The 882313-nt window shown below is 36.4% G+C and overlaps 28 protein-coding genes and 2 long non-coding RNA genes across 56 annotated transcripts; 15 read left to right on the forward strand and 15 right to left on the reverse strand.

Moving 5' to 3' along the window:
- Positions 1–20689: 20689 nt before the first annotated feature.
- On the forward strand, positions 20690–34858 carry LOC105829254 (maternal protein exuperantia). Of its 3 annotated transcripts, none has more exons than XM_012667967.3 (6): positions 20690–20912; positions 31087–31405; positions 31735–32016; positions 32325–32517; positions 32900–33042; positions 33303–34858. In XM_012667967.3, exons 2-6 carry the CDS (start codon positions 31106–31108, stop codon positions 33648–33650), a joined length of 1266 nt encoding a protein of 421 aa, XP_012523421.1. In that variant the 5' UTR covers positions 20690–20912; positions 31087–31105; the 3' UTR covers positions 33651–34858. The 3 variants fall into 3 exon arrangements, with proteins under 3 accessions (XP_012523421.1, XP_012523420.1, XP_012523419.1); XM_012667966.3 differs by lacking the exon at positions 20690–20912 and adding an exon at positions 27415–27556; XM_012667965.3 differs by lacking the exon at positions 20690–20912 and adding an exon at positions 29094–29399.
- A 9751-nt stretch (positions 34859–44609) lies between these two features.
- Positions 44610–61729, forward strand: LOC105829244. Its single transcript, XM_036292281.1, has 6 exons — positions 44610–45111; positions 55827–56084; positions 56651–56787; positions 57272–57716; positions 59006–59192; positions 59826–61729. The coding sequence occupies exons 1-6, from the start codon at positions 45079–45081 to the stop codon at positions 60065–60067; spliced, it is 1302 nt and encodes a 433-aa protein (XP_036148174.1). The 5' UTR covers positions 44610–45078; the 3' UTR covers positions 60068–61729.
- LOC105829253 (ethanolamine-phosphate cytidylyltransferase) lies at positions 61673–69173 on the reverse strand. Of its 4 annotated transcripts, none has more exons than XM_028193189.2 (6): positions 68947–69172; positions 66903–67040; positions 66000–66179; positions 65491–65917; positions 65012–65232; positions 61673–64045 (listed from the first exon to the last, which is right to left on the reverse strand). In XM_028193189.2, the coding sequence occupies exons 1-6, from the start codon at positions 68991–68993 to the stop codon at positions 64039–64041; spliced, it is 1020 nt and encodes a 339-aa protein (XP_028048990.1). In that variant the 5' UTR covers positions 68994–69172; the 3' UTR covers positions 61673–64038. The 4 variants fall into 4 exon arrangements, with proteins under 4 accessions (XP_028048990.1, XP_012523416.1, XP_036148176.1 ...); XM_012667962.3 differs by having other exon boundaries at positions 61673–64032; positions 68947–69171; XM_036292283.1 differs by lacking the exon at positions 68947–69172 and adding an exon at positions 68500–68931 and having other exon boundaries at positions 61673–64032.
- LOC114255188 lies at positions 69080–82594 on the forward strand. Its single transcript, XR_003626480.1, has 3 exons — positions 69080–69210; positions 73650–73652; positions 82581–82594. It is a non-coding gene; the product is annotated as an uncharacterized LOC114255188 (long non-coding RNA).
- LOC105829255 (ATP-dependent RNA helicase dbp2) lies at positions 71321–78369 on the reverse strand. Its single transcript, XM_012667968.3, has 7 exons — positions 78219–78369; positions 75465–76693; positions 75099–75158; positions 72908–73138; positions 72413–72592; positions 71989–72153; positions 71321–71851 (listed from the first exon to the last, which is right to left on the reverse strand). Coding segments are annotated over exons 1-6 (1851 nt in total). The 5' UTR covers positions 78221–78369; the 3' UTR covers positions 71321–71851; positions 71989–72004.
- LOC105829246 (ATP-dependent RNA helicase dbp2) lies at positions 79044–86158 on the reverse strand. Its single transcript, XM_012667953.3, has 7 exons — positions 86022–86158; positions 84653–84913; positions 84325–84562; positions 83803–84083; positions 83194–83687; positions 81257–81499; positions 79044–81031 (listed from the first exon to the last, which is right to left on the reverse strand). Exons 1-7 carry the CDS (start codon positions 86093–86095, stop codon positions 80703–80705), a joined length of 1920 nt encoding a protein of 639 aa, XP_012523407.1. The 5' UTR covers positions 86096–86158; the 3' UTR covers positions 79044–80702.
- Positions 86159–87454: 1296 nt separating this feature from the next.
- Positions 87455–90202, forward strand: LOC105829252 (ubiquinone biosynthesis protein COQ4 homolog, mitochondrial). The gene is made up of 4 exons (XM_012667959.3): positions 87455–87585; positions 89249–89580; positions 89665–89888; positions 89966–90202. The coding sequence occupies exons 1-4, from the start codon at positions 87552–87554 to the stop codon at positions 90114–90116; spliced, it is 741 nt and encodes a 246-aa protein (XP_012523413.1). The 5' UTR covers positions 87455–87551; the 3' UTR covers positions 90117–90202.
- On the forward strand, positions 87584–89201 carry LOC105829250 (UDP-sugar transporter UST74c). Its single transcript, XM_012667957.3, has one exon. The coding sequence runs from the start codon at positions 87707–87709 to the stop codon at positions 88691–88693; it is 987 nt and encodes a 328-aa protein (XP_012523411.1). The 5' UTR covers positions 87584–87706; the 3' UTR covers positions 88694–89201.
- A 132-nt stretch (positions 90203–90334) lies between the features above and the next one.
- On the reverse strand, positions 90335–99360 carry LOC105829245. The gene is made up of 15 exons (XM_012667952.3): positions 98589–99360; positions 98016–98349; positions 96918–97023; positions 96586–96811; positions 96133–96280; positions 95633–95928; positions 95305–95554; positions 94548–95246; positions 93933–94078; positions 93674–93832; positions 93423–93532; positions 93196–93363; positions 93027–93119; positions 92809–92950; positions 90335–92574 (listed from the first exon to the last, which is right to left on the reverse strand). The coding sequence occupies exons 2-15, from the start codon at positions 98128–98130 to the stop codon at positions 92275–92277; spliced, it is 2958 nt and encodes a 985-aa protein (XP_012523406.1). The 5' UTR covers positions 98131–98349; positions 98589–99360; the 3' UTR covers positions 90335–92274.
- A 339-nt stretch (positions 99361–99699) lies between these two features.
- On the reverse strand, positions 99700–101405 carry LOC105829247 (exopolyphosphatase PRUNE1). Of its 2 annotated transcripts, none has more exons than XM_012667954.3 (6): positions 101211–101405; positions 100883–101124; positions 100546–100817; positions 100226–100467; positions 99984–100142; positions 99700–99916 (listed from the first exon to the last, which is right to left on the reverse strand). In XM_012667954.3, exons 1-6 carry the CDS (start codon positions 101262–101264, stop codon positions 99737–99739), a joined length of 1149 nt encoding a protein of 382 aa, XP_012523408.1. In that variant the 5' UTR covers positions 101265–101405; the 3' UTR covers positions 99700–99736. The 2 variants fall into 2 exon arrangements, with proteins under 2 accessions (XP_012523408.1, XP_036148175.1); XM_036292282.1 differs by having other exon boundaries at positions 100883–101084; positions 101211–101384.
- A 30-nt stretch (positions 101406–101435) lies between these two features.
- On the forward strand, positions 101436–103635 carry LOC105829248 (methionine aminopeptidase 1D, mitochondrial). The gene is made up of 6 exons (XM_012667956.3): positions 101436–101656; positions 101806–102066; positions 102472–102663; positions 102797–102947; positions 103017–103127; positions 103303–103635. Exons 1-6 carry the CDS (start codon positions 101576–101578, stop codon positions 103491–103493), a joined length of 987 nt encoding a protein of 328 aa, XP_012523410.1. The 5' UTR covers positions 101436–101575; the 3' UTR covers positions 103494–103635.
- Positions 103575–105629, reverse strand: LOC105829251 (proteasome subunit beta type-4). Its single transcript, XM_012667958.3, has 5 exons — positions 105465–105629; positions 104887–105093; positions 104541–104687; positions 103968–104166; positions 103575–103892 (listed from the first exon to the last, which is right to left on the reverse strand). Exons 1-5 carry the CDS (start codon positions 105581–105583, stop codon positions 103803–103805), a joined length of 762 nt encoding a protein of 253 aa, XP_012523412.1. The 5' UTR covers positions 105584–105629; the 3' UTR covers positions 103575–103802.
- An 862-nt stretch (positions 105630–106491) lies between these two features.
- LOC105829258 (probable chitinase 2) lies at positions 106492–110751 on the reverse strand. Of its 5 annotated transcripts, none has more exons than XM_012667972.3 (9): positions 110617–110751; positions 110113–110226; positions 109133–109333; positions 108669–108828; positions 108265–108361; positions 107969–108175; positions 107694–107891; positions 107358–107486; positions 106492–106899 (listed from the first exon to the last, which is right to left on the reverse strand). In XM_012667972.3, exons 2-9 carry the CDS (start codon positions 110177–110179, stop codon positions 106630–106632), a joined length of 1329 nt encoding a protein of 442 aa, XP_012523426.1. In that variant the 5' UTR covers positions 110180–110226; positions 110617–110751; the 3' UTR covers positions 106492–106629. The 5 variants fall into 5 exon arrangements, with proteins under 5 accessions (XP_012523426.1, XP_012523427.1, XP_012523425.1 ...); XM_012667973.3 differs by having other exon boundaries at positions 110525–110634; XM_012667971.2 differs by having other exon boundaries at positions 110486–110619.
- A 373-nt stretch (positions 110752–111124) lies between these two features.
- On the reverse strand, positions 111125–112356 carry LOC118647230 (anionic trypsin-like). Its single transcript, XM_036291694.1, has 2 exons — positions 112288–112356; positions 111125–112027 (listed from the first exon to the last, which is right to left on the reverse strand). Exons 1-2 carry the CDS (start codon positions 112354–112356, stop codon positions 111803–111805), a joined length of 294 nt encoding a protein of 97 aa, XP_036147587.1. The 3' UTR covers positions 111125–111802.
- A 5207-nt stretch (positions 112357–117563) lies between these two features.
- On the reverse strand, positions 117564–133483 carry LOC105829256. Of its 2 annotated transcripts, XM_036291693.1 has the most exons (7): positions 132327–133483; positions 127489–131312; positions 126721–126932; positions 123000–123132; positions 122579–122712; positions 122132–122333; positions 117564–121739 (listed from the first exon to the last, which is right to left on the reverse strand). In XM_036291693.1, the coding sequence occupies exons 3-7, from the start codon at positions 126910–126912 to the stop codon at positions 121627–121629; spliced, it is 774 nt and encodes a 257-aa protein (XP_036147586.1). In that variant the 5' UTR covers positions 126913–126932; positions 127489–131312; positions 132327–133483; the 3' UTR covers positions 117564–121626. The 2 variants fall into 2 exon arrangements, with proteins under 2 accessions (XP_036147586.1, XP_036147585.1); XM_036291692.1 differs by lacking the exon at positions 127489–131312 and having other exon boundaries at positions 132327–133467.
- A 1426-nt stretch (positions 133484–134909) lies between these two features.
- Positions 134910–139131, forward strand: LOC105828548 (vacuolar protein sorting-associated protein 53 homolog). Its single transcript, XM_012666917.3, has 13 exons — positions 134910–135142; positions 135436–135836; positions 135920–136040; positions 136353–136489; positions 136570–136996; positions 137074–137420; positions 137508–137663; positions 137733–137858; positions 137943–138021; positions 138131–138279; positions 138353–138518; positions 138596–138742; positions 138823–139131. The coding sequence occupies exons 1-13, from the start codon at positions 134942–134944 to the stop codon at positions 138982–138984; spliced, it is 2619 nt and encodes an 872-aa protein (XP_012522371.1). The 5' UTR covers positions 134910–134941; the 3' UTR covers positions 138985–139131.
- Positions 139123–141453, reverse strand: LOC105828549 (60S ribosomal protein L7a). Its single transcript, XM_012666918.2, has 6 exons — positions 141304–141453; positions 140493–140607; positions 140248–140397; positions 139922–140142; positions 139580–139702; positions 139123–139363 (listed from the first exon to the last, which is right to left on the reverse strand). Exons 1-6 carry the CDS (start codon positions 141316–141318, stop codon positions 139181–139183), a joined length of 807 nt encoding a protein of 268 aa, XP_012522372.1. The 5' UTR covers positions 141319–141453; the 3' UTR covers positions 139123–139180.
- Positions 141454–141791: 338 nt separating this feature from the next.
- LOC105828550 (arginine-hydroxylase NDUFAF5, mitochondrial) lies at positions 141792–144084 on the forward strand. The gene is made up of 3 exons (XM_012666919.3): positions 141792–142862; positions 142955–143139; positions 143209–144084. The coding sequence occupies exons 1-3, from the start codon at positions 142264–142266 to the stop codon at positions 143496–143498; spliced, it is 1074 nt and encodes a 357-aa protein (XP_012522373.1). The 5' UTR covers positions 141792–142263; the 3' UTR covers positions 143499–144084.
- LOC105828552 (ubiquitin-fold modifier-conjugating enzyme 1) lies at positions 143499–145382 on the reverse strand. Its single transcript, XM_012666924.3, has 4 exons — positions 145124–145382; positions 144778–144909; positions 144388–144555; positions 143499–144249 (listed from the first exon to the last, which is right to left on the reverse strand). The coding sequence occupies exons 1-4, from the start codon at positions 145244–145246 to the stop codon at positions 144166–144168; spliced, it is 507 nt and encodes a 168-aa protein (XP_012522378.1). The 5' UTR covers positions 145247–145382; the 3' UTR covers positions 143499–144165.
- Positions 145383–145659: 277 nt separating this feature from the next.
- LOC105828551 (SAP domain-containing ribonucleoprotein) lies at positions 145660–147995 on the forward strand. Of its 3 annotated transcripts, none has more exons than XM_012666922.3 (7): positions 145660–145798; positions 146403–146499; positions 146584–146657; positions 146738–146998; positions 147135–147254; positions 147343–147414; positions 147494–147995. In XM_012666922.3, exons 1-7 carry the CDS (start codon positions 145748–145750, stop codon positions 147593–147595), a joined length of 777 nt encoding a protein of 258 aa, XP_012522376.1. In that variant the 5' UTR covers positions 145660–145747; the 3' UTR covers positions 147596–147995. The 3 variants fall into 3 exon arrangements, with proteins under 3 accessions (XP_012522376.1, XP_028049004.1, XP_012522377.1); XM_028193203.2 differs by having other exon boundaries at positions 146762–146998; XM_012666923.3 differs by having other exon boundaries at positions 146584–146645; positions 146762–146998.
- Positions 147996–149586: 1591 nt separating this feature from the next.
- Positions 149587–153110, forward strand: LOC105828553. Its single transcript, XM_012666925.3, has 10 exons — positions 149587–149890; positions 150118–150186; positions 150259–150397; positions 150503–150748; positions 150919–151065; positions 151483–151591; positions 151664–151822; positions 151898–152088; positions 152336–152405; positions 152486–153110. The coding sequence occupies exons 1-10, from the start codon at positions 149787–149789 to the stop codon at positions 152617–152619; spliced, it is 1368 nt and encodes a 455-aa protein (XP_012522379.1). The 5' UTR covers positions 149587–149786; the 3' UTR covers positions 152620–153110.
- Positions 153111–359061: 205951 nt separating this feature from the next.
- Positions 359062–567642, forward strand: LOC105833922 (MOXD1 homolog 2). Its single transcript, XM_012676033.3, has 9 exons — positions 359062–359879; positions 470359–470637; positions 512054–512203; positions 547620–547814; positions 552619–552705; positions 555903–556085; positions 557620–558072; positions 558916–559109; positions 560004–567642. Exons 2-9 carry the CDS (start codon positions 470389–470391, stop codon positions 560476–560478), a joined length of 1986 nt encoding a protein of 661 aa, XP_012531487.1. The 5' UTR covers positions 359062–359879; positions 470359–470388; the 3' UTR covers positions 560479–567642.
- LOC118647253 lies at positions 496816–661465 on the reverse strand. 4 transcript variants are annotated; one of them, XM_036291758.1, is made up of 4 exons: positions 660720–661465; positions 631596–631667; positions 604152–604195; positions 496816–507850 (listed from the first exon to the last, which is right to left on the reverse strand). In XM_036291758.1, the coding sequence occupies exon 4, from the start codon at positions 499241–499243 to the stop codon at positions 498281–498283; it is 963 nt and encodes a 320-aa protein (XP_036147651.1). In that variant the 5' UTR covers positions 499244–507850; positions 604152–604195; positions 631596–631667; positions 660720–661465; the 3' UTR covers positions 496816–498280. The 4 variants fall into 4 exon arrangements, 3 of the variants coding, with proteins under 3 accessions (XP_036147651.1, XP_036147652.1, XP_036147654.1); XM_036291759.1 differs by lacking the exons at positions 604152–604195; positions 631596–631667; positions 660720–661465 and adding exons at positions 514757–514969; positions 559969–560047; XM_036291761.1 differs by lacking the exons at positions 604152–604195; positions 631596–631667; positions 660720–661465 and adding an exon at positions 559969–560041.
- A 985-nt stretch (positions 661466–662450) lies between these two features.
- On the forward strand, positions 662451–777578 carry LOC105834118 (tissue inhibitor of metalloproteinase). The gene is made up of 7 exons (XM_036291762.1): positions 662451–662743; positions 663369–663441; positions 690586–690617; positions 774331–774457; positions 774811–774893; positions 774988–775218; positions 775868–777578. The coding sequence occupies exons 1-7, from the start codon at positions 662633–662635 to the stop codon at positions 776087–776089; spliced, it is 879 nt and encodes a 292-aa protein (XP_036147655.1). The 5' UTR covers positions 662451–662632; the 3' UTR covers positions 776090–777578.
- Positions 701640–725448, reverse strand: LOC105834114. 5 transcript variants are annotated; one of them, XM_012676346.3, is made up of 12 exons: positions 724822–725448; positions 724069–724264; positions 722550–722714; positions 712839–712966; positions 712580–712705; positions 711159–711513; positions 710506–710677; positions 710271–710370; positions 709923–710097; positions 709331–709474; positions 707884–708123; positions 701640–706949 (listed from the first exon to the last, which is right to left on the reverse strand). In XM_012676346.3, exons 1-12 carry the CDS (start codon positions 725431–725433, stop codon positions 702607–702609), a joined length of 6756 nt encoding a protein of 2251 aa, XP_012531800.2. In that variant the 5' UTR covers positions 725434–725448; the 3' UTR covers positions 701640–702606. The 5 variants fall into 5 exon arrangements, with proteins under 5 accessions (XP_012531800.2, XP_012531801.2, XP_036147649.1 ...); XM_012676347.3 differs by lacking the exons at positions 722550–722714; positions 724069–724264; positions 724822–725448 and adding exons at positions 714690–714968; positions 717176–717740; XM_036291756.1 differs by lacking the exons at positions 722550–722714; positions 724069–724264; positions 724822–725448 and adding exons at positions 714673–714968; positions 717176–717740.
- Positions 729218–731470, forward strand: LOC105834116 (leucine-rich repeat-containing protein 15). Of its 3 annotated transcripts, none has more exons than XR_004964550.1 (3): positions 729218–730944; positions 731283–731352; positions 731413–731470. XR_004964550.1 is itself a non-coding variant. In XM_012676350.3 (2 exons), the coding sequence occupies exon 1, from the start codon at positions 729908–729910 to the stop codon at positions 730919–730921; it is 1014 nt and encodes a 337-aa protein (XP_012531804.1). In that variant the 5' UTR covers positions 729376–729907; the 3' UTR covers positions 730922–730944; positions 731280–731421. The 3 variants fall into 3 exon arrangements, 1 of the variants encoding a protein (XP_012531804.1); XR_004964549.1 differs by having other exon boundaries at positions 729374–730944; positions 731280–731352; XM_012676350.3 differs by having other exon boundaries at positions 729376–730944; positions 731280–731421.
- LOC105834117 (synapsin) lies at positions 739454–786773 on the reverse strand. Of its 3 annotated transcripts, none has more exons than XM_012676352.3 (10): positions 786638–786773; positions 781307–781746; positions 779055–779382; positions 778511–778764; positions 778040–778175; positions 777682–777786; positions 745088–745293; positions 744561–744825; positions 744240–744489; positions 739454–743841 (listed from the first exon to the last, which is right to left on the reverse strand). In XM_012676352.3, the coding sequence occupies exons 3-10, from the start codon at positions 779322–779324 to the stop codon at positions 743663–743665; spliced, it is 1665 nt and encodes a 554-aa protein (XP_012531806.1). In that variant the 5' UTR covers positions 779325–779382; positions 781307–781746; positions 786638–786773; the 3' UTR covers positions 739454–743662. The 3 variants fall into 3 exon arrangements, with proteins under 3 accessions (XP_012531806.1, XP_036147650.1, XP_028048997.1); XM_036291757.1 differs by lacking the exon at positions 786638–786773 and adding an exon at positions 786163–786627 and having other exon boundaries at positions 779055–779394; XM_028193196.2 differs by lacking the exon at positions 786638–786773 and adding an exon at positions 786163–786626.
- Positions 786774–790092: 3319 nt separating this feature from the next.
- Positions 790093–819750, forward strand: LOC105834120. Of its 3 annotated transcripts, none has more exons than XM_012676364.3 (9): positions 790093–790489; positions 813682–813918; positions 814546–814658; positions 815959–816068; positions 816203–816281; positions 816867–817003; positions 817469–817615; positions 818855–819074; positions 819530–819750. In XM_012676364.3, exons 1-9 carry the CDS (start codon positions 790412–790414, stop codon positions 819726–819728), a joined length of 1320 nt encoding a protein of 439 aa, XP_012531818.1. In that variant the 5' UTR covers positions 790093–790411; the 3' UTR covers positions 819729–819750. The 3 variants fall into 3 exon arrangements, with proteins under 3 accessions (XP_012531818.1, XP_012531817.1, XP_012531816.1); XM_012676363.2 differs by having other exon boundaries at positions 790094–790489; positions 818858–819080; XM_012676362.3 differs by having other exon boundaries at positions 790095–790489; positions 818855–819080.
- Positions 819751–821563: 1813 nt separating this feature from the next.
- Positions 821564–877432, reverse strand: LOC105834119 (laccase-5). The gene is made up of 10 exons (XM_012676361.3): positions 873243–877432; positions 831263–831626; positions 830535–830819; positions 828514–828787; positions 828039–828243; positions 827460–827644; positions 826541–826736; positions 825792–826004; positions 825308–825538; positions 821564–824853 (listed from the first exon to the last, which is right to left on the reverse strand). The coding sequence occupies exons 1-10, from the start codon at positions 873352–873354 to the stop codon at positions 824684–824686; spliced, it is 2235 nt and encodes a 744-aa protein (XP_012531815.1). The 5' UTR covers positions 873355–877432; the 3' UTR covers positions 821564–824683.
- Positions 877433–878461: 1029 nt separating this feature from the next.
- Positions 878462–881849, forward strand: LOC105834113. Its single transcript, XR_003626540.2, has 2 exons — positions 878462–880435; positions 880815–881849. It is a non-coding gene; the product is annotated as an uncharacterized LOC105834113 (long non-coding RNA).
- The last annotated feature ends 464 nt before the right edge of the window (positions 881850–882313 follow it).

Genomic DNA, 882313 nt, shown 5'->3' on the forward strand with positions numbered 1-882313 from the left:
CATCCTCGCAAAATAACGACGGCGCCCGATTAATTTCCTTTAGCTGCTCAATATCTCCGAAACGACGCCGAGCGACGGGCACCATTTGACCCCATTAGTCGAGTCGTTTATTCCGAAAATAAGGTAAGTGAATTTTATTTTATAATTCCACGAATGAAAATAATCCGGAATTAGCCGATAGCTTTACCAACGATTTAATATCGGTAAAAAGAAAAGTGGGAACACATACGGTTAATAAAACGGAAGCTTGCATCTCAATTTTAACGGAAGATCGGTCTTCACAAACTTATTTCCATGATATCTGTGTACCGATTATTCGTATCTGGATATCGGAAATGAAATACTTGAAAAGTTGTAAAAAATCAAACTTTTGCAGCAATTTACCCCGAAGTGCCTCCGTTGAACTGTACCGTGGGAGCACAGGTGCAGGGCGTAGAATCGGCATGCAGGCATCGGCAGACCGTTGCGCTGCAATCAGACCGGTAGAATCCGATGAATATTTATGCGCATCCACCTACGCCTTGCGCAAAGCCGCGACAATCCGCCGATGATATATGCGGTGAATTTTTTAAGAGACGTTGCGTCGCGCTCGCGCTACGCACCGCCCGAATCCCAGGCGACATGCGACCGCCACCGTTGCATTCACGAAAGCGCAAATGGAACGCGGATGACACACAGGTGTAACAAGGGAAGCAAAATTAGAGGAGCTACACGCGTATTTGGATGAAAAGCGTATTTGTTGAAAGAAAGGGGGTATTATCTGGTACGATTCAAACCGCTAACTCCAATACGAGCCGATGCGCCTTTCATTCTTCGGTGAAAAAAAATAACCGAGAGAGATTCTATTGCTCGTTTCCACTATTGAATTAGCTTACTAACTTTAGTTTCTATAATAGCTTTCAATCGTTTTCACAAGGTGAAAAGCATTCTACCGATATTGAAGCACCCTCTCCTGGTGTTCCACATAGTCTGCTTTTTTATATCCGTTACACGAGCTAGTGTATGCACATATTTTTAAAACCCGTACAATTTTCCGACGTTATTAGAGTAAATTTAGGGTATGATTCTAAATTGCAATGAGTGTATTTTTATCAATTTGCAATGAAATACTTATAACTGTGATAATTGATGAGTATTCGCCGACTTTTAATAATTTTTATTTCAGAATTAGTGTATAATCACTAAAAGATCAGTGTATTTTCACTGATTCAGTGATAAACGCTATTAAAAAATAATGAAAATAAAAGTATGTTTTTTTTGCATGTTAAAAACTATGGCCATTATACTCAAGTTTACTCTATTGTTTCAATGATGCGTACAAATTTTGCAATCACAAATAATAGGCCACTTCACGCGCGTGACTTTTTAAAATTCTTCCTTACTTTTTTTTAGTTCAAAGCGCGTGTTTTGTTGCTTCGTTCTCTAATTAAATTAAGTTTTCCGCTATGTCGTCGGACTTAATTAGAATCGCTCGACCACATATGTTTGAATTTCTCCTACAAAATAACCGCATAAATATATGTATACATATATACGGCGAGGGAATATAATTAACCACGGTACTTCCGGTCTCTTGCATGCTAAAGAACCAACTACTAATTATGTGCGAAACTTTGATTAGGAGCGAGTATGAATTTCTTGAAACAACGCAATCAAATTTATCATTGTGAAAATATGAAATGATCAAGAAGATATCCGACATTTTTGTCAAAGCAAACGTTACATAAATTTAATTTGCATTATAGACTTTAAAATTTTCGAAAAATATACATAAAATTTTTGAACAAATACAAATACCTTTAAATAATCTGATAATAAAACCCATACATGCTTACATATTTTTAAAAATTAATTTTTTTGATGGTTTAAATATATTATTGTATTATATTTAATGCAATTATAAAATGTACCGTTATAAATTGGATAAAATTGTGTGCCGTTACTCTGAGAAAAATTTCCAATGGATTTATTAATTAAATACCATATTCGATTGTTAATTTCGTTACTAGTTAAACGCTAGAATCTCCGATCATAATTATCTAATAAAAGATAGACATGTCTAATTCAATTTCTCATTGGATATATAACTTTTATTGAATATATCTATTTATTACGGCAACATTAGATTATTCGATTAAATATGAACGGATATTTTTCTCAGTGTACTTGTTTAATTCATTTTCTAGTATATTTTTATAACTAAAAATATTTATTTGAATCATTTTTAGAATTATTTACAGATTTCTGTCTGTAATTCTGTCTGAAATATAACTCATAAGTAGTAATAAATTTAAAAATTTACTAGAATACATTTAAAGATTTGCTCGACTTTGTACAGTGCAAAAAAAGAAGAATTACAATTAATTTTAAGATTATACAAAGAATTCATCATCAAAATTGGATTCATCAATAATGAGACACGTTTTACCCAATTTGCATGTACATTTACATAGAAAATAACGCAGTAATGTTTTTTTTTTTTTAGTAAAAAAAATAGTATGAAAAAATCTTTAGTCGTGCAGATTATGGCGCACAAAAAGCTGTTACACACTTTGCGGTAAAGTACGTGAAACGAGAGTATTAACGCGTATTCGCTAGGATGCGAAATTGCTCTTACATGTCGCAGCCGTGTGTACGCATCATAATTAATGCGCGCAGATTAGGGGATTAAACTAACTGCTGTAACGGCAACTAGTAACGTTCTCAACCTAGATATGCAGCGCGGTCTGACGATGACACTCAGTCGGGCGCGCTTCGCACAGATAATTTCTATATTTATCACATAATACCGCCGGAAGTTTGTCCTTAGAATAATTCATTCTCCCCCTGCAGCGTACCGCGGCTACGCTGCTACCCCGCGGTGCATGCGTGCTGTGTACGTCAACATGAATTTACCACACTTCCTCTAATCGATCGAATCTGATGCATTAATCTTAATCGACCGATAACGAGTTTCTAATTCTCGGAAATGTACGTGGAAATCTCGATTTTAAGACACAATTACAGATTCTTAATTCGGTTATCGCTCTTATTTTCCGACATTTCTCGCACGTCGCGTTAATGGTAAGAGTAAATTTTATATGAATCCCTCGTTTAAAGCTGTCAAGTCTAAACGTAACAGAAAAATAAAAATTAAATGTAATATATAACTGTTTAGAATTTAAATTACTAAATTATGTCTACTGCATCACTATTTTTAGTTCACGTTTTATGTATAAAGTTTGGAAACTCCTCGTAAAGCAACTCGATATATGTTTGCAGATATGAATAATCTGATTGCAAATAAATTTGAATTACAAACTGAAATGGAATACAACTTGGTAGAATCGTGTAGCATATTAGCAAGGCCATTACATCGCAAAACTCAACTTTTATATTTAATTTACCTTTTTATTAACAAAATTACATTTTTAACATTACAGTAGTAAAGGGCACGTTCCAAAAATTAACGAAAATACACGATATCGAACTCTATGTCACTCGCTTCGTTTACCTCGAAAGAGAGAATTTAACCCAAAGGAGATTCGATAATCCCGTTCTCATCGATTATCAAGAGCGGCAAACTCGACTCTATTAGCAAGGGATTAATCGTAAGAGCCATGACTGAAAATAAAATAACGTTTTTTGGTGTTTTTTTTGACGGGACATCCTTTGTTGTTTGCCTTGCAGAAACTATTCGGAAAAGCGCACGCGCACGACACCGCATACCGACGCGGGTACCTTTGATCGACGCGTTTTGAAGGACCTGGGTCGCGCTTCAAACACCCCTACTGAGCTTCCCTCGTCATTTACACGTACGCTCCACTTTCGACTCGAGCGGGCGCCAGCCGACGAAATCAAACGAATCAAATGAACTGAGTAAAATCCTTCGATAAAAGACAGAAATTCGCTTCGTTAGAGCCAGACCTGTCTGACCCGACTCCTTCCGTTACCACTGACACCTTCAAGATTCCCGCGGAGAGATTGGCTGTTGACACCACGAAGAATTTTCCTTTTTTTTTTTCGTTCTTTCTGTAAGGACGGCAGAATATCCACTATGACGTGGATTATAGATAATTTCAGTAGATAGCTGACTCTGCGTTCTCTAAGGAGATATTTTTATTTGTCACTTTTTCTCGAACAAGCGTAGACCTGCAAGAATGTAGACATCGAAGAAGGAAAAGAAAAAAGTAGCTTTAAGAAAAACAGATAGGATGGATAAATTTATTTTATAGAAGGAAACATTTGTATTCTATGCATTATAATACCAAAATAATGCAAAGTTTTCTATATAATTTAGGTAATTTCAATTTATGATTTGTTTGGACAACTTGAAATCGTTATCAGTTAATTGTTTTTTAAAGTACACATCACGAATTTATACAGAAATTTTTAGAATTATTAATTATAAATGGAGAAATTAATTTGCAAATGCCCAGTATTGTCGCAAGAATAGAAAAGAAAATACAAAAATAAAATGTATAATTTTTTACGATTTTGATTCAGCATCTTTAAAAATGTTTGTAAATTTTGATTTTGAATTCAAAATCAATTTTAAAACTCAAATTTCAAAACGTCATATTCAGGAGAAATTGTTTAACACATTTTAAACAAAATTTGAATATCTTTCGCTATTGTTTTCAGTCACCTTTGAAAATGATAAGCAAGCAGTATTTTATTTGATTACCCAAAGTATTTTGTTAAAACTCAGCGAAGGGTGAAAAAAATCTTATTTATGAAGGAAGATTAAACAAAACACATTAGCTTGACTCAAAAGAACTCTATTAATGAAGGGATTAAATCACGCCTAGTTATAAAGCGCTCCAGATTAAATCAGTAGTATATATACAGCGTAATGCAAACTATGTGCATCTGCATAGGAGACGAGGTGAGAAGCACGTAAGCTCGCTGCTTCTTTTCTAAATGGACCGCGGCAGGACGCTGAACTTCCTGTAAGAAGGTAGCGCGCCGGCGGCTGCGTGACATCGGGTCGGGCGAGCTTAAAATTCAGCGGCAAAGCAGCACGGCGACGTTCGTGAACAACGACGGTGATTTGCATATCAAAAGTAGGAACAAACTATTCAGAACCGGGTCAGAAATTTCCAGCGTGACGCGACGCGACACGGCGCGCAGCATGATCGCCGTGGAAAATATTTCCCGCACACACGTTTTTACGCGCGACACTTCGCGCGCGCGTGTCTGTTGCACGCCGCATCAAGCATTCCCAAACTTTTCATCCTCCGACACGTTCTTTTATCCTCTAACACCGGCTAAGAAATTGTGAACTCGGCGAAAATTCGCGCATGGCTTCTTATCCCGGTGAAATTTCATCCTGGAAAAGGAAAAAGTTGTGGAAAACGATGGTCAAACAATCCTCGCGTGACTTCTCTTTACGGGCGAAAGTTGTAAAGTTACAACGTATAATTATATTCAGCGCACATATTAACAAACTAACAAGGCGTGGCAGAAAGAATAGCGCGGAACCGTCGAAATGGATTTTCATCTTTATGAGAAAAACATTAATTCGACGTAATCTCGTAAAATTAATTCAATTCCTCTTCCTTCCACGGACAATCCTTCTAAGCCAAGATTTCTTTTGTCCTTTTGGTGAAAAGGAAATGCCGAGAACGCGCGAGGGATTTGGAGGGGAAAAAAAAGTCGGAGGAAAAAATCTGACGGCGCGTAACACACGTGTGTCCGCGAAATATGGTTGCACGTCGGGAAATCCGGTATTTCGTACATGGAAAAAGGATTTGTTTAGGATCTCTGGGAACGCGGTCTGGAAACGACGCGCGGTGCATGTTCAACGGTCACGAGAGGGAGAACAAGATCCGGATTTCTAGAATTTCGGGACTCCGGGAGGTCGAATCACGCGCGAGGAGAGACCTTATTTCCCGACCGATTATTTCCGCTTGCCCGGCATCAACGAGCGATCGCCATCAGTATTCGGCGAGAAACGACCGCGGGCGAACACCGCGGCTCGTTACGCGCTCCGATGCGTGTCCGAAGATGTTTAGTTAACCGTACGAAATGCGGAGAGAGAGAGAGAGAGAGGGAAAGGGATTCGTTCGCGGGTGGCTTTGATCGCTGAGCGGAAACTCGCGTTGGGCTTTCCGCGAGGCCTAGATCGTCGTCGTCATGGCCAAATCGGCGGCGGGCGAATCCGATTATAGCACCGACAACAACGTCTAATTGAAGTTCCGCTGTTTAAGCTCTCACCCCCTCCCGTTTCTCCCCCCGTCTCACTTGTCTGCGCTTCCTCCTTTGCGAGTATCAATGGCTCGCGATCGCCCTTTGATGCGGGCGCAGAGCTTCAATGAGACCGAATACGATAATTGTAGAGAGAACGATAATTATCACAGATAATTATTATATAATTATTATAATTATATATGATGAAATGTGAAAAATAATTTTAGCGAGAGAGCAAGAAAACGTTTAGGCTTTTTTAAAATTAAGTTTTATGTGACCGGTTCTTTGTGTATACTTTTTCTACATTAACTTTATGAAAGAGAGAGAGAGAGAGAGAGAGAATTATAATTAAAACATCTAAAGGTATACATTTGATCATTGATATATTTCATTATAATAATTTTCCAGTGTAATTATTTTTTACTTTATTTGTCATTATTTCTCTTACAGTTACATTTAAGTCACACTTTACGTTTGTAGTGTTTTAATTACAACGATATTAGCTGGAAAGAACGATATTATACTTGTACGCACCAAAGGTTTTTGTGCCTTCCTAACGGTTTTCTCCATTCTCATCGAAAGAGAGAATCAGAGAGAATGAAAGTTGAAAGTTCTTCTCATGAAAAAAAAGACGAGAAAGCTGACGAACAGAAAAGCCCGCAATCAGAATTCCGGGTAATCTCACTGCGAGGGTTAAGGGTGTGATAAGAGCACGATCGCGATCGATCAGCCCTATCAACCTACCTACCTCGTCAAGAATCAAACGGCGCGGTGAGGAAAGAAAAAAATAACGCAGAGAAAGAGAGAGAGAGAGATAGACAGAGATGGGAAATTATCTAACAAAGAGATTGCGACGAGATGCCGAGTGTTCGTACCGATCGCGATGCATATTCGATTTCCTGCACGCGACTGAACAGGAAATAGATTCGTGCACGTCGAGGAGGGGAGGGAAAAAATTGAAGGAGGATAGCGGGAAAGAAATTAAACCTCGCCAGGAGAGCACTCGACGATCCTTACACGCGAAAATTCGGCGATCCTTTATTACGGGTGGAAGTTCACGTGAGATCGTTCCGTGTGCCGCGCGTATCACGCGATAGGATCTGCGCGCGCCACGGGAAATGTGATGTGAGCCTTTTAGAACCTTTAGGATCCAGGTACCGAATACCACCTATATAATAACCGCGATTCACACAGTGAAAAAAATCATTCAATCGCAAATGGATCGGTTTCGAACGTTGCGGTTAACATAGATCTTTTACCGATAATTGGTTTGTTCGTACACCAAGCCGAAGTAACGTATATGGTTGCGTAATAGGTATATAAAAATTTATGTACTCTTATTGCGCATTCTTTGAAACTCAAAAGTATCCGCAATGATAATACTTAATACTGGAATTTTCGAGCGAGATAAGAAAAGTGAGGAAAGAACTTTGTTTTATAAGAATGTTAATTAATGTTGTTACAAGCAACAGAGAAAAAGCAATACCTTGAGACTAAAATATTATTTCTATTAAAGCCGCAACAGCAAAGAGGATAGTACATTAAAAAACGTAATTATAAAAATGTATGGCAAAATTAGTCGCAAAGAGTCAATACTTTTTTAAAGTTATAATAAAATATTTATCTCTCTCTCTCTCTCTCCCTCTCTCTCTCAGTATTTGCATATTTATTTACATCATTCCTCTCAAGCATCCATTAAAGATTTTCACGAATAAATTCTTTTTTAATACATAAAGCATACGCAATAATATCAATAAAACATGATATTATCATTTACATTCATTCGTTATTGCGTGCAATAAGTATATTTGTTTTTATTTTTACGTTAAATGTTATCAGAACAGAGAAAATTGTACGATATTAAACGAAAACACATTATTTTTTTATATGTTATGTATGATACATGAAATACAACTGTCCATGGTTAATTTGCGTCAATGCTTTAGTACTCTTTTATTTTTTAATAAAAATCGTCGAAATGTTTTGCGCAAAAATTGTACAATGATTGTTTTTATTGTATTTGCATAACGATATCAATTGAACATTAAAATCGCACAGTAAAAATAATATATGCCGTTACTCAGTGCACTGCGAAGCAGCACGAAACTTCTGTTGTCTAGTAATATATATTATTTTTCTAAGCATAAATAATTATTAGAAAACATACTTTTACACATAAAATGGATAGTAATGTCATCAGTCTTTCAATTTCTAAATATTTCTCTAAGTAAATTTAAAAAAAAATAATTAAAAAATTAAATTTTGAAAAAGCTATTTTTAATTAAATTTAATATTACATTTTTTTACGGGAATACATATTATATAAATAATGAACAAAAGTATTCTTATGTTGTCAAAAATCAAGCTTTAGATCAAAGTAAAAATTATAAAATTTCTGATGAAAACTAAATATTTTCTAGTTAAACTCGAAAATAATATTTTTAGTCTGAAAAAAAGATAGTTTATAATTTAATTACTAAAATTTATTATTCAGTTTTGTGTGTGTGCGTGTGTAGGTTTATAGGGAGAGAGGAATGTAAACACACTATGTATGTGCTTGTATGCGCACATGTACAAACATGTGTATATGTTTCATTGAATGTAATATCACGTATTTTTTCATATATACAATTTATATGAAAAAAAAAGTAATTTAAAAAATAGAGATTTAAAGAGCTATAATGTTGGTATAAATAATGTTATACAATTAAATGCAAATACGTAAATATAACTTTCAAAATATGCATATATTTATGAAATACTAAAAAGCAAAAATAATTACAACTTTTTTGTAATATAAAAAAAGAAAAATATCGTAATTAATATGTACTGTAAATATCACAATTTATGTCACAAGCTGTAAAAACTTTTCTGTATGCGATATTTGACATATATTTAACAAATTGAAAAGTAAAAAAATTAAACATAATAATTCATTTTGTTTTACATGTATTTAACAAGCAATTCGATCAAGGCGTTCGAAGTTTTATGCAGTACAGTATATTATAAGTAATGATTGGGAGAATCTTAATCTTCTGTGTGCAAGTTTAATTTATATCGAATGGCAACGCGGCTTTCTTCAGCGGTGTACACCTTTCGAGCGGCACTTACGGGCGGCAACGACAAATCTCGCGTTATAACTTATACGAGCCAGATGGCACGAATTCCACTCGACGTTTACACAGCGGTTCGACGGTGTCCCTTATTTCGGCATTTCTCTTTCCGATGTGTGCGCACCCCCGTTCTCGCCGATATCGAACGCTAAACCTCGATACACAACGGCGTTTCGTTCAATGGACCCGAGGTCCGTAGATTTATACGGGGGAAAACGAACTTCCCTCCCCTCCCCTCTCCTCCACATCCGCGTCTCCGCGCGTCGAGAAACGATAAATAAATTTCAATCGCACCGCAACGTAGAAGAAATAAGGAACAACCGATAATCGGCGTTTGTCATCTCGATAGGATTTATGAAATATAAAATGTATAGATAGAGTATATAGATAGGCACTAGACTCTTAAATCCATCACTCGCACCTTCTGTCATTTATTTAAAATAATATTTATGGCGAGATAAAGCTACGGTTATAGAAAATATAAATACGAAGAAATATGGGCCGACGCAATTTTATAGGCCAGTTAAGTGCAACATTGAAATGCGATAGGCACATTTTGTAAAATTAATAGATCGGATTAAATCGATTTCAGGTAAAATGTCATTATGTAATTGTATAATTGAATTATAGGCAAACGCGAGGAGATTTGTATAATTGGCCGGTTTATGTAACGATAACTTATCATTAAACAAGCATCAGGATACCGCATATCATATCGATTACGCGATAGGACTATTGCATTCCGTTTACATGACAGCCAATACGATCAGTTATACCGCCGTCTAACTGTGATTATCATGACGGGCAATTAAATACAAACTGTCTCAAGTACACATATGCATGTGACACGATAGTTCATACGAGATACATTTAGATATATCGGATATATATTAAATATATCTGAAATGTGCAAGAAAATTGTTTAAGTGTATGTATACAAGAGATATTTACATCATAATTTCGATTTTACGGCTGAATGAAATTATTAAGTTTTTTTCCTTTCGCTCCCCCAGTCTCCCTGTACAAATGTATTAATTTCCCTGGAAAGTGGAGAGAAATACAATTGAGAATAATTCTCGATAAAAGAAGAGAAGTTAATCTGTCACCGGCAGATTTTCACTTAATTGCGATTGCCACCGTCAAACTCCGGCAAAGCGATTCTAATTAGCAACATTGTTTCCAATAATGTGCGAATGCTTCCAAAAGTACGTGCGGGCGGCAGAAACGGTCAAGTGCCTTCGCTAAATATAACGAATGAACGGGCTTATCGGGATTCGCCTTTAATGAGTATCGATCGACCGATATTCGCAGCGGCGCGGCGCTTCTTCCCGAGAAAGCGTTCCCGGCCCAGGGAAATTATAGCCTTCGATGAGAATACCACAAAGATAATAAAGAGCCGTTGCCGCTCTCCCCCTCCATCCTCTTCCGCCTTCCGCGTTCATTGGCATTTATAAAGAAAATGAATGAATTTGTCTTGACGTTAATTAGCATTCCCGCGTCAAAGGATCCACGCGCGTAGCCTCATTTAAATGTCCATTATAATTGCATTATTTTCACAATCGATGTAACCCGGCGTACCGTAAAACGATATTCGCGGATTAACCGAGATCGATTTCCCTCCTTCGAAAGGCTGCCGTCAATTTTATATTTTAATATTAATGTTACTCAGAGAAAGAGAGAGAGAGAGAGAGAGAGAGAAAATGAGTCTGCAAACTAACTTTTACTTTTCATCTACGATTTATCTTTAACTTGTATTTCAAATTATAAAATAAAAATGTACAATACTTTTAATCGGACGGCTATACAGCAGACTGCAAACTGAATTATGCACCGCGTAGGCTCGTATCATTTTTGCTGCATTTTCGTGGATTTTTTCATACCCCCTGAAATATTTCATACTTTTATACGATAAAAAGTATGACAACGGGATGAAAAAAGTTTGATAAATTTTTTTCTAGAAGGGATAAAAAATTCCGTACGTTAGTCCATTCGCTTTTACGCGAATACACACATCCCAAACTATGTTCGTAAAATCTTGACTGTGGGGGAAACAATGCGTTTAAATGGAATGAGGATGTGGCAGCAATTCTATTTCACGAATTGCTTCATAACCTATTCCTTTCTAGCATCAACTATGTTACTAATTATTCCCAATATACAAAATGTTTCCGTTGCTTACGTATGGATAATCGATCGCGGGCGAATTACGCGATTGAAGCGAGCTCCTAAATCATTTTGAAATCGACGGACTCAACGGCAGGTGGTATTCCGTACCGGGCATCCGTGATTAAGTAGTTTCGGCGGCGCGATCAGTCAATCAGCGTTGCTAAATATTATCTATACGTACGAGAACTCCGTGCGCGTAGCTCCTTGCGCTCCTAATGAATATTGATTCCGCGCTAACCGGCGAGACCCATTTCGGAGCCGGAAGGAGGCGGTGCGCCGGTATAGCGCTGGAGAGGAGAAATTTCGGTCCCCGGTGACCGCGTAATGGGTCAGGCTCATCGCCTATCGGGTAAGTAAGATAAATGATCCCCTAATGCCTCCGCCGCGGTCCTGGCGCGCGTAACGTGCAGATGAGCCGATATAAAGCCCGCGACTTCGGCACGAATTCCACCGCTGGGACGCGATCCGTTTTCGGCGTTAGATCGAAAGGGCACGGTAGAGAGCCCTGGAAACAGACACATTGCGAGAGACAGACACGGGGACGTATGGAGGCTGAGCTGGATTTGCATTCGGCATTACCATATTTTCCGTGCAACTTTGAAGAAAAAGCTGCTTGATCAGGGATTGTACGATTTTGAGAAGCTTATATCCCGCCTCCTCCTCTCGTCCTCTTTTTCTTTGTCTTTCTCTCTCTCTCTCTCTCTCTCTCTCTCTCTCTCTCTCTCTCTCTCTCTCTCTCTCTCTCTCTCTCTCTCTCTCTCTCTCTCTCAAAAACAAAAAATAAAACAAACTAAATGAATAAATATAAAATAAGAAGGATTAAAAAAAGAAGTACAATATTAGAAATAAAAAATATAGAATATTTATTAAATCACGTTATTATATGTTGTTTTTGTAATCGTGTCTTTGGTATTTTCAACTTGGAGGTATAATCGTTTGTTGATGTTAAAAAGATTTCCAAAGCACGTAGCAAACGCCGCAGTTCGGCTGATGAGTAACAGCTGCGAATAACGCGCTACAAACGCAACGATTTGGCCGAATTCCGTGAATGAAATGAGCCTCGACGCGCCCGTAAATCGCCCGTAACGTCGATTTCTCGATCGGATCGCACAAAGAGTCGCATTAATTAAATCACCTTCCATCCGGTGGCTCAGATAAAGCTCCCCCGATCAGGAATCCGTAATTAACATGCCCGTCTTCGGCGCGAACCGATTGCGAGATCGGGTTACGCCGCGCGCTCTTTATCTCGCGAATTCAATTCGCGAATCCTTGAGGCAACGCATTTGCGTTATATAACGGATATCGATATCATCCTGTAATATCGAAGTGACAGCGACTCGATGGAAAGAAGCCATCGGAGACAATGATGTCACTTTTTAGATATTTATATATTTATTATTTAGATTCTCACACTCTACACTGAAAAACAATGCAATATATCCAATAATATATGCTATTGCAGTATCAACAGTGTACTTGCAACAGTAAATATTATTGCATTGAGTATTTTATGTAGTTGGCACGTAGTAGGCCGCAATTACATATGTTATTGGCTATATTACTTTTTTTTTCTGTGTAGAATCATTTTATTCTGTAATTAACAATATTGCTTCGTAAATACTGCATGAAATAATATAATCGAATTTCGTGATATATCGATGTAATCAGGAAAATTAAGTAATGCATTTGTCTGGCGAATTGTACAGCAATTTGCACTTAAAAGGACAATGTTGAGCAAATATAACGATGACATAAGAACGAAAACTTACATCACCGGCACGTGAATTGGCAGTGATATCATCGCTGATGCCATAGCCGATACATCGCGCACGCCTGACGTCGTCTTTTCAGAACAGCGAAATGCACTGAAACTCAATCATGCATTTTTTCCCCAAGAACTTCCTTTTATAAAATATCCCTTACATCGCTTCGCTATATATATTCTATTACACAATCGAATCGCGTTTAGTACTGTTGACGGCTCTAACGACTAAGTCCGCTTGTGTACATTCCGCGAATGCGCAGGCAATTCATAAGTTCCAAAGAAAATATTAAGAGCTTCCTTGATCCGAGATGAAAATTCTTTGGAGAAACATCAAAGCGGCCAGTTGTTTTTATTTATTATGGGTACAATTTATTTCAGTTTCCAGTTCTCGACGGTAAATATTTTGACAATTAAAGCTGAAATTGAAATTCCGTTAAAGTAAAGTCTACATGAAGCTGAACGAAGAATGAGGTTTGATTTGTTATCCATTTCTCTATCCCCGCAACGTTTGATTTGCGGAAAGACCGCCGTTCTTTCTTCAATCGTCTGTAATCTAGGAACTCCTCATGCGCTGGCATTTTTCTGGAAAACGAAAACAGATAAGAGATAGCGGGCAAAGTAAAATAGAACAAATATTTATTGTATTCTCACGGAAAGCAATCCTCTGAAAATATTCTGTAGTGATACGTGATAAGAAAACGAAGAAAAGTTGTTGTTAATACTTAACGATTCGTAAATACAGATATTGATTATATGTATCAATATAACATTACAATTAGTCAAATATCATTAATCTGTTTATATAAAATTAATTCTCTGTCTCTTTTTCTCTTTTAATATTTATCTTTATCTCGGTTTAATAAAGTCATCAAAGAAAGCTTCGCAAGAAACTTGACAAAAATATTAAAATCTTACTATCTTGTGAAATGCCATGCCATCTGTTAATTAAAACCAAGGATTTCATTTTATCCGACGTCGCGATCAAAGGCTTCTATCCAAAATCAGCCGACTGTCGAAGCAGACGAAGCATCACTGCGCGTACACGTAAAGATGTGCTTGCGTATCGACTCGTAAAGAGGCATCCGAGAGAACCCGTAAAATAGGAACGTCCAACTTCCACAGTTATAAATCTGATCTGAAACGTACATTTGCGCGAGACGAGGAGCGGCACGACGGTGGTTTTGGAGGGATATGGGAAAATCCGGAATCCGACGTCGCGTTCTCATGGGCGATTGGTGCCGTTCGTAAGGCGTCTTATTAGAAAGTTTAAATGGTAAATAAAACTTTAAATTAAGGCAGCTCCCGAGCGTCGCCGCGTCGCACGTCGGCGAGTTCGTCGATGAATGAAATCGCATAATGCGAGAGATCGATTTCTCGCAGGAGAGCCCGGTGGCGAGGATAGCCGCGGCCGAAGTGGCCGAATTAGAAAATTGACCTGCGAATACTGACGTTCTTGGAAATATTCTTTTCTTTCTACGGCGATTATTGAGAGACTTTTGCAAGCAAATTTTATATTCAGAATTTAATAAGTAGAAAAATAGTTATAAAAGGGATATTGATTCCTATAGCAAAACAATAACGATGGAGCACATTTCTTATGATACTTTTCGAAAGAAGGATACAATCAAGTTGAAAATCCTGTAAGGAAAAGAGGGAGCGAGAAACACGGTGTTCCATTGAGTGCAAATCCAATTAAATTGAAATTTGCGAGATAATGCGGAACCAGAAGAGGGTCAATAAGCTGCTTAACATCGCCGTCGTTTCCGAGTGCGAGGGTCAAGGATACAGAGCGGTCCCTTATTATCGCGGCCAAGGTCGGGCAAGTAAGCCGGGGAACGACGCGCGAATTATCTCGCGCATCAGCCGCAGCAACCGCAAGCTCGCGTCCACGCGCCACACGGAGAGAGGGTCCGTGGTCCACGCGTTCCTCGTCTCGAAATTATCGCCAATTATTCGTCTCGCCTCGCGCGGACAGGAAGTCGCCGGCGATTCCGGCACGAGCATTGAATTTTCCATCTCGTTAGCGCGCCTTGTCGTCTTGCCGCCGTCCTCGTCATCGTCCTTCGTCGCCGTCGTCGACGACGACAAAGTAAGTAACGACCGATACGCGCCGGGAAGCGCAAGTCGCGTCGCGCATCGCGGAAAAAGCGCCTAACGCGAGCTAGCTCGCCAGCGGGCGAATTAATGGGCCAAAGAAACGACCGCTAATCCGCGCGATCAAGCAGGCAGACCGCAAATTTTTGCGGCCGGATAATCGCGCCGACGGCAAAAAGATTGCGCGCGCGAGCGCGTTTGTTCTTGAGAAACGGGCTCCTCTGCAAAGGAGGAAAAAGAACGCGGTAAATTTTGAGAAAAAGTATTGGAATTTAAGACCGGCTTTACGTAAAACGTCTCCATTATATTTTTTTACATATCATTATCTACACAAATAAAATTATATCTATTATAATATTATAATATTATAGTAGGTAAATAGAAACAGATTTCAAGTTAGTTTCAATCAAGGAGTAAACTTTGATGCCGTTTCCTTAAGGGAATCCTGAAGTAAATTACTGATATTTTTTTTATTAGAAAATATCTTTGAATTGGCTTTACAGTATTCCAAAATCTTTTACATAATTAAAGTATGTTTAAAAATGAAGAGGGCGACGGTTGATTTCATTAAAATTTTTAACATGTTAAAATGACTTGCTTTTGGCACAGCGAACTGTCAACTGACGACAATATTTGCTTAAAACTAAAATTCTATAGTTTATAAAATACAATGTATAAAATAAAATAATTGCCCTCTATACAACATGAAAGATTAATGTTGTTATGCCATTGAAACTATATAAAAGTCTAGATGAAAAGATACTTTCTTTTAAAAAACAATTTTTTTATAATAAAAGTAAAAATAAATTTGCACAAAAATTAAAAGACCAAAGAGTGATTTTGTATCAATAATAAAAAAACGTTTAATACATAAAAATTAAAAAAAAGTTTATTGATTTCAAATTGCCCTTGTTGCTCTCTTCATTTTTGTGCGTACTTTGACTGTGTAAAAAGATTTGGAATTCTTATAAACTAATTCAAAGATATTTTCTAACAAAAAATGTTAGTGACTATCGATCCCGATCAAATTCGCACTCCAGCATTCCCTTAAGAATCACGTTCCATTCTCTGCTTCTCTCATTAAGTTTTTATCGAAGATTCTTTAAAATAATTACTTTCTGCCTACAAAAAATCGTAATCTCATCCCTGCCCTTGGTGAGAGACATACACGAAGAGTTAATTACGAGGCTAAATACTACGCTCGGGACCACAGATTTCTGTGGTAATTGCGCGCATAAAGTCGCGTAAAATCCATGTGCTGTTCGTAAGGGAGTTAACAACATGTTGACTATGCGTCCCTTGTGTAGTCTACAGGGATAACCGAGTAATGTTGGGCAGCTCGACCAGGGCTTTTGGAACCAGTTATGCGAGCAAACGGGGCTGAATACCTTGCTCGCTCGAAGTAGCATTACCTGTTGATTTATTACGGCCCCGCATTAAGAAAATTAAACTTTCGACAGAAATGCACGCGCGCTCTAACAGCAAAAAGACCCCTATCCCGATTAAAAGTTCAATTAATTAGGCTTTTACATTAATACTTAACATTTATTTTAATTCATTAATATAATCGCTAAGTTTGAAACATTCTTTATACAAACATATGAGATATTATGTTATTTAAAGAATATTTGCATAAATATTATTAATTATACTTTCTTACAACAGTGAAGATTAAAAGCATAATTTTACTCTGTACTCTATTTATATACACTCTTTTCAATTAAAAGCACATATTCATAAAAAAAGGAAAGACAACTTACAATTAGCGAGCAAAATTGGTGGTTGTCCCCATTAAAACAAATATCAAGTTGATTGAACAAATTACGTGTTTACGTGCAACAGTAAATTTTACCGACACAGTTGCATTAATAATCGCAATCATTGAATCGACTAAATATTTACCATGTTAATTGTATAATTTGTTTGATCAGCTAGATATTTACTTTGGAACGAGGTTTATTGGAACGTCAATTTCATCTCTCCACGGAAATTGTTTCTTTTTAGAAAAGCACTAGAAAACTAATACTTGGCTAATTTCTATATCAAAATTTCGAAGTTAAATAAGCATTTTGACAGTTTATAAAAATCCACAAAAGTCTCATTTAACTTTATTATATTTAAGGATTCTTAAAAATTGAAGAATGTTTTTTGTTTTTCCATAGTTCTATATTTACAGCCAATTGAGATTATATTTAAGACTGTTTTAAGTACTATTAAGATATCATCAATCATAGAACCGTATTGTCATATTATACAAAGAAAAGTGTTTGGTATTTGTAATTATAATTGCATGATAATCACAATTACAGTTATTACTGTGTAAAGTTAATAAGAATAACTTTGTTTATAATTTCACCATATTAAAAATTTTATTATAGATAATAATAATTTTAAATATTAATTGTAGTTCAAATTATAATATTAAATCTTTATTTCGTCATAGTTTTCTTGAGATCCTCTCTTGTTGGAATGTCAAGATGCCCGCTTGTCGAGATCGAACCTACAAATATACATCTTTGCCTTCGAACGAAGGTGAACAAACATGATCACGCATGATAACAAATAGGTACGCGTGACAACATGTATTTCGAATTGTCGTCAAAGATCGTCGTCAAAGATCGTCGTCAAAGATTATCGTCAAAGAATTTCTAATATTGTCTACATAATGTGGTAAATCAAAATAGGATTCCAAAAATAACATCAGCATTTCTACGTAAATGTAATTACAATTATAAAACATAACTATTTTTTAACATTTGCTTATTACGATTTTTAACGTGTAATTCGTTAAGTACCATTCTTCTAATTGTCTTTTATATCTTTAGTAGGCACTGGTGCGCCTGAGATGCGATTTGAATTACAAATCTGAATTGAACTAATACGTAAACATTTATATTATTATTCGCGTTATCAATTGCCACGAAATTCTCATGTCGCACACAACGCGAATTTATTATTATTTGCGCGTCATTATCATGCATGGCGGAACGTATGCAATTGAAATGTATCAAGTATGCGTTAATGGAGGTATTTTAATGTTGCTAAAAACGGCTCAATCTGTCTGCGAAATCGAGATACGCTTTCGTCGAGAAAACGCATTGCTATTCATAGCGCTATCACGTTTGATATTACGGTCGCTTTCCCTATAGTAATAAAAGATAATAATAAATCATGTCGTAATAAAACTATAGTATTCTTACGTTACGGCATTGTACAATTATGCTTTTACATTTTAAGCTTGCTTTCATTTTCACTGAGTATCATAAAAGAGTATTAATATCAGACTGAAGAGTTATCACTTGTCATTATTCTAGGTCATTGAAATCTAAATCCACTCGAGTTACGTATACTAGATTTAAATTTGTGTTATCAACAAGCGCGATACGCAAAAATGCTAAATCTGTCTTTCTCGTCGGTGATGACGACGCCGGTGATGGCAGCGCGCAATGGAAATCAACTCGAGTTTGAGATAAAGCGACTGAAGACTGAGGCAAGCTACTATCGCTTATAAACTCAGACTTAAATTTTCATCGTAGATTCCAGCCACCCTTATCTTGAGATTTATTATAGAAACACGATAAAAAAGTAATCTTCGATTAGTAGAGATATCAGAATAATGTTGAGAAATTTTATGTTTTAATATTATTCATTTAATATTTATTTAATTACTAACTAAATAATACTTTTATTTAATACTAGCTGTGCCCTGCCACGCGTTGCTGTGGCTCTCTATTCTTATGCTACGTTTTTTTCAAATTTTCTTTGCTTTTGTTGTTTTAAGAGCCTTGCTTTATTGTTGTTCTTTTTATTTTATTTTTGAATAAGCATTTATCTATCTTTAATAAATCTAATATTCATTTATTCACGTACTTCTAACTTACTTTATTTATTTATTGCCTTTGGCACTGTATTCAATTAATTTGTTTCTATTTATTGTTTTGTATATTTATTATAATGTAATATAAATCTTATTTTATTAAAACTTTGAAATAATTTTCGATTAAAAAAAACCGAATTTTTTTTAAAATACCCATTTTTTTAAATTAAGCATTTTAAATTAGAGTGTATGTATTTAATTTATTATTGATTAATTTTATGAATCAATATTTTGTTATTTTTTTCTAAAAGCTGCCATGGATTTAGAAATCCATTCAAAAGACTGTTTAAATAAGTTCCTTTTTTTCAATAAAATAACAGCCATCTTCATTTTTCTTACACTCGTCTCTACCCGTCTTTCCCGGTCTCTCCCGGTCTCTCCCCGTCTCTCCCGGTCTCTCCCCGTCTCTCCCGGTCTCTCCCCGTTTCTCCCCGTCTCTCCCCGTCTCTCCCGGTCTCTCCCGGTCTCTTTCGGTCTCTCCCCGTCTCTCCCCGTCTCTCCCGGTCTCTCCCGGTCTCTCCCCGTTTCTCCCCGTCTCTACTCGTCTCTACCCGTCTCTCCCCATCTCACCTCGTCTCTCCCCATCTCACTCCGTCTCTCCCGGTCTCTCCCGGTCTCTTTCCGTCTCTCCCGGTCTCTCCCGGTCTCTCCCCGTCTCTCCCCGTTTCTCCCGGTCTCTCCCCGTCTCTCCCCGTCTCTCCCGGTCTGTCCCCGTCACTTCCCGTCTCTCCCCGTCTCTCCCGATTTCTCCCCGTTTCTCCCGGTCGCTCCCCGTCTCTCCCGGTCTCTCCCGGTTAATATAATTATTTCGAAATTATTTAATTTAAAATGATTTAATTTAAAATAATTAATATTATATCTATAATTATTTTGAAATTAGTGTTCGATTTTACCTTTTTTAATATCCTGTATTTGTCCTTTAATATAAACATTTTTCTCAAATTCTTTATTATTTAAATTTACCATTCAAGAATTTATCTATCTTTAATAAATCTAATATTCATTTATTTGCGTACTTCTAACTAAATTCAATACAACGTTGTGTCAAAATTACAAAAAAATATCATTTAAAAAATATTGTTTAAAATTAAATTATGGCCATCATTTTTGAAACACACGTATTTCTAAAATCAGACCCCATAAGAATACTGCCGGTTACGAATGCAACATTGTGTCAAAATTTCAAAGCAATCGGTGAAAAACTTACGGAGATCTTAAATGAGGAACAAACATTTACATTTTTATTTATATAGATTACATGTATATTTTATTCAATCTTGTAGGGGATTTGAATTTTATCTTAACTATTGTTTAACTTAAATTAGTTTAACTTTAGCACAAATTCTGTTTTTTTTTTCTAACGGTTTCATAAATTTCAAAAAACACCTAACGTGGCTGATATAGAAATGCGATCCTGCGTAAAGAAACTCTTGAAACGTGACAGATAGCAGACTATCGAATCTCGACGACGTTCCTTTGTCAAACGATAAATCGAGACACACGGCGCAGTGAAAAGCTGATCACGAGTGAGAAGAATCACACACGGTGGATTTAAGACAACTCGGCCCGGAGCAAGGAAGCAGCCGGGAGTTATTAAAGGTTACAGGACGACCAGTGATATTGGCGAAAGAAAAGGAACTGTAAATCGGACTTCGCGCGCACGGAGTACACGTGCCTTCCGAAGCTGGTCGGCGGATATAAATCGAAGCAACACGTCGTGCATACGGTATGTTCATTCTCCGTTGTTTTTCCTCGTCTTCTCCTGGTTATTATGCAATTTTCGTCCGTTCGCGTTATTTAGAAAGGCGAATTGATCGTGCAATTGGTTGCGCGATAATAGGAGCTCAAATTAATCCTTAAGATCCAATCGTGGATTCCGTGTCAGACCGTTTTTGTCCAGGAAAGTTCTTCGAAATTTAGAAGATGATTAATTAGTCATGGATGTTTTTATGTCCAACCGATTTCTACCCATAGAAAGTTTTTGAGATTTTGAAAAGTTTCTAATTCTTTATTTAAAAAATCTTTGCAATAAAGGAAAAGTAAATAACGCAACGTCAATATCAATTTCTTGTAAACAACACAGAGCTTATTTTTTGTGTAAAAAGTTACAACTTTTTAAAATCAAATTACTCTTTTTATTTATAATTTGTGATTAATTTTGTAATCAATTTTTGGTAGTTTAATTGTATCTTTTCTAAAATAATTTTTTAAACTATTTTATATACGTGAAAAAGTGATCAGATTCGAGGTAGTTCTATTTGTAGATGCCGTTTTCTATGTTGTATTGTAAAGATTGCAATTATAAAAGTAATACTTATTATTTTTCCAAGTAATTCTAATTTTTAAGATGCGATCACAATTAACTGATAAAATGTTATCTATTTACGTTTCTTCGATGTAATTGCACTTAAACTCTTATTATCAATAATTTTTTTTACATCGAACAACTGCGATTATTGATCGACACTGAAATATTTGTTACATTTTTTGTATTTGTAACTGAAAGAATCATCTTTGGTAATTCTCAATCAGAATTAAATTGGCCCTTTTTCTTATAAGAATGGAATGTATTAGCTACTTATAATATCATATAAGGATTTGAATTTGTCCGCATTAAAAGACTAGATGAAATTAAAAAGAAAAATTTATATACACAGAAAAAAAAGTAATATAGCCAACAACATATGTAATTGCGGGCTGCCAACTACATAAAATATTCAATACAATAATATTTGCTATAATGCAAGTACAATGTTGATATTGCAATAATATATATCATTGTATTGAGTATATCTGATGTAGTTGGCAGCCCGTAACTACATATCTTATTGAATATATTACTTTTTTTTCGGTGTATATATATATATATGCACATCAAAGATTTATTTACAATAATAATTATAAAATAATAATAAAAACACAATATTGGGTGTAAAACTTTTCAAGATTGACATTATCGAGAATTTCTTTTATTCATGTAAAAGATTTCCGAGGAGAAATCACCGTGTGGACATATCACGGAAGCAACACGTCGCTCCAATCGGTTTCTTCATTGTGTTTGCGGAAACTCGGTTGAATATTAACCAATCGGGCGAAGGATCCGAGGATAATCCTGTGTTTCCATTTCCTGCGTTGAATTCTGATCGGCCGGTTACCAACTACCTAACCACCTAGGAACGAATTAATCCTTTCGCGATTAACGAAATGCATGCGCTCTTCTGTAATTGTGTGATAAATGTCTTTTTTCATATCGAACAACTTTATTGTTAAATTGACAGCATATAAAAAAAAAATATTTTTGTACTAATATAACCTTCTATTTTTAACTGAAACTTTCTCACGATCGAGGCCAAAGAGTTGATTTCTTTAAAACATAAAGACGTGTGAACATCTTTAAAATTTATGGATTTTAATTGACTATCATTGAGGCAGATTTCGTTAGTGAGATATTTTGCTTCTTGTATGCTTTTCGTCAAGAAAAAAGTTTCCTTATCTCATCGGTCTTTTGGCTTGCACTATATATCTGACTACTGGGTGTTTTCTTTCTTATCTTATCGGATTATAAGTGGGAGCATTGTTAACTTACAGGGAAACATTACACGCTTTCCTGAGAGTGTATTCATCAGGTATTTCACTCTTGGTTAATAATGTTGTATTAGCATTCTCTCCAAAACATAATTTTAATATCGTGTAATACATATACATTTCCATATGTTTAAATATAATTAGTTTTGCTCCTCGTAAGTTCATAATTTTGCCGTATATCTTGATCATGAATGCAAAAATTATGCATAATGTTAATAATAACTACATTTTATTGTTTTTCGCAGATTCTTGATTTTTTGCTTAAATAAAAATCTTTAGAGATAAAAAAAAAACATATTAATCTAAAACTTTTTGAAAGAAATTAACGAAAATTGAGTAAAATAAGTTTCTGAGCAAAAGATTTTTGAAACTTTCTCCAAGATTTTCCGAGATAAAATAAATGCGCGTGTGGTAATCTCATGGAAAACCTTTGTAATGAAAAAGAGAAAAATATGTAAGAGAAAAACATTTCAAAAATCATCTGTTGAATCTGCTCAAAAGAGAGAGAAAACCAAATATGTGAAGGTCACACACGGGTATAAGCTTCCCAGAGATAAAAGTACATCACTACCGTAAAGTAACTCGCCGTGAAACTCGCCGACAGGTAATCCTGGAAACAAAGATTATTTGGCGTTCGCGCCGAAGATCCTGCCACACTCGGGCACGAATGTGTGCCCGAAGATCTTGCCAAATAACTAAGTTCTTTATTATCCTCTGGAAGAGAGGATAACAAAAATGTGAAAGACAGGGTAACCCAATTCTCAGGCGCGTGCCGCACTTTTTCCTTCTTCTTTTTCCCCCTTTTTTCCTTCACATTTGACGTTTCTCTCGTTCGTCTGGCTAATACATACAATCCCCGGGTTATAACGTCGCTTCCTAGCAGGGAGTATTAATGTGTGGGGTCTGTGTGTAGCTTAGCGGTAAGAGTAGTCATCCGGAAAGCGAAAGGTCCCGGGTCCAATTCCCGGTCCAGTCACGGTAATAGGGATAAAGCTTCCCTCTTACCGAAATATAAAGGGCTTACGGAGAACGTTCATCAAACGATGTAAAATTGATCTTTGTAATCGGGTCTGGCTTGTTCATTCGATTCGAGTTTTGTGAATATATCCGCAAAAGATCTCCCGCAACGGGAAGAGAGAATTCTAGTGAAACCTAATGCTTTTTAATGATTTTAACACAACACACGCGTTTTCTTGTAGAAAAAAATTAATATAAACTTTTTTTTTGAATAAAAATATATAGGGAAGCATAAATAATTTTTGAATTGTAATTGATCTAAACAGATTTATGGAAAATAAATAATATAATCTCATTCTTCGGCTGATTTTAGACTTTATTTTAATTTAAGATGTAGTTACCACTGTTTAACGATAATTACCACTGTTAAAAAGAAACTTTTGTTGATCTACTCTGAAAAATCTCGCTATTTAAAGAAGTTAGTTTTCAACAGAAAATTTTGCGCTATGTTCGTGCTTACTGTCGAACACCTCGTACACGTAATTGAAATTCGCAAAAAAATGCAGTTCCGCAACTATTGCTATAACGATATGCACGTTTCTCCGATAAGAGCAACACGCCGTTCGCGTCTCCTTCGCGAAACACTGCTGCGACCAGACACGTTTCGCTGGTTGATTTTTATCGGCTTCCCGTACTTCACAAACTGGATCGACCGTGTTAATCATGCCGTCTTAGGCATGATGTAACCGTCGTAGTACACTTTCTCCGCGGCCCGATGCGGTAGTTTTGGGTGACGCCCATAATATAGTTTACACGTCTAATAATCATGCTGCAATAATCTGCAACCGACTGTTTTAATGATGTAAAATCGAAAATTACCCATGGAGAGAAAAATATAGATATAATAATTTAAACGTGTTAAAAAGTAAGGCTTCCGATATAATGAAGAACACGATTACGCAGAGTATATGAAAATAAATACGTATTCGAAATGTATATGAAAATAAATATATATTTATTACAATGATAATGTTGCTTTATGCATATCATATTATCGCATTTATAATATTTCACGTTAGTATAGTATTACATTTTAATATCTATAGGATTTATTTTATAACAAGAATATAATAATAATAATACATTTCACTTACTAAACATTAAAATTATTTTTTAATAATTAATTTCACATGGTTCATATTTTTTAATAAAAGTACACAAAGTGTACAAGACAGTGTTTAATTTTTAACATTTAACTTTTAATATAATATTCTAACATTTCTTTTTTCGAGAGATATATATTTCGTTATACCAACTAGTTAAAATCCTATTTTTTGATCACGAAGTTAATTAACAAGAATAATTATCTCGCGTTAAACCTGTGTTAAAAAAAAAGAAGGTTTTATACACAATAACCATATTTAATTTAACTTTTACCTCTAGTTAAAATTTTCTATAAAAAGATTAATATGCATAATTAATTTTTATAAAGATTTGTATGTAAAATTTATTAATAAATTGATTTATTATTTTTTCTGTGAATTTTGGAATTAATATTCCTTAGCAAGAAATTATCGAGAAGAACCATTTAAAATTTTTAACATATATTTCTTTATAATTTTTATAAATTATAAATCTGTGTTAAGGAGATTAAAAATTGGGCTTGATATTAAGTTATTATCAATTAAATTATAATTTATTTGTATTTCTGAAGTTAAATTTCAAAACAACCTTTCATCTTCAATTGCAAATAACTTAAAAACGTGGGTACGTCGTCAAGAAAAAGTTCGTTCGAAATTAGCTCAAAGGATTCGTAGACCAAGACACTCTATACTTTGCAATCGCAGCGAAATAGTTCCTGCGTACATACACTTGAGTACATACACAAACGGAAAAAAGGAAGCAGAATTGCGAATCAAAAGAAATGCTTCGCAGCGAAATTGAACGTTACGTGCGCATGCATTCTTATTGCACGTGATATTTATAGGGCGAGATAAATATCCCGCATTGCAGGAAAGGAAACTAGCCGTTCGATGAGCGATGGTACTTTTCTTATACCACACTACATAATTATCGAGGTGAATAATAAGATAAGATTTAATACACGCCCGCGACTCTGCGATCTGACCTAGCGTCATCGTCGCACAAACAAAAACAGATTCTCGGCTGTGTGTTACTTGTAACGATTGTGTTTGCAAACCCGTAAGGCAGCGCAAACACCTCTCTGAAAAAGTTCAACTGTAATTTTAGAATGTGATAGAAGTTTGCATACCAGTATTACCGTTTTCCGGACGTCACGAAGAGAAATGATAAAACTCAAACCTCTTTCGAATCCGGCGTGTCATACGAGACTCGACGATGCAATACATTTTTGTAGAAATAACTGTTGGCGCCGCAATTTTTATTGCCGTTCGGACGGAGTATATTGAAGGTTTCATGATAATCCCGTGCAAAATAATCTTGTAGCCACATGTAATCTGTTAATCCTTATTCTAAACAAAATCAGTTAATATATTATTAAATTGATATAACGTTAATATACATATAATTTCGTTAATAGTAGTATATTATTCAAATGCGTGTCGTAATTAATGATATTGATTTCACGAGTAAATATTTTAACGGAATTGCATATTAAATTGGCGTCATCGTGTGTATGGGTGAGTTAATCGTATTATCGTAGCGTAGATTAACATCAAACAATGATGAAGTGATTAATATACTTTTTGATTAATATTAATACCGATATTAGCTTTAATTTGCATATTTCCTTCATCTTCGTGTTAATGTGTTACTTACAGAATCACTCTAAATTTTTTCTGGAGTTGTTCCTAATTACTTTGAAATCGATCTTTCTTTAATGAAAATTTCTTTAGAGATAGGTGAAATCCATTGTTTCTCACAACTTTTCAAGTCGCTGTTTTACCTTCGTAAATGTAACTAGTTTTACAAAAAAAGTCATCAAAATGAGTTTAGTTGAAATTGAATGCAGAATAAAATTCTCTTATTTATTTTTATTTTTAACTTTAAAATAATTGTTTCTCAAATTATGGCTATTTTAACATTTTCTTAAAAGATTATTCTCTTATATTGTTTTTTCTTTTCTTCAATATCAATTTATTTCCTGTTTATTTTCTATACTAATATCCATACGAATATCTATATCGTCACGTTCTATTTTGCAATAACTTTCATCTTTATACATTAAAAAAATGACTTCCACATGTAAGACTGCTCATATCTTTGTATTACTTAATCTGTTCTATTCTGAAAAGAACTTTGGTATAGTTTGGTTCATGTGACTATTTTCCTTCTCTTGCTTTTATCATATTACTTCTCTTCGAAACTTTATCGATAAAACATCCGCATTTCTGAAAACATTTTCCGATTGGTAGCACTTTCCTTCTCGCATCCCCCGTTTCGAGGAACCGATCGCGTCTCTCGGGGCGCTAATCGGCACCAATGATCGGCGGCCGTTCAACAGAAATCTCCATTCGCAAGAGGGTAATTCGATCCGCGATGTCGCGCGTTGTATCGCCCCGGCCGCCGCCGAATCGGCGAGGAGCGTGCCGGGACATGTGACCCAGCGCGGATCCAACGAGCACGCGCATTGGCGACGCACGACCACGCTCCCGTCTGCTCCCGCCGGGCCGCTCCGGCACGTGGCCCGTGCCGCCCGCGACCGCTCAGTATCATTCGCGCGACCGATAAGTGACTCGGACGACTCGCTCACGCGTGATTCCGTAGATTCGCGAAGGGAGAGACAAGGCGCGAAGCCCGGAAGAAGAGGACCGGGGACTTCCCCCGTTTCAGGTTGGACGCAGATCGGTGAGTGTTGGCCCTCGGGCGAAAACGATTTTTAACGTTTCCGCGAGCGTTCGTTTGATTTGCCGCTGTACGTGTACGGGAAGGCCGCGCGATGACCACGTGCGCCCGGAATGCGCGCGCCCGCGACCGCGCGGCACGGTGTAACGGTATATTTCTCCTCGACGGCGAGAAACGCAGCGAACGCCGGCGAACGGAGCGACGTGAGGCCTATTAGGCCGAGAGACAGGAGCGGCGCGCGCGGGCGCGCGCTTATCAGAGAGATAAATCGAACCGCGCGGCTGATTCTCCTCCTCCACCCCCCCGCTCACCTACCCCGCTGCTACGTGCGCCGAGGCGAAGTCGATCGCTAATCGCGGTAATCAAGGTAATCTGGCAAAGTAGGCTCGCGTCGTTGACTTTCGAGAGCGAGAAGGTAAATATAGATTCGTTGTGTTCCCCCGGAAAATTCGATACCGTCGTCGGTTCGACGGGCAGCGCGTTTAATCGCGCGTCGATATTCGCCGAGTTTCCCCCCCGAGTTTTAAAAGAGGGAAAAGATCTCGAGGGGAACAGCTCTCCCCGCGCGAGAGACCGTCGAGACGGACGGAGGAAATTCGCAGTCGTTAATCGGCAACATATGGTCCGCGATATCCGAAGGCGAATCTTTGCAGGGGACGCGCTTGTACACAACACTTTTTCGCGACACTTTTTCTTCTTATCGTCCGCGCGAGATGCATCCCGAGCGATTAGATATCCCACGCCACGGGCTTATAGATCGTAGAGATTCCCCTCCGTCCCGTTCCTCTGCGGGGGGAGGAGGCGAGCGAAGAGAAATGCGCGAGATTGCCGATCGTCGAAAGGAAGTGTACCGAATTTCAATAGTCATTTGTTGCGTGCGCGATTTTTCGTTTCGTTAAGCTACGAGCGAATTTTCACGGCGCGGACGCGCTATCTTCGACGCCTTATTTACATTCGATTTAACCTCCAGCTTTTAGCTCGCCGAATGATCGGCAATGGTGGAATTCGTACGGCGTAGGATAAACATATAACATAACGGCCTACTTGGTTCGGCTTGTTTTCACGACCTTCGCGTTCGATCGATGACTTTGTAAACCCGCTGTATGTGCGTGCTCGGCCGAAACTCTCTTACGAGTATGCGGGACGGATTTTGTTGAAATTAAAATTTTACTCCTCGCGAGCGAGAGTTCGTGATTTGTTTGCGCTTCTGAATTTCTCATTTATAAAAATTTTAAGATCATCCGGATAGTCTCTTAAAAAATATATATAATTTTCTTTATGGATCAAGAGAGTGGACCGACTAAGAAATTCAGCTATGGAGCTGTCGAACTTAATTAATTTGTTTATAAATGTAACTGAAATTTTTCGGGGGAAAAAGTGCGTCCCAAAATGCATTAAAACGTCAAACGCGACACGACGCGTTTCCATTGCACTCTTGTTATCAGTTCGTTAAAGGAGAACGGCGAAATCTGCGTGCGCGCGCGCGCTATCTTTTGTCAACATCGTGAGAGACGGGCGACCACGTGGCCGCGAGAGGCAATCGTCGATTGTCACTCGCCTCGCGACTACGGAGAAGACAGGCGCCTTCTCGCCGGGCTTTTTGCTCTCGCGGCTCACCTCTCGTCTTTCATCCTTCCGCGCGTTGCACGAGCCACGTCCACCGCGTTGCGAATCGGCATCCGCAGTCTTTAATCCTACGCCTTTCGCGTGTCGTGTTCCGCACCGTTGGTGCGTACGTGACGCGAGTGTGCATGTGCACGCGTTACCCACGTATCGCAGTGCCGAGATCATCTGAACCTGAACCTGAACACGAGGGAAAAGAGCGGCGAGCGTTGCGCAAATCTAGGTAGGAAAATATCTTCCCTCGCTTCTTTCCTTTTTTTTTCCTTCCTTTTTCACATCGCACCTCCGTAATCACAAACGTACTCAATCGCGTGTGCAAAAAAGAGTAAGGGGAGAAGGAGAATATTCCAGAACTATCGCCATTAGATATACTCTCGTTAACTACACGAGACACGCGTTCCTCTTTCCTCTCCCCCTTTCCCCTCCCTCCCTTCTCGTAATCCGCCGTGCTTGTTTCGCTGTTACCGTCGAAGCGCATTTCGAAAAAAAATTTGCCAAATCTCCCTGCAAATGACGATTTTTTTTATACGATTGGAAAATAATCCTTGACGAGAGCTTCATTGGATTTAAAATCGAATCGGAATTAGCTGTAGAACAAGGTTTTAACGATATATCCGTCCGCGATGCTTAATCCGCTTACAACTTAGAAAGCTGACGATTCTTCTGTAGGAGGAAGGATCGATCGAACTGATTGGGAAATTTGTAAACGAAAATATCGACGATGGTTTTAACATCTACACTGCACGCTTTCATTATTGTTTATTACATTACCCATTCAGGATGAAAATGTATTTATTAATCTTTAGAGATAATTAAAGCGATTAATTTCCATGATAAAATTCAACGTACGTTTCAATGACGTCGTCTCTCGAAGCTTCTACGTAAATATTATGAGAGATGAAAATAAGAAAATAAGAACACGCTTTCGATTACATTGTATTCAATGTCCAACGTAGACTTTTATAAATAATTATATAATATCGTGTTCCTTGTTATATCAACGAGCAAAATAAAAATCGACAAAAATTAAAAAATCATCTTACATAATTTCCTAAAATTATTTTTAAATCGAGAATTTAAAATTATCTTGAAATTTTTTTATTCTGCATATAAACGGACATTGATTGTAAAAGAAAAAATATTTTGTGCACTTTCCTTTCTCGGGCTGTCAAGTAATTCCAATTTCGAAATTTGACGAGTGATTTCATAAATCGTGTAAAGGAATATGCGTGGGAACTTGCGGAAACGATGCCTTGGATACGAGCCAAGATAGATGAAGGCGAAACATTTGTATAGTTCGAACCTCGAATAGTCCCGATATTATTTCTTGTCAATTAGGCGGTGTTTATATTTTCGTGGAATGTATTGCGAGCCCCTCAAGGCCGACGGCGGCAAAGATTGTTATCTATCATGTGCTCAAGTGAAAGTGACCTTCTATAAAGTTTTTTCTTCAAAATTCACAGAGTAACGTCTGGTCAAGTAATGTACCGAAAGTAAACTACTGAAAATTTCTACCTCGAAATTGTAAAATTAATATCACATAAAATAATTGTTGAAATATAACGAGGTAGCAGAACTTAAAACAATAGTTTCGCGTTAAATTTCCAATCCGCAGCTCTTCTAATCTTTTTCCCTCAATAAGAAATACTTTTTTTCTCGTGGGAACTTTTTATCAGGCATCGATAATCTGAACGTGAAAACGAACGTTAAATGAAACATTATCTTTTCATATCTGTGCAAAAGATTATTTTTGCTCCCGTGCGTTTATCTGATTTTCTCCGTATTAATCGACATCGTCGACGAAAGTCTCGTCTTTCTTCTTGCCGCGGGGCTCCCCGGAGGCACAAAGACGACGCTGGTGAAAGAGGTAATCAAACCGAGAGGAATACGCAGACGTTTGCACTTTTCAGGAAAGTGACTCCGTAAACGATGGTAGCCTCGACAGTGACGGAAACGACGACGACGACGACGCCGGTGAAACAATCATGCGGCACGATGGGTATCACGCCAGGAAACTATCGCCTCGTCGGCTGGGACATGGACACCACCGGCAAGAAAGTCATCGACGAGATCTGTCAAATAGCCGCGTTTACTAATAATCCCGTGTCCACTTACTCACAATATGTGATGCCGTACAAGGATCTCAATCCGACCGCCATAAAACGTCACAGTATGAAGGTCGTGACCAACGGCAAATTCCGCGTGCTAAGGAACAGCAAAACCAATGAGGTACGAGGCAAGGTTGCGAAACCAAATATTGCGTTTTGTCCTGCGATTTGCTTTCCATATACGAGAGAGTTATTTCAAAGATTGTGATAATTTATACACAAGGAAAAGAATTCGTTTCGAGAGCACTGATTGCTGAATAACATTTGAAAAATTAAGAGACGATAGTTTTCTTATTGCATTTCAACTTGTGTGTAAATTATCACAATCTTTAAACATATATATTTAATTATTTAATACATATTTTTTCTTTGAGATAGTGGAGTTCTATAAAATTTACGCGAAAGAAGAATACCTTCTCTGTGTTAAATATATATTTTTTTCTTTTGTAGGTAATTAAATCCAAAAGCGAAGTGTCGGCACTCACAGACTTCCTGGGCTGGTTGGAAACCGTGAAAGAAAATGCCGCGGATGGTGTAATTCTGGTTTATCACGAGCCACGCAAGGTCATTCCCGCGATGCTTCTCGAATCGTTGAAGAAGTACGATCTAGTTGATCGATTCAAGCAAACGGTCAAAGGATTCGCGAACGGTTTTAACATCGCTGAGGCAAAGTGCTCGAATTCAGTCCACATCTTTTCCCTTCGCACTCTATCGCGTACATTATTAAAGCAGGTGAGAAAAATACATCCCACCTGCATACAAATTGCAAACTTTAACAGATGTTAACAGAACAGAATAAATAATTCTCGATTTTTCAAAATTTTAAAATAGAAAACATACTCTGAATAAATTAATTTATTTTTGTGAAATTGAACAAATTATTTCTATATAAAAATTTTTGATTTAATAAATATTTGCGAAAATTCATGTAGTATAAGCTTGATATTTATGTAGTATTATAAATGTATCTTGTATGAAAAGATGCAGATAGCGATATATAAAACTTCCACGATGATAAATATTTTTGAATATGTATGAAGGAAGTGAATCTGGGCAATGCGCAACATAGAGCATCGCTGGCGTTAAAAATAGCACAATTCTTGTCCACGGCCGATAGCGGGATCGAAGATGGGGACAAGTCTGGAGATGGCGATGAAAAACGTTTGAAAAGATCAATCGAGGTTATTCAAGAATTCGCACAGCCTGTTGACGTCGAGGAACAGGAGCACAACGGTATGTACATTATTGAATATATGCAATGACTCGCATAATTTTTTTTTTATTATATACTTTTTTCAAATTAATCAGTTATGATAATTAATAAAGGTTAACAATAAAGAAATTGTCCAACAATATATTAAAGTGTATTTGTACTATATTTTGAGCATTAATTACATGATTTTGCTTTAATGAAATTTATTACATAAATTTAAAACAATTGTATATTTTTATATTATTTTTAATATTGAATCGCGATTATACTTCCTATATTTAGATCTTATAAATATCGAGCTTAATAAATACTTAAAATTTGACCAAATTTATTGTAACATGAGAGTGTTAGTTGACGAGCACCGAAATGAGAAGCCAGTTTGATGCATAACTTTCGTTGCAGAACTAAAGATGATATTTGAGCGGCAGAACAACTTGCGGCCCATATTCAGCGCCCTGTTCCGTATGAACCGTCGCGAACGTCAACACGCCAGTCCCCTGAGGCGATTACTGGCTGAAGCTGGAATCGTATACTCGGAGCTACAGGTGAGTGTGTCTACATGATTAATTACGTTTTGATAATCAGGTCTATTTATGCCACACATGGCATCAACGAATTGTTTTCGTTATTTCTTTTTCGATTTAAAGCGTTTGATTTGCTCTACAAGATAACATTCGGCAATGAAAACACTCAATTTGAAGAGGTTCGGGTTGATAGATCGCGTAATATTCGAATTTACGTCACACTTAACGCGATTTATGATCGAACGAACGACTTTCTTTGTTCGCGAAAACGCGCGTTTCAGGACGCATGGAACAACGCGAAGAAGGAAGGACTGGAGCAGTTGATAAAGGAAAAACTGCCAACAATTGAGGAGAAAAAAATGGAGGATCTGATGGTCATCCTCGAGCGTCACTTCGATCCAGAGAAGAAGCCAAAGGGCAAGATGGCGGAGAAGAAGAGTCTCAAGACGAAGAATGATAAAAAGATAAGTGACGATAAGGAGAATAACAACAAGAGCGACTCGGGCCACGACAGCCCCGACAGCCCGGACACCACGACATCCGGGTCTCCGGTTAAAATGAACGGCGCCGACGTTGAAATTAAGCCAGAGGCATCCTCTTTGACGCAGGAGGTTGCCGAAAGCGTTTAATAACGATCCTGACTCTTCTCGACCTCTCTTTTACGTGCCGCAAAGCGGGTACTTCGCGGCCGTGCTCCGCGTCTCTGTTGCGCTCGTCGCCGGACGCCTCCTCGGTCGTACTCCCGGGCGAACGTGGATTCTTTTTGTTGCCATTTTTTTGCCACCAATAATCGCGGAGAGATGACGAAAAATAAATAAAATTTATAAGTAACACGAACATATCATAGATATAGCGCGTCGAATGCAGTTCGCGTTTACCTAGAATCGACCAATGGTAAAAGTGTGTTGTGTACTTGGAATTACCGCTAAATCTATGTTCCTTAGCCGGGAAAGAGCCGCGAAGGGATCCCCATTTCTTTTTCTTTTTTTTTTGTTGCGGTAATTCTACGGTAAACGTATTAGAGTAAGATTCGTCTAACGGGCGATATTATGCGTGATGTGACAAGTGTTATTTGTTACAGTATTTGTATTTTTCTTTTGGTTTTATTTTTTTTTAATTTTTGTTTGCATTGGAACGTCGGCATGATTAAGAAAAAAAAGAGGACAGGTTTCCCGCAAATGACACGCCGTCGACTACCTTACTGAAAAAGGAATTAACATATTCAAAAAATTCATCAAAATCTGAATTGTTTAAATCTTTGTCTTTTTCCTCCTCTTTTCTTTTTTCTCTCTATTTCAAAATTCTTATATTTTGTACTAATAGTAAGATCGTAATAGAAAATACGTGAACAATTACAAAATTGACAACAATTATACGTAATATCTTTTTCGGACATATAGTTCTACATATTATAGTCGGACATAATATTATACTTGCACAAAAATTTTTTATAATGTGTTTCAAAACTAATAATATTTTTAATAGTTACTTAACAATATATGGTTCCAGCTTTTTCAACTTTTATAGCTTTTTGCAACTAATCTTCTCTATTAATTTCCATTTACGTTGAATGAGAATATGCAACGTCGGATGATATCCTCTATTATGTCTTTCTTACCAATCTGCTTCTTCTAATTTTGCAAGCTCTATGCATATTTCTTTATTTTTTGCGGCTTTATACAATATTTGATATTTATCTTGTAATTTTGTTTCTAAATTTGCTGCCTTTATCCATATTACACATTGACTATCTTATCGCCATGAAAATAAAGAAATTGAATAAAGTATTACTTTATAAAACTTTAACGAGATTCTTTAACTTAAAAAGTGGAAAAAATTCACGTAACTTATTACTCATGTGTATGTACGTATATATACAGATTCTGACGAGCGCTGACAAAGAAAATACTGATACAGAATCTTCTGACCTAGAGTTTGATGAATACAATAGACAAAATTTTGACGAATTATTAGATACTGACATAGAAACTTCTGACTCAACATTTTCTGATATGGATAGTTGTGTTGTGTGTAGAAAGTCAGAAAGTACTGAATCATAAAATATTGTTGATTTGACAAAATTTACCAACAAAATTAAAGATAATTTTATCGTAATAACAGGAAAAATCATAATGTATAAATCATCGATGGAATCGTGTCTAAATGAGTTCTTGACTAAATTTTCCAACTAAATTAAATTTTTCTTATATATATATAATTCATATATGTATATGAATTATGTATATAAAATTTATATATACATATATATGAATTATTATACGGGTAAACGGTTCATTTATATATATATATATAAATTTTTATTTACAGCTTTTCTTAGAAAAAAATTACGTGATTTATGTGACTTTATTACACATGTGTATATATACTTATATATTCAGATTCTGATTCAGCATGGATAGCTGTGTCAGAAAGTCAGAAAGTACTGAGTCAGAAGTTTCTACGTTAGTATCTAATAATTCGTTATAATTTTCTCTATTGTCTTCATCAAACTCTATGTCAGAAGATTCTAGATCAGTATCTTCTTTGTCAGCGCTGTCTACATCAGAATCTTTTGTGACAAACTCTACTATGTCTTCAAGAAAATTCTTGGTAAAAATAAAATATAAAAGAAACGTTAATCAGGATTTCAAGATTTTCCAGGTACATTAATTCTAATAAAATGTAAAAGAAATTAATGTTACTATTATTATAAAATATAAGAAATTTGAAATAGAGAACAAAAAGAAAAGAGGAGGAAAAAGACGAAGACTTAAACAATTCAGATTTTAATGAATTTTTTGGATATGGTGGTTTCGATTTCTACATAGAATACATTATATTTATCATAAATCCCAGAACACAGCTAACTTTAATATTGTTTACGTTTCATAATTTTATACTTGTTTGTTTTCTCTCCTTGATTCTTTCTCCCTTTTTATTTATCCCCCTTCGAGGATTCGTACACTCGCTATTGTGGCGAGAGTGTCCGTTTAATAGACTGCTCCAACTGTGAAAAGTCATAGGAAAATATCGCGAACCCGCGTAGTTATCATACAGTTTACGACGTGTACAGTACGATGTGCACGATATTTTCTACTTTTTACCGTAAATAAACTGCGCGCGAATCGCACGTGTAGTAGTATTAGAAAGATATATTTTTGTATCAATAATATAGTTTCTGCTGTGAGATCTCATTGTAAGAACATTTGATTGATTAAATAAAGATTTGAGTTTAATTGTGACACTTTAAATTTGCAGGTGTATGAGTCTATCTTGTTCATCACCCGATCGCGACACAAATACAGAATTTTTGTCAGATTAAACGTACTTCGTGCCTTGGCTTTAGCGGTGAGCCTGGCCGTTGTTGGTTTTGAATTTTTATTTTTTTATTTATTTCACGTGAGAAAAAATCACGTCAATTCGTAACGTATCGCGTATTTTCACTTCTGGTTGAGAATCACGCAGCTGCGTTTAGTATTAAATACAAGACACGCAGTTGGAAGATGCGTCATAAATGAAGTTTTCTTTTACCTTTTTTTATTGGATTGTAACGTAGCGACGCATTGAAAAACAATCAATGATAATTAGCATCACAAAATCGAGAGCCTCGCGCGATAAATCTTGACTGCGAAGAAAGATGGATCTCGGGTTCGTCGAGAGGGGCATGCTCGGCGGAGGATTACACCTGGTGCTACTTGCATAATGTCGGGCGTGATTTATTTCCACGTGGAGTACGCGGCGCTTATTAATTATGAGCCGAGAGCGCCGCGGCGCGTGAATCGGCGCGCAGGGGCGTTCGGCAAATACGCGCCTTGGCGGACTTAAACGCGGTTCGGTAAAGTTCTTAATAAGCAAAAAAGTCGTCGGTTCAACGGGACTCGGCCGCGAGGAGGAGGGAGAGAAAAAAAAAACCGGGAAGGGAACGAGGAGAACGAGTGGAAAAGCGGCGATCGCACGCGTGGGATCAGCCGTGTTTCTCTTCGCTCCCTCGTGGATCGGAAACTCGCGGGAGAGAAAGCGGAAATGAATTAAATGCGCGTGCGGACCGTTGCGCGCATCCGCCGCGCCGATCTCTATGCTGTAGGTGTGCCAAAAGGCCTCGAGGCGTGAAGCGACCGAAGCTCCCGCGAGGAGAGAATCGAAGAAACACTTTTTTTTTTTTCTATAAGTAAACGCGCGCCCGTACGATTCTTCCGCGCCGTCCTTCCTCTCCACGGACGGCGGGATCAGCTCTGATCCGCGCGAGCGCGACGCGCTCGGCTAGAAAATTGGGTTTTTCCTCGCGCAGCGATTAGACGGGGTATCGTCCTGTGACTTTGCGCGGCTTTTTTTTTTCTCCCCTCCGATATTGTGGAGTACGTGGAGTAACTGCTCGCTCGGGGGGGGAAAAAAAGGACATCCCTCGTGTATAGGAAGCCGGATTTTAATTCCAGTACTCTCGAGCATCAATCGTGGACGATCGTGTCGAAGGCATCTCTGACTGCGTACAAATAGATTTTACGTGACTATGTAAAGACCTGGGTAATGATTCCTGTGGCGCGGAAGAAGCGAATTCTCTTTAAATTCACAACTGTATAAAAATTTGACTTTTCAAGGGAAAGATCAACTGATTTTTTGTTTTGTTTTAAATTCGAGAGACGCGAGACTGTGCCGCACACATACGTATCTATAATTTAAACTGAAATTAAAATCTGGAATAAAAATGTGTATCTCCGTAAATCAAAACGCAACTTCTAAATTTTGTAGGAGAGAACAGATACATCTGGATACGTATAATGCTTCTAGATAACGTGAGTTTTCCAGTCAGAAATAATGTATGTTTTTGCGCGCGCGTGCTCGGAGGACAGGTTGCCTAGATAAGGAACGAAAGGGAAAAAAAAGCACTTACATATTTCAAATTGTGCATATGGCTTCTGAAAATTTAATATATTAATCCTGAGCGTTCAGTAGTGGCGCTAGATTACTTTTTTGATACGAAAGATTTTTTTACAATTTGTGTCATGTCCTGATGAAGGCAAAACGACGATTGTGCGAGTTGAGTTTCAGAGCAGCGATATATTTTCAAGGGAGTAGCACATTCTCGGAAACGTGATCCTGCTGCCAGCAGGATACCATCCCGCGGACGGAAGTTCTCTTGATAAGGAGCTCTGTCGCATCTACCGGAAATCAGCGGTGACTCGGCGAAGCGTGAAATGTCGACTTTTATCATCGCCCTTTGATGGCTGAGCGAACCCGTTCAGTAATGATATAATAGCGGTAGCCGGAACATTTCCAGGAACTAGGGACGAAACGCGCCGCAACGCATGGAATTCACGGAGGGTCCCGTATTATAGCAGTTCCGTATAAATCATACGTTTGCATTTAAGCCATAGCGGCTTACTACAAGCTATAAATAAATTCGCGCAGTTTGTAATTTATTTCTATTGTATACATCATTCTACCGTAGGTAGTAATAACGGTAACATTATTACGTTCTATATAATGTAACAATATAATAATAACTGGAAATAACATAATTTAACCGATCATTATCAGTTCTATAAATTATATTTACATTTTAATTATATTTTGACACCATTAGTGTTATCATTATTATTACATCATTATTAATATTAATCGAAAATAAAATAAAATGAAAGAAAGCGCATGATATGAGAGAGAAAGAAGAGAGGAGATTGTGAGTTAAAAAAACATTGCAGTAGATAATGAGAACGCTTTAAAATTTTGCTGTGCGATGAAGAGGAAAAGAAAACTGAAATCGCGGAACGAGTTGCAGGTCTTCGTTGAAATGAAGTAAATTACAAAGATATGAAGATATGTGCAGCATTTCTTACACTTCTCGATCGTTAATTTTTTTTCTCAGTCACCGCCAATTCTCCATCTGACGTATTTTTTTTTTAATCGTGCATTTAAAAAATTTTTTATTTAGATTAGCTTTAAAAAACTTTCTTGATAAAAATCACAATTTTCGTTCACAAAGACACCTTCATGTCTTTTATATCTCCCGGTCCACCGGAATTTCGAATGAAAATAAAAGACATCTTTGACAATCGAAGTTGCGAATCGAACATGATTTTCAGACGAGCTTAATCTCGAACGTGATTACGATCGCATAATTTCGCTATTGTTCCGTCGTCGAGTTACGATTACACGGACGTTATAGTTAATTGGAGGGTTTGAGGATTAACGCATTGATATTAATAATTGAATCTACGAGGATTTCCGCGGAATTACCGAAAACCTGCACGTTTAACATATGTATTACACGCAAGAGCGGATCATTATTACGCACGCCGCGCGTTATCACAATTAACGGTGACGCTAATAAATGGGAATTGTTATCGTATTGTGCAATGATGCGCGGCGCGGAAAGAAGTTTCGGAATAAAACGAGCGATATTGCCACGCGGACCGTGTATAATATAACCGATAGGTAATTAGCATACTGGCATGCGTTTTTCTTACGCTCATTTGCTCGGCGTCATTATTGCGTAATGCTTAACCGCCCGCCCACCCGCCTTCCTTCCGTAATTTTGCACGCACTCGTGTGCAATTGTGCAGCCTAGGATGCAAATTTCCTTTAGAGAAAATTATATCGCGCGCCCGCAATTACACACGTGTGTGTATACGAGGGTGTCTTCGACGAACGGGCTAAATCGACGGTTTGCAACCGGCCGCCTCGCTCTCTTATTTAACGTTAGAAATAAACGAACCGCCGAAGGTATAGTATTTCCCCGTTATTACATTAATTTAACAATCGAGAAAATGCTGGTGCCCGAGAAGAAGTAGCGCACGGCCAGAAAACGTTATATACTTTAAGAAGAGTGCCTCCGTGTTCCCATACAAAGTAGCTATAACTGCATCAACAACTTTAAGATTGTATATAAGCACGTATTGTCCAAGATCAAACAACTCGAAAACCATTTATTTCTATAACTTTTTGATTTCCATTCAAAATTATATAACAATTTAGTTTTATTCTTATTATATTTATTATTTTTATATTACATTATTATCGTAATTAATTACGTTATCATTAATAAACTTACTCCATACGAAGTTGTACTCAACAGAGTTGCTTCCACGAGAATAATTGGGACAATATGCAATAAACGTCCAAGTCGCGTTGTAAACAAAATGTCCGGATACACCGACGCATTTGTCGATACCCCGATAACGTCCCTGCGGAGAAGCTTAATCCGCTCGCGTGCGAACGCGATTATCGGGCCGATCGCCCTTCATCCTGTCTAATTTCTTTTCGCGAACGGCCGAGCGTGGCGAGCAAAATAGCCGCGCGGCTCGTATCGCATCGCGATCGCCGCTGTAACAGGCGGCACGAAGGAAATTGCCGCGTCCGAGGGCTGCCTTAATTGATAATAACGCGCGCGCAGCGCCGAAGCTATCGGGATAATTAATGACACGCTGGCTAACCGCCGTACCCCGCTTTCGTTACCTCGCTACCTCCAACAGCCTAATGAAGGGGAAGAGAGAGAGAGAGATAATACGAAACAATGCACATCGCGATTCGCGGTCGCGACGTCTCGCGCAGATAGACTGTATCTTTCCGTTTGTTGTCTGCAATTAAGCTGGAAGAAAATTCAGCTGCAGACCTTATATTTTTCATCATTTAAATCCTTTTTGCGTATCAAATTATCACGTCGAATTATTTCGTTTGCGAACGATATCCAATACTACGTTTCATATACTTTTTTGTATAAATACGACTAAAATAAATTTAATGAGAAAATAAACATGGATTGCACATTAATTAAGTGATAGATATGACGTTTATTGGAGTAATTTAAATGTTTAATGAAAGTAATTATATAAATACGAATTTTAATAATATAAATATATGCCTAATTTTTTAGTCGTTTGAAAAACCAAAATAAATCATTATAAATTTTTAAAATTTATACGATTGCTCGTGGATATTTCAGAATATGAAACACCTGCGTGTGTATAGACGATGTTATACGAGAACGAATTTGCTCGAGTGGTTGATTTTAAATCCAACCATTCATCGTAAACTTTTTTAATTCTGCGAGCTAATTAATTTTTAAATAATCGAATATTAATATCGAATATTAATTTATAGTATGATATGAATGTCATAAATATTTATTAAATTGAATATTCCGGATTTCAAACGTATCCATACCGTCGTTATTAATCAAAGAGGAATTTTTTTCTAATAAATTTGGAATTACAATAAATGAACTCTGCAATCTCAACACGAGTTTATAATTTATATAGAGGCGTGGCCTTCAAGATATTCTCTTAAATTGCCCACGGTTTTATCTAAGAATAAGATAGCTCGCTTACCTTAACGGTCAGAAAAGAGTTTCCATAATGATATTTATGAACGTGAAAATTGAATTCAACTCGCCACGGGATTATCGCAATCTCGTGAAAAATAGGCGAATCAAAGGAGGTTTTCTTGAGATGTACAAACTTGTAATGGTGAAAATTCATTTTGGGAGAGTTTATCATTAATAACCGTTATCCGTCCGTTATTTTTCGGTGGCTACGGCGGAAGGAAATGAATTGTTTACGTACGCGAATAAACGCGCGGCGCACAAAATGCAGAAAGTGGAGTGATCAATAAACGTATTTATTTACGCTGCAAATTGTGGTATCGAAAACGGGCCATTGTTCGTACACAACCGTTCGCAACCGCTCTACGCTTTTACACTGATTAATCTAATAGTTGATAGGCACGTACCGCGGCTCCACCTCGGACTGTGATAGAGATGACGCACGGCGATATGAGTAAATTAAGCGGTTTGTTGGGCAAAAGAATTATTTGCTTAAAAATACACAATATGAAATATATATTAATATTATCAGTGAGTTAAAGATTTCGTCGCTCCGCTACACTACAATGCAATTAAAGGGCCATTTCGAATCGATGGCAAACACGACGAAATATAATTTTAGCTTTGCAAACAATATTTGCAAAGCCTTTTCCGGGTTGCAGATAGCTTTTTTAATCTTATTAACGAGCGCTATGGCATGATACGATACAATAGAATTACCTAATTGTTACTAACAATATTTTCAGGCTTATGTATATGTTAAAAAAAAATTGAAAAAAACCTTATTAAGGACTCTCTTCATTTAAGTTAACGGACCACGGTGTTGTTTCGCGTTCCGCGGTTTCGGTCGCGGTTTCGGTCGTTAGGAAGCATCGCCGTCGCAGCGGGATCCATCACGGTCAACGCGCGGCTCGCTCTTGTCGAATTCGCGGTGGCAACGAATGAATCTCACCGTGACTCCGAGGGGGGGAGGGGGGAAAAAAACGCGAGCGCGCGGAGAGACGCGCTGATGCAGCGGGGCAAGTGAGCGCGAGCGAGCGAGTTTTTGCGACGGTCCCTCGGCTCCTCGTTCCTCTTTCCGCGAGCACTCTCGCAGACGTGATTCGCCGCCCGCCACTTTGTCGGGACTTCCCCGATCGACAGAGGAGGATGCCTTTCGCTCCCGCTCACGTGCAAGTTCGCGATTAACGACGTAATTGTTAGCGCCTCGCCGGCTATTACGTCGGCGCTGATGTAAGCGCGTGCAGCGTGCCTTCCTAACGTCACGGACCATAACGAACGTCGGCGGATCGCGGATGACAATGAACGAGGAGGACGAAGACATTGAGGATAACGACGGCTCCCGAAGTGGGGTCAGGTTCAATATTTACTTAAAAGTCCAATATTTAAATCCAATAATTAAGTTTCTGGGATTCGATCATAATATTCATAAGAATTAATATTCCGTACATTGTATGATATTTTTTGTTATTGATATTAATTGCTCGACTTAATTACTATACTATTGAATTTTAAAATGAGTACTTGCGAAGATTTGTACTCATTAAGTAATTTCTGCCCTAAAGAATTAAACCTTTTTACAAATAGTATTTGAACCTATGAAATTGAAGATTAAACAATATATATATATATATTTTTTTTTACATTATTAAAAGTATATAATTTAATAATGTATATGTTGAAAATATTGTCGCCAAGAACACAAATTAAATAAGTAAAAGATACGGTTCCTTGAAAAAAAAAAAAAGGATTAGTACTCGCGATTGTTATACGAGAAAATTCTTTTATTGTGTAAGTGCTACGCAATGTGTATTAGTATGCAATGAGGATAAATGATTTATTTCGGTGATAGTAAAATAAAACAGCCGTGTGCTCTCAAGTTAAACGACAGGGGGGCAGGCATGCGAAAAATAACGGAAGGGCAATTTCTTCCGTTCCCGAGTGGACTGTGTTGCGACTACTATAACGCGCGTTTCGCGAATGCGTGACACCGCATCGTGCTCTATCAGTCACTCAGTCAATGACAAGTACAGTAAAGTCCATGCGAATGTTCGGGGTCCGTCATTCTCACTTTTTACGGGGGCACATGACGCCGATAAGCACTTAATCCACCATTCTGTGTAGCGATATATCACATCTCGAGAAGAGCGTCCTGTCACTGTGTAAAGAGTCAATTTTCGCGCAAAATGAGATCCCCCCCCCCCAAAAAACAGACAAACTAAATTAATAATAAATTTCAATTAGGAAAAAGAAATAAAAGGAAAAAAAGTCGCAAAAAAAGTCTCTTGATTTTCGCTTGCTCCTTTCGAATAGTTTTCGATTTTTTTTCTTTCATTTATATTTATATAAAATAATACGTGCAAATATATTTGGGCATCTGTCTCAAATCTGTTATATATTATGTGGTTGTAGTAAAATTTAAATTTTATTTTTTTCGACGAATAAAAAACATACTTCAACAGTTGAAGGATATTTTGTTAAAATTTCCTCTTGTTTCTCTCTTTGCAATGAAATATTTTACAATCACAAGGGGATAAATATTGACCCAGAATTCATCCGTAGAGGAAGTCAATAACCGGTTAAGCAATTCGCCTATTATGCGTGTCAGAATCGCATAATATTTCGCGACTCGCTGATTCTGCTGGTCTTCTTAAACCAGAAATGCATTCGCAAACAGAGGGAACAGAATGGTTGAAATTCTTTTACGACTATAGATCAGTCCCATAACTTGATTTAAAGTTGACAAGACACCATAACCATAAACCCCATAACGTGTTTTATAAAATAAGCTAAAAAGATGAAGCGGTAGTATATCTTAAAAATATATACACGTTTTTCTTACTCGCGCAATGGTAAATCCGCTTCTATCGTGCGTATGTATGTGTACTTCTAAGCGAAATAAAATTAATATCTCGGTTTTTTTTGTCTCTTTGCTGGAGCGTTATGAATATTCGCGCATCTTTTAAAACGGAAGTAAAAATTAATAAACCGTAATATTTCGGAATAAAATTAAGTCCGCATAACGATAATCGCCTTTTTATTCTCAACGATTAAAATCATTCACGCTGTCACTCGGTAAATTGACAGAACAATAAAATTCCCAGACACGTGAACGAGGAAGGAAGTTGGAGGTCGAGTTTAATAAAGAGAAATAGAACGTAGAAATCGGAGATCGAGCGTCGGAGACACCCCAGCCGAGATCGAAGGAGATTAGGACGGTCGCGTGCGCGACTTGAAAAGGCCCGACACGTGTCCTCTGGAAAACTAGGACGTCTGGTCACTCTCGGGGTCAAATCCTCGGGCGCCCCCCCCCCCCCCCCCGAAGGCAGATGAAGAAGTTCGCGGTGTTCGTTCGAGGCCGTTCGCTGGACGAGCGCGCGCGAGCGGCACGAAGCCGAGGATGGTTGTTAGTGGAGGCAGCGAGCATGCATTAACAGTACTCCGGACGGGGCCGGTGGTTCTCTCGGCTTCCCCGGCTTCCAACCAGCGCCGCGGCCCCTTCTCGCTCGGGTCCCGACGGTGTACCCCGGTGTGCCTGGACGGTGCACCGGGGGAAAGGAGTCCCCGGCTCGGTGCACGCGCCTTCAGTCCGTCGAGGGTCTTCGTCAAAATTGCATCCCTCTTCGCCGGCGGCGTGTCCTCCGATTCGAAAGAGTGCCCTCGAGTGTCTGGTAAACAGTTTCTCTCGAGTTAACGAGGGGAAGTGAACGACGCGTGAGAAAGAGACAAATAGCAACGTCATGTGGAGAGTCCTGATCGCTGGATTTTGCACGGTGAGTCTATTCGGAGACCGGTGCCGGAGATAATCGCGTTGAAAACGTCACGAATACCTTCATCGGAGATGGAAGTAAAAGATTTTCGACGCCGGTTATACGATTTCCGCACCGACTTCCGTTCTCTCTTTTTTTTCTCTCTTTCTCTCTTTACTTCTCCGTTGTTGGTAAGAGAAAGAAGTTTTGAAAACCTGTCAGATAAATTGCAAGGCATTTCATTGAAAGGTGAAACGGAGTTTCTGATTTCTTGTTTAGAAACTTGAGTCCAAATTGATTGGTCTTGACATATTTGCTTTAATTAGCTCTGTAAACTATAGAACAAAGTAGAACTAAATAAAATTCTCACTAAAGTTGTGTAACGCTTCTCATTATTGTTTAAAAACGATCTGGCAATAATTTAAAATTAGTATAACTTCAAAGAAGTAAAAATAAAAAATCACTATATTTATTATATATAATATGTATAAAATTTATACGTTGTGTGTGTAATATATTAAACCTATACTTATTTATTTATTTAATGTACTTTGAAAGTGCGCATCAGTGATACTGAAGCTTCGCAGGTTTTCTTTGAAGTAGCAAGTCACTCGTTATTTGATTTGCACCGTTCCGCTACTGCCTTTACATAAATTCATCATGAGGCGCACGAAGGGCTCGGTGCAAATTCCGTTTTTTTTAAGAATTTACGAAAGTAAATCCAAGTTTTATTCCTTCCCCCTCTCTTAGGTTTTAAAGTAAATCATCCAATTTTAGTTTTATCTATTTAAAACCAGCTTTTCCCCACGCTCTCTTAAATTTAGCTCAAAATCGTATCGAAGCAGATTAAACTAACTTTTCAATTTTTCAAAGTGAGTGGAAAAAAATGTGAAATTTAGAACCTCTCGGTTAAAAATCTAGATCCCCAGTCGAGGATTTTTGCTTTGTCTCGCTTTCTCTCTTGCCATCCGATTTGAATATCGAGGCAACCCCTGTAACCTTCGATGATGAAGGACGGTTTTTGGACGACTCCCGCGGATAAATCGGGTCGATCGTGGATGATGGACGACCGCTAGATTTCCATATCATCCGTTCTTGGTTGACTTATGTTTGTCGCGCGGCGCCAGAGATTCGTTTGACATCGCGTGATGACAGTTTGTCACGCGATGAATCTACGCGATGTTTGGAAAATGTTGCTTTTATCGAGGGACTTGCCACTGATCTCTTCTATTGACTCCTGTCGACCGCGACACGCAATCTTTTTAATATAAAAAGAAAAGCACTGAAAATACCGCGTGAAATTCACGGATGATTGCGAATGTATTACAAGATTCGCGATTCAGTTGACAAAACTTGACTTTACTGAAATGGGACACTGTATACAATGTTAACAACAAATATTAAAGAAATATTTAAACCAATTTCTTGAGTTAAATAACAATTTGTTATTTTTCTTCTCAACTTCTACGTATGTTGAAATTTGTTTACTTAGTAAATAATAAATTTGAGTCAAATTTAATATTTTTTTAATTAAATTGTTTAATTCCATTAATTGTTTTAGTTAAATTAACGACACATTTTATAGAAGTAATGACAACCTACAAGAATAATATTAAAAATAACTCGAATAACTGGGGGTATAATTCGGCACTATATACATAGTTAACACTGTAAGAAAGATTTTACATTAGTTATCAGCTTCATCTTCAGTAACATTTAATTACATTCCTTGCAACCCTCAACTCAGTTTCCCTATTTATTTGTTCCCGTCAAACTTGTTATCTTCTCTTTTTTTTTTACGCGATATCCCATTGCAATTTTGAAATGTCTGCCGATAATGACAATCTCAATTAATTTCCGTTGGCGAAAGAGGCCACTGCTCGCGGCCTCGAAGATATTTTGTGCTAAAGAAATGATCGGTTTTCATTTTAACTGGGACGAATCCCACGCTCGCCGTGCTCCATTTTGCAAAAAACTCTGCGATGTATTTCTATATTACGCCATTAAATCATGCCGCGTCGAAAATAACGCGCTGTCGGACGCGCCCATCGATTCACTTTAATTCTCTAAACGTCACGTCGCGCGCGGATAGGGAGGGGAGGAAGAAAGGGTTGTACACGCGCGATTTGCACGCGAATGGTACGTGTCGCAGTTTCCCCGAGGATAATTAAAAATGCACCCCATTAATACGTGACATTCGAGGCGACGAAATACGATAACGGGTAATTTAAAGCGAATCGCACGGCCGGACCGATACGTACATTTGATACATTTGAAATATTAATGGCTTCCCCAAATGACGAAATAATTGAATTGTGTCGGACATCCCCCTCCCCGCGATGTGCCGCGTGCGGCGACTAATTTCGCCCGTGAAGCGCGATATGTCGGAATACTTTAACGCACACGTGCACGCGAAAGTATCGAGAGGATTATGTATATCGTAATAATTCCTTCGTGTAAACGGCTCGTGTACGTGATCGCGCGGTCACTCTTTCCAATATACCTGCATTACATGCAACATCGCGTAACAACGTGCGCCGGCGAACGAAAAAAAAAAAAGGTCTTTATAATGGATTCGTCGAAATATTATGCACGAATGTTTATTTATTCCCACGTCGTCGAGTCCGCGCGTTTACCGAAAACACAATTTCCCCGTCGCAAAGTTTAACGCGAAATTTAATTAGAATACGTTCGATTTAAAGTTTAAATTAGAGCCGAAATTAATCCGTTTATAGGTGATTAAAATTCTAATTATGCGTATAATCCGATCGGGTTTGGCAACGCGAAGATGTCGATGATATAACGTTTATACCGACGATTGAATACCCGATGAATTAATTATTACGGTGTTAAAAGTGTGCAAATCTCAACACATATTGCTTCCGAAAAATATCTGTTCTTCTGGAGAAAGTATGCAGAGAATTTTGCCTTATTTCTACAATATTTATTTTTGCAATAAGAATTAGTAGCGACCTAAAGAATTGAGTGTGATGCTCTCTGTATCGAAGGCTCGAGTGAAAACCGATCAGAAACATCGAATTTCATTCCATCACTCTACCTCTCATGGCCACACCAAACCACCGAGAGTATCTTGTTCCTCTAAATAAGCTATTCGAAACCGGTGTTAAAACTACATATACGTGTAATCTATAAAATAACGTGTACCACATACATAGCTAAGAAATCACCACGCTTTTTGCATGCTAATTTGTTGATGAGTATTTTAATAAGTTCTTGAATATAAATTTATTCATGTTGAGACTAGTAGACGAATAAAAAGAAACATCTATTAAAACTTAATCTTGATTTTCCATGAATAAGTTTAATTTTAGATGTTTTTTTTTTATTGGTTTTTTGCAATATAAAGAAAAATATTGTTATCTTTATTCGCCTTTGCACTATAATGTAAACCTTATCAATGAAATTAACGTACTATTTGCCATATGATAACTTTTTCATGAAGATGAGATCTCTAAAAAAATGATATTTGACAATTTTCTTACACTAATTTTGGAATTAATTTCATACTAATTTGCATGATAAAAAACACTACAAATATTAAACGTATATATTCCAAATATTATCTTATTATATTCTATCATATCTCAAGTACTTGTTTTTCTAGTAAAATCAAACTTTTATGGTTGGGCTCCGTTCCGAGAAATGATTTATCTCTCAATGAACCATTCAATACGCAACAATTTTATTATCGTTAAGTACAGTTACTTCTCAGTTACTTCGCAGGTTTATCTTAATTTTCTATAGTTTATTTTTTCATCCATCTTTCTCTCTCTCTCTCTCTCTCTCCTCCTTGGCCGCTATAAAATTCTTCAATATGGTAACACATTGGTACTGTGTTTTACGTTTTACAGCCTTTAATTAACGTGCCTTTATCTCACCAAATTCCAGGCCGTCTTGGCGGTTTATTTGGCGGATAAGTTCGCATCTCGCGCATCGAAAGATTTAACTGTACCAAATTATACCGGCAAGAGCGACACCAATGTCGTGGATGAACGAGCCGCGGTGTTGAACTGGCATTAAGGAAAAAAAAAAAGGATTTATGAAGTCATAAAGAGAAGATTTGCGGTTCTCCTCGAATGAGACCGAAATAAAAGGCCGGGGACTGTCCGACTCTGCCTGGCCAATCGTAGCCGTTTCGTTTCGCGTGGCAGATTTCGAGCTATATTCTATCCTTTCCCGTTACATTTGCTCACCTCTCGATGCAAAACAAAATTCTAGTCGCGTATGTATATTTACTCTTTATCAATCGCTTGGGTTTAAAACCGTTAATGTATATGATATTTGAACGTATGTAACGTAATTTGTCCCAGAAGCCCACAGCTTTAAGAGACCGCCATAAAAGAAATTCCGACGATGGAATTTTTATGGCAATCTCTTAATTTGAATTCAAAGAAACATCCGAAAGTATTAAGTGTTTCACAATTAAAAATACAAATGTGTTTAAAATTTGTGTAATATGTAACACATATATAATATATTATATATTTTTACATTATGATTACATATGATCGTATAATCTTATATTATTCCTTCTTAATTTTCTTAATTCGGTAACTCTTACGCAATAAGGAAGAGATGCTAAAATATTTATGCATCTGACCCATTTGCATTAAGTAACTGTAAAATTTTGTAGCGTCCCGGGAGAATTACGATGGTATCAAAGAAACAGTCCGCGATAGCCATTAATGCGCAAAAATCCGGGGAGTTCGCATTTTAATTTATCACTATTAATCACTCGGCTCTTGGTTTAATTTAAAGCCAGTCTCCCCTGCCTTCGTCTTGCAAATTTCTCAAACTACGTCGCAACGACGTAATAGCGACACGCGTAATTACTCGAACGAGGTTCGCACAATTTCTACCAATTTCGGAGCCAAGTTTATCGGGAAAACAGCGTTTCGATAAAAGTTTCTCGTTGAAAGACATACGCGCGACCGGACGCTCGACACCTAAATATTTTGCTCGAAACGAGTTGCTTGTTGCCCAAGCCATTAGGAATATTGACTGTGCCTGGCATCACGAGGAGTTTCCGAATATTGACGGCCAACAATCGTCGATCGCTTTACTTAGATATTCTGCATTTGCATTCTCGACATTCAATTAATAGAATAAGCTAAATCGTCTTTATAAATCGTCGTTTATTTCCGCTTTACTAAGGTAATTTCCATACTAACGAAAGAGATTGAAAAAAAAATAGCAAAATACAAAGAATTTTAATTAATTAAATTGTTTTGTTTTGCCCAAATCAAACTAAGTTTATGGTTCAATTAAAATAAGTTTACAGATTTTGACTTCAAACTCAACTTTTGAAAATAAGAAAGTCATTCTTTAAGATTCTTAATGTACATATAAAATTATGTTATAGACTAAAACCAAAGTTTAATTTATAAAAAGTTTGCGAATCTTCAACATTATCATTAAATAAACATTTTTCATTAAAACATATTCTTTACGAGGCTTTAAAGTCTGTAATTGATTTTCCAAAGTTAGGATTAAGTTGAAAAGTAAGGATTAATCTCCTTCATTACAGATCTTTCAGTCCTTAAAAAAATAGAGAGAAAGAGAAAATGTTTTTACTGCTCTTGTAATCCGCACGTTACGTTTCGTCTTTAATGAATTTTAAATCAAAGGCATTTTTCAGTTTGAGAGAAACGTTACCTCAAACGAAATGAGCATCGCAAATTTGACAAATGCGAAAGTGCAAATGTAAATTTGCAGCGCAAGCATGCTCCTTAACTCGGTCGTTGATATTTTCACGTCGCAAAACACCTGCACGGATTATCATTAATTCCGGTAGTTTTAATTTTATTAGCATATGTAACAGGAGCTTTGTCACACGTTTCAAATGCGACAAAAACTATGAAGTGCAAAACAACACTAATCCATTAATTGAAAGGATACAATAAGGATGTTATAGTTATCTTAATTAAAAAGATTTTAGAGAAGCCTAATCGGCGTAACATACTTATAACAATTTTTATTACATATTATGAAATAAAAATGAATGATTATTAAGAGTATTATTAGAATTTAAATTTGCAGACGTAATCGAATCTTATCTTAAAAGATAATAGATAAAAGATAATAGATATGTAATTAGAATAGACGTGGACAATAGTCACGTTAAAATTAGAGATTGTAATTATCTGACTAAAAACTGAATGTAATCACACATATGAAAATTAACTTGAAATTTAAGATATTAATTAAAGCATTGATACCTGTTATCGTTAAAAATTTCATTTCCAGAAGTCTTGGAAATATGGAAAATATTGGAAATGGAGAAAATTCTTTAAATTATAATTAATTAAAGTTGAAGGATTTCCTATACAAAAACAATTTCAAATAATTAAATTTTCAGGAAACAAAAAACTTCTCATCTTCAAACCGTAGAAACGTGATAATTTTTCTCCGAACATATGATAAATATGGAAATGAAGTTGTAGATTTTAATTAATATTTTGAGAACCAATTAAAAAAAACATTTGAACTCGTTCGGTTCTTGCAGAAATTTTATATGTGCTACTTGTGTGTATGTATGTGTAAAATTTATATTTCCTATTTTCTGCTCGATTTTTGTTGGAAAAAAATTGTTCACGATATAACTATTAATAAAGAATAACTGGAATAAAAATAATTACAGCCTAGATTTAAAAAAAAATCTTGTTTTGTTTTTGTAAGAAATTCTTTAATTGCATTAATGCGATTTATCAAGTATATATATATATATATATATATATATATATACAGGTATATGTATATAATTGTATTACAGGTATATCTATCTAATTGTATTACTAACTAAAATTATACATGTCTAAAATCAATTCCAAATAACACATCTTTAAATAATGTCTTGAAGACATCATAAATTAGACATGAAACATATATCTTAAAGACATACACATATTTTTTTAGTTCTATAAAATGTTTTCAAAATTAGAAGATGATTTTAAACGACTTCAAGAATATTCATAATGCTTTCTGAGACTTTTTATTTATGTAAAAGTATTCGAAAACATTTTGACAAGAAGAAAAAGAGAGAATACTGAAATTGCAGGTTGACAAATTGTTTTATGATATAAATCACTATTTTTGTAAGCTTATGAATAAAGATAAATTATTATCATTAAACAAATCTTATGGAAATAAGAGTGTTTATAAATTTAAAGAACTATCAAGAGATTAGTTGATCTGCGATTCCAACAATTTGTAGCTTTAAAGATACTAACAATTTTCGCGAATTTACCCATGTGAAAGCAATTTGCACATCTATAGATCTATGGATTTGCGGATATTGTGATTCACAAATCTAGCGATCTACGGTTTGAGCTATGTATCTACGAATTTAACGATTTACTATAACAGTCTATGAATTTATAAAGTCTAGTAGCACATAAATATTTTTTATCTACTATTATAAATTTATTTTTTTATTTTGGGTAATTCAAGTAAAGTATAAAGTAAAAAGTATTTTTATAGTCAATATAATTTCATATTTGTTTTATATTCTTAGATCTTTTAAACATATCTGTTGAAATATATTTTGCGAGAAATGTCATCAAAAAAAGTTTTATTAAATAATAACAGTTAATTATTAAATTTATTAAATTATTCAATAATATATATTGTAAAGCTGCCTTGATTAATTATTATAATAAAATTGTCTTCTTTCTTAAACAATTATGTATTTTTATTTTTAGTAGCGTAATTAGAAAACATTAAAATTAATTTTTTTTTAGTTATCTCAATAAATAATTCTGTGTTATTTATAAATAATTCTAACAATTATTATGTATCAATAATGAATATATAAATCAATGCATATTTGTGGAGCTATGAAACAACAATAAAACGTGGCTTTATCGTGGTTTTTAATCAATAATACACGTGCTTGCACGGAAAAAAGGGGTTAACAAAATTTAGTTACAGTAGCCAAAATTGGTTTGTGATAACTAAATTTTCGCTATATAATACAACTGAAATTCAGCTACCACATACAAATTCTTGCTGTTGTTTTTCTACGTGTAATCGCATCGTCAGCAATTTGTCGCTTCGAGTTGGCAATCCTTTTAATTCATACGCGTCACGGAAACCGATCGACGGCGAACACGCCTACGTGGTAAATGCGGATGCGCTTACTATAGACCGATCTGATATCCACGGTATGATTGCGAAGCAAGCGATCTCGAAAAATACGGCCTACCGTGACCCGTACGATGAGCACGGGCAATGTACGGCAGGCGTTCATGTAATATATAATGTGTATGGTGCACATAACGAATATCTTACGCGGTCACCAGAGCGTTTCCTTACACCGTTAACCGTATCGAAGTGGGTTCTCGGTTCTGGTCGCGTGCTGGTCACCTTGTTCCTTGCCAATGGTAACGTAAGGACGTTGTAAACATCGTAGGCACCGTGGTCGTCACCGGGAAGGTCCTTTTCACGGCGATAATTAACGGCGCGCGTCGCGCGACGAAAGGCGGAACGTCCCCGGGTATCGTAAGGTAAGATTAATTGGACGCTTAATCGCTTTTATTGTATCGCGCACTGGGGGCGAGGAGGACCCCCGGAAGTATAATAAACGTGTACTCCATTCTATATTTTGCACCTTATGCAAGGCAAACGACCGAGGCAGCTCGCGCAATACATATAAAGTACCAATAAAGAGGCGATTAAAGGGAAATAATTATTCGCACATTCGTATTGCTCGTGCCGGTATGCTGGGAGTTTAAAGTGAAATAATTGAAACTCTTGAATAAACGCGATGTTATATACCAGCGATAAAATCGATAACTGTCTATTGTGTACAAAATTATCGCCACTCTTTTAGTATAAGCTAGCTGAAGATAAATCGCGATGGATCAGACAAGTGTTAATTAAATTTAAATTTAAATCTAGTGCATCTTACAGAATACGTAAAATTTAATTGTTAATATATTATAAAAAGTTATAATATTAAAAATAATAAATATAACTTTAATTATTTTATTCATATCTTGCCTTACAATTAATTTTTACTCTAATTATAATAAAATTTTTAATATCAGGTTAAAAGTTAATTAGAAAGACAAATATGAATTAGAAATTACAAAGAAATGTAAAGTTATATATTTGAACGTCTTTCCAAAACATAATTCACAAAGAAAGCTTCCATTTGCAATGATATTCAATTCAGAAACGGCTGCTATATCTCGTTATGTTTTCCTTTAATGGCGAATATACCTCTCTCTCTTAGATTTAAATAGGCAATTCGCCCTCGGAACGTTTCATACGCCGATTCAGCTTGTACTCCTGACCCCGTATCCACGCCGCTCTCGCGGAAAGAAATTCAAATCGATTAAAGTGTTTATGCAATTTTGGGTAAACGAGGGCAAACGGGGTTTTTAAGTAGAAAGTAAATCTGGTAAAAATTGAAAATAATGCGCGATCCGCTATAGCTGCCGCGAGCGCGACTGAACGGCAGTAAATTGCCGTGAAAAGAAAAATAAAAAGAGATGTTGGCTGCCTAACAGTTATATAGAACAATACGGTTGTTATGTTTTAGCCGCTATTTATGCGAGCACACTCCGTAATTCGTGATTCCTTGTTTACGAGCCGAACGCGTTACGCGTACGTTATCGTACTGCTCTGTACTTATCATACGGTACTATTTACTCGAGACCTGCCTGCTGCAAAATCGTTCCAACGTCATCGAGCACTGGGAGGTAACTAACTATTTACAAAACGTACCGGTGCGCTTCTAAAATGTTGTTCCCAGATCAAATGGACCAATTTGTAACGACAAATTCAACGAGACGGGAAACCTGCGACAAAACGTGAAACAGTTTTATTCGATTAGAATGCAGCGCGGGACGTTCTGGCGCACCCCGCTTACAAATCTTTCCCTTCCAATTACAATCATTAAGACAAGCCCACGTATTTAGGGCAAAATAATGGCGCACAATCGAATAAAGTAAATTCTCCGATGTGAATTCCGATCTTAAAGAAAAGAAAAAAAAGAAAACACGTATTCCCGAAAATGCAAAGATATTAAAGAATCGGGTGGGAAATCGTGAGTCGTGGGAAATCAACGCTGCGAATCGTGCGCATTTTTTTTTTTTTCAGAAAAAAATTTCTATATATGAAAAATATCTCAATTATATTCCTTTTTTTTAAAAAAAAAAAAGCTTTCGAAAAACAATCACGACATTTTGACTTTAATTTGAAATTCTTTCCGCGTAGCAATAAAACTGTTTTTCTACATCAAAAACTTGTTGATAATTGTCTGGACAGTCCAATTCGTAAAATTAAAAAAAAGAGTCGCGTTTCACACTTCTTATCTTCGGATTGACATATTTATATGTATATATATTAATTTTCACGATTCTTTTTAATTTTTATAAATTGAAAAGGAAACTTTATCTTCGCCAGCTACATTCTTCCCATCTCTGGCGAACGGTACAAGAAAAGTATCTATATTTCGTCGATTAAGAAAAAAAAATCCTTTTCGCTCGCCTTTCCGCCGCGACGGAAGGCGACTGTGAGAAGTGTTATTAAACGGTGCTTCGGGGACGACGGAATAATAATCGCGCCCGGCAGTTTCGAAAAGAGAAGAGAAAAGAAACCGCAAAAGAAACGGCGGCGCGCGCGAGCCCTGAAATCTTTCACGGCGCGCCGCCCTATCCGCATCTCGCGGGGTATTCATCATCGGCCGCAACCAACGGCTCCGCTCGTTTCAGGTCGCCGCCGCCGTTGCCCAGGATTACGAGGTCTCGGACATTCAGTGCAGCGGCGCGGGTTCGGCGGCCGATCTCCTGACAGCCAAGATCAAAAGGCCGGTCGGCTTCAGAGGCACGCCGCTCTTCGCGGACGACAGATCGGCGAATCCGCTCGCCGACATTCACTGTCAGATCAGGCCGGACCCGAACGATCCGCAGGAGGATAACTACTTCCTGAAGGTGACTGACTTCTCCCGATGCGGCATCCTCAAGAGAAACGTGAGTCATCGAGCGATACGAGAGCGAGTTACGCGGAACGCGATTTTTACGGGGGAGCGGGGGGGGGGGGAGGGGGAAAAGGGAGAAGAGATCTCGGGACGATGACGCGTCGCTCGCACTCCTCCTCATCGTCCTCCCTCGGGGGGTTTGTAGCTGACGCGGCACAAACATGAACCGGGGCCTTCGTGCCGATCGGTCCGATAGCGATTCTAATTCGCAATTGATTCACTCTCGGGTGCCGCCGCTATCGCGGACGCCGGCGAGACGCCTCGTGCGTCCGATCGGATCGCGTCGGGATGCCGTTATAATATTTTCGAGATGGCTAACGGCCGAAGTTTAACTGTACTCTCCGCTCGCCCAATTCCGCGCTTCGCTGCAGTAAACGCTCTATATTCGCGCGGCAACCGCGCGAGACACCCCTGCCCGAGAGAGTCCCGATGTAAAAAAAAAAGAAAAAGAAAAAGAACTTACACCGCGTACATAAACTCGCGAAAGGAGAGTCTCGAGTAATCTCGAGCGCGCGGAAGAACTTATTCATTGTCACGATGGGAAATGGTATCTACCAGGGATTCATCCACCTGCGAGTGTGGTTCCCGGCCTTCCCCGGCGTGGTGATGCTGGCCGACCAGGAGCTGATCCTGATGTGCCGACCGCCCGAGCCGACGCTGCTGCGGCACAAGGCCGCCGGTTTCGCTGGCACTTTGTAAGTCACACGGCGCATCTATCTCCTCGAAAATCTCGCGAGGTAATAGATGAGCATTATTTCCGCCACACCACGTGGAGCGGCATTTCTGCCTGCGCGAGTTCCTACCTCGGGGAAACGGTTTCGAAGTATAATTATTCGCTTATTTAATTATACTTCGTGATATAGCGATGTAGACAAGAGGGGGGCAGAGAGGGAGAAGTCTGGAACGTGGTTTTTTATCGTTTACCTGAACGAATAATCGTGATATTTCACGACAAGTGCCGAGAATACTTACATCTTTCCGCGACACGAAATAGATAATAATACACAAATGAATCGTTCGCAATGTTAAAAGAAACATATTTTCTCTTTAAATGAGAGGGAACTCGTGCCAAAAAAGTATATAGAATTAATGATAAACAGATACACGACACGCAGCAAGAGAGAACGCAACGCGCTGAAGCGGCGACGCGCGTCTGCTTTAAAGGGTTAATCGTTTCAGTCCGCACGGCGCGAGGGTGTCCGGGGTGGTGGAGGAGACGCCCGGCCGGCTCGAGTACGAGGTGGCCCTTTACCGCGAGGCGACCGGCAACGTGTCCGATAATTCGCAGACGGTCGATCAAGCGGTGCCGATCGGCACGAAGCTGCAGCTGCGCGCCCGCATCAGCCCGGACAGCGCCTGGGGCTACATCAAGCTGCTAGAGGTGACGGTCAGCCCCGACCCCGATCAGCCCCATGCCCCCGGTAGCGTCGTGCTCGTCAAGGACGGCTGCAGGAATCGCGATTTCGCGTCCATCATCCCGCACCAGCCGGCGAGGTACCGCGAGCGCAAGAACGAGGTCTTCCTCGACTTCGAGGCCTTCCTACTGAGCTCGATGAGGGAGCGCTCCACCCTCTGGATCCACTCGCAGATAAAGGCCTGCATGGAACCGCAGGACTGCCAGCCGGTAAGCGACTAACGCGATTTCCATTCGTTATATTCCATACGTCGTGGACCCCCGCGATATCTCATCCGATAATATCTCAGAATATTTCATCCGGATGATTCGTTTTTTTTGTCTTCGTTGTCTTAGCTGTCGCTTATTCGCTGTGACAATGCAAATTTCGCTTTTAAATGTGATTTCAGTGCAACGACTTGATGCATTGGTATTGTAAAGGAAAAGTTTTATTAGCTTTTCACTCAGTACAGTAAATTTTCAGTCAGAAGTCTTGTTTTTTTTTTTGCAAATAAGTAAAGACGATCATTTTTAAGTTACGTTATTGTAGCAAGAGCGCAATGCATTATTTGAGAAAGAATTTATAGTTTTCTAATTATTTTCTTTTGCGCTAATTCTGGAACTTTATAAAGAATATATATTTTGTAACTAAATTTCGTATAACTGTAAAATAGTCCAGAATTTTTTTTTTTTTTTATATGATTGTCTCAGCTATGTCTTAATTATTATAGAGCAGAAAATGGAATTTTTATTTAAATAAAACGCTGGGCAAAAGAGTTCATCTGTGAATTAAAGTTTAAAGCTTTAAAACCCAACAAAAAAATATATATATATTTATTTATAAGAGCATTAATCAAAGAATGTTACCGCATGGTCGCTAACTTATTCCATCCTGCATGCAAATCCATGTGTAGAATGAAATTATTTTCACGAACTCATACATCAACATTCGAATGCATTTTAAATGCACTCTGGTCTGTCGCGCCGATAAAATTTACGACAGAAAAAAAAACCTCGATAGTTTCAAAATACGTACGTATGACTCGCATAGAGAAAATCCATTATTTATTATTACAACGAACGCAACGTGGTTTAACGTCAAAAATATAATCGAGACACCTCGCACAAGAATCTATCTTAAATATGAAAAGAATATTTATGACTTTTACATATTTACAATTCGTACTCCTTGGCATGTGAAAAATTATTCTACTAAGACGCGCAATTCGCGGATCGGCAAATCTAGAAGTAAGGCAGAACAAAGATAAATTATCCAGGCATTATATCTGCCTCGGCAGCATGTATCTCGCAATCAATCTATCATTCAATCTCTACACTTCAACCTACTTCTGTATCGCATTGCCTACATTTTACACTAATTAATCGACATTTTTTTATATTTCAATTGTTAATCCTCCGCGACATACCGAAACTTTCTAATTAGACACGCCATTCAAGAGACATCAATTTTATTTTGCTGTCGCCTATCGCGTCATCTCGCTAGCTTTTTACCTTCGCAGGACTTCTGTCTCGATCTTTTCGAACCTTCGGGACACGGGAAGAGGAGGAAGCGGGCCGTCGAGGCGAACGTGGAAGTATTAAGCGAGTTCCTCCCGAAGGTCGAGCGTTTAATTAAAAGATACAACGACTCCACGCCGTACACCAAGTTCAAAGAGAACATTGAATATACGGTGATGATGCCAGATGGTAAGCTCTATATTTTTTAATGCGTTAATCACGGGAAAATTAAATCTTTTTGGCCGCGTAATCGAGATTAATCCCTTTGATGTCAACTCTGGCAACGAGAGATTCGTGAGAGGCAGAGAATTAGCGTGTAACTGGGATTCTGCAGCAGAATGCAACGAGATTAATCCGGATCAGGAGTCGACAACAGATCCGTCGCTTTTTATATGATCTCCGTAATTATTATTAATTATTTTTTTTGCATAACTCAAAATATAATAATATCAACAAAAAATTACGTGAAATGTAAAATATATAAATAATATTAACTATTATATTTTAAATTTCGTCGATAAAAAAATTTTATTTTTCTTCCGTTATATAACTATACCGACATCTTCAATTTCTTTCCTGCATCCATTTCTGCCAATGTAGATTAATCTCGGTTTAACTTACTTTTCATCTTTTTCGCATTTTCAGATCAAACTAGACAGAGATAAAAAGAGTAGTAAAATAAGTTAAACCGAGATTAATCTACATACGCAGAAATGGACACTAGTCGTGGAAAGCCTAAAACATTATCTACATAACGGTGGAAAGTGAATATAAATTTAACGACCGTTATAATTTCACTTGATATTCCCCTCATTATCGTAGACCTGTACGACAAGGTGGCGGCCGGTCTCGAAGGTAGCTGCGGAAATTTTCTGTACGTAGCGACGGGATTGGGCGCTCTACTAGTGCTGTCGGCCTTTATCATGTGCTACCTGGCATCGCGTCTTCACAACCTGTCCTCGACGGTGCAGCAGAACAAGTCTATCGAGGAGTTGGTCAGGGACCGCACCAGAAAGTATTGCGACACCACGCCCAGCTACACTGGTCGCTCGACTGTACAATAGAGCGACGCGCGATTGAGAGGGGGAGAGAGATGCATAAATCACTCGTATCGAATGCCTCCGCACAAAGTACATACGTCGCGGTAAGTACGACGTACGGATATCGTATCGTACAATTAATGTAACGTTACTTCGAGACTTAGAGTGTTTATTTGCGAGAAGGGGAGGCAGTGTCACATTTACGAGCCACTTGACTCCCCTTCCCTCTTCGAAAACGCCAAGGCACTCGTCCCACTTCTACGATGATGAGATGTATCTTAACTGGTTTCATTACTGATACGGTACGATAGTCGTCGCGCTGCAACTTTGTCGAGGTACGATTCGGAACGGCTGATGCGAGCTCCGAATCAACGTTCGAAACGAGCGAACGACGGCCGCCCACTATGGAATAAAAAAAAAAGTTCTCGCGAGGAGAACGGCGAACCGGTGACTGTGCTTTCCCGTGTAAAACTAAATCAATTTAACGACGAACGTCCAAGAGAGAATAAATTAGGAATTCGTGAGAAGAATCTGTCGTTAAAGCTAGGAGACAAAACATTGTCTGCTTTGTCTTGCAATGTAGATACGGTAGATTACACGATACGACTTCATGAGGAAGCACTTTTTAGTTCTTCTATATAAACACAAGCACACGGAGCTCTCCATTTCTTGCTCAATCACTTTAATTCTAGTAAAGAAAAAATTAAGAAAAATTTCTGCTTATATACGATGGTTAATTTATCACTTATCTATTTGGTCAAGTTTTGTTACCGAACAGTTTGATGAAAATCGCTAAAAATCGAATTATTTAACTAAATCGCGTCTTTTTTTTTTTTATAAAGAATTTTACTCATTAGTTACAATATTCTCCGCGCACATCATGCAATTTCACGATTTGTCGATATTGCTCAAATAAAAAAAAAAACAGTCTCACTACTATGAGTCTCTCAATCGTGCAATGCTATTACGTGACCTGATCAAACGGGCGGAATATCGCTCGTGTAATAGGATAAGAACTTCGCGCCGAATGCGAAAAAACTCGAACGGGACATTTGGGGTGGTTGCACGAATTTATCTCACCTTGTAAATAAACACGAATGCGATTCGCATTTTATAATAAGCTTTTTAACAGTGCAGATGTTTTATACGTATATATTATTACAAGAATCTATATATAACTGTAACGTAACTAAATAAAAGATGTTTTGGAGATAATATGATGAAAATTTCGGTAAGAAAAGAAAAGAACTAATAAGTAAGAAAGAAGAGCCTTCCCAAAGGTAATCTATTTGTCGAATTAATATACATTCAGCTAAGTATGTTAGAACAATTAAAATGCGCCTGTGTTACGTATTTTATAACTCGACATCTCTCTCGAAATTATCCTAAAAATGTCCTAAAGGAAAGATTAGAGTTCTACGTATTTAATAATAATAATAATAATAATAATAATAATAATAATAATAATAATAATAATAATAATAATAATAATAATAATAATAAAATCGTGTGTGTGTGTGAGAGAAAGAGAGAGAGAGCAAGACTAATCACGTAATGACGTGATTCGAATTGGCGATCAATCCGTAAAAGTGACCTAAAAAGCGTAATACATATTATTTACGACTATTGTAGATGTGATCGTGTACAATGACTATTTATTATAAAATAAAAGGTTGAACAATTTTCTGTTTGTGTTTACAATTTTTGTTCAATGTCTTGACTCTTCTGTAGAAAATCGCAAACTGTACAATTTGTTTCTTCCAGCGTAATCTAGTTCAACTGTCGCTACAAGTTTATCGGCGCTAATGCCATCGCCACTATGTTATCAGGTCGATATAGAACCTGTTTGCGTTATATGGGATGTCCCAGATTCTTCGTTCAGTCGCGGATAACTTGTCGACTTAGCCGCCGATCCTTAGTGAAAGCTTGACGATCACAATCGGTCCTCGCGATTTAATATTTTTTTAACGAAGAATGCTGTGACAACTTATCTAGAATATATTTGAACATCTTCGTGTACAACACCGAATGTTACGTATCATGTACATTCCTCACTTCGTCGCAACATTCTTCATTTCTTCACGGACGCAAACAGTTCGAAGATAAACGGTAACTCGATTTTCTGTTCAGTCTATACGACATACGTCGTAAATCTAATAAGTTCTTTGGCTCCGTTGGTATTTTTTGGGGCATACTCGATACTCTAATACCTCGCATTAGAAAATCTAACATCTTAAAATATGCGTAATTTTGTAATTTACTAGATGAACAATGTTTGTTGTTAATTAACTATCCAGTCGGATGTCTTATGGAACCGCGCAGTAAGTATCGCTGTGTAGTAACGATCTCGGTATCGTTAAGAAACATGCGATAGGCATTTGCAAATACTTAGGAACTTCCGATTAATTAGACCGAATCACGAGCCTAGCTCATTTACCTGCATTTAATCTCAACTATTTTATAATCCTTAAATGAAAGACTACAGAATACTCATGTTTACATACTCGCGTTCAAATGTATTTTCGCTAATTAATTAAACGCGCAAAATATTTCGTAAACATAAAGAAACATACACTTCATATTGCACAACAAAAATGGCTTTTCTTTTAAAATCACTACTTCGGTAAAATTTATTCATACTTCACTAATTCAATAAAATTATATTCGTAATTTGTAAAAATATCGAAATTTCGATCGGAATAAATGCTCTAGAGAATCCGGCAAGGATAGAAACGATAGAATGATAAAATGGTACGAAGATTGTCGCACGATGAAAGAGAATAATAGTGAAAAATAGTGTAATTCAACAACTCGATTTGAAAAATATTCTATCTTCGTGTTTCACGTGATGATTTATAAGATAATTGTTTTTTGTTAATTTATAAGATTTTGTCAATTTATAAGATAATAAACATTTTCGATATTTGAATCAAGCAATGACATCACAATGTTCACACAAGAGAACAATAATTACTAAAATCTATATTCAAAAGCTTTGTAACATGCGATATATCTTTGAAACAATTCTTTGCCTTTAGAGATATGTCGTTATATATGTAGAGTGTTCCAGGACTACATTCTATATTCGTGATTAGAAGCCAATATGAATTATTTTAATTTCTATTAAAGAAGTTAAAGAATCAGCTGAAATTAGACTCGAAGTGCAATACAATTTAATAAGCTCATTTTAAGAGCTCAATTTTGTGATATCAAATTTGTCATTTTAATTCAAGAAATCGGAAATCGGAAATACTTGAAACGACTCTCGACTTTTCTATATTTTGTAATTTAGTAACTAATAGAGATTTGTATATTTACATTAATTATAATTTAATTATTTAAATATTATTGTAATAAAACAAAGTTAATATTATAATTACTATTGGTATAAATAAAAGTTATTAATTATAACTTTTAGATTTTGTATCAATTTAGTTCTTTTCAAAGTTGTATTTAAAAAGTTTACTATATCTCTTTTTTAGAAAATTTATTACAAATATAAAAGACATTAATTTCCATTTGTAACCTTAAATACTTTTATTTAAATAAACGTATTTATTGTAAAAAATGAATTAAAAATTGACAAAAATAAAAAGAACGATAGCTCTGGCACACCTTGCATATAAAATGTTCATCTAATTTTACAGTCGTTTATCATTGTGTATCATTTTCCGTATTACAACAAATTAAAACTAGTGCGAATTTCCATATCGCAAATCGATATTTCTAGTATTAATTGATTAATTATAAATATTCATTTTAACTATGTAAGGCATTTCGAAACGATAAATTGAGTATCAATGTGTGACATCATATTTACATATTGACTTTATAAAATCTGATCATCACACATATACATGCGAATGGTGCGGAAAGAAAATAAGACAGATAATTATTCAATCCTGTCATTTTTCTTAGATTCGATGAAGGCTTCGTAAGCGGCAAGCTCTTTTTTCTCCTTCCTTAAATTTCTATCCTCGTATTCCAACCTGCAATTAGACGCTAGATCAACACGTGATAGGAATGCTCACAGTTGTTGGGATATGTGGATGTGTTATCATCGATAAAACTATTGTATTATATATGATGTATCGCGATAAATAAGAGAATGGATTAAAAATGTAACTCAAAAAATACATTGCAATCTGAACGAAATTACATATCCCATCAGAAGCAGTAATGAATGAATGACAACAACAAATTATAGTAAGAAGTAAATAAATATGCGTTTATTGTAAATTGAATAAAAAATACAGAACTGCCAGATTTGTATCCCATCAACGATTGCTTAATAATTGAATAAAGAATACAAAACAACCAGATTTTAATTTTCAACATTTGACATTGTTGAAATTCTTAATAACCGTATAAAGCTCGTTCGGCCTAAAAGGGGGATAAAAAGCAGAATAGGATAAATTAATATCTAATTTTTTCTAACTTTTTGACGTAATTAAAGATGTTTTAATTTGGCAATATTAATTTTACTATAGGTTTAGGTAAAACGAAATAAATATAAAGGAATACATCAGCTCATCATATAAGAGCTTAAATAAAAACATACATAATGACTCAATCAATTTTCAATTAAACATATTAAATAACGCAATCAGTAATTACATATTCAAATAATTATAACACACCTTGTATCATAAATATGAACACAAAGAAATTAAATAAATAATTTAAAATAAAATTTTCAATTTATTTTTACAAAATATGTCTTGTCTTTAAGCAATTGAAAATATTGTTATAAAACAATATATGTAAATTTAATTGATTTCTTCAAGAACATCATAACAAAAAATTTATACATTTTATGATGATACATAATTATGATGATATATAAATAAATAAATTCATCATAAAAATCATAAAAAATCTACAGACTGAAATGTCATAAAAAGTTAATCTCAAAGTTTCATAAAGAAAGTACAAACATGCGTACACATTTGTAAAGATGGAACGTACCTGTGGAGAATGATCCTTTCAATGATTTTTTCCGTTGTCATGTCGTTACCGCTATCTAACAACTTAAATTTATTTTGCCTCTTGGGTTCCGCATACGGATCCGATCCGTCCTCGCAAGGCATTATAGGCGTTTGTCCGTGACACACGACAGATACATTGAAATGTTCCATCAGATTTCTCGTCACTGCATATGGCGCGCCGATTACAACTTCATTAACATACTGCAAATGCAGAAAACAAAATACAATGTGCAAACAAGCTTTATATGATATAACTCGTTTTTCTTATCTCTAGACAGTGGCGTGATTTATTAGATTTTTTCGCTGACCGTAATCTTTTAGAAATTGCGCAGAATACGATTTATATGCATATATTAAATGAGCATACGCGTGGCGTTACATATTAATCTATTTTTCCACATGTTTACTTCACACGGACATACTTATTGAAGATCTCGAATTGACGCAAAAAAGGCTCACCTTACACGCTAACACACTGAGAACCCGTTCGTGAAGATTCATAATGGGATGATTGCCGTATTTATATCGATTAACGGCGGGATCAGTATGCAGACCAACAATGAGGTAGTCTCCCTCTTTCTTAGCGACCTCCAAGAAATCCAAGTGTCCCACGTGGAAGAGATCAAACGCGCCCGCTACATACACGATCTTATCGCTCGGCTGCGGACTCTTGCCGTCGCTGAACTGTATGATTTTCTGCGTGGTTGGCAAGAATTGCGAACAACCGGTCCACGGACTCCGGGCGGTTCGATCCTGGCCCATGCTCTTGCTCGGCTCTCTGTCGACGCTATATTCGTTGTCACCCTGCCGAAAGTGCTGTCGCGTCATCAGTAGCATACGTCCCACGAGATCGGTCGTTGAGACGCCAGCTGTCCGCTGGACTTCTCTGTAATAATCATAAAGCGTCTTAGTGACTATGTTATCTTTTAAAGAACAACTAATCTAATCTTTTAAGAAAAAAAATTTACCTATAACGGCCAGCTGCCTTGACTAAATGATATGTGTCCACACCGTCAGCCGTCATTGTAATATCATCACCGTGAACACAAAAATCACAGTTATATTTATCTAATGTTTCTAACGTAGTAACGTAGGGTGCAGCTTCGACTACTTCGTCTACCCATTTGATGCCGCGCACCATTTTGTACCTGAGAAAAAGAAAATTCAGTCCATCCGTTAGTGTTCGTAGTTATAGAATTTATATGTAATCATTATCGTTACTTTATCGACTTTACTTAATAATTGTTTACAAAAACTTTTATACAGAAATAAATTTGAATTTCGTTATTAGAGTTCAACGCATAATTGTTGTACTCGTAACGGTATCATGTATCTAAACTCGTATGATAACAATCATAAACATTGGCGAAAGTGACTTATATAAACACGACCGTCAAGATAAAATTCTTGCTTTGCAACGTGTTGTATTGTGTTCTTTAGCGCCGCGGTTTTTTTCTACGCAAGTATTGACCTAAAATGTCAAGGTCTTAGCGATAATTTCCTGCCAGGTCTGTGACATGGCATAGCTTTGGAATACTTAATATTTTATATTCAAATGATGATAAATCTCGATGTGAAACTCGTATAAACATCTTTTCTGCTAATGCTTAAAGTGCATTACAACGTGGAAAATCGGAGCACGTAACATTTATCATTATGTAATCATGTTAAGATATAAGAGAGAAATATGTATCGTGCAAAAAGTAGAGAGCACTTGTGTCCATTATGGCATTGCAATTATTCGAGTGAATAAATGTATGGAATTTGTAAGATTGATTAACAGATAATAACCAGTTCTAGAATGACAATCAGAATCGTGGCCGGTCATTAAAGCTTACATGATTTCCTCTAATGAAGCAACAGTCACATACCTTTCTTGCTCGGTAAAGACGGGAGGACCTTTGTGTTTTGTGATTTCTTCATCGTTGTGAACACCAACAACCAGATAGTCACCTAAGGCTTTTGCCTGCCTCAAGGAATTTGCATGTCCAAAATGTACCATGTCATAACTGCAATCAGGATTTTATTTGTACTTAATTTGCGAATTAAAAAAGCGAGAATAACAAAAATGCCAATAAAATTATTTCCAAGTTATAAAAAGAATTATTAGAAAAAAATCTGTTTAATATAATATAAAATTAATAGTTTTTTTGCAAATTTTAATTGTCCAAATTGTTTAATCAAAAATAAAAATTAAATATTATTTTTATTGTAATTATATAAACAATAAATAGACCAAATGCATATCTATTTAAATACATCGTTTATGCATCGTCACCTCATATATGTTTATTTAATTAATTAAATAACATTAAAACCTAAAAATTGCAAACAATTTAGGAGCGTTATTTCTGTTTTCCTTTGCTTACAGCAAAATAAAAGTTGGATTTCAAAAACATTCAATATCATAAATACAATGTATTTATTGAATAATGATTAATAAAAGAGAGAAGTAGTCTCTCTCATTCTCTCTCTATCAACAGACCTCGAATGTAAAATAGCTTCGATAACTATGATATCAGTTGTGCGAGTCGCGATAACATAAAATGCATGATAATACGCTTATAAAATTTCCATCACGTTCGCGAAATTAATGTTAAACAACGTCGTGCAAAAACGTGGGAATTTTAAGAAATGCTTCGTAAACGAAATATTCGGGTCGACAAATGTACGAAAATGTATTCGAAATTAAGGAGAGAAAGAGAGAGAGAGAGAGAGAGAGTCACTTTTAAAAGTAAAATTACTATTAAAAAAAATATTTAAAAGAACATTAAGTTAAAATCGATATATTTAGAGATATACAATTTAATAAGCTCATTTTATATTCATCAACGATACGATTAAAACGCATAGAAACTACGTAAAATATAAACCAAGCTAAAGAAAATCAAGGCCCTGCATTCCGAGGGTCTTGTGCTATCGTAAAAAGAAGGTAAAAGAAAAATAAACCGCTGGCATCACGTATGAAATCACAGGCGATCATGTTTCACGCGCTCCCACAGCTATTATTTTCAAACGCGTCGATAATCGATTTCCGACGATTCGTTCGTAGACGTTGACGGACGGAGGGGAGGCGCACGATTTATCCCCGTTGAGAATGCCAAGTATGCAAACGTTTTATTGAGCCTCGTCGCTCAAGGGCTCGAATCCAACACTATCGGTAGACCGGTTTGTCGCGTTTATCTCTGTCGTTTTATCCGAACCTTTCAAACAAGCCCGCGCTCCAAATTGAGTCACCTGCTCCGGGTGACATTTTTTTCCATTACTAATCAGAGGCGTGGGACATAATTTCGGAGTGCGCGCATTTCTCCATTCGACTAATCCGCTAGAAGACGAAAAAAGAAAGACTAAAAAACGCGGCGCCTTCCACTTTCCATCACTCGTCCATGATAAAACCGATATACATATAAATACAAATAAAACGTTCGCGATTTAAAATGTGAAATGTACACAAAATACAACGAGAACCTTCCTACGATAGAAACCTGTAGCATAAAATAAATGATACATCGGACGAAAGTTAAGAACTCGAGGGAAAGCTAATTCCGGAACGCTTAGGCTTCCGCGCGATTTCACTCGCGTCGGCAGCGCACGGCGGCGACGGCGGCGGCGGCGGCGATGACGACGGGACGGAGGGTTGGACACACACGTATGACCGTGCAATAATATCGATTAATCGTAGTTCTGACGAACGGCACTCGCGGGAAGGGAGAGAGGGAGAGAAGCATGCACATTCATGGGTCCGGATTCCCGCGATCACCATCGTGACACGTCGTCGAGAGAACGATGGGCGATACACGTGTGTGCGCCGCCGCCTCCTCGGCCGGCCGGGCGACGCCGCTCGACGCCTTCAATTCCGTTCGGCGCGCGCGTTTTTTTTTTCCACGTGGAAAGAATCTAATAAACGTCGCTCACCATCCGTCGCACCAGACGCGAACCTCCTTGCGAGCCTGCTCCGTCATGACGAGCGCAACCTCTGGTATTCGAATGCCACTGACACCACTGACTTGTCCCTCTTTCTATCGCGAGTGACGTCCGACGACGGCCGTGTGGGCTGATCGCCGCCGGGAGGGGCGAAAGGGCGGAGGGAAAGAGAGAGAGAGCGCCTGCCACCACACGCGCTTGCTCGCTCGCGAACGCACAACCGCCACCGTACCCGTCGTGAAACCGACTGCGCGCGTCGCCGTTTCACACGTCGCCTTTAAAATCCCGCCGCGTCCCGCGTCCTCGTCGTCCCAGCATTGGCGTCATCGCCGAGTAGGGATAGGGGCTGACGTAACTCTCCGGGGGAGGAAGCTCCGCCGGGCCTCCACGTCGCCGGCGCGCGAAAAATGGCCCTTGTCACCCGAGGAAGACAGCTGGCGCGACAGAGAGGCATCTCGTGCGTCTCGTAATCTCGCAAATGAATTTACTGCTTTTGAATCGTGTATCGAGAGAACTCCCGACTTCAACTCCCATTGTAGTTTATTGATTTAAGCTTCGAATGTCCATCGATTTAGAAAATGTCTGATCAGTGTATTTACCAATGTACATTAATTTCAATTTCTCACGGTTTATTTTTTATCTTTTTCTAGTTTTAAGAATTAGAAAAAATAGAACAAGTTATAAATTGAGATTAATGTTAATTTATAGAAATGGACATAAACGATTTTTTAGAAAGTAAAAAACGAAGATCTTTGATGAAATAAATAACTTCTGTATTATAAACATTTTAGAAGAAAATTTTGTTGAAGTTATTTGTAGATCAATATTTAACAAATATAAAAACATTGCATTTCCGTGATAGATTTTATACATTATATATGTTTTCATATTCTAAAAGTTGTCCTTTTTCTTTGCTTCTTATTTCTTGATTAAATGTTTTACTAATGTAGAGAATTGAGAAAGCTAATTCTCAATTCTCTACAAATAAACGATGATGATATATAGTTAACCGTTAATATCCATTTCTGTGTCAATGTAGATTAAGGTCAATTCAATGTTATTCTCTTTTTTTATTCTGAGAACTAAAAAAGATAGTTATACATATATGTGCACGTATATGTAAATCAAGATTAATCTATATTTGTAGAAATGGATATAACTCCTCTAATTCAAATTTATTAGGAATTATCATTATTTGAAAAATTCTCAAATTTAATTACGTTTTTTTACAGACTCGGTGCTAACAAACATAATAAATTTGATATATGATTTTTCATGTTAAATGCATATATGTATATTCCAAATACATACAATTGCGAATGAACTATCACTATTAATCATGTTTCATCTTTACCTAATTAATTCACACTTATTACAATATTCGGTAGACCAGAAAATTCGATATTATTTAAATACTTATATAACTAGGAAAAAATAATTCACACGATTAGTATTGATAGCCGCAATTATGTGTATTTAATATGATTGAAAAATTGTTGAGTCATCGCGCTCGCCATCTTTTACAAAAGAATACTATTAAACTCGCGACATTTATTGAAAATAATTAGAATATTAAAATCCAATATTTACACTTGGTTCCAATAGTTTTTTCCACAAATATATCATTTTTTATAAAGAATCAATTTGTAACTTATATAATAGATATAATTAAAGTTTGCTTTAACATAATGCAAACAAAGATTTATCATATATTATAAAACAAATCATTCTAGAATTCAAAAAAATAAATAAAATTATATTAAATAATAATCTTATTACTTCTACGTAAAATTCTTTTGTTATTCTATATTGAATTTTACTATATTGAACGATTATATATATCGTTGCGCAACAGAAACAAACGACACTCTATACATTCCAATCACTAAAAATACATACACTCCATGATCCGGTAAATTTAATTGGAGTTAAATTGAAAAGCTCGATTATTGTGGAAAAGCGGACAAAACAATCATAGACACAACAAATATTATATTCCGGTGCGATAAATCTCGACCGAGGAAATGTTTTCATTTGAGTAAAGGGGCAAATTCCGGACTGGATCGTATGATTCTCGATAAGCGGATCGACCAATGAATGAAGCAGACGATCTTCCTCGGCAGTCGACGAAGAGAGATTACTTGTTATCGGCAGTGGCATAATGAAATTGCTTTAGATAGGACATTTGTAGTAAATCTAATATTAGCATATACATATACGCGTGTTATATGACGGCACTCGTGACATCGTGAGTCAGACATCGTCTTAGATAATGTAACTTATCAAAACAATAAGTCTTATTAATACATTGCTCGAATGCCGGTCATAAGCACACGTTTATACACTTTTGAATTTATAACACATATTGGAGAAATCTGTAAATGTGTTTATAATCAAAATAAGTTGCATTACAAATATAAATAAATTTATACTGCGATATAATACGATATCAATAACATAGAAATAAATACGCATGTAAAAGAAATAAATATGCTCAGTGTGTCAAAGATGTCGGAAAAAATCACTCAGCAAAGAGCAACGCCATGTTTTAGCTTTTTATAGTGTCATTTTTGTATTATTTTATTAAATGTACAACGGCAAGTCAATTGAATTGTAATACTATATCATTCGGCGACTATCGCGCGAAACAATTAACTGCCTAAATATATTAAGAAGCTATTCTAAATGTAACACATGTGTGACTTGTATATTTGATAATATTATTGTTACTTAAAACTAATGAAGAATTGACGTGTTCTAGAAAAGAAAAAAGGGAGACGAATGCTCGTGAGAATGTGAGTGTAAATTTTTTTTTGGAACGATTCTCTGCAACTCTGGGCTCATCGGCTCAATCGTTGATCGCTATTATTCCCTCTGGAACGCAGATGGGAGTATTCTGTTACAAATGAGAGAGACATTTAAAGACAAAAGAAATCTTGCGCTGGACATAATTCTTTTTTATTTAAATAATCTTGATCTGTCTCGAGTTTTTTTTAGCTTTCTTTTTTTGCTTTATTATGCTAGAATACCTACATTTGACCGTTCAAAATCAATAGCCGTTTTGTTGTCTGTAGCTGCTTCCACCGTATCCGCTACTGTTCTGGCTGTAGCTATTGGAGCCACCGCCGGAAGTTCCACTCCCGAAGCTGTTTTGGGGGAACGATTTACTGCTCCCATAGCTAGCTCCGCCCATGCCACCTACGTGAAGCATGTACAGCAGCCGTTTACAAGACAATAATTTCAAGCTATGCTATCAAACGTCACAATATAGCATAGCAGCGCAGAAGACTCTTCAAAAATAGGGAAGTGGAAAGAACAGAAGGGCTAAGAATATGGATAAGACTTTATCTGTATTTTACTAATTTAAGAATATTGTGATAACATTTTTCCAAGATGAGACAAATTAAACAAAATTACACAATCAATTTTTTAAATTTTTGAAATGCTGAAAACCCACCGCTACTGCTTCCGGACCATTTGTTGCCGCGATCATTCGCGTTAGCACCGGAAGAGCGGTCGAATCTTCCACCTCTATCTCCCGTGTCGCGTCCTCCACGGGTACCTCGTGAACCGCCTCCGCGGCCTCCGGATCCTCGTCCGCCGCCTCCACCACCGCTACGTCCACCATATCGTCCTCCTAATTATCAATTAATGCATATGAAAAAAATTGTAAACGACGTAAAGAACAGTTCTGTATAATACTGTCATATCTAACACTAGAAGTACTAACATTTTTTACTTACTATAAAAACCAAGCGAGTAAATTGCGTATATATATAAAAAAGATAAACATTTTATAATGATAAAGAAAATTATTGATAAAAAATTAGAAAATTTCTATCTTTTGTACAAAAAATAAAATATTTATCTAAAAAAATAGAAAGTTAATAATAAACGCTTAGTACATCTAGTATTAAATTCTAACGTAACAAAAGAAATAAGTAATGCTCACGTTTATAAACGCCAGGATTCCGGGATAAATCGTATAGTTTCGGATTGACAACTTGTTTGGCCTCTTCTAGAACCTGGATTAAGTCATTAGCCTTATGAGCATTTCCGGGCGTAAAAAAGGCGTACGCAGTTCCTGTACGTTGCGAGCGACCCGTACGTCCAATACGATGCACATAGTCCTCAGAGTTGGACGGATAGTCCAAGTTTATCACAAATTTGACATCCTCGACATCTGCGAGATACATCAAGTTATAATATCGGCACACGAAAAACACTTGTTCCTTTGTGGTTCAATTAACTTATAAAGCGAATAGAATCAAGCATTTTACCAGAACGCTGCCTTTGCTAATGGAATTAAAGAATCTGTGCTCCTGGATTATCATTATCGAGTAATTCTGCACAAAATCTTAAATCTATTATAATTACAAGATGCACGAAAGTGATGAAATTTGTTTTTCTTTTCATCACTTTTTCTTTTTGTTAGCAACATTGCTACATATTCAACATTTTAAAATTATATATTTAAATACAACTACAAAATAAGGAAATAAAATTACCTTAAATAATTTTAAAAATCTATTCCAAGATATTACAATCAAGTATAATAGCTTTAGTTCCATTTGCAATTTGCATATAACATTCAAGTTGACCACAAAGAGCAAGTCTGCATGTAATTACCTGTTTTCGACTAGAGCTGGAAATGTAAATACATTTTTTGGAAATGTAGAGGAATCAGACCTCAGATGGTTCTCATGGAATTCTCGCTTCACGTATTTAGCGAGCTCTACATTTTTATTCTTAGTCAACATTACACCCTTCTCTCCCGCACCAAAGTATGGATCTGTGCTGGTTATTTCGAAATTTGGTCCTTGTACATTGCTTCGGTGATGAGGTTGGAACACCAAGTTGGAGCACCTTGCGTTCTCCACTCAACCCCCACATGTACGTCCCCATCAAATAATTAGCATCAAGAACTACGCGCCGCAATATTGTGAAGATTTCTTCCTACTTTAATGCCATATTAATAATAATTATTAGCAATCGTTACTTCATAATTAATTATTCATCCTAACTTGTTTTGACAATTTAAATTTACGAGTAATATAAATGTTATAAAAATTTCAGAATACTATAGGAAGTGCTTGCGTTTGTACCAAATTCTTATGTGTATGCGAGGTAAAACGCGTCTAAACAATTATTAATAATTGTTTAGAACAATATCACAATTAATGCAGAGCGCGACTTGATGCAATTTGCTATTTCAATCTAACAAATGTATAACCGACAATATCTATCCTTTTCTTTTTTTGTCTTCATGTTACACGCCCTAACATTACAATTTCCATACTTTGGACCGTCGCAGGTACAGAGTGAGAATGTTTTTCGAGTGGCAAGGTGGCCGAGGCACAGCGTTTGGTTAGCTTGTTGCGAGGGGGCGGCGACCAGCAGTCACGCCCCGTTCAATTACATTTTCCAAAGCTAGTTGCAGAGTTCTAAGACTCCAGACTCGCATGTGCCTCTGAAAACACATAGAACAGCACGTTAATACCAGACTGACAGGACTTGTTTCGATCTGAGAGTACAAAATCGGAAGAGATAAGCCTGGCTAATCGCTTACCTGGCTCCTTCATTCTTAAAGCTGAAATATTTTGAGGTTCTTTCTATCACATTGTATCTATCTATCGTATCGTTTAAGAGTTATTCAATGTTACCATTCAAAAATAAAATGCGTAAAAAGATCCGAAAGAACGTCAAAATCCACTTATACGCACTAGCCTATTGTATAATAAAAGAAGTCTTAGAAAAAGTCAACAAAACGATTAACTTATTCCTTCATTAATCGTATCGCTGAAAAGACAATAGTGATGTTAATTGTTCCGGTGCGCTCTGTAATGCGCACTACGCGAAACTTTCCGATTAATTAGTGGGCGAAAAAAAATTAGGATAATTAAAGTAACGAAATAGAAGAGATGTCAATGGCAAAATCAAATTAGGGATATTTAATAACTAGTCGTTCCTGGAATTTCTTAAGAATAATTATCTCCAGCCACACTGGTAAGGAGGTAATGTCAATCAGTCTGGCACATGCCGTTATCCATTGCCACATTACAATACCACGACTTTCACAAATGTGAAATAACCATCGCAGCCTGACCCTTACATCACACCTATATTATCTGCAAATTCCTTACCTAAACCTCTCGCCGCCACATCGGTAGCCACAAGGATGGCAGACCTGCTATTCCGGAACTCTAAAATAACATCTCTTGTATTACCAATATTACAGCTTTGAAAAGCAATACAAGTAATCGCAGATAAGACACAAAACGCTATTTGGCTCGATTCTTTTCTTTCGGCAAGTATAAAGAAATCATTACACAATGTAAGATACTAAGATTTTAAATATTACAAGAGATCTTTTGTTTGTGTAGTTGAAAAATTTTCCAGTTTTATTCATTTAAGTTAACTCTAAATTTAAAAATTTAAATAAAAATTTAAATAAAAATAGCGTTAACATTGACTTATTGTGCATTTGAAAAATCAGTAATAGCACTCACGGTTTAATACATAATCTCTTTCTTGCTGGCTTTTGTCTCCATGAATACCAATTGCTTGCCATCCGTATCTATTAATAGATCTTGTTATATCATCGACTTTCCTCTTAGTTTCCACAAATATTATAGTTTTATTTTCCGGCTCGTTCGAGATCTCTTCCAGCAGTTTCATGAGTTTATTCTCCTTCTCGTATTCTTCGCATACATCCACGATTTGCAGAATATTGTGATTAGCGGCCAATTGCAGGGAGCCAATGTTAATTTGTATGTAGTCCGTTAGAAACTCTTCCGCGAGATTGCGCACTTCCTTTGGCCACGTCGCCGACCACATGAGAGTCTGGCGATCCGGGCGAATTTGTTCTACAATTTTCCTAATTTGTGGCTCAAAACCCATGTCGAGCATCCTATCTGCCTCGTCGAGCACTAAATATGTACATCTACGTAGATTCGTGGTGCCACGCTCCAAAAAGTCTATAAGACGACCCGGCGTCGCGATGCAGATCTCTACCCCACGCTCAAGGTCGCGTGCCTGTGGTCCTTTCGGGGCCCCACCGAAGATGCACGTGTTTCGCACCTGTGAAGACATACCGAAATCCGACGCGACCTGCTGTATTTGCTGCGCTAATTCCCGAGTCGGCGCCAGAATCAGCGCGATAGGTCCGTCATTTCTACTTAGTCTGGGCTGATGATTTATGTGCACGATTGCTGGTAATATGTATGCCAGTGTCTTTCCTGAACCCGTTTGCGCTATACCGACCATATCTCGGCCGGATAGGGCGATAGGCCAGCCTTGTGCCTGAATCGCGGTGGGCTCGCCAAATCCTTGTCTACGTATCTCATTGAGAACGTAGTCTGGAAAACCACCCTCTTCGAAATAAATATTGGGACCCGGAACGTTAGCCCCCTTCACAGTGATCTCTTTATCGGAACGATATGCCTCCACAACGTGAATACTCCGCGCCATCACGTTCGGATGCGGCTGGTAAAAGTCTTTTCGGAACTGCGGCAGAGTGCTCATGTCCCATCGTGGTTTACGTAAACGCTCTCCAGGTTGTCGATTCTTAAAGTTATTGTTCCCGAAGCTGTCTCGGTTTCCGCTGCTGCTGAACCTACTGCCGCCTCCGCTGCCTCCGTCGCGCCCGCCGAATCGGCCGCCTCCACCTCCGCGCGCACCACCGCCGCCGCCACCACCGCCTCCTCGTCTGTCGGAACGTTCACGTTCTCCGTATGCCCTTTTTCAAACAAAAATAAAACAAACATTAAATCTCGATATTACAACTTTCTGTAAAAGAGACAAAAAAAGCAAACCCATCATTTACTTTAAAAGTCACAAGTGTAAATTATATTTCTTTTAACTGTGTTTAGATAAATACATAATTTTAATTGCTATATATACTTGTATTAAAAAAATATAATTATTAAATGCTATATATACTTGTATTAAAAAAGTATAATTATTAAATGTTGACAAGAAGCCAGTTGTGCTTTCAACAATAGCTAGTAATTAACTATTGAGGAAACTCATAGGTCAAATATTTTTCTTATCAGAACTTTTTGTACTTTTATCTATTCTTTTTTCTCTATCTTATATATTTACTCATTTTAAATGTAAGAAATATAATGTAGCATAGCTACAAAAACATCTATCTGTAAAGCTATGATAGATTCTAGTATTTTTACTCTATAAGTTTTTATATAATTATTTTTACCGCAATGTAAATTATTTTTAATCTCGATATAACTCATTTTTTACCTTTCTTAAATTAAAACAAATAAAAAACAAGAGAGTAAGTTAGAGATTAAAATTAACCTTTACGATATAATATAAAAAAAGGTTATCTTATTGGCTTGTTCATGGACTGACTCTCGTCAGACTGCTTTTCATCTGTTTAAAATAATTATAAAATCTCTAAAAATTCATAAATATACAAGTTTCTAAATCAACAAATGTCTATTTGCAAAAAAAAATTTACAATTTGATAATCTGAAATTTCGAGAAACTTTCATGTATAAAAATCATTAAAACACGAAATATCTGTAAGGTTAATCTTAAGGTTAACTTACATTCGTAGAAATTATTCTAAAAAAAAAAAAATTATCAAATAGATTAGTCAATTTATATTAATAAAAATGGATATTAATTAGTCGGAGGGAGAGAAAATTTTAACTCTTTTTCCCTCTCTGTCCAGAAATTTTTTAATCCAGCATGGAAGGAATTTATCGCGTAAGCGAAACGTTAGGCTTATGTAACATGGTTCGCTTATTCTTTCTAATTTCCCAACGATATATCTACAATTATGCATCATTGAAGTTAATTGCACGTTCATGTAACTTCCTATCCCTCCCCTCTATCCTCTTTCCTCGATGAATTTCGGTGCACAAGAAAACCGCGTGGTCGGCGACGCTCTCACGCGTCTCGAGCCTGATCGAGAGAAAATGTTCCAAGATTTTCTTTCCTCCCGTTACTGATATGACGAAAGTGCAAGAGGCGATCCACGGAAGGATCTCCTGCTCCAAAAGGAGATTCTGAGTCGCGAGATTTCGTTCGGTATGCGTATCACTCAGTCTGAGATTCCGTCTCGAGATCGTCGAGATCTTCGTCACGAATTCCAGCGACTCGCGATCGCCGAAGGCACGACAAAGGATCTCGTTCGCAAAATGGCGTACAAGCGTGATCGGGCAAGTAGCGGAACGTTAAACGTAAGAGGGACAAAAACGAGGGCGAGATTTGCCTTGCGTCGTTTCGCGCGTACTTACATTGCAGTAGGCGGGAATGTGTCGTTGTCCTTCGTGCGATTTCCTGGGTCGTTACCGATAAATCGAGAAGTCCGGGCCGGGCAACAAGAACACGTCCACCCGTTAACAGGACAGCCAGCTGAAGGACGAGCGGAGCGAGGGACGAAGTGTCGGCGTCACGGTGTCATGGTGGCCGGCGAGAAGTAGTCCCTCCGCGAGTCGCGATCGTCGTCCGCGGTCACGATCCTCGACGGTCACGCGCTCCTTTCGCGAAAAACTCGTCGTTTGACAGATAATTCGGCGATTTGTGAAAAATGATATGCTCTTTCGATACCCGCGATAACGAAAATACAGGGAACCGGAATAAAAGACCAAAGAGTGTTCTATGCCGGAACTGAAAGTTAGGCACGAATAAATCTTCAGCGCCATCACATTCATGCTGTAAAACTAAATGAGAGTTGCGCGAAATTCGAAATAATGCGTTCACCTTTGTAGGAAATTAATATCGAATTTTTTTACATAAAATAAAGAAAAATTAAATTAAAATTTGAGTGTTTATAAGTACAAATTGGTTTACTTAAAAAACTAGAACTAAATTATTATGTATGTTGCCTACAGGTTTTTAATCAATTTGACAATTAAAAACAAAAAACCAATATCTCGCTAGATAAATATGAATTATACAATTTTATGCAATTTTATTATCTCTCCTTATGTATACAAATTAAATAATAATGCAGATTTATCGCAGAAAAAATCGTTAGTTTGCTGTGCAAAATAATTGGTTTTTTTTACGTTTAACAGTAGTTTATTGGTAGTAGGAATATAAGGAAGAATTTTGGCTGCTTCCAAGAAAGTCAAAATTTACTTTATTAATTATGTAACATAGATTCACACAACAATGACACACGTCAATATTCTTTTTCTTAGACTTCAGCAGTCAAAGAATCACAGACATTAAAGAGAAAAAGTTATTAGTCAATCGTTGATATCACATATAATTAAAAATAACTGACAAATTATATGCAATCAATTATCTATCTAATAGCATTCGATTGTAAGTATTAGTAAACGTCGGTATAAACGAAGTTAGCTTATAAAGCTTACTTGATACTTCGATACGTATCGAAAACTTACGTAAATATTGTGGTGAACGAAAAGTTCGGCATATAATTTGCTAAACAATTTATGTTAAGTGTCAATCAATTATATGGCTAATCGTCATTTTGTAGACAGATTTTTAGCATAGATCAATATTTACTTGTCCTTTCAATTAAATTTGTTATAAGATTGCATGCTTATTGAGAATTTTCATAATTAAAAAACAAATATATTAATATTTATATACTCTATATCAATTGCACTTTTTTTCCACAGACTCATTGACAAATTTTTATCACATTTCCTTAGTTCCTTACAATGCAATTAAATTGTTTTGTGTGTGTGTGTGTGTGTGTGTGTGTGTGTGTGTGTGTGTGTGTGTGTGTAATTTAAAATTTAATTTAAGTCTGGACGGATAAAAATAAAATGAGATGACAATATATGTTACATTATCAAGATATAAAGATTAAACGAATGACTAATAATTTTTAACAGTCTTTAAAAAGGAGTATACTTGAAAATTGTTAGGAAATTTATTTGTAGAAAAAAATAGTAATAGCAGAATAAATTGAATAGTTTTAATTAAAAAAGTAAAGTAATTATCTTTAATTTAAATATTGCACACTAGCGTGATGCAAGTACGTCCAAGTACCTTACCTATTCTTCTTTCCAAACTTTTTTTGTTTAACAAAAATATTTCTGCTAATATAATTTTTGCTCAGCAAAATATAATATGCTATAAATGAGACTAAATCAGCACAATAGGTACTGCTGCTTATGATAAAATTCTGTTACGTTTCACAAAATTTGTAAGTGAAATGCCTAACTATTATAAAATAAAGCTTAAAATTGTTTAAAAAAATACTTGAGCTTTTCAAAGTGATGACATTCTAACACTATATAAGAATTTACATTTTTCTGCTTTAATGTATTACATTCTTTTGTGTTAAATATTAGCTAACATATTTTAAGTGAGAGTAACTTGCAAAATTAAAATTACAATACAAAGTCACAATTGCATTGAAGTCATGTCAAAGTTTCTTTGGTTTTACTCTCGCTGCAAATATAATATATATGCATAAAATAGACGGATAAAAATTACATATATATTCAATAAACTTTTAAAATTGGTAACTTGCAAACATTAGTCGCGGTCATTATTCACTTGATAGTATCACTTAATAACAATATACTATCGTCTCAACATTTTCATGCTGATGTTTATTATGCCGCATAACTCATCATACTTTTAATGTTCGTTTTCTACATGTACGTCCTTTTTATAGCCAATATATAACTTTAACAAGCGCCTATCTGCATCGTGTCAAATCTCACTATAACTAAACATGACACATTTTACATAATCGAATCATTACATGCTATCAATCATCATTAAAAACGGAATTAATAAGTTGTGTTTCTATATGGATAACCACTCCCGTAATTATCGCCTCCTCCGTAATTTTGCGGCATACCTCCCTGTCCGTAGCTCCTTTGTGTATTATATCCGTATGTCGTATTCTGGCTTGTAGGAGTATTTTGCTTCATATTATTATAATTACTATAATCCGATCCTGGATAAAGGCTCGAAGAAGGCTGATAAGAAGTTCCGCCTCGAGCAAACTTTCCTCTTCTTCTTGCCGAACCGCCGCCTCTTCCTCTATCATTATTGCTTCTTCGGCCGTTGCTCCTTTCATCATTACCACCAGAAGAACCACCGAAACGTTTCCCACCTTGCCATAATAATATAGATATGAAATATATGAAACAATAACTAACGATAATTTGTATGTACTACAATCGAATGTCTGTAAAAAACAAACTTTTCCTTCTTTATTCTTTCACATTTGCCGTATAATTTGGGTGATAGTTTATTTTATGCATATCATTAGAATAGAAATATTGACAAAATTGTGTAATATACAACATAGACATTTTGACTGTACATGGAAACATACTTCTGCCGCCGAAGTTTCCCGCCTTAGCCATCTCTGCCATTTCACTGAGACGCGGATTGACATTTTGCCCAGCCTCTCGTAAAACTTCTATCAAGTCTCCAGCGTGCTTTATATTATGAGTCGTGAAAAATGCATATGCTGTTCCGGTCTGCCACTTACGTCCAGTTCGACCGATTCTATGTATGTAATCCTCCGACGAAGATGGATAATCGAAATTTATCACAAATTTCACATCATCCACATCTGTGAAGTAATAGTCATGAAAAATGTTGTTGATAATATTGATGAACAATGATTATAATACTATATTTTTCTTAATAAAAAGTATATACCATTAAAAAATCTGTATATACAAGTTATTATCTTAGAATTTCTTTTAAATTCAAAAAAACTAAAACTAAATTGATATTTTTTGCATTATTCTACCTTTTTAACTTATTAATGCTTGTGTTTATGCACATTGATCAAATCGTTTAAATGAAAAGATAAAAAAATGTATTTCTGTATGTTAAATAACTTGAACACAGATTAGATACGTATGACATACATAATACATTGGGCAAGAGATTATTGATATTAATTTTCAGATAATACAAATTTAAACGCCTACCTTTTGTTTTGAAATTCCGATGTTAAATCAGCAAGAATGCCCCTGTTTGCTTTTAAAGTGGGGCAATTCTGGTTGCTTTCTTATGGTAATATACTGGCGGCCTTTTAGAGATTAGACAGACACAGCGGTTGTGTCTGGTTTGGGATAAAGGCAGCAATTTAAGGTTTAAGCCTGAGTGTATTAGTTTTGTTAGGCACTATATGATAAATTCTTACAATTAAAAAAGAGGCACTGGATAACAAATTTAGAAAAATTGCACTTTGTGAGTTTTCGTATTGAGGTTGCAAGTTACATTTACAAATTTATTACTTCATATATAAAACCTTGCTTAAAAGAAATTTAATTTTTTTAATTACTACTAATAATTAATATTACTACACATGTATCATGACTATCTGATCGTGTTATCCAATTATAGTTTTTATAAATGTTCTTTTCATGAGGAGCAGGACATCTCTACTTCTGTATTTTTTGTAAGAAAAACATTATAAAAAATAAACTATTGTTCCTTTTGATACTTTGTGCAAGTTAAAAGATGCAAATATTAGAGAATAATGCATCAATAATTGTTATAAAATTTATGTTGCTATTTCATAATAAGAAAATTTGAACATAAGTTAAGTTGCATACAAATTTAGCTTTCCATTTCAAAATTCTTATAATATATAAGCAAAGAAAAATAAAATAATCACTGTGTCTGCCCAATACTGGCAGTACACTGCGTTGAGTTAGGGTACTCTGTGCCTCTGAAAAAGAAAAGCAGACAGACTTAGTGGTAGCTTGTGTGCATTTTAAGAACCTTACTCTTACATACATATATCATTATAGAAAAATTAATAAAATTCTCATTTCAACATAGAAACTAGTAACATATACTAATATTTAATACGGTCATAAATCAAACATTCAAGTAACAAAAAAATGCTTCTAGAATTTATACATAAAAATAAAAAATAAAGATTTATATATAGATAAGTATGAGTGGATTTACAACATTAAAAAATAAAAATGGGTTTACAAAATTATTTAAAGAATTGTTTAATACGCATGTAATTACAAAACAAAAAATTGCATGTAAAAAGACATAGACCACATGAGAAACATTATCAATTTTATAATACATGGCTCTACGATACAGTCAAAACAAATATGATAAAAAAGTCCCAATGCATCACACACTGCTACGTACACAGCTGTCGGCTGACCTTATTCTAACAACGCATCATCTGGCTAATCCAATAAGTGTTGCCAATATCCAATTTAACCGTGACTCTTTTAGTGTTTCATTTCTACACCAAAGCATAACTGACTAAAATTTTTTACGTACCCAAACCTCTAGCCGCCACGTCCGTTGCCACTAAAATCGGCACTCTTCCATTCCGGAATTCTTGTAACACGTGATCCCTTTCCTGCTGGTTTTTGTCACCATGAATACTCATAGCTTGCCATCCCTCACGTCTAATATTCTTCGTGATATCGTCGACTTTACGTTTGGTTTCCACAAATATGATAGTTTTATTCTCTTTTTCAGTACCGATCTCTTGGAGCAATCTGTACAGCTTTGAATCTTTTTCATGTTCGTGACAAACATCAATGATCTGAGTAATGTTGTGATTGGCCGACAAAGTCAGAGAGCCGATATTGAGATGAACGTAATCCGTCAAGAAGTCCTCCGCGAGCGCACGAACTTCTTTAGGCCACGTTGCTGACCACATTAACACTTGCCTATCGGGCCGTATTTGTTCAATAATCTTTCGTATCTGAGGTTCAAATCCCATATCTAGCATGCGATCGGCTTCATCGAGTACTAAATAAGTACACCTGAGAAAAGTAAAAGAAACAAAATCATATTTAGATAATTCTAAATTTAATTAAACTAATATAATCAATTTCCGATATAGAGATAATTTTACTGAGATTTTAGAGTTATACATACCTATATAAGTTTGTAGTTCCTTTTTCTAAGAAATCTATGAGTCTACCTGGCGTAGCAATGCATATTTCAATGCCTCTCTCCAAATCGTGCGCCTGTGGTCCTTTCGGAGCCCCACCAAATATACATGTATTTTTTACAGCTGCCGTATCCCCAAAACTATTAGCTACTTCTTGAATTTGTTGAGCTAATTCTCGGGTTGGAGCTAAGATCAAGACAATTGGACCATCACCACTGCTTATGCGTGGTTGATGTATGATATGCACAATTGCAGGTAAAATGTACTGGAAAAAAAAATCTATTACACATACATATATTTTTTGAATGTTATATATCAAATATATTTTTAACATTTTATTTAAATTATAGAAAGTGTATATGTAAAGTATTTACTGAATTAGACAAATGGGAGTAAAATCCAGATAAACATTTTTTAAACATTCTAAAGTTTTCATTTGTTAAGTAATAAATATACACACATATATTTATTAAATAATATTATATATTATTTCTAATTTTGCTTACTCCAAGTGTCTTCCCAGAGCCAGTTTGAGCGATTGCAACAAGATCTCTACCACTAAGGGCGATAGGCCATCCTTGAGCTTGAATAGGAGTAGGCTGTGAATATCCTTCTTTACGAATACTCTCCATTATGTATGGTGGAAAGTTTCCCTCCTCAAAAGATTGTATGGGATTAGGAACATGTTCACCTTTCACAGTTATTTCTGCGTTCTCTCGAAATCGATTCACCTCTTCATTAGATCTAAATCAAAATTAAACTCATGAGCTTATTACTTTTTATTGACCTTATTTCATACTGAATTTAATATTATTAGTAGTACTAGTAATATACCTGTTCCGGACCGCGGGATGCTCTATATAAAAATCTTTGTGCAATGGTTCCAAAGTACAAAGATCCCAGTTTACTCTTTTCAGGTTGCCCCCATGTTGCTTCCCTTTTAATCCTCCTCGCACATTATTGGCATTTCCTCTACTAGGTGTGCCAAACCTGCTAGCAACATGTCCAATATCATTACTGCCTCTGCCAGTACCTATTCCTGCCTTGACAGTACCGCCATGATGGCCCTTACTCTGGTCTCGGTCACGATTAAACCTAGAAATTTGACCATAATTTGTAAAATACATTTTCACAAATAAAATATACTATCTCTATCTAACAAAGTATTTGCTTCCCTAATAAAATTAAAAGTTTAACTTGTTTCAATGTAATTTTTTTTATAATAAAAATTGTTTGGAGAATGAAGACAATATAATAAATATAATAACATAATTTCTATACCCCTTTTTAAGTACAAACTGATCCAAGATATTAATTTAATAAAATATACTTGTTAAATAAAAATTCCAAGTTGAATCTTATCTTAGTATAAGCTTTCATAAATAAGAAATACTCAATATGAAATAAAAGATATTGGACAATATAATAAATATGACACAATTTTTATATTATTTTAATATAAATTGATCTAAAACATTAATCTAATAAATTAGGCTTTCCTAATAAAAATATTTTAAATTTAGTTTGGCTTATTCTTATTATAAGCTTAGAAATTTAATACCTGAATAAAAACTACCTGGGTATAAAAAATACTGAATGATATATAGTAAATATAATGGCATAATTTATGTCTTGTTTTAAAACAAACTAGTCTAAAATATAAATTTAAAAAGATTTAGAATTATATTATCATTATAAACAAAAAAAGTAAACAATAAATAGACTGATCCATTTTCGATTAAATATCTACATTAGACTCAATGTCTCTTTATCCTTTTATTTGATGCTTTTTATCAAAATCTATTAAGAACAGTAATTTTATATTATTTCTCCTGTTTTTTTCTTTTATACACATAGAGAATGATGCATTTTACATCTGTGGAGTGCCATCGGTCTTGAACATGGAGATGAAATAGAAATAAAAGCAGACTGTGAATAAAACCATGATAAAAACTTATCACAGATTGGCTCAATCGTGTCCGCGAGCGGACAAGGGTGAAAAATCAATTTCCAAGTGGTCAATAACAGCCACTGTTATCGATTGATGTCCGCTGAACGGGACGGGACGGAATAGGCCGTGTCGCACGAGGGGCGTTTGTTTCTTAGCGGAGAACCTCGCGGACGTTTCACAGGTCCCGGAGGATGACTCGTCGTCAAACGTGATCGATTCGTGAGGCGCATGACATTGTCATCGCGTACTTACATTGAGAAACCTGGATTTCCTCTTAACGATGGAGAACGGACGGCTTCAAAAAGATCCCGGATCGACGTCGACATGCAATGTCGCGCTCGACGGATGACAGCGGCCGGTTGCGAGTCACTCCTGGGAGATCACCTTAGCGCGGGTTCCTACGATCTCGTGTCCCAGGACTCAGTCGACCACGCGAGAAGTTGCACCACGGATTCGGGAGCAGCACTAGGAAAGTCGTGTCGCCCGCCACCGGCAATCCGGAATTACCGGAAACGAACTTCCGCAAGTAGTTCCGCGTTCCGGTCGTTGCCGTGGCAACCGCGGCGGAGGGATACACGGCAAATCTTGCCTGTCTCTGCTCTGAGAAAGAAGAGCGGGGGGAGGAAAATTTCCCCCCCTCTCTCATCCTCCCAGCGTCCACGTCACCACCAGAATCCATACTCCACGATGATCCCCGACGAGCCACGACAATTCCCGATCGCGAGAGAAATGGCGGCGTCCGTGCCGGTGTACGACCGTGTACGTCATGCAAAATGCAACGCAAGGCAACGTAAGGTGAAGATTCGATCCGAAGAGGAATAACGTTATGCCACGAAGATTGACAAATGTGCACGTGAAATGAAAGAAAAAAAACGTCCGACTATATAATCTTCACGTCGCATGATTCGTTCTATCAAATCACGCTCATGAAAAGTTAAAACTCCTGGTGAGAGAAATTTGAGGTAAAATAATTCTTCGCAGGATATTTCGACATTTATTCAAATTTATATTGATATGCATGTGTCTAATTTTGTATGTGAGTAATCCTGAGATTTCAGTGTAATAATGTAAATCATGTAACATTCCACATAATTACGTGTAAAATGATTTTAAATAATAAAGTCGAGAACTTTCATTGCGAGTAATCCTTAATAATCTGAACATCGAGGATATGTTCTGCAAAACGAAAGATTTTAGAATGTCCAAAAATCACTACCCACGTCAAATTATTTTTCAATTATTTCACATAATTAGGGAATCACAATTGCATGACAAATCGGTACTTTTAATACAACCAAAAGAGAGCTGTTTTTTTGTAGTAAAACCTTTCCATACTTGAATTAAAACAGATGTAAAAAAAGGCGCAGCGATGAATGAAAATACGATATCAAAAGTTCAGTATTGTGAAGAACGCGAAATCTTTGAGATTGAAATTGATTGCAATTATCGCGAGCTCAATTTTTAAATGTACTTGAGATGATCTTATTGACAAAGAGTAGGTCTCAATTTAGCTCAAGAATTCGCGCGTCTCTCGTAGTCCACCACTACTACGTCCGCACCTGTCACGATTTGTTTTTTTTTTTTCCGCCAGCGGAGTGAGGTTCAGTGGACGACGAGAGCTCTTGTCATTGCGACGAGCATGCCTTTTCGCTTACATCACACGCTCGATACCTGACGATTTCGCGGCAGGAATTCACGCGTCGACGACGGCGACGAGAGGCTGCCCTTATCACTTCCCAGGGCCGATCCAGGGCAAGCCTGTGGACCGCAGCCGGCGCAATCATGAACCGAGGAGGAATGATAAGGTTATCTAAGCGTAGGTTCCTCTATGTGTGTAATTGTTTATCGCAGTAACCGGCGGATAGTAACGAGCGAGATTCGCACGGAGTCGATTTGACAGCGACGGGCCGGCGCCCTTTCCGCTTTCATCTCTCACGATGACGGAACAGGAGCAGAATGCGATGATCGCGCGGGTGGCGTCGGCGTTCTTTTACGGGCTGTCGTCGTTCATGATTACGGTCGTCAACAAGACAATCCTCACGTCGTACGGCTTCCCGTCCTTCCAAGTGCTCGGGATTGGCCAGATGCTCGCGACGATCCTGGTCCTATTTGTCGCCAGGAGGCTGCGCTACGTCGAGTACCCCAATCTCGAGACGACGACCTTTACCAAGATATGGCCGCTACCGCTGATCTACATCGGCAACATGATCTTTGGGCTGGGTGGCACCAAGCAGCTGAGCCTGCCTATGTTCACCGCCCTGCGGCGATTCAGCATCCTCATGACGATGATCGCAGAGTACTACATCCTCGGCGTCAAGGCGCGCATGTCCATACAGCTGAGCGTTTACACTATGATTTTGGGTGCGGTGGTGGCCGCGCTCAACGATCTCGCTTTCAATCTCGAAGGCTATGTCTTTATCCTGCTGAATGACCTCTTCACCGCCGCCAATGGCGTGTACATGAAGAAGAAGCTGGACTCGAAGGAACTGGGAAAGTACGGGCTGATGTACTACAACTCTTTGTTTATGCTCGGCCCGACGGTTCTGTTGGCCTGGTGGATGGGTGAGCTCGTTCTGACCCTCGACTTTCCTGGCTGGACGAATCCGCTGTTTATCCTGCAGTTTTCACTCTCGTGTGTGATGGGTTTTGTACTGTCGTACAGTACTCTCCTCTGCACGCTATACAATTCCGCGCTCACCACCACCATAATTGGATGCCTGAAAAACATATGCGTCACGTATCTCGGCATGGTGATCGGTGGTGACTACATATTCTCGTGGTTGAACTTTGTAGGATTGAACCTAAGCGTGATAGGTAGTTTAGTGTACACTTGGGTAACGTTCCGTAAGAGAGAGAGTCCGCAGCCAAAGTACACCCTTTTAACTGAATCTCAGGCCAGTAGAAATAGAATACAAGCCATATGATTGTAAATTTTATTGTACTGTAGGAATCTGAACATGTGATAATGGCGATGGTGTATAATACATCTTTGTATAATACAACACAAGGCATTTGTACAAAAAGATTTATATAATTTAACTTTAGGATGAGTATGTAACAGCTAGTGATATTTAAGTGTTAGATAAATCGTTGTTAAGCACGTATGTTCCTTCGTTCCGAACGACGAATAGGGTGATGCGTACAAATAGCTGTTACGAATATTTCTGTTCCTCTCGTGTCACAAAGTGCTTTTTACGTTTTCCGAGGTAGGGATGTGAGTATTGACAACTCGACTGTAATATGTAACCAAAGCAAAAAAAAAGATTCGCGTTACCAGATAAGTGTTAAGCTAATTAGACAAGCGGATTAATTCGGATTAATTAAAATGTAAACATTGCCATGAAAAGCTAGATGTAACTTATACGCCAGTCTGTACATATCTTAACGGCGCTAACTTTAAATTGGAAATAAATTTTATTTATTAACAAACAACACACGGGTTTGTTTCAGACCTTCTTACTTTCCTCGCTCGGTTTCAGGTCGTTTCGCGACTACCTGCGACGCGTTCCTGGAGGATTACGCCAAGCATCATGTATCCCTATCCCCCCTGCAGCGTGCGCTCCTCACGGTGGGCTCGGCGGCTATATCATTGGCGAATCCATTTCGGGGTGACATGATAGCGTGCCTCGGAGAAACCACCGGTACGAACGCCCTCGCGCACTGTCACCGACAGATGAAGAGTACGAGCGAGGGTAGGCGTATACTCGCGGAAAAGCCTCGTGTAAATACGTCCACCGTCAACCTCTCTTACCTTAAAGACCTGCCACCAGGAACCGTGGGCAGAACGTATCGCGATTTCCTGGGCGACAATGTAAGCTGAATCTCACCTTAGTACTAGAGAGAACGACCGAAACAACGCAGCGCAATTTTTCTTAAGCGAGCTGTGTGATTGCAGAATGTCTCGCCTGATGATAGAGTCGCGGTGCAATTCGTCGACGATATTGAGCTGGCCTACGTGATGCAACGGTATCGTGAGGTGCACGATATCTTTCACGCTATGCTCCTAATGCCGACAACGATGCTGGGAGAGGTGTCGGTTAAGTGGGTAGAGGCTTTGCAAACGCGTTTGCCGATGTGCTTAACTGGCGCGATATTTGGAGCCAGTCGGTTACGTTCTAGGTAAAAATCATGAACTCTGCTTCGTACAATAACTGTAATTAATACATAATCATTTTGTATATCACAAAATATTTCAGACAGAGGCAATTATACTTGGATCATTATCTCCCATGGTCTATAAATATCGGATTGAACGCAAAGTTCTTGTTAGGAGTATATTTCGAGGAGCGCTGGGAGCAATCCCTCGAGGATTTTCATAAAGAAATGAATATCGTACGCCTCGTATGAACTGTAACATATAATAACTATTGATAAAGTTGTAAGTAATTATTAAAATAATTATTTGTTGGTTATTAAATAAAAAAGAAAATTCTGAAATTAAAGCTTAATTTGTTGAAATCCTTTTCATAATTATCAAAATATTAAATAATTTCAAAGAAAAAAGGAACAGTAATATATACGCACAAATTAGATTACAACAGTATTTTTAAAACAACACACATGACTGATATTACAAATTTGATTTAATTAAACGTTACATCTGTTATAAACATATATAATCTAAAATTGTACGTTTACCATAATCGTTATTATCGTCGTTGTTGTTTCGAATAATCATAATTGATTCTTGTTTTTTGCTCGTTTGCTCCTTTTTTCATTGCTAGTTAACAACTCGCATTACTTATTCCGCACGGGGTGTATCTTAAAATGGAAGTATGCTTTGTAAACCTTATTATATATCCATTTAAACCAAATACGTATTCGCTGAAACACATTCTTTCGGAATCGTAACTATTTGGCACAGAAATTGATTAAATACATCCCTATTCTTAAAATGGAAAAATTAATAACGCAATAACGTGATTCGTAAAGAGCACCTTCGTTCCAAATACATCCCGCGAATTATATATATATTATGTATTTCCGAATAAAATTGGAGATGACTTAGCTTAAGTATACATATATATAAGAAAGGATATATATAATATGAAGATTATTTCTATTTAAAAATCTTGCGTCATTGCGAAATTTGATTAAAGATCAAACGATCCGCCCTCTTTCTAAGATAGACAAGCTGAATCGATCAATACGAGTATATCGTTGATATTATTTCGTTGTGGCAATCGCATTGCCACTTACCCGTGAAACCGACACAAGAGCATGTTTAGGGACATAGGTAAACAGTAATAAATAACGCAGGCACAACAAAGACCGACAACGAACGAGGACAATAACTGTTTTAAAACGGTAGAAATAAAAACAGCCTAAATTGATATTTCGGCGAATTTCGTACCGCCAGGGCCTGGAGATAAATGGAAAGGAAATTGCAATTGAATGCTCGGCGAATGCATTTGTTGCATACATCAAAATAGAGGAACGAGCAATCGATACAATTTATGTAATAATTCTCGGCAGATTGAAAACAAAGAATCGAGCACGAAATCTCTATTATTCTCCTCGCTCGTTGTCGGTCTTTGTTGTGCTCGCGATGTGATTACTGTTCGCCTATGTTCCTAAACATATTCTCGGTCTTGTCTCGGTTTCATGGGTAAGTGGCAATGCAATTGCCACATCGTAAAATAAGTATTACATATAAATAGATGAGCAAAACTGATTGTCATTCTTCGACGTAATTCGAGTATTACGCTCGTTTATGCCGATTTCTTATATTATTTTGCTTCGGCTACATGCAACGAATCTTGACGATATAAAGTAACCGATCGACAAAATGTGACTAAAGCTTTACGTAGAATCTGTGAAAACTCTAGCAAAATTGCGACGAGTTTCGTTCGGAAAGCTTATTCATGTCGTCATTTTATTGCGATCTCGGCTACTTGGACAATAGATATAGAAGAAATGGAACGATATTTTTTAACAGTAAAAACGATAATGAGTATCACATATATATGTATATGTATAAGCGTAGGAAAGATATGTAAAGTAATAAATTAGTAAATAGATGTGAATCTCTCTTATTCGCTCGCGAAATCACATATTTCTCGTGAATATTGATTGTTATGGAAATAATCGTCGAAACATTATTCCTCACAGATTATTCCTCGACATACGTTTAGAATATTATTATACGAGAAATTTGCGATTATCCGCGGCGTTAAATTTTATCGTTTACGTTGTTTTAGCCTACACTTACTTATATAATCAAAATTAGATAAATCTAGTTGAGCAGTAATTTTAGTGGCCAGAGAGCATCCTGTTGTAGTGTTTAGGCATTCACGACTCCTCGATTCGATTCAATTCGCTCGGTTAATTCGAGCCATCTGCGAAAGCGATCAAGAAAGAAGGATGCTTCTTAGCTGATTGTAATTGATTTGGTCCGCGCCGCCGCTGCTGCTGCTGTTGTTGCTGTTGCTGTTGCTGCTGCTGGAGCATGAATTGTTTTTCATATGCTCTTTCGGCAGAGATGCATTTGCATTTGCGCACACACTTAATCCAGAGTCAGCTTCTTGAGGTAGCAGTAAATCTCCTGGAAACTGGGTCGATCCTCCGCAAGTTTGCACCAACATCGCAGCATCAGCCGGTACAGATCGTCTGCGCAAAACACCGGCTGCTCGAGGATCCGCGGACATTTCTTCTTACCGCCGTTGTCCAACGAGTACCATAGGCCACAATTCTCCAACACCTGTTCCGAGGTCAGGTCAGCATACGGTATGTCCTCGCAGCGCGTCAGCACTTCCCAAACCGTTACGCCGTATGACCAAACATCGGATTGACAGCTTCGTTTTCCCTAAACGTAAGTGAGAAATATTATTTTCAATTTGATTTATAAATATTACAAAATTTTCAGATAATAATGACCAAATAATCAATTTTTTAAGCCGAATTGTTTCATCTTCTCTTTCCGAAACAATTTTTTAGATATTATTGTTTAACTTAAAAAATTAAGTGTATATGAATGCAACAAATAGAAATTTTTTTCTTTCATGGATTTTACATTCAATATTACAAAACGAACAATTACCGATAGGACTGCTTCCCATGCCATCCAACGTAATGGTATTTTCGCATAACACTCGTCGATATAATACTCGCTGTCGTATTTACTGCAGTACATGGCCTGATCGGATACTTTAATCAGTAGATCTTTACAAACAATACAATTCCTGCGAAATATATGTGACACATGTATAAAATACGCACATGATATTATCACGAAATATATAACGGATATATTGTTACCTGGCTGCTAGATCGCAATGCGGTACGTTCAAACTTTCAAGATACTTCATACCCGAAGCAATTTGCGTCACCAGATTTAAGGAACATTCGTAACTACAAAATTCATTGTCGCGTAAATGTCGTGAGAAAATAGATAAAATCTTCGGTTTAATTATTATTGCATTCTTACCTTATTGGCGCGTCGCGATCGCGACTTTTTAGGAAACTTGATAGATCCCCGAGTTCTCCGTATTCGAAAATGGCACTAAAAGGTTCCTCCTCGACAATCGCGATTATCCTGGCGATATTGACGTCCCGTATTTCAGCCAAGATATGCATGTCGTTCATAAAGTCCTCCCTAGAAAGATACGTTTCCGTGCAGATCAAAAACTTCACGAAAGCTCACAAAATGTTTACCTTAAAGCGTCAACCACGCCGCGCCATAAGGATCGGACTATAACTACTTGACGATTTTGAAGAATGCCTAGATCTGGATTTTGTATACCTTTCGCTTCACATAGGTGAACCTAAATAGGGATTCATATCATATTAAAAGTTATCAAAGAAAAAATTGATCAGCAATGTCGTCTAAAAAAATATCTGAGAAAAAAAGTAACTTTATAGCAATACATGTTCAAGAAAATAGACGAAAATCTACAGAGACTCACCAAGCCAAAATTTCCTTCGCCAAGCTTATCGAGAATTCTTAATCTATGTCGAGAAATGCGCGGAACATCGTAAGTTCCGCGTTTGTACGATACGATGGAATCCCGAATAAGCAGCGGCGTAAACAGACTCACGACAGGATGCTGATCGCGTCTTTTGATCTACAACATACCGTGACACTGTACCAAGTATTGTATTAATAATCGCAAAATTTTATTTAAATTACCGTTACACACGTACACGTGCCACGAATCTTCTTACCGTCAATATATCCGTAGCCGCGTAATAACTCTCGTATACTCTCTGATTAATTTTTCCAATTTGCGAGTGACTCAGTTTTTTCGACATTGTTGGCATTACGCATTCCACTCGTGTTTCATCGGTAAAGTTTTCATTGGTTTTACTATCTAAAAAAAAACACAAGAAAACTCAAAGTCAATGATAATGTTAAATAAAATGTAATTTGTGCACGCACAAGAGACGTTTGATTGAACACGTGAGCGCCATTTAACAAATATAATAATATGATGCTTGTTATTACAAGGTTATAAATAATTTCGTTTATTTTATTAATTAATATACGTTCATATTATTAAATATAAAATTAATAATAACTAAATTAAAATCAATTAGGAAAAGTGCAGGAAAATTGGGGCAAATGTTAATTATTAAGAGCAGGTAGAATAGAAAGAAACAAATCAAATAAATTGTTACATTCTGATAATTATAGAATAATTAATGTTCTGATTATATAGAAATTTTATATTTAATGTACAAAATAAAAACTTCTCAACCGCTTTTATGATTGAACGGAATCGATATTAGAGCTAATTATTAATGCCATTAACGTTCATTAATATGCGGTTCTATACGTACCAAAATGTTCCGTTTTATTAGATCTCGCTTCACATTTAACATATGGTTCTGGGGATATTTTATTAATCCTCTCGTAAATGCTGTGCTGCTCGCTCGTATCGCCATCGCCGAATTTGTAATCGCTATTCGAGGCAATTTTGCTTTTCAACGATAGCCGAGATTGCGACAGATTGTTTACCACAATCGGTGTGGGTAATTTGATATCCTTCGTATTGATCGTGATACCCGGCGTCGGCGAGCCGCATAATAACGCGGTATGCTTTTGTAACAGGGCCACTTTGTTACGGCCCCTTTGCTTTATCAGAAAGATCGTGCAACCCGAAAAAAAAACTATTATGGTCAACGCAGCGCTAATTAGCCCGATATATGTCGATGAATTGTTCACGGGAAAGGCATCCGGCGTTAAATTCGACTCGTTTAATACCAGCGTGGTTTCGTTCGAGTCAATTTTCGGTTTTCCTGTCATCACACCTTCATGTTGAATGTTAATCTTTTTGTCGTCGCCAGCCTCGCTTCTGAGTTTGTTATCAGTTTGAGTTTCTAGATCGCCGTTCTCGGTCTTAGTTTCCTTCTCATCTATTTGTTTTATTCTCGCGATCTGATCCTGATTGATTATCTGGGACACGCTCTCGTTACTATTCGCAAATGTCCATGATAAGCGTGCCAATGCTCCATTAGTGTTGTTTTTTAAATCTGGAACTAAATTGCAAAATGTTTTTATATATCTTAAATATAGTTTGAATATAGTAATAAGTACCTGACTCAAATGTAATTTCGCTTAGCAACAACCATTTCGACTGAGGTTTTATTTCCATCTTGATAAATTTGCCGATTCTCGATTGCAATGGAATAGATATCAAAGCGCCGTTTTTACTTTTGCTATTCTTTTCGCTGCTGCTACCAGAAATGATGTTCAGCTTAGGGTCGTTAAATATTTGAAATGTTTCCGGTATTTCGTGGTACTCCTTGCCATCTGACGAAAACCAAAAGTGTACCATCGAGAACACCTAAAAATAATTAAACTTAGAATAAATTTGTTACTACATTACTCATACAAGAAGACTTATTTCGAATAATCAACGCACCTCAACATTTAGATCGGGCAGATTGGCCACGTAAATCGTGCAATTTCTAAATTTTCGAGAAAATTGGAACTCGAAGAATATATCTACATTATCCCGATCATACCATCCGACCCAATTGGTTACTCTGTCAGATTCCAAGATTTCCGTTTCACTGCCGATTATGCCGTCAGTTAATTGTCCCAGTCCATTCAACATTAAATTCTCGATTTCCGTGCCGTCATATGATATATCCTCAACGTTACATCCATTAGGTCCATCTGTATCAGCTTTAGGCGCGGTGTAACTAATAATGCCTTCTGCATAAACAATAAAAAATGTTTCTATTAGTTTAAATTAATTTTAATTCATTTTTAATCGTTTTTAAATCTTTCTACATATGATTTTTAACATATTTAAACTTCGTAATATGCCAATTGTATATTTTCGCATATAAAAGGACGAATGCATTTGATTAATCAAAATTAACAAAGAATATATGTATATAAAAAATATATACTCACGATTCCAGGCGCAGCCGTAAATCTCGACGCGCATGCAGACAGTGCGAGGATGCTGACTATAAGGAACAAATCTTACTCGACTTGCGACGAATGGTAGATCTAACTTTTGTTTCTCGACTAGATATGTATTACTGTTGCCACGCAGGACCTATAATACAAAGATAATACAATGTTAGTGGAAAAAGAATTTTTCTGAAATTCAAATATACATAATTAAATTTTTTATCTCCGGCAAATTTCAGAATAATTCTTTGTTACGAATGCTATACAACTACAATTACTTTTATTAAATTTATTTCTTAAAATTAAGAAAATTAAGTTTTGATTAATTCTCCCAAAAAATTTTAAAAAAGTGAATCAATTATAGATCAATGCTTTATAAATATTTAATTTCATTTATTTTATATTTGTGAATTAAATTTTAAACTAAACTTTATTAATTATCAGACATACCTTGTTCCCTCTTAAATCTTTGTACTGATGCCATTTTTCGTGCCGCCAAAATTCCAGAAAAAATGCCTCGGCATATTCCTGACCTTGACCATTACCAAATCTTCCCTGAGTCTCAGTCCACGTGATAAGGTGGTCTCTCGTCAAATCGATTTCCAGGTATTCGCGGATGGCGCTACTGATTTGAGCTTTCGGACACCATGCACCACCGTTCTTTTCCTGCCGTATTCTAAGAATATTCATATATTATATTATTACGACGATTGTAATTATTATATATGTATAGATATAAATATACGTAATTATTATACATATATTCTCATTAATTTTTGTACCTCGCATTTTGAGGACCGACAGATTTCATCTCGTAACTGGACGACGCGGTGATTGCTTCATCCGGGATTTTTCCTTCTTCCATGCCGAGCGGAAGAATACATTTTTCTAAAATTATGATCATCATTGTATCTCGAAAATTTCAGATTTGAAGTTTATGTAATTTATATATATCCTTTAATTTATATAGCATTTTTGCAAAAAAGCGACGCAAGAATAAAAAATATGAAATTGTTTAGGGAAGAACAAAGACATGTTATATATCGTGATATATTACGAATAAGAAAAGGAATGAGTTTCACCCTTATTACGTGTAAATGGGAACATATTGAAGAGTTAGAGTACAAATTGATCAACGTCTTCCATGAGGTAAAAAAATTGTTCCCTTTTCTCTTATTAAAAGTGTATGTGTGTTTGTACATAGTATTACTAGACAGTTTGAAGATTCTTATTATTTAATACATATAATACAAATAAAACATTTTTCTAAAAACTGTCAAACAGGCTTTTAGAGAAAAACTTACTAATTATTTAATAGTCGAGAACCAATTTACTAGACAATACTATGGATAATACGAATGTGATATCCTTTATAATTATTAGATATTGATAAAATTTTACTATTGATTATTGATTATTATTTTCTGTAAACACTTAAGTAAATAAATAAATCGTGTATGAATAAATAACTATGAAAGATGCATTTATCATTTATAATTTATTACTTTCTTATTATTATTAATAACTTATAATAATTATAATATGTTTTGTCAACGTATAATCGATTATATACAAATATAATCATAAAAATTATCATTTATTATCTCATTTCCGTGTGCCGCTACGATCTTTTGTAATTAAATAATGAGATAATCATTTCTTAATTAATTTTCAAAGAATTAGAGAGAGAGAGAGAGAGAGAGAGAGAGAGAGAGAGAGAGAGAGAGAGAAATTATAAATCCTTTTGTGTTATAAAGGACCTCACACGAGTCCCGTGAATCCAGCCTATCGAAAGTACATGTCGCAAAATAAAAAAGCTATCATCAGCGATTCAACAAAAGAATTAATAACGAAGCTGACCAAACGCTGGACTGACTTACCGAGAGCGTTCCCGACGGATCCCTTCGCGCACCAGCTGAACAGTATTAGGACGTTTATCAAAAGGCGTACTGTCTCCATGATATGTTGCGATAGCGCGGCGCGTACCGTGCGCATTTACAAATCATAATATAGCTCGAGAGACTCCCTCATCCCCGTTCGTCCGTTCGCACGCGGGGGAGGTCACGGCGCGATGCTCCGTCGAAAGCGCGATGGAAGAGATGCAATTTTACGGCGGAACGACGGCGACGGTGTCCGCGAGATGTGATGCAGCTTTTCGCTCTCGCACAGGGTGGGGATGTTGATACTCGGCGTAGCTTGGCCCGACTGTTGTCTCTGCGCAACAAGTATGGAACGATCAATATGCGTTATTTCGCTGGTGGGCGAAATTCTCCGCGCGTATTTCGTTAATTCGTTTCTTTTCTTTTGTCTTCTCCCCCTCCCCTTTCCGCCGCTCCGTTTTTATCCCCTTTGCTTTCGCGGCCGATCCTGGTGCTATCCGGAGGGAAGGGACTGTCGGGGAGATTTCCGCGTCAGGTCTTGACGATTTTTAACATTCCGCACGACGTCCTTACCGTTCGGGAGAAGCCGCCGACACTCCGAGGCCAGTCTCATAATTTAAAATGTAACACGTGCGTCCGCGTCAATAATACACCTTTATCGCTCGAGTTTGGCGCTTCAGCTGCTCCGTTCGGCTCGCATTTTCACACGGTCTTCATGGCACGTCCCTGCGATCTCACGACACATCACCGCGACAATCGCGCGCAAGCGAAGAGTGACCGGTATCGTCACGGCATCGCTCTCCACGGTCACTGCAGGATATCGTGGGAGGAAAGGACCCTACGGGGGATGATATGTGATAACGCCAAGGGGTGTGACGTTCCAGCAGCCAATGGCGATAGCGACGACCTTTCACTGCGCAAAATCATAAAATTCCCGATAATCGAGATATTTTTTTCCACGGGCATCATGAAAGCTTTTCATTAACTCCAAATGGGCCAATCTTTTTTTTTCAAACAAAACGCACTATTAATTAAATACCTTACTCAATACACTAATATATGATTTCACATACAGGGTATATATAAACGAAACGGCTACTGAATTTTCATCCAGTGCTAATTCAAATTTAGTAATTTTTGATAACTTAAAATAATATTTAATAGGATTGTTTGAAATGTATATATGGAAAACTAACAATACTCAAAAATGATTAAAAAACGGCAGAAATTAAGCTCTAACATGTACGATTGTAGTTTGGCTGAAACATATATAGTTTTCTCCCTCTTATAAAATTATTGTAGAAATAATTAGAATTTATTTTTTATCTAAGTTTTTTTCAATTCTCAGAAACTCTTAAAAATATTTAAGAATTTTCTAAATTAATCTTCATTTTTCATTTATCAAGTTTTTCTGAGAAACGTTCCAATTCTTATTTACAAAATTAATCGGAATTATCAGAAATCCTGAGAAAAACCTAAAAATTTTGACAAATTTCCACCAGGGTAATGAGGATGATCAAATAACGATTAAAACATCTATTAAAAGTGAAATAAAAAATTTGCATTTGGAGATCTTTTCAAACTCTTTCAGCCTTTTCTATTTTTGTGATTTTAATGATTTATTGAGCTTAATTCAAATTGCGTGTTAGGTTTTTTACGTGTTTTTTAATTACTAAACTTTGTATCTCCGCAATACTTTTTATTTTCTATATTCTACATATTTATACATTTTCACTTCTGTGCAATAATACCGTTTTCTGTATGATCGGTAATATTTGTTTGCGCGTTACCTTCACATTCCCTTGTTTGTACAAATAAAGGCTATACTTCTCTTCTCGAATTTCCTTGATTAATTCTAGATTTAGAGATGGTTGAGTAGATTCAGCCAGCATGTGAATTATCTAATAAAGTAAATAAAATATGTATGTATGCCGAGATAAATTTAGTATTACACTAAATAATACTCACATCATTTGCTAACGAATTACGTAATGTTGAAAAAATTGCAATATCTCTAGATACATTTTCCCTATTCACATCCTGTCCAATAAGAACGACAACATTGCAATTTCTTTCATCAGCAAATTTTTCAATAACCTCCTTCGCATTTTTTCGATTAAGAAAATTCTAAAATTTGTTATTAATTATGCATTACATCAATTTTAAGAAATAATTCACAATATTATAATAAAAAATGCTAAGCAACATACCTCTACTAAAAAAGAAAATCCAACAAGAGGTATCCCATTTGTAATTTTTAGATCCTTGATCATAAGTTCTTCAAGAGTCAATTCACTGATGTCCGTTTTTGCATGCATAATTTTCTTAAATGTCTCAATTCTGTCGGACGTGAGTCTACCTAGTTGTTCAAGAGCCTTTAATACATCAACATCAATGGTGGTTGCTCGACCAGCTTCATCCGACATATTATAAGTGTCGATCAATATTGGACCTGCAGAAAATATTGGATATTCTATAATAAAAATTTTTGTGTTTATTAATAAGAATCTATTTTTTAAATAATGCTTACCTCTTAAGAGGCTTGAGAGTCGCGCATCCAATAGATCAGGATTCTGCTGCAGAACATTGCGTGCAACAAGAGTGGCACAACTTCCAACAGTTTCTACATTTAACAGTAAATTGGGCCAAGACCAGGCTGGATCCAGTGGCCGATGATCAATAATCCGTATGACTGAAGGTTTCAACGCAATATCTTCGCTCGCGAGAGTATGATGATCGACCAAAATCAGCTCCAGCCGTTTGTCAGGGTCATTCTGTACATTTTGCAAATCAATCTGATCTCTGTCGAGAGTATAATCAAATAGCACAAAATAGCTCAGACTGCTTTCCAGAATCCAAGGACTTACCTGAATGTTAGCAAGCTCAATGGGATGTTGTGAAACTTCAGACTGTAAACTACTTCTGTCTTAATGCGAAACTCTTTTTCTGGGATATTCATGACTGGTATTACAGCGACGTTGGTGCGTCCACACTTCTCGACGTCCGTATACTCCAACAACCCCTGGACCAAGGCGCATACAGCGGAATCCAAATCGCACGTCGAATTTCCTAGGACGACACGAATTGTTCGGTAGATGGACAATTGGGACTGTGATAACAAAAACAGATAAAGCAAAAGTTAAAAGTAAAATAAATTATTATTATGATAAAATATTCTGAATATAAAAGTGTTACCACAGCGGTTTTTGAGGCATTAAGAAACGTTTCCATAACTCCTTGCATTTGCATCGTAATGGTTTTTTCTTTTCTCTCACGAACGGAGATGTATTTCTCAATTTTCTTTTTTTTTTTAGAATTTAATGTGTCGCATCTATGACAATTCCTCAATTTTTCAACATCTGCAGTGATCTGCAGGTTAGTTTTTTTCAGAGTGTGGTTAGTTTCTCAACGGTGCATGCGCAATTCAACATCGTGCCGGTGTCAAAAAAAAGATGTGCAGAAGGAATGGAAAGGAAAGATTACATATCGAATTAATTTGATTGTTATTGCGATAAATAAAATTGTATCACACGAGCCGAACGAAATAAATTACGTGGAACATGCGTTCGACCAGAGGCATCATTCAAATGGCTCAATCCTCCAAAGCGTATCTTCTAAACTTTTTCAAGACCATGTCAAGGGTATGTCAAGGGTCTCTTTTTGTCTTTTGACAGATTAAATGTTCTCATATACGCACATTGTTTATTATTTGATTTCTGTCATAAAGTAGAATAATATCTTTTATTTTCTTGAATCTGGGTTATCTGGGTTTAATTATAAAATGTTCTAGGCTGGAGATGTAAAAACACCAAGATTTGTTGATATCCAAAATGATAATTCTTTTGGAAAATATGCTGTAGTTCAACCTTGGTTGGTTTCTGAAAAAGTTATAGTACCTGCATATATACCACAGCCATCTTACAGTCAATCGATGATACCCAAAAATGGACCAACGACACCTGAAATTAAAAACGAATATCAGATAGAATCCATGAAGCAGAGTTGCAAACTCGCTGGTCGCATTCTGCGTCAAGTTGGTGTATTAATTAAGGTGAATTATTTCCTATGTATTGTATAAGAGTCCAAATTCATGTTATTTTGGTCATCAGCTTTGAATCGCATTTATAAATGAAAAGAGTAAGGAATCTGAAACTATGCAAAGAGAAAATCTGAAAAGTATATACACAACATTTGGCAAGTCTCACAAATTGAAATAAAAAGAGTTCTGTCTATGTAAATCTACACTTCATCCTTCACCATTGCACATTTACTCCAATCATAAGGATTGTTACAAATTAACATGTAATTGAGAAATAATATTTTAAGAGTAATAATACTTTAAGAATTCATTTATATATATTTTTGTCTTTTTATCTTTGCAATTATTAATAGCTTTATATAGGTACATTAAGTATTATAATAAATTTAAATGTAAGACAAGGTTAATGTATGCTAGCCAGGCATTACAACTGACTTTCTCGACAAGCAAATACATGATATGATCATTGGCAATGGCGCATATCCCAGTCCACTCAACTACCATGGCTTTCCAAAGTCTATCTGTACAAGTGTTAACAATGTCGCTTGCCATGGTATTCCAGACAATAGGCCTTTACAAGAAGGCGATATACTCAATGTTGATATAACTGTGAGTAGTCTTATTTTTTATGAGAAATGTTTTAATGAAGTCGTATTTCTCTACCGATTCGAAAAAAAAAAAAAATTACGATTACGATATAACAAATTCTGATTATTAAAACTAAATTTTTGTTCAAGTATAGGTATATCTCAATGGTTATCATGGCGATTGCTCAGCCATGTTTCAAGTGGGTGAAGTAGATTCTGAAGGCAAGCGATTGATAGCAGTCACAGAATTATGCTTGAAGTCAGCTATTGAAATATGCAAACCAAATCAACATTTTTGCAATATTGGTAACGATTAAAAATCAGTTATATGTATATAATACTATTGCATTCACATTTTTAACATTTTGTTTTTAGGTAATGTGATAGAAGAAACAGCAAATAAGCATAATTTTAATGTAATACCTGGACTTTTGGGACATGGTATTGGAACTTACTTTCACGGTGCTCCAGACATTTATCACTTTGGTATAGTGAAAATAATTACTACTAATATTAATATTGATGCGCATATAACGAAAAGAAATTATTATTTAAACAAAATCTTTTTTACTTTCAAAACGAATCACTACTTATTGTAGATATGTCAAATTGTTTTGTGGTCTGATATTGGCATTTAATACCCACTTTTTTTGTTTTTCAGCAAATGATTTTCCTGAAAGAATGAAATCAGGTATGACATTTACTATCGAACCAGCTTTAAGTCAAGGAACGACACAGATTGAAATTCTGGAAGATGGATGGACAGCTTGTACCATTGATAATTCTAGAACAGCTCAAGTCGAACACACAATTTTAATAACTGATACTGGATGCGAAGTGTTAACACTTTAGTCTATAATCATTTGTTATCTTATACCAAAAATACTTATTATATATTAGTTCAATTGTACATATAAATTAAATACATATACGTTTTAGTTTTTCGCAAGTATCTGTATTTTTATGCGTAAAAATAAAAGTAAAATGTCTATTACAATGAAGATTATTAAGTATAAATACTAGGATTAATATTTTCTTATTCTTTTATATATAATGCAAATAGACGTAATTTATGAAAGTTATATTCAATTAAAAGAATGAATCTTTATCATAGATCTTTTATTAGAGCTTATTTTAAAGGAATAAGAAAACGTTACAATTTTATAGAATTGCAGGTCCCCAATAGCTATCTAAAGTTAGCGGTCCTTGTATTTCGACTCCTTTTTCTTTTGTAACAATCCCAAGATGATACTAAAAAAGCAAAGAGGATCGTTAATAATGCAATTGAAATTATTGATTATGCTTATATAAATTTTGATAGGTTACCTTTGGGAAAGATCTAGCGTCTCTGTAAAAGAGTACTTGCATTACTTTATACAAAAGTCCTATAGCTTCCTCTTTATTCATTTCGCTATTCTCTTCATAAGCTTTTCTCAGTATAGGCGCCGCCATATAAGCGCCATATCCAGTCGCAATAACAGGATCATTGTAAGCTGTCCCAAGCTTATCCACAGTTCCTAAAAATCTGAAAAGACAAAGACTATGATTTATGATGAGTCTAACACAAAGAATTGCATTTCATAAAACTGTATTGCAGTAACTTAAAAAAAAAAAAAAAAAAAATGCACTAATCATTGAACAATCCTCTCACCAGTAATGTATAATTAATAAATGTATAATTAAAATATTAAAATAATAAGACTTCAAAATAACAAATTTATTTTTAGCTCTTTTATACAGATATAATTAAAACATGTTTTATTTGAAAATCTAATTATATTAAATTGTTTTTGTTTATTGGTGCAGTGACCCTAGCATACATGATGTGAAGTATAGACTTTTAATTACTGTAATATGATTTTGAAACATTGCCAAGGTATGTCAAGGAGAGACACTTACGGTTTTTCATTTTCAAAACCAGCAATTACAAAATTGTTCCAAAATGGATCAAAATTTGATCGTCTGTTGTACATGACACGAGTTAACCAGCAATGCAATGCTTTTGGCTTTAAAGTAAATCCATCATCCAAGCATTGTTCCTCTAAACTGAAACAAAAGTGGCATATAATAATACTATTCTAATGCTCGTAAAAAAATTCTAAATATACTCTGGTGTTGTATGTAACTTAACAACTGCTTTTTGCAGTAACTTAAAAAACTTTTAAATTTAGCTCATGTAATAAACTAAGATATATTATTTTTCAAGAATACTGAATCCATATAGGAGAAAATTATGCTGACTCACATTTTTCTTTCAACATAGCTTTTGATACACTGAAAATCTGCATAATCCCCAGATGCACCAAGAAGTGTGTTATCATTAACTTTCATAAGACGTTCCAGATTTCTGTAACGGGCAAGTGATCCATAGGACCCTAGAATGTCTGCCGCTATAACAACTCCGTCTTTGAATTGTACGCCAATGACAGATGTACCAGTCGTTATAGGAGATCTATAAATAACAGATTGAGAGTTAGAAAAGTATTTGAAAACTTTGGAAATTTAAATTTTCCTTTTACTGAATTTTGGGAGCTTGTTCTTTCTAGCTTCATGCATAGATCGTTTTTCCTGTTTTTCTCTCCAACGTGAAAAGAAAGGAAGGATAAACGATGCAGAATGTCCAGCTGAAGAGAACAAACCTTCTTATTTACTACAGTCCCAACTGTCCCAAGTATCTACAGTCTCATTTCTTTAATTTGTTCTGGAAGAGAGAGATGACACATGAGATTTGCACTATCATCGTAGAGATGTACAGGTTATACGACTTGTGCAAAATCACATGCGGGCGGATGAAAACGTTTATAGATAATAATCGGAACATACTGTGATTTCTGGAATCCACCGGTGCCGTATTGCTTGCTTGCACCTGGAAAGTGATATAATTCACCAGGAGTTGGCCCATTATGCCACAAAGGCGGAGCGTCTTTATAGGTGAACGCCATTTTTGTATAAACTGCAATAAACTGTCGAGTGTCGGCCTGTCGGTACGGAGGGACTACTACCCTACTGTAGTATGAGTATGGGTCGCTTTTTTTGCGCACGCGCATCGAAAATATGTTTAAAGATTGGTAACAATTTTTTAAAAATGTAAGAAATAAATATAAAATATAAAATAAATACGTGTATTTATTACGCACGCGCGCGTAAATAAAATTAAGTAACTAAAAGGCGTTCGATTTTGAAGAGAGCAAGGTTTAATAATAATAAATCTTAAAAATGCGTAGAAGATATATGGCGAATATATTAATTGATGGCTAAGGTATTGCGAATGTTTCACATCTTACTTTGGGCAGAAACAATTTTCATGGAATCTCAACCTCAACAAAAAACGGAAAGTATTAACACCACTAAAAAATGCGAATTTACACTTTTTTTGACAATATATTAAAGTAATAAGTTTCTTTTTAAATAGTTGGAATATTAATTATTTTTTATAAAAATCAATTATTTTTTTAAATTTTAAATAGTATATATATTTTTTTTGTTTTATATTTCTTTCCTTTTACTTCTCTCCTTTTTCCTTCTCTCTTTCTCGTTTTTTTTCTTTTTAAAGTGATTTAAACATTATATGAATTTTTTCATTACTTTGGTAGATTATTTTGGTGCAAACACAAAATTTCAAAGTACAGGGATTGGTTCAACAGAACAGTCAAAATAGACCCAAATATAAGATATGCATATTTTTATAAATTTGAATTACTGAATGTACGGAGGAGCAGCAAAAAAGGATGTGAAGAAGAGATGTATCGCTGTGGAACTTTATCACGGTAAAAAATGGTGCAAAATCTCGAAAAATATAATAAATTGGCGTTTGAGACTAGAGGAGATTTCGATATTGGTTACAAAAGAGTTACTTATTCCTATATAAAACATAAATTTATTATTTATTATTATTTATTATTATTTATAATTTATTATTAATTATTTACTTAGTCTGTATAAAATAAAAATTAACATAAATAATCTCTCTAGAGATAATAAGAGTTATTTAATGATAAAAGTAAAAGATTATTGCTGCTGTTAGCGCAAGCAAAATATACGTGAACAATAGCTTGCACGACGCACTCGGAAGTTGGTTTCCTTCAAATGGTATTGTATTATCTGCCAAAGCTATGTTAATAGATTTCATTAAAGGATAATCACGTCCATCAAGTAAAGTTATGTCACTGTGCAGCGATGTGCATATGCCTCGAAAATCGTCCGTATCGATACTCCATACCATAACACCCGCCAGCTTCTGTCTCTTTGCAAATTCCACCTACAAGAATTCATTAGCATCAGAGTTAGTTAAAATTAATATTGTTTTTAGAGGCCGAGGCTTGCGCATACTAAGATAGAAAGTATGATTAAGTTAATATGTATTACTTTAATTTAATTTCTCTTTCAGAAGATAAGATAACATTAAAAAATAATTTATATTTTATATAATTTGAAGAAATATCTAAATATTACCGAAGAGAAAACTATTCTGAGCAACTGCATTTTAAAATATTTGGACTTATAATACTTATTAATTATAATAGTTTATATATTACACATACATGCATGTATATATATTTATAATATGTAACACACATGTATGTAAAAATATAAATAATAATTATATTATAATTAAGTAGAAATTATGTGATATTCTCGTTTCTTGAAACGTGTAATTAGGAAGAACATTTATTGTTAATAAAATATTATTTTTTAAGAACAATACAGAAGAAATACCTTAGCTATCATGGCTTTACGATCATCGTAAACTACAACATGGTCCTTTTTAATCGCATATGCTGTGCTGCTCTCATTATCCCACCCAGTTGTCCAATCTTGTGGATACAATACCAAAGCCTCGCAAATCTACACAAATATACAGTTCATAAATAATTTATGAGTATAAAATTGTATTACATTTTTTGTATATTAAAGTACTCCTATATATTTTTAATATGACTATTAATATTAAAAATAGTAAAACAGTTATTGGCTATAAAATTACGGAATTTATAAAAGGTATGATATGAATTATGAAAAAGATGAAATATGTAAACAAATAGTCATAAGCACCTCATTAAATCCCATAAAGCCGTCTTCGGACGTATAAGGCCCTTTAAATCCAGTATCCAAACTAAGCAAGCCAATTGGATTTATTTTAGACATTTCTGGTTGAGTTGTAAGAATGAAAGTTCTTCCATACATTGCCAGCCCTAAGACTAGTTTCTCGGCTGGAGCTCCTTGTTGCAACAGGTACGTAATGGTATGTTCCTAAATTTGATTGAAGATACAATCGTTATATGCCATTATGCTTCAGACTATGGTTGCTTTTCTTTCACGAAACTTACTACATCTAATCGATCCTTGCTTCGCAATGGTGAATTGGGAAGAACTTGTTTGTTCCATGCTCCATGATAATCGTATGCCATTACATGAATGTAATCGAGATATTTAGAAATTTCAGGAATATTATACGCTGCCTTTATAGTGGAATTGGCGGCGCTTATAGCTGCGGTTAACGAAAGATGATGTTCTCTAAAAGCATTTTTTAGTTCCTGTTGCAAGATAAATAAAAGATTTATTTTTTTTAATTATAGGAAAGATAAAAATATAAAATATTTCTGAACAAAAACAATATTTCTACCTTTACGAGACTAACGAAGTTCTGTTTATCGTATGGAGCACCACCACGACTTCCAGGAAATTCCCAATCAAGGTCCAATCCGTTGAATCCGTACTTTCTATTGCGATGAAATTTAATTTTTCAGAAAGGAATATATAATAAAATAAATATATCAGTACGTAGTAACACAAGATAGATATGGATAAAGAATTAAAACAATGTTAATCAAAATTTCAATTATCAATAGACATCGTAATGTTGAGTTAAATCATATAAGAGCGTAACCATTGCGCATATAATAATGAATTTCTGAGTAGAGAAGATTTCAATTGAAGAATTGACTTCAATTGACTTCAATTGACTTTCTATAATGAAAAGATAATATATAGGAAAATGATTAGATAAATATATCACAATGAACGCACTTGAGGAATTCGACGGTGCTGGCGATGAAAATCCTTCTACTATCTGGTGACGAAGCCATCATCGAATAATTTGCGCTGCCTTCGTTCCATCCTCCAATACCCAGCGATACTTTTAGACCTTGTTTGCGGAACGCGGTCATTTTTCTGTAGTTGCCTATTCCTATATTGATCCAGATATTTTCAAATTATTTTTATAAAACTTTAATGCAAACTTAATATTACTCGTATTATTAAAATTTCACTAACAAGATCGATAATAATAATAATTAATTAGCAGTTTTTCTGGACAATTTAATGTGCTAGTGGTCTGTTTTTTATTTTATTTCTTTACATTAACACATTAATTTATTATATTATTTGTTTCTCTTGTATTAATATTTTTAAATATTAATTTATTTTTTAATTAGTGTTTTTTTGATAATTTATAACTATTATAAAACCTGTAATTTCACAACTACAATTACCATCTTTTTCCATATCTGTCCAAGGATCGAGACTTCTGATCGTCCAGTTTGAAGCGTTTAAACCAGCAAACGCATAAATTAAATGGGTACAGTGTTCCGGACGGAGATTTTCTAAGGAAAATGCTCCATTTCCTTGCCTGTAAGCTGCCCAGGATGCAACGTAGCAAACGACAACTTTATCATGTTTTGGTCTTATGAGTCCTGCAACAGGATATATTAAATAATTAAATCAAACAAGTCAATTTTAAAATCAATGTTCAAAATTCTTATTTTTTAAGAAATTTACAAATATTAATATATAATCAGCTGAGAAAACAGATATATTTAAAAACTTCAATGGACATTTTAACTCACATGTAGCTAAATACAAAATTATAATTTTTCCAAATTTAGCTTATATATATATAAAAGCTATATATATATATATAAAAGACAATGAATGAATTATAGTGCGTTAAAGTAAGTATTTCAAGATTCAAGTCTAAAGAATATCTTACTCGTTTCAGATATTGAGTAATGTTAATTTAGAAAGAAGTTAGAAAAACAATTTAGAAATTTAATTTAGAACAACAATTCTATAAAATTGAATAATTTGCTTTTGGAGTTTTTTTTTAATAAAGATATTTGAAGAGGCTGTCAACAAATCCTGGAAAGCGCACATCCAAGTATACATCCAAACAATTAAAAACATTCTTAATAAAACAAATCGATATCAAATTGATCAAAGAATTTATAGAGAAAACAATATGTTTAGTAGCTATTTGAGACACTCTGTATATACATTCGCGAGCCTTATGAAAATGTCGCGTTCCCATTGTGCGGCGTGCCGACTTTTACTTTCGCTTATTGTTAATATGTAAATGCGGGCATTAGTCACTAATCGAATATTATAATACGTGACATAAATATATTGTACGTTATGTACATAAACACAATGTACGTGTTAATTTTAAATGGATATACTTAAATTGTAAACTTACCGTGAGCATCATCGTAAGTCCCAAGAAGTAAAATCGCAAATAAAAATGCCACATCGCCGAAGGACATCGTAACGCACTAAAATTTCTTGTGATGCGTTATATTCAAGGTAGAATCTGCAACGGTGTTTTGAATTAAAAAATATATTGCACTCCGAATGGTACAAACTCCGCGTTTTAATGCGAAACTATGTATCAATTTTTATCTCGGATACAGCGTCTTCCTCGAGTTTTATACTTTTACCGCGTTACCTGACGAATTTGCGATAATCGACAGAAGTTGCGGCAACAATTAATGTAAGCTACGATGTGTTCTTTTTTTAATATCACTTGCGATAAAGATGTGAGAGATACGCGCTGTACACATGTTTCTTACTTTCTTATTTATTTTAGATAATAGAGCACCAAAGTTTACTCGCTAATGTCGTTATCACCGCAGCGTTACAAATTGCGTTTCTTAGTCATCCCGGTATCATTGATTACACGTAGATAATATTAATATAGTACCGATTCGTTTGGCCGCAGACTGTAGACTGTTGGAACTGTGCGTCACCCAGATACGTGTGCGTCGGCCAGGGCGATCACTTTCACTCGTAACTGTTCAGTCTCGAGTGAGAGACGAGGAGAACGATCGCAAGAAGAAGATGCATTTAGAACCTGTTGTATATTATTGCCATAAATTTGCCTTGTTTTTTGTGTGCGGATTTTCTTTCGACTTTTTGATATTAATAATATAACATTATCTGCGCGTTACATTCTACGCGAGCTACGTATACGTTTTATAAATAGAACAACATTGCCTAAAAAAGGCGGTAGAAGAAGAAGGCAGAGAAAAAGGAGAAGGAGGAAACGCGGAGGAGAAGGAAGGAAATAAAGACAAGGTGAAAAAGAAATAAAAGAAAGGAGTAGATTAAGATAAAGAGAAAGCGCGGGGGAATGGAAGGAAGCAAGCAAACGCTAAAGAGGAAATAGGCAATAGAGAAGGGAAATTGAAAGATCAGTAAACGGAGGTGTAAGAAGAATACACAGAGAAAGAGAGAGAGAGAATAAATCTAAAAATGTCGCAGCGCAATAGCGTTTATAATAGTATCGGAATACGACATACCTTGGTGCAATGGGAGATAATAAAGGAAATGATAAAAAATTTTTTTAATTAGAAGCAAAAATCTTATATTACTTTAATGATATAAACGAAATCTCTATTTCTTCTCTAAATGATAGATTCTAAAAAAAATATTTTTATAAGAGAGCAAAAAATAATTTTCCAAAATAGCACAAATTTTCTCTTTCTTTCGCTAAATAATCTTCTAAAAAGACTTTTTCAGCAGATAATTTTCTAAAGTAGCTACTTTTAATTATTAATAGCAAGAATTTTAAATTGATCTTAATAATACGAATAAACTCTATCTTTTTCTTTGATTAAAAAATAAATTTTTAAAAGTCATTTATTTTTGTAAGATAAGAAATAACTTTTCAAAGTCATATAATTTATTTTTGTAAGATAAAAAAAAATAACTTTCCAAAGTATATATAAAGCTGATAGTTACAAATCACTTTTGCATACGAATTAATGATATTTTTAATATACGATAAATAACTTTCTATTCAGAATAAGATTTTCAACACACAATAATCACATACGTTACAATAAAGTACAGAATTATATTGTACGTTTGACTTATACTTATGATAATCAATGTATTCTCTCATACAGAAAGTAACATGTGAAAATAATCATTAACATGTTTTGGAAGGAGCATTTCATGGCTTCATTTCGAACAATAGTCTCATTTAACCATTCTAGATAAAAATCTACGCGAGAATAAACACCCGCTCTATTTGGACGAGCGCATCCTTCGCCCCAAGAGACAATACCAACTTGCGTCCCATTGCACAGCAATGGTCCACCGCTGTCACCCTGGAATTTTAATAAACATTATATAGAGAGAATCCAGAAAATAAAAATAAGAATAAAACTGAAAAACAGAAATTAATACCGTTTTTAAAAAAAGATTCCTGTTCAGAACAAATAGGTAAATCACAATGTAATTTATTACTTATTTTTTACTACTATTATTTATCTACTTTTTTTCTTCAAGGGATAAAAAATACTTGCTCTTGTTTAGTCATTTATATGCAAAAACTAGACAATACGCATTTACAGAATTTAGTGCAAACCTGGCAAGCATCGCGACCACCTTCTGGTAGACCCGCGCATAATTGCTTTTCTTTGTGCACACTTGGCATAAGGCATTTGTCAGGAGAGATTAATGGAATTTGAACGTGTCGCAAATACGTACCGGTTCCTCGCTAATAATGAGCCACGAAAAGGTCAAAGAAATAAATTATTTGCTGGTTATACAGCTTCTTCTATTTTCTATAAAATTGTGCGATGCTTTTAGAATTAATTATTAACTAAAAAATAAAATAAAATACATTTTTTTTTTCTAAAAAAGACGCGATAATAGATCTCTTAAATAACTGACAAATATGGATGTCGAAAAAAGTTCGCTTTAAACGTAATCTGAAATAGTTCTGTCATTATTTCATAATAAATCAAACTCTCAACAATGATGTAAGAAAGAAAGAAATATACATACATATACAGATGTTTCTGCCAACGGAATATATTACCAAACGAGAAATGATGGAATCGACATTGAATGGACATCACGTCAATGTCGGTTCGATGGATCCTTTCTAGATGGATACCTTCATTTGCGTATTGAACAAGACACTTTGTAATAACTTACGGGTGAATCAGGTATGTGTCGACCCCATCCAATCGCGACGCAATCCTCCGTGTACATCTGGAACATGTCCACCAGATACGTCTGCGGAATTGTAACGTATTGGACGTACGCGTTCCTGTAAAGGGGTCTCTTCAGCTGTAAAAGCGGGCAGAGCGGGATGACAAATGCAGAGGTACGCGCGACCGATTTACAAGGTTTACCCTCTTTATTATCGACACAGAATTATATACACGGCATAAACAGTCACCCTGAACAATCCAATATCGTTTCGCATGTCCGAGAATCGAAACTCTGCGTGCGGCAATGTCTTGTCTACCAATTCCACCTGCATGGAACCCCAGCTTGGTAAATACACGTAGGTCGCGCCGGCGATCACGTAGAAGTGGCGTGGATTCTCCGCTGCCCACGTGCCGTCGAGCAACCGTCTTTGAACAACGACGAGTTAATTATACACCTTGGCTTTTATTTTTTCACCTAGACGCCGCCGGAGCGGTGTGAAGAAACGTGGGACGCAATCAGGCGCGCAACGTAATGACGGAATTCTTCATCCCTTGTAGTGAAATGATATCGTGGAATTCACGGCTCTTCCTTGCATGTTGCCGAGTATACAACTTATTAAAAAAGAATTCCAAGAATTTAAGGATATATTAAATATTCAATCGGAATTCTTTAACGAAGATTTCTTCTTAAAAGAGATGTCTTAAGACAACAATAAATAATTTCACTTTCTTTATAATCAAGATATCGTTTGCGAAATGTAATTTGCAATTTTGAATATATAAAACAAATGAATGAAAAGATTCAATTTTTGATAAAGTTAAAGCGACAAGTGAAAAGTTAAATTTGCCTTTCACCTATTTCTCGGTAACTAAAGAAAGATGAAGGGTAACACAAATTTATCGCATAAAATCGATGTACGGTTGCGGAAGTAATATTGGAAGCGTATTCATTACTGTCGTTTCAACTTGATTGGGTTACTCCCTTCGGATTTGTGTCGCTCCCTTTAAATCACTCTTCTTTTAATATTTTACGTAGCTATGTCGTGTAAACGAGCGTACGTACGTCTGATTGCGGCCCAATTTCCCCTTACGTACATGGCAATCACGAGCGGCTGAGCTGACACGTAAAACAGAAACTACATTCACGCGAGTAGTAGTACACATCTCATCGCTAGTACACAGCTAATCGATATACACAGATAGATACCGCGACAGATATCATTGCCTTAGGATCTAGCGCCGCTAACCTTCCCGTTACTTACTCGTGAAATATATACGCTAGACAGCACATCGCTACTCACAGTCAGAAACAAATAAGGTACAATTATGCGGGAAGGCGAACGGGACGGGAGGGACGAGGCAAAATTCGCTCTAATAATTGATACGCCGACTGTCAACAGGCAGTTATTCTTATATCCGCTCGCAGTAATCGCCCCGTATTCGCTCGCTTCCAATCCCGTTCGCCATCATGTTGCTGTATAGGTGCTCCAAAGGAGGGTTGCCTTCAGTAGCGAAAATATAAGTTTGAATGTTCCACGTATATTTCGTATATATACGTTACGTGATACAATATAAATTGCCTACCGAATGCGCATTCGGGACTCACGCATTACAGAAACTGCTGCTTTGCAGATAAATACATATATCTCTCTGCGATATTTAACGAATACTTTATATAGAATTGTGTAGATATAAATATCTCTTTTACAGTGAGAGAGAGAGGGATATTCCTCGCTCTCTCGAAATATATATTACAACACGTTTCCAAACTAGATTTACTGTAAATTTTAATCTGCGCCGACCTGTTCGGCTTTTCACAAAAATGGAAGCGACATCTTACAAGACACGTCATTACATCAAACACAAGCCTTGCTTCTCTCGTGAACGAACACGTTTACATACATCTCTGCAGTAGCAAGGAGGTTAAACACGGCCACTAATATCTTATGTAATGTGGTGTAATCTTAAAATGTCTTACCAGGGCATTTGGTTTGCTTTACAAATAGATAATTATATTCCCGAGCATGTACCTTAATGTAATTTACATTTTAGCTAGCGAAGGATTTACCCCCGTGATCTTTTTTTACCTCGCGAAATTTACTTTAAACCTATAAAAAGATCACATAGACAGTTCTATATTTAAAGATTAATAAAAGATTATACCGAAACCTAGAGTCGCTTTTAGCTTCTTAAAACGATGCAAGTAAAAGCGAAAGATAAAGTAAAACCTATCTATGAAAATTCGACCGTATGAAAACTTGCTCTAAATATTAAAAGCAAGTGATAGAAATATACGTAATGTAAAATTCTTAATATTAAGTAATGGATTTCGTTCAATATTTGTTTAAAACATTTACATAAAAAAAATTAATTGAAATCTCTAAGAGCAAAAGTAATTTAAGAAGCATATATCTAAGAAAAGTAATTTAAATTTTATGATTTTCAGAGAGCTTAAATTTTATCTAGAACTTATGTAATTTTGTACAGCTCAAAAGGAATAGATACCTTGTACGTTCACTTCGTTTGAAGTTCTTTTCATATTCTAATTATAAAGTAAGCTAGAATTAAAAAAGGGAAAAATATAAGTGTAAAGTTTCAAGCATACAGCGTGTATGCTCCATCTAAATTTAGAGATTCTGTGAGACATTTTTTTGTCTTTTCAAAGTAACGACGTTGTTAAAAATTAATATTATTGCAACAACTCAAATATATATCAATTTTTTCAAATTCGTGTGTGGTAAATATATCATAGAAACACATGAAAAGATAAATTCGCTGTACGATATGGCAGTGTTCCCTAATCATAATTGGCCGCGGAAGCCTTTAGAACAAATAACTTTTATATATACACCCTTATACGTATGATTTATAAGCAAATAAGCACAAGAGAGATTGCCACCTTGATAACACTAAAATTAAAAAGATCACAGTTAACATTAATACACATTCAAGCTCGAGGAGTGTCGTGTATTGCTAAAACCTTCGCACGCGTTTTCGCACCATAACTCTTACGCAAAATATCCTCGCTCATCTTCCACCCCCTCCCCGTGCTTTCAGAGGGAGAACCGGTTAATCTTAACCTTGGGACGTAATTCCCGTATCCTCGAATCTCCCTCGCGAATTTCAAGACTCTCAACCCTTTGCTCAAACATTTCATACATCCAAGGAATGAAGATTGTACGCCGAGGGAGAAAGGCAGAGAGGGAGAGACGAGGGGATGCAGAGGGAGTTGGGCGAACAAAGTGCTGGAGCCCCGGCTAGAGAGAAAGAGACTACACCACCCTCCGCGACAGACATCATATCAGATACTTAGCGCGAAAATTGCAGTCTTGTTGACACGCACCTGACCATGCAATGGGCGGCCGACAGGACGAACCTACAGGCGACGTAAGTGCCTCCGCACGAGTGGCTATAGGGTCGGCGCTGCACCGAGACCTAAGAGGAATTGACTTTGAAAAATTCGGATTCGCCGAGTCCGAGTTGAGTCGGTTGTGCCACCTTAACCCTTGCACTCCTAGCTCGTCGGCTCCTCCAGCCGAGTGCCAGCACCTTCGAGACTGGTTGATCCTCAATTTTACGCGGATAATTTTCTCTTTTCAACATCTTTTGTTACACTTATCTTTTATTAAATCATTCGTTAAATATCTTTAAGAAAGACGTTTCGTAAAATTCACAGGTACAGTTTTGATTTTATCGTTCCTGCATCCTCGAAGCATCAAGCAGATTAATGTACTTTTTGTTGCATTTTATTCATCACGCAACGTCTTTCTCAAGCTCGATTATGTGGAAATTGAGATTTCCGACTGTCTCGAAAGTTAGACTGGCACGGAGCGCATTTGAAGCGCATCGGTGTACCGTCAGCGTGTCTATCGCGCAAACACGAAAAATTAAAAGTGCCACAATTGGCACGCGACACAATCTAGCTTGTATTTATAACAAAAACCGATATATCTCTGATCCGAGAGTTGGTCCTATACGCGCTGATTTAACTCGAAGCGTAAATTGCAAGATACGTCAATCAAAACTTCATTTCGCACGTCATCGCCGCGATAATTTTATTTCGGTCTACCCGGCCTGGAAATTGAAACAATCTGATTCTACTGAAGGAGGCGCACGTCAAAAAGTGATTTATGAGTCGTGCTCTCCGGTTCTCCGGTGTTGAATCGTTAAACGTCTCGCTGTGTGCGTCAACGCGCTCGGAGAAAGAGAGTCGGTAAAACCACCCCTTTCCCCGACCTTTTGCACAATACACTTCGTGCTGCGTTACTGCCACACGTCTTTGACGTCAGAGTCGTTAACACTAGGTACATATGTACGTATATACATACGTATACGCACAACCGTGTGTGGCGTATGAGCGGCGGGGTTACCGATGCGCTCCTCGCGCAAAAGGTGAAGGGTTAAGGGGCCTGTGTGTGCGCGAGAGGAATGGGCGCGTCGCACGCATTACGATAAACGGGTAATTCTTGATGCTGGTGATCTCCCCGCCGACGATGCGCACCGCCGTCTCGTCGGTCACGGACTCCCACGGCGGCGTCGCGGACGTTTCAACCGGGATCACCGGGGAAATCGGGCAGATACACGGTATTAGGGCGACCACAACCGCGATGAACGTCATGGCTCGCGTGCGAGCCGTCGTAAAGCGGAATCCTCCATTTTTCTGTGCCCCCACGCTCCGTTGACTTTTGTTTTTTTTTTTCTCTCCGCTAATTTATATCAGGCCTGCTCTCTCCAGCTGTGCACCTTTTTTCCGAGCTACTGAACACCCGCGATAGAGATAAATAAATTATCGTTCGTGTTTCAAAAAAACGTTCACCGAGGTCAAAAAATACTTGGTATTTGCGACTAGAATTGAATGTTAAAATAGTCGGGAGCTCTATGTTTATAATTATTACTGCTATAATGTTGAAAAATGGACTTGCAATATTTTAAAGTTACTAATTTAAATATAATTGGCACCGAAAATAAGATTATAATTTATAATTATTTTTTCCGCCAATTGTATTTCAATTATGGCAATTACAACCATTTTTCTATCAATAGGTTTGTCTTTTATTGCTGCACTGGGACTATACTGAACTGCACTAAAATTTCTCTCTTTTCGCTTTTGCCAAATTTCAAACATACATCTATTTTAAGTAGAGAGAGTGAATAATAAGCAATAAAAAAACAGACCCAGTAAAACACTATGTTAATTATTAATTAACATTACAACAGTAATAATGTAAAGTAATATATGTTTTACAACAGCTTTATATAAAACTGCTTGTTATAATTATTTTAACATTTAATTATAGCAACGAATATTACTTTCTTCTCTGCGTTGCCGCACCATGCGGAGCGAACGTGGCAATGAAATCGTAATATATCCCGCGAAAGATAAAAATAGATTTTAATGTGCGTAGTACCGTGTGAATATATTGATTGGTATGAAATACTCCGTATATAATTTGTACCTCTTTCCTGCAAACTTCAATATCAATTTTTTAAGATATAATTTCACGTCGTGTTGCCAAAACAAGCGATCGGGACGACGAATTTGTCATTCTTATTCCAGTGGTTCAAATTTTATGGTTTGAATCATTTTTAATTACTTTCTGATTTGTACAACGTTTATTCCCTATTTCTGCGACAAAAATCATCACGTGACAGCTAATTCGAGCGACACAAATTGCATCTTGCGCGAAAGGTGCAGCTAAAAACAGCAGACTTGTATAAAATTTGCAATATATTAAATTTCAACCTTTCGACAGGCTAGAGTGAACGCTGAAACGACTAAGAATAGCCTTATTAGAATGTGTGAGAGAGAGAGAAAGAGTGATCGTTAAAAAAGGCGACTTCTTTTCTATATTAGATTCTCAGCGATTGCGATTTTGCTTTCCGGGCAAAGCACGTTGTCGCCTAATAGCAGACTAAAAATCTGCCTGAGATATGTTCTAATCTGCGGACAATATGAAAAGGCACTTCTTAATTAAAATATCATTACTAAGCTTTCAAACTTTGCTTAGATGATCAATGTCTGGCTCTTACGCCATATTATAATTAGGTATATTATAATTACAATAAAAATTAAAAAAGTCAGTATATTTATTGCAAGTTTGAAAGCATGTAAGAATTTGCATGCGATTACGGTGTGTGTTATCTTGATTTTTTAGCAAATAGTCACAATCTGAAATATACGCATAAAAATTCATTAATCATAAATATATCCTTTACCTCTATAAAGCACTACGTCACTTAGTCAATGTTTGTTCCCTAACGTTTTTACTTTCATCTAGCTATGATAATTAATTTTATCATTTAGTAAAATCTGTGTTCTCTTTTTTTTTTCCTAATCTTTACATTTAATTGTAACCGAATTGTTCGATCGCGCGTGAGTACCTCTAGTCGTAACGTTAGCTACAGACTTATATACGTTTGTAAGATTGGATCTGTGAAGCTATCAAAACTTTTTTAGTTAGATTAGTCGTCCGACTGGAGACGACGATAACGTTTTCCCTTTGATTATCCTAATAATCAAGATTAGATTAGTACTCTAAAGCCTCGGAAAGCATCGTTCGCGTTCACTCTAGCATAAACGTTCGTTCGGCGTAATCCTTTTAGTGTTCCAAAGTGTACCGTCAGCTTAAGTAGTCATACTAATACACTCTTGCGCTACAGCCAATATGGCTGCTTAAAGGCTGCTGGTATTTAGTACGAGTACCGACGGCGGAGGATTACGATCTTTTTTCTCTCTCTTTTTTTTTTCCAGCGAAGAGGGGTGCATCTTCTACACAGATAAGGGAATAATCCCGCGCGCGTTTGGTCGCCAGGAGAACCGCAGCGGCGATGGTATCGCATCAAGTCTTTTAAATCCCGTCAAAGTCTCGTCGTATCAATAGCTAACGCGCCCAATAGTGTTCCAAAAAGTTTGGCCGCAAACACGACGGCCGTAATCGCTACCTCTACAGATGGTTGAGTCAGAGTTTGATCGAATCAGTTCGCCAGTCTCCCCGATCGACCTCAATAGGATCAATGCAGTGCGCGCTATCTCTCGAATTACGAGTAGAGAAATAATAAGGTCAGATTGTACAGATTGGATAAAATCAGAGAGAAGAAATCGTGCTTTATCGTTTAGTCGTCATATTGAAATAGTAGGCGATCGGATACGCGGTCGATCGGACTCTGACTCGTGTGTCTCTAGTTACCACTAGTTTTCTCGCAGTTTTCTCTAAACTGCCTAGCCGCTGTCGCGGTGTTTTTTAAGCTTGACTCTTTAAAACACGCTAAAGGAAGTCGTAATATAATACTGATTGTGTGTCGTGTACATCCCGTTTCATCGATATCCCTCAGTTCGTTACAGCACGTGAAAAGTCAACAAGAATCGAAAACAAAAATAGCCCAAGCGAGCGCTCTTTCAATGCTTACAGCTCGTTATAGCGTTAATTTATTAAAATGGTGATTTAAGGTAAGAGACAGTTTATAGAGAGATATTCCGATATGTGCGACAAGATCCGAGCACTTTACGCGTCATTTGACTTACGCCATTTTTGTTTCGAATTTCTTGTATAATGTTTTCTACGGAGGATTAAGCTCCGAATTACGGTGAAATGACGGTGAACATTTGCTCTAGTCTATGTTCTATTATACGCGGAAAAAGTTCTCTAGATTATTGTCGGAAAATTGATCTCATTGTTGTGTAAGTGAAAGATCATGAAACGGGGCGTTAAATATTGACAAAGAAAAGTTTTACAAATTAAATAAAAATTACTGTTACTTTTTTTTATCGAAATTCTAATAGATCGAGCGATGTAAAAATATATTGCAGAAAGAGACAATCTATCAATGAGAAATAGAGCTACTAAATGGATTGAAAAAATCGGATATTATCCCAAAGGGAAAAATCTGTTAATCCGATTCGACTGACATTAAAGCGGTTTTCTACGATTGCAAATATTTTTTTTGTATTTTTTTTAAATAAAAATGTGCGCGTAGTAACAAGAACAAATTTGCCAGCTTAAAAAACATTGTATTTCCCCAGCGGCGAGGCAAGACTAGATGAAATGTTACATTAACGCGTATCGGAAAACCATATCGTTTTTGTGTAAAGTAAAATATCGACTACAATTTATACAACATATAGATCATATGATATCTCGATAACATTAATATAGATTAAATTCTCATATATTTAACAATAAAGCCGTTTTACTTTGAACTGTAATAAACTCTGTTCTTTATTTTTTTTTTAGATTCAGATAAGATATATACGTTAACCAATGCAACAATACCAGTATATACATTATGTATTACGTATCAAAGATGTTCTGCAATAGAATAAAAATATCTTCGCGTAACTTTCTTATTTCCTGCTTTAATATTTCCGGACAATAATTTCTAAAAATTCAATATTCTCGAGTTGGAATAATTTCGCGTGATATGTAAATAGATTCGAATATACAAGTATCGAGGGAAGAGACATAGCTTTCCGACACACCCTGCCGAATACTCGGGCATTTTGTTTCCTTATACGTGACAATGGGATTGATATGTTTCGTGAGACAGACGATGCTCATTATAAGCAATAATCGAAAATAGTTTTGCGCACGAAGAAGCCGCGTCTATGAGTTTACAAAACTTCTGCAAAGACAATAAAACCGCTGCCCCCGTGTATTTCGATATATCGAAGGAAGACATTGTGATTGTTCGATCTTACGTTCATCGCCTTAATATCCTTACGATTAAGGTATGTTACAGCCGAATTATCCTAGAGCAATTGACTTTTATTAAGGAATGAACTGGTGCATCGCGCTCAGTATGCACAGTATCGTAGGTAGCGTTAGTTCTCGTACGAGAATCGCCGCGGAAGACGTCACATCCGGCGCTGGTATGATTTCCACTGAAACAAGCCGCACGGAAAATACAAAAATCGGGACTTTCTCTCTTGTTATCGATAAATCGTAAAAATATATGGAAGCTCTAAAAGGGTTTACGGAAGGCGAGCACGCATGTATAAATTCCCTGAAGAGCAGTCAGCTTTGCAACAAAATGTACACGTTTCTTTATTTCCGATAACAATATTGATTTCTTAATAAAATAATTCTGTTTTCTATTTTTTAGGAAATCTTATTATTTTTCTTTCCTATCTTATTATTTAGTTTTTAATTCCTATCTTATTATTTTTTTATTTTCAACAATTCGGCATCGCGTATGAAATTCGGTGATGAAAGATTGTTATTATAACATTATCGTATAGAAAAAGAGTTTAATATCCTTCTATGAAAAACTTACCCGTCACCGTCTTTTTCTTAATATCAGCAAATTCCTCGTGGTTCATGGGAAAATCGGGTATCGTTGCGCGACAGCTGATCTCTAGATGTCCATTTTGACCGGCGTGCAACTCAGAAACCTCCACCTTCAGCCTGGCGGTGGCGGACATCAAATGATTTTTATGGTATGTATGCGGATAGTGAGTCACTAGGGAAACATCCACCTGGGAGAAATCAATAATTAGAAAGTGGCAATCGAGCGAAGGAATAGTTTTAAAGATATTTAAGAGATATTTAAAAATATTTAATTGCACGTAATTAATTATGTTAAAGTTTCAAGTTACGACAAATCAGATTTTAAAAGGCTTTTACACGCAAAACATATGTAAAAATCTATTAATGTAATGATAAGTATTGAATTAAAATTATGTTAAAGTGTAATTATGTTTCAAACTTTATTATTTGTTACCTCTTTGCCGTTTATGAACCACGTTATGTAAGGAACTGGACGTGCGGGCGAGGACGAACAATTTGCCTCCAGGCTCTCGCCTACCACGTATACGCTTTTCTTGAATGTAATTGTAGGTTTAGTAGATTGTGGATCTAAAAGGAATTATAACATAAAGCGAAAATAAGCGATAATATTTAAAATCTAGTTTATAATAGTCAATATTATCAATATTTAGATTATTTGAGAAATGTCAACGTTTAATAACATTAATCATATCAAATTATTTATAACTATTTCGGTTAGATCGATACGAATATTGCAACATCTAAATAGCTACTCGTAGAAATTATTACAATCCTCCTGCTTTGTAATAAGGATTAGTGTCATGTGAAGATAAATATATATTTCTATTCTTGTAAGATTTGACACTGCCACTTACGTATCACTTTTATCGGTACGGGATCAGAGCCAGCAGTGTAAATGGGGGTTGTCATAGTGACTTCACAGGTAAAAAAACCTTCAATTTCAAAACGCACATCGTGCAGTTTGATTGTCGTGCCGTTCTTCGAATACTGGAAAGGAACAGCGACATATTAATGTCGATTATGACGCACAGCGCGAGCAATTGAAATAATATATTGGCGTTTAAAACGACGCATCGATCAGTTAAAGCGACGTGTTTTAATCGAAGTACACTCCATATATTAAAAAAACACACACCCACGCGCCAACACGCACACACCCACAAGACAAATAACGTATAGACAATTCAAGTGCGCAGAAAAAATTACGTAGAAATTAATTTCACTCAAAGCGCGGCTTTTTACATTTACTGCCTCTAGCTTCTGGACTCTTCAACCTTGATGATTAAACAAGGAAGAGTTAGCACAAGAGAAAATGAAATACCTTTACATCACGGGTTTTTTTTTTCTAACGTGTCATTCTTCCGCTTTCAAATACGTTGAATGTGATAATAAAGTGGGTCAGAGCGTTATCTTTGAATGAAAGTTCAAGAGTGACCTTTTACCAACTTGTTTTATAAGGATTTGTCACTTGTATTTCTTTCATCTAGCCATTTTAATTATATCAAGCGCGTGAGCGAGAAGAAATGAGTTGAAAAACAAAACACTTTAGACAATCCAAATTTCTAGCACAGTCGTTTGGTTTTCTGTCACTTTTGCATCTATTATATTTGGACCATATCTACTCAGAATCTATATATACTGTCTATATATATTTAGCTTTTGAATATATAATTAATCTCTACTTCGCGCGGAGTATAATAAATATTTAAATTGAGGATAAATATGGAGAAATAATAATAACTAAAATTAGAACCGATAAAAATCGTGTGTTAAACAAAAAAATGAAATTAAATTCACCAACAGCGGAACTCTGTGCTTAATAATAATTTGTGTGAACTTTTTTTCAACTCATACTAATTTTTATCGGTTTTGAAACATAGTTCCTATATAAAGTCGGAATGCAAATATAATTCGATTGACGATTAAATTGACGAGCAATATAATAGTATTGTCTTAAAGCTTACAGAAAAAAAATCTTTTTCTTAGATTAGCAATGTAAAAATTATAAAATTCAAACATAATTATTTTTCTCCGTTATTATTGTCCATTGTTCATAATTTTATAATTTCTATTATCTTCTATTATTTATTCAGAAATCCCGTAATATTATCAAGATGGTTACGACTAAAAGTTCTCATTACATTAACTCAATTTTGTTATATTAAGTAGCTTAGATCTAATCATTCTTAGCGTCCCATTTGTTACGCGTATCTTTACCTACATCTTTCATGACGTACTGTAATAACTTTAAGATATCTCAGAATTAACTTTGTGTGGAACAGTCGCGCATTCTCCGTTGTCAGCAACGAAGAGTTCCAACAACAAAGATGCAAAATAGCTATCGATCAAGGGAATCCGAAATTTTTTTATCGGAGAACTGAAATAGAAAAATTAAGAAACGAAAGAGAAGTGTCGCTAAATAAAAACGAATATCTCTAAAAAATGTAGGAGCCGTGTAACTCGGTCGACCTTTTTGCTGAAGATGAAATAGATGAAAAAGTGCCAGGTATAAAAAGCTCCTCGGCATAATCGTAAAGAAAGGGGGAAAAAGTGGTTTCGGCACTTACAATTGCTCGTCATCAGCGGCCTGAAAGTCACCGAATGGACGTTCTATTTCTGTCATGTGTAACCTCATTATTAATGTGTTGACTTTATACACACCACACACCACACACACACACACACACACACACACACACACACACACACACACACACACACACACACACACACACACACACACACACACACACACACACACACACACACACACACACACGTACGCAGGCACAGGCGCTCCATTCCCCATGACGTTATATTAGGTATCACATATGCGGATTAGCACAAGTATTGGTTTTCCAACCTTATCTCCCTTTTTTTTAATAGATAGATCCCATCTACGGCGCGCTCCCATCAAAAACATATTCGCGGGAGGGAAATTGCGCTGCCACGCGTTACCGCTCGACGTTGCGGTGTCGGAGAACACGGAGGGTATTTTCACGTAGCGCACGAAGTGCACGTATATGTACATAAATAACTTTGCTTTGTGTCGATACATAAAAGACTGCACCTTAGGTAAATGCGTTAGCTTTGCTCGTTTAATCATTGGTGAAAGACAGGAGTGGACTCCGGATATTCAGCTTACATCGAGGGCGTCCTCGTTATTTTTGGACTTTTGTTTACAACGGCTTTTTTTCTTACGACACCGACGTACGCGACAGGTATGCGGACTAAGCTGTATTTTTACCTGTACACGTAATACTGTCAGACGCCGGTAGGTTAAAAAAAAAAGAGGCACTATTTTATTACATAAACGAGTACGTGATGTAAGAGAAAGTGAAAAGTTTACGATAAAAAAAAAAGAAATAAAGGTTTCAAAAATATACCTGAAGTAATGAGAAATTTAAAAAAGAAAAAAACGAATATTAGTTTGATGCATTATTAACTTTGTTCGTAAAAGGAAAATATCGTGCTACATTTTCAAAAAAAATCTTGAATCTTAATAAATCATAATGAAATCTTAGTAAGGAAGTGGCAAATAAAGAACCTTTTAAATGATGTAAAGAATAAATTTTATATCGAGAAAAAAGTCGTTAATTTAACTAAATTTTTCGACTTTATTAAACATCTTCAGTTGAAGTATATATATATTTCACTTAAAATATTTAAATTCAAATATTTATATATTTAACTGAAATACATAAATATTTGAACCAAAGAAATTTAATCAAATTAACTATCACTCAGTGTACATTTAGACGTGTAAAAAAAGTTTAAGAAATATTTCGAAAGTTTGGACCATTTTTCTGCTTTCTGCATAAATTAGGTCACAATTGTCAAAATAAAATTATTTCACATCCCCAAAAGTAGAATTTGTATATAGGTAATCATTTACTGAAAAAAAGAGTTTTGTTGAATTAATTAAAAATCTGACAAGTTTAACCAAAATTCTGGTGGGTTCAACCAGAATTTGGTTGGACCTACCACATTTCCAATTAGTTCAATAAGACTTTTGTCAGTGTTAAATTTTGTTCTTGGCACTTCCTGTCTAGACACATCGACTTCCGTTACTAAAATAGAAATTCGTTTAACATTCAGGTTTAACGCGACAATATAGATACGGGTATATATAACTGTGGATACAGATTGAGATGCAAAGGTCGATGCCATCAGTCTTGGCCCGTGTAAATTTGACACAAATTTATGTAGACGTGTTATCGAACCGGCATGCCATGTTGTGGCGCGACTACGAGATGCCTTTGAGATAATTATGCACGTCAAAGCGTAAGTCACGTGTAACTGCCACGGTGTAAAGCGATATTCAAAATATTTATGTGCCATCAGGAATCATGTTATATCAGGCTTAAAATTAATTGATGAAATTAGCCATTATCCCTTTCTCTCATCAGTTCCTTTGAATAGACGCTTTATTGGCCAACAACGAGTAATAAAACAACGAAAGAATAAAGTAAAAGAAGGGAAGAAAAATGTACACACAGGAAATGATGCATTAACGAGAGGTACGTAACTTCAAAGGGCCGCCTTTTCGCGCGCGGTCATTTTATTTTCGCTCACCTCCAGTCTGGCGCCGTCGATATGCTGCGAAATGTACGGCGGACTTCTCTCCTTAATGTACTGAAATATCCTCTTCTCGCCCTTCAAAAATTCTATTTTGTGCAGCAACTTGTCCGCGACAGTGTGGCTGCAGAACAAGGTGGCCGTGTCGCCTAGCTCTACGTAATGCGGCGCTATCAATTGCACGTTCATGTGTTCCGCCAGTGACGCGTCTGGAAATCGTGAAATCACCGTACGTATATACTACCGTGTATGCGCCGTTCTGACGGCCGAAATGCCCGTGGACGTTATCTACACAATGTCCAACGGGAATTAATTCGGGATGGTGGACTCGTGAAACTCGCGGGGATTCAGGCGATTCAGAGGATAACTTTATAATGGCTAACGCAAAAAGGGCTGAAAGTTAAAATGTTATATTTAGCCGGCAGAAAAAAATATTACCAAAAATATACTGTTACATCGGGTAACTTTATTTATGCGAAACCGAGTTTTTAAATTAAACATTTAAATATTTGCATCCTCCGTCGTCGTTCACATATATTATTCATATCATCAAATATATTTGCCATTTTGACTAATGAGCCATGACATTTTTCAAATATTCCAATACGTCGGAGGATTATTGTTGAATAAAGAATGAAGCGAGACTTTTAAAACCGTAAAACTGCCACTTGACGCGTGTTCCATATATCCTATGGTTTATGTGATATTCATTTAGAATTGAATTCGTCGGGGGTTTAACTTCGAGGGGCGTCGTAACCCACAAACCTAGATAAGGTCACGTATAGGGTGTCTACCGTGCACGTAATTCTAAATCCTGGGACTAAATTCGGTTAAAGTAAAGTTTATCTGAAATTCAGTGAAGAATAAGGTTCCCGTCATGTCTCGCCATTTGAGAAATTTCAGGGTATAAAAACTCTTATACACATTTGAATTCTTTATAACTGTAAAACTGTCAGGTATCCGCTTTAACATTCTTTATAAAGGCAAACATCAACTCCAAATTGCTCGTGGGATTCTCGTAAGTGTAAAGCGAAATATCCACGACGTATTCTCTTTCCTTCCGGAGGAAGAAATACAAAATCCCTTTCTATCCACTTTGCCGTTACGCCCTCGACGCCATTCTATATGAAATAAAATAGAGTAACGAGATATGTCAGGGCGGTGTGTTTTGATATTTCGAAATATTAAACGCTGTCGGGATCGTGTTGCATTCGATTTTCATTGGACTGGCAGCGTGACGTGACAACGAGACGACGGGGCGAAACGGATTAATCTGGGGCTATTGCCGGGAAGGACAGCGGGCCTTCGGCCGACTGTAACTACTTGTGGCAGTCCGCCCTGTTGCTGGGAGGTGTTACTGTATCGATCAGAATGAAAGCGCGCGTTACCGCCGCACGCATAGCATATTATTTCGAGACGTTCCGAGACAAGAGGCCTATTTTCGAGGTCGATCGTGCCGTCGGATAATGCTAATGCGACACACGATTTTCTACGCGCCTGTCCTGTAATATTTCAACGAGCAACGTTAAAGCAGAACGGTCGATCGCGTTATGCCATTTACGAGCCCTTGGCGATTAGAATCGACCGATTTTTTTGCGACGTTGCGTTGATTGCGTTGATACAACATGAATAAGTAGAAAGCAAATGATTGATTTCAAGGGATATTACACGAATACGTATTCTTACTTTACGACGTAATAAAATGGTATTTTCCTTACTTAAATGATATTTTCTGTTGAACTGATTTTTACATTAAAAGTTACCTTATAACTTTTCTTTTCATATTTTTATAAAACGTAAAAAGTATGGATTATATCACACAGCCTTTTGTACAAAACAAATTGAATATCAAAGTTGATAAATAATGAAAAATCTTAATAAAGCTTTTCTCTGAAGCAGAGAAAGAATATAATACTTTGATCTGTAAAAAATTACAATAACATTTCAATTTTTATATAAATATTTTAATCATTGATGCAAGGTAGATAATTTTCAGAATGTTCATCTCATATTTAAAACCAACACTCGGTTTCTCTTATATAAATAATGCAATTAGGGTGAATATAATTGGATCGATGAATAGTCGAATAATTAGTTTCTGCCACAATGGCTTTTAAAACTCGAGTTGTGTGCAAATGATCAAAAAAGTGACTGGATATTTTTATCCGTATCTTAATCCAATTTAAACTGATTTATTAGTTTTTAATTTAATTGGATTTTCAATTTTCATTTAGCGTCCTAGATTTTTTGTGCCTACCTAATCTATTACAAATATATCACTTTACACACATATTTGCTTGCTGTATATTACATTAAATGTCAGAATGCAGAATTAGTTTCTGAACTTTTCATTAAATAAAATTATTATTTTAAATTAAAATGCAACGGCGACTGTAGGCGTCTTAAGTATATTTCTTTTGCACATGTATTCATAGTCCAATTTTATATTTAATTACCGATAATTACACAGACATTAATGTATCACGACACAAATTACGGAAAGTCTCAGAAAATGCAGTAGTATGAATTTAAAAAGTAATATCTTTAAGAAATTACGGACCATTTATTTCGATTGCTTTGATAGTTCTAGTGTTAAAATCGTCTTAAATACAATCTTGAGATCTTGTACGGTTATTTCATTAATGTTGAATGGAATCTTGAGGCTATCTTAAGGCGGTCTTAAATTTAAGATCGGATTATGAACATCGTCTGTAATACTCATATTTTATACCTTTTTACAATTTTATACAAGTTTATTTTATGTATTTGTAGGGAGTCTTTTTTCCCGTTACGTTCTAAAAAAAGCGAACGAAATAAATTGAAATGTATCACGTATCACACAAATCTCTCTATTTCGAATTTACTCATTTCATCGTATATATGAAACATTTCTTCATTTCCACAAGAAAATTTGGCAACTTTAATTTGATTTGATGATATCATATCGGTACACAGATTTTCTCTCCAAAGTTCTTAATTGCACCTGTTAAACTCTAGCAGTTTGAACGGATCTCGTGAAATCGCGAAATTATTCCCGGTTTATTGTGAGACTCGGATAATAATCGAATCGCGCGAGGATACCATTGTTAGGGACTAACAAACGATGAAATTTCGAGAGTCGGAATTCCGCGATTAACGATTAAGATAACGGCGCCGGGACTATTGTCGCGAGCTTTTGTCTGTTGGAATTTCGGGGAAGCGGCAATGTCGAGCATTTCCTTTGACATTACCTTTCCTACGTCGGCCGGGACGAGGGTAGTTCTAGTTTAACTGACTCGCAACGAAGTTGAGCACTATCGCGAGCAAAACGTTTGACAAAGTGTTCTTATGGGTGCACCGTGTGGCAGATTGTGTTATAACGCGTTATCGATCAGGCATTAGAATGGAATCGTTCATTCGGCTGATACAGACCACCGCCACTTTGCTACGTTCCACGGCGCGCAACGACAAAACCTGTTCGATTGTTATGTTATCGATTTCTAATTTGCATTTACACCGTCGTTAAATCTGCAATGAATTCGCGTATTAACGGCGTATAATGTCACAACGATCTAATAATGAGCGAACCAGGTCGGGCTGAGTTATTATTAGTATTTATTGCGACGGTCTATTTGACTTTACGGCACGTTTCGTGACAAATATGACGCACGGCCGAGGAAATTGCCACCGGAATGACCTAAAATGCACGGCAAGAAACGAATAACGGAAATAGTTTGCACGAAAAAGTTGCGGCGGCTGGATTGTTCGAGGTTTCATTCTTGTATTGACATGTATTAACAGTGTGCGTGCATGTGTGCGCGCTTATGTATGTGTCCAAACAAATGGGTGGCCATTGAGGATTCATAGTGAATGTACATTGTAGTAAGTTCTACGTGGGTGGTATGAATGATAGGATAGCTCATGTACACGAAATATATAAAGTGTTTCTATTTTTATTCAGTTTCCACATTGAAGGTAGTAGCGTGTGAATCTCGTTATCCGACGTCGCAGGACTTCCTCCGCGACGGAAGTGGCACGCACTTAAAGAGATCAACACGCATACACTAAGAAGTTTTCGGAACAGTCAGTGGAAGAGAGTATTCTGTAAATGTGACGCTATTTATTCAAGACACAAATAATCGGTCATTTTGAAAGCAACATAAGTCCGTGGCTTCGGTATGCTACTTCGACATTGCGGCAGCGAATAAAGAACTTCACTCCGAATGGGCGCGCGAACACGCGCCGCGTACAATCAGACTTATGTTATTTTCGCAATGAGTAAATAATTAATGTGATTATAAATGATTAATTAATTAATTAAATAATTAGTATTCGAGTATAGTATTGTAGTAGTATCGGACAAAGACTCGGTGAGAGACTTGCTAAACGGTGGCCCGCTTCACGTGTGCTCCGGAAAATCGCTTCCCATGGAATGTGGCGTAGTGGAATTATTCTCCGTCGCGGTAACACGTTAGGGTGCACACTGAACAATTAGAACCCGGGACATGTGTGTCACACGTCATGAAGTGCAAAATGTGTATATATTGTCTGTCAGAGTACTGAATTGTATGAGGAATAAGTCTGCAGCCTCCGCTCTGTGGTGTCGTCAACTGAAACAATACAACAATTTTCTACGAGAGAAAACAGAAGGCATCTGGCTATCTGGCCTATCTTCTATAGAGCGATGAGTTATTAACAAATTTGTTTGGACAAAAAAAACAGTTACACATGTGTTATGCAAATTTTTTTCTACCGGTGACGTCATTCCCGAAAATTTCGGGAGAAAACTCCCTTCCCTTCTCAGAGAGAGAGAGAGTATAGAGATACGGTTATCTTTACGGTTTTAGCCGAGGGGCAAGACCAACCCTACAAGATGCTTCTAAGCCGCCCCTCCACCAATCTTTCCCCCCTCCCGAGCTCTTATTTACGGACGTGTTGATCAATCTGGAGTCGATTCTTTATCAACAGGCACGTCCGGATGTCAATAACTGCCGGCGGACAAATGAAAATACGATACGCTTTTCTCTTTCGCGAAGTCGTTCCACAATAAGGAGAACCTTATTCTTCATTTAACGTCGCGCGCAGAAAAAATAAAAGAATCGCCCGAGTCGCCAAGACGCACGGATTCGATGCTGAAAATAAGAAGGGACGGCAGAAGATGGCGTCTGATAAAAATCAAAACATTATCGTTCCCCCGGGGGAAAAAAAGAGATAAATGATAAGAGTCGATCGGCGCGTTTCGGAAAATCATCCCTCGGCTCGGGAGGGATGCTTCGAAACGTGAGGATCTGAAAGGACGAGTTGACGACGACGCCCGACGACGAGGATCCGTCGGGTTCTCGCACGGCCGCCGGCGCGCGAGAACCCACCCCTCGTCGTAACGACACACGGATGAGACACGAAGGGATGATAAGGGAAACTAAAAGGGGAGGAAAAAACAGTACACACAGGGAGTGCGGATGTACGGGAATGTACGGGGTGCGCGTGCGGCGGCGGCGGCGGCAGCAGGAGGGTGTCACCCTCCCGATGTTTGTTATCGGGAGAGGGCTAAACGGGCGCGAGCGCGAGCGAGCGCGCTTCCGCGCGCTCGCGCGCGCGCGCGCACGCCCGCGTTCCACACTTACATGAAAATAATGGCAAACTATACACGAGCAGTAGGATTTTTCTCCAGTGAGCGATGACGATCGGACGCTGCATTTTCGCTTTTTTTTTTCGCTACGAGGTCGGAGTAGAGGCTTCGCTTCTAACAAACTGGCAACGTGCACGGTTAAGTATCTGTTGCTCACTACTGTAGCGAGGCGGAGGCGAAGGCGGTAGAGGCGAAGGCGAAGGCGAAGGCGAGGCGGAGGCGAGAAGGCGGCAGGCGAGGCGGAGGTATATATTATATACGGAAGATAAGAGGCGTGCGTGTTCTACGTTTGTACAGAGTGTGCCTTTTAAAACTACGACGCGACCTCGTGTATATGCCGGGGAGTCGGCGCTACAACTGAACTGAGCCGCGGAGCAGCAGGGCCTTTCGATCGTTCGACCGACCCGTTCCCGTTCGACCGACCTGACCCCCCACCGAGGGTACGCGAGGAGAGCGAGCGCGGGGAGCGCCGCGACGACGCGGGACGACGCGACGCGCCGCGCTCCGGCGCTCTGGCGCCGCGACGCCCGCACGAGGCGGGACTGGAGGTCGCCTTCCGGTTTATTAAGGGATGTCGCGTGCGCTTCTCCCCGGACGGTGAAAATCCTACGAGAGAGGATGGTTCTTCTTGATAAGGGGTGGCAAAGGGGGGAGGGTCGACAACCCCCCTCGCTCACCTGCGAAACGCGAGCGGGGAAGAATTATCGATGGAATAGGTCCGCCAACCTGTGCATTTTCGATGACTGAAATTAGAGACTCGCACCGAGACACCGCGCTGAATATCCTCATTTCGCTTCATTCCGTTTTCACTCCCTTCAATTATTCGTGACGAACGTAATCGGAGATTATAAGGAAGTTCATCCCTCGTATGAAATTCTGGCAATCACGGTATATCTTCGCTTCGAGAGATTAAAATACCCCCGATGGGAAAAAATGGTAATTTTAATGAAGCACGATGTATAATTAGTTTCATTTTACAAATAATTGTAATGGGAATTACTTATCCTGGGAAAAGAAAACGAATTAAATTTTGTGCATGCATGTGCGAATGTATGTGACACGAATTTTATTTCACGGAATTTATGGAATAAAAGTCATAAAACTAAATTAAATTAAATAAAACGGTATCTATTAAATTCTTTTATGTTTTATTTCTTATTACAAAGCAGCAAAATATTTTTCACGATTCATTCAATTATACCGAAAAGAATTATTTAATTATCTCATATCTATTATTTTTTTTCATGTTATGAAAACGTAATATTGAAGGTAATTCAATATATCGTAAAAATCTCTGGCTTCGAATAACGTGTAAATTCTTTTTAATAAACATGTATTTCGCACAGTGCTGAAAGTAGAATATCAAATTTAATAAAGTTTGCTTTGAAAATTGGATTATTTCGAGAGAATAGAGGAAATCGATAAAGTTTTGCGTTACTGAGTCGATAAAGAGTTAAAAATTACTGGGATTATTGTATAACTTTCACCATTAATATCATTTCAATTTTATTTACTCAGTGTCCGTTATTTCATCTAGAAAAAAATAACAAGATGATGTATCACTCTTAAATTTTGACACTTGATGTGATTCATCAAATATATGATATATTGTTTATAATATATTGTATTCGTTGTCTTGTATAAGATATATATGCTACGTAACCAAACGATTACATCTCTGTTAACAACATAAATACAATAAAAATTTTTTTTAATAATAAAACTAATAAAAATAGTCAAATAAAAAAGATTTATATTTTTTCCTGTGATTGAAAAGATAATTTACAACTAAATAAATATTAGCAAGTATTGAGATTTTTGCACACAAGTGTTTTAGAAGTGATAGAATTTAGAAGATTTTTTATGGAAAAAACAAATAAAACGGACACAGAGTATTTTACGTATCGAAAATGTGTTCAATAACGAATAAAAACAGAATGAATGAAACTTCACTACCTTGACAGATTGCTGAAAAAAAAGAAAAAGAAAAATATAACAAACGCGATGTCTGAAATTATTTATAAAGGCGATATTAGATATATGCATACAGAATCATTATATTTATTGAATTAATGCTATTCACTTATTATAATTTCATTATAACTTTTATTGTAATTAAGTATGTATTATTAAGTTAATTAATACAATTGATAATTAACTCAATCAAAGCATCAGACATCGAGTCTTATAAAATTTAAAATTGTCAATTGTATAATTCATTAAAAATGTGATTTTAATGCCTTTTTAATACATTCAAATATTAATAATTTGTGTTAACAAAATGCTATAGGTAGATATCATATTTTTTTCAATTCAAGTTAATCGGGGATTAACTGGAAAAACTGTTGCAGTAAAATTTTCATCTCATAATCTAATCATTTTTCTATGTATTGAGCAATAAAAAATATTATTTTGTCTATGTTAACACACTACTATAATCTTGATAAGTTAATCATTGATTAAGTTAAAAGTAAAATTCTTTTTAATTCAAAGTTATCTTGAATAAAATTTGAAAATGATGAAGGTGAGAAAGTTTATCGTTGCTCGATAAAACCTTCGACAGTTTTTGCATCGCGATAGCCGCGCCTTCCGCTCCTGCGTCGTCGACTCATGTCACCTGCCAGTCTGCCACATCCACCTTGTTGTCGCGTGCACGGCGCCACGCGGGGTGTAGTTGATGCTCGCGTGAATGAGTACGCCCGTGTCCACTCGTATAGCGTGACGATGGATAATCACGATGAGGATGAGCTCGAAGAGCTTCATTCTACGGTCTACACATTCCCGCCGAACGTGCAGAACGTGATCGAGCAGGTTAGGCCCGTCGCGTAATGCAGCTTTTCTTGAATTTATCTGTACAAATGTCACTTTGACATTTACGATGCCTCTTGCCACGATGTTATTTCGTGATTATTACGTTTCATAAAGGGCAGAGAAGCATCTTGTTCCAAAATCTGTTTTTCTTTGAACTGATTTCTTTGTCTGATCGCGCAACTTGTCATTATTAGTTTTGTGATTGTAAAATTATATTTATAAAATATCGGTTTTTGATATTTATTTTGCAAAAAGGAAACAAACCTGTCTAACGCTGTCTCTTTCGGTGTCAGGTCTTGACTATCACTGATCCGTTGGACCAGCCCAATTTCAATGTGGTGGACTACATCAATAATTTATTTCCCACAGAGCAGTCCCTGTCAAACATAGATGAAGTAGTGAATAATATAGAAAATAAAATACACACTATTGACAGGGAAATACGGTCAGTTGTGCGTGGCCAAACAAACGTGGGTCAGGATGGTAGAGCAGCATTGGAAGATGCGCAAAAAGTTATAAGACAATTGTTTGTTCATATAAAAGATATAAAGGATAAAGCAGAGCAATCTGAGGAAGTAGTCAAAGAAATTACAAGGGATATTAAACAGTTGGATTTTGCCAAGAAAAATCTTACTGCCTCGATAACGGCGCTGAACCACTTGCATATGCTGGTAGAAGGAGTAGATAATCTAAAGTATGCATATTAAAAATATTTAAACATTATTTAGACATTGTTTTAAAATTATAAAATCTACAATTTCTTTCATCTTGCTTCAGAGTATTAACACAAAGGAAACAATACGGAGAAATTATTTTACCTTTACAAGGAGTGATGCAAGTGATGCAACATTTTAATAGCTATATGGACATACCGCAAGTGAAACAATTATCTGACCAAGTAAGGATGCAAATTTTTAACTCGTACCCTACAAACATTTCATTGGCAGATTAATTTCTATGAAAATTTCCAAAGTAATTTAATTACACTATTTTTCCAAAATAAAGATAGTGATCGTGGCGCAGTGAGTTGTGTGTCTGCTTTCTGATTAATCGGATTTGAATCCAAGTCTCTAGCACAGAGAGCAAATACAACTCACTGCGCCACCATTGTTTGTATGACTAAAGTGTTTTTTTTACATCATATTATAAGAGCTAATAATTAATAGAATTGATCCTTTGATTAAGTATTTTATCTTTGTTTGAACAAAAGGTTCGTCAGATTCAGGACGAGTTGGCCCAGCAGATAACAGCAGATTTCAAACAGGCTTTTTCAGGTCAGAATCCAAAACATTTCAATCAATTAACAGAAGGATGTTTAGTATTATCAGAATTGCATCCTAAGGTGAAGTATGTATATCAGAAATATTTATAGATTTAGTATAAGCAACAACAAATGTACGATGTTTGAAGCACCTTTTTTTTCAAAGGAAAGATCTACTCGTCTGGTTTGTAAATATCCAGTTACAAGAATACGCACATTTGTTTGATGAGAATCAGGATTTTGCCTGGTTGGATAAGATAGATCGAAGATACACATGGATTAAAAAACATTTGCTCGATTTTGAAACAAAGTTTGGTGCAATCTTTCCCCAAGATTGGGAAATTTCTGAACGAATAGCCGTACAATTTTGCCATGTCACGCGTGAAGATCTTACTAAATTAATGAACAAGAGACGTAACGAGATAGATGTTAAATTATTGCTATACGCGATTCAGAGAACCAGTAATTTCGAGACGCTGCTGGCGAAGCGTTTTATCGGCAGTACTTTAGAGACTACCGATACTAAGAACGCAGTCAGTAATGAAGTCGTGGAGAAAGTTCCAGGAAATCCTTTTGAGGAAGAAGATGAGAAGGTATCGAAATCGTTATACATATGCATCTACATTTATTGTGTTCACTGAAAATGTATATCGTTCTTTTGTAATTGTAGATTGAAAATGAAAAGCCACGGCCATCTCCGTTCGAAAAGCTAATAGGACGATGTTTTGAACCATATTTAAATATTTATATAGAAAGTGTGGATCGCAATTTAGCAGATCTGATGGACAAGTTCGTGACCGATTCTAAAACACAGCCGCCAGGGGCTAAGGAATTCGATGGCATCGAAGGTCCAAGTAGTGTCTTGAGCTCGTGCGCTGATCTGTTTGTATTTTATAAGAAATGCATGCTGCAGTGTACGCAACTCAGCACCGGCTTAATCATGCTGAGCCTCGCTGAGACTTTTCAAAAGTACCTACGAGAATACGCAATTAAGATCTTACAGAATAATTTACCCAAGTAAGTCTGAAAGTTGTGTAAACCAATTTCAGAATTTATATAGATGTGTTTTAGTGTAATTTAATATGTATTTTAATGTAATCGTAGAATTGGAGGTAGTGCAGGAATCGGCACCAGCATGAGCAATATCACGCGTGATTTGCGAGATCTATCAACATCAGGCTTTATACAAAATTTTCAAAGTTTTCTGAAAGAGGGAGAAACTGCTAGATTTAGCAAAGAGGAACAATCTCGTATATGCTGGTACATTTGTTAATTTTTAATTTTTATTTTAAGACAAAGCAAATAATTATTAAGATGTATCTTTTTCAGTATTTTGACAACGGCAGAATATTGTTTAGAAACAACACAGCAATTAGGAGAAAAACTTCGTGAAAAGACAGATGCGTGCTATGCGGATAAGATAAACTTGTCTCAAGAACAGGATATCTTCCATAAGTATATTTTCTTTTTTTCTTAATTTTATTTACTTTAAAAAACTTGATGTTATGGATCTTTATTAATCTTTGCTATTTGTTTTAGTGTGATTTCCAATTGCATCCAGTTGCTAGTTCAAGATCTTGAAGCAGCATGTGAATCTGCATTAACCGCAATGACTAAGGTAAAAAAAAAGTTGTAATTATCGTAATTAGCACATAAATTCATACTATTGTACAATACAAGAGTATAAAATTAATACACAGTATATAATAAAAGTATTTTTTTTTTAGGTACAATGGAGTTCCGTGGAAGTCGTAGGCGATCAGAGTAATTATGTTAATACGATAATAGCACATCTTCGACAAACAATACCAACTATACGAGACAGATTATCTTCTTGTAGAAAATACTTCACACAGCTTTGTGCCAAGTTTGCTAGGTAACACATTTATTATATATTTATAAATTTATGGAATATTTCAAGATTCTTTATATTCGATGTTTTGTTCCAGTTCTTTCATAGCAAAATTAGTGCAACAATTATTTAAATGCAAGCCATTAAATGCTGTTGGCGCGGAACAACTGTTGTTAGATGTTCACATGTTGAAAACAGCCTTATTAGATCTTCCATCAACGGGTTATCAAATACAGAGAAAAGCTCCAATCCCATATACTAAAGTAATTGAATATATATTTTACAAAGTAGAGAATAAATATATTAAATATATAGTTAATTTATATCATTTATTTTACAGGTTGTGGTCAAAGGTATGGCAAATGCTGAAATGATATTAAAGATTGTAATGTCTCCAATTGAATCTCCTAGCGACTTTGTAAAACAGTGCAATATACGCTTACCTGATTTGCAGTCTCAAGAATTTCAAAAGATATTAGATATGAAGGTAATTATTGCAAGAGCTGAAATTATAAATCTATCGTATTTTTAATAAGGTGTCTAATATATAATTGATATGTATTTTAGGGATTGAAAAAGACGGACCAAGTTCTATTGCTTGAGCAATTTAAACAATCTGAAAACACAAATGCTACAAACATTACGAAAAATCATGTGGTACATAATAGTCCGGAACATGAAGCTGGAAGAATCAAGAAGCTAGAGAAGCTCATCAAGAAGCGAATTTGAGGATATTAGATATAATATTCATTGTATATATTTAATTTATAGGAATTCTCTTATTTTAAGATAAAAAAAGATTCTTTATACAAGATGTGGAAGAGGAGAAATACATGAACAAGGAATATTCTATCAAATAAATAGATATTAGATGTATTTTATCTTTTATTTTTTTTTATATTCCGATATAAACGATATAGGCACGCTAACCTTGTTTCTGTGCAAGTTCCTTGGCCTTAGCCTTTTCTAATTTCGCTATCCTGGCTGCGGATTTACTGCCCAATAAACCACCGCCCCAGTGACGCCTAATTTCATCATATCGATCATTGAAGTTCGTTTTAATGGCTTCAACAATCTTTGCGAAGTTGGCTCTATCGCCAGAATCAACCTGAAATGATATATTAAAATTAATTTATAAAAAATATATATAATAAAATGAAAGTGAAAGAATAAGATTTTTGTAAATGCAAATCAGAAAAATTTTTTGATATCACAATGTATCATTGGATTGGCTCTTAAGAGTACTCATCATAAAAAAATAATAAACATCAAATTAAATGTAAATTATAAATATATTAGAAAAGAATGAGATATAATCACATACTTGAGTGAGAGCAACTGCTGAGCAGGTTTTGCGTCTAACCAGACGACCCAAACGTGCCTTGCCTTTAACGATACAATATGGTACGCCCATCTTGCGACACAAAGCAGGAAGGAATAATACGATCTAAATCAATAAAAAGAAAACTAATTAGGTTGGTATACACAATTCTCTATAAAAATATATATTATAAAACATCACTCAGATGTCATATATCATCCTACGAGTACAAATAAAATATTTGCATCCTCAGGTGAAGAAATTCAAGCATCATGTTAATTGAAATAGAGATCTTATATACTATAAATCTATTACAAATCGCGAATTTATATGTATAAAACTGACCTCAATAGGATCGACGTCGTGAGCTATAACAACTAGCTGAGCTTTTTTCTGTTCCACTAGCGTGGTCACTGTATTGGTTCCACTGCGAATGACGTTTGGCTTCTTCGTCGGTGTATCCTCCTTTTTTGCAATCTTTTGCTCAGCTCTTGCCTTCAATCGTGCCTTTTTCATGGCTGCTGATTCAGGACGATACTTCTCCAACACTTTGAATAACTGTGTTGCTATATACAGTAATATAAGAACATTGTTGTATTACATTTTCTCATATAAATGTACATATAAAATTTTATAATTCTATAAATTATAAGTATGGAAAAAGATCTTACCAGTTTGTTTATCTAAAGTTTGTGTAAACTGGTTTATAGTTGGTGGAACTTTCAGTCTCTTCTGCAACACAGATCTCTGGCGTTGGATGCGGATGTACTTGGGCCATCTTACAAAGCGGCTGAGATCACGTGCTGGTTGAATGTCCTGACCTAAATTTTAAACAAAAATTTTACAGTGAAATATGGGTGTTGATACAAATTGTAAACTGTTAACCAGAAGTCAGTTTAAAATTATTTAGACTTACCAATGCCAAAGTTGCGTGTTCGTTTCTCGAAGAGTGGATTGGTCACTTTCTTCGGTTCAACTTTTTTAACTGCCAATGGCGCGGCAGCTACTTTCTTTCCAACCTTCTTCTTAGGCTGAAATAAAAAAGGTAAATAATAATAAAAATCAATGATTATTTATAATAATTTTCGTGATATATTTAAGTAATTTTAATGTTTTATGATAGTCAAATAATTATAATAAAACATGTAAACTAAATTAGAATTGTTATTGCTATTTTTATGCAAGAATTTTTTTTAATTCACAATTTATATCCAATATTCCATAAAAATTATGCTTTAAGCACTTGTTGTTTAAATTCTCATCATAACGTTCAATATCAGATCAATAAAATTACTTTGCATTATAAGATTAAGGGCCAGTTGTTCCAACTTCTTGGTAAACTTACCTACCAGGTAAGCATATGTCTATCTTCATTTCTTTTCTTAAATAAAGACAAACATATATTTATCTGATAGGTAAGTTTACCAAGAAGTTGGAACAACCAGTCCTAGGTTATGAAACATTAAATTGATGTTAAATTAATGAATCGGTGCGCATAATCATTGCTATATGCAGAAATAACGATTTTTCTGCAGAAAAAGAATTTCGCAAGACTAAGACTCTTTTTGTTGCACAATCGTTGCACAATTGTTGAATCAATCAACTGCAAAAGAAAGCATATTTTCGGATGCCGGAGGAACATGCTCGAGATTCGAACGGGGCTATCCGTCGCCGACGACGCTGCTCCATGGAAATATTATTCGCATGCAACAATTTGGTAATCTTACCTTCTTCTGAACCATTTTTCCAGCTAGAAATCCTTCGGATTATTATAAATTTTGCTGGATACGAAATGCGATACCCCGTCGAACGCGACGCGAAGCACGGCCGTCACGTCGTAAAGAGAAGGTTACAACCGGCCACCGCAGCGCCTCTCGCATGACTCGCGTCTCGACTCTCAACTTCCTTGACTTCCTGGCTTTTGAAAAATTTTTTATCTTTTTCTTTTCAATGTAGAGAAAAAAATGGAAAGATAAATGATACAAGAAATTTAATAAAGAAAACAGATCGATTGACTCATTAATTACAAAATATGTAGTTTTAAAACCCCCATAATTATATATAAGTACTTATAAGTACTTATTTTTAAAAATATTTTTAAAATTTGTGAAAATCTTTTTAATGAGTAAGATTAATTGTAATAATTAATATTAGTGAATGACTGAAATCAATTAGAAATTAAAAGAAAAATGCAGCTGCGCTGGAAATGAGGAAATAAAAACGCGCGGAAGCGTTTATGTACCATGTCAGTAACTCAGTACTTTATAATTTCATCTTTATTTCATTATTTTCATCTTATTCCTTTACATTTGTTTACGGGCAAAATTTATACTTATATATAAAAACTTATTTATGAGTAAAATTTATATATTAAGTTTCTTTAAAATTCACCGAGGTTGATGTTAATATTTTTTGCAGTTAAGGTTATTCCTAACCTAAATTTGTGCGTAGAATAAACTGGAGCAGCTGATGTCGATCTGTCTATTGTTTTTCGTCAATAATATTCAGATCAACAATTTAATCATGTTGGTGAACTATGTCATTTTTGTAAAATAAAAGTAGAAAAAATATTGGGAAGAGGAAAAAGTGGAATTGTCTATGGACATAGGAATCTATGGGACAGAGGTACATTTACAGAAGAAGAAAAGTTTATTAATTATTAATAAGTTAATTTAAGCTGAAATAAAATGACCCCGAAAATCCTATTCCGTTGGACAAATCGACTGTTGCGTGGCAAGTTAAACCTGCTAAATTCCATGTGTAATCGTAATAGTGCGTGCAGTGCTGCGTCGATGTCCACGTTGCCACCTGATAGTCCGATGAACGTGTTCGACAGGAACGCGAAACTGTTGCAACGCGAACGCGCCGCCAAGGATGCTGACGTTCAGCTCTACGACTACCTCAAGGATGAGGTGGGCGACAGACTAGCCGATCGAATATTCGATATCAAGCGAAAGTTCGGCAGGGCCCTCGACTTGGGATGCGGCCGTGGTCATGTGTCCAAGCGAATACTCTGCGAGTCCGTAGAGGAGCTGGTGCTGGCCGACATGAGCCCGAGTTTACTGGAGCAGGCCGAGACTATGGAAGGCGTGAAGGTCAAAAGAGAGGTTGTCGACGAAGAGAATCTATCCTTCGAGTCCGATAGCTTTGACATGGTGATTAGTTGTCTGAGTCTTCACTGGGTCAATGATCTACCAGGTTGCTTTAGACGTATCAACAACAGCTTGAAGAACGATGGAGTTTTCATGGCGGCTGTATTCGGCGGCGATACGCTTTACGAGTTGAGGTAAAGACGATGTTGTGATCAAGGATCTTTTGTCAAGTATCACATCTTCACTTGCGTCTATCATTTCTCGTATTCATTCTCTGATAATACAGAAGTTCCTTGCAATTAGCTGAATTCGAGAGGCATGGTGGAATTTCGCCACACATCTCGCCGTTCGTGGAAATTAGAGACATTGGATCATTGTTAACAAGAGCAAACTTTACTATGTTGACTATCGATACTGATGAGATAGTCATCGGTTATCCGAGCATGTTCGAGCTTATGTGGGATCTGAAAGGTAAATGTTATGAAATTTTTGACTGGATAAAAATTATGTAGAAGGCATACGCAATTTATATTTGCTTAGGAATGGCAGAGAGTAATGCAGCCAGGAATCGTAATTTGCATCTATCGAGAGACACGTTAATTGCGGCTGCGTCTATATACAAGGAGCTTTATGGAAAGACGAGAGAAGACAACACCACGTTCGTTCCTGCCACGTTTCAGATAATATACATGTTGGGTTGGAAACCAGACGCGTCTCAACCAAAGCCTCTCCAGAGAGGAACGGGACAAGTATCGCTCAAGGACTTGTACAGACTCGATGAAATAATCAGAGACACCAAGAAAATAAAACTGGACGATGATGATAAATAGTTTGTATTAAATAGTTTTTATTTGATAGCGCGTTAAACAATGTAAATATTGTATGTATGTATGTACGTCGCAGTAAACATAAGACATTGTAGAATTAAAATGTAGAAATCCACGAACTAAAAAAAATATATATATTTATAGTTGTGCATTACAGAGAATTATTTAACAAATAATAAAATTTTAAAAATATTTGAATTTACAAATAGAAATGAAAGATTGTAAGGCGTGTAGCGCCTCATTTGGTATTTACAATGTAAAGTTTAATTATAACTACTACAATTCAGTCTAATGTATCTTAATGTTAAAAAAAATATCTTTCTAATGTTTTCCTTATATGTTACGATATTCATAATTAAATCTGACAATCTTGCTATTAGAATTAATTGTAATATGCAAATAGTAATATCAATTCCATAATTATGTGATCAAATTGAATTATAAAAATCTTTAAAGCTTAAAATAAATAAAGCTTTAATAATATAATTATGTAAAAATATTATACAACAATCCGTAAATATTTTACAATATCTTGTGTTTACTTTTACGCGTGCAAAAACTTAACAAAATTTGTATAAATTGTATAAATTCTCTCTTTCAAATAATAGGCTTAATAATTAAAAATTAATTTATTCAATAGTCACATTTTGTCATCCCGCACATTGCCACTTCACGATTTTTTTTCGTCGTCTTTGTGAACTACGATGCCCTTTTCTATAAGATCTGGAATTTCCACTGCCAGCCACGGTCCCAACTGAAAAAAGTAAATTTACTTAGAAATCTTTTATGAGAGTATTATCTTAAAATATAAAGATTTATATATAAATTTTTAAATATTTTGATTAAATATTTAATAGAAGGTATATAGTTTAACATTTAGACCAAGGCTTACACCAAGAGCCATTGCATGAGCGATACCAAATTTGGGAACATTGCGAGCCCACAATGGCTTGAAGTGATCAGTTAAGCAGATTTTGCCACCTCTGTACATTTTTGCAGTTTTACCATCTAATTCTGGTAAAGCAATTTCAGGTGCTGTTGTAGGGTATGTAATGGGAATCTAACATTTAAGAAAAAAAAAAATTATTAATTAAAATTGGATAATTTTTTAACTTTGAGATTCCTTTTCAACATTTAATAATTTTAACATAATTAATTGATAAATAAATGAAAACATCATTCAAATAGAATTCTATATTGGATATAATAAAAATTTTTCTTTATTTTTTCCTTATTTAAATAAAAAATAAAGCAAAAGAAAGAACAGTAAGATGTCACTCACATCAAATTCTACATCAAATTCGTACTTTAGGAAATTCTGCATGTACCAACATTTGCCGAACCACTTGGTGCCTTCCTTGTTTGATTCCAGACGGAACCAGTCATTGTCTGCCTCCTTATTATTTTTGACATACTACAAGATCACAAACATGATTAAATCTATACATTAACAGTCATACATTTTAAATCTATTTATTACATAAATATTTCTATAAACATTACGCTGATCAATGCGTTGTCTTAAGTTGATTTTTAACACTTTTATAAGAGTGGGCAATAAAAACTATCCATATGGAAGTAATGTCAATAAGTTTGCAAGAGTAGGACAGTCTTGTAAATTTTCTCACCTTGATAAGAGCCTGATATTCCTCTTTCAATCTTTGCACCCATAAATCTTTGTCTCTAGGTCCAGCTTTCGTTTGCAACAATGGAATGTTACTCAAAGTCTTCTTCGTTGACGCGTCGACCATCTCGACAGACTCAAGAAACTGCTAATGAAATATGAAAATGACGCACGCTCCAGTTTGGAGGTTATGGTGAATCTCCTGAAGTGTTGCACGAGCACGACACGATCAGTATCGCCAACATAACGCCGCGCTTCTTCGAGCAATCGTGCGGTAATGACCGAGGGGAAAAAATAGAACAATTAATGCGCATTTCTCCAAACAACTACGATAAAAAATAAAATTCGTTCTCTCATTTTTACATTTTATTTTCGGCGTTGCTTCCACGATACGCTTGGGTCTTTCGATCGATTGCGTTCGCTGACGGTTGCATTCCTGTGCCGAACAGGCGTGCGTGTTAACGCCGTTCCGTTTATGCGAGGGTAGCGTGTGTTGTGGGAATTTGTGCAAACTGTGGGAGTTGTGGGACGAACGCTCGTAAAGCACTGGCACTCATAAAGGATAATGAGATGCTAGACGACCGTCAGTAGTGCACTTGTTACTCGGGATTGACACGGTGGACACGCGATGGCCGACTCATCATACGAGAAAGGGTTGACCGAACTATCGAAGATGAAGGTGAGTATCGCGAATCGACTCGTGCTGCATGCGGCCGGGTGCTCGTCGTTTCTTTCGCGACTTAACCTAACTGATCTCCCTTCGGTGCCGTGCGGAGCGGCTCGCCGCTCCCGTAAGCTACCTCGTTCCGCTCACTTCCGCTGTTGATTTTTTAACGTGTCATTGTCACCGGTGGCCGACTACAGTATATAATATACTGTTATAATACGCAATTACTTATAAGACTATGTTAATAATCTTGAAGCATAACAAAATGCACTGTTAAAGAAATGAGTTTTTATTTATCATAATATTATGATTTAATTTCGTATTGCATTGATTACGTCATTAATTTATCGCATCTTATTGCGAAATAATACACTTGAATGGAAAGTCAGTTAAAATGTACTTCATAGCAAACGGATCTGTGTTAAATTTCTGTTTCAATTATAACATGTCTAATTTTCTTTTTTCTCTTTGCAGATCCAAAAATTTCCTATAATTTTCAGAAACTTAAATTTTGTAAACTAAAGGAACCAAACACAAATTGTTAAAAAATTTTTTAACTTCTTGCAATTGAGTTTTCCCTGTTATTTTCATGAAATATTGTTGTATTTTCCACCAGGTAGCTGATCTAAGAGCTGAATTGAAACAACGAGGACTGTCTACTACAGGAAACAAAAATGAATTAGTAGAAAGACTTCAGCTAGCAATTCATGGAGGTTTTGTTCTTATTCTCTTTTAATTCTTTTCTTTAATATAAATATATTGAGCATATTTCTAAAAGAATTATTTATATCTTACAGATTCTGCGTTATCCTTGGATGAAACTGCGGAAGAGATTTTAGATGAAGATGAAGTACTTGGTGTAAGTGTAATGGTATTGATAATGTTAATGTATTAAAAGATGGTATACTGGAATGTTATGTATATTATTTCTGTTATACATACGTACTTAAGATTTTTGAATTCAATCAATTACAGGATGAAGAAATAGAAGAGTTGTCCAATAAGCCAGACTCACAAGAGATCCCTGAGAAACGAAAATTATCCATAGAAACCAATAATACCAATGCGAAAAAGATAGTGCTGAATCGCAAACCTGTATTGGAGGAAATAAAGAATGATCAAGTGGAGAAAGAAAACAAAGGAGCAAAAGTACTCGATGATGCACCACCAGAGAAAAAGATTATCAAACTATCGGAACTTAGTACGAAAGAGGTAGGTAGCTGAAGTTTCGTATGATTCTTGTCCACTAAAATAATAAAAATATCGTGTAATAAAATATAATTTCTCTGAACAATGTTTATTGCATTGTATTATTTATTAATACATTATTGTATTGATTTTTTAACAGAGATTGGAGATGAGGGCTAAGAAGTTTGGAGTGCCATTATCCGAAGCGGCAAAGAAGGAGGCTAGATTAGCCCGTTTTAATAATCAAAATAACTCAGCTGCATCCATAAAGACGCCCGTAGTAAGAAATTTAATAGTTTACTTTATGTGATTAAGACAAAATATTTCATAGAATTATTTTATGATAATTATAAATAACTTTTTCATAGCCTACTACATTTGAAGTTCTGAAGAAACGTGCAGAAAGATTTGGAACCTCAGTGTCTACCTTGATGGAGAAGGTAAGCAAAAATACCTTTGCAAATATATACATATATTTTAAAGGCTTTTTTTCATTACCAATTTTAAATCTATCTTTAGGCTGAATTGGCTGAGCGATTGGAAAAAAGAAAGGCCAGATTTGGCGAAGTAAAACCCCCCGAGAGTAAAGTATCTAAGAATAAAATTAAGATTGTTAAATGATACTCGGTGTTATATACTAAAGCAACGATTTAGATTACAAATCTTAATTTAAGTTTTCTTATTTTTTAATAAAGCTATTAAATATATACATGTACACACAACACATACACATACACACACACAAGAATGACTTACTGAAAATAATGTACTCTTCAAAATCATCATTTCAGTATTAAAGCATCCACACTTTTTTCTTTTTATATTATTTTATCACATGCGAATGTTGTAATAATGAGAAAAAGAAACATCTTTTAGAAATGTAAATGTATTACAGCAATAAACTCGCATATACCATGGTATTTTAGTAATTTATAATTATTGATATGCAGAATAATTATCTAAGATGATGAAAAAAAATATGTAATGATGTGTATACACGATAAAAAAAGTAAATCGTCACAAAATAAAACAGTATTATTTCTTCAAGTGCATAAAATCTTAAGATATATTTTAAGATTAATATTCATCCAATAAATGTATACATCATTATTGGGTGATTAATAAAAGAGAGAAAATGGTATTTAATTTTTTTTGTCAGTTGATAAGCAGAGAGGAACCTAAGAGGATCATCGCGTTGTTTTAGGTGTTTTCACCCATCAGTGCCTCTATGTGCACAAAATGTGCACATTGAACTATGTAATTAAATATCTATGAATCTTGTAGATAATGTGTATGACCTTTTGGGTCTTTTCTATGCTATGTATTTATTTGGTTCTGTTTTATGCAAATATGTACAATCGTGTTTTATAAATGTGCAATACCACATATACATGATATAAATTCAAATAATTGATTTGATAAAAATTCACTCACCGATTGCTGTCGCTGCTCCTGCTGATGCTGCTGCTGCTGCTGCTACTGCTACATTCTTTTTCCGGAATACCGCTCCATGGATGCCGCTCTCTAGCTGCTGACATCATCCTGCTATTCTCGAACTGCACATTAATAACAATCGCCCGATACTTTATTCGGCACTCCCGACATTACGGATAATATATCACACACGAGTAAAACGTAAACCGCGCGCGAAAATTTCACTTGGCGCGACCGTTACATTTGGAAAAATACGTGAAAAGTACGGCTCGTCTGATTGGCGACGAATCAACAAAGAAAATATGGCTGGTATGACACGTGACGTCACGAAACGAAACCCGAAGAAAGCGCCAAGAATCGTTTGAATGCGCACGTCGAGCCACCCTGAACAAAAGTAAAGCAATTCGCTCTCAGAGAATTTTGTATGCTCGCACGACGTAGCACTTTACTTAATTGACGCTATATTCTACCGAACGTATCCTTTTCGAGCAAACACTTTGCTCGAATACACGCGAACACTTTATTCAAAACCAAAAACAAACGCATGATGCCGCACAAACGTGAATACGACCTCTGCTACGTACGATCTCACATGATTCGCGTATCGTTTGCTAGTACGACGGCACTCTCAACACAACACCGTACCTGCACAATACCGCACAATTCAATTCTGAACATGCGAGACACGCACGACGTCGACAGAACGTCTGACCGGCGCTGGAGTGGCGTATGTGACTGAAGCGCGGAGCAACATGGCGGCAGCGGCGCAGGCGCGGCGAGTCAACAAATCGGTCGCCTAGCAACACCAAGTGGCGTCGAGTCTGCCTGCCAGCAGTCATGTACGCCACCCCAGCGCCAGTCAGACGTTTCGTTGACTCCGTGCGTATCTCGCGTGTTCAGAATTCGACTTGTGCGGTGCTGTGCAGGTACGGTGTTTAGAGTACCGTCACGCTCAGACAACACGCGAGCCACGTGAGATCGTACGTAACGTGGACATAGCATAGAAGAGACCCAAAAAGTCATGCACATTACCTACGGGATTCATAGATATTTGACTACGTAGTTCAATGTGCACATTTTGTGCACATAGAGGCGCTAATGGATGACGACGCGATGACCGCTCTCACGATAAGTCAGATGATCTATTTGATGGAACTAGATGTCAGCAGAGTATTTTCTGTTAATGATTTGGTAATACAGATGGTAAATATAAGCGTCGGAGAGAGAGGGGAACATTGTTGTTTTTCCTGCCGGCATGTGTTCTTTAACAATCAGGCTTCTAGAATTTCTTGTTTATTTCGGACTTCTCTCACGATAGAGCGACATTTCTGACATTTCGTGCATTTCGGGATCGCGTGGAAACGTTTGACGCATCGACATGCATGTCTCGCGAACGTCAATATACATTGTGTCACACCTGTGTGTCCTTTTGAATATCGCTTATTGCGAGGAAGCTGATGATATATTCGATGATGTCACGCCGTAAGTATTTTGACATTTTTTTTGCATTTTGCTTCCAAAAATAAAATCAGTAAGATATATAACCAAAAAATCTACTTAATTCTATGCAACATAAGAACTGTCATGTAATACATTGATATATTAATTGGATGTTGGTATTACATCATATAAACCTTAGTATTGCATATTAGAAAATGTAAAAGTGTATTTTAAATTTTAAATCTATATAAATAAGTTTCTTATTTTAGATCCACTCCTGAACTCAGAAGTATACATACGTTCTTCTATATGTCTGCAGATGAAGATGACTTGGCCAAGTACAGGTCGTTCCGAATAAGGTATACAAAAATTTGAGATTGATAGATCATCTTAATTTGTTTACATTTTAGTTTAGAGACACGAAAGAACGAGCAATCACTCACCATGGCACAGTCGTGTAGTTGCAGAGAACTGGATGAACGAAACACTCAAGAAGCAATCTTTTACAAACGTTTGATTACTATATTATTATCAAATCTTGCGATACAGGTAAGTTGCTGTATATAATTGAAAAGAAAAAGTCCAAAATTATTTGTGTCATTATTCAAAGTCCATATAAAAATTCTAAATTGTATAATGGAAAAAATTTTGTAGAGAAATGACGACAAATTAGTAGGAACACTCAATATAGAAGCGTCTTCTTCGCAATTTGAGTATCTTCAGAATTTTGTAAATGGCCAGGGTTCTTTAAGGGAAGTTGACAGAATTCTCAACAATGCATTAAGGCAGACTGAATTCTCGGCATGTGACTATATGGCTGAGGTGTCTTATTATTACAATTTACTTGTGAACAAAGTGTTAGAGCATTTGTGGTATTATCTATCATTTATGAAAGAACACGTAAGAATAACTTAATATTTATGTGTAATATTTAACCCTTTGTCTATACCCCCCCCCCCCCTCCTGTAATCTAAGGGGATTAATCTCTGGATTTACAGACAAAGGGTTAATATAGTTTTACATTTTCAGTTTATACATCTATTAATAATCTAATTGATTTTCTATTACAGTTGGACATAACTATAATTTCTTTTATAGTCCTTGTTAGTTTTATGATTTTGAGAAGGCAAAAATGGTCTCGGGGTTTATTTATCTTTCTCATGATTGATGCTATATTTATAATTAGTTTTTTTATTCATTGGTGGCGACTTATACAGGTAATTTATATATTATTATCATTATAAAAGATATATTATTTAAAATATATATGTACGTTTATATATCTAAAATTTAGGTAGCACAATTAAACATTTTAGTAATAGGATATAGTAGCTGGTGCCACTCAAGGAGGTCTGAGAGGGGAGTGGATTGCAGGGGGGGGGGGGGGGCATTACAATTTACTTGTAGGTGCGGGACATCACGCGAGTCAGAGGAACTCGCGGCGCAGAGAATTGCTGACGCGGAATGCTGCTGCACAATTTTCGGGATCTGCGACTGCCGCCGGGGAACATTTGAAAGAGAGCTTCTTGGGCAAAACCGGCTACGATATGCTACTCATTTTGAACATTAGTTTATACTTATATCTCGAATCAGATAATAATTAAGTCATTTTTCAAAATTGATCTATTTTATAGGAAGCAGAAATCAAATTAATGGCAGCACAGGCGCAATTTGCAGAAATGCCAATTGCCTGCCAGCCGCATAAAATGAGTCTGTGGGATAAAATGGTTGCATCGTTTTTTTGTGAGTACCTATAATATGGAGATGCATTCCAGACATTTAATGTATTATTTGAGAGTGAAAATTTATTTACAGCTACAAACGATTGTGAAAAATATTATGAATCAATCATGACAAATCCTAAACTGCAAGTGACACCGGCGTTTGCACTGACTCATTTTCTCAGCACAGTCATTTTTCAACCTTTATCATATTTTGGACTCGTTATATCGGAATTTATAGATAATGCTACTGGTGAGAATAAATTATTTTGATATCAATAATATGCAGGGAATATTATTGAATTATTAATTGCGTTATTTTTTATAGGTAAATTGAACTTTTTGTACAAAGTCCCTATTGTGATCGCTCTTTTTTTAAGTGTTTGTGTATGTATAATATTGATTCCGTTTTCCTGGATTGGCGGATCTATTAATTTCGGTATTGGACCATTTTTCAAATTTGGATTAAAAGGTAGAAAAAACTCCGAAAAGGAAGAGCGAATTGTACGAATTTACGAGGTATTAAATACATTTTTGTTACTCTTAAATTTTTTTGTTATATTCGTGAATTAGATTGTTAATAGTTAAAATCGATTAAAATTATTAATTTGTTTTCTTGTTAAAAAATTATTTTATATTATATTATTTTAAATTAGTTGTAAATGATTAAATCAATAATGTTCAGAAAATTTTTATAATATTTTATAATATTACAAAATTACAAAGTTTTTCTGTAATATGTAAATATATTTCTTTTTTATTATAGGAAACTGCACCTAACAAGAGATTGCAGGATTCAAAAAAAATGAAGCAAATTACATTAGGGCAAGATAATGGTAATACTAAAGAAAATATAAGCAAAATATTTATTACAAATTCTTATAAAATAGTAAAGTAATTATTATTGCATATTTAGATTTTGCTGGAGGCGACACGGGTACTGACATGCATCATTTAAGAAAAAAACATAAAAAGTGCAAATGTGAAAATAAAAATGGAGATGGAGATATGGAAAAAGAAGAGAACGATAGAGATAGAGATTACCAATAATATTTCTTTCAACACATACAAAGCGTTCTTACTCAGCTTTGTTTTACATTAGTAATTATTATTATTTTTTTAATTTACCAGTTATTAATTTTTATATTAATAATAAGCATATCGAAATTATAATCTTATTATTTATTTTATGATGCTAAGAAAATTTTGATGGCCATAAGTCGATTTTGAAATAATTCTATATAGTATCGTTTTAATATTTCGAAAATATTCAAGAAATTTATATCATAAAATGTATAGTTTTTCATATTTTCGTTAATCTATTATAGGTTAATCTCATTCATAAAAATAGTATTGTATCTAACAAGTGTGGATGTACTGCGAATTATTGGTGCAGGAACACTGTATTTGTATAAATTATTACTACTTGCTGTGATAAATCTTGTAATTGATTGTAAGATAATGTTTATTGCGCCATATATGCAGCTTATTATGTACAGTTTATTCCGAGTACCTTATTAAACGATACATTGACTACTTAATACGTTTTATTACAATCACCCATTGCATATTTAATCGCCGATTATTTATTAATGAAGTGGGAATTCTATTCGCGCAAATTACACACGGAGATGAATAAACGGTAGATGCGGCAGAAATGAAAACATTCTATTGTTAGACCGGTAGCCCGGCGGCTGCGCTTTATGTCAACTCGATTTAATGATCGGTGTACAAGCAAGGATTTGTCAAATTTGCTAAATGTAATGTCTGTGCGTTTCTCGTGTAATTTTGCCTATCTTCTGTATACTTACGAACGATTCAGCCATAATTGAACGAAAATGGCCTTATCGAAGTACAATGTTTAGAAAGTGAACTGTTGAAAGAAAAAAATCGGACAAAAAATGACAAAAGAAGTTACTTTTTTTCTATTTGAGAAGAAATCGCGTCTTTTATTTAATCTTTTCAAGTAATTTTATATTTTTTAATTCTATTTTTAAAATAATACACTAGAAATCAGTTTATTTTACCAGAAGAATATAGGATAGGTATTCAGTTTCCATTACAAAAATGCGATTTTTTTTTATCTGTTGCATTATTCTTGTTTCATTTGTTTTTTACGCGAGGTATAATTAAACATCATTAGCGGTACGCATAAACTGTATAAACTATAAACTATAATGGACAGATACCATTAAAATGTTTTAATATATAAAGTGCACAAAGTGTTCTTGAATACAAAAAAATTGTGCCTTTGCAATAATATATTTTCTCCAGTGATATATTCATACAATGAAATTATCTTCATCAATAATGAAATATTAGATAGTGGCAAATTTAACGGTGTTTTATTTTAGAAACTCATTAATTACCACCGAGTATTGGCAAAGAATACACTAATTAGCGTTGAAGGTCGTGCACGAGCAATTTCTCTTGCGTCAATAAAAAACGCGGTCAAAAACTTTGAAAAGTATAGCGTTGTTTTTCGTTTTTTTCTACTTCGATCAGTAATTTTTTATGGTACCTTTTTCGTCACTTTCCCGCTAAAGTAAACATTTTACGTTTCAAATTTGGAGCGTTAAAAGGTTCTGCATTATTGCTAATGTGTGTATCTTTTATAATCATCGGATTTCAATCTGTTAATGAGTCGTGAGTGAGGTATTGCATTTCCGCCAGTAACGTGCATTTACCGAAAGTGGGAACACATTGCGGGCTTTTCATTACGCAAGATTTATTGCAAAATGTCACGCCCCGCTCTGTCCATTTTTGCTACGTACATCTATACCCGACAAAACTGAATGCGCGTAAACAAAAAAAATTATACTAATTATTATATACATACATAAATTATAAATTATAACATGTAATCATGAACAGATTATGATTAAATTATAAATATAAGAACATAATGAAAGAAACGTTCATATTAAACGCACATAAAAAAATCATATTTTCAGAATTTTTTCTTTCTTTTAAACAAAGAAATTTCTTTATCGGGGACAAATACGGGGAGAGACCGAGAGAGACGGCGAGAAACAGAGAGAGACCGGGAGAGCGGGAAAGACCGGGAGTGACGGGGAGAGACGGGGAGAGACCGGGAGAGACGGGGTGAGACCGGGAGAGACCAGGAGAGACGGGGAGTGACGGGGAGAGACCAGGAGAGACGGGGAGAGACCGGGAATGACGGGAAGAGACGGGGAGAGACCGGGAGAGACGGGGAGAGACGGGTAGAGACTGGGAGAGACGGGATGAGACCGGGAGAGACCAGGAGAGACGGGAGAGACCGGGAGAGGCGAAGAATGTTTCTATTGTGTTTAAATTAAGGTAATAAGAAAAATAAAGATAGCTGTTATTTTATTGAAAAAAAGGAACTTATTTAAAACAGTCTTTTGAAAGGATTTCTAAATCCATGGCAGCTTTTAGAAAAAAAGTTAGAAGTACGTGAATAAATGAATATTAGATTTATTAAAGATAGATAAATGCTTATTCAAAAATAAAATAAAAAGAGCAACAGTAAAGCAAGGCTCTTGAAAGTTAAACAACGAAAGCAAAGAAAATTTGAAAAAAAACGTAGCATAAGAATAGAGTGCTACAGCAACGCGTGGCAGGGCATAGCTAGTATTTAATAAAAATAGAAATATAATATATAGATATATTAGAGAAAGAAACGTTTCATAAATATTCAGTATTACTAATGTGCCAACTATTTTATTAATAAAAATTACATTTGAAACATTTTTCGTGACATCTAATATGTATTTGTAATTATACTATAAAGTATGGTTATACTCTTGATTAATTTAACTAACTGATTAGTTTAATTTAATTAAAACTTGTAATGAATTTTCATTATTTATGAAAGTTCAAATTATATTAAAGAAGAGAATACCTTAAATGTTGCTGAAGCATTAACAATTATTTTACTACCAAAAGGGATATTCAAAATTGTTGCTATTAGTTTAAAGTTCTTACTGTAAATTCTGATTTTGTTCCTGAAATATATTCACGAGACATAGTACATTATATTATGTTGTAAACATCGATCTCGCGATCTCGAGTATTCGCTGGCGTTGCTTTTCAGCCCCGTCGGTCTCGGTGCAGGTTTATGCATCGTTCGTTCTATCAAATATTTGTTCTCGCGTTGCTGCTGGTACCACGGTGGTATTTGCCTGGAAAGGATGCACCTTTTGGTTCCCGTCGACCTGGTGAGCTCCATTACATGCCCGAAGTAATACCAAAGAGAGGTGGCCGGGGCCGGTGTTGTGTGTTGCGTCTAGTTTTGCCGTTTGCGAAGCGGCACCCGTTGGTGACTGCACGAAAGTGCAGCGTGTGTTAGTCAGTTTAAGGGAGTTTGTGTGTTGTTCGCGCCTAACTGCCAGCTAGCCCTAAGTTCCTCGTAATTTCGCGAAACTCCCGCGCAAAAATTGCCGGCGACGCGAATTGTCGATCTTCGTGACGTACAAACGTATTGTCCTCCGTAAACGATAAATTAGCACGTTTCTCTTTTTTCGTGACAGGTCTAATGAAAGTTTTTCATCATCGAACGTGATACGTTCGCATTGCGTGACGAAGAAAATTTATCTTGTTTTGTATACTTGTTCCTTTAACGTCGCACCATCCCTCAACATTAAATCAATTTCTAAACAGAATTACGTACACAAATTATATTCATACGTTTTGTGACTATTATTATTTTTATTATGTACTTTTTTAATTCATCTATCAAAAGCACGCCTGAAATAGCTGTAAGAATGAATGAAGGGGATCGTGTGGTCAAAATATTTCGGGGCACGCTATCGTTCACGGATCGCGTCGCGAACATGTTCGAAAGGGTTCACGGGGCCGTGAAAGCCACAGGAGGGAAAGAAGAGTAGAGGGTGAGGCCGCGCGTATAGGTGCACGGATGCATTACATGCTCGAAGTGATAGCTAAGGGCGGCAGGATACTTGGTTCTTTAGTTTTCTCCGCGCACGCAACACCGCCGCCGTTGCTCCTTCGCATTGTACGTATCTCGCTCCGAAAGTTTCCGCCCTTTTTGTTAACCACCAGCACACAGTGCGGTGTCCCGGCTTATCTGTTGAAATGCACCTCCGCGTGGAGAGCAGAAGCGTGGTAATTCAGCACGGTTCCTGTTACGCAACTGACTGACATTTGCCGTAAACTGCGAAAGATTAAATTTAGGATGCGAACAAAGATAGGATGACGTCCTCTCAATCATGATTATCAATGCCCGACAAAATGTGCCCGTGTCAAATGCAGATCGCATAATTGAGCGTGTTTTAATAAGCAGCTAGCCTATATATATGAATATTTCTTGTTTTAATTATTTACGCACGCGCATCGGTGCGAGAAGCTTTTATTTTTGCCACGAATTTTTTTTACCTTCATTCGTAAAGCAAATTATTTCTACTTTGCTCTTACGATGGACTAAAAAGAACGAACGAGTTTGAAAGCGCGCAAATACTTTATGTTTCAAATATTTAAGTTTTTTTTTAAATTTAAGAGACAAAGCTAAATAATCAAGATGGAATAAACTTCTTTTCTCATGCAATATCATAATAGCCTGATGACAGCATAATTAAAAATGTATTATAAAAAAAGCATTATAAAAAAAGAATCTTATGCAGCAAGGCTTTTAAAAATATAATGATTTAATTTCTACTGAAATTAAAAATGTGAGAATTTTCATATACCATAATATATACAACAATTATAGTAAAATAGTAAATATATAGTAAACGAGGAATAAAGTTGTGAGGCAAAAGCCACAAAAAAATTGATAACTATTCCTCGACTATATAAATAAATGGAAAGCACTTAATGCAAATGAGTAAAATGCAATAAAATAACTGAGAAGCAAGGAAGTACATCAAATTTCGCCAAAGATTTCTTGAGACGAGTTCTACGTAACGCGTTACAATGCGATCGTGAAAATTTTGCGCGAAACTGCTGTATCACTTAACTTTCTGCAAACGCGCCCGACTGGCAGAGCAATTTTAACGCAGTTGATTCCAGTACAGTCCAACTTGCAGTCTCCACTTTAACTGTTCAACTGCAATTTATTATTGCGATTCCGGCCATCCGGCTGGCGAAGGTACTTCGGCATTTATGGTGGAAGCTCACACGGGTGCTTCCTTAATTCGATTTGACGCGGCACTCCGGCGGCGGTCGGTGCCCGTGAATGCGATCGCGCGAGTGTGCTATCAAAATAACGAACCTATCCTGCATCTTCGAGTGCATCAATCGCGCCCGAATGCATCTGAAGTGCTGCGGGATCCGCCGCACTTCATGCATGCGCGAGCATCAGCCCGACCCACCTGCCCGATCTATTGACGATGGTCCCCTCTTCTCTCGAAATCGTGCCCCGCGTTCGGCCGCGGGTAGACCGCCGCCGAAAACTCTAATTCGGTCGATCTCGTGCCCCGGACCTATAGCTATCGCGTTTGCGGTTGGAACATCGATGCCCGATTCGGGCCTCAAAAGGGATCCTCGAGAAACCCCGAAGTGCGTGGTATCGAACGTACGTGATCGTCTCCGCGTGATCGATGAGTTTATTTTAGGAGGAGTTGTAAGGATAAGATGTGCAAAGACAGCGTTTTAAAAAGAGTAACAAAAAAGATAATTCAGACATGTTGAGCGAGAGGAGCTAAGATAAAAAAGTGAAAAATAAAATCGCGTTATCAATGTAGTTTTCATCATCCACCGTCGTCTCTCAGAATTGGGACTTTATGAAACTCGAAAAATATAACTTTCGTTACAATAAACGTTCATTATGTAACATTTTATATGTAGCGTTTAAATTTTTAATTTTCAATTTTACTATTGAAGCCTCGTCCCAGTTTCTTTTGACCTATCTGACTTTTAAGGCCCGAGTGACATTTAAAGTTTTCAGCGTTTGAAATTTACCAACTTTTTATATATAAAACAATACGTTAAATATCATCTCCTAAATATCTCGATAATATTATATAGATGGATAAATCTTTTATTGCATTGCAGTGCAGTAAAAAATAGAAAAAAAAACAGACAAAAGGATTGAGCCATTTATTTCTACGGATCGACGATTGCGCGATACCAATTCTAACATTCTGAATGAATAATGCAGCCTCCGATCATCACAGCAACGAATTTGCGATGCATCACATTCCGTTTGCCTGCATTAATCCCTCTAGCGTCCTAAAAAGATAATGCTTCCGATCATTACTGTCATCCCCGAATTTGCTGGGATTTGTTGCGTCCCCGTTTGCGCGCGATCTTTCGAGGTTTTGCCGCCTGATGTTCTCCCGCTGATCACGGATTCAGTAACTCACGAGAGGGCCGCAATCGTGTCCCGCTATCGGGAAACGCACGGTATATGTAACGATCGGTTACCGCGTACGGTAAACGTTTCGCCGAAATTGCCGAATGTAAACTGTCTATTACCGCGTTTCGGCAGCGATCGCGGTATCGAGCGCGCGTTTATCAACGTTCGCGTACGATCGAGACGAGGATAATACACAGCATTGCCCTATATCCAGATCTTGCATGTGTACGCAAGTTCGGCGCAACGAGATGATTGGCGTTGATAATTAACGGTGGCGATCGTTACGCGCGCTGGCGCGCCGCCGCGCCGCTGCGTTCGCAAATTTGCGTCGGGACAGCGTTTCGCGGACTCAAAGACGACTTTTTCGATGTCGATTGATTTTCAATGTTTGCCCCAACATCAAATACCGTTTGACATGTGCCTCTCCTTTGACATTATATTTAAACGCTGCGAGAGGCGGTCGCCGATGAAGCCGCTGATATCGCGTGAAAGGGAAAAGGAGTTTTGAGATTTTTCGAAAAGTTTCTATGTTTTTCGCAACATCTCTTCGCGTGACTTCTTCCTTAACGCCGAGTAAAAGTGAGTACTCGCCGCCGGGGGAATAAACTTCGAGCATCAAAAGCACACGATAGCGAAAATATCGCGATGCGCCGAGAGAAAGTTTACGCACGGAGGAAATAACATAAAAATATAAAAATAATATAGAATTATATACGAGTACTAAATCTTTCCTCCTTCGAAGAACACTTTTTGGAATGTCGATAGACTCTGGTGGTATAATTAATGATAATTAACGATCTAACAATCACGCGGATCCGAGAGGATGAAGACACGAAAACGTTAATTACGGTATCGAAATCTCAATCATGACTTCGGGGATTTTTTTGTGCCGCGCGGGTAGGATCCAGCTGGAGGCTCGATCGATCCGTATCCGGGGGCGAGACGAGCTACTTAAGAGAAAGAACTATCGCCGCATTCTCCCGCGTAGAAAGCCACGAGGAGAGCGCATCGAGCAGTCGAGCGCGCCACGCGATAAGACAGACAGAAGACGACGACGACGCGACGCGCCTCATCGGGGCGGGTCCTCTTGGGACTAGTTGAGGTCTTAATTACTGGCCTCTCTCACGGCGGAATGCCGTGTTATCGCGCGGTTACTTCTGCCCGCTTGCACACGTCGGGCATTGAATTACACTTTGCTCCTCTCTCGAGCGACGGCGACGCGACGCGTTTCTTCCAGAGTTCCGAGACCCCGAGCGACGCGCTGTCGGCCGCGATAATGGCGAGACGCGCGGCCGGATTGACCGCGCTCGTCTGTATAAGACGCGGCTAATTTCTAGCGGATGAGCCGTCGACTAAAAATTTCGTACATCCTTTCACGCTCTGATTATCGTTATCGTAGATATCAAATTATTTTTCGAAATTCTTTCTCTCTTCTGTAAAGTTGCTGTAGCGCAATATTGATTATCTCCTCCTCTTCAGAGGAGTTTCTTCAGAGTGATTACGAAAAAATTATCATATATAATATTAAATAATAAATAAAATTAATGTATTTAATAATTACTTTGTAATATAATCAATTAAAACGTATAAAATATATTTAATAAAAATATAATTGTTTTAAGTAGAGAGAGAAAAAAAACCTCAATTCGATCGGAGTTGAATTTTAGTGCCTAATAATATTTTTGCGTAAATTTATAACATTTGTCAATTTTTTTTCAATTTTGCAAACTGCACATTAATAAATTGAAAAGTTGGAATATCGCAGGTTATTAATTATAATCAATTTAATATTGTATTAATACATTATATAAATTCATAATAATTCATATATATATATATATATTAATACTGTTAGATCCAGCTCCGATTGAATATGCTCCTTTCTATTTATTTGTCTTATTCACATGACGATCTATTTACAGTGTTTCACTCATTAATAAGCATTTTATTAAAAATTACGTATGTTGTGGACACTGAGAAAAAAAAGTTAGTTTGACTAAATTTTCCAATTGAATTAAATTTTGTCTATTCAAGTATTTATATATATATATATATTTCAATTACTATATAAATACTTAAATTGAAATTTAATTTTTGTCAAATTAACAACATTTTTTTCTCACTGGATGTATGTTAATTTTACCTCGGCACGCTGAGTTCCGACATTGGGCTGATAAAGCTGACCTTAACACGTCGGTTTCACCTTGCTTGTCGCGCAGGTGTGAACAATATATTTTCAGGAATTTGGAGTGCGCTGGCACGTTAGTGTCCAGCCGTCAGCTTTTATTGCGCGATTAATTTCGTCCGCTTTACGTATGGTCCACGGTCAAGAGGCGCATCACTCTTCGACCCTTGCTGTTCTGTTCCGCGCTGCAACTGCCCTTCATACTATCTCATCCATGTTACACTGTCGTTGAAAATCTAGAATTGGATTTAAGTATAACAGATTAAAAAGATGTTAATCAAAAATATATTTAAAAAAAACGAAAGAAAACAAAACTATTTTGAAAGGAAAAATATCGATATTTCTAATTAAGAATTTTTTTAAGGATAATGATAATTTGAGTTTATAGTTTATTTAATTATATATTTTTGCACACAAAAATATACAAATAAAAAAATGGTTATTTTTCAAATTTTATATCTATATTATTGTATAGAACATAACGACAATGTACATAATTTTTAATTCTAACAAGTTGTAAGCTGTATTATAAAATCCAATTTATATTATTATATCTTGTTGAAATATCAGGAAAAACTCCTCTCATTTACCGTCACACGGTCTCTACCTAAAAAAACAAGTCTTTACATCGCTATAACTTTCTCCAGTTCCAGAATCACACGAATACGAACTGTTCTATCTCACCGAAATCTCCGGAGGATCTTCGTCACCTTACGAAGAGAACGACCCCACATAGCGGTTTGCCAGGTGCGTCGGATATCCTCGAGGAAATGTTTCGGGCGACTCGACGTAGAATAAAGCCGAGAGCACGATCACGCCGTTGCTAACGACCAGGCTAACGTATATCAGTCGTAAAAAAGGGTCGCGCGCGACTTTATTTAAGCCCTCGTTTCCTCCGAATTCGGGATTTCTCAGTTCCGAGAGCACCGTGCCGGCTGGCTGCGATCAGCCTGACCCGAGGAGACCAACGTTGGGAATTGTTTTTACGGCTCCGCGATATCATCTCCGCCGCGCGCGCGCGCGGAGGAAGCGAACGCGTTTTGTGAGCCCCGGCACGTGTGAAAATGCGCGAGCGGATCTTCCAAGGAGCACTTCGGGGCGACTACAGCACGTCGTTATGTTCGATACTGAATGCGGATGTTCGCATGTATGTCTGTGTATATTATAAGCTTTATTTTTTTTTTTATAGTAAAAAGAGAGCGCGTCAGAAGAGATACAGACGTGATCCGGTTTGGGCACGAAATGCGAGAACGTTAATTACGATGTTGCGGCTCAAAGTTATCATCGCGAACATTCTGATATTCTATTAATTCCTTGCGTTATCTAAAAGGTTAAAATCATAATCCGTTTTCTTATTACGTTGCGGAGAATTAAAATGGCTGAAGTAGAGAAGAGAGGAGAGAAAAAGGAGGAAGTTGAATAAATATTTTTTCAAATTAAATATGTGTGTGTACAGTAAAAACAGCTCGCAACGTGTGAGCTTATCTTGAATAGCGCAGTGTGCAAGTATGTTAATTAAAATAAAATAAATTATTAACCGAGATGAAATAAGAGATGTGCGTATAAGAGATGGGTGAAGTAAGACAAATTAATTGAGATGAGTGTTCTGAGTCTCTAAAGATTTCTACGTTCTATTAGGAAGTAAAGAGTCGTATAATGACCTTACTACTCGGCAGTCTCGATATCTCGATTCAGCAGATTTATACCACTTTTATCCGGCTGCATGTCTCCTCTATTTCCTGCCGATAATATCACTTCTCTTTTAATTGTATTTCCCGCCGTATTTCCTTTCACATACACGTATACACACGTGAAGCAGAAATTATTTTTCCGCGAATATTATAATTTACACATAACGTTTGCATTTTACTATCTTCTCTCTGACGTTATTAATATGAATCATTACAAAGTGTACATACGCATACATGCACACGCTCACATACACGCTGACCACGATAATCTTGCCTAAATGTAATTTAATGTTTTTTAAAGGTTTTAATAATCTTAAATTTCAGAAAAAATAATATTTTTATTTCAATATTGTAATATCTATCAGTTATCTGTATGAATAATAGTCAATATTATTTAAAGAGTACAACATAATTGTTTGGATAATAATAGTGTTAAATTAATTATTGTTTCCTTTTTAATATTTTTTTTTCTTTTAACTTAGAGAAGATATTTTTCTTGATGAAACTATACAAAATTTTTCACTTCTTGTAAGCAAATTGTGTTCATTTAACGCTATGTAATTTCATTTTACTAATATTTCAAAAATAAAATAATTTCACAAATCAGGAAAGTTGTTAAGATTATTTATATATGCAAAAAAAGAATTTTTTTTTCTAAAAATATCTTTATTTTTATTGAATAGCATCAAATTTTTTCTGGTCAATATATATATATATAAATATATATAAATGAAACAACTTTATTACATACGGTCAAACATGGAATAAAATTTCCTGTATTTATTTGCAATGTATATTTACATCTTCTTTACTTATACGAAACCAAACCTGTTTTGGAAAAGTACTTTATATTTGTCTCGTTCACTTTTTCCTCTGCAGCTTGCGGACTGACAATTTCAAAACCTTGTAAAGAAGTAAAAGCTACACTGGAAGCGGTATCGGACATCTGCTTCTTGACGATGGTGCTACCTCCCTATTGCTGTTGCTTTTGCGGATTTTTCTGAAGTGCCTTGGATATTCAAACCTTCGTCTTCTCGTTGATCTGCGGCAGGCTAATTCGATCAGTGCCGGCCTTGCCAATCGTCCCTCGCGAATAGCCGAAATCATCTCGGTAGGCGTCGCTCTCATCCTTTATTTCTCTTATGCATCGTCTACAATAAGTCATTGGTCGTAAATCTAATCAATCACAATTGACTTTAGAGAAGAATAAACAAACATGATTGGTCAAAGTTCTTACGACCAACGACTGACGACTCATTGTAGACGAGGGTTTATATAACACATAATGCATAACGCATAAGAGAATCAGTCAATCAGAATCGTCTATTTCCCTCCCTAGGATAGAAATAAATACCTATGATTGGTTAATTCTCTTATGCGTTATTCGCAAAGTTTTACGTTTCGGCTGTGCCTGTACATTTTTTTTTCTGTTCGCCGTGAATGAGAAATAAAGTGGACGTTATCTTACGATCTGTTAAGATGACTTATTATATCCTTCATTTATCCGGGCCATTCCGAGCCTCGATGGTAGTTACGTTACCGAAATTTAACCGCGTTGCAGTTGACGATTAAGCATCTGTACTCGAGCCCCGGCTCGTATAGCTCGTAATAACACGTACCGACATAACCGATCATTAATCCGCGGCGAAGTATGCGTGCGCTCGCGGAAACGACCGTAGAAGCTGCTGGCGTTCCGATGGCGCATGATTAATAGAAGCCCGCGAGAGATTGGCTCTTAATGACTCGACAACGAAAAGACCGCCGGTGCGCTGTGCCGCGCGCCGACGGCCATTAAACGCGTTTTTAGTCACGTCGGCTTGATTTCTACTTGAACTAATGGGCTTTTCATCGGTTTTGGGTAATTCGAGGGGTGGCAGAGCGAGATAGAAAAAGAGAGAGAGAGAGAGAGAGAGAGAGAGAGAGAGAGAGAGATTCTCCATATATTCCGAAGGTGGTGAAGCACGCGCCACTCGATTTAGATGCCAGGTCAATTTAATAATTTCTCTTATATCGACAACAATAATAATCACACGTGATAAAATTTGTAGAGAATTTTGCGCAGAAAATTACGACGAATTCTACCTTTTCCAATTTTCTGCAACTTTGCTTAAGTACAGAAATGTATGAAACACGCCGAGATTGAAGTTCCATTTTCGTTTTTACCTCCAGCAGATCCATCATCGAAGATTTTTTGCGTGTTTCCACATACGCGAGCGATCGAAATTTACATTAATCTGCGATCCGCTGCGAGCAATATCTCCGACGTGTCTTCGGCGGAAGAGTCTCGGCGCGGATTATCACGTCGGGCGCTAATATCGAGCATCGGATCGCGGATTCGGGAAAGCGGATGCGGATGATATAGTGCGCGATGCGACGCGGCGGCGTTTCCCATCGCCGGGGCTAGAGCTCCATGCCCCCGGGGCGGCGGACCCGTGTCGTCGTGTCATCGATAATTGATGTATGCGCGAACTAACGGCCGTAATTACGGCGCCTCGCCGCGCGATGCCCGACGCTCGCGCGGAATCTCGCGCGCGGCGCTTCGTCTTCCGATGGCAGGGCCGGCTGTCAGGACGATGCACACGCGATGCGCACGCTGAAATCGTCCCCGGACGCGCGCTTTCGTCGTTTCACCAGTCGGGAGAAGGGTTGGGGAAAAAAAATCTAGATCCATCCATCTGCGTCCGTTAAAAATGGATCGGTCACATCGCGGATCACAGGATTAACATTGACGAAATAACGCGAGAACCGGGGCTGCTTCTGAAACATGCGATTGGTTCCCATTTTACGAATCTGTTTCGTCGTCTGTTTTCGCATGGAATATTTTTCGACGAGGTGTTTTCTTCATTATTGAGTTGCCAGATCTTCCTGAGACTATTTGTCTTTCAAGCTTGCATTTTTTTTTTTTGAGTTAACCAAAAATATGACGATGTTGTAAGTTCGTTAGTCGAAGCAAATAGCTTTAGATAAAAGTACTGTCAATGTATTGTATACACACACGTGTAATTGTGAAACAAGGAAAGAGGGATTCTGCCTACAAACATCTTTGCATCAGGCCCGACGATTTTCCAGGCCGGCTCTGCTTCGGCGTCGAGATTTCCCGAAGAAACTAATGACTCTCATCGGCCGTGACGGTCTGACCGCGCGGTAATTAATCGCGTGGGGGCCCGAGGGCCCGAGGATTGACTCTCTCTCGCGGTCCCTTCGCCTCCCTCCTAGCCCCCTCCCGCTCCATTCTTCCACTTTATTCTCGCCGAGAATTATGCAAGCCGACCGTTTATTAGCATGCTAACGACCGCGCATTAAAATACTTTATTTGCGGGACAGTGATTGAGTGTTCTCGTACGGCGCTGGGTAGATAGGGGGAAAGGAGTTGAAGAGGGGGAGGGAGAGAGGAAAAAAAACCAGGGAAATTGCGGCGAGACCTTTTTTCGAGCTTTTTGAATTATGTAAGTGCCCCGGACTAATTACTCCACCGTCCGCGCTTCGGTTCATTCGTTGTTTCGCATTCGACGCTCGAACGAGGTAGACGCAGTTGATTTGTATTTTTTTAGTCTCTCTCCACTTTTTTTATTTTGCCGAGACCGTGATTGTATTTGCCCGCCGGTACAGATTGCCCTGCTTGTTGCGATCGCTCATCGCAAGCTTTTTGAGAGAGAGAGAGAGAGAGAGAGAGAAAGAGATTTTTTTTTACGTAATGCGAAACAAATACGATCGCACGAAGCGTCAAACCGCAATCAAGCGCCACTACCGAATTACGAATCAAATGATATATAATTTAATTATTATTAATTCGACATAACAGATATCTACAGAAAAATAAAATAGAAAAAGGTTCTGTGACAATTTTAAACCTTGCAATTTTCGCTTACTCTCTCGCAAATAAATTAACTTTGTCAAATTGACATTTTCAAAGTTTATGTAAAAGGAGAGTTTAGGTAGGTCGGAAAATAATTTTCCCTCCCTGTTACACATGAAGGAAAATCAACGTCAAGACAGAAAAGCAACACTTGTAAAGTTTTCTGTAACAAAGCAGGAACAAACTAGAGAAGAAGATGCGTATAATACCTTTTGTCAAGAATATTGTACAACGTAACACAAGCAAGAAAACTTTATCCTCATACACCAACCATTTAAAATCTTAAAAACTCGCTACTAATAAGTTAAACAAAATTTATAATATTGGTAATATATGTAATAAAAATATAAAGCTATCAAAAAAAGCAAAAAGTAATAATATAATAATTAATACAAATAATGATATTACTAATAAAATACATAACGGCACTTATGTATATAAGTGCTCCTTCGTTCCGTAATTCAGTTCTTTTAATATTATATCGAAGTTACTGACTTTGTGCTACTTAAACCATGAGTAGCACACGACGCGACGGTAGCAGTGTCGTCAGACGCTTGAAAATTTAATATCGCGAGTGGCCGATGTGAGCTGGTCTCGCGATATCGACTGCGTCGTCGTCGTTCAAGCAGAAGGAAGAGGAACAGGAGGAGGAAAAGGAGGACGAGCGCATCGGAAATGATCGTAAATCGCGCGTTCCAAGTGGACCAGACGTCGGTCGGCCGGTCGTCGGGAAGTTAACCGGCGACTCGGAATAAAATCTGAAAGCGAGAGAGACAGAGTGAGCACGCGGCCCATAATAAGATTACGAGAGTGGGACTAACGAGGCTATCGTCACACTGACGAAACCAGATGTCGGTGACGGTGTGTCCGCCGCCCAGGACGTGTCTTTTCGATGGTGGCCCTCGGACCTAGGCCATGTGTTCCTCGTCTGCTCAGCGCAGTCAGCCTACGTCTGCGGTATTTATGGGAGTGAACTCGGCGCGGATCAAAAGTGCGTCTGCGGCCGTAAGACACGATTAGTCGGTTAGCCGGTGGCCCATCCCTCCTTTTTTTGCCGCTCAGAGTTGTCGGGGCCGAATGAGATGTCCGAATGAGATGAAAAATCATTCCGACGACTAAGTATGTGAGCATCGCAGCATCCCGATAAAAAAAAACTTACAAACATATTCGACAAGTCAATTATTATTAGTAAAATCTTGCAAAAAAACATGCTGAGAGAGAAGTAGTTCTTGCAGAATCAGATTACGTGGTCGTGTAATATGTAAAGAACTTTGCCGAACGATTCATCGGGAATTCAACGTTCGGAAAATGATATAGGAAGATAGAAAATAAATAATAAAAAATGAAGTACACCTATATATTTATTTTGCTAACAAAATATTAAATGTTAAAGAAACCAATATCAGAGAACCAAATATTAAAGAAAAGTATTTATCTACGATGTATAGTTCTGTTTGCATGTGAAATGTGGGTGCGCTTTATGTGATGGTAGGCGATAATTTTGGTGATAATCGATGGTGAATGCAACGAGCGGTCGTAACTTCTTACTCGCCGCGATTTTAGCAGCTTAATTATCCGACTGATGATTTTAAGAGCTGCGGTTGAAAGAGCAATAATTCCTCTGTGCGTAAATACTTAATGCTTTGCGGTCGTTTTCAAGCGTATTAATGGCGCGTGAAGGTGTCATTTGTGTCGCGGTTGTAACGCGGTAAAATAAATTTTCGCGTGGGTGAACGTGGTTGGTGTCGAATTATCATATTTAGTGATTTCAATCAGGAAATCTGTGAATATTAAAAGGCCGAGAATGCTTTAATCATGTGAATAAATACAATGTATAAATAATATAAAACAAAAGGATTAAAATTTAATTTTTAAAACTTTTTGTCCTTTCTTCTAACGTGTAAACTCAATGATCGAGTGCGTATATTTTTTGTTTGACAAAAATTATATTTATTATAAAGATATATAAGTAATGTGATAAATATAATTATAAGTATATATAATAAAAAATATACATTTTTTATTATAAATTATTACAAGGCTTGAAATTCTGAGATAAAATCCTGCCTAACAAGCCAAAAATCACATATTGTAATCTTTAAAAGTATCCTTAAACATTATTTGACTTACTACAGATTTATTTACAAAATGGTATTTATGTCTAATAATTTAGCAAGAGATGTTTCAATTTTAACATTATTTTATTATACCTATGGTATGCATTTATCCGTAATATGGATTTCTCTTTTATTAAATAAATTAAAGTGCTCGGATATATATATCATATTTGTACATAATATATTGATTTCTCTTTTGCACCGTAAATAAATTAAACCGCAACGTCCTTCCTCGCAATTTGGCGCGCCATAATGAAGGACGCGCGTGACGTTTGAATAGAACTTATTAGCTCAGCGTGTAATTACACGTGGACCTTATTATCCCCTCGCCGATCGTCTAGATGTACTCCCAAATTTATGCACGTAACGTTAATAGAAATAATTCCGCCAGTGTACGCGAGGCGCATATGCGGATCGCGGCCGCGCCGATACCGCAACGAGAGAGACGTATAATAATTCTGCTACGTCTCGCCGCGATGTTACTCGGAATGTATTACGTGGAAATTCTGGGCTACAGGCATTTCCCGGATTTATTGCGGGTTCGCGGTGGGCCGGCTGACAGTATACTTACATATTGTCGGTGAATTCCGACGCGGTGTTATGCGATCGAATGCGCGCGCGCGCGTATTCATATTTCTACGTGAATATGCATTTTATATAGAGCATCGAAAATATATTTCGAGTTATCTCTAAGCGGCGAAACGCTGGCTATACTCTGTATTGAAAAATTTCACGTGATTTTCGAGTCGCGAAAATTAATGCCCCCTCCTAGGTCGTTAATAACACGTCAGTGTGACTGCTGCCGCCGAGTATATCGATAATGGATATTATGAAAAGAAGATGCAAACGACGCTCTTTCATTAACGCGATAATGCATTATCGAGGAGAATACGCGGGGACGTGTTATTAATGCGCAGTCAATTTTAATGCAACAGATGATTGCTCATTCTTGCGTTTAAAAGTGTGTAAGAGGCAAGACTGCATAACAACGTATTATATACTTTCGTGGCTTTTGGAAGAACAAGCGTGACATATAATTAATACTCTTTAATTAATTAAACAAGATCTGACTTTACGTTTTTTAATAATTATGTCATCAATACTATAAATATATAATAAAAATATACATTTTGTCATCGTGTTTTTTTTTTAAATTAAACCCGCGGTTACCTTTAAACAAATGTTTGATTAATATTTTAATCGACATGAAAAATTACAAACAAATTGTTACTACCAGTTAAATATTTTAAGAGATTAAAAAAATATTATATTCCAGAAATAAAAGCGTATATTATTACAAAGTAGCGCGCCTGTATAAAAATTATTTTAGATATCCTAAAGAAATGATTTGTTAAATTGATTTTGTGTGAAATGTTTGAGGAAGAAGATGGTCTTTCGCTAAATTCATCCTACAAACATCGACCTTAAATTCATCTAAGAGAGTCTGTACTTGAACAAATATTCCGTTCCGCATACAAGCAGCCTTTGCGACACAAATTGTAAACCACGTTGCGTCCCAAAATTACATGTCACGTATATACAGAGTGTTCTAGATTCCTGAAATTCCTCACAATTTATTCGCTTCGAGCAGCATTATTCAAGATAGCCGTTGATATTAAAAATCATATGTATTAAATGAATCTTGTATCAAAAAACGTATAAAATAAAATACACAGAATAAAGTTTCATCACATAATTCAATAGTCACGTTTTGATTAAAGATTGATATACTCAACTACAAACATTGCGAATTACTCTCGCGAATTATCTGCAGCCATTAAAGTATTGCATAATAACTGTTGTAAAACGCAATATTATTATTAATATGGGATCTCTTATTAAATGCCTTTGTCTCAAATAATATGAAATCAAGTGACAAAAACTTTTTTATCTTAATAATATATTTAAAAATTTGTCATTCACATACATAATAGTGAAATTGTGATATATACTAAGCTTCTCTTTCCTTTTAATAGTTGTATGTTAATTTCACAATGTGCACTATTTTATATTGCAATTAGATTGAAAACTGAATACGAATACAATGCAAAAGAATCCAGAGCTTTATAGTTTATTCGATGTATATTCGGCGACACGTGCTTTCAATCCAAAAGTGGTGCACTGCATTTAAATAAGAGAATATTTTATTATGAGCTCGATGCAAAATACGTGTAAAATTAAACTAATTTTAAATTAAATTAATTAATATATAAACATATTATTCAAAGAACTGGATTAAGAGTTTGCAAACGAAATAAATATTAAATTTAATGTTGCTAATGACATTTATATATTCATATCATGTTTGAGAAAATGGATTAAGGCATAATGAATTCACATAAACTATCATTTATTAAATCCTTATTCACTATTAAATTTATATAAAATGCAAGAAAATGTAGTAATATTTTCAGAATATAAAATATAATAATTAAAAGACATCTTATAATTCTGTTTTAACATTAAAATTTTATTTATGAGTTTTAGTAGTAAAGTATTAAAGTAAAGTATTTTATACACAAGTAATTATTTTCCTTTCAAGTCATTTCTGAAAAAATGTTACAAGATTTAAAAGCTATTAACATATATATATATATAATGTTTTATCGAAAATTAAGTTAAACTGCGAGAAAAACAAATCAAGTCGTGTTTGAAGATAAACTTTATCTGAGTTCTTCAATTAAATCGTAAGAAAATACGAAACAAAAAGTTGAATTTCTGAAGGTCTTTTCTTAGATTGTATCATATCTTAAGACTGATTTTAGCTGAGTTTTCTCTTCAATAGAAATCTGATTGTAAGTACACACTCCTAAGAATCTTAAATTTTATTAGGCTTAATTAAAAATAATTTGCAAATTAAAGCTTGGGCTTTAAAAGATTTAGCTGTCTAATTATGACTTGGAAGCTTACGAGAAACCTTACCCTTTGTTCTTAACAATTTATAATTCAATAACTACTCGACACTAAGAAATTTCAGTCAAGAAAAGAGAAATCGATCGGCCGAAGAATATGTCATTAAAATTAAGGTCGCGTATTTTCGACCTGTCTGTAAGAACAGCGATGATTCTTGATTACCGGAACTGACTCCCCCTCAAGGAACGAGCAGCGGCCGGGTCGCGTTGCTCGTCAAGGCTGCGCTCTTACGGGGGATGCAATTAGTCGGGCGGTATTAGCATCAGATCTGTCTTGCAAACGGTGGAAGAGAGGACGGACCGATGAGGAGCGGCTGGCACTAATTCACCTCCTCGCGCAGGACACGAGTCCTGGGCTGGCTTGTACGTCGAGGGATATACACGAGCGCGGCACGTTCCATCCCTACCGAGGACGGGGGCGTTGCCTGCTAATGCTGTTATTGAATTATTTCGAGACTTAGTTTTACGTGCGAGGGATCAAACCCCGGCTTAGTCCCCGCGGATGAAGTGCCCCGCCTCCTCTCCATCTTTCTCTCTCTCTCTCTCTCTCTCTCTCTCTTTCTCTTCCTCACGACGGATTCGTAACTACCGTTCTCTTCTTCCTCCCAGAACCCGGATCAACGGCAAGCGAGGGAGCTTCGGCGTTTCCTCGAGTAGATTAAGACGCGATTTGGATGCTCTTCCCCTCGCCGATATCCTGGAGGAGGGTCGCGCGCGATCTATGATCCATTACGAGTGGTTGGGGAAACACAGAGGAAACAACTCGTCGACAAGCGAAACGGTTAGGCGGAGCTGTCTATGTTTCGTTGTATTCAATTAACTGTAATTCCTAGATTTTTTTTATTATTTTATTCTGCTGTTGTTTATGCCATTGTTTATATAAAAAAAAATCTTATTACGGTGAAGCATTAGCGTACGTATAAAAAATACATATTTGCGAATATTGATTAACGACTCTTCCAGTCAAGTATTTTGTTATTCTATTACACTATTTTTTTATTTCTATACATTTTTGATTGCGTCCAGCAAAAATATTTACGTAATATAATCAAATAACAAAAATTTGTTTTTCAATTTGTTCTATATGGTGTTTATTTGATAAAAATAACGAGATATCTTTGATAACGGTACATGCAAATGAAACACTCCGTAACAGTCTCGCAGTGTTAATTACATTATTGTAGCCACATTATCGTGTCCCAGTTCCGAAAATGTAGATGGAAATTTAATTTTCTCCCCTTTCTTCATGTAGCGCACAAAGACGAGCTCTAGCAGTAACGACAACGACATACCGCCAATTCGCATGGGGAGAGCTGACGATGGTTGGTGTAAACACATTAGCGGCGATCACACAATCGAGATCACGCAAGAGCTCGGAAGGGTGGCGAATAGAGAGAGGAAACTGCGACATATCGAATATCGCCATCGCGAACCGGGGACCGGAATGTCTTTACGACTTCCTCCACGAGAGAGATCAAGTCACGATTAGGACGTTGTCGACCCGCCCTTTCTTGACGTCCCCGGAGAGTCCCACATAGCGGAGCTTGAATCAAAACGAGAAGCGAGAAAGGAGAGTTGGACGGAAGAAGGGAAGAGCGCGTTGAAAAATGTACAAGCAGCGAAGAAATTCGTGAAGCAAAAAGCAAAATTCCCTGGAAGGAGGGGTATTCAGGAGCGGACCAGACTTTTGAGACCGGAAGCTAATAATATCCGGGGATTCTCCCAGCAGGATCATAACCAACTCGGAAGACACATTAATTTTTATTTCGCGATGTGAATTATTAATAGCAGTAAGCAATCAGTGAGCGGTGTTGCACGCTCGCGATGCATTTTACAAAATATTAGTCCGGCGAGTAAAGATATACGAATATAGACAGCGTATAAATGGATTGTGTACTTTTTGCTGTAAGAATATTAATTATTGATTATGAATTATTAAGTGGCGTAGAGCGTAGCAAACTACTTTATACTTTTTCTTTATAACGTTGATTCGTACATTCGCCTGCAAGATTTCTTAGAAACGGCATAACTTTTTCGAACTTTGTTTTCGTCAATAGATACCTAACGGCCTTAGCTCCATCGAGGCAAAATATGAATTAAATCAATTGATTATAAAGTTACAGGTCAAGATCAATAAAATTTTTCAACAAAGTTTTTCAGATTACAACAGTTCTTCACTGCAATACTTACTTACATCCGTTACAGAGGGTTTATTAATAAAACTCTCTGAAAACAAAACGACTGACTTATTTATTCTATGTTAACCGTGATCGTGCACGTAAGAATTATTATATCCTACACAATGCAACATTCGAACGAAATTATTTTGCCGCTTCCGTTGGCAATTAAAAGTTTGAAACTCAAGTATCACTAGTTTCTATATCGATCCGTTCCTGCGAGAGATGTCGAGAGGGAGATGAGGAAAAAAAAAGAGAAGCGCGTCGACTCGCGCCAGGTCAAAGGATATAATACCCCGAGACGATTCAGGGTAATGCAATAAAACATTCTAGGTATATAAATATATCTGCTTAAGAAGACGACCCGAGAGTATGAGATATTGGAAACACGTGTCTTTCGGGGCGGCGCTTTTTTAAAGCGCGACGAACGTTCGGTATCACGCGCGCTTAAATGCCTGCTGTCTGAGTTTCATGTTCACATGTCGCTTTTACGTCGTCAAGATATTAGCCAGCACTCCGACTTACTTTTTTTTTACAATGTGCCAACATATGAAAATGAATGGAATATAAAAAAATAATAGCTGCGTTGTAAATAAAAAATAAATCCTTTGCAAAAGATGTAAGTAGCATGAAAAATCATTGTAATTAGAAAAATTTCGCTAAACTTGTGACTTTGACTTTTGCTCTTTTTACAGTCAACTGATTTGATTCATATTTTGCCTCGATAAAGCTAAAGTTCTTGAGTATTGGTAAAAACAAAGTTTGAAAACGTTAAGCTATTTCTGAAAAATTTTGCAGATAAATAAATAAGTGGACAAGTCACACCACCACAGTAAAATTATGAAGTAATTTGCACTATTTATTAAAGATTTTAAAGATTGATACAAAGGATCTAGCCAAAGACGAAAGATTGTATTTCGATATTTCTAGACCTTCTCGATACAAATTTGATTTCAACCTTCCATATGTATTTCATATTTATAATATATTCTTCGGTTCTTTTGCGATTTAAAAAAATAAAAAGTATGTCAACCAAAGACGACTATTTTCTAAGATTTATTGAAGTAAAAACTGCATAAAATTATAAGACGCAGCGAATCAGGTCGCGGCTTTTGTTCCTTCGCGAGGAAGTTTATTCCCGTCATTTGGGAACGGGAAGTTTATCCCCTCAAATAGATACGCATAAGTCTCGCTTCACCAATCTCGATATCAATCTTCGCACGTTAATTAACAGGTCGAAGAGTTTAATCGATTTACGGATCGAAAATAACATTTCCGGCTAAGCGCATTTTGCCGCCACTAAATATTCATTTCAGGCGCGTATATGCTCTAATGTATTTATCGAGCAATCGGGACGGGAGGGGGACGGCACGGGGACGGGGCAGGGGAAAGAGGAGATTGGGGTTATGATGAGCTCGCGTTACAATGAGCGAAATGAAGGTGACGGCGCGCGGCTATTAAAATGATGGCATTATGCATATCGCACGTCACGTAGTTATGGGCTCGCGGGCATTATCGGCGCGCTTTTAATATACGCTGTAAAATTTTCGCGATCGTATCCTCTCTCTGACGCTCGCGAGACGCTAAAAGGCATAACGGCAAATTGCGTTTCGCAATAATGACGCCGGCGATAATGACGCGCTGAAAGTTTCCCTCGGCAAGTCGCGCTCCTCTCGCGTTGCACGAGCGACGCGATGCGTCCCAGGCCGGCGTTGACAACGGGCACTCGCGCCAATTTTCCCGTGATTAGCGTACTCAAGGAGCGGGCGGCTAAAGGAGCCGGCTAATTAGCCCAAGTCGCGCGCGCGTACGAAATGAGATAACGCGGAAACAAAACTCGAGCGCATGCACTTGCTAATCTAATTATTCGGAATTGCGTGAAATGACTAAGAAAATTGGACCTATTTCGAATAGATACGCACTCTTCTAGAGTATTTCAGGTCTTCTCAATATTAGAGAGAGAAATGCAATTATTTACATCTTTTGCATCTCGAGTGAAATAACTGGATTAATGTTGCATGTTATAATGCATAATAACATTTAATTTCGTTTGTAACGTAGAGATACCATATATGTTTCTAGGAATTCCTAAAATCAAACAGCAATGCGGACGTATTCACCGTACTATGAATTTAGGTAGCGAGATATTACGTAAAATAATCGTCCACGTGTAGTAATGCACAGCTTTGAGCTCGATTATCACACAGTGAATTTTGGCAAGAACAGCAAATTAGAGCTCTATTGCGGCTATGACAATCGATATTAATTATCGCGTGATTGCAAATCGGTTTCGCGATTAATTAATTAATTAATCGCTTTCCGATTAGAGACTATGTAGCAGAAAGAACTGTCGATATTAGTGCCGCGCACCGTCCTCTTTTCATACCACCCGCGTATCCGCGAACGTTGATCTATTAATACTCCGGCGGAACGTTTTGTAACGCATAAAATTACACGTGCGGCAAATTGCACGTGCATCGGTTTGTATACGGTAGCGAAAATATTCAGGAACGTATCGTTTTTATATTTCGTTCGGGGAAATCGAATGTAGCCGCAAGGCAAATATTTCGTCTCGCGTATGAAGTCGATAATGTGAAATCTGTATGTATCTCTGGTATCCTCGCGTACGGTCGCAAAAAAGGATCGCGATATTAAAGGAATAGGATACAAGCCGCTACCAATAACAAGATGTATACATGTTGTGTGTGTGCGTGTGTAAAGCCCTCTGGTTGGCACGGAGATTTCGCGTTTACATACGATGTCGTTATTGCTCTATTTCTAAATTATTATCCGCGATTAAGGTAACGGTAGAATATTTTTCATCGTAAAAAAACTTAAATAAAAGATTATAAAGTCTGTAAGCTTTTAAATATTTGCAAAGTGTTATTATTACTACAAATGCAGTTGACATCGAACTGATTAAGACATCAAGTGCTTGACAATTTCGGAAAGGAACATTTAAAAAAAAAATCGCATTTTAACGTGCACTGGCTCATCCATTGCAGATACATTGAACAAGCGCTGAGTCGGGTAAATGCATACAGCAGAGCAGGCTCGTTTGGTGCAGCTGCATTGACGAATTATAATGCAACGCCAGTGCACGTTTCGTGCGTACAAAAGCGGCTATGATGAATTACGTATGCGTGAAAGCGCGACGCGGTAAATTTGCGAAAGGATGAAAGACTATTTCTGTGAATGAACCTGTTTCGCGACAAGAGGTCTGATGCTTCTTCGTCAATTAAACTTTGTATGTTAAATCGACGCTGACGGCGAAAATAGAAAGCGTCACGCGTCGCGGTGAATCAAGAGAACTGTTTAGACGGAGAAGGGACAAAGTTTGCTACGAGCTATCCTCCGGGCCATTTCGTCGATCTCACACCTCTGTTGTATTTGCAACTCACCGAGTTCTGTTTAACACTTTACGAAACGGTCTATTCATGTCTCCATGAAGCTTGTAAAGATTTGTCCGTTTCATAGGATTCGCTCATGTAAGACTTGCTTGCTATTTTCAGATATGTGTAGAAGACGAGAGAATTTATTATTTGCTTTCTGTTTTCGCTGTCAGCGTCAATTTAATCGAAAAAACACAACAGATTTAATCAAAAACATAATTAAATTAATAGACGCTTATAATACAAGAAAAATAATAGATTGGGAAAGTCAATATTTACTTCCAAAGCTAAATTAAGTTAAAGTTAATAGTAAAATTAATTTAGTTACGTTAAAAGTTGTATCAAGATTAAATAAGCATTTTGTACAAATAACTGTTGTTAAAAGGAAAGAACAAAATATGACTAGTATATTGATTTTAGAGCTCATTTTGTCACTTATTTTTACTAATCTTACAAAAAATTTAATTAAGGAAAAATTTATTTTTGTTTGTAATAATTATAAAATATGCTATATCAATCGATAAAAAACATTCTAATTTGTATTTATGCTTTTAAAGATTTATTTTTAGTTTTTATTTAAGAAAATATACAATCCAAAAACAAAATATTATGTTGATGTTAGCGATCTTTCCCTGTGTACAAAGAGAGAATAATATATATAGAAATAAAGAAAAAATAAGATATGAAAATTTTTTAAAGAAAACTATGAGTCACATATGTCTCACAGTATTTTCTGTCATTTGGGTCAGATATGTCCCGCTACGCAAAGGGTTGTGGCTTTCATCCCAACGCGGCATGGTGGCACGACGAAAGCCGGGCTGATCACCGTAAAAGCACACGGAAACGCGCTTTGCAAATATTCGCTGGCGAGCTTTTTTCCACAGGCCCAATCCTCGAATTGCACTCGACATTTCCTGTGCGCTGTCCGTTGAACACATACCGGGTGAACCGGAAACAAACGCGCCAGGAATTGAAGGTATCGCCACGAACACCAGGCATTTAGAGGTTTTAGCAAATATTTTGTGTTTCAAAGAGAGAGAGAAAGAGAGAGAGAGAGAGAGAGAGAGAGAGAGAGAGAGAGAGAGAGAGAGAGAGAGAGAGAGAGAGAGAGAGAGAGAGAGAGAGAGAGAGAGAGAGAGAGAGAGAGAGAGAGGGGGAATAAAGGCGACGTATATGTCGCATTTATTCATTGGCTCTGCTCAATTCCTGGTCATTTTTTATTTTTCAACAATATTGTATGGTTTTTATAACAAACTCAAAGTAACAAACTCTGATATCCTATTGACTTATGTGATATCAAATTTACAATAAAATTTACATTAAACTATTTTATAATTAATATCTCTAATGACTCATTAGAGATATTAATCGTATATGACTAGCGAAACATGAAGCTCTAGTTCTTTTGTTTTTTTAACCTTTGATAAATCAATTGTGCAGTGTTTAATAAATAAGAATGCAAGTTAACATTTTAAAAATCACATTTCTTTACACGAAGAGATATTCTATTATATTTAACGCTAGTGTTCAATGTTTGTTAATAATTATACGTGAAACATATGAATGTTTATCTTAGATATAATAAACAGCTTTAAATCATAAAATTTCTACAAAGTGCAAGTGCACAGTAACAATAAAATATTTAGAAAAATTTATAAAAATATTTATTTAAAAATAAACAGTTTTTATTTTTGTAATATCCAATAAATCGTTAATAATTAGTTACACAATTTATAAACATACGACATAATTAAAATACATTTTAATCTCTAACTTTCCGATTATTATACATATTCTTATATATTATCTATAATATGTTAAATTAATTAAATTCTAGATTTAAAAAATGTTATAAAAAAACAAAAGAAATCGTAAATAAATTAATTCACTCCGAGTTTACTCCGGTAACTTGATTTGAGCAGCGTCCGAATGTTGAAGTCGTTATAAAGGCGAAGTCGGGCATTTCAACGGGTTTAGATTATCACGGGCAGACGTGGCAGCGTTAGAGTCGTTTATTCTGAGAGCGATCGAGTCGATTCTCTCTCGACAAATCAGATCATTGACGCACGGCTGCGCCGTCGTCGAGTTGTACGTCAGCGGAAAATTCACGCGGATCCTCGCGGTGATACGTAGTCTCATAACGAGTACGTGCTTTTCCGGAACTCCCGCGATTACGTATTTTTAATAGTAATGTATTTCGCTTCAGGAAGTACGTATTTTCGCGCCGTATCCTCGCTCCCGCACCGCGCCGTGCCGCTTTTGCTATTCTTATCTCTTGTTTCATACCTTACTGACTTTTTATGCGGCTTGCCTGTCCCCGGCGAAACCCCCGCTAAAATATCACATTGAAAATAACTCGCTCTCGAATTCACATTTCTCGCTCTGCGCGGCTGATTTCGCCGGAATATGTATGAGACAGAGGCGTCAGAGGTAAAATGGAAAAAAAGCGATGATGCGATGAAAAATTTGGCGACTCGTAAAATATTTACTTTCTTTTTTTTCACTGACGAAACGATACGTTAGTTTCAATTTCGCATTAGTTCCTATTTCGTTGCATTCTTTGGTAGATGGATATCAACGTGTTCGTGTGAACAGCGGGCTGAAATTAATTATTTGGTAAATCACATGGTTATTATAATGCAAAAACTTTGAATATTTTATTACGATTTTTTGAATGTTGGGAAGAAATTTGTGCAAGATATGTTTGCATTTTGTTATTTAGAGTGTTATATGAGTTTTATACATAATTAACATACTTAGCTGTGCTATGTTTTATTACCAACTGAATTATTATTTTATAAAAGAGAAAAAATAAAACGATTGTTTTTTCATCCTTTAACTAGTCCTTCCACTAATTCACAATTGATAGGATTAGATCGCACCATAACAAATATTGGCTATAGAGTAGCCACTATTATGTATTTTGTATGATACCAAATTGAAGAACTTTTTTACGCTTTCCACATTTTTTCATGAGAATTATTAATAAGTAAAACTTTTAATGTAATTTGTTACATTATAAAATAAAAAACTATCATAATTAATTTAATAAAAGAAATTAAAAGAAAATTAAAACTATCATTGCCAAAAATTGGTCACTGAGAAGTATATTCTTCTCGTTGGTTAATATAGTTATCGTTCAATATAATTATCGTTAATCAAGGGAAAATAATATTTATTTGCTTTGCCTTTGATACGGTTTCGTAACTCACCACTCGCTTGTCAGTGCATGATGAGGAAATTATTACCTGTACCATCGTCTGTGTAATTTATTTATTTGCAGTGTGTTTTATAATATAACTTACTACAGATTTCTGCGAGTAGATATAATAAAATGTATCACTAATAGAAAAATTTAACGCTCGTATAGGCGACGGAAAGTGAAACGCGTGACGTGTGACGGCCGTAACGTAATAAACGCGATCATTTTTATACGCGGGAATTGTAATAGAAATTTATAATAAAAATAATAAAGGCAGGAGAGATTAAAGTGGTTTAATCCATTGTGAAACCGGTTCCATGCGCCTCGAAATTGGCACCTGATACAGACACACAGACCCGTAAACATTTGTCCGCCGACAGCCATGTGATTCTTTACTGCAAATGGCGTTCGGGATTTATAGGAAGAAACGTTGAGCCGTTGTTCACATTTAACGATTACAATCCGTGCGACCTGGGTGCATATAAACTATCGATTTTTCCACGACCTCTGGTTACTGTCACACATAACGGCCGAATCGTTTCTTCTCTTTTCTATTTTTCTCTTTGTAAATACTTCCTGCGTATCCACCGACTTTATGCTGAAAGCTGAAGAATGTTGGAAATAACATATATATATATTGTTTATTAAATAAATCGCGATAAATTGTGCGTCCGTTTAAACTTTCAGCCAGATTCAATATCCAATCGTATCAATATTCGCTTATTTAACGTATTCCGTTATTGACGTTGTGATTAAATTTATACGGATGTATAAAGATAAGAAATATTATATCAACGATGCCAATTTTTGTTGCACAAAATAAACGCATGTTCAAATTTTCAGCCTTGTTTATTTCACGTTCGGATATCATGCAGATACATTTAATTTATCCCAAATTAAATAAAAAGATATTCTACTGTTATTGCAACTTTTACAAACAAATCTTGCAAACGCGTTAATTTAAACTTTAATTTAACGCAATTTAGCGCCATTAATGTTTTTCTTTTTTATTATCCTTTGTTTCTATCTTTCTTTGAAGGTTCCATGTTCCTACTTATTAAATAAAGATAAATTTTCAAAAATCTTTATCTCGACAATAGAAAATTTTTTAATTCTATTTCTGTTAGTTCTATTTATCTTCTTTTTATACATATTTTATAATATAACTTGAGTTTATTCCTCGTCAGAGCGTCGTCTTCTCAAGCTCAAGATTCGAGAACAAGACTTTACTCTTCCTGGCGCTTCCCATCCTTGCCAGAAAAGAGTAACAGAACGGAAATATCTTCTTTACCTATAAGAAGATAAATCTTGCCGTCGAAGCGGAATTGTATCGTGGACGAATTTAATAAAAATCAGTTCTATCGCGCCAACTCCGCGAAAAGCGAATTCTCTCTCTCTCTCTCTCTCTCTCTCTCTCGAATACGAGTAGCAAATCTAATCTCGGAAGCACCGCGGTACTCCCTCGCGAATCGAGCGGGCAGACTATTTTAGTCGACGTCACGAAAATGTCGGGGCTTCGTCCGTTAAAACGCAGACAGCACGTATGCTTCCTTCGGGGCTGTACAACGTATAACGGCCGTCCGTTTGCACTGCAATGCTCGCTTCCTCCGTACGCTTACGCCGTTTCGTTTACGGATACGACGGACGAGAGCGGAGGAGAGAAGGAGCTGTCTCGTCGTTTCGTGGCCGGTTTGCTTTTAGCGAGTTTAGGGGAAAAGTATCTAATGCGAGCGGACTCGCGAAGTGCTCGATGCTTCCCCTTTCCCTTCCTTCTCTTTCCTTTCCTTCGAGTTTCTTGATTACCCGCTCTCTTCTCGACGGTTGTCTTCTTGTTACAGCTGACGCGGTGTGGCCTGACACGAATTTTTATGCCGGCTCTTAGGCTGACACAGGCGTATTCGTAGTGCGAAACTGACTATTCTCCTCGTGGACAACGACACGTATGTGTAACGTCGGATGGGGTTACTTTGGTACCCTGCGAGGGGTATGGCGCGTTACCGTAAAAAAAAGTTTCTTAGACTTTCTTTACGACGTTTAAACAACTAGTATAAAGTTTAATTTCAATGCGCAGTCGCTTCTTGATAATTGTGTTGGATGGTTATAGAACAAGTTTTTTTATGTTTTCTAGATTGCTTTACCTTTTCTTGTAGATATAAAATAAACTAATACTATTTTACCGCATGTTCCATTTGAAAAAAATGGCTAAAGATACAATTTTTCAAAATGACAGAAATATATAGCGTTACTGTAAAACGATTTAATCAAAACATTTATTTTAATCAGAATGTTACTAGAGTAGTTTCTAATTTTGTCATTGATCAATTCTCACTTCTCCTATTCTTGTAACGTATGTTGTAATAGAACATTATAAATATTTTTTGCAAATTTATTTTAAATCGTTTCCATTAAAAAAACATTAGAATATTCTCTTAAGTAATTTACTCAAAAATAATTTTCTCAGACATAAGAAATTTTAATTTCTATGTTATCTGAATACATCTTCGAGTTCATTAGTTAAATAAAAATATCGATTTAAGTGTCCAGATAGACATTGATTATTTAATAATTTTCGAGGCTAAGAATATCTCTCTTTTTTTTTCTCTCTTTTATCGAATGTTTCGAATGTGATATTGTCGGATTTTCTGCACCCTATCTGGAAATATCCTGCTGCGTATTCACGCATTCACGTCGTAGAATCGAATATGCGGCACGTCGTTAGCAAGTGGGAAAAGCGGTTCTTTTTTATTTTCTCCTCGAAAAGTCGGAGATAAGAAAGTTTTGTGCATAGCCTAGCGAAAATCAACCCGCAACTTGATACAATAATGGTAATCGACGGTGCGTGTGGAGCTTCATAATTAGAATTTCAATTTCAAAATCGTTTCCAAAAAAGCTTTCTTTAATTATATTTTCTTTCTTTAATCTATATTTACCCCTTCCTAATAAATCTAATAAAAATACTAGTATTAGAGAAAGATATACACTTATTAAATAACATAATCTATGGCAAAAATAAAATTGTTGATATTTTTACTTGCCCTTCTTATTATTGTAGAACTTAATTTTATATTATGCGTTATATTATCAAATATTTTCTTCATATTACTTTTATTATTTTATTACTTATAGGATTTTTATGATATATATTTATAGATTTCCTCTCTCCCTTTAATTATCTTTTTACTTAATTTTTAATACATAATATTTGTTTAAGAAAAAGGCAGCACTTCTCTATTTTTGAAAAAAAACTCAATTACATAATAAAAACAAAGCTAAAATATTTTATATCTATTTTATATCAATTTAGAGAGATCAAATAATATAAAATATTATAATTATATATATATTTTAACAATATTTATTTTAGATTACATGAAACATTGTACGATAGAACAACCGCAAGAAACTTGATACTGAAATCTTTCGCAAACTAGTTTTATGCAAAATTCATTATTACGACAAACGGAAGAGAAACAAATAAGAAAACGAGACGCTTGTGACTGCAAGCTACTTTAAGTTGTTAAGTTCTGTTGAAACGCCGGAACCAGATATTATCCGTTGGCGATTGCACCCACGCGAGTGTCGGGAAACCGACACCGGGACAAGCGGAGAGACGTATCGCCCCCGTAGCGACGCACGCGTGTAACGAGGCGCGCGTTGTAATTGCGGAGCTGCGGACACCCGCGTCAGCAAAGCCCGAAGGGCTTGATTGCCTTCGTTGCCGGTCGGCCCAGCCGCTCGTGCCCGGGAACAAAGCAGATGGGGATCTTTAACAGTTATTGGTCGTCGCACGAAGAGAGAGAGAGAGAGAGAGAGAGAGAGAGGGGGGGGAGGGGGGAAGGCCTTTCCAGAGGTGCGGAACGATTTATCGGAGGTTACACACATCTGGAGTCGTTGTGCGAAAAGCGCGCGCGAAGGGAGAACGTGCGGAGAATCACCGGGGGCGGACGGCCGGCATGCCGTCACTTTCAATTAGATAATTGAAACGGGGGTGAGAGATAGTCGAGCGACGCTTGTTCTCGCGGTGCTGTGTGCGGTCTGCCAACATTTTACGAAAGCCGCACGAAGGGACGGCCTCGGAAAGCGGGGGCACGTGGGCCTCGACATTTGCGCGCTTCGACGTGAGACTGACATTCGCACCCCTTACCCTCTTCCGCTTCCCTGTTTCGAGACCGAATTCAAATTGAAATTGTAAACGAGTGAAAAAGAACTGGAAAACGTTAACATTCACGACATCCATGGATTCGAAATTAAATGCTCCCTTAAATTGTTTTATTCGTTAAAAGATCTTTTGCACAGCCTATTGTTTTAAATAAAATACTTTATATAAATGTAGATATGACAAATGATAAATAATCTTATATCTCGTATGAAAAAATAATATCTAGCATACGTAGATATGTAAAGTAAATGCAAAGATGTAGATTTAAAAAAATATTAAAGATAATTTTGTTAGTTCAAAATTTTTCATATAAAATTAAATTTGTATTATTGATCTCTCACAATTTTTTATTTATTATGAGAGAAGTTTATACCTTAGTTCAGATTTTTCCCCCATTTTTCCGTTGTCACATAATAATCTGAAAATTCCTGTCGGTATTCGTAAGTCACGTTATTCAAGATAAATCGGAATATTTTGACGTTCTTTTATGTAAAATCAATAAAACGATCGGAAGCGAGAATATCGTCTCGTCAATTTTTCTCTCTCGAGTTCCAGAAATGCATAATCGCTCTCATAATACAATAAAACGCAATTATCTATTCTTCGTACTCTTTTCGAGATGACGACTCTTGGCGGAATAATACCGCGGTCAATACGTGCACTTTTTCCAGCTAAGCCGTGGCAGTCGTATGTCGTGCATATCGCTCGGTACTTCAATATCCGCTGCAACGTTTCCGCAATAATGCTCGGTGACGGTCGAACGGAAACTCGTTGTGATCACGAAACGAGAGAGAGAGCAACGAATCACGTGTGATATGTCTGTAAGCTTGGACTTCGCTTTCTCATCGGCAGAAGCCGGCGGTGAAATGAGAAGCCGTCGGGTTGTTTCATTGTTTCTAAAACAGTGGGTCAAGGGTTGCAGCCCCGAGTGCTAGCAAAATAAGGGTGCATATGTCAGACCTTGTCGGAAATAACGTTGCTGACTGAGAGAAGGGGACTCAACTGGAAGGAAGAGAGCTGCAGAAACCTGATCTTTGGGGAAAGAAGAGCGGGAGGGAAGGGGAAAGAGGTGCTCGCCCTCATTTGGCTCCCTTCGCGGCCCTTCCGGTTATTAAATATTAATCCCGCGAAATTACTAGAGCGCCGGCAATCTTTCGTGGCTACGTCGTTTCTTTTCCCTTGCCCGCAATCTCGAGACTCGATGATTCTGTGATCGATTGCACAGATACCGTATACGGGACGTGCCGCATCGATGCTCTCGATGCTGCGACAAAGTTTAATATTTTACCATCTGTATCATTAATTGGACAATAAAATTAGGACATATATTTTTATTGCCTTAAGATGTCAATAAATGTGTATAATTAAGTATAAATTTGTAAACCAAGTCTCTTCTTGGCTTTACAAGCTAAAGTAATAAATTCTATTTTATTCTACTATCTGCATCATTCTCTGTTTGAATTACCTTTGGTTGGATTTTTTACAAATTACTTTGACGAAGATTTTTAACATGGAAGGAATATTTGATCGAGTTTCAGCGTTTAACTCGGAAAAAGAATTACTTAACTTATTTTTTTTATAAAAGTTTTTAAATAATTTTTAAATAATTTCAAATAAAGTCATTAATCATTTCTAAATGTAGATATAGATAAACAATTTCTTGATTAAAATAATAATTTAATTTTGATGGATTCCTCCCTTCACGTGCCACATGCCCGTGCTAATACAAGCGCACATGCAACATGTTCCATCATTTCAAGTACGTACATACACACATACGCAAAGGTTATTACCTTAAGTCAACGAACGATATCGTTACATCATCGCCGTACGCACACGTGTCTCTCTGCTGCGAATGCTCTCGTCAATTTCAGTTCACGCTTTGCGTCAGTGCCTTTGCACGCTAAAACAACGAAATAAAATTTTCCAGAGAGAATAATAATCTTTCTCTCTTTCTCTCTCTCTCTCACTCTCTCTTTCTCTCTCTCTCTCTCTCTCTCTCTAGTCCAGTTCGGTCCGGTCTGAACGACGCGGTTTGCGCTCTCGTTACGCGGAGAATCGCAGCTAGATCATTTGCGAAAGAAACTTTCTTCACCACCAGCGCTCTATCCGCGCCGTCCCGTCACGAGGATTTACGTAACAAACCCGTGTAACTCAGCCGACTGTCAGATTTCTGAGCAGTCTGTCTCTAATTGGTTCTCGCTGGTAGAAGTTTCACACACACTCGGTGCTTTATCCTTCCTTATTATTATCCCGCGCCACGCGGCACCGCTGTTATTGCGGTGCGAGGAGATACGCACGCGAATGAGAATCTGGAAGATAGTGAGAGAGAGAGGAAGAGAGAGAGAGAGAAGGAGACAGATATGATCCACGAAGGATAATAGCCCGCGGGAGGAGGCTGCAAGCGCGCGCACGTTGATTGTCTGCGCTCGCATAATCGTCGTACGCGCAAATGGAATATTATTGCACGCGGAAGAGAGGGAGGTAACGGAGGGGCATATATATGTACGTGCGCGTGCAGGCTTAGAACTGAACGGCCTTACCTCGCGTTAAACTCGGAGACGTGGAAACTCCATTTCGAATTAATATAGAATCGAGTTTAACGAGAGATTGTAGTTTGTCAATTGTATAGAGGCCGGATAATCAAATTTTTCTGTCAAGTAAAAACATTATTTTGGCTATCATATGCTTTAAAGGTATTATAACTAAACAGAACATGTATTATCTAATAGAGGTGGAGAACTATCGATGCACTGTCGGAAATTATCGATGGTATTTTTACAACTATCGATAGTTTTTGATAATTTGTTTTATTTTTTATATATTTAATATATATTACATTGTAATATATTAAATTATTCAATCGTCACAAAAATTTGTCGCATAATTTAGTCCACCATTATGTACATAAGTTTATCCTTTTCTACGTTGAACATGGCTTATTAATACAAGACATAACTGGCTAAACACAAGTCTGATTAAGTACTTTCGCGCTAAACGGTTGACATAGTGCACTATAATTTATTCTTTACGACGTGTAAAAAATCTGCTTAGGTCAACCATGTAGAAAAAGAACTTTGCCCTCGAACGGTACTTTGTAGCCAGTGTTTTAAGTAGTTTTAAGCATCATTACTGGAGTTTTAAGCGGTAGAATATAAACAGTAAAATGTCACTTGTCCATTAAAAAATCTAATGATAAAAATAAATAATTACAAATTTATTCATTTCATATATATATATATATATAAAACTTTGATGCACAGCTGTTTTATAGATGTTCAATTATTTCTATATAATAACGCTGTAAATAGATGCACTTTAGATAAAATAAATGCAGTATAATTCTGAAAAAGTAAACCTTTAAAACCTGAAAAAGTGAAGTTATGAAAGCTCTTCAACAATATTTTTCAAATTTTTGCAATTTTTAACTCTCATGTTGATTTACACGGAGTTTAATTAAATGCTCGAGAAATAATATGCTTTGCGCGCAAATAATTTTTAGACTTCGAGGTTAAATCCAAATGTGGCCTTTGAAAACCGAGAAATTTTCGACTTCGTAGATAAATGAGAGTATCGATTCATTGTGATAATACGTAACTAATGAACGTAAAGCAGGGAAAAGCGTTTGACTTGCTGAAGAATTTTGTTTACCTTTGATATGTTCCTTCGAGATTTTACATATAAATTGCGTTATTAATGCGAACGTTAATGAACACCTTTGATACTTTCGAGTACATAAACCGATACGTGATATGAAAACGTTGATGAGCAACATAAAAAGTGACGGAAGATAAAATTGTCCGAGGCTGCACATTTTGCTCTTATATTCGCCTACATAATCCAGTATGAAAAATAAATAAAAAATAAAACGTTATTTTAACATAAGGAATATTTGATGTAATCGTATCAATTAATTTCAGTTTTTAGTATTTTTCTCTCCGCTTGTTACTGCAAAATGTGAAATGGTGATATCAGAGAATATGTAATGCGAAAACATTTAATTTAATGACAGACTGTTTAATTAATTTAAAAGTAATTTTGTTTAAAAGAATCTAAAATAATAAATCGATCGTGTTTGGCGTATGTACAAAGCATTCAATGCTGTTTCTGAAAGAGTTAATTAATTTCTGACCGCCTTAGACTCGATGACTACGTTTCCCCCATTTACTAGTATTTCGTTTGTGTATCGCGACGTCAAGTCTTCGCGAACGGCGAAAAACAATTTCCATCCTTCGAGTTCAATAACTCGTTATCGGCTAGCTGCGAGCGGAAATAATTCCGTCACTCCGAAATCGTCGCGCGCGAAAAAGAGAGCGAGCTCCGTCCTATTTTTTTCCCCCGGGCCTCGACAAGAAAATCGAGTTTCGCGAAATCGAGTGCTTACAAATTCAGTCCTTAACGAACGAAAACTGTCAACAGCAGTCTGCGCTGAAATTATTTTTTCCTCGGTTCCGCGATTCGCTCGCCGATGGACAAATTTACTCCGACGCTAGGATTTATCGCAGTTATATATTTATTTTCCTACAATTGTTTTCGCCCTCTCTTTACGTGACGATTCTCTTAAGTCTTCGCATTAACCTTCTTTAAATGTATTACAAGAATCAAGATTAAACGCCAAGCAGATACCACTAATATTTTCAATAAAACGTAGTAAAAATATATGGCATTGTGCTCCACAGATTTTGATTTTATTTAACAGCTGCATATTGCTTGATGTATAATACCTAAAAAAATGCAATGTGATTGTTTGCTCAAAAAGTTAATAAAAAAATTATTTTATAAACTCTTTAGTGCGAGAGAATATGTAAACAATCAACTTTATATTACATTGTTATATTATAATTAATATTATGCCGATATTTGCTGCAATTTTGCAAAATAAAATTTATTAATATTAATGTGGCTAAATTATTAATTGGTATTATAAACTATGAATTTTATTTAAAAAATGATTTATAAAAAGCGACACCTTTTTTAAAGTTTAAAGATTTTTCCGAATTAAGCATTCATTCATTTGTTTAATAATGTAGATTTTTTTACTACAAGTTGGTAAATAAAAAAAATGCACTTCTAAAAGTTTAAGGAACTTTTCGAATTATATTTGCTTATTTCCGATATCGTAATTCAAGGTTTTTTTTGTTTCAAGTCGATGCATCAGATATCGTGTATTGATTGCGCGACCGCAACAATACACAGTGATTAATTTCGTTCACGATTTATTCGGTGAATCCAGATGAACCTTCTGAATCTCCGTTCAGTTTCTACGACTTGCTCTTTACAGATCGTTAGCATATCTTCCTTTGCTCAAGGACGGAATATCAAAGTTACACCGACGCAGCGGCAAGATAGCCGCCCTTTTCTTTCCGCCATCCGCGCGCGCCACCGTAAATTGTGTTCCTACGGCAATTCAGTCGTGAATCTTCCAGCCGAACGAGTCGCTGCCGTTTCCAATTACAGGACGGACTTTGATTCGTTGAGGCTGTCAGATATAAGCGGGGAATCGGGATCAATATTGAGATTCTTCTTTTGAATTCGCGCTCCGGACTTCGGAGGACGGACGAGAGAAACTTCGGTAGTACTGGGCAAATCTTCCGGTCACGATTCCGATGAATTTCAAAGAGTGATCGCATCTTGCGACTAATGAGGAAAGCAGCATATGTATGGGCACAAAAGCCTGCCTCGCGAATTGTCCGGGAATATACGAACAATTCTTTGAGACGGATGTCCGAAACTCAGCTTAAAAGCGCGCATTTGCCAAAGCGGGCGGGGTTCTATTCCAGATCGAAATCGATCTCGAGAATTAAAGTCCAGAAATGAGTTTACAGTTACATGGCACGGCGGGTAAACTTTCACGAAGTTTTTCGTGGACTTTCCGAATTAGAAGCCGAATCAGAACTTTTAGATTTAATTTGAATCTAATGAGAATTAATGTCTAACGTGTAAAAACATTAAAAAAAAATTTGTTATACAATTAATTTTCCATAGACGTTCAATATATTACTATCACGGTATATAAAGATAAGAAATGAGATTTTGAATGAGATTTGAGACCTAAGAGAAATTTATGTTCAAAATGTGTTAATAATTAATCCTCTGTTTAAAAAGCGTGTATATTTAATAAAAAATGCATATAATTGTTATTTATTTTATTAATATATCAACGCGTCTTAACAAGAAAAATCGATAAATCATCAATCTCTATCTTTCTCTAAAAATCTTTCTTTATAAATTAAATACTCTTTTTTCCTCTAAACTTTAAACAAGATAAACATCGTTACGTGATCAGATTTATTATTATTATTATTAATACTCATTTTTCTTATCAGTATTAATACTGATGGAGAGTATCTCAAGGAGTAATATTTCTGCAGGTTATAGGCCAGCAGTTCTTTCAGAAATGATTGACAAAGCGACAAATATAACCGAAAACAATCCAGACAAAAATTATCAACATGATGTTGACTATGATGGTGAATGGGTTAATGTAAATGTTGGATGTATCTCGACCTAGTTTCAGACTTTCTCCAAATGACCGTTTTTACCAATGAGCCCTATACACAGTTAACGTCGTTTTCTTCGGGACAGCAGTCCTGGGAATGAATATAAAGCGACAGTAGCCTGCAACAAGAGAGATACTCCTGCGAGATCTAATACAGGACGAGTCGGACAAGCGGGAATCGGTTGTCGAGGGAATTCACAGAGTTCCCAAATCCACGGGGGTACGACGAGAAAGAAAATGGAAAAAGACGGCGGAAAAGCTCGCGTTCTCTCGTATTTTATGGATGTTTCGTCCCCCAGATTCGATCTCGTTCGGCGCGGCAAGTGTGCGCGAGTACATCGTACAGTTGATTCCGCATAAAGACGGGTAACTTTTTGGAGTGAGAGATTTCGCAGTTTTCTACTCCGCCACGAAATTTTGCTCGTCGAGTGGTTATTTTTCAGATAGATTGTGATATCTCAACTGCAAGTCGACCGGTCTGAGTAATCTTCCGGATCTTCGCGGATTCGGTTAAGATTTGTTCGACGATACCGTCGACGTCCAGTGTAACTTTCGTACGGCGGTGTGTCTCGAAACAGGTAAACGTACACTGCTGCGTGAACGTACACAGAGTTATCCGATTAGGATATTGGAATGATCGCAGAATGATATGAAAATACGGAAACCGCGCACATATATCGCGTAATCGACTGCACTGTGGCACGTCGTTAATCATTATTAATGTAACGGGTTCATAGTAAGCGGATTTGTCCTGAGTTATTCAGTTGAAATATTGAAATAATCACGGCAATATTGAAATTGAATGAGGGATAGGTATATTGCACGAATTGCAATCGTGACGTGACGTTAATTAATGCCGATGAAATAATAATCTATCTCTGCAAAGCTTATTTTAAGGTATTTCTATGCAATATAACTAAAACAAACTATTATTTAACCCTTATCGGATGTTATTTAATTTGATCTTTTTGGGTGAATTTATTCGTCAAAAATAGAAATAGAGTTTTATGAAATTTTTTATAAAATTTAAAATGTTTATTTCGTTAAAGACTGTAAACTAATAATAATATTAGAATACATTAATCTACAATATAAATTATTACTTTGCTCAAATTTCACAAATAAAAATTATTGGCAATTTAATTTATTTGCAGTGCCAATTTGATTCTAACATCAAATTTAAGTTTTGAAACTTGATGAGGATATTAAATAGATATATTTAAATGTTATCCACTGTTAAGTTAGATTAATTGACTTACTTTGTCAACACTTTCTCCCTCTCTACGTGTACACACACACACACACACACGCGCGCGCGCGCGCAAAATTTTTAAATAACGTTTTACTTTATTTTATACTTATATTTTTTAGCTATACATTAAATAGTTATTTTAATTACTCTTCTTTGATTAAAAATAGAAAGAGAAATTTTGCTTTGCATCTTATTTTTCTCATTTATATCCTGCACTACCCAAAAGGTATTTTATCAGAATATCGAAGCAGTTGTAATACTATTGGAGTTGAAAATGACACGCATCTCGTGAAATTGCAATCGCGACGCATCGTTAATTAATATTAATGTAATAGTGATTTACGCGAGGTTCGTTTGGTAACATACGCGACGTATGTACATACACACACGCGGCATGGCAATTAGGGTGACTTTGTTACATTACTACGCACGTAACACGGCTCCGTGCCCGTGGTACTTATCCAGGATGACTAATCTGCACTCGGAGTAGCTGTTGTTGGCCGTATATCGATGGCCTATGTCATTGTAAATTCCATATCCGTCGGGACGGATCCGCCGGCAGTAATGAACTGTTCTGTCCAGCATGCGCGGAAGGATGTGGCAAGACAGAACTGGATCGTTTCGAGGGCTGACGGCTATTTCCGTCTGCTCGGCCGCTAGGTACCTAGCTTTCTGAAAAGCCGTTTATACCGCGCGTCTCATTGGAAGGAAATGTCTAATAACGTGTTGTCGACGTGTAATTTCACTTCTCCCTCGCAAATCGGAAGCATACAAGAATAAGCAAAGCAAATAAATGAAATACCGCACTTTTATCCGTTTCTATTGTATGTTATATTTTATTGTATATATTGTCGATTATAATTGTTTATGGAAATCACTTTTTCGTGCAAAAAGCTATCGTAAAAGCATCAAAATACTGAAATTTATCTTTATTTTAATAATTAAAATATCAAAATGTTGTATATTTTTAATGTAAAGAGAAAATGCATCCCATATATAAGCAGGTATATTTCTTTTATTCATTTGTATTTTCTCTTGTCGTCTAATCTAGAAGATAAACGTTGCACGTAATACATGTTTCTAATAAATCATATATTTATTCTATTTTTTATGTCATTTCATAAAAAATATAAAATGTATATCATTTTTCTGTAAAATAAATCTTTTCTATCTTTTTTGCATGAAAAAAAGAAATAAAATATATATATTTTTTAAAATATTATATTCTTTCACTGAGAAAGAATTATCCGATAAATAAAGCATATGTATATAGCGTCTATTACAATTACAAGAAAATTAAATCTTTAATTTTACGATTATATTAATTTTAACCTCATTTTGTCATAAAATCATGCATTTTCGTGAAGTAATAAGGGTTTCTTGCTTGTAACCATAAAAGAGCCAAATGTATTACGGTGAGATTCATAATGCATAAAGGGATGTTCATGAATCGTAAAATACGCGGTATAAATGTATGTATTATTAACATAACTTTGTTAATTGTGCTCGCTATGCTCTAACTGTATGTATATGTATATGTATATGCATATGCATATATATATATATATATATATATATATATATATATATATAAAAGCAAACATTAGCACTTTTTAAGTAACCGTTGCATTAGAACCTGTCAAGCGATGCGCGTTTGCAGGCTATCCCAGCAAATAACTTAGTTATCTCTTCATCTCGAGATTACTTAGTTAATTAGTTTCGCGATTATACGTTGACTCATGAAAGAAGCGCCATTAAGCTCAGTGCTGGTAATGACGTCGATGATATATTCTAGAATTATATTTCTTTTTTTCTACAATAGCTTGAGAGATTAATTTATTAGATCTATAAACAATTTTGTATTGCAAATATTACTGACTGTTTTTAAAATTCAAATATTTGAGTAGCTTCGTAATCTAAAAATTAAAACCGATTTAAAATATAAGACTTAAAATTTAGAGTTAAAGAATCTTTTAGATAACCGAAAGATAAAAAAATAAAAAGATAAATTATAAAACCTGGATTAAAGAGATTAAAGAGAAGATAATCGATAAAAGAATAAATAAAACGATGAAATAATGAATTCAATTACTTGCACTCCATTCTGCATATCGTACATATAGAGATTATTATGCATAAAGTTATTTAAAACATCTTGGCCGATAAAATGTATTCGATGTATTATAATATTATCACATTTTCAGCGAAATGTATATTGAATATTTTATCAATGAAAATGCTTATATTATTCTTCTGTATTCAGATATCTCTTTATATTTAATATTTTTTTATAGTATTAACAGGATCAGTACGTGTCTGCCGAACTCGTTGAAAGAATTTCCATTGAATAATGAGTTTTTTTTTCAACCTGTTACTGTGACCAATACCACCGTGGTTATCTCGCCAACGTCAGCCACCCCTATTGAACTGTTTCACTGTCCATTATCTACGACCACCGAAATCTCTCCTCCGCACTTGCAAAATGCGAATCCATTGCCTTAGTACTGTAGAATAAACGAGACTTCCATATTTTGCGTGACAAAATTTTGCAGCAATATCTCAGTACAGAATTAGCACATATTTATAGCAATAAAATTGTTTATAAAATAATTATTCTTTGTTAAGTAACATTATAATACGTGTTAAATGTTTGTATTGCTTATATAAAATGTTTCGAAATTCAAGGATAATAAAATTACGTACAAATTAGTGCATGAAAGTTAGTTGGTAAAAAAATTAAGTAACAAAAGTGCATTATTTTACGTGTGTGAAGTTAGCATCTCATAAAAATACTGCAGAATTACTTGCATCCAGCATAGTTCTACAGTTCTTGATAGGTTTCAACAATAGTTCCGTTGAATTACGTATTTTAATTAAATTTTTATGAATGAGATGCTAACTTCCAAAATCACATAATAGCATCTCACCGTATTTCGAATATACGACCACAGAGAAGACTAAATCTATATAGAGTTCTATCGTTTAGAGACGTCCTATCAATAGTTCTGATGATTAAATTAATAAAAAAAAATTTTTTGTTACAAAACATACGTATATATGCGTATACGTCTGCGCACGTAGATTTGGTGTAACTGGCATCTTAGATAGACAAAATTAATTAATTAAAAAAATTTAGAAAGTATTTTTCAACAACTATTTTGATGGAAAACTTGTATTTATAGATCTAGACGTGAGATGCTGTTTAAATATCGACAGTTCCATTTATTTTAACGCAGTTCTCATATAGTTTCGGACGCGTACATATTTTCTAAAAAATTCCGGTAATATAAATAATTAAAAATTATAAATAAATAATTATTTTTTAAACAATTATTTTGCCCGAAAAATTTGAATTTTGAGGGCTAGACGTGAGATGCTGTGTCTCTCGGTCTCTTCCCGTCTTTACCCGTCTCTCCCGGTCTGTCCCCGTCTCTTCCGATCTCTTTCCGTCTCTCCCGGTCTCTCCCCGTCTCTCCCGGTCTCTCCCTGTCTCTCCCGGTCTCTCCCCATCTCTCTAATTGTTTAAAAAATGTTTTAATTATTTATATCACCGGAACTCTTTAGAAAATTAATGTACGCATCCCCGTATCTATATGGAAACTGCGTTAAAAGAAATAGAACTGTCGATATTCGACCAGCATCTCACGTCTAGCCCTCAAAATTCAAGTTTCCGAACAAAATAATTGTTTAAACAATGTTTTAATTAATTATATCACCGTAACTTTTTAAAAAATTATTGTACGTGTCCGGAACTATATGAGAACTGCGTTAAAATAAATAGAACTGTCGATATTTGAACAGCATCTCACGTGTAACCCTCAAAATTCAAATTTTTCGGGCAAAATAATTGTTTAAAAAATGTTTTAATTATTTATATCACCGGAACTCTTTAGAAAATTATTGTACGCGTCCGTATCTATATGGGAACTGCGTTAAAAGAAATAAAACTGTCGATATTCGACCAGCATCTCATGTCTAGACCTATAAATACAAGTTTTCCATCAAAATAGTTGTTGAAAAATACTTTTTAAATTTTTTAAATTAATTAATTTTGTCTATCTAAGATGCCAGTTACACCAAATCCACATGCGCAGACGTATACGCATATATATGTTTTGTAACAAAAAAATTTTTTTTTATTAATTTCATCATCAGAACTATTGATAGGACGTCTCTAAACGATAGAACTCTATATAGATTTAGTCTTCTCTGTGGTCGTATATTTGAAATATGGTGAGATGCTATTATGTGATTTTGGAAGTTAGCATCTCATTTATAAAAATTTAATTAAAATAGGTAATTCGACGGAACTATTGTTGAAACCTATCAAGAACTGTATATAGAACTATGCTGGATGCAAGTAATTCTGCAGTATTTTTATGAGATGCTAAACTTTGAGATGCTAACTTCACACACGTAAAATAATGCACTTTTGTTACTATTGTATAATATTGTTAAGATCCACTATTTAAACAATTTTCAACTTACTCGAAAGTAGGCCTGGTAAATTAATAATGTTTGGTCAATCTATTGTATAAAATATTAGAAAAAATACAATTATTATAATAAAGTTAAGTTAATCTGAGCCTATTTAGATTCATTTATGCGTTATTAAATAAAATAGAATGTAATAAATAATGAACGGTAATACTAATAATTAACGTAATTTTATTTTAATAATTTTAATAATTAACGTAATTTTTTATAAAATGTAGTAAATTATTTTATAATACGTTGTTATTTTTAAATATTAAGTTGAATCGATCAATTTTCTAAATCTAGACAAACTATAAACAATTTTTTAAATTTTTACTTGGTCATACATGTAATCTTTAATATAAACATTCAATTTTAACAAAATGAATAAATTTTAAATATTTATTCCCGGATGAGCTGACATGCATTTATTGTAACAAATAGATAGGATAGTTTTGGGAAGCTAATTACTATTGAAGGCATATTTGTTGATAATTTTGTATCGGCTATAATTTGTACTGAGATTAATTAATGCATTTGTGTGAGATTCTAATTGTATCATGTGGTACGCGGTTACTAGATTTTACAATCTAATATATAGTTTCGCGTTTAACGAGCGTGTTTCTCTCTTGGCGAGACCGCGTCTCATTATTTTAGTACAAATAATACAAATAATACAAGTCCAGTTATTATTAATGAATGTCACACTGTGTGTTACAAAAGAAAAGTCGAACTATGTTCGTAAACTATGTTCGTAAAATATACATGTCTGTATATAAAGATAAAAAAAAGATAAAAAAATAGGTCTAGATATTAGATTGTAAATTTAAAAATTATTATTTGCAGATATATAATAAAATAATTTAAAATATATATATACAATTACTATTTTATTATACTTTATATATATATATATATATATATATATATATATATATATACACACACACACACACACACACACATATTATATAGTAGCAGATCGTCAAATATTTATTTTAGATACTTTACATTTTATTTTTAACATCAAAGCGTCAACAATTACTACAAGTAACTAACATTAAGACAACATTTACAATGTCAAACTATAGATAGAATATTTAAAAATGTATATTTAATAATTAAATATTCAATAATAAAATATTCAATTCTTGTCGCCACAATAATAATTTAAAATATATTATTGATCACACATGGTGCATGATTAAGAAACAGTGCTAACAGCGTATCTATTGCAGTTCCAATAATTTGATCAGATTTTACCTAGCGATAGCAATAGCCAAGTTCCTAATGCATGTTAATTATACCTGCACTGTGGGGATTTAGTTATCATGATTGCAATTATATCACGCGCATTATTAGAGTTTCCACAGTTCTCCTAAATAAAATTACAAATAAACAATATTAAAAGTATTTATTTACCAAAGAAAAGAGAAAGATATATATATATATATAGAAAGAGAGAGAGAGAAAGAGAGAGAGAGAGAGAGAGAGAGAGAGAGAGAGAGAGAGAGAGAGAGAGAGAGAGAGAGAGAGAGAGAGAGAGAGAGAGAGAGAGAAAGACAAAAAATAGTTAAAAAAATATTTGCTATTTAAGTTGAATAAAATTAATTCTTAATCTAAATTAATTTTTACGTAATCCTATTACATAATTCTCAAGATTTATCATGATTGAATAATCCCACGTAGCTCATTTGGCGCCCAGTGTTATAATTACAGAGACATATTATAGAATCTGTCAGTTTTGTATTTTCATCATAAAGAATGATCAGCTTTTTCCTCCTTTCCCCGTCTCCTGTTTTATTTTTTTTTTGCGCAAAGTTTCTCTTTTAAATTAATGAGGAAGTGGCGTGCGGCCTGACATTACAAGTATCCTTCCTCTCCCTTTTTTCTAACATTTGTTACGTCGTATTTAACGATACCTACGTGTTTCTCGAAACAGCGATAGCTCGAGTTCAGCTTCGGCTATCTCGTTAGGCGTCTATTATAGCAAGTTGGCGTGAGTTGGTACAACTTCGGGCCGGAACCTCCTGTAAACCCCCGGCGAGGGGAGTCTACTCTCGTTAGCGACATCGAAGATTATTCGGTGCATTCAGGGCCCAGCGGGGTTCCGCACGTTCCACGCGAAATCCGGCTTTCCAGTTAAAAGCTGAAGCCTGGGCGCTCTTTTTGAGAGCAAGCACATTTCGGTGGGAAACGTCTGAACGCCAATTGCAATGTAGCCCGAAGCCTGATTGTTACTTTTATTTTTACGCCGCTATTTTGCGACAGTTTATTGCTACGAGCCTTTGCCCGTTCACGCAATCGCTGGTGTGCACCAAATTTGGGAAAATTTAAAGAAAAAGCGAACGATCGAGAAAATAATCGCGCCTCAATTTTCAACTGTTTTTTTTAACAAAACGTACACAAAAAAGAAATTCAAAAACCTATAAATAAACTATTAAATTGATTATTAATTGTATTTACTGTACCAAAAAATCAGAAAATTATTTTTTCCACTTTTAAAGATTTAATTGTTTGAAATAATATATCGATGATCAATAATTATATAAATGCTGATTCAAAATAAAATAAAAAGCAAATAAATTATTTAATATTTGTCGCAATAATTTTTCAATTTATTATTCAATTACACGTTGCGGCTATTTGCCATTCCATTGTTTATAGCTTCCTAAAATCATTGATCCGTAATGTACAACATATATAAATAAGTTGTTATTGCAGTGCATGCAATTTTAGTTTTGCCGCTAAATTCGTCGCGTCAATCCTTTTAGCAGATTTAAACCATTACTCGTCACATCGCGGAGGGCAATTGTTCGAGCTTCGATAGCGATTTTCGACGTGCTATTTCGAAACTCGTCCATTTCGACGGAAAACGTTTGCCATTAGCGCTCTCATAGTGGTGGCATTTTGATCGTTACTTTGTTTCACGAATGTGCGTGACTATCCTTGTGTATATGTACATGTGGACACTATGGTAACATGCCGATTTTATCACTGTCTGGATAAAAGCGAATCGACATACAGGGAGGTCTTGCTGTAATCGCGAACGATGATCGAATCTGCTAACCGTAATGTACGTTCCCGATTTCGATCTTGCCCTTTTACCGCAAGCTGAACGCGCAAGCGATAAGGCATAAGCCGATTGTATACTTACATACAATGTTCGGTACCTGAGTCGCAGACTAACAGCATAGTTAAATAATCTAGAAAGCGATTTTATTGCTGAACGTGGAAAACTCTAAAGCGCGTTACAAAATTTCTCCTCTCGATCTCAAGTTGGATATAATAAAAAGTATTATATAATATAATGTTTAGTTTTTTTAGTTTAATTTCATTTGATAAATTTAACTTGTTAGTAAATTTAAGTTTTTTAAATTTACTTTACTTTAAATTATATTTATCCGAATTTACTAAATTCTAATTTAAATATATAAATAAAATATAAGTAAATAGATAAATTACATAAAAGTATTTTACATTTTTTTAAAATTTGAATTCAGTCTCTTTTGATTTTAATTTTTTCATTTTAACCAATTTATTTTTAAATATTGTATCGATATGTACTATGATAATCATGATAAATTAATGTCCAATATTGAAGACGACACAAAGATATTGATTAATCAAATAACGTATTGCGTAGTATTCTAATATATGTTCATACATAATAAAAAGTCCTTTGTTTAAATGACTTTATCTCTCTAAATGATATTTTTAAATTCGTGATTAATGAATGGTGATGAATCCGTGGTGAGTATATAAACATTTAAAAATTGTATTGCATAATAAATTATATAATCGCATAATACATTTCATAACATATTCCATGAAATAAAATAAAATAATTTATTTCATCAATGCATTTTCGTAATTTTTGATGGTTTAATTAAAAAAAAATATTTTGTCTCTATATTTTGAAGAATCTTTTTTTGCATTATTAAAACATGCGTGGAGAACCTATATTGGAAATTAAAGTTGAATGATGCGATTTAAATGCGTGTAAAGTTTCAAACTCACCATACGTTATCTGAATCCTTTCCTTTATGTACGGCGACATTGAATGATATGCGATATAACATGTAATTTTATTGGCAACTACTCAAGTTTCCAAGAGTCCTCGTAAATGGCATTTACTTTCGTACGTATGATAAAAAGTCATTTGACTTAGGAACTTTAATTGTTTTTCTTTCAAAAATATAATGATGCTTTGTAATTTTGTAATGTAATTTTTTAATACTAATAGTCTCAAGCTTTAAATTTTGTTTTCAAGTTTTAATTATAATACATATAAGAATATTAAACAAAAATCATAGATACTTATCTCAATTACTAATTTGCAACGTCTTCTTTTACGCTTTTATTAACATATCTTAGATTAACAGATCTTGTCATTACAGATTACATGCCATAAAATATATGCCATTCTTATTGTGTTTCATATGTGCGTAATGTCCATCGTACACTTTAATGTATATCGCATAGATATAGGAATACACTTCTCTTGAAACACACATAGATCATGTATCCGCGATAAAAGTTTTTGCATCAGCAAAATCGTTACACTCGATTTTCTTCCTTTCTCGATATAACGCCGATAGATTATAGACGCAGAGCCGATAAAACCAATCGTATGGCTGTTGCTCGCGGCGATCAATTCCACGAAACTTTCTCGCGTTTGTCACATCCAGGCGAAAACAAAATCAGATTGAACTGGACGACGAGTGTAAGATTTACCTGGTGAATGTACAACTTACGTAAGAATACTTCTGAAGTGATATTATCGTTGCGTAAATCAACGTTTCCTTTTATTCTCTTTAGTCTCTTTATCTCGCGATACATACCGTCACTTTTTACACACCCATAGCTGCCGTTAGCTTTATTAATACGAAACGAGCATGCATTTTTATCGATGCACACTTGACGTTCCCTCTAATTTGATCATATCCGGGGACGTATACTCCAACTCTTCGCTCCTATTAGTCTCGAGGGTGCATCTTAATGTGTCCCCGATCGATTCCATCCTTCAGTTTCATCGCGGAGCCCGGCGGCAGGGGTATCACGATATTCTCTGCGAGTATATCATTTCGATGTATTCCGATTAGCACGTCGCCCGTAGCGACGCGCGACGAGATTCACTCGGGCACTCCTCTCGTCGATCACCGCAGTCGAAAACCGGGAACGGTTTCGGCGGAAACGGATCCGATCTCGTTTTTTGCTCGTCGAGGAAAAACGGGACGCTCGATAAATTCCGAAACAAACGAAAGGTGGGATGCAGGCTTTTACACGGGGAGGACTGCGTATGGGGATGAGGAGGCGGCACTAGCGAGAGAAGGTAGGGTAAAAGGGAAACGGAGGAAGAAGGGAAAACGGGGTTGGCCGAGGGTGGCCGCAACCCTACAGGGAAAGGGTGGAACCGCGGAAGAACCATAAATCTAACGATTTACCCGTTACGTCGCGGACGTGGCGTCCGATCAGAAGAAGAAGCACGAAAACGATGAAGCGCGTCATGCTGTCTAAATAAGCGACGACTTTAAGTATTCGATCGACAGAATGATTTCTTGTATACAGCAATAATCCATTGGCGATTAAATATGGCCGACGTTTGAATTATTATGCGCAGCTCTGTGTAAACCTTCGAGTACCGAGATTACTTGCATTTGTTGGTAAACGCGTTTAATTGTAACAATAAAATGAATAAAATAATAAAACATATTTACCTTAACAATTGTAATGTAATTGTTACATCGGTAAAATATTAAGTTATTGCAGCTTTAATGTAGACATTAATAATTTCCAAACTATCAGATTAATAATTGTAAAATGGATATAAATAGTTAATGTATGGATAATATAATATTAATTTTAAATCAATAGATTTTAATCCTAATTCAAATCTATTTTAAGTTTAATAAAATATTTGATACTGAAAATGATCAAATTAAAATGCGATTCGTATAATGCATTATAATTTACGCTAGCTTTAAAATTATGAAAAATATCACTCTCTAGAAGCGAAGAAGAATTATAAGTATATTTCAGAAAACACATTTATATGTATAATAATAAAATTACATACAATGAATTGCGTAATTCAACTCTGATTTTAACTACAAATAATCTCAATGTTTTTAAACTATTAATAATTTTTAATCTCTTCTGGCATATTTCTATTATTTATGTTATTTCTTTTCCTAATTTTATATTGTTTCAGTTATATTTAATATTTTTGTATTAACTTTTGGAACGATAAGAATTTTTTGCCGAACAAACCAAGAATACAAATCAATGTCTAAAGAATACAAATCAGAACTATTTCAATCTATAACGTTTATCGCGCGTGTTTATGTTTCGTTACAAAAATATGCGGCGTCATTTAAAAAATAAACGTTATAAAAGCGCAAATATTTAATCGGAAATTCCGTGATGCGCGAATTATTATTATGTATCGCGGAATGAAGGGACAAGCATTATCTGCCATCTTCCGTGCTAATAAATTTTTGTATTAAACGTTATCTCGGAATGTATTAATGTTGTTCAAAGTTGCGGAAAGAAATATTTCGGTTTGAATTCCCCAAGTCACGTCCGACAAGATACGAATATCGATTTATCGTCGTAGTTCTCGATTCTCATATTCTTATCGCGTATGTTATATCAGTTTGCTAACAGGTGGAAATGGGGTTATCCAACTTGAAAATTATAACAATGATAGTTGAACTATCAATTAATTTAATGTTTCTGTAACTATTTTATTTTATTTATTTATTCAATCTGCACGAAAAATATTATTTAAATATTACTTTTATAGCGTTGATCACAGAAATAATAATTTGTAAAAAAATCATATAAAAATTGTTACAAAAATATACATATATATGTATATTATATTTATATAAAATTATTTTTGTGTCTCTTACAGAATATATCACCGTAAACATAAATTAACTTTAAAACACAATTAAAATATTTTATAATTAGTTATTACATAAATTTTAAATATGTTTAAAAAACTTATTATTTTTATGATTTTATATATTATCAAATGCTTTCATAGAGCTTAATGTAGAGTAAGAAGTAATTTAAGAAGAAGACGCCTATTCGCATAAATGCTACTTTAAATTTCAACGTTTCTACGATTTATCAAAGAAATGATCCACTTAGGTTACAACGGATTACGGTAGTTTATAGCGGCATCTACTGGAATTGTGTACTTAAAGGCGTACTAGTAAATTTTGATATAGGATGAAGAGTTAGTTTTCTTAAAACTTAATTTTTATATTGTTTCAAGACAATATAAACAATTGGAGAAATTCGTGATTATATGTATATGTATATTCAGAGCCAAAGAATAAAAAAATTTTTTTTAATTAATATAGCTTCGTAAAGTTAATCTTTTTTTTATTTTTATGTTAAACATGTCACATATAAATAAGTATTTTCTATTTTTTTATGTAACAAAATGTTAGATATATTTATAAAAAAGGGCATTTATATTAAAATATCTATTTTTGCTATATTTCGGAAAAATAAAATAGATCTTTTTTTTTTTGTAGTTTTTGAGATGAGAAATGTAATAATGCTATTCAAAATATACATCACATGGCAGGAAAAATTAAAAAATTGAGTTTAAATCGGAAAAAAACGCATGACGTCGCAATCATTCGCGAGACAGATGTAGCTACGCTACATGTATCGATGATACACATGATGTACTGCATCATGTTTATATTAAAAATATATAAAAACTTTATTTAAAAAAAAAAACGTCATATTTGATACTAGATAATATCAGCTGCAAACAAAAATTTATCGTGCGATTGGGGAACAAACCATTGGAGAAAGCTCGAACATGATTGCCCAAGTGCACAAAACTTGAAAAATGTCTTATTTTTCTTGAACATGGCAAAACAGGCCTTTGTAATATTTCTTTTTTCGTAACACTTCGTACCCTTCTTTACCAATATTATTTTGTATCATTTTCATATCACGATTGACGTACTGAGTTCTGCAGATAAATATAAAAAAGAAACCTAATTGTGAGATTTTATGTAGCAAACTACAACAACCATATCAACACCACTGATCGTACAATACAATTATGCATCTACAACTATCGAGATTCCGAGGCTCGTCTCCTTGATCTGTGCAAAGGAACGATCAGATTACGTTTTGTTCACGAGAGGGGGGACCTTCCACCGGTCCTTCGCGACGCGCGACGGTCCCGAAAGGACTTCGCGGCCCCGCGAAGTCGGAAAAGCCCATTTCGATGGTCCCTTGTGCCATCAGGCAATCCCATTTGAGATTAGACGCAGGCGTGAATTGTGTTACCGCGGAGTTTGAGCGGATCAAAGGCAAATTCCCGGTTGGGATGCATACGTACGTAATTGATATGCCTGATGGGGGTTTCCAAGTCGGATAGTCAATTACCATAATCTCGTTGCGGGGAGTGAGAGCGAACGGTAGAAGCAGGGGGTAAATACAAGACAGCGAGAGAGATAGATAGAAAGAGAAGAGAGAGGAAGAGGGAGAGAGAGAGAGAGAGAGAGAAGGACAGGCGGTAGGACCGTTATGGTGCGGCCCGCGCCGATTCTGTGCATCGCGATTGTATATACACTGGGGATGACGGCAATTCGATTTCGCTCGAAACGAAAGAAGAATCCCCGCATACACTCCAGTCCCGGCGCTTATTAGATTCCGCTGACAGTGTATCCCGCATGTGGCACATCCTGCCTGTACCGCCGCGTTTCTCTTTCAATTAGCCGCCAGGTACTCGCGCCGCGGCGTTAATCTTGCTTGGTGATTGCGTGCCACGCAGCCGGCACTGTTACCCGCGAAACGAACAGACTCATCACGCCCAAGTGAATTTTCCATGGCACGACTGAAGAAATGCTCCAACGGCTGCAATCGGTGAATGAAGCGATCCGGGCGTTCAGACGGAATTGCTCGGCCCTCGGCGAAGCGAGTTATCGATTGCTCGACTTAGGAATGTAGGATCGTGATGCTGTGATTTTTTTTGGTGTTAAGCGAAATTTCTGAACCGTGTAATTGAATGGGAGCATCGACTTTTTTAAAGAATATACTTGTAACTTTAGTTTTTTGGGAAAATTTATATAATAAATATCGATCAAATTTTCGCATTATATCCAAGAAATCAAACTATCAATTTTGACAAAACGTTGTAAATAACGACTATATTTATGCGTAAAAAAAATAACGATCGTCGTCTGGTTATTTTATGATCGAGTGCACTGTATTTATAGTGCACTTCCTATACCATAACTTTCCAAACATGCGTTTGTTTCCGTCCGTTCTATAAATAATCGTTGTCACCGATACCCAACGTTGATTTACGACTAAATTGCCCGGTATTTTCTACATGGCCATTTTTTATAATCATCATAGAAAAAAAAAAGACCGAGATCACGAATCACGCTGCGTTACTATTCAAAGAATCAAAAGATCATTTTTTCAACTCTTTCAAAAATAATTACATATTAATTTAAATAAAACATATATTTATAATTATGTCTCTATTTAATAAAATAATAGATATTTGCAAACTATAAAACAAAACATTACTATGTTAATAAAAATATGCCATCCTATTTTAAAAAATGTTGATAATTGTAGAACAAACCCTTCGAAACAAACAACTTTTCGCCTTAATATTTTTTCATTTTATCATTAAAAAATAACAGATATTCTAAATAACTGAATTACACGAAACACATTGTACAATACATTGGTATTAGTTTATTTCTATTTTCAGGCGTCCATCGCTTACAACGTCAGACATTTAATAAACATTCGTTAAGCAGAATTAGAGAAAGCTCAATAAACCAAGCTATTAATAACTTACAAGTTTAAATTATTTTTGCCGCGTATATTTTGATTCGTACACTGCTAATTCAATCCATTCCATATTGTTAAATAAAATGTAATTCTGGTAAGAGTGGCAAGTTAATAGACGATATGCTTAAAAAAAAAGAATATGCTCCACATTTCGCTGGGGTTCATCGTCCATTTTTGTTGGCGATACTTTCTTTCATTGATGCATCCAGCTCGATTAGCCAAGTTAAATACGAGCGGCCATTTATCAAGCAACAAAAAGGGGGAAGAGATGCATAATAGAGACGTTACCTTCCGTACCATATGCTGACCGTGTACAATAAACGTGCGCGAGAGCGGTTAAATGGTTACGGCGCGCAATATGCCGAGAAACGCGACGAATAGTCGGGAAAACGGTTTGCGCGATAGACGCAGTTTATATTTACAATGGCACAATGCACTTCTGCGCCCACGAGCACAGGGGTGTGATCGCATCGTTTGCGCGTGTCCGGCAAAAACGAGCAGGTTTCGGGGGGTCGCAGCTCAGGATCAGGATTTACGAGATAATTCTGTGAATCTCGATTTAAGCTGAAATCTCTGTCTTCCTGTTCGAGATATCTCTAAAATTTACAATAAATTTCCAAATATTCTATTTAATTACAGATCGATTTGTTTTCTTCTCATATAAGATGTAAAATTTAAATGAAAAATAGATAATTCTCTCGAATTATATAAACATCTTCGAAATAAATATCCTTAATATACTTGAATCGTTGACACTACATAAAAGAACTACATTAACATGTTTGCTTGGAAAATATAATTATTATTAAAAACATAATATTATTAATTGCATTAATTCTGTGTAATTTAATTTTCTGAAAATTAATTTAGGTCTGCAAATGTTTCTCTTCATTTATTTTATTTTATTTTATTTTTAAGTTTCATATAACCATGGCAGGAATATTTTTATTCGAGCGATATTATGTATAAAAACCATAGCAGCCGTTAAATTTCCAATTCGATATTTTTAAAATAAAACGAGTAATAAATTTGCAAATGTGCCGTTTGCAGTGTATTTGTATAATGTGTATATACAATAACGCATGCTGCTTGTAGATTCATAAATGTCAAGTGACATTTCAGATAGTAATCAGCGAGCATCACTATTGTGATTGGATGACGTTACGCAATGCCATGTGAAATCCAATTCGGCGTTGTCCCACATCAAATGAGTTACATATACGTTTTATCGTAATTCCCGGTAAAACGGTGCGCTCACGAATTTTTCAATATGCAAATGCACGAGAGAATACAGTTCAACCAGGCAGAAATGCATTCCCTGAAAATGGAAAGTCGCAAGATATTACATAGCGCGAGGTAAAAATAATGTCAACGCGTCGAGTAATTATTACGCGAAAAGTAATATATTGGCCTTAGTTACGATTACGATTACATTGCGATTGCTGCAATATAGAATAAACTTGTAGGTATAATAAGACGAAAATGTTTATATAGTTGGAAAATATAACAAGATTTAAATTAAGAAATAAGAGTTAACAATTTTTTTATGCGCGCACAATACTTTTTTACCAACATTGTTATCAAAATTGTTTTCAAATTTCCTGTAGCACATATTAAAAAGATAAGTGTAATATAATGATCACGTACTTTAACACATTTGAGAATTGTTTACAGCTTACAGCACTTTAGATGTAATCAAACGATTTCAGAACGGCATTGGATTTTACCGCGCACGATGAAGAAACTGTTGTCTCCTTATGCGATGTATATTACTAGTTTTAGTAGGCAGCAAATGTGTATTTAATAAAGATATCGTTATATATCGTTTAAGTCTCTAATCAGCACCAACTTAAAATTTATATTATAATTATATTTTTTTATTAAAGAAAATCTGTATAACAAAGATATGGATTAAAACATATCTATTAATGTTATAATTAATACTATGCAGGATATAATTTAAAGTTGTACTATGTGCGTAGGGAACATGATTGTACCTTACAGCAATTGTGTAATTAACTAATAATGAGTACGATGTAATTCATTACGGGGGATTCTAATTTTCGTTTAATGTTTTCATGATTTTAACCATTATTTTTGCCCAGTTCACGCATATTCGTTAGTAACGATTTACGTTGCCAAGTCGTTTCGTATTAATTAAACGTGTTATCAAATTAACGCGACGTTAACGAATATGTGATGATTTAATTAAATCATTTATAATTAAATATATGAGATGCGATAATGAGACGAGTCACCGAATTAAATCGATGCTATTTGTAATTAAATGGCGTATGCATCCATGTATCGGCATTGTGGAAAATTATGTTGAATAATAATGCGCAGAAAATGCACAGTAAGAATAAAATGCCCGTGTTAATGTGCTCTAATAAGTTAGGTTACTTATCATATACATTATTACAATTAAAAGGCATAAAATAAAATATAAACATAAACTAAAATAAAACAAAATATATAAAAAAACTTTTCGTAGTATGATCTAATAAATTGGTATCGTTATCAAAATGCTCAAATTAATTATATTGTCGCACAATATTTGTATTATTTTAGAGATATGATAAGACAAAATTTTAAAATCGTGTGAATTGTCGATTAAATAGGCGCGTTCTAATTTATTCTTTTTACTATCTTTCTACAAAATAAAAAATTAGATAAATAATAATAAGTAAACATCATGTACTTTAAGTATGAGAAGTTTAACTTATTCGATATGTACGAATATCGCATATTAATTAATTATTATAGCTACAGTCTCATATAAGCTAAACAAAAATCGAATAGTTTTTTATTCATCCCTTAGTAAACAATATAGAATTATATGTACAATCCTCTAATCTCAGATTGCAATGCCCTGCCGTGAAATAATCCGCAGTGATTTCGAATGCAAATACGGGGGAGATCGAGAAAGAAAAAAAAACATCCGGTAAGAGGCAACGAGAGATTACTCGAGATTATGGCAATGACGAACTCACGCGCGAATCCAGAGAGCGGGAGATGCAACGGGGGATGAACGGGCTCTCTCTTCTTTCTCGTGAGCACTTCACATGCTACATAAATTAATTGTGCGGCCTCGCGGCCGCATGTTGCGATCTCAAGTGGGTTCGCGAGATTAGGCAGAAGGGACAGGCAGTGAATGAGGAGGAGGGGAAAGAGGGGGGCGCTTCGGTTTTTGTTGGATTTGCACAACAATGCTCGGATCAACGTAGCATGTGCGAGAACTTACCGCTCGGTGTTAGAGAAGGAAGGAGAGAAAGAGAGAGAGGGAGAAAGAAGGAAAGAAAGAGAAAACCACGAGAGCTTCGAGGGATCTTTAATCCGCGGACCGCTCTCCAATTTGATACAATTTCCTGTCCTCTTTCTGTCACGCCGATGGGGAACAGACGTCCGCGGCCGTGCACTATAACCGTCGGAGTTGACCCCCGCTTGATCGGCGACCCCTTTTTCCACTGCTCTCCCTCCGCTTCGCACTGTGGCTCGTTGCTACGACGGTGTATTTATTGGTAATTTCCCGACGTGGAAAATCTGGCTATCGAGATGTGTGGAAATGTAGGAGATAGGATTCTGTGCGCACGGAAACGTAATTTCGAAAACGTGGGAATATTTCACCGAATTCTGAACAAAGGGTATTTAATTACTTTGTGATTTAGCGATTGTCTCTTGGAAAAAAAAAAAACACTGGAGAAACTTTAGTACTAATTACTCCTAATTTATTAAAATGAAATGCTTAAAAGAAATCATCTTCAACAGGTCATATAAAAGTTTATCACTATAAATAGAACTTTAAAAATAGTTTAGAAATAGAGAAAATGTATGTACCAGTAAAAATATTATATTATATAATGATTATTCCCGATAATTTAAATAATTATAAGATAATAATAATCAGTCTAACTACAGTTGTGCGAAAACGTCGATTTCCGTCTTCCAATGTAATGTGATGTTTCTTTTCGCAATGTGTGGGTGGGCTTTGATACATTTTTAGGATACTTCGAGATACCGTGAAAGTCTATCTGCAAGATTCCATATAAAGTACATACTGTATTTTTCCAACGCGCACATTTATGCTCGCTGACGAAGGAGAGAGAAAGCCGCGGCTGGCTATACCGCCTTTGATTCATCTCGTCGTCGTCGTAGGTACTTTGACTGAGAACGGAGCGAAGTACTTGGCCAAGTATCTACATGACAAGTACGTCTGCCCTGTAACGGAAATTCTGCTCTCGGAACTTATGGAAGCGGGTGGCGAAACGAAGCGTGCACTCTCCATTTCTCTCCCCCAACCGCCGGCACCCAACCCCCCAACCGCTCCCGTCATCGCGAATACCGCGGGGAAAGTTTTGGATGTGAATAAACTTTTATTTCTTGCCCGCGGGCGAAACTTTGCCGAATCGTATATCTTTGCGAAGTGTCTGCTAAATACGACGTAGTTCGTTCCCTTTTGTGCCGCAACGAGCCCCGTGTCATAGGTCGCGAATATGGACCGTTTTAATTTGAAGCAAAGTTACACCTAGTTATACGCCCAGTTATATATACTTTGCCCTGGCCTGAAAAGAGTTTGATTGCTCCGAATGCGTGACTTCGCATAATTTTGCCGATGTCTTTTACGACACGTTAATATTTCTTTAAAAAGAAGAACAAAGTCGGCACGCTAAAGATATAAAGCTCTTCTATCCGGGAAAGCGTGCATTGCAGACTGAATTTTCATTTTAAATGAAGAAATTAATTTACTAGGAAAGTAAGATTTGATTATTACCCTACGATCATGGAAATACATATTATAGCTCATTATTTTATTTCACGTTAATTTCCTTTAATTAATTTCCTTTAAACTTTAATTTTGATAGAATGTCAGTCTTGCAATTGTATTTGCTCGAGTTTAATGTCTCTCCTAATTGAAGATTTAAAATCTAAAATTTACAAACTTTAACTTCATTAATAATAATTAAATTATGTGTGAGTGTATAAATAAAGGCGCGTTAAATATCGCAGTATATTAAACGCGAATTTGTCAGATCGTTTTAGGTTGAAATAAGGTCAGAACGATGCTTCTTAAGGAAACTCTAAATTTATTTAAGGGAAATTTATCGCCTTCGTGGGTTGGATCATAGAGCTGCGATAGTTTTTAACTACTTTTCGCAACGGGGCAAATCAATATGGTCCAGATAAGAGTTCGCGGAGTCCTTGTTAGGATCATCCGGGTTAAACCTCTGATTTATCGACGAGAGCTACGCGCGAGAATCCTCAAGCTCTTGGAAATCTCTCAGGATACTTCTGCCGATTTCCATTTTTATTACACCGTATCCGCGGCGTATCTACATCCCTCAAAGAATCGACGACGCTAATTTGCAAGCAGATAACTCAGGGTTACGATCATGAACTTACCTAGGACAAAGAGAAAGTCCGATTTTCAATCTCTGCACATCGCCCTGAAAAAGAAAATAAAAAATATGTTAGTTTCATTTATTTGTTCGTTATTGAGAAATCTTAAAAGAGATTGATAAAACAGATTTAATAATTAATAAAGAAAAATAGAAAATTAATACAATATTTCATAAAGAAGGAATTATAAAATTCTATTCTCTCTTCTTTATTCATTGCTCTTCCTATCTATATTTTCTCTAGGAATTTTTCTCATTTATATCTAAATATACATGTATCAAAAATCGCGATTGCTAATATGAAAGTGACTATTTAGTTGAGCAACATTTTCAGAGATTTACGAATCGCTCGTGAAAGAGGCAGTGGCCTTCCTTAAAAGGAAGGGAGGGAGAGAGAGAGAGAGAAAGAGAAAAAGAGAGAGGAAGGAGGGAGCGAAAAAGAGAGATAGATGCGTGATTGCGATGCCGTTGTGCGGCCAAATCAAATTTAAAAGAATGACTCGTACACTTGTTTCACGGGTGGAACAATGGCCTTTTGAACACACTTCCCTCGAGGACCTTTCAAGGCGTTTGCTGACATTACGCTGCACTGTCGACGGCACAATGGAGAATTGTGCCGCCGCCGCTGCCGCCGCGGCGGCGGCGGCGGCGGCCGCTGCGAGGTAGCACGTTCTCCACGGTTCGGAAGTATCGGGGAATTGAAATAGGTGGAAGACAACTGTTGCTCCTCGCAACCTTAGAGAAGAGGCTAAACCTAATTTGGCTCGTTCCCGAAATTCCCGGCCTAGCAATTTCCTGTCAGTCGTTCGACTCCACGCGCGTTTTCTCCACTCATCCCGTATAATTATTATCGCGAACGGGTAGCACTACCGATCAAGACTGTCCTGAGCGAATATCATAGTCACGTACGTATTTTCAATACATCTCGAACGCTCTTAGAGAGAGAGAAAAAAAAAGATAATTCTTGCGGCGAGTCTGTACCAATTCAAATTCCGTAATCTTCGCTGTATAATAAAACGTTTCGCATAACACGCGGCCGCGCCTCGCCGCAGATATTGCTTTCATTATCCTCCCCCGTGATATTCCTCCGCGCTTTCTTTCTATATGTCTTTCATAATATATCTTGCTCATTTCCAACTTTCAACAAGATACACCGATTTAAATTCATGATATGCCGAGTAAAACATTCCTAATATTATCTTTGCTCTTATTTCCGCCGAGTCACGCCGTCTTAGCATTGAACGTTCGCTCTCCTCCCTTCATCGTCACTTCCCTACGTTCCTGCGCTATTTTTACAAGGCCACCGTCCCGAGGGCGCGTATCCCTGTCGTGCAACGCTAACGTTTGTTACTCGGAAAGGTTGTGCCCGCGGCCGCAATCAAGCCCGCCGCCACGAAGCACGATTTAGCGTGTGTTATTACGAATACCCCGGACTTAGAGAAAAGTGACTCACACGCGGCTCTAATTTATCGTTATTCCGCGTGCCGTTGCGACGGGGGGCAATCAATAACGATTAAGACCACGAGGGAGAAAGAACGGGCCGATTACGCCCTAAAAACTATCGATTTAGATCAACCGGCGGTTCCTGCGTCGCTCGCGAGTTAAACGTTTCGCGCAGTCGCGCAGCACTCCAGTCATTATTTTAATTGTTGCGAGAGAGTATTGCGTCTCGCTCTAGGGTCCTTAATTACAGCGTCCGCTGCGGAAATTAAAGCGATTCCACTTGCCTGCTGGCGTCCACACTTAAAGAAACAACCGCTCTTCTCTCTCTCTCTCTCTCTTTCGTCGTTTCTGTTTCTCTTTTTACGCCGGTCCGAGTAAGGTGAGAAGCAATGGTTCGGTCAGTCTGGCGATTAGAGTAGACCGACGGGAGACGTACAAATTGCTAACCCGTTACCGGCGTTCGCGGGGTCCATTCGCTCGTGCCGAGTTTATTTAGCGCCGATAATACCTGAACGATGCGTTGTCGGTCGGGGACGAGCACAATTCCCGACGGAGAAACCAACGGGAATAAAACCGTCTCGCGACATCCTTGTCAGTGACAAATTTTCCACTCGCAATTTAATGAACGGGTTATACGAATCCTTCCTAAAGATATAGTGTATGGTTTTTTTGAAATCCCCACTCCGTAACCCAATTGCGAAATTCCGATATTGGAAAAACGGATAACGTCGGCTCATTCAACCTAACGATATTGGACACGTGCAGTGCGCGCCGTTAAATTAGGAAGATAAAATGAACATACGTTACCGTAAAGGATATCGCTGCAGCATCCGAGGAACGTATTCCTCCTCTTGAAATGTCAATAATCGCTAAAATGCATTGAGCGAATTGAGTTAAGTTGCAAACCATTTTTCCAGCAGCTCGTTCGCTTAGTCGCGAGCTGTAGAATTTTGTTACTACCTATCGTTAGCAACTGTCTACGTGCCAATTAATTTCAACGTTTCGCGCGATATATACGATATTCTTTATGACGTCCGACATACATCGCGCTCGTCCTTTCAGCCTCCGCTATCACGTTCGACAATTCGTTCGTTAGCGTTAGATCTAAACGGAGCGTAAAAATTGTAATGGTAGATTTATAAATAAAGCCTTGCGAAAAATTATGTAATTATTCAGAAAAGAATTCAATTATATGTATATATATATATATTTACTATTATAAAAAAAATAACAATTATTAAACTACTTTGTTATCCTATTCCTGCAGCTAATGTTGAGAAGCAAAGTTAATTAAACTTGAACAACAAAATTTTGTGATAATTAAAACTAATGTGAAATTGCAATTCTCTTTTGTGCGCTTTTGTGTCATTCGTCCTTTTGCAGCCAGTCACGCAAAATAAAGGATCGCACCGGTGTATACGGTGCGTTTTCGCCTCGACGCGCGTCGCTGCACGCACGTCGGGATGCGGATGCAATGCTTTTCACGACCGCGTGCGAGTTTTTGTTTCTGCCGAGTAGTGCGCGTCGCGAACGTGACGAGAAGGCATATAAATGTGTTGGATAGCGACGACTACGTGTCGCGATTCTCGAACTAAATCAAAAGCGTTGTTTCAATATTGATAATTTTGAAACGACGAAACTCCAATAGTCTATCACTTCTCGGCTTGAAAAATCAGCAACAATGTGCCTTTTGAATTATTATTATTAATATTGAAAAAATTTATTGTATTGGGCGTGAGAATATCGACGCCATCACTATAGTTGGTGTAGGGATTTAACGAAACGGCGCGTCGGTACGTCAAAGGCCGCCACTGACGTTTCGCCTGTTGCATGAAGTCGGCGCTTTTCATTCAATTATTCGCAATTACAGAGGAGGCTCTCCGCCTCCTCGTGTTCGTTACCGTTTTGGTAATTGCCGTTACCGAGAAAATAGCCGCGAAACGAATCACTTTTGTGCGCGCGTATGAAAATACAAAAAAATTACTCTTTGCGAGGGAACCATGATCATCACGTCCCTTTAATGAGATTTGTGCTAGGGAAAATATTCAAATGAATATTTTTTCAACGATATTACGCGAACTGTAGATTACGGCAAAAAAATATTTAACGTTCTAATGAGATTATACGTCAAAGTAATCTTCGCGTTTTCAACTGATGCTATGATTACCTTGAATATCAAAATTTCGAAAATTATCTCGAAATAAAAATATTCTGTGAAAAAAGAAATGTTGAAAAACTTGTTGTAAATTAAAAAAAGTAAAACACAACTTGAGAATGGATAATATAAATTATAAGTAACTCATAACGGTGATGATTATGAGAAGTATCGTATAACATATACACGTATAATGTTTTGGAAATATAACTATTAGCGTGAGAGCTCGTTTAAGTGGCAATATGTTCCTCGACACGACACATCAAATTCGATCTAGACTAGCGAGCCATCGCGTTCTTTAGCCGTCCACGCGATTACGCTGGCGCGCGTTCTCAGCACAGCATTTTTTAATCTTTCATCCGACGCTTTTAATCATTCTAGGGGCCAAGTAATAGACGAAGGCACGGAAAGATCGCCTCTCAAAAGCAAATAGATGCGGGATCTGGCGCCGCGCGGCGGCCTCCAGGAGTGCAATATCGTTTTAACCAGTTTTAGACATTATTTATTCATTTCTCCATAGTACCGGGGTCGATGCACGTTCCGTTTTGAGAGATTCCCTCCCGGAGAGAGAAACGGGCGAGTTGCACGAATAAAGCGGAAGATCGATCTTTTACGATCCCCCCCCGATTTCGAGCCGTTTAACATAAATTAGACTAAATTGCAGCGCCGATAAAAGCGACGTAATCATCGGAAAAATTTCTGCCGTAATATAAAACGTTATTTTTTTACACGCCTTTTTGTTATTATCAACATTTTTCATCATTATTAAAACTGTAATTCTGGATAATTACTTCACGATCGCTATTGCTATGTGATATTATAGAGAGGATATGAGATTCTCAAAAAGATTGAAATGAAAAGATTAGATTATTATTACTTTTTATTGTTTTCAGTAGTATTATTATTGTTATTACTATTATCTTCTTTAATGTCTTCCTTAAATTTGCGCGTAATATTCCGGCAAGACCCGTCATTCTCTAGAATACGTGATGCAATAAATCTATGCTATTATATCGGGCCTTCACGATCAATAGCGTATGAACCTCCCGTTTTCATCGTCGCCATAAAAATCCGTGAATATAACACTGCTGATCGACGTGTAGGAAAACGCGACGCGCGGAGTAGTGAATTAATTTGCGGAGTAATTCCGTCATCGTGATGTCGCGTGAAATCGCGGCATGATTGACGGACGTATTTCCGCGTCCCTCGACGCAATAGATTAGCTATTAAATTCGTCTACGAGAAGTTACTAGAAAATGGGTCGAACATTCTGGCCCGCAATGAAAATGCTCCGACTTTTTTTTACGCTTTTTAGGCTTTACGTCAGACTTTCGACGTAAAGGCCTTGTCGATTTTCCCGTAACTATATGTCACTTTCACGAGTTTGACGATCGATACAGCGAGAAAATGTAATAACGTATGTATCATAAACATCTGGCTGTTTCAGATTTATCTTTATTTTGATGTGCAAATCCGTTAGATTGAATAATCTGGTTCTTTTTCGTTTCTTACTCATTCCGCATGCAGGATTATTTTTGGGGTAGTGATAAAAGCTTCATTAGCTCTCGAAAATTTACCGATAATGGATAAGAGCGATATTAATTTTGTCATTTTAACGTCGTTTTAATCACGATGTGTGCGCACTAAGGCTTGAACAGTGGCGGGGAACGCCCAAAGATACGATTGTGTTTTATGCAGTTTACGTGCGAGATAGCGGAGACCTGATAATCCCCCGGTCCCGCTTAAATCAAGGCCCTTTTAATCCCACAGGATACCCGAATTGGGAACTCGGATTGAATACAAATTCCACGCTGTACCGTCTTACATTTGTATAAGTGAAATGCTTGCTCGGTATAATTCTGCGGCCTTCGAAATTAAATTATTTTAGTAAGCGTACAATCCTGTTTCTATAAACTTTCAGACGTGAAATGGAAAAGTTTGAAACATATATAACTAACAGAAATTTATCATTATATCAAATATATTTAAAAGTTTACATAACTGACAGTGCGACTCTTTTCATTCAAATAACAAAACCATAAAATGATTAAAAAGCATTAATAAAAAAAATGTATATATCATTGGTTAAAAAATAAGTTTTATTTTATTTGTTTTGCTCAGAAGTCCTAAGAAACACGTCAACTTATGAATGGAATATTTACATTTTCAATGTTTGCAAACGAAGAAATAGTATAATCGTGATTAAGAGGTTATACTGTGAAAGGGTAAAACTCTGTCGGATACGCTGATGAGATACTCCATGTCAAGATATGTGTTCCAAGTGTTCAGTGTACCTTGAGAATATTAGTGCGGCGACGTGCGCTCTCGTATCTCCGTCGGGAAATTTCGTATCGTCGGGTTACTCACTGACGCGGGTCCGACGTCTCGTGTAATTCGCAGGGCCATATATTTCACGGACGGTGGGTCCGCTCTTACGTAGCGCGGTGCGGCACTTAGACCCTCGACGATTTCAATAAATTATCAAAACAACGTCTCGGGCCCGCGTTCTCGCATTAGCGTGAGAAGGGATAAACGCAACGGACGAGCTTAAAGCGGCAATTTGCCGGTCCTCGCACCATCTGTCAAAAGGTACGACGTGTATTATCGGGCTTGGGGCCATTATACTCGAGAGACGGAGAAACTGAGAGAGATCGAAGATTAAGATGAAGGCGCGAGAGGAAAAGAGACAGGCTGGTCAAACTCAGATCGCGGCTCGTCACCCTCGATCGACGAGAAGTTCCTTCTCTAATTGCTTAAAAATTACACGCCACTTTGGCCCCGATCCACCGCTCGTTTAAGATGTTGACGTTTCCGCTGTCTCGCATGATTCAACCTAACTCGCGAGCTCCGGATTTTTGATCGATGAAGATTGCGTCGGTTCGCAGCTGCTATCCCAGTTTGATTCTAATCCTGGTATGAAACCAATATAACTTAGCTGAATTCGACCTCTGGCTGCCAGGTGTATGAGAGAGATGCATAATGACGTGCGATACATTTTTTATATTCATTCATCTTTTATCATTTTTGTGTATTTATAGAGCTAAAGTGGGAACAAAGTTATAACGGTTTTAGTCATTGATTTAATGTAAAATAATCTTTAACACAAGTACTTTTTTTTAAAACCGTATCGCGCACGCGATTACTAAATACAATAATGTTAATACTGCTGAATAGATATGCACTTTGATGATACGAGTAAATAAGTAAACCACTTTGCAAAGTATTAGACGAGAAGTACGCTAAGGATTAAGAAGTTCTAAGTACAGTTGGGTTACAACTTTGTTAAGAATATCTTAGTCTTATATTCATAGAGGAAACTCTACATACATATATACATATAATGCGGTAATGAAAATAATGTTTAGATTGCACTCGATTAGTTAAAAAACTGAATATCTCTTTAGAATAAAGAAGTTTTATGGACATGCAATGTAATAAATATTTAAATCTAAAAAAAAATATAAAATTTTATATAAAAGTGTAATGTATCAATTAATTCATAATATTTGTAAATAAAAAGACAAAATTTGATAATATTTTACAAGTATAAAATCACTATTCTTTAGCTTGTTTAACAAACAAAAGTTTTTATGTTAGAAATTAAAAATATATATAAATACATCGTAATAACAAAATCTTAAAAAATATCGTAAATCGCGAATAACTATAATAAAATATATATTAATATATCGAATATTCTCTTTCAGCAGCTTATATCACGTCGTTAAACCTAAATTCTCAGATTCACTAATTCAGCGAGATAAATTTTGGTGGATTATTTTCGACTCGTAAATCTTGCGAGTTGCACCGAGTCGCTGAAGGTTGAGATATTACGGCGGCTTTACCTGCGGTTTCTCTCTAATTGCGCAAAATTACACGCCGGTTCGTCCTTAATTATCTTCTTATTAAACTTCCAATCCTTATTATCTTTGTACTGTATATGTTCAATCGCGGAGAATTTTTAACGTACGGCGAAACATGCTCTATTTGCCATTATTGTAAGGTCGATCGCATTATAACATTAACTGCAAAAAGATAATTGTGTTTGTACTTTTTCATTTTAATAATCTCACAACTTGTAAATATCTAGAAATGTAAAGAAATATTTAAATGTATTATTAACATTTATATTTAATTAAAAAATGTGCCATGTCTCATAAGATCAAATTAAACCGATCATCATTTTTAATTTTAGACCTGGCTGAATTATTGAAAAGAACCAGTAAACTCTGAAATTTCGAATTTTAAAATATCATAAGTGGATTTAATTTTAATCGAACTTACGTGTTTGCCACCTTTTTATTATTTTTCAAACATACATATTTTCTAAAGATTTTATCGATTAAAAATTAATTTGAAGTCCTTCCTATTTAAAGTCATATATTAAAATCTGATTCCATGATAGATATAAGCATATTTGTCGATTACATATACCTTTTACGAGAAAAGGAAATAAATCTTTTACAGAATTTAATTGATTTTTGTTAGACAACGAAAAGTAAAAGTAAGGGATTGTGCGATTTGGGGAAACTTACGCAAAGAGCAACAATATCACTGTATCAAGTTTGTCTGTGTATATGTGCGCACATTCGTGAAAAGGTAAAATCGATAAAATACCGGCGCAAATGGTGGAAATGTGCTGAAGATCGTGTTCGTTCGATCTCGTCTAACATTTGCGAATTACGTGAAAAGCCAAATCGCAGGAACTGCTCGGGATATATCTCCATTCGGAGCTACGGATAGAGGTCAAACTTGAATTCGCCTGTATTCAAGGGACGTAATTCAAACGTCCACGAGGGCCTTCATCTACACCCTTGCACCCTTTCAACGTCTGAACTGTATGTGCCTAGGCATGTGCCGAGAATCGACATACGCGCGCACACACACACACATACACACATATACTCGCACGTGTACAGACCTATGAAGTAAATGCGTACGTGCTTTACGTCGCGATACGTAGACTACGGCGATCGATGCAGCCGTCAGTTTTTTTAATGGTTACTGTGTTGTTGAAATCGTGAAATTGTGCGCATTATGTCGATACAGTTATTCGCCCGTATTTGGATTTGATTGGCAATTAATTTTTTCGGGATGAAAATGTACGTATATATGCGTAATTTTGTATTTTATTAATATGTCCAATAAAAACTTTTTAATATTATTACTATATATTATTCGTTGGTAATATATTTAGTGACGTCTGAGAAAAAAAAGACAGAGAAAAAGAGAGAAAAAACAATTTTTTAAAACAAATTTTCTACCAAAATTTTAAAAAATTCACAGAAGAAATAGAAAATTATTATACTAATGTTTTCTAGCGCAACAGAGGAGAACTTTTCGAATTTTAATTTATTTTAATTTAATTTGCTAGAAGCAAATATATATAATCATGTATTTCTTAGCAATTGTGGCTCTTACCTCCTAGAGCAATGCATGCAGGATAGACGTCTTACTATCGTTAAAATTCCGAAAGAACCAATCTCGATCAGATAGATAACCGCAGGAGGAAGGAATCATTGGTGCCCCATTCACGTCATTATCGCGATTACCCCGATTGACTTTATATCTGAAGCCGCCCTAGCGCGGTCTACGTCACGAGGTCTATACACGCGGAGTCCGCCTCCGGGCGGATCGCGGACCGGCTGCGGAACGGAACGGACCGGAGCGGTCTCCACGGTCGTTTTACGGGAATTAATGAGCGGGCCTTTGCCGGCCGATATAATGGTCTCTTTCGGTAAGCCCGCCCGTTCGTTGAGATGCGCGAGATCTAAACAAGGACAAAGAGCCGCGGGTGGTAGAACGTCGCTCGACGGGAGGCATCTCGACCGCCTGGAGCCCGCAATCTCTATCTTTCTCTCTCTCTCTCTCTCTCTCTCTCTTCTTACTGTACGGATAGAAATATATATACATCTATATATGTACGTATGTATATATGTACTCCAACCTCATCAAGGTTTGCTCCTCGGCCCGTCCTTCGGCCGACCGTTGAAGGGTCGCGCCGCCTCCAGGGCGACTCGACCGATCGATCGATCCCGTAATTAAGAGATCGCGACCTACAAAAAGCTTCTAATTGTGCTCCTTCCTCTCCGTGTACTAAGGGAGATTTCTATTACCACCGTGGGACGAAGCGAGGAATTGGAGTAGCGAGGAGAGTGGAGTACGTGAATAGATACCGTCAGTTTACGTTATTCCTCCAGCGCTAGTAAATCTGCTTCCTGTAATATCAGCACTTTTATTCGGAACGTTTAGTACATTTGCACCTTTAATGGTCCTATTTTTTTTTTACAAAACAGTGAGAGAGCTACTTTCGTTATTTATATCAACGTGTATACTCGTGTTTCTGGCTTATCTTCCATTTGTCGATATTTAGAATTTTTGTTTTGTTCAAACGACGCGAACATATGCGAGTTGGATTGGAGTCCAATGAATCCTCTTTCGGGTCTTTATGATTAATAATCGTTTTATAGCATGTACGCGGCTAAAAGCAAGGAATTACGAGATCCTATATGTTCGATATATCGCTTAACAATTTTCAAAGTCCCATAAAGCGGTCACGTAAAATTACCGCAGCAGTTCGAAGGATTAATTAATTACAGCGATTGATCGGGCTCTCTCTCTCTCTCTCTTTCCCTCTCTTCCCAATCTATCTGGTTGCACTACGGCCACACATACTGCTTTTAAAGTCGCTTGAAATGTCGGCGCCATATTGCAAGAATTCACCCGGAACTCAAGCAAGGGACGATACCAGGGCGTCGTGGCGAAATTAACGATTACCCCGGGCTTAAAACGCTCCGCCGCTTTTCTATCGACGCTGCTTTCGCCCAATGCACGTGTATTACAGCGTCACACGTGCATGCGCGCGCGCGTGTGTGTATGTTGCGCAACACCCGTGCCTCCCCATTTCGTTCAATTATTCCGATGGCTTTCGAGGCTTCTCGCGGAACACACGTCGCTCGTAACGGAGATGGAATTTTATGGGATACATACAGATACACGTGCGAGTTGGCGGATAGTGTGAGTGAATCTATACGCGCATCCGCCCCGTGCACGCACATGTATCTCGTGTGTCCCGATAACGTAGTCGCGTATATACGATTCGGCGCCGATTCGCGTCTCGAGGGACATTAAAAACTATAAGGAAGGATAATTCTGTCCCTGGTCGCAGGTGTATTTTCATTGATATCGATGTACAGGTAGCCAGATGTGTTGTTTTTCACCGCGGAAAAGTTGCAAGGTAAATGGACGCGCATTCGCACTTTTAGCAACAATATATCTCTCGCCATAAATCCAGAAATACGTAAATTATACGAGAGAATTACTTGGCTTCTTTAGAAAAGCGCGCTTAGCAAACGTCATATTATTAATCACTCGTGTAACAAGAACGAATTTTTGTCGCGTGTAGAAAAATATCCGTGGAAAAACTCTGTTAGTAGCTCTGTAAACCTACGTCAGTCTACAATATCAGAAAATATACTTTATCGTCTGTTGCGTGCCGCAAATCGAGAGATCATATTCACCACGGTTATTGCTCTCGGTACGAACGCGATAATGATCGGTAGCTCGGCTGGCATAGCCAGCCGTTAATGTTTTTATATCTCTCGCGCAAACATGCACTTATTGATTTCAACGCGCAACAGCGTCGCGCCACCCGCTCTATAACCTTGCGCGGTTTTCCTACAAATGTTAACGGTTGTGTGGCTTCGTATAAAAAAATAGATCAATGGAGTTATTACAACATGTCTTCGTTTTTGTGCCTTCACGCGGATAATCCGCGATATTAAAGAACCGATCAATCTTCTCACCTCTATGAGTCGTGCTAAACTCGCGTTATCTATAAAGTAAAAATTTGTAGATAAAAAAGTTTGAAACTGAAGTACAAGAAACGTGAAAAAAGTATCGGAAATTATAAAATCGTACACAAAAAAAGTTTTTATTACATCAACAAAGCATATATAATATCATGTATTTTGGCGAGACTAAATGGGATTTCTGATAATCATAACTAAACTCGATATTTTATATAACCGTACAGAATGTTCGATAGACTCAACTATAGGATTTGATTAAATAACTCAATAAGGATTTGATTAAAATTTTCCGATTGGATCTTTTTATAATCACTAGACTTTTTTTCACTGTATATAAAAAGTTATTCTGACTTAATATAAATTTAGTATCAAGAATTCTGGAATATTCAACAGGAAAGGAATTAATCATCTAGTAATTTTTAGAAGAATTTAAACTCGTCCAGTTTTTCAGACATATTAGTTGCATTTACTAAATTTTTATGTAAACAGATTTATTTTCCAGAGTAGAAGTTTATTGAATTCACGCACGAGAGTCTGAATAATTAAATTTTATTTCTCGATTTAGAGACGTGGATTTTTTTTAAATAAAATTTTCACTCAAAGTTTAATCTCCGATAGGAGATATTACATTATTTTAAACAGACAGATATCAACAGGGTCAATAAATAAAATATTACAGACAGTGTATCTGTATTCGAATTACCGTTAAGAAAAGATCGATTGAATTCGTTAACAAAACGTATTTTTATCGGTCTTTTTTTAATAAATACATTTTCCAATGAATCTTATGTAACGATTTGCTTTATGCGGTATGACGTGACGCAAATGGCGTGAGTAAAACGTATAGTTGAAGGCTATTGGCTTCTTGCAGAAGTACGCCTTTAACGAGTAACACGATAGCGTGCAATACGCCGTAGAGAAGAATAAACAGTGGCCGGGCTAATTGTTGCTTATTGCTGGATGGAGCAGTTACGCGAGTTAAAGATGCCGTGATAAGATACAGGAGTAAGGATGGTCCTTTTTATAAATACCGCGAATTAGTCGCGACTTTAATGGCTCTCGTTATCTGAACGGGTTGCATTGCACTCCCCTCCCCTTGCAACATTTTATTTTTAATGACCCAGTAATCTAAATCCTTTACATCTCGTACTGTTTCGAGTTAATTTAGCATTTTAAATAATAAATGTATTAAAACGGTGTATTATTATGAAATTATGTAAACGATGAAAATTAGATGTATCATGGCTTGCAATAATAATAATGTAGCATATTTCTGTAAATCCAAATAAATGTAAAATATCTCCCCCCCCCCTCCCCCCTGTAGTTATTAGTATATTTTACACTCGCAGCTCATCATTGTCAGCAAATAATATACCAATAATGATTTTGCGCTTAGCAAAGATGTACAAAGCAATGTATATATTGTAGAATGCGACGATTAAATGGCCTGCAAAATACAACGATCGTGCTCTCAAAGAGATTATGAAGCGCAACTATACCACTCTTGTCGCGATTATCGAATATGCCGAATGCATTTGTAAATATTTTCGCATTTCACCGATGGTTGTAAACGAGAGCGATGCTTTTAAGAAAAGAGTAAAGGTATTTTCACATTACATTTTCACCAGAGCCAATTTCGGTTAATGCCGACCACAGTTAATTCCATTTTCCTTGTCCGTCTATGCGAGAACTACGATCCAGAAAGGAAGAGAGAATTGCTGATCAGAGTTAGTTTAACCGAAGCAACAACTGACCTCGTACGATCCTACTTAAAGCTGAGTGGCGATTACTCGAAGGCTTTTCACTTCGCAGTAAAAATTTGTGATGGTCACGAGCGAAGACTGATGTACAGGATGAAAGAACTTTTAAACGCGGAAATAAAAATTTTATGTATTGTCTAAAAAGAGTGTCTATAAGAAGAGAATATTGATTGCGTGATTTTTAACGATAAACTTGTTTTTATGTGTATTGAAGAAAATTAATGTTTCCCTAATAAAATATTTGTTAAAAAAATCAATTTTTTCATTAATATTGCAGAATAATTTAAGTAACAAATTTTGTAATAATTACCAAAATTTTCCAAATTTTATATGTGAAAACTTATGGGCATGCATATTTGAGTTACATATTATAATGTCCTATCGCTTACGTTGCAAAGTTTCTCATGTTTTTTTAAAATTAACATTTTCATATTTTCGTATTCATCAAAGAGAAAGCAAGTAAATAAGATAACTAGATAAAACATTTTGAAATTGCAGCAATACATCGCCGTGTAATATTTCAAGAGTTATCGTATAATTAAAAAAAAAAAGGGAAAAAAAGCGCGCATTTTCCGCGCATTGTGCATTTCGAGTATTTTGTACAAGGGAGACCTAAGTGCATAGCGTATGCGCTTAAAAATTCACGCGGTTAGCCCGCCCGCGGCAGATTAATATTCCACGCTCGTCGTTCCTCATTAGCAGTAACTCGCGGCGTATGAGTGACACGGGGTGATAACGATTTGACGAGCGTGCGCGATTAATAGAATATTTGATCGTGCGCGTGTATACAGCGCGAGATAGAGCCGGCGGATTTACTGCCGTTTGTTAGGGACACCCGTTAAGGGAGGGAGATTAATGCGAGCAATTGCAGGCGGGCGCGCGTTAATTGATACTGGCCTAATCGCCATCAGATGCAGCTACCGCGGGACCATAATATAATATAGGAACAGTTCGATAATGCTGCAGTCCATTCTCCCCCCTTCCCTTCTCCCTTTTACCTGCCAAAAGGTAGCGAAACTCGATGTTCGTTCAATTATTCGTTCACCAACGGATTAGCAGCTCACCGTGAATGCTGTTGCACGATTAAGCCCGGCTTATTGGAGCTTTTACGCGTTCAGAAGCGGCATAAATATTGAAAGTGCTCAAACAAACACCGGGCCGTAACGCGGCGGCGACGCGCGGCCGGACATTTTCACAAATTACAGGCCGACGTGTTGATTTTATTTCATTCGGTCGCCGTGTGATTTTAGCGCGTTTTACTCACGACCGAGGTATAACGCGAAATATTGTCTATTGGATGAAAATTGCACCTAAAGTGCGCGATGCATGATAGGGAAGGATTTAGTCAAACACGATGTACAAATATATATCGCGTCAACTACTTTTCTTTCTGGTTTTATTTTAACAGTAATCATATGAAAGAACCATGAAATCAATTCTAATTGTCTACGTCATAATATAATAATTCTTAAAATTTATTCAAGAAAACTTCCAAGTGATACAAAAGTAATTAATATAATAAAAGAATCTTTCTTTATATATCCGAATAAATAATACTTTTTAAATTCTACCAAACACTGTTATCAACGTGTACAGACAACGTCTTGAGTTTGTTCTTGAACAACGACAAATTGTTTGAAGTTTTATTGACGTGGCAAGTCCGAGCGCGGAGATAATAACCAGGTTGCGTTAATAAAGAAGAGCTAATGAGAGTCCTTTTCGGTCGGTTAACGTGGCCGCCTGTCGTGGCTAAGTTCTTGCTTTGAAGGCGGTTATTATTGAGCGGTGACTGGTCAGGCTCGTGAAGAGAAAGCCAGCGGGTGATCGGCGCTATTATACATCTCTGACCGAAAAGACGATGCATATATTTGGCCGGTTCTCACCGGCTATAAGTATCGGTATTGGTGATACGATCATAATCGTATTTTGATCACAAGCGCGCACACCTGACTGCCTGCATGATCTTTCGTCGCTGTAACTAATCTTAGTTACAAGAGGGAGTTAAAGTTGGAGGGATTAATCCACGCCCTCTAAAGTAAAATTTAATTCTAATTTCTTTCCCCATCTCATCGCTCTATTTTTATTCAATTTTTCATCAGATTCAGCTTCGTACTTGCCGCATTATTTTTCGTATATATTATTTTCACATATCGACGCCATTATTTATGTAAATGTAAATATATCCATAAAGTGATAATATTTAAAATTGAAAATACAGTCGCGTCTCTGTACCTTTAGTAAAAACGGCCCATTATTATAATTTAATGCATTATTTTGTAAATGTAAAACGTATATTGTGTGCGCTTTAAATTAGTTACCGCGTGTAAAATAAAACTTTTTCGTAATAACGCAATTGCAAGGACGTTGTAAAATGATGCCGCGCTTGAAAATATTTTATTTTGGATACGTACTCGCAGCGTGAAAATCTTTAAATGCGCACAGCCGAGTAGAATTTACATTGTTACGTAATGGATCCAGGTGTTTATTTTATGACAAGATGTTATATGAGATAAATATAAACACGAAGAACTACGGATACATACAGTTTAAATATAAATTGTTTCTTTTCCAGATTCTTTTCCTTATATATGTCTCTTAATGAATAAAATATGAAGATAGAATAAATAACACCGATGGCGGATGAAAAACTTTTTTAATGAGAAGACGGTGCTGTGAGTGCAGTCATTTAATTAGGAAAAAGCTACAAATTGATAACAGAAATCGATTCTGTTACTTTCTTTTTATCGCGAAAATAAAATTGAGTTCCTAACTTTGTAACTACTGCTTGATACATCGAACTTATTCGTAACTCGATTCACACAATGTACTATTTCTTATACTTTATTAAAAATGTAATGTTAATTTGAGACACATAATGCGTTATATATATATATGATAAAAAAGAAAAGAAGATAATTTGTATTTTTATATTGTTTCTTTATATTTTTAAATAATTTATATAATTAGTTATAAATTCTTATATAAATTTAATACATTAAAAAAAAAACATTTTTTAAATAAATTACGTATATAAGTTTTCTATAACTAATTAGTTCCTTGAAAATATTTATAAAAATTATAAAATTTGTGAAAGAATCTCTGAATGATATTTGATATCTTATAGCATATCATAGAAAACTATTTATTAATAATAAGACTCGAGAATATACCAAAACGTTCTACAGATATCACTGCGTTGTTAAATGCTCGTTTCCATTACAGTTCGAAACACCATCCACCTCTGTCCCTAATCTGACAAGTTCCTTTCATGAAGGTCCCCTCTTCAGTTTCCTCACTCTTTGACATTCCAATCGCTCCCGTCATTTATGTCGATTATTCTGAAGTATCGCTGACTGTTATCGAATGCTAGATCCGTAATTATAATGCCAAGCCGATTATATGACGGATGCAGAAAAAATGCAAAATAAAAGCATATTGAAAACGTCTGTTATAATGCGATAAATGTTGATATTGGAATACTCCCCTATGCAGTTATTTACTAAAATAAATGCATCACTAAAACTTTTACGAAAAAATATCATAAAGTCAAGTGTTAGCTACAAATGTTAAAAATAACAATTACAGTATATATCTAATAAATTTTGATACAATAAAAAAAATGCAAAGTTGAAAAACGCATAAAAATGTTGGTTACATTTAAAAAATTACAAAATATTTACATTACAAAATAAATATTGTTTTACGATTTTATTTCAATTTCTGCACTAAGAAATTTAGTTTGTTGTATAACATTATTTTGTACATGTTCGTTTACTGCTTTGTTACACTATAGTATTTATAGTTACACTATAGTTAGTATTTATTCACTGTGTGATTGTATCATCTCTTTGTAGCATTTCGTTTGTAATTTAGTAGTGTTTGGAAATCGTTGAGGAAGAACTAACAATGAAAGCGAACAGATTGCGTAATACTGATTAGAACAGAATCGGTGTTGAGAACCGTACTCGATAACACTCGTGTGTCCGAGATAATCAACGTGAATGACAAGAGCGAGAGAGGCATACACGACTAGGATGTCAAAGGATGAGGATGTATCGAAGGCTCGACGTAACAAGGGGTGCCGTGAGATTACATTAGATGCATTATTGAACGATCCTTCATAATAGCGATTACAGTAATGTACATGCGGACGTTCAAAGTGTAACAATAATGAAATTCCAGTAAGTCGAGCCGCGGCACGACAAATTGAAATCAGAAACTTATAAAGGATGCTACATTACGTTGTAAATATATTGTTTCTCTAGCGAGTGAAAAATAAACACTCGATTTGAGAATATTATAAAGTAGTCAAGTAATAAAATAAAATTTTAATTTTATGATACCATAAGTTTGTTTTAATCAAAACAATCAAAAATTCTTAAAAATGTTAAAAGACATAAATATTTTATATCCTTGTTAAATTATTGATATTAATAAAAAGATCGGGCACTCTTTTTTTCACGTGAGCTAATTAAGCCCATTGATTCATTAATGTTGAATATTTATTTTAAATTATCTCCTCCAATTTCGATTTATGCCAAATCTATGTACATTAAATATACATCGATATCATTATTACAGGTACTGTATGATCGAGAAATTGATAGACTTTTCGCATGGAACATGGGAAAACTAGGAAATTAATGCATAATGAGATTGTGGCGAAATCGGAGACGGTCAATAATAAATTCCGGTCATCGATGACAGAAGTGCGATGAAAGAGCGAGGTAGCGTAGGTGGAAGACGGAGGTTGCCGGTGCACCGTCACCGAGAGTGGAGAAGGTGAGATTACAAGGCAACACACCACCACAGAGCGCGATGTGCAATCACGATCGGAGACACACGTGGAGGATCGAGATCGTGCCATGCAGCCGGTCCTCCTTCATTCGACGAGGACCCCCTTTCCCGATAATAATTAGACGCTGCCATGCCTCTGACGTCCTTTACCTTCCCTCCCTCCCGGCCCCCCGCGTTTCCCAGTGGACGATCGTGCAAGATTCGGGGCCCGACATAGCAATCAAGGGAACTGTCTGCGTGAAAGCTGACAGCACCGGATGCAATAACCCAGACGACACTTTGCAACTTTGTGTCTTGCCACAGGGTACAATTATGTTACTTCCCGCAAATTGCATCGTGTCGAATATGAACGCGTTTTCATGAGCAATGTAACGTAACATTTCTCTTTATTTATAAGAGAAGGATAAGAAATTCAAAATATTTATTAAATGCTTACGCTGTGCTAGACTTATTCCCTTTATTTTATCAATAGTATCGTCATAATAATTTCAACGTTTGTTTCAATGTACATTTAAGATAAAATATAGTTTGCATTGTACAACAAAATAAATATGTGTGCCAATGTAATAAAAAATAATTTTATCATAAAACGAATTCTTTAACGTTTCAAAAATTTTAGGTGGTAATATTAGAGACAGAGAGAGAGAGTGTGTGTATGTGTGTGTTATAAATTAAAAGCATTCATTAAAATAAAAAAAGGAACAGTTAATGCTATCAATGCAAAAAATAAAACAATAAAGTCAAAGAAGAATATTATGACATATGGTCTAAATTTTAAAATAAGAGAATGTATCAAATTTAAATATGACACATATTACTTTGTATAGATGGCGCATGCTTACCGGATTTATACTTGGTCAACAATATGTATTCTAAAAAAAATAAGAGATGGGAAATATATTTTACTTCTTTTATATAAATATGAGATCACGATGCGATTAAAAGATGAATAAAAGTTAACAAGTCTTTTGATTACAAATGGAGGATAAAGTCGACAATCTGACACAAGCACACGAGGAAAAAAGATTAATGCATACGAAGAGAAAAGGAAAAAGGCGAGAGTAGACAATCAAACGGATTTCGGAGGCTTGTCATCCCTGCTAAATCCATCCAACGAACGAAAGGCAGAGTGACGTTGTGCGATTGCGTTCACAGTGAAAGATCCATTTGGATGAGCCAAATTTATCGTCTCGAAAGAAGCTTTATGGAAGAAGGGGAGAAAATCTAAAATCTTCGCTCGAAATCGACTACTCCAGTTTGAATCACGTGTACAACGACGTATAAACAAATGTAAAAACACGTATCATTTCTTGAATTTCTCGAAACAAGCTCTCAAACAAGGACAACATTACGTTGGCACACACGAAAAAAGATAAACGAGGACGTTGCAAAAATCATTAGAAATATTATTTCCTTATTGTGTGTTAATTTTGAAATATAATAATAAAATAATAGGACGTCACATAATATAAATCATTAATTATTAATAATGTACGATAAAATTTCAGCTTAACATATAAATAACACATTATTTCACATTATTTTGCTATTGTTTGGAGGCTATTGTAAAAAACTTATTTTATATGTATAATAAATCGTTAACATAATATTTTAATGTTAACATTCACACTCTCTTTCACGCTATTTTAATATGCATATTAAATTCATATTAATCTTGATATTTATCTTTCTAATTTACTTGTACAGACTCGTGATTATATGTAAAGATAAAAAATTTTAATATACTACAATAAAATAAACGTTACAAATTTTTTTATGATTAAACGCTCAGCTTACAAATTTAGATTTATGTTAGATTTACATTATGTTTTTTCAAGTTTAATAATTTTAATGTTAAAGTAAACGCAAAGAAAAGATGAGTCAATTGTAAATAAAAAGTATAAAATTTAATAAACTTTAATACACACGCATAAGGCTTTAATGTACACGCACGTTAAAGAGACCGGATCAGATTAGAATGACGAATAGCCGTTTGTCATGCAACGTTGATAACACTGAGGTTGCTTGTACAAATATAAAACTGCAAAAAAAAAAAAGGAAATGTAGTTTGCTATTATAAAAAACACATCTTTCAATTGTCTAAAAACTAAAAACTCAAAATATAAGGAACATGAAATAAGATTGTAATTCATTTATTGTATATCATTCTTATACTTTCATTAAATTTAGTGTGTAAATTTTAATAAGAAGTTAATTCGAAGAGATAAGATCTTTTCAACGTAAAGAATTATGCATTTTGTATATATATTCATTAAAGAACTTCACTGATTACCATATCTTTGGAGATACCTTGTGTATATTCATTGCATATTATAAAAACGCGATCGCGAGGGGTAAGGGACCAGTTTTTAAAAAGCAATTAAATCGCTGTGCTCAATATACAAATAATTACAGGCCATCACAGAGGAATTTCGCGCATCGAGTCTCTGTCGCTCCGTTTGCCCAGGCTCGTATTAATACAAGTTATAGCGAACAGTGTTAAAAAACGACAGAATGATTAAATCACGCCCGGGAAAGGTTCATTTGGAACGATGATGGTCTAATAATTGCCAATAAAAAAAGACGGGGCATTAGAGGGGACATAAGCGTTTACTACGCTAAAACAAACTAATAACCGGCGACGTCTAGACCCAGCCTGGGTGATCAAAGAGCGTTTAACGTCGTTTGCAGAAGGTGGAATCATCGGCCGATAGCAGCTGGTCGTAGGCTGGTAACCGCGATAAGCTTATAATTATCCCTAATAGCGCGTAATTTTGTTGTAAGAAAATATGTTGTGCCACCGGTGTGCAGAGCTTGATTTTAAAATACTAGCGGTTCAATTAAGTGTATAGTATTTCGTTCAAAAATAATTTCTTTCCTTGCATATTTCTATGTATTCAATTCTTTTTCATATATTTATGCAATTTTTACCATTATATTTATATGAATAAATACAGTACAATTATTATTATTGCACCATTTTTTAATTATAATATATTTAATTCAATGATAAAATTTATTGTTTAATTACATTTTAATTGCATTAAATCTGTTTTGTAAATAATTTTGAAGAAAAGAACTCTGATTTAATTTTGCTTCTTCTGCATTCATACGTTAAAGACGAGCTTTCCATTTGATCGCGAGAAATTATCGGCGAGCCAAGGCCATCGATTGCTCGCAAGGCGTGAACTCAGCAAATTTCCGATAAACCCAATAACGTACAAGCGCTCGCGCTCGCGCCATAACCGGTGTAGCCTTTGGCGATTTGATTGGACTTTAATAAAGCATTCTCTGTCAGCGGCGACGGCGAACATTCCGCGTTGAAAAGTGGGACGCGATTGACGTTATTGATTTCGCGAATACTACTAGGGGACAGGAAAAGCGCCGGACGCTTTGGGCGCAGACGGCGACCATGATTTACCACCGTTCGCAGGGGGGGGGGGGAGGGGGCGAGGTTTTCGGGATATCGGGAAATCCTATGTCTTGGGAATTAATCACCCTTTCTCGCCCCTTACGCTTACTCTTGATGTTACGTACCCTCCTTACCCTTTCTCCATCTTCATTACAATTCCGTAAATTTCCCGCTGGGTTAGGATCGCCAGACCTGGCCGACGCCCTTTCGCGGCGATTCCATGAATGCGAATTTGCGAGTTTCATGCGGACGCAAAATGCTCCGCGAGCGACCGCATGTGTGCGATACGTAACTTCAAAAGCTGGATTTACTAGCGAATTAGTACGCCGAAATTCTGATAATTTAGTTGGACGTCGACGGGGGAAGCCGCCTGGGATTCAACGTGGAATTTCGATTTGACCGTATGTAAATACTGAACGATACGTGCATTAGAAATTGAAATTTCATACTGTCTCTGCAAGAAAATGTCTTAATATATAATGATTAATCTGCCGCGTATAAAAAAAAAAAAATAAATTATATAGAAACTCTGTAATATATATATTGTGTTACGTGATTTTTTGCCCTTAATTGTATTAACATGATTTTGTAATAATTCAAGTATCAGAAAATGACTCTTTAAATTACAACCAGTAAAAACTCGACAAAATCAATGCCTAACTTTCAGTGATATACTTTTAATCATTCACTGATTATCAATCAGTGAAATAAGTACACTAATTCTGAAGTGAAAATCATTGAAAGACAGTGAATATTCATTGATTACTAAATATGCAAATCAGTGAATAGCCACTGATTGCGATTTAGAGAAGATGCAATTTATAAGTAATTTATAATATTTAGGTTTTTATTAATTAAAATAAGAAAACCGTTGTTCCAACGGAATATAATAAACCACAATATCTTTAATAATATTATAATTTCATAAACGAATTATAAAATACTGTTTAAAACTTTTACTGTACTTTTAAATCCTTTCTTCCTAGCATTTCATAATATGAAGAGGTATAGCAACAAAGGAAGATGTACTCGACACATATCCGCAATGAGTTCACCTAGCTATTTATTGGCCTAAGAAGAATCATCCAGTCTGTCCAACAAAAGCTTGAGAGCCACTTATTCAACGATGGTAAACGCAAACAGCGTTCGATTCCAATGAGAATCTCAGATATGTCTGTCCAACTGACTTCGGGGTTAATTGCTATTTCCTTTCGTCTCGCATTTAACCCTTTGCCTGGGACAAAACCGAAGAGAGAGAGAGAGAGCGAGAGAGAGAGAGAGAGAGAGAGAGAGAGAGAGAGAGAGAGAGAGAGAGAGAGAAAATACGCGTTTACTCCAATTTATACGTTGGTCATATAAGTCGACTTCAGCTATTCTGTCTCCCCCGATCTCTCGACTGAACCCCTTTCCCCGCGGTCCTTTGTTCGTGCGATCGACGTGTCCACGCCCATTCGATTAAAAGCGTATATACGTGATCGATTCCAATAATTAAATCTCATCATGTCGTATCATCGTGCGTCAGCCGCATTACGATGTGACTTCGCACGCCCGCGGGGCCTTTCGAGAAAATAAATCGCGGCGAGAGATCGCGCGGGCGTGCGCACAATGCTCGCTCGTTCTCTTCCCGCGCAGCGATATAATGGCGCGATTTTTGCTGTCGATTGAGCCCGAAGTGTTGCAGCATAACTAATTGCGTCGGAACAAAGACCGGTTTTTATTCTTGCGCGGGACGCGATTGCCGTATTATTTCGGCGCGATATCGAGGGTAACCAATTGATGAACGCTCTAGTATAATGGCTTCACTTTGGAACTGATTTGCGTACTGAATGGGTATTATGGCTTTTTCAAAAGGAAATGTATCATACAAAAACTGTTTTCTCAGCTACAAAGTCAGTTAATTTCATTATATTAAGTAAGACAATTATTTTAAAATTTTTAAAATTTTATTATTATTTTACACATATAACTTATTGTCAAATTTTATAATCGGTTGATGATAAACAAGTAATTTATACTACTGAGGCAAATATAAGGAGAAACATTAGCAGACAAAATTGATAAATTATAATGTTGACTAGCATATAATTGCAACTGGCCTAAATGTTGCAGTTTCAATCGCGTAATTATAAATTATCTGACAAAAATCAATTTTTCTTGTTTAGATAAATATGAATATAACATTAATTTATTTTTTAATTCACTTGATTGAATATTATAACAAAAGCCAATTTAGATATATAGAAAATAGAATAGAGACATAGTCTTCTTGAAGAGCATACGATATAGTAAAAGATTTGTTCTTTCCTTCTGTTTGCCGGCATGTATAAGAAATTGAGGTTCGATAAATTAATATTTGTTTTACAAATTTGAATGGTAGAAATTCAGCAGAGTAAGAGTTAATTTAATATACGTATATCTGTGCATACACACGTACATACGTGCACGTATAGTCATCTGATGCAAAATTTTTTTTTAATGAAATTTTTCATCTCCCCTCATTGAAAAGAAATGTTTAATTACATAACTGTTGAATTTCACAATATTGGCATATAACAATCGACGGAGATAGTGAAATAATTTACTGAGGGCAAAATGAATATAATGGAAGAATGTTATCGAGAAAAATTGACACGAGATACGAACACTAGCGCAGAATAATAGAATTAACCTATGCAAATTCACACTACGTACTACGCGCGCGAATACGTTATATTAAATTCCATTGAATTAAATCAACTTTCGTCGGTACATGATGTCGGCGCAGCAGTTTAAATTAAACCGGCGATTGCAGAATTCATTTAGGTCCGCGTACGATTTGCGCCGGGGCGAATCCTGTCTTTCGAAAATTACCTTATCTTCTCTTTAGCATACTGCGCGACTGTCACATCAAGAATTGCATTTCGAAGCAGTCGAGCGAAAAATTTTGTGCAAAGTGGCTACGTTCGCTCTAATATAATGTTCCTCAACGCAGAAAGATTTAAAGCTCGGAGAGTTAGTAGGGTTCTCAGGCGCGTTCGTCGTGCACGCGCGTGAATATTACTTTTATTTTTAACATCTTTTATTCACGTTGCCGATCGTGCATCCACTTCAGCCCTTCGGCGAATACAGGGATTTCCAAGCAATGGAATAAAATTGAAGAGCATTATCTACCCCACGCGTGCGCGCAACGGCCGCTCCTTCCTTGGATTTTGAATTCTCCAATCATTCGCGAGTCTCGAAGTCGTCCGCAGAGTCTTGAAACGCGAGAACTTAACCGGATAGCACGGTTAAATCTGACGCAATCCTGCACGAAATCCCCGCCGATGAATTGCTCCGTACCGATGTAGGGATTATTGCTTTTCCCTTCCCCCTACATACCTATCTTTGCATCCGTACGGCGCGTCGCCTACTGAAATATCGAACTTCGTCTTTGATCGGGCCCGGTGCCTTAGGGAAATTACTGACTACGCCAAGAAAATCCGCTCCGTGATCGACGTCCAACAAATTCCGGTTCGATTGTGGAAGATTCTGAACACGTCGTCGTGGTCTCCGTGTGTACGTAAGGAATTATTATCTACGGGATTGCTGTATACGCTTTAGTTTTTTTATCCTCGTATTTAAAGATTCCGTATAAAGTAATACATAACGGGCAATTTATTTATCAAAGATGACTAGAGCAGAGAAATTTAATTTCTTAAAATTTATTTTTCTACACGGTTGTAAATATTTTGCGATTTCATATTAATTAAGTTCATTAATTAAGTATTAATTAAGTAATACAATTGATTAAGATACGATAAAATAGATAACATTTAAATTCAATATTCTAGTGCAATATATTTTATATAATTATATTTATATTATGTAATATACTGACTGTGACAATGTTTGACAAAAATTAGACGGTTTTCGTAATCACAGTTTTTTCGTTAGTCACATAAGCATTATAAATCGGATTAAATGGATGTCGCATTGAATGGAGAATAACTGGTTCAATGGTTAAATCAAATCAAGATATCTCTACCGATTAGAACGTCGACTAATAGTTGGCACAAAGAGGCACTATCTCTTCAAAGTAGAAAGCGACTTCGTGTCTTGCTTCTACTTAAGTTCCACGAGATCGATCCATGAGGGAAAGTTAAGTGACCCAAAGGGCTCCGTTACTGTTAAGAAATAGATCTTGAATTTCTTAAACTGCTCCCAATATAATTTTGATAGAGCTGAATAACCATTACCGTTTTTCTTTTGCGTAATCCATTATGCAATAATTCAATTTTTATTTCATTAATCAATATCTTCTTTCAGAATACTGTTTCTAATTTCGTGACTCAATTTAAAAAATAGGATACACTTGTGTGTGTGTGTGTAATCGTTACATCATGGTTAAAACTATTATTTTCGGAAATCGCCAAGAAAATTTGAGTTATTAAACATTATTTCGGTATTGCAACGGAAATTTCAATTTTTAATAAAATATTGAATTAGCTGTCACGGATAATCAAACGAGAAATAGCTTTTACGATGGAAATTATTTCAATTTCCTGCCAATACACTAAACATTTGCTAATATGTATATATTCGATGCAAGACAGAGATCGATAAGATCCTTTTGCTGAAATAACAATTGCATCTAAGAATAAAGAAAGAACGCAGCGTTCGCTTTTAACAAGTATTTATCACGGAATTTAAAAATCCATTTAATGAATATAATTAGCACAACATACAATTCGTAAATAGGTTTAATTGAGAACGAAATAAAAATATCCCATTTTGTAAATTCAGATTTCTAAAGATAATAATTTTAAATCTCAAATATATCCCATGTTATTTTGATAAATTTATTTGTGATTCCATAATATAAAAGGTAGACATCCAATTTTATAAGCAAAAAACTAATATTTAATCACCGGCTCATTGTTAATCAAATCTCTACACTTTTTTCATCTATAAATTAAAATATATAAAGATTTTTATGTTTTGTGTTATAAAAATAGATAATGCTTTTCATTTAGAAACGTTTCGTATTAAAAATATTCTAAATTTGTAGATGTATAAATAACTTTTTGATACTAAAAATAAAAATGAAAATTTAAAAAACGTGAATATTAATATGAAAATGCATTAATATAGACTATATCTTATCATTATTCCGTCAATTTTATATAGTTTACATTAATTCTATCAGAATCAAATTAATCCATTCCATTTTTCTATACATTCAAATATTCTGAAGTGTTCCAAAACGCGAATATTTCGCTAATAATGTTACAAAAGAAAAATGTAAGATTATATATATATAATTATAGATAATTTAATTAATTAATGTCAAGTTTCTTATATTTAATAGAGCAAAAGGAGAACTTGCTATTGTATTTTTGCTGAAATAATATCAAATCCGAAAAATTTGCGACAGTTATAGGTAACGGGGATCTGAAATGCTCTGTACGACGGGAACATATCAACGTCAGATCAAACGCGCGCGCTATCTCTGGTATCGGTATAAACGGTGAGTTACAACTTATCCATCGCGCGTAAATCAAGCCGCCGAAGTTCACGGCGTTCAAATTCCACAGGCATACTGCCGCGCGCGTGTGTTAGGCCAGACAGTGGAATAAATTCCAAGGTGTAGATCTTACCTGCGTGTTTGGCCCGATCGAAAACGATCCTAGACACCGGCACTAAATCTCTTTGGCAATCACTGAAAGTGGAAAGAGAAAAACTGCTTCACGCCACGGATTTTCGCGGTTACTATAGTACGAAGGTAATTGATGCTCGCGCTCTTACGCATTGAATTTTTGTAGAAGCGCCATAAAAACGATCAATCTTTGTTTGAAAACACGGTATGAGATTGTCCGGTTAAAGAAGAAACAAGAAGTAACAAGAGAAAAGAGTGCATTAGATAATTATTTCGCAATACACCTAGGTATTTAATATTTTTATTGTTTTATACTGATTTTACGTGGCCTTACGTATATGCGTTTTAATTGTGACAAGTTAAAACAGCTTTTAAGTAAAATGTATTATTGCTGAAAAATTACATTTCTTTGATATTTTTCTAAAGCTAATTTCTTTAAAAAAATGATACATATGTTCTAACATTGTGCATTTTTTAACTTCCTTCTTTTGAAAGATTTCTTATTTCTTACGTGTTATTTGTTACTTTAGCCAAAAAGATATCACAATGTTCCTATCAAGACACTGACTTACAATTAGTCGAACTTTTTTTATTGATGCAGCATGCGAAATTCACGGATTGGTAACTTAGTTGTTCGTAATTATGACTCGATCATGGCGTTACTGTGAGACAGGTGGCTTTAACTAGGTCCCAGTCTAGTATGGAAACTAGATGTAGGTGATTACATTTACCCCCGACGGATCCTCCCTCACGTTGCATTTGCAAACTGATTCGATATATTGGGAGCCAGTGCGAGATTCGACTTAGGCTGCGATTACGCGAGATGCAGCAGGTAATAGGTACGTGCGGCATGCATAAATAATAGTTGTGCCAGCTCGTGAGATGAATGAAACACAGCTGAGGTGTACGTTCCATTTATGCAAGAAAATTGTTATTGCACGTGAGAAACGTTCTAAAGAAAAAAATATATTTCTTCTTCTTTGTTTTAAGATTGTATCAGAAAAGTCGAATTGACGTCTTTTAAAATAATCAAGATAAATTCTTTTGGATAAACTAAAACTTATTTCAGAGAAAATAGAAATTTGAATTTAATATAAGGTGCAATATTAAAAAACACTAAAAAAGTTTTGTTTTGCGCAATCAATATAATATAATTAATTTTAGAACATATCCAAATAAAAGAAAGTATATATTTGATTTAATGTTAACTACGACAAAAGCAAGTATGATGATAGCAAAACAATGTTGTTAATCCTTTCAACACGTTGTTACAGTTTCTTTTGGGTGGATTATGTTTGATTAGAGAAACCTGTTAAGACGGGTAATAAATTGTAATGTGTCTCAAATATGAAGCGAGTGTTTCCTATGTCTATTATTAATTTTTCATTGTCGCCGTCGCTACAATTCCGCATCGTTCTTTCCCGTCTGTTACTGTTTTAATTAAAGTCTCGATATTTTATGGATACGTAAACCAACGTACACAGTTTCTCAATTATTTTGCTCCCAAGCACGAGCTATTACTCTCGCATTTCCAGCTGTTCCATTACTTAGACAAAAAGAAACTTCGTACACGCACGTAAAGCGTCATAAAGAAACTTACTTTCTCGTATTCTTTTATGTCAGGATTATAACTGTGAATAAATAATAGATGGTTGAATTCAGGCGACGTATTCCTTACGAGTTCGCCCGTGCGTGATACTGGTAGGTACAACTTCACGGTATGTAGGTACTCGACTTTCGTATATATAGTAAATGGGAAATCGATCGATGCATAGATTAATCTGAACTCGGTCCATATAATAGCTAGGACGTCGAAATAATTCATTGTAAGAATGTAGAATTAAGCTCCCACTACGACGTATATGGATGAGACTGAAAGCATCGAGTTCGTACGTAATCAATATTCCGCAATTAATTATTACGTTACCGGACCATCAGAACGGGTAAGATAATCAATAAGGAATGCATTATAACGTCGGGTGAATCTTGCAGTGTTCATTAACTTTTTATTCCGGACGTCGCTGCAATTTTCCTCCGATCGCTCCCGCCCGCTCGCGCCTCTTATCCTTTTCATTAAAGCCTTCATTTCGCGTAGTGATGTAAATTATTACATTTTTAATTATCATGTCTAATAAAATCTTCTTTTTATCCCTTTTTCCCCATTAACGCGAGCATTTTCCCTCGCGAAAGTTGTTCTACGGATTATAAAAACGCAATTCCAGTAGCGACGCAACCGGCACTATTAAACATGTTATTTCAGAAAAGAATCTAAATCACGTTTATAAATGATTTCCTGAAAATAAAGTAGAATTTTGCTGCGCGTAAGTACATTTTCCAAACAAATCCTTTGTCACGTAATTGCATTAAAAGAGAGAGAGACTGCGATTTAATGTAATATATAAAAAATCAATGACTGTCTTTCGAAAATATATAATCGTAGGGTAGGGTACAAGAATTCAAATCAAAAAATACATCCAATTATAATAATATGCATTATCCCCAGAGAAAATGCTCGCTGCATAATTTATATATAATACCCCGATCACATCTGGTAGTTCATTTAATTACAGATTAATTTTCATCAATAAAATATACAAAGCTTTATGTGTAAGCCTCCATTAACTACTTTTAACCAAATATATTCATCCTTTATTGAAAAAAATGATGGCAATGACCTCATAACATGCGCAGCCTTATTGAAATCTTAACTCATTTCCTTAATATCTCACGAAACACACACACACACACACAATGTTTGTATACAGATTTTAGAGGCTTATATACGAAACGTGCTAAGCGATGAACAGAAATGAAAAAGAATTCTTTCCTCTCGAATATTCTTTCTTGTTGCTCGGTCGCTTTAGAAGACCGACACGTTTATCAATCTTCGTGGCAAGTCGCGTCGCACAAACGGACGGGAATCGCGCTGAGCATTGACAAACCCGGGACGCCGGGTATGTTCATACGTTCGTTCGTTACACAAAAGGACACAGAATATCGCGGCCAGCTCATTTTCAAGGATCGTCGACCCCTCTCCCCGGTCGCGTTGATCATTAATTCTTCACTGTCCGCGTCGCGGTAGTTTTCATCCGAGATTCTCGCTCTTATTCCGTCGCCCTTTTGATTAAAGTCTTCATATTTTACGAACCTGTCCCGGGCGGAGTCGTGATGGCCGTGCGTGTGTGTTCGGGCCTCGGGCCGGCCGAAACAAATGGAAGGAAGGACCGGCGGCGCAAGGAGAGAAGCGGTATCAATGGTAATGGCCGTCCGAGCGGACTTATTTAGGGACGCATACGAAATTATGCTCGCGAGACACAACCGGGCTGCGGTTGAATAAAGAAAAAAGGATGTGCCGCGGCGTGCGGTGGGCCCTGCGTCGCGTTTGACAGATGTCAGGACAAAGTGAACGGAGAGAGAGGGAAAGAGAGAGAGAGAGACAGAGAGAGAGAGAGAGAGAGTGCATAGCGAGGATGGTAGAGGAAGGGGTTTGCCCGCGATATCAGGCCGTGCGTGTTACATTTAGGTGATTGATGAGCGCGCTCAATGAGAATCACAGCTGGGTCGCGCACATATCTTCCCGCGCGGTCAAGTCCGCAGAGTCTAATCCAATGGTTAGCTCTGCAACATGATGTAGGTGTCTAGCTGGCATAAACGGGCCTTTCAGCCGATCGTGGATTGGCTGAAATCGGCGGCCGTGTAATTTAGATAGATCTAATTGAAAAGCCAAGTGAATCTGCGCGCTGTACGTCCTACAAAAGTTAAATTGCATTCTCTCACAAAGAAATTATTCATTTTCCGCTAGATTATGTATATCAAAGATTCAATTGCGTAATGGGTTTTGTTATTAAAATCATTTCATAAATGGATTGTTCATGTAAAAAAAATTTTTTTTAGATAGCGTATTCTTTTCATAATTAAAAAAATTGCAGTAATAAATTCAGCCGTTTAAAAGGAATTGGCGAGCATCAAGAGTTTAATAATATTTTTAATATATTTAATGCCGTTTAATTTGTGATTTGATTCGACATCCACGGTTTGGGCTCATCCGCTGTACAATTGAAATGACAGAGATGATCCACGTCAAAAGAATATCCCGTTTTATTACGTCTATGCTCTTCGAGCGAATTAATGACTAACAATCAGTGTATATAAAAAAAAAAGATGATGGGCAGTACTTTATTCACTGTCACGCACATTGGCTCCACAACTGTCGGATTTTCCTCATGATCGCACTCACAGTGGTCGATCCCCTCTGCCGTCGGCATATCCCTGTCATAAACAAACCCCGAAGCGAGAAGATCAATAATGCCCAGGGACATTCTTACGCACCGCGGTTCCCGAATTGGGATAGTTGCGAGAGATCATAAAGCGATTTGGTGTAGATACTGCCGCGGCGCAGTGATTGATCTGCACGCACGATAAACATTGCTCAGCCACGCCGCGAAATGACGTATGCATGCGTATTAATATCGGTGATGGAGGAACGCGGCCAGCTGCGCAACCATTGCAAATGCCGCGATGCCCGTTTGTCTCCGAGGATGGATTTCGCAGTTCGAAACAGTTCAAATAGGGACAACGCGTCTAATCGATCTTTCAGTCGTCTGGCGTGGCAGGCCTGCGCGTATTTAAATCAATCGTGTAAAAATAAAATTGCGACGTGTCTTCTCGGGATTTTCATTTTCATGTAGATTATCTTTAATTAATTTAAAGATTAATCGCTTTTATCATCCCGCAGATATATGTCACCATCCTTAAAAAAAAAAGTCGTTTCTCTTCGTACACCCGTTCCATTTGTCGAATTTACTCGTGTTGGATTAATGTTCTGTACAATTGTAATAAATGTTACGTTGTCTAATAAGAAACGTATAATTTGTAGACTTCCGAAAATTCAAAAGTTAAAATTTTTACAGTAATTATAAAATATAGCAAATTATCGTAATGTAAACCGTTAATTTTACTGTATTTAATGATAATTGTATTTCGAATATTGAAAGTTATTGAAAATATTTGGACAACGCGGCGGCGTTTCATCGCATTATTTATCCCGATACATTTTAACGTAAGCAGCAGCATATCGATGATTGCATCGTGTGGATATTGTACATGCAGATTTCATATACGTTTTGTAGAGGACATACGGCGGTTCATGCGAGTATTATTTTCCGAACGATCGGCGAGCGAGGGACGGGCAGGAGGAGAGTCAACCACAGAGTTCGGATGGCGGCAGCTGAAATTTTATTCACGCACAATAATTTGCATTCTGGCTCGCCGGGACAAGAACCCACATTATTAGCAGGTAGAATGGGATTGGCATCGAATTCGGATGCCAAAGAGAGAGAAGGAGGGGGGGGGGGAAGAGACCCCGATAACCGAAAGACCGCGAAGAGAGCAAAGGGGAGAGCGGAATCCATGCGGTTTCTTTGCCTCCGGTGATTCTGTAATTAACTTTTTGTTAGCAGTACTCCTTCTACGTTTCTCGCTTGCTTGGAAGGCCTCTTGCCTTCTTTATATACGCGTAAAATTATCCTGGAAAATTGCTATCACAAATTATTTTAACGAAAATCACTTTATAACTCTCGAAATTTTATTAAGAAAATATGCCTGTGTATCAAAATATCAGGATTAAATCTTATTTAAATCAATTGTTGGTTGGAAATTGGGATATATTAATTTTTTAAATAATTATATAGTATAAATTTACATCATTTATGGTAATTCGTTTAAATACAGACAAAGAAAATGCCTCGTTGCAATACATTTATATAAAATTTTGTAATTTTGACAATTTAATAAATTAACTTCATATTATTTATATTTATATTTACCTCTTTAAATAATTATTTCTGTAAGATTACAAAACTGCTATTGGTTATCAAGGAGCCTTTGTCGACGATAAAGAAATACTTTTTCACCACCTCTAATCGGCACGTAATAAAGAAGTTTTTCCAAAACTTCCCAATCGGTTTCAATTACAGCGCGGATCTGCTAGTCTCCCTCTGACGTTTCTTTTTATCACTCACAGCCTTACCGGGATTAAACTCTTTCGCGCGCCGAGGGAAGACATGCCCTTTCGCGGTAAGAATAGAGCCCTCTCTCCCTTCCATCCATCGCGCTCTCCCTGTCATTTCCGTCAAGGAGACTCGCCCGCGAAATTAAAGTCCCGGCAAGTCGGGCGAAAACTCTCATCGCCATGTTCATCGGAAAACGGCTCAGAACCCGGAGAAAGGCGTCGCTCGGGCGCGCGCAATATATATCTTTGATAGAATTTCGGTGCTCGCTCGAGGTGCTGCCACGCGAGACGACGACGCGGCAGCGGGATATCACGCTTGTGGTCGCCTAACTCAATACGGACGTTGATTTGGATAATTGAAATAATCATTCCGTTCGTGTTTCACGCGCCGGTGCACGCCGGTTCCACGGCTGATCATAGCAATCGAGATCACGTCGCGGAACAAGACACTGCGCGATTCTGTTTGGAGGATAATTGCTCGTCGAGGTGTAGCCTCAATAAAGGTGGATATAAGGTGCCCCTATGGGACAGCGCGAATACCATTATCATTATCGAGGCGGCCTCGCTAATGCGCGATGGTTTGCCAAAGTCGCGCCTCGTTGCGCTAATCACTTTTGACTTGCAAGACTTGGGATAAAGCGATCGATCGTTGCTCATCTAGCAAACACGTTTCACAACTTTTATCTCGTAATAATAATGTTTGCGAAATAACAGTTGCCGTGAATGTTAGCCTGTGTAACCAAAAACACGTAATTGCATTAAATCGGTTTGCAAATTACGATTCCCAAAGAGAAATAATATTGTTTGTACATATATTACACAAACACAAAATAATATTGTATAAAGTACGTTATATAACCTATAAATAAAGTTTAGGAGCTGAAACATTTTTGTCAAAGCTGTCTGCGTGAATTTGAACGTCGCGATTTAACAGGATTTCGCATAAACGTTTATACCCTTTGGACCTTAAAAAAAAAAAAAAATTTCTGTCTCTCAAAGGAGATAATCAAAATTCGATTACAGTTTTCCTACGGATGGATTGCTCGCAATTGAAACTTAACACTATCATGACGATTCGCAACGGGTGGCCGCATTGCACCCCAACAACGGTCCCGACAACGTTAAACGTTTTATTTACGTTTCCGGGTAGTTTGCGTTTCACGGAACAATAAACTCTTCTTTCCGATCGTTGCGGCGTGGAACGGCAGGAGTCGTGGGACAAATGCCGGATGATTCGGTTTGGAACAACCGATCAACCGACGACCGATCGGCCGGCCGGTGGACAAAAGCACAGGAACGTTGCAAATATCGTTATCGGGCTGATTTTCCGCTGCGGCGGAACGCGGTGCGGCATGCCGCCGCCGCCGCCGCCGCCGCCGTTATGGCTGCGGGTCTCTTCGAATTCACGAAACCGTGGAAACGAGATTATGTTTTCGACGAACGGATGCCACATTGGGATATGCGCATCAAGCGTATGTAGCCATTATTCCGTTGCGCCGAGTCGATTGAGTTTCGGCGCGGTACAACGAGCCGATCTCATCACGCTCGTCACGGGCATCCACCCCTTTTTTTTTTTTAATTGCGCGATGAACTTCGTCGCTGTCGACGCGACACAAAGCACGACTGTTAACGTGGCGTTTCGCGAACAAGACGGAGACAGATGGATGGATCTTCATTCCCCCGCCTTCATTCCCGGGCCACCCGCGAGACCGTGAGGAACAATGCGATAATGAACCTGACTGTGAGAGAGATATCACGCGAGATATCGACGGCAATTAGATTTGCATCGAAGAGACGCCGACGGGAATTGTTCTTGTAATAATCGCGAGCGCTTCACTTATAAAGTTACTGCTCGTTACTGCGGCCCCCCCTCCCCCGGAGGTAGTTCTTTTGATTTGTACGACACGGTAGATTTGTGCATCAATGCTTGCCGGCCGCGCGAGAGTAATTGCTGAGATGCATAACTGAGAGCGCATCTGAAAGGCATGATTGCCCGAGCGTTCAACGATGAGTCCTATTGTCGAGATTAATAGAGACGCCGGTGGTAGCTGGCAGCCTGCTTCGGTACGTAATTCGTGTAGGAAGGTGACCTTTCCATTGGACGTAAATTTAAAAATTATGCAGCAATGCCCGTTGCATTATTGGCTGCAACGAATCAAAGGACGGTTGCAGTCTGCAAAGTGCCTTTAAAATTCGTGCGCGCTTTCTCTCCTCGCTTTCTTTACGTCTTGAATACAAAACGGAACGCTTGAAGACTTCCCTATTGTGGGCTTAAGAGTTTTCAAATTGCCAACGATTTATGCACAAAATTCATTTCGCAGAAATATAAATTTGTTTCTATTCATCTTAATTTTCGCGCGAGAATAGAATAGAAATTAATATTTGATATTGACAGTTGGATATTTTAGACAAAAGTTTATTCCTATCAATTTGTTTTCCCTTAAAACTCTCTAACTTTGGAGAAAGATTAATTTTGTTTATTACTCGTCCTCATTTAACACGTACATTAGGTATTAATTGTTACCCACTAATACTTTTAATACTTAATAATTAAGCGACGTATAGACGTGCCGTCTATTTAAACTAGAATCACATTACCCAAGTTTGTGGAAATTTCACTGAAATGGAGCAACGGAGAAGAGAAAGAGCGGAAGGATTAAACAGGAAGTATCGTGGTGTAATACGCCGGGGCGATGCGTCGCGCATAATTATTCTGCGCGTGCTTTTCGCGAGACGGCAAACTTGCCGCGGGGCTGTACGTACATACGCCATGCTTCGTATCTCACGTTTGTCGGCCGTCGGGACGACGTAATAAATACGCGAACGGGCGGAAAACGCGAAAAGCGACGCGGATTTCCTTCTTCCTCGCGGGCTCCACCTCCTTGGTCCGTAATTCCTCCGGCTGCGTGCAGCTCCGTTTACGCGGCGCCGCTACGTTGTACGTAATCGTGTATTAATTGAACCACGCGCACCTCCGTGAAAGTGCATATAGCGAATCGCGCTGTACTTGACTCTCGCGTATTATGTATTACGCAATTCTCTTTCGCTCGCCTTTCGCGCGCGGTCGCAGCCGCTCTCTATAATGAAGCTGATTTATCTCGCGCATTCACCGAAGTGCTCTCCGACGAGTCTCGCTTAAACTTCGGGCTTTGTGCAAACGCTTAAAGGGGATAGAGAGCTTTAATACATTCCGGTGTGTCGCGGCCTTTCGGTTAGCAGCCCGGTATATACGGTAATCCAACATAGCGTTTGTGTTTGCATCACGCGCTGCCGTATTATTATTGAGATATCCGTTATCTTGCGGTACTTTAAGCTCCGATATCTATAAAGCTCTCGCGTGCGAAGCTACAAACGGCTATCTTCAATGCTTGAAACTTTAAAGAGCCCAAACGACGATGGGATTAAAGTGCTCCGGGGTTTACATAAGATGTAGCTTCATTCGTTTTACTTACTCCAGTACAACGTATGCGTTCATTGACGTTCATTTATTTACGTCTGTTAATACTGGAAATGCAGAGAGATGCTAAAGAAGGAACTTTATAAAAGGAACAAGATTTTTCCGAGAGAAAATAACTATCCATGTTTAATATTCTTAATAATATCGTTTAACACATCTCAAAGTATTATCAAACTTTTTCAATTTTATAAAGTGTTCTGTTATTATATTATAATATCTATGTTAAATTATAACATAATTCTCTTGGTGGTTTAAAAATTATTTACAATTTTTTTGTTTACTCTTTATTCTCATGAAAAAGTTGCGTTTTGTAGTACTTATTTAAAAAGTTGATGAGAAAGTGGTATTGCGAATATTAAATCAAATTGTTTACATGTACGAATAAAATAAATATTCGTAGAAAAGTTTATTTAAATCCATTTACTCGTTAAAAAATTTAACTGAATAATCATTTTTGCTAAAAAAGCTATTATAAGTTAAATTTTCAATGAATTACCAGAGCCTTATTAATTGTTTTTAGTTTGTTAAATTTTTTTGTTTCCTTCTTCACAATAATTAATTTTAGTATCAAAATTTGGATATTAATTCGTAACAAAAATTTGTCACTGATTCGAAAAGAGGTATAAATCTATGAAGTTTTCAATTTTTTAATTTTCAACTTTTAGCTGGTATTGTAATGTCAAATATAGAACAATCATACATGGAGAGAAAGATTTCTTTAGATTTAATAAAATTTATTAGAAACAAAGAAATATATGCTTTGGAATAATTGAACAAAACGGTTTATTAAATTTAAAGAAACCTTTCTCTGTGTGTATATCGTTAATCTTATTTAGTAAAAAATAGCATTCATTATAATCATAAAATATTATTTGTAAGTTCCCTCCTCCAGAGCGAGGCTTAATGCACCCTTCTTGTCGTGGCGCAACTGCGCGAGATTGTCGCATGAAATGCGTATTAATAATAACGTCGAACGGCTGTTCGGCGGGGGGTGCCGTTGTGGTTACATGCTCTTCTCCGGGGTTGGCCAGGGCTGTGCAACCCTATCCCTTCAGACGTAACGTAATGTGACGCAACGCGGACCTAACGCATAACGTTACGCTCTATTCTGTATGTGCAACGAGCCGGAAGATCCATATCTCACCCGCCAGAGATGGAAGAGCTTTTTGCGAGGCCGAGGACTCGCGAGCGAGAAAGTGCAACGTCGTGTGTGTAGGTCGATGCGGCGCGTGACTGCGTGTGAATCGCAAGATACGCGTGCCGCGGCGACGACGCACAGCGGATTCCGGAATTCCACGACTGCAACCTAAATGTTCTCTTTACCGTTTCCCACTTTGCTCTCTTTCACATTTTTTTCCACCCCTTCCATCCTTTCATCCTCTCATTCTTTTCCTCACTCCTTTCCTACGCGCGCGTATATACGGGCGAAGATTGCGCTATTTCTTTATAATGCACACATTCGCCGGAGCTATTGCAATCTCGTTCGGTCTCGTTTTCGCGTTATCGGCGAGGAAAAGTATTTTCACGGTTGCGGAGCACCAACCAGAACGTGAGAGAGTTCTCTCCCTCTTCCCCATCTCATTCTCTCTTTCTCCCCCTCCCCTCTTTCTCTCTTTCTCTCAGAAATCTTCCTTGAAGCCGAAAATCACGCGCAGCCATAAATTCACTGTTAAAACGGAATCGTTCTTCCGTTTTAGTTTCTCCTTTGTCTTTGTCTAATGTTTACCGCGGTAGCTTTTGTAGGAAACGAGATAAGGCACCCTACAGGGATCGACTTTATGAAGTCACATATTTTTATAAGCGGCGGCGGATACGGTACGACGCAATGAATTCTATCTATCAACGACTTGAAGCCTCGTTATATGTACATTTCAACAATGATAGTAAACAAACGATGCTGCAAGTATATAATTTAAAGTGATGTAGATCGTGCAAACAGAAAAATCAAGCACAGTTTTTGTAAAGTAAATACGTATATTTTGGACTTTACTTTGTACGCACATTTTTCACATCTCTTTATATTAATAAGTGCGAATGCTTATAAAAAAACCCGTACAAGTACTGTTGTCTGTCGAGATTTATTACTTTGACTTAAAATGATAAAAAAAATTATTATTAATTATAATTAATATTTTCTCAAATTATTTTTACTAGAAACTCATAATTTGTTATTAAAAAAACATCTATAAAGGCGCATAAATATATTCTAAAATAAAGATTATTATTTTTTCGTTTCATTAATTAAAGTTTTATGATTAAATTAACTTAAATACATTTGTGCATATATTTTACATTTAAAAATATCGTATTGTAGAGAACGATTAATTGCCAATTGTAATCGATATAAAATAAGAGATATAAAATACACTATAATGAAATTAAAATTATCATTATTAGATTATTAAAAATGATAATTATTAATTCCATACTTATCATCAATATTAAAATAAAGTTTATTATTAATTTTATTAATAACAAGATGTATAGCACATACGTGATGTTATTTTGTCATAATTGATCCGATTGACTATATAACCATAATAACCAATAATTATCTATTAATACTTCATAAATGTTATATAACGTAGTATAAGAAAATCATATAAATATTATTAATAATATAAAAGAATTATATCAAATTTCCATGTTATTCAGAAAAATATTTCTTTATTATCGTCGAGGAACGATAGTTCATAAATTCTTTCTTTATACCCATAAGTCTCTAAACAGTGTAAAGCTGACGCGATTTCGTTCCACTGAGATCATTAATCGAGCGAGCGTTTAAACGAAACAAAAACTAGCGTGCATACACGACAATATCCGGGCGACACGCGCTAGAAATAAATTATTAATCGCGTTCGCAGAAAAAAAATATGGTAGCTCCAGGTGCCGGGCTTCGCTCGTGCAGGTGCTGTTGCGATCAGATCGAGGGATGGGATCGGGAACGCGGAACGAGGTACACGTACTCGTTCCGCGGCGCGGCACATTATCGTGAGGGATTGACACGGAAAGAAAAATGGACGCGTACATATGTCGGCCGGTGGTATCCGTTTGCTTTACCGGACGCGAAATGTTTTTATTCATAACTCGCCGCCGGTGCCGTAAGCGGGGATCATACATATTCCGCGTGTACTCGAGTTGCATCTCCGGGACACCGGACAATGGAAATCTTTACGTCCAGAAGATGACCATCGGCTACGTTTCGATAAAAATTCAGTACCGATCGGCGCGATGTACTACGCTGAAATTGCCAGTAAAAAGCTTTTCTTCGGCTGCCGCTGTTGCCGTCGTAGAGAATGTTTTACATTTCCTTATACCTTCTTGCATGGAAATGTTTCTATGCATTCTATGCGCATTAAATATAGCATTTCATTACCGAGCGAAGAACTTGGCGCGAAAACGAAGTGTGTTTTTAACATTTTCCAAGATTATTCTTTATGTCAAAAAAATATTCACAAAAAATTCGTAACCAAACGCTCCGTTAGCCACATCGTTAGATAAATTAGATAAGATAATAATAAAGCAATGAAAATTATTCAAAGAAATCAAACTAAAATTGCTAAAATTATTAAAAAATAATAAATAAAATTTTATTGTCGCGAAACTATTATATAAATATATAGAATAGATATAATCAGCACAATTACTGTGCTGTCTCACACAATGAAACTGCAGTTGCAATCAAATTATTTCGTTTAAAATTGTGATAAAAGATTTTTATATGATTTTTATTTATCATTTAATATACTTTTTGAGACATAACCGATATACCTACAATCGTACTAATATAATAAATTAAATAATCATCTTTTGAAAATAAGAAAGAAGTAAAAAGAAAGGGAAAAATTGACTTCAGTAGATGTTATACGTATATCGAAAACGAAAGATGTGTATTACATAGAAATATTTGATGGACGCTCAAGTTGCTTCGTGATATTTGTCTCGACGCGAAGTATAGGTCGAACGAAACAGAAAACGGAACGAAAAAGAACTGTTCACCATTGCGGTAGTAATAACCATTTCATCAAAAAGGAAAAAGTTCAAAGCGGGATAAGATCCCGTCGGAAATACATCGGAGGTACGAGCAAGAAAAAAGCCTTCGTCCGCGATGGACATCAGTAAACGAACCGGAAATTTTGTGTGCTTTCCATCAGTGACTGAACCTAATGCAACAACTGATGTGAATTTAATTATGGCGACTTCAATTTTCCGGTGATCTTAGTAAGCAAAAATGAGTCCTTCGTTACTGATGTTGATCATAAAGCTGCTAGGGAATACAATGTTTTTAATATCGCATTATATTTCAAAAATCAATTCACCGCTAAGTCTGTTTTATTAAGAGGGTCAAAAAGTAATGTCTCTATAAATAAAGTAAATAGTATGCAATTTTGTTGTAATTTATTATTTACTTGATAACACAATCGCCATTATTTTGTGCCATTATATAAACGCTAAGAAGAAATATTTAATAAAAATATTAATTTCTCGATATTATTTTATAGATCATATATAATCAAAATAAAACCAAAAAATTCTGTTGAAAAAAATAAATATATATATTAATATTCTTTCATAAATTCAGTTAATAGGAACAGACCACCAGTTCTTCCAAGAATGAAAAAATAGTGATCCCAAACCGTAATTATGAGCGAACAACATCTTGCGGACATGTGCTGTCAGAGATCTGAAAATCCTCGAGGCCCGCACGCCCTCGTCATCGCGGAATTTCCGAACATCATTGAACCAGGCCAGGGTCTGTCTTTAAATGTTTTCTTATATTTTTCCTGTTTTTGTTTGGCCGTGAGATTTATACTCAGCTGGCCTCCGGAAAAAGAAAGGCAGACGCGATGAAAATGCTGAGAATTCTCCCCTCCCTTCACAGAGACGATAAAATTCATATAATTTGAAGAAATATTTCTTTAAATCGAAGGAACAGCTGCACATACATATAAATCTAACACATGTTATATAAAATAAAAGATCTATCTTTCAAGGGATAAAGAATACAGTAAATCCTGCCTCGTGCAGAATTTACTTCAACCGCAAGACTTGTTGCTTTGAAAAATGAATACGGTTCTTCACGCAGTGCTTCATGCAATTTTGTATTTTTCGTCGGCACACTTTTCATTTCGTACTTCGTGATCCGCGAGCAGTAATAATCCGATTTTTTTATTCGTTCAACTTTCCAAGACTGATCATCACGGCGACGCGACGTCAGTGGTGATTGTTGTACTCTACCTTCTCGTGTTTTATGGACATCCATCACCTTCGGCTATGCCGGCGAATTCGATTGGATTACACGCGCCAGCCGAGCCTTCAAACATTCCGGCCTGGATGCCTCGTTAATTATACATTATCGCTAAGTAACGCCAATCCCGCTTATCGGAATAAAGGACGAAGCGTCGGCGCGCCGCTGTGAGAGGTGGGACGCGAGAGACGGCTGCTAATGAATAGCGCGTTAAGTACAAGCCGATTGTTCCCGACATATCACCATTAAGTTTCGGAGATCGTCCGTTGAAAAATCGAGCGACTGGCGCAAATCCGACCGGCGCGAGCACGGAAGGAGCGAGCCGGTTCTATATTAACACGATTAAGGCTATAAATAATCCGTACGCGCAATTAACGCGTTTTATCGCAGCCGGCTTCTCCACGATCCGGATTTCTATTCGGAGACTTCTTCGGTCTCTCTCTCCTCTCTCTTTCTCTCTTTCTCTCTCTCTCTCTCTCTCTCTCGGTGGGCTTTACTGACATTAATTCGATGCCACGTATCCTCGTGGTTCCTCGCGATTACCACGTGTCCAATGCATTCCGGAATTATCCTCGACGCGTGATTCGTTGCGTGTTACGTGCCGACAGTAATTACATCGGATTTGTACTCGTCATAGAAACGACACGTGGCTTTTGAATAAATACGAGTGATTTTTCGATTTAGTTAACAATGGAAGAAGTAAAAAAGTACACATTCAATAAATAAAAAGCACATGCACTTTGACTTATATTTATAATTTTTGCTAAAGAATTACAGTATTAAAAAAAGATCAATGAAAAGGCAGCAATATTTATTTATGATATTTATAAGCAACATCAAAAGTATAAAAATATATACAAAAAATGTTTTGATTTACTTTACATCCTTTCTCCAATAATTAAAAAATGTAATTAATTGACTAATTTAATTTTTCCAATCCACTAAAAGAAAAGAATCTAACATAAACAAAATATTATATATTTATATTTGATACTTGTTCCTTTGTAATTTTATGTGGCTTGAATATTACACGCAGTCACTACATATCAATAATTATGTATATTTATTCGTTTTTATTTACTGCTGCAGTTTTAAGTAAAAAATTGTTTCCGTTTACTTTCTTGTCATAAAACACGATTCGTTGAAATAAATTCATCTATTTGATTGTAGGTATTAGGCAATTTTCCCTTCATAGCTTTAATAAAAGAACGCAATATCTAGTAATAACCAAGAGCGTTTTTACAAAAGCTATTATATATCAAATGCGCTCTAATCTCGTCATTGTCTGTTCAAACGCATCCGCGTTTCGATATTCCGTGCAGCCTACCATTTTCTGCCTTCGCTCTAAAAGCTTGCCCACTTGACAGATCTCCAAAAGAGCCGGTTCACTTTGAGAGCACCCACTTAGTCGAAGACTCTCCCAATATGCACTTCAAAGAAACGCCAAATTGGTTAGAAGTTATGGCACCTAAAGCGCGAGCTATCATGCATACGAATTACCGATTCATTTTGTCTCTGGTTAAAAAGAGATGAAATAAATTATGAAAACTCCGAGAAAGTTTATTAGTTACTTTGAGAAAAATTATTAAAAATTCTCTCTGATAATATACATTTTGATATAAAAAATGTTTGTTTTATAAAAAAGTCAACTTTAAAAAAACTAAATAGAATTATAGAAATATCATTTTATATATTTCTTTCTTCTAAAAACTGTTGCCATAAAGAATCGATCGCATACCATAAATACTCTACATTTCGTGGCCGTTGAATATTGTATCGAGATCATACCGTGTTAAAGCGCACACGTGGTAGGCATGATAAAAATATATTTTACAACGGAAACCAATAAGGGAGACATAAAAATACATTCTAGAGCAGAAACCGCTAAGTGCGAATCGATGGAAGTGGGACGTGTCTTTGTGCACGATTCTTCTTTGCGCGTCGCGAATATCAGTGTTTTACGAATTCAGAGAACCATATGCCATCGAGTGAATTCCTCAGATCCCCGTTACCGCATCGATTCGTTTTCGAACGGGTTGTATCGAGAAACGCGATATACACAAGTGGGTCGACACCGGACGTGTAGAGGAGAGACCGGATAGTTCCCGCGAGTACGTGGCTGGAAACGCTTGAATTATCTCTTTCGCGAGAGTGGCGTCCGTGTACGGCGCACACATTCCGCAGCGCAGATTCTGCGACGGCTATTCTATTAACCGCACGCCCGTCCGGATGCCTTCGCCATCTATTTCAGATTTGTCGAATTCAATTCACCCCTGTGACTCTCTGTATGTATGTATGTTCTTCGATGGCTTTCGCATCTCTCTTCGAACATTCTTTCCTTTTCCTTTTCGTCCTCGCCATATTGTCAAAGGTGCTCCCTTTGCTACTTCTAGCTTCCGTCTATTCAAAGACGTAAGTCTCGAGACGCGCGGTTCAGTTTGGTTATCATAAATCATTTTCATAAAAAGTTTAGCAAAAGGTCTCCGATATATAATTAAATCGTGTAATACTTTTTACTTGTTTCATTTTATTTGTTAACAATATATCGCAATCGTGAATGAATAAAATTGATTTTCGGTGTGTAATTATAAGATTAAATTATCACAATAATATATAGCTAATTGACGCACGAATTTTCGCATTTAATCAGATCTTTAAAAGTAATTAATGCCACTTTGTAGCATCGACTTTTCACCATGCGCAAATAGAGGGCAATAAAACTTCCTGCTTCATTAAGTTATTTTAATTTACTGCAAGCTTTCATGCAAAGAGTTGGCATCAATGAGAGATACTTTATTAAATATGCGATTATTTATATTATCACGGTCCGCTAATAATATTTAAATAAAACTGTTGTAAATTATTTATATCTGAATGAGATATTTTTCTGTAATATAAACACCTCAAATTTAGTTTTGTTTACACGCTAGAATTTCATCATACTGCAGTTTTTTTACCAAACAATGTAGTTTTACATTGTGATTTTATTTATTTTTGCAAATAAATTTTGTATATAAATTCTCAACTAAATCATTCATATTTTTATTTCAAAATTTTGTAAAAGTGACAAAAGAAACTATCTTTATATTTGAGTGTCTTATATAATTTACTACCAACTTCCCCATACCTTTGCCGCTAAAATTTGCTCTAAACTATATAAAAAAAAAAAAAACAAAATTTACGGATATTTATTTTCAAATCTCAAAATTCTCTTTTTGAAGTCAACATTGGCCTTATGATGATGGTAGGGTTACAGTTTCTTTCCCGGTGTATTTCCGGTCAAACCTCCCTAGAGATGCTCGAGGCTACGCTACCGTCGCTCTCGTATTTCCTTCGTTTCTTCGGCGTGAGAGCGTTGGTTGTTTGCGTGATTACTTGCTTCGTCAGTTTCGCCCCCGGCGTGTTTTCTCGCGCTAGACAATTTCGGAAGACATGAGCGACGTCTTCGTTCCTTACAATCGACGCAGTATTTTACTCATGTCCGTACAATGAATCGTGACTTTGTGATCCCAAAAACATTGAACAAATTGAAAATGCATGCATATATTTTGTATGGAATTACCTCAGAGAAAATAATAAAAATTAGCAAATAAATTTTAACAAAACAAGAGCGATAGTTTGTGCAACAATTTACAATATTTATACTTCATAATATCTTATTAGTATATCGATATTCATATATGTATACTAATGTGACATAAGATGACACCCCAATTATAAGTCGTATTAGCAGACATATATTAGTAAGATTTCAAAAAATTTTGTACGGTATCTATTTTATTTTTTATAATTATTGTTAATATTTAGGAAAAAAACGAAAACTTATCATTCTTTAATAAGCTCCAAATAAATATCTCTTTAATAATTTTTAAAAATCATAATATTTTTAGTAAATTGTATTTAATACACCAAATATATAATAACATACAATAAAAATGTGCATTACCGTACATTAATAAACATATATTTATTTTATTTATACGCTAATTTATAATTAAGATTTATGTGAAAACGTTTTAAAATATTTTTTCAAAATTCACAATTAATTTATTGAATATGTAACAAATTTTTTTTTAAATAATAATATTTACTGCTTATATTAACATAAACTAACATTTTTTAAAGTTTGTACGTTAAATTTATATACATATACAAATAAACGATATTTTAATCATAAATAATCCATAACCGTCACCTTGACGGAGCAAAATGATATTTGCCTAATGAAATCATTCGCGTATTTCGGGAAGAAAAAAATTTTATTTAAAAATTAATTTCCTAAGTTTAGAATTTTCCCATTTTAAACTCACTTTGCCTACTTTTTTAAGTACGCATCTATCTTTAGATAGATGAGAATCCGCCCACTGTTCTGGAAGCAGTCGAGAAAAGGAGCCGATACATCGAAGGGTCGAAAGTGTTCGAGCAGATAGCACAGGGGAAATTAGGGCGGCGAAAGTTGTGGGTAGTTGTGCCGTGGGACGCGACACTCTGCGATCTTTCTTCGAGTGCAACAAGACGTAATGGATGGGATTGGAGAAAGGGATGGAGAAAAAGGTACGTGATCGGTCGCTGACGTCAAGGAGCGACAGTTTTCGTGCAAGGTTTCTTTAACTGTTTCATGCATTTGAATTTATCATGCTCTCTCGAACGGTCGCACGCGGATGAGTGTTTGATATCATCAAACTAGAATTTTTTACACGGTAACGCACATAACGAGTTTTAATGTTTTTTTTTCCCATCAATGGAGCTTTTCATATTGATACTTGATACTATTGGGATTCATTCGGACCGAACAAAAATGCTACGCGCATATTTTTCTTTGATTGCGATATCTTTTGTGAAACGTATTACTCACCAAAATGTAAAATGCGTTGTTATTTTTATATGAACGTTGAAACGATATCAAAGTGCAAAAAATTAAACGCGCCGTGTCATGAAAAATATATGCCGCCTGCTATTAATAAATATAATTTTATGAGGAGAAAAGTGTTTGCATGTTTAATCAACTTTAATCATTCCTGTAATTGTTTCTGTGATTTCAGTTTTTAATTTAATATAGATTTTAAAGATATACCTATAGTCAGTAGTTTGAAAAATTGCACGATACATGAGACACCCTTTTATCATTGTTATTATATTATATTATTATATATAAAATATATATATAAAATACGTGTAGATATACAACTGAATTCTATATATATATATAGAACGTTTTTAACTTCAGTTGTATATTTTCTGATAGTGATATAACATATACGAAGAGAGAATAAACCATGGATTAAGCTCCGCGGCGAGATGTACTTTTCGTGTAGTTTTGCGATCGATAGCGCTATATGTGTTCACGTATACTTTCAAAATATCCGCGGTAAATATGCTGATATTTCCGTATAGTTTAAGCCCATAGATGCATAATCAAGGATAATGGTATCTGCGCTCGCAATTTCATTCGTTAATACTGTTTTTGCGAGTTTGTATTATGAAAATGTGGCGACATAATCAGGATTCGAAACATGAACATTTTCAACAAGTTTAAAAATGTTTACTCTCCTATTTCGCGCATCGCGTTTTAAAACTGCGCTGCGTTGCACTTTTTCATCACGAAAATTACGTGTTGGTTCACGTTCAATTATTCGCCAGCTTACGTCAAGCGTTTTAGTAGTAAGTACACAACTAAGTTTTCTACAGGCACGAGAAGTTTCAACAGCTTCTACGCTGTCACAGTGCTTTACTTCCAAACGGTACTTGAAAAATTATGTTAAGTTTATGTCGCGAAGCATCCTCGAACACGACGTCATTTCCCAAGGATCCTTTCAAACCATGCGCCTCCAGTGTCAGCATGTGTTCCTGGTATCCACGTTCTCTTAAAATCAAATCTTTCTTGCTGATTATTCCCCGCAAAACGACGCCAGAATAAATAACAAAATTGAGAAAAATATGTTTTGGCCACTTTAATTTGTTGTGAAATTTCTATAAAGACATCCGTCGCTCGAGGAAATTCTGTTATCCTCAGACTTGATTTCCAGTTTTCATGATAAAGAGATATCCTGTGTATCCTGCGTTTTATAAGGAAACTCCCGTTATCATGGCAATATCGCGTTTGTTCACTGCAGCTTTGAGTCTTACAGTAAGCCACGTGGAAAAATACGTGCCATGTGCTCTCTCCGTGTTATATGCAAGCGTGACTCGGTCGATCGGAATACTTATAACACGATAAGTATATTTCTCGACGCGACGGTCCAACCGGTCGGCCATATATTTTCTGTATTTACACGTTCCGCGCGACACTCGAGGCATACACGGTGTCGTATGAGAAACTAGCTGATGCTCGCTTACATTCCTTCTTTTTTTTTTTTCTTTCCTCACTTGAGAAACCTTGAACGATTATCGGTCACGATAAAGCCAGTCTGCGCCACGAACATCGATAGCGATCGTCTTGTAGTTTCCCTCCGCCGTGGTTACACTAGGACTCATCCATATTCATACACGAAGAGCGCTCTCGTATACGTGCACGCCACGGCAGCCCTGTTACACGCTTAATCAGCGTAAAGTAAGCTTTTTAATGACACGCGTAATTTCACGGCAAGAGCCATCTCTCGCATTCGGCGCGGTGTTTATCTTTTTCCCGTAAAAGGTACGTAAATGAGAGTCGCCGCGGCACTAAATTACGTCTTAATTCCGAGCGCGACGGGACCGTTCCCGGTTAAATCGCCGGACTGTTTATGGGCCTTACCTTGCGGTGGTTTCGCCCGGGTGCCCCGCGCATATCGCTACATTGAGGCGCTAAGTGCTGGAGCCGCGTCGTATTTTATTACGTATATCACATCCTTCGGTTAGCCGCCTTGAAAGCTACCGCGCGTGTGACTTTCGGTTCGAACACGATAGAATGGAGAGGCGTGCAAGATAAAAAGAATGTCGTTTGTGTCCGAGACATAGAGAGAGAGAGAGAGAGAGAAAGAGAGAGAGAGAGAGAGAGAGAGAGAGAGAGAGAGAGAGAGAGAGAGAGAGAGAGAGAGAGGGGGGGGGGGAGGGGGTTCAACAACATCACGTTTAACCCTTTTACTATAAAGAGGTAATTCCATTACATGCACGCAATTGTTTTACCACTGTTCACTTTAATTTCGATTAAGTAAGTTTCATTGTTGCTTCATGTATGATTTTCTTGTTTATGTCGCGATATAAGGCAACGCAAAAAGTGATCTATCTCAAATTAAAACGTCATGCACTCTAGAGTAATTTCGTATTCTCTCGAGAAAATAACAGAAGAAACCAAATCGCAAAATATATAACGATCGCAGAATTGGATGCAAGAAAAATATCAGCGTAAATTATGCTCCACGCCCTTCGTACAAAACTGTCCAAACAAAATTGTGACTAAAAATAACTAAGTACAGCATATGAATAGATATCATTATATAATTTTTCAAAATATATACATGTGAAATAGAAGTAGAAAATTAGCAAAATAATAAGTGGAAAAATAGTTTGTAAATTGTTTATGTAAATAGTCTTTATGATTTACGGAAGAAACTTAATTTAACATTAATCAATTAATCAGTTAAAAAATTAATATTTTTGATAATTTGATACATTACGTGAAGAATCATACATAGGAAAATATTTGTGCGATATATCATCACGAAAAGGTAAAATAACAAGAGGTGTCTTAACATAGTAAAATTGAAATTAGTGTCCCAGCGCGATGATAAAATTGGTTATAACGACGCGACCTGTTATTAGAATGACGAAGATCCGCGAGTATATTTACGGTCATAAAACTGTCCGGTTGTTGGGAGTAGTTTTGGGCACTTCCGCCCTCTCTCTGTTCAGCATGAATTTTGCATATTTAACCGGCGAGCTCAGTAACAGACAACTGTTGCCGCGGGCTACAGCGCCTGTCGAGGTTGAATATCCAATATTCCAACGGCGTAATATTAAATTATGCGATAGGACTGGATGCGGAATGAAATTTTCTTGACTTTCGCGTAGCAATCGGGTAATACCACTGGCTAAATAGCAGCCGCATAAGAAAGCTTGTCTTTTAAGCCAATTTAAACCGTTGACATTGCACCCGACAGTTTCTAGTTTCCGAGTCTCGGAAGAAGATCCTGATAAAACTTTCGGTCGACGTTTTAATTCGATTTGTCAATTAAGTTGTATGAATAAAAGAGGAAATCAACGCACGTGTAATCAAATTTTTTACGTATTTAAATTTATTTGATATATTATCATATTTTTATTTGCGCGCAGCACACAATTTTTACTACTAATTATTATAGTAAAATAAAATAGTGGAAAATAATAAATGTTACAGCAACAAATTAAAATTATTGCTAATACGGCAATAATATTGGGAACACCGGTTGACTCTACTTTGAGATTTTTTTCAAATATATTCTCTTACATTGTCGGTTAACGTCGCGTAATGAAGTCGTCGAAAGAAGAGGAGCCACGTAACTTGCGATAATCTCGGCGGGCGCGCAAGCTCATTTGAATAATTAATGCAAAACGCTTCCTAAATAACCTGTGGGGGATCGTCTGATGCACCTGCACCTGGTTGCACGCCCGTATGGAAATTCCCGTGCAAAAATTGCCGCGATTCGGACGATATCCGTTTAAGTGGTGCGCTGGAAAAGTTTATTGAATCTGTCGGGAAAAGGATCAGGCTGCAATTTGAAGTCTCGCAAATTAATTCAGACAGGAAAGCCAACTTGGCTTTTCATACACTCAACTAAAAAACACACGTTTTAATATAATTTATAATAATCATAAATTATTGAATGTGGTTACAAAATAAAATTTTTTTAATATCAATATAAGCAAAATAAAAAAAATTCATTAATATTTTACAATTTTTTAATTATTTCAATATATTATAGCAGATATTATATTGTGAATTACGAATAAAAAATTGTATTATAAAGAACTTTTAAAGTCTTCATATCGATTTAATCTGTCGTTTAGTTTAGAATGACAGGCTTTCTTCATATAAATTCGCGTGCATTACAAGTTAATATAATTCTCTTGGTTCATACGTGTCTTTACAAATATCTCATTTTTTTCATGTCTCGCCTTTACGGATAATGTACTTTCTGATAATGAATAAATAATTACATCACAGCCCAGTTCTACATAATTACATTAAAAGATGGTAAAAAATGACGTTAAAAGGTCTCTTCCTGTTCTTATTTCTCCGGAGGCACTGCTCGTAATAAGCTTTTACTGCATGAATAGAGGAGCAAGATGGACCTTTCGCTGTGTATACTGTAGGTGCCAGGTAAAATTAGTCCGCATTTATATTCTTATTTGCATACAATAGAATCAGACACCGTAATAATTGTTCTTTTCTTTCAACACTTTATCTTTACACTTATCAACCTCCAACATAGCTTTTTGATATTCTTCTTCGTAAGGGGCAGCCAAATATATACGCGAGTAATTATACTAATTATATCAATTTTACAAGTTGTCTGGTAGGGTCAATTAGACCGGAAGGCGTTAAAAACATCTTATTTCGTTAAAATTAAACGTGAGAGGAATATAGAAATGTTTTAAATAATCGCGAGTAACGTATGGGATAATCATGAGATATTTTTGTTCCCACCGCTTGGTTCATTAGTACGAGCTTAGGAGATCTACGGAGTGACTGCAGCTGCTAAATCGATCTACTTCAAAGTCCCTGCCATGATGCTGACTGGCAGACGGGCATGACCCTCGACTGCTCCCGCGTGTCACTGTCTGTCGAACCCTAATTTCTCTCTCGAAACGACACCGGGAAAAACATAAACACGTGTTTTCGAGTGACACGTCTACTAGACGTGTCATGAGCTCGAGATTTTACCGTCGATGACTCGAAGTCCGACGTGAGACTTTCACTATTGTGAGATCAAATATCGAAAAGCGGAACAAAAGTAGAAAATATTCGGAAGTATTCCTTTCGAATAAGCAGGTTTTCTTATATGTGTCCTCTAATTATTTTTAATTACGTTTTGCTAATTTTGAGTTAGTGCAGAAACTATAAAAGAAACCATTATTTTAATCACTAAAAATCGATATACATAACTTTGACATGGATTTATGTAACATCCTTGAAATTTTAACTGTTTTGAAAAAATGAAACTATCAGATCAGTACACAATTTTTATTAAAATAGTGAGAAATTTATATTCATTATTAGTTTAATATGTAACATTTTATAATTTATTAAATTTTTTTCAATTAATTTTACATCTAAATATTTCATAACCTCTGCAAAATGCACGTCCGTTGAACATTCCGTTTAGATTAATTCGTAAAAGTCACCGGGTGCATCAAACTTTTTTTCGATTCTTTTTAAGTTGTTTGCGATTCAAAAATAAATGCTGCCTCGGGATTTAAAAAATTCGCCCCAAATTGATCACAATCCAACAGAAAGTGCGGATAACCCCGGAGCAGCCAGGGTTTACGAATTCGACTGTTTATAATGCACTGCACATTCACGTCGTTACAGTTCCGGTCCAGCGCGAAACGGATTTGCCGGCGGGTGGTGTACTGTACGCCGATAGTAATTGCGCCAAACAAAGCCTTTGATGTCTTTCCTGACGCTGGATTTTAAAGGCTGTCTCGAAGTGCGCGCATTCCGCTAGCAGACCGCAGCAGAGTGCAATGGTCAGAGGTAGAATGGAGCATTCTGGATTTGCTTTGAGCGCGGGCACACACTCGAGCTGTTTGGTTCCCAGTTGTAATAACTAATATGCGAGTATGTTGCCGCTGACACCAACTAAATGCGAAATATACGATTTGCGGTAATTCCCGCCGAATACGAACCGACTTAACCACCGCCGACACATTGAATTACTTTGCTGACGGCCGTCATGCTTACATTATATTAAGCAAGTTTTTAATTAGAAGCTTGCACAGTAAACTAAGTATGTCACATCTTAAACGGTTACAATTATTTCCATTAGTGATGTAATATAATGAATGAGCAGTAAAAAATAAAAATATTTTCATTAATCTTAATCTGAATAGCACAAACCTAATTACAATAGATTTTTTCTTAAATTATTGACATGTATATTAATAATATTAAATTTTAAGGAACAAGAAAAAAACATTTTAAGTAACGTATGCGTGCTTAATAGAGAAAAAAATAATACAAGAAGAATAATACTTATTTAACATTTAGTATATAACTTGATCTTTATACTTTAATTAAAGAAATTATTTTTTAAGTTTTCTTGTTTTTATTTGTTTTATTCAATAATGTATTCTATGTTATTTTTCCCACAGTAAATTATTTATGCTTACACTACATTTATCATGTTCCATTGCAACGGTAAAATTTATAATTTATGTGTGGTTAATTGCGTGTTATAGAAAGCTATAAAATGGTTTGATGAAAATGTAAATGCTTACTGAATTCAGAGCCGATTATAAAATATTAATCGCTCATCTCGTTATTAATTATTATACACGTATATAATAATGCCTTTAATTTCACCAATCAAGTGCACGTATTTGTTAAATTTTATTATCGGGATCGTTTCGAAAAGTATATTTAATCGTACATTATAAATAATTGAGATAATCCCATCGTATTAAATTAAAGGCAAATCCTTTAATGTCTATTTTTAAAACAGATGATATTATTCTCATTATAAATGTATAATTCTTTTGTATATATGTATGTATATATATATATATAATTTTTAATAATAATTATATAAATTTACACACTTTTAATAAAATAGTATTAACAAATATTACAAAAATTTAATCATTAAATTTTTATTTCAGACATAAACAGGACCACATTGAGAATTAAGTTCAAATATTTGTAGGGAATCCCTATTTTTCCGACGACGCTTGAATCATTTACGCGATCGCGAATGTTTCTTCGTAGAAAGCGTAAGGTAAATTTCATGATTTCATTAACTGACACTTGTGATTATATTGTATTGTCTGAGTAAATTAAGTCAGTTGTCCGGAAGTCGGATCTTCCTCTCTTATCTCTCGCACATTAATCACATGTCTTCTCGGTCTGAGCCGCTCTCTCAAATAGGTGGCTACTTGTCAACGTGTCAGCAGCTCAAAGATATAAACGATCACTTCTCGGATATGATGAACGATATCCCTATATGAACGAATGAATCGACAGATAACAACAATGTAACGGTTCTATTAACTCCCGCACAATAGCTTAGAAAAGATACAATTAATCCTATTGATAATAAACGTTGAATTAATATACATGACATTCATGGAAATTAATTATTGTACTACTTTTATGTCAATTTCCTATAATTACAATTGTTATACATTATGTATAACTACATTGTCACATCAATTAACATCTGATAGAAAGAAGGAATAAGGATCATTTCACAGATTGCTATTAATTGTTAGAGGAAAATAATGATCAATAAGAAATAAAATATCACATAAATTGTAAAACTATTGAAACAATAAAAGTACAGAAACTTTCTGCTATAGATCATAAAAATTCATATTTGTGTCCTAATTCTAGAATCAAAGAAAGTTCTGAGACTGTAAGTTTCCAAAACAATTTTTGAATAACGTGCTTATTGAAGGGAGAAAAGCATTCCGTTGCAATTTTGAATAATGTAACTTTATTAGAAGATCAGGCCCGTCGGTAAAGCTCTGAAAATGTTCATGCAGGCATTTCAAATGGTCTCAATTATGCTAGACACGTTTCAGTCTTTAGAAGGAGTCCTTACCCGGCGGTGTGACAGTAGTTCCTCTCGTCGCGCATGAATAGAGAACGACCGTGAAAGCGCCATTGAAATTACAGGAAGGTAACTTCCAACTCAAATAGTTAAAGGCTTTAACGAGTTACAATTAGCAGGGGGACTGCGCTGTTTGTCCTATAATGGAATTTGCTAATGATAATTCAATATCGCGCTAGCTCCTTTCCGCGTATTAACGGACGAAGAGGTCGCCGTTGAATCCCGGCGCGCTGGCAAGCTTAAAACATTTTGTTCTCGGAATCCCGGAGGAAATAACGTATCTGAGATTAGTTAGAAAAGAAACGTGGATCTAGAGAGGTAAATTTTCACGAGTAATTTTTATCTCTGACAAGCAGAAACAAATTTTTCATTTTTCCTTCTTCTCTTCTTTTCTTTCTTTCTTTTGCAGCATATATTAATATTATTAATATTCAAGAAAGTAAAAAAGCGACTAGTTCAGATTTTTATATACGTATGCTTTGTATAGATGTGTAAGCGGATGTAAGAAATTTTATTTTAGATTTTTATAATTTATGTAAGAAAGATGAGAAAAAAATTTATTATTTCAAAACTGATTTTAAAATATTCTGATGATTGTTTGCGCAATAGAATACGTTAAACAACAAGTAAAGATAAATATATTCGAGTCATTATATAATCTCATTTGGTAGTATGAATCGTACCTTTCTTACTCCTACATCCGTTGCCTCATTACATTTGTGACGACATTCATTCTCTTCCTCAAATACTACTAATATCTCTCTCTCTCTCTCTCTCTCTCTCTTTCTACTCCGTTTTTGTCTAATTACACATATATCATCGCAACATTTTTTCAAATCTCAATTAATCTCTCTAAGCTATAAAAGGATTAAATTTCTTTAAGATATATAAATATATTAATAAATAAACAATAAAAAAGTAATGTCATTATGTTCAAAAATGCCAGAAAAGTTTTTTTAATTATAGAAATAATAAAAAATTTTTAAAAATTAGTCATTGTTAATGCGTATATATATATATATATATGCGTATATATTCATTAAATTATTTATAAAAAATAAAGACAAATTTTCGATTTATTCAATAACTGCATAATGAAGATTTTATATATCATCTTTATCAGAATTACTACATCTTAAGCCTTTGTAAGTAAAAAAAATCCTATTCAGGAAGCACGATGTAAAAGACTTTCATATGATACTTTATAGTGATTACCTATCGAGCATTTTTCCATTCTGCTATCGCTAAACTCAGCCTTAAAATCACCGACGTGAGACTCATCAATAAACGCTCGGCTTGTTCGATCTCTTTGGAAATCAGGGGAGGACTTCATTCCGTTATCTCACCCCCGTAATGCCTAAGGCTACGTCATATACAATCTCTTCATTACGACCGAATCACTTGGAAGCATGTAGAACGCTAGAAATTTCCGAAGGCCATAGATACAAAATAGAACGGAATATCTTGCTCAATTATCAATTTATATCTTTTGTTATAATATTATACTTTAGTTAAAATCCTATCTCTTAAAAATAATAAGTTAATATTATTAAAAAAATAATTTTAAATATCAAAGTATTAAAATCATATAAAAACACATTTGAGTAATTAGAAAAATTAAAATAATATGATAATATGCTATTTATTTTTTTAAACGTAGTCATAAAGTAATATCACAACCATAAAATAATTCAAGAGTACATTTTCATTCCTATACTTAATATCCCTCTCAATGTGCACGGATGACAGCGTGTAAACGCGTAATATCGCCGAAGTGGGTAATACGTTTCCGGGTGACCCCATAGATTTTCAGCGTCCGCGGTCGTAGGGAACACGGTAAACGTAGAGAACATATTAAGACGCGTTGGTCGACGTGGTTGAACGAGGACAAGGATCTTCGGTGGCTTGGAGCTCAAAGCTCTCCTGGTATGAGAGGCGGATAGGTGAAACCAAACGGCTCTCTGTTGGGCCTGACGTACCTATGGGTCTGCCTGCCCCGGCCATGTACCTCCGTAAGGCGAGGTAGTCGAGGAAGTTGAAGGTGGGCGTTAGGCGTTAAGATGATATATGTTATTCGCTTAATTAAGCGCTTGTCCGCGCAGAACGTCCGAGCTTATACAGGAAGAGCAAACTTGCGCCCGAGCGATGCGAGGAGGTAGGAACGAGTTGTGGAAGCGTGCACAGTAGCTCGTAAGGGTCGAACAGAAGGAACATGGAGTAGAACAGGGTATTCACCATTTTTTTTTGCATCGTACCATAACACATTAGCGGAACATGGCGGGTCTTCGTTCGCGAGTAGTAACACGTTGTTCTGGAAATACTGATCTTAGCTGTACCAGAGCTAACGCTATGAAAAATATTTGGCAATTTTTTGAATTTGCACATTTTGTTTTGTGCCCTTATTACAATGTATTTATTTATGTATACCGTGAGATTGTTTCTAAGAATTTACTAGAAATGTTTTCTAATAATTTAAAATGTCATTAGACCTTTCGTTATTTTTAACGAGCAATAATGCCAATTTTATTGCATTTACATACGCAACGTTGTAGAAACATACATTACATTTTTATTTACATCTAGGAAATCCTCTCAATTATTGAACTAAACATATGGTATATCCAATTTCTTAATAATATTATCGATTAATGGATAGTAAGATGAGGCGAAATATAAGCGCATCGAGTGAATATGCAATGTAGATTGCAACGATTCTTAAAGGAGGCGTTTAAATTTAAGATTTCTCTACATTATGACATAGTCAGTTGGTAAAGGAGAATGCAAAATGAGGACGAGTATTATAGTAGCAAACGTGCACGTTGCTCTCTCATATAAGAAGATAGTGGAGAGACGTAAGTTCATGAGATTACCGCGCAGTAATATTCTTCTATGAAAAGAGAGGCCGAAGAGAACGAAAGATAAGATGAGCGTTAAGTATATTCCTTGTTTAATTAAGCGCGTAATCAAAATGGCTATAATAAAATTTGTGCTAAAATAGTATTATGTGCGATGCAATATTTCATATCTTATAACAAATTGTCATCAAAGGATTAAGTAATATAAAGAATAAAATGTACATATTATTAATACTTAATATAATAAATGTAAAAACGTACCGTTGTTACAAAGTTATACGTGAGGATTTCAAAATAAAATAATTAAAAGAAAGTTTTAAAAATTTATCTATAATTATTTATATGTATTTCTTTCCATACATAGAGCTACTTATATTTAAATAAGTCAAATCTGTTTTTTGGATTAACTTTTAACATCTTTTATACAAGATAGAAAATTTGACAGAAGTCATACAAGTATTTTGTTGCAGTAAATATAATACAAAGGGGATATGTTTAATAAAATAGATAACTGTTTTTGCTACATTCAAGATTAAACAGTTCGTGGTTTCTTATTTTCTTATTTTTGTACGAAATCAGTTCACATGTTTATAACTTATAATTATTAATTATTAGTTACCCGGTAATGCACTGTAACGATGGTTCGTCTTAAGCTGAAATGTGGATGAAGGAGAATTGAGAATGAGTACAAAGCTTTTGATGGAAAACTAGAAAGGCAGTTGTATAAATGAAAGGTGAATAAATTGACCGACATAAGCTAAAATACTTAACTTTGTACGAATCTATTAACTTCGGCTGAATGTGTTTCTAATGCGATTATAAAGTTCTTTGTACATTGTTTAGCAGATCCGATTATAAAACAGCAATAAACGTGAATATATTCTTTCTATGGACAGTGATATTTTGTAAACGTTAAAAGAATTGTAAAATAAAAACTATACTCTCTAAATTTCTTAAAGTGATAATTCGTTCAAAAAATTGAGTGACTGGTCAAATCACTCGAGTTAGAGTGACTTTTCACTCATATTGAGTTGATTTTCTCACTTTTTGTTATAGAATGAATTTTTAACTCTGCAAAATGAAGTAAACCATGTGTATTTTATTATGTAGAGTATATTTTCACTCTACATAATATGGAGTGGAATATTTTCATTCGTGGTTAGTGAAAAACACATAAAATGCGCACGAGTGTAAAACACGTTTGCGGCAAAGACCGAGAGTACGGCACAAGTCGGCTCGTTGTCTCGCGACGTTAACGTGTCTCGCGTGTGTACGTATTTGATACGTAGTTATATCTATATGTTAATATAACTACGTTAATACATACCATGTATAAACGTGTATAATTTATAATTTGATATAAATGTTTTTTTCTTATAACTTGTGATGTTTTTTTAAATTTATTTGTGAAAGCCGACTTACATTAGAGATTTATAAGAACTTTAGCAGAATGGCTTATAATTTTAAGACAATATTTTATGGTTTAAATCTTTGTCTTTGAGTAACACACAATAACTGTCTTGTATATTATGTAAGTCTTAAATGTATGTACAAAGAGGACATTTACAACTTATATAACATACAAGATAGTTATTGTGCGTTACTTAAAGACAAAGACTTAAACCATAAAATATTGTTTTAAAATTATAAGCCATCCTGCTAAGGGCTTATAATAGAATCTGTTCACTCGTAACATAAAAGAGAAAAATTTACTCGATGAAATAGTGAAGATTTCATTCTCTCATCGAGTGAATATTCACTTTGAAATGAGTAACACGTTTTACTCCATGTTCAGAGTTAAACAATCACTTTTGTAAAAAGTAGATTTTCTCTATTGAGGAGTTATAATATTTCCATTATCGCTTGATGTAAAAATCAACTCATTTGGAGTGATATTTCACTCTAAGAAATTTAGAGTAATATTTATAAATTTTATTAATGATAGAGATTAATCTAATAATAATCTTATTATGTCGTTTCAAATTATAAAAATATCTTTCCATTAATATTTTCACCTTATCTATGCCTCAATGCCGTTTTAACTTTGACCTTTAATATTTTATGCTTTAAATTCATTAATTTCAATACCATATAGTATTAAAGAAATTTAAACTAAGATATTAATGTAAAAAAATATGTACTTATAGAAAAAGTGTACGCGCATATTATAACAATAAATGATTTCATTAATTTGGAATTAATGATCAAGTAATTGTTGCAATACGTACATATCTATGTATGTAATAAATATTAAATTAAATTGTGTAATATTCAGTAAACGAAAAAAAGACAAAATACTCGTAATCAATAGGATTACAAGCAGATCGGTCTTAAATTCTCGTAACCTCCTTTCTAACAATAAGTTTTGAGCACATATTGTACGGTTAACGCAGTGTTATAAACCGACGTTTCTACGAAGACATGTCTTGGGGGGGTATTAGGTATTATTAGAAAAGATCTAGAACTGTGCAATTTTAGAAAAATAACGCAATCACAAAATGGAAACGATTCTATAGTAACATCGGTTTTAATTTAACTTTGTATTAAAAAATAATTTCTGATAATACATTTTATTGTCAAAACTTATGATATTAATTATTTCTAACGTCTTGCAATATTATAATAATAATTATGTAACATTAAGAAAATGTTGTATCTTTACATGATACGTAATTTTACATCTGTGTTTACTACATCTTAAAAAGATGTTTAAAAAAAATGTTTAAGAAGATACCGTGAAGAATGAGGTAGAAAGAACGATAAGATACTGAAGTAGTTGGCTTCGTAAAACGAGGTAACGAAGTTCACGTCGTAGTCAGGTTCAATGACCATCGAATTTGATAGCCTTTTTCTGCAATGGGAGTTAAAGACTGGGCAGATCGATATATACGTGCGGCTCAATTAAGAGCTTACGTAACTAATAGCGATCGCGTACCTACTGGCTCGCGTACCTAGATCTTTTTTCTCCTTCCACTAAACTCGCGTAAACCGATTTCGTCCGACATATCCGTTCGAGGTAAGACGAAGTAAATGAGAAAACGCAGCAGAGATAGCAAAGTAATCTTCGCCGTCCGCGATGAGAAAATAGCACGCCTTAATGGTTGTCTCTTTTGGGACGACAGTATTATGGCGCCATGTTTTGACGATATCAAAAAAAGTATGGATATAGTGAAACGTTACTTCACAGATATATAAAGCTAAATTGATTTTAAATGTTGTAAGTTAATCATCTTGAAATAATACAGAGGAATAATAAACTGTATCGTTACAAATATTTACTGAAAAAGGAAGGAAAGAAATATCAAAGTGCAAATTTAAGAAAATATCCTTTAGACTTCACTTCTCTAAAAAGAATCATTAACTTTCCTTAGAATAATATAAATAGAATGATATAAATTGCAGCAGTTTATATAAAAATAATTAATTAAATTTATATTGTAGAAATATATATATTATGTATATAATAAGAGCAACTATTGTTTCAATTTTCACTATTTTTTACAACTTCTATATAAAAAAAGTCAGTAATGTATAACGAGATTACAAATAAATTAAAATAGAAAAGAAAATATGATATTTTAGAAGACATTTTATCTTGATCAGTACTTTATCGATAGCCTGTTCGATGGTAGAGTTTTGGTCGGGGATATGTCGCGATTTATGTAGCTTCCTTAATTAAGTCCTCGTCTGTCTTTAATATGGGAGATTAAAGCTGCAGCAAACTTCAGCGGTGTTGCAGCAGCCTTCCCGTCTAGCACGAAAACTTGAATCCGTGCAGACTATTCTCGGTTACACACGCTCGTTTGGTCGGCCAAACACTTCGGTACCTTCGTCTATTAAGGTAGAAACACGGGCGGACGTGCGACGAGATGACAATGTGAAATGAGATCGAGCTGCGTTAAGGACGTCAGCTTATGCACAACGTGAGACGGAATGTCGCAATGTAAGGCGAGTTAATGAAGAAATACGCGTATTTCGTGGTGAGGGCTCTCATTACAGATTACATTCGGATTACCTGTCAAACATTATTATCGAACTACGGAATTCCCGCGGGAACTGCTGGAATCCGCGTGTAGCAAGCTTTAGAAATCCGAATAGGCATAACGATGTTGCAGCACTACGACGCATTGCAAAGACGTCGTGTGACGCAAGCTATTTGCGAGATAAATTTACACGCCGCTCCTCTATGTATTACCCGTTATATCTTTGAACAAACTAAGTATTTAATGTCACGTCTTACAAAAACGAATTTAAAAAGAAATTTTTCATGCTGTAAATTTAAAGAATTCTCTAAAGAAATAGATAGAACATTTACAAATATTATCGAGCTTTCCTTCTTACAAGTTTGTAATTTAAGTTAAATTAAATTTCTTATCGGGTTGCACATTGCGTGACCAGAGTTTTTTTTTACAAGATCCCGAAAATTGCGTGTTAAAGTTATTTCTACGGAAATACTTCTTTTACACAAATGCGAAAGGTATATACTATAGTAATACTTTTAGGACACACGTGTGCTTCAGTCTATGAAACTTAGACGAGTTTGTGTCAATAGTGTCACTGATTGCCTCTTTGATGAGAGCCACATTGAAGTTCAGTAGACATTGCGATGTATGCAAGTTGTCCGATTAATTAAGCGCTCATTAAGACTCGTGAGGAAACTTTGTGCAATCTAGGCACGGTGGAGGCGTTTCTAAGCGAGAGAATCTCCAAGCATTTTAGTTGAACTGGACGTGCACACATTCACGACGCGATCGTTTGCTTTCGAAAGTGTCCTGACAGTTATTTGCGTGAACAGATATCTCTCGAAGCTCCGCGTTTATCGCCAACAATAAATCAATATAACTATGTTTTTATAAATATATACAGATGTATAGCGTATTCAAAATAATTTAAAAAATTAATTAAAGAAATAAAGTAATATATCGTGTTATATTTTTTTATAATTCGTGAAAATAAATTGTGCGAGATTGTCCTTATGTGAAGTTTCAAATAAACTTGTTAAAAAAATATTATATTTCTTTTATTACACTTTCAGAAAAATTGCTCGTTTCTTATTTTAATTATTATTAATTTAATTAATATTAAATCAATTAATTAAATTACTAATAGAATATTATATGCAATACTGCGTGTCTATGATGTGGTGCATGTAACATGTTAAGCTTACACGTATAGATTCGTTATAATACTATATAATTATAATTGAAATATACACACACATAATTATCGTAAAACATGTCTAGTATCCCAACGCAATATATGCAAGCATACTTATTTATATCCTTTATCGAAACATTTAATTTGTAATTACAAATTTAACATATGTGTCAAAATATGTAATAAAAATACTAATTTATTAATTTAATTTTTCTATTTATATTTTTTTAAAATAATTATAAACTAAATTTTATATATATATACAAAACGTGTATGTACGTTTTTTTGTATATTATACACCCTCCACAAAAATTTCCCTTTTATCTTTAATTAAATCAATTTCATACCATTAATATAATTGCATACACACTTGCTAATATTTTTGCATAAGATGTAATTATCTATTTTATTTAATAAATTGCTATTTTGTATTCTCTCTCACTAATATGCGTTTTTCATAAAGGAATATGTCTCATTGCTCTACTTACTTTTGGAGATGACAGTGGAAGTGTTTTTTTAGAATAGAGTTCAGGTGCAACGACGCATTCGCAATTCCAAATGCAGCAATAACGGTTTGGAAGATTGTAGCGTTTGTATTATCGGGGGAATATTTCAATAGTGCACCATTTGCTATGTATTGTACTTGACTACGCGTTTCCAGAAATTAAAATCTTCCTCTGAGCGACAAATTTCGAGAACAGAGTAAATATTGCGTATGTTATATTGCATTATGACAATCTCAGAAAGTTTCATGATTGTTTTCAAAAGTAGAACAGAATTATTGAATTTATTCGAAAAAAGTGTTTAAGTATCTCGCGACAAATTTAACTTGTGTGTTTTTCATATTTTTCACATAAAAATAATACACACAGAGATAGAAAAAGAGAGAGAGAGAGAGAAACATTATGAATAAATAGAAATAATAGCTTTATTTACAATGCGCTCCAAAATAGCATTCTCTAAAACGCTAAAAACTTATACAAATATATAGAGAAAAGATAAAAATACATGCTTCTCTTTATTAAAATAGAAGAGAAACATAGATATTCATAATTTAAAAATACAATTTAAACAACTTTTACATTATCATATAAATACTAGTGCAGCTTATTTCTTCCTTTCAAATAAATTATGATAAAATAATAACAACAGCACTCTGAAAATCAACAATAATTCATCTGCCGGTTAATCAATAAGAAACAATACGCACATTTAATGCGAACACAGTAACTAATCAGCCAAGTGCAAATATCGACCACGCTAAGCCAATCGCGCTAATTCAATGCATCAAATTAGATCAACCCCACATCGTACGGCAGGTCTACGGCGGAGTGGTTTGACCACCCCGCATCGGATTACGAAGAAAATATAGCCGCATATAGGGCACCTATATCAATTGCATCTTGGAATCGCGAGGCATTCGCAAATTGGATAGGACGGGAAGGACATGGGGAGAGGGATTGTTCCAATGTGTCCTTTGAAATCCGCGGTCGGTTAAGCCATCGGTGAATGGAAGTTAATCATAGAACCACGGTGCACATTCGTTTTCTCCCGGAAATGCCCACCGAGGCGCAACACGCTGGCGGATTATGCTGGACGGAGAAGCGACAAAGAGAGGGAGAAAAGGAGAGAAAGAGAGAATCATCTCCCCCTACGACAGACGGACGACCCTTAAAAAAGGTGATGCGGATTTATTCTGATGGAAGGGAGAGCCGGGACGTGTACCAAAAGAGCGGAGAGGGGAGAAGATCCGACGAGAGAATCTTGCCCGAGCGGCTTTTGTAAATGACGAGTGTGTTGTCGCTCGTGGCGGAAAGCTACGAGGCGGCACTCGAGTACGGAAGGGTGGCACACGCAGGGCTTAGCCGGAAAAAAGATCCGTCCGGGTTGAACCCCTTCTCTTAATCCTCGCAAATTTAGTTGGGAGTAGACGCCGGCGTGATGCTGTTTCACGCGTATTATGCCGGATATACGCGAGCGCATCGAAATTTTGTTAGGCATATACGATGTCACGAATATTACTTAGAGATATGTCAGCACATTTCCGTTCTGAATAGATTTAAAAAAATTTTGATAAAGTTCTATGTAATAAAAATGATGTCAAATTTATGCACAAATATTATGTTTAAAATAAAATTAATTAAAAAATGATTTTGAAAATTATAATTTTTGTCTACCGGGCAAATTTAGTAACTTAAAAATGTATTGTAATAAACAAGAAAGTATAACTTATTTAAAAATAAATGTTATAATTTAAACTCTTGAATCAATTAAATCAATAAAATAAATAATCATTTATATTTAACAATATTAGGAAATTTCTCTCTCTCTCTCTCAAGCAATAGTTAAATTATTAAATACATTACTTATTTTATAAAAGAGAAAAAAGATAGTATTAACTAAAATAATATATATATATAATTTTTTTAGTCAGAAAGAAGAACGCAAATGTTGCATAAATCAATAAGACACGTTATTTATTTTTTACTTCAATAATTTGGGACAAAAAATTTGATACCTTTGATGATATGAAATGATATTGGATTTTTCCATTTCAAATTGTTGAAGCAAAAAATAGATGACATAAAAATCAAATAATACAAATTTGATCAAAAAACACAATCACACAAATAAATATATTCTAAATTTTCTCATTTAGTAATATTATTATCATGGCATGCAATACGCCTGCTGTACGAGAGATGATAAAATATCCTTCCTGATTGTAGAAAGTGAAAACGAGCGGCGCGGAATTTCAGTTATTTTGTTTCCTTCATGCTTAGAATTTGGAGTAATTTGTAACTTTGACAGAATTTTTATTTTTTACATGCGTCTCTTTTAATACAGTGCAAAATATCGCTGTCAAAATAATTTCGGTTTGCAATAAAGAAATTTCTTAGAATAAAAAAGGAAAGTTTTTAAAACAGCATGAGTTAGAATTCAATTTTAAATGTATAAAAATCTATAAGAAAGACAAATGATTAATTATTGAGAAAGATGATTTTTTTAAAACAATAACATTGTGACTATTATAAGAGAACAGCTACTTAATACCGATCTAATTGATGAATTTTGAAAAATTCGTCAACCAACAACAATTTGTTTTATGAATAAAGCTTGAAAAAATTATTGCGCGCTGGCGATTTATTTTACAAGCTACGCTAAATAATTTGCAAACTGTAATACAAATTTTGCGTGTAATTTTACAAAAGTGCAAATCTGTCATAGTATACAACGGTTTGAAGGCAATTGCGAAGTTATTGTCCCCGTCGACGATCGTTTGATTAAAATAAATAACTACTGCTTCTCGTCAAAAGGAAATATTTATTAGATACGTTGCGAAATTGGCCGCGCCGCGTGAATACCCATAGCACGCTATAACATCATAAAGTATTCAGCAGCGACTCGTACGATTTTCGCATTTGGCCAGTCGCTTCGTTCGCTATCAATTTGTAATCAAAGCGTTACTATTAAAAGATCGTCGAGCAAAATACGTAGTAAAAATACAAAAACGAACGCGTCCCTCGCACTCTTTTAGCATATATATCCAACAAACAGCTGCTCCCATTTTTTTCGAAATTTTTCAAACGTGGCAATAAAATATGTGTGACACGTGACACGAAACTCGATGCCAAACGTGCCGCCGCTTCGGCCACCCTGGCCGAAAGATTTATGAAACGAAGAGAGAGAAATAGTAGGACCGTCCTCTTTCGCGCTCGCCTTTCCCGGACTTGATGTCAAAACACGTAGAAGAGCGCGCTTCTTGCCGGCTCGAATTTGTTACGATATGCGTCCGTGTTTTGCTTCGTTTCTTAATTAATGCCGAGGGTGTTTTACAGGAAACGGGAGTCTCATGCCGTCGACGAATCCGAGATGATCACGTAAATGATCGTTCTACAAATTAATTTGAATTATTTTGATGAATGATTTTCGTGCTTAAATAACTGTCCTTTCGAACTGTTCCTTTCAGTTAGCCAAGACGAGGCGGGGACTATCGAATAATTGCAGTGTGCCGTTGGTCTTGACGGACAGGCACTGTAACACTTGGTTTCTATCGTTTAGGCGATCGTGTAAACCGTGTAATTTGGGACGTCGTTCGGCACACCGCCGAAATATCTCGCGGAGATTCCTAGGATTGATATATGTGTGGGCGAATCAGGTACCCTTTCATTTCGTGCCCGCAGGATTCGAGATTTAAGAAATAACACCAAGGAATTAAAGAGGTTCGCCTTTTAAACGGCGCAATCATGTCATTACGGAAAATACTATCTTTCGACGATATAATGATATATATAGCCACGATGAATCAAACAATGTGGTACGGTATTTCGTGTGGGTAGATAAGTTGAAATTTGGTTAAGAAGTATTATTTTAGCGAGCACAATGACTTTATCTGAGTTAACAAATACACATTAAAACATTTTTAGAATAACATGCAAAATACAAGTAAAACTTTCTCTCTTTATAATAATTAAAATTTTAGACATGCTTGGCGAGTTTGTATAATAAAAAAAAAACTGTTTTTAATACACGAAGAGTTCAGTTTTGCTGAAGTACTTGAAAATTTTGATGATGCAACATAATTATTTTCAGATCTGTAACTAAAGAAACTTTTAGATAATTCAGCAAAACCGTCCTTTCCTTTATTCCTCGTTTTAACTTACAGAATTAAATATTTTAATTATGTAGATATTTATTAATAAAAATACGTGCTAAAATGGTTTTTTTATCATTAAGAGAATAAAAAGGAATATTATATATCGTAAAAATACAAAAAGAGGATATTAAGTTTTAAAGCTTTGTGTATAATTTATTAGACAGGTGACTAATTGAATGTAAGATTGATGTATATAATTTGTACGATTTGTACTGTATTATTAAAATATAAATAAAAAATAGAATTCAATTAAAATGCCAATTTTAAGGGTCAGTAGCACAATTCGTATCTTCTATTTCTATTTTCGAACCTGTCTCTTACTAGCAATTTTCATGTCACTTTAATACGCTAAATTTTCCAGTACTTAATTCGCCCGTAAAATCATCACAACACAATGATCATATAAAGCTTTCTTCGACCGGAATGACATTTGGGCTTCAGTAGAAACGGGAAGGCATCCATCTCTTCGGATCTTTATATGTCTATGAGCGTGCTGAGGCTCGTAAACGGAGCCACAAAAGAGCAAACTGTTCGGTTGCTACGATGATCTTAAGTGTCCCCCGAAACGTTTCAAAATAGGACCTCCGCGGCGTGGGATTGCCCGTACGTTGCAGGTATACACGCTAAGAACGTCATTTGAACCGTGCCATTGTCAATTTCAGGCCGACAATGGCGACAGCTGAAGGATCAAGCCAAACATTGAGACATATCCCTTGTTGCTCCTGTCACCATCGTACCTCCCTATTTTTTCCTACCCATCTTCCCATCAACGTGGCTTGGACATTATTACAAAGATATTGGAAGCTCGTCGTACGAGAATGCGTCTCCTGCAGTATTGTCGCGACGAACAGAGTCGCGCAAGTAAGTTTCTGCGCGGTTCCTACTATAAGGATGAACGGGGGTACGTGAAATCGGACTCACGTGGTCAGACCCTCCGTAAGAACCGCTTCCTCGTATAATTTAGGTGCTAGGGCTTCCTGAAAAAATATTTGGGACACCTGCACCGTTATATCATCCCCATGACTGATCCATCGCTTGGCAGCTGATCTTATGATCATGATAAACACAACGAGGGCGCGCGTGTGATATGTTTGTGTTGAGAAACGTAAGCGATATTATCCTAACAAAACACCGAATAGTTTTATATTTATATAAGTACTAATTGTGATGTACGTTAGTTGCACGTAATCTGTAATATTTAATTTTAATTCTTGAAATTACAAGAATCTATTTTAACAAGTTTTTCTCGTTAATAATATTTTGTTGATGCTTTTGAAAATTAAAGTAAACGCAGTTATTTCAAATAAATTATTCGGTATAGAATTTTAATTTAATTTATTAAACTTTTTAAAATGCTTTTTAGTTACAATAATAATTAAGTAGAATTAATTAATAATAAACAAATTATGTTAAATATTAAATGTCGATATGAAAGCTGTCGCAGTGCAAACAAGCTTGTTTATTCATTCTTTAGTGCAGACTAAAAAGAAGATGTCTATGTAATTAATTAAAAAAGGGGCGAAAAAGTAATTAATTAAATCCTGGTTGCGTTGCTGACAATACAGCACGGCATTACATCACATACTCAAGAATATTTCATTTTTTCAAAGAACAATTCCTCTAGACAAACAAGAATGCCACAAAGAAGTTTATAACGGTCTTTGTAATCGATGAAGATTGATTAATATGATTTCACCTTCATACGAGTGTTCTCGACGTGAATTCAAACAACGTTTGTCATGAATAAAAGGAGAGAGATATTAAATAATGTGTGGACTATCATGGTAAAAGAGAAAACTCGTGTAATTTCGAATTATATGGCGCTCACGTATTTTAGAAAATATTTGCTACATCAGCAGTTGTGTGCGATCCCCCCGCGGCGGAGAGAACCCACACAGTGAATTATGTTCGCGTGTCCGCATAAAGCGTCATTAGATGGAATACTTCACGGACGTGCATTTGCGACTAACCGACATAAATTTCAACATGTACGTGTCTCGCTTTTCCACTATTGGGAAGCTCCGTTATTTGAACAACGTTACGGGAATATCGACGATTATGTTGCGCAACGGTGATACATCTTTTTTGCATTATTCAATAAAGACATTTTCACTGTTTCTAAAGCTGCGATTTCGGAAAAAAAAAGAGAAAGAGAGAGAAAGAGACTACAAACATTTAAGTCTACAAACAAAATCTATCGTTTTCATTATCAATAATTAGGATAAACACATTATTTCCAATTTCAACATTAAATAGAATGTATAATATATAAAATAATAATCATATAATGTAATAACATTGAATAATTGTACAACGTACTAATATAATAAAAACAAACAAATTTATTATTTATTGTAGAGAAAGTGCATATACCGCTAATAAATTTTGTTTGCCTATAATATTTAGTGTAATAGTGATTTATTTAATTTATTATATTTAAATTAAAGTATGTAATATATAAATCGTTAGATTGAATGATTAAGGTAAAATCCTAATATGACAGTCGCTTTGACTTTATATTAAATATGTCGCAATGATGAATTCACTAGCACAAGGTACTGAGCGTTTGTTACTTACGCCGTAAAGCGTGTTTGTATGCACAAAATCACCATGCTATCGTGTAGACAAGGCGGACCGTTCTATCATTTGCACCTCGAGCAGGTAGGTAGGTAGATAGCAACACGAGCTGCTCCATGTACCGGCGCGTTATTATCTCTCAAAAAGCGATCGTAACAAGTACCAAACGTGATCATTTCCTTAGAAGTTAGCAATCCGTGCGATTCATAAACATAACAAGGTCATTTATAGCTATAACACTTCAACTAACTTTCGTTTCGTTCGTTAATAAAAATTAAAATGAGCTGGAAATTTAAGAGAATACTCGTAAATAATTGTTTTTTTTTTGCAACATTTAGAATGATAATCATAATGAATATTTAGATTACCTTTTTTGCAGATTAAAGCGTGATGTCTTAATCATGTGCATATTGAATCCGATACCTAATTTGCCAAACTGAATAATAAATAGTTACATGTGATTCGCATTGGAAGTGTTGCATAAAGTATTCTAGCTCGATCATAATTAATCGTGTTTTCATGAATAAGTATGAATGCAATAAAGAAACCTAAAAGAGACGTTTTGGGCGGCATCGAAAAACGGCTGAACAAAAGCATAAAATAATTTAATTTTTGTATATTATTATGTAATATTCTAATTTTCGCAGCTGTGATTGATTACACGTTACACGTTCGATACGCAAAAGTAACAAATGTTAACTTGCGTGCTAAATTTGCAATAAGCATGAATCGACGAAGTCAACGAAGTTCTCGATTATTTATACGCGACCTACATTTTATTCACATACTCGTCCAAGTTTCCGTCGTGTACAACAACGGAAGGATACGGAGAATAGTCGCACGATCAGTTAAAAATGTAGAGTTCACCGTCACGTAGTGTCGATACGGCATCCTTCCGTTTGCACTTTATCTAGCAAACATAAATAATGAAACTATAATCGCTAAGATTGTTATCCGCGCGTAAAATGCCTTTATATGATATTTATCGTTAACGAGTCCGTTAAAAGAGAGAGCGTGCTGAGCGATATGCGTGACTTTGCAAAAATCTTGTCGAATTAATATTTTAACTCTAATTATAGTGCTGCCCATAGGTAATTTTATTGCGGTGCTATTTTTTCATTCTCGTACAAAAACTCTCGATAGAAACGTAGATAAAGTTTATATTGAGTTTTAATTATTACTATTGCATTGAATTATGTATTCTCCATTCTGATCGTATATAATTTTCCAGTATAGCACACATTATATTAACATTAATTAATAATAATTTTGCAATTTACATACTTTGATTTTATTTTAATTTTTTAATTGTGAAATAACAGAAATGTGTCTGTAAAGAGAGAGATTGTATATCAAACATCGAAATATATATTGGAAACGTATTGGAGAGATCAATCAAAATATTATCATGATTGCAAGAGGCATATAGCTAAGAGACGTCATTATAAATTTTATCATGACAGTTACATGCATTATTATGCAACTTGGCGTTAATTAATTCCATCTTCCAATTGCTAACGTTTGTAAGATGTTTCTGAAGATCTTATCGCGGTTCTTTAGATTCTTACGAGATTCTAACAACTCTCTTACGTTATGAAAGATCGTTGACGATGTAGTGTTGATAAATTTAACAGAATTTAAAGTCGCGTTAAAGGGGGAAAAGAATTCGCCGCGTCACCGCGCTCAACGACCTCATCGCAAAGGGATACTGCCGATTCCTCATCGACTTTATGAGACTCTGTCGCAAGAATGAATCGCTGTCGGTCGCGCTAATGATGATTTTGCCCATGCAAGTGTAAAAGAGACTTCTCCGCGTTCACGCGTGCATTTGCTCACGACTTCCTCGTGCTCACGAAATCGGAATCGCGTCGCCACGGGAAATCACGTAACGCCGCAGGTGTGCCAAACATTTTCAGGTAACGTAAATAGCCATCGGCTCAAAATTATACGAAATTTCTCGTGAAGCTCGTTTGCTTCTTGTAAATTTTTTCTCTTGACGTATAGAGACATTAAAGTTGGAATCGATATAACATTTTTATATTACTTTATTATACTAAACACGTTATTGATAAAAAAATATAATATTATTTATTAAAATATTATTTGCCAGATAACAGGAAATAAGTCTATTATACAAATAAGTGTTAGAAAAATTATTTTAAATATTTAGAAAAATATTATACTAAATTTAAAAATATATAATTAAATATATAATAAACTTTTATAATAACTTATATAATAAACTTTGTGTAACAAGAAATCTAATATTTTTTTATGCATTTTATTGTAATTATTAAGAATTCATTATATAAATGTCTTTCATATGATACAAATGTCATTATATAAATTATAGATTTTTTTATTATTTTAATTTTACGTAAGTAAATTACGTAATATACTACTTTAACAGTTTTTTCAATTTAATGCTAGTGCCACATTATGCATGTATTCATTTGTGATTACACAATTTGTGGTTTGTAATTCATGATTCATATTGCGTTCGTGAATAATGAAGAGAAAATTAGTCGATTCGTCACGCATGATTCGTCATTCACACTAATTCGCTAGCCGGGCAATTTTTTTACTAATCTCAAAAAACGAGAATTAACACGACGCAATCCATTTTGAGATACACTATTCGCGATGATTCTTGGTTCTTACTCTGGCTGTTATACTGAAAATCAAGTAAACAAACATAATCGTGTCCTTTCACATTTTTGGCACAAACAATAATGATTAAATAAATGTTCACGTTTATTTCAAAGTAACACGAATTAAGGAATGGCGAATTACGAATTACAAATGATATACTGCGAATCGTGAATAATACGAGAGGTTTAATTACAATAATGAATCTTCCCGAATGTTGAACGAAATCTCTACGAAATACGAATCGCGCAAAGTTTGGCTCTGGCACAGAAAATGTACGAATTAATTAAACGGGTCGATAATCGTAAAATATAATTAATTGTGGGAAATAGTAATAATATTTTCTTAGCATCGCATCTGTAGCGATTGCATTTCGAAGATTAATAACGCCATACACGTCTCGATCTACACCGCTACTTGCTCGAGTCTTCCTGAATGAATGATAATATGCCGACTTTGTAAATACAACACATGTACACCGTATAATACTGTATACGAAAACAAGTGTCATGGCACGAAATATTTAAGGTATTAACAAGCGTTAAAAATTCAAACGTTAAATATGTTTCACTGTGTTTCACGCACTTTTTTAATTAATTTCGAGAAATGAATATTCATCACGTATTAAATTTGAAATTTAACAAATAAAATACATATATCTCACTTTGATAAAAAGATATTTAAGTAAATTAATTTGTTTCTGTCATTTTGTGTTAAGCTTTTATGTTTTTAGAGAAAAACAATTCCGCTTGTGCATAAATTTAAAATGAGATAAATAAAAAATATAAAAATAAAATTAAATCACTAAAGATATTACAATAACACATTTTTTTATTCTTTAGGATATAAAATTTATATAAAAAGCTAATTACAGTTTCTATTTTACATCAAATATTTTGTATAATTTTTAAAATTATAATTTAATGTTGATTGAATAATTTATTTTCGATAGAGAGATAATAAATTTATATTTTATAAGAAAATATTAAATAACTTGCATATAATAATTAACATTTGCTATCAGCAATTAGCTTATTAAATAATAACTTATAATCTCAAAATAATATTTTACTTTTGTATGTTTTAATTTAATAATCACTCTAATTAATCTCTAGAATATGTTATTAAAATATTGTACGGTAATTATGATTGCTCATATAGAAAGAGATTTTAAAGCATATACACATCATTAATTGTTAATATAAATTGCTAATTAATAAGAAAATATTACAAACTAGATTTGATATATCGAAGATATATCGAAGCTTTTACTCTGAGCTTAAGTCTGAATTTGCCGCTGGTGCATTGCAATCCGTATTTTCGACGAAACTGGGCGATAAACCGAACTGCAATTTCATGCATACGTCATCAGGAATGGTAGGAATCGTCGACAGTGAGCGTCACGTGCGACGTATGTCGATCGTCGCCGAAATACACGGAAATTCTCCCGTTGCTCCTAGACGCCTACAAATGGCTCGTGAATTCCAACAGAGAAGCCGACGCCGGCATTCGCGAATTATACATCGATCGTGATCGATCGACGATACCAATAAAGACGGTCGCGCCGAACCTCTTGTTCTACGGTATCAATCCAACGAAATTCAGCATTCCGATATACAATTAGAGTATAGTACAATTAGAGTAGAACGGAAACGTGTAATAGAATAAAAATTTCATTCTATGATGTAAGACTTGTTTATGTTAGAATATTATGCAAGCGATGCTTTTTTAAATCTGTGCTTATATTTTATTAAAATTTGCATTGCATGTTAATTTATCAAATAAAATATCTAATTTCGTGACTCAGATTAGAAGTATCTTTATATTCTTAATAATTCATTAAGCAATTCCATTTTTGAGAAAATACTTTTTAAATGTTGTATAAATAAAAAATTAAAATAATTAGTCAATTTTGGTTGTTGTAAGCATAGAAAATCATTGATTTTCATCTATCAATTATAAATTAATCAGTGTAACATCCGCCGTGATGCCAAAAGTTCTGCGTTAAACACGAGATTGTACGGCTCATTGTCCACGTGCTTTCTTAGATGACGATCGCACCTGATCGAGCGTATCAATTTTACAGCGAGTCATGGTTCTACTGTGGAACTCTGGGTGGGACTTGATTGTGGCGCGAGAATCGATCGCGTGAAAAGACGAGGGGAAAATGAAAAATGATGGCTTCGACGGGGTCAAATTTTGTCTTCTTACGCGCGTTCGAATTTTCGGCTTTAAAAGCCGTTAAACATCAGGAGGGAAAAAAGGAAGTTGCGTCAATGATTCAATATTTACGCACAATGCCGATGAAATTGGTTTCAAGGGCCCCACCGGTCAATAGGTCCGTTGTAGAAAGGCCTCGAACATTTTTCCTCGCGCATATTTCTTGAGTCGACACCCTCGCATGTGAAAGCCATGTGGAACTACGTTACGGAACACACTGAACAATACGAGTCTTCTTATAACAGCATTTCAATTTCGCGCTTTTTATTTTCTCATGATCTTAATTAACGCATGCAACAGATGAATTTTCGTGACTACGTGACGCACAATATTTATCGATTATATACTGATTCTAGGATCCTTGTGTTCTGATTTATTTATGATAAAGAATATACGTAAGAAAAGTGAACGTTAATATTGGCTAACATTATGTATATGAAAAAAAAATTAGGATTATTTTTTTCCCTACAATGAATACGTTAAGTATGACGAAAGGATTTATTAGAATTTAATTATCGTGCACATAGTATAAAAGATGCTAGCACGTTATAAGTTACTATTGACCCCGCTAAAATTCTGATGATATCAGAATTGGAATTTATTCTTCATAACAAGTATGAGAAACAATATAATAATGTTATTAAAGACATTTTATTTTATAGTTAAATATAAAAAATATATCTAAAATTATTTTTTTACAAATTACAAGAAAATATTGTTCAGCTTAATATATAGTTGTACTGTATTGTATTTATATTAAATATACTTAAAATATGTTTAAACTGTGCATTTTTACTTAAAAATAAAGATACAAAACTATATCCCCCTCCGTTTTGTTTTTTATTTTATTCTTTTTTATCATTTTGTTATAGAGTTAGAGATTATAAGAATAATACTGCTCTCATAGTAATATATATATATAATAATATATATATTATTAATTAAATTGCTTAAAATATAATGTATTGCTTGACGTGCATCAAGAAAGAGAAAGAGAGCGCGCATACATGTTGAATTGCTCATATTTTAATAATACTTACTTGATGTAACACACATAAATAATTTATTTAAATCGTGGCAACGAATCAGCATACCTTTTTGCATATCGGGACATTTCGTATGCCAACGTGAAATAACTGTCTGAAGACGGGCTGTATTCTTCTGCAATTTAACATCTAAATTTTATCGACGGGTCACGAGTGTCCCGTTCGGTCGGATAAAGTCATAAAGCGACATTCGGCAAACTCGTTGTCCCTCGCACATTTCTCAGAGAGATGCATCATAAACCGAGATACAACCGCTTGGCGCTGCGTGACTTCTGCGAAAGATACGCAACGTACTCTTACCGCACGCACGCACGCATGCATATCATGCATGTATGTGTCGTGATTATCACGTTGCTGCATGTTTCACCTATTCCCGTTTTTCCCGTGTTCTTTTTCTTTCTTTTTCGAGGCGTAAATAGATTTTATGTCGCGAGTTCGTTGAACCGTCGCCGCCGAATGCGATATACTTGATTGTTAAAATAGGAAATACTCGGCGACCATGCAACGTAATGAAGACCGCGCGTTGAGATACAACCCTGTTTTTCTCTGTTAGAAAATTACGTGACACATGGCGAACGTCAGCGATATTCACACGGTGAGAAAATATGAAAGTGTGCGGAGACAAAACAAATTAGATCGAAGATACGCAGATCTAATCGCCCTTTGAAACGAAACTGTTTTCACGAACTGTCTTGAGATCTGATTGCATCAATGACTTCGATCGCTTTTTTGACACTCGTTATTTATTTATTGCAGCCATACCATGCACACATATAGATTTAATATTGTACGTTTTCTTTCAATAAACACTGTGTACACGATTAAAAAAATTTGTACTGCAAATTTTTTTTTTAAACTACAGCACTTATAATTAAATACAATCTTTATATGTATTTTTTTTAACAACCATATAAACGGTTTTTAGAAATGTCAAAACATATGTAAGAGTCATCAAAGAATTTTGTTATACTTGTAAACGTAATAAAAATTAATTAAAAGATAAAATTTAGTGTATGTAAAAGAGGAATAAAAAGTACTTGTGTACTAAGTGTATTTGTTGTGTTTACAATCTAAAATAGCAAAATAATTTTTACTTAACCAAAAATGTCTTTCTATAATTTGTATCTAAAAATTGTTTATTTTATATCCCATTCTTATTTTTATTTGTTTAAAGTAAGTCACTAAACTAATCTAATTTAATTATATTTAGGGTTGCCATATTAAAATTTTTTAAATTAGAATTTACCAGCCTAAAACCCCGGACATTTCTGTTGCAACCCCGGATATATATGAGAATACATTAATTACACATAATAAACATTATAAAATCATACGATAGTCTGCATCCAACTGTAATTTGCCGTACCGATGCGTTAAATGTGATACTAAACACGGATAATACATACACCAATAACGCGATAAACAATGTAATGACTGAAATTAAAAATAACATAACAAAATTAGAAAAAATAGTTGAAAATAATGCAACAAAAATAAACACATAGCCTCCTTATTGGAAAAACTTATTGGTAGTCACTTTCAATCTGAATAAATCACCGACAATAAATAAAATAAAAATTTTAAAAAAAGTAAAAATGATATCTGTTAACGTAAACTCGATAATAAAAAACCAAAAGAGCTCACTGATGAACTTAATTAAAACACAAAAACCGAACATAAATCTGCTAAATGAAACAAAACTTAATAAAAAACACGTAATAACTTTCAAAAATTATATAATAAGAAACGACAGAAATGACACACACATAGAGGAAGGAACAGCCATAGTTATAAAAAAAATCAATCAAATATAAAAAAGTAAAGATACTTGAACTAGAAAAAGTAAAAATATTAGAACACACAATCATTAAACTAAACACCGTAAACAACACAACCTTATATATAATAGCGGCATTTTTTAAAATTACATTATTTCATTATTTGATCTACAGCAAGAGAATCTTGGTGCTAAATAATAATTTTTTGTAAATTTAATATTTGTAGCGTATAATATAAACCGCGCCAACACATTTATCAGTTTTGAAACAGTTATTAGTTAAATACTATGATGCACTGAACTAACTCGATGCTGTAATGCATCTGTAAGGCCCCCTCCCCATTTTTCCGAATTACTGCGAATAATTTATTGCAAGAAATAATTCTTCAGCCAGAGTGGTCAGTCCTGGCTAAGATATGTATTATTTTCCCAATAATTTATATATAGTTTTTGCGAAAAATAATATCTCAGCCAGGGTGGTCAGTCCTGGTTAAGATATGTATTATTTTCTCAATAATTTATATATAGTTTTTGCGAAAAATAATATCTCAGCCAGGGTGGAAACTTTTGTCTTTGCTTCAAGAGTATACTCTTGTAAGTCTATTAAGTATTTTAATTTTATTATATTTAATTGTTACTCAGCCGCTCAATAAGTGGTACCATTGGAAAAAAGAAAATGAATAATTAAAATATTTAAAACCCCGGACGCACATAATTCTCCCAGACGAATTTTCAACGCTTTCAAAAATCCCCCGGACGTCTCCGAGTGCCCTAAAAAAGAAGACAGTGTCCGGGGAAAAAAGAGGACAAATGGCAACCCTATTATATTAATTAATTTAAATCAATTACTTCTTTACTGCAAATTAACCATCACATCAATGCAACCAGTTCTCACAGTTGTTACAAGCCCATGGTTTAAAGAATAACTTTTTGTTGCATCTGTCTGTAACATCATTAATAATTATGTAACATGTTTTCATCAATTTATGTATAAGATACACGTTATATGAAAGCCTTTTCTCTTATCCATATTTAGTTTTAATAGTAAAAAATAAGCATTAGTATCTTATTCTTTTCGACTTCCCATTATTTGGAAAAAAAACCTATTGTTTTCGGACGTAGAAATTTTTAAATAGTTCATGATGTTCAACGTGAAAAATTTTATGCGCAAAAAAATGCATAATAATACGCTTTGCAAAGAACATGAAATCGTATTATAGTCCGCCGAGAATTAACGCCATGCTTTTTCGTTTTAATTTATAAAATTTTCGTTAGCAGGATTTACTCACCGGCCGTATTATCTCCGGTCTCTGTTGCAACACTGCCACACTCCCGCCGATTGATTCTGAAACAATATATCCAATATCACTTCCTCCTCTCTTTGTGCCGTGTAACGAGATCACACGTAAAATTAAATATACTCACTCAGCCGCTGTGCGTCTCGCTGTGTCGCTATTATCCTTCTCGCTGGTCGATTCGTCTATCGTTAAATTTTCGTTTCTCTTCCGGCTCCACACTCGGCAGGCACTTTCTCACACACTCTCACACGTTTAGAAAATTACGAAGCTTAACGCACACAGACAGAGTAAAACTTTTGCTTGCGTAGAAGCTCGATTTCACCGAATATCTTTTCCGGATGTGACGCGAGTGCAACGAGAAATTTACCAGTCCGACGCCGTCTAATTATGTCTATTACAGCTAATCAATATTAAATAATTAATAATCAATTTAAGTTATTTAAATTTAAATAATATCTAACTATTATATCATTGTTAATATTTTTTCTTTATCCCCATGTAATAAAGGCTTCAAAGTTATTTTCTTTCTTACAAAAAAAGTAAAACAGATGTGATTTCTCAGTTATTAAAACGAACAGTCGAATAATGTTAATAAATATTATGTTACATGAACAGACGAACGGATAGCGCATCGGTCTGTTACGCCGAAGATTTCGAGTTCAATCCTAGCCAAGAGCTCGAGTTCAAGCCAAAACCGAGTCGTATATGTTGTTATACAAAAAAAATAAGCAAAGCGACGAATGTATCGAAAGGCGTTGGAACACATCCCCAATTTAATACAGTGTGGAAAGTAGCAATTGAAATAGAAGAGCCAGAAGAGACTCATATATTCCGCAATTAAATATCGTCCGAATCGTGTGGGGTTGTGAAACGCTATGGCTAAATTAGAAAGTAATGAGAATGTGAAAAGAATATTAAATAAAGCTATGGAGAATATGCTGACCAACACACAAATCTGAACTACGCTGCGAATCGAGTGGTCGCGACTATCGGCCTGCCATTCCAAGAGCGATCGTATGAAGAACGAACACAACTCGATTCTGGGTGGTATCTGACCCGAGATCTTCGGCGTAACAGTACGATGCGTTGCACCACGCCGCTCGTTTGTTCTCGCCATCGTAGGATGGCAATAAAAACCGACGATACTTGTTGCACCGCGCGTACCACCGTCCTCTCCCGCCATTACTTCCGCCATTATGTCTCCTTCGCCCGCGCTAGGCTCGCTCGCCAGGGTGCACTCGCGCTAGGCTCGCTGGCTAGGCGCACTTGCACTTTGCGCTCTCAAAGTCAATCAAATAGGGCCTTAGGCTATCGCTTCCAACGTATCGCGCAGGCGCACCCCTTACGCGAGAGCATAAAAATAATATTTCGCGTGTCTGACCTTACATCATGTAACATAATTTTTATTAACACTATTGGATTGCTCGTTTTAATAACTATAAGAAATGACGTCTTTACTTTTCTCAAGCACAGCAAAAACAGGTTTTTTTCGTAATATCTTTTCTTTTCAATCCTCGATTTCCAATCTCCAATCTAATACGAGCTTATTAAGTGCTGTCTTCGTTTTTTTCAATCTATTATTTCACGTAGCAAAAATCGATCCGACGTTCATCCACCGAATGCGTAAATAATAAAAAATCATAAACATAAAATATTAAAACGCAAAATGTGCGCATTTTTTTAAAGTAAATAAATTAAAATTGACAAATAATTTAATAAGTAAATTTAAGTAAAAAAAATTTATATAGTTATTTTAATTAAGTTAAAAGGCCAATCAAAAAATATTTGCTTAATATTTTTAGTAATAAGAAATATAAATGTTTTTTAAAGTATTTTAAATTATTTCAATAATAAAAACAAATATTTTTAAACATTAATATATAAAAAGAAAATCAAATTTAACTTGGATGTATGTACATTGAAAGATAATTTAAAAATCTATCTAATTGAATGGTGTTTTTGGTTTATAAATATTAGATTGTTCGGGGGAGCGATTAATGACATCGTAAGGCCAATCACATCCATTCTTCTAAAGAAGGGAATAACTGTGATTGGCTAGAAGAAAAGAACCTGGGACGAGTTAACCAATCGAAAACGCTGTTAGTCTATGGACGAGAAATCGCGACAGCGGAAAGCGCGCAATTTTGCGTGTGATATCGGGTTTGCGGAGCAGAAAATTAAGCGAGGCTGTTCCACCGTGAATAGGCGACAGTGTTTTCGGGCGCGACGCGACGCGATACGTTCGATGTAAACAACGCGGGCCGCGCGGTTGAGGTAAACAACGCGCTACTAGGAATTTGCGCCTTTTCGTTTTTTCCATGTAATGCGCGGGAGGTAGGTGGAGGAGTGGAGCGTACTCTACGCAGAACATAATCAATCGTGCGACCGTGCGTGTGTCCGCGACGCGACACTCGATACTGCTTCGTGCCCTTCGCTTCGTATTAGCGAACAGTGCAAAAGTCTGTTCAAGATTCACTCTTATTCATAACTTTAGGTTAGAGCATCGTGATATCGCGTGAATTTCATAGTCGAATGGAACATCCGACGTGATACGCTTGAAGTTTTGACACGAAAAATTGATATGCATTTACGTATTCGAAGAGTCGTACGTACTCGTCTATAATGAGTCGTTAGTCGTTGGTCGTAAAAAATTTAACCAATTATGTTCGCTTATTCTTCTCCAAGATCAACTGTGATTGGCTAGATTTCTTACAACCAACAACTAACAATTCGTAGACGAGGCATGCAAATACATACTTTAATTTATCATTATCACGTTTACGACGTGAAAAGGTTAGCGTTCGGAAATGTTAATGATTTCAAAGACAGGCTGTGATTTTTTAAATGGTTAATTATTCTTCGGTTTTCTCAGTTTATCTTTTCTAAGAGTTGTTTTAGTTTCCATATTTTATTCTAAATATATAAATACGCAATTACATTGAAATTTGGAGTAAAAGTCGCGAAAGTTTTACGGCATAAATTTGCTTGGGTTGCTCCATAGAATATATAGATACGTATTGAATTTCGCAATTACTCGAAGGCAGTGAAGACTTATTGTATTTCCGTTTAATTTAGATCATATTCATTTAGCATTCATTTTAATTACATTCTCGATATTTGAGACAATCAGCTATAACCTCAATCGAGTTACATGACATTATATACGACAGTTGAAACTCGTAATTGGAATTAGCCCCATTTTCATGACACTCAAGTGTGTAGCGTCGCGCGACAATTGCGTGATTGCGACATCTATGTGATTTATTTCGCGTCGGTCGATCGTGGAGAACGCTGGAATGTCTCGCGGGGCTACTCGCGCCTTTCGTTTACCCGGGACGAGACGTCGTGTGTACGAGAGGTATACGTCGTCACGAGTGTGCTGCTTCAAAAGCTTTCGAGCGACATGCTAATTAAGACGTACACGATAGCAATTAGATCGAATCGATGAAGCGGGTTCGCCGCGTTCGTCAGTTCGTTGGCGCGGACGACGTGAAGTTGCCTTCGCGTCCTCGCGGAATCGCTTCACGCGAAACGCACAACACTTCAGTGTGTCGAATGTGATGAGTCATGCAAGTTGGCGCGGAATCGTCCCGCGCGTTTTCCTCGTCTCCAAGTGAGTCCCGCGTAAACGAGAAAGCATCGAATCTTATATCGCATCCGCGGGTTGATAACGAGCCTCTCTCGCGAGGGGGAAGATTTGTGTAACGGAATTCGGCCAGATTTGTTTCGTGTCGGAGGATCGTGGGAGTGGAGTTTGGCCGGCCAGTGAATTTCGGCACTTTGAGCAATATGGCGCAGCGTGTCTCTCGCACTGTACGAGCATGTAATAATAAATACATATCTGTGCTCTGTGCCATTGAATGGTTTACTAATACGAATTTGTATGATGAAATAATTTCATAGATTAATTATGGGTATGTGTACACGCAGAATATTATATATTTTAATTAACCTGTATACATATATGGTAGAATATTTTATATGTAACAATTGTGGTATATGTATGTAATTGGGAAACTGTGTAATGTTGTATGTAGCGTTATGGTCATATTGTGATTGTTATGTTTAGGCATAAAAATTTTTGAAATTTCTTGAAAATGAGATAATATAAGAGATTGTGTATAATTTAATTGAAATGAGAAAAACAGAGATCATGATACGTTTTTATTGGTCTGGTCGCTGTTTGTAGCTATTAGATTATTATAATTATTGTAGATTAGAAATTGTAGTTTCTGTTGTAGTCACATACATTTATAAAATTATTGTATGAATAAGGTGATCTAAATATGTAATAGTAATTGGTAGTAATTGCGATCATTTTCTAAATTAGCCGCAATTATTGCTTGTAATTATTGGGCGTAGTTAGTTTAGTTTAGAAGCGTGAAATAACCATAATTAATTCCATGTTCACCATATTTGTAGGAATCACTTATCCGAATTATGATTTTATATACAGTTAGCAGTATTTTAAGGTGCCTAAATACGTGTGTCTTATACTGAGAAAAAAATTGTTAATTTGAGTAAATCTTTCAACTGAATTAAATTTATTTAATTCAAGTATATATATATATTTTTTAATTGAATATATAAATACTGGAAATAAAGTTTAAGTATTTTAGTTAAATACATAAATAGTTGAACTAAAGAAATTTAATTAAGTTGAACAAATTTTGTCAACATTTTTTAATAGTGTACGTAACAAAAATTCACTGACCGACTAAAATCGTGTCTCTCACTTTTGGAAAATTTTATAATAAAAATTATTATAGTAAATAGTAAACGCGGACCAAAGAAGAAATTATGAAAATTGTTATTATATTTTTCAAATTAACCTGGTTTAATTTACACTACTCATGATATAATGCTCTAAAATTTCTTTTTATAATCGGCAGCTACTATTGTACATAGTAAGTTTTACTATAAAATATTCTCCGTAAAGTTGAACATATCAAAAATTGTCGAAATTGCGAACATGGGGTCACGCGATTATCGTTACGCGCAACAATCATGTATGGTCGTAATTAATTCGAATTGCAACATACGATTAGCAACGACGTGACAAAATACGTATTCGTAATCGTGCGTATCGTAATTGTACCGTTTTTCGTGCGTCGCGCGTTAAATTATGCGTGTACCGGGAGTGCCGCAAATGTTAATTAATCAGTTACGCGTCATCATAATAAGATGTGCAATACTTAATCGTTTTGATATTTGTGAGTATTTTCCACGAAGAAAAATGGAATAAAATTTAGCAACGACATATTCAGTTGGAGAATTATCTCTCTACATTCAACTTGGTGAGTCGATTTATTTAATGTTCTTTCTTTATTGAATATTATTTATTAATGCTAGACATGATGCGCTGTAATAATTAGAGTGGCATTTGGAAAATATTGGTCGAGTTCTAGTATTTTAATTTTAATGTTATTTCAGACTTGGATTTTAAATTGATTAATTTCATCTTTGATAAAATTGCCTTTCCCACCTCATATATTAAAATTTTCTTAATTTATTTTTTTTTCTTTGATTTCTATTTAATAAACTTTAGAAGTTATTTAAAATTAACGCGTAAAGCAAATCGAGTTTTATGCCATGCTTAAATTAAATTTTGGTTTTGGTAAAATAAATAAAAGTAAAAATATATGAATTTTTCCAGGATCAATTGTGGATATAGCAGCTTGGCAGTGTTGTCGACGAGTAAATTGTGCGTGTACCGGGAGTGCCGCAAATGTTAATTAATCAGTTACGTGCGTAATAAGATGTGCAGTACTTAATCGTTTTGATATTTGTGAGTATTTTCCACGAAGAGAAATGGAATAAAATTTAGCAACGACATATTCAGTTGGAGAATTATCTCTCTACATTCAACTTGGTGAGTCGATTTATTTAATGTTCTTTCTTTATTGAATATTATTTATTAATGCTAGACATGATGCGCTGTAATAATTAGAGTGGCATTTGGAAAATATTGGTCGAGTTCTAGTATTTTAATTTTAATGTTATTTCAAACTTGGGTTTCAAATTGATTAATTTCATCTTTGATGAAATTGCCTTTTCCACCTTATATATTGAAATTTTCTTAATTTATTTTTTTCTCTTTGATTTCTATTTAATAAACTTTAGAAGTTATTTAAAATTAACGCGTAAAGCAAATCGAGTTTTATGCCATGCTTAAATTAAATTTTGGTTTTGGTAAAATAAATAAAAGTAAAAATATATGAATTTTTTCAGGATCAATTGTGGATATATCAGCTTGGCAGTGCTGTCGGCGAGTAAATGGTGCGTGTACCGGGAGTGCCGCAAATGTTAATTAATCAGTTACGCGCGATCGTAATAAGATGTGCAATACTTAATTGTTTTTTTTTTTGTGAGTATTTTCCACGAAGAAAAAATGGAGTAAAATTTAGCAACGACATATTCAGTTGGAGAATTATCTCTCTACATTCAACTTGATTGGTGAGTCGATTTATTTATTGTTCTTTCTTTACTGAATATTATTTATTAATGCTAGACATAATGCGCTGTAATAATTAGAGTGGCATTTGGAAAATATTGGTCGAGTTCTAGAAGTATTTTAATTTTAATGTTATTTCAAACTTGGGTTTCAAATTGATTAATTTTATCTGTGATGAAATTGCCTTTCCTATTTCATATATTGAAATTTTTTAAATTTATTTTTTTCTCTTTGATTTCTATTTAATAAACTTTAGGAGTTATTTAAAATTAACGCATAAAGCAAATCGAGTTTTATGCCATGCTTAAATTAAATTTTGGTTTTGGTAAAATAAATAAAAATAAAAATATATGAATTTTTCCAGGGACATTTGTGGATATGTCAGCTTGGCAGTGCTGTATCGGTAAGTTAATTCTCGTATTTGCATAGTTCGTAAATAGATAATTATTTACTATGATTTGATGTTATTAAATTGCAACTGAAATTTAACATTCAGCGGTCGATGCGACAATTGCATTGAAATGGGAGTTTCTCGACAGAAATAATATTGTAATTGTATTTTTACTCAATTTTTTTTATAAAACCATTTACAAATGAAAATTATAAACTTGTTAAGAACCTACTCTATATGGAGATAGATATTGTTATTAAATTCGGCTCGTTCCGATTACGTGGTACATAAAATTTTTACCAAGTTGCGCCGCGGGCTCGTATTATCGGGTCCTATTTTCGGTACGGTCCGCGTTCCGAATAATCGAGCATCGAGATAACGAGAAATCGATACGACGTGATACCACTTATCCCTTGACAAAATTCACGAATTCCAGCCGTGGATTAACTCTTCCAAAGGGGTTTTTTGAGACAGTATGCCTAAAAAAGGATGAAGTTTTCTTGATTTTAACATCTTAACGCGTCTAAAGAAATATTAAGCCTTTTGATTTTAATATATATAACGTGCATGTTATATAAATGTATACAAATATAATCATATTTCTTGTAATTGAGATGTTCAGTAATTGAGAATATCAAATACTGAATAGAGTATATGATCATATTAAATTATTATTCTGAAATTTATCGACAAAACTTCCGTATAATAAGATTTTGCAATGCTTTGATATCGATATGCTATAAATCTACGGAGCATTACGTATATACAGATATACGCTTGTACGTACAAATTTTAATTCGAGGAGAAAGAAGTTAATTCGCGCTCTCTCGTGAAAAACGCGAATCGCGTGCAGGACAAAGCAATAACGGTAATCCTTTGATCTTTCAATTCCGCTGGCGCCTTATCAGCGGCGAGATGAACCGAGAGAACGGGAAAGAGATGGCGGTTGGATTACTCCGGGGAGACGGTAAGAATATTTCAAACCGTGGTTCCGCGTTGCGGGATACGCGCGTGACGTTAATTCGGCTTTCGAGCTATTATCCGCGCGCTACGACTGCACGCCGAAACGGGCTTGTGACATCGCCGTAATGTCGCCCTGTGCATTTGTAATCTCAATCTCGCGATCGTAACGTCGGCGATGTTTATGGGGATCCGTGTACCTCGAAATTGAAGTATTTGTTACGAGGAGGGAGTCATTTCCGTGGCGCAATTGACAATTCTCAAGGCAATGCATAAAATTACGGTCGCGCAATAAAGTATTTATTACATTATCGATAAGATGAGCTGAAACGAGAGTATAACTGATAAAGAATAATAAAATGAAAATTGATGCTAATAATATGAAACTTTAACATGGACGCTGTTTGTTATTTATTGCACATTAATGATATGTTAAATATGTTTTATTTTATCATTTATTTATTCACGATAACACTGAGTTTGATATACGTATGAAGTTTTAACATTATGATTTAATTTAATTTTTGATTTGATATAATTTATATAATGCGCTAGAAATTTGTGAATTATTTTTATTTTATAAATAAGAAACTTTTAGTAGTATAATTTTCAATGTAAGATTTAATTTATATTTAAAAAGTATATACATGTAATTTCTATATTGCGATGTTTATATATACTGTATAATTTTTATTTTTATAAAAATGGTCATGATGTGAAAACAAAATTAAAATTTTATAGGTTTTATTGCACTTATATGCTCGTGAATTTTAAAGCTTTATTGTAATAAAATCTTTTTCTGACATATGTACCTTATATTTCCGTACATGTACGTTATGAGAACTTACAAACGTTTAAAGGATTTATCTAAAATCCCCTAACGTTCTTAGAAAGCTCGTAATTCATTTTATTCGCGTCAGTGCTCAGTTGAACTCAAAGAACCATCTCGGAGTGTGGTCGGCAAACTAGTCAGACAGTAAGAATCAATGCTCGTAAATTCGGATGGTTTATCGCGGCGAATGGCTGGCCATAATTCACGTGGCTTAAGTCGGTGGGTTGGCGTGACGTAACAGAATGTCCTATCATACTGCCGTTTTCCAGGAATATTGAGTCACAGCTCGATGACGAATAGTGATAACGAATAAATACTTTGATAGGACAGTATTAAAAGTTAGTAATAAATTGCCAAAGAATTTATACATTTCTTGAGTAAAATCATAATTCAAGTACTATCATGAATACGAGTTTACTAAACTAAATTATTATAATGCAGTTTTTAATTAATCAAATGTAATTAATTGCATAACAATAATGCAACCTGTTGCCATTAATTGATGGAGCTTCTGCGAAATCTTAATTTTTCAAAGAATATACTGTAACGAGGTTAAAAGTCTCGTCAGGTGAGGAGAATCAATAGAATAAGAACTTCAAAAAAAGATCTCGCGCGCGCTTGGACAGGATATCGTACCTCGGAATTATTTGATTTGCTTGCTTTTGCTTTTGTTACAACGTGACTATATACAGATATTTTAGTAAAGTGAGCGGATACACATTGTAGTCAGGTCACTGAATGTGGTTGTGTATACCTGCTGCGAATGGTTGGCGTGGCTTCTAGGAGTTAATTCATGCCTCCTGCGCTGGCTGGACCAGCTGGCGCGATAGGTCGCTCTTTGTAACAATTCCGACGTTTTCCAGCAACACCCGGCCGCGGCAGAAGGTTAATGGAAATTTCTAAGAGCGAACTATTGGCCCCGTCGAAGCACGACGGAGCTTTCAATAAATGAGCAGCACCTTTGTGCTTCACGAAGTGCCCATTAATATGTCATTATTTCGTTCGCGTAATCGCGTGTTCAATAGTAAATTCGTTTTCAGATTGCCTTTGCGGTCTGAATAGAGATTGTGCTTTTATCAGAGATCTTTCTCTCTTGCGAGCTTTTAAGAAAAATTAGTGAAAATTTATTAGAGGCTGTACTGTATGTACCTGATTAATATGAGTCTAATGAACTCATGTGTGACTTTGATACTTTATTGTTATATATAATTTAAATTATTGAAAAAATGATAAAAATAATAACATTTTTGGTGAAAGTTAAACCGGAAAATTATAATCGGAAAATTAGCAACAGAAGAGTAACATATATTATATTACTTATATATTTTAAGTTTCTAAATTATGAAATGTGTAAATTGAAAAAATATATTCATTATTTGTAATATAATTATTGTTCTAAAATTTTGGGGATTTTAGTTGTACGTATATGAGGTACAAAAAAAACAGTTTTTTTCACATATCTATCATGTCCTTCGGATAAATATTAAATGTAGAAATAGTTTTGTGCACAGCGGATGGATTCGAATAGGTTCTCAGAAACGGCCCAGGTAATTAATAGGGGAATTTGCTAGACGCGAACGCGAACGAAAAAAAAAACTTAATTGGAGGAGGATTTTACAGAAGGTATTTGAAAAGATAGGTTCTCCGCCTTTTGCGCGATTTAACGCACAAACGCGTGGGATTTGACATATGAGTAATCATTTCTACGTATATCGCGAAGAGATAATTATCTGAACTGACAAGTTAACTGTCTCGGAATCGTTTAAGTGGATTTTACAACTAAAATCACGCAACGGTAGATCTGTTATTGAAAGTTTCGTGTTCTCTCAAAGTAAGTGATGGGCATAGTAATAATTTGAATGTCGGAAGTAAATTATGTCTTTAAATTATATCATAACATTTAGCGAAGTTGAAAATGGCAAATAATAGGGGAATGTGCCAGACGTGATCGAAAAAAATGTAAATGAAGGAGGATTTTACACAGGGTAGCATTTGAAAAGATGGTATCTACGCCTTTTGCGCGATTTAACACACAAGCGCGTGGGATTTAAAATATAAGTAATTATTTCTACGTGTATTGCGCGAAGACAATTATCTGAACAATTATCTGACAAGCTAACTATTTCGGAATTGTCTAAATACATTTTGTAACTATAATCAAAACGCTAGATCTGTTCTTGAATAATAACAAATAACAATTTTTTTTTAATATTAATTATTACGAATTAGTTATCTTCTTTTATTGAAATTAATATTTTATTAATCTACATTTATGAAAATATATTACTTGTCAGTTTATCTCAAAATATTTTTTATTTGGTTAAACAAAATGGATTATTTTTTCAAGTAATTAAGTAATTGAAGTAATTGAAGTTATTTTAAACTAATTTTTTTGTAGAAGAATATAGAATATTTTATAATGATTGTAAATAATGTCACATCACTTTTATATCAAGTTAATATTTAATTTAATGTAATTAAAATTAAACAAAGACTTTTATAATAAATTTATCTGAGATTTCCATAGATTTCCTACTTTCTTAATGGTTAAATTGAAAATCTCTATCACATCAAGTACTGATCAGAGCGTAATCCGTAAAAATAGTAAGAATTACCGTTTAAGTAATCCATTATTTTGACATATCGGACCACACATTCGAAATACGACACATTTTGCCACAAATTAATTTTTTTTGTTTTTCGACGTTAAACATCTTGTTAAAAAAGTATACGTTGGTTTTCGAGAACACTAGATTTAAATTAATTTCTTTTTTTACTTTTCTTTGTGCGTATAATAAAAATCATATTCGTAGTCAAATCGTCTCAGTTTCACTCTGTCGATCATAATCTTCGATCAGAATCATTTCACGTGACAGAAATTCCATCAGAAATTATCTAATGCAGAGCGGACGTGACTGTCGAATCCACCTCAGTGCCAGCTGAGAGACGTCTTATCAAACATGCAGGCGACACGGAATTTTCTACCGAATGACAACGTGTTTCACCGAAACAGAGGGAGAGTTTTCGGGGGCGAGAGATTATCGAGTCTCTCACGGAAACGAGACCGTCCGTCGGGGATCGCGAAAATCCCTCGCGCGAGATTTGTCATCCTTTATACGACCACCAGCGCGCTCGTGTCAAAGGAGTGACGCACACGGAAAGCTTTGTCAGAAATACGGACCCTCCACTTATCTACCTACGTACCCCTACATACGCGCGCGCATATTATCCGGCTGTTTGCATAGGTATACGGCCATAGTCGTCGTTCTGGAGATGGTGGCAATATTTGCGCGGTCCTGACAGGAAGACAATGAGACTCGACCCGACACGCGATATACAACCACCCTCTCCTGATTCTCCCCAATGTCTCTTCTTCTATCTCTGTTTCTCTCTCTCTCTTTTTCTCTTTCTCTCTATCTTGTCTATTCTCTATCATCCGTGATCCACCCTTCAACCTCCGTTGTTCCTCCCCGTTGTAGCCTCTATGCTTAGACGTATCTAGTTGGAGAAAAATAGATCTGTGAACGTGTCCTACGGTAATCCCAAATCGTAAATTAATTCCACGTCCTTCTGAAATTAATATATGTATATACTTCCCTATTATACGCACGCGTCTATTGATCTCTGTTTGCTTGCTGCTTGATTCAATACTTATTTTAAAGCGATCTTATCTTTCTCCCAGATACGATATGTTAAATAATCAATAATAGAAATTATTACTTATATTAAATATTTTTTAAGTATAAATTAATATAATATGCAAACACATTCCTACATTTTGTCTTTATTCCTAATTTGTTATGAAATAAATTTATTATTAGTATCATAAAAGTCAGAATTGTTTTTCAAGTCATAAAAAGTTAAATGCAATTTATACATATGTTAAATATATTTATACATACACAACACATTCTATTTAATTAATATCACGCTAGGCTGCTCTTATATATTCATAAGTGACAATTACATTTTATTATGATTTATCGGATTTATTAAAGCAAATTAATGCTGTTCCATTTAACTTCATTAAATTTGTAATGCCATTTGCATATCGTTTGTTATTTTCATCAAATGAACGTATCATAAAATAACATACTCATTTGCACGCGTCACAATCATTATACAACTTTACAAAAGATCCGTATATATATAATATCTTCGTCCAATTCCCACGGCTAATCCAAAGCCGTCGCTCCTACCTAATCGCAGAGCATCCTAACTGCCGTGACACAGTCTCGGCGGGAAAGGGGAAAAAGGGTGAGGGGGGGGGGAGGAATCACAGGAGGAAAAGGTCATCTGTGAAAAATTTTTACCGCAATAGGGTGTAACCTCCAGGGATAAGTAGCTGTCGCTTCCGTGGCCGCGCTTCCGCGTCGCTTCTAGGAAAACCCGCAGCTTTCACGGCTTTTGGACAAATTGTGAGTAGAATGATATATCGGCAAGCGGGCAACGCAAGGGAGGAAAACGTTGAAGGACCTCCCGGCGTGTTTCTTCGAGTTTCTTACATCCGCCTGGAAAACTCCTTGGCCCACCGAGATGTCTGCCCGCACAACCGCCCATTACGTCTATTGTATTCCTGTAGAAAGTCCTACTTCTTTCCGAAAAGAAGAGCACCATTCCCGAACCGGCTGGCTACAATTACATTTTCACATCCCACGCCTTAGACAAGCAGAGACCCTTCTCCAGTGGTCGAAAACACTGTCGGAAAGAAAGATTTCTCGCTGATTGGTGCGGTTGCGTTTTATCTCCTCGGGCATCTCTTTTGTGCGGCACCGGGCGAACGGGTCTAAAAGTTTGGCGCGAGTCATCTCGCCGCTGGATTAATTTTAGCTCCGATAAGGACACCGGTTGCGCCGCACCGGGGATAGAGACAAGGTGTGAGAGAGCGGCAGGTAGAAGAATGAGAGATTTGTAGGATTGGACCATTTCGATCGTATAACTTTGATGTAGGATTGATAGCCGCATTGTTTTTGTTTTCTCCTCGTAGTGTCTTTCCGTCCGTTGATTTTTATAGCTTTTTTTATGGGATTACGTTATTCTATTTTGCATCGTGTATTAATGTTACGTGATGAACTAAATTACTCTCTTCATCGTGCATTGTTAATGTACATTAGCCCACTTTTCTAATAACTAACTAATAACTAATTGTCAATTATTTTCCATTATAACGTAATCATCATCAACTATTATGGCATTTCGAAAATCCGCTATCGCGATTCGTATTTCGTATTACTAAATGTGCTTGCCTCTGATTTCGAAATGCATATGGTTAATGTATGGATGTGGTATTCGATATTATTCCGGGTTGGGATTGATACGATCGGATTTGACGCTAAACGCGGGACATGAGGATGGGCGTAAAACAACCGTGACGCGACATTAACGTGAAACACATTCCGACATTACGTCTATGACACGCCATCCTTCGAAGTGCGCCTTCTCTGCCACTAGTTTCACCATAATTTGAAGCGGCCGACAGGTCGGAATGTTTATACCCCGTGGATACTTTACCCGTCCACCGCTCCGTGGCCTAAACCCGTGATATATAACGGGCAGAGTTGACTAATCCCTTTCGCCCCTTGCGGTCATGGTGCGGTGTATGGAATATAAGTGGTCCTTCGTCTCTCGCGAGATATATTTCAGAATTATACTGCCGCAATCACTTGCCAGTTACGAGTTTCTTTTTCCCGTTTTTTAATTTCCGACAACTTACATTTTATATGGCAGTTTAATTTTTACCTCTTGAGATTTCCGCGCATTACAAATATAAAAGTGAATGATATATTATCAGAGAGAATCTCTCGTACGCAGAAGTATGTCTCGCTGTACCTTTCAGCTATGAAGAACCAAGAATAATGGCGGTTACTAAAATTTAACGTTGGCGTATGAAATGTTGTGATAAAAGCCAGCCAATCATATTATTGTACAAAGAGAGGACAAGCTTCATATTAATAAAAGAATGTATAAATCAAAAGATTAGCAATAGTAATTCCAGGTATAAGTACTCACGTGAATAAATTATTTAATCCGTTTACGAATAATTCGAAATATTTTTATTATTTTAAAAAATTCAGTAATCGTCTTCCTTTGTTTTTTTTAATGACAGAAAAAAAACACTTTGTTCTTGATTAAGTTTCTTCGAATTTGTGATTTGCTAGTCACGTACATTTATAACGCCCTTTGTTATTTAAAGAGCAGCAAGTATCCACGCGATATAGCGAGCAGAGACGACGTCAATTGTGAGGGAACCTTTCTAGAAATTAAACTCGTTGGAAATCTAATTCTGAGTAATCAAGCTTTCGCCACATTTCACTCGTGCTGTAGCGTTGACTCCGCTCGCAGACGCCACCTTTTGCGGAAATGAACGTACGCGCGTAATCTCATAAAAACACAAATGACATAAAGAGATTCTTGTGCGCAAATTCCAGAAATACATTCCACGGCGATTTGAGGTGTACACGACGCCAGTTGGCGGTCTCGTTTCGACAATCGAATTTTATAATTAGCACTGTTGCTGTTTATGAAACGCAGCTATATCTTCCTTGATTTATACACGTGTTGTGCATGTATTTTTAATAATCACTCTGCGCTATAATACAATGTATTTCACACGTGCAATCATAAATTAAGAACTGTTTTTTTTTTTTCGAGAAGGATATTTAAAATTCTGGATGAAAACCTTATCGGGGAAGGATTAAGATGTACCCCTTAATTAATTGGAATGCGATCAAGATTGATGCACGAAAACAATTTGAGATTAATTGTAATTAATTAAACGCTACACTGTCTTGATATAATTGTGCCAGTTTATTTATAACGATAGATTTTTATGTGATTAAAAGACCAGCGTGTTTTTATCTTTTTTCCATTCCAATTAGCTATTAGGGCCGTAAAAGACGAATGATAACAAGTGGCCGAATATCGAAGCATGTTTTATAAAGCCATTATTCGGGCTTAAGTGAATACATAAACAGCGGCTATTCATCAAACTGTCCTTTAGTCTGCCCGTGTCTTGCCCTTGTAAGGTACGACCGACGCGGTTACATGACTAATAAATAAGACGTACGCGAGCTGAACGATTTCAGCCGGCCGGCTCGCCGGCGAGCCTTAATATTATGCGATACATGCTACGATATTTCGCTACAAGGGCACACTTTGCCGAACGCGCTTGTCGTATATAAACGATGCAATTTTGTGATCGCACATGTTCAACAAAATGAATAAATACATGCTGTCGGAACGAATGTTCTTATACAATCATTATTTTTGAACGGGTGTTAGTGGGTATCAAGTTCAAAAAGTACTAGATATGATTGATTCAAGGACAGTATCTTGCAGTAATAATTGACAAATTGTATGGAATATAATATAAGATATATATGAATTTTTGCATTTTGTGGAATTATAATTTGCTGACGAATATACATAGTTTTTAGACTTTTTTCTGTATATAAATATATGTCACAAATTAAAATTTATTTGTTTTACGTTATTATATATCTTATATTATTTATATAAAAAGAGAGGATAAATGTTGACGCGTTATTCGAGCCAAGTTTTTATATTGACCTGCGTGAAAGATTTTGGACACGAAATTATACAGAAATTAAATTAAAAGCTAAAAAAAAAAGACAGGATTCCTAGAAAACAAATCTTGGGAGGCCCGAGTGAGATTGCTCATCCATCGAAAAAGTATGATGATCGAAAGTCACGAAATCAAGTGCGGAGAGATTTAAACGTAAAGCCCCCGACGCGCAGTAAATCACAGCCACGTTACGGAATCGTCTCGGCTGCGAAACGTTTCCAGATGACGCGGAGATTCCAGCGGAATGATCAGAGTAAGAAGAAGAAGAAGAAGTAGAAGCATCAGGATGACTCTCTCGTCCTTTTGGCGAGAAACACTGTCGACGGACGGACGAGGGGTCGGGGTAGATTTCGAGGCACAATAATTTGAACGGCGGTCATATTTCACTAAGGCGGCCGTGAGTTATGGCAGTCGTGGCTGACGCAAATGATTTAGGTTTAATAACGACGAGCCGTCCGGCCCAGGTCAGCTGGGCATTGTGAGTGAGACGATGGGCCCCTTCCCTTCCTCCTCGATACCTTCTCCTGCTCTCTCAAGTTAAGCTCGTGTTTGTGTATGATATTAACAAAAGAAAGGAAAGTGCGTAAAGGATGTAATAATGGAAAATTTGTCCGGTTACTGTTTCAATTTATGATTTTGGAAAGCAGTGATGTAATCAAAGACTAATTAGACAATATAGAACAGACAATATTATTAGAAAACAGATTATTTGATATTTGTTTGTATCGTTATTAGAATTGTCAAAAAATTTTACATGTATTATATATTTTTTGAAGTTCATGTGTTATTGCATTTGTTATATCATATATATATTTTATATTTTCATTATATTTATTTATATCAAGCAATATTTATGTTGTGTATTGTTTTCATTTGCTTTGTGCTCCGAGTGATTGCACGATGTTAGTCCTTTGTTACAATGTAAATGTCACACAGACGTAATACTCTTTTAAGAGATCCTGCGACGACTGATGATGACGCTGGTAGTACTCGTTTGTTCGAGTAATCAAGAAACAAGTGTATAACAGAATTCATCAGTAGGAACGCAATTTTATAAAGGTCATTCGTACAGCAAAAGAACATGACATTCTTTTGACTGTAATTCTTTTTTACTTGTTGTAGTACCTTTTTATACGCGGTGATTTAAATAACTTCTTGACTGATATATAATGCAGGAGACAAGAAACAAATGCACAAGTTAAAATATGCTTATATAGATTTTATTTTTTAAATATATTTTTTATTAATATTTTTTATTAATCATGTATTTTCTTTGTATATGATTATTATTTTTGAAAATATTGATTATCATTGCAACGCGCGAATGTTTCAAATTATTAAAAAAATTCATGTTTAAAAAAGTATTTTTAATAATAATTATTAAAGGAAATTAATATATGCATGTATTAAAATATTAGTTGTTTACTATTAGATTAATGATTAATAAATTATAACTTGATAAATTTAAAACAATTTTTTCAATTATATTTTTTGTTTTGGAAAAGAAGCAATAGAGACTTGTGGGCTTTCTATAGTTTTCTGCATTATGTTTTGTATAATTTAGTTAATTATACCTATTATGTATGAAAGTATCATAAGTGAGACGATAACATTAATGTTTTTTTCTGTAGAATTAATAATTTGTCACGTGAAAATCGGAGCAACGTTCTGCGAAAGACGTTTTTACGTCATTCGGAGCGTTTTTTTTGTGGTTGTTTTAGTCTTTTTGTGTTTAAATTAACGCGCTTTTTTTTGAACCTCCCAATACAACCGTAAAAACGAGGTAAACGGGCTAGAAAACGCTTAGAAAAAGAATGATAGGCCTTACTAACATAGACTGACATGGCGCGATATTATTATTCCGGAACAAATATTTATCGTTTCTCTGCGTTTCGGAGTAATGTTGAAAAAAATGTACTTCTCTATTATCTACAAGTTCTCGAACGTAATGGTTTCTTGAAACTTTCAGCTTTTAGATACTATATCTCTAATGCTTCTGAAACGCACGTGTGTTTTGAGTACAAATACTTGAAATATTTAAAAAAATATTATACATGTAGAATTTTGGTACCAATTTTATTTTCTAACGATAAATGTAACGAGTAGCCAAGTTCTGCTTTGGAAAAAATTGATACAAATTTACATATAATAATTTTTAATGCAAGATGGTAAGAATTAAGGTGGTACTTTTAAATCAATTAATCTTTTATTTTTAAAAATCTTAGAATTTTTAATATTATTATATATTTGTAAAGAGAAATTAAAGGTGTATACATTTAATACCTTTGTGTGCTCTAAGATACAGAGAAAGTTTATATAGGATAATATAGGAAATATAGGAAAAAATTATTAACGTTAAATTAGCTGTGTTATTTCAAAAAGGAAAGATTGAATCGTGCGCGGAGGGGTAGATTAAAAAAGAAAGAGTTAGAGTAGCTGCGAATGAAGCGAATGATTGAGGAACAGTAATGACGGAACTATCTGACGCGTGACGGTTAATTTCCTCCATTGTTAGAGAGCTAGAAGACCCTTTCCTCGTCTCGTTTCCGTGCTTGGCTGGAATGAGACCATATTCTTATAGTGGTGCGGATAAAAGAGAGAACTATGAAGCGAATGAAGGAAGTAGTGTAGCACCTAACACTTAACTTAAAAGGGAGCTTACGTGTTATTTATGAGAAAAACTTCTTGTTCGTGACTGACGACGGGTAACGAGACATCGCGTATTTTGAGAAAAGAAATCTGATTGGGTTGGTTTTTCTTTATAATTGTATTTATTTGAAATTGACTCGTGTTAAGGTTATATGAACTTAAAAATTTCATTTTTTATTTTTTACTTACTCTCTAAATTTCTTGGAGTGAAAATACTGCCGCTACAATTTTTCAAGTTATTTTCCACTCCAATAAGAGTGAAATTCACTCGTATAGAGTGAACTCTTAATTGGAGTGGAAAATCACTTGAAAAATAACTCTTATTGGAGTGGAAAATCACTTGAAAAACTGTAGTGGCAGTATTTTCACTCCTAGAAATTTAGAGAGTACAAGATCAAATGGGTGATGAGTTTTTTAAATTTAAATATTGATATATTGATATATCAATTTTTACACATTTTTATATATTTTTATTTTTTAAATAAAATTTTGAGAAAATTATTTTATATTTTACATTTAGAAACCAAAGAAACATAGAACTATCTTCTTTTCTTCCCACTAATATTGTGTAAAAATATAATATAAATATAATATCTTTTGTATTTATTGTTAGTATATCGTAAAGAAATATCTTTTATGGAATTCTGGCCTTCAGTTCATGGCAGTAATGTGATTACTTTTAAAAAAGCTATGTTTTTATATCAGGTTTTTAGTTTATCCCGTTATTCTAACATCGACTGTGGCCAATGACTGTGTCCCCTCAATCTCGGGAACAATTTATTCTCATTAAATATGAACACTTTTTAGCCGATGTTTTCCATTCCATTCACGGCGCGAGCTATCGAGAGGGAGCTTCAAGGGGTCCGGTCGTGTACGGGACTGAACAGCTTCCAACACTCCCTAATGCCATGTTTCGATGTTTGCGCATGTACGTGTGTGCACTAGAGTGTTGTGTTTATGGTCGCAGTGGAATTTCAGTTAGTCCCCCGTGGCAGGATAGAGATAATACAATTCCGGGTCGCGACGGTGACGCGTATCTGCTCTATTGGAGCCCGCGACCACGGCATAAATAAGTGTATCCGTATTCCTAATGCTCAAACCCACTCTCGCCCATGTCCGTCAATGACCCTTTGTTCCGAATTGAAATCTCGCAGGTTTGCTGTTATTCATGTAAATATGCAGGTCTGGATGCACAGTCAAGCTCCACAGATTATTCACGCGAGAAATTTTTCCATGCTGGAGATAACGCGGAAATGGAAAGCGTTGAAAGAAGATATGTCAAATGTGATGCACGATTGAGCTTGAAATTGAAAATAACATGGAATTTTTTTACATACATTATGGTCTTGTTTACAATAAATATTTAAGCTCTAAGCCGTCAGAAATTGACTAATCACAATTGAGTATTCGGAATATATATATATATATATATATATATATATATATATATATATTATAAAATCGACTGTGGTTGGTCAGTTTCTTATGGCTTAAAGCTTAAATCTTCATTGTAGACTAGGGGTATAATTATCTTGCTAAAGGACTGTTAATTTTATAGTGAAAGGCATTTTGTTCAATCAGTTATAATGGATCATCTATTTTACTCAATTTTCAGATTGTTTAAACACTCGAAATATAATATTATAGTGTATAATTTTTTTCAAACTTAAATTTGTCTTTAATTTTTTGCAACTTTCCATCTGCAGTCATATTTTTATTTCCCTTATTTGCAACCTAATTCATTTTTTATTGTTTTAACTTGCAAAAAATCGGGAAAATTTTAGAGTTACTTTTTAATAGCTCTGTTATATTACCAAGCTGTTTTTAACTCAAATGTTAAAACCTTTATAATTAATATGTAATTTTTAAATATTGATATTGCTTTCTGCCGATAAGTTTCCTAGCTCGAAGTCGATTTATTAACACACGTAATCAAATAGTAAGTAATTGGTGTATGTTGATGTCGTTATTCTATGATAATGATGAAAGGCACTTTCCGGCACTCACGCGCCTTTGTTCCGAACACGAAGTCAGGAAGTAGCAGTTTCCTACACGTTAATCGCTTTCGCGCGACTCCGCGAATTGTGAAACAATGCCGTCGAAGTTTGAGATCTTCGACTAATCGCCGACGTTCAACTCCCGCACCGTGCGGCGCAATTTTGCGAAGATTAGCGAGCAATCAACCCCTTTCATGATGGATTCCTCGTCTCGACCGGTCGATTCAGCCGTCTCCGAAACTGTGCACTTTCTCGAGAACATTCGATTTAATTATCGCGAAGGAATGGGCGCGAAGTTGCTCTTTCTCTCTCTTTCTCTCTCTTTCTTTTTCTCTTTGTTCACTAGTGGGCACAGTCCAACTAGTTCCAGAACAAAAATGGCTTATTTCTAGCTCTCGCTGCGTCACTTCCTGCCGGAGGTTGAAACGATTTTCGAGGACACGAACTGGCTACGATAGGGTAGAGATAACCGTAATTCCTGTGAAAAAAGTAACGCGCATCTCGTTGTCGTGCAAGAAAAATTTAGTGACGATCTCGACGCTATTTTCGTTATTCATGAACGAATGGAATTAATTTGTTGGATTACTTTCTGTAAAAAGATTCTTGGAATATATAACATTACAAATAGAATGGTAATTAAATTACAGGTAATTGTACGTAATTAGATTTTACTTTTATTTTATGCGAATTATACTTTTTTTATCAATTCTCATATAAAAATAACTTCATTTTAACTATGTTTATTTAAAAAGCTTTATTTATTTAAGAAATTATATTAACAAAATCAACTATTTCTAGAAAGAAAACAGTATAAATAGTTTATTATTTCAAAAATAATATGAAATAAAGATAATAAAAGCAATATGTTAATTAGCCGCAATTTTATTGCTTAATTGTAATAACAATAATAATAATAATTATTAGTAGTAATTAGATTATTACAAGGTATCAAAATTATCTGACTTAATTTACCAATATACCGCGTTTAACGTTAAATAACATGTAATCAAAATATCGCGTGCTGTATTTTTCTTAAATTCTTCAATTTTTTTACTTTGAAGTATGTTATGTTTTTCTTGCGTCCGCAACGAATTTATTAATATTTAGTGGTAATTAAAGTTGTACCCAGTAGTGAATGGTATAATGAAATGCTTGATTCTCCTCACTTTAGCGTAGTTTTTCGTAGGCGTGCTGCAAGGAAGGTAAACCGCGTCTCACATGTCAGATCGGATCCAATTTTCGTTATTACGCGGCCGACTAACGTCCTGGCTTTTCAAAGGATGTTTCCTCAAAGAAAATAGCGATTCCTCGTGCAATAGTAACATCAATGGAAATGGAACTTGCGTGGAAGTCTCTCGTTCTAGTTTCTCTGCTTTTTAAAAACATAGTTGTTGATAAACGAAGTAATACGTCTTGGAGAACGTACACGAGTCCATCCTTTATCGTCACTTATCGCGTTTACAAGCGTTTTTCTCGAACCAGAATATTTTTTAAATTTTCACGGGTTTGAATTAAATGGCTCGATATTTTCAATCGACTTTGATCGCTTTCATGTTGACATTATTACAGCTCTTATACAATTTATTGCAGTTTTTCTGAATGTCTCATTATCTTGATCTGTATTTTTATAACGAACTTTTCTGCATTCTATTGCTGATGTCGCTTATTGCTTGTGCATTGACTTATACACCTTATATATTTTATACATTTATTATAATATAATATAGAAATACGATTGATGGAATAGCACGAAATATAAAAAATTTAAAAGATAAGCATTAATCTGCTTCTTCCTATGAAAAACAATAAGCACGAATGCGTTTTCTGCGAAAACCTCTAATAGTTGGCGTGATAGATACATGTTGTATCTGTTGAAATGTCGTGTCCGCGTAGCGTGTCAGGAATTATTTGTCTACCGTGCAATTTCACATGGGACGAAATAACATGCGCCGTGGATAAGACGGATAAGCGAAATGTTCGTGCCATTCCGATCGGTGGTGACATTTTTATGCGCTGTATGTAAAAGGTGCGGGTAATCAAAAACTCGTTAAGACGATTTATAATTTGCCACTGCATTAATTTCTCTCCCCAGTTAATATATATAGATATATAGTCTTTTTTTCTTATTATATGCTCTGATTATTTTTATACAGGATGTTCCAGGTAAAGACAATCAATTTTCGCAATTTTAAATGCTGTATTTTGATTTGTATTAATGCTATAAAGAATGATAATATGTGAATATAGATATTAATTAATCTATTATATGCATTAATTTTCAAAATAATATTGATTTTTTAAATTTATTCGTAAAATTTTTCAATTTATTTTAATTTAAAAAAACATTCGAAACGTGTTCGTATAAAAAATTGTTTACAGTTGTGACAATTGTAATTTAGTCATACTATTTTACGTATATTAGTGATTTTTTTACGTTTGAATATTATCAAAATAAAATACAAATATTTAATCGGGGGTTTACCCCTCGTTTATGTAATCTAGTCAGTATTCCGAAATAAACCTTTACGCGACCTTTCCTCGCTGAAAATCGCTGGAATAATACACTGTCAAGGTCTGGCATATTCCTCCTGGGACATCCTGTATCCTTCGCGAGAGCGGCATATAGGGGTGCGAATGTTTGTGCCACGAAGGAGCGAAATACAGGCGCTGCTGCGGAGGATCGTCGGGGTAATAAGAACGATATATTGCCACACGTGCGCGTGCTACATGGGACTTGAATTATAATAATTGAGAAGGTGTGCATATATACGCGTCGGCGCCTCCCGCGCGAATTAAGGAGCAAAATGTTGGTTCGCAATCTCACATTAGTCTCCACGGAAGCTCGACGACGAACGTAAGATTTAGGCGCGGATTAAACGGCTTGTAAAGGTCTTCCAGCCATAATTGGGCAGTATCGTTTCGATTAATCGGATTACCAGTGATACCTGATAATTAATCGGCGCCGGTGTGGAACGGGGCAACACAATTTAGTAAATATCGACGGGAACGAAAACGGGAACGGGAGCGCGTGTCCGTTTCCAAAACACGGGGCTTTCCAATCAAATGAAGGGCCATCGGAGGCTTTGTATTTTTTCTCCCGAAGTACTCGTAAATTCCGCTGAAATGTCTGTGGAAATTATTGTACTTCCGCGGCAGAGCGCGATCGCGCTGGCGAAACGAAATCAATAACCGCACGTTCAGTTTCCGCTTTCGTCGAACGTTCGAGTGGAGGAGAGGGTTAAACGCTACTCCAGTGCACGTTTCAATGATTTTGTACGAGTAAATTTACAACGCGAATTGAAATGTTAATGCTCTAACGCCCGGCAGCGAGTACAAGAAGTAATATTTGTTTTCCATTGCGTTCGCATTCTGGATGCGGACTACAGTGACACATATTGACTTGTGATATTAAAAGCATCGAATGTTAATAATTAAAATTCGATTTTTTCTCATGTAGCAGCAGCAGCAGCACGAGGACCTTTACGTATTCGATTGAAGCGAATATATACGAAAGAAAAAAAGGGGACTGTTTCATGTTGGGGGGGAAATGCCCTTTTCTTTGGCGAATCGATATGCAGGAAATTCAGAAGCCAGGGCGAAAAAAAAAAAGAATCGACACGATACGTGCATTAAAAGTCGATGGCTTTTTTTCGCGCGGCCCCTCTGACCCCAATATCACGATAGATATATGAAATATGACCGGCTGGCGCGATCGTCTGGCGGGATCGGCGAACACGTCAAGCGAGAAGTTGCTCGAAAAGTGCACTTCCTGCGAGAATTCCCAAGCACTTTATCGGGATTTGCCGAGCCACGCGGGAGGGTGTCTTCGACCGAGTGTTCGCCGGACCAAGACTACGATTCTCCTTTTCTTTCCTTCTCTCTCTATGCGTGCCGTAAAAAATAGCTCTCCTTAAATTCGTCGGCGCCTGCTAGGCGAGACCCCGACGAAATTTAGCTAGACGCAATAAACAATGTCGGGAACGAGATCTATGAAGCGTGACTGACTTCCGCGGGCGGGCAAAAATAGGAGAAAAATTGTAGCGCGAACACAGAATGGTACTCGCACACACACACACATGGTCAGTCATATCTCAATATTATTATTGACTCACATTAGTATATTTTATAGTATAACAATAAAATTATAAAAAGGGCACACAAGAAAACAGAAAAATTTTTTAAAAAATTGGTACAGCAAAATATAAAAGTAACATAAAATTCTCTTTCTCTTTTCTTCCTTCTTATTTTACTAAGTAGTTGTAAATTCGAAAATTCTTTACTTGCCTTACGTTTTTGTTCCCACGTCAATTTCTCAAAAATCTTCTCCTGACTTCGAGAAGCGCTCCGAGAGAAAGAGATGTCCGGCGATACATTAGCGCGAAGTGATACACTTGTCAATGCGAAGTGGCAGGGCAAACAGGGTTATTTCTTCTCGGAGGAGGAAGGGTCGGGCCGTCGTCGGGTCTGCGTTCTCGTACGAGAGGGAGTTGTCACCGAGTCTCTGCGGACTCAACGGACCAAGAGGGAATCCCCTCTCTCTCTGCGCGAGTGATAAAAAATGGACTTGCTTAAATTCAGCGTCAACCCCGAGGAGCGAACCCCTTTCTACCCTGCCCTTTCTTTCTCTCTCCTTCTTTCATCCTCTCGCTGGAAGAAGCTTGGCCAACCATTGCGGCGATAAATAATGGCGATGCCCGGCCCCGGCGCACGTGGGGCGCGCCGGACCAGGAAAGTAATGAGAACTTTGCACCTCCGCCCCGCTGCGTATAATGTCGAATGGTACACGTATCGTCGATTTAATGTACACTCGGGGGAGCGCCGGTGCGCTGGTTTATTATTTATTGCGAGTACATAAATTTAATGAGGATCGTTATCGGGGCGAACGCGCCTTCAGAGCGCGCCCCGAATACACCGCAGATGGGTTTGCAAAAGTGAATACTCGTGAGAAAAGCTTGTCGCACGCGCATACACACGCGGTGTCACTTGTGCATGCGATCGACGTGAACACCACACGTACGCCCCGCGCGAAAAACGCGGAGGAAAACGTCCCGATTGTCGCGAATTTCAAATACACGCGCGAGCACAAATGAACGACCACGAATAGCGCGACTGCAATAAGTAGTGACATTTTATTGGACGCTTTTTGCAAATACGAGAATACAATTTATTGTCGTATATTTTTATAAATACAGCTATACGTGACTATTTATTACACTTCTGTTATATTTGGGTAAGGGAATTGGTTGTCTCATATCACGATGTATGCATTTTAGTTTCTACATTTGTAACGCTTTTATTATTTATTTTTAGTTTAGTCCGAGCTTTGAAAAATCTTGTTTTTGATGTTACATAACTTTACATATCCCCTTCTCATATAATTGATTACGGCATTTTATTACAAAATTGTAATTGTTAGGGACGTGACATTATCTGGGATCTTATATTATATATTGGGAGACATTTCTCGCCAGATTAAATCGCCAGACGATTAAACTGAAAGCATACATGATTCACCGTGCTTGCCAGTTGGAAAATGTGAAGAATACGGCATGAATGCATATGTAATCGGATTTCACTACGTAGTTACAAAACTTTACACCGTCGTATTACCATTAGTCATCATCGTGGTTATGGCCATTAGTCTGAATTTTAAGTTCCAATAACACGAAGGGATCATTTCACGGTTCATATTGTCCGTATTAATGCCGCTCTGTGAGATATTCTTTGCTCGCTTATCTCTGCATGAAGGAGAAATTTGATAATGAATGAAAATTGAAGCACTTTAAATCCAGTATGAAGTCTGTAGGTTTCTCCATTGTCGATATTTCTATCGGTATTTATCTTTCTGGTTTAAATAAACTAGCAAAAAAAATTATAAGAGAAAGATAACGAGTTAAGTTTATTTATCAGCAATATAAATAAAAGTTATTAATATAATTGTAAAAGTCTTTTTTAAAGATATATTTTCTTTTGCTGTAAAAAGCAACAAAAGAAACTTAATGTATTTGGAATAATTTTTAATTCATTTGTATAATTTTTTTTTTCTTGAAAATCGAATAGTAACACTCAATCGCAAATTCGGTTTCAATTCGAGAGCAACTGGTTGCAAGTGTGACGTACTCGATCTTTGTAAAATTGACAGAGGTCCAAGTACTTTCGCGCTTTGCCCTTTTTTGCAACTCGATCGAAAATCCTTATTTATTCTCGAGCTACTCTCGTACGATCTGAGACTTCTTCAAGGAAAGAATGTTTCCCTTCGCGCGACTTCGGCATGCCATCCATCGACGCCCTTTAACGCGTTTTTCCGAGAACGTCGTAGTCTATGGAGGCGAAAGTTTTTCCGCGCGTCGCATCCCTTTATATATGAGAATCAGCAAAAACACCCCTTCTAACCGAATCCATAATTCATACATCCTCCAGCGCCCTTAAATGCCATTTGGCCCGTCGTGATTTCCAATGGTATCGTTCTATTATGCCTTCGTGTGTGAAACCGAGGCTGACGATAATGGTCGATTCTGACGACACCAGCGGCGATGGTAGTGGTGTTGCTGGCGGTTTAATATTTCGATACTCCTCCGGTACGTGGTGTTTTATCAACCCCTCCGAAAACTAGGCGGTGGATTAAACCCCGTGCATCAGCAATTTTCCGCCGACAGCTGTAATAAGTCGTCGGTGGCGGGACAATATGATTTCCGCGAGATTATATCAGGAACAATGATGAAGGGTGTGCTTCTCCTGGAAAATTGGTTGCGTGTTTACGCCGCTATCTCGTAAGCAAGCGTGACTGGCTTCGTTTTTTTCTCTTGAGAAAAGTAAAGCTTTAGCATTTCGTTTGTTCCCGGAATATCTCATCAACCTATTTAAATCTTTTTATTTTTAATGCGTTTTATATTTTTTTAATATTTGGAACTTAAGTGATTGATTTTATAATAGGGTAAATCTATTTATTATTTAATAATTTATTTACTTTGAATATGAGATATTTTATCGTCCTAAGGTAATTTAATTAACTTTATCTTCGTCTTTGATACTAAAAGAATTTAAAAGATTAATTTATTTTAGATAAAGCAGTTATTAGTAATATTAATAAGTAATATTACACAAAACGTAATTTTATTATCGGGAAATTTTTTTCTGAAATAATTTATATACAAAAAAACAAATCGCTGTTTTAATTTTTTTAAAGTTTTGCACTAAAGAATGATGTGCGTGTTAATTCTTTGAAAGTAGTAGAAACTATTAAATGTATATGTAGCACAACCCTAACTGTATAAATATTAGTAATTTGGTTAAAAATATTATTAATTTAATATATTATGTAATCATTCTTGTGTTAATGCAAAATTACGCGGAAAAGTTTGCTTAGCGATTTGCTGGTTTATTTTCTACATACTGAAAAATTTATCATTGGGATTTAACACACGCTATTACTCTGAAGTGACTTATTCTTTGAAGAAAGGGCCAAACGAGTCTTTGTAGCTTTACTTTACGTCTTACGAGACTATTTTATCTCTCCAAAGGTACAACATGGACGAATTTCTATGAGTTCTCTCAGAATTCCAAGTAGCTTTTCTCTGGTTCTGCATCTTAGGTGAGTCACTCCCGCTATTTCAGAGAAGCAGACGATATTTGGTTTTGCATAAAACCGACCGGGTGCTCGTCGGGAAGAAAAAACTCCACGATCCGGAGAAATTCACGATGCTCTCGTTCGAATTTCTCTGCGAGAACTTCGAACGAGAGCTTTACGAGAGGCGGAGGTCGAATTTTCGTGATTCTCACTAGATTATATCACGCATAAACTCATCGAGAGAAAAATTGCCCCGCGCAGCCGTGTCGGCTCGTAACTGTTGCTTTTCCACGTGGTCTGGGCCGGGCCTTTTCGTGTACTTTGGCAGTTCGCCGAGCCCGTAAGTTTTCCGCACTGTCAATATTTTGGGCAGGCCCGGCATTCGGTGAGGAAAAAGAGGATAACCGTTGCCCTTTCCTTCGAGGCAGGTAGAAAATCGCAGGAAACGGTCGATTGCACCCGAGGGACCGAAGTGGCCTACGAAGTGGTCCCGCGTGTGTATTTTCCCTCGCGTCTAGGCCTTTGTGCCAATCGTTATGATTGTGTTTGCCTATCGACCGACGTTGAATATCGCGTCTAAACAGGAGATATCTTATTTCCGTGATGTCTCATTGAATACGCGTCTCGCCTTGAATTTCGGTGATAAAATCTTTCGAGACCTCCTTTTCTATCCTCTTCTCTCTCTCTCTCTCTCTCTCTCTCTCTCCGTCTCTTTCTTTCTTTCTCAAATTTATATTCTTATATTCTCACTCTTTCATTCATTCACTCTTTCCCTCTCGCCAGTTTGCTCGACGCTTTCCGAATTTACAAGTTAAATTCAGCGCAGGTAAACGATTTGGGTGGCGCGATGATTATCGCTATTGACGTCACACTTGAAGACATTTTCGAGATCGATAAAACTGAGGATGATGCGTTTGGAACTGCGACTACTTTGCGAAGCATTCACCGTCATTGTTAATAATAATTATTTCGTCTAGACGTAATATAAAATATATAATTTGCGCGGAAAAGAATTAAAAAAGATAAAGTAAGTAAAAGTAGATATATATGTAAACTCGTTTAATAGGATTAAATGATTAATAATGTACAATGTGTTTACAGTAATAATGCAATTTATACGTATTGCGCATTTCATAAACACTATTATATTATCTGACGCTTCATCGAGCACACTAAAGTCTATATATACATATACATATATTAAATTAATAAAAACACGCAGAACAAACGATTTGGTGTACCGATCAAAAACGGATTCTTCATTATTTCGTGCTTCGTTTTATTGTCTAAATACGGGCAAACAGCAAAAATGCAGATTTGTTTCGTACTCGTCAAAATAATCCGTGTCCGCAGCATCCATTTTCGATAGTTGTGAGCGACGAAGAGATCAAATAGGAATCAACGCGAACCAATCCGGGATTTGGGCTCAGATCCATGAGGTCTGTATGCCATGAACTCTTTTCTCTCTTTGTTATTATTTGTAATTTTAGAAAAGGTAAAAGTGTTGCATGAATGCGGAAAAAGAATATAATAGTAATTATTAGAAACAAAATTAACGATTATAAATAATTATTACCGGGGAAAAAAATGCAGATATGTGTTTCACATGTAAATACTAAAATTAAAAATTTATTATTTTTGTCAGAAACTATCTCATCTCACAGATAAATGTAATTTACATTATTGAATTTTATTCTAATGTTACATATTTCAATACATGTATATGCGAAAATTAATTTAAATCGAGACATTTGGATCGAAACGATTTTGACCGAGATAAATCTCATAATTTTTATATTGAAAAAATTAGCAGAACATTTAAACACGGTGCAACAAATCTGGTTTGGGTGCCAGAATGGATAAACCCGTCTTTGGTAAAGTAATTGTGTAGCCCTGTTTGGCTAGCATACACGTTTAGTCAGGTAATTCACTTGTCTCGTCGAAAACGAAATTACGATGGTCGCGTTGCGGCGACGCTAAAATCCGCCAGTCGGTGAAACGTCGAGGTAGACACCGCGACGCGTTGCATAAAGGAAGTATAGCGTATATTATTTTATCTCCCGGAGGGGGCCGTCCTCTTCGTCTACCTCGTTCCACGCGCGCTCCGTATCTTCTGTATAATTTATTGCGGCAATACCCCTCGTCCGCTTTAATAATTCCGTCGTTCGCGCGCGTTCATTTTGCGCTTAATCCACTATCGCTTTTCTTTTCCCAAGTGTCTCTTTAGTTCTCGCGATTGTATGCAATTTTTTTATCAAACGGAATATTTTCTGTCTATTGAACGTATTCCACGGTATATATATAACCGTATAACTACAGAATCTCTGAAGATACATCTTGGAGCATTTTCTAGAATACAATTAATATTTTTCTGCAAATCTTGATGCAATTAGTAGAGATTTAATTTTTTTTTTAACATTTTTAAAGTTATAGAAAGCCTATAATTGTTTGCTCTAAATTAGTAATTAAATTAATTAAGCGAAAGCATCACAATAAGTTTAGTAATCATATACATACTTTACTATTATTAATTTATTTGCAAAATTTTAGGGATGAACCTATGTAGATCACTATTGTTAGTCATGCAATGATAATTGGCGGTGCTGCTAAAGAGAAATAAATGATTGAAAGAAATATGAAGGCTATTCTTCGAGTTAGATATCTGTCTCTTTTATCGATGTGTAAATAATGGTTTACCTTTGTAGGTATATTAGAAAAATGGTTTTTATAATTTTTCTATTCATCCATTTGTGCTCTTTTGGTATTAATTGTCACCATATGACTAGCATTTTTAGTTGACAAAGGCGCTTCGGTACTTTGGGCGGTACGGGGAAATGGGAAAGGAGTTTCTTCGATTTTTTGACTTTTCCTAACGCGGAGGCGGTTACAGAATAAATTAGGATATTCCTCGGAGGGCGGATGGGCTCGTCTGGCGTCTAGAAACGGGATAGTTTCCGAAGAAGGAGTCCGCAAAGGACGAGTCTGTCTACCCCCTAGGGAACGCTCGGAGAACAAAGGTCCTCGCGGTACACTGCCGAACCCGTTCTTTCGATGGAGAAAAAAAAAAGGAAGAATGGAGAAGTACACACGCGAGATAATAAATCACCGACCACGTCGGATCTTGAAGGAAATTCGTGGAGTGGAATGTCATCTATTAGGATTAGAACGCGTCGGGCGCGTTCGACGGTATCCGATATTTGAAGAGCATGCTCAGCACGTTCCGTAAACGAACACGCATCGCGATGTTTGTTATTGGGAAAATTTTCGAGGCAAATGCCCGAAAGATTTAGGCGTTTGTGCACACGTTACGAAAACAATGAGAGAATATATGTGAAAGAGGAGAGAGAGGAAGAGAGAAACGGAGATAAAAAATCGGGGAGAGCTCTCTAAACGAATGGCCGAATATTTACTCCGGTGACTCCGGTCGTCGTCACCTCACTCTTTTCAAACTTTTACTGTCGCTCGGGCAATCTCAAATAGCAACACGAGTGGTTTTATCCTACTGTCGAACTGGATAAATTCGGATTTTCCATTGGGTTTAATTAAATGAGAGGAAATTTAATAAGTCACTCGAGTGCGCTGAATTGCGAAACACAGAACCTCTCCGATTTCTGCAATCTAAGTTCGCAAATTGCTATTAGTAATTAATCAATATATGCTAGAGACTTTATGATTTATTGTCAAAATAAAAATTTATCTTGCACAATGTGTTATCTTTTTTATTTTTTATATTTACTTATAAATGCATACTCATTTGCATACTGACATTTTACGTAATACATATTGACAATAAATATATAATATTGTATATATGTATATAATATATTAATATATATAAACATATAGTAATAATTTAATAATTATACAATCCTATATGATTAAGTTAGGATCTTACACATTTTGGTAAACTCTAAATACATTATTGCAATCAGAACATTTTATTGAAACAGGTATATAGTAGATATCTGACTGCGAGACACGAAGGATTTACGTTTTATTAATGCTTGATTTTTTAAATTAATATTATTATATTTTTCTTTACGCACAACGCGCGTTAAATCGTTCAATTTTATGATGCAGATGGATATTTTATTCGTAAATATTGCACGAGCGTCTCGAAAATTTATCCAGGCGATAATACATATTGATGAGTTATTTATTGTATATGTATGTGTGTGTTCATATATTCTATGCATAATAAAAAGTATTGGATACATAAAAAATATTGCAAGAACTTTAATAAAATTTTTTAGTTAAAGGACTACTTATTAACAAAAAAATAAAAGTCAAAAGTTATTAAAATAAATTTTATACAGTATTTCTATAATATTAAAATAAAGTTTTTATATTTAAAAGATGAGATTTACAAATTATTTATTATTATTATTTATTGAAATATATTCAACATAATTAACAAGTTAAATAAAATTTTTATGAAAAATATCAATTCCAATTTTGTAAAAAATACAAAAAATAAAATAAAATGTTTGAAATTTAAGTCATATCTTTAACATTATTTAAAATTAATTATATTAATGTTGATTACAGTTTCTTTACTAAAGCCTATCACTTTTTCAAATACAATTTAAATGAATAGGGTGATGTTTTTTCTTATTGAATGAAAACAAGTGTCATACAATTTACTATTGACATTGTGCCAGTTAATTGAAATAAGATTCCTGTAATCGAAAAGTGAAATGTAAGATTCATATATCGTATTTTTTTTTAGGTGCGTAGAATAAAGTAAATAACGTGTTTATCTTTGTTTCTTCGAGGCTTTCAAGGCAACTGCTTCTATAGCCGCAGAAATATAAATGAGCCTTTACATGTGTTTGTGTTACACTTAATGGCGTAAATACAATGTTATTTGCAAATGCAAACGAGTTGAATTAATCTGAAGCTCGTAGTGATATTCCGGGATTACGAACACACATTTGCGATATTTATAAAGAGGTATATTTAGTTTCATGTGCACTGCTTTACCAACGATGTTATGTCAGCGATGTTATGTCCAAATATAATTAAATGATTCAATGAAGATCTTCCTTGTATATCTCGCAAAGTTGCGTTTATTTTTTAATATGAATATCACAGAAAGAATCTATATCTTTCCATCAAATATGTTACTCGCAAATATATTTAATATCAGTAGGATAATTAAGATTTTTTAAATTCTTTATTAAGTTATTTCTAAAATTTTGCATGTCATGCAAGTTCTTTTTTACAAATTACAAAATATTTGTTATTTGATATTGATGAAAAGATGTATGTGATAAAAATTAATTTTGATGGCTAATACCGTCGAAAGCTTTCTCGTAGTAATTGAATAACGTTTAAGGAGTTGGCTTTCAAAAAGTGAAAGAATAAGAGCTAACATCGTCTGGACAATTGAAAGTGCTTTCCGTCATTCGTAGAAAGCTTTTATCTACCCTGTATGTATTGGATGTCTTTTCTCCATAACACCATTCAATTAGTAGTAGAACGTTCTGTCCTCCATTACATTTGTTCCAGCGAGCTGGTGGCGGATTAATCTCGCTTGAAAAAGCTTGCCGGCCGCTCGTTCAATCGAAGGTGGATACTGGCGAAAGCCGTCCGTGTCGTTGCATTTCAACAAAGATCCAAACATACAACTCTTTACCACCCTTTTCCCTCCCCCCACCTCCTCTCGATTACCGCTGACTAGTCGCACGCGCTTACAACGAGGGCCGAATGTACCATCGTGTTAACGCGATGCTTCGTCACCCACGGTGCCGAGTTTCGAGTCGAGCCGGTGTTGAAATTTTGTTCGATGAGCGAAGTACACGCCGGTTTAATTTGTAGTACAGTCGAGTGCACGACGCGGATGTGTAGGAGGCTAGGAGACGGGAAGAGAGGTGGGAATGACGGAAAGGATGGGGGTACGGTAGTGAAATTTATTGAAACGCATGCTGTGCACCCCCGCGTCTCCCTCGGGGCCGGATCCTATACCGCATAACAGTTTGCCCAATACAGTCGAATTAAACGCGATGGCGGCGAAGAAATAGTTGCCTTGGTTACAATTCTATGTAATTATATTTATTCATGTCTGATCTTGGAATTTAACTGAGATAATTGAATAAGTTTTATATAAAATTGGTGAACTACACGTGTTTCTGTATTAAAATTGCATACGCGAGTAACGTGGTTTTTAAAGAACGTAAAAAAATTGATAGTTTAGTTAATATTTTAATATATATTATTAAAGTTTCTGAATAAATTGGAATAAAATAATTTTTTATATAAACAGTATTAAATAATGAAGCATGCGTTATATTTTTTTTTTTTTTTTTTTTTTTTTAAAGAAAAATACAATGGGAGATGTGACTAACGCGCATGTTACTTGAATACACCGAATCAGGTAAATTGGAATAATAAATGGATCTTTCATTAAATTGCGTTTTCAACAGTGCAGTGATGAAACACTCGGCGCAATGTCGGTATCACCGGAGAAAGGATAAAATGCGCCGCGATGTATGAATAGGTTTCTTTAAAATATGGAAATGGAAAACATCGATGCCACCGACGAAGGCAAGAATAAACTAATATCGCAGCACAATTCTGCATATTTTACAGAGGTGGACCTCCGAAATCGCGTTACGTTGATTCGAGTGATTCGTTTTTAATGGATTTTCCCGGGGTTGCAGGTGGTGGCTCGTGGGTGGCTCGCCGGACGAAATTTATTGAAACGTATGCTATTCTTCACTCGTCCCCGTAGACCACTGCGCTGCGCGTATGGCAGAGCGGTTTATCCGATGAAGTTGAATTGCGCGGATGGTAGACACAAAAGTTTACAACGCAGATAAAAAGAGTTCCGGGATATCGCTCGGACGTGCGCCGTATAGCTCGCGCATATGGTTTCGAGTCTGTACTTCTCTACTCTTTTCCCCTCTTTTCTCCACTCTTCTCTCGTTTCTCCTCTTTTTTTTTTCTTTTCTGTCTCGCATTGTAACATCGAGCTCCGCTTTGCATCCAGTACAAGCACTCAATTCTCTCTTAATGTCAGCTTAACGTTAATGTCTGTTGTGAAATTAGATTTAACATTTTGAGCACGTTATCATCATTAAGTATAGATCAGCTCTCTAATTTTGCCGATTGTCAATATCATTACAATGATAATAATGAAGAGATAGTTTTCATAATTGCGCCAGAGTATGTTAGATTTTTAATACGTTAATATTTCTTACGAGGTTTTCGTTTTTATGTATAAATTTCAGAGAGTGTTATTTTTCTAAGTAGAAACTTTTAATTGCAATGTTGTGACTATATCAATACTGCGAGTATTTTTCTAAACAAACTCATTTTTATTTGATGTTTCCGATGAAAGTCTCGTTTCTGCGGTTGTAACGGCAGCAGAACGACGGATAGGGAGTTGTTAAATTTATGGAAACACCGCCATGCATTCGCGTATTCCCAAGGGATGCTCGTGGAATTGTTCGCGGTAGCGAAGGGGCACTATATTCGACATAGACTAGTCAGATTCCGCATAAAGGATGACTACCGTGCACATAGAACATTGTATCGGTATATAAACTATCGCTTAATTACTCCTGTGTGTTTTTTTTTACGCTTGTTTAACGGCGTGCATTTGTCGAAACAATGTTGTTATTAATTTTTTTTTTATGGATCGCTAAATCGATTTGCAACTACACCGCAATGTACCGCACGGTATCGGTGCAATTGATTGAAATGTATATTCCCTTATTCCCCAAGAGACTCAAGTTTGTATCGCACAGCAGTTTACCAGAGCGAACTGAATTGTGCGTAGCAATAAAGAAAACTAGAAAGCTGCGAAAGAATATGCTGAGGCAAGACAGACTACTATCAATATTTCGAGATTCCGCATTCTTAATCATTCTGTCCTCCTGATTTACCTCGCCCACGATCGTTCCTGTATTCATAAAATTATTTGCAAATTGGATTTATTCGCAAACTTCCTATAGGGAACGACAGTAATTTTATTGCACGAAACCATTGCGATAACTTGCCACTTAATTGTGAGAAGCTGTTTTATGAACACAATATTGAAGTTTATTATTAAGATTTTTAACGAATCAATGGAATTACTTTGCAATTGTATTGAATATTGATAAGCTTTTAAAATATGTAACGAGTTTAATTTTTCAATAATTTTCGATATCATGCGTTATTATTGCTTGGTAATCTGTGTACACATTAATCTCTGTGTAATTACAATGTTCAAATCTGACAAAATGAATATTAAACTGCTTATGACTACAACAAATATAACATTGATCAGCTGATGGCTTTTTGTTGACGGATATCTTGCCATAGTATATTCAAAATGCAATTAAAATGTAATTTGGCATTATATTAAAATCTATATTTCATCAATATTCATTGCTTTGCATCAGTCATTTTTTAAATATAAGTAAGTATTTATATTTTCGCACAAAAATGAAGAAAGTTGAATTATATGACCGCATATTATTAAGATAAATCACAAATTATTTTATCAAAGTATAGCCAACGGATGAATAATTAATAAGTAATCTGATAAAATTTATTAATAAAGGTAATACTTTATCATAGCGCGATATTAAAATATTTATTATTTACACGTATTAATTTATACTTAATAAATAACGAAATTACTTTTTTGTACTTCCAAAGTGTCATATTGTTTCATATATAAATTTTTAATTACTATACGTTTATCAATATAATAGATTACATTTCATAAATGAATAAACGCGAACTTATTTTATACAATATATAATTTTGATAATTAAAGTTAAAGGCAACGAGTATGGCATATTGAGTGAGAATAAATCGAGGCGATGTTCTTTATCGAGACGGTCGTTATTTCTGTTTGATGGTGGATCAAACGATGTGTAAAATTCGATTTAAGAGAATTGTTAGAGACTCGGAATTACAATCGACTGCTTATGAAAAAACACATTTGATTTTATTTCTCTTTTTTTTTTTAAATCCGATGTGGTGCAGCGGAAAACACTCGTACGTGTGAATCAATTTAAATTGTCGACACGTTGCACCACACTGCAACACTTGGCGAGATCGCAGTGTCAGAACAGGCGCATTAAAAAATTACGAAAAATATGTTTTTGCTCGTTACACGTTGCCACGCACTTCTGTAATTGATTTTCGAAGCTGAAACGGATAAATGATACTCGAATTCATTAAAACGCGCAACATTTGCACCGCGGTCTCGATTGCTGCCGATTGCAGAGATTGTTACGAATTGTTTGCTGACGCACACATTGCTATTTGACGCTTATTTTAAGGATCGAAAAATATTTCGGATACTGTCCGCACAGAGTGTATCTCTAACCATGTAACGTATAGAATCTATTGTGCTCTTGAAAATGATGAAAGCAATTATTTATTATTATTTATTTGATTTATTGCCATTTTTAATTTTTGTTTAAAGAGCAAAGAATACATGCAAAACAATAACGCCAATAAAATTGATGTTATTGACTGATTATGACACGATAAGAGAACAAGAAAAATTAGTTAACAAAAATTTTTTTGACGAGACATAAAATAGAAGGCAGAAAATTCATAATGTATTATATATGGAGTATATACATTTAAGAAATATTAATTAAATGTTCAAAAAAATTTAAACAAGCATTTCTATCACTTATCTGTTTTTTCACATTACAATCATAAAACATATATTCTGGAATATAATTGTTTTTGTATATATTATATAATTCATCATATTATATAATTGCGCGTTACTTGAAAATGATACATTTGGATATAGGTTTATATATTTCCTTTTTCATTATTTCAATGAGTATAATACAATTCTATCTAACCATACATTCGTAATGATATATAATACTATGCATTTCGCACACGTCGCACATATCTGGCCGACAAAAATTCCGCATGCGTGTAGACATTTAATTCGCCGAGCGGCGCGTGTTTCGCAGGAAAAATTTATTTTTATTAATTTTAGTCCATTTACATTTTTGAAGTTGAATCGCGCATATGCGAGTGGTGGCCGTCCGCGATAATCGAATCCCTCGAGCCGCATACTATTAGCCTCGGCATTTTTATTGAATTACATATAGTGCGTGAATTAACTCGATCGCTAATGGGCTGCTAGAGGAGCGATAATGCAGCGGTGAATTAAGGTTAATTAAAATTCTTGTTCACTCTCTACTGTAACGGATAACACTACGTGCGATTAAAAAATTGCCTCAGACATCAAAATATTTATTAAATTAATTTTTTCCTGAAGATAAGAGCGGTTCATAAATGCGAACTGATTATTTTTTTAATATTTTTTATATTGATTTTTATAAATATCTTTTTCAAGTGATAATTGATTGAAACATTGAAATGCTTGCGAACTAAGTGCTGCTTCTGTAATAGCTTTTAACGTACTTTTAGCTTTTAATTTTAGCAAACAAAATTAAATTGTGTGGATCAGTAAAGAGATTGAAGATTGCATTACAAATGTGCTATATAAATGGTCATTTTTCAAAAATATTTAATGAAAGACTGTTATACTTACCGCTTTTTAATAAATTTCTAAATTAATAATATTAATATTTTTTGGTATGTATATGAAAAGATGAGTTTTTACTCCTCTTTAATTATAATAAAACAATTTTTAATAAAATGATGATAGGTCGCAACATTTTTTCTTTTAATTCTTATTGTTGAGATTCTTAACGTTTCTAAGACAATCGTAAAAAAGTCATTTTTATACTTGTGCAATTCAGTTTGACGAAACTGAAAATTCTAAGACATATAAAAATCTGACGAATTTTGTGTGCGTTTTGATCGATGTCCTTTGTAAATGGCCGACGTTTCGCGACGCGACCCATTTCGCTTACTATCGTATCGAATGAAAAACGACGTGAGTCCTGATCGACTCCACAGCTCGCTGCATCACGAACATATTTCACGAGGGTGACTTTATAACGCCGCTTTTCCATTCTTCACGATATTCCTTTCCGCTTAATGTTCTTTCCTCATTCGTAGGACTTGAAGGGGGTCATTTAACTAGGGGGACTCACACCCTGTTCAAAACCACGGTTTTAGTTGGAGGGTTGAACAAAGCACGTGTATGTACCAACATTGCCAACCGTAATTATAGTACCTGTACTATAAATTTCATGCGCTACTTTCCTATGTGTGAGCGAGAATAGGAATAACATTTGAAAGTTAATTTTGATTTAACAAATTAATATCTTTATGAATAAAATATTTTCATTATTTACTGTTTATTGCTACACGTTGATTATTATTAATTTTCTGATTTTTTAAAATTAGTTTCTATTTCAATTTTTAAACGTGTAGATTATTAATTTTTTAATTTTTATTTTTCTCTTATATTTACAAATTTTTTAGGAAGCTCTCTTTGAAGAACTTGCCAATTCTGAAATATTCTGATTCATTTTCTTGTTGCACTAGAATTCCGTTTGCAAAAGTTGGCAAGGTTGAGTCTACACAAGACAATCATAACAAATTCACAGGAGCGAGGAAGACAGAGAAATATGGCGTTGTAGGGTTTTTAGATATAACACTGGCGGGCTTAAGTTCAGCCTCCCCTAGACTTGTAATTCGGCCCCAGGCGTCAATGAAAGAAGGCTACACAGAGAATGAATCCACGTGGATACACCGCGGCGACGATTACGGAAGGCGACAGGGCGGAGTTGCACCGGAATTCGCTACGGAGCGAGTCGCTTTAGCGAGCGGCACGAATCGCTCCAATAAATTATTGTCGCTAAAACGGTGCTCGGGATTTGCAATTATTTAAATGTACCGGATAACTACGACAAGGCTAAATCGCACAGGGACGGCTTCGAAAAGAAAGAGAAGGTAGGATAATCGGACGAGGGTTGACGAACTGCTATATAGTTGGGTTGTACGAGCGAAAGGATTTTGAAAATGGGTTCGGGAGGAAATTGCACCTTCGCGATTGTGTCAGCGTCATTTAGCAGTGACAATGATTAACTGAGTATCTTTTTTTTATTTATATTATAATCATAATTGCGATATAAAAGGAAAAAGTACAATTGAGTAGAGTTATGAATTACTTTGTGAGTTTTATTTATATCGATTTTTAAAATTGAAAAAGATATTCAGGTTTTTAAAAAACAATTGCGTTAATGTTAAAAATTAGTGATAAGATTAAAGAACTAAATTCTAATTCTTTTGTTTGTATTTTAGTTAAATTTGTGGTAGAAAAATAAGAAATAGAATTAGCTAATCAAATTTATTATTACGCAAAAATATGCTAAACTTATAAATATTTTTACGCATGAGTATTTTGGACTAAATAAAATGCTTCCAGAATTCGTTTTTTAATAAATAATTTTTTTTAACGTAATTGCTTTTAGACATTGTTCTAGCATTTATACATTATAGCACAAAATGTAGAAGCAGCCGTTATAAATTTTTTATCTTACATATTTAAGTGTACACAAATACTTTGAAGTAAACGGAGTACTTCTGGGCCTTGGGTCTTAAATTTTTTTCTCGGTAACTTTATTGGCTTTGTCATCGCACTTGTGCATTTCTAGCTGTGGTTTTATATAAAACTCAATTGCAAACTTAGTTGTAAAATTACGAAAACTTTACAATTTTCATATAACCTTCGTCTGTTGTCTTTTGTTTGATTAAACAATACGTTAAACGCTGTTGCAACTTTCGTTGTCGTTTGAGCGTAAAGCCTGAGAATATTAAACAACTTGACGTGTTCGATCAGTGAGTCGCGGTGCAAAGCGCCCTTCGATGTTCCCAAGCAGGAGTTAAAGTTACTTAAATGTACCGGATAACGGCGGTGGATCCATACCGGGCAAGGGACGGGATTGAGGGCGAGTCGAGAGACCGGAGGGTTCAACAAAGCACTAAAAGGTTTCGAACTTCGTCGAAAGCGCCGAATCTCGCTCGCAGTTTTGGGCGCGAGCGTTGTGCGAAGGCTTTTACTTCGTCGAGTACTATTAAATTACTCCGGCGAAGATCGGTACTTTAGACAGCTGTCGCGAAAGGAATCGGAAGCCCGTTGTTCGCCGTTGAAATGTAAGATGCGATTTTACAAAGACTCGCTAAAAGCTATCTCTCAATTCTGTTAATGTTTAAACTGTTAATTGTATTTTAGATGTGTTAAACAAAACTTTAATTGTTCTTCTTTTTCAAATAATTTCAAATAATACAGCAAAAAGGAATGTAATAATTTTTAAATTGACATCTTTGAAAATATTGCATTTAGACTGATTAAATATTATCTAATAGATGTTCTTTTTGATATTCATATTTTTAATATTTATTTTCCATGATTTGTAGAATTAGTGCAAGACAAAATTCTAAGACATTTAAGAAAAAAATCTAATTTTATTGAAACAATATATCTAGTATTTATTATTCTACATATGAAACATTTAAATGAAAATAATTATTATATATTTAATGTATTATTAGATATTGCGGTTGAAGAATAAATTTTATTATAATTTACACGATTAACCGTATTTGATATGCAATTTTATAGGCAGTTTGGTAAAATCGAAGTTGAAATTTGTCATTATTTTTGATTATTTATCAGAAATTCATTTGATATAGAACAACCTCGATATATTATTTCCGTCAGATAAAATGGGGGTATTATTGAAATCGGATTAAAATAATGATAGATGTCAGAGTTTGAGATATTGCAAGTGCAATCGAATCTCCGACATATAATGTGAAAACAATTTTATGATTAGATGAAAAAAAAAAACTATTTGGAATAATTAATATAATCAGATGAATTTGTGATGTATAGATAATTTAGGTTTTTGTGTCGAAGAGAGTCGTAAAAATAGATGGAAATGATTGCTTTTATTTTCTAATATTTTAGTACAATATTTTATCTTTATAATCTCAACAATTTGAAATAATTTAATATTACGTAAGTTGCGAGAAACAGAAATAAATGTTTTTGAAAGTAATTGAAGATAAATTTGTATTTATTAAACTTTGTATTTATTAAAAATAATTGGGAATTGTGTATATGCATCAATTCTAAAAATTGTATGCAGTTAGACAAAGTGTACCATTGTACTCCACAAGGAATGATTTATCGTTATCAGATTAGGGGATCGAATTTATGCTGAATACATTCATATATATGCATATCTATTTACGTTTGCATGTCCCCTTCTTCTTTGGCAGTATTTCAATTTCAAATCAGTTTTCGCTTGAGAAATTCCCGATGAAAATTAGTTGGCAAATGTTGTACTACTATAATGGGTTTCTAAATAACAGCCCGCCCCTCGGTCGCCAATCTAATTACAACTCTTGATCTGAAACTGCAGCCATGTTGAATTATGATGTCAGAAGCAATAAATTACAAATGTAATTCTTTCTTTTCTTCTTAGTACACGTTGAAATAAATGAGTTTCTTTGCATATCCTTATTCGTATTCGATATGTATAATAGACTTTCGTATTTCATTCTATTCATAAGTAGCAGTAATTTTAAAGATTAATAACTATGATTAAAAATTAAAAATCACAATGGTTTACATTTCAAAGTTTGTAATTAGTTTATAGTGCAGATCCCAATTTAAATTCTTCCTGTGGGAGAATGTCTTCGAATTTCTCAAAGGGAAACGCGGCTCGTATTCCGGGATGTCTCGTACATATAGATTCACGTCTCGGTGTGTTGCATAAAAGGGAGCGAATATAAGATTACGTAACTCGTGTCGCGAGGGAAATAAACGTCTCCATGGAACCGCTGTTCGCTGCTTCGGAAGAAGAGCGATAATTTGAAATGCAGTTTATCCGAATCCTCCAGTACGCTCCAAGCTACTAACTGGCAATAAGCCCTTTCCACCTTATATGTACACAACCACCCTCGAGTACGACGGCATTTACGTTCTTTATATGTTTTTTATAACAGTTTTCCTCTCTTTACTGCTCGTACGCGTTTTTCAAGGTGAGAAATGGTCATAAAATCGGTATATAGACTGACGCTCACTGGTTGGAATTATACGTCCCCTTTGCTTTGGTTTTCAAACTTGATCGCAGTATGCCGTCGTTGTTATGTTTTCGGTCGTAAATGGTCGCGTGCCAAAGTCGTCATAAAGTTTGTAATGTGGGAAACACCGAAATAAACAGAATGCATTGCTCGAAAATACATTTTATTTATTGTTTAGAGATATTAAGTTTCATATACAAATAAAGATATAATAATTAATAAAGGTATATTAATGATATATATTTTTGTATGCGATGTTAGAGTTTTTCTTCCTTTTTTAAATAATTCTAATGCACATGTATAAATATTTGCACAAAATAATAATAGGATCAAATTGTTTTATATACCATAATAAAATCATAAAATTACGTGGAATATGTAGCGGATATCTTAACGCATGAAAGCTTTTGCACGTTTGCTAATTAGCGCTGTTCGCTTATGTTAATTAGAAAATTCAGAATAAACCTTCTCTGTTATCGCTACTAACACACGCAACTAACATAAAATAAAACTTTATTATCATTTATTAATTTTATCTTAATATATAAACAAAGTGTTTTTAATTTGACAGATACTGTGAAAAATATTTTGTTTCCCTTCCTCATTAAAGTTGAATAATTCTAATCATTATAATTATATTGAATAATTGTTTGAAATGTATAAATTCTCAAGCGCACACGAACGGGAATATATTAATTATGTTAGGAATATCGAGTTTTTCGTATATAAGTGTTTACTATTTGTGTCACAAAACAATGATCGCATTTTATCTTGAATGTTCCATGAAAAAATTGCCATTAATTTAATATACAGATTCAAAGAATGTTGTATATAAAATTAGGATATATACAAAACGTATAAATTTATACATTTCGAGTAAATATTATGTTTAATCGAGTATTTGAAATATATAAATTTTACTCTTTATATGTAAACTTACAAAACTGACAAAAAAATAATATTAGATCGACTGTTTTCTTATACACCATTAACACTTTTCATTTTTTGAGTTTTAAATACTACAACAATATTTTTATATCATTGTTTTTTGTAGTTAATTTGAATAAATAAATTTTATTAAATGAATTTTAATATAATAAAATTGATAGATATAAATGATCTATTTCAATCATAGAATCTTTTAAATCTCTTTCTTTATCTATTTTATTTATACATTTTATTTTGTGATGTAATTTTATAGTAATAGATAGTGATTGGATTTTAAGTGAAATAGGATTATAAATTTTTATTATATGTTGAGGTTTTACGACATATAATTTTGTAGACATCGCTTTATTTAATAAATTGCGTTTTATTTTTAAAACAAGCGTTCTGATTTTCGTCAAGACACATCGTGTAGTTAATCGCCGCGAATAGATGAATCTGTTCGCGGACAGTTTAAAAATTAGTAACTTTGTACACGCCAATTGAAATGCGAAATGGAAGCAGGAAAGTCCATGTGATAGTAGATACTTGGAATTAAGAACGGAAGCATGGCACGGTTCTTGAGAAGCCTCTCAAGGGAATGTTCTAAGCAACTCCTTCTGCTCCTTCTGGGAATGTTTTCGGTCTCTTAACTGGACCTGCTCCGTGAACCGACATATCGTTGTCATATATGGCGTTCAATGCAATTTCCTGAGATAAAAATTATATTTATATCGGCTATATCGTAAATTGAAATTGTCAGTTTATGCCGAAAAAATAAGACATTTGGAAGAGAAAAGGAAGGAAAGAGAGAGAAAACTGCATTGCTAGTAATATCTGGTTTTACGCAAAGTCAATACGTCGACAAGTCAAGTATATAGTGTGCTTTTCGTCGGATTTTCCAAGAGCATGCACTCCAGCAACCTTTTTCAGCTTCATGTTTTATTTAATTCTTTCTTTTCCATGATTTTACGAAAAATAGGACTTTTACTTGTGTATGGAAGATAGAAATAACAAATTTACATGGTGTTTTTATTAAGTTTTTATTTAAGAAAAGATTTTTTAATAATTATTTCTAATTTCTTGGCTTAAAATGTTCCAAATTAAAAAATATTTTTAACCCGCGGGAATAACAGTTATATGAAAGAATTGATTAATTTTTTATTAATGTTTTGAATGTCTTATATTATCGCAGGATCAAGAATTATAAACGTATGACGTGTAACCCACGGTTCGTAACACAAAATCATGACACAAGAAATGTCGGTTTAGTGCCGCCAAGCGAGATCATCAAATATCGTTTCGCTAGGTTACGGGGGACTTAAAACGTTTCATGGGTAGATAACATTCACTTCATTCAGCCTTCTCCAAGTCATGGAATGACATTGGTCGTTCTCGTTTTAAGTTTATAGAGCCCCGGAATCCCTTACGATCGTAACCCGGCACGAGTCTAACGCCTCGATGTGGCGCCCGCGCTTTTCCTCGTGTGGCTCTTGTCCACCTCATAATTCATTGTCAGTGCATAAACTGGAACCCCCCGGCAATCACATCGCGAGTCTTACTGTCCGTATAGGTCGCGGAGATTTCCGGTTTCTTATCCCACGCGCCCTTGCGCGCACACACGTCGCTGTAACACCGGGTGGTAACCAGAACCGTGTTTTGTGCGCGCGCGATATTTTACCTGCCTATGACATGGCCGAGGAGGAAGACGCGACGGTTACATGAGCGGGAGGGCGAGAAGGGTTTCGCGGGGGTCAAGGAATGGGGAGGAGGGAGGGGGAGAGTGAGCACGTCATACAAATGGGTTGTCATTCATTTTCGCTGGCTTCCCCTGATTCTGATTCATGCCTCCCGCCGTTTCGTATTACTCACGTAGAGGAAGCGACCGTCGTATGAACAAAAGCTCGACTCGCTTGACAACCTTATCGTTTTAATTTCTTACGGCGTGTCATTCTTCATCAAGTTGTCTTATTCGACGCTCGGCCATTCTGCTTTCCTTTAATGGAACAGAGAATTTCGGGGCGAGATGTATGATATAGATTTGTATCTAATATTTTCGTGTAACACACTTAATTCTGATTACAATATGGATATAGTGAAGAAAAATTTCTATGAATGTTACATTAGGCGTTACTACTAGATCCAAACAAACATAAGCTATAATCTAGTTACTGCAGTTTATTTCTAATTTATTATGAAGTATAACTGACATATTGGCATACCACAACATTTCTTTTCCAAAAAAATTTTAAGAATTTGACTATTAAAAAAAAATTTTAGTGTGCAAGAAATTAATATAAAAAAAATAGTATGTAATAAGGTTCTAATAATGAATTTATCTTATATCTTTAACTTACTGTCTATATAGCTTGTATAATAAGAGAAAACATATTATCGATAAAACTTTTGCAGTAAATATCCTTAAATATAAATAATTTGATGCAATTCAGCGAATTTGCTGATGAGAGCCACAATTTTCTGATGCTAGCTAAATATTGAAAATTTTACGATGTTTTAATTGCACGACTTGCGCGGCTCTAAATACAGCCGAGGCGAATTTATCCGCGCATCAATTACGATTTAAATAGCGCATCGTAAATAGTGCGTTGCGCAAATATATGCATACTTCGCCGCGATAATTTGCGTTTTTTTAAATGGGAAACGTTTATTCCGGAATAGCATAAAATATAATGAGTTTACTTTTTTCTATGCTTTACCGCACATGCTTATTATGCACCCATGAGTGTATGCGCGTGATACTTATCATAGGATATTAACGAAAGCTTTACGCTTTGTTGCGAAAGTTTTTTATTGATCGCGCCAAGCGAATCTCTGCGGCGAGTGAAGCTCTGCGTAATTCATTGTTAGTTAAGAATAAGTTTCGCGTTCACGTAGAACCGCGGGCGAATTTGCGTTTGTCAGAGATGCTTCCCGGGAAGTTTCGCGTCGCTACAACTGAAGCTAGAAGTTTTATGCGGGCGTATTTATAAGGCTGTCTGTGTAAAGACCTTCGCCGTTTACCACGATATATTCGTAAACATAAATAATTGTTAATGCATTTACAGTACTCTCGCTTCAGACAAATTATTTCCATCGAATTATGAAAGGATTTCAGAGATTGGTTCAAATTTTTTACTTTATCGCGGAATTTTTCAATTTCATTTTCCATAGTTGTCAAAGAAAATATTTGCATATTTCAATTCACAGTTTCATTACTTTGGATCGTTCTAGATCGTTCTCTCTTACTTTATTTCTATTTTTACGTTTTCTCCTTCATTTCCGGTGTAACTACGAAATAATTTTTTCCGATGTTATCTTTTATATTAGATATGGATTAATTCTTCACGGTTTCTTAGATAAAATCGAATACAGGATCAACCACAGATTCGATACAGATTGATTTGTGGCTCCCTTCGAGCTTTCGAAACGAGAGATATCATCATAATATTTCACAGGCACGTATACTGGCGCATTAATTCCGAGGATAATTTGATTCATTGGGATCGAAAGCTTAGTTGTGGACTTGATCCTTCCATATATCGCATCGAGATTACTCTCAACAAGGAGTCGTTAGACAGAACGTCCCTCTAGTAATGGTTGGGCGTCTGAAGTTCGTCACGCTGATTAACCTTCCCTTTTCCCTCTTCTTGGATAGGGAAAATAATTTTCTTTTCGTACACGCGTGCGTCAGAAATGACGCATTCGGAAATTTTATTGCGGATGTCGGAGCAAGCACTGAAAAAAATATTGCTTTCTCAGTTGTAGATCGATTATTTAAAAGACATATATACTTTTCTAAATCCTCGATGAAAATTTAAATTTTTGAAATACATCTTAATTTGATAACATATATTATAAAAATCAACAGATTGTAACTGAAAAATTTTTAATGAATACATATTTAAAAAATTATTACAAATCTTTTATTGAGATTTTAATTAAACATAACTTTTATTATTTATAAACTTCAAAAGCAAGTTTAAAAATTGCTGAGAAGAATAGTAAACATTAATAATTTTGCACATTTTTGATTTTTTTATTTATTATATTAGATTTGTTATTGTGTATAATTCTTATTCGTATTATCCTTCACTATATATGTACATATTATAAAATCGTAATGAGCTATTTTATATTTTTTAAATTAAAAACTTAATTTTCTATAATTTTTATGAGTTGCTTTTGATTTCTTTTCAATTGTACAGATATGTAATTGGCGAATATAGTATTGAATTTTGAATGATAATTGTTAAAATTACACCGTAGAAAGCGCCGTTATAATTCTGAACAGTTTTAACAATAAGCTTTATATTCAATGTGCTGTTATGAATCACGATTAATTTAAGATAAGCTCGACGCTCTTTGACTTCGACGACCGCCGGCCCTCTATATAATACCTCTGATGGATTAGCGCATTTTAAATTTACAGCTCACTCATCATTCAACGCTATCATACGTGATCCAAAACCTCTGACGCATCTCTGGTGCAGTTAATTCACTCGGATACTAGCCGCTTTCCGATAAAAATTTAAAATCCTCTCAAGAATAATTCACCTATGCACGACTGAGTGACCTTTAAGAGAGATTAATTCCGCCATATTGCTACTCCGCGAATCGCGTAAACTTGCGTTGTATTAAGCGCCTCGCCGGATATGCGAGACGACTTCTATTAATTTGTAATCACGTTAAGCACGATGCAACTGTGTAATTTCGCGAATTTTCAGATGGGTTAACCCTTTGCACTTCAATATCCTCTGTGCAAAGACGAAATTATGCACATGATTTGATATTGCCTGTTAATCTAATTGTATAGTAAGTTCTTTTTTACGATGACCATACCTTTGGTTACTAAGAGACTGTGAAACAAATTAATCCGCTTTATACATCTAGTTTGTACTTATTTTAAAAATGACTCAATTCAATAAAATTTGACACTACGAGTTTAACAATGTATTAGAAATTAAAATTGATTCCGACATCTTGTTTTTAAAATAGCAATTTTTTTTCTTTTATTTTGTTCTTTAGTGCTATGATTCGATGTTTCTGGAATACATCCTGTAGAAACTTATTGATTACATAAATCTTACAATAAGTCGTTCGATTATCTTATTTGACCTGACTTGACAAAATAGCCTAGTGATATTCGCCGTCATTATCGCCGACGACAACGACGGCAGCGTTGTCGCGACCGTCGCCGTCGGCGTGCCATTTATCGGTTGACCCACTCATCCTCGCGATAGAATCCGGCGCACGAGTCCGATTTCCCCTGTAACCCCCGGTTTATTGGCGGCGACCCGATCATCCCTTTGTGAACCGGCCATTGTGAGCCACTGGGCCACGTAAACGAAATTGCCGAGGGGCGACGGAGGGATTGAATACAAAAGCGAGTATAGTGTCTGGGCGTGACTGCCCGCCGACGATTCGCCACGGCCTCGTCCGTTTTCACGCTACAGTTGTCGAAAAGTTGACCCCCTTCGGTTGGCTTGATTATTTTTTCTTTCCTTCCGTGCGACGGCTCCCTTTTTATCATATGACATTAACATATCGCATCGCATCTCGTGAAGCTCAGATGATTGAGTTGAAAGTTGACGGTGAAGGAATTGAACTTTTATAGCTTTGTATTACAATTTAGTTTATATTTGTCAGTTTTTATAGATATTATGTCACGGCAATATATTTAACTTTGAAAATTTTATTAAATGACCGTTGAAACGAGTTATTTTTCTCCTGCTTTTATCATGATTGATTCATAATTTGTTTTTTTTAAGCTATTGCTAAAAATATTTTCTAAATAAAATGTGTTATTTTGACAATGTAAATTAAATTTAAAATTAAGTAAATGAAAGACTTAAATAAAAAAAAATTATTGAATATCTATTTTAATAGAAAAATTGACATACATCTACTTAAAATAGCATAAATCCGTAATCTAAGAATTACATAAAAAAATTATCTTAAATTTTTTGTCACTACACGTTAGTTTTATGTTTTACGCAATTTAAAATATTAAATTAATAAACAACTTACTTTGTGCAAATCAAATTGCAAACTGCAATTGAATGAATTTTCATTACAACTCAGCATTCAACTAGTATTTAATTTTTATCCTTCGATTGTCGAGCAATTCAATTTATTTTTAAAATAAGCAGTTCATAACGCGCGTTAATAAGGACGTTTAATTAAAACGGCAAAAGAGGAAGCACGCGGAACGATCGATATAAATCCTGGAAAGACAAACACTTCGCTGTGTACACTACTTACGGTACCTACCGCTATTCTGCCCCTCCTCCCCACCGGTACGGGGGCCAAACCAACACCTAGGCGAGCGTGTTGTAACCCATTCGTGTTGTAACACGGGCGGAGTTTACCTCGAGTAACCCTACGGTACGCAGCAAACCGATGCAGCGCTCTGCCCTTCGCCGTAGTCCTGATTTCCAAGCACCGTTCCGAGCACCGTTCAAGCTATTCCGCTAGTTTTAACAGAACGAGGTAGCGTCCGGATTGGTTCGCAGCCAGTTCTCCGGGATCGTTTCTAGCGTAAGGGAAGGCACCACGGAGTACTTTGGGGTTACCTCGTCACACACTATGAAACCAAATGGAAATCAATCCACGGGTTGCCGCTGGCTCCCACCCGTGGCTTTTACAATGGATGCGGTTCCTCGACGCAGAGTCGATACGTTGTGTGCGCCCAAATGTCGGTAGCGACGCAGGCTTTGTTATAAAACGACAATCCATAACAGCGCGACATCGAGATCCTATATTTTTTGCGAAGTTAGAAAAATCAAAATATTTGATTCTTCCAAAGGCAACTTTTTATCGAAGAAAAGTATTGCGAGAAAAAAATATCTTTTCCTTCTACAACAAAATAGTCAATATAATTAGCTAAAATGTAGGTGGTAAAGAAAAAAAATCTAATTCCAGTGCAAAAATATAGAAACACAGAAAGGCATTCGAGAAATAAAATTGAGTTTGATTTTCTTATAAGTTTCTCTGGCATAGAATTTGGCAAAGTTTTATTTCTGACTTACTTCAGCGGATATCGTGACATCGAATGAAAGATCGATAGGTATCTGGCGAAGCCATATCCTTCGCATTACACATTTTACGATGAATTTAGCGACTCGTCGCTTCGCGTTACATACGCGAGATCGCGTCGTCATGAGAAGTCCGACTGGAATTTTTGAGCGCTGTCACACGTCGAGTTCGCGCGTTTCGATAACGTCAGAGGTAACGTGACGTTGAATTAAATATCATACGTGATTTTCAACTGATTTATGTGTCCCAGGAACGTTACCACCTTTTTTTCACCGTAAGTGCAAATTGTTCAATAATCAAGATCTTGAAATATTTGACATAGATGCATTGAAATTTTTCATTTTTGTTTTTTTCTTTATTGTTAATTTGTGAAGATTATATACTCCATGTAAACTTTACGATAGGAATAAAAATGACTAATATTTTTGTAAAAAATTTTATTGTTAATAATTTCTACATTTAAATCTAAATTGAAGTTATTTTAAGTATTCTTTAATGAAATGTTGCATGACGATCAAAGTTATTTAATAAACAGAGAGATCGAAGCGAACAAATCAACTTGTAGTACGAATCAATATTGAAACCATTCCCGAATAAAAGTATGCAAATGAAATCCAAATATTTCGTTCGATTTTAAAATAATAACAAAAGAATTGTTACGACGTTTATAATAAAGGCTTATCAAGTCTACTAATTAATGGAATTGGGTTTATTTTTGAACTATGAAGAATTTGCTTATAAAAGAAAATGTGTGAGGCAGTGCTTGTGTTTCACGATTTTTATAAAAAACCGTAAAAAACCATAATTATAAAACAACTTGTGGTTTTGATATTTAAAATGATTTAGAAAGAAAATAAATGTTAATATATCATATGAATTATTGTATATAATTATTTTATATATATATATACGATAGTTTATAGAATTAATATATCGTAATGTCGATATTATGCCGTAGTTCTTTATTCGTTTTTTTGCTTCTCATTCGTGAAGGTCCGATTGGCGATTGCAAAAGGGGAGGAAAGGGGCTTGAGATCATTGGGGTTACCGCGCGACCCATATAGAGGCGAACGAAAAATAACCCCTAATGCTTCCCCCCCCCCCTTACTCCCCAAAAACGAGCAGCGGAACCCTCTCTCGCTATTAGACGTTTTTACAATGAATCCCTATTTACGGGCCTGTCAATGTGATATTTATGTTGGCCGATATTGCGTCGCCGAGCGAGTAATTGGAATTTTCCTAAGCGCGACTCAGCGCCGAGTCAGCCACTCGCGCTCTTGCTCGATTCTTCGCTCTCGATCCGAGACTCTCTCAGCCCCCACCTGGAATCTCACCGGGATGGCTCGTTTTGTTCCGCCAGGGCACCCCGCGCAGTCTGGCGAAATTTATACGCGCCTCTGCATACGTACATACCCCAACTATCTACCTACCCACGTGTATGTAGATTTGCTCTCGGAAGGATAGGGAAGTTTCGACCTTTTTATCTTCGGCAGAGCGAAGCCAGGAATATCGATGAACAGCGCGACCGGGATAAGTACGAGTAACCTTTCGCCGAGTACTTACCTGTGTGCGCTGAACGGATTTGCGTGCAAATTTGTATTGGTCGTCGTCTTTCATTGTTAGCAGTTTTTTTTTTGCGTAAACCGTAGAAAATCCTTATGATACATGATGATTGCAAAAAGCGTTTAATATTCTGCAGTTTTTAACATAAAACATCAGTTGATAGAGCTGAATTGGTTTTAAATGCAGATTGATTAAAAATACATCAATTCATAACTCATATATAATTTAGACTATGATAAAAAAATTTTTTTAATAAAGTTAACATTTAATTTATTTAATCAAAGATCAAAGTTTGCATGTGGAGTTTTGTCAAAACATTTTCAGTAATTTGTGAAGTATTTTGTTGAGAATATGTCAAAAATTTTTGTTTTTAAAATGGAAAATGCATAATAACTTTCGTAAAAAAATATTAAAATATTTAAAAAAAAAAATTAAAATATAATATTTTTAAAATATCTGAAAACAGAGAATTATCTCTTTTTTTTTATTTCAACATATTTTTGCTGTATAAAATTTCTAAAGCTATTATCCAGCATTACAGACACACTGTTATTAACATATTTAATTACATTATGATCAACACTAATACGATTATTTAACGAAACTAAAATGAATATTTTAACTAGTTTGCATAATAAAATTTATTACCGCAATATATTAATGAACATAGCGTACAATAGTCATAAATGTTCTTATTCAGATCTCATTTATATTAATCACATCACTGCATCGGCGGAAATTATGATTATTTTTTTATAAAAGTGGCGCTTTAAACGTTTCACATGTTTCGATTATTAAACCATTGATATAACGGTTTAAGGCTGGATTATATATGATTGGGAGAAGAGGGAAGGGTAAATAAGAACTATCGCTATAACATGTCATGTAACGCGGGCTATAAATCTGACTTTATATCTGTTTTAATAAAAAGGAGATATAGCGTACTTAAAGAAAGGATTATGCATCTCATGCCACCGTTTATATGTTTTTTATTATTGGAATAACCTCGTCCCCTACAAGCCATGATGCGTGACAAATATTGGAATTTACTTGCGTTCGTCGCGGAAAGTTATTGAAAATTCTATCTTAAATTCTTCAGCTTTTTTTCAGAATTCAATTGTCTTCCGTCAATTTAAGTATATCAGCTTTATGATGCACGAAATACTACAAGTTTTGTATAATTATTGCATATTGCATCAACGCGCATTTCGTTGAATAATCAATATTATTTGGCTGATAATTTACGAGCTTAAAATTTTTTATGTTACATTTTTTAATTTAACAATACTTGTAGCGTTATTTATACATTGCGTTTGTAATTTGTTAAGGAAAACGTTCTCTGGAAGAAGATTAACAGTGATTTCATAAATAAAAATAATCGTTACGAGAATAGATTATATTTCTGACACAATGTCGGTTTATTGCCACTTGTATCAAGCTATCCATTTAATCACGCGGTATATCACGACGCTACAACGGTGCATCGTATCGCTGCGCTTACGACCGATTCCATTAATTAAGAGTAGGGATCGTCTTTTTATTTTCGCTGCGCTGCGACGCGCCGCGCGCCGCCTCGATCTAAACGATAGCTATTAATCAACGCAAAGACGATTTTGCATCAGTTTGCTGTCCTTTCTATACAAGATTTCTATATTTTCATGAATTATGGCTACCGACCATACAATGTAAACACGATGCAATTGTGATTAAATTAATCTGGGGAGATTTTGAATGAAAAATTTTACAACGTGTATTCTTGGTCAATTATAAAGTTAAAGTTTATTTTTCGAATTATTTATTATATTAAATTAAATGCGGGTTTACATATATATCGATTTTTTAAATGTATTCTCTGAAAAATTTTATAATAGGTTGCTATTGGATTATTTATTCGTATATAACCAATAGTAAAACGGCAGGTGCATTCCGTGCATTGAGTAATCGGGAAAGAAATCCAATAATATCTTTATTTGAAACATTTGTATCGATCTTGCTTTTATGTGGATTATATGTTATCGAATACACCGAAGAATGTGGTTGGCCGATTACCCGAAAAATCAATTATCGGTCGTGGCTTTTGCATTAATATGGATGAAGGCCGTTGACCCGTTTCAATTGATTGCAACGGAAAACTATATGAAGTAATTGTTAAAGAATCGATATGCAGCTATCATAATAGAAGCAAACTGTCTGATTTTGTTATATTGTTGTATTGAATATGAGTAAAGCAATTAAACTTTTAGTGACAAACAAGTTTTCGTGCTATTTTTAAGAGTTTATTTTATTTAATTTTTATGGATCATGGATATAATCAAAGCTTGTTATACGGAAATTACAAACACTTTTTATAAACGTTCATATAATATAATTTAAAAAAGAGGAATTCTGGTAGACATTTTCACGTACAAATTATGAAATATCTGTATGTATATAAAATGTACCGATATCGATATACCATTTCGTTTATGAATTATATTTCTTAAAAACTAAAAATAAAAGTATAGAAATATAAATGTAATCTAAAAAATGTCTTCTATTAAATAATACAGTTTTTTATAATATTGTTTTTCGATTCTGGCAATAATTAAGTTTTTCTGTAAATAAAAAAATGCGTTTGGCAAAATAAACCCCAACCAACATAGTAATACTATTCCTTTTTTTTTCTTTTAAAATAAATCATCTGTATTTATAAGTATTTATAATATTTATAAGCAAATTTACATGAGGATATTTCTATAGAAGTCTTTTATTTTGATGTAAAAAGTTTTTTTTATTGATTTATACAAATATTTTATGTATTGTTTGTTTTGTAAGATGTAATATATAACGAAGTAGTATATAAAGATTAGATTAGATACTCTCCAATTTAATAAATAATTATTACTTAAATAAATAACAAAATTAATAAATATTTTAATGCGGTTTTGATACTATATAGTTTCTATGTGGTTTTTACTATCTTAATTATTGATACGCTGGTTGGCAGATTGGATTTATTCACAGCTTTGTACTTTTGGAAATTTTATGGATATGATACTGTTGCTCAAATATTTATATAGTAAATAATTAACTGAAAACAACGGGGTATAAACAATTTCAAAATTAATCATTTCAGGCAATGCTCTGCAATATAAAATTAATGCTTAACAGGGTCGAAACATAAACTTTTGAAGTAAATTATTTTTACTTACGTATACTATATCATATACTTATTATAAATGTTTTTTTCTACAAAATTTTGCGTATAGAAAATTATATGATAATTTAAAATTCTATCATCAAATTTTTAGCGTTTTCACATTAAATAAAACTTTAAATCATCTATCTATTCATCACGCTGTATTAAGCTGCATGGACATGGGAGATCATAAAATATAGAATATATTATTACTATTTGTTTAACCATCCACTACGGAGGAGTTTGATTTGCGACATGCAAGCCAATTTTACGAAATATAACTCGGTGATTTTTATATAAAAAGCATTTTTATATAAAACAAAATGGCATTTTATTTGAAATTGATAACTTTTGGTTATTGGGGATAAAATAGCTTAAAATTCTGTTTATTGTAGCATTGATTTGTAACATAGATTATAGTATAGGTTATAAAATGCATAATGTATTGGCGTATACTTTTGGGAAAGAAAGGAGAAAGAAACTGTTATTGTCAATTTTGATATAATAATTTCTCGAAAAAATAAATATTTTTTTAACTTTGGATTTTTTAAACGGAAATTTTTATTTAGTTGAGTGAAGTATTTATACAAATTTATAAACTTGTTTTAAACTACACATATTTGAATTTATATTAGAAAATTTTGTTTTCAGAGTTATATCATTATACATAACAGAGTCATTTCTGAATTTGTATTTCGTATAAAATAAGAATTAGCTATTTTATTAAACAATTATTCTTCAGATATTATTGCATATTTATTTTTGCACAAAAAATGCATAGAAATTTCTATTGCATTGTACTTCTATACAGTGAGATACTTTTATATGTGAATATACATATATACAAAAAATGACCAATAGCAGTACTCAGTACTGCGTTTTGTGATTTTCATCTGGTTACCGACCGCGAAAACTGCGACAGAAAATAGTAGCGATACCGCGGGGAACAATATCACGTCGTATTATAAAGTGTAAAATGACATCGCATATCGCGGATAATACACTGATATACAGCTCCGAGAAAGGGGGACCTCGATTTTTATATTAATCTCTCCCCATTCATAAGCTTACTGCAGCTCACGATAGGTATATGGGGTGGCACTGGTAGGAAATTAGAAATTTATTGACTTCGCTCGTGTATCCGGGACGTTGCTTCGAGGTTACGCCTTTAATCCCTTCGTTTACGAGCATCGCCATTCCATAAAGCACGATAGACGTATCGATCCCTCCGATAAAGTACGACGGATCGTTACTGATTGAGACATCGATAATGGACACGATTGTGAGTATCGATTACGTCCACTCACAGTTCGACAATGTTAAGTTTTTGCGGAATTTGGCGTTTTCCGAATTTTTACAGACATCTAAGATTATTATTATTATTAATATAACTGCTTGATATTCTGCTTATTCTGATTTTGGTATTGCACATAGATATTGAATAGATAGATAGTATAAGCAATTGATATGTAACAGGCTGTTATTGTATGTTTAATGTTAAATGGATGAATTTGCAGAATACATTTAACGATTTTAATTGCGGTAAATAATCTATAGCGTAAGCATTAATTAAACGGTTTCGTATCGTTCGCAATTTAACATGGTCTGCTTGATATGCATATCCGATAGCAACGTAATCAATTGCGGAATATTTTGATTCGCTTATGCTTTTGAGATTAAACATTAACGTATGTATAATTAGAGAAGTTACAGAGAATAAACATATTGAAGTAAGAAACGTATTGCAAAGATATATAATAAAAGACTAAATAAAAAATAGTCTCTGTAACGATCTTCATTTGTCAAGAGGGTAAAGAGTGAATTTTGTTTTTTTCTTTTAAAAAGATTAAACATTTTGGTAATATACGTAGATAGACCATTTAATATATAATGGACGTATAATGGATATAATCTTTTAAGAGTGATTATTAATTTCATGGAACATAATGTATGTGATTATCTTTGTACCATTAGTTGTAAAGTGCGGCTGAAAAAATTAACGCAACATACGTTATTTTTGTTACGCGACATGATTACGAACTTTGATCTTATTTTTCAATTGATTATAAAAATAAATGCTTATTCAGTAACTGCGCGTTAAACAAGGCGATTGAATTGTATTTCTAATAATTTCAAGCATCGACGCATTCGTACGCACAAATATTGTTTTTGCCTTTTTATTTTTTTCTATCACATAACCTGTTTTACGACTGACAGGCTTCCCATTACTGTTTCCCGCACCGCGACGAAATTGTTCGGCTATTCGGTAAACGTGACTCTTTATTGGAAATTTTCTACCTTCGATTAACGCTTGCCAGCGCTGCGAGCTTCGGTGAAACGTGGAAAAAGAGGAGAACGTATCGCACGTCGGCCCCGTTTTATCTCGAAATCGAAAGGAACTCTGTAAATTAAAGTAAACGGTCCAAGTATCTTCTTCTTGTATACTTAAATCATTCTTAGGCTATACCTAGTACACTTTGCAGCTACTGAGAAAATACGAATGTACAACACATCGACTTGCAGGCAGGTGTGCCCATGATACTATCGATGTATTTTACTTACTTTTTCACATTATATTTTATTTTTAGTATTAATTGCAGCGTATTGATACCTAATAACGAAAATGTCAATAACTTATTAAGATCGACTGTGGCTGATGCATACTTCGTACAACTTTTGTAACTTGTACGTTAGAAACTAATGTTGCGCTTGATCTACTGTCATTTAAATAATGATAACGTTACTGTCTTATAACTCGAGTCGAGGCATTTTATATCTGTTTTCCGAGAATACAATTGTCGCATTCGGAAACATGTTTCTTCAATTATTATTTAAAGTGACTGCTATCTAAAGAGTCTATACCATGACGTTGTGACTAAAGGGGGACAGATTAATAATTGCGATATACATATATAATTCTGCTTATTCCATTTGCTCTTGATCTGACATTCTTGAAATCAAAGTAAGAAAAACTTATTTTTATGCCTTCGTATATATTCACTTATATTAAAAATCTCTAGCTTTTTGAACTAATTCATAAATATATTCATGAGAAGAAAATGCCATTTACAATGCAAATCTTGGTGCTATTAATTCTAGCTTCAGTCTATGATTGCGTTTCAAGTCCGACAGCTCGTATCGGTTCAAACTGCTGTTATATAGAACTTCAAAAATGTATTTAAAATATATTAATTGATACTGAAATTTTATTAAATTTTATTATATCAAGATCTATATTGACCGAAAAAATTTCTTTTCATAGTTACATCAATTATATATTGGTCTAATGCATAACTTATTCTTATTTACATTTATCAAAGTAAAATTACAAAATTATTGCAGCAATTTCTAGTAATTAAATATACGAAGTGTATATGAAGCCATATGTATGTCTGTTTTATAATTATGCAGTCATCTATAGCGTAAGAAATGTACGTTTATATTTATACTTGTCTTTTGTTGTTTTCTCATACATCATTCGTTTCTACAGTACTCCAGATTCATCCATTGAAATACGAGTACAAATTTTTTGACAAAATATACACCTCATTCTTACGTTCCATTGCGCACGAAAAGCCACTGGAGCGAAAGACGCAAGAGCGTAAAATACAATATTCGGGCTTGTTCGAGATCGTGTAATGTAATCTGGGTGTAAATCGCGACGGTGCGCTACGAAATGCGAGCGGGGCTGCTGCCGCTTGCTGCTTGCTTGGCGCTGCAGTTCACGTATGTAGAGCAAGTGGCAGCGTTCCAAATCTCGCGAGTACGTGGGATAAACATTTCCGCCATAGGACAACCGTTTTCCAACGGCTTCGGGAGGATACGCGCTCGACGATATGTATATATATATGTCCCGTAAAAGTATCAGTCCACGTGGTAATCTCGTGACAGTTTTTGCATGCCAAACTCGCATACACGTTTGTATTGAATAGAGCCGTCATGGAGAATTCATCAGAGAAATGAAAGAAAATCAATCAGTTTTAATTATTTAAAAGGATATTTTGAAAGCTGGATTAAATTACGTTCATTATTTAATTATTAGAATTGAATCAAAAGTCATTTTTATCATTTCTCTTTTGATTTTTTGTTATTTTATTAAATCTACTCTTAACGTTCTATGCTATTATTAAATACTATATTATTAAATGAGTAAAATATCAGAAATATTACAAAGAGAGGAATTGTTAATAATTTTGAAAAATTTTAACGTTAAGAATTTTTTAATAAAAATTTTAGAAAGTGCATTGAAAAAGAATTTACGACGTACTTGTTTGCACAACCATGTTATACTGTCATTTTAATGATCTCTAAATGTAGTGATTTTTAAGCCTTTTAATGTTACCTGCTCTCTAAATTTTCTAGAGTGAAACATTACTCTAAAAGAGTGAAAATCGAACATATCTAAGTTTGAGTGATTTGTCACTCTAATTAGAGTAAAAATGCATTCTATAAGAGTGAATTTTTTTACTCCAATTAGAGTGAAAATCACTCTTATAGAGTGAATTTTCACTCTAATTAGAGTAACAAATCACTCGAACTTAGATATGTTCGATTTTCACTCTTTTAGAGTAATGTTTCACTCTAGGAAATTTAGAGAGTGAGTTGTCAAAAATGTCTATTATACTGCTTTAAATTTTAAATTTCTTGTTTATATAGCAGTAAAATGGTATTGGCACTAATATAAACTAAATTGAAACGCATTAAATAGCAATAAGCTTTATCTTCTTTATACGTGTGTTATAGTTTTGAGAAAATTATATAAGTCTAATTTCACTTCTTTAATTGAATGCATTGTACTTCGCTATCTATTCTATAATTAAATTTTCGGATGACATTGACATTTTGAAATTATGTTCAGTTCGACGTTTATCGAATTATGTGATAATGAATCGATATCTGAGATTGAGCATGTAGAATAGACGAAATTAATATTCAATGGAAATCTGACATTCGGCGCCTATTAAATCGATTCTCGTTCAAATATTGACACATGACACACGATTATATGAAGGAAAACTTGCATAAAACGTTTATTACAATGAACAAAATTTAGGTTTTTTGTTCAATTATTAAGAAAAAAATAATTAGGAACTTTGTAATTGAAAGTAATTTGGACGATATGTAATAAAATTATGTTATTGATATACATATACAGTAATATTAATATATATACTATAATTGATAATTTAATTATCGCGATTTAAAAACAATAGAATTTTTCAGTATACCTAAACTTAAAAGGATCAGACTTTGCTTATAAATTGTCTGAAATTTTGTTTTTCAATTTAATAAGTCTTATGAAAGTTTTTTATTTAATACTAGATTTTCAACCTAGTTTAAATAAAGAAAATGTATGGTTTTTAAGAGTGTATAATGTTTGGTTAATTGTTTTTAATTTGTTGGAATCCGGATTTAATTTTGTTAAAGTAAAGATGAGAAAGGTAACAGTGTTAATAGTAATTTTTGAAGTTTCTTTGAAATATATAGTTACGAGCTCATAGGAGAATTTACGAGGCAAGTACACTATGCTACAGGCGAGCTTGAGTACTTCGCGGGCACTAATCGTACTAACTGGTCATGATCGGCAAACTTTTCAAACGATTCTCGTCTCTCGTCGGCCGACCGGGCGATTCGACGAACGTGGGAACAGGCGGCTCGCGCAACTAATGGAATTATAGGACGACGATTCCGCTGATCTCGTAGTGGACTTAGGAGCTTGCGAACTGTATCCCACGAATACCATCAACGAAACTTTTCAGACTTCCCCCTCAGAGTTTTGACATCTCGATAATGCCGTATCTCTGCATTTTGATCGCTAAAAAGTGATTAAAAATTCACTTTGCGTAAAGCTGAATAGTGATTCGCGTGAAATGAAACTTTTTAATTTATTTAAATATTAATACCAATTTCAATGAATAAAGAATGGCAAGATATTTTCTTGCGTTGTTTTCAACAGAAAATAATGCGACGGGAAATCTTCTCTATCCTATAGTTAAAAGTAGGTAAAAAAAAAAACTACAAATAGAGTAAAAGGTGTATTTTTTTATTGGAGAAACTAAAAATTAAACTTAATGCGAAGCACGAACGCGTCTTAATTATTCTTAAAATGCGCATTTGATCAAATATTAGGCGGGATCGACAAGATATCGTGGTATCACTTACACTCTAATCAAGGCGTAACGTTCAAGAGGGTGCTCGGGTGACGGGTATAACGTTCGGCTATAAAATTCACACCTCCCGTTAGCACTGGGGATCGTTACCGGGTCGACCGGCGCGTTATCTGGGGCACGCATCTCCCGTGCTAATGCAATACAGCGGCCGGTGTGACGATATGTTGGTTGAGTAAAAATATACGAGTGCTCTAATGGGCGCCAGTCGTGGCGGGGTCCACACCGCCAGGGGTGAAAAACCGGAAAGTGTCCACGTGCACAATCCCGCGTCCGGTACGGGTTGGCCTGCGTTCTTTTCCGAAAAGAACGTTGACGGAGAGAGAACAAAATGAAAGTCCGGCGAGAAAAAAAGGGGACAGGGTCTTTTTGGACTGACACAAAGTAAAATGTGTTCGTTTTTGTTAAGTTATTCCTGCGGTAAATGTGCTTTTCTGTGTACCACGTAAACTTTTTAATGTTTGAGAATAAAGCTTGTAAAATCTTTTGATCTTTTATAAACGGTGTTACCTCATCTCTTAACAATTAACTTTTTGTGTCAAAGAGAGTGTGTTACAGTTATAGTTTTATTTAATTAAATTATTTTAAGGAAAAGTTTTTAAAAGACTTTAAAGTTACCAGGAAATATTGGAAATATTTTATTTATAGTAATGATCTTTGGAAGCATAATAGCATCCCAAATGTATTATATATAGGATGTAATACATTTGGGATGATATTCTCGAACATAGTCCTTAAACTCGATGTAACCGCAGCAGCATAGACATCGCACTTGCGGTATACTCGAATGAATCGAATCGAAGCCTTAGCCTCCCTCCTCTCGACCTTCGTTAGGTGTAATTAACGATTTAACAGATTACGTTTAGGGATAATGTCGCGAATTACTCCAGTAATTCTTATTCGAGCGCTTATCGATAATGCGGTATGCGGTATTACGTAACCATTCTATTATTTAATACAAATACAAATGAGAAATTATGTTAAAACTCGCTTTCTCTTTATTGATATAAAATAGTTCTTTGGATTATTGATGGTTTTTATAAAAAATTTGATAATTAAGTTTTAAATTAAAATGCTATTAAAATATAATTAATCAATTTAAATGAAAATAAATGACTAATATTTACTCTTGAAAGTTGGTTCGCACGAAGTTAGCTTTTCCAGTTACCTGTAATTTAAAATCATTTCGTTGAAAGACGATTGAGTTATTGAGTGTACGAATAATTTATATGCACGATGTTCCTCAAGTGCATTGTAGAACACCCTGCAGGATATCTTGTGCAGTCTCTCGTGCCCACACACATCTTGAGAAAAATGAGTTTTTCTACGGATCATATAACAATTCAACATTCTATTCAACTTCCTTTGCTAATACGGACTAAAAACACATTGACCTTTCATCAGGAATTGAAGAAAAATCGTCGAACTGCATGACGCAACTAGGCATAAATGGCTCTTAAGCTTTCGAAACTGACGTTGTAATTTTTACCTGCCAAGCAACCCGTATCTAACCAAGTTGGTCTCATGTCGTTATGGTAAGAAAAAGTTAAGAAGGACTGACAGTTACAAGGTCAATGCAGAATGGTCAAAAGCGTACAAAAAGTGTCTCTTTAAGTTATGGATTTATTTACGGAACTGTGAACATGCTGGCGAAGTTTCAGTTATCAAAAGAGATTATAACTATGTAATTAGTGTGGGAGTCGTTAATGTCCTCGACTTTTTTTATTTGAGACTAGACATGTTGGTTAGTGCGCAAATATGATCGATGGCAGTGTGACAGCTCTCTCGGGACTTGCGAAATTCGTTTGTTTTGGGACGTAATGAATTGATAGAGTGCTCACGACACCATGCGTATCTATGCAGGTTGCATGGAGAATACTTGTAAATTAATGCTGACGAGCAAAATGCAGATTTTATTTGCGACTATAAAATGCTACGGTATAAATTATAAAGTGAAATTTTATCTGAGTAATATCGATAAATAATTTTATAATAATATTAGCTTGTTTACAGTGGCAGATAAAAAGCGCAAATTTAAATGTTTTTTTCATTAATAAATATTTGAATATGCATCACAATTTTTACAAATGACAAATATTATATTTTCCACGTTTTTGATGCATTAAAATAGTAAATTATAATATTAAACGCATTTTATAAATCTTTCTTTGAATTACAATGAAAATATTCCGAGAATTTTTTTTTTTAGAAATGTAAAACACTGTAGTCGGTATTTTTCTGAATGTGATCGTCGTTCGAACGGAGGGAAAAGATCAGGTTTTCGAGGTTTCAACCAGACATATGTTCGTTTTAGCATAGCCAAGTTTAAAGCACGGTCGAGCGACAGTCGGTCTTCAAGTATATTTGCGCCAATACTTATTTGTGGCTTATGAAAATTTTAAGTCTCATAAATCATGAGTTATGGAGCAGATGTAAATTACGATTATTACCGATTTTACTGCGTCCAAGAGCGTCTCGGTAATTCGGTGCTGTCGCACCGTAAAAGCGAAAGTAGAAAATCGCTATAAGCGGAAGTTTTACGGGCGACCATCAGTAGTGACTTTAAGCTGTGTGCGTAAGATTCAAGGTCATCTTAAAATACCGTTGATGACCCAGTAGATTGGTGATCCATTGTGGCGGTTATAAAGCTATAAAGCCTCTAGCCATAATCGTTTTATACATTATTACCAATTGGATACAACAAACAAGATAGAAGAATAGATCAAACAAAACATGAGCTTTTTACAATATAAATTAGAATCGTGCTACAAATAAAAACTTAAATTTATGATTATTTTAGTAAAACTAAATCATTTATTTAATAAATTGTAATTTAGTTTTAAGGAATGAATGATTTTTTATTATAACGCATATAAGAAACTTATGAAAATTTATGTTTAAGGTAATAAATTAAATGAACATTAACAGTCTAATTAATTGATAATAATTTGCATGAATATATATGTACTAATATTTAGAAATATTAATTTTATATCGATAAATTACATATCTAATTATTATCGTATATTTATTATTTCTTTTAGCGTTACAAGGAGCATATTTATAGTTACGTATATTTATTTTATGAAAAGTAAAATATCTGTGTTTAAAAATTGTACCTTTAAAAGATACAATCATTATACATATATGAGACATTACATACTTTAACGTATATTCAGTACTAAAAGTCTTTGGGTTAAAAAGAATCAGATGTGTTTTTTTTACGGCAAACGTGATAAAATATGATGTCACTGTTTTATTAACATAACAGATTAAAGTTTTGTTATGTTATTGATTTAATCATTGTAACATCGTTCCGTAAAATTTTACACGCGGACGAATATCATGTGCATACACATGGAATGCAGAATTTAATTAGAAAATACTGTTATTCTGTGTTCTAGATTTTTCAATGTCAAAATAATGGAAATATAATTTTTCGCATTATTGCCTTATTGTGATACATTTCTTAAGAGTCGCTACAGGCAAGTCTCATATTGTCTACCGGGAAACTTAATCTTCAGCTGCTTCCAGGCGAATGAGGTTTCATTAAAAAAATCCAATTTTCAAGAGCGACTACGTTTAAGTCAAGGGGCAAGAATTAAATTCTACGTGCTTTTTTTTTTGCTTGCGGCAGCGCGAAATTTGATGGGCTCCCTTGAAGGAGACCCTCCCGATACACGGATAGTATCCTAGAGTGCGTAAAAGGAGGCTGATATTAAAAGAGGAAGGAGAAGCATAAATAACAGAGAGACGCTTGTCGTTGAATCAAAATTATTTTAATTACTTAAAATTAACAATGAAATATGTTGTTGCTCGCAAATAGAATGTAACGGTACACATTTTAAAAATAAATATTTAACGTACGGAAGTTTTGGATGCATTATTAAAATTTGAAATCTCTATGTTATCTTCACCAGAGCGAAACTCTTTAAAAGGGTTACATAAAACAGTCGTACATATATTTAAAGCATAACTGAAGTTTGTTAGTTGGAGACATAATTTATTCATTAAAGCGATGCAGTGCGAGATATTTCAATTCTACTGGTGGTTTATCATTGATTTAATCATGTAAAATATATAGGTACATAGATAAATAGATGCGTTAGGACCCTTAGGATATGATATGTACTTAGGCGTGTGTTACACACTAAGGTATGAGATAGCGGTCGTCGATGACTATGACTAATGACGCTCCACTTCGCGATACTTCTGCTGGTACGACATTCATTCTTATGGAACGTGCAATATCTCAAAGTAAAGGGATCTACATTCACAATTAATTGCCGGTTAATTGTGGTTGGCATGATGCGGGCGCCATGGTGGAAATTGGCGTAACTTGGTGCGGCGCGAGAACTCGTTGTGCGTGTCGAATTTATGCGCATTGCTCGCAGTGGAAATGGAAATGTCACTCGTGTCGACGCCATTTGTCGAATGGGAGAGCTATGAAAAGTGTCTTGCAAATAGTGGTGATGCAATTACGCGATCGTACCAAAATTCATTCTGCAAATATCCAGTAATCCCAGGGGACTGTAGTTTCCATCGTAATGAAAGGAATTTATAAGCAGGCTCGCAAATTAATCTAGTTGTATTGAAATTTCAATATATCGAGCTTAAATCAATTTTCACTGATGCGGAAATTTCTCTCGCGGTTGTGCCGGGATTGTAATTGTTATTTTGAAATAACAATTCACTTCAAATAAAACCTTTTTTTTTACTGACGATACGAGCGTACAGTAAACATTAACTAGCAAAATAAGGATTAACCGCTTTAGTGCGAATATAATATTAAAGTATATAATAAAATAATTATATAAAATAAGAATGGGTTTCTTAAGAGTTCTTAAGTTCTTTCGCTCGAAATTGTATGTTTGTCGATTGTATATAATCGGTAATAATCTTGGTAGTGATCTTTTAAATAACTTCAGCTTGTGTTCGGCGTTCATTATTCCAAATGACAGTTGTAACATCAAGACTTTTTATCTTGCACCGATGAACCGCGAAAATGGCTCGTGCTTAGGTTCATTCGATGGAAATTTCTTTTTCGTCGATTCTTACCGTCGCCGTACGCTGAAATCCAATGGTCAAAGAGAGAAAAAAAGGGAGTAACACCCGTTTCTTCGAGCAGCCGTTTGCTCGCGAGTATGATAAAGAGATCTCCCTCCTCGCCCGTCTCTCCCCAGCCTGATCTGAGAAGAATGGCACGAGTGGAAATGTCGAACATGTGCCCGGGATTGGCCGGAGCACTTCCTCGGCCGTGGAGAACTCCAAGGAGTCAGGTGCAAGGATGTACATGCGCGCGGACGTCGAAATATTTCTGAAAGGCACGGCTGGTCAGGACGCGAACAGGGTGGGACGTGGGGGTGAAGGTAGGGGCAGGAGAGATCTAGAAAGTCCTTGGCAAAGGGGTGCACCTTCAGCAACGCGCGGTTTCTCGGGGAGGAATGAGAAGGAAAGAGAGAGAGAGAGAGAGAGAGAGAGAGAGAGAGAGAGAGAGAGAGAGAGAGAGAGAGAGAGAAAGATAGAAGTGGTTGATCGTGTGCGCTGCCGGTGAAGAGAATGGGGTGGTCGTTCGGTCGTTCGTACGTGAAGGGTCGGTGTTAGGCAGTCGGAACATGGCATAGAGCGCGCGGGAAGGAATAGGCAGAGTCGTAGAGGGAGGTACCGACCACCGTTGGAATGCGAGCGCGAACGAGGACGAACTAGTAGAAGTCTCGAGGAGGAGGAGAGAGAAGGAGGTAGTGAAAATCGAGAGCGGTAGAACGGTAGAAGGAGAGAGAGAGAGAGAGAGTAGGAACAGAAGAGAGGAACAGTTCCCGAAGAAGAAAGGTAGAGGGAAAGAGAAGGGGAGAAAGAGAGATATACAAAGCCAGGTTGAGAAAGTGGGAGCAGGCGAACGGGAGAGGGCGAAGGATAGAAATTCACTGGGGATGGTGCGCGCGTAGGGTCGCGCGCGCGACAGCGAACGTGGGTGTTCTCGAAAGGGGTGGGAGAGCGGTAGGAGAGAGAGAGGGAGAGAAAAAGCGGGAGATCGGTGGGAGAGAGAGAGAGCAGTATGAGAAAGCGGTGGGGGACTCCCTAGGCCGGAGGAACCAGTCGGGTCCCGGCTTCAGGTCGTGGCGGCGTTCAGTTCACAGGCGGGTGCCGTAGCGCGCGGTTAGCCTGCGTACGGTGTTGTACGGAGTGTGTGTTTTCTCGTTGAGCGAAAGAGATAAAGAGAGAGAGAGAGAGAGAGAGAGCAAAGGGATTGTCCAATTTGACACAGATGATGAGCGGGGCGGGACAGTGTTAACAGTTTTTCGCGGGTAATCGTTTGAATCTGAAGAACGCCGATGTTGCCCCTCCGTCTTGACTCCAAAATCTCGGCTCCGATCCGACGGATGTAGCAGCACTCGCTCTCTCTCTCGCCGTTCGTGAGAGGAAACGAGTTCGTATTTTTCCGCCGCGAACGACTCGATTCGTTTGAAACCTGTCGATCGTAATCAGTGGATAGTGTGATATTTGCTTGGTCGCGGAGCGCAACTTTCGGAGCGTCGACGTGCGACGGACGTCAACAAGAAGACGAGAGTGACGCGATAGATAAACAGATCGAGAGGCGCGAGTGGCTGTCTGTCACCGACTCGCTGCCGAGAAAGAGATAGAGATAGAGATAGAGAGAGAGAGAGAGAGAGAGAGAGTTATCGGCTTTAGGAGAGGGCGTAATCGAGAGGAGCTCGTAAAGTGAGTGAGTGACAGTGGCGGAAGTGTGTGATCGCCAAGGCGGCGGATGATAGGAAGTTCTTAACGACGCGGGTGTGTATTACGACGGAGGATTCATCGAGATTCTCTCCCGAGAGACGACGCTCAAAGTCCGGAACGAACATCTCGACGGTATCTCGATTTTTGAGTGGTAAGTTTTGACCCATGACTCATAAAATTCGACGAATCGGGCAACACAATAGAGGAAACGAAATCTGAAAACAAAAGATATGTTTAAAGGGCGTTTCGAGAGATTAGATTAGCAGGTAGGCGTTTACGACATTTTCAGGCATTACTCTGGCGCGACTGTTTTCTCCCCTTTATCCCTCAAGCTCATAAATCTACCGTAAAGATAGAAAAATATCAAGACCTTATGTTTCATGAAGTTTGGTATTCATATACAGGAGGACTTGTAGAAAATACATCGATAGGACGCGTAGATACATTGGTAAAATATTAAATCAATCAAGCAGAATATTTTAATAATAATTTTTCTTATGGGAAGAAATTTGTTTACGTCTTTTGTTTTCGCGAAAATTGACACAATTTTGGATCCGCCGGTACAATGGACGGAGTTTCGTTTGTTAAAAGTTGTCAGAATTCTTTGACATGTTTATCTCATTGTCGGTAACTATGCAAAGTGCTATGAAACATATCACTGCTTTAACAAGTGACGTGGAACGTAGACTTTCTCCATGCTCTCGCATGCGAGACTCAAAGGCGAGACTTTGAAATTATCGACATTGATAATGTTTTGCGATAAGAATAGAAATATGCTAGAAAAGAGATAATTATCTTTTGAATGATCTCCATTGTACTTTATAACAGTAAAATTTCCGCTTTAATAATGTCTGTCCGGGCTAGATAAAATGTCATTAAAAGTTGCTTAAAAGATTCTAAATTTTTATACTTACTTACGTAATGGTAATATGCTTACGATGTAAAAGCACTTTACAACTTCAATATAGTTATGAACATGTAATACTTTTTCCGACATTTTTATTTTATTTGGCGTAAGGCAAATTTTTCCTTACAAATATATATTTAGAAAGCAAATATTCGTTGTCATAAGGTTATTTGTAATGTTTTTTGTTACACTTTTTACAATTGCGCGATATTATTTCGATGTGTGTCTATAAATAGTACGTCTGATGATTAATAGCGTTAGGATTGTGAAACATTAGGACTTACTAGAAAAATGACTCAGGTAAAATCACACAAACAGTTCTAACAATTTAGATATCATTATCTATTTTCTGATAAAAGTTTTCGACTGTCTATCAAAAAATGATAGGTGTGTTTACATTCGAGTTATTTTCATTTTTTACGATTGTGAAGCATTAGGATTTAGGGCCGGTTGTTTCCAACCTCTTGGTAAACTTACCTATCAGGTAAATGTGTCTGTCTTTATTTATTTAAGAAAAAAAAATGAAGATAGATACAAGCGCTTACCTGATAGGTAAATTTGTCAAGAAGTTGGAATACTCGGCCTTTGCTAGAATGACGCAGGTAAAATCACGTACAAATAATTTTCACAATAAAGCTTAGAAATCGTTATCTTTTTCCTGATAAAAGTTTCCGCGTGTCTATCGCTCATCAAATAAAAGGGGCGTTGTTTACATTCGAGTTATTTTTATTTTTTCTATAGAGCGAGAAAGAAATGACTCTCATTTACCGTGAGAAACGCGAAAGTTAACAGTCCGCCGTCGCTCGGCGATTTGATAGCAAACGGTTGAAGTTTCTGGTTCACCTAGCGAATAGCTGCGAGCACCGCGAGAGTCATTTCGCGAATAATGCTTCACGGTAATATTCGCAGATCGATGTTTATGCCGTGGCGCCTGTCACGCGCAGTCTGTCGCTCCAAGCTCGGAGCACAATGCAGTGAAACGCGAAAGTGATCCCACGCTGCAAAAAAAAAGGGAAATAAAATCGTACGATCGTAAAACACAGAGGCTCTCGATCATGCGAAACGCGCGTTTGCGCGTATATCACGTGGAAAAAATGATCGAATCAAATTTTCGGAACTAATTTAAAGTTCGCGCAAAATTGTTGAAATTTAGTGCCATGTGGCACACGCTAATGTCTCGCATACAAACTGTCATTATCGCTGCTCCTGTTCGTGACAGGTTCTTTGAATAAATACGAGGTCGATTTTTCGTTTACGCATGCACACAATTTACTAGCCACAAAATTATTGGATTGTTTAATATTTACAATTTATTTGGGTGATTTTATCGTCAGGACTGTGAGTGACGGGAACTTTGGTTCTTAATTGACTATTTTTATATCAGAACCTAACTGTGTTTTAACGTACTGCTAATTTAAACGGAATAATCGGAATAACGTTGTAATGCTTAGATTTTTGTATCTGTGCGAAATGCAGGCTTTCCGTGTTACCCAAAAGGGCAATAATCGATTCCTCCGCTTTAATGTCGCAGTCAATGACATTCCCCGGCCTTTTCGTCGATGAGATTGCAAATCTCGGACTAAAGGCGATGTCCCTCGAGATTCGCGGGTTTTCAATGAAACTTGACAATGACCGGCCTAATTCTGAGGGCACTGCCCGGGTTTTTTCTTTTTTTCGTAAAAGTTTCCGACTATAACGTTGTCTCCATAGTCCAAGGCGGTGAATTTAAGAGCATTGTCGTGTCATGCGGCCAAAATGAAAATAAGAGAAATTCGAACGGAACCCTTTGCACCGTGCCCACTGCGGGAAATTTTTCTTTCCTTCTTAGAATCTTTTTGTCCAGAGATGTCCGTAAATCTTAATTCATCTAAGTCAACGATGTTTTCGCTGTTTAAAATGTGTCGGAGAAAAGATATTCTTTCGGCTTTTCCCTCTATGGGATCTTTGTGCATGCGTGTTTTGACAGTGCTTGAACTATTAATAAAATAAGGAAACTGTCCGATCAATTTACTATATCTTCGATTAATGTATTCCTATTCTAGCCTTCTAACTTTCTAATACCTTACAATCTCGTTTCGTGTCGCTACAATTTTTTAGTGTTGGGATATTTGATTTTCTTATGGGGCTTTCTTATACCCGTAAAGCGTCAAAAGCGCATATAAAGTGTTATGTTTGAAATGGATAATCTTACAGATAATCTTACGGATAATCTTTAGAAAGAGAAAAGGTTAAACATTCTTAAGGACTACATTTGGATAGTTAAATATCACGAGAGTTTTGAGAGGATTAAGTTCTGGGATCTTTTCTAACCGTAAATAGATCCTGGAGTTCTTGACGGGACTACCTGGACTGTTAGAAGGTAGCATCTAATAATGCTATAATACGAGCTAACGTCTCATGAACGCCGGTTTTAGTAGCTCGTAAATGCGTTGTGTTACAAGTGACTTTACGAATACAGCATGGTAAAAAATATGACAGTAGCGAGAATGACGAATGGTAAAAGCTCACGGTGAATCACTCTTATATTGTAATCTTTGCGCCGTATGATATATGACGCGAGAATGAAATATTTCGTCTCGACTGTCGAGACGAAATATCTTTTTCTGAATATATACGTGATGGAAAATCAGAATGCGCGTAAATAGTAAAGCGCGTAACTCTTAAAATCTTCTATGATGTTTTTTAATTTTATATGTACTTTTTAATAAATTAATTTTTTATATTTGTGGCTGGTATATTTTGCAAACCGCGTTGTTTTTACAGCATGGTGAAGTTGAAAGAATTGTATGGATATACCACTCAGAAGTTAATGATGAACGATGTTTAAAAAGATACAAGATAGCTAAATGATATTTTATTCAAGTAAAGAATACTTTCCTCTCATATATCAATTTTTTTCCGTTAAAATTACTCATAATATGACATTTATTTATTACAATTTGACAAGAAAAAGAAAGATCACTAAAACATTAATATTCTTGTTTTGAATTAGAACTTGATAATCATTGCTAAAGTCACTTTCGGTTTTTTATAGGAATAAATCCGTAAAGAACTTACGCAAAGAGATTGAATCGTTCTTATGCCGATCATACAAAAAAAAGTAGCAATCGATTTGAATTCGTCTCTCTTTGATATCGCGGCAATTCGTAACGCGCCGCACGGTCGTATTTCCATAGGAGTTGAGGAATGGGTCCTCTCGCGAAGTGCGAAAAGATTGTCGCGAGCGCGAGAGATGGTGCGCGCGGATAACGCCGCGGCCGTCGGGCGATGTTTCACCCGGGCTGTCCTACATCAGGATCTTTACTGACTATCTCCTTTAAGCTTACTCTCTTCATGGAAGGTCCTCCGCGGTTCCGAGACCGTTTGCGATTCCTGCACTTCCAGCTCTCTCTTTCTCTCTCTCTCTTTCTCCTTCGTCACTCTCGCATGAAAATTATTCTCTCGTTCGCTTTCCGACGGACGGAAAAAGCAATCTGTTAACGGATCTCGTTCTTCATCCCTGTATGAAAAAGTGTCTCTTCAAATCTGCTTTTGCTGTCAGAAGGATTAATATCAACGTTCGCATATCGATACTTATTTAATCTCTCTGCTTGAATAAAAAAAAAAAGAATGTCTGCGTTAATGTGGCTCAAATTAATATTGGCATATTGGACTTTTCATCTTTTCACGTTAATCCTTTTTATTGAACGCGCGCAGTACGATTTTATTTATCATAATTTATTATATTCTTCTACGTATCATATATTTTAGTTATTATTCATTACTTTTATTAATATTAACGTTTATACAGAATATATACATTATAATATATATTCCGTGTAATTGTATAAATGAATACCTTTTGTATCAAACAATAAAGAATAATACGTAGTTGTTGATATAATGGAACATCATTAAACGTTAAATGTAATTTAAGTGCGTTGCATTTCATCCGGATAAGGTTATTATTTTATAAAATTCTAGTGCATTTCGAGCGTATATTTGACAATTTGTGAGGAACGCAGCAATTTTGTGATATGAAAATTTGAGGCATTCTATTCTGTTACGTGCGATAATAAGGTAGCGTGGCATATTAAATTAGTCACGCAGGCTGTAGCGCGCAATTTGCATTGAAATTGTAAAGATATCGGCAAGTAACGTGCAACATTCATTTCGCATAAGAATAGTAGTGAATGGAAAAGCGTCTATTATGTATATAATTGACTCCTTTAAAAATAGTTATCATGCAACTCGTGCAGATTGTCCATCGATCTCTTACTTATCGTTGGATCAATGCTTGTTAAAATAATATCTTTATATGAGTATTTTGTATTGTAGGAAAAAAATTGGGTATCTCCAAGCAGTTTAGTTGAAGCGGTTTTTAACAGCAACCAAATATCGTGTTTTATACAACAAAATTTTTAGTTTTTTTTTTTACTAAATGTATTTTCCAATTTTGCAATACGTTGCAACTAAATAATTTTTGGCATATTTTAACCAAAATGTTTTGTTTTTCCATCAAAATTTTGGTTTATAGAACAAAACATTATTTTTTTAGTGCATTTTTTTGTATATGAGTATTTTTATTATCCAAGTATTATTTTGCGTCCAATTTGATATCGTAACATTTAACGGGAAAAAGAAAAAACGCAAAACATTTTATCGATTAACTAATTCTAGACCCTAGTACAACACTTTAACCTTTATTCTTGAATAATTTCTCAGCTGCCGTCTACTGAAAAAAATCTTTTATAAGACAAGGGTTATTTTGGAGTCGCTGGAAAAAGAATACGTTTCAATTTTCTGACGTACATGCATGATAATAGTCCTTTCTGTCCGCTCGCCGAACAGTTAACATATTCGACGAACAGGCTATATCAGTAAACGTCCGCACTGGTCTTTCTCGAGCGGACGAGATAACAGAACGCGATCAATAGAAGGTCGGATAGAAGACTCCTTAGTATGCATCATTTGTCGCGTTTATCTAATCCCAAGCGAATCAATGAGAGCGGATCGAACGGACGCTGTCCGTCGGCCTAAATTTACGGTCGGTCCTTGGCGTGCTCGCGCGCATCTGTCGCTTATCTGTTAATCCGCGTGTGATTTTGTGCGGATATCTCTGCCCCGTCCCTCTTGAGTGTGACGGGGAATCGCGGACGACGTCTTAAATAGTCCAACAGATAAGATGGAGACCGCGGCAAACTCAAGACAGTGTAAGACCTCTCTCCCGACGCGACGGACGGACAGGTCGAACGGACGGGCTACGCTCTCACGCGAATTCTCGTTTCGCGAGTCGCCGCGATAGGATCTCTCACTCCTGTATGTGTGCCTCAGCTGTGAATTTCGCGTCCGTGCGCGGGCATATCGATCACGGGTTTATTTTATGCCCCTGTAAATTAAGCGGCGTTAATTTCGCGTCCTGATACGACGACGACGACGACCACTTCCAAGAATACACCACGCTCTTTAGCATATCGCAATTTCATTTCCGCGTATGACGCGCGCGCGGTTCGCGCGTCATATCCGCCTTAAAAAAAAAAAAAAGAGATTCATTAAAGGGCGAATATGCACTTTATATTCACCCGCGGCTGACGTAAACGAATCGGTAGTCTCCTCCAGCGTAATTTCCTACGTAAACTCACGATCCCGTTATATCTCGCGGTAATAATTTGTAACATCTAATTTAAATTCAGCGGTCTTCTCGAGATTGATTATTTTTATCGATAAGAGTTTCTTATACATAACTCATTTTCTATTCCCAGTCTATTTTGTGTTATTTTGTTCCTGCGGCATTGACAATCACGTATCTCGCATGGTTTAATCATGTCGTACACATATAATTTTACACAAGACCCAAGTTACTATTAAAACGTATGGCTCGCTATCTTCTGTGTTCCGTTCCGTTCAATCGGCACCCACGTGAGCCCCTGACACCCTTTCACTTCACAGGCAAATCACGCATTTGTCACGTATTTCCGCTCGCGCTTAGGTATATGCATGCACCGACTTTTTCTTAACATCCTGTCGCCTTGTGCAACGCGCCTTGTGCCAGGCGTCTGAGAACATGAGATATCGCCACGCGCATTGTTCTCCGGTCGATCTGATTTTTCGGCGAAGCTTTATCCGAGAAAAATCCGAGACTTTCTCATGAAATTCCAACACACCTGGGAAGTTCGTTGACGTTTCCCAAGAATACATCGCACGCTCCGCGTTTGCAACGATGGTGAAGCGATTTGTTTACTAACTAAATATCAGTTAAATAAAAAGTATTTTCTGCATCCTCTCTTGGATATGGAAAACGATAGAAGCGTTAAAGCAAATATTTTTAGCCATTTTTCGACTAATTCGTTTAAAAATATCGGAAAACTCCATTTCTCCGGCTGTTTATTGTTGCAGGAATAACTCGTGAATGAGATTGAGATTTTCCTCTTAATAAATGAAGCTGCGGTGCCTCGAAAAGGGTTGACACGTGACGCGATGGCGGGCATTCAATTAATATCATTAGTTGCTAAAGCTTGATAATACCAATTAGTGAAATCCAGGCGTGAGCGGCGAGCCTCTCGGTGTTTGACACCCCGTGCAAGCCCAATTATCCTAATCCGAAATGAACAACTACGTGCCGTCGTACTGCTAAACATTCGTTCGCACTGTAACAATTAACGATCGTCATTCTAACATTACTGTGCGAGCCCTCGTTAATTCCTCGCGCGCGACTCTTTATTTAAATTATCTGTCAACGTTGGGTGCAGCATAATAATTATAGGACGGGAGATGAATCCGACGTCAAAGGTCGAATAACTCGCTGCGGAAAATCATTGTTCGTTGCAACGCATGCGTTTCCATCGACATCCTGCACGAAATGTCAAGCTAATCGTAAAGATAAGTGGGCGAGGATGATTGTGTCATAACTTTACAGAGATTGATTTATACCTGGAGATATAAATTATTACGTTTCATTATATCGTATGCATTATTATTGATTTGCGCGATTGCATTTAATGAAGCTGCTCGATGAAGGTAAATGTGTATTCATTAAAGGATTATAATGCTACTATTATTATTTGAATTTTAAAGCTGACAATCTTAGAATATTCAGCATAATTAAATTTGACATGTTTGCCTACCTACGTTTGCTGCTTCAGTTAATTATTATTCAGTAATATGGCAATTCTATTCCTTTGTGTTCTCTAGCGTTTCACTAAGCCATACCGAAGCTCGCGAATTTCGATTGAGTTTGGATTGTTAAGGAGTAGTTGATAATTTGATTTGGTAAAGTTGCTTATCTCTGTCTCTTGAATTTGCACAATCACTTCCCAGAATCCATCTAATTAATAATCTTGCTTCGAATATCTCAAAACAATGCTTCTAAAGGAATCTCAGTAAACAGAATCTCCGAGTTGACAGAAAAATTTTATATTACTTTCTAGAATTCGTAGAATTATGCAAGAAAGTATTTGCGTAAAAATTATAGAAGTATACTATAATTTAGAATATTAATTAAATAATCTTATAATTAAAATTTTTTTATTTTTTGTTTTTCAATTAAAATTACATTTTAGTGCCTCATATTTCTATCCATTATTCTTTGAAGTGTTATTTTTTTAATAAGGTACACTGAGAAGATTAGAGATTTAAAAGAGGTTTAGTCGCTTAATGACGTTTCGTTCTATTAAGTTATTCTCCCGGTAGCCGCTCTCTCGACGATCATTCTCCGGCGATCATCGGGGTCGCGTTCGCGCCTCGCCCACGTAGTGCCATTAAGGCATCGAATTAATCGACTGATCGGAGACTCATCGAGGCCAGAATGATCGTTGGAGGTAATGATAGCCGCGGGGAATGCTAATGTAGGGGCAAATAAAACGACGTCTGCCTTCGCGTTTTGTCACTCGGCGTATAATTTCGCCGTGGAAAGTCCAATGAAAGATGGCGAAATACGGAGGAGAGGAGGAGTTGGGAGAGCGCGGGGACCGGTGGGACCTGATGGGCCGAGGCGCGCTTACAAATTACGGAGAGAGCGTAGTCACCACCAGCCGCTGGGACGACCCGGTAATTTGGGAAGGGCGATGAGATTAAGCTGCTCCTCGAAAACCATCATTTCATCGCGACAAAGGTACGCATTACGCGATAGGACGACAGTACGACGACAGGCGCACTCGCGCCTTTTGACTTGCTAATTCTGAATTGACTCCGCATGCTCGAAGCTCCCTCGTGCTTCTTAGCTGATATTTTTGAATCTAGCTCCGTGTGATTATTAGGAGTGCAATTGTATTACGCGTCGACATGCCGCGACAATGTATTGCGACTGTAGGAATGATTTTTCTCAGATCTAAATTTGCGACAACTGAGTTGGCGTTAAATGATAGGTTATTATTGCAAAGATCAATGAAGAAACAGGTCATCTTTTTGAATATTTTAAACAGCATTGTATATATTTGGAACAGATTGTATTAATTTATCCTTTATTGCATTATATTGACAGATGATGACAATTTTTGAGATCGTATTAGTTTCAAATACATTGATTTATTGTTTGTTTGTTTTTTATCAAGATCGGAAATTCAAAATTCGTTCTCAATAGATGAATTTTATTAATTCACATGGTTCTACTTTGAATTATATATCAGAGAATGGGTCCTTTGTCGAGTAGATGGTATGATCAATAATGCTGCCTGTCCTTTTCGACATTTCGAGACTAAAGTAGGAATCGTCATTTTCCCACAAAGAAAGTGTATTAGAGGTAATCTTTGATTTGCTAATTTTCAACTGCCCGCGAGCAGAATTCGCTCTTTGATCTTTTGCGCGTATCAACGACGCTACGTGGGCGTCAAGCTGGCTTCGTGATGTCCTTGATTTTCCTGGCTTTGCAGCGAGATGAAGAAATGTAGTTTGTGCTATTGGAAGAGTAGACGTACCTTTGTACACATTAGATAATTAAAAATAACTTGACGATATTAACTTTATCGCTGGTGTTTTGCAATATTTATATTGTTTGGAATAATGGAGAGAAGAAATTTGAGTTAAGAATATGAAATTATGAAACGAATGATTATTTTGTAATGATTTAGATGATTATATATTTTAGTATTTAATTATTAATTAGATATTTTTAATAAAAAAATATAATTTTACTATACATATATAAATTATAATTTACTATAATTTTATATTAAGATTTTTTAAAGGAAGAAAAGGGAAGCAGAGAAAATGAAAGATATAATTATCATAAAATAACAAATTATAATAAGTTTTTATAATAGAAAATGATATTTTTATTTTATTATTAAAACAATCGAAATACATGATAATATATATGACAGAATTTACATTTATTTATTACAAATTTTAAAATTGCATCGCGCAATTTCAAGTCTGCAAAGCAGTCAGATAGATGATGAGATGCTTTTGCTTAATCTGGTTTTGGTGATTGCATCTGTTTTCTTCGTGATCTTACCTTGAGAAACAGTTACAAGAACGATACGCCGTTCTTTACTCTTCAAATATAAATCTAGAATTTCAGAGCGAAATTTACAAAGAGATGGGAAGATAGGAGTGATATAATTAATTGAACTACGATTCCTGTCGCTCCGCTTTGATTTTCTAATTCGCGAATTCGGTGTCGCCCGAGGTCGCGGAAAAGCGCGCGTTTGCTTTTGTCCCGAGAAATTTTCATCGCCATCGTTATATTTCACACGTATTGTTCGTTCCGTTCCGTCACGCTTCGCCGGAATCCGGCCATTCAAGCTTTTGTCGCGTGCTAAAATCCCGAAGTATGAACCGAAATGATTAATCGAGTATCGGTATATCGTTGCGTCGCGCCGCGCGGCGATCAATGTCGATATTGATGTAGATTTTTTGCGTTCGCCCCGGTAAGCGGGAAATCAAATAAACGACGCTATCACCGTGCCGGCCCTCGTGGATAACGAAGTTTGTTTTTTTTTTCCTGGAAAACTTTGGTGCATTGTCGATCGCGTTGCCCGTTGCACATTTTAGATAAACGTATTTTGGGTAGCATTATGCGAAAAATTAATGTCTCACTGCAGTTTATCACAGTGTAAAAAAATAACCTGTTTTATTTCTATTTATGTTGTATCATATTTACAGAGATTTTAAATAGAACTTTTTATATTTTGAACAACTCTTCCTCTTCCCTTTTCCAGAAGGCAATAGGACAGAGAATAAAAGACCGTGAAATTTTGGAAATCTCGAGATTTTTTTAGTGTTATGTTCCTTCTCGAAATAAATTTTTTATTGAACTCCAGAACCATGTCCTAGAACAAGGAAACGGCGGGAAGTCGAAAGACAACAGATAGTCCGCGTCATCTGCGTCGGATGACAAATGTTAGCCCTTAAGAAATGGATGGGCGGCGGCTCCATATATCATAAAGATAATTATATTACACTGCTTCTGGCAAGTATTTTTAGGCATCTGACATCGGTCGGGTATCTCGCAGTGCAGGACACCATTGGTCCTCCCCTATCCGTCGCACCCTTCTCATCCCGCACTGCTGCTGCACGTTTGTATCGCGCGAAGATAACAGAAATAGATCCTGTTACGAAGGGGTAAAACATTAAATTGTTCATTATTTGTCCCTTCGACTGTATCCGAGCATTAAAGAGAAATGTGCAGCTGCATCTGCTACAAAAATCGTTCATCTACGCACAAACAATAATCCGCGCAGAAAAGTATTTGCATTATCATTTTATATGTAGGTAGATCCCGAGATGTTCTTGCAGCCAAAAGGCAGCAGGGTATAGTAAACTAGGAAAGATAAGGATTATTTTAATATTCTGTGATGTATTCAGATTATTAAGAATTATACTGTTTTAGTGGTTTTATTTTATGAAAAACTGGAATAAATTTTCTGCTTGGAATATTTTTTTAATTCCAGAGTTTTTTCTCTCTTATAAAACGCCTTTATTACGTACATTTTGTATTATTTTAATTTTTGTTATTGTAAAGAGTAGAATGCGTTTTAGCATTATCACATTTATATATTAATTATAAATTTTGTCAAAATTATTTTCCATTGATTATCTTCGAGCATGCGATTATTCGTTACATATACGTCCTTCCATACATACATTCGTCGAATGTGATTGATATATTAAACGAATTCCCCTTTCTCTTATGATAATTAGTTTGCAGATAAGCTAATTCTAGAGTTTAATACGTACGTGATGTTCTGCCTCGTGCACATCCGAGGATCCCTTACAGTACGATTTTAAATGAGCTTGCAAAAAGCAGGAATTAGTATCAAACGGCTCTTAACAAGAGTGAGGAATAATCTGTGCTCCGCACTCGGCGCTGAGAGACAGAGACAGAGAGACAGAGAGAAAGAGAGAGAGAGAGAACTATTATGCAATTCTCCTGTGCCCGCCGGTGCATTCGCGTGGTTGTGAGCAAACGGCATTCTCATGAGCTCGAATTAATCCGCGGCTTGTGTTGTGACCATCAAAGAACTCTCTCAACGAAACCGTCAGGAGCATACGAATCGTTGCTTCGCTTGTACTATGACTTTAAGCGCCCTCGATGATGGGCCCTCGAGCACGTTCGAGTCTTTCCTTTTCGTCGAGTGCCCCCTGAGGCTCATAAAAACTCCCATTTTCGTTCAGCATTAAATATTATTGCTTTTATGTGCTGTGAGAGTGACACTAAATTTTCGATGTTGCAATCTTACGATCTATTAAAGTGAAAAATTTCTTCAAAGAATTATACACAATTTTTTGTATTGCTCAGTCACGTTAAACAACAATCTTTAGTATTATATAAAAATATATTAATTACGGTATTATGTGTCTTCGACATAATTTTTATTTACAAATCTTTTAGGAGATTATTGACATAAAACGTCTTTTTAATTTTCACTAAAATTTCCTAGTTTTATGCACACACACACACACACACATTGTATTAGTTTTATATATACATATATAATAAATTTTTTTGTAACAATTTATAGTCAATTCTGTCTCATGGCGTTGCAATATCCCGATGCAACGTGTGAAGCATAAATTAGCCGCGGCCACTACTCGGATCGCCATTTGGTATGAGATGCCCGTCGATCGCGTTCAGATTCTCTTATCCTTTGTTGAAAACTTTCGTTGCTTCTCTCGTGGAGCTTAATGAGGAAACTTCGAAACGAAGCTATCGCCGTTTTAGTGTCACGTTCAAGAATAAGCTGATTCTTAGCAGCGCTGGTACTTTTTGAAGAAGAGTAGTCGCTTTTTCATTATTCTTCAGTTCACTGACGATCCCTTCTCTTTCTTTTTTTTCTATTGTTATTTTATACAAACACGTGAATAATAGTATATGCATAGAGCTTTTAATATAAAATTAAGCATAACGTACTATTTTATTTGTAATAAATTGTAGATTATATATACACTGAAAAACGAATTTATTAATAATAATCTTTGGAAATAATTTAGTTAAATGTTTCATTAATATAATTAAATATTTAGTAATTATATTAATTTTAGTAATCATACATAATAATAGTAACCGGTCAGTTACTAGTGGTTAAATATTATCTACAATATTTAAATATTTAGTTATATTAACTGACCATTTAATTGAAATTATTTTACTAAAGCTTAGTAATTATATATTATCTACACTTAATTATTTTTTTATTTTTTTAGTATAGTAATTGATTGCAATTACGTTAGACAATATTGAGTAATAATTGGTAAAATAATTGCCATCTTAATTTTAATGTATGAACATTGACGCATAAACGTAATTAGTATGTTTGTATAAAAAAAAATAGTCCTAAAGAAAAAATGCGATTTTTGTATATTTCTATCTCTTCACGAATAATGAAAATGTTATCGGGATCATCACACACGCGTCTATATGAAAAGCAATGTCAATAATATATCTCGAAACGTATCTCTTTCATTTTGGTGTCGCGGCTTTTAATTATCTCACGTAGCACGAGTGACATAGCTGCACAAATTGAGAATGAATGAACGAGGGCGGGTTGAGAGAGAAGACTCGAGGACGCAGTCAGGTAAATAAATTTGTCGAAGTTCTCGTGTCGCGTCGGTCCGGTTATGGGTGGCATTCGAAGTATGCGGTGCAAATGGACGGAGGGTGAGCGCATAAACGTTCCGACAACCGTAATCGTGTTTAAATGAGAGTGCAACCTCAGACGCAACTAATTGCCTTGGTTCAACCTTTTTCTGGCTGTCAACATTCAAAATCTACAAACAAAAATCTATTTCTGATTAATGAGCTTAGGGACGAGGTATCAAATGATGTGAATATATTTTCCGACATTTGGCTTTTATGATGGAAGTCAAATATGTGTGCGTGTGTGTGTATGGAAATTATACATAATCTGTATCCCTATTTATCTCAACTAATTTGAACAACATAATTTTGAATGTAACATGACGGTAAACTTTATACTATCAACTCTCAAATGTAAACTTTGTGCTCTTCGTTTTCATTAATATTTAACTTTCCGATCTAAACCCCGAACTTTCGAATTATTAATTTGTAACTTTCTAATGTTTAACTTTCAGCTTTCAAATTGTATTTTGTAATTTCTATGGCGGCATTAGATTTATATCATTTGTGTTATGATACTATTGTGTGCATATTTTAATATAAATAATAGATTAGATAAATTAATTTAGAATTATTCATGTCCCGTACAATTGATTAAATTTCTTTAGTATTACGGTATCATTTTCACGAGCAATAAAAATCGAAATTACACCTTGGTTTATCTCAATTACTTCGACTAGATCCGGGAGTCACGAATGGGATAATTGACGAGTGAAGCCAGCTCGACAATTAGATCGCTTTTAACTCAACTCTCGCGTACTTGAAAGTACTTGAAGCACTTCCAGGGGTACGAAAGAGGCGTCACATCTGTGAGGCGTTCTTTCCTTCAGACCGACGGAACATATTTTTTTCTTGAAAGATGAGCATTACATCTCACCGTAGCGCTACCGTGGGCCGACGTCTAATGATAGCGTGCCCGGATGTTCTCCCTGGTGTACATAACCGACGACTCGCATATTCGCGCAACCGCGCGTAGAATTTCCGCCTGTTAGCCTCTCCACGTCGGCGGGCGTTTCCGCAAAAGTCAAGAGAAGCTCGAGCGAATCCGCCGGATCACGATGTAGCATCCTCTGCGAGAGGATGTAACATTTCCGACGCTTCGACGCGTTCGTTAATTCGAAGACGGTTGAAATCCCATTGAGATCGTACCGTAATTTCATTCGAAATTTGATAGCTCCTTCAAAAACAGAAATCTCAATTTTACGGAGCAGATTAAGTTGCTCGCTTTCGTCTCTTTTGCTTCTTAATTTTATTAAAATTTACAGTGATTTAATTTATTTAATTTATTAAAAATTATTAGCCATTATATTTACTTTTCTTTCTTAAACGATAATGATGTCTAATAATTATTCAACATATATCTAATATGAATTTACTTTAGTATAATAATATTTATTTAATTATTTAGTATTTTTTAAAATACTTAAATAATTTTGTGTTCTTAAAAATGTTTATTATATCAAATAATGATATAGCAAACGTAAATTTTGAATATTAAAATCATCGTGTCTTCTTGTTTCTATTCTCTCTATTTTGAAATGTATCACGTAATATAAACAAAAGGATGGACAATTAACACGAAAAGCACCCTCCGGTGCAAGTACCGTTTGGAGCAAAATCGTATTGTAAACCGATGGAGTTCTTGAATTTCATAATCCTCGTAGGGAGTAATTAGATGTAAAGATCGCAACTACCCTTGTCTTTCGTGCTAATCTTCACAATTCTATTGCCCCAAATAAATCAAAGTAAAGCCGTACTCCGCGAATGTCTCCGATTCGTTGCATACGTGAGAAGCAATTTGCGCATTACTTCGTCGTTCGCTGGATCGTGATCTCGCATAGATAGCATGGATTAAGATTCTTACGCGAAGAAAATAGCAAGTATAGCGAATACATCGAGGAAAGCTTTCATTTTGCCGCTTTATTTTGTTGTTGGTGTCGAGGAATAAGCTCCTAACCAGAAATATGCACGCTAATTAAGTAATATGCCATTCAGGTAATGGCTGTTAATACCTCGATCTTGTAGATCAAATTCCCACGCGGTTTACACCTCGGTTGATGTAAATAACTACATAAGTAGTATGAGTTCATAGCATAAACTACATGAATAGTCTGTGCTGTGAACGTAACGATTTTGTAGTTAACGAAAATTATGAGCAACAAGTATGTGGAGTTTTTGTCTTTTTGCAGTAAGATTAATTGCGAAGTATCGATTTTCTTCTTTTTAAGAAACTTGCAACACCCATTATGAATAAAATACAAAAACGTTATAAATACGAATAGAACAGAAACAAAGTAAAGCAAAAGTGAGCGGATTATAAATGTGGTTTGCGTATAATTTTATAAAGAAGTCCTCGGAGCATGCAATTGCGATCTCAACTTTCCTAGAATAACTAATGTTGGCGTTTTTAGAGTAGCCTGGAGACTGGAGTATAATTAGCCTTAACTTACAAAATCTCACCACCGGGTGAGCTTTTAAGGCGCGTAATCGACATTAAAAGGTTTAAAAGTTTTCGCAGACATTTTCCGAGCTTTTATTCCAGGCGTAAAGCGAAAACATAATTTAGATCGAATTTCAGAAGCATTTTAGAGCAATTATCCTGTATATATTGATCATCAGCGCCTCATTTAACATAAAAATCCTCTCTTAGCTTTTCATTTTTCTAAAGTTTACATTGCTTATTGTTTCACTCTTTTAAAGTTCACATTGTATTCACTTCTAAAGTTTACAATTCTTTCTCTCATTATGTAATGTAAAGTATCTATCTCACTACATCGGAAATTTATTATCCTGCTAATTAAAAAAAATATTAGCATATATACTATAAGTTATGGTAAAGGTATAGAGATTTAATTATCTCATACACATGTATAGAATGGCGTTTCGAGTCTCGTATATCTCTGTATTTATAATCATAATGTCATGTATAAATATCAGGTTTGCAAGCAATTACGGGATATTTAAGTAAGATTCATTGAGAGTAAACTAGAAAAAAATGTAGGTGTTAGAAGGATTAATACGCGATGTCCGCGTTCAAACGCGATTAAAACGGTATCTTCGGCGCCTCGCCTAACGAAGGCACTCCCGATGCGAACCTAATCTCCACCTCGTCCGCAACTATGCCATTGACTCGGCCGGAAGGCTGGTATATAGATCGCTTTCATCGCTCCCTTTCGCTTTCCGCTCGTGTGCGCGCGAGCCACCTTCGCTATTTCGCCTTCGCCTTTGCCTTCGCCTTCGTTCTCGTCCGTTAAATCTATCAGCTCTTGCACGCTCTCTCTCTCTCTCTCTTTCTCTTTCTTTCTCTCTTACCGCTCTTACCTTCTTCCTTTGCTTCCGAGCATGCTCGTTGTGAAACGCTTCACGCGATAATGCGGTTAAACACGTAGGCGTGGGGATGCCGATTCGCGCGCTTCGTTGCGCTTTCTTCGATTGCATTACGTTTCACATCTCGAGATTACGATACTCATCAGGGGCGTTGAAACATTGCCTGCGATTGAAGAGAGCGATACGATTTTTAGAAGAAAGTGATATTGATTTTGTGAAATAATTACAATTTCTTTTAGTTGATATTTATAATCAACTTTTTATGGTGTTTTATTCAAGAATGACGAGTAAGCTTTTTTTATGTTTATTTTTTTACTTATATTTCGATATTATATAAAACAGGAAAGTAATTTTTCTACCATTCCTGAAATATTTCTCTCTCTCTCTCTTTCTCTCTTTTTCTCTCTGGAAGGGGTCTTTTTTGAATAGGAGAAGGATATTTCCGTTTCCGCATCGCCCTCTCAGAATTCCCCTGCATCTGCGAGCCTCTCCAACTTCAGGGGCTGACGCGAAGAGCTTCTCGTTCGTCGAATGCGAGTATGCGAATTTCGTGCTCCTGTCTGGCGGTAGTAAGCGATTCGTTGCGGCGGCGGTAACGGGGTAACACGATTCTCTCGTCGTACGCGAGCGACCGAGAGTGGCCGCGTTCGCACCGAGTTCGGATGCCATAAATACGCAAACGTGCACGGGGAACCAACGGCATGTGCCAGGAGATGCCGACCGTTTAACTTCGAGATCAATGCGCTCGTAGCGAAACGCCGCGCAGTCTGCGCGACGCCTTGGCTAAGTCGAAAATATATACTGACTGACTCTTGCAGCTGATGAATTACACAATTGGTTGTTAAGTCGGAAATCAATCTGACCGTGGAGTTTTCAATTAATTTAAAGTCAACTTTAAAAAAATCAACTAAAAAAAAAACGTTAATATCTTTTAATTAAAGTTACATTTTTTATTTTTTATTGGAGGCTTAATTGTATCAAAGTTAATATTAAAAAATTATAATAGATATTAAATCTTATAATTTGTTATAACAAAGTTTATTAAATTCAAGAAATTAAAATTAAGTTTAGAGACTCTTGAATACTCTTATTATTTAATATATTATAGAAAAAAATGTAATGAAATTGATTTTAAAGTTATACACAAGTCTATTGAGACAATTGACGTAACATTAGGTGGACAATAAGTAATAATTAATTTTCTTATTACCTCCATTTAATTTTTGATTTTATTACATATGATTAATTTTTGTAAGTTTAATGAAAAATAGCAAGTAAATAACACACAAAGAAAATTTTTTAGAACAATTCAAAATAATCTTAATTGAACCTGATAAATTTTTCGAATATATACGATAACGATATCAGGTTACAATTCTTAAACTCTTAGAGTTTAAAGCACTAAAACCAGATTCCAGAGAACTGAATAAATCTTTCTCTCGCCCTTTCTCTCTTGCTACGGAGAAATAGTGGTCGGCAGACGCGGTGGGATACGTTTACAAGCTTGCGAAGTGTCCGGAACGCTGAACGCTATTGCCTGTCGGACTCTGTGTATGTAACAACGTAAGACATCGTGCGAGGTAACGATCGCAGCACGGTGAGCAGTAAAATCGCGCCTCCTCTCCCGGTGCTGCTAATTCTACAAGGATGTCACCGGCAAAATAATCGACCAGGTTTGGCAGCAGCAGGCAGCGTGGCCGCACAGAATCCGGCGCACCGCGCGTTTTAACGCGCATGATTTTAGTGCGCGAGGATCGCGCCCGTGGAATAACGGAGCATTCGAAATTAACGGTCCGTTTTACGCGCGCATCGGGTACTATATACCCGGGGATATCTATGCACTTAAACCGCGCCGCCAACATCCGTAGATAGCCCTATCAAAAAGTCACTTTCGAGAGAATGACGATCGCTCGTGGCAGCCGCTTACCGTGATCTTCGTGCAAGGAATGAGAGAAGGGCCACTGTGATGGGATTATATGAAACGAGACGGAATTCGTATCAAGTATCTCCAAGTCCGAGATGGAATTTTTCATCGGGATAATTTTTTTTTTCGACGGGAGATTAACTTTAAAATTCATTGTTGAACTTTTTATCGTTAATCTTTCAGCACGCGTGCAGAATTGGAGTTTCGACTTCCGCGAACTTTTGCGTATCTATAAGTTCCTGAAGCTGCTGACGTCAGAATTGCGAAAGAATTTAGAATGGTGAATCCAATATCCAAGAGCTCCTCCCTTGTTTGCATGATCTCTGTATAAGAACAGTGCTGAGTTAGATAGAACCGGCAAAGCTTGGCGCATCACTAACAATCCGTAATATTCCTCTCCTCCCTCGTCTCTCCCCGACTCTCCACTTAAGGGAGCACTGATACTTCCAACGAGGGTCCCTATTTTCAGTTAATTAGAGATCGTTCCTTAGCATCACGAATTATTCCGCCAACTTACTTTACCGCGTAACCATACTGCCCTACTTTGCAAATGACTACCGCACCGCTCTAAATTGCCAGGCTTTGCTTTTGTTCAGCCTGTTAGCGGCATAAGTATACAGACGTACTTCGAAGGTATGAGGGGAAGGAGGAGTAAGACGACGACGACGACGACGACGACGACTATCCGTGCGAGACGTAAACCGCCGGGAGGAAGAGTGCCTCCGTTCGCGCCGAGATGCCATAAATACGGTGGAGGACGACGACGTGGTCGGGGGTGTTGAACACCAAGAGAAAGAGAAAGAGAAAGAGAGAGACCCCCACGCTCTCTCCCACGTGCTGCTATTGCCATCGCGATCGTTGGTCGTCCGTGGGCGCGTGGGCGGATGCCAGCTTGCACGACACGACGTAGAACGCGAGATGGATAATAAGAAGAGTACGAGCGGGGCGCGATACAGGGCCTTGCTGGACGAGCGTGTCTACATACGCGTCGCCTCGTCTCGCCTCGTTCTCGGGACCTTGCACGCGTGTCCCCGATTCCCCCTGGGTGGCTTCTGCGATACGTCTTGGAATCTTTCTCCGAGACGTAAGACTGGGTAGGTCTCGAGAACTTTTGAATACTTTCCACTGGAATTATTTCGAGAATTTATCTCTTGTTTCGAGCGATTTTTTAAACTTTTTTCAGAAAAAATTAGCATCTAAATAGAAGAACAAGTATTGTAAATACTTTGTACATGTAGTGTTTCTTGCCTTGCTCTCAACATTTAGAAGATTTATATCGATCTTCCCATTTCCGAGCCACTACCGTTGCATTATAAATTCCGATTCTCGGCAAAACGTCGGCGACTAAATAACGAATGAAATCGCGTCTAGATTTTTATCACAGGCAGCATAGATAGAGGTAGTCGAGGTGCCCTAAGGACATTCGTACGCACTGTAACCTCACACGCTAACCTTCAACCCCAATCGCAACAAAGGGCGCACGAAAGCGCGTTGCGTGCGGGCTTAATTAATAACGCCAGCTGCGACAGGCCTTGTTTATTTGCATCTTATCGACGCCGATGACAGAGATACGAGTGCGTCATCGATCACTGTCCGCCGGCGGCGGCGTGAGCGAAACGTAATCGGTCGGGTACTGTGAAAGATACCCGCGCCGCGGTGTGTCACTCGGCGGGTTTGGCTTTGCACCGTGCTGTCCCGAATTTCCGGATGCCATTCGGCGCGCGCAACGAAGAAGGATCACCGGACAGTCGCGCGGACGCATTCGTATCTCGACCGGTACAGCCGACTGAGTCTAGATTTCCACTGCGTATCATCTCAACGAACGATCTCGGAACGATGGGATTGAACGACGGGTGGCAACAGCGACAAGCACTGGCTTCTGTTATCATTGAATTGGCTTATCTGCAGCACAAATCGATTTTATTCTCTCGAAAGAAAGCACTTGGCTTTTAATTAACGTTCATTGTTTGTAATCGAGCATTCGATTGTGAGAGATACTTCCGTCATATATACATGATCCTCTTCTTCATTTGGAAAATACGCGTTGCGTTTGTAGAATACATTCGTTATTGATAATTTCTGAATTTACATGCACCAAATACGTCTTGCGGTATCTTGTAGCGCTATCGTCCCCTCGATCCTCCGTTCGCGCCAATGCTATCTCCCGGCGCGCATAGGGTGACGAGCGTATTTCCGAAAGCTCGGCACGGAAATCCGTATGCGGGGTTCGTGGCTGTCCGGTTATCGTTCCTTGCGGCGGAACGCGGAAATTCGAGCTTGCGCCGAGGGGGGAGAGAATCCGGCCCCGCGCGCGCTTTCCGCACCCGCGTCGACTTCCATTAGGGTGAGAGTACCCCCCACGACTACGTGCTGGCCTGTTTATTACTCGCTGCATTCGCCTTCGATCGCGAGCGAATCTATTCTTCCCTGTAATCGCGATGCACCGCCTAACTCCGGCTATCGCCTCTCTCTCTCTCTCTCTCTTTCTCTGTGTACTTAGGAGTGGATGCACCGGCGAACGCCATTTAATAATCATTAAACGATTTCAACACTTTAGAATGAGAATAGTTTTGGTACTGTACGGATACTGAAGTATCGGGATATTAAAACGTTAATTTTCTTTTTTTATTTCTCTGCAAGCTCTCGCTTCACACCTAACTTTCAATACCGGAATAACTTTGTGGTTATGCTTGAATTTTTTACAGAGGAGCAAAAGTCAGGAGCTCGATGCATACCATCTGAATATCTTGTACATATTTTAACGTTGAAATACGCTCTGGCAAGAAATCTTATTCGTAACTTTTTATTCGGTCATATGAAATATAAAATTGGCTTTCCAAAGATTTATTGTTGATTTGTCATATTAGTTGAAAAGAAATTTGCAAGTAAAAATGATCTTGAAATCGAAAATTACAGGAAATCAATCAATATGCATTGAACGATACGTCGAACGATATTTGCAATTATAAGTTTCGGTCAGAAAGGACGTGAACGAACGAAAACGATCGATTGCGAAATAACTTCGAAAAGGACCTGCATTCTCGTCACTTCACTTCATCGGTCGATACATTGTTTTGTTGTTCGAACGACTTGTTCATATTTGCTTTCGTATACACCGTATACGTCGCTGTATATTGCCGATTACGTAGAGTACCTATCGGAATATTGCTCGAAGCACTTACGTAAATTGAGTGGTCGCGTGGACAAATAACGGCGTCGCCGCTGTCGTCGCTCGCCATTCGCCATCAGTGCGTGTGAAAGTAACAACAGGGATTTTGCACGCTTTCGAAATACCGCCGGCAACACATTCACCGCGGCGTGAGGTTCACCACCCCGTCACCATCCCTTTCCCTTCCCTTCAGGCATGATACCGGGCGTAATTGTAAGATTTGCAACTCTAATAGCCTCGTACTCGCCGCCCACCGGACTCGATATTAATTTTAATCACCCCGTATGTAACGCTTACATGCCCCGGATCGGCATAAACGTTCTCTTCCTGAATGCTATTATACTCTCACGTGGCTTTTCCCCTCTTGTAGGATACATGACGCGTGTATCCTCGGATATCTACCGTGTTTATGACCCTGCAATTACCGTGCGTCGTGACATTTTTGTTAGATAAAATGGCAATGAAGAAGAGAGTTTCGAAGGAATGTAACATTGAATAATTCTTAATTTTTCTCCATAATTTTTACATATATATTTGTTTGTTATTGTAAGTAAGTACAAAATGGCATAAGAGATACACACACACACAATTTATAAATATATTTTTATGAACGCATATATATATATATATATATGTATATTTTTTTAATATAAATACACAACGTTAATAAAGGACGAAATATAACGTATTTATTAAAATTTTATTGATAACGTATATGTTTCCAAATCATATAGAAACATAATTCCACATGTAGAAATTTTCTGTTACATGTACGTTTTATTCCTAATTGCCAATTCCATTAGATTTAATTACATTAAATTATATTACATTATTAAATTACATTAAAAAATGGTAAATAATTAATTTACCCAGATCATCTTTGTCAGTTATTTAATTTTTAATTTCCTTGTACAAATTTATCTGCTATATTAACACATATGTATATTAGTAGAGATAATTACATAAAATAAGTAATACTTCATATTTATATAATTATATTCGTATAATTATAATTCGTATAATATTCATGTTCATATAAAAATGTATACATGTGTATGTACATTTTTATATGAACATATGTTAGAATAAAATTTTTATTCTTGCTTTGAAAGAAAAAAGGAGAAAAAGTCTTTAAATTTAAAATATCGTCAATTTTGTTATTTTGTAATTAAGACCTTGCGTTAATTTCTATTGATCGTTAAACGAAAGATAATTTAATAATAATCCAGTTACGATGTTGAAAATTATTGATAATTAAATCAATGTAGTCAGTCACGCGATTACGAAGAATTTCGATTTAATGACTGTTAAAATTGATTGCTCTCCTTATATTTAATTACATTATGTTCCTTTAAATTATCAGAGATTTCCAACGCTCCTGATTTCGTAGCAATTAATTGCATCGCCCCAGTTCCGTAACAACCTCTTTGTTAATTCTACATGTGTCCTTACTTCTCTCCATAATTACAGCTTACACGTAACTGCTCGCAGTATCTATTGTCTACAGAGTAAATGGATCCTAGCAATTTTAGTTGGCTGTAGCTTTACGGTATAATTTGCTTTTAATTTAAAAGTCGCACATAAATTATTGTTAGCGATCGCATTTATTATTGTATCTTATATTATTTAATTTGTCAGATGCAAGAATATAAAAATTATTATTATTATGCTTCTTACGTTAAAAAAATGTGATGTCGAATTCTTCATACAACAAAATTTCTATTTTCAAATATAGATGCATCATTTTATTTGGGCTACTAAAAACTTTGTGCTTACATAATACGACTGTGTATGTGCATCGCGTTGCATGTTTTTCTAGTCGTGCGAGAAATCACGGTATTACTATCTTTCGTATAATTGATTATCGAAGGCAGAGACGTGACTGAATGCAAAGATCACATACCGTCGAGTTATAGTATATAGTAAGTCAGACAAAGGGTGAGCACCGGTATTAACGTCGGTCAACTTGACGATATATGGCAAAGGGTTAGAAGAATGGAGTGCGGTAAATTGATGGTTGTGTCACGCTGTTAATACGCTTGAACAGCTCGCTCGGTGCGTGCAATCTCCACGACGGAGGTCGATCGACCTCGTCCCATAATGGCCGTCGTCGATCGAGTGCATAAGACGGAAAAGGTTTTATGCAAATTCGCAGCGACGTCGGCCGCCGCGACATCGTATTGTTCGTTCATAATCGTACGGCCGCGAAGCCGATCCTGCCCACCGATCATCCTCGTGATCCCGCCTTAGAGTAATAATTATTTGGCGAGGACGCGCCTTAGAAAATTACCGAGCGGCGAATATTTTGCGCCGAATCGACACTCTTTTTATTTCATTTTAATTTCTTCGAAAATGACATCTCTCTCTCTCTCTCTCTCTCTCTTTCTTATTTATTAATTCGCTCACTCACTCGTTTACTACATATACACATGCACGCACACGTATGTATATATGTTTAATATTAAAACATTTTTATATTTTTTGTCAGACATTTCATTATTATTTTTTATAATCATGTACGCACTTTGTTTCTGTCTAATGTTATATAAAAATAATGCATATAATGATTAGTATTATTATTTAAAAAGGAAATATTTGAAAAGTTTAATTCTCTCTATTGTTTCTCTCTATTGTTTCGCTTGCGATTATATTTGAACTGCGGATTTGTTTTGAGAATCATTTTACATCCTTACGATTATAGTAGTTATTTTGTCTCAGAACGAAATTTTTCGAATGAAAAAAGACGATGCGCTCACACGCAGGGAAGTGCAATATGCTGCTTGGACGACATTTATTGAAATGCTATCACGAGAGGCTTGGAGAGAACTTACTTTTATCTGCTGAGCATTTGTAGCCTATACAGTGTCTCCTTTGTGAGCAGCTTAGTTTGTAAATCTTCTTTCCGTTAACCAAAAATGCGCTAATGGTTTTCCGCAATCACTTTTTTCTCTTCTTATCGCTTCTTTCTTTGGTATTTATTGACGCCAACTTTGTTATTATTACTACTTATTTTAAAATTTCATTTTTTTTTACGAATTTTTATTCACGATTTAAAATCAAGATTGGACTTTTATCACGAAATATTGTATTACATATAAATATTATTATAAATGCCTGGCTTTCTAAAACTTTTCCGAAATTGTTGCTTTGTGTAGAGTAAAAAATCCACAATTTTTATAGAAATAAAAATTAATATACAGTTTTAGTATTTGATATCAAGTTTATTCTTAATTAAGTAACATTTTATATACATTTTTATTCTGTGCATTCTGTGGAGCATTTAAGTCAGTTGAGGAGAGGAGACGTGGAAGTAAACGAATTTCCTGCAAGCCATTAGTCAAAAGAGTTATTACCGCAGTTGCGGGATCTCGCGTATATAGGGTGCCCTTGATTAATCATATTTATTTTTACTGTCAGATATTAATATGTCTAGAAAATTGTGAAAAATTGATGTTTTGACGACTTATGAATGTCAAATTAATTGCCGATGGTGTTCTATTTTAAAGAACCAAGAGATGTGTGTAAATGTACTGCGCATTTTGATTCAACCATTACTCGTTGTGCATCTCAAAAATGTTGCATTTCCGTTGGATAATGCATCATTAGCGTTTAATTTCGAGTCAGTTTATCCAGGAAAGTAGGAATAAACAAAAACAAAAATGTTTTATATCGAAACTTTCGAAAATTATCACAGAATGCAACGTATCAACATTAAAATATCCATTACAAATACTTAGAAAATCTTGAAACGTTTTTTTATCTTCTCCGACACGTAGAAAATATTTTTGGGTGTAGGAAATAAATGTATCGAATTTACATTTTATTTCTCAACTACCATCCACCATTAAAAGAAAATGTGGTTAGCCGGAGACACCCTATATACGAGCGAACACAATTTTTTGTCCATCACCCTCTCCAGCTCTTATTTCACCCTGCGTATTCTTCTTTCAAGGAAACTCGTTCCTCTTCCTCCGTTTCTCCATCACTTCGGTGGCCCATCCGTCGCTGTGGGACGAACTTAATTATACTTTATCGCGACCTCGTCGCAGTTATTTAAATTTAAATCGTGCGTCTGCCTGGAGTGGATGTTTTAACGATGCTACTCGTCGACTATGGTCTATGATGATTAACTGTAGCATGAGATTTTTTAACGCTGTAGCAACGCAAAGTACGGACTTTTTCTTTTCTACAAAGTAAAAATTTTTTAAATGAAAACTATAAGTAAGAAAAATTCTTAGCTATATTGTATTTATAATTATGTTTTTAAATAATATCTTTGATTAAGGTTTTTTTAGTTAATGTATAACGTAAATTAAATGACCTCTCTCTAGTTTTTCTTTAATAAAAAAATATACAAAAAAAGTATTTTTGCAGTAATGAATCAGAAATTAAAAGAACTAGTATAATTGTTGGTGGACGGAAAAGCAACGGCAATATTTTCGGGTCGGTAATTTAAATTGAAACTCTTTGTTTGATGAGACATATGAAACACAATGCTGACGAACGACACAGGAATTAACCGTCGCTTCAACGCAATTAAGCGATGCTTTTTGTCGCCCGTGTTGCGTCATGGCGTATAATATGTGTTCATGTACATGCATATGTATATATTGAGAGAAAGAGAGAAAGCCGAGAGAGAGAGAGAGAGAAAAAGAGAGGGAATCTAGCTGCGTCGACTTGGTGAAACGTAGAGACCAAAATGATAAGTAGAATGAGAGAAAGGGAGAAATATCAAGTTACTCACGTTGCAATGCAAGTCTCTTTAGAACGGCCAACAAATGGAAGCGTAATAACATTAGCAACTCGAGTAAGAAATGAAAACCTGGAGGGGTGCGGTGGCCAGCCGGTGTTGTAGAGAGAATGACGTTGTTGTAACAAGGGAACAAATGGATGATACAAAGTGCGCCACGTGAAATTTATCCGCCAATGGCCGGATAGTTTGCAGTAAATGAGTATGTAACGAGGTGACTTGGTGATAAACGACGAAAATAATGTTCTACTTTACTCTATAACATGAATATTCGTGCTTGCATAAATCGACAAGGACAAAGTGCGCGATTATAGACTGTGCAAGAATATCTATGTATATTCTACCTTCTTGTTACATCTTGTTATTTCTAACATAAAAAATTGAAACTGAATAATATTTATTGTGTATCTAAATCTAAACTTTTTATTTTGTTTTCTGTTATCTTAAAATTATGGTTTAAATATTTTCGCGATAAATATATTATTTATTTCCATCGTAAATAAAATGCTATAAATTTATTTACTTTAAAATTTAGATTATTTCATTTGGATATATTATGAGCTTAATTGGAAATTGAAATATAGTTATTTATTATTAAAGTCACAATTCCGTAAATAGGAATTGTATGTGTGTATATTTTTTATTTAATTAATATTATATATACATATATTGTTCAAAAGTATATTTCATAATTTAGAAGTTTAACGGTAAATAATTATTTTGAGAAGAAATACGCGAGTTACCGGTCACACACATAAGAAGAAAACTCTTTGTGGATGGCGAAATAGCCTTGATTCCGGTACATTCCGTGATATTTTCAAGGGGTATTGTACGGCGGAAACGAAAGAAAGCGGAGAGAAAAGAAAGGGAGGTATAACAGAGAAATGCGCGCGTATATACATCTGTGTATGTATGTATGTATGTATATATTATGCGTATATTACGGCAAGGACGGGTCGGAGTATCACGTCGCTACTTAACTTGACGGACTTAATGGCCGGACGTAATGGTGCAGCCGCCAGGAAAAAAAAGGCATAATTAAGAGCAGCAAGGATGCCAGTACCTCGGTTCCCTAGTTGCTGGGTCAGGATTTATGTTACGCGGTAATTTCCACGAAATCCTGGCGACTTAACGAGAAATTCACCCTGATACGCCACGCATGCGCTTGCGATTGAGATTATTGTGTTGAAATTCTCTCTCTCTCTCTCTCTCTCTCTCTCTCTCTCTCTCTCTCTCTCTCTCTCTCTCTCTCTCTGTGCCTCTCTTTCGTCAATTTAATAGGTAATAGTCGTGTTGAAAATACCTTGTAAATTGTCTCTCACGTGATGTAGAATTAATGTCTGTCACCGTGAATGTTCAGCGACTTTCGGCATTATTCTCTCCGAAGATTGGAACGATGATGCTAATATGTCGTTGCAACGCGCGCAATGACATGTCGTAATGTAAAGTCTATCTGTTAAATTGCACCCATTGTGTTTTTTTGTATTATTTGAGACAAGAAAAAATCTTTTTACATATATAACATAAAAAAGAAATTGGTTTTGTTAAACGTGAAAAGGTAAAAATTTAAAAGCTAAAAAATCTAGTCGTTAATTAATTACAGAATATATATTTTTGTTTACGGTGATGTGGATGTTTTCGACGAAATATAACGCGATTTAATTCGTTTATTTAATATTTTTAATGATCGACGTGGTGGGAACGAATCCCTTGATCTTCTTTCGCATTTCCTGATGCGTACTTAGAGTTACATCGTGATTTTCCGACGTGTATTCCCTCGTTGAGTCCCATTTCACCGGTCGCTATACGTTCTCATGTCGAAACGCGCTTATTCGTACAGGTTGTAATTCTTCACACACCTGACATATACGGTTGATACGGAGGTTTAGGTGATGGTCTTGCAATTTACGATACGCGGCTAAGATTTACTGGCGTTTTGTTATGGACGACCGTATTTCGACGGCGGATAGACTTTACATTACGGCATGTCGTCGCAACGACATATTAGCATCATCGTTACAATCATCGGAGAGGATAATGCCGAAAGTCGGACATTCGCGCTGACAGACATTAACTCTACATCACGCGGGAGTACTGATGGACGCACGACTTTATCTTGTCACGATAAAAAATGGAAAAAATTTTTGCGTCTACAGGATTTATGTGGCCATAAAACTTAATCTATTTCACTTTTATATACAGAGCAAACTGTACGGTCATATGCGTTTTTAAATAGTCAGGTGTTTCTTTATCCGCCCCCCGTGACAGTGATGAATTTTAATTGCGGTATCGGTATGTACGAGCCAGGGGCGAAAAACAAAAAAAAAAAGAGAGACAATACATATATTTATCATACCGCATTTTATTAACTACAATTTTTGCGACACTCTTCAATCATTCTCCGGTTATTCCGACATCAACTAGAAAACGCCGCGCTACATCGCATCCCCCTGTACATCTCGTATCCATTGCCACCTATAACATCGGCATTCTTTTTTGATATCCTAACACCGATAGCGACACATGGACATCCGGCGATCCGGGATGACAGCGGAGCTTACGTTGCGGACGACAAACGGTATTTTCCATCGTTACGTGATTTATGGAACATTTTTAACTCCCTCGAGGTGATGGCGGATCGAAACTGTCGGTCTGATCCGTTTCAACCACAGTGGCCGATGATGGCATCGCGCGCGCTCTTCATTCATCTGTCACACGTGTGTGTGTGTGTGTGTAACGTCCCCGGCGACTGATAACTCACCGGATACTTCGTGCGGCCAAATTAATACCGCGCGAAAAATTTAACATTACTTACAGCGTCTTTTATCCTATCAAGGAGAAACCGTGCAAATCGTGTTACACTAATACTCAAACTTGCCGTACAAGGAGATGTTAATTGAGATTGACTAGGACGCAGGAAACTTCTGATGTCTCCGGAGGCTTTTTGGTTCCGAAAGTTCTCCGTCCAATCAATAATCAATTAGCACACCCACCAAATAGCACAGTAGATTTGTATGACAGTATTATATTTATAGAGAATCGATCGAGTCCACTTGATTACTTAATTCTGGCTAGAGATTACCTGATGACTGCCACTCCTTACATTGTATATAAGCTTGTAGTTAGACAGCTGTGTGTGTACGAATATAAAATTATTTAAGATACTGAATACACAACAAAGTAAACAGTTATTAACCACTGAAGCCATGGCCAATCATTATTTTTTAGCAGCCTTGTGATAAAATCAACAATATAGCTAAACATCATTATCGTTTTATTCAGGGTTACAAGGTGATCATAATCGCTCGAGCTTATTCTTCGGCCGTTTCGCGCATATCGTGACGTGTTTTTTGCCTTCATAGCGAGACGCTCTACGCGGATAAGAAAGGACTAGACACGCAGGGACGGAGGTAATTATACCTACCCGCTATTTCTCACGCGACTAACGACAGTCGACATTAATATCGCCTTAATTCGACTTCTTATATACCGTTGGCACGAAGCGGCCGAGTGCCGTAGAGATTGGTTTGATATTTTTTCGTCGCGTGAAATCTTTGCGAAAATAACATTTTCTAAAGATTTCTTTATTATATTAAACTATACACGTCTGCGTCAAAATAACGAAATCGGCGATACTAGATTTATCATTAAATTCATATTAAGGACAGTTAAATACAGTATTATTTTGCAATATTTGAAAATTAAATTGTTTCGGTAAATTTTTGATTGTTATTGTAACAGGTGTATTAATATAGCAGGAATAAAAATAATTGCAATATTAACTTTAGGATGCACGTATGAAGCTTTAGACATTGTATAAAATACTCCACTGCACTTGCGAAACGAGAGAAAGATCGATAAATAGCACGGCGCTAAATAATAGGGTGCTAACGAGATCTCGAGGCTGGCGCGGAAACATCGTACCGGTGAAATTAATAGAAAAAGTCGCAATAACTCCGTTTCGCTCCGTTAGATAGCTGGGTCGGCGCCTTAATTCATCGATCTTTGCATACCTACCTTTTGGAGCAAGAGTATTACATATAACCCGGCACGCGGGCGAGCTTGTGCGCCACGAAATCCAAGCGTTACTTCGGCAACGGATCGTTCCCGTCGAAGAACTCATTAGTAACCGACATTCCATTACGACGGCGTCTCGTAAAGAACGGCCGTGCGTATTATTCATCTCGCGGATGCGGCTTTATGCGCGGCGTCGCTGCACCTCGACGCCGGAAGGACTGCGCCGATGCGCAGCTCCGTGGTACAGTTGGCTCGTAAAGCATAATCGTAAAGGGTTGCCCGGGGGGTTCAAGGGTCAACGGCGAGCCCGCGAAATTGCGCTCGACCTTATGCGCGCGTTTCGGTGAGCGGCGCAAATGGGCTGTTTCGTACCGTGGAACCGGGCCCGGTGTTAATCTTGTCGTCGTATATACCTGGGAATAAGAGTCAGTCGTTTTTTACTTTCGTTTTCTTTTTCTTCTTTCTTTCTTAAGGCAGAAATTAGATCTGTAAGAACAAACCTTCTCAATTCGACTTTTATATTGCACGTTAATCTTACTTTCATTTAAATTGCTGTATTGGCATATTAGCGCCGTTAAATAACGACTATTAAATAAATGATCCTATAAATTCTATAAACCTTATAAATAAAAATCACTTTCCTTCCTGATAACAGAAATATTACAAGTGGTCATAATACCTACAAAGGCTGTAATACCATTTTCTCTTCTATATATGATTAGTATTTTTTTGAATTTCTAATATTGAGAGAGAAAGAAAAGGAAAAACGTACAATATTTTTACCACAATATTTTTAATTTTATTCAGCATTTTTTTCTTTTATTTAAATGCTGTGTATTTAAATTAAATTAAATATAACGAAAAATTAAATCACGTATTATAACTTAAAAAATTCGTTTTTTAAAAGATTAAAAATAAAACTTTTTAAATTTGGGGGAGCTTTTTCTGTCAGAAATTGAAAGATAGATTATTCTGAGTTATTCTTTAATTATCAAGTAACACTTTCAGTTATATCTTTAGCTATACAATTTGATTTTATAAAGATAGACACGAAATAATATCGTTAAGTTTGAAATGAGAACATTAATTAATTTAGTCAAATTAAGCGAAATATATATTCTGCATCTATTGAAAGAAAATATATATTTGTTAGTCATAATATCGAGTAACAATATTAATGATTAAAAATTACCAGTCTGTACATTTCTAAGGTTAAATGCGAACGCATTACTCGAAGGGAATGTCTGTTTTAATTTTAAATCTCTCAAGGGATTGCTTATGGGATGGACGAGTAAATAACAACTAGTACATTAGGGTGTAAATGTACTGGACATTAGTAAAATAGGGTCGCCGATGTGGGAGTGGGGTTGGAATGACTCCGTTCTGAGGATGTCTTGCAATATTAATCTTATTCCTTGGAGAGATACTTCTACATCATCCAAAAATAAATTTTCTACGCGAAATTAACTGCCCGACTTATGCGACATGAGTTTTTCTTATTTATATCAGTTCGCGAAGTATTTCTTTAATATTAGCTAAATTGCTATTTTAAATCGTTGTGCGGTGTGGTCGTATGGATTTTTATAAACGCTGCACATTTATTGCTAAATACAGCTAGCTCTGATTTAGTCGCTTTTTTGCATAAAAATATTATATTGAACAAATTACATGCGTGAAAATCAAATAGATACATTGATCATTTTTCATTGAAAATATATTGCTTGTATTTATTATCTTTACGAGATTAATTATAAAGTAAGAGTGATGAATTATATATGTAATTAAGAAAGAAATATAGAAATAATTAACCGCGACAACTTGATATGAGTATAATCGAACCTTCATACACAGAATATTTAAATTATGAAATTAATATAAAAATATAAATGAAATATAATGAATGAAATAATGGTACATACACAGGAGAGTATAAAAACGAGAACACATATGATACAAAAAGAAAAAGAAATATGTAAACAAATCGGAATATCTTTGTTGTTACAAATTTTTCTTAATCTTTATGTTTTAATTGACATATTAACTATGCGTAAGTACATTATATCGAGTCGATTATTATCGATTCAAATTTTCTGAATATAAACGAAAATATAAACTGAATATACAAAATATGCAACTTTTCTGTCGAAATTTTTCATCGCGGCATCACACGAGTCGCGCGTGTGGCAGGTTTAAAAACTTTTAGCGTGGGCGTATTTATAATAAGCGATAAATCGCGCGTTGTACAATAATTCTCTCTCTCGTGCGAGGCGGTTTCACCGGGCGTAAAATTTCTACCCTGCCGCGAGATGCGCTGGTACGTGCGTGCGTGCGTGCTTGCCTCCGTGCACGTGTGCGTGCATACAAAACGCACGCAGATGACGCGAGTATCTGCGTGCGTGGGCGGTCGCATATGTAGACGGATGCATTGGCACGCATACGCATATCTGCAGATGCGGTCTGATAGGCGCGAGCATCCGATGTTAGTGTGCGTCGATTATTCGAACTCGGGAGAAAAGAAAAGCACGAACGAGAGAATATACCGCTGGCGCAGCGTTTCTCAACTCTTTTTGATAGTATTATGTTTATTTAAGTTTAAGAAAAACGATTGTAATAGATAAACCTTAGATGCTCAGATTTTATTTTTTAAAATCTGTTTTTTAAATTTAATTCTATTAGATATAAAGAGGCTAAAGATAGATGTTCGATTTTATTTACAAATGATTACCTATTAAAAGATTTGTCCATGGAACATAGGTTAATATCTCTCATTAACCACATTACGACATTTGTTCAATAATTCATGTGTGTCCTTCCAATAAATATTGACATTATTTGGCTGTTGCTCAATTATTTAGATAAATATTAACTTAATTATGTCATTAAATACCACGAGCAAATGCTGCGCGTTCCTGTTATTTTCACATAAAACATGAAATTTCTGCTCCCCTAACGAGGCACAAGCCTATAATGCGAGTCTGCAGCATGAGCACGTAAATCGTAGTATCTTGCGCGCCTCCCTCCAGCTTATATCCCTCCGCTATTTCTTCATCGACGCCTCTCGCATGGAACATCTACTCGGGGTAATGTGGGCGAGATAGCGTGGGCGGTGTTTAGGCGCATCACTGGTAATTACTCTCGAAGTCGCGGAAGACTCTATTGGCCGCGGTGTAGAATTACTGAGTGAGGGTGTTGAGAGGGAGGATGAGAGAGAGAGAGAGAGAGAGAGAGAGAGAGAGAGAGAGAGAGCGCATAAGTAGAATTCATAATGACGTATTTGCATGTAGTCGAGATGCTTCGTCGTCGTCGTCGTCGTCGTCGTCGTCGCTGCCGCCGTTGTCGTCGTCGTTGTCATCGTTGTCGAGGAAGCTGGCTAAAATCCATCACGTCTCTCGCGGGAAACGCCTTCTCCCAGTTTGCGCTTTAAAAAATTGAACTTTGCGGCATCTCGACGTAAGTTTTACGACGTAACCGGTCCATTTTCAGCGACAAACGCGGCTTTCCCGTTCCATCGGACGCGCGCATCTCGCCGACGAATATTCCCTCATTCTTAGGCATCTACATACATGAAATTTTCCAAGTTTTGCGCCTGGCGTAAATGCGCCAAGTTTTCGTAGCCCTTCGCTTATCCACAGTATCAGCCATTAATTTCTAACCACTCGTGAGAGAACTCATATTGCTTTCGGCAATAGAGAAGAAGACGAATTTATAATAATCAATTTTTCTAACAACAGCTTACTACTCGTAAAAATTGTATTTTTATGTTTTCTTGATCTAAAATCCTGAAAGAATATTGATAGATGATTACTATTGTTTCTCTGTTTATTTAAACTAAAGACATGTTTTTTTTTTTTCATTTTTAAAGAAGACATGTATCTGTCATTAACTTTATATCAGAAGCATATCGCAGATAATTTAGATTTTCAATAAAGAAAAATTATGATGGTGGAGGTGGACCATGTTCGACACGATCGAGTATTTTTTCATCTCGTTTCGATCCCTCCCCCGGTAATCGGTTTCGTCGTTAGCTTGTTATATGCGATCGCGTGTCAGCGTTTAACAACCTCGCTGCTTGCCAAGCATGTGAAAATAACGCAGCGCACCGGGAGAACGACGTGACGGCGCGGCGGCGGCACCGAGATTATCGAATCGACGAAAAACGGAAGATACTCGCCGGGAATTCGATGACGGCGGAAGATCCCTTGTGCAGCCACTTCAAAAGTCGCAGAAGGGCTCCTGAAACCGGGGATAGCGCGGAAAGTGGTCTTGATACCGCCTTTACCCTCTCTCGTTATGCAAGGTAGACTCATTATACTCTTGACGGTAGTTCATTAACCTCGAGCGACATTTTGCGCTTTAATTAAATTCACGGGGATTGGAAGTGCTTGCGCGCGCGCGCGCGCGCTTGCGTTCGCGCCTAGATATCAATCTCGCCTGTCTCGTAACCTAGTTTTGGAGATCATTTCCCCTGTGCTCTCTGTAACGGTAGCATCGCATCGGTCGGGTGTGGAACTTAAAACGAAAAAGTATTTCGTTCGTTTTCTCGCAGAGTGCCGAAACGATTTATTTCGTTTTCGTCCGAATGAAGTATTCCGTTTTCGTTCCCGCTGAATCGGGGATGAAAAACCGGTTTTTCGTTTACGAAGTGTTATTACGAAACGTGGATGAATGAAGTCGCAGAAATGGCTCGAGATATTTTCCTGTGTACACGTAAAAAGTGCATTTGTCGTCCGTAAGGCAAACCGAAGCTTAAGAACTGAAGCCTATATGTATTATATTAAAGCTAAATATAACAAACAGACATTACATTGAGCGATCATTGACCACTACGTTTTCGTTAATGACATGTATTATATAAATATATGCTATTTACAAATTATTATTATTATTATAAATGGCGTTTTGCATTTATAAAGGGCGGATGATATTCGTAGTGTTACTGCTGGTACGATTTCGACAAATCCTTTGCACGACACCTCGCCCTTCTAGCAAATCCTCTTAAACCCTTACTATAACAAATTGCCTTGGAACACGGTTGCCGGTGAACGCACTACGCGGTAGCGGAGTCCAGCGTTGCGTGGAAAAACTCTGGCTTGGTTGCAGTGCTGTGGATTAGGTTCAGAAAGCATCAAACCGCCATAAAAGCTCCCTTCTACGTAAATTTACATTCACGTTTGCTATTTTGTTCGTTATATACAGAGTATGCTCGACATTAATCTCACACTTTACTGGAGCTGTACGTATTACAGGCCAGATGGAAAGGGATGGTTTTTTTCTGATGTTGTCGATAACTTCTGAGTAATTAACGGTTGAAAATTAAAGAGCTTAACGAGGACTCAAGGGTACTCCGATCGCGGAACTTTATACTTGGTTACTGATATACTAACCTCACTCTTAGTCCGAATAGAATTTTAATTTGCTTGATTAACAAAGAGAAATAAAAGCGAGAAGGAGAGAGGGAGGGAAGGGAAGGGGGCAAAGAGAGTGCTTACCGGATACCTTGGATCCTCGCTTGAGAGTGGTTCTGTTCATCGGTTCGTTAACCGTCGTCGAGCGTAACTCGTAATTACAACGGCACGGTGGACACGCTCGACGACCCTACATTCGCGGTCAATATATGCTAATGTGCTCGGTATTAATAGGTATGCGCGAAGGGAGGTTGCGAGATCTAAAGCACAGAACGGAGAGTGAAGCGTGTGCGAGCTTGACCGATTAACCGTACAAGGCCTGCGGACAGGCACCTTACTTTCACACGAATACTTTCACGAGATGCTCGAGCAATTTTTAGCGAATTACTAATTATTAATGATAGATCTGTCTAAAGAAGATGCGCCAGTAGACGGCCGTGAAAGCTATATTTACTTGAAAATATATTTATTTTATTAAATAAAGTAACATCAATCCTATCTAAAAAAGGATCCTATCTAAAAAAGGAGATGTTAAATCGAATCGAATTTATTGTTGCCGCTTTTCCGAGATGCTGATTGGCTGTCTCGCTATAAAGTTGTTAAGTGCGTTGTGACTGTCTTCACTTCGTGTCATTTCCAGCTGTCAAACTACTTCGTGTCATTTTCAGCTGTCAAACTGTCACTTTTGATAGCTGATTGAAATAATTACAAGAAATCAGGGAAAAAGAAAAAAGAGCCAAATAAAAAATATACGAGAGGAAGAGAAGAGAGAGAGAGAGAAAGAGAGAAAGGGGGGGGGGGAGAAGTAAGAATCCTTTCTAAAAAGGGCATGGCATCGATACTCGCATCTCTCGAAGTATTGTTGTCGCTTTTCCGCGATGCCGATTAAACGTGTGTCAATAGTTTTTAAAAAAGTTATGGTGTTGTAATTAATAAAAACATTTTTTTAAAAATTATTTTGCCCGGAAAACTTGAATTTTGAAAGCTGGACGTGAAGTGCTAATTGAATATCAACAGATTTATTTATTTTAACGCAGTTTTCATATAGTTCCGGACGCGTCCAATAATTTTCTAAAGAGTTCCAGTGATATAATTAATTAAAACATTTTTTAAACAATTATTTTGTCCGAAAAACTTGACTTTTGAGGGCTAAAGGTGAGATGCTGTTCAAATATCGACAGTTCTATTTATTTTAACGGAATTCTTATATAGTTCCGGACGCGTACAATAAATTTCTAAAGAGTTCCGGTGATATAATTAATTAAAACATTTTTTAAACAATTATTTTGCTTGAAAAACTTGAATTTTATGGCTACACGACAAGTGCTAATCGAATATCGACAGATCTAATTTATTTTAACGTAATTCTCATATAGTTCGGGACGCGTACAATATGTTTCTATAAAGTTCAGGTGATATAATTAATTAGAACATTTTTTAAACAATTATTTTGCCCGAAAAAACTTGCATTTCTAAGGCTACACGACAAGTGCTAATCGAATATCGACAGATCTATTTATTTTAACGTAATTCTCATATAGTTCGGGACGCGTACAATATGTTTCTGTAAAGTTCCGGTGATATAATTAATTAGAACATTTTTTAAACAATTATTTTGCTTGAAAAACTTGAATTTCTAAGGCTACACGACAAGTGCTAATCGAATATCGACAGAATCTAATTATTTTAACGTAATTCTCATATAGTTCGGGACGCGTACAATATGTTTCTATAAAGTTCCGGTGATATAATTAATTAGAACATTATTTTAAACAATTATTTATGCTTGAAAAACTTGAATTTCTAAGGCTACACGACAAGTGCTAATCGAATATCGACAGATCTAATTATTTTAACGTAATTCTCATATAGTTCGGGACGCGTACAATATGTTCTATAAAGTTCCGGTGATATAATTAATTAGAACATTTTTTAAACAATTATTATGCTTGAAAAACTTGCATTTCTAAGGCTACACGACAAGTGCTAATCGAATATCGACAGATCTAATTATTTTAACGTAATTTCATATAGTTCGGGACGCGTACAATATGTTTCTGTAAAGTTCCGGTGATATAATTAATTAGAACATTTTTTAAACAATTATTTTGCTTGAAAAACTTGAATTTTTATGGCTACAAGACAAGTGCTAATCGAATATCGACAGATCTAATTATTTTAACGTAATTCTCATATAGTTCGGGACGCGTACAATATGTTTCTATAAAGTTCAGGTGATATAATTAATTAGAACATTTTTTAAACAATTATTTTGCCCGAAAAACTTGAATTTCTAAGGCTACACGTCAAGTGCTATTTGAATATCGACAGATCTATTTATTTTAACGTAATTCTCATATAGTTCGGGACGCTTACAATATGTTCTATAAAGTTCAGGTGATATAATTAATTAAACATTTTTAAACAATTATTTGCCCTAAAAATTTGAATTTTTGAAGGCTACACGACAAGTGCTAATCGAATATCGACTAGATCTATGTATTTTAACGTAATTCTCATATAGTTCGGGACGCGTACAATATGTTTCTGTAAAGTTCCGGTGATATAATTAATTAGAACATTTTTTAAACAATTATTATGCTTGAAAAACTTGAATTTCTAAGGCTACACGACAAGTGCTAATCGAATATCGACAGATCTAATTATTTTAACGTAATTTCTTCATATAGTTCGGGACGCGTACAATATGTTTCTATAAAGTCCGGTGATATAATTAATTAGAACATTTTTTAAACAATTATTTTGCTTGAAAAACTTGAATTTCTAAGGCTACACGACAAGTGCTAATCGAATATCGACAGATCTATTATTTTAACGTAATGTCTCATATAGTTCGGGACGCGTACAATATGTTTCTATAAAGTTCCGGTGATATAATTAATTAGAACATTTTTTAAACAATTATTTTGCCTTGAAAACTTGAATTTCTAAGGCTACACGACAAGTGCTAATCGAATATCGACAGATCTAATTATTTTAACGTAATTCTCATATAGTTCGGGACGCGTACAATATGTTTCTATAAAGTTCCGGTGATATAATTAATTAGAACATTTTTAAACAATTATTTGCTTGAAAAACTTGCATTTCTAGGCTACACGACAAGTGCTAATCGAATATCGACAGATCTAATTATTTTAACGTAATTTTCATATAGTCGGGGACGCGTACAATATGTTTCTATAAAGTTCCGGTGATATAATTAATTAGAACATTATTTTTAAACAATTATTTTGCTTGAAAAACTTGAATTTCTAATGGCTTACACGACAAGTGCTAATCGAATATCGACAGATCTAATTATTTTAACGTAATTCTCATATAGTTCGGGACGCGTACAATATGTTTCTATAAAGTTCCGGTGATATAATTAATTAGAACCTTTTTTAAACAATTATTTTGCCTGAAAAACTTGAATTTCTAAGGCTACACGTCAAGTGCTATATTGAATATCGACAGATCTATTTATTTTAACGTAATTCTCATATAGTTCGGGACGCGTACAATATGTTTCTATAAAGTTCCGGTGATATAATTAATTAGAACATTTTTTAAACAATTATTATTGCGTGAAAAAACTTGAATTTCTAAGGCTACACGACAAGTGCTAATCGAATATCGACAGATCTATTTATTTTAACGTAATTCTCATATAGTTCGGGACGCGTACAATATGTTTCTGTAAAGTTCCGGTGATATAATTAATTAGAACATTTTTTAAACAATTATTATGCTTGAAAAACTTGAATTTCTAAGGCTACACGACAAGTGCTAATCGATATCGACAGATCTAATTATTTTAACGTAATTCTCATATAGTTCGGGACGCGTACAATATGTTCTGTATAAAGTTCCGGTGATATAATTAATTAGAACATTTTTTAAACAATTATTTTGCTTGAAAAACTTGAATTTCTAAGGCTACACGACAAGTGCTATCGAATATCGACAGATCTAATTATTTTAACGTAATTCTCATATAGTTCGGGACGCGTACAATATGTTTCTAGTAAAGTTCCGGTGATATAATTAATTAGAACATTTTTAAACAATTATTATGCTTGAAAAACTTGAATTTCTAAGGCTACACGCAAGTGCTAATCGAATATCGACAGATCTATTATTTTAACGTAATTCTCATATAGTTCGGGACGCGTACAATATGTTTCTGTAAAGTTCCGGTGATATAATTAATTAGAACATTTTTTAAACAATTATTATGCTTGAAAAACTGAATTTCTAAGGCTACACGACAAGTGCTAATCGAATATCGACAGATCTAATTATTTGAACGTAATTCTCATATAGTTCGGGACGCGTACAATATGTTTCTGTAAAGTTCCGGTGATATAATTAATTAGAACATTTTTTTAAACAATTATTTTGCTTGAAAAAACTTGAATTTCTAGGCTACACGACAAGTGCTAATCGAATATCGACAGATCTACTTATTTTAACGTAATTCTCATATAGTTCGGGACGCGTACAATATGTTTCTATAAAGTTCAGGTGATATAATTAATTAGAACATTTTTTAAACAATTATTTTGCTTGAAAAACTTGAATTTCTAAGGCTACACGACAAGTGCTAATCGAATATCGACAGATCTAATTATTTTAACGTAATTCTCATATAGTTCGGGACGCGTACAATATGTTTCTATAAAGTTCAGGTGATATAATTAATTAGAACATTTTTTAAACAATTTTTTGCCCGAAAAACTTGAATTTCTAAGGCTACACGACAAGTGCTAATCGAATATCGACAGATCTATTTATTTTAACGTAATTCTCATATAGTTCGGGACGCGTACAATATGTTTCTATAAAGTTCCGGTGATATAATTAATTAGAACATTTTTTAAACAATTATTTGCTTGAAAAACTTGAATTTCTAAGGCTACACGACAAGTGCTAATCGAATATCGACAGATCTAATTATTTTAACGTAATTCTCATATAGTTCGGGACGCGTACAATATGTTTCTATAAAGTTCCGGTGATATAATTAATTAGAACATTTTTTAAACAATTATTATGCTTGAAAAACTTGAATTTCTAAGGCTACACGACAAGTGCTAATCGAATATCGACAGATCTAATTATTTTAACGTAATTCTCATATAGTTCGGGACGCGTACAATATGTTTCTGTAAAGTTCCGGTGATATAATTAATTAGAACATTTTTTAAACAATTATTTTGCTTGAAAAACTTGAATTTCTAAGGCTACACGACAAGTGCTAATCGAATATCGACAGATCTATTTATTTTAACGTAATTCTCATATAGTTCGGGACGCGTACAATATGTTTCTATAAAGTTCAGGTGATATAATTAATTAGAACATTTTTTAAACAATTATTTTGCTTGAAAAACTTGAATTTCTAAGGCTACACGACAAGTGCTAATCGAATATCGACAGATCTAATTATTTTAACGTAATTCTCATATAGTTCGGGACGCGTACAATATGTTTCTATAAAGTTCAGGTGATATAATTAATTAGAACATTTTTAAACAATTATTTTGCCGAAAAACTTGAATTTCTAAGGCTACACGACAAGTGCTAATCGAATATCGACAGATCTATTTATTTTAACGTAATTCTCATATAGTTCGGGACGCGTACAATATGTTTCTATAAAGTTCCGGTGATATAATTAATTAGAACATTTTTTAAACAATTATTTGCTTGAAAAACTTGAATTTCTAAGGCTACACGACAAGTGCTAATCGAATATCGACAGATCTATTATTTTAACGTAATTCTCAATAGTTCGGGACGCGTACAATATGTTTCTAAAGTTCCGGTGATATAATTAATTAGAACATTTTTTAAACAATTATTTTGCTTGAAAAACTTGAATTTTAAGGCTACACGACAAGTGCTAATCGAATATCGACAGATCTAATTATTTTAACGTAATTCTCATATAGTTCGGGACGCGTACAATATGTTCTATAAAGTTCCGGTGATATAATTAATTAGAACATTTTTTAAACAATTATTTTGCTTGAAAAACTTGAATTTCTAAGGCTACACGACAAGTGCTAATCGAATATCGACAGATCTAATTATTTTAACGTAATTCTCATATAGTTCGGGACGCGTACAATATGTTCTATAAAGTTCCGGTGATATAATTAATTAGAACATTTTTTAAACAATTATTTTGCTTGAAAAACTTGAATTTCTAAGGCTACACGACAAGTGCTAATCGAATATCGACAGATCTAATTATTTTAACGTAATTCTCATATAGTTCGGGACGCGTACAATATGTTTCTATAAAGTTCCGGTGATATATTAATTAGAAATTTTTTAAACAATTATTTTGCCCGAAAAACTTGAATTTCTAAGGCTACACGACAAGTGCTAATCGAATATCGACAGATCTATTTATTTAACGTAATTCTCATATAGTTCGGGACGCGTACAATATGTTTCTATAAAGTTCCGGTGATATAATTAATTAGAACATTTTTTAAACAATTATTTGTTTGAAAAAACTTGAATTTTTAAGGCTACACGACAAGTGCTAATCGAATATCGACAGATCTATTATTTAACGTAATTCTCATATAGTTCGGGACGCGTACAATATGTTTCTATAAAGTTCCGGTGATATAATTAATTAGAACATTTTTTAAACAATTTTATGCTTGAAAAACTTGAATTTTCTAAGGCTACACGAACAAGTGCTAATCGAATATCGACAAGATCTCATTATTTTAACGTAATTCTTCATATAGTTCGGGACCGCTTACAATATGTTTCTATAAAGTTCAGGTGATATAATTAATTAAAACATTTTTTTAAACAATTATTTTGCCCAAAAACTTGAATTTCTGAGGCTACACGACAAGTGCTAATCGAATATCGACAGATCTATGTATTTTAACGTAATTCTCATATAGTTCGGGACGCGTACAATCTGTTTCTATAAAGTTCAGGTGATATAATTAATTAAAACATTTTTTAAACAATATTTTGCCCGAAAAACTTGAATTTCTAAGGCTTACACGTCAAGTGCTATTTGAATATCGACAGATCTATTATTTGAACGTAATTCTCATATAGTTCGGGACGCGTACAATATGTTTCTGTAAAGTCCCGGTGATATAATTAATTAGAACATTATTTAAACAATTATTTTGCTTGAAAAACTTGAATTTCTAAGGCTACACGACAAGTGCTAATCGAATATCGACAGATCTAATTATTTTAACGTAATTTCATATAGTTCGGGACGCGTACAATATGTTTCTATAAAGTTCCGGTGATATAATTAATTAGAACATTTTTAAACAATTATTATGCTTGAAAAACTTGAATTTCTAAGGCTACACGACAAGTGCTAATCGAATATCGACAGATCTAATTATTTTAACGTAATTCTCATATAGTTCGGGACGCTTACAATATGTTTCTATAAAAGTTCAGGTGATATAATTAATTAGAACATTTTTTAAACAATTATTTTGCCCGAAAAACTTGAATTTCTAAGGCTACACGTCAAGTGCTATTTGAATATCGACAGATCTATTTATTTGAACGTAATTCTCATATAGTTCGGGACGCGTACAATATGTTTCTATAAAGTTCCGGTGATATAATTAATTAGAACGTTATTTAAACAATTATTATGCTTGAAAAACTTGAATTTCTAAGGCTACTACGACAAGTGCTAATCGAATATCGACTAGATCTAATTTATTTTAACGTAATTCTCATATAGTTCGGGACGCGTACAATATGTTTCTATAAAGTTCCGGTGATATAATTAATTAGAACATTTTTAAACAATTATTTTGCCTTGAAAAACTTGAATTTCTAAGGCTACACGACAAGTGCTATTCGAATATCGACAGATCTATTATTTTAACGTAATTCTCATATAGTTCGGGACGCGTACAATATGTTTCTATAAAGTTCCGGTGATATAATTAATTAGAACATTTTTTAAACAATATTTTGACCTTGAAAAACTTGAATTTCTAAGGCTACCGTCAAGTGCTATTTGAATATCGACAAGATCTATTATTTGAACGTAATTCTCATATAGTTCGGGACGCGTACAATATGTTTCTAGTAAAGTTCCGGTGATATAATTAATTAGAACATTTTTTTAAACAATTATTTTGCCTGAAAAACTTGAATTTCTAAGGCTACATGTCAAGTGCTATTGAATATCGACAGATCTATTTATTTGAACGTAATTCTCATATAGTTCGGGACGCGTACAATATGTTTCTGTAAAGTTCCGGTGATATAATTAATTAGAACATTATTTAACAATTATTTGCTTGAAAAACTTGAATTTCTAAGGCTACACGACAAGTGCTAATCGAATATCGACAGATCTATTATTTAACGTAATTTTCATATAGTTTCGGGACGCGTACAATATGTTTCTATAAAGTTCCGGTGATATAATTAATTAGAACATTTTTTAAACAATTATTATGCTTGAAAAACTTGAATTTCTAAGGCTACACGACAAGTGCTAATCGAATATCGACAGATCTCATTATTTTAACGTAATTCTCATATAGTTCGGGACGCTTACAATATGTTTCTATAAAGTTCAGGTGATATATAATTAATTAAAACATTTTTTAAACAATTATTTTGCCCAAAAAACTTGAATTTTGAGGGCTACACGACAAGTGCTAATCGAATTATCGACAGGATCTATGTATTTTAACGTAATTCTCATATAGTTCGGGACGCGTACATCTGTTTCTATAAAGTTCAGGTGATATAATTAATTAAAACATTTTTTTAAACAATTATTTTGCCCGAAAAACTTGAATTTCTAAGGCTACACGTCAAGTGCTATTTGAATTACGACAGATCTATTTATTGAACGTAATTCTCATATAGTTCGGGACGCGTACAATATGTTTCTGTAAAGTCCCGGTGATATAATTAATTAGAACATTATTAAACAATTATTTTGCTTGAAAAACTTGAATTTCTAAGGCTACCGACAAGTGCTAATCGAATATCGACAGATCTAATTATTTTTACCGTAATTTTCATATAGTTCGGGAGCGTACAATATGTTTCTATAAAGTCCGGTGATATAATTAATTAGAACATTTTTTTAAACAATATTATGCTTGAAAAAACTTGAATTTCTAAGGCTACACGACAAGTGCTGATCGAATTATCGACAGATCTAATTATTTTACGTAATTCTCATATAGTCGGGACGCTTACAATATGTTCTATAAAGTTCAGTGATATAATTAATTAAACATTTTTTTAAACAATATTTTGCCCGAAAAACTTGAATTTCTAAGGCTAACATGTCAAGTGCTATTTGAATATCGACCAGATCTATTATTTGAACGTAATTCTCATATAGTTCGGGACGCCGTTACAATATGTTCTGTAAAGTTCCGGTGTGATATAATTAATCTAGAAACATATTAAACAATTATTTTGCTTGACAAACTTGAATTTCTAAGGATACACGACAAGTGCTAATCGAATATCGATAGATCTAATTATTTTAACGTAATTTTCATATAGTTCGGGACGCGTACAATATGTTTCTATACAGTTCCGGTGATAAATTCCTTAGAACATTTTTAAACAATTATTTTGCCCGAAAACTTGAATTTCTAAGGCTACACGTCAAGTGCTATTTGAATATCGACAGATCTATTTTTTTAACGTAATTCTCATATAGTTCGGGACGCGTACATATGTTTCTATAAAGTTCGGTGATATAATACTTAGAACATTTTTTAAACAATTATTTTGACCGAAAAACTTGAATTTCTAAGGCTACACGACAAGTGCTAATCGAATATCGACAGATCTATTTATTTTAACGTAATTCTCATATAGTTCGGGACGCGTACAATATGTTTCTATAAAGTTCAGATAATATAATTAATTAAACATTTTTTAAACAATTATTTTGTCCGAAAAACTTGACTTTTGAGGGCTAAAGGTGAGATGCTGTTCAAATATCGCTAGTTTTATTTATTTTAACGCAGTTCTCATATAGTTTCAGACGCGTACAATAATTTTCTAAAGAGTTTTGGTAATATAATTAATTAAAACATTTTTTAAACAATTATTTTGCCCGAAAAACTGAATTTTGAGGGCTAGACGTGAAATGCAAATCGAATATCAACAGTTCTATTTATTTTAACGCAGTTTTCATATAGTTCTGGACGCGTACAATAGTTTTTGGAAAGTTACGGTGTTTATAATTAATAAAAACATTTTTTAAACAATTATTTTGCCCGGAAAAACTTGAATTTTTAAAGCTAGACCTGAAATGCTAATCAAATATCGACTGATCTATTTATTTTAACGTAATTCTCACATAGTTCCGGACGCGTACAATAATTTGCTATAGAATTCAGGTGATATAATTAATTAAAACATTTTTTAAACAATTATATTTTCCTGGAAAACTTGAATTTTGAGGGTTGACGGGAAATGCTAATCGAATATCGAGAATTCTATTTATTTTAACACAGTTTTCCTATAGTTCCGGACGCGTACAATAATTTTCTAAAGAGTTCGCCAGAAAGTGAAAGTTTTGAAATTGATTGAAAATTAACAGGTAACATTACATATAATATATTATAATTTTTAATTTATTTAAAGGGGATTAAGTATGGAGATAAAGTATGTAAGAGTGATATTAAGAAACATGAAAATATAATATAATCACTAATTTGTGTTTAGTGAGTGAGAGAGGGGTGGAGGGAGGAGAGTGGGAGAGCGTGAGAGATAAAGAAGAGGATTAAATAAGAAAGTAAAGTGTAAAAGTAATATGAACAATATGAAAATAATATAATTAATATCATTAATATTATAATTAATAATTTAGAGAGTGGGAGAAAGAGCGTGAGATAGAGAAGGGCATTAAATATGATAAAGTGTGTGAGAGTAATATTACAGAAGAAATAAAAGTGCAATGTTCAATATAAACATGCTAAGTGGCGCGCGCGAAGCGCGCGCAATGTTGTGGTCTAGTATATTAAAAAAGATGTTAGACTTATTAATCGTTAACATTATCATTTTAAGTACTTTTGAAATTATAGTTCATTTCCATACAACGTTAATAGCATGTGAAATTGAACTAATATTGATAATAATTGGCGGGAAAGATGATATATTTAATTAACAAACGTTATTTATTTTTTAATCATCTAGTATCTATTAGTTTTAGTGCATCTATTTTAAATTTATTCTTCTCTATTATCCGTTAATAAACACATAAACGAGATGGTGCCGCAAATTAAATTAATATCAACAGTAGTGAACATGGAAAAATTCAATATATTTTCTATCAATAAAAATCCGGAAATCAATTTGCAATTTAATAAAAATTAACGAGTCAGCAAAGGCTGCAATAGGTTAGCATGTCGATGATAGGAAGGCTAAAAATGTTTAGTAGTTGTTAAATATTGGATAACGCGAGAGCGCGTGTCTTTGCATATTTTCTGTTCGCTTTTACGAGGATAAGCTTGAAATCCATTTTGGGTACTTATGTGCATAACCAGATAAGTCGAGACGTGTTTATCATTTAATATTACATTTATTCATTTTTAAAATCGCTAAATGAAAATCAGCTGTTCTCAATATGGAATCTTGTGTACGGCATCAATTTTGCAGCCGAACTATCTCAATTTTCTGAATTATTGAAGCATCGTCTCCGTTTCCGATTTGTATGCTATTCGAATTATATGTTGTGGCAAGCCGTAATATCTCGAATGGAAATTCTAATCGCCTTACATCCTTGAGTAATTCGAATATTTGCGATTGTGATCGAAGTTGCTGGCGAACATTCTTTAGTGTTCCTATCAATCATATAAATATAATTTACATTTGTATACCAATCTACGTACTGCAAGTTTAATTTCATCATAATTGTGATTTGAAAAAAAAAAAGATATTTTACCTCATTTTAATTGCAATGCAATATTAAATACCTTACGAAGTACATTGTTATCAGCGTTTTGAAATGGTTACGGTATAATCTCTGTGTCTCGTTACGAACGCTTCTTTGGCTTCTTCTCCTCAAGGGTAACCTCGTGCAGTCTTATTGAACTTGTAAGTAATTTGCCAGGGGCCCCATTATTTCGTGGTTTTGTTACTGCGATTATAGGCGAACTCTAATAACGACAATTATGTCATTTCCATGGAATTCGACCGCCTGCAGCGAGTCAGGACAATGCCTTCGTCATCCACGCGACTGCTTCGTAGGGTTTATCGATCCTAGAAGCGTGATCAAATTTTCAGCCACTCGCAATTTATATATCTATCTCGTTATTATCTCTTCAAATATAAAATAGCAGAACGCTTAAGACTATATTTTATGTTTCTTGCGTTTTATGCAGCGGTAAAGAAATATGCCGAAAAGCAGACCGTTACGTTGGTTTGAAAAATAAATTTGAAAGAACAAAATTTTTCTTTTTATCGCTCGACGATGGTCGGGAATCGCGTTCCACGCGTGCGTTCTTCTTGCCGTCGCGCGCGCACGCAGACTTATTTAGGTCGTTCATATACGCCTTGGTCTGTTTTTTCAACCATCCTGTCCTTTTGGTTCGCGGCAGTCATAGGGTCATAGAGGCATACACGCGGCTGGCCACATTCAAACGCACTGACGTGTTCTTTGAAGATGAAAAGCTTACATCGCGCAATTTAATCTCGCCGGCAATAGCACGCGCGCGCATGTGCTCGCAGTTTACGAAAGCATCTGGAGATTCCACCGACGTATGGAATCTGCTGCGGGGGTGGGGTGGTGACGTGGAGTGCATCGCGGAACCCGGAGCGAGGGATGGGAAAAAGGAGGGTGAGGGAGGGAGGAGAGAAGGAGAACGAGCTTCGTGACCTTCGAAAGGAACGCCGTGACCAACGAGCCGGAGGACAAACGAGCAAACGAACACGGGCGTATCACGTAATTAGGCACGCTTGCTGGCGCCGTAACGAAGTTCGATGAGCCAGCCGGTGAAGTTCCCGACTGTGTATCTTCTTGTTCCGGATGCTGCGGCATCGGCTCTTCGTTTCGTGCTTAACGGTTTTCGCCAAAATATATAATCGCGCGTCACGACGGAGGAGGAGGAGGAGGATTGTGTGCACGAACCGCCGCGAATTTACCTCGAGAAGATGCAGAGGTATGCACAGTAGCCGAGGCACGCGATGCGGTTTAACGCAAAAACTCGTTACATAGTTCGTACCTAATTGATTTAATAGACCGCTGAAGAGAAAGAAGGTGCAAACGAAATACTTGTTGTGCACGTTTGCCCTAGATCTTCCCCTAAGCACGCTAAATTCGCCCGAAATCCAAACTGGCTTTTTGCCGTAGAACAACAGCTTATTGTTTTATTTTTATTTTCGCGCACACAGGTGTGATAATGCGAAACGTTGGTGCAAATAAAAAAACAAATTGTGAACTTTAAACGAAATGTATAATTTACATTTAGAACAAAATGCAACGCAAAAATTCTTTTTCTTTTGTAAGAGTAATCTATTTTCAAGAACGCTAAATGTTTATACATTTTAAATTTTTATGTTTATACATGCTCGTAAATGGGAAGGAAATTGAGATAATCGCGTTACAAAGCTATTAATCACAATTATATGGCTTGTAGACTTTGCGCAGTGTTAAAGTTCATTCTAAAAAGGGGTAAGATAAAAACGGCGCCGTTAAATGCGCCCGTTTTTTTGTGTCGCGCGCGAACGAGTTTAATACTGTTAACTGGATAAAAAGGCATTCTATTGAGCGAGAACGATTTTTGTGGTGTACTTTGATGACGTTTATCGAGCCGTGTCGAAAAACCATTTTTTGACGACCGGCATTATGATCCACGCCCGCACTTTTATTATGCGCGGTTGCCGTGGATCGCTGACTTAAACGCGGGACATCAAATGCGCCGCTGATAATTCGTGGAAATATTGCCAGCGGATTAACGCTCCTGCGAACCTTGGACGCGTTGAAACACGTACATTAAAATGTGGATAATCACTTCATCGCGAAATTTAACTTTATCTCGTGCCGCTGAATTTGTTTGACAATTTTAACGTTGAGTATATCAGAATAAATTTCTTTTTTTTTTTTTTTTAATCGCTTATGGAACAACGGTTGTTTGTCGCTTGGCACATTTTCTGAATACGTTACGCGTAACTGAGGTAAAACAATTCTTAACCCACGAATGTCGACGCGACGCTTTGTAATACATTCTATACGAGATTGCGATCGTGTCCCGCTCGTCATTCTACGATTGTCGTTACACCTATATCGTCCCTTTCTCTTATCCGAAAAGCAAGATAATCCTCGAATCTGACATCGAGACGGCGGTCAATTTGCGTCCGCGCGCGAACCGATGATACCGATAAGGCGGTTTTCAGCGTGAGGATATACGGCGCAACATAATTCAAAGCGGTCGAGGAAGGGCCCGTTCGAGCCAGGCCAGGTCGGCGAGCGTCCATCGATCAAGCGGCCCGAAAAAAAGGAGAGATTGTGAGAGGGAGAGAGAGAGAGGAGAAAAATACGCAACCCCCGTTCAAGCACCCTCCCGCCGCCGTAGCTGTAGCCGCCATTCCTCGATATACGGGTGATATATAGGCGACGTGCTCGCGTCCTGTTTTCGTTCGCTCGATGAGCGACCGATCAATTACCGGGCCGGCCTTAATTGGTCGTTTAATTAAGAGCGTTACACCGCGAGAGAATCGGGTTGCGTCACGCGAGATTCGTTAAACTCGCCGAATATTCGTTAGATCGGCCCCGTCCTGATTTCATGAGTTGCGACGACAACCCCGGACAAATGTTACTTCGGCACGGGGCCTTTATGCGTAGGCGGTGATCGATTCCCACGTCCCGCTGTTTTTATCGCCCCTCTCCTCCCGTGTGAAATTCACGGCGGATTTATCATGCGGATTTATGTTGATTAACCCTTTCGCGCGCACGTCCGGATAACAAGCAACGTTTCGTAACTTGGAAATAGAAGCACGCACGCGGCCCTGTGTTTCCCTCCCTTTTCCCCCCGTACTCTTCGTACCGTTGTTGTAACATAATAATCGCCAATTGCATTACATATTAATATAATTAATGTGATAATTATAAAATGAATATAAAATTGAACATTATAAAAGATATATTCTGATTGCGCTATATAAAACCATTGAAAATTTATATTATATATGTATGTGCGGATGAATGCGCAATTATTACAGGTACGTTAATAATTTTCTAATTATTACATGGATTACCGTTACAATCACGATGACAAATTATGCAGATCGTCTAATATAATCCGACTAATGTAATTGTAATCATAATTATTTGATTAACAGATTGATTACTGAAGAGGATTATATTTCAAAACGATTAAAATGAAAAATGTATTTGTTCGTTCTTTGCGACAATGTTATGTCAAATTTTTTTTTTTTTGCTTACTTTAGGAAAGAGAAAGAAAATATGAAACATGCGCCGTGTATTCATCTGATATACCGCTCTGCCATTATGCGCGAATACAAGATGTATACACGGTGCATCAGCCTGTGCGAGCGAGGCGATCGGTTGGATTCATCAGCTAATTAAGCCACTCGATACTCTAATTAACAGCGCGTCATTCCTGAAACCTGACTTTTCCCTTTATACTTGAATGCGGAGATAGTTTTCTCGTAACCGCCGCAGCTATCCGCGGCCAATAGCCAGGATTAATCCGTCGAAATGTGTTTTGCCGCATTCTTCGTACGCGCCCGAGCTTTTATATAGAAACGTCGGTCCCGGTTTCACCGAGAATAGGCACTCACTGTCGACTATTCGTATAGGTACTCTCGACACGAAGGTCTATCGATTTTCGCTAGCGACCGTGCGGCGTTTCTCTTTTCACCGTCACAAAAATTGTAACATTGTCCTCTGCCATTCGATATTGTTCTCAGTCATATTGCTAGTCATTTCGAAGTGTCGTTTCTCTATCGTCACTTCATGTAGATTCTGCAATTGTGAGAGAGGTGTTTTATTTATGATGCAGAAGTGATGTCTCTTTTAACACTTAAGGAAATTTAATTGGCGAAAGCAATGGAATATGTCATAATTTAATAGCAAAAGATGCATTAGACAGCGCATCGTTTTGTCGAAGTGTAATATATTACAAATTTACATAACCAGTATATTGTATTCAAGTGAATATAAGTGAGAGATGGTGCGATATCTTTTCCTGGTGCTAAATTTATTTGTGTAAAAGAAAGTTGAGAAATAGCTTTCTTTTAAATTTCCTTTAAATCTTGCTAATTTGATTAATTATCTACTTTTAAGTTTAATTAGCCTTACTGTCTTTCATTTCCTTTGTATTCTTGAATTTTTAATTATATTTAGCGAGTATATATTTAAAATAGACACATCTCGATAATACGTGGTTCTTGTGTGGAATTATTGATTTCTTTATTCTACGATTAAACTATTCGAATTCACGTTGAGGATTTCTGAGAGTTCTCAACAAGACGAAAACCTCCTGATGCGTACAAACAAACGTTCGAATGCTATGAAATGCATTGCGATCGTTCATCTGGATAAGTCCTAAGAGAAGAACGATAGGCATCAGGAATCGTAAATACAACCAGACGTGCGATAACAGCACCGCGCTATGAGAAGGAAATTAAAGTTGGCTCGTCTATAGGGAGGCTGCTTTGCGTCATACTGCAGGAGCGTATTCTCCAACGGTCGTACGGAGGCCTACCTAAATATTTCCGCGAAATAATGATTTTAATTTAGATATTTCTCACAACTTTCGTGTTTCTACTACTAAATATACAATTAGGATAAGAACATTAATATATTCAGCGTTAAATACGGGCGAAAACAAGGGTTTAAATTATCATTCCGCTGTCTGAAAGTTTGTTCCAATTTAACTGCAGAGAAGAGAGCGAGACTTCGTCATCTATATACACCGCCTCAAAACTTCATCTTAACTTTACGTTGACATATCTACCCACCTGCGCCGCGCATACCGAGACGGGATTAAACCTTGCAAAACTTGGCATCGAACTTTTGACGAGGAATCGTCGATTATTGATGGAGCCTGAACCTGAACCTGAACGAGGTGCCAAAGGCAACTAGATCCCGGCGCGAATAAGACGGACATTTCTCCGCAGCGACGCCGAACATGCCCGTGCCTTGCGTTCCCCTAACTTAATGACAGCCTGCCATTTATGGGCGTCGCTCGTCAAGTTCGCTCTTTCCACCTTAGCCTCCAGGAACGCAAGTTACGAGAGTCGCTAAGGCTTTTTTCACACGACCTACTTTCCTTGACACTGTAGTCGGGAAGCATTCTCCGAAAAGTCGATTTCTATACACTTTCAAACGCAGTATCGTAATCCTTCCATAGTATTTCAGAAATATAGCAGAAATTATTTATACATTTATTTGAAAAAGTAACATTAAAAATGTGTACATAGATCACGTCCAGCATAAAGATTACCAAAAGTTATTAGTTTTGATTCGAGAATAGCGATTGCAATTTGTTTTTAATAACCGTACAATATCTTTGCCATTTTTTAAACGGGGCGCCTAAATGTCGAGGTCCAACCCTGACTCAGGTGATGTCTTTCGGAGTTGTCGTGTATATACTAGTAATTCACCTTGACGGGGCTGCTTCTTCGCGCTTTCACCTCATTTTGTCGTGCATGTCCCTTCACCTCGTTCTCTTCGACCCTGCTGTCGCTTCTTCCGTTTGCGTGTCCTTATAGAGCGCGCTTTTATGACTCGTCCCCTCTGCTCCGCCCTGCTTTCCGTTCACTTTTCTTTTGGTATTCTTTACGAGCGTGTGAAGTACACGGTATCGCGTACATGTAATTACGCGAACACGTCGAATTGCCGAGTAGTCTTCCGCGTATCGTTGCGAACGCAGGATGCAGGTAAGCGCGGCCCGAGAAGCTGGATTTGCGTGGCGTCTTATTCCATTGCCGATGAAATACGACGATCTACCGGTTGCCATCGCATAAATCCACAACCCGAGACGCGCAAAAAGCGCCGGGAGATCGACTGTATAATCTCTGATTAACTGCACCTTCTATTCGTCCCCAGCGAGTCTCGAGTCGACTTCTCCACGGAACTCTTAATTGCAGATTTAATTATCATTTGTATTTAAAGAAACAACGAAATTAAAAAAAATTCTCTTAATCATTTTTAACGCAAGAGTTTGAAAAGGGAGCACAATTGCTACGTTATTTAAATCTCGAATTGATTTTAAACTTGCTGGAGAAACTGTAATTGAAAGCATGACCTGGTTAACCGTCTGTTTCATTTATAGTAGCAAAAAGAAAATAGCGATTAAATAACGTGTAAGAATTGATCGCTGTCGGATGCAAATAACACTTTGATGATGGGTTGCTTCGTGTTTAGAGTCGCAGATAAAACCGACGACGATAAAAAGATCGCGCTTTTGGAAGAATATCGCTGCCGAATCGAATATCGTCCGGTATCCCGGTCGCTCGTAAAGATTGAACATCGGTGAAACCGTAAGCGCGAGTACTGCACCGTAAATTGATGCCTCGCGATCGCGATGTGTGCGTGTGTGTCCGCTTATAAATTGCGCGTGTATGCGCGTGTGCATCGTATGCTGCGTGTTCCGCTGCATACGGTACCTATATGCGCGGGTCACGTGCGCCGACCCCGCAGGTCAGGAATCCTGGTCCTGGTTCCCGTCCTCGGCGAGGTTACACGCGCTCGCGGATATAGCCAGAATACCCGCAGCTTTTCTAGGCGAATCCGAGAAACGCTCGCAGCTCCGCAGTCACAGGAAGCGAATATAGAAGCAATTGAGGGTATCTCAGATTCTCCGATAAGTGGAGCGCGATGATTTCTTAGTGATTAAATTAATAATCGTCATTTATTAGCAGTCGTCTGATTTATCTTGTTTTATTAACGGAATTGTTGCATCAACTATAATAGTTTGTAATAACTTTACGCACCAACTACATCGATTGTTTTGTTTGGAATTTATGGTCCGTTAAGCGGCCCCAATTAGCTTATTTAAACTATATTATTTTAGGAAGAAAACAGACTTTTTGTGTATATTGGTATTAAATTAAATCATAAACGTATACGTATACGAGAAATTATAACATATAATTATAGTGTCGTGGTTCAAATATACTCTTTTCTAGTAATCAAGATTAAATATATTATTCCGTATAATATATGACTGAAATATTGAACAGGATTACCACATGGATAGATATTTTTTAGCATTATATGATAAATGATTAAATGTACCGAATACAAATTGTTTATTATCAGTAATTATACTACCAAAGTGATTATTTATTAAAATATGACGATTTACACAATCTCTCTTTCCCTCTCTAATTTTCCCTTTTTATTTGTGGACATTACAATATTTGTCGAGCAATAATGCAGATATTAATAACAATAGCTATTAATAATCAATATGGAAAAGCAGCTAAGACAATACTTCAGCACACAACAACATATTTTCATTAATTATGAATTATCTACCATCGACTAAACATTATGTTTGTATATCTGATAGTAAAGAATTATGTATATGTATATGAAATCAGTATTATTAAAAAATAATTAATTAAATAATTCACTCGCGAATATAACACTGCTTTCTATTACCATTTCAAATGTTTTACGCTATTGATGTTATGAATTACATTGAGAAGGTGCAATGAATTTGTATGTACAGGTATAAATCAGTTAACAAAAGAAAGCAATAAATGCACAGAAGTTACATTATATGTAATATACTGATATCGTTGATAATGTTGAGAAACAAATTTTACAAAATATAACAATAAAAAATGTCTTATGAAATATAATTTTTTAAATATAGCGAAAATTATGATTGAGTTTTTAATCAATCAATATCTGAAACGTTTCAAGGTATTTTCTTTCTTTGTTAGGGTTTTAGGTCACTATTTTAGATTTTCTCATGACAATAGATGCTTTCAAATTGGACGCATTTATCATACCGCTGTTTATACGCCAATTGCATTCGTTATACCGCCGTTTACATATCCGTAACATTTATGAGCCGTTCGGTACTCGATGCAGCGTGCGTCGACATTTAATAACCGGTCCTCACGTCGATGAATCCGCGAGATCATCGAATTCCAATCTCATCGCACACACGCCGTTCGAATAAACATTAATCAAGCGCCAACCGTTAGGCGAGATATCGAGGAGCCTTCCCGCGCCACATGTCCGGGATGCGATTGACAAGTTGCGTATCCGCGTACATACGGTAACTGCGATTGAAGGCCTATTTGCGATGGCCATACCGACACCCTGAAATAAAGTAGATGATATCGAATATGTTAGATATTATACAATAGTATTCGTTAAATAACTTCTGAATCTACGTAATTTGTTCAGAAACATTATAATATTCAACAATAGTGCAAATATTAATAACAATAGTTATTAATATCTTTGAATTGTTATGTTTGCATACCTTATTATAAAAGAATTTTATATATATATATATATATATATATATATACACACACACATACAATATATGTATGTATGTACATATGTATGTCTGTATTATATAAAATTATAGATACATTTCCGTTTTTTTCTGGCGGTGACTGAAAATGGCGAAATCTTAAGTCGAAGCATCTCTTAATATTTTTAAGAATTTCGGTATAATAAGTTATTGTTACGTACTTATAAAAGCGTTGATTCTTAATCGCCATTATATCCATTATTTTACAAAATCATAGTTATAGATAATTTATTTGTGTGATTATATCTCTATAAATTTGTAGTGTTAGAATTTTATTTTATATTAAATTTTCTGCAAAAGATTAATATTATAAAATACACAAAGATAAATATCAAATTAATTACACAGACGTTGTTTATGAATTTTATACTAATAATTTTATTCCGAACACAATTATGTCTGTGGAAAAATGAAAATAAAAATTGAATGCGACATGGTATAATTATATGACATTATATTTTTTTGCAGTTTTATGTCATGGAAGAGTACATTGAAATTCGCGGTGCATTTACAGTTATTATACAAATCAAAGCGGTTACAAACCGCTTTTGAGATACGCCGCGTTCTCCTGATTGCCAATCGCGTTTGGCGCTATAACGTGGCCTTTACGGCAATAATTGTGGCTGCGAAGATGCGCAGAGAGGCGAAGCGCGCTGGTCCTCGGGTGCCGGTCTCCGTCGAGGTCGTGCATTTACACAGGCGGGGTCATCCATGGTCCCCGAGCGGTACCGTTATGCTGTATATATAAGTACACATTCTCGAAGCGGTCATCCCGCCGGCCTTTTCCCTTCTCCTCTGCCGTCTACCGCCAGGCCCTACCACCTATTTTCTCGCTAGCCGCTGGCATCCATCGCATCGCATATTTTCGTGCACATCGCGTGCATTGCGTTTTGCATCTGTATATCGCACGGTGACTCGTGGAAAGATGCATAAGTCATAATGTTGCGCGAGTGCTACCGAATGTTCTGCTGCTTCCTGTAATAATGTTCCTGCTCTAACTCCGCTCATGCGGCGCACACGGTGTGTATACGCGAGCTGTTACGTTACTACGTACGTACACTATTACATTTTCTGCGGATTTCCAGTTTTCTAATTTTGAAATGGACGTTACAACTCGTGCCTGCGTTAAGCAGATTAAAGTCAAAATAACGAAGCCACAATAGCGTATAAACTCGGTTTTATAAACTTGACAATCGGCTTGAGTTCGGCTACGTACTGTTTTGAAATTGAATTAAAGGATTAACGAATCAAGATCAGAATATATTTTGTTCGCGATTTTATGCGAAACTTATTAAAAACGGTTATCATACTAATAATATTATTAGCCACAATTCTACCGAAAACAATTAATTGTTGCCAATGCGCCGCAGTGCAGGTGATGCTTTCCCTTCCGCGCGCTTGTAAAATTAATACGTGTTCCAATAATTGTTTCGCGTACCATTTCTCGCGATCTATTCCCGATGGTAGTGATTGCTTCGCATCGTGCAATCAAGGATGTTAATTCTTATGTCCATATCACCAAATTCAATTTATATAGCATCAAAATAAAAAACGAAAACATTTGGTATTTTTTTTCCTACTCAACAATTTCAGGAATCTATGATATTCAGGAACTTTTTTCTTTTTAGAAATTAATACATTTATTGTTTATCATTTAAATATATTAAAAATATTTGTATAAGTTTTAATTATTCTTACATATAAAGCCATATTCATTTGAACTTCGATAAGTTTGTCGTTCACGTTTATTAATTTTTCAGTAAAATTTAATAATAGGTGGTAATTTCGTGTTTGGTAGTCACATTGTTCTTATCAAATATCACACAGCGGTGCTGTTGTGAAGCTTGTTGCATTGCAACACTGATGCACCGGTGTCGAATAAATAGCAGGCTGATGTACGTAAACCGGAAGCTTATTATCGCGATCCTGACAGTCAGCTTAAAGCCTAATCGGCCGTTACGATCGCGTGCTTCTAATTTCACGCCCGCTATATGCTCTCGCCCCAACGTATCCGGGTAATCGAATCTTCGCAGCTCTGCTTAATCGGCGTTTAAAGACCAAAGACCCAACCTCTCGCAGGCCGATATCGTCGACCTACATTCCTCGACTCTCGCTTTTTATTGCCACTCGTGATTGGGCACTTCCGAAACTGTGTGGAGAGAACAGGTAGAAAACGATAGAAACGTAGATGTGTATGTGTATATGTGTATTACTTCTCCAACATTTTTACCGAACATTGTTTCGTATCGTCTGATCTTAAATCGAAACTTTTTATCTGTATTATCCGAACTTTTCTGTTCTGTATAATTTTCAGATTGACGGAACGATAAAACGTAAAAAAAAAATAACTTCCTTATCTCATCTTTTTTTTCCGTTAACAAGAATCCATTTCTTTCGGAATGCCTTAAACATTTTTTTAAATTTTCTTTCCTCCTTTTTTTTAGTTGATTTTGTTAGTTAGACTATCGGTGTAGATATTTATTCGAGTTGTGGAGATTGTAAAACTTTAATTCTCTAATATTTGTAATTAATGTCTTTGAAATTAATACTTAATGTCTAGTTTTGTATCGAGACACGACTTTCTGAGTCTTGTGGTCACGAACGGTTTTAGGTTCGGCAGAATTACCGCTATTCATTCTCACGTGAGCTATGCTTAGCAAATTAGGTGCGGGTCTCGCGAGCTGCCTCGACGAGATATACGTCGCGACGTATCTCATCTTTCTTGTAGTACGCGCGTGTTCTCGGGAAGTACCGTCGGAGACGGATGCAACTCTTGGTACCGAGTTTTACGACAGTTGCGCAGTAATAACGGTATTATTCAACTCACCTTCGTGACCGCGGCGCTATCATGACCTACCATTGGTCTTGAAGAAATCACGACGATGGAAAATTAGAGAGACGGTAATGCAGGAAATGAGGACGATATAGTAATATTCTGCGACTTATAGTGTGGTTTCCATATAAATTAAATTACACAGCTTTCTATATTAATAAAAATTTATATTTTGATCAGAATCGTGCATAAGGTGAAGCGACAAAATTCAAGATATAAGAATAAAATAAAATTTCATTTAGCATATCCGTAATTAGTTGTGCATTATCGATAAAAAAATTCCCCCCCCCCCCTTTTTAAAAGAGACATTATAATTTAATTTATAAGAAATTAGTACCTTGAAATGTCTCGTCTCATCATTCGATATTATTATGATTATAATTTTATTATTGTCTTTCCATTATTGCAATGAGAAGCACGTGCCGATTGGGTTTAAATTCCTGAGTGCGTACACCAGGGAATGCGCGCAAACAACATTTTGCACATGCAACACATCATCTTGATAGTACTGATGCAAGAAAAGCAAAGAGATGGCTGGAAGGAGATAAAATTGATAACAGGAAGCAAGATAAGTGCGCGCGCGGACCTGTTGTGGCCCCGATCAAACTAGTTCTGAGACAGTGAACCCGCATGTCAAACAAGCGTGTTTGCGCGCTACTCTGCAACGGCGATGCCCTCGGTGGACAACCACTCTAGACCCGAAGTGTGCTATCGTCTTACACGGCGGAAACTTTCCGCGCCGGCGGACGCTCGAGAGTTTTTAATGCAATTCAGCGACTTCTCCAAGCCGGGCACGAAGGGGCGATTCACACAAGACGGAACGCTTTCGAGAATCTAAGCTTATCGTGATACCTCGAACGCGTGAACGCCGGCGGAGGCGTGGCTGCGACTCGATTAGCGAGTGTGAACATCTCGCGGCTTTCTTATCGCCGCGGAGGAGAGCTTGATTAATTTCTTCTATCCCCGTACCTTCTGCTATTATAGCTTTATCACGCACATTCAAGAACTTCCTTCGCGCGATATCTCGTTTTATTTCTGCCTACTTTAGAAGGACGGCTGAGAATTAATCCACGTGCATTTGCAATTCGTTTATTATTCGCGACGCTTTTGGAATGATATATAATGGCTATTATATTTTATTATTGTACAAGAGTCCGTTAAAAATTGCAAAGGGACACTTAGACGGTGCTTATGAAATGCTTATAATATTATGCAGAGGACTGGAAATACTGGCTGAGTGTTATGAGTCTTGTAGTTTTACTAAAAGAGTCAGAAAAAGATATACTCTATGCTGGTCGCGGTGGCATGACATCATGAAGAAACTGCGCTCCCACGAGGCGATATGCTGATTGCGTTAAGGATGACACGCGAAGCTCGCACTTGCAACCGACTCCTTTTGTTACGTCGAAATTGCATAGGTATGCGACACGAAATCCGACGCGACCGTCGTGCATGCTTCGGAATTCCCATGTGCAGTCGTTGTCTCGGTTATAACATCCGGCGCGCATATATGCGAGAAACGATTGGTCGGACGTAGTGAAATGACATTAACACGCTGCGGCCGCGTCCTGATTGCCGGCCCGGGCGATCAAATCACACGAACCATTGCAGTTCAAAGAGGCGCCAGATTATAGAACGCAATCAACCTAGAAATCTTCGCAAACTCCAAACTCTAGCATGAAACTTCTTAGATTTAATTCAGGCGAGTTGTAGCGAGCAGAAATGATCTTGGTTGCAGAATCTCATTTTATACATATATATTGGGTAGCGAAATTATCTCAAATTTTACACTAATATTAATTGGATAATGAATTTGTCTAATTTTAATCAGAAAATCAAGTTAGAACTTATATTTTTATAATGAATTCAGTTTTGTTATAGCATATGAAAAAAAAAAAATACAAAACCTATGCATCCGTCTACCAATTGTTGCATTTTTAATGCCAGGAATCTTTGTCCTCTCTCGAATCGATGTTGAAACTGCGGTTTCGACTAATTCTATGTGTTTAAATCTTCTCCATGTCCAGTCCTCTTGTTGACTCGACCAGAAGTTGTCATCATGCAGGAATTTTCTTTCTCTACCTTTTTACCACAAGATTTTTGTACGAGATGTTGCTTTCGCAATATGCGGTAAAACATATGGCCGACATTGTCCGCTCCAGGGAACAAGTTTTCGTGACTCACGCGGCGCGACTGCCGCACTTATAACGCCGGACAGCACGCTGAGAATTCTCTTTTAGGCAGACCGGTCGTGGTATGCTTTTGTTCGACCACCGTACTCGATAGTCCCGACCAATTATGGAAAGTCTTGGTCCATATTGCCTTATTATGCCCCGTTTCTTAGTCCTCGCGGAACCACCTGGTTCCCGTCGAGCGTGGATAATTTCGCGAGACGCTACTCACCGCTTTTCGTTTTTTCTTATTCTCTCTGTAATATTATAAATGTCGAAGAATATTATGCATGCGATATATGTAGTTTTCGTCAATCAAGAAATTAATGAAGACTCGTAAAATGTAATACAACAATGGGCTCTCTAAATTTAACAGTACGATAATTAGACGGAATTAATGAGACGCAGTTATTAATTTAAATTCAATTGTAAAAACTTTCAAAATTTGTTAAATATAACTATGTCAAGAACATGAACGTTTCAAGTTATTCTCTCTTTGGAATTATTTTCAACGTACCGTGTTACAGATATGCATAATGTCAATAAATCATATTCAGTCCAATAAGGTCGAGACATCAAATTTTTAAAGTTTTTAAAATTTAATTTGCACGTTAGTAACCGTGCCATGTTAGTTATGTTTAAGTATCGTACTATATTATTAATGAAAACTGTTTAATGTATAAGTTTGATTGAAATAATCATTGCTGTTCTGTGTAATATATGCCACTGTTTTTTTTTGTATGACGCGTGATGCATTTATTAAAGACGCCGCTCGAGAGATATCAATAATGCGAATCCATTTTATATCTAATTGACAGAACCGACATTGTTTCATGTTTCGTTTAGCTGTGTTGGCCGATTATGTCACTAGCGTGTAAGATTTTATAGTAATTTAGATTGTCTTATAGGCATTCTTATTTTACAAAAAATAATTTGTTATTGACGTAATCCTTTTATTTCTGTTCCAGGTAAGTGGCCTTTTGTCTTGTCTTAGCTCCTACATCACGGGAGAGGTCCATTGAGGAATCTTGTAAGTGCTCTCCAAGCGACCATAAGTTTGCGGGCTGTCTAATCGATATTGGCGGAAATTACCGCGCAATAAAAGAATTTTATTGCCAGCTACTGCTATTGTCATAAGCGCCATTCACTTTGAACCCGAATGCTGCTTGTGGTATGCGATTCGCGTAATTCATATTTGAATTTTCGCTTGGAACGCTTGACGGGATTTTTCGCGTGTTTCGCGCGGATGTTTCAAGTGCTCACGGAATTACATCGGTTGGCGTGTACTAACGACGCTCCTTACGTCGTCGCTCGATCTTTCCTCCGTTAAAGTTCACGACTCTTCGGAACCATTTATTTCACGCGAAGATACTTACTGACAATTATCTCACGATAGATATACGTATTAAATCAGTAGAACAATGAACGTGAAATAAATATTTCTATCGAATATTCGAAAAATTCGTGATTGTTAACAAAGTATGCACATAAAGAATTTAATTTTAAATATATTAAATATATTGGATATATTTAATAAAAATCTGAAATTGCCTAATTTTGGAAATGTCTATTATAGCTACGCCGAAAATGGATTATTTTAGCTTATAAAGTAATTTATGTTTGTGTTATAGCAAACATACACGTATACGTAGATTTCATACAAATGAAAGATTTGCATATTTCGCGAATATCACGTGTAACGGGATATAAAGTGTAACAGCTCTTTTCTTGGTGATCCATCCGAGCGATTTCCATTACGGTCTCCGGACGAGGCCTTTTTTCCACCGTTTTATTAATATACGGCACAATCTTGTAAAACATATGAGCGCCATTCGAGAAAGGAACGACGGTGCACGCTCGGGTTAACCAATTTCATCCGCAGAGATCTAATTTCCCGCCGTCAAGACGCGTTACGCCGAGGACATCCGCCGCGTTCCTCTTTATAATACGGCTCGTTTCCCCGCTGTAAACGCGCCAGCCGGAATTGCGTCCCCGTTGTAAATCTCGGTGCATTCTTGCTCGGGACGACTCTCCCTCGCAGAAACTCCCTTCGGTCTTATGCTTTTCGCTCGCAGCACCTCGCGCAATTAAATACTATGCTCACATCCAAAACTCACTCCATTGGACCGAGATTGGATTCCCCATGGAACTTTTGCCGAAATATGAACGTTTAGCACGCGGAATGTAGAAATTATCTTGGGAATTTTAGTGATAATACATTTAAGAAATGTGTTTTAAAAGCTGTAATTTAATAGTAATACTATGAAAATTATAAAAATATGGTACTAAATAAGGAAGATTTTATTAGTCATTTATATCGAAACTTATTTTATTCAAATTTTTCCGATTTTTAGTTCTGCTTCTGATATATGATAAAATATCGAATGCATTGAAATAATGAAAACTAATTCTTTTATTAATAATTAATAATTAAAATTTAATTTATTATATCATAATATATACTTAAAGTACTTACATATCAATTTTTAATATTACATATTAAAATATATTTATGTAAATTATATATATGATTTAAGAGCATTTAGATTATCGTCACTAGCGTCGCCGTTAGGCTGCATAATATATACATATTATCATATCGTGCATATTTAATTATTCAATGTCTCCTAAATGTACAAATTATATTTATCAGCGAATGCAAATCTTCATCATTACGTGAGCTACGGTAAACGACGATGATAGGAGACACTCGACGGGACTCGAACCGGCGCGGCGGCGCGCGCGGCATTCCCCGGGAATATATACCCCGGCATTTACGTGCACACGGTCATCATTAATGGTAATCGACGTCGCTTCCTTTGAGAGAATCCGAAGACGCGAAGCGTCAGGATATAATCGTCGCGCGTTTGCCGACCGCGTGATTAGCATACGCCACGATAGGGGATGCATCGAGATGCACTTACGCATCTTCCCTCACGGCTCTTCCCACGAGAAAATTCGAGAGATTATTATTTTCTGAATGGATTTATGAAAATCAATCTATATGTACAATGGCGCACATATATTATATTATTACTAAATAATAAATTGATATAGAATTTATCAATAAATAATGAAATAAGTAATAATGAAAACCGTATAAAGTGATATAAAAGACAACATCTGATCTTACAAGGGGGAGGCATAAAAGATAATAAAATAAAAATTATAAACGAACTTTTTTTTTGTTAAAAAATATTTTTCTTACGTGCATACCACGAACAAATGGGACTTTATGATGACTTTATGGTATGCTCTGTGATCGAACAGGCAGAATGTGCAGTTGTCAATAGATGGAAGGACAGTCCGTCGAACTTTATGATATGCAAAGATGACTCTTATGCTCGCGGGATATGTAAATCGTACGCATAATACATGGTCATCAGGATCGCATCGCATCGCATCGTAAAAAGATCTCGACACGCCCATCTGCTCTGTGATAGTACGTTGTTACCGTCTTGCTTGCCACTCGTCTTGCGTGAGATGGAATTAATGTCCGTTAATATGACTCTAAGCCTCGGTTAACGACCGTTTGCTTCGGTTAACTTACGAGCGCGATAAAGTTTTTTGTTTTTGCTCAAAGGTAAAATAATATTCCGTACATGCAAGTCTGTCAGAAAGTCTGTTTTGTAAAATATTTAATATCTAATTCTTTTTGAAATAATTATGAAAACAGCGATTTTTTTTTTGGTTATTCTGATTCTGACACTGACATCCTGCACGATAGTCAGTGCTACGATCTGAGGAACGTCGGGGAATCGAAGTGGCTATAGCTGAAGGACATCGATAAAACCGGCCCCAAGACTCGTAGTCGGCGGGAAACGTGACGATCGGAGCGGGTTTTTGCACGCGGGAACATTCAATCGGCGAACCTTTCTGCATGACGACACGACACGATAAGAAACGCTGCAATTACAGAGAGGATGTTGCGTACGGTTGGTACACATATTCAGCGCTCGAATGCGATTGTCCCCGAGCCAATATTTCTTGCCGGTCCGTGTGAATAAAACTGGGAATCAGATAGCCTGCGTTCAGCTCTAAATGTTTCAGCGCTAAATAGAAATCTGAATGCCAGCCGAGATCATCGGCAACGCGGAACACAATGATTAATTGGAGTGAGACGTGACATAAATGTCCGACATTAATTTCACGCAACCCCTTTGAATACAATATTTGAATTGGATTTCATATGACACTTACCTGCACGCCGCGGTGAAGTGGCAGTTCCAATTACGAATTCCACTTTATGCAGGAGGCACCTTGGTCTTGCTCTATGTATACGTCATTAATATCACTCGTGCATTTTCCGTCCACAAGCGCTGTGGACTCTCTGCTTATTAGGTCGCGATTTCACGCGTCCCTTTGATCAACGTCGAAACGTTTCGCGCAAAAGTGTATGCTGAAATGCCGTTGACACTCAAATGCGCCATATATATATTATACAGTGCTTTGCTCTGCCAAGGGTCTCAATTGACTCTCAATCTTTTATTTTCACGGATAAAGGTACACGTTCGAGTATTCTCAAATTGCAAGGGAAATTTGTTTGAGTAGTACTTTTAAGCCTTCGACTTTTAAAAGGCAAAATCTCGATCGCATAAATTTCAACGTGTAATTTAAATTATTTTTCATAAAAAGCATATCTGTATTTATTTCTATAGATTATATAAATGATTTCGTTACACTAGAAGTAATGTTTATAAAAATTTTGCATGTCAGAGGGACAGGATCTCGAAATATATCACGGTTCGAAATATGATCTAACAAGCTAAAGCCCATAACATTTTTATACTTTTAAACTTACCAGAGCCATGCGAAAATTTCCGTTAGAAAAGATAGGCTACCGCTACTCGATGGACATTCAGCGAAACGTATTGCCCTATGCAGAATTAATTACGGCTAAATTAGAGTCTTAGACCGACATGTAACGCGCTTATTCGCGCGTAATGGCTGCTCCAATTACGCGAATTCCACGTTATACTTTACGTCGTCGCGATGACGCCCTGGCGTTAACGCTCCGTTAATACGTAGGTAGACGTTAGGTAAGAGCTCGTGTTGTGTGTTAAAGCGTGTGCACCGGTGTGCCTGTGTGCACTGTGCCTCGTGAAGCGGCCTCCGTTGCATCGTCACGGTCGAGGCGGAGGCCGTCGTTCCTGGGCGAACGAAGAAAACTGCGCTCTTCTCCTCTAATTGTTTTAATGACTCGCCTCTCTCGGCATCGTCATTCTCCCCTCTACCCTCCTTTTTCCCTCCGTTTTTCTCCCCGGTCCCCGTTCCCCGCTCTGCTAGCTCCTTTCTTCTCTCCGGGGTCGGCGGTACTCTTGCTCGTATCCTGTAACATGTAGAGACCAAAAGAAAAGGATCCGATTGCAGGATTCAACTGTGTGTGGGTTTGAGATCCCGGGCAGTCGCGTTTTATTGATACCAAACAAATTATGTCTATAAACAGCAAAGTATTACTTTTACTCTAAATCTTCTCTTGTTCGTTAATTCATTTTATCATTTACTTTTCAAACTCGGATGCTTTTGTAACGGCTCATTATTTAACAATGATGAAATCATCTTGTGAATTATTTTATTCTGTTCATCGTATTGTTACGATCGTGGAAATTGTTATCCCGTGAGATCTTACGAGTTCGTTTGATCGATGGATCGACGTGTCTGTTCGCAAGATGCTCCTCAACGGGGCACTTGCTACGGTGTTAATTAAAATTGCATCCTACGATGTGCCGCTTGGGGCGCCAAGTGCACATCGTGCCAGGCCACTGATGGCACTTGACATCGGGCTCGTCACGCGTGGGAAGTAAATTAACTGAGCGAAGCGCTTTACCACCCTCAAGATATTTTCTCTCTTTTTTTTCAAGATGGAAAAAGAATGGAGACAAAAATATAAGATGGAATAGAAATTCTACAGTAATTTATGCCGTATGTCTATTAAAAAGTAAATAAATTTGAAATTTTTGAACGTGCAGTAATGTTTCGTATTTGTGTATCAAGGTCTATTTTTAAATTGTGTTAGGTTAAATAAATTTTTTTAAATTTTTAATGCATTGGTGCTTAGAATTTCAAACAAATGTACATTTTTAAAATTAATATACTTAATTTTATGAAATAAAGTATAACTTGATTAATACTATAATTAACAATAAATTGATATAATTTGGATCGTTTGATGTTTTATATATTTCTTTTTGGCCTCTTTGACTAAAGAAATCTAGATTTATATACGATTTTAAGATAAAATTTTTTAAATTTCCGTTTCTTAGCACAAGGTTTAGCGAACGCTACGGAGATTGTGTACGTCTTGTCCCTGGAATCTCTTATTCCCCTTCCTTCGTCTCTTCTCATATACCCCAGCTTAATACTCGGATGAAAATCCAACCGATGGAAGGTGCGGTCGTGGATTCAATATCGTCGATCCCGGGAATCCCACATGCCCTTTACGAAGGCACAAGATACAAAACACGGCCGCGATCACGATGACGTTCCGCGCGATAATCCCGCCGCGTATCCGCAAAACTGACGCGACGAACGAGAGATTCTCCGAGCGGATAAATCGAGAGCGGTTGCCGGTTTCCACCGTGCGCTTCCTACTCGCTCCGGCGTTGCGAGCCTCTCTTTCTCCTCCTGACGCACAAAAAGTGGAGCCATCGACGCGAGGTTACCTACGGGATCGCCTATTATACCGGTATAATCCCCGCGGGGCCTATCCGGGATTTCTCTGCCTCTATAAGGTCATCTCTCTGTCTCTCTCCCTCTTCCTTTAGCTCTTTCTCTTTCTTTCTCTTTCTGTTGATTCGCTTCCATCAGTTGGGGAACACACAAACACACACGTGCACACGTATGTGCCCGCGTAAGTCCGACCGAAATCTTTTTCTCCACGGCAGCGTGGTTCCCGCTTTTGGTCTCGCGTCTCGGGGGACGCGACGGAGGAAGGCGAGGATTAGAGCCACAGTATTCGCGGTGTCGGGGCTAAGCCTCCGTTCACGATACGGGATTATATGCACGAGTGAAATATCGCGCGTAGGTATCCGTTTCAACCTCGTTGTCCTCGTAGCCGCCTGAGCCTGAGTCTTCGTCCCGCGTTTTCACTTCGAATTCATATACCACGACGATAGTTTCTGTGATATATACATTTAGGATAATAATATCCAGCTCCTCTGCAATAACGTTACCTGGTGGAGTTGAATATTTTGATAGTCATCTTAGAATATCGAATTATCTTCGCAGTAATCATAGAAATTGTAGGTAGTATAATCTTAGGAAATTTCATTATTCTAAGATCGTCAATGGCGTATCCTGAAATGCAGAGATATTCCGGGATATGATAATCTCAAAATATATCCCAGGAACGCGTAGATATCTCATAAAATTTTTGGATCCCTGTCGTATGCTCGTCATCATTTTTTCAACTGGTTCATTTCTCGAAAGACATATTTTTACGTACATTTACTTAACTCAGTGGATCCAAAAAAAAGTTTCCCCAGAAATGTTACGTAACGATATGCAATACTGTCTACGTGGTGATATCGATCCTCTCCAAGGGAGAAAAATTATGCATCTATCGACAATCATCATATCTTTTCAGATATATCGAGGTTGTCGGGATCAAAGGGCTGTCAGCCCGTTGGCTGTCGGTTCTGCCTTTCCGTGCGCATTTCGCAGCTTCGCATACGAGTCGCGTGTGCTCAATATCAACGTTGCATTGTGCGGACGCATCGGGGTCTCCCTTGCTCTCTATTTTTCCTCACTGCTCGCGCACGTATACAGGGTGGCTCCATGACGGCATTCATGTCAAAAGTCGTCACATTTTTTTGTCTAATGCGAGCCGATCTTCCGTTAAGCGAAAACATTGAAGCATCTAATTTATCGTGAGGTAGGTTTCAGAGAACCGATAATTGATAAATTTCTTAGCAAATTCTAAGCATCGGTTACTTGAACCGTGTTTATTTATCAAGTTACTTAATTTAATTTCACTAAGTGAAAGATTCTAAGAGATTGCGTTCAGTAGTATCTTTGTCGAGAAAGAACCGATCGGGAATTAAACAAACGTCACTTGTGTGTGAGGAACATGGGCGTGGATTTGGAGACACCTTATGTATACGTGTGAGCATCCGAGTCGTGATATGTGTTTACAGAGGAGCGGCGTCTTCTGGACAGCCCCGGTATTGTGCCGGTGACTGCTGGCTTATACTTATGTAATGCGAGCCCTCCACCGGCACGAATGGCCTCCACCGCTATTCTACGACTCGCTTTTATCGGGATCTCAGCTGCCATTGAATAACGCGGTTCGACATTGCCGCGGTGAGGAACCTCGGATGTATTACGTCCGAGGGATCTCGGCTGACGTAATCCAGTTGCCGAAGACGAGCGAGAAGCGATGCGATGCGATCCAGCAGTTCGTCTGATCTCTATGAACCTCCTCTGATCTACGACATCTGGTACGACGTGATCTCCCCGGCAACATTGTAATAACACGTACGAAATCGGAAGGCAAGCAGAGCCAGCGTCGGTCGGTGAGCGGATATAAATGACCGCCGCTCGCGATACAGAGCTGCCCGAAGTCAATATCGAAGGATGTTGGCTTCCACGTAGTGCTCTACGAATTGCATGATCCTTCTCGGCTATAGGTATCAAACCGAAGATTGTAACAATTGTTTCAATTGCGGTGTTGTATCATATAAGTTCGACAATCGAATCATTAAATATATATTGGTTATTTTCTGACTAAAGTTAAATTAGATATCGTGTTAACTTATCGTTGCTAGAGACATGATACGTGGTCAATTTTTATAGTTCCGATTAGAAAACTTTTAACTTATAAACTCTCATAATTGTTTAATACTTTGAACTACTTTTCTTGCAAATAAAAATTGCGAAGGAGAGCGGACGGAATTGAGATGAAAAAATCTTGAATACATAAACAGTTAGGCATTCCGTAATGGCGTCTAAAGTAGCCTGCTAGGTAAAGGTATTACAAATAAAAGATCAGCCTTGCTTGGCGAGCGGTTAATAAAATTTATGTAATCGATGAGAAATTACGCTTCGAGCATATTACCGTGGGGACTACTTTAAGCGTAGGTCAACGGCAAGTCGTTCCGCCCCCCCCCCCCCGTTAGAAACTCGACAGGAGTCGCTAATGCCTGTAAAATTCTGGAATTATACGGTTCTTAAGTGCTTGCGCGAGTGCAACGAATTTACGGTAATACCCAGCGAAAGTTTCCGCGACGCATAAAAACTTAGCGCATCCTCCCTCATTTAGGACTTGCAAACGAATTTAAGTATATGCGCGCTGGAACGACGACGACTAATGCAATTCGAAATTAAAAATGTTAACGAATTTTTACAACGCGTCGCAATGTGAAAAAGAAAACTCCAGGAACCCATTTATAAGTAGCCCGTTCGTAAATGGTGACCCTGTTCCTTTCTGGAATCGTCCTTTCTTCCTTCGTTCGGTTTTTTCATTCCACTCCGTATCGTTTTCGCCCGATTTTTCGTGACCCGTAAAATCGCAAACCCAGCGATGGATTTTGGTCCGTATTCTTATCTTCCTCCATTTAGCACTATATTTAGCGTCGAAAATCTCGTCCTAGATTCTAGATTTTATCACTGTCATACTATACGCGTTCAATATTAATGCGAGATGAAAATATGGATGTCGTGTCTAATAGCGAATGTGCGATGAGATTGAATAATTGCAAGTAGAAGATCTTGTAACATGATGTATACAAAATTAACTATACGAAAATTAATTTGGTAAAACATATAAAAATGAATTAAAAATTTAAGGACTCTTAGTATTTTATTTATTTAAAAACTGTAAAAGGAAGATGTGCAAGGCATGCAAAAAGTATACAAAAGTGTCTCGTCAGCTGCAGGTGAAATTTTAACAAGAGATTAACACGTTCCGTTCGCTAGGCATCAAAAGAATAAATTTTTCTACCGCTTTTTTCCCGAATCTCCGATCGAAACCGCGATCGCCTTGAAGTGCATTTGAGAGCGAGACAACAGTGAGCGGAAGTCGCATATCGCGTGGATGTCTAATGTGAGAACGTTCGCATCTCGTTTTGAGTTGGGAACGTCGGCAGATGCACCTCTTAATTAGTTCCGTTATTTTGAAAAGAGTAGTAATTAAGGAGAGGCGCATTCCTTTGGCGCGCAATAAAAAAAATCGAATTTGATTAATTTCGCGATATGTTTGATGGATATCTTTACTCGAGCCACATTACTTACAATTAGTTCTGTCGTAAATTATTTTTGTCTCGGGAGATTTCAGAAGAATATATTAATATAAATGTGATCTTTTCATGCAACATTGTTTAGTAGTCATAATGAAATTATTAAGAACGAGAACATAGAATTCCATCAGCGAACAATGCCGCAGATTGATAATTATTCCAACACAGTCGCACGTTCAATTATCGAAATTTCAATGTTGCTGTGAAGTTATGCAGAAGTTTCTCCGTCGACAAAAATTACGTTGTCTTCCATTAGTGTTGAATGAGTTCATGTTCAGTAATCAATTAAAGCCATTAAATTAAGCCTGCCGAATGAATAGCGGGCGAGAGAGCTGCGTTTCTTTCAATCTCTAATTATCGTACACTACAGAAAGATATGCGGGCGCGATGGGAAACGCCATTAATTGGCCACCAGTAGACTCATTAACGCCGAGCTAATTCGAAATAACAATTTGCCTATTGTACGACCGACCGCGGAGGTTCCGGCTCGCTATTACATTATGCAGCTCTGCATTTCTTTTCATTTTCTCGTCGGCAATTTCGCCCGTGTTCTAAGCGTTCGCGCTCGCGCTCGCGTCGCGCGACCGGTAATTCGGTTTTTATCGCGAGTCTACCATCGGAAAAAGTTTTCGTCGCCGGCGAACCGTGTTCATGAATTTTATTAAGATCATCGTCGATAAGAATATACTGTATCCGTTTCAGCTGCGCGGACACCTTAAGGATGCAACGACCAGACACAAGTATAGACGTGGGTGGTACTTAGTTTGTTCTATTGTTTAGAACATTTAGGAAAAGTATGAAGCTCTATAGTTGACATATATAAGAGAAGTGAAACAATAATACTTGGAAGAAAGCGAGAAAAATTGAATTCATATCCGCGAAATAAAGAGTAAGTCAGTTCAATGTGAAGAAGAGGAAACCAAGTAAATACGAGTATTTAATATATAATATCTGTTTCTTTACGGATCATTACCGTTTAAATATTTTACAATTGTAGGAAATAAGTTACAATTAAATTTGATTAGATAAATTCTGAGCTATATATTTGTATTGATAATATGTTACAGAATGTACAATTTCAATATTTTTGAATATCTAAATAGCCATTGCGTCCTATTTCTCCAAAATATCATTCTAACATTCTATCTCGAGCTCATCTCGTCGTTTCATCGCTAGAAATTGCTTCTTAATTGCCAAAGAGCTTCTCAATGTATATTCTCTGCGCATACAACAATGCTCTTCCCATTTCTGTAAAGCGAATCGCACTTTGTAGCGAATGACTCATATTGCATCGAAAACGAAATATACGGCGGCGCTCCATTTCGCGCGCAGTAATCAGCATCGCTAGACTTTTTAATCGAATCATTTCGCGACCGCGCAACTTTTTTCGCTTAGAACGTATAGCCTTTGGGGTTTTCCCCAGAATGAAAGCCACATTTCTACACGCGGAATCTATTTCTTTGACGCGGGCGCGCACATTTTCGCAATTATTTCTCGCGACCCGTTCATTCTCTCCCTGTTCGTTTAGTGTGAACGAGTTTTTCCCGGACAGGAATAGGGAACGAGAGAGCGTGTTCTCGCATCGACCCGCTCGCGATAATTAATAATTCGTGTCCGGTGTTTGAATGAACGTTCCGCACTCGAAGAACTCGAAGCGTCGCATTGCGAAAACGATGCTCGGGGCGACGATAACGTGAGATAGGCAGGAATCATTTATTAACTCTGAAATACGTGCGCTCGAGCGCGAAATAATGTACGCAGTATATGTTTCAAAAAAATATTTCTTTCATCCGTGTATATTGATTGATGGAGGTGTGATTATATCTTAATAACAGACTATCGAGATGTATTCAAAGTTTACGAATAAAGAATGAATGAGCTAATAATAATGATTTACAGATTAAAAAGTAAGATGTAATATGAAATTAATTCTACAAGAAACAAGTCTTCAAAAATTTTAAATTATATCTAAATAGATACAAAAGAATCTCGCTTATATATTTTTCTTACAGGTTTTTTTTTTTAGATAAAGTGTACATAAATGTACATCTATCAAGCTTATTTTAGTGCGAGTTTGCAGGATACTCCGAAGAGTGCTTGAAAATCTCAAACATTCAAGCCTTCCCTCGCTATATATTTAATGCAAATACTGAGATTTGAAGGAAACATCGGATATACGAATATCGATACCCTCTCGCGCGACACTTGCATTCCTCTCGCGATGCATGCGCCTGCATAGGGACGAGAAAGGACGCAGGCGGAGCGCGGCGCGTCGCGTATTCGCGCAGATTTATAACCCGGCGAGCAAGCGAGCGAGCAGAAGGTGTCGTCTGGGAATGAGTAATGATACATTCGCCCGCATGCAAGGCGTTTCGAGATCGCCGGATACGCCGCGATCCCGAAACCGCAGAGCCGAGCGGTAGTTCTGAACGGGATACAGAACGTCGCTCGCCGCGTATCTCCCATCGAGCCGAGCCGAGTCTTCCTCGAGTTCTTAGCGCTTGATGCAGATGCGGGTCGTCGTGCACTTTGTCGTCCTCGTCCCTGTCCTGTTGTTTCGCTGGATTATCTACGACTCTTCGGGGGCATTCGGTTGCTTAACACGATTCACGGTTAACTATACTGATAAAGAGTGCTCGCCTGTCGCCTCTCTCTCTCTCTCTCTCTCTCTCTCTCTCTCTCTCTCTCTCTCTCTCTCTCTCTCTCTGATCAAGAGAAGATTAATGATAAAAATAATTCCAGGAGAAAATATACTGTTCTCGCCTTGTAGAGCGAGTTAACAAACTTGACGAGAAAATGCTTCAGCGAATTTTTCAGGAAATACAGTAGCGCTTTTATCTTGTTTGTGAAAAATGTAAATTCATCGAAAACTTTCGTATTTTAAGTTGTTTTTTTATACCTTTATGTTTTTATACCTTTATATCTTCGAATTATACCTTTATAGCTTCGAAATTACCGACCCTGGTATTATTTTTCGTTACTCGGGGCATTAATAGAATTTATAACAACTTCAAAGATGTCGGCGAACAGACATCGCGAGAGTCTTTTCGTGTAGCCGACAGTCGACTTGAAAGTTGATGCGCCGGTCACGATCGGAACGAGATTCGTGCAAGTGGAGAACTACTCTGAAAGAGGAACGGGGTGCCGATGAAAGGGGCGGCAAAGGCCGTGAGCTAGAAGCGAAACTGGCGCAAACGGCGCTACGGACGGTGTTAGCAAGGCGAGGAAGGAAGCGCTTTATTTCACTAACAAAAACTTGAAGTGCCCGGGGAATGAAACTTTTTCTCGGGGGCTGCTTTGTATCGTTCCGCCGGACGCGAAGATGTTCCGGCAGCAGTGCGAATTCCTTTACAATGAAAATTCGCAGCTTGACAAAGAATATCTTACAAGTAACAAGTGTCGAGGTGGAGAACGCTGCCTTTAATTGACACGCGAGCGAGGACTCTTCCATCTGAAGAAATGGATTTTGTGATTGACACGGTAAAGGGAGCATTTAACAGCAAAGATGCAATAAATAATAAAATAAGGGAAGGTTTTAATAATAATTCTATTTGAGGTAGCACGTATTCTATTGTCCGTATTTGCCCATGTCCGGACTAAGAGCTTGTAACAACAATATCGTTAGCAATCTCCCGAGAATCCCGAGCAACAATGTGCTCAATTTTTCGGGCGCCATTCGAGGGTGCGATTTGATTTCGGGTGAGCACTCGGTGCTCGGGGCCCGGCGCGCGACGCGCCCTTCGTGCAAAGAACCCCGACGACGCCTAAGGGCGCCCTCGCCAGATGTCTGGATGTACGCTCCGGCGAATTTTCCGGCGAAAACGCCGGTGGAAACGAAGCTGCACCGAAGTAAATACACACGTACGTATATACACGCGCACATCGAATGTGCGGCGGACAAAAGCGAGACAATTTCGAGCGACTGCGAGCGTGAAAAGGTCCGGGTAAATACCGAGGATTGTTCCCTCGTCAAACCGCATGAATAAATAATAAAGCGTCCGCGCGCGGAGGGCGTCAGCCCTCCGGTCGGTCTCTTTCTCCACGACTATCGTCTCCCGCGGCGGATGGGAAAATATAAATATTTCTATTAAATCCTCCTTAAAACGATCCGCGATCCCATTCAGGCGGCACGTGAATAGTCCTCGAGGAACCTGTTCTCCTCGCTCAATCCGTTAGTGCTACAATACTCGTGTGTGCTATGATGTCCCGAGTCCCACGTACTTCCTTTCACGGATCATTCGACGAACGTAGAATCTATTTTACCTTAATAATATAGCTAGTAATCTTTCAGTTAAATGCTATTGAAAATCGTTTCCAGGAAATATATTTTGGAAAATTAAGTTGTAATAGAGTCTAAGCTTTTCTTCGATAGAATTTATTTCACAAAAGGAGGAGAAAATAGAAAAAAAGAGTAAATACAAAATGTAAATTTATGTTGTAACCTCGAGAGATTGGATTTTACATAAATATTGAGTAATTTTAACACACATACATTTTAATTGAAAAATTATTCAAAAGATCTATTTTGAAATTTATCGAATTTTGGATAACAAAAAATTTATCTTGAAAAAATAATTTAAGTATGTATTACGTTTAACTCTGTCGTCCGATAGATTATCTGAGACTTCTGATATAAGACGTCGACGCAATAAATACTTCCTTTTTTAAATCGCGTTAAGATTTGCATATAATGCACGACGAGACGCATAATACAAACGTATCAGACGAGTAATTAAAAGAATTTCGAACAATGTCGGCAAAACTCGCATGCGTCGGGCTTTAACTCATGCAAATTTAAGTTGCGTTTAAATTTTAAATCAAGTCATTAATAAATTATTCGCGCCGCGTGCGTCGGTGTTCGCGTAATTGTGTGGACAAATTGCGTACCACGGAAAAAAAAAAAGATCTTAACAGCACTCCCAAGCCCGTTGTATTTTGAAGGAGATAAAACTCGCAGCGAAGCGTATTGCAAACGCCCGTGTACGAGCGAATGTATTCTATACTGATATATGAAGGATAGCACTTTTCTTTAGGCAGAATCATATCTTCCTCGATCTTGGGTTAGAAAAAAAATTCTACAATAATTCCTCTTCTTATTTTTCTAGTTATAGTTTCGGGAAAAACTGCTCTTAGCAATTGCAACCTTTTTTTCTTTCGTTATGGTCATGTCGCGTAATTGTTATAGCGATTCGCATTCAGGAGAGCTTCGCGGCTAACAAATCAATATGTCGTTGCTCTTACTTTACGATGTCACAGAGGCGGCGCATAAAACGGTAGCGAGAACATCGGGTCGTCATGATGGCTAAACGGTTCATGTTCACTTCGGTGTTGAAAGGGTTGAGCTTCAGTCTGTCAGAGGAAGAGAGAGAGAGAGAGAGAGAGAGGGGGAGGGGGGGGGAGCCAGCCGAGACGTGCTGGGCACAATAAACGCCTCGTCGAGCAGGTTCACCTATTACGCCAGATAGCTAACCTTCGTTTAATGCACTTCCGCCGAGCACGAAGTTCTCCGACCGGTTATTTGTATGTACGATACAGCCTTTCCTCTGATCCTGTGATCCTGCCCTCTTCACCGCGTCTTCTTTGACGGAAGAGGTCCGTCTTGCCGTTTCCTCGGTTTACGTCGCTGACTTCCCCGCTCGAACGTCTTCAAGATGCTCCTTTGAGAGTGCCGTAAGCCGCCTTCCGATTTGCCAATAATCGCAATACTTGCAGAATTTGAGTTTTAGAATGCGGTGTAATTGAGTAATTTTCACTCTATTGTATTACTTGATAAGCGACACGATTATTAAATGATCTTACTATCAGTTTTATTGTCTGTAAAGCTATAAGCCTTGTCCAAAAAGTTAAGATATAAAATTATTTAATATTAAATAAAAAAATATAGTTTTTGCATTATAAATAGATTGTTTTCTTATTTAATTAAGAAAAATTTCAAAATGTTGATACAGTAATTAATTTATTAATTAGTTAATTTATAATTTTTACAAAAAAATTTTGTGAATTAGCATTCACTCTTTTTCTTATGTCCAAAGAGGTAAACATCATGTGGTTTGTACATATTGAACATCCAGTAGTAGCGATAAGCTTTCAAGCTAACAGGATGAATGGTGTAGATGAGTAAGTTTAATAGCGTAGGAGGAAGAGGTCCGCCATCACTTCAAGTCGTTTTAGTATTCTTTCGCCGATGGCGATGGCGTTTCCTTTTCTTGTGCTCGCTCGATCTCATCATCTAATCGGGCGTCGAGCTCCTTTGACAGAGAATTTCTCTGACAGTGGCTCTCTCTCTCTCTTTCTCTCTCGTTATTTCCCCTCTTCTCGCAGCCTTCGTTCACGCGCATCCGTGAGTCGCCGCTTTCTTTGAGAGAGCTCCGCTACTCTCCGCTATCTCGTAAGAGGGTTTATATTTCAAGGACTCTCCTTACTCGTTGTGAGGAATCGTTTTTTAACAGATTGTCGATTCGGACCCGATCGTATTCCGAAGCAACGAGCACAGCTTTACTCGCGCGCTGCTCGTCTCGCTGCGATTAACACGCTATCGAATTCTTTTAAACACTCTAAAACGCATAGATCATTAGAAAGCATTTTCCGCTTATTCAAGCATCTCGCCACGCCGTTTTAACTCTTTTCACACTGCCGATACTTTCTTCCCTTTCACATTCATACAAAGGACTAGCGCACGTTCCGAATCGAAGAAAAGTGATGACTCCTTCAATTGGGATCACGTTTACGGCAGATCATGCATTCTACTGTTGCAATAAAATCACAGATTTATAATTAAAGGGGCCAGCGAGCTCGTACATTTTTAGCACATCTTATATGCGTACACCATAAGAAGGATCGTTTCGAGAAGATCGACTTTTATACTATCGCATTTACGAGGAAATGACTGAGTGCTTCCCGCTACATTGCAGCCGATGTAGTGCATTTTCCATCGTACCGAGGTAATATCGTACGACCGTAATCTCACAGATACGCGATCATGTAAAAATATTTGGCCGTGTGTAGCATGGGAGATTGCCCTCCGGGGAAAATAGCCAGCTCTGATTTTTATGTACTTTACTTCGGAGCAATATATAAATTTAAAGCGAAAATCGGTTCTATGCGATAGATTTCAGTTTCTTCTGTGTATGCTTAATATGAAATACGATCGCTCTTGTAAATTACACATATACTCACACGAACAGGATTTCACGGAACTTACGTTTGCTTTCTCTTCCTGAATATAGGAAGTTGCTTATCATGGACATTAAATTTCTATTAAAATAAGATCCATTTTCAATAACCAGAAAAATTAACTCCGCTTGTATACCTGAAGTTTAGTTTTTGTTTAGTTGCTCCATTTCAATATTTAAACCGCAATCGCATGCGTTTATTACTTTTCCAATACTGAGAATAATTTATTTTGAATAAATTTAAGGATATATTCAGCAGTGTGTGTGATTCAATAATTGCTCAACAATTGTAATTATTTACAACATGCTTAAGAGAGACCGGAGTGCTTTTCATAAAATTCACGAGAAGTCGGAAGTTTGTCGCCTCAGGTTCATAAATGCGGCTCAATTTAAACACTTCTTCAGAACCTGCCATTGACTGTCACAGCGAGGAAACTTCTGAAAGAAGATTTCGTGAGAGTAAATTAGTTAATTTCAAAGTTATCGTCATTTTCACACTATGTAACTGTCAGGAATTACACTGTAATGATGACATAATTGTTTTATTCAAGGCAATAAGAGGAATAAGAGAAGTTGCCAATGATTTTCCATTAGCTTGTTGTACATATAATATGTAATAATAATTTTTTAATTTTCTAGTAATTTTGAAAATGAAAAAACTAAGTTATATGAAAACTGCAAAGAAAAAGTTTCTTCGAGCGAAATATTTAGATTTTCTCCTCTAATATTATGTATTCCTCATGTAATTTTAAAAAGGATGCAATTATTTGCTCGCAGAAATGCAAGATTTTTATTTCTGACGTATTTTTTGTCTTTGTATTACATTTTAATTTTTTGTTTGTTATTTTCAGTTAAAAATATTGTTTCCAACATTAATAATACGGAAGGAAATAATAGATTTTATGTAAATTTGAAAGAAATATGATGAGACATTTGCCTCATATTAGTGGGATTTTTTAATATTAAAAAATTTTAGTTAAACTAGAGCTAGATTAAACAATGTCAGTTTACTGCTTTAAAATTACATTGCATTTACATAATTGAATGATTAAACTCTTGTCGTACATTTTTGTATGATTTTTTAGACTAATCGATTTTCATCAATTTAATCGTAAGAACGTCCATTTGTCATTGGTTTGGTGTCCCAATGCCCGTTCTGTGTCACTGGTAACATCCTTTTGAACGAGCTCCTGTCATAGACTTCAATTTCTAAAATCCTGTTAAATCTCTTCTCGTTTTCCATGAGAACGTTTCTGTGCGAACGGTCAGCATTTTTATTCTTTGTCCGCTAGTTTGCGCTCCTAATTTAACTTTATTTTTGCATAGCGGTCGTTTTTTCTTATGCTATCCTCGATAATTTCGACGTTTTCTCTCTCTATATCGTTGTTATAAATTCTTATACTAATAATTATAACAATTAAAATTCTTTCTAAAATTTCTTGCTAACTTTATAGTATTTTTTCATTTATTTCGTAACTTTTATTACTTTTTTATTTACAAATCTAAACAAAATATCCACCTTTTTTTAAAGTGTTATAAATCCAGTCTAAAAACTCTGTTCTCTATCTCACTTTATCTATTGACTGCCATTATCCACGGGCGGGTCGATTGTTTTTAATCGTAGTTCGCACGATCATGGTTCGATCCGATCGCGATATCTCGTCCGGTACTTCGGTGATCCTGGAATTATGGACCGAAGATTAACGCAAGTGATGTTAGCGCACCTGCTCCCCAATCCTCGTGCATTGGCCGATGTTTGCGGAACGCGCATGCACGCGTGTGTACACACACGCGTGCAAGTACTTATGCCACGATTCATACACGGGCGTACGCACGTACGCGGAATGTGCGTTGAAATGATCGATTCACCTCGCGATAGATCTTTATGATCGTTTGTAGTTGTATTTTGCTTTTTATTTGTCTTAAATTGAAATAAAAATTATTTTTACTTCTAAGTGAAAGAAAAGGACAACAATTTACAATCAATAGCATTTGCATGAATTCTAATCGCTCCGCAGCTTTCATTTATTGTTGGTTTTCTTGTTAAATGACAATTCATGCGCGTGAGCTTGTTTACGAGCGTTTAAAACAATGGATCGGAGAAACTAGGCGGAATCCCTCGTCGTTGAATGTGCAGGAGGAAGTCGACTTTAGCACCGATTCTAAAATTCCCGCCTCGTGCCATTTTAGGGTCGTAATGGAGGAAAGCAAAAGAAAGGGGGAAGGAAGCGTCGATTAAAATTTCTGCACTGGCTGATGCATAATTCGTGGGGAAGCGCGTTTCGAAGCGCACACTTCCATACCCGCCGCTGCAACGACCTTACCTACATCGTCGGCTTGCGCGAGCGAGCCCGAGCTCCCTCGCGCGCTTGCGCCTTTAAAATAATATTTTACCGGGATTATTGTCGATGGGGGAAATGGTAAAACAGCTTACGTCTCGCACTTGAGCGGGCAGAGGCATTATGCAAACCGAGTTCACCCCTCGCTTTCCATCACCTTCCCTTTGCCCCTCCATCCTCCGGATCACGAGGTGATTTTAGCTCTCGTTCTCGCTCTTCGTGCTCCATCTTCCATCCCTTTTCATATTCGTCCTTCTTTCGTTCTTCTCCTTGTTCCGCATTCTGGACTCTGCGCATCCCGTAAATCCTTCCGCTCGCGCGTCTTTCGCCCGATGAGGTACCTCGTTAGATGAGGAAATTCACCCCTGGGATAAAACTCGGGGAAAACAGTACGATTTTGTGTATACGTTTTCCTGGATGACGAATAGATATTAAAGCACTGGAGCAATCACAGCGGACTATATAATATCAGAAATATATGAAAGGCTATAAATGCCTCACGTGAAATGGAGAATAAATTTTTCTCTGTTCGTATATTTTATAAAAAATTTGACTTTATATGGAATTTGAGATTTAATTTTACAATTATTTAAATAAGCATCCGAGAGTGAAATGATATCGATTATTTGAATTTTGTGATTCAAGATTACAGTACAACTTCGAAAAATATCTTTTGCAATTTCCTGACAGATGCAGGTAGTTTATCTGGAGATTCCCAGGTTAATCATACAAAATTTGTTTATTGGCTCTCGCGATCTTTCGTCAGGACCGGTCCCTGCCAATCTAAGGATTACATTCGTATTTTCGCGACAGCTACGTAACGATGCTTCTCGTTAGAAAAGAAGCTAACCGTCATGGCGTTCGCTGAGAACGAGGTGCCGTCGTCATGGTTACCGGAAACCCGTGATGCAGGGAGCAGGTGCTTCCAAGTTATGATTCGACGTGTCGGCAATGTACATACAGGGCAGCACAAGATTCTTCGATTCGAATTTCAAGTCAATTTGTCTTCATAAAATTTCTAAGCGTGATCTGATCACGGAGATATTGCGCAACGGAACTTCAGAAGGCGGGATCTAAGTCTGACATAAATTTAATAAAACTTAGATGTCAATCCTTAATTTCAGCATTTTTAGAGCATCTAATAGAAACTTTATATGCGACTTATATGGATTAATATATTACGGTATATAAAAAGACAAAAATTAATAGTTTTTTTATAAATAAAAAAACATTAATCTATAAGTAATTATTTCCTATTCAATGTAAAATAATTGTTTTTATGTGATGATTGTACATCAAGAGCTGTCTTTTTACAAATGACGTTATTTTTATTTTATTAAATTATGTAAATGGATATGTATGCATGAACGTTCACAAATTCAGTTTAATTACTTCAGTTTCAATGTTTATTGTTTTAATTAGCTAAGCTATTTGATGCTCTCGAAACTCGCGTATTTTATCCTGGCAGTGACAATCTATCAACGATTTTGTCGCAGGTGTCACATCTTAAAAGTGAGGTCCGCAAGCGGATCAATGGGCGACTTTTCGATTCGTCCTGGGGATCAGGGATAGCGGTTGGTTTTTCCCGGAAAAACTTATTTCCCCGTTTCCTTCATCCGCTCCTTTTCGACATTGTCGCGCATATTCGTGATATTGGCGTCTCCTGTGGTTTACGTGAATTTCCTGTCGCTCTGGGAGTTTTCGAGCTCGAGGTTTGTTTCTCTACCTCTATCGCAATTGGTTTCTTCCCTTTTATAAAGATTTGTGCACTTTTTTATGATAAAGTAAAATTACATCGAAATTTTAACTTTAACATCAAAATATTTTTTTTCTTCTGGTGAGAAAGGAGCCATTTGTTCATTTTTTTAAAAGGAGACTTTTGTTCATTTTTTTAAAGTTAAAATTGATATCAGTTATTAAATTTTGATTTAATAAATGTTAAAAAAATTACAAGACTAGAAATTTCATATTAGCTTTAACGTTTAATTTGTTACACATATCGCAGTGTGCTTTCAATAGTTTAATCGAAATTGTTCGAAAAGAATCATCCCGACTACGCAAATTACCGCATCGCACAGAATGCTAATTGTGGCTGAAGATAAGGGGAAAGATATTCTCTCCTCGAGAAAGTTCTTCCTCGGTCGGTTTTTCTCGGGGCTTGCATCCAAACGCGAACGGTTCTTTCTTTCTTAGAATAAGCAATATAGTTTTATCATAGACTAAAAGGTATTACGTTCCTCTTTTTATCTATTTAATCCTCTTGAAACATTAAACACCAAACGCATGATAGAGCTTACAAAGCTCCTCCCGCTCTTTCGAGCTTTACAGTTTATTCCTGTAATTTCTCGTTCACGCGTGGAGGCGCGTTAGCTGCTGGCCTCGGCAAGCGCGTGCTACTCTCTCCACCTTTTATCTCCGATGGTTCCGTTCGCTCTCGCGGGTCTCTTTGCGCCGGGCCGTGGGGAACACCCGTGGGAAACACGCGTATGAACTCGTCGTAAGCCGCGGGAATTAAGCTCGACGGGATCGCTCGTCCCTATGTACATACCATCAGTCGGCGGCAAATATTGATTTTACTTCGCGGATATGACAACGATTTGTCACCGAGTGCCGGGTCCCGGGTTTCGTGTACACACGCACATGCATGCACGCGCTCGCGCGAGGTGGCTCGACTCCCGGGGCCTCACGTGAAACGCATATTTCACGAATGACGTCCCGAAGAGGGGCCCCGGCCAGTTTCTCTCTCTCTCTCTCTCTCTCTCTCTCTCTCTCTCTTGCGTGAGGTCGTTTAGGTTCACTCGTGTTTGAACGACGCCCGTACTGGCCGCCCATCGGCCGAGTGTTTTGTTAAGAAACATCGGGTAGAACGAAAACAGACGGGGAGATACCTCGCTCTCGCATGTCAGTAACAAAAATCTCAGTGCAAGCATATCGGGCGATATTATCGCCGTTTTTTTTTTTTCATTTACCGTTATTTTATTTGTAACGCGCTTACTTCAATTTACTCGCCTTACCTTTATCTCGCCCCGTCGTTATTATTATTAAATTAAATAAGGCATCGCGTACTTAATTGATAAATTTATATACAACCTGAGGCGCGTTTTTTTCTCTCACGAGCGAACGCTTGGTTGCACGCGCAAGATGTAATACACTTCTCATTTACGCGATGCTTTTTTTTTTTCATGTTTAGTCAGAGCGTTATATCAGCGCCGCTTTTTATTATTTTGTTATCCCGGGTGGTTTCCTGCCGCTTGCATTTTTGATTTAGCGCAACTAATAACAGGACACGCCACGGTAGCGATGTCTTAATGTCCGATCACGGAAAGGTTCGTGCATCGCGGCGACTGATCTCTGGGTAGCCATGAGCCATGAGCCATTTTCGTGAGAGCAAACGCGCGCCGCGCACTACAAAGCGAATCGCCATTCATCACTGTCCACGTCCCGGGGATACGTGTAGTTTGTGCCGTGGAAACCATTTTCTAAAGTGCGTCGGCGGTGGAGCGTTAAACCGTTCGTGTAAAACATTTCGGCGAGCTATTCGTAGTGGATTTTGCATGCCCTTCCGAAGCCTGCCTTCCGGAAGCCGCATATACATCAGGCAGGAAGCCCTTTGAAGACAACAAGGAAGGAAGCTTAACTAACACTTATTCTATGATAACAACAGCTCTTCAGTTTACAGAGGCGCAATCGTAATTTAAGCGAAGAATATTTAAATTGTAAACAGAACCGTTGATATTATAACAGGAGCTTTTATATACATATATATATTTTTTTTTTCTTTCTTTTATTATTAAATTGCGTTTATGTATCATGAGATAGGAAGACAATTTGTCCTTGATGACACATTGCAGCAGGTAGACGGAACGGTTACGGAACCTCGCAAAGAGGTGCAGTCGCGTCGTTGCGTCAGTAGTGAGTCACGAAATGACTTTATCGAAACTTCATCGAGACGGCACCGCAGCCTCTTAGGACATTAATTTCTGAGACAGTGAGTGGAGAGTATCAATCGTGCGGTTCGCTGATATTGTGGCTAATTAGATAGGACTACACAAAAGAGCAACGGGTGTATCGAGAGTGGTACATCGTGATATTGAGACGAAATTCTAAGGAGTTGCATGCAGTTCCGTACAAGCACTATAGGGCTTTTAGGGCGCAACCGCGATACTCTCTAATAATGTCGAAATGGAAGAAACTCGTCTGCAATTATCCATTAATACAAAACCTTTTTTTTTTAAATTTTAACATTTAAATATGTGTGTATGTATGTGTTTGTGTGTGTTTTCGTTAAAGCTGTGCTAACTGAATCTTCAATGTAATTCTTGACATTAATATGTATAATGTTAATTAAGATTTTAATTTATGCTTGTGAATTTATTTTCATGATGAAGAATACAAAGTAATTAAAAAAAAATTAATTTTTAATTTTAGAAGGACTTCAAAGAATTTTTTGCGAGACGTGACAGTATAGAGAGTCACGCATTTATACAAGTATTTTAATATTTTCGACGGTTTTCCAGCTACATTCCAGCTGGAGAAATAATTAATTCATTTAGTCACGAAAGGTGATAAGAGCGCAGAAACGAAGCGTTACTGCGGGATTTTGGATCTTCAGAGGATCGCATTAATTCGGACCTGCAACCAAAATGTAATCAATTAGCTCACTTTGATCGAGATAAACGGATAATCTTGGTCGACGATTTCGTCGTCGACAATTCCTTTCTGCCGCTCGTGTAACGCGATTTTGCTGGGATTGGCCCTGAGATACCAGGCGACGAAAATGAATTAGCGAAGCTCTTCGGGGTTGCCAGGCACTTTGTCGCAGCCGAAGGGCTCGTTGTTTGAAGAGGAATCTTTTTGGAAAAATAAAAGGTACTTTAGCGACAACAAATTAAAGAGTTATCTTCAAAAGAATAAGACATTTTCTCCGCTCTACTTGATTTAAAAAAAGAGAACAAGAGGAAGCAATGTAATCGAATTGTGAATACAATTATCTAAGCTTGTCGAAAAATTAATTTTATTTATTATTTAATTTGTAGATCAGTTTAAAAGACTAATATAAAAAAATTACAGAATTCGAGATTTCTTACAATAGTTATTGTGTTGAAGAACAATTGCGGTAACAGCAATTGCAATTTATAAACGAGATTAATGTTATAATGCAAGAATGTTACAATACAAGAAACGAAGAAAGTAATATTAGAAAGAACTTATGAAATAAGTATCACAGTAAGCAAAAATAATGACAAGCGTAAATATTTATCGGGAGGGTGCGTGGTTTGCGAATATTTTTTTGTATTTGTTAAAAAAGAACAGTTACAACAACGAAATACTGAAACTTTATTATTATATCCGGATTATTGACTAACATAATTACATGTAGACATTAAATATCGAATTTTTAATCCGTAAGCAGCTGAGTTCTTTTCTAAATCAACAATAATAAAAGTTAAACATTTAGCCGATATATAATCAAGTTTATAAAGACATAAAATGTCACTCAATATCCTGATATTAAGATATGATTATGAGATAATGTAATTATTTTGTACTTAGTGATATTAACATTATTTCTTATTTTAGAAAGAGATTGCACTTTTTTCTCAGTTTTAAATCCGAGTAAATTTGCGCAGTGCATAATTCGACTTTGCTTACACACTTGATATTTTCAGGAGGGCATTTTTTAATATTCCATCTCGCAAGGAAAACAGAGTTTTCGTGTGTGTGTGTAAATATAGAATGTTTTAACTTTTCTCTGCAACCTGTCTGCTGTACTTTCCGACAATCATAGTTGTAATAATTTATTACATGATAGTGAATATTGCCTCATTACATTTATATAAAAACTCACATTTTACGTAGACCTTCGAAACATGTAAAAGGGATTTTCTTGTACAGTTAAGTTATGCCTTTTACATTCATTGAAAGGGTAGATAAAACTGGGTAACTGAGTAATTAATTCGGCAAATATTGGGGGAGAGGCCTATTTATTTGTTGTTGCAAATGAAACATGTACGAGTGGGGACGCAGGCAGGGAACGAATTGAAAAGATCCCTCGAAAAATTGTATTAACAAAATCCGGAAAGAGGGAACGTTTTCAATTGCGCGCGGCAGTCACTCGGTCAAACTCGTCCGTCTCGTTATTTTCAGTCGTCACGAAGCTGCCCCTTTGTAATACGATTTTGCGACGCGCGGAGGCTGACGGCCGAACGAAATTGCCGCTGCGGGTTATAGCTCCGACGCGCACACACTCTCTCGTTCCCTCTTTCTTTTTTTTTTCCTAGTCCAGAATTCGCTATGAACGCGAGATATCGCGAGCGGTAGCTCGCAATTTTCGTAGCAACGGGCGCAACCGTCGCCCGAGGGTTTACGATCAGGATAGTCCTTCGCGATCGACACTCTATCGACGATGGCCGGCCTGATTTCGAATGTAAATCGCGTGTTCCTGCGATTGAGAATATTCTCGCCGAAGGGACGAGCGTCAAAATTATGGGGAACGCCCGCGACTTGCGGATTCTTGATAGCCGATGCTGGCAACTAGTGACTTTATTGCGCCTACTCTCAAAATAGGATAGTACGAATAAGTAATGGTGCTTCGCACGGAACGTATTCATTTTTACAAAACATAATCATTTCTGCCTCTCTTCAGCGAGAAGTTTCAATGAAGCTCTTACAACAAACGTGTAGAAAAACACTTAAAAGTTTTTACAACAAAATTCGGAACATTGCTAAGATCTTGTATTTTATTTCAATTTTTTTAAAGAACGGTTGTTACTGGCAAAACTAATGAAAAAGAATGAAATATTTTGAAATAAACGAGACGTTTTTCAAGTCGACACAACTGGCAGATTTTATTGAGTATTATATTTACGTAAATATAATATTCAATAAAATCTGTCAGTTGTGTCAACTTAAAAAACGTCTCGTTTATTTCAAATCATTACTGGCGACTTTCAAAATTATTACCGTTGACATTGTTGAAATATATTGAGTTTTTACTAACGTTATGTAGAGAGATTAATATATTAAAATTAATATATTGCATCAAATGCATTTACGTTTCATTCGGTATGTTTTAAAGTTTCTACTTAAATATCCGGAGTAAAGGTCTTAGTCATGTACGATGTAGCCGAAGGGTGGGAGAGTGACGAGGAAGAAAACCACGATGAGATCGCGGGAAAAAGCTTTCTTTGACTCCCACTTGTTGTTAACTAGATCCTCGGCTTTGCATGAATTTTTCATCGGGTGACTGTTTAGCGCGGCAAATTCTGCAAATTGCCCTCGCGGATTCGCAGGAAGACGCATCGATGGTCGGCACGCAAGAAATTTTGCAATTACGAACGCTTCTTCCGGCGGCAAGGTAATACCGTAAAAAAGATGCGTTCATGAATTTTCATTGTACTCCCGTGTCGGCCGTCTTAGCATACGCCTTATTTATCATGCATCGCTGTCCCAGGACTACATTATACGACGTCGTTAGCAGTTTTAAAGGCAGGCTGCCCTTAATTAATTTGACAACGTAAAGAAAGATGCCTACTTATTTTCCCCCATTTGATACAGAAACGATATGTCTTATGGCGGTTACCGGGAATTAAAATTAAAATAACGCCATTATTAGACTGAAGATATATACTCAGATATGCCAACGAGACATAAATGAAACCGTCATTGAAATTTGATAAATTAATTTTCTCTACCCGCTTACTTATACTCTTCGCATCTATTTAGAATTTTTTTTTCGTTTTCCGCGTCAAAAATTAAATATATCTTATCTGCAGTTTAACTATAGAACATATTATAAATTCCAGAAATTGAAGCAAAATATGTTGATATTCTCTATTTCTTAAATAAATATATGATAAAAATAAAATACGAAATTAATTATTATAATTTTCTTTTGATACTTAAAATATATTATTCTCGTAATGAATAAACAGATTAAGCTCGTCGGCAAATTGTAAATGCATGGCAACGAGGAAAAGCTATTATAAAGAACGGCTCTTTATTGCAGAGAGGTGCTTGTAAAGCCACCGTAAAATTGAAATCTTCACGGAAAGCCGTGCAGTAAATGAAATGTAGGGCGTAGGAATGTATGGCTTGCCGGGTGCCGGCAATCGTCGGGTTAATTTTTTGCTCGTCTTTCCGTTATCGCACGCGTCATATGAAACTGATGAGGCCTCGCATTCGTATAGCGCATCAAATGTTAAATTGATCGCGCTTGTTTCCGATGTGTATTTGTCTAATGTGAAGATAGCATGCGATGGGGCCGATTCAGGCCTGCCCGTACGTCTACGTGTTGTGCGTAAAGAGTATCCCCATTTAGGCTACATATTTAACGACAAACGCGCTTGTCCGATTTTGAGTTTTATTTGTCTGATGTGACGATAGCACGCAACGGATTGAGACTCGTACGCGGGGACACATCGTGCATAAAGATCCGTATTCATATTTGATGTTAAATATACATTTAAACTTTGGGCTTTATTTGTCCGTCGTGAAAATCCAAGTGAAAATCGCAGCGAAATGAAAAAAAGATTTATATTTTCCGTGTTTTATATTTAACGTGAATCGTGTGCTCGACGTTTCGCCCTGCATTTAACATTATTATCCGAGTCTCGAGTGTTGTCTAAAATTCCAGTGCGCGCTCGCTCGACAAATATTCGATAAAACCGATTGTAACGCATTTGTGTGACGAATTTTATCACATTGTCATATATAATCGCGTGCCTTTTATTGCATGTAGGTCGTTTCATTACTTTTTCCATATATATTTTATTACTTTGTCCACGTATCGGGTATTGTTTTAAAATTATTCTAATATAAAAATTTCACATGCGTCAGGTTGAGAAACGCGTGGTCGTATAAAAATTAGAGCGAATCAACGTTTTTTGTTTTCGTCGAATCGAATCAAATATTATTTCTTTGTTCGAATTCGATACAAATCGCATCATTGTAACGTAATTCTAATATAATTATTGTTACTTTGAATTTTAAAATATACATATAGATAAAAAAGATTTCTGTATATGTAAGAAAAATAATATTATGTGATATAAAGTCACTTTAAATATGATTTTATAAGATTGTCAATGTACATGTGATTCGTATTCGAAACTTTTAGATTCCAAATTGTTTTACATAGTTCACATTCAAACAATACAGATTCAAGTCCAAATCGAATTGAATCTTATACCTGATTCGACTCGATTCGATTCATATTCAAATGATTCACATCTCTACTAAAAATGATGGAATGTACTCGCGCACCGTGTCACATGCGAATGTATGTCGGAACAATACACAACCAAAGTTTTTCGGGAATCAGCGTGTAAAATCCAGGCAGTACCGATCAACCAATACGTACGTTTTTTTTTTTGACGAGTGCCAGACTAAGCCCGCCGAGGCGTTTTCGTCGCTGGCCGGAAATTGATTTTCCGTGGCATACACGTCGCGCATACCGGCGCACGAGAGCCGACGGGTTTCTTTTTCTCTCTTTCTCTTTCCCAGAAAGGAAGAATATCTGGCTATCGATCGAATTTCCCCGATAATATGGCGCGATTGATCGACGCGTTGCAGCTGCAGCAAAATCTAGTTTATCTGGAGTACGTCGTGCAAGACGTAGCGATCCTGTTAGATGGTACCAATATTTATGTATCTTCGGCATATTCGATTTAAAATTTTGCACCTCGGGTAAAATCAAGTGGTTCGAACAAAATGAAAGACACATAAACCTCGCAAAGAATTATCTCGAAAAGAAGATAATGCACTGAAAATACAACGTCTGTGTTAGTTTATTCGCTCTTATTTTATTCTATTAAAGTCCAGTAAGATCGCACACACGGGAAAACATTTTGCCGAAGTAGCTAAAAATTCTTTCTCTTTCTCTCTCAGACAAATTTGAAATTAATTTTATTGGACCATCAAAATGATTATGAAAGACGTTTAAGCATGACGAGCAAAAGGCTGCAAAAAGTTTCGACGTTCTGACAATCAATTTGAGCATCCTATACGATTATTTTGATGACCTAACAATTTTTTAATTAGTATCCACAGTTAAATTTTTTAACGCTTTAGCAAAACCGCTCTTTTCGTGCGTCCACCTCTTCGGGTATTCGGTAAGAAAAAAAAAGTGCCTTGTAACCTAGAGAATGTTTAATGTCTAGAGATAAAAGGAGTCGCCTGGAAGACAACGGCAGGGCCCGAGGGCGATCTTTTCCCTTGTACAAGCGTGCCTCGGCGTGTCGTCCGAACGGGAGTGTCGCGTGCGCGCGGTCGTTTGTCACGCTCCAAGTGATTTATACAATTACTGGGGCGCGAGTGTTATTTGTTAACAGCATGTAGAACCGCGAGTCTCGGTGTGTATATCGACGTCATCGTCCTCTCCGTCGTCGTCGTCGTAGTCGTCGTCGCAGGTGAACTGCCTTCGAGAAATGTACGTCGCGTTTTGCCGGCTGACCAAATTCGTATTTAGAGAACGAACGACGTGTAGTGCGCGCGTCTCGGTTTGTAGTAGCTGTAATTAAGCTAATGTTGCCTTCGGCGAGCGAACAACTCGGATCTCTTTGAGAATAATCCTGCGATACACTTGCATGTCATGTATGTATGTATGTTGCACGTGTATTATATGCATGTTTATCCGCAAATGGTGGTTAATATATCGAGTTGGTTCCACGGTTGAACGTTGATACTAATTGGAATAATTTGTACAATTCTATTGTTATAAATATCGACAAAATGCCGACGGTTGGGAAGAGACGACATGTCCTAATTCACAATTGCAGAGAATAAAAGACGTGACACAGATAAGTCGGAGAGAGACGAATTTTAAGAAAGAATTCTAGTTTAAATGTTAATTCGTGAATACATATATCCCGCTGGACAGCTAAATAAGACATTTGCTATTCCGTGAAATATTGACAGTGAAAGAGAAAGAGCGAAAGAACTGTTTTAGAAAGGGGAATATATAAATATCATTCGCTCTCAAATATTTTCTGTATTAGCGACGAGAGACATCTCTCTTTTCCCTTCTCGGAGAATGACGGTATAAATAACCAGCTATGCCTGCGGAGAAGACGAAGGTGTCTGTCATAAAGTCGACGACATGCCTTTAAAGGAGCGATACTCGAGCTGCTGCAAAAACTTTTCTTATAAATTCCTCACCAGCCCTAAAACAAAATAGAAGTTTTATGTGACGGGGATGTAAAACTTTAGAGATTTCGCGATGAATACTTTATTAACGAAAGATCGAACGCATAAAAAAATATATATGACAGCCATAAAGCGAATTCCGGTTGCAACAACGAATAGCAACGCACTTCTGAATTTCGCGCAAAAATCTACGGCGATACGATATGTATCAGTAAAACACGGTGGATGGAAGAAGAGCGATTGCGAAAACGTTCGCTGACGAAAAGCCTTGCACTCGTCATAACTAAATTACACGCTTCACTCACGAGCGCGTTAAATTGCAATTAGCGTTCGTTTTTCCATTCTTTCCGCCATTTCCCTTTCGGCTTTTTTTACGCCGATACGTCTAGTGGAGTTTTTCTTTTTAAAGGAGCAGCTTTTCGTCAGCGTTTTCGTATATTATCAAAGTGCCCACGAACGCAAAATATATCTGTCCTTTATATGAAACGGTAGAATTAAACGCTTTTCACAAAAGTGTGAAAATTAATCACTAATTTGCGCAATTCTATTGTTATAAATATCGACAAAATGCCAGCGGTTGGGAAGAGACAACATGTCCTAATTCACAATTGCAGAGAATGAAAGACGTAACACAGATAAGTCGAAGAGAGACGCATTTTAAAAAAGAACTCTAGTTTAAATGTTAATTCATGAATACATATATCCCACTGGACAACTAAGTAAGGTATTTGCTATTCCGTGAAATATTGACAGTGAAAGAGAAAGAACGAAAGAACTGTCAAGAACTGTTCCAAGTACGCGAAATTTTACATTTCTTATTTATTAACAATATTTGCAATTTAGATTTGGTATTTTAAATATTACTGTATTTATATCGATAGCAGATGGAAGTAGCACAGAATATTTTTCAATCAAAAACAGATTTTCAATTATAGCGTTAAGTTGCGGCAGAAATTTGCCGGAAGTTTAATCATTGTTTGGAAATAATCTCTTTGAAGATACCGCCTTTCGTGCATATATATATCCCGGTATTCGGTCAGGTGTTGTTGAACGGTTTGGAACATGGCAGCATGAGGTGTAGCTATATGGGATCATAAGCCGCTTGAATTCAATTAAGGCTTCATAAGGTAGATTACTTCGGAACTCGGGGGAATTTAGCAAAAGTGCTCTGCATGTATCAATATGTATTTCTGAAATTATATAATTTTTTTAAGAATACAAATTGTATGATTAAAGTCAATTATCAATGTTTCCGACAATAGAATTATTTTCAGCATTCTTTATATGTGTTTTTCGTAACATTGCTCAGTTATAGTTATTTTTTAATTGTCTGCAATTAATTTAATTATCTGTTTGTTATATGTTCTATACTATTTTCAAGATAGTATCTTAATTATTTACTATTGTAAAAACTTCGTTTTCCACTTTTAGAGACCGACATTATGTTTATATAGGAATAATATTCAATATAAAATATTAAAATTATATCTTGTCACTAAGTAACTACTATTGTTATTGAGAAAGCTACATTGTTCGTACGGGTAATTTATTGTTCGGGTAATGAATACCATAGGCGTGCTTTCATAAATTTTCACGGTCGGTTAAGTACCATTTATTATATGCCTATTCCCTTTTATGAATTTTCAAATATGCAAATTTTGCATTGTGGTAATGTTCCTCTCGCGTGAACGCTTTGTCATAACATGTGTTATTACATATGTATGTACTTCCGCGTAAGCCACCGCACTCAGCATCGGTAATCTGATGCGCATCTCGCTGCAACGACTTCGATCATCGATCGCGAAAACATCGTGTTCCTCGGAGCGCCTCGAGAATCTTAGATGGATTCACGTCGCGCGAATCTAGTTGTACATAACGAACCACCTCCGGTCTTGATATATCTAGAACTTGATATAAAGATAGTTGTGAGGATCGCGATTTGGGGGGGGGGGAGGAATTCCAATTCTACTACGTAAAAAATAAGTTTGGAAAAAACAGTTGAAAGAATTCTGTTATTAAAATTGATGTGATTGTCACAATGGCATGTCAATAGTACTGTTTTTTCAATTCAAAGTTTCACGCATTAAACATAAAATTTTACATCTGTAATATTCAAATAATTTGTATGTGTAGATTATATTTAAAATTTTTACGTTTTTTTTTTTAATAAAAAGACTTCAAGACCTCGTACTTCAGGGTAACATCGAAAAGTTGCACTTTATTTTATATTTTTAACTTCTATGCCAATCTTAATGCGAAATTTTTCTCATTCCCGCGTAAGAATTAAGTTTCTCGAGGGTCTCGCTTTACCGAGGGCCCTGAACTATCCTTGAACCAGTCCTGCAGATCTATTCACATCTGCGGCGAGAGCGGTCTGCGGTTTATCCCTCATTACGCGCGATTCGTTCGCGGCAGGAACGCGCTCTCATCGCTCGATTTTCTCCTGGTCCATTTCGCGGACCTCTCTTCGCGGCTTCTTCATCGCGGTCCACCGTCGCAGTTATTTGCCGATTTGCAACTCGCCCCGGAGCACGTGATAACGAGGCTCGTGGTGAGCGAGGAAATCGTCGGCAGTACGAATCGCTGCCGATCGCCGCGAGCTCGCACTTTGTATGCATCTTTACGGGGCGCGATGCAGTTCTCGCCAGTGGAGATGATGTAAATAGATCACCGCCTCGATTACGGATACACAGCAAGTTTTTATAACGGTCAGAACCACGTCGGGAGAAAATGGGATATCGACTTTAAAATAATATCTGATATTATACTCTGAAAAAAAAAAAGAAGAAGAGAGATATATATAAAATCTGGTTACAGATATAATGCATCAACTATCCTATTGATTAATTGATTGATTAAATTTTCATTATCATGCATCAACTTGCGCTGCTGTCACGCTGAATAATATTGATGAACTATTCATATTTTCTATTTCAATATTTCAGTACTTTTTGCATCGTGATTTGATCGCGGCAACAAACAAAATTCAGCCACCGTAGCGTCGGTCGTTCTCTACTTTTTTTACGATATTGAGAAATCGGCAATTCCTCGCAGATTTTGTAGGTAACCGTCTTTAATGATCCCGCGGTTGATCCAATGATGGGGATCCATTGAATGGGCTCCGGCAAGGATGAACGGGCAGGAAGGAGTCGCCCTTCGAAACGAATCGCCACAATTAAGCGCGCAATTATTCGTCCCCGAAGACGTTCCGAAGACCGCCGTTAATTTAATTTGCCTCGCGGGGGACGTTGCCGGGAGAAAAACGATCAGCGAGATTGCGAATCGCGGGAAGGGACGTCGAGGGAAAATCGTTCTTAGCTGTATTTTCCGAATGCGAATCGAAAGTTACGCGCCGTCTCCGGGCCGTTCACAATCCCGATAATGAAACCGCCTCTTGGGTCGGGCTCCCCCCCGCTGTTTATTTTTCCATAGTAATTGCGCCGCTTGCTTCCTAGACCCGACAAGACTTTTTAGATGAGGCTAAGTTGCTTTTGGGTCGTATATGAATTACTTGGACCATTACGGAGAAAGGGTTTTCGTGAATTTACGGGCGAAGTCACTTAAATTAAATGGAATTAAACCCATTTATAGGATGGAAAGTGGGAGTCGTAAAACAACGTCGAAAAGTACTCCGAACTGAAAATTAGAATTGCTTAAAATGTTTAGATTAGATAAATTGCGGTTATACTTTTCGCAATGATAATATTGCGTACGATGACATAAATTTATTTGTATCCGGCAGGGAAAAAAGATCCTCGATGTTGTTCCAAGTGTGTCTGTGTAAGGCAATCGATGCTCGACAACACATATCGAATTGTTCGCAAATAAATATTTGTGATAGAGGTATATACTTTAGCAACGAAAACTGGATACTAAAAGAAAGATGAAAAAGAAGAACAAGATTTTTCCGAGATGTTTGCAATACAGATTGAAAATATTTGATACATGCTGGGATATGCTTGACAAAACGTCGATTGAAGATATGTAACATCTTGTTATGCATTTCCGCTGTAGTGTGCCATACAATAACGAAAGAATATTAGTCTCAGTTAGAAAAGCAATTAAATCAAAGGCGAACGCGTTCAAAAAGGGGGAGAGGGGGAGAAAAGGAAACTTTCAAACCGAACAAAGGGCAAAAATATGAAGTAAACGTAGGCGGGAACGAGTTAATTGTACACCTGTATCTTTTGTTCCGCTGCATATTCTGGCACAATGCAACCGTAATTAGACGTCGTCTGGCACAACGCATGGTAAACGCGGCGCTTTAGGTTATTGTGCGCGGAACGGCGCAACATTTGATACTCGTATTCAAAGACAAACTTCGCGCTCCGTTATTCACGCTCAAATACAAAAACGAAAGGTACCTCGTGCGTCTTCTCCCCACTGCAACGAGTCACTCCCGCGTTCCTTCTCGCCGCGCGGCCGGTCTCTCAATCAACGTGACTATTTGTTCTTCTTCGCGCACAATGATCACGCGCGATCCCTCCATTCGGCCATAACTAGAAGGATTGTCTGGCGATCCGTCGTTTCTGCCGATGCCGATCCCGGGGCATATCGGCCGTGAAGGGAACGCCGGCGGCTTTTTGCCCCATTGTCTCAGCACCGCCTGCGTACGCGTCTATCGTCGTGAGGCATCGCGGGCGATAAATCGTCCGCGGCCTCGCCCTTCTACTCTCCTCGGACGCGTTGCCGTCCGAGGAAGCGCGTGACTTTGCGCTTCCGTTCCCGCAGGTGCGCTCCGCATACGTCGGCCGTCCCGGCCGCAGCAGCAGCCATCATTGCGGGTACCAGGGACAAAGGTGCCTTAAATGTGCTTAAGACGCCACGCACCGGATCTGCCCACTCGTCCAATCATAGCCTCCGTACGACGACGCCATTTTTTTTTCGCCCGACATGCACGGAGTGTGTGTGTCGACGCCGGTGCGTTTCACCAGAGCGACGTGCTGGTCGGGTATACATGACGGTTTCGAATATATACACGAAAAAAAGAACGAGAATTAAGATTGTATTGGTTATATATATATATTTTTTTGATATCGATTATTTTTATTTTACCGCTATAGAAATTTTGAAGTAAAGAGGTTCAAGTTATTTAAACCTGTGAGTTGAATTACGTAACAGCAGTATATTAAAATGGACAGGATAAAAGCAAGCGTTGAACGATCACGAAAAGCATGTGTGATGAGATGTCTATTCTTTCGACGATATCCATTACACATGCTGCTTGTAAACAGCCGATGTAGGCTTTCGGAGAAATGTCGGCTGTTTAAAGAATCATAACCGAATGGTCATAATAAAGTTAAACGATAAATTCCATTCACACGGATATAATGATAAACAATCAAACATAAAGACGATATAATAAATAACTTAAATGTTGCACCCAGTGAGATAAGTTAACTAGCGCAATTACCTCATTGAATTTTCGCATCCTGTAAAAGATAGAGAAGCTACCTTTGCAAAACATCTTGGTAATCATTTCGGAAGCACACACGACATCTCGTCATCCCCTGTCACCACTATATCGCGGAAGACACGGACGGATAACCCCGTAAGCTTCAGCTCATAAGAGAATTTACGGTCAAGGGGGCGAGAAATATTTGCTGAAGTTCCGGCCATCATCATCCACCGGTAGTATCGTCATCATCGGCCATTCCGTAGGTCCTCGGGTGCTTTCGCGACCTCACTTTAAAGGGATAACGCGTTCGGAGACTTATCTCATAATATATTTATAGTGACGTTACGATGGCTATATATTATCCCTCCATTGCCGCCACGCTGTCCCTCCTCGCTCGGCCGATGTATTATGCATTCCGAAGGCGATGTATTCTCGCATGCGCGAACGCGCGCGTTATCCACCTTATACATTTTTGACCTGAATCTATCGGCTTCACGCCATAGCTCGACACTATGCAACGTTAATCCTATATAAAAAAAAAAAGAACAAGTTTTTATTGATAGAAAAATCTAAATTTTTCGTGAATTATTTGAGAACGTTTTAAAAGTTTCTTTTTTTTTACGAACCTTTAGATCCGCTCGTATGAATAACGATTATTCAATAAGTCATTAATTCGTATTATGCATGATTCTTCGAATATCGAGAGCCGATAGAAACGTGAAAACATTAAATGCCCGTATTTGCTCATTTATGGTAGTGTACTTAACTTATTTTGTAAAAAACAAAAATGCAAGGGCTTGATCTTATTCTTCCGTTTATTTATATTTCTAATTGATGAAGACCGGCTAAAAGATAAATATGTAATTATAGCGACATAAAAGCGGTATGAAAAAGCACGCAACACAACTGAATTTCTTTCCTTTCTTTTCCTCCTCTTTTCCCTTTCCTATGCGGGTTAAGAAGAGTTACATTACCCTCATGGGTTCCGCAGGCTAAATAACCAATTATGAATACCCAGCGCTCATCTGCAGGCACAAGACGAGTCGCGGTCTCGCGGTCTCGACGTCGCCGAGGCTCCTCGATCCCTGAAGAGCGTCGACGATGACGTACTCCTGGCCCATTACTCCCTCATTTGCCCCGGGTCCGTAGAAGCGTAATTAAATCTTCCAAGCGGACGTAAGGCGAATCGTGGGAAAGCCGGGATCGCGAGAAAGAAAGAAATAGGTCACCGAGACCTCTTCTCCTGTACTTTTGACAAGCTCGCGTTAATCGGTGGCCAGGATGATGATCCTCTCTCGTCATTTTTCAAGAAGATAATTGATTGAACATTACAATTAGCAAGTCTGTCGCGAGCCAGTTTGACAGAAAGAACTTAACCGATCGCATTTTCTTCAAGGATACCGTAATTGATGTACTAGTAAATAGAGCATGAAGTGAAATGCAAATATAATATGATTACAAAGAGACTTATACAACTACATACGGTATAAATTATAATAAATCTAATTTAAAAATAGCAAACAATTATATTTTCTCCGTTTATCTTATTTCTATTGCGTATTTATTGTTCTAAATGAGTCTTCTCGGAGTATGATAAATTTTCCTACTTTTTTCTGTCTCTCTCTCTCATTCGTAAAAATAGTATTCCCTTTCTCATTCCCAGCTTTCTACGTTCCATCCCTTTCTTTCTTCGAGTTACTTTTAACTTTCGAAGTTTATCTTTCCGCGCACCGCTTTCACAGAGTCGCTTGCCTCGCGAGGCAACTCGCGGCTTCGATACAAACTTTACACTTAGTGCATTATGAATACCACGATTTCGCGAACTTATTCGGTATGGCCATTTTTAAAACGGGAAACTGCGAACAGCACAAATCATACAAGAGCCCTTTATTATTTTTCTGCTTCTTTTAAGAACAAATTTACATTAAATTTTCAGATGATTAAAAGTTCTCAAGGAGAAGAATTTGTATCACGAAAATAGATAATTTGTATTATTTGTTTAAAAGTTTTTCTCCAAAATATTCGAATTTTTTAGAACATTTAAACGTAATATATCTAATTTAAAATTGATACAAAGTTATATAAAAAGAGGATTGATTAAAATTACAATGGATTATATAAATAAATTATAATATAAAATATTTTCCGATTATTATAAATTATTTTTTGATTCTAGTGCAAATAAATTATGATTTAATAAAGATTTCCCCTCTCAAAAGTGAAAGAAAAAATGAAATCATAATGATACAAAAATTACTTGATCTGCATCGACAATGACTCGATGGTATTTTAACAAGTTTAACGGCAGTCTCATTTGGGAAATTATTTAAATAATGCATAGGCGGTAATTAAATGCGAGATAATGAATGTAATTGTGTAACGTTTTTAACATTCCTATCAGATTCTCCGTCAATGGCATGTAGTTATACATAACTTCATTGAAGCTAAAATATTTCAGGACGATATGCTCGCCATCCGGTCGCTTTCTTCGTTCAACTCATTTCACTCGATAATATTATATATCCTACCGCAGATAATGATGTGATGTTGCAATAACCGCATTGACTTGTCGCAGCAATTGTGAAACGATATACATTTTCTCTCACACAGTTAATACAATCAATGATTTCATCATTCTCTGATGTAATATTAACCGAGAGTTTTATAGAGAAAGAATTAACATAAAGAATGCATGACGTTTACCAGCAATCAAATACAATCTTAAAAACTTAATTAACTTTTACATTCAAAACCGTTTAATTATACAATCCTATAAATAACAAATTTACATTTTTAAACAAAATTTATGTGACTAAAAATAAATATGTTGTTATATATTCACACGAAAATCTGAAATTTAATGAAACGGTTTTTATTTCTTCAGTGATTGTCATTTTCCTTCTAATTTTTTATTAAGTCATGTATGTTTAGTTGCAGAATACTTTATTGATTCATAAATGTATATCAATTGAATTTTTTGGTGGAAATATTTATTTTAAAAAGTAATGCAGCAATTATATTAAATATTTCGACAATTTATTAATAAAGAAATAATTATATCGAACTAAATAAAATTAATGGAAGGAACTCAGAATTCAAGATGCCTTGTTCAATCAATAAATAAGACCTAGGAAGCTCACAAGTTTTTGACTTTGCCCATATTGCTCGCTGACCCTCGTTGGTTCGATACAGTGACGTGTTCAGAGACAATTAACAAACCATTGCATCAACCAAATCACTAAATCGTTGCAGCGATCATACACGGAATACGCTCTCATTTGCAATTAGAATGGCTAGGTGGATTATTCATTGTGCGTAACGACGTTGAGCATCGTATTAATATCGATCCATTCTAGCGTTCGTATATTCGCTTCAGCCTCATTAGGCTCTTAAACAATTGTAGTGATTAAGTGAATATGACGATACCGTTGATCATAATTTAGCGTCATTTGGTAGATTAGCGTAACCATTACTTATTCTAGCTAGATAACGGAGCAGTTTGTTACACAATGGCCCATTTACTTATTTTTCTTTAGAAAAATACGATGTACGTGTACGAAAAGGATATATATATCAAAGTTAGAATGCAAAAATCTAAAATAACAAAATTATAATTCGACTAAAACTGTTTAAATTTTATGTAAAAAAGTCTGTTTCAACAAATAAATCTTGATAAAAAAAGTTATGTGACGTAATTTGACACACTTTTACGTACAAGTTTGAATCGCAGATTTCCTGATAATCTTGAATTGCGGCCTCGTTTTTCTGCAGGTGTATAATGTATGATATCTATTTGTTTTTGATCCTTAACTTTCCATTTACCGCACATAGGACTATTAATCTTCATCTACGTGACGTAAAACGATAATGCTGTAGAAATGCTTTTTTAATGGAAAGACTGTCGCAAGCCTACTGTGACTCGTTTTTCCTCTAGTTACTTTGTAAATTGTTCACGATAAAAAAAGCAATACATAGAGATCAAAGGGTTTCTCTAACATACAACGTGTCTGCACTGGAATGCACCGTCATTTGTTTTTTTTTCCTTTTTTCAAAATTGTATATAGTTCCATCAGTAATATTTAGCTAGACGTATTAAATTATAAGGTAGTTGGAAGTGAATAATTAAATTTTCATTATCACGAATAACGGTCACTGAAAATGCGTATAAATTACAATTTATGGTAGTCTGAATTTTTTGCGGGTTGCAATGCGCTCGAGTTATTATCAAGTATGAATAGGCAGAGAAAATTCGGTCAATCAGCCGATTAACATCTCGGCAATTAGAGCTTAAGGTCCCAGGTTGCGGCGGAGATTGATTAAAGCTGGGGGGGGAAAAAAAAACTCCCCCTTTCTGAATCCACGGGAGTTTTCGTGTTTTCGGACGGTAAAACCCATTTCATTAATGCGTTCGACGGCTCGTCGCGCGCTTCGCGATATCGCTCACGTAACTCCTTCCGACGTTGCGTGCGTTGTTAGAGTAACGTGCACGGTCGCGATTAGCGAGGGCACCGTTGCATTAAACGGCACACCGAGTTCCAACAGTCTTACGCAGAGTCACGTACATACACTCATTTGTAGCTGTCGCAACTGCGGATAAGACCACCCTTCTCCTCCCCTCACATTTTTTTCCCTCCGTTTTTTTTTTATTTGAGGAATTTATTGTTGAATTTTTGTTAGCTAATCGAACGAGAAAAGAAGTGTGTCGCGCGCGTACCGGCCACGCTAGGAATTAATCCTTCATTCTCATCGTACGAGATGTATATCCGAGGAAAAGGAGAAAATATAACAGCGTACGTTCTCGTCACAGCTTGACGTTGCGGAAATTTGAATTGGTAATTTCGTGAAACGGATATATCTTTCCGTGAAAAACAATTCTCCGGGAAACGACGATGTACGCTGGTAATATTTTAAGTTTAGCGGATGTACATATTTTTTCCCCCGATTTCAAATCCCTCGCGTACACACGCGCTTCACCGGCTCGCTGAATTGGGGGGGTTGCATAATTAAACTTGCATATTCATAGCAATAAGCTGTAATGAGCTTTCAGTCGCACAAATAGTTTTTAGCAATTAGCGAAATGGTATATTGCCGCTGATATATCGCGATACGTCGAGTTCTTCTCGCGATCCCGTTATTTCCACGCGGATGACGCGTTCATTTCTATTAATTCCCGCCATCTCCGCTTGTCGTTCAGCTCGATCATCATCCGTAACTCGTTCCGACTCCCGGATGCCCGATCGCGATAATAACGCAATTTGGATCGCGTACGAGACATCTTCACACCATATCGAACGATTTTACGGGCGTTAATTGGTACGTACGGTGCCTGGCTACGGCGTCGGCTTGTATATCCTTCCTTTCTCGATTTTTTTTCCCCCCCCCCCGCCGACATCTGAAGAGGACCGATGTCAGTCTGATGGATGGGATGCAGTCGTGTGCATACTCGAGGACGCGCTCGATATTAGTTCATCGACCTCGTTCGCCGCTCAAGACAGTACGGTGTGTTGAAATACTTAAAATTCAGTGGGCTGTCGACCGTCATCCGGTATCAAATTTCGCAATCGACACTTTTTGGTATCAAGTGTGCTAATGACAAAAAAGATTGCCGACGCCAAAAAAAGGATTTTGCACGGTGTCTTTGTTCCGCTTATCTTATCAAGCACATCATTTTCGTAATCGATCTACATTACCGTTTTACTCATTAATCGTGAAAATAAAAAAAAAGGAGGTTTTATTTATTTCGTTTGATCTTACAGGCGTCGGGGGAGATACATACGTATAGATACAATGTTTGGAGACGCTTATCGATCGCGTAAATACGTCGACGGGGCGATATTTCCAATGGTAGTAGACTGAACTGGAGATTCGGGCGCGTTGAAATTTATGTGAAATTCCAAGCGGAGCTCTACCTACATACATACACCCCGTGTGCTCGCGAATCCAAGTTTTGCTTTTGACATTTGTCGGCGATATCGTGCTTTATTTGTTCCCCGTTTGCTGTCGCACACATCGCGGCCGCCGTTTTTGCATACACCGACGACTTTGGGGACGGCGCGATGCGCTTTCTTTCGGATAAATCAATATGCCGGCGCGCCGGTAAACAAGTAAATCAACACGGGGTAACGACGCGCGACACGGAAATGCACCGATCGACAATTGTGCTCGCATGCCTGGAGTGTTTTGTGAGAATATAATTTAGTTTGGCATGTATGGTATACGTGTGTCTCTAACGCTTCCACCCAACGTCGTCTTAAAATTCTGATAACTTTTACATTTTTCCAGAACTGGATGATTGTACGTAACAAATGAGAAAGCCATCACGACATTGTATACAGTTACAATGAAAATGATGAGTATATGTATTTTAAAGTTTTAATAACTTAGAGTTATTGATTTTAAGTTCCTCATCAATTCTTTACATTAGTTTCGATTTTTAGTACAAAGGATATAAATTTAACATTGAATTAGCGTAGATAAATTGTAATTAGCATTAGAAATGTAATGTTTCTAAAGAAATTATGACAAAAAGTTATACGCGCTGAGTTTTCATCATAAAATATCGCGTTGAGTGAAGACGGAAATCCGCGATTTTTTTCGCGTTTCCAAGCGAAAAAAATGTAATACGAAGACGGCAAATTCGATCAGTCATCACACTCATACACACACGCACACGTGTGCACTATCGCCGCGTGAATTTGTACGTGAAAGAGACCCTCGATCCCGGCGGGTCCTCGCACCCGGCCGGACGCTCATTATTTGCCAACTCGCCCATTCACGCCTCCGTACACGCGACACGTCGATTTATCGGGCGGCCAACATTTCGATTCGCGTCGTTTTCGCGAAAGTGGTCCTCGATTTATTTATCTTAGGGAGGAGTTTGCACCGACCAAGGGGGGTGGTTTATCATCCTCCTGCGGCGTCGCATCCCGTTGCGCTGGCGTCGGTGTGTATACAAGGGGGTTTCGCAATATCGAATTCTGTTTGCATATTTCTCTTTACAAAAATCTTAAAATTAAAAAATAAAATTTTTCCAAAATCAATATGAATCGTTCATTTACAGTAACTAAATGTGATAATTGCTTTAATTACTTATTTAATTTTTCATTTCTTTAGAAAAAATTTGATTCGACGTCTTGTAAGTATAACTTTAATTTTTTTCATTGCTTTGATGTATATGTTGCAAAACAATATTAAATTACAATTATATATTTTTGTATATGAAATATATTTTGCAGAGATATTCAAAAGCACAAAAAAATATTTTGAAATTTAAATCTCAGGGGAACGCGACGAATAACGAAGCTTTCTTTTTTTACGCCATGGCAGTTTCAGTCAGAAATCGACGTCGGAAATTGATGCGATTCATATCAAAGATTCGAAAATCGCAAAAGATCTGTCGCGAGTCCGTCATAAAACGCGGTTTCTATATTTGATGCGAACCTTAGTGGAGCACCCTGTATAAGGAAAATCGTGCCAAGCCGATGCCACCGGTGCCAGGGGCGCAATTGGAGAGCAATCGACTGAACGACACGCCGCAAATCAAACCGTACCGCGCGTAGTTCCATCCTCTTCGAGCTGCGCTGCGCCGCGCCGCGCAATTCGTCCCTTTCGCCCGGGATAGTGTGTCCGCGTTGTATCCTTTTGAATGCGCCTCCGTTGTGTTCTCTCAATTTGAGTCGACGTTTCTCCAGCGCGCTGGAGCGGTTCAGGCAGCTGCTGCGACCGATGCATCACCTCGACGGGACGTTTCGTGTGTCGCACGCGCCGCTACTGTTAATTGCATCGATTGTTTTCGGGCCGCCGATCGTCCGACAGCGGCGGATAGTCATTGGATAAGCCAGAGAGGATTAAACAGAGGAGAAGTTACGCGGCGACAATGTGCCACGTCGTAGATTTACGGTGCCCCGTAGTGGAAATGAATGTGAGCCATTTCTGCAGCAGCATTTTTTTTTACTGGCCACGCCAGTGGAGCAGTGAAACTTTTATTGAAAAGCGATTTTTAATTAGGTTTATAAAATCAGTTTATAATGCTTGATAATTAATAATTAGAGAATAATGCGTTACAACAGTATGCTATGCCGTATATTTTGCAGTGCTTCATGGTGAAAATAAATATAAACATATTGCCATTCTGAAGTAATTTTTAAACTGGTAATTAGTGGACCAGTGACAAAACTTTTATCGAAAAATAATTTTTTTCGTAATCCTGTTTTAATAAAAGCAATTTTAATTTGATTATTTAAATTAATTAGTTTTATTGTTAATAAGAAAATTAAATTACGTATAATTGTATGTTTTTAACAATATTTAGACTATAAATTTTTATTTAGAATATTTCTAAGTATTTTTATGTAACATGAGATAGAGATCCAATATTACAAGTGTAAATTATATACAATTATGATGCACACTTATAATATATTCTGTAATATTTAAATTAATATAATTCAATGGCATATTATTTAAAAAGTTAGATATTCTCAAATTTATTGTATAAAGAACTACAAACTCTTTTTTATTTCATGCTGCGAACAATGAGTACAAAAAATTCAATTTAAATCTTCGCGAAACAAATCAATCCCTTATCGATTTTCCCTGTCGAGAGATATTTTTCTGTGAAAAATTAATCAACATATAATAATTTCTATCGTCCACATCTGTTGACTCGCCTTTAAAATTAGCGCGTTATAATGACGGCTTGATTAAATGTTTAATTCATGTCACTTAGTTGGAATTCGCGTAAACTCGCGTTACGCATCCGATTATCGATACATCGGTTTTGTTAATCGGCAGAATTAGCCGGCGCTTCTCTCCTTTGTATGCAAGTTCAACCCGTCCAATTATTTCCGCGTAACGTCGTGTTCCTGATACGCGTATCCCGCGCATTGCATATCCCGTTATTGCTGATTGAATCGATCGGTTTTAATTTCGCAACTACTGCGCCAGTATCGTAAATCAGGCCGATTGCGGTGCACGCGATCAGCAACGCTACACACCTTGACCTCTGTTAAATCACATGATTCTTAATTTGTTGCATCTTTTGGTTTTAGCTGTGAAGATTATATTATTTTATCATTGATTATTGACTTTGAAGTCACCTCTCATAATTGCAATTGTCAATTGTCGGAAACAATGATCGTTGATAGCGGCTCGACTTAATCAAGATACATTTTATAAACTTATTGCGCTTTTCGTTCGCGATACATAATTACAATTATAAAATTGCGATGAAAAAATATTTGTATTATTTACTTATCGAGAAACCGCATTGTTTGGAGCGTAGATCCGTTTGCGCAAAATGCAATCCTGTTAAACTCATTGCACAATTACGTCGCAAATATCCGCCACGGTAAACATCAGTTTCGGACTGCGCGATCGCGAGGGATTAAACCAGTTCGGCGGCTGATGTTTGGCGCCGAACTCGTCGATGATTTCCGCGCGTGTACACGCCGGATTGGCTTACTATTTGCGGCGCATCGGCCGATGCGCCACGCCATTGTCGCCGTTAATTGAAACGATCGTTTGCAGATCCGCGGTCGATCCCTGGTCGGAGATTCGGCCCACCCCTCCGTATCTTCCCCCCCCCCCCGTCCGGTCTCTCCCACCCTTGCCCCCTAGGTCGCCACGTGCGTGCCGCGATACGCAGGTGCACGCGATCGGCATTTGCATTTTCACCACGGCACTTCGGTTGATCGATGATCTCGATGAAGCGCGCACCAGCGCGCTCGTCTCCGTTCTCTCGCGGTCGCCGCGCAAAAAAAAAAGCGTTGAAAAAACGTTGTACACCGAGTGAGCTACAAGCTGTGTAACAAACATTAACAGAGCGTTTGTGGTAACGCGCTTGAAGGAAAAAAACACAGATTCCACGTGAACTTCGATCCCGTTCAGTTTCATTATGGGATGCTCCGTTTTTTTTTTTAACGTTTGAATTCAAGACGAAAATTTTGATCGTTCGTTGTGATAATTAACGCCAGCGCGGCATCGATTCTTCGCCGAATTCGCCGTTTCCAATTTCGGTTTCAATAAATTCATTGTTAAAATATATTTCAACAATTCCGGAATTTTATTAGTAATACTAGTCGCCTGGCAGAAACTATATTGCACAATCGGCGCAAACAATGCACCAATATTTCCCGTTTTTACCAATTTATTGAAACGTCCGAATATAGCGTTTCTCTCCGATATTTTCAATCGAATAAATTTCGCTGCAAAAAATTCGGAGGCGCGCGTATTTTAGCCGCACCTGCGATCTCGAGGATTGCGCGCGCCCGTAGTTGCCGCTGCCTCTACAGCAATCTCGGCCTTAACTCTCGTGCCGCGCTCGGCGCGAAGCGCTTACTCCGCAAGTACAAATTGACTTTTTTTCCCTCCTCCCCTCCCTACCTCCTCTTGTGGGACGTGCCTGATTGCTGAAAATGCAAAATAAACGGTAGCGCGGCTATCCCGCCGACCTCAATCCGGCCCATCCTTTTTTTCGAGACACGCGCACGGTGAAACGAGAAATTCTCTTTGTTCGCGGACTCATTCCGCCGGAAACTTAATTTTCTCGCGTTTCCCCGGCGAAGCTCTGTTGCTCTACCTCCGTGTCCGTCGTTATGTCTGAAGAAACAAAGCGTTACCGCCGATAAAGAGGTCAATAACAATTTTTACCGTGGAATTGGCGATAATGTCTTCATTGAATGGCGGTCCATTAAGCCCGCCCTCCTGTCTGATTCTTGAAAATGCAATAGCGAGCAACGGCCACCGCGCGCCGGCATGAGGATAAATTAATCGTGACGTTGATCGTTATTTATGAGTATTTCTGCTTGGGAAAACGAGCCAGTCGGCTTACTCGTCGGATATGTTTCCGCGCTACGAATATAAGCATTACTCCGTTGACGGCTAAAACGAGTCGGACGTTGTAATATTGTTAATACGACTTTTCTTTTTTAGTTTTCTTTTTATAGCTGAAACGAGATTCCAGCATATTTTGCATTATACAGTGCGCTTTTGATTGATAAATCGTGTCTATAAAGGCGTTCAAAGTTACTTGATGTATATTTAATTATAAAATATGATACATAAAACAATATTATACCTAATATATTTTATTACATGTTTTATGAAACATTTTTAAAAAAATGACATTACTTTCAAGATATTTTACTGGTTCACAATAAAATTCCTTCTATTTCAAAAACTAAACGTGTTTCCAGACTTATATTTATACGAATTTTTCTAAATGTTCGATCGATGGGATTACGTCCCTGGAGAATATTTGACTAATTTGACTTATATCCCGTATAACAAAATTTACACTTTAGACGGAAATTTATTTTGTACGGAACGAAGTAGAGTACTTGAAATAGCTGATATTTTCATGCAAGATTCATTTGAGCAGTCCTATTTTCCGTCTGGCGCGATGTACGGTATTTTTGCGCGGAAAAGAAACGAAGTCGACCGTAAAGAGGTTGAAACAATTTCAAGTGGAGCGCAAGCGTAAATGGCCACTGCACTGTCAGTGCTTAAGGACGATAAAACACGATGCGTACGACTATCGTGCGAGTTATGTGAGAAAGCAAGCGTCGTGCAAGATGCGCATGCACAAATACCCACACACATGCATACACACACACACACACACACACATACGCGTGCACCGTAGATCATTCTCGGTTTAAACAGCGGATATCTTCAAAACCGTTGGTAAGTAACGGGCAACAATGGTGACGCGAAACACACAATCGTTGCAATATCGAAGAAAAATATCGACAGCACGTTCAATATTATTCTCATTCAACGATTTTGTTGTCTTTGAAAATGCAACCAACTGCACCGTACCGTATACATTGTTTTTCATGCATTTACCATTTTATTGCATTACCGTGCCATTTCTGCAAAACGTTTAACCGCGCAAAATTATATTTTGCAGTAGATATTTATTAAATTTTTCATCACAAACGCAAAAGCTTTAAATGAAGTGGTAAGCCTTTTTTATTCGAACGTTTAAATCATATTACACGATTTCCATTGTGCCACTGTTAATAACGCAGTGAATGCCATTTGTAATCGTTCAATTTTGTATGAAATTCCACTTTTGGTGAAACTCAGAGTATCTTATCCCGTAATATGCGGAATACATTATGTGAATAAACGTTATTCCCCGTTCTCTTTATCCATTAAGCGGATTACATCTCTAAGTAGCATAAATTACCTCCGTAAATAAGACAACCGCCTCAGGTATGCATCGCTCCCGTTTCAGATGTTTTGAACAGCACCGCCGCACGGAAAGATGAAGACTGCGGTCGGCTCGTTCCTCCTTTTGCTCGTCAGCGGCGTCCTCTCCGTCGAGTGGAAGCACAGTGCTGTCCTCGACAACAATTTCTTGGTGCTCTGGACGCCCGATGAGAAGGATGTTACATTCGAGATCCAGGTGAAGACCCTCGGCTACGTCGGTCTCGGTTTCACGAAGGACGATGGCCGCGCCGGGGCTGACATGGTCATCGGATGGGTCGATAACAACGGTCAGGTCCACCTTCAGGTGAGTACCTTTTTATACAGTATCAGGTAATATCTGATTTCTTGCGACCGTCCAGTAAATCATCTTTGGCCATCTCGCCTGACTGCGTTAAAGTACAGATGTGCATTCGCGCATCACGATTACGAATGAATGTATTTGTGACTTGGAAAAACGATAATTTACATTAACATGTATCTAAAAAGACAGCAATAATATCTCTGATGAAAAATCGTACAAAAACCACCAAATATTTTACACAATGCTTTTCGAAATTTTAGCGTTGAATATATTGGTTTTAATAAAATAACGAAAATTAAATTGATATTGAATTACAGTGAGTGTAAAAAGTATTTGTACAGAGTTTTTGAAAAGTATTATTTTATTTCTGGAAAGTAAACATCAATTGACAATTAACAATATATATATATATATATATATATATATATATATATATATACAAAATCTATTATTTTACTAGTTGCTAACCAATGTTTACTTTCCAGAGGAGAAGATTTTAAAAGGTATTCCACGAATATTTTTTACACTTACTGTAAAGGTAATTTGAAATACGTGAACAATATTATTTTATTCATTTTACACTTTTCAAAAGTTAATCGAAAGTTATCATTTATCAACATTTATTATTTGTCCCAATTTATTAATTTAATAAATAAATAACAATACATTCCGATATTATGTCTTCTCTTGTTTCGGGCACCCAGAGAGCTGCAAATAGAAATACATAGTTACGTTTATAGAGCATTCACATTAAAGCTCACTGATATTTAAATCAGCCACGCCGACATCCCGCTTATGTACGCAAAGTGTCGCGGGAAAGGGGGGAGAAGGGGGGGGGATGAGAATAATCGAGAATAATTATTTCCGTGCTACTGATCGAGTGGAGTTCCCTCTTTGAATATTGTAAAGTCCACCCTGGCACGCCAACATCAGCGATGGAACGCGCTTAATGGTAGTCATTCGGGAGATAAGTAATGGCTCTCCCGTTTCGATCGGCGCATCGGATAGTTATCAATCATGCCTACTAAAGCCGGCAGCCTGTCATTACGCGTTCTCCTCATTTTGCACGACACTCGGTACATCGTGGACTCGCCCGCGGAGGCGATTGCCTTACGTAATTTTTCCGCGAAAATGCGGTTCCCGTGTATAACATGCTCATCATTCTGATGCCCGTTCATCATATCGCGACGAAGAGAATCTGCGCGGCTATAAAATAAATGTGGTTGCTTTGCGTCAGGTTGCTTGCTAATCAGGTTATTACAGATATTTAATACACGTGCTCTCTCTTTTTCTTTAAAAATAAATTATTTAACATATATACAAATTTCAAACAGAGTATATTTAGCCCTTAGCCATAATAAAATCACGTGAAGAAATCGTGGTCTTCTTTTTTTTTAGGAATGAGAAAATTCAATGTGATATAAAGAAAGTTAATAGCTCTCATTTCTGAATTATTCTAGTTGATTTTGCGAGATCGTATCGATACATATACCGTGATTCGTATCATCTCTCCTGAGCTGAATAAACGAAAGAAACGCTGACGATCACGTATACCTTCGACTTCGTTATTTAATTCCGCGATAGCGAGGGCCGAGCCTCCGCAAACTTCCCCCGGATATATCATGAGCTGTCCGCACTGCGGTTGGATCCAGCGCCGCCGTAATAGTTCGGAGTTAATACCGTGTGCATGTGCGACGTGAGTGCCGGCGGTGATGGTTCTTTGAATAACAAGGCGTCATTCAAAGGGACGCCGACGCGCTTATGGTACGGCAAAGAGAGAAAAGCTCCTGCGGGGACCGGGTGTAATCTAGTTCGCGCGATTTCCACGTGAACGGCCACAAGAATTCCGCCAAGGCATGGCGTTATTTTCGACCGCTCTTTCTTTTTTTTTCTTTTTTTCTTTTTTTTTTAATTTATAACGTCGTTAGTCGCGCATTTGGGGGACGCGGACCCTCTTCGGAGACCGGACGCGACGTGGGATTATCACGCTATCCACCCTTTCATCAGCGTTACGCAGCCGTTGACAGTTTCTGGCCTGGTTCTTTGCTACATGGTCGGGGGGATAGATATGCGTCGCTTCTTCTTCTTCTTCATCTTTCTTTTTTCTGTTCTCCTTCCGTCGTATCTCTTTCGTGTGGCGAGCGGACTGAATCAACTGAGAAAGGAGAGAGCGCCGCTTGTCGCGTCTCGCACAAGCTTTTTTACCGTATTTTTACCGACCGTGCCGCGAAACATTCATTTCGCTTCGCCATTATTCCCCAGTTATCCCCCTTCCCGCATAGATTTATCAGCAGCTACTTTGCGCTTGGCTTTTCGTTGCATGTTAGGCGTCAAAGGAACACCGCAAATGCTCCCTCTGTCCATTTTTATTTCAGCCGGAGCGTGTAATGCTATGGCGTTATTAAATTTCTCAGCGGGATTATAACACGTTATACCAGATAGATTTTTATGAAGTCAAAGAATATTGTGATAGAGTTATTCGAGCGAATATATATTATAAGAGAAACGCAATGGGCATGTATTCTTATTATTTTGTTAATAATTATACAATATGATATATTGCGTTAAAAAACAAATAAAGTAAATTATAACTTAATAAACGCTCTTTAGAGAAATAATTATTGTACATCATTAGTAGGTATCATTAATGACGCGAAAAATTTTGACTTAATATTTTATGGATTGAATAAAAAGATGTTTAAAAAGTGCACGATTTATTGTACAGTTAATATAACTTGGAAAAAAAAAACACTTAATTATTGCAATATTTTGACATGTACGATATTTCAATTCTTAAGAAAAGACTTCATTTTTCATTCGTCCCCATTTAAAAAGCGCGGATTCGCTTCTGTTACAAATGGACTGGTTATATTTATGCGATCGTGATTGGTAGCGTTGGGCCACATCGCGTTTACATTATAGAGACCTCCCGACGTTTCTTACAAAATGGAAAGCAGTTGTAACCGGGAGGACGGGATATAGGAAAGCAATCTTCCACGACGAGTATCGCGAGGGTCGACTGAGAGTGGTTAGGTGGGTAACGCATAGATCGGTATCTACGTAGGTATCTTTATGTCAGTGTTTCCCAAATGGCGTTCCCCGGAATGCCGAATAAAATGAAAATAGAAAACTCCGTCTATGTATCTTCATTTCGTATCACGATTTTATTTCTTTAATTTTTTATTTTTCTCCCGTTCCGGTCGCTTTTTATAGCTCGCATTTACATGCATGCGCTCTAATATCGCTTCCTTTTTTTTTTATGAAAAGCGAATACGACTGCCTCTGACAAAAGGAAAGATATTGCGACGCGAAGTCAGATATGCGTTATTACATAGAAATGGCATAAATTTGAAATCAATAATATCTTGTGCATATACGTATATAAATTTAGCGAGCGCGCTCCATTGCTGAAGGTTAAAGCTTGGCGTTTTAATGCCGTTTCTTTGCGACGTGTGTGAGACACGACGCGGATCGATGAAAAGTCCATGCGACAGGTGCGCAGGAGTCACAGGACGCGGTATTAGAAGGGAGAAAAAAATTATTCCGGTCGTCCCTTGAAGTCGACGCAATTACGGGCTCCGTGACGTATTCCGAAGAATCCAAGTCGCCATATAACAAATTGGGAAACACTGCTGCACGTGGATGAGACGGGGTAGGTGGCGAGGAGAGGAGGTCGTCGGGCTGCAGATCGCGTCCGTCTCGCGTGTCCGCAATTTTTCCGGCAGAATCGTTGCCCGCTCGTTCCATAATGCATGCCGCGCGCCGCGCAGTGCTCTATACGATGCGGCCGCGTCGCCGGACGTTCTCATACGCCGTGAAAGAGAGCGGTGAGCCGATAGAGACGGAGGATGGGATGACGCGAGAGGGAAGGGGGGGAGGGGGGAAGCGACGGCGAGCGGTGAGGAGGGAAAGAGAGACAGACTGGCATCCAATGGGAGCGAGAAGCTTTTTCGTTATGATCGTAATCTTAGAACCAGACCAGCCGCGGGCGTCCAGACCAGCCATACGACTGCTACTCTCTTCGCTCGACTTCTTACTCTCTCTCTCTATCTCTCTCTTTCGTCTCTCGCAGCCGTCTTCTCCCTCCGGTCGATACGCGACTTTAATTCCGCCATTTGCGGGGGCGATATACGCATCGGAGAGTGCGACGCCCCCCCGCTGCAATCCGATATGCATGCCGCGTCGAGATCGCCCGACCGAGATGCGTTTGTCCACCGCGCCGGAGAGGCTGGCATGTAACGAGCAAAATCACTACTCTGATTGCGCATGCCATGTGATTTACACGCGCGAAAACGCGGATCCCGATCAGCGGCTCGCTGAGAAATTTCCGCGGTTGCTCGTTGTCGCGCGTTTATTGCTCAAATATATTATTCCCCTCCGGCGGAGGAATTCACACGGACGAACGGCCGAGAGCCGTTCGTGCTCGCTAGCCTAACCGTAAAAGTGCAACATAATGAGAAGCCTGAGCGAGCGGCGCGCAATACGCAATCAGATATCGAGATCGGAAATCTTCTTTCGAGGGGGGATATGTAGCGTTGCTCTACTCCACCCGATTGTTTTGCATGGTAAATCTCTCTCCGTGAGCCAGACGTGCGTCCAGCGTTGACTGTTTGCTGAATAAATGATACAACCCGTAATACCGCCAGTCGCAGTGCGCTACTCGTGAAATTCGTGCGCATAACTGGAATAACGGATGAAAGAGCAGGAGGAGGAGGAGAAAGAGGCAGGGAGTGAGCGAGAGAGGTGGTGGTGTAGGAGGAGGATACGGCAAATAACCGGATGAATTAATAAAGTCGGTGCAACAGGGAGATATCGCTAAATCATAGAAGACTCGCGGGATTATCCGTGTACGCGCGCGCGAGCGGAGCGAACGCGAAATAAAGCGCGAATTGCGTGCACTCGGCGTTCTACGTCAAGCATCCGGCCCGCTCGCGCATAATCCCCCCCGTAATGCGCCGGCAGATTGCATTTTCAACGAGACCAAATAATTGCGTCCAATTGCGAGGTGTTTAATTCGTTAGGTTTCCTCGTGTATTGTTTTGCGGCATGTCGGACGGCGCGCAATAATCGCGGACAGCTTTATTAAAATATCTCGCGAGGTTTTCCCCCGCGGCACGTTCCCCCTCTCTTTTCTCCTCCCCCTCCGCCCGTCCGTAGGCGGCCTTTTGTATCGTCGATTTGTATCGTCGCACTCCGCGGGCTTTCCGTCGCTTTGCATTTTAATAACGCGGCCGATAGGCGACGAGCGACGACGGATTAACGCGGGGATTTCTACTTCCGCGCGTTCTCCGCGCGAGCTTTACGCCTGATTTATGGCGCCGAGATGACATTTTTTAATATCCCGTATTGTCGTGTAAAGCGTTAGTATGGTATCTCGTTAAAGTAACTTTCGTACTATACCGAAGTGTATAAGCGTGCATACTTAATCTTGTACGTGTAATCTGTAAATAGCCGGAACACGTGTGTTTTTCACGCGCCAAACTCGCCTCACGTGCTTGGTCAATGACTGTTGGCTATACCGCTTTGTAGACCACCATCTATACCATCCATCGTGCCCGTTGGTCAATCGCTTTTCACTGGCTCTTAACTATAATAATGAACTTTAGTTGGCTACTCTTTGTTCTAGTTCGCAGCCCCGCGAACAAATTCTGAACTTCTGCTGGCTGTCATTTTCTAGATCATGCGTAATAAAAAGCTAGAGCCTAACCAACTTTTTTTTAAAATTATAATACATCGCTAACAAACTTTCACGTCAGCTGTGCCTTTCTCGGGCACAGAACGTGTAATAATGAATTCCGTGTAACTGCCCATAACTCTTTCTTTCATGATTATACAATGAGCAGAAATGACATATTTAGCAAGCCTTTCTTAATCAGCTGCAATCGACTGGCGAAACTGGTCTTCAGGTACTTTTGATTCGCAGGTATTATCATCCCCGGTAGATAGTCGCGCGAAAGTTTAGATCACCTTTTGTCGGCGCGACAGAGGGTGCACGACGCGGGAAAAACGAGAAAATGATAAAAGCCCACCGGCGCGACGGCCTAGCGTAAAAATGCTAACGATGCATCTGCATACGGCGGCGGCGATGCACCGTTGCGGAGAGCCACGGGGGCGGCGGTGGCTGGATACGAAACGCAGAGAGCGGAGGGAGGGGGATGTAAAGGAGGGGGGGGGGAGAGAGAAGCGCAGCGGGATGGAATGACTGCGCGCGCGGAGGCTATTCCCAAGGCACTCCTGCCACGGGATTCCCCCCGATGCGATTTTAGCCGAGGCAAATAGGATTCAGCGTAAATGCAGTCACGTGTATACGCGTATACGGAATGCACGTACGTGTGCGCCTGTGTGTACGTGTATATGTGTGTATGTGTGCGCGCGTAGCCCGATGCTCGCGATGCTGTCGCGGCACTGTTTGAACCCTTCTGCTCCATTCCCCTCCAGTCCCATCCTGCCCAGCGTGTAGTCGCGATGGAAATCCGTGGCAGAGCGAATGCGCGAAATTGCGGCGGCTGAGGATCGTCGTCCCGACGATGAGCCTCCGGCCAACTTGATTCCATCCTCGCGTTCGCGCCGGTTGCTTACCGGGTCAGAACTCGGATGCTGGGTGTTATGGCACTTGGAACGAACTCTTGGGATCGCCTCGCGCTCTGTATGCCCGGAAGGAATTCCGGAACAACGTCCTGTGTGGAGTTCGTCTCTTTCCTTTTGTTGGCATAACATTGTCAACCCCCTTAACATGTCGTGGTACTGGATATAGCTGGAAATCGCTTTAACCACCGCAGTATTATTCTTCGCTCCGTTTTACTGATGATTAGACGAGTCTTCCGCCGCATTCTGATTTAGTTGAGTAGCTTTTCAGTAGAGGAGAAGGTGGTACTATGGCTCCCCATTTACATTTCATACAGTTTTGTTAATAACCATTATTTTTAACTAGAAATTTAACACACACACACATTCATATTTCCATTTGCCATTATGTGTTGATTATAATTGTGTTGATTATATTCAAAATTATAAAATATGTAATACTTAGGATTATAAAAATGTAACGACATTGCACAATAATCATGATTTTTATATAATGCGAATTATAAATTAGCAAAAGAACTACAATCAACTTACCAAATAACTATTTTGATATGGAAATAAAAAAATAAGTAGTGTTGAGACCTTAGCATGCTTGGAAAGCTGTATCAACAAAATCCTATGCTATTGTTTAACTTTGTATAACTCGAAATATTCATAGCTGAATAAAGTAACAACATTCAAATGTACATATATTCCTGTAATAATACCTCCAGTTTAAAAAGACTGAGAAAGTGTAATTTAAATGTAAAATATATCTTGAAAAAGTTTCAAAGTGCTCAAAAGTAAAAATGTAATATAACGTTAGTTGTAAATGTTAATATATTAATGGGCTGTTAAGCAAATTATTTCATAATTACGAGAATTTCTCACTTAATATACGAGATATGATACGAGTTGTAGTACCTACAAAGGGCCACAATATCATCTTCTCTTCCATCAAATTTGAGGTAACTGCACACGCTTCGTAACGCTACAGTGACCATATGTAGGACACGCCTTTTCGGCCGCCATTAAGGTTCCTTAGAGAGAGGGTTATGGTCATACCTTTTCCATAAGATAACACACGTGTAATTATTTAAAATTGTTCAATTGTATCTTCTTCGTTGCTCAGCCATGCGAATCAATATTACAGTCATTTCAAAATTGCACTTTATTTGAAACCTTAATGACCGTCGTAATGTAACGATTGCGCTTAATCGGAAATGATATCTCCTATTATCTAGAACGGTATGTCTGTGATATTTATAGCTACGCTATAGTCATTGTAGAGCGCAACTGACATAAGTCAGTGGACGATTGAAGAAGGGTTAAATACCTACGCATAATTTAACGTGAGAAAGCGTGAGAAAGCAAACTTTAAAGTCGACAAACCCAATGTGCAGTCTTTTTTTTTTTTTCGTGGAAGATTCAAATTAGTCTGTCGCTTTATTTTAATTGACATTATCGATCGCCTGCGATGCACTTACGCTCGCGAGGATGAACTTGGAGAAGTCGTTGAAGATCGTACCGCCCAGCGTCTGGACCGACGTCGGCAGGCAATCACGCGAGAAACAATACGAGCAAGTAATAGGCAGCTCAGAGAGGAAGGAAACGAGCCCCAGCCGGTGCTCGCGGATGATAGATCGCGCCTCCTCCGGTGGATATAGATCGGCGTTTATAACGCATCGGTTCGTCGAACGAAAGAGAGCTACTTTTCCAAAGTTAAATCGGCCGCCGATCGACGGCGCGATACTGTCAAAATTTCCATGCGCGGGGCGTGAACGAGGGCTCTATTGGGACCACCAGAATTATTATCCCTCGACTACCGCGTGTGTGCGCGCCGGAGAATCGTTTAACGTCCTCTTATATTCCCTCTCTATCAACGTCCGGATCGTCCGTATTGAAAACAGGCGGTGGAGTTTAAATATAGATTGTAAAAGATATTATTTATACTCGTGTATTCTCGTCCCTCTGGAGATGCGGAAAATAACGCGCTAATTTTCAGATGGTCGATGAATTTTTTATCATTAGAAGCGCGGTAAATAATAACTTGCTGACTTTTATAACAAGATCATACTTGTGATATCAGAAATATCAACGTTTGAAATGTCGTTCAGCCTGAGATTTTTTGAATGACACTAGTTACATTTTCAAGTAGTTAGTCGTTATTGATTCGCAGCAGTCTTTATTTTCAATGATTTTTTTAATAAGAACACCTTGTCTGATTCTTTAAATTTTATTTAGTTTCGAACATCGGTTTATCGACGATGAGCATCGATAAAGCTCAAATGTCGAATGTATTATTACGTAGATTGAAAGCGGATAATCCCTCGATCGATCGACGCACGACTCTTTTTCGTGGCCGTTCACGTGAAACGACAATGCAAATACGCCGGAAGCGTTTCTTCGCGGCTTCCTTCGAAAGTGGCAGATGTTGTGGTAGTTGTGCACTGACACTGCTTCTATTAGATTTTAACTCCTTTTTCTTATCCCGCTAAAAGAACCATACCGTTTTTTAGCGTCTTCGTGACTAATGGATTACACATGCGTCGAGAGAAAAGTAAAGCGAGAAGCAAAAACGTTCACGCTCTTACAAAGAATATAAATCGTAGAGGTAATGGTGGCTCACTAAAAATGAGAGATTTTCTACGAAAAGAATTAATTCGAGAACTGACCTCATTTTCAAAATGGGAATCGGTACACAATTGAGTTTGTTGCAGATTGTTGTTAAATGATAATTGTATCGATGATATGGCAATAATTAATAAATAAAAATGGTATACTTGGTACGTGATAAACATGCATATCAAATTTCATATGCGCCGCATTTGTCGCAGCATGACGAAGTCGTCATGATTGTTATTTTGGAACGACATAATTTTCCCGTTCGCGAAGTAGATGAAACATTTATGCGCGCGTGACTTCATTACATACATTAATGTAGAATTATTGGAAAGTAGTTTGCGCGACCGACTAAATACGATTAAAAATGTATTCGCGTGTTGTCGACTAACTGTGACCTAATACATCGGCAAATAATTCCGACATACATAATTTGGTTCAATTATCGTGATTATTTTACGAAGGGTCCATCCAACGAGTCGGATGCGCGACCCGTATGAAGTAATAATTACTGAGAAAGAGAGAGAGGAAGGACCGATTCGGGTAGATTAATATCGCGAGAGGCGTCGCGCGAAAATCGCGAACCCTTCAAACATGCCGGCTCCGTTATCGCGAGCTGATATGCCCATGACAAGCGATCCGATACGCATGCAAATTCGCGGCGTGGCGCGAGGGCGCAGTTATTGAGCCGTAAAATACGATCTATCGATAAATAACGTCGACCGCCGGCGATTATGCCAAAACGGAGCGATCCGACGCGGCCGCGCGAGCGTCAGAGATACGTAACTGTAATTGATTGTCGCTTTATGGCAATTTTAAAGCGAGACGTCGCTTGCCGCCGGTACGATATCGATAAATCGGCGAACGGCGGACAGTCGGAGCAAATACACAAAATACGTTTTCGCGAAATTGCATGCTGCGCCCAGTTCCGCGTGAAGTTTCGAAACGAGACTGCCGGATGTCATCCGGATGCACTCTGCCTCAATTCTACTTCGAAACAAACGTAATTCGAATACCTCGAGTGTCTTAAGTGCGAAGATAAATTTCCTTCTTTTAAAAAATTGTAATCCACGCAATATTGGATTCCCGCGGGTGTCCTTATATAGGTACCTCGTGTAGTTTGCATCGCGAGAGAGGAGGGATGAAGATCGCCGAGAGATAATTTCGAGAAAATTGACAGGCGGTTAGCTAAATAGCGAAAGCGAATCGCGGGTATCGGCGTAATATTTTACTTTACCGAGACGGCGGCGGATACCGTTAATTCGCAATTAGTTGGAATTAGACGTAGCGGAATAAGTTTCCGCGAACGGAAACGAGGATTTGCTGAAACGCCGCCGATGCCGTGGTGTGCGAGGGAAAGTTACCGGGGTCCGCCAAATTGGGTTCAACTTCTATTGGCTGCTCGGTACGACGACGACGGTACGACTCATCGATCGTGTTGCGGCTAAGCCAATTACCGATACATCGGCTTTGTCTTTCGGCTCTATTCGCGCCGGGTGTCCTTTTAATAGCCGGCGAGATAAATAAGACAGCCGCCTTTTCATTTTTAATGACATCATTCACTCTTGCGTAATACCTACCAGCGGACACGAGCAGAATATCCGTCTATTTAGAAATCAACCTGAAAATTTAATTACGACAAACTGGTAATTGGGAATGCATTGGAATTCGATTATTGAGATTCTCGTTCCTCTAACGCTTTGTTTTTTTTTTTTGCTAACTGATTTAATTTAATTATAATTTATTGAATAATGAAATTTGGATTTTATATATATATAAACTACTTGTACTAAACTCTGGAAGGGAAGGAACGAATAAAGCTTTAAGGAAAGTTAATCTGCTTTTTTTCCCCATCATATCCGGATTTCAGCTGCGCATGCAGATACGAATTATTCATCGCTTGTGCGGAAAATAATCAACTTTAATTAATCTAGCAGGTTACGAGAGAAGAGAATGATACGCGAATGTTCAATATATAGCCCCGAGCTCATCTCCCGGTGCACTTAACTACCGGCAGAGCGATCCTAGCGCGTTTTCTGAATGCGAATACTACATTGTAATTGGTTCGCCGTGATGAGCTTAACCACCATATAAATTGACTAGAAGAGCCCACAACCGGTCTCTAATATATGCCTTTCTACGCCGCGACGTAACGTGAGCTCTACGATAACTACACCGCGAACGCTTTTTGCTGATCGTGCGTCAGCAATAATCTGCTTCACGTACGTGTTCTATTGCCAGCGTTATTTTATGGTTTCGCGATTTAGTTTATTCGACTATCTACAGCGAAAACTATGCACGGAGAAATTTTTGTAGTAAAAATTACCATGGTGAAGGTGAATAGTTAGAATGGTGAATAGCTAAGCACGGACCGAGGAACAAATTACGAAAATTTTTGCTATATTTTTCATCAAATTATCATAGTATTTACTACTTATCGTACAATTCTCTAAAATTTCTTCTAATGGTCCGTGGTTACTATCGTACATAATAATTTTTGATATAAAATTTCCTTCGTGTACAAATACGTTACCCTTTTTTTTTATATATCATCTTTCAGTTTCGTTTTATCGCATTTAAACTTGTCCAACGACCATCTTTACGACTATAATCTTTCGCATTTTGAGGAAAACTGCTAAGGAATTATAAACAGTCGTAATGACAGTAACGGAATGACCGCTTAAACTTGGGAATAATACGTTGGGGAGTAATAACACGATTTCATTGTTTGGATCGTTTATTAAGTAATTCTTATGTATGTACGTTCGTGATCCAATATTACAGTACTTTCTTTTACTTTCTGTGTCACGGCAAGCGTCGGGACGCGACGTATAGGTAAAGCCCCGCGATCGAGGGCGGGTAGCATGCTACACGCCGTGAGAAAGCGGAAACGGAGGCCGTGTGAAGTTTCCTCGTCGATAATCGAAGGAAACCTCCGGCGGCGGAAGGCGCGGCGCGATACACCCGTGCCGCTGCACTTGTCGATGCGGGGCACTTTAAATACCGTCAGCGGGCTGTCCGTCGCTTTCACGGTAGCGTGTGGGAAGCCACGCGAGTGTCGACATCGCTCAAGTGGCCCGGGACTGACGTTTATCGTGCCGTGCCGTCAGCCCGATCTTCCTCTCTCGCCCTCTATTATCGCCGCGAGTTATTTGGATCGTTATTGATAGACTCGTTACGGCAGGCAGGGTCCGATGAAATCGGCATTATTGCTCCACGCTAACGAGGATGGCGAGGAGAGGACCTTCGATATTCCGTCAAACATTGCTTTATGTTATTGCACACGAGTGGACGGAGATACGAAGAAAAAGAGAGGAGTTTATGTAGCAGCGCGATAACTGATACTGAAGGCACTGCACCTGGTAATTATATCTATTGGTACGCGGAAAGAACGGTTTTGCTAGAGAATCTAAAAATTTTGCTGGATATAAATAGTTTTCTTATCTGAAATAATTATGTGCTAAAGCTAATTGCTAGAATGTTAAAATTTTCTGAAGCACTCTTCAGCAAAATATCTCAGGAAAATCATCTTTTTGTGTACACGAATGAGAATGTGTACAAAAAAGTTTCGAGAAAAAGTAGCAAATTTGCACGTGATGTTTATAAAAATCTTTATTATTTTACAATGCCATTATTAAATGCAATCGCGTTTCCTATTAGTTTAATACAAATAATTTCGGCTATAAATCTGTTGGGCGATATCTGTTGGTGTTTTATCAAAACGCTACAGATGGGAAATTAATTGCGGTCGTACTTCCCCGGAAAAAAAGAAAAATACAGGCTATACCGAGTCCTTGAGGAAAATCTTGCCGGCGCTTACGGAACCATCCGTGTCGGATGAGGCTCCTCAGGCACTTCGGAGGCCACGATGCTGGCCGCGACAAAAAGAAATTAATCGCAGCTATCGTAGCGCCGTGCTATTACATGGTGGCAAGGAGAGTTCACGCAAGAAACGGTGGTTGAGGCGTTCGCCACGATTAATCCGCCTTTTTATGACATCATCCTCCTCAGCACTCACGCGATCCATAACCGCCCTGGAACTTAATCCAGCGCGGTGAGAGGACATACATTTGTTTCATCCTTCTCTCCTTCTCGCTTTCTCTTTTTTTCTTCTTCTTCTACGATACTTTCTTTCACGCTTGGATAACGATGGCGTGGAGGTAATCCTTAATAATTGTTTTCGTTATTTTCCGTTATCCGTAAGACCGAATGAGATTCCACGAGTGAGTGCGACCGGATGGCCGTCCTAGAGCGGGTTGCAAGGACGATACAAAGGATCAAATCTGCCAGCTCTTAACGAGCCCCGGCTTAGGACGCGAATCCTTGGGGCGAAACTGGCTTACATCGGCGACGAGGAGGGTTGGTCTCGGGCGGGCGGGAGAGGAAGATGTCGTTGCAGCGCGAGGAAACAGATAGATAGAGACTTAGAGTTTTAGTCGGCGGATAGAGAAGGATTGCGGAGACCCGCTCTCTCTTCCGCCCTCCCTCCTTCACCTCCTCCTATGTTCCTCTTATCCTTGCTCGTCCCCCGTATCTCCGGCTGTAACAAGCGCCAGTGTAAAGTCGACTTCGGCTGACTCAGCCTCGACGAGGCCGTGTAGTTTTACCTCTTCTCTACGGCTTCGTGCAACCCTTTCCTGCCGCCCCCTGCCCCCTCTCCCGCCCTCGGCTACCTGTATTCTCTGGCTTCAAGCCGTCCCACATCCTCTGCGACTTTCGCATTGTATCGAAATTCCCGAGGGCCCTGCACGCTCTCTCGAGACCAGGCAAAAATGGTTCGTCGCTCTTCAAAGGCGATATGCACTCCCCGTTTCCCGTCGGCCGGCAAAAGAGAATCGGGAGATTCTTCAATTGGTAATAATGAGTAATTTTGTCGAGTTTTGCGATAGCTTTAGTATCGCGTTAATTAATGATAAAAGAAATTTCTATACTGATAAGTTTAACTTCTATCTACATCAAACTTGATCTAATAATGTGCGACGTATGGCGATTGAAGAGAATTGGGGCGTGATACGGATAGTGTAAGGCTTAATATACGTACATTATAGTCTTCATATGAGCAACTTTGCAAACCCAACAGATGCTTCGCTGGAATACACGTACACCGAACAAAGTTCGCGTGTGGGAACGCGTGTGTAGATACGCCGCCGTTTGAAGTTTCAACGATCCCATTATTTTCGTCCCGAACAAACTTCCGCCCGGCAGACTTCGTTCGCGCAGCAAATTCCATTAATTAATCTCTTAATGAGCGATGCTCGTTAAATCCGCGACGAGATTAAATAATATTTCTCGGTAGCGATTGCGTCTCGGGACTAGGGGAACCGGTCGAGTCGCCTCGTTCCCTTATTAAAGTCACGTACGGCTCATTATATTTCTCTCGCGGTGTATTCTCCTCTCTTTTTCCCTCCCTTTTTATCCTTTTCGGACACACAACCGCCGCCACGTAACTTCGAGGTTAACGCTTGGCGAAACGAGATCGCCGCGGTAAGATTTCAGAAACCGGCTACCTCCTTCTTGCTCTCCGCATGCGTGAAGCGTGCGTGACACGTTTTTACGCCTCTGCGTGGCGATCCGGTTGACGATGAGATTCCTCATTTTGCTCGTGCCGTCCGACGGCTTGACTTGGCCTAACAACGTTGCGTGATTGATTTGAATGTACGGGAATTAATATTACACTACGTAAATTCTTACATTGAAATTTGAACGACTCATTTCAATGATATAAACGTCAGTTACACCAATTGTCTTTTATTTTTATACATTTTTTTAGATAAAATATTTTCGGAGAAAAGGAGAATAGAAAAGTTAATGTCAAGATGTAACTTTGATTTTTTTGGAAAAATATTTAATTTAGAAGGCGTAATAGTTTACATTTTCATGTTTGTATCATTGAGATAAATATGATTTAAAATGTAATATAATAGATATGTAACATAACCGTGTGTAACGTAAACGTACAATTTTATGGATCAAAAGAACATAATGATCATATTATATTTCTACCTTTTCCTCTATCTATCAATTATCTCGATCATCCTTATAATCATATCTGCACATGGATACTCAATGGTTATGTAGCCTTAGCAACCATAGATATTTTTGGCCGAGCAAAGATGCCAAGATATTCAAGTTGATTCGGAATTTAGAGCAATTCCTTTAAGATCTCGAAATAAAGCGCGTCAAATATACACAGTAGCCATACACGAACCGATTTAGAACATCACTAGAATTTGGAAATAAAATTCAAATTTAGATAGCAAGTGAAGATAATTTAATATGCTTTTTAAAAACCAGGACAAGATGAGAACAAAATATTGAAACAAAATAATCAAAATTTCGATTTTGATAATAGAACAAGAACACAATAGGATTACTTCTTTCTATCAATGGTAATATTGAAAAGCAGAAATTATTGGTAAGCGTGTTACGATTTACAAAAAGAGTGCAGCTAAACAAAAGAGAAGGAAAAAGTAATGTAAACGAGATGACGTTTCTCTGCTAGAAGTTTCTACGGTAACAATAGAATAAGATAAAATCAAGGAAAAACTAAACAAAATAAACAGAGACGACGCATTAAGGTTTATTGCAGTTTGACGAAACTAACGCAAAGAAGAAATTTAAAGTTCTTAATTGAACACACTCCGTTGGCGAGGAACGCGAGATCCGCAGTAGGTGTGCAAGTTAGGCGGAATGTGCGCGCTGTCTGCATCACGACTCTCATCGCTCCAGTCCTTCCCTCACTTCTCCTCTTACCCTGCAGGCTCTGTCTCATCTTATAAGGCAAACGTCCATATCTCGGCGTACAGCTGTAGCTGCCGTTGTTGCGGTTGCAGCCAACCAGCACCGGCAATCTTGCGCGAATCTTTTCACCTGGTCAGTTCTCTCTACTTGTTTTCGCCTGTCAAAATATTCACCCTGTAGTCTAATTCTATTTATAACGAGTGAAAGGGAATTGCCACTCTAAGTTGGCTACACTAAACGTAAATTTGAAGGAACAGTTCCATATTTTCGTTGCATGTAAAAGAAAACATCCAGATATTCTTATTTTTTTAAATTTATTTCTTCTGTAAAATTGTGTTTTTTTTCCAACAAAACAAGATTGGATAAAATACTTACAAATGTATACTTTTTTTCTTCAAGAAAGTGTCTCTTGTTTTTACATTTTCTTATATAAATAATAATAATAATAATAATAATAATATAAAACATGGTAATAAAATTGTGAGTTATGAAATGGAGGACCGCAAGATGCCGTTTGTCTTTGTTCGTTGCATTGTTTGGAGCAAACATTTATGAGACGAAACTGAAGCCCGAGAAAAGAAACGGCAGGAAAAGCATGGCGGACGATGAATCCTCATTCATAAAGATAAGACCTCGGTAAACCTATATATTCACCGCGGTTTTCGCTGGCAACACGTATATCACGATTTACGAATTTGGCAATTTATAGCGACGTGCAAATAAATATAGTAACATGTACACATAGTGCAAATTTGAAGTTTCGTGCGTACTCTATAAATATACATACTTCATTCCAATTTGAATAAGGATTAAAGAGCTGAGAGCTGACAGAGGCGCGAACCTGTATGTTCCGCACGATGTAGTTATATTAGATACCGATAAAAACATTAATTTATGATTATGCAGGCATTACGCGCACTCTGCTGCAATAATTTATCTCTCGCTTCAATAATTTTCCGTGACGCGTACCGTATTCCGGTAGCGAGTATTAAGTTATAGCATTCGTCACGTTTCATCGTATGCGCGTTATCTACGTGAACCGGCATCGCAATAACGAATCGGAACGAAATAACCGCGATGTACAACCGTCACCAGCCGGGTAAAGATTCCTTCTCTCTTTCCACCCTCGTCCTCCCGCTCCCCGCGCGAGTTCTGTCTCATCTTATAAGGCGAACTTTTATATCTCCGGACCTTCAGCTGCTGCTGTCGCACTTGGCCTCCCGAAGAACTTTGGTCCCGCGAACCTCTCTCTCGCTCTCCGTCCCTCTCTCCATGTCTATCCTTCTCCCTCCTCCAAACCTGAAGGACTGTGTGCGTAAATGTGTATCAGGAATGATGCATGGAGGTCGAGATCAGAAAGGGAGGAAAGAAGAGGGAACAGGGGAGGAGGCGGAGGAGGAGGAGGCAGCCCAGCAGGGCACGCCGGAGACGAAGGGGAGGAACTAGTTATGGTAATGAGGAGATGCAATGATAGCTCAGCCGTTCGCTCTGAGTTCTCTCTCTCTCTCTCTCTCTTTCTCTCTCTCCTCTTCTCTGTCTATCCCTTTTTGCTTGACTCTTTACCTTCGTTCTGCCTTCGTATGGCGATGATCCCCGAGACCGCTTACGCACCTTTTTACGCCTTATTGTTCACCGGGACGTTGGCTGTTATCCGCGCGACTTGCAATCTCCACTGTACGGCTGTGTATGTATGTGGAGCGCCCGCGCGCTCATACGTCGCATAATGGGACGGCTGCTCACTTTAAACACGGTAAATAACTCGCGCAGTGGCGCCGCACTATCTGTAACGCGGAATCGCCTTTGCTCCAACGAGCGCTCTGCCGTTACCGCGATCATCGCAAAGGTAATTCTAATTTACGAGTTCAGAGATATCAAAAATTCCTTTTTTTTTTCTCAAAATGTATACGCCAAGTATAGTGGCAAAAAAAAATAAAGCATATTACTTGATATGCTCTTCTTAGACGTCTTTCTTTATATTTGGTCTCCTTAAATACTTTAAGATTTGTAATTTAAAAAAATCGAAAATTGATAAATTTTCTATTTAATTAGGGAAAAATATAATATCGGTCGAATCGTAGTTAATATTTACGAACGTAGATCACAGCAATTTTTTTTTCCAGAGTTTGCATTTCGCCTTTGCATCCAGAATACCTTCTTGATTATCTTTCTTCTCGAATATCTTTCGTTATGTCATTATTACGTGCTACGGCTTGCATTCTTTCACCATGCATGAATTAATCGATTCGGCAACGATATATCTTGAGTTTAACGCCCGGCGAAGGGATTCTGGTGGAGAATTCCGAACGCGCGATAGCATCTCAAGAATCTTCGAATTCCTGAACGGCGGCGAGAACGAATTGTCCGTGAATTCGACAAATTGTCGAAACCGTGTCGTTTGCGAGTGCCGTGTCGTAATCGTCGTGTGTAACACACTGTCGCCGTGTTGGGGCTAGCAGCCCTCGCGCCCTTCGCCCGCTCGCCTTGTTAAGATTATCAGCCCGTAGGAAGCCGCAGGCCGGCGGTTTTCGTCGCCCCGGGATAAATTCTGGCTATTCGGCTACTTAACTCGTATTACGGCTAATTGGTGTAACGGCCACGTCCGTTTAATGGCTCGCTTTAACGACGCTTTCATTTCTAACTCCGGAGGAACTCCGCCCGTAGTTTAGGCGTCCGGCCCTCGCGCGTCCAATTAACGCACGAAATTGAACCGCGGGGAACACCCGGAATTCTTAAGGTACGAATTAAGCGTTGATACGATTTATCACGACTCTGGCGTGCGGTGTGTAGAAAGATTCCGATGAAATTGCCATCCATCCCGTCCATCTTTCGGATAAGTGTAATAAATTACTTCTCGCCCGCCGCCTGTCCCTTTCTTATTAATTTTTCTCGGTTTCCTTGATTAATATAATATCCCAACATATATTTTACCTACGTTCCAATATCTAATTGAAGTTTGGAAATCCAAAATCTTGAAGATAAATAACGGATAAAAGAATCGTTTTTAATAAACAAATGCATATAAATGTTTGCACTTTATTATAGGGATAAAACACATTCGTTTTATGTAACGTTGCAATGAAATTTTATTGTTATACGATTCCGTTTTTAACTGCAAAGATATGTTTTTCTATTGTCTTCATTTACATTGTTTTCTTAAAAGAGCATTGGAGCATTGGAAAAGTTATTTTTAAACGGAATCGCTTAATTTTTCTCGTGCGAGCAAATCATCTGGCACGCAATAATCGTAGTTGACGACAGAGACTACAGAATAAGTTATTGCCTCGCTCATTCTCGCGACGGTCGATGTGTCGCTCTCGAGATTCCCCTTCGCGTGTCCGGCAGCTGCGTCGTTTTCGCCATCCGGGAAGAGGATCCTGCGTGTGGTAATGAGCCGCGATGAGGAGACGACCGGAGGAAAAACGAAGGCTGCGAGGAGAGACGAAGAGAGGGAGGAAGACAGAGAGGGTGGCGACCTTTTCTACATTCCCTCCAACGAGACGAGAGCAAGAAGCGCGCCGAAAAGAGTAACGTCGAAGTACGCAATGTGGGAGGAAACGTAGCGTGATACCGGCGGTACTTTGTCACTTCTTCTCTTTTCTCTCTCTCTCTCTCTCTCTCACTCTCTTTCTCGCTTTCTCTCATCCAATCCCTTGCCGTGCCACAGTGCGTATTTCTGAGGCGGCAAGTGTTTTTCCCTGGTGCCGCTGACAGTTTTGTTACTCCAATGTCGACGTAGCGCTCTCGCAATGGCCGAACCAGCCTGACACATGCATTAGTATCCGTTTCGAGCTGAAGCGCAAAGAGGAGTGGAAACGACAGGATAAAGAGAGGCCTCTAACAATAATCGTGAAAAGCGTGAATCCGCTTGTAAAGATAGATCCTCGATGAATTTCTGTATCGAGTTCAGATTCGTTTCTGAGAATATTTTCGAATATATCTTTTTTTTCTACGTAACTTTCTGTTTTAGTTTCTTCTTTATTGGAAAGACGAGGCAAATAATGCGAAGATAATAAATATAGTGATACTCGTGCAATTGTACACTAATTGATTCGGATTAGAGATTTTAACGTACGAAACACGATAATTATTCGCTCTAGAATGATGAACAATTACTGGCTGTTTGACGGGAACATGATGAAATTTCAACTTCGCAGGCATTGAGTTGTAATTGTTGATCTCCAGCGTTCTAACATCATTTCCTTGAATGACGAACAATGAGCGACGGCTCGAATCTCGTTTGACGTACAACTACGAATTACGTGCTCGCGTGTACATTTTCCCGCGGGAGAAAGCTGTATTCGAGCGGGATAATACATCGTTTCTTCCGTTAATGCGAATAGGGGAATAATGGCTGCTAATATGCAGGTAACGCCTTGTTTTCAATGCAGTCTCGAAGCAAGAGCTTAAACTTTCTATAACGCATTCCCGTAAACTTTAGATGAGCTTAGCTTCCTTCGATAAAACAGAAGCTTCCCAAAGAGATTTACTCCAATTAGCAAGTTTTTCGATATGTCGTAATATTGTGTCTAGTGTAAAATAAAAGCACTGCTTAGACAAGCCATAAAAAATTGTTATAAAATTTTTTGGATTCTTTTTATTGTACTAAAAGAGAGTAGGCATTAAATTGCAGTTGAATAATAATTTCTTTCATTTAATTGATAAAAAACTATAATCTCTAACGCGTTCGAAGAATAAAATCATTTACACATTTTACTTTATATCTATACTTTCTTTTGCAAAAAGTAGAGTAAAAATATTAGGTGAGTGCAAAAGTTTTGATAGGTTTACAATACAATAGATATCGTATATAAACATATCCGTCAATAGTGCCGTCAATAAAAAAAATATTGGTTACAATATCTATTGTAAACCTATCAAAACCTCAGTGATATATCTGTATATAAAAGACACTCTCAGTTTTTGTTTAAAAAAGGAATTGGCTAAATTCGAGTTTTAGACAAAAGCAAAAATGAGAGCGAAGAAAGATTTCATATAAAAATATATGAGTTTTTGAGAACACGTATTTCAAAAAATAGTAAAAATATTTATTTTTTAAAAGACATTTGTGTATTTAGAAAGAATGTGTCAATTTTAATCCACGTGAAAAATGAAACGGTTTGCTAAATTAAAACGAGGTGATTTGACAAATCATGTTTTAAATAATCTTCTGATATCGATCTTGTCAACGTGCATAATTTAGTGAATACAAACTCACGAATTTCTACGGAAAACATTGCTGATAAATTAAATATTAATACAGGTCTTTCGCTCTTCGGTGTTAAAAAAAAGCGTTGGTTTCAATATTTGAAAATCCATGAAAATTTTTGCACTTGTTCAATAGATTCTACATATTTCGCCGCTCGATGATCATTTTTGTGAAGGTATTATTTGCATTCACCCCACACGCATTCATCCTTCCCTCCCTTCGGCCTGAGCTCGTCCGTAACTCGTTTGCCCAAAGTAAACCGTGCAAATTCGCCTTAATACATTCAGACAGAATTCCGCCGAGGGGGAATTCACTTTCGCGCGATCCTATGGTTTTCGAGCGCGGTAGAAATTGGCGGGAGTGACGTCGGGCTGACTGGAAGAACGGCATTTCCCTCGAGACAGATGGAAAAAGAGACGCGGCTGATGGAAGAAGGCTGGCGAGAGGAAAATGGGCGGTCTAAATGGACGTCATCCGTCCAACCGCTAGGCAGCCTGGGTAAATAAGTTATCAAGAAACCCTTCCAGACATTTCGACGAGGAATTAGTGGAACGGAGCCCGATTTATCACGCGCCTTTGTATTGAAATTATCTTATCCCGAGTCGGGCGCGAAACAATCTTTCCGACTCTCCCAGGATGACATTAATTTACAAAATAATGCGAGCGTATACTCAGCGTTGCTTTCTTCGACGGTGGCATAACTGTGATTTTTCTTGGCTACCAATTTATTTGAAATATAACCTCATCTTTCTTCTCGCTCTTGAGAAAGAGATACAGTTACGCATTTAACTCTTGGAATTTTAATGAGATATATTCTAATATTAGTCTTGTGTTTATTTCAAGATGGATTCAATAAGCTTATTTCAGATGCGAAAGTGAAAAGAATTGGTAAATGCATACACGAAATAAATAGGGATTATAACTTTTCTTACCGACAATATTGATAAATAATTTTCACGCGCGATGTAGATTTAATTGCACATTTTTCATCCCTGCTACTTGTGTTTTATCGTATCGATCATTCGAAATTTTCGTGAAGCTTTAACGCGATGTCAGATCGATATCGTAAAACCGCCGGTCGTAAATATCATGCCAAGAAACGTTATGCCCTCGTATATAATTTCATGGAATTATTTTACGACACGCTTGAGCGCGTTATCTAACGCATGTGCATATCTCCGCCGTACGATATGCCGTCGGTCTCGATCGCTCGTTACGTTTTAACGCGATAGATATATCGCTTCGAACGTTGAACGACGGACCGCGACGGGCGAATGAGAGGACAGCTTTGAAGAGAAGTCGCGACAAACGCAGTTCCTGCCGATATCATTCAAAATGCATCGACGCGTACCTATAGGACGCCACCGGTCCGAAATATATTAGCGATGAGGGGGAAAAAAAAGGATGTCAATTCCAGTTAGCTCGTGGTCTCCCGTTAAAACGTTTGACGATCGGCCGCGTGATCTCGCGGCGGTCGATTCCGTCAGGCGCGATCAGCTGGCAGAAAACGAAGCCCCGGACCGCGTATTGGCGATACCGGAATTGCGGAATATTTCGCGGCCCGGCAAATCGTTTTTCAATAATTGCTCGCCACCGCGCACCGCCAAGTGCTATCGCGAAGGCGATAGAGGGAAAAATGCTTAGTCGGGATGTTCGCATTTGAAAATTCGTGACATCAGCTCGTCGGCCGCATCAGATCGTTTAATTGTAAGACAAAAATGAGTTCCACGTCTTCCCGATGTCGACACCGAGTGCGCGATATCTAATAGAAAGACCGCGAATCAATATACGCTCTTGATCCTCGGCTTATTTCAAAATCCTTTCCGCTATCGTCAGATTCAAAGAGGAATTAAACCTTGTCATGTGTCACTTGAATGTTCAATATTTTTCTGTGCGACAGAGATTATTTTTTAGAGAGAAATTCTCTTTTCTGTATTTTAATTGAGATTATCAAAAATTAAATTTTTATATTTCTCGAATATTAAAAAAAGATTAAACTATGATTAGAACATTTCTCCTTACAAGTTTTAATACAGTATAATGTCGTAAAATTAAAATCAGATTTATAAACTTATAAAATTTTATAAGTTTTGAAATACATAAATGTAGATACATTAAGTTTTATGATCTACATTATTTTTACAGACATTTCGATTAAATTTATACTTAATCGTCTTCTCTATAAAGTTAGTCTCCAAATAATTTGAAATAAAATTATATTTTGAATGTGTAAAAGATAACTTACTATTTTTACATTTATTAAATTAATTCTTGCATTACGTACGAAAATTTTATGCAAGAGACATAAATTATAAAAAAATCAGATATATATATATATATATATAAAATTATAAATCATCATTATTATTATATCAAATTCATCGTAACGTGAATAGTGCAAGTAGGTTAATATGAGAGAAAATCCATTTTCTGTGCATTGTCGAAATGCACCATATAAATGCACCATTATCCAATCGATTAGATCGCATAGCGTGATATGCGGTATAAAGGAAGGGGAGCGTACAGGGTATCGTTAAACGGCAGTTTGCACGGGGCAACGGCACGCGCGAGGATTACCGGAAGAAATTTTCGTCGCACGGCCCACCGAGGGCTCGTAATTCGCGATCGCGCGTTGATTAAAGCGGAGTTAAGATCGCAGCGGCGGGTTTGTGCAGCGGTGCGCGCACTTTGCACGTGTGTGTGCATGCGGTGTGTGTGCCCTCCCGTGAGAATGGCGCGCGAAGGCATCGAGTTTCCCCGAAAACGGCGCATATACCCCCGGTCGACAAGTTGTAGCCATGTGTCCCTCACGGGAGCTGCTCGCGAATTAGGCTAAATAGTATGCGAGAAGTTTATTATATCGTGACGCAAGCGAGTAACGGCTGCGATTATCGGCTGCAATTATTTCTATGACGCTCCAGATCTTGATATCGACGCTAGATTTTGAAACGCGATAAAAAATGTAACTATTAATTAACGAATCTTTCTTTTTTAACGTGTGATTTTTGCTTAAAATAATTTTGTGTTCATGTCTGAACGTAGGAATTAATGCAAATACGTGGTGTACGTTTATCTCGACTTATCTTACTGCTAGCAATTATCGCGTGAAACATTTTCACTAAATGAGTAATAATTAATTTCAAGAATAATTTGCTCTGCAAATGGCCGATTTAATTTACGGTTTGTGAATCCCGACAACGTTGACTTTTTATCATTTTTTTTTTACAGCAACGTTTAATCGTGAAAACGTGTATATTTAGACAGTTTTCCATATGCGCATAACAGATAAGCAAAAATGTCGACGAAAACTGAAATATTTCTCATATAGTTGCATTTAGAATATAAAATATTACCCTGCCTTAGAATTGTACATCATTCACGGGTACAAAATGTTCGTTATCCTAGACGTCACATGCCGTGACGTTTTATCGCAAGCCTTTCGAGCCACGCGAAGACACGGTGTTATACTGTTTACCCTATTCAGCGTGGTGCTCTCCGCCGTGCCGCGGAAACGATTTCGCTCGAGAGAAGAAACACAATAAAAAAAAAAAGGGAGAAACGCGGATCGTTTGTCTCGCGCATCGCGGGCCGTTGATCTTCACGTCGCAGGAAGCGATAAGTCAGCAACTGCAGAAACAGCAGCGACGTCACGAGAGATAGAAAGAGAGAGAGAGAAGGATCGGGACGGAGGAAACGGGGGAGCGTTTGCCGCGTTGTGGTTGCACGCGATTTGTCCCGACTCTCGCGCTTTTTCATCCGTCGGCTTTGTCTCGCAGAGTTTGTCTCGCGAATTATTAGGGATTGCCTTCGCGTTGTTGTCTCCCTTTCTTTGCTTGCGCTGCACGGCGAAAGTTCCCTCCGGTGACATGCCCGAGACGGCGCCGAGTCCTTCCGGGCATACGGCTTGATGTCACGGATTTCAGACAATCTCAATCTGCACGTATGGTGTATCGCGAGCGCATTGGAGCTCTCGATAAAATTGCGTGTAAAATTTTCCGCAGCGATAATGATGGGGTTACATTTTAAGAATTTATATTAAGTACTTGGACGGTGAAATTCGAAATTAAAAATTTCTATATATTTGAATTATCCAAAGATTCGACATCTCTTTCTCAAATATTAAACTTTCATGTAATTTTCTGACGATAAATTAATTTTTAATTATATATAAATATATATCTGTATTATTTTCTACGTTATCTTTCTCTATAACTTTGAATTTTTTCCGTATAACTGTTTTCGCAAGATAACAAATGGTTTATACCTTTTAAATGTTATCTGTGACATTACATATCTCTTGTTCTAATTTAGCTCGGAAAGGACTGTACTCTAGAGCACAATAAACATTTTTTTCTTTCTCTCTCTCTCTCTCCTCGGATTTATTACACGAATTTATTGTTCGTACAATTTTCGTGTTTGTATTCCCGCGTTCTCAATTTGCACAAACGTAGATCAATTGTATGACGCGCGAAATGTGATGAGTAATCGCGGGGCTCGCCTCACCCGCATATTTCTCGCGTGATTCGCATCGTCGTTTTCTAATCGCGAACGAGCGACGCCCGGCGTGCGAGTAATTAGGAATTGTATATCCTTCTCCTTTCTTCCGGGTGCTCGCCTGAACGCGGAGACTGCGCCGGTAATTAACATCCCGGGTGTATAGTAATTTATTAATAACGTATGGGGCTTGCTTAAGCAACGTCCCGCGACGGGACCTCCGGCGCAGGCTGTGCTCCTGGAAACAGTATGCGGATCCTTGCGGTAACCTCGCGCAGCGGGTATTAATTAACGCAAGATCAAGTTGTAATTAAAATAAACCCGAACTATTAAAATGGGATTATAATTAAAATTTACAGCGGACCGTGTTTGTCGGGTATTTAAAGCGTTGTCAGTCTCGTTAATAATTTTTATCATAATTATATTTGAATTTTAGAAGTTGGGAATAAAAAAAAAACATGAAAATTGAAATAAAAGAGCAGTCGAACGAATGTAATATTGAAATATTACATATTGCTCTGTACAGATTTCTTAAAATATATATATTTATTTTATTTTTCATTATAATTGGCGATATACGTAAGAAATTTTCAAAATATTACTTAATAAATTAATTACTATTAATAAACACGATGAAATAGTTAAACGAGATTCTCACGAGGCGACTCACCAAGATGACGAATAAAAACAACTCCATGAATAACAATTCTCGGAACGAGAGTGCGACAACGTCTAACCAACTCGACGAATAAAAATATCCGACCTGTTCTACGAATTATGCTACATTAGGTAGAACAGTTGTCACAGTAAACCGTGCTGTTGCGAGCTATTTAAACCGCAGGGAGGAGCCGGAGATTAATCTTATTTCTGGTCTGCCACGGCGAGCATAAGTCCCTTAATCCGACGGACGCACCGCCGCCGTCGGTTCACGGCAAGGATCACGGGGAACCAGGGGGATGTGGAGGGACGATAGAAAGGGGGGAAGAGGAAGACACGGCGCGATGGGGAGGTACGAAATCAACGGTGGTCTCTCCTACTTCCCGCTTTTATGTCCCAGGATATATACGTCCTGCCATGAGAAGGCGTCAACGCACGTCGCCGCGGCTACGACGCGCGACTCACCGGCGAGTGTCAAAAGGGAGAGAGAGAGAGAGGAGTGCGGCGCGTCATAAAAAAAGCGGTGAAATCCGAGAGGTTCGTCGAGGATTACGGCCGGTCCGGGGATGGAGATCACGTCGCGCGATAGCTCACAACGATACGATCGTCCGGCGACGAATGGGATTGAAACATTTGTTGCGATCGCTCCTAAAAGGTAGACCACCGTCCACGGATCGATTAACTTTCAGTCCGTTGTTCTGTCTCATAGTAAATCAAGAAAGAGAGAGAGGAACCAAGGTGTTGGACGAGGCGGTGTGAGAAACATACAGGCTGGACGCGTCTCGTGGAGTCTACTGTATATTATTATTTTCACGCAACTCTCTCTTTGCCCGTTGTGGTTGCATTTGTTACATTTGCGTAACGTGAGATGCCTGCACGATCGACATTTCAGAAAGAAATGAGACGGCAGCGAACGTCAGCAGGCGAGACCGATCTGCCAGCTTGTAGGTAAACAGAGCTCACTTGACCACGTCGATTATCCCACCCTGGCAATTTCGCGTCCCCCGTCCGGCTTGTAACTTCTGTTTGCCTGCTGCACCACTTCGTCTCGCGATACTCCGCTTGCTTTTTTTTTTGCGTTACGTCGAAACCATCTCGAGAATGAAGTCGAGATGACGAAGAAGTCGAGAAAGAAAACAGGCAGATTTACTTGCGATGAATTACGAGGGGTCCTCCCGGGAGAACGAGGCCGTGTTTGTATTTTATTTGGTCTGGCCGGAGTCGCTGCATCCGTCGATGCAATTTGAGGCCGAGGTGCCCGGCCCGGAGGAGGCCTGGGGCCTGATACGGCCTCGCGTCGCAGCAGGCAAATAAAAGTGTTCCGTCGAAGGACGTTCTCCGATGTCACTTCGAAGATAAATATTAGCAGCGGCGGACCCCCTGGGCTACGAGCCGCTCCGGCTCAGTTGGCCGTGAAAATGCGAACGGCGACGCGAGAAGGCGGATGCGATACGGCGTCGCGATACTCTCGTAAGAGTGTAATTCGAAGTAGATGTGACGGCGGAAAATATATAGGCATGCAGAGGAGTCTCGGGGGGAAAAAGGTACAAGGCTGCAATTTAGGCGGCGCAATGGGAAATGTAATAATCCAAAGAAGAACTCGCGAAGAAGTTCCCGGAAATGGATAATAAGATACGCGATGTTAGTGAGTTCATAATTTCTATTCATGACTCCAAGTGATTTACAACGCATTTCCATCTCCTTTGTAATCCCGAGCAGGCAACTTTGGACCGAAGGGATTAATAATATCTCGTCGACATTTAACGTGTGGCCACACACACACACATACACACACATACACACTCGTGCGCGGCGCACAATGAGGGCCCTCCGAATGTCCCTTCGAATACGATTTAAGCCACGGCCAAAGAGAGAAAACAATCGGCGATTGGGATCGAGTCGAGTCGAGCTCGGACTCACAAAGAGCAATGCGATTCGACTAGCGAGCGGTAGCTCGAGATTTCGAGCACGGAAGGGGGAAGGGTGGGACCCATCGGGTAGCGAGATGCCGTCGGAAGGGCGAGTTAAGGGCCCCCTAGCTCGCCGCGACGAAGGAAGGAAGGAACGAAGGGGAAAGGGGGGAAGAGATACGAGGGCAGTGGAAAGAGCAGGGGAAGAGAGATGAGACCCGTTATGGAAATGAGAGGGCCACCAGACAATGCCTCTCTGGGGCCCGGCCGGGCCCTTGAATCCATAATCTGCCGCGCGGCTATATGACTGCGCACAATGATCCAAATATGTTTTCTGTGTAACAAAACGCTCCCGTAAATGTTTATCATCAATTTCAATATTATCTGATGCGGGTGGCGCTCGCCGCAGGGGCATCGGGCATCTTCGCCAGGGACGTAGGCGCGCCAGAGGGTGAGGAGGAGGAGACGGCTCCCGGATTTTTCATCGCCTACCGCAGGCACGCTGTGTTACGATCGCTTTATGAGTGCACTACTTAATTCGTATGGCCATGGCTCGTGTCGTTACGACGTTGTTGCGATACCGGTTTCGGAATAAAATCGTATCTGCCGAGCACCGGCGGAGCCGGATGACGAATGGTTCCCGGGCTTTTTGCTACCTACCAGAGTTGCTTGAGTTTAAAAGGGTATCGATACTTTTGCCGCTTCCATGTTGAAATACCGTGCAAGACAGCGATACGAATTTATAATTGCCTTAAAACATGATACTTGTCTCGAAGAAATCGATAGTTTTTAAAGCAATACTCATGATAATGAAGAAAAAACGAGGTTTCGCAGCTATAAATACTAACTTATTGCATATATAATATACGTTTATTGTATATAAAAACAGAAAAGATCTAAACTACCATTGGTGTTGAATTCATTAACGGCAGTGTATATAAAATGAACCGAAACTGCTTTTTGTACGTTTTGCAGAATAATCGAATTCTAATATTCTGCTTATTTTCTGCATACGCGGGCTAATATTATGTCGAAAGTAATCGTGTATACACATACTAACCATAAGTATAATGCAAAATGGCATTCTCGTTTAGTTTCTTTTCGCCAGTTTCATATTTCGATTATTATAGTTTCGAACGCATGTCCATGCGATATCCAATATCGATATAGACCGCGGATTAAAATGAGACGAAAAAAAGCGACATCGGATCGCTGGAATTAAAAAGTTGAAGGAGCTGAGTCGACTCGCTCTAATTCACATTCGTAGCTTCCCTTCAACTGGCGAAATAAATGGGGGAACTCCTCATCGATGTTATCGAATGAAGCTTCGGAGTGACAGGTAGATAGATAAACGATTTATTACGTTCTGGACCGGTGCACGTAAAAACAATACAGATGCAAAATTAACTGATAGTGTTGTAAATATATTTTTTCTCTTTAAAAACATTTTCAACAAATATTTTATCTATACTTCTCACACGAATATCGACCAATAATTCCTTTAAATAGTCAGGAAAAAAATTTATATCTTGAGTTTGTAATAAACGAGAATATTCATGTGCATAAAACAGAAACATTTTTTTATATATTATTCATATATTACTTAAACGAAAGGTCCTATGCAAAGATTATTGAAAGCTATACGATAATTAATGTTTTCTACAAAAATTAAATGCAAGTTTTAAAGTATACTTCAAAAAATGTTTTTAATGCTCAAAAATAAAAATACCTTATAACAAATGTTGGTTATTACGAATATTAGCGCCATTGTATAATTGCGAGCTATTAAATTATAAGTTCCACAAGTAATTGATTTTTCACCTATAATAATGGAGATATTACGAGTGGTCATAATACCTACGAGGAATGTAATGCCACCTTCGCCTCTACTAATAACAGTATACATTTATGGTATTCGATGTCGCATTGATACTCCATAAGCATCTCCGGTCACGAAGCAAGGCATGAAGCAGCGTAGGTAAGGACGAAACGAGATTAACGGTCCATACACAAAGCGGGAATCCCGTGCTGAGAGTCGTCCTCTTTCGTCGCTAGATGCGGAACGCGATATCGCCGCTCGCTGGAACAATTTGTGGACCGACCGTGGAGTAACGAGAGGCTTCTTTTTCTCTCTCTCTCTCTCTCTCTCTCTTTCTCTCTCTCTCTTTCTGGCCAGCTGCTCTATCGGCGAAACTGCCACGAATGTCACGATAGTCTCTCTCCCGTAAAACTCCAGCCTTTTGATTATCTCACGGATGCGTGCTGCGAATTTTAATGCGCGCAAAGTCGACGGGAGACGACAGCGCAGAAGCTACGCACGGCAGAAACTCCGGCGAATCAATTAATCTTCCTTTTCTATTTATCGTTTCGCGTACCAACCTTGCGTACCGAGGTTTTACGCCGAGTGCTTTTTTGCAGACTTGTATTTCGAAAGACTGTGCATGGAGCTACGTCTCTCTCTCTCTCTCCTTTTTTTTTTTTTATTAAGAATAACAAGCGTTTCAGAGTTGAAGACGAGAACTGGGGCTGCTGTCATTTCTTAATTACCGCCGTAGCGCGACATTCATACAAGAATATTTTGCATACATATTTTCTTACATTTTCCTTTTCTGCATTTGAGCTTGTACTTGACAAATATCCATGAATATAATAAAATTCTTTTTTTTATCTTATTAAAAGCGAAATCGCGCGTTTTGTTGAAGACATTAATTAAATGCAGTCTAGTAGAAACTTAATAATCGAACCGTTCTCTTCAAAAGCGACATAATCAAATAAAATGATCAGAATCTCTCTCTTGCTCTGGAATTAATAAATCTTCGTCCCGTGGTCAAACCCAACGCGCGTTTGAAACTCTGATTTAACGTGATTCTATTATCTTAATTCCTAAAAGGGATCTGCTGAGTGCGCCATGCGTTTCACGTGCGTCTCCGCTAAAGCTGCGTCGAGTCGTTAACGTGACGGAGCACGTGGTGCGCCGGCTACGTGGTGCAAAAAAGAATGGAGTCACGGAGGAGAGTAAGCATTACGGTTCGGAGCGCTCTCAGAATGGCGCTCAGAAGAGGCAGGGGTGAAAAAAGCAAAAGGAGAGGGAGGGGGGGGCAGGAGCGGACCAGAATGACGGACGTTTCGCATTGCCGCGATAATATCCCCGGTGTCTCGTGATTAATGCAGGCGCGCGGTGGAAAAGGGCGGGGGCGTTGCAAGCTCGGAGCCGAGGATCGACTCGCGATCCAGAAAAAGCGGCTGCACGGGGCGGGAAGAATAATGGCGTCGCGCGCTGATGACTTCTTTCGAGGCGAGCCGCGGCACCGGCGTCGCGACGAACGGGCTCTTTCTCTCTCTCTCTTTCCCTCCCTCTTTCTTGGTTTCTCTCTCTTCTATTCTTCCTCGTGCGAAAATCGGGCACGACGCGACGCGAGCGTGGAAAGCGCCATATTATATGTTCGGGATTGGACGCAGATTGGACGGAGGTCGGAATTGAGCATCGGCATTTGGCACTGTCTTTCGGACGCTGCATTTTCATCTTTCCCCGAGGAAGACTGGAGAACAGCATTCTCTAAAAATTGGTCGATGGCAAGATGATATGTATACCTTTCGAACCGTCAGGCTTGCCATGTTCTCTCTAGGAAGCAGATTTATCACTTCGCTATTCACTGCATATTTTTTACCTTCACAATTACGTAAAATATAAAATTGCATAATATTTTTATTAATCTGCTGTAATTCAATGCAGAATTGTGGCGAAATTTTCGTGAATGAACGGCATGATCGGAAATCATTTTATGATGAAGGTACTTTTCAATATCGCTGTATGCTGCGTAATACGGTTTCCGCTAGCGAGGATGGTTTCGCGTGCAAGCTTTGGCTGAATGCACTTTGCAACCGCGAAGCGTGATGCGGTTTACCGAGTGCGCAGTACCGATGAATCAACGCCACCCCGAATCAGCTGTAGGACGGAAGATAAAACCTGTCGCAATGTACATACGTTGGTTTCACGCGGTAGCGCCGCTTTTATCAACGTTTTTATTTTTATCAGTTATTTTTTTTTATCAACGTGAATCTTTTAAAGTCACACGTTCCGATTCGCGAAACTCTGGAAAGCGCGCCACGTGCAGATTCGAAGTCACGTGCCATTGGTGATCGCGTATTTCGTCGCGATATTTCCACGTGCAATGCATCTGCAACGATTAAACTACATCTGTCGAGAAACAGGTTCTTTTTTTTACAAGTTGATTTCCAAGATCTCAATGAGAGGATGATTAATATTCGCATTCATTTCACAGAATCATTAATCGTTTTTCATATAAATATGTGAAATATACTATTAATTTAATTATCAGAATACATCGAATTACTCATGAGTCTTTTAATGCAATTGGATTTAATAAAACAATTTAATAAAATAATAGGATTTAATAAAACAATTTAATAAAAAAAAAAAATTTATACAATGCATGACAGGTGAGAAAAATGAGAAGTTGATCAGAATGGTCGAGCATTCTAATAAATGGCGAGTTACATTTTCATGCGCGAATATTTGAATGAAATTCGCCGCCATGCGCTTCTTGATATTCATGAAATTTTCTGCTTATCTCGCGTATCAGTAATTGTTTTCGTTTGCTGGAACGGTCTAAAGCCGCTGGAGTTCCGAAGGCAACGTGGCTCTCTTCTTGAATAAAATATTTATTCTAAATGTGTATCGCGTCGATCTTCCGCCTGCGCGTCGACTATATCTTCTTCTTCTTCGAGATTTATGTTAATTTCAAAACGGTCCGAAATGCTGGTGTATCGCTATATTAAAAAAAAAAAAGCTTCGATTTACATAATTTGCGATATAAGCGAACGTGCGTACATCGACGAAACCGGCTTTTGGTAGCCTTTATTCCCGTTTGCGACTTTGTCATCAAAATTCATTTGAAATATCTCGCGGCGGGCTCGCGAGCTTCGCGGATTATCTCCTCAAATGCTCGAATCACGATTATCTCTTTGGAAGCCGTAAGTCATTGACGCGCGAGAGAAGTCCGTGCGGAGAGCGAGAGAAAAAGAGAGCAGAGAGGGAGGACTATTTGCACATCACTCAAAGGAGTTGGCGGCGCATCGGGATCTTCCAATCCTTTCGCCGTCCGCAGCCTCACGCCGTGAAAAGCAATTTACACTGCCCTCCGGACTTCGAATTACTTTTGAATGCTGAAGAGGCGCACTCTTTCTCGCCGTCAACTGCCGCGATAATGAAATCCCAAGCGATTTTCGAGCGCGACTGTTTGCGCTAACAAGATGCGACCAATTTCCTTTTGGCCAAAGGAAAAAAAAAATTTTTTTTTTTCCCGTCAAGTATTGTGCTTACTTATCATACGGAGCACTTTCGTCGGACAACGGGCGCGGAGCAGGAAAAGGGAACAAAAGGACTTGAATAAATAAGGAACGAATATCGATGAAATTTTGCAATAATCAATAAATGTAACGCAAAGTTCGCGATTATTAATATTTGACATCGATAATATGCTACTTCGATAACAGAGAGAGCTCATTTGTATTGATTTTCAATAAGCTTCAAAAAGTTGATATCTCTTCACAAATGAAGATTATTTTATACAAATGCGTATCGGATATGCATATCGATTTTCTGCCACGGTATTCGCGATCTAATTATGATTGTTACGTACTGGACACAATAGACCGTGTCCCGTCCTCGCGTGTGCAATCAAACAGCAAACGACGATCAGGTGGTTTACTTATCCGCACGAGAGATTTTCAAGAAAATTTATTTTACTCCCGGACTGGTCATTATTTGTCATTAGAAGCTGTCACTGAATGGCGAATTGGAGCGCTCGTAATTGGTATAATTCCTTTAACATGTTTAGGATCGGATAATCACCGCGACACACGGTATGGCATAACCATGAGAAGGCAGCACGAAAGATTGGAGATCGATTATGAGACCCGGGGCTCGTGTGCTTGCACGTTTCGTGCTTTCCTGTTAAATATAATCCCGTCACTCTGCATTTTAAGCTGCACTTAAGCTCGTTTTACGTTTAATAGTCTCCGTACTTTTGTGTATTTTCAATTATTGAAATAATAAACGCTAGATTTGTATCGAACAACGTCTTGTTTTGTCTAAGCATATCTTGATGATAATTTTTTAAGTAACTTAGCTGAATGAAAAAAAATTTTAGTTTTCATATGGAAAAATGAATAATAATAAGTTCGTTTAGCTTCATGAGTGGAATCCTTGTGTAATTAGAAAAGAGGACAAAATTGTTGGAAATATTAATAAACTGGCAGTAAATCATTTAACGTGGATAATTATTTAAATTAAAATGCTGTACGCTGCACGCGCGCACGTGTGTGTCTATGTGTATAAATTATGGTGTTACAACTCATTCTTTTTCACTGTAAGCGATTCACGCGACGTGATCATTAATCGCGTGTAGGGATATGTAATTCGCTTTTAGGCTCGTGCCGTTCGCACGTTCGAGGAACCGTTTGATCGGCACAACGGGACGCTTCAGCATCGACGACGTCGCGACGGAGTATTAATGCGCGCGGTGAATTGGGTCGGCATAATTGCTATAATTGTCCGGCATGCGGAATCGGTTACTGAATGCCTACATACGTGCGTGCATTGGCCCGTGTGGAATAGAACACGCGTCTCCCCCTCCTTTCTCCCACGCTATATCTCTCTCTCTCTCTCTCTCACACTCTCTTTCCCCTCCCGCCCTCCCCTCTTCACCCCTCTAGTGCATTGATTGCGCGTTCGCGTGGTGCGCTCGATAGAACGGAAAGACAGACATTCGCGGAACAAAGCTCCCAGTATGCACAAAGCGACGTAATTGGTTGCCGATAATGCCTGTTGATGTCACTGATGTTTCACGATTACGGACTAATCCGATCGTATGAATATCAATAGCCGATATCATAAAGCATAGCTAGCCGGCATTATTATTATATTATTATCCTTATTTCATGTATTTATACATAAAATCGTTTCGCGCCGAGTAACTACCGTATATGAGGAATATGAAAACAAAATTAATTTCATACGGCCATTGTGCGCCGCTGAATGCAACCAGGTTATTAAAACTCTCATATTACAAGGAAAAGAACTGTCGGTATATTAGTTTCATTTTTCATTCAACAGCAACAATGGAATTGTGACATCACATAGGTCGCGCTAATTTTTAATTTAGTAGCCTTTCGTCTTTATTGAATTGAGAGAAAAACGACAAACGAAATTCTGAATTTCATTCGTTCAAAAGTGCAGTTTCGCAACTTGCGAGGATAATGCATCTGTTGACAAATTTGGAAATTACTTTTCTTCAATAGCCTCGTTATAGGAAGTGGCGCATGAAATATAGTATGGATTGGGGAAGATCATCAGTGCGATGAGAGAGGAAGGATGCAATCGCTGTCCACCATTTCCGCCACGACTGAAAATTCGCGTTCCACGTCTACGTCCAGCGCGAAATGGAGAACCGTACATCGCGCGAGTTTACTGTCGTACGTGTCCCGATTTCTTTTTATCGTACCGTCGACCGCGGATTCGCGCCGTGACGAACGTGTACGAAGTTCAATCGCGAGTAACAGGCAATTTCGGGCGATGTAACCAGTCCGAGAGTTTATCCGCCCCAATTGCGTTGGTTGCTCGCGAAGGAAACATATAACGTATAAATAACAGAATCAAGGAAAGAAAAATCGAAAGCATCTCGAAAACGTACTCCGTGGATGCCTTTAATTAAAGACAAACCCCCACAGCATGACACATTAATTAATTAATATTAAAAATATATTGCAATATGCAGTTATACAACGAGATTCTAAAATTTAACATTGCTCAGAAAAGAAAGAGAGCATGGATATAAATGGTTTATTATTAATTGTGCATGAAGATTTTATTTGCATGAAATTCAAGTCGACATGGTTACATTTTTTTATGAAGAGACTTTTCGAAATGTGGACAATCTGTCACAAATAAAAATATTTAGGGTCTATAAAGATTTTATGTTTTTGTATTGTACAAAAATGATGACATTCGCGCGATTTTCGATGAAAGAGAAGAAAGAGTCAGAATATTCTTGTGGAAGTGCGAGAGTGTCGACAAAGGGATAAAAATGCAGAAAAGGCTGTGCGGTTTGACAGACTTCTCGGACTTCTCGATTACTCATGTCTCGGAAAGGCGGAAGAAGATGCGCCGAGGGAAAAAATATATTCTCCGCTTCCGACGGCGGGGCGGAAATTGAAGAAGTTATGCGCGGCAGACGGGTCCGCAAATTATTTATTACTCTATCGTTTCGCGCGAACTCCCGCGCGAATCGCGATGCGACGCGCCGATGGGACGAGGTGAGACGAGACGAGACGTTCTTCTTGTGTAATTTTTCACGGCGCGATCGATGGTAACGCGATCCGCGGTTCCGGTAGACGATGTCGCAGGAATTTTTCCTCCATGAGGAAATTCCATTCGTGCGCGAACTTCGGAATTCCGCAATAATGAAAAGCGAGACGAAATTTAAGGCATCGTTGCACGTAATTATAATGGAACGATGTCATATTTTTATTTAGAAAAAAAAAGTCGATGTCTCGTGTATATATTTATTTTCTTTTTTACGTTATAATGATGATAGTACAATACTCTGCAAAAATACTCCGTCGCCATTGTAAAAATCTCACAATATGCCATCGTCCTTTTCGATCTGTCAATTTTCTCGAGATAAAATACATTTCTCCGCTGCATCTTATCACGACGTTTTATGGCTCGATGTCTCAGTTGCGAGACACGAAAGGCATTTAAGTACGAACACATGTGTACTTGCTTTCAATTTTTCATCAGAACGTCGAACTTGGAAGCAATACCGGCTCGCCTAAGGTTCAAAGCCTTGTCGTCTCGCCGCGCCGGTAAAGCCCTTTCTCGCGCAAGAATTCGAATCCTTCGTCAGAGAGACGGTCCTCTTACCTTTGAGTAACCGCATACCGTCCGCAGGCAATTGCACAACGAAAAAAACTTGCGAGACACACGGCCATAAGCCATCTGAAAATACAAATGAATTATATAGTCATAAAAATATTGTCGCATACTAATGGTAAAGTCTATTGAGGTTTCTAGTTTTTTATTTAAATCTAAATTTTATTTTTGCTTTTGTAAAAAAAATTAATCTTAATGTTTCATAGAATTTATGAATATGCAATAACGTTGTAAAATTTAAAGCTAAAGAAAGTGATTATTCACTGTTGGTTTGTTTAACATGTTACTTGTGTTATTATTGATTGTTAGTATTTTTTTTTCTTTCTTAAAATCAACGATATTCACAAATTTAAGTTTCAATATCCGAAAAATCAATTCAAATCACGTATCGAGAATAATATTTTCATTTTTGATAAACAAATATTATTCGCCGAGAATCTTTTTAATTATTTACGTGTATACTGACGATGCATTTTACAATTCAGCTTTCTGCCCACAAAAATTCAAGATGCACATTCATCGTATACATAATACTTTAGTCTCAGTCTACTTTTCACTCAATTTCTCACCTTTCTTTCTACCGAGTTATTTTCACGCGTTCGCCTTTCTGAAGCTAACGCGAGTCGACGCGAGCCCCCCGGTTCCTATTCTCTCTCCCTTCGCATATCTTGACGTCCGCAAAGACGACGTGACGCGGCCCAGGTGAGAACATCAGCCAGGGAAAAAGAAACAGGCGAAGGATAAGGGACAAGGATGTGAAGGGTGTCCGGTGCCGGGGTAGAGCGACATAACACGCGTGACTCGTCGGGAATCACGCAGCACGCGCAGGTACGCGGCTCGCGGCTAAATGAAATTTTAATAAAGCCGCGCCGAGGGACGAGAACCGGCGCGAGGTGGAGGGAACGGATCCTCACAATGGAACAATGGCTGCGAAATCGTCCGAAGGCGTCGGCGCGCTTCTTCCGAAGCCGAGCAGCCGCGCCGCGATAATTATATCGAGGCGGCGGCGGCACGGAATCTCGCCAGAAAAACTTGTCTTCGGGCCCTTAAGGGGCCCGTGGAGTCACCCAGGAACGCCGCTCGCAGTCGCCTAACTAAAGGCGAATTTACACGGTTCGCTCCCGATGATTACCCCGGATGAATCATCCAAAATAAATTGGATGAACGCGTTTTTGTTCGGATGTATCGCGCTAAAAGTGGGCTACCCGATTCGCGGCCGATCCGACGCGGGCGTTCGTTGCTTCTTAAAAACCTCCACGTGAGAAAGAACGAGACGAGACGCCGCGTGGACTCCTCCCGTGCACCAGCCTGGTACAATAACTCAATTATATATCGGCTTTATAAAGAGTAAACATACTATTTATACAGACGTACGGACGCGTCAAGTTATAGCTGCACCTCTCAACTATAAACTCCCGGTTCACGACGACTGTAAGCCGTCGGCGTTTTCTAAACTCTCAGCCCTGAGTTGTCAACTTTCAACTTTCGATATTCATCTTGCGTCTCATAATCCACAATTTCTCACTTTGAACGCTCGCGATTTGTATTATTATTGCATGTGATCAGCCAAAATGGCAATATAAAGAGAATTAATCGTAAAACTGTCACGTCGCGCGTAACACGGACCCGTGTCACTAATTGCCTCTACCAATCGAATCAGACAAAAAGTGGAATGAAATCCCACAGCTTTATTTTACATTATTGAGCCTGGATAAATGACCCTGGCCAACAACCAACTGCTTTTTTTTCATCACTCAACATTTTTTGTTTAAGTAACGGTATGTGATTTTTATTTTGCTTTCACTTTTCAAACGATTTTGATCGACATCGTCAAGAATCCACGTATAAAATCGCCTTAACTTTTGCCTTCGTTCGCGCCCTTTGTCTCCCTTGCGACAGAGGAGCGCGCAGTCGTCTCGGTTCGACGATCGTCATCGCGAACGAGAAACTCGATCGGCGAGGGAAAAGGGCGAGGCAGGCGCGACGCCGCTAGTTTTTGTCGACAACGGCCGTTTCTTTGTAAGACGATAGAATGGCATTCTAATATCGGCATCGCGCAAGAAATCGGTGCGCGCGCGCAATAAAAAGACCGATGGTATTCGGAACAAAAGCTACCGAGCGTTAGATAATTAGCAAAAATTTTAAGTTACCGCTATGATTATTCAGCATTTTATGGTTATTCAGCGGCTTTATTTTCTTTAATATTAAGAGCATGGAAATAAAATGCCTGAGGCGCGTAAATCGAATCCAAATGGAAACAAAGATTGCGAATTTACAGGTTAAAAGGAATATAAACGGTTTGTTATAAAATGAAATAAATAAATAAATAATATATAGATCAAGCGTATACAAGTAGCTATACATATGTATGGAAAAATTAAAAAAACAAGATAAAAATATTTACTTGAATATCGAATCTCTCTTTTTCACGAGAATTCGTTATTTCATCGATCATTATCATGAGCCTCGTCGACTTTTTAAGTAAGGTAAAATATTAATTTTACTGTAGTCGATATTACGTGCCTTATCCATTCAATCTCATTATCCGGATTTATGGTACAATGGAGGCGTACAAGTTCTTCATCGCATCCTCCTTGGTTGCGCAAGACTTTTAAAAGTCTTTCTAGAATCTCGAGCGTGTCTTAAACATAATACGCAGCCTCGTAAAATAGCAGCGTATAATAAGCTGGTGAATATTTTCATGCGTTGTGTTGATGGCGTTGCCTTCCGGCTGGCGCTTTTTCCTCGACGGCGCGCGGCGTTTCGTCGTGCCAAGTTCTGCATAAACTTTTGCATTATCCGCAGAAAAGCTTCACATTTGTGTGGATTTCATCCGGCCGGAAAAATTTGCAATCAATGTAATAGATTAAGACAAAGACTAAATGAAATGGTTCGATCGAAAGGATAGAGATCGTAGCTCGAGATAAGTGTTCACAGTGTGCTAAGAGAATAAAAAATGTGCAGCGAATATTTTAGATCGCCGTTGCAATCAGTTTCTGACAAGCTAAGCGGAAAGAAAGAGAAAGGAAATGAATTGAATTTAACGTTATAATTCTAGTAATATACTAATTTGACATGCACGCATGAATTACATCAAACATTTATTGTTAGTTTTACTTGAAATGCCGAGTTAGCGCCCGGCATCGAGCCGAGCCCCTAATACAATGCCGAGTCGTATAACCGATGAAAAGCGAAATGGATTAGCGCGGTGGGGAAAAAAAACACATGGCCGCGTGTCGCCGGCGGGCCGGGTGATAAATTCGCATTTCACGCGAGATCGCAGGAGCGTTGCCAGTTCTTGATGCCGGGGTAACTGTAAATACGAGTGGTCACGCATGGGAAAGCGTTCACCGGTCCCACGGATCGCGTCGTCGTTACGAGGATCGATTATTATTACAAGAGAGTGTATCCAATTTCGCGTCATTCGCGCGGTAAACCGAACTGAGGTGGTGGGCTCGTAAAAGGCTCACGGGCGAACGCGGATTATTATCGTGCAAATTACGGTGCAGGGATCTATTCATTTACGTATGAAGTCGACGGCCAATCGGTCGTTAACTGCTAACGGTAACGAGCCGGCATGGCGTCGCGGATAAATTTGATGAAACGAATAGGACGGGCTAACTACGCCGATGATGACGCGTCTCCGCGCACATCGGTCGACGCCTGTCGATGAGGCGTCTGGCTCGTTAGAGAAAAAGCCAAGGCTGCCTTCTTCACTCGTACACGTCTAGAATTGAAAGATGATGATCCCCCGGCCGCGAGCCTCGATGGGTCGCGTTCGCGTCGTGATTCATTAAGTAACGGTTTAATATCCCGTATGCGACACGTTATCTGATATTAGAATATTCGATGAATATTCGTTGAATAAATGTAAAGCTATATTAATCCATTCGTTATGAAGTTCCAATATTGGAACATCCAATATTGTCGATATTACTTTCGCGGAGCAAAAAAACTTGGAGAATTATTATTGACAGCGTATTTTTATATCTCGTCATTTTGCTCACGTGAAAATACCAAAAGAAATTTTATACACAACGATAAAAAAGAGTCGAGAGCAAATTTTTGTCAGTCTTGCAGAATTTTTTTTTCTATTTCTCTCGACGTGTATACCCTTTTCACTGTGACGACGGTCGATCTCAGCTTTTCGAGAGAGAGGAAAATCTGTACGAGCGGGTGCAACCGAGTACGCGGAGCGTCCCGACGATGCATTATACTTTATGGTCCCGTTGGCGCGGATTTTAACATTAAGTCGACGCTTGTTTCCAGGACCGGCACGTGAAGGATGCCAGCAGAGATCCGCAGATGGATTCGAGCCAGGACTACCGGCTGTTACTGGGTTACGAGAACAAGACGCACACAGTGCTCCGCTTCAGTAGACGATACGACACATGCGACCCGCGGGACCTGAAGATCACGGTAGGTGATGCGATTTATGCAGCTCGAAAGGAGGAGAGCAGGACAATTTCCTGCGGAGTGCACACAAAAGCACGCGAGATTTACTTGGCGCGCTTATCTTGCACTACATTTTTTTTTTACCGAGATAAATGCATTTGTATCTCGCGAAGAAAGATCAATATGAAATTTATTTACAGATGAGAGATAGTTTAAAGAAATTTATTATGAACAGAATATTTTCGTGTCGAGTTATTTTATTAACCTAGATAGATTTAACTTATATTGCAATATAAACGTTTATATTTAACTGGTAAAGGTAAACAGAATTTTGTTTTTAGCATATTTAAAAAAGTAGAATTTTCATTCCCGGTCTTATTTATGTATTTTTTTTTTAACGTTAAAACAGAAAATGTTTTTATCATTCTAATTAATACAAACGTCCGTTAATATAAGCGTAATTTCCTTCTCGTAAACACTTACATTTAGAATTAGCTGAAAAAAATTACACTCACCAGTTTCAAAAGCACAACATGTAAAAATGTTAAATACAAAAAGTATGGTTAATTACTGTATTTAATTATTACGTCCACGGTCGTAAAAATGTTGGGAATGTTTGCGTTTTGGAGCGGGACTTGAATTAAATTCGGCGGCTCGTTATCGCAATTTCCCTGCGCGATATTCCGTACTCATTGTAGGACAGTCCGACCTACTTCTTTATTTCGCCGGTAATTAACTCGGAAATAGATTGCGCGATACAGCGTCCTCGCTGCTCGAAGGTGCTCGGCACGAATTTAACCCGAAGAAAAAGAGATTACGTGAATGTTGCGAATCTGCTTTAATGCCGCGCTACGTGAAATTTGCGGCGACCGACCGAGGCCTTAAAGACTCTAAATTGCCTTCTCGTTATAGCGTTTAGAGCTGCATTCACTAATATCATCGATACGCAATTATATCTATCGATAAATCGCAAAATAAAGCTACGCGCTTTTGAAAGGTCAGAAGAACCAAGTCGGCAAACACGTGACTGATATTTTGTTTTTTCTGTACTTTCTTGAACTTACCGAGCGCACCTTGTAAAATACATTTCCAGGGTGAATAAGAAAAAAGAGCAATAAGATGATATTTGCGATCTGTTCGCTCGACGTGATTAAAAGTGCGCAGTTTTTTGTAAAAAAAAATCATACACCTTTAATTCTTGAGCTTGTGTCTTTGACCATTAAGTAGGATAGCAGATTTTTGGAAAGAAAATTTTATTACTTTGTGCAGTATCGCTTAGAGTGTTACTGCTTTTGCGTTTCGCGTGAATTCGTTCTAGTATGAAATCTCTTTGTATGCTCGATGCTTACAGGAAAGTACAATAAAAATATCGGTTTGTGTAACAGGTGTAGCGTTTATTTCCAGTATACCTAAGGAAAATACGCACATGGTAACTTTTCATATTGCGGAAATTACCTTAATACCGTTGCATTTGGAAATACAAATGTTTGTCATTCTAAAATTTTTCTTTATTGTCCGAAATAGGATGAGGAAAACACAAAAATCCAGTTTTTCAGCTTTTTGCAAAAGTAAATAGAGATAAATAAATAAAAAAACACAATTTACCAAAGTTCTTTTTGGTATATTTTCTATGTAGTTATTTAGAGACATGCTACAGTGTTATTTGAAAGATACATGTTCTTTTTGTTTGATCAGCGCTTTCCTCGAACTGCTTATTAGTTCCTATTATCGACACTTCGTTATCATTTCTACGAAATCTCACGATCGTGCTATCGACCAACACAGCGCTTAACACACAATTGTCGGGGCTCGATTTTCCACCTGATCGTATTATTATCGCGCATCAATTTCGGGCGAGCTCGCTGCGATGCGATCTCATCGTCTGCCCGCGCGTGCATAATTCGCTGCAGCCGCATCGCTATCGAGGTTGCCGCTTGATGCCACGTGGATAAACGCCGTACGTGTTCGTAAATATTCGCTCGCGGTAAATCGAATTCCCCCGTGTTACGTAACGTCAAATTAAACGATATTTTCGGTTAATGGAATTTTCAGCTAATACCGAAGCATCGCACCTTTCCCAATATACCAATTTATTACGAGATCATTTTTCTTAGTTTACGCTGCGCACCATTTATTTCCATATTATGTAGCAGAAAGTAACGAAGTATAATATTAATCTAAATGATTTTAAACACACAGCTAGATCACGGACGTTTTAGTATTTTTGCTTCAAAAAGATTTGATATAAAATCTCTAAATGTCTTAACATATAATGATAAAAATAATTTTAATTGCAAACAACAAACTATTACTTATATCAAAGATTTGGTATAATTGTTTGAAATAATAGCCAATGTGTAAGAGGTTTATTTTTATAAATTCGATATTAAAAAAATGGTAAGATCAGACCGCAAAATTAAATTTTTTAATTAATCCTACATACATTTATTATTATGATTATCGTGTTACTAATTGTTAATATAATAATTCATATTATTATTACAAACACTGCTCTATATGAGTACAAGTACTCCCGATTACAAAGTAAAAGCAACGGAAATTGAGATAATTACAAACCTGAAGCAAACGGGGTCATTGACCAACCACGTTGTTCAGATCGCCAATCTGTGCCAAGACGATTTACTTCCTTGCCCGGGAACGCCTGAGGAATTTCTCGTGGTTGCGATCATCTTAAGTATCGTTTCTCTCCCCGACGGAGAGCCGTCGCCGCGACGATCTCGTCCCCGAATGAGAATGTCCGTCTGGCGGTTGAGTCATCGAAATACTTGGCTGTGAAAATAAAAGCGGACCGCGATTTCATCGCGACGAGAAACGACCGAGTCAGCGGGACCCCTCTCGGCGTTCTTATCTGATTGTGTGACGTATCGATACCCGATATAATATTTTTGCGAGGCGTCGGCGTCTATCCTCGTTCGGGAGATACAATCGTGGGTGCAGCGGGCGAAATTGACTGCGAGGGGATATAACAAGATGCGGTCCCGCAACCCTTGAAATTCTGAAGGGGGGAGGGGGGGGGGGCGAGAGGCAGCGCGGAATAAGTTCAGATTCAATGCAAAACATGAGAGATGATACGAATCACTTGTACATATCACTTTTAAGATAACGTAGATACAGCTTTGTGTATCTTGTTAAACGACGCGCAAGTTTGTATTCGTGCGCTCATCAAACAGCGAGTGGAATGTTTTAAAAACTAGACTTACGGCGCTCTCGATATAATGTTCGTCAGATTGGATTGCGCCACGCGGAACGGAATTACGGGGAAAATATCGTGCAAGAGCTCGCGCACATCCTCGTGTTTGAACCCTTCGATTGGAATATCATATTTTTCCGCCTTCGATATTTCCCTGCGATCTTCATCGACGTAACAGAATACGAAGATGGATGCTTACTTTTTCGACGAGATACACACTGCGACATGTTTGTTCCAGAAATACGTTCGCGAAATGTAGTGTCGTGCCGATGTTATCAAGAATCCCCGGTTCCCCCGTTTACGTCATCGATAGAAATCAAATATTGAGATCGCCTCAGGGAGTTATTACTTCTCGAGTTTCGTCTCTGCGCTCATACTTTATCGCCGCGCTTATCTCGAGTTTCTCGACCCGAATTTAGGACCCGGGGATTTCCACGATCGTACGTAAATCGGCAATTTTTCCGGATCTCCAATTGCGCTGCCAAGTACGCGAACGGTGAACTTTCCACGTCGTTCATTCGCCGAACATGCGTCTAAACGTGATCGTAGCGCCTAGGGGAAGCAATAAGTTTTTTACAGTTCGCAGCCTAATGTATCCTTGCTGATTTGCAATAACTGAATAAATAAATATTTATGTGTAATATTCATATATAATAATAAATGTTTATGTATAATATTTGAACATTAAGTGTATATTACTTAGTGTTAGTACATAGTATTTTTTATTAGCAATAACGTTAATACCTTTTGCAATTAAAGCATTAAATTAAAAGATAATATCATAATTTTCTCTAAAATTTCATTTTCTTATACAATCTTTGGATTTATCACACTGTTGATTTTTATGAAACTATGACACAATGTATCAATGTAATTTTGTCTTTAGTACCGTGACAGTACTTTAAAACAGCGCAATGACGTTTCTACGACCCGCGGAAGGCTCCGCACGACACTACGTGGGAAATAAGAACAATGCCATTGTGCAACTGCGAAGTTGGAATAGCCTCATAAAGGGTTAACTCACCCTCACTGCTCGTAACCCAATTTCGCGCACCTTTCCACCGTAGCGCAGACATAGCTGCACAATTCGCAACAGAAGTTCCCAGGCTACGCGCGAAGCGCGCTCGATCAATTTTTCTAATTCATCCTGCAATATTCCCTAGCTCGGTTTTTTTCGTCAGATTCCCGCACAGTGGAAAATCATACATAGTGAAAATCGTGGAAAAAAAAATTGTCCGTAAAAAGAGTGTATCCAGGGACGAGAGAATCTATTCTCCGACGTAACCGCAGTAGAAAAATATTTAAATTCGCTTGACAGTTTTCGTATAGCTCTGTGCTTATTATGTCAACGGAATCGGGCATTTTTATCCTAGTCATGCAAGCGGATACCTGTCTCCGAGGTAGGATGTTTCGTTTCGCGACGTTGACTTTATTTTTAATGAGACTGTTTTAGAAGCGTGGCTGCCTGAGAACAAATTAATTAACGATATCGGTGGAGCCCGTGTCGCAAACAATGGCGGGGCTGGTTGCGCCGAAGTTACAATGGACCGATGTGTGTTAAGCTGCATCCGCTCGTGATCTCGGTACCGGCCACTTCTGCATACTAACGCAAATGCTATGCTACCCGAAATACACATACACAACAATACATCGGTGTGTCAGGTTTCTACCATGCCACTATGCGAGATGCTTCGCGTCAAACTTTGAGAAATTGCTCGATTTGAGAGATGAATTTTTTCAACGTAAACGAGCGATGTTCGAAGTTTTGACATTAAATATTTTAATGGTAAGAATGTTGATTAAAAATTGTTTCCATAAAGTTTAAGTAAAGTTCTTTTTAAAGAATAAATTATTAATTATATATAAATTTTTGATCATTAAAAAAATTTTATACATGTAGAAATTATGTATTTTCAATTATGTGTACAATTTATGGGAAACAAATTTTTATGAGAAAAAATTATATGCATACTAAAACTTTCTACGTTAAATATATTTTTAATTGACAAAATGACTCTCTCAATTTTACGTCATACAAGTAATTAAAAATTTGTTCCAATTATAAGCTCTTCAAGTTCAATTTGTCAGAACTTGAAATTTTAATATTTAAAAACTCTGTAATTATCGTTCGTGAAAGAGAAGTTTACTTCGAATTTGTAAGTACATTTTTAAAGTTCGATGCAAAAGCTCAGAGAAAACACTATATATCGTGCATATTCGCCGCTATATCTATGTACATCTGTATGGACATGCAGGAAAATATACGGCATCTATCCACGATAGATAGAAGAGGATACATATTCAAACTTCCCCTCTCCGGCGGAATTAATCAATTTTTTCAATTTCACGGCGCTCGTACGTATTCGACTCGGTCATCGCGGCGACTTGTATAACGATATGGAGTTACTACTCGCACACCCGGCTACTCCACTTACGTTAGAGTATCGCGACGGTAGATCAGCCTGGTTAGATTTATGGCGACGCGAGCACCGTTTCGATGGAATTTCGCGAACCGCCGCTTCGCACGATTGCCGCACTCAGTTACTTTTATTGCCGTGTCAATTCGCGGAGCAGTCTTTCGTCACACGATTGTTGGCCGTGGTGCAGCACGACTTTCGGTTTGATAGGAATGAAATGATACATAGGACAGTATTACGACCACAGAATACGCGACGGTATATTGCATTTTGTGTTAGCAATCGCGGGAGGGAACGACAGACTATAGAGGTTGACGTATCAGTTCGATTTTGTGTTAAAGAGAAATGTATCTCTCTTACATTTTACAATTGCGCGCGTACGATATTTATTCAATATTATATTTAATTTTCGATTAAATTATCTTAATTATTACTGATTTTGAGAAAAACATACAATTTACATATACGTATACGTGTATTGCAAAACTGACTGTAGGACTCTCAAATTGATTATAAGAATATTAAAACTTTTTTCAACATTTTGTTCATGCTGTCGTTTATAATTATTTTGATGGTCTAACAAAATTATTAAAATCTGTATTTAACTAAATTTTTAAATACTTCAAGGAAATCTTTCCGGGTATTATTGAAAGTATGAACAACGTTGCTCTAAAGTCAAGATTGCAAAGAAAAGGGTGTCCCTCACTTTATCAAGCGCTACATTGTTTTGCAATACAGACCAACGCCGTCAGTCACGCATTCGGGTCGCATTTGGCGGTTAGCCGCACAGCCACGCGAATTCGGATTGACACTGCATTGATAATGTGAATAAAGACCGCGGAATTCTGTTCTCCGATAAATTGCGCTACACTACTGAAGACTGATAACTTTTCGCATTACATATCTGCTTTAACTATGTTTTATAAAAGTTCTACGTTCGAACATATGTTGTTCTTGATTTTTGCTGTATATGAATCATATACTTGAAAAGCAAAACTGGTACTATGCGCTATTGCTTTTTGAACAAGTTGAGTACTTCAAACGGATAATTACTTATGTACAGTCCTAGTATAAAATTAACAAAATAAGAATAAATTATTATGGACTAGTGAAACGTCGCGATTTTATTTCGATATTGTACTTCCTTACTCGAAAAACATTAAATATATTATTAAACTCGCGAATATATATTATTATGATCGATCAGTCGATTGTGCGTTACGAATAGATATTTCCAGCCAAATTTGGAGGAAATCGTAATTTGCGTTTAGGCGTGAGGCGCAAAAAAATTAACTAAAAAAAAATTTATAACAATTAGGAAAATGCACATTCGTGATCAATCACACGCACGCACGCACGCACGCATGCACGCACACACACACACACACACACACACACACGTTCGAAACCAAGAGCTGAGTTTAGCGCGGCAAGTTGGATAAGTTCCGTGCCGAGGATTTCCCTTTGAGATGTGCGAGTCATGCCGGTTGAGAATTTTTCGCGACAGTACGACATTATGTTGCTCCGGATCGTCACTGGAAATTTCCATTTTGTGCGACACTCACGGTGCCATTCATATATACACGGCGCTGCGTCTCATGAGTTTCTTACGAGACTCACTCATGTAAAATCCTCTCGAGGAAGATATACCGCAAAATAGTGCATCACGTTCCACGAAAACACAGTACGGGAAGAACAAATTTTTTAGAAAAGAAAAGGCAGAAAAAGGAATAGAGGCTACTTGCAATCCTGAGATTATACATCTATATATTGTAACACTGTGATTTACTTCGGGATTTAATTATTTCCACTCATAACATTTTATAATAAATCTTCCAAATAAATAGACTATAAACTTTCTTTCTATTAGTAAAAAAGACCGAGGTAAAAATCGAGCTAAAGGTTGTAGCTCTAAATCTATGAATTTTAATAATTGTTTAAATGATTTTGTCAAAAAATGGATTTCTAAATTTATTAAATAATAAGTGGTTTAAAAATTAAACTAGAAATCAAAACTAAAGTAACAAATGTAATATTACACATATGACGTAAACATTTCATGAATAGCATAATATCTTTTTCTATAATTGTATAAAGTAAAATAATAATCGCTAATATAATCGAAAACGAAACTGTAAAACGATTCAAAGAAACTAATTTAGAAATTTCCTGCGGACGAGTCGTGGCAAATAACAATTCACATAAGCAGGAAGTGCAATGCACAACGTAAGTAAGAATAATGAATAAAGCTCGGTTATGAAACCCTGAAGCCACACAGAAATTGCGAAGGTGATATACGAAGCATGGGAAATTTGTGAATTAATCGTGAATTTCGTACGAAGAAAATGGGAAGGGCAAATCAGAAAGTCAGAGAAATCCTTGGAAGAGACGATAACAAAGCTCTCGCATGCAATGCACCTCTGTATCCGTGTATGCGTGCGTATGTGTGACTGGTGGGTAGATTGGCGATGCCTTACAGAGGGGATTGGCTAGCTGTGACCCGATTCTACCTCTATTCCACTTCTATCCGTAGCCCTATCTAGTTTACTACTTCGCTCTCGAATGCCCGCCACTGTGGAGAGGACAAACGAGAAAAAAGGAGACGAAGGAACAAAGATGGGAGTATAGGAAGAACGCGTGTGACGCGTGAAGGAAAAAGAGGGAGGGCAAGCAGCTCGAGTATATGCGAGGTCCTTCCTTGGCGGTGGAAACTGATCGCTATTCCGAATGGCTTGGTTGGATATAAAAGGAAAATCGAATTTGACCGATGCCGTTGGGAGAGAAGAGGCGGAAGGAAGAACGAGAGAGGAGAGACGCCTGGGCGCCCAGGTGTGGCACGGACGGTGGGCTTATTGGGATACGTATCCCATTCGTAGGTGGAAAGGAAAACAGGATGTAGAGGGAAAGACGCGGTTCTTGTCGGAATGTAGAAAGGAAGGAAGGAAGGAAGGAAGGAACTGTTTGGCACGATGGGAAATCGAATCAATGCGGCAAAAACTCCAGGATATTCTACGGTAGACAGGATGAGATTACGTGCGTTTGGAGACAATTATCGTCACGTCGATTCGATTCCGATCAGGTTTAGCGTCCCCGCGTGCAAGTCAAGCCCCGTCGGATTGATCAAAGCATCTCTTTAAAGTCCAAACGAGATCTTGACGTTGTCGCACCAGTGACTACGATAAAAAATGCTGTAAACGCCTCGTAATCCGCGCTCGCGCGCGCGGAAATGATTTGTCACGGAAATAAAAGGGCACTTTCTCTCAAACATATTTTAACACTTTAAACCCTTAGTATCTGGTAATAGTACTAGTGGTACTAGTATAGCATTTAAATCGTTAAGAGGTACTTCAATCTTTTTACAGCAAAGTGAATATACTTACAGAACAGAACTTTTCACGACTAGACGATTTGTTTCCTCTTGTCGATGATATGCTACTGATATCTTTTTTAATTTGATGATAAACTCAAACGAAATTGAACGTTAAGCTTGTTAAACTTTTTTGAATGTGTACTTGTCATGAAAATTCTATGAATACTGTTTCAAATTCTCTTTGAGAAAAAAGATAATATCTTTATAAAATTCATTTCTTAGCAGAAAATCTTTTATATTTTCAGGAAGCTAAATTTCTCTCTTTCTCTCTCTCTCTATTTATCTATCTATCTATTCTATTAAAATAAAATAATTAATGAAATATAAGAGATGGAAATTCACCTAATGAAATAAATATAAAAATTAACTAAAAAATAAATTTTAATCAATTAATAAATTTATGAATTGATCAAATAACTTATTGATATTTTACTTAACGAAAGTATTCCTTAATAATTTCCTTAATAATGTCTTTATTCTTAAATTTCCTTTTCTCTGATATTATTCTTTCGAAAAAGAGGTATCCTTGTTTCGAATTTTAGGCAGTGATCATATGTACATTCCACCGCATTCCCGTGAAGTTCAAAGATACTCTTGGCGTCGATCAAGAGGTGCATGGTGCACAGGTAACGGAGGCGATAAAATTTGTCCGGAAGTTTACACAAAGGAAAACTTAAAAAAAAAAAAATCCCGCGTGCCATAACGACCACGAATTGCACTATAAAGGAAAACCGGAGAGAAAAGAAAGAGAGAGAAAGAAGAAAGGGAGGCAGATGCCTCTTTTCCCTGGTTTTTCCGCGCGAGCAATCTACCTCTTGTCAACATGTTTGTTAAAGAGAGACAGGGGGCGGATAGAGGAGGGCATTGGGGAGGCGGAAGACCACCGGGAAGTGGAATACGTTCTTCGGTAACTAATGACAGTTCGGAGAAGTTTGCCTTGCTCCTTGCACCGCTGCCCTTCCAAGTTTTCCAATCGGCCAAAAACTCGCAAACTGACATTTACCTAGAAGGATTTACTTTGCGATATACCAGAACCGTCCCTTTCTCTACCTCTGTTATCGGTGGCTCTTTCCACTGGCGCGACCGTCGACGCCGGGAGCACTTTCCAATCATCCCCGAGCGTTCGACTTCTCGTTTTCCTACCTCCGCTGTCTTATCGAATCTTTCTTTAAACTAAGGCGACGCGATAAAATCCGCAAGAGCTGGCAATTCGGCCTCGTTCGGTATAATCGGAGAGATGTGGAAAAGGGGGGGGGGGGTAGTGATCGAAATTGTTTTCGTGCGCATATCGTCTCAGTGTTATCTTGAGGGATGTCGAACCCCTCTCTGTTTCCCTCTCTCTGATATTGATTTGAACACAGTCAATCGATAAAAATGGAAACGTTTATTTCATAATACCCTTTTCCTTGGAAAAATAATTTGAAATATTTACGATACAGCGTAATGATGAGGGAAATATGTGAAAAGAACGTTTTTGATACACTTATACATATTTCCAGACTTTTTCAATAAAATTATTGTTTTATATTAAGATAACAACAACTAAGGAAACATTGGAAGAAATAAAAATACATTTTTAAAATAAATATCTTATCATGAATATCTTTAAAATTATTATACATGATTTACATAATATTTCCATTTCTGTTAGAAGAAAGTGTAGAATTCTAATTCTATATCTGTTTGTTAATTTTTTTAAAATTAAAGTCATCACTCGTACAAACATGCGCGACACATCGGAAACATACAGGCTCTTTTAAAAACAAAATGTTTGCAGTGTCGAATACTTGCTGAAAGCATGGCTTTTTGCTACATATATCTCCTGTGTTGCAAATATTGCCGATACGTGCATGTAGTAACATTATATTTATCGAGACATATTTATATTGATAGTTATAATAGTTTTTTTTTCTCTATCCTGATATGTACAGTCAGGCGTGTATTTTGTATATACGCGATGTACAAACAAAATGCCTTATTTTTCGAATGTAGCTTGTATTGAAATATTGGAGCTCATGTCCTCAATCCTGTCATGAGGATTAGATATATTTGAGATTGAATCTAGATACAAGAAATAAACAGAACAAAACAGGATTCGCGCAGAGCATAAAAATAATACAAAAGATTATCTTATGGTATGAGCAAAACAACAATGAGGGAAAGAATATTGTAGACTAGATAGAAATCAAGCAATAGAAAAGTCCAAGCTCGCGACCAATTTATATTAATAATAAATATTAAAAATATTTAGGGTAAGTTAAATTAAAATTACAATAATATTAAAATGATATTGTATTTGTCTATAAAATATAATATTTCTCGTTGCTCACACTTGATTATTAATTCGCTTTAACTTTTTATCTTTTGAAAGGAAAAAATGATTATATCAAAAACACATAGAACGTTTTACACTGTAAAAAAATTTGCGTAAAATTACATCTATTATAGTGGGTCTCAAAATTACTCACTATAATAAATGTATTTTTATACAATTTTTTTACAGTGTAGCCCATTTAACTTAATTTTGCATTCAATTGCTGTATTAGATTTATTCTAAACACGTTAAATAAATTGAATTATTAATATTAGAGAATGTCATCGATTTTAATAGTTTACGAATAATGTTGGATCATTGGTATCGTCAAATAATCAGTAAAATTGGAATAATTGAAACAATCGATAGTTTTTATCAATAGTGGCGTTAGTATTCGAGGCGATAAAACGTCTCGCGCGATTGAAGGCTAAATCGGAATAATCGATTTCACCCGACGCGAGGTTTTACGATAAACTTCGCGAATGCTGCACCAGTTTGCTCCGATACGTTGCTACGTGAGTGATAAGATTATACGTTACAGCAAGTGCATTCAACCTTTACAATTTCGTATTCACTCCTGTAATCTTGCAAAACGACACTCGAGAGTGCCAACAAAGTGTTTCTGCACTGCTCAAATGTCTATGAATGCTCTTTTAAATTAATATTCACATGTTTTAATATTTTCAAAATGTCGTTTATCTTCTAAATGATAGAGTTGGATAGATAATTAATAGATAAATAGGCAGGAGATTTTACATTGTCCGCTTTTTTTTTTGTAAACCATAACGCAATAATTCAAACCATTAAACTTTCATCTTAAATTTAAGATTTTTATTCTTATATTGATTAATTATAATTGACGTGCACTCACAGTATTATCAATTGCAAATTTTATTAGTTTAGAAATAAAACACACCCGACATTGGATTGTTATTTCATTTGTCTTCATTAATGTTTAATTCGTGTGGATGTATGTATGGGTGGGGGTACATGGATGTACGGCTGCCTTCCGTTGGGAGTAGTCTATCAAGTCAACGGTACGCTTCTGTGATTAGTTTCATCTTACGACGAGGAAGCGTGCTTTTGTAGTGGAGGAGCTTCCTCGAGGTCGAACCATGGGCAGTAACGTGTCCAACAGCTTAATCTTTAACTAATCCGAGTTCCCTCCGCGCGACGCCCGCGAGGAATTAGGGGTAATCCGAAACACGGGTTTAATGACCAACTACTCCTCATATAGCCGCACGTCGAATCCAAAGTAGCCGCGCGTTTACACAGCCTTAAGTAACGATCTTAAAGCTTATTGTTAGAACGAGATTGCCCAAGTTGTAAGTAAGGGAATTACCAAAGCAGATTTTAGCATAAGCGCGAAGGAATTTTATTAATTAACTATCATAACAAGGGATTGTGTATCTCTACTCGGTAATAATTTATAATCGTGTTAATCGATCTTTATTTAAATTTGTATGAAAGCATAATTTAATTAATACGTAGCGTACTGTATTTAAAAATAATTGTTTCTAAAGAGACAAATGTCGATTATAAATTTTTATTTTAGCTTTACATTAATCTTTTTTTTTCTCTCTAATATTCACGCGAACAAATTAATAAATTTAATGCGTTCAACATTGTCAACAAAACGATCGTGTCAAAAGAGATCGCTTTATTTTTATTTTATCGCCTTTTATGATTTCGATAAATTTCCATTCGATGCCGATCATTTTAACTTTTTTTTTTAAATCGAGTAAAGTATCGGATTTGCGCGTGGAAGCTAGCCTACAATCGCATACAACAAAGTGCAATTAATCTCCCGCGAGTCGACAAGTATGCCGTAGCCTTGTCGATCGCGATCAAGAGAGGATCCATTAATAAAGCAGATCCGACAAACGATTTCAGCAAGCGATGGAGCACCCTGTGCACCACGGAATTACATCGTGGCCGTGCACGATAGTTTACAGTTATTTATAACGAGATTTATACGCGTCCACATGGAATAAGGATGTGATTTATGGCGCGGCGAGAGCAAGGTGATACTCAAAAATCGTTTCCTTCTTTTACAGCTGCGCAAACAGCAATTTATAGCATGTAATCGTTTACCTGTCGTACGTAAGAGATTTTGGATCTATTGGATCGCAATAATAGCGATTGCGTTATAAAAATGTTTATCGAGTGTATAGCTGATGTGAGCCCGATCACCTTTATTTTGATATGCCCAATATAAATTTTGTAAATTCTATCAAACCTAATAAATTTTATGGACACATGCAACCACATATATTTTATTATTAAATCTAAAATAAATTACGGCAAGTTAATAAAATCGCAAAAGATCTCACGAAGTTTACAATTAATTGCATTATGATTCTCGTCCGTTTTTATTAATAATTTTAGCTTGACGTCAAAAAGACTAAACATAAAAAATAAAAATCCGAGGAGTTATCATATTTCTAAATAACATCTGTTTCGTTATTTGAAAAGTGCGAGGAGATCCAATTTCATTCTTGCACTTCCAATTGCTGCTTGTACTTGACTCATTGTTTTGTTTGTTTTTACCCTTGATCAGAATTCGCGGAAATTTATTCTAATTGCGCTCGAAATTTTATTTGCGACGACGAACGCGCGATATTAATAGCGAGATTACATTGTGCACGAAGGCTTTGACACGTGAGGTCTGCCTTAACGTTCGGTCATGAAATGCTAAACGAAACTCGTGCTTGATCCCGCTCCGTATATAATTGAGGCTTTGATAAGCTTCGCGTTGGTATCGATCGGGCCACGGCCCGGGCGTTTAAACTGTCCGATCGTCTTGGCCCTAAATGCCAGTGGGGAAATGTCCGTTGGCGGCGATAATGCAACTATTATGTCCGCGGTTATCCTTCGAATCGGAACTGGCGTGGTTAACAGGTACGAGAAGTTGACGAGTTAATTCCGCGCGCAGTAAAGTGCATTTGCAAGGGAGATTTAAGAAACGTTCTTTTTTTTTAAATTATCAAACTTTCTTATATCGTAGTAGTAGAATTTTCTTTAGAGTCTTCTGAAATTTGAAGATTCTACAAACGAACGAAACTCTTTAACGGCATAATTGATAGGAATCAATTATTATAATTTGCTACATAATCAAACTAGCATAAATTAAAAAAAAAATTAATTTAATTATATTTTTGGCATTATGTTTCGTAAGTGAGTGAGACAGACTGTGATTGTTACTCGGTAAGATTTGCGGCGAGCAATTTAAATATCAACGTTTGACTCACTTTTACTGAAAGTTTTACACCTAGTTATTAACTGCGGCAGCGTTTGTATTATTAGTTCGGCCATTATAGTATCGATTGTCTTTTGTCGACAATGAAACGGGAAGAAGGGAGTTTATTGAATCACGATTTCCATCTCCGATGGGATCTACGTTTATCGCGTAATATGGCTGTGAAATTGTCTGGCCGCATGCGACACGATCGTAGCCGAAAGGCTCGCCACGAAAGCTCGTCCACTCTCACACGGTCTCGATCTCGTTATTCCCGCAACGCATTAAAGCTCGAGTGGATTTCTCTCTCTCTCTCTCTCTCTCGCTCGTTGGCTCGCATGGTGCGTGCTTGTCCCCTGTTAAATTCATTTCGCGGGACGGATATAATGCTTTTTAACGAGTTTGCGTAAGGCGTCCAACCAACAAACTTGGACGAAACTCCGAGATTTATGCTTTGGCCGAAGACGCTGCAATAAAGGAGCTTGCTGGGTCGAGGCCGCTGTAGCAGCTTTTGAGTGTCTTGAGCCTGATGACCTAGAATTATCGTCCTCTTAACGTAAGCTTCTCACGAATCTATTTTTACCTTCTAGCCAAATATGGTCGAAAAATCTATGTATATTATCGCGATGTGTCTCTTGCTAATTATAGTACTATTAAAAGAATTATTATTTCTCGTTTATTTCTTATAGTATTTTTTAGGAAAAGCTTTATCTTTCTTGTTTCAACATTGTTTCAACAATATTCACGCAGTGAAAGTATGTTTAATTTTTAAAAGCCTCGTACAAATGTACAATCCTTTTGATCCTTTTGATAATTGATCTATAACTTGCTGTTATGTATGGATATTGGGATGTTCGACGCGTACAGCCTCGCCTAACGCTACTTGACAATCGTTTCGGATCGCATTCGAAATGACGACAGTTTCGAGTTTCTCTGTTGCCAGAAATTTAGTTCCATTAACGAATTTACGTCATATCGGCGCAACAACCGCGACTATTTGAGTTCTGGTCAGGTCTGTGTCCCAGGAGAGTTACCTGAGAGCGCGCCGAACAGATGGCAATGTGTTGCTTTTTAATTGGATTGAATTCTGCAGAACGGAACTCTCGCTATGGCTGCGACGCGTTCAGCATAGCTGTATTAAAATCGACCGTTTCCCGTCACTCTAGAAGTTCGATTATATTTACCGAATGACGTCATTCGTTAGGATTCACCATATATCTCGTTCGCGTGACGATGTTTCGCGTTTTTTTTTTCCAGATAGAATATCTATCTACCGGACCTATTATCGGAAGTACATCAGCACCTTTGTGCGCGTTATCAAGCGTAATTTCTCAGATGCTTATCCCCGAATGACTTTTAGGCTAATTGAGGTGAAAAAAAATTGAGTACGAATTTATAGATGCAATGATCTTGATTTATTGGCACTGGTACACTGATCTAATTATTCTTAAATTGAATTCTTAATTATAAATGAAAAGATTACTAAGAATAATATTGATTATATGAAAAAAATATAAAATTATTTTAAATGTGATTTTATAAAATGTTAATAAACGATACATATTTAAACTTCTTAAATTTGAAATTTCCCAATAGTTCAGATTCGATATTTCATATATGGTTCGCACATCTTTAGTAACTAACTCTGAAATAAAAATGTTACAGATAAAACTTTTAATATTTCATAAAGACGAATATATATTCTCGAAACTTAATTTGTATTTGCTATAAAAGTCTTCGATTTTCAGTCAATCATTCTATTCCTGGAATTTATTACTCAAAAGTTGCCAATACATCAACTTTTTTCCGGAAGAGACATTGTACTCATCGAGAAAGTCGCGCGGTATATCTTTAAATTAATGTTATATTTTATCCAAATAGAGAGCTACTAGGATACTCTTCTGCATCTCGAACGCGCCGTTATGGTTTATGCAAATAATAGAGAGCTCGATTACGCGTTATGCAACAATTGAAACTCGGGGAAATGCTACGGGGCATTTGACCCATTATAACGAGCGTCACTCGATTCCGAGATCGCGATGCGAGCGGAACTGTAACCGATGTTTGAGTTCCGGTCAGGTAACACACGTACCCCAGGAGAGATACCTGACCGGAGAGCAGACTGCGGGAGTTATCGTGTACTTGATCCTCCTCTCGCGTTCCAAAACGGCAGCACTTCGCTCACTTACCCGTAGAGACACTACTGTTGGAGTTTGCGTTAAAGTTTCGCCACTTCTCAATTCCCGACTCTTCTTCTGTGTCCTTAAACTTCCTTTCCTCGCCTCTCTCTAGGCCTCTGACGTACGCTTCGTTCATTCGAATGCTTGCAAAGAACACTGCCGTTTGCTTTCTTCATTCTTTTCTTTGTCCAATCTATTATTTATCGGTCACTATACTTAGTTGTATAATTATTGTTAAAAGGCTCTCATTATTTTATCGTTTAGAAACGTCAAGAAAATGATCTGTACAGGTTTTATTCTTTATTGATTCGTTGCTTTAGCGATTTGTAATTTTTTATATATATTATTAATTTTATTCTATTTCGAATCTATTTGTGATGACTGTGTCTTTTTTTACTAATATTTTGTTCAGAAACATATTTTGGCATTTTTATGATTTCGTCTGTTAATGTAAAATTTCTTTTCTGTAAAAGTTTATTTGACCAAAATTTGAAAGGAACAGGAGGATTAAAAGCTTTGCCAAACGTGTGATTAAAATCTGCATTTGGCATTGTTACGTTTAAAGTTCGATGAGCAGTTTAATGTTAAAACAAAAAAATTTTTCGTCGTATAACAAAAAATATTCTGTAGCTCTTGGCTCTTCACGTATTTCCTGTTCTTCTGGGAATTTAATTTCTGAATTGGATAAAATACGTCTGTCTGTGTGTATAGCTCTTCTTTTCGCTTTTTCTCGCCTCCTCTTTCTACGGTGATCCGCGTCTCTATCCCTTCAACCGGCTGCAACCGGAAGTTAAACGAAGAGGTAATCCCGTGCAAATATCTCGGAATCAGCGATAGTTCCACTAACTTACGGGCGAACAACTCTTTCCCGTTTCCGCGCTCCGGGTTATCGCATAATATATTGTCCGCCGAGTGGAATATCGTGTCGCGACTACCGCCGACGTGCCGCAAACTAGAACGAGCAAAGCCGAAAATTTTCCTGTCCCGCAGTTTAGGAGCGACCTTGACCCACAAGATTAAGCCGAATTTGCATGCTAGAAATTAATTCGTTCGCACAGAATGAATCAGTTAAATCACACGAATAATACTAGATAAAATGTAAATCAGATTTTAAGGTAAAATTCCGTGTGCATAAATAGACTGTTAAAAAAAACAGCAGATGCTTCGCCTTTGTGTGTTTTATCTTCCAACTTAACTCCAAATTAAATAATTGTTATAAAATATTTGCCATTTATACATACATACATATATATTGTATATATAAGTTACAGTATTTGTTAAAAAATTTTGTTGAAAAGTTCATTTCATTTTTGATAAAAATATTGATATACATATAATACAATACTGATCAGCAAACCTAGTCGCGATTGTCTCGGGGAAAAAATGTAATGGAAGAATATAGATTTTTATAGATGTATAGATGGATTTATAGATATCTCGGAAAAATTGCTTTTGCAAGCGCGAGTGCTCGCTGAAAGTAAATATAAATTCAAAGGCCGCAGTCATCATGCAGTCGATACGCTGACCCATAACTTGCCGTTTCTTCTATTTTTACGAAATATTTACGTCCCCAAATGCACGATGCGCACATACAGAAATCGTAGAAATAACGTTCGAGCGAATGTATTTTGCGAAGGAGAAAACGCCATTGGTATCTATGTGCAGGAACGGGAATTTGTTCGGAATGAAATTTTCGCAAACTGTGCTCGAGACCGACGGGTTTTTCTACGAGCCTGACTACGAGTTCGTATTCAATGTGTGATGCAAAATGATACAGTGCGATCCACAATAAAACACAGTATAAAATTTAAAAATTTGATTTTCAGATTTCAAAAAATTTGATTTTGTCATTGTACATAAACAGCTTCATGTAAATATAGGTAGTTGAATTCTGGAATGTACAATTATGCGATATATATTCTTGGATGTAATATTTAAAAAAGAATTATTATTATAATATAAAAAAAATTATTATTGCAAAGAGCTACAAAGTATTTATATTCGAATTTTTACAAGCACTGCTATTATTTTTCTTTCATGTATTGCGCGAATAGTTTTTCGTGTCTTCTCTTCAAGATTTAAATAGTTGCTATTTCGTGAATCCCGCGAAACTTTTTGAAGATAGCTTCCAATATCGATCCATTATATTATATATGCTATACCTTCGTGAACCATCTCTTACGTATTATACATATGTGTAATACGCGTTTCAATGACGAATATCGAGGAATCTGGGCCACTGGTTAAATTCCGCGCGGAAAGAGATGACGGCGCCAAGTTGCATATCGCAAGTCGTGTCTGCGCATCTTTTCGCGTACGTACATATATGCACGTATGCACCGATCCGCATCTGTAATCCACGTATCTTTCGTACGTGCAATTCCGTTCGGCGGAAACGAGTAACGACAGATCTATCTTGAGCCACGAAATTACTTCGAACGGAAAGCCGGATATAGAAAGCTTGGAGAGTGATCGTTATTGCTGAAATAATTAATCCATTGCTCTAACTCCTTGATTTGTAACATCGGCTGCAGATTGCTGAGAGATTGAAGTAGTGAATAAATCTATGAAGGCATTTTACTATTTCTCACAGGTATTTTAAATATTATTAGTTACACAAAAAATATTTTATTTATGATTTAATTTAACAAATAGAATTCCTGCAAAGTAAGATAATAAACGGTCGGTTTAAATTGTTAATTAAATGATAAATTATATTGAATAAACCCTACAGTTTTGATAATTTATTCAAAGTAGCATGATGTTATAAATATTCAAAATGTTTAATGCATATCTTAACATTACAATTTCTGAAAATATTTTATTTTATTATTTTATTTCGATTTATTTACCTTTTTTTTTAATATAGAGAAAAAATTGAGAAATCGCTCAGTTACAAAAGCTGCTAGGATTTCAAAGTTTGCCGAGTGAACCGATATCACTTTCACCGTTATTAAAATCTTTAATCGAGCGCGCGCAACTCATAATAAACGATATAAAGTAGCGAACTTCGGAAAATCGTTAGCTTAACGACGCACGAAGTATCCGAGCCTGTTTCAGATACGGTAAATGGAACTTAAATCGGCTGTACAACGATGATGTAAGCTCAAAACGAGAGAGGAATAATTATTTCTACCGTGGAAAAAAAAACAAGTAAAACGTGTAAGAGAAATAATAATCCCTCCTCTTCCTGCGACTGTTTAAACGCTACTCCGCCGCTTTTACACGTCTCGACGCATCGTTGAAATTAACTTTCCTGCCTGTGCAGACTGCGAAAAGCGTTGGCTCTAAACTCGTTCGTGCTGTGACGGCTTAATAGTGCGCAAATGATATTACCAGTTACCAGAAATTCCAAATGCAGTTTTACAACGTGGGCGACAGCAGTTCAAACTGCAGATACGTGGAAGTCGTATCTGGCTTGAGCCGTCACGCCACATTACGTTAATATGCGTCGTCGCAGATAAACTATAAGCGCAGGGTAGTTATCGCGCGACGTGTCTCAACTACATCGTTAGAACGAGCGAGTCTGCGTTGCCTTTTGTGCTACGCGTCACGAGTAGAAAATAACGTTGCGAAAACTGGAAGAGAGCCGATAGGTGTACAGAACCAATGTCTGCATGCAGTAGTATTTACACCGTCGCATGAATCAGCTATTCTCTATTCATTAATAAAAGCTAAATGTAATAGCTGGATGTTAATAATATAAGCAACAAAATTGGCAATGTAAATATAACTTTTTATCAATTTATTGTAAACTTCTTCCGTGATGTAAATAAATGGGTTAGGTAAATAGAGGAGTTTCCTAGAAAAACAATCCTATTTTTTTTTAATCTGAGCTATGATGCTAAATCGTTTTCTGTTACATCATAACAATTTCGTTTCGACAAGAATGCAAAACGGGAGAAATATAAACATGCAAGATAGTAAAAATAAAAGTTATGGAAAAAACCGAATACGTTCAACGGTTTTTTTAAGTCCCTCAAAATATTACTCAAAGTCTACAACTTTGTTCTTATATCTATTATTTGGAAAAAAACTTAAATATTTGTAAGAAACCTTTCAATTTTAGTCTACGTTTCGAAAACATCATTTAATTAAAATAATGTTCGATTGCAATTTATTGATTATTAATATTGTAACAGATATACATACCCATTGAAAAGATGTTTGCACTAAGTGTTCACATTTATCCATTTTTCTATAACCGAGTGTTCAATGGGATCTCATTTTCAACAATCGCACGATCCTCAAAGAAGATCGCATAAGACATTTTGCACCTATGTCCCTTCATTTCCGCGACAAATTCGCTGTCCGTGCTCGCGAAGTCGAATGAGAAGTGCGCGAAGAAGAATCTCTCTCTCTCTCTCCTCCCCCTCTAAAATTTTTCAACCTTTCGTATTTTAAGTCTCCCGCAAGAAGAGTTTCATTCTTCAAACACTATCTCGGTACTTACACACTTGGCGAAGTATGTGACGGAGTATTTGGCAAATTACACATCTTTTTCCTTACTACTTCTTAGTGACAGTGATTATCATCATTTTGAGGTATCGATTTGATTAAAATTTGCGTTCGAAAAGAATTCTATTCAGACAGTCCATTTCGGAAGAGCTTATGACACTCAACATTTTATTCACTTTTGCGACTATGAAGTTAAATGAGAATGGCAGATATGTCCTCTATCGTTTTTATCTCTGTGGTTAAAATTTCTCGCGTGAAAAATCTCTTTCTTCACGTACAACTGACATATTTTTCATCTGCGAAAATGTAACTGAATTATATCTCTGGTTTCTGAATCGAGGGTAGGAACGCCTATTTTTTCCCGTCATATTTTTTCTTGCTTCTCGATATTCACTTTTTAAAAAATATTCTCGTGTTTATCTAATTTTTGTTTCGAAACTAAAGCGACTCAATTCGTTTACCGACTCACACTTCTCCGCGCGATATCTTTTCAACATGCTCCCTCGACTTACCGGCGCGGTAAAGTCTATTCTTTGGAGGTGTTGATATTTATTTAATCCGCGTGAAAATGCAGAGCAGTGAGTTTACCGTCGGCTTATGACTTCCGAATTGACGTTCGAAAGTCGATGATCCGTTTATCGGATCGACTTGCGCGCACACTCAACCCGGCGAATTCAATGGCTGAAATATATACGAATCTCGACCAGACCGAATCCACGAGAACGCGGATGTCGGGGGATTTTCTATTGGCGTGGCTTATTCGTCGCACCAATCTTCCGGTTTTCCCCCGTGCGTGCGGGCGCACACGCGTTTCTCCATTTTCCATCCTATCCGATCGAATAGGTCCCGTTTGCACCGCCGAGTGGCACAGCCACTCTTCCGGCATTCGCCACTCGATCTCCAATTTCGCCCTCGCGCGATCCACGCTATTTCGCGCTGCTTTTCCACCGAGTCGAACCACCATTCCCTCCCGTCACCTCTGCCGCACTTCTCGTATGCAACCCTTTCTCGTCTTTCGTGAGTACCTGTAGGGCTGCACCTCTCGTTACCCCTTTGCAAGCGTCATTCCTCCCGCAAAACCCTGTGCAACGCGCGAATTCGCGCTTCGCAAAGTGTATTCACCGTGCACGCGTCATTTGCTTTCCGACGAACTCTTCGCGAGAGGATCGAAGATGTAGAGAAGGATTTACGAGGGATTCTAGAAGTAGCGCATTTCTTTTCACCTGGTTATCGAATCTCCAAATAATATTCTTGTTCAGAAAGAACAGGGGCTGATTCCAATGACGACACTTAACTATTGTTTAATACTTTTGATAAGTATTATAAATATATTTGCAACGTGATCCATTCATTTTATATGTTATGCAAAAATTCTATTTTACTTTTTTTAAAATATACGAAGTCTTTTTTTGAAACATAAAATCGGATAAAATACGAATATATAATTTGATCTTCGTGAGTCTATACGTTCATTCCACTATCGAGATCGTATTCCGTCACATTTCCGGAAAAACGAGCAGAGAATAGGAAACGAAGGAAAATGGGCACAAAGGAAACGACAGAAGAAGCCGTAATGCCGCGAGAAAAAGTCCGCTTGCCATGGTAGCGTCAGTTTTATCCAATCCAGCAATGCCTTTAATACTAATCAGCAATCGGCCCCTTGACTCGGCAAACGAACGGACTAATTACTGATTGAGATAAGAAGCGCAAAAGTGGTAGGCGTGGTGGTGTGTGCGCGCGGATTTACTCGCGTCCCCATAGAAGCACGGTTTTTTTTTTTTTTGGTCTTTCTCGCTCTCCTTCGTTCAATACCTTTTTTTCGTGATCGCGAGCAATACTATTACTACGAAGGGGGAAATAGAAGAGGAAATAAATGCGCGATACTCTCGCGAGACTCGAAAGGAAGTTGATAAAAAAAAAAAATGTATGCTATAGTAACTCAAAGTCGAAGACAAAAGAGACATCAAGGAGATAGACTTGTTAAATCATTTACGGCTTCCGTATCTTAAATTTTTCTGCCGGATGGTAGAACTTTGTAGCACAAAAAAGCGATATTTTATTTATAGCTCCTCAAGAGGATTGCTCACGAAATTCACAACGAAACTAAGAGTACAGAATTTTCAATTCAACTAAGGAAATTAGATTATGAATAAGTAATATAACGGCACATATTCAGAATTTAACGCTTGTAGGCGATTTTTGGCAAAAATCGAAGTTTAACTTACGTTACGCTTTAACTTGTGACGAAAATTCAAAAGGAAATCTCAGACAAAGAAAAGTAGATTCATTTTTAAGGGCTAATGCTTGGACATTTCCGAATGAAGGGAGCTTATCGCGCTTATCTGAATCGCGCGAATGGCCAGTCGCGCGCGTCGAGTGAGATTGGATCGTTACCGAAAAGCAAGGACACCCGTAAGTTCCTTTGGTGGATACGCCACCAAAAATAACGTCGGAATAAAACGGGAATCCCCCATTACCGGATTCGCGGAAGAGGTTCATGCAGGGGTTATCTAAGCCTTCCCCACCGCTGTTATCTTAATGGCACTTATTGTCTTGACGTATAGTACGTTTCTCCCCGGCCGCCATCCTGCCTCCGTGATTTCTCTTTCAGTTCTATCCTTTCTACTTCCGTGCGCATTAAGCTCGCGATGGGTTGCGAGAAGGTGCACCACTGCTGATGCCAGTCGTTATCGCGAGAGCTGAATGCCATTCCTTCTCCGTCCTTCATTCACCGTCGGGAACGTATACAAACTTGGCAGCGGATCTCTGTTTTCAGATTTGCGTAAATTGAACAGCGAAACTTGGACGGAACCAAGAAAGTGAATTTGAAATGATATTACGTTCTTCTGAAACCCGAGGCCGTTTCTTACAGCTTTTGCGATTCCAATGGAAGGATGTAAGTCATTAATTTAGAAATGATTCGAGACTGAATAAAGTTTCGTTACCTTTGCACGTATCTTTGGAAACTTAACCCGCGAAAGGCGTTTCATTTTCTGTTCCAGCTATCCAGTCGATTGGAACTTTTATTGAGAAGGAAAGTAGTTAAAATTCTTTAAGGAGCTTTCGAGCGAAAAAGTAATGCCAAACACTACAAATTGTCTTGTATTTTACAACGATAACGTTATCATTCCTATAATTAGTATTATTATAGTTGATGAAATAAACGACAATCACAGCTATTTGCCAAATGGATGTGTTTGTCGAATGAAAATTAAGTAATATGAGATATAGCGGCAGCGTTCTTAAAACAGGAAATTACGAGACGGATGTCGCTATATCTCGAAGAATATCTTCCGGGGAAGATCCGGATTATTCCGGTTTGGCCCGCAACGTTTACTCCCGACAAACACCAGTCAACCCTCGAGAAGAGGGAGAGAGGGAGAGCTCCCGGCGCCATTCTATAATATACGTGCTTTCGAGAATATGACCGCTCATTGTTTCCGATTTTCCACGTTCTCGAACGTTTTGCTACGCCGAGGACGACGATGATTAATATTGGCGCGGCTGTACGGGAAGGTAGAGTCTGCGCCGTAGCTAAATTACGCGAACTTTAGTGCCCTTCTGTCTGCCCTGCCGGCGACGGGGTCCCTAGGGATTCCCCGGTTCGTTGACACGACAGTCAACGTCATAGGCCAGGACGTCTCATCCAGGACGCAGCATCAGCTTGCTAAGCTAACGCGCCGAGTGTCCCTGCGCCCTATGCGCTTTAGATTAAATTAGAACTTCCGTGTACAGCGACACGTAGAACGACTAATAGATGGGCATTTATCTTCTTCCAACATTTATTAATAACCAGCGGACGCGGTTACGGTCAACTGTACAATTACGTGTCAACGGACGGTTATTCGGAACTTTCTAAGCCTCGCCAATTTGAAGTAACTTTTGTATTTTTCTATTCCGCCTCGGTACTCCCGGTAGTAGAGCGTATCTTTAAGCGAAACTGCGTTACTTTGTACGTTCGTATTTACGCGCGATTTGACAGGTGCGTCGTTTCCTTCGTTTCTCGCACTTACACTTGCATTTATTTATACCGCCGTTATGTTTCCTCTATCAGCGAAAAAAAACGGGGAAAAAGTGAGATGATAGAAGTACCCCCGGGGGAAAGTTCGCGCGTGCCGCACGGCGCGCGCGGGGTTAAAAGCCACGAGACTTATTCTTAGCGTTTACGCAACGAATTCCGTATCGAGTAGCGTGGCGTGAATGCGAACACCGATGCTCGGTCATTTAGCGCGGTGAATGCTGCCTTCCGCGTTGGGAAAAATAAAAAAAAGGAGAGAAAGAGAGAGAGAGAAGAAAAAGCGGAGTTACACACTTGGCATAACGTGGAATCGATAGCCGAAGAATTACGATTGAAGGGAGGAGGGGAAAAGAGAGGAGGGGGAGCCGCGCGTGTGCGCGGCTGCGGAATAATTCAGTATTCTCGGCATAAGTGGCGCGCGCCGCGGAATGAACACATGCGATTCTACCGGAGGGTGAACCGGAGGAAGCCTGCAAGAACCTGCCCGCGAGGCGGAAGAGAGTGAGAGAGAGAGAGAGAGAGAGAAAGACCCCACCGCAAGCTCGTTAATTATACAAACGCCGTTCGTGCTCACCTCGGCGCGGCTTACTGACGCGAATACTCGCGCTTTGCTCGCATCGCTTTGCGCGTCGATAAGGGTGGTTTTCCGCTTTTCAATTCCGACAGTTCGACTATTTTTATCAGTTCGCCTACAGGTTCCAGACGCGTTTATTGACCTTGGATGAATAAAGATCGAAAATAAAGGCTGGAAAGTCTTGCGAGACTTCGTATCTGTAAACTACATCGTGCAAATTTATTCGCGCGATTTCAACTCTTAAAAATTTCAAAGCGGTTTTGAAAAGATGCAAATTCGGCACGAGATGAGGTGACGATTCGTCCTTTTTATTGCCGCAATAATAAATTAGAGATACGCGTGTGTGTGAAATCTCATCGTAATTTTTCATCGTCACACGTAATGTGTATGAAACAGGATACATAAATTAAGTATACATACATATATATAGTTGTATATATAAAATGATTAATGTTTTATTCTCGCGCAAGTTGATGCTAACGTTTCAACATAGTGAACATGTAAATTACCAATTCTGCAGACGCATGTTTTATTCAGTCGTCATTTCATTAAACAATCGTAACATTAATTAATGGCCAATAAATGAAAATGGCAGTTAATTGCCTCATGAAATAAGCATAAGTCTACAGGCGGATTTGCGCCATACATGTAAACTGTAAACAAATTGTAATGCATGTCCGGCTATATATATATATATGCGTGTGTATGGGATCAAAAGCATTGCTAATGATTAAGCGTAAATATTTTCGGCTCGTACATCGATGTGTGGATCGTTAATCTGGAAACTTCAAGTGATCGTCATTAATCTTCGCGTATCGAGCCATCCAAGTTCAGGCATCGGCGGAGCGAATTCGGCTCGCGCTTAGTTACGTTGCAACAACGCTCGTGAGTATTGCTCCGGGTCCTTGACAGGATCCACCGGGAAGTTTAGACTGAGTTTACCCGTTAATGACTGGGTACATACCAGAGGATGTGCTCAGGTACGCCTGTGGCCACGTATTCGCCGATGTTGGCTCATCGGCTTCACGTTGATGAAGAGAGTACCAACGATACACCAAGCAAAGCGATAGAATCTTGTTAGCGGTGCCCACCCTTTTTCAACGCGGAGTACACAAGCGTATCCAATCAATGCTCCTCGACGAAGTCCGCTGGTATACGTGATTAAGTTTCGATACTCACCTCGTGAGTTTTTAAAAAATGAAAGCGCCGCGCTAATCTCATGAAAACTTTGCGTTAATCGGCAATACCTGTGAGTACATCTCTCCGCGGAAGAACGATCGGTTAAAAAAACGTCCGTCGGAAATGATGTTAAATTATATTTTCAACTTATAATTTTGCACAATTTATATACAAAATGACAAAAGATTTTCATATAAACGTTATTATATATTAATTAATTTTTGAAGAAAAAAAGTTAATAATTCAATCAATAAAAAACCAATTAATTAGCGACTACGGGAACTACGTTTCTAATAAATATTTTATATACGATTCCCGTCTACTTTAGAGAGAAATGAAATCAGAAGTTAAAAGGGGTAATTAAAGTTCAGTTCATTGAAGCTCTTTAAAGCAGAAAGAAGCCATTATCGATCCGCACAGGCTCATCTTACGCGTGTTAATCTCCCAGAGTGCCGCCGACTTTAATTTCGTTAAACTTCATTAAACGTATAGCGCGATATACGCGCGGTAGCATACATCTGCGAGCGAGAATCGTGCTGCGTCTTATCTGTGCAGTTAGATATCCGTGTGAGATCGCGCCCCGTTTTATCGCCGACTGTGCAAGCGCCGAGTACGAAAACTAACACAACAAGCGCCGATAGCTTGTGTATCTTCGCCGACGTGCGCGCGTTTTCGCGTCATTATTCAAACGGAGTGAGAACTTTAATCGTGAGAACTTTAATCACGCGATTCCAAAATTATCTAGCCAGCGTAGGGAGGAACTTTCTCGCAGAATGGAAACGAGGAAAAGGAATTGCCCCGCGTCGCCATGATAAAGCGATTTTACTCGCACTTGACATTACGCGGCGCGGTCCTATTTGGGATTCTTCGAAGTTCGTAAGTCGGCATGAAGTAGAAGTTATCTCAAGTACCCGTGAATATCGCACCTGTCTAATTAAAGGAAACGGACGCGATTTTATCAAATCAAAGGACACAGTCGACTTAATTGGATGTCGTATCTCTAGTAGCATTTACAAAAAAAAAAAAAAAAGAATTTTTTCCCCTTCTATAATTAATTGTCAAGATAAAATTATAGATGGAATTTATTAAATTTTAAAGAGGGGTCTGTAGACATTGATATTTTGAAATAGAATCTATTAACATAAATTTTATCTGTTCCTTTACATGCTGTAAACTTCTAGGCAGTTACACTAAGTAAGATTTAAGTTTAAATTTAACACAGAGATAATATCTGCAGTACCGATAAATTTCAAGAATCGAGCACTTAAATTTATAGATTAATTAAATCTTTTTTAATCCCGCGATAATATAAAATCGCGTTCCGTATCAATCCGCGTAGTGAAAAAGGCGAGCACGTTTAGCGCTTAAACGGGAATACAAAGCTCGGTCTGCACGCGCCGTGAGAAAAATCGATGCGCGTAAAGTATTCTTCTCGCGTGCACGTGAAACACTGATACGTATTTGAATCTAATCGACGTAGGTGCGCTGGGCTGCTGTAACCGAGCTTGCGACACTTTCAATGGTACTGGCGTTACGAATGATTGCACCATGTACAGCATAGATATCGTATTCTAGCCGAGACGGATGCATACGCCATTCCGTACACATGGTGTTTCAGTTTCATCGCCATTCCTTCCAGTCGCTTACCCTTTAACAAATTCATCGATCCTTTTTTTTTTTTTAAGATTTGATCGCCGAGTCACAATCTTTCGAATACTTTTAGTACAGCATGCCATTCATTGTATAGTTGAAGTTAAATTTTTATGAAAGTTACTTACAATTATACTTTTTATTACTTGTTACATTATAATTATCAGTTATACCGTTTTTTATATGTATAATATAAATGTAAGAGATATTGTTTCACATTCTTTCAAATTTTAATGTGCAAAATTTTGTCGTTTTAAATTATTTGTGAAAAAACAATCGATAGTCAAGCGTGTTCACTAGTTTTTTAATTGATTTTCCCAAAATTTTAAACCTCACATACAGTTGTGGTAAAGTTTCCGGCGAGATTTACGCGCGTTTTCGTCACGGCGAATCGAGACTGTCGACCGTCGAAAAACCGATTCGATCCCGCTGATCGGATCGGTATTCGCAGCGCTATTATCGATTTCTCCTTACGTTTCACGGTGATAAATATGTAGAAGCCCGCGTATTGCTTTATTGCAAATTGCGCTCACGCTCGCGGGAGTACTTGAATTCGAGATACTCCGGTTGGATCTCGCGAGACTGAGATTATCGATTCGGCACCTCCGCCGTTCCCAGGTGGCGAGTATGCGAGCAAACTCCTATCTACTTTATGGCAAACTACGCTTATTTATGGTACACACGTTTAAATATTTGTAACAAACCGACAAATTCTATGAATCGGTCAATAGATTCCTGTGTATTTGAGAATTCTTCAGCTTTTATCTTCATGCCTTGTTTCGAAAGAACGTCAGTAATATGTAAAATATCTTTACGTCGTTTCAGTTTTTAAAAAAAGTTTACAACCATTTAAAATCTATTTTTGCGTAAATACAGATCTTAATCTAATACAGTTGATAAATTTGATCATTTTCTTTAAATACTAACATATTTCAATTATAGTAAAGAAAAATAGCTATTCTGCTAAGCATCTCGCGAGCATTGTAATCTCCGTAATACTTTTTTTTTACATTTTACGGTATTTCTAAATTACTACTGTGATATTAATGAAAGATATTTATCTGTTCTGAAAAAAAAAAAATTAGCCCTCTTAATGATAACGAAATAATTCACTTTCTGGCTGATAACGACGAGTCCGCCCTCGAATGTCCGCCGTCCGGATGACGAGGGCGCGTAGCGGGGAAGAGACTGATGACGAACAGGGCGAGAAAGAGAGGAGTTGGGAACGGCATGAACGGGGTTGTAGGCAGGCGAGATGCGAGTGTGTTGGGAGTTTGAAGCCCTTAATTGCTTTTTAAAACTTTCGAGTTCGAGCCCCCCCCCTCCCCCTCTCCCTCCAGCCGCATGACGGCGGCCCTCATCGCCACCCCCTCGTCGCACCCTTTGCATTCTACTTAGGAATGTTCAATATTAGTTTTCCCTATCGGGGTTGCGAACGCGCGTTCGGCTAAGACGACAGGCGAACAAGACGGATGCCAGAGATGGAGGTGGGGAAAAACGCGCGGGAACGGGCGCGCGGGCCGATTCGTCGATAACTGGCCGTCGGGTTTTTGCACTCCGGGCAATTAACGTTGCCCTCGAAAGAAGCTACTCACGGGTATCGGTTTGTCTATACCCCGAACATCAGGAATCGTTCCTTCTTTCGGCGAAGCAAACTACCCTTGCCGTCGAAGTTTCGCGGTGCTCTTTTCTCCTCCCTTTTTTTTTTCACAGGAAGGAAGATACTTTCAGCACGCTCGAAAGTTAGCTCGAAGAGATCGCGGTTACTTCCACCGCGTCAAAGTGGAACGATTGTCACCGATGTTGACTTCTCAGTTGTTCTCCGCGAAAGAAAACCACTCACACAGAGTGAGTTTACGTTAGCAATTAGTTGAAATCTGTTGCGATGAAACGGAGGGATGCATCCTATCTATTTTAATGAAATATTTAAACTCGAATAATCTCACAGATATTATTTAATTAATTTTAATTTGGAAATGATTATATTCGTGACAAATTTTGGCACTGACATTGAAAAATTTATACGTTGAATTCGTTGTTATTTTTAAATTTTGATAACTTTTAAATTTTGAAGGGTCTTCTAAATTTAGAAGAGTTGTCATTATAAAAGGACTATCTTTCGCGAGCCTTTTTTTTCTTCAGCTCGTCGCTGAGGTGAAGATTTGAAAGCCGGGAACGTTATCGAGTTTCTAAAACGGAGTTTCCGAGCAAGGAAGAGCGCGTCATTTGCTCACATAGCAAGTGATATCTCCCAACCCCGAAATTGGGGTACGCCCCTTAAATTCAACGACTGCCGCGCGACGTTAGTCGTGAGATACGATTCCTGACGTAATACCGAAGAGGAAGAACAGAGTGGGAAGTTTCAAAGAGAGGAAAGAAGTGGATTTTCAATTTCGGAGGATAGACCAGTTCGCGTGCTCGACCGAATGATTCCCATTTGTTATCCCTTTATTGTAATCCTTTTTGTAGTAACGTCAATATTACATTGAACCCTTAAGTTTCAAATGTAGAGGACATCAATTTTGAATTCTAACGAAATTGTGAATGCTGACATCAATTGAAGATAATTGTATTTGACTACTGTAGACTTCCTGGTAATTGTCAAATGTTGAAATTGAATTGTCTGATAAGATATAATTTGCTCCGTTTACTGTCGTTCAGGAAATTGTTTTAACGTCTCAATCGAAATCGTTTCCGTGATTCAAAAGCAAGGTCCATAACAACAATAACTTTACTTGCTTCGTGTAATATGGGGAACTCTATTAGACGCTATTATAATATACCACGCTCCCTTCGATCTATCTATCTATCTCTTCTCTTCTCTCTCTCTCTCTCTCTCTCTCTCTCTCTCTCTCTCTCTCTCTCTCTCTCTCTCTCTCTCTCACCCTTCGTACTCAACTTTGGGATTCCACGGAGCACGTGGCCCAGATCTTTTATGCCAGGGTTTCCAAGGGAACTCGCGCGCCATTTGCTCACATCGCGGCTGACATCTTTAACTTGCGAAATGGGATCTTCGCTTCCCCCTCCCTTCCTCCTTTAACCCAACGACTATTGGAATGGATAATTGCGAACTACGACTGTTCCTAACATAGATTCGTAGACAGAGGGAAGGGCGTTGGTGTCTAAAACGAACAAGTGGAAGAGATTTATAGCTCGCGAGAACAACGAACAACAAAGTTGTCCCGCGAAAGAAACGTCGCTTGAGTTAGTAGAGGATGTCTACGAATTTCAAATCCGTTCCGTTTGTCTTCTTGCTTACATCTTGTCCCGCGAAGTTATCTAGCTTATCTTTCAAATAAGATTCTTTGTTTTGTATCTTCATATCGTTTAATCTTACCATGGATACCTTTTTTATGGGAACATTCCCAGGTTGGAATATATTATACAGCAAACGACTAATTCATACATTAAAAGATTACATTTAATTAACTACACAATTATTTGAATTAGTTTTTGAAAAAATAATATAAATTAAATAATTTAGATTAAATGTATAGCATGAGTGCCTAGTTAAATTTCTTTAAAGAAAATTTCTTATTGTCTTAGATAATAAACAAATATAAAATTTTGCAAAATGTTATCAGATATTCACATAAATAAATTAAACTACTGCGGATGTTAAAAAAATTCCTTTATATATATATATATCAAAATTTTTAAAAATTTTATAATGTTTTTATAATATTTTTATACACTACACATATCTTTTCCTTATTATTTCGCAACTTTTAATGAGCATCTCTAATAAGCATTCTCGTGATAATTAATGCATGTTTATGGTTCATTCTCGCTTAATGATCCTTACAAGCGTCAATATTGTTTTCGCTTCCCAAAGAATCTTCTTTATACATCGTTCTTCCTTTGCCGATCTACTTAAGGATGCAGCGAGTTAGGTGGATCTTTTAAATCAGGATTTCTGAGATAGAGCGCGTGGCTTACTTACATCACGAATGGCGGATTCAAATCTCACAATAGCACCGCGTTCTTTGAACCCGACGAACAACGATATTCACAAGCTACTATTTTCCGCAAGACTCCTGCATAAGTATATATCAAAATAGAAGATAAAAGAGCGAGAATATATATCTATTATGCTGTAGTGTAAAATCCTTTGTGAGTCATTTAATGAAAGTGCATTGTGTAATAATATAAACGTGTAACAAAATATTTCAAAAAATTAGAAAATAAATTGGATTTATAGGATGCTAAATTAAAAAGTTAATAAAGAGGCAAACGAGACAAATAAAGAGGCTCTCTTGGATAATAATTTAGAAAATTAAAATAAAAAGTAGTTACGCGATGAATCACAATATTCAACATTGTGGAAGATGAAATGTGAAGGTATGTCGGGACTGTCAAGATGAAATATGAGATATTAGAACTCTCCGAATTAATTACAAACTTTGTGTGCGAAGGAAACACAGAAACAGAAAGAAAGAACGGGTAAGACGCATTTATTATCGTCCTTAGATAGGCTCCTTTGAAGTCAGAAAAAAAAAACGACAAGAATCTTTAATGATACTACAGAGATTTAATTTATTTTGTAATTCAAATATTAAGCGAAAAGTCTATAATATCCGAGACCGGCTACCGCGCTTTCTTTAAATTACAGATTTTGTGATCAGGATGAATATTTTCTTGTTGCGAAAATTTAATGATCACCTCTTCCGTAGTCACTTAATTGTCGATATTATGCACTCGGATAAACAAGCCGTAAATTGAAATTCCTTCAAAGTAATATTCATTTGAATTTCATTAGAGAATAAGAGATAACGTTATTTACTGACAGCTCCGAAGGTTGTCTTTCATCTTGAAATTGCTTTTGAGACACATTGTATCGTAACATGCTTCTGAAAAGAAACTGCAGCGCGGTTGATCGAAGGAAGGACAACGTAAGTGCATAACTCAGTCGAAGGGCGTCTCCGAAATCGACCGACGGCGAATCGCGTGAATCCCACCTCGCTTCTTCCGGAGCGATGCCCATTTCCTTTCGATCGACCTTTCATCTTGGCCCCAGGAATCTTTCGCTCTGTCGGATCTGGGTCGTCGCGTCGTATCCTACCACTTCTCGCTTCCCCGCGAGCTGCAGACGAGAACGGCGCCCAATTGTCTCAGCCAATTCGGAAACAAACGTAGGTGCGCCGACGATTATACGCGGCGGAGTTAACGGACGTGGGGATTTCTCCTCCTTCTCCTCCTCCTCCTCCTCTTCCTTTTCGGAGGTGGGGCAGACGCGACGCGAAGCTCGGCGATTATCGAGGAACGTGAATGGGTAACACGTGAGCGGTTTGCAAATCCGTACATCGCCGATTGCGAGACTTCTGTGATTCCGCCGACGATTTTTTTGCTTCACGCCGAGACGTGTCTGGAGTGGCGAAGTACGCTCTTAATCTGGGTCGCCGATACGTTAATGGCGGTAGACAGGGGTCGATAACGATCGAGAACATGATGGATGTGAATTCCCGCGGTATCTGGTTTAATATTTCTGAACCAAATGTTTCATAAGGCGATTCAGGCAAATTGCTGTCGCAAATATTTTACCTCTAGTATTTTATTCATAAAAAAAACAAATATTGATCCTCCCTATGATTTCTTTTTTTATCTGTAGCTAAAGATGACATAAAAAAATGTGTTTAATCTTTTATATACATCACAATTAATAGAATCGAACATTATGCATTACTAAAAAAAAAAAATATATATATATCAATTTCTCACATCTTATGGAAGAGATTTTAAATTACTAATCGCGTGATTTTCAAAGGCCTTTCGTGTTGATAGAATTCTTATTTAATCTATCTAAATATTTTTGTTTATCGCATCAATAACTGCGAGTTCGAAAGGATAAAAAAAATAAAGTCCATTACTTGGAAAGCGTAGCGTACGGAAATTTGATTACGAACTCGCTGGCAAATTCGACTGGCAATAACTGTGCGCTTCTCATTTTTATTCCTATCACCTCGCGTCAATGAGTGACATTTTTTTTTTTGAACGGATCGGTTAACGAGTCCGCGTACCGGTCAGTTTCCCCAATCAGGCGCGATTGTCCCACGACGTGTAAGTGGCTTGCTTGTGTAAAAGCGACCCCCAAGTTTGGCGCGGTTGGACACGTGTACGTTTCGCGGGCAACCGCGACAGGCGGACGGCGGGACACTGGCGCTTGTATTCAGTATATAACCTGACCACCCTCGATGACCGCCTTTCTTCTCGGGGGAATGAATCGCATATGGCCGCAGCACGACCACGGATGATTGGTGCGCGCCAGGAGAAATCGACTCCCCTCGCGTGTTTAGGGGTGAAAGGCTTAAAGCCACCCTGGGTGGTCAGACATGGTGACCGAGTCCGGTAATTGCGGAATTATTAAAAGCCGTATTATACGAGATGAGAAAGACGCCCGGCGCCGTTACCTTGCAGAATAATTCATGTGAAATATATTTTCATATTCTCAATCACGTGTGCAAATATTGTTCTCCCGTTAAAAAAGAATGTCGACTCTGTTTTGTCGAAATTATATTCGCAACAGAAATTAATCCGTATTCCCGGTTCTATTTTTCTTTAAGAATGGCTCGCAGTGGTTCGCCCGGTACAATTTTTGATCGTAAATTTTACAAAAGGTTTGATTAAAAGACGCAGCCGAGCGCGCAATCTTCAGCAGAGGACGTTTATTCGCGTCATATGGGGTAACTCTTTCCGGGAAGCAGCAATTTTTATGGCGACCCGGGTACAAAGGCAGAGCCCTTTGTACCCCCGTTTCTCTATCGATATTTTTCGACAGCAAAAAGTGGAGAAAGAGACACCCGTTTTGACTTCGGATCGTCCTTTGTGTTTCAGAACGACACGATGCAAGTGGTGTGGCAATATCATGTCGAGGAGCCAGTATCAGCGGCCGGTATTTTGCCCGATCATGGGGCAGTGCGAGGATCGAGACCGTTATATCTGGTACAAAGAGACGCACAACCCAGACGAAACTCGCGTAATCAGGAAGCGGAGCCGCCTCTGAAGATCTGGGACATTGTGAACAAGCAGGTGAGTTGCGAGGGCCCCCGTTTTCGTTTAACATTTAATTTCTTATGTTCATAAGACGCGTGATCGGTGAGGTAAAAATTATTTTGAGATACGATAAATGCGATACGGAGATTCCGCCGGAGATAAATACTTAACGAATGAGTTTAACTACCTGAAGAAGGAAATATTTCGTTTCGCTGCAGATGTAATTAAAAGAGAAAAGAAGAAGATGGTGAGCAGTTGGTGCACATTGCATTTATTATGATTTGCGTTATTACGACGGCACGTGACAAGAAACAAGAACAAAGTTAATATTCATCCCGACCGCGGAGAAATTCGCGAGCGCGAACAAAGACGATTAAAGAGTTTTAATTAGAGTTCACGAAAGTGGATCTGCCATCGGCGTTGTGATATTGGACTCGATTTGTGCGGAGGGCAGATTCAAGCCCGGTTTCATGAAAGTATTTAAGATAACTAAAGTTTACTTTATTCAGGTTTCGCTGAAGAATTATCGTTATTGTAATTCATTATTAACTCAACATTAATTTTATACGAAGGGTAAGTTTTATAGATTTATGAAAACTCGCGATAAAAGGAAAACTGGTTTTAAGTTTTTCGGCTCAAGAGATGCTAAAAATAAAAATTATTGATAAGCTCATTTCGCCTGATTTCTTTTAGGCTTCGAAAGTCATAAAATTGGGAATTATCCCGTATCGATATTTCGTAGTCAAAACCTAAATGGAGAAAGTTAAAACATTTTTCGCGAACGGAACACGAGAGAAACTGGTTTCGCGCGATCGGTGTTTTGATGCTGGCACAGACGCGCGGCGGAATCATTCGTTTATCCGAGACGCGAACAAGCTTTTTCAAAGCTCTCTCGTCATACGGTTTTGTTTCCGTCATTTGTAGACGCGTGTACGGGTTGCGTGTACCTCGCGTGCGTGAGATGAATGTTCGAAATGGACGCGCGTGCGACTGGATTTTTATCACGTAGCTGTGTTAGAGATAGAGAGAGAGGGGAGGGGGGGGGGGCATTGTACACCGAATTTATGACAGCATAAATCTTAACCGGGTCACATCCGGCAAAAACTATTCGTTCATTAGCGTCGCCGGGTCGTAGATTACGGGGTTGGCGCTATCGCCGAGAATCGGACAATGCTAATTTCACCGTCTGCCCCGGCGCTGTTTATAGTTTATATCGAGACCGGAATCGGGTCGCGTTCGCGTATTCCGCTCGTTGGCGCGCGAAAAAGTGCAGGATCATTCGTTGGACGTGCTGATAAACGACCCGGAAATGTTGACCATGTAATATCGTTTGAGACAAGCGAGCGCCTTGCGCGGAATGTATTCGCTCGTAAATGCATTTCCAGTTTGTCGATTTTTGCCATTTCTAGCGAGATTTGGCGTCAGTGGCCGTTCACATTACACAATGACTTTGTTTCAATCGCTGTAGCGGAATAATCAAGATAACAGGTCTGTCCTTTCTAGCTATTTTGTATGTTGTTTTTCCTCTTCTACATGTTGTTTTCCTTCTTCAAAGAAACGACATATGTTCCTTTTATTTTAGATGAAAACAATGTAAAGAGAGTTAAAGTGTAACTAAACAGAACCTGTGTGCTAATATGCAAAAACATTATTTAGCATTTTAAATGTTTTTAAATGCACCACTTCCAAACGAATTGCAAATATTTTCTGGACTGTAGAAGAATAATAAGTGAACTCGTAACGAAATATAAACATTCAAAATGTTTATTGGGTTGATCGCTGATTATTCAGACGAAATTAGCAGAATTATTCAATTAAAATTATTTACAGGCTTTTTCAATGTCATTTTCAAAATATTGAAATATTTAAAATAATTTTATTTTTAACTTTTTGAAGTTATTAATACGTTATAAAATATCACTGACGTTATATAGTATGTATATACATTTCTGTGTTTCAAGTTGTGCTCTTTTTTGCACGAATATCGCGAAGAAGTTTCCTATTAACTTGATACGAGGTAAAAGTTGCCAAATAGTCGAATAACTTTTGTATCCTGCCACGATAAATATGAATATGTAGAAGAATAGATACAATGAAGACAAGACCGATGAGGAATGGATTTACATTGCATTCATATTCTTTCGTTTGTTAAAGAGATTGGTACTAGTTCGTTAATTTTTACATTTTCACGATATATTTTCAAGTGCCATCATATTTCTGTTATAACTTTTTATTCAAACATGTTTATTGTAGCAAGCTTAGAGTTTACAGTCAACTTATGTAGTTATAAAATACCATTTTGTTTTAGTATTGATTCATAAAAGCCTTTATAATCGAACATGTCATGTCACTTTGCGAATGTTAATGAAAACAGAGGGTCTCGAAATGACAAAGGTAGCCAATTGACAAAGGTTGCCTATTGATACAGAAATCGGAAATGCATTTATGAGGTCTCTAAAAATTTTGCAGTCGCCCACGGGCGTCAGTCAGCAGGTTCGACCGCAAAACAATAAACGCGCTCGTCCTTCCCGGTAATCTCAACATCGATAATTTCGCATAAGCGCGTGGGAGAATCCGCCGGCGTTGTTCGAGCGCTTAGGGCCAAGAGTCGGTCGTCGGAGGGAGGGCAAGTTGCGCGAAAAAGAGAATTGTAATTTTCTCGGACGCTATACGGTCGTCCATACGCCCCGCGGCGAGCAGTTTCAAACGACCCACCAGCACCCTGCCTTCCCCACTTCCCCCGGGCTCTCCGTATTTACCGAGATACATTGCAACGACCGAGCATGGTTCCATTGATGCACGAAATCTTGTACTCGCTATGAGTAATTCGGCAGAATTTGACTTGTAAATGGGATGTACATATAGGATAAATAGCACGCCTAATACTGATAGAGTTGAGTAAATTAATATATTTTTTATACTAAATCAAGTTAAATGGCTAAAATTATTTCAATTACGTCAAAAGTTACATTAAAAAATTAACTCGGTTAAAAGTTGCGTTCAGATTAAATTAAATTTAATTACAAATTAATTTTGAAGGATTATATGTATATTAAATTAGTATGTTGTAATTTTTTTTAAAGCCTGTTCTAAATAACAGCATTACAATAGAAATCAAATAACATCAATATAAAAGAAATGTAATATTTTACATGTAAATTAAATTTATATGAAATAACGAAGAAGTATTATTTTCTGTGGCATTATATAGGATTTTTCCTTTTATAATTTTTTGCGGGATATTATACAAAGGTACTTTTTTAACTTGAGAAAAAAAGTTAATAAGTTAAATTTATGCGTTTTATAAATAACTAATTAAAGTTTAAAATTAACTCATTTAAAATTTAGTAAGTTATTATATTTTAAACTTTATTATTTAACTTTATCTCTTTAGCTAGTTAATAAAAATCAGTCAATCCTGAATAGCGAAATATGTAATTCTCATTCTATAAAGCAAGAAGTATAATTAACCATATCAATTGCAAAATTGTACAAGTTATACAAATATTGTAGTTATAATAATCATTCTATCATCGAGACGAAAAATAGATAAACGAGCACAGATAGAATATCATGTCACGAGAACTCTATGTATATTCGACTTTTGTGCTAGAAAAATTTTATAAATAAAAACAAAATATTTTTCATGTTTCATCGTTTATAAATATCTTCTACTCCTCGTGTCGGGTATCGAGATGCATCTGTATACAATGCAGCCTGATGTAGTTAAAAGCGACACGTAATATTGCGAAGTACCGTTTTGAGATCGTTTTGAACAATATGTGTGTGCACACTTAATAACACGGCTTGTGTGTACATCGAGTGAAACGCCTAGAACAAGTAATGCAACTAACACGCCGGTACATGCAGTTCTTATTTTGTTATACGTGCCGAAAAACTCGCAACACATTTGTGCACAATGCAGCCGGCCGTGCATGAGAACTGTACAAAATAGTTGCGTGGCGTGGAAGGCGCCGCTTTGAGACAGGGCGAAATGGGCTCGTATATCACAAAAGCAAGTTGCAACCTTGTTACGTAAGTCGCACGCGGCGTCGGAAAATATGGTAATGAATTTCTCGTATATATTTGCGTTTAAATGCTCTTATTCCGTTGTAACAAACCATTAACCCGACGTATGCGTCAAGTAGCTAAGTTCCCCGAGTTTTCCCCTGTACTTTTCGCTAGTTACATTCCAATAAAAGAACTCTTTGTACTTATTAAGTGACAATTTCTTTTAAATCGAAATATAATGGGCTTTCGAAATACACTGAAGTTATGACAACATTACATGATAAAGTATTTATGATAAAAAATATCTTTTCAAGAAATATTATTGCGGTTTTATTCATTCTAGTAATCAATATATTAATATTAATAATAATAACATAATACTAAAAATCGTTTATATTTTAGAATAAACAATACATTTTGTGTAAATATTTTTAATTACATTTTGATTTGTAACTGTTGTAATTTAAAATCTTGATTATGATTATAGTTATAATAATTTAAATAATTTTGACAGAGAATTTATGGTAGAAATTCATTCAAATAAAGTGGTCAGCACTTGAAAGTAAATACATGTATATAATACTTTTTTTCTACTATTTCCCCAGTTGTGCTTATATTTTAATCAGTTTATAATGCTTGTATTTATTGCATTCAGATATATACACCATATATCTGAATCATATCTTCTTTCGATAAAGCACCGTATTGATACTTCCCCGTGACAACGATGCTGATACGAAGTATCAATGGTCCCAATGTGCGACTCTATCCGTTAGTTTCGCGTGGAATTATACTCGCTTAACGAAGTACCATTCGAATTGCTGTGCAGGTTCGTTTACCCATGGGGCAAGACACGCTGCTCTGGTGCCGTGTCCTGAGGATGCCGAGCATTAATCAGAAACACCACGTCGTGAAGGTGAGTTCCTCCAGGTATATAACCCGTTTACGGTAGCTCGCGCGCGCCCGCCGCTCTCCGACTTGATTAAAGCGAAGGTGGATGCTCTTGTAATGCCGAAGAAACTGCACGTCGAGTTTGCCGACTCGCCCCTCCTGTCTTCCCCCCTTTCCCCCCACCTCACAACCACTCTTCTCCATACGGGAGTTATCTTCTTCCTCGCGTGTTTTCACGTCTGGAGATGCAACATCTTCAGGTAGCCGTCCGATAAATATGCCGCGCAAAATGATAATCTAGAGGTTATGATGTTTTATACTGAGTGATTAATCATGGTGTTTTTTGTTTTTTTTTGTAATTATTCTGTTCGTACTAGGAGAGAGAATTATTTTAATTCACTGGTGGTCTTTTAAATAATACCTCGACCGTATAAAATTTTAAAAACATCAAGTGTGATTTAAAACATTTAAAAAATATTAAATAGTGATTTTTCATGTATTCGTCTTTTTAATATATTATAATTTTAAAACACTATGTACTAATTAAAAATTTTGTTTGTTTTAAATTTTATAATTATATCTTTTATGTATTTCAAATGCTATAATTAAAGGAATTCTTACATTTTTAAAAGGTTTCTAAAGTGACAAGATTATAGATTCGAATTTGGCTTTACAAAATTGAAAATAGATGTTACTTATAATTTAAAAAAAAGTTAAAAGTTTTTTAAGTTGAGTCTTTCGGATTTTATTTTTGTGTTGTATGTATCTACTTAAAACATGTAAAAGAATTTTCCATTTTATAAAGCCAATTCAAATCTACAATTGAAGAACTTCTCAAACATGCAAGTATTTTCTTATTATAACATTTGAAATAGATAGAAGTTATAAGACTTAAGACAATAAAAATCCTTAATTAGCATAGTTTGTTTCAAAATGTGCTTTAAATATGTAAAAGCGCGCGTTTTCAATTTTATAAAGTCAATTAGGAAAAAAAAATTTGAACTTGTAATAAACGGTAATTCCATCATTTAGCACGTCTTTAAAGTTTTGCCATAAAAGCTTGCTTATACACTTGCTTTTTATGGGAGGCACGAAAATATGATAAAATAATCGCGTGCCTCATTGCTCGCTCGATTATAAAAAGATCTTCGATTTGCGTGCCGAATGCAAGTCGATCGGTTGATTTGACTATGAAACTTCATCGTAAACATACGAATGGACGAATCTGCATGATGGCAGGATCAATGCGGTAGGCAAGATCGTTCCGGCCGCCGCGCCGGTTTCACTACCAATGATGACAGATCGAGATGCACGAGATGTCATCGATAAATGCGACAGTGACAAAGGCAGCCAGTTGTAAATCTTACATTACTGCTGCGTATCATGTTGGTAATAAGTTCCATTTCGATGCAGAAGCGTGCAATTCTCTAAATCGCGTGTTAAAAATCGGAGCCAAAGCGGCTGTAAAAAAGCAAGGCAGACAAGGCTGACAGTAAAAGTTTTCCGATTTCTGATTTTGCGAATTTAACGGGAAGCGATATTTTATTGTCGATGGAATCTGTTGTGTTTCATTTTACGTTAATGCTTTCCAATCTGTTGCCGCAGCTTCGTTTTTGTTGTCAAAAGTACGGCGAATGAAAACCCCATTAGGATTACCGATTTTATTGCGCTTTTACACGCTATTAAAAGTTGTTAACTTTTATTATGTCTAAAATTACTCGCGCGCAAAATGTCCAAAATTTAATACCTTGCACGTTAATAGGCGTTATACGAATAGAATAATGGGAGTAATGCAGTAACGAAAGTATATTTCTGTCGAAAAGAAATTGGTTAAAAAAAATTACGGAATTAAAAAAAGGTGCTGCAATGCTTGGAATTCTTGATATGAAAGATCGTGCGTAAACGCTACCTCCTTGCTATAAATTCTAGAATTTATGTACTCACCTATTTTTACTAGATCCCCCATTCGACGCGAATTTTATGTCAGCGGATAATTTGGAGGAAAGTTATTTCCTCCCCAGGTAATTCACGTTTTACGCTTCTCGCGTTATATTCTTCCTCTCTCGCAAAGCATATGATAACTCAATAAAATCTCACCCTATATATTCCATTCGAATTTATTCAGTTATTATTTAACCAGGTATAATGTCTGAGTTATCGGAAAATTGGTAAATGGACCAAGTAAATGATAAATGATTCTCGTTACCGCGTCAGCTTAGCTATTTTACTTGTACATTTCTATCTTATTTACTGTATTGTACTTTATTTCTTATTTGTATTCTTTATTGCATTTTCTGCTTTCTCCTTTTTATTTTACCGTAATTTCAACTCTTGCCGATGTTCATACCCGCCCAGGGTATTTCCGAATAGGGTGCTGGGTCGGCTGGCTGATATAGTCCGCTTTATCTAGCGTCGGTCGACCGACACCTGAATCTCGAACTCGATCGGACGTGACCCAACTACGCAATGCGATTGCTCTGTGTTCCTATCACGGGTACAGCGGTGGGAGGTAGGAGAGACGATTAGCGTCTCGATTGCGATAACTCAGGCGCTTAAAACGCGAATTTCCCCCTCTCTCCTCCTCGCGTTTTATAGAACTTTTTTATTGACAGAACACCAAGGCATTCTGAGGTTAACGGTCGAGTGAACTGCCGTTAACCGTGGTACCGGCGGGCACCTTAATTTGTTGCTCCTATTGAGAGGGAATCGAAACGGGGGCATGTTTTCCCGACGTAGAAGCGCGAGGAATACCGCGAGTATCGACTTGTGTCGAAAACCGCTCCTTTCCAATTTTGTGCTCGAACAGCTTTCACTAAACTGCTAGAAACGACGCCTATTAGGGTGCGAAGTGCCGTTCTCATTTACCGTCGATATTCTATTACCCATAGTTAATGACAAGCGTTTTGCTTTAAATCGAGACAATCGCGTTACCAGATTTAGTTGCCTTATAAAATATGACAAGTTACAGGAACTGTAAGAGAAGTTAATGTCGCAAAAGTTTTTTTTCCCCCCCATTGACATGATTAAGTTGTACGAATAAATGAGACAATCTCCACTTCAAATTCTCGCTGTTCTTCTTCGATCCGTTCAGCATCGATCCCACTGACGATAAAAGTGTCAAGATGTACGTTATTCCTGAGTTATGAACACGTTACGAACACGACCGAAATGCGCTCGACATTAATCCTCGTTACGAGCTTGTACGCCTGTTCTGTATTTCAGTACGAACCAGTTATTCAGCCGGGAAGCCACGAATACCTTCACCACATGACCCTGTACGAGTGCCGCGGAGATCAAGCCGAATTGGAATCCGCGGCCGAAACGACCGGGAGTGTCTGTTACGTTCCTGATAAACCCACATTCCAGTGCAACACGATCGCAGCCACTTGGAGCCTCGGTTCTGAGGTATGTCGAAAACTTCCCTTACGCTCACGCCTCGATGCTAGCACCAAGGTGCTTCTATATTGGCAAGTTTTCGGTAGTCAACCGAAATGGCGTCTGCTGCACAAAATCGCAAGGATGCAGGAAATACAGATTACCAAATTTAAAGTTCATTTATTTTTACCGATTTCAATGCACTCTATGATCGCCAGATGAAATTCTTTAATCATTCGATTTTGCCAATAATGGAATTATCTAATTGCTTTGTCGAAGTCTTCGATTCGGTTGTTAAAAAGTAAAATAATTTATTAAATTATTTAATTAAGGTATAAATGATTAAGATACGTTTTTTTTAATATAAGGAAAGATCTACGTAAACGAAATATTTTGAATCCGTTATAATTTGCCTTATTTGTAAATCTGATCGTCAGAAATATCTATTGCCCCTCGCAATGTAAATGTGAGTCTTCGTCAAATGTTGCGCGTGATCGTGTAAGGCACGTTCAGAGTTTCGTGATAATTCCGAATGCGGTGTAATGTATACCAATGCGAGAGCAGGAATACCGCAAACTTGTTTCTTCGTGGTTATTGGTAATATGAACATCCTGTGAAATTGCAACCGATCATAAAACGTGTTGAGATCTCATATATGATCCCCAATAAATGATGAATAATACTGATAATAACGTTAATTGATATAACACGTGGTATTTGCTACAATATTCAACAAATGGTTCATCGAGCGGTTTTACTCTTTTATTTTGTTTTTTTTATTATTTCATTTCATGACGTTGTTTTTACAAAACACGTCGATAATATTATTATATTATCTTCAAACAATTATCTTTAAAAATCATGATATTATATTTCATTAATCTACATTTATATAATTATAGTATTAAATAATTATTATTCAAATCTCAGATACATACACAGAAAATGAATATAAAAAATTTTTATTACAAGATGCAATTAATTAGTTCTAATAAATTATAGTGAAACGAAAACGTTTTATCTCAGAGGAACAAAAAGAGAGTGAGTGAGTGAGTAAGTGTGTGTGTGAGAGAGAGAGAGAGAGAGAGAATGGCAAAATACAAATTTTGCAATTAATAATGCAAAACATGTTTGGTGCGAACGATCGAAATTACTCGAGCTATATTAATAAATTTAGATTCAAAATGTTTTGGAGGGAAGATAGTGATTACCGCACAGTTCCCCGAATTGGACGGATTATTATCTCGCTCATCATCGGTAACTGAAAATTAAAATTAACCCGGGTATAATTCGCGAGTACATGCACCACCAATAAGGAAACGAATTCCACGAGCGACAATTTCCATCGGGAGGGCCCGTTCTGATGGACCGAGGCATATAACGATTATACCAGGCTGGAAACGTCGCCTTCGCCGGGGAAGGGGGCGGGATCAGACCGGACCAGATCGGACGAGAACGGGCCCCCCGATCAGAACCGGACCAGCGTACTCGCTGTCAGTCCTGTTTTTATTTACTGGCGGCTTCTGCATAATCCATCGTTTCCCTCTCCCTTTCGCTGCACCAGGGCTTTAATTATCCGCCGGAGGCCGGATACGCGCTCAATCCGCACGCGGGGCCGCGCTACTACATGCTGGAGACCCACTACACGAACCCGCAGCTGGACGCCTTCATCAGCGACAGCAGCGGCCTGCGTCTTTTCTACACCGATCGACTGCGGGCTCATGATGCCGGTATCCTCAGCGTTGGCATCGACCCGAACTGGCGGCATATAATACCGCCCGGCCAGCCCGAGGTGGTCTCCGAGGGCCACTGCATCGCCGATTGCACTGGCCAGACGATACCGAACAGCGGCATTAACATGTTCGCTGTGATCATGCACACCCACCAGCTCGGCAGAAAGGTCCGCCTGCGGCAGATCCGCGCCAGCGAAGAGCTACCGCCGATCGCCGCCGACACCAACTACGATCCTAATTATCAAGAGTATCGGAGGCTTCAGAGACCGGTCAAGGTGTACCCGGTAAGTACAGTCTTAACTCTAGCGTGACGTGCGATGTACCATGCACACGATTATATACTGCACGTAAATATTAGTGAAAGATAGCATTTTCCGTTTCCCAATAGAATGACGATGCTTCTTCTATTTAAGTATAATTATTCGAAAAGGAGATATCGAATATTGCGGGCTTAAGTCAGATTTTATTTTAATCGTTATATCAAAATCCAATTTATTGGCCAATTTATTAAACTTCAGCTTTCTCCCTCTTCCTTCCTACGGCAATAGCTAACGCAATTATAAAATATCCCTGACTAACAGAAGAGGATCGCGAAGAATCGGAAAAAGAATCTCCAACTCTATCCGCCGAGATTTCTTCTCATTTTTTTTTTTTTTCGAAAATAATCCAAGAGTATTCTTAAGCGCTTCGCAAGTAACTTGCGTCTTCTACAGCGGTCCTTTAATGTATTCTTATTTTTCTGTTTCCGCTACGTTGCACGCCTTTCGTTTAGTTGCCGCGAACATACTTCTAGCTGCATTATAACCCGTAGCACGTATCAGAAAGTTTATGAGCTTGTTATAAAGTTTATTAACGTGCAATAAGTATAGCTTTGATCACGTAAAGTGCCGACATGCTACAGATGCAGGGCATGAACCTGAGTTTAATTGTTTGAACGAGCTCGAACAGGGTGGGCTTAAACGCGATTACGTGTTAACATAGAGTAAAAATGTATTATAACAGAATTGAATTGAAAAGTAAGAACACTAAAAATTTACAGTCTACAATAAAGGATCGACATATACTCATTACTATACCAATTTTCTGTTTAGTCTGGTGACACGTCAGATGATTCTTTTATATTACAGGGTGATCACTTGGTCGCCGAATGCACGTACTCGTCCGAGTCTCGGGGAGCCATTACGCTCGGCGGTCTGGGAACGAGAGAAGAAACTTGTCTGGTGTCCGTTCTCTATTATCCTCGTATTGAATTATCTCTCTGTTATTCTTTACCCTCGCTACCGACAGTGCTGCACAGTTTGGGAATCCAGAAATTAAAACAGTAAGTGATATTTCTACCAATTTGCCTTGTCAAAAAATCACATAATATAAGATTGTATTTTATACATCCGTAAAATTTTGAAAAGATATTTTTAATAGTACTTGAATTATTTGATTAATTTTAGCTCTTTTAAGATTCTTACTAGACAAATTTTCGTTTTACGATAATGATTTCTGTTGCGCAATTTTCATTAGCTCATATTCTCTTTGTTTTTTAATTTACGTTATTACAATCTTTTATCAAATCGTTTACGTGGATGAAAGGAAAGTTTTACGATGCGTTTAAGACGCACATTGGGTACCAGTTTACACAGCTCTATGCAAAGTATAATCGTTCAACATTTTGCTCTTTGACCGTTCTAAATTGGCTATTAGTCACAATTTGAACATTACAAAAGTGCCAGCCGTCAATGACTCAAGGAGTGACAGATGTCCATCGCTAAGCTACACAACTAATTTACCTCATCGTTCTTAATAGAATAATTTGTGATAGAATTTTCAAAGTTTATCGCGTTCTTTGCTTCAATGTTTAATGATTATTTAATAATACGTATGAATATAATAAAAAAATGTGTGTTTATAATTATCAAACTGAACAAGCAAAAAAAAAAGGAAAATATTAACATTGAAAAAAAAAGTAATATATTCACTAAGACATGTAGTTGCGGGCTGCCAACTACAGATATACTTAATACAATAATATATGCTATTGCAGTATCAACATTGTACTTGCATTAATAGCAAATATTATTGTATTGAGTATTTTATGTAGTTGGCAGCCCGCAATTACATATATTATTGGCTATATTACATTTTTTTTCTGTGAACTATGTATATGTATAAAATACATAAAGCCTTACGGTGACTTTACGAGGCAACTTCGGTTTTGTTGTAGGGGTTCCAGCCCGGTGACGATCCAAGAGCCGCAAAAGTTGTCAGGCATGACGCTCGAGGAACGGCTAGTCAGCTACGACTGGGTGACAAACTTCCAAAGTTTCCAGGAGGCCACACGTAGCGGCACGTTTAAGCCGTTGTGCGGTACGAGTAAGGGCGCCCTGCCCGGCACGGACAATCTCGAGGTGCACTACCCGCGCATCTTCAGGCCCTACGAAGAGGCGAGCGTGCCCTGCGCGAAGAAGCCACTGCGGAACAAGCTGTCGATGCTGTTGAGCGAGGACGGTGACATTGGCGCGCCCGTTGACCCCGACAGCGACGAGTCGAATGCGGTCGAGCGAGGTCAGCTGGTGCGTAGCAAGGTATCCCGCAGCAGTGACGCGGGACCCACAGCCGGTAGCTCGTGCGGCCGTACGGTATCAGCGGCGGTGATCCTAGCTGCCGTTACCGTCGTCGTCGGCGCTGCGTTCAGGTGAACGTCGCCGCCGGACGAGCAGTCGTTCGAGTTCACTCGGATCCAGGATCGTTCATCGCAATCGAACCCGTCGCGGTGGGCCGTGCACAACAGCGACAGTAACAGCAGCTGGCGCGTGCGTATGTTCGCGTAAGTACATGCCAATCTGTCAGCGACGCGACACTTAGGTTTAGATAAGTGTTATTATTCTCCGATCGAAACCGCGTCTGGAATTTCTCTGGCTGATTCGATCGGCGGACTTTCTTTTTCGCGAAGCGTCGTAACGTTTCCGGCGCGGCTAGCGGCTGGCGCGATCTTCATCGTGTACCATATCGTGTTTCTTACTGATATACTGAGAAAAATTTTCGGAGAATAATGATCGAATTAGCGTATCAAAAAGTGACAATATATTTAAAGTCGGATAGGAATCAGACTACGGTTTAATGGGAATAAAATCATCGAAACGTCCGAAAATGAATGGAAAATAAATACTATCACTTTTTAAATGGATAATTCGTTTTTTCGAACATTCTTGATCGATGATTTCATTTCTAATAAAGCATGATCTGACTTTTATCCGATCTAAATATCCATTTGTTACTTTTCGAAAGGATAATTTGATCGGATAGTTTTCTCAGTGTGTAGGTAATATAAGTTACAGCCGTCTCTTCGTTACTCCGATACTGAATAGTAAGGCAGTCAAAGCTGATTCGTGACATTTAATTTGCATTGCAAATAGTATTGCAATAAGTTGTTAAAAAATTATTTCTGAAATTTAACGTATAGTGCAACAGTTTATCCATCGTATTGAAATTCGCGTAGTATTTAAAGACTGAATTTATGTACTTTTTATTACAAGCCTCTCGTAATGACTTAATACACATAATACACGCGTGTATCGCGAAGAATTCGCCAGCCTTTAGTCGAGAACGTCGAACTTTTGCGAGTGGAAAAGGACAATTGCAATCATCATTCGATTCGGTGTAGATGAAATCTATATACATATATATATCATAGAAAACGTAGAGGAAATTACCGAATCCACGTTATCTCGACTTATAGGTGTTGAAATAAAATTATGGTAATTTTACGGAGGCATGTCATCGAAAATATCTCATCCGCCACATTCGGATATTCGGTTTTATCAATAATAACGTTAATTCTCTCTTATATTAGTACAATAGCTGCATATTAAAATACATAAAAAAATAAAGAGTAAACCTAATGAAGAAATTAGAAATATTTCGCGATTTTTTTGTTAAATTGGACACGCCCTACAGAGAAATATCTCTTTTGAAGATTTGACTAAAAAAAAAACTCTGTTTACAACATAACTTTCCTCAAAGCAAATAATTTGACGAAAGTTATTTCAGAAGAGTTATTTTTAGAAGAACATCAAATATCAAACGTGTAAAGTATTTTCGTGCTGTGTGTATTTAGAAAATGTTCTTCCTTCAAGTTTTTATTTTTGACATTTGCCAATTTTTTAAATTCTGTTAATTTTACTCTGTCTTCGCTTTCGAAAATATACGCAATTTTGAAACTCTTGAAACTGGAATAGCGATAATCAAATATTCAGCTCAGCTATTTGAAAATCATCCAGAAAGGAGAGAGTTAATAACGCTGTGCTGAGGCCGGAAGCCGGATGTGGATGTGCGGCATATTAATTTTTGTCCGCGGATAAAACCGACCACGGGAGATCGGATCTATCGTGTTCTCGTTTCACGATCGGCTTTTCTCTTTCGCGACTTCCGTTCGCGCACACCATTGTTATATAATAGAGAATTTTTGCGAGCAGTATACTTCGAAGCACGGTAAAAGCGGAAGTCCCCTACGCTCGATACGTCTATGAATCATCATGACAGTTTTCACCTGAAATTTATATTATTATTTATATTCGGGACATTTGCATTTACCATATTCGAAATACGCTATTGCAAAAAAAAGTCTATAATGTCCCGCGTGCTCGCGTAGAATGATGCTATAGCGGGATATCACTCGGATACGAATGTATCGGCTTTGTCGTACGTAGACTTTAGCACATTAGAATCAATAATGCAAGTTGCGGTGGAAATGAATAACATGAGAGAATTTCCCTGTTCTTTATATATTCAATGCCCCTCGTGATACATCGACTCACAGTAATCAAAACTTCGAAGAACTTATATATAGATTATTGTAGATGGGACCTAATCAATATTCTGTTTTGTGCAAAATAATTTTTTGTAAAATAATAAACTGTAAAGAATACATAGACTTAAACATATCGAATTATGCGATTACAATTAATGAATAATTAGATATTTTACATAAAAAATTATAATAGAATAAAACTAACAATTTTCCTTTTAATAATTTGTAATCAAGAGCTAAACTTTGTTGTAGAATGATGTTGTAAATAGTAATCGAAATGATCGTCGAAATCGAGCTTATGCAAATCTATCTTCTATCATTGAATACGAAAATGACTGGTGATTGCGCTATCCATTTATACTTTAAATTAATTAATTTCGTCCTGCTTGATCGCACTGCCTGATAAAGCTGCCATTCACTGTCGTCACCTGTGAGTCACTCTATCATCATCGATTTCGAAACACTGCCTTAGCGCTACTACACGAAACTACTTTTAAGTCGCATTAAAATGTATCTATTCCATCTTGATGGAGGGAATAGGTAATATTTAATAATGAGAGCATTATAAATGTTTGTTTAATCTTTTTACGTACGACGATTTTGTCGGCCGATGATTCCGAACGAGAGGTATCCTTGCAAATTTTTGCGATTTTCTCTTGTCGATAAAGTGGAATATTAATTTAAAACTTCTTTCGAGCTAATCGCAAAGAGTTTAATTGTTGGCTGTTTATTTGCTGTTCGAGAACCGAGCGAAACGTCGCGTTATTCGCGAAAGAACGTGAATTTTTTTTAAGGTACTACGCGTGCTTTCTCCGAAGTTTTTTCAGTACAGTATTTTTCAATTTAATTTGACCATTTATGACTGGATTTTTAGTTATAGAAAATTATATAAACCAGTAAATATGGAAAATATTGGTTAAAAAAAACAACAGATGAACATATAACTTTCAAGTTACAGGACATAATAAAAATTAATTATAACGATTTATTTAAACGAGAAAAACTTTTGAATTTTTTCTCGTACATTTTGCTATGAAAGAAAAAGTTTAATTTCGAATCAAGCGAAGAAAGTTAAATAAAATAAAATCAATATTTTTATTCATTTTAATCAAAAATTTCATCATTCGTTTTCCTATTAGCAAAAAATTAATATGGAAATCTGAAAACTTGTATTATGTCGCAAGAAACTTATTTTTCGTTGTAATAAAAATTGTTCGTGAAATTCTGTGGAAAGCAACGTTTGAGAAATGCTGTTCTGACGGCTTCGGCGATCACGCAACAAATGTGTGCGCACTTCACTACGTCGTGCTCGCACGGTTCTCGCCGAAGTCTGTATATTTTGTTAATTAGATCGTAGCGATATAGAGGTGCATTTTTTATAAAGATTGTATAAGCATTGGTTGATTTGCACGCGATGGTAATTTTATGCGAGAATCTATAAGTCTCGCTAACAGATTCGTATCCGTAATCTCTTTCGTTGAAACGTTTTTACGAAGAGATGTGTTACTTAACCAACGTTTATATAAATATATAAATAGAAAAACTATATATATTATATATATATATATTATACATACCCAACGACTCTTTGTAATATTCTGTACAGTTTATTACGTATAACATTATTCACGCGCGCTTGTCAACGCTCGTTGTTGTATATGGGCGGTTATTTATTTTTTATTTAATGTACAAAGCGATATACTTGCGATTTGACACATCTTGACATTGTTGCGTACACACAATATACGTACACATACATACACTTTCTCTCACATTTTCGAGATTTTTTTGAATAAATCTGACACATAGGGACACTCAATTTTCCGATAAATTGTGTGATTCTTATTGATTTCATTCATGTTACGGTTATCAAAGAGTAATCGATATGCGAATGTGCGATAATTTACGATTGCTCAACATATAAGATAAGTTATAGATTTATGAATTTATTCAGCGATTTATGATTCTGTAATGTATTTTTTTAATGAAGTTATTTGATTTTACCAAAGTTCTTATCTCCAGTTTATTGGTTAATTAATTGTAATTATCATTACCATATCGTAAAACTGATTATTATTTGCCGCTTTACTTTAATCAGCTGCACGATACGAATAAATATAGATGACGTGCCTAGTAAACTCGTGAACGTTCTCAAGGGCTAAACGAACGTTTTGAACGATACGATCTGCATGGCGATTTGCATTCGATTCGAAAGCTTCTCCTGATAATTTCCATTTAAATGACTCTCGACTCGGATTTGTTCTTTATTCTACCTCATTTCGAAATCAAACGAAACGGAAGTGTCCCTAAACACGCGCTGTTGCCGATTTCAATTTTGCATCGATATTAACAGGAAAGAAAAGAAGAAACGGGGAGTTTTGTTGTAGCTAAAATCAATTTCAAATTTTTTTCGTCGAATTCATATTTTTCGGTGTTAGATCGGAAAAGATTTACCCCTCCTTCATCCCTCCCTGCTCTCCCTCCTAGTATAGCGCGAAATTTCAAAGTAGGCGCGACTAATCGGTATCGGACACGTAGGTACGTTTTACAATTTAATACTAACTGGTAATTCGTAAATGTCATAGGAAAATCTGTGTGTGTGTGTAGAGAAGACCTTAGGGCAATCGAATGGCCGTGTATTAAGCCTTAAGTAGTCGGGATTCTCGAGTTATGAATCGCAATATCCAGTTCAGTTCGCAGTAAATTTCCACAAGCGGCGAATCGAATTTATCAGCAAAAAAGAAGGTTAAAATTATTTTATGGATATAATAAATGACTTATAACTTCATAAATGTTACTTTCTTTTCGTTGATAATTTTATTCGTGGAGATTCTCTGAAAAGTTATATCATAAAAAACGCGAATTCCCATCATCGACTACTTAAGGGTCACAAGCAGCGTGGAAGATCATTCGTTCGTAAAAACCACACTGTACTTGTCGAATCGAAATTGCTGAGAACTGCAGTATATATTGCTTTACAAATATTGTGTTCCGATTGGACCCGGTTCAATCCGGTGGTCCCGGCGAGAATGCGGGGAATTATTGTACATCCCGGCGATGGAAAGCGATCGACGTTGCCGGACGATAAATCCGTGCATGACGTCGTGCCTCCTAACTGTGCTCGATGGCACGTAGTTGTTCGGCAAACTATTTTCGATAACTCGCAACACCACGCCGGACAATTATTACGCAAAAGAGACCTGCCACCGCAGCGTTTTTTCCCCCGATAACCCGTTATCCGTGCGCGGGCGAGTTTCTGCCACAGAGTTACCGGATATTTCCGAGAAATTTGTTCGTTTAAAATGGAGCGCCCACATCGGCGGTAAGTTTGTACGAGACACGTCGCGTTTAAAGTGTTCTGCCTGCGAGAATGCGAGAGAGCGCGGCAGAGTTTTTCCACGGAAGCTTCAGATTTTTCCTTCAAAGTGGGATTTTTTGAAATGAATAAATCATTCGTTGAAGGTATCGACCATACCGATGGGATCCGACAGCGCATTATCATCTGGCACGTCGATCGATACAGTTTTCTTCTCGATGGAGGACCTACGCGCAACAACATCATCCACATTTAAAGCACATGTAGCCGCAGTCAGAAATTCCGACTGATTCCGCGGATTCGACTGATTCCGCCATAGTTTTTTTCTCTTTTCGATTCTATCTCTCTGTCTTTCTCTCCTTCTCTCTTCATTGCGCGGACATGCGTGTTTGATCTGCTGAACAACGGACGATTTTTAACCTCGTCAAATGGCTCGTAATAATCGATGCGCGATGAGCGAAGGACGACGCGATGTAACGTCCTCGCTCGAGGAGCTGACGTCGTCGACGGATGCCGGGGATCCAGGCGGGTTCTCTCATCGCGAATCGTCGGCGACGTGAAATGGGTGCTAAAGAACCGCCGGTGATATGAACAGAACAATCAAGCGAAGCGTCACGAGTAAATGTCCTTTAATAAACTGGGATAATTATTATGTTAAGTAACATAGCGCGACGTGTTACGCCATTTATACTCGACGATCTTGTATTGTACGTAGATATGTTAGGCATATCTTTCTTTCGTAACGATTCCTGGCGTTCACCATCTCTTCGACAACGTCTGAGGCGATTTTCAAAAGTCTTTCGAAGAAGTTCGAAACTTCGAACTTCTTTACACTCCAATTGATCTGTTATTTTCATTGATAAAATGTGAATTTGGACATTTAGAGTATTTCTATTTTATCTTTTTTGATAACCATTAATAAATCGAGTTCTATTTCAGTGTTGTTTAATTAGGACAATACAGTAATTTTAATAATTACAACAAAATTGTTTTTCATGACGGTAATATACAAAAGTTTTATTATGCAAACTGTGTGAAAAATATTTTCTCTTGAAAGCAAAATTCACGTTGCGACGCTGGAAAATCGAATTTCGTGGCGTCGTGAAGTGTACTGACGCCTTCCACCTTCCAACCATTTCCAACAAAAATGTTTATTCCATCGGGAGTACCGAACCAAATTCGAGTGGATATGATTCCCGTTTTGAAGCGCGCGGGAAAGTCGGTCGGCGTCAACGTCGCCGCGAGCTTGACGAAAACGACGGTGAATGCTGGGAAATCGAAAATGTATGTATTGTACGTAGAGGATTAGCGATCGTCGGCTCGAGTTTCGCGTCCTTTGTTGTAAAAAAAAACAGCGACGCGAACGTACGCGGCGATCGGAGCGGTAATGCGTAAGCGCGAGAGTGCATATAAGGAAACCGAGCGTATAGCGTGTGCGTGTACATAGAATATCCTGTATATAGTTTTAGATTTAAATGACGTCCGGGGAACCTCATAGGCACCTTACTACACACTCGATACCTATTTCGGATAGGTGTGGCTGAAAACACATACGTGGCATCTTATATCTTTATAATATACATACACCGAGCGCCCTATCCTTCCATAATGCTCTTACATTAGATTTATACCTATCCGATTTACACTCGATATTAACATCTAAACGCTACACTATCATCTACACTGTAACAAATTGTATTATATTTTATATATATAAATATGTAAATGTTTTTTTAACATATGTGTTTTTATTAAATGACCGATCAACCTGTCTCATCCTGATTCCTACTATTGATGGATGTTTGGAAAATTCTTCTAAATATTAATGATAGAAATTTTTGTTTCGATCCATTTGCGTTATACGTTTATATTATTATGATTAATTATACTGTAGAAAGAAACGATGTTATCTGATATAAATATATAAAATTAAGAGGTAAGTAAAGTTTATTTTTTATAATAGTTTAGCTTCCCCCGCGTGAAGTATGCGTTATGTAGAAACAAAGAATAACGTATGAAAGTACTAAACAAACTCGCAGACTTAAGTAGTAAACGTATGTGTATGTACAAATAACGGTAGCATTTACCCTTATACTTTTATCAAGCGCACCTGTGCTTCTCGTTCTATTTCAAGTCACTAATTTCCGGACGGCAAAGTTCTCGCTCTTCTATCATCATCAATTTCCGCCGTCTTCGTGTTACTGACCGGCCGTATTTCAGGATATGACGCTTGCGACGCTAACTACACTAAGGATATTACGCTATTTGAAGTATCGACGCTTTTCATTTAATGTTATGATATTTTTCGCTCGGTACACGGAAGTACAATTCAATTCTGGTCATCTAGAAAGATAATTTTTTCTTACATATCTTTTTTTGTACACATTTGTACACATGTAATTATCTCGATAAAGAGATCCTTTCATCTTATGTTTATGCAGATTAGAATATTATCTTTACCTTGGGTAAAAAAGTCTTTTAAATTATTTAAATTAATATGAACAAATATGAAGTATAGTCCTTTAGCTTTAATTTCCAAAATACTGTTTATTTCAACAGAAAAAAGTTTTCAAAGATAACAGATTGCACACACACACACTCTCTCTCTCTCTTTAATCAGAAAATAGTAGAAACACTGCTTCAAATTATTCAATAATTTAAAAACGTTGACAAAAAGAATTTTGTCAGTTATTACAATATATGAATTACACATATGTATATATATTCTCTCTATATTTTTCAATTTTGATTTTTATTTGCATATGTGATTCAAATCAAAAGAACATTTTTTGTTAAAATGAATTATTTAAGAAACTCTTATTAAGAAATAAAAATTTATAAATAAAAAAATATATACAATGAATATATCATATATTATTTTTTATACCCTAAATTGTTTTGTTTAATAGCGACATTACTTTAAAATTACCCAGATAAAACGATATAATTTTTCTCATTCATTTAAATAAATTTAAAATAAAATTATCTTATCTAAGATGCGTTTCCAAGTAAGTTACCTAGAAAATTTTAAATTATTTAAGCAATTGTACACATCATAATACTTTCGCGGAGACAATGATTCTTGGAACAAAATGATTAACGAATTATATGTAATGATAATTACTCCAAGTTATCTTTTAGCATCCAACAGCTCGATAATATCAAGTTCGCAGATCTCACACAGCCTCGCCACGGCGGAAATACGCCACGTAGACATGCATGGGCGATAAAATTACCATGTCCAACAAATCACCCCAACGGAGCGCGCTATCGAGTGTGCGACGCAACTAATTATACGCGCGTATATTACTTGCGGGCGACCCGGGACGGCAGTTCGGCTGCCGCTGGCAGTTTCAATTGCCGTCCGACGAGCTCGTCCATCGGATTACAGCATGGATTTACCCAAGGCGTCCGCGAGAGCTCCGATCCATTAATGAACAAGTTCCCAGCAAGTTCGCTAATACTGGTATGCGCGGGTAACGGCCGCCACTTAATCAAACTTGGACGTGCGCGTCGCGATGCGGCCGTTGCGTTCGCGCTGATGAACATTCCTAATTTTTTTTTTCACCTCATTAATGCGGTAGATACATGCAATTTTGTTAAAAGCAGGAAGAAGCGCGACTTTTCTTTTGGCTGTCTTCGGCTTTAGGATATAATCGATAATAATATTTAAATAGAAATTAAAATATTATCAATAGTACACGATAAATTATGCTGAAGTACAATAGCGTTTTGGAAAAAATGTAAATGAAACTTGCCACATTATAAATCCAAAACACATTTGACAGAGATTACCGTGGTATCCAACACGGTAGACATCGGCAAAAGCAAAGATAAAACGGGAACGATTATAAGTTTCGTTTTACGAACTCGAGCGAGATCCTTTTAAAACTTCGACTGCCGCCTGCAATTGGTGAGATAGGAGACACCGAGAGTATGATGGAGTTATTATACGTCCGATACTCCCGTCGCGAGAGCAATGATAGAGAAGTCGCGGCTGTTTCAGACTTGTACCGCAGCTATGCTTTGTTTATCCCACCTAGGAACTGTGCAATAACGAAGCCGCGCTTCCCGAATGAATCGATGTCCCGGGTGACATTTCTTAGCCCGCCGCGAGTTTATGTAAAACGTTTATTACTTACCATTATTACTTCTCTCGAGAGCGGAGTTAATTAAAACCCGTTAGTAAAAGCTATGGGCGATTTGAACCCGCGTTGCCGATTGGAAACGAAACCGAGCTGCCGCGATCTCCGTTGATTGTTTTCCGGGATCGAATTGCGATGCACATCGGCGCGGCAGAAGAAATATATAAACGAGGAAAAAGAAAAGATTATTAAAGTGACGGGGAATCGAAAGGGAATTACTTGTAATATAGTACTAATTATTATTTTCGACGAACTCATCAGCGAATTTATAAAATAGAAAGTATGTTTTGATGAATGATTATGTTTTATAAATGTAATCTAATATCTTTCAATGTATAAATATCAATCTATAGAATTCCATAAACGTTTATAGAATAAAATATATTTTTAGGACTTTTGTTTGATATACACATTACAAAAATTCGAATTTAATACAACGAAAAAGAGAAAAAAAAACTTGGAAAATATTATTTGACACTGTTTTATACACCTAGAGCTATATTTTGTCATCATTTTAAAATATTATACTATATGTACACGACATGCTATTTTGTCTCATATATGTTACTTTATGTATGATAACGATCGTCCTCACACTCTCGAATCCTTTACAATTTCATTCGTCCGGCGACCGCGTCGTTTCATTGAAATAACGGACTAACCCACTTTGTATGGCAAGGCAGCCGAGATTGCATAAGTTATGCGAGTTATCGCGCGTATCCATAAGGGGCGATACGTTCCTTGAATGCGAGAGGTCGCAGACTCAAATGCGCCGTTCGCATGTAAATCTGCTCCTCCCGCTGTCGTACTTCCGGCCGAACCACGTCCGACTTTTAGCTGATAAAGTGCCCGTTGCTGATCTACCGCCTCGATTCTACGGTCTTACGTTTCTACAGAACTTCGATCTTGAGAACTTTCTGCCGCACGACCGACTCACGAATTTATAGCTCCTGGACAAATTTGTCTTTCCATAATGAGCGTCCGATCAATTCGATCGTTCTAGCTCATCCTTTGAGGCTACTCTATTATTAGACGTTATCTCCAGGAAATCGAAGGAGAGGAAATGAACGAATCGAGTCGTTCAGATGTGATCGATAAAACCTCCCGTAATTTTCTTTTATTTTCACTCGATCAGATGATATTCAGAGACATAAAAGAAAAGATATTTTTCCTCCGAATAAATTCATTTAGAATTGATCTCAATTATCAAGATAAAGGAAGTAATTAAGTAATTTTTTTCAAGAAAATAATAAAAAGTGCACATTTTTATATTTATCAAAATTATAAGCACGAAATTTTTATAGTAATGTAAAATAATAAGATCTAATTGGATGTAATTAGCTTACAAGAGTTAAAAGTCTGGCAAATGGAAAATATCACAAAAGATTTCTAAAAGAATATCATATAATAAAAAAATATATTTTTTAATTTCCTAGTAAATTATATCTAAGTTTGCCTATAGATTCTTTAATAATATTTTTATTGATATTTAATAATATTTTCCATTAGTTTCATTTTATGATCAATAATTGTGTGTGTGTCTATATTTTTTAATAAGATTATAAAAAATTATAGATACACACACACACACACACACACACACACTCATTGATTATAAAATGAAACTTATGCAAATGATTTAATTAAAATAAAATGATTTTTAATATACGAACTTGCGTGCGTGTGAGTTATTCTTTATGAGAGAAAAAATATAAGCCTGCACATAAACTGAGAGCTGAATGAATAGAAGCGGCGGCGTATGTATTTGGTGAGTAGTTACAAACAAAAACATCACAATAGTTTCGAAAACTGGAAGCAATGTCTGTACGCAGCTTCACGACGCAGAGTGAAATATGAGTCGTATTGAAGTGAAACCGGCATATTCGCAATTCTGACGTGTTCTCCTGTTTTCTGCTTTACATTTTGCGTATAGAATAACATGTAGAATGCATATAAATTACACATATACATATAGATGTTTTATACATATCCTCACTACTATTTTGTAATGAATTTAATATATAATAATAATAAATTATGATAATTAATATAGTATAATATATTATAATATAAAATATATTTTAGTAATTAATATATTACAAAATTATATCTTTTTAAAAACCAAGTCTAGTTTTCTAATATTCTAGAATTTATAAATTTTTAGGCAGTTTTCTATCTTTAATGAAAAGTAACTAGAATATATTACATATTAAATATTCAAAGCAGGATATCAAGTGTATTCTATATATATATATATATATAAAACAATAGAATATATTTCCTTCCCTAAGTACTAGAAACATGATTTAAAAATTAATACCTAAATTTTCACAAATATTGTCTTCTAAAAATTATTATTTCTAATTATGCCATTTCTAGATTTATTAATTCTAACAGTTAAATTATTGCTTTTTACAAAATATTTAAGTTTCAGTATTTTTTACTTTTTGTACTTATGTACTTGGAATATCTTACATTGTCGTGTACGTCAATCTCACTAGAAAATTAGATTTGTTTTCTCGCGTGGATGATGATTCGCGTATACAGTCACATATATTTCAGTTTCAACAGAAAGAAGAAATACTTGTTTCTCTTATTTCTTTTCTGTTCGTCCTGCCGCTCCGCAGTGGGATAGCTCAAGTAAAGTTCCCTGCATTTCTTTATTTTGCCCCGGAGTATGATCTCCCGGGAGTTTCGAAACTGCAGCAGAACAGCGAACTTGCGTCTGCCATTGGCAGAAATTAATGAGATATTTGAAAGCGGTTAAACTTCCACACAAAATCGTCGACTGCTCCCATTCCGTGTAAATTTAAACATGATCGAGCATTCTTAAATCGACGGCTGAGACCGAGTAAAATTTGACTGTAGATTTTAACGGTGTGTGCATAGCGTGCTTATTGCAATAAATTTTATTAAGGAATTGATCGATGCTTTTGCTCTTAAAGCGCAATTTCTTATCTTTATTAATTCACGGATAATTGGATGCAGCGAAACTTCGGGCAACGAATTAAACTTTAAGTTCGTTAGAACTTTATCATTCCTCGCAACTTATACCAGATCATACTCATACCTTATAATTTATAACAGATATATGTGTGTGTATGTATATACACATCATATATATATATATATATATATATATATATATATATATATACACGTGTGTGTGTGTGAGTTTCTCAACAAAATATTTTATTTTCAATATATTTTTCAATGTCGAACTCTGTAACCATTTTAAAATCCCTCAATGTTGCACAGAGAAAGCCATAACGTCCATTTCGAAAATACTGAAGCAAACACGAGCGGACTGCCTGAAATTCGCGAAACGCGTCGATCGTCATAAATCTCTGTCGCGCAAAAATACTGACTGCTAGTACAATTTGCTCGCAACGCCATTTCTCACGGTGTGCTTTGCCTTGTATATCGATGAAAATTTACCGTCCCTAGCGGCCGTCACTTTGTTTGTCGGCCTTTTTACTGCTCTACTTTCTCAAGCTCCGATATGTTTTGCTGGTGATTTCGCATCATCGCATATATTGATATTACGATGCGAGGAAACAAAACTGAAAAGTTTTCGTCGGCGCATTGATTTATGACAGTAAACCATGAAATGGCATGGATATTAAATAGAATAATACGAGAGAGTTTAAAACATTTCTATGTACCCTCGTAACAGTAGATTGCATCAAGTTTCATACGGAAATAAATTTTCAGACTAAATCGTACACACGATGCAATGCAACGGATATTTTGTCAGATACATCCTGCTTTATAAGATTATCATCAAAAGGTAAAGCTTGTTTTTCTTTCGGACATTAAAAAAATGCGAAAACTCTGTAAACTCTCAAGGAGTTTAGGAACGGAGGGAAGATTCCGACTTTCCTTGCACGAGGTATCGTCCACTTTTGAGAAAATACAGACTGCATTACTTTACGTTCAAAAGAAAGTTACTTTAGCTCGATAGTAATGACGCAGTTTTAGAGCCTCGTTAAAGCCGCGAATAAAAAAAGTGGAAAAAATTGCAGGAAACGAGTTTAGAGTGAGGATAGCACTTTAGCACTGAGAACTCTAGAAACTTATAATCATCCAGCATTATATACTAGCTCCATTTTCAGCAAAGCTCGTGAAGCATCTATTCTTTACATTTTTATTATTTTGTAAACAATTATTACTTTTTCGTTCTCTTAAAGATTTTATTTTCTTCTTTGCATTTTATTTACGAAAAGATTCAAAATTTTAAATATCTTTTGCCAATCTTTTGAATCGAAAAATAAATTCTACGTTAATTGATGGAAATATCATTTTACATCACAAAAAATGCAATATGTCAATCGTTACGAGATACATGTGGTGCTCTATTAGTTCGTATAAAAAAATTTCAAAGTATGAGGTTACAAAAAATAATGTTCTTACGATGTTATTTGTAATACAGTGCTGTTCCAAAAAAAAAAGGATCAATAATCCGGGCATCGTTGTTTCGCAATTATCCGAGGGTCCGCTTCGTTGCTCGAAGTGCTCTGCAGTGTCGCTGCCCGATTAAAATGAAATTTTCGTAATGCACAAGCGGTAATGGTTACAATTTGATCAAATATACAAAATCCCCGCGTGCGGTCGCGTGTCACGTTTACAGGTCGCTTTTTCTCCGAGCCGCTACACCGGGCGATGCGGCGCCGACAGGCTGTTCAATGCGGCCGGAATATCTCGTCGCTGCGGTGGCTCGCGCGCAGGAGGAGGGGGGAAAAAAGAGACAAGGGAGATAGCAAAAACGGGAGTGCGGGAAAAGTGCAGGGGCGAGAGGGGGGAGGGAGTGTCGAGTTGCCGGGGTGGCTCTAGAAATTTATTAGCGCCGGACGCACTCAGCCGCGGCGCGTCACTGTAAATTAACAGCAAACAGAGAAACGAGATGACCCGCCCTCGCACCCTTTCCTGGTCCATCCCTCCGTCCCTCTCGTTCGCTATGCCTTCCCTTTTCCATCGCTTGTCGCCCTCTCTTCCGCGTGGTCCATCGTCAACGACCATGCGCGCACGTTGTTTGCCATTCCCGCCTATTCGACTATGAATTAAAACATAAATTTCAATCAACCGGGCAAAGGCATTTACGTGCCTTCTCGTCCGGAATATACATATACGGAGTGTCCCGAAAGTGCCGAATATTTCTCGTGTGCAGTCACACAGTCGATCGATTACAAAATCGATTCTTTCTTAACCATTATAAATCCGCATTTATCGTAAGCATCTGAAAGTTTTATTTCTTAATTAAAATTAGCGGAATTTATTAAAATTGAGTCAAACAAGACTTTATTTTTGTATCTCCTTTTGAGATTCTGTTCGCCAAAATTTTTACTTTTGATAGCAAAAATAATATCGTCGTAACCAACGTCGTCTGACTTTACAACTAATTTCTCTCGTTTAACATCTAACACTTATATGATCAAAATATGGGGCTTCTGGACCACCTGGTATATCATACGGCCGTGGTCGTCGATTGGGTCGACGTATATACGAGTATGGAGGGCGAGCGGGCGCAATTATGCGAGCTCCCGTGCCGATTAAAGAAAATTGTTGCCTCCAGGGTCACGTTTTTCACCATCAAGACGCACCGTAAACGTTCGAGTGTACGTAGGCGGTAAATATACGTTGAATGCGCACGGATCTCGACAATTTCCTTATCGCTCAATTGCTGGAGTGCGTGTTTATTCAACGTATTTATAGAGTTTCACACATGGCGTAATGATGGTGCCCAGCATTTTTCTACTTTTTCGCGCAGTTAGCGATATAAAAAATACAAGTGTTCCTACAGGTGTTTTCTCTTTTCCGCGCTATCCTTCCTACATAAGGTGCACGGATTCTACAATTAATAAATATATGTAAATATTTTTAATCACTGCACATAATTAGCCATAACGTTTTGTTTACTTTACTAGTATTTAACATATAATTATATTTACAATGCCAAATGCGATGCGTGGTTTACTGATGCGTTAAGCACAAACTTTGCACTTCGAATAATTATAATAATTGGACGCAAATACTTGTATCTGGCAGAGTTAGCTGCACCTTTGATTCGCATTTTTAAAGCTAATTGTAAGCCAATTGTTTTGCGAATTACGGTACCGTTCGAATTCGTCCGCTACAGTAGTGGACTTTAATCAAAACGCGATCGCTTGTAATGAGTTAATTATTCCCTCACTCGCGATAGAAAACCATTAGCAAGTAAGCGCGCGGTATATTATTATCAGGCCGTCGCTCTATTAAAGCTGCCGCTTTTCCATTAATTAATGCGCACGTCACGCATACTGATCGCCGGATTTTGTCATAATGTAACCCGCTAATGGAGAAGTCACGTGTGCGAATAAATCTTCACAAAGTGATTATTTACCTAAATTATTAACTACAATTCCTGTTATAACATTCAATAGTCCGGTAACATTGACGAATTAGAAAGTCGAGTCACGTGTATCATATATACTTAACTATTTAGGACAAATAGATTCTGTTATATAAATTGTTTTCCATCATATGTACCTTAAAATGTTTAGTTTATTACTCGGTAAGAGGAAAAGCTAGTTTGTAGAAATTAATATTATAACAGGCAAAACAATCTTATAAGAAATAGCATTTCTCCTCGCAGCGCGAAGCTATCCGAAGAAATGTAACGAATTCGTGCACGGGGCGTCGGTTAATGCGGTGCAAGTTCAAAGTGTTTCGGCAGGGAGCATGCGAGGGGGAGGAAAAAGGGACGTTGCCTAGTGCCAGCGTGGTTCTGAAGAAAGCTTTTAAGAGCCACGGTACACCTGTTCCATTTTCGCCGTTATATCTTTCTTACCGTACTTTCCGTGATTGCATTAACACCTAATGCCGTGTTACACCGTGTTACACTGCGTAATGATATGATAACATTTCCGAGAAAATGCTTTTAGTCGTGCCAAAAAAAAGAAAAAAAAAAAAAAGAAAAATATCTTGCGCGGATTTATTAAAATAAACGATTGCAAAACGCTCCTTTTTACTATGGTAATTAAACGTGCGTGCGGCGAGAGGAAAAAGAAAACGGCCGGCTCGTCGGAGGTCTAGTGTACTTTCTATGCTCTACGTGTTCGCACGATGAACGGTAATACCGTTTATACTGGGTAACTGCATCGCTGCCCTGTTTGAGAATAACAACAGCGCACGCCTTTCCGATCGCCTCGCTGGTAAAGATAAACGGCGAAGCGACGGCGCTGGGTAAATATACGCCGGTGTTTTCGCTCGTACGTGCCACCGCCATCTCGCCGTCGTCGAAGACCGGCGGTCCTCATTCTCCTCGGTCGAGGGGGTGAAATGGGCGGGCATAGAGCGCCCGGGGTTTCCGGGGTTCGACGAAAACGCGCTATCGGCTAGACGGTCCATCGGATCCCTCCCTCCCCCCTTCCCCCCGATTCAATCAGCCCTCATTGTTTAAAAGTGCTGGCCGCGATACCACCGATCGCCGTTCCATCGCCGTATGTGTGTAGTCGCCAAGCGGCGAACATGTGATCCCGTCGTCCGGCCGAGTTGGTTTTCAACCAACTCTTGCGCCCGGTCCGGCCGGTCCACCGCTTCCACAGCGGCGAGTCTTTCGATTCGAGCTGAATCGGACGGCCGAGACCTGATCGCGGCGACTGTTCCCTCGATGTGAGTTACATCGACCGCCGCCGCCGCATTAATTACCATTAGAGAGGATTGCTCTAATTTCACTCTTTCCTCCTCCCCCGGCGTGTCCACCGACCGCAGGAACATTCGACGGGAAATTGCGGCCGCGGAGGAAAACCGTGCAAGATCGAGCGCGGCCCGGCTGACTACGCTGCTCCCGCCGAGCGAATTTATTACGGTTACTATGGTCGCTGACTTTAGCATTTTTTCGCCGCTCGTGAATTCCCGGCCACCTGTACCGATGGCTCATCCCTCCCCGCCGGTGACGCTAGGTGCGAGCTTCGCATGTCCCCGATCGTCCGCGTTTCGATCCGCTTGGCAGTGATTGAACGTGTACGTCGAGCGAGTGCGCGCCCCTCTCTCCCTCCTCTCTTTCCCACCTGCTCCCACGACCGGGTACTTTTATCGATAGGGAAGATGGATCTCTCCCCCGGACGCTGTTTTCCTAGCACTCTTTATTAAAACCAATTTCAACGGGCTGCGGCGACTCGTCAAGTTTTATGACCGGCACCACGGCGATAAAGTGTACAATAAGGTTAAAAAAAGTTTGGCTAGAGTTCGCCTTCACGTGACATGACATTTTTGGACGAAGGGCAGGAACCGAATAATTGTCGGTGTCTAAGGGGCTAAGCAGCGGGGAATCAATTGACATTATTAATTGGATCGATTTATTTGAGGCTAACATGCGTCTAATAGTATATATACTGTTTGAACATCTATGTAGCTAGTGAGACGTATGCTAGAAACGTAAATCTATTCCGTATATTATTTCTCATTACATGTGTACGTATGTAAAGATAATTAATGAACTCTCCTAACGTTCAAAACATAACTACTTATAAAGTTAAACTAAATTTTCCCTCCTCGCCCGCAAGACCCTCGAAATTAATACCTTATATCAACACAATGGCCATGGAGGCGATATTGTATCCGTGGAAATAACAATGCAGGGCTAAAAAAATGTGTAATGCGAACACAAGAGATTTATAACTCGTCGGCGAAATTAAGAGCGCGGTAAATCATGTCGAACGATTTCAGCCCGTAGTCAGTTTCATTGCGAGTAACTATTTACGACGTATTTTCACCCGTCAAGCCGGGTACAAGCTGCTCGGTGGTGAATGGAGTTTCGAGTATTACACGACAAACATGTATTCGAGTTTCACTCTATTACGAGTTTTAACGCGGTCCGCAGTCAACGAGAATTGCCCGTCGCACCCGCCTCTTTTACCCAAAGTCGCTCCGCGATTCATTGCATTATTGAGAATGCCACCTATTACGTACGTGTGCAGGCACTAGAGGTAATTAGCAGGGAGCAGTAAAAATCCATGCAGGAGAGCGCGCTGTTCGCTTTAAATCTTGCATATCGAGTGTTTGTTGTTCGTTTGAAGAAAGAAGCTGGATTTCTTACGCGGATTTACAAACGAGTATGCAAATGCGGTTTTCAAGATTCCTACAAAATCTACAATGAAAAAAAAGTGTGATATTTGCAACTATAATTGCAAAGTAAAATAATTACAGAAATATCATTTTTATAGTAATTATTACTACACTGAGAAAAAAGTTACTAAGTTGACTAAATTTTTTAATTAAATTCATTTAAATTAAATTCATTTAATTTAAGTATTTACATATTTTAATCAAATATATAAATACTGAAATTAAAGTTTAAGTATTTCAGTTAAGTACATAAATAGATCAACTAAAGAAATTTAATTTAGTTAAAAAAGTTTTGTCAAGTCTACATTTTTTCTTTTTAAAATCTCAAAATTTTAATCATGGCAACCATAAGTTGCATAGCCCACTATTATATATGATTATGAGATCTTTAATATAGTTTAAACAAACTATAATTTATATTGTTGAATAAAAATGTAGTCCAAAAATGACTACAAATTATAGTGATATTATGGTTACTGCAACTATTTTTTTCTCTCGATGTATGTCCTCGATGTATATTTCTTATTAAAAAAAAAACACGATTTGCGAGGAAAATGACTAAGCTGCTATACGCTATACTATTGTGCACGTAACAGTTGTAAGATCTATATCGATTGTTAATCAAGATTACACTGAATGTTACACGCGTCTACGCACTGGGCATTCAATCTCCTCGCATCACACGTGAAAGCGTATTACCGTTAATTGGCAATCAGCTCATGTTAGCGTTCTAAGATTAAACACATCTTTGTACCGGTCGAACGGAAATCCGTTGTAATTGCCGTTGAACTCGATGTGCCAATAAGAGGCAACCGACGTCGATATACACTCACGATCGGAAAAACTTTTATCGTATTCGAACGAAAATACGCGGCCCGCTGCGCGATTTAATCCCAGTTTTGTTGCGGGCCCTCTGCCAATCGGATTAACGGTGTACAAATGCGACAAATGGCGTGAATATCGCGGACGCTGTATTATGCCGAATGCAAATGGAAAACCATTTACATCAATAATTAATTATCCCATTATGAAACGAGCTGTTGTAAATTTCGCAATGTTTATGATATGAGATTATTTAAAAATTGTGTTCTCCACTTTATTTCCGCTGCGCGCTTCAAAATCATTGAAATTTAAACGAGGATCAATGTGAATAGACAGACCTTGAAAGTTTAATTAAAAACTGTTTAAAAACGTTGCTCTTATTATTCTTGATATATCGTCATATCCCCCTTTTGCAAGATTAGTTCGTGTTTGAAGTATATGAGACAAAGATATTATAAAAAAAAGAAAATATGTAAAATGTAAAATGTAATAAAAATAATATATACATATTATAATAAAAAATATTTAATTCAATGCAAGCACTTTTTAAAAATAATTGTTGTGTATAAAGCTACAGAATATAATTATTTAAAGATATAATTGGTTCGTTAAAACATGAAACTTGAATAAACATTTACCTTTATAATTTTTCCATCTCCACCATATTTTGGTTTTATTCCGCAAGCCTTATTTTTATCTACTACCTTTTTGTGACACACTTTTCGAAAGCTCTCGTTTCGTATAAATAATCATTAAGCAAAAAAAAAAAAACATACGTCACTACACATTCTCAATAGACTCGACAACTTATCCCCCGATTTTCTTTCGTAACCATTAGACGGAAAATAATTGCGCGCAGACGAGAGGCCATTTGTCTTTCGCTCGCTGACGCCCACAGCGGGTACTCTAATTACGCTCAATGCATTTTGTTATGGGACCTTCATTAAAATCCCGCAACGTCGCGCGACGATTAATTGATGCACGCGAGCGCATGAGCTTCTCGGCTATCGAGAGGTCGACTTCATAACGACTCCGATCGCGACTCTCCCCCGAAAAAGATATATATACCGCCACGGTGACGGCAAATTAAAGACCGTGACACATTTGCAAAACGATCGCTTCGTGTGCTTCCTTCTGAACCTTAACGGTGTTTTTTTTTTTTTTTTGTGAACGACGCGGCATAAAAAAGGGAGCAAACGGCCGGGTCGCCAAACTTCAGAACTTCGAAAGTTGCCGAGTGATGTGTTGCGTCCTGCTCGATCCATAATCGCGAAAAGTTGCCTCGCCTTTTTCCCTGAGCATGATCATGCTTCAGCGACGAGTTCCTACGCGAACTACGTGATCGCATCGTAATTTATCATGTTCCTGTAGTTATTTACAGGTTACTTCCTCGTAGATGATCAACGCGATTACATTGCAATTTATTGCACACATTTTTCTAATTTTCCGCAGTCAACACTCGGCATGAGTTTATTAAAGCTGTATTTTCAGTTTTTGCGTAAACTGTATAAAGATTCTGGTTTTGTTCTGTTTCCTTTGTCTTCATTTTTTTTTACACTATTTTATTATAGTTACAATATGATTCCTTTTAAAAATATACAATTAAGAGAATACAAAGTAGAAAATATAAATATTTGTGAAACCCTTCATTTTTCCTACTTTATCTGATTCCATTGTGCGGTTATTTCGGAAGGCGTGCCTAATCTTGTGCGAACTCGCGATGTGAGGTCATTCTCTCGCTGGGAAAATGCGCGTAGAATGCGTGAATGTTGAATGGTTTGTTAGCAGCCGATTACTTCGACGCCTTACAATCATAGCGCCTCTTTGAAACGCCTGGGATCGACCGGTAAGCAATCGCATGCCAACTATTGAACTAGTTATCTTCCCTTCAGCTATTGCGGCAAACGGCGTGATTAATGGCTGATTCGGCGATTTCGAAATCAATTCGTGCTTGGGCCCCCGTACGACCTACTGCATACGAGTGGGTGTGTGAAATTAACGCCGAGTCAACACCTCGTACGTTTTGCGGTGGATCCTCCTTCACGCGAGCCGAAGAATTCCACGAACTTCGTTAATGAACGTCATTTCGAGATGACGCATGGGAGAACATTTAATTCATCACTAGCACGTTAATTGGAAATGTTGGAATTCTGATGTTTTTGTTTCACGGGAATAGAACGTAACCGTACCGCGTGGACTGCCGAGTAAAATTGTTCCAACGACTCGTACATTGTTAAGAAAAAGTGTGTAACAACGTAAAAGTTTCATTACATTTAGATATCTAAAAAGTAACCTGTTTTTACGCAAAACGGTTTGAACATTAAATTGAAAAATGATTGAGAACTATTATTTCGTACGAACGAAACAATAAAGTTTAGATTTCACATTGAATTTCACGTGTTTCGAACTTTTCCAGTTTCACGTTTGTCATCGTTAATAGGCCAGGCGTAACAAGAATTCGGTTAATTCAAACTTTCAGGTCAAATATACGTGCACTGGCAATCAATGCGCGCGATATTTAAGGTAATTTAAGGTAATCATATAAAAGTCGATTAGGTAAAATATATCTTATGACCAACTCCATGCTTCATCGAGCCATTTATTAAAGACATGAACCAACGAGGAAAAAGACCAAGAACTATTCTCTCCTGAAAGGAGAGTCGAGATAGAAAGACTTGAATAGGCTACGTATGAAATGATTAAGGGAGATAGCGGCTAGTCCCTTGAAAGGGTCGGATAAGATTATAGGTTCTTTGATGGGTATAATACTTCCTCGCTGCCTCATTTCTTAGGTCATTACATCTCATCCATGTCTTCTCTTACGTTATAGAAAGACGTGCAGGTTTTCTGTAAAGGCGTAATTTACGAGCTACCAATTTTATTCACACCTTATATCACCCGCGTTACCGTTTGCTTTGATAAATTTTCACTCAATTTGCTTATGCATCCCCTTTGTGAAGATTATTTCTGAAGTCATTACAGATCCAGTGAATATTAATAATAGTTATCCATATTTAACAGATATAATTTTTAGCTTATAATAATTCGATTAGTATAATTTAATAAACTAATATAATTTGGCTGATGGCTCCAAAGATGGACTATTAATTTTAAAAGAGTCCTTCCCCCTCCTATCTGTCATAAAATCATTATTTTTAACTATTCTCAACTGTTTGCCCGACTTCGAAATACCAGAATATCAGTATAAGGTAGAAACACGTTGCATGTTTCAGTGGCGAGCTGCAGACACTAAGTCGTAGGCTACAGCGCGCTGATCGATGATTGTTGAGTGTGAATGGCGACGCGTCGGCTCTTGAACTTTTTATTAAAACCGGCCGGGGTTAACAAGAACGCTCGTGCGAGTGTGAAATGTACGGCTCCCTTAAGTCAGGCGCCAGGAAAGTACGGTGCATAGGGTTTACAGATGAGAGGGGTAGGAATGGGGAGATGAGGATTTGGACGAGAGTCGGGGGAATCGAGAACAAGGGAGAGAAAAGTGAAGTGCAGGGTGATTTGCAAATTCCATCATCTCTCGTCGCATTAGCCTTCCCCTCCTTCTCTTTCTCTCTCATCCCTGCCCAATTTTCGCAGCCCTTTTCCCATTTTTCCGAGAGCCACGTAGAAAAATACACACACAAGGTACATGTGTATTCGTTCGCTATCGTCGCGTGATTGCGCGCGACAAAAAGACGATTTGCGGCTTTTCCTTTATCGTTGAATCTTGAAGGAGCCCGACCGTTTTATGCGTATAGATAGGCATCCTATTCAGATAAATCCGCTTTTGATGTTGCTATCCGAGTAGAGGATAATTTCCTCTTTATACCAAAAACGCTGTCGTAAAGCGATTCGTGCGAGTACGACAGAAACGCGAGGATATTACCGATAGCGTTGCAAATTAATTTCATTCTAGATATACCAATAATTTTAAACTTCGCCGTAGACTCCTGCCGTAGGACGGTGATGGAAATTAACGGTACGAGATTGGCGAAGCGAATATATATACTATGGATGAGAAAAAATTTAATATCCCCTACTTATTAACCGGAATAATAGGAGCGACGAAAGGTTCGCTTTTACGGCAGGCGCGTGAAAGAATTCGCGCGATTAAGCCCAGGATGTCTTCTAGATATTCAAATAATGCTCTACTTTACGGAGCGTGCACGCAAAAATAAAAAGCTACGCCTCGAATAGATTAGATTGCGCTGTGTGTGCGGGGCGCTGATAATTGAATACCGGAAATCATTCGTGAAATAATCACGCAGTGAATTCTAATGCGATCAGAATTACCGGATATATTATAAAGTAACTTTTTTATGTATGCTGTTCAATGATATAAATTAACTACTACAGAGACTATCTCATCAAATAATAATTAAACGATACATTTACTTTGAAGAAATTAGGATTTATTTTTTATAAAGAAAAATGTTTTTAAAAAGCTTAATTAAAAATGATTTTAATTATAAGAATGCTCGACATTGAAGTTACAAAAATTTGACAACGTGTAATATAATACAAACAATGTGTAAAATTCCTCGAATAAAAATTTTAATAGTTAGCATTTTGTTTGAAGCGCAAACATGATTATGAAATAATTTCTTTCCTTTTCTGATTTTTCTGCGCGGTATTTTCAGAACAGGAAGATCTATTCCGACAAATTTCCATAAGACTACTGTGTCAGCAGACAAACCGAGCTAAAAATGACTGCCTTTTTAAAAAATGCCTCTCTGCAAATCCCGCGATTCTAAATGCGATCGCGAAGAAATGTTCTTGGATGTATAAGAATGCGCCTTGCATGAAAAGATCGGTCCGGCCAAGTGCCTACTTCCAAACGGGGCCATTGCACTTTGCACCCCCTCCTCTCTCTCTCTCTCTCTCTCTTTTCTTTCTCTTTCTGCGTCACGCTCCTTCTCGTTTACGCGCAAGCTGCATCATACTGCAAAGCAACTGCACACGTACGGACGACCCGGGTTCGTGCAACACCCCGGGCGAGCTCTCGTTGCTCCCCCGGACCGTCCATTCAAGCCTTTTATTTTCTTGGCTACGTGTACGCGAATGAACCCCTATCCCAGGGTGGCGTGTCTACGAGAACCAGCGCTCTCCCTGAGCTGACCCAATTTTTTCACTCATGACGCATTGTCCGCCCGAACAATCGGCTCCTCGCACGTGAATAGCATGCAGACCGCGAATCTATGAGAAGCAGGATTTGAACGGCCACGCATATAATCTGTGCCTTCAATGTCTGCAATATTATTTTGCACACAGCAATAATGATAAGTAAACAATATTCGTATGCGTAGCATGTACGTAGATGCCTACCCATAAACTTGACAAATAATTTCATATATAAAATAAATATAAGCTACAAAAAAGCTATGTCATGTGATAGTATACTAAACAGGCTTTGAGTCTGTTTAATTATTTAATTTTAGTTATTGCGCCTATCGTTTCATTTGCCAAAGCCCGACGTTTCTAGGACATACACGTATTGTTTGTAACTTGCTTTAGCAGAGTTTTCTTAACGCTCACGTGCGAGTATTTCGGGGATCCTCTTCGTTTACCGGCATGCCACCGACTCCACTCACCAAAAGCATTTCTCTCCATCGCATTTTAGGAGAAATGGCTTCACCCTCTAATTCCCCGCGCGTCTCTTCCGACTTCCTCGTATTTTCCACGCCGCTGTATGACGTCTAATTAAAGTTTAAAGGAAATGTATAATTTCACCGAAATTAACTCGGAATGCTGCGTACGTAACGTTTCACTTTGTTGCATTAATTGCTTCCACTGCGTCACGATACGCTAATTAATATCTACTGCACATATAAATTAACCACGCCACCGCAAATAGTTAATGGCCGCAAGTCCGCAAGTCCGGTTAAAAATAAAATCTAAATTTGATAGCGTGAGCAATGACCGATGGAATCGTCATCATGAGGTGCACGTCGCACTAACTATTCAAATGAGACAGTGAGTTAATAGTCACAGGAAGGATACAAGCTGTATGTAAAATTGTTGCACTTAAAAATCACAGCAACGATACAAATAATTTTTCACCCTATAATTTATTCCAACAGTATAAGTAATTTTGTTTTATAAGCGTAATTGTAATAACAATATTAACAATTACTCATGACTTCGTGTGTAAAATTTAAAAGGCGATTTAAACGACATTTACTTCGTGTAAATAAACCTATGTGTTGGATTTTAATTTTTCACATTCTGTGATCAATCAAAATATAAAAATAGAAAAACTTTTTAATATCCAAATTTTTTTATCGTTTTGTATATTTTGAATTATAATATTCCAAGTAGCACAATTTTGGAAAATTACTGTAATCTCTAATATCCAACATATTTAAATGTAAAATCGACAAAATAAATGAGTCCACGAAAATTTCAAGGTCCAACACGGCCTAGAACGATTTAAACTAAGGAGGATCATACATACTGTAGCTGTCGCTATCGTTGGCATCGTGCTATGCATGACTCGTTCATTGTATACATACTGCAACCTATCTAACCTATTTGCTGCATTGCAACTGCAGCTACCGTCTATCTTATGAAAAGGCCATACAAAGGGTACACATCGTTCAACAATCTTTGTTGGACAGTGAAACAGCGGGCGCTTCTTATCCCTTTTTCGGTCTTTCTTTCAGTTTTTCATTAACGGAGATTTCCAGTGCAGTGTTGTTTGTTTGCTATTCCCTCGTTTGACTGTTTTTTCATTTTTCTTTCTCATTACAATATATCAACCACAAGTTTAGTAATACATGTAGACACTCAAAATCGGATTTTCATGTTTAAAAATCAAGGTTTATTCATTTATTTACATATGTAATTTGTTTACCGGCTGCGATTATTTATTATTTACGCACGCATGTAAAATTATATAATAATTTAATAACTTAATCAAAGTACCAGAGTTTAAACCGATCTTTTCGATGGAATCAGTCTATCTAATTTTATGATCGTTAAAATGTGACATTAATATCATTAATTTACTTATATAATATACAGCTATTAATATTATATTGAGCATGAGTTTAGAGGGAGAGAAAGAGAAAAAGAGAGAGAGGGGGGGATTTAATTATTCACGTCAAATAATAATATATAATTTACAATACTGATATTATGTAAATAATTTTATTCATTAGCATCAAGAAAAGATTGCTCAACCGTTTCGATATTTTATTGATAAATTACAATTTATAATCCAAAATGTATAAATAATGTGTAAATAATTAAACGTATGTTTCACAACATTTAACAAATTCTAAAGAATAATTAATAAAGACTCAACCAGTTTTTAACGAGCTTTTAGTACCTGCTCGCTCCCTCCAGTTGTAATCTCAAAATTTCATTAGCATAAGAAAGCTCAAGGTAATGTTACTTTGTTGGTCGTGTTATCCGCGGATGCATCGAACTACACCCGTTACAGCAAGTTTAAATCTGCTTGCTTATTGCCGCATTACCATAATACCACAGTGTGTATGAAAAATTGCGCAACGCAGAACGCGTTCTACGGCAATTTAGATAAATTTCCTGGATCGTAAATTACAGTCGTCTCATCTTTGCAAACGTCATATTTTACATCTTTCTATTATAATCCCGTAAATTATAATTGCCGTTGTTGTATTTACAATAAGTATATTTATAACAACCGCCTTGTTTAATTTTTCACGAATTTCACGCAATTCTTCACCCGATTGTGAATTCTACTTGTAAAATGAAAAGTCAAGTGTGGCTTCATAAAATCTTCTGCGTTGAAATTGCTTTCACTTTAGAACCACCTTATGATTTAACATCGCAACATAAATTTTCTTCATGCAACGCAAAGTATACTGTATTTATGTGAGCACCATGCGCCAGAGTAATAAGATCACCCTTTATCTCGAGGTGGATTTCAAAATTAATTGTCGCTCGATGCATCAAAGTTGTAATTGGCAGAATATTATAGAATAAGTACAGACATGGGTCAGTCGCAAACGTGACTCGCTTACATTTAGATCGGATGTACTATTGTCTGGACTAGTTTGGGACGCAGTGTGCGGCGCCAGTAGGATTTCATTAATTGCGAAAGCAAATTGGGAGATAACGAGGTCGATGAAATATTATGCACTATAACGACGAGAGTGAATGCCCTGTCTGATGACGTGACGTAACCACGAGTTATTTCCTCGTCAAATGACCGATCTTTTGCGTTGATCAACGTAACGTACATATTTATGTATGTATTTATGTATGTCGCAACATTTACGATTAGCAACAAATAATAATTGATTTTAGAAAATGTTATGATAATTTATAAGTTTTAATTAGTAATTCAAATGTAATTCTGCAAATATAAATTACATATACTTTTTTCTCATACTCTCAATTATCTGACAACGTTCAAAAATTGATAAAAGTTGTTCTCACAATAAGAAAATAAAAAGTCTCTATTAACTTAGTGTTAAAAAGATTATTTTTTAAATAATGATATTTATTGTGTGCTATACAATCGCGAAACAAGTTAAATATTACGTAATGATAATATTATGCTTCAGAAATATAATTATGGAATTGTGATAGGAATCGACACAGATGGATAAGTGACGCCTCTAAATTGTAAGACACTACCATCATGTGTGTGTGTGTGTGTGTATCATAACAGTTGCTATTATCTCTTCTGATATATAGTTCGCCTGAGTTGAGATCATGATGGAAGTTAATATGATGGAATTGTAGCGGACACCTGGATAATCATGATAGAGGGTCGAGCATATCATATGATTTCGCATATCAATCTTGATCCGCCATGTTCTTAAAGAAGTATTCTTAAAGAGGTCCATGTAAGCAATAATAATTTTTGCGTATTAAGACATTCACGTCTTATATATACAATAATTTAAATTAGAAAATAAAAACAAATTGAAAAACAAATTATATAAAAATAAATACATATGTATATATACAAAATAATTATATATAATTATAATTAATAAATCTCTGTATAAGAAATTTATTGCAAGAGATGCGAAATAAATAAATGCTATTTATCGTGAAAATGTAGAAACAATCCACGTCTAAATACAATGCAATTATACGATTGAAATATTTTTAATATTACCTTTGGCACATAAGAAAATTACAGTTACTAGTGTTCCCAACATTACAGCATTACGCGACTTGCACGAGAGATATAATGCACAATACAAAAACAAAACGCACACATCTCTCTTCCTTACGCATCTTGCACGTGGCTCACAATTTATGCTTTAATATTCGTGCATTCCTAAGAGCAATGTTACACGGCTCGTTGAGAGGATCCTCGCGAATTTCACCGTCATGCCGTATTCTCAGGAAGTATACTCTCGAGTGACATAACACTGGGGGTTAATACAACGAGCGAGACAAAATGTACAAGGTTCGTTCTTTCATTCAGAGGCTGCCGGAGGAGAGGGGAGGGGCTAGCCCTGTCGTGTTGCAACCATTTATGAATTAATACGAAACCTGCACGCACGAGTAATACCTCCACCACCTTACCTCGTACATATATTATTTTTATCGTCCCCTATAGACGAACGAGCGTACGTACACGCGAGATGGCACGGCACTGCCGGCCTCAGCGATTTAAAGATCCATTTTCACGTGATATTAAACGTCGCTATTGTCTACATGCAAACGGGCATGAATTTGTAGCATGAAAGCGTTGTTATATTGGGATTTATTCAGATTAGATGCGAAAAGGCAGAATTTAACTATTAGTAGCAAGATATACTGACAGCTATCAAGTGATACTTCTAATTGATTCTAACAAATTCTGCTTTCCTCATTCTACTTTTTCGTTCGACATATATATAAATGTAAAAAACCAGCTCAAATAGTATAAAAATTCCTGAAAACATCTCCTTCTTGATTTTTTCAATATATGCAAATTGTTCGAGTGCAATAATTGTGTGCGATGTTATGTAAATTCTTACTTGGCTTGTAGTTGAAAATGTAACACAATCAACACGCACATTTCTCCGGGCATGGATGTCACCATAATTTTGAATTTTATCGAGCAAAACGAGTTAGACCCAAACCGAATTTCTCATTAGCTAGTTTTTGAGGATTTTGACACGTTAACAAGAAACGTCGGGCAATTGTTCGCTAATTGGATGGACTGATAGTGAATTCCGGACGTTCTACCTGATACTTGATTGGCTATCGGAAAACAATACATTGTCACGCCTAACTGCGTTATTGTGATGATTAATTGTTTATTTCGTACCACGCGCATTTTGTTGCTGATACATTAATCCCTTTGACGGAGGGATTAAAATTAATTTCGTAGTTTTGATAAATGTGCTGTAGAATCGTTGACACTTTCGTTTGAGTGTCTGAGAGCAAAAATGTGTTGATCTTGAAATGCAACGAGAAACGGTAGAATCTTTTGTTACCTCGCATCTCATTAAATACATTTTGCATAAGCTAAACGCTTCGCTCGTTCCGAATTGGAAAATTTCATCATTCGAATGCAGCACCGCGCTCGCGCAATTTTCAGCCGGGCGCTAAACGAAGATTTTCGAATTTACAATGTAACGAGACCGTATTCCAAGAGGATTTCCGGGCGTATCGCAATTTTCGAGACGGCCTCGAATGAGAAAATGGTAGCCGGGCGTCTAAACTGTAGATTGGTAAGGTTAAGCCCCGAGTACTTGAAAGTTCTCAGACGAGCCTGATAACCAAATACTTTAATACTCTCGCCTGCGAAGTTAAAACTCTTATCGGTCGGACTATCTCGACAACTTCGTTTCAAGGTAGGAAGGTGGAGGAAGATCGAGATTAAAGGGCGTTGTATAGAAGAGGAAACAGAGTCAATAAGGTTAAATTTTAAGATTTGGATGCATACGAATGTTGTGCAATAAATTTGGCAAATAAAACAAATTAAACACATACAGATTATTCAGCAAGAAACTTGTTGTGAGGATAACATGATATTCTTGTCAATCTTGGAACTAATGTATTTTTAACTAGGAAATATGCAACTATTATATTTAACAAATTTTCAATTTAAAAAATATTAAAAATTTAAACTCCAAACAGAGAATATTCATTGATCTTCTATTTATAATCTTCAAATTAATTTTTTATTTCAGCAAATATGTGTATATGTGTAAGATACACGTAAAATTATTTTAAATCGCAATCTTTCGAAAATACTATTGTTTCAGTCTTCAAACTTAAATCATTATATAATGCACGTAGTTACATTTACAAATATACCATATAAATATATAAAAGTAAATAAGAAAGAGAGTCATTAAGTCACTGTAAAGCCTTTATTTTTCTCTCATTCTTGATTCTATTCCGTCGCTGAATTCCATAAGCCGATACACCCATCTCTTCCTCGTACGTCTTCCTACGCACGGTCCTGGTGCAGAAGCTCTCGCGCGCTTTCCTCAAACTGATATCGAGCTTTAGTCCTCCCAAAGGACGCTCGGTTGGCTTTCTGTCTGTAGCACTGAAAGCGCGCGGAGCGACCGTTTGTTTCCTACAATCTGCAGCGCCGTAAATTCGGTAAATATAAGAGATTCAACAATAAAAAGGAAGGGAAAAAGAGAGGAGAAACGCGCGTTTCATCTTCCGCTTGTCTACTATCCCTAAAATGGAGCGTTCGTTTGCCCTGCTCGTACCAGTTTCTCCGCTGTAGGAATGCCGTTACTGACAAACAGCCGAAAGAATCACGCGTTATATAAGAAGCGTGCGTTCGATGCTCTCGAAAGCTCGTTCCTTCTAATTGACAATCGTTTCCGTTCATTTTCCGTTCTCCTTGACAATGCTGCTGCTTTAGGAGTTGCTTCTGTAAATTTCCCCAAGTTTTTTCGTACACTTGCCTCCTTTTTCTTCCAATCCTTTCTACAACTTCACTCGAGATTGCTCTTTTCCCAAAGGCCGCCCGACGGGGCGCGCGCTCTCTCGGTTCCCTCCTATCGAGCAAAGCGAAGCGAAGTCGCCAATAAAGAAGAAAGATCTATTTTTCTCTTCGCCCTGACGAGGGAGGCGGGCGGAAACGATCTACCGCTCAAGTAACATGACAAATCCCAGGGCCGTAGGATAACTCAGTCGTTTACTGACTTCGTCGTTTTTACTGCAGATTGTATTATCAGTGCGAGATACCGCGATGACGCGAAGCTACCGTCGAATCAAGAGAAACGTCAGTTCGACCTCCTCAAATTTTACAGACTCGCCACATTACTCGGTCGCATTTCTTTCTTCGGGATCTTCCTTCAAGGTCTCTCTCTTGACTACATATCGCACACGGGTGCACTTTCATGCGCGGTCTTCGCAGAAGAAGCGATTCGCCTCGCAGAGCGAGAAGTACCAAGAGGCACCGTTTGTTTTCCCGCAATCTGCAGGACTGTAAATTCCGTGCGAGTGGCGTGCACGGCGGCGGGCGCTGTTGCAGGATGGAAATAGCTCTTGGCCGAATGCAGAGGGCGGAAGAAGAACCTCCGCCGAGAGTGGAGTCAAAGCTGAACCTTCGGAGAAACGGTGGTGGTACGGGGGGCCAGCTATTCCGTAGAAAGGATACCTAACTGGGGGCTGGCAGCCTCCCGGGGAATCAACCGATCTCCAACGGACAGCTCCCTGCGGTTCCTGACGTACAATCGCCGCCGCGAGCTATGGGATTTCTGAGATACCGATCGCAGGGCCGCGGTTATGCACTATGCAAGATACACTCATCATGAGACTCGTCATAACTTTGGTTGACGTTAACGCCTATATGATAATTATCAAGTATTTCTTTGCGTGTGAGAATATTAATAAAAAATTTGTTTTTGCCGTACAAGAAATCTTTTTGGAATTAATATTTAGGAATGTATGATGTGTACAATGTTTTATTTTTGCTGCATGAGTCATTTACAAATCAATTTTTCATTGTTTTTTTGTCCTTCCAATTCAGGGCCAATATTCAAAAATGTTTTTATCATTAATAAGAAAAAAAAAGAATAAATCGAGCAAATCTTTTAAATTTAATCTTTGACTGCTATTACAAATCAAAGCGTTCTTAAATTTGTATCGTTAATCATATATAAATAGAATTTTCGTTTTAATAATTTATAATTATATTAAACATATATGTATTGAAACATAAAAGAATACACATATTTTAATAGCAGTAAAATTCATCTATTCAACTAAAAATTCAATATACAGAAATTCACTAAAGTTAAATAAAACTTATTACAATAGACTGGACAGAAATGCATACAAATAAGAAGTGTTAATAAACGCAAATATTATCCCCGACAGTTCCTGTTCTTTGCACAATATGTCATAATTATTTATGATCATAGTTTTTCCGTTTCCGGATAAAAATACATCACGATAAAATATGCCGAGCGACACTTCACTCCGAACTGTAATGCGTTAAGAGGCATACGTATCGCGCATAATAGTTTGGATTTTTTCTAGAGGATTGTGCACGCTGTCAAAAGCGACGAGAGTAATTTTTTATCTCCCATCCCTCTGTCCTCCCCTGTACCTTCCTGGGTACTCCCTGCAGAGCTGTGCATTTCCCGGGCCATGTTTATAGGAATCTCTTTTTATTGTTTTCATTCCCGAACGAGCCCCCAAATGCAAACGGAATTACGACTCACCCCCGATCCCATGACTCATTCTATATCCGCGATGAAATGCTTGCCTATTCGAAAGCCAGAGGGTTGAATGTGAGATTTTCATGCAGTCGTCCACGGGAAATCTATGCCGATTGTTTTTCAGAAAATTCTCGCACAAGGTGTGAAATGGTCACGTTAAAAACAGACCTGTGCTTTCACAGAACGACCCGATTCCAATTAAAATCCCCAACTACAATATTTATTAGTAAGAGAAAAATATCCATAGTGAGATGTATCATATAAATCAGGATCACAGTTGATAGTTTTTAAGCTTTACTTTTGTTATGTTTTTTTCATTTATTATCTCTTTAATCTGTGAATGTTTTTAATGTAATATTAGTATCATAATTATTTCAAGCAAAAAATAATATTAATGTAATTTAAAATTTTACATAAAAATAAGTTTTAATTACATAAATGTGTAAATCGTAAATTGAATAATAAATTTTTTTTTAAGAAACGTAATAATACACAAGAATATTCTAATTAAATTTGCAAATAATTATTGACAATTTAAATGTATTGTAGACTAACAAAAAACTGTATACTATAATAAAGTTAAGATATATACTATAATAAAGTTAAGATATAATGTCGATTTTTTTAGAAAACAAAACTATGGTAGCAACAATAATTGTTGAAATGTAATACACGAGTAAAAAGAATATTCTTTTACACAATAGGCAGATAAAATGTTACTTCCAAATATTTTGGGCCAGGCGATCAGGTTTATTTCGTGTAAGCGCATAGGCATTAATAACCGGTTGAACTCACGAACTCAGCACGAAAATCAATATTTCAATTATATGGTTTTATTTTACTCGTAACGCTGAATTCGCTAGCGCCGTGTACGGAATTCATAATTGAAAAATGATAGCAAACCCGCAGCTGTCTTTATTTCATTATAAACCGAAATGTATGGAACTGGTTTTTCAACAGCACATATCGACGCACACGTGCATGAAAATAATAAATATCGATTCGGTGCGGTAATTATTATTTTGCGCGGTGTACTTCGGATCCGGCAGTAACTTCTAGATATGTCAGATATCGATGTATGCCGCGTATAATTACTACATAATATGCGTTATTGTAAAACAGTAGATTTCGTAGTTTCATAATAATTTGCTTTTTCGAGAAACTTTCTTATTCCCTAATGCATATTCTATCTTATTCTTTATATCATTATATATTTTAGTATAGCATGTATCCGCAAAATATAAGGCATACGAAAGTATTTCCACCCTCTGGTACCACCCGCATTCTGCCTCGAGAAACTTCAAAGGCAAAAGTACTCTCGGATAATAAATAATTAAATACATGAGCCATATGGCGTTGCCGTATGGCGGAAGACATTTCGTTAAAATATGTAAAGCTCCCCGGTAGATCTGCAAAACGTGCAGACGGTGCAACATTCCGACATGACGAAGTAAGAAAGGTCGCCCAGAGGGCTAAAAGAATTATAATACAGGTCGACGGAGTAACATCGATAAATGAAATTACCTCGCCAAAATACACAAAATTAATATGTAATTAATTAGATACCTGGTATACAGCAATATATTCAATTTATGTCATATATATATATATATATATATATATATATATATATATAAGCACACCCAATTTTTATAATACTTAAATAAATTTTAAGTAAATACATTTTAATAATCAAATTTATTTTTTGTTAAAATCATTTTGTATGTCCAGATAGAAAGTATTCAAGCATTGATTTACATCAAGTATTTTAAATTAAAAGAGGAATTGTAATTTATCAGATTACACGACTAACACCTTTTTATTAGGGACAAATTAAAAGCTATTTCATTAAAACCATTCTACCGAACGATTTGCATTATTCATGACCGAGATCGTGTCTTCGTGACCAATCTACCCGTGCATCGAGACAATATAATCAGCCTCCGTTTGCAAAATGCGTCTGCGTTTAATTAAAAGAAAATGCTTATTAAACCGTATTAAACCATAAATGTATCGCGTAATCAAAATGATCATTAATAGATTCTTTTAAAACATCAAAGAAAAAGAAACACAAAGAAAAATACTTTTTTTCTCTCCCTTTGTAGAAAGCAAATAATACTTTTTTTCTCATCGCAAATAAATAAAATACATTAAAATATAAAGTTTTAAAAAAATTATAATAGTTTTAATTGTTCAAATGTTGCGTTTAACCGCTCGATTACGATAAGCATGTTTAACGAATGTCGATACAGGTTATCGAAATAAATAGTATATGCATCCGGCGTTTATCTCGAATGAAGGGAAACGTAATACTGCTGAATAGACATTTTTTTGTCGGAATCGTGGTTCAGATTCGGGAAAACAAATTTCCGCCAGCGGAAATGTTTCAATGCCGCGGTGCTGCCTCTTGCATAACATAGTCACGCGCATTTAAGCACCCTATTTCGCGCTTATTTACGCCAAATTCGCGTACGATGTAAATGTGTTTGTTCGCGTGCGAACTGATGTGTGCGGCAGTCATGCAGAAATTATTTCAAGAATGACTGGCGAGGAAAAATCGTTGCGCGCCACTGTGCGACTGCTTTTCGTTATTAAACCCCAAAATTAAACCCCTGTCTGGAAAAAAATGTTGGAAAGTTCAACATTCCTTTCCACGCTTGTTAAAAAAAAAATTGTATCGGTATTTCGGGGTGCAATCCTTGGTCGAAAACGCGAATGCCGCTGTCTGAGTATCCGTAACATTACACGGAATTCGATCGAAACGAAATAAACTGGCACTGCCGCGGTAGAAAAAACCCGGGAAACACATAGCGCATTCTCTACTACCAATTTATTTTTGCGCACAGTTTGCGCGTGAAATTCCCGCGACCTCGCAGATGCGATGCAATTTGCGCGTGTTACTCTCATTTAGAGACATGTGCGGTACCAAAAATACGAAGTAAGTTTTATATCTTTACACGCACAAATATAAACTGCGTACATCCTTAAATTATTTATCAGATGATAACAAATAAATCATTTAAATAAAACATACGCATCGATAATAGCAAAAAATTGAAAGAATAATGTTACAATACAAAAAGGTGATGTAAAGAGAACATATTACAAAACTAAATAAATCGTAAATTTCCAATTAAGTCGTTTTATTTTCACTTATACTTTCTTCAACATCTACAATTTATTCATTGGTATCCTTTTTTTGCACCATAAAAATGAAAGTCGTCAGAGAGTTTTGCCTCTCGATAACTGCGATTAATTATCCGAACGCATTGACCTGTTCGGAAACTCTCTTTACCAGGCGCAATTGATTCGTCGATTGCAATTTCTTTCGTCCGGCGGCCAAGCGATTGGGAATATTTTAATACGCGTAATTTTAACGGCGTGCCGATCGATATCAGTGTTTTAAATTAAAGAAACTTCGGTCGGCGAAAAGTTTTACCTTCTCTCTTCCACCCTGGAAATACACGCTCCGACGGGGACAAACCCGACACGATCAAAGAAAACTCTCTTCCAACGATTTCATCCGAACTCGCTGTTGGGACTCGGCGTGGCGGGGAGAGGAAAAGCGAAGTAACGAATCTGCCTGATCCGACGCGGGCTTCGACTACTGCATACGCCGCGCCGTGCCTCACAGAGGCGTGTTCCACTTCGATGTGGCGCGCCGCAAATCCGCAAAGCCGAAATCCGAAAGAGTCCCCCGCGGATTTGTCGACGTCGCGACGGGGATGGACGGGAATGGAGAAACGCTAAGACAGAAAAAGCTGGAAGGAATGCAGTCAGGCGCACGATTGGAAGCGCCGTTTGGATAACTCTGGAGCAAATCCGCGTGCGCCATTGAATATGCGACTTTAGACAGATAGTCTAAAAGGTCCGTCGTTAAAATTTATTCTGGATTCCTTATTGTTAATTCAAGCCAGTAATTCTTTTTTTTTATCTAGGTCGTTTTCCAAGAATAATCAGGTTTTTTCATTTTCTTTTATAATTCACCCGCAACTGCAAAATTGCATTGCATATTCTGTGAATAATACACATGTAATTTGCATTAATATACTATTTATAGATGTTCTTAATAATTTCCTACTAAGCAAAGAGATAATAATATCAATAATCATATGAAAAATTTATCAAACATCTAAATATCTAATAATAAAACTATTAAGTGTAGAACTTGTTGGATAATTTTCATGTAATAAAAACTTTTTCTTTTCTTCGCAGTTCACATTGCGCAAAATAAAAATTAAAAGAAGAGAAAGAGAAAAATCATGAATAATATTATAGTAAAATTAAATCGTATCGCATTATTTATATAAAAAGACGTTTAAACAATAAGATAACTACTTAATGCAATAACAATTCCTATTATTTAAAGTCAGTTTGAAAATAATAACTTTAACAAATGTATTAAAATTTGTCTAGAAATTTCATTGTTTATACATATATATTATATCTGTTTCTTATAATAACTTCCAAAGATTAAGCATCATATATAAAAATTCTTAGATAAATATAGAAGAAAAAGTAAGTTTTTAATTTTCTAATAAGATTTAATATAAATAAATAAATAATAAGCAAAATCAGAAATATTTAAGACTTGATTATATAAAAAGTTATTGTGCTACTCAAAAGATAATGTTGAGTAGCGTGTAGAGAGAGAGAAAGAAAGAGGGAGAGAGAGAGAGAGTACGTGTTCTTGCAAAAGAAACTTTAATAATGTTATATATTTTTCAATGAGTAGCTGCATCGCGAATTAACCGTTCAGTTTCTAATCTGATGACAAAGTGACTAATCCTGTTCGATGTAGAAAAGAAGCACTTCCTTCCGCAAATCAACGCACTAGAAGTATAAGAAAATAGAGTGCGGTAAAGATGCAAAATTATGCATAATATTCCCTTCCACCTACTGCCATCCGATGTGCCCCTTTCTTCTCTCTCATCCCCCTTCCCTCTCTCTCTCTCTCTCTCTTTTTCTTGCGATCTTTACTCTTCCTCTCTCGCAATCTGACTGAATCCGACCACGAGGGGGTTTCGGGGATACTCAGGCAAATTCAAACTTTTCTCAAAGTGATTTTTTTCAATCAACGCCTCTTGAAGGACTCCTACCTCAACTTCTCTCGTGCTTTCCTTGAATCGATCTTTCTCTCTCTTACCTCCATTTTTCCTTACCGGTGACTTATCCATTCCCACCCGTTCCATCTTCCTTTGTCTGGAGAGTAATAAAGTTAGCGACTTCCGATGGCGGATTCAACTGATTTCACTCGGTATGCGTCAGGTGCAAGCAAACGCGTCGCGTAGCACTTTTTTACAGATATATCTCAGAATGATTTATTATGCTACAAATTTTTCCGAGGGATTAGCTGGTTAGCCACAAGAAATATTTCAAAATACATGTAATTACTCATAAATATAAATAAATTCGTTGAATAATTTTTTTAAAACTTAAATAGTTAACAGACTTTATATTTCACTCAAATAAATTTTACGTTAAACAAATTATAAAATCTTAATTTATGTGAAAAATTTAATTATCAAGATATTTAGTTTAAAACATTTTCTTTAAAAACTTTCAGGAAAAAAAAGAGATTATATATTATACTATTGTAGTCACACAAGTACGTTTGCACAGTTAGTATTTAAATATATGAGATTTATGTGCAAGCGCACTGTATGAATATGATCAAAGAGATGTGATCAAAACAACGAGATAATCAAAGAGATAAATCAATAAAGGAAATATATCATATTAATGTAAATATCGAGATGTAAATTATTTTCTATTTTGCCGTACACGTGCATACTGCCGCTGCATGGCTATTAGTGTTTAGTGAAATTGGTGCACGGGTGAATGCTCGATGTACGATATTAGACGATACCACTGTGTATGCAGGGTCCAATATTGCACGTGAAGCACTCATCCGTGAACCACTATGTATATATGGTCTAATATTGCACGTGGCATATTCGTCCATGCACCAACATCAATCACGCCATCAATTGAACTCTAAAATTGATAACTTCCCACCTAATCGCATTTTTTGTTATACGGCAAAAAAAATACATTTATGTATTTTTTTATAATTAATTTCAAATAAGAAATGTATACATGTAATTATAACAACCTTACGATTATTTATTAGAGAGAGAGAGAGAGAGAGAGAGTGTGTGCGTGTGTGTGTGAAAAGTTAAATTGCACGTTTTACGCGCGGCACGTGCCGACAGTGCCGAGTCACAGCGGTGGAATTATGCCGACACAAAGTACAGTCACATCCTGCATGTCCTCCTACCGACACACGAAGTCCCACGAGGAATTTTTCCATGAAGTAATCCCAGTTACGTCGCGCGATAAGATCCAACTGGAAGAATATACGACGGCGTAAAGTAAGCGAGCCGGCCAGAAGCCCGGGCCCGGAAGATTCATTTAAGGCTTATGAAGAAGTCTACCCTTCTTCCGTGAGAGTCTCACCGTTCCAGCCATTCCCAGCCACCCCCCGGCCCTTCGAAAACTCTCCCATTCTTGAACTATCGTTCGTCCTCGCGCGAGAGTACAGTGGTATAATGGAGGGCCATCGCCGCCCTGGTGAAAGTTCACCGGCGAAAAGTTCGGATATTTTATTCGGCGCCCGGAATAACTTTTAATATCTCGGTTCTAGGTTTATACCGGAAGAGAGGGCGAGAGGACGGAGAATGCGAGAGAAGCGTGAGAGAGGGCTGGGTTACAGTTGAAAGGAAGGCGGAGAGAATGAGAGGTAAAGAGAGAGGTAGAGAGAGAGAGAGAGAGTAACTCTCGCGACTTTTTAACGTCGGCGGACTGACGTCGCGCTTCGCCGAGCTTTGTAGACTTTTAATGAAGAGTTCGGGCTCGCTTATTGGTTTCAGCGAGCGGTGACGGCGCGGCGGCGGGAAACCGTTCGCGGGCGTTCACGCGTTTTATTACTTACCTTTTCCGCGCAAGACCGCGGATATTTTTTGAGTAGACGAGAATCGCCGTCGACGACGCGTTGCCGCGTCGCGAAAGACGGAATATTATACAATTGAAATGTTAACTAGTTCGAAACTCGGCCCGCACTGCCAGGGTTACTTCCTTGTGGTGGCAAGTTTCGCGGAGTTCACGCAGGCAGTAAATTGTATGTACGCGATACATTGTACCGTGGTCCCTTGAGCGCGGTATTGTCCGAAGTTATCTGAAGTTGTCCGAAGAATTTCCGCGATGCTACCGATTTTTATCGTATACATATAATACGTACACTAATGAATACGTCAGAAAGGCGCTTGTTCGTTTTTTTTTTTTCAAAGATATCGGAATGATTTTTTTTAAGTCATGCCAAAGTTATTTTACTATATTTTCTCTTGCTAAAGGTACAAACTTCTTATGTTCGTATAATTTAAATTTTATGAACTGTAACTGCATTAAGACGTCGATAGTAGACATTAAAAAAAATCTTATAAAATGGCAAGATTTTGTAATAAAACTTTTGCTCGCTCAAACGGAGCATATTATTTTTTCTCGTTTGTTATTCCGTGTCTGTAAAAATGGTGTAAATCAAAACGTAATTATTTAAAGCTGTATATGTTAACAAAAATATCATTTCAAATAAATATTTCTATTAAATCTATTCTAATTTTCCCCTAGCATTGTTATAAATAACTTTAAATGTTTCTGAAATTAAAAAGAAAATTTGAAAATGTGATTATATATCTTAAAAATAAATTAGAAGTTTTTGTGCATTTTACAACTACGGAAAATATATACATATAATTGAAAGTAAATTGGGACTATTAAGATTAATTAGAGCTGCGCAAAAAAAAAACGCGCGTTGCCGCACCCGAGTTAAATATTTGCCAGATGACGGGACGGCCTGTGTCAAACTCGAGAGAGGGACAATTTAACAAATTTTGAATGTAATCACAGGCCCAAGTTTGTCGGGCTCCTTAGCCGCTGCTTAGTTACGTAGTCCGACGGCGTGTCCCAGCAAGTTCGCCTCGGCAAAGTTTCTAATCCGCAAATCGTTGCCTAATATACACGCGGCAGCCAAGGTGATGCATGTTTAAGGCGGATGGTTTACGTCGGAAACTTCGGGCTGTAATTCTTGCGCGAGAACAATGCGCGCGGCATATGGCGGTACGTAACGGGAAGGTCAAGATGTGAGGGGAATTCCATAACGTACCACGCTGTAATTTCACTAATAAAGCTAGTTATCTGACTAATTTAGAAATAATGATTAAAAAAATGGCAAACTCTTTCACATTTACATGCCACTTTTATTGCGGCATTCATATCTTTTTATTCTCGATTGCTTAAAAATTCATTAATGTTTTGCGACAAAAAAGAATACGAGTCATGATATAATGCTTATTAGAAAAAGTAATTTAAAAAAGTGTGAGGAATTCATGTACTAATACTCAACGTAAGAGAAAAAAAGAAAGTTAACGCGTGAGAGAATTAAAACTGAAAATTAATGAATATGGAAGCAGGTGACTGATTTATCAAGAGTCTTGAAACATGGAAAAGCAAAATAGAGAATTAAAATTAATACACAAAAGAATTGTATTTTAAACTAATTTAAGTAATAAATATTTTTTAAATATATTGTACTCATATCTCTAATCATATTTATGAAAAGAAATAAAGGAAATGCGTCGTATCATATTTTTAAAAGAATCTGCGCCAAGTGAGTAAGTCGAATCGTTCAATTTTCACATACTCAGAGAACTATTAATCAAAAATGTCGTCACGTCCGCTCATATATAAGTCTATTCGCAATTCCCCCCGGTCCTGCATGAAATAACGTGGAAGAAGCGCGAGCGACGAGCTTCCATGCAAATTTTACTTTCCCGCTTTTAAATTTACTCCCTTAAGTTCGCGAAGAATCGCGCTCCTTGATTTTATTGTTCCACGAGGAGCGGGTGGAAGCACCGGCGACTGGGACAAAGGAGTTGATCTTTGATGCGGCGCTCCGTTCTCTCGTCGCCTCATTCCGGGGACGGCGATATTTGCATTGCGGCCGCGAAACCGCCGTGAGATCGGAATTGCATCAAATTTCATTGGAAATGCGCATTTAAGTCTGGGCCGCCTTAAGACATAACGAAGAAGAGGAAAGGCGAGCCTGTCATTACGCAAATTTAAGGCCGGACTGTATATAAAGGAAGACCCCGCGCGAAGAAGCACGCGCTCGCACTCGCGAGTCGTAAAGAGGAGCGCCCCTGTATTAAAACGCATTAAGTCCACCTGCCGGTAGTTCCGCATAGTCCACACGTAACGGTGTTTTACTGCTGATGCTAAAAATTTAATAAGCTCATGCAAATGAGAGCCCTTATGTAAATCTGGGAAATTTCACGGCTAACCAGACCGCCCAAATCGCGGTACATATTTTTCGCGCGCATGAGATCCTTATTACGGTGATAAATTTTGTCAGTTTAGCGAAAGCTTACGGGCGAGTGACACTTTTAAGTGTGTCGCGCGTTTTTATTTAAGAAATAGAAAAAATCATTTTTAACATTTACAACAAGCAGCGTTACACCTTGACGGCTTCTTGATGTGTGAAAATAATTAGAAAGCAGCAACATAGAAGGAAAGTAACCTAATACCTAGTAATTAAAAAAATTAAGTGCGCGTCCGGAAACAAAAAACCCCACTTCGCTTAAGATACAAGGGTTCTTTAAAGAGCGGTGATATAAATGACTTTACTAATTGGAGCAATTAATCGGGCTTTTTATTACATCACGGTATTCCCACGATGTTGTACCTAAGGGCGCAACTTAGCGGGGCATAAATCACGCGAAAGAAAAATTTGACGTTAGAAAGAGGAGCAGTTCGTTGGTGTATGTACTTTATCCACGCCGACGGAGGGTAGCGGTGTTCGGAGGGAGGGAGTTCGATCTCTCTCGCGGCGCGCTGGCTAAGTTACTTGATCTGCTCTCTCTAGCCGGAGTCTCGTGATAACTTTGTGATGGCTGGATAAGGATTTTGTGCCGGATAGCTACGCGCCTCGAAGAGAAAGGGGAAAGACAGAGGGCCCGGACTTAAAGTCGAGCGAAACTTTCCAGCGTCGTGGAAACTCCGCGTTCGCGGAGGTGTTACGAAAGTCGTATATCCGCGAAATGATACCGCGCCTCTTGTTACTTCAACAACGGAACGACGGTGCCTCTTTGCGTTTATGTGCTTTACGACATGGCCGGCTATCGCGTCGCGAGTAAACACGTGTTTCGCAAGCGGAACTGGAGAATCGATTGGCCGTTTGCAACGTGAGGCAAACGATTTCGCGACCTTATGATGCGCGAGTCTCGAAATGACTACGACTCAATATCGTTTCGTTAATGCTGCACGATATGCAACAACAAATATAGTTTCTCCAGGCAATGCGGTTTTATTACCGAAATAATACGTATTATTTCGTATAAAACAGATATTACAAAAATATATCAAAATCAGTAAATATATATATGTAAATGCTTCAGTTTAGAATTATACACCTTGTTAATTTATAATTAACCGGCTATTGTATAAATTTCTTTATTCAAAGATTTTAATTGTTTATCATAAATTTAGTACTTACACAAAATGCGCAGATCAGATCACCGCATATGAAATTATTCACTCCTGTAACAAAAAATTAAATACAATTTAATGATAAAATAATACAATACATATATATTATTTTGCTAGTATTAACATAACATTTTATATCAATAAACTATGTGCAACAATAATAATTAAATAATGATATAAATTATTATAAATAACTGCATGCAGGGTTAAAAATACTTTTTCGCGCATCAGACGCATAAGAAGCGTACACAGAATGACGCGACAATTCAGTTCTATTTTTGTCGCTTGATTGCTAAAAACGGTATGACGAATTCTGTAATCGCCTTAGTTCCGTAGCGACATTTAATTGTACGGCAATGCGCTATGCAATTAAAAGGAAAAAGCGCTGCGTCACAAGGTAACCCGTGTTTAACGGGTAACGGCAATAAACGGCGCGTATATACGACAGCTACGTGTGTGGCGCGGGCTTCTTGTTTGAGCACACAGTAGACGAAAACGCGCCACGTCCGTCGGACCTTCGAAAGTTCCGAAAAAAGGAGAACGAGAACGCCGATACTCGATCTACGGACGACTGCATTCATGCCCGGTGTAGGTACATTTAGCAAGTTGGGATGACGCGGCAGCGTGCAGGACTCATTGAAAGTTGAAGTGTTGTTTCTTGTTTTACGAAGCGGAAAACTACTTAGGTGCTTAAGAGATAATTTGTCAGACGGAAGACTGGGAGGAGCTGCGCTACCGCGATTCTAACGGGACGACGAGAGGAAGCGCGTATTTCGGTGTGAGCCTCTCTCCGTATATATGTATATGTGTGTTTGTCTGTGTGTATGTATTGTGTGTGTGTGTGCGCGCTGTATCCGTTTACTCCTCGGCTGCACACTTCAATCATGCGGATCTCAGGAAATGGCGGATCGTTCTGACATCTCCGGGAAGAGGTCCGAGCATGTGTTTGTACATCCCTTTGACGCTACGTTGAGGCTTAGCTGTACACATGCAAATATTTACATTGCACTTCAATGTGTATCAAATAATTCCATTAAAAAGTGAGCTCGTCGTTAAACTCAAAGATGTGATTCGCAGAGAGACGTCCTAAGCACATAGTATAATTTAAGGATCCCGCAGTGTAATCTTATGTAATATTCATATACGTATATTTTATTAATCATTTTTATAAAGTGCACTCTTGTATAATTATACGTGTATGCATTTGAGATTCTCAAATCTTTCCGTAAAGGTAAATACGACGTTGACATTTCGTCGGGTCATTTCTGTCCGCTTGAAAGACAATTTCCTTAAACCTTCCTTAAATTTTGTTTTATGCCATTCGGTAAGCATTCATTTTGCATACGAATGACGGTGACAGAAGTCTGTCTCTCATCGGCACGTTCTAGAAGGATAAGACAGGTCCGCCGGATTGCAAGTTCTTTTGCCAAAGAAAATTACAAGTTTATACCTGTCCACAGCGGCATGCGGCTTCGCCTCGGCGTATTATTTCTGTTTTCTTGAAAATGGAAGCGGATATGTCCCGGACGGCACTCGGCAAGATTTTCATGAATATTCTTTAGCCGACACTAATGCGCTTTATAAATATGTATTAAAGCCGCGGATATCCCCGACAAATTAAGCTTTCCAGCTGCTCCGTAACCCTTCCTGTTCCTTTCAGCCGAGGCGTTACCGTCGGAAAGACGCAATTGGAATAATAATCTGCCGACGACGATCCGCATTGCGCCGATTCGTCGTGGGAGACGCTTTAATATTCCACGAATGCACGTATATTTTTCTATTTCCCGGCCGCGCTCGCTCGCGAGGTATTACGACGTTATAATTAATCCGATCCGATTATAAGCCGCGTTAATGAGAGATGCTAGCGAGTGTGACTAGAGTGCATGTATGTGCCACGACGAAAATATCGTGTGTTGCATTTTATATTAGCGCGAGCGAGTGGGTGAGCGTTCGTAAACGCGACACGGGCTTTCGCTCTCATTTGCGTTGCATGAACGTACCAGCGTAAAAAGTATAGAATGTAAATATCATGCGAAAATTATGCAAATGAGAAGTAAAATTAATCCCGATCTATGTAGCACTCGAATCGTAAATGTGAGTTCTGATTATGGTCTTAAACAACTGCGATTCCGCTGTTCATTTAGTCTACTACGAGTATCGCGATGACTAACTTAGTCATCAACTATTATTTTTGCAGATTCGTGAGTTTAATATTCTCTAAATACATCTGTATTAAAAAGTTGAACTGTATGGAAAATCTTAAGATCTAAAGTAAATAAAACGAATAATTTCTTATTATTTAGCTTACAGACTACGCAATTACAAGTTTGACAGCAGATTGTGTTTAAATATATATGCGTTATAAAAAAAGTATGTAAAATTGCATAAATAATGTGTACACATTGTACAATTTATAGTGGAATATATAAAAATTTTTATATTTTTATTTCTAATTGTGTGCAAATACATCCTTAAAATTAGATTTGCATAATTAGAGATAAAAATATTTAAAAATTTATATTTTTTCCATTATACATTGCATAATTTTACAAATATTATTTATGTCATTTTACATAATTTGTTAGTACATTAAAAAATTCGTTTCATTAGTCCATTAAGTCCCAAGAGCTCTCTATGTGCTCTTCTGTTTTGAATGCGTATAACTTGAGTCGTAATCAAAATTTTTAGATCGTATTTCGAAATAAAAAGAGTTACTCTTCCCGAAAACGTAACCGACAATGAGACGAGCTATTTAAAAAAAAAAGATCTAAAGAGTAAAAGGAAAGATAATACAAATTATAAAAATTTAAAACAGAAAAACATGTAGAATCCTTAGAATCCTGGAGAAGACAAAAAATTAAAAAATAATGATAAACCGCTAATATACTAAGATAATGTACTAAATATATCAAAATAAAAAATTGAAAAAAATTGTGACTCATTGTGATAGAATATTCTTTTTATACAATAACGGAACGGTATAAAACAAGGTATAAAATATGTACTCATAGCCACTCTTCAATGTAGGGAAATCTACCTTCTGGATATATCTATAGCCTACAATAATAATCCTACATCGTTCTATCCAACATTTGATTGCCGATCATAATGCGCACATTTTCTTCATTTCTGACTTCCGCTTTATGCACAGCGTATATAGTAGTTCGTCTTCGCGAAAAAAATACCGACTTTTCATACGGCATAAGAATAAAAATCAGTCCCGCGAGTAAAATTACATTTTTCATGCTACCGTAAAAAACTAATCAGACAAAATATAAACCAGAAAAACTGATGTACGTCGTATATCACACATAGATTTCTTGGAAATGGCCATAGATATTTACATTATTACGAAGCCATTATTAATACAACTTTCATAAAAAGATATATTTATATACTTACGATTGCATTAAATAATCGAATACAATCGCAATAGTCAGCAAATACAGATTCTATAAATTTATAGAATAATCCGCTTCGGCGAATTCTGTCAACTACGTCAAACTCGCAATCCATTTTCTGTTGCATCGATTCGGATTTAGTTAGTTACCGGTATTCGGACAGTGACACGTGTATCGTCCTACTGTCTATCACTGCCAAAAGGCGACTTGACATGGTCCCAGCTATAGACTGTTTAGTAGTCAATAAATTATGAGATATCGATGTTTTATACGTATATATATAACGTACACGAACCAAAAGCTTTAAATCATGTCTGTATTCGTTAAAAAAGTTGAAGAAAAATGAGTTATTTCATTTCAGCTTATTATCAGCAATATTTAAGCGTGTTATATATTCTGACAATGTATACCGTATATACGAAATGTCAATAAAAATCAAAATCAAGATTTGTTTTTGTTTTAATTATTTTTTAATCTTTTACATGGTCTATTTATTATTTCAATTTTTATGCAATTTACTACAATAAAATGTAAAAGTAAGCATATTTGAAGAAAATATTCAAAATATTTTCTAAATATAAAAGTTTTTTCGTAGGTAGTTGTCGCAGCGCTTTAAACAATTATCACTCATATATCATTAAAAAATTTTTTTCTCTTGTTAGATTAAGATGTCGCAGATAAAATTCTAGTGTTAACATAATGATTCCTTTCAGGCAACGTTACGTCCGAAATTGCCAAAGCGATATATAACCGCGTATAACGAAACTTCTGCACGGAAAAGTCCGCGTAAAGTTTCAGCTTTAAAACCAATTAAGCCAATATAAACTTCGGAGCTATGTGCTAGCGGTCTTCGCGAACCGCCGTTGAGCTAGTTGAAGTAACCGAAAAGGATAACTGGCATGAACTCGATGCGATAACTTTTTAAATGCTCAAGTGGCATAATCAAGCAAAACGCAGTCAGCGATCTGAATTAACAGAATTCTCTCATATGTTTAACAAATTTTCAACTCTATGTTTTAATCTCAAATTAAAATTAAACTAATAGGTAAAGATAATGATAAAATAATATAAAGTTGTTTTTAAAATTATTAAAAAATAACATCTTATTGTTAGATTAATAAAATAGGTAACACACTCAGAACAAAAATATAAATTTGTATAAATAAGATAAAAAACAAGATTTAAAAATTCATATACTTTAGTCAATAAAATAAATGATTAACAAATTATATTCGAAAACTTTTAGAAAACAATACAATTGCAAAATACAATTAAACAATTTTTTTTTAAGCAATTTCCTAATTTTTTGTATAGTACGATTATAACAGAATTCATCGTAGAAAATTGATTTTATTAGAGATAATTGATATTCATGATATCGATAAAGCTATTAATAAGTAAACCCCATTCTTGCATAAAGTGAAACATCTAACGATGCTTGTAATATGAAGTGATATATCGTTGTCTACGGTACTCGGATATCGCTTATATGAGGCTCATAAGATTTTGACGAAAGTACGCTATGCTCGATAATTGGCATCAAACGAATTACGAAGTTCTCGTGGATCGGATTTCCTATTAACGCGGCCTTCGCTGCGCTTTCCATGGACAGAATTAATTTGCCAATAGCATCAACGTCGTATAAGTAATGCAATACCGTGTCCCATGAATAATTTATGTTTTATTAACGTATTATCGGTGGTTAAATAATGTAATTGACAGACGACACATATATATAAATGTAATGCGTTTTCATTTACAGTGACAAGGTCGTTAATGAAATATAAGATACCTGTATCCCCTCCCTAAGCTTTGGAGATTTTTGTAATTTTTTGATAAACACGAAATTGAAAAATAAAGATTAGATTTAAAATACGAAACATTTCTGAAATTAAAAAAAATATATGAAATATTTTCAATTATTTATATAAGTATAATAATAAAGATTTTTTAAAAAGATAGCTTAAGGCATGTTGATTATATATATACTTAATGTGGCCCAGCTATGTATTTTTCTCTTTTTCGTAAATATTTTTAAAAAAATGCGAAATAACGTGCTTATAGAAAAAATTACATACATGTGAAAAGCTTCAACTAACTAGAGAAAGACAAGAAATACTAATCAAAAATTAAACATTAAATAAAGAAACAGAATTTTAACTTTTTTATATATTACTAAGATATATTGTGTTTTTTGTGAATATTTATATACACAATAGTTGTTTTTTTGTAAAATATTTTTAAAAAATTTGAACAAAATTAAGTTTTGAAATTAATGGCAATACGCAAAAAAGCAAAACAATAAATAAGTTGCTTCTAAACAAGAAAGCATGCAATGTTAAATCTGCATGTACAATAATTATGTAAATGCGTATTTTTGAATATTTCACTTCAATTATTTTCCTTTAAAGTATTTGCATCGTAAATTTATCAAATTGATTATTTTCAATTTGCACTGTGGTCGCTGATATGCATTGGTGAAGCTAACCGAGAAATAGATTGATTCGCGAATAATGATTGACTATAAATGATTTCCATTAAACCGCTAAAACCTCGATGGTTAAAGCAATCCAATGTTTAAAACGAATTAATAAGCTGCATGTATGGACAATGCCATAAGCAGGAAAATTCACTTTAATCAGGAATCATTTAATTAAACTGCTTCTTCATTATTGTGGTATAGTACCTTGTAAATACGCGAGCATCACACAATCATCATTATTTGCAAAAATATAACATATTTAATTCGTAATATTTAGAAATATGTTCCGGTAATAATGCGATTATAAATGCATGTAAATATATTTGCAATTTAAATCAAATACATATATTTTAAAATCGTGAAAGCCGTATGTAAAAGCATTTTTTCATTCATTTTAATTAACGCCTGTTACATATGAGTTTACTAGATTAAAACTAAAAAACCGACATAATTGCAATTTTGAATTCTTCAGTGTTTGACGTGCAAAATTCACAGAAAACAATTCCTCGGAACAAAGGTCGCGGATTTTGCAGAAAACAGTTTCATGCGTTCGATATTAAACCCTATAAAGATCAAACGCATGCCAGATAACGCGGGATTTTCATTATATCAAGCGCGTCGTTCTTTAGTATTAACAATATCGCTTGAGCACCTGCCGGTGAGAGAAGATTACCCTGATAATGCGTTTCCTCTACAAGTTTCAGCTAAGTAACATAATACGAAGTCTCTTGAGCCTAGATGTTTCCCATATGTCTTGTCATTGTCAATTAGTTGAAAGCTACAAGTTTGAAGCTTCAAATCCCCGAGTTGCACAGAAGATAAAGTGCCCCGAGGAAAATTATTTGTCGATACTGAGTATTTAAAAAAAAACAGCAAAACATGCAGTATTAATGTTTCTACAAACCGAGTGTACGATTTCAAATATCACAATATTTTAAAATTATATGTTTAAGTGCAAAAGACTACACTTTAAAAGGTAATAATTAAATTGCACAAGTCTTGTGTCATGTAAAATATAATGTATATGTAATGTCATGCAAGATAAGAAATGCAAACACGGTCAACTACGATCGTGTATGTTAATCGTAGCATGCTAAGTGGTCTTTTAATTATTTATCGATTAAAATAACCAGTTGTTATGTTTCATGTCATTCAAAAGTAGCTACGCGGACTGTGAACACACCTGGACTGCAAATTATTCGCGAGATATTTTTACGTGATGGATAAGTTTATAAAGTAAAAAATAATATGCTTGGACCATAATAATACATTGTATATAAAAAAGTTTTTTACATTTAATCCTTCTGATAACGATAAATATTACCACGGTATAAAAATTACTTTCAATAACAAAATTAGTAGCAATTGTCTTTAATGTTTAAATCATTTAATATTTATCTATAAAAGAATATACACGCGAGATACTATTATATAGGTATATGAGACATTGAAGGAAGAAAAGAAAACTTGCTGTTAAGCTTCGCCGCTCCAATGAAAGTACAGAAATTCGAACTTAAATGATATTTTTTCCTCGATTAATCAAACAACAGAGTCTTTTTACAATGTTAAATAAACATAATCGAAATATCAATGATTGCGGAGGGTAAGTGGGACTGGCGAGGGACGAAACCGAGGGCAATTTATAACGCGCACCGCGGGACCAAGTCGACTCTCTCAATCTTTGGGCACGGTTAGCTGGATTACAAATCGTTTTGGTCGCTGATGTAGGCAGGCAGCCGGTCCCGCCTGTGCACGTACGATGTTAAAGCTTGTAACCAGCCGTAGTGAGAGAACGAGGGAAGGCGGCCCGTGACTAGCAAGACGACGTCAGATGGATGCCCCCATTAATTAGCAGCCATCTTACAGCATTCGCTCGCGGCTCTGTCATTCATTCGAGTCACTCCCTCTTATTGTGGTTTATCGTTACTTCGTGGATCGCGTCCGACGAATTTGGGACTGATAGCGTGCGACAGGATTTACGCTTAATGTAATCAATAAATCAAAAATTAGGTCGCCAAAGAGAGAGCTTTGTTAATCGCACAGAGAATTTGTTGTCCTTTAAAATATTTTTTAATTTAACCGATTAGTTTTTGATTAGTTCATTTTAGATGTATTCTAAAGTAGATATTCATGTTTATTTAGAATTCACTTAACGTGATCCGATAAATCCCTTAGCAATAATAATAAATTTACTGTAATTAATACCTATGCAAATTAATATGGTACGAGGCATAAATTCGTCTCGCTAACACACAGCCTAAGGGTTAAATACGACAGTTCTAAAATTACCGGGCATCGCTTTACCGGACTATGGAATATATAATGGCCATATTAAAGCATAATCCAGGCACATCTGGATCTTTGATTGCATGCAATTTATAGCGACAGCCCGGGGTTATGCGAAATTGTTCAAGTGGGCATTTAATACAGCTAATTTCATCAGAAATTTCCATAAAACTCGAAGGAACCATCGACCACATGTTAGATATCATTACTATCAATTCCTTCGGGCAGTCTTGTGACCATCGCAGCATCTCTGACGGATATTCTTCCTCTTTTTGATAATCAAAAGTAATTACTTTGCATAACCACTAACACAACAGTGTACCGTGATCAAACTTTGCCCGCCCATATGTCGCGCAAACATGTTCCATTTAAGTCAATATCATTTCCGCTTATACACATCATCGTCCATGATATTGCCGCCATTAAAGATGCTGATCTACATGTGCTCTATACATAGTTTATTATTAATTAACCGCGTGATTTGAGATAAATTTGCATACCACAGAACGCAACATTTTGCTAATATCGATCCATAATAAACTGAAGTAAAAAGAAAACTATCAAAACTGTAAGTCACGCTACTACAAGTAATTTTTTTAAAAATAATAATTAGAATTTAATTATATTAATGAAATTTTATGCAACATGTGTTTTGACGCTTTATTTATGTCATACATATTCAGACTTGAATTAAAATATCGTTATGTGCATGAGACAATAGATAGAACTTTTAAAAACTATCAAATATATGTATATGAGAAAAAAGTAAAATGTGTTTTTATAATTATTCCAATTATCCGCATATATATATATATATAATACATATTATAAATATACATAATATATTTATATACGACAAATTGTGATTAGATTAATTCGATATTATATTTCTGAAGATAAATATGTGTAAATTTGCTCTAAAAATATTTAAAAAATTAATTATAAAAATTATAAATTATAAATGTAAAAATTAAATATAAAAATTAATTAAAAGATTACAAAATTTCGAATTCCTGGATTGCACCAATGACACATTTCAGCGACGCGCAAAATTAAATATCTTCGATTGTCGGCCAAAAAATGAAAACTGTAATCGCCGTCACTTGAATATACGTAACATGAATATTTCATTATTTCATATTCGCATTTTATACAGATTCAATTGTTTCTAGCCTATTTCCCGACTGCGTTATGTCATCGTGCATCTGTTCGCCCACGCGAATGTTTTAATTACTAGTGTGGATCGTGCTAACGAAACTTTATACGCATTCCATATTTTTTCTGCGTTCCTCGATTCACTCACAACGACGTGCCACACTTTTATCCAATCAAAATGATGTGAGCGTACAGCGACGACATGTACGTTCTAACGAAAGCTACAATATACATATGTAACATGTCTCTTCTTTCACAAGTCACGGTAGCAATTCTTTAGGAGAATACATGGTCACGCACGAGCAATTAATTCGTGTTAGATTCGCTTTGATCTATTACAGCGCGCTATCACACGGACGCGGAGTGGCGCGTAAGCCAATGGTTCACGTCGAAGATATCGGAATTCCTGTGGCCGGTCGTCTCGATAAAATTAATACCACTGTCAAACGTAATGCAATTAAAATGTAAATTCAAGCGTGAATCAGAATTTCATCTCTAATACTCGTTGGTCAACGGATTGACCAACTCGTTGGTTACTACGGATTACGTATTATTACATACATTCCCCTACTCTTTTCATACATATATCATTATTCAAATTTAACAGTATGGTCAAGCTTTAATTCTGACTACGCTCCGATATTTACTGTCAATACTAAAAATATATAGTATATGTGACGTAAACTATAGATTTTCAGTACTGGCAGTGAATAACACAACCTAAGTACGAGTTTTTTTATTGGCAAAGAGGCTTAAATATTTTTGTATTTTTCTGTAGAATTAAATATATGTATATTATAAACATATAAATATATATTATAAATAAAAAATATTTAAAGAATTTCTGAAGAAAATCGGAAATCACATTTTATGAAGCAAATATTTATTTATATTAGAAATAACGATTTTAAAAATAATTAATAGTTTTTATTTATTATCACATTAGAATAAATTAATTAAATTAAATAATATTTAATATATATTTTTAAATAATAGTGTATAAATATCGTTAGATAAGATTGTGTAAAAATATCAAATAATAATTCATAAATAGTTATTCATTGACAATTCTTCTAGTTATGTATATACATGAGAAAAACGAATAATACTTCACGCCATTGCTTCAAAATTGTATCGAAAGTTGTTTCACTATTTTTATTAAATATCGACATTTTCAAGGATTACTGTTATTCAAACATACAGTTGTTACGCGCAAGCGCACGATGAGATGATATCGATTTTAGAAGTTTATTGGGAGACGAGTGTTTGCTTGGGTAATCGATTTTTCAGATAATGGAACATTCGCTGGGTTAATATTGAATTTTACGTACTATACGAAGCAAATCTGATCCAACGAATGAAACGAAACTTATCGATAGTTTTATTGTAAAAATTGAAGTTCAATTTTCGTATGTTTCACTTCATTATTCCACAATTGTATGAATTCCTATAAATCTTTTCATTTTCATCTTATTATACATTTTACAAACTCTATTCAATATCATATCTTGAATCATAAATTTTACCGTTTTAACACATCTCAAAATGCAATAAAAATATTATATTACAAAAGATAAATTGCATTTTATTTTAATTACACATTTCCTGGAATAAACAAAATGCAAAAATGTATGCTTATATATCTATCTAATTATTGTATAGTATTACTGTATTCTCATTAGTTATAATAATATGTGTTATATTTACGTAAGAACTAAACAAGAAGTGGTAGAGTTTTATTCAGTAGCTAAAGCAGCTTTTCTAGTAAAAATATGTGTAAACATTTGCCCAGTTTTTTAAAATTAATAAATAAATTTTCAGGCTTGTTTATTAATCATTGAATAGTTTTATTTATTGTTGTGTTCATTTCAGTAAATAAGTTTAGATTTTTTGCATTTTTCGTACGCAGTAACTGCAAGCAACGTTACATCTTGATTGAAATTCTAAGTGATTTTATTATTCAGTTATCAAACAGAAGCAATATAACTGCTCAGTTCAAAAATGCATGAAACTTTTACTAGAGATTGTCAAGATTCAGAATTATCGTTGATGATTCGGTTATTAGGATAACCGCGTTTATTATTAGAAGAAAACACTGAGATATTTGCCGGTAACACAATCTGCAGTCTCAATCTCGTTAACTCGAACGGATTCTGGAGCGCCAACTGGACAGGTGAGCGACAGTCGGTCCAGTTTATCGTAGACTGCCACCCGCCCGACCTTACGCCTCACAGAAGCTCGCGTGCAGCGATAATTAAAGCTGCCGACACGGATGCGAAATGTTGAAATTGAACCGAGCCACGTGGCGAACGGAAACACGTCCTTAACGGCGTTCGTAACGGATGCGCCATCATTGCCTTGTGCGAGCTCGCGCAAAATGGATCGATTGGTTTCGTGCGCAGAATTATACCTTTCGTTAAAATTGAAGTTAAGTTTAACCTTCAACAATCAAAGTGCGGTTAAATCGGACTTTAGAAGTTTCTCAAAAAGGCCGAACAAATAGCATTATTTGTTTGCAATTAATCGCTTTCATGATTTCTTTATTAGCTCGTGTAAAAATAAAATCTTTTTATTAATTACAAATGTAAGAAATTAAAAATACAGTTAGTTTTTAGATAATATTGTAGTTATTCTCCTTAATTTATTAACATTTTTTATCATTTTCCATTACGTTATTAATTTGTAACAAACGCTTATAACGTTCTGATGTAATTAGCAAATTGGGTTAAGATAAAACAGCTTCATATCTACGAATTTAAATGCAATTTCTATCCGCAGTTACATAAAATGCAATTTTATTTACTTTGCACTTTTAATTTAAAAAATACATAATTTTGTTCGTTTTTAACTTATAAAATATAAACCATTAACATTTCCTATTTTAATCAAAATTGAATATAGATTGAACAATAACTAATATTGTTGCATTATTTAATTAATATCAGGAAGTAACTTGCAGTAGATCGTTAAGTATATAGGACAACAGTAATTGGCCATTGAAAATCTTGATCAAAATAATAAATTAAAGAATTATTAATATATAACAGAAATTATTAGCCATAATTTATTGAGCAAAAAAAGCATTTCATAGTTTTACTATTCTACTATACTACATTCTATTATATTAACACGGATTAATTTAAAATTTGAAGAAGCATTTGAAAAAGCTATTCATTCTGTTAATTCACTTCTTTTTTATCATTTAATATTGAAAATAGAAACATTACTGCAAAATGCGAATTTTGTTCGTTTCGTCCACATTGCAAAAATATTGATGTCATTATTGCGCGAGTATTTGTTTCGTGGCTAGAATTCACATTGCTAAGCGTGTCGTGCTTGTCCCAACCGCGTGGTATAATACAGCCCAACTACCCGTGCAAACACTTAACGCGATCCCAGAACGTGCGTTTGTTTAGTTACATTTCCGTCCCCGCGCCATAGTGCGATTGTAGTAGCACATGCCGGCATGTTTCTAGTGAAAATACACACGTTTGATTACACCGAGCATTAAATGTCACGCTACACGACACCCGGAGAGTTTAAAGTGTTTTACCTTAAAATTGACGAAACAAAATGTAATTGGATCTAAGGATTATTAAAATAAAATGTAAAGATAAAACAAAACTCAATGAGGAAACTACAGAAAATTATATGAAATACGAGATAACAACTTTGAAAATGTCAATGTTTTCTAATATCTATTCTCACTACAAACTTTGATCTTGCTTCAACTTTAATTCTAGAAAAAGATAAAGAGTAAGTTAAACCGAGAACAAAGTTAATTTATATTGATGGAAATAAATATAAATATATATCTAGTAAAAAATGATTGATCAAATAGATGTCCGTCAATGTCATTGATCGATCAATGTCGATTCAACTAATTATTTCTAGTGGATATCTATTGAAAGATCTACGCTAGAAATAATTAGTTAAATCGACATTGATCAATCAGTGTCATTGACTAACTTGATCGATGCCAAATTTAAACAGTGATAAGATCCGAACTTAGCGCGCTGCATGTGTTTTTATATGAAGATGTTACAAAATCCTTCGTCACTTTAAAGAACATACGAGAGTGCTGCACGTCTCGTAGATCGCGGAAATAAGTGTAATAAAACAAGTAATATAGCGCGGAGTAAGACATTCGCGTCATCGTTTCGCAGCCGCGGGAAGGGAATGTCGTGGACATTCCTAATTTCATAGAACTCTGGCTTGTGTGTAGCAGTTTCAAAGCTGTACGTTTGCAAACGACGTCGTGTCCGGTTCAGCCATTACTACTTCGGGGACAGCCGTAATGTACACTCTCCGGCAGACGGTTTGAATGTGTGGCTAAAGCCTACAAACGGCCGGTCGCGGAAAGAAAATCCTGCGAGTGAAATGCGCTTTGTCGGCAGCCGACGTAAATATATCAAGAGAGCTCGTAACCTTTTGATCTTTCACATGAAATTAAATAATTTCGTTTTGCAAGCCCCCTTGAGCGATCACGTTACACAACCTCGAGAGATTGGATTTTAAATAAATATTGAGTCCTTTGAGAAAATATATATCTCGATCGATAGCAGACTAACTGACATACAGCAGGAGAGAGAGAGAGAGAGAGAGAGCTATTCATATTTGAGCTTCCCTTCAAGATCTTCAATAAAATGAGAAAAAATAATTCTCGAGTTAGAATAATTTATAAAGTATAATTGAAAATTAATGTAATATCAAATTTATTTAACGTAACGAAAACATATAATTTTAGAAATTCAATATTGGATAAGAAATTGATTTTACAAAAAATTCGACATAAAAATTTCAAGCATACTTTCCGTCGAATAATTTTGTTTAAACGTGAATATAAAAATTATTGATTACATTTGACAGATAAAGTTAACAAAGTTAATTCAAGCGGCTTGGCCGGTGGATAATACGACGGTAATCGCCTTGCTTCCGCATACTCCGTGCATACTGAGGAGCTTCTCACTCACCGCCACGAATCGAATTAGATTTTTCAATCAACCGGATACCCGTCGCGCTGAAGGAAGAGGAAAAGAAAAAAAAAAGAAAGAAAGAATACGGAATTCCTTCCACCATCCAATATGCCACTTTACGATGCGCGCTCGCGCGCGGCTATCCTCCGGCGCGGCAATGAGTAGTTAAGGAAATGGAAACTCATCGGCTAAGGACGTGCCGCGTGAAGATGAAGAGACCAGTCTCTCTTTCTCTGCGGGCGAGAGGTGCCAGCGAGACACGCAGGAGGAATCGAGCAGGGTCGCGGTACCGCTGATGTCGCTGACCTTCTTGACGGCTACCTCTAAACCCCGACGCGAAACCAGCCAGCTTCTTCCGCGTTCGCTTGGCCATCCGTGCGTTCTTCCCGAGGTATCTATGACGCCAATCGATGACTCGATCGTAACTTTCCTACATTGACCTCTAGTATACGGTACAAGATATACGGGGGAAAAATGTACGAAAGGGGATAATATCTTTTTCCAACTAGGAGAAGACATTCTTCTCCCGAAATACTTAAACTGAGGTTAATTAAGAGGTTATTGTTTACGTACCAGATAGAAAGAGCTTAATTTTAATTTCAAAGAAGCTTAAAAAGATGAAAAGGAGCTTCTTTACTTTGCGAGTAGTCAAGCTTTACCCAACAAGATAAATTGTTGCAAAAAAAAAAACTTGAAACAATTTATACAAGCGCCAAAATATATTTCAATAATTATATTATAATAAAAATCACAATTATAAAATTTTGTTCAGTATTAGATAATTTCTTGACACACAGTGAATATTAAATTTTATATTTGTACTGACATACGCGCATCACAAAAGTTCCACGAGAAAACTTGCATCGCATTCTAATATATGTTGTTAGGGATGTTCTCTAAAAAAAAAGGAGACTGCCGAAGTAAAAAGTGGCAAGGAACATTTCCGCGAGACTTCATTCTCATTACTTATTCTGGTAATGTGCAAGCACCAGCCTCGCGCGTTCCTAAAGCCAGTGAAACTTTGATGCCGGCTTCCTCTAAAAAGAAGAAGTTCTATGTATTTTACCCTTCAATTTCCGGGTATCCCGCCATTTGACTGAGCCAACAATAAAAGGGGTAAGCTACGAATATCGGCAAAGTACGTCAAAAGTAGCTTTCGCACTAAGGCACCGCGGCGCCTCGCGGCGAACTCTGCAAGTCCGGAGTTTGTAGAGTAAGAACCGGGGTAATTGATGTTTATAACGACGGAGGCTTTCGTCAACATTGTACAACCAGTATTGCATAAATGCGTAGATATCTCAATCTATTATGCCATGTAAAATCATGTAAAGTTATTGCTAGAAATAATTGTGTAAGTATTGTGCGTTCTTTGAGAATATTCAATAAAATTAAATAATCCTTCTTTAATATTCCAGTATATAGAATATATATAATAGCAGGATATGGTTTTGCACTTGGGCAAGACAAACTATTGTTCATATATAAATTTTCACTGATGCAAGTGCAATTTCTTGTTAAGTAATGGAATACTGCTTAAAAACGATTATTTTCGCATTATTACCGATAAAGAAACAGCATCGTTCTCGAGAGAAGCATAAGCAAAGCCCGGGGAAAAATATTTTCGAACGGTTTCACGGCGAACGAAACAACGTTGGTTGCGAACGATCGCTTCTCGCGGGTCCACATCCGGAAGGCATCATGCTCGTTGCACAGCACGTAGACCACAGGATCTTGAGCATGCGAGATGCCTGGGCGCATTTGGTAGGCAAATGCTCGGAAACTCCGCCGTCAAATATTGAGACACGTACACACCAGGTAAATGGTGAGAGAAAGGGAGGAGGGAAGAGAGAGAGAAAGGGAAACGGAGAAAACCTGCGTGCACAAGGCGACCGCACGCGGAATCCAGCAGGCGAGCTATTTATGTAAACGACAGTTCCCAAGGGTGTCGAAGGCGCGTTCGCTTATATTTCCGACATTTTGCGAACACATTACGCGGTATTCAGATGACATATTCGCGCAAGCTGTCCGTCTCTCTTTCCCTCCCTTCTTTCACAACCTGCCAGTCGCGTTTTTTTTCCGCTCGGCGACGACGACAACAACAAGACAGGTAAACCGTCTATTCTTACGGTGCGTCACGGCGCTTCCGTTTCCCTCCTCGGGCTCCCTCTTTCTCAGCTTTGTATCTATCCTTTTGTTTCACTGACGGCTACGAGAAGAAACGGCGGCGGATATCGCGCAAGTAAAGCCACTTTGCCGCAGTGATAGCTTTATACTCAGCAGAATTTGTACGCGGGTGGTATTGTTTCTTCGCAATATAGGGCGTATTCGGGAGTGAAAGCTCGCGTGTTCTCTTCTCATTTGCGACTTTTTCTTGAATATATTCCTGTCGGCTCTTCGTCACTTCGCACTTTCCTTCTTCGTTTCCAATTTCTCTTTACTCTTACTGTATTTATAACATCTACTTTTCATTCTTCATGTCAATGGGATCGCTAATTTCTGTTCGCCATGTTAGAACCAGCAAGTTTGAACGAAAAGAGATGGAGACTAGTCGAGACGAAGGAAGTATAATGTATATTTTGAGTACACCGGTACTTGTGGTATATTCTGCGTTTCGTAATTAAGGGTTGTAATTCCATACTACGCATAAGCACTGGAAGCAATACGGTCGCGTAAAACCGCTACGCGAGGACGGCATTTCCCTGGCGAAATACCTTTGTTTCGCATTGTGCCGATCGTTTCGATTCGCAAGACATCGATAAGAAAGAAGGAAAGAGAGAGAATGAAGTGAGACACCATTTGCAATGCTATTACTTCGAGTTCAATGATAACAATAGCTAATTTAAATGTATTAATTTCAAATTGACACGATATAACATTCATTGTTCCATTGTACAAACTGGGTAATGGAAGTGCATTTAGTGGATGCATACAGAACACATTTCATGGCAGTAATCTTTTGCTTCTATAATTTAATCAATCTCATCTTAGTCAATCACTGGCGGAATTTAAGGGGAGATTTGAAAATTCCCCCCTTCGACAAATTAAAAAAGTTTTATTAGTCTTATTAAACCCGTTAAAAAAATTTAGTTAAAATGATGTATTAAACGTTAATGCAGGCCGATCAACACAGGCGCCTGTAGATCAAACTCTAACGCAAGATTCACACTGCGTCCGTGTGATATACGATGATATATGAAATCCCCTCCTCCTCATTGTAGACGTCAGGATCCGCTAGTGCAATCGATCATGTTTGATTAATTTAACAAAATTCTAATTAAATTGATTAAATGTTTGATAAATAAATAATTACTTTTATAATATTAATTAAAAAATATCGAGAAATTAAAATTCGGTAGATGCCACTTCTCGAATAATTATGCATGCAATTAACTCTAGTAGGTAATATGTAATATATTAATTTTCAATATAATTCAAATTAGAACATAAATAAAAGAAAATATTTTTTGTCTATGAAAGCTATACATTACTGTAAAAGCAAATGCTTTAATTTCAAGTGCCTTTAGTCAAATTGATTCTATTAATAAATAAAAGTTTAAATTAATTTAATTGGCACTATAAATCCTTAATAATGCCGATTTAATTCCTTTGACCAATCGATAATGTTTTATTATTGATAATATTGTACAATTATGGTGCAATAATATTGATCCTGTAAGGACATCCCTTAATGGATAAACGGCCGTGTGTGCATGCGCGAAATAACCAGGACAGCTCGCCGACGCGTCGCGTCGCGGTGGCGAGACTAGGCGCAGACAGAGTGGTGTGGCGACCGAGTAAATGCATGTATATTGCTTCATGAATGCGCGTGGCGATGAGCTTGTAGTTAGCCGACGTTGTGCCGTCATTATTAGCGCGGCGGCTGGCTTATGCGCGTCGCGCATCCAGAATCCACTCTGTGACAAATGGCCCGCTCTGACAGACGAAACGCGCCGGAAGCAATTTGCGCACCGGGAAATTCGTCGAGGGATCCGCCGTGAGCCGCCTAAAAATAACGAGCGGCCAGGAAACGCGGACGGTGACTCATTCTAATTATGATATCGCCCGCTATGTCGGTCGCTTTATTTCATAATCGAGGCAACGTGAAAGATTAATTATATTACCCTAAGATATCAGTTTTCCACAGAAAGAAAAATATGTTCTATTCTGGAAAAAAAAATCTTTCACACAATCGTGTTATAAAAGTTACACTGAGCAGACTGTATTGTTGCTGCCAAAGTATCATAATTAATAAATTTATGTATATAAAATATTTTTGTATAAATATATATTTCTACAACTAAAATTTGCAAATATGCAAATTATTTTTTAAAATACACTGTATTGAAAGATATCGATATTCTTGAGCGGACTTTTTAGGTATCTTAAGAGATAAAATTACATTTCTCGCGTTAGCGATAAAATATCGAGTGTACAATTTTTGAAAGTTCGGAGTTTTTAATTTCTGCGGTTCAGATGCTAATCATTGTTATTACTCGTTGTAATATATGTGCACATTCAAGTCAATGTCTGGATCCGCTAAAGGTAGATCCTGATCCCTTATTGCTGGTTTAATTACGCTCTAGCTCGAGGCAAGAGGGTGAAAGATAACTGCAGGCTTTAACTTTAGGATCGATAGTGCGAAACAAGACGTAAAGAAGGGCGACGGGCCGATACCTATCTTTCTCGCACGGCAAAGGAAACGTGAGGAATTTTGTGCGAGCACCGAATTAAAAAGGTAAGAAAAGTAAGAAAGAGAAAGAGAGGAAGGAAGAGAGAGAGAGAGAGAGAGAGAGAGAGAGAGAAAAGGAATAAAACTGAAAGCATCGAAGACATACAAAAGCGACGCATTCGATTTAGCGTGCGATGGTTTCGTAAATATCATCGGGCCATTTATTTCTTGGCGAGAAGTACGCAGCATACTATTAATGTCATCAAAACCGAGGGATGTTAATCTCGCTGAAATTATGATCTTTGCACGGCGACTGAGATGCTCAACGACGCGTAAAGATAAATTAGATCTTCACAAAGTTAGTCGAAGAAATCCACATTCAGCGCATTAAGCGGCGTCAATCTCAATAAGAAAGTGACGTCTGGGAAAATGTTGTCTCTCAGAAAAAAAGAGCTACGAGTCACTCAGAAAAAAAAAGGAAAGTTCGGCTATTGTTACGACCGGGAAATATTACCCTTTATCGCATCCCGCTCCGATCATTGCCGAGCCGATACATTGCAAGGAGCTTTATTCCCGATCCCCTTTTCAATCTCCTGATGGGACAATTTCCTTCGAAACGGCGAATGATCAGACCAATATCTATTTCTGAACTTTTTTTCTGGGGCGTCCTCCATCCAGAAAGCCCAGCCCCACAAACGCCGTCGATCTCTATTTCTATTAGCCATTTATGGTCGATGAGTTACTTTATGTAGTTTCATCGATCCCTTTTGGTCGCCTCTCGATCGTACCGCGATATCGGTGACCGAATAAATCGTCGGGTCATTGTGTTATAGACGACTGTGACTGTGTGTTAAAGTAATTCGGATAACGCATCGAGCGTAACAGGATCTAATCTATGAAGAAGATATAAATCTCGTCCTTTTCAGAGATGTACGTTATGTAACGAGAAATATGTATCCGCGAAGATTACGCGATTGGGAAAACATATCTCCCTCCTCTCGGAAATTTTGTCTATTCGCTCCTCAAGATCAAAGCAAAATTGTTCATTTGGAAACGAAAAAGATAGATTCTCTGTTAGAATCTATCTTCACCGTCGATATAGCGATGAAATGATTTCAAATCTGCTGTATGAATTACTTGAAAGGAATCAATGTGAAATTATTTATTGAATCTCAAATATTATTATTAATTTCATAATAATAAAATTAATAATAAATTTACAGTATTGAGAAACATACATATTTTATAACGTTTACAACAAAATTTACTATTTTTTTCGAATAATTTCAGGTAAAAAATTCTCTTAGTTTTCTGAATTTTTTAAAAATCTTAGATAAAAGAAAATATTAGAAAACAGAATTCGTGAACTGATAGTTTAACAATTTTAATTTTAATCTGTTAAAAAAGGATTTAAAAGCTCTTTTCAATCATTCGCAGACTTAAAATTTAATTCAAAATAACGTACGGGAATGAGCGCCACAAAAACTTTATAATAGACTAAATCTACGTAAAGCGAAAGAGTCAAATGCGAATGTGACCGTCGGGGTTTTATTTCCTAGCTAATTAACGAAGTGACTGCGCAATCAGAGATTTTTCGCAGCGAGTAGATATAATTAACAGGTTTGTGAGAAGGGACACGAATCCGACTTCGTGGTCACGTCCAGACATAGATATTACTCGGTTGCAATTTGCGAGGTCGGGTCCGCATGCATTACAATGCGCAATGCGTACTCAGTGAGCACGATCGTTCGCAAGGTAAAATAATGCGGCACGCGCCCGTTATTTTTATACCGAAATTCGCAGGAGACTTTCCTTCCTACGCGCGACAAAGCTGCGTACGACATGGGAAACGAGGCGGAGATAATTCGTTCCCTGTGCTCGGCGCTCGAGAAAAGATAGGCATGTCGCCCATGTTTCCTCGCGGTTTTACCGAAGCTGTTATGTCGGAGTGTCGAATTGCATTGTAGTTAGATACTTGAAAAGAAAACACACCTCGCAACTAATAATGCGTAATTGCAATATCTGTAAGAACGAGGGAGAAATAGAAAAGAAAAAGAGACGAAGAAATAAATGAAGCTACAATTATAAGTAACAAGAAGTTACGATTATAAAGTTATCGTTTTTAAACTAAAATTTATATAATTATCTCCAACTAATGTTTTAATTTAATAGAATGATCTAAAAATAACATAGAAATATAATATATGCGTTACTTGGATAATTACGCGAAACTATAAATCAGTTTAATTCATTCTGGGTATTCGTCGTTGACAGAGAATTAAACCGATCGTCAGGCCGTCCAAGTACGCGTAATATCGCGATCATTAATTATCCTAATTGGAGAAACGTTCTGATGTACGGCACGAAATGGTAGTTATATCGAAGACCTGCAACAAGGTTGCAACAAGCGGAATCTGCGGCTTGGCGTTAATTCATTATCTATATATCTATTCACCTACTCGTATGCGTAAGAGCCACAATGGCCTATTTCTACCAATGTAGATTAATTTTAATCTTGCTTTAATTTACTTGTTATCTCATTCTAGTTCCAAAAATTAGAAAGAGATAAAGAGTAACTTAATCCAAGATTAAAGTTAATGTACGTTAGTAGAAATAGGCCAATGACGTTTCATGCTTGATTAACAAATATACATAGAAATATCTCAAGAAGAAAAATACGTCTAAATTTATCAAAGCTAGATAAAATACGAAAAAAATACATCATACTCGAAACATATGTAATATAATAATAAACTAAAAAAAATTTTTTTCAAGAGAGAGAGAGAGAGAGAGAGAGAAAGAGAAAGGGAGAAGAAAAAGAATCATTTGTAAATTTATAAAGAGTAAGAAGCACGCTTGAGTTGGGATAATTTTGCGGTGCGCGGTTCGCGTAGTGTTATGCAAATCCTCGGAAGGACCTCTCTCGCAGACCGGAAACGGATGGCTATCCTCATCCTGGACCACGTCGCCGTCGCGGCATCTTCATGCCAATTTTACGAGCGTGTTCACCGAACAACGCTTCCATTTTCCTTGCTTTCGTGACATCGTGCTAGCATCTCGTGCATACGGCGCGTTACATTTATGCATGCACTCCGGATCCCGAGCATTTTATGCTCGCCCTGCGCGAAATGCAGCAGCAACAAAACTCCAAATTCGTCACTGTTTTTCGTCAAAACAAATACACGCGGCAATATCAAACATTTTAAGGTTTTAGGTCCTTGGAACGTGGTCAAATTGTATTTCTTTAAATAAAAAATTCTAACGAAATCTATATTTATTATACATCTATCTGTTTTGTGACAATAAATTATTATGTGCAAAATTTATATATGTCAATTATCACTAAATAGTAAAATTGTATTATGTACAAAATTCACACATTTTACAAATAAGTAAAATTTAAAAAATTAATAAAAAAAATAACGAATAAAATAACAAATAACAAAAATGTTCTTTTGTACATTTTGATAATTTACTGTATGTCGTTTTGTTAAATATTATCTGTATTGTTTGTAAAACCTCTGTAAATAAAACACATTTTTAAGCCATTTATGCCAAGAATAACATATCGCGATGAAAAAAAGGTCGCGACCCATTTATGGTCTATTTAAAAATATTCCGATCTCGCCACGTCTCAACCGCAGTCTCGATTGTTAGCGTCAACGACACCGAGCTATGAAAACTTTTCTCGGTGCATTCACTCGAGCAAGTCGGGTAACCCAAATTAAAAACGGTGGTGAGCAGAGTAATGGGTCTGAAAACCACAGACTACATACGGCGGACTTTTGAGTTGCTTTAAGCGCGACAAGGCAGAGTTTCCGACCATTTTGCTTGCTTTATCAGAACTCCGCTAATTAATTCCGGAGTGCATGGATTAGACTTTCTCTCGTGAGTGTTGGAACCTTGCTCGTGTTCTTCGATTGCTCGGATATCAAAGTTGATAATACTCAACTGCTACGAGTTTGGAAATGGAAATTCACGTGATACCTCAGTCGATTTCTTTGACAGAAAAGACAGAATTTACATTTTTTTAAATTCTATGTTATACATTCTATGTTATAAAAAATTCTACACAGAAACAAGGATACATTTTACGAAACTACCCTTCTACAGTAATTTTAAATTAAAAACTCAATTTTTACTCTGTAAAAAATATTTATAATGCTAAAAATCTTTGTCAATAGAAGAAAACATACAATTTTTTTAATCTCATAAAATAGTTTTCAAGAATTTTTTCTGACGATGTTAATAATTAGTTGCAAACCAATAATGGCAATATTAATGATTGTGCATATTTATCTGGAGGAAATTTTCGCAAGCTGACTCACTATTCCCCCGAGTTTGACTGTTCGTCTATTCAATTTTCCCGGATTTGCATTTTGTTTCGACGCATGACGTGCTCCCCTTCGGCGTTTTACGACATGGAGAGGATATTTACAAAAATTACTGGACTATAGTGTGTCTCACCCATTATCTTTTAATGCAGGCATGCACACAGGACGCTGTAATTTTCAGGAATTAAAATTCCCGAGAGTAACGGATATGCACGAGTAAACTGACTACGAACGACAAAACTTTTTCACATGTGCGACACGTGCAACTTGCAGGATTTAAATAACGAGTAAGTTCAATGACTCATAATCATATCTCAGATTCAGTCAAATAATAATTACACAATATTTATACAATATGTGAAAGTTAATTCATACATATATATATGTATTCAGAATATAAATGGTGAGAAAATCTACTATTATGAAAGTGGAAAATATTTGTCACAATATTGTAATTGGAAATATGAGATATTTTTCGAGTTTCTGTTATGTAAGCAAAAACAGCATCGTTTAATAATCAATCGCATTTGTATTGTATTTTATAATGTGATGTCAGATTTATAATAGTAACATAAAAGAATTCTTAAAAATCGACTAACATATCATAATTAAGTGTTCGAAATAAATTTATTTTAGTTCCAAAATCCCTCAATTATTTATTATTTATTATTAGCGCAAAGTAGTTCTGCATGTAAAAATATGGGAAGTATCGCATATACGAACGTTCTCGTAAACTCGGTGGCCCTCCCGTGAGTATGCCCATCCATCCAGTAAACTTTCCGCGAGTTATACTTTGTTTTATCAAGCGGCAGTTGGCGCTACGGGCATTTTATGATGTCGGGACCTTTATAATGTCTTAGCGTTTGGCTAACGTCTAGGTTTCCGTGCGCCCAAACCAGTGGCTACATTATATCAAGATAAACAATTTCCCGGAGAGAGCGAACATCCTAAACCATTTCTCGCGCTCTCGTAGCTTTTTTCTATCCATTCCCACTAGCGCATATGTTTCGCGAGATCATATTTACTCGGTGTAAAATTATAAATCTCTTTTTTTTCACCATATTACAGTACGGGAGGTTTTAGTTGAAAACTCTGCTTTCCATATAATACATATTTCCATTTTAGAAACTTGCTGTATTTTCAAAATACGTTAATGCAAATATACGTACGCCTGCATGCTAAAAAAGCAGTTTATAACTGCTAAAGATTTTTACGTAATTTAATTATCTCACAAATCGTACGTTATCGTATAAAAGAGAAAATGCAAATAAAAACAGCTATTTGATTTTGAAAGAATCATTTTTACGTGAATATACGTTTGAAAACGCTCGCGTTGCAGCGAAAGCAAATTTGATATTTTACAAAATTTCGCTATCCAGAATGCGCCGGATGTTCCGACGTAAACTGTTCGCTTGTCACTCGTAGGACTCCGCCAACTGTAATCAGGGATATTTATGCGTAATTCTCCAAGGGAAATATTCGCGGTAATACGGTTTTTGATGCTGAATGTCGCAATTAGACACGCGTGACGACGAACTTGGCGAATGGCATCGCGGGGAAGGTCCCAACGCGGTATTATACCACAAACGCTACGCGAGGATTGAGCCACACAACACGGTGTATGCCTGGGACGTGTGCGGGCATACACGGCATATGTTATATCCGTGTCGGACGTTATGCGACCGCGTCTCTTTGTGACGCGGCCTGGCTGAGGTTACACACAGCGATTGAATAAATATTCATTAGCGTAATTAGCATGCGTGCGTGACGCGCTATCCGGTAGAATGCTTTTACGCCTTTAATTGCCGCCCGCGTGTCCACGCGCGACTCTTTCTCGCAGCTGCTCTGTAATCTGTAATGACAGCGTGTGTATACACACAACTCGCTGTATAGGGGTTATTAGGTGAAAAGCTCAGGAAAAATTAAAAGTGTAATATCGCTCGCCAATTTAAATTTGATCGTTCTTTAATGAATAATCTACTTGTCAATCTTCGAATAATTAGATATTTTCATGTCATATTACGTCAAAGAAAAATTTACTGGAAATTATCTGTTACTTCATTACATAATTCCATAGTTTATGATCATAATTAATTTCTATTATATTAACAACGTATCTCTACAAGATAATGTTAACCCTATAAGGCACAGTGGGATACCCATGTCCCATACATTCAAATACGTTAAAATATACTAATTTTATAATTTAGGAATTTTATCGATAGAGTTTTGCTTCAAATAGGTCTTGATAAAACTGTTTATCAGAATCCGAGAGTCATTGACGAGCTCGTTAAAAAATAATACAGTGTCAGCATTGTTGATGAAAGTGTGTGCACGTTGCGTTTGCTGAAAATCATCCAATTTTATTTACTTTAAATCATCTAATTTAAAGTAAATAAAAATATTTTTTATAGTCTAATAAATATAGATTTATTAAAAGTGGACCTAACTAAATAAATAAACTACTTCAAATTCTCAAATTTATTATGTGCAGGAACTGTCGTTTCAAAGTTATGGGATATCCATGCTTCATCACTTAAAAAACTTTTCTCGTTTTTATGTATCATAATCGATATAACTTTTAATCAAAAATATAAAATAGATCATTTAAGTTGTTAAAAAAATTCTACAACTTCTACAGAAAAACCTGGGCCTTAGAAGGTTAAAAGTACCTTTGATATAAAAGTATCAAATCACATGTTTTCCTTAAAGAATATGTTACTTAAGATTTTTATTTTTTATTTTGAATTTTTTATGTGTCAAATCACAAAAGAGAATGACGAAAATAAACTCATCAAAACACGCGAATAAATGAATAAAGCCAAAATGAATAAATTAGTAGCCATGCAAATATGAATGAGTGTGTTCACTTGAAATGCTGCTGTCATACTGCCAGCTTCTTTGTCGACGAATACAGATTTTACATACTCAGAGCATTCATTCGCGGATATTAACTCGATGCAGTTTTTATTCATATACAATAGTTCATTCGCTCCTCCCGACATTTATTTAACAGAGATATAGTTCTCGGTAATATAAATGTTATACAAAATTTTGAAACACACCTTCCAAAATATCAAGATATGAAAATATTATGTATGGTAGTGTAGAATTTACTTGAAGAAATAAAATTATACATCCATGTTACCGACCTGCATAACATTTATCATACACAACAAAAATCATTTCACTGTTATTCTTCTTAAAATTCTTGAACTATATATAATAATATGCCATGTGCCGATTACGACATGTATTTTGAGTAATTCAGAGGATATAATCAATTTATATAAAATTTACATGACACTACGATTGCATGAAGTTTATTCGATGGAACTATTGCACTAATCGATAAACTGTGTCATAATAATCGATGTAATGCGACATGATGTCGGTTGATCGATACTTTTTTTGATACTACAAGATTATTTTTTAAATATATGTGATTTATTCTCGATAAACTTCAGATATCAACATCATGTGACTAAACAAGTAAATCTTACATAATCATTACCTTCGTATCGTACTATGATAATAAGCGTAATGTATATTACTGATAGTTCATCAATCTGTGATTGGCTGACTTCCTTTCTTTGGTATTCACGATTAAATGCAATGTTCGATCGCGATTTAATTAGCAATATTAAGCATACTGATGCCGAAAATAATTCATTGTAGACGAACATTAAAAGCACGAAGTATCTTAATTGCCGACTTTGTTGCGTCACTGATTTGATTCTCCGATTTTGAATTCGCTATTACGTGAATACAGTCTAACACGGTTACAACGCCGTACATCAATTGAGCATTGTTTCAGTTATGTGACGTTCACACATACATCGATAATGACGCGAGTATCATGTAATCGTCATTACCATCGGTTATTAATACATAACGGATATTAATAGACGCGTAGTATTCGTCAGATAATTAATCTATTAATCCGTTACTCCAGATATTCATTTATGTAAATAAATGTTCGTGTAACAAATAAGGAATGCGCGGAATTTCGTGTAAAGCGAAATACTATAAGCAAAAAATTGTTTTGGTCAAAAACGATACGAAGAGAGAATTTTTGGAACAGTAATGAGAAGCTTGACCGTTTTATATACGTTATTAAGACGTAAAAGATATAAAATATAACTAACCTGTGTATACGTGGCAATGTAAAATATCATCATTTATAGGTATGGTTGTTTTTATGTTCCTCTGCGATAATTCTGAAACAGAAAAAGTGAAGTTCTAAAAGTGATGGATGCCCACAAAAGCAGCGAATGTAATCCATTGTATTTTTCAATATAAATTCGATAATATTTTAAACGCGATAAACACATTAAAATTCAACGCTCTATACGAAGTAATCGCAACGTGACGCGGCAATTTTCATCTCGAGCTTATCATGTATTAGTTATTATTTTTTGCATACGCAATATTAGCTTTACCATATCCAAAATACGTCATTCAAAATTCTCTATTACTAGTGGTAGCGTAACTAATAGTACGAACAGAAGAGATTTTAAACTTTCGAGACATATATACACATGTAAAAATATTTAATATTAATTTTACATTAAAATGTTTATTTCTTATAGAGATTTTTGTAAAAAATTTATAAGTAGATTACTAACTTTTTCGTTTAATCTAGAAATATTTAGTAAATTATCAAAGATTACATATGCAGATTTTTCTGCAAAATATTTTTTATATTATATTAAAAAATCAAAAATTTACAAATACAGTTCTACAAATACTTAATTTATTTTAATAATATACAATAATATAAACTTTACGTAACAAGAAAATAAATAAAATTTAGATTATTTAAAGACTGATATATATTTGTAATTTATTTTTCCCACTAGCGTACAATATCATGATATAAAAAAATATAACAAAATAATCTTCTCGCAATCAAAGTTCGTGTTAATATCACATTTCAACACTGCAGATGCTCCGAAATTCCCGTGAATTTAATGATAGCCATACTCGTACGCAACTAAATATCAACACGTTAACTATCTGCAAGTGATCCGATGACAGCGGATAGCTTAAAGCGACACTGTCGATACTGTTGAATATGCGAATCGCGCATTGGCCTTTTTGAATTTGAAATATAACGCGGGTCAAATAAGATCGGCGGCCGTACGCACCGCGCTCGTGATCGGTAATCGATAGCCTTGTAGCCGCATCCCGTGTGTCGGAGAGATAGCTCCGAGCTACACACGCGTATAATGGCAGACCTTCTATCACCAAATCGATCCCGATCGGATTTATTCCGAGCATTGTCTCGAGGCACACCACGCGCGCGCGTATGGCTTTATAAAAAGAATGGCCTGCAGTGTTCCATTTTCCGTGTATTTTTGACGTCGCCCTCTCTGTCTCCTTCGCTCCTTTTTTTCTTTCAAGTTTGCTATTGCATTTCAAGGGGAAGGGGAGAAAGGACGGGCAGATATTCCACTACGAGAAAGAACGGAGGATTTTGTAAAAATGCGCGACACGGTCGGACCGTTGTCCTGTTGAGCGCGCTTCAGAAGCACTTACATAAAGCCGTGTATGATCTAAGATACTGATTGAACTTTATAATTCCTTCATTAATCTAATATTATAAAAAAATGTTTGCAATACATCGCGTATAAAATAATTTTTTTATCATATAGTAAAACAAAGTATGCTGCTGAGCCGACTTGCATCGATATCACTGCTCTTAATTATATATAAACGAATGTTAATTGTGCTATGCACTATACGAACATTTCAAGTGGTGTACAGATTATATTTTGTGATATTGATTGGGATCTGCCAAACTCTTTTGAAGCAGCACCTCAACCTCTGAAACAATACCGTTGTGAAAAGATGTTATTTATTTTTCATTTTTCACGCTCTCTTGCTATCAGATTTTTCCGATCCGCCAGGTACTGCTGCCGCTGTTTATATTTTTATCTTCGAGGAGCAAGAGAGAAAAAGAGAGAGAGAGAGAGAGAGAGAGAGAGAGAGAGAGAGAGAGAGAGAAAGAGGAGGCAGGCCGAAACATATAATCGATAGAAATATGTGGATGTTACGGTGAAACGAGTTTTACGCCGTTCCAGACATATTTATCAGTTTGGTATTTTTTCGTAAAATAATAACATAAAAATACAACAATGCTACCAAAAAGAATAGTAATTAACAACAATTAATAAATTGTAATCTAGACTTTGCCAGAAAAAAATGCGATTCTTTTATATTATTTATTTAATATATTCAAAAGAGTTCGATCCTATAACAAGAATCGGCCTTTTGTGGAAAATAATAAGCAACAAAAGCACATAAAGTGTGAGCTTATACTTCTCAATTTACAAGCACTAATCACACCCCTCAATATGTTAAACATTTGATAATTGAGAGTTTCCATCTCGTATTATACAGAATTTAACGAACGTCGTAATTATATAATTTCATCATACGCTTGCGAACCATAAATCATAAACTGGAAAACACGGAACAGAAGGGAGATAAGAGGAAGGAAGAATGGAAGGAGACAGTAAGGCGAACGAGAAGGATGTTCCGACAGGGAAGAATTTCATAATCTCTTAATTGCACATACCACGAAAGCACCACTCATTTACATTTATATATCGCGTGCCGATGCACGATGGTTCGGTCCGCCTAGGTAGTTGAGCTTTATTTTTCTTCCCGCATTTCTGCAAAAGAATTTGCGCGCGCGCGCGTTTTCTCGCATCCCGTCGCGGTTTTTTTTTTTCGTTGCGAAAAATTATTCGCCAAGAAAGTATTAAACGTCCTCGGATGTGTAGGCGGAGCACGGACCTGTACATGAAATTCGCGATCGCAATTACGGAGGTCAACGCCTCGGTCGCAAACGTTCGTGTCGGACGATTCGAGAATTCACATCTCATAATCGCCGATGGGAACTTCGACGGAAATGAAGCTCCGCGACTCGCCGAGCTTTTCAAGTGTTCAATATGGCAATTTACTCCTGGCTTGGTATAGAACGTATACCAGAGCTATTGGAGCTTCCTTCCAGTTACGGATTCCTAAAAATACGATACCGACTTTTCCACAACGAGAAGATGAAAATAACATTAGAAACTTGAAACTTTTCACATCAGTTATAATGATAATTAAATCTCAAGCCAAAACTATGTTACCACGTATAAATATATTTACCAGATCTTATTTTCGTTAAAATAATGACATCGAAACTTAAGGTTCGATATGTAAATATTTCTTATCTCATCAGAATTATTTGATTAGATTTGTATAAATTTGACAAATCCGACACAATTCCTTCGTTTGTTAATTAAATTCTAAATCATACAAATTAGTTTAAAGATTCAAAAATATGCATATCAACATTGCCAATTTCCGGATGACACATATAATGATGTAATAAATAGTTTGTTTATTAGATATATTATTTCACTGTATATCTGCAACATTTGTCTCACTTTCATTTGTTATAAAAATTATGTAGATTAAAAAGATCTCTGGTAACTCTTTTCCTGTACTAAAGTCACGTACAATCGTCAGTCTTCCAAATGTGCTGGTGCATTGGCAGCGGCGTTCTCTTTCGTGGGAGAAGTCATTCAACCCGAGGTTCAACCGACAATTATCCGAACGACTCGTTTCGTCCGTCATTGTATCCGCACTCGCGCATAATGCAGAGGAGCCGCGACAAAAACGGGTTTCGCCCGCGGTCGCATGTAGAAGTGAAAAAAAAAAAGGGCCGGCCGACGGACCGCATATAAACGGAAATAATCGTTTCACCGAATTGTACAAGCACGCAAATTTACTTCTGTACTGTGGAATCCTTTGCAAATTGGCATTTTCATTTTTTTCACTTTATCCACGTGTACGATAGCCTGTTCGTGTTTCGTGCTTACTCGGAAATGTTCTCATAAGAGAACAGCTGCATTCTTCACCGATTTCCTAAAATTTCTTCATAAATTAGAATATTCAAAAAGTCATGTCTCCTGTTAACATGTATCTATTATCATGCACAGTCACAATCGGTCGTTCACGAGAAATATGCTTCTTTTTTAAATTCCAGAACGCAACGTTTTTTCAAATCGCAAAGTTTTTATGTAGTTCTATGGTATTTTTCACAACTATGTTATGCATTTGTTATTGATTTGTCTATTTCAATTCGAATTGAAATTCGTGACATCTTCAAGGTATTAAATTGTACGATACTGCGCAGTTTACAAACGGGACGGGTTTCAGCAAGAACACCGATGATTGGTACTTTCGAATGTATCTTTGATTAATGCCCAGTGTACGTAAACGCGTTCGTTGACTGCGCCGCTGGCACAAGCGCAACAACACAGGACAAACACGTAAAGATTGCCGACGCGGTTAAATTTCTACTAACAGCTCTCCATTTATCCACATTACAAATCTGTATATGAAAAAAAAAACACCTCAATGCATTTATTTACACGCGTATATTTGCATTTCGCATGTATTTGTTTTATTAATACCCGTATTTGCACTCAAAAAGCTTAAAATTTTGTCAAGACTCTTGCGATTCAAACGTTAACGAGATTCTAACAAAACTGAAACAATAATGGTTCCAATACGTCTGCAATATTTACGAGCGAAAGTGCATTCAATAAACGAGTACGAAATACCCGTAATATATTTCATTTATTAAGTCAAATAAAATTCCTGGTTTTCAGGAATGTTAATTTAAAATAAAACGCCCGCATCTTCACAATCGCCGACGGATGCGGTTATGTAATTAAGTCTCGATATAAATTTCCTCTCTCTATGCCTCTCGCGGCGGGAATACACCAGGAGGAATTTTCACAGGCATCGCGGGTACGTGCGCGTATGCACGCGCGCCAAGTGAGTATACACGGGCCCATCGCTCACACACATTCTGAGACATGTCAAAGTGTACCCGCGCGGCTCGTAATATAAGTTTAACGCACGCTCAGGCGAGCCTACCGCCGCGCGTTACTGTAAATTCAAGGTGCAAGGTTATGCATGATGTACGACGCATCGACGCCGCGATATTTCCCGACTGGTAGGATGCGTTGGATGACTCTCTAATGCCGCAGACGGGCTACGCGAGGAGATGAGAAACGACGTCATTTTCGTAGTGAGCTTTTATTCGCGATTGCAACGCGGATTAACGTTACGGACGGATTGTACGTATGACGACGTGTCGGAACACGCATTTCGCCGCGGCGCCGGTGAAAAAGCCCGTTCCGTAGAAATGCCTTTTTCAGAAAGAAAGCCGTATTACTGTTCGTTGAATTGTCGGAAGCCGTCTCCGCGAGGCTACTCACTTTTTAGCGCGGCTCTGGTAATTCACACGGGTACATTACCATGCACTCTGGTTTATTTTTAATGAAATTTCATTACGCGAAGTTGTAGCAACCTGTTCAAAAGTAAAAAGAATGGCATTATTTCGTCGAAACCCATACGTGAATTCGTTCATGACATTTCAAATTAAATAACCGGAAACAGCACTCGGTACACAAATCAAGATTTAATAAAGACAAAAGATAGAACATTAAGGATATAAAGTGAAATAATATCTTGCAATGTTCACGATAAAGTAATATCTTGTTAATTAACTTGTAAATTTTATTGTACCATTCAGTTATTCTAACGTTTGTTTGTCAAAATTCAAACCGCGAAATTATAAAGTACAATAAAGGATATAATAAAATATAGATTAAAATGTTTCGAGTACAACTTAATTTACTTATTCCTAAATGCAGTATATTACAAAATATGTGACTGTATTGCCACATTGGTTTCACGCAGTAACGCAAAGCGATCGGTGACCTCGTGATTGCTAAGAGTATACGTGCGTATCCCATAGATACTATCGAGTTGACCTCTATTTATGCAATAGTTGCGGTCAATTGTATTTTATGTGGTTTGATAAAAGCAGAATGTGCCACGCGTTGAATGGTATTTTGTACATAAATACAAATAATCCAATGCATTTCATTAATACAAATCATTTGAGCACTAATTTCGCAAATGTAAAATCAAACATGAACTGACAAATAAGCCATTTACTAAACAAAAAAAAAAAAGTAAGCTCAATACTGAAATATTCTAAATCTCGATTCGCAAATATGATAGATGTACAAATTTTAACATGCTCTAAATTACTCTCATTATCTTAGAAACAAATGACTCATAGATTCTCTTTATTAAGATTTAACTACTAACTATAAAGGAGCTTTTTATAAGTTATTTATTTTCATGCATATATATATATGTATATGCTTTTGTACGTTTCATTATTAACAAAATCGATAATTCACAAATTCACTTTATATTCGTGAGACACAATATCGAAAACAATGTTCTTCTCAACTAAAATTTCATATATATGTACGTATCGACGATGGTGATGTTAACATTAAATAAATTAACATGCACTATTCTGAGCGACTTGAATACGAGACGTCGCCTAAAATAGTAAACGCATGAGCGCGGATATATCGGGAATTGCTGTTGAGCTTCAAACCGCAGCATTTCTCGTAATAACCGTGACACGAATGCAACTGTGTCGGAAGTCGGTTCAGTTGTAAATGTCACTCGTATATACATTCTACTACCCCCGAAACTATCGGCGAATGGCTGCGGAATTGATTAGCCGCGACTAGCACCAATGGAACCGTGACCTTAATGGCAATTTCCGTTATATGAGCTTGCTGTTACCTCTTACCATTCTTCTCCTTCCGGTCGCCAACCTCTCGCCCATGTTGACCCTTTGCTAGTTGTACCGCTATATAGAAAAGTGCCGAGCTAAGCTTCCGAGAACGGCTTAAGTTTCTAAGCAGGGATATTCCCGAACAGCTTAAGTCACGAAATTTGCTGAGCTGTTGTAAAAACCTCGAATCGTATTACAAAGTTTATTTTGCGATTTATCTTAAGCTTTTAATTTATACGTACATAAATAAATATAAATACATCTGCATTTTATATATGTACATATGTATTCTGTATTTTTAATACGTATGTCCAATGTCGTTTTAATAGATGTTAAATACAATATTACATTATAAACATATATAAACATATGGACCGTTTATAATCAAAAAAATTTAATAGATATCGTATTAAATTAATTTAACAAATACAACACTTCTCCCCTAATAAGCATAATCATTATTACCATGTTTTCGCAACAATATTCAATAATATGTAACACATTTTCAAATATATTGCATTTAATGTTGTATACAATGAATTAATTTTGACCCAATGTTCTGAAGGTAATGTTTTAAAACATTTTAACAATGTTTCAAAAGAAATCATGTATGAAAAATAATCTTCAAATTTTATGCAATATTATTTTAAAATGTTTAAAAAAAATAAAATCAACTTTTTCTATTTTAATGTTTCTTGCTTACTAATCATTATTTATTAATTTGTAATCATCAAATTATTATACTTATAATCCTCATTTCACATAATTTCTAAATATTTATTTAAGGCATTCGTATTATATATTTCATAATAGACAGATTTAATAGAATTGAAACAAAAACTGTCATAAAAAGTAAAAATGAGTATATTCTATATAAGAATATTCCAGTTGTCATAAAATATGAAAATATAATGCACCACAACGCGACATGCATGATAATCGCGAAGAAAGCCCGGTAATATCGACTTTGCGTCGCAGTATTGGAAGTATTGGAAGTATTGAAAATATTGAAAGACATTTATTTTAATCATCTTGAATGAACGTCAAATTTATAATACCAATAACAATAATGTTATTATATCGATTAATTTCGAAAACTTTTATAATAATAAGATATTAATAAAAACTTGAACTATTTTTAAAAGCCGATTCTCTCTTTCTATCTCTCTCTCTTTCTCTCTTTCTCTCAGATGCATGTCAGAATTTAATAACAATATTGTATAAGTATATTCAATATTGTACACTGTATTCTTTTTTAAGAAAAATTTGACCAAATAATAATTATGTACAATATTATCAAATAATTATAAATAATTAGATCGTAGTATTAAAATATTAAAATTTCTCATTATTAATTTATTGAATACAGTTTAATTAAGTATGCATGTAAATACAGTTGCGTTGCTCAGACTCTGACTTAAGCACTTCGAGAGGCATTGAAAGAGACGTACCGCGAAAAATGACCGATGCAAATTTACCGTTGCAACTTGGTGAAACAGGCATGCCGTTCTCTCGCAAACGGCGCGCACGAACACGGCCTCTTCATGTAGAATTCATGCACACCTCTCGGCATTCGAAAGAAACTCCACATAACAAACTGTCCACATCTTGTGGCACAAACATGGCCCTTACAAGCACGCAGCAATATAATAAAAAAGTATGGATAAAAAACGTGTGTGTTGCGTCACATTGCGGCACTTAATGCATCATGCAAGCATTTGCTCCCCAGTTTTCACATCATACGCTAGAAGATAGCATTTTCGTAGCCATTATCATTGTAGCACATATCATAAAATAATCGTAAACGTGATCTAAATGTTCTATTTTGCAAGCATAATCGTATTTTTACATTGTATTGTTAGATATGGTAATATTATTTGCGTCTATCGTTGTTCATTTAAAACTGAATTCTAAAAATCTTGCGACATGTCGAGAAACAGGGTTTATTTATGTAGGTTTTTTCAGATTTGCCCCCTTTTTTAAATCAATCTTTCGATACAGATTTTTATGGAAACTTAAACTGCAATAAAATTTTAATTACATTATATCTCATATATGTGTGCACACGCATCATCATCAGAGATTTTGTAAAGCATTTTCCAAAATGTTTTTCCAAAATTTACATTGTAAGCTTAAAAGATAATGACATAAATAAAAAGTAATTTTCTTACGTTGCAATATGGCAGAGCATATCCCTTAACAAATATGATCGGTATGTATGAGTGTGCACATTGGTGATATTTCTTATTAGAAAAGTATTTCTTCCATCGAGCATATGCCTGCCAATATCTCGCGCGGGGTGTAGCGATCCAGTCTCGCCGATGGGGGGACATTAATTTTTCTCGCAAATTGATACCCGGCCCCTTGCACAGTCGACCGCCATAAAGTATACCGGGAGATGCGCCTCGGAAAGTATTGCGGAGCTACGTGCAAAGTGTCTGCCCCTGCCGGGATGTGAGATTCTTTACGAATGCATTTTATATGCAGAACGAACTTGGCGTACGCTTGGTTTGCTTCGGGACGAGGTTCGCAGCCGAACTATACGGTGAACGAAGTATCGCCACGTTATTTCCGGAAGAATATCTACGCACCCGCGACGCGGGGGGCGTTATAAATTCTCGCATTAATTCAGATATTGGTTGAAACGCGGTCTATTCGTTCGGTAACTCGCGGGAATGAGTAACAAAGTTCTTCGTCACGTCGCGCCCGCCAAGTTCCGTACCACAGAACATAGTTCACTAATTGTTCGAGAAATGAGATTTTCAATATAATGGTACTGTCAATTGATAGAATATTATAAAAAGTTGATATTTTAAATGTAATAAATAAGGATCTTTTAATAAAGGCTTTATTATCTTAATTATTATTTTTTTTAGTTAAAATTTGTTGAATTCTCATTACCAATTTTTATTTTTGCCTCTGGAGATTTTACGTATGTTATAATCCCGCGGCATTGGCGCCTCTTCAGTTAACATTTCAATACACACCTCGGCACACAAGTATAATTCTCTAATTCTGAAATATTCTGATTCTGAGGTAACACATGTGTATATCACTTGGCGCGCCTACGTATTCATTGAATATGTCTGCACGAATATTATACAGACTTTATTCACGCGTGCATTATGCACGTCGCAATGTAATGCAGTCGGCGCGGAGTTCTCACGGTCATAAATTATAAGCCCGAAATTTCACGAGAGCATATCGTCGAAAGAGTTTTTCGCTGGCGCTTTGCGTTGGGGAAACCTCCGCACGCGCACGTTATCGATGTCGGAAGAGCGGAGGATCAGTGAAAAAAAACGGCAATATTATTGTCGGTTTATTGCGGGCGGTCCGTTTAAAAACTCGCAACGCATCGCAGAAGAGATGTAACCGAGACAGGCGGGAAAGCCGTCCGCGAAGAATAATAGAAAAGTTACGTGCACGGATCCGTGTGCTTTAAACGTGCAGGTATGTATTTTAAATGCGCGCCTGTATGTGTGTGTATGTGTGCGTGTATACACATTAAATGTGCATTCGCGTGCAAATAGCTCGATGCCGAGCCAAACTGAATGAAATACAAAAGATATTTTGTACGTCAATCCGATCGTACAAAAGTTATCAAATCAATATATTATATTTAATATATAATATTTGAATATATAATATCAATATAATATTAATATCTGTAACATATTTAGAAGAGAAAAGTATATTAAATTGTATCAGAAATGAAAAACTTTTAGGTGCAGAAATCAAGTGTCCGTACGCGTAAATTTTAATTCAAATTTGAAAAAGAAAGAATGAATATTCGGCAATGTACCTATTAAGAGATAAATGTTTTTAACAAATAGTTTCTGTGTTATTAATACTTTTAGTTGTAATACTTTTAGTTTTTCTTATAGTCAAAATGTGTTAGGATTTTCTTTTCTCTAGAGAAATCCTTAGAAGCCTATTTCTCATTTCTGACATAAAAGCATTTAGTTTCTTTTATATCTGTCCAAGATGTCCAATCCATCTTCTAGATTTTTATATGTTATTGGAAAAATAAAACCTGTACCAAAGAATGACGTTAATAAAATAAAACCGACTTTCCAAGTTATGCGAGAAATGAACAACGAATTTAACGAAAGATCACGAAATACTGTGTGTGGTCTTCAAGAGTAATTTCATTAAAAAATTCAGCATTTTGAATAATATAATATACATATATACAATAATATAAATGTATTTTTTGAAGTAATATATTAACTTTGTAAGAAGAATTTTCCCCATATTTTTAAATCTGTGATTCGCGTAAAAAAAATTATTTAAAATATAATTATTAAATTTTGCCTTTTTATCTCCAATGAAACTTTTTATAGTGGTCTTTTCTTAATAAAAAAATTGACATTCTTTATGTAATTTGACGCAAATCAAGATTTGTACAGATCGATTTGACACGATCTTAATTTATTATAAAATTTTTAGAGATAACTCATTATTTTGGAAAATAAGTCTCATTATTGCAAACCTTTTAAACTACACTCGGGCTTCTAATTAAGAAATTAACTATGTTTCGATAAACTGATAAAGATAGAAAGCTTGATGTGCCGTGTCATATGTTTCCTGAATCACGCAAACTTATATTCGTGATCGACTATTGCGCTTACATATGTCGGATGTTGGCAAATTCGTAGACGAGACGGATGTCTTTCTTTTTATTGACGTCGAACATGCGCACGTCTTTTGTTACGGAATTGTCCTTTGAAACGACGGCAATTTCTGATATGCCATTCACTTTGCCTTATACTTAAAAAAAAAGAGATCAAGAAAATGTTGTTTTCCACGTTGGCAAAATTTCAAAAAATGCAGCTCTAACTTTATTACGGCGAGTTTGTTCCAGCGCGTGGATGCAGCTCTACGTCAGGCTCCGCGCATCAAAGGGTGACAATATTGACATCATGTATGACGATCTAGCGCGAGGTGGTACAGGCTCGTAACAGCATCAAAGAATAATCCGGCACGTTCTAGTCCGGTAACGACGCAAAATATTTCCTGCGATACCCATTTTCTACGACACCCGCGAGAAAACATGCTCTCCAAAAATTTGTTTTTCAGAATTTAAAATTCTCTCATGTATCACGTCCTGGGGCTGCGTAATACGGAATGAATATAAATAAGTAATACGCAACCCGTCAAAGATGGGTGCAAGCAAGGGACTCCTTTTCTTACAGACGTCTATCCACGTCACTCTTATCCGACGCGAGGAAGCGCTCCTACTTCGCAGCAACAAAAGCATTTTGCTCGTATCATCTTGTAAAGCTGAGAAATATGAAAACGTTACTCCTCTTTGTAAACGGATAATAGGATTCCGCATTTATCCAAAGATGCTGATCGGATTAAAATGCGACGTGCCTTTTACGAAAATAGATTATCATTATTACCATTAGACGTAGAAAATAATTGATTATTCCAGAAGTATCTTAATTTAACCAGGATAATTTAAGCAATATTTTAATATAATTGATTTTTAAAAGAAATTTTAACAGTTTTCAAGTTTTAGATACTCGATACAAAAACGTTGTACATTTATTGTTATGTACTTTGTTATATAAGTATTTCAAAGTGAAAGTTATTTTTCCACCCTCTATAATTACGTAAGTTATACATACATGTAGATTGACAAGATCGAAAAGTTAAACGTGCAAATATTTCATGTTCCAACTTAAAAGATTGTTGATCTATCGTCGCAACGTTAAATCATCGAGCTCTGTATGTGCAGTTTAGACATGAATATTGCGTGACTCAATCATTCGCAAGCGGTTCAATCTGAATGTCCCAATTTCCTCCACGTGATTACCTTAATACGTTGCCCATATCTCCGGTACGATGAAACCGGACTGCTAAAGTGATAGCCAGACATATACACGGAAGCTGGATGATACACATTGGCTAAACTAACCAACATCAAACTGCATTTACATATACACTTGTAACTTAATTGTGTTTCCAGTTAATTATCAAATTAGCTTTGCATTAATTGTTTCGCACGATAATAATAAATTACTCTCACATCTTTCTCAATATTTTGAAAATTAAAATTATAAAACTGAAAAAACGGTTAAAATTATTATTAAATATAATTTTATTTTAATCTCTTAATAATACTCTTTTTATTAATATAACAGAAAAATAAGCGTTAATAAAATATAATTAGTAAGAAGAATAAAAGACATTGTGTAATTTTAAATATTAAAAATAACTTTTTAATTTAAAACGTATAATATTTTACACGTTTAACTCTCTCTCTCTCTCTCTCTCTCTCTCTCTCTCTCTCTCTCTCTCCCCCTCCCCGTCTCTCCTCGTCTCTCCCGGTTTCTTCCGTCTCTCCCTGTCTCTCCCGGTCTCTCCCCGTCTCTCCCGATCTCTATCCGTCTCTCCCCGTCTCTCCCGATCTCTATTCGTCTCTCCCCGTCTCTCCCGGTCTCTCCCCGTCTCTCCCGGTCTCTCCTGGTCTCTACTGGTAGATATGGGAGAAACGCAATTGAATAAATTGCAAGTAGCACAGAATCGGGCTATGCGAGTAATATTACAATGTAATAGATACACCAAAATAGAACATATGTTACAAGCGTTGCAATTTATGTCTATAAAACAGAGACTACACTACACCATTTCATCCACGTTATTACCTTAATACATTAGCTGCGTTTCCGACGGACTACGCCATTGCGGTTAGCACGATGAGACTGGACTGCTGGCCTAATACCATTTCCATACTATAGCAAATAGCATGCAATATCGAGAATTCGGATGAAGTGTACTTAGATACTGCTTGGTATTTCGTATATGTATATTCGAGAGATATATTTTATATCACCATTTTTAAAATTAATAAACGGCAACAGGATATTTTACAGTATCGCAAATGTGGATCACGCACAACGAAAGTACATTGACCAAAATGGACTTGGATACAGGTCCGACCCATGTCGCAAGCGGTGCACTGTTCATATCGATTTCTTGCGAAGTGCCGATAAGAGTCGGCGGGTGTACGCCACTTTATAACAGAGAAACGAGGTGGAAAGCGGTGGGACGGAGACAAAGTAGAAAAGGCAGGGCAAGGAAGTCTGTTCGAGATCGTTCGACACTGATCGAGCAGTTCGCCTATGCATCGAATGAGAAATCGGAGACACATCTGCCTCATTCCTTAGCTCGGCCATAAAATCATTGTTATGCAAATCTTAAAACACAATTTATTTTAAAGATATAAATATAATAAAATTAAAACTGTTATATTATTCATTTTGTCCGTTTCCTTATTATCACGCTCTGTATCATGTGAATAGTTACGAAAATAACTGAATAAATTACAAAGTTATCATAATAAAATCAACATTTAAAACCTATAACGAGTAGCCAAATTATAGATACAATAATAATTATTAAAATATTACTGTATGCCAAGAGATGCATGATTGACTTAATAGATCGAAACCGACACAATATTTGAACGGAGAGTAAGCAGACCGTTATGTCGACGATATATCTCCCTCCCTATAAACAGGGTAAATGGTTCGGTGCCGATTGCGGTCGAATATTAAGGATTAGAATAGGTCCATTAAGCAGACATATTCAAAAATATGTGACGCGACGAGGCGTAGCATCGACAGGCTGATAACAATGACGTATGTTCCTTAACCCACCCTAAACGGATTTTTATAGCGTTATCGCACTAACATATTTTCTGCAGTGAAAATATAATATGCACATTAAAAACTTTTGGCTATAGTAGTCAAATATAATAACATGGATACATGTTGTAACTAAAATAATTAACGTTCTTTTTTTATTTCATAGAAATAAAAAGTGTTAGGTAATTGAAGACTTATATTACAGAGCGCGCGAAATTCTCTCACCAAAAATTAAATTTTTTAATTTAAAATACGCCAAAATATAAATGTAAATGCGTATTTTTAACTAAAATTGTAATTTCAATTTTATATATTTTTATATACAAAAGATTAATACATGTTCAATATCAATTTAATATATTACACATTAATAAGCATAAATTTGAAAATCTCAAACTTTTTATACAAATAATATAAAGATTTCTTAATCATTAGCGGTCATAATAATTATAAATATTTTTTTTAATAATATTTATAAGAATGTACATATTATTGATTAGTAATTATCACACACATTACCATTGCATATGTGACATATACACAGCATTGCACTGGCGACCGTGATAACGAAGGATAATCCTGCAATAATTCATGTGACTTTTCTGCATGTCAAGCTTTGTGAAAAATAATTTGCAAAATAATTCACGGTTTTTAGAAATTAAAAACTCTGATCCGTCACAGAGTAAATCCAACGCGACTAATTTGAGACGATATAATGGCTTGTCCTGCAGCTTAAGGATCTCTTTCCCTTTCCTCTCGCTACTTTCGTTGCAGATCCAGCCGTTTTCGCTCGACTTTCGCGACATTCGCGAGTTCCGTTCTTTCACTCCATCACGTCTTTATTTATAGCGCTTCTGTTCGCTTCATCTTTCACCCTTGGCAGTTTGTCAAAGTTGTCGCAAGTTAATTCAACATCGTAAATTAATTGTTGCCTTCAATTAATCCTTCGCTCTTGAGTCTCGAATTAGAGACAGCTCGTTCTCCCCTAACGAATACGCGAATAAACACCATGATTACTAAAGGCCTTTCATCATTGTCGTTGTTCTTTGGTACAAAAAATATGTAGGAATGAGTGTGTGCAGAACGACTATTGTTATGTTAATGACTATGTCCGCGTTTCTTGATTAAGAGATGAATACAATTGTGTCGCAAATTGCAACGCAAATTGGATGTTTATAGTTTTATCATGACGACATTCTGAAAAATTTTTAATTTGTACACTTTAAGTCTATATAGAATATATAAAAAACGTTCAGTTTCTCATAAAAAATAAAAAACCAAGATTATATCTTATTCTGTTTATATAATGTGCGCGTGCGCGCACACATACACATACACACGCGCGCGCGCGCGCGGGCGCGCATACTTACAAAATATTATAAATTTTTATTATATATAACTATTTGTATAAAACGTGTGTATGTGTGTGTGTATGTGTATAGATCCAAACAGAATTTTATCCCGGAAATTGCCTTGCCAAATTCATTTTAACTTGGTTCCGTTTATAGAATTCTTAATAAACGTCTTTTTAATTTTACAAATTTAAAATTATATCCACGAGAAAATATGATGAGCTTCGTATAATTTCTCTTATGAAATAATTCATTGCAAGCAGATTGCTTCATTATAACAAAAGTAAAATTATTGCATCTTCGTATTATTTACCATTACCTATAAAAATTATAAATTATTAATAAATAAATAACTGTAAAAAATTATTATGCGTAATTTTTTGTAAAAAAATCATTAGTAATTATTTTTTTCAATTCATTAATTTCGAATTCTAAGTTTATTTGTCACGTGTAATCGCATTTGCTACACCCAAATTAAATATGATTTTTAGTAATAACAAATATTGATGTAAAGGTTAAAAATTTCTTATTTCTGACATTTCATATTATAAATTGATACAAATTCTTCAATGTCACTCTTTTACATGCTTTATGCAGGCACGAGCGCTACGTGTATGTACCCCTCTCAAATGAACTAATTTCAAGCAAGGTAGAAAGTGTATCCGACAGCTAGCTGATAGGTACATGTAAAGTGATAATTAGAACGCTGAATGCACACGACGTTCGCATTTCCGACGAAGCTCAATAATTTATGAGCACCTAAAACTCAATCTTCTCGCGGATCGTTCTATAAATCTTGCGACAGTGAAATCTCGAGTTAGCCAAAATTAGTTTCGGAACGTGCCTGTCTAGGTCATAGAAGACTGCTGCTCAACTTTCCTCGACCCAAATCATCATTTTCCACAAGTTAGTGATAACTCATATTTCCAACCTTTACCCGGTTTTTAAATTGGATATTTCACTAAATTTTCTCGGATTTAGTAAGTCTCGTATCAAAATTTATCACATTAAAACATCTAATTCTAATACACAATTTAATAAGTATTGTCAGTTCATTATAGTACATGCCAATCAAAAACGTTACCCCCAAAATATTAAAAATGCAAATAAATTATTAAATTCTTTTGCTTTTTTTCTCAAAGCATTCCTATCATAAATACACAAAATAAAAATATAAACATATAATTACATAATATTTATGTATACCTTCTTTTTAAATAATGACTTCCATATTTTTACAGATAATGCAGTATTTTTGAAAAATATAATATATATATGCTTCATTTAATGATTCATTAAACAGAAGTAAAAAATGTGAAAAAAAAGTTCCATAAATAAAAACAGTAGGTTAAGTAAAAGATATGAACTCAATTCTACCTCAGATGGATTTTAAATAGAATTAATCTCGCATCAAATGATCTAAATCTAAGTCGGTAATTACCACCAGCCTTGACACTGCGTGCACGCGTGTGTAAAAGAAGTATCGATATCCGTTCGGGCATCCCGACAATAAAGGGTGGTTATCAGCATGCCGCCGTAACACGAGGAAGAACGGCCGAATGACAGAGCGTAGAGCTAAGCGAGTCACGCACGCGCAATCTCCATACATCACCGTCGGAGCGTGTAAACTTTTCAACTCCCCTGCGTATCCCAGGCGTGCTCGCGGGAGAGAGCCTTGCCTTTCTCTCTCACCGATCTTCCTTTTACTTCCACTTGTCCTGCGGACCCACGAATTAGTGAAGCCCAATTGAAACGAAGGAAGAAAACTGCGACCGGACTAAACGCATCCATGCCTCGGCTCTTCCTCTTTCAATATCCCATTCGGCTCTACACTTCTATCCTGCCTGACACCGAGTCTATCTACAATTCCGTCCGTTATTCTCGTTCTCTTTCCAGGCGCGCCTTCATCTTCTTTCAACCCCTTCCTCACGGAGCTTCACTGGTTCGTGGATTATGCCAAGGCTTAGGAGGTAAAAGGGTGGGCTTAGCGATTATCCCGACGGAAGCCCAAGGAACCCTTCGCATCGAGTAATTATTTGAAATTTCCGTTCGATATCCCTTGAGGCACAAGAAACTTTATTTGACCACGATTAACTCCTACTCCACAACGACGCATCCGTCCTTGTCTCACAGAGATAAATGACATCAATCGAAGGACACTTATTCTTGTTCTTTGAGAGACTCTCAATAATTTCGAGAATAACAATTGAGATAATTGATATGCAAAATTGTATCGTTAAATAGAAAAATACACGATATATGTATGTTTCTATTGAAATATTTACATACATTTCTGAACTTATTTTATTATAATGACTTTTGATATCTTAAATTTTATATCGTCAATTTTAAGATATTTTAATAATCATTATATAAATTAGATCAAATTTGTCTTGTTGGGCTAATTCAATCAATTGTGATTATTAACATGACTTAATATAGCATTTTAAAATATGTGATATAAAATTTATCGAGATCAAGAATTATTGTAATAAAATAAAAATATGAATAAAAACTTCAATATATATGTTTAGATATATACATGTATAAACTAAATTATTGTAAACATTTTTTAATTCACACAGAACATCCTACTAGTGTAGGTGATTCGATAATTGCGAGAATATAAAAATTCATACACCATAAAGTGTGCAATCTTAACGAAATGTGGCAAGCACTGATCCATAATTGACAAAAATTCATAAACGAAGGATAGCACACAAACATTCTGTATTTGTCAAGTTGCTATGCAAAATACACTAACTCTCTGTTTTTTTCTACCGTAAATGGTTTTGTGTTGTAGTTCCATGTTGTCGGTAATATAATGTTTGCGTTATGCACATCCATTTGCAAATTCCGCGAATATTTATTGAAAGCCGCTTTGTGTAAACAAGCAACATTTTGTATTGTTTTCTATCATCAAATAATATTTACCGTTTTTTGAGGTTACTCCGTTTGTTCGCTTTGTGAATATATTTTATTAGCCTTGTAACCATTGAATGAACATTTATAAGAAATAAATGTCCAAATCAATTATGGGTCGATCAGTCAACTGAATCAATTGATTGCGCAGCAAGTGAATTGGTTTATAATTTATACACGCAAAAAATGTTACAAGAAACAATAAATAATATCAAGATTAATAATTCTCATATATTATGAGGATTCCAGATAAATATATTTTACCACCGTAAAGAAGGGCATTAAAACTATTTAAGCAGATAATCGATGACAAATGGAATGTCGTATAATATCCATTTTAGCAATACAAATTAATTTTGCTTTCGAATGATCTTGCTCTTCATCTTTTCTAGCTTTAAAAATTAGAAGAAGATAAAGAATAAAGTTAAATTAAAATCAAAGTTAATTTGTATTGAACACAATTGAGCCTGTTTGACCATAGAAATGGACATAAGTCAAGCTTGTAAAGTGTTTTAGATATCTCATTGTAAAAAGAAGAGCTACTTCTTTTGTTGCGTTGCAACATTACACATCTTTACGTAACTTGTGCTAATCTTATCGTACTTCAAAAATCTAAATTGTGAAAGTTGTTGTATTTGTCACACCAAGTTATATGAAGTACGTACAGATGCTTTTGTTTTTTGCGAAAAATACATACAAGCGACTCTCATCGCTGAAACAAGCAGAATACATAAACGTCACCATATAGTCATTGCTACGAGAACTAACAACGCGTCGCGGTGTTCTACGAAACGCGTCCTTTCTGAGCGAGAAAAAATATGGCCATGGGAGAGTAGCTAGGGAAAAACTACGAGGGTGATGATCACTGGGTCGGCAATACTCGTTAAGAAAGAAAGGGAGGTTTGCCCACTGTGGTTGCACCGAGTCCTGATAAATTGTGCACCGCGTTAAGTTAGTAAATGGTCGACTGATCAGTAATGAGCAACGCATGGCACATGGAAATAAACCAGAAAAATCTATATTTTTTGATAAATTTATGATTGGAATAAAATTATTACAGCAGATTCACAAGTTTAATTTAAAAATTATTCAATAGTACTTATTTCTGTGAATTAAATTTTAAGCACAAAACTTTTTTTCAATTAAGTCAAATTGCAAAAAAGTTATGTTTTTGAAGAATTTTAATTTTACATATATATAATTAATATATATTTAATAGTAAAAATAAAAAAATGACCATAATAATAACGTTCAATAAAATGTTTGCTTCAAACTTGTCAAAATTCAAGTTTGAATTCTTCAAAAATTAAAATGTATAAACATTTTTCAATTTTTACATTTATATAAAGAAAAGCTTTTGATGTATGAAAGTTATTCAAATAATCCGTGTGAATAAAACTATCTGTTAAAGACAACCCAAACATTCCTCACATACACCGCCGTTATTTACGTGCAATCGCGTGAAAGTTAGCGACCGCGAGGGGGAATCATAGGGGCAGAGCTGTTTTCAGGTCCATGAACTGTCCAGCTGTTCCGGACTTTAAGGATGCCCCGATGCGGTGTGGTCTCTCGCCACATCGGCTGCCCCCGAGATCCTCAAGTCGGTATTGCTGTATACCGTATACCCCGGATTATGGCGTAATGTGTGAACCGACACCTTGACTACCTCGACTCTCCTTTAACCTTCGCCGCATCCGTCAGCGGAGAGACAATCCTCGCCGTTTCTGCGGCCGCGCTTCTCGAACCTTTCCCGAACGCGACGAGAGAAACCCTTTTCCCGATCTAAGGGTATTCGCCCGTGGTAACTCATTTCCTCTTGTTAGCTGGGTCGCTTAAGCTCAGTTTCCGCCGGAAAGTGTTATCGATCTATGCCCGCAAGCCCTCGGAACTTTGACCGCGGCCCGCCGTCGTTGCTTGTATACATACACATTGTCTGAGTACATATACTTGGGGTAATTAGCGCCGGGTGATCGTTTTAAAGCTTTGTAAACGACCAATAAATTCAAATTGCAAGTACGGCAAGCGAGGAACATTACTAATATTGGAAAATGCTCACATCAGGTTCTTATACTTTATTATTCTTTTGGAAAACTTGCATTTTTAGTTATTGCATTAATAATAATGACTAACAACTCTTTTATCTTTCAAATCAAATATAATTAAACAAATGACTATAAGAAAATATCAATCATGTGATGTGCACAATATAAAAAAATTAATGATAATGATATAGATTTTCAATTGTAACAAAAATGCATCAATATCAATACAAAGGCATCACTTAATGATTAGACTTCTTCACAGCATTCATACGCAAAATCCAATAAACATTTGTTAGTCTAAGTTTTAACGATGCTTTATTTAGACAAAAAACAATAGCTAGTCTACGAATGTAGAACCTGAATACGCTAGAACTGAACGGTAAACGAACAATTGAGCGCTGTTGATGATTTCGAACAGAAACGGGAGAGAAATTCTTTTACGGACCGGCGCGCCGCGGCGTTCAGGTTTCACGGACAACAAAAGCGCATTTCACGGACAGTGTGCGATATCAGGTGAGCGAACGGCATTTTAGAAAACAATGTCGCGATCGATTATACGAATTGCGTAGCGCTCCGGAAGTATCCGCTGTCTAGATCCGGAAGACCCTTGTCAAAATATTAAACCTTCCTTTGGGTCGAGTTTCAAATAGCTTCACCGTCATAACGAATGCGATCCTCTTCGCGGGTAGATCGGAAGAAAGTAGGCAGAGGAGGATACAGCGAGAGGGTTAAACCGGCCGGTATCACTTTACAACGGCTTTCCACCGCGCGCCCCTTGTCGCAAGGTACCGTATCTCCATTTATTTTTGTTCCATCTTTGAAATCATACACCCTTTATTATGCGCGGAACTACCGGCGTGCGATATACTACGTATAAATGTCTTACAAGAACTTTTCTTTGAGAACGCGAAGAAACATTTAAAATTAATAACAAAAAATTCATTATGTTAAGACAACATGTAGAAATCTTAAAAATCCTAAAAACTAATTTTTTTAATTCCGTATTTCACTATGTTATCCAATGTATCCTATTTTATTTTATATCGTTTTTATTGTAAAAATTTGGCGTAAAAATTAAGATTTCCAAAATTATTAATAGTCAATTTTTACATTATAATTGTACATTAGAGGAAATGTATATCGATATCAATATACGTTCAATAGATTTGGTATTTACCTAGTTATCACCTGCAAACATTATGTATCAAATCTAAGTGATAGTCTCGCATTGTTGCAATGCAAAATAATATCAATTACATACACACATAAACTTTGGTATTGCGGTATTAATAATTATCGTTACTAATAAACCGCAACGGAATCATAGCGTATGCAATGCATTGGAAATAACATATTGTAGTGTTCATCAAACATGCTGGACTAATCGTTATTATCAATCAGTCGTTATTAATTAACAATGTGCTAATTAAAATTGTATAATAAATAAAAAATGGATAACGCGCAAAACAGAAAAGTACAACTATTATAATTTCAATTATACATCCTCTTAATTATTACCGCTATATAAACAAAGATTTCTATATCAAAAAACATATGATATTTACTAAATGGATATTTAATTATTTAACATTTAACATAAGTTAAATAAAATCAAAATCGAAAGGTAAGAAAACAAACATATAAATTTTAGATGTAAAAAATATTTTCTTTATACATAATTCTCTCGTATAAAAGTATATTTTTATCAAATTTTAAAATTAAAAAAAAAAATAAAAGTATAAATAATAAAAATGTAAATAATAAGAATAATGTGCACCGTTAAACGTAAATAAAATTAATGATCGGTTAGAAATGATCTGTTTTCCCTTTTAGCGGCTTTCTTTTTTGTCCCTTTGTAAAGATTAATTTCTTAAGCTGTATATGTGCGCCCTACTATAATTATACACACATGCGTACGCAGGTATTCCCGTAACGCGATATCGCAAAATAAAACTTCTACGCTCTTTGTCAAACTTGTCCTAATATTTTGATTTCATTTATCTTCTGTTGCGCGGCTAAACGCTTCTGGCAGAATAATGGAATTTCCGCTTTCTTCCACGCGCCGGTAATTCAAGAGGAGACCGCTGTTTTCGTACACTCGCGAACCACTTACAATAAAAGCTAAAAAGATAAATAGGACTTTACGTTAAGTGGAAAAGAAGCGATTATTCAAACTTAATACCGACAAGGTAAGAAAAATTTAACCAACTTTTTAAAAAATTAATTTCAAAGTTCGAAATGCTATATCGCAATCAAATACTGATTAACTAATAACTAAATGGAATTATAATAATTACTGTTAAATATTAAATTATAACAGCATATGCGTCTGTCAATTAATAAGATAATTAATAAGATAATGTACAGCAACGATCACAATAGAAAAGATATTTACAAAATTAAATTAATTTTTGTGAAATCGTATTATTTAATACAAATACATTGTCGATGGATTTTATTAGAATGTCAAAAATTTCGATTTAACCAATATTCGATTACTATGCAATCAATTTTAACGCATCCCATGTTATATAATCGTATAATATTTATAAGCAATAAATACGTTATTCATGAAAAAGTAATTAATTTTCGTGTAAATACACGATCTCCCGAAATATCGCGCAAGAAAAAATCTGCGCTAACAAATTTTAGTTATTGGTCGGTGCCCGTACATGCATACTATTTTTATTTATTCTTGCTTTTTTTATATTTTTAGAGAAGGTGAAACGCATCATCGGTGCGAACTGATCGCCAGTGAACACACATAACGTTGGTTTTATACTTTTACGCGAGATTGTCGCCTCGTTTACTTTTAGTTTACGTTTTTTTTTCTCGTTTCGAAGCTTAAAATATTCCAAAGCAATTTCTCCCAGGTGTGATGTAACATCCAAGAAAATAGGAAAAAAAATAACGAGCGCAACGCGTGAAGGTATAGTTAATAAGTAACTTCATGCAGGCAGCCGCTGCCATTTGGCGTCTTCGGGGTCCCAGCAGTTTTAGATTAAATATGCGAAACTACTCTTGGACGTGAATATACGTGTAAAGTTTTCATGTACGTGATACATCCAGGTAATGCTAACGACGTCGGCCCTGATATAACATTATTTAATTGGAACGTCATTGAGTTGAGTACAACCTTGACATACATATGCTTCTCTCTCTCTCTCTCTCTCCACTAAAATTCTTTCCTCGTCCGTAAGAGTATGACTGTGCTTTCATATTAATATACTCTATTTAATAACACCTAAATGTAATATAGTATTGTTGAAAGTCGTCCGATATGCAATAACACGAACTTTCGGTAACAATCGTGTGGTAACGTTAAGTTCTCGCGACTGCGAAAGGTCGTGCTCATTCTGCGCTAGAATTGAATAGAGCTGCGTGTTATAGAAACCGAACAATTAACCGTTTTCATTCGACTGTATGCCCGTTACACTCTCTATAGCCCGAACAAAACAAGATGACCACACTCGTAGGTACGTCTGGGTTCATCTAGACCGCATCGTTGTCCGCCTGCTCGCACAGCTCGAATCGCTACAGGGGACACTCTAATTCGTTGCAATCAGGAGGACCTTCGCTACTGTTTGCCCACCTTGTTGTACCTCTATTAGTTCCGCGTCAGAAAGCATGCTCACGTGATTTGTATCCATGATCTGCGACTATGTCTAATCTGGAAACGCGTGATAAGTCCTGCATTCGGAGAAGGAATCCGTTTGAACTGTCTTTATACAGAAAAAAACTGTCTTTGTAAAATCTATTTGTATCTGTCGTCGAAAAAGAAACACAGCGAAAGATACATGAAACAAAAGGTATCCAAGTTTCCTATCTCCGCAATTTGTTTTTATAACCATCAATATCAAATTAATTTTGTAAAGTTTTCAAATAAATTTTAAGTAATTTCGAAAATTAAATTTAAAATATTCTGAGAAATTTAGCTCTTTACAATTAGAAGATTTTAATTAAAATTCTTATTTATCTTACTCATAAAAATTGGCTTTAATAAAAAATATTTTCTTTATAAATACATAATGCAAATGAAGAATATACATTAGAATTTTTAATTTTTTAATTCTTCTTTATTTTAATTAGACATAAAATTTCAAATATATACGTTTTTTTAATTTCTCTTTTTAGAGATGTTAATCATTAATTATCATCTGTTTTTTTTATTTTAAACATTGATTAATAATCGTAATGGTATTTTATTCTTTAATTGTGCTACTAAGACTTGAAGAAAAATTTTCTTACATATAATGCGAATATTTGCGCTGTGTGTGAACACCAGAATTCTCTCTTTAATTCTTGGCGTAAATGCAGTATTGTTTTACAGGCTCGTTGAGTAACGAACTTCCACCGATGCCATTCCTTCGCACGTTGAAGCTTAATGAGTCGTTATTACTTCCAATACTCGGTAACAGCAGGCGATATCAAAGGAGTCAAATCGCGACTCTCACGCCAAAAGCTCGCGTCAAGAAAAGCGCGATCGAGAACTTTGATCGTTACGCAAGCTCTTGGAACAAAAGAAAGGAACCGCTTCGTGGAATTGCTCGGCCTAAACGAGCACCACTCGAAAAGCGCAATTGCGCTTGTCTGAACTTGTTGGGCATCGTGATCTCATCTCGCCTTACTACTACTATTGATTTCTTCCAAAAGTCAATCTAAGGTACTGATTAGCAATACTTTTCTATCCTCGGGTAGATCTATTAGTCCCAGTATTCGTATCCTACTCTTTTTCCGAAGTTTAACTCTCGTGTGATTAATTGCAGTGAAATCATTATAAGTATATCGACAAAAAGAATAATGAAACGTTAAAAAAATTTATATGTGACTTGAAACATCGATTGTTTAATCAACATTCTAAAACAAATGTTTAAAAAACAATAAATATTTAAATATTTAAAATAATTATTTAAACTGTCATATATATACTCTTCTACATTTTGCTCTCATCTATACTTTGCGATTTTTTAGTAAAATTTTTTCAGCAAAGTAAATGGCTAAATAAATTATTAATCCTAGATAAATCAAATTTATAATAATTTCTTTGATCTACTTTAAAATGTGTGACATTACTCTCTTAATTGCAATCAGTGGATATTCACTGATTTGCAGTAGCTTATAACTATGATAATCAGTGAATATTCACTGTCTTTTAGTGATTTTTACTGATCATCAGTGTATTTATTTCACTGATTGATAATTAGTAAATGATTATGTCACTGGAAGTCAGTGTATTTTCACTGATTTTCTCAAATTTTCACTGATTGCTATTTAGAAGGTATTAATTCATTAATTTTTTTTACAAGAAAAGCATAATATATTATTCCAGTTCGATCTTCTTCAAATCTTAATTGGTAAATATTTTATTTTTCTCATAAAAAATATAAATGCACTTTGTATTGAAGAAACGACTTGGTAACGCATTCTGAATTAATGGTAATTTATCTTTAATATAATGCAATTTATGTTTTCATTGTTATAATCTATCGAAGTCTTTGAATTTCCCAACGTTACAGATGAAGGAAGATCATTGTCGCATATGAAATAGTAAGTATTTTACTCGGGCACAAATGAGTATGCTCCAGGGGGAAAGTCCTCGAGAGTACTACGCTGCGGACTACATTCGGCGAAATTGGAATTTAAATTTATTGCCGCATGCTTACGTTTACTGCCGCAGTTCGCCACTGTGCAGTATTTGTTTTATGACAATAATTTCACGAGATTTGGCTAAGATTATGGCTCACGATAATAACAATGTACATCAGGGAAGAAAAGCAAGGCATCGCGGTAAATAGCATACAGCGCGAGAAGTTACATAATTACCATAGGGATGAATAGCGTAGCGAAATGGGGGAATTTCATGAAAATTGTACATAGAATGCTATTTCCGATTGTTATTAATCGTGATCTTTAAGCGTGCTCTTGTATTACACGAAAATAACGGTTTTGTTAATGTATCGAAGAATTTTGTTAAGTGCAAATCTGAAAAATTATTTCGTCAGACCATCAAAGCAATTATGTATGATGCTCAAACCGGTGGCTAGAATGTCAAAACATTTCGTAACATTGCTCATTACGCTTAAACGTCATTCATAATTATTTTGATAGCCTAACAAAATTATTTTCAGAGCTATATCTAGCTAAATATTTCTATACTTCAGAGAAACTGTTTTTTAATGTAGTAATGCAATTAATAAAATATTTGGCACGCGTAAAAACAATTTAGGAGTCATCAAAGACTCTTGTATAAAAATATTTTAAATATAAAGTTGATAAAAAAAGTGCACTATGGCGTGACAAAAAAATAGATTTAATTACAATTTTAAAATAAAATATTTCTGTTTATAAATACTGTGATATTCAAAATTAAATTGTACCAAGTTAATTTAAATTTATTTTCGCAATAAATTCTCTCTATTTTACTTTCCCTCTCTCTTTCCCTCTAAATATATTTTGAAAAATATTTTATGAACGAGATATCCTCTCTTACTTCACGATGCTTTGTGTTAATTATTTAATAAATAATCGTTAGTATCAAATAAAATTAAAAATGAAGAAATGTATTTGATAATCCAAAGGAATTTTGCACATTTTTTCCGTAATGGCAAAGGGTATTTTTCCTGAGACATTCGGCCAAGACGTCACAAACGGATAAAAGGAGGGGCGACCCGACGAAGAAGCAGTGAACTCAAGATCTGTGCAGTCGAGCGTTGGTCCGGAAAATCGACAGTTTCTTCTATTTGCCAGCTCGCGCTTTTAAGATCAAAGAATGAAGCTTTAATTAGTAAAAGAACAGCGACCTCGTTGCGCGAACGTCTTCTTATTCTCACGTACATATACAGGGTGTTACGGGTTAAACGTTTTTAAGCGTTTTTCCTCAACAATGTGAGAGCGTAAGAACGTAAATTATGCGCAAAGATAATACAGATACCGAAGCTTTCATTAAACGCGATGTACGTCGATGCAGAAAGAATTAAACACTTTTGTGCAAGTAAAATCAAAATAACTTTCAACTTCGGTTCATCTCCTTTATAGTTTCGTGAAGCCTCTCATTTAGTTTCATGAAGCCTCTATTATAACAATAACGAGAGCCTTGTTCAATATTTTGTTTAAAGACCGAAAACTTTTAGTTACTGTACGGAACATAAGTTCGACAAATTCTCTTGAGCATACTTTGATGAACATAATACTGCTGCATGAATGGTGGTTTAATTATCGTACACAGTAAGATGTTCGTGCTACGCCTGCATATAATATTTAAAACATGTATCTCAAAGTGCCGAAAAATGCGCTCGTAAATCGAACACTTTTATCAAATAATATCTGTCATGAGAAATAGATTATAGTTTCGATTAGAGACACCCAGTATGTACACATAAAACAGAGCAGCGCTTTCGGTCGAGGGATTCTTAGACCTTGGAGGAAAGGGCGCCCGTATAATATCGTTCCTATATTCTTCTTTCTCATCCTTAAAATTTGCCCTATGAGAGCATTACAACTTGACGCTTTGTACTCGCGGCAGATTAACAATCGGAAGTTAATTTCTTAACGAGAGTTCTACGTGCAGGCGACACTCTATCCCGAATATAATCAGAATAAAAAGACTATCTTTGTATAAAAAAAGAACTGCCCATTTTCGCGTGCACTTTAATTTTGTCGAATTTATCCTGACTTTCTAAAATCTTCTTTTAAAAATTACATAAAAAAGTAACAATGTTTATTAATATTTCAAAGTACAAAAATTACATTCGCAAAAATAGAATTGTCATTGCATGTAAAAATTTAATTCTGTCGAATTAATTTATGTTATATGAAACTGTCAATTTTACTTAGAAATTACATGAAAAAGCAATGCTTATTAACTTACCGTGGTACAAAAATTACATCTAAAAAAAGAAGTCAATTATTACATAAAATTTTAATTCTATTCAATTTATTATAATTAAATTATTAGAATTATCTTAAATTTTCTTGTAACATAGAAAATTAAATATAAAAGCAGAAATGTCTGTTTTATCCTAGATATGAAAATTATATTCGCAAAAAAAGAGTCGTCAATTTTTAATTTAATTATATCAAATTTTTATTACACTTTCAAAAATTTTGGAAATCACATTAAAAAATAGCAGTGTCTATTAATTTTCCAAGAGACACGGAAATTACACTCGTAAAAAGAGTCGCTCTAATTTTCGTATAAATTTCTTTTTATTCTATCAAATTTTTATCATGCGTCTTGCAATGTGTGTCTATTAAAATATATGAAAATTATATTCGCAAAAAGGAGTCGTCACAATTTTTAATTTAATTATATCAAATTTTTATCACGCTTCTAAAAATTTTGGAAATCACATTAAAAAATAGCAATGTCTGTTAATTTTCCTGTGTCAAGAGACACAGAAAGAGACTCGTAAAAAAAGTCGCTAATTTTCGCGTAAATTTTTTTTTATTCTATCAAATTTTTATCATGCGTCTTGCAATGTGCGTCTATTAATTCGTCTGTATCTTTGCTACTTTCGAAAGTCTTCAAATAATCTCCGCTTATAGTATTGCTTACAATTAACATGTAAAATTACCAGAGATAACGATTTAATGTATCGAGTAATAAATGCAGTAAAGAACTCACCAGACTCCAGACTCGCAGACTCGTTTTCTCGTCGCCGGCTGCTTCGTCCAGGTCAATTTCCGCTCGACGCATTCCTGAGATACACGTCCCGATACACAATACACACTCCCGAAAGAAAGAGGAAGACAGAGTGGGACGAGCGAGTGGCATCTGCTTATTAATTATTCATCGAACTGTGCTTTTAAACACGACGAGCATAACTTCGGATCACGGCGACGGCGACGGCGACATCCGGTTCCTCGGGAGGCTAATCTCTCGCCCGCCTCCCGGCCGATCGTGATTCGAGTCGAAAAAATGAAAGCCCATTCTCGCGCGTGTCCTCCAATTAACGCACCGGCTCGAAATGGACTCGTCCACTGACTCGACGCGCGGCTATATTCGCGAAATTGGCGACGGAAGAACGTGACTCGGCGCAACGTTCAGGACGAGCGATTTTGTCGTATCATGCGTGACGTCACGGCCCTTCCCTCCCGTTTGGAGACTCGTTGCAAAATGTACTGATACCGAAGATCTATAATTTATTCTATTAAAAGCCTGCACATAACGTGATCGAGCATCGTTCGACGAAGTGAAATAACCTCGCGACGCCCGGAGAGAACCGCGAATATCGCGAAACTTTCCGAGCGGCCGAGATGCAAATCTCGTTCCCGACCGTGTGGTCCGTTTGCTGGAAGAAAGCGTCACTTCTCAGATCGCGGATTCACAGCAATAATTAATATCGATACAGTGGGCATTGTCGCGCCGCTCGCGAAACTCCCCCTGCTCCCCCGGTCGATATTTCCACTCGCACAACGCGGCACGGTCGCACGGTGTCCCCCACTCCAATGAACTGTGTGCCGCGTGACGTCACGATCGCGGTCGATTACGAGGGCGCGCGCGCGGTCCCGACGCCAGCGCCCCACCACTAGCGCCCCAGCACTAGCTTCCTGTTCCGCATTCCACCGACACTTCCGAGTTCCGCTTCCGAGCGGCACAGGGGACGCGCGAGCGTAAACAATGGTGCGTCTTTTTCGCTCGAACGAAATTTCGCACTTATCAAGAGACACGGCCACCGTCGTTAGGGATGTTAAGGAAACCTCGCGATGCCCGGAGAGAATCGCGAGTGACGTGAAACATTATTCCGAACGGCCGACATGCAAATCTCGTTCCCGACGTGCGGCATCCACGAGTTTTGCTGGAAGAAAGCGTCACTTCTCAGATCGCGGGTCCACAGCAACAATCGATACCGATACGCAGTGAGCATTGTCGCGCCGCTCGCGAAACTCCCCTCCCCTCTCCCCGGTCGATATTTATACTCGCACGACGCCGTGTTCACCATGTCCACGGTGCTCGACAAACCGTCTCGCCACGTGACGTCACGATCACGGTCGATTACGCGCGCGCGCGCGCGCCGACCCGCCGCTAGCGCCCTGTCCCGCGTTCCACCGTCCCGCGTTCCGCCGAATACTTCCAAGAATGGACGGCGCAGGGAACGCGCGAACGTGAACAATGATGTGTCTTTCTCGCTCGAATGAAATTTCGCTCGTTCATACTGATCGGGAGGCATCGCGACACGCCACCGTAGTTAAGGATGCTGCATCGCGTTTCGCGTGAACCTCGCGGCGAGCTGAAGTTGATCATGGACCGGCCGCTTCCTCGATCGGTGTCGTCACGCGTAAACATCGTCGCGTCGCTCGGACACTTTGTTGTTGTCGCGATCCTATTGTCCCGCGCGAATACACGTTGGAAGTTGGCGGAAGCGATCGTCGCAATTGTCACGTCGCGGAGTGCGCGGGGGTTGGCGTCTAACCTATGGCCGGGTGCGATCCTTCGACCTGGTTTTGGTCGGTTCTTTCTCTCGGCGGTGTGTTCGTGGATTCGCGCATCATTCACCCGTTGCGAGAAGCCGTGTGTATCGTGTAAACGGCGAATAGATGTCGGGAGTGAATCTGATTTCGCCGATCGATTCGCGTATTCCGAGAGTGTTTTCAGTGAATAAACTAGAAGTGCATCACACGGAAGAGGTTGTGCCGAATCAGAACACCGTGAGTAAATGTTGCCAGATCATATTTATGATGTAAATAGAGGTATATATACAGGGTGTCCGAAATTCGCGACTCTCGCAATTAACGAGATAGTTATTTGTAAAGATCTGTTTTTTTGTCGTACTGAAGGAAAGTACATAAAATAGATTTAATTTCTTGTAGTTTCTGAGATGATTAATCCGATAATGCTAGTTGAAATCACGTCACATATCGGGGAACACATAAGAAGTTAAGTTTAAATCGTGTTTCCATGATAAATTTTTTTCTGTGTAATAGAAAAAATGTTTATGTTCTTTCCTGAATTAAAATTTTTTTCTAGGCAAGTTATGAATATTTTGAATGTAATAATAATACTAACAGTTACAAATTACACATTATATTTTTAATAACTGTTTTTTGCCCCTTTTTTGGAGAAAATAGTGAGAAAGTCATGATTTACAAAACCTAATTTTTCTCATTAACTGAAAAAACAGTGTAAACTTTAAAATATCTAAAAATGCACTTATTAGCTCCAAATTGCTGTTATGTGCATAACGGAATAGTTTTTCCTTCTCGAAAAAAAATTTTAATGCACCTATGATACAACTAAACACTTTTCTCAATATACATATGTATATCTTTTTAGTTGGATCAGTCTATCGGACAGGAGGATAATCGGAGATCAAGCAGAAGGGATGATAACGGCGATGAGGAGATTGGTAAGTATTTTTTATTAAGATCTTTATTGAGAAAGAACACATTGTACGTAACACATTTTCATGATTGTTGAAAGCAAAATATGCCATGTTATGTTATTGTATCTATTATCGGTTATCGCTTTGCTTACAATATGTGTGTGCAATATTTTAGAAACATTCTCTTGGAAAAAAAACTTCAAAAAAGGATACAAATACGAGATACAAAATGGAAGATACTGTTTTATATATTTCTATTAATGCGTTGTGAAAAGATTTCGCATTTTGCGTTCTCGTTGTAAACAAAAAAAAAAACGGAATCTAATAATCGTAAGTTACAGGAACGATGCGAAGCACTAAGAGTTTACGATTATCAGGCTCGAAGGGATTAAAGAATTTAGATCGCACAGCAATGCGTTTTCTCGGTTTTCCTGGCGCGTAACGGGATTCTGTCCTATTTTATGCGCATAATAAGCAGAATACGAACCGCATACACACATGGAGAGTTCGCGTCTTTATACGGGATATCCCTATATGTGGACTGGCCAAATATAGATTCTATTTTTGTGTGGTCCGACATAATAGTGGGTCAAGACGGGAGTCGCGTGGATAGAAGGAGATTTCTCCCATTGTACCGTAAAGAGGACTGTAGGGTGCGGAAGGAGGGATGGCAGCGGAGAACGACAGGGTAGAACTCCAATATTCGGAATTTATAACCCCTCGTAACTCAGTCGGTTTCTGCACCTAATACCAAACCGCCTTTACCGTAGCCACCGTAACTCGCGTTAAGTTTCCTCAGCGCGAGCTCTTCAAAATAATTTCCCCGCCACGTCACTTTATTATCATCATCCGTTCTCGTTTTCGTACACAACGAACCGGTCGAGCTTTTTTATTTCACGCGCGAGACGCGTGTGATTTTATGTGCGCACGCAGTTCTTTAATTTACTTGAATTTTATTGTTAATAGTTAATCAATTTGATTTACATCACAGAGTCAGTAAAATATTTTAAAATAAATCACGTTCTTGTTTGCAGTAAAATTTAACAACTTCTAAATTTTTTCTGGTTTTCTCGGTAAAATTTAACAATTATGCATAATTTTTGTAGTTAATAATTTTTTATTATCTTTTCCAATATTTTTATTATAATTTAATCTTATGATATGATTAATCTACGATATAATTAATCTTATCGTTATAAGGCACTAGTACAGACTTTGTATCAAAATATTTTATTGCACACTTCAGTGGAAATTTGACTGAGCAGTCAAAGACTTTCCCTTGGATCAGCTTTGTTCGGTGGAATATCGCTGGGAAAACACAGTGCGGCAAAGGTACCGCGTATCGATTTCGAATTTGTGTATAAGCGGCGCATCGATCCCTCCTCTTTTCCAACCCGCGAGGTATTATACACCAATAAATTCGCGTAATCGCATATCTCAGGGCAATCGCGTAGTCGGAGAGGCGCTCTTGGAGAAAAATATAACTCCGTCGGGGATTCCCCGAGGCTCTGTACATTCGCCTTCTTCCGCGCTTCCGCCTTCGAGGCCGCGGCTTCCGCGCTTCCCCTCGTTTTCCACTCCCCCTCCCTCGCTCCCCTGCCGTATTTTAATGGCCAGTCGTAAAGCACAGGAAAATTAAAAATTCATATTAGCGAAAATTTAAGAGTCGTCCGCGTTTACGCTGTTCGCCTTGCTGCGTGCGTATTTGCATCATAAACAAAAATGTGGGGAAAATTGTAGCCGACAAATATATAAAAAGAGTAAGCTGAGGGTAGAACCTTAATTGTTTATTATTGTTTAACCGGTTATTTGTTTATTTAAACCTTGTTTGACGCACTGAAAAGTATTATTAATTATTATATATCAATGGCAAACCGCGCGTCAATAAAAAGTATATTGTAACATTCAGCTAGATAATATAATAATTTTCATTTTAATATATAACAATATAACAATATACGATTAAATTTGTAGTAATTATCCATTATAATTTTAATTGACGGCTTATTTATTCGTGAATATACAATTTCGAGTTATTTTTCTAAATCAAAGAATACATAAATTCTGTAAATAAATGGAGAGAGAATAAAAAATTTAATAATTATTATTTAATGACAATTATCTTAATATTCAAGAAACATTACATGCAAAGAATTCTTTTTATTACTTATTAATATTTTTTAATATCAAATTTTATTTTCTATTTATTCCATTTTTTATAATTTCAAGCTTACTATTTTAAAATTAATTTAATATTTACGTTAATATAATAGTTACGTTATTTCCCTCAGCATTAAAAAAAATCAATTTAACAGTAAAGAAACAAGAAGACTTCTCGCCACGTTATTAACGGAAATATATCTCTTTTCTCTTTACCCGCGTTTTATCCGTTTTTTTTCCGCGCCGTGGCCAGGCAGGCATTGCGCAAACCGGAAATATTATACCGGAAGGCTGATCCGGCGCAAGAAGAAACGTACGCCAAGTCTCAGTGTGGCCACGGAGATGTTTCTCGCGCGGCTTTCATGCTTTTCATGTTTCTGTCCCGGCTATCCTGCGCCATCCACCTCACTTTTCCTTCCGTGCCTTTAAACCTTCAGCTTCGGTATATTCTGGCGGATGACGTTCTTCATATTATAGCGCATGCCATTTTGTTAAGGGAATTAAAGCGGCAAACACCTGAGGCGAAATGAATCTGCAAACGTAAGCGAAAGTAATTCAGGAACAATTGTAGAAAACTGTTTTGGTAATTTTTGAGAAAAAGTGTAGTGAGAACTAATTAGAACCCTGTGGAAAATCCTTTATGAAAGCATGTTTGTTGAAAAATGACGATGTGCGAACTGTTAGCTTAATTATAGTAGGATTATGACGTGTGGAAAATGGACTTTTTAAATTTCTCGACTTTTCTATGTGTGTTTATTATTTATGAATTTTATAAAAAATGCTTTGTATGTAAAATGCTTAAATATTTAAAAATGTCTTTAAATTTATAATTTTTTTTTTTATAGATTTAAAATATTTGAATAGTGGCAAGGGTGTTTAATTTTTTATTAGAAAAATAGTATAGAAATAAAAAATAAAATACTAGAGGAAGTTTACATATTTTTGCGACGTATGTTGCGAGTTCTACAGTTCGAAACTTTGGTCAGAGAGTTTGTTATCGTTGGTGCTTAATTATCGGCGGGGACTAAACCGACTTTGGTCCTCACGATTCCCCACGTCCCTACCGCGAAATCCGGGATTTTGTGCGTCCGTACCGCAGTAATAACAATAATATCCCTTTGGCTGTTACGTGAAATCCCTTGTTGCAACTGTGACGTATCTGGCAAACGTCAGCCTTGCGTGCTGTTATTGTTGGTACTTAAGACTTATCGTGAAACGGGTGTCTAGGGGAAGATCATCCTGCGTACCCTCCATTGTCAAACGAAGGAATAATCAATATATTGTCCAATACGTTGTTCTGTTGAACAATTGACGTGCCAAAATTTGAAAATTTGAATATTTGTCCCATCAAGCATTAATATAATAAGCTACAAATGTACAATATAGATAGTGTATAAAAGAATTTTTTTTTGTTTTTGTTTTCTTTAATATTTATTTGCAAGTATTATAAAAAATTAATTTTTTATTACATTATAACGTTATTATAACGTTATAATATTTAGCATTAATTTTTACAGCCTTTTTATTTCTTTAAAGTTTTCCAAATTTAACTGATTCGAAGATTTCGATATAATTATTAAAATATAAGAGAGACATTTGGATATCGTAAAAACATTTCTAATATCGTTTAAGCAAAGAGCAGTGGTACAATTTTTCGTAAAATTCCTACAAATTTGTAAAGTTTTCTGATTCATATTTTAATTATAGAAAAATTAAAGTTTATAATATTATTCATATATTATTTACCAAGAAAATATTATTTATTCAATTTGTTTGAACATTAGTTACTTTTACATGTAATGTATTATAATTACACGTTTATTGTATTATTGCTTTCAAGTAAATAGAGAACGGAATTTGATTGTCTTTGGCATTGTTAAGATAAACAATATCTGTCTATGTACATAAATGAAGATTAAATTCAATGTAGAAGTATTCTGTATGTAATACACGATATATGTATAAGCATATAGATCTTACAATTATTTGCACATTTATTAGGAGTGCCATTATTGTGGTATTCAACACGGATAATGTAGTCAAAAACTCCAAGCTATTATCGGTTACCTGTTTCCTAAACGTTTAAATTGACAGTGATGAAAAGTGTAAGACATTTAAATTTAAATTTGAAGGACCACAGAATAATATGAAAATCGATGCAACTAGCGATATAAAATTTTCGCATTACACGAATGCGCAACCTGTTTTTCGCAGATGGTAGAAAATGAATAATAGATGATCGGGGTAGAATTCTGTGTAGCGTGAACGGCACATTAAACGAGAAAACACATCCGGCACTTTAATTATATATTGCCGATCAATAACTCGAGTATAACGTGCCTTTTGTGAGAAATTCAACGAAGCTAAATTTTAATTGCAATATTAGAATTAGATTAAAAGCTTTACAATATATATTTAATTTTCCCTAATTAATTTCGCCCTTTTTAAATTTTTTATAGAAAATTGATTGTTAGTTAAGCTATTTTGATTACTGGAAGTATTTTTCAAGTGTTATATTTTTGGGCTATAAAAAAATTTGAAAAAATTTTAGAATATATGCTCTTTTAACATTTAGAAATACAATTGTACAATTATATAACTCGATACATTTTTTTACTTTTTTTGTACATGTCTGAATTTGAAACTGAATCGGCAAAATGGAAAAATTATCTACATCAAATGTTTTCGGTTAACCGTCGATAGAGGGTTAAATATGTAAGTAAAATTTTTTAATAAAATACTTTTATTTTTTTATGTTTTAATGTACACAATACTTTAATAGTAAATTTGAGGAAACCAGATTTATGAGAACTTAGTTACTAATAGTTTAACTATTTTGTATTAATTACACGTTTGCATTTGGATAGAAAAAATTGATTTGTAATGTAGTTACATTATTCAAAATGTAATCATGATAGAACTCAAAGTTAATCATGCAATTGATGTATAAATTATTAATTCGATTAACATCAACTTTTATACGCAAAAATCAGTCTTATATATTCGATACGTTTTCATAGATAACGATCGATGGGTTATGATGTCAATATGAATATACGATGGTAACCATCATTTTTAAGTTATCAGCGTTGTGCCACTTCGCGATTTTTTATGGTCCATGTATCTCGATGAATGGACGCGTCTGCCAAACAAATAGCGTGTCATTTCTGGTGCATATAACTTGTCTTTATCACTAAACCGTTTCTAATTTAGGCTTCGTTTAATAATAAAGTAATAAAATAGTGAATTTTTATGTTTATGTAGTACTCTTGTGTTATTTTAAATTAATGTTTTTTAATACGAATAAAAAAATAAAAACTTTTCGAATTTATTAAAAATTAATCAAAGCAGTTATATTGCTGTAGTTTTTATAATAAAAATCTTTTAGGAAAGATGCGATATTTTGAATTTAGTTATTCTAACTAATCAACAATGGAGGATATTATTTATATTAATTTAGATAAACTTTGTCCTTTTTTTTTATTTGGGAAACATTGTTCTAAATAAAGGATTTCTCCAGAAACGCTCAGGAAGTCGTACTTATTTTAAGGAGGCGCGTTTGAAGAATCACTTTGGGGTTAATTTTATCTGGTAAGATGTTTGGACAGTGAGAGGATCAGGTTTTGAGAGAAAAGACGGAGTTTGGGTGTTAAGCACGTCCCATAAAACCGGTCGGAGTATCGACGATGGGAGGGAGTTTCTGTTTTTCCAGGAAAAGAGAGCATCCTTCTTTTCTGAGTAAAATCGTTTCGAACAACAACTTATACGGTGGCATTCGTGAAAACCAATAATGAGTAGTCAGCTTGGTTATTGAGGGTGATCCTCTTAAAGATAATTTGATATATTGATGACATCGGTAATAGTAACGCGGTTTATGGATTTTGATAAGGTAGTGTACATATTTTCTATTTTCAAATGAGTATGATACGTGTCTCGGTCGCTTTTAAATAAATAAAAAAAATCTGAGGCAAAATTATGCTATTTGGAGAAAAAGTACGATTATAGAAAAAAATTATATATTTAACGATCAAACCTCGGAATGCTGAATTTTATTTTTATAATGCATGTGCAGAATCGCATACAATATTCTGCGGTATTGCAAATACTCAATTATTTTTAGCATTATCACTGTGACTAACGACATTCGCTGGGATGAAGCTGCCATCCATAATTACAACTTCCATAGTTGTCTTTGCTTGCAATATTCGGTGTTCCGTTTAACGAGCGGACGCGATACCTTCTGGCGCACGCCAAATAAATGAGTTCGCGATAAAGAACCGCCCTCATTCGACGAGGAACGCTTCCTAAATAGCATTCCCATCCCGTTGGCCGATACATCGGCAGAGATATAAGTGCATTTTGCATCGAGAACGCGAGAGAGAGAGAGAGAGAGAGAGGGAGAGAGAATCTTCCACGCGATTTGCATGCGAGCTACGTGCCGGTGATACGTCCGATAGATAGCTCACGTATTTCTCCGAGAGACGGTCGATTAACTTGGAAATTACGAAAAAAATGTAAAAAGTAGAAAAAAAAACGAGAGATGGCCATGTCGCCGTGTTGTCGTTCCGTCCGAAATCACCTGGAAGATCCGAGCTGAGGGTGTGGTAAAAGACAGAAAAGCAACGTAAATATAGTGCGTAAGCCGTCATTATAAAGCCATTTAGTGTGCACCGGTCGGCGTAAAAATGCGCGCATCAAATGGTATTCCAGTATTCATGAGATTTTAGTTAATGTATTCGGATTTGAATAAGATGGTGGTGTGTCAGTGCGACGCTCCGTGATACAGTTCTCAGGACCACCGGCGATCGTCTTTTAATCGAATTTTGGAAAAGATATGATTTACTTTAATCAAATATGATAGATCCTTGTTAAGTAAATCTTTACCCTCAAATCGTTAGGAATTGACTAGTCGAGAAATAATTTTTTATAATCGTGAATATTCTCCGAAATGAAATTGTAATTAATTTTTTCTATCTATTATTTTACATTATTGCTATTCATTAACGGGTCTTACTAATTACCGTTTTATTAGTTTGAGAAAGTTTTACGAAAGAAATTTGCGAATTATTATTGCAAATAATTATTCGCTGTCTAGATTAAGAGAGTGCGTATGCGTGCGGTTGTCGTAAACTACAATGTTGAATATCGCTCATAGCATAAACGGGTTAAAGACCCTCGCCCTTTAGTCGACTCCTTTCGAAGTGACTATTAGAAGAACGCTTATCCTGCGACGTCGCAAGCACCGAGCTGCGTGCTTCTCTTGGCTCTATATTTAACCGCACGCTTTAATTTCGCATTCGAGGCCGCCGGGTAACTGTAATTATAAACTTTACGTCGCGCGTCGGTGCCGAGTCCTCAACCACAGTCTTCCGCCGCGAACTGACCCTATCTCTCTGAACTATTATGATCTCATCTTAAGCGTCTTACTTTATTAGGTCGTATCGATGATAATATCGATGCATATGAGATGTCGGTTTTATAGCAATGAAATGTGTAAATGATTTTGCGTTAAACTTAATAGAAAGAAACTAATTGTACTTGTTTTAGTTGAACTTATTAACAAAAAATTAATATTTATTTTTTAGCTTATTAATACTAAAAAATATTAAAATATAAATTTATTAATATAATATTAATATAATATTAAAAAAATATTTAAAATGTTAAGAAATAATAAAATAATTTGAATCGTTATATCTAATTTGATAATTAATGTAATGTGTATTAATGTTGTATAGTCAATACAATCATTTACAATATTGAATTTATATTGCAGATTCTTTCCGTAATTTATTAAATCTATAATTATAAAATCAAATTTTAAAACAACATTAATTCAATTTTTCTATTTAATATACTAATATACTAATGTAAAGTACTATAATTTTACAGATTTACTGAGACATAAAACCTGAGAAATTAAAATAAAAGATAATTTTTTTGTAAGAAATAAATTATTTTAACGTAGTATCTACTAATGAATAATATAAAAACTTTTTTTTTTGTGTGTAAAAATGTATAAGTGTTACGCTTTTTTTCTTATTTTTATATTACATTAGATACATATACATTAATGCTTTCTGAAGCAGTCGCAAAGTCAACTATAAGCCACAGTATACTCATTAGTGATATGTATCTTATGTTTGCAGCAGGATTGCACTATAGATTATACTTAAACTATTCGCATCGCATATTTACGTGACCTGTCTACATATTGCGTTGATGTTTGCGGAGAGATTTCTTCTTACTAATAAAGCTAACAAAGATTGTGTAAACTACGTAAATTAAAAAAAAATTAATACATTTTTTTTATTTGGCTATTTCATGAATACGAAATTTTATTTATCACGTCGTATTAGAGCGTTGTCATATATATTTACAGCTGTATTTTTCTTTATTATGTTGTTACGCCTTGTGTCTTTCATTCTTTAGTTAAATAACAGAAACAGCTCTTTACGATCGACGTTTCGCCGGTGTCAAATGTCAAAGATTTAAGATGCGATCGATCGTAAATTTCCCAGTGGACCGGAGACGAGAGAACAACTAAAGTGGACAGAGCACTCCGCGAGTATCGATGGTCCGTTACCTCGAATATCGATGCACTCTCTCGGTGTTGGCTGGATACCTCGTCGTGATACCAGTCGGCGGAAATAATGATTTATGGAACGGTGTGTTTATTTTAAACTAGCCGTCGTGCCTATCGGTATGCAGTAGTCGAACAATATTCAATGTCGATCGAACAAGACACGAAGCGTCCGCGCCGAGTGAAACGGATGAATCGCTCTCGGCGAGAGCGATTTGTCAACGTCTCGGCTAAACTGCTACATAATACGAGCTACACGAGGGCTTTATCTTGTATTTCCTCTCTCGCGCCCATCGACTTCGCGTTTTTTCGCGCTTCGTGATCCTACAACATCTCAGGGAACTAAGTGTCTCTGTCTGCTTAGGGTGTAATTAATGGACGACAGCTCGCAGTTTTGCTCAGTAGGAGAGCTCGCGTTTTCCATCGTCTTCTATTACATCAACTTGTATTTATTACATGCTTCTGCAACTGCAATCGCTAATGCAAACTTGGTAGCATCAATCTTGATGCGACACAAGTATTAATTTTCCTATTTTAATAATTTTTTTCTTAAAAGGTGGATGAAATTGCTAATCAACGGAGGTTCTTATAGAATTATTATATCATGGTGATTTTGTGTAGTTGTATACAAATATTTATTAAAGCGTAAAATACATAAAATATAGTATCATAGCCAGCAATACAAAAGAAATAGACGAGAAGTGTTCTGAAAACTTTCTTATCGTTCAATGGCACTGATATTTTACATATAAGATAGCCATTGCATAGCACACAACACATGGTGAAAGCTATTACCGTAAAAATGTGTCATTTTAACGTATACTATCTTAAACCTACCGGCTATTTGCAACAAACTTCTTGTTTAACCGCACATATTAATAATTAACGCGGCACTTGGTATAAACGTCCCAGTCTGCGGCCCGCAAGTTACAGGCGGGGATGCACAGACGCTATACAATTATTATCAAAGTTGGTAACGAGTTCACAGTGACAAAACGCATTGTCAGAAACATCGCCGCGACCCGCGCACGTTTTTCACCGAAACGAACTTCATTTAATTACGAGTAAAGTAGTTTTTGTTGCGCGAAGTAAGAGAAAAAGAGGTAGGAAAGCAGAGAAAGAATGAAAAAGAGAGAGAGAGAAAGAGAAAGAGAGAAGAAAAGAGAGAGATTCGCTCTTTGGCGCCTGTCTCCACGCGAGAAAACCGAGAATTTTGCCGTTTAATTATCGTAGATCCTGGCGCGTTCAAAGGACACATTCTCCCTTGCCGTAGCACGTTCTGAATTGCACTTGCACTGCGCATTTAGTCGCTCCTAGACGACAGCGACGCTGAATTTATCGCTTGATTTGAAATGCACCCACCGCGCTTACACGCCCCGGCGTCCATTCACGAGTCCGGTACACGCGTGCAACAGTGAATATTACACGCGCGCGAACCCGAGCGCGATACGTTAGGCCGAATGAATTCCTAACGTTGCTGCGGGCTTGAATTCGTTCGATGTGAGCACACAGCCGCGTACAGTTTAGTTAGCTCGGCATGGAAATGGTCACTTACACCGTAGAAATACGTTGGACCGTGGTAGAAGGACTCGAACTGCACACACAGCGCTCTCCTGCCATACGCAACTTTAGATTAAACGCGAATTGAACTTTATATTTGAAAGATTTCCTTTATATTGAAAGGGTTTCTTTCATAAACTTCCACAAGAGCAGTTTGAAACTTTTTAAATATAAAAACTGAGAAAATCTGTTAGCTAACTGTAAATATATCGAAAAAATTTATTACGAGAGAGGATGTCTTTTTGGAGGTGTAGTATAAATTATTTTTCTCTAAAAAAAAAGAAATAAAAATGTGCATTTTGTTTGAAATATAATAATGAATTACATTATTAGTTAATATTGTTATAATTAATACAAATAGATTCGATTATAACATTAATCCAATTTTCTTTGAACATAGATACTCGTCGCATCACAAGCTTAATAGGAAATATATGTATTTCGACTTATTATTTATATTCTATTTATTTATATTAAGATATTCTTGATCATACGGATTTATGACTATGATGCACGAGTCTCAACATTTTAAATAACTATAATCACAACAACTATTATCCTTTGTCTGGACAGGTCTGTGCTTGAAGTTTCTCGGCCATTTGCGTGTGTATTCCTAAATGTTGTTTACGTAACGATTATTTCAATGCGCAAAACTTGCAACAGTCCGGCTTCAAACTTTGCTACATTGAATTAGACGGCAGCGTTCAGATTCGCGATTAGTGCAGATGGCAGCGGCAAGCATGAAACTTCACGTAGTCGGGATCTCCATGTTGTAGCCATGTTCCGTTACGATGCGGCTTTTCGGGTTTCGACAGCTTATAAATTGGGATAATGGCATACTCTACGCGGCTGTCTGTGATAATATACAGTGACGGCTTCTGCTTATCCATCTAGATCTAGATAGCCTACTGAAAATTGAATTGTAATATACTTTTCGATTAAAAGAAATCGGCAGAAAGATTGTTTAAACAATCCTTTAAACTATGTTTTTTAAATTATATCAGATTGTGATTTAGAGAAATAATTTATATAACTTTAACGCCAAAGAAACTAATTATCACAGAAAAAATATATTTATTAATTTATATTTATATTTATTATATTTATAATATATTTATATTAATTAATTTATTAATATATATTTATAAGTCAAGCGGAAAATAGTCATAAATATACTTTATTAAGAAAGTTTTGAGACGTATAAATGTATTTCGAGATATAATTGATCTAAGTAGAAAACAGCCACGTGTTTTAGACACGCGATAGTTCATATTATGATCTATAATTCCCTTTGTCAAAGTTTCATTATTTTTCATCTGCGAAGGGATCGTTCCTACGTCTGAAGAAGAAAGTCATTTATTATTTCCGTGTCGGTTGTATGGGTGGGAGTACCTATTCATATCTTATTGAATCGAAGGCAGTAAGTCTAGCCCCGAGCCGGGAGAAACTTTTCGGAGCATTGTGGAAAGCTTTTAACGTAGATAGACGTTAAACGAAAATCCATGTATCAAAAAAGATGTGCTCGATTTTCAAAAGCCTACCGTTTAAAGCTGCATACCAAAAACATGAGAACAAATGCAATGTTTGGAAAAAGAAAATTAGGAAAAAAGGAAATAGAGAAATACTTTATATGAAGCTTTTTCTTTTATATTCGTATACATTTGCATGTTTATACATGAAAAAAATGTTGATTATGATTTTTTTTAAATAAATCAAATCGAACATGTATTAACCATCGCTGGTAACTAATAAAAAGCGTGGAATTGAGCATAGCGGTATTAAATGATTTATTATATGACCGTGTAACGGTGTAACCATCTGGTAATCTTAATTGGATTGGAGTTGCACTGAAATGGAGACACGCATTATAACTACTGATTTATATATATATATATATCTTTCTCTCTCTCTTTCTCTCTTTTCTCTTTTGTCTTACTTTCTCGCTCAGAAAGTCGACGTGTCGGTATATGCCGGTTGTTATCTGGGTAGAAACAACAAGCCACACATTTCGGTCTCCGAGTAATCAGACTAACATGAGATGCGGACACAGCCGCTAACTAAACTCCGAACTCTAAAGTCTGCCGCAAGTTAGCCCGGTGTGGTGTCAGCGAGAGTGTAGAAGGCGAGCCCCCGGCAGCAAGCGCACACCTAAGGCCCCTTAGGTTGTGTACCTGCCAATTGTAAGCGTGTGGGTTGAGCCGAAATGCCGTTGGATCCCGTGAGGTTAACCGCGACGCTAAGATAGCATTCAGCGTGCAAACTCCCGGGCTCTTATTTTAATTACCTCGCCTTTCTGTGTTACGTGAAGGGTACGTTACCGGGGAGACAGAACGCGGTAATACGTTCCCCACGCGGATCAAGGGCGCTACTTTTGTACACGCGGTCGCGTACACCTCATTGAAAGTGGAAACTTGATTACGGATAAGATAAAGCATTTTCGTTTTCTGAATTTTCTCGTGATTTTCGATGTAAGTTCTTTATTCTAGCTCAGATTCACAAATAATTCTGATGCACACTTTTGACTTTCTTTAGGCGTAATTTTAAATAAATTATTTTTAACATAAGCATTAATTATATGATTTATTGTAAAATAATAAAATAATAATAATGCTTGTAAAATAATAATAGCCTTAGTATTTAATGCGACAAGTTTCCGTTTTGATAAATTTTCGAACATATTTTTTATTATTTATTCGTAAATTTTTTTTAATAAATACTTTAAATTTTGTTTGATGATATAATCTATGTGTGTTTTATACGAAACAGTGTTCAAAGCATTGAGGATGCCAGCGGTAGGATCACTCATGACTATTAATTAACTGTGGGGATGAAAACTTTGTTGGAGATTAATTTATCGGATAACTCGTCGCGTTAAGAAATCCCTGGTCACCAATGAATCGCAGATAATCACTGCGGGGTTTAGAGCCATCGCGCTTTACCTCCAAAGCTGCTGGACGATCTTTATTGACACATTCGTGGTAATCCCTCTAATGACCTATGCTCCATCCTCTTTCATCCATGAACTCGGAATATCGACTTTGAAATTCTGAAATTATTTATCTTGCGGTTAGTTTTTATATTCCGAGGTACTTTAAAGTTAGTTTAATTATCTGCCTTTTATAACACGATGTATAATTAGTGCATTTTGTGACTGAAAAAACTTTTAAACAGTTTGACAACTCTACAAAAACATTTATATAGAAAATATTCATTTTTGTATGGAAAGATTTTTTTCGGGACGCTTTTAAAGATTTTAGCGCGCTTTCTCATTATTCTATTCTTTATTCACGTCAAAATTACGTAATGAACAATGAAACTAAAAAGCGCGCCAACATCTTTAATTAAACTTGTCGAATCTTAATTATTATTTTCTAAAATAACTTTTCGAAACAAAATTTGTTATATCTTAGAAGAATAATAATTTTAAAATAAATATTATTATTAAACATTTAGTTATTAGGTCATATTTTTATATCTACTGTTATAAACGTTTGTTCAATAATTACTTTATTCGTCAGCCACTGATTCAATAATAATTCATAATAATCGATAGTTTATTTTACAACTTACGAAATAATTAATAAACTGAAAATGTACACTGAGAAAAAAATTGATTCAACAAAATTTTTGTTTTGCGGACTGCCAACAAAAGATATACTCAATACAGCAATATATGGTATTGTAATATAAATACATAATTCAATCAACATCGTTGTACTTGTATTAACAGCGAATAATATTACATTAAATATATCTTTTTTGGCAGCCCGCAACAAATCATTTTGTTGAATCAATTACTTTTTTCTCAGGATAATAACTGACACTTATTTCATTATTATAAATCGCTGTACTAGCATTATTACGATCAATTCGTTTACTATACGGCTCGGTAGAATGATAGGTCGAGGCTGACTACGTACAATGTAACAGATACTAACCGCAGATGCACGTTGCGCTAATATGACTGTCATTTGACGGATACGCGCGGACGCTGCTCTCGACAATCCCGCAAAGCGTCCCGCTGACATGACGCGCTCGTCTCCGTTCATTATTTATGCATACTGTGTAACGGCCGGTATAAATATTTCCATTTTAGCAAGGATCCCCGAACGTCAGCATTTTTTCACAATTTATCCGACACGTGAAGGATATATCACGTGTGTGAAGTTAGCATCTCAAAGTTTAGCATCTCATAAAAATACTGCAGAATTACTTGCATCCAGCATAGTTCTACAGTTCTTGATAGGTTTCAACAATAGTTCCGTTGAATTACCTATTTTAATTAAATTTTTATAAATGAGATGCTAACTACCAAAATCACATAATAGCATCTCACCGTATTTTGAATATACGACCACAGAGAAGACTAAATCTATAGAGTTCTATCGTTTAGAGACGTCCTATCAATAGTTCTGATGATTAAATTAATAAAAAAAAATTTTTTTGTTACAAAACATACGTATATATGCGTATACGTCTGCGCACGTGGATTTGGTGTAACTGGCATCTCAGATAGACAAAGTTAATTAATTTAAAAAATTTAGAAAGTATTTTTCAACAACTATCTTGATGGAAAACTTGTATTTTTAGGTCTAGACATGAGATGCTGGTCGAATATCGACAGTTCTATTTATTTTAACGCAGTTCTCATATAGTTCCGGACGCGTACAATAATTTTCTAAAAAGTTCCGGTGATATAAATAATTAAAACATTTTTTAAACAATTGTTTTGCCCGAAAAACTTGAATTTTGAGGGATGCTCACCGAAATACGGTGAGATTATTTATAAAAATTTAATTAAAATACGTAAATCAACGGAGCTATTGTTGAAACCTATGAAGAACTGTAGAACTATGCTGGATGCAAGTAATTCTGCAGTATTTTTATAAGATGCTAACTTCACACATGTGGATATATCGCGTCGCCAGAAAAGCTTGGCACTTATGTTTGGAAATTTCTAATATTTATAAATTAAAATTTAGGTGTTTCCTTCATATCTGTATAATTTGATTTTTATCACTCTCTGTCAAAGGGCAAACAAGGATGAAAAATTTTTTTGTAATATTAAATCCTTAAGGAGATATTAAAAGTAATTATATGATATAGTGACATAAGTTTTCTTCAAATTGGCTTTTACTGCATTGTCGTCTCAATCTTGTTTTCTTAACAACATCTTTTATTATTACGGCTAAAAGTTTCCAACATCAGGCGAAAATCGATAGGTCGATCATGATGCGTGCCATCAATATAAAGGGTGTCACGCCACGGCGATTAATTATCTCACCGCTTTCGTCCGTAAATTCTTTTCTACGCGGCGTATTATCGTCATTTGAACGAAACCGGCCGTACATATCCCGCGTAATTGCGCCTCTCTGAGCGTTCTTTCTCATCGGCAATTCTTCCATTCCACGTTCCGTTCGATGGTCTCTAAAGCGAGGCAAGGTACGTCAGATAATGTCCGTTTTCTTGTGCGAAATGAAAAGAAATAGGAGAGAGAAGTCGGAAAAGGGGCAAGGTTGAGATGACTAACGGTCGACGGCTTGCGAGCGTATAAAAGGTACGTCCGTCGATTAATTCGACATTTTAATTTGGACAGCGCGAGAGGAGTTTGTTCTGCACTACGCCGCGCTAATCGTCGGTGCGACTCACGGGAAAAATGAAAGAACGTTCGCGTGAAGTGGTCAATTCAGGGAAAATGAACGAGCTTAAGGAGAAAAGAGAAAGACTTAAGGATTTGAAGCCTCTTTTTTTTCGATCTTGAATCGGCGCGCTGCGCCAGGTAATATCTTCAGCTGATCTCTTCGATTGTGAAGCGATGAAAGGATTACGTGTTACAAAAGAAGTTAAAGTCCTAAGATGACAGCTCCGCGATGCACTAGTACACAAATTAGTTGCCTTTAAATTAAACAGTTGAGCAAAACTTGTCAAATGCTCCTCTCTCTTTTTCTCTTAAAAAATTTACATCTACTTTCTTTGAATTTTTTATTTCTCTTTCCGGGTACAAATACATTATGCATAACGCAAAGCTCTGTTGGTATATACGACGTTTAGAATCACGCAAACAATGTTCACTCTCGGGAGAGCACGTTTCGATCAGAGATCGAGAAAAGCCCTGATACACTATCGGCGCATGGAGCACGCCGAGTAGGATTTGCACAATGGACAGAGAGCGGTATCTTTGTTGGACCGTTCTGATTGGACTGCTAGAGTCCTCGTGCTTATGTTAGTTATGCCGGCGCATTCAGCCGGCGGACAGAACCGCTTTGTTGGCACTGGCGTATCACGCTGTAACGAGACCCCCGTATCGACGATTCTATTCTCCGGATCTCTCACTGTCTCCCTTTCCTTCTCCCGCTCCTGTGATCGCGAAACCGCCGTAGTCGTCGCGAACGACGGCTACCTATCTACCGACGATTACTGTCTACCTTTGTGTCTGCGAATCTGACGGCGTTATACGTCGGAAAGTTTTCCCCGATCCCTCGAGGAAGTTTATGGATAATAGAGTTAAACCCGCGATATATACCGCCGCGCAACGCGCCAGAAAGAGCCGGCTTGACGTTATCTTCCTCCGTCGAGATATATAATAGCAGTCATCGAGTTTTATTCGTGGTAAAGCCGAAATTTCGCCAAGTTTGACTATGTTGCTGCGAATATTTTGAGAATTACACAAATTATACCGCTTTAATGATGTAGTTATTATGTTATTTTAAGACTTACGTGAAGTTAAACGTCAAATTGTGCACTAAATTCCCATTATTACTAAAACATTTCTTTATTATTAATGATCTTTTTAATAAAAAATTTATAATAGTTTCCGTTTTTATATGATTTTAATTTTTTATTTTCAATATTAAAGAGTATTAATTAATCTTATACAGATTTTACTCGACGTATGGTATATCAAATTGCAAATTTGGAATCCCAATTTTCTGCGTGTCTCTGACAGAATCCATCTAGCGTCCCTTGCAGAGTACGAAGCTGCGTTTGAATCATTACCGTACGACTCCGAAGTCGCCAACAGAAGGCCCGCTGAGCAAACGCATTCATCTTACTTGGCCCATGGCAGGGGACGCGACATCAGTTTTATTGTATCGCCGTATTTGCACACTCGCGTCGCGTATGAATGTAAATTTGCTTCATTAAGGTATCGGGAATGCAACGTGAATCGAATAAGTTCGCGTCTGTGGCACGGCGGAATGCGCCAATTAAGACGGAGCCCATCGTGCGTGAAAAATGTAAAAGGAATACGCTGAAGGGACGTTGTCGTTTTCGTTTTACGCCCAGTCAGATTGATAATGCCGAAACACGAACACGAATCTGCGGTTTGGACATGCCCTTCGATTCGCAAACTGAGACAGTAAAAATATAGATATAACGTAACTATGATTTTTTGTTCGAATTATAGAATATCTCAATCAAAAAAGAATTTTCAGTTGACTGTTTTATAACAAAAATTCTGGATATAAAAAAGTTACACATGTTTCATAAATGTTAATATGTAACAAAATAAATTTAATATTTTAGAAAGTCAACAATTTAATTTGCAATGAAAATTATAAAATTAAAACTGGTAACAATTTCCTTTAATTAACGTTTTTTATTAACAAGAATTCACTATTAAAAAATGAATGAAATAATATGTTTATATTATATTTTTATCTGTGGATTCTGTATATTCCTTCGTACGTTTTATTATTTTTTTTATTATATAAACGGAAACTGTATCACAACTGAAAGTACAAAGAAGACTAGACAACTCATGATGACAGCAAAGAATACAATTGCGGACAGCGATGTCGAGACTTCTCGCGAGAAACGGCTGTTGTCGGGAAAACGCGGCCAGCACGCAAACCTTTCGCGTGCTTCGTGCGCTAAAATAGTGAATGAAAGTCGGTGGGAACTCACTTTGTGAGCCGGCGTGTAAATAGTTCCGCGCGCTTTCTCGCGTATGCAACAAATACGCAAAACTCATTTACGGTGCATGCAAAGCGAACGTCTGGCTTCCGGCTAATGTAGAACCTGGGTACCGCGCCTGTTTCATCTGTGAAAGCGAAAAACGGACGTATTCGCGTACCTACGTGTTAGGATAGCAATGCGATGTTGAAAAAACGGCAGTGGTCTAAATACCCTACAGAAACTAACACGCCCGACGCAGTACGAGCAAGTATTAGTTTTATATTGTGGAAAGTGAAGTACGAGATTGGACAGAATTTTAAAGTTTTAACTAGATACTGTTATCTATTTTTTCGTTTAAATCTTTTGTAAGGATTTGTTTCTCATATTTAATCTATTGATGCGTTGCAACGATTTTACACATTCACTGATATCAGTGAGAAATAACTTTAAAATTTGATTAGAGATAGTGCTTTAATATATATTGCGATGAAAACATTTTCTTCTGTTATTATTTATCGATTTTTGTATATGTCGTGATCATGATCACGACACGGAAATTTAATATCAGTATATGATGCCATCACGTTTCTCAGTTAATGAAAATTATGAACTGAATTCAGTCCAGCAATCGCTTTAGCTTGCGGAGCAGCTTGCATCGACGAATGGCATTAACTTCATTGAAGTGTAACAAGAGAGAGTTATACTGTGCCGAACTGAAACAGCAACTAGACATGCACTTTGGCAAACATGTACCTACAATCTAGATAATCGTACATAATTTAGTGCTATGCTAAGATAGTAATTATAGAATCTCCATTAAACTTACCATCAACTATCTGGAAATGCGTACGGGCGTCTTAGTTCAGATAGCGCGTTCTGAGTAAACAAACTTCCAAGTTTGATAGGAACTTCCCGAACTTTGCAAAATGGAGATTCTTGAAAAAAAAAAAGCGCGACATGATGTGCTGAACTTTTGAACTTCTTGTACGACATTATAATAAAACGACGCTCATGTTGCAAAACCTATGTACGTACGCCATGTCTGCGAACTTTTAAGCCGAGATGTTTTGAAGCTTTGCCTATAACTTAAACGAACGCCTACTTAAATAAACTTTACTGCAAAAATTACTAATATGATCATTGATTACTGATTGATTATTTGAATTAATTATATATAATTATTTTAATATTTGCATAAATTTTATACAGATTATTGAAATTATCTATTAAATTATACTTTATAAATTATAATCTTACTAATTAATTATTAAAATTTTTTTATATTAAATCTATCTTATAATAATTATCTTTTATTGATTTTATCAGCGAGAGTAATGAATATGATGTATGCGCTTTTGGAAATTGTATTATTACTCACTTTCGCGGTTACGTTAATCTCTTTATTTTGCGTTACGACGCGCAAGGATAGAAACCACAAACCGTCGCAGAATGCGATGTTCGGTGGATTGAGCTGTCTCGTAGAAATCGGATGGCGCGGGTTACGAGTAAACCGACATAAACCTGCGAGCAAATACAAACAGGCTGATTGCCCTCGAAGCTTCCCATCCATCCCTAACCAGTAATTAAACAGGGCAATCTGCACTTCCTATCCACGACAGTGCCATGAGCGGTGAGAATGAGCCGAGTCCTTTGGGTGAGAACACCTACAGTATGAAATAGGTACGAAGGGAGGAAAGTGAGAGAGACAGAGAGAGAGAGAGAGGGAGAGCGCCCGCGCGCGCGTGTATATGTGCGAGAAAGAGGGAGAGAACCATCTGTGTATACTAAGATTATATTTGGCCAGGTTCATGCAAATTCATGAGTTACTCGACGTCCTGACATTCGGCTAGTTCGGCACGGATAGACGCAAAGCTCCTGGTAACAGTTTCGATAACTTAAAATGTCAAAGATTGAAATTAAATAATAAATAACGAACAGGAGCACGAAGAAAGATGCGTATTTCCGTTTCGGAAAACACGTACAACTATGCATATACAACTATGTATATGAAGAAATGTTACATATTTTCTTAAGCTTTTAGTTTTCTAGAATAAAAATTTGAATAAAGACTATGTGCTTGTTATAATTTTTTAGATGTAATGTTAAATAAAATTATTTAAAAATAAATTCTGAAATAATTAATTTTAAAATAATATTAACTTTGAATTAAGTTTTACTTCGTTCCTAAAATGCAATATTTGTTTTTTAATATTAAAAAGATCTTAGTTTGCCTTATGAAAAATTTTATATGTTAAAGATGATTAATTTCTTAAAATTTTATACTAAATGTTTGTTATATTTGACATTTTAAAGCTCAGAAAATTGCAGAAGAATGCATTTTTCTGTAGAGAGCACGCTAGAATTAATAATTAATTCACAATGTGTGCATGTAACAAATTCTGCTATTGCGACATACGTTGAACTAATAGTCTACCATAATTCTTTATTAAAGTTTGCGGTTGGAAATTGCATCTATCCTTGTACTGCAAATGTATGGGAAATAAGTATCTCGTTGGTATGGCAGACTCTTCCTCCATATGCAGATCCTAATCCACGTTTGCGACATGGAGAAAACTCTTAGCAAGAAGCATCGCTAAACAGAAAGAATATCAAGTTCGTCGCGCGCAAACGCAGAGATGCGTCGTTCAAATTATTGCGCCCGTAAGACGATGATTATAGCGCAAAGCAAGTTGAAGCGGTGCGATAATACTATAACGCAGTAGACTGCATACCAAATTTGCGTCTTTGCTTCTCCTTGAAGAGAAAGAGAGAGAGAGAGAGAGAGAGAGAGAGAGAGGTGCATTATGCGCGCTTGCAATACCGAGTTAACGCGTGAGTCTTGGAAGGCAAGATATTATGTGGTAATAAGGTTGTTGAATCATTCCCGTTGAAGTCTCATTTCGTATTTAGCGTCGCTGGCTTGCAGAGCGTGAGACGCGGAAATTATTTTGCCGGGAAGTAATTTTGCTCTGCTTGTAGGTGCAACTCTAAATCGAGATTTGTTCTAAAATTCCAAGAATCTGAAAAAACTTGAAAATTAATCATAATGCCGCAATTGATTATTTTTGCAATATATATATAATACATTGTATAAATATTTACATTAATAAATTATAATTTAATTGATTTATTTACATTATTATTTATTATCTTAGTATTTTATATACATATACACTTTATTTTGATATATTTAATTATATTTAGAAACCTTTTTCACAGGCGCGCGCGCACGCACACACACACACACACACACACACACACACACACACACACACACACACACACACACACACACACACACACACACACACACACCTCCCAAAGGTTTTCCTAGAGGCAACATATGGGAATGTAAATTCGATGATAATCATTGCTATGTTTCGAGGTAATCCAGATGTAGTCTAGAGTAATGTTTCATCAACGTTGTCGGTTGTCCTATCCGTAGATATCGATTCCCTGCTTGATATTGATACTGTTTACTCTGAGAAAGCCTTCCATTAACAGCGCGTAATGTCATGACATTTCGCAATTAGAATCAGATCTGACTTTCCATGCAGAAACTTAACTCTTCTCGGAGGAATCTTGAATATTCACTCCATTTTGAGATATATGGAAGAGAAAAATGTTTTTCCGTTTCGCTATGCGATTCCGGTACGAAGCATTTATTCGCGCAAACAATTGACACGGAACACGAGAGGAAGGCTAAGTTGCATCGAATATTTACATTATAATGGTATACGTAATCGTGATTCATTGAGTTCGTACCATTCGTTATTAATGGCCGCCGGATTTGTGGTGCTATCGCCGGCATTGTGTGTCAGTCCTTCTCGTCGTACACGATGTGCCCCTGCATTAACATAAGCGCCGTATCTCGCGTGGTGTCAGGCGGAGACAGGAGACACCACGGCGACTTCTCCTGTCGCACTCGTCGTGTTTCCAATATACCGAATCCTATAAAGCTGCTTTCACATCAGAATTCGCGTGAGGGCTTCTATATTTATGTACGACATTTCAAAAAACTTTGGGAAAGATATTTATTTACTTCTTACTTACAACAATATTATAATGTTTTTTTTTTTTTTTTATTATCTAACTTACTTTGCAAATAATAATTAAAAATAAAAAATAAGAAAACTTAACATTTTCCACATTTACTATTAAAAATAAAATAATTTTAAATAAAAAGATACCAAAATATACTAGGAGAAAGAGAAAAAAGAAAGTTTGTAACATTTTATAACCCAAGAGTGAATAATTAAAAATAATATGTTAACAAATATAAAAAAGTATTGATCCCAGTTACTTTTAATTTTGCTTTCCTTATAGTTTTTGTCTGTACTTTTTGAGCACCTTTTAGATATATATAATCTTACAGTTCAGGTTTTTTGTGCGGACAAAAGCTGATATGAAACCAGCTTAATGAAGATCGAAAGAGGCTGTCCGTTCTTCTCGCTCTAATGATGACATTGCCGGACCCGTTCGATGCATTCTAAATGCCGACACGCCTCTAAATTAGTGTCTTCACTTTGGAGCCTCGAATGCCGCGCGACGTCGAGGTTGCTTGACACGCAAAAAGTGCCGCTCGACTTGCTTCAACTAAATATAGGAGTTCAGTAGAAACCCAGTTGTCGCGTGGTACATGTCTTCGAAAGCTGTCCGCTTCATCCGCGCCAGCTTCTTCGAAGAGGAGAAACATGAGACTATAAAGACGAGTAGAAGATAGTTGCGTTCATTGAGAAGCGACTGGCTGTGTACTTAATGTACGCTTTCGTTCCTTTTAACACAATTAGTCGAGCAGACACGGCACTCATGTTAAGAGCGACAGTGCATTTGCGTCGCTTACGAAATTGGAGTGTCCGCAGTATATTTGGATAGCTTTTCTGTATCGCACGCAAGATTTAACTACTTTAAGTTGAATACACTTTGCTTTGAAAATATTGTATTTATTTAAAGTTGCATCTTATTGGATTTAGTAATGAATACAAATCAATATGTATCATTGAAATTGATACACAATACATCATGTTATTTTAACAGCATCTGTTTTTAGGATTAATAACATTAAAAGAACTTGATATCATTAATTAATATTTAATCAAGAAAATCGAGAACTATATCAACTGTATTATCATGTTTGACAAATTAAATGCCATTGATAAAGTTACATTCTGTGATTGACACAGAGCTGCTTCCAGCTCTAATCAATTATTACTGATTATAATAACACAAGTATTTTCTGCAAATTAAAGGATTATTTGTCAGTTTAGTCATTACTTAAAAATTTATGTGTAGTTAAGAGATTATATTATTTTTATATCTGCGACTTTATTTGGAGCTTATTATTTAAATATGTTATAGAAAGATATATATAAAAACAATATACAAAGAACAAAATTATTTTAATATTTTAAGTCAAGAGAAAAATATGTGATTTATGTATATCAAGTTCTTTCCATTTGTCGAATTTAAATATTTTATTTGATAATATAAGCTATTATTATATTACATTATTATATGTAACAGAATAAAAGAAAATAATAATGTCATTGTTACATAATTGATTCATAAATTATTAAATATTGCATAATTGCGTGAGAATCCAAAGTTTAAAACAGCACGAATCATTTTATGTCACTTCTTCGTAGCTGGATCTTTCTCGTCGTAAAATATTTTATAGAATATATAAATTTTTTATTGTAAATGTTTATCTCTTGAAGAAAATGTAAGTCTAGCGTATTAGTACAGAGAGCTATCCTTCTCAAGATTACATTGCTTTCAGTTCACGCAAACGGATTAAGAGATGGAGTCGTCGCAGATTCCAGCACAATCGCATTTCCCGACGCGTGCACATTGCAATCGTAACGAGTTTAAAAGCTTCGAGTAATACATATCGCCGCGCATAAACGGACGCATAAACGTGTATCGAATAAATGCAAGCAATCACTTGAACTTCTAGAACGATAAAGAAAATATTATTTTTATTGTATTTTATAACATATACCGCGCGGTCACTATAAATTGTCTATACTTTGTCATTAGTTTGCGATGCAAATGTAGACGCAATAAACGTTGTAAATGTCTTATATATATACATAAAGAGAAGAGTGTATTTCTTTAGATTTAATTTTTTAAACTTGACAAATTTTGAAGAAAGCAAGTTAATATATATTTTTAAACATTTTTAACTTTAACTGTGTAAATATGTCTTTATATTAAACAAAAAATTACATTTCCATAATCAGAAATAAAGATACTAAAAAATTGTATATATTTTTATAAAAATATATTTATATTAATGTATAATCTATATAAATAAAAATGTAAATGTTTGTTCTTCATTTAAGATCTCCGTAAGTTTTTCACCGATTGCTTTGACACAATGTTGCATTCGTAACCGGGAGTGTTCTTATGGGGTCTAATTTTGGAAATACCGTGTGTTTAAAAAATGATAGCCATAATTTAATTTTAAACAATATTTTTTTAATGATATTTTTTTGTAATTTTGACACAACGTTGTATTGAATTTAGTTAGAAGTACGCGAATAAATGAATATTAGATTTATTAAAGATAGATAAATGCTTGAATGATAAATTTAAATAATAAAGAATTTGAGAAAAATGATTATATTAAAGGACAAATACAGGATATTAAAAAAGGTAAAATCGAACACTAATTTCGAAATAATTATAGATATGATAATAATAATTTTAAATTAAATCATTTTAAATTAAATAATTTCGAAATAATTATATTGACCGGGAGAGTCCGAGAGAGACGGGGAGAGACCGGGAGAGATGGGGAGAGACGGGGAGAAACGAGGAGAGACGAAGAGAAACGGGGAGAGACCGGGAAAGACGGGGAGAGACCGGGAGAGACGGGTAAAGACAGGAAGAGACCGGGAGAGACGAGGAGAGACCGAGAGAGACGGGGAGAGACGGGGAAAGACGGGGAGAGATCGAAAGAGGCGGGGAGAGACGGGGAGAGATCGGAAGAGGCGAAGAATGTTTCTATTGTGTTTAAATTAAGGTAATAAACTAATAAGAAAAATGAAGATGGCTGTTATTTTATTGAAAAAAAGGAACTTATTTAAAACAGTCTTTTGAATGGATTTCTAAATCCATGGCAGCTTTTAGAAAAAAAGTTAGAAGTACGTCAATAAATGAATATTAGATTTATTAAAGATAGATAAATGCTTATTCAAAAATAAAATAAAAAGAGCACCAGAAAGCAAGGCTCTTGAAAGTTAAACAACGAAAGCAAAGAAAATTTGAAAAAAACGTAGCATAAGAATAGAGAGCCACAGCAACGCATGGCAGGGCATAAAGTATATAATAAATTAATAAATTATAAAATAATTTATAATACAATTTTTACGTATGAAGCTGAAAACTGTCAAATAATAGATATTTCATAACTTTTAATGTAAATATAAATATAATTATAATTAAAGAAGATAATTATATCGCAGTAATAATAATAATAATTTATTTTTAATGTTTATAATAATTATTTTAATTTAAAGCACATTCATTATCTATATTATTAATATTTATAATATTTATAATAAGAGATACTTTACATCTACGTTATATAACATATTAATATGTGTTTATGCGATGTATTAAAATTTATCCAATTAAAATATATAAAAATTTATTATATATGTATATAATATTAACATTGTAATAATGTTTTACTTAATTATTCAAATTAAAATTTTTTAGGGAAAATTGCTCTTTTAATATTATATTATATATAAATTACTAGAAAATTTATTTAAATTATTTTGCAACGCTTGGAAGAAACTAATTAGTTATTAACTTTATAGTTTTTACTTTACATTATTGTTTTGCATATATACTTGTCTGTATAATTTTTTGACAATTCTTTGTAACTTTCTTAAATAATATTCATCTATGCTTATATTTTGGATAACCGAATAACAATGTTTACTCCAGTATATTTAATTTTTTGTTGTATTTATAGATATATTATATATTAATAAATAGGGCAAAGTGGCCTATTGCATGGACCTAATCGAAATATACTGGAATAAAACTCTTAAAGCGGTATTTTTTTTTTTTTTTTTTTTTTTTTAAACTAAACATTGTACTGCATTAATAAAAACTCATAATTTATATATTTTTGGCTTTTTTTAAATCGTAAAATCTGCTAAAAACAAATTCTTTGAAAAGCAAGAATAAAATTTACACTCGAATTTCATTGGCAAGTTACATAGTTTAAACAATGATGAGTATATTATTGAAATATTTCAAGCTGTTCTCAGAATACATCTTTCGCGTGCAAGCATCCCAGATACGTAAATCGCGCCCTTCCGCCGCGATCTCGTTTGAATGGGCGCGCACGACGAATGCAGACCGTGCAGACGGCAGCGAAATGAGTTAAAACCGTCCATATGTGCGTCTCGAAAGCGGAGAATGTACCTACTCCTTTTCGCGGCGCATCCGGCTTTTGCGACGCCATTCGCGGCCGCAGCGTCCTTTGTGCCGTTCCGTGAAGACGTAAATAAAATGCCGTGTAATTTATTCGTCGGCAAGCGAGCAACCGAATCGCGCGAATGCGTACCTGCGGCTTGTCCATCTAAGGAAACGCAGGCGATTTTCTTTCACTAGAAAGAAAGGAATTTTTGTTTAAACCACCATGATTTCAATCCTGCGAGAAGTTGCAGGATATTCATTATAGAAAATTTGAAAGTATCATTTTAGATCCAACAATTGAAATAAAAACTAGACAATTCGTTAAAAGAAGTTCACTGTAATAGCAAATCTGTCTTTCGTCGGCACTCACAGAGTTGAATTACGAGCAGATACCGATAATACATTTTAGAATAGTCTTTAGAATATAGACGTCCTATTAATCTCTCTCCCTCCTTCCTCTTTATTCCGCGATCGCGAATTCTACGATTGACATTCCGCTTTGTAATGACGCCACGTTCTTTTTGTTACAGATCGTTACGTTCATGGCGATCCTCCTCGGGAGGTAAGTAAGTAGGAAGTAAGACGATCGTCCACCCTCTTTGATCCGCAGTAATAAAAGGAGGGTAATCCTGGACGGAACTCGGCAATATAAAAAGATGTAGCTTCTTAGATATATACTTTTCACAGGCGTACCCGAAGCAAATAGTTTCGGATGAGTTTTCCCCCGCGGAGAACTTCGCAATCCCAACGAAGGAGCTGACGCGTGATGCACGCGTGACTTCTTATACTTTTCTCTTCCCGGTGAGCCCGTTCGTCTTCTCTCCCTTTCTCTTTTTCTATTTTTATCTCTATCACTTGCATCGTATGAAACGACATCGCGATCCTACCGTGTCGTGTTCTTTTATCTTCCGGTCGGTGGCACTTTGAGTTCGTGCGGTTTCGCGCCCTCTTTCTCCCCTCCTTCATCCACTGCCGCGGGAATTGTTGAGGAAGTTTGCTTTGACCGGATAAAATGTAATTTTCGGGTACCGTCGACCGCTTTTAGTTTGGAGCGCTTGTCAGCGAAACCAATTTCGTGTTACAAACTCTGAATGGAATTGATGCGGCGCGCAGGAAGAAGAGAAGATTTTTACATTCCAGGAACGGCACTGTGCGAGCTTCATTCAGCTTGCGCGCATCTTACGTCCGAAAGTTATTTGATGAAGGCTATTGTATCAACTCAGATTCTATTGTTCTATTGTCATACTCTACGAAAAAGAAGCTGTATGTCAAAGATTTTTTTGGGGGGAGGGAATATTAATATTTTATTAAACTAGCATCCTTAACTAGTCACTTTTTATTTATTTATTTATATTTATTCAAACTTTAAAGTCTAATGTAAACTAAAATTGGATACAAAAAAATATTAATAAATAGAAGTTTTGCTTGAGTTATTATTTATAGTTAATTTTTTAATACATGAAAAATTGTAGATGTTTCTATTTTCGATAGTAATGCGTTATTATGAATATCGATAATATAATCTAAACTGGCATGATATATAAAGTACCATTCTCTCTTTATTTGGTTTCCTATAGCGATGTATCCAACTTCTATACAAACTCATAATGCCTATCTTTATTCGTCAAGAATGACGATTAACTTTTCTCTTTAAAGAAATCCGGACATTCCAATTTATCTTTGAAATACATTTATCAATTTCTATCATTAAAAAGTGAACTTTCTAAGATTATAATCCTCCTTCTGCGTAATATACTCGCAGTAAACATAGGTAATATAAATCTCATAAACATATAAATCTCAAGACCTGATGAAGCTCAACCGTTATTACATTATAATATGTGTACATAGTTTTCGTTATTTGCCAGCTCAAAGCTGTTGCAGTGTAAAAACTCATTTCAGCGACAACCACCAAGCGAGCCCTACGTCACGAAAAATAAATTTTCTCTGCCACGTTTCGCTAATGAACACAAGGGTACACCGCATGATCATATTATACATAACAGGCATTATCAAGCACGTAGCAAGCGTTCCGGTGCGTATTTTACTGATATACCTATACGGGAAGTTCGTTATAACATAGACAAACCAGATAAATACCGTAAGCCCCGAGGCACCAAAGACAGTAAGCTCATTAACAGGGGAAACTAACTTTTAACTAAACATGATTTTACTTGTTACAATGTTGGATTATGCGAGATGCGTGAGTGAAATTATAAAAAACACTTACTCATTTGATTATTTATATATAGATAAATTCAAATTTTATTGATCTTTTTCGTAAATGTATACGTTTACCATGCTTTGTTGTGCTTTTAAAATTTCCAAGGAAATAAAATATTGTTGAGCAAGGTTGAGTTTATGAAATCTTATATTCGATTTTGAATATTCTGTGCGAATTTTTTTGAAGTAATATCGTAATTATAACCGCACTATAACTGCATAATATTCACTTACATCTTTTTTCTATGAATTGCTCTGAATAAAACAATTTTTTATGTAATACTTATTTAATATTTGCTCGATACTTAGCCAACATATAATTTTAATTCGACATTCTGTTTTTATTCTGAATCTTTCGATGTAAATATAAATCACATTCTTTTGACATTCCGATATGTTACATTATTTGTTGCATGCGTGATACAAAGAAATATCACAATCTGCGTTTACCGAGAAGCTTCATTGGCCGTAGCTTGTCGCGTAATTCGCTGATATTACGAAGGCGATGCGCGTGCAGGGAAAATTTGCATTATTACGAGAATACGTCGTGTGGCAACCGATAAGGTAAGATGCAATCAACCAAGGATGGCAGGTGCACGACTGCATTTTGGAGACAAGCTGGAGTGTCCGAATTTCTTGGAGAAGAGAACCATTAGCCGGTGCTCTCGGCGAGCAAAGGTAGGTATTATGAGTTTATGTAGGCTTGCAGGCTCGATACATCGCTATAGGAAGTAAACTGAAGTATAAGAGTTTGATTAAGATGATTAAGATCAACTCTGAAGATGGGCTCTATGCTAAAATTATCTTCTAAATTATTACGATGAAAACTATACAAAAGATCATGTTTATTGAACGATCACGATTAATTTAATTCAAGATATTTATTAGAGTAAAGAATATCAATCTATTAACAACTATTAATTAGCTTTAATATAATTCTCAAATGAATGTTTTTAATAATATCGATCTTTATTCTTCGTTATACTGACTTATAACCAGCATATAAAATATAGAAGAAATCAGATACATAATTATATATTTTATATAAATCTGAAAAATAATTTTATAAACATTTAATTTAAAAAAATGTGAAGTAATTGTTCAACACAGTTGTTGAACAATTTTTCTACTTTTCTTAATATTGTTCTAATATACGGTGTATATTACGGTATATCTCACATAATTAAATTATTAATCTTTTGATGAAAGAAATTTGCAATATGTATACAGTTACGTTATTGCAGAGCAACTATATGTTTTACTTTCGAGTATTTGACTTCTTACATCTAATGTTTTCTTATTTAATTGTACATACTATATGTAATTTACAGAAATATATAACAGAAATTGTACTTAAAAAAATTTATTTGACATAGTTCTAAAAAAGTAATTGCATAAACTTAAAAAAGTGTGTAAAACAATTTTTACTTCAACGAAGTCGTTAAGCAATTCTACTCTTCTCAATATCGTTTCTTGTGTTTATTGCGAATTCATAATTTTGCTATAAATTTAGTTTGATTCCAAAAAGGTTATTCCATTTTTCTTTTTCGCTTACGGCGTCGCTTGATGAGAAACTGAATAACTTATTTATACACATCTAATATTTTTTATTTATTTTTTACTTATCGATAATAAAAAACATCATTCTTTTGTATAAATTATATACAAGGAAGTTATAAGAATTATTTTGTTAAAAAATATATAACAAGCTAGAATTTGATTAATCTATACAATATTTTTTATTATTAAAATTAAAATTAAAGTTAAAAATTCTGCTGATTAAATAAGTATTTATTTAATAAAAATATTTAATTGTTATTGTTTTTTTACATGATATTAGCTTTTTTAGACAATCTATCACAGTGAAACGATACTTCATATCTGTATACATCATCAATTTCTGTATATACATATGTTCAAATGATCCCATCGGTCAATTAGTGAATGGAAAGTGACAGTATGAAAGATACTCGAAAGTTACATTTTAACTAGTATATGTTTTATAGTATTAGTTTAATATTGAAACCTCGCATATAGCATCACGCAAAAGGTGATTTGATAGGTAATCTATTGAAAAGTTCATTAAATCTCAATATTAACCGATTATTAATATTTGTTATCAATATTCACATCTGAGCATTCAAATAATCGTGACTTTATTTATCATATCATTCGTAATATTATACTGCAAAAGAATATGTGTTAATTACAGTTTATTTTCTATATATATTTATTTAAATACATTATTGTAGTTTTTGTAGAAAATAGGTTTATTTGATCGAGTTATTTTTATTTTATACAATATAAATTTCTCTAAAGATAGTTATACATCAGTTTGTAATTTAGATTTTGTATGTAAAATATAGCGAGAGGAGAAATTGTAGTCTAGAACATAAATTGTCTATTAGTCACTAAATAACTAAACAGTGTTTTACTGAAATTCTGTTTAACAGTTTTATAGTTTTCTAATAAAAAACTTGTTTTTATCTCTATCTCATATAATACGGTTATTATCAATTTTAATAGTATACTTGTAAAAATGTACATAAATAATGAATTTTTTAACATATGATACTGTATTATTTTTCATTTATATTCTCATCATATAGTGGAACAATATAAAGAAGAAACACTTCATGTTTTTGCTAAAAGTTTAAAAACCACAGCACTTAAAAAAATTTAATGAAACTTTAGACTTTTTACATTTATGTGTGTGTATATATATATATATATATTTGGATTTGAAATCTTCAAAACCTTTCGATGTTATAATAATCTTGTTTATTTTATTTTTTAAAACAATTAGAAGTTCAAGTTAAGAGTTATTATCTAGCCTTTCGTAAGATATCGGCTATCATAAAATATATAACAGTTTTGTGTGATTTTTTTCGTAGTTTTTGTGCTAAGTTATGTATATCAGAGATAAATTATGCGTTTAAGAATTAATGTATAAGGCAACAATTAGCGGTTTCGTTCGTGGCACAATTAGTATGGCAGCAGAATTCAGAGAGCACTTGTCACTTGACTGTTGTTGCATTGGGACATGAACGGGAACAGTAACGGTCTCTGGCATTGTCACTCTGCCATTGTACAGAAGTTAGTCGCTCCGCTGTTACATAATAGTTGGACGACTGTGTTATTCGATTGCATAATTCCACTTGGCGGCCCATATAACGTGCATATAACTCATATATGTACCCTGTTGATATCAATTGATTGCCGGCGGGCATTAGGCGGCCACATTTCCGCATCGTTCGTGACTTGTATCAACACCCGGTGCGGTTTTCACGAGATTCACGTGAACCGCTATTTACAATTCGTTGTAGGCACATGTGCATTGATGAATTTAGAGAGCGATCGTAAGTGTTATTAACATAACGCACATTAAAAATATCTAACACACATTTTTAACGATTTTTATGAAAATTACTTTTTATGATTGAAAATTAATTTTTATGAAAAATTACTTTTTTTAGAACTATATCAAATAATTTTGTAAAATCCAATTTTATTATATTATTGTAAATTATAGTGTATTTTACACACATACACACACATATGTACAAGAAAAGAAATTAAAACAAAAGTTTAATTAAAATACATTTGAAATGCATTTGCATATTGAAATTTTTTATACACAAAAGTTACGGCATATTGCCGTAATAATGAAATACATTTGCATCTTTTTCTAGAGTTTTTTGTAAAATAAGTTTGATTAGAAAATATTACTTCATTAAATACAAATTGTAGCGTTATTTTTAATGTAATTATTTTTTATGTAGAATTTATAATACGTTCTTTTTGTAAGACAACATTAATTTTTGTAAAGTTATACTAAGAAACTTCAGGTTTAGATAAGCTTTTTTTTAAAATGAAAATTGCATTTATAGGAGACATTAGATATTCTTTCTCATTATGATTTTATGAAAACTTTGTACATCAACGAACGTCATATTTTACGAATGCAAAGTACTTTCGTATATTTTTCATAAGTAAAAGAATCAGTTCTAGATATGATTTATATTTCATATCGTAAAGTAGTAGAGTCAATATATTAGCTTGGATGCTCCTGTCTTTCGTAAAATTTTCGAAAACTAGTTCGGCAAACTTGATCGGACGCATGACTCATATACGGGTATGCACTTTTCCGTTATCTTTGAATCAGTATTCCTTCCGTCGCGTACTATCGTATTAAAATGTAGATTATCGTTCTTTCTCTAAACTAAATTTTTCTCCGAAAATGTCATTCTCTTCATTTTGATGTGTATATTGATCGATTTTTAGATGAAAGTAAGTAATTTTCAGTAAGAAAAAGAAAGAAATAAAGTTGCGTTTGTGGTATATATGAAAATATATCAAATAATAAAAAGATCTAAATAATAATTATATTATAATAAGAGAATTATTTAATTTGTTGTTTTTAAAAAGGGACGTGCTTTTTTTCTTTATTTTATTTAACATAAAATTAATGGCTTAAATGATATTAATATTACAATTATTGTGATCATGTAATTATCTTTTAAGAAAGAACAGTATGGTGAAATAACGTTACTCAGTATGATGCTATAATTTATAGCGCAAAGAACGGAGATTAATGTGCCTGCATTCTAATGTATATTAATATAATCTCCAATACAATGAATATATATTTTTGTGTGATGCCAGAATTCAACGAAATGCTGAAGAATCGCAACTGGGAAGTTTGCCAGTTTCTTACACACTGGCGGAAAAATAACGGACGGATGAGAAATCCAAAAACGACATAATAACAGAACTTTATTTGTAGACAAGTTTTGCGACCTAGTTTTCCTTGCAAAATGCTTCATCTAAAATGCTTTGTATTTATTATATATATTTTAATAGTAATATTTGCAATTTACATTTTTACACAATTGTGTTCAAGCTTTCCAATTCTATCGCTACCGGTATCATTTGTTTCCAAGCAGTTATGTAATCCGTGAAATTTTGAGTTCACCGAGGATGACACTCGTGACTCTTAAAAAGGAGCGGCAGATTAATGTCTTGCGTTTGAAATCCTGCGGAACTTTTACGTTACATCGCGCGCACGCCACGGAGAAGGAAAACATAGCCAGCCGGTAGTCCGGCTCTTAAATCAGGCGCGACGGTGCGATTTGAAATCCTCGTTATCCTCGGTCAGGAGGAGCTGCACGGCAAGAAGCGTCTCGCGTCCCATTCCGATTCCACGATAGGATTCTTGGGTGCGGATTTAGCGGCACCGAAGATGCACTATTCGACCACCATAATACGGCGACAAGAAGCGCGTCGGAAACCAGGGGGCCAAGGGTTTACGGTCGGGGTGCATATTACCGATGCAGGGGATGTCGTCGGGACGCGCGCCCGCGCGCGCTTTCCGAGCTCATTTCCATAACGGGTTAGGTACATATTACCACACGTATCTATATGCGCGCTCGAGTTACGAATAGATGCATCACTAGACGGATGCATCTTGCGAGTTACCTACCCATTCGGCGCGGTTTGGCCTCCCTCGAACGGAAGCCTCTCGAAATTTAATGACATGTTGCGCATTAATCTCGGGGAATCGCCGGTCATTGTGTAGCAGCCTGACGAAATATGACGATGCTGTGAGAAGGTGATACTGCGGGATCCCAAAAGAGACGGCGGTCCGCGGCGGAGAGAAATCTATACTGATGTATTAATTTGTTTTGTGTATCAACGGATTTTTATTGTGGTTTCCAACTCCGCTTTATTTTGCTGCAAAAATGATTTCTGACACGTGAAATGTAATTCTTTTAAATGATTGAGGTACGTTTAATGAATATACGCGAAATTATTTCTATTGTTCGGAAAATATAAACTTCTGTAGTGCTCTGATGGGAAATCGATATTTATTGCGTAATTGCTTTTATGTAATATGAATACCAAAAAAACATTATCAGATATATTTTAACCCAGATACTGTGAATTATTGTAGCACGCACAGCACGGCACGATATTAAAAACGATCCGATAAACGTTCCGATAGGGCCTCGTCAATCTCGTCATGAATCTGGCTATAGCCAAATTGCCGAATTGTCAGTTTGTCAAGTGGATAAATCGCGCAGTTAGATAATATCGTCGAATGGACAAATTGGCTAACGCGTGTTGCGCTGGCAATAACCGGTTCACTGAAATGTCGGAAAAATTGCCGAGAAAACTGAGAAAAATCAGCAAAATTGCGAATGAAATACAGGAAAGGGGAAGGGAAAATATCGAGAGTCTGCATGAGTAGCGCATGTAAAACATGATAGTGCATAACGTCGAACTTCTCCCATACTAATAAAATGTAAAACGTCCCGGCGCAGCGCCCCGGGGCGTTCCGCGGTCGGGGGAGCGGCGACAAAGTACGCTTATCAACGTTTAATAAAACGACCGTGTTGCATAATTCACGCACTAATTTATGCGGCAACTACTCTCGCCGTACTACTCCTACTAGTGGAAGTCCCGTGTTCCGCACCGGCGAGCATCGTCCGGTTTAATCGTCCGACGGGATCGCGGAGTACTTTCCAATTCGCCGATTATTTGGACGGGTCTGGGTCAAAGGTTTCGTTGTTTGCTTGCCCGTTTAGCCTGCCGGAGCCTTCGTAATCGCGTGTTTGCCGAGGGAGCCGGCGGACATGTAACCCCGGACACCTCCTGATTGGCAAACATGCATATTTTATCCGCGGCGGCCTCTCGCGTTCAGATAACGCGCGTTGCCCGTATCAATTATTCGTCCCCTTCTTCACCCTTTCGTCCCGCTCTTTCCCCCCTCCCCCTCTGAAATTCGACGCGGCTTTCTCTCTCTTTAATGGGAACGAGGTTTTAATTGAAATGTAATCCCAATTAAAATGAATCCGCAATCCCCGACGCACGAGTGCGTGTAATCATGTTAACGAAATGAAATGTCCACTCCAGCACGAGTATGCAACCGTCGCGAAGGGAACGGGCAGTTTTGCGAACGGTAATCGGCCCGTCATTCCCCTTGCATGGGAGTGCGAGCAAGTATTTTTATTTTTCCATAAACGTAAAATATATCATTATCGCTTTTGGTGCGCAATTGCTTCGGGCTCTGTAAGCAAAAAATAACGATTTTTAAACAGGTCCGCGTTACACAATAAAAGAGCATAAATTTAAAATAACGACCTAAAAACAGATATAAAAAGTTATTATTGTGAAATTATCTGTGAAATAAAAATGTTTGTTAACTATTTTTATGAATATGCAGTGATAAATTAACAGGAATAAGTGAAAACGTTAAAATATAAATGTAGCCGCAACGAAACATAAAAATATTACTAATATAAATACAGTTATATTTAACTGTATTTATATTATTTAACATTAGATAAATATTAATTAAATAGTTAAATATATCAAAGCTTTTTTACGCTTTATAAAAATTAGTTATCCTAATCGAAACCCAGAGATTTTTATATGAATAAAAATTGACAGATATCTCTCGTTATTCACTTTCTCAATATATTTATTCAGTTTTTTTATCCATAACGACTTTTATCGTTTTATGCATTTCAAATATACAGTCTTATATCTGGCATGACTCGCATTGTCACGTATATACAATAATTTTCTCAAAATATTACGTAACAATTTCACACGCGCCCTTAATCCTGAAATATATATTTCATCCTTTTTCTCAACGTACGAGACGTTACATAGGATTTGCGGTTCATTGATGTGCTACACGATATTTTAATCGAAACTGTGCGTATTTCATCCACTGTAAGTTCCGATCGACCCTCATTTCTTGATCCATACACAGTAGAAAAAGACTACTCGTTTGTATAATATATATTGCAACGTATATTCCAGTAAATATCGAAAAATATCGATATTAGAACTTCGAGAAGCTTAAATAACTTTATAAACTGAATTAAATGTACATATTGTCGAGTTTTATTCGCAGGTAAATGTTTAACAAAGTGAACCTAATTTTCATGCAAAATGGAAAGTGCGGAACATGATGCTGACAAGTTTTAAACGTTAACAATTGTGTGTTAATGATGAGGTTTTATTTACTAATTTACTTAATATTATTTAACACTATATTCTCTTATTTTTAAGCCTTCTTTGTATTTAAACGTGCCGTTGTTCTTTCCAGCACCTTTGCGAATACTTTCTATATTTCACAGGTATCTGAAACTACTTTCGGATTTCCTGATTCAATCGTACGATATGATAATCCAAACGAAATTGATAGCATACATATACTTTTAAGTTGAAGTGCACAATGTATAACGAATATTGAAAGAATATTCTTTCTTTATAATTTATTACAGTAAATCAAATAAAATATTGCCAGAAAAATTACATAATGTGAAAAAAGTTTAGTAAATTTTACATGCTAAAAACTGTTTTATCAATAGCTTCTTACATTTTTCTCATATCGCAATTGACAAATATGATTAAATAAAATAAATGTAAAAAAGCGTTGATTAGAAAACATAACTCTTGATAATATTTGAGTAAATAAAGAGAATAAATAATGTGTATATATATATATATATATAAATTATTATTATTATTATTAACTTTAATTAAAATTTTAGCATTTAGTTGTATATATATTTTTTCTATAGTACAATATAGAACAAACTAAATTTTTCATTAAATCTTAAAATTATACTTAAAAAAAATAGAGTTACTAGAAGTATATAAATTAATAATTATAAATCACAATCTTTTATGTTAAGATCATGTTATCGTTTTCTATACTATCACAGATGATTGGGAAAATATTCTAATAGGCTAAGATGCGTTGTATTTCTAGTGCACTAATGAGAAAATTGTGCAATGATGAGGAATGAAGTATGATCTCTCTGTATATTATATATATTTTTTTTTCTTATGGTCAAGTAGGCTATAAATCGGATGTAGTTAAATATCGTGATAACATCCGAATCGTTGCAATAAAACAGAAAAATGTCCCAACTGGGTTTCTTAACGCGATTCATTTTGTTTATGTATCGAATTGAAGCCATTTGTGAGCAAGAATTGAAACAGTAACTGTAACAAGTTCTTATCTATTCACGCTTAAGTTGCAACCTGCTGAAGCAAACTGATGCTTAACACTGTATGAATATTTTTTATTAGAAACATCTAAAAATACTACTTTTATTTTATATAAAAAGATTCTGCAGAGTGTTGAAGTTATTTGTAATATACAGTTAATAGTTGAAATTATATACAATCTTCGCCTTATTTATGTTTAATTTGTAATGCATATATAATTCGCTCAGAATTATATATACGGGTCCATGTGATTAAATTTTCGAAATATATGAACAAATTAAATTTCATTTAGACAATTTATAAATTTACATCATATCTTATATAATATATCTTTTTTTTTTTTTTAGAATTTGTCGTACTACAGGTAATTATTCGACTCAAATATATTGCCTCACAATAAGAATCAATAGTATGATGTAATTAAAAAGAAAGATATTTCATAAAATTCACTTAGATATTAATTCATGTTGAAATAGCGATTTGGAAGTTATTTCTTAAGAAATTTTGGCATAGTTTAAAATTGGAGGGAGTCGAAGGCATTTATTGTAATTGTAGCGATTGCAACATGCAAGTGTTTCAAGTGCTGTAATGTTCCTCTAATGTTATTTTGTTTAAACGACGATCCTGTATAAATTCGAGTATTCGAATAACTGTGAAGTGCACATTATGTTTTAATGATAGAATAAAGGACAGGAAGCGAGAAACGTGCGGCTGAATATGGGGATTGGATTTACCATTAATCTGCTTTGCCCGGATTTGCTATTTCATAATCGCGTCAATAACGCACGACATATTATTTCAGCAATATTCCCAAATTTAATTGCGTTCATGGAGATATTATTTCGCGCTTATCACGATTACGATATAACGCGCCCTGTATTTATTTTTATGTTATTTCTGCACCGTACTCTCCGTCAAAATTTGCGTGCCATTTAAAGTAGTTTACAATTATCCGGCCGAGCATTGAAAAACTTACACGATTTTATTTTATCTAATTATTATCTTAAAGCTACATTCACGTTTATTAATAAGCTTACATTTTATAATTTGTCCAATAGTGTCGAGCATAACGAAAGAATGTTTAGGCGACAATTTAGGCCCACTTTGTTAAATTCGAATGGATAATACAAGACTCTTCGAAACGCATCGAGTATGCTTCGTTTCACATGTAAAGTATAAGAATCTGTCGAAACAATTGACTAGCGAACATAAATGTCCATTTTTATAATAGTGAACCAGTTTACGTGCGAACTTTCGTGTAGGTCAAAAGCTTCGTCGCTTTGACAATTTACTGAGCACTATGACTTTTTCATTTGATCGAAGTCAGAATTGTTCGGCGTATAGAGACCCAACTTCAGCGTCAGTTCTTTGGGTTTCCTGATATTATTTCTAACGGGGAAAGGACTGAAGCGTGTCTTCGGACTCGGAGTGCTATCATTTTCGTCATCTTTGTTCGAATTTTCCATGTTGCCGAGACTCAGTGTTGATTTCTTATAACAGTTTGATCCTTTATTAGTCAGATCTTCATACTTGTCGACACTTATTTTACTTGGGGATTCTAGATGCGAGACGGCAGGCCTTCTCGTTTCTTCCGTCAGATTTGGAGAGAGTTTCGGAGTGTAATGGTTTGGGCTAGAAGATAAGTATTCATCTCTGTATTGACGATTGGGCGATAGCACATTATAGTCGCGATGCCTTGTCGGTAGATACGAATCGACATCCATTTCAGATTCTATCACCACGTGCGATAATGTGCTTAAGGGCTTATCATAATCTGTACTTCTGACATGAGAATAGTTTTTCGGTGATAAAGTACTGTACTTATGATGTAGAAGATCCGTGTCGCTGCAATAGTCTCCGACATCCAAGCATTTTTCTTCATTGCTGATATATTTCATCGACGTAACTGCTTCGTTATTACTCCTGCCGTAATATGAACTTCCGGTATTCAAGGTAACCGTCGATCTACTATCCTGTCCAGCCGCACATTCGTCGCTGACTGGCCTTGGCAACTCTTCATCGTATTTTACACGAAACTCTAAAGATTCTTTTGACAGTATCGGGCTTTTTAAATGCAAATCTACATAGGGATCGATAGAGATTCTCGACTTGGGATCTGTGTATTCGAAAGTAAGATCGCTTGATTTATCATAAGTAGTGTAAGGACTATTCCGTGGCGATAGTTTATCCGGAATTTCGTAGCTTTTGTAAGGTTCGTAAGTACTCTTTAACGGTGAAGTATTGAACTGGTTCATCACGTATCTCATTGCTGTGGGTACTTCGGAATAAGTGGGAGGAGTATCGGGAATGTATTTAATGGGGGACAATCGTTTTGGCGGTATTTCTAGATTTAAGTCTGGTAGCACTTGCACAGATGAGATTTTGTCGAGCTTCTGCAGTTCCCTGTAAATGTCTATGTCACTCTTGGGTGACATGCTCTGTTCGTATTTCAACGTCGCGAATGGAAACTTTTCAGGCTGAACTGCGGCTTCGTGCGCATTTTCCAAATCGTTCCTAATCTCGATGGAATCGTTGGAGGACTTATAGGAAAATACGTTCGTTGATATGCTAGTAAGATCGAGACCCTCCGTCTCGCTTATGTTCTGGCTTGGCGAGCATTTTTCTATATTAATCATACTCGGTGGCGATTCCTCCTCGTAGTTCGCCAGCAATTTAGAGAGTTCTTCGTTTATTTTATGATCTATGAGCGCTTCCCGAGTGTCAAGATAGTTGTCTGATATAATCTCATCTACGTCTAAATGATCAATTTGTTCCGTGTCGTCAATGAGAGACAGTTTCGTTAATTCTTCATTGATCTTTGCATCGAATTCTGATACGCTGGTAGCGCTCATATTGTCAAAGTCCTTGAAATTTATTCGTGCTAATTCCTCGTTTATTTCGTACTCGTTTAGACCCATTTTTTCGAGAATCGGACTGAATATTTTAGAAATTTCTTCGTTAATTGGACTGATGGTGATTTCCTTGGATATTTCTTCCAGATCCGGCAAACGTTTCTTCGCTTGACAAGCTAGAATCTTGTGCAATATAGCCGAATTTTCTTGAATAATTTTTAACGCCCGGTCGCTACTTCTGCGTCCATTGTCGCCTTTTTTTCGTGGTTTTACCTTTGTCCACACACCTACTTTCGATTCTCTACCGTCATCTACATCGCTATTATTTTTATTGCAAGCTATACTTTTTAATATACTGTCACTGTTCTCATCGATGTTAATTTTAGGATGTACTACATAAGATTTTCTACTTTCACTTGTTATATTTATGTCTGGGATTTCTAATCGCCGTTTTGAGAAGCCGCTCGCCGAATTGCTGAAGGTATTTTGTCGTCTTGCCTCCAAGTTTTTCATGTCTTCCCAGATATCACTTGATTTTTTCGTCAACATATTAGTTTCGGGCGATCCATCGCTAAAAGCCTTTGCTTCCAAGTGCTTCATATCCTCGAGAATATCGCTGCATCTCTTCTTTACCATGGGTGTACCGAATTCATCTGTTGAAGTCGAGGATTTAAAATCTGTACATCTTTTTTCCAAACTGCTAGAGCTTCTCTCAGTCAATTTCAAACGGTCTCTACGTTTGTAATTCAGATAGCGCTTGTCGAGGTTCTCGTGCGGCAATTGAGGCACCACATCTTTTTCAGAGAGCGGATCATCCGCATTGTCATCAGCGAAATCTCCGCTCTTTCGATAGGACTCATCACCGATCGATTCATAAGAGGTCAAATCAGCTTTGCTCTTTTGTGTGTAACTCGCTTTCAGTTCTGTATTCATCGTGAATTGTGGTCTAACGTATAAATCGCTTCTCTCGGAGATTTCCTCGTTTTCCTTACTCTCGGTTGGCTTTGCTGAAGGATCTAGTTTGGTTTGATATCCAGAGAACTTGGTCAGGTCCTTTGAACTAATCGATTTTGGATCGGGTGAAGTGTCGGTACTGTCTATACTACAACTTTGTTTGCCTATACTGTATGGCGAGGGTGTCTTCTGGTTAAGATTCGCGATAGGATAAAATGGTGAGGTGCACAGGTAAATAGATGAATCCGACACATTGTCGTGGTCTCGTTTTCCGTAATTCGAGGTATATCTTATAGAGTTGGCACTTACGGGTGACTGCAGATCGGAACTAAATGACCTCTCGGAAGACTTAGCTTTACATGGGCTGCACGAATCGCTAGAACTGCTTATCACCAATTTCGGGCTTGTGTCGGATTTATTTTTTAAAGAATCTGTGCTGATTGGAGTCGATGGGTTCGATTTCTCGTACGTTTTTTTTGTAATCGGCCTCAAATCATCGAGCGCGATATCCGAGCTTACAGAATGGAGAACGAGAGTTTTAGAATCCGAACTTATGGACGAGCAAGCCGATTTGTCTATTGTGAAGTCACGGGAGTCCGATCTGATTGGTGTCCTTGGACTCACTGTTAGACTAGAAGGCTTTGAATCGGGACCCATCGTTTCTCCGGAGCTAAATGATTTTGTGCTTTCTGGAGATTTTGGGCTTTTTTTAAAATGGGAATACGATTTTGTTTGTACCATGGGCTGCTTATCGTTAAAGGCGTTTCTCTTTAAAGTCCTTTCAGGACTTGTCAGATTTTCCGGATTTATCGCGACATTATATATGTCATGTGACAATTTCGTCAATTTATCATCCATTGTTACCGGGGAAATTGGAAGGTGGCCTACAACGTATCTCTGGGAATAAAAAGATCGCAATTCTGTCGCGACATCCAACGCTCTGCTATTCGCAAGATCCGTGTCATTTGAATCGTTATCGTTTTTTGAATCCAAATAAATTCTGCTGGAAAATCTTGAGGAGGATTCGAAGGGTTTGTCATTCGTGTCTAAAAGCGTGTGAAATTTATCGTAAGTCTTATCTAAAGAGATACTCGTTTGTTCTCTAGAATTATCCCGTAGTATACTCGTAGTGGTTTCTATTATATCCGTCTTAAGGCCTGTAATATCTGTATCGCTAGCCCGAATGATTTCTTTTTTCTCTTCTACATCTTTCAGTTGATCTGCACTATATATCAAGGTATCGTCTGTCTTCTCGACGAGATTAGATTTAAGGCTTAAATAATCGTAACTGTTCTCAATCCTCGACGATCTTGGCGCGTCTTCGCTCGACGTATAATCCTGCACCTTCGATTCCGTTTCCCTCGTCTGCGATCTCTCGACCGGATAATCACTTATCGACAGCTCGTTGTTGTCGCGCGCGCTCGATATTTGAGGGACTGTCGTATTATTGTCATCTTCCGCTGAGAGTCTTCGTATTTGATCGGTGATCTTGGCGATTGAGATTTCAGACAGGGACGGGGACTTATCGTCGCGTTCGGTTTCGAAAATTGTATCCCGCGGCCCTTCGATCGTCAACGTGGGCTCGTTTTTAATATGCGAGCGCGCAGGTGTACTCGCCGAGGTCGACGAACCGTCGTAAGCATGCTTCTCATCGTCCGTCGCCATGACGTAAGAGTCGGACGCTGACGTAAGTTCCTCACTATCGACGTCACTTAGACGATCCGGCTCGTCGCACAGCTCCGTCGATGTGCTGTCACTATCACTGTCAACGGTACCCCGACTAGGTGACGTTTCGGGAGGCGATTGTAAAAATCCTGTACCAAAAACATCGGTATCTGTAACAAAATAGAAAATGTCAATAAATTGATCACACAAAACTGCGATTAATCAGCTGAGAGACAAAGATAAGTGATATCCCAGATGATAATCGGTAATCGATAAATGGATACAATTCTAAAAACATTATCTACTATAACTTGTGTGTTAATCTCGAATCGGAGGGAAATTATTCGTGCGCGCGATAGAAAGACGACTTGGCGAGGAAACGTGCGGAACCGAATGTTGACCCTATCTGCCACACCTGCGTCAATACTCGTATTTGTTGGTATCGAATGTGAAGCAGGTGGTTCTCTTTGTATCCATTCTGGAGCATTGGATGTTCAGCGATTGATAAGCGTTACCATACATCGCGGACTTTACCATCAGATGGAAGTTCCATCTTATTCTCAGTTGGTACGTTTGCCATGAGCGGATCAATATGATATCGTACGTTCGACATATAGTTTCAGTATTTATTTTTTAACATGCAATTTTGTTTTTATTTTTATAAATTTTCAGAGATAAGAACTATTTAGATAAAAATACGTGCGTAGAAAGTCACTAAAAATACCATTTTTACTGATTTCATGCAATTTTAATTGTATATTTTTTAAATTTATATGTATTATATGTGTATATATGTGTGTAAAATTTTTGTGCTTTACTAAATATGTTTAAATTTTAAATTTTAAGAATGTATATTCCTTGAAAAATTATTTAAATATTTTAATCATTACTTACAACATATTTATTGTGATTTATGTATAATATCATATTGTGTATTACACATCTCTTACTTTAAATGTTTTCTGTGCATATTGAGGAAATAATTTGCATATTCTTTACGTCATTTCTATTACAAAAATTTTGACAATATTTTTGAATTTTGTAAAGGCTAGTTTATCTCTCTTTATTATTGAATTATTTCTTCTGATCATTAAATGTACTTACCACCAGCATCACCGGCTCTTTGCTTCGGCCTTTTTGCATCCTTCCAGTGAAGTGTAACACCTTGTCTGTCCTTACGATTTTTTGGGCTGTAGGCTGCCGGCCGTAATTTCGATGTGGCAGTGGCAGACGGCAAACTCAGTGGTCGATTCTTTCCACTTACGAGAGCATTTTTACCCACTAACAGATGATTCATGGCTGTGGAAGTGGGCGGAGGTACCATTGTCTGTCGCGCGCACGCGGCTGTAGATATAAAAAATCAGAATAAGAATAGTAATTATTTTACTATTAGACAAAAAGAGTTGTGAATAGTTCTAATACACATATATATTTGCAATCTTGAATGAAAATCGATAAAAATGCCTTTGTTATATAAAATTTTATCGTTTTATTATTGTTTTTCTTTAAGAATATTAGTCTGTAAAGAAATACTGTTATGTTATAATAGAAGTCTTGAATCTTTTGTATTTTATATTTATATTTTTGCAAAATAATAATATTAATAATGACATATTTCTTATTTAACAGTTTTATTTCTGGTAATGCTAAAATTAATAAGTTATGAAATGTTGATTTACTTTTTTTTTATTACTAGATATTTTATCTTAATGAATGAAAAAGTTCTAGTGTATATGTTGATTTCGAAATTTAGTTTTCAACAATTTTGTGTCATTTCGTACAAAAATTTCACTTACGGTTTTACATTTATTGGTACATTCTGATTTAACATTGTTGGCCATAGATTTCATTAACCTATCAAGAAAATGTATGAGGCGGCTATTTTAAATTAAAGCATGTCACACAGAGTTGCAATTAGTGATTTTTACGTGATAGGTCGTAATGTATAGTCATAATATTGAAAGGTCACGACATTGTTAGCGTGTATTCTCTCCTGCATCAAAATATGACGAGAATCTCCGACCATAAACACAAACGTGAATTTAGTTTCATTCATGAATATAAAATAAGCAAGCTTACTGTGACAAGCAGAAGATGGTAAGTATCGCTATTCGCAAAGCTTTCGCAGCAACATATCTCAAACCTACGCATATTTTTCGTTCAAAATGATATGATACGTGGAATGTGTGATCCAATTTTTATATGATTTCAACGTTACGTGATAATCTTCTAGTAATTTTAAACAACTGATAATAGAAAAATTATTATAAAACTTTTGTTGCAACACATATTTATTTTATCTTGTATAGTGGACATTTAATACTATTAATTTGTATTTTAAAAGTCATTTCCTTCCTTCACATTTGATTTGACAGATTTACACAATGCATTTAAATTATAAATTAAAATATCTTATATATAAAGATATGATAAAACATATTTTGAAATAAATACGATTGCTAAAATATTAATTCTAGAAAAGTGCATTAGTTTTTTAATTTTTGATTAAGCAATTATGAACGCTTGTTATTGTTTACTCGTTTATCATTACCAGAAAGTATTATATGCGCTTGTCGCTGCCGTTCCCGTAGTTTTGCATATTGCTGCTTCAGAGTACTAATATCTAAAGCAAGGCGTTCTCGATCACTACTGGGTGCCATCGCTTGTAATGCTCCTATTGTCGAAGGTATACGATCTGAAATCAATAATTTCTTTTAATAAATAGTAGATATTAGACAATATTATATTTCAATATAAATATTTTTACTAGATAGATTCTATTGTAACTTATGTCTATTATACATAATTACATCTGTAGAGCTTCAAAAATTGGAAATTTGCTTCTGTTTTTCAAAGTAAAAATTTATCAAACATTAATTCAGCTAAAAAATCTATATTTTTAATATCTACAATCATAAAATATCATAATATTATTCATTTTTATAATATTATTATTATATTATAATTATTAAAAAATGTTAATACTCAAAATTGAGTTTGATTTATAAAGCAACATTCCAGCGATTCATATCTTTATATATATGATATATTAAAGTAAAATTGTCGAATGTCGAACATGGAATATTCTTGTTTTTTTATATTGTTGATGTACTCGTGTGATTCATTTAAAAAATGACAATCACCTTTTTTTATACGTTGAGCCATGCTGAACATAGCAGCCGCTACAGCTAACCTTTCATCCTCTTCTGTCTCGCTATCTTCGTCATCACTCAACTTGCGCGCCCACGGGGTAATGTTATATCGATGCTTCTCTCTCAAACTTGTCACACCATGCAAGGGTCCCATACTAACAATGTTCTACCAGAGCAATTCGCAAATAAATTATATTATTTGCAATGTCATATAATTGCGTAATGATATAATTGTGATATGATATAACCGTAAAAATAGGAAAAATTTAAGATGACATGCAATCTTCTGGCTGGATTATTTCATTATTATTCAACTCTGTATAAACAAGTGTACTCAACCTTTATAAGATTGTTCGTATCGGTGAATTCTAGCATTTCTCTCGTGAGAACTCCCATTATACTGTAGAACTCGTCCGCCGATGTTACGGTCATTATACGACTGCAGAAACAATTAGTTACTTTATTTGTTGCATATAATCATCCAAAAAATAACGGAGACTCATAATTTTGTTATGTATATACATATATTACATATTTAATTTCAGTAAGTACGTAATTTAAATTTAAAACTTACTCCGACAGGCCTTCCCAAATAGCGAGTGCCGTTCTAAGGAGTACTTCATCACCTTCGAGAAATATCAGATCCCAGACACGAAGCACCGTTTCCTGCGGTAAGCAGTGGCAAAAAAGCGTAAGAAACCATTGCATGGTGAACACATTCGTGAGCGGCGGCTCATAGCTGCTTCCTAAAAAAACCAAGTAATATTATTTACTTTAACAATTCGTAATAATAAAAAAAGTGAGAGCAATGGAATCAAGTTAAATTCAATATTATTTGAAAGCTATCGTTTCTGTAATAAACTGTGTATCTTATATTTATTTCAATTTAACAAATTTTTTTAAGTATGAATATTTTATATGGTGTTTCTATAAGACAGAATAAAGCACGGACTCTCTAATCAATTTGAATTAAAGATTTTTAGAAGTCCTCGTATTTCGAATGGATTTATATGATAGAACTGGAAGTTTATTGATAAAGTACACCACACCCAAGCGTTATATAAAAACTTTTTAAGAGAATTAAATTATTTTAAACTTTAACATCATCGGATATTTGTTCAGCAAACTATAAATTTCAATTTCCAGCTACGCTGACGTAATATTTCACTGTCACGCGTATCTCCTTGTGCTCACCCCTCAAGTTTTTATTTTATTAGTCCGACTCACCTGTCGCTTTATCCTTAGCATCGCTCTGGAGTGCCTCGAGATGCTTTGACAGTTTCGGCATCCTTGAGCGCAGGAGATCCCGAAACACTGCCATGTCGACGGAGAGGCCTCGCAGATTATCGGCAAAATAGCCCTCCGGCAGAACACCCTCTATTAAATATATCATCACCTTCACAGACGAGGACTCCGCGCGGTCCATTACTTGCAGGACGAGAGCGGCCAGAACATTCAGACCCTGGCAGTAGCCCACGGACTTGTTCCAGCGGGCGAAACCGAGTAACACTCGACGCAACACCGCCTGGTTGTCCCGGCCAGCAGCACCGCAGAACAGGCTGCAGCCTGTTCTGTGCAGATCCTGCAAATTGTAACGACTTTTAACTCGCTGAATTAACTGAAAATTACTTCGGTAACTTTCGACCCTTGTCGAGTCAGTAGCGTAATTAAACAGACCAGCGTCATTTCAAGAAGAATTTAATTTTTCTCGATTAATTAATTAATTTAATTAATTTTATTCTTAACTTTATTCTATTTTTTTTTTAATTTTTACAAATATTTATTTACGGATAAAGAAATAATTCGTATATATTAAATTACTTATTTGATAAGAGTAAATGATTGAATAAGGATCAAAAAAGTTGGAAAACTTTAATTGAAGCGTAATTGATATAAGCAAGCATTAATTATAAAAGCAACTGATGATTATTAGTTATTTGTCGCTATAGTGATGAACGATCTGAACATAATTGAGCGTAATTAATGATAATTAAAGCTATAAATTTCTGTGAACCTGACGCGACTAAACAGGTATTAGATTGCAGATATTTTTAGAAGCGCAACTGGTTCTAATTATGCACCGTACTCGCATTAATCCAAACCATATTACGTAAAGTGACGTTTAGCTTCTCATTTTTAATTTCTCCAGCTATTCCTTTTAATCAGTTAAAAATTTCATTTGCTACAGAGTTATACTAGTAATTGGATGTTTTCGTGCCAAAAAGCTTAAAGTACATCGAAATAAATGTGCCGCCATCTCTTTAAACGCTTCTCTCGGAGCTACGCATGTAGAAATGTGCTTGCGGAATTAACCGGGTCAGCCTTCATTTCGGAGATAGCTCGACAAACTGAGCATGTCACGCAGACGATATCGTCAACAAAGCATACATATTGTTTACTGGAGCTTCTGGAGTATTTGAACGGTTTTGAGTATTCTTTAGTGAACTCTCCCATCAAGATATTAAAAATAAAAAAGACACAGAAGATAAAAATGTTATTTAATGCGGAAGACACAAATGTTATTTAATATTGCACCAACGTTTGTTACAATATTGCGAGGGAGATAACTTTTTCTTATATATAACAGATATAACTACTTATCAAAGTTTGTTACGCGGATGCTAGCGCTGAATATAATAGACACTTACTTTTACAATTTGTATGCCGAGTTCTTCGTCGTCAGGATTACTCCACTCGTTGAAACAGACCTTTTCAGCCTGCTTCCAGTCTACACCGCGTTGTTCCAGATGACGTTCCGCCAACGTTAACCATAACTATAAAAGAATATTAGTTTGTTTTTTTGTATACTTGCAGTAATGAATTCTTTGAATTTTTCTACGTTATGCGCGCACTTTTTTTTTTGAAAATAATCATTTATTATCTGACAGCAAATTATAGAGTACTCACTCTTTTTCGAAATTCTGGTGGTATCCCTCCTTGTAATTTGGCAACCATTTTCATCGCGTCTAACCATTGTATGAAACCACTTTCTCCCGGTTGCGGAGTCAAACTGAATCTCATTTTGGTATCTTCGACTGAAATTTAGAGCGAGATCCATAAAATATTTTGCAGCATATAATAATCCCTTTTACACATACACACTTAACTAACAAACTAGCATTAAGCTGCATTTTTTTGCATCATGTCAGCTATGATATAATTCAGAGAGAAACATCGTCGTAAGCACAAATAAAAATAAATATTTAAATTGGACCAATAGTTAGGAAAGGTTGATTGACATGAACGCGTAAATGCTCTCTAGCGTTCGATTCAAATCGATAATTTTTGAATATTTTACTGGGAGTTGCGATAGCCACTAGTGTACTATTCGATTCGATATGAGTGACTAAGAAAATCATGAAGTGAAACAAGCTCGATCGCCTTTAACATTTAGTAGAAGGGTCGTTGCATGATCGTTTCTATGACAACCTCGGCTGAAGAATTGCTAGAGTAGAAATAATCCTGCAGAAATTCTCACGATAGTAAACAACATGTTATCCATGCGTTAAGCCGCACGTGCTAATGAAACATGCATTGAAAATATTCAATTTCTATGCGAACGAATTGGTGCAACAGCAATATTGCTTATTGTCATCTCACTCAATATCTACAAACGAATACAGCTTGATCACGATGGAATTCTATTAATGCTGAATAAACCACATCAGCCACGCGCTCTGATGTATGAAATCGATATTAATTTTGCTTTTATAACAATTTGTATTTTGTCTGGTTTTTTTATTGCATTTGCCGAATGTATATTTATTAGAATTTCGACATGTGCGTACATATTATTATTTATTGCCTTCGTTTTACCATACAAATGTTTATTTGTATTTTCTCGAAATTCGGATGAGAAGAATAAAAGGTTTGCTACACCTTCCATTACAGTTAAATAAACAAGCGCTTTTTTACATTAAAATATTAAAATTTTCTCTCGACAATTTCTTGCTACAAAATCGATTTATTACGCTGCTTGCAATTCGTGTTTAAAGTGGCTTATTAATTTCTCATAAAAGCGTAGTCACAACGCTATAAATTTTACTACTACGACGAATAGCGTACGTATACAATTCTCATCGAGTTAACCGTAAATTAAACGTGCAATGCATTAAATTTTATGGATATTCTGGTATTGGCAAATGTACAGCACTCTAACTTTAAGTACGAATTGAATCTCGTGTAGAAATCGTAATAAATGCATTCGCTATAGTTCAATTCGACAAGCTTGCAAACGAATCAGCGCGTATTCGCGTTATTTTATACTTACATTTATATTTTTATTTTAACTGTACATATTTGGGGAAATATCTACTTAAAAAAAATTTCTCGTTTACGTGAAAAGCGATGTCTTCTCACATTTTATCAATTTTTTGTATGAATTTATCCTCCTTTAGACTACCGCGACGGCAACAAAATATGAGCTCATTTAATTACTTTACACTCTATTTTACACTGGGGGAGATAAAAAGGTCTATCTACGTTGCCTTCAGTGGCTGAAAACTTGCTTGAGCTATGCGATATTTTGAACTTGTATTGAGTTAACGTTGTAACACTTAGATGTGTCATAGTCTATGTTTCCTTGCAGCAGTATTTAACAGAATTTAATTTGCGAGCATTTAGCTCATACACACACATACACACATACACACGCACGCAGAATCTACATGCGGTTTTACAAGGTTCATTACGTTGTGCGCGTGCAACGTGAGAGGACATGCATGCGAAAGTGGATATACACCGAAACTGTTGTTTCACCTTCCAGCTCTTCGTATCTCGGGGCAGAGCCGGTAGCACCGGACGCGAGGTTTTTGAGGGAGTTGAAAAATCCGTTCATCCTCCAATTAGAAGCGCCACTCTCTCTTCTTCATCATTTCGCTTTCATCCCTCACGTCTTTTATTATGCCGCGCGTACGCCGTTCTCAACCGTTCTCGTGATTCATGATCGGCCGTTCCTCGGTTTATTCTCGCGTTATTATTTTTATTCGCACTGGATCCCGATGTTCTTCTTGAATACACGACGTTTTTACTGTAATTCTGAAAAGTCGGTCGATCCGTTGACTTAATGCGCCAAGCTTGCACTGTATTGTGCAAAGCTAATATGATTGCATTTAGAGAAAGTAAATTTTATTGATATTAACGTGATTTCATAATAAATATTTTTCAATTTATTTTATTGTAGAGAGTGTTGCAATCTGATATAAATATGATTTGGTAATGATGCGAAAATACTATAAAATACGTTACGTTAAATAATGGAAAGAGCAATTTTGCTGAAGTATGTAAAAATTTAGCTAGAAAACGAAAATAATTTTGTTAAACTTTAAAATAATTATAATATATAGGACTCTTTGAAGCGTGATGAACAAAGCTGTAAAGAGTATTGACATCTAACAATTGGCTGGAGCATCCTACATAATTATTTTTATAATTCAACAAAATTATTTCCTTTTTCTAGCTTTTTCTAAATAAATTTTTAGATACTTTAACAAAACCGTTTTTTCTGTATATATATTTCAGCATAAGAGTGTGTGTTTTTGACTGATATCAAATAACATTCGATTCAGTAGAAATCCAGTTAAATGTTCCAGGAAACATTTCTCTTCGTTCTTTCTATCCCATATGTATAGCTGTACCACCTGTTACAAGCATCACAATGTAGATACCCACGCACTGCAATACACGTGTAATATACGTACGTAAATCTGTACAGATCGTGAAAGGTTGCCGCGTAGAATCCCATTATTTGGGGCATTGAATGCATATTTGCTAATTACATTGCATTAGGATCCAATTTAACACGCACTCTAATTAACGTATTTGTTGGTCCACGTAATATGAAAAACTTTGGCTTTCTAGCGGTGAAATACAGATAACCACTGATAAGAGTGGCCAAGCTGATAACAAAATCGATTTTTATTTCACCAGCAGCTGATGAAACCGATAAAATGCTTGAGCTGTTAATCCGATCGCAATTGGTTACAATGCAATTAAAAAGATGCATGCCGTACTTGACTTATCGTTTTTCCATTTAAAGTTGTACTTATACCTTTTATGCCAATATTCCTCTTTAATTAAGCAACACGCTATTGTCAGAGGCGTTTTAAGTATTGTCACATATTGTGACAGACTTGTATTAATTCAAAAATAGCAAAAACCTGTGAGAGTCTTGAAATAAAGAAGTTCAGACATTAGTCTTTTTATCAGACTCGCGATTTAACCCCCAACGAAGAACGATCCGCTTGCGCATGCAATATAAACGAGGGAATGAAAAGCGTAGATACCTGAAATCAGTCACGATTATCGTGACCACGATTTTACATTGTTGTGGTTTCCGCTTTGATATAGCTTAAAAATAGTGTATTAAAGTCCAGCCTAATTGGAATAAATCTCATTCTAATCACAATTTGCAGAGTATAAACGCATTAACATGAATTACGGCAATGTTTTATTAATTATTCTTTATAATTATTAAAAGCTAATGTATACCCATTAATTGGAAACAAAGTGAGAAACGAATTTCTAGGAATTTTTTATTTGATTCGCATAATTTGCTTTCAAAAATTTGGAAAAACACATATTGATTAATCACGACATTCAATAATTTCGATTCCTCAATGTTTTCTCAACAAGATGCTAAGGGCTCATGCCAATCAATTTATATCTCACGAATCTTCTCTATCAATCAAAATATGATTTAATATTTTCATAGAAATATATGAAGCAAATTAGAAATTGAAGGAAAATCGATACGCCTTTTGAATGAAATGAACCGGCATGTTAATTTCAATTGGGTAACGCACACACACTTTTATTGCGGAAAAAGATGATTTACAAATATTAAGGAATAAAATAAGCTATTATAGTAGTTTTCTGTATTTATTTTAAGTTTTCTAAAAGAACATAAAAGAAATTAATATTTACTTGCTGAATAATATTTTATTTTTATTAATATAATATATATCATGCAGTCTGTTTATTTTTTAGCTACGCTACCCTCGTCATTTTCATTTTTCTTTGTCTCTTTGTAAAGCTTGAATACAGATTGTGCTAGAAATCACGCCAACAGTCCCGTCGTTTATATGAAATGAAATGGATCCAATATGCGACGCACATTTTTCCCCGTTAGACGTACGTATTTGTGAAGCGACTGAGATTAAAACGTGCACACTCCACTGTCGTTCGCATTACGATCGCAATTTTGGATCATCGCAATTTGGACGAAAGCCGAAACTTATACTTACTCGCGAGGGATGATATTAAACAAACGCAGTACTTTGACACTTCGACGGAACGAGATTAACGTGTCATCGGATCGTACCATCTTTACCACGAGACTCGGCAGCGCGCTATCAGGCAAACCGTTGTCGTCGTCGTTGATTACGAAGCGCGACACATCAATGCACATCGATGCACGTACTGTGAGGCACGTATGCACCGCAAGCGAACGACCTCGACATGCATGTTCGTCGCGTGGCAGGATTTTGGCGGAACCACCCGGAAACGCGAACGCGCACTTTGTACAGGTGGAGGAGATTGCACTGCCGACACTGCTCTCGATTGTCCGCAAAAATTTCGCGGCGTCGGCGTCGCGGCGACGCTCCGACAGCTGTCCGAAGCACCTGGAGGAGCGTCTTCGTGCGACGAGTGCGTCGAGTCAGCTGAAACGACAACGGACAGGCTTGCGCGCGCGCAAAGCCCCGCAATGTAACGACGGCCAAGGGGTTGACACGAGGGGCGGCTGGGGGTTTCTCCTCGTGGAACCCTGCAGTAGGTACTACTGTCGTTCTTCGTCCACGAGTCGTCGTTTCCAACCCCCGTGGCCGTAGCGATTCTACGTGCTGCCACTCCCGTCACAACGCATGCGCCCGGTACGCAGCTTCCCCACTTTGCATTGTTTCAGAAAGAATATCCTCGAAATTGTCTCTCTGCATTTTCGATGAGTTCTCTAGATATGTCGCTTGAAAGCTTGTCGAAAAAATACGACTTTTTTTTTCTAAATGCAGGATCGCGAGACGACGAAACGATCGATCACGAGGTGATCTTTTAACATTACGGGAATTGATGCTTAAAATACTTTTTTTCCACACTGTCACACAGGATTACTTTTCATTGCCGTCCCACGCGTACTTACATGAAAGATATAAAAGACTTGGGATTAACGCGTGACATTAAATATCAAAATATTAAATCGGATTAAATTTATTAAATAATAAAGTCGAATAGCGGTTCAAGCATGCGTAGGACTTTGTAAAATATACAAACATAATATTTTAACCTATTAACATTTATTGGGATTATTGGAAAAATATATAAAAAATATATATATTCTTGTATAGGGTTTATACCCTTTTTCGTCGCGTTATCGGTAACCGATAATTGAACATCAAATGATAAACATATATTACAATTTTTGTATGCGGCGTCAATGTAAGTTGTTTGAAAATGCCTCGTATACTGTAACTCTTCAAGCCCAGTCGAGGAATCTTGTTTCAAGTAAAAAATTAATCTTCAGTATTTTAACGCAGTAAGTAACGCCATACGATATTGCGGGGGCCACGGGCTATTAAATTTTTATTACGCTGAATAGTTCATTCGCGAGAAGATTAATGGCTAAAGGCCTCGATTAAGTGGAGCAGCGTGACGGGACTTTATCTAATGTGTAACCCCGTATACGAGAAGAGATTATTATATCAGGCAAACGTGAAGATTAAACCTTGAAGGTTTTATATTATTATAGAAACTTCAGTATATATATCCTCACTTATATATATGCAAAATCTTATCTTTATGAGAGATTATTTCTCGAAATGTAATGTAATGCCGTATGTGTTAAAAGCATAAAATAAATTGAGGAAGATATACTCCTAATCTCTCTCTCTCAATGACGAAGCTAATTATTATAAAATTGAAAAAAACATTAGGACATAATTAATTTTAAAAAGAATTTATATAGTTTCCATCTGGAATTTATACAATATACATTAATCCTGCATTTATTATTCTCGGAAGAAAATATAGTTTATTATTGGGAACGAGACAGTTTACCGGTGAGCACGTTCGCAAGTTTAGGATTGACATCGCCAATTGATTTTACCGCTTTGTGGGTCACTCAAAATAGTTAACATCGTTAAAATAAATTGAAGCTCTGACGAATATATCTGCTGATTTGCTTGATTATAGCTAAAACTTTAAACACGTTTATCTAATGTACATAATTGTTTTTAGATATGGAAAATGCATGCAAAATCGAAAATATTTAAATGTATTTTGTAGTATAAATATCAATATCTCTTACTAATAATTTTCTCACGTAGCAAATGTGACATATTTTTGAATTAGAGTAAATAATTTTATATCCGTTATGTCCATAATGTGTTTCTGATTGATAATATCAAATGTCGTGTGCAAATTCTGAATGTCACCATCGACGAAACTCTGTACACTCGCTGATTCAAGGCAATTTGATCAAGTTTAACTCGTGTGGAATGTCAAACTCCCGTTTATTAATAAGTCACACTTGCTGCACTTAAGAATTTAATTATTCACTATACAATGGAATAAAAGCATAATATTTGCAAGGAATTATCACGTTTCGATACACAGTATGCATGTACGAGTGAATGCATCTGACGAAATAAAAGGACCAGCTGTTTTAGATATATTCGCTGTTAATTATTTTAAGTACTTAACAGACAACAATATCTCTGTGAATTAAAAAAGAATTACAATTAAATATTATTAAAAATTTTCATTTTATTTAAAAGTGAAATTTTCTTTTGAAATATAAAAGATAAGATAAAAAGGATAAAAAATGCGATTAATATGAGACAATACTTCTCTCTAGATTTTTATTATTAATGCCAAATTAGCCTTTTTCAATTTTTCTAGGTTAATATAAATTTACAGTTTTTTTATTAACATACGTTGCACATAAACAGCAAATTTTTTATCTAAATATCCATGACCAATTGCCCACAATCGCGAGCAATCTACCGTTATAAGCGTTGCATTATGAAAACGCGATTCGAGCAATTCATAATAATCGTTTCGATCATCAGAGAGTTTCCGCATCACATAGTTCATTACATGTTCATTCTGACGACGGTCGTTGAGCTTTTAGCGTAGCTAGGTTAATGGCACGGAAAGTTCATAGGTAATATTGCGCGTTGGCCCGGGATATCGAATCCGTCTTATCCGGCGTAAAAATGATAGGACGTTCAAAAATACGTAAGATCAATAAATTACAAGCAACATAGAATGACCTGAGAAAACTCTTGTAAATTTGTTAAAAATGTTATATAAGGTACGACTTGTACATTTCTTTCTCGAGAATAAAAACTAAAACTATAAAATTCAAGCAATCACGATCAGTGATTGTTTTCTTTAAGTAAATTTATGACTGACGAAATAATTGTAATTTGATCGATAAAATGTAATTCTGCGGTCGAATCTAAAAAAGTAGGTGCATTTTTTTTTATAGACTAGGTGACACTGTCAACTTGACAGTAATTGTCCAACTGACAATGAGCGTCTACAACAACAAATATATGTATTTCTTCGAAGCGGAGGACTCGAGAGAAAAGATTTGCGACAAAATTACTTCTTTTCAGCTAAGGTTTATTTTCTCTCTTTGTGTACACTCTGTTTTTCTCATTGTGGAGTTCTCCGTCAGTCAAATTCACCGTACCGGCTAAACGTTGGTAATATGTAAGAAAAGTTGCGCGTATATCCGGCCGGCGCGGACATGCAACAATATCAAAACTTTATCAATGACGCCACGTCGGAACTAAGTCCGCGGTATCGCACGCGGAGCATGCGTAGCTCGGTCGCGGCAAAGTCTAATTATTGATCACCGCATCGTCGCATACAAAAGCTCGGTTTCTTTACGACTACGACAACTTGATGACGCCACGATTTCTTCGCGACATTCAGATGGCTCTCCCGAGAACTATCTCGACAGCTTGATCGGTATATTATGTCGAGTGTCTAGTTCACGTTTATTGTATGGTGTTTGTCGCAGAAATACAAAATACGTGAGCCGGATAAGATCCGCTTTATTTTAATTTTTAAAACTCTATTTTTGGGGATATTGAAATAAACTAAGCAAGAATAGAAATTTTTTGATGCATAAATCAGATGCATTGCTATAATTCCTCAGCCTCTCATTACATATTTTTTATGATACATTTTTTTAAGCACATGAATTACATTTTTAAGACGTAAATTTAAAAGTGGATCTTATTTAGTGTTGGCTCAGAGATATCTTTAAATGTAATACAATATTATATATAAAATTGCGGAACGGCTTCAAGAATTTTTGTCACGTATTATGTTACAATAAAAGAATGCTAAGAGAAAATGGTGTAATGACAGAAATGTCAGATAAAAACGTGTACATATATGATAAATATTTTAATTTAACTTTCTCTTTTCCTCTCTCTCTCTCTCTCTCTCTCTTTCTCTCTCTCTTTCTCTTTCTTTAAATTTATATATAATGAAAACTAAGTAATACTGTATTTCTAATGGTCTTTAAATTTACATTTGGGATAAGAATCATATCTTATCTGAAAAATTAGGATTAATAACTTTGAGAGAAAACTTTGTGCTTATTTTAAAGAGTAAAGCTAACAGCAACAAAATATACTTAAATTTCTTTGTTCTCTTGAGAATTGGAAGTTATATTTCTAGTGAAATTTACGTAAAAATGTAATTTTGAAACTGAATGAATAATTTACGATAATTATTATTTTTTCTTAATGAAGTATAAATATATTTGTTATCTTATTGCATAATTTTATTGCTTATTATATCTACCTAAAAAAAAAAGAAAGTATGGCAATATAGAATAAAGTGAACGACAGAAACATACTATCAATACTATACTGTTCTAATTTGCAACATTTTGTTGAATATTTACAAGACTTCTCAGTATATTTTCCGGAATGTATTATAAAAATTGCAGTTTCAGAGCGGAACGATCAAGAAGCGTATAAAACGCTCTGCAGCAATGTGTTTCATCTTTTAACAGTTTTCATAAAATATTTTCAGCATGAGTGATAAACTTCTTTTTCCAGAACTACCTTTTGTTTTATCTCATTTGCTTTATCCCATGATTTTTTAATCGCAAATGGTACCTTCAAGTGCTACGAAATATCTTTCTAATCTCAGAAGAAAACATTTGAAAATTTCATTGGAAGGTGATAAAGTAAACAAATAATTTTCTTTGACACGATTAAAATATCTTACACAAAAAATTGAAAATAATTATATACAAAAGATTTTTTTTTTTCTAGAAAAAATTTTAAGTATATACTGTTTATTAAATGTATTTTGGATACATTAATAAACGTGGATACATAATAAATTAGATTAATTATTAATAAGGTTAATAATTCTAGTTGAATATTATTGAATAATAATAGATTAAAATAAATTGAAGTTGTATATACAGATACATTATTATTGATAAATTATTGAATTAATCATGTACATAATTAAATGTTATATTGTGAAATTTAAGTAAATTTTAATATTGCAGTAAGTTCTGTGCATTAATTCAAAATGTCTTTAAAAAATAGAGCATTAAAATATTTTTAAAGCAAAGGGTTTACTCACTTCTTTTTGAGCTGTGTGCCTGTAGATAGGCTGTGATAATATCGCACTGTTTATCACATTTGACAGTGAGATAATCCTTTCGGCGCAGCTGACGGATAAGCAGTCCCCCCGTGTGAATGATGTGGTCCTGTAGAGTCATAAGTAGGATCTGTAGCTCATCCTTTCCTGTGTAAAGAAGATAGCGTTCAATAATTTTCGTGTTAAATTAAATATTATTTTTTCATTAACTAATGTCTAGAACGTAAAAGAAACGTCAACGGTTTAAAATGTAACAGCGAATATGCTACTAAAACTCGTATTATGTTAGCTTTTGTTTCATTTAATCGCAAAGAACATTGACTTTGTTTTCCTCGTCACTGTCTCATCTTGTTAAAATACGGTTAATTCCTGGAAAATCCTGAAAAATCGCGAAAAAGCACAAAGACGCGCATATTGCGAATGCATCAACTTGATGCACGTGCACGTTTTATCACGGCAACCGGTTGCGAGCCATTGCATTATTCATAAAGTCAAAGGTTGTGGCGGTATCGAGAAATCTTTGAAAGAAATTTGCACGAACGACGATGATCCGAAGAATAATAATGGCGTTATTAGAGGAGAACGGGAAAGGAGAAATGCCCACAAATCATTCGTTCTTTTTCTCCTTTTTCTACTGCAGATTACATTCGTCGACGTCGATTATTATGTAAAATTTTTTTATTGTAGTGCTTATCTAAAAAAAAGCTTATTTTACTAGACAAACTTTATTACTAGAAAAAAACTTTTTTATGACTAATTTAATTGAAATTTGATTTATTTTTTATTTTTTTATAGTAAATATACAATAATAATTGTTGACATAGTGTCCAATTGAAGCTCTTTCAATTGCAGATAAAAAATCAAAAGGAAAGACTGTTTCTTTTATTATTCAGAAATATACATAATAAAAAGACGCTCTGAAAGATTTGCCGTTTTATTATTGAAAGGATTTAAATGTTCTTTTAAATGTTATGAAAGCAATTTTATCAACGATTGCATAAGAGAAACTCACGGGAGCTTTGTTGTTATTTGCAAAACATACTTTGTAAAGTAAAGCAATCGTTATTTACAAAGCTTTCATCTAAACAACACCAAAATCTTCTGCAGGAGGGCTGACTTCTGCATAACGCATAAGAGAATCAATCAATCAGATAAGGTTAATCAATCTATTTCCCTCCCCAGGATAGAAATAAAAACCTCTGATTGATTAATTCTCTTATGCGTTATGTAAAAGTATGTGCGACGGCCTTAAAAATTCTAATATTATTTTTTGTATTCTTTTAATATCAAATTAAAATAATTTATATTACATTGAAATGATGTAATTTCTACATAGCCTGTTTTTCAGCATATTATATAATTTTATTGTATTAAAATTATTAACTCTATTGCCATATTACGCATCACTGGCAATAATAAATTGTTGCTTATTATCGGAGCTTTTATACGTATTTATTTTTCCGCGATGGTTTTGTATCCGACTCGTGTTAAATTGTCTTACTTTTCAAAAGCAAACGAGTTTTCTGCAAATATTGATGTTGCGGTCGCGTTTTCCAGGATGATGCTGTAAAATCGCTTTCCGATCGTCCCCTGTCGCCTGCTGGCATCCCGTAAATATCTAGCAACAGTTGATCTACCAGCGACGTAATTACGACTTCTTTCTGCTGCGGCGAATAGCGCAGAGGTGGCGGATATGTCTAAAATACATTTATTAAGCAACAAGCTTAGAACTTTTTTCTAGAAAAGCAATATGTGGGAAAACTGATACAAAGTAATTCTAAGGATATATAACTTATGACAAGAAAAACAGAAAGAAAGATTATAGAGAATCTATTTATAATTTTATAACATTCTAATGACATATTAGTGATAGTTATTTATACTACTTCTTGATAAAGCTAGTATAACAAGTTTTATTGTAAGTTCCACTATACGTCATAAATTTCATGTCTAAACTCTCTTAGCATGTAATATTTCCGATCACATCGTGAAACTGAATATCGTAGAAAAAAATTAAATTACTTTATTAAAACATAATCTTTACATATGCATTTTTCTTAATATATATTTTATTAACAGATAAACTCGGAGATTTTTACCTCAAAAAGATCCAAATTGTATACATTCTCATTTTTATGTCTTTATATGCTAATACTTTAAATCGACATTATTAAAGATAATAAGTAAACTTTTTTATGTCACTAATTGGCACATCCCCTTAATGGAGATCAAGATGCATTATACGAACGTTTACCTTAGGTCTCTTCATGGTTGCATCATGATTCCTGGAATTCTTATAATTAAACCCGATCACGCTTGGCTCATCTCCCATTGATTTAGAGCGTTTTTGCCAGCGTGAACTCGCGCTTCCGGTCGATCGTTCACTGTTCATCTTCATAAAATCTGGTCCGTTCAGAGTCTGTTGTATCAGGTTGCGCCTTTGCCTCCTACATCCTGACGAAAAAGGATAGTTCTCCGGACGGTAGACTAGATTCTGTGTCTGCTGGGTGACGTAGACGTCGCCGAACACCCTTTCGTTCTCCACAGCGACGCATTTCACGCGGTAAGTGATTTCCGCATGATTCTTCAACGGTGTCACGTTGTAATTCATGATCATCGCTGAAAATGTGCGGTCTCCACATACACTGGTTCTACCAACCGCGATCTGTGTGTGTATGTATGTACATGTATGTGTATATTCAATTCTCAAGTTTCCCGCATCGCACCATTTACTGTCACCGGCGAAACTTTGCCGCTCTACGAGCGATGCACCACGTGCCGTAAAACGCGTTTGATCAGTCTCCAGATATTTTGTCGTCGTATTTCTCACAAGTTCAACTCCCGCAGAAATGGCTTGCAATGGCATACCAAACCATTTATCAAATACACTACCGTATTTATTCGTATTTACAGCAATTTAGCAACAACACAGGTTATATCAATCTACGAAGTTTTACTTACCGAGAGTTTTAAATCCGTTTTTATTCTGAGCGTCGACTCGGGATTTTTATTTTCAAAGAAATTTGTCATGCTTCAGGAAAGTATTATAAATCCATTTTTTTTTTATAAATGACAGTTATTACGCAATGCTTTTGTGCATCGTAAGATTTATGCGAGGCGTGAAACTTTATACAGCCTGATATAAATTCACTATAGCGACAAGAATACTTAGCGGAAGTGTTAGTACACGCTGCAGTTGCAACTGAATACACTGATGAGTAATCTTGGAACTGACTGCAGGATACGTTGATAAATGATAACCTTCTTCATACACGTCACTAGTCATACTTAATTATATAATATATATCTCTATTTTCCGCATTAATCCGGCCATTCCAAACTTTAATGCGCTTAAATGAATATGTGTGACACAAGCTTAATTTATAATTAATTTATAAAGATATTTCTACTGTCAAGATACGTTAATGTGTATTTTAAAAAAGTATTTAATTACAAAAAAATGTTAATACTTTTGTAATCTTTGTTAATGTACGACGTCTAAAATGTGATACTAGATTTATGAACACACACTAATTCTCACTTCACTGTATGCAAGCTTTATCTTTAGCAAACTCAGTTATTGTTTGCAGTTAAACAATTTTACATATTTTATTGTAGAATATAACTCATGTGAATGAATATTGTAACATTGCAATTTGGAAAGAACACGAACGCAACTATTTTTACATGACTTTTTATAATTTCTTGTGCACAAACGTACTTCTTATCACGAGCTAATTCCCTTCTGGTAGCCAGACCGCAACTGGAAGTGTCGGTGATGATAATCGTTTCATTAAGTCTATACCTACATACGTGTTGTTACTCGACTTAGTTAATGGAGGTGGAACTGAAAAATGGAACGTGTGTCTTTATTTGTACGTTCATTAGCATTCCGTAAACAATATGTTACTGTAGCTTATAAATTAAACATTCTTAGTTTTTTTTTTTTGATAAACGTAGTTTTTTTTATAAACAGAAAGAAACGGATTTAATTTAATAATTAACTCATGAAAATTACATTAATTTGTAATTTATTTTATATAAAAAAGATATATGTATAGTAAAAATTGCTGCAAAATTGATGCAATCTTTTTCGTTAAGAAAGGAAATGTGTGTGTGTGTGTGTGTGTGTGTAGAAAAATGTTACATTTTACATTAACAATAATTTTTAAACTAATTTAAAGCAATACTAAATTTATATGTATATAAGTCATAAATTATAAGACCCTTTATTTTACGGGATGTTTTTTCACAATTTTCTAAAGGACAACTCTAATTAATTCTAAACAAAGTTAGTGCACAGAGCATAGATTATTTGTTTGGTTTATAAAGAGAGAATTATTTATGTTATCATTCTCCGCTTTGCTTAACGATAGTTTACCGTATCATCACTGCTGTCCTCGAAATGGCCAGACAGACTATTTCTATTATCGGTGGACGTGATAATATAATGAATACAATATATAGTGTAAACTCTGTTTAAATGCAAAATACAGTCCAGTATCTTATAGTCATTCACCTGGTAAGTCTGTTGACCCTAATCTGAGAACTGTTAGAGGGTGCCCGTATCTATGCCTGTACATGTGCATAAATTTCCATTTCTGTACTTTAAACTTTGCTGCAAATAAAAACATGTTTGTCACAAAACATAAATCATTATAGAATGTAAAAATTATTACAAAATTATAGCAAGATAATAAATTAATACGAATTTTATCTAAATTTATTTTATTAATTTACGAAGTAATATAATAATTATCAAACAGTACAGGCGTTAATTATTCTTTATAATTATTTTGTACAGTTGTATTACATATTTATGTAGATAGAAATATTTATACGAAAGCTTGAAGCTTTTCCAATAAATTATTCATTATTTTGCAGATTTTAAATTTGTCATCATATATAATTACCCATATATATATCTTAGATAATTATATAATTAAAACAAAACATTTGCAAAATTTAATAGATAATACTAAAATCTGTAAATTATTTCAATGTCTATATTATTTATTTTCATATATGTATGTACATACATTCGTGTGTTTAATCGATTGCGTATATGCTAGTATCGTTTCTACAGCAACCGAGTGATTATGGCTGTCTTCTAGAAGCGAATTCAAACACATAGCGTATTATTAATTATTAAAGATTGTTCGGAAAAATTCAAATTACGTCATTACTCAGTTACTCTGATAATAGAGAAATGGTCGGTATACCGTGCTCTTGTGCCGACGAGAAATTTTTGGATTACCAGAACGAAAAGCCATCCGCACTTGGTCCGAGTACAAACGAGGTTTATCGAACCTACAATCTTCCATCAAGATTTATATATCCAAGTGAGTAATTACTTTTAGAAAAATAGTGGATATCGATGTTTGTCAGCTAACATTTCATCTTAAGTTAAATTCTCCAGTAAAACGAAGTAATTGGAAAAATTCTCAGCATACAATCTGTGAAGTGAGGAGTGAGGTTCGTTTTTCTCGGACGTAATTAAATGCGATTTTCATGTTACCACTCTTTCAAATTCAATATTGTAAATTCAATTGCGTAATACGATACTATTGACTTTTTTCAATTAAATTGCTGTGTAAATCTGATATTTCTTCTACGCTTTTTGTTTAAATATATCTCACTAGTACATTTTTGAAGTTTTTTACGTTGTTTACAAACAAAAAAAGACTAGAAGTAATAATAGTACTGCATATGTCATAAATAAATTACATTTAAATACGTAATGTGATATAAATGCAAAAATAATTTACTTTAAACATATCTCACCAATACATTTTCAAAGTTTCTTGCATTATTTACAAACATAAAAGAATAGAAGTAATAATATTGCGTATATATATGTATATATATATATATATATATATATATATATATATCACGAATGAATTACATTTAAATACATAACATGATATAAACGCAAGAATAATTTAGTTAAGAATATTGTTAAATAAATGTATGAGAAATAGTGTAACGCGTTACCAACGGCGAGATTATTTTTTTTATGCAAAAAGTGGATAGAATTAATTGCATGTACAAGAGATTTTCTTACACGAGATAATACATACGTCATGTGACTCTAGACTCTGGTTCAGAAGTTTCAAGTAACTAGCACGATAATATTCAGTTATTAATAAGCAAGCGCAGCCGATCACTGCACTCGTCGAATCTTATCTGCCCATGAACGTTTTTACATATTTCCTGATGAACCCTTTGCATTGCAAGTAACTCGTCGCAAATCGTACACAAAGTTAATATATGTGGACCGGCGCTTGAATCATTTATCGCATGTCGTATAAAGTGTGAAATTCTGATACGGTCTTGTTATTCGTCACCGATAATTTCTTGTCGTTTTCCGGCATGCAAATATATTGACTGCTTATTGTAGCCTAGAAGACGAATGATTTATAAACGTTAATTTATAACATCGGAAATTTTCGCTAAAAGAATATTTCTGTTGAATATGTTAGGTAACATAATTTTTATTATCACACTTACTACTGTTATGTAGCAAATTTATTGCATATAAGATAAAATATTATCTTAACGTTATTATTAAATTCCATAGTTTAAAAAAATGCATCAGATCGAGATTAGTTAATTTCCTATAGTTTTTAAGATGCTGCATTACGAATCAAATTGTTCCATTATGTCACACTTTTGAGAAATTTGCAATTAAAGTTGCTAAAAATGGATTATTTTTATATATTTTATCATCTTATAACTAGGATGTAGAACGTGCTGGAGAAATTTTACAATCAAAATTAGAAATGACTAGTCCTACTTTTAATGGTTTTCTTAAGTTATTTCTTCGTTTAATTGTGTTGTTAACAATTAAAAGTATTAAATATAATCTTATAAATGTAAAAGCATTTACACATACATACACACATAGATATCTCGTGCTTATAAATGTAATTAAAGGATATATTAGTCGAACAATATGCGAGAAATATTTATTTACACGTACTAATGAATGTGGATTAGACTTAATTTTAAAGCTATTTAAATCTGCTCATGTTGAAAAACTTAGCTGAAAATTAATTGATTTTTAATAAAGCTTTTTTGCATAATCTAATTATTATAAAAGAATTAATAAACGATAACGTTATCGACTATTTTTGCGAGGCTTCTATGTAGTTTGTAAATTAATTATGAACTCCAAGATAATGCGAGATATTATGTTGTGGTAGATAACCATGTAGTAACTTATCGCCAATATATATATATATATATTCCTGTGTAATAATACCTCGTAAACGTTGTGTACGCGAAGAAACCCCGACGCATACGAAGTTAGTGCACAATCAGCCTCCGAGCACACTATGTGCTTCCTGCTTCTCATTTATCTCCTCTTATCGGGCAACGTCGTGAATGTTTTCACGAAGGACGCCGATTGCCAGGTTTACAACCACCTGTACGTCTGTTTAGAAAATGGTGGTTTTCTTCACAGCGTCGTTTTCGAGGACATTAACGCTGTTCAGACGATCGAGGATATTGAGCTGCATCTGGAGAATCTCGGGATTGTCAACATCGTCAGGAACACTTTCGCTGAGGTCAGCAACTCATCCGCTCTCTATGTCCACGATAATCAATTATCAAGTATCAACCGACATTACTTCGACGCTCTCGATCAGCTCACTTATTTGGACCTGAGAAACAATACGATCACCAATTTAGAAGATGGTGCTTTCGGAAATTTGAGCAATTTGGAAACTCTGCTGCTGGATCACAACAATATCTCGGACTTGCGACCTGGCATGTGGAAAGGTCTTTCGCAGTTGCATGAACTCTACATCACCAACAACCGGCTCACATTGAGAAAAAACATGTTCAAAGGACTCAGGCAGCTCGAAACTTTGGTCTTGGACTCGAACGATATATCGGAGATACCGATCGGCGCATTTAACGGGTTATCCCATATAGACCTTCTCTATCTTTCGCACAACAAGATCTCGACCTTGCACCCCGACGTGTTCCGCGGTCTCAGCGAGATAAACGAGCTCGACTTGGGCAGGAATCGACTGAGAACAATTCCCGCCAATGTCTTTCGGAACATGAAGTCACTGAACTCGCTGTGGCTGAATAGCAATCAGTTGACAGTGCTAAAGTCCGACACCTTTCAGGGTCTGGACAATTTACTGTTTCTCTTCCTGAACAACAACGACCTCCGTTACGTGGACATGGCGGCGTTCGCGAGAATGAAAAACATAACCGTGGATCCCGGTTTCAGAATAGGCGGCTCGTTAGTGGACGACTTTGGAAAAATCCACGGTCAATATCAGTGCAGTAGCGTGGCGTATCAGATACCGTACGACTGTACAGAGATTGATTCATAGATTCAAGAAATCGGCTGACGCTCGTAAGCGAGATATTTTTGTATTCACAAACATGCGTCCGAGGAAATCGAAAATATTTTAGATTATATTTAACAATAGTACACACGCATATATATAAAAAATATTTTAATTTCCAGAAATTTATAAAGATTTAATAGGTCCCCAAATTTATATTAACACGATTGCAACTCTTGATCATATTGTAATTTACAAGGATAATTTACAAGGATTTAAAGACATGATATTTTGTTTGATATGCTCTCTTTCCGCTCTTACGTAAATGTTATAGAAAATGATGTGTTGTTCTATCCTGCATTTATTAATTCATTAATTTTTAATAATTTCGAAATTTTTTCAGAAGTTTTTAAAGGTTACGGTCAAGACAATCCTCCTCATCCTTGTTATTGGAGAACATCCATGGATTATGGCTGGTACGCACCGACAATTCATACAGTGCCGACTTCTTATTATCCTCGAAACAATTCTTTCAGCGCCGAGCTCGGCCGCGCAGGAATGTACAGAAATTGTTCTCTCAATACAGAACTCGATAAGTGCTCCTTGCTTTGAATTTTCAACATGTAATGTTTGATATCTCTACTATAACGATAATAATCAATGTCTAATGTACAATTTAAATATTAATCAATATTTTTGTTCTCTCTATTTGTGCACTATTATCTTTTTTATTTTTGTAGAAATTGTTAATTAATATATGTAGATTTTCTAGAGACATATTTGAAAATAAAATTGATGATGCTGGTAAAAATTAAAATTCTATATACATATATAAAATACATATATCTTCCATATACATGTAAAACTTCTTTAAACTATTTAGACTTTTCATGTGTTATGAAAATATATAGAGCTGGTGAGGATTATATTGAGATACGTAAGAAAGATAACACGTACACGTGATTTTATGCTTATATATGTTTTTATTATTACAGTTTAGCTTACGTTGCATTAAACATAATAATGTAACAGATTCTACATTGAGGCGCTTTCGAAGTACATAACGCCCCGTATCTAATGCATATTTTTTTACTGTCTCATTGATTAATCATGTTTTCTTTTTATTTTATTATCAATGCGATGCATATATTACGTATCGCCCAAGGATCGTTAATTGGAAAAAAACATTGCGCATACACAGTGTTATGACGATTACACATTAATATTTATAACATTTCGCAGTTGAAACACCTCGCATTAATTACTATACTTCATGTGAATTGTGGTAATATTAGTAATAATAACTCCAATAGCAACGTAACGCATATAATATATATTTATGTAACATAATGGACATTTATAGTCGCGATCTATTGTTTTAACACATTTAAGAGTAAGATTTATCATAACAACCATAATGACTAGGAAACATTGGAAATGTTTTATAATCTATTATGGGGATGAGTAATGATTCATACATTCATGTTTTTTTTCCTTTTTTGTTATTCAGAAAACTGCGATGCTGTTAATTGCTATTGTTCTATTGATATTTCTTTGTTTAATTAATTACGAATCACATCGAAACGTTTAACATTCTAAGAAACTATTACCAAAACTTCCGGTTATCTGGTAACCATATAGACAAAAGTATTAATAATACAAAAGATCGCATTATAATTTTTGTCCGTATTTGTATCATTAAATCGTTGTTCTTGAAAAAATGCTATATAAGAAAGTTTAAACAAAAGTACTTGTCGCAATAAATTACTACTTCACGGTCGCGATTAACAATCGAGAAGTCTAAATGGATATTATGTTTCACTTTAATAACACGAATTTCTCATACTTTTATCGCAATATATAAAATATCGATACAAAAGTTTTACAAAAAGGCGCAAATATAAATACGCCAAAAATCAATGAGTCCAATGCCCTTCCAAATTTAAACTTAAATAGATAATTTTATTAAGAGGGAAAGGGATTGATTTTCGATATCGGATGTTTCGCATTACACGACAAACACCATTTTTATATATGTAGTCTAGCATGTGTTAGGCCCAAAATAAGTATTCTCTCGACTGATTGTGAGATGTCGAGATCTCATCGAAAAATGATCTACTCTCTACTTCTACATCTCATCTCATGAACTATTACGAAAAAGATCTTGATGATCGAATGCTGATGCTCGCTGCTTATCTCTTTCGCTTTTTGTTAACTGAAATGACTTTAAGCCGATCGAATAACAGTAAATATTTAAATTGTTATTAGCGCAACTAAACTTGCGCTTTACTATTTTTAAGATATTATAATATTTAAAGAAATTTAAGTGATATTTTTGCTTTCAATTTTTAATCAAGCGACAAATATTTGATTGCAACGAGCATCTTGATGTGCATCTAGCAATTAACATTACATATCATAGGAATAATTACATATTTGTATTTATATATGCGTTTGCATTTATATATATTTGTATTTATATTTATATATATTTATATATATGTATATCATTTATATAATCTTTATATATTTTATACACGGTTTCGTTAATATTGTACTACATTTCTTCGCATATACTCGCTAGTGACTATAAATTTATATTCTTACATTTGACTCGTTTTATCTTGGAGCTTCGCCAAATTCTGATAATCCTTAATAACGATGACAGATAGAACTCGCATTTTATGTATTTGTTATCTAATTTCCCGTTAAGTCTGTTTGGGGAAAAAATTTTCCCCGTCGCACTTAAGGAAAACACTACAATATTTCATTATTGTGACGATTTATTTCGAGTTTTATCATATCGAAATTCATTATACGAATTGTACGATAATTGATATTTCTAGATTATCGCTTTAATCTACACTCATGACATACTACATACGGACGTTGCTTTATATAATCGTCCTTCAATCCCTTTCTTCTTTTGCATCCGTTTCCACCGCTCAGGACATGTACTCGCTTTGTTGATTCGTTGTCCTCTCAGTGAACTATTAAAAATACGCTTATGGCCTTAAGACTAAAAGCTTATTACGAAAAGAAACACGCTGTGTCATTCGCGATTTTTCTTCGATCTTTATTTGCTCTTTTGCTTTGATCTTTAGCACCTTTATCGTTCTGTATTCTTCTTGTATTGATCTTGCTCTTGAGATCAGGGAGCCGACCTTCGTAATCAACTTTTCTATCCTTTATCTTAAATTACGTGGAAATAAATGTCCAATCAAATTTTTCTCTCTCTTTCTCCTGTCATATTAAAAGAATTGAATATCAATTTCGAAGAAATTATGTAAAGATATTTATCTTTTGTTTAAAATTTTCTAATCGATCTTTGATACAATTCTAATTTGTTTGATGGAAAGTATGCAAGTTGCAGTAAACCAAACTATATAATAACAGCGGCATTATTGAATCTATTCCAAACATCATGTATAATTAGTGCAAGCATAAAGTTCTATAATTGGAACAGATATCAAAAAGACCGCCATTCATTCTTGGACCATTCTCGAACTGCTACACCTTGTACTTCTTTTTCCGCTCGAAATCATCACGAACCGCAACGAATCATTCACTTGTATGTACTCATCATCCATTACAGCTCTATCGTTTCTTTTTTTCGCGACGGTTGAATTGCACGCACTTCGCGCGCAGTAATGTCAGAAGTCATCACCGCCGGTATTCAGCCTCGATTCAAGGTTCATCGAAACATCGACCGCCGCGTGAATGTCAGCCAATTCGAAAGTCACGGCGGTTTTTGAGCACGTGGCGGTCAACGAGTCGATCATGGACCTCGATTCAATTCTTTCTCCCGCGTGGGTGGTCCGTTCGTGATCATCGAAGCGTCACGTTTCGATTCTCCCCTCCTCTCTTTAGGAGTATGATCAACGTGTTTGCGCCCGATAAAGATCCGCTCGAAAAACCGCGACGAGCACGACGCCCTTTCGTTCGTGCTTGTCTACTAATAATGCTCAGCATAATAATGTTGAGATTATACATGTATAATTTATGTTGCATACTTTAACGTACCGTCTGATTATGTTAATTTTTAATTTATATTAATTTTTAAGATCCCTAATCTACATAAATGTAGACGAGCGTTACGTAATCTAAGGGGATGAAACATACATGAAAATAATTTATTGCACGATCCTCTCGCGATATCTCTCGAAGGATAATCGTCGAGAGTATGGGAGATGATTTTTAGGATACTGCAATTGTGGACCGTAAGCTCGTGCGCCTTCTTGGACGAAGCAAGGAACACGGGCTTGCAGTTGCTAACAATTTGCGGTGCTTAATCGCAAATGCATTTTAATTATATTATACTACATCTTATTATATTCACAACGACCGATATATATAGCATGAAGATCACTAATTAATTATACGATGTAATGACATGAAAATAACTTATTGCACGATCCTCTCGCGATAATCGAAGGATAATCATCGAGAGTATGGGAGATGATTTTTAGGACACTGTAATAGTGGACTGTAAGCTCGTGCGCCTTCTTGGACGAAGTAAGGAACACGGGTTTGCAGTTATGAATAATTTGCGATGTTGAATCGCAAATGCATCTTAATTATATAATATTTTATTATATTTGCAACGACCGATATTACGGAGATCACTAATTAATTATACGACGTAATGACGTGAAAATAACTTATTGCGTGATCCTCTCGCGATAATCGAAGGATAACCGTCGAGAGTATGAGAGTTGGTTTTTACGGTGGACTTTGTAATTGTTGACCGAAAGCTCGTGCTCCTTCTTGAACCAAAGTAAGGAACACGGGCTCGCAGTTGCGAACAATTTGCGGTATTAAACCGCAAGTGCATCTTATTATATTACATTATATCTTATTACACTCACAACGATTGATACTATGAAGATCACTGATTACGACATCTGTAATAACATCTTCGCTTAGTTAGTTCTGTGTATTCTTGCTCTCTGAAATTTAACACGATAAATATCCTCAGTATTTTGCTTTCCTGGCACGATAGGCTGACTTTAATAATGGATTAAATAACATCGACATTATACAGTAGTATTAGTTATATAACGTTACGATACAATTTAATTTCTTTGGGTACGTGTGTATGATTGGATGTCATACGTATTGGGTGGGCTAGCACGCATTGAAATCAAGGAGGTAACGCATATCAGGCCGCGACGTGTGTGTGTGTGTGTGTGTGTGTGTGTGTTCGTCGCATCCATACGCCTCCTCATTAACGTTACTTTTCTCGCATTGACGACGTTACCATCCGACTTTAATATTAAATTTGCTACACATACAGAAATACATATTGAGTATTATCAAGAGACGAGCTGTCGTGTAATCGGGAATAAATCGATGGTACATACGCCATCCTATTGGCCATCCTACTGCAGCTCAGATGTGGAATAAACAAAGTTATACAATACAATACAAAGCTATAGAACTATTGAAAATGCGTTTCTTGCCGCTTTCGTTGTGAATTATTTATAAAGTTAACAATTTTGGTGTTTTAACGCGGCAACAGTTAAGTTTTACCGAGCATTATGTGAAATAACTTCGAAGCAAATGCAAAAAGATAATGCATTTTTATTTATTTATTTATTTTTTTTTTTAATTAAGATCTTTATAAAATATATCAATCCAACCGCTTGTTCTTAACTGTGTAGAAATTGCATAGAGTCTTATGTGACATTGTTATGAAAATTCTCATAAATGCTGGTTGAAGTTATTTAAATTTCTTCAAGTTAATGTTATAACAACCTTAGCAATTAACAGACAACCAGCAGAAACATTTTTGTTAATCTCAAGACATGCGTGTCTCAATTCGTAATAACACATATAGAATTTAATGTATCTCACTTCTATTAACTTTTTTAAAAGGAAAATGAGGTGAGAGTAAAGAGAATGTGTGCTACGATTCCATGCCATTACTGCTAGAGTCTAGAGCAAACGGAAGAGAAGGTAAGGAAGCATTGAAGCTCAGTAATCATACCATCAAGATGATATGTACATAAAAGATTTCTCCTCGATGTACGAATGCTCGTGAAGCATAGTGAAGTATATGTGTATAGATGTGTGTGTATACATGTATGTATATGATGTATGTATGTGTGTGTGTGTGTACATGTATTATATGTATACACAAACGTTACATAATTTAAAAGAGTAAAACATACGTGAAAATAATTTATGGCATGATCCTCTCACGATAATTTAAGGATAACGTCGAGAGTATGGGAGATGGTTTTGGGACTCTGTCAATAATGAACCGAAAGCTCGTGCTCCTTCTTGAACAAAGTAAGGAACGCGGGCTCGCAGTTGCAAACAATTTGCGGTGTTGAACCGCAAATGTATATTTTACTATATTATATTATATCTTATTATATCTTATTATATTCACAACGATATCATGGAGATCACTAATTAATTATATGATGTCATGACGTGAAAATAACTTATTGCACGATTATCGCGATAATCGAAAGATAATCGTCGAGAGTATAGGAGATGGTTCTTGCGGTTCTGTAATTGTAGACCGAAAGCTCGTGCTCCCTCTTCAATGAAGTAAGGAACACGGGCTCGCAGTTGCGAACAACTTGCGGTATTGAACCGTAAATGCACCTAACTATATTATATTATATCTTATTATATTTACAACGATCGATGTTATGAAGATCACTAATTAATTATGTGATGTAATAACGTCTGCGTTTAATTAGTTCTATGTTTTCTTGTTCTCTGAAATCTAACGCGATAAATATCATCAATATTTTGCTTTCCTGGCACGATAGGCTGATTTTAATGATAATAGATTAAATAACACATCAACATCATACAGTATTATTATTTATATAGCGTTTCGATACGATTTAATTTCTTTGTGTATGATTGGATGTCATACATATTGGGCTAGCACACATTGAAATCAACGAGGTAACGCATACTAGGCTGCGACGTGTGTGTGTGTGTGTTTGTATGTGTAATTGTGTGTATCTGTGTGTATATATTTGTCGCGTCCAAACGCTTACTTATTATCGTTACTTTTCTCACATTGATGACATTATCATCTGACTTTAATATTAAATTTGTAACACACATAGAAATACGCATTCAGTATTATTAAGAAACGAACTGTTGTGTAATGGGGGATAAATCGATGATACGTACGCTATCCTATTGGCCGTCTTACTGTAGCTTCGATTCGAAATAAAGATATACAACTTGGAAATGAGTTTCTTGCCGCTTTCGTTGTGAATTTTTTATAAAGTTAACAATTTTGGTGTTTTAACGCGGCAACAGTTAAATTTTATCCAGCATATTCTGTGAAATAGCTGTAAACCAAATACAAAAAGAATACAATATCTTTATCTCTCACATCAAGACTTTTTCGAGATATAACAATCCGATCGCTTATTGTTAATTGTGCAGTAGTTACATAGAGTCTTGTGTGACATCATAAATGCTAGTTGAAATAAAGCTAGTTAATTTGCTTTAAGTTTCTATCTAATGTTATAAGAACGACCCTAGCAATAAGCAGACAGCTAGCACAGATATTTTGTTGTTAATCTTTTCATGAGTCTTAAAACATCATGCATATCGCAATTTGTAATAACACATATAGAATTTAACATGTCTAAATATTCTACCATCTTTGTTGGAAGGGAAAAGATAAAGATGAGAACGTGTGCTATGATTCCATGTCACTACTGCTGGTCTAAACTCTAAAGCAAACGGAAGAGAAGGAGGCACTAAAGCTCAGTGATCGTACCGCCAAGATGATATGTACGTAAGGGTGAATTCACTTCTTGGCAAAAAATTAGAAAGCCAATCAGAACTAGTGTTGATGATAGAAGCAAAATATACTGCTACCACCAAATGCTAGTTCTGATTGGCTTTCTATTCTGCTTTCTGCTTTTCTGACAAGGTGTGGAGGTCTAAGAGATTTCTCCTCGATATAGTGACGAATGCTCATAAAGTACAATGAAATATAATCTAAAAGGGTGAAACATAAGGTGAAAATAGCTTATTGTACGATCCTCTCGCGATAATCGAAGGCTAATCGTCGAGAGTATATGAAATGGTTTCGAGACTTTGCAACAGTGGACCGTAAGCTCGTGGTTCTTCTTGGACGAAGTAAGGAACACGAGCTCGCAGTTGAAAAATTTGCGATGCTGAACCGCATCTTATTATATTCACAACGATCGATATTATGGATATCATTAATTAATTATACGACGTAATCACGCCTTTGCTTAGTGTACGTCCTTACAATACGAATCACTTCGTATAACACGAATCACTGCTCTTTTATAAATCTCGCAGGTCGCACGAAGGATTTCGCATTATCTAATTTTCAGCTTTAACTTGAATTTTCAGGCTTTCCCGAATCAGGCAATCCTGTAGAAATAACGTCAAAAGTACGAAGATAAATGCCACTTTTAAAAGATGATTAGGAATGAAATTACAAATTTCCATTAAGGCGATTTTATATTAAGTATAGTATGCGTGCTGTACATACACATAAATATATATTATAGCGCGAGATTGATGAGACTAATTTTACCCTGAGGGGAAACGGTTTAATTATTAAATATTTTTATTGTTTCATTTCATGACGAAAATTCTGTGTGCACAGAAAATATGAGAAATATCCTAGAGATTTGAAGGTGCGATATGCTAATCTACGGATATTGCTGGTGCGCTTATTACGATTGAACTACGGTGCAATCGGTGCATTTGAAACGAAAAGGAAAATACTGCTGCTCACGACACCACACGGTCATCTTAACTAAACATGCTACTGTATAACGCTTCGATAAGTTATGATCCAAACAATGAAATGTCCGACGCTGCATCGCTATTTAGTCAAGATCAACATTGCGATTGTTCGAACGATCGTTTTTTCATTAATTGCGGACTGAGCTTACAGCATCGTATTTATATTTAATTAGTATATGTTGCAAATAAAAAAATTTGCTTTAAATTAATTTAATATAATTAAGTTATTAAAATATTCTTAATTTAAGTATACTCAATAATTGAGCTATTAGTATTAGCAAACGCTACTGATCGAACAATATAGTTTTACTTTCATGAAAATTTATTATGTAATTGTAACCTTTTCTAAATTTTATATATAAGACTCTTTATAACCAATGTTTAAAAAGTGATATAATATCCCACAAGTCTTTAAAAACTTTTTTCAAAAACTTGTTACGAAATAAGAATTTCAAAAGATAAAAAGTATTTAAAATTATTGCAAAAAGGGAAGAAACTTATTGATCACGTATATAAAAGTTTTACTAAGAAAAGCGATCAGTCGAACAAGATACGGACGCAAAATTTTTCTTCCTATAGACAATCCTGAAGATCACAGTTACAAGGATTTTTCTGAACAAGCGAACCCTAACTCTATCCGTTCTGCCGATTGCAAGTGATTCGACTAGGCTGCATCGCGTAATTACGCATTTTTGCCGCTTCTAGTTCCTAACTTTATCTAGTGCCTAGACTCGCACCCCTGAGATATTCTTCAACCTCTAATCGCGTCTACGTATCTAGCGCTGATCGATTGATCTCCGCGCAGTGACGTGATTATGATTGTTTGTTTGCTCTTCTTCGTACCGTGGCGTCAGCTCTGAAAATGGAATTCGAGATTTGTTTAGTGTGCGTCAAACTGTTCCGTGCAATCTTTGCGTCCCTGTTTAACCCTTAATTGCGTAATTTTTTTCTCCTAATCATGAGAGTCGTTAAACACGAAATAATTTTTTCAGTGCAAGAAAAATGATGAGAAAAAGGCTTTTAATATACGAATTACGTATTAAATGTTACATAATAGATATTTTCAAAGACGCAGTTGTTTACAGAAATGTAACTTAAAAAAAAAAAACGTTGAAAGCTAAGACATCTGTTTTACTTGCTCGAGATTCGCTGTTGAAAGTATTTAGTTCTCAATGAACATGGAAGACAATCTAGATGCTGTAAAATTGAAAATTCCTAAGATCACGATTAACCCGATGGAAATTATGATATATACAAGAACTTACTTTTATGTAACGTATTTTTTTTTATCTCGATACTGCGTTCAAGTTGTAACGAATGTAAGCTTGGACGGTGCGCACACTTCTTCATCGCGATGAATATCAGTGAAGAAACAGCGTGTCTCAGCGAATATACAAATGCAGTGAGATCGAGCCTTATAAAAAGTACAAACGATCAAAAGTATCACGTGGTAAAGTGCAATGTCTGCTCAAAATACCTATTTCATTCTATCCGTCGCAAAAATTTACTCCAGCGTCGTCGTAACATACGTCTTTCGTAAATCATGTTTATCTCCTACATTTTTCCAATCGTCTTCTGACATCGTGAAAAACGTGATACGAAGGACACTTCAGTGTCAAGGCACATGAAAATCAAACTGTCAGTTACTTATTATTTATGCAGTTAGAAAACCGCGAAAGAGACATGACGAAATCGTATAATGTTAGATTTTCGTTACATAGAACTTTCTAAATGAAGCGCTGAAAATATAAAGAAAAAACTAATGGCACTCAGCCCAAATTGGACCCTGGCTTCCCGAAAGCTAGACAAAATCCATTTCATTTTGAAAACTCTAAGAAATTTGTTTAGAGACCTTAGATATTTTATTTTTTATACTAATAGATCGAGAGAAAGAGAGAGAATACATTACGAATTAGATAATTTTCTTCTGTGGTCATCTTTATTTAGTTTATATTAATTGTATGTTGCCTTTTTTATCATAAAACCATAATTTCAGATTTATTTTAATGATGCGACTTGATCGAATTATATCGTCAGCGCTTCAAACAATATTATACTTTCAAATGAATTACCCCCCTTTTCAGTCGTTTAAGTTTACGACCTCTTTTTTTATATCTATCAACTGATTATATATTAATTGATATTCCTTGAATGTTTTATCACATTTGACAACTGCTTGCATCAGCAGAATTTGAAATTGCAATAATTATTGCATAATGCTGATTCTTCCTTTCTTCAGAGCTGAAACCACGGTCGATTGTCTCTCCTGGATCTCTTCTATAGTCTTTAGTCTTATTTTATTAAGTTAAATCTGCGATCATTCGATGAAAACTGCCTTCTTTTGTGCTCCGCGTAGCTTTACCCATACTTAACTGGTGTACATGTCGCCAGTATGTTCAATTTGTTTGCACATACATATGCGTATATGTATATATTTGCAGATCTATGTGACAGGATTACTTTGTCCCGCGTTGCACGATCGCATGCCGGATTTTCGATCGATTTGACCGTTTTGCTTTCGTTTCTCGCGCCAAGATCCATCGCTTATATGGTTCCTTAATGCTAAAAACCTAGCGACCAAATTTTCGTGAATTTTCTACCGACGGCGTGGTCGCCCTATGCAGCTTTAACAACAACCCGTGACGTGTGAAAATTTAAGAGAAAAAAAAATGTCGCCACTCTCGGGATGCGCGATAAATTTTTATCATCATCGAGAAATTTACATGACAATCTAGTCTCGTTGAAAACTTTTTAGCGTGCCGCGATATGATTCATCGCTATATTCAGTATTGTAGGATTCGCGGATCTGGATTTTTTGATTTGAAAAAGCTTGATGTCTTTCGCGTTATCGAAAAATTTCGCCCATCCCTGGTTACCTTAAAAACTACTTTTTACTTGTCTTAACAGTAGAGGCAACTACACATACGTCCTCCCGAACTTGTAGTCCTCGATGAAAACCAAACGACCGCTTGCAGTCTCGGTTAGCCAAATGTTCAGAATAATGCCCGAATCTCCTCTTTTTTTGTCGTCTTCGATTATCTCGAATGACATAGGCGTACGAATATTTTTACAAACACTGCGAGATCGCCCGAAAAACGCCCATTGCCTGCCTTAATTTCTATCTCGCAATGCCTTTTCCCTTAATGACAATGTGACACACGACGACCCGAACGTTAAGCCTAAAAGTGGGTGCTCGAAGTAAAACCGGTTGAGGAGATGCCAGGGGCCTACGGAGCGATTCCTGCTTTTGTGGTGAGAAAGCGTGTTTATTGTTAACGCATATATTTTATTGGATATCGCAGTAGCAGTTCAACTGACATCAAGCTGTTATTAAATGAGTTGCCATTTCTTTTTCTTCGACTGAACTTGCCTAACTTTTATTTAACTCGTCAGTGTACACGGATTACATAGAACCTACTTTACTTGGCTATACGTAGATACATGATCATAATTTTCTTTTAATATACAGAATCTACCTACAGCATTAGCTTATTAAATTGTTAAAAGGGAAACTCGTCTCTTAATTTCTTCCCTAACACGCGCATTAATCACTACTTGTTTACACTTAATGTATTGACGTTCATAATTAGTACAACGTTAAAAGTGCAAGTAGACAAAGTCCAGGTTTTGAAGAAATTTAAAGCAACTACTCAGAGAATTGCTTTGGCATCTTAAACCATGTGAATTCAGTCTATTTGTACTTTTAACGCTTAATTTGGCTTTTCAATATACTCTTTTAAACTCAAATGATTAGTGCACTTTGCGTGGCATGCAGTTTCGCGAGTTTCCTACGGTAATCTGCAAATATATAGATATCTACACGTTCCGCGTCAACTTCCGTTACGATTAGTGTGTCGAGTGTGATGCGCCTCATTCGTGGAACATGCTTAGAGATCGTCGGAGAATTTCGTGAGTTCGCGTTTGTATTGTTGCCGACTTATTATCATTCGCTACCTCATCACGAGAGTGGCCGACGTCCACACTCTCGCTACGTCGGCCATATCTTGTGGTCTACATGTCGCCAAATATCCCAGCGAAGGTCTTTCGCAGATTCTTCATCGTGTCCTCGGTGTCCTCACCCGTGGCCTGCGACTGGCTACCTTGTCGATGGAACGGCACTCTGGATGTCGGTGGCTCTTCGGTACGTCGGCCGACGGACGGCGCGCTGCTCACCGTGCTCGATTGAGAGGCTGCGAGAATTGAAAGCAGGGAATATTATACCGAACAAACACGCCTTGATGTATAAAATGGCACTCGGAAAGAGAATGAAAAAGTGATATTTGTGCGAGAGATATGAAAACAAAACAAATATTTTTTTCGATTGATTGCTTTACAAAACAATTTTATTACGTATCTATGCACAATGTTTTTCATTGAAAATGGAGCGAAACATTCAATTTTTTTTTACATGCGATCTCCTATGAACTCTTATATTTTTGATTAATCAAATGTTATTGCGTAACATAGATTTCATTAATGTTACAATTGCAATCAACCAAGTAAATTTGCTGTTTACGCTGTCGAATTTTATTGTGCGCCTCCGAGCGCACTACGTATTACATAAAGTTTGAAAGAAATGAGTATATACCTTGAGAATCACGCCGCTGCAGTTGATGATGATCGGTAACTGAAGCGGTAACGTCGCTCGTCAACGGTACGGTGGAACCTACGGAACCTAAGCTCCCTATACTAGCCATAGAGCCTATACTTCCGTGAGATCCCAAAGGCACGGTTGGAGGTGCACTTCGATCTTCTACTGGACTGCCGACCTGGCTAGATCCTGACATCGAACCCCGCGATGCGGTCTTCGTCAACATGCTCGGAGGTCGACAATAAACCTGACAATAAATCGTAAATTGATGAAACGATCCCAATCGTATAATTATAATCAATCACGATTTCCACGCACCTGCATCTTCGCGGTGACCAAATCCGCGATGTGACGTCGATCCTCTTCCTGGGTATCACCCATTAAAGATAGCGCGCTGTCATTGACCTCGATAATGTGCTCTCGACCGTCCTTGCCCACTAGCAATTCAATCGCGCAGATATCCAGTCCTCCAAATAATTGTGCCACGTGGTCGACCCATGTGCGATGTCGTTCACTCACGGAAAGCTGCTCCAGCATAGCCGATCCGGTGTTCGATTTCCAGTTTCCGCTTATGCTTTTTCGCCTATAGAGATTACATTATTGAAAATAATTAATGTGCAAAACAAACGTGGCTAAATTTATTGTAGCAATTGTTATTGATTAAACTTATTACAGAAAAATTTGACTCCAAAAATTCGGAAGAATGCGCTATTTTCTTCGAACTCTTTCAAGAGTTTTGAGATACTTTTCACGATTATTTAAATTTCTCCCTCCCTCCCTCCCAATGTTTAATTTCCGACATTCAAAATTGTGTTTTTCTACCGCAAATCTTCGACGACACTTACATGAAAGCCTTGTAATTGTTCCCGATTTTCTGCACGTGTACGTCGTACTTGGTATCGACGTAGGGTTCCGCCGTGCAGTAAGCATTTGCCATAGCTGCCAATGAAGCGAGATCTAGAAATTCCTGATTTGTTTCCGCACGGGCCTTGCCTGTTCCGCCATGGGCGTGGCCCAGTTTCACTACGACGGGATATCGAGATGCGCTCACCTGCAATCGACATAGATAATTGCTTCATGAGCCGACAGGGAATAATTAGTACGCGAGCACCTTGTCAATGATTATTTCTTTCGTAATTACTATCGTTCGTTTAGTAATTTCTGACCGACATGATGATGTATGTGTCACTGCAATTCGCTGTATGCGTAATTAAAAGTATGAAAATCTTAATTACTATCTGAGCACATTGTCTGTTATGAATTTTATTTTGAATTTTATTTATAATGAAGAATGTAGTGTTTTAGTATCAAAAACTATTTAGATATAAATTTATTAGAACTTTTAAATGTATATTTGTAAACATATTTACATTTTATACATGTTTTGTACATATCTTGTTGATTATTACATAATTATTAATATTTAGACAATTTTTCATTTAATATTCTCATTTAATCTAATATTTTTGTAATTAAAAATTTAAATAAAATAAAATAGATTGAAAAATAGGATTAAAGTGATGAGACTTTGCAGAACAAATTTTACGAAATTAACTTCAAAAGTGACATGTTTTATATAAACGTAATATTTTTGTAGCACTTGCCTTGTAATGTAATATTTCTTCATTTAGATTGATGGCAGAATAATTTACTTTATATCTAATAATAACCACATGAAATATTATTTGCCATAAAATATTCTTCAAAATTACGTTATTATTATTTTATAATATTATTTTATAATATTTGATGTGAAATTAACATAATTACGCAAGAATAATATTTTATAAATTGACCTTTTTCTTCGTTATAATATACTCGTTAATTTCTACTTTATTTTGCGTTTATTGAATTAATAAAGAACATAAAAAGCAAGAGAGACATGCTTCTCGAATCTTCCGTTAGCGTAGATAAGTACGGAATTTCTTGATGTAATAGAAGAGAAGAACATAAATGTGAGACTTAAGTGCATATGTCGCTTGTTGAATTGGATTTGTATGATATTTATTGGATTCCTCGTTTGTAGTCTCTGTATTTTCCATATTAATCTATCTTAGATACTTTCCCTTTTTCCCTTAATTACTCTTTACATATCTAATTAATTATCATTTTCTTTATTGCTCTTTAAGTATCATTATCATACATAAAATGAAATTGACAGCGAATATAAAAATATCTGAATTTTAATAAACGTAATAAATGTAAAAAACGTGTAGTAAATGTGAAAGAAGACTTTGTATTATTATGATTGCATCAGACATTATATAAATGGTTATAATATTGTGATAAATAATACGCAGAGATGTACGATAATTTTAATAAAAGTAAAAGCTTATATTCAGAAACGCACTTATAAAAGTTGGACATGAAACCGAGATAGAATACGCGATAAAAAACCGCACTAACATCTTTAGAAGCGCGTTTTAAACACGGGTCTATGTATATAAAATCTTATTACGTGCAGGAAAGATTAATTTTAGCATATTATTAAAATAATTATGTAAGATATTCAAGCTGGTTGCTAAAATGTTTTAAAACATTTTTTGTAGCTTATTAGAATGAACTAAAAAATAAAAAAATTCTCTGTTCCGAACGGGGAATGAAAACTTTAATTCTTTTGCCGAAATAGAAGATATCAGCTCATTGAAAAGTTTTTGTTTCAAGGTTTTTATTTCGAAAAACAACTTTCCTACACTACCTCGTTTTGATCAGAGAGAATTTTTGGATATTTTATCTATCCTATTGCTCATGCTAGAGCGTTCTTTATAATTATTAAGTACTAGAAAAGTGTAATTTCCTTCTTAGAAATAAATTGATTTTCATTAGTAATTCATACATGTAATGCATGAAGTTGGTATTAACAAAAAGTTACATTTATGTCATTAATATATGTACACATGATGACAGAAATATCTGTTAGTTATACTAATGGCACTAGTTCAGAATGTCTTCTTTCTAATGTGGAAGCATGTAGAAAGAGAAAAATACACTCTGAACTAGTGCAATTAGTATAACTAGGCATTTCTGTCCGTGTGTGTGTATACATACATGATGTGTAGCTTTCAACATTTCGTTATTTATGTGATGTTAAAGATGGATAGCGAAGAGTTAAAAAACTCGTGTTTTCTTGTTGTATGAGTTTAAACTTGGAAATATAGCTGCAAAACGCATTTGTAATATATGTGGTGAAGGCACTTAGCAAAAAGACAGCACAAAAGTGGTTTAAGAAAGGTAACAAATGGCTACAAGATGTCATGTTAAAGCTATGTTTGAAACATTCATCTGTTATTAAAGTTAATGAATTGCGTAGATATGTGCATTTAAACTCACGTCAAAAACGTGTGTATTTCAATGTGACGAGTTTATTTGAATTTTGACCTAAAAGTCCGCACGAATCTTTTCCATTTAATATTTTAATTATCCAAAAAAATTATTTTTAAAACTGTACGGATTTGTGCGGATTCTTAGATCAAAATTGAAATAGATTTATCACATTAAAATCTTTTTATAAATTTAAATGCATCATTTAAGTATATTGCTTAAAAATATGATTATAGATTATACTTAGATATTCCGAGTGATTGCATATCTTGCAGTTTGGGTAATATAATAAGATAAATTATAGCGCTAAATCATAAACATGATATTCCGAGTATTAGAATATTCATTTTGGTCCATTACGATTTACGTATCGCTCTCGCGTGGGTAATAATTTTTAAATACTTAAAACGGAATCTCGCTTTGCTAAAATAGTGCGCACCTCGTCGTTAACGATCTGTTTACAGGCGGTATGGACATGAAAGAGGAAGTGGCTGCTTAGTATCTTGCTCCCATGCTAGTTGAACGACCGTATCCGGACCCAATCTCCGGCGATATACGTAATATTGCATGGCGTGATAGAGAGTATTCAATCTGCTTATGTGAGAGCACATGTGTTCGTATCGGCATGTGAGTGCTAAAGAAGTGTTTTTTGAGCAGCGGTTGAAACGCATATCGTTGCATATGTTGAAAAAGAAATAACGAATGACTGAAAGTGCAATTATGAAGAACAAACAGAATGAGGTTGATATAAAGAAATTGGCAATTAAAAAAGATATAACTATTATTTATCTAAATGTTGCAATAGTGTGACAATATTACCAGGTGAAGGTTGGTAAAAAAATAGATAAAGTAGATGAAGGAAAAAAACGATTAATTTAATTGCAATTAGCGACGTGGGATGTTGATGAGTGAACGTTCGATGGCGAGGTGCATAAATGTTTTGAGATCTCATAATAATAGAAATAATAGAAGATGAAGAAAGGAAAAGAAGCAAATGCAAAGATGTTCTGATCGAAGGTAGCGACTGTTGCAGCGAGGAAATCTCAAAGTGATCTTGAAGCCGGCGGGCATGACTCCAGGCAACGGATGCAGAGTGCGGTAGGTAAAAGCTCTTACTGTAGTGATGGGGGGAATGAGAGAGAGATAGAGCAGTGGACGTCGATAATATAAGCGGTATTCACAGTCGGGACTTAGAGTAAGCTTAGATGTAACGTGCGTAAGGCTTGAGACAGGCTGAGATAATCGCATATAGTAGGTTTTCAAGGTGGCCTTCAGGGTATCGCGTTAAATCGTCTTTTTCTTAGCTCTTCTTAAAATACAAGTAGGTATGCACTCTCATAATGGCGTCTCTTGAGAATATAGCCTAAGAAGAAGACAAATAGATCCTAAATGTCAAAAGCTTGATCAAGCAAATACGCAGAACTATGAAATTGGAAATGATTTGAGGTCATCCTCAGAAGTGAAGTGACCTTCATGAATCATACTGTCGGGCTTGTCTCAATTATGAATACGACGAAAGAGAAGTCTTTACTAACAGGGAAGTCTTTACTAAGGCAAAACATATATATTTTAAAGATCGAACTGAGTATCAATAAATTGATTGTTCATTTAAATGAATCAACAGAGAAAAAGAGATGTCTCATAGATCGGCATAGCCTATCAAGGAAATCACTTGAAGACCTCTGGTTTTCAATTTAGTCTATCTTCTTTTTAATCAAAAGAAAATATAGAAAACTAACAATATTACCTTTATCTAACGAATCAATTTCCGACGGAAAATCACGTACAGTGTATTCTTCGTCCGTAATTCGCTGCGGGAGATGAACGGATTAAATTAAACTGGAGCAATTGAAGCGACATTGATCGGAACAAGGACGAATCATGAGAGATGGGGAACATTTGAGAAAGAAGTGAAAAGGTCAAAAGATTTGTAATCGGTAAGAGCAAGAGGCGAATGCGAATGGGGAGATCAGAGACCATCAAACGAAGATGGTTGTGTCTCATCGATGGAGTAACAGAGAGAGAGAGAGAGAGAGGGAGGGAGAGTGCGCGCGAAAGAGAACGATGAGGATGGAGAACGTCGGCATCAAAGATTAAAAGAGAGAAAGAAGCGACGAGAGGGAGAGCGAGCGATGGGTGAACGAGTGTGTATGTCCAGTGGAGAGGGACGGAGCGAAAGAGAGACCACGAGGTAGACGGACAGGGAAAGCCTAGGGAGAGAGGGACAAGCAGAGAGCACGAGCCAGGAGTCCGACGTAAGAACGTAGGAAGGAACGAGAGCCCGGCGTGTCGCTCGCGCTTGCATTGCTTTTCGAAGCTCGCGCGCGATCGGTCGCACGCTCGTGGTCGGTACATGCGTAGCGTAGGCTCGTGAGACGTAGGCGCACACGTGGAGAGTAAGAAAGGGAGAGAAAATCCCTCCGGTCCCGTTCCGTGCTTTCTCTCTTTCTCTCTGTCTCTTTCTCTCTCTCTTTCTCGCTTCCTCTCGCGATCGATGTTATCTCGCGACGAGGATCCGTCTTCGTGCGCGCGAGAAAGTGACCGGCTCCTCGAGATCAAGATCGGAAAAGCGCGAGTGCAGTTTTCTCGGCTCGTTATCGAGCGGTCCCGCAGCTTCAATTCGGTGATTATTATGCCCACTGATCTGTGAGATCCTGAACACACAGAGAAGAGACAGCGGGAAAAGGCGGAAGAGACTTCACGGAAGAGTTTACGGGCGGAGGAATCAAGAAGAGGAGGGTCATTGGAGAAAGGTAACCTTTACACTGCATTGTCAGACTTCCACCATGATTGCGAGTACGCTTTATACAGTATAATCGTTTCTGTGCAACTTCCGAACGAATGCATCGCGAATTACAAAGGAAGAGAGAACTGTTCGGATTGAGGTTCAATTTGTCCGATGGAACGGATCGAAATTCACAATTCGTAATCAGATCATAGATGAATAATTGAGGGATATGAACTCGAAATTCACCTCTCTGTAAACGAGCAAAAATTTCAGGAATATCCAACAGAATATAAAGCAAAAGTATTACAAGATTAAACGTTATTTGAAAAAAATTTATTGAAATGTGCTGTCCTAATTTTTTTATATGTATAAGATAAGATAAGAAATAATTTATATTTTAAAATACCTGCACAGATATTAGTGATGAAACTGATCCTTATTTAAATAAACGTTTCAAGTTTATTTTTTGACTTTTGATATTTATTTATATATATATTCAGTGACATTTACACATATTTGAAATATTATGATATCGTTAAATATATAGAATTGCTGTATAGCGTCTCTGTTTCATAATACATCCATTCTGTAATTATCATAGAAACGTTTTTAATGTATTGAAAAATTTTATTTATAGGCGTATATGTTTATTAAATTGGAAATAAATTTATTAGTTTCTCTCTAGATTTAGCGAATTTTAGAAAATATGACATAAGATAGATATGCGAATCAAATGATTGGAGGAAGTAAAACGCGGCACCCAACCAGGTTGAATAAATAGAATGTCTGAATGTGTGTGGTCAAACGAGTCGATCTTATGAATGTCGATCCATAAAGGGTTGAACCGGGACTCCCGTACGATAAATAGTACCCCGTAGAGAAACCACATAGTAAATATAGGAGAATATATATGACAAATAGACGAGTGATTTCTCGATGTATGATAGGAACGAACATTTATGATGAAATTTAATTTTTTATAATATTAAAGTACTGAACTTTTGATGGTAACATCGACAAACATATTATTATTTGTATTTTAAAAGTGTAATTTTGATAAGAATTATACAAATATTTTTTATGAGACTAATTTTAAATTAATTGTCTTGGAATAAAATATGTTTAACTAAACGTAATGATGTACAACGAAGAATATTTCAGTAGACATAATTCTTTTAAAATAAAATTCTCATTGTTTAAAATAAACTTTAAGATCTTCGCCGTGTCTCTATGTGCGATTCATAAATAATGACGTCATTACAATTTACGATGATACGTATATTCATCGTGTGAGTAACGATTAACACAACACCTTGGACACGCGCTTTATGATTCTTGCACCGTTGACGGATGCTGCACAAGGATCATTTTCCAACAATTAATTGACACTACTAGTAAACGATTAAAAGTCCATCAGCGCGTAAGATGGTAAAGAAAAACTTGGAGATACGAGCAAGATGCATTACTGTAAATTTTCCATTTGCAACAAACAACAACTTCTGACAATGATGGACGATCATCGGCAAATATCGCGCGCATTATAGACATTAAATCTTTTCTCCAATGGATTAAAGTCGTGCGTGTAATAGCCAGCTTCGCGTTTTGGAGCGCTCTCTGCGCGAGAATTACGATCTCTACATTCTGTGCAATTACTACGCTAGCCTGTGATAAACTGAAATTGAATTGTGCGCCGTTGATGACGCTGTCGATTGGCGCCTAAGTTTAGCCCGCTTCTGGGAAAGCAATTTCAATAAACGGCCCGTAGGAAAATATGAGAGCGCACGTTTCGAGACCGCCTCTACAAGCTTGTCCTACTCCTAAGTACATATGTACTTCTCTCTGCTCACAACGAGTTAACGATCGATTCTCCCACGTGAGTCGTGGGTGACTATTTTCCTGGCAACGGTTCTAGCCTGCCCAGCATCCGAAATAACGTATTGCCGTCGAGTATTTCGTGTCTCACGAGACGCAATACAAGAAAATTGTTCAGCTGCCAGGGAACAAGGCAATCGCGCACGTTTTATGTGATACGTCTCCAGGGGCAATTTTAATTTCAAAAGTATACGCGTTTTAAACTGTTCATATTTCTTCGACGTTAATGTATACTATTTCTGAGTGAAAATTAATCCACATAGTCAAGTACATTTTTTAATATTTTTAAGAATTCTTTTAGATCTTTTTTTTTCTTCTGTAATTGCGAGGTTTTTATTTTAAATGTCAAACTTTTAATAATAAAATATACTGAAATATACTGAAGTTGAATTAGTATCTGAGAGAAAGTTCACCCGCACTCTAAGATTAAAAAAAGGAAAAGTTTATAATTATATTTAACGACACACACACACACATACATAAACACACGTTTATTTCTTACTTTAATTTTTCTACCAATTAGACTTCATTAGAAAGCGAAATTATCTTTTTACGATCACCGCTATTAAACTTTAGTAAAAAGTACCTGTCTTTCGCAGCCAAGTGAGTTTTAAGATAATTTCCTCGCGTGGCCAATGCGTTGAGATAAATTCTCACAATCAGACGCCCGGCGTGACACACTGACATATCGACCTTCGCGTATATTCGCGTGCAACAAGGCAACGAATGCGCCGTGCGTTAGGTGTGTTCGATCGATCGAAGGTGAGCACTCCGATACGGGCTAAATAATTGCCATTTCCATTCCGGCGCGGCGGTGCTATCGCGATCACGTCGAATCTCATCGATTTTTCGCGGCGCGGCCGGCTCTCATTGTGCGATTACACGCGAGAACGGGGGTATAATTCATCGCCGCGCGGGCAAATGCGTTCGCCACGTATCGCCTGTATAATATTACGTTTATTACGCGTTACACATCTCGATGTGCGTGTATATCGGGCCGGTGTGGCGCCAACCGGCCGGCCGCACGCATTCGGTGCACATTCGTAGGATAAGGTACTATCGCTCTCGCCGTGGCGTTTTATTCCCTTTCAAGGAATACGCGGCAGTGATCCAGCCTCGTGATCCAGAGCCAGATTAAAACCGCGGATCGAGTATTTATAGTCGCGCGGTGCCTCGTGCAGCAGATTGCACAGGTAAGAGACGCGCGTGGAATGCACTTCGGGGATCATCTCGCGGAAACTGCAATCGCGCGACGGATGCCGGCGAAATATCGTGCCGCGCGGCGCGATATTATAGTTTACCTTCACGGCACGCTACAATCTCCATTCTATTTTTCCTTAACGACTCGACTATCGATTTTCAATAAGCTTCGATATTTATATTTACTCCTCTCGGCGTTACGTTAACTTTTACTATTCTGTTCCCGATAATTTTCACGTTATACGATTATTATTCCCCCGGCACTTGTTTTATTCTATTGGCAATACTTGCGATTGTCAGTCAGAGATTGTAGAACAGTCTAGTTAGTTATTTTTGCCTTAGATTTGCAGGCGTAACCTAACGGTACAAAATTTCCTCTTATCCCGAGCGGCACCGGCGTATGCATGAGTATGCATGAGTTTGATAAATTACGGAAGTTGGCTTCAATCCAGTACCCGTTGATACGTCCCGTCTAAAATTGAGATCTCGTTGAAATGCAATATGTAGCGAGCCCCCTAATTTAATCATTTAACTAACGGCGCAGTCGGTCATACTTGATCAAGTCGCACAGTTGTTCCGGCGACGCTGCCCCGCCGTACGAGCTGCTGCCCAACCATTGTTTGGGTCTGGAATTTCTTATCGCGCCCGAGATTATTTCAATCGTTCGACTCGGCGGCAGTGGCAGAGTTACATTCTGAGATCGTAGACTGCGTTTCGCCGGCGAGGGCGATATCCTGCCGCGATAAACGCGCGATCATTTGCCGGAGATACCGATCGCACGAAGGAGGAAACGATCCCACGCTGCGTAATAAAACGACCACGATGATCCGCGCCCAGTTGACGGCCGGCCGGCCGGCCGACGCGCCGAGGATTAATATCAGTTTCAAGCAAGAAAGTGCGAACGAATGGTGTCGCGTGAAACTGCACGACCTCCGCGTCTCTCCACCCGGAAACACCGCGGGGAACACCGTAGTTCCCACAACAATTAGCCGCGGTTCAAGAACCTACGCCCGCTAATGAGCAGCAAGAACAGCCGGACATCGAAGGTCAAAAGCACGTTTGTCGGAAAGCTGATTGTTTAATGATATTTAAAGGAATTACGTTTACGAAACTAATCGTCCGCACACAGTCCGGATACGGAACTTTGCTTAATGGTACACGTTCCTCAAGTATAATATTATAAACCGATTAGAAATTAAAATCCTTACCCAGTGATGCATTTCCATTAAAAATATCCATTTTAATTGCATAACATAAAATGAATTTTTTATGTCAATTAGTTTTATAACTGTATATAAAATTATCTGTTTATTTAATATTATTTCGCCACAATTTTATCACCTTTTACATATATTTTAGGTGTAAGTAAAAACAGAATAAAATAGAATCGCGCTTAGTTTTTGCAATTTTAAATATAATAGAGAGATAATTAAAAGATATGTTTAAATATATATCTTTTAATTTGATTTTATTGATAACAAACCAGTGAATTTTTTTCAGTTTGAACGCAAGACTTTTGATTGGAAATGTATTGCTAGCAAGGATTTTCACTTTCAATTGAGTTTTCTCTAAAGATTATAATATTTAGTGAATTTGTAGTGTAAAATAACTGCGAATATTCTATGTTTGAACAATTAAATTTGTACCTGCATACAAGATTAGAGAACGCTAATTTCATTGCTTTATTAATACGCAATAATAGTGACGAGACACAATAAAAATATAATTAACATCAAAACACAATAGCTCCGACTAATAATGTATCGCGTAACATTGCAGTCAATAAAGTGAACATATGATAGTTGTTAATCAGCCTATCGGAGTTATCGAATCAATTAAACAGGTTTCCGTTCGCTAAATATCAACTCATCGAGTCTTCCCACTTAAATATTCGCCGTATACGAGTAAACATGAAGGCGAAATAAAAAGGCGAATTCCATTGACATATATTACAAAACGATAAAGTATTCCGGAATCGCTTCGGATAGTTCTCGTAAACGTTAAGTGGCTGTGTCGTAACCTGAGGAAATCTTAAAAATGTTTACTATGTGTTAAGTGGCTCTTAACACGAGCATAAAACGTCGAATTAAGTTTCAGCGAAAGGGCGCAGGAAGCTTGTGTGTCATTTTATTAAATAATAAATATATGAACATCCACATTTGCAAACAATTCGGCAATAAATAACGCTCGCGAATTTATTATCTGCAGCCTCGACGGCGCGTGGTAATTCTTTCACGACCGCGAATTATGAAGCCACATCTGTTATCTGTAGTACCGTTATAATATTCCCGGAGGTGCGGACAGTTTCCATGTGTACATAAGATGAATCTCTGCCGATGCACGCGGTCGCGCAAAATGTTAATAAATCCGACGGTCGAGCATTATCGAGGACTACAGTAATGGGAGATCTTCTCCTGTAACCGAGTTCTTCATTAAACAGTTAACAGGTCTCATGCAACTAGATCCTATCATGAAGCTCAACCTAATTCTATCTTCGCATAAGGGCGGCACAATCTCGTTACAAGTTTGCGCAACTATAAATTAAATTTGTGTCCATACAGGTGGGTCGGTGCGAGCATTGGTCCGAAATTGACCCAATCCTTGTACAATTTAGCCGTGACAATGTGTTCTGAAAACTGTATGCGACGGCCCGTTAGGAGTTATAGAGCCGTTCGTATATTTTTGAACTTTCTACGCGAATTATCAGGGTTGCTATATGCATATTGCTCTTGGAGGACTATCCTAGAATTTTAAAAAATTAATTTTTTAAAAATTTAATCAACCAAATAGATGTGTATGTTTCAGGCGAAATTAAATATTAAATATTTCTTCGCTATAATGAATCCTACACGGAGAAAATAGTAAAAATTACTATGCACGATAGTAGCTACGGACCGTAAGAAATTTCAGAGAATTATATAATAAATAATGTAAATACAACGATAATTTGATGAAAAAACATAGTAACAATATTTTATAATTTCTTCCTTGGTCTATGCTTACTGTTCACCATAGTAATTTTTACTATAAAATTTTCTCCGTATATTGTAGCTAGTAGCAGTATCTTTTATCTCCAAAAGCGTATACAAAGATATTTCAGTGCAATATCGTGATACATGTATATTTGACACGACCACATTATATATCGTGATGTGAAACATATTGCAATCAAAACTTGAACGCCGTAAAGGACGCACCATAACTTGCTCCGACGCGGCCTTGCCCGAAAGTCTTGTAACTTACGAAATACCACGTGCGGGATACCCGGCGATGGCCGGGGTGTGGTCTCCGCAGTTTCTCTCGTTACGTCACCGCGAATACGCGGCCGATCGAGTCATGCACTTTCCGCGGTGTGGCTATCATTCGCTGTTCTTCCCCCGTGCATCGCGATGATTCTGCCCTTACGCACGAAGAATCATCCTTCCGTGAATTATCCGCAGAGTACATTATCGCTTGACGGAGAGGATTTAATTGGCATTATTGCTCGGCAGATTCGCCAGAAGGCAAAGCGATTACGTTACGAGTGCGTCGACGTTCTCTCGAATGCATCCTGCAGCAGCCTTCTTATTTATCGATTTTATCGCACATACGTATATAGTTGGATGAAAGCTTATCATTTATCAATTTGACATAGAAATGATACAGATATTGGATAATAATAATTATAGAAGCAATAATTAAAAATATAATTAAAAAAAAAACTTATTTATTATTGTTGAATTAACAGAAATGGCAATTGGGTGTATATATCCTACGTAATTTATATTTGCAATGGCGCCCGTCTGTCTTGTCTCGAATGAGTAAAAACGTCACTGCCTTAATGGCAAAGATTTGCATTTGCAAATTTTTTTGCATGCGTCGAATACGTCGTTAAAAGTTGCGCGTCGCGTTTTTACAGTGGAGTAGTATATATATTCGAAGCCCGATATTGCGAGTAAAGAACACGCTATAAGCTTGTGACATAAGCTATAATAGAACATGATTGCACACAATAATCCATTAAACAATATTATGTAAAGCGAATAATTACTAACATTATCGTATTAAGATTCATATCTTAATTAGAACAAATTACATGATTTACATACAATTTTTGAAAATATTCTTTATCCATGAATGAATTACGGAGATTTGTTTAATTTCAATTAAAACAGATAATATGAAAACATTGGCATTTTTAAATATATGTTATAATTACATCATTCTTGGTAATATTACTTTATTACCATATATTACAATATATTTATTAAAGGTTTATTGAAATTATATCCTAATTATTTAATTTTGTAAATTAGAGAGGAATCGTGGTAAATAAAAATTTAAAATTTAATTTTTATACATATATATATATATATATATATATATATATATATATATATATATAAAGCAACAAATTTTGCAAAAGGGAAAATAATTCTGATTTAAAAGCGTACTCTTGAGGATTTAAGTAAACTTTCGCAAGCACGCGCAAGATAAGCCATCGTTCCGTATAATAATTTCAAATACGCGGAAGACCTTCGCTCGTTTCTCGCAATTTTAGGGCGTCTTTTTGCGGCTCGTGTCAAATGATACCGCGCCGGCGGTTCTTTAAAGCCGACGACAACGTCTGCCGCGTTCTTTCGTGACCTAACTAATGCGTGGCTCTACTACGTATGACTCAGCGAGCAGCAATCTCATTCACCGAGAAACGAGAATCGCGATAAACTGGCATAAACGCTTTCGCAACGTCGGTTTGAAGAAGAAGAAAATTTCTAAGATGGGAAAGTGTTTTGCTAATTGGAGCCATTCGCTAATTGTGCGATATTCTTTCCTTTTTTTCCTTCTCCTCCTTTGCGGTGCGTTTTCGCTATGAAGACTTTTACTGTGCGTAATGGAAAGCACATGATACGAACGGTATTCACTTAGGAATAGAGAAAAGTCAGGAATCCAATGTTAAAACTTGACAGTTGGTAGTTGAAAGTTTTATTAGATTAAAGAGTGAAAGTTGAAAACTGAAAATTTATTCAATACTGAATCGTCGGGGTTAAAATTTTGAATTTTGTTAATTTTTAATTTCAATTATTCAGTTCTGAATTCTCAACTTTCCTAGATTCTTAATTCTGTCAACGTCGAGTCTTAATTTTTAATTCCCGACTTTTAAGTCTTTATTCTTTAAGTTAGCAGTTCAGATAGAATTGAAAATAAAGTAATACTTAGATCTAAAATTTGTACGAGCCAGCTCGCTTTCGAAATTATTGTGTTTAGGTTTCCTTGGTGAAATCAGTCACGCAAATAGTATACGTGCGTCAATGGTGTTTCGGATTGCTTTCCATCGCCCACTCATACTCGTACTCACTTAGACACGGTCGCAGCGTAGAATGCACGGCACGTCGCGCTGGAATGATTTCATCCGTTATTTCCATGGATTCGTGGATTCTTTCAGTGGGTGGTTGATAGCTTTGTTTCGAAAAGTCTGGATGGGATTTCATCCCGATACGGATGCGAGATCGCCATAACAGTATCAATTACACGCGAAAACGAATATTGTCGCCCGTGAAATCTCATCGCACGCTTCATTGTCGGTTAAACGCGATTTCGCGGGAAGTGAGGCTGTAAAATTGTATTAAATGTGATGCATGATGCTGATTCGCGCGATTTATGGATTGCTAGTGGGTGGGATCTGCGCCCGTTTTAGAGAAGCTCGCCCATTGATCAACCCGCGGTGTGACATTGTGATTTATCCCATCACGGCTTCAACGCATTATTCGCGTAAAGTAGAAACCATCTGGGAGTCTTTTACACAGTCATTTTGCACTGTAAATTACTTTTTGGCCCTAACTATATCAAAAACGAAAACTTCTTTCGATTCACATTTTTAATTAACTCCACAGCGATTTTTTATTTCAATAATATTAGATCTGTTTGTGTTTCTTGCACCTTTTGCACTTGGAATCTTTGCTTTCTCTCTCTCCAACATGCGAATGTATATTTTTCTCGTTTTAGGTGCAAACATTTTTGGAGATTTTTAGCAACACGAAAAGATCTCATGTTTGCTTCTTTCGTATAATTAAAAGCTGAAAACGAGATTTTAAACAACGCATATGTGTTAAGTTATAGGCCAATAATACTGTCAACAGGATCATTTGATCTATCAAGCTTTTAAAATACAGGACATACATAATGATATGGTTGTCAGGTATCTACTGCTGCATTACATGAGAGATAGCAATAGGACTGATCGCCGCTCTATTTTCCCTTCTCGCTGATATAAATAGATTCTCCGATACTTCTCGAGACTGGCTGTTGTTTCGAGTAATTTTATTTTTATTTTTATTTTTCCCGATGCCGGTGAAAAATATCTGACCGTCTATTTCGGTGCTTCAACAGTTCTATATATTGTCTTGTATGCGTATCGTGAACGATATTCAAACATTGGTGAGAGTTTCTCATGTATCACAACACGTGTATCGAGCAAATAAATATTAGCTTGTTCGATATAGCTGAATTTAATGTTAATATATATAACTACAACTGATGCTTTTTGTGTATAGTTAAATTCAAAAATTCCTTTAAAGCACTGCTTTTTAAGCAGGTATTTATAAAGTAGTTTAATAGCGCGAATATGCTACTTTAACGATTTCGTGGTATAGTTAGCATCTCTTTGAGGGCACATCAACGTTGACTTTGTCTTATCAAATCACGACACGCTCCAGATTCACTTCACGAGAATGCCGACTTTCTTGGAACGGGTGAAGACAGTAAATTCCTCCGAACACCCGGCGCAGTCGCCGGTGCAGTCAGCGGTTAACTCCTTGGTGGCTGACCACAATTTAAATACAAGAAAGAATACGCTCGCACAGTTGCGGTTGTGCGACCTCGCCATGGTGAAAATTACAATTTTAGCGTTTCATATAATACAAAGCGCGCACGCTTAATTGTTCCTTTACCGGCGAGCGCGTACAAATGCACGGGAGTGATTAACGTCCTGGTACCGATGCTTCGTATGTTCCATGTACCGCAGGCGACACTAAAAGTACTCAAACTCGAAGTAACAATTAGGATAGATATTAAAATAGCATGGCCGACCGCATTCATAATTCGATTATCCTTGTTGAATAGAACCAACAGTAAATAATAGAAACAGATTTAAACTTTATTAAAAATTTATCTAACTTTATAGTAAAGTTATCGGATTCAATCTGATCCACATTTGAGCTGTTGAGCGTTTATCTATTTCATTTCTTAATGGTGTCTTATTTAACCAAGTAAATAATGATCTGAATATGTTTTTCTATAAATCTTGTCGAATTACCTAATCCATTCCGGAAATTATGATTTGCTTTATATAAATTAAATATAATATTATATTGTACATAAATCGGCATCTAAAATTAAAGTGTTATATAATACATTATATATAATTGAAGACATAATAGGATAATATCAATTTCAATAAAAAAAAAAGGTTAGATATTGATCACAAATGATTATAACTAAGATGATTATTGAATAACATAAAGACTAATTTAATATTTTACAAATAAAAATAAATTTAATATTTACGAATAAAAACGATATACAGAATTATATAGATCTTTTTATATCCAAATAATTCTATATCGAATTTTTTTAACAGTGTTTCTTGTTTCTGTGTCGGATTCTATACACAGCAGGATGACTCATTGAATGAAACAATTCTAGACGAAACATGTATCGTGCGTTTGTAATCTTTTGATTTCAAATTTGATCGATATCTAAAAATAATTTTTACGAAGGCAACAAATAGCTGAATACTTAAGATTCTTGCTATCGCGAGTGAAAACAAAACGATACGCATTCGTCGATAAAAATAATTTTGTTGACATTAAGCGTAAATCGCCCGCGAAACATTGTGGCCGCCCACGTCTGACATAGATCGGTCTGCAGTCCCTGTTTTAAAGGTGCAGTGAAGCTCTGAATGTACGCATTAAAAAAGTTAAATTAATATCAAATTAATAATTCCTTTAAATTAATAATATACGAAGATAAATAAGAGAGAGGTAAAGACTCGTACTATGGCAAGTTTAAGGTTAAATAGTTCTAAGTTTCTCTGCGCTATATATGTTAAGTTCAAGTCAATTCAAGCACGTTGCACTTTCACTTTATACATATTATAATGATATCTAAGCGGTACTCCAAGAACATTCAAGTGTAAAATCATCGCACACGATTTGCATTGCATTTATCGCTGTTTGCATAAGAGTACAATGATTCATACCGCAAAGTAAATATTGAAGTACTTTCGCAGATAAACGAACCATCTGTTCTTTAATCTCGTTTCATCAGTTTCCTTGTTTGAATATATTTCGTTATATGTTTCAATACGAATTTCAATATATATTTAATTTTGAACGAATAATGTCAGATATAATCAATTTCATAGTCTATCTTGAAAGTTTTAAATTTAACATATATGATATATTATTATTATTGTCATATTATCAATAAAACAAATTGCATTTATTTAGTAAATTTAAGTTGTGTCTCTATAAGTTTTCTTTCAAGATAAATTAAAAATTATAGAATGCTATTTTATCTAAATTCAAAAATTTCTAATTTTACTTTTTATATACAAAGTATATTTTTATAATACATGCAAATATTTTTAGCAATATTGTTCTTTGTTAATTTAATTTGTCGATGCTTGATTTTATATATATTCATATATATAATCACGCACGTAACACACACGCAATCGCGAATTTATCTGATACGCTTCCGAGCATGATGATGAGCTGCATGACGCAATGTCCAAATTTAATGATTAATCGAGCTCTTCGCGCAACTTACGTACGTGCCTTCTGCATTCACTACTTATTTTCTTCATCTTTATCTCGAGAAAAGACAAATATAATCTCAAATGGACAATAACCGCTATTAGGATTTTATTAATAAATTACTTGATATATTAAATTAAGCATAATTTAATTTTAATCTTATAATTCAATTTCACATAACATAGTAATTCATAGTGTATTTCCTGTAATTCGCAAACAAAGTTTACCATTCATCATTTTTGTATTTTTTTATTTTTTATAATATTATCTCTTATAAATTAGTAATTAAAGTAAATTTAAATTCTTAAATAAATTTTACTTAAAATTAATTGAAAAATAAAAGATTTTGTTACATAGCTGGATTGTATATTTATAGATACGTATTATACGATTAAAAAATAAAAATGTTTAAATGGGGAAAATTTAATTATTCAATTAATAAATTAAATTAGTCTCAAACTGGTATTTATTTTTTATGAAAGTCGTATTTAGAATAGATAAGATATCCCTCTATCTTCATAGTAAATCTACTTTTCATTTTCACCTTCGTAATGTGCAAACACACATATACACACACACACATACGTAGACACACACACTTGTGTACCTTCTTTATAACATGATTGTTGACTGATCCAGGCGTTAACTGACCCGCTTCGACCCGTGAAATGCAAGGTAATCATTTGCTTATCTGATGTCTCTCATCCGGATTGCGCTACGCGACAATCGGATTCTTCACCGCGCGAGCGACGATCAGTTTTGTTCTAGTCTATTTACACTTCTATCGATTTTTTTTACAGTACATCAGACGAATATACATGAAGCTTATTAATATTCTCAAAGATATCCCAAATGTTTTATTAAATCTATAGTTTCAACATAATTGACTCGCGTGACACTTGAAAACAATTACAAGTACTATCGATCATCTCTCATCAAAATACGCGTGAGATCGATTATTTAAACTCTCGTAATAATCGTATATCCGTCACTCATCCCGAGATCGATTTGTGTTATCCGACCTTTTGCAACGGAAAGAAAAGAACGATCACGCGCGCGTCGTTCCTACGTTTCATTCCCGGGCATAACGACGGGATACATGACGCAACCGTCCGAAAGTCATGATTAATCGAGGTCCGATGCGTCTTACGTTCGCGGCTCGCACCGGTCCCGGCCTTCCTGTTCCTTTTTCGGCGCACACGCGAGTGTGCGGGCCGCCGTATGCCGTGCACCACGACGCATCACGCCGCACGCAAACGGCATGTGAGCTCAGAGGCTGCTCCGTTCACGCGTGCACGCATGTACGGATACCGCTGGCCGCGGCCGCGGAATATAATAGCGGTAATACGATGGAACTGGGGCAGTCTTGCTTTGACGCGCGTCTTAGGAGCTTCCACCTGCCGCGTCGCGCGAGTTTCAGTCACGTTTTCCTCTGACCGTTCCCGAGGTTAGTGTCTCGTTAAGTGACAAACGAAAATATACACTTTCCTGTCGTCGTAAGTAGGCCTCGCAGAACAGTTCTCCGTCTCTTGTGTGCCTGAAGCGTTACCGGAGTACCCGATTAATGCTTTCCACACGGTGCCTTGCGAAACAGAACGGTATTGCGTATCTATTTGTATGCTCGCGCAATTGTCGCTTTATTCATGGATTTTTACAGTTTTGATGAAAGTTATTGTGTTTATCTGTTAAATTATGTTCAGTTGTAAAGTTGATCGGCTTGTTAAATTTATCGGATTATTTTGAAACATATATTATAATCTCTCTCTTTCAAAAATATTTAAAGCATATTGGAGAATGAGCAATCTCATTCATACAATGTTTGTTTTAATTTTGGATTGCTGATTGTTATCGAGAAAGATGTTAATCCGCGCGAGACTAATGTTAATTAACACCGCGGTGTACAACGTCCCGATGGATTAATTAAGCCGTAATGGACTGTAAACTGGCGAATGTATTGAGTTGCACTCCACTCGCGTGATATTACTGTGATGAACCGAGATGCGATAGCCCATTAAGGAGTAAAGCCTACTTTTCCGTTATATTGCACGACGTCGACATTTATTCTATGAAGCCGACCTGAAGTGAATTGAAGTTTTTTATTTTAATATTCAACAAGTCTTCCAAACTCAATTAATACATGCTGATTTTACTCTATCACTGCAACATTAATTTCACTGCATAATTCTACATAAAGTACTCGCGACATACGCACCAATTAAATTCACTTTTCAGACGCGTACGCATTTTTTACGATATTGTTTACTTAAGAGAAAACGGATACGCGTATTTTTGTTTTGCACGATATATTTTAATACTTTAATTAATTTTCTGGATATAACTAACCATCGCTTACAGCGTCAGATCGTGCTTGTATCGATCGTGCAAACTCTTATATATATGCATCTGATTGATCGAACATATAATTAATACGCGTCTGCATACCACATTGGCGCCGATATCTTATGCTATATAAATTTACCGGCAGATTAAAGATGAGCACATTTCTAAAATACCAATTTGTATGTAATTTTTGCTTAAATATATAACGAATCAAAGATATCGATTTTCACAAAATGGACAATAAATGACATATTATTATTAAGATATTTCCAATATGTTATTTTATTATAAATTAATATAAAAGTATTATCCACATTATTAATGAATGATCACCAGTTGATTTTGTTTCAATTTATTGCAAATAATAAATACTTGTTTGTTCTATTTAACAATATATCGCATGTTTTTTAATTAATCAGAGTGGTTATTTGATTAAATATAAAGATATTAAAGAATTAATGATCTGAAGAATTGATCTTTTTTGTTACATTTATCTCCATGTCATCAATTTGAAACTATTTGAAGCAGTTATCGGTGACGAATGCGATAGCAACGAAACCTTGAAATCGATGTTATGGCCCATCCGTTGGCACATTCGTGTGTACTTCTATTACGCAACAATACGGTACGACTCTCGCAGTTCGCGGGCTTACACGTCTTATCATCTGATGTCATAGTTACAATTTCACAATGACCTCAGACTTGAGATCTGGTGCGACGTGTTGCCTAGTGCGGTCGCGCGTCTTTTGCGGTTTCATTCACGAAACATGATACTGATATGGAGCGTTTTCTGGTCGGTTTTACCTCATTGCCAAAGTATCGCCTTTCTCGTGCTGTTTTACGTCACTAAATGACGGACCGCGGATATATTTTCTACGAACCTTATTGAAATAACGATAAAACAAGAAATAATATTATTTCGATGAACAAACTGTAAATAAAAAGTCAGCCTAGACTACCCATACATTCTCATATTTTATAAAATATAGAAATACAACAAAAAGAGTATTTCTATATTTTTTAATATTAATTTTATTGTAAACTTATAAGGCTTAATCTTGAATCAGTATTAAAGCTTATTGGAAATGTTTCAAATTTTTAAAATAGACCTTCTCAAATATAATTAGAAACCCCTGCTTTGATTCACGAGACTTATTCCTATATCAGTTTCATCAAGAATATTTTTACCGAGAGATAGCGCCAATTTATTTTATAAAATTTAATTAGAGAATAAAAGCGACAATACGATAAAAGACTTTTTGTAATTCTCGATTCTTGGGAAAGAAATACTTCGTTGAAAAGCTCGAAAAATTACAATCGCGAGAAATATTTCATCTCTATGTATATTTTTAAGTAATTGCTAAATATACGTTATCACACTATATTCGACGAAATCGTTCTTCAAGAACCGTCCGGGCCATGTGCAGTTTCGATTTGCTGTGATGCGGTGATGGCTTACAGCAATCCGCGATACCGCGACATAGACAAAGATTGCACTTGAGAGCCTCTGTCCGGTATTTAGTCTGTGAGATGATAATTACCGACAGCGTAATTGCCATGATTCGCGTGCTCTCGTTAGGTGCACGATGGAATTACTGCGCTTCATGAATCTCTGCTATAGGTGTCACGATACAACCTGCACTTCGGCGCCAATCTCACGCATGAATAATTCAATGTGATTGAGAGCATCGATATAACAATATTATAATAGTAAAATAAGCTGCGTTTATACATAAATTCTGTTTTATCATTTTTATTAATCATTATTAGCTATTAATGAGAGAGATAGTAGAAAGTTGACACTTTGCATTTAGAGTTTTTTTTATTACTATTGTACATTAAATTTAAAAATTTAATGCTTTTAACAAAGTTTTCGTAATTTAAATATTTTTAATAGCAATCAAATATTTTGTTTTTACGAACAACTTAATTGCTTTTGAGAAATACATGTAAATAAAAAATATGCTTGTTTGTATTTATTAAATAATTTTGTTCAGTACCTTTTATTAATTATTTTTTTCAATTTCATAATTAGTATAAATAAATTTGATATACCTTTTACTTTAATTAATATAAATGTTTATTAACATGTATTTCGTCTTAATTAAATTTTTTATTATATGAAATAAAATATTTGTCAAATAATATCTCAGCCAGACTTATTTTTTGCAATAAGTTATTTACAAGGAAAAGATGGATTTTAAAATATTTTTGAATGTCACTATTAAATTGTTTGTCAATGCAATTTGTAAAATTACTTATTCTGACTTTATGTAGGAACTCTTTTGCAATAAAACCAACAAAATTGTGACGTGCAGTTGAGTATAATAAAAATTAAACAAAAATTATTACTCGGCACCAAGGTGTAGTATAGACAATTTCATTTTCATCTTTATATTTGACATTTTTATCAGTCCTAATTTCAGTTATGTTGTTTACAAAACATTTGGTTGCTGATAAAAAAATCCTTAATTAAATAGCTTTCATAAAAAATGCAAATTTTTTTTCTAATATAAATGTGAATATTTTTATTATTGTTACTATCGTTAAATTTTAATTTTCTCTGCGATACCGTTAGTATTATTTAATTAATTTTTTATTTACATAATTTTATATTTTTAGAATCTTTTACTGAACACTATTAACTTATCTCATATATTTGAATTCTTCTCTTGTTCTCTTTCTATTCTCTTTTTCAGTTGTAACACGTGTTTCTCAAATCAAACCGTTATCTGTACTTGATTATTAGACACGGCCGTCAAAACGTTATTGCACACCTAGTCTATAATCTATTCTACTAGTTTTACACCAGATACGCTTGACCGTTCAAACAACCGGTTTATTTCGGCTGATCCGGCGAGCTGGCTGCTATACGCCCCTGAAAATTCGAAAGTTAGTCAGGCCGATTTTCTTGCATGTAAATAAATACGCGTGCTCTCGCCGGTGATCAAACCGGCATCGGCGATGATGCGTCGAAAGGAATAATGAATGTCGGGCCGATTGACGCGGTCGATCGCTAATTCATTGAGAAAGATTTAACCGCGGCGCGTATAGAGGGATATGTTAATGCGATACAAGAGCGCGGAGATTAATGAGTATGTAAATGTGTCCGGGACGAAAAAGGTTCATCGAATAAAGTATACAGTACGTGATCGTTGATGCCGTCGCAGAATAGTATTAAGTAAAACACGAGGCTGCTTAAAACGCGGGGTCCTCTAAAACATTGATATTCAAGAAAAATATGTCAAATATTTATATCTTTCCAATAACGTCCTCGTTTCCCATCGATTTCATGTGCCTCAGTTTGATCAGAATGATTGTTTTATTAGATACGACTTAATTTAATTGAACACTGAAATAATAGAAGATTGACGCACGATTTCTACCTTTCATGTTTATTTGTTGGATTATTTATATATTATTTTTTGCGCTGTTATATTTTTTAAAAATCTATTATAATTATATAAAGTTTTACTAGTTTTGTGCTAAATTAAAAAAAATCTTGAATATAAACGAATTTATTAAGATTTTAATTGCATTTTGCGTAACCCTTTAATTTTAATTGTTTGTAAATTTATATGTCAATAAATAAATCAGAAAAGGATTGTCACTAATATATTAATTGTCACTAATATACAGTCCCCAAATTATTAATTAAAATTTAAATCTATAGTTATTTAGGAACAGCCGGCATTAAATTTTTCAGCAAATCCATGATTTAAATACACGTAAATATGTAATACGTTCACCACGGATTATAGTGCGATTCTGCAAGAATATCTCCCGCATCTTGTTATGATTACTAAACGTTTTTCACGAATCCGGCCCGTTTGACCCGAAGAACGTAGAAGAAAGGAAAGTTTTTTGACACGTAAAATGTACCGTGTAAATGCAAACCACTTCAACAAGCACGGCGTACGACAGTACCTATAGTAATTTGGGTTTACAGAGCGAACGAATTTAATCGGGGTGCTCGCCCACGTGTCGACAATGAGGCTCGTAACTCTCTCGCGGGTGAAGGACACCGTTCTTTCCGATTTAATGGGATTACTGGTCGACCGAATCCGTGTCCGCTTTACGGAGCACGTCACAATTGTGAGCTGGTGTGCGCCGTGACCGTGGACGGCGCCTCGAAACATGAGGGACCGGGGATTAAGAGGAACGCTATCATTGTCCACGCACGACGGCTAAATCCATAGACGCACAGCTACCGTAGAAAGGGGAATTCATCCGTATGTTTAATTCCGCAAACGTGTCCCGTGTTCCCTCGACGGTCCGTTCAACAACGAAATTCCACGCTTGACGTTTGACTCGACGTTTGAACCCAGTTCGAAATTGTCCGTAAATCTCGGCGAAACGTGCGGGAATTTATATGCGCGGACGAGTGAATGATGCTGAAAGGCGTCCGGATGACGTTTACGTACCCATTCATACCCAGGATGTTTCCCACGATTCGATAATAAGTAATAAAAATCGCGCGTGCATCGGATGATTTTTAGTGCGCGATCGCGGCCATCAGGGCCATCCGTGATTTCTTAATAATGAAGAATCACCACGGAGATCATCGGATCGTAAATATTTCGGCATTAATGCGACGTCGTTACCCAGGCGTTTACGATTTCTGCCGAAACAACGCGTAAATCATCGGCCGCCTGTGACGGCAAAGGTTGTAATTTTATTTTAATAACTCGTGATGTATAATGTTTATAGGGGGAATCGCGCGAGAAGCTGCCGTGGAATACAGATTGTTCCGAAGGGAATAACAAATGTGTTCTCGATTCCGAGTTTAGTAAATATAGCTTTACATTGCGCGGAAGATGGATAATACTATCGTGCTATATGCGCGCAAGTTAGATGATTAAAGAACTTGCTCATTTTGCATGTATTTTCGTAGTATTTCTGTAAGAAGGGAATGTTAATTAAACAGGTTTCGTTATATCTACAGATTCCGTCTGAACAAACAAATTCCTACATTAATTAACGATTTCATTAGCAGTGAAAATTGATATTTATATATATTTCTTAAAATTTATATATTTTATATATTTTCTAATTATATCATATTAATTTTAAACTGTTTTTATCTCTCTTTTTCTTAATTTTTAACTGTTTACGCAACGTTCTTCAACGCAATAAATTTTTCTCTTTCCTTTTTTTCTTCTTTTCTTTTTTCTTATGTAGTTAAACATGTAGTGCACTAATTCAATAATACGGAAAAACGATGTGAAAGAAGGCACTTGTAATGCACGAAGTATTTACGTAGCGTCTGTGTTACACTGCTTATGGCGGATATGCGCATCGGGTTACATATGCTGAGGGAATCTGCTGAGATATGTTTAAAGTGCAAAATGTTTCTCGTGCCAGGTGCTGAGTGCGAACATACCTACGTATACTCGATACAATAATGACGCAATTATGGAATTTTATTCCGGATTATAAGGCTGAATTGGCAAGTAGCAAAGCAGGTAGTTGTATTTTTATTGAAATACCTGAGAGGCTTGTAAAAAAAAGTTGTTTAGTATTATGCTAATCAATAAAACATTATAAAAATAAAAAATCAATAATTTACAGTAATTTAATTGCAATATAGAGGAAAATAGGTCATCATTTACTTATGGAAAATCATTTTGGTTTAGGTCCGATATTCTAAAAGTTCGTAATTTTCCGCGTGTATCGTTACTTTCATTATCATAAATATGAGATGCGTGTAAGAGTAGCTTTAACGACTCTCTACTGTAATCTCTTCAAAGCTTAATTAATTGGTGCGGCTCGCTCACGTATCTACAATCTAAAGATTAAAAAGCTTTGCGACGAATAGGAGGAATAGAGAGAGATTATGAATAGTAAATTGCATTTTACAATTTATCGAGATGCATTACGTACGCTTTAATACACTATATTCATAAAGCAATAAATGTCATCTTATAAAATGACGTGGAACCTGTTTGATTGCGAAAGTTGATTTAATCGATCGAGAGGAAATATTGACAATGCGACTTGTATAAACGTACGCTTTGAATAAATATTTTTTTATTGTATAATTGCTAAATGTTAGTGTGCAAAATTGTGTCGATGCATTCCTGGCTAAATTTATTATTTGTTTTCAAACGAATAAACTTAAATTCCTTTTTTGAATTATAATTTTTCACATAGCATATTCCATTAACTAAAAATTAATTGCATAAATTACTCGCAGTCTTTTTGTTACATACACACATTAGCCACTCCAATTCTTCATGTCTTTAATCAACGAGATCTCGCGCAGGAAAACTCGCCACTCTCAACGTCCATTCGCCATGCGATTTCGCGCGCGACTTTGCTCGACGAGTGAACGCAAGTGCGCATTACGCATACGCGTATAATCGCGCGTACGATTACGATGTTCACCGCCACCATTGTCGACGGCGGCGGCGGCAGCTTCGCTTACGGGATCGCGAGGTGAATTCTGAGACGCGTGACGAATCGCGAGATACCGTGTCATCGCGATGCATCACAAGGCATGGGACACCGGCAGACGTATGTAATTCTCACACGCACACGCATCGTGATATTTATTGTCGCAAACGGAAATAAAAATAATACGAGTATCATATACGGCATCGGCCGCCTGTGACATCAGCCCCTCAATCAATCCGTTTTGCATGATGATGCATGAAGCGCATTCGGCGAACGTCTCGCGAGGACACTTATCTGGGTGTGGACGCGACGAGCGTTGCCCATATAAATCCTTTCGCCAACACCGTAGAATCTCGATTATCCGAGCGGTTTAACGGTATGTTCATTCATTCGCGTTATGCTCAATTAAACATTTAATTCTGGCCATAAAGAGAAAACATGTATACATTATACATAAATCCTACAAGACGAAAAAGATTGTCAATTTTTTTATTTACTTGATTTATTTGATTTATTGTAAAAAGATATATAATACGTAATCATTCTTCGTGTTATGTAATTTGAAAAGAATTGATTATTTAAACATTATTATTATTGGCCGTTTTTCAGCTGATTAAAGTAAAGCTATAGCGATCTTGCGTTATTCTCATGTATATTTTTACTTCTTAGAAATCGTATTGATGAAATGAATGCGCATCTTTCAAACAAGACTGTTTCAGGCCGCAATCGATTCATAACAAGGTTATCGATGATCCTATGCAAATGTTGCAATGCGAAGGTCACGTTTTATTTTCCTTATTGCAACTAGTTTTGATTCATGATTCGATGATACACGAATTTGGAAGTCAAATTTCAATTGATTGACTGAAAGAACATTGTTAATTAATCTAAAATTAAGTTAACTTTATAAAAATAATGGTTAAAGAATTTATTTTGTTACAATAGATTTATTAGCTAATATTGATACTAGCTAATATTTATCAATATTTTATATTTTATACGTATTATAATTTAATTTTTATATGTTTTCAAATTAATATATGCTTAACTTAATTTGTACTATTAATTATAGGTGTATATGATATATTAATTTATGAAAAATAATCATATTACATAAAATTATCAACTTTAATTGTTTTACAAAAATTAAGAATTATACACTAATTAATTATGTTTATATATTTATTAAAAAGCATTATGATTAATTTTATGAAATAGAAAATGCAATGCACTCTTTCACTTTTTTACAATTATCTTTATTTTATTTATATTTGTGCACTCTACTTTCTTTTTTCGGATTGGACTTAAGTACGATCAGTAAACTTGACTATACGATTCCGTTATTTCAATGCGATCGATAAATTTTCTCGCGGGCAAAACACTTTGATATATTACTGTAATCGGAAACGAGACAATAAATTTGCATGAACACAAATGATGATTATCTGGTCTACGATATTGTATGGCGCTTTGATCCGGATACATCACACACAATGTATCAAGGAAATTGTGCTTTTTTTCTTATATAAATGCAAACTAAGGCAAATTTATTCGTATTTTGGAGCAGTGTGAATTCCATTTCTTTCAAAGATAAGAGTATTACATTTATTTCTAATAATCTTGACACCATAACGAACAAATCTGTAAAGATAACGCTAAGGGATTTTCGACGATGATATATCGTTATCGCGGATTTACCGATATCCCTAACATACGTCTACCATAGCAATAACTGTGCCCTTGTCTCTCCACGATACATTACGGTGGATCCCGCAGAGATTTGCTCAGAGAAAGACGAGTGGGCACAAAGATTCCATGCAAATTGGGTCGACGTGAAAACACCATGAACGTAACCCACAGAGTTCGGAATATATCGCGTCTGTAATAAAGTAGTATTCAACCGAACCGTGCGTTTCGACATTTACAGCGGATCTGTATCCAGTATATTGCTACATTTATCGAATGTACGATCACTGTTCCGTGTCTCGCTTTAGTGTATTTGCGGACTTGGGTCTGTCAGAGAAACATTTTCATTGTAATGCTTCTATTATTCCGTTAGGAGACCACTTTTTTGGAGTTTTTTTTTATAACAAGATGTGGAATAATAAGTGAAATAATCGTAGAAAAATAAGAGATTAAATATTTTAAAAAAATTTGACATGTATAATTCTTATATATTTATATAACATTGAAATTTTTATTTTATGGAATATTTATTGGCAAATGTTTTATTTATGTTTGACAATTTATTTTAAAAAGTGTAATTGTTTTCAATTAATAACGTGCATTAAGAAATTCTTCAATATTAATAAACATAGATGCCTCAAATGTTACTACAACTGATAGTTGGTGTAAAGTGTTTGTTTAGATTCTGAATGTTTATTTTTATTAAAGTGATAGACAGCGCATCTTAATGAAACATTTTTGGCTGCGCAAAGTGTTTCTAGATCGCGTTCGACTTTGGTTACCGTTTTGCAGCTATGTTTAGATCACGTTCAGCTGGCGACGATAAACTAGGTCGGATTAGCGCATTTTCCTGTACGAGTTCTCCAACTTTTATCAAAAGAGAGTATGTCACGTTTTTTTCTCTTTTTAGATATTTCATTGCCAAGGAATTATTGGATTTCACCAGATGTCAAGCATAAAAAGATTATAACAATAAATTTTTATATAATAACATTTCATATTTAATATTATATATTATACACATGTTGCAAACAGTGCATATTTATTATTTATTGAAATGAAATTTTGACAATTTAATTATAGCATGTTCTTTTATCATTTCGAATTTTGAATGAAAATAAATACCATATCGAATTAATTAAATTTATTATTTACTGACGTATTTATTCAAACATTACGAAAATTGTATATGCTTGTACATTCAATCTAAATACAAGGCTGTAAGTTTCGGACGATAATGATATTATAACGCAATAATCAATTGATTACCAAATTCTTCATGATCAGCATGACATTAAAATGAAATAATATTAATGTTATTGCTATTATATATATATTTATATAAAACAAATATGGAAAAAACATTTAATTCCATTTTTGTATTTTTTCTAAATTACTTAAAGTGAATTTTATCTGGCCAAGAGCTTCGAACATCTTTTGCTACATACAAGTAATAAGTTGCCCGAATAACTTGAGTGCTTGTAACCGGATTTTGCAGATAAACGGATTTTCTGCATACGCAGCAGTTTATTGCGTCACATTACGCACGTTTCATCTCACGGTGATTAAATTACATTACTTCTACATTAAAGCGTCGTTTCTGGCATACACTCTTTAAAATAATGCGCATTTTGAAATAATTAAGTGATTAAAATTATTATTCTAATATTTATATATATATATATAGCCAATGCAATTATTTTATTTCTTTTTTGTTGTATAAATAACACATTTCATTAATTTTCTTTAGATGGGGCGATTACTCATATGGACGCACTTCTTGCTGCTAATTGTGCTGTTAGCACCGGTGCAGAAAGCTGCAGCATGCAGCTGTGCGCAAGCCCATCCTCAAACCAAGTTTTGTGAATCGGATTTCGGTACGACAGTAATTTTACGATCTTTCGGTATATGTAATGTAATAATGTCTTTCAGTTTTTGACATTATAAATAGCGCGAAAATATAAATTGTAATTTTGTTATCTATTATCTGTTTTAATTAAACAGATACTATACTTTTTTAACGAATTACAAATATCTTATTCTCGTCGATAAAGCAATATTTTGGTCAAAAAGTTGATAGTCAACTTTACATAATGATTTATACATATAATAACTTTTTTTATATAATAAGTTTTTACGTAAATATCGGTAACAAATGTATAACAGTGGAGATCACTTCGATTTTTATAAAAATTGTCTATCGCTGCTTAACAATGTTCTTTTATCACAGTTGTCGTAGTGAGGGTGAAAAAAGTTGTTCCCGTAAGCGACTATGAGATCGCTTACAAAGTCAAGATAAACAGAGTGTTCAAGGTGCGTATTATATGCCGGCGTGACGCGTCCGTCACATTCATCGCGAAATGCAATCTAGACTTAACCGTAACGCCTCTGCTTCTTCCTCCCGCAGTCGAACCCAAAGGCCGACATCGCTCTGATGCAGAACCTTTTACGGACACCGTCCGCGGACTCGATGTGCGGAGTGACACTGAACGTCGGCGATACGTACGTCGTAAACGGAAGGATCGTCTCGGGGAAAGCGCTTATATCGGTCTGCGGGCTCTCGATAAGATGGGCCGACACGACTACCAGGCAACGCAAGGGATTGAGACAGCTCTATCAACAAGGCTGCGTGTGTGACGTAAGTGCTGGGTTACTTTATATCTGTTGTCACTTTAAATTTATTCTCTCTATTATCGATTTCTCAATATCAAAATATATATTGCTATAAAAACTTTAATTAGAGAATACTTTGTCCACAAGATTTCTTTGCTCAACAGGCGGCAATGCCTTAGAATTTTATTACTGAAAAGATTATCGCAATCTTCTTTGATAATGTTGCCTTTTTCTCATAACATATTGTTTGATTACTGTCTTTTTTTTTACTATAACCAAACTTGTTGTACATTTGGAAATAATAGGAGAAAAATGTCAAAGTAAATATTCTAAATAAATTGATTGGAAAATACGAATTCAATCTGGCCATAAATTGAACAGAGGCCAATAAATCGTACGCAAAATCAAATATTTTTTCAACTGATTCCATGAAACCGACGCACGAAGGATTGAAGGCAATGAATCACATGCGCTGTAAATCTCAGCTGATTTTATACAGTCAAGAATGCTTCTCAAAAATGGAGTGCCCTAAAAATACATATCCGCGAACAAACAGCAGCACACGGGCGGATAACCCCCGTATTTGTTCAATCACGGCCGATTTTTTGTGCGTGTTTACACGGCTAAGAATACAAAATCGCGAGGAAAAAAATGGCCTGGTTTTTGTATCGCAGATTCTTTACACACACTGGAGGCGCAAGGGTGCCGTGCTCGAGTCCAGCGGCGGGAAGAATTGTCTATGGGAGAGCACACCAGGCCCCCAGGACTGCCAAGAAAAATACGGCGTTTGCATGGTGTTACCCAGCGGCTGTTCCTGGGTTCCCTCGGTCCCGTACAAGAATTGTATCAAGGAATACCAGCGTAAACGCGAGCAGCAAAGAGCACGAGAACCTTAATTGGCACTTTCGTATCTTTCGTAGCTTTCGTTCGTGTCTTCGTGCGACGGGAAGCAACGGAATTTATCGGTTGTAAAACGACGGCGTGTCTGCCAGACAATTTGATGACGGACACGCCGCGTAATCAAGTCACTGAGAGGCGAAGTGGTATAGCGGTAGTTTAATGGAAAGCTGCATATTTGCAGCACGTAAAAGTGGAAAGGCCCGAACCACTGCTGTATATTGCATGGAATAATTGAGTAACGTAACACGATAGTTCAATATTTGGGTTATACCGCATACACATGGATGCGCAAAAAAATTCCTTGTTTTTTTTTTAAGTTTTATTAATCATTAAAAACAATAACACTCTGCGGTTTTATAAATTGTTTTTATACTTTTCATAGTAACCTTTCAAATAAAATCGGATTTACTTAAAAATGGCAATGCATTAAATCTCAATTATCGGTCAGAAACAATTATTAAGACTATCGATACGATGTTATAAGAATGCAGTTAATATCTGGAATCGCCTATCGTCTATTAAATTATTTGTGACTTAGATTCGATAGCAATGAAGTTGATAAATTTTATCCCGTAGTTTATAATAATGGCAATTTCACTTTAATATTGTGTCTATAACACAAATAGAAAAAAGTATTAGTTAATTATTAGTAGGTCTGATTGGAGTTATATATGCACCCAACCCTTAATTATTTGATTATTATTAATGAAGGGTAACTTTGTTTCGGTTAGGTATTTTGAAACACGTAAATATTTCGTCTCTGAAATGTGCTTCAATGACCTACTTTCACAAATATTCTCTCTCTCTCTCTCTCTCTCTTTCTCTCAATATGTTGTATATATTATATATTGTTAATGTATATTATATATCGTTAAATTATTCCAATTACTTCGCGTTGTATGTAATCTTAGATTCGTCGTTACAACCGTACTTTGCTACGTTTCGTAGTATTTTATGCGCATTTTTAGATCTAAATTAGATTGTAGCTGTGCGTATATATTTGTTGTTTGCATAAATCATTATCATTATCCGTGAACTATTCAATCAAATAAGAACACTAAACATGGGAATTCATGGTTTTTAAATATAAAAAGTTTTGCTATTGCATTTGTAGAGGCATTGTTTTTACTTTTATTAAATTTTATTGCGATAGAATAGTTTCTCGTCAAATGGAAGTACATTATGGCCCTGATTCGATTCATGCTCAAAGCGCTATGGGCATCATTCCATCTTTATCGTTCTGTCTTAGTCAACAAAAATGATGGATGATGCAAATAACACTTTGAACGTAAATTAAACCCCGGCTCATGTAGGTCGAAATTCACTGCAGAATAAAAAAAACATTAAAAATTTGTATGTGCGCTTTCAAACGAAAATAAACGAATTTTTTACCTATAACTTAATTTAGCTTTATAAACGTGGTATTTTTGTAAGTGTTATGTGACATGTAGAATAAAAATAAATGAAAACAATTGTTCTTATAAACATGTCCTGATTATAACAGCATTGATAGCACTATCACTCTGATGGTGTAACAGTTTATTTTTTGAGACATGTACCAAGAAATGAATATGCCGGTTTTACTCACCATTTCACGATGATTGGGGTAATAAGTCTGCTCAATCAGTGGGAAGTTGTCTTTACCTAAACGACGCTGTAGTCCCAGCAGGTGAGCAAATACCCAAGGTTTGTCCTATTCCATAGAACACGGTATCAATTATCGAACGATTCATTAATATATGTGTGTATATATATATATATATATATATATATATATATATATATATATATATAATATATTGGTTAATGTGTTTAATTAATTTTATTTGCAGATGACAATATTCTTAATAAATTATATTTTCTATGTTTTGTATATATTTTGCAAGTACTTATTATTAAAATACTTATTATTAAAGAATTTATAAAGTCGATAATTCTATCAGTACCTGAAAATTGTAAATTGCTGTGAGATTGTTAACGCTGGGTACACCGCCATACATCAGACCAAGAAGAAGATTCTTGTAATCTTCTCCAGCATCCCGTAGATTTTGACGTATCAATACGAAATCAGGTTTGAAGGATCTGATAACAAATAACAAACCTACATAACAAGACAACAGGACAATACTACATATCCGACATCTTAATATTGATTTAATTATTTGAACAAATAATTTTTACTTCAACTATCTTGTTACATTATATTTGTCATTCTATCTAAAAATTTTTTCAGGCATTACGTGTAATATAAATCTTACACATTTTTCAAACCACTGTTTCAACTTATTATATTTTTTGATATTTAATTTGGTATTGCAATTCTAAATATATAGAATAATATTGAATTTTAATTTAACGCAGAGAATTATTAAAATTGAAATGCAGAAATGTATTCTTGTTTTCGAATTTCATTTTACCGAATAACTTTGGTCCCGTTACGGTAGACAGCCATGGACACAACGGTGCCCGCCTCGCTTGCTGTTAGGGACAGTTCTCGGAATTCCGCCTGCTCCACGCGAATCTCATAATCGCCATGCAGTCTGCGTCCCCGAAAGTATTTGCTCCAGTCGGTGTTCTGGTCATCGATCACCAGCAGGGTGAAGCAACGGTCTTTGCTGTATGACGAGCCTCTGGTCGCGCCAGATACCGCCGCTCCCAAGATAGAAGCACCCTACGCATCATTTTAACTTTCGCTTATTGTGATATTTTCTCACCTTGCAATATAATAATTAACCAAACAGAAAATTGATTATAATTAAACTCTATATGAGTGACTTGAAAAATACTTTTGAAGAAAGTAAATGTAAAGATTTCGCTCCAGAAAAATGTTACTAGAGAAAGTTGAGAGAAATATTTTCGAATACTACTTTCAATTCAATTATTAATAACTCTTTTGTTTATAGTTGCAGAAGTGGTTAAGAGAGAAACCTATTATTCCTCATTGTATTGAAGTCAACTTGCCTGGTCGCGGGCGGCGCCGGTTAAGCTCTGCACCCGTTGGAGCAAACTCTCCCTCGTCTTCGCCGGCGAAGATGGTGCGCTGGTGGTTCGCGAGCCGGGTCTCAGGTTGAGACTGAGATCGCCGCCGATGGGCTGCGGCGGCCCCTGGGGTGGCGCGCCCGGAATCGGCGGCTGAGACGGTGGCGGTATCGGGCCCGGTTGGGACTGCAGGGGTCGGTCCGACACCCCTTGATACGGCTGAGACGAGTCCTGCCGGCCCATGGTGGCCATCCCAGGATCTGCGTTTGGCTCATCGTCGAGCTCCGAGCTTAGGTCCCCTGATGAGAACCTGGAAGACAAGCTATGGTGGTCGTCGTGACAGTGACAATCGGTTGGCAGGCCGCGCACTGACGCTCGTGTCTGACTGCGTTAAATGCACATCGATCACAGCCATTCTCGATGCTGATGGGATGAAGAGCATGGTGATGACGTCGGCAATGAGGCTGGACGGTCGCTAATCGGCCGGCGCTGCATGCGTGAGAGCGACGCGGATTTCACGTCTATTTCGGTTGCGGATTAGACGATCACGGCGTTTTGATTTAAAGTAGCATATATTTGTTTCTTTCTTTATATGTAAGTGCAGTCTTTTTCACATGGTTTTTGGCGCGCTGAATAATATGAGCATTTGGATACAAACGATGGATAGGATACGTTGTTGCGCATTTACGTCATCATCGATTTACCTGGCGCTTATATGGTTGCTCATAAGTAACAGCGAGATTTACGTCATAAATAAAAGCGAAAGATGAAAGACGCGATATCGCTCATGGAGGCGTTATGTTAACGTTGGGGTGTGTAAAGTAATGTTAGCGCGATGGCTTGATATCGTGGCATGCGACCGGGCTACTGCATTTGGGGCAATATGAGGCTGGAAGCGGTATTTTTAACGAGTCGCATGCACACATTCATATTTGTTGAACACGAAACGCTTGGAATTATAATAAGAACGTTAAGATACTTGTACTTTGCCTCTCTGTCGATATTTTAGCGCGACACTTTCGGACAAGCAGAGGCTCCCAAATATTTCGACGACGTAAATATTTTCCTTCGGCGTAATATAATATAATATTTAAGAGACTTCTCATTCCCATTTTAATCGGTTTCAGCAGTATTTTTAAGAATTAATTTTAAAGAATCGAGGTTTTGATACTGTAAATGTGCAAAAAGGTAAAAAGAGAGTATTTTTAAAAACGAATTGTTATGTTAACATCGCTTTACACATATTTATAAGTAGATGTAAAAAGTATTTTTCATTCTATGTATAATATTTTTGTCACTAATATAAAAGCCTTCGCGTCGAGTTTTAAATAATCCCAATTTTTCAACGTCGTAATTTTGACCCATTGTTGTTTACTTAACGTCTGATTCAGATAGGCACTTGTGTCTAGCTAATTAAAGAGAGAAGTCTATTTTCTCTTCACGAGCGCTCTATGGAAGCCGTCAAGAGCGCAGCGAAATATTCAGGTACCGCGCGCATTGTTTTAACGGCCGATCATTATCATGCGCACTAGTATGCATAAATTGATTCCGTATAAGAGCCATTCATAACGAAAGCAGAATTCAGCTCGGTGATGTGATACCTAGAGTTTTCATTAGGTATACCTTTCAACAAAGTATTGACTCTCGAGCGGCAGGCAGAGCGACGTTTCGATCGAAATGCCGTGGATTTTAATTATAGGAATCTCTGGACCTTGTCCAGTCCGATAATACGAACAGAATGCGACCGGTAATTACGTTAAAATCGCATTAGGCGCGCAATATAGCGAGAGAATATAGGACGCTGTTTGTAATTATAAATTATTGCTTATATTTATACGCATAACTTCAGTAACGACGAGAGAAAGAAAAATAACAGAAAAAAATCATGTCAAGTAAATTATTTATTTTCATCAGCAAACCTTTTTTAGAGATTTATATTGTCCTAAATGCACATTACTGATTCCATGCGTTCAAGAGTTATTCCATAAAATCAATTTGAAAAGTCGGCAAATGCTCGCGCAATATAGTTGTACTTTGTTCCATGCAAATTCATGATTTGGGCTGACATTTTTCAATATGCATATGTCAATACAATTACGGAGGAGATATGCAGAAAATACGACCTCAATTCTACGGGCATGTAAACGAGTTGCACGGGTTAAATTCACTAGAATTAATGGGCGTGAGATTGAATGTCAGCCCTACGATCGAATTTGATGATACCGGCGGCTTACCTCCGTTTCAGGTAGTTGACATTGGAGGTGAAGGACTGACGAAAACTGGAGAATGAAATGTTGCCGGGTGATGGAGCTGTACCACAGTACTTGGCGCAACCGCCGCGGCCGGTAATCTTGATGGTTACACCGGGCTTACTGCTGCGATGAAACGGCTCCCGGTATCGTCGTTCAGACCGTTAGCGATCCGTAGGATAAACCGTTTTAGCTCTTTGCCGTTGCCGTTGGTCCTTGCACTGCCGGTTATGCGACGTCGTCGCGACGCGTGAAATAGATCGTTCGTTGTGGGTCGATGGATCGTTTCGCTAGATCCCAGATTGATGGGCGGGTTCTCTCTGCTTGATGCGTCGCGGGATAAACTTTAACGTAAGGTAATCCGAAAGGAAAGGATGAAATAAGAGGAGGTGAGGAAGGAGAAAATAAACAATCCAAGTTGAAATCTGCAAGTAAAAGAGATACAAGTATCGAATAATTGTATGAATTGTAATTACAGGATTTTTTATTTGCGTAAACAAGACTATAAATAGTATTATTCGTGGATACATTGAATAATTTGGAATGCAATATTTTTTATATTTAAATTAATTAATGATTGTTGATCAATGTTTTATAATATTTGGTTACGAATACGTATATTTTACAGTGCAGTGTAGTTTACAATTTAATAACAATGAAAAATAAAACTGGTTAAATTTTCTGCTCCATGAAGTTTTCGGTTTATTTAAAGCAAATTAATTATCTCTTAAATGTGAAGAGTCGATCCATTTAATTTACTATTATTAGAATTCTACAATGTTTATATGTATTAGTATTATGACATACAGATTTTTTACAATTATAGAGGACTATAAGGAGCTTTTCTTTCTTTAAGTTTTCTTTTTATTCAAATAGCTTAAATCTATTCTGCAATGAAAGGCACATTTTTTTTGTACAAGACATCTTTTCGTATAATTGGGTTCTCTGGTATATCGGAAACAGTAAGATCATAAAATAAATTTATATTCTTTATATTTTGCTTTGTGAATGCTTGTGTGCACATTACTACGGTAATAAAAGCTACGCCAAAATTCATCCAAAATTTTTTTTTGGATGATTTAGATCAGACACAGAAATAAGAAAAAAATTCAGTTGAATTTTACAGACAGTTCACGGAATAGGAATAACACAACTCTTGCAAACTCTTGTAGTACGTATAGCCAATTATAGGTATAATTAAAAAAATCCTTTTAAAATCTTAAAGTTTCTAAAAATTATATTAGATAATATAAAAACTGTTGTTCTTAAATTGATCGTTAGATATAAGTAGTATTTCAAAGTCACGTATTATGCATCAAGGGACAAGAATTATGGATGTAACCGGTGTGGCCAATGACTCGTAATAAGGCTCGCGAAAATCGATAGTCGGAGCGTGATTTTGCTTGGAATTTCTGAAATGCTTCACGACATCGCGCGAGCGGCCGTATACCGGCATTCACGTATTCTTGGAACATACGCGCGGCACGGAAATGCTACTTCCATGGCTTACTTGTCGATCGTATCACCGGGTAGAGCGTACCTTCCCTGAAGAGCTCGCGAGATAATTCTATGCTCACCGCGGGAAGAGAAGCGTCGAAGGAAGCAATGATACATTCCGACCGTTCATATTTGTTTCTTCCGTAGTTCTGTTCTCCGATAATAGTGACGCCGCCCATGTTTCACAGAACTAGCAAACTTCGCGTGACGTGTAATCTTCGACATTCAACTTTCTCGAAGTATTGCTCGAGAGGAAAACTTCGCGACTTGATTTGTGGATTCGAACAAATGGCAATAACTTGTAAAATATTCCTATTGATGCTCCTAAATGTTACGCATGAAATTAAAAGCAAAAGAATTTTTTTCGTACATAAAGGTATTTTTTTAAAATTATTACGTATATAACAAAAATTTTTTAAATGTTAACTTAAACACTAACTTAACAAATAAGTAATTTTGCTTAGTTTTTAAATTAAATTTAACTGAATTAGAATTTAAAGAAACAAGATGTTTATTTAAAAATATACAACGAGTTTGCATCAAGATCTTACGAAGAGAAAATTCTAAATTTATCATAGAGCTTGCAGTTGAAGGGATATCTAGGTCGTAAGTATTCCGTATTTCATTCCGAGGTTATTCTTTGAAGTCTTAATTCGAGTCTTCGGCCGTTTTATGATACTATAGGGATTTCAACTGCTCTGCCTTCGCTGTTGTTGCTTCAGGAGATTCAAATCGTACGAACGTATGATTTATGCACAAATTATAGGGAAGCGAACTAGATGAGCCAATGAGAAATAAGTTAATCTCTATTTATAACGACTTCCATGTGATAATATTTTGCAAATTAGTGTAATACGTTGCATAGAATTATCTTCGCGCCCAAGTAATACCTACCTATTAGGCCACGAAGTGATAAACGAGTTATAGAGCCATTACGTGTTGATGAGTTGCCGTGGATGCAGCTCATCAAGCATTTTACACGCACAATACCGTTGCATGCATCGAATTCCTATAATATCTATGTTACATACGATCAAGTAAGTCACAGCAATAGCCTAGCGTATATGTTAATAGACGATAAGTTAACCGATACAAAGTTCTAGTAAAGTTAGATGTCTGATTCGAAATTATAACGTTTTATTATAGTTACAGAATGAAAGCGCTCTAAGCTGAGGTTTAATTATTATTCTAGAATATATGAGAAACATAATCGATAAGTATCAAGAGAAATATAGTCCACGCGTAAAAAATAATACAATACTGAATTTAATGTTAGATGCTAAATAAAAATAATTATTATTGTTTTATATGTCATATTAAATAAAAAGATTATGAATAAATTTTTATAACTTTATCATTCTAACAGAATCACTTGAATATTAAAATTGTTTAACGTCAACAAGTAGGTCACTGTGTAATTTTGCGGAGACTGATAGGTAGCGTAGGTATTAATGCCGATTGTGTACGGATAATTGCAGTCTAATCCTATCCCAACACATTTGCCACCATTAAATTACAGATGGTGTAAGAATCGATACACTCGGCTTACCCACATTCTGTTGAATCGGACAAACATCGAAATTTAATGAGTGACTTATCGAGCGAGAATAATCATTTTCGTTGTAGAACAAATTCTGGATGTAATTATAAAATACTGAAATGAAATATTCAGATTTACATTAAATTAGATGAACGAATTAATAGAGAGTTTAATTGTTACGGCATAATAAAGTAAACATTAACATGAATAAAACATAAACGTTACGGATACATATATTAATTATGTATTAAATATCTCGAAATTTTCGTATTAAATTTAGCGCATTGACATTAAATGTCACTTTATACGCCACTGTTATAATTTGCATATTACGTATTTTCATAATGTTAAATGCAATGAAATATGGATATTGTACTGACGATGTTTCACTTAATTACAAAGATTAGATCTCGTCTAAAAGACTGCTGCGAGCATTCTGCCTGTTTTAATCTCCGCGTCTAACTCACATTGGAATCTTAATGAAACGGATTTGTACACAGTATCTTTTAATATATCTGTCACATATTTTGCTCCGACCGAGATAAAATAAATGTTACAAAAAATTGCGTAACAAAGAGCTCTTGCTAATCCGTACACTGAACAAAAAGTAATATATTTAATAAGATATGTAGTTGCGGACTGCCAACTGCAGATATACTCAGTACAATAATATAAGCTATTTCAGTATCAACATTGTACTTGCATTAATAGCAAATATTATTGTATTGAATATTTTATGTAGTTGGCAGCCCGCAATCACATATGTTATTGGCTATATTACTTTTTTTGTCTGTGTACGTATAATTTTAAAACGCTGAAAAATACAACCACTATACGTATTGATTTTTTTTATTTAAGTACTTTTCAAGACTGATCAATAAACTCTTGTTGAAAAATAAATGAGTCAGATTTTTATTTATTAAAGACTGCATTTATTATGTATTGCATTGAGCAATTTATAGAGTTTATTAAAATCATAATTGTGTATACAAGATTTAACTTAACGCGATTGAATTTATTATTGTTAATTAAATTCATCACCTTTAGTCTAATCCTTTTTAAGGGTTTTAGTCTAATCCTTTTAAATAGACTCCTTTTTAAAGACAAAGAAATTTTAACTTGAGAAAACTCTTTACTAAGTATAATTTCTGTCGAATCACGATTGATGATCTAAATCTACAATATTAATGATCGTTACTTTCAATTTTATTATGAAGATAAATTTTATGTTAACGTTAAAATGAATAAGAGTTGTAGGACAATTCTCGTAAAAGAATATGTTTAAGTGCACGAACAGAGAAGAGCGCTATAAAAAAAGAAGAATATTCTCGTTTGTGCTGATCATTAAGATCCATCTCGACGGCCATGACTGAAACTACCTAAGAAAAAGCTGTTTTTATTAACGTTACGAAGGAAAGGATGGGAAAAGGTTTCCCAGAGCTTGAATGTAAAATAAAATTCGTCTCCCCTCCCCTAAAAAAAAAAAATCAATGAAGGTTTTCGTAAAACACACACACTCGCCATTACTTCATCGTCTCCCGAAACTCAGTGTGTCACCCCTGCTAAAATTATCGTACTCATTTCTCGTTTCCCCCCTGGCTATCCCGACTATTTATGACTGAACATCGATTGTACCCCGTCCGACCGGGACACCGGAATCTTGCGCAATGGACGTAAATCCGAAAACTGCACTTGCGTACGAAAATATACACCTCTCATTCAGGGAAATAATGATCCCATTTATCAACGACCGCCCACACGCGCCGTTCGTCCTCGCCGTCAATACGAGCGACGGTAATCTTACCTCGGCGATCTCTTGCTACGCAAGACGTTAATTCGAGCTTTAGCCCGATAAAGTGATTGCTGGAAACACTCGGCGCTACGCTGATCCGTTACTGTTAGTATCGTCGTAAATCCACGACGTGCTCTATTTCAGCGACGTTATTCCGACGGCGTTATCTGACGCGTCTTATCGAACACCCCTATCGAGCGACTATCGAGAGCGACGTTGAAACTACCCCGAGAGAGGCACCGAAACTACCCCGCTTGGCGAAGACAGCCGTCACGTGAAGGTGGTGCGCGCCACCAGCCTGTCAATTTGCGTACTCCACGGGGTCGGGGAACCGGCAAAGCGATTTCACGGAAGAGGCGTGCTCGCGGGAAAAATCGCGATTTCAAACGCAATCGCTTCCCTTCTCGGCAAGATCGATCCTTTCACGAGTCACGAAATTGAAAATCTCTCGCCTGTCGTGCGAATTTTCAAACTACAGGCCACTTACCTGTGTCGCGTGCGCGTACTACCCACTAGTTTGCCGATGAAGCAGTGAGGCTCGGCGGAGAATCGCGAGGGTGTCGCCCGGAGGGCTACCCTGGTCGATACCGCCGACGCCTGCGCAACTCCTTATCGTCTACCGACCCCTCGCGTCCTCCTCCCGTGAAGCTGCCTCGCGCAGCCCGTCGCGGCCGACTCCGCACGACTCTCCGCGCGGAGAAGAATGACGAAGGTAGGGAGAAACAAATAAAAAACCACCCCTCACCTGCCTGTTGGTATTTGTGCGAGATTGTTCGGTGCATGTCAAACACGGTCCGCCTACTTGCCGACTGGAGATGAAATAACTTACTTTTGCAAGTGCCCTCGCACCCTTCTGAAAAAACAAATTCGATATCGGCGCACTTAAGAGGGTCGCCATTCCTGTGAAATCAAAAGGCTATTGTCATGACAAGAACTGTTTCTTTTCCCCTTTTACAGAGGCTCGCGAAGCAATCGCGTATCGATGACAAATGAATGACGCTTCTTTTTTTAGAGTAGGTAAATCAAACTTGCGGAAAACGTGAGTGGGCGAATGTTTGACGGGATTGAACGCAACCTTGGATGTTATTAAGAACGGGAAGGGATTTGACATCCCTTGTGAGATTCTATCGATGCGATGTTATATGAAGCTGCGCTTGAGGAGAAATCCATCAGCAACAATAAACTCTTTGCAATATTGATATATTTGACGGAGACTTTTATTGAAAAGTTTCTTATTGAAAAAGTTGAAACAGAGGACTAACTAAACTTTTGCATTATTAATCATATATGAACATCTTCTCTCAAATAAAAGATAACACGATTTATTTTGAGAGAGAAAAAAATGATATAGCGAGTAATAACAAAAGTAAGATACTCACATCTTATTTATTTATTGCTTATTTTAGATATCTTTCAGATATTTTTATGTTCTTTTTAATATACAGCGATATTCTACAATTTACTGTGTTTACTAGATTAATTATTAGATACTTTAATTATTACAAGATAGTCAATATTATTCTACATAATATAACCTGTATATAACTATACACATTATATAATCATATATAGCTATGTAACTATTTATTAAACATAAAATCATTATTATAACGATATGAATAGTTATATAGCTATAGATGGTGAAAACATTATTAAATATTATATGTTATTGAATATCGTTATAATAACGATATTCAATAACATATTTAATAATGTTTTCACAAATATGTTGTATTTAACTTATTGAGTATGCTCGTATCACGGTATTTTGAAAAAAAAACTCGTCAATAAGAAACTATATTTAACGGTAAAAAAATGTCAAGGTGATGGCATTAAGAATATAAAATGTTTATGAATGTTTATAAATGTTTTATGAGATTTCTACGGAGCGAAAAGACTCTATGTAACGCGTTATTATATTATTTGCATTAAAAAAAAAGAAGCATAACCGAGACTCCCGTTCGTTTCAAGCAAACTTCAATCGATACACGGCGAAGTTCCTCCTCAAACCTCTCGACGAATTCATCGGATGTAGATGAAAGAGCAGTAAGAAGGCTTTGAACTGTCAAACTTCTTGTCTCGTTGCCAATAATCCGATAAAAAGATATTACCAATATAAAATAACGTATAAAGAAGTAAACCAACTTTATCCTTTTTAAATCCCCGTACGTAATATACTTTTTTTATTATGTCCAAATACACTCAGATACGATAACATAACAAGATATTAAAACGAATTAAAATATATTACGAATTAATATAAGAAATAAAAATACAAGGAAAAAGAATAAAAAAGTATATATCGAATTATTATTAAAAAATGAAACATTTTTAGATTTGCCTTTACTTAATAAATAAAAAAGATATTTATTTTATGATGCGCGTACTTGACACAGTTATTATTATATAATTCAAAGCAATTAATCATACTGTTAATTAAGTGAAAACAATCGGTGTTAGCTCAAAGTTAGAACGGTCTGTCTTGTGATTATTATTATGTTAAACGAACTAATACGTCTTTGAAAAGAGAAACATTAATTATAAGCAACGTTTCTCATTCGCAGATCTATTGGCGCGTCTGCAATTGATGTCGCATCAATTTCAAGTTTCCGATACAGTATCTGTCATCGTAGATCAAGATGTATCGCGTGTTACTACGCGGGAATGATTACTCGCCACTTCTATTGTCTGTTATACGAAGTCTTTGTCTGCACTGTGACGTCTCGAGTATCTCGTTTTGACCTTACGAAGAACTCGTGACGGCGATACGTACGAAACCTCGCGAATAATAGATCGAACGTATATCGAGGCCTGTCCCGGAATACTACGGCGCGGATTCTTTAAAGGAAGCCGGGCGTTATCTTCGAAGCTGATAAGCGCGACTTCAAAGATCCGCACGTCTCCTTTAATCACGATAGGTCGAACCAGTCTAGGTCGGGCTGTACGGGTCGTTCATTATAATTTTTGAGTCTCTCCGAACCGGTTTCAGCAGTTGTTGCCAGTAGTAGTACACCAACGTTGTTGCACGTTGTTATTTCATTTTTTTTTGCATCGTTTCTGGCACGTATTCCTTTAAATCTCATAAATACCCGGATTCTATTATTTTAAATTTATGTAATTTATGTTTAGTCAATTGACCAGTTCATGTGTTTAGTGTTCATGGAATATCATCTGGAATAGTGAAGGCAATATATATATAATGGAAAGTAGATCGAGATTAATTAAAGTCTTTCTCTGTTAATTAATTAAATAATTAATTAAATGTAGTTACCGTCGCTTTAGAGCTCCTTTTGAACTACAAAAAGAGATTATATATACACTTAATATTAACTTGATATTATTAATTTAGTATTAAGTCGTCAAAAAGATGATGTTATTATTTCATAATTTTTAAATTGGCAGACGCAATTGAGCGATTTCTGCAAATTAAAGAGTTGAACAGACGCAAAGGTCTTTTCGTCTGTTTAAATTTATAAATGTATTGCAAACATTAGCAGACGCAAAGTAGAATTTTTCTTAATATCTTTTTGGAGTTCAGCTGTTTACGCCATCAGCATAACTTTTTTTTTTGTATCCGGAATGTTCTTTAATTATCTCGATAATTATCTATATATAAATGTTGGTTTCATTCTTTGCGAGTGTCGTTGCTGGAATACCAGCTTGAGCTCAGCTAGGTCGCCTCGCTGATACATCAGAAACCGCGGTTGCCAACCACTCGCTCGCCCCGTACCGTCCTCTCACGACGGTACCGGCAACCAGCGAGCAGCTACACACCTCGAATCCGGAGACATGAATGCCCGCATCGCGTACACAGCGAGTCGGATGAAGAGGGAATGGCCACTACGGCCACCTCCATCCCCACCAGAAAGGCCGAACATCTGAGCGCGTCCTCTCGGAGTAGCGCTCGGCGGGCGCAGTCATTATTGCGCCAGTCTAACACCCGCCAGCGATTCTTCCTCGTCGCGGTCGTGCACCGAGGTGCTTTCCCAGCCGATTTCCGGAGAGACCACCTCGCGGTACCAACGCGTCGTAGCAGGGGTACGTGCGTGCGAGAGGAGAACGGCCTCGTGGCACGCCTCGTGGTCACCTCGGCGAGCGCGCCGACTATCGCGTCACGGTACCTCGGCGGATACGATGAGACTCTTCTCGGGGAACGAGGAAAATGTGACGTGAGAGACTGGCCTTCGGCGGGTCCTTCGGCGAGAGTGCGACACGCTCGGCGACGCAGTCAGTACGCGCGGGCGCGGGTCATCCTGCAAAAATGACCGTCGCGGTGAGGAGGCTGCTGCCGACGGCGGCGATGTGCTGCTGGCTCCTGGTGGCGCTCGGTATCGGCCAGGTAAGTAACGAGAAACTGTTATCCCGAGAAACGAGGAAATTTCGCCGTTTCGAACGCGCTAACGAACGCGCCGGAAATCGTGCGTTTGCATGCGGATGCGTCGAATAAATTCCGCGGGAAATTAAGGTACCATTGAATAACTCGGATTGAAATACCAAATTCATTGTAAATTTTAGAGCTTTGACGTATACATCTTTTTATATATAAAGAAATATATAAATAATTATATATACGTTAATGTATAAGAATATATATTACATAATTATGATATATTAAAATAAATCAACTTTGTACTTTATTAAAAAGATTTGAAAATTATGCGAGGTTCAAGAATAATGAGATCACAAGATAAAGAATTTTTTTTAAAGGTTGCATATAATAATAATTTGACGTATCTTATCTCCTCTTTTGGCTTAATTTTTTAATTGCGAAAATTAATTAGTTTTATTTCGATAACATCTCGACCGCGTGAAGAGTTCAGTGCGCTCAGGATATGTGTTACGACATGATCGCAAAGTTTGATCTGTCGGAATGATTACTGTCATTCAAACATCCGGATTCCTGAAGCTGGTGTATTTCAAAGTGTTTCCAAGTTTTTTCTTTCTTTTCCTTTCTCTTTCTAATTCTCTCTTTTTTCCTGTTTTTTCCTTAATTTTTTTATTAATGCAAGATTTATTTTTCTTGGAATTTTATTTATAACATATATGTCGTTTTATATTCTTAATGTCTTACTCGTAAGTTTAAATTGAAAAATATTAAAGAAAATTTTGTTAAAATAAAATACCAGGGGAATAATGATATAGAACTCTGAAAGCTAATTATTCCAATTTAATTAGGAAACTTTACTCAACAGGTACTCGTTATCTGTGCATTTATTTAAAAAGAAAGATAAAGATAGACATATATTTACTTGATAGATAAGTTTATCAAGAAGTTGAAGCAATCGGTTTCAAGTGCTAGAAATGGGGAATGACGAGTTTGGAATTAATGAAAAATATAGCAATTTTTTCACAAAGAATTTCTTTCATTTATAACTTAAAATATTACGTTCATGTTTCGCTAAAAAATTGATTATGGATTATACAAAACATTTATAAGTGAAAGAAGAAATAATATATTCTTAAAGTGGTCTTTATATAATTTTTTGCTTAGAAAGTGGTCTTTTATTTTCTTGAGTTAATTAAGTTCTTTATCTCGTGATATTAATATAAAATTAAACAGTGACAGATATGAATCTAGTATAAATAACAAATTCAGGTTTTATAAATGGAAGGTAAGCAATATTCTCAGTGCATACATATTAATTAACTTAACGAAGATAAAGACTTGATTATACCTAAACGAAGAGGGTGGCTACTGTGGTAAAGCATCGAGTGATTAAATGTCTAGAGAGAAATTTGAAAAATCATTTCACATTTGATAAGCACATACCGTCTTGTTATTTATCTTTCTCTTGTTTGTTCGCTTTGCTAATGTGCATAATGTTCAACGTAACGTCGTATGAGAAAGAAAATCATAAATACATAAATCATCAAACAAAAAACGGCATTCTACAACGCTATGCCATGCTGACTCAAATTACATGCAATTGCGATATATCAGCAATGAATATGCAAAATCAATTTATATTTTTCGTGCAGACGAATATATTATTCATAAGCCGCAAACATACATGACAATACAAAGAAATGAAAATTATATTAGCATTTAGGACATTTGAATATGTGTATACATAATTATAAATATTTTATTTCATATATACTTTAACATTAATAATTTTTGTAATAACAGTTTTAATAATATATATATTTAGTATATTTTTTTACATTTTAAAATACGCGTAGCATTTATATTTTAAGTTTATTGTAGATTTAATAAAGAATTAAAGAAAAGACGAATTAAAATACTTAAGAATATTTTGTTTTACAACTTTTTGTAGATTGTACTTAGTCGTTGAATGAGGGAGAGGAGAAGGGAGGGGGGAGAGAGAGAGAAACACGAGTTAAATATCCGTAACTACTTACAGACGTCACGTTCTTTGCAGATTTCCATCGCGTGCGATTATATCGCAAACGAATATCTGTGCTTAATGTATATATTTATGGCTATACCATCTCTAACTTATTACATACGGCATTAGCAAGACTGCTAATTGCTTCCCGCAATCTTTATAAGAATGCTTTATATATAACTTGATCATCGCGGAAGTAGCCGAATAATACTTATTATATGCTACAGTTATTTTAACATGTGTTCATTTTCCATTATTCTATTATTTATTACATTTTTCTTTCCCGTTTCCCGTTTCTCGCACTTTATCGACACTTTCTGATGAAGCGTTCGCTGTGAGAGCGAAGGGAACAAATTTGCATTAAAATAGATGAGTTTTTCTCATCTTTTCGAACAGTGGAATTACATGTCTCCCTTGAGACGGCTGAACAGGCCATGGTAATGGATACAAACTAGTTTCTTGATTTCATCGTCGTGCAACAAAAATAACGCGACAAGAAAAATCGCGATAACGTGAAAGTTGCTATTGCTCGAAACCGGCGGAGTCCTTCAGTCGCGATTTTACGAGCAGACGAAAATTTGTCTGACATACAAAACCCCGAGAGTATTTCATTTGTATATTTTAGAACAAATTTATTTTATCTTGCATTATTTTTTACTCTTTGGCGCCTCGCAACAAATTATAAATTGTAGAATAATTTAAAACATTAACGAACCCCAAAGAGAACATTTCTAAAGATATATAAAAGTTTGATACCAGACGTGTATGTATTACGTCTTTATGTAACATCTTCTAATTGTATAAATTTACGATTATTTCCTCGTCTTTGTCAAGTTGAATATAAATCACTTCGTTCCGTCAATCGGACGCATCGAGAGGTTAACGCTCCGCGTCGCGTTCAGCTCTTTCGCTCGTTCCGAAATGTATCCCGGGACGAAAAGTTCCAGGGCCTCGGGGTCCGCCTATTACGAGGAGGAATGCACCGGAGGATCCGCGTGTGCACGCGTACGTGTTAGCGCGTGTACGTGCGCACAGGCGTGCAACACGTGCGAAAGCGCGACCGCCTGGCTGCAGCGCGGTGCGGTCCCACCTTTATATAGTTAATCAAAAAATCTAATTAAAACGAGAAGCCGCTCCCGCTTCATGGGCGGTATTCGCATTGTTTATCGCGCATCTCCCACTGATTACCATTTGTTATCACTACAACGCAGCGACCTTTTACCAGATCTTAACCCTGCGCTCGCAGAGACTCCGGCTATCCCCGAGATTCCACTTCGCTCGCAGACGGAAATGAAACAAATACGTATACGTACGTTGTAATGTTGCACGTTTACTGCGTGTTTTATTTCGCCTGCACAATTCGCAGCGTGTTTTGAGCGAGCCGAAGAATTTAATATTTCTACCGGGCGACGTGCAAATTAGGCTAACAAGACCTGGAGTCGTCCTGAAGCGGACCATGAAACTCCCGGACTGTTAATTGGTTGATTTTACTTTGGCGAATGTATGTTCACCTAAGTAATAAGCATAGTTAATTTATTTCCTTCGTAGCCTCCGCTTACGTGGCTTATTTTGTATGAAGTATAAATTTTCAAAGTATTTAATTAGTAGTTTCTTTAATTTGGATTCCGATATTAATGTTTCGACACAGTTCGCGTATAATTAGATGATTTAGTTGATTTTATCTTTCTTTGCGAATTCTATGACGAAAAGAATATAAAATAACAGTTGAATTTATACGACCAGGAATCACACGCCTATGCATGCGACATCCGCCACGTTTAACTTTACCCCGACAAATGGAGGACCGCCTGTGTGGCTCCGAGAATTTTAATTGCAAAGAGCGCATCTTGAGAAACGCGCCCGTGGATTAATTGAGAATACGTGTATCCGAGTTTCTGTGCGAACTCTACGCGAACGTGTCCCTGTGAGCAGCCGGGGGACTTACGTCGGGGCCCCCGATAGTAGGCGGCCTTATTGAGCGCGCGGCCTTACTCCGCATAGCTCACGTTCTCTTATACGCTACCGTATTAATATTTATGAAGTCCCCTATGGCACTCTATGGCAAGATAGTGCGTCCTATATAAAGCGACGCGAGAAAGTGATAAATTCGGACCATTGCATAATCTGGCCACGCACGTACGAACACAATTCTGTCGTTGTCTTACATAAGTCCCGGCTGCGTCGTATTGGAGAAAACGAAAGAAATATTCTTCACGTTCAATGATGCATTATGCTAACTTTTCACGCTATTGATTGTAAATCGGACGGTGGGTAGAAAGAATCTGTGACAACATAACGTTACGCATAACCAACAAAATAGGAAGACGTTATTTCGCATTTATGAACAAAGAAAATGTCATACGCAATTAAGCTGCATTTCTTCTCGCATCAATTTTAAGAGCATGTATAAAAGTGTTATTTAATATTATTTAATCATGTGGTTAATTTAAATGTTAACGTAATGTTAGATTTTGAGGTCGACTTAGTAAAGCGAAACATAATTTGAAAGAGAAATAAGAAATTAGCAACAAATAAGTAAAAGAAAAAAATAAAACATTACATGTAAATTAAAATTAAGTTGAAATGTATCATGTGCGTGTATTATTCATAATTTATCATTTATGTTGCCCATTTAGGTTGCGGCTCGTTATTTTCTTGTTCTATTTAAATGAATACTAATGTCTCATTATCACATTTCCAATTTATTAAATTATTATCTTTATATATCGATTTCATTACGGCTAATGATGACTGATTAAAGTTGGAACGGATCCCATTTAATATTATTAAACGTATAAAAAAATTGTTATTCTACATCTTAACCGTTGCTCATCTTCCTCTCTTTCGGGTTCAATTAAAGTATTTTTTTTTTATATTCTTTTATCTGTTGTATGCCGGTAAGACTCGCTGTATAAGAATATTACTGATTGCCGCTAGCGACTACATTGCCGTCGTCAGTTCCAAGCTAGTCCCGGGGCGTCTGATCTTTGACATTGTAGAATTGCTACGTTGCACCGGTTATTTTAGCTTCATTCTTGTATCACACGAGCGAGACGTAGCTCCTCTGGCTCTTGACGTGCGTGAGCAACGTCGGATGATCTAGTCATAAACGTAGCTCCTCAATGACGGCGCAAACGGTACGGCGGTGGTGCGAGGTAAAATCAACCTAGATTATTTAATTCATGCTCGCCTTGCACATGCCCGCGGTCCCGGCCACGCACACTCGCGCTCGCTTGTCCCCGAGCGCATCGATCACGCGTAGAAAATCTTTTCCCGGCGTCCCGCGGCCTTGTAACGCACGCGAGAGATCCAGCGAGGGTCTCGAGTGTGCGCCGCGCACCGTCCCGTCTTCAATATTTTACGAGATGATACTAAATCATCGGATAAAACGCGATTATTTTGAGAAACATCCTCCTCTACTCGCCGCTCATTCGTAAATTACTGCTACTACGGTAGCCACTAAATCACAACTATAAATAGCGATGTTTGCTCGCGAACTTTCCTCGCGAAATTTCATTTCTCTATCGGGCAATTTTTTATTCGTTATGGACTTTTTTTATACGCGGGAAGAGAGGGAGGGGGGGGGGAAGAGAAGCCAATAATTGTCTTTACGTTTCTCCTAGCGGAAATATTTTATTTTTAGAATCTTTCCCGCTGTGGGAAAGAATTAACGCTGCTCAACGTGCGTACGTTAATGATCGCGTTACTCCAGGCGGTCTTCGAAATTGTTTTGCGAATGCCGATTGACATGTCCGAACGTACGCTGCGCGGCACGGTACTAAAACTACGCTTAGCCAATATTAGCGTATCCCGTCCCGGTTTATTTTATCGCGTCGCGGAATTTACTGTCGGTAGTCCACTCATTAAATCCGCCACGGCGATGTGTAAATATGTCCGGGTGAGGGGGAGGAGTGGGGTGCCCTCAAGTTACAATCTATTCAACATGGAACATAATATCGTAAATCGGCAAGCGGGCCGTATAGCCGCAAAGCATAAAATAAAGTGTCTCTATCACAACGGACGTGCCGTGCCAAACGTATGGTAAAATACCGCAAAGCTAGCTGTGCGATCACAAAATAGCGGATACTTTCCGCACGCTGGACACTCTCGTTTCCACGCATTCGGGTCGAATCGTTCCGCGCATACTGCAGCTCGCTCTTACGCTTTGCTTAATGGAAATCTTTGCAGCGTTTTTTTTTATACCGAACCGATTTCTCTATCATGTAACGTATTAACGAGAAACCGCAGTAGGAATTATTCCCCCCCATTCGACCAGACAAATGTAGAAGTAAATTGCCGTTTAACCAAGAAATATTCGTGTGATGGACAGACAAATTGTTATTAAAAGCATCAATTCTGTAGTAATTTCTTACTACGAATCTTACAAATGATATACAAATTATGAAGCCACATTTACTTTTTTTTTCTACGTTTCTACAAAGCTTGTCTATCGATGTACAGTGCAATAGAGAAGCAAAAAAGATCCGCTTGAATGAAAGTTGTGGAAGACACTCATACCAGATAATGAAATTGAATTTTCACTCGATAGGAGAGTGCGAAATCTGTAATATCGGGGTGTGATATCGGAAATCACCCACGCGTGCGGGATCGTGCCCGATCGGGAGAGCGTGGCGTCAGTGTTCACCGGTTCTCGCGACGATCGGAGAAACGCCGCGCACACGCCTCTCTCTCTCTACCGATCACCGTCGTGTCCATTTTCGGAGAACGATCACGGACCAGATAGTTCCTGCCTACGCCGCGCGGCCGCGGCCTACGTTCGCCGCAACAATAATAAGTCTTTTCTTTAAGGTTTGCGAAAGTGCGAGCGAGCATATAATATCCGAGCCGATCGACCGTCACTCGGGGAATCGATAGCGAAAGAGCGCCGCGCGCGTCAGGAGACAAAACCGTGAAATATATCGCCTCCGTTCGATTTCAGCGTTCCCGCGCTGGTCTCCCCGGCGCGGGACGAGTAAACCTTGTGGTTTATTCCCGTAAACATCGGCGATGCCGATTGAACCGCGCTCGTATCGGTTCCCCCGCGAGCTTTAATAGCCGAGAAAGTCTTAGAGTCGCGTCGATCGAGAGCCTACGAGATTTCCACAACGCGCAGCGTACCTTTTCGCATTCGGTGATATGTGTCATCAGTTTTGCGGAAACATAAATTGCGCCGAATGTCGAGAATATTCTTGAGTCGAATTTATGATGCGCGTTTTTTTTTCTCCATTATTTTGTAACGGAATTGTGTTTTTGTTCTGTGATAAAGATTTTATTTAAATTTAAAATTGATAATGAAATACGTAACATATTGTACGTACATTATTTATTCACGTTTAGCGATTCTAAGCATCCTGGAGAGAAACGCATAGTTAAAATGGCGACCGTAGTCCGTGTTTGTGCGGGACGAAACGATGCATGAGGCAAAAGTTACGGGATCAGGAAATGGCTGCCTATTCTTGCGGCTCATCAAGCATTGCGTTACGTGATTTATGTATGCAGGCATCCAGCGGTGACGCGAGTCTACCTGGAACCGTGCACTGTCTCGGCGTTAGGCGTTTCTTACATGCAGAAATCAACCGCAACCAGCTGACTAATCATTTAATTATATTTCATTCGACCGACTGCATAAATTCCACTCTTAACAGTCATCCCAATTACGCCATGTCAATGTAAGATCCATTCGAAGAAATTCACATTTACGACATATGCGTATGTAATTTTTTTTTTTTAATGGAAAGGTAAAAATTTTTACTAGGTCAAGCAAAGTGAAAATATAATTCAATTCTATGTGTGTCAGGAGGAATAAAGCAAGGTAATTTCTATAGAAATAAATAGGAGAAAATTATCTAATTTATATCTTGGTACTAGTTTATATTTTTACTTAATATAAGTATTTAGTGGCACAAATATGAAGTGAATGAAAAATGAGCAATATAGACAAAAATGTGGTAAATCATATCTAGTTTTGTGCAAAAAGTATTTTTAAAATTCAAGTACAACTGATGTTAATTTTTTATTAATTTATGTAACTGATAATATAATTATGTAATTTTATATTGAATTTTTACAATTTTATAAGCACCAAATCAGTGCTAAATTAAAAAAAAATTGTTATTTTGAAACACTAGGTAACAAATAACAGGCGAGAATGAACATTAAATACTGATCGTGATTTTCATAATTTAAACTAATAAGATCTAATATTCATTTTTAAATATATTTATATTTTAAGAGCACGTACATATATTTATATTTTAAGAGCACGTACGTTGTAAAATCTTACAACATCCTAGTAATACACATAGTTTCTCCATCACGTAGAATTATCCAGCGCGATGCTCGATGAAAGTTAATTACAAAAGTGAGGGGCAAATAAAGTAACGCTAGAAATGCCGTACGATGGAGATTGATATGCCCGCTTCTTCTCGCGAGATTTCGGAGTCAGCGAGGCGAGTGGTTCCCGGCACGGAGAAGAATAAAAAAAAAAAAAAAGAGGAATGCAGCCGCAAGAATGCTGGTCTCGCTCGACGAATAGCGCGTAAAGCGTTACTCGATCCGCATCGGAAAAATCCGGTGTACTACTGGGAATTACGCATCGTTTCAGCGATGTTACGAGTTCCGTGGCGTATCAGAGCAAACGGAAACGGCGCTAATGACGATCCCGGCGCGCATACTATGCCCGCCGATCATAGTATGCACGCGCATAATGCGACGCGATTTCACCGCGCTTTCATGCCTTTTTCACGTATTATCGAGATGTTACCTAAAACGCGACAATAAAAGCGAGAACGTGCGTATCGAAGTGCAATGCGAGCGCCACCCGCATTGGTGATTATGGGGGGGGGGACAAAAAAAAAGGATCGTACCGTTCGATCTCATCCTCCCGATTGCCCGGCATGTAGACCGTGATAAATGTTTGCACACGATCGGCACATGAACGCCCGTGCAATAAGTAATAATGCAACTTTGTCATTGCATGACTCGCGAAAGCGGGAATGTACAATACTTCGATTAGTGTTACGACGCGAAAACTCGAGACGCGGCGAATGCAAATTGATTCCGACGTTTGAACTCTGTTCGAAAATTTGTTTGATCCCAGCAGACTCTTGTTAAGCGCTAACTAATACCGATTCAGCATCTGGGCTGCATCACACTTTTACCGCGTTTTACGTCTGTATCATTACAATATAGATGAAGGAAACGATTTATTTAATGAATACTAATGCCCGTAATTTACACATGAATACATATTTATTACAGATTTAAAACGTGCTAAAGTAAATGATCGGCGGCGATTATTGCTAACGTGCACTTTGCAACTTTGCCCCGTACGGAGTTAGAAGAATTACGGCTTTATTACGGTATTCATGTGGGCGAACGGGATCGCGGCGTTAAAAGTTGCGGCGAATAAAAAGATCGATCGCGATTAACTCTCCCGCAGGGGGGAAGTCTGTAATTTCGAGAAGAATAGCACTGAATACCGTGATTATAATGAATGCATGTAGGGCGCGTGAGGTCTATCACACGTGCCGCACAATTTACGCATTTACGCATGACGGTATCGTCCGAGCAAAAACGGGTCTACCACCGCGTGAACACGCTATTGAAGTATGGTACCAGACCCGACACGTCTCTTCACCTCTTCCACAGGGACAGGACAAAAAGCAATTGCTTTGAAAAAGGCGTAAACTCGCGCGAAATAATAATAACGACATTTAGGTTTTTATTGTCGAAATATTTATTCTTTCAGTATCCTTTGAAATTCTTGATTGTTTTATAAATTATTTTTATAAAAAATATTTTTATAAAATTTCTATTAAAATTACAAATGTGGAGTTTTTATAAAATTTTGGAACAGATCAGATTTGCATACTTTAAAAAATGGTATTCAATATAAAAGTGTTAAAACTTTGTGAAACTTAAATTTTTTTTTCTTTTTGCGAGCTGTTTTGTAATAATTTAAATTTTTAGAATATGTTCTTATAAATATAGATATGAATACAATATTATTACTTTTTACTATGCCTCTAATATATTTTAATTAATAAATATAATTGCTTATGCAAGTTTTCGTGATTATTAGAGCGTATAACAGAGAAGAAGAAAAACAACTTCTTTATTAAATTATTAAATTATGAATAAATTATAATAAAACTGACATTTATGATGAGTACATTCATAGTAGTATACTTTCAGTGTATTTCAGAAACATCTGTTAAATAGAGAAATTATTTCTTCTTTATTGTACGCTTTAATAACTGCGGAGACTTGCACAAATAATGATATTTATTTATTAATTTATTCGTTAGAATGCCATATTTTAGAATTTAATTTTATATTAATATTTTTTTGTGGGAACTATTTTATCTTAAGCGCCGGTGAGTATACTCTACTTTATAAAATAAATTTTAGGAAGACATGACATTTAATTGCTATAGTATTGTCTGCACTCGCGATAGTAATCGAAGCTGAAAATTAGTGTCGGGTCGAAGGAGATCTTCGTCCTTGGTCCGCTGACAATTCATGACTCGCTACGGGAGGGTTAAAACGCTTGACGTCACATGATCTACACAGAGCTTATACTCGGTGTATATGCCTATGGCAGTCGGCAAATCAGGTATGTCAGTGGAGATCGTGATTTATGTCCGCGGTTCGGCCGCGGGCGAGATGTCGAGACGAAATTGTCGAAGCGTTATTTACGCTCCGCGCCGCGCCGCATCGCGCTAGAGATAGCGTCGTCGTAAACGCGCGAGCGTGCGCGAAAGTTAAGGCTGAGAGGCGAGATTACAAAAGGAGAGCGTCAACCCTTAACGCCGCACACACTGTCTGCCTCTTTAGACAGCGAAAAAATGCTTCGCGGACACACAAAATTGTCAGCAAAGATTGTATTTTCTTTTTAACGATTAGTTTTGGGATGCGCCGATATTGTAAAAGCGCAAACCGTGATGCCATTAATACACGAATTTCCGTACTGAGTTCTCATGAGTACTCAGCTATAATAACTGTTGAATATATACGATATTCAGAGAAATTTAATACTAGGCAATCAAAACCTTACAAAATGACTGGTTCCAGATTTTTAGATTAAATTATAAAAACTATTAAGGTGATAAGATGATAAAGTTTTTATCGGATTTTTTATTTCTAGATTAAATGTTGAAGAAATCAAAAGTAATAATAAATATGTGAAGAAGTTAAAAATAAAAATAAAGAATGGTAGAAATTTTTAGATACATTTATGTCGGTTATTTTAGTATTAAGCAATATTTTCATATTAGCAGATCTTCCAGTAACTTATATATAATGTAAAATAACAATTACATAATTACATAAATTTACTATATATACAGTTATATTAACTTCATTGATTTTAATTAATAATAATCTATATTTTCTATTATAATAAACTTATTGTTATAATAAACTTTAATACACATTATATAATATTTTTTAACAAAATACATATATATTACAAACAGAATTCTTCTCAAATGCGCATACATATATTCTCAAATTTTAATAGATACTGTATATTTCGTGTTAATTAAAATGTCATGAGTTCTTAGAATTTCGAGTCTTAGTATTCGAAGTGCCAAAAAATCGGATTCTCGGAAATCATCAGAAATTATTGTGTTTTTAAAGGCGACAGATACTTACATTTTTAAAAAACTTATATAGTTAAAAGAACCACGGGATACCAGTTTGCTCCAACAACACGCTCGAAAGTTTCAATCATTATTTTAGAAGTATCTTGCACAATATCTTTCCGCAAAGGATATTGTCCGTCGTCTCACGACAATGTTGAACGTATCCGCGTGGCAGGCTCACGTACCTTCGCAGTGACGGTGGAGCAAAATTATTGAAACGTTCTTCACGCTGTGCGCGAACGCACACGCACAGGGAGCGCGTATATGGATACGCAACACGTGGATGCGTGCCGCGCGCACGAAATGGCATTGTCGTAAAATCGCGGGCGTGTATGAATCCTATCTGGAAGCCGAGGCGTTGTAGCGAGACCACAAAGGAGGAGAGGCTCGCGCATCAGGAGGACCGGACGGGTTAAGAGTCTGCCTGGAAGAACCATTGTCGCTCCTGGATATGAGAAGAATAAGAGCTGCTTTTCTGAACAACGAAAGAGCTGACCTTCTCTCGTGATTTATGACATTAATATTGCAAATAAGAAAAAAACTAGACTTTGTACCTACTTGCGGAGGACTATTCTTGCTACGTTTCGCAGCAGTAATATTGCAATTTTAACTGCAATTGTCAAAGTACACCGTAGTTTAATACACATCTCATTACCTTCTTATTTTACTACTTAAATTCATTAATTGTCGTGTTGCAGTTGAAAAAGAGAAAGGCAGGGCTCGCAGTTTACATAAAAAGATGTCGAAACAAGCACATTGATGGCAGTAAAATCATCCCGATGAGACTGTCGGGTTCTCATCGGTTTTTTTTTTTTAACATCGTACTTTCACTTTTCTCCGTGAGGTCTACGTAGCTGCGGTCGTAATACGCCATGAATGGAAAGGCTCGCATGCGTATAAGCCATCTTTTTCGATGCGCAAGAACGTCCCGTTAAAGAAACGATTGCACAAGAGCGAAATTCCAGGGTTGCTCCTTTATTTGCGCCGCAGCAATTTGCGTACCGTTGACGGCACTACGGATCGTGGTGGCGAGATAATTTCCGTTTTTGGCGGTAAGATGATTTCCGTCTTCGTTCAAGACCTGAAATCTGTGTCGAGTCTCGAAGATAATTTCCCATTATTTCAAATAACGACAGAATTCAAACCTTCTTAAAAAATATTTAAATACAATTTTGGAAAAAAATTATTTCTGAGAGTTCTAATCTCTCGATTGACATCGAATAATATAATTATTCTTAATTATAAGAATTTATCACAAACACAATTCACACGCTCACATTTTTGTTTGTATTGAGATTACACTCGTGGAAAGAATGGTTTTTGTTAAAGCATCTGAAAATTTAGTTGGATACCGACAACAATTTGATTAGATCATAAAAATAATTATATTGGATATTAAGCAAATTAATAGAGTGTCAAACCTTGAACATATTTTATAATTATTTTGATAGTCCAACAAAATTATTTTTACATCTGTATTCACGGTTAAATTTTCAAATACTTCAAGTAACAAAATCGTTTCCTCCGTGCATTTATGCAGCAAATCTATAATTTTCAATAACGGAGTAAATAAATCGATTCGCGTTAGGGAGGAAAATGTATCGACAACCTGTGATCAATTGAATTAAAATAATACATCTCGTTGGACTCGGCATGTCGCGAGGGATTTGTAACCGAATAACTGTAAACCAGTATCTATTCTTGCCATTATACAAACACGTCGCTACCGGAGGATTGCGCTCTTTATCATTCCTTACGGGACTCGGTAAAATCGGTTCGGAAGGGAAACGATTTGTTCCTAAATTATGTTGTTCCCAGAAGTACACGCGATCTATGTAGCTTCGACCGTTCGAGCGTATCTGAATCCATCACGGCGCGCGGCGCGGCGCGGCGCAACGCGGTCTCGGTGCACGGCGGCTCGTTTCAATGTTGTTACAATGAAAATTCCAGTCGCGGGAATAATAAATACTCTAAGTAGATAAGTATACTCCGGAGAAACGTTTGCGCGCGCCCGCAGGACCGTAATATCCACCTGCTCGAACGCCGGGCATTATTCTATGCCTCTATCGATTTCGACGCAGGTGGTGAAGGTAATAAGCATCGCCATTCTCTCGCACCGTATATATATATATGTACGTATATATAAACGCAATAATTTAATGCGATTCACTTTCGCCATTCAATGACACATCCACGCACACACGCGCGAGCAGATGTGCAACGGCCACAAAACGTATGCTCATTCCGCGTTATTATTCCTCGAACAATCGACTAATTTTTATTGCGCCTGATGGTATCTAAACAAACTGTCTAGCTAAATCAAAGCTGCAAACGTTTTAGGCCTATAGCGTTTCTTTATTTGAAATGTTGGCCTCCTCTTTTTGTCTATTTTGAATAGCTCTTCATATTCCCTCTTTTATACCGCGATAATATATAAGTCAGACGTCTATATAAATTGTACGTTCGTTACTTGCTTCCATTTAATATTTTATTCTCAAATCGCGTGCATTGTTTTATCTCTTCTGTAATATCCTTCGTGTGTAGGCAGGCACGCGACCTTTGGCCCGACGCATAATTTACATTACACTCGAAAAGCAAATATCGCATGGAGGAGTGAGATTTATGCGCGCCTACGAAATTGCAGCGCGCGCGAGGGCTGAGAAATTATTTTCTTTCTCGGTCGTTACGTTTCGGTTAATACGTTCCCTCTTTTAGATTATCAAGTCGGGCAAACATACGGCCGTAAATGACGCGCGCCGGGAATGCGAGGACAAAGGAGCCGAGGAGCGGCGGCATCGCGAAGTAAGGATTTCCTGCTCTCCGGATGCGCGAGTTTCATCCTACGAGCGCGCGAGAGATCTTCGATAAGCGGAGATAACGCGCAAAACGATATCGTTCAGCAATCTCGCTCTTTTCGAGCCAGTCGCGCGATCAACTCGCGGCGGTTTAATCTCTCCCTTTGGTTTATTAATTGAACGGCCTTTACCTTTATTAAAAGTCCAGACGCCTTTATATCATAACTGAGAAACAGACTTCTAAAGTTCTCTCCGAGGAGAAGAATGTTGCCGCGTTTTATGCCGCAAGAATAATTCGCAGTATTTTAAAGTGTACAGATTAATCTACTTAATTGACTCATTAAAATTTAATTATTAATAGAATAATTATAATAATGCAATAATACAGACCTTATACGTAAATTACTTTTTGAATTTAATATAATTTAATAAAAATTTATACATATATTATGCATGTACTATTTTTTTTGTACATAATCTGTATAATTTTATCTCTTAAAATACGCAATTATATATGAAATTATAAATTGTGCAAATATATAATGTTAAAAACAGCGAAATTTTCTTGATCTTTGCGCTAGAGGAAAATCAACTTCGGGTAAACAATTCCTTTTTTAAAATGTAATGCGGTAACTCGAAAAATATTTTCAATGTATGATAATGTTCAAAATGTCTGCAACTCGGAACAGTTAGAAGGGAAACGCTTTTCATGTAGTAGCCGTCCATTTCTTTCGCGATTCCCTGGTGGCTATCTCTTTGTGACGTAAAATGGAAAATTATTTTCTCCGCTGCGGATGCGAGCTTTTCAATGTTCTCTTTCGCCGACTTTTTCTCAAGCGGATAAATTTAAAGATGTGGACTTAATGCGACCTAGTAAATATCCCGCTTTCACTTGCACGCTTTCGGGTTTCGAGAGATTGCCCACTGCAAAAGTGGGAGGAGATGAAACGCGAGTCTATCAGACATTGCAGAAATTTAATAATTAATTAACGCACGCTACATAATCTGATAGTGCTACGTAGGCTTATTAATTACTCCCTCGGACTACATTTCATACAATAAATTTCTAACATCATGCATATCGAACTTTGTAATTAAACTTCTTTTAACTAATCTTATCGAAAGCGTAATGCTTCTTTTACATATTTTACTACTTATCCGTACACTTCCAAATGATATTAACAATAAACGATCTTTTTGTTAATAATTATAAATCATTATTTTATATCTTGTTATAATTTACGATATTTCATGAATTATATTCGGTGTAAAAAATTTATTTGTTTTATAAAATATATGTAAAGTAGAGAGTGTATAATTAAAAGAAAAATTACAATTTCATATACAGAGAACCGTCAACTGTAACATTAAAAACATATAGATTATTCTACTTACATTTGAATATCTTTATATAGTTCAAACATAAATTTTTTATTAATTTAAAAGTAATTTAAGTTTTACTTTTGATATTAAATTGCCTTTTGTAATACTTATTTGCAAATTTGATGGGAGGAAGTAGTATGACGAATTAAATCAAATTTTGTACGTATAATAAAACGCTAATAAAAATATGCAAGTTATTAGAAGTCAATTTTTTGTTTTTTTTTTCTTTGCAGTTGGTTTTAGAACTAAAATGCGGACGTTCACGATCAAAATTTGTTGTCGTTGGAAAGAAGAACAAAATTTTAGAAGCCTTTTTAAAATTTCGATAACTCTGTGCTGGCGCTGTAGATCCAAAACAATCTTAAAACGTGCCTTCTCTGCTCGGGAATGTCGGTTTTCGCGGTCGAGAGAAAGCGGACAGCCGCGGGAGACACTTCGTGCATATATTCGTGCAAACGTAACAAACGTAATTATCTCATTATTGCATAAAGAGGTATTTTTCGAAGGACGCGGCGAACCGTAAAACTCGGAACGCGAAGCTGGGCGATGCGATGCGATACGATGCGATGGCGATGGCGATGGCGAGATGGCGATGGTCGTAAATTGCATACACTGTGAACGATGCACTTCTGGCAAAAATGCCGCAGGGTTCGGTTACAGCGGCCGCGCGCTAAAAAAGGACGAGACGAGGCGCGGTTAGATGGAGGAACCCGAACGAGCCCAGGGTCAATAACATACGTTTTGACTTCGGCTTCCTTTTTCTTCGCGAGATAATTCGAGGGCGGGCACGCAGCCTCCGGGCGAAGAATGCTCTTTCGTGCCGACGACGCGTAGTATATATCGTGCCTCGCGCATCCGACGAGAGATACAATGACATTCAACCGCGTGTACCCTGACACGAGTAATTGCCCTCTCAATTATTGACGAGCGTACCTGTGTGTGCAGTACGCGCAAAATGAATAACACGATCGTTTACTATAGCGCAATTATTTACGATCGGTGTTCGAAGTCGCGGCGAGAAAAGATATGAATGACATTAAAGCACTGTATACCTAGGTACATCAGGCAGATAAATCACCATGTTTTATCATGCATTCTGGTAGCGGTTATTTGAAATAATGACTCACGTAGAGCTTTCCGCAAATTATAAAATTATATTTATGTAAGTGATTTAGAATAGGGGCTCCCGAGAAGATAAGAAAAGCGTAGTTACAACTTTTATAAAATAATAACCCACGTTGACGAGAGAGAAGGAAAAAGAAAATTGACAAGATAATTTTGCTTTCGGAATAATTTAAGAGCACTTTCATACAAATTTACTTCAGTTATTAAATGCCGGATTATTATTAATATTTAATTTAATGATAAAAATACTACCGTAATTTAAATTTTACTCTATTTATTGTACATTTCTCCTCTTTTCCTTTGAGAGCAAGTACTAATAATACCTTTTCTCAGAGCTGAAAAAAATTCATAGAACTCTTGCCGACTTTCTTGCCAGCTCTCTTCATAGATACCGATTATCGTGCCTATATAGCGCTTAATTGAAAAAAAAAAAATTATATGATCCTGTACTGTAATTGCACCCTGTTGCTCGTCTTCTAACAAATGAGCATCGAACAGCTTTCAGCATTGGAGGAACGGACGACTCGCGTAAACAATTATTAATAGCCGTAGGAATCTTGCTGAATCAGGGAAGACAATTGTGTAACGTGGATACCCATACTATTTCTCGCGCGTTTTGCGGGAGTGACGCGGCTGCATTGTTCCTCGAGGACGTGACTTCCTCGTGCCTTTGTGGCTTCGCTCGCACTGTGCCTCGCACGCGATACCATTCGATGCGGCTTTCGTGTTTGCTATTCTCGTTACGTCGCGGGCAAAACAATCGCAGGTACCCCCCCCCCCTCGATAAGCTCGATCGGCTCGATGCTAAACGTGATCAGTGATAACTATCTGCACATTTTCAATGTGTGTTGTCCTACATCTCATCCTTGTCCCTCGCAGAGTTAGTTGCGTTAGAGGTGAATCCTTGAATCTATTATCCTCGGTCCGGATGAGTGGCCGAGGGGCAAACGACCTTTAGAACGCGGATATAATGCGGGGAAGAAAAAAAAATCTTGAAAAAAAAAATATTAACGGGTGAGATTTATATGTCGGCAGAGATAAATCTAATTTAAGTGGTAGACAGTTACTACAAAATGCTAATCAATTGGAGACTAAGAAATTATAACTTAACCGCTCAAACGCGGTGGTAAATTTGTACAAGCACAGGGCTCATGTGTTAACGTTGAAGCGTGATTTATCGTATTCGATTATCCAACATTTCTAATGGTAATTAACTGCGCTCATTAAGAGATAACGTATTTTATTGAAGTGATCTTTATTAGTAACGAGACTCATCATGAGGAGAAATGCATCGGGGAATTGAAAAAAGAATGTATGAATGTACCCGAAGGCTACACCAATTATTATATATTATCTACTGGCAATAAATATCACATGCATACATTTTACTCAATTTTACTGTATTGAATTTATATCATAGTTTGAAATTAAAATATTGGGATGTTTATTTAACTTTACAATTTATTTCAAGCCGATTGCGTATTGTCAGGATTATCAGGATCCCATACGCTCTCCAACCTCCATTTGTTTTATCCTTCGCACCTGTTTTCTAGTTGATTGCTTCTTGTAACTGTTATTTTATTGTTATTATATATACTATTAATAGAGTCAAGCATGATAATTGAGATCTCGGGGTTAATAAAATAATGAAACGATTCTTCACGATAAAATCAGTTGAGTTCGAGTTTTATGGTTTCGTTAAACTTTTTTATTCTAACCACAGGTTATTAGAATCAGCCTATCCATGAGTTTCTCCAACAATGCTGAAATATATAAAATGTAGAATAATTTAAATTTACCGATAAATACCACTTGAAGTCACAGACGGCTCTCTCGTTATATCTTTCCCCTTGTCCCTTACATCCTGTTACGTCTCGGCCCTTATTTATCGGAAGACACGTCGCCGACAGCCGAAAGTCTCCGATTGCCAATCCGACCGGGAGAGAAACGATCCTGCTGTTCCTGTTTCTGCGGCTCGCGCGAGCGAGTGCACCCGGGACTGGGTGTGTGCGCTCGGAATGCGCTGAAACATTGCGGCCACGAGAGCGGCCGGGGATTAAATCTTGATGCATTGCCGTTATCCACGCGTGAATTTTTGCGCGCGGGCATTAGAGCCACGGCGAAAAAGTTATCAATTTATTGCACGCGCGGCGTCGATACGCGATAACGCTCGCGCGCAACCCCTCCCGGCGAATTATTAATTGCCGGCCCGATCGCAATTGTTGTACCAAACGAGTTCCCGCGTCCTCGCTGGTTGTTTGCGTTGTATAACCGCGCTTATCGCGATCGGCCGTCACGGTGTCCCTTAGGTGTATCTTAAAAGCGTTGTTGCCTACGCTCGCGACGCTTTGCAATAATTTATTAATAAAATCTGCATTTTTCTACACATAAGCATCTCTCTCCCTCGCCCCTCGTCAGATTTGATATTTTTCTCTGCCGTGCAATTACCTAGGGACGCGAAATCAAAGCCAAAGTAATTTGATTTTGAGACAAAACTGATTCGAAGTCAGATTTTTCATATGACGAGAAATTGACGACAACGCAGGAAATTATACTGCGGCATAATAATTAGCGATCAAAATTATATCAGATTTTTTTATCCTTATGAAATCTGATTTTTATGTCTGATTCCTATGTGTAATTTCGATATTATTCTCTTGTAGATATAATTTTTTAGTTTATTAATTAATTATGAGTGGCTTTTTAGCCTTTTAATTTGTTTTATATAATTATAAGTAGGGTGATATAAGTTTAATTCATTAAATTCTCATTTTATCTACGCATAATTTTTATTTGCTCACCTTGAATTATGATTTATTACTACGTTCTGACATAATTGCAATATTAGTTTAATTGATTGAATTCTTATTATGCTTATATGACAGGCAATAGATAACAAGGCAATAAGTGCAACCTTGTATACCTCTATCTGATACTTTGATGGATGATTATTATGGTTAATCAAATTGTTATGTATGGAATTTTTTAATTTTTAAATGCCAATACTGTGTAACGAAAAGAAAAAGTTATGTAAAATATTCAATATTTAATAAATGTATTTTATCATAAGTGACGCTTTCAACATTTTCATAATGACATAGTAAAAATACGTTATGCTAGATTCACCATATTGCCATTTTGACTGTAAAGTATTCCTTGGGTATCCATTCCTTCGGCTAAATCCTTACGATTGTAATGGAATGACGAAAGATTGGGAGCCACTGGCATTCGCATTCCTTGCGATATTTCCACGTGCCACGTTCGATTTTGGTCGGACCAGTTTCGTGCGGAATCCGGCGTGCACGTTTATCCGACCGACTGGCTGGTCAGTTCACTAATGCGTCTTCTATTGTACGCGTTGCTGTTAGGTGATGTCATTCCGTATGTTATTTCAAGCTTATCCATTCATACCTCGCATTTTTATGAAAAACCTCTCGCGTGGACGGCTAAGTTGAACGACGGGAAATTACCGTGTGACTAGTCTAAGTTGTTTAGCCGCTGGTCAATAATTGGCGCACGCATGATATTTATAATATATAGAATACTTCAGATGTGGAGGATAAGAGAGTCCAGTTTAACAGGCGGAACTGATGTTTCCGACCGCGGCGCGCTTCGTACCCGTTGCATCGACTATAACTTTATGTAACCGTACATAATGCACATTATTGCATTAAATTATTTATTCGCCATCGAGCGAATGTTTATCGTGCATGATATGGATACTGCAGGAAGTTCGACCGTGCATTCCTACATTTTGCCGATTAAATGTCATACAATAGCAAGTCGCGAGCTACGCGAATACATTGTACGTTTTACCACGTTTCAAGGTTTCGCTTTAGCGTATTGATCTCAATGAGAATATCAAATCTAGATTTTATTTCGAGTGCTCTGCTTCATTCCGCGACATTACTCGAGTTAAATTACATAGATTACAAAAGACATTTTATCGTCCCTAAGTTCTGAAGATTTGTTTTGAATAAATGTTTATTTACAAAATGCTATCATTTGTTTTTCATTAAAAACTTTTTAATTAAAAGGTTTAGTTTTTCCATAAGACTGAATATAATTTAAATTATTGTCTTCCGAAAAGTAGATTATTTTGAAATATTTTTTTTTACTAAATGCATTACATGCATACTTTCATGATTTATATGGATTACATCTAATAATGTTAATAATAATAATTATCATTTATCTTATTGCATGATTAATGCGAAACTCATAAATAATATGGAACTCATAAATAATATGGACTCTATGATATATGGAAATAAATATTTTGCGTAAATAATCTGACTATTTAACGGTCGGCCCATCCGTTACACAATTGTACTGGCCTTTTACATATACTTGAGCAGCACGTGATGCTAATGCGAGCTGAAAGATACTTCTTTACGTAAACGTTACGCACTTCGGGATATCGCATAACAGTCGTACAATCTCCATCCGTCCAGACGAACAAGCGCGCGTTCGAGCAACAATGAGCGCTATTAAATTATACGCGCATAATGTCATACGTTGCGGACCGCCACAGGATACGGCTCGCAAGGTCTTACCCAACGGCGACCACGATTCTCCACGTTCGCTATCGTATACCTGTCGTCGCACACGTAGACAAAGCATCCGCCACTAATCGAGGACCGCTAAGCCGCCTTTCTTCTTCGGCGAGCAGTTCGCCCGCGAACGAAAGACTAACGACTGTTGCGAGAGCCTCTTTTCTTCGAATAACGTCGGAGCATTTAGGACTCGTGTCCTTGCCGAACGCTTACACGCGGATCTTTGTCTTGGCTCTCGCGCCCCCGGGCGATGTTGCTAGAGATGGGTAGAACTGTACCAGCTGTAGTATAAGAAGTACATTTAATGGAAGAAGTACGTTAATGTTACTTTCCGACAATTTCGAGATACTTGGCAATCTTCTCTGAACATTTCTTACCGATATTGAATTCTTGATAACTCGTACGATAAGAGAATATTTAATAATGTAACAATCAAAGTTCGTTGCACGTAAAACTTCGTATTTATGCTCTGGAAGTTTAATTTAATTAAAAACTTTAAATTTATCTTTTATTATCGACGCCTTGCTGCAGGAAAATAATTATTATATATATTCTTCTTTTTTTATTTAGCGCTTCTGATTCCGTGATGTCCGAAGTGCAATATAATTGCCGGTAATATCTCAACCGCTTTTAATTATAAATACAAAAATTAACCGTGAGATTAATGCAGTGTCGTCACTTTCATTACGCCGTAATAATTGTATCTACATTCACTTGGCGATATATATCAATTTGAGATTAATATCAAGATTGTGTCACGCGCACAGGTCTCATCGCGCGTTCCTGACAGTACGAACGCGCGTTATACGCGCGTTACAAAGCGGTCCAGCCGCATGAAATTGAAAGTTAGCGTGGGCCGATAGCTACCGCCCAGACCGGTCCAAGTTTACTCGTACATTAAGTCGGTGATCCGGCCTGAGGAAATATCACTGGCTTGCGTTCGCGTCGAGTGCCCCTTAGCGGGATAGTAACGGGGGTGGAGATCGTTTTCTCGAGTCTTGCGCACGGCCCGATATCACGCGAAAAACAGCTTGGCAAACGGCGTTACGAAGAATGCAGATAACTCGCCTCGACCGATGTAGCGATTCAAAGTAAAGGAGAGAAATACTGGCGTATTTTTGCGGTTTTCGCGCAGAGGAAAAGGAACGGCGAGTTAAAAGAACTTGACTAAATGCCTCGTTACAAATGGCATTTCGCGACGGCAAAAATGACAAGCGAATTCCAACAGGTTTTGCCTCCCCGTAATGAACAGCGTATGACTGCTGAAGTTTGCGCTGTACATTTTTATGTCCAAGCTGACACATTAAGACCCGGTTACCTGTCAACCTGAGACCGTCTTTCCCAATCGGCATCATAGTTACGGCCATGATCTGGAACGGAATCGGCAATTGCCGGCTGGAGTTAGTTAGCCGACGCTGTTTGCGCAGTACTGACCCTGATTTAAATGTTTACGAAGACTGCAGAGAGAGAGAGAGAGAGAGAGAGAGAGAGAGAGAGAGAGAGATTTCTCGTGTTCCTCAGGCGCGAATTATTAACGCGAAGGACGCATCGAGAGGAAATTCCACTACCGTGTCGACGGAACGCTCTCGCTCTAGAATGCGATAATTGGCTCCGTTCGTTCAGTAGCTCGGCGAACACACCCGGGGTCTAATTCCCGTTTTTGTTCTGATTGCAGGTCGCCGGACAATTATTGGACACGGAGTTTCAGCCGACGGTAACGGCGACGTGCAAGGGCGGCTACATGACAATTCGCGTTAATCTCAATCAGAGTTTCGTAGGCGCGGTCCATGCGCGGGACCATCGAACCCCACAGTGCATGGTGTCGGGTAATGGCACCACGCACGCTACCCTGGGCATCAATCTGTTCGCGTCGCAGGACAGTCCGGAGTATTGCGGAGTCCTCGTGAACAACGTAAGTCCGCTATGATTATGGAAATCGTAGTGCGCCAAGGGCGACGAAATCAGAGCTAGCGTGTCGGTTACTTCTACGATTCGCGGATAGTTAACTTGTTTGACAATTTTATTCAATAGTATGTGTACTAGAAGCCTTAAGTATAATTTTAAGAAATCAATCAACTTGGATTACATGAGCTTACCACGTGTAGAAAAAAGAAGATATTCCTCCGTCTAAGGTGCATTTACGGGGATGTGGAAAAAGTGCCACTCCCGTCTATTTACATGAGAGAAGTTTCATAAAATTAATTGTTTTGAGAAGGTTGCGGGTAGTGCTGATTTACATACTCGGCCACTGGAGACGCCTCGAGAATAACGTGAGAATCCATCATATGGAGATTACGATTTGCATTTGAATCCTTCTCTTTCCGCCTAGGTGTTTGTTCTGCAAGTGTAACGCTTCGTGGCCGGACTTAGGGTTTCCCCATAAATAAAATTTTTACATATAATCGGAATTGAGTTTACAAAATGTTCTCACTTTACGTAGAAGTCGAAATAAATACTTTAAACGAAACATGATGAATTATTTTAGGCGTATAAATCTTAAATATATTTTATTATTCTTTATATTAAAATTAAATTGCAGCATACCGAAGAACGTTCCATTCCTATTGCTGTTAGGATACACAAAACGCTGGAACTAGCAGACGATAAGTTTTATGTCATTACGTGCGGAAAGGCGGGCTTTAAAAATGCCAAGTAAGTAGAAGATCAATTATCAATTATAATAATATACGTACTATAAATAATACTTTGTAGCGGAATTTGTAGTAATTATGATTAATAATTTATAAACTAATCCTACATTTTTTCTTAGTTTAAATATTAATTCCTTGTTATTTTTACAAATTTATGTATTTTATTATCACATGTTTTACTCGTCGCAATAAGTAAATTGTCAGAATGACGGAACGAACTGTGTGCTGACGCTGCACTTAGGATTTAGCTTATTTATGAAGCAGTACTATCGTAAATAATCGGTATATACGTTTTTTAAACGTACGTGAAATAGAAATATCTCGCGCCACTGGCTGCTTGACACGCGTGAACAGCGCTATCTAAACGGGAAATACTATTCGCGAGGCTTTTAATCGGTCATTAGTGGCTCCGTGTTTTTCTAATCGATCGTTGATATTTGCCATTCGGCACTCAGCCGTATACTTCCGCTTTCGCGGTGAATTGATTGTACATCGAGATACTTCGACTTGGAGAGTAATCAATTTAAAGTGTCGATATCTTTTGGAGGATACCGAATACAAGTTTTAATACAATTAGACACTTTCTCGGAAAATATCAGTATTCTGCGATATTAATGTAATGTATAATAATTAGAAATAAACAAAGTTAAATTTGATATTTAGTTCGAACGTAATATGTGTTGCAAAACATCTCTTTGCCTCAAAATACCAAGTATGGCTAATGAGTATTCAACGGTCGTTTATTGTAATGCTTTAATGGTTAAAAGATAACTTTACGCATTAAAATATAGTCGTTGTCGAATTATACCTTAGTCAAAGAAAAAATCGCGACCGATGGTACAATTTAATTAGGCATCCGGGAATTAGATAAGCGAAGCGACAATGTCAGTAATTAACATGCTCGTGACGCTGCGGTTTACCGCAAGTCTTTTTTTCTTATTCTGCAACGAAAAATGCGGCTGACAATTGGTATGCGACCGTTGTCAAATGAGATATCTCGCATAAATGACAAGTAGCCTCTTTGTCGGAGTAACGTTGTATACCTTCTGAATAAATTTTCTCGGTTCAAGGCACCGTGGAAGTCGATACACATGACCCTGCACGACTCGTTGATTTTCTTATCGCATACGTATCGTCAGATGTATTGACTTGTTGACGTGCTTTTTTTTTTATACACTTATTCGCTCACTTCGATCGCAACCTCGATTAAACTTGTGTCACGTTCCAATAATAAAATGCTCTGCGGGAGAGACGCGTGGAAAAATATCCGATGCTCACAAAACGGTGCTTTTTTTGCGCAGAAATGAGACTTCGCTGGTTTCCCTTCGCCTTTTGGACGAAGGCGTGAGAGTACAAGAAGCTATATACGGTCACAACTATACTCTGCGTGCCGAGATTTCACGCCCAGACGGTTCGTATCTTATATCCCATATTCCGCCGTTTGCGTCTTTTACGTCCGGACGATACAGACAAGTCCGTTAGCCGCGGCTTCTTCGTGAGATCTTGCTGTCCGAAGCACTGTTTCGTTGAACATTCAATTTGCAGGAATGTACGGGATTCGAGTCAAGAACTGTTTCGCGTTCAACAAGCTCAACTCCAGCGTGCAGCTCATAGACGACAAAGGGTAAGCGTATGATTATTACTTTGATAAAAATCGAATAAATCGATATAACTCAAATTCATAAGATCTAGATTAACAAATTTAATATTCACCGATTTTAAAATTTATGTATACCATCTATAAATATTAGGTGCTTAAACGCTATAGCTGAAATACACAAAAGTATATATTTAAGACAGTAAATTGATAAATATTGCAATTTTCCACTACTACTAATCTATTATCACTATATAACTTATTTTCAAGTCAATAAAAGTGTATCTTTTTAAAATCTTACCGTTTTCTTCCTCTCTCTCTTATTAAAACATTTATTGCCAAGATCTTTATTACGCAAGACAAGAATTGAGATTTTTCTCCGTTCTTTATAAGTTCCGTTCTTTGTCGATGCGGATTTATAACTTTTGAAGATGGCAGAACTTTAAGAGAAGTTTAAATTAATCTTAACTCTAGTTATTTTTATTGATCAGATCTATCTAGTTAAATGAAAGAAATTAAACGAAAGATGCGTAGTTTGTTACTATTGTACTTCATAGCGTCGCTTTGACAATGGAAACGATCCACTAATTGCTACTGAATTTGTTTGCAAAGCTGCCCCGTGAAAGTGCGAATGACGAAATTCATATACGATCGAAGCGTCGGTATAGCGGATGCCACATTGTTTTCCATGTTCCGGTTTGCTGACAGTTCAGAGGTGCATTTCCAATGCGACATCGCCGTGTGCAGAGGTAAAACTCATCCGGTCAATGATTTCCCATTAGCATCTCGTTACGAATGTGGGTTATAAAATGGCATTCAACTTTTACGACTTGTTGCTTTGTTGCGACATTACAGCAGATAACGAGTCTCGTTCATTTTATGAGGAATTGCTTTTTATGTTCCAAATCGTAAAAGTTACGATGCTTTTATAGAATAAAAATTTTAACAATCAGTATCACGTTGATTTAGCTTCAGTTTCTTATTGAATATAAAACTACATGCACAGAGCGTTTCAGAAACATAACAGAAACATTGTCTTTCAATCTCTGCCGTTCTCATTTTTTATTTTTCACGAACTATAGTACTTTTTATGAATTAACGCGACAAGTTCCCGACGTATAATCGTTAATTATACGTCGGGAACTTGTCGCGTTAATTCAAGAACTTGATCAGAATATTTTCCATTGCGATATAACTAAAATTTGCGTGTTTAGGAAGCTGCGGTATTCCCATATGCGAAGGAGACAAGGAAGAGTTAATAAAGGGTGGCTCCTCTACTAACGGACAAAGTGTTAGTAGTGAAGAAGGAGTGCTACTTGCCGGAACGAGCGTTTTTGTTCTCCAACCAGGCGAAAAACGAGGTAAGCCAAGAGCTCTATCGACAAATTAACTGTTATTGTTACTGTTATACATATTATTATTTATAATACATCATTTTTTTATCTATATCGTTTTCCAGCTTATGCGTAAAGAAAAATGAACAATTCATTTCCAATTAATAAAATTCTTGGTCTATCCTTTTTTTTTGTTAAAACTCTTGTTAGTTTTAATTTTCTATAGTTTTTTTCTTTTTTAAAATATTTATAAAAATACACAGAATACTCGCTATTAAGAAAACAAGTTTTACAACATAGTTGACAAAGAAATAATTAACAATTCGTAATTACTTGGAAAGTACATGGTGAAAGTATATTTTTAATTATTTTTTAAGAGAAATTGTGCTTTCCTGGGAAAGTCCGTTCGGTTTATATAAGTAAAGATCGCGACTTGATAAAGAGATCGACGAAAACGATTAGAATAACGTCCGCTGTAGTTTTTTGCGGCGTCTGCTTTCCAGTGCAGTTAGCTTTGATAAGCCGTCGCGTCGTGACATGAAAAGTATGTAGCTATGTCGGGAATGCGTGCGATCTTCTTCTTTCTTGATCTCCTTATTGCTTCTCTTGCGTATATGTCCCATTTATGTCTTCTTCCCGCGCGTCGCAAAATGGTTGCCTGTCATCCCTCCTCGTCATCCTGACCTGCATTTTGAGTCGCTTCGACACGCAACAGCCCAGGGGCTGTCATCAAATTATAATGTGTACTCAAGTTGGCATAAGTGATCTTATTCCGCTTATCACACTTCGTGTCTTCTGGATTTTTTCGTTAGTCCGTCCGGCATACAGTCCCACGCTGTAATTTTCACAACCGGTCATCAACGATGTCCTCGTGAACTTATGTCATTAAATTAATTATACTATGTTATAGAAACAAACTAAATTATTTTCTTATCTTACTGAACCTTGTATAAAATGAAATGCAATTTCCAGCAGGAGAGATAAAATTAATAACTGTTTTAAAAGTTATTAAAACAAATTAGAGTCGAGACTATTATCGAGAGAAGAATTTATCATTGGAAAATTATTGCATCGTAAATGCATGTCTTTTAATTATTTCATTTGACCGCCTGCTTAAACAGAATTTTCTTTCATTGAATTGCTTGTTTAAACAAATGGAAGTTTTTACATTAATACTATAATTGATGGTATTTCCATTGCAACGCATGTACAAACTTATAAATACACAAATGCAATACGAAAATTACATAGTTCCTTCATATTCAGCAGTTGTACAAACATTGTACGATGACGGCAGCGTGCACCCGCTGTGGCTCCTATGGTTGGCGGTGGCACTCGGGATATTATTCCTCATCATGCTCATTATCAACATATTCCTGTGTTCGGCGATGACCTGTAGCTGCACCCGGACCGACATTATCGAGAAGGAGCCGTCAATCATTGAGGATTACGATCCATACCGCAGCTGGCACGGCTCTCAATACGGGTCGAGGTTTGACTTAATTACCTCTCTAAAGCGAATTGCGTGACTCGCCGACAAAGTATCTCTATTAATTGCGTCAATAATATATGATTACGTATTGTATAACTGTGCGCCATCCACCATACGGCGTGATGCTCACTTAAGTGGCTCGAATTGATTACTGATAAGCTAATGAAATCGCTGTCGGATTAAATGCGATGTGTAATTGATTTATACATACATTTAATTTTTTTTCTGGTAATCGAGTATAAAAAATTGGATAACATCAGAACGTGCGACTGAGGAATCTTCGATGTTAAGATGTTCTCTGGCAAAAGTGAAAGATATCGTGATCTGTCTAAATAAAATCGTTTCTACTTAAGCATCGCAGAGTCACGATAACAGCAATTAGTATCTTGCATTACATATCATAACGCATGCGATGGCGTGTCTGAACGAGACCCTCTTCTTGTATTCAGGTATTCGCTAAACGGCAAGCAAGGATACGCCTCCGGGGGATCCACCATGAACTCTACGAGGTCGATATCGACGAATAGCGATCACTACGCAATAGTGCACTCCCGACCAGGAAGTAGATACTCCGGTCCCGGACAGAAGCATCATCATCATCACAGAGGACCGCCGTCCAACATCGGTTCACACTACTCCGGGAAGTGATGTTCCCGTTAGCTTCATTTATTAAAAAAAAAAACTAGAACTCCATTGTCTTCATTAACGTTACTCTAATTAAAACACAAATTTTATGTATATTATGCGTCGCGCGCTATGGCATTATCCCAACCGCACGAATGACAGGCATTCGGTTCAACCGCAAAACTGCCGATGCAATCGATCATAGAAGAATTTAAAATATTACTAAGAAATATAAAGTTAAAATAATTGAACAATATATTAAACAATGCGTTAACACCTTTTTGATTATAAAGGATTATTGAAGATTTCAATTTATATCATTTATCGCTTTATGGCTGAAAATCAACTTACTCCATTTTTCGTACTTCAGATAATATCATTCAACAAATTGTTGTTTTAACATTAAAATATATAATAAATTAATAACTGTTAGGAAAGTGTTAATAGGAAAGTGTCAAGCTCAATATTACATAATAATTGTTCATCTCCTTTTTTCAACAATACAAAAATTTTACGGTGAATGACGAAGAAATTCCGGGTATTATACGTGTTTCATTGTTTTTCTCACAGGAGACCTTTTTCTATACTTTTGCACTTGTTAATATCAACAATGGACACTTTTATAGAGCCGGAAAACACGGATTAAATACCTATATTAATGAGATGAAATTTCCTATGGATAAGCACGACATAAAACGATACGTATTCACACATACACATTGGTATTTTTATATTTAGCTTTATCATTCATGAAATGATTCTCGTGCTTTAGACTGCATATGTATCATAATATAATTATAGTCATAAGCATAGACACATAGAATTTACAAAAATGCGCATTGATCTTAAATAAGATATATTAGATATAAATGCTTTTTGTACATATATAAATTCATTAATCTAAAAAGACTCGTGTCTTTTATTTCTATCGGCATATACCTTCGACTATCCGAAATATACAGACGTGTTAACTATAATTGACAACTTTTTCCTAGAGAGAATGTTGCTTTCTACTGAGTTTATGGTAGTAATCCACCTACAAATTTTCTAAAACCTATATAAACAAAAAAGATCTTTTTTTTTTAATTTTTAAAGATATTTTGTCACGTTTTGAAATGTCTGGCATTTCTTCGAAATGTTAGCGATCTAAAAGATATTATACGCAACATTTTTTGAAATATCATAAGAGACATCTTGTGTGAATACTAGAAATATCTTGAAGATATTTTTAAATATTTTTTATAGATATCTACAAGTTCTTTATGTTTTCTGAGAGTATTTGTGTATCTTTATTCATATTTTTATGTTCTTTTAATTTCGTTTGCATGAAATATTCAAATCGTGGTGTATATAACTGATAGTATTTAATTTTATGTATTTTTTCCCACGACACATAAATCTATGAGTATAATGCTCATATTTGCATAAAATTATAATTTTTACGATAATGTAATAATAATAACTTTTCTTCAATAACATGTGTCGAATAAAAGCACCATGACCATTATTAATATTAATAATTCTTATTACGAATCGCATTTCTTTTTTTGTATTCCGCGTTTGCCAGGAAAATATTTTCCCCTATTTTTATATCCGACTACTCTATTATGACCTTCTAGCTTACCTTCTTATTTTAAGTGTGGGTAGGTAGGTTATGACTACGTAAGAGTCAGCATATTTTCTTCGCAAATGCTTATTATGCCCATTCGGAGAAGTACAGTAGTTAATGTTGGACATCTATAAAAATAGCTTGGTCTTTTCGCTTATGCAAAAATTGTGAAACAGGTTAGTGAAATCTTTCTTTCAAGAAGATGTAACGATGCTGATATGTTTGCAGTGAGAGCATTAAAATTGTTAAATAGTATTTTTAAAAACGATTTATTATTAAAAATACATTTTTTAGAATAAAATATGATAGAATAATCCGTAGTACTTACTTATGTCTACGCATACACAATATAACTCTTGCTTAAATACTCAATATAAAACACGAAAACTCATATGCTTACAGATGGTAACTGACAATATTTATATGGGTTTGATTACATGAATAATTACACGGAGAGAGAACTGATATTACTAGATATATGAATACTGGACAATTTTCAGTATTACAATATTTACAACCGTTGATGTACCTGCTCAAAAATTTAATCACAAAATAATTGTATAGTTGATTTTTCTTTACAGAAACGTAAGTTTAGTAAAATCAGAAATTTCCAAATTAGATAATTAAGAAATAACTAGATGACAAATTGCGTAAACATTTAAGACAAAATGTACGTTTTTAATTTTACCTTCAAGAATTATAATCGAAAAGATTTTCAAGACCGAAATCAATAAAAAATTATTATAAATGCATAGATAAACCTACATATTTCAAATATTTCGAAAAATATTTCAAGTGCACAATATAAGAAGTGTACGACGATTTGTAAGAGCAGATTAAATATCCTGTATTCCTCATTGCCCATGAATGGTGAATTATGACTAATCGTCAACGATTAAATTACTCTGTTCATGAGTAAGCCATTGAATTTTAGATTCGCTTACGGAGAAAATACAGAATCAACGTACTCGTAATACATTTAATTAAACAGCAGGTACATTTCTCCTTGATATCTCTTTTAAACTATATTTCCTACTAAGAATAAAAGAATACAGTTTAAAAAACACAGCGCATGTTTGCTATCCCATTAAACTGTTTCATCCGCGTCTATTCAAGATTGACGTATATTGTCACAGTCTCTGAAGCCGACTGCCTCGACTGGTAGTCTCGAAGATACATCCTCTCACCCGCGAATTCACGCTTTTTGCACGGTTTCTAAATCGTACTTCTCAATCCTAGGAACGTTCTCCTTTGCCGAGGCGAGAAAGCAAACGGCCGACTCGAGAAAGCAACAACGCATGCTTAGCACAACTCGATAGTTCTATGCAAAAGGATTACGGTTTAAAAAAGGATGGTTTTCCAGTTGGTATCTTTTTCACTCTAACGAGATTTTGCGTGTACGTTACATAAAATATTGTATTTTTTAAATATCCTAGCTACTAATGGATTATAAAAGAATATCTCTATGTTAAACATTTCTTATATTACTTTTTATTTTTTTATTTTTATGACAGTAACAAGATAGATCTTTTTCCCTTGGCAATACCAACTGAAAAATCCGCAGACCCAAGTTATATCTCTTTTGCACCAAGCCAATGAGTTACATTGCGTTTCACGATTACGCTGTTGAGTGTTTCGTGTGTCGGTGATCCTGACAAATGCATTTAGTGAAATGTACCAGAGAAATTTTATCTATATATATATATATATATATATATATATATATATATATGACCGAACGATTTAAGCGTTAATTGTAAGTTGCGTATAAATGTATTCTCTATAGAAAATTGAGGCACCATGAATAAACGTATAATTATCGTTGCGCGATGTATACTAGTGATAATGTGTCAACCTTCGAGACAGATCAATTTAGGATATCGTCGGATTTTGTAAGATAACACGAACGGAAGATGAACAAATAAATAGTGTGTTAATGTATTGATGCAGCCGCGAAAAGAATATTGTTTAAAAATTCATTAGTCATTGACAATATCGTTGCAGTTTAAACGTTGTTGTAACATACTTGAGATCTTTGACATAAAATTTGAATAACCGCTCTAATATTTACTCTAATACTTTCATCAATTTAATTTTAGGCTGACAAAAACGCGCTATTTCGGGCTGTTCGTAGCATAAAAGCGAAATTACTTTCTAACTAAGAAACTGTTTTAAGAGCCTGGATCTGTCGAGGAAAGCTCGTTTGTTACACCACTTGTAATCACGATTAATTGCACGTTACACCCCCTCCCCTCCACAAATCTGTCACATCTTCTCTCTGGTTTTAAATAACGAACAAATGAATAAATATAAGCATGATAGTCGCAAAGATGATTAGTATGATTAACAAAAATAAAGGCAATTTACAATTAACAAAAAGTTAATCGTTATTAGCTTAAATAAATAATATGTTTCATGCTCACAAAAGTTAATTTTTATCTATGTAACAATTTTGAAATTGATATAACAGTCCTTACATAATTTTAATAGTGGCGGATTCCGATAATCATACAGATCCAGTTTGTTGGGCATTTATCTGAATGATAATTCTCCGCCTGGATCGTCATCACGATATCTCGGCGATGCCCCCCTTACGCTACGTTTCCCGTTACTCCCACATTAATATCTCGTTAAGTGTAGTGACTATTTCTACATTATTTACAGAGCGTTACAAATGTTAACCAGTAACATTTGTACATTTCTCGCTGAGATGCTTCACTCATCACATCGGCATTCGCGGATTTGCCATTGCAGTTACGGAGACAGCGTACGTATAAAGTAGATATTTTTGTAAAGATATATTCAAGCGTTTTTTTGTAGTATGCTTTATAGCGAAATAGATAACTAAATTTTATGATCGCGAATTATGAACGACAGAGAAAGTTTCATAGCAATGCATAGGGGTAACAAGGATGTGTGTGATGCGTAATAGACCTAGTATAATCTAAATGACAGTGATGGGTGAAGCATCTGGAACACAATAAATTATCAACTGCCGCCAACATTATCTCTCAAGTTAGTTAAAGTCATCGTTACCTTAAGAACATTCGTCGCTTTGCGACGCCCAGCGGGACGTCGATCACCTTTTGTTAACCCGTTGCCTCGCGGGTTTCCTCAACATCTGACTTTTTTCATCATCTTTTTCGCTCTTAACCGTTCTCGTGAGGCAGCGAGTTAACACCCGTCAGATTCTTCGTCCGATCGATCGCCGTTTTCGAGTCGAAAATACGCTCTCGTGAACGATGGACGAGGTTGCGTAGTTGAAAAAATCAATATTACATGCTCGCTACTTTACAGAAATATGCTACAAGTATCGTATGGACTTTGGAGCGTCTCTCTCCTTCTCTTTCTAAGCTCGTTGCTCATCGTATCAATGGAACGTGTTCAACGACAGCGGTGGTGTGATAGGCGGTAAATGGTCACCGCAGGTTGGGAAGTTCGGCGGTACCGGCGGCAGATCCGCGTGCGTTCCCACGTGCAAAATCAGATTCATACCGATCAGTATGTGGAATAAGAAGTGGCAATGGAACAGCCAGTATCCTATAAAGAAGCTCGACGTTAACTTCTGTTTATGATATTAAAATAATTATTGTTGATCATAATGATTATTTTATGTTATAATAGATAATAAACCTTATAGTCAAAATAATAATCTTTTTAATAAATTCCCTTAAACAAAGACAGTAGTTTGATTCATTATAATCTATTATAAATATTAAAAAGTTTTTAAATAGATTGCATTTATTAAAAATAAAAATCGATAAAAAAAGTTTTGCTAGTAGCTTCTATTATAAAATACGAATATGCGAACATCCCCAAAATTACATTAGTATGAAGTTAATCAGATTACATTAGACAAAACATACGAGATAGGTCAGCATATGCAAATGTACCGTGCAAACTTTCACAATTATACGAGCAGTTGCGAACGGAAGCCGTTTGCATCTCATCGGACTATCGCGCGAGAAGTTTTCAATTGTCCTTGTTAGCTTACCTGGATTGTCCGCGCGGAAGCGGAAGATGACGTAACCATTGTTAGGAACAGCGATGGTGTCTTTAGCAGGAGGCAAGTTGAATTCTCTGTGCAGGAGCCCTTGCTTATCGAGATCGAGAGCGTGCTTCAAATTAATTTTTTTCACGTTCCTATCGGGAGAACGACCAATACCGACCACATTAAACGCGTATCCGTGCAAGTGGAAGGGATGCGACAGGTTGGGTTGTTGTACTGCAATCAATCGTACACGAAGGATTAAAAAAGATATATAACTTCATAATATTAATACGATTAAAACATTTGTTTTAATTACATTAAAATATATTTCACAATAAAAACTGCATTATAATTATAGCATATAAGAATTAAATATTTTTTAACTTTTATGTTTTAACTTAGCTTTTTCTTTGAAATATTTTTTTTTGTTCAATACCAGAATAGCCTGAAGCAAGTCTAGTAATCATAGTGTTTGCGGTGTACATACCTTCGTCTATGAGAACCACTTCGACGACCGCGTTATACGGAATGTCGACCTGATGCGTGCACATGCAATTGGCGCCGCAATCAGCTGGCCTATTATCACCGTTACAGAATTGTTCAGGTGGGATGTCATCGATCTGTGAGAGTGGAGGCGACGGCGGGAACGTAAACGAGATCTCGTCAACGAGAGAAATCACATGATCGCCGGACGGTGCAACTACAGACGTACCGGCATTATAATAAGTCGCTTATTTTTCTCTGTATTAAGTGAGTATTAAATGAGGTAATTTTAAAGCGAAAGAGTTTAAAAATTACGCAAAATTTCACACAAAGACATACATTTTTACTTCAAAATTTCAAAAATTTAAATTAACAAAAATATATTCAACTTCATAAAGACGTGCGATGATTCCAAAACACTTTATATTTCAATATTACAAACACAAAGCGATTTGTGCTTTATTAAGCTTGCTATATTATCGAGACAAATTTTATCAAACAAAAAAATTTATAATGGATATATCTCGCAAAGAGAAATATTAGTAAAGTACCTCGCGTAATTCTTGTAGTTTCACGAACCACCGAAGGTATTGCATGCAATGTATACGTCTGGATTGTATCCCTTTTCAAGAAGGCACAGCTTTCTAAGAAAGTCTTAGAAATGCCGTGTCTAGGCTATACAAAAATCAAACGCAATCGTCGCGTGTTGCGTTTGTTTCCTTTTTGCGAACTAAGATGAATATTAGTTCTTACCGAGGAAGCGATTATACGTCTGTGGCTGGAATAGCTCTTCTGGTCTGTAAAACAGGAAGCGGAACGGCAGGAAAATCTTCACATCGGGGCGTTGCTGCAGAAGACCCTTATCGATTTGTCGAGCGTTCTTCAGTTGGCTCACGCAAACTGCATCCTCGCGCGGCTGACTGCAAATGGCATCCAAAGGATTCAGGACCTGAAGAGGAAAAACGGTTTAAAGTTCGTTCTTTGAGAGAATTAATCTTTATTAATTTATCGAGGGGCGGTATTCATAAGTTTAATAGTCAAAAATACTATTACATTATTCTTATATCCTATGTAATTAATTTTTCACAATTAAATCTAAAAAAACAAAGTGTATTTTATGTAATATAGAAATATATTACTCCGTCACTTATGATGCAATTGCATTGATTAAAAAATCTATTTTGAATCAAAATTTATAATCATTTAATAAATTTTTCTTTCATATAAAGAGATTTATTTAAAATATTTAATTTAATTTCATCAGACATTTTTTGTGATATTCTTAAATATCATCTTTCCTTCTATAACTGATACAGATTGGGAAGTTCTCTATTGTATCGTTTGAGGATAATATTCAATTCTTTTCCTATTGTTATATTGCCTATCGTGATATATACAAGTCACATTTAAATTGATATCTTAATATATGTATAGAAAAATATAATATTTTAAGTAAAAATTATAGTTCATTTTTTAGTAAAGAAGTTATGTACAATTCTTTTCTATTTGTTTTATTTGCACAGATGACAGTACATTTTTCACAAAACTACAGAAATTGGATATATTTTAATAGATTTTGTGCGAAAAATTTAATTTTATCTTGTAAACTTTCATTTTTATCAAACTGTATGGTGCATTTTTGATAATTTTCAGAAAATAAATATATGCTTACAACGCCCTGAGGAAGACCGAAGTCATACGAAGGTGGTGTAGTAGATGGTTGATAAGGACCACGAGCATATCGAAGAATACCCAACTGCTGCGCTCGCGAAATTCCGCATTCTCCAAGAGAACGAAGCTGAATCCAATAAGCGCCAGCAGGTTGATCGGCATTTATGACAAAATCATAACGTTCACCTAAGAAAGAATATAACACAATATATGACACTTGCCACGGGCAATTTCTGCAGATGACAATATAATCAACTTTTAATTGGTCTTGTGGAGAACACATAATTAGATGGTGATTATGTCTAATAGAATCTGTCGTATAAATCATTTTCTTCGAAATAATTTTTTAAATCAGGTATTTAATTAGTTACTAAATTATCAAATAACAATTTATTATTCAATTTCTACATTTTATAATATACTTTAACACATTTTTTTGTGATTTGTTAAATTGTTCTAACATCAGACAGTTGTTCAATAACAATTTTTGCCTGTCTTATTTTATTTATTTCATTATCTATTTAATAATTATTTAATGTTTTAATGAAAAGTTATAATAAATTAGGATTAATTGCTTTACCTGAGAATGAAATAATAGTATTAACTGGTACTGGAATCACTGCTTCACCATCGGTGGCGATAACCGTTAGAGTATGACCCTCGATTGTAATTTGAGAGGGACATACCGATCCGTATGAATTAATCAATCGGAATCGATAACGACGACCAGGAGTTATCGTGAACACTTCGAGAGGCGTATTTGTCATGAAACCGGTATTAGGATCCTACGATAAAAAATATAAACCATTATGTAACAAAATATTAGAAAACAGCAAATATCAATATTTATAATGTACAGTAATTTTTGAAAATAATAGTTTTTATCTTACGTTTAAAAAATATTAATTGTTAGAAATAAATTTGTTTATATAGAAGAATATAAATCATCTTTGAAAAGATTTTTATCATAAATCATAAATTGACATGTACCTGTCTGTAATAATGTTAGATAATATTATTCTCTATTCAGAATAAATTAATATTCTATGACATACCCTGAATTGACCTTTCCCGTTGATCAGCACGCTTTCAGGTGCTTGACCGGTATTGACTGCAAGGCGACCAGGGAAACGCTCGACGGTACTCTCGTGGAACCAGTCACTGATGAGCATCACGTGCGTGGTTAAATCGTAATCGTACAGATTGCTATTGGGGTCCTTACTCGGTGGCTGTCGGATTATTATGCTTCCGTAGAGACCATCTATCTTTTGCAGGCCAGTGTGAGCATGCCAGAAATGTGTACCCTCATTTCCGGCCGTCCATTGGTATCTTCATATGCCATATAATTGTTTTATTTTATAAATCATTAATAAATTGTTACATAAATTTCATGTCGTATATATATATATATATATATATATATATATATATATAAAAATGTAAAATGTTTGTTCCTCATCTAAGATCTCCGTAAGTTTTTCACCGATTGCTTTGAAATTTTGACACAACGTTGCATTCGTAACCGGAAGTGGGATCTGATTTTAGAAATACGTGTGTTTCAAAAATGATGGCCATAATTTAATTTTAAACAATATTTTTTTGTAATTTTGACACAACGTTGTATTGAATTTAGTTAGAAGTACGTGAATAAATGGATATTAGATTTATTACTGGTCGTTTCATAAATGCAGGCCTTTAATTTGAGAATGTTTCTTTCAGCGTGTATATGACAATTTAGAATCAATGGCAGGATTTGACACAATGTTGCATTCGAAAACGGGAGTGTTCTTATGGGGTTTGATTTTGGATATACCGGTGTTTCAAAAATGATGGCCATAATTTAAATGTAAAAAATAGTTTTTCATTAATATTATTGAAATGTTGACACATTGAGACGGGGAGAGACAGGGAGAGACCAGGAGAGACCGGGAGAGACGGGAAGAGACCGGGAAAGACGGGAAGAGACGGGGAGAGACGGATAGAGACCGTGAGAGACGGGGAGAGACCAGGAGAGACGGGGAGGAACCGGGAAAGACGGGGAGAGACCGGGAGAGGCGGGGAGAGACCGGGAGAGGCGGGGAGAGACCGGGAGAGGCGGGGAGAGACCGGGAGAGGCGGGGAAAGACCGGCAGAAACGGGGAGAAACCGGGAGAGACACCGAGAAACGGGGAGAGACGGAGAGAGACCAGGAGAGACGGGAAGAGACCAAGAGAGACGGGAGAGACCGGAAGAGACGGATAGAGGCCGTGAGAGACGGGAGAGACCGGGAGAGACGGATAGAGACCGTGAGAGACGGGGAGAGACGGGAAGAGACCGGGAGAGACGGGGAGGGACCGGGAGAGACCGGGAGAGACGGGGAGAGACCGGGAGAGACGGGGAGAGACCAGGAGAGACGGGAGAGACCGGGAGAGGCGAAGAATGTTTCTATTGTGTTTAAATTAAGGTAATAAGAAAAATAAAGATGGCTGTTATTTTATTGAAAAAAAGGAATTTATTTAAAACAGTTTTTTAAATGGATTTCTAAGTCCATGGCAGCTTTTAGAAAAAGTTATAAGTACGTGAATGAATGAATATTAGATTTATTAAAGCTAGATAAATGCTTATTCAAAAACAAAATAAAAAGAGCAACAGTAAAGCAAGGCTCTTAAAAGTTAAACAACAAAAGCAAAGAAAATTTGAAAAAAACGTAGCATAAGAATAGAGAGCCACAGCAATGCGTGGCAGGGCATAGCTAGTATATATTTCATATATATATATATATATATATATATATATATATATATAATTTAGTTTAAATTTTGAAAATACTTATGAAGACATTTTTCTTCAATAATTAATTTATATTCTTTTTCTACTTTAAAATATCAAGAGAAATTTCCTCGAATTAACAAATTTAATCGAATTGATAAATTTAATAAAACATACCATTTACACTTAATTTAATTATCTACACTTTACTGAATGTTTTATTAAACGTACACAAGCTACTACATTAAAGTTTTATATAATTAAAAATTATAAATTTTTTTCTAAAAAATGTTTCAATATTTATTATATTAAAAATAAATTTGCATACCTAAATGTATTACCCTCTTGAATAGGGCATTGTGTCACGTAAGGTACACCATCATAATACTGAGATCCTCTTTGCCACACGCCGTGCCAGTGAATTGTAACTTCATTACCTCCTATAAGATTTTGCACGTCAACAACGACTTTGTCACCCTGGCAAACTTGAATACTTGGTCCAGGAATCATCCTGTTCGCAGTCATGATACTTCGCTCCACTCCGTCCGCCAAAACACATTGACATTCGCTCCACACGGTGTTGGTAGCGTTCGGTGTGCATACTTGACACGCTCTGAAAATTTATAGCAAGTATATGTTTACACAATACTGGTTAAGAAAGTTAAGCAATCTATATATCCTAATCGTAATTCTGTATATAGGTATGTAGAACAGTTTAAGTTCAATTATATTATCTGCTAATAAAAATTTTACATTGTTTTCAGAAAAAAAAAATCGTTTTGATTAAAACAAGTTTTTCTGTAAGAATTATTATTGCTTTGTGGACATGCAAAAAGTTATATATTTACATTATTAAATAAAATAATATCACAAATTTAAAGATATATTATAAATGTAATAATATAATTTATTGTATTATTTTATACTTATAAAAAATATTATATAATATTAAATAATATAATAAATTTTGACTTATTATAGTGAGGAAATGTTTCACGTTATTAGCTTCCATCGTTATAAGTTATCGTTCTAAGATGGTTACAGAGATGTACTTACCCGCCGAGTACGGTGTAATGTTCGAGTGTAAAATGATAATAGCATATCCTGGGAGGCTCGTGCTCACGACAGGCGCGAGCACATTCGTCGGGTGACGAGAGTGACGGATTTCGGCGCAATTCGGCAGTAGCGCGTTCATTAAAATTGAGAGGCCGCGTCCGCGGTGGCCTTATCGTCACTCCGCGACTGCCGAGGTTGTCGATCCCACCGAAACCGCTACGGAACGCACTGCTCGGGTGAGTCTGCACCAGGCCATGTGCTGTGGGGAAGAAAGTTCCGCTGGTGTCCTGAGAGAAGAGATCGGTTTTGAGGGGACTCCAAAATGACGACGACGTCTGAGCTGCTGCTACTTGATCTGCAAGAACTATATGACATTCGAATAAGAGAGAAAGCTCCTAAAAGATGGCCGGTGTTCAATTAAAGAAACAGTAGTAGATTAAAATTTTATCAATGCAAGAAGCAGATTAGTCCATTAGAGTAAGTACATTTTAAATATAATTAATATACATTTTATATACAAAAGTGTCATGTGTCACTAAAAAAATTATATGCATGTGAGCTTATGTCGTATTTATATGATTCTTTAAATTCATTTTTTAATCGTCATTAATACTTTTTAAACGTTTATTTTTTATCGTTATGCATTAGAATTATTTGCGAATGCGGAATATTACTTTCGAGAAATTCCTTTCTTTATTTTAGCATATAATTTACAAGTTCTGGTAGTTGTTCGTTTCACAGATAAATTAACCTACGATTACTGAATTGTAAAACAACTTTCCAGGAAAATCCTAAATGAGAAGCAGCGAAAGATATAAGATAAAAGAATTGGTATTTATAAGCATTTATTCTTTTACATTAACTTACTAACTTGCGAAATAAGTAAGTTTCTCGTTACTCGTGAATTTTGTACAACTGGCGTGTGATATATCATTATTTTGTCGTAAGCTACGAATGATGTCGTAACTCTATCATTACAAGCTGTCTTTCTGCTTCTATTCCGGCATCGATCAGTCGTGTGAGCATACGATGCAGAAGAAACAGGAAAAGTTTGACTACAATAGTAATTTCAACTCGTTACGTATAACGCTTAATAGAGTTTCAATTTCTAACAATTCATGAAAAGCTGTACATACTCTACATACGTTAAAACCAAGACGTTTAATTGGAATAACTTCAAAATAACACACAAATTTAAGAGGTCTTCTAAACCTTTACCGCGATTTGTAGTCACGCAATGTTTATTTGTTAGCAGTCGATCGGTTGCAGTGTGGAAAATCAAAACGTCCGCAGAGTAGAAATTTTCAAATTATTTTCGAATAAAGTAGAAAGTTTTTTGCAAAGTTGTCAGATTTAGATTAGGTCTAATAAGTTGCATTTGAATGCGAGACGTGAAAGTTCAATGAAGTTCTGACATTCTTGTACAAATGGCACTCTTGTAAAGAGATAGGCAACCTTAATCCTATATAATTTAAGTTTACATGCCTTCTTAATCAAAGAAGTAATCTATATTTGTAATATTTTAAAATTTTTAAAGGCTTTATATATTAAATTTTTTATTTAGTGTAAATAATTACAAAACCGTATATAATAAGTATATCTATTTGCATTCATTATAACTTTCATATTTCGAAAACGAACATATTTTTTAAAAAGTAATAATTAAACATTCCAAAAAATTATTCTGTATTTTACAAAGATATAGGTAACTGTTTTATATAGTGTGTATATATGTATGTGTGTGTGTGTGTGTATCAAACAAAGACTTAAATATCTGATATTAATTTCTATTTAATTGGATAATTGTTATTGGATATCGTTATTTCCTTTATTAATTGCATAATGATTAGATCAGATTCCTCGATACGGAATTAAATGAAAAAAAAAAGAGAAAACTACTCGCATATTGTAGTCACGTTTAAAGTTAGCAAAAGCAAGCTGCGATAGAATGCGCTAATAAATATCAGTTGCCGCTATTTGAGATTTATCTCGTGGGAGTTTTAAAGTATAACACTTAATATTTCATGCTTTATTGATTGATCATATTGCTCGTTCAGATAAATATATGATTCGATAACATTTTATTTTATATAATGTAGATTTAGAATTATTGTATGGTTTTTTTAAATATTACATTACTTTAGTTCGAATATCCTGAAATACTGAGTTTATCCTTTAAATCAGATTTTATGTCAGATTTATTTCTCTCTTTATAAAGATTTCTAGTTTATCTCCTAAAATAAAAATTGTATCAAAATCAAATATTAAATGCATTTTAAATAATATATTTTGTAACACATTGTAATTTTTGCGAAAAATTACATATTTATAGATGTTGCAAATTCATGACCTTCATCGGCAGGAAAGAAAATAGCGTTTTCCAATAATTACAACCAAAGGAGTTTAACGTGATTATCGGAACACAGCTTTTGTGTCGTTTTTTTTGCAGTGGCACCCACATCTCCTCCCGTTCTTACAAACAAAACTATTTTCTTACTAGTTTATGGGAACCGCTTTCTTTCATCACTGTAATGATTTCGCAGTGTCTCTTTGAGACCGTTACTGAGAGACAACCGCGGAAAGCTTTTGCAGCAACCTCGAATATGTATCATTATCATAGTTTATATTATGTGCATAATAGATGCTTGTTAAAAGTAAAAGGTTATAAGTCCAATAAAACGATAATAAAATAATTTAATATAATTTTTCGGAAATAATTCAGAGTGAACTTCAGTTTATGTATATCTGCAAATTAAGTCTTGAAGAAAAATATGTTATAATAACATAAAAATAACAAAAACCTGCATTAAAATTGACACTAGAAATAATTGAAGCCTTTATCTTTACACAGGAAATAATATTTAAAAAATTTAAATCTATTATAAACGTTACATAAATAATTCTTTTAATAGAATCTTTACATTTATAGACGTTTATCTGTAGAAATTTTCAACGACATAAATCACTTTGGATTATTCTACTCTGATTCATTTTGCAATTATGTGGATAACTTAATCCGAGCGATTAATCCTACGACTGGTCGCGTTTCGGATCTCGCGAAATTGCATCGAGGTACAAATACGCGCTGTGCGCTCGTTAGTCTTTTTTTTTTCTTTGGAATCGTTACTCGTTACACGGCGAGTGATGTAACGGGGCACGTATTAAACTAGAAGTTTCTACGATCTGCACCCGATTCAGTCGGATTGACCTGTCGATCTGTGTCGACGTCGAAGTCAGAGCGGCGTTTTCCGGCTATATCGTAACATACCATGAGAAATGCCATTCCGGCCGCTGAATGATTTATACTCAGATGAAAGTCATGGTGCGCGCCACGGGGCTGTATTTCGCCACTGCCTCGTGTAACGTCGATTCTACGAAATTTATCCGCTAGTCAACAAAGTAGCGACTTATTATAGCCCAGCTACGAAAGTCACGCTTGTTTATCTATATAAGAATTTTTCATCTAACAAGGTATCACCTAGGAAACTCGCCGCGCTTTGTCGAGGCCATTATTTATTGATTGATGGCCGCATAATTGCATAAACGATTGATTATGTTAATACGGGGCGTTTCCGTGCGATGCAAATTTGCAAAATAATTTATGTTGCATTCAATATTTGCGAAATAATATTAGAAATGTAAAAACACACCGCAAACTTCGTTATATGCGTTTAAATTAGAAAACGTATTTTAAAATTGCCACCTAATGTTCCACAAAGCAGTAAATAATACATATATAAATTTTATGATACAAATAAAATTAATTTAATTATATACATTTTAATGTAACAATATAAAACTATTCAGTTTATATTTTATATTAAAGAGATATATTATCTGTTTCCATAAATTTCACACTGAATAAGTACACGACAAAGATTTTGCAAAATGTTCACGTTTTAATAAAAAAAAAGACGTTTTTAATAAAAACTTTCCGAGACAAAAGGTTTCTGAATCTTTGCCATGAAAGGTCCACTTGCGCGTCAGGTAGGAACCGTCCTGTACCCGCCGTGACGATGACAATGAGGCGATGAGGCAATGTCGTACCTAGCTCGGTCGCGTGATTTAGAGCGAGTGCATAACGCGGGCATGTAACGACTTCGCCCTCGCGACTACGCCGTTCATTATGCCGGGCGGGATGGGTGACGGCGCTGTCGTAAGGCGAAGACTCAGCCGTAAGCGCGAAGTCGCGGTTGTGTAAGGGGAGAAAAAAAAAAAACACAATGAATTAAGTAAGACAAAATCGCGCTTTCACGCTGCCCCGCCGCTCCTTTCGCGCGGCAATTAATTCGCCACACTGCCGGTTTTTTTTTCTCGCCGCCTGCCACGATTGTTCGAACGGTTGCCGAGTAACGGTACATCCCGTGAGGCACGAACCGATGCTTTCGCGATTGTCCCTAATCGCTGTTGATGTAATGAACGACTTCTGCACGCTCCGTCAACTGATATTCTATATTTCGCGACATATTTGCTGTTATGTAAGGCCGGTCGGTCATGAACAGGCGTACCAAAGCAGAACATCAACAAAGTTGCAGGTTCTCCGTAGCAAATGTCGCGAAGCGCAAATATCGAATGAAACGAGCTACGCTTTGATAAGAGGAACGCACTTTCAAGGAATTAATTATATGTCTATATATTCTACTGTAACTCGGGCGCCTACGTGAGAGTATTGGCTATCTAACTTGACGTCGAACTCGTATAATTGCACAAAACAAATACGCAGCGTTGCTTCGCAAGATATATGACGCGCGTAACGTGTAATTTACATAAATTTTCTTTCCTGCGTATTTTGATGATTAGCATCGACTTCTTTTTTTCTTAATATTTGTCTTATATTTAGTTGGAAAAATCGGTGAAAGCAATCAGAGAAAACTTATTAAATTTGACAATTAAGAAATAAGTCCACCAAAACTTTCGTAATTTCTCTCAATATCGTGTTTTGTAATTTTTATTATATCATATAAAACAGCAATTTGTTATAATTTTATTACACGAATGACTGGTTTCTAAGCATATCAATCATTTAACTCACATCTGTTAGCCATAAAGGTTGTTATAATTTTCTTAAGTCTTATTGAAGTTGAAAGGTTTAAAACACTTCATTCATTTCTTTTCTGATTTAAATGCTTATTATATCAACGTCAACGTCAAATTTCTTTCAGTTTCGCTCTGTATGGCAATAACAAAAAGTACACCCGCTCTCAAATCGCCACTTTCTTCGTTTCTCACAATACTCATATTCGATACACATTCAACCTTCAATCTCATAAAAGAACCGTCATTTATATTTAAAGAACTAAAGCCGCCTCTTTGGCATCGGAGCAGAGGCTGCAGCTCAATTTTTTTTCGGCTGATTGGCACGCGATCACGCGTGTCCGGTCAGCCGAGCTTTCTTCGGTCACTTTACGTCTCCTTCCCTTTCTTTCACGCAACTCGACGCCTCGCGTATTAATATGCATTTTTGCAGATGTATGATTAAGTTTGCTTCTACGACAAGATTCTTTAAAAACCGTAGTTGCCCCCTCCCCAATTAATTGTTATTGATTACTTACTTTAACGGAAACGCCTTTAATCAGTTCAGTTTACACTTTTTACAAATCAGAACCGAGGATATCCTTTTTTTCATACATTTTATTTTAATCGCTTTACTCATGCGAACGATGTTAAATTAACCATTTTTTCCCAAAATCAAAATAGGTGTTTGAAAATGACACAACATTTGAAGCGTTTGAAGACATTTATGAAAAGAATTACGAGTAATGTAAAGGAAGTGCAAGAGTAGAGATTCAAGTAGAAGAGATTCAAGCAAAATTACACAAACTCTCATAATTGTTAATGAACCGTGTTTTCATTGATTGATATTTTTCTCAATAAAGTATTATCGTTTACAAGTGTGAGTGGATCGTTCTCAACAAAATCGGAAGCGATGGTCGAGCATAATTAATAATCTCGCAGTAGTTAATGCAACTAAATGTCAAACAAGACACATAATAAAATCTCGCAGTAGTAAAATATCGTAGGATTTGAAGCGCACATAACGCAACGTAAATATCACTTTAAATAAATTAAAAAAATCACTTTAAATAAATAAGAAAATGTCCTGAATATCTGCGCTATCGCTTTTATGCAACAATTTCTTAAACAGATCAATTCTGATAATTATTTCTTCAATGTGGCATGATTTTGCAATTAAAGATAAAAAGATGTAAAAGCAATCTTCAGCGAACAATGAAATGTGAGGAAGTGAGAGCAGAATCGCAGGATCGCGTGATAAATAAAAGCGCACTTTCGTTTCGAGTAGTTGAGTGCTCCTCGCGTGCCAAATTGTAAAAGATAAGGATTTAGCGAGCCTCTCATATTTACGGAACTATTGAAATATCGTATGTATCAGTGAGAATGAAAGTGTGAAGTGATTAAAGTGATCTACGTGAGGAAGAAATATGTTTACTTCCGACGATTGCGCTTCACAAATCACAAAAACTCATGAATGAGAAAAATCTGTGCCATTATTCAGCCTTGAGCGCTTCAGAAGGATCGGATTTTCTTCTCTCCATGTATGCATGTTATTGATATTTACCGTGGGAGTTGCTAGACCGAGATTGCGACTCGTCTCGTGAAAGTTCAAATAAAATGCCAGCAGTCGGCTTATGACACGACGATATCGAGTCGAGTACGCTTAATGTCGCATCTCGATCGCAGTTCTTCGACCTCGTTTCGTGAGCAAAAAAATGTTCGGAAGACATTCGCAGGCTTAATTCAATTAATTTACGTTACGTTTAAGAAATTTGATTTACAAAAAATTTTTAACTTATGTGTATATGTATTTAAGAACTTTATTATTAGATCCCTAGAGCGATTAAATTTTAAAAAATATTAACAGTTCTTTTTCTTCTTATATTAATTTATTTCAGACTTTTTATTAATTTTAATTTTGATTAAATTTAATTTTATTGTTATTAAAAGAAATTCTTTTTGTTGCAGATAATGTACTTTTATACGAATTTTTTCGCAAAACTCGAAAAATAAGAAGATCCCAGGGGAGTTGCGAAGCAATCTGCGGTTACATGAAAAGATCTAGCTGAGAAGCACACAAGCCGGAGGGAATGTAAGATGGAAAGTGTGATGATCCGCTCTTGGCAAACTTGGCCTTGTCCTTGCCCTCGTCTCATCTTATGGAACGGCTCGAAGAGTTGCTCTCCCTAGTGCAGTGCTGATATGCCAGCGCGAACAGCTAACGGAGAGAGACGGAAAAGGACTGAGAAACGGGAAAAGAGATTATGCCGACGTGACAAGAGAGGAGCGGTCGCGTTAAGATCGGCACGTAATGACGGCACGTAAAGGCCGCCTCGATTGCGCTAATGGACATGTAATAACAACGATTTGCTCCGCAAATCGAGGGTGGGTTTTTCCGGTGCCGCGGAGTTCTGTTTCAAATTACAATCCGCGACGTACGAAAGTCAGTGGCAGCCACGTGCATCGTGATAGGAGAAATTATCTCTCCGGGGAACGTATTCATCATTAACGTACGTCAATTTCCAGCTCGATCGGCATTATTGAAAGTGCTCGTCGAAATGCGAATGCGTGTTTCTCTTATTAAACTGAAGATCAAGTGGGATGAGAGAGAGAGAGAGAGATCCTCGTGATTGCGACTTGGCGCGAAAAATATCTCTGAGGAAGGCTGAGAAAGTGTCGAAAAGTGCCCTTACCACATGGCAATTGCTGATGGAAGATCGCAATAGTTGCCAGCTGTATTCACTGTGGTCACCGATTCGGAGTATTCAGACCAATTTGAGAGATCTTAATGCATTCGGAATGATAGAAGAAGTCTCGCCGCATATTAGAAATAAGCTCCTCCGTCTCCTATCGTCCATTTATCTGAATGTTATCTAAGTCGAGATCGGAGAGCACTTCGCACCTTTGCTCCTCTTAATTGCTCATCTGTCTTCGAAAGTCAACGTTTCGTTTCTTCGCGATTTATCTCCGAAACAAGAATAAAGTCGTTACTGACCACTAGAACCGAACGATCTCCTGCGGTCCAGCGAGATAACGCGATTGCCTCCTGACGCCTCACCACGAGGTTGGCTCGACCGGGCAATTAATCGATAATTAATGCCCGAGCGTCGGGGCAGCCGGTGTTCTCGGGCTTGATCCTCATCGTCGTTTGTAAAGATCCTTACCGCGATTGCTTTAGCCGCGGGCGAACACCTGCTTTCCTAGCGCCTCCGTAGCGCAAATAAGACGATCGCGAGCCACTTAAATAAATGATTCGCTCGGGCGATCGTTATAAGAGAAAGGCTTATCTCCCGCCACCGCGCGGGAGTCATTGTCACCGGAAGTACCGATTTACGCACGCGTGCGCGCGCGCACACAAATAGAAACGCACACAAGAATAAATTTCACGGTCGGCATTATCATCAGAATCGTCCTACTAACTCGCATTTCAAGTACCTGGCCAACGAGTTTCCTTCGATCTCTCACGCCGCGATTTATGCTCATATGAGCGATTCACGGTAGAGTGCTTTCAATGGCGAGAGCGCGACACAAAGTCACGATTCCACCCTCAAAATCGGCAGATGTATATCGAGGCAAGAGCAGGAAAGTCCCCTTTTTTACGCCGATCAAACGATCGGTCGGCCCGACTCGAACTGACTGGTTTACGCATTATAATTTTCGCAGTACCGTAATTATCGGTACCGCTCGACTGACACGATATATAGATTGCGATCGTAAAATATTCCCATGACTTTCCCTTCTACCGACGGTGTTTCTAATATAATATCCGGCCGTTATCGCGTCCGATCATCTCTGAATACTTCTACGTCTTCTTCCGTCACTTTTCGCATAAACGGGGGCTGATAATTATAAATTATGTAATTATTGTGATTACGATAATTATTATGGGATAATAATTATAATTAAGGAGCCATACATTTCGACAAATTGTCGTACGAACAAGAGATAAAAGATTTAAGCGTATTCGGATATACAGTGTAGATATAAAATAATGTAGATATGAAATAATACGTAGAACAAAGAGCTTTAATCAAATTCATATCATGCAATAAGTACATGATATTATCAAACATCGTAAATAGATTACTAGATAAATTTAAAATTTGCACAAGGGAAGAAATCTTGATCCTGTAATATCACAGAGATTTAAACAATTCCAATATTATCTTATTTAATTTTAATATAGTTAGAGCATTCTATTTATTATTCTAATCTTAAGTTTACCAAGTTTCACTGAGACTGACCTTCGTTTTTATATGTTCCGTTGCGATATGGAAAAAAAACGGAGTATGTCGATTGTTACGAGGAGTCAGTCATGAACGTGAAATTTTTCCAACAATCTGAATGCAATCGTACTTAAGAGGCGTGTACGTGAAATGTAATAACGAAATAATTTGATTGCAGTAATGATAAAGAGCGGGTCATTACGTTAAGGCCTTTTGTTATTAAGATCAACGGAGAAAGTGAAATTTTAGTAATAACGCGTACATGGTACGCTGCAAATTACAACAGAAGGCATGGTCAATCAGGGCACATAGTTTTCATCTAATTTTTTATGTCTCATTTACCTTTACTAGTTATTTAATCGCATAGTTCGAGACACTCGAGGCTTTCTAAATTTTGAATTCATTGATTAACATTCTTAGTGTTCATTCGGGAAGATGCATCTCAATTTTATAATTTTGTAATTTTTATATACACGGTATTTCATAACATAATTTTAATAAGATTGCAACAGGCAAAGAATACCAAATATTTATATAACTTTTATTAGTAAATTTTATTAGATGAATATTATTCTCCTAATTATTTATTCAAAGTATTCATCTTCTGCATAAACATGCATTGTACTACAAAACACCGCGAACACGTTATCTGTAACTTGATAATTAAACTAAATGCATATAAACTCTGAATTCATTCCTGAAGTTATGCACATGTTACAAAACATTTTATATACAATTCTATACGTATATGTAATTTATATATAGAAAAATGCAATGCATTCGAGGGTTAATGTTATCGCGCCTTGTAATTTAGCCTTTAAATAAATTCAATTACAACGCATTTCTCGAAAGGAATCACATTGCGTAATGTAAGATGGATGCATAACATTACACGTTTTCATTGGGTAAACATGTTCCGTTTCCACGCAACGCCACAATCTTGATATTCACAACATGTGCATAAGTTACATATCTCTATTTGCGGATCGACCTACGGCGAGCTCTTTGAGTAACCGGCCTGTGCTGCAACATTGTTACGCGGCCCGTACAGAGAGACGCTGGGTAATTGCCACGGAGAATCACGTCACGCTCGCAGACCCGGCGAACACCTAGACGCGAAGGTCTTGGTCCGAGGTACCGCTGCATCACGATGCGAGATGCACGCGTCGCGTTGCACGGTTGTTTGACTGCGCGGCTAATGCACCCTTCTGATTGGTTCAGCCGATCCCTGCCGTCTTTATTGTAAGCGCATCAGTAGAAGCAGTCAATTAATGTCAGCCGTGCTATTGCGTTACTACATTGAACTTTATGCACCGTTCGTTGCTCTTTTCGCTTCTGTTCATTAACCAAACAAAAAGCTGCATAGAATAGGAAAGTCGTGATGTAACGTGATTCTAATAATTAAAAGATATGAAACGGTGTACAAATCAAGTTGAATTTATAAAAAAAAGATCAAAGAATATAATTTAACTGGAAAACTGAGATTGACTATATGAACGATCACGTTATTGTTACTAAATTTGTATCAGGATAAATCACATTTTGCTCAATTTTGCTTAATGAATTTTAAGGCAAAATGTCTCGTAATGGGAAACTACATTCTTGAGGAGTCATGAGAATTTAATCAACTTGTGCCGAGATTGCCAAATAATACTTGGTGTTTACACGACAGCATGGTCCGCAATATTCCAGCGTATTAACAAGACTGTGATAAGGTATGATTTGTTTGCTCATTTCGTTAAGATTAGTATGGGATAACGTTTCTTCTTCCTGTAATGCCTTTCATAAATGAAGAATATAATATATGTATACGTTCAAGTATATAATAAAACAAAGATTATTTTTATTAACAAATAGAAAATGTATAATACGTTAAAATGTATTTATGCTTTATTATAGTTATTACTATTTAAAAAATGCATTTTAAAGTAGGAAATATAAAATATCTTAAAGAAATTATTTCATAGAATTTATAATTTTTAATAATACAATATCAAAAGTTTATTTAAATACAAACTTAGATATATAATTTCATAGATATACGAATTTAATATTTAATTCTTTCAATTAAAGTTTTTTTATAAATTTTATATAAGTGGCAAGAGACAAAATATATTTAAAATATACAGCAACAGAGACTAAACCGATTAAAACTTCTATAATAGAACAATTTAGTACTAGACAGAAGTTTATTTTCTTCTCTCAATGAAAATAAGAAAACACCTATTGTAGAAGTGTGGGAGTATCTAGGACAATCCATTATCGCAATATTATTGTGATTAACCATTATTATAAAGCCGTACGTTAATTGAAATCGAGGTACAAACAGTTATCAATTAGCGCGGCGAGAAAGTATCGATTATAATTGTAGAACCATAATCAAACGCTAATATCACATATTATCGATATTTGCCTTTTTTCTATACGTGATGTTTTATTTTTGTCCTACATTGTGCAAAATTTTTTACTTTCCGAATTTTAATAAATTTCTTAACTAGCTTCCATATAATCTAAATGTTAAGATATAATCTTTAATAAAATTTTTATTCAAAATTATTTACTAAAAAATTTTATGTAAATTAAACAAACGTGTGTTAATAATATTCTTACTAAGAAAGAAGTCGAATCCAAATTTCATTATCTTTGATATTTATGAAAGAATTAATTCCTGTTGTTTATTACTTACATTGTTTAATACCTATTATTTATTTTTATTAAGCCATACATTTTTAAAATTGCGCGTGTACATAAGAGTAATTTAAGTGTGTACTAATTATTTATGGCATTTTGATTATTTAGAGCTTTCTACAAGCGATATTATTCGGTCTAATCATCGTATCTATTCGAGAGCATGATTTGCTGGAAGGTATACGGATTATGCGCTCTTATCGGATATAGGATCTCCGGGCAATGTATGAATTATATATCCCGTAATGGCATAGTTACGTCTGGGTCATTGCCACTTGTCAGGAAAAAAGAGCTTATTCTGCTCCTTTCTCTGCTTCATATTTCTCCCATTTTCCGTCCGCCGGCGAAACGAGCGGTAGTTCGATCGTTTTGCTTGTTTCCGCGAGATTATAAATCTCGTCCTTTGTCCGCGAGCGAATGGGTCTAGCAAAGCTCTGATTATAGAGAATTATGTGTAGCCTTGCATTATGCCGTATCATTTTCTCGTCTGGGAATACTTCCCGAAGTTTTGTACGACACATTATCGCGTTATTTAATGCAACGTCAATCGTTGCGAAGTTATGCAAAGGCAAACGCTTTCCTTCCCCTTCCTTCCTTCTCTCACGGGAAGAAGTTCGAAATTTCATAATAATGTTACATTGTCTAGGTAAGACGTTATGCAATGAGAACTGCGAGAGAGAGAAATTACGTGGAGCCAATTGATACGATTATTGACGCCGGTAGAATTTTTCTTAGGCAATCACGTAATCGATCAACGATTTACGATCAACTTTTTACGAACTGCGTTTTAATTATCTTGAGAAGACTTGCTATTAATCTTTGCTTAAATTTTTGTATCGAACTATTGTACTATATATGTTTGATATATAATACAATAAAATTCATTTTTTACTGTTTTTTATTTGCAAGAAGGAATTCTTGATCATAATTATTACGATAAATTTTATTCACAGAACACTTCTTTTATTTACTGAAGAAGCGATATTTCTGCCTCTGAATGAAATATTACAGTGTCACTGTGTGTATCAACACTTTCTATGAAGAAACCATTTTTTGCCAGTAAAAGAAAGCGAGAATGAAAACAAAAATAAAACATCTTTTGAGAATCTATATTAATAATGTTATTGATTTTAGATCATGTGAATCTGGAAGGCGTTAGTGCCTTGCGATTAATTTCTCTACGTCATATTATTTGGTATGACGTGCAATTTCTTTGCCCTATTATTTTCCTTGTAATCTAATATCGATTGCTTTGTGCATCTAAATGTCATTCAAGCAACATGTCTCTGTTGTAACACATAATACATTGATTAAACAGAAAGTTTCGATCGCGTTGTTACGACATGGAAACGCGTCGCATGCAAATAGAATTAGAACAAAATTTATCGTTACGATTACTACACGGAAAGAATTTTCTCTTAAAAATTACCCTGAAAATCATGGTAATTGTGGGACAACGTAAACCTTGAAAAATTTTACTATACTTTTGACAAAATTTACTAAAATTTTAATATAATTTGGCAAAGTTTTGTAAATTTTATTATACTTCTAACTAAATTTACTAAAACTTTGCTTATTAAAATTTTACTAAATTTTAATCTCTCCGTGTATAATTAGGATACGTCGAGCACACCTCCTTTTTAATTTTTAAATTCATTCTTTTTTCGAAAATAGTTTTAAAACGTTCCATGGCATATTTTTCAGTTTATCTTAATAAAATACTCAAAAATGTCTATTATTAAATAAGTTTCAAATTTTTACAAAAAATTAACAAGATACATATGTTAATATTTTAAAGTCTGTTTAATTTTTATTTTTAAATAAGAGAATATCCTATACAGGTTTCATTTTTAATTTATTAATTTGTTATTAATAATTTATTAGAACTGACATTTTTTCAAGCAAAATTAAATAAGAAAAATCAGATACGGGTAATCGAAAAATATCATTCTTCAAAGAATAAGTATCTTTGATATTTTATAGAAATGCTAAACGCACATTAAGGTTTGATACAATACATACATATACGATAAAATTATAGAAAAAGGAAAAGGTATGTAAACATATGTAACATGTCCATAATTGATTCATCAGACGTAACTATCACATTTTTTAATCAAAATATTAATTAAACAAGCGCAAGAATATAAACGAGTCTGCCCTTTTGCAGCTGATATACCATCACGTAGGCTCATTTATCATCAGCCCGACTCGTAAGTACGAAGGATCATCCTTGCAGTAGTAGTCTGGTTGTTCGAGTTTAACTGCACACGGAAGCATAAATCTTTTTATTATGACTGCAGTTGATAGACTACTCGCACGAGGCATTTGAACATACAAGAAGACATCCGCATTTCACATTTTACGCTACGCTAAACGCGAGATCTGATTTTGACAAAATAATGGAAATATCCTATTTTTTAATTTCAATAAAATTTAATTCAGATGCAGCTTGACATCAATAATAATTAGTGATTTATTATTATCTAACGATGTAAATCATATTCAAGCAATTTAGATCATATCCATGAAAGGACGATAAGCGAACAATTTCGCGAGATGACTTTAAAGTGAGTCAGCATTGCTTAACAAAAGGGTCGAGCCCTTTGAACGATTCTGTTCACAAAGGTGAACTCCGTTCGGATATCAATCGCTTGAGGCGACGATCGACCAACCGCCCGCGCAAAATCGATTTTGCTTCGATTCGAACAATTGTCTATGTGTCGGCGAAGTGATGCAGAAAGCGTGACACAGTTTTCGATGGCTGATGCCTGAGACAGCTGCTTTGGAAATAGAGAGTGGTCGGTCTGTTTCGCACACGGAGATCCAGATTCCACTTCCTCCTTACATTTGCATCCGCGATGTTTTCACCGGCGAAATTACCTTTCGCCTTCGCCTTTGCGAATCGGAACACGTACTGTTGCGGTCTTTTGGTGATCAATTAATGGGATTCGTGTTGAATTTTCCCGCGTTGAAAAAACCGTATTTTTTGATTATATAATAACAAAAATACATATCCTTATACATAGCGGAATAACGTATTAAGGACATATAAACCAAGAAAGTAGCTACACTTTTTTTGATACAATACCTATTAATTGAAAGACGGTTCTAATATATAATATTTTTAAACAATTTTTCAAGATACAGCATACATCGTGTTGAATTGAAAAAATTTAATAGAATTCTATAATACATTAAAAATAAAAAAGTTTGATGCCTAAATTTTTGATAATATTTTATTAGATTTAGTTATAACTCATACCTTTTTAATAGATTATTAAAAAATTATTTTGAAAAATATTAAGATTGTAAAGAACTTTGCACACATTTATGTCAGTCAGTTTCTCCTGTCTTTTTAGCGAATTACTTAATAGTTACATTTAAACGCAAATGATTATACCGTATCCTTGTGTAAGTAATAAGCGAATAATTCAGTCTACAGGTCCTTTGATCAGCACGGTCGTGACGTGCGTAATGAAAAAACGGCGGTATATTTCGACCTTGCCGTTCGGTACTGCCGTTCTTTAACCGATAAAGACAGGATGGCATTAAGCAGTCAACGACCGGCAGGAAAGCAACCGGGCTAGTTTCGTAAGGCCGTACATCGGGCGCGCCGTTGGTCTCGCCCAATGTCAAGTGCACGCGCCCAAGGTACTCCGGCTTCATCTCGTTTAACGCCGACTTAATGGCCCGCCCGGAGTGCGCGCAATCGTTACGTAAAGAAGATCCGACAGGGTTATTTAAGCTCAACAAAAGCGAGAAATATATAGGCGCGAGCACGTATACAAATAAATTAGTACAAACGTGTATTATATATTTGGCAAAATTGCTAAATACGTATTGAATAAGTTTTCATTATATTTCTCATTTGGTACTAATTTGTATGCAAATAAATGTTGGAAATCGTAGCCTAATATTTCAGGAACATTACAATGATATTTAATCTTTCACTAATAACAAATGTATTGCAACACGTTGCAAAAAACTTATAATATATTCATATTAAATAATATATTCATACTTCAATCATACTTGTGAGTCTCTTAAATCACATCGCCTTTGAAAAATATTAAAACTTGTAAATTAAAAGTCTTAAAAAGTAATTAATAATTCTTAAAAAGTAATTAAAAGGAAAAGTAAAAAAAAAAGAACTTGAGAAACTTGACTTCTAGTAGCGTTCTGAGGTATTATGTCGAATGTTTCTGTTATTTTTTTGATCGGCTATTTATTAAATTGTATTAAACGTTGTAAGCAAGCTCAACATTTCGTATAAGATATGCTACATATATATATTATATATATATATATATATATAGTATAATAATATTGCTAGAAGTAGATGAACGCATACGACCGAGCGTTATCAATGCACCCTTTATGAGAATGTGTGCGAAAGAACGCGAGTTCTTGTCTCAAAGTAATTAAGTTAATTAACGAAATCATACGGTTAGTGGATCCTTTCTCTGCGACCTACTAATTAGAAACCTTGGCCTGTGTGCACGAGTTAGTCCGCCCTGCAGGTCAAGAGGATGCATCGCTCTTGTAATCGTTTGCAAGTATGATTACTAGTTATACGCTCGAGGGCTGTTAGCTGTCAATTCGTATGTTACGTTTTACGAACGGCGAAATAGGTCGATTATACAAGCTATATTAAACTTACTTGTAATGATGTTTTTGCAATATTCCTTTTTTGCGTTTGTAAAAATTTAAACAATATATTAAGCAAAAATATCGCTGTTGAAAGAAAGCATCAATTCTTTTCTTGCAAAAGAAGAAAATGACTAAATAATATGAGAGATAATTTAGCTCATAAAATTACAAACTTTTTACAAAGTTGGAAGCTGCGATATGTACGAGGGTACTCGAGGACTAAAATGATTTCCAATGTGTTATATGGCCAGTAAATTTCTTTTCATTGTATTGCTTTTGATGTTAAGTCCTTAACGGTTCACGATGAATCGACGGGCAACTTGTGATATAATGTCGCGACTGAAAAGGTACCGACTTGTGAAAGATTGTGAATATCGGGGATTTCGCAAAAAACGTGATTCGAATACTCTTTTATTTCTCACAAATGTTTTTTTAAAGACGTGCACAGTGACCGAGAAACATCCCGCGTTTTTCTTTCATTCCCGCTAAGAACCGAAGGCTTGTGGAAAGTTTATATGACTATAATGTTAGTGTTTTAGAGAATTTGCACATAAGTCATTTTTGATGTTAGATGATAGCTCGGGAAAGTTTTACATTGCATATAGACTAGGAAAAACATATGAATTACGCAAAACTAAAGAAATAATAATCAACTACGTAAGGAAAGAAAGTTATATTCGAGGTGCTTAACTGATTTTAATGCAAACATGCATAAGTATGCATCACGGTATCGTTTTTTACGATGTAATCGTAAGTCTCTACCGGAAACAGGAAAAAATCTGCTAAAGAAAATCTATACCGATCGTTACTTCGCGCACCGTAAATCTGGTCACGATTTAAACGAAGGTAATTGGATTTAATTAATGATTCTATTCAACTGCTACTTTGATTTTTTATTTCCACTCATAATGTGGTACTAAATAGATAACGAGAGGAAAGTTTTGTGTAAATAGCCGCAGTTTATGGAAATTAAGCAAATCATTTATCGGCAACGCGCAACGAATGATTAAATGCCATAATATATAATATTTCAACATTATAATGAACATTAATGTGACAAGCGTCGTAAAAAAAATGAACGAATTCTTACAAGTATGTTATATTCGTAAAATGTTGGCTTCTCATGGATCAATCATTCGATTCCGCAGTGACACGACATGTCAGTTTAATGAAGTCGTCAGATATGTAATAACGCTATTAGCAGAGATAGATTTGCGCATCGACGAAATGGGATGATGGATAGAAACTTGTTGAGTCCGATCTATTATTCTATAATTATTTTGCATAAATTGGTTATAAAAATAAAAAAACTCTGTTTCTATTTATTACGACGTTATCATGCGAATGCTATTTACACAAATTCTCAAAATAACTAAAAAATCTCATGATAAATGACAGCCTGTAGTGTTGCTACTTTTTGACAGTGATAAATTGTGCTGCATGTAGGTCGAGCATGTTTATCTTGAAGTTTCTAAAATACGATAATAGTCAAGTTATAAAATTGTTAAAGAAATATTATAAAAATTACCATGTGTGAAAATATTTATAAGCTATATAACACATTAATATACATAAAATATTTTATAATTATAAGTATATTGGTTAATAAATCTTACCAAAAGCTAACGGATATTCACGGTTCTAATTTAAAAAATTTATATTTTTTTATATTGTATTTATATCTATTGAATATGATTTTATTTTATGTTACTATAAGATATCATAATTTTCGTATTGTTTTCCCTTCTCTTTTTATTATTTTTGTATTCTTCATTTTTTATTGAAAATTTTCGTTAAAATAATTTTCAGTAAAAGATTCAAAAGAGAAATCATGTAATTAGATAATATATGTATGCAAACTCTTGCTAGATATAATCCCTTTTGTCATCGTACAGACGTGGGTGTCGTGATCTTTCTTTCAAGCCCTATTATCCCGGACCCCTTCATTTTCCATCGCGCGACCTTTAACGTATATCGGTTGCACTTGTTGTTGGTTAACTGCAGAATAATAGCGATTGCAGATATATCGATACAACGACGAGATCTCTTAAGATTACTTAGCAACGTGCCATAGATTAAGTAATATTTATTTAATGATTTAGAGTTTTCCATGTTCCGTAAATAAATATTTTATACTAACTTATTCGTGTATATGTTTAAATACGTGTTATTTAATACACAAATTTATTAATAAGATATTATTTATCATATAGTAATTTTATTTTAATCATCGATCGTAATTAGACTATATAAAAATAAGTAATAACATACGAGGATTTTTTCAAAGCATTTTTTTTTCAAATTCTCTCTTGTGTGTGTGTGTGTGTGTGTGTGTGTGTAACAAGCGTCAATAAACATATTATTAAGCATCTATAACTATTCTATTAAAAAATACGATGACAAAAAAATGTTAGAATTCATATATTTTTTGATCAGAAAATCTAAAAATGTTTCACGTGGATGTTGAACATTCTATTATATTGGCTAAAATATCTGTTAACTATGTACGACTCATACTATCACTTGCATGAGACATATATTAACATCTATTTTTTTCGACAATTCAAAGACAAAGTTCAGAAATGTGTTATCTCTATCGCCGTGCATTAATTAATTTTTTCAAATTTCTTTTTACTAATTCATTTTATTATATCGTTTCTGACGATTATACATATATATAAGCAATACCAATTTGCAAAGTGATAATGCATAGAGGTGCAAAATGATATCCTATTCCGCGTGTAATGCAAAATTAAACAGCCCAAAGGGACAAGACCAATATCGATTTGATTCACTGCCTAATTTAAACGGAAATTTAGCTTGTAGATTGAACATTAATCTGACCTCCAATTGACACGTCGGGTGATTTTGTGAAATTGCTTCCGCGAGAATATGTCTGCACGATAATGGCAAAGAAATCGTGCGCACAGTTCAACAGCGAAACAACGGTAATGTATGACGCGTATTAAAATTCGCCGAGTAGGATCCTGAAACGCGAACCGAAATAGTATGCCTGCCGGATAAATAGAAAGTATAGGGAAAAAAGCTGAGCGAAGCAGTAAGAAAGATTTTTAGAAGGAAGACACGAGTATAATTTTTTTACGTTTTTAATGCTCCATTAGTATATTTTAATAATCAACTACATTGATCACTAAACTGATAAATTACCATAAGCATCATTATTACTAGCGGAAGAAAAACCGTATAATATTATATACTAAATTACTTTATAATTATGTTTATAATTAAACGCTTAAACATAATTAATTGCATAAATTCAATCGGGATCAACGAATCATGTAGATGATTGTTCAAATTTATTCATGCTCACTTGTAGTGCAAACTTCTCAAACAAATATATTTATGTTAAAATTGCCTGTCTAGCCTGTATTAGCAATAAAAATTTGTTATCAACTCAAATAATACCGACTGCTTTTTATTTGACGATCACAAATGCTTCATATTTCTTAATGATTCCAGGCGGGAGCGCGATTAACTTTATTGGCGTCCGTTCGCAGATTGTACCATCGAGAACACGAGTCGATTTCGCGAGCACTGACCACGCTAAGTATCGGGCATCATTGTGCGGAGATTAGCATGAGCTGGGATAATACCTGGGAAAAGTGGACTTTTGCTATTCTCAGCTAATTCCTATCCATTAAAACGCAACTGGTTCATTGTGCGGCATGAATCATTGCGAATGCAACGCGATCACCGCAAAAACGACACCAGTCACTACTACGCGGTGTCTACTCGCGCGTGAAGTATATAATTGCACGACAGGTGAACGCAGATTTTATGAAAAAGAGGACTTTCCTTCAATATCACGCATTATAAACCTATAAGACTTAATCTTTTTTAATGTTGTTTAGCAAAACATACGATACATTGGAAAGTTTAATTACCTTTATTTTATATTTCAACGGCGATGACGTCATTGAAAAGCGCTTGCAGCGTAAGAGTCAACGCTCGAATATTTACGAGACATGCGACTCAAATCGATTTAGCGTTTTCAAAGATCCCTTATTTTATACGACGTGAAATCACATAGGAGCAAGTAACCGTAATGAGAATTTTGATTAAACACATTAAGTTTTCTCGAAATTATTTGAGAAGCCTTAATATAAAATTTCACACATTCAGCTTCACTAATCGAACATTATTATCGCTATCTATTGAGAATCATGTATGTTATAAGAAATAGAAGAGAACGTATTCGTGTCTATCAGTTTCTCTCCGCTTCAACGAGATAATTCCATTTCGCTGCCTGCAATAAATCAGCGAAACGCACCGCCGTGAAAACATACGCACAGGCACGTGCTGCAAAAGCCGCACTTCGTTCATTCTCGCACATTTGCTGATGAAAAATGAGATAATTGTAGCAATTACACGGATATAATTAACTTATACGTACACGTTAATTCACTTTGCCGGTTTTTCTTTTCAAAACGGCATGTAAAATCAAGTCGAATTACATCGCTACTCTTTTCCATGATTAGCGCTCTCACTGTACGACATGTTTACCTCGTAAAATGAGAAGTCATCGCGGAGGATAGTTCAAATGTTGAGATTAGTAGCATAATTAATATCGAATAATTTAAAGAATGAAGAAAATTATAGTACGTTCACCTTTGAAGTTTGTAGTAAACATTTAACCTGTATCATAAGTGATCGTCATCATGAAACTGCAGTATCAAGTATTAATGATTAATAGCTAAATAAGAAAGCTTTAAAATACGATATCTGTTATACAAGTATTGTCAACTTAACAAAACCTCTATAACGAGATGTCGCGTACGTGTATCATAAATAATTGATAGCATTGTGTTTTATTATAAATCGACGTCGTTAAGAAACATTGCGCGAAGCTGTTTATAGAGGCAATGTGAAATATTTATCCTTAATTAGCATTTTCTCACATAGTTGTTTATGAAAATTAATTCATGAATATAACAGTCTAAGTAGATCGCATTTATTACACTTTAATAAAATTGAGATAAATTCTAATATTATATAAATTAACGCGTTCGATAAACATGCGGCGTTATCCGATCGAAAGCCGGTTGCGAAATTTCAGAAAAATTCGTAATCGCCTTTAAGCCAGTCGAGGTGAGAGGGCTCTTCAGCCAGCTGTTTTCTATATAACGATATATATCGGCGCGCGATGATATGAATAATGCGGAATAAAAACGACATCAGTAAGTAAGAAAGAGTATAACACGCGCGTGTGCGATATTTCCTTTAGAGCGGATTATCCACTGTACTTTACATGCCATACACTTGAATCACGATGCAGAAACATGATAAGGATTTCTTACATATCGGAAAAAGATCAATTTCACTACATAAAAGTTAGTAAACTGCGATTTTTTAATATTTTTTAGAGTACTTCTTTAAAATTAAATCATCATAAAAAAGAATCAAATTTCGAGGGTATTTTAAATGTAATAAAAATATTCCTACAATCCCTACAATCTTTTTTGAGCTCTTCGCTGTATTGGGAAAAGCCGGTAGTAGTTTCGTTTGTATCACTTTCATGTTGTTTACGAAGGAAGAAAGAGTAATGTCCTCGTCCGCAATCCTCGCGAACCGAAAGAGGAAAGCAGGATGCGTCAGTTTAATGGGCTACGTGAGCGATAAAAAAAAGCGCGCTCGTCATCAATGCACGCGTAGTCGCGTGCGATAAGAGAGATTTCACCCGGGTGTCCGGCGCGCATCTCCGAAGAGGCATAATCACCTCCGGTGAAATGCAATTCACGACATGTGCTTGCCGGTATAGTGCGTAGCAAACAATTGGACAAAGTGAATAGCGACGTCACTGATTTGGTTGGAAGCTTAATGCCCGAAGCAATTAGTTCGTAGGAATGCTCGAAGTGTTGGGTACTCGGGGTCCAGTAATACAACGCATTCTGTACGCCTAAACTGTAATATGTAGAGGAGAGAAACTCCAACCGTTGTCGCGCCATTCTTTTCTTTTATTTGTGAATTTACGGGCTAGTTGAACTTTTTTAAGCAGAAAGCAGAAAGAAACTATTGAAATTATGAACGGTAAATTATCTCAATGAACGGCTTTCAGCGGATTATCTCCGGAGTCTATTAAATACTCGTTAATATACTTTCCATTGCCGATTAATATTTTAATTGTACTTTCAGATCATTTTAACATATCTAGAAAGTAGAGATTAAACAAGTATTGTCGCTTAAGACTGCGATATTTAAAACTAATAAAGTAATAATAACATTAATGCATCTTTTTTGTATTAATAAAATGTCCGTCCGCTCTCTTGGTTTTTTCTGTAAAAGATCGATAGTATTGATAGACATTTTCAGCAAAGAAAGTGAGCAAGAAAATGTATATAATCTCTAGATGTGTGTACGTGCTGAGAAATCCGTGATTAGGATCTATCGTAAATTACCCGTCCTAAATTTTATTCAACTACATTTCGTTGCCGGAACAAGAACATCGAATTCCAGTAAGAAATGTCGCATTTAAATTTGTTATTCCGACGAGTCCCAGTTTCGCCGCTTTCCTGCGCGATCTTCAGACGAACGTGTAAAGGTTCCACTTGAGAAAGCTCCCTAAATCGTTTATACTACTTGAAGCACTGTGCCAGGTACAAGAACGTCACGTTCCGCTGTATCACCGACACCACGACACTGTTGGCGACGTAGATGTAATAATTAGTATTATGGATTTCTGTATCGTATTTGGACCCAGGACGACTTAGGATTTACGGCATATCAAAACGTGTCGCGCATCTGGAGCATTCGAGCATACGAGTCGGAACTAACGATGCCTCTTGTAAACACACGCGTTTAATTAAAGGAACGCGGCACTTTTGCACGATGTACAAGTTGGAAACATGATGCACGACCTGATAACATTTCAAATAGTTAACTTTCTAAGACATGTATAATGACTAAAGACATGTCTAAAGACATATAATGAAACATTTTTCATCGTACTTCGTCACATTATAATTTCTAAGCGGAAGATTTTTAATTATTTTTTTTCTTAATATTAAATAATCGTATATGTAATTCTTAATTAATCATATAATATGTAATTCTCTTAAAGTTTTTTGAATGTTTCATACTTTTCACTAAAAAAGATTGCATTATGATCTTTATCAAGTGTTGCGCGTTAAGACGTTACGAAATTCGTGGGTGTAGCCTGTGTGATTAAAATAATATTGTTATGCATTCAAAAGCAGATGTAGCATAATTATTCCACAAAAATTCTCACGAACTGACTTGGTCTTTTAAAGGCAGAGTTTCTCATCTAAATATATGAGCAACCACAACGGGACTCGTTGCGTGTGCCCGATTCATACACAGCCATTCTTAAAGCAGAATAGAGCAAACAACCGTGAGTTGCATGGCATGTGACATGTTTTCCCTTGCCACCCACTCTTTATTCGTACCATTCGCGGATCCACTTTTTCTGAAACGTATTACAAAAAATTCTCGCGAGGCAGTAAAACATTATTTTCAACGTATTCGTTTCTTAATTATTTATCATAAAATTATTTACATTAAACACATATTATAAAATTTTTTTAATTTATTTTTGACAAATCAATTTATGTGACACGATAAAATCAGTCAGACTTTATATTAAACAAAGCATCACGTAAAGTCTTACTAACTATTACACAACTTTTTAAATGTTCTAAAATTTGAACAATATATCGATTTAGATTAATTTACAATAAATTATTTTATTCAAAATAAATATAGAAACTACATTGATTTCACAATCTGAAAAAGGAAGCGGAAAGAATTGACATGCTCGCACGGCAATTTGGGCGATATATTTTCAACGCTGTCCGGTGAAAGAGCTTATCTTCGAATACATTTACGATCATTAAAGACGGGATTCTACCGTTAAAATGCAATAAACTTCGTCGAGCGTACGAGGTTTTCAATCTTTATCGAGTTTAATGACTTCATTTGACGACCACTCCATTCAAGAAAGAAATTGTTGAAATTTACGCACATACTGAAAAGAGAATTCAATAAAATAAAAGTATTTTTGTAAGGCTTGTTAATGTTTGTATGTTTAGGAACAGTTAAGTTACCGTAATATATTAATTGAATTATCAAAAGTAAACTGGAATGGGATCATGATTCGATGTATACATAGGTATATTGAATGGGAAATCGAAAGTGGTTCAGTCAGGCTGTAATGCCATCAGCGAGCTACACTCATTTATATTTCCATAAGAACACTTATGCGATTAGCTATAGAAGTAGCATAATATTACAAAGTGCATTGGAGCAGTAAACAATTAGAATTCAAATATTTCATGTCACAAAGTTAATAATATATAAATGCTAATATTTCTATCTCAATTTACTTTATTTATTTCAAAATACTCATTTATATCTTATTCTCTTTTATATTTAAAAGGAAAGTAAGAACGCAAAAATATTACTAAAATCCACAACTCTTTCGATTGTGTTTCAAAACTGTAAAATTCAACGGGAATGAAAGATCGTCCGCGATAGAAAATCTTTCGAAACTTGATTGATGCCGCATGATTCCTCGTCCGCGTTTGTAGTGCGCTTCAATTCAATTGTAAAACACGCGTAAAGAATCGTTGATTGCGCCGATCTGACACAGTTAGAGAACTCGATTGTACTTTGACATATCAGCGCGAATTACGGAAGACGCCGTGGAGCGCGGTCGCATAGACTGCACAGAGGGTGTGGTGAAGTAAGGATTATTGCAAGGATCGAGAACGACGGCAGGTCGGCACTTTCCCGACCTCGTCACGTCGCCGCCGCGCCGCCGTCGCCACGCTTTACACGCTTCTCTATTCCTGCGGAGGATGCCAACTGGCAAAAAGTGGTTTCCCGCTCCCAGACAGTGTGGGTGCCGCCACAAACAATAAACCTTACTGAGATAAGTGGTTTTCGCTTTCTGCCTCGTCACGACTGATCGGTATATTAGGAACGAATTTCACCGTCTTTCCGTACTGTAAACGCTCGCTTTCCGCAGACTGATTTTTGTATTGATTTAATATATAAACATTTAAGAAAACTTTTCAGGTCTCGATATTTTATTATGATTTTAATAAACTAAATTAGCAATTGTTGTAACAACGCTAATAAATTCTCCGACTGGCTCATTAATTATAACGTAAAAAATAGTTCAACCGCATAATATAATTTAACTAAAATTTATTTAGTTAGAAATATCTAAAACTTAATGTTAATTAAGAATATCCAAATAATCGTATGACATGTGATTTATTTATTTCATTATTTATTTTCAATATCTTGATATCTAAATACTCGTCTTTTTTTATTGGAATTCCTTACTCATATGAATGGATTACATATATAAATTATATGAATAAATAATATGAATGATTAGAATAGCATTATATTATATGAGATTATGGAGATAGTTATCATATCGTACACTTTAAGTACTTTCTCAATGGAATGAAACATAAGTATTATAAGTAAGCGTAGGCAACAATATATGCATTGTTCCAGTGCACCGAAGCAAGCTAGAAAAACATCGTCAATTATATGTGAAATTATATTCCAGAATTTGATGTGTTCTACCGTCACGCGGTCGCGCATTGGATACCGGAACTGGGTGAGATTATTTTCTTTAAATAAAGTAGAGCCAACTATGTTTTGAAATAAATAAAATATAATCTTAAAATATAATTGTTAAACATATTTTATAAATATTTACTGCTTCACTTATCCTTTAGATTGTTACTCCCTTTAGATTGTTGTACAAAAAGAAAATAAGAAAATCGTTCGCAAAATTTTACGAGAATTATTCCTCGGTTTTGCATTAAAACTGGGAAATATGTTAGGAGGTATCTCACGTGACAAGAAGATATACAGAAATTGCAGTCGCATCGTAGATGGTATTTCCTGAAAGCGCTCGTCTCGTGTAACGATATTGCAACCGTTATCGTAGATTGTGCTAACGATGTCTAATATAAAAGTACCGAGATAGACAAAACACTCTTTTAATAATATGTCTTGCTTTGTAAATTAGACACACGCATTTTATTAGAATATTATTATTCAGAAAAATTGTAACTATGAATAAATAATTAAATTTACTTGAGAGTATACATATAATATTAACAACTTCAAGAATCAATATCTAATAAAAAACATTGATGTAATGTAATAATTTTTAATTAATAAAACATAAAGTATTTTATAACCGACGATGGTATAAAAAATATCAAATTTAATATTATCAATAAAATGTTAAGTATTAATAAAACTGATAAGAAAGATCCGAATATCTTTGAGAATTTTGGAAAGTTTGATGCTAAAAGATATAGAGTTTGCTGTCGTAAAATTCAACGTTTGATTCATAGGCACTTAAAGATTATATTACTTTCATGACATCAAATTCTATATTTTAACCTTGAACTTCGCAAAAACTCCGCAAGATACATACTTTAACCTCCCCTTGCGAGATCAATTTCAATCCTATTGCTATCCCAAAAGTGAGAAAATTGCAAGTTTTTTTCGTTTTCATGTTATTTGTTACATTAAACAGATTGCATGTGATGAAAAAAAAAAAACACTCTTCTCATGTTTTTCTTACATAAAAAAAAAGAACATCCGTTCATCTCTCAAAGTTAAGTAACCATCAACGAGCGTGCACCGGCTACACGTAACAACAAGCTCATTGTCAGAGAAACATTGGCAAATGTCCGCGCAAAAAGTGGCACGATTTCGCAAGTCTCTAGGAAGATCGCGGCGCGCAAAAAAGTAGTGAAACGAACGAAATGTCGCAGCAATTCGTGCGAGTTGTTACATCGAAGTCCGGACGCAAGTATCGCGCACACGAATTGCACGCGTGATATTATATCGTCGGCGTGGCGGCGTATGGTGCAACTTATACGAACGGTATCCTATTAGGTGCAGGAAGTGAGGCAAGTGCTACGAGAGCTTACGGGACTCATAGGATCGTAATATTCCCAGCATCACGGCATAGTTTGACCGACTTAATTAGAAGGCGAAATTCATGCATTTTGAGATTTCGTGGACGGATGGATGACAAAGGTGACATAATGTTTGACTCGAGATCTCATTATAGTATTTTTTATTCTTCTGATTTTCGTGCAAGATGTCACGAAAATTTCAGTCAGTGTGAATTTCATGACACTATAGCGACCGAGAGTTGTCGCTTATCGAGGAAAACAATTTCCCTTTTTTTTTAATAATGTGAAAAAAAGGTAGAGAAAAAACAAAGACTGAAAGATAATTATTACGTACCCTAAGATATAAAATTAGATTTAATGTAAGTAGCCAGCACATGTTCATTATACGTATGTTGCATTACTATTCATGATTTATATGCATTCCAACGTTAAAAATAAATTATATATATGTGCATTCATTATTGTAACTCAGATTATTTTAAATTAAAAAAAAAGATTAAAATTACCTGTCAATAATTATATTACATGTTACATTTGTACATAATCTTGGTATTTTCCTTCCCAAGAATTATTTTCTTTTTATTATTAGAGAACTTATCTCCAATGTCATAATATATATATTGTTTTTAATATTAACTTAAAATTTAATATAGACTTTATAGTTAATGAAAAATATTATACTTAGCAGTCAAAGTAAGTTGTTTTTCGTAGCTCTAACATTCTAGTTATAACGTGCTAGTATAAATTTTTATGTTACACCATTAAAGGAAATATGCTATAGAATACTATAAAATAAGTACCTAGGAATTAACTGGCTTGTAAAATATTTTCGTAACGCGATGATAATATAACATTATTGCCAGTTTCATATCGATTTAAATGCCATGGTAGCATTATTCCTGGCATGTTTGAGGCGTTAACAAATTTATAATCGACTAAGAATATCGTGAGTGCTAAATTAGGGTTACTACACCGATAATTATTACTGCTGAGCAAGCCGGATACGGATAAGGCTCTTCTGCTGGAATGACTTATAAATAGTTTTGTGACATTCCAAAGACGGCGCCGTAGCCACCGTGTAACTATTGTTCGAGCGTTGCCACCTGTTCTCACGCTGGAGTTAATGGCATTGCTTCTTTGCCAGCTTATCCATCGACATTTGTTTTTATCGCGGATCGAGCAGTGCATGGCGCGGAATGCCTTTCGCTTTTACCCTGCAGCGAAATCAAAGCCTCAAGGCGATTCTTCTTTCCGAGGCAGTTTACGCTGCTGTATCTCGCAAAGATTTCTGAACGATAACCGGACTTCTATCATTACCAATCTTTAATTCAAGCAACTTCGAAGAAGTTTACTCTTTGACTCGTTAGCAATGAGCTCGTTAAGAAAATGAGATACGAGACAAAAAAAATTGCAACATATTAACAAAATTGATTAAAGGTTTTTGATAAACTTATTGACAAAATTGAGATATTTATTTATTTCCAAGATCTAAATTAAACTTGCTATTTGTGAAGTGCAATAATTACCGCTTGTGTATTTAACATTTCTAATTCTTTTACCACTAAATCGATAATAATAATTTGATACTATACTTTTAGCAACAGTTGTAAATAATTACTTAAGATGCCGCGCTTGAATAAATCGCAAAAAAATATATCACGTGGCAAGAAGGCCGATCAAGGCTTCAGAATGCGAAGATTAAACTGTTGCTTGTCCAAGAGACCTTTCGTTTAGAGCTCAGAGATCACTCGGTATACATAATCACGTTTCGCACTGTCCTTCTCGCTTTGGACCACGTTCCGTTCAGCTTCAGCGCCTTTAACTTCGAAGTTCCGAGACACGCCTTTCGCGTGCAACTCGTGGCAAAACAACTCCTTTCAGTATTCTTCGAACTTAGATACGTTGGCATAGCAAGTACGTATATACATATTATATCCCTTTGTAAATTACGCCCAATTGCAACCTAACGAATCCCGTTCGCTACAATGAATTTGCATTTATCTTACACACATACACACAATTATCACGGCAGATATATAACTGTATATCATTAACGACTATCTATCATTCTGACATATGCAAATTAAATTGACCGAGAACAATTCAGTGAAATGATACTTCGTTGAATAGCATGTTCGTAAGTAAAATTGCATTGAATGGATAATTAATTGAAAATAAAATAAAAACTTGTAAGGAACAATTTTGACAGACCAAAATAAAATTATATAGTATATCAGATTATTTCATTAACACATATTTAAAACGACTAAATGATTACTTATTAGAGTGTTCACACGCAAGAAAAATAAAACATATTACGAAACACAGATTACAAAATGAATATTTTGACGTAATAGTAAATAAATGTACGAAGATAATATGCCGTTAATACAAAACCGGAAGCAAAAATACACGGAAATTATTCCATCCTGGCATTCCGGTTTCATAAACCTTAAACGATCACACGATATATCTATGTTGTACGTTGAAATACTTATTAAAACACTTATTAAACTGGACGTGTAGCATAACGAAATCTATGCGGCTATGACGGGAAGTATTTTTGCTGTTCACTTGTATACATATACGTATTTGCACAGGAGCTTGAGCAATTTCCTAGACATTGAACAATCAATATTTCACAAATAGTTTCAAGGTATTGGTATACAAAGACATACACAATACACGCATATTAAATGTAAAAATTAAAGAAAATTAGTAAATTTTAAAAAGGTCTTATTTGTCATTAATTTTTTTGCAATATTTCACAAAAAGGAAATAGATGTACGTAATATCAGACAGCAAAAGAAAAAAATTATATATCTTATTTAAAAAAAGGTTTGCACTTTAATTTAAAAATTAATGCTACAAACAAAGAGCTTCCTAGATAATGTGCTAAAATGAACGAACTAAGTAGATAATTACAAAAAAATTTCCAAATCGCATCATCATGTAATTAGTTGACGTTTATTATATTTTAAAAACCGAATCTATTCATATATAATAGTATAAGTTTTACCATTCTCAATTATTCTCAGCTTCTGAGAATCAGCAGATTCTAGAGATTCTAGAGATACTTTTCTAATATTAATCAAAATTAATGGAAATTAATATTAATTAAGAATCAGCAACTAAATATTTTTAATTACATTAGTGGTGGTTTATTGTTAAAGTTCATAGATGTACATTTGCTGTTACATATAAGATATCAGCTTAAAAGTTTCAGTTTTATGAATACAGGGTTTTTAAGAGATTATTAAGGTTTTTGGGTTTTCGACTTTTACTCGGTTTTATTCGGCAATAGAAATTAGAAATCGGCCTCGAGGAATCTTTTAGGAATTCAAATAGTTTTATTTTTAGAAAAATTTATTAATATTGATTAAAAATTGACGGATCTACAGTAATTTGTCCCTAAATATTCGATTTCCGATTCAGAAATTCCGAACACACCGAATCGTGTCCCTCACTTTCCTCCGTCGTGCGCCTATGACAAAACACGTGGTTTCCTCGTGTTTTGCACGGTATTTTTGCATATTACGTAAGACATTTATATACATTTATGCTGATGTTATATATATTTTGCACACGACACGGGCGAAAAAAATATGCAAAACACATATATTAATATGCATGTATTAGATAAAATTCAGAGGTAAAATAATCTCTATTCTAATATTATGCATCACAGCACTATTTTAATTTTTGCAATATCATACTCATACGTATAATGTTACTTTTCTTATATACATACATTTATGCTTTATATCGTGTAATACATTGGGTATTAGGTAATTAAGATTAATCCGTTCTTATGTTCTAATATAAACATATACGCAGAAGAGACACTTGTTAAATATGACGCGACTAAAGAAATAACGCAATATTACGTCTAGCGCGGCGATTATAGCACGAGATTATCATCTTGTTTTGCCAATAATTGGGAATGGTGTGGAATCCATACCTTTATATTTCCAAAAGTATTCAAAAACGAAAAAATGCATTATATTCGAGAAGTTTCAACCCCTAAACGTCGAGACACGTAGCTAAAAATTATGAGTCTAATATTTTTTTATGTTCTACGACATATCCAAAGCTCATTAAAATCGGTGAGGGACACTTCTGACCGTTCCCTTGTAAGTAGATAATTTCTAAACCAAATCATCATGTAATTAACTGACATTTATTATATTTTACGTAACCGGACATTATATGTATATTTGGATTGCTTTACGCAAAATATAACATGCATCCTGACAAAGTGATATCCCGTGATTGCAAAAAATTTGAGAAACAGGATACAGGAAGACGGTGCCACGCTTTTTACCGATGGCGCGGCGTTACACACGCCGGAAATGCCTTTTAGTGCACGCGAATTCGAACGCAAAGTCGTCGTGTAAGCCGGGAAATACCTCGAAAGTTTCGTACATGCGTTTACGACTCGACCGAAGAGGAAAAGGAAAGCGAAGAGATAAAGCGTTAGATACTCTCGAATCTTTCACAGTGTCGCGCCTCACTGTCCGTCGACAAGACAAAGATGGGCTCACAAAGCGTGGGGTTTGGCGAGAATCGCGGGGATTTCTCCCAGTTTCTACGGGTAACACATTACGCACTGCTAACTTTTATGCACTGCTAATTCGACGATGCTTGCGCGAGACGCAAGTGTCAAAAAGTTTAACGTGCAATTTTCACATCAACGCTTCATTTTAGTGAAACTATTTTACCTTTATAATATTATAATAAAAATTAATAGTTATTATTCAATAATTTTATAATAATTAACTGTAATAAAAATTATTACATTATTCCATTTTGCTTTTTATTTCTTTTCAATGATTTCAATTACTTCAATTATTCAAAATTATACAAAATGTGTAAAATCTTCCAAGTTAAAACGTTTTAGATTTTTTACATATTAGAGAGCATTTGACGCACGTAGATTTTAATACATAATTGTTCTTATTAAACGCAAAAAAAATTTATCAAAGTCAGTATTGTGAGAGAGTTACTCAACGTTTTAAATGTTCGTGAAGAAGAAAAGACAAGTTAATTGTGTCTCGAAACGATAAATTATTACGGTTCACCACAACCAATACTTCTGAAAAATCTTCATGCAGATAAATACGAAAAACAAAATATAGAAACCTGCAAATGGGGTGAAATCAGCCACCGATGCGGAACTGAAATTCCGCGCATGATACTGAGATCAGAATGGATGGGGATTTTTAACTTCTCGATACTACTTTCTCCCAAAAACTCATTCTCCATTACTTACTTGTCACCGGAATTGTTCCGACAACAATAAAGAATCTTTTTCCCCGTTGTTAATTCCGATCACTTTTTTATCTATAAAGACCGTAAATAAACTGGCAAAAATAAGCTGGAATCAAAATGTATAAAAATTTGCAAAACTTCTGGATAAAAGTATTAGTAAGAGTATTAGTACCATTAATTAAAACAAGTTAAATTTTTGGTTTTTACGACTAAATCATAAAATAACTGTATTTTAAATAAGAGAAGAAAGCCTGATCCGCCAATCTCATTTATATGTAAAACGCATTCTCTCCCTCCTTCCCTCTCTTTCTAGACCTCATAAATGCCAACGCGCATTAGACTCTGTAATTACATTGATAGCCAAAGGCAAGTTCGTATGTAAATGCACAAATTTTTATATACAAGTTTTTTAAGTTTGGTTCGTATATTGTTTCTTATTTACGTTAAAGTAGATAATATATAATACAAATTGCTCTGATATTCATGTCGTCTTTATTATTTAAATTTATTTATCAAAGGTTGACCAAATATGATTGCCGAGAATGATGAGGCGACAACACTGTTCAAACGATGGCAATAAAATACGCAATTGCTATAATAAACTTAAGCGATTAAAAAAAATGTAATAAATATAGCTATGATAAAATAGAAAAGTGTTATACATCCAAATTTCGAATTTTAAACTCGAGTAAAAAACGATTATGCTACAATGATTAACCCGGGCACGTGCCAGCCGTCGAGCTTAATCGCTGCAGCTTCGAAATCTGCCACTTATTGAAACCTCCATGCATCCTATTTTCACGAAAAAAAAAAAAAACCGCTTGCGTGCTAGTCATTTGGATCTATTCGTTGCAACAAAGTATTGCTTGTACCAAGTTAAGTGACCTGTTTGATGAAGGTAAATTGATAGATCGGCTACGCCAAGAGCGATGACTCCGATTCGATATTCATCCGATTATACGATCATTTTGTCCCGAGAAATTCGCGAACACTGATTATGTCCGCGTGCTCGTATTTCAGCGCTACCAATTTCGAAAACGGATGTCATTAAAGTTAACTACGCGTGTAACGCAAGGCACGTTTAAGGAGTCTCTTGTCTGGGCGACAAAACGTGATACCTCTCTCGCATTCAAATTCAATTTTATTATAATTTATACGTATGATATATCAATCCTTAAATTAACTATCTGTTAGACATTTACTATTCGACAACATGAAAGTTTTTTCTTTAGACCACAAGCCGGATCAGATGATTCTTATAGATTTTTTGTCACTGAAAATAAAATCGTAAGCGAAACTGCTTTGTCACGTCATACCTTTGAGCTATTTTAACTCAGAAATATCCAAAAATATCTTTAGCTGACTAGTTTAATTTTCAGCATTTTTTAAAGTCAAAAAGTTTGATGTAACGAACAATTTACAGATTAGTTTTCAGCTACAAAATATTTATAAAAATCACATAATTCAATTAGTAATGTAAGATCAGTGTCAGATCAGTGTTATTGATCATCCGAGAAAATTATATTGTAGATTCGCAAGTCATCAATTAAAATGAGAATTGCCATCAAAATAACTCCGATTATCCTTTACCAACAAAGAAAACAGCTCTTAAAAAAAAACCTAGCGATCGTGCAGGTTTGTAAAAAAATTAATTGTACATCGTATCTGGATTGAAGTTAATTTAATCACGATTTTCTCGCCGATTCAATATAGAAATTATTCAGAAATGTCACGCTCGACTGGTCGCATCTTATTAAGAAGAATCGCATATAAATCCAGTCCAGATTAATCTAATATCGTTTAAACGGCGGATTAAAACGCGCGCGTGAATTACTTCGACACATAAATGTCGCGTTTTTAATTGCCGATACGGTTGCGTTTATTAGCCAGTTATTAATTATCGTTCGAGACCGTAAAGAAAGGCGATAGGAACTGCACGAGTCAGAGCGAACGGATCGGTCGGACTCGTGCAGCCCGAATTATCGGTACGCGTCATACGATATCGCCGCAATTTTCCAGCTGTTAGAGATAATTTTCTTCATTTATCAGATAAGTATTCATAGCGCAATGCGCATTCTATAATAACGAGTGTTTGGATTTGCTTCGCGATTATTTATTGCTCTCTATCCTGGCGTGGGCAATTATTTTCCGTTATTTTCCAATTATCTGCTTTGCTACTCGACTACTCGGCTGTTCGGGATAAATCATTACGAGATTTGCTGCACATCAAAAACGGCAGATCGTTAAGTCATTAAAAGCGAATGAGTGTTGTTAATCGCAGAAGAAAATCTACGTGTACTTCAATACAACTGAGTTTCTTTAAGACTCTTCTTTCAAAAACTGCATAAAATACAAATGCAATATTGACATTTAGAAAAATTAAAAGCACACGTTAAGCGTAAGCGGAAAAGCTTTTAAATACATGACAATATTTTTCTAATTAAAATTATACACGTTAGGATTATAAAATTATATACGCTCATCGTCAGATTGATTAGAGATTGAATGAAAATCTCTATACTATCATTTCAACGGTGATGATTACCGTCACAGCATGATGGGCCGATGCACCATTCACTGTCCGGTAAACGTGCAATCGCATTACTAAATGAGCCGGGAACGCGCGCGTTGGTGAAGCGTTACTTTCAGTCGCTCGGAGAGCTCGTCCGCATCTATCCGTTGAATCAATCGACGATCGATCCGCGCCGCTCTTGGTGGGGAGATACGGTCGCAATTTGAAATCCATTAGACTCGATTTTCCCGGACCGGAGACCGGGCACGAACACGAGATACGCGTGACGTACTCGCTCGGGCACGCTCGCTCTTGGCGGTTTCACCGTGATTGCGATCCATTGCCGCGACAAAACGTGGACGACAACGAGGAGAAGGAAGACCGGCCGTCGATCTCGAGCGCTTAGAATTGCGATACGAGAATACAAAGTTTTAACCCAGATAGATCTTAGATGAAATCTCAGCGACAACGACGACGATGCGTGCAAAGATGGTACCATGGCAAAAATTGACTGCGACTTGCGACTTTAGCCACGATTTCTATCTTATTGCCGCTCCACGTGTCTACATGGCCGTTACCCTCGTCCGTCTGGTAACGACACTGCTCGGTGAGAAAGAGAGAAGGAGAGGAAACGGAGGAACCGGTCCCCCAAGACATTTCGTTTGCCCGTGAAAAGGAACGACCGCACGTCATCGTCGCACGCGCAAATCACAGAATATTGGTTTTTACCTCAATTCAAATTGTCGCCGTTTCACAGCTCGTTTCCTCGTTCATGTTATGAGCGGCCGGTATTGGGTATCACCGCTGGATTTCTAAGACTATTTTATGTCTATCGATGATAAAACGGCTGGAACGTCGGAATTGATTTTAACAATCAGCAAACAAAAAAAAATGACATGTAAAGACCTAAAGAGTTATCTGATATTACGGTACTTTATAAATAATAAAAATGCTCCGCAAAAATGTATAATTTATGGGTGGTAGCATGATTCACGATGATGTGGCGGAATTTTGGAATTCGAGCATTCTCGTAAATGAGCAATTAAACTCGAATGCGGATTTAGCTATAAATAGCTCGGGTAGTTTGTGTAATGCACATATTTTTCAGAAACCGTTACGACACATAAATAAAACGCATCGTAAACCGCTTTTTATAAATCAGAATTAATGAAAGCTGTATTTTTAAATAATGTATTCTTTTATTGTCAAAATACGTTGCACTCATCAAATTCGTACGTCTATGCAAATACAAAAATTTCAATAAGTTGTTGTTAGTGCGGTCTTCATTTAATAATTATTGAATATAGTCAAAGAAATCGAACTTCAGAATAAATCAGTTTCCTTTCAACGATGGAAAATTATCTTATAAATCAATCAATTACTGACAGTTACAGCCACTGGTTACGTACAGTATCGGTAACCATATATAATAAACAAGCTTACAGAATAGTTCTTAATGGGTGGTCTAACTGGGAACACGTAGCATAAGAAATTACTTGAAATGCTTAGGATACTTGAAATGCGAAGGAAAGCATTTCAACGTGGACGTACGTGATCTAATAAGACAACAAAGCTTGTCACAAAAACGAGTTCATATTTTACAACAAAAGACTTGCGTAGAACAAAGGGAGAAAGAGAGAGAGAAAGAAAAATGCAAATTTATTAAAAATTAATTTAGCATTGCAAATTGTATAAATAGTAAAATACTATATGGTTGCCACAATAATATAAATAGTAAAATATGGAACAGCCATACTGTCGCGATGCACCCACTTTTGCTGTAACGGGAACTATGATATGGTTGTCACTCCCACAGCGCTGTGGGCGTGAGAAGATCTATATGGGTATGACAACCATATCATAGTTCTCGCTATAGTGTTGAGTGGTTGCCGCATCGCGACAGTATGGCTGTTCCATATTTAACTATTTATATTATTGTGGCAACCATATAGTTTTTTCCGTGTAGGAATAATCTCAATTAATTATCTGAAAAAATGTGACTACTATTTTAAATTATTTTTTGCAAAAAATTAATTCTACTTGTAGCTTTTCTTATTTTTTAACACTTTAATTTAGACATTTATGAAACAAAGAAAAAGTCACTCGGACAAGTTACACCAGAAGACTGGCTTACGAATCTTATCTGTTGAGAAAAACCGGTCTGTGATGATTAATGATTTGGTTTTATACTTTTCACACTTACAACTTAATTACTGATAAATACGTTGATATTTCAGTATCAAGTTTATAAATTTTATTGAAATAAAGTTCTCTCTAAAGTGAACCGAGAAATACATTTTTATTATCTATTTTGTAATCAAAACCTTTTTTAATCAAATATCGAAATAAGCATTCTTTTTAATTTGATATGCTTTGTGAATTTCGATTCTAATACTAATAATTTGATTCATTGTAATAAAATTTTTTCGCACAGTTTACGCCAAACATTACCGTATCTTTTAATACAATTGTTCATTTTAATAAATTTAATCTCAAATGAGATGATTGTTCATTAAAATAAATAATCGTAATAAAACTTGGCAAATATTTTTAAAAAATATCGATTTTTGTATGCTTCAGCAATTCGAGCTGCGTTGTGACAGTAACGGATTTCAACATACGTGCTGACAATTTGGTAGCAGAAATGTAAAGCGATAACGAAGGCGCGAGCGGAAGGATCCCGCAGCGTGTGAACGGCTGCTGCATGTAGGTGAGCAAGTTGCTTAGCCAGTCGCGCGGTAAACTGTTATATGCACTGGCATGCCGCCAGTCGCTCGTTGAAAAGCCATTTCTGGTGGCAATGCCAACAACGAAGGCACTACGCTAGAAAACACTCGTAATTCCACGTGCCGAACTTGTTTCGAAGGCCCCAATACAGATCGAATGCATTCAAAAGGTTCATGGTACATGTTTCCAAGTCTGGGAAACCGTAACAGAGGCACCGAAAACGCCAAGTCTATTTTCGACTCAGTTAGTAGTAATGAGGTAAAAACTTACATTTGAGTTAATCACGTCAATATTTATGCATAAAAATGTGTAGTGTTTATCATGTACTTACACACACAAAACACACACACACACACACACACACACACATCCTTTTGGCTTGTAATATCGTAACACTTTATCGCGTAACCGTAATCATTTGCAAATAAAGTGGTTAAATCAACTCCGAAAAAGAAATTTATCGAAAGTTAGACAAATTTCGAAAGTTAACGTCAGTGGAGAATTAAAATTCCCCATACCAGAATTTTAAGTGGCCGTTAATAAGTGCACTGAAAAAAAAAAGTAATATATTCAATAAGATATGTTATTGCGGGCTGCCAATTAAAAATATACTCAATACAATAATATATGCTATTGCAGTATCAACATTGTACTTGCATTAATAGCAAATATTATTGTATTCAGTATTTTATGTAGTTGGCAGCCCGCAATCACATATGTTATTGGCTGTATTACATTTTTTTTCTGTGTGTTAAAAAATTCTCGGTTTACAAATAAAAGTTACACACAGCAACATAATTAAAACATTCTGATATACTGGGAAAACTTTTCGCAGGACGGACGCATGTCCGGATTTCCAGATTGGTAGCGATCGTTCGTCGTTCATGTTTCACAGTAATCAGAATCGGCTAATTTAGGATATATGAACCGCCACATGTACGATCAATCCGCGCGGTTCTATTTAGATTTAAAATATACGAGGTGCGCTAAATTGCGGAAAGGAGCGGACCGATAACGAAGTAACGAATTATGCCAACAGCTAGCTCCGGGGAGAAAACTGACGTGTTCCGGTCACGACTTTGTTCCCGGCAAACTCACCGTGTAACGCTCGAATATATTCTCTCGATCGAACTCCGATATATGTCGAAGGGTCGCGGGAATTTCACACAAGATCTGACTCAAACTATGAAACGATCTCTCTTTCTCTTTCTTGAAAGTTTCACTGACCTTTTGATAATCGAAAATCAAAAAATAAGAACCAAAAATTAATTTCTTTTATGGTAGATTCAAGTTAAAGATATATATTTTTCTAAAGACGTATTTGTTGAAATTGAAAGATATTTATAAAAGATTTAATTATAATAGCAATTCTTAGCAATTTTAATATTCTATATAATTTTTTAAATTTTACGTAATATTATATATATAATTACACATTTATATATTACTAGCTTTTATGAATTGCAGGTATATTTTACAGATAATTATTTTCCCAAAATTGCTTTGTTCGAATTACAATGTGCATAGTCTTTATTTAAACAATTTCTATTAATTTCTAATATCTTGGTTTATATAAAAATATTTCCAATAATTCTTATTTCTTAATTTGTACAGAATTAGTCACACAAAAATAAAATAATTTTATTTTTAATTAGTGATTATGATTAGTGAAGCTCTAATCACTTTCTTTTATAGTACGATTAAGTGAGCGTCACAATTACGACAAATGGCTATTTATTTTTAAAAATGTCTAATATACAAAATTAGTTTCCCAGTGGTACAATTGCCATTTCACCCTACATTAAACGCGTTGGAATTCATGTCTTACTAAAGATGAACGCAAGAATGCGCTACTTTCTCTCTGCCATTCTCCATCATCATCAATCTCTATTAGTTAATTGCAATTGTCATGCAAGACCGGATTATCGATGCTTTATCTAGTTTTGTATTATTATGTATTATTATGTAGGATATATCGCATTTTTTCTTTACGAACGATCGCGTTAGAAACCGAAAGTGGACCTTTGTATAGATATGGAACACCTCGGAAAAGGGGAACCATATGTGGATTAATCACAGCTGGGATATGAAGAGCCAGAGGCTGCAGGCACAAAAACAATTCACACTTGCGTATAGCGATTAGTTACGCTGTAATTATAGCAATTATTTTTATAAGCAGTAATCGTAGGCCGTCTGTTACATTTTACAGTTACGATTCGGCTAAATTGGTCTTTATGATGAATAAGACACTAAAAATTGGCTGTCGACCCGAATCTTCACAGAATCGTCAACAAATCTATGTCGAGTACTATTTAACTTGGAAATCATGTTGTCCTAATTCTCCTTCCCAATCTAAATTGTAAAGGAGAAGTATCTTTGCAAAGCTGATAACGGTATTATGTGTTACACATGCCATTCTGTTTAAAAAAAATTTAGTGACCTTTTACCGGAATAAAAAGAGTGATGAAGATATAAAAAGCCATAAACTATTAATAAATTTTAGAATCATAACCTTAGAAAGTGAATTTATTGCCCATTCGCTTAATTTATTTTAATTTATTTTTATAATATGATAACTCAATAAATACTAATTTTCACTTTTCGCAACATTTTTTTCATATTTTTTTTCATGTTTGAAATATATTTCTGTAGTAAAATAAATACAAATATATATTAAAATCTGTAACAACAAGTGTGTGTTATCGTAGACAATATTTTTGATAAAAAAATAAAGCTAAAACGTAGCCGAATAGTATTAATCAGTAATATATTTTTATATGAATTTAACTGATTTATTTCATCCTTACTGAAAGTCTTATGTATATAAAAACCCAGTGTCATAAATAACTCGGTCTAAGTACCGCTATTGCGTGGAGAACGCTCTAAGAATAAAGATATGTGGAATATCTTAAGATTTCTGCGTAAAAATAATGTAAAGAAAAAAATGTAGAATTATATTAATTAGATATTTTTCATATCAGTTAAATAGTAAATATTTTCTTATGCATGTAGAATATCTTTGTCAGATAATTTTTCGAAAAAATTGACTTAGATATTTTCTTAAGATTAAAAAAACAAATGCATTCTATACTCTTTCCTAGTACAAAAACCGCTGATATATCGACAGACTAACGTATGTCACGATATCGCTTGCAGTGTTCTTTGTGCAACATAATGTAGCAAATCACATACACAACTATGTATGACATGTCGGATTACGTTAATTTCATTATATTCTCGAGACATTTAACTCGCCACCTGAATCTATGTTCGATAGGCACAGCACAGTGATTCACTTGCATGTTCGTCGTCATCTTCCTACGCAGTTTGCACAACCTAACACTTCACTTTATTTATCAATATGCAACCGGAAACTATTTAAATATGTATGATTACGACGCAAGCAAGAAGTTAATTATTAAGAAAGCGAATACGTAAAGAGAAGAGAAAGAAGGCGCAACAAAAGTAAAAGAATAAGAGAGAAAAAGGAAAAGAAGGCCAAATGAGATCTTGATTAGATTCGCTTGAAAAGGAGGAAAAGAGCGTGAAATAGAAAGAAAAAGGAAAAAAGAAAGATAAAAGAAAACGTAAAAACTTGTAATCAAAAATGAAAAGAATCGAGGAATAAAGATTTGACATAAGAAAAGAATACGAAACTAACAAAGAAGGAAAAAAAGAGTAAAAAAAGAAAGATGGATAAAATATGATAGGTGACGTAGAGCGTTGGAGAATACAGAAGTGTATAGTGTAAAAGAAGGGATCGAGATATGATTCAATAGCGTGTTGGTTGCGCGAAGGAGAAGAAGAAGAAGCAGATAAGGCAAAGCGAAAGAGGCACAATAAGTGGCGCGCGAACATGATAAAGGTGGAAGGGGTCGATCCGGAAGAGAAGCAAGTAGCGAAAGCAGAAGACAGGGAGAGAGAGAGAAAACTGAGAAGCGAAGATGACTCACCGCTCCTGCCGTTGGCCGTCTGGCGTGAGTCGCGTTTGGCGAACGTGCCGGTCATGTGGGCGAGCACTGTCGCGAGCACGACGAGTGCCCGGTAGCCGCCGCAGGACCTCATGGCCGTCCCTTTTACCGAACTAGAGAAAAGAGAGAAAACGAGACGGCTCTCGTAGAGACGACTCTCTCAGGACTCTCTACCGCCTCGAGCGGACCTGCTGAGCGCACTGCTGGCTCAGCGTCGACTGAGACGTACTTTGTGCTCGCCGCTCTATCAGCAGGACCGTCACTCCTCTCAGTACGTTTCACACCGCGGCCCGTGTGTATCCCCCGGATAGGAAACTACCACCACAATGTACGGAGAGTAAGCGCCGGGCAGGTTGTTGCTACTACCCGCCGCACAATGGGGCCTCGCACTCTTATCACCCGAATTTTAATCCCAGCGGTGCCACCGCGGTATCGGTCACCGCCAACTTTTCCTCTCGTATCCACGCACGGATCCTGCACACCTATTTAAAACCTATCGCTCCACCTCGCGCTCCTTACGATTGGCTCCTGCCCCAATTCCTTGCCCAATGGTACTCTCTCACCGCGCGTTCACCTCCTTTTCAGATCAGCGATGCAGCGGACGGTGGTCTCGGGTGGAAAGAGAAAGAGAGATATAGAGGGAAAGGTGGCGGATGGAGATCGGGTGGTGAAGTAGGCAAGGTAGTAGGTGGCGAAGTCCCCCGATTATGTCGTGGCGGTGAGCACTATTGTCGGGCAAGAGTACGACGGATACCGCGCGCGACGGTAACGAACTTCTCGAGTTCGCGAAACGGTGACGTTGAAAATTTCCCCCCTTTCGCGTGTTCGCGCACGCCGATCGCGGTCGACGAAGGTGAAGGGGGTTTTAGGTGGGGTTTACGTGCGAGCGAGCCAAGATCGGGCCGTTGCCGCCGCCGCCACCGCTGACTTTGCTCGGTTCGCTCTTTCCGCGTCTCTCTGCGTAACTGGTCTAGGATACCGCAAAAGCACCCAGCTAGCTGTTTGTCTAGGTTTCGTTACGACCGAGCAGAATTATGAACGTCGTGCACCTATTCTTGGGAAAGATCAACGGGGAAATACGACTTCCGTAACATGAACGTTTATTCACGTGGGAAAAACCGATGAGGAACTCTGATGTATGGACAAGGTCGAGCTGAAAAATTGCCGAACGCCAATGTAATCCATCGCATGGCACTGCCGTTTCCATCCGCGTAGATGTACGAACGATAGTAGAATGAACAAATGCGTTAGAAATGCAGATGGACAAACGATAGACAAAAAGCTAGCTAAGCTACTATATACGATATTTGTAGATACAAAAAACTCTTAAGAGTTTTCTTGTGTTTGATTTATGCCATATTTTCTAAGGAGAGAAAGAGATACAGATATTATGACAACTACTTTTTGCCAAGTTACTTATAATATTTTATTTAGAGTATCTAGACTCTAGAATGTCAAATTAAAAATTTTTATTTATCAAGTTTATAGTTCTGGATCTACAGAACTTGAATTTTTTGGACTTGAATTCACGCACACATATTTTCAGTGTTAATTTTTATAACTAAAAGTTCTTAAAAATATCGAATGATCAACAAATTTATAAAAGACGGAATAACATTATAACTTGTCTAATATATAAAATCCAGATATTTCAAAGTAGACGTGCTTGGTGAATGTTGCAATAAAGTCCACCCAAGGCCTCTTCTGGCCGACCACGTCGCGCCGTTTGGCAAACGCGTATTCCAATGCGCGTGCACTGCGCTATGGCGCAGCTATCGGTACATGCTGTGCCATATTGAGACTGCGCGCTTTCCTGTTCCTGTCTTTCGATTTCACCCGTGTATTCAAGACTATTTCGATTATAATCGTCCCGGCACACCCAGACTTCAGGTACCTTGACGTACCTTGGCAATGAGCAACGATTCACTAGCTCTTAAATTGTCTTACCTTGGCACTTCCCTTTCTACAACCGGTATGATGCCGGTATTTTGCACTTGCGAAAACCGCGACCGACTTTCGATCGATCGACAATTGTCTAATCTCGCGACAAAGTTGCAACTAGATATGCAAAAAGATCGTCATTTCTTCAGTCAGCCTAACCAACTACAATATCGCATCGACGCTTACAAGTATAATAATAATAATAAGCGTTTTATTATATATAATTAATAAATAATTGTTCTTATCATTGATGCTCGAAGGACCGTAATAAATAAAAATAGAAAAATATTGCAGAAAATGTATTAAAAAATGTAACATATGAAAAGTGAATCTGTAAAACCTCGGTAAAATTTCCATTTAAATTATCTATTATAGTTGATTCTGGCAAACACCGGTGATAAGAATCTTACCACTAATACGTTACATCAATCGTATCATCACACAAATATTAATTTCTATTATATTTATTACCATTATTATTGTGCTACTTTTCTAATTAAACACAGCTCTTAACATAAATTGTTTCCGTGATAATACAATAGCATGATAAAAATGCTAAAAGATAAAGATAATAAATATTCATGATGTGTGTGTCGCTATTTAGTTTTCTGTAGAAATATTTTTCAACTGTTTAAAAAAAATTATTTAAAATTTGTTATTGTTATTTATTTCAATTTAAATTATATTGCATAAACATTTTTTAAACAATATGAATAAAAGAACTATTCTTTTCAAATTTATTTTTTTTTAATCGTATCGTTGCGTTATTGCCAGTTACCAATACAATACTGTTTAATTAATCGATCGACCAACAAACGATTACGCGAGATTATACGGAAATCACACTTGTTTGTGCGAGGCTAATTGCAATAGACATACGGCGATGGTGGTGCGTGCCTTCGATTAATCTTTTAATCGGCCGGTCGTATTCGCCAAATACAACTGCGAATGTACTTCGGCAGCGATCTCAATTGCCCGTCGTCCTTCAGATCTTATTAAGCACCGACGATGAGTCGCTCGCGGAAGCGCGGCCACGCTTGTCCGTGGGCCCGAGCGTGTCGAAAGAATTTGTCATGACGGGACAGGTGTGACGATGTTGTGTTATTCATTGGCGTGATCCCGAGCAAACAATTGTCACACACACTGGAACACTTTCCCCCGCGATGGATGGCCCGTCTACCGCGGCGACGCATCGTTCACGGGAAATAGGAAAAGACGGGCGCGCGACCGCGCGAGAAAGCTGGCAAATCGGTCAGAGATCCGCTATTGATAACGCCTGAGTTGTTGGAATTATTTAATCGGCGGTAGAATCTTACAATCTTCAATCTAGTTAAGTCTTTAAGATATATTGCCCGCGAGGCAACGAAGATAGAGTCGTCCGTCACGATAATCGTCGTGAAAAGGAGCGAGCTCACAAAAAACGAGAGAATGTACTTTTTCCATAGGTACAACACATTTAATTAATTGAAAAAAGCTCTTGTTAGATACGAATAGACTGTCGAACGAGCGGAACATCTACTTTACCGAAGGACTTAGCGTGACCTTTGGCGTGACGTGAATATTTTGGCAAACGTTATCTCGAAACGGAAAGCAACGGCGAGAAAGGTAGGTAGATACGGTGGTCAGTGACAGGCCTGCGCCTGCCTAGCGAGACGAAAGCGGTCGTTTCGATCGCGCATCTCTCGCTTCACGAGCGTACCAGTGAAATGTGTTTTGCGCCGGCACGCGACGCATTCTAATGCATTTCGCATTGGCCTCTCTCTCCCCGCGTGAATTCTCGAGATCGTGCGCGGTTTCCGCCTGTCCATCTTTACCACGACCTCGCCCGCGCCGCCTCGTTGCTCCGCTTCAACGGGTATCCGTGATTCCCGATAGAAAGGGAATCCATTAACGAGCCGAGCGAAACGACGTAAACGACGCCTCGTTGGGACTTTAAGCCTGTCATGGGACTTTTTAGCCGATCGTTCGGCCGATCTGAAAAGTGCTGGGTTTCGTTTGCCGATCGCGTGAAGGTGTCGCGCGAATAGGTGAACGGAATCGAACGGCGCTTGCTTGATATAAGTCTCGATCACTTTCCCGATTTTTCTCACGCATATCTTGCCGCGCAAGGACGCACGTTGTCTGTAGCAGTGCTTTTCAAAGCGGTCGCTAGACCAAGCCAAAAAAAGGAAATAAGAAATTGTATTTATTAAACAGGCTATAGTGTTAAGTACTCTCACTCTATAAATCTATTGAAGAGTAAAATAAAAGGAAAAAAAAAAAAAAAATAAAAAATAAAAAGTAAGATAAAAAGTTTCAAGTATCAAGTTGAGTGATTTCAGTTTTTAACAAAAAGATCAGAACGTTTAAATGTAATGGTTCGTACGACTTATATTAATACGATTGAAACGATTAAAATAAAAGGAAATTGGAGTTTATAATGTATACAAGAATTAATGGGATATGGTTTGAGAAGCACTGCTCCGTTAGATTTGTTTATCAGGAGAGCGGATAGCTCTTTTTTAGAATTCGAATGTGTTTATCAATGCAAACGAATCGTTTCTTTAAGTGCACGCGCGCACGTGTAGTAGGTACATATATTCATAAATGAACCATTAAAAAGAACAGCGCTTTATTTCTTATCTATGTAAAAATAAGGGCATTTATTTTTACATAGATAAGAAATAAAGCGCTGTTCCTTTTAATGGTTCATTTATGAATATATGTACCTACTACACGTGCGCGCGTGCACTTAAAGAAACGATTCGTTTGCATTGATAAACATATTCAAATTCTAAAAAAGAGCTATCCGCTCTCTTGATAAACAAATCTAACGGAGTAAACAGAAAGTTAAGATTTTTATCACGATAAACGTGAGTGAAGATTCATAACGTAGAAAATATAAATTTTTCTACATTATATGTATATCGTATATCTCGTAAATAAAACGGTATATTCATATCTTAAATATTCTTAAGTAAAATCATATATTTTATTTATAAAAATTTATTTTGTTCTATCATATGATATTCTTCATCCATGCATATCGTAATTAAAACGTCATTGCAATGTGAACAATAGTTATTTTCCACATTTAATATCGCTTTTATTTGTATTTTTCCGCAATTTGTTCACACTAATTATACTGCAGTAAAGTGGTTATTTGCATTTATTAAACAAACACGCACGCACATATAATGACTTACATAATATGTGAATTTAAAGTTCTAATCATTCTTATCTTATCATAATGGTATGATCGAGATAACGGTGAACAACAAAATAGTAGTTTTCCTTTGGTGTCGCAAGATTGTTTTTAAAAAACATAACATTTCTGTTGGAAATGAAGTATTTGAAAAACAGTCGAATCATGAAAACGTATTTGGGAAAATTCGCGCCAATTTTTTTGCCAACGTTTTTGCGAACTATGAGAAAATATAAAAGTAAGTAGTTAAATCAAATACACGGATACGTAGCAGCGCTACGAATCAATTAGTACTTTCACTGATCCGAATTTCGTGAAAAAGTGTTTCGCCGTCTCGAATCGCCTCGGTTTATAGACACGAGTTTTTTTTATTTACGTGAAAGTTTAGTTTGCAATAAGCAGGAACGTCTTTCTTTTTTTCATCATAGTGTGTTTCAGTCTTCGAGTTGGAATGACATTCACACGTATCAATGAGGGAAAATATTTTGCCCGGAAGAGAGACGAGTGATATATTTGCACTGTCATAATTAAAATTTATGACAGTGTTTATGAACAGATAAAAAAATAGATAAAGCATTTGAATGCCAGATCTTATTAAACAATGAATAATCTTTCTCATAAATAGAAAAATGTTCTAAAGGAAATTTTTATAAACAAATACTAATGAGTGCAAAGTAATAATCTGTAATAATGTGTTTTATTAATTTGAATATATTTTTTTAATATTAAAAAGATTAATTCATTTTTAATTAATTAATTAAAAAATGTTAAGCCGTGTATCTTAATTACGAAGATAATTAGACTTTAATGGAGTACAAATATAAAATGCTTTAGATTTTTCATATTTTTTTTCATTCGTTGACCAAACTTAAAATTAATCTTTCTTTAAGTGTTGAGGAAGTGCTGAAAACGTGAAAAATTAATGTGAGAACTATGATAGTGTATACATTTTTTTGCACTAATTAGAATTGTAATTAATGTGCAGCTATGGGCTACATGTACGATGACTCCGACCAAGATGAGAGATAATTATCGACCATAACGGTTGTAATAATTAGAGTTGCTAGAGAGTGATATGGCTACAAATGCAGTTTTGTATACGGATATATAGATTAAGCATTATTAAAATGTATACTGATATTTAACTACTTAAATAATTTTACAAAAGTTATCGAGTTGCGAGGAAGGACTCGATAAACGACTCGCTGAAATATCAAAGGATGCCATTAGGATAATTATCCTCATCTGCGAGCAACGGACTCTATTGCTCGAATAATAAAAAGTCGCTTTGTTTAAAGGACAATGGAACCTGTTAAATAACAGGTATGCCGCTTAACGAGGCATGCCAATTAATCGCTATAATTATATGAAAGCTAGCTGATATAAAGCTAGCTTTAAAAATCGGCAGTTTTAAATTACACACAGTCGGAGCTTGGCGGAACTGAATACAGATTTTCGTGCACCAACGCGACGTTAAGGAATACTGTGATGTATAATATTTAAGATAAAGACGAATGAATCGTTTAATTTCTGCGCTACTTTCTGCCATGTCTTGATAGAAGCATTTTTATTCAAAATAATTCTAATTTTTTGATGTCAATTAAATTAAAAAAAGACCAAAAATTAAATTAAAAAAAAAAGTAATTAGTGAAGAATAAATAAGCGGACATTTTATAAGTAAATTTTATAAGTTATAGAATTTCGTATAAGTTTTAACAATTCGGTCATGCATTAGTATTAATATTTAAATAGAATTTTTTAAATTTTCTTAAAATTAATCTATTCTTTTAGTCCCTTAATAAAAATAAGATAGTTCAATATTGCTGCCACGTTATAATCTTGCTATTCAATCTTACAGTAATCTGGTTATTCGGGATAAGACAGTTTCCAGGAAAGAATTGCATACCGACAATTTTAGTGTGCCACGACCTTCATATGAGAGAATTATTCCCGGTGTGATAAAAGTTCTATTCACCTTCCGGAGACATTTCTTGTATATAGAAACGACATACCGTGTTAAATCGATCTCCGTTCAGGCGTGCAGATTGAGGTAAGAACAAAGAGAGACACGAGTGTCGTAATCTCTTAACTGTGCACCGACGGTTATAACAAACATGGAATTTGCCTTTTTCACAAACCAAATAAATCTTTCATCCTTATTTTTTACTTTTAACACGAAATAACGACATGTTAATTGCTTTCCCTGTACCACATCGAATGTTTTACGTGTTGTATTATGTAACAAGAGTATAGCGTACAATGCAATTATGCAAATTCTGCGGATCGAAGATTACGCATTTTTAATCAAATCGACAAGTTTTCGTGTATAACGATAAACTATTGACTATACATTTATTATCTACTATATTATTTTATATTTTTGAAGAATTTATTACTTTCAATAAACGTGTTGCTTGAAAATGAAACAGGAATGTAGATCATGAATAAAATATCTTCGGGGGTACTCCGCTCACTCGAATGACAACTAAATGACAACACGGGAGATACTTGAATGCAACGATAATTACCCCTTCCACTCGAGCGGCGCGAGGAATGAAATACATCGCTACGAGATGCAGTTACGGGAACCGACGTCTTCTCCCATTCATTTCCAGCCGTTCGCACAGTTCTTTTCACGCATGATCGGTAATATATATGGGAAGATATACGCGCAATTTATTTACGTCGTTTACATTGTTATTCCCCTCGAGATGCTTCGCTTCTCGTGATTACGAGGTAAGAACGTTCGTAACGCGCACCCGCGGACTCATGGCCTGTAGGGGCCTTTGTGAATGTGGATCGTGACTGTTTTGCACCGATCCTACGATCGTGCCGGGATACACAAGGTGCGCTCAGATCAATGACGTAACGCCGTAAGTGATTGCGCAGAACAACGGGACCAGATACCCGGTTGGATATAGAGCATCCGTAATCTGTGACATACATCGATATTCAAATTCATGCGATTCACTTTCAACTCAGATCATTCTGATAAATCGATTGAATGATACCACTAAATGAATAAGTCGTTGTTTAGATAAAGATGCTTAGCTTCTCTTAGTAGTTCCTCTTAGAGCACTAAGCTTATTTATACGTACCTCTTTATAACTTATATAAATTAATTTTCTTTTACCATTTCATTTAGTTTGCATTTTGCGAAATAATATTTACAAACCTACTTAAAGTTGCTAATATTCAAATATTTTTTCTAATACCAACATTGATTATTCAGAAAATAAAGTTATTACATTGCTATATATTGATATAAAGTCTAATTTTATCCAATATTCAAAACATAAAATTATGTTTATAAAAATAAAAATAAAGTTTTCTTAACGTTGGAAAAGTGACTTGGTATATTATAAGAGTCAATATTTCCTTCAAAATGTTCAACTTTATTGAAATTATGACAATAAACGTGTAGAAAATTAACCAAAATCAAAATTCTATTTTTCATAAAAAAATAACAAATACTATAACAAAATGTAAATTACGTAAACCAATATTCAATGCAAAAAAAGATATCACACACACACGCATATACATATATGATATCTCTTTTTGCATTGAATATATATATATTTAAAGAAAAAAATATTTAAAGAAAATACAAGAATACGATAAAGTTTTACATCTCTATTCATCAGAAATATGCAAATTGTTATATTAAATGATACATGTAATAATATATGTAATTTCCTTCATTACGAGAAATAAATTAATAGGGTTTGAAGTAAAAATAATTGTTCACAATTTTATTATTTTTAAATATAATTATAATATAATTAAGTAATTAGTCTACACTTAGCTTAGCTAATAGTTCACAATAAAGTGATTATTTTAATAGTTATAAAACATTTTTATTTTATTCTTTACGGTTTAATTTTAAGCCATCTCCCTCTCCTTTTCTTCGGCAAAAAAAGGAAAC

This window comes from Monomorium pharaonis, chromosome 9 (assembly GCF_013373865.1).
Source record: "Monomorium pharaonis isolate MP-MQ-018 chromosome 9, ASM1337386v2, whole genome shotgun sequence".
In the NCBI taxonomy this organism is placed as follows: Eukaryota; Metazoa; Arthropoda; class Insecta; order Hymenoptera; family Formicidae; genus Monomorium; species Monomorium pharaonis.

Excerpts from the sequence above, each read along its gene's own strand:
- LOC105829254 (XM_012667967.3), top strand. The coding sequence starts at position 31,106 with ATGGTAGCCTCGACAGTGACGGAAACGACGACGACGACGACGCCGGTG. Across the intron at positions 32,017-32,324 it reads CGCGTACATTATTAAAGCAG|GAAGTGAATCTGGGCAATGC; the intron begins GTGAGAAAAATA and ends ATATGTATGAAG. Across the intron at positions 32,518-32,899 it reads CGAGGAACAGGAGCACAACG|AACTAAAGATGATATTTGAG; the intron begins GTATGTACATTA and ends CTTTCGTTGCAG.
- LOC105829244 (XM_036292281.1), top strand. The coding sequence starts at position 45,079 with ATGTGGAGAGTCCTGATCGCTGGATTTTGCACG. Across the intron at positions 56,788-57,271 it reads GCCGGTTTCGCTGGCACTTT|TCCGCACGGCGCGAGGGTGT; the intron begins GTAAGTCACACG and ends TAATCGTTTCAG. Across the intron at positions 59,193-59,825 it reads TACGGTGATGATGCCAGATG|ACCTGTACGACAAGGTGGCG; the intron begins GTAAGCTCTATA and ends TCATTATCGTAG.
- LOC105829253 (XM_012667962.3), bottom strand. The coding sequence starts at position 68,993 with ATGACGGAGCAGGCTCGCAAGGAGGTTCGCGTCTGGTGCGACGGATG. Across the intron at positions 66,180-66,902 it reads GTCTTTACCGAGCAAGAAAG|GTACAAAATGGTGCGCGGCA; the intron begins GTATGTGACTGT and ends TCTTTTTCTCAG. Across the intron at positions 64,033-65,011 it reads GAAAGGATCATTCTCCACAG|GTTGGAATACGAGGATAGAA; the intron begins GTACGTTCCATC and ends GTCTAATTGCAG.
- LOC105829255 (XM_012667968.3), bottom strand. Across the intron at positions 75,159-75,464 it reads AAGAGATTATGTATTAAACC|AGTTCCGGAATAGCAGGTCT; the intron begins GTGAGTGCTATT and ends ATGTTATTTTAG. Across the intron at positions 72,593-72,907 it reads GAATCCTGGCGTTTATAAAC|GAGGACGATATGGTGGACGT; the intron begins GTGAGCATTACT and ends ATTGATAATTAG.
- LOC105829246 (XM_012667953.3), bottom strand. The coding sequence starts at position 86,095 with ATGTCGACGTCGATCCGGGATCTTTTTGAAGCCGTCCGTTCTCCATCG. Across the intron at positions 84,563-84,652 it reads CATCCCGCGGTCCGGAACAG|ATCTAATGAAGAGGTGAATC; the intron begins GTATATTACTAG and ends ATTTTGATTTAG. Across the intron at positions 83,688-83,802 it reads GGAACTACAAACTTATATAG|GTGTACTTATTTAGTACTCG; the intron begins GTATGTATAACT and ends TACTTTTCTCAG.
- LOC105829252 (XM_012667959.3), top strand. The coding sequence starts at position 87,552 with ATGAACCGAGGAGGAATGATAAGGTTATCTAAGC. Across the intron at positions 87,586-89,248 it reads AATGATAAGGTTATCTAAGC|GTCGTTTCGCGACTACCTGC; the intron begins GTAGGTTCCTCT and ends GCTCGGTTTCAG. Across the intron at positions 89,581-89,664 it reads GCGATTTCCTGGGCGACAAT|AATGTCTCGCCTGATGATAG; the intron begins GTAAGCTGAATC and ends GTGTGATTGCAG.
- LOC105829250 (XM_012667957.3), top strand. The coding sequence starts at position 87,707 with ATGACGGAACAGGAGCAGAATGCGATGATCGCGCGGGTGGCGTCGGCG.
- LOC105829245 (XM_012667952.3), bottom strand. The coding sequence starts at position 98,130 with ATGCGCACGGTACGCGCCGCGCTATCGCAACATATCATGGAGACAGTA. Across the intron at positions 93,533-93,673 it reads GCGAAGGAAATTTTGGCTTG|GTTCACCTATGTGAAGCGAA; the intron begins GTGAGTCTCTGT and ends ATCCCTATTTAG. Across the intron at positions 93,364-93,422 it reads GGCGTGGTTGACGCTTTAAG|GGAGGACTTTATGAACGACA; the intron begins GTAAACATTTTG and ends GTATCTTTCTAG.
- LOC105829247 (XM_012667954.3), bottom strand. The coding sequence starts at position 101,264 with ATGCAAATGCAAGGAGTTATGGAAACGTTTCTTAATGCCTCAAAAACC. Across the intron at positions 100,818-100,882 it reads TTGAGCTTGCTAACATTCAG|AGATCAGATTGATTTGCAAA; the intron begins GTAAGTCCTTGG and ends TACTCTCGACAG. Across the intron at positions 100,143-100,225 it reads GATTTTCTTTTTTAGTAGAG|AATTTTCTTAATCGAAAAAA; the intron begins GTATGTTGCTTA and ends AACAAATTTTAG.
- LOC105829248 (XM_012667956.3), top strand. The coding sequence starts at position 101,576 with ATGCGTTCGACCAGAGGCATCATTCAAATGGCTCAATCCTCCAAAGCG. Across the intron at positions 102,664-102,796 it reads TACTCAATGTTGATATAACT|GTATATCTCAATGGTTATCA; the intron begins GTGAGTAGTCTT and ends GTTCAAGTATAG. Across the intron at positions 102,948-103,016 it reads TCAACATTTTTGCAATATTG|GTAATGTGATAGAAGAAACA; the intron begins GTAACGATTAAA and ends TTTTGTTTTTAG.
- LOC105829251 (XM_012667958.3), bottom strand. The coding sequence starts at position 105,583 with ATGGCGTTCACCTATAAAGACGCTCCGCCTTTGTGGCATAATGGGCCA. Across the intron at positions 104,167-104,540 it reads GGTTTTGAAAATGAAAAACC|ATTTTTAGGAACTGTGGATA; the intron begins GTAAGTGTCTCT and ends TTGTCTTTTCAG. Across the intron at positions 103,893-103,967 it reads ACGCTAGATCTTTCCCAAAG|TATCATCTTGGGATTGTTAC; the intron begins GTAACCTATCAA and ends TTGCTTTTTTAG.
- LOC105829258 (XM_012667972.3), bottom strand. The coding sequence starts at position 110,179 with ATGTCCTTCGGCGATGTGGCATTTTTATTTGCGATTTTACTTCTTGGG. Across the intron at positions 109,334-110,112 it reads GACTTACGATGATGCTCACG|GACTCATAAGACCAAAACAT; the intron begins GTAAGTTTACAA and ends ATCCTGTTGCAG. Across the intron at positions 108,829-109,132 it reads GACAGATATGGAAAAAGATG|GAATAGGCAACTACAGAAAA; the intron begins GTAATTGTAGTT and ends GGATCAATATAG.
- LOC118647230 (XM_036291694.1), bottom strand. The coding sequence starts at position 112,356 with ATGCCAAGTGTGCACAAAGAAAAGCAATTATGCGCGGGTCTACCAGAA. Across the intron at positions 112,028-112,287 it reads GTGGTCGCGATGCTTGCCAG|GGTGACAGCGGTGGACCATT; the intron begins GTTTGCACTAAA and ends TTAAAATTCCAG.
- LOC105829256 (XM_036291692.1), bottom strand. The coding sequence starts at position 132,399 with ATGCAGCGTCCGATCGTCATCGCTCACTGGAGAAAAATCCTACTGCTC. Across the intron at positions 122,713-122,999 it reads CGTACCGATAAAAGTGATAC|ATCCACAATCTACTAAACCT; the intron begins GTAAGTGGCAGT and ends AATTCCTTTTAG. Across the intron at positions 122,334-122,578 it reads GGTTCATAAACGGCAAAGAG|GTGGATGTTTCCCTAGTGAC; the intron begins GTAACAAATAAT and ends GATTTCTCCCAG.
- LOC105828548 (XM_012666917.3), top strand. The coding sequence starts at position 134,942 with ATGTCACCTGCCAGTCTGCCACATCCACCTTGTTGTCGCGTGCACGGC. Across the intron at positions 138,280-138,352 it reads CTTTGTGCCAAGTTTGCTAG|TTCTTTCATAGCAAAATTAG; the intron begins GTAACACATTTA and ends GTTTTGTTCCAG. Across the intron at positions 138,519-138,595 it reads CTCCAATCCCATATACTAAA|GTTGTGGTCAAAGGTATGGC; the intron begins GTAATTGAATAT and ends TTTATTTTACAG.
- LOC105828549 (XM_012666918.2), bottom strand. Across the intron at positions 140,398-140,492 it reads AACACGCAACTTTGGCATTG|GTCAGGACATTCAACCAGCA; the intron begins GTAAGTCTAAAT and ends TTTAAAATTTAG. Across the intron at positions 140,143-140,247 it reads AACTTTAGATAAACAAACTG|CAACACAGTTATTCAAAGTG; the intron begins GTAAGATCTTTT and ends TACTGTATATAG.
- LOC105828550 (XM_012666919.3), top strand. The coding sequence starts at position 142,264 with ATGACCCCGAAAATCCTATTCCGTTGGACAAATCGACTGTTGCGTGGC. Across the intron at positions 142,863-142,954 it reads GATACGCTTTACGAGTTGAG|AAGTTCCTTGCAATTAGCTG; the intron begins GTAAAGACGATG and ends CTGATAATACAG. Across the intron at positions 143,140-143,208 it reads GCTTATGTGGGATCTGAAAG|GAATGGCAGAGAGTAATGCA; the intron begins GTAAATGTTATG and ends ATATTTGCTTAG.
- LOC105828552 (XM_012666924.3), bottom strand. The coding sequence starts at position 145,246 with ATGGTCGACGCGTCAACGAAGAAGACTTTGAGTAACATTCCATTGTTG. Across the intron at positions 144,910-145,123 it reads AATATCAGGCTCTTATCAAG|TATGTCAAAAATAATAAGGA; the intron begins GTGAGAAAATTT and ends GTGATCTTGTAG. Across the intron at positions 144,250-144,387 it reads CTCATGCAATGGCTCTTGGT|TTGGGACCGTGGCTGGCAGT; the intron begins GTAAGCCTTGGT and ends TACTTTTTTCAG.
- LOC105828551 (XM_012666922.3), top strand. The coding sequence starts at position 145,748 with ATGGCCGACTCATCATACGAGAAAGGGTTGACCGAACTATCGAAGATG. Across the intron at positions 146,999-147,134 it reads CGGAACTTAGTACGAAAGAG|AGATTGGAGATGAGGGCTAA; the intron begins GTAGGTAGCTGA and ends ATTTTTTAACAG. Across the intron at positions 147,415-147,493 it reads TGTCTACCTTGATGGAGAAG|GCTGAATTGGCTGAGCGATT; the intron begins GTAAGCAAAAAT and ends ATCTATCTTTAG.
- LOC105828553 (XM_012666925.3), top strand. The coding sequence starts at position 149,787 with ATGCATGTCTCGCGAACGTCAATATACATTGTGTCACACCTGTGTGTC. Across the intron at positions 150,749-150,918 it reads TATCATTTATGAAAGAACAC|TTGGACATAACTATAATTTC; the intron begins GTAAGAATAACT and ends TTTCTATTACAG. Across the intron at positions 152,406-152,485 it reads TACATTAGGGCAAGATAATG|ATTTTGCTGGAGGCGACACG; the intron begins GTAATACTAAAG and ends TTGCATATTTAG.
- LOC105833922 (XM_012676033.3), top strand. The coding sequence starts at position 470,389 with ATGAAGACTGCGGTCGGCTCGTTCCTCCTTTTGCTCGTCAGCGGCGTC. Across the intron at positions 470,638-512,053 it reads ACGGTCAGGTCCACCTTCAG|GACCGGCACGTGAAGGATGC; the intron begins GTGAGTACCTTT and ends GCTTGTTTCCAG. Across the intron at positions 558,073-558,915 it reads GACCGGTCAAGGTGTACCCG|GGTGATCACTTGGTCGCCGA; the intron begins GTAAGTACAGTC and ends TTTATATTACAG.
- LOC118647253 (XM_036291758.1), bottom strand. The coding sequence starts at position 499,243 with ATGCCCCTGCGGCGAGCGCCACCCGCATCAGATAATATTGAAATTGAT.
- LOC105834118 (XM_036291762.1), top strand. The coding sequence starts at position 662,633 with ATGTCGGGAGTGAATCTGATTTCGCCGATCGATTCGCGTATTCCGAGA. Across the intron at positions 663,442-690,585 it reads TAACGGCGATGAGGAGATTG|ATCGTTACGTTCATGGCGAT; the intron begins GTAAGTATTTTT and ends TTTTTGTTACAG. Across the intron at positions 774,894-774,987 it reads AGATAAACAGAGTGTTCAAG|TCGAACCCAAAGGCCGACAT; the intron begins GTGCGTATTATA and ends TTCCTCCCGCAG.
- LOC105834114 (XM_012676346.3), bottom strand. The coding sequence starts at position 725,433 with ATGCCATTGCAAGCCATTTCTGCGGGAGTTGAACTTGTGAGAAATACG. Across the intron at positions 722,715-724,068 it reads AACTCGTTTGCTTTTGAAAA|GAAAGGATGAGCTACAGATC; the intron begins GTAAGACAATTT and ends TTCTTTACACAG. Across the intron at positions 710,678-711,158 it reads TGCTAAGGATAAAGCGACAG|GAAGCAGCTATGAGCCGCCG; the intron begins GTGAGTCGGACT and ends TGGTTTTTTTAG.
- LOC105834116 (XM_012676350.3), top strand. The coding sequence starts at position 729,908 with ATGTGCTTCCTGCTTCTCATTTATCTCCTCTTATCGGGCAACGTCGTG.
- LOC105834117 (XM_012676352.3), bottom strand. The coding sequence starts at position 779,324 with ATGGCCACCATGGGCCGGCAGGACTCGTCTCAGCCGTATCAAGGGGTG. Across the intron at positions 744,826-745,087 it reads AACAATTACAAGGCTTTCAT|GCGAAAAAGCATAAGCGGAA; the intron begins GTAAGTGTCGTC and ends TAATCTCTATAG. Across the intron at positions 743,842-744,239 it reads GCAGCGGCGTGATTCTCAAG|CCTCTCAATCGAGCACGGTG; the intron begins GTATATACTCAT and ends CAATTCTCGCAG.
- LOC105834120 (XM_012676362.3), top strand. The coding sequence starts at position 790,412 with ATGACCGTCGCGGTGAGGAGGCTGCTGCCGACGGCGGCGATGTGCTGC. Across the intron at positions 816,282-816,866 it reads CAGCTCATAGACGACAAAGG|CTGCCCCGTGAAAGTGCGAA; the intron begins GTAAGCGTATGA and ends TTGTTTGCAAAG. Across the intron at positions 819,081-819,529 it reads GGCTCTCAATACGGGTCGAG|GTATTCGCTAAACGGCAAGC; the intron begins GTTTGACTTAAT and ends TCTTGTATTCAG.
- LOC105834119 (XM_012676361.3), bottom strand. The coding sequence starts at position 873,354 with ATGAGGTCCTGCGGCGGCTACCGGGCACTCGTCGTGCTCGCGACAGTG. Across the intron at positions 828,244-828,513 it reads ACGGGAAAGGTCAATTCAGG|GATCCTAATACCGGTTTCAT; the intron begins GTATGTCATAGA and ends TTTTTATCGTAG. Across the intron at positions 826,005-826,540 it reads GACGTATAATCGCTTCCTCG|TTGCACCGTCCGGCGATCAT; the intron begins GTAAGAACTAAT and ends GTACGTCTGTAG.